Below are 1,042,027 nucleotides of genomic sequence, written 5' to 3'. Positions count from 1 at the left end.
GTCCTGCTGCTAATCTATATAAGATACACTTTGACACCTGGGATAAAGAATCGTCGGCTTAGAGTGGTTCATTGCTGTCCTGAGGATCGTACTTAGAGATATGAAAGTTTTTTAAACATAAAAACACTCTGTGAAGTTTTCCAAGGGAGTACTAAGGGAAAGTATTTCTATTTAGCTAAAAACTCAAAGCTCAACACAAGTTTGTACAGTTTCTTGTTCCCCCTCCTAAAAAATTAGGCTCTAGAAGGTAGTAACTGGGTTCTGTAAAGTGTATGCCTCTGACAGAAAGGATTAGTTATCCACCCCAATTTCATTCTCCCTTTCAAAAGAAGAGGACCCCTGATTTTTAGACATACAGCCAGATGCGCTCTGCATGTTCTGGCCAATGAGCTGTAAAATAAAGAGGCAGATGGAAGCTTCCAAGAAACCTCCCCCAAGATACCTGGCGGTGGTGGTTTCGTACTGTGTTTTCTCTATGGTCCAGGGCCAGGATGAGGCACAAGAGAAATCCACACAAGGTTTGGAAGGCAGAAGTGAAGCGGCAGCCATGTTTACCCTGGGAAGGTCAGTGTAAAGTCAGGTGTCTTTGCAGCCTGTGCAGCTCCTCACAGATCTGCTGGCTCATCTTGTCAGCATGACATAGCAGCTGGGTCTGCCACAGCTCCTGCTGGATCCTACTGCTTCTCCAGCTCCTGGACAAAGCGTGCTAGCTTCATAACAAAGGGTGCCAGCTTTTCCTCCACGTCACCAGCCTCGTCAGAGTTGGAGGTTTGGAGGTGGTTAGAGATGAGGGCAAGTTCCACTTCATCTTTCATCCTCATGGGTTCCAGGGCATCCTTGTTCTCTCTCACCTCAGGTCTGTGTCAGTCAGGGTTCTGCCAGACAAACAGAACCAGCAGATGATATAAATTAAGAGAAATATTGCAAGGAATGGGTTTACACCAAGACTTGGCTATACAAGTTCAAAGTCTGTAAGGTGGATCATCAGGAAGGGCAGGCTGGACCTCTCAAGTAGTCCAAAAGTGAAATTTCTTCTTCTGGGAAGCCTCAGTTCTACCTTTGAACTGATAGAATCAGGCCAACTTAGATTATCAAGGATAATTTTTCTGACTTAAAGTAAACTGATTACAGAGTTTAGTCACATTTATAGAATATCTTCACAGCAGTTGACTGGATGACTGGGGGATGATAGCCTAGCCAAGTTGACATATGAAACTGACTGAAAATGTCCATCTTTCTTTCTAAATGGCCTGTCCTGCTATCTTCAGGTCCAGCACCACACACAGAACCGACACAGAACATAAACAGTTGAACCCATGCCCACAGTTTGGAAGATCTAGTCCCTAAAATAAATCCCTTATTCTTTTTTTCTCCCATCTCATTGTGGTTCCTTCTTTATAGTTATGGAAGATCTTTTCTGGTATGTTCCAGTCTTTTTTATCGAAGGCTTTTCTGCAGTGAGTTGTGATTTTGGTGTGCTCCTGAGAGGAGGTAAGCTCTCGCTCCTTCTACTCCACTATCTTGGCCAGCAGCCTCCCCTACTTCACTCTTCCTGGACTTGCTTTTCTGACCACACATGGCTGATATTGACATAGTAGGACTCACACTTCACTGCTTTCTTCCCTTTTCACTATCCTGTCATCTAGAATACAGAGATGACATCCAAGACAAGCCACCTTGGACATGAGGACATGGGCCACACTCCAGGGATGGTGGAATGATGAGCTGCAAGGACGGAATCATGAAATGGCAGAGCTACCTCACCACCCCTGAGCAGCCTGTCTCTGCATTTCTTTTCCAAGAGAGAGAAATCAATTTCTGTTTTACTGAAGCCACTGCTGTGTTGCTATCTACTGTTGCTTTCACCAAACCCACTCCTGACTGATGTAATCCTCTGTCTCCTACATAGAAATACACTGTAAGTAAGCATCAATTGGAAGACTCAAGAGTTGGAGCATCATGTATTGGGGTATCTGGGGGCAGGGGGGGATCTCTAAACTATTTTATTTTCTTTTCACCTAATTTTCAAGGTAAATCTGTTAAGGTAATCTTACATCTGACAAAGGCAGTCACTCGCTCTGAAGACTTAAGCCAAGTTCCTTTCATTTTCTGGGCCTCAACTGTCACATCTATAAAATGAGAAGTTTGGACCAGATTAGTCTACAGTATCTTTAGAGATCTCAAGTGTATGATATCAACTGAGAACATAGGGAGTACAAGGGAGAAGGGGCACTTACCAGGACAGGAATAAATTTTGTCAGAAAGGCAGGGTGAACTACTGCAAAATTTTATCCATCAGGTAGGAAATTTTGTTTCCAGAAAACACATGCAAAGTGTTTTACATGAATTATCCACACCTCCATGCCCTCCTTATAATGTACAATACAGGTTGTACAAGGATGGGACTCTGCCTGTTTTGATCACTGATACATCCTAGAACAGCACCCCAGCACAACATAGGCTCTCAGTGAATGCGTGCTGAATGAATGAATGAATGCATGAATGAATGAATGAATGCATGAATGAATGGCACAGGTGTTATATCCATGTTTGGTATGAAAGACAACTTCAGATTTACTGAGGAAACCAGAGCACAGTTTAGTGAATCAAGTCCTGCCAACACCTAGCTGCATAAACTCTTGTCTCATTAAACATCATTTTACTTTGACCTCAGAGAAACTGACTCATGAACTGGGGTTTCCCCATCTGCGTGGTACCCCAGAAAGATGTTAAAGAAAACGCCAAGAAAATGTCACTTTTGGGGGGCGTTCCTGACTCACTGACTCCTGATGTTGCCATAGGTGTACACAGTGCCTGACACTGGAGACACTGAACCATTTAGCAGATGACTGTTACAATCCATGAGAGTGGGCATATTTAGTACTATACCCACTAACTTCTTTTTATTTCCCTCTGAGCTCATGGAGGAAAGCCACCATGCTCCATCCTCCATTATTTATCTTCCTGCCATTTTGTTCTTGATCCCTACCTTTATGCCCACACTGAACCTAGAGAGAAGTAATATTTATAGCTTATGCTTATTTAAAGTTATTACACGCCAAGTGCAGGTCTAAGTGCTTTACGTGTATCAGATCATTAAATCCTCATAATATCCCAATTGGATAATTACTATAACTATCCCCATTTTATATGTAAGTAAACTGAGTTACAGAGAAGTTGCCCACGGGGCCATGATTAGTAAATAGCAGAGCCAATGCACTGGACTACGGTGTTACACTCATGTCATTCAGAGAAACCAGCTGTAGCAGCCCAGCATCTTGAACTGGTTCCAGTGCTCGCCACTGGCTGCAGCTCAGGCAACCTGCCTGTCTTGAAGACTAGAATAGAAGAAGAAAGCTGCTTGTCTCCTCGTCTTCCTGGCACTCCACCGCTGAGGAGCCAATGTGGAAAAATATCCAAATGAGTTCTTATACTCTTGTCATGGTCTTAACAACCATCTTTTTGTTGTCAACTCCCAAATTTATCCACAGCCCATACTTGTTTCCTGAAATCCAGGCTTGTATATCTGATCAACAACTAGGCAATATCTCTGCAGTTTCAGGCACAACAGATCTAAAATTTACCTTATATTCTTGACTCTTCATGCTTGCTGTTCTCACTGTGAATGAAAAATAGTGCCTGCCCTATTAGTAAACAAAGGATGCTGTGGCCATCAAGTCATCAGCCACTCCCACCACCCTGACAGTGAGCCGGAGGGAACTCAGGATGAAGACCAGCAGGCAGCCGGGCCTCTGCTGCCACCTGCAAGGTGCCCCCTGAGGGGACTCAGGATGTGGAAGAACAGGACACCGTCCTAGTTAGCGTAAGTGCCTATCAAAGGAACGATTTCAACGAGCCCAAAGTTTTGCACCTCCTCATACAAAGAAGAGAACTAAATTCCTTAACTTGAGATACCTAGTTTTCTTTTTAATTAACAGTAATCTTTTCTTGTTCTGACTATGTGGCCTTCGTTACAAAAACTCCTGTATATCCTGGCTCCACTCCTACCTCTTCAGAGCAGTCCCTCAGAGCGATCTCAGAGGCTGTATCCAGGCTCAAGTCCTCAGAAATGTCTGCCAAATAAAACTAACTCTCAACTGTTAGGCTGTGCATTTTTTTAGCCGACATTGCCCACCACATGCAAACACACAGCACTAAGTGTTACTTATTTTACCTCCTTGATAGCTCTTGAATCCATCTGCTCTTTTCCCCACTGTAATTAGTTGGGTCCAAGCCACCATCCAATTTTTTCTTAGACAACAGCAATAACTTTCTCACTGGTCTCCCTGCTCCCACTCTTGCCTCAGGAATAAACCATTCTCCATTTAGCAGCCAAATTTTTTTCTTGTCACTCTCTTCCATTTTTACTAAGAAAAAAAAAAAAATCCTTCATACAGCCTACAGCCCCTGCCTGGTCTGGCTGTGTTCTAAATCTCTAGTTTCAACTCACACCAACTGCTTCTTCACCTTCAAAAGTATTGAGCCTTCTTTAGCTCCTTCTAAAAAGATTTTTGTTTATTTGTTTGTTTGTTGCCCTTTGGTCTCTAAGCATTTCTCCCCCAATTTTTCCTCTGAAATGCTTTCTTTTCAACATCTGCAACAGCTTGACCTTGAAAAATCCTGCAGATGTTAGCGTCAATCACTTCCTCCAGAAAGCCTTCCCTGATTCCTTCAGATTAGAATAAGGCTTGACAACTACAGATTGTCTGACACCCTTCCACTCTTACACTTAATACAGCCTTTCAGCTACAAGGCATATTTCTGGCAATATAAATCAGCTCATATGTCACTGGTAAACAGGGAATAACCGTGTACTATTGAAATCACATTGGTTCATATATGATTTTTTTCTTTCCAGCATATTAAAGTTTTACACCAATAATAGCAGTTGAAAACCAGATTCACTAATACAGCAAAACACAGCAAGCCACAGAGGAATACGACCCTGAACATGAAACCTATTCAATCACATTCTTCTTGGGTTGAGTTTAGCGAAGTGTTCTATCTTGGAAGGACTTACTGCATGATTCCCCCAAACTATGTACATTTTTCTCTTGGCTCCGTGATTCAAGAGCCTCAACTCTTCCTTATGCCAACTCCATCAAGCCGACTTACCTTTTAACTTTTTAAAGCAAAGATCTAGATGTATTAGAGAGTTTTTATGCCTTTTAACTGTGCAAGAATTTGTATTAAGATTGTGATTGGCTTTTGTTGGTGCCCTAGTTACAGAGTTGCCTAGGTTTTGAGTGATTGAGAGGAAGTGATGACTTTTAATGTCTAATCTTATGTTCTTAATGTAGAAACTACTTGAGGATACCAACACCCAGATCTTCTCTAATTCTGAGTACAAAACAAGATCACACTTCTCTACCTCCTTGACAATGGGAAGCTTGCCAACTCTCACCCTGAAGCCATGTATGGGGTCTCCCTCAGCCTGAGTCCCTGAGCAACAAGGACAAACAGAGCTGCCAGCAGACTCACTGTAGATGAGTAACTGGAAGTGAGGCATAAATATTTGCTGCTCTGTGCCCCTGAGACTGTTCACAGGCTAACATGATTAATTCATAATTTGGTATGAGGTGCAGGATGCTGCCAAAACAAAATCTTAAAATATGTGGGGTTGGCTTAAGTAGTCATTCTGTGGGTAATGGTGAATGATCATGGAAGTTTAAAAATAGTGTCCATGTTACACAAGGTGAAAAAAAAACACTGTTGCCTGCAGAAACATGGGGTTAGATTATGCACCTATGAACAAGCAGCAATGAAAGACTGGTGACGAGGAAATCTGGAGAAGAGTTATGTGAATAAATCTCTGAAGGGGAAAAAAATGTGAAGATATTTGTATCCTGTATGAATGTTCACCAAAGGGTGATTTCAGCAGAGGTAGACTTTAATAATTAAATGGAAAAATGACCTGTTCTGCAGATACTAATGAGCCTTTTTTTCCCAGTCACCCCTGTGATCATGAACAGAGTGGCCATGGTAGCAAGGACAGAGGTTGTGGGCTCAGCAACACAGACTTCCACCCACCAAGGCTGACCAGGCTATGGTCGCCACTGGTGCCCGATCTGCCAGTAGCAAAGAACAATGCTGAGTCTCCAGGATGGCACCACCGCCCACAGTGATCAGCCAATTATCTGGTGGCAGGTTGATTACACTGGATCACCTCCATCATGGATGGGACAACATTTTGTTCTTACCAGAAGAGACACTTACTCCTGGATATGGATTTGTCTCCCCCACATGCAATGCTTCTGCCAAAAGTACCATCCATGGACTTAAAGAATGCCTTATCCACTGTCATGGTATTCCACACACCTCTGCTTCTGGTCAGGGAACTCACTTTACAGCAAATGAAATGAGGCAGTGGACTTGTAGAATTCACAGCTATGACCACGTTCCCAACCATCCTGAAGCAGCAGGCTTGATAGAAAGGGGGAATGGCCTTTTGAAGACTTACTGATGGTGCCAAGCTAAGTGGTAAGGAACTTGGCCAAATGGTGTTCTCTGTTTTGTGGAAAGTGGATGTTAAAAATGATGAACTAAAAACAGTTAGCTAAGAAGATTTCTAAGCCAAGTGTTGAAGGTGCAGGCTGGCTTGTCCTAACTGTTGATAGTAAAATGTGAGAGGAGAGAGAGGAATTGAAGTAATTTCTAAGCAAAAAGCAACCAAAACTTGAAGATTTGGAAAATTCTCAGCCAAAGGGACATATTGCCAAAAATGAGAGAGTGAGTTCCAGGGCGAAAGTGAGTTCAAGGGCATGGTTGGAAAATCATTTGATAAAGAGATCATGGGTGTGACTCATGGGTGTAATCAGGCATCACAGCAGGAGCCAAGAACAGAGATGAGATTATACCAGCAGGGACACTATCAGCAGGAAGTAAAGGGGATGGAGGTAGGATGAAATGAAGGAAGACAGAATTCTGGGATTCTACAGGATGGGACAATAGAGCAATCTGGCTACCGACATGCATTATTGTTCAAGAAAAGAAAAGAACGATCAAGGATGATTCAGAAATCAACAGGGATGCCCCTGCCATCACAGACGGGGGGGGGGGGGGGGGGGGGGGGGGGTGTGGGGACGGACAGGGCCACTTTCACCTTGGCTCCATAGGCAAGGCTGTCTCCTCATTTCCTCCTCATTTCCTTCCAGGCTGCAACCATTGGATGCCTCAGGTGCCAGGCTCTCACTCAGAGCCTTCGAGGACTGTGCTGCCACCCAGAGTCATGCCCCAGTGGACCTAGAGAGCAGTGAGGATGCAGTCAAAGAGGATTATTTTTGAGCTTTAAGATCTAATGGAAGAGGGGAGGGTACAGCTCAGCGGTAGAGCACATGCCTAGCATGCGTGAGGTCCTGGGTTCAATCCCTAGTAATTCCATTAAAAATAAACACATAAACAAACCTAATTACTCCCCAACAAAAAATTAAATTAATTAACAGAACTGGACTGCTTATTTACACTAAAACCAGTGTATTAAAAAAAAAAAAAAAAGATCTAATGGGAAAAAAAAATCTAATGTAATTTCCTTTCCCAGGTTTTGGACGTGCTTGGGGCCCATCACCCCTTTTTGTCTCTTCAGTTTCTCCCTTTTGAAGTGGGGCTATCTGAACTAGGCCTGTCCCACCAGTCTATTTTAGAAGCACATAACTTGTCTGGCTTCACATGTTCACAGCTGGAGAGGAATTTTGCCTCAGAATGAACTGTAACTCGAATCTCGCCTATACCTGATTTGGATGAAATTTAGATGAGACTTTGGACTTAAGAGCTTATATTAGAATAAATTAAGAATTTGGGGGCTGTTGGATGATACGAGTGTTCTTGCATGTGAAAAGGACATGAATTTGGGGGGCCAAAAAGTAGAACAGACTTAAACATGCCCCATACCCCCCACCAATTCCATGCAGAAGCCTTAATACCCAGTGTGACTATATTTTGACATAGGGCTTTTAAAGAGGTAATCAAGTTAAAAAGTGGTTATAAGAGTGAGGTTGTAATCCAATATTACTAGTGTCCTTGTAAGAAGAAGGAGACACCAGGGACCAAAGCAGAGAGGGAAGGCCCTGGGAAGACATAGCCAAAAGTCAGCTGTCTGCAAGCCAAGGAGAGAGGTCTCAGGAGAAGTCAGTCCTGCCAGCACCTTATCTTGGACTTCCAGCCTCCAGAACTGTGAGAAAATTAATTTCTGTTATTTAAGCCATCCATTCTGTGGTATTTTGTTATGGCAGCCCCAGGCTGTATTTGACAAAGTAAAATAAAAAAGAGTTGAGCTCATAAAAGAATTGGCTGGTTTTCAAGTAAAAGTGGAACAGAGAACACAAAATGTTCAGGGTCTTGCAGAGTTAAATGGTAACTTTTTCTTGACTTTGAAGAATAAAAGGTAAGCTTGAGTATGCCTCTAAGAGACAAATAACCATAATTTTGAAAATCAACTTTAATTACAATGAAATTCATATATTTTAAGTTATACAGTTTGATGAGTTTGGCAACTATACACAGCCAATCAAAATATAGAGTATTTTCATCTCCCCAAAGGGTTTCCTTAATGTCCTTCCCAGTCTCGCTCTACTCCTGGCCTCAATCAGCAACTGATCTGGCTTTTATCACTATAGATTAGATGCATCTTCCTTAAAATATCATATAACAAAATTACACATTACATACTACTTTGTGTCTGGCTTCTTACATCCAGCATATTTTAAAAATGTGTCCATGTTGTTATGTGTATCAGACAGTTATATCGTTTTTTGCTAAGTATTATGCTACTGTATGGACTACTGACATTTGTGTATCCATTCATATAAGGATGAAAATTTGGATTGTACGCAGTTTTTGTCTATAATAAATAAAGCTTCTTTGAGCAATCATATACAAGTCTTTGTGTACACATATGTTTATCCCCCTTGAGTAACTATCTAGACATAGAATCTCTGGGTCATATGATATGTACATGTTTATCCTGATAAGAAAACGCCAAACATTTTTTCAATGTGGTTGTATTATTATGCCTTCCCACCAGCAACATATGACAATTTCAATTGTTTCACATCCTCACCAACATTTGGGGTTGTCAGTCTTAATTTTAGCTATTCAAGCAAATGTGTAGTGGTATTTCATTGTGAATTTAATTTGCATTTCTCTGATGACTAATGATGTTGAGCATTGTTTTATGTGCTTACTGACTATGTATATATATTCTTCTGTGAAGGGTCTGTTCAAATCTTTGGTTCTTATTATATTGGGCTGTTTCTCTTCTTATTATGAGTTGTAAGAGTTCTTTACGCATTTAGAATATATAAATAACTTACATGTATTTTATGCATTTGGACATTTTTATTCAATCTGTAGTCTCTATATTCAGTTTCTTAATGATGTCTTTCAAAGAGTGGCTGTTTTCATAATGATAAACTCCAATATATCAATGATTTTTATGGTTGGTGCTTTTGGTATTTATTTTTTTAAAAATTTGCTTATCCCAAGGTCATAAAGATTTTTACCTATTCATTTTTCTAGAAGATTTATAGCTTTAGCATTTATGTTTAGTTGAGCTATCAATTTCAAGTTAATTTTTGTGTATGGTATGAGGTAAACATCAAAATTCATTTTTTTCCTTATAGATATAATAAAGCCAGCACAGTTTGTTTCAAAGACTGCATTTTCTCTACTGATTTTATTGGCTACTGGCTGATTTTTCTCCTAATTATGGTTCTCACTTTCTTGATTTTTTATACCTAATTTTTTTTTTTTTTTTTTTTTTGGTATTCTGGATATCATGAAGTTTATATTGTTGAGAGTCTTGATTTTTGTTGTCTTCTTGTCAGGAATTTGGGCTTGTCCTGATGGACAATTAAGTTACTTGCTGTTTAGTTTGATCCTTTTAAGTTTTCTTTTTAAGCTTTGTTAGGGTCATGAACAGATTGTTATTCAGCTAATGAAGCTAAGGAACTCATAGTTAGATTTCTAGAGCCTTTTTCTGTGACATTTTTTCCTCTCTGGAACTCTTTTCCACAATTTCTAATCACCTCAGACTCCCTGAACATTTACCTCTGCCTTCTCAACTTGTGGAGACAACTGCAGTTCTGTTTGGCATCCTCTTCCTGCTTCGCTGGTCCAAATGTGCCTCTCGGAAGAAAACCTGGCCAGCTCAGAACACTATACACTTGCTTCCTGTTTCTCAGTCCTGTGCTACCTTATATCTAATGTGTGCAAACAGATGTTTCATATATTTTCCCAGCTTTTTAGCTGTAGAAAGTAAGAAATTAAACTGACTCCATGTTTCTCTAACACAGCCAGAAGTGGGAGTCATGACACAGTAACTTTTCAACTAGAAAAAAATGACTCAAAAAGTTGTGGTCTTGCACTAAAGCCAACAGACTCAAGGTGCCTTCCTTAGTCAAAAAGTAGAACGAGAGATAATGGTTGATCAAGTTTGCCCATGTAGCAGTCTTGGAAACCTTGCCAAGAATGAGGGCTGTGGCTACTGGCAGACTGAGACTGCTAGAATCCAACAGTGGTTCTCATTTACTGCCGAATCTCCCAAGTACCTAATGCAGATAAAGCAGGTTCTCAATATAATTTAAAAAATAATTATGAGCTTGAACAAAACAAATCAATGCTATTATACTCCATTTCATAATCTTAGAATAATATCTTGATTCTGTTCCCACAGTCATATAAGCAATAATTAAATATTATTGCTACTTTTGTACCTCAAAATCATCCGTATCTTAAAAAAAAAACAAAACACTTATCACAGCATTATTTTTCATTTTAGATACTGGGCCAATCCTGAAAATAAATACTAAACTTGCCACACACACAAAATTTAATTCTTCTCCTTAAAAATAGACAGTGAAATAAAACAAATTTTTTTCATCCTTACCAAAAGAGGCAAATACTCTGTCCTAACAAATGTGAAAAATATAGTATAGAGTAAATGACATTTTGCAGAATATCAAATACTAACACATATTTAAAAATGTACTTTCTAGAAAGCAGTGATTTATTTTGAAATGTAGTAGGGTTATAGTAAGCCTAATAAAGCCTATATCAACACAGGAAATGTTACTAATTTATAATTCAAGGAACGCTTTATCTAAAATGTAGTCTTTGCTAATTGATTAGAGTAGTGAGATAGTGGTATTTAATCTATACTTAGAGAAATTGCTTTGACAAAGTTAAGTTTTATTAGCTTGTTGGTCAACTTGTATTTTGATAATTGAATTCAAGTGTTGGAGCCTTTCCTAGATGTATTATGCCACAGTATCATATTAAATCAAGCAGGCTTTGAATCCACATTTTACACGATATAAAAATTTACATGAAAATTTAAGAACATTTGCTATATATTTTCTTTGATTTTGATAGAACATTTCTTCTAGCTTTTCTTTTTTATACACTTTGAATAAATAAATAAAGAACATAAGAATTTAAAATAAAGATGAATAAAAAACCTTTCTCTAACATATGTAATGAGTACCTATATTATAGAAAAACAGTAATATAATTTCTTAAAAACATCTGAAGCTAAAATTTGCCAGTTCTATTTCTTTAAATAACAATATCCTTTGAATTTTGTTTGTTAACAGTGAGTTCAAATTTGTGGGCTCCTACAATTATCTCCTTACAATGAGATAAAACTCAGAGACACATGGGGTCTTTTTCAATTTCCTGGGACTTCACCCAAGGTCAACAGTAATTATTTTAATCAGCTACATCTGGGTTACAACTCTTGCTCTAAGGCAGGGCAAGTTACTCTCTGCCCAGAGAAGTCAACACTAAGAGTTGATTTCTCAACAACAGCAATGCAAGAACTAAGACAGAGTAGTAATAGCTTTAAACTGAATAAAGCAGTCATCAAACTAGAATTGAATACTAATTAATATTATCTTTAAACAATGAGCATGAATAAAGACATTTTCATTATTGGCAGCCTCTCCCTAGAGAAACCTATAAAAGAAGCCCCATGACAAAGGAATAATGATCACAGGAGGAAGGTCAGAGATGTAGAAGAGACAGAATGCACAAAACGGTAAACACACAGGCAGTGTGCCCACAAGGGAGTTACTTTGCAGCATTTCCAAGGAGATATGCATGATTTTCTCAATTTCAAATCCCAAGAAAATCAGTTGAGAAATTGAGAAAATTTGGAAAAGTACAATTCTTCTCCGAGGCTTAGAGTTTAATCAACACAGAGATGTTACTGGCTCAAAGGAATCCACCAATGTCATGTACAAAGCAAAAAGCAAGGTCCGGAAACACTAGCAGGTGCCTGTGTTATGGAAGAGAAAAGTCACCACTATCTAATCCATCTTGCTTATAATGCTACCAGGTTCTTTTCTTATTTACTCTGTAGGTGTATTTTTTTTTAACTGAAGTATAGTCAATTTACAATGTTGTGTTAATTTCTGACATACAGAATAGCGATTCAGTTGTACAAACATAGACACACACACACATATATATTCCTTTTCATATTCTTTTTCATTACAGGCTATTACAAGGTACTGAATATAGTTCCCTGGCTATACAGTAGGTAATGCTACCATGTTCTAAGATCGCCTTTGTGGACCTCTCTGCTGCCAACAATGAGTAATTCTTGCAAATAAAATTAAGATTAAGACATTTATATATATAACATACTCTATGCAATTCCTTTAAGTGGCAGTCTAAAAAAATAGTAAGTTTTGGTAGCAGAGTAAGTCCTTAAATTGGCAACATTGACACATGATTCTGTGAAGTACTGTTGGTCTTGCTAGGAGATTGGAATGTTACTTTTTTTTTTTAATACTACCCAATAATGGCTGCTGGTTTTTCCACTGATAGATTATTCACTATAGGCTGCCGCTAAAGGAAATGAGAAGCAAAGACGATGTGAATGCTCAATGTTATGGAATATCCTTTTATAAATTCAGAAACTGATCTAAAATACAAAGTAGTAAAACATTGTATCAGTTTCAACACCAAAACTAAAACCAGGACAAGCAGATAAAATATTTTATCACTATCAAATTATTACAGAAGGACATGAGTTTATATGAAGGACCTATACCCTAATACACAATTTAAGCAGGCTTTTGGATTCACTCTTAGAGATACGACTAATGTCAACCAAAAAATTAAGAAATTTTCTATGACTGATGACATATTTTTACACTTTGTGGCTGAACCGTAAAGAATTTCTGGTACATGTGTGTGCAGATATTCATACGTATGTGTGTGTGTCTGAACGGTCCAGGGGAGAGAGGGAGAAAGTGTAAACACAGCACAATGTTAAAAACAATACTACGGACTGTAGCGGAAGCTTCAGCTAAGGTGATGTTCCGAGAGAAAATCATACTTGTAATTGCTTATATTAGGAGAAAAATAAATGGCAGAAGAAGTTAGAGAAAGAAAAACAGAAAAAAAAATTCCAATGAAGTAGAAGGAATGAAATAATAAAATATGATCAGAAATAAATTAAATAAATTACATACACATATAACAAAAAGGATCACGGTGCTCTGAAACAAAACCAAACAAAATCAAAGTTGGTGCTTGGAAAGGCCTAAGTTAAAAAAATCTTTGTCAAGATTAATCAAGGAAAAAAGGAAGTACAAATAAACAGTATTAGTAACGAAAACGGAGAGAGAACTCTAGATAGAACATAGATTAAAAGGACAAAACTCATTTTATGAGACAAGTATAAGTTTGATATCAAAATGTGACAGACACTATAAAAATTAAAATGTTGGCTATTTTTAATAATAAAATATATACAAATATTCTAAACAAAGTATTAATGAACCAAAGAAGCAATATAAAAAATATACATTATGATGAAGTTATGCTATCCCAGAAATGGAAAGGTATTTAATCATTAGATAATCTATTAGTTTATTTTTAGTCCCTCCTTTCTAGGTAATACAAGTGTTTCAAGGACAAACTCTGTGCATGGCTTGAGTTATGTTTTACTGGTCTTGGTTAAAAGTTTTTTTTTTTCTCATTTTTGAAAAGTTGTAGATAATATTTGATTTCAGTTTTGATTTCCTCTGTGATACAGATATTTTTTATAGTGAATTCTTACTTTTCACACAGTTCTGATAATTGACATTACTATATATAAAATAAACAACAAGGACCTACTGTATAGCACAGGGAACTATGTTCAATTTCTTGTAATAACATATAATGGAAAAGAATCTGAAAAAAATACATATATATACAAGTATGTATATGTATAGCTGAATCACTTTGCTATACACTTGTAACTACTATTGTCATTAATCAATGACACTTCAGTAAAAAATCAACTACACTTCAGTAAAAAACAAGATTTTAAAAAATTTTGATAGTTGGTTTTACTGGATTATGGTTACAGAATATGGCCTATCAATTTCTAAATTTTAGAATTTATTAAGCTTTATTTATCCAAGTACACAATTGGTTTTTTTTTTTTTTAAAGTTGCATAAGCATGAAAAAGCAAAGAAAATTTTATTGTGCCATACAAAATTTTGCATGTATCCTATGTTCTCCTGTCTCCAAATAACTATAAAAATACAGATACATGTTTATATTGGTTGTATTATTTAAATCCTCTATCTCCTTGATTCATTAAGGGACATATAATAAGAAGTATCATTTTGTTTTCATATTCATCTCTCTGGAGTTTGAGGAATTTCTGCTTTATACACTTAGCAGTTCTTACTTGATGACTGAACTTTGCGGTCATTTTTTCTTCTTGATGGATTGTAACTTTTATTACTACATAACATGCCTCTTTGTCTCATGAAATGCTTTTGGCTTTGAAGGTCTTTTTATCACATCAGGTATGTTTCTGTTTTCTTTTAGTTTGAATTTGCCTTATATATCTTTTGCACAATCTTTTATTTTTGACATTTCTCTATCATTCTGTTTTTAATACATTACATATAACACAGTACAGGATTTTTAACCCAGTCCAACTGTCTCTGTCTTTCTATGGGAGAATCCAACATTTCCTGTTTATTGCAACAACCAGTGTACATGGCTTTCTTTTTTCCAAGTTATTTCATTTTCACCATTTAATATACTTATTGGTTCTTTTCTTTTCTCCTTTCCCTACTTTACTGCATCAGTGAATTGTCTCTTCATTCTACCTCCACTCCTCAACGTGTCATGCTTGACTTCTCCCTCTGCTCTCTGGTGCCTGTCCTCACTGACCAGGTAAAACTTTTAGGAAGAGATGCTGGTACTTTACCACCAGTCCCCTTCATGTCCTGGGTTATAGTGAGATAATTTAGAATTTCAAGTACCAGGCTAACTCATTACCATCTACATTAACCTTCATCACCTATAATGAAAGGCTGGTGCTCATTTCCATTGGCTCTCTGCTCTCCTCTATGTTGAGATCTCTGTTTTGGTTCACTGAGAGTACTTTCCTTGCTGTTTCTTTCAATATACAGTATGGAGTAGAATGCTTTCTGAAAACATATGTTTCCAAATATCTTTGTATTAATTTTCTATTGCTGCATAACAAATGAACATGAACCTTACAATTTATAAAACCACAATGGGCTATCACCTCACGCCTGTTAGAATGGCCATCATCCAAAACACAAGAGGTAACAAATGCTAGCAAGCACATGGAGAAAAGGGAATGAAACTGTGCACTGTTGTTGGGAATGCACATTGGTGTAGCCACTATGGAAAACAGTATGGAAGATCTTCAAGAAACTAAAAATAGAACTACCACATGATCCAGCAAATAATTCCACTTCTCGGAATATATCCAAAGGAAATGAAAACACTTAACTTGAAAAGATACCTGCACCCCCATGTTCATAGAAGGATTATTTACAATAGTCAACACGTGGAAACAACCGTAAGTGTCTATGGGTGGATGAATGGATAAAGAAATTTTGATATACATATATAATGGAATATTACTCAGCCACAAAAAATGAGGAAATCCTACATTTGTGACAACATAGATCAACTTAAAGGCATTATGCTAAACAAAATAAGTCAGACACAGAAAGATAAATACTGTATGATCTCACTTAAATGTGGAAACTGGAAAAAAAAAAAAACCTCACAGAGAAAGAGATCAGACTTGTGATTACCAGAGGCAGAGGGCAGGCAAAGAGAGAACTGGAGGAAGATGGTCAAAATGTACAAACTTCTAGTTATAAGATAAAAGTACAAGGGATGTAATGTACAACATGATGACTACAGTTAGCACTGCTGTATGATATGTAGGAAAGTTGTTAAGGGAGTTAATTTTGAGAGTTTTTATCTCAAGGAGAAAAAAATTTTTTTTTTCTTTTTGTTGTATCTATATGAGATGATGGATGTTAGCTGAATCAACTGTGGTAATCATTTCACAATAAATGTAAATCAAACCATCATACTATACACCTTAAATTTAGACAATGATTTATGTCAACTACTTAATAAAACTGGGGAAAACCCTTACAATTTAAAAGACGCTTATTATCTCAAAATTGTATAGGTCAGAAATTCAGGCAAACTTGGCTGAAATCTTTGCTTGAGGTTTCACAAGGCTGAAATCAAGGTTGGCCAAGATGTGTTCTTATCTGGAAATTCTGGGTAAGAATTCACTTCTATACTCATGCAGATGGGTAACCAAATTCAGGTGGCCTTGTGATTATAGAGTTGGAGATCCTCATTTTTTTGCTGACTATCAGCCAGGGACCACTCTCAGCTCTCAAAGGCTGCTCACATCTCTTAGCATGTGGCCCCCTCCATCTTCTAAGCCAGCAATGGTGTCAATCTCTGACTTCATCTCCTATTACCAATCAGAGAAATTTGTCTTTCTAAATGACTCATGTGACTGGGTCAGACCCATCTCCGTATCTTAAGCCAACTAATCTGGGTTTTTAATCATATCTGCAAAATTCATTCACATCAGTATCCATCAGATTAGTGTCTGACTAAAAAGGGAGGAATGTTGGGATCCCATCTTTACAATTCTGCCTCCCATACTGTCTTCAAAGATGAATGATGAATGATGTATCAACTGGAAACTGAGTTTTTGGACTACAGTTCTTCACTCTCCATGACTCACTAATTTATTTCACTGTCTTCTACTTTCTAAGGGTGCCAATGAGACATCCTATGCTATTTGGATATTTTTTCATATATAAATAGCGTCTTCCCCCACTACTGAAATCTGTTAAGAACTTTTCTTGGTTTTTAGAATTCAGGATACCCAGCATCAGTCTCCTGGATCCACTCTCCAGACCTGTTACCATCTCCTACAGGCTATCTACCTTTGCATTTTAACTTTCTGTTGTGAGATATTACTTTCTAAGTACTAATTCTGTGCTCAGGAGAAATCATTCTCTTTTTAAGTTCATTGATTCAATTTTCAAATGCAGAAAGACTGGTATCTTGCCCCTTAAGTACTTTCAATGCTCTAGTTTTATCTCTTTGAGAGTTCCCATAGGTTTTTATTCAAATTCCCTTCCATTAATTCTAGTTCACTGGGAGCCATCTGTTCTGATGAGCTAGGTCCTGCTCTTCCATGTTACAGAGTCCCCTTGAACAGGTCATAGATTTTCTTCATCTGCTCAAGGTCCTGCCTTCATTCCATACTTGTGCTGTTATGCTGTTGGGATCTCACCACCGTGGCAACCCTGTGGTCATAGTCTTTTCCACACTTGTAAGTGGAAACCTCTTACCTTTCTTTTGAGGTAAGAGGTACTGGGGAGGTACTGGGGAGCTGTCTCCTCTCTCCACGTCTAATGTACAGCAGTTCTCTCCAAACCAGAGCAAAGGGGAGCAATTTTGCCCAGTAAGGTATCCTGCCCGAGTCCCACTGGGATCAGAAAAATCAGGAGATCCTTTCCAGGACCTCACTGATGTACCCTCTCTTAGTGAGAAGCACCAGGACTTCTCTGCCTATGATTCCTTGGGACACTGTTAACTGTACCATCTTTGCCTCAAGTTGGGTCAAGACTGAAAGCAGAGTTTCAAGAAGAAGCCATATCAGGATCTACAGAAGGTTTGGTGTCTTGGCTTAAATGAGAGCAATCAGGTGAAAACATCTTAATACATTACTGATTTTTTTTTAACCTCCTTGATAATAAACAGAGAAAACAGTCTATCAAGATCCTGAGCAAGGCTTCTGGGAAGATGGCTGCCTGGATACCTGATCCTGAAGCTTTCCCACTGCTGACCTTCTGCTGTGCATTTAGGAAAGAGAATTTGGGTGGGGTTGTATTCCTCTTGGCTCTGGGAAGAAGCAAAGATCAGCGGTAGATGTAAAAGTTGGCCTCTGATAATTTTGAGGTGTAAATCACAAGTTTTAAGAATCCCTGAGGGAAAAACAGCAGACAGAGGATGACAGACAACTATGGAAAGAGCAGCATCTAAAAATAATCTTTAAGGAGAGGCAAACTTTCTTTCTCCCTAGTCTCTGATTCCTTGTTCTGGTTCAGGGTGACAGAGGGCTGAGCCTTCACACCCAACCTATACTTCAAAATAGCATACATATGTGCACATATGTGTGTATACCCAGACATACACATACCAACACAGAGAAAGACAGAGAGCAAAATTTTTCATATATAGTGATTATCTTTCAGTGTTGGAGTTATAGGTCATGACTTTCATTTAAATTTTTATATTATCTAAAACTCATTTCATGAGCATGCATTCCTTTTAGAATAAAAAGCCATATTTTATAAAATATTATGGCTGCTACTGATCTGATTTTTCCTAAAATATCTAGGATAATCTGAGGCCCCTAAGAGCACTTGCTTTTTTATGGAATCCCTATTCTATGCTATGAGAATTTCACAAAGCTGACTGTTTTGATTGCAAAACCAAAACATTAAGGTTCTTGGAAATACTAAAGATCAAAGTGGAAATATATAGATAGCTTATTTATTATTGTCGTTATTGTTGTTGTTAAAATATTTAGTGTTTGATGAATATAGCCTTTCTTGATTTACATCTATTACTTGGATTCAAAATACTTAACTCATTGGGAAATTGACTAGTTTCCTATTATACATAAAGAGAAAACAAACAAAAGAATATAGCTTGCTATATCAAATTTTTTGTCCTCCTTTACTCACCTATTTACCAAATTAGGTGCACAGCCACTGGCAGATTCACTCACCCATCCATCCATCCACCCGTTTATCCATCATCCATCTTTCCACTCATGTATCTCTTAAAGATATGGAATGCAAGGCACTGTGATATGCACAATAAGGGAAGTGTCCAGATAATGCCTTGACTCTCAAAAATTTTACAATGTCGTTGGGGAAACAAATGGTGTAAAATTCAAACCTCAAGAGAAAACAAGTCTCTAACAGGTTGATTCTCAGTCGTGGTAGATTAATAATAAGAGTGATAAAGCATGAAATATTAATTGGAAGAAGGAAATCATGTGGAATCTCTCATTTAAACAGTCTTTATAGAAAATGAACTTCAGCTGCACTGCTAAACACACACAAATACACAACACCAATGTTTTAGAGGGAGAGAGCAAAATAACTTGAGAAAACAGAAAACAAGCCAAACATTGCAGCCAGGGTGTCTACCCTCCACAGGTGACACCTGATGACAACACCATTTGCACCTGCCCTGCAGATCACCAGGGCATGGAGTCTGCTCAGAGTGAGAGCCTTTATATGTGGTCTCAGATTCAAGACTATGGCACCTTACTGAGTAGAAAATTAACGAGGAGATAGTTTCCAGTTGATTTACTCTTTGAGGTGCTACCAGATCCATCTCTTCTAGTCACTGTTCATTATGTATTCATGAGCCAGGCTGGCTATCTTTCATCCTTTATTGTATTCAAGGAAGAAAAAAAGCCACATAAAACCATTTTCCTGGCTGAATGGGTGAAATAATTTAAAAGCCAATATGTTAGGCTGGCAGCTTGTCTAACAACCATGAGACTCTCTTCAGAACAATAATTAAAGTAGCTCTTTCTTTATAATATAAATTATTCATTCACTTTTTAACACCAGGTGAATGTTTATGTTTATACGGAATGAGTACTGACGACAGTTTTGCCATTGCAAAAGTCACCTCCCATTAGCTTGTCGCACTTTCATCTTGAAATGAAGTTACGGCACAGCTGCTTCCCTGAAATGAATACCTTCAACTTACATCAGTATAAGACTATACAGTAAGAGTAACGCCATGTTTGCAGAGACTCGCTGACATTGTAAAAGCATGCATCTACTCAACAGGAACAGAAGTACCCTCAAGGGCAAGAAAATATTTTGTGGGTATCTCCTTCTGTACATCCTGAAAACACTGGCAAATACACTAACCCCTGCAATGCAATTCATGGAGACAAGATGAGGAGATGGAGATTTCTTAATGCTAAGTACAAGCAATGTTTTAAGACTCCAAAAATCCTTCGGGCACAAGTGATCCGACTCCTGATCTTTACACCGTCTGTCACCTCCTCCTGTACTCACTTCCCTCTTCACTTGCTTAGACTCCATGCTGTTGCTACAGTCACTTCTTGGTCCACATCCTGAATTCCCTTGGATCTACCCCTCTGTAATACTCAGCTGACTGAACTCCACCAGGTTAAGTTCAACTTCCCGCTAACATTTATTATTGTCGGTCTTTTAACTTTTGGCCATCATTATTTGAGTGTAGTGGTATTTCCCTGTGATTTTAATTTGTACTTTGCTGCTGAACAATGATATTGAGCACTTTCCCATTTGTGTTTACCTATTGAGATATTATTTTATGACAAGCACCAGTTCAAGTATTCTGTCCGTTTTTCCATTTGGGTCATTTGTCTTCTTCTTATTTATTTGTAGTTCTTTATATATTTATATATATTTACATATATATATATGTATATATTCTGGATGTGTATCTTTTAATGTTTATATATATTCTAAATGTCTTCTCCCAGTCTAAACTGTATCTTTTCAATCACTTATTGGTGTCTTTGGATGAGAAGATTTATTTAATTTTAATGATGTTCAAGTTACCACTTTTTCCTTTATAGCTAGTGTTTTTATGTCTTGTTTAAGAATCCATTGCTAATGAACTTACATTTATTAATTCACTGATAAAAACATAAGCAACCAATAAACAGCTTCTATACCTTGTCTAACAACAAATCCATCAACCTACCTGCACTTCTACTCGTTTACTCTGCCCTGGATCCTGCTACGATGAATGAATTTTCCCTGCTCCTTACTAAGGCCAAACCTCCCACTGCTTCCCATCTGCTCTCAACTCATTTAAGATCTTCTCTTGCATCTTTTTTCTCTTCTTCATCATCAATGTGTCCTTCTCTACTCGATCATTCCCACCAGTAAACAAACATGCTGTATTATCACCCATTGCAGGAAACCAGCAGGAAATTGATAGTTCCAAATTAGAATAATGTGAAAAGGTTTTATAAAATGGCCATTTACAAAGACAAGGGCAGGATGGAAAGAAAACATGAAAGATAGAAAGTGCCACAGGGTTTGTACAGTGGCAATGCAGCCAAGCCTAGGTCCCTATTGAAGAAAGAGATTACTGGCACTCAAAAAGAGTCATTCATGCAGAATGACTTCCGAGAGAAGTAGTAAAGGGAACCAGCTAGCTCCTTCCTGCAGGGATAGGGCTGGGGAATAAATATCATGAACTTACTTTCCCCTCTTCCTCCAATCTCCAACTGGGATTCTCCACTAGCCAAACTCAATTGGAAGCTAAAGATTAAGCAATTCTTTGTTTATGTAATCCATATGGGTCAGCTTTCTAGGGCATAGAGAAGGGTGGAGAATGATGGAGATAGCTCTGAAATGGCAAATGACAAGTAGACAGCAGGGTCCATCCTTTACTTCTCTTATTATCAGCAACTGGGTGAGAAGTTTATGTCCCCAAAGAAGGGATACACCTTTCCTTCAGCTCCCATACTAATACAAACTGATGCTAATTAGTCATATGTTCATCTGAAATCTAGAATATTAGTATTACCAGTGTTCTCCATATAAGATAAGAGTGGAGGGAAGGGAAAATAAGGAATTAAAGTCCCTACTTCTGCAGCCAAGCCAATACCTAAATTGATTAATACGGCTGCCTTTTTGTAGATCACTCATGCCATGTTTCATTCAGTACCTTGTCTGGAGCAGCTCTTTATGGAAGTAAGTGATCAAAAACTCCATTCCTGTAAAATCAGGATACTTAATGATTGTACCATTACTGCAGTGCTAAAGTTGTCCATGGGCCTATACCACTGGGCTAAGGAATATTGAGAGGCACTCCAGTAATTGTCTCAGGTTCCAAACACAATCTTCTTTGTCCCTACTCTGTTGCATCAGCTTCTGGTTTTAGAAGGTTAGCCATTCAGCACAGTAGTAGCCAGATAAGCGTAGGTCAAAAAAAAAAAAAAAAAGATTGTGATAGCCTTAATTGCAGGTGCCATGACCACATGGCACATGGATCTATTAAGTAGGTTCCAAGATGACTGGTAAAAGAGTCTGATATCTAGAAAATGAGTTCTTTTGTCCACCTGATTGTTGAAGGTCTACTCCAAAGTGGCTGCCCTCTGGTAATCATTTACCGGACATAAATATCTTCATACTCTGTGCCACTCTGAGAGGGACATCTGCATCTCTCTTCCCCAGAACTTTCTCACTAATTTTCCAGTTTGTTCCTAACCCATGAGTAGCAGGTCAATGAAGTAGCTCCTGTCCATGAGTCAACGTACATTTGCACCTAAGACCATCTCCCTTTTAATGCCAAGTGGGCAATAGATGTACCACCCTAAACTCTGCCCACGGGGAGAATTTCCCTCCACCACTTCCCCCTCCCTCGAGCTCACCTGGTGAGAATGTAGTATAGTAGCTGTTCTTCCCCAGCACATGGGGCAGATACACCTGTAAGCAGGCCCATGCTTTTCCCTCTTCCTTTAACCAGCCAGAGGGAACCAGTCATGAAGGCACAAGTGTGGGCGGAGGCGGACGCAATGAAGTGGGAGGAGCAGGTACCGTGGGAGTCTGAGCCCCTTGATCATGCCATCTACGTTTGCCTTTTGGACCTGCTTGGACCTGGTCCCTACATTCAACTTCCATTTCATAATAGAGTTTGCCTTGCATGTCCAATTTTGTGGTTCAATGGGTTAGATAACGCCAGTACATGATTGGCAGTTGAGGTCCCATACTCCCTTGGTGACCCACAGCCATTCATGCAGTCACCATAAGGACTCAGTATAAAACCAGGAGCTAGGTTTTAAGCAGAGAATAGTTACTGGCAAAAGACAACAAGGTATTATTCAAAAATCTATTGTCCTTCTGTGGTTTGTGATATATGTATGTGTGTGTGTGTGTGTACATATATATATACATACACTTACTTGTTTAAGCTTAAATATTTTATAGTAAATTAATATTTTGAGATTATACCCATATCTTAGTATGCATCTCTAAAATGAAAAATATTTTCATACTTACCCAAAATAATCTGTACTTAACAAAATTAAAATTCCTTAATTTTATTTAATACTCAGTCTATATTTAAATTTATTTAATTGTGGGAAATGCCCCTTTCACTTAAATGACTACACTTGCAACTTTTCTCCTGGCTTGACACTTTCAAAAGTAAAATTGTGGGGAAAAAATTGCAAAGTCAGACAAAATTAAATTAAGCTGCCTAAAATTGCATATATAAGAAGCAAATCTTCAAAGAAAAGCAAGTAAATTTAGGACTGTGGTTAAACTCTGAGGAAAGGGCTATGATTGCAATCAGTTAGGTGCAAACATGGAGCCTTGGGATACTGGCAGTGTATTTCTTGATCTGGGTAATGGTTGCATAAGAAATTCCATTATGAGTAGTCATTAAATTATAACTATGTTTATGCATTTGAAAACAAAGGTGTGATATAATGTATGAATAATACATTAAAATACTTTTGGAAAGTAAACTGATAAACAGTTATTCAGTTTTCTTGTATTAAATAAAAAGAAAAGAATAGAGCTTTCACAGCGATCTTTTGATTTATAGTGGCCACATTTAAATAAAGGTGGCTTTTGCAACGCGAATTGTTTAAATTCAACCTATCAAAAGACATTACTGAGGATCTATTTTTGAGGATAACATTGTAATAATGACATATTATTTTTACATAAGGCTGTTAGCTTATATCACAGCTTATGACCATTAATTCTAAACCTTGTTCCATCCGGCATTCTAAATAATTCCCAAGCACTGTAATATTATTTCCACAGTTTGCTTTGACAAATGTTCTAACAAACAGTATCTGAAAAGTTTACAGGAAGACTCAAGAAGGAAGTTTTACAGTTATAAAATTTTATGTTTAAAAACTAAAGATGTCCTTTTATTTGTCGAAGACTAATGCCACGTAGTTAATCTCTTGGAGAAGAGAACGTCCTCCAGTTCTACCAGGGAGAACAGTTAGAGAGCAGCTTGGCTGGCTGCAAATCATAGATCATTCCAACATTCCCATTTCCTGCGTCTTCAGACTCACACCTTTTCAACTTTTTAAAATTTAGGTCATCACTGAGTTCATGCTTAGACTTGTTAACCCTGCAGATGATCAATTTCTCAGGGTCCCACTTCTTGAACCAGCACACCAAATCTTGACTCTTTGGTGGTACACCCATAGCAGTGCATCTGGCCATTTGAGCTTTGTATCTCATCCCTCTGATTCGAACACCTTTAAATTCACTCCCACATGCTCCCCAGGCTCCTGGTGATCTAGACTGCTGAGGTCTCATACGTTTTTGGTCTAGGGCTATCTCTGCCATGAGCAGCCCTCCTATTTAAACCTCCTAGCTCTGCTGATTTCTAAATCTTGTACCTGCCCTGGAGGCAGTAAGAGGTGGTAGGGATAGGTGCTGAAAAGAACTAGCATCAGTTTGGGAGGCTAGTACCTCATCTGTAGTCACTGAAAGACTTCTATGGTAGTCTCTCAATAGGAAAGGTAATTCATGGGACATTCAAGACTTGCCTAAGTCAGCCCGAATGTCTCTACCCTGTTTCTCAGAGTCCCACTTCTTTCCCACTTCTTATCTTAGTCTTCAACTCTACAACCTTATAATCTGTCCTGGGATTGATCCTTAGTCTTGTCGACCCTGAAACATTGGGAGACAAAGCATTCCTTCAAAGCTTTCATAGAGATCTTCTAGTTCCTCATATGTGTGCTTTACTGGCTGCCCAGGGCCTTTAATTTTCCCTGTGTATGCTCTGCAGAAACATACTGAGAAGCCTGATGATTCTAACCATCTTTATAATCACTTTGTTGCTATAGTGACAAAATTTTATTCCCACTTCATTCTATCCTACAGTGATAACCTGAGTAGCTATGATTCCACTGCTTGTTATGGGTTACCTTGATCCTTGCTCCTCCACTCCCCTACCCCAGGAGATTATAATCCTTGGACATATGAGAAATGTCATCCAGAAATACTACTTTGAAGACCTGTTCCTTAAAGCCACTTCATTTAAATCCTCTTTGAATTACTATAAAATTGTGTTGCTGTGAGCCACTAAGTACCAGTAAGTTTGTGGTACTTAATTACAGCAAGAATAGAAAACTAATATATCCTAATATGTCAACTAACAACTGTTATTTCAGGACAGCCACCTTCTTTCATTTCACTGAACGGCTAGAGTTTAGTTATCTCACAGGGCAGTGTAAATTTTTTTTATTTTTGTTTTTATTTGGTGGAAATAGAGTTCACCAAATTCTAAAGGAGATCAAAGGAGTATTTATCATCATTCAGTTGTTCATGCTTTTTACTGAATGTTTATTATGCATTCAATTCCCTCTCTCTCTCTCTCTCTCAAAAGTACACACACACACATTTTAATTATAATCCTGGAAATTATTACCCTGGAAAATTTTAGGGCTATTATTTTTCATTTAAAACTATCCAAAGTCTTAGAGTGGTTAAGATACTTGCTTAAAGTCACGGAGTTAATATGTGCCAGAGCCAGAAGTCAACTCTCAGAACTGTAGGAATTCAAAGTCCATGTCAATTTTATGAAACGATGTGGCTTCCATAAAAGCCAGCAACAGTTCACTCTAAGCATCTTAGCTACATCATGCTCGTCCTTCTTCTAGTATAGCCAGGAAGAAATATGCATGAAATAATTAATTACTACTGAGTAGAATCTGAGAGGAGAGGGTGTCAGTGAGCATAGTTCCCCATTCTTATCCCAGCCTTTAGTTTCAGCTTACCTCAGCTTGCCCCCATAAAGAGAAACTTATAAAAGAACAAGAGAGTTGCTGTAAGCACAGAGTCTAATCTCTCAATCACACCCCTGGACCATATTAAATCAGGTTGTATTCAATAACGGAGCTTCCAGCCATGCTTTATGAACTTCAGAAGATCAGACAATAGATGTAAAGAATTTAAAAAGGATTAATCCCTTGACAGGGAGCTCAAAATATCACTTTCTATCTATTGACCATGGAACTAGGTATGTACATATACTCCAGGAAATCTGGTATACATATTTATCAAAAGAATACTCCTACCTCTGAGCCCTGATGGACATCAACTTGGTATTAACATTGACATCATCTATGAAAATCCGTTTTATTAACATCAAATTTTATGGGCTCCCCCCCCACACACACACATGTATAAGCTAAAATTTAAAAGGATGAACTATAATGCTACACACTATAGGATCCTGTCGTTGAGATTCTGGGAGAATGTGTTTCCTTTTCTCAATACATTCATTTCTCAGTAGTGTGCTCTACATTTTGTTTCTGTAATTGGTCTTACACAAGTAAGAAAACTGAGTTCACAATCATTTTTTACCCCTTTGAAATTGTATAGTTCTTTGCTATAAATAACTAGCTTTTCGATTCTATCAACAGGAGTCTACAAGTGATTGACTCTGAATGGTCACTCGCATAGAAGGCTGTCAGAGTGATTTCTCCAAGATGAGAAATGAGCTGGGCAACCCAGCTTGCCCAGGTGAGTGAGGCACAAAGGCTCACATCCATCACATCAGCCCACTGTTATTATTTTCCCTTCATGCCATTAACCCACATAGCGGGATCCAGACTACCAACCTCAAGTTGCTAAAGTGACATCAAACAAGAAAGCTGGTTAAGACGCAACCACTCACAACTGGAACTAGAATCCATGAATCAGGGCTAGGACAAAGAATAAGTGTTCCTTTGTCAGTAAAAACATTTTTTTTTCAATAGCAAAAAGAGCAAGAGTGACACTTGGTGGCCAGTACAGGGCATCACAAAGGACTGTCCCATAGCAAACATTCTCCTCACCAACCTTGCTCTGGGACTCTTGTTTCTAAGTGTCACCACAATACTGCTTTGGGGAATACATTAGGAGTCAGTGTGTCCAAAGATGGACATTCCAAGAAAAAAGAAATAGTCATTAGAACACTAATTCAGGTAACCATTATGTGTCTGGACAGAACCTTATGTAATAAATAAAAAAACTTTAAATAAAGCAATTATCAACCACTGCACAGAATTTCATCAGTCAGTTCTACACTTTGAACTTCACATTCATCCAGGGTAAATGCTCTAACCTTTGTTAAAATCAAAACCCCTACTATTAAGGTTTCTTAGGATAACCAAATTAATTTCCAGTCACTTGTAACTACCTTCTTATCTTTTATCAGTTAAAGCCCAGACCAAGAAAGAGCACGTTTCAAAGTATTTAGCAAATAAATGCATGTATAAATGAATGAAAAAGATCAAGCAAATGGGAACAGAATGGTTTATGAAAATATCACCCCAAGTTAGGTAGAACAGAGATAAACAACTTTTAAAACATAGCTTTCCAGGAACAACAGGGAACAAGAGTTTCCAAGAGATGCTAAAAAAGGGCTACAGTCCATCCTTATACTCTGGAAACAGAGATGCTGGAAAATGTGTTCTAGTGCGTTTGTGGGTGTTTATGCCTAAAGTAATCACTGGGCGTGCAGTCCCTGGCGGTGGTTCTGAACCTTGGCTATACTTTAGATTCACCAGAACAGGTTTTTAAAATCTTTTCATCCAGGCTACAACCCAGACTAATCAATCAGAATTTCTGAGTGTGGAACTCAAGCATGAGAAGTGTTTAAAGGTCCTCAGCAGATTCTAATGTGCAGCCATGGTTGAGAACCACTCTGCTAAGAGAGAGAATGAGAATGGTGTTCTCAAATATTTTGGTCTCAAGATCTCTTCACATTCATAAAAATTATGGAGAACTCCAAAGAGCTTTTCTTTAGGTGAGTCCTATTTTTTGGTATTTACTATGTTAGACATTAAAACTGAGATTAAAAAAAAAAAGATGAATGGAACGTCATAGCAAGTTCCATGGAAGTAGGGGGACTGAGTCCTCTTGCTTCTAAGTCACACTGGTTAGGTGATGTGTGAATGGGGAATATGACTCTGTAACAGAGAAGAACAAACCCAACTCCCTGTTGAATCTATTCCTGTAGCTCTAACCTCTGTGCTCTGTTGCCTGTGCTTAGTCATGCTGGCTCTGCATTTTTGTTTTGTCAAAAGGTAGAAGAATGTTGCCTAGAGCCTGAAATATACATAATTGCCCTTTCTCAAGGTTCTGCCTCCCAGACTTGACCTTTAAAGGCATAACATTTTTCATTCATGTAGAGATAACATGTTGTAGAATAGAAAATAACATTTGTCTTGTTGAAGGTTTATAGGAAGTGACCAGACTTACGTGGACAGTTGCAAGAACAAAGGATTATCACATCCTCTCTGGGGTCTGCCTGGCAACAGAGATCTGCAACAACCAGCCACACCTCTTCCTATTTTAGTACAAAAGAAGCCTGAATTCTAATGCTGGTAAGATGGTTCTTTGAGACACGAGGCTGTCATCTTCTGGTTCTGCTGGCTTTTTGAATTAAGGAATAAAGCCCCTATTCCTTTCCCCAACATCTTGTCTCTAGATTTATTGGCCTGTTGTGGGGTGAAGAGTATGAGCTTGGACTTGGTAACAAGTCGAGATGTGCATGTGAGTTTATGTCACAAAATAAAGTGATCTCCCACTGGCAATGTGACATTGCTTATCTTAAGGCACAGAAGAAAGAGCATGGGGACATACGTACAAGGGCATTAACTAAGTCCAAGACGTGCCACTCCTTCACCATATGAAACTAGTGTTACGGAAGCGACAGGCCAGCCAAGAAACAAGCACCAATCGGAGGGTTGGAGTACTCAGATGTATTACGCCGGCGGGCTCAGAGGGGCTTCTGCTCCGAAGCTCTGAGCACCTCCAAGACGTGCACATGAGGTTTTACAGGGTAAAGTACAAGCTTGGGGTATTAGGCCAATAGGCATGGAACAGCTTTAGCAGCATTATCATCACAAAAGTGGAGGCGGGGAGGCAGCAAACCAACATTCCAAAGCCAGATATGTATCTTTGAAAACCCAGCTGGCTAGCAAAAACACAAGAACAGCAAACCAACACTAATTAACCTAGATTTACAAATTAGTCTAGCAGAACTCAGATCAGTATTCCAATACTTAGACTTGTGAGTTATCTTGTTAGCCCAGCCCAGCCTCTCCTTCACATTCCTAGACTTAAGAGTTACCTTGTTAGACCAGCCCGGCTTTTCCTTCACACTAGAACAAATGATTTCATTTCTCTGGGCTTCAATTTCCTCATTTGTGAAATGGGCAGTTGTTTGTAGACTGGATCAGTATTCTTCAAACTGGCATATGAGTATCCCCTCAGGGTTTTCAAAAAATTTCCAAGTGAGTGGGCATTGAAAGTTTTAGGAAAATAAATATCAGAATCCTCAACTTGATGTATTTTGGTGTAGCCTGGGAGCAGGAGACACAATACCTGGGTGGAAACAGAAGGGACTGCCAGCTAGCCCAACAGCAGTCACGAACCAGGCCTAGTTTATTTTTGTATCCACGTTATTGAGTACACACACTGGGGCAGAGTCGGGGTTTCATCAGCTATGTTTATTTCTAACATAGCTCTGAATGTCACAGGCAAAGTGTGCCATTCCAGATCCTGAAAACTTGATAGGTCAAACTCTTAAATAATTGTTTGTGGGCCTTTAAAAACTGCCTGGGAAATGTGTACAGGGTAAAATTTAACATTTTAACTCTAATCAGTAACCAGCCTTTGAGATTTCCTCAGAGAGCGATGATAATTTGTCTTAAATCTTTAATTCGGCAGGAGAAAACAAACGTAAACATCAGTTATAAATGGAAATGAGCTACCTAGTAATGAGTGGAATCTCCGACTCAAATGATAGTTAATAACGGAACAACAATGAAACTCCCTGGTTTGGAGTAAATAGGAATCCTGCCCATGGTTGGTAACAATAGCTACCAATTACTGTGCACTTGCTACTAGTCCAGCACTGTGCTATATCTGCATAATAGTTCTATCAGTGTTCTTTTCCCTTTAATTGGGGGAAGAAACAAGGTTAGAGGCTAAATGATCTGCTTGTGGTCAGAGAACTGCTAATGGGCAGAGCCAGGATTTAAACCCAGATGGCAACCTAGATGGGTTCCAGGAGAATCTCCAGCTGTGAGATTCAGTGGTGGTGTGCTGATCTCCCGGGAGCCACAAGAACGGCTTGCCCATAAATGGACTGTGTGGCAATGAAGACAGCTGGAGTAAGCTGTGTGGGTGTCAGCCGTGCACAGCTGAGCCCCGCAGTTCTGTGCGCGGTTTTACCAAGATGTGAAGCTCCAGCATCTTTTCACATGGGGATCGCTATATGATCAAGCATATTAATAGGCTCCCCACTGTTGAGCAATTCACTAAAAGCAAGTATAATATAGATGAACCATGCTTGGTTAAGTCCATCTATAATTTAAGAGCAGTCCAATTTGACCTGAAAGTTTTTCAACTAGTCAGTTGCTAGTTTAAAAAATAACTTTTTGGGCAAGATTGAGAGTAATGCAAAGCATTTTCTGCATGAAGAAATGCATGTGGCAGTTGGAATTCCAATTCGATTTTGTAAACTACTTTTCAAAGAAATTCACAGTTAATATATCAATACACATTTGATTTCTCAAAGTCTAAGAATGTCATTGCATAGTTTTCTATGCCTCTGTCTATTCTTTTAACATAAAAGAAACCAATGGGATTCAGCTCCCCAAAATCATTTGTTATTGCCACCATGGTCATAGTTATACCCCGTGACCCAAAATTCATCATTTAAAGATACACAAATACTTTCTTAAAATCATAGGATAGCAGGGCATACCAAAACTATCAGGTTAGCCAGCGTTATTTAAATGTAGATGGAAACACCAGGCCAGATTCTCAGGTAGGAAAAGACCAATTAGCAAATGACTGAATTGGAAGAATGCACATTTGGTTTTCAAATAACTTGGCCATCACAGTCTTGTTTTTCACCCCACGGCAAGCCAGATCTAGCTGGCAGTCACTGAATAAACTGAAAATATGAATACAGCCAGGGCCCTTGTAGAAACAACTAAGAGAAAGAACACATTTTTCTCAAAAAGCATGCGATGTACAAACCTGCAGTTGTCATCTGTTCCTTATTCCTGATGGCAGAGGTCAGGGTCATATACGAGTTTGTCTAGTTCCGTGCATGAAATTTATCCCAGGAAACTGGCCTTAGCTTTAGCAGCTGTGGCACAAGACTCCAGAGCACTGTTGTAAAAGCATTGCCATTTCCCATCTGTGTGACTACAGAAAAGTCACTTATTTAAAAGTATTTATATTACTGCAGGTAGTTGCCAAGAGAATTAAGTAGAACAATATACATGAAATACTTAACACCATGACTGGTACCCAGTAAATGCTCAGTAATGTATAATATTACTATATGTGATCAGACTTTGTAGAAAACTAATATGAATCTGTAAATTCACAAGAGTGGTCACCGGAGTCAAAGAGATTGGCATTCACACCTCAACTCTACTACTTACTGGTGGTTTGACTTTGAGAATGGTACTTAATCTCTCTGAATCCTGCTTTTTAAATTTCAACTGTTCTTTGTGAGGAATTGAGTCCTTTTTTAAAAACAACATATTCGGAATTATCCTATAGAAGAAAGGTATGCTTAAATGATGCAACTCCTCAAAACTATGCCTTTTCCATGACCAAAGGTATACAAAGGGGAGGAGGGGGGATGTGAGAACATCATTTAGGTACAGGCATTAAGGATTGTATGGCCTTTAGAGAATTTTAAAATGATAATGATAATACAACTAACTCAAAGCTTGTCTGCTTTTTATGGTTAGATGTGGGGTATAAAGGAACCACCAGATTTTGGCCTCTTAAGGATTTGATCACTCCAAGGCTTACGTTTGCCCTTATGGGAAATGTGGGGTCTATTATATAATATATTAATATATTTCCTTCTCTCTCGTATTTAAAATCATTCCATGTAATGTGTAGTATGCGAAGGTAGTTTTTAAGCTGATGGCTGAAATATTATTATTTCTTCATGTAAAGACATTTGTTTGTATGGACTTTACATGATCATTGTATACTAGAATGAAGACATTAGAGACATGATGTGTCACAGCTTAACAAGATTGTCACGAAGAATCAGTCTAAGCCAGTCTGCACTCCCAGACAACCAGTCAAGCAGTTAATGACTGAGAAAATCTCCTAGTTAATTTGTCAGTTGAAAACTCGGTGGTGAGGCACTTCATATAGTACACAGCCTGCATCCTATCAACAAACTGTCATCTAAAAATCCCGGAAACGGCTGATGGGTAGAAATCCTTTCCCTCCCCTTTAGAACTGCTACTTCTGGTGAAAAAGAGTATTCCTGTCAACATCTATCCATGCCCCAGTGACAAGGCTCAGAAAGACCAATCACCTGTAGCCTGCTTATGTCCCCGGATAGCCCAGTATTGTGATTACCACCCCCTGGCCAGGAACCTGTGCCAATGTAAATGAAGTAACATGTAAATGGAAACATGTCCCAGGCAGAACTGACTTTCTTGACTATGCTTACTGAACTCAAAATGCCAGAGTCAGAAACACAGTGTAGGCATAAAATCACTTCTAGGAAGTTAGCATGTATGATCTTAAATATTTCCAAGGGATCAAATTAGTCCGGAGAACATTAAGCAATCTCCCTGAGATCTTCTGAGGGTAACACATGCCTAATGCAAGGGAAGCAGAAGTTGTCTGCGACCACCAGAAGTAGGAATGTCTCCCCACTGCGCAGAAGTCCTCAAGCCCTGTAGTCTGGGCTCCTGCCTACAAATACTGAAACTGCTACACCTTCAACGTATAAAGGGAAGAGGAAAGTATGGGCAAATGATGGAGGCACAGAGAGCAGTCTTGTTTAATATAAAACACTCTTTATATATCCAACTTGAAAAAAGAGGAAAATGGGCATGGGAATGTCAAAATGCTAAAATTCATCTATTTAGTTGTAGAATCTGAATTCTATACACTTTATCTAAAGCTAGTTTCTTAATGTGTCAGTTTTCTGGGAAGCTCTCCGAGCACTCTCATCAGATAGTTACATCTCCCTCCTAGCCTCTCAGCAAAGTAGATCTGAAAGGGACTTGGAGAGCTTCTTGCCCAGTAGCTTTGACTTCAGAAAACAAAACCAGAGGAGGAAGATGCTTTCCCCAAGGTTACAAGTTAAATTAGAGGTAGAGCTAAAACTAGATGCAGGTCCTGACTCCTCGCATGATGACATTTTCTCTCAGCTGTGTATGTGACAAGGGACAGTGAAATACCCTGCTCTCAAGTCTCAAAACCAGTGCTACACTGAAGTTTCCCTACGGAGGGTTCCTTAGGACAAAATTGGGCAATAGCATTTTATTCTTACCTGTTTAGAGGTTTGTTATAAAGACCTTCCCTACAGCCCTGATGATTCAGGGGTTTTCATGCTAACTTCCTATCCTGAGTTTCCCTCTTGGGCAACTCCCCATGATCCCTAAGCCTGCTCACAATCACTCTCTCCTGTGCTAAAACTTACCTTTCCTGTCCCCTATTCACTCAGTTTCAGCAAACATTTGGCTGACAAATTGATTAAACCTATCCTATCTACACCAGGAGCTTTCTTAACATGTCTCCATTTAGCTGACTCTCCAGATTAAGCGGCACTGGTTTAGTGATCTTACAAAACGCATTAACATAAATTAAAACAGACAATTTTCGTATATTCTTCCTTGCCCTTCACACTTTGCAATAGTTACTAAAAGCTAAGATGTTAGAGACTTAAAACTTGATCACTTTATGTTCGAATCTGTAAGGTCAGAAGGTTAAGAAATTATAAGTGAGAGGAAACAAGTAGGAGAAATGGGGTCTTGCTGACCATTCATTTTCTTAACTAAGCATATTCCCCATTTGGAGCTATTTTTCAATCATGCACCATGGTTTTTATATCTGCCTGTTTTTTGGACATTCTTTGTTTTTATATTTGCTTTCATCAGTTTTGTTACAGATGTTTATAATGTGTTGAACTCCAAACATTTTAGTATGTTGAATTGCTCCCAGTACTTAATTTTTCATTAGAGTGATGAAAAAGTTTTATTTCTGCCTTTCTTTTCAATTCCCTGGATTTTATAAAATACCAAAGCTCTCTTACTTCTTGGGGAAATATTTCCTTCCAAGTCAAGAGAACTTAGGCTATTATTTTGAGGAAAGTCAAGTTTTATTTCAGTAATCACCACATCGATCATGTTTCTAATTCTGTCTACCTGAGCACAAAGCAAATTAATCCTGCTCTTGGGATTATTGACAGATTGGAAGAAAATACAGAAACAGTCTCCTGCGAAGATGTAACTTATTAAAGTGCTGTCTTAAGATCATTTGATAAATTCAGAACCAACTACTTGTCTTTGGCAAACCAACAGAATCAAACAGAGATCTGCCTGAACACCATACGGCCTAGATTTTAAGAAATGCTCTCCTTCTCTATACAAATACATTTTTAAGTAAACACTTCTAGAGTAGTTGTAGATTTACAGAAGAATTATAAGTATTTACAGAAGAATTATAAGTATTTACAGAGAGTTCCTGTATACCCCACACTCAGTTTCCCCTGATGCCAACATCTAACGTTAGTATGATGGTACACTTGTCACAACCACCAAACAAGCCACCACTGACATGCCATTTTTAACTAAAGTCTATACTTCAGATTTTCTTGGTTTTTACCTAATGTCACACTTCTGTTCTAGGACCCTATCTAGACTACAGTTGAAATCAGCGATCTAGTCAGTATCAAAACTAGGACAACCATCTACATATGCCATACTGCAGTTTAGTCCTGTTTCAACCACACAATGCAACTTCCTCCTTTTTCAAAGTTTACCCTTAAGACACAAGATACCCACCAGATTTAATCAAATTTGGTAAAACACTGAGTCGATCCAGTGAATCAAAATTAGCTACACTGGTTGTTCGCCTGAATAGACAAAATGACTGACTGAAATTGTTGCTCCGATAACAGCTGACAGAAGCGGCTAGAAAATCAGAAATGGCAAGCGAGGGCTTTCATTGGCTGAACAGAAAGTACAGTACCTCAGGGACAGGAGATGCTCATAGGTTGTCCCTTGGGACCCTTGACTTCCCTCTGAGCATCTCATGTCCTGTTCTCTAACTCCAGGTTGGTCCAAGCCCAATATAGATAAGGTAGGTAAAATTAATCTTTTATTCTTTTACCTCCTTTTATTTTATATTGGATACTGCTGATTGAAGGTAAAGTCTCCTTTGAGCAAATATGCATTCCTTTAGTTTTTCCCATTACATCAGCTGAGACACCCCCACAGTCCGTGTGGGAACAGGGATACAAGTATGTGCCATCTTTTCCTCTGTGTGCTCCCCCAGCAAGAAAGTCACAGGGATCATCCAGGTTCCTGCTACAGCTGGTAAATTATTCTGATCTATCTGTCCATTTGAACTTGGGTGAACCAAAATGTGAACAGCAAAAAGAGGAAACTTTACAAGTGGCTATTCAAAGGGCTTACCATGTTTTACCAAAATTTATTACTGAACTGCCTTGAAATCTTAAAATTGGATACTAAAATCAATGGGATGAGAATCTGTAGAATGTAAACAAAGTCCCATGAGCAGTTTCAAACTTTAAAACTCTTTTCATTTTTATAGTTACCAGCTTATTGCTAATGCAGTTTCTAGTTAAGTTTTGCAGACTATGCAAACCTTTCATTCTAGTCTAAGAAATTATGCAACCTTTATTGATTATGCTCAGAATGTGTGACTGGTCACCGTAAGACCCTGTGCTTGGGAGCAAGACTCCCAAACCAGGTTTCCCCAGGTTTCTGCTTGGCCAGTCTTGAAGTAGTATGCAAATACCCAGGCTTACAACTGGATACATGGATTTCCTGGACCAGCGTTTCTCAACATGTGGTCCACAGACTGACAATGTCAGAATCTCCAGATATTTAAAATGAAGACTCCTGGGCTTTATGCAAATTATGGTATTGGAATCTCTCCTGAAGGTGGAGGAAGGCAGAAACCTGCACCTTTAACAAGGGCTATAAGCCACTGTGATAACTGGCAGTTTTATATGAGATTTTATATATATATATAATCATGAACAGGGTGTTTTGATTGTGGGATTGGACCTTTGGAAGTGTATTTTCATGATGGATTTCAGGCTTGGACCACGCTGACCTGAAGAGGAAGGAGCTCTTGTATTCATTTGTTTTATCTAAGAACCAATTGATCGGGTTTTTTCATTCTACTACTTTAGTTTGACACTAGTACATCTTCTGACAGTAAAGCCATACATTGTTAAGAGGGATTACTAAATATATTTACCATGTTAGAGCCATAACAAAAGAAAATTTACTCTTAACATGAAAATTTACAAAATAACTCTTGACTATTGACAATAGATTAAATTTTGTTTTGAAAGCATGCATGGACTGAAGCATTGTGCTATACATTAGAAACTGACACAACACTGGAAACTGACTATACTTCAGTTAAAAAAAATACACACACACACACACACACACACACACACACACACAAAGCATGCATGCCCTCAAACACCTGGAACGTGACTTACAAATGAGAAGTCCTTGTTCAGAGTAAGCACCCATGCATTATATGCCAAAGTTAAAATAAGCAATTGCAAATTACAAAGACAGAATAAAGATATTCTGTCATTTTGGTACATGTAGTGGGGAACGCATGAAAGAAAAAGAGCTCATATATCAACAGTATCACTGTTGTATAGTTACTGAACCTTCATAAGCACGAGTCCCCGAGTGATTACTCAGTGTTGAAGGTCTGGACTTATTACATAAAGTATCCATCAAAGCCAAGATGATGAAAGATAAGCAGCTTCCATGTGATTAATAGGTACAAGAGTACAAAACAAAGGAGATTAAAAAAGCCAATGGGTTTTATTGATAGAGTCAACCTTAACTCACAACAAGGCAAAATACTGATTCAGTCAGCAACCCATTGAGCAGCTTAGAAAAATACTTCTCTGCCCTAGATGACACACTAACGTGAGTTTGTAGATGGAAGCACATTTAGCAAATTCATTCATGAAGTTCAAGGAGAAATATGTGTTTTATTAAAAATCATGATTTCTTAAAAGAGATCAAATCAACATAGTCTTATAACAAAGGCATAGGATTTTATTTCATCTAGAAAACCCCTTGAGTTCAGTTGAAAAATTTTACTGAAGCTGCTATAGATTCAATTAAGGAGGAGCTGACTAAACAGCGCTAATCCAAGAATCCGCTTGTAATTCCTTCCATTCACTGATTCTTTCTCTCTGTGTGTCTGTGTGTCTGTCTGTCTCTTATAGGGTAATCAGATTTAGCAAGTAAAAATACAGAGAACTCAGTTAAATTTGAATTCCAGATAAACAAGAAATATGTTTAAAATTATTCTGTATTTTGTCTGGCAATCTAGCATGCCTATGTATGCATATCTGTGTATTCAGTTTTCTTGTTATAGCTACTGTTCTTAGCACAAGAACAGTTACTATTTACATGGATAATATCCTTAGAATTAGAGAATTTAGAGCAGGAAGAGACAGGCATAATGTACTTAAATAATTGTATTCCAAAGTTAAGTAAACTGAGACGTAACCAGATTAAAAGACTTGTCAAAATCCCACAGCTAGTTAGCATCCCGAGAAGGAACTAGAGGATACTTATTCCAGTTCCCAGTTGTTTCTTTTTCCAGTACTACACAGTTTCTCTTTTAAATCTGAACTACTAGTTGGTTTTTCAGTGACAAGTTTAGGCCAGACTGATCACTTCACTTAGACAGACATACCTATTTAGAAATCATTTTCATTTCTGCATATGGGATGAAATATACACACACATATACATAAGCCAGAAGGAGAGTTTCAAGGCAACACATTATACAGAGAGAACATTTGTTGTTTGGGGTTGCCCAGAATCCATCCCTCCTTTAAGTATTAGTACCCACAACTTATTTTAAAGAAGAACCTTTTCCTCCACGGAATATAATCTGAGGGCTGTTGATTAGGACACCTTTCCAAGCAACTGAGTGAGCACATGACCCACTCAACAAGCTAAACCAGTTGATCGTTTTCATTTCCCAGCTCCCTGCTAGACTTCAGTTCTAATTTTGATGCAAGCATGAAAAAGAATATTTCTCCACTCCTACCCTACTCCAGATAGCAAGAAGGTTTAGAGTCATTCATTGTAGCAGAAATGACTGAGCAAGAAATGGAACAGTTCATACTTCCAAGACCATTTAGAGCTAATTATTTCCTTCTGTTTAAAGCCTAGTTCTTCAGCTCCTTTCATAGTCTTCTAATAAATTACCTGTTTAGCTTATAGAAACAAAATTGGCTTCTGTTGCTTGCAACCAAGGAACTGTGATTGACACATACTATTTATATATTTCAAAAAGAAACTGAATTGTAATGCTATCATGGAAAGAACTTCTAATGTCAGAGGCAATCCATGAATTGAGTGATGCAAAGCAAAGAATACTGAGTCACTGAGAATTTAAAATATACACTTTTTACTTGTGTCAGTATAAAATTGGTCCAAAAAAATTGTTCAAATGCAGAAAATGAAAATTCAAAATGTTATATAGATTATTGTTAATAAACTTACAAATACCTAAATATAAAAACTGAAAATATAAAGCTTGTGGAAGAAACATAGGAGAAAACTTTTTCTACCTTGGGTTAGGTAAAAGATTTCTTGAAAAGTCAAGAAAAGCCTGAACCATATGAAGAAAATGTTGATAAAATGGACCTCAGCAAAACTGCAAACTTTTGCTTTTTGAAAGATGCTGTTCAGGAAATGGAAAGACAAATTATAAACCTCAGAATGAGAGTAAAACTTTACAAAAATATATCTGATTAAAAATTTACAGCTAGAATATTTAACCAAAAAACTTCAAAACTCAGTAATTTAAAAAAACAGTAAAAATAAGCAAAAGATTTGAACAGATACTTCACCAAAGAAGATACACAGATGTCAAATCAAAAAATGAGAAAACGTTCAAAATACCTAGTTATTAGAGAAATGCAAATTAAAAATATAATGAAAAAATCTCACAACCAAAATGAACCTAAGGATTCATGACAACTTAATGTAATTTGTTATTCCAAATAGCATCCTAGAATCTGGGAAAACCTAAGGAAATCTAAATAAAGTACTGAATTTAATTAGTGATAATGTATTAATATTAACTCATTATTGTAATAAATATGCTTTACTAATATAAGATGTTACATACAAGGGAAACTGAGTATAGGATATACGGAAACTTTCTGTATTTCAGTAAATCAAAATCTTTCAGTAAATCAAAAACTGTTCGAAAAAATAAAATCTATTAAACACACACACAAATCCCTATTAGAATGACTATACCAAGTGTTGATGAGGATGTGGAGATACTAGCACTCTCATATACGGCTGACAGGGATGTAAAATAGTACCACTGTGCAAAACAGTTTGACAAAACAAAATCTAATTAAAAAAATAAACTTGTATCCAGAATATATTTTTTAAAACTCTTATAATGCAATAGCAAGAAGACAACCCCGAAAAAATGGACAGAAGATGTGAACACATACTTTATCAAAGAAGGTATATAGATGCCAATAAGCACGTGAAAAGATATGGAACATCGTTATTCATTAGGAAAACACAAATTAATAACTACCAACAAAATATAACTATAGTGCTAAAAGGGCTAAATTTTAAAAGACTTATGATACCAATTACTGGTGAGGGTGCAGAACAACTTAGAAGTCTCATATACTGTTGGCGAAAGTGCAAAATAGTATACTAGTATAGCCCATTTGTAAAACAGCTTGCTTGTTTCACATGAAGATGAATATACATTTACCATACAGCTCAGCAATTCCTCTTCTGGGTATTTATCCTAGAGAAATGAAAACATACGTCCATACAAAGACTTGTATGTAAATGTTTACAGCAGCTTTGTTCTATTAGCCAAAACCTGGAAAGAACCCAAATGTGTATCAACAAATGAATGGACTGCATAGATAAACAAACTATAGTACATCATATGACAGAATTTTACTCAGAAATAAAGGAATGAACTATTGATACATGCAAAGATATCAGTGACTCTCAAAACCATTACGCTAAGTTAAAGAAGCTGGACAATAAAAGCAATATACTATATATTTCATCTATACGGCATTCTGGAAAAAGCAAGACCATAGGGGTGGGAATCATCCCAATGGTTATCAAAGGCTAAAGGATGGCAGAGGAGATTGACTGACTGTAAAGGGGCATGAGTCACTTTTTATGCTGATGAAAATATTACATATCTTCTTTTTGAAGCAAAATCAATTACAATGTGTCAATTTTTGGTGTACAGCATAATGTCCCAGTCATGCATATACATACATATATTCGTCTTCACATTTTTCTAAAGATTATTACATAATATTGAACATAGTTCCCTGTGCTATACAGAAGAAACTTTTTATATATCATGATTATAGTGGTGGTTACATATTTAACAAAACTCACTGAATTACACACATGAGAAGAATAAATTTTATTTTATGTAAAGAATGCCACCAAATACCTTTTTAAAAATGAGGCAAACATTAGAAAGAAAAAAAAAAACACAGTTGCAGGAGAGAGATGATAGGAATTTGAAATACGTTAGTGAAAACATTAAGGCTTTCCCAAGGCACTAAATCTGAAGGACTCTGAAAGATTAATAGAGGCCGGTGATGAGGACTTCTCCCACTCCTGTCACGTTTCCCAACCATGAGATGACTCCACATCCACTACCATCTGAGGCTGCCTGGCTGCCTGCCTACTTGCGGCAGCAGGGGCCTTGCGCTCCACGCCCCGTGAGCCAGCCTGCTGTCCTCTGCCCACAGGCATGCTGCCCCACAAGACCAAGAAAGGCCAGGCCGCTCTGGTCTGCCTCAAAGTGTTTGATGGGATCCCGCCACCTTGTGACAAGGTCTCTAAACCTCTCTCCTTCCCTAACAGAAAAAGTGGATGGTGGTTCCCGCCGCCCTAAAGGTCGTGTGTCTGAAGACTACCAGGGGAGTTTGCCTACCTAAGGTGCCTGGCTCATGAGGTTGGCTGGAAGTGCCAAGCAGTAACAATCACCCTGGAAGAGAAGAGAGGAAGGAAAAGGCCACGATCCATTACCGGAAGAAGCAGCTCATGAGGCTACAGAAGTAGGCTGAAAAGAATATACAGAACAAAATCGACAAATCCACAGAGGTCCTCAAGACCCATGGACTCCTAGTCTGAGCCCAGGAAAACTGACTGTTTATTCTTTAAATAAATAATAAAAGATTGATAGAAATGTATGTGGTAAAGGAGAGAAGTGATGGGTGTGTGCAGAGAGTGTTCCACGTAGGGAGTGTGGTCTGCACAGAGGATTGATGGTAGCAAGAAATAAGGCGCATCCCGACCTGGGGAAATGACAGTAAACCACAGTGGCTGGGCACTGACAGCAGTGCTAGACATAGATAGGACCTAATTTCACAGTATCAAGTACAAAAGGTGGGGTACAGTTTTCCAGTTTACTGAGCTGAATGAACAATGGTATACCTCCTCATGCAGGTACAGCAGCTTTGCAAGAGAAGATCACGAGTCTGTTCTTGTACATGTCAAGTAAAAGTTTCCTGGAGGTGCTACAAATATGACAAATAAGGCAACTGGACAGTTGAGGTTAAGTCATATAAAATTTCTAATAGTCAGCCACCTTGACCTACAAAAGGCAACTCATATGTTTGGATCTAGTAAGTTCCCAGAGCTCCTATTCAACCAAGAGTGATATTAGTACCTTTATTTTAAAAAGAGAAAATGCTGAGTATTCGTCAAATAAAATTATTATAGCAATCACACTTCATAATATAGAGCCATTTATGAAGAATATATAAGATTCAAAGTTGCATATGATGTGAAATATACTTTATGCATCATGTATTTTTGGCAGTAGCTATTAATCAATTCCTTTCGAAACAAATTAAAGTAATTATGATCCATCATAGATGTTGATATAAATAACTAAGGGAATTTGGAAAAGAAGTAATTCACCACTGGAGATTTGCCAATAAATAAATTCTTCAAGTATGACTCATGGTTGCTCCTCTGAGATCAGTTAACTACTTCTGTAAGTCAAACTCCAGCTTCCATAAACTCAAATAACCTGTCAATTTTTTTTCTGTTGTAATATTATTTCATGCAAAATGATACTAATTATTATTTAACTGTAGGTAGGCACATTCTTCACCAACTTCATAACAGAAATAGGTTTTAAGAGATAACTCATAGGCTCCAGATCAAGAAAATAACGTGGGAAGATCCTGAGCTCACATTCTGCCATGGACACAACAAAACTACAACTACCTATTTCCACAACTGTCTCTGTAAACGACCTGGAGACTACCAGAACTGTTCTACAACTCAGGATACAAAGAAAAGGTCATACTGAAATAAAAAGGAGGGGGCAGAGACACAGTCTAATCTGAACCCACACCCCCAGTGTGGTGACCCCCAGATGGTAGGGGAAATCACAACCTTGAAGGTCCCCACTGAGGAGTAAGGGGTCTGAGCCCTGCATCAGGCTCACAGCCCTGGGTACCTGCACCAGCAAGACAAATCCCCAAAATATCTGACTGAATCCCAGCAGAGCTTACATTCAGGAGAGCCAGAGGGCTATGGTAAACGAAGACTCTGCACTTGAAGGGCTCCCACAGAAACTCACTTCCCCCAGTCCAAGCACAGAGGCAGTCTGGGTCATAGGAGAAGGATATTCACTGCCCAATCTTAGGGCATGTGCCAGAGGGGCAGGGATCTGGTGGAACTTTCTCCAGGGACAGAAATGCTGGCAGGAAACTTTTTTTTTAAACGCTCCGTTCACCTAGCTAGCAGGTACCATTTTTCTTACTCTCATCATCTCCATCATTCTAAGCTAATACCTTATGCCCCACTCTGGTGTTCCCCTGAGTACGCACCCTGCCCAACCTATCCATCTGGGCTAACCCCTCCAAAGCAATTCCCACCCTGCCCCACCCAGCAGGCCATCTCGGCCAGCACCAATGTCCCTCCAAATCCTGCTCTGCCTCACCCAGCAGGTAGCCCCACAAACACCAGCATTCCTCCAAAGTGGCTCCCACTCCTGGGATCTATCCCTGCACACCAGCTTACCAGTGACAGCTGAGGCCAGGCCTTATAGACACTTGCATTGGGGGTCAGCCCCATGTATCAGTGCACCTGTAGTAGCCTTGGACAGGCCTCACAGATGGCCAGTCTGAGGACAAGTCCTGCCCACCATGACGTTCACAGCAGTTGCATCTGAGCCTCGCAGCCAGCTAACCTCAGGGTCAATCCTGCCTACCGGCACATCCACGGCAATCATGGCCCAGCCACAAGAGGAATGTGGAAATATTGCTGGAAACTCAGCTGTGCTCCAGACTAGAACCTCTTTACCTATGCTATGGATTTTTAATTTATTTTCTCTTATTTCATGTACACTGCTTTTTTTGGTTACCGTGTATGATGGATATGTATGGAAAAAATGTATTTGGGATAACAATTACAGTTGGTTAATTTGAAAAAAAAACACAGGGGCCCCCACATAGGGGATACCCCTGAAGACTTGGCTCTAGTGACCAAGGGAGACAGCACCACTGGGCCCTACCAGATACCGTCTACATAAGGCTACTCTTTTAAGACCTGGGAATGTAGCTGATGTACATGATACATAGAAACAAAACCAGGGAATTAGGCAAACTGAAGAAACAACAGAATATCATACAATAGAAGAATAAGATGAAACCTCAGAAAAAGAACTAAATGCAACAGAGATAAGCAATTTACCAGATAAAGAGTTCAAAGTAATAGTCATAATGATGCTCACCAAACTTAGGAAAACAATGGATGAACTCAGTGAGAACTTCAACAAAGAGACAGAAAACATAAAAGAGAACCAACCAGAACTAAGGAATACGACTACTGAAATGAAAAATACACTAGAGGGCACCCACAGCCGATTAGAGGATTCACAGGAAAGGATCAGTGATCTGGAAGACAGGATAGTGGAAACTATCCAACTGGAAGATCAAAAAGAAAAAAGAATTTCAAAAAATAAGGGTAGTTTAAGGGACATCTGGGACAACATAATATTCACATTATAAAGATCCTAGAAGGAGAAGAGAGAGAAAGAGGAACAGAAGAATTATTTGAAAAAGTAATGCTGAAAATTTCCTGGTAAAGGAAACATACATCCAGGTCCAGGTAGCAAAGAGAGTTCCAAACAAAGGGAATCCAAACGGACCTACACCAAAACACATTATAATTAAAATCTCAAAAGTTGAAGATAAAACAGAATCTTAAAAGCAGCAAGAGAAATATGACTAGTTACATACGAGGGGTCCCTGATAAAACTATCAACTGATTTTTCAACAGAAACTTTACAGGCTAGACAGGACTGGCACAATATATTCAAAGAGCTGAAAGAAAAAAACCTGAAACCAAGAATACTTTACCTATCAAGGTTATCATTCAAAATTGAAGGAAAGAGTTTCTCAGACAAGCAAAAACTAAAGGAGTTCATCATCAATAAACCAGCCTTATAAGAAATGTTAAAGGGATTTCTTTAAGTGAAAAGAAAAGGCAACAACTAGAAATAAGGAAATTATGAAAGAAAAAATATCACTGGTAAAGGCAAATATACAGTGATGGTAGTGGATCAACAACATATAAACCTAGCGTGAAGGTTAAGAGAAAAAAATAACAAAATCATCTATATCTAAAATAATTAGTTCAGTAGTACACAAAATTAAAAGATGTAAAATATGACATACAAAACATAAAACATGGCGGGGGCTAGTAAAATGGTAGTCCTTTTACAACAAGCTCAAACTTAAGTGATCATCAACTTATAATAGATTGCTATATACACACATTGTTATATATGAACCTTATGTAATCACAAACCAAAGACCTATAAATGGATACACAAAAAATAAAGGGGAATACAAACATAATGCTAAAGAAATTCATCAAATCACAAGGGAAGAGAATAAGAGAAGAAAGAAATGAACTACATAAAAAACCAGAAAACAGGCAAGAACACACAATGGAATAAAGACAATCTCTTCAGCAAATGTTGGACAGCAGCATGTAAATTAGTGAAGCTAGAATACTCCCTCACATAATACACAAAAATAAACTCAAAATGGCTTAAAGACTTAAACATAAGACAAGACACAATAAAACTCCTAGAAGAAAACACAGGCAAAACATTATCTCACATACATCTTAGCAATGTTCTCCTAGGGCAGTCCACCCAAGAAATAGAAATAAAAGCAAAAATAAACAAATGGGACCCAATTAAACTTACAAGCTTTTGCACAGCAAAGGAAACCACACACAAAACAAAACAACAACCTACGAAATGGGAGAAGATATTTGCAAAAGATAAAACTGACAAAGGCTTGATCTTCAGAAAATATAAACAGCTCATACGACTTAAGAAAAAAACAAACAACCCAATCCAAAAATGGGCAGAAGACCTAAACAAGCAATTCTCCAAGGAAGACATACAAACGACCAATAGGCACATGAAAGAATACTCAGTATCACTAATTATCAGAGAAATGCAAATCAAAACTACAATTAGGTATCACCTCACACCAGTCAGAATGGCCATCATTCAAAAGTCTACCAATGACAAATGCTGGACAGGGTGTGGAGAAAAAGGAACCCTCCTACACTGTTGGTGGGAATGCATTTGGTGTAGCCATTGTGGAAAACAGTATGGAGATTCCTCAAAAGACTAAAAACAGACTTATCATATGACCCAGCAATCCCACTTCTGGGCATATATCCAGAAGGAACCCTAATTCAAAAAGACACCTGCACCCCAGTGTTCATAGCAGCACTATTTACAATAGCCAAGACATGGAAACAACCTAAACGTCCACCAACAGATGACTGGATAAAGAAGATGTGGTATATTTATACAATGGAATACTATTCAGCCATAAAAAGATGACATAATGCCATTTACAGCAACATGGATGTTCCTGGAGAGTATCATTCTAAGTGACGTAAGCCAGAAAGAGAAAGAAAAATATCATATGATATCACTTATATGTGGAATCTAAAAAAAAGAAAAAGAAGACAAATGAACCTAAATATGAAACAGAAACAGCTCACAGACATAGAATACAAACTTAATGTTGCCAGCGGGGAGGGGAATGGGAAGGGACAGACTGGGATTTCGAGATTTGTAGATACTGACAGGTATATATAGAATAGATAAACAAGTTTATATTGTATAGTACACGGAAATATATGCAAGATCCTGTAGTAGCTCACGATGAAAAAGAATATGAAAATGAATATATGCATATTCATGTATGACTGAATTGTGCTGTACACCAGAAATTGACACAACATTGTAAACTGACTATAACTCAATTCAAAAAAATTTTAATAAAAAACAATAAAAACATTCAGGACTTCAGATTTACCCTGAAAAAAAGAAAAAACCCAGAAAACAATTAACAAAATGGCAACAAGTACATACATATCAATAATTATTTTAAATGTGAATGGACTAAATGCTCCAATCAAAAGACAAAGGAAGGATGAATGGATTAAAAAAATAAGCCCCATATATATGCTGCTTACAGAAGACTCAATCCAGATCTAAAGTCACACACAGGCCAAAGTGAAAAAATGGAAAGATATTCCATGCAAATGGAAATGAAAATAAAACTGGTGTAGCAATACTTATATTAGACAAAGCAGACTTCAAAACAAAGACTAAAACAAGAGACAAAGAAAGTCATTGAATAATGCCAAAGGGATTAATCCAAGAAGAGGACGTAAACTTGTAAACATCTATGCATCCAACTAAGAGCACCTAAATACACAAAGGTAATATTAGCAGATATAAAGAGAGAAATTAACAGTAATACAATAATAGGAGGAGTCTTTAATACCTCCACCACATCAATGGACAGATCATCCAGACAGAAACTCAGTAAAGAAACACTGGCCTGAAGTAACACATTAGACCCAATGGACTAAATAGATGTACAGTTGACCCTAGAAAAATATGAATGTGAACTGCACAGGTCTCCTTATCTGTGGATTTATTTCATTAAATACATACTACAGCACTACACAATCCGTAGTTGGATGTGGAACTGCAGATATAAAGGGTGGATTATAAAGTTATACACAGATTTTGGACTGTGAGAGAGCTGGCACCTCTAACCCTTGCATTGTTCAAAGGTCAACTGCACACAGAACATTATACCCTAAAACAGCAGAATAAACATTCTTTTCAAGTACACATGGGACATTCCCCAGGACAGATCACATGCTAGGTCACAAAACAAGATGCAATAAATTTTAGGAGATTAAAATCGTATCAATCACCTTTTCTGACCAGAATAAAACCAGAAATCAATTACAAAAAGAAAACTGGAAAAACACAAATACTTGGAGGCTAAACAACATACATGTAAAGAACAGACGGGTCAATGAAGAAATTAAAGAGGAAGTCAAAAAAATACCTTGAAGCAAAAGAAAATGGAAACACAATGTTTCAAAATATATGGGACACAGCAAAAGCAAATCTAAGAGGAAATTTACAGTGATATAGGCCTAACTAAAGAAAGAAGAAAAATCTCAAATAAACAATCTAAGTTTACACTTAAAGGAACCAGAAAAAGAAAAACAAAGTCCAAAGAGAGTAGAAAGAAGAAAATAATAAAGATGAGCAGAAATAAATAAAATGAGACAAAAATAGAAAAAGTTAATAAAACTAAGAGCTAGTTCTTTGAAAAGATAAACAAAATTGATATACCTTTAGCCAAACTCATCATGAAAAAAAGAGAAAAGGCCCAAGTAAATACAAGCAGAAATGAAAGAGGAGAAATTAGAACCAACTCCACAGAAATACAAAGGATCATAAAAGATACTACAAACAGTTACATGTCAACAAATTGGACAACCTAGAAAAAGTGGGTAAATTCCTAGGAACAGACAATCTTCCAAAACTAAATCAGAAGATAGAGAAAATCTTTAGACCAATCACTAGTAATAAAACTGAATCAGTAATTAAAAAAAAAAAATCTCAACAACAAACGTTCAGGACCAAACATCGTCACAGGTGAATTCTACTAAATGTTTAAACAATTAATACATATCCTTCTCAAACTAGTCCAAAAAATTGAAGGGAAAGGAATGCTTCCAAACTCATTCTATGAAGCCAGCATTATCCTGCTGTTCAAACAAGACAAAGATGCTACAAAAAGTAAGTTTACAGTATAATATCACTGATGAACATAGATGTAAAAGATCCTCAACACAATATTAGCAATCAAATTCAACATTATATTAAAAGAATCATACATCATGAGCAAGTGGGATTTATCCCAGGGATTCAAGGATGGTTAATACCTGCAAATCAATCAACATGATATACTACATAAACAAACTGAGGAGGATAAAAATCATTTGATCATCTTAATAGATGAAGAAAAAGCACTTGACAAAATTCAACACCCACTTATGATAAAAACACTTACCAACGTGGGTATAGAGGAACATACCTCAATATAATAAAGGACATATATCACAAACCCACAGCTAACATCATACTCAAAGGTGCTGAAAGCTTTTCGTCGAAGATCAGAAACAAGACAAGGATGACCACTTTCATCACTTTTACTCATCATAGTATTGGAAGTCCCAGCCACAGCAGTCAGAAAAGGAAAAGATGTAACAAGCATCCGAACTGGAAAGAAAGAAGTGAAACTGTCATTATTAGCAGAAGACATGATACTATATATAGAAAACCTTAAAGACTCCACCAAAAAAAAAAAAACAACAAAAAAAAACCATTAGAAATAATAAATGAATTCAGTAAAATTGCAGAGTACAAAATCAATATAGAAAAATATGTTGCTTTTCTATACACTAATAACAAACTACTAGAAAGAGAAATTAAGAAAATGGTCCCATTTACAACTGCATCAAAAAGAATAAAATACCTAGAAATAAATCTAAGGAAGTAAAAGACCTGTACTCAAAAACCTGTAAGACACTGAAGAAGGAAAGTGAAGATGACACAAACAGATGGAAAGATACACTGAGTTCATGGATTAGAAGAATCAATATTGTTAAAATGACCATACTTCCCAAGGCAATCAACAGATTCAATGTAATCCCTATTAAAAGAGCAATGGCATTTTTCACAGAAAAACAAATAACCCTAAAATTTGTATGGAAACTCAAAAGACCCCAAATGACCAAAGCAACGTGAAGAAAGAAGGAGAAAGCTGGAGGTATCATGCTCCCTGATTTCAAACTACACTACAAAGCAATAGTAATCAAAATTACTGGCACAAAAGCAAACACATAGATCAATGGAACAGAAGAGAGAGCCCAGAAAAAAATGCATGCTTATGTGGTCAATTAATTTGTGACAACAGAGCCAAGAATATACAGTGGAGAAAAGACAGTCTCTTCATAAACAATGTTAGGAAAACTGGACAGCCACATGAAAAAGAATGAAACTGGACTACTTTCTTATACTCTTTACAAAAATAAACTCAAAATGGATTAAAGACTTAAACATGAACATAAAGACATTAAACCATAAAATGCCTAGAAGAAAACAGACAGTATCAGTCTTAGCAATATTTTTTTGGATCTGTCTCCTCAGGCGAGGGAAACAAAAGCAAAAATAAACAAATGTAACTATATTAAACTAAAAAAGCTTTGTACAGTGAAGGAAACCATCAACAAAAATAAAAAGGCAACCTGCTGAATGGGAGAAGACATTTGCAAATGATATATCCAATAAGGGGTTAATATCCAAAATATATGAAGAACTCATGCAACTCAATGTAAAAAAAATCTAATTAAAAAAGGAGCAGATGACCAGAACAGACATTTTTCCAAGGAAGACATACATGAAAATATGCTCAACATCACTAACCATCAGGGAAATGCAAATCAAAACCACAATGAGATATCACTTCACACCTGCCAAAATGGCTATTATCAAAAAGACAACAAATAACAAGTGCTAGCAAGGATGTGGAGAAAAGGGAACACTTGTGCATTATTGGTGGGAATATAAATTGGTGCAGCCACTATGGAAAATATTATGGAGTATCCACAACAAGTTAAAAATTAAACTAACATAGATAGAGCAATTCCACTTCTGAGTACTTATTCAAAGAAAACAATAACACTCATTAGAAAAGATATATGCACCCCCAAGTTCATTGCAGTATTATTTACAATAGTTGAGACACAGAAGCAACCTAAATACCCGTGGGTGGATGGATGGATGAAGAAAATATGGCTAAATATACAATGGAATATTATTCAGTCATAAAAACAATGAAATCTTCCCATTTGTGACAACTTTGGTGGATGTAGAAGGTATTATGCTAAGAGAAATATGTCTGACAGTGAAAGACAAATACCATATGATTAAACCTATATTTGAAAACTAAAAAACAAAACAAACAAACAAAACAGAATAGACTCACAGAAAACTGGAGATTGCCAGAGGGGAGGCAAGGTGGGTAAAAGAGGTGAAGGAGATTAAGAGGTACAAACTTCCAGTTGTAAAATAACAGTTTTGGGGATATAATATGCAGTAAGGGAATACAGTCAGTCATACGGTAATAACTTTGTATGGTAACAGATGGTTACTAGACTTACCGTGGTGCTCATCTGTAATGTATATATATGTTGAATCGTCGTACAACTGAAACTAATGCAGTATCATATGTTAACCATAGTTCAATAAAAAAGCAAAAAATAAAGACTGTTATGAAGGGGAAAACAAATGCATGACCTATTAAATCAGAAGCACACCATTTGATCTATAAATATGCCATTTTCATTACGTTGGCAAAGATGGGAAAAACATTACAAGTCACATTTGAAAAATCAGATCCATTTCAAGTTATAGTATTTTCTCTCTCTGTCTTGCCTATCTTGCTTTAGATCATTACAAATTCATGGTTAAAACTGTCCAAGGGTACCAACCTATAAAACCAAATATATTCTTCCTGGTGTAACCAGCAACTTCCAGTTGAGTCTTATTTGAGATCATTTATCTTATACATCGATAGAAACCATTTTCATACTACATCAGGAAAGACTTGAATTGCTTTGAGAAATAAGTTTTCTATCTGCCATTCTATGGTAACAAGTAGAATTATCAAACCAAAGTGAAAGTCAAAACATAATTTATGTGTAACTCTTTTGCCATTATGTTTAGCAGTTATACATTTAACAGAACAAGACTGGAAATCTGGTTATTTGAGTTCTGTCTGTGCCCAGACTGGCTTTATGTACTGACATCTTTTACACCCTCAATAAACTAGTTAATTAAAAGTTAGCTAACATCTAAATTTCTTTCTTTTTAAAAAATTCTATGGCATTCTGAAAGTCTGCAAAAATAGGAAAATACAAACTTGAGATGATTATATTAGTACTGCTCTTCTGTAACTTTTCCACCAAAGTTACTCCAATGGAAAAGATGAAGGTATATGTTCTTCCTATGAAACCACCCTATGGGCTGGTCAGGGGCAAAGCCTGAGGCAGCTTTTTTTCTTTTAATTTCTAGCTTTATCTTTAAATCCATTTCCCATTGCATTCCATAATGTATCTATATCGCATTTAATATAAAAATAATGTATTTTATAAAACTTAAAGCACAATTAACACTCTAGCAAGGTATATTATGTTTATTGAATGAAATTAGTTATACCCCAAGGACCACCTTAAGATCCATAGCCCATTTTGAGAAATATACACAAGCAGCAGAGAAAGGGCATTTATGCCAGGGTTGACACCTCAAGTGTTATGAGGCTGGGCAGGAAACAGAAACAAGTGGCACAGTCATGCAGAAACAGTCATGCAGTAGGCTGTGGTTGGGACCACGACAATCTTTGGATGACCTAAAGGAGCAGTTGCTACTCAGCTCCAACACGTTTTGTCCAGTGTGGCCAAATATTCTGATTCTTCAAGGGAGGTGAAAAGATGAATTTTACGTGAAATTCCTCCTCTTTGTAAAACATAATGCAGACAAAATAATACAGTTTAGGTGGCCAGACTCAGCGCAAACTCCACCTGGTTTTGAGTCCTTGGTGCCTGCTTCAGGAAATGAGTTCAATTACACAGCAGAGAGAGCATCTCCATGGAGAATGGGGTAGAAAAACATTTTCAAAGGGTCAAACTGAAGGCTATGGACTTCTGAGGGCAACAGAGGAATTTTCTTCCTTTCAGTCAGATCATTAAAAGCAGAAAGACAGCAATTTTTTACAATCATCATAGGTAGCTTAGCCTGCAGGCAGAAGACTGGATCAGACAGACTCTGGAGACTGACTTCCAGGTTGATGGGAAAGTCATGCATTTTATGTTTGCATTTAACCTTGGTATAATGACAACATATTTGAAAGCCAGGTCAAAAGCTATGGCATATAAATGAAATATATTTAAAAGCCACATGAGTATTACATACACCAATCTACGGTCCATATAGCACACTGTGGTATGAGTGTTTCAACTTTGCAGTCATGGCAGAAAGAAAACAAGGGAGTGACCACAGACATTCAGAAGGTGCTCTGGCACCCACAGCTAGTCCATATGATTCTTTTACTGAACATTAACAATCTCACAGTGAACCAACCTCAGACAAGATTACTCAGAGACCATGGACTAAATGAGACAAAACTAGGCCACTACATAATTTTCTTCTAAGCAGGGACGAAAATCAAGGTCACTGTGGCACCCACAAAATGCCAAACACCCACCTCTCCTGGCTAAGATGAGTGATGGCTAGCTCTTTACCAGTTACAGCCCTGTGCTCATTCTATTCCCCACCTCTCTACAGGCAAAATTTAGATAGCCAATCATAGAACTGCCTTTGCTTTCTGACAGCCAGTTTAGAGAAAAGCCCAGCTTCCTCAGATCCTCTCTTTTTAACATCCTCTTATGAAGACACCAGTATTTCTCCATGGTGTGTGTTCTCCATCGTAATGGCTAATGAATTCAACTTGTTTTACTGCACGTGTGTTCATGCTGGTCTTTGTCTGAAGGGCACTGACCCAAGTGCACGATCAACATGATTTACCACACAATCAATCCATTCAGGTCAAAAGGTGATAACTTTGAAGGTGGCTGATAAGATTCTGCCCAGCCATAATGCACCTTCCCTGCCACGTACGGTCATGTCCAACTTCATTCTATTTCTGCTCCTTTCCTGTGCTTGATTAGGCAATTTTTCCGACTCTGATTAATGCAGAGGGTTTTGCAGGCCTTCCTGAGATTCATTATTCAGACAGCAGATAACCAGTGTCTACACGTTTACTCTTTACATGACCTTACTCAAAAACCCAATGAAGTATAAACATTCCTCTTAAAAAGATCAAATTGAAAGTAAAAATAGCACTGTGGGGGAAACAGACTTCAAGGAAGGCAATGCATGATGTGCTGTTTTCCACCTTCTCTTTTAGCTGCATAAAACACAAGTAATAAAATTCCAAAATGCTATTAAGCATGGCATTTAACAGGAAAATGTATTCTGCTTTGTGTGGCTTCAGAAGACAACAAATGGAGTCATGTCTAGAACAGGATGTAATCTGGCAAATTTGTAGACACAAGGGAATAATTATATTCAGTTTGAGTAAATGAGTGTTAAGACTGTGAAATGTAAAACCAGGACAACCAACATTATTAGAAGCCTGCAGCTTTTCTTCGACATAAACTCTGATAGCAATACAGAGACAGGTGTGTAGACAGTTGCTTCCAATTTGAAATAACATGAGAATTGTTAAACATGTATTATGGATTTTAAAACAGAAATGTGAAGATAAAGCCAGAACAGTGACCCATAATCCTGCTGATCTATGAAATGTAACTAATATACACACCTAAGAAATCCAAACAAAATAGAAAGCTACAAATAAAATGTCTACTCTTCTCTCTTGTTTCTAAACTGTTTCCCTTAATATAACCATTATGATTTTTATGTATCCTTTGAAAATGAGATACTTCAGTGAGATACCACAACACTTATTAGAAGAGCTTAAAAAATGTAGTATAATTCCAAATGCTGGTGACTGCAGAGAAACTGAAACTCTCACCCATTGCTGGTTAGAATGTAAAATGGTACAGCCATTCTGGAAAACTGTTCGGCAGTTTCTCATAAAATTAAATATGTACTTACTATATGACCCAGAAATCACACTCTTGGGCATTTAACCAAAAGAAATGAAAACTTGTATTAATACACACACAAAAATACCTGTGTGAAAATATTTATGGAAGCTTTCTTTATAATAGCAAAAATTGGAAACCTAGATGTCTTTGGGTGAATGGTCAAACAAATTCTGTACATCCATATAATGGAACATACTCAGCAATAAAAAAGAACAAACTATTTGTACGTGCAACAACTTGAACGGTTCTCCAGGGCATTATGCTTAGTAAAAAAAAAAAAATCAGCCTCAAAAAGTTGCATACCATATAATTCCATTTATATAACACCTTCAGAATGATAAAACTCTAGGCTAAGAACATATTCGTGGTTGTTAGGGTGGGTGGATACAGAAGGGTGGCAGGAAGGAGGTTCTTTGAACTAATGGAATAATTCTGTATGTTCATTGTGGTGGCAGCTACACAACTCTGTATATGGGATAAAGTTGCATGGAATCACACACACACACACACACACACACACACACACACAGGAATGTATGTAAAAACAGTGAAAACTGAGTAAGATCTGCAGCACTGCACCAATGCTAATTTTGTGGTTTTGATGTTGTACTACAGTTATACAAGATGGTACCTTTGGGGGATGCTAGATGAAAGGTATTCAGGTCCTTCTACTCTATCTTTGCAACCTCCTGTAAGTCTATAATGATTTCAACATAATTTTTTAAAGTTACATATATACCAACTGTAAAATTAGGATACTTTTGACTATTACTAGTATAAAATTCTAATTCAGCTGGCTTAAAAAATAGAAATATCTTATTATCTCATCGAACAAGAAGAATGCAGATAGGTTAGCTCTGGGACCAATTAAGTAAGTGCTCATCAACATCATCAAGGACCCAGGATTTTTTAATATTTCTGCTCTGTCATTGTCGGCACATAAGCTCGGTCTTTGGGCTAGCCTGTATCATGGATCCAAGATGGCTATCCAAGTTAGAGTTACCACATCTGGTGACACAGGGACCATTTCCTACTAGTACCTCTTTTCGTCATAGAGGCCAAAATTTATCAGAAGCCCTCCTGCTAACTCTGTCATGTCTCATTGGCAGGGTCACATATCAACTCCTAAAGCAAATGCTGGGGCTAGGGGAGTTGGAAGGATTGTCAAGGCCAGGTAAAGGTAAGCAGCAATGGAACCACCATGACTGACCAGTCATGATCCACTCCAGGGGTTTCAAAAGAAGATTAATGTCTACAAATAAGAGTTAAATAAGTTAATGCGCATGCACACAACAGAATTTTTCAAAGGGACAGCAAATAATATTTGTGTTAATGGGCTGAATATTTGAGTCCCCTCAAATGCATGTTGAAATTCTAAGCCCCAAGGTGATGGTATTAGATGGTGGGGATTTGGGGAGAAAATTAAGTCATGAGGGTGGAGCCCAACTATCTATAAGCCAGAAAGCAAGGCCTCACTAGACACTGGATCTCCCAGCACCTTCATCTTGGACTTTTCAAAGTCCAGAATTTTGAGAAAGAAGTGTTTGTTATATAAGCCTCCAGTCTATGGTGTCTTTATTAAAGCAGTGCAAACTGACCAAAACAGTTGGTACTTTCTAATTCCTTGCTTTTCATCCTTTCCTTTAGAAACTCTATTTTATTCAGGAAAATACATAATTTATTTGATTAATAGGCAACTTTCCATACTTTTGATGCAAATCAAAACTACAATGAAGTATCACCTCACACCAGTTAGAATGGCCATAAATAAAAAGCTCACAAATGATAAATGCTGGAGAGGGTGTTCAGAAAAGGGAACACTCCTGTATTTTTGGTGAGGAATGTAGTTTGGTGCAGCCATTATGGAAAACAATATGGAGATTCCTTAAAAAACTGAAAATACACTTACCATACAATCCAGCAATTCTACTCCTGGGCATATATCTGGAGGGAACTCTAATTTGAAAAGATGCATGAATTCTAATGTTCATAGCAGCACTATTTACAATAACCAGGATATGGAAACAGCGTAATTGTCCATTGACAGATGACTGGATAAAGAAGTGGGGAGATACACACACACACACACACACACACACACACACACACACACACAAACAATGAAATACTACTCAGCCATAAAAAAGAAGAAAATGATGCCATTTGCAGCAACATGGATGGACCTGGAGATCATCATTCTAAGCAAAGTAAATTAGAAAGAGAAAGAAAAATACCGTATATTATGTGGAATCTTTTATAAAAAAAAAAAGGACACAAATGAACTTATTTATAAAACAGAGACAGACTCAAAGACATGGAAAACAAACTTATGGTTACCAGGGGGAAAAGGGATTGGGAAGGGATAAATTGGGAATCTGAGATTTGCAGATACTAACTACATATAAAATAGATAAACAACAAGTTCATACTGTGTAACACAGAGAACTATATACAATATCTTGTAACCTATAATGAAAATGAAAAAGAATATGAAAAGGCATATATGTATGTATATGTATGAATGAAATATTACACTGTACACCAGAAATTGACACAATATTGGGAGCTATCCTTCAACTAAAAGATAAATAACCCTGAAATTTTTTTAAAATTGAAAAAAAAAAAAGAGCTTATTAAGCTGAGGAACAACAAGAGCAAAGGCTTGGAGACAGGACTACATTTTGCTCCCTGGAGGTCAGAAAAGATATCCAGTAGAGTCAGAGCCTAGTGAACTAGAGAAGAGTTAGATAAAATGAGATTAGAGGACCCAGTGGATACATCATATCTCTTCTGGATCGTCAAACTGAAGCTTAAACAAGCTAAGTAAGTAGACCAAGTTCACAAATGGCTGGAAGTGGCAGAATCAGGACTCCAGTTACTCCAAAGTCCCTATTCTCAATCACTGCACTGCCTGTCCTATGGTGTCCTTCTGATTCCAGTCTGCTTGTCTATTGCTTAAATAACTCTACCTGATATGACCTTTACTTTTCCCTCCAGTCTCATTTCTTTCCTCCAATATTCTATCATCTCAAATTATTGATCTGTCCTCAGAGAAGCCATCCCAGGTATATTCTAAAGGCTCCTTATGCCTGCAATGCCCTCTCTTGCCATTTATGACCAATAAATGTTTACTCACCTCAGCTGCCATATAACAGACTGAACTTCTGACCTTCTTCAGTCTTTGCCTGTCCTATAGCTCCTCAAGGTACATAGATCCCTTCCTTTACAGCCCCCTGTAGCCTGTGCACAGTGCCATGGACTATTTATGACATTTGATGGCACATTTTAGTAGAAGTTTGTCACTTTCAGCTAAATCTCAAGATTCTTATGCCATAGATCATGTATTACTCATCTTAGCACATTGCCTGACACATGCATTTTTTTGAATGAATGACTACACTAATGAGTTAATTTCCACAGAAGGACACACTTGCCATTCTGTTCCCTGTTTTGAACCATGACAAGCACACCACAGTGCTCAGCTGATAATGCTGATAATGGGGCTATTTGTCCTGAACTGTGAGCTGGTTGGTGTTTCAGCCATACTGCTGACTTCCTAATATATTAAAATCATGCTTTCAAGCTCTTCATATTGTCGAATTAAGTCCTATCTAATAAGGAGCCTGTCATTTTTATCTCTCCCTAGAGTTCTCAGTTAATAATTATTCAATTCTTTACTCATCACATTCTGGAAAGCCTAGTCTTTTATTGTCAAAACCCACACAGACTTGATGCTTTGTATTCATGCTGTGTTAAACAAAGATTTTATAATGACCAACATGATTTTCAAGCCATCACTTCAGTATCTATCAAAAATTACTGCCCCACTTAAAGAGGGTCTTAAATAGCTTTGTCTTGAATGAATCAGTGGCTGGTATGACCCAGGTTTCATTTTCTATGTCATGATTTAGGTTATCTTAACATTTGTTGAGCAAGCTGAGTAAATATAAATTGATTTTTTTCAGGAATGATGCTTTGATCATTTAGCTCTATATGTGGCTTGTATCTATAGCTATTGTGGGGAGAAATCAAGAAACAGAATTGAAGCAATGTTATCCTTATTAGAGAATCACTGATTATCTAATATGTGTGTACAAAGTGACCTTGTCAAATAAGCAAAGAATCATCAACTGCTGTGGAATTTTAAAGTGATTCAATCAAGTATCAGAGCCAAGGTCTACCTTAGTTAGACCAGATGACTTTAAAGTTTATTGTCAGTTCCTGGGTCCCTCCTTTCAATGCCCAGTCTACTTGTAAGAGTACAGTAAAATTTCTGATAATGTCATCTGGTTGGAAAGTGTGATAATATGTTCTAATTAAAGCACTTCAACTTGGGAGGGCCAACAACTGGCATGTGGAGGAAGGTCACAGAAGATGCCAAAGGGTGTAACTGTGCCTTGGGTTGGATAATTCATATAACTGGCATATTTTGCCAAGAATATAAGACTCAACTTTTGCTTCCAGAGTAGCCAAGTAGTACATCCTGGAACTTATCTTTGCAAATAACAACTATAAACTTGGGACAAAATACAAAAACAAAGCAAGGTAAGTAAGAAATGTTCTACCTACGGCAGAATGAATAAAAGAAGGCTGAATCTGGAGGAGAGACACTTGAAAGAAGGAAATAGCCATGTGTCTTGCTCATTTTTAAAGTTTTTGGCTGGAGAGCAGTCCATAGTCAGAATCATGTCTTTCTCCACTCACATATTTCTCTTGCTCAAAATATACAGTGGTTCTCTATGTTCTATACAATAAACTCAAAACTTTAAAAAAATATCATCAAAGTCCTTCATAATAAGGCCTGACTTTACATCATTTCACTCACTGCATCTTCTAAGTTTCTGGACTCCTATCAAGCCAACTCCTGCTCTTGCACACTGGGTCCCATTTTCATTTGTTAGCTCAAGAACACAGTTCCTCCAGGTGTCTCCTTTCTTGCCTGCCTCATCCTTTTTCTCCTCCAATCCTTGTATCCCTTCAGCTACCGCTCCAGCTCTTGGATTCTCTTTATAACAAAAGTCCTCGAGAGAGTTGTTTATAGTCTTTCCATTAAGTCTGTCTCGAACCTATTCCAATAATGCTTTATTCTTTCAATCTCCCACTGAAACTGCTCTTGTTAACAACTTTTGTTGTTACATCTAGTAGTTGATTCATGGTCTCCATCCTACCCCATCCTACGTGAACTACCAATAGTCACATCTAATTACAGTCTCCTCCTTAAAACACCTTATTCTCTTGCCCTTTGGGATGCCACACTCTCCTTTTGCTCAAGAGCTCTTTTTTCTCTGTCTCCTTTACTGGATTCCCCAAACCTCTGGATTTCTAAAAAGTGGAGTCCCTGAGAGTAATTCCTCAGAACAATTCTCTTTCTACATCCTCTTCCTAGGTGATCTCATCTAATCCTAAAGTTTCAAATATCAACAATACAATTAGTAATCATGAATTTATATATCCAGCCTTGACCACTGAACCTCAATGTGATAATTGCCAAATGAGCATCTCCAACTTGGTTGTCCAACCCCGTCCCCACCTTGCTGCCCAACTTGTTTTTCCTGTGATTTTCCCCATCTCAGTAAATAACAACCCTGTTCCTCCTGTTGGAGTCAAGTCTTACATCTTAGCATCATCTTTCATTCCATTCTTTCTCTTACACTTTAATAGCCAACTAATAAGCAAAACCTATTGACTCTACCTTCAAAGTACATTCCAAATCTGACCACATCTCACCAGCATCCATCTGAAATTTATTAGCCATAAACACCAGAGCCAAATAAGCCACAGTTCAATAAACACCTTCCCCAAACAGGAAACATCCTCTACACTGTGGATGGTGCACAGGAAATGTCGATGATACCACCACAATGGAGGGAGCACAGCACTAGGAATCCAGAGACTGAGGGCTCCACTCTGACAAATGCATGTGACTCTGGGACAACCCACCTCACTTCATCTGTTTCATATCTCCAGCATTGTACTTATTCACTTACCACATTGCGTTCTGTTTATACATGGGTCTCTGGTAAACAAATGGTCTTTTAAGGGCATGGACCACTCTGATGGGACTGAAGTTGGTGCCTAGTAAGTGTTTGTTGGACTAGAAGTTGTTTTTGAAGGTTTTAGTTGGATTGGGTCAGAAGCCTATTGAATTAGGACTAGATAATAAGAAACTGAAACAAAGATCAGTTAAAGGAATATTTCGGTAATCCAGATCAAGATGACAGGGAACCAATGCATATGGAGGTTGGAGCTCATATAAAAGAACTAATTGTGTACATAAGTTTCTGTTAGAGGTGACAAGAACTGGATGAATAATTCACGTATAAGGCTAGCTTGGGAAAATATGTGGAAGGGATTGCCATTAGCTAAGATAATGAAGATAGAAGGATGAGGCTTAGGGATAGAGACTGGAAAATTAAGATCAATTTTAGGTGTGTTTTATTAAAATGCTTTTAAGCATTGAGTTGAAAATGCTCAATAGTAAGTTGACAAAAAAAAGTGTGAAGCTGGGAGTTTGGGATATGGTGATTGGTGGTATCAATGGTAACTAACACCAAGGTTGATGAAACTGGCTAGAGAGTGTGTAAAGAAAGAATAAACGGTAGTCCTAAACTCTAAATTATACAGAACACAACTCAAGGGGCAAGTGGGGGAGGTGATACAGCAGAGAAAGAAAAGGTATGCGCAGTTGGCAAGAAGGAAGCTAACACAGTATCAGAGACCAATGGGGACAAACCTTTAAGATGGATGGATTAGTTATTACCACCAAAACCCACAGAGATGAAATAAGATGAGGACCAAGGGAAGACAACTGATAAGTTTGCATTAGCCATTTCAGTTCTGTAGCCAAGAGAGAACTCAGATGGCAAAGCACCAAATGGAGGAGTGAGGTTAAAACAGATGCACCCTTCCAGAAGTTTCATGATGTAGGAAGGTCAGAGAAGACATTAAACATAGAGGCAGGCTCAGGAAGCTTTTTTTTTTTGAGATGAGAACAACTTGAGCACATTTTTAGAATCCAAAGAAAAGGGAATCACAATAGTTAAATATTGAACAGGGGCAAAAACAGTATGCAAAATTCCAAAGGAGACAATCTCTGAAGTACAGACTGAAAAGACAGAGAAAAGAGAAGGGACACATCATTCATTCACTCATCCATTCATACCTTCAAAAAACATTTACTGATGACAAATGCTGGAGAGGCTGTGGAGAAAAGGGAACCCTCCTTTACTGTTGGTGGGAATGCAGTTTGGTGCAGCCACTGTGGAAAACAGTATGGAGATTCCTCAAAAGACTAGGAATAGACTTACCATATGACCCAGGAATCCCACTTTTGGGCATCTATCCAGAAGGAACCCTACTTCAAAATGACACCTGCACACCAATGTTCATAGCAGCACTATTTACAATAGCCAAGCCATGGAAACAGCCTAAATGTCCATCAACAGATGACTGGATGAAGAAGATGTGGTGTATTTATACAATGGAATACTATTCAGCCATAAAAACTGACAACATAACACCATTTGTAGCAACATAGATGTTCCTGGAGAATGTCATTCTAAGTGATGTAAGCCAGAAAGAAAAAGAAAAATACCATATGAGGTCATTCATATGAGGAATCTAAAAAAAAAATAAATAAATAACATAAATACAAAACAGAAACAGACTCATAGACATAGAATACAAACTTGTGGTTGCCAAGGGGGTGGGGGATGGGAAGGGACAGACTGGGATTTCAAAATGTAGAATAGATAAACAAGATTATACTGTATAGCACAGGGAAATATATACAGTATCTTGTGGTAGCTCACAGCAAAAAATGTGACAATGAATATATGTATGTTCATGTATAACTGAAAAATTGTACTCTACACTGGAATTTGACACAACATTGTAAAATGACTATAACTCAATAAAAAATGTTTATATATAAAAAAAATTTACTGAACATCTACTACATGCCAGGCACTGTTCAAGATGCTTGAGATATATCCATGAGGAAAACAGACAAAGAAGCTGCTCTTGTGAAGCTTACATCCTAGGAGATTGATAGGAAGGGGAACACAACATAACAAATAACACAGTAAGTATATAAGTTCAGGTTTGTTAGAAGGTAACAAGTGTCAAAGAGTAAAAATAGAGCATTTTTGTGGGGAGGTAAGGGAGTCTCAAAAAGTCAAGATGGGAGACTGGGTTGTAATTTTTCATAGGATTGTCCAATTAGAGATTATTGAAAAAGTAAGACTCGAAGGAAATGAGGGGATTAGCTGTGTGTTATATGGACAAAAGGAAAGGATGGACATATACATAGATATATATGCAGAAAGAGAGAGAAAATTTGTGTTTTTAGTATCAGAAAAACAAGGAAAAATTAGCTGCCAAAGGAAAAAATATTGGTGCAATTTAGCTATATGTTTATTGGTAGGAGGAGCCAGGAAAAGGAATTACAGTCAGATTTTTGTATCCATGGGTTCAACTTGGATTCAACCAAGTGCAGATCAAAAAAAATTTCTTTTTTAATTCCAGAAAGTTCCAAGAAGCAAAACTTGAATTTGTCCCATGCTTGGAACTATTTATACAGCATTTACATTGTATTAGGTATTACAAGTAATCTAGAGAAGATTTAAAGTATATGGAAGGATTATGTAGCTTATAAGCAAATACCGCATAATTTTGTATAAGGAACATGAGCATCTGCAGATTTTGGCATCTGTAGTGGTTCTGGAATCAATCCCTTGTGGATACTGAGAGATGACTGCAGTCCCTTTCTGGTCCTCTGGGCAGCTGTGCTGGTATCTGTGGTCTTATACAGCTGTTAGCACCGGGGTCCATGAAAGGTCACAGGGGCCCCACAATTAATCAATAGGATCTGCTTTCATCAGTCACATGTAGCTCGATCTCATTATTACAAAATAGCCAAGCAAAGAACTTCTGTTATTACTCACAGCTTTCTTTACTGACCCATTTGGTCAGCACAGCAATAATTTACCATTAAACTTAATTTACTCAAACTGTTCTGGCACATAGTAAATAAGACCTCTAGACTCATCTATGAAGCAAATTTAATTAAAATTACACACCACCTCTGGAATTCTTTCAACTAAAGACAGCAACACCGTGAAAGAAAAGTCTGTCTAGATGGGTAGGATATTTCTGAGATTTCCCCACACCAAAAAGGATGACTGCATACTTTATGACCAACTTGCTCACATGTGCTGTATTTTCAAGGGCCAGTGCATCGTTCTAGCCACAGTGATGCACACTCAAAACTTCCCACAATGAAGCCCTTAAAAGATGAAAATTCAGATTGCCACAAAAACCACTGCAGAAGCTGAGAGCAATTTCCACTATGAAAAGTGATGGAGAAAGACTGAGAAAAACTCACTTGATTTACCACCTGTCTGAAAGAAGGTAAAAAGATATTGTGTGCCTCCTCTACCAACTGACTCCTCACCCAGAGACTCTAACTTAGAAAATGATTTTTCAACAGGGTCTGTCAGTTCTTAACTGGTATTGCTCAAGTAAGCAGATCATGGCCCCTTTGTTGTTCCTCTATATCCATTCAGAGGCACTAAATTGCCACACCCAGCACTGGGGAGTGAGGGCAGGCATGCACTGACAGTGGCACAGTATAATCTAGGATGTGCAGACCCTACTGAGAGGTGCTCTAGTTGGGCATGGAAATTCCCTGGCAGAAAAAGCCCTGGCAGTGGTTAGCCCTGTAATTATAGCTTCTCATGGACTGCATCTGTTCAGAGTGTCAGACAGCCAAGAATGGGGAGCAAGGGAAGTTCCCACCTCAGAACAGCCAAGTTGCATTAGACAAATGTCTGCTTAACATTAGGAATTTGGCTGGATGCTGTCCATGTCAATCTCTCCTCTAAAGAGTAGACTTGACAAGGAGATTTGACTGGTACCCAAGTTGAAGATGAATAAAGCCAAGGGAATTCCACACCTCTAGTCTTTTGACAAAGATAGAGTCTAGATATTTTCTGCCTCGTTTGCATAAGAGCAAGAAAAACACTTTGGACTTATGAGAATATGTACAGAATAAGGGGAAATGAACATTATCCTAAAGATTCAGAGGAATAGTGGGTGAATGAAATTATTTGTTGAAGAGAAATTGCTATTTTTGGAAAGCATGTGTCCCTAAAGGACCTGAGAAGCTATTGTCCATATAAAGAAAATCACAAGAAGTAAAAGGCAAGGTGAAAATACAACAGGATGAGTTGTAAAGATATATTAAATTAAGCTAAAAAGGAGCTCAAGCATTGCAGAAGAGTATAAAGAAAGAAAAATTTCACTAGCTGAAGTAAAATCCTCACTAAAAGAAGGAAAAGCAGAAGTACTGTTCCAGAATTTGAAATCATAAATGTGGGGGGGAAAAATCTTGGGGAAATGAGTTGAAGTTCAGGAATGGAATTACCCCTCCAGTGGCAGAGAGAGCACTGAAATAGGAAATTTAATGGAAATTAGAAGAGAGAGCAAAATCCAGGTCATATATCTAAACTCTACACTTCCCCATGTGCTCTTATTTATACCCATAGCTTCCAGCACCAGAAATGTAAAAGGGAAGAGACACCTTACTCTCAGAGTATGATCTGGAGGGAAAGGGCAAACACTCAAATTAGGTATGATGAATGCTAAGAAGAATTAACTCACATCATGCTACAGTATAGGAAGATCTGGACAGAACCACTCAAACCTAAGCAAGAGGGAAAGCAGTGACACGGCATGTCTGACAATCTTCTGTGCTGGGTAGCTTCCATTTGCCTTCTCTACCTTTCCCCTGCCTTCTCTATGCTCTGGAAGACTGACGTTTATCACGTTTGCCTTTGGCTTCCTACTGGAAGGCACTTGCAAATGATTAAAGGAAAGGAAAAGATTAAGCTTGGTATATTTATTCCCTGTCTCTCATCTGACCTCTTACGACCATGGAGACGCTTGACTCTCTAAGAAGTCCACAGTTTCCATCAGGCAGCCTTTTCTGCAGCTCTCTTCTCTGAGCTCTGGGCTTCTCTGTGCTCCCATCTCTTTGCCCCTTCTGGCCTGGGAGTGGTCATGGCTCCCTGCTGTTCCTGGCCAAGGGATGCTACACTAGCTTTTGTTGTTTGGGCATCCTGAAATCCTGTTTATCTTTGTAAACAGTTTCTTTATGAGACATTCTTCAGTTTTCCCAGTCTGCACGCACTATCCATTTCCTGCCAGGGTCCTGAATGAAACACATACTGTATCAAATAAAATAAAGAGAAACAAAATGCAAACGCGAGAGAAATAGCTTAGAACTGAAGAAAATATAACCCACGTAACAGAAGATTCCTTGTATATTTTCACAATGGATTGTGGAAGTCTTTAGTTCAATGAATAAGATCTCAAAAACAAGACTATCGCATATAGAATGAAATTTACAAGGAGATTGCAGAAAGAAGGCAACAAATTGATAACAATACAATGAACGGCTGTCATTCATTAGTGACGTAATAATTAATTTTAAATAGCAAAAAGTAGAATGAATAGAGGTGAGAATCAAATTAATGACATTGAGAGTCGCAATAAATACAAGAGGAAGAATACAGACTAAGGCAGTTAGATAAGAAACAAGGTATGCAGAGACAAATACAATATAAAGATAATTAAGGTCTCTGAAGTAAAAGACCCCAAGTGATGCTGAATATATTCTTAAATATTTAGGAAGAACTGAACCAGTAAATATAAAAAATGGCATGTTTTTTGAATTAAATGGATCAATATCAAGATTTCTGGGAAATGAACTTTAATGATAAAAAAGAATTTTTTAGGCATCCAAACAAAGAGAGCAGAGTCTGGACAAGGGTGAGATATCACGCCAGCCTCAGTTTTCCCCACAGCAATAATCAGTGTCAGAAAATCAGAAGACAGGTCCAATGACTAAGGAGGAGTGACTGGAATGAACAACATCCTCCTCAGACAAGTTATAATTCAATTATGAAGGCAAGAGGAAGACACACTCAAATGGGAAAACATCCAAGGACGGTAACGCCTACAAGAACTTTTTGAAAAATTGTCCTGTAGTGAAATGCAGCCAAACAAGAAAAAAAAAAAGAAAGAAACAAAATACAGAGCAAGCAAGAAGTTGTGACAGAAGATCTGGTGGAAAGCACTGAATCCATTTAAACAAACAACAAAGCCTGAAGGAATTGTGATTGAAAAAAAAAACTGCAAATGTTACAAATGCTAAATAAATAAAATTAAACAACAGAAAACAGAGATGACAGGAGGAGAGGAAAAGCAATTATAAGAATGCTAATCGATTCGTAGTTTATAGCTGGGAGCAGATAAACACTAAAATGGAGATATGTCTATTATGTTTTCAATTTTTTATGTTAAATTCATAAATTCTTTTTAATTAATAATTTTAATTGAAGTGCAGTTCCATGTGATGATTTTACAAAGAGTAGAGGAGCCTGCAATGAAGGAAGCAAGGGGATTTTTTCCTTCATGCACTGAAAAAACAGTGAAAATTTATGCTATGAATTTGGCTCTACCAGCCCTAAAATCGTATGTAGTAGACACAATCTAGCATTAAACTAGCATATTCCAGATTTCCCCAGAAATGGTCAAAACCAATGACTAACAAACTCCCTTTACAAATAAAATTTATTTTCTGTAAGAAGAGATCTTTTTATTACTGTATCAATAACATCTTTCATGATATTGGCACTGCTTATATTTATTCTATTTAATTTTCAAAATGGCCCCATGAATTAGGTTAACCTGCATTTTACACAAGGATAAACTGATGCTTGGGAGGTTAAATTATGTATCTAATAACATACAACTAATAGATGGCCAGGTGGAATCTTCAATCTTACTCTTCTGGCAGTCTCAGGCTTTTTCCACTATTTGCACCGTGCTCCACTGCACACCAGGCTTTATTACTAAGCTATCTGCTTGCAAAATGGGGCCATTATCTCAGGCACTAGGTCCCCAGGGGGAACTCAGTTCATTGTGGGGAGACTTCAATCTTCTACTTCTACTACAAGCAGCTGCAGGGACTTCTCCTGGTCAAGAGAGTAACTGTGAGTCTGCTGGTTCTCCCAGGATTCTGGATGGTGTGCTTTTTTTTCATGCGGATAAGAGATATTGGCAAGTGAGCAGGAACTGTATCACTAAAAGGGGAAGACAGGTAAGAGTCATCCGAAAAGCTGACTATATGTAATTCAGCCTCAACACAGGGAGAGATAATTTCCTTAAAGCTTGTGGGGCTCAATTATGAGGTGTTTCCACAAAGAAAAACTACACTCTACTTTCAACACAAATCGTTTTACTTAGAATCAGACAAAACTCAAGTCATTTCCAGGGATTTGAGAGTCATAGGAGTACACCACCACCACCCAAGGGTACCTGTGGGTTTTCTAACCGACTTCTTTAACACTTTAAGACTCTACCAGCCTCTCTGGAGTCTATATTCAAAAAAGAAGGCAGTAACATAACACAGTAGTTGTTTTGGTGCTCAGCCTTCCCATATGAACCAACAAACAGCATTTTACGGCAAACACCTGTGACTCTCAGACTAAAGGCTTTCTCTAGAAGGGGGAGTATGCTCAGACTATAGATGGGGCCAACTGGAAGCATGAGAGCAGATGCCAGGGACTCTCCTTCATCAAATGACAGATTGGTTTGGTAGATAAATACCAAGCTTCTTTGTCTCTAGAGCAGAGCAGTTCTGATGTATGCTCTATCCTGTCTCTCACAGATCCTCACATTGTAGGAATCCAAGTTACAGAGCTGTGCTACTCCCAGGTTAAGTGTGGCCAACGCTTCCTAAAGCTCAATGGAGGAAAGCAAAGCCTCACTCTAGGTATCACTAAACAACAATTCATAAGCAGAGAAAGTTGGCAATAGACAGAGACATTGCTGGCCCAGGAAGTCACAAGGGAACAAAGACAGCAGGGATATACAGAAAAAGCTAGCAGCTCCTAGAAGAAGAACCAGATCAGAGCAGACTCAGGCCAGAGGTTCTCAGGTCTGGGAACTGAGCTCTGAATCTGAGTTCTCTATTCTCTTCTCTCGGTCTATTTGTCTCTTTTATCAACACCGTAATATTTTATTGCTATAACTTTGTAGTAATAATATCTTGTAGGCCTAGTTCCTCCTAATAGTTTTCTTCTTTTTAATAACTAAAAGTAATTTGCATATGAATTTTAGAGTAAGTTTATCAAATTCCTCAATAGCTCCAGCTGAAATTTAAACTGATAGCTTTGAATTTATAGAGTAATTGAGAGGAACCTGACATTTATATTCATTTGTCTTATCAAAGAATACAGAGTACATCTTCATACTTTAGCTTCTTCGTTAGAGTTTTTAAAACTTTTGCAGAGATGTCTTTTTTAGTTAATTTCAATAAACTTATAATTTTGATGCTATTATGAATGGAGTAACTTTAATATATTTTCTCATGGGTATTTTGGCAATATTTCTTTAATTTTTATAGGAAGATCCTACATTCAGCAACCTTACCAAACTCTCTTCTTATTTTATGTTGATCTTTTAGATGTTTTCAGTACATAATAATATCATTTGTGAATAATAAAAGTTTAAATTTATTCTTCAAATTTTCTTCAAATTTCTTTATATTTCACTTATGAATAACATGAATATCATACATAAAATACTAGCTAATTAATAGAATCCTACTGTTAATTAAAAATAGTAATATACTATGATCAGGTTGGGTTTATTTCAGGAATGTAAAAAAAGAGTTGAACTTCAGCAAGTCTTTTAATGTAATTCACCACTTTGGAAGATAAGAAGAGAAAATCCTATGATTACTTACATTTAGAAACCATAGCAGATAAAATTTATTCAGTCCTTAATAATGATAAAAAAAATCTCAGCAAAGTAAGGTTAGAAGAGAACACTTTTTAAATGGTAAAAAGGTATATCCAAAAAGCATACAATCAAAATTATACTTAATGGAGAAGTTTTAGATGCATTCCCTTAAGATCCAGAACACTACAAGGCAGACCATAATCATAACTCCAGTCTAGCATAATAGCAGAGGTCCTTGCAAATTAGATAAGGAAAGAAAGAAATGAGACGTATATTCGATTTTTATTAGAAACTGCCAAATTGTATTTCAAAGTAGTTGCACAACTTTTTTACTCCAACCAATTGAACGAGAATTCCTGTTGCTTCACAGCCTCATCTAACTTAGCAATATCAACCTTTTCAACTTCAGTCATTCTACTGAGTATGAAGTAGTACCTTGTGATTTTAATTTGCATTTCCAATTTGATTAATTATCTTGGGCACCTTCCCATGAGCTTATTTTCTTTTGTGAAATTTCTGTTGAGAGTCTCTTTCCCATTTTTAAATTAAGTTTTTCATATTTTTAATTATTGATTTAGATTTTAACTTATTGATTTAATTATTGATTTAGATTTCGTATTTTAATTATTGATTTAATTATCAATTTTAATTATTGATTTATATATTCTGGATATAAGTCCTTTGTCATATGTGTACAGTGAATATTTACTCCCAGTCTGACTCACTTTCTGATTTTCTTAACAGTGTTTTTTTTTTTTGATAAGCACAAGTATAATTTTTATTAAGTCCAATTTACAATTTATTGTATTGTCAGTGTTTTTTGTGTCCTATGTAAGAAAAACCTTCCTATACCAAGGGCATGAAGATGTTACCAAATTTTTTTCTTTTAAAAATGTGGTAGACTTGGCTTTTATGTTTAGGTCTATGATCAATCTCAAATTAAGTTTTTGCAAATTGTATATGGTCTTTTCCAATACTCAATGTTTAATTAGTTGTTAGTTGTTCTGTCACCATTTGTTGAAAAGACTATTCCTTCTCCATTGAAATAATTTACTGCCTCTGTCAAAAAATAATTGTCCAAAAAATAATAATAATTGTCCATGCATGTGGTTGTAGCATTCTTTCTCTTTGTCATACAGTATTCTATTTTCCTTTTAAGTATAATGGACATTTGGTTGGTTTCCAGTTTATGGCTACCATAAATAGTGCTGCTGTGCACTTTCTAATATGTATCTTTTGGTGAACATATGTACACATTTCTGTTGATAACCAATAGAACAAATACATCATAGGGAATGCATATGTTCCATGTTAGTGCAAACTGAAAAATTTTCAAAGTATTTGTATCATATCTTTGTGTATTGGTTATCTTGTCATTTCAGCAATATAGCTGGGTGTATGTTTAAACATAAAATTCCAGATTTATTTCTGTTTAGGTATGTTATACATATATCATATTGAGCATTGGTAAAGCTGAAAATACAAATGCACATAACATGGTAGATTTTTACTGCAATGATTAATGAATGGTGGTGAAAGGGATAATGAATGCATGGTGAATGTAATTTGTAAACACACAAAACTTGTATCTTTTGATCTATTAGTCAAGTCTGAAAGTACTGAGCGTCTGTCGATGCCCATACAGAACAATGACAGTAATATGCTAGACAATATCCCCATCTGGTCTCATCCCTTCCCAAACCTCATTCCTTGACACATGTGTACTCAACACAATAAACCAAAAAGAATGCAGTAAATACATTGTTTCTTGGCATACAAAATTTCACATTTTGAATGGAAAGACATTTTTCCAGAAAAGAGGCAGCTTTTACTATAAGAGAAAGCAAAACAAACAAGAGGAACAAAAATATCTTTCCCTTGTGATATGGGATATTAATCTATGAAGATCTGTCTTTATCATCCAGGGCTACTCCAGAGTAGAGTGCACAGTTAATCCTTATTCTGGGATGACAAGAAGCATTGCCGATAAGACTAGCTTCTCAGGCATTCAGTGCATAATCAGAGCAAGTATTTACTTGCTTTTTAAGGTGCCATGAATCCAACACTTAAACTAAGATTCTAATTATAAATCTAGTTCTCACAAACTGCAATCACTATTTCATAATTCAGAAAATGTATTACAGCACAATAAGGCAACTCTATGGATTCATCAAAGGTATAAATAGGCTTGTTTCTGTTTTAGTTTTCATTTAATTCTTGAGTCCTTGGCCTTCTTCTCTTCTCTGTCTACTCTCTTGAAGCAATTTTGTCTCTTACCATGGCTTTAATTAGTATCTATACTATCTATATGAAGATAATACCAGGTTCCTATCCTGCCCAAACTTTACACATCTGCTCTATGCCTACCCATGAAAATGCCTATTCCATATTTCTACTTCCAAACTCACTGCATGAAAAACCAAACTTACCATTTTTCCCTTCAAATATGCTCCCTTTTCAGTGTTTCCTATTTATTAAATGGCACCACCATCCACCTACTTTTTTCTGCTAATATTATGGGTGTCATTCTTGACACTTTCAATCCTGTTAGGACTGTCCTAAGCATCTCTTAATTAATCTCATCTCTCCATATTCTCAGTCATTGCCAAACTTCAAGGCACCATCATTTTTTCATTTAGAATATCACAATATACCCCTGACAGGTCTACCTGCTCTTACCAGATACTTCCTCAACATTTTGGCTAGAACAATCTCTTAAAAACAGAACTGATGGTATCTTTTGTCTCTTCAAATTTCTTAGCTGCATCCCATTGTTCTTGGGAGGAAGTATAGTTTTGGATCAGAAAACTGGCTCTACCACTCCACAGACATGTAACTTTGAACAAGTCAGTTAACTTTTCTGACGCAAGGTTCCTTCTCTGTAAAACGTGAAAAAAATAGTAGCCTCTGTCTCATGAGAGTGTGGTAAGAAATAAATGTTAATGTTCATCAAGTGCTCAGAACAATGGCTAGCTCCAAAAAGTTAAAGAAAGGGAAAGAGAGAGATTTGTAGGGAAAAAAGACTGAACAACAAATTATCCAAATTTTAATACCATTAAATCCTGATGTATAATGTATGGGATAATGGTAGACTTCTCGTTTCACGTCTCTAACTCTACCCTAAGACACGTGGTCCTAAGCTTTGCTGTTCACACAATCACAGGGCCTGTAGGTATGAGTGCAGCAACATCATTGTCTGTTCCATGCATTTTGTCATAACCTGGGTTTCAAGTAAGTCTCCTAAGGACTTAGCTGACTGATTTTACTGGACAGAAACAACCAGGAAGCCATTCTGACTTGTTATGTCTCTGCTCTTTATCACAGAACCCCTGTTCCGAAGTCAAGATAAAAGTTGGCCTGCTCAGCTGCCCGTGGAAACTGTGCACGTGATCATCAGCAAGGTACCACTCTGTTCCTCACAGCAGTGAGTCATCACGGCCAACTTCTCCCAGCCAACTTGCACCTTAGGAGGGTTCATCCTTTTCTGAAAGTTGCTACTTTCTAGATGTTATGTAGAAACAAAGAAGTCTTAGTTTGGTTCATTATGCCCTGTACCATCTACCTGCTGCTTTCCTCTCTGGCTTCAATCCTCACCTTCCCCTTGCACTAGTCTCCTTTGCATCCATAGCTATGCTCTTCTTTATTTAGTTCTTCAAAAATAGCAAGCTTTCTGTAGCTTGAGGGCCTTCCTCAAAGTTTTCCCTCCATCTGAACTGCTCTCAAGACCAACCACCACTGCCCTAACTCATACTTAAAGTATCTATCCTTCAGCGAAATCTTCTAAACCCACTCACCTCCTCCGCACTAGGTTAGGTCCCCCTATTATACGCTCTGGCTAATGGAATTCATTAATCTGCCACGATCTGCTGTATTTTATTATACTCATGTAATAAAATGTTGTCTCCCTGCTGAAAGACCTAAAAATAACCTGAAATCTGTTATCCTTATAAATGAATACATGAAAATAATACAAATCATGTCAAAATAAAAGGAGAGGTCTGGAGGACAGAGAATATATTCCTCCATCTCAGCAATTTGTATGGGGACTGAAATTTCCTTATAGGTTTGAGATTCAAAGGAGCCCAGCCTTCTATATACTAAACTGCAGTTCAGTAGCAATGATCCTAGCTCACACTGGGTGCCCAGGAGACTTTTCCTGGGATAGAGGAAGGTCGTAAGATTAAAAAGTTCTGCAGCTCTGCCTGAGGTGGCTGGCTTATTTGGAACAGAAGGGGACAAACTCCACATCTAAGGCCATTGTCAAAAGCAATAGAGATATTAGTAAAGAGAATTTATCTATGACACAAACAAAATGGCACAGTAGCCAGTTCAATTTTGAGAACCATGGAAGAGACAGCCAAGAAGAGGCCCTCTGGGGGTAATTCTGGGTGATGGAAAGGCTGTGCACATGTGCTAGGCTGCACCCACTCATGAGTGGTCATGGCAGGATGGAGACAGAGTTGAAAGCAACCCAAGCCACACACAGACCCATCAATAGAGGGCAGAATACACTGGCACAAGGGGCGCAAGCACAGCCTCTAACCAAACACCATGTGAACAATGAGCTGCTCCAAGCCAGGGGTGACTCCTAGGCTTACATATTATTTATAAACATGGTCATTCCCTTCCTGGCAGACAGAAGACAATACGCATGCCCATGCCGCACCCTCAGGAGCCTTCAGAGGAGAAACCTCCAAGCTACTGGTTCCAACTCAAATGTGGGGCAAAACAGACAAAAACAACAGCACAAATTCCTTGAATTAGATAGCAGCAAGTCACATACACCAGTAAAGACTAAAAATCGAACTGGCTATGGTGACTCAAACATGACCTTGACTAATAGTGGCTTATGCTGAACCCTGGGCAGCCAAGCTAAAAGATAAAACAAAGGGGCAAATCTAAGCAGAGCCATCAGAGGCTGTGCACTGTGTGGGAAATAGACTTCAGTTGAGTCGTAGACAAATAAATAAATGACCAGGCAAACGACAACACTGGGGGCAGAGCAGATCAGTATCCAGAGCCATTACAAGGTCATCACAATGTCTATTATAGGAAGATTGTTAACAGTAGTTGGGGGAATGGATTGGAAGTAATGCAAGAATGAAGGCAAGGAGATTGACTATTTTTATTTCTGATTAAGAAATGTTGATGACTCAGTAAAGGCAATGGCAGCGAGTAGGGAGAAGAGAAAGTACTATAAAAACTTTAAAAAATAATACTGATCAACTGGATAATGGGAGTGGAGGGACTGGTTGAGAGAAAAGAAAGAAATGAGAATGAATCCCAGACACCTAACAAGTGGACCCACTTGTCTGGGATTTGGGGGGATAGGGAGATATTTATTGCATTTGGGGACATATTCAGTCTAATATACTTCTGGGACATTTCAGTGAAAACGTACAGATGAAATATGTATATACACAAGAGTCTAAAAATCACAGGTTTAAGACTATTTGTGAGTTATCTGGATATAGGTGTTAATGGAAGATGAGTGGGTCATATAAGAAGAACATTTAGATGAAAAGGGAAAAAAAAATCAGATTCTATCTTGAGCAAATGAGATCCGGAAATACTGGGGGAGGGACAAGGGTTTGGGCAAAAATCCTGAGCTCTATCTTGTCCTAGTTGAGTCTGAAAACATTGTGGGACGTGGAAGAGGAGCTATCCAGTAGGCAGTTAGACTGGTCCAAAGGTGCACTGTGATCAAGCAAGAACTGAGGAGGCAGATGGGGTCTAGGGAACAAATTGGTGGCTTTTATTACCTACCTGTCACTTCCCAGCTCTACCCCAGAGATGTCAGTAGGGATCTCCGAACCTCCTTTCTTCACATGACAAAAGAAGGTGCTGAACCTATGATCTTTACATTTCTGTTCAGCTTAAAATTCTAATCCTCACACTTAGCCTACCATTCATGGCCCTTGTGCCTCCAAGTTATGGCCCATCTTATCTTGATTTATTATGATGTTTCTTGAGCCTGAACTATGCTTCCCTGAAATACCCCACCTCCCTCATCTTGTATCATTTACAATACTCTTGGTGCCAAGAACAGAAATGCTAATTTCAACCAGCCTAGATAGCTAAGTGAATTTTTTGGTTTATGTAATGAACCACTGAAGGATTTTCAAGTTTCATTTTTAGGTTAAATGAGTACTGAGGTTCCATTTTTCTGTCTTTCTCTCTGCTCTGTGACCCTGTGTCTGAATCAATCTTAGGCTTGCTTCCTTCATGATGGAGTCTACAATAGTCCCTGTTTCATACCAGTACACTACAGTAGCTAGCCAGTGGAACGAAATACAACATAAATGTCATGGAATTCACAGAAAAATGGCTAAGATGCATGCAAATTCAACTGATGTCTGTGGTCTAGCAAAATGCATTAAGTCTGGATTACCTGAATGAGTTACAATGGAAAGGAAGCATGTTCCCTAACTGGGTTGGACCAATCAAAGTGTATCTAGGGAGCAGAGATAGGATCCATCTCATTGAAACTACATTGCTGTCACCAAATAGATGTGCTGGATGGATGCTGAGGAGAAAATCATAATGACTTCTAAATAGAATGACGTATCTCTAGTTGTCAAAATCTTCCTCATCCTTCAGAGGCTACCTCCTTTCATGGAGTTTTTCCTCATTTAAAAAGCAAGGTATAACGTTTCCCACCTGTGTTCCACACTCTCCAGGCTGCATATATTTTTAGAATCTATTTTATCTTTCGGATCATAAGCTTCAGGACAGGAACTATGTCCTATTTATCTCTGCACTTTCCAACTCGCCAGCACAATCTACCTTTACAGTTGCTTAATAAATGTTTACAAAACTAAATACAAGTAAAATATTCCAGATAGCTGAAAATGTAGCCTCTTTTTTCTCCTATTAATTCTTGGGATGTAGAACTCACGCCTTGGTGAGGAATACCAGAAGTCCAAAAGGAGTAAAGTGGGTCGTTGAGCAGTAATTCTTAAGATATAACATATTTTAACCACCTAACAGTTCTTGGCTTTTATGACTCCTTGAGGTAGTGAGTGACAAGATTTTTAATTTCAATCACTTTACTATGGATAGTTAATTTTCACCCCAACCCCTTTTATTGGGTAGGAGACCTGAACTCATGGAGAAGGAGCTTAAAAGATAAATAAATCACCCACACTCTGCTTTTGCAATGATTGAAGAATATGTCCTTTCTGCCTTCAAGAAAGGAGAAAGAGGAATTCATTTTTGGTTACTAACAATCTCAGCTCCAGTTTTAATGGACTGTGAAGGTCTGCTCTAAGGGACAAAAGCTTTTGAGGGAAAAAATAAAGAGGGTTTCAGGGGAAGGTAGTTGTGTTGGAGGATCCTGGGAAGACTGAGGGGAAGAAGCCCAAGGAAAGGTTTTGTCAGGTCTTGTACTATACCAGCCCTTCCCTGCCTGGTACTGAAGAAAAGGGTGGGGCACCTCCTGGGAAGTCCCGGTGAGCATCAAAAGCCAAGTTGGATCCAGCCCTGGACAGCCAACCACTGAGCTGTCACCCTGAGCACCTTCTAACAACCATACAGGCCCCCGGATGACTGGCCATCCACTCTGCACTTCCGTCCACCTGCACCAGTGCAGCAGCAGTTTACTTCCTGCAGGGAGAAATGTCTCATTATCCCATAAGCCCTACGTCTGTCCTGAACCTAGTAAATGTCATGGGCACATTCCTAAATGCCCCCAAACAGCTCTCAGCCTGGAGAGCATCCTAGAGCAGCCCCATATCTGTTCTTGAGGGGCAAAGCAAGCAAGTTCAAGACCCAGAACGGAAGTTGTGGGTAGTGATACCCACAAATGCTATTTTTAAAACATGAATGTTATCATATTTCTTTAGAGAATCTGAAAGATGAGTTACATCCCCTCAGAAAACTAGAGACTCCCTGAGATATGTAAAACTCACGACTGCGGGTTCCCCAATGTCAACCCAGAAATGAGGGAAGTAGATTCTCCCGTAAATACAAGGCCTTACTTTAGGATCAGTAGACACTAGGTAGGTCAAGGTAACCCTTTCAGACTTCTGGTTTCTGGTTCCACATGTAAGGAGCTTGGAAGTCACCACTCCATCTTAAGAACAAGTAAAAAGCTAAACAAACTGAAAAATCAACAACTCTTCCTAGATCTGTAAAAGAAATGAGGTCACAGGGCAAGCAACTTCTTCCCAAACTGGGGCAACAGACAGGCAAATAAATAGAAAGAATAACAACTTACCAGAGCAGAAACCTCCATGGGAACCAGTGCTGGAGCAGGAAAACCTGAACTGTAATTAACTAGTTGCCGGAGGCTCAGTGTGGACAAGTCTGAGATTAAAAACTACAGGAAGACCCACTCAGAGGGAGGCCTCCACACTTCTGTGGGTTTTACCTCTAGGAGCTCAACGTGGTTCTCACAATGAATCTTGGAGAAAAATCCCCTCATGCTTCTGAAAGGAGGAGTGGAAATGGAACCATTTTAAAATGCACTAGAGCATTCTGTTCTTAATAAAGCCTGTCCTCAGGAGAAACTAGTTAACCAGAGCCTAACCTGCTGGGGTATTATCAGAGCCTAACTAATCCAGGGGCAGTGCAATACTCAATACCAGTGCCCTTTAGCCATTCTGTCCCAACTAAGGGGGGAGGGAAAAAACCTGAGAAACACCTGTGAAATTTACAGTCCAGGAACACGAACTCGCTGAAAGACCAAAACCTACTCATAGGGCTACAGAACACTTCCCCTCCCTCCACACCTCACCACCACATCACTAAGGGCCTATTTACAGCAGTTCCTTTCACCTAGTCTACCTTGTCTGGCCATGAAGAAAAAAATTACAAAGCATACCAAAAAATGAAAAGCACAGTTTGGAGAGACAGAACAAGTGTCAGAGCCAGACAGGGTAGGGATGTTGGAATGATCAGACTGGGAATTTAGAACTACTATGATGAATAGATGAGGGTGCGAATGGATAAAGGAGACAATATGCAAAGGAAAACTTCCAGAATATTCTGGAAGGTTTGAAATTGTTCACCTTGAGATTTGTCTTTTGTTCTGCACTTAAGGACTGAGGGGTACCAGCTACCAGACTCAATGCAATGGGGACAGCGAATTGAATACCAGAGCAGGACTAATCCTCAAAGCGTTGGCGAAGTTCTGACCTCCCAAGGCTGCTCAGAGACTTGGAGGCAATGCAGGAGCAGACCCAGGTTTCCTGACTCTGGCCCACTCATCCTTCCTCCGCACTGACTCTCTTTCAGCAGCGTAAAACCCGTCTTCTGCCCACCTTCTACTACTGCCTATTTTTTTAAGCTCTCATTTTTTTTTAATTTGAGGTATAATTGACATATAGCATCATATTAGTTTCAGGTGTTCAACACAATCATTTGATATTTGTATATATTGCAAAATGATCACCACAGTAAGTCGTTAACATCTGTCACCACACAGCTACAAGATTTTTTCGTTGGGATAACAACTTTTAAGATCTACAATCTCTTAGCAACTTTCAAATATGCAATACAGCACTTTTTGTTTGAGTTGCCATAGACTTTTTTTTTTTTTTTTACCCTTTCCCCTCATTTTTTTTCTTATTTTGGTGCCTATTTTGGTCCCTACCCACTGCTCCAAGCCCTTCTCCACTATAAAGCGCACAGCCACTTCCACTTCAAAGAAAAGCATCTCAGGAACTCATTTCTTTGAAGGGTAATTAGCAGCTTCAAGTGACACAGCTCCCCAAGGTGTCTGCATTATAAAAGAGGAGCTTTGAGGCAATAACCTATCTCTAAAGGTTGATTTTAGAATCTATGATTCCAGGTTAAGGGATTTTTTGGGAGGGGAGGGGGCTGGATCTCTTCCTAAATCTCCCAAATTGGACAGGGCAGCTTAACCATTCATTCTAAAGCTCTAAACACTTTTGTTTTTGGAAAAAGAGGCCTTGCATCTTCATTTTGCCCTGGTGCAAAGTGGAAACAGACCCCACAGATGACATAGGTAGGCCCGGACTCAAGATGGTTCTCCACTAAAGCTCAAAAACATGGACAAAGGCAGACTATACTCTAATGAAACTGATGGTGGCTCCCACACTGATAGAGACAGTGGTAACAGTATGTTGTCATACGTTCCCACACCTCACCCATGTGACACATCTACTGCTAACATCATTAATTACTGATATAGGACAATTCATTTTATGGCTTACTTGAGTGATTAAATATTAAAGGATGTATACATAACAGATATTCTTCAGAGAAGACAGTAAAACGTGACAATCTTTCTGTGGTCGTTTATTCCTGAGTTTCCTTGACTATTTTCTTATGTAATTTTGAAAAGTACCTTCCTGGAAATAAGGAAAAAAGTTTGCCAAGCTGACAAATGTACACATTTATATAAGCTTTCTAACCATAATTACTTTATATTATCCTAAAGCCAGTCCAACACTATTCAAAGTTCCTGGTAATTGGGGTCTAAGTTAAAATAACCATGGGATGCGTGGCATCTGCTGTCATGTCACTGATGGTACAGCTCCTCTGTTTCACTTCAGGCTCTTTTCTGCCTCCTAAGCCTCCTAAACCATTATAGCGAGTTTCCTTCCTGGTCCCAAGATCACTTATACAGAAGCCAAGTTTTTAGTCCCCACCCCCGGTAAAAGAAGAAAACTTTGTAAGAAAAGTTTGTTTTAAATCCAGTTACATTTTGGTTTTTTATTAGTATTGTATCTAGCACCTGGATCCCACTCTATAAATTTGGGTTACATCCTGATTGAATGAATCAATCAATAAATGAACAAAGGAATAAATGAACGAGTGAGATAAGAAGTTAAAGGAAGTCTCTAACAGCAATCCTTTCTAAAAGCTGAGTAAGGGACAATCTTACAGAATATAGGAAGTTGTGGGGAAATCTCAGGAGGTCTCCACTCCTCTGCTCCCAGTAAGGTCTGCAATTCCCCTGATACCAGCAACCTAACACATTTCCCCTCCTTTTTTTTCTTTGTGTTTTTTTTTAGCTTTTAAAGTGAAGTACAGTCAATTTATAATGTTGTGTTAGTTTCTGGTTTACAGCATAGTGATTCAGTTATACATATATATATTCATTTTCATATTCTTTTTCATTATAGGTTATTATAAAGTATTGAATATAGTTCCCTGTGCTACACAGTATAAACTTGTTGTTTATCTATTTTATATATAGTAGATAGTGTCCATAAATCCCAAACTCCCAATTTATCCCTCCTCACTCCCTTTCCTCTCTGGTAACCGTAAGTTTGTTTTCTATGTCTGTGAATCTTTCTGTTTTGTAAATACATTCATTTTTTTGTGTTTTTTTTTTTTTAGATTCCACATATAAGTGGTATCATATGGTATTTTTCTTTCTCTTTCTGAATTACTTTACTTAGTATGACAATCTCCAGGTCCATCCATGTTGCTGCAAATAGCATTATTCTTTTTTTGGCTGAGTAGTATTCCATTGTGTGTATGTGTATATGTGTGTGTGTATACCATATACACACACACACACACACACACACACCCCACAACTTCTTTATTCAGTCATCTGTCAATGGACATTTAAGTTGCTTCCATGTCTTGGCTATTATTAATAGTGCTTCTATGGAGATTGGGGTGCATGTATCTTTCTAAATTAGAGTTTCTTCCAGATATATGCCTGGAGTGGGATTGCTGTTTCATATGCTAAGTCTATTTTCAGTTTTTTAAGGAATCTCTGTACTGTTTTCTATAGTGGCTGCACCAAACTACATTCCCACCAACAGTGTAGGAGGGTTCCCTTTTCTCCACATCCTTTCCAGCTTTTATCATTTGTAGACTTTTTAATGACGGACATTCTGACTGGTGTGAGGTGATACCTCACTGTAGTTCTGCTTTGCATTTCTCTGATAATTGGCAATATCAAGCATTTTTTCATGTGCTTATTGGCCATCTGTATGTCTTCATTGGCATACTCCCTTTTTATTGTGGTAGAAAATGTTATCAGCTTTTATAAATGGTTCTAAAAGAGATATGGCAAAGATAGTAACAATCTTCTGAATAATTCTCTCTGTACATTTTTATTAAGGAAGGAAATGACATATACAAACGCCAAGCCTTTAAGGATCCTGCTGCCTTGTCTTTTAATCTCATTTCTTTATTTAAAGTGAAAGGTATCTCCCTGGTTTGGACTGTGCCCAGCAAGGTCTAGTGCATTAAAACCTAAGGAAGCTTGGGGTAGATTTCATGATTCAGCTACAAATGTTGCCCCCTCGACACTAAGCTTATAAAAAGTAATCAAGACAGCTTGTTGAGAAGAGCCAATAAGATCTTCTCTCATGTCCTTGTTGTCCCTCTGCCAACACAGATGCAGGACACTTGGAATGAGAGATGGTGCCCACTTTCGAATGGCGGCTGAGGGCAGGGCAGGTGATATCTAAAGGCTGTTTGCACACTGCATGTCACAGGAAGCAAAACAGCTTGTAAAACTCTCAGTTTCCATCTCTCGATGTCCAGAAATAACTGTCTCTTTGAAGTTAGAAGAATAAATAAATAAGATCTGTCTCAGAAATAAGAGTTACCACTGATCTGGAGCATAACCCAAAATCCTAGTCACTTCTCCACGTGAAGGGGTTTTAGAGTGAAGCTGATGATATGCAGAAACAGGCAATTCTGAACACCAATCATAATCAGAGAGAGGTGAAAAGTCTAACCCTAATACCAAATAATGAAGTAAATGGTGAATCAAGGAGGGACACCCTGAAACGAAGTTATGATGAACTTGGGAGCGAAATGGGTAGCACAAGCTTGCATAAAAAAGTATGGCTTTACAAGTCTCACCTACACAGCAGGTAAACCTTAACAGACCAAGAACCCACTCCAAAAAATGTTAGTTCAGGTATAAATGACCACGGAGGACACAACCAGGTCCTCTGCTCCATGGAGCATTAATCCAGAAAGTGCACCTTCAGCTCTGGTACGGTGGGTGGCTTCTTTTAAGGGCAAGTATAAGATAACTAGCTAATGTTAGTCACAGAAGTAGATATACAAATAGTGAAGCAATTAACCACATCCGTGGTGTTGATGTTTTAAAACAGTTGTTAAAATTGTGTTTAATCATACCTTCTGTAATTATTGACAGAATTATATGTTTTAAAGGTGAATAAAACATTTAAGAAAAATTTCCTTCTTGGACTTCTGTAATTTTATTGAAATGTTCAACAAATTTTTGATGAATTTTGTGATTGGCATTCAAGGTTTAAGGAAATAAGACATACAAGTTTTCTGCATTTAATGTATTAGAGTTTACTTATTTATTTTTAGAGTTTAAATAATGATCAAATATGAGGAAAAATGTCTTTAATCCGTTCAGCAATAGCAACTATTCTGGCCTGGGTATAAAATTCTGTCAGATGTCTAATATCCCAATGACATATAAAGAAGAATTCAGAACCAAGTAACTTCTATGTTATTATATTAACAAAAAATTGAATTTGCAATTTTTGTAAGATAGATCCAATACAATTCACATTAATTTCATTCAACTCACTTTTAAAATATTTGACTGTTGGGTACCAGGCTACAAAATGCTGGGGGAATACGAGAATGCCCACTGCCCTGAGAGGACTTAAATCTCCTGGGGAAGAGACTTGGAAAACAAACAGGGCCTGTCTGTTCAACTGAGAGGAAAAAAGCCAAAAAGTGTAAAGCCACCGATCATTATTCCTGCCTGGGGATGGCAGCTGAGGAAGCAGAGAATCTGTAAAGTTGACTTTGGTAGATAACCTAGTCCTAAATTCCTCTGTACCAATCAAATCACCACATGAAAAAACACTTCCCCAAAAAATACAACTCTTAGGAAATCAAAGTTTTCATATACTCAGTATGCTTAATTGTGTTTTTACTCTCCTTATGCATTACTTTTCCCAAATGAGTATGTGAAGAATTTGCATAACTACGAAAAGCTACTAATTTTAAATATCAGCCAAATGGCATGAGGCATTCCATCACATTCTAATAGAAAATGCTTTCTCTCTCTGTTTTTATACCCTTTGAATCATTCTAGTTTTACCCTATAAACTTTCTCCTCTCACTTACCTGTATTGAAAAAAGACTCCTATACTTCCTTTGTGGAAAAAAGTGAACTCAGTATCCAAGCATGCTCTCTTTAGAATGGCCCCCTTCCTAGGTTGGCCCTTGGCTGCCATCAGGGAACTTGGCTTTTGGGTCATTCCCAGTGGGTCAATCCTGGTCATCCTTGACTCCTTTTGACGCATTATTTCTCACACGTAATCTGTCCCACCATGTCGTCTGCCTCCATCTCCACAATTAAATTCCTAGTTCAGGATAGGGTAGTCCAGAGTGAAATATACATCACCTGGAGCTGTCTCTTTCAACACCACAGACCTTCAGATTCTCATGTTTCTGGCCACCGCACTACCTTGACTCATCACTTCAAAGGCCATCCTACCAACTTCTGTAACATCAAAATCTAATTGTTTTTTTTTTTCCTTTAAAATGCTCCCTAATTCCTCCCAACCATTCTCCTCACTCATAAGCTTCTCCCACATGACTGAACATTTCTATTAACATGCCAAGCATCTCCCAACTACAACGCTCTTGTGATTTTTTCCTTGAACCACCCACTGCATGCCAATTACACACATATTGCAAATACCTTGCATTTTAGCTGAATTAATTTTTCTACCTATGTTATCATGTCTTTCTTGTATAGTATCAGGTGTATTACTTATTTTTCTGTGTGAATAGACTTATTTTTTTAAAAAAGCAAATGAAAAGTAACTAAAAAAAGCCAACACACTTTTATTTGACCACTTCTATATAGCACTAAATATATTACTATGTACAAATGGATTATTTCCTAAAGTGAATTAAATTTTAAAATTATAAAGTGTAAGACTAGCAAGGTACTTAGAGATAATCAAGCTCAGGTTTTTTTCCTTAAGTAATTTTGATAGACGTCTATTCCCAGGAGTACTTAAAGGTTGCTATTAAAGAAAAAAGCCAAACAGAAGGTTCTTTTGTGGTCAGATAATTTTTGGCAATGCTAGATCAAACAATATTTGGCAGATTTCTTTAATGCAGCAATTCTCAGTGCTAATGCGCTTTGTGAATCTCTAAGAAAGGGCTGTTGCTTGCTGAGTTATCCATGGAATCATTTTTTGAAGAAGCTTTTCCCAAGACTTGTGTTCCACGGAATGTGCACTGGAAGATAATAATCTATTCTGGTCATCCTCCACAAATACACACCCCCCCCTACCGTAAATGATTTTCCTTGTCACATAGCTGAAGGAAAAACCATGGACCAGAGCCCACTTCTCTTGACTTTCAGGCAGGGCTCCTTATTTTACATCACATCAAGTCAGTAAGAGATGAGTCTGTACAAATACAGCTCACTAAAATGACCCTGAACTTCCATTAGTTTGCCCTATATATTTACTTTCCCACAATTTACCACTCTTAGAAGTTCAAACTCCTTTTCCTCTTTCTTATTACTTCTCCATAAATTTGTTTGTTAAAATGGTGTACAAGCCCCAGAAACTAAGCACTTCTTTGGGAGGTCTTCATTTCCTACCAAGAAGGCCTCCATGAACATAAACATTAAAACATCAACACACACACAAAAAAAATCAGTATGCCTTTTCTTTTGTTAACCAGTCTTTTGTCAGTTTAATTAGCAGGCTTCATTTACTGAACATAAGAGAGCAGAGGAAGATTTTTTTTTCCTTCCCTGCATCCTCCAACCACACCTGGTTTTAAAAAACCACCTCTACCACCTCTATGTGTGCTCAGATCATTAAATTAGATCAACGTGTCAGATATGAGGAGAGAAAGAGCAACACCAAAAAAAAAAAAAGTGCCAAATTAAAAGGGAACACTATGTATTATCTATAGATACAAGATTTTAAGTTAAAGCATCATAAGACACGAGCTTCCACTTTTCAACAGATGTATTAATCACGGTACAATTTTATTGACAATATTCATCAGCATACCACAAACTGTCTTACAAATTCATAGTTTAGCTAAATCTATGCAGAGGTCTTAATTACACAGAAAGCATCTTCACCTTCTGTGGCTTTACCAGGATGTCTTTAGGAAGTTCCAGACTCAGAATCCTTTTACCAATGGTAATTGTGCACTTGATTTGCCACACATTTTCTTCCCTCAATAACTCGATCAATCAATAAGCAGAGATGTGTGTGTCTAATGAGGTTCAGGCACTTTTTCATTTTGGAACATAGCCAGTTTGATTTTTCCGAAGTAAAAAATCCTTTTACCTTTAAAACTTCTTACCTAGCTTACCCTTCCATGGATCAAAATCCAAAAGGCCCAGAAAGTCTGATCAACTTATCAGACCTGCTGGGAGAAGGAAAAACCCTTTAGATGCAGCCTATCTACACACCTGCTTCAACCTGGATCAGCGGCTTAGACTTCAGAAATCCACTGGGTTTTCAGGCTTTAGCTAGAGATGACTACACATGAGCAAACCCCAGCTCTGTAAATCACCTTCTTCTTTGTTTTCGGTTCCACTCCTCCTAATAGCTTTACCAGCATGTGTCAACTAATAGTTACTCCGTATATGTTAAAACAATTACTCTGCAAGCATCCTTGCAATTTGACTTCTACGTTGAAGTTAGCCACTGCTATGACAACAGCCACTGTTATATTTTTACCTACAACACCTCCCAGAAAAAGATCATGCCCTAAGTTGTTGAGGGAAGGAACACAGCAAGGCTAATGAGTGAAGATTCCTCACGACTAAAGATCTCTTGACCTAGTTTCTGCAGGACAAGGTGAGAGAATATCAAGGCTGCCAGTTCCTAATGCACTTTTCAGTTCAGTTCAGTTTAACAAGCTTTTTTTCTAACATATTAAATGTACAGAGATTAAAAAAGACCCAAGGACTTGCCCCCAAGGACTTGGAGTTAAGTGAGAACAAGAGAAATAGGAAAAGGCATTTTGAAGGCAGTGTGGGGAGTACTATCCAGAGGCAAATTTACTGTGATGCTAATGAAACCTAAGCTCTTGTATCCACCGGCCCTGCTGAGAAAGAAGGTTCTTGGCAATATATTCCTTTGATCATAAGCTTCTGTCGATTACAAAATTAAGATATTTGTGTACACTTTTCCTTCAAATGGAACTCCCAACTGGACAAACTCCAGGGCTTATACTATTAGAGGTCTGTCCTGATGCCACCACTCTTATTGTATTTATAGGGTTCAATGGGTTTTGACCGGTAAGGACTTGGAAATTCACCTTCAAGCCTCATCCAAACTAACCACATCATAGAGACCTTGTAACACAAATAATGAGACCACACCATTACGATGCTGCTGCTGTCAGCAAAGACCTCAACCACAAAAGGAAATTTTTTTCAGTGTTAATTCAAGACAATTCAATAAGATAAACAATCAAAGCTCAATCACTCATCATTAAACCTGTTGTAAGGATTGGATGTCTTCTGAAAGCTCTGAACGTCACTAGTAAAGCAGCTCTGGTACAGAGAAGTGCATAAAATGCTAGCTTGCTGAAGTGGAAATTTTCATGTAAAGATGAGGCAAAGCAATTCATAGCACTAACTTGGATGTGATGGAATTTGGAATCAGCAAACCTTGGGAACTCCCCAAATCTACCTGAAGTATATTGACAGGATAGCTAGATGTATAGAGAGAGTTTAGATCTATTTACATACACCCTGATGCACAGAGGTGTGAGTTTAATTATGTCAACCTAAATTCAAAGTATATAGATGACTCTATCTCAAACAACTTGCTCTCTTCCCACATCTCACAGAACTTACAGTAGAGAGCGAAAGACTCAAAATGTCATTCCCTCTTTACCACCATACTTAAATTCCTTACTTTGAAATATAGAGGCCCAGGAACAAAATTAGACATACTTCAGGTGTTATGTGATGGTTCAATGAAAAGAAAAGTAGCAATGGCTATTGTAGGTCAGTTGTTAACATCTTCAGTTTCCAGTTTCCAAATATCGTGGCCTTTTCTCCAAGGCTACGGTCACGTCTCTTGTCTTGCTTTAGGGGAGATTAACGCTGCCACCTACTGCTCAAAGGAAATTGGCCATTCTGAGTGTATTCCCTTCAGAAAGCAGAACTGTTTTCTGTCATCTCTGTTGCTTCTAAAACTGAGACCAATAGCTGTTATCTCTGTTACCATCCCCACCATTCTATGTCCTTTTCTGTCACTTTTTCCTATTTTCTTTTCCTTCCCCCTCTGTCTTCTTCAGAATTTCTCATATTTTTTCCAGTTTTAGGAAAACTCACTTGTAAAGCATCTGGCATTTTTTGATTCACCCAGAAAAATGCTAAGTAAGAATTTTAGACTGGTTTTCAAAGCTTTTGCCTTTTTGTTTTAGTCATCCAAAAAGTTTTGTGAATTCATTTTTTTGCTAGATGCCAGTGAGAGAGAGGGAAGACCTTTTTTTCGACTCTCATTGTGTGGCCGCACCCAGCCTCCCGTGGGGTCCTGTCTGTGCAGTGACACGACTGTTGTGTGCTTGTCTAATACTAATGGTGCAGGCTGCAAGCTCTTCTAAAGCAAAGCTGCTGTCTGACAATCCTCCAAAGTCCTTCACGTGCAGAGAGCTCATTACATCAACGTGTGCTCAGAAATTATTTGGGAAAGAGGGGCTAATTTCTGAGTTTCTTCTAGTAAAGAGTATTCAACGGGACTATTCCCTTCCTTTTAGAAGACAATTACAGTCTCTCAGTTGTAATGTTCCAGTTTTGAAAAGAAATCACCTGGCTGGAAAATCAATTCTGGGCTCTGTTACTAACTAGCTATATGAATTTAGGCAACTTCACGGAAGATGCTTCCTCATGTGCAAAATGGAGATAGTGTTTCTACTTCATGGAAATACTGAAAAAAATGTAAGATGATTTATACAAAACATGGTCTCTTTCACCTAGTAAGTATTCAAACAATGCTGCTATCACTATTATGATAAAAACGCAAAACAAGGTGTCTGGTACAAAGTAGGTTTCCTCACTGATGGTATTTAGCATGGTACTAGCTGTATCTACTGCCAGGCATGTACAGGCCTCTGAGGAATGATGCATGATGAAGTCTGCTTTAAAGGTTTAGCTCTTTTCTATCATGGTGCTTTTTACACAGTTTCCAGAAGATGGGCTTTATTAAAAATTTGCAGGTTTAAAGAACATTTCCAGGAGGTGGAACATTCTATAGAAAGGAAATATTGCACGTAATTTAGACCTGATTTTTCTCTCTTTTCCAATGAAGATTCAATAGAGGATTCTACAGTAAAGTTAAGTGAGTATTGACAGAGGAGCAAAACGAATTAAGAGTGTTATTAGGCCATTAAGTGAGAGTATCACTCACTCCAGCCTTTTAGAGTGGTGGCATGAAGCAGGTACTGAGACCAAGGTCCAGGTCCTAATTCTATCATTCTTCAGTTCTGTGACCCAGCACAACTTACATGAACCACTCCAAGTCAATTTTTCACATCTCTTAAATAGGGATAGTGATTGTACACATGTACACATACACACCCTAAAGTGTTTTGTGATGATTAGATAAAACAATGTATGTAAAACACAGGTGCTCAGTAAATATCAAGATTCCCTTTGGTCAGGGCAGCAGAGCACAGAGATTTATGACTGAACAGATGTTTTGGTCAAGAATAGACTGCATACCCATTCATGTTTCCAATATTTAATCAAATCCTACAAAGACAGACATTATGAACAAATGTAGCCAAGAAATTTTGAAATGAGATATAAAGCAGTAAAGATTTTTCCAACCCATTATTACAGAATTATACAAATAGTAAAAGAAAAAATTCCTGTCTTAGTTCTTAATTTTTCCATTCTCACACTATCTAAATTTGGAAATTACATTAATTTTCCTTGCATTGACTGTCTCACTAATGAGTTTACCAACTGATGTACTATGTTGACTGTAAATATTTCATCTTATTCATTAACTAGGTTTATTACCTGAATTTGTCATGTGTTTATTTACTGATTTCATTTATTCACTGCCAATTATGTATCTGGAAAAGAGACTAAGATATAAATAAATCAGACTTCAAGTCTCATGAGGGCAAAAACAAATATGATAAAGTTGACAGAATATGGACACATACGAGGCAAAGAAAAAACTCTTTTCTAATCAGCTGGTTTGAATAAATCATATATTGAATGTGTACCCTTCCCAATATTGCAACATACACAGAGGAACTGAATTATGCCATAAACTGTTATCTATATGCTGTAAATTTCTCTTATTCCTGGGAAACAATTCTTTGCAAAGATAGTCTGATTATTCATAAAAAGATTATAAGTCATTTTTATTTAGTTTGTGTGTGTTTCAATGTTTGATAAGGGAACACAGAAAATATCCTTGACCTCAGATGGCTTTAGCATGTGATTAATTAACTTGCCAGTGAATGAACTAGAGGAAAAACATATATTCACCTTTTCTGCCATGTTTCCACTTTCTGAGGCTAAAGTGAAGCAAATAGCTTGAATATCCTAGGGTTATTTTGGGGTTTCTATCCTAGACTCACAGACTGGCTTCTGAAATTTAAAAAAAAATGTAAAGTTACCTTTTAGTTTCTCAGAAAATAAAAATTATGAGGAAAGAGAAACAAATACAAACGAAGTCAGAGATACGTTTCAGTATGCACAGACCAGAAAACATTGTAAGGTTAAATATAAAAGAAGAGAAACCTGAACTAATAAAGAAGAAATAAAATAAGAAATAAAATATTTGACATGAATTTTCTTATGTTTTGTTAGTTCCAATAATTATAGGTTGGCGGAAAGAGAAAATCTTCTATGTGATGGTGGGAGTCACCATGGGGGGATGAGAAGGACCATGGAGTAAGGGTCAGAGGCCTGGGTGCAAGTCCCAGCTGTGTCCTGGTGGCTGTGTGAGCTTTCACAAGACCTCCATGGGGCTCAGATTCCTATTCTATAAAATTTGGGACAAAGAATGTGAAACTAAGCAGGACCCTGTGGGGCCCTCTCCCAGATACAAAAGCCACCCTGTGTCCCCTGTCTCCTGTTTGTAGGAAAGCTCTAGTCTCTCAGGCCTCCCATGAGTCACAAAAGAGTGGGTTTAAGCAGTTAGTGATGAGGACAACAGAGTCACAAAATCTTCAGTTCCTCCCTGAAGGACATAGGTAACAGTGTCTGATGCACATTCCCCAGTTGTTTTGCAGATACAAAAACTAACACCAGAGGGAGAAAGCTAACTGCATGATGAGGAGACTGTAGCCATGACATAAGCTGCTACATCTTGCATAATTTCAAGAATTGGCCTCAAGGAAATTGAAACAAACTGACCCTGGAATGGAAGATTAACTGTACTTAAAACAATCAATATGACACTGACCAGGCTGCACACGAACAGTTTCAAGAGGACTTGTCGGCACTGACTATGCTGTTCTGCACTAGTCCCCGCCTACACACCTCTGAAACTTCCAAAATTTCCCCTATAAAACACTTTTTTCTCTGCTAACAGGGAGATGATTTGGGGGAATGCTAGTCTACCATCTCCACAGGTCACCGGCCTCCTGAAAAAAAAATCTTTCCTTTCCCACCAACCCTTGTCCCTCAAACATCGACTTTTGAGCAATAAGCAGCCAAACCTGAGTTCAGTTTCAACTCTTGCTGGTAACAAATGCTTAAATAATCTTAGGGATGACTTCTGATTTTTTTTTTCTGTAAGTATATGTATGTGCCTGCATCTATAAATCCATATTTTATGCTCCAGCTGGGAGATGGAACCAAGCTAAAAGGCATTTAGAACAGACGGACCTGGGTGGGGCTGCCCAGGGCTGGTGTGTGTGTGGGCAGGGGGCTGGGGGTGCAGACTGGTGCCCAGGGACGTCTCTGCATATAATAAGGTGGTGGCACAACGTAGAAGAGTATGCAGCCCACAGCTATTGCTGTAATACAAAAGTGAAAAGTCCCAAAAAGACAGTCAAAGGCCACAGAAAATGCAGACATACAGACATGGGAGTTAAGGTGGGGAAAGAGAGAAGAGTTCAAAGGTGAGGATGATGCAGCCAAAGGAAGTCAATACTGAGGGTAGTTAGGTGAGGGACAAATACAGTACGGAGACCCAGGAAGGACTCTGCCTAGTCCAGTGGTTTAACCATAAATATCTACTTTAGAAAGAGAAAATATTATGCAAACAAAAAGCAGCAGAAGCATCAATGTCATCAATCCATTTTCTCAGTCCTTTCCACCCTCTTTGGTGGCTCTCAGAAACAAGAGGGAAGATTAGCGACATCAGCAGGCTGTCGGCATTGCCACAATTGCAATGCACGTGTTCCCCATCTCCCCATCTAAGAACCAGTTCTTACAAAACTAGACAGCAGAGAAGTAGAGAAAGCAAAGCCAGCATCACCCGAAGACCCAGGCAAGAGGGACCCATGTTCTGGCCAAGCTCATCTCCTCACGGCTAAGAGGCCATGGACCAAGAGGGGTGCCCCAGGCCCTGAGACTTGCTTCAAGACTTTGTTCCTAGATCCAGAAATCTTTCTCCCTAAGCCTGCTGCCAGGGACTGTACAGACGTCTTCCTCAGATCTGTCCATCTAAGGAGCAACCATGCCTCCAAAATGCCTATCCCTATGCACAAGCATCAACCCAAGAGTACCCCTGTCAGGGTTTTCAGGATAGAGCTTAGATATACAGGATGTCCATCCATGTGTATGAGAAGACCTCCAAAGTGAGAGCTGGGGATGAGACAACATGGCACATGCGTGACGGGCTGGGCAGTGGAGTAGGGCCTCATGATGCCACATTCTGGCATGGAACTCCTAAGAATGTGAGAATTCCAACACCGAACTTGGCTGCCAGGATCTTTCAGTTGCAGGTGAAGGAAAATCCAAATCAAATTGGCTTGGAAAAAATAAGAGAGAGAGAGAGAGAGAGAGTGTGTGTGTGTGTGTGTGTGTGTGTATGTGTGTCTGCGCATGAGAGCACTGGAAAACAAGGAAGGTACTTTCTTGCCTCCTGTAACTAAAACATGCAGGAGCCAGTGGCTCCAGGCACAGCTTGCTCTATTACCAGGACCTGGTGCCCCCTACTCCTTGGCTCAGCTCTCCTCCATGGAGGACTCACTGCCAGCCTCTAACTTGGGGCAGGATGCTGCTAGCAGCTTCAACCCTATATCCCCCCAGCTTCAAGTCCACGGTCAAAAGGAAATTTCTCTATTAACACTGAAAGCAAGCATCCTGAACCTATCCTTGAGCCAATCAATGAGGCCAGAGAGATATAACATGCTAATCAGCCATGTCTGACCCTGTGTTCACCCCCAGAGCCAGGGAGAATGAAAGTCAACTCCACGCAAACCACCTGGGTTGAGCGTTGGAGAAAGATGGGTCCCCAAAGGGAACTTCAGGTGCTTTTTACCAAAAACTGAAAGAACTATCCCAAATAGACTATGATTGCTAAGGTTACTTCTGGTTCCAAATTTGTTTGACTCCATAAAAGATTCTTTAAAAAACAGTTATAAAGAAAAGTTAAATATTTTATTCAGTTCTCCCAATCTTGTTGAAATTAATTTGGATTCTTAATAATGGGAAAATATTTCAAAATGATGTCTTATGAATGAGGAGTAGAGATAAGGTATGAAGTAATGGGTACCAACAGTCTAACCCCAGGGCAAACTTCATAACAAATGTATTTATGCCTCTAGGATAAATAAATCAGACAAAATTCTTAGACAGACAGCACTAGTATGATACTAGCATGATACATAACAAAGATATAAGGGAACATCCCCACTTACAATTGTGGAAACAACTGCAGCAAAGCAAAAATGACATGAAACTCTCCAGCAGAAAAACTGCCAAAGGCAATCAGGTACTGACTATTTACTGAGAAGACAAATAGGATAATTAAAAGGATTCAGTCTGTTAAGAGAGAGACCGATAATTTAAAAACATTTAGAACCCAAAAGTGGTCCATGGGATTTATTTGTTTGTTGTTTTTTTTGTGTGTGTTTGGATGCTGTACAAATATCAAAAAAGGTTTGCTCCAAGAGAATCTGATGAAATAATAATTTACCATCTGCAGCCTGTATCTCTGCTGGACACTGATCCACAGGGACTCCAAGGCTCAGGGACACCAAAGGGCTACAGACCAGGTCTTGGGGTGTGGTCAATGTCCTTTCCAGAAGGCACAGCTATATATGTAGTCAGAGAAATGCTGGGACTCTGGCTTCTCTGACAGACAATGACTGTCCATTTTGATTATGGTCCACAGTGATCATGCAGCCTCCTTTCACTGATGATGGCCAGATACCATTTTCTCAAATGACTCATTAAGCTGTTGACAGATACCGCGTCAGCCACCACAAGTGCAAGAAAGCGGGGAAGAGTGGAAGGCTGAAACAAACAGGCAGCACTTTTAAATGAACCAGTATCATTCTCTCCATAGGTCTGTCTCCAGGAATATCTGAACAGGTCCCGATATTACACATGTCTTGCAGACAATGCCCTTGGTCACGTATGCACACTGTGCTGTAACAGAGCGCTGGCTTGAGAGGAGAAGGCCAGGAACCAGAGGCCTGGAGTCCTGTGTTAGGCTCTGCCACCAACTCCTAGAAACACCCAGAAGAAGTAACCTCCAGGACCTGGCTCCCCATTTTATCTAGAGACGGTGGACATTAAGCCACAGTGAACTTAAGATTTTATCTTTTAAAAAATGAGTTGAAGCTTGTTTGGGTCCCACAACGCTTTGTTCACTTATTATTCAGAATGGAAAGGCAAAAACCCACACGAGTTATCACTCAGGTTGAAGTGGGCTGACAGCAGAGAACCCACCCCATCCGCCTCCCCACTCACTCACGCCTCAGCAGCTCCTGAGGGGGCTTTGAAGAGGTGAAGATTTAGAACCGTTTGGAAACCACTCTTTTACAGATGAGAGCCCTGAAGCTGAGAAGGAGTAATTAACTGGCTTGCAGCTAGTTAATGGAAAGCTGTGATGAAAACCTGGGGCTCTTGACCTCTGGTCTAATGTTCATTGTTAGACAGACACTAGGTGATGCCTTTAATGAAGACTGGCGGAGTCCAGAAGGCACAATGCGGCTCTTTAAAATGAGCCTGGGAATTTAGTCCCCACAATACGTTTTCTAGCTCTCCTCAAAACCCTCCCGCTATAGTTTGAATTGCCAGGTAGAATCTAATAAATATTGTTTTAAATGCAAAGTTGAGCTCATAAGAAAAAGTGAGTGTATTCTTTTACTAGGGCTCCCACAACAAGGTGCGACAGCCTGAGTGGCTTAAGCAAGTTCTTTTCTTTCATGGAAATTCACCTTCTCAGGATTCTGACAGCAAAAAGCCCAAGATCAAGGAGTCTGTAGGGTTGGTTTCCTCTGAGGCCTCTCTCCTTGGCTTAAATATGGCCGCCTGTTCACCATGTCCTCACATGCTCTTTTCTTTGTGTCTGTGTCCAAATTTCCTCTTCTTAAAAGGACACTAGCTCGATTGGATTAGGGCCAAGACTAATGACCTTATTTTACCTTAATTACTTCATTAAAGGCCCCATCTCCAAAGACAATCACATTCTGAAGATTAGAGGACTAGGATTTCAACACATGACTTTGGGATGTGAGGGTGGGAGGTGGGGTAAAGCAGGAGACAAAATTCAACCCATAACAGTGATTTTCTAGTTTCTCAAACTAAAGAGAGAGATTGAAACTGTAATTGTTAGTGTGTTTGAGCCATCGGGGAGGATGCCCTCAGTGGGCTGGAGGGGTGACTGTCTCAGCAACAAAGCACTTTGGCCCTCGTTGGAGGCAAGAGATGAGGTCTTGAGCCTGAGCAAGGACAAGTGTTAGAACCAAGGTTCTCAAAGTCCTGCACCCTTAGTGAGAACATGGGCTTGAAATAGTCTACTCACTATGACATGATAATGACCAGAAAGTCTACCTCAACCTGGATTTTACTGGGATGAGGTAAGAGAAGGCTCCAGAAGAACCTGTAGCCTCAGACCAGCTCGGAGCTAAATTTGATGATGTCAGTATGACCCAAGAAGCTTTGAGCTTAGAAATTATTATTATTATTAATAATAATAATAATAATAATAATAATAATAATAATTTTTTAAAGACTGTTCAAATAATGATATTCTTAATTTGTCAACTTCTACTCTAGAACACATTACATAAGACTGTTCCTTAAATTTTGGTATTTCTTGCTTATAAAAGTATCTGGTCCTAGCAGATATGTGTGTGTGTGTTGGGTAAATTTTTAACTACAGTTTCAATTTCATTAATAGTTATATATGCAGTAGATGTCCTATTCATTCTTGAGTCAAAATTAATACTTTCAATAATTTTTATTTTCTAAATAAAACATCCATTTAGTCTGAATTTTCAGATTTGATTGGAATACCAGTGTTTATATTCGATTGCAATTTTTATCCCTGAATTGTAGCATTCATTTTTATGTCCCCCTTTCCATTCTTAATGTTCATATTTCCCCTCATTCTTGTGGTTAGTCTTCTAGAAGTTTTTTTAATCAACATTTCTCAAGAATTAGCTCTTGGCTCTTCTGGTGTTCCCTATTTTCTCTTTTTTATTTTGTCAATTTTGGCTTTCAATTTTACTATTTCCTTCCTTCCACTTATTTTTGATTTACTGTGCTTTTTTTTTTTTTTTTTTTTTTTTTTACATACAGGCTATTCAATCTCTGATGCAACTCTGTGCTGTAGCACAAAGGCAGCTGTAGACAATACACAGACAAATAGGCAAAATTGTATTTCAACAAAATTGCACTTACAAAACAGGCAATGAAGCAAATTCAGCAAGCAGGCCATAGGTTGCCAACTCCTATTCTAGATGATAGAAAAAGAGAAAAATCTCTGCCACTCACTTAATAAGGCTATTATTGCCTTAATACCAAAATCAGACAAGGATAAGAAAGAAAAAGAAAGGTCAGTGTTACCTGTGAATACAGAAGTAAAAATGCTACATAAAACATTAGTAAACTGAATACAGCAACATAGAAAAGTAAAAATACAATGTGGTGAACCTAGGCTTGACCGAGGAGGTTAAAGGTCATCTAACATTAGAAAATGTATTAATGTTTTCAGTACGATTTCAATCAAAATTTCAAAAGACTTTCTTAAGAAACTTGATATATTGATACTCGAATTCACTCAGTGGACCAAGAATGACCAAAACTGTTTTTTAAGGAAAAAAAAATAATAAATGAGGGTTCTTTCTATAGATACCAACTTGCTTTGAGACCATCATAATTTAAGCAATGGTCAACAATTGGCTCACCAAGCCCACATACATATGGGAGCTGACACATGACTGAGCAGACAGCATAAATCAGATGGTGAAAAAAATACATTATTCAATAAACGATGCTGAAAATTTTTGTAATCCATATAGAAAAAAACAAAAGCAGATACCCAACTTGTGCATTAAAAAAATTAATGCCTTAAATGGAAGAAGCAAATCTCTAAAATTTTGGAGAATACTTTTATGACTTCAGGATAAAAATTAATTTCCTAAGCAGGACACAAAAGGCCGAAACTATAAGGGAACTTATTAATTTGATCACTTCAAAATTAAAAACTATTACAAAAGGCACAACAAACAAAGTTAAAAGGCAAGTCACAGACTGCAGGAAGAATTTAATAATGTATACACTGAATAAAATTTTATGAAAATAGACAAACAATCCAAGAGAAAGATGTATAATTGATAAGAACTGAGAAATCACAGAAGACAACATCCAAATGGCCAATGAATGTATAAAGCAACGATTAACCTCACTAATAATGAGAGAAAATTTATTCATTGAAAATTCCACACAGCTATTAAAATGAATGAAAGTAGCAAAACGAAATACAACTTATATCCTTCAGAGTAGTAAAATATTAAAATGTCTAACAAACCTAGTGATTGATATGTAAGAAAGTAGGACAGTTTTTAAGAGGCATAACTTCATAAGGTCATGCCTAGAGTGTTTTGGACACTTCAAAAAGTGGAGATGCCAAGAAAATGGGAATTCTCCAAAGAGTAGCCATTGGCAGACACATTTGGCCTATTACACCATTGTATCTGGTTTGGTCCAAACTACTTATCAGATCCATAACAGTGATTCTTTTATGCTGTGGGTGGAGTGTACATTGGTTAAACTGCTGTGAAAAGGAATTGGATAATATCTAGTAAAGCTGAAGATGTCTAGATCGACAGATGATAGACACAGATTCTGATCCACGACGAGTAGAAATCTACTCCTATTGTCTATCACAGAAAAATGTTCACAAATATTCACAAAGAAACAAGCTCTTTATATTCACTGTAATACTGTTCATAAAAGAAAAACTGGAAAAAATCTAAAGAGAACAAACTCAAGTTACCCAATGAAATTCTATATAGCTCTTGAGATTAAAAGGAGAGCTGCATGAGTCATTAAGAATAGACCTCAAAAACATAGTATAAGTTGCAGAAAGCAAGTAGCAAAAGGATAGTATTCATAAATACATAAATGTACAATAAAAGTGTAAAAACATGCTTGGGAAAAATAAAGACACACTCTGGAGTAAGAGGAAGACGGGAAGTAGGGGGGTAAGTTTTTGGCCCATTTATAATGCTTTATTTCCTACAAAGTGAAAAACAAAAGAGAAGGAGAAACTTGAAGTAAACATATCAACAGTTTGATACCAGTTTAATCTTAGTGCTGGATATATGGTACGCACATTATTTCTCTTGACTCTTTCAGCTTGTTTGAAATATTCCATAATGGAAATTAATTTTTAAAGGAGCCTGGGACCAATATATGAAGTTTTAGTTTCAAAGTCTCTTATTGAAGTTCTTAATTATTTTCTTTGGAATAAACAAATTTTCCAAAGAAAATTAGCAAAAGAGCAAAAATAAAATACAGAGGAAAGGTTTTTTTATCAAAGTTGATTTATTCATCCTTCCTACATCTATACTTACCTGGCAAGCAACAGCAATAACAATAGAGGCAAGGCAAGGAAAAGAAGACAGCAAAGCCCAGTTTGAGTGGATCTTAGATGGAAAGATGGAATCTCACAAATGATGAGAGTCCCTCACGCCCAGAGGAACACAGCAGAGGAGCACATGTGCTGATCACAGAACTCCAAGATGAGCACCTCTCCTTAGATGGCTTGTTTTCATCCCCTCCATGGAGTGCATTTTGACTATGAAGTAATGATTAGAAATCTACCAGTTCCAGCTTTCACAGTGCCTCCCGGGATGGAGTTCCTTACATTTTCCTTGTCCCTTTTTCATCTTCTCTGCACTCTAGCCTGCCTCTCTTGCCAGACAGGTTTTACTTAGTTTTTTGGATCATTTATCCCTAGTATTCGATCTAAAGTTTTTGTAAACTATCCTAAATGATTTTCAAGAGTGAATTTACATAGCTGTATGTATATATGTATGTATGGATGGGTGGGTGGATAGAAAGTTGATAGGTTAATAGATTAATATAGAAGAAATAAATGTAATGGAAAGATGTTAGGTACCACAACTGAGATCTAAGTCCCCCTGTTTCTGGCTTCTATGAGGTAGGCCTAATTAATCTGGGAAGGACTATTGCATCTTCTGTCTCTGCAGGTGAACAGTCTGTACCCCTTTCTAAGGCAAGCTCCTCCAGCTGTGTACTATGTCCCTTCTTCTCTCACCTACTTGAGGGAAAAGCACCCAAGATTGCCCCTCTTCCTCTTGCATCATCAACTTTTCCCTGTCTACTGGGTCAATCCCAGCAGATAAACATGCTGTGGTATTTCCCATCTTTAATAATGACAAAAAATGCTTTGATCTGGGTGATGAGACTTTTAAAAGAAATGTTTATTTTTGCTTTCTCTCCCTTGAATTGTTTAAATCAATCCTTAAAAAAAAAAACCTGAAAAAAAAAAAAAAACGTTATCTCTGGAGATGTTCTACTGGATGATTTCCCCTTTGTTTCCTCCATTCATTCACCAGCCTGCCAAGAGCCTGACTCTCAGACCCTCTTGCTGCAGTCTCTCCACCCAGTACCCACAAAGAAATGGAAAAGAGATACAGAGTAGCCACATCCCTTCTGATAGCTAGTATTCCTGATCCACAGTGTAAAGCAGGTGACATTCATCACCAACTGCTCCTGTTTCTCAAACACTCTCTTCACCAGGTTGTCGCCTTCTTCCATCCCTCCTCCATCAAAACCATACATATGACTTTATATGTAAGTGATTTCAAGTAATTTACATCTCATCAATTTCAACACATTCTATTTAATTCCATCCAAATCAATGAATTATCACTCTTCGGGTTTACAACCTAACACTGATATATCTAGTTCTTGAAACAAAACAAAACAACAACAGCAACAATAACAAAAAAAACTTTTCATTTTCCAGGTTTAATTTTAAAACTCTACAGAGAAAGTGTTTTCTAAACAGAAACAAATTGGTTCCTTCACATATCCATTTCAGTAACAGATTTAATTCATGAAAGCACATCTTTAGGGAGAAATTTTAAACTGTCTGCCAGTCCTGAAATCAAGCTTTTCTGCTCCATTTTGACAGGGATTGAAGCTTCTGTCGTTTTCCTAAACGTTTTACTGTAGGCTGAGCATGGCCCAAGGTACAGCAGATTGACTGGTTACTGGAGAAATTCTGAAAAACGTCGGCCTGTCACCCGCCCCAACTTGTTATTCAGCTAGAAGTCTATCTGCTGTCAGTCTTCGCGGGTATAGAATAGCTTTAGTATAAAACAATTCAGACAATACCCTGCTGCCCTGAAGGGCCCTGCTGTCACAAGTGACTCTGGGCCACACCAAATGGCACCTCTAAGAAAACAAATAAGAATCTGGAGAGCAGAGGTGGCAGCTGCCTCTATTTCAGTGACATTCTTTTTCAGAAGATTATTGGCTAAAACTTCAGGTTAAAAAAAAAAAAGCCAGTTTTTTTTTTTAACTACCTGTATTTAATTCGCTTTAATGTAAACTTAGAAAAAGAGTTTAATCAGAACCATGGAATCTAATCCAGTATACTTTTGGGGGCAAGAGACTGTATCTTTCCCACATGCTTCAGTTTGTGTCCAGCACAGATGATGACTCTAAATGCAGGGCAGACACATTCTCATGTAAAACACTAGAGGAAAATGCCCGCAGGTCCCCAGGTCCCTTATTAGAGAGAGTTCATCAATTTCCATTCAGTCAATCACCAGGTATGAACTGAACACCTGCCATGTGCCTAACATGAGGATTTGGAAGAAACAAAGCTTTGACTTGGATTTGAATCAGAAACAGCCAGGGGCATCTTTATTCCAATACCAGCAGCTGCAGAGGAGCAGAGCCAGCAGACTGATTTCTCTCTCCCCAGAGTTTTATGGAATATAGTTATATATTAGGAGAATAAAGAAAGGAAAAGGGGAGAAGCTAAAAGTAGGTCATTGATAGCTTACATGTAATACGGCATCTGTATTATACTATTTCTTACAATAAATGCATATTATTATTCCAAGTAAACACAATATGTCCTACAAACTTTTGGATTTCAAGCAAGCCTTGGGGTGAAGAGCTAGATTCTCCAGTTAAGACAGGCCCTGTTGCTGTAATAAAACAATTTGACCTTAAAAGACCGTACTTCTTTGCCTTGAATGTCAGGAAAATGCCACAGAGTAAGTTTCTAACTTGTAATAAGAGACAAATTTAATCTTATCGAAGTCTTCTCCAGCCTAATTAATCAATTACTAGGATTGCGGGTTTAGCTCACTAAGCCACACTCTCCAACCTTCACCATGCTTATCAATGCATCGAAAGGTAATTTAAAGCACAGTACCTGAATACACAAAGTGATTTAGCCCGAGGCGATTTGCTGCCTTTGCAAATCTCAATGCCCATGACTGGCTTCTAGTCAGGGCTAAATAAGAAGAGACTTAGATGCAATTTCATTTCACAGTTCTCTTCTCAAACAAAAGATAGTCCACTACTTTCTGATTCCACAGATTCTGAATCTGTATCCTGAACAGCATAAAAGTCAGGACTTGTTCCCTCACCTTAAGAAGCTCTGAAAAAAACTAACCTATTTAAGACAATGAGAAGTCAATCAGAATAAAGGGATTCCAGCGTGGCTAGAAGGGGTGGAAAGAGGGGATTTGAGCTGAGTCTTGTCCCGGTTGCTGCATTTGGTTTCCTGGCTTCCTTCCATATATCTAGGAGAGCTTGTTCACTGACCTATTCCCTTCTTAGCAACATCTTCCCTACAGAAGAGAGGCATCATTCTCCTAAATACTGTTTATGAGCCTGCAAGGTGGACCAAAGTGATCCTTTGTTTTCTTTAGGACTTATCTCTTTGATGGAGGCTCCCTTCCTTCTGCTGTTGCCTCTGAATCCCTATTCGTTTGAACAAAACAACTTTAGATTGCATAAGGCATTATATAAAGAGTTGCAAGTACCTGTCTCCCTGCCAGAGTCCCCCATGGCCTCCCAGAACTGTGACCTGCAGCCGCCCTTAAGGGATTGGGATATTCCCCAGCCTGGGCACTGACAGCTAGTGGGCAGGAGACTCCAGCAGGAGCTGGTGACCCTCAGGATGTCTGCTGACAGAATTTCTGCCTTCTCTGAATCAGATATTTCCAAATGGGTGGGGACCACCCAGGGAGCACTGTCCCTGCAGTTCCCAGGTGGCTTCCATCATAGCACATCCTCCATGAAGCTCCTGAGCCCTGGAACACCACCATGTGGACACCAGGGTCACATTGGCCCAGACATCTCGGAGGATAAGTGGGCCGCCCTGTGTGACGTCAGGACCACACTGCTCTCCATGTACAGCCTGCCAGAACCCAACACTGGCAGCCCTCTGAACACAAACGCTAAGTTCTAGAGACACCCACAACATTTAAGAAGTACGTGCAAGGAAGTTTAAGAGCAGGTCTTCCCTCAAGAGTCCTGACCCTGGCTGTCCAAGCTTCTCTCACTGTATTCTTTGCATTCTTAGGCCTGTCCTTTCCTTGATTTCTGTATAGGACTCTTTATCTTAAGCTATGGTGTCATTTTTGTTTTTCTGTTTTTTAAATTAAATCTCTGGTCAAGCCCTGTGAAGAACATATCAAGTAAAGACATTTGATTTTCTTTTTTATTTTTTTAAGAAATTCTGTAAAGAAGTAGACGTATTAAAAAGTTAGCAATGCCTACTTGTAAGCCAACAGAGGGGAAAGGGGGAGGGACTTTATAATACTTGATTAACTCAGCCCAAAAGTAGAAAAAAAATTGGAGCAAACAAAAAGAAAGATTGAACAAAAGAGGCTAAATTATCACTCACACACAATATGACTGCTACACAGAAAATTTAAGACTGAATACAAGAATATTATGCATTCTATTAGAACTAATCTATTAGAACTAAGAACAGGGTTCAGCAAAGGTGCTGAATTCAAGATCAACCAAATTTAGACAATAGCATTCTTATATACCAGCCTATCAAAAAGAAAAGACATGAGGAAAATATATGATTCACAAAAGAATTGAAAGTCTTTGGAACTTAAATATAAACCTAACAACACATGTGCAAACCTTTATGGAGAAATTTACAAAAGTGTCTTGAAGGATATAAAAGAAGATGAATACAAGAAATACACTGTGAGCTAGCAGCCCCTTAGCGCTCTTCTTCATAGGCAACCAATAACCCTCTCTTTCCAAAGCTATTCTCTGCAGATGTAAGTCTAGAAGACTAGATGTTTAACTATTTCTTGAAAATCTGCCTCATTGTTCGCACCAGGCATATAGAATTCTGTAACATACCACCATTTGTTTAATCAGTTCCTCTTAATGGGCATTTAGATTATTCCTAGATTTTTCCCACTACAAGTATTCTGCCATAAATGTCCTTGTGCATTCAGCCATTACTGTAGCTTGTTTCTTTCACAGATCAAATTCCTAGAAGTCAAACTGCTAGGTCCAAAAAGGCAGGTAGGAAGTGAGGTGGGGACAGGGGGGTCACATTAGAGACCACATTGGAAATATTTCCCTGAGATGTTTTCACCTAGTATTCTCACCTAACAAGATAATCAGGGATTGTGTGTAGAAGAGAGATAAATGGGAAACACTGCTGAGGAATTTAGGTAAAAAAGATAATATAAAAAGAAAATAGGTTAAAGGGACAGAGATCTTTCAGAGGCTCTTCTAATAAGGAAACACAAGAAGACAGAAAAACAGATTCAAGCCTTGATCCTCTAAATTTAGCTGGAAACCAGGGGTAATATTTATTTATACTTTGTGACATGTGTGGTAACCGATGACTTCTCCACTGTTTGTCCTTCTAGCTAACCCTGTCTGCTTCTTTGTAGTTACCAACAGCAAAATTTCTTTAAAACGTCATGTGGTGACTTGAGAGACAGCGGGGAAGTAGGTAGGAGAACTGGGGAACACGCATCTTACATCAGCCAGGACAGCCTGGTGAGCTAGGAACCCAGAGGCTGGAGGCGAGGTGGATGTGAGTTGGGGGGTGGAGGTTGAGCCCCAGGCCTGCAGAATGAACACTGGGCAGGTGGGGAGCTGCTCAGAGCTACAGAGGCCAATCATTCAATTCCTTCAACCAACATTTACTGAGAACCTTCTGTGTGCCCAACACCTTTCTAGGTGTAGAGGATGGAGCAGTGAACACAGCAGACAAAAACCTCCCTTTTAGGGAGGGCATGTTGTGTATTGGAGTGCAGAACGGTGAAAAAAGAGACTAATGAGCACATTTTATAATCTGTTAAATAATCACAAGAACTTGGGAGAAAAATAATGGGAGAGAGGAAGGCAACTTTCAATGGGGTGGCCTCAGTGAGAAAGCATCATTTGAGTAAAGATCAGAAAGAAGCAAGTGGGTGGGCCATGTGATTCACTGGGCAAACAGCATCAAGGCAGAGAAAATAAGAAGTGCAAAGGCCCTGAGGTGGAGCATGGCCGGGACACTGAGAATTGACAAAGAAGCAGGTGGCTGGGGCAGGTTACGAAAGGAGAGAACAGCGGGTGGAGTCTGTCTGATTCCAACTCACTTGCCTGGATGCAAAACTGTTTTGCACTCAAATATATGCTGCAGAGAATTCTGCTGCTAGTTCTGTTTCAGGTCTGCTGGCCTAGCAGCATGATTACTCGTAGTGACAGGAGAACAAATGCACTGTGGAGTTCACTACAAGGAGACCTTACCTCTGTCAAGGCCCAACTTTTTAAAATAGGAGAGTTTTGATATCTCTTCACTGTTTGCGGCCAACCTAACAAATCACGGAGTCCTTAAAACCTGGCACTCCCTCCTCTATTTCTCCTCACCCAACCCCAGTGGCTGTTATAGAGGAGGAAAAAATTCTTTTTCCTTCTGCCCTCCTAGGTCCTCAAGCTGGGGCCCTCTAAAATTACATTGACAAAAGACAAATGAAAAAGAGAAATCACACACGCATATGGAAGTACGCAGTAATCCAAAGGGATGGTTAGAATTTGGGAGCATATAGCATCTTAACAAAAGAACATTTGTAGACAAGTGACAGGAGGAAGGTCAAGGTCTGTCAGCTTTCAAGGAGGCAACAGTGGGAAGGTAAATATATAGGGGAAACTAATAGAAAAAAGAGTATTTGTGCAGGTCCATCTCAGTGCCAACTTTCTGTCGTCCTCATTTTTCAGAAGCTTTTGCCTTTAGTCAGATAAAGGAACCTTTAGGAAGATGTCTTTCTGCATCTATTGATTCTCATTTGCTTCCAGCTCAGAATAATTCTCAAGCCAAATGGCATATTTGGAGATGGTATATTCTGGCCCCCTATACTAGCAGAATGAGAACCAAAATCCTCCTGCTCTGTTGCTATTCCTTTATCAATTCAGACTCCTGCCTCTCTCTCACACACACACAGGTGCTAAGTCCCCTTAACTCAGCAAATCTTGCTGATTCTGCTCTAAGCTTAACAAGCTCTCAAGGCCTGGTCTGTGATGATTTATACACTGACAACTTATTACGCGTTCCCTAGCATTTCTGTTCTTTCAACCAGAAGCTCTCTATAGACTCTTTCCACATGCAAATTTAATTGGCTGTTAGACAAAGTAACAAGCATCAAGTTGTAGAAAGGTCGTTCAAAGCAAGGCCAGGTTCCTCCAAGATGCTCCTTTTCTTGGCGAGGGAGGGGAATTTAAATTATCACTGCATTTGTCCTCACTTACCAAATTAGGACAAAGACATTTAGTGTCAGCAAAAATGCTACCAAAATCCTGGGTGAGTTTCAGTGGTAAGACAGACATTTCAGGAGAAATATTCTTTTCTCTCATGTCATGGAGAAATGGAAAATTTCCAATTACCCTAGTGAGGAAGGAAGCTGTTCTGACCAAGTTCTCACAAGCAGTTGGTTACTACAATTTGCAATTCATTGATCGGACACATATTAATCAAAGGTCACTCTACCAAAATAGCCCAAAGCTAAACTCAAGTCCCCAATAGAAACGTAAAGTTCTTAATTCACAGTGACATGTCTACTGTCCTTCCTAAACTGCTGGGGGACAACATTCCAAGTTCTGCTAGAATCAAAGCTTTTAACCTAGAATCTAGTTAAAGGGAGGCTTTGATCAGAACAGAAAACATTGTGGAGGACTTGCCTTCCCCCTCTCCCACCTTTCAGGTCTCCTGGCTTATAAGCTCACTGGAACAGTAATATATAGAATCATAAAAGTTTATAAAGCATATGCATACTAAATAATCACATAAGACAACAATATAATATAGATACCACAAGATAACACATATGGGCCAAATACACCGTATTGTGCATTCATAGGAGGGAGAGATCTGTGTGGGCTGGCACACCGGGAAGGCATCATGGTAGAGGTGTGGCAAGTTCAAGTGGTTGCAAAAAGTCCCGAAAGTGCAGGCAAAGTGTCAGGAAGAATTGTTCTTAAAAGGGCAGGTAACGACCCCTCCCCCTGGGGCCTGAGGAAACACTTGGGGGAATTTGCGGTTATCCCAAAGGATTATGAGAATGAGTGAATCCCCCTGCCTTTTACAGGGTAGAGACCAGGGGTTCTAACCTTCCTCTGATACCCAGGAAGTCCCACACCAGGGAGAATTGTTCCCCTCAAACTCCACCAGCACCTCTCAGTTGAGAAACATTACAGAATGAAAAGGAAATGTTCTAAGACTAAGAGTTGACATTTCAGACAATAACAAGCAAGCTATTAAATGTTATGGAGCAAACGGGTAACTCTTTCCCACTCACCTCCCCTAAAAGTATAAATCATCCCCTAAAAGCCTGTGGAAAATGGCAAGGTTTTCCTCTGTGGTAGCCAAAGCTGAGTCACCATTTAAAGGATCCTGAGGATTCAGGCAAACAAATGTCTCCTTAAAGCAGTGGTCTCCAACACTCTCTTAACTTCTACCTTTAATTAACATTATTTTAATGTATCATGATTATTGTTAATAAAATACAGAAAATTTAAACATTAAGGATAAGGTAAACAACAAATAGACATTTCTAACTTTTTCTTGATACCCTACAGAACCCAGATCTATAAACGGACTTTCTCTTTTAATCAGGGATGGCAAGGTTATGCAGTGTCCTCAGAGAAGAGCTAGGGATACCCCAGCCAGGTGTAATCTGGCCCACCTCCCCATGGAAGTGTGAGGGATTAAACACACAATGAATCAATACCAAGGAGGCTGTAAAAGCAAGAAGCAGTACTCGAGACCCTGGCTGGTGGCTTGAGGAGGTAAGAATTCAATGACACCACATGGACTGCCCTTGGCAAAATGATGTGTTGTTTTTGAAATTCAAGTGCTGAGAGATGAGTAATCATGACTGTGGTCCAAGGCATGTGATCATCATAAGTATGCATGAGGCTCCTCTACTGTTTCTGTTCTTATAATAATCTATATTTTTATATATGAAGTTTTATTTTAGATGAATGGTATTACTTTGTTACTTCTTCATGGGACCTGCTTTTATAACCCATACATGTTACATGCGTATACCTACTCTGTGACTTTTAAGTGATGCAAAACACCCCACAGAGTACACTCACCATGTTTCACCTATCCACTCCTCCAGTAACAGACTTTCCAACTGCAGAATATGCCACCCCAGAAAGATACTGCTTTGACATAAAATTTTCATCTGAAGGCAATTAAGAAACAGCAAACACACAAGAAACTTCCCCCTTTCTGCCTAAAGGTAAGATATAAATTCTTCTTTTACTGGAAACAGACTCTTACTGGCCCAGAGACACCACCAGACAAACGTGCAAACAAACCTTACTCATTAGTTTCCTCTCATACATTTACCTTCCCACAGTTTTCCACCCTTGGAAGCCTGAAACTGCCTTCCTTTCTCTTGTCATTTCTCCACAAATATATTATTCTTTGTTAAAGATGCTATAAAAGCCAAAATATTAAGCCACCACTCTGAGTTACTTTTCATTTAGTTTTCTCCTGCATGGTGTGCACTGCTGTTAACAAATATTTTTTGCTTGCTAATCAGTCCTTTTGCTAAAGAGCCCCAGCTGAAAAACCTAAGATGGGTAAAGTTTTGCCTCCCCTCCGCATCATCTCAGACAGTCCCCTTGGCATTATAATTAAGAGTGGCATTCGTGGGTCATTGGGTGAAACAGCAGGTAACTCAATTACAGGTGGGGATAAGGAGCGGAGAAAGTGTTATTTTTGCAATTATTATAAACAAGTGATGAAGAGTGATCAACGGGTTGAGAAATTCCACAGAAGAAATGCTGGACTTCTGAGAAGTCCAGAAAGATGGAGGAGAACACTCAGCCGTTCACAGTGTACAGAGACGTGGGAACAAGTGGGACCTGGGGAAAGTAAAAAACATTACTAAGATAAAGAGGAAAAAGACAGTAAGAGGCACTGAAAAGGAGACTGTAGTAACAAGGAAGAGGATAGCGCACAAAACTCTAAGACATGGGGGAGACGCTCCCCTGTGCTGGGCCCCATATTTTAGCGGACCCCATCTTACCCTCCTCCATCCACACCCCCATCAAAGAGACAGGGACCAAGGTGATGGGCCCACCCAGGGGCTAAGCATCTGCTTCTTTAAATGCTTGGAGTATAAACATCCTGAAATTCCTGCCTCAACAGCCCTAAAGCCAATTTCAGGTCTCGTTTGGTCCTCTCCCCTGATCCAGCTGAGAGACAACCACCATGTATACGCTTGGGTGGCCCAGGATACAGGCAAGGGCAGCTGTTGCAATGTGTGTGGATAGAACTGGGACCCGTGGGCAGGTGTGTAGACCTACTTTCACATGAGACCCTGTTTTAGGACAGAGTCAGACATGCAAAGATGAGGACCAGCTATGGGCCAGAGGTTGGAGGGGATGTGAGAGCCTGGCCTTACAGCTTCGTATTCCTTTGAGGAACTTAAAAGTTAAGTAGTCCCAGGCCAGAAGTCTCCTTTATCATTCCAGTAAGAGGACAGAATTCCACTTTCTGGATTTTTTCATTACTGATGTTTCCTGCACCATAAAATGTCATCTGTCAGACCCTTCTCATGCAAGGCTCTCCAGATAACAGCATGTTAGACAATGTCCCCTCCCTTTATTATCATCCTTCAAAGGTATCCTCCTCCTCATCCTTTAATCTTCAAGGGATTTTACAAAATGAGCAACTCATCTGCCTTTTGAGGTCATTAGTTAGGATGCTTTTGGTTCCAAATAATATGGTAGCCTAACTCAAACTAGATTAAGCAAAAAGGTAGTTTACTGGCTCACATAACTGAAAAGTCACTCAGGTAAAGCTTGATTCAGTAGCTCACTGATTTTTTCCTATCTTGCCACTCTGCCTTCAGCATGGTTTTCTTCATCCAGCATTGGTCCCCATTACGGTCTCGAGAGAGACACTTCTATCAGCAGCTCCACATACTATATGCTTATCCTTCCTCATCTTGTGGAAAATAATATAGTTGTCCTTACATTCTCCATAAATTCAATCTAATTATAATAGTTAAGGTTACCTGCCCACACCTGAATGAGTCCAGTGAAACAAAATTCACCAACTAGTTACAATCTTAGCTTCTAACTCTGAAGTTAGAACACAGAGATAAAGCCAGCTTTCCAGGAAACACATAAATTCTCACATGAAAATTTAGAAAAGAAATAAAGGAGCAATAGTTGTTGGCACAAATGTCCACTACGCTCTGCACAAGTGATAATTTTCTAAAGACATAAGTATCCTTAGGATTTTTACAAATACACTTATGGATGTTTTGAAATCTCTTTCTCTCTCTCAAAAGAAGAAAATGATACCCTCTCTAAACTCTTATCCCACCCCCACAAAAAGCAGCCACATTATTCTTTCTTTAACAAAGTGGAATTTAAAGATCTCTTCTAGAAAAAGATGGATGATGATAAAGGAGCTGTTTCAGGAGCTGACCAAGAAAGTAATGATTAATTATATTCTTGCAGGCTGAACTGTCCAATGTACTGGAGGGCATCATCTTTCTTCCAGCATCTAAAGAGGTCAAGAGATTCTTTGCCCGTGGCAGTGAGATATGAATGGAAGGTTAGTCACCTGATCCTTCCACAGAAGCAATAATTCACCACCTCCAAGATGAGCTCTCCAAAGGAGTGCATTTGAGGGACTGTATAAAACCAATCCACTCATCCGAAATGGGCAGATCCTTAGAAGCTGTTTTAATGAAAGTCTGCTTACCTGGAGAACTCAGATTGGCTGCCTACCTAGACTTAAGTCCTGATGGATACTTAAGACAGACTATGATGATCTAAGGAATGATGAAAGGTTTATCATCTTAAAAGGATAGTAAAACTTACATTTTATTTGTAATCCAACTTTTAGTTGAGATTTCAACTCCAGTTAAAATTTTAATTATGCTTGAGGTAAACTGTTATACTAATGGCCCCAGTGAATTATATCTTTTAGTATCCATGCCTACTGGGTATTACACCCACACACACACAAACATACATGCACTCTCACTCTGACTCTGAGTTTGGCCATATGACTTGCTTCGGCCAGTGGAACATTATCAAACAACACAACAGAGGCTTGAAAAGTACTTGCCATCACCATGTGGGAAAGCCCAGGTAGCTCCTGGAGGATGAGAGAGCATGTGGAGTAAGGTCTCTGCTGTTGTGGCCACCCCAGCTATTCCAGACATCCTATCCAAAGTCCAAATGCATGTGTGAGTCCAGCCATCACTATGTGGAACAGAAATGAACTGACCCAAGTTGAGCTCAACCCATACTGCCAACCCACGGAATTATAAGCAAATAAATGAACGTTGTTTTGAACCGCTAAGTCTTTTGAAGTTACATCACTGATAAAACAAACTATAATTGACACAACCCTTAGATGTTGAAACACCTACTCACCTTGTTCTACATCGCAGGTGACAATAAATGTCTTCTGAATTATTTAACAAATTAATCTAATGGTGCTGGCCATCCATTTGAATTGTGTATTTGTAAAAAGCTTTTCTAACAGAATGTCAGAAAAGATAAAGTTTTACTATAGAATTCATTTCAGTCCTTTATTTTATTCAAAAAAAGACATATAGGGTGCTATCTTCTATTTAGTAAAGTTATAAAATAGGCTTTAATAGTAAATAAAGTAATGGACCTAAAAAGTTTAGTTTGGTTTCTGACCCTCAAAACGTGTTATTACTGATGACATGAGGGTGACTGTGAATATGATGATGACGACTGTAAACTCCGCAAGTACGGAGACTGTTTATTCACAGTACATTAGTCACAACATCATGCAAATATTAAAAATGTAAGGTTTATGATGAAGAGGATGATGATACTAGGTAAGTATAGCAGAGAGAGGTTTCACACATTCTACTTGGAATACATTGTGATTCTTCTTTAATAAGAGAACTCACATCTTTCCTCAGTTACACAAAGTTCTTATTTCATCAAATATTACCTCTACTCCATTCTCTTTTTTGCATTCCTTATATTGCTTTTCCTATCATCTTTAACTGTAACTGCTTCTGATTTTATTATGTCTCTGTCAGACTCCCTAGATTCTTTCCTTTAATGATATTAGTTCAACTAATTCTCTCTTCTTCTACACCTCATCATCTATTTAAGTCATTTCTCACGTTTACAATTTCAAGGATTGTATTTTTTATTCCTAAACGTCTGTTTGGTTCTTTTTTTCTAAACCACCTATTCTTTTTACACGATTTTATTCCTTCATTATGTTTTTTATTTATTCTTTCATCTTTATAGTCATTTAAAATATTCTTATTTGATAGTTTCTGATTTAAAATGCCTGGATCTTAGGATACTAATTAGTCTGTTGGTTGCATCTGCTTGACTTCACTTATACTGTGTAGTTTTTAAACATTAGGTCATCTTCAAGGAACAATGTTTATTCCTTGGGAGTTCTCTGTTTTCTAGTTTATAAAACTATTGGAATGGACTGATTTCAGTCTTGTTTATGCTTGGAGAGTAAGGAGTTTCAACAGTCCTGTACCATTTTTAATGCCCAAATACCTGATAGGACACCAGGTCCTTTTGGGTAACCTCTGGACACAACCTCCAAGTCCAAGTCCAACCACACACCTCAGTGGTAAGCTAACAAACAGATTTGTTCCTCCCCTCTCCCAGATCACGTGTCTTACACTTGCTGTAATTCCTGACGTGTCCTAAGCACACAGTCTGAATCACCTTCTACACAGTCATCTTTCCTCCTGTTCTCTATTCATTTCTCTTTTCCTTCGTCTTCAGCTTTTTCCTTCACTTCCCACTTTTTGGTAGCATGTGTACCTAGCCTGGCTTCAGGTCCACCTCCTCAAATTCCTCCTCCTCCATCTGCACTGGAATGACTTACCAAAGTTCTGTTTGAAAGTTATCAAGTAAGGATGTGATCAATGACTCTGATCTCAAATAGCAGTCTATACAGAAAATATATAGATTTTGGGAGGATTGTGGACTTTATTACAAGATTTATTTATGAATCTAAGACTAAGTTTTGTTAAGAATAAAATTAATGAGATCAGTCTTTAGAATATTAGTCTTAAATCTACCTCACAGAGAGACTGCCAAAACCAAACAATAACGGACCTCACATATTTAAAATTTTAAGGGTAGATGAATGGTAGTAGCTCTAGGAAAGCTAAAAACAGTTCATTGTTCTGGCAAGATTCTTTTTGGGGGTGGAGAGAGGGCAGGGAGGTAATTAGGTTTTCATTTATCTATTTCTTTCCTCATAGAGGTGCTGAGGATTGAACTCAGGACCTTGTGCATGCTAAGCATACACTCTACCACTGAGCCATAACTTCCCCTCACAGCAAGGCTCTTGAAAATCAACAACAACATTACAGGATCATGAAAAAAAAGAAAAGGCCTAATTCTCTAAAATTGATGGCAGTTATATTTCCTATGAAGCAAACTCATTAGAAATAGTACTGCCTGAACAGTGGGGGAAAAAAATTTAGTGAGTTTCTGAACTTAGAAATGAGAAAATGAATGTGCACATTGCTCCAGAGGACAGCCCTGAGATTTCTCTTCCCCATACAAGTCTTGAAAAAGAAACCAGTGGGTAAGGGGATGGCAGGGACAAAACAGAGATCTCCATGCCCACTACTCACCACGTCTCGGAGGATGAGAAATTGGGAGCAGACACCTACTCATGTATCCATACACACTGGGAAACATCAAGAGAGTGAAAGGTCCAGAGATGGTCAGGGATGTGGCCATTCATTCAGTGATGTCTAATGAGAACCCGATACGTGTAAGGCACTGCTATGCTGAGCAGGGAAGGAGATGAGAGCTATTTAAAATTAAGACTCTAACCTCTATAATTTTCTAATCTGTTGTAAACCAAAAATAGGATAAAATGTCACGTTGAAGTGCCACATGAGTAAAACTATAAAAAGTTAAAACCATACAGCAGATATTTAAAAAATTTTTTTTTCTTTTTTAAAAACACAATTCTGGTTAAAAAAAAAAGCACAAGTTTGTCACTGGCAGTCCTCCACTCCGTGACAGAAATTGCTCCCCCCAAAATCAAGTTTTCTTAAATATTTAGTCAGAGAATGAGTAGCAGCCCCAAGTTCTTATAGGCCCATTTATATCTTCAGAACAAAACTAAAGAAGGGCCCTTTAAGCTTTGACACTGTAAGAAGTGTTTGTCAGGCCACATCTCGTGGACATCTACAGCTTTTGTCAAAGCTGGTCTGCTTCTGCAGCTGGTCACAATTGGCCACCCCCAAAATGCCACTGTCCACTTCTCAGGTCTCACAGAAAATAAATAAAATACCATCCAGAGTTGCCAAATCCTCTTCAACATCATCAAACTGCAAGGAATCGCCCACCCTGATGGGACCTGAAACCCTGGCCAGCGAGGTTCAGCCTTGGCTCCACCATCACACACCCGGTGCCCGCTGGACACCACACTTCACTTCTCAGGGATTCTGCCCCACAGCGAACAGCAGTGTAGCCTAGATTATCTCTAAAGCCCATCTTGCCCTGGATTTTATGAGACTAAGGGATTTCTAGGTTGCCAAGTGCTTTCCCTTCTCATGCTGCTCATTTGATGGGAACAGTCATACAAACGAATTTCAGTACAACCATGGAGCTATTAGCGCTGTCTTAAATAGGAGTTTATTAGAGACTTGTTCTTCTTTGCTTTTTCCTGGATGTTCATAGTCCCTGCCCTGCCCTCTACAACTTGGGTAAATGGGTATTACTTCTCCCCCTTAATCATCACACTGAAAGTCTCCGAATCCAAGCACAAAATGGTGGCTCCTCAGAGGCGACAACATGCAATTAGATGTCTGCAATTTCACATATCCCAAGCAAGCAATTTAAAATGTCAAATAGTGAGCCGTTTCTTTGTGCTTCATAAAAGAACTCCCCCTGAATCCCCCAGACAACCCATTTGCAGAACTGCTAGTAAATCAACATAATTTGTTTTTCCCAAGACTGTACTCTGCTAGGGAAACCTCCTTCAAAACTGCTGAAGCTGCTGCAATTATATAAAATTATTGCATCTCACAATAAGGAACTTCCTTATAATTGGTCATGCAAATGAGGGGCAATAATACATATATAATTTAGACAGTCTGTTGTTCCCAAGTTTGTTTAATTTCGTCAGTGTTCCCTTTGCTTCATAAAATCCCAGAATTCTACAATTCAGCAGATAGGAGGTATTCCAGGGAAACACAATTTGCTTGAGTGAATTCAAATATTTAGTATATAATTTATGTTAAATATTTGCAGCATGTGAATGCAAATATACCATCACTCTGACATCTATCACTGCAGAATGGAGAATAATTAGACTTCATTTTTAAGCAGCTGACAGGCAGATTTTTTTCCAGAAGTCTAACAGAAAGCCTGCAGGCAAGTCAATAGAATCTAAGTCCACACACCTGGCACCACCAAAGAAAATGGATCAGAGCCCAAGGTGGTGTCCTTTGTTAGGTTCTTTCCTTCAAAGAGGGACTGCCTCAAGGCTCACCCTTGAATCATGTTGGTTTACGGGTATGAATATGCCCTTGATCAAAGAACATCCCCGAAATTTAAAAAGGCATTTTTTTCTGGTGGCAAAGAAGGCTCAATAAAACTCAAGAACCGTGGCTATATGTCACCATCCAAAGGGGACCTTGGGCGGCAGGTGGACACTGCCATCATCCTTGGTGGGACCTAGTGACAAAGCTGGGTGAGTCCCTGCTGGGGGGAGGGGGTCTCAGCGCCAGATGGAGAGGAATGTACTCTTAAATCTTTTCTCCCATTAAAACAATACAAAACAAAATAAACAAAAACAAAAAAAACATGGCTCCTAGCAAGGCTTTTTGACTCACTAGATCTGTGATCATTATAAAGTCAACTTGCTTCTCCAATACTCCATTTCCTCAGGGACAAAATGGAGGAGTTAAGTTACATGATCTCTATGCTATCCTTTCACTATAAATGATTACACATCCACCTATGATAAATGTTTGCTATTACACAAAAATTTCCTATAGAGTTATGGCAAGAACGTGGCCTGAAGACTGACAGGTCAAGGGTTGAATCCCAGCTTTAAGGTATCAACTGTGTGAGTTTATACAGGTGCTAGCTCTCAGAACGTTAGCTTCTTCATCTACGAAATGAATTTGGAGGAGGGGGATTAAGTGTTTACCTGGCATATAGTTATCATAAAAAATACTCAGCCTACACCAAGAATAATTATGACAACCCTAGGCAAGATTGTGAAATGAGTTAAGACTGTCTAGAGTCCCTTCTCCCTGTATTTTCTATTTGTCTTTAAACTTATACCCCTGCCTTTACGCTGTTTCCTTCTTCCAAACATGATAAACAAACCCCACTAAGACTAGGGAGATACAATGTATTAGCAGTGTTTCTATGCAACATACTACAGAAGCTAAGAGCACAATATCTAGATTCAGACAGATCTGGGTTCAAATCCCGATTCCATCCTTCACTAGTCACTTGACAGTAGGCAAGTTATTTTCTCCATGTTTCAAGTCCTCCATCCATAAAATGAGGATAATACTAATATCTACCTGTATAGACTTGATATAAAGACTAAATAAAACGTTCACGACCTGCTTAGTGTTATGCTAGGTAACACTAAGGTGAGCATCTAATAAAGAAGGGTTCTGGTTACATTTATTCTCACATCCTGTTAATGCCTCAAGTTTAGCTTGTAAATAAATAAACATCTTCTGTCTTTACATAAGAACTTCAACCACACTTCCCCTCTCCTGACTAATTCATTTATAAAAATTCATTGCAGTCTTTACATTCTTTTTCAACTTCACTTTGTTCTTTTGAGCCCTACATGTAATTCCCTTACTCTCTTCCAGCTTTCTTCAGAGAACAAAGGCAGCCTGTTTGCCGAGGATTCCACCCTTAAATTTCTAGCATTACCCAGTTCCTTCTCATTCATTCCTCCGTGCAGCTAATCATGGAACAGTCTTGGAATGAGTACCTCTTATTTGCCAGTCTTGGTTAGGAGCTGGGAATGCGAGAACAGCAGAGACTGTCTTCAGGCAGGTAACTGCAAAATAGAAGAGACATATTTGAGAGACATTAAGGACGCAACATCAACAGGACTGGAAGCTGATGGATGCTGCAGACTGGGAGCAAAGTTCACTCTTTAATCCCTCTCCACATTCTTTAAAAAGTTTTTGTATGAGTATGCTTTGGTCTGCATACTCCTTGCTACTGAGCACCACCATAAGGTAGATTATGCAGTATCAGCAATATTAATGTAATGGGGAGACATTTTTTGAACTTCTGGAAATTCACACACACATGTATTTTCTTGGAAACAAATTTTCCAGTAGCTGAAACTAGCAGAAACTGACTCAGGGAAAGGAAAGTTTAAGTACTTTAACTATACATATGCTTAATAATTTGATTTGGGACCTTTGGAGCCTTTGAGAATAATTGGTCATCTTGTAGTTGCAAAGGTCTTTTAAGAGCCAGGGCTCTATTGATGAAAAGTACAAAATATAATCACTGCATGTGCTTTACTCTGCAAAAGGAAGCAAAGGCTATTCTGGAACGACATAGTTGAGTTAATGAATAACTAAACTTAAATTGCTCTGCCAAAATAACGTAAAACGTTGAAAATCAGGACATGACTTACTTATTGCTTCCTTATAAGGCAGATAAGGAAAAGCGCTGGGGTCCTAAGACCCAGGAAAGTAGGGATGAGAAATTAAAGATAAAAAAGGAGACACTTATATTGGAAGATCAATGGCTCCTAGCAACATGGCGGCAATCCAGAGTCAAGAAGAAAGAGTCAGTAGGGGGTCCATATGTTGCACATGGATGAACCCCAGAAGCAGTAATATATGTGTCCAGGTTTATTTTCCTTTCCTGTGGTATAATCCACCTCTCACACCCTCTTTGTTGCCTTTAAACTCAGTAAAGTCTATTAAAACCTTTTGTGTCCATTGGGTGGGGAACATTTAAAGGAAGGGCTATATCCATGCACAGAGAGACAGGGACAAGGGAAGCAGCTCAACAATGTGGAAAAGCTTTCTGGAGGTGCAAAAAATGAAATAGTAAGAGAAGTCTGAACAGTGGTTTAAAGGGAAGTGTGGCCAACAAAGAAAACCCAGCATTTCCTGGGATCCTCAGAAATATTTGGGAAGGTAAGTAAACTTCCTAGGCTCACAAGAGCTGCAGACTCAGATTATTAAAAGAAAGATGGGACTTGGAAACAGTAGAGATCTTGCAGAAATTGGCACATGAGGAAAGTACTTACAGAAGATAATGGTCCTAGCTTATAAGAGAAGGCCAGAATGCAATCCACTGCATAGTGAACAAACTTCATTAAATAGGGCGTAAGCAAAAGCTCAAAAGTACCCAAATCCCAGGCCTCCCAAATGCTTTAAAGTGAGTCTCAGACGGCTTCTCGGGGTCTTTAAACTTCATAAAGACACAATCCAAAGATGCTATGAGAAGAAAGTCAGTAAAGCTCAGCCGTCCTAGTCAGGGCCTTCACCTGCTTATTTCTTTTACCAAGGATGCCCTTTGGAGATGCACGATGAACTTCCATTCCCAGGGAACCCCATTAAAGAACGATAGAAAGCTAACTGGCTTGCCAACTCTTTTGCTAAATGTGTTGTAAGACGGGAAATCTCATAGTTTTCTTCATAACCTTCTCAAGTTTTTAAATCACTTAAAGTCCAAAAGTTCTTATTATCAGACCAATTATCTCTTACAGCAATTCTAGCCCAATTCATCTTCCTTTGGCCCTCCATGGAGATGAAGAGCCCCTAGTCAGCATCCTCTCTCTACTTCTCGATAGCAGTGATGGAAGAATTACAGGGTGATCTCTTCTTATTTTCTTACATAGACTAGACAACATCACTCATTTTGCCTCATAGGACCATTCCTCCAATTCATCCCTTTCATAATTTCTACCATTCTAGCCTCTTTGATTTTCTGCACTAATTTTAAATTAAAAAGCAAACTGGAAACAGTAAGTTTAGCACCAGTACAAAGTAGACTAAGAAGATATGTGACTTCACTTTTATAACACAGTTGTATCAATGGCATACTCATTTTGAAATTTTCTTTAAAATGTCATTGTTCACTCATATTTAACTATGGAAATCTGTATCAATTGCATGAATCTGCTGTGTGCTGAAACAGTGACATTTTCAATTCTGTTAAACAACGCTCTGTTCTATAGAAAACTTTCTAAAACATTTAGTTTAAAAAATCCAGTTGTTAGAGATGCTCAGGGAATCCACCAAGTACGGCTAAAAGATAACTTTGACACTGAAAGCAGTTATTGTCTGCCAAAACTACTCTTCTTCTGATAGGGTCATTATGGACTTCCAGCTGCCTGATCTAATGACATTTTCTGACCTCATCTTCCTTGATCTCTCATCAGCCACACCCAATGGAATCCTTCTTTGAAATATGCCTTCTGTTTTCCTTGGATGATCTCACACTCTGGGTTTTCCTCTTCTCTCTCTACTGTTTCTTCTCACTCTCTTTAGCCAAATCCTCCTCTTCCTCTCCCTAACCTTTACCTCCTAAAGTTTCTCAGTCATCTTGTTCCATCTTCTCTTTTTTAAAGCACTCCCAGCCTCTTCACTGGGGAGGCCTTCAACTGACTGAACGAGTTCTACCCACATTATGAAGGGTAATCTGCTTTACTCAAAGCCCACTGATGTAAGTATTACTCATATCTTAAAAATACCCTCACAAAAGCACCTAAAATAATGTTCAATCAAATATCTGTGTACCATGGCCTATCCAAGTTGAGACATAAAAGTAATCATTACATGCATATTTCAGAAATATCTAAAAGACATAAGATTCTTTTTAGGTTTTCAAACTTTACTACATGAACAATTTACCTGGAAAATATGTTAAACCTCCTATTATTATTGGGTATCATTTCTGTTTCTGGTGATTTAATGATAAATTTGTGAGAATTTACTCCAAGATCTTCTAAGTATCTTCAAAGGAGCCTCAGACACTCTCTGGGGTTGGAGGGAAGCCCGGGAGAAATCTCTGTATTTCCTCAATGTTTTCATACAGGTAAAGCTAGGTATATATATGTATGTTTATATATATAAAGCTTTGACTTGAAAAAGTAAAGTCACAAAAGGACAATAATATGCAATCAGAGCAGGAAACATGGAAAAGCAATTCTCCCATTTCATTTTAAGAAAGCAATAGCATATACATTGTATACACTTATCTAATATATAAATATTTTTATATATTTATTTATTTCCAGATTTTTCTTATAGAATCTTCTGGAAAAAATATATTCTTCTCACCCACAGCTCTACCTCAAAACTCAGTCCAAAACTCATGGCTCTGGTGTCCCACCATAACCTGGAAACAACAAACACTGTGGTGTGCTCCACAGATCTTCCTACAGGACTGAAGGATCTGATGCTCTGGGAAACATGGTGGCTGACAGCTCTCAATTGTCACCTCTTTCCAGAAATTGTTTCAGCTGAAGAGAGGTTTTACCCCAGGGCACACCTCCTTCCTGGGGGGAGCCTCCAACCAGTCATTGACTGTCAACACAGGAACATAAAGTACAAGCCCACTTGCTGCAACATAGAATAACATTCAGTTTCAGAACTTCCCCTGAAGTTAGCTCAGAATATTCTTGAGATTGCAGCCCCACTTCCTTGGATCAGTCCTGCTCCTTTCCCTTCCCTTCCACTCCCTAGGTGCTGAGCTCAAGTGTTTCCTAAGAAATCTCCTACATACCAATACTAATTTGAGAATCTGCAGAGACACGGGTAGAAAACCCACTTTATAGAAGAAAAGAAAGGCTCTGAGGTCATTGGTCCTTTCTTCTCCAAATAGGATCCTCTTCCTGGGCCTCCATAGTTAATTAGCTCCTCCCACTGAGTTAGTATTTTTCTTCCTGCAGTTGCAAACGAAGTAGTCTCAGTGGCCATGTCAAAGAGAGGAGTGACAGAATACCATGCAGACATTGAGTTCTGATTTGCATCAAGTACCAGAAGCCTCTTTCATGGGGAATAAATTAGTAGAGATATCCACTCTATTTCCTTCCCAATACGCCTGTCATACTGTGTAACATTCACCCTGAGGTGTAGGGAGGGGTAAGGGTGAGATGATTGCAAATATCTTGCTCAGAAAGATATATTTCTTAGCATACTGGGAAACCAACAACCTTAGAGGGGAGTGTTCTGCTGTAATAACTAAAATGAAAAGCCCTTATGCTGGCTATTGACATTATCTTGTTACTTTGCATTTGGATAGCTACAGGGAGCACAGGCGCTTCAAAAAGTCTGAGAAAATGGAAATAATCCTACTTTACTGCCAATGACACTCAGATAGCCATTAAAAATTCAGTTGTCAGATAAACGAAGTTGCTTTGGAGTTTTCCTATTTTGAAGCAAGCAGGGCGGTAGATGCTTTTAAAATTTCTTTTCTGGAAATCCGGCTTATCAGCTTTCAGTGACATTGGATTTGTGCATTTATCTGGAAATCAGAGGTGATCTCTGTCAATCCCTTGATGTAGTCACATTTCAATTAAGAACTCGAAGGAGCCCTGTTATCAGGTCCCAGCATTCATCTGAGTCATCACTAAATATACTTTCCTCGGAAACAGGATTTGTATTTTCTTTTTCATTGACCACAGAAGTTATTCTAACTTAAATTTGGCTGTGCTCACCAACTTACTTCTCAAAATAAAAGATAAGGTTTTGGGTTAGCACGATATATTGCCTTCCTCGATCAAAGTAAGCTCAACGACTCATGATCATGTTTTTCACAAACTCCAGAAAAATTGAGATTTGTTTAACAGCGATCTGTTGAAATAATTTTTTTTTAATTAGAGTATTTAAATTTTGGCCCTTAGGAAAGCCCATCAACTCAACTAGCAGAAACAACCATTAGTGAGAGTACCTATCTATCCTATTTCTTGGAAAACACCTAATATTTATAGTATCAATTATCAAACAATCAAAATATTTTCTTTATTTTCAAGGAAAGCTACTGTTAATGGTACATTTGAGGGATTTTCTATACCTCACAACTTCTAAAATCTTGGTTAAGCTTCTAAATATTTAACACTAAAGAAGATATCACATATATCTATATTCGTATGCATACCTATGTACAAAACCACATGTGAGTAAAGTCCTTTTTCTTTTAAAGATATCTACCTGACTCATGTATGTTAATCAAGAATATGGATGCCATGAATTGTATTTCCCTATGAGATTTTGATCAATCTTAGAATTCATAACATTTGCAGAATCTCAAGGCAAGAGAAAATCTTGGTAATCATACTGTTCAACTTTAACATACCAGGACATGGAGACCCAAAAAGATCTCATTGGACATATAGTCAAATGAGAGCAGAAGCTTTAAAACCAAAAGCACATGGATTCAAATCCTACATCTACCACTTAGTTTGAACAAGTTACTTAAAAACTCTTGGCTTTGGTTTCCTTCTCTATGAAATGGGACTAATAGAAGTTAACCTAAAAGTCATTTTAAAATAAATGTAAACATTAAGCTTCAAACCAGGCAGAGGTTCCCCATTAATTATGGCGGCGGCAATTATTACATGTACCTAGTAACTTAGTAGGTGCTATAAAGTAGCCATGAAAAATAAGTATAATATTAGACTAAAAACAATTAAGATATTTTTAAAGAATCCAAGGCTGATAAATCCTAGATAAACTGAAATGGGGCAGTGACTCTGGACTAGGATGGTAACTTTGAGAGTGGGAAGGAGAAATGTGTCTACTGATAAAACAGCTTAAGAGATAAGGCTTAAAACCCATGTATTCTCTGATTACAAGAAGTAGTGACTTTCCCAACCAACTCTATATCCATGTACACTCCCCAGCCTGGTGGGTTTCCACATAGCTCATTTTCCCTCCGGGGCTGTGTATCATGTTTATCATTAATCATATTTATCATTAACTTTAATTGTACCAGGATTAAAATATTAGAGAAGAGGCTGAATAACATACCATGTGATATACTCAGGCCCTGAACTGAATCATTTTCAGCCTATAGATCCTCATTTCCATCCAGTACTTTATTACTGACCCTAGTGGAAATTCTACAGAGCCATTAAAATCATGGAAGAAATGAATGTATTTCGAATTTATTTGCAGGAGTGCTAATAAATGAATCAATATATTGTGAAAGGTAAGGAAAAGAGAAAAAAATAGAATTAACAATTTTTTAAACAAGGACTACTTCTCTTTTATCTGTAAAAAATGTTTTTCAAATGAAGAATACAACAGTCAATTAAACATGTATAACATATTATGTGCTCATTATGTTCTAAAGAATATAAAATACCAAAGAAGCATGATTCTCACCTGTAAGATGTTTACAGTGTAATTGGAGAAATGACTAATGCACATAAAACTAATATTGAACTATTAAACTTTGCTGGAAATCGGTGTGAACTACAGGGATAAGACAGTAATAAAAATACTTTACATAGCTCTTCTACATACATAATCTCAGTTAACCTACATAGGATCCTGTGAGAGGAGTATTATTATCCCCAATGACAGGTGATAACCTCAAACTCAAAAGCACGTAGGACACTGACTCTAGCCTAAGTACACCCGGCTCAGAAGAGGCAACATACAGAAGCATAAATGTGTCCTATCCAGCATCCAGTCCCCACTTTTTATCTTTAAAACCAAGATTTTGTGCACAGATGAGCTTTATGGGAAGCTAGTCCCACCCTAGGTCCAAGATAGACCTAGTTTGCAATAACTCATTTCCCTTGCTGGCAATTGGATTCAGAACAGACTCTTCACCTAATCTTATCCAAATGTGTTGTGAAGACTGTCAGGGGACTTCTTAAAAAGCTCCTCAAAGATGTAGTCAAGAACCTAGAGACTGCCATCCCTTCATTCTTCTATCCATCTTTGAGGAGCTAACAACCACATCTGAAGCCCTTCTCACTTCTGGAAGTTCCATCATGGGAGATAAGGAATTAATTTATTCATAAATCAATTAAGAGAGTTTTGATGTGTTCTGTTTTTTATTTTAACTTACCACCAAAAGCATCCTAAAAGTACCCTGAAACATGGAACCAGAATTCAAATGCATGCCTTCAGATTTTGGATTCCACTTGCTTTCCCACTGTGCAGTGTTACTCTTCCTCTTCCTTGGAATAAACAAGGCTCTCACTGGTGGGTCAGGATTAGAAACTTATTTTGGAGCATAGAGGGGATGATGTCTGTGGTGTGAAGGAACCTAAGGTTTCAGAATGAGTTGAAAGCATGAAACCACACACTGTGATGCTCTGTTCCTACAACTGAGTATTTCTTTTGCCCTGAATTTGATATTTTGATTAAGAGGCAGTGCCATGTGCTCCAAAATTCTGTTTGCTGCTATTACCAGAGTATTTCAGTCTTTCTTACTCTCTTCCTCCCCTTGATCCTCCTCCTCCATGCTTAGGCTGGACGGAATGAGTTTCTGCTCTGCCAAACTAAGGTCCTGGGTTAGTTCATCCACCCTCAAGTATTTCTTAAAACCATTTCCTCATGTTCAGCACTATGGTGCATACTGTTGAGAATTTTAGAAAGTGTTGGGAAAACGGTCTACACCCTTGGGGAGGCCATATTGTGGTCACGATACAAAAGGCAATGATAATGATAACACTAGCTATATTTATTGGTGCATATGAAGTGCTAGATATTGTACAAGGTATTTTATCTACACATCTCCTCTATGCACACTTGGGGAAATGGTAAGTATCAAGAGGTATATATAAGTAGTTAATAAAATGGCTCTTCATATTGATGTTATAGATGTTTAGACCAAGAAAAAAAAAATCAACATCAATTCCCAAAAATACTTACTGCATAAGAGTGCTGGGATGGTAAGAGACTTACTCCTTCATCTTTTCAAACATTCTGTAATGTAATATTGTTTTTAAAGCTAAAAATGTGTGAATCAGATTCATTGTATAAGTAAATAACTAAATTTCTGAGTCTATCTCATTTGAAAAATGAAGATGACCCTGAGATACGAGGTATGTAAAAATAATTTAAAATGATAAAATGTACCCAAACAGCCTATCTAAGAATAGTGAATTCTTAATCAACATTAATTCCCTTTTCCATTCCTAAGAAAGACATTTCATCATTTTGCCTAGGAGAATGCCAGTACTAAATTTAGATAATGCAATCTCATTGATTTCTAATGGAAAGCATTAGCATAGATGAAAGGAAAAATCAACTATTTCTCTATTTATTCCAATAGTTTAATGCCATGAAGTATATCAGAGGGAAATACTCCAAGACACAAAGAGTTTTTTTTTTTAAATGCAAATGACAGTTCAGGTTTAGAATTTCCCCATTTCAGAAGGTAATTTCTCTTACCCAAACAAAGGTGCTAGATCATCAACACCAACATAAACATACACACACTGAAAAAATACATAGTCATCTCAACACATGTAGAAAAAGTATTTGACAAACTTCAATATCCATTAGTGATAAAAAAAATCTCTCAGCAAACTAGGAATGCAAGGGAACTACCTCAATCTGATAAAAACTATCAAACAAACAAACAAACAAAAAAACTGAGAGCTAATATACTTAATGATGAAAGATTGAATACTCTTCCCATAAGGGCAGAAAGAGGATGATGCCTGCCCTCACCACTCCTATTTAACACTGTATTAGAATTTCTAGTCAGTGCAATAAGGCAAGAAAAAAAAAAAAAAAAGACATATAGATCAGAAAGAAAGATGTAAAACTGTCTTTGTTCACAGACAATATATTGTCTACATAGAAAATTCTAACAAGTTTGCCAAAAAAGTTTTTAGATCTATTATGCAAGTTAGCAAGGTTACTAGATAGGTGAATACATGAAAATAATTTTTTATATATTAACAAATTGATTAAAAATGAACATTTAAAAATGTTATTAACACTAGAATCAACATCAAAAAACAGGAAATAGTTGGGGTTAAATATAACAAAATATGTGCAACATCTGAACCTGAAAACCAAAGACTTCTTTTTTTTAAGATATTTTTAATGACCTAATTAAATGGCGAGCTATGTTATGTTCCTGAATCGGAAGATTCAGTGTTGTTAAGATATCGGTTATCCACAAATTGATCTACAGATTCAGCATCCCAAAGTGTCAAAAGGCTGTTTTTGTAAATATTGACAAATTGATTCTACTGTAAATGACTCAGAAGAGCCAGAGCAATTTTGAAGAAGAAACAAAGAACAAAATTGGAGGGCTTACACTGTCTGAGTTATGGAAAAGCTGTATTAATCAAGACAGTTCGGCATCAGGGAAAGATCTGACATACACATCAACAGAACAGAGTTCAGATATAGACCTACATATGTATGAGCAACTGAATTTGACCAAGGCAAAAGGTACTTCAATGGAAAAAAGCTGTAAAATAAAAATAAAGAGCTGTGTTCCTTACCTCTCACCGAATGATCCGTTTCCAAAAGAAACCAGTTTTGACTTCAAGAACCAGCTTGAATCCCTTAAACCTGATTCTCATATAATTTAAACAGAAAGACCTTGCTAAGTTTCTAAACTAGGCTTTACTTACTTGACATTCAATGTCTTTTCTACGTATTCTCTTTTGTTGCTTTTTTAAAAAATTCAAATAAAATTAAGTCCAGGCAGTACTCCTGAGTAAACAGGTATTTTCACAAATTACCACAATGCTGAAGAATGTGTCTTTTTTAGATTTAGTTTTCACCAATGCAGGGAAAGCAGATACACAGATGTCTTTTTTTAAACTAACTCACAGACTTGCCCATGTGGTCACTTGGAGAACAGAACTAAAATTGCTGGTGGTCAAAAGTGACCGTCAGAGTGGTGGTTTTGCCTACTATCAGAAACCAGTTGTGATGCTTTTAAAATGCCCTTCTGAGCCCCACCAGACTTATAGAATCAGAATCTCTGAAGGTGGCTTCAGGCATTTGCTTAAAACAAATTTTCTAAGGGATTATTTTGCCCAATAAAGTTTCAAAACCACCAGAAGGATAGATATACTAAAATGTGATTCCATGAAATTATCTGATTTAAAATAATTAACAAACAAAATCTAATTAACATAACACAAATTACAGAGTGGGTACTATATCAGTATGGCTAGCGTAAAGCGTTCATTCAATGGGGGATGGGCAACATTCAGAGAGGGAAGATTCTTTTACACTAGACTCCAACTTAGGACTTTATTTTATAAGTCAGTGGTTCTCAAACTTAAGCATAAATGAGAATTCCGTGGAGGGCTTGTCAAAATACAGACTGTGGAATCCTACTCCCAGCATTTCTGATTTTAGGCTAGATAATGTGTATTTCTAACAAGTTCCCAGGTGATGATGAAGCTGATGGTCTGGGAAACACACTGGGAACCCACTAAGAAGCTTTAAAATGTTAGGGTTGAGTGTGACATACTCAAATTTACATTAAAAAAAAAAAAAGAATCTGATGCAGGGGTTTTGAACTTTGGCTGTACATTACAATCACCTTGGCCAGAAGACCTCAGAGCAAGTGAACAGACGCTCTTGGGGGTAGACTTGGGTATGAGTAAGTATGAGAAGCACTGCTTGATGATCTGTGACAAAAGTGTTGGAGGCAAGTGAGACTGGCAGGTGAGAGGCCAGCAGAGAAAGTGCTTCTCAAACCTGGTTGCCCAGAACTCAAGGACAGACGAGGGGGTAGGAGTCCCACTTTCATAATTACAATAAAGCAGTTACACTTTTATCTTTTCAAATATTCATTTAAAAGGGAAACAAAAGGTTTTCTTGCACTAAAATAAAATAGACAGTTGTGACAATCCCTGAGTCAGGAGCAGCAGAGAATGGCTAGACAGTGGCTCAGCACTGCTGAGATTCTCTGTCTTCTGACACATCAAGCAACAAGTGGTAACTGCCAAGTGAGAAACTGTGTGTGAAAGGAGGGGCTTGGGCGGATGACTGCCGAGGTCTCAGACACTGCACTTTGTTATGACTCCCTAGTGGTGCAGATCATCAGAGCTAACAAAATTGAGGGTGAGGGCTTTTGGGAAGGGAGGGGTTAGAGATGCATGTGTGTAGCTGTGGTCATTCACCCAGAAGACAGGTTTAGATGATGTTATGGGAGCATTTTCAGCTTAATTTGAAAGGTTTGACAGTCAACACCGGCTTTGCAAATTGGTTATAAGGTAGACATTTTCCATAGTTGAGCTAAATCTAAAGCTTCAAGGTTGTGACATATATATAGAGAGAGACACACATATATGCGAGAAGAGAAGAAATAAAAGCACTTATTAAAAAGTAGCTTTCACAAAAGTGCTTTAAAATTAATATAATTTTGTTTTCCAACCCTTTCTGAATATGTCATATTTAACAAGGTCCCTAAGAGTAAAGAATAATGGGTATAATTAATAATCAATTGATAAGTCTTGAGAAAGCTTTCTCGATATACATTCCAGAAATTAGGAACGAGGATTTCTCCAATGACTAGATAATAAACCCACTTGGAAATCAGATGGTTTTCCATTCCTTAATTATAACAAAATCGAAGGAGGACCTAATCAAGTTATCAGCTGATATAGTATTAAAAACAACTTGTGATGAAACTGTGTTATCAAACATATGATACGGATATGAATTGGATGTATGACTTGGAAGAAGGTCAAAAACTCATTGCCTTTGATATAACAGAACTTCCACTTCTATATACTTGTATGGGAACATGGCTTTGGTGCTTACATCTAGAAAACAAAAACATAAATAAAAGTGATGGTCAGTCCTATTTTATTCTAGCAATGAGCAATTTTTATGGATTCATAAATTAACTTGACAAAAATGTCACTAGTTTTATTAGGAGACACATTTCCTTAAAAATGTACCTCATGTTTAAAAGTCACTCATCAAAATTTTTAATGATCTATTTTATTTTCATTAACTGTGCAGAAATAGTCATTGTCATGGTAACTCAATCCAGAAGAAAGGTTTTTTTAAAATTAAAAAAATTTAGAAAGAATATCATGGTAAGGTCAAATTTAGAAAAAAATAGTTTCAATTTATATAAATATTTTTGTTGCAGAGACATATGGTAAAGTGATCAATAAAAGAATTCTAAGCATAAAATATATTGGGGTAAAACTCTCAGAAGAAACTGAAATACAAATATGAGTCCAAAAATAAATGGAATGATGTAAAATTTCTGTTAAAGAAAACTTCTTATTTATCCTGTAAGGAGATGATGGAGGGTATAAAATCTCCAAGGCATTTAGATTTCTGTGGAAACATTTGGGAGAACAATATAACAACTACAACGCACCAGAAATGATCATTTTTCTCAAATATTTTTAATTTACATTGAAAAATAAAGTTACCCACTTAAAAAATATGGGAGAACAGTTACATAATTTTTCAAAATTCTCTTAGTAGGTATGTAGGAATAAAATGTTTGAAACTGTTGCCCTAGTGAACATTTCCCCCTATTTAGAAAAAGCTGAATTCCTTTGCTTGTCAAATAAGACTGCCGTGGATGGTATTTGTCTAATGGGTTTAAGCCCAAGGGAAGAGGAATAGATTTCAACACTAAACTACCAACCCTGCCTTTGGATGCTCAGAAAGATCATGAAGAGATACAAGGACCCATGATCAGAAATGCTCTGCAGGGGCCTGACTAGAGGCTGAGAGCATTACAACCTCCCACTTCAGACAGAGGCTGAAAGCAAGGAGGTCATATTTAAGTACTGATTACATAATGAACTAGTTAAAAAGAAAGGAAGTTTATTCTCAATGAGATTCAAAGAACTGAAGCAGTCTGACACAGGGAAAGGGGTTCACCAAAATTTGGGCAGTATGTATATTTAGAAACACATTTTTATTTGAAGGTAGACACCATTTTGAAGTCGTCTGCTGAACAAGAGAGCCTCTATAAATGATCTGAAGGACGAATTTAACCCTTTTGAATGTCATAGCAATTTTGGAATTCTTGGGAATCTGGAATTTCACATATATATGAAATCTGTGTCTCAGAGAGGTTAAGTGAATTGCCCAAGGTCACACAGCATTTCAGTGACAAGTGTAAGAAGAGACTCCATTTCTTATCTTCTCAGTCCTCTTGCTCTTTCTACTATATGGCCTGAAAGGCTATGCCAAAAATAGTCTCTGGATGGCTAATTTCCCACATCACCTAATATTTTACATATTAAGGAATGTTGTTAAGATCAGCATAAGAGCAGCTAGCATATTTCATAAAGCCCGAGGGGAAAGAGGCCAGCTTCCTGAGTGCGTGATACCTTCCTTAACATTATACAAAGAGGAAAACAACTTCAAAAATACTACTGAAAAATCCTCTTTCTAATGAATACTGTACCAATGTTAATACAAAAGTTTGGCCTGGTAAAATATCCCTCTTCCTTTTTCCTGAGATAGAAGCAGCATGTGGGTTCCTTTCCTAATCTTGCTGCTGCTCCAAGCACAGAAAAATTCTCCTGTAGTTTTATTGCTGCAGACAGCAAACATCACTCTCCCACAAGCAAGGCAGAAGAAAATGATAACAGCATTCACTTGTAATTAAATCTGGAGCTAACAGTTCAGGACAAATAAATCCAAACCTTCATGAGAAGACTGAACTGACAGATGGAAAAAAAAAATTCCACCAAGCCACTGATAAATTATTTTCTTGAAAACAATTATGATACAGCATATTGGCTCATATTGGTTCAAGCTGTAAATAGAGAACAAAGTATATAGATAATTGACTTTTCCAGTATCTGGTTTATGAAAAGGAGGAGAAGGGGGTCCTTAAAATACATGTTCTACCAGATCTGCACTCAAACACAAATTAGATTTCATCCAGACTATAGAAGACAACAGTTAACTGACAGAATAAGTTAGAAAAAAAATGGATCGGCAGACCTGAGTTTTGACTGGGAGATTAAAATTAGAAACAGAAAAGCAAGGAGGCATTATGAGAGGGGAATCACAGAGCAAAGCACTGGCCAACTTGGCAACTGGACTGGAGGGTGTTTGGTCCTAGTGGAAAAAAGCAGAATGGGTACAAAGAAAGTTTTGGAACTATTTTGAATTTTTAAGAGTATTGGGACTTCTCACTCCCAGAAAGAGTGAGAAAGGGAGCGATGCTAAAGTGAAACCCCAGAGGGGCCGTGGGGCCAGCTGCCCTCTCCTCCCCCTCCCCCTCCCCACTTGAGAATCAAGGCAGGGCAAGGAGGAGACCGTGAGGAGAGGGGGGACCCCAGTTACCCGAGAACATGCTGGTCTACATCCATTTTAAATGTCAAGTACTCAGATATAAAGAGGAAACAGGAGACTACACATAGGAGCTGACCCTGAACTTCACTTTGCCTCCAGAAGACAATCTCCTCATTGAATCTTCCGGGGGATGAGCCCAGGAAACACCTATGCACCTTGGAATTTAAAGTATTGTCAATAAAGAGTACTGTGTCATGAGTTTGATTATGTCTTGTGTCCAAATAGTTTTCCAGTTGTATGAGAGGCTGCTTTAAAAACAGTGGGGATGATCTGATCAGTAACAATATTGAGGTTCACGGCGTGGATCCCTGGGGATTATGTGATCCTTGCAGTCACTGTAGCAGCTGGGGAAACGTGAGTTATTTCATGCTACGGAACTTAGGTCTGTGTTCATAATAAGGACTGATTTCCCTGTTAATAAAGTTGAACGCATCCTGCAAACACCATGGTTCCCCATCGATTTTAGGAAATATCAGAGACAGAACTTATACTCACTTCTTACATCCCTGACAATAGCTGCCATTTCTCCTATCATCAATGCCTATAATTTAAGTCTCGTCCAGTACTGAACATTAAAAGCCATGGGCTTAGTTAACAACACGAGTTAACAAGCTAACAAGAGATTAAGTTTCCACCTGATTTCACTGACTTAACAAAGCAGTGTCACCATACTGGAAAACCAAGTTCCTTAATGAGACAGCTAGAAATGCGAAGAGTTGGACTTGATTAGATTATAAGAGGCCTCGTTTCCCATATCTACAAACCCAATTATCCTGTTAAGAAAGGAAATATTACATCTTTGAATGAAGTAAGAGTACCTCAGGAATAGCAACAGGGCTCTATCCAAGTCAGAATGACATAGTGACATTAGTTAAACTCTATGATCTAGGTTGAAACTAGCAAAAATGTAATTCTCTCACCTGGATTGCTTGTCAGTTAAATCATACACCTATTAAGATAATAAAGTTAAAAAAATTACATAGTTGCAAAACTGAACTTTGACCTGATTGAGCTGATTCAATAAGAATTGTGTCCACGATACTGCGAACATTTGACTTTGGCTAAGTTGAGACACAAAATTCTTGAATTTCTTCTAAAATACAGAGAAAGTATATTTCTCTCCACCTTCTTATATACTCTGAGTTATGAAATATCATGTATATGATTTCCACTAAGAGCCAATGATTATTAAGACTGAAGGTATTATGTACATGTATACCTAATGAATGACTTTTTTCCCTCTAAATCAAAGAATGCTAAGTCCAAGATCACTCAGCTACTAAGTGCCCAAATCATATTTTACCAGAATCAGGTTTTGTCCATTTCACCATTCCAGAATATCCTCAAACCATAAATCTAAAGTCATTAGTTGAAGATCATCCATTTCTATATACATTTATAACTTATTTTTTTGCTGTTGCTATTAAATTAGGAAGTTTTATCAATATATTTTAGAACCTGAAAATCCCACATCTTTCAAGCTGTTTCCCCTTTCTTTCATCTGACAGAACTTAAGTCTATAAAAGTAAAATTTCCGTTCTCTTCACCCTGAGGAACTATTTGACCAAATGTTAGCTATATATGATAAGATAAAAAGGTTTCTTCCCTGCCTTCTTTTCTTGATGGTATCTTTGCTCTCACCTTGTGTTTACCACAGATAAGACTCAACATCTTCATAAGGAATCTTTCCTAAGTTCCCCTACCTGATAATCAGAGCAATATCAGGGCTTTGAACATTTAAAATAAACTAAATAGGGATAAACTGGAGTCACTGCAGGTGCAGATGCATTCCATATTTTTCATTTTTCACTGAATATAAAGAAAAATATTGATGAAGAAAGTTGAAAAGATTCTGGATATCCCCCAATATAAAAGTGATGACCTAAGGAGTCAAGGCAAGGAGAAGAAGGGTGGGTCAAAGGCTAACCTGGCCAAGGATCGCAAACCGTGTTTCTCGATGAGCCGTGACGCTGCCTGACAAAGGACATTCAGCAATGTCTGGAGACAGTTTTGATTGTCACAACTGAAATGGATGGTACTGGCATCGAGTGGGTAAAAGCCAGGGACACTGGCAAATATTCCCCAATGCACAGCACAGCCTCATCCCAATAAGGAATTAGGGCCCCGATGTTAATAGTGCCAAGGCTGAGAAACCCTGTTCTAAAAGAATTAGTGTGCTTTTCCTATCTTTTTTACCCCACAAGTGTGTTGGAAATGTTTACCTTTTGGGTTCCTCCTTACCATTGTCCACAAGTAGGACTAAAGATTTTCATAATGGAAAACTACTTCTATAACTGAAGTTTCACTGATGCCAAAGGTAGGTGGTGGACTACTAGTCACACTCTTTTCTCACCTCTCTAGTACCGCCTGATTCCCCAATACAACCTAACCCTAATGTCCATGTTTATGTGCTTGACAACAATAAACAGGAAATAGGCTTCCTTTTTTAATATATAAGATTCCCAGGAAACTGGTGTGTAAATCACATCTTCCTTGCCTGACCTTCTCCACTGCAACATCAGTTCAAGGGATTCAGTCCCAGGCCTGGGGACAGCCTAGTGCAAGAAGAAGGAATAAGGAAAGGGTGTGATGATACAGCGTCCCAAACCAAGGTCCTACCAGCCACATCAAGGGAACATTTGAGCTCTGGGTGGATGCCAATGAGAGGATGAATTTGCCATTTCCCACCCTCCCCCACTCAGCCAACCCACAGGTAAACTAGGTTATTCTAGATCCTTCCAAGGCCTCAAATATGTCCTTGAAGTCCCGATCAGATTCATGATTATTAAGCATTAGCAATGACTACTCTATAATAAATATATTCTCTTTATAAAAAAACAGAATACAGAAGCTTTTAAAAAAGCTATTCATGTATTACCTGCAAGTCCTCAGTCTTCCAAGATCTCATTTAGTCTAATTTTAGGTTTGAACTGAAATAATAACAATCCTAAGCATAACAGGCATAATAATATAAGAATAAGCATAATAAGGGAATAGAAACTTAATTTAAGAGTTATGTTCCTAGATTTTAGAAAGAATGAACAAATACTCCCTTTATACCACTCTGCTTTGATTAGGAACATAATCGCCTCTGTACGTCAGATTGTGTCATTCACCAGCTTAAACTCCTTCACTGGCATCTTACTGCACGATGAATAAAACCTAAATTTCTAAAAGTCCCTTCATGATGGTTATGATTTCCCAGGCTCCTACTTGCTCCCGGTGCTCCGTCTCCCTAACCTCCCTTCTGTCAATCAAATTCTTTTCCTGGCCTCAGTGCTTTAGTCCTCGCTCCCTCTTCAGTCTACACTGGGGCCCTCTTCCTTAAGGGTTTTCAGCATGACTGACTCTTGCTTATCCTCAGGTCTCAGCTCAAGTGCCACCTCTTCAAAGAGAACTCCCAGACCACTTCTTCCCCGCATACCAGTTATTATCACGTGACCCTATTTTTTTTCCTTCTGGGAACTTATTACAATCATCAATCTTTTTAGTACATGTTTTACAACTTTGTTGTCTGACTTTCTCTACAGAATGTTAGCTCCACGAGCACAGGGATCTTCTCCGTAGGGCTGACTGCTGCCGAGAGCCAGCAGCACCCGGCACATGGCGGTGACAGACCACATTTGTTGCATTAATTATGGAGTAAGTCCATATAAGCAAGACATTCTCCCCAAGCAGAGGTTATTCAAACTATATCTTTCAGAAATTTCAAATGTAATCACATGACCTGAGTCCATATACAGAAACAGAGGTATCAGCTCCCCAAGCTCTGAAGTGGAACAGGACATAGAAATCAGCTGATACACGGACATCATTGAGTAAACCATACACACAGCCTGGTTTGCCGGAGGAAGGTCATCCATCTGTACTCTACAAGTTTATCCAGGAAAATAACACACAACAGTCCCCTTTCTGTATCAGGACAGATTGAATTTAGTTTCTGCCAACGTGAACCTTTTATAAATCACTTCTACCAAGTTGAAATTAAAAGAAATAAAATCAAAATTAGTCTAAAGGATCCTGTACATACTACATCCTGTAGGAAAGTTAAATAATCACAATATATCAACAAAGGAAGACAATTAGGAAAGTCATCAAATGGCCATTAAGTAAACATATTTGTATATTTGTATCCATATATGTACAAGACTGAAGAATTTCCAACTTACAACATTAATACAACAGCAATCTAGATACTGAAGAAAAAGATGCACCAATTATGTGAAAATCTTAAATTACTGTCTGACAAATTTTACTGTAAAAAAAAAGCTGTACATTCCATCTATTAGAGAAAATCACAAAGCAAAGTCTAGATTTGTGAAATTGCAGTATTCATATACTTTGAAAGCTGAAAAAAAGAACTGACTTCTAAAGAATAATGCTTAAAATATGTTTTTAAATATAACAATAATAACATTAAACTCTCAAGCCCATAAGGCCCTTGGGCTTACATGCCTCAGTTCTCTCTCACTGGCTTCGCGGATGGAGGCCACGGGATGGCCAGTCCCACCACAAACTGGAGAGCTTTGCTGCCCAGATGCTCCCCAGAGAGGGTGTGTGGTCCCTGATCTAGGACCCTGCTGTCTTAGTCAGGTATTTCATACACGGGAGACGACCTGTGAAATTGCTGCTGCTTTTCATATTTTTAGTTTACACAAGGATTTTGTTGCCAAATCTAGATCCTTCTCTTCCTCTCACTCTACATGTTGCACTCACCTTCAGCTATAACGCTGCATTTGTTTCACAGTACAATCAAGGATGAGCTTAGAAACCCAGCAACACAGTTGTTAGTAGCTATCAGTAAAATTAAACAAAAATACATTAAATGCTTTTGTTCATTGTGTTTGTACCACAACCAGCCAAAAGAACATCCGAAGAGAGGAATTTTAATATTAGAATCCTACAACCCTCTTCCCCTTGGTATTCTCCCTTAAGACTTATTAATGTAATTCCATGTATTTTAGAGTTCCCTGCAGACAACTACTTAAGATAAATCACTGAGCATTGATTTACTTTGCTTAAACAATGATAAATTTTGTCTAAAACATCTATGTCAAGATTACTCAGACCTCTGAGAAGGGGGTGCTGCCTGGTGGTGCTGCTACCTTCAAGGGGGCATGATGAGGCTGGTTCTTAGATGTGCAAATAAAAGCTGCAGACTTGAAGCAAATGCACTGGCAGGAGGAAGGGGAGTTGCGGAAAGGAACAGGGAGCCAGCTGGACAGTGTGTCCCTTCTCCCTCCAGCCTTCTATTCACTCTCTAGTGCCTCCTACAGGCAGATCTAACCGAGAGCCCACAGGCAACAGAGAAAGCTGTTTTGCAGAGTCCCAGCCCCACATCACAAAGCAGGGTAGAGACAGGTGGGTTTGGAGCTGAGCGCTAACAGCACAGCTCTCTCCTACTTGATCCCAGGGCTCAGCTACACGTTCACGCCACCTGAAGCTTGGCACTACTCAAGGCTGCTGAAATGAAGAATTCAGCTTGTCTCCTCTCGAAACAGATGTGGACTTCCGGTTATTAATGTTGAAACAGAGCACACCAGTCACCTACTAAATCTTCACTAGCAGAAGCAATGAAGCCGACACCAGAGATGAATAAACACAGCCTTGATCATATGAACCATCTTAACTGATGAAATAGAAATAGAAATTGGGCCAAAGCTTTCTCTGAATAACAAAATCAATCCCAATAAAGTCATTTTCTCCCATATGAAAGTCTGCCTCTCCTCTCTATTCTTAAGTAAATGCAGGTGTCTCCGTAAGCCAAGGACCCGATAAGCTCGTTGGTAGATTTTCCAAGCTTCTTTCCTTTCTCCGGCTGAGACCTTTCCCTCTAGCACTTCCACTAGAAACACAGCAGTGAAAGCCCATTCAGCTGCTTTATCCACTGCTCTCTCAAAGGTTCAGTGGGAAAGGACACAGAACCACTAACTGCAAACTGTGAGGTCCTCCAGCCAAATTCTGTGACATCTGGATTAAGAAAAGAGGATGCCCAGAGCCCCTGGCCCATGCCTCAAGCAGGATACAGATTTCCTCAAAAGTTTACAGTGATCAGATGAGTCGCAGACCTGAGATTGATGGCTGAGATGTAGGCACATGCACAGTACCCCAGAGAAACTGGGAATGTCCCTTTAGAGACCCATTCTAACACTGAAGAAAAGCAGGGGAAGTGAGACTGTAGGAGGAACCATGTCGCCAGGGCACTTCTGCTGCCTGTGATGCAGCATCAGAGCCAAGGGAGCTCCCACAGGTAACGCCAGGGGAAGGAGGGGCAGGAGTCAGGAGCGGCCAAATCACAATTCAGGATGTCTATTACTTGAAGGACTCAAAAAGAAAAAGAAAATAACAGATTTTAAGGAAAAAGACTTAAGACAGAAAACCAAAGTTGAAGTTTAGGAAGATAATGATCATTCTTGCTTCTCTTTTCCACTAACCCTCTCCCTCCCCGCACTCTGTACAAGGGGCCAGGCAAACTCCGAGGTGAGTACCAATTCAGAACATACGCATTAGAAGCCTGCAAAAAAAGAGGAAGGTAGAATAAAATAGAGGCAACAGGCAAATACAGAGTACATCTAAAAGGGGAATTGCCAAAAAGAAACACTAAGAGTTAAGAGTAATAGTCATTGAGAGCCTCAAAGAAATTGCAGAAAAGTTACAAATTATTTTAAAAGATCTCAAAGAAGATATTCAATGGTTCAAAGAAGAAATTATGAGTTATTCTGACCAAGCAGGCAGAATTTGAGGAAAAAATGGAAGAAATAGTTAGATATTACAAGGATAAGCCACACAAAAATCATATCCAACAGAAGCAAAACTTGTGTTCATTAATCAATCCAACAATTAGAATATATAGGAAAAAATAAAAGAAATAATAGGTATAATTTAAGCATGCAAAATTATACATAGGAAATAGATCAATAAAATAAGCAAAAAAGTATACATAGATAGGAGGAAATTAAAAGGTGTTAAAAGCTAAATTTAATGAAGGAGAAAATGTAAATAATAAAAAGATAAATGAATAAAACAAAAACTGCTTCTAAAAAGAAATTTAAATAGATCAACCCCTGGAGAAGGGAGAAAACAAAAATGAACAATATTAGATGTAAAAACAATGATATAAAGTATAGAAGAGATCAAAAGCCTTAAGCAAGTATCATCTGCAATTCCACACCAACATTTTGAAAAGCTAGAAGAAATGGATGGTTTTCTAGCAAACTAGAAGATGTTAAAATTGGTCCAAGAAAAAGTAGAGAATCTGAAGGTACAAATAAACACAGTAAGTATTAAAAAAGCAAGTTTTAAAATCTGCCATCTTAAAAAGACATGCCCCAGACCCTTTCATGAGTTGGCTTTGTGGGCAAGCTAATACAAAAAAGATAATTCCTAGTCCTATAATAGTTAAACTGTTTCAGACCACAGCAAAAAAGGACACTTACTTATAAAATTAAGATTACCTTAACACCAATATTATTTAAAGTATGCAAATTCCATTCATGAATATAGATACAAAAATTCAAAATAAAATAATGGCAAATTCAACACAGCAGTATATTGAAAAAATAATACACCATAACCAAGAAGTATTTTTTAAGAGGAATGCAGACAGTTCCTTTAGGAAAGCCATCAACAAAATACAATACATCATCAAAGTAAAGTACATTTATAAAATTCAACAGTCATTTTAAATAAAAACTCCAAGTCAAATAGGAGTATTAAACTCCTGAAATATGATGAAGACTGTCTAGCAAAATCAATACTGACATATCAAATATATGTTACGATTTCTCCTGTAATCAAGGAAGATTTGAATCTGCAACTCAAAAGGCAATGCCATATGAAAGGAAAAAGACTGAATGATCAACACTGAAACATATATTGAAAAAGTTACTAAGCTTCAAGTATACCAAAAAAAAAAAAATAACATATAGATATTTACACCAATAAAGCAAATTATACAGGGTGAAAAAAAAATCAAAGGATTCCTAGATTTCTCCATAACAATAAACAGGAAGAAAGTGTAGTGATGTCTCCATATTTCTAAGGTAAAGAAAGTTTGATTCAAGTCTTCCTCTTGCAAGATAGACATTCTCAATTTGGGTAAGAATTTAAGAATTCCAGCCCCAAAGACTCATTTTTAGAAACACACACGTGCATACACCTGCACACATGCACACACACAAATACACTTGCCCACTGGCACACACGTGTGCACACATGCACATGCAAAATAGGCACTCATGCAAACACACCACACACACCACATGCACCCACCTACATCCTGTTTTCTAAATCCTTTTTCTTAACTATAAGGGTATCTTTAAGAACAAGTATCTAATACAGTGAAAAAATATTTAATGGAGTTCAGAGATTTCTTCAGTTTAATTTCAGTATCTTTTTGCAAAAATCAAGTGAAGTCAAGGAAAGTTTTACTCAATATATTTTACTTAAATTAGCATGTATCATATGATCTCAGCTTTCTAAATTATTTCTACCTATCCTGTCTGAATATATGGATTAAAATACCTGTAGAATAGGGTTCATCAAATATTAAGAACTTTATTTCTGAACAGACTTTTGAGTGATCCTATTCTCTTTTCATTTTCTCTATTTCTTGAATTTCGTATAACATTTACATCCTTTTTACCAAACCAATAAAGTTTATTGTCTGCAAAACGAAAAATAAGAATGAGGAGGAAATGAGAAGAAAAAGAGAAAAAAATTAGTATTACTATAATGAGTTTCCATTTTAGTATGTTTCGTGTGTCTGTTGGATGAGTCAAAGAAAATACTATAATGGAGTTTCCATTCCATAAATTTAATTTTACAACAGGAAATAAGGGATGAGACAGCCATTCCAAACACTTAATGGGCATCCCTGTCTTCCTCTTATTCAATTATAGAAATCAGAGCTAGAGAAGCCCTCCCCATGTCCTGTCAATGTTTCCTGTGGTGTATTCTCTTGGATTCTTTTAGTTCAGTATTAAATGACTCAAGTGTTGGGGTTTCATCTATTTCCCATTATAGAAGCCAACTCTTCTCTTACACCTACAATGCCTCCTAAAAATGTGAGACAAGATTGTTCTTATTACAAAGTCCTAACACCTTATTACTGAGTTCTAATAGGGTCTTGCCCGAGGACCCTCTAGCCAGGCAACAGTTCAGTGGATTCTGTTTAAGCTACAGTGACACCGTAAGTTAGACGCATTAATGGATATTTTCAGTAACAAGAAGAAAATCTGAGGACCACTTTTTAGTATTCATGTATCCTTGGACAGGTTGCCTTGCTAATCTTATGTAAAAGCTTGTGAAATTATAAATGGCCAATCAAGAAAAAGAGATTCTACCCTTGCCCTGCTTTATGTGGAAACAGAATTCTAAAGTCAACTCTCCCTAGACCCTACCTGAATTTTCTACTCACTTCGCTTCCCTTTGTAAGTCACACACACGCATGCATACACTCACATATACCCACAGATTCACACACACACACACACACCACAGATGGGGCTGCCTTCCTGTGACCTACAGAGCTCCAGTGGGAATATGTTATTTTTTTTTCTGGTCAAGAGAATAAACATGAAAATCTACAATGTAAATGAAGAAGACTATATGGTGACAGCTAGTGAAAGTGACTAACTCAAAGTCTAGAGCCACAAATATCAACATGACTATTCAAGTTTGGGTTTTGGATGGCTCCTAGTTTTTTTAATTTTGTCAAACTGACTTTCCATGTTTTATGACTAAATGTATTATTTTTATAAGAAAAAGCTAGTTTTAAAAGGATATTTCCCCCCTTCTCAGCCTCACTCCCCTTCCTCAACCTCTTTGAAGAGGGTTCCAGTAATTAACCCCTGTTCCTTTCATTCAAGCGACTCTGGTATGCTACAGTTTGTACACGTGGTACCCTGTTGATGGACGTCTGAGTTGTTCCCAGTTTGGGACTATTGTGAATAAAGCTGCCATGTACACGGGTGCACAAGTCTTTGTATGGACCTGTTCTTTCATTTCTCTTGGGCTAATCACTAAGTGCAAAATTCCTAGGTCATATGGGAAGAGCATGTTTAACTTCAGAAGAATCTGTCACTATTGTCCAAGGTGGTTGCACTATTTTACATTCCCACAGTAATGCATGAGATTTAGTTGCTCCACATCCTTGTCGTTATTAGTCTTTTTAATTTTAGCCATTCTGGTGGGTGTATGGTAGTACATTCCATGGTAGTTTTAATTTTCATTTGGGAAGTAAACTTGGATGGAGAGTAGGATATTTGCAAGGTCTTAAAATGTCTCACCACAGACTGTTTATTAGGAGCAAGAAAAATAACTGTCTATACAGTGGAGAAATCGGCAACCTTGAATAAAATTAGCATCATAAATGGGAGGCGAGAGGAAATCGTGTGCCTCTGGACAACATACACTGAGCAGAATACAACCCGCAGTGATTCAGGGTACATAACCTAGAACTGATCATCACGAAACATACATAAACCCCTAGTGAGGAACATTCTACTTCAAAAAGGGACTGACTGCATTCTTCAAAAGTGTCAATGCCAGAAAAGAAAAAGAAAGGCTGGGGAATTGTTTCAGATTAGGGAGACTAAAAAGACATAATAGCTAAATGCAACACTTGATTCTATGTTGGATCCTGTAGTGCAGGGGGGTAAATACACAAACAAGGCGTTAAAGACTAAATTGGCAACACTGGACAGTAAGAAGGAGATTAGATCAAAGTATTACACCACTGCTAACTGTGCTGAGGTTCATCACTGTACTAAAATTATGTAAGAAAATGGCCTTATTCTTTGGAAATCTACACTGAAGTATTTAGGGGTAACCAGTTATATTTCCAACTTTCAAATGGTTCCCAAAAAATAATATGTAAATAAGAGAGAGAGAACAAATGATAAGCAAATAGGTCAAAACGGGCTAAAATCTGGATAAACGGTGTAATGAAATTCTTTGTACTATTTCTGTAACTCTTGAGGTTTGAAATTATTTCTAAGTTAAAAAAAAAATTCAAGCAGCTAAGCCAGATTGGATTAAGATGGCACCTACTTTGTTTCATATCTGAAATTGCTAGAAATTCGACAAAAAAGAGTTTTTAAAAAATCAGTAAGAGCAATAGGAAAATACAAGTGACGTGTGGACCAGAAATGTTGCAGTCCTAACCTATAATAAGCAGACAAGATAAAATTGAGGATAGAAGTCATAACTTAAAACAAATATTATATAAACCTTTCACTTCCCCTGCTAACACCAAAATCCCAACCTAAATAATGGTCAACTGGTTTCAAGTTAGATACAAGCATGAACGTGAACCTCGAACTCTTATACCTTAGCTGATCTCAGAGGAGGAGACACTTACAGACTCCAGGATTCTCAGTGATGGCAGTGGTGTGGCTCTGTCCTTCTGTCCTGATAAGGGATGAAGTTCTTCTGAGGGCCCGTCTCTGGCCATGGTTAGCAGCTGTGAGCCCAGAGCCAGCATGACCAGTAGGAAGCAGTAAACAGGGCCAGAGAAGGAACAGCCTGCTTTCAGATCAGGGCTCTGTTTTATTGTCACCTGTCCTGTGCTGCTCTCCCCAAACCTCTCTGATATCCAGTCTCTGGTCCTCAACTCACTGTGCCTGTTTCTCCGACAAAATAAATTTCTGTGCATCACTACACAGCTGACAAACCCCATCTGGCCAAACCTGTCTTACTACCCACTAAGCTGTTCCTGAAAGTCCACATATGAATCTGGTTCACGTATTCCCAGGGCTCCCGTTGTGAACCTCAGGTCAGCTAATCCACACTCCAACCTGAATACTTCCAGTTTTTAATTCTTGGCAAGATAAATCATGTCTCTCCCTTACTTCGAGAAGCTATAAATCTTTTGTTAGCAACTTATAAATATATCATCCTTTTCCTTTGTCCTCACAAGCCAACCTTCCTAACTTCCCAAGTAGTCTCATTGCTCTTCTCAGAAGCTTTTCTAGTCTTTTTCAGAAGTTTTGGTAGCAAGGTGCCAAGTAATCACTTTTGAGTCCATTCTCAGGTGAATTCATTAGAATCTTCCTTAATTACAAATAGGGAAAGATAAAAGGATCACCTTTCCTAAACAGCCAGCTATGTCATTTCATATTAAACAGCAAAGAAAATATAACCAGGAATATCAAGTAATTCATTAGCCTAATTTGTAGGAGGTTTTACACCAGCTTCCAAAAATCACACTGAGAGCCAACCAAATCTAAATTACCCATTTCCATGCCACAGGACACTTACAATTGACCGCTTATCTGCCACCTCTCATGACAAGCTCCCCAGCCTATTTGTTTTTTTCATTTCTCTCTCATGAGAGTGCAGATTCTGAGTCTCCGTAGAGGCAGTTGCCCAGAGGGGTTTGTTCACGAAAAATCTCATTACCATTGCCCAGAGCTCTAACCTGGGCTGGAATTACTGCTGAAAGGCCACCCTGGCACCTGTGATGGCACAGCTTCCTCCTGAACCAGCACTTCTCTTGAGAAACAAGCACTAACAAGCATCTCAGAGGTCCTGGGGCTCTACTGGCCACCAACACGGGCCAGACACCCGCCCTACTCAACAACAGGGCACATTTTAAGATGAAATTTTTCAATCAAAGCAACAAAAATTTAAGAAAAGCATCTTCACCAGGTTTACCCCTTCTGGCTTTTTTTTAATGGTGTGTGTAACAAGGCCAGATGCCAAGAGAATCTGAATTGTTCAATGTCAGGAAAATTACATAGGACACTACTTGAAGCCCTTTATCTTTTATTATTATAATATCATGCAAAAATATCAATCAATGTGGCCTTGTATGATTTCACCTTTATTAATTATTATTAGATAACATTTATTAAAGGGCTCCTGCTAAGTCCTTTATTTGTAGTATTTCACTGAATCTTCAAAATAATAATTTTCTGAGGTGGATACTATTTTCATTTTATAGATGAGGAAACTTGAGACTCAGCAAGATTAAATAAATTGGCCAAGATCACACAGCTAGTAAATGGCAGTACAAGGCTTCAAAACCAGGCTGGACTCACCATGATCTGTCTGTAACCACTCACTATTCTGTACTTCCTCCCCTCTTTCTTATCTCAGCACCTGTTCATGTGTCTTCATAGTCAATCGAGTTAGATTTATTAGCACCTACCTGCCAAGAATCACTCTACTTAAAAATATCTCAAACCGCTCTCTCTTCCATAATATTTTCAAAATGAATTGCCAGCAAGTCTGTAAATTAGCTAAGTAGCGTTCTTAGGACTGAAGAGCACACATCTGTGGGCTTGCTGATTCATATTCACTCCAATTCTACAAGTGCTGCCTCTCTTGTGTTTCCCTGATAACTGTTTTACACGATCTTCATTACTTCATAATTGTTCGGGTTTCTACATTAAGGTTTCCTTGTGAAGACAGATGGTCTGCGTGCTTGTAAAGTTGGAATAATAAAAGGAAATGAGGATGCTATACCAGAGCATCCTTCATCCCCAGGACCAATAAATTGCTAAATTAAATGTTCCTTTTCTGGAGCATTGCCAGAGCCCATCACCTCCATGGGCCAGCTCCTTATAAAAATTCTGCAGGGCAGCAAAAGCCAAAAACACATGAGGAGAATGTTAATCCGTTTCATTAATAAGGCAATGTGTCCACCACAGAAATAGTCTGTGCCACCATTTCTAAAAATAACCTATTTACATCAGTCCAGGGCTTCCCTGGGTCAGGCGCCCACAGGGTCTTGAAGCTAGAACCATTCTGAGATGGACGAAGGATGGAGAGGGAGGAGACAGCTCTGGCAGAACAGAGGACAAGATGCCAACTTTGCTTTGTTGGATGCTGCATGGTTTTGTATCTCTACAAATATACTTGAGCCTCACTCTAGGATATAGTCAAGTTCCTTGGTAGCATTTTGAACCTCTCAAATCTTCCATTTAAGCTTTGTCTGGCAAAAGCAGAGCAACATGTGATTTAAAGTTATTTTTGCCCTATTACTGGGGCAAGATTCTTCTGAGTAAGTATTTGCCCCAGAGCCCCGTGATTTATGAGGCTTTCCAGGATGGCTGTTGGGAACAGGCACTATTTCCTGCCTTAATGTGAACTCCTAGCATCATTCCTTCTGCCCTTCAGGGGGGTTCCTTCCCAGATGTGACAATTCCCTTACACACATGTGCTGACCAGCTCTCTACTGAAAACGTAAGGGTAATTTCTACAGAGCCCAGAGTTTTCGGAGTCTGCGCAGCTTTCTCCTTTCTAGAACTCTTTCCTGAGAGCTCTACCCTCTTAGCCTCCCTGAACTCACACCTCCATCTCCTCCACCACGGGAGACTGCCAGGCTCAGCCTGGGTACCCCTCTCTGCAGTACAGCCTGGAAACTCTCTCCAGGTAGTCACCTGAGACAATTAGAGGGATCACCTCATTGGTTTCCCGTCTCTCAAGGATCGTTCACTGCCTTACCTTTGATTTCTTGAGACTCATTGCTTTATATAGTTTGTCCCATTTATTAGTTGTTTCAGGTGGAAAAGCAAAACTTATCCCTTTACTTGACCTTGACTGGAGGTGGACATTTCTCATTCTCTCTTAAAAACTGCTCTTTTCTAAGAAAGCCTGAAATTTATCTGCGTTCTGTGGCTTTCTCGCAATTGAGCTCTGTCTAGAAAGTTATCTCCCACCTTCTCCCACACCTTCAACTCCTACCCTTCAGATTAGACCCAGCTAAAAATATTACTTTCCCCGTGAAGTCTTTCCTCCAACCCCCAGTAGAAGTAATCTCACTTTACTGAATTCCACTGACAATATTCATTTTCTAATATGTCATATACCAAAATCTGTACATATTTTATCTCCCCAGTAATTTCCTTAAGAGCAGAAATCACACCTTATCCATTTCACTTCCTCAGCAATACCTTCTACTCTACTAGCTGGTAGTAAATGGTGAATGAATGAACAAATAAAATGGCAAAAAGTGTCATCCTATCACAGAGCATTTCACTCAGATTCGCTAGACACATCTGACAAAGTGTGAAGATACAGACCACAATTCACATATGGCAGGAGACCCCAGCCACCCTTCACACAGTGAGCACCTTCCAGAAGTAAACGTAACATGAGGCAGGTCACCCTCTTTTTCCTGTCTATCTCCATTCCTTCAAGTCTCATGAGATGTGACCCTAATGCGAAAAGGTATCATTTTAAGATATGGTCCCTAATGTAAGTCAAATATTTCTTTAAGCCCACCAAGAATTCGGAAAATCCTTTGCCCATAGTGAGACATGCTTTGATTAATACAATAGAGTTGTTAGGTTGTTACTACACTTTTTAAATATCAAACAACTAGGTAGTACAGTCTCAACTTCTCTGCTTCAGTTGGTCCCTATCCTTTTTCTCTGCCGCTTCCTTCACACGTTTTACATTCCCCAAGGAGCCACTTTCAACAAACTAAACCTTCTAAAAGTTTGAACTGAACGAAGCCATATACCATCAGGCTAGGTTCCAAATTGGTAAGACAGTGCATTTTTGAATTTTTGCAATTAATATTATTGACACCATTCTGAGTTGTGTATCACATAGATGGAAAAAAATTATAAAAAGTCACTAAACTCAGGCCAACCATCAAAATACCAAAATCTGGCTGCAGTGACAATTATCACAAAGTTAGCAGCTTAAAATAACAGAAATTTATTCTCTCACAGTTCTGGGGGCCAGAAGTCTGAAATCAGGCCAAGATTAAGATGTCAGCAGGACGAGGCTCCTTCTCGAGGTTCTAGGGGAGAACTAGCCCTTGTCTCTTCCAGCTGGTGGTGGCTGCGGGCATTCCTTGGTTTATGACCACATCTCTCCAATCTTCCAGGCCAGAACTCTCTGCCTTGTTTTCATTATGCCTTCTTCTCTGTGTCTGTGTAACATCTCTCTCTGCCTCCCTCTTACCCGGATACATGTGATGGCATTTAGAACCCACCTGGCTAATCCAGGATAGCCTCCCCACCTCAAGATCCTTAACTTAATCACATCTGCAAGGACACTTTTTCCCACATAAGGTAACATTTACAGATTCCGGGCATTAGGACCTGATATCTTTGGGGGATATTATTTATCCTACCACATCTTTTCTGAGAAAGTTTAGATGAATTAAAACTACTTTGAAGGGTTCGACTAATGGATGCTTATTAGAATCCAATAGTCAATGACTATTTGTCCATTCTCTAGGTCAAAGTTGGTTTTCCCCTGATCTCTGACACATGACAGAGGATTAAAAGAACTGATTTCCTTGAATATACAGATGTATCTCATCTTCCATGAGCAACCCTGGCTCATGGCCCCACCATGAGGTCACATGCAACCGTTTGGCATAGTCCTAATCAAAGAAAACCAATTTCATTCATGAGTAGCACCAACTTTACTGAAGACTGAAGAGGGGCGTGGGGAGGGAGAAGTGTGGTAGAAAAGAGAACTTACAACACACAACAAAGCTTCATTTAAAAACATTCTTCCTGAGACCATGCTTTCTTTCTCCTGCAGTTCTGCTCCGGTCACTAAACACTTTATCAGCCTTCTCTTTTTTATTCCTCAAAAATTCTTGATTGGTACAAGCAACTCAATTCTTGCACCAAGTCTGCCAATTTCAGTCAGCAAAACAAAATCCTTGCAATTACCTAAACCTGCCATCCTCTGAAAGTAACGTGAAGAAAAGCTACCAGTCCTTGAGCACTCCCTTTGATGTCTAACCCCTCCAGCTCCAATAGTGTATCAGCTAATTCACTCCACCAACACAGTTCTTCCTAGAAAGGAATCTAATGTTAAGTAAAATACAACTTTTAATAATAAAATACTGACAGTTGATAAATCATTGTTTGTACCTCTCTTCATAGTTCTCAATAACTCACCCACTGGAAAAATTGGAAAAAAGGAAAAATTCCCCCACTTTATCAGAAGACTCCATACCAATGATAAAATTTCACAAAAATGAATTCTTACTTCTGTTCCTTTCAAAAAACTAACTTTATTGCTTTTTTGTTACCACACTCTTCAGTAAACATTTTTGCAGTGAATACATTATTTTCTACTCAGGCTTTATGAGAGTTAAGAAAAAGTTTCTAAATGTTTCAAACATTTTTCCCCCAGACATTTCCTTTCACAAGCTGGTAGGTTTCCAAGAGTTTTTAAAAGTTCTCCAAATATGCCTGGCAGCATTGTGGAAATAACAGAATCTTGGAATTATTTTCTGGATCCAATTTTGTATCTAATTTATAAGTATCTGTAAAGATTAATTTTCCCAATCAATAATTCGTTAGCTAGAAATACATAGTGAAAAAGTTTTGTCCTTCTCAGTTGTCCATGAGTCATTTCCTCCAGCTCTGTGACACATATGCACCTTTTACAAGAATTAAATGAAATTAACTGAAATCCCCATATGTCTTCTATGCACCACAGAGGATTAAAAACGAGTGAGACCATCCGTGCCACCAAGAAGCATGCAGAATAGGGGAGGACAGATAATTCAGCAGCCTATCCAACAGTCACAAAAGCACAAGCACATAAAGCCATTGGTAGCAAGGGATTGTACTGGGAAGCTGTTTTTATCATCTGTTCTGGGATTGAAACTGCTCTCCACATAGATTAGAAGATTTAAGGTAGTCTGAGAATTCAGCCTAGCATTTTTTGGCCAGATTCTCCAAAGCATCACTCTCAGAAAAAACAACAGTCAAGAGTGAGACATTTGTTGATTTTAAAATCCATGGGATGGACTGAAAATAGTACATTGTTCTCAAAAAGAAAAATAAAAAGACAAGAAGAGGAGCAGGGAGTAGAGAAAGAAAAAAAGAAGGAAAGGAGGAAGAAGAGCAGAGAGGTAGAAAAGGATCACAACTCGAAAAGAGACTGGGTTACAGGACATAAAACACTTAGAAGCCCCAAATCTGCACTAAAAAGAACCAGGTTGGGCCGGAATTCCTCACTAGAGGTTGCTCAGGAGCATGAGAAGAGCAAAAGCCACCAGCTCCGGAAGGAAATACACTTGCTGATGCGCGATGGAGGCAGCTGGAGATGTGGGGGAGGGGAACCAACACCCGCCCCAAGGGAACCACGTGGCAGAAGACAACCAGTATGTCTGTGTTTTCTTGTTGTTGTTGTTGTTGTTTAGGGGGGGTTAATTAGGTTTGTGTATTTGTTTGTTTTAATGGAGGTGCTGGGGATTAAACCTAGGACATCGTGTATGCTAAGCACACACTCTACCACTGAGATATACCCTCCCCAACCCTGCATTTTCTTAAATACCCTAACTAATTCCTTTGTTTTGGTCTTTTCGGAAGAAATCAGGAAACTGAATTACATCTATCTCACCTAGTTGTTGTGAGACTTCAGCGAAGAATTCTGATACGGTTTACCCTTTCCAATGAATTGAGTTGGGAGATACAAATAAAACAACTCAAGAAGATGATAAAATAACCAGCCAAAGTGCAGGCTACTTTGTAGAATTTCAGCGGTGGCTGAGTTTTTCTTAACCTCCATTGTAAGTGTGCTAAGAGTCTGTTGCTGACAAAAGAAACCTTTTCAAATTGTGATCCCCTGTCCTCCGGCTTCTGGATGTCACATATGGTACAAGCCTGAAGACAAAAAGAATGAGGTCAGCAACCTCTGGAAAGGTGGGGATGGGGGATGGGGGTTGGGGGGGTCATAAACAGAAAATCTGTGAAGACCTCTGACAATCTTTAAAAATGAAAACACCTTTGCTTCTGAACCAGGACAGGGCATTCTTTTTTTTCTTTTTAATGAAAAACACTGCTTTATTTCATGTTACGTTTTTTGGTACTGTTTAAGTATGTGCATGTATTACTTTGATAAATTTTAAAATTTTTAATTTTTAGAATATATTTACAAACAAAATCTCAGTGCTGCTACTACCTAGCTGTGTGTATCAGCATATTTACCTCTCTGAGCCTCTTTTCTTCATGCATAAAATGGAGATAACAGTACCTATGTTATCTAATATATGTCTTGTTTTATGTCTTTAAAAAAGTTACTTAAGTATAGTTGATTTACAATGTTGTGTTAGTTTCAGGTGTACAGCATAGTGATCAGTTATATGTATATACATATTCTTTTTCAGATTCTTTTCCATTATAGGTTACTACAAGATACTGGGTTCCCTGTGCTATACAGTAAAAGGACAGGGCACTCTTATCTTGCTGACAGCCTTCAGGAGCCGAAGATTATGAAAATACGATTTCTGTTCTTCCAGAGAAAAATCTGATGCCTCATGTCAGAGAGGCCCATCCAGCAGCAGAAGGGTGCCCTCTCGGCTCTGCTATTTGCTGGCCTGCAGGGAAGGGGATTGGCGACCACAAAAGGTATTTTCCCTCCTGCGGCAGGGAGCAGCCCATCTGTTATCCTGCCCGGCACAGCGCCTGCCGGGGGAAATCCTTCACGAACTGGAAGCCTCCTGCCAGGGTTCCCTGGAAACGCTCCCCAGACGAGCCTGCCCACGCTCTGGAGCCCACGCTCTGGAGCACACGCTTATTCCCAATCTGCCTCTCTGTATTTTTCCTTCTTACTGCTCCAGAGGGCAAGCCAGAGAACAGCACCTGGGATTTAACACGAGCAGGAGGGTCTGCCTTCAAAGCTGTCAGGAATTTTTATTATTTTAGCCAGAGAGCAGCACTAACTGCCTCCATTCAGACACACACATAGCCAAGGATGGCATCTTGGAGACAGGCTGATGGGAGATGGAAGCTAGCCAGAGCTGTCTGTCTCCAGGCTTAAGGAGAGACCCTCCAAAGATCACTGAGAAATGTGAACTGAATAGAAACAGGGACCCCGAGGCTGATGACGAGGTGGTTGCCACAGCCACGTGTCCCACTGAGGGCCAGGTTTCACTGAATTGGAGCCAAAATGACACTGGGGGAGGGAAGGCTTCCTCCCCCTTAGGCTCCAGGAGGGACGAGGAGAGGGTGCCAGCTCTGAGAGATCCCACAGATTGAACGTGAGTCCTCAGAGGGTGAGAAATGGGGCACTGTCCTCGGGTTTGGCCACCCAAGACACATTTAGCCTTCACCTGGAGGCAGGCATACATGCCTCTAGCCTGTTTGGGGAATGCTTCCATGCAAGATGCCTATTAAGTTCTCTACTTCTAGGCCTGGGGAATACAGAAACCTCTCCACCCACTTGGAAAGCTCTCCTCTCCTTGTGCTTCCCTTCAAGAGTTAATTCATGTTTTCTCTGACCTGCTTTGTGCTCTGGGGAACATTGGAGAGCTTTCTGAAATGGATTAAATAAGCCTCCACAGATCAGACTTTCAATCTGTTGCAATCGACTCTGTCTCCTCAGCCGAAGCTGTTATCTGATGCTTCTCTGCAACCCAGCCAGTGCACCTGGTAACCTTGCGGGACACCAGGCACGTAAGCCAGGAAGATGCTGGCAGGCCCTCTCCTGACCTTTAGAAGTCATTGGCTTGTGTCCTGAGTCATGATGTTGAACGATGCTTTTTTCTTCTTCACCTCGCAGCAAATGCTGTTAATGATCCAGGGAGGGGAAAGCCCTGAGCTACGTTCTTTTCAACCAGGAAACAAGAATAGGGCAGCAGCACCACCGTTCTCAAAGTGGCAGAACTGCAGGACAGAAAGTGAAAGAAATCCTGGGTGGAAGAAAGATAGTCCTTTATTTATTACCTAAATGAAGCCCCTTCCCACTTCCATCCGACCTAGAGAAAGAAGTCATGTGGCTCACTCTGTAACTATTACACGAAGCAAGAGGAGAGTTTTACTCATTATCTGTTGAAGCTAATCAGTGCAAGTAGCCAATGAGGATATTCCAGTAATAAAACTGCAAGATTGTCAGCCTTCTAGTTTTCAGCATTTGGATTATCTACATAGGTCAGAATAGGTGTATCATGGACAGGTATTCATTTAATTCTGTGTAGTTACTGCCTTTTGTGCTACTGAAGTACTCGAAGAACAGTATTCATTCTTGTACAAGAATTAGAATCCCAGTTCCATCACTGCAGGCAAAATATATTTTTGTATGGGTAGCCACGCCCGTCCCCAGTCCATAGTGCTCTTTGGCATCTGGCATATTACCTTTTCAAAAATGAAAAAAAGTCTTTCGCTTAGAAGTCTAAAGAACAGTGTTTCTGTCACAGGGTAGAGCAGACTGAGAAAGTTCCACCAAACTGACAGACCCATAAACCCTCGAGTCAGAAGTCCGTCTCCCAGTCTGTGGAGAAGCATCACTGATGACTGCAGGAAATAAGAACAACAAAGAGCCCGCGCGATGTCTGGGAGAAACGTTCCTTCTTCAATATATATAACAAGTAGGAGGACAAACCAGTAAGACATCTGCAAGAGATTAAAAAGTTTCCCAGTGTAAAGAAATACACCTAACACGGTACCATGGAGAGGATAATGCTTATTCTCCCTTATTCTGGCATGAAAAGAAATAGTATTTTCCAAATTTTGAAAAGCCTCTTTCAAATTCTCATCATTTGCATTCTCCATGTGTTCCAAGTGAGGAACGTGGACAATCACAGATGTGAACACAAGAAGGGATTTGCAGATCGCCTAACCCAATGTGCTCACTTTACAGGTAAGGAAGAGAGGTCCAGAGAAGTGAGGAGACACACAAACCACCAGAGCAGCCCAAGTCTAGAACCCAGTGTTTCTCTCACTTCCATTTCAGGTTTGCTCTGAAAACTATCTCACCTCCTTCTGCCAGGCCTGCTTTGCCTCCCAGGGATACTTTGTATCCCTAGTACCTCCCTCAGTTTGAAGGAACAGCAGAGGCAGCTGTCTTCCTTTGTCCAGCTCAAGTGTTTATCCTCCAGGGCCCACCTCATGTGTTCCCTGCCTGTTCCAGTTGACTGTGGTCTTTTTCTTCCCTAAGAACAATGACTTCTCCCTTTCACCTCTAGCTCTGATTCTGTACTTTCCCGCAACCTCTCTGGTCTGTGATCAGCTAATATCCACATCATGGTTACCTAATGGAAGATTTGTCCTTTCCATTTTCACTGCTGCTTTATTCCTGTCCTCCTCGCTAGAGTGTGAGCTCCTTGAGAAGAGAAAATATTTTAATCTTTATGTCCATCCTCTTTTTTTTCAAGTTGTTCTCCTGGGCTCTTTAAAAAAAATTTTTTTTTTTTTTAAATTTAAGGGAGGTACTAGGGATTGAACCCAGGACCTCATGCATGCTATGCATGGGCTCTACCACTGAGCTACTTCCCTCACCTCCACATCCTAATAACTAACACTAACAGAGCCCATGCCCAATCAACAATCCTTGTTGAAGAGTATTGTCATTTAAAGCTGGCCTGTTTAGCTATTTCACTTTTCATAGGTACATACATTATTATCTCTCCTAACTCCCCAGCAGGTTACCAGTTCCTTGAACTCAAGACTATTTGTGTTCCTTATATTTCACAATGATTGGGTTTTATGAAGAGGAGATGGCATGAAAAGTCAGAGGGAGTTGTCAGATGCATATTTTGTACCTTGGATTCTTTTGCAGGAGTCTGAGTGTCCCCACAGGTTCGGTCTGAATTCTGCCACATTTGACTCCCTAGGGCTCAATAATAGGAAAGTTACTTCTCAACTACACTGCTATGGTGTGTGGCTGGATTTTTGTCCACCAGGTGGCTCTGGAAAGGAACATGGCAGCTGCAGACCTGATGAGTCAGCTTGGGTTCTGGCTATCCCAGAGCCACCAGGCTTTCTGTTAGGTGGGGCGGAACTCTACTCCTTAGCCCTGTGATGGGGAAAAGGCAATCACTAAAGAAGTGAAGGAGAATGGAAGACTTGGGTATGGGTCATTCCTCATTCCCTTATTTCAACTATTGTGATTTTTTAGCAAAATCAAAGGCAATTTCCTGCAGGAGGAAGGTTGGAGGATGGAGCTATTTAGTAATACTTCCACAGTAATTTATCTTTAGGTTTAGTCATAATGTATTGTCCTAGAGAATCACTGTTTTGGTTCAAAAGACTCATAAAAGGGACAGTACATACATCTGCTTCATTTATTGAGTTTTCTCTGTAATAGGCACTTAGCTGAGTACTTTACATATTTTATCTTATTTTATACATCCACCACTGTATGAGTTGGGCATTATCTTAAAAAAAAAGTAGGAGGTATCATGTTCAATAACTTGTCTATACTACAAAGCTACAGTAATCCAAAAAGTGTGAGTTAGCATTATTTCATCTATTGTACACTGGAGGAAACTGAGGCACAACCTGAGGTTGGTAAATGATAGAGAAATCCTTAATTGCCTCACATGCTAGGCTGACAGCTCCACGAGAGCAAAGACCACATTTCCATTATTTCCAGCTATAAACACTCCCCGCACCAGACACACACAGAGCATAGTTCTTGGTACACAGTAGATGTTAAATTAATAATTGTTGAAGAATGAAATAAAGGAATAAGAGGAAAAAAGAGATGTCTCAAGAGTAGAAAAACTTAGACTTCCTAATTAAATCAATCTTTGGTTAGCCAACTTTTGTGTATGTGTGTACTTTGAGAAAACTTTCTCAGCTTCCATATTTCTAATACATTTCAATAAATACATAAAGAAAGAGTTGACTTGGTTTTTTTCTAACCATAGTAGGACATGAATAAATATCAAAAATTGGCCAAAATTCCAAATCCCTCCCTACTAGGGAGAAAGGAACCTCTGGACCCTGCAGCTTGAGTGCATAGAAATCGGGTTTTCTTATGAAAATACCAGAGTGACAGCACCAGAATAAATCTCCGTGTCATCTAGCTCAACTCCTAGCTTCAAATAAAGACACACCTAAATCCCAGCCAATACAAAATCTTGATTCTAAGGAAGAACAAGAAGGCCAGCAAAGATAAACCTCTTATTCCAATTTTGTGTCAAAGTTGGAAGAGACTCTCAGGGATCAACAGACATTCATTTATTCATCAGACACTGGGAGCTCTGAATACTTTTCCTCGTGGATATAAAAGCTAGGTGGCTTTTTTTCAAAGAGCTGAAAATTTCAGTTGTGAAGTGAGAAAGGTCTGTTATAAAGAGGTCCTATGTTCTTTTAATCTTCAAAAATTCAGTAGCTATTTTAATAGTATTTACAATTTATATTCTTGCTGAAGTCAGGGTCTCTTGTTAATGAACCTTAAGGATTGCTCACTCTAGTTTCATACAGCGGAAACGCTGTGGGCTGTGGAAACAGTCTGCTCTGGGTCTGGTGAGTTCAATTTGCCTCTAAATGTTCCCTTAAGAAACCACATTACTCCTCTGTAACTACCTGGGATTTTACTACTACTTTCACTGAAATCACTCAGAGAATGAGCTACAACTCTGTTGGAAATGATAGATAAACGGGTAAAAATTCCCCATACTAAGAAATGGATGTCATCTAAAGAATTTTATTTTCATGACAATAAACCATCTTAATGAATGCTTCACTCTAAACTTTCCTCTGCCAACACAGGTCTCTCACATTTATTTCTGGGAGACAGGAGGGAGCTTCCTCCCAAGGCTCAAGATTAGGTCCTATTAATAATCCCGTAAATACTACTTTGGCTTTTAGTTAAGACCACAGTGGTCACCTAATTATGCACAACCTGGGGTTTCTTCACGGCACTTCTACCACTTCCCACAGGTCCACCAAGGCACAGAGGTACATGGTTATATGTACCAGGTATTTCTTTCTCTGCTTTTTACCAATCTCTCTCCAATTATCAAAGACACAGATAGATACTCATGGGGCTGGGGAGGAAACAGAGCTAATGGACAGACTGTAAGAAGTATTCAAATTCACCTTGGGATGAACTCCCTCCAGGAGTAACCTCAGTCCTTCGATGCAAATGCCCTCCTGGCAGGCCGCCCTACCTGCTCCCCAGGCAGGCTCACATCCAACTAGCAGTGGCCATTCTTTTTTGTCTAAAGTTGGGGCTCCAGTGCTCCAAGTTTTCATCAGAACTCATGGCAGGATAAATAGAATTTCAAGCCAACGCTTCCCTAACCATGAAGGAAAATCCGATATCCAAGTTTTAGAAACTTCAATCCATGTGCCAATAAAAAAAATGTCAGCCTTTGCCAATTTACAGAGAAAAAATAAAATGATTATGGATGAAGATAAAGCTCATAAGGAAAACATCAAACTGATGCAGTCAAATGAGGTTGTGTTTGACAGATGGACACCAGCTTCAATAATACTCCCTTGAATATGCAATTGGATTTAATATTGAGTGATAAATATAACTACTTATGTTTCAAAGATGTAAGCAAATGTCAAATAATATTAATTGAATGAAAGAAAAAAACACCACTGAGGAAAGAACAGATTCTTTGTTCAATGTGCCCTCTATAGAGAATAATAAATAATATCAGGAAATCAGGAATAAGAACATATTTGAGAGTCCCTGGTAGACTGTAAATGCCATTCAAACAAAACATCTTATTATGCAAATGCAAAATCTACGTTACAATACTTCGAAAATTAATCATTTCTTTCTACACTCAGATTTAATACAGTAAAAAGGAAGTACCTAAAGAATGTGGCTACCTAAGAATAAATGTAAGTGATCCAGGGCTGTTTTCAACTATCTCTGCCTAATCTCTTCTTTCAGCACTTAGGTTACAAAAAGAAGGAAACTTGGGTTTACTTTTCATAAGGCTTAAACATTGCACATCCTCACAGAATATCACTTCTCTTCTTTTTCTTTTTCTAATCTAGCTTCTTCCCTCCATACATTTTTTACAGGGAAAAATAAAGGTAAAACAAACTAGAACCCTCAAAAACCTGCCAAAGTTAGTTTTGCTGTTCATTCTCACTGCTTTTACAAATGTTTCTTTTTTCTTTCTGTCAGTTTTCTTTCTTTCTTTTTTTGATGTTACTTTAATTCCTCAATAACAACGCATCTTTAAGCCCCAGTCTCCTGAGGTTCTGAGAATACCTTCAGAGTCCCCCGGAGTTAGATCCAGTTCACCCTGGGACACCTGGATTTTCTGCCAGTCACTAATTATAATAATCATTATTACCTTCCAAAAATATAGGCCTCCTTTCATATAAATCATATTAAAGGACAGAAGCAGAACAGTTTTTAAAGTAATTGGTTTTCCAATTAAAACTACCGTCTCCTATGCTAAAAAGTCACAGTGTTGAAAATCATTCTGTCAAAATAGGCCTGAGCTCTAGATAAAATCTGTGTTTTTAGCACTGACAAATATTAACTGAAATATCATTAGAAACATCAATGAGTCAATGAACTGGGTATTTGAAAGCTATCCTTATGATGGGTATTTAAACTGAACCATCTTCAATATCACACTAATTTTCAGAATCATTTTCCTAGCTGACAAGATGAAATTATAATAGAATCACAGCATTGAAAGGAAATTTAGTGATTTAATAATTAACACCTGACCTTATTTTATATTTTGTTTATTCAAAATTAAATTTACTTTTATGTCATTTAATTTTAAATAGATACTGGATTCACATGATTTTATTATTATACTATTTTTTTTAACTTTTATTGTGTGGAGGGAGGTAATTAGGGTTTTTTTGTTTGTTTGTTTTTTAAATAGATGTGCTGGGGATTGAACCCAGGGCCTCCTGCCTGCTAGGCATACATTCTACCACTGAGCTACACCCTCCCCACTACATGATTTTACAGTACATAAATATTCAATAATGAGTCTTACCTTCCTTCATCATCTGTCCAGTTTCCTTATACACATATACTTGCCCGGACAGGTAATGTTTTCTTATTCTATCAAACACTGTTTCCCCTAAAATCACCAACACAACTTGTTGATAAGACCAAGCTGAGTATATTGCTTACTGCAGGAAGGAAGGACACCACATGGCAAAACTTTGTAGTGTAAGGTCAAAATTTACTGAGAATTATAAGCTTGGTTTAAGGTTTGTCTTTCAATGCAGGGATTTGACTGAAATTGGTTAAGAATCACCACGCAACAGTCCAGAATTAATGGAACCATAAAGGTGAGGATTTTAAAACCTAAGATTTCAAAGAAACTGAAGGCATAAATTGTTGATGTTTTCCAATGAAGAGTTGATAGGTCTTTGGATAGGTTCCTATAATGAACAATCAAGACATTTGGTTGGGCCTAATTGTCCCAGAAGAGGAAAGAAATGGTATTGGAGATAGAGGGAAAGCAAAGTCACATTAGTGCAGACATAAAATACGGTTTCCATTGCAGTGTCCAGGCTAAATGAAGGAACAGATAGGCTTGGTCCCAATTAGTTTCTTCTGTCTCCTTACAAAGTTTCTCTGTACAAATAAGATCAAGTACTAGTACATATTCTTGTTCCTCTTCTCTTCTTTTAAACAAAAAATTGCATATTACACACATTCTTCTGAACCTTGCTTTTCTGATTTAACAGTGTATCTTGGACAACTTTTCATGTCAATAATGGAGAGTACAGCTGTATAACATTCTATAGTACATAAGATGTGCCAAAATTTTTTTTAACCAATCCTCTGTTGGGTTGTCTCCAAACTTCTAATAATACAAACAAAGCAGTAATGAAAACCTTTTTACATATGTCATTTCACAATCTGAAGGATTAATTTTCGGAAATGGGATTGATCTAAAAGTATGTGACTCTGTAATTTTGATAGATATTTCAAATCGACCTCCAGACGGCTTGTGCCAGTTCACTCTTCTGTCAGCTCCCATTTTACAGACCAAGAAGACTGAAGCCCAGAAAGATCAAATCATCTGCTTCGTTCACCCAATCTGTTAATGAACATGAGGCTGTAACACCTAAGTCTCATAAATCCCACTCCAGGGTTCTTGTTTTCCTGAATCTTTCTGAATATGAAGTTGGTCAGGGCTAACCTTCAGGAATCCAACTGGAAGACCCCTGAAATCACTTGATAAATGACCAATTTAGGAACTCAAGGGCATTTCCTTATCTGCACTTCCTAACCCAGTTGCAGTAGCTGAATGGATCTTACCAGAAGAAAAAGAGGGAAAAAATAAATGTTTAATTGGATAATGAGAAAAAGGAAAAAATAAAACAGAGAGGGAGCAATAACTTAAGAGTCATCTTGTGCTACGAAACAGATTGGCTATATTAGTGTGTGTCTTTAAAAATAACAACCTCATTAACAAATGCAGTAGCAATTTGCATTTTCAGATTTCAGGAACTTACTTGGTTTAATACAGTCTCCATTTCTTGCCCTCAAAGTTGGTTTTGCCATCATCCTTTAAACTCTAGCTCACAAAAATTAAAGCCAGTGGACACATTTTGGAAGCTGTAAAACCCTGTATGCACAGATCATTAACAGGCTTGTTTGCTTGATCTGCCTCTGCCTGTTCCTAAACCCTGACTGCTTTAAACCACCTCATCAAGAATCAGCTCCCTTGATAGGTAGTTTAGTCAAAGGACCAAAAAAAAAAAAAAAAAAAAAAAGCCACAAAACACCCAATCTCCTGCCACCTCCAAACATCTTATTCTGATTCTGCTCAAGCCCAAAGCTAAGGGTACAAAGTATGCTTTTCTTCTGGATCAAAAAAAAAAAAAAAAAAATTGGAAAAAAATGCTGAGTGTTTTACACAGAGAGGGCATTTAGTAAATGCTGGCTGATAATAAAGTCTGTCTTTAAAACAAAAAATGACCATACACATTATTATTAGCAACTGACATTTGTTTAGAAAAAAATAGGGCACTGCCAGTTGACAGCCATCTGTACTGGAATCACAGGAAGGAGGAGAAAGGAAGGCAAGAGAATTGAAGATCACTGACTGGTGACTGGTTTGCCAGGCTCCAAGGACCCAGGAGGAGCTGAGGCCCCAAATCCATTTGAGCCTCTATCCACCACCCAATAAGCCCTTTGAGCCCTGGGGAAGACTGACATGCAGGGAGGCACAGAAGCTAGAGAGATGCTCCGTGACTGAAGTGGGGAAGGCATCCCATGGCAGAGGGTGGCCTAACAGCCTCTAACTGTAGATCAAAAGCTCAAAAAGAGAGATTGCCTTGTGCAAAACCCAACAAGCAATAACATAAAGCACCTGATTTTTGCAAATGAAACCCAAGTATCTGTAAAACTAACAAAATATTTTTTAATACATAACATGGTAACTAGAAAATAATTCAGAAGGCAATACTCCTTATCTCTTCCTTACCCCCTACACCATACACACCACCAAGCTTTAACTTGAGGTTTACAACTTCAATAAGGATTCTGGAGCTAATTTAAATTGCTCAAGGTTTTAGATCTCCAAAATATCTGGCTTCATAAATGGATGTTGTAGTTTGGATAATTAATTCAACTATGAATGAAAATGGATGTAGGAAAATGCAAAATTTAACACATATACAAAAGTTGTTAATTTCTTAAAGGTAGCAACCAGCCAAAGAAAAAACAAGTTGCCTGCACTCCTTATAGGTAAGTATAAAGGTGACTTTGCAGTGGCGAGACTTCTTTATGTGTGCTGTATGAAATTTTCCGTATTACTTTATGATCATGTAAACTTCCACACCTTTCACATGAATAGCTTGAAAATCACCTTGCCAAGAAGTGAACCCACAAACTTTTGCTCAAGTAATCTTTGACAAAGGAGACAAGAACATACAATGGAATAAAGACAGTCTCTTCAGCAAATTGGGAAAACTGGACAGCAGCATGTAAATCAATGAAATTAGAATACTCCCTCACACCACACACAGAAATAAACTCAAAATGGTTTAAAGACTTAAACATAAGACAAGATACAATAAACCTCTTAGAAGAAAACACAGGCAAAACATTATCTCACATACATCTCAGCAATGCTCTAGGGCAGTCAACCAAGGCAATAGAAATAAAAGCAAAAATAAACAAATGGGACTTCATTAAACTTACAAGCTTTTGCACAGCAAAGGAAACCATAAGCAAAACAAAAAGACAACCTACGGAATGGGAGAAAATATGTGCAAAAGATGAGACTGACAAGGGCTTGATTTCCAGAATATATAAGCAGCTCATACAACTTAATAAGAAAAAAACAAACAACTCAATCCAAAAACGGGCAGAAGACCTAAACAAGCAATTCTCCAGTGAAGACATATGAATGGCCAATAGGCACATGAAAAAATGCTCAATATCACTAATTATCAGAGAAATGCAAATCAAAACTACAATGAGATATCACCTCACACCAGTCAGAATGACCATCATTCATAAGTCCACAAATGGTAAATGCTGGAGAGGGTGTGGAGAAAAGGGAACCCTCCTACACTGCTAGTGGGAATTCAATTTGGTGCAGCCATTGTGGAAAACAGTATGGAAATTCCTCAAAAGACTGAAAATAGTCTTACCATATGATCTAGCAATCCCATTCCTGGGCATATATCCAGAGGGAACCCTAATTCAAAAAGACACCTGCACCCCAATGTTCATAGCAGCACTATTTACAATAGCCAAGACATGGAAACAACCTAAATGTCCATCAACAGATGACTGGATAAAGAAGTTGTGGTGTATTTATACAATGGAATACTACTCAGCCATAAAAAATAATAAAGTGATGCCATTTGCAGCAACATGGATGGCCTTGGAGAATGTCATTCTAGGTGAAGTAAGCCAGAAAGAGAAGGAAATATACTGTATGATATCACTCATATGTGGAATCTGAAAAAAAAAGACAAATGAACTTATAGATAAAATAGAAACAGACTTACAGACATAGAATACAGACTTGTGGTTGCCAGGGGAGAGGGGGTGGGAGGGGATAAACTGGGAGTTTGATATTTGCCTATACTGACTGGTATATATAAAATATATAAATAAGTTTCTACTGTATAGCACAGGGAAATATATTCAATATCTTGCAGTAGCTCACAGTGAAAAAGAGTATGAAAATGAATATATGTATAATCATATAAGACTGAAGAATTGCACTATACACCAGAAATTGACACAACACTGTAAACTGACTATACCTCAATAAAAAAAAGGAATTTAAATTCAAAAAAAAAAAAAAGAAAGAAAGAAAATCACCTTGTAGAGTTTTGTTCCTTTAAATATCTAAGTAATGCATGCAATTCCTCATTATATAAACATTGGTTTTTGGTGTGTAGATGCCATAAGGTCTCTGTTCTTAGGTCCTTCATTTCAGTCATTTCACTGCTTTCAAAAACTCCAACAAAAAGCAGATTTCAGAAAAAAACAGATCCAATTTATGAAAAAATTAAGGGAAATAAAAGCTATGTATTACTAAACCATAAAAAAGAATGAAATAATGCCATTTGCAGCAACATGTATGGACCTAGAGATTATGATACTAAGTCAGACTGAGAAGGACAAATATCATATAATATCACTTATATGTGGAATCTAAAAAAAATTATACAAATGAAGTTATTTATGAAAAAAAACAGACTCACAGACATAGAAAACAAATTTATGGTTACCAAAGGGGGAAGGGGGAAAGGATAAATTAGGAGTTTGGGATTAGCAGATACACAGCACTATATATACAACAGATAAAGAACAAGGTCCTATTGTACAGCACAGGAAACCATATTCAATATCTTGTAGTAACTTACAAAGGAAAAGAATCTGAAAAAGAACATATATATGAATAACTGAGTCACTTTTCTGTACACCTAAAACTAACACAACATTGTAAATCAACTACACTTCAATTTAAAAAATTAAATTATACATACATTTACATACATGTATGCAAATAGATGAGAACCATCTGGAACCTTACCAGTGAACCCCTCTGTTAAAACAAGTGGGATGATAAGAAAGGAGAGATGCTTTTCATTTTAACTCTATGCACTTCAGCCACTGCTCAAATTTTTAATGAAGTAAAAAGTGTATCTATGTATTACTTATAAGAAATGATCTAAAATAAAACTTAAATCCCAATTATAAAACAAAGTTTCAGTCTACATTGCAAAATCTAGATGTTTCATTTTACTCCCCTAAGAGTGTAACCTCCCAGAAAACCCCCCCCCCTTTTTTTTTTCATATAGGGATACCATTTGTGTCAAAGGGAAGAATCTGAAAAGAGTCTTTCTGAATAAATGCTTGGAAAAGTTCAGTGGCCATAAATATTGGCTCCTTTTGTCACCTGTACTTCCCTGCACTGAGAAAGGACTATTACCCATCTGAAGTGCTTTCCACTCATCTCCTCTTTTTACACAGTAGAGATGCTCTACAATCAATTCCAATCAAGTTTGTTCCCGTATCCTTTTGGATTCTTTCAAAGAATGTTCTTTTTCAAAGCCAATATCTTCGTGCTATTAACCTTTGAACATCCCTTTGCCAGAGCTGCACATCAGATGGAATCCTGATCACTCACCCCTCAACCTATCACTTCTCTCTTAGTGCTTTGATTGGCTCTTTCCCAAGCTTTTCAAGCAGCTAGCCTGCAGTCAAATGCCGATAGGTCTACACAAACTGTTCCAAGAAAACAAGCCTTTAAAAGCATTTCCCTGTGTTTGATCAGGAAATCCACTTATTCCTCTCCTCCAAGGACAAATCAAATTGAAAACTCCTGTAGGCCAACACCTAATTCTATTCAGCTAGGATTCATTGAGTCTTGCAATGTTTAAGACACCCCAGTAGCTACTGTGGCAGTTACTGTAAGATAACATTTCTGTCCTGAAGCAGTTCAGAGTCTAGCAAAACCAAATCATCAGCCTTCAATCCCATGGTTTAACATCTATTATAACGTAAGAACTCTTGGACTCTTTTTTGTTTGTTTGTTTATTCTGGTAAAACACACCTATCATAAAATTTACCATTTTAACTATTTTTAAATGTGCAATTCAGTGGCATTAAGTACTCAATGCTGTGCAACTATCACCACTACCTATTTCCAGAACTTTTTCATCTTCCCAAACAGAAAACTCTATACTCATTAAACACTAACTTTCCAATCCCCTCTCCCCTCTGCTTTCTGTCTGTATAAATTGTCTGCTTTAGGTATTCATGTACGTGGAATCATCCGTATTTGTGAGAGTAGGCAAGGTCATGCTGTGATAACAAATTAGCTCCAAAGTCCACATGTTTGTTTATTTCTCACTCAGCACTACCTGCCCCTCATGGGTTGGAAGACCTCAGTTTCATGTGGTCACTCAGGAATCCAGGATGCTAGAGTCTCACCATCTTGTACCTGCTCCATGTAGAGTATGTGTCTTGGCAACAATGGTACTAGAAACCTGTGCACAGACTTTTCCCTACCTTAACGAGGAAGAGACCCACTCACTGCCTTGCATGCTGCATTGGCCAAAACTCCTCACTGGATCTCATCCAGTTCCAAGGGGGCTGGGAGGAGTAGGGAAAAAATGTGATATCTGGTGAGCTTTAGAGTCTGTGCCCCATTAGTCTGACATGACTTATGTCAGTGTTAGTTTGGAATGTGTGATAGTGGTCAGCTGACAGAAGTGATTTTGAAAAGGGAAATAATAAATTTAATACAAATTCAGTTCAGTGTTTTTGTGAACAAACGGTTTGAAAATCACTTAAAAAGCAACATGAGTAGTTACATTGTATAGTTCTCAACTATACCTTGAGAACAAATTTTAAAAATAACTTTCTTAATGTTATACAAATGAGTACTTATGACCTGAGATAGTGTCCACTGACAGCATTGTACATGGATTCAGAAAGATGGTATCTTCAATACTTAAGGCAGAAGTGAAAGTGTACTCTGGAGAACTATAAACCTAGAAAAAAGCAACATTTCTGCATTCATCTCATTTATATGTATTTTTAAATTTATAGTATAGTATTAGCAATTAATAATTAAATATCATAACTATAGAGTTGACATTTTATCAACAGTCCTAAAGCTCATATACTCAATTTAGCCTTAAAAACCTTTTAAAATTCTCATAACTTAAATGGTAGATATTGCTTTAAATCTGTGCTCGTAGAGTTTATAAAATGAATGAAAGAGACTACAAAAGAGGTTTCTCATAAATTGAATGATGATAGCAGCAATGTATATTTAAGGATGCTAGACTAGCAGCTGCCTAAACTCACCTGAAGAAGTTAGGAGTTTATATTCTGAACCACAAAACCTAGTATTGAATGTACACTGCCTCGAATTATTGGCCCCCGTCTCAGCTCAGATCGCTAAATCTGGCCTCCTCAAATGGCTGTAAATGGGCAGGGTCAGGTTTGATGTCATTCACTTGTCTTTTTCTCTCAGCAGCTCCAGCACTAGCACTGATCTGGGTGCAGAGGAAGCTACATTCTACTAATACCTCTGAGTATTTGCAGTGGTTCCTACTGACACTTTGACAAAAGCAGCAACCCTGGCCATGTCAGATCATGAATGAATGTCTAACTAGGTGGTCAAACTGAGCCAAGTAATGTGAAGATGCCAGAGTGGGGCAAGTTTTTTTTTTCCTCATTATCCATCTCTTCCATCTTCACATCTTACGTTGATCTTAACATATTTCATTTGTTTCACATACTCACTCTCTTGAGTAATTTTTCTTAAAAAGCTAAAAGGAAGAATGAAATGAGTATTTTCAGTAATGACTCAGCAAGTTTTTGGCTTTTTGATTGTGAGAAAATCTCCCAGTCTTGAAGTATGTTTTAAAATCAAAATAAAACCATTTGATTTCTGTGACTAAGATAAATCACATCCAGTGCAAGTCATTCTGTTAATGTTTTCATTTATCAATACTTTGATATTTTTAAATATCTCAATATAATGAGATACATTTCTTCAGAAAATGTAAGATCTAAGACAGTCTCCAAAAGAGACAGACAGAGAATACTGCTTAATAAATACCACATATACTAAATACTGCTATAAACTCCACTCAGTCGTCTACGGGTGTGCCCCCTTATTTACCTAAGGAAGGTAAAAAAAAAAAAAAACTAACTCCATTAAAATTGTGGTCATTAGGAAAGCACATGGGAAAATGCACTACCACACAATTCTCTCTGCCGGAATATGTTCCCACAACTCCAATACTAGTTTTTAAAAAGAAAGGAAGGAAATTAGTCCTTCCAGAGAAATTTCTTGGTCCCATATATTGCCAAGGATGAGAGCCCAAGAGTAAAAAAAATTTGGTACTGTGATGGGACACACCTAGGCCTTAACTCCAATTATATTACTTACTAAACATGCAACTCTGTACAAATGAACCTCTCTGAGCTTCATTTTCATCTGAAACCTAGTAACAAGGTTCCTAGATAAAATATAGGACACTTAGATAAATTTGAAATTCAGTTAAGCAATGACTAATTTTTAGTATAAATATGTCCCATGCACTGCTAGCAAAGGGCATTTAAAAATGCAACATCATACAATTGTTTACACGACATGTATATTTAACTGGGCGTCTTCTATTTTTATTTGCTATTTCTGGCAACCCTAGAAAGAAATAGTAAGCATTACTCATAGCATTTAGATGAGAATTCAAAAAGTTTATTTTCTCGGGACCATACTAATTAGCTCTTCAACCATGTTAAATTTCATTTGACATTGACACCAGTCCAGTGAAGGATATAAAGTTATTATCTTCATTTTCCAGTTTAGCAAAAAGACTGAAATTCAGGAAGGTGCCCAAACTTACACAGTTGTAATGGCAGAGCCAAGATTCAAGACAGAGCTGTTTGACACCAAAACTGGGAAACTAAACTTCAGTGCCAGCTGGTTCTGAAACTTGACCATGCACTAGAACCATCAGGAGAGCCTGGTAAAACATAGATTATTGGGCCCAGACACTGAGTTTCTGATGCAGTAACTCTGATGGGGTTTACTAATCTAGCCTCCACACATTCCCAGGTGCCACTGGTACTGCTGGTTGAAAGACTATATTTTGAGAACCACAGCTTTGGCTGTAGTGCTGAGTGGCAACAACAGTGCTTGTCCCTATAAATGAAATCAAATATGCGATCCCTCATCATGAGCCACCAAAGAGATCCAGTGCCCAGTTATCACCTACTGGTTCTTTAAAAAGTGTTATAAAGCAGAAGGTAATATGTGACCCCATAAGCAGTATTCCAAAAGCCTGCATCTTTTCAAGGTCATGAATGTCTTTCCATCTTCCTCCTCTGACACTAAAGCCTCTGGGGAATTTCTCCCTCCTGTTGCCCTGAAACATCACCCCACACAGATAAGCAGCGACTGGAACACACACCATTTTAAAGTAATCAGAACACGAATTTATTTAATCTTTCTCCTTGTCCTCAGAAAATAAATTCAGTGGGGAAAGTTTTTCTCCAAGCCTCTGGACAAACCCATGACTTTTCTCATCTTTTACATGACAGTTCTAAGGTCACTGTAAACCACACACAATCACACTTGAGAAATTAGGCCATGCAGCCCACCACATTCATCAATATTATAATTTAATACCCCATTTTCTCCCCTCCTGCAGCTGTACTGGCTGCAGGTTGGCTGGCAGCCACTGTGAGTAGCTGTGGAAGACAGAGCAGGGAAACAAAGTCCCTGACCCAAGGGCTCCCAACAGAGCTGGCGGAAGGTCGCAGGGAAGTCTCACTTGAGCTGGTTCTGTCTAAGTGAGCCTTTGCTCTCTGGATGTGACAGATACTCAGACCAACTCTTTCTCATGCTAATGGAATACCTCAGCGGACTCCATGAAAATCCCATCATGAGAACCTCTCACCTACAAATCACACCATTCCAGCTTTTCCACACCCTTGTGACTTCCTCCGTAGCCCTTAGTAATTTGGTGGCCCCTCACCTGGCTTGCTGCTTTGGTCTCTCTGCCCTTCTAGGCAGCCCTATTGAAAACCCAAGCTAGCCCTCCCCACCACATGGCCCATGTCTGGTCCACGGGACACACTTAGACATCCTTTGCCCTGACAACTTGGGGACAGCAGGCTGATCCCAAGGCAGCAATGAGTGACCCTGCTTTCCCCATCTGGATTTCACAGGCTGGAGTCAAACCTCATCTAGAGTGGTTCCTAAATCCAGTACCCTGCACATCACCATTTCTCTGCACGCACCTGTGGAGGCCACCCTCACAGGACTGTGTGCAAAAAGGAACATTCACAGCAAGAGCTCTCTCCAAAGAAACCTCCATACAAACCCTCCCTCTTCTACCCTCTCAACTGGTGATGTAGGCGAGGCAGCCCAGAGTCATGGAGCTGCTTCATAACATCTCCTTTGAAAATCTGCTCTAAGGTGACTTGGCGCTACACTTTGGGATTTTACATTTACTTTACCCTGGTGCTTAGAGAAAACTTCTGTTTTGACATAGTTACACAAAGACTGGGCGAGGCTGGCTGAGCCTCCAGTCAAAGAGCCAGGACTTGGTCCCCTGAAGATGAGAGGTCCTACACAAAGGATGCTAAAGCAGAACGAATAGAAGAGGTAAACGCTTTGAAAGGGCCCATGTCAGAAAGCATAGACACTGAGCCACGCGCAAAGGCAAGAATGCCATCGTGAATATGTGGACAGAATTAAAACTCAGAATCTGGCCCCAAAATAAATTGGAACAAGAAAAACTCAGGAATAAGATCTGGGACAATTTTAGCCCAAATCATTAGGGATTCTAGTACTTAAAGGAGGTAGAAAACTTGCGCTGGAGACCCTTGACTATTTTTCTCTATTTAATTTCCTAAACCAGGTTAGTTCTCTGCTTCAGGCAGATGCAACCAAATTCTCTAGAAACCGCAAGAAACTCTCAGAGATTTCTACAGGCTAAACAAGAGATAAAGGATAGACTCCCAGCACTTCCCATTCCCCCACAACAGGAGAGCAGCAATCCCAACCCAAGAAGCTGCTAGCCTGAAAGTCTGAGTCTCATGACAGCCAACCTACTTGGAAAGACTAAGTTTATACCCTCATAACCATTTCTTGCCCATTGCTACACCAATACTGGCTATTTCTGCTCACTAACACATACCAAAGGGCAGCACCTGAATGTTCAATCCCACCAGCAACCAGAACCAATGAGAGCCCAGTTCAGCATGAAGCTAATTCCTAATAGTGGTAAGGAAATGGAAATTGTCCGCTACACCCACACCCAGCCAGTAACTGCCACTCGGCATGTCCAGTGGGCCTGACTGAACTTCTGGACCACCAGACAGGTGATTTCCGGGAGCATAAGGTCACATAGGATGTCTTTTTGGTACCTAGGGCCACTATGATTTTCCTGCTTTTCATGAAGTCAAAGCAGGTGACTTGTGACAGAGTTTGCAAACAGCAGCTCCACAGCTCATGGCAAATCACACAGCATTATCATTAATTCCTATCTTATAAAACAGGGCCTCGCCTTCATCTTTCCTGATTTCTTCTTTGCTCTATCTATCTACCTACCTACCTATCTACCTACCTACCTATCTATAATTCATCCATCCATCCACACACTCACCCATCTACCTACCTATATATCTACCTATCTTCCTGTTTACCTATCTTCCTTTCTGTATTAGCTTGCTAGGGATGCTCTAACAAAATACCACAAACTAAGTGGCTTAGAACAATAGAAATATATTTTCTCACCATTCCAGAGGCTAGAAGTATGAAATCTCTGAGGGCTGTGAAAGGGAATCTGGCCATGCCTCTCCCCCAGCTTCAGGTGGTTGGCTGACAATCTTTGGCATCTCTGCCTATGGATGCACCACTTTGATCTCTGATTTTATCTTCACATGACATTCTCCTTGTATGTGTCTGTCTCTGTGTCCAAATTTTTCCTTTTCATAAGGACATTGGTTTAGGGCCCATGGTATTGACCTAAACTTGATAATCTGTGAAGGCCCTATTTCCAAATAAGGTCACATCCACAGGTACTAGGGGTTAAGACTTCAGCATCTTTTTTTGAGGGGACACAGTTCAATTCATGACATTGTGTATACAATGCATGCTTCACCAACTTTTCTTATAGAGTCACATATTAACAGGTTTAAGAGAAACCATAGCCCCTTGGCTCCACTCATTCCCATATTCAAGAGGCAAATGAAGTCAGTAATAACAGTGAATGTTACCATAATATAGAGTTTAGGGAAATTATTTGGAAATTTACATTAGCAATAGGATTGTGGGTGATTTATGTCTGAATTACATGATATTCATATTTAACTCTCTAGTTTTTAACAAGTTATTGCATTAACCAATAAAGCCACAAAAATTTTAAGTGATGTACAAAGATAAACTTACAATCATTTACAACTAAAAAACCAGAACAACAGTGATGAGAAAAAGGGAACCATTCAAGACAACACCGGTGACTGATAGGTGCCTTGGTTTTAAAAAGAGTCCCTCCTGAAAAACAAAAGAAATTCAACTATTTGCATTTGCATATGTGCAATAAGAAATTTGCAATTGTGCTAAACATTATAGGATCCAATTTTCTTAAACAATACTGAAATAGTATTCCAAGTCAACTTCAGGAACACCAGATCCAGTTTTTGCAGACACCAATGTGGCCATCCATATCAGAGTCACATGATAAATAGCACCCTATGGAAATATGCATGGACCATATTATGATGCCATATAGAATAGCCTTGAGAAACATGCCAATTTAAGTTATTAAAAAGATTAATACTCAGTAATAAAACTTAGTTTTTAAATGACTAGCTCCTAATTGGTTTTTAAAATGAAAGCCTATGGAATTGATAGTTTACTTGAAAGAAAGAAATACCTGCTTATTTAAATTAGTTCACAGCCACTGTACTGTGGACCATTGACTGAGCCCACTATTTAATCTGTGAGATTAGACCCTCTTCTTCCCACGAATGGCTACCCTCTTCAACCATGTGACTACTGCAGGAACAGCCAATTCATACAATGTAACACAGATCATAACTCCTGGCCACCTGCGATAGGTCCAGGTCTGTGTATTTGAACCAAGTTGGACCAGTGAGTCATTTCCAGAAGATATAAGGGAAATAAAATGGAAGAAAATATAAAAATTGCAACATTTATTGCATGCTTAGTCCATTTCAGTAACTGTTCTAAGCATTTTCTATGTAGTACCTCATTTAATCCTGTATTGTAAGAACTATTAATACCCTCATTTTATATACAAGAAAGCTAAGGGGAAGAGAGGTTAAATGACTTGCCCAAAGTTAAACAGCTAGTAAATGGCAAGGCCAGAATGTAAACCAGAGACTTTTGTTCAATAAGCAATTCCTTTGTCGACTGTGCTGTACTACTTCTTTGCTTTTGAGAAAGAGAGAAGAGGAGAGAGAGCTCTCCAATGACTGATGCCCTCCAGGTAGCAAGGAAGCAGATAAGAAAGAGAAAATAATAATGCAGAAAGCGGAAGACATACAAATGATCAAAAAGCACATGAAAAAATGCTCAATATCACTAATTATCAGAGAAATGCAAATCAAAACTACAATGAGGTATCACCTCACACCAGTAAGAATGGCCGTCATTCAAAAATCCACAAATGACAAATGCTGGAGAGGCTGTGGAGAAAGGGGAACCCTCCTACATTGCTGGTGGGAATGCAGTTTGGTGCAGCCACTATGGAAAACAGTGTGGAGATTCCTCAAAAGACTAGGAATAGACTTACCATATGACCCAGGAATCCCACTCCTGGGCTTGTATCCAGGAGGAAATCTACTTCAGGATGACACCTGCACCCCAATGTTCATAGCAGCACTATTTACAATAGCCAAAACATGGAAACAGCCTAAATGTCCATCAACAGGTGACTGGATAAAGAAGATGTGGTGTATTTATACAATGGAATACTACTCAGCCATAAAAACCAACAACATAATGCCATTTGCAGCAACATGGATGCTCCTGGAGAATGTCATTCTAAGTGAAGTAAGCCAGAAAGAGAAAGAAAAATACCATATGAGATCGCTCATATGTGGAATCTAAAAAACAAAAACAAAAACAAACAAACAAACACAAACAAAGCGTAAATAAAGGACAGAAATAGACTCACAGACAGAGAATACAGACTTGTGGTTACCAGGGGGGTGGAGGGTGGGAAGGGATAGCCTGGGATTTCAAAATTGTAGAATAGATAAACAAGATTACACTGTATAGCACAGGGAAATATACACAAAATATTATGATAACTCACAGAGAAAAAAATGTGACAATAAGTGTGTATATGTCCATGAATGACTGAAAAATTGTGCTGAACACTGGAATTTGACACATTGTAAAATGATTATTAATCAATAAAAAATGTTAAAAAAAATGCAGAAAGCAAAAAGATAAAGTTGATGACATTCAAGTTCGTTTCCAATATTCTGCAGACAGAAAATTTCTGTCCTAGGATTCCAAGAGATTCTCCAGTTTTTGTATGATATAACTTGCAGCCAAACACATTTAACTAATAGAACTATTCTATATATAGTTTATATATATATAAAACTTAAGGAACTGTTCCATGAAAAGCAGCTAAAGGAGCATGATAACAAAATTCCACTTACATGCATGACCAAAGGCCTCAAAATAAGAGAAAACCCTCAAACTGAAGAGGAAAGCTAAAAAACTGAAATTCAGTAGAAGCTGAAATGACAAATGGGAGCTGAAGCTTTGTTGATACTAGGAAATAGAGAATGAATGGTCTAGTCATAGAAGAACTAGCATATTAACAGCCATAAAGAGATGAGCTTTGGCCTGGGCCAAGTCAGGGTGGTAGAACAGACTCCACCCAAAGCTGGAATCCTCAAAGGGACCCACCCTCGGGAAAAACTGGATTAGGAAGAGATCATTTTAACCATTAAAACAAAAGGACAAACACATTTGTTGAAGTAACATATAGAACTTTAGGAAATGAGCTCCATAATGCACAGGTAGAACAGCTTATTTGAAATCTGAAGAGAATCGTTAGGAGGATGGTAGATGTGAAGAAAGTATAAAGAGATGTGAATGATCAAAGTGGGGTTAAAGGGAATGGAAGAGAGAATGAGAAGAAGGTTCAACAAGCAATTTTAAGAGATTGGGAGGAGGGAATGGAGGAAATGGGTGACAGACAATATTGAAAAAGATAATAGTAACTATAGAAAAAGATAATAATAACAATTGATAAAAAAGGAAACCTTAGTTTCAAGAACCCCAATGAGTCCCAAGTAGAATAAAACAACTAAATCATCAGCCCTCGTGGTGAAACTACAAGAAACCAAGGACAAAAAGTGAAAAGGCCAGAGTAAAATGATTAGTAATTTATAAAGGGATACTAATTATTAGATTGGAACAGACTTCTCAATAGTAACAACAGAAGAAGACAACTGAATAACATCTTCCAAGTGCTAAGAAAAAGAGGCATCATTCCAAACTTCTAAATGCACCCAAACCATTGTTAAAAATAAGAGGGCAACATGAAGACATTTTCAGACAAACAAAACTGAAGAAGGAAAGCTCTCCGTGCTCTTCTTTACTGACAATACAATAAAGCCGTATTTCATAGCTTACTGAAATCAATAGCATGCTATGCCTTAAACCTGTAGCCTAAAAAGAAAAGGTGTCTATGATTCTCTTCATCCATGCACAGTATCATCATCTATTAGAAGTCAAGAAGGCACCAGAAAATGCCTTTTGATGACAAAATGATGATTCCTACACTGAGCAATGTCTCTGGTTGGAAATCATCCCTCTGTGGGGATTTGTCCAAAATGGACAGGCCCTTAGATGCTGAGTCAGGAAATCTGCATTCAAGTCCTAACCCTACCACTAACTGGCTGTGTGACTTTGGACAATTCACTATGGTTCCTTGTGTATAAAAGGAGGCACATGAGCTAGCTCATTTTTACAAGTCTAGTCTCCATTTCTCTGCACTTCCCTCCACATCATCCTGACTGCTGTGAGTGGGCACCCACCCGAGGGCCCCACACAGTTATTTCACAGAATGCAATCAAGACAGTTTCACCCTTTCAGTGCAAAGACCTCAAACTTAAAATCTCAGTCCAACAAATATAGTCAGGCCAGATAAGATTTAGATTACGTTTCCATAAGAAAAAGTCCTAAAAGTTCCAAACTCCAAGTTAATTCTCTCCTCCCCCTCTACTCCCCACACACACCAAAAAAGTCATGACTCTTCTGAGTTTTGCCACAGAGTTAGCTAACGGGCCTCACCAAGACTCCTGTGAATCTAGAATTTCTCTCCTCTTGGCACCAGCCCAGCAGTCTCAGCTCTTTCTTCCAAAGGCCTCAGCACTTTCCTTGTGATTTAAGTCACCACTCTCCTACTTCCAACAGAGAGTGAAAAGATGATTTATCATTTTGCCTTTAATGACCACAAGAAATACTGAATTCTTCTGGCCCAGAAGAACATTTCCCACAGGGGATCATCTTAAATCTTAATTACAAGTTTATGTATTATTCAGGCAATGCTAGAAACTTAGCTTTGGGTTAGTATTACACCATTAGCCTTCATTCACTCTTCTTGGTCTTGCCCCCTCACTTCCAAATGATGGTCCTTCCGGGCCTGCTGCTTCTTTAATTACACTTCAGTTACAATCAGCATCTCCCCTAGAGCGCCCGACTTTCTGGCAGAATACCCATGACTTCTCCAACAAAAGGTCTTGACCCTACACTGATCTCCTTGCTGACAAGCGTTAGGGATGTAAACAGGCTAGTTTATCACCCTCAGAAATCCAGTAGAAGTGATCTCACACAGGAGAGGATCATCAGGTTAATACAAAGATAATTCTCTTCTCACTGTGCAGACGTGAGCGAGTATGCATGCACATACACACACATTCATATATATATATTCTATGTACATACTTGCTCAAAAATTAAAATAAGGCCGACAATTTTTCACTCAGTGCTCAAAGATGTTACTTATTGGCTTTATCAAAAAGCCTAGGATTTGAATAAGAGTAGTTAACACTGGTCAAGTGTGCCCTGTGGGAGGTAATCTGCCTGCACGCCTGTGCCCTCCAGCATGGCTCCCTGCACTCTTTCATCGCCTTCCGTCTGCGCTCTGGGCACTTCATCATCCGTGTGCTCTGAGGTCTTTGTAGGTGAGTCTTTTTCATCTTCCTACATAAGTCAAGGTGTGACGAACAAACTCCCCAACCCCTTGCTCTCTTTCACAAGAGTCCTCAAATTAAAAGAAATCAATTTGAAAGTGATGCCACTCCTCGCAGGACACACAGAGGTCAACCCCAAAGCCATTATGATTTCTGTTTTGTTTTGTTTTGTTTTGTTTTGTCTTGTGTGATGCTAGCCCTTCAGCAGGACAGAAAAGAGCCAAATACTCCTCAGCACAACCATGGGAATCTACTGTTCCCAACATGGGAAGCCAGAAACACACTCACCAAAGAAGTATTCTTTCCTTTTTTTAGGGTTTTTTCTTTTCTTTTTTGAGGTATGTTTTATACACTATAAAGTATACATTCTTACCTGCACAGTTAGATAAATGTTTCCTTATGTATGCAAACTATGCAACCACCACCCAGATCAAGATGCAGGACATTTCCGTCACTCCAGAAAATTCCCTTGTGCCTCTTCCCAGTGCAATAACCACCTCAAGGACAACCACTACTCTGGCTTTTATCATCATCAATTATATTTGCTTGTCTTTAACTTCACATATGTGCAATCACACAGTATATACACGTTTATGCTTGGTTTGACTTGTCCAACAGAATGGGGACTTAGCCATGCTTCTGTGTGTTTCAGTCCTTTCTTTCTATGGCTGTGCAGTAGTCCACTTCATGAATATGCTACACTTTGCTTCTGCATTCTTCTGTTGCTGGACATTGGTACTCTTTCCAGTTTGGGGCTATTGTGACTAAAGCTGAAAACAACAATCTTTCATATGCCTTTTGGTGGACACAGGCACTCATTCCTCTTGGAAATACACCTAGAATTGCTGGATCACAAGATTGGAGTGTGTTTATCTTTCATAGATACCAACACACAGTTTTCCAAAGTGAGTGGACCAATTTCCACTTCTGCCAGCAGGACCAGCTGCTCTACTAACTTGCCAACGTTTTTAATACTTTAATTACAGCCATTCCATGCAGTTCTCTGATGGTGGCTTTAATTTGAGTTATAAGTCTTATCCTTTTTAATCTATATATGTTTAATTCTTTTTTTATGGAGGTACTGGGGATTGAACCCAGGACCTCATGCATGCTAAGCATGCATTCTACCACTGAAATATATCCTCCCCATTTAATTCTTTTATATACTGGATACGCGTCCTTTGTCAGGCATATATAGATACACATATATAAACATATTATGAAAATCTTCCCTCAATATGGCTTTTCCATTCACTTTCTTAATTATGTCTTTTGATGAACAGAAGTTCTTAATTTTAATGAAGTCCAATTTATCTGTTACTCTTTTCTTTTGTGGCTTAATGCCTTTTGGGTCTTATTTAAGCCATCTTGCCTACTTTACGGTCATTGTCCTTTGTTACATTCTAAAGGTTTTATTGTTTTACCGTTCACATTCAGACTTATAATCTACCTTGAATCAATTTTTATGTATGGTATAAGGTCAAGTTCAGGATTCATTTTTTCCCCCAAATAGATACTACCTTCTCCAGCACTACTCACTGAAAATTGATATTTTGTCCCCTGAACTGCAGTGGCCCTTTTATCAAACCAAGTAACCATATATGAACACATCAATTTCTGGGCTCTATCTGTTCCACTGCTCTATTTGTCCCTCCTTGCACCAAAATGTTATTTCTCCAAGGTAAGATCAGCTTGTGTGTCTCTGATGAATATAAACCTACCTTTGCACATCAGACCCCCACTGACTTTCCTGTGCAGGATATTAACTGTTGTTTCACCTCCAAAGCTCCCCTTCTCTACTCAGCTGTGTGATGCTGGGCAGATCTGGACAGCTCTCCTGTCCCAGAGGCTCCCTGTTAGGTCCTGCCAGTAGAGGTCACAAGAGGGAGACTATGAAGCTGGAGGAGGGACAAAGAACTTTCTCCTTCCTGTTGGCCCAACATTCCTGTTAGTATTGCCCAGCCATGATTCTTCACAGCAGCAGTAGCAGCAGCAGTTGGTTTTAGTAACAAGCGGTTCCACTTTTGGCCTTGTTGCCATACTCCCAGAGCCGGCCTCAGTGCACTCCCTCAGAGATACCAACACCTCCCCATGTCAAGTTCTGGGTCCTAGCTCTGCAGGGCCCCAACTGACCCAGCTGCCAACCTTCAGGGTCCTGTCAACCTCACCCTCTTCCATTTCCCCTACCCTAGAGTGACAGCAGCTTTGTGCAGTTCTCTTTTTTGTTTTGTTTTGTTTTCATGTTTTTTCATTATAGCTTACTATAAGATACTGAATATAGTTCCCTATGCTATGCAGCATAAACTTATTGTTTATCTATTTTATATATAGTAGTTAGTATCTGCAAATCTTGAACTTCCAATTTTTTGCACCTCCTTCCCCATCTAGTAACCATAAGTTTGATTTCTATGTCTGGGAGTCTGTTTCTGTTTCGTAAATAAGTTCATTTGTGTCTTTTTTTTTTTTTTTCAGATTCCACATATAAGTGATATCATATGATATTTTTCTCTTTCTAGCTGACTTCACTTAGAATGACGATCTCCAGCTCCATCTATGTTGCTACAAATGGCATTGTTTTATTCTTTTTTGGCTGAGTAGTATTCCATATTTCATTGTCTACATATACCACAACTTCTTTATCCAGTCATCTGTCGATGGACATTTGGGTTGCTTCCACATCTTGGCTACTGTAAATGATGATGCTATGAACATTGGGGTGCACGTATCTTTTCAAATTTGAGCTTTCTCCAGATATATGCCCAGGAGTGGGACTGCTGGATCATACGTTAAGTCTATTTTTAGTCTTTTAAGGACTCTCCATACTGTTTTCCACAACAGCTGCACCACATTACATTCCCACCAGTAGTGTATGAGGATTCCCTTTTCTCCACACCGTCTTCAGCATTTACCATTTGTGGACTTTTCAATGATGGTCATTCTGACTGGTGTGAGGTGATACCTCATTGTAGTTTTCATTTGCATTTCTCTGATAATTAGCGATATTGAGCATTTTCTTATGTGTCTATAGGCCCATGAAACTGGCCATTTGTATGTCTAAAGTGGAGAATTTCTTGTTTAGGTCTTCCACCCATTTTTGGATTGGCTGGGGGTTTTTGTTGTTGTTGTTGTTGTTGTTGTTGTGTAGTTCTCATCTGAATTAGTTCCTATCTCCTATCACCCATCCATTACTGCCTTCCAGTCTCTAATACCAATTCCCCATATTTCTTTTTTCTGTTAAAGTGCTTGGTGTCCTGCTGTTTGCCTAACTGGACCCTGACTAATACACTCACAAACAGAGGGGGTGAAGTCAAACTGAATAGAATGGGAGAACATCCTCACGCTCCCTCCTGGAATTGGAGCCCATGACCTCTGGATTCTGCATCACCACCCAGAGATGAACACCCATGCTCAACCTATCCTCTCCAGTTAAAGGCAGCACCAGAAAACCTCAAGACATAAAGGTTCTTTAGAAAAGGGTGGAAATTCCTCAGGGATACTGAAGTTGCTTAACTGAGAAATGTGTGTTACAGGAGAAGGTCCTATGCAAGACAAGTGAGGTAAGTGATAGAAAAAACATGGAATGGACACCGAGCATATGAAAGCCAGAAGCCTGAAAATATGCTCCCTTGTGTAATACCATATGATATCACTCATATGCGGGATCTAATAAAATAAACAAGAAGATGCTAATGAACTCATCTACAAAACAGAAACAGACTCACGGACATACTAAACAATCTTATGGTTACCAGAGGGAAGTGGGGGGAGGGATGAATTTGGGAATTTGAGATTTATAAATATTAACCACTACATTAGAAATAGATAAAAAACAAATTTCCTCTGTATAGCACAGGGAACTACGTTCGGTATCTTATAATAACCTTTAATGAAAAAGAATATGAAAATGAATATATGTATGTACATGTATGACTGGAACATTGTGCTGTACACCAGAGACTGACAAATTGCAACTGACTATACTTCAACAGAAAAAAAATTTAAATAAAAATAAAAAATTTTTAAAAACACTTAGACCAATTAATAATTCAACTGTTGTCCTTCCTACCATGCAGTGCCCCTTTGGGTGTGTCTAACCCCTCAGTAAAGTACTTCATATATATACACTCTGGTCTGGCAAAGACCCATGTAATGGTAGGACTGGAGAAGAGATGGGCCTACTCTGCCCCATTTTCTCTCTTCTGCACAACCTTATCAGCAACTAATACATATCCTCTTGGCTTCCTTTTAACAAAGCTGAGAAGAATGAATAATTGAAACAATAAATTATTTTTAAGTGAATATGATGGAAAAGGGAAATTAAAAGATAATGTTAAAAAGTATTACTGTGACATTTTCAAATTACCTAGGAATCAATTACCGGCATGTTTAGAATTTTACTGATTATGAAAAATAGTCAAGACTTCACATGAGTTGCTGCTTAGAAAAGATGCTGCGTATATATTTTTTCAATATATGTCTGCTATGTACCCAGAACTCAGAATATGAAAAGGGATCAAAATAATGAAAGAACAGAAGATACAAAATATAGGTATGCATTTATATGTACATTTTTTTTCCAGACAAGGGCAATGGAACAGATGAGGTGGAAGCATTTTCAGAAGAAAATGATCCTGAGAAGAAGAAAGTCTTGAGTCTGCAGATCAAGATGACTAAATTAGTGGAAAGCAACTCCTAGACCACAAATAAATAAACTAATAAAGTCATTAGAAATAAAGAGAACATTCAGAAAGGTGCCTAGTTACATACATAACCTACAAAATTCAGTTACTTTCTTGTATAGGAAAAGTAGCTTATTACAAAACAGATTTTTTTAAAATTCCAGATTTCTGACTTAGATGCTCCCTCCCCAATTATACATAAACACACACACAAATTTCATTTAAATGGCAATAAATCCATACTAATAATGATAGATCATACCAATAGTGAAAGTAAAAAGTGTTTTTATCAGAAATGTTGATGGCTTTCAGGATGATTATAAACAGAATAGATCATAATGACAGATAAACGAAAGCAGAGAAAACCAAAGTGCAAAGTAAGCACATTTATAAGGCTTCAACAGAAGTAGGGGTTATTCCTACCAGGAAATCCCTAGACTCAGAATCAGCAGGAACAGAAGCCAGATGGGCTGCGGGGCAGCATTGAAGCTAATTAAGTAAAGGACTGCCTTTGACAGCTGGGTCAGGCAGCCCATCCTCTGCCCTGTGGAAAGAGAACAGCTGTCTGCAGCACCTGCCCTCAGCCAGAATGCTGACAACTACTTCCTAAATCTAAACAAAGGGAAAGGAGTGCTTGGCTGGTCTATTTCTAGTTAGATCTGATTCAGCTCTTCCCAGGAGTGAAACATATGTCCCACCTGTAAAGTCATCTTCACTTGGCAATCCTAGGGGGCCTTACACACACACCAGCCAGAAGTCCACCTAGGAAACAGCACCTACTCGCTACCACAAAACCTAATCCATTAACTCAAATGAGGGATCCATGTTTGGGTTGAACATACAAACATCCGTTGCCTATCTGAATCGGCATAAAAATAAATGTAAAACTGAAAATAACCAGTCATTTAAAGAAAAACAGTAGCCTGTTTTTGGAGATGTAACCAACTAAACAAAACTACTGAAGAAAAATTTTACTAAAGCTCTTAAAAGAAGACCTGAATAAATGAAGAGAGAAACCATGCTAATGGAAGGGAAGGGAATACTGCAAACCTTTCAAATCTCCCCCAAATAATATATATAAAACCGGTACACTCCAAATAAAAACCCAACACAAAAAATGGATTTCAAAATTCACAGAAGAGAAAATGTACAAGAATATCCTTGTCAATTTTGGAAAAGAACAAAAGAGAAACCCCCCCAAATATCAAAATTTACTATGAAGATTTGGTAACTAAAACAGTATGGATTTGAAATGGATAAATAAACGGAAGAGAATAGGTATTTGGGAATTTAGTTTATGGTAAAGGTAACATTTTAAGCAGAAAGAAAAAGACAAAGTATTAAATAAATGCTATGGAAAACAGAGCAACCATTTAAGGGAAAAATTAAGCTCTTTTTATATAACAACTTGTAACAAATTCCAGAAGGATCAAAGATTTAAATGTAAATAATAAAAACAGAAAAGTACTAGAAGAAAATGACTAAATATTTTAATCATCTCAGGGTATGAACAGTTTTTCCTAGCATTGCAGGAAAGTAATTAAAGACTAATACCAATCTGACCACATAAAAATTAAAATTATTTATGCAAAAATAAATTTGATAAGAATAAAAGGCAACAATCTGAGGAAAAAAATCAACAAATGAGAGTATTAATACTCACATAAGTATTCCTACAAGTCAAAAATAAACAGATTAATAATCCAATATGAAAAGGCACAAAGGACACAACAGATATACTACAAGAAAAGATACAAAAGTTTAATCAACATACATTAAGCAAAGAAATGCAAATTAAAGCAGTAAGATGAACTAAAATTGGGAAAATTAATCATCTATTTCAGAGACAGTATAAGGAAAAAAGACACTAATACTTGGCCAATGAGAGTGTTTACTGAGATAACTTCTTTTGATAGTATCTGGGAGTATTAAACTGAAAATCGTGTATACAATTCCAGCACTAGAATTTATCCCCTAAAAATATTTACAAAAGAGTGAAAGAATATTAATTTAAAAATATTTGTAATAGTGGAAAATTAAAAGCAAACTAAAGATTCACCAGTAGGTTATTCATTAATTATAGTACATTTATAAATAAAGTTCTATGCAGCTATTTTAAAAAGAGTAGAGTGGTCCTACCTCAGTGGTTCTCAACTGGGGGCAATTTTACCCCTCCATCCAAGGACTGTTTATCTAGAGACATTTTTGGTTGTTACAACTGGGGAGGGGATGCACTACAGACACCTAGTGGGTAGAAGCTAGGGATTGTAATAACACCCTATAATCACAGGATAGTCTTCTACAGCAGAGAATTATCAAGCTCCAAATGTCAATAGTGCCAAATTTAAGAAATCATGCTTTACACGGACTATCAAAGAAAGATTCCCGTGATATATTGGTAGGGAGGGATGCAAAACCCAAGTTGCAGAACAGCAAGATATATACTATTATACCACTATTTGTAAGTAGTTTGTAATACCAAAGTTAGTAATAATTAATGTACTGAGTATTAAGTTCAAAAGAAAGTCTCATAGAATATTTAACCCAACTGGCAAAAGTAATAAATTCCATTTCTAAGCCTAGCCTACTATATGACTCTTAAATTCCCTCTTCTCTGGCTCTGGCCAGATGCAGAGGGTAAATAAGAAAATTGTCACTGAATTGAATAATTTCCTAGAAAAACAGAAATTACCAAAATTGCCTCAAAAAGGTATATCAATAATACAGAAATACTAAAAGGATGTTCTAAAATTGTCTCTACAAAGAGACACTAAATTCAATTTTATAGGTAAGCTCTTTATTTCTTCTAATAGATAATGCTGTTGCCAATAAATTATTCCAGAACATAGAAAAGGTGAAAAACTCTCCAGTGAATAATACAGAAGTATCAATTCCTGATACAAAATCTGACAAGAGTACCAAAAAAAAATTACATTTGACTCTCTTATAAATAATGGATTCAATCATTTAAAATAAAGTTGGCATTTATCGCAGCATTACTTAAAATAGCCAACACATGAAAATGACTTAAGCATTCATCAATAAATGAATGGATAAAGAAAATAGAGCATATATATACAATGGAATATTATGCAGTCATGAGAAAGAAGGAAACTCTGCCATTTGCAACAACATGGATGGACCTTGAGGGAATTATGCTAAGTGAAATGTCAAAGACAAATTCCTTATGATCTCATTTATATGGGGAATCTAAAAACAAACAAACAAAAGCCAAAATGGAACTCACAGACACAGAGATTGGTGGTTGCCAGAGATGAGGTTGGGATGTGGGCAAAATGGATGGAAGGAGTCAAAAGGTACAAATTTCCAGTTATAAAATAAGTGAAGTCCTGAGGATGTAATGTACAGCATGGTGACCGGAGCTAATAACACTGCTTTGTATATTCCAAAGTTGATAAAAGAGTAGATCTTTAAGGTTCTCATCACACACACACACACAAAATTATAACTATGTGTGGTGATGGATATTAACTAGACTTACTGTGGTCATCATTTTGCAGTATCTATATCAAATCATTATGTTGCTGTACATCTGAAATTCATATATTATATGTCAATTATACCTCAATAAAAATAAAATGAAGTTGGCATACTTATAATTCAGTAATTCAAAAAAATTCATTAAGTCCAAATAAAAATATACCAAATCAAATCTAGGATATTTTTTAAAATATGGCCAAATCAATTTATTACAAGAATATCAAAGTGTTGAATATGACAAGGTGTATTTTGGGGTTTTTTTTAATGAGTTATAATTAACATACAATATTATATTAGCTACATATATTCAACAGAGGGATTTTTATACATTATGAAGTGGTCACCACAATAAGACCAGTTACCATCCATAAGCATACAAAGTTGTTACAATACTATTAACTATATTTCCTGTGTGAGATTTGTACATTACTTAGGTACATTTGTATCTATGTACAATACTTCTAATTACTTCTAATATGAGGAGATGTATTTAAGTAATTGTTCACATACTGGAACTTAAAAAAAAAAAAACTTTAAGTCTTTTGAAACAAGTACAGAAAAGATATTTAATAAAACTCAGCATTCAGTGCTGGTTTTAAAAATATCTATGTTAAAAGCCTATTAGTGAACTAGACACAGAAAGATAGTTCAAGCACCTAGCAGAGTACCAACAATGTTGGAAGCATTCAATAAATAATTATCAAATGACTGCATAAACAATGATACCTTCATCTGATAAGAAATATTTACCTCAAAGCAAAAGCAATTTTTTATTCATGGTTAAAAACTCAAAGGCGTTTCCTCAACAGAGATTAGGAAAAAATGCTCAGTCCACTGTTATTTACATCTGAAATATGTTAAAAAGTGAAAGGTATAAATATCAATTTTAAAAAGAGAGAACAGAATGATTATTATTGACAAATGATTTAATTGTGTCACTGGAAATCCTTTATCCCCCCCTCATCTCTCCTTCCATCTTTCTCCTCTCATGCCTGCCCCTCCTCCCCAAATACACATGCACAGATAAGTCTTGGCAGGATAGAAAGAAAACCATTCAGGCTCATTAATATTTAAAAGCCAAGTCTTTAATACTGTATTCATTTGCATTCTTTTATCCTAGGCTTCCCATCAATGTCCAGGAAATTGCCACTATCCTTCTGGGACAGCAAACTGTCTTCCCGTCTCAGTTCTATCATTCTTCAGTGCTGAACAAGTCTGACATTAGGATTATTTCCGTTGCTTTAAACTAGTGACTCAAAAAGCACAGTCTGCGACCTGCTAGAAGAGATGAGGGTCTTCCTTCTGAACTGAAAACTAATCCAAGGATGCACGTCCTTTCTTTGTCACTACAGGAGAATCGCCTATAATTTCAAATACTTTCATTTTTTACAACACAAATTCTACCAAAGAACAAACCCTTTAATTAAATATATTATGCATGAATTTTTGTGCCATTTTGTTCATTACTAATTCCCTATTATCAATGAGTCCAATTTCCATTGGAAGGTTTTAAAAGTTAAAAAAAGTTTGAGAATTGATACTTTAAGAAATTCGTATCTTTTATGTCTCCTAGTAAGAAAGAATAGAATCTGAAGCACTCTGACAGCTGAAGGGAACCAATAACAACTTAAAAAGCAGATGCTGGTGCAAGACATGGAAAGAGCCTAAATGTCCATCAACAGATAACTGAATAAAGATGTGGTATATTTATACAATGGAATACTATTCGGCCATAAAAACTGACAAAATAACGCCATTTGCAGCAACATGGATGTCCCTGGAGAATGTCATTCTAAGTGAAATAAGCCAGAAAGAGAAAGAAAAATACCATATGAGATCGCTCATATGTGGAATCTAAAAAAAAAAAAAAAAAAGAACATAAATACAAAACAGAAACAGACTCATAGACATAGAACACAAATTTGTGGTTGCCAAGGGGGCGAGGGGTGGGAAGGGACAGACTGGGAGTTCAAAATTTGTAGATACTGACAGGCGTATGTAGAATAGATAAACAAGATTATACTGTATAGCACAGGGAAATATATACAAGATCTTGTGGTAGCTCACAGCAAAAATAAATGTGACAATGAATATATGTATGTTCATGTATAACTGAAAAGTTGTGCTCTACACTGGAATTTGAAACAACATTGTAAAATGACTCTAACTCAATAAAAAATGTTAAACAAAATAAAAATACAAAAAAAAAGCAGATGCTGGTGAACATATTGAGAAGAGTTAAGGATACAATTTCCAGTGTATCATAAAGCAAATGATTTAAGACTCTACTAACCTATCATCTCAAAGATTTTAATGTATTTTGTTATTAGTCTGAGTTCACAAACATTTTAATAGTTTTCTAAATGTTTTATGTTCACTATACAAAAAAGCAAAACTATTTGGGAATTTAACCATTTTAAAGCTTCAATCTATTTTAAACATAGCTTTGTTTTGAAAAACAATAAAGCTGACCTATGGCATCAAGAATTCAATTAGACTATTTCACAGGTAATGGTTTCTTATTTAGTGATGCAATCATCCATAAAATGGAGTCCTTTCAGAGTTTACTGAGCCATTTTTAATTGCTTTTCCTTAAAGTCTAACCGAAGGTTGTTACAGGAAGGAATGATGTATCTCTTGGGGTATGTTTAAGTGGTTTAGACCAATATACAACACTTTTAGCTAAAGGACTCTTTTTAGGTTTCTCATTCATTTAAAATTTGAACTTAACAGTTCTAAATGTTCTTTAATCAAATATATGTTAACACACCTATACATATATATGTATATTCTGGTACATATTCTGATATTAGAGTGACAATATTTCATATTCTTATTAGCAATTTCCTTTAGAAAGCTAAAAACGTTCCCTACTTATAATGATTACATGTATTAAAGATGTCTTAACATGATGAACTGAATTTAGTCATTCAGACTGTCAACTATATAGACTTCATCAATGCTCAGAAAATGTGATTAGTATAAAATGCAAAACATAGCATAGTACAGACGTACATACCAAAACTCAACCATGTAAAATTGAAACAGAAAGAATTCAGTTGGGATGTGATGGAATGATCTTGGGCCTGGATATCTATAAACTGAGGTCTGAATTCCAGCCTGTGCAACTGTGGGTAAAATGCCTAATCCCCCCTCAGCCTCTCTGGGAGAGTTGGCTTCCTTGGCCATGCCATCCTGCAGGTCCAGGCTCCTACTAGCGACAAGTGGCTGAATCACAGAAAAGGGCTGTTACAGACCCACTCCCAAAGGCCTATGCTCGAGCCTCGCTCCTGGACTGCTTCAGCACCCAAAGAACCACGACGCTGCCGCCAACTGCCTTTCCACCTCTTCGGGTACCTATGTCTAGGCTGCATCCTCATTTTTAGTGTTTTCAAAATACACAAAACCCACAATGTTTTACCACTCAAATCCCCTTTTGAGCATCCTATATCCTATCATCTTCAGAATAAATATTCTAAATTCCTTGAAACACTTCTACCTAGAGTGATCATACAGTCTGGTTTTCCCGGGATAGCCCTCATTTAACATTGCTTTCCCAGAATAATAAATATATCTTGTCAACGTATAAAGTTCAGAAAGTTTAAATATGCATTCAAACAAATATAGAATGAATGTGTTAAATATTTTATTTAAATCATTACTTAATGATGTTATCTGTTAACATCGTAGAAGAATTGGAAGAGAGATGGAGAATAAGTTTGCTAGTTGAGTTGGTTAATACCCTAAGAGACACTGAATGATAAATTTGGGGATTATCTTTTCTATTACAAAGTAGACCCAGTGTCTGGGCTCTAATCAAACAGTAAAGAGCTAAGTCAGAAGGTATACCCTTCTAGAAAATCAAATAATCCTTGGGCAGCCCTGATAAATAATACCCCAGTACAATGCTGAAAGGACACATGATTGTTCTCTTGCTTTATTTCCAAGTTTTGGGTAATTTTTCTCAACAGACCCCTTTTACTCTCAAACATATCCCAGTACGGACAACAAATTATATGGCAACTAAACTTACAACACATCACTGATATATTCACTGATATATTTTTTTCACCTTCCTGGCTACCCTTCCCTTGACATAATTCTATTCATCTTTATCTTTTAGGATATAGCATCCAGAATAAAAAAAAAAAATACTCCACATGTGCCTTGACCAGGGCAGGCTTCAGAAGATTTATGACCTCTCATAATCTCAACACTACACACAGGATAAACAAAGATCACATTAGTGGGCACCTGGTACTATTGGCTTATATTAAGCAACTGAAACCCTCAAAGTTCTCTTTACCTGGTCTACTTCTTCTGAGAATGTGGTATTTTTCAAAAGGCTAAATTTATTCTTGCTGTCATATAACATTGTGTTTTCCTCCGGCTATGTATCTCCTTCTTTTATATCTTAATTAATACTGGAACTCTTCAGAGTTCTAACGTGCATTACTCACACTTAGTGAATGCTGCTCATATGTTTTATAAAACAAATTGATGATCCTATCTCTCTGGAACCTAAATTATGGATCCCAAACTGGGATCTATCTAGAACCATAGCAATTATCACAACCCACCCACCCCTAGCCCCAGGCCAAGTGCACCACGCCCACCTAAAGGACAGCCTCACCAGACCCTCTGCTCAGGACTCAATGTCTTGCACCTGCACTTGACTCTCCAGGCCACGCCTCCGGTTGCCCTGACCACCCCTCTGGTTGCTGCTTCCAGTACACACACTTCTAGGAGTTTTGCCTCCTAATGGCCACCCCAGCTCTGATGCTTGATTTTTTGCTTGATTAATAGTCAGCCCCTCCAGCAGACCCATGAATAACAAGTCTTTCTTCCACCAGAACTCAGGATACTACTTTTTGAGTCCTGCCCTTCCAGGTCCATGGACAGTCTTGGTGTGGTTCTAGCTGTACTCCACTATTGACAACCCAAGAATATTTGAGGCAAGAACATCGCCAAAGTTGCCTCACTTAAAATTCAAGGTCGTGAAAACTCCTACTCCCACCTTCTGTCAGTTTCCCTTTTGAGAACTTCACCATCAGATCACAAAACAAGTCACCCCACCCCATCCCCAACCTACAGAAAATAAAGTAGTTGCTCCCCACTTCCCCCCACCCATTTCACCTTCCATGGTTTCAGTTACCCATGGTCAACTGTAGCCTGAAAATACTCAATGGAAAATTCCAGAAGTAAACAATTCATAAGTTTTCAATTGCTTGCTATTCTGGGCAGCATAATGAAATCTCTCCCTCTCCCATTCCATCCTGCCTAGTTCGTGAATCATCTCTGTGTTCAGTGTATCCACACTGTATATGCTGCCTGCCCATTAGTGTAGGGAAAAGAGTGTACATAGGGCCTAGCAATATCCATGGTTTCAGGCACCCCCCTGGAGGTCTTGGATTATATTCCCCACAGATAAGGGGGGACTGCAGTAGGCTGTACCCTTTAGCTCATCCTCTAAGACAGAAGCTGTCAAACTAAAGCCTACACACCAAATCCAGACACTGCCTGATTTTGTAAATGAAGGTTTACTGGAACACAGCCACACCCATCTGTTTGTATATTGTCTGTGGCTGTTTTTGTGCTGCAGTGTCAGGGATAAGTAGTGACAGAAACATGTGCAAGGCCCGCAAAGCCAAAATATTTACTACCTAACCGTTTACAGAAAAACTTGCTGACCCCTGCTCCTGCTCCTTCAAAGCCCATCTTGCAGGTCATCTCCCTGTACGTTCTTTAGTATAGCACCCCTGCTAGGCGGAACTGATGGCTTTGTCACATATCTGTCCACAGCCCTTATAGGTCCTCTATAAAGCAACAAACACTTCGTGTGATAACTGTTGAGCACAGGTCTATTTCTCTCCCTGATAGGAGCACTTATCTTCAGGACCATATCATCTCTAAATGCTTAAGACCTGCCTAGTACAGCATCTGATCTACAATGGTTAATCATAATTTGTTGTTTATTTTCTATTACTGAACAACAACTATGTCCAAGGCACTTGCATGAGCATTTACAGTCACTCTTTTTCATGACCTTCACAAAAACCTTCAGAAAAAGACTGAGGCCCTGAGAGGTTAAGTAGATGGCCAAGGTGACAGAGTTATTAAGAGGTAGATCAATCGCAAAACTCTGATTTCCCTGCATCTTCTGCCTGGTCTTCTGACCTCTATGCAATATAATTAGGGTTTATTCAATAAACTATCTGGTAAAAACCCTATTAGCTTCTCATTCAGACAGAGTTGGAAACTCAGTCAAAAGTAAGAGCTGGAGGCTTTGCGCTTACATTATTCACCTGTTTACTCAAGTGAGACCTTAGAACTCTCAATATTTGTGAGGGTGTCCTGCTATGGAGGCTGTCTGCCATCAGCTTTGCCCTATTCTGTGGCCAAGGAAGCATCCTTGTCCTTTCTAACTGTGTAGGCAGTAACTTGGCTGGGGATGCCAGGAAAGTCTAAGAAAAGTGTACATGGCGGATCACCTCTTCAGGTCACAGAAAAGACCTGCAGTTATAGAAATTAGCTGAGTCAATAGTCCTTTTGAAATAATATATCAGAAACTGTATCTGGAAGTTGGAAATAAGAGAAAGGGAAATAAGGCAAGGCACACACTTTCAGAATCATATGGGGGAAATGACCACCCAAGAATTATATATAGGAATCTACTATTTACTACAGATTAAAGGTTCTAGACTTCATGAACTTATTAACTTGTAGAGACTTCTATTCAGTAGAACAGATAACCCTCAAGATTTATGGCCTGTTATACATTAAACAGTTTTATAACCAACTCAGCAATCTTATCATAATACTTTATTAAGTTGCCTATAAATGTCCTGGCTTCTTAAATGTTCTCTCAACTGCTAACATCTAACTGGTTCCTTCGTTAATGAATGAGTTCAATAAAATCAATGACACATGTTCATTTCATTTTTGCCTGGGAATTATGATTTTACCTTTTGGAAAATTAAACTTTACAAAGATGTTCAAGATTTCACATTTACATGAAGAGCTTCAACTGATAAAAAAACAAAGACCTAAGGTAATTTTTTTAATCCATCTATTATTTAAATTTCCCTGTGAAAAGTGACTTTTTTTTAATGTGCTAAACTGAAGAACGTTTAACTTTCCTTTAGACATATTTTAAAAGGTACAGTTATTGATCTGAGATAATTCAACAAAAGGAAATTACATTGGGAATGCTCTCAGTCTGATGGAAATTACATGTGAGCTGGATAAAGCTAAATAAAAACAAGATTTCACAGTTGTTCCTATCACATTCTGTTGTATGACAGGTAAATTCAAACGCTGTATTTTCTCACTTTATTGATAACTGGCATGAAGTATTTTCAGCTCAATTTAGTGACTTTTGCCTTTGAGAAAACAGTGTTACCTTTAGCAATGACTCCAGAGCCTAGACAGATAATGGCTATACCAAAGGTCTGGTCCTTCAGAGAACACTTTCTCAGGAAGGATTTACAAGATCTCCTCTCCCATTATATAAGATCACTCAGCAATTGACAGCTCACCACCTTTCCTATCAAGGCTGAGATTTTCATCAGGGTGACATGCAAGATAGAGAGTAACCAAGGCCTGCTGAAACAAGGGCAAGTTGTTCCTGGGCTGTCAATATGCAAATAATATCACATCTCTTTATTATAAACGTGTAGATATGACCAAACTGTGTTTACTTCAGCTCCCACCCCACACGAAGGACTTGAAGATGAATACACCAGTTATTCAAGTCTCTCTGTACACACCTTGTACCTTTCAACACTCCAGGGTTTATGAGATGTTGGGTTGTCCTGTGTGATCACCAGTGACCTGCTGCTGGCCCTAGCTAGGATCCTTTTAAATTTGGGGGCTTGAGGCCACGTTTGGCTCTGGGGACCATAGGCTAACGTGGAGATGATATGAGCCATCAATCCTCCCACCGTGGAGGCACTAAGCCCTCAAAGATTTCCACCTGTCTCCATTCCCACTTGGGGGGAGTCCTCACATCTCCTGAATAGATGCTTCTCCCTTCAACCCTTGAAGTGCTAAGCCTTCAATCCCCTCCCTATCCAATTAATCCAGGTTAATCTTCAAAATGGGCTAAAAGCCTTCAAAAACAAATCCATGCTTAGTCCATTTGGGCCATCTCAGGGTAAGAGCGTTCTACTTTCACCCTGAAACATGGACTGTGAACTACAAGATGTTATAGGGTGTCAAGGGGACAGGGGTTGCGGGGACAGAGATACGGAGTTCAGAGCACAAGGAAAGGCAGGCCTAGCCTGGGATGGGCTGGGGGTCCTGGGGGTGATGTGCGAGACAGAGGCTAAATTTCTCATTGCTCTATAGTGTAAGCCTACACTCAGGAAACTAAATTATTTCTCAATAAATTTTTCAAATCCAGGCTCCTCTACATAACAGCTAAGTTACCTAACCTCAATTGCCTCATCTGAAAATGGGGTTAATAATGGCATCTATTTTGTATAGCTGGATAAGAATTACATAGTAATTATTCAATAAATTTTGCATTTTATTAAAATCTAGGATTATAATTAATATTTACTGCCACAGTAATTTCTCAATAAACTGCCACCTTTACATTGGGTATACCACTGGATTCCATTAGAATGGAATCACCAGGATTACTGAAGCTGAGACACCTTGAGACAACAACTCTAATCCTTGGGAAGAACCACAAAATCCCCAGAAATCCCTGAAGGGAAAATCTATGTAATGGAATTGTGTCTGATAATGCATATTGCCTCAAAGCCTCATTTAGAAGTGTGGCTAGAGCTGGGGATCCATTTCCTCTGCAACGTGAGGGCCACATGGATCTGGAAATTCTCTGATGGTGCTGTTCTTTCCTCCAACCCTATAACATATCATATGTCTAAGGAGAAAGCTTATCTCCTGCTCAGAAACTCTGCACCTAACCTCGGTTTGCACAGTGTACCCTTGGGAAGTGTCCTACTGGGGAGCCATGGTAATATGAGTGTTCAAATGGATTAGCTACAGTGTCATGATATGAGATTATAAGCAACATATGTTTAAAGCACTTGGCTGAAAAGAACAGGAAAGAAAATCTAATACAGCAGGAACACAGGAAGGGAATATGTAATAAGAGAGGCCAGAGAGTTGGGATGGGACCAGGTATGCAGGACCTGCAGATCACAAGGAGTTCAGACTTTATCCTAAAGAAGTGAAATGATCGAGTTTTCATTTTAAGCAGATTACCCTGGCCACAGTGAAGACAACTGATTTTAGTGGGACAAAATTAGATACAGGGAATTCAACACAAAACTACTGCAGAAAAATGGGTGACAAACAATGTTGACTTAGATTAGAATGGTGACAGTGAGAAAGAAAAGAAGTGGATGGATTTCAATGATCTCTAGGAGGTAGTAACAATAATAGATCGAGGAGGCTAAGAAAGAGGGATAAGCAAAGCCCGCTGCCAAGTCTGTGGCCAGTCATTTACTGTGAGAGAGAACACTGGAGGAGAAGTGGTCTTCAGCTGATGAACTCATTTAGGGGAATATTCAATTTGAATTGATTAAACCTGAATATTAAATTTGACACATCCAAGGAGGAATCTCAAGCAGGCAAACCAATACTCAGAAGAAAGCCTGGTCAAACATTATGGAAGTTCTCAACACAAAAATAGCAATCGACGCCATGGAAACAGGTGCCGTCGCCTGGAAAGAGAATACAGGGTAAGAAGCAGAGTGAGAAGACAGAAGTTTGAAAGAATAGAGGGAAAGGATAAAGCAAAGAAGACTGTGAAAGAGAAGAGAGTCAGGGGTTCTCACCATGCCAGCCTGTGTAGAGACCAAAAGGAATCCTATTCTATAACTACGGAGACTAATGATGGGCTTTTAGGCCAGGCAGGGGACAGGAGGAGAAGACGCCATACTGAGCAGGTGGGGGCACATGTCAGAGTAGGACACAGCTCCCTCCTCACACTCACTGCCTACTCCCTCCTGCCCCAGTGCTCTCAGCTAGCTGGGCTGACAGGGGATCGTGCTGGCCGCCCTTCTCTCCACGTGGCTGCACTCAGCCTGGATCTGTCTGGTTGACCACATTCCTCTGGGTACAGGTGACCAGTAAGGGAATAAAATGAGAAGGGAAAGGCCTGCAGCCTCCAAGGAGAGAAGGTGGTGCAGACTCTCTCTCCTTCCCAGGGCTTCTCACTAACTCCTTATCAGGAAACCACTTGTTAAGATTCTTAGAATCTGCAGTTTAATAAGATCCCTGGGTGACTGGGATATACATTAACATTTGAGACATACTGATCTGTAGTAAGGGGTCAGTAAACGTTCTAGAAAATGAGAGTAAATATTTTAGGTTTTGTGGGCCACATGGTCTCTGAGACTACTTTGCTGCTGTAGAGCAATGCAGACCTAGATGGTATGTAACAAATGAGGGGCTGTGTTCCAATGAAAGTTATTTATGATGCTGAAATTTGAATTTCACATAATTTTTACACATCACACACAAAAAACAATAATGCTATTCTAGTAGGATTCTAGAAAATTTGTAGGTAAAAGTATTAGATGATTCTGTAAAACCTAGGGAGTAAAGGAGACATATAATTTTAAAAATAAGGTCCTTCTATTTCTAAATAAAGTCTCTTTCAACTTTCAATAGTCATCATCCAGACGAGTCCTATGCAAATGTAATTTGGCCTCACACATACAAAACTGAAAATCTAGAGTTTTTAGAAGTGATTTTGAATAAAAATTTCTTATTTGCAGGAACAAAACTGCCCTACTGTGCTATGGTGCTTCAGACAACCATTAAGTTTTTGTAGGCATTTCAACCAAATACTTTCTTCTTGGGATTAATTTTTTGAGTTTTTCACTTGTTTCTTGGTTTGCCATTCTTTCTCTAGACATTTAAAGCTTTACAAACAGATAGGAGGTTCATATGAAACACTTGCTTTATCTGCTAAGCAGGACTGTATTTCCAGATGAAATACAGATTTCTTAAGTTAACCCATTCCTTACTAAGAGAAATAAAATCACCAAAATTTCCCTCTCATCAAACTGAATAAGATCTTTTTCTCAATATTTGAACTGCTCTACCTTAAAACAGTTTCCTATTTTTTCCATTCTTCAGTCATTAGTGTTCTTGGCATCTCACTCATTAGTGTTCTTCCATCATCCCACTCAATGCACTCCTCTTGGATTTCTTTTCATCATATCTTGCCAAAGGAACTGAAAAGTGGAAAACTGAAACTTTTCATTTCATTTTAAAAGTCATTTGAAATTAAGATCAAATAAAATTCCATCTACAGGCCAAAGTCTCTTCTGAATGCTGTTTCATCCACTCTTCTCCAAATGCTTGATGTGCATGTAATCAAGTTATGCAAAAAGTTCTAACATTTAAAAACATATTTTCTATACAATACAAGGTGGTAAAATTTAAGCAACTATAAACAATCTAAAATTACTCAAAGCAAAAGCCAGTCAAGATCGACAACCATGTCCCCCATTTTTTCATGACTTCCTTTTTAAAAGCAATTGTTTACATAGTATTAAAACACTAAAATTTTAAACTTGAGAGTATGAACTTTAGAAGATTTAGTTCTTCACTCAACTCTTAAGAAGAGATAAGCTATCTTGAAGGCATGAGTTTCTTTTGGGGTGCACAGAACCCTAATGATGTCTTCCCAGAAAGTGTGAGGAATTGCTACCTTTTGATGGAACAGGAGAGTCAAGAAGAAAGGCAGAAAAGGTAGAGACTAATTAAAAGGGGATCCTGTTTCTTTTTCCTTTAGACTTTAAAAGCAGCAAAAAAAAAAAAAAAAAAAAAAAAAGGGATTCTTACCTTGAAAGCAAGACAAAGTTGGATAATTAATAAAATAATGATTTGCCCTGAGCTCATCTGAGAGCCAAGGCAGCAAGGCAGTAGGGTGAACTAAGTTTCACCGAGCTGACCCCTCTGAGAAGACACCAGATGCACCAACTGCTTCACCTGTGGCAAAGTACAGCATGAAGAGGTGACCACCTTAAAAGAGGATAATCAGGAAACATAAAATTTAAGGAATTTTTCATTCCTTCAAATGTGGGCTAGAGTGATACTGAGATCCCTGGTTGCTCCTGATACAAGGAAGTCCCATTCTCTCAAAGCTCTTTCCACCCAACCCTGTCCCATCCCCTCCCTGCCTCCACCCCAGCTCAGGCCCCACCCACTTTCCCTTCTGGAAGGAGACTCTTCTGAAAGTGGAAACCTCGGACTGTAGGTCCCTGGGGGAGGGGCAGGAAGTGCTCCACCGATCCCAGGCAAAGACTCATTGCTTCTGGGCCTGGGTAGAAGCCAGTATTGCTTGCCTTTCCCCCTACTCCCAGGTCAGGAAGTCCCTCTCAACCCCACCACCAACCATGCACAAGGGTGAGCAATCTACCACTACGGCTGGGGTTCGGAGATACAGGGCAACCATTTGTTTGATCAAGAGCAATCTGGGCCACTGCTGCTGAGGGAGGAGTAAAGCTATAGCTGCTGCCACTGGGGAGGGGGCAGGAACTCCCCCAGGGTCCAGGATTCTGTGTTGGCACAAAGCAGAGGTCCAGAAGTCAGCTCTCACTGGGAGAGGACCAGGGAACTCTCTCCTGCCCCCAACTCTCCACAGATACCAGGCAGAGCTTGAGGTGTCATATAGGGGACAAGAATGATGAAACAGCCCCACTCCTGAGATCCATGCACCCAGGATCTGGCTAAGCACAGCTGGACCAAAAGAGCTAAGAGAATAGCCCACCCCCAGTTTCAGCCTCCCACCAAATAAACAGCAAGGGCAGTACACTGCATGGGAAGGATAAGAGCATAGAAAGAGACCATTTTGTGGCTCAGGCTTTCAGGGCTGCCTAAAGTTAAAGGTAAATCGGGAACACTGAGAGAATCCCTCCCGCGCCCTAGAGTTTATATTAAGTACAAGGCAGCAGCAGTCCACCACCAGAGAGACTTGAAGACAGTGATACCTCAGGCTCTACTGTTCTTTTTATATAAAATATCCAGTAATTCAATCAAAAATGATGAGACACACACAACAAGAATGCATATTCTGCTGTTATTGGGTGTATTCTATATGTGTCAGATAGGTCCAGTTGTTTGACAGTGACTTTCCCCATATTCTTACTGATCTTTCTGTCTAGCAGTCCTACTAAATATTTTTAAAGGACTATTAAAACATCCAACTATAATTACTGAACTGTTAAATTCTCCTTTCAATTCTGTCTTGCTGTTTCATGTATTTTGAGATTCTATTGTTAGATGCATAGTAATTTATAAATGTTATATCTTCCTGATATATTCTTTATTATTAAAAAATATTCCTAATTGTCTCTAATAGTCCATTTTGCCTGAAATTAATATAGCCACTCTCTTATGGTTACTGTTGGCAAAATATATCTTTTCTATCCCTTTTCTTTCAACCAATTTTGTGTCTTTAAATAAAAATGTGTCTCTTACAGTCAGCACATAGTAGAATCTTGCTTTTTCATCCAGTCATACCATGTCTGCCGTTTATTGGAATTATTGACATAGTTAAACGTAGTTCTGCCATTTGTTTTCTATGTGCCATGTCCTATGTATTCTGTCCCTTTTTAATGCCTTCCTTGTGTTAAATATATTTTTCTAGTATACTGTTTTAATTCCTTTATTGATTTTTAACCTTTTCTTTTTTTTAAATTAGGTGTTCATCTAAGAATTACTATGCATCACTAACTCATCACATTCTACTCTGGGTTAACATTGACTTCATTTTGGTAAAATATAGCAAATTTGATCCAATATAGCTTCATTTCTTCCTCCATCTTTTATGCTGTTATCATCAAATATATTAAATCTTTTTGTTACAAATCTAACACAGTCTTACATTTATTGCTTTAAACAGTAGTATGCTCTTTAAAAAATTAGAAGAGAAAAAATATATATATACAGTCTTTTATATTGACTCATATCTTTATCATTTTTGGGGCTCTTCATTCCTTCCGGTGGATCTCGGTTACTGCCTACTGTTATTTCCTCTCATTATGAAGAATTCCTTCAGGATTTCTTATTTTGCAGGTATACTCTCAGTTTCTGTTAATCTGGAATCACTTGCATTTTTCTGAAGAATAGTTTTGTTGGATATGGAATTGTTGAATGATAACTTTTTTCCTTTCTGCATTTTGTCATTCCACTGCCTGCTGGACTTCATAATATTCTAATAAATTGGACACTATTGTCAATGGTGTTCTTCTGTAAATGAGTCATTTTTCTCTGGCTGCTTTCAAAACTTTGTCTTTCAGCAGTTATATCATGATGTTACTTGGTGTGTTTCTCTTTGTGTTTATCCTCTGAGTTTACTGAGCTTCTTGAATGTGTAGATTACAGGTTTTTGTCAAATTTGATGGTTTTGCACAACTGTTTCTTCAAATATTTTCATTCCCTTTCTCTTTCTTCTCTCCCTCCATGGCTCCCATTCCAGGTATGCTGGGACACTGGACATTGTCCCACAGGTCTCTGAGGCTCTGTTCTTCAATCTTATTTCTTCTCTCTATTCTTTAAATTGGATAATTTCTATCTTCAGGATTATTCTTTTTTCTGCCATCTCAAATCCTCTTTTGAGCCCATCTACTGTGTTTTATTCAGGTCTTTCACTTTTCAATGCTACACTGATGCTTTTATTTTTTTTTTAAGTTTTCATTTCTCTATTGAGATTTATTATTTGCTGTCATTTCCAGGGTTTTTTTTTTAATACAATTAAACATATTTTAATGTTTTGAATGTTATAAGCTTCTTTAAAACCTTTGGGCCCAGTGCGAGTCAGTTTCTATTGACTGCTTTTTTCCTGAATACCGATTATACTTTCCTGTTTCCTTGTATGTCTCATAATTTTTGGTTGAAAATTGGATGTTTTATATAATACATTGTAACAACTCTGTTTCATTTTTCTTGGGATTTTTTTTCTTTGAAACTTGCAAGACTTAAACTGTAAAATCTGTCTCCCCTGTGGTGTGCAATCACTGATGTTTCTGGACATATTTTTTAATATTAATTTTTACTTTTACACTTTTTCTTCGTGGTTTCCCCTGTGTTAATACGTCTTAGTGGGTCAGTCAATGTTCTGAGTGCAGGTTAGACTCAAACATCTTAAGCCCATAAAGCTTTCACCCTCTGATGACTGATGTATGTAGCCTGGGAATGTATTCAAATTTGCAGTCACTTAGCTCTTTCATGGGATTTATTTTCCCCTCAGCTCTCTCAAGTCTCTTCCATGCATCTGTGTAGTTTTTCATTCAGCCAGGGATGTTTGAAGAGCTGATCTTAATTTCAGGATCTAATCATTAAGTTTCTGGCTGGTCTAACACTCAACCTAATAAGAATTGCAATTTCAGGTCAATAAAGCAGATGATTTTTCCTGTTCCCAATTAAGTTCATCACTTTTAGCTCACAAAGCCACAGGCTTTAACCCCCACCTTCCACCCCAAATCAAATCTACCCCCTCTGGCAGCAAAGTTACTGGTTTTCCCATCCAACCCCATATTCTTGCTGCTTCAGCCGCTGGGGTTGGGAGATGGGGAGTTGGACAGAGATGGGAGGCTGCATGATTCAGCAAAAAAAATAAAAATAAAAATAAAATAATAATAATACAAGATGTCCAGTTAAATTTGAAATTTAAATAAATAATGAGTAATTTTTTGGTGTAAGTATGTCCCATGCAATATTTTAGATGAATTTAAACTAAGATAATTATCTGTTGTTTATCTAAAATTCAAATTTAACTGGGCATCCTGTATTTTATCTTACAACCCTAGGGTTATGGGAGGAACCTCACATAGGAAGGCCACATAAGCCTGCTGTTCTTATGTGAAATTCTCTCATTTTCAAGGATAAACTGTTCTCAATTTCTTGTCTGCTTTTGGTCAATTTATAGCACCCTTAAATGGCTATTATGGACAACTTTTTTCAGTTTTGTACTTGTTTTTGCAGAAGAAATCACCATGACCTTCATCCTGCCATAACTGGAGCTGACCTTTCTTAATTTGTAAGTACTAATATTTTTAGAAAATTTTAGTTGGTTTCAGCTATGCTAAGAGACTAAAGCAACGAAAATGTCAGTTCTTTTCATATTTGGACCCAGGTTTGAGGGTAGCAGTCTCAGATCATTAAGAACAGTCCACAGAGAAAACTCCAAAGGGAAAAAACTGTGGAGAGTGTCAGGTTTTCTGCAGAGTCATTTCCACTTCCCCACAGTGAGGTGGTGGTTCCAGATGCCTTGCCAGTGGTGACAATCACAGCTTTGTGGTAGTGAATTCCCCACCATCATGAAGAGTCTTGGAAAGGTCTGCACTCAGTAATAGTGCAGTACTAGGCACAAAAGCAGGAAAGTAAGCCAGCCCAAAGGTGGTTCAGGATGCAAGGACTGCTGAGAGCAAACACTGGACATGAGCTTCATTCCTTTCACTTTGTTTTATCACTGAGCAAGAGAAAAAATGATGCAACGATACATGCGAGATCAAGGATTTATGATGTCATGTATGGATGCAACTCCCTCGCAGCTCCACTGCTCCCCAAGAAGGTGCATCTGAGTTTCAGTGTTTTCAGCATCCTTCATGGAGCACAGGAAGTTCTCGTGGGTTCCATAAGGGCCAAGAAATGCATATTTACCATCTTTGTCTCATTTTAGTCCTTAGAACTTGCACAGGATGTAGGCAGGACAGATCAGCACCAGCACTCAAGAGTTTATCTTATTACTATGTGTCAAGTGAGCTAATATCCAGGTTCAGGTTTAAAATGCATCACTGCATGACAGTAACATAACACAGCTATTAGCATTGACAAAGCACTTTATACAGCGTAGCTATTGCCAAGTTTTATTCCTTGCTCTGCCATAGGACTGACAGATATTTCCAAAGAGCAGGCCTGGCAATGACCTACCCCAGTGGAAGACAGATTTTTAAGGTTAAAACTAGGCTTCACCATTCATCATTTGCGCAACTTTGGCACACTTAGCCATAAAAGGAAAAGGAAAGCCTAACACATGCCTTGAAGGGTTACTGAGAAGGTTTTCTTAAAATTAAGCAACAGTTTTATTCCTTAAACATTTCCCCATTTTGCCTCTGTTCACCTTTAAATCTTTCTCCCCATATCACTCCGAGTAGAATATTCTTTTGAAATCCCAGATAAGCTCATTTTGCTCTCTTAATACATGGATCCGGTCTCTTAGATCCTCAACATCATGCTTAGCATACTGTTGGAAATAAGTAATAGCAACTAATATTCAGTGAGCCCTTACTATATGCCAAGCACTGCTCTAAATACTTTAAATGCACTAACACATTTAATTCTTAAGATAAGCTATAAAAAACAGTTTATAGCTTTTATTATTATTATCCCAACTTTATGGATGAAGAAGGTGAGAAACAGGAAAAGTTAGTTGTTCAAAGTGACATAGCTGGTAAACATCAGAGCTGGAATTCAAGCCACGCAATCTAGATGTAAACTCCACACTCAGATGATGATGTTCTACCGCCTCGCTTTGAATCAAAGAAGGAACATGAAGAATGACTTTATAAGACAAACAGGTGAAATTCATTTCACTACCTCAGATCAAAGCAGTACCATGTCTTGTACAAGTACATTTTTAAATGGAACATTTCATTTTAACATTCCCAGTGGAAAGAAGCTTTAATTTATTCTCCTAGATAATTGTAAGAAGATTAGAAGTAGATGTACTAACTTGAAATAAAGCTCCCAGGAATAATAAAATTTAAATAGAAATAAATTAACATTTAGTTTCCTATTAAATGTTATATGGGTTTGCTAGCTAACATGTTCAGAGTTTACTGTTTCAGTTTTATTCCCCCATTTCCTGCATTTCAAATAAATCACAACTGGCACTAATTTATTATCTATATCAAGGCTTCTGTTCTCCAACCATATACTAATAACTTCAGTTTTTACAATGCTTTTCAATATACAACTTACCTTCTTATACATTGTATCACTCAATCTTCAAAGCTACCCTATGAGAAAGGCATGATAATTCTCATTTTAGGATGAGTTGAATGACAGAGAGTTTAAGAATGTTTGTAAATTCACACAGCTTGTAAGTAGCAGAACACAGACTTCACCTCAATCCAAAACTCCAAGCGTAATCCCTTTCTTATTGTCCCAAAGTTAGACAAAAGAGAAATGGCTTTCACCCTGTCAAGTTCTATCCCTGGTGGGTTCCACTGGCTAAAACTGAGGCATAATATTCATGGTTAAGTTAGAATGTGTTTGTTGCGGGGCCCAGTGGTAAGGCCAGGTAAGAATCACCAGACTAGAGATATATGAAACAGAGCCCATATTCATTTCACGAATCACTTGGTTTATTGCACACAATTAGCACACAACACGGGTTACTCAGAGCAGGAAAGATAGAAAGGGGACAACATACAACTGCAAGGAGAAGTATGGGAAGGATGCATCTCAGCACAAGCAGCCGTCCCCAGTCCGGCTATAGGTCCCCTCACAAGTGTGAGCAGGAAGTGGCTTCTGCTCCAACAGAGCCTCCAACAGCACCCATCTGGAACAGCTCTCAGCAGCCTGGAGTCAGTCCTAAGCAAAGAGCCTTCAAGTCACTGGGCTCAGTGGTCTCATTTCAGGGTGTAACAGTTATGCACCAGGGGGTCTTGCCTCTATCTGCTGCTCCTTCTGTTCCAGTGAAGTCTTTCTGCAGATGCTACCAAACAAGTTCCTTATCTAAAGTAACACTCTTAACTCATCAAAGACACTTGTAGTCCTTCCTATACCAGATGTGTCAAGACACATAGCATGGAAGTTCACATTGGCCTCCATCCTGAATTACTTAACATAGCTTAATCCTATGAGTTTCACCCAAGATGAGTAGGAATCATAACACAAATCACATCATAACAAAGAACTTTGTCTCTGAAGAGCTCAAATACTTTATGCTCCATTAATCTTGTGAAATTTCTCTACGACTGACAAAAGGAAAAGACTGAAATGTGGACAGTAATCCTCTCAGTCCTAACGCCAACAACCCAAGCAGCCCCTCAGCTCTCTGACTTCCCTGCAGCTCCACAGCTGGGCAACTTGGCCTGGGCTTGATTTGCCATCAAGTGACAGAACAAAATGCAAAAAGTTGAAAGTAAGGTTTCCAAGGCCCTGCGGGAACTCAGCTATGTTTAGGAGTCTCTTTAATGCTGCAAAAAGAGCAAAGCGGAGGAAAGATCACAGATGAATAAGCAGACAGACAATCGATCTAGCTCTTTCAGTCACTAGTAGGGTAGCTTTGGGAAAATCCCTTGACCTCCTCTAGGCCTCAGTCTTCATCTATTACAAAAGAGAGAAGTGATTAGGTCAGGTGTCTGCCAGTGTGCCTGAGGGTCAGTCTGTCTAACGCCTGTTTTGTGAATCGGAATGATTGGAACAGGGCCACATCCATCCATCACTTATCGTCTGTGGCTGCTTCTGCACCACAAAGGCAAAACTGAGTACTTGTGACAGACATCATCTGGTCTGCAAAGCCTCAGCTTACTACTTGGCCCTTTACTGAAAAAGTTTGGCAACCCCTGAGCTAGTGCCTGCTCCAGCCTTCTCCCTCCGACCACACATCTCTGGTAATGACAAAAACCAAAAAATATATTTGAGTTCTGTAATAGCCCTGAAAAATAAAAAGGGGTATTCTTGGGCACATGAATTTCTGAGGACTCCCTGAAAGACAGAAGGCAAATGGGAGGAGAAGGAAGCCCCAGCCATAGCACATACAAGAAAGAGACAGCCGCGGGAGGTGGGAGTGACTCCTAGGAAGGCCCCGCTCACAGCAGCTGGACACAGAGAGAGAAGGGTCCCTGGGCAGCCGTCAGTGTGGCTAGTGAGGAAAAACAGGGGGGCTGCATTCCCAGCCGAGTAGCTACCAGCATGGTCTACCCACTAAAACAGTCCTCCAGTCATCGGAGAGAAGGTGTCATAAAGAGATGAACGTTCACAGGGGAGCCAAGAGGGAATCTTAATTATAAGATGAACTCAACCAAACATTGCCTGACGTTTGAGGAAAATCAGCACCATGACTAAGAGGCCCCAAGGATAAGCACCACTTAAGGCCTGAGTAAACAGTGTTACTAAAGCAAACAGAACAAGAACTTTAGAGTAAGAACAACTTAAAATATATAAAGAACTCTTTGAGATAAATTTTCAAAAGACAATAAATCTTAAAAAATTAGCCACAGGATATGAACAGTCAAGGAAATTAACAAAACAGGAAATACAAACAGCCATAAATACATTACAAGGTTCTAATTCTTACTAGTAATCAGCAAAATTTAAACTCAATTGCTGACTATGCCTGTCACCCAAACCTCACCCCTCACCCGACCCAGCATCAGACTGGTAAACTTTGAGAGAATGACAATAACTGTAGTTGAGGACGGGGGAATTACTCATACCGCATTAGTCGAAGCATAATTTAGACCAGCCTATTTTACGTTAAATACGAATACTTCCTTTAATCCAGCAATTCTACTTCTTAGTATCTACCAGACACAAATATCATCACATGTACAGAAAGCTGCACAAACATGAATATTCATGCAGCACTGTTTAAATAAGGATAAGTTAAAGTGGCATAAATTCCCACCAGTAACAAGTCATTAACAAACTCTCGTACATGCAAGCTAAGAAACCTTCTGTGCTGCATGGAACACCACCTCCAGTAGAATGGATATGAGCTCCTGAAGGACAGTAGCTTTTTTTTTTTTTTTTTAACCTTATTCCCTTGCCCCTAGAACAATGCCAATGCCTGTCATCTAGAGGCCCTGGAAATTTAAGAATTTCATCTACATGAGTGAGCCTACACTGTGCCTTGGGAGCCTGACATAGAGGGACACATCAAGTCTCCTGCTCTTCAGCTTCCCTCTGGATTAAGCCAATAAGGACCATCCCCCAAGACCAGAAGAGCTGCGTAACAAAATGCCATAAATTGGGTGACTTAAACAACAGACATGTATTTTCATGTAGTTTTGGAAGCTGGAAAGTCTGAGGTCAAAGGCCGGCAGGGTTTGGTTTCTGGTGAGAGCTCTTTTTCTGGCTTGCGGACAGCTGCCTTCTCACTGTGTGCTAGCTAGCATGGCCTTTTCTCAGTGCACATGTGTGGAGTGAGAATGCACAAGCTCTCTCGTCTCTTCTTACGAGGGCACTCATCCCACCGTGAGTGAGGACCCCACCTCCATGACTTCCTCTAACCCTAATTACTTTCCAAAGGCCCCATCTCCAAATACCAACACACTGGGGGTTAGGGATTCACCACATGAATTCTGGGGATATACAAACATTGAATCCCTAGTAGAGAGGGAAGGAGCGTTCCTAGGAAAAAAATTCTTATTTCCCTGGCTCCCTTCCTGTGGAAATGGTGCTGACTGACTGTCTCCCACCACTAAAGATCTTGGTCCTGCCAAACAGCCCATTCCACACACCTTTCCTGCGTGTTCTCTCTCCCTCTCTCTCTCTTAAGCTCTCTCTCTCCCTCCCTCCCCACACCCAATCTCCCTCAACCCTTGTAACAACCTCACCCAAGTCTACAAGTGACAATAGTATCCTCATTACTACTAATCTCAGGGTACTGCACTGTCCCCTCAGTTTCCCTACACCCTGATCGTAAAGTTCAGGTTATCAAACTCTTAAAATTACTCAATTTGAGTGGAACCATTTATTTTCTGTCAAGATCCTAACTGACATGATAGATAGACATGGACAGATGTCTAGAGCATACTATTAAGTGAAGAATACAACTTTCAGACCAGTGCACAGATCATGACAGTTAAAGGAAATAAACATATATATACATAAAGTAAAACTAATTATTTCTGTATGTATATATGTGCATGTAAATACAAAGAAATAGATATGAAAGGATACACAATAAACTGATAACAGTGATTATATCTGAGGAGAAAACAGACAGGGGAGGTGAACAGGGAAGAGGGGCCAAGGGGAAATTTCAATTTATCTATACTGTTAGAATTTTTAACAATGAGTATGCACTTATTTATTACATGCTTAATTAAAATATCTTAAAAGCATACAAGAACATAAAATGTTCGTACTATAATTTCAAATGGCAGGCCTAAGAGTATTTCAACATGTACATCAAAATATTAGTAACAGCTTTCATCGGACAGTAATATTACATGTGACCTTTGGTTTTGTTTTGTCCTGCTATCTTCAAAGCTTCCTGAACTGAAAATTATAGGACTTTTGAAATTATGAGATGCTTCACATCATGTATTGGATAAATTAAACTGAAAGAACTGGATTAGAGGACCTCAAAAGTTGCTCCCAGTTCTAAGTGCTGAACTCTGATATTTTACTTAAAAAAGATACAAAATTAGCAAAATCGCAGAAAGCCACAAGGAAATCAGAGGTTTAACCAAGTGATGGTGTGAGGAGAAGAAATAACCTTGAATATTCACAATGGGAAAATAGAGAATTGGGCCATGGACAGATGTGGGTCTGAGTGGGGTTAGGCGGGGTATTCCATAGTCAGGTGAGGACCTGGATGGATGGAGAAGACCACAGCCCTCCCCATACTGGTAAGGATTCAGGTACTCAGGCCTGGTGGATACCATGTGGAAAGAGCATAGGAATCAGCAGAGTCAGGAGGGAAAGGATTTAGATGGTGTCCAAGGCCAATGCCTGGCTTGTGTGTTGCTCAAAAGCAAACTGGTTTATCCTCCTAAGCCAAAAGTGTGTGCCAAAGCAAATAGGCAATGACAGCAATTTGGCAAAAGGAAGACTCTCCTTCAACTGATGAAGAGTCTGTAAGACTATAATAAAAAAAATGATTCTATGGAGAAAGGAACTGGGAACAACAGCTGCACTGCGCAGACACCACAGCACTGTGAAAAGATGATGCTGGTCCTTCTATGCAAAAGGGAGTGAGCAGAGTGGGTGGCAGCAGTCCACTGAAAGCTGATACAGGCCCTTGGATGTGAGGATGGGAAAAAACGAATCAGCAGCAATTAAACCAAGACTGATGTGCTTGCAAGAAGAGAGCAGAAACAGAATAATCATAATAGGTAAGAGTACAGGTTTCCCTAAAACTACAAAAGAGCTTAATTTCTCTCATTTCTATTCTGTTCTGTTTGGGTTCAAATTCCTGTCTTGCTGTTCACTAATGGTGTGACCCTGGGGCAAGTTCCTTAACCTGTCTTTTTCCAGACCATGTATACAGTGCCTGCACATGGTAGATTCTCAATAAACATCAGCTGCCTTCTCCAACCTCTCATTTTTCTTTTACCCTCTTCTACTTATAGATTTATGCAGATGCCAGATATATTTTTAGTGCTGCTTCCAACACACCGAAATAAATTATGTTATAGAAAGTAATTTGTTTACAAAGCAGATACATGCATCTGAATGCTAAAGAGGAATTCCCTTCCCAAGTATAAAAATAACTCGTCTCTCATGTATTAGCAAGTAACCTACTAATTGGTAAAACTGGATGTTTCCTTAAATACAATATGAATCTTTAACAATGCATACCTATCCTAAAACCCTACAGAAGGACACTGGGCAATTTTTGTAGGAAAAGGAAGCAGGGATGGTGGTAAAAGGAAAGTCAGGAATGGAATGAGTAGAAATAGAATGAAAACATTAAGAATTACAATACAACAATTCACCACTCTACATCATCCCAATTCTAACTGCATAGGGCAAATACCTACGGTTGGGTTCCCCATAGGCAGACCTTGAGATGCAGATTCATGTGAAACTGATTTATTAGGAAGTATCCTGAAAGAAACAATAGGGAAGCAGAGAAAGCAGACAGGACAGGGAAGGGAGCCATGCCTGGGTTAGATTTCAAGCCAAGTCTCAGAGAATGTAGTTTCCACTCAATCCCACAGGGCAACTCCAGAGCTAGCGCAGGCCACTGTCCCATCAAGGGCAAGGGAGATTCAGTATTACCTCACACCTGTTTGTCACTGGTTAAGAGCTGGCTCTGGGGCAACTAAATTCCCAGGCACTCCCTGCTCTCTTTGCACCAAGGTAAAGCTATATTCAGTAGCCTGAGGACAGCCCTTCCAGAGAGAAAGCGCAAAGGAAACAGTACACAGGGAATGGAACTGACTCTGAGGAGATTTGAGCAGAGCACTGACAGTACACATGCAGGTGTTTGTATATTTTTTGATCTCTGCCTTGACCCTCATCCTGGTGTCTCTCCCCAGGACCTTTCCAGCTAATCCGTTTTAAAAAAAATAGAACATGTGCCCTGGCATTTCTCAGTAGCACAGATTTTTGTTTCCATACATAAACACAAATTAATATATTCATATAAACAGAGTCAGTTGTAAAACGGAAGCTAATCTTAACTCTGGGTGTTAGAAGAAATTCTACATTCTCTGTTAATGTCACATTTGTAAATCTTCTAAAGGGATCATATTCAGGTATTATTTTGGAAAAATTCTTACTCTATTCAGGAACATCAATCCCTTGAGAAATAAGATTTATTAGACTATTGTCATGTTACACCTCTTTTGTAAAAGTATATATTGAACAGCTGATGCAGCAGAATCCTCAAACAGAAGGATCTCCACCAAACAGCAGTCACGGTGGGTGTCAAGTTCCACATGCATCCTACCCTCCTTCTTGGCTCCTGTTCACACCAGTCAACTTGAAAACTGTTATCTGCAGTAGCCAAGAAAGGATAATCAAATTCGGCGCTATTCAAAATCATCTTCTGCCAATTATAGTTCAGAATTAATAGTTTCTTGAGACAGCATACATCTCAGGAAGTTCAGGCTACTTCCCTGCATGATTCATCTTTAACTCTCCAAGGAATTTGCAACTTCAGTGTTTTTCGACTGCTACAGCACAGAAGGTAGAGAAACTATCCATCCAAGAACGGCTTCCCCATAATCCATGGCACTATCCCTTTCCACTTTTACCTGTATTCTCTAGCAGTAAAGCAAGCAAGATCAGTTATTTAAATCAAGCAGTTTAAATTATACAATCTACTTTGTTGCAACTCAGGGAACTCTCAGTTATAAATTAGGACTGGGCAGATCTGTCATTCCTGATCTGTCATTCCTTGAGGAGGTTCATGCTTTACTGCAAGAATTGTTTCTCTCTGCCCTTGGATCCAAAGGAAGCTGAGTCTTTCTCATATGGGTTTCCTGCTAGGTTTCTGATGTATTTTTCCCCCAAAGCACCTAGCTTCATCATTCCTCTTCTGTCCTCAGAGTGTCCCAAATGCCACATTTTTTTTTTCACAACTCAGTACCCCCATTTCTCACTCTGGAGTCATCTACCCAGCTACTATTCTTTATCCTTTCTCTGAATAATAACGTCAGAGCACTATAACTATTGACAATTCACTTAACAATTTCATGACTCTGGAACTAATCCAAATGGAAATTCTTAGTTGATCAAAAATCTGAATAAAATACATCCTTTAGACTAGAGAATAAAAAGAAGAAAGTGTAAAAAAGGTAAATAGGCCAAGAAAACAATGCAAAGGGAAAAAGATTAGAGAGAATAAAAAACAAATGGGCAGCTGAAAATCAGGAGAGAATTCTAGAAAGCAGTAATATTACAGATCACTTGCTCAGGAACTAATAGAAGACATGGGTAGAGGCCTTGCAAAGTTCTTCAGTGGGTAGAGCAAGGATGTGGAGAATGAAAGCCAACCTTCAGCTCTAAACTCCACCAGCATCTGACCACAGTACCCCCTACTTAGGTGAATGCCATACTCTGCCTTTATAATTCCCATAAATAAAATGTGCATAAGAAATCCTGGGACATAATACCTCTCACTCTGTTGTGAGAATTATGTGTAGAAAGTGTTTTGAACTTGTTGAGGAAAATGTATAGACATGTATCGGAGGTAATTCAGTTTCAGTTCCAGACCATCGGAATAAAGTGAATATCCCAAAAAATGGAGCCACATAAATTTTTTGGTTTCCCAGTACATATAGAAGTTATGTTTATCCTATAGTGTAGTCTATTAAGTATGCAATAGCATTTTGTCTAAAAACAACAAAATGTACATACCTTTATTTTAAAAATACTTCCTTGCTAAAAAAATTGCCAACCATAATCTGAGCCTTCAGTGAGTCAACATCTTTTTGCTGGTGGAGGGTCCTGCCTCGATGTTGATGGCTGCTAACTGATCAAGGTTGTGGCTGCAGAAAGTTGGGGTGACTGTGACAACTTCTCAGAATAAGACAACAATGAAGTCTGCCACGTTGATGGACTCTTCCTTTCACAAACGACTTGTGTGCAGCACGCAATACTGTTTGATAGCATTTTGCCCACGGGAGAACTGCTTTTAAAATTGGACTCAATCCTCCCAAACTCTGCCTCTGCTTTATAAACTAAGTCCATGTAGTATTCTAAAGTCTTTGTTGTCATTTTAACAATCTTCCCAGCATCTTCACCAGGAGCAGATTCTTTCTCAAGAAAACTGTTTCTTTGCTCATCATGAGAAGCAACTCTTCATCCTTTAAAGTTTTGGCCTGAGATGGCAGCAATCCAGTCACATTTTCAGGCTCCACTTCTAAGTCTAGTTCTCTTGCTGTTTCCACCACATCTGCAGTTATTTCCTCCACTGAAATCTTGAACCCCTCAAAGACATCCATGAGAGTTGGAATCAATTCTTCCAAAGTTCTGTTAATGTTGGTATTTTGACCTCTACCTATGCATCACAAATGACTGTAACAGCATCTAAATTGGCAAATTCTTTCCAAAATGTTTTTGACTTACTTTTGCCCAGATCCATCAGAGGACTCACTATAGCAATTACCGCCTTATGAAATGTACTTCTAAAAAAATGAAACTTGAAATTCTAAATTACTCCTTAATATGTGGGCTGAAGAATGAATGAATGTTGTGTTAGCAGGCATGAAAATAACATTAATCTCACTGGACACCTCCATCGGAGCTCTTGGGAGACCAGGTGCACTGTCAATGAGCAGCATTATTTTGAAAGGAATCTTTTTTTTCTGAGCAGTAGGTCTCAACAGTGGGCTTAAAATTATCAGTAAACAATGTTGTAAATAGATGCACTGTTACCTGGCTTTGTTGTTCAATGTATAAAGCACAGGAAGACAAACTTTAGCAAAATTCTTAAGGGCTCTAGGACTTTCAAAATGGTCGATGAGCACTGGCTTCAACTTCAAGTCACCTTCTGCATTAGCCCCCTAAGAGGAGAGTCAGCCTGTTCTTTGCAGCACTGAAACTAGACATTGACCTCTCCTCTCTAGCTATAAAAGTGATAGATGGCATCTTCTTTCAAGAGAAGGCTGTTTTCTAAGGAAAATCTATTTAGTGTAGCCACCCCATTATCTTATCTAGATCTTCTGGATAACTTTCCACAGCTTCTACATCAGCACCTGCCGCTTCACCTTGTACTTTTGAGTTACGAAGACAGCTTCTTTCCCTAAACCTCATGAAACCACCTCTGCTAGCTTCAAACTTTTCTTCTGCAGCCTCCTCACCTCTGTCAGCCTTCACAGAACTGAAGAGAGTTAGGGCTTTGCTCTATGCTAGGCTTTGGCTTGAGGGAATGTTGTGGCTGGTTTGACCTATCCAGACCACTGAAACTTTCTCCACATCAGCAAAGGCTGTTTTGCTTTTTCATCATTTGTGTGCTCACCGCAGTAGCAATTTTCATTTCCTTCAGAACTTTTTCTTTGCAGTCACAACTTGGCCAACTGTTTGGTACCAGAGGCCCAGCTTTCATACGGTCCTGGCTTTCAGCATGCTTTCCCCACTAAACTTAATCATTTCTAGCTTTTGATTTAAAGTGAGAGACGTGTGAATATTCATTCCACTTGAACACTTAAAGGCCAATGTAGGGTTATTAATTGGCATAATTTCAATATTATTATGTCTCAGGGAATATGGAGCCCCAAGGAGAGGGAGAGAGATGGGGAATGGCTGGTAAGCGGAGCAGTCAAAACATACACAACATTTATGGATTAAGTCCACCATCTTATATGGACATAGTTCAGGGTGTCCCAAACAATTACAATAGTAACATCAAAGATCACTGATCACAGATTATCATAATGAATATAATAATAATGAAAAAGTTTGAAATACCTTGAGAATTACCAAATTGTGACAGAGACACGAAGTGAGCAAATGCTGTTGGAAAAATGGCACCAATAGGTTTGTTTGATGCAGGGTTGCCACAAGACTTCAATTTGTAAAAAAACACAATTATCTGTGAAGTGCAATAAAAAAAATGAGGTGCAATAAAACACGGTATGCCTGTAATTTCAAAGCTGTATTATCATATTGCCTGCAAATAAGTAACCCATAAAGAAATGCTTTAAAAAATAAATATATTAAGCTACATATCTACTGTGCCCTGTTGAAAAGACTGCCTTCATTTTCCATTACTGTTATATGATTAGATTGTATTAGATTAATGAAATATATTTTATTATTACTATATTATTACTATATTTTATATATTACTATATACTATATATTTTATTATTACTGTAACTAAATTAATTTTTAAAGAGGTCAAAGTGATATTGGAAAGACAAAAGAAGCTCCAGGTAGATTTTACTCCTCAGCATTTATTAAATAATTCAACTCCATTCAACAAATATCTATGATGCTTACCACACTCTAAGACATCAGAGGGTGTTAAGAAGTTGAAAACTAGACTCTGTGCCACAGAAAGAATTGTGGATATACATTCTATGAACATATCTCAGCATTTTTATGGTTACTGGAAACACCCTTCTCAGCTCCCAGGCCACTGTCAAATGTTCAGCCTTCTGCTGACCTTTCAAAACCCCCCACCTCAGTACTCACCCCTGCCTTATGCACTCAGACACCCAGAAGATTCGTTCTGTGAAGGATATAGGGGCACAGACCATTCCAATGTCCACTGTCACTAATACATCTAGGATTAAGCCTGAGATGATCACAACACCTACACAGTACCTTCCTCAAATGAGCTGTTCAGAAGGCTGATTTAATTAATTGGTATTTTTATCCAAGTAACACAGAGTTGAAGAATCAAATATGCTAAAGGCTCATAATAAAAGTCACACTCACTTCTCTCACTTCTCCCAAATGTCCATTCAACTTCCCTGGGTGGAACACTTTCAACTCCTTGAAGTGTTTCTTCTGGCTTTTGCTTTCAATTTCTAAATAATATATTCACTCTACCATTTAATCACTTAAAAATTTTAGATACTGTATCTTGACTTCCAAATATGGCAGATGATTTAGCTCTCTCAAATTCCTACCACCTTTCCACAAAACTCCAAACACAGTAACATGATAACTGAGATTTCACTCTAGAGTAGGCATCATATTATTGGAATAATGTAAAAAATCTTACTATAGAGTTAAGTACTGTAGTATTATTTCATTATTTCATTTATTATACAAATTTCATAAATCATTCTGTAATTAAAATTAGTTATATTAAAATTTATGTTACACGCTGTATTATTAGAATACAAATATAAAATCATATATTATAATTTATAACACTGTAGTATATGACTATTAAATCACATTATAATATGGTTTGATTTCATTTATTACATAAATTTTCCCAGACCTAAACATGGTTTGGTTTTTTTGTTCAACTATTAAACTGTTGTTTCTTCAACTTCCTGAAGCATCTTAGGTCCACTCTAAGCATCTGAAAGAGTTGTGAACCAACAAAGTTCTCGGGCTCCTTGGCTCTGACAGCCCAGTAGGAGACAATAAATACAACAAATAAATTTAAAAGTTGGCAAGTGGTATTTTTAAAAACCTATTTTCTTGGTTTTCTATGTACTATGTTTGACTCTTCTCCATATGCCCATCATATCTGTCAAATGCCTACCAGTATTATTTTTTAAATGTTCAGACATATCAGATAATCTGATTTTAAAAGAGATCTCTCCACCAACAGAGAAGTGGACATTTATCAAGGTACTTCTAAATATCAATATACAGACATTGATTATCCAAACAAAACTTTCCATCTCCTCTCTGGCTATAGATGTCCTGAGGATCAGTCCATTCTGAGAAGAGAAACTGGAAGCCATATTCTCAGAATGCAATCTTTTCTTTAAATCTATGGTATTCAACCATGAGATTCACCCCTGCCCTCCACTGTGTAAGTATCCCCTGGACAGGACTGCCAGCTCAGAGGCAATACTCTGCGAGAATTGGCATCATCCTTTAGGATGCAGACACACTGAATCAGAGACCTCTATTTTCCGCTAAAAAGAATACATGGATCCAGGACCAAAGCATAGAAACAGAAATAGCCCTACTTGCCTTCATTCCCAAAGTCTCACTGGGGCATTTTGTGCTTCCTGTTCCCACAGCTCTGAGCTCTGCAGGCTCACAGTCCTTGCCCAAAAATTAGGGGGGAGGGGAGGAACACTCTTGTGAGGGAACAAAACAAAGGGCTCATTGAACTACAAGCTAAGACTGCAACCTGGGTACTTCAAACTCCTGTGACCAGGGATCAGGACAGACAAAAAGAATGGTCACCATCACACCAGAGGTGTGACCTGACTAGCAGGTGGAGGTGGGGACAAGGAGGAACAGGTGTGGAATTCAAGTGATCCACTTGGACATCTCTTGCCACTCCTTTCTCCAATTTTGACTGTAAGCAGACAAGTGTCACAGCCCCAATCTGAGAAGGGTAGAATTACTGGGGCCTCAGACCCCTCAGGAATGAGAGTTTGGGTCACACTTCCAGGTAAGGCACCAAAACCAGCAGAAATGATAACTGAAACCAAGGAAATTTAGAATGGCTAGCGTACGAGGTCAACCATGAGTACCATTTGCAGCCCCAAGATCAACTGCAGCAATGAGGGATGAAGACCATCCCTAACTTCCCTCTTCTAAGTTTCCCTCATGAACAGAGGCCACTGGAACCCTGAAGGAGCTGCTCCCTGCACAACTGGATCCAGAGGGCACAAAGTATAGACTATGGAAGCCATGGAACTGTGTCACTCAAACCACCCTTCAAGAAAAAACTTGCTGTTTAAAATACATTTAGGTGACAGCCTCCAGCTGTTAGCACCTTCAAGCTCTTGCCTCAGCTTTTGAGTCAAGGCCACACTCTTGTCAGCTGCCCCCAGCCAATGACTAAGCATCTCTGCCCAGTGTGGGACTTCAGAGGGTAACCATTGCTCTGGGCCCCATTGATTTTGGCAGATATACATTGTGGTCTGGCTTACTCTCCCCATTCCTCCTTCCTCTCTTTTTTTTTTCCCCATAAATGTCAAATGGCATCATGGTCTGAAAGCTTTCCCTGCCCAATTCTGCTTCTTGCCACTTTAATTATTTTAAAGGCATTATACCCACTTCCAATACCCTCTTGCAGTCCTGCTCTATGTCAGCCTCTGTTTCCTGGAAGATGCAAGTGACACTTCAGTCCAGCAGCTTCTGAATGATGTGCAATGAAGTATGATCAGTGGATTTCATGACCACATGCTTCCTGCACACCTTTGTCTCTATATAGTATATCCCTTGGTTTTACATGATGTTATGCAGGATCCCTTGTTGTTGAGTCAAACATTTGGTAAACCCTTGGTAGTGGTTCTGACTGAAGGCTTGAAGATGGAAAATACAAATAATCAGAATATCTATCCCAGTCAAGATGAGCTGTTGCTCTTCCCAAGGTAGAAGGGGTTCGATTTAGTCAATTTGCCATCAAGTGCCTGAGTGCTCACCTAGAGGAATACTGGCGAATCGGGAGTTCAGCATCAGACTCTTGTGGATAGGTCAACTACTCAGCAGCAGCTAGGTAAGTCCAAATGGAGAGACCTCATGCTAACGGGTCCATCACAGCCTTCGTATCTCCCACCATAATTACTTCATTCATATGAGCATATATTCATTCAGTGTACGAGCACCAGAGTAGCTGAGAATAGAGGTTGGCTTATATCAACTGGTTGAGTCATTCTACCCACTTGGTTGGTACTGATTCTTCCCTGTAGATGCCTTCTGTTGTCAGTTAGTATGTAATACAAAGATATTCACACTTCATGTTTACTCCCATATGTCCATCCACATGCCTCTACAAAAATTCCTTCTCTCCTACCATTCAATCTTGCTTATACCCTGACCAATCAACTAAGCCACTGGCCATAGCTCATGAATCCATGTATGACCTTACCTTATGCCACTTCTCCTTCCACACAGCAGATGACCAAGTGCACTGTCCTACACTCTGCCCATGGGTAGTATTTTCTCATATCAATCTTTCCAAACCACCCCTGAATGAGGATGAAGTGCAACATTAGTACATTTTCACTTTCACCAATATATCAGGCCTAGTCATCCAGAAACCAAGCTCAGGTTTTCCCACCTTTACCAGCTGATTGTAGGGGACCTTCCATGAAGTCACAGGTGTGAGCCAGGGGAGGGGCTTCATTGCAACTTCTCCATGGTTGGTCACAGTAATTCTGGCATTTCTATCCAACTTAGTGGGGGTTATCATTTTTTTTTTTGAAGCTTTCAAGATACACCTGAGCAGAGTAATAGAACTAACCCCAGGATCTTTGCCAGGGTGTTAAATCCTGCCTCAAAAGAGAACATCTCCTAGTTTTAAAAAATCTCCTTTATTTAGCTTTAAATTCCATCTTTCTTAATCCAGCACCTCAGCACACTCTCCTGGTTCTTGACCAGTTCTGCAGCTTCTTTTGCAAATAACACTTCTCCTCCATGACCGTCAATGGGTCATGCTGACACTTGACCTTAGTTACTGTTCTGGTGGATAGGAAGAGAGACAGGGGCAGATTCTGAGAGGGCCAGCATTATCCTATAGGTACTCTTATCATATTCAAAGTTTCCAAGCAAGCAGAAGGACACTGTCTTCCAACAAAGGAAACTAACGCAGCTCCAAGAGTTCAAAGGAAACTGGGAATTCCAGGCACTCAAGTATATCTACCCAGTTATCTCCATCCCAAATCTCAGAGTCCTACTCTCCTACTCCCTCCCTAATAGGGAACTGACTTTGTCATAGAAGATTTGCCTAGGTTGAGAACTCAACCTTCTCTAAAGTTCTATAACTCTTACAATTAAGTCTCATGCCTGGTCTCTAATGCTGCCATGCCTTAAAATGCTGCCAAGGAAGCCCTCTGACTCTCACACTTTCATTTGAGTTGGTGACTGATTGCCATGAGCATGAAGGGCATTCAGCAACAGGCACCCAATTCAGTCCTTACAGTATGATTGCTCCTAAACTTCTCAAATGCCAGAGATATTACATAATCCAGTGCATCTCCTTTTACCTATATCTCATCCCAGTTCACCACAAGTAAAAGGCTTAACAATTAAACTGCTGCTACCTCCCAGGGACTATCAGTACCTCGCCTACCACCAGTGATGGGGACTCTACTAGTCACCTAGGAACTGATTCAACTTCAGAATCCCTTAAAGTCTGCTTCCTAGGGCCCCTATTCTGGTACCAAACAACATAGATCAGGTTTTCTAGAAGCTGATTCTGAACCAGAGATTTAAATTCATAGATAAAGGGGATCTGAGTAGGGCACCAAAGGTGTCCACCATATCCCACATCCACTAAATGTTTCAAATATAAGCACTATTTTCCCAGATTGATACTTACTGGATTTGATATCTTTTTCAAAATGAAGATACTGAAATGGGACTTCTGCCTATCAGAGATCAAAAAACTATGCCCAGCCATAACAAGAAATATATTATTTCCACCCCACGGACTTAGAATGAGAAATGTAGATGGTACTATCATAGATCATCAACATAGAATCAAGTCTAAAAACACATGACTGATAGTCAAGGAGAAAATGTGGGAATCCAGGTTTAAGAAGTCCCATTCCAATGTCTACCAATTTTGTAACAGAATACAAGTGGTTAAAATACTTAAAATTTTTAAAAGTTAGGAATTCAAAATAAAGCATGCCTTTCATTAACTTTACATAAAGCTAAGCCTAAAAGACTGCATAGGTCTCTTGCTGCAGTAAAGCGAGCAGGAGCATCGGGACCTCAGCTTGGAACAGAAAATGGCAGAAAAGCCAGGCATGGGGAAATGGCCAGCTTCAACAAGGCCAAGCTGAAGAAGACCGAGACACAGGAGAAGAACACCCTGCCAACCAGAGACCAGAGACCATCGGGCAGGAGAAGTAAGCGAAGTGAAATTTCCTAAGAACCTGGAGAATTCTCCACCCCCATCATCTGAAGACCCTAGTCGTGATGTGAACCAAGAGCCACCTGCAAGATGGACATGAGTGACAAGCTGCACTGTGAACCCGGGCACTCCATGACGATGCCACTGGCCTGCAGGTCTCTGAGGGATCCTCCACTTGGACTGCCAAATTCTCCAGTTTTCCTTTGGATATTACAGAAAATTATTTGGATGACTAATGAAAATAAAACACACCTCATGGCAAAAAACCCCACAAAACTTATAATTACTTATATAAAACATTAATGTACCCTGCAAATTCTAAAGAGAAAATGTGCAAAGGAGTGCTTTAAAGACATTTTTAGCTCAAATTTCCCTGTTTGAATTCATAAAGCTCCCTTCTGGTTTCCAATCTGTCACAAGAAAAAGTACCTAATTGACTGCAATTTCAGAATTGGTGAGAAACAGAGACAATCTGAAGGCCAATAATAGAGTTGAAATGTCTTCCTTCTTTACCAAAACCTAGGTTTGAATCCAAAGATACAGGCTTTGAAAAATGCATCATTTATTTAGCACTGAGAATAGGGAAGCCAGGCTCTGTTCAGGAGTTTTCTTGCTTTCTGTTATCAAAATGATATTCTGCTCTACAACCACACTTCCCACATAATAGCCTTGCTATTTCCATTTAAAATGTTAAGACGTTTTTCTTAGAGGGCAAAAGAGGAGTCACATAGTAGAGCATTCTGAGCCTTTCAATAAGGAAATTGTCCAAATAAGGTACAAATTTAGCACAGCTATTTGGAAAAAAAAAAAAAGACCTTGAGCAAACATTAACATTCTCACATTTCAATTTTCTTCCAAAGATCAGAAATTTTCAGCATTAAAAGGAGCAAAAGAGTAAAGCTTGCACAACTCTAGCATACTCCCAGGGTACCCACTATTATCAACATTTTGTCTGGTCATATATTAAAAAAGAAATGTAGCAGCTGATCTAAAAAGGGAACAAAGATGGGTATAAGGGAAAGTTCAGAGCCTCAAACACTAAGTCTTTAATGGTGACAAATGCTTTTCCAGAAAAAGAAATACCTAGAAATGGTTGAATTTCTATACTCTAATCTCTAAAACAAAGAATGCAGTATGTACACATAGAATTATCAGTATATGTGGGCAGAGTTCATTCAAAATACATGGGAAAAGATTTTAAAAGCCCAAGCTTAGAATCGTAAGTTCTAGAGCTAAAGGGGCTAGAAAAATATTTTACAGATAAGGAGGTAGTTAGCAGTTATTTAACTTGGACATTTCTCACAATGTTCACAAGATAGTCATAGTTGTTCACAAATAAATTCCTTTGGACAGTACATGCCAGCATAAAATTAAAATTTCTTGGAGACAGGAATTTTCAGCTAAATATAAACCTTGGCCACAAACCATAGGACTTGCTGGCTATTCTGTGAAGTCCAGATCTGGGTTAAGTACACTTACCAATTCTTTCAAAAGAAATGCCAGTAAAAGCAGTCTAGGTGTCCACTATTGGCATTTCAAATCAGTGGAGAAAATACTTGCCTATTAAATAAATAGTGTTGGAATAATTGGCTAAACTGTGGGGAAAAATTAAGTTAAATCTCTACTTTATAACAAGTTATTTTTAAAAATACAGATTAGCAAAAGAGCTATTTTTAATTAAGAATTGTAAATAAATATAGGCAGTTTCGTTGATCTCTATTTCTATACTTTAACTGATAACTTGCATGACAAGAAGGCAGGACCCATGAAAAGATCTGGGGAAAGAGTATCACCATAGAAGGAAAGACTAGCGCAAAGGCACAGATACTGGAATGGGCTCAGCATGCTCAAGGTCAAAGACAGCCAATGGCTACGGTGAAGAGATCAAGGAAGAAAGTAGAAGATGAGGTACCAGATCCAGGAAAGAGCAAGATCATGTGAGGCCTTCTAGGCCATGTCAAGGAGACTGGCTTTGATTCTAAGCTTAATGGAAGTTTTAGGGTGTTTTCAGCAAGGATCGCATGATATGATTTATGCTTTAGAATGATTCATCAGGAAGACTAAAGGAGGAATGAAAACTAGACTCAGGGACTGTAGAAATAACGCAAAGAGAGTATGGGCACTTCCACTAATAGGGAATAAAAGTAAGAAAGCAATCCAGGATGAATCCTAGGCTAAAGCTAGCATGGATGGTGTGCCATTCACCTGGGGTGGGGTCAGAAGGGACAACTTTGGAGAAGAGGAGTTAATAGTTCTATTTTGGGCATGTTGCATCTTAGTTACCTATTAAGGCATCCCTCATAGTAGTAACGCCTAGTAGTAACCAGTTCAATATCTGAGTGAGGAGCCCAGGGAAGAGATTTGGGTTGGAAATATAAATTTGAGGATTCATCAACATACAGGTGTTATCTGAAGCTGTGGGACCAAGTCAGATCAGATAGGAAGAGAATATAGATGAAGAAAAGAACAGGACCTAAGACTGAGCCTGGGAGGACTCATTTTCAGGGATCTGGTAGAGAAGAGGACAGGAGCCAGCAACAAAACTGAGGGAGGGCCCAAAAGGTGGGGGAAAATCAGGTGTACCGAGCCCCTGAAGCCTAAAGAAGAAACCTTTTCAAGGAGGGAGTCATCAACCATGTCAATTGCTGTTGAGAGGTCAATTAGGACAATGAGAGAGAACTGACAATTGACTCTGACATGGTATAAATCACTAGTAACCATGGTAAGCGTGATAGGAGCTGCTTCAGTAGAGTGGTTTCGCTAAAAGCCCCATTCTAATGAGTTAAGAAGAAAAATGAGAGCAAGACAGCAAGCACAGGCAACTCTTTCGAGTAATTTTGTTGGGAAGCAGAGATGAAAATAGGGCAGTAGCCGGATGGAGACAACAGCACAAGGGGTATTTGTTATACATGATAATAAGGCATTTTATATGATGTTGCAAATGGTTTTTAATAAATCTGATTATATTTATTCAGCATTTACACTGTGCCAGGGACTGGTCCACATACTTTCTTGTATTGCTCATTTAATTATCAAAGTATCGCTATTTCAGAGATAAAGTTACTGAGGCATGGAGTAGTCAATTAATTTGCCCAAAGACACATTCTTAATTAGTTGCAAAGCCACGATTTGAAAACTGGCAATATGAGCTCTTCACCACTGCAGCAGAAGATGCAAGAAAGAAAACAAATAATGACAGAAAAGTAGCCCCTGAAAACGTGAGAGACAGGGAGCTTTAGAGAAATGGGTCTGAGAAACAAAAGCAGATGGTAAACAGAGTGTATGACAAGTAGTTAGAATTCGTGGTAGGAATCGGTATTTCTCCTCTGATTACATGTCTTATTTGTATAATTGAAAGCTAATAATTTAAAAATATTATTAAGACATTTCCTGCCCATAAAGGGAGACAGACTAAGCAAGTGTTTGTGTAAAGTGCTCAGAATGGAGCCTGGAAAATAGCAGGGACCATGTAGGGTTAGAGTCTACTAGGCTCAATGGTGTTACCTAATCTTCTTGAGAAGAATATACAGGGCATAGTGGGGACTTATAAGGGAGAGTGGGAAAAGCAAAAGCAGGAAAGTCTTTAAAACAAAAGATTCTTGAGTTCACACTTGAGATGACTTTTGAAAACTGAGTAGGTGTATTTAAGGCAACTGGATGCAGTGGAGGATGGCAAAGAGCCTTACAGAGAGTAGGAAATCATGAGCATCAGGGACTCCAGAAGGATCAAACCAGCTATTAAAGGATCCACAGATAATTCTTTAGAGCTGAAACGTTAAGTTTCAGCGACGGTCAATGCAAGAAAGAGAGTGGGAGAGACAGACTGGAGGGCCCAGGGACAAAGGGGCTTCTATACTAGACAAAGAGCCTCCTAATCAGTTCCGCATTTTGGAAAGATTACTTTTCCTTAAAACAAACAAACAAACAAACAAAACAAACAAAGAAGTTGGGGTGTGCAAAACTCAAGTTAGGAAGACCAATTATTAACATCACTGAAAGAAGAGAATCTCAGGTTATGAGGTAGCCTTAACGGAAGATAAAAATGGAGGCAAATTCAACAGAAAATTACGGAGTATGCAGTATTTAACAGAGGACAATAAGTGAGAGAAGGATGAGCGTTAAAATAAAAAGCAAAACTAAAAGTACCTCAGAAATGAGTAATAACCAAAAACAAAACAAAGTGAGGAGGAGTATGGGAAGGGAAAGGAGAAAAAGAAAAAGAAGGAGGAGGAGAAGAAAGGAGAGGGAAGAGGAACGGTAAGGGAAGAGGGGGAAGAAGAGGAAGAGAAAGAAGAAGACAGGAAAAAAAAAAGATGGGTCAGTTGCAACCAACATTAGAGAAATATAATGAAAAGGGAGCATCTACTTTTTACCAAGTTTTAGTCCCAGAGCAAAGCATTTGAAAGGAAGCCATCTGGACTTTTGGGTGTTTAGAGGTTATACCCAAGGAACAGTTGGGTAGATGCTAAATAAGGATTATTATTAAATATGAAAACACAAGAAGTTGGGAGCAGAACTTCATATACTGGCAGGGAATTCTGTTGGACTGCCCAGAGGAAGGTCCCAGATGCGAAATGTCAATGTGTTAGAGAAGTTCTGGGACATTGTGGCTTTGTCAGTTCTCCAGAGGATTCCAACACAACCCACAGATAGCAAACCATATCCACAAGGCCCAGCTTAGTTTACTAGTTGCTTTCACTGCTTGGAAGAAACCAACGATGAGTCAAGAGGAATGTTCATGCTCCCCTTACAGGTTGGCCAGGAATATTGAACCAAACTAAGTAGCCTGGGTCAGAAGCAGATCAAGGAGTCAACGGTAGAAGTGGCAAAACTGAAGAGGGGGCGATAGGTCTGAAAGAGTAATGGAGCCAGAATCTACAGGATTAGATGACTGACTGAGTTTGTCAGATGAGGGAGAGGGAAAAGCCAAAAGTGGTACCCCTATTTCCACTGAAATGAGAGCAGATTTGAAGATGGGAGAATACGAATTCACTTTGGGAATACTGAGTCTGAGAGGCTGGTGAGGCCTCAGTCATATTTGTGGATCAGAAGCTCAGGAGAAAGGTCTGGGCTGGGAATGTGGTTTCTAGCCATCAGGACGTAAGTGGTGCAAAGTGTGAAGGTCCAGCTATACAGCAAGAGCAGGCAGACAAAGAGGATCCAGCACAGGGCACCCAGAGACATCAGCCCAATAACTAGAATGAGTACTGGACAGGACTGAACCTCAAGGAGACTAAGTAACCAATAATGTCAGGGTCAAAACTGGTTTAGTATTTAGCTTTAATTTAGCCAATGAGCAGAAATTATTTTAATAAATACATCACTGTTCACTTAACAAGGCTGATACAAAGCAGGCATAAAGAACATTCCTAACAAGAACACAAGCACATCTCACTGTAACAATAGCATGACCTTCACGGGAGAGCAGCTTTTAGAGACAAATCCTCTCCTCGAACTCCCTCTTCTCTAGCAATTGTACCCCCTGAACAATTTTGAATCATTAAGAGACACAGCTTCTACTTAACCTAGTAATATCTCCTAATTACTGTGTGTACTCAAGTCAAGACTTTGAAGTCTTGAGACTTCAGATGGCACAGTCATAAGACCGCAAAATTTTTTTGGTTAAACACAATATGATTTTTATTAAAAATTAATACCTACCTTTTCTAAGCTTAAAATATAATAATAATAAAGACCTTCCTCATATGTACTCCTCCAACATCTAACTTCATTGCTTTTGAAGGAAGAGAAGTGGAGGAAGAAATATTAAGGATCCATGGGAAAAGCTGATTAGTAAGTCAACCACTGACCAGCTGTCCTTGCAAATATAATTCTGTGCACTGAGTAACTAGAAAGAGACTTACCATATTTCTTTCTACTTTTAATAACCTGCAAAGCCTCATTTAGGGGCCGAAGACCCTAAAGTATGTGCTCTCATTTCCTATAATTATGCCGGATTTATAAGAAATGGGAACATTTTTTACTCCAATTGACATATTTAGACCATAAATGTTTGTTTCTGCAGTTTCAAATGACCTCTAAACAGGGAAGCTCAAAATACGCTTCTTTTCTACTTTATGAAGGATTTTTTAAAAGATAATTTCTGACACAACAATTCTGTGATTTCTGAGATGTATTAGGCTCCCTAGGAAATATTTCTCAAACTCTTCCTCAGTCTCCTGATCTTCCCTGAGGGGTGCGACCCATTGGCATCTGTGAAAGAGCACACATGTGGAATCAATTCCCCAAAAGCACATTGTACGCACATGAAGAGAGGAGATGGGTGTTTCATTAGCCCTACTGTTTCCTCTCTGCTTCTAGGCACCTGTGGTACATGATTTCCCAGAAAGGATGGAGCGTGGTTAAAAATGCTCCTGAAAGCTTTTGGATTGAGCGATTTTTTTTTTCCAACAGGAAAGAGCTCTCTGACATTCATCCAAGTCACTGGGGAACAAGGACAACTTGCAGCCCATTGGCATTTTTCTTCAGCATCTATCTCTATCCCATGCACAGGGTGAACCAAGAGCTTGCTAAGGAAACCAGACAGGAGCGCAAACCAAATAAAATTGCTGTAAATATCTTTTTTCCTTCTTGTCCACATGATTTTAAGAATCACATGACATCAAAACCAGAGGCTGCTTTAAAACGGGGCAAGAAATTGTAAATCACTACAGAGCAAATACCATTTTTGCAACTTAGCTGCATAAACAGTGTAATACATATAAATAAGACAAAAACATTCCAAAATATAAATCCTATCACTGGCAGAACAGACACAACCTTGGGAGCATCCCTGGGAGTCGCACCCTAACTGGCTTTGACAGCCAGCACACCACATTCACGTACTGTGAAGCTGTACACTCAGCTTCTGAGGAATTAAGAATAAACTCTAAACAAAGCCATTTCTCTGCTGATTTGAGCCCCTAAAGGGGGAAGTGAAGGGGGGCGCTTTGAATTGAACCGCCAATGTACTCACCTTGGAACGAAAGTTATTCACCCTTTCTTTTGCCCTCAGCACAGAACGCGAGCGGCCGGCAGGAGAGAAAGCGGAGTGTGGCCATCAAGGTGACGGTGAGGTGCTGGAGAAAGAGGGGAGGACCTCTTCATTAACCTAAAAAGCCGTTCCTCAGGGGGTCCCTGAAGCCACAGTGGGCAAGTGGAGTCGGTCTGCTCGGAAGTCACTCTTTAGTCTCTGAATCTGCTCGCTCTGACCCCGGCATTTCCACAACTTGCGGGCCAGCCTGTCTGCTTCCTGTGAGACGAACCCGTCCTCGACCTCAGATCTCGCGATGCTCTTCTCCCCACCTCTCCTCCTCTCTCACCAGCCAATAAACCGCACCTCTACTGAGGACGGCCCATGCGCTTAAAAGTATATCCTAATATTTCTCAGCCATAAAAAAGAATTGAATAACCCCATCTGCAGCAACATGGATGGACCTAGAGATTATCCTACTAAGTGAAGTAAATTAGACAGAGAAAAAGGAATACCATATGATATCACTTATATGTGGAATCTCAAAAAAAAAGTGATACAAATGAACTTATTTACAAAACAGAAACAGACTCACAGGCATAGAAAACAAAGTTATGGTTACAAAAGGGGTAAGGGCAGGGAGGATAAACATGGAATGTGGGATTAACAGACACATCATTATATATAAAATAAACAATAAGGACCTACTGTATAGCACAGGGAAATATAATCAGTATTTTGAAATAACCTATAATGGAAAAGAATCTGAAACAGAATATACATATAAATATAGGTATCTATAACTAGATCACTTTGCTGTACACCTCAAACACTGTAAATAAACCATACTTCGCTTAAAAAAAACTGTGTATCCTAACCAACTTGGCTACTCCACAGGCAGACATGCCAGTTACTCCAGTTCCCTGATTTCAATGGAATCCAAAATCTGAAAAGGAATTGAGGAGAATGTAGTGGTGTCCATGCATGCTAAAAATGAGGTGAGGGTGTATATACGTGCTTAGATCTTCATATTTGTGCCCATAAGTATCTATGTTAGGCAGTTAGATAAAAATGAGCACCCAGCAGGGGGAATGGAAGGGGATAGGAGCAACCCAGAAAAATAATAGTATACCTGCGCTCAGGACAAGGAGCTCCAAAATTTTTTTACTTTCTCTAAATGAGGGCCAGCAAAGAAGCTGGCTAGAATAGAACATTCCAGCTGCACAGTAGAGAGAAGGACCAGCTTAACTTGACCCAAGGCTCAGTATAGTGTAATTAACACTGCAGTATGAGCCCCCTTCCATAGGTTTCTCTGTGTGCATCATGGGTAAAAACATTCATAAAAGGGGTGAGCATGCCTCAGCACAAGGAACGTGAGTTGTCAATCAGCCTGAGCACTCAAAGAACCTGAGCCGTGAACCAACCAATCAATCAATCAGCCACGAAAAAGCCCCCTAAACCAGAATGTAAGAACAGGAAAAAACAAAGCGGTGCCATTTTATTCTCTCTTGGGTTGGCCCACCCCCAATTCTCAGGGGTGTACTGTATTTTACAACCTTTTTACCTCATTAATAAAATCTTCTGTTTATATCATGCTTTCTGTCCCTTGTTAAAAATCCTTTTTTTTTTTCGGGTGACGAAGAAACAAGGTAAGTTTTGTTCCCCTCTTCCTGGTAACATATTTATATATATTATGTTTTCTCTCTCTATATATATATATACACACACACACATACATAAATACATACACACACACAGAAGTAGCCATAATTACTGCTTATCATCCCCTTTACCTAGAGGACTATGTGATGTGGCCACCCCCACCTGAATACCGTTTCAAGACGTTTTGCTTTCTTGTGACATCTTTTCCCTGTCTACATTACCCTTCATGTTGTTCTTAGCCAGATTTCATCTCTAGAGAAATGTTGAGGAAGAAATAACATTTTGTAATATACTGTAATTTGTCCCATATTAGAGCCATGAAATTGCAGTTCCCCTTGAGTAATTTATAACTAACCGAAGAAGCATCCCTAACATTAAAGGACCAATGGCTAAAGACATCTCAAAACACCCAGCCATTGGTGACACTCCTTGTCTGTTAGCAGGCTTTGCTAATCCAACCAAAATTACCTTAACAGATGGTTATTAGCACCTTGAAGAATTTCACTAAACGCTAAGCTGTTGTGCTCTGCTCAGTTCAGCTGAATCTTCTAAATATCTGGTTTTCTGTGACAGAAAATGATCTCATTGATCTGTCAAGGGTAATTATCCCAAGGACTAAAGGCAGCTAGTCAGACCGAGGCTCATTTTGTTTTGGCCTTCATCCCATCAGAGCTTGGGAAAAAAATGACTGAAATTTTAAAGGACAAACTTCCCAGACAGGCTGTGTTAAAAGACAGCAGATGGAAGATCTGTCTTTCCAGCCCCACTCATACTCAACAACCAGAGCTGTAGAAACTTCTCTCTGTCATGTTTCCTGGACTGTTGTCAGCCTTATAGGAGAAATATTAGCATCACCTTTAATAGCTTGGCCTCATGCTGATTGCCATAGTAAGGAAGAGCTTCCTGTAAGGTGTCCTCACAGAGGGCACTTGTGTACAATGGAACCCCAACTGTATACACCACACACATGCACATCCAGTCACAACCCAAAGACATAAGTACTATCTGAAGAGCTCATTTCTAACCACAACTTGAGCTGCAGGCTTAGCCTTTGCTCCACAGAATTTCAAAAACCACTCAGTTTGGCTTCTTTTCCATCAAATAGGAAGAAAAACGCTTAACCTAAGATTTTAAGCTTTAAATCTACACATCCCTTTTCTGTTAGAGAGAAGCGAAGACAATATCCTGTTTGTTTTACTATATTTCTAAATTAACCAGTAAAAAAGCTGATTTTTCTTTTAGAAAAGGATGTGTTCAGAATAAATTTCAAAAATTAAATAAAATCAAGCAATCAGGAAGAATCTCCCTAGTAAGACTTGGGTGTTTTCAAGGGACAGGGAAATTCACAGCAAAGGAACAGAAGAGCCTGAATTGAAGCTGCAGTATTAATCCACGCAGGCTAGGACTGAGAAGATCCCCCCCAACACCGCACCCCCCCCCCGCCACTACCCCCACCCCCCACGCCCTGGTAAAGCTTGGGGTTTTCCCCTAGCTGCCTGAATGCCAAGCAGGGATTCTGCCACCCTTCACGTTACCGAACTCTGATTTTCTTCCTTCTGTTTCCCGATGCTTTTGTAACAGCTTAGATTTTAAAAACAAATGTGTCTTTTGAAACGCGGTAGCCACCAACAGGTGAATGCGATTGAGTGTGTGTTTGTGTGTGTGGAGTGGGGGCGGGGGGGGCGGTGTTCTTTAATCTTTTTGCATAAAAAACAGCGGCTTTCCCGAATCAGAAATAAAGTAAAATGGAAATCTGTGGATACCCGGGTTACCTGGCAACCCAAACCCATGGGCTGCCCCTGCTTGCATCCTAATATCCTCCAGCAGGATAGCTGCAGACAGAAGGGATTCCCTTTAGGTGCAGCCTCTTTACTCTTATCCATTCACTCATCCTGAACTATTTGGTTTCCAAATCAGTAACCCAGATTTCTTCGGGCTATAACACTTGTCTCTGCCGGGAATGAATCTTCAGCTGGGGAATTTACCATAACACCTTTTTAAATGAGTAAATGTTTTGCAAACCCTCCGGGAAAATAGTATTAAAAGGAAAAAAACAAGGAGAAGGATTGGGGGGAGTATTGTTCATGGCTGCCCTGCAGCTCCTTCCCGCTGCTCTAGGAAATCTGCAGTGTCATGCCTATTGCATCCCAACCTCACTGCCTGAGGATCCACTCAGGGAATTGCCTGTCACACTGCAGCTTCATCTATAAATAATCAGCCCAAATTGGAAACTGCCTGGAATAACAGTACAAGAGAAATAACTGCAGCATTCCACACCTTTGCTCCAGCTTCTTTGAGGCTCCAGTTCCACCCCCACCCCAGACCAAGCCTCTGTTGATTATATTTAGTTCCCTCTATCACCTGAACTAGAAATAATATTCTAAGGTTGTTTTTGTTGTTGCTGCTTTGACTTTGGGAGTTCAATACTTTTGAGACTATGTAAGAGCCACATGCTGAATTCTAAACTAGAAAAAAATTTTTAATAAACATTTCGCTCTTGTCAGAAGAAAAATGCTATCTCCTTAGGTTTTTAGACTAAATATTCATAGTTCTTTGTGATTCTGTTCATCCCCAACTAATCAAACTAGGTTTATCTGCTCAATGTCTACAAATTTAGTTCTCCCAGAGAGCCTTGTCCATTGTACTACTCATTAATGTTTCCATCAGTGGCTTCAAAATTTCATTGAAAATCAAATCTGAATGCATTTTCTATTTGTCAGCATTTTTGTTGAAAAGTTTCACAAAAGATGGGGGATTTATAGGTTTCACAATATAGGAAGAAAAGTTAATTCCCTGTAAACTTTATTCATTCAACAAAAGAAGACTGAGAAACTAGTATACATGACATTATGCTAAAATATATACATGTATGTGTGTATATGTATGTCTGAGTTACAAAGATAAATGTAACAGTCTGTTCTCAGATAACTTAAATTCTAAAAAGAAAGATGTTCTCTGTGTGTGTGTGTGTGTATGTTTTACTGTTATACAAGAAAATATGCTCTGGACCTAAAGAGACATAAGCAATGTGCGAGGAGAAGCAGCTGAGATACAGTTATTTCCATCTGTGGTGACAGAGAAGCCAAGAAGGCTTCAGGAAGAAAATGGCATTTGATGCAGGCCAGTGGATAAGTAGATTTTTGATAGAGATGGAAAGGGCAATCAAGGTGGAGGAAATGGACTGACCAAAGGCAGGGGAGCAAGAAGGTTTAGGTAACATCCAGAACTTGGTCAACGGTCCAGTTTGGTCTATGCACAGGATATAGGATGGTCAATTTCAAATGTGGAATATAAATTAGTATATAATGATGCCTTCCACAATTAATTCCCTCATTTGTTTCAGCAAATATTTACCAGGTACTCACTCTTCTTGTCAGGGACTTAAAAGAATTAAAAGAAAAAAAAAAAAAACCAATACTAAGTAAGTGATTCTACTATAATTTTGACAAGACCTTTCTCCAGAATTGTTGACCAGAAATCACCATGCCTGCCTTGAGATTACAGTAATATCATAGTTGATGTCAGTAAAAAGTTCTGTGTTTAATGTAAAATTTGTGAAGAAGTTTTGTCATTCCAAGGGGGCAATAGGATAGCTTGTTGGAAGAAACTGGTTCAAAGCGCAAAGCATCAATGCATAAAACATTCATACCATGACAGCCATCTCAACTATACACAGTAGTTGCCTAAGGAGGTGGATGTTTAAAAAGGCAAAGTTTAGCCATTTAATTTGGAACTAGCCACCATATCAATTCACTCAAAAGCTGAATGTGCACATTTCACCCGAAGGGAAAACAATAACATCCTCAAACAGTAGTCTTCAACTCTATGGATAAAAGACAGATAAAAATACTTGCTGGGTCTACTTCATGGGGTTGATGTAAGGATCTATGAGAAGTCATCTGCAGCCTGCAAAGCACTAAACAAATATTAGCTCATTTTTTGCCACAGAAGTCAGTCTTTGTTGCTCGGTCAGTGTCACGATAACCCTTTGAAAATGGCCACAGTCTGCACAATAGGGCATGCATTGTATTAAGCCAAGTTGGAAACCTATCAAAAGTTATTTCTTGGATTTCAGCAGAACATTACCTATAAGTCCAGGGAAACAGTAGCAACCTTAGCAGCAGTGAAACTGAGACAATAGCTTTCAGAAGCTGCAAACATTAGCAAGTTGGTAGGGAGCTCCATCAAGATGTATCCTTGCCACTAATATTGAGATCATGTGATGTGGCTTATTTATGAAAATTAATCCAAGTTAAGGTATAGCTGGAAAAGTCACTTCCATCCTAGTGGTGTGACAACAGTCTTGTCCTTTGAATTATTATCTTTGATTTAGAGTCATCTCACATTTATACTTTGGCTATACTATCTGAGCTACCACATAAAGCAAGGACATTAGGTCAGCATAATTCATTACAACATCATAATGGCTGAAACTGAGTTACCTAATATTTTTTTAAACCATCTTTGCAGGTCAAAGGTTATTAGTTAAAGACAGACATAAAAACAACAACAGTTATTAACTGCTTGCTCTGTGCCAAGCACTCAAGTTGGTATTTACACATTAATTATGTCATGTCACATCCAAAAGACAGATGTATACCAGGAGGTATATAATTAAATGTAATGCTTTTGTTTCTTTTAAGTTGTTATAAATCTCTGGCTCGGACCCCACCCAACATCCCTTGACCTCTTTCCCCTAGCATTTCCCAGGACTTTTAGGGGTCATTCTGTTGAAAGACTAGAGCAGAGCCAAGGCTGAGGCAGAGTTGCAAGAAACCTGAGACAGCTCCTCTGAGAGACTCAATAAGGAGGGTCAGAAAAAGTCATTACCAAGGGCAAATAGAAGGGATTCATAGCAAACTGATCAACATGACATCATGGCTTCTTTCAGGATGAGGAGAATAAAGGACACAACATCAGGGTTTTCATGCTTTCCTCTCTGCAAGAAAGCGAACAGCTAAAACAATTACAATGAATATATTAGAGTGTTCAACCTAAAAGAGCTGCTACTCTATGACACATGCTCCAAATTCACATGGACACAAAGTTTTAATTCACTTTATGAAAGAGCTTAATTTTTCTTGAAAAATCCACACCAATGTATTTCCCCAGGTTGGCATTACTAGAATAAGGAGGGAGACCACCTTATTTGTAGATATTGACAAATAGGTCTGAGCATTTTAAATTATTATTAACTAATTCCTTTTACTGTTACCCACAAAAGATTTTCATCTTCAAGCCAACACTAAACTCTCAACTCCACTATGATGACCTGCCTCAGAAGTCATAAAGCCCCAAAACTATACAATAATATCCTTGAACCCATAGTATGAAATGCTACTATCATTTCAAGGTATTTATCATTTGAATGTTTTAGTATTTAGCCTAATTAGAGAACAGATTTGAGCAAATGAGATCATGCATCTGTAAACATTCTGTAACTGCAGAACATACGAGGCACACCTAAGAGATTAACTCCCTTTATATCCCCCAGTGTTCTTCAGATAAGACTGACTCACAGTAAACAGAGATAAAATCTGAGTCTGCCTCTCTTGTAAATAACACAATGTCTCAGTCACTGTCACAGTCACTACTGCTTAATGCTAAAGCTTTATGATTGCATTCAAATTAGGGATGAAGTCCACTAACATAATTGACTGAATTACACAAAATTGACAATATTCAGTCATTTGTAACCTACAAGAATGGCCATCTTATGGTTCAATCAGATACAAAGCATTAGCTTTATTTTTAAGATTCTGAAATTACAGATATCATGAAAATGTGTTGTTATGATTCTGATAAGGTTTACATTTATAGAAGATGAATAAGAGCTATATTGTCCCAAAGAATAAGAGTCCTCTGTAAGAATCTGGAGGAAGGAGATGGACAAAGGCATCTTTTCTGACTGAGGCTGCCTGGATCCTACATGCCAGGAGGGGACTAGCTACGTTAAAGCAGCCCAGACACAATACATCTTACACTGTGACTTGGAGACATGCTGCTATCAGCCTGTAGTGAGATACTGAAATACTCGTTCTCTCATCTCAAAATTTTAACTAAAGCCCAGAACTGAGGACAATAGGTACTAAGAACCCCACATTTGAAAGAGAAGCACAGCACTTTTGTATAGGAGACATGTGGCCCTTCCCCCCTTCTTCCTCCTGAACCTGGAGGAAGGAGGAGCCCCAACAGAGGGAAGGAAGTATAGAAGGAGACAAGAAGCAAGCCACGCCTCCCACCAGTGCAGTCCCCTAACCTGCACAGGTCTTGTGAGTCCCAAGCCAAGCCTGGCGGAGAAGAGTTCTCTACTGGATATTAGGCTGAAATTTTAACTTGATTCAATTAAACTGGACTGGAATTTCATGCCCCAAAGTATCCACAAAGCAATGAGATCTGTTCAAGATGATGGAAAAGACTTAACAGCACATATTTGATGGCAAAAAGAAAAAAAAATGGAGACAAGAAAGAAAGCTATTTCATATTTGCATCTCACCAAATCTTGGTTAATAAGGAAAATTCTGGGCTGATAATTTTTCTTTATGGAAGTATAGCAGTAATCCCAATATGTAAATGAAAAGATTTTTAAAGTAACTAAAAACTACAAAAAAAAAAAAAACCCTTTATAATAACAGTTGTTTATGCTAGCCACAGTCAGTAACTGCAAGCAACAAATAAATTTTAGCTCTCTTAGGCAAAGAGTGGATCTACTGGAGAGTAATACAGGTCTACAGTGTTCATTTATTCAGTAAATACTTATCAAATACTACGTGTCACCTATTATTCTGAGCACTAGGGTACAATAGTGAACAAGGGCCAAAATCTCTTCTTTCATGAAACTCAACTTCTAATGGGAGAGCCAGACAAAAAACAAATAAGAAAAATATACAGCATGGTAGATGATGCTAAAAGAAAAACTAAAGCTGGGATGAGGAGAAAGAGTTCTGAGTCGGATGGAGGGATTGCTCTTTTAAGTAAGAACAGTTAGGGAAGACAGCACATGAAGTTGACATTTGGGCAAAGTCTCAGATGAGGTGGAGGCATTGAGCCATTCTGGCAGTAGAAACAATGCTACCACTACTGGACACTGCCACTAATGCAAAGGGACACTGATGGGACAACCACCATCAACAAATTCTAACCATTTTTTCGTTTTTGTCTCCCCCATTGATTCTATCTCCTCCTTCCTAGCAGAACATCTATGTGGCTGAAGGAAACCAGACTATGTCACCCCAAAATATGCCTCTTTGATACAAAATGTTTTTTTGATCTGAAGGCAATTAAGCAGCAGCAAATGCAGAGAAAGTTCGCTCTCTCCCTCCTCCTTTTCTGCCTAAAAGGAGGATATAAACTCTGCTTTTACTGGAGACAAACTCTCAACAACCAAGAGCTTATCCTATCAGGGGAACCTGCAAATAAATCTTACTAGGTAGTTTCCTTCCATATATTTACCTTCCCACAGTTTTCAGCCCTTGGAAGCCTAAAATCACTTTCTTTTGTCCTGTCACTTCTCCACAAATTTATTGTTCTTTGGTAAAGATGCTATATAAGCTGGCACTCTAAGCCACCATCTGAGTTGCTCTTCGCAAAGGACATGTACTGCATGCGCTAATCAACTGTTTGTCTCTTGTTAATCCATTTTCTTTAGAGTCCCAACTGAAAACTGAGGATGGATAGAGGTAGAGTCTTGCCTCCCAACATGACCAAGTCAGGTTATGTGTCCCCTCCCCTGGTAGCAGGGGTGGGCAGAGGGACGACAGGCTGCAGTCACACTCACTGGGGTCCCTCTGAATTGGAGAGATGAATATCTATCATACTGTTGCTTTTGAGAACCTCCTCTGTGACTTTAAAGAGGTTAAATAACCTGCCCTGGCATTGTGAGGTGGAGCAGGAATTCAGACTCAAGTCTTGGCTGACTCCAAACCTGTAGCACAATGAGAATTTCCCCATGTGAGCAATTACTTGTTTTCTTGCCAGCATGTAAGGGGAGGGAGTGATTGTCCCCACGGTCACTGTCAGCCACGGGCTCCTTAAAAAAGCATTTCACATCAAGTCCCAGGATCCTCACGCTCATTTTAGGTGTTTCTTCTGATTTTCCTCACCTCCTATTCTCTCTGAAGCAGCCAGTTTCTAACCAAACCAGGGTGGTTTGACCCTCTAGCTCACTATTTCTCAAAATGTGGTCCTCAAAACAGCTGCATTAGCATCATCTGGATGATGCCAAATCATTAGGGATGCCAAATCTCAGACCCCACAGCAAGATCTACTGAATCAGAAACTGGGGGTAGCAATCTTTATTTTAACAAGCTCTCCAAGCCTCTGAGGGAGACTTAAATTTGTTCTGGTTGCTGGACCTTCTCAGTGTGGTTCCCCACACCGGGGGTGGCCATCAGCCTGCCTCTCATTAAACTCTACTCCTCTCTCACAGACAGTCACTGACCTGCTTTGGGAAGCACCCCCAGCCTGGGCACAAAGGCTTTAAGAATTTGTTCTTTCCTATAGTGTCTACATCAAGCCGACAAAACCTTCAGAGTAAACTAAACATTCCTCTAAAGAGAATGTGCACATATGTTCTGAATACTGAATTCTGACAACGAAAGGTAGGATAGATGTCATGATATTTTGTATTATGAGGCCATGGAGAAAAAACATGTGTTTTCTCTATGGCACCCAAGACAGTAGCCGTGTGTCACAAATATTTTTCAAATGTTTATCTACTTATTAGAATAGTTGAATCCTGACCATAGAGTTGGGTGACTACCTACTGAGGCTCTCCATAGGTACAGGGTTCATTCATATTACAAGGAAATCCATGGAAAGGTGAGATGATTAAAACAGGGTTTTAGTGAAACTTTTTACAGCTTTTTATAAATGTAGATTCATGCCTGTAGGCAAAGCTTCACGCAGCTCTCTTTACCAAAGCAAAAATGAGACTCCTCAGTTTCCATGGATTTATGATTCCCGTGAAAAACATTCCAGTATTCTTCTGCAATGAAATATGACTTCAAAGTAATTTTACTTCAACATTTTACCTCAAAAAATGGCTTTTTTCCTACTTCTACATAGCTTGCACATGTCTTTTGATAGATTAATTTCTTTATTATAACATTTAATTTTTCTTATTACTGAAACTATATATATTCACTGTAAATATAATAAATTAATCTGTCAATATTTTGCATTTTTCTTTTCTTTTTATAATTCAGTTTTATAATTAGTAGAATTTATCAAGTGAATGGAACTATTTTGTAGAGATTAATGCGAGAAAGCAATCTTGAATTCTCTTGCCAAAATGGCAAACTCTATTCTTATTTTTTAAAACTAGTTGGTTACCAATATTTAATAAAACGCACACTGTATTTTAGTGACGGTTTATGGTCAAATTAAGTAAAATATAGTTATTTAATATGCATTTAATATCTCCCTGCATAATAAATAAGAGTCATAGTTTTGTCTAAACTTTTTTTAAGTCAGTGAGAACAAAACAACCTCCCCAGCACAAACACACACTTTTCCTGGGACTGATGCCTGTTTCATGGATGAAACTGCTCAGAAAATCTGAGAGCAAGGAAGGAGAGAGGTGTGAAAGATTTAGTGTCTTTTCACGGGTGATCCAGTGTAGCTGCGTGATGACTTCACCTTGCTGTTCACCACTGCTGTGACTGCAATCTATCTTTGATCTAAGAGAGCATCTTCCCACTCCCTACGTTAACAATAAGTAGAGTATCATTTCAAATTAGTTAAGAACAGCGTTAAGCTGTACAGTTTCTTATAGGTTTTTTTTCATATTTGTAATTTTTAAAAGTATGTATTGTGTGAGGTCCCATAATCTAGATATATCTAAACATGCTTTGCTAGACATAACCTATTATTATTAATTCAAAGATCACATTCATTAGATCACAAGTGTGACAACTAAACTTCCAAAAAATAAATGTAAGATAATTAAGCCTAATGCTCACGGAGGGAAATGTATGTTCGAACCTTTATTTTTTAGCAGATCCAGAGCTTCTGCAGCAGAGAGTCTAAAGCAGGACCGCCTCTGTCAGATAAGGGGGCTGGCAACGGTATCGGTATCGATGGTGGCCAGGGCGGGGTGAAGGGTGGGCGTGGCTCTCCAAGGCCACAGACAGCAGCTCAGGCTGAACGGCTCCCTCACTCTGAGGTCACATCAGGAGCACAGTTGATTGGCCTTTCTATAGCTCTTATGGAGAATATAGGCGAGGAAAAGGGAGTTAGTCTAAAATGTAGCTGAGGAGGCAAATAGGGGTCAGGATTCTTATAGAAGAGTTCCATGAGCCCCATGAAGACTGTTCCTTTTCTGCTACCCCAGTGTAGCCGGCAGACCTCAGGAATTCCCATTTCTTGACATTAATGCTTTTGTAAAATCTCTTCCTCTCGAGTGTGAGTGAGACCCACGACTAGTTTCTAACCAATAAAATAAAGCAAAGGTGATGGGCTGTCACTCTCATGACTTTGTTATATTGTATGACTTCATTTTAGCAGATGGAGAGACTCTCTTGCTGGCCTTAGAGAAGCAGCCAGCCACATTAGATGCTGGCTGTAGAGAAAGTCACGTGGCTGATAACTGCAAGTGGCTGAAGAGGGCCTCCAGCCAACAGCCACGAAGAAGCAGGGGTCCTCAGTCATTCAGCCTCAGGAAATGAATTCCGCCAGCAACTTGAATGAGTTTGGAGCAGATTCTTCCTGGGGAAGCCTCCAGCTGAGAGTGCAGCCTGGCCATCACCTTGACTGCAGCTTTGCAGGAGCCTAACCAAAGGGCCCAGCTAACCTGTACGCAGACTTCTCTCCCACTGTAACTATGAGATAATAAATGTGAATTATTTTAAGCCACTAAGTTTGTGGTAACTTGTCCTCGCAGTATAGAAAACGAATACACTGGGTCAACGTGGGATCTCTTTACTTTGAATCAACCAAGTTTAACAAACTCCTTCCCTCTTGTCTTTGGAATGATTCCAACTCTCACTATGGGGAGTCTGGTGCCTAACTCTGTGAGGTTTTCTTGACTTCCGAGAGGTCTCAAGCTTTAAGTGAATGCTCACAAATACTTTTTAATTCCTTCACAAAACTAAAGATCACCTCTACTAGAAGATGATGGAAAGGATTTCATAAGTACAGATTTGGTATATATTAAATTAATCTTAAAGAATGGAGAACTAGGAAAAGCAAAAATAGAATCTTTTGATTCATTTGCTTCCTCATTCTATAAAACAAAAACATAAGGATTTACTTAGGCAACAATAACAGCAACAGTGAGTCAGTAAACTGTTCTTCCAGTACACGAACCATAAAAAAACTCTGAGCAAGGAAGCGTTCCTAAGGTATTGTTATCTGTATAATTTTTGTACACTTTTATGTATAATAAACATACACAGAAATATGGATTTAGGGCATGAGATGCCACTGACAATTTTTCACTCATTCAACAAATATTGACAAAGAAACCTATGTGCCCAGGCACTCCTCTAAACACTTTTTAAAATGTACTCATCAATAAATACAATAACAAAGAACTTTTCCCAGATGACACTTGCAATTTAGCAAGAGGAATGAACAGTAAACAATGAAAATAATAAATAATTAAATAATTCAGTACCTTAGAAAGTGATGTACATGAAGTTCGAAAGCAGGATAAGGGAAGGGCAGGTGAGCGCTGGGGAGGGCAGACGGGGTGTGGGATGAAAGATGGGGAGTGGAGGCCTAGAGAAGCAGGTGAGATTTAAGCGAAGACTTACTGCAAGTGGTGAATTCAGTCCACCAGGTATCTGGGGGGAGCAGGTTCCACATGGAGACAACAGTGAAAGCAAAGGCTCTGAGGCAGGGGCATGCCAGCCACTCCTCAAGGAAGACAGGGGAGTCATTACAATGATAGCCCAGAACTTCCCAAACTTTCCAAAAGGTCATGGCACCCTTAGGTTCTGAATAATTTTTTCACAGCACCCTTATGCCAAAATAATACCCAACAGTACCTTTTACAAAGTAGTTAGATCCAAAAAAACAAATGAGTATTTATGTCCTAACAATTGAGTAGCCATTCAAAAAGATAATGCACATGAAATGAAGGGGAAAAAAAGTTTCATTTACTTGTTAACCACAATGACCTACAAACAAAGTGCATGTGCCTTTTGGACCCTGCACGACTCCTCAGGTGTTGGAATCAGATCAGATACTGCCATCCTCACTATTCCACGTTGATTTTTAAACCATACTTGCTTTTTATCCCATCAACCTCCGAAAACCCATCTTTGCAAAAATATGTCATCCAAAGGAATGTAAGAGCAATCTAGTAGCGAAACTCTCAAGTAATTTGCTTGGTCTCTGACAGATGTTGCTCTGTTTCTCTCAAAAATCACCATGTCCCAGGACATCCCCATGAGTTTGCTGCAGTCCCCTGGAATGTCCCCGCACACAGTTTTAGAACTGTGGCATTAACATATACCCAAACCTCGTCCCTTCTCTTGGATCAAGCTACTTCTAGCCTCTTGAGTAGTTTCTCTGCCTTCTTTTCTAGAATTCCCCCTTCCTCGTTTCTTGAGTACCCCTAGACGGCCTTAATAAGGCATAAATATAACTGTGTATCCCATAGTAATACAATCATTTAAAGGCCTTATTCTGGTGAAGAACTCATTTCCTTTGTTCTCTGGGTTCTTTAAAGGATTTAACCCCTTTTGAATATTTTAAACACCAAACTGATCATATTGTAATTAACAAATTAAAACACATCTCTTCACAACACCTATAAACAGTGGGAAGCTGAAGCAAATAGTATCTGTTCCCACAAAAATAAGTCTGTTTATTGTGGAAGACAGTAATTTTGTCTGCTAGCACTTGCTCTTTGACATTACCTTAAGGCTTACCTGTTCAATTATTTTAAAAATCATATTAACAATCTGCATCATTACAAACTGTTTTTTAAAGGGCAAAGGAACATTTTAGCTCATTATGGGAATTTCCAAGGACTATGAGAACACAATACTTTTATTCTAATGAAAATTAAACAGTCATTAGCTTTCAGACAAGGAAAGACTAGAAAGCACATTCTCATCGTGAGAATCAATCATGCACCTCCATTTCTCCAAATCTCCAGTCACCTTCCGACTGCTCATGTGACACAGAGTTAGCAGCAGGAGGGATGCTGTTATAGCCCATTACCAACGCCACACACTGTGAAACAGGGCTGGCAGCAGCCTGGCGTTCCATGCCTCAAAGTGAGAATTAAATCAAATTGAATTTGCCTTATGCAGAGGTAAAATAATACAGTAGGTCCCCAGGCACCCCACTGTCCTCCAAATTAAAAAGGTCATGATTTCTTATCAAGTAAAATGAGAAGGAAATGACAAATTAAACCTCTGCTTATCTACATTCTTGGCTAATTACAAAATTAGAGATTCATTCCCCTACCACCACCACCACCACCAGGGCCAGTCTTCTGCGGTAACGTAGTGCCATCTAGTGTTAGTATCATCCTGAGGGAATAGAAAAGCACACAAATAAAGGAGTCCTAAAAAGCAATGCGAAAATCAAATCAAATCAACAAATATTTACTGAGCACCTACTATATAAATATCACATGACTGTTTTTTTCCTTCACAATTCTGCAACATCTTTCAGAGGCTTGAATTGCCCTAAGTTTTGTGGAAATTGTTTATGTTGTGGTAGAGAGGAAAAAGAGCTGTTCTGTTGCAAGTTTTGTGCATGATTTTGTCAATATTAACTATGAAGTGTGGAGCTGGCCATGAGCTGCTGAGCTGGAGCAGAGCCCTGATTACATTTGCTGCACCTCTTCCCAGAAAAATATGTGGCTACTTAGCATTTATATTGCACTTTTCGTCTCTAAACCACCTTACAGAACTTCTCTGATTAATTCCCCCAATGCCCTGGCAAAGTAGTTATTACTCCACACTATTAGCTTTTTTATGAAAGCTTTTGATGGTTGTTTCCACTGCGGGCGAGTGAACTGCATTCGCCAAAGAGAATTTCTCCAAAGACTCATGTCCAGAGTCAAAGAATAATTACCATGTAAAACTTTAATGTTTCCCTTTTTTTTTTTTTTTTTCAGAGAAAAAAAGCCTTATAACTAATTCAAGTGGTGAACATATTGTCCCTTTTCCAGTCAAGGATAAGAATGTCCGAATGAAGGAAAGCATTGTATCATCAATATGAGATTTCACCCTAGTCTCATCACTGCTACCACACCAGAGGTCTCTCCCCTAAAATAACAGCATTGTTGTGTCCTCAGAATAAAGAAAACCCAGGAGACAAATGAGATGGGCAGGCTGCTAAAACAGGAGGACCTTATAAATTAGGATTCTCTCATACATTAAGGGGCTGACATTTTTTATTTAAAAACTAAGCATCTGTGTCTCTTCATTTAATCACATTTTATGAACCAGCTATTCCTTATAACATTTCAATTAGTGGTGAAATTTAGGGCAAAAAAAATGGTAGAGAAGTTATGCTTTCATGAGTAATTGTCACATTTTCCTGTATATAATTCAAGTTTGAGCATCTTAACTGCACTCTTTCCTTTTTTAAAAGAAGAAAAATATAGCACATTTTTTAGATCACAAAGATATTTACTACATGACTCCCATACAATATGTAATAAAATATGAGTGTTCCAAGAGAAAGGGCACACATTAAGATGCATCCCAGGGAGAAGGAGAGCAGAGCAGGTAGAAGAGTCAAGAGGTAGAATCCTAAGTGTCATGTCAGTGCCAGGAGAGGCCCAGACACACCAGCATCGTCAGGGAGAGGCCTGGCTCCTTCACAACATTCATTTTTCTGCTTTTATGTTTATTTGTCTTTATCTTAGAGATTACCAGTTGAAGAGATACATATGACAGGCATTTCACAATGCATGTTTTATGACTGAAAAAGTTTCACATTTGAAATAATCATCCAATATTTTCAGCTTAAAAAAAAAAGATTATTCTATGGTATGTGGGAAGCAGTAAGTTAGAATTAATGTATCACATGCCATTTCCAAAATCCTTTCCGCAGATCTAGGAGGATGTTTTCAGTGATGTCTCAATGCCAGCTTTTTAAAAACGATCTCTACTTATAGCCACTTTATGTAAGGGGATTCATCACTGTTCTGTTACCTAATGCATTTTAGTACAGTTTAGAACTTAGGAAGAAAAGATTGATAGTGAGAACTAAAATAAAAAGTCTAATGAGCATATTAGGCCAAATTATCTCCTAACAGGAAAACTTATCATTTTTATTAAAAAGAGTTTAATTCGGGTTGTTGGGAGGAGCAAAGGTAGGGTATTATTCCAGGAGAAGTGTGTGTCCATCTTAGAAGAGGTGGGAGGCTCAGGTGAACAAGAAGGGAAGAGAAGGTGTATTGCTAGTCTGCAGTTCAGAGAGAGCGGCTACTGCCAACAAAAGCTTAAAGTCACCCACTGCCTACCAGATGAAGCTGAAACCTTTTATCTGGGTAGGGGAGATATTCATTTACTCACATTGCATTCAGAAGTGGCCAGAGAGCTGAGTATTTTTTCCTTTCTGTAAGACTGACCTATCTTCCTCATCAAGCTTCCACCTAGGTGAGTAGCATGGATAACTTAGATTTGCAGTTAGTAATATTTTAAGCCCTTTAGTATTAAACAGTCAGTTTAAATGATTACATTTAAATATCCAGTCTATTCAGAGTTAGCCTTATAGCACAGCTAGTTTCCTTGATCTCTTTTGGATGACTCAGATCTTTTAACCAACTTTCAGTCTTTCAGATTTTGTTCCCTCACTTCCAACTTTCCTGAGGTGGTCACTGTATAGATAAAAGGGACTTACTGTGCCCTCCTGGCAAGAGCAAGGAGGGGGCCTGGGACCGTCATGACATCCTCTGAATCCAGTGATCCTTGCTGCTGAGTGGCTGGAATGCGTGATCCCAGAGGTGCAATATCAACATAGTCTAGTTCACACTCACTCTATTTATGATAGAATAACATATCAGAATGCTGAAAATAATAATAACAAAATAATAACAGAATGTCCAAGTTATCCTGCAGGGGCACTGAGCCTAAACTGTGAGTCAGGTAACTAGAGCATGCACAGAAGAGGAAATTTTGACCTGAAATAACACCTGGAACCAAAGTTTCTCCCCACCATGGAACCAAGCACTGGGATACAAGCAGAACTGGAAAGCTGGAACTTCAGAAGGAGGGTCTGTGATTCAGGAAGACCTGGTGTTAAAGTCCTTTTTCATATCTTACCATAAATCGTCTTGTTTAAAGTCCTTCCAGTCAAAATCAGTCCTGCCAGCACATCCTTATTCTAACCCATCCTTCCCTAACTCATAAAAGTCTGACCTAGCCCCAGATTAGGGAATTAGATTTGACCCTGCCTCCCGTCTCCTTGCTGGTCGACCTCAAAGATCTTTCTTTTCTCAAAGCCAGTGCCATAGTGTTGGCTTCTATGTGCATCAGGCAGCAAGCCCTTGCGCAGTAACACAACTGGCCATATCTGGCTGTTTGGAGGTGATATGAGATCTTCCACCTCTAGGCCTGTGGTCCCAGCTGTTTGTCCGCAGTCAAGATGGCCCTACAGATGGTAATCTCTGTACCCCGGCCTCTGTCAGGTCCCATCACAGTTGGTACATTCATATCCCCTTCCTGGGGCAAAAAGGAATTCCTACATCCCTTGCTTACCACTCCAAATCCACAGGAAACCAGAAGGGCTGCTACAGGCTTGTCCATTCCCACCACTGCTGCTGGGGCACCATCTAAACTTTCCATGCTGCAAGGCTGCTTTTAAATCTTGCCGTGTCCCATAGCATAACTGAGAAAGTTACTAGTAGAACCAGTCATTTGGGCTTCCACAAAGCTCTCTGGATAGTTCTGTAAGGTCAGATGCCTGACCTTCCTGGTTTCCCTTCTTTCCTAACCCCTGTGGAGAGGACAGAGGGACGTCAGACTTTTCTTTCTCTTTGTCAATGCTCTGGTTCCTTTCATAACAGACATAAAACTTGATTATTTGTTCTGCACACTGGAGTAAACTGGAGGATATTTGGGGACATCTATATGTGTCTTGCTGAAAAAAATTCATTACATTGTTTTTAGAATATATAATTGTAATGAATAAAATCACCAAGTATTAAGTTATTAAAATTTGAATTTGTATAAAAACACAAATATTTTCCAGTCTTTTAAGAGAAACTTGAACTTGACTTTATGTGCATAAATTTTATGTCAGCTTCTATCCCTAAAATAGCCACAAGCAATTTCTGATCAAGTCTTTAGTGACGACCCCTCCAAATTCTAGAAAGTTGACATTGATGAGAACGTTTATCTCACAAAAGAGTGATAAAATTTAAAATAATTTTCTACATCAAATATTTTACAACCATTCAAAATTTTGGAATTTTATAAAACATAATAGTTGAAATAATGACATTAAAAAAAAAGACTCTATCAGTTCTTTTTTTTCCTTTCATGGACAAAAACATTGAAATCTAGGGTGATAATGCAAAAGCACCTCAAGTCCAATCAAACTTTTTCCCACTCCAAGTATTCAAACTAATGGTAAAGTTAATTTGCAGAAGGCACATGCATTATTAAAGCAGTCACTCCCCCTATAGCTTGGGCACCATAAAATGGTACATCTGCTGCACTTGGGCAAAAATATCCGACATATAGAAATTAGCCATAACCGGGTCTACTGGGAGTCTGTAACAGGACTCCCCACCTCTGAACCCTGACCTCAGGCCCTCAGGTCACATCCATGCTCCTCAGCACCTGGAAGATGAGCTCCCCAACACCTCTGCATTTCCCTTCAGCATCAGAGGCTATAATGTGTTCACAATGGGCAGCAACACACCCTGCCCATCAACTGGCTGATGAAGTTCATGCTCAAATGCAGAGCATCTCCTAAGCCAAGCACAGGGAGAGTGCTTGATTCTATTTTGCTCAGGCCCCAGACAAAATTTTTCATGTTCTGATGCTAACTAGCCAGGAGCCACAGCTACCAGCCAAGGGGTAAGGCCCCCTCAGGTCATGCAAGGTGTTCCCGAAAACCAAGGGTCAGGAGATGCCTCTAACCCACTGGTTAACACAGGTTAGGAAGCCCGATTCTACCACATTCTTGATTCTTATTTGGGCAGCAAGCCTTCAGGCCTAGACAACAAATGGGACAGGGGCATCTTTTAAACCTTGTAGCAAAACCCTGTGATCTGCAGCCTCTGGGCTCTGTTCTCAGCCTGATAAAAGAATTCAGAAAGCTGTCCTCCTTTTAGGAAAAGAACTTGGCTTTCAAGCTTATTGTCTTGTTGCTAAATCCTATTTTGGATTTCATAAGCTAAATATTAAAACTTGCTTTTCATTTGCATTTCAACCTTAAGAATTCTAATGTCTCTTCTCCCAAGGAAGTTGTATGCTCTGGCTGAGTACAGAGAAAATCAAGTACATGGAAATAAAAGAGAAAAGCTTATTACTATTTTTCAATACCTTAACCTGGACATTCAATGCCCCCTAAGAAGTAGCCTCAACCTAACTCTCTAACTTCACCTCTCCTTACTCTTCTCTATGTAAGAATGTCACTAATCTACATAACACGGCATTTCTTGAACAGGTACTACACAAATCACCTTTGCTCATGCTATTCATCCTGCTGCGAAAGCCCTTCCCCCCTTCCTGTCTCCAGCACTCAAATAAAGCTATTCTTTCCCTACAAGATTCGTCTTTTGCTGAGTCTCTGCCCACATTTGCTCCATAAAGTTGATGCACCTCTTTCTCCTCTGAACCCCTCCAGTGTTCTGCACATCTCTCCCACACCTCCTGTACTTTACCTTGTGACACAGTGAGTTTTGCAGGTTTCTGCCCCTCACACCAGCTTGTGAGTTCCTTGGCAAGAGTGATGATGTCCTGCTACCTTCGTGTCTACTCAATACCCATAGACTCAAGTTTGAAATGAATCAGGGTAGCAGTATTAGTGAGAAGCAGGTTTAGCTACATATAAAGAAAAAATAATAGTAGCTTAAACACAAAGGGGATTAAACACAAAGGGTGTATCTCTCACATAACGGAGTCCAGAGTCAGGGCTGTCTGTCTGGGGTTAGGCAGTCCAGGGCAGGGATTTTTGCTCCATGAATTATTTGGGATCTCGATTCCTTGTAGTTTCCTGCTCTGCCTTCCTCAGAATCTGACTTACATGCTCAAGGACACCTTGTGGCTGCTCCTTGTCATATATGAATTATAGGCAGCCAGGAGGAAAGAGCACAAAGAGCACACTGATGTCTCCAAAAACAAAATCTATTTTAAAAATAAGGAAAACACACACACACACACACACACACACACACACACACACACACACACACACTATACCTGACAGAAGAAAGAAGCCACAATTTGTATCCAGTGTTTCAGGGAGTGAAGGGACACAAGAGGGACTGTCACAGACAACCCAGGGGAACCAAGGATTCAAATTATTGGCTTTAGTATTTCTAAGTCCAGATCAGAAATACATAGAAACTACTTATGGCAGAATTTTCCACACAGAAAGGAGGCTCTCTGGGCTGCCTGAGTAGTCAGAAGGGAGGCAAGAGAATCAGAGACTAGTGAGTGCCCCTGATAACTGCCCTCTCTCAACTGAAAGAACCCACCATAATTTGAGGGATATGAGAGCAGAAAAAATCTGAACCTTGCTTCCTAAATGAAGTCCTAGAAATTAATGACATACTGCAGTGGTGGAGCAGAAACAGTGACCAGAGAGAGAGAGAGCTTCAGAAAGCCCTGCTGAGTTCTCGTGACCCAGTGTGGTTTGGAAGAGTATCAAAAATTCTCCCTCTACCAGACTCTAGGGAGGCTCAGTGTAGCAGAAAAAGCCCAAGGACCTGAAGAAGCTTGGATGTGAGTCAGATTGAGGGAACAGAGAGTATCTTCTAGAACATGCAACTGAATCCGTTTGGGGAAGTCTGTATTTCATGGATGGTATCAAGGATAGAATTTAATGACTGAGACAGGTAGGAATGCGCCAGTATGGCTGAGACAGGCAAACACCATTGTAGACCAATGACAGCCAAAAATAAGATGTCCCTTTCCTGTGGGTTATGGGAGATAGTCCAAAACTTAGGGACGACCTCCCTGTAAAAAGAAATTAATTCAAAATGAACTGAATGGTGCTCAAGTTAAATACTAAATTCAGTTTTTTAAAAAGTAGTTACATTTTGAATACACATTGTCTTTAAACAATCATACCCATATTATCAATGATAAAAGTATCTAACTGATCCTTCCAAGAAAGGGCTGGATGAGGTGATGGTGTGCCTGAGCTGAGAAGGCTTCACAAAGTGGTATTAAATCCAAACATGAGGACTGAATAAAAGCTTACTGTGCTGACAAACTGGAGTCACAGGAAGACTTCTTGGCAGAGCGCCCATGCATGTAGAGGTGGTAGCTCCTGGAAGGGGATAGAAGAGCCCTGTGAGGGAAAGGATCAGAGCTCCTTGGGTCTTTCTTATCCTTCTCCTTCTGTGGGTTTTCTCTAGTCACACTCCGGATTTTTATTTTAATTCAGAAGTGCTAGTTCCTCAGTAGTATACTAAGTGACTCTCAAGAAACAAAATCTTGATGGCTTTTTTTTTTTTTTTTAAAAAGCGAAGTGCCTTGGATACTGGCAAAAACAAGTTAGATATTTCTGCTTACGGAGTCTGTTGGGGTGCTTAATCTCTTCCTGAACTAAGGAAAAGAGACAAGATCAAATTGAATGCATTAGCCCCCTCAGCCCAGTCTTACCTGGATGGGCAGCAGATAGTTCCAGACTGATTCCCTCCAGCACTGCTTGGGAGGTGCTCTTACACATCACCCTGCCCAAAGGGCTTGACAGACAACACTGGGCCTGATTTAAGCTGGTTTGATTTGATTTGATCCTCTGTTATCTGTCAGGTGTGGGAACCCACAGAGAAAGCAGAAATGCTTAACACTCGTATTAGTTTGAGAATTTCGTTATGTGCTACCATAATAAAACACCACAGACAAGGTAGCTTCAGCAGAAGAAATTAATTTTCTCATAGTTCTGGAGGCCAGAAGTCCAAGATCAAAATGCCAACAGGTCTGGGTTCCTCTGAGGCCTCTCTCCTTGGCTTGCAGATACATTTTCACATGGTCTCTTCTCTGTGTGTGCCCATCCTCAATGTTTCTATGTCCAAGTTTCTTCTTTTAAGAACACAAGTAAGATTGGATTTAAGCCCCTAATGGCCTCATTTTAACTTAATCACCTCTTTAAAAGCTCTCTTTCCAAATAAAGTCACTTTCTGAGGTATTGGGGTTAGGACGTCTTCATACGAATTTTGAGGAGACACAATTCAGCCCACAAAAATATTACTGAGTGGTTACATTTTGCCAGAGGTTTTGAGTATTTCTGTAACTGTTTGTCCAGCAATTCAATATACCATCCTCGAGTACCAAGAATGTGGGGGAACATACCATGGGCATGGTTGACAGTAAACACACTGTTTTCATGTCATACTCATTCTTCTAACTTTTACTTCAAAAGGTCAAATAAATATATTCCATGAGTTCACAGGTGTACACACTCACAGAGATACCAATTTACAGCCAAGCAATATTTAAAATGAAAACAATCCTGAAATACACCTTAATGGGATAGAAGACTCTTGAAAAAGCTATCTGCTAAAAGACAGTAAATTAAACATGTATTCCTCTCCACAGCTGCCAAAATCCCTAAAATAACAGTAAAGGAATAAAGGAGTTAAACCATCAAAAAAGACAAAAGGGCAAAGAGAACATAAAAAGACAATGGTTAAGTGATGATGAAAAATTCTAGAAGATGGAGAACAGAAGAGTGAGTGGTCGCTGACTACTCTGGTTATCTATGGTAGTGTTACAAACTACCTCAAAACTTAGCAACTTAAAACAACTAGTTTTTTATGCTCATGAATTCTGCAAGTAAGGAATTTGGAAAGAACATACAAGGAGGACTTGTTTCATCATAATGACAGAAACCTCAGCTGGGAAGACTCAAAACCTGGGATGATTCAACAACTGTGGACTTGAACTATCTGGAGGCTTTGTGACTCATGTCTGGGAGTTAATGCTGACTGTTTGCTGGGACCTCAGCTTGGGCTGTCTGCTGGAATACCTGCATATGAATTTTCTACATGCTTCCTCAGAGCATGGCAGGATAGTCCTTTTACGTGGCAACTCAGGATCAAAAGACAAGTGTCCTAGTAGAACCAAGTAGAAGGTTTATCATCTTTTTTGATCTAGCTTTGGAAGTCTCTTAGCTTGTTTGACCACTCTACTAGTCAACCAGTCATTGAGGTCTACCCACTCATACTGAAGAAGGGAAAGCATAGACCTCTCCAGATCTTTCTTTGGGAAGAGTGTTAAAGTACTTTCAGACATGCTTTAAAACCACTACATTGACTTAGTGGAGTTTTAAAGTTTGTAAAGGAGGGTGCAAATGAAAACAAGACAATCAATGCTCCAGTAAATCTCAGGAATTAAATACACCAGCTACCAAGGTGAGGGGATAGAGGACAGAGATGAAAGGTGAACCCTAGAACAGGAAGACTGGATGAACCTCTGTATAAATAGTACTTAGACTCCCAAGACCCTTTCCCCAGATTGTATAGATAGACCATCAACTCATTCTCATCCTAGCAGGAGAAGGGAGGTTTTCTTTCTAGGGCACTGGATCTCAAAGTGTGGAGTCCCCAAGATAATTTCAGGGAGTCTATAAGGTCAAAACTATCTTTACAATAATATCAGAATATTATTAGCCTTTTAAAGGCTCATTAGTGTACAGTTGAGTTTTCCAGAGAATATATGCAGAGCAGATATGAGAACCCAGCTGTTTTCTATTAAGCTAGATATTTAAATAATTTGAAACTCATGGAGATCAAGATGGCAGAGTAGGAGGACTCTCTCCATGAATATAACAAAAATACATCTACATTTGGAGCAATTCTCACTGAAAACTAACTGGAGACTGGTAGAAAGACATACGACCAAGGCTATAAGAAAGATCCACACGGAATCAGGTAGGAAGGGAAGCAAAGCAGTCAGGTCGGGACCTGTGCTCCCTGGGAAGGAACACAGAAGAGGAGAGGGATCCTCCCGGTGGAGTGAGAGGTTCAAACCACATACTGGGCACCCTAGCTCTGGGGTCCAATACCAAGAAGAAGACTTAGCTGGTTAGAAACCCAGTGGTACCACCAGGACTTGCTTATTCCTGAAACAAGGTAGAAAAAGCAGATTGAAACTACACTGGACTCTTAATGGTTTCCTTTGACCATCCCGGCATACACCATAAGCTTAACCAAGCACCCACTCCAGCCTCGCTTGCTTCACAATGCAGCTCCACAGGGGAGCAAGGGCTGCCATGGGTGAGGATAGTGCTCAGTCGTGAGGGACAGGGCCAGCCCAGACTCAGAATGGCATCCGAATGGTGTGAGGGCAGCAATGACTGGCGCTTACTGAGGTAGTATATCAGAAGTAGTCTAGAGCTCTGACTGGGGCCAGGATCACTATAGCCAGCACCCACATCCGCATTGAGTGCTCACTGCAGCACCTCTTGCTCCTTCTGGGGCAAGGGTGCTAGTGCTGGGAAGGGGGAAATCACACACTTAGAGGGAATAGAGCTGGCTTGGACCTGAACTTCAGGGCTCTGCTCAAGCAACTTGGGATCTGGCTGTTCCCCCAAAAGATTGATGCCAGCCACTGAGCAAAGAAGCAGCCCTGATTCCTACCTGGCTCCAGCCCTAGCACCTCCATCTCTAGCCCTGCACCTAACAAGATTATAGCTGCCAGCACACCATAGAGAAAGATGTGACTTGTGCTCACTTCAGATACAGCTCTACACCACTGGGCACATGTAGACTGCATAGGACACTTTCACACAAGGATATCCCTTCAAGGCTGGAATAGGTAACTGTTTCACTTAATTTCATAGGGATAGAGAAAGGTAAGCAAGACAAGAAGACAGGAAAATGTTTCAAGTGAAGAACAAGAAAAAAAAAAGACAAAACAATTAATGCAACAGAGGTAAGTAATTTACCAGATAAAGAGTTCAAAGCACTGGTAATAAGAATGCTAACTCAATTAGGGAAAAGAACAAATAAACACAGTGAGAATTTTAGCAAGGAACTAGGAAATGTAAAAAGAACCAGTCAGAATTGAAAATACAGTAACAGGAATTTAAAACATGTCAGAAGGAATTAACAACAGACTAGGTGATAGAAAAGTACACACCAGCAATGTGGAAGGTAAAATAATGGAAATCACTCAATCAGAACAGCAAAAAGAAAAACAAGTTTTAAAAATGAGAACAGTTTAAGGGACATTTGAACAACATCAAGCATACCAAAATTCATATTATAGGGGTCCCAGAAGGAGGAGAGAGAGAAAAAAGGGTTGAGAATGTATTTGATGAAATTATGGCTAAAAGGTCCCCAAACCTGAAGAAGAAAACAGATATCTGGGTACAGGAAGCACAGAGGGTACCAAACACAATGAACCCAAACAGGCCCACACCAAGATATAATTAAAATGGTAAAAGTTTAAGAGAGAATTCTAAAAACAATAAGAGGTTAAAAAAGGGTCATATGCAAGGGAACCCCAATAAAGCTATCAGCTGATTTCCTACAGAGAGTTTGCAGGCCAGAAGGAAGTGGCATAATATATTTACAATGCTGAAAGGAAAAAATCTGTAACCTAGAACACTGTACCAGGCAAGAATATCACTTAAAACTGAAGGAGAGATAAAGGATTTCTTAGGCAAACAAAATCTAAAAGGGTTAATCAATACTAAAGCTACCCCAAAAAGAAATGTTAAAAGGTCTTCTCTAAGTGGAAAAGAAAAGTCTGTAACAAGAAGTAAGAATCTATGGGAAAGGAAAAAATCCCACTAGTAAAGGTAAATATACAGTAAAGGTTGTGAATCAAACATATAAATAAGCAAATATGAGGATTAAAAGACAAAAAGCTATAATATCAAACTATAACTATAACAAACAGTAGAAGGATAAACATGAAGATGTAAAATATGACATTAAAAAACACAAAATGCCAGGGAGGGGAATAAAAAATGTAGATCTTTTAGAATGCATTTGAACTTACATGACTACCAGTTTAAAACAAGTAATAGTAATAAGAAAACATATGAACACCATAATAACCTCTAATCAAAAACCTACAATGTATAAACAAAAAAACTAGAGAGAAAGAATCACAAGCTTACCACTAAAGAAAATTATCAAACTATAAGGGAAGTAACTAAAAGAAGGAAAGAAAGAGAACTACAAAAACAATCAGAAAACAAGTAATAAAATGGCAATAAGTACATATCTATCAATAATTACTTTAAATGTAAATGGATTAAATGCCCCAATCAAAAAATATAGGGTGACCAATTTGATAAAAAAAAAAAAAAAAGACCTATCTATATGCTGCTTACAAGAGACTCACTTCAAAGCTAAAGACACACATAGACTGAAAGTGAGGGTTTGGAAAAAGATATTTCATGCAATAGAAATGATAAGAAAGCATAAGTAGCAATATGTATATCAGGAAAAATAGATTAAAACAAAGTCTATGCCAAATGACGAAGAAGGGCATTTTATAATGATAAAGGGATCAATACAATAAGAAGATATAATATTCATTAACATATATACACCTAACACAGGAGCAACTAAATATATAAAGCAAGCAGTAACAAATAAAAAGGGAGAAATCAACAATAACACAATAATAGTAGGAGACTTAGTGTAACACCCCACTTATAACAATGAACAAATCACCCAGATAGAAAATCAATAAGGAAACAGTGGCCTTAAATGATACAATAGACCAGTTGGACTTAATTGATATCTAGAGAACATTCCATCCAAAAACAACAGACTACACATTCTTTTCAAGTGCACATGGAACATTCTGCAGGATAGACCACATGCTAGGCCACAAAACAAGTCTCAACAAATTTAAGAGGATAGAAATTATACCAAGCATTTTTTCTGGCCATGTTGGTATGAAACTAGGAATCAATTACAGGAAGAAAAATGGGAAAAACACAAACATGAGGAGACTAAACAACATGCTCTAAAAAACCAATGGGTCAATGAAGAAATCAAAAAGGAAATCAGAAAATACTTTGAGACAGATGAAAATGAAAACACAACTTTCCAAAATCTCTGGCATGCAGCAAAAACAGGTCTAAGAGGGCACATCATAGCAATATAGGCCTACCATAAGAAACAAGAAAAAAAATCTCAAACAACCTATTATCTAAAAGAATTAGTAAAAGAAGAACAAAGCCAAAAGCCAGCAGAAGGGAGGAAAAACAGAGATCAGAGCAGATATAAATAAAATAGAGACAAAAAAAAACAATAGAGAAGATCAATGAAACCAAGAGCTGTTTTTTTTTTAAGATAAGTAAAATAAGCCTTTAGATAGGCTCATGAAAAAAAAAAAAGAGAGGACCCAATAAACAAGAAATGAAAGAGGAGAAATAACAACTGATATCACAGAGACACTAAAAATCGTAAGTGAATACTATGAACAGTTACGTGTGAACAAATCGGACAACCTAGAAGAAATGGATAAATTTCTAGATACATACAACATTCCAAGACTGACAAAAAATAGATAATCTAAACAGACCAATCACTAGCAGTGAAATTGAATATGTAATCAAAAAACTTCCAGCAAACAAAGGTCCAGGAACAAATGACTTCATAGGGGAATTCTACCAAACATATTAAGAAAATGTAATACTTACCCTTCTCAAACTATTCCAAAAATTGAAGTGGAGGGAATACTCTCAAATTCATTCTAAGAAGCCACCATTACCCTGATCCTAAAAACAGGCAAAATCACTACAAAAAAATTAATTACAAGCCAATGTTGCTGAAGAATAGAGATTCAAAAATCCGTAACAAAATATTAGCAAATCAAATCCAACAATATATGGAAAGGATCATATACCATGATCAAGTAAGATTTATTCCAGGGATGCAAAGATGTTTCAGTATCCACAAATCAGTCAATGTGATACACCACATTAACAAAAGGAAGGATAAAAATCATGTGATTATCTAATAGACTCAGAAAAAGCACTTGACAAAACTCAACATCTATTCATGACTTAAAAAACTCTCATCAAACATATTTTAACATAGTAAAGGCCATTTATGATAAACCCACAGTTAACATCATACTCAACAGTGAAAAGCTAAATACTTTTCCTCTAAAACCAAGAAAAAGAAAAGGATACCCAATCTCACTGCTTTTATTTAACACAATATTAGAAGTCCCAGCCATGGCAATCAATCAAGAAAAATAAATAAAGTGCATCCAGATTGGAAGGGAAGAAGTAAAACTATCACTTTTTACAGATGACATGATACTATTTATGCAGAAAACCCTAAAGTTTCCACCAAAAAACTATTAGAACTAATAAATAAATTCAGTGAAGTTGAAAGATACATGATAATATACAGGAATCTGTTGCTTTTCCATACACTAATAGTAAACTATCAGAAAAAGAATGGAAGAAAACAATCCAGCTTAAAATTACATCAAAATAATAAAATACCCAGGAATAAACTTTACTAAAGAGGAGAGGTAAAAGACCCATATTCTGAAAACTATAAAACATTGATAAAGGAAATCGAAGATGATTCAAAGAAATAGAAAGATATCCCTTATTCATGGGTTTGAAGAATTAATATTGTTAAAATGTCCATACTATCCAAAGCAATCTACAGATTGAATGCAGTCCCTATTAAAATACTCAGAAGATTTTTCAAAGAACTAGAACAAATTATCCTAAAATTTATATAGAACCATGGAACCAACAAAGACCTTGAATTGCCAAAGCAATCTTGAGGAAAAAAAAAAAAAAGCTGAAGGTGTCACCCTCCCAGATTTCAGACTATACTACAAAGTTATAGTAATCAAAACAGCATGGCACTGGCACAAAAACAGACACATAGATAAATAGCCCAGGAACAAAGTGTCTCTCAACAGACGAATGGATAAAGTAGTAGTAATATTCCATTGTGTATATATGTAAGTATATACACAATGCTTGGTGATACTGGACTCTCCATTCATCTTTAAACGAGATATATACATACATATATTCACAAGGTATACATACATATATACACAATGAAATATTATTTGGCCATAAAAAATGAAGCTCCAGGCTTTACTCCAGGCAGGAAATGGGAGAATTCTGTTCTAACCAACTAAGGGAAAAGTCTAATCAGTGACTCCACCCTTCTAGGATCATCCTACAGTGAAGCCACCAATAGGCCTCAACCATGCACAGAGCCAAATCAGCTTGTTAAATGTCTTGTTTAAAGATGAATGGACAGCCCAGGATCACCAAGCATTTGTAGATAGCTTCTAAAGTGAAAGATAAGACCAAAACAAGCAAACAAGACAAGAAAAAGGCCATGAAGCTAAAGAAAACATTTAAAAAAAATTATCACTGGCATCCTAAGTAACTGACAATACTTCAAGAAACAAGGAAGGAATACTTAAAGAAACAGAAGACTTGGAAATTAAAAACAACATAGCCAAAATTAGAAAGATTCATGGAAGTTTGGAAAATAAATTGAGGAAATGTCCTAGAAAACAGCAAAAGCATAAAAAGATGGGAACTAGGAGAGAAGAGGCAATTAAGGACTGGTGAAACCGAGTTCAGTCCATTAACTAGTGCTAACTTTTTGAGGGAGGTCTGGGGAGATATTTGGGTTTACTTATTTTTAGAGGAGTTACTGGGGTTTGAACCCAGGATCTCGTGTATGCTAAGCATGTGCTCTACCACTTGAGCTATACCCTCCTCCCGGTATTAACTTTTGATTTTAAAGTTTTTTTTTCTCTTTCTTCCTTTTCTTTTTACCCCTCTGACTTCTATCCCACACTTACATAGTAATAATTAACTGGTATCGGATGCCTTAAGAATGTGACGTGTGATAACATCACTGACACACAAATCTAAGTTGTTTTCCAGGGCAAGATGACCTCTGCAGATTGTGTTAACTCAGATCCTCAGGTCACGGACCACCGGACCAGAGACACATAAATCGCAGACATCCTGACTCCTGGAACTATGATTAAGAAATGTCACAAGATGATTAACCACCAGATCTCCTTTCTTTCCCCTGTGAAAGCCCCTAACTTAAAGACCAAGTTGGTGTGGATCTGACACTTGTCTTCCCTTTCCCATACTTGGTGCCCTGCGATAAAATCCTTACTCTGTCAGTTTGGCTCCCTGCACTGCAGGCACATGAGACTTTTGCTGGGTTTCACTGGTTTAGAATGTGCAGCATCTGACTTAAAGTAGTTTCATTAAAGGAAGAAAACTAAAACACAAGAGAGGAGATTATTAAAGAAATAATTCAAAAGTTTCCCAAAGCTAAATGACATGAATTTCAGATTGGATAGGCTCACCCAAGTGTAAGCCTCCAGAGAGGCAAAATGTCATATTCAAAGGACAAGGAATCAAATTGTCACCATAACTTCACCAGAACACTGGAAGCTCCATGACAACTGAATAACACTTCAAAATATTAACAAGACTATTATTTGGCCATAAAATAGAAGGAAATCCTGCCATTTTTGACAACATAGATGGACCTTGAGGGTATCATGCTAAGAGAAATAAGTCAGAGAAAGACAAATCTCATTTATATGTGGGATCTTTTTTAAAAAGGCCAAATTTATGTCCAAAAACCAGCTTAATGTTTAATGAAGACCAGCAAGACTTAAACACAAATATTCTACTTATACAAATAAGTTACAGTGAATTAGGACCCCTAATCATCAAAATTTAGCTTTCAGATGGAATCAAACATTCAGGAACATCAGCACATATCTAGATACAGGTATTCTTCACACTTGCCTAAGTCACTCAGTACATGGCATTCCTCTGACTGTGGTCATTATTTCAGGGATTAGCACCTGACTGATCACTGCAATGAAGAGCCAGTAGAGGTCTGCTGATACTTCTGGGACAGAGGCATTTGCAGCTGTGAGGACGTAAGATCTGTAGCTACTCTGATCTGCTCCCAAAAGACAGAGCTTGTCTGAGAATGGAGCCCAAGCGGAGGGTACAGAGCTGACAGATGAAAACAAAATCTATCCCATGTTCGTTGTTTAATCCCCTAGGTACATCATGGAGCATTCCACTAGGACTTCTCAGTCAATCATTTACTTACCAGTTTGGGGGAGGTCAGTTGGGCTTTTTGTCATAACTGTTAAATTCCTAAATAATACAAAGGTAAAAGATATTTAATGCAGAGGAGGTTTTGCTTTAGCAAACAGTGGCCTGCCAAGCTATAACTCCAGCCCAACTCCCTGCAATGGGGACAAGTGAGCCTGAACCGCAGAGCTGCTCTGTGGCTACCATTCACGTGTAGCAATAAGCTAGCATTTATCAACTGCATCTCTCATTTTAGCATCTGCCCTCCAACTACAGCAGCATTAGGTAATGTATTCTTTTCCTAGAGCTGTCATCACCAAAACCTGGATGTCTTTATCCAATGGAAATTTATTCTCTCATAAATCTGGAAGCCAGAAGTATAAACTGAAGGTGTGGGCAGGGCCACACTCCCTCCAGAGGCTCTAGGGGAACTTCCACTCCTTGCCTCTTCCGGCTTCTGGTGACTATTGTTATTCCTAGGCTTATGGGTACATCTCTCCAGTCTATGCCTCCTTGGTCACATGACCTTCTCTTCTCTCTGTCTAATCTTTCTCTGTCTGCTTCTTATAAGGTCACCTGTCCTTGGATTTAGGGCCCACTCAGATAATCCAAGATGATCTCCTCACTCAAGATCCTTAATTTAATTTCATCTACAAAGACCCTTTTTCCAAATAAGGTAACATATGTTTTGGGGGACCACCACTGCGCCCACTGTAGGTCACTAATGTCCTCTAAAATCTGTCACAGATCATGAAGCATCTTCTTGAGGAAATACTCTTTGACATGGTGGTTCCCAAACTCTGCTTACACACTAGAATCATGTGGGAAACTCCTAATGCCCTACTGGCACCCCATGCCAACTAAACTGCAATGTCTGAGAATGAGAACCAGGCATCAGTAATTTTTAAAGATGCCCCAGGTCACTCCAGTGTGCATCAAAACTTGAGAACCTCTGCTTTCATAGTAGTTCTTTGTTTCTATATATTTTCATTAATCTTCAAGTTCAAAACTCTCCAGTTTACTTTTTCTGTTTATTTATTAAAATTCTTAAACTTTTCTCTTGTGGTACCTATTATTAAAATTAAGTCATTTTGTAAAAATAAAACAAAGGAATATTTTATTGGCTATATGGTTATATTTTCCCACTGATTTTGCTCTGAGATCTTAAGAACTACTCTCACCCCAGAAATTCACAAATTTGCCAGTCCTTGCCTCAGGATACATACCTCTGCCAAAGGCAAAAGCAAGTTGCTTTGGATTTAATTCCTTTGAGTAGATCTTTGTACCCCCTGGAATTACATATCACTTTCAAAGAATTTTTCTAAACGGAATGATAAAACATTTAGAGCTTTAGGGCCTATAAAATATTAACCTCAGAGAAGGAAGGAAGAGCTGGTGTTCTGAAGAAATCTTGATATGAGTATGGAAAACAGATGTTCATTTTTCTTATATTTTGAGAGAGATGTTTTGAAATATTTTCAAATGATCTCAGGGAGAATCTTAGGGCATAGCACTGGTCCTGAGACATAATGTATTCAGGAAGATGCCTAGTTTATCTTTTTATAAATAGAAGCTCACCTTGAGCCACACAAGTAGTTAAACTAGCTCTTAGACATTGACCCATGAACTATCTTTCCATTTTCTAATTTTTTAAATCATTCCTGGGAAATATTTATGTTTCCTAGTATGTATCTCTCCTTAAACTAAATCTTAAAAGCTCTCAACAAGGATACAGCCAAAAGTTACTGCATGATCCAAAAGCTCAGAGCAGATGAGAACACAGCTTATACTTACCAAAATAAGGGTTTTATACCTATTTTATGTTACTGCAAGTGATTTTTTTCCCATCTAAGTTTGACCCCTGGAATAAGCTATTTATCGACATAATAAATTTTAATATATATTTATCAGATCAATAAGATTCTTTTTACTTCATACATTAATATTTGCTAAAGACTTTAATAAACCCCAGAGTATATATATATATATATACTCTTTGTCCTCCAAGATCTTATAGCCAGAGGACACAGACTGAAATCATAAACAGCAAATATTTATTGAATGCTTACTTTTTTTTCTATTTATTTTTTTATTGAAGTATAGTCAGTTTACAATGTTGTGTCCATTTCTGGTGTACAGCACAATACTTCAGTCTGAATGCCTATTTTTTGCAATGCATTTTTTTCTAAGAATGAGATACCAAGAGGTTTGATGCCATTCTTGGGCTGGAGAGATCTGCTTGGCCTTGATTGACAACTAGGACTTCGACAAGGAGAACTGCGAAGCAAGAAGATCAGGAGGAGGAAAGGACCACAGATGTGAAAGTACCTGTCGAGATAGCAGATACCAGGTCATTGTTTGCCCAACATCTATTTTTTTCCTTTTCAGGTAATTGCACTTCAACTTCCTTTTGGTGATCCACTCCTTTCATTCTCAGTCTGCCACAGCTTATGGATCCTGAAAACAGACATTAAACTCCTGGGTCAGAGTCAAAACACTTGGTTACACACAGCAGAAGCAGCTGCCAGACTATTCACATTTTGTTGTGTCAGTTCCTTGAGCCCTGGCAATGCAAAGAGAGTCAAGGGACACGTGCATACACAGTGGGGTGTGTTGCAGGGACCCAAGCTTTTACAAGGATAGTAAGCATGCTTGCCCTTTGTTCCAGGGGGAGACACTGTCTCTGTTCTCCAAGGCTATTTGCTGCACAAATGTGAACAAAGAAGATGAAAGAGTGTTGCTTAATACCCAGTTCTGCTGGAGTTAAGTGACATCACCACTGCTGACTGACATTGCAGATCCGAGAGGAAATTAAGATGATAATAGGGTGAGGCCCTCCGTGCTTTGGACAAACAGGCCCCTTAGATAGTTAGATGTACATCTCAGGAATAATCTCAATGACCCCAGATGCTTGCATCTTTCCATACACAGAAAAGCACTAAAACAATTCACTTGAGATATCTGTTTTTTGTGATTAGCAGCAATTTTTTGCCAAGATGTGTGTTTGACTGCACATACTCCCCAGCCAATAATCAGATATAAACTTGTTTCTCCCCTACCTCTTCAGAGCAGTTACTTTAGAGCTGAGTGACTGTCTCTCAGGCTAGAGTCCTGAGCAAGACCCTGAACCAAACCTAAAGTCACAATTCTCAAGCTGTGTGTTTTCCTTTAGGTCAATGCAAACATCACTGAAAAGACAGCCCAAAACAAAGTCACCCAGTTCCTCTGCTCACAAGACTTGCAAAAATGCATGAGACACAGGGAGAACTATCTGCCAACATGTACAGTTTTTGTTTTTCAATTCATTCTCCCCAGGAAGTATACTGAGGATGCAACCACTCATTTAAAAGCCACTAGTCATCTGGAGCTTGTTTCCTTAATTCCCCAGTGAAAAGTAGGGACCAGACTATATGCATTAGGTACTGTACTCGACCATGCCTCAGAAAAGCATAGAAGACTTGCTGAGAGATTCTGTCCAAGATAATAGTCCCCAAACTTTAACTCTTGACAGAGGGCTTTGGATTTCACAGTGATAGGCAGGATGCAGCCATTTTAAGAAATCATCTGTTTTTTAATTGAAATATAAAGAACAGTGTCTTCTGCATTTTGGTAAATAATCTATTTCATTTGCCAAGTCACTTTCAAACTATCTCATTTTAAAAATTAGTATGCATCATGAAAGCTAAAACATCATTTTCCTCATTTCTTTTGCCTGAAAAAATAACAAAGAAAAACATTTGTGTTTGAGAGAGGTGGTTTTATGACAAATAAAAGGAATTTCCACACAATGTGGGAAAAGACTGGGGGAATTCATTCCCTTTAAGAGATTATGCCAGTGAATTTTTTCAAAGATTTAGACACATTCATAAGAAATGCAAAAGGTTACAGGAATACTTAAAGATTTGGAGGCAATTATACGTAGCCATGAAATGAGCTCTACTGTGACATTAAAATATATTTACTAAGTTAATTTGTAACTGGTTTATTAGGTCTTATGATCTTACTCTTATCTCTGAACTTTAATGTGAAAAGACACAATGTGATTCTTGTTAATGACCCATTCATATCATGGTCTTCTGTTCTTTTCTAACAGGTGAAAGAATGATTCACCATCAACAAAAGAACCTGAAGATTTAGAATAAAATTGCTGCCAAATATACAGATCCAGGATGCTCAAAATGCATCCACCACAGAGAAGCCCCTCTAACAAGACCCCTGTGATTTATCTACTCCTAGGAAGATCTCAAGTTTGTTTTCACACAAGGCAATAGCTAGTTCACATTTTTAATGAAAGTGAATGTTTATGAGCACTTATTGAATAGTTGACACATATTAACCCATGTGTCTGAAAGCCACCCCGTGAAGCGGTTTGATCCTTCCTGTCTTCAGATGAGGACAATGATGAGTCCAGCAAGCTGGTCAAGCTCCAGCGACGGAATGGCGGAGTCCCGGCTGGAGCCCAGAACCTACGCTCACACCTCTGCAACCACTGGCCTTAGGAGCAGTACCTAGTATTCTCTACTTAGTGGACAGCAGTCAGAATCAACCTCCAGGGTGCAGAGCATTTCTTCAACACATTTCTGGGACTTAAAAATGTCAAAAATTCTCACACAGGTTTTCCTTCATTTGTTGTGGCTATCATTTGTCATACTATATAGCTTGCTTTAAGAGTTCTGTTGATTTATCGGAGCTGTACATTTCTCACCCTTTGCTCAAATAGGCAGAGAAAATGTACATTTTAAAAAATCTTGCCTATAACTCTTCTGATAGGGCTCACAAGCACCCATCAGCTAGTACCAGAGGGAAAACATTTACATTTTAGTCCAATCTAGTAATCTGCCTGTCTGAGCCTGTACTTTGAAGTATCTCTGGAGGTAAATCATTGATCCCTCCTGGGACTCCCAGGCTGGGACCATGCCCGGCTTTCAGAAATTCTCCCATCCACCACCCTCATCCTCAGATGGCTGTGGACAAAGTCATCTATGATCTGAGTGGTATTCTCTTGCTCCTCTGACCTCTACATCAACCACTCTAGTCAGACTGGTCACTTCTCCCTCTGCTGGCATTTACAGCACACGCCTGATATTTGTGGTTTGGTCTCTTTGGCTTGTTCTGAGCCTAGCATTGCTTGTTGGCTTACTTGGCCCTTGGAAAGTCTGTATTATCTCCTGTATGATCCTGGCCCAAGGACTCAGCCTTGAAGCCTTTAGCTATATGCTAACTTCCCCTCACACTCACTTGCTCCAACCTAGAACAAATTCTTCAGTTAGATCCTTAGCAAACATTTGTGTCTTTCCTAAAAAATATTGGAAGCCTCTGGGTCTTGTCTAGGCCATGAACCAAAGGTGAGTGGGAAAACTAAGCTTAGCCTCTTTTAGGCCTAAAATCTCTGAGTCACTGAGTTTGATTTGATGTGGCCTCTCCACAAATTAGGGGGTAACTTGCAAATATAACCTCTACTCCCAACACCAAAATGCCAATCAGGGACACAGCTCCTGCCCTTGGCACCCGCTTCAGATCATTAATATATTTTGGCTCAGAGAGGAGAGCTTGGGCTGTCTCTTACTCCCTACCTCCTCTGCCTCTCTCAATCCTCCTTATCCCACAATCCCTCAAGACAAGAGGATTTCATTTCATCCTTGGGGCAGTATGTCTCATGCAATAGCTATCATAGGTAGATGGGCATTTATTTTTGTTTAACTTTATTGAAGAAACTCTGATACTTTGATCCAAGTTCTCCCTACTTGATTCTTGATAAGCTTAAAATCTGAGAAAATTGTCTCTTCCTCAATAAAGTTTGTCTTGCAAGCCTATTTCCTTAACGCAAAATCCTGTTTTAAATGGCAGAAATTAAATGTTAATTCTTTCTCTTTATATTTTTCTCTTTAACTATCCTATAACCTCATCCTCACCCTCAGCCATATGAATCCCTCAGGCTGTAGAAGAAAAATACATGGAAAGAGACAAAAAAGAAAAGCACAATATATTTTTGAGACTATTACCCCAGTTGCACTCATATTTAACAACTATAAGTATGTACACATTTTCCATGATTCTTGTATGCAAGTATTGCTTCTACCTTTTATTTCTTAAAAATGTTCTCCTATTCAACTTTGGAGACATCCTTTTATCACATATGCCACTTATAAGCTATTAAACTTACCTGTCTCTTGATTGATAACAAGTACATATAAATCTTTACTACTGATATAAAACTACAAGGAATAATTATATTAATGCCATAAAGTACTCTTCATCTCATTTGCATCATTTAGCAACAGTTTGTTTTAGGTATCCTTTCATTTCTGAGGCTTTTTTTTTTTTTTTTTACCATGGTTACTGTCTATTTTACAGTGTATTCAGTTGGCGTAGATTTTCATGGGTGAGAAACTATCTCCACAGTTTTTCCCAGTATTACCAACAACAATAGCAAGTCAGAAGCAAATGCTTAAGATCTTAACTCTTCTGAAGACAGAAAAATGAATACGATGCACCAAGGAGAAGCAGCATGATCAGCATCACTAACCATCAGGGAAATGCAAATCAAAACTACAGTGAGACATCCCCTCACAGCTGTCAGAACGGCTAGTAGCAAAAAGAAAACAAGCATTGGTGAGGGTGTGCAGAAAAGGGAGCCCTAGTATGCTGTTGATGGGGATGTAAAACTGGTGGAGCCATGATGGAGAACAGCACAGAGATTCCTCAAAAAATTAAAATTAGAACTACCATATGATTCAGAAATTCCACTTCTGGGTATTTATCCAAAGAAAATGAAAACACCAATTCAAAAAGATACATGCACCCCTGTATTCACTGCAGGATTATTCACAATAGCCAAAGTATGGAAGCAATCTAAGTGCCCATCAAAAGATGAGTGGATAAAGCATGTATGCTATTATAACTACAGGTAGAAAATGTACAGAAATCCTTACATTTATAGCAGGTCTCTGTCACATGTTAGCCTTGTAGCCCAAAGAAAATCCTCTGTAGGGAGGTACTGATAGAGCAGCCTTCCCCCTTCCACTTTCATGCTGGGCTTGTACTCAGAATTAGCACACACTCCTATATTTCAGCTTCTCTCTTCCTAACCACACAAAGAAGTTGCCAGAATTGTTCCCTTCCATCATCGCTGCCTCATTCTCTCAGCAAAGTGTGGGGGAGCAAAATAAAGAGTTCTCACTTCCTAAGAAAGCCTGAAGGCAGGCCCACATCAGGAACTGTTGGGTCCTTAAATCAGAGCTGCTCCCTGAAACACTGGAAGCTAAAGTCAAGAAGATCAGTTAGGATTTGGAAAGTCAAACCAAGCAACGCTTTCTAAAGTTGACTGGCAATACACTAATATGAGAAAGATTTAGTCATCGGAAAACATTTTTTAACTAGCATTAATTTACAGACGCTGTGCTTCAGACTACCAGGCTGTGCCCAGTTTTTCTAGTCAAACACTTGAGAAGATTCTCCTTTCTCTCATGCTGGGATTCTCTCCAAGGATAAAACCATTAACCCAAATAAAAACACATAATGCTCCAATTCCAAACTGTAGATATCATGTCGTTTTTCAAAGTAAAAACACTAAACTTCCAAACAGATATTTGTACTCTCATGTTCATAGCAGCATTATTCCCAATAGCCAAAAGATGGAAGCAAACCAAGTGTCCATTAACAGATGGATAAACAAATTGTGGTATATACGTATCATGGAATATCATTCAACCGTAAAAAGGAAAGAAATTGTGGCACATGCTACAACATGGATGAACCTTAAAGACATGAAATAGACCAGTCACAAAAGGACAAATATTGCATGATTCGACTTATATGAAATATCTAGAATAGTCAAGTTTATAGAGACAGAAAGTAGAATGGTGGTTCAGAGACTGGGGAAAGGGAAGAATGGGGAGTTATTATTTGATGGGTATTAAGTCTAAATTTGGGATAAGGAAAAGTTCTGGAGATGAATAGTGGTGATGACTGCACAGTATTGTGAATGTACCTAGTGCCACAGAATAGGAAACTTAAAAACTGTTAAAATGGAAAATTTTATGTTAGATAAATTTTACCACACAAACACACACAGAGACCCAGAGTTGTGTCCTTCCTTTGAATATTAAGAATTCCTCAGCCATGCTCCTATATAGGCTTTTGTACTACTGAGGGGCTGGTTCTCATTTTAAAGTACCATTCTATGAAGCACACTTTCAGCAGTTGCAAACCCCCTTCCACTGTCTGGGGGTCATGCTTCATGGCCATATGCATTTTGGGCAGCCACATCCTCACCCTGGATTGGGGAAGGCAGAGGAGGACCCCAGGACCTCAGCCTGTTGGGCTAAAGCATCTCACTTTACTCATGCCACTTCCTTGTTTTCCCCAGATGATGGCTTCCATTCTTGGTGTCACCTGAACTTGGTCAACTCTTTGCACCCTCAGAAGACATCCTGACAATGAGATGGTATCTCTGTGGATGTGCATTAAAGATTCAAAACAACTTGAAACTTCACAGTGTGAAGCAGGGGCTTGAGGAGAGCCAGGACTTCCTGATGGTCACCCCAGCTCCTGACTGAGGAAGGGATTAAAGGGTCCTGACTGTAAAGTTAGAGAATCCTCTAGTTCTCCCTTCATCTCCTGTCCTTGTGCTAGACCACATGAGTGCCTTCAAGACTTGTCTTGGAGGTATCTTATTACCTCTGGGCTCAAATGCCTTTCTACATAAAGAGCTGGAGTAAGGGTTAAAAACTGAGATGGTAAGTCCTCTTACCTGCAGCCTTGAGAAAGGGCTTTCTATCTGGAATTGGAATGTGACTAGAAACATATGTTGAGGTCGAGTCATCAAGAAAGACTCACATGCTTGATCTTCATCCTGGCCCCTCTGTCAACAGCTCATCTGCTTGGAGGACTCACCTTAGGCTCAGGGATGCATTTCTCCACTGTCACAAAATATCATTGCAGGCATGCGCCTATCTGGTTATTCATTCCTAGGGGCTTTAAAAGCAGCTTGTAAATTTCAAAAGAAATTATGGGATGCAAACTTCTTAGCAGAATTAATGTAACACATGGATTTTTTGACAAGGGTAGTTCAGTTCCACTGTCTCTGCAGAGTCTGTACATTTCAAATATGTCTGCACTGTTCTAGCACTCACAGTGACAAGGTCTCAGACCTGAGAACTTTAACGGAAGATTCAAGAAAAGAGACAAAAACAACACATTCTGAACTGGAATAGAAAAACATCTGAGGTTGGTTCATCTCAGTCTTGAATTAAACCATTCATTGAAGCTCTGAATTTTCTTTAAGCACTTGGCAGCAAATTCACCCACACATGGATTGCAGTATCACTTAATTTCCCACTAGTACTTTGGGGAAAATAATGATGCTAACAATAAAGTGAAATAATACATGTGCAAGAAACTAACTCATCCTTGGTTGAATTTGAAAAACAATAATAGCTTCTTTCATTAAACCAATGATAAAGCATTTCTCAATACTTTTTAGCAGTGTTGAGTGGGGATGTTCATTTGTCTGTTGGTTGCTTCATTTGCTTCAAAATGTTCAGTCTGTAAGAATGGATCAGTCTCAAATAGTTATAACTCCTGGGGGTGGGAGGGAAGGCATGCACAGGGCTCCTATACCCTACCAGCAGAAAGTTCAACTCTCTCAACTCCAAAAACGGTAATGCTTCAGAAATGAGACAAGTCTAAGTTTGGGCAATAGGATGAAACAATAATATAAATAATGTGAATCCACTCTCCCTCCTCCCTAGTCCTATCCATAATAGAATTAAAAATGCTAACGAGTGCAGTAGACCCATTGGAAACAAGAACAACTTGCTATGGCCTCCTTTCACACCATTTGCATTCTGAGTGGCATCCCAAATGAAAGAGAATTGACAGAGCAAGTCACTTTTATTGATAAAGGCTTGTTTTTTCATAGAATTAAGCCTTAAATGACTGGGCTTGGTTTTATGAGTCCTAAATGCAAAAAGCTTCCCAAGCAGATGTTGAATTCCTCCCTATTCACAACTTGCTCAGCTTAATGACATGCTTCTTGTGTTCTCTGAACTGCCTGGAAGTTTTTATTTTTAATTTAGCCTTTTTGCTTTGAAACTGGCTTCATTTACTGTGTGCTTTTGGCATGATTTATTTCTCTCGATTTTATTTTCTAAAACACTGTTGTCCTAGATTCTACTCCACCCTGGAGCTTTATGCTTTAAAACTGATTAGGTGGTTTATTTCATTTGTTTGCTTCTGTTTCCTGATTTTATGTTTAGTCAAAATAAAGCCTCGTATTAGGGTATGCCTGATGAGGTAACCTGGTGTTCTTTTATTATTCATATTTTTACTGCAAAAGCCTCTAAAACTACCCTAGAGAATGTGCAAGCAGAGAAGAGAGAAATTGCAATGAAGTTATCACTTGTGTAGGATCTGCAGAGGAGACAGAGATATCTGAATATGTTCTGAACTCCTCTCCTGATCACAGAGAACACCCATTTTCTAAGTGTAAGGCACGTTTCTTTATCACACAATTGTGTTCTCTCCTTCTTACAATCATTTTAAGAAGAGATTGGAAGCTTGGATGAGGGGCTCTAGGTTTGTGCTCGAGAAGTTACAACTCTGCCTTAGCCTTCACTTCCTGCTTTCCCAGGGCCTCAAAGGCAGCCAGAGGTCCTCCCAAGTCTTTCCTGGGTATGCTCACAGCCCTACATCTGCACATGGCCTTTTAGATTCCCAGGAATAATTCAGAGTTTTTCAAAACCTCCTATATATTTTTTGTTTCTCAGATTTTCCTCTCAAGTTTCTGGCTAGGCTTGTTGGCCCCAACTGGCATTGTAGCTTCAGGCAGCTGAGATAATAAACAATTGCTGCTTATTCGTGGTAAATGCTTTGGAGACAGAGCACTTCCTAACAGATTAAGCTCCTGAATAGGTCAAGTAATAATTCTTCACTAATTGTATTTTGTTTGAAATATATATGTAATTATGCTATTTATGTTAAAATGTAATTAGTAATTAGTAATTTTTTGTTTGTTTGGTTTTGGTCCTGATGCTCAATATTTATAATGATGTTTTTTCTTTTTGAAAAAATGAGGGCAGATAATTTTTGGCTGTTTAAGACCATGATGAGAAATAGAAGTACTTTATATATTCCTAAATGAATTATTTTAGGTGTCTGTCTGTATATTGTTGTGCATGTGTGTGTATCAGTCAGATCTGATTACCCCTTGATTACATGTTACCAAAACCATCTAAGAGGTAAAGAATGCTTCTTCTGAAGGTGACTTTAAGATGGTCCTGTTTAGGGATGCTGATAACTGAAAATGAGAAGACTGTCTTTGAGTATTATTGGCATTTATGGTCTCCCAGAAAGAGTACTGACCTACCAAGCACTATGACTATGCCAAAAAAGAACATCCAAAAGACTGAATAAACCCTTTGCTCTGCCAGCTAGAGTATCTGGAATATATTTCATTTTAATGTAGATAAAGTATGTCTGGATTTTATTCATAGTTGGATTAAATTAGAAAGGAAAGATATAAATATATGGTGGTAAGGTAGGAAGATTTCATATGCACACAGTTAGTTAGGCTGCTAAATAATGGTATTTGGTAAATAGCAAGTGTTAAAGATTGTGAGGATGAAGATAAGACAATAACTGAGGTGGCCAGAAAAGACATACAAGAAAGTCAGGCCTCAAAATAAAAACAAGAAGGGCTTTACAAGGAAGAAGTGTCAAGGATGAGATCTGGTTTGTTGGAATACAAATGATAAGCCAGTGGCTAGGATATGGTATTTGAGGTAAATGTGAGATCATAGTTTAGAAAGGTATGGCCAAAACATTTGAAAAAACTATCTCTGAAATGGCTTTCTCCTTTAGCATGTCCTCAAAAATAGCTTGATGGGGAGACTCTCTTTCAAAGTTCACAAAGGAAAGGGAATGATGGATGACAGTTTTGAGTTTAAATTTCAAATCTTTTACTTCTGAGTTTTGAGACATGGGGTATATTACTTAACTTCTATGAACTTCAGAACCACTAATATAAAAGGGAGGTGATATTGCTTACTGAAGAAGCTTTATATCTTGTGCTCTAGAAGAGCACACATTTCCAGAAGGAAACTTTCTAGGCTCAAATTCTGGTCCTACCACTCTTATCCATAGCCTTAGTAAAGGTGTTTTGCTTGTTTTTTGTTTTTTGTTTTTTTTAAAATCTGTGCCTTTTCTTCATCTCTAAATTAGGTTATCCTATAGAGTGTTGTGAGTATTGAATTTATAATTTCTTATAATAGTTCTTGGGAAAAAGTGGTTAAAAACTATTCATTATTAGCATTTGTGTTATTGTCATTACATCAACAGTGGTTTATAAAGTGAAGTGATATGTTTGTAATGTGTCAAGCATAGTATGTGACAAATAGTAAAGATGCAACAATGGTTAAAAAAAAGAAGACAAAGTAAAATGGTCAGTTGTGGTTGTGGAAACAAGCAGAAGGATTAACTCCCCAGCTCCTGGCATATGCATCTGAATGAACTGGGGTACCATTTGCTGAGTAAGGAAATCCAAAATGAGGAATATCTGGAGTGGGGTGGAGGTTAGGGGAAGGGGGAGTCCAAAATGTGAACTTGGTAGTTTTAGACATGATCATCTGTTTCCTTGGAGACATCCAGCGAAAACTGTAAGTAGGAGGTAGTGGCCTCTGATCACACTTAGATGTTTATCACAGAAAAAAAAAAAAGAAAGAAAAGGCACCAAAACAATAGTCTTTTCATGTACCTTTCTTGCTCCTTTTTCCATTTTCCAAGGTAATTAATAAAGCCAGAGGTATTATTCTTATTAGAACAGCCTCATTCTCAAGCTGTGACTCTATCAGAAAGGCATTACAATTTATAATCTCTGACAAACAAAGATTCCCAGTGCCTGGACACTAAATAATACTAATCATAATAAAATATTTAATGCAAAACAACTTGAGGAAGCTCTTTAAAAACCATTGTATATATTCTGAATTCTTATTATTGACTGTCTCAATTGTATTGAACATTGTGTAATTTATTGAGAATGATTGTGAGACTAGACACAGAGATCTTCCTTACAAAAGGAGAGCAATTATGTAGAAGAATATGACTTTGTAAAGCAACAATTTTTCAAAGATAATATGAGCATCACTTTTCTTTCAAAGGCTGCAGATGCATTCTGTGGGAATTCAATACTTAAGCACTAATTATTAATAATTCAGGAGTTCCCATAATACCACTATTCTAATAAAACTTGATAACTTTCATAGCATCAGTGATCAGAGTTTAAAAGGAGGCTCATTTTATCATCACAAATGGGTGGGAGGTAATCAACATAACATGCCAGCATGTTAGCCAAGGTCAAGTCACCCTTCAAACTTTCCTTTTGAGGGGTAATAGCATGTCCATTATAGACACATGTGTTTCTGACTTGCTGCTTCTGCTTCTCTTGCATGATACATTAAATTCTCTTAGCACCAATTATTAATTTATTAATTATCACCAAGTTAAAAACCCGTTAAAAATGCCCAGAGGATGTGTACTGTAGGTTCACAGCTGCAGATCCAATGGAGTTTATGAACTCATTGTAAATGAATTAGGAGACTTCCATATGCTCAGAGGCCATTATTTGAACCAAAAATAAAATTTCTAATTATTTCCATCCATAAATGTCTAGCAGAATGCTATGCAATGCTAATTTTGAGAACTGAGTAATGTAACAGATGTCATAGGTGAGCTACCAACTAGGAGGGACAAAATCCTTCAGTGAAGGAAGCCTTCTTTTTGGAATTATCATATTTCACTGCTTACAAGCTTTTATCACTGAATAAGCAACAACAGTATACCACTGGGATACTGGTTTACACTCTGGTTTACACTCTGAACCAGGCGTTTTCCATGAAACATTGTTTAATTCTTACAATAACCTTATGAGGTACATATTATCTGCATTTCATGAAGGCAAAACCTAAACTCATTGAGAAACTTGCCCCAAGTCACACAGATAAGTAAATATCAGAGCCATAAATTGATATCTTATCTTTGCACTACAAAAACTCTATAGGAAATAATGGTAAGGAACAACAGGTAACCTATATGCATTAGAAATCCTAGAAGTAGAAAAAGAAATCACCCAATGACAAAGATTCTAATATGATTTTCACTTCCAGTCAACTCTTGATTATCTCAGGATACGGAAAACAGAAATTACCTAAACCATGGAAACCTTGGGAAAAGCTTCAAATTTGCTTCACCAGTTCCTTTTCTTATTTAGTATTAAAAAATGTTTAGGTTGCAGAGAACTAATGTCACAAAGATCTAACATAAAGTATAGAGAAGCAATAATCAAACAGAACTGGAGTAAACTATGCAAGTTAGAAAATAACTTCAGAAATTTTTCATTCCTTTTCTTTCTCTATGTCCACACCAGGAATCAGACATGTCCTCAAGATACTATAGCTCTGACGAGTATCACAATTTCACCATTACTTTATTTCCTGATCATTTTATTGGCAAAACTACTTGCTTTAGAGTATCTCTACCACAACCTCCATTTTCCCCTCTTGGAATTTTTGGTTTTTTAATTTTTTTGGCCTTTCCATAGAAACCTAGGCTTACTATATATTCTTTTCCAACAAAACTGATTAACCCTTTGTTATATAAACATGTTGGTTCTGTGAGGTACTCTCTTAGGATCCTGGTCATTCTGAAAGTTATCCTAGTCTGGCAGCAGACCATAAACAATAAAAATTGTGTAGGCATAGGGTCCCTTTCATCTCCCCTGCCGTTTTTTTGGAATAGAAATGTACTCCAGTCAAAGTTCTCCTTATTTCTCCTTGATCCACCTGTAGGATTAACCCTTCCTGCATCAAGTTAAAGGTTACTAGTGGGGTTCTTTTTAATCCATTAATTTACATTTTGAAATCTGTCCCTTTTCCAATATTAGAGGATACAGTCATCAGCTCTGAGTATCTCTCTTCAATTTGGTTCAACTGATGTTGTATCTAGAAAATATCCTTTAATCTTTGATGCAGAATTTAGCTATTTCCTAGTTTCCTTTATATTTTTTCCTCTATATTTGATTCTCTTTGTTCATTTCTGTACGTTTCAGGGAGTGGAATAAAACAAACCTACTCTCATTCCACCATCTTTCCAGAAATGTCTCTAGTTTGAATATTTAAACACCTTGTCAAATATTCATCAAAATATTGATTAAATAATGCATATTTAAATATAGGGAGCTATATAGTATGATTTCATCATCAGGGGAAAAAAGATACCAAAAATGCAAACATCTAAAGCTCTTCTGCTATTCATTGTTGAGAGTACTTACCTAAGCTTTGTTCAAAATGTGAACTTTTGACACAGGCATGATAAATCACATCACTCACCATTGGCTTAATAGGAGTCTTGATCTTCTCTACATTACATTAGGGCCCTATAAGAACACGGAGATAACAGGGAGGGTAACTATTTAACTTGCACATGCTGTAGGTAAGTATCGATTAACCAGCATGGTGAGTAGGTGGGTAAATTGGTTTGAACCATGAGCAGGAACCACAAATGAGGGTTTGTATATCATCTTAAAGAGCAGCAGCAACATCTTCTCAGAGTATGAATTCCATGGCTAGGTGCTGCTTATTAACAGTACCTGGACCACAGTATGAACTAGCCCCAGGACCACTTGGCCTAGGTCACCAGACTATCCCAAACTCTTGTCACAAAGGACTACTCATTCCTTCATGTATTGCACAAACATGTCTTTGCCCATAAAAGTCCCTTTACCTGAATGTTTCCATTTCTGCCTAACAATTTCACCCATCCTTCAATGCCCATTGTAAATTCTTTCTCTTCCATGAAGTCTTTATCATTGTTTTCTCCAATCAAAATTAACCTTTCCCTTACCTTGCATCTCTAATTTTCCATCTGCCCTATATCTTCATCCATTCTGCAATTATCATTCAGCATCTACTATATGCCAAGCACTATTCTAGGGATTATGGATACAACGCTTAAAAAGGCAGTTATTACTCTATGAGTTTATACTCAAGTGCATGATTCAAAGTAATAAATAAAAATAATTTAATGTCAAGTGCAGTTTGATGCTGTGAAGAAAAATTAGGCTAGGTAAAGAGTAAGATGAATAGACTATACCTGTGGAAGGGGTTTGGGAAGAACTCTCTGAGTAAGTGACATTTGAGCAGAGACCCAAATGTATTGAGGGTGTAATCATGGCAAGATGAGGGGAGAGCCTCTCAAGCAAAGACAACAGGTGCAAAGAACCTCAGCAGGAATCAAACACTTGGCATATTTAAGGAGCAGAAAGAAAGCTAGGGTTGCCTGGAATGTTGGGAGGCAGTGGGAGAGGGAGAGAGTAGGAACTGAAATTTAGAAATACAGGGGCCAGGTCAAGCAGAGCCTTGTAGTCCATATTAAGTACTTCAGTAACAAGGACTGCATCTCCGACTGCACCAGACACGTCATCGTTTTCTCTGGTGAACTCTCACCCTCTCCCATATGGTTCTGCTGAATCTCCCTCACAATACCTGCCTGTAACCCTGCTATAAATACAGGACCCAAGTCAGGTCCAGTATTGTACCCTCTCATCCAGTCCCCAGAGAGTAGACGGTCACATGACTCAAGCAGGATCAAAAGTTTTAACAACTGCACTGCTACCTTGTGCCAGGGGCTGTCTGCATTCCATTTACCACCAATGATGAGAGTCCTCATTGTCAACTAAATGGTGCATAATCCAAATCCAAAATCTTATGCCAGCATCTGCATTTCTGGATCACTCCTGACACCAAATGTCACAGGTTGGGCCCACCTATGAGAAGGATAATGGCCTGTGGGAGTGTTCTTGTGATAAAAATCGGGAAAGGAGAAGGGAAGAAGCAGAGTTGGACAAGGGGAAAAGATGAGTCACAATGCTATCTCAATGGAAATCTCAGCCTTCTCTACATAAAGTCTTGAAGCTAGGGTGACTCTTAAGAGTTGTCTCAAGTTGGGATAAGGGGCCTGAGCATTTATACCCCAACCAACCAGTCACTGGAGATGGGCCACCCTGTAAAGGCACATGGCTTGGGCAAGGCAGCTCTCTTCAGCTGAGGCAATATCCCCAAGGGGCTGAATCTGATGGCTTTCTGCCAGCAGCCCACCCAGCATCGGGGGAACTGTTTACTTCCTAAATGGCTATCTGGGTAATATATCATGGTGCCCTCATAGAAACTGACTAGCAGTAAATAATGGATTTTTATGATAGTTTGGTTTTTTTTTTTTAATGTCAGTTTCAACTATAATGTAAATACTTACAAAGTTTAAAACCTTCAATTCAATCTTGAGGGTTGTAATTGAGAATAAAATACAATGAAAGGCTGAAGTACCTCACGTTGTCAAGGAGGAGAAAATTTCTCTCTACCCCTCATGGTTCTTTTGGCTGATCTAATAATTAAATTGACACAAGGCAGATTAACAGGAGGGAAAAAAAAACAAACTTAATTTTGTACGTACAAAAGTCTCATAGATACAGAACCCACAAAAGTGACCTAAGTAGGCAGCTTTCATACCTTTTAGACAGAGAAACAGTAAATTTGTGAAGAAATGACAAGACAAAGGGGGTTGGGCTTGGAGAAGTAAATTGGTAAACTAACAAGATCTGTCTATTACACAGACTTTTTGGCCCTGAATTTCCTGTTTGGTAATAAGGATGTCTGTCTACCTCCTGGTACAAGCAGGGTAACTTTCATGTGGGAGGTTTATTTCCTGTTTTCAGGGGGACATAGGAGGATCAAAGTATCCTTCTTGTACCAGCTGTGTCTAAAATAACTCTAATTCAAAACAATTAATATGCCAAACAGCCTATTTTGAGGCAGCAAGCCCTAAACCCCATCAATGCATTGCTTGGTACTCAGTAAATGTTTTCAAATTAAATCTAATAAAACTTGACCATTAATGCTCCCATATGAAAATTCACATATAAATCCAACATCACAGACAGATGTTTATAAGGAATCTCATACTTTAGAAATTCAGTGAAGTTTCATTGAACAGATCAGGGTTTTCACTGAAAACAGAAAGAATGAAGAGGTTTTTTTGTTTGTTTGTTTTGTTTTGTTTTGTTTTTCACAAAAGATCTGTTTACAAAGAGGGAGGCAGTGTTAAGGAAAAACAACAAGGGAAAATGAAGCACCCAATGACTAGCAAGAGCTGGAAGTTACCACCACCCCTAGACCTGATGGAGCAAAGGAAGGAACAAGAAGTTATTGGAAACCAGAAAGTCTCAGATGTAGGAAAGAGCTATCTGACAAGAGGTATGGCTTTTAGCAGAGGATCAAGGACATGGAAAACCTGCCCAGTGACCCAGCAGACAGACATAGAGAAATAAATTCTCAGCTCTCTATCCTCTCACCTTTCCATTTCTTGCCGGTGCCTCCCATTGGCCAAACCCAAGAAGAAGTCGGAGGACATAAAAGCCAGCATCCTGGGCACAAGGAGAGTGATCTGTAAGGACAGAGACTATCCATCATAGCAACCTTAATAGCTGCTTACTGAAATTTAAGACACAATATTGAGTTTTAGATAGTTATGTTTATCAGTGCAAATGAAAAGGTAGTTTCCTTAAAGGGCACTTTATTGATTCAATATTCTCAGCTTTAGTGGAAAGAGTTGTAAATGGTGAGCACTTTGGGTACTGTCTTGGCTTGAGTGTGGCTGAGAATACTGCCAAAGTCAGAAAGGACTAAAAAACAAAGAGAACAAGGAAGTGGAGGGGAAAAAAAGCACATTTTTTGAAGACTTAGGCACTTCAAGCCCTTTAGGGGAAGAAACATGGAAGGTTTATACGCTTAAGAGGTGAGTCCTGAGCACATGCCGTGGCTCCTCATCATGCCTTTGTTTAGTGGTCTGTACACAAGGGATGCTGCAGAGCATCTGTCCAGCTATTTTCACCAAGTGGTCTCTGTATTTGATTTGGGTTTTCTTTCTTCAGGTCTGAGGAATCCAAACACCAGTATTTATATCATGTCCCCTATACATCATCAATACTCCTTATACACACATTTATAGGGTTATCACTGGCTCTGGAAAGAACATAATGCGCATAATCGTAAAGCATGTCTAAAGTCAACCAGGGAAGTGGGTAGGAGGGTAAGTCACAATGAAGACTCTGTGCCTTCACCACAGCCCTCACCATTACCAAGATCCTTTCTGCCTCAGGGGAGGACAGGCTTTTAAGTCATGATTGTAACTGAAATATACAAACGTCTCAAAGCCAAAGAATCTAAAGTCCGCAACCAGTATCGCTCCGGTCCCTCAGAAGCTAGAGACACATCTTTAAAGTATGCTATGATTGAAGAAGAGCTCCAGCTCCAAGTGTGCCTCCCAGTCAAGGCATCCTTTTGACTTTCCAAAAGACCTGTTTTCAGTCGAAGCTCTCCCATAACCTTCGGGCATCAGGTTCTTCATCTGTAAAACAAATAATGAACTTCATGATTCCTTAAATTCCTTCCAACCCTAAAATGATCTTGAGAACATACCATTTAAATCACTGCACTTTTTCATTCATGTCAATAAAGCTTGTGATTGGCATTTGAAAACACCATGCAACACCACCATCTAGTGGAAAAAAGGAAGTAATACTAGCAATGATATTTAATACAAATGAAATGAGATTTCATGAGAATAGTTACTTAGAACATTCCAAGTAGTATTTCTTAACTTTTTTATAGATTGTAGGCCTCTTGGAAAACCTAAATTCCCCCCAAAATGCAAAAGTCACATATATTAAAATTCTGCATACAATTTCAGGGAACATATGGTCTTCTCCAGCCCTCTCCGATCATGCATGGGCCACAGTTTAAGAACTTCTACTGTATACATTATTTCAGGCATTGGGAAATGAATAATGATCCCATAATTATTAGGAATCAATAGATTTTATAACAGGTTTATGTCTCCCCTTTTAAAAAAAATCCAACCATAAATCCAACTTCCTTGTTTGTAGGGATACTTCATTGTATTAGGGCTGGTGAGAAGCAGGGTCCCACCTTCCATAGCAGAAGAGTCCAGGTCCTTCTGCTTCCTACTGCTTGACAGGAAGGGTACCTGGTTTGCCAGTCATTTGCTCCCACCAATTTTGATTCTTGAGAGGCTGTGGCAAAGACACAGGGGAAACTGGAAAAATCACTGAAGAAGTGGGAATCCAGCACTGTCAGTGTGCAATGACTGCAAAGCCAGGGTAAGATCCTGGACTGATCTTTCCTTGGCTATAATTCCATCTACTCACTTTCCTGCCCATTTCTATATCTGGTTCTTCAATCCCATCAGTTCTGTGAACTGTTTGACATCCTTCGAATGAATTCCTTTACTGCTTAAGTCAGAATGTGTTACTTACAATTAAGTTACACTGAAGTTTTTGATTGATACACACACCAAATTCTTGGGGATGACCAGAAAGGTAACTTTTATTCAGTGCAACGTATTTTATCATTTTCACTTACAGCAAAAGATCCAAAACTAATTAAAATTTCCAGAAGCCACCTCTCTAAAAATGATCAAATACTCGCAGTGCATTGCAGTATAGTCCAGTCTGATAGGCACTTTTTCTCTCAACTGATGAGCCTATGTTTCGCTATTTATACAGTTCTCTAAGAAATCATTTCTTATTTTGTTACTTTCCCTTCATTTCACACCAGAATTTGTTTAAAACAATCTCAAATACCTTCGGAACAAGACAGAATTCTCTATATGTTTACATACTCACGTAAGTGTTTCTGATAAGTAGCCAGGATTAATTAAGAGTAGGTGAAACATTCTTAGAAAAATTAACTGTAACTACAAAATCTTCTTTAAAAAAAAAATGCCACATGAAAAGGAAAGAAACACCAACAGGTCTCTGTGTGTGTTTTTTAAACTCAAACAGAATAGGCCCAGTTTTTAAAAAAGATTATTTCCCGATTTAAAAATAATATTTTGTGTTCACTAAACTTATTGTGATAATCACTGCATGATGTAGATAAGTTAAATCATTATGCTGTACATCTTAAACTTATATAGTGCTGTATGCCAATTATATATCAATAAAATTGAAGCAAAAAAATAAAAATAAATTTAAAAAATTTACCCAGGTATAGCTAAGACTGTTTCTATACCCAAATCATGTTGTTTAACGAACTATATGCTCCACTTATAGCTAAATATACCTTAAAATATGTGGTAAAATTGATGACCCACTCTTGTTTAGTAATACCACTCCTGGGGATCTGTTTTAAAGAAATTATTTAAAATAAGAAAATGTTTGCAATCATACTATACACAATAGGGAAACAAATGAAATTATACATTTTATTCCAAAAAGTGAAATTCATTGAATATTATATAGCCATTACTACGAAAGAATCAGAAGTCTGCAATAACATGGGGAAAATAAACCTAAATAGCTATGGACACATGAATGGATAAAGAAAATGTGGTACATACATACAATGAAATATTACTCAGCCTTGAAAACGAAGGAAATCCTGACACACACAATACCATGAATGAACCTGGACAACATTATGCTAAGTAAAATAAGCCAGTAATAAAAGGACAAATACTGCATCATTCCACTTACATGACATATCTAAAATCATCAAAATCATAGATAAAGAATACAATAATGGTGGCCAGGGAGTGGGGGAGTGGGAAATAGAGGGTTGCTGTTTGAAGGGTATAGTTTCAGTTAAGTAAGTTGAGTAAGTTTTAGAAATCTGCTGTACAACAATATGCCTATAGTTAACATTATTGTATTGAGCACTTAAAAATTGGTTAAGAGGGCAGATCTCATGTTAAGTGCTCTTACAACAATATAAATAAATAAATAAATGTATTGAGATTTGTGTCATGGCCCACAAAGTGGTCTATCAAGATAAATGTTCTGTGTGCACTTGAAAAGAATGTATATTCTGCAGCTGTTGGTGGTAAGTTCCATAAATATTAGGTCAAGTTGGTTGACAGTGTTCTATAAGCCTACAATATATTTGCTCATTTTTTGCCTTCTTTTTCTATCAGTTATTGACAGAAAGGTTATTGAAATCTGACAATAATTGTGAACTTATTTTCCCTTTCAGTTCTATTAATTTTCACATAAGTATTTTGACGCTCTATTACTAGGTGCCTAAACATTTAGATTATACCCATTGACCAACTGATTTAGATTATATCAATTGATCCTTATTACTGACTGTCTTTATGCCTGGTTTTTATAGTCTTCGCAGTGAATTCTACTTTGCCTAATATTAATATGGTCATTCTAGTTTTTAAAAAAATTAATAGTAGTATGGTATAACTTCTTCCATTTTTTTAACCTATTTGTGTCATCATATTTAAAGTACATTTATTGTAGGCATCATGTTATTGACTCTTGATTTTTTCATCCAGACAAGCTCCCCCCTTTAACTGGGATTTTTAGACATTAATATGATTATTGATTTTGTTAGATTTGAGTCTATCATCTCGCTATTTGTTTTCTATTTATTTAGTTTCTATTTGGTATTTCCATTTGTTCTTTCTTCCTCCTTTCTGCTTTCTTTAGAATTTTCACAAGTCTGGCTAGTGGGAATAGGCACTGTTACTACCCCTTTATAAGCACTAGGCATCCTGATTCCCTGTAATCCTTTCAGATGTTCCTTTTCCTGACCTCAGGTAGTTTCTGCACATGCATGCACACTGATTAGCGCTCTGAGTACTCCAGGGGCCTGTCCACAGATCTCCGGGGTTCTCCCTCAGGTAGTTTCTGCACATGTAAGCACATTGATCAGCACTCTGATGAGTACTCCAGGTGACTGTCGACAGATCTCTGGGGTTCTCTTGCTATGCAGTTCTACTCTTTCTGCTATTCTGTTCTATGACGCTTTGGCTTCCTCACTCTAAATTCTGTCCCCTCAACTCATAAACTCTAAAGTTCTGCTTCAGTTCCCCAACTCTATGGCACAGTATAGAAACTCCCTGAGGCAGTAAACTTGGGCAATTGTAGGATTCACCTTGTCTTCTATGTCTCAGGAATTACAGTCCTTCGCCTGATGTCCATTGTCTTAAAAACTGCAGTTTCATGTATTTTGTCTTTTTTTTTTAATGTTGTTTCAGGAAAGAAAGTAAATTTAGTCCATGTTACTCCATTTCATTTAGAAGTGCAAGTCCTCACTACCCAATTTTTAAAAACTACTCTAAAAAACCAATAATCGAGACTTCAATATTGGTGAAGAGAAAGATACATAAATCAAGAGGACATAACAGAGTTTAGAAAGAGAGCCAAAGAAATATGGCAAACTGATTTTTAACAAAGGTGCAAAGACAATTCAATAAAAGTGTTTTCAAAAATGGTATTGGAATCAATGGACATTCATATACATAAAAATGAACCTTAACCTAAATATCACAACTTGTACAAAAATTAACTCAAAATGGATCATAAATCTAAATGTAACAAATGCAAATTAGATAACGTTTAGAAGAAAACAGGAGAAAACCTTCATGACTAAGGATTAGGCAAAAGAGACATGACACCCGAATCATGATCCATAAAAGAAAAAAAACTGATAAATTATGGCTCATCAAAATTTAAAACTATAAAGAATACTGTTAAGAGAATTGAAAGACAAGCTACAGATAGACAAAAATATATTTGCAAATCACGTATCTGACAAAGAACTTGTATTCCAAATATAATGAAATCTCAAAACTCAACAGTAAGAAAACAAAGGATTTAATTTTAAAGTGGTCAAAACATTTGGACAGACACTTCACCAAAGAGGACATATGGGAGACTGCTATAGGCTGAGTATCTGTGTGTCCCCAAAATTCCTATCTTGAAATCTTAATGCCCAGTATGGTGATGTTAAGAGACTTTCTGGGGCCTTTGGGAGTTGATTATGTGAGGGCTGAGCCCTCATGAATGGATTAGTGCCTTAATAAAAGAGGCTCTAAGAGAGCTTGCTCATTCCCTTCAACTCTGTGAGGACACAGCAGTAAGTCAGCAGCCTGCAGCCAGGAAGAGGGCTTGCACCGGAACCCAACCATGCTGGCACCTTTATCTTGGACTTCCAGTCTCCAGAATTGTGAGAAATAAATTTTGGTTGTTTATAAGCCACACACCACACAGTTTGTGGTATTTTGTTACAGCAGCCTGAATAGATTAAGACAGCAAAGTATTACGCACATGAAAAGATGGTTAACTTCAGCAGCCATTACAGAGATACAACCTAAAACAATGATCAGATACTATTACACATCTAATAGAAAGGTGAAAATAAAATACACTAGCAATAGTAAGTGCTGTCAAGTATGTGGAGCAACTAGGAGCTCTCAGACATTGCTGGTAGGAAAGCAAAGTGGTACAGACTCTCTGGAAAACAGTAGTCTCTTACAAAATAAAATACACACTTACCATATGATCCAGCATTCCCAGTCCTAGGTGTTTACTCAAGAAATGGAAACGTATTTCCACACAAAATACTGTACCTAAAGTTGAGCTGTTCTACTTATAATCACACACAAAGAGAAAACAAGCTAAATATTATTCGACAGATAAATGGTTAAAAACAAAATTGGCACATTCTATACAACGGAATCCCACTCAGCAATAAAAAAAATTAACTTTGATATACATAACTTAGATCACTGTTAAAGGCATTATTATGAGTGAAAGAAACTAGACCCAAAAGGTTACATACTATATGATTTATTTATATGATATTTCCAAAAGGAGAAAACTAGAATGCCAGAGAACAGACCAATGGCTGGCAGGCTTTAGGGGTAGTAAGAAGATACAGTTACAAAGGGATAGTGTCAGGGAATTTTGGAGGTGATGAAACTGTATTCTGATTGTGGTGGAAGTTACATAAATCTGTGTATGTGTAAAAAATTCACAGAGCTGTACACCTAAGAAAAAAAGGTGATTTTACTGTTTGTTAATTCTAAAAGTTAAATCAATTTTAAGGAAAACTTCACAGTAAACCTAACACTAAATGATTGCACAACTAGTTGGCTAAACAGATGTTAGGAGAAGAAATTCCAGGCAGAACAGAGAGCTAAATCTAGCCTCTGATACTGGAAGGCACCTGGTACATTCAAGGAATAGTGAGGAGGTCAATGTGGCTAAAATGGAATGAGCAGAGGGGGAGAGTAGAGAAGGTCAGAGATATAACGGAGGGCCAGACAACAGGTGATTATGTCATTAAAAGGACTTCAGCTTTTGAGTGAAATGGGGAGCATGACAGGGTTTTGAGCAACCGAATAATATGAACTGATCTAATGTTTTTAAAGGATCACTGATTTCTGTGTTGAAAATAGATTGGTGACACAGAGAAGAGGTAGAAAAGGGAAGACATCGTGGGAAGTCATTCCAATAACCCAGGTGAGAATGATGATGGTTCAGTCCAGAGTAGTTGTGACAGATGTGATGAGAAACAGTCGGAGTCTAGATATACTCTGAAGGCAAACATAAGAAATTTTTCTGATGGATTGAACTGAGAGTAATAAAGAAGTCAAGTTTCCTGGTCTAAACAACCAAAAGAACGTAACTGGCATCAATTGAAAACAGGACAGCTTTAAGTGGAACAGACTGAGGGGAAATAATAGCAGTTTAATTTTGAATATGCAGAATGTGAGATTTTATTTGACAGCCAAGTAGAAATTCACATTTGGCTAGAAAGACCATGATGCATCCAGTGGCCCTGACCACACTGACTGCACAGTGTGGTCCTCTAGGTAGAGAGGAATCATGGAGAATTTTGGAGCACACTGAGGATATGTGCTATGGGAAGCTCAATTAGACTTAGTGGTGTAGTCTCTTGTGAATTATGTGTTTAGTTGCACTACTTCTGACCTGGTGTTGATTCAGGGATGAAGCTCATTTGACTTAGTCCTCAGACTTTCTCTGTTTCAGGATATAAGATTTTAAATGAAGAATGAGTCTCTGAGGACAAATTCTTAAATGAGTATGTCTTTTCTTGAAGTACTCATGGAAGATTATTCTTTCCTCATTGTCTATCTTTGCTGTAACCGGCAGAGTGAGGCTGAGTTGTTCAGTGGATACAATGGCACATTACTACAATGCAGTGTGCCCTGACTGAGAACAGAAGGTGGACAGCTACATATTCTATTAATGTTCAAAAGATTTTCTATTAAAAACATGTCTTGGGATTTTTTCCCCTCCCCCTATTGTAATAAGGCAAAATTTTCTGAGGAGGTGGTACTGATATGAAGCCATCACCTTCTACAGCAATTCAGTATTCTTCAAAGTATTTGAAATTCATTAATATCTCAGAGGATTCTGTTGATCACTGTTAACTTAGTCCTGCTATACAGTATCAGAAATAACAAAATCTAAGTAATTTAACAGAATTTCATTTAATAAGTATATTTAAAGTTCATTTTTTCCAAAAAGCAGCATTTTAATTACATTCAAGTTATGTTTATCTTAAACATCAACAAAGGCATCATTTACATACAAGGATAGACATTAGAAAACAGATGGAAATTAAAACAAGTTTTATTTTTTAGAAGTCCTTACTTCCAAATTAGAATACTGTGAACTGTTAAATATACAACTAAACAAAATGTACACATTATTAGAAAACCACAAGTTGCTCTAAGAGGAAAAAAACTGTAATGCACATTGAGTGGAACATAATTCACATAGGGCCAATTTACAGGTATGTCTTAAAGTATAAAACAAACAAAAACCCAGTAAACTACAAATACAGGCAAAAGTCACAGCCGACATTTTAAACCAATGCACCAACATAAAATGCTTTCCCAGAGAAAGTAGAAGTGTTCTGAAGATTTTATGTTGACCCACGGTTTTTCACTTCTTTGTTCTCAAATAAAGAAGCAGACGACTTAAGAGTTTTCTTTTTGCCTTTAAATTAGATTCACGTTGGTTTTTTGTTATATGGCAATGACCCAAATGTATTATGAGAAGTGCTATCAAACCCATTCTACTGAAAACTTAGTAACCAAGACATTTCTTTCATTTCTCCCTGTACCTCCATTTCCCTTCAGAAAGCCTCTAAGAAAACTTTATAGACAATTGTGGTAAAGAGATCAAACCAAATTATTCTAAGATGGCAAAGAAATATGAGAGTTGGCACTAACATGGGTTTACATAAAATTACTCCCATTAAACCACAAATGCAAAAACAGAGAAATTCTATCTGAAAACATAAGTAGGATAAAAAGTACTGGAAAACAAATAGAAGGGATTTAGAATTGTGGTGCTTACGGGCTTATTTTGGAACATGTACAGCAACCAAGATACCACTAACTGTTAAGAATATTTTTTTTCCAACTTGTATAACTTGCTTAAATTTTTAACTTGTCTAAATCAAGTTTATTTAGCCAAAACAAAGAGGTCATAATTACTGTGGTTTTACAGAGCTGTGTGAAGACTGTAATGTTGGAGAAAGGAAAGTTTGGTACACATCAGATTAAAAGAGGCAGTACCAGGTATAAAACTAAGCATTTAATCTTATCTGATCAGTCAGGGAAGAACTCTGCTTTTCTTCAGTTTTTACTGCATTTCATAATTGCAGAAAAAGAACATCCTTTCTTCTTTTTTTCTTAATGTATCTCAGGCTAAAAATGGCAGAGTGAATAGTCCTTAATCAGCACACACTTTTTTAAAGGGACATTTTTAGAATTTGGTCATTTGCTTTGCTTTGCATGTTTTTTAACGGTAAATCTTAAGAGCTCACTCTTCTAAAAATAGTACTCAGAAGTACAGATATAGTTAGGCCTTTCTTAAAAGTAAACAATTTACTTTGAATTAAAAAAAGTCAGTAAGAGTTATAGGTCAGTGTTTTAAACATGAAATGTTTAACTTTAAATTAAGTATGTTTAACTTCTATTCTGTCAAATAATGAAACTACTACTATTTTATTCAATTATAAACCTACAATTAACAAATATATAATCATTCCCTATGATCACTATAAAAATTAAATTATCCTTTTCTCTTTTATATGAAAACGGTGGTTCTAAACAATCACCTTTCAACCAGAAAAGCCCATTCATAACACACAATCCCATCTCAGTTTTTGGAAGTCAGGGCATTCAGTGGTTATAAACAGGCATGATATTCTTCTGAAGCTAAGAGTTCTGGAAGAGTTAAAAAAAAAAGAAGAAGAAGGAAAAAAAGAAGAAAAAAAGAAAAGAGACATTATCTGAAAAATATCCTTAATGACCACAAATACTGCCAATACTCAAAGTCAAGTATGGTATAACCTGAGTCTCAATCAGTTGTGGTTTTTTCTCCCAGTGGAAGGCGTTCCCATAACTGGAGCAACTGTTCACCAACCTGAGGTTCTAGTTCCTAGGTAAACCAAAAGTCAGAATAAACATAAAAAGAACTAGATTGAATTTTTTTATCAACAAAACTCATAATGATAAAAATGTAAGAAAATCACTTTCAACTTTGTTTCTACTAGAACATGCTAAAATCATATGGTATGCATTGCTCTAATTCTTTTCATCAAGATACAGAGTTGACTTCCAGACTTCAGGAGTATTATTAACCTGTAAATATTGTAACTATTTGTGATAAAATGGTGAAAAATTTCTAAGGAGTTCTTTCGGAATTTTTTTCTATAGAAATAATGAATTTTGTTTTTCATGAAGATTTAGCAAAAGCATTCAGCTTGAACTTCCAAAGGTATTTATTGTGAAACCCAGCATATTAGATGTTTGGGGCTTTTTCTTAAGAAACTATCTTAAATGACTGCATATTCTCAGGAATTAGGTTTATTTCAAAATCACTATTATAGAATAAAAATGAAAATACTATGACATAATTGAAAAGAATGTCATTTATGTTCCTCTTGTGACATGATGTGCACTTAAAAAGAACTTTAACACTTTTCATATGGTGATCTGAACTGAGTCACACTGGTTCAAATAAATTATTAGGTATGACCTTAAGCAAGACTAATTTCTCTGAATCAATTTTCTCCTACAAAAAAACTGGGCTAATAACTCATACTAGGCCCAAGAATTGAATTACCTCATATAAAGCAGCTAGCGCAGTAGTCAATATATATGTTAATTTCCATCATCTTCACTAGTTTAAAATGCTTATCAGTACCATCATCAAGGCAAAGTAAAGCATAATATAAATAAAACAAGCCACAAAAATATAAAAAGGTTGTTATATATGTTATATCATTAGTTAAAGCCATCAAGAACTTAGATATTGTTGTTATCCTTAGACTTTAGTGAAATTATTTGAGAATAACACTAGGTTTTAATCCTATCTTTAGTTAGTAAGACAACAGAAACCTCCATAAAGTAACTTATGAAAGATTTTTTTTATATGCAATGACAGAATTCAAATTTACAAAGTGTTGAAAAAATACAATGAGCTCTGTCACACACATCTGCAAGTAGGTTTGTAACTTGCTCTTTTACAAATCTGACCATTTATCTCCCCATGGGCGCACAGAATATACATTTGTGTTCTTGCATCTGCTCCTCAAACAAATCACTGAGTAACAGCCAAACAAAACAAAAAGTGGAAGAAAAATATTAAATGTCATTGTATACCTGCCCATCTCTGCTTATCTGGACTTTTTTGTTGTCATTCCAAGGATTGAGTAAATGGTGTGCAAACTGAAAGGGAAGATTTTCTTTTCGTATCCACTCCACCTTAAACACTCCTCCTAGTCCAGCTGAGCCCCAGTCCTGACTCTTCTCCCTTCCTATCTCAGACGACATTCTAGAAAATCCCTGTGGGTAAAATGAGGAGGAAAGGGTAAAGGATGATATTAAAATGTCTGAATTCAATTTACCTGAGAAAAGTTCTGAGCTGTTCATTTTTTTAGGGTAAAAATGTAATATAAAGATAACAGCTAACAAAAATTTAAAAACTACTCTTTTAAGTGTTTTTCATAAAAAGATGAACTAGCAAATTTTAGAGGAAAGACCAATTCCAGCCTTTTAATGTAATTTCAAATACAAATATATTTTCTAAATAACGAATCACAGTTCTAAACCCACATTTATTCCACTATAAATGGATACAATCTAACTTCTAGGTTTTTAGTTTCAAAAATTATAATAATATTGAATAATAAGTTATTTGGTAAATTCAGATATACATCAAGTCAAGAAGAATTAAGAAACATACTCAGTTTCTTGACTGTCAATTCTAATCTCTTTGGCTTATTTAAATACATATTTTATCAAAAAGCCACACTTCTCATTACTTTAAAGCAACCTGGGAAATAGTCAATCTAAAGTTGTCTTCAGAAGGTAAAACTGTTTATCTGGAGAGGCTCTAGTAAAACAAGGCAAAAATAAAGGGATCCCTATATTTCATTCCTTTGAAGAGGTACAATATATTCCTCATCCTCAGTCAAGCAAAATGCATTCTTGCATTCCTATGCAATAAAAAGCCAGCTTCTTTTTAATCTCCATCATCTAACTGATCTAATCTGCAGCCAGAACAATGCCGTTTTACTGTTTCAGGATGGCTTACCTGGAAATGTCCAGATCCTTGAACAGAAAATACCAAGTAAACCATGCTGCTTTCCCAAAAAGCTCGATTTAGCTTCCGCTCATTACTAGGGGTTGTAGACCAGATACCCTTCTGCTGAGAAATTTCAAGGTTTCTCAAATTGCTACTCTTCATTATAAAGTATCGAATAGGCATGTTTGGTCTTGGTGAAGGAGATTTTGAGCCCTAAAAAAGAATGCATAAATTCTTGAAAGGTAATTTGACCTTTCAAGATCAATAGGCTCTATTAAATAACATCTTCATAAATATATAAACCAAAATATTTTATCTAATATTCAACAAATAGCTCTATCATGCCTGAAAACCTGAACAAGGCCCACCCAATCAAAATGAGGTTAAGGAGCCAAAACCAAGGACTCTTTTTCAGAGCATTCAAAAATCCCTTAACAAAAAAGGATCCTGGATTACAAACTTTGATTTATATGTACTTTCAGAAAATATTTTAATACATTTTCAAAGTCTGAAAACAAAACAAAAATTGCTCCAGCTTACTGCCTGGATATAGTTTCCAGGCGACAATGCAGGAAAGGGAAACAAACAGAATCTAACGTTCTCAGTGAATTACAGAGATACAGCTTAGAGTTTAGAGGCCAAAGTGACTAGAACTTGCCTGGCAGTGTACTAGACAGAAGGGAGTTGCAAGGAGAGTTTCCCAGGAATTGCAGAAGGGGTCCCCAAAAGTTCCTGGCTAAGTGCTGACCTGCATATAAGTGAGAAAAAAGGACCTGAGGCCAGCAAAGATCGAAAGGAAAAGAGCTCCTGGAGCTCACGTATGATTGGGAATATTTCATCTTATCTCCTGTCAGAATGGAAAGAACTTATAATACATAGGGCATTAGCCCAGAGAAGGATCACACCTTAGTACTGGAACTAAATTAATATCAGAATAAAAATTGTCCAGGACCCGCACTAACACTGCTTAAAAGTAAATCTCAAAAGGATTACTACACTGATTGCAACTAACTTAACTGTATATCAGAAAAACGTCTAACACTATTTAAAAGAATACAACAAAAGTCTCACAACCAAACAAAATTAAAAGGAATGCAAATAAACAGGAGAATATGGTCCACAACCAGGAAAAAAATTAATCAATAGGAATAGAGTGAGATCTGAGAGATTATGAAATTAAGGAGACAAGAATGTTAACACAGCTATTCTAAATATGTTCACCATGTTCAAAAAGGTAGAGGAAACATGAATGTGATGAGAAATGCAAGGTGTTTTTGTAAAGACCCAAAGGAAACTCTGAAGATGAAAATATTGTATTTGAAGTGAAAACACGCTAGAAAGAATGCACATCAGATTAGACACTACAAATAAAAACAGAGAACTTAAAGACATAGCAATAGAAACTATCTCAAATGAAACAAAGAGACAAAAATAACTGAAAAAAATGAAGAGCATATCAGTGACCTGTGGAACAATTTCAAGAAGCTGCACATTTGTGTATCTAGAGTTCCAGAAAGGAGGAAGGAGAGGTGACAAATAAAAAATATGTGAGAAAGGATGGTGTTAAATTTCTCAAAATTGATGAAAACCATAAATACACAGATTGAAGAAGAAATATAAAGAGACCAGACCAAGTCATATCAAAATCAAATAGCTGAAAACCAATGATAAAAAGAAAATCTTAAAAGCAGCTAGACAAATTATATGCAAAGAAACAAAGATAAGAATGATAGAGCACTTTCCATTAGAAACTATGTAAACTATGTAAACCACAATACAACAGCATTATCGTAATGAAAGAAAAGCACTGTCAACTTAGAATTATATACACAATAAAAACATCTTTCAAAAACAAAAGTGAAAAAGAATTTTCACACAAAAGCTAAAAGAATTCATTTCCTGAAGATCTGTACTTGAAAAAATGTTAAAAGAAGGTTTTCAGGCAAAAGTATATGATTCAAGACAGAAATTCATGTCAACACAAAAGAATAAAAAGCACAGGAAATGGTAAATACTGAGTAAATATAAAAGACATTTTCTTGACATTTGGTAAAAAGATAGTTGACTATGTAAGTAAAAAATAATACATTGTGGTATTTATAGCATATGGAGAAATAAAATATATGAAAGCAATAACACAAAGAACTAAAAGGTAAAATAAAAGCATAACTGTTACAAGGTTCTCAATCTATAACTGAAATGGCATAATACTGATTGAAGATACGTAAGTGTAAGATAAAAGTGACTTAACTAGTGGATTCTGTCAAACATTTAAGGAATAAATAATAGCAAATCTACACATCTCTTTCAAAAAATTAAAGTGGAAGGAGTACTTCCCGACTAATCTTAAGAGGTCAGAGTTATTCCAGTACCAAAACTATTCAAAGATAACACAAGAAGAGATAACTAGAGAAAAATATCCCTCATAAACAAGGATCCTTCATTTAACAAAATTTGTGACAGAACAAAATCAAATCCAGCAATATTTTAAAAGGATAATTCATCATGACCAAATGAGGTATAAACATTAGAAAATAAATGAAAGCCACTATATTAACAGACCACACATACACAAAAAAAGAACTGTATTATCATTTCAATAGGTGTAAAGTAAAAAAAGCACTGAATATAATTCATTGCTTATTTCATAATAAACCTTCTTAGCAAACTAGATCCAAAAGAAAATATCCCACTAAATGGTGAAAGACTTAAAACTTTCCCTTTAAGGTCAAGACAAGATGTGGGTTCTCAACACCTTTATTAAATATTTTATTGAAGATTTTAGCCAGAGAGATACAGCAAGAAAAGAACTGAACAGCATCCACAGTGGAAAGAAAAAAGTAAAATTATTAAAAGTATGACTACTCATGTAGAAAATCCTGAGAAATCTACATAAAAAGTTTATAGAATTGATAAGTGAACTAAGGTCATGGAATATAGGATAAATCTACAAAAATCAAATATATTTCTAATAATGAACAACTGAAAAACAACAAGTGTTAAAAATACAAATGAATGCCAGTAATGAACAAATGAAAAAAAATAGTGTTAAAAATATAAAATACTTCGGAATAAATGTAACAAAAAATGCATAATACTTGAACTCTGAAATTTATAAAACACTGTTGAGAGAAATTAAAGAATATGTAAATAAATGCAGTTTACTTATGGTTGGAAGACTAAAAATTGTTAATTGTAGATTTTCTTCAAGTTGATCTGTAGATTTAATGCAATTCCACTCAAAATACCAGAAAAATTTTCTGTAGAAATTGACAAGCTTTTTCATAAGTTTATATGAAAGCACAAAGGACTTAGAATAGCCAAAACAATTTTGCAAAAGAACAAAGTTGGAGAAAAATCATTAGCTGAATTCAAGACTTGCTATAAAGCTACTATAATCAAATCATTGTAGTACTGGCAAAATGAGAAGTATACAGATCAATGAAACAGAATAGAGTCCAAGAAACAGACCACATATTTATGGTCACTGATTTTTGACAAAGGTGCCAAAGTAATTCAATGAAAAAAGGTCTTTTCAACAAACGGTGCTAGAACAACTGTACAGACAAATGCCAAAAAATGATCCATGACCGATCCATACTATAAATAAAAGTAACTTGAAATTAACTAACTCAAGGTATATGAAATATATCATACACCTGCATGTAAGAGCTCCAACTATAAAATATCTAGAAGAAAGCAGAGGAGAAAATCTTTGTAATCTTGGGTTAGGCAAAGATTTCTTAGGACATAAAAAATATGAACTGTAATAGAAAAAACAGATAAAACCAAAATAGAAAAAAATAGATGAAATGGGCCTCCATCAAAACTAAAACCATTTGTCCTTTAAAAGGTACCATTAATAAAATGTAAACGCAAGCACAGACTATTAGAAAAAATTTGCAAAACACATACAATTAAGACTTGTATCCAGAATATACTAAAAAACTCTTACAACTAAATTAAAAAAAAAGACAAATAACCAATAAACAACCAAACATTAGTCATTGGGAAATACAAATTAAAAGTATAATGGAATATCACTATATATGCATGAGAATGGCTAAAATTAAGAGACTATTAATGTCAAATATTGTTAAGAATATGGAACACATAGAATTCTCATGATTATTGAAGGGAATGGAAAGCGATACAGCCATTTTGGAAAACAGCTGGGTAGTTTCTTGTAAAGTTATACTTATCATACAACCCAACAAACCCACTCCTGGGTATATACCCAAGGACAGAAAACATATCTACGTACAAAAACTTGTACCTGAATATTACAGTAGCTTTATTCATAATGGTCAAAAAGTGGAAACAACCCAAATGTCCATCAATGGTAAATAGATAAACATACTGTGGTATACCCACAAAATGGAATACTATTCAGTAATAAAAAGTAACAAACTAATAATACACTCAATAATACAAATGAATTCCAAAAGTGAAATAAACCAGTCACAGAAATCTATATACAAATGATTCTATTTACAGGAAGTTCTAAAAAAGGCAAAACTCCAGGGGCAAAGGGCAGTTCAGTGGGCTGCCAGAAACCAGGGATGATGGGAATGTTGTGTACATGACTATAGTACAGTTAAATGATTGATACATTTCTCAAAATTCACTGAACTGTACAGTTTAAATTGGTAAATTTTATTGTGTAAATTATACCTTAATAAAGGTATTTTATTTTATTTTTTTAATAAAAGTATTTTAAAATTAAAAACAAGGAACAACGACAAAAAAAAGCCCTAAAACCTAAGAATTCAAATCTGCAAAAACATTTCTTTTCCTCTTTTTTAAAAAGAGTATTTCAGCAGATATTTTCACCAGAACCACATCATGTAACTAATCAAATATTTACTCAGGTACTAAGAATGCAGGAAAATAAAAGTACACAAATTCTAAACATCTGAAATCATTCACATTATAAATTTCTTAAAAGATACATAGTTCTCAATTCCTTATCAACATTTCCTATCTTCCTAAACCCATCTGGTCTTGTATTTTTTAATATAATCACTGAACTGGATAAATCAACTAAAAACTGAAAGAAACTATTGTTTCAAATTCTGAAAGTATAAACCAAAATTAATTTAAGATAATCTTCCTGTCATTTGTTTTTTAAAAAAAGTTCTAAAGATACAGAAAGGAAATCATGAACTGCTTAGCTACATGTCATCTGTGAATGATCTATTAGTTTTAAAACACCCCAAGATGATAATAACTGGAAATACTTGGCAAGCAGGAAAAACTAAAAAATTTACTCAAAGTGCCTCAAGTTTGCCAGCTTCAAATTATATCTAGATCAGAGGCCATGATTAGTAACTGAAAAACAGTATTATTTTATACTTTTCTTTAAATATGTAACATTAGATGTGCTACAAATCCTTGATACTCTACCTTTCCTGAGGATGGGGGAGAAGGACTAGCACAAGGACTTGGGTAACTATTGCTGTCTGTCGATTTCACAGAAGATTGATCTGACCGGTCATCAGTGCTTCGTTTAGGATGTAAAATTCCTCTATCTTTGTACTTCTGAGGTGGGTGTAGTGCTGGAGATGGAGATTTCATCAATACTCTTGAGTGAGAAGGAAGAAGCAAAGATCAGTTATATATAAGTTCATAATACAAAGCAGATTCCATTTCAAACAAAAGTTCCAAAGACATTATGACTTATGGGAAAGTATTTTAAAAGGCAATTTCATTCTTCTATAACATTTAGAAGAAACAGTTGTACTTAGGATACTTACAGAAATAGTAGGTAAAAATACATTTAAAACAATCTACAACATTCTTTAACAATATTAACAAATATCCAAGAATTATTTTCCTTACAAAATTTCTGACTTCTTTTATGATGGTACAGAAGAAGTCTTTAATAATTACAAAGTTTTATATTGATATTTAACATCTTAATATCATAAAATTATTTAAATACATCTATGCTAATGGCCCTTATGTGAATATCACCTACTCCACTTCCCTTCCACTTTCATACAAATCTTAAAGCCAAATAAATTAGATTTTAAAAGCACACTAAAAATAACAATATTTATGGTAAAGTGGAAATAATACTGGACTAGTCAAGAGACAAGATTTAAAGTTCACAGCAACACCTATAAAATATTCTTGCCAAAACACTGGATCTAATCAAGTCCTGAGAGCTAACTACTAGTTTATATGAACTACACAGGGTATAGCAATAAAAAGAGACAAATCCAGAATGTGGTACATCTCACAGTATCACTGATCGAGTTTTTTCAAAGAAGTCAACAGAAGAACCAACTGCTCTAGATCACAAGAGACTCAAGAAACAGGTCACCCTAATGCAATGCATGTGTCCTCTCTGGATGCTGTTTCAAATAAGTCTATAGTTTGAGAATTGGGAAAATTATTTTATTGGGATTGATGATTGGATTTTGATTATGTAGAAAAAATGCTTCTGTTTTTAAGAGATGTATATTTAAATACGGAAGGATAAAATGACATGATGTATGAGATTTATTCTGAAATATGTAAACAAAAAAAGGAAGCGAGAGAAAAATGATTGGGGTAGATACAGCAAGTAGGTGAAAATCTTGGTAAACTACTGAATCTGGAATATGGAGTTCATTACGGCATATCATTACTTTGCTGTGTTTAACAATATTTATAATAAATAAACAAAACAAAAAAGGGTAAGTTATCAATAGTTCATAAACTTCTGTAGAGTCTTGAAATTATAATTACTCTACCTTTAAAACAAATTAAAATAGCTTAACCCCACAATTTGCTTCTCTTTCAATAAATATCTTAGATCCAATATTTCTTAAAAAATGAAATAATATAGCTAAAGCTTAAAAATATTAACAAAAAATAAATAATGCATATGTGAATCATTAATAACAACTTGATAAATGTAAAAAAACAATTTTTCAAGGTTTTTTCTCTCTCATGAATTGAAGTTCAATGAATTATCACATTACATCTCTAAAATCCCATCATTCATACCCTGATACCTAATTCACCTGAAAATTAGGTAAGAGAACTTAATTAAGGGTAACACTTTATTAAAATAAAAATGTTTTCAATAGAACTAAATATCTATCTAGGAAAATGGTGGATCCTGGTATCACTGGTCAAAAAATGAATTTATACATTAATTAGTTTTTAGAGCATAACTAATATTATACTGTATAATTCTGATTTTATTAAATGAGTATATATTACTTTTATAAAGAAAAGGAAAGTTTTTTCCTAAAAATGTAGGTGTGTAGTGTGTGTGTGTATAAACATGTAGTGTGTATAAATGCATACAGTCTTTATGAATCCAACAGGTTTTTCATGATGAGTCTAGGAATAACACTATCACATAACAATTTCTATGCAAATATATTCACACACTATAAACAATCACTGCTAAACTTTCAAAACAATCTTTTAGAAAAGTGAGGAGTATCTAGGAAGAAAATATGTTTTCTAAGATTTTCCTTTCACTGTAGGCAGTGTCTACATCAGAGGAAAAGGTTCAGGCATACACATTATGAAAAGGTTTTCTTAGCAACTGGCTGAATTATTCCTAAAATGTAATATCTGAAGAACTGGGAAACCACCATGTATTACTGATAGCATGCCTTTATGCTTCATTCAAATATGCAAAACTTGATCAAAAGAAGGTAGATACTAATTACTCCATCTGATCCTTGAAAAACAATAAGCACCACATATCTTTTATGCTTCCGTTGTTTCTATTTTCAGTTTGTTAACAATTCTTATCGCAGACTATTTACCATATTGCCAAAACTAGCATCCCAAGCAAGAATGCTGTCTGTTATCAATTCTAATGGGGTAAAAAAATTTTTAACTGATATAAAGAAATCTAAATTTGATTCTAACAAATGTTTTACAACCAGTAATATTTCTGAATCATGACCAATGATTCACATAACCACTATTATATTACCAAGTACATTTTTGGATCAATAAGAGCGCTCTTATTATTAATAATAATCATATAATAAACAAAAATCATACCTAATTGCCAAATGCTAGAAAGGTTAAAAGAATTTAGCTAAACTGTAACAAATTTTGCCAAGACAGTAATTTGTTTACTTTTTAAATCTATGTCTCTCCTCGATAAAGTGTAAACTCTCTGAAGGAAGACATTTTGTCTGCTTTATACATTGCTATATCTCTCACACCAAGAACAATAGGCATTCAATGTGTCCCTGAATGAAAAGAATGAATAAAGTATTTTCTTCTAGAAATACTAGTTAGCGGTTTATTAAGTTAAGTAAGACCTGTGGGGAAGCTGTTCTTCCAAACGGCCATAGCCAACACTTCATGCTGTAAGGTATCTAGGAAAGGTATCAACTAAAATATGTTAATAAAAAATGTTGCTATCTTTTTAACAGACCCTAAACTTGTGAATTCTAGAAATTAAACATTTTGAATTTTTCCTGACAAGAAAATCTTGTTCTTCAATAACTCAAGACCCTAGTAGCTTGAAATCCTTCATATTATTTTAATACCTATAAGAATTATGTCTTAAAAGTAAGAAACTCTTTCCATTTTATTGCAACCTTTTTGTTTATCTTAGACAAGAAAGTAATCTTTAAATGTTACAAAAGCACATGACTCTATGGCAAATAACTAATTTTCCTTGAGAAACTATCTCGTTTTGATAAAATGTTACAAATTTACCTTTCTGCTGTAGTAGACTCATCAGAAAATTCAGTATCTGCTGAACTTTTCCTACTATTATTTGACCTCCAAGATGATGCCAAAGGAAGTTCTTCTGAAGACATAGGCCTTGGCCTTTGGCCAATTCCAGATGGTTGTTGTAAACCTGCAGACTGTTCTTCAGTGCTTAAAACAGCTATAATTGCTCTTATGGTAGCTTCATCAACTTGAGACCAAGGTTTGGATGGAGCTCTCATTCGACGTAAAAATAAGCTGTGCCACTTCTGTCTGAGCTGCAGCAACAAACTGGCTGCCTATAATAAAAGTTTCTTCAGTTCAAATAGATACAAGTAAACTATCTATCACATTTGCAAGACAACAATATGTTTATTAGTTAAGGTCTGGATTGTTTCCAAAGAACACATTTCACATAATTTACTACCAATTTCATTCTTTTTGATGTATAAAAGAAATAACATTTCTTATTTACTCTTTTAAAGCATTAGAAGCACAAAATCTAATGAAAGAAAGAAAACAACGTTTGGTAGAAGGTGATTAATACTGGAAAAGTAACAGCAGGGTAAATGAAGAAAAATACATTTAATTGCATTCATACTTTATTTTAGTGCCTGGAGAACATCCAAATGATGATATCCAGAAGGCAACTGGATTCATAGGTCCAGAGAAAAGCCTAAGCTAGAGATATAGATAAGATACACCTGGAAGTTATCAATGCATAAATGGTTACTAAATCTACACACAGGTCCCTAGAGACTGTGCAGAGACAGAAGAACAGACTAAAGCACAGACTACTGGATAACATCTAACATTTAGGGTACAAGCACATACAGAAGAGTCAGTAAGAGAACCTAGGAAGAAATGACCTCTCTAGAAACAAGAAAAATAAAGAAAGATTAATGTCACAGAAATTAGTGACAAACAAGTTGGGATGGAATGAGGAGGAAAAACGAGAAAGAACAGAATTACAAAAAGAAGGGTGTGGACAATAAGACAATAGTACCAACTACTAGAGAAAGGTTAAATTTGTCAAGGACAGCAGGCTGGCATTGACAACATGGAGGAGACAATGCTGACCTTAGCAAGCACAGTTCCAGTGAAGTGAAAGATTGATGGGAATGGAAATGAGACTGCAGTAGGTTAAAGTGATAAATGAATGGATGGTAAAAAATAAACCTAGCTAGTACCAACTTTCAACAGTTGATATTGTCCAAAAAAAGGATATAGAATGATTTTTAAAAGTAAAGATGGAATTAAGGGAAGGCTTTGCCAAGAAAATTTTTAACTTGAAAAGAAAATTTCATCTTTCCTACCTCAGAAATGTGGGAAAAGAGAAAACAGAATGAATTCATATTTTTCTCCTATAAACAGAATTATATAGAATAAAAGGAATTCTCATGTACCCAATACTCAGTATTTTCTCATATATACAAAAATATTCAAATATTGCCATGCTTAATACTGAACCACACCTAGGTTCTTAGGTTGTTCAAATCGTCTATTGGAATAAACCCCAATGTGGTAGAGAATGTATGAGGGCCCTGTGAAAACTGAAAAACAAGCTGTATTCTCTCATACTAAGGGCTCAACATTAAAGATATAATCTTCATCCCATTGTATACCAATTCATATAACTGAATGAAACAAATCTATCACACTACTAAAAAGCAACTTACCTCTGGCTCTAGTTTGAAAGTGAGCCACTCATCAAGTTTTAAAGCTGCCAAATTAGCAGTAGTTCTATCTTCCATTTCACTATCACTACCATCATTAGGAATACCATCTGCTGTTCAAACACATATTGAAAGAAAAAAAAGTCACTTTTACCATTTTATATCATAGCAAAAAAGGTAAGTAAATATACTCTATATTTACATAAATCCTCTTGATATACTAACAATTTGTGTGGACAGTTCTCCAAATACAACAGATCACATATTAAATCTCAATATATGGGCATTCTTTTTTTTAAATTGATGCATAGTTGATTTACAATGTTGCATTCATTTCTGGTATACAGCAAAGTGACTCAAGTATATATTTTATTACAGATTATTACAAGATATTGAATATAACAGTTTCCTTCGCTATACACTAGGACTCTGTTGTTTATCTATTTGCCATGTTTTATTTCTTTCTCAAATTCTAAAAATTAAAATTTCCCAAATTTTGTCAAGAACTCTCTTCTCTATCTATACATTCTCTTCAGAAAATTCATTCTCATGTCTTTAATATTATTTACAAGCTGATGACTTCCAAATTTGTACCGTTAGTCCAAACTTCCCTGAGCTTCAGATATGTAAATCCACTGACTTAAAAAAAAAAATCTTACTTAGGATGCCTTAGCCATCTCAGATTTAACATGTCTAGAACAGGACTCTTGACTTCTTCCCTACACAACCTACTCTTCCTAGTTTTCTGAATCTCAAATAAATGGCATCAGTTACTCAGCAACCTACCATAGCCAAAAACCTGAGAGTTAATGATACACTTTAGTATCATTTAACTCATCTTATTACATGAAAAGGGAGCTACTACCACATAAATGTTTATAATTTCAAAATTTGTTTTGTTTAGCTTAAAAAAAACCTCTTTTTTTCATTTCCTTCATAATATATTTACCTCGAAAAGATGAAGGTTCCTGAAGAGCATTACTTGCCAACCTAGCTGGTCCACAAAATACCAATACAGTGACAGGTGTCACTGCAGAACAACATCTAATATTAGCTATTCTATGAGCTCTGGTCATTTCATCATAAATAAGCCAATCTGTGGGCAGTGCCTGAACTGCTGCAGCTTGACCATTGGCTGGAGGAATCTATTAGGAAAATAAGTCAAAAAAATTTTAACTGTATTTATCACTTTAATTTACTGGTAACACTTTTAAAATGTAAAACGTCCCTCAGTGAAATAGATAATGTTTATTGGCACCCAAACAAAAATTAAAGCAAATTATTGCTTGTGTAGTTTGTACAAAAGTCCTCATTACTTAACACATTACTTCTTCCAACTCCTAGATTCAATCAAAATTTTGTTCCAATGCTGAATTTTATATGTGTATATATACACTAATTTCTTAAAGCAGGTTGGTATTTGGAAAATTTTTCATTGATCTTCAGCTATCTAAATTAGATTAGTTTTACCTCAAGGATTAAGAGCATTCAAAATGTTTTACCTTTTTATATTGAGGCTGACTGAGAACTGAGGTGGGATGAAACCGTACTTTTTTCTCTTTTGGTCCTGTCAATACAACATTCTCTCTGTCCACATGGACTAAATTAGGATACATGCCTGCAACCAATGCAGCTTTAACAACAGCCCAGTTCTCAGAATTTGTGTTAACATCTCGAATGTCACCACCACCTCGTGCTCTAACAAAACCTAGAAAGAGAAAAAAAACCACGCCAACTTTCTCTATTGCACAAAATATACTTTTAAATTAATGTGTTTTCTATAAAAAAATTGTACAACCCATATAATGATATTCAAATTCTGTAATAATTCATAAAATCTTCTCTGAAAAATTTAAAATAGAGAATCAATGTTCTAAGAAAATTTAAGTTTGCTTAGGCCGAAGTAAGTAGAAGGTTCACTGGGGACTTAGAGACTTTAAAAAATATATATATTCTTGCAATAAAATTCTTCATAAGCTGCTATCAGAAACATACTAAAAATCACAGCTAAAAACCTAAACTATTCTGCTGAATGGTATAAATAACATTTTGGTTTCAAGGGACACTAATTCTGGAAGTGAAGTCAAGTAAATAAAGAGTATTCTTGCTTGAATTTCAAAAGTCCTTAGTATTTCCTCACATCTGAGACAACCCAAAATTCCCTGGTTCATTCCTTGTATTACTTTGGCACTTCAGCCATCCCATGAATCCAGGCTCTGTTATTTTTCTTCTATTTCCTTAATGTACTATGTCATTCAAAAAGAAATTTAAAGAAGCAACCCTAAACTGAAATAGAAGCACTGGCATTCTCTTTTAAAAAAAAAAAAATCAAGTGTCTTCAAGCTATTACTAGTTGTGTTATGTTCCAAAAATATAAAGGCTAGCATTCATATCAATCTACTTAAATTTTTATAGTTTCTATTTCATAGAGCTAAACAATTATTTACTAATAGTGATAAAAATATAAAAAATAACAAGTACGATATCCAAATTAATTTTTGCCAACAAATACAAATTGCTCATAGTCAACAATATCAAAAAGTATTCATATATTTCTCATCTACAGCTTCTGCTATTTTTTTAATCAACAAACAAAAGTTGAGGTCATGTAAAAGTCTACAAAGCAGTTCATGAACATAAGATATACAATGTGATAACGTCATAAAAAATAATATAAGATGGCATTAGTTAACACTAGAAATACTATGAGGTATGGGCAGGGTATTCTCAGTAGTTTAAATAGGTTCTCTGGAGGAAAACTTTACCTGACGCTCTAAGTTGACCAAGCAACTGAGTTCTCATGCCTATGATTATTTCCATGGTAGCTTGTGAAAGAAAATTCTTTTCACAAAAGGCTCGCTCCCACCCATCACTTCGAGCTTTCTGCCATGCCTATGAAAATATAATTACATGACAAGACACATTTACCAATCATCTGTTAGTTAGGCAGCAAAGTAACTGAAAATCACTACGTTAAGCACTCCCGATCAATTCTCCTTTTTCTAATTATTTTATCAAATCTGAGACTATAAAAAATAAACAAAAAAACAAATGCATAGACACAGGGAACACACTGATGGCTGCAAGGGAAAGGGGATGAGGAGGGTGGGTGAAATGAGCGGAGTCAAAAGGTATAAACTTCCAGTTTTAAGATAAGTAATACTTAGGGAATGTAATGTACAGCACAGTGACTATAGTTAATAACACTGTATTGTATATTGGAAAGTTGCTAAGAGAGTAAGTTTTTTAAATAACTTTATTGAGATACAATTGACATTTAGTATTAGTTTCAGGTGCATAACATGATTTAGTATTTGTATATATTGTGAAATGATCACAAGAAGTCTAGTTAAGACTAGAGAGTAGATCTTAAAAGTTCTCAACACAAGAAAAAAAATTTTAACTATGTACAGTGATGGATATTAACTAAACTTAATGTGATTATTTTGCAATATATGTAAATATTGTCATTATGTTATATGCCTGAAACTAATATGTTATATTAAAATCTAATTTTTTTAAATAAATAATTTTAAAGTAAAATCTATGACTTTATGATCAAATAAAATTTATCATTAGTTAATTTATACCAAATGATATGAAAGTCATTGAGTTTATAAAATCCCAATGAGAACTAAGTATCAGGAAATCTAAATAACTATGAAAAAATATCTACCTTTACAGGTATGCCTATTAATTTTCCTCCACTAAAGTACGGGAGATTTTTCAATAAGCCATCTTAATACCATTTATATCTAAGAATCCTGCCACTCCAGGCCTCTAAAAATAACCTTTATATCAACCACCTAATCTGTCTGAGAATGGAAAGTGGGATTCCTAGAAATCATCTACACGTAGTATAAGAAAGCTCCTCTTTCAAAATGAGTTCTCTTGCTTTGGAATACAAATGAAAGACAAAGGCAGTAATTTACCCTCTCTGCTTTTAAAGGAGCTAGGGAAAAAATAAAGGATAAGAATTCAACTTCAAATCTCTCCCTAATTATTATCACTCAACTGACTTACTCTATAGTATCTAATAGACCCAATTAATAGCAATGCATGAACCACTGTTTAATAATGCCCACAAGAGAGATTACAATTATTTTTAAAAATTATATTTGTTGGAAAAATCCTGTATGCTTGGAAAAGAGTACTTCCTGCATTAACAATTTTTTAAAATGCAGAGGCACAGCCTGCACAAGAGAATTTAAGGATAAATAACATGTCTACCTTTTCAAGAAATAACATATTCTTCCCCACATAAGTGAATTCCCAAATTACGTATCATTTCCCTTACTCAGGCTCACTTTCTTTATCTTTTCTTCCCCATTTACCACTTTCATCAGATTCTATTATTAGCTTAAAATTTTTAAGTGGTTTTTGGATTTTGCTTTATAAAACTAAATCCTTAACATAAAGTCTTGAGCACACACAAAAAAGATGTACTCTAAAAATCAATAAATAGATATTAAATTCAAGATAATTTTCTTCCAGGTTTTGTTCTATATACTTTGAATAGTACACAATGTTTCTTAACTAAAATTTTAGAGCACTCCTTGATCAAGACATAATTAAAGATAAGAAATTTGGGCTTATACAGTATAAACTGTATTTATAAGTATAAATAAAAATATATACATATATACACATACATATTTCTACAAGAAGAAAATTGAGAAAATAAAAAAAGGTAGTGAAAAATATGATAATTCTAACATATTAACAGTAGGAAGATATTTTTCTGGGCTATTGATAAAAATGTGACTTTATAATGAAACAAAAATTAATGGAATCATACCTATTTTTAAATTTGTTACACTTACCCCAGAAATGTGTTTAACCAAAAACAGTTCAAAAATAAAAAGACATATAATAGTACCTGGAATGCTCTGAGAAGTGCCATATGGTCACTGAAAGTTCCTGCAGTGAAACGTTTCCTACAAAGCATAGCTGCACGTTTTTGAGAGGCCTGCGTTGGCAGGACAAAAGGATCTCGATAGGCTAGTGTGCAGGCAATTGTAAGGATGGGGTCCAGACACTTTAAAACAACAGCACACAGGACCATTTTACCAAGATGTGGTTCTACGGGCAAGTCAGCCAAATGATATCCAAGTTCAGTGAGATCTTCCCATGCATCCATTGCATCTATAGTCTAAATAAAAGTATATAAAATAGAATTTGACATGACCAAAACTGTGTAATCAAACCACATACTTGAAAACCCATAAGTAAGATAGAAGAACGTAAATTTTCTTTTGCTACCACATCTCATAAAAATATATTTTGCTTCAAATATATTATGTAAAAATGAATCAAACTTACAGTTTTACTCTAATTACCATGAGAATACTATTCAAAATACATGATTATTAAGATTATTTTTTAAGCACAAAATTAGTTAAGACAAATTCTCAATTGTTTCAAATTTCAAGTAAAACAGTCAGATAAAATGAAACTATTAAGACACCAACCTTAAGCATTTGTACAGCATTTCTTACAATTAAAGCTGGTGGAGGTTCAGGAGCTTTCATAAGGAAATCAGCAATAGGACAATTAACTGGGGCTAACAGCTTCGTATGTAAACAAAGTTCCTGTAAATAAAAACAGGAAATAAATTTGAAATATTGACATTTATAATTAATTTTTATTAAAAAAAATCATAGGACCTATAGTTACGCAACACAGACTAGTGGAGTCTTTAATTAAAATGAACAGTAGAGGGAACAATGTCATTCTATGAAAGATCTTTCTGTGAAAGATGGGCTTATACATTAGTGCGAGAACCTTAAGAAACATCCTCCATCAACTCTGTTCAAGATTACCACAGCTACTGCTGGCAATGTCTCCTCAAACAGTTGTTACATATAACAATCACAATCAATGTCAAAAAATCTTTGTTTTCCTTTATATTACATTCTAGGATCTTTTATCCATTCAACAAATATTTACGTGCTTCTAGATGCTAGGCATTTTGCAGCAAGTTAGAGAAAAAGAAGATAGGTAGACACTGTCCTCATAGATTTTCATTGTGTATGAAAAACAGAATAATTATATAATTAACCAATTACAATTGTGATAAGCACTACAAAGGATACAGGTAACTAAAGACATGAAACCAAAGATTTAATCAAGTTCAAGAAAGAGTAGGAGGTGGTGGCTACGGGAAGTCAAAGACAATTTCCCTGAGGCAATGACACTTAAGATGTAAAGATTAAGTAGGAGTTAATCATGAAAGGATTAAGAGGAAGGATTCTACAGAGGGGATAGCAAATATAAAGTTCCTAAGATAGAAAGAAACAAGATATGCTTGAGAAATTGAGACTATTGGTATAAGTAGACAGAGGAGGAAAGGCAAGGATTAAAAAATTAAAACGAGACACAAGTATGAGAGATAATTTAAGCCCTTAAATTCTGTTAAGAATTTTGCATTTTATCCTAGGAAGAATAGAAAGTGGTTCATAAGCATGGGGAAGCGGGAAGTCACCCAGGTAAATGGGTGCCAAAAGTATGATCCAGTGTCTCTTTAAAGGTTTGGAAGGCAGCATCTAGCTCAACACACCAAAGAATCGAATTAATGCATTTCTGATAGTTGTCCCAAGAAACTACATAGTGTATGGCTGTTCCATGAAGTCAGAAAACCTAAGGGAAAACAATTCACAAAGTTCAGGTAATCTCACTGAACTCAGTTCCAAAACTACCCAGGTAAGCTCAGCATCTTAAACTGAGATTTTGGTATTATCTTTTGGACCTTAGATGATTTCTCTTCTACTTCTCATTCAGAATTTAAAAGGTGAGCACTCATGTGGTTGACAGATTCCTAGAATATTGCATCAAAAATATATTTATAAACTATACCATAATTTAAATGACCCAAGTGATTCTTTAACATTGTGGAGATTAATTAAATTTTCTTATACAGGAAAAATATTAGTTATATATAACCACTCTCCATAATATACACTTTATAATTTTGTTTTATAAATTGATTTTTCGAAAATCCAATCGATACAAGTTGAAATACCCCCTCTTTGCCTTCATCCACAAAAATAGCCTTTTGAGGTTAAGTAAATTTCCACCTGTAATGGCATTCTCAAAAGCTCGGGAGTCTGAAATTCCAACATATTCTGGAATCGAAGTCTACTGAACAGCCGAAAACAAATTCCAGGTCTGCATCGTCCTGCCCTTAAAAAAGTAAAATACAAAATTAAGGCTCAAAAAGGCTCAAACAAGGAATAAAGAATATAATCAGGAAACTGTAAAAGCAATGTGATTTAGGAGACAGAACAATGAACCAGTATCAAAACATCTGAGTTTGAATCCCTACTCTGATACTGACCCCCTAACCTTTGAAAAGGTACTTCACATGGCTGGGACTCAATTATCTCATTTATAAAATGAGACTGAAAGACATATACCTGACATACTTCTAAGACAATGGTAAAATTTTTTAAAATATATATACAAATAAAAGCTAGTAAAAAACAAAATGAATAAATATATGGTAATTTAAATTTAATCAGTTTTACTGAGCTGATACTAAGCACTATGTTCAGACCCAGTGATTAGAGCTGTGCCATTTATGCATTACACAACTCTAAGGGAGTGTCAACTACCCTATCATCACAGAGACTTGTTTAATCTTCTGAGAAACAGCAGAAATACATCATGAGGAAGAGCAGTTACTTTTAATTTCACTCAAAGTCCGTACAGCAGCTAATGCAAGGATAATATGCTAAGTGATAGAGACGCAGAAATATCCCTATCCTCACAAAGCTCACAATCCAGAGAGACAAATGTAACACAAGTTTGATACAAGTCAGAAAATCTGACATTATTATACCATTCCTTCCTTCATCAAATATCTCCCTCACTATACACCTATCAGCCTTCTCACTATCCAGGCTCCTCTAAGAGATTTCTATCCTTCCCCAATCCTTAAATGTTGATGTCCCTCTGCCCTACTTATTCTACCCTCTCTTCCAAGTGATATTAATAACCCTCCTAACTTCAAATTCTATCCACGTAGGTCTCCTTATCCTAATTCTAGATCTATACTTTACAAGCCTCTTAGGTCCACTTGGCTTTTTCACAGTCAATTCAAACTCAACACAACCTCAAATTAATTCTCCCCAACATAACGACTCCTCATATTTTCCCTGACAATGGCACCACCATCCACAAAATCTTCTTAGACAGAAGCCTGTATGACATCCGTCACTCCACTCTATTCCTTAGCCCCCAGCCCCTGGACAAACAATCACCAATATTACTCTCCTTAATAGCTCTTGAATTAATTATTTACAGGCATACCTCAGACATACTTCAGGTTCAGTTCCAGATCATTATAATAAAGTGAACAATGCAATAAAGCAAGTCACAAGAATGTTTTGGTTTCCTAGTACATATAAAAGTTATGCTTATGTTATACTGTAGTCCATTTAGTGTGCAATAGTATCATGTCTAAATAAACAATGTACATACCTTGATTTAAAAATATTTTGTGCCTTTTTTTGGACTTCACATATAAGTGACATCATTTATGTCTGCACTTAGTACGATAATCTCTAGGTCCATCCATGTTGCTGAAAATGGTATTACTTCATTCTTTTTTATGACTCAGTAGTATTCCATTGTGTATATATACCACAACTTCTTTATCCAATCATCAAGTATACTTCAATAAAGAAAAATACTTATTGCTAAAAAATGCCAGCCATCCTCTGAGCCTTCAGCACATCACATTCTCTTTGCTGGCAGAAGGTCTTGTCTCAATGTTGACAGCTACTGACTAATCAAGGTGGTTGCTGTTGAAGGCTGTGGCAATTTCTTAAAATAATACAACCATTAAGTTTACCACATCAGTGGATTCTTGCTTTCACAAATGATTTCTCTGAAGCATGCAATGCTGTATGACAGCATGTGACCCATAGAATTTCTTTCAAAATTGGAGTCAATCCTCCTAAACCCTGCTGCTGCTTTATCAACTAAGTTTAGGTAATGTACTACTTTGTTATCATTTCAACAATCTTCACAGTACCTTCACCAGAATTAGATTTTATCTCAAGAAACTAGTTTCTTTGCCAACTGATAAGAAGCAGCTCCTCATCCATTAAAGTTTTATCATGAGATTACAGCAAATGAGTCACATCTTCAGACTCTACTTCTAGTTCTCCTGCTATTTCCACCACATCTGCAGTTACTTCCTCCCCTCAAAGTTCTCCATGAAGGTTGGAATCAACTTCTTCCAAACTCCTGTTAATGTTGGTATTTTGACCTCTTCCCATGAATCACAAATGTTCCTAATGGCATCTAGAGTGGTGAATCCTTTCTAGAAAATTTCCAATTTACTTTGCCCAGATCCATCACAGGAATCACTATCTAGAGCACATACAGCCTTACAGAATGTACATCTTAAGGATTAAGACTTGAAAGCTGAAGTTACTCCTTGATCTGTGGGCTGAAGAATGGGTGTTGTTAGCAGGCATGAAAACAACATTAATCTCGTGCATTCCCATCAGAGCTTTTGGTGACTTAGGAGCATTGTCAATGAGCAGTAATATTTTGAAAGGAAACAATTTTTCTGAGCAGCAGGTCTCAACAACAAGCTTAAAATAGTCAGTAAACTACATTGTAAAGAGATGCGCTGTCATCCTGGCTTTGTTGTTTCATTTATAAAGCACAGGCAGAGTAGATTTAACGTAATTCATAAGGGTGCCAGGACTTTCAAAATGGTCACTGAGCACTGACTTCAACTGCAAGTCACCTCCTGCATTAGCCTCTAACAAGAGAGTCAGCTTGTTCTTTAAAGTGCTGAATTCAGGCATTGATTTTTCCTCTGTAGCCCTGAAAGTCTTAAATGACATCTTCTTCCAAGAGAAGGCTGTTCTCCAAGGCAAATCTGTTTAGTGTAGCCACCTTCATTAATGATCTTAGCTAGATCTTCTGGATAACATGCCTCATCTTCTACATCAGCACTTGCTTCTCCACCTCTACTTTTATGTTACGAAGACAGCTTCTTTCCTTAAACCTCTGCTAGCTTCAAAGTTTTCTTCTGCAGCTTCCTCACCTCTGTCAGCCTTCTAGAATTGTAAAGAGTTAGGACCTTGCTTTGGACTAGGCTTTGGCATAAGGGAATCTTGTGGCTGGTTTGATCTATCCAGATCACTAAAACTTTCTCCATATCAGCAGTAAGACTGCTTCAATTTTTTATCATTCATGTGTTCAATGGAGTAGAATTTTCATTTCCTTCAAGAACTTTTCCTTTGCATTTACAACTTGGCTAACTGGCACTAAGAGGCCTAGCTTTCAGCTTATCTCTTCTTTCAACATGCCCTCCTCACTAAGCTTAATCATTTCTAGCTTTTGATTTAAAGTAAGAGAAGTGCAACTCTTCCTTCCACTTGAACACTAAGAGGCAATCATAGGGTTGTTAACTGGTCTTTCAATATTGCTGCGTCTCATGGAACATGGAGGCCCAAGGAGGACAGAGATGGGGAATGGCTGATCAGTGGAGCAGTCAAAACACACACAACATTTATGGATCTTTTGTCTCCTTACATGGGCACAGTTTGTGGTACCCCAAAACAATTACAATAACAACATCAAAGGCCACTGATCAGAGATTACCATAACAAATAAAATAATAATAGTGATAATAGTAATAATAATAATAGTAGTTTGAAATATTGTACGAATTACCAAAATGTGACATAGAGACAAAAAATGGGCAAATGCTTTGGAAAAAATTGCACTGATAGCTTTGTTCAACATGGGGTCCACAGGACTGCCACAAATCTTCAACTTGTAAAAAACTCAGTATCTACAAAGTGCAATAAGGGGAACCACTTCTCTTTATTTCTACCACTACTATTATAAAACTGGTTACTCTCATCTCTCCCTTATTGTAAATGATAGTATCAATGAAAGAGACTCCTACTGGGGTCCTCCTACCATCATTTTTGTCTCGACCAATTCAGTGCTCAAAGATCTAAAAGAATACTATAATCATGCTACCCCCTGGTTTTTTAAGAAGAAAAAAAGAAAGATAAAACACAAAATGGTCCTTAAGGACCAGTCTTCAACTTACATCTTTATATTCATTTTTTTTTATTATTCTCATCTAAACTCCAACTAAACAACTTTCTTTGTCACTCTTGCCTTTCTTTAGGCCATTGTGAATGTTTCCCCTCTACCATTAGAAATGCTTTCCCACAATACCTATTTATTCCTATTTGTCTCAGATTCTATCTTAACTCCTCTAGAAGTATTATCCAGTTATAGTGCACATCACACAGTATTAAAATTGTTTAACTTATTGGACTCCAAGAAGGACTGCAACATTCTCCCCATGTCAAACGTCACCCATCAGACTATAGTCTATTCATCATTGCAGCCCTAACACTTGCACAGTGAAGGCTGCCAAAAAATATCTGTTAAAGAAGATGATAATGAAAATTCCTACAATTTCTGACTTTTATCTCTGATAATATACTATTAACATGGTGTAAGTCCAGCTACACTTGTCATAGGAGGACAACTGACATAATAATAAGAACAAAACCCTTAAGGACATTCTATGATATTACAAAGTACAGAAATAAATGTATTCACTGTCTTCAGTATGAGGCATTCTTTTAAAGTCAGTATTTGATGCTTTTTTGTTAGTTTAAATGCAAGAAAAATAAGTCAAATAATTATTGAAAAATATACTTTTAAATCTTGCCTTTTTAAAACTGAAGAAGTAATGCAATCATGTACTAAATAACCAAACTACAAAAAAAAATTAAGTCTCCTTCCTCCAGAGCCCCACAAATCCTCCTCCCTCAGAGTCAACAGCCATTGTTTTTTAATGTTCCTCTCAGACTTGACAATGTATTTGCCTAAATATATATACAAACATATACATATATTTTTAGCACAAAGAAAATACTAGACACATGTTTTACATGTTACTTTTTTCAATTAATATATATCCTGAAAACTCATTCCACCTAAAACACATACATATACTTCCTTTAAACAGTTACTTAGTATGACACTGTGTGGCAATAACATAATTTGCTTAACCACTTCACTGTTGATGGACACCACTGTGTTCCCAGACTTTTCACTATTACAAACAATGCTGCAAAAAACATTCTTAAATATACATCTTTGTACACATATGCAAGTAAATTCAGTATTAATTAAGAGAAGTGGAATCCTTCGCCAAAGGGGAGATCTCAATAAACAGTTTCAAACCATCCTCTGAAGAAGTCACACCAATTTACACTCTCACCATCAGCAAACTATGAAAGCCTACTGGCCCATGCCTTTGCCAGCTCTGTGTACTATTAAACATTTTCAGTGATGCCAATGTGATAAGCAAAAAATAGTACCTCATTAACTCACATTTCTTAAGATATATATGAGATAACACAGCTACATGAGATTAATGTAGTGGTCATTAATTGATTTTACAGTTTTTTTGTATAGTACAGAAACTAGTCCTACGTCTTATACTGATTTTATTTATATTTTTTAAGTTTCTTATATCTTCTGAATATAGATTATACTAGGCAAAAATTTTTACTTTTAACATAACCTGAATTCGACTTTTAAAGTAAGTATTAAAATGGTTTGTTTGGCAAAAATAATATAAAAATTAAGACTAACATGAAAATTTTAATATTTTATAGAAAGTAGAATATATACATTAAGTATGTAATACCTATGAAAATTTTACAGGCAACTGAATGAATGTCCATTAAATATACATTACCTGCCTTTCCGTTGGATGGCACTAGCTTTGGAAATCCACACCATTTTTAACATTGTAACAAAATTCAGTGCATCAAAGGATTTCTGTAATATATAAAAGGTATTTAAGAAGAAATAGCAGAAAATATTATGAATATATTTTAACATGCCAAGTTTAATTCAAAGCCCCTTTTGATTAATTAGAACAGGGTACTGATTTAAAAAAAAATCAAGATGGATACAAATATTCTAAGGAAAAAGGATAAAAACTAAACTCAGAAGAGCTATAAAACTTCCTCATTCTGTGCCTTGCTGGGATATGTGCTTCTTTCTGCTACACTTGGATAATGGCAGTCAGTTCTCATAAAGCATCAAGACTGAAGAGAACTGATTTATTCTCTTGAGGTCATTTTCTAACAGATTTACAACACAGTGAGAAATAGTAGTGACCAGGGACAGACACTTTATGAAACACTTTCCCGGGAGCTGATCTGGAAGAGTAACAAAAATCACTAAACTAATCATATTCCCAAGTGAAGAACTTTTAACCTCTTCTGTTTTACCACCTGCTGAACTACTAATGCAGTTAGCAGATCCAGAATATTACAAGAGAGAAAGTAAAAAAGAATAATTACTACCCCATACTTCCTCAAAGAAATATTTTAAAAGAATTCATTGCTAACAAGAATATATACATCAATCATTCAGTGACTTTCTATTTTCCCTTTCATGAAATAACTATACAGAGCAAATAAAAATGTGTTCTAATAATAGTTTATTCATGGGCTTTTTAGGAAAGATGCTGCTTATTTTGTTTTTAATAAAATGTTATATTTATCAATTCTGTATGTAAAATAACTTTTGACACTACCAAAGTTTACTTGATAAATAAAACCAAAAGGTAATTAATTTTTTCACACTAAAAATGATCATTTATACCCTCTAGAAGAGACATAATTTGCTTTCCCAACATAGATAGTATTTCTCTCCTTGAAAAATCAATTACCTCTATCATTTTCAATTCTTTCAGTGAAAGGGTCGACCAAAATTAAGGGTACTACTGAGAACTGCTGAGCATTCTAATACTAAAAGGAACTAAATACTGCCTTTTATTTATATCAGCGGTTGGCAGTAAATATTTTGGCTTCTGCAGAGGGGCTCTATTGCAACTACTCAAATCTGCTATTGCAAGATGAAGGCAGACACAGACAACAGTTCAGAGTGGACATGACAGTGTTCCAGTAAGATTTATTTTTACAAACGTAGGTGATGAGCCCCATTTGGCTGCTAGCCATTATTTGTTGAATCCTGGTTTTATGTTTGTTTTCTATTAGCATGGTTCTCTTGAACTAAGTATCTTTTGAATACCTACTATATGGGGAGCACTGGAGATAAAACAATGAGCAAAAGGGACACGGTCCACAACCACAAGTGGAAGGGAAATATACAAAATACGCAATCAAATTCCCACACCGTGTGACAAAAATTTCACTGTGATTAGCCAAACCCTTTATTTTCTTCCTCCTCTTTAGTGAGCAGAAGCTAAACTTTTTGTTTCACTTGTTAAAATAACAAGACAGATGCTATATACTGAATTGTTTAAAGCAGAACATTCACTTTAGTGAAACCAACATTTACTATGTTAAATTCATCTAGAATCAGAAATTTTCCAATTAAAATGAATTCTGCTTATAAAAGCATTTACTGTTATGGAACTTGAGCTTCCTCATTTAAGTAAAAATACAACTTATCCATACATACCTCTTTTACCTTACCAGAATCAATAACAAAGACAACGTCATTGACTGTGATGCTGGTTTCAGCAATATTGGTGGAAAGGATCTGCAACAGGATATTATGGCTTAGTTAAAATGAAAGCAAAACCAATAACTAATAAAATGTAAAAAAGAAGATTTTATAAAACTTACTATTTTTCGAACACCTGCAGGTGGGTTTTTTAATACCTTCTTTTGATCAGATGTTTGCATATTTGAGTGAAGCATAAAGACTTGATATCTGTTGATAATTAAAAGAGAGAATATACTGTGGTACCTATCTGTTATTTAAAGCAGCAAATATAAAGCTTTAGCTTTTACCTATGTGTATTGTCAGCAAACCGCTTGTCATCAAACAGGATGCGATCCCTCAGACCAACAATTTCATCATATCCAGGTAGAAAAATTAATATTGCACCTTGAAGAAGAATGATTTCTTGTAAAATTAAATCTCACTGTAAAACCAGAATCAATCAAAAAAACTACCTATAATGACCTATATCATGTGTTTTCAAGTACTGATAAATTCTAATACTTATGACACTTAAGAGATTATTTGTGCATTATAATCATTAGAATTATATAAAAATCTGTACACACACAAAATATTAATTTTTAAATCAAAGACTATATTCCTGTTCCAGTTCTTTTAGACAATACTTACTTACCAGCATCACAACTATGGCAGATATTGTATAGAAGATGCATGATCAAATCCAAGTCTACTTTTTCATCATCAAAACTATGATGATAAGCTTTCAGGAGCTCTCTGTCTTCTGCACTGAGGTCACTTCCATTTGTCTGAACCAGAGAGCTTTCATCTAGATTACCAAATTCCAATGAAGCACTAGGAAAAAAAAAAATAGACCAAGTCAAATTTCAATAAAAAGAGTAACCTGTAAAGGGCAATGATTCTCATTACATCCACCTTCAAATTTTCAACATACTCTAAGGAGGGCAACTGATACTTAATGCTCTAGCTGTAATGAAATTCATATTTTGGTTTCAAATATATTATTCAAAGTAAAATTTAGCCATAAGTGCTTTTAAAAAAACTCAGTCTGAAGACATTTCTCCAAAGAAAATATCAAATAGACAATAAGCACATGAAAATATGTTAAACATCATTAGTTATCAGAGAAATGAAATTCAAAACCACAATACCACTTCACATCCTCTAGTATGACTATAATCAAAAAGATAGATAATAATAAGCGTGAGAGAGGATGTGGAGAAACTGGAACTCTAATACATCGCTGGTGGGAATGTAAAACGGTGCGACTACTTTGGAAAACAATGTGGCAGTTCCTTCAAATGTTAAACACATATGCCTTAGCAATTAGACACCTAGATATATAGAAAAGGGAAATAAAAATATACGTCCACGTAAAAATCTGTACACAAATGTTTATATTAGTATTAATTCATCACAGCCTAAAAGTCGAAACAATCCAAATGTCCATCAATCGATGAATGGATATACAAACTGTGGTCTATCCACAGAATGGAATATTAATGAGTCATAAAAGGATGCTACAACACGGATAAAACTTGAAAACATTATGCTAAATGAAAGAGAACAATTACAGAAGACCACATATTGTATGATTCCATTTATATGAAATATTCGGAACAGACAAATCTATAGAAACAGTAAGTGTACATTAGGGGTTGCCTAGGGCTGGGAGAGTCGGGGGAAATGAGAAAATGACTTCTAATGAGCAAAGATTTCTTTTTGGGGTGATGAAAATGTTCTCAAAATTGACTTTGGTGATGACTGCATAATTCTATGAACATACTAACAACCACTGGATTGTACACTTAAGTGGATGAATAATATGGTATGTGAATTTTATCTCAGCAAAACTTAACACAAATTTCTGGTCATCATTTATATTTTCTTAATATGATGTTTCTTTTTTTTAACTTTTTTTTATTGAGTTATAGTCATTTTACAATGTTGTGAGGATGTTTCTAATTGTTCACTAGTATAAAACAAAATTCTGAAGGATAGTTTACATTAAAAAAAAAACAAAACTCTACAGGTACTAGCTTAACTTGACTTTTCATTTGGTTACTCTATACTGAAAGCAGGTAGGTAATGCTATTTCCCAAAAGCCAGAATCAGTAAAAATGACTGAAATAAACCTCATGTTTCTTCATCCTGTATGTAAAAATATAAACTACTGCCATCACTAGCAATTACCAATATGACTTCTAGAAAGTTCAGTGCAGCCCAATCTCTCTTAAAGAGCTCAGCAGAAAAATAACGTAAGACTGTTTTCAACTGGGAAAATATTAAACTTATGCAACTTCATAATTGCAGTATTTAAACTTTTAAGATCCAATTTAAAACATTCCAAGTATTTTGCTTTCTCACTTTCACCAGGTAAATGAAGGGGTATTAAGTTCATTGTTTAAAGCTATAAATTTTAGATATCAACTATCAATAATCCAGTAAGTATAATAAATACAATTTAAATATCTGAAATGTATAATTGATAACATCATGATTTCTGGAATAAAAAGAAAGCCAAGTTAGCTGGGATAATTAAAATATTATCCAGATAACTGCTTTACATGGTAACCTATAGTCTTCTAGTAAGTGATACCTAACACCATAAAAATGTCTGGAACATTCAAAGTGTTAGCACTAAAAGGATTTTAAGCTCTGGGTGCTATTATTGTGATGACAACAAAACTCACTATACCAGACTAGCATTTGGATCTGTCAAGACCTTTAAGACTCTACATTATCATTTAATGAAATTAAAATGACAAAACTAACTTCATACTTCAAACATTTACTTCATTTAATATCTGAGACTACATTATAGATTTAAATACAAAAAAAGTCAAATAAAACATTTCATATGTTCTTGAATAATAATATATTTTAACATTATTTTTAATACTCCTATAGGTTGAAAATAGAAGCTAACAATGTATTATAAAATACATTTTATTTAAATATATTTTTAAAAATATCTTCTTTTAGCTACCTAATCTAAAATCTATATAATCTATCTAAATATCTAATCTAAATTTATCTAAAATCTCTAAAAGAAGAATTACCTTTATAGGTTTTTCAAAGTATTGCCCTTCTGATTCTTTTTTTTTAAATCAAAGTAATACATACACCTAGTATTAACAAACAAATGGTTTTATAAAAGTTGTAACAACAAAAACCTATCTCTGTTCCTAGTCATGCTGCCTAGGACCTTTTTCAATTCTTTCAGCCATTTCTTTTGGTATTTACTGCCTTATTTCTAAATAACATTCATTTTCTGCTATTTTTTGATTTAACAATTTAGTAATTACCTATGAATCTCCAATTAATGAAAAATAAGTTCACCACCTCCACCCCCATATGCTTTCTACCCACACAAATCTATACAATTTTCATTAAACCTGCATTCAGCCTTTACTTTGCTATAATACATAAACATTATTTACCTCTGACCTAAGTAATGAACTATGATTACAATTCCTTTCTTCTGTAACTTTTTGGTTTTCCTTGAGTAATTACTAATTTTTATTTGCTTAGTTTTCTGTGTACTTAGCACTAATTCTTCTCAATTTGTGAAAGATTCATAAAATCTTTTTAATATGATCAAAACTATCAGGTAATCTTTCTTTCGGATGGGCCTTGTTTGTGGAGCCCTCCATCTTTCTTCTGTTTCTATGAGACTAGGCCTACTGGGCAGCTGTCACAGCAAAGCCCTCTGTACAAACATACTAAGCATTTCTTTCACCTATCTCCTGTGCTGGAACTACTATGTTTTTCTTTTTTACTTTGCTTCCTCATTTTTATGGAGCACATTCTCTAATAGCTTCCCCATAAGAATACATAGGAATAAATTTTCCTATCATTTTTCTATAATTTTCTATCTCTTGTCTTTTTTCCTGCCTTGTGAGTAGTTTTTTTCAACTTTATCTTGCAACCCTTCTGAATTCCTTTTCTGCTGTGGCATTTTAAATTTTCAATAGCTCTTTCTTATTTATTCCTTCTTTCAAAATATTCACCGAACATCTACAATATCCAGGCACTGTCCCTGAACAAAGAAGACAAGGAGCTTACTAAATTCTAGTGGAGAGAAAAGACAGACAATAAACCAATAAATATAGTAAATAAGTAAAATACACAGTTCATCAGAGAATGGTAGGTCCTATGGACAAAAGAAAAAGTAGAACAGCTTAAAGAGGATCAACAGTGCAGGAAGGTGGATTGTAAAAATAGGTAAATTTGGGTAGTCCTCATGAAGATAAAATTTGAACAAAGATTTGTGTTCCTTTTTTTAGCACACTGTTTTTGTTTCATGAATAGTTTCCATTACTGTTTTTGAAGTTTTGCTCTGGTTACTGGTGCTCAGTTTCATCCAACTTCAAAAGGGTGGGGGGGTTGTCGTGCTACTGTTTGTGTGACGTTTGGGTGCTTTTTCTCCTCAAATGCCTGATGATCAATCCTTGGTAATTCATTTATTCTCGAAGAGTGAAGCATAAAAACCTCCATGTGCACAAGTGTGAATTGCTGAGTTATCCGGTTTCAAGATGGTTATTCCATTGAAGGAATACCAAACCTCTTATAATTCTAAATCTTTTCTCTAGGCTTGGTCTATTTTTCCAGGAAGGAATTCTCAAGTTTTCTGCCAAAGAATATATGCTTCAAACAGGAAAAGGTGACAGGGACAGTAGGGGAAGGAAGAAGACGGATGGTATCTCAACTTTCAGTCTTTACTAGTAGACTTTCACTTAAACCCCTTTTCTGTTTGATATCTCACTCCTACTCTCCCACTGTACTTGGTAACCCAAAGTCCAAAGCCTAGATGGTTTAATTTTTTAATATACTTCCCACTTCCTGCCAAGGTGGGAACAACTGAGGGCAGGGGAGAAGGGAATCTGAAATTCTAAACATTCCTCATACAGAATTTCAACAAATTCAGTTATTTTTTTAGCTCTTTCTTTCATTGCTTCATTCAAAAGTTGTTGAATTAGCCTCTAAGAAGTTCCAAAGCTAAAATGAGTTTGTTTCTCATTGGCATTTCCCTCTTTAGTCACTCAGGTTTCAGCTTTCTTAGCTCTGCTAAGTCAAACATCAGTGATCCCTTAGCCATCTATCATCTAAAAATGTACTAACATCTTCCATCAGTTGCTGTATCTTCTCCCACTCTCTTGACTTTGTTAGTTTACACACATTATACTCCTTCCTTATCATTTCAGTAAGGTTTCAGGAAAATGCATGTTTAATTGGAAATCTCCCTTCTGCTTTTTCAAGATAAAATAAAAAATAAGAAATATTATAATATAGTGGATCTTATTAGCAATCTACAAAATAACTGAACAAAAAACTCCTTAGAATTACCAAAAAAAAAAAAAAAAAAAAGAGAGAGAGAGAGATCTGGATAAGAGACTATAAACAGCCTTCGTTTGTCACACACTATGACATATATGGCTAAGCTTTTTAAAAAAGAGTTAGGATTAACTAAAGATAGTATTAAGTTTTACCTGTAAGATTCTAGAAGATCCACAATTTCAGTCTGTCCAAAGTGTTTAGCCCAATCTAAAGCCATCCTGCCAAAATTCAAAGATATTAAATTAAGAAAGAGAAATAATATTCTCAAAGTTATAAAAATTAGTCACTCAAAATTACTCATTCATCCATTAAAGTAGAGATGTACAAGCAATTATTACAATAGCTTTTAACAGAAAGACAAAAGAAATCAAAAAAGGTATGTGGAGCTATACAAAGATATACAAAGAATGGATGTAGTTTAAAATTACCAGCCATTTGATGCTTTACTATGGACATTGGCTCCCATACTAATTAATTGTTCTACTTGACTTGAAAAACCTCGTCCTGCAGCAACCATCAGAGCTGTTGCACTGGTTTCACTATGTCTGTAATCAACTAAAAGAAGGAAAAGATATACAAATATTAAATTTCCAAATTATTTACAGTCATTTTAATCTTCTTTAATGTTAGGAGAATTAACTTGGAACCTTCTCCTTTACTTAAGTACATGATAACAGCATTATATAACACTTAACTCAGATCATCCAAGGAGATCTGATACTGATGTGCCCTTAGTATAAAAAAGGATGAAATAGGTACTATCAGTTGGAAAGTAGAAGGAAAGTAGGAGTAGGAAAGAAAACCTCACCAAGATATTAAAACAGAAAAAGAAATCTACCAACTTGTAGAATCCTTAAATAATCTTCTTAAATCTAGATATCACCTTGACCAAATGACAAGATTTAATTAAAGAATTAAAAAGTTAATTTTCATCAGTATCTGGTCATGAATATTTAAAAGCACAAACTCAAAGTTTAAAATGATTTTTTGATGTTCTTTTGTTTTGCTTTTACTCTCCATTCCAGGTTCTTATTGTGTAAGATGTTTAATGGGACTAACAGTGGCCGAAAGCTTACTTTCCATAAAACTCCTCCATGAGAAAAAAAATTAAACTTCTACTGAATTTAAATTCCTTCTTAGAATATATTTCAAGCATTGCAATATACTATAAGTACTTAGCACTAATTTTCATGAATCACAAAATTGGTTAATTTGAGAAAGAAATCACAACTGCAAAAAAAACCTCTGTAGTAAAATTTAAGATAATTAAAAAGGAAAATTATAACTTTCCACATATTATTCCACCCAATTACCCTCACTATTTAATAACTCTCCTAAACATGGTATCCATTATTAATATAAACCAATGTTTCTTAATGTGGGGAGGGGGACTCACAAGAGAATTACCTAGGGCTTTTTATTTCTGGAAGTAAAAACAGCTATGCCTTACTCTTAGATTCAGATTCAGTAGGTCTGGGATAACCAGGCATATACATTATTAAAGGGATCTGTAAACATTATGAATTGTACTCACTATATGAGAACTACTGCTTCAACAGAATATTAAACTCACAGCCTTGGAGAACAGAAACAAAATGTGCTTATTTTGAGCATAGGAGTATGAATAAGTGTGTGAGTTTGAAAACATCCAAAAATTCTTTAATTTTCTTCCCTTCAAGAGATGGAGCCTAAGTCCCTTCTCCTTGAGTATAAACTGTACTAAGTGACTCACTCTAACAAATAGAATAAAGTGGAAAAGATGATGTGCAGCTTTGGAGACTAGGTCATAAAAGGTACCTATAGCTTCCTGCTTGCTTTTTCTTCTTCTCTTTTGAATCATTCACTCTGGGATAAGCCAGTTGCCACATTCTGGGAAGAATAAGGTAATCTTATGGGAAAGGTCCAGATGGCAAGGAACTGAGCCTTCTGCCAAAAGCCAGAGATAAATTGAGGCCTCCTGCCAATAGCCAAGTGACTGAGTCTTCTTGGAAGTAGATCCTTCATCCCCAGTATACCTTCAGATGACTGGAGCCCCTGCCAAAAGCTTAACTACTACTCTGTGAGCAAGAATTACTTAGTTAAGCCACTCTCAGATTCTTGATTCTCAGAAACTGTTTGAAATAATAAATGTTTTAGGTTGCTAAGTTTGGGAATCATTTCTTATGCAGTAATAGATGACTAGTATAGTGAGCATTCCAGAGAATGCCTAATCTTACTAAACCAGCTAATTACTATCTAGTTATACAAGATCACATATGGAAACTGATAGGATTAAAAGAAATCTATGAAGCCCAAGGTTTCCTGGATCACATGAAGTATCTTCAACTGTGGTGCCAATTAAGAGTTAAGATTTTAGAAGAGAAATAAAAAGATAGGAAGCAAATTACTGTTCCTACATAACATTCTAGTTTACTTTACATGACTTAGATATTTAAATACTGGGCTCTGGAAAATGTCCAATAAAACTATAAAAGAGAAGGACCTGGGTCCATGAAATGGCCATTATCAAAGTAATAGTCTAGTATTTACTAAAGAAATATCTAGGGAGAGGGTCAAAGATAATATATAAATACTTTAAAATGTTTCATAAAAATTTTAAAGCAACACACCTCAGAGTTCAAATTTCCTAACTTTTGGGTAGAGCCCTAAATGAAGTAGGTATTGGGCCATATTAGTATCTGCTGGAACAGCATTCCAAGCAAAGGAAACAACAAAAGCAAAGGTCCAGAGATGGGAACGTGCCATCATATATAAACAGCAAGAAGATAAGAGTGGCTAAAGCACAGTACACAAGGAAGAAGAGAAGAAAATGAGATAAAAAAAGCCAGAGGCTAAATCAGGGAAAGGACTTCGATTTTTATACAAAATGTAATTGAAAGCCATGAAGAACTGAGAGCAGGGAAGTGGCATGATCCAATTTCCTTTTCAAAAGGATCAATCTGATTGTTCTCTGGAGAATAGGCTGTAGTAACTTAAGAACAGAAGCAGTCAAAGTAGTCCAGGAAGGGAATGTTGGCTTGGAATGTTGGATGGCAGCACTAGGGGAAGTGAAACGTGGTGAGATTCAGTATTTATTTAAAACTAACAAGATTTGCTAATGGATTAAATGTGGGGTATGAGAGCAAAATCAAGGATGATTTTACATTTTGTTGCCCTTAGCAACTAGGTGAATAGTAGTACCCTAGCTTCAGATTCAAAAAAAATATGTCTGGGATGGCCAAGCACATGCATTTTTAAAGAGGTTTAAAACTGATTATGGTCACTAAAGGAACACAAAGGAAAGAGCAGGTTGAGAGGGCAGTAGGCAGAAAGACAATCAATCAAGTTGTTTTGGGCATATCTACTTTTATTCCTCTAACAGACAACCAACTAGAGATGTCAAGTGATTAGGTGTAGTGAAGTCAGGGGGAAGGTCAGAACTGGAGACATAAAATTAGGAGTCATTTTAAACAAATATTTAAAGCTATGACTAGATGAGATCCATCTAAGGAATAAATGTAAATGGAAGGAAGGTCTGAGGATTGAGGCCTGGGACACTCCATGTTTAGAGGTCAAGAAAAAGAAAAAAAAAAACAAAACTGCCAAGGAAACCAAGACATTCCAGCTAGGGAGATGAGAAAAAAATAAATCAAGTACAGAATATCAGAAGTTAGCTGAAGAAAATATTTCAAGAAGGGAGTGATCAAGCATAATAATAATAAAAATATCTAGGAATAAATCTAACCAAGGAGGTGAAAGAATTATACACAGAAAACTATAAACCACTGATGAAGGAAATTAAAGAAGACTTCAAAAAATGGAAAGATATCCTGTGCTCTTCGATTGGAAGAATCAATATTGTTAAAATGGTCACACTGCCCAAGGCAATCTACAGATTTAATGCAATCCCTATCAAATTACCCAGGACATATTTCACAGAACTAGAAAAAAATCGTAATAAAATTTATATGGAACCATCAAAGACCTAGAATTCCCAAAGCATTACTGAAGAGAAAGAAAGAGGCTGGAGGAATAACTCTCCCAGACTTCAGACAATACTATAGAGCTACAGTCATCAAGACAGCATGGTATTGGTACAAAAACAGACAAATAGACCAGTGCAACAGAACAGAGAGCCCAGAAATGAACCCACAAACTTTTGGTCAAGAATATACAATGGAAAAAAGACAGTCTCTTCAGCAAATGGTGTTGGGAAAACTGGACAGCAGCATGTAAAGCAATGAAGCTAGAACACTCTCTTACACCATAGACAAAAATAAACTCAAAATGGATCAAAGACTTAAATGTAATACAAGATACAATAAACCTCCTAGAAGAAAATATAGGCAAAACATTATCTGACAATACATCTCAAAAATGTTCTCCTAGAACAGTCTACTCAAGCAATAGAAATAAACGCAAGAATAAACAAATGGGACCTAATGAAACTTATAAGCTTCTGCACAGCAAAGGAAACCATAAGTAAAACAAAAAGACAACCTACGGAATGGGAAAAAAATTTTGCAAATGAAACCGAAAAAGGCTTGATCTCCAGAATATATAAGTAGCTCATACGCCTTAACAAGAAAAAAACAAACAACCCAATCCAAAAATGGGCAGAAGATCTAAACAAGCAATTCTCCAAGGAAGACATACAAATGATCAATAGGCACATGAAAAAATGCTCAATATCACTAATTATCAGAGAAATGCAAATCAAAACTACAATGAGGTATCACCTCACACCAGTCAGAATGGCCGTCATTCAAAAATACACAAATGACAAATGCTGGAGAGGCTGTGGAGAAAGGGGAACCCTCCTACACTGCTGGTGGGAATGTAGTTTGGTACAGCCACTGTGGAAAACAGTATGGAGATTCCTCAAAAGACTAGGAATAGACTTATCGTATGACCCAGGAATCCCGCTCCTGGGCATCTATCCAGAAAGAACCTTACTTCAAAATGACACCTGCACCCCAATGTTCATAGCAGCACTATTTACAATAGCCAAGCCATGGAAACAGCCTAAATGTCCCTCAACAGTTGACTGCATAAAGAAGATGTGGTATATTTATACAATGGAATACTACTCAGCCATAAAAACCAACAACATAATGCCATTTGCAGCAACATGGATGCTCCTGGAGAATGTCATTCTAAGTGAAGTAAGCCAGAAAGAGAAAGAAAAATACCATACGAGATCGCTCATATGTGGAATCTAAAAAAAACACAAACAAAGCATAAATACAAAACAGAAATAGACTCATAGACATAGAATACAAACTTGTGGTTGCCAAGGGGGCAGAGGGTGGGAAGGGATAGACTGGGATATCAAAATTGTAGAATAGATAAACAAGATTATACTGTATAGCACAGGGAAATATATACAAGATCTTATGGTAGCTCACAGAGAAAAAAATGTGACAATGAATATATATATTTTCATGTATAACTGAAAAATTGTGCTCTACACTGGAATTTGACACAACATTGTAAAATGATTATAAATCAATAAAAAATGTTTAAAAAGTCATAATAATAGTAATGCTGAGAAGTTTAAGTGAGGTGATAAACTACTTGACATCTATATCCCTTCTAGTACTGACCTTTTATTATCGTCATTCTACATTTTGCCTATAAATCTTTAGGGTTCTAAAACTCACCTCTGGTTGCCAATATCCACTACAATCAACTAATGAAAACAGGATAACTCATTAGTGAAAACATGTCCCATGACATAACAGGCACAGGAGAATCAGAACGTGAGCCTCTGTAACTAAAGGTATACTAAAATTTTCCACTTACTAAATGAGTAATTTAGAGTAAAAGTTATTAACATTTTTTTCCTTTTTTGAAATCACAAATCTCTGAAAATGCAAGATATTCCAGGGGTAAAGAGGAGTGGGTGGGGGATGGGGTACATTTATGTCTCAATATATACACATAGAAATACTTTTCCACATAACTGTCATATACTCACAGACTCCATAAAACGATTCTGGAAACATTAGATTAAGAATCCCTGATTTAACACAATATTTATTTATCTACTATGCTAATAAGAAGATCCTGATCTGTGTACACTTGAAACAAGTATTCCAAAAGAACAAACTATTGTTTGTGAACAAAAAAAACTCTGAAGTTTTAAATTAAACTGTACTTCCATCATAATAAATAAGAGCAAGAATAATTTAAAAATTTAAGTAAATTATACTCACCACTAACATTTTCCGTTAAAATAAGGTGAAAGACCTGAGCAAAGGCATCAACATCTTTATGCAGCCATATGTCAGAAAGACAAGCATCCATTTCCTTTATTAACCACGGTTCAAGGCAATTCACATCTTTTTCTGTCTTTAAAAAGAATCAAAGAAATGTTAAAAAAAATTAAAAGATTAAAAAAATAAAAAGAAGATTTTAAATTACTTAATGCTTAACTTTTGCTTTCAAGGAACATGAGACGGCCATAACGGCCACAAAGACTACTAACCATATGGTATTCTGGCAAAGGATTTGACATAAAAGTTTCTTATATCATTACACACATTATCACTCATAACACTATACCTTGTTTCTACATTCATTTTTTTTTTATCTGAGAATGAGCTTGTCAACTAAGGTGTATGGTCCAGTCACAATATTAACTGTGCTTCTGACAGAATGTTGCTAAATGTACCTGTACATCAGTGGTCTTCTCTCCCAACTGCCCAACAGAGGAAACATCACCTGGAGCTTTTCAACACTGATGCTAGGTCCCACTCAGACCAAGTACACCAGAATCTCTGTGACAGAGGCCAGATTCCATAAGACTTTAAAAGTTCCTTAGGGAATGCTAATGTGTAGCCAGGCTTAAGAATCACTAACTGACATGGTCAAAATGCTGTTCACTGAGCGAAATGGATGTTCTCTACACTAAACAACATTTTTTAAACAGTCTTCAAAAGTATACAATCTTTAAATGTATAGTTCATTTGGATGTATCAGAACTTTAAACACTGGAAGAAAAACCACAAGCATGTCATGTTTCTTCTCATGGTCAAAATAGTTTAATTCTTTTCCTAAAAAGTGCATAGTCCCAGCCATCACATTAACCACCAATGACTTTTCAAGAGAATCAAAGAACAAAAGGGACCTAGGAAATCTGCTAGTTTCAGTTCTCAAACAGACTCCTTGGAACCCAAGGTAGTAGAAGCCCCACCTAGGAATGAGGGTGGAGAGTGATGGATGAGCAGGCAGGGCTTCTACAAAATATATCATTTGTAAAAGATTCTGTGGCAAAATAGAAGGAAGAAAATGAGAAGAGAAGAAACTGAGGTCTATAGTTTGTAATTAATTTTACAAAGTCACATGGTTGGTGGTGGAAACATCAGTCTTGATTACTTGCTCTAAAACTAACAGCCTTTCCTCAATTTTTTCCTAACTTAGCTTATCTTGCATTGCTTAGCTCATAGTTCTTAAACTTTTGAGATGACAAAATACCAAGCAAAAATAATGTATACACATAATACCTATAACTATTTTCTTCAAAAATTTATAGAAAAGATTGAAATAATTTAAACTCAGAGTGAAACATTAAAAGATGTTACATTTGTAAAAAAAAAAAGTATAGAAAGTTGTTCTGAAAAATGTGCTGTAGTCTAACATAAACTAAGAGAATTATACTTTGTAATTCAATAAAAATTATAATCTCATAAGATGTTCTTTTAAATTACACAATTTTCACTCAAAATAGCAGTGTGAAACCACTGAGGTCTTACCAACTGACTGAAGACAGCATCACCACCATCATCCAATAAATCATATTCTTCAGTCACATGTGGAACAACCCTCTGTCTCTGAGATTCAGGCTTGAGAGTATTCTCTTGAACTGAGTACCATTCTGTAAGTGTGGTTTGTTGTTTTTCTTCTAAATTAATTACCGAAGAAAAGTAGATAAATTCTCTGCTTCTTGAAATACATTTATTTGATTAAAAAAATTAAGTGACTCTGAAAACAGTTACTAAATTGGCTTTACTTTGAAGTTACTTTTTAAAAAATGTATTAATTAGGAACATCCAATAAAATGTGTTATGCTGAACCAACAGGAGACATCAAACTGCTTTAAAAAAAAAAAACACCTCACCTATTCATATACTAGTAAGGAGTTTACCTCTAATTAAGTACGTTATTTACTGAAAAGTATTTTGGCCATATAACAAGTATTATTTAAATCAATGACTAACATTCGTACAGCATTTTGTAGAAAATCATTTATTGAACTTACACCACTGTGCTAGTTGTTTGAGATACAAAGTATATATAATTTTCATCTTCAGAAGTCTCAACAACTAGGAGTTTTACAATTTACATATTAGTAATTGGGCACTGCACTGTGAAACAGGCATTCTAATTGCTTTTATCAAGTGAAGAATTCAAAGAAGTTATTTGAATCAAGTTTTACTGACTAAACAAAGGAATCAAAGTTTAAATAAGCCAAATCTTCAATTCAAAAGCTGAGATATATAGTATAAGTCATGATAAAAGATGTTTTAATAGGCAAATAATGCTAAATTCCAAGTACAGATGCAATTCATAATAACATCAAGATTTGAAAACCTCGACAATTATATCAAAGATGAGCCTGTTATTACTCACATGCTACTCCTTTCACACCCTCCCAACCACTCCGCACTGCCACCCTACAAAATGTGCTGAGGACAACCAGCATATAATCTTCTGCCTCCTTAAAATAGCGGTTAATCTTTGGATACAAACACACTCAGTCTCCTCAACTCTGGCATCCACTTTCAATTCCTCTCTATAGATTATACTTCTGGACATAAACCACAATGCAAAAGGTACACTTGGGACAGTATTCTAATATAACATTATACAATTATACACAGAAAGAAATACTTTTAAGTGTCCCTGTACCTGCATAGTATAAAGCTGGAGTCTCCAAGAAGTCATATCAACAGTAATTTTCTTTTATATTTGATAAAAAGCTTACCTCTTTGTTTTTCTTTTTTGTATTTTAACATTTCTTTGTTTGTATATCCAGTAGTTCTTAAAATATCTTCAAGAAACATTTCTTTTACTTCAAATGGTCTTCCCTGAACTAAATAATAAAAATGGTTTTAATTAGTCAATTTGCATCTTACAGACAATTCACATAAAAACATGAGATTCCCAAGTTAATAAATTCCCAAGTAAATAAATGGCATCACACTAGGCACTAGGAATATAAATGGTAAGCAGAAACAGAGCTACCTCCTGCCCTCTTGAAGCTTGCAATCTAGCAGGAGAGTCAGACATTAATCCAATAATCCAGAACATAAATGTAAAAACAAAGTTGTTAAAAGTCCTATGAGAGAGAAGTATAAGATACCATGAGAGTATATAAGATGGGAATTTGAATGAGTCAAGAAAAGCATTCTCACTGAGAGAAATGAGAACCAAGAGAAGTGGGTAAACAAAATAACTAAGCTACATGGAAAGAAAAAGAGTGTGCTATGAAGTAAAAAACAGTACACACAGAGCCCCTAAGGTAGGAAAGAGCATGATGTTTCCAAGGAACTGAAAGGCCAAGCTAATTGGAACATGATGTGAGAGGGGGTGTGGAGAAGGGACTGTAGTTCAAGATGAGGCAGAATTAAAAAGTCTTATCAAGGGTTTAGGTCTTTATTCTGAGGTAAAGGTCAAAGTTTTAAGCTCTCAAGAGTGAATAACATCATCAAAATTCCACTTCATTAAAGAACACTTTGGCTGCTACGTGGAGAATGAGTTTAAAAGACAGCAGAGTGGAAGGAACAGACCAGTTAAGAGCTATTACAATAGTTTAGGTTAAAGAAAACATTAACTTGAATGAGACTGGTGATAGTAAAAATAGTAGGAGACAGGAGATAGTCAGGAAGTAAAATCCACAGGACTGCGCATTAGATTGGATATGGAGGAATGATAAGGAAGTGTCTGCAACAGTCCTTGAAAATCTGGCTTACAAAACTGGATGGATGATGATGACATTCTATGAGGTAACAAGGAATGTGAAAAGATAAACAAGTTGGCTGGGGTGGAGCTGGGGTTTGGTTTTAGACAAGACAAATGTTAAGTGAGCTTCAGTTAGAAGATTCATAAATTTTATGTGCTTTACCACCCAGAAATATTATGAGAAAAAAGACAGGTCTGTGAATTAGGTGACTAGGTCAATAGTATGATTAACCGAAACAGGCGACACAAGAGAAGCAGATTTTGTAGAAAGCATTAAGTATTCACATGGGGCACATGTGAAGTCAACTGCTTATAGCTAGCTACCTAAGTCCAAAGCTCTGGAGAACAGTTTTAATTGGCAATAAAAATTCAGAAGTCATAAGTGTAAAAGGAAAGTAGAAGCCAAGAGCAAGAATGAGAGCTTCCAGGGAAACTAACTGTGCATCCCGAATACCTAGTAAAGAACAGCATAGAGCAGGGGAGAGAGGAAAAACAGAAACCAAGAAGGAAGGGAAGGGAAGGTGAAGGGAGGAGGGGAGGGGAGGGGAGGGAAGAGGACAGGAAGGGAGAAGAGAAAAAAATGAATCATGGAATAATCCTCAAAAATGCCAATATTTAAGCACCATGCAAAACAAGAGAAACCCACAGAGGAGACCAAGAAAGTACAGGCTATAATACAGAATGAGACTTAGGAGGCAGGGCTGGCAAATAAATTATGGGGTATGAGCATTTCACAAAAAAAGGGGAACAATTATGAGAAATACTACAGAAAACTTAAGATTTTTATGTAAAACCTGAATAGTAGGCTGGGCAATTAAATCAGTGTCAAAGCAATACTGGTAAGAATGCACAAATAAACAGCCTCATAAACTGTAGAAATATGAATCATTTCAGCCTTCTGAAAAAGTAAAACGGCAAAACCATTTTACTCTTAAAATTAAAAATACATTCTTTTACTCAACAATTTCACTTTCAGGAATCTATCCTTAGAAATAAGAGCACCAATATATAAGAATATATGTATAAGGATGCTTACAACAAGGTTTACAATAAAAGAAAGGGAGTATCTAGAACCAATTTGAATGTCCAAAAATAAAACGGTTAAATAAATCATGGTACATTCATATTAGGAAATATAAAAGCAGCTGGTTAATATAATGAACTACACCTAGAACTACTAAACTGGAGAACTGTTCATGACATAATGTCATATGAATAAACCAAACTGCAAAACAACGTATACGGCATGTGCCCATTTCTGTAAAACCATTTTCTATAAACATGATATATATGTATATATTTACATATATTATATGAACATGAACAGGTAAGACAATATATACTAGGCTTTAACATCAAATAATCTCAGGGAAGTAGACATGAAAAGAAGACAGAAGTGATTGTGAACTTTTCCTCTACATGTTTGTACTGTGTCACTAAAATAAATACATATAACTTTTTCAATTTTTCAAGAGAAAGTTAATAATTTTTTTAAAGACTGGTGGCAAAACCAGATTTGATAAAAGGGTAATGCCAAAAATTAAGTGGTAACATATTCAGAAGTACATGGAAAATAAACATGAGAGTACAAACTACTCTTTAAAAGAGTCTAAAGGCAAAGCTACAGGACAGAATTTAAAGGGGAATACAAGGTCAGAATAAAGCAAATTTCTTTTTACACTAGCAAATTGGCTTGTTACACAATACTAAAAGTTGTTAGATGGAAAAGGAGACATAGAGATGACTGATTAAGCACTTCTCAAAGGAAACAGAAATGGATGCCCTACACATCAGAATATTCCCCAACTTCTATAACAATAAATATAATCATGCCAAAAAGTATTTTTTCATAAGAAGCCTAGAAATCTGATAATTTAACTTACTATGTATCACTGGACAGCTCCCAAAATACCTTATAAAAAGATTGACATCCAAGGCAGCACTAGAAAGAATTAGTTTCAAAGTTGGGTGCTTTTGCAACAAATCTCTTAACTTTGTAAGTAAAAAATCACTAAATCTATCCCTTTCATGTACTTCATCCTGCAGTAAACAAAAACAAAACCATGAAACAGTTAAAACATAAGGACAACTAAGTCTTCAAAATTATGGAGCTGCTGGGTTTTACGCTAATTCAAATTACATGTGGACAAGGCCAATTAGTGAAAATGTTGTATTATGGACAACTTAGAAATAATGAGATGTAACAACCTACTGGGAATTATACAATACTGTCCTTTTCCCACAGAGTATAAAACCACAAAAACTACAACAAAATTCTCAATTAATGGAGTCTAATTTAATGTACTTTTAATATATACAAAATCTATTTAAATATGCTTCTGTTAGCATCAGGACCCAGTGCATCCTTTGGCTGAATGAACAGAACGAGTAAGTTTCCAAAACTTGCTTATCGCAAGCTTGTAAAACTTAATCTAATTCTTCTGACAAAAACTGGATAAAAGCTTAGAATTCTTTAATAAGGTGGTAATTCATTTAATTATTTCATCAGCAGCAACTCAGCATCTTAACCATGAAGTTAAATGACTATAAAGAATACCCCTAAGACTTGGGAGGGGAATCAATTGACTAAGCACAGAAAGAAAAGAAAACTTTCACCATTCTGGAGAACTCTTAAAGTATATGTACCATTTTCATATATAAAAAGCACTTTTTAAAAAACTACCTACTTATTTTATTTTCACTCATAAAACCTGGTGGTAGGAAAATATTTAATATAAAGTATTTATTTCTAATAATTATGGATAATAAAAAGTAACTTGATTATAATAACTTGTTTAAAAAAATTAGTTTTCATTTATATCCTATCCTAGAAATGTAATTAGATGTTTAAATTTAAATATTCTTACCACAATAACATGTGTCACAGTTGATAATGTACTATCGCCTGCCATCAGAGTACGAAGCAGTACCCCATTAGTACAAAATGTCAGAAGCGTCTTTGGAGAAACTCTTTAAAAAATCAAAATAAAGTGCACAATTACAAATCTTTTATGTAATTAAAACATGATCATATTAAATGCTAGTCTCCTTTGTACTTTAATAAGTGTAATAATACAACAGTGTACTGGTATATATGCTTTATTAGCAAAGTTATGTGAAATATGTATTTTATGCCTGATAATCTCACAAATTTATTATTACTAACAGTCTTGTATCAAGTGATTATTTTGTTAAAGAACCAAGATAGGTTTTTTTATAAAGGCCTTAAAAACTTTTTGCCTGAGGAAAAAAGTACATCACAAAAAAGATCAGCTTTTTGAATCACTATATCCAAATTACTGTGAGCAAAGAAATGATACTAGTTGTCAAGAAGTTACTACCAGTACTATTACTAACATTTATTAAGGGCTTACTGTAAACTTCACATCAAACCTGTGCTCTAGATGCTTTCATTAGCCCCATTTTATAGACGAAGAAACTGAGACTCAAAGAGGTGAAATAACCTAAACTTTATCATGAAACTATGAAATAGGATTTCTATCTATGGCCCAAACTTTTTTTCAAACTATTATTTATTCAAAACCTCACTACGTTTAGTCATGACCTCAAAGGCCTGCCATAAACTTATTTGGAGCAAAATGACCATCTAACTTTTCAAGTAACTCATTCTCTATACTTAGTGAAATAGAAATATTTAGTCTTTTCTAAAAATGGTAAAAGGTAACAGAATTGTCTTTACCTGCTTTCTAAACGGATCTGATATCCAATTGTTTGACCAATCCTTTCTCTTCTCTCTGCAGCAACTCTTTCGGCCACAGCAATAGCTGCTAATCGTCTTGGCTGAGTACAAAATATACGGCAGGGGATACCATTTTTAAAGCAATCATCTAAGAGGAACTGAGGAATCTGGAACAAATTTTAAATTACTATCAGATGACATGATTGTACATTCAGAAAATTCAAGTCAATCAACTGAAAAACCATTAGAACTAAAAAGTTCTGTAACATGCCCAAACATAAAATAATCATAAGACCAACAACTTCCATGTAACTACTAATAATCAGCTAAAAAGTGTAATATGAAAAGACTCTGCTCCCAATAGAAACTAAAACTAAAACAGTGAAAATAAAATTATGAAGAAATACTTGAAGTTTACATGAAGAAGGTTATAAAGTGCTACTGAAAAACATAAAAGACATGAATACACTAAAAAAATGACACACTCCTGGTTAGGAATAATCAATATTGCAAGAATGTCAATCTTCCTTAAATTATCCTATAAAGTCAATGGAACAATTACCAAAATTCCATTGGAATTTTTTAAATAGTGAAAATTATAAACAAAACAAAAATAGCTTAATACCAGGATTGCAGACACTTAACCATAATTAAATTCAAACATGTCAGAAAGATTTAAAATAATAAGTAAAAGTCTTCCCCACCCCTACCACTACCAATAGTCCCCTCCATAAAAGTAACCTCTGTTAAGTTTCTTAGAAACTCTGTTGGGGAAAAAAAAGTTTATACGATTTAAAATATTTGTATATAAAAACAGGTTTTTATTCAAACAAAGTGATTATTGTCCTTAATGTTTGTCATCTGCAGATCTCATTTAAAAACATATCAGATCTATCTAATCCATTTTAATACCTGCATAGTACATCTTATGGATGTGCTATAATTTAACAAATATGACTATACATTAAGTAATTTCCAATTATTTTTAGGTATGTTATTATTGATGTTGTTGCTTGCTACTGTAAAGAATACTGCAGTGAACATCTATCTTCACATACTTTTGTAAAGATAAATATATGATGAGTCAAAGAGTATATAAATTTAATTTTTACGGAAAAATGATCAATCTGCCCTTCAAAACAATTTATACCCCTACCAAAAGAACAGGAGATACTGTTTTCCCAAATGCAAATACTAGATAACATGAATTTTCAAATTTCTGCCAATCTAACAGCTGAAAAATATAATTATTGTTTTGATTTCATTTTTTAAACTATGAGTGAAAATAACATCTTTTCATTGCATGTCTTAGTCCCGAGGATTTTTTTTTAAACTTGACCACTTCATTTGGAAGGATAAATGCAAACAAACTGCTAAGAAATATTTAAAATATTTAAAAAGAGAAGCTAATAAAGAGGTGTATCATGCCATATACTGTAAAACTACAAAATGCAAAAAGTGAGATCTTCATGCAGGAACAGATAATTAAAGACATATAACAAAAATTCTGGGAATAGACCTAGGTACTACAGAAATTTAGTATTTGATCAAAAGTAGTATTTCAACCTATGCACCCCAACGTTCCAAGCAGCACTATTTACAATAGCCAAGATATGGAAGCAATCTAAGTGTCCACCAACAGATCAATGGAGAAAGATGATACGGGGTATGTGTGTGTGTGTGTGTGTGTGTAATATAATATATACAATGGAATACTACTCAACCATAAAAAGAATAAAATATTGCCATAATCAGCAACATGAATGAACCTAGGGAATAGCATACTCTAACTAAACAAAGTAAGTCAAACAGAGAAAGACAGATATTATATGATATCACTTACATATGGAAGCTAAAACATAACACAAATATATCTATTTACAAAACAGAAACAAGCTCAGTCATAGAAAACAAACTTATGGTTACCAAAGGGGAAAGGGAGGCAAGAGAGGAATAAATTAGGAGTATGGGATTATAGATACACCCTATTATCTATAAAATAGATAAGGACACCCTATTATCTATAAAATAGATAAGGAACAAGGATTTACTATACAACACAGGGAACAATATTCAATGTCTTATAATAACCTAAAATGAAAACTAATCTGAAAAAATATATATAGAAATGAATCACTTTGCTGTACAACTGAAACTAACACACTATTGTAAATCAACTACACTTCAATTTTTTTTGAAAAGTAGTATCTTAAATCAGGAGAAAAGGATTATTAAATAAAAATTATATTGGAATACTAGGTTTTAACATAAGGAAAAAAGTTAGATTTATACCTGATATGATACAATAAAATAAACTCCAGATGGATTTTAAAAACTACAGATATAAAAGTATTAGAATAAAATATTTATAGGAAAGTGATTTTTAATCTTGGGGTAGAATATGTTTTTCTTAGCATGGCATGAAGTCCTAAAAAAAGACGGACACTCAAATAATTTAGATAAAAACATATTTGTTATATTTCGTCAAAATTTTCATGTCTACTCTATGTAATTAAAATGGCCACAAATAACACCTACTGACAAAAATTTCTAATACTAAAACAATTATAACAATCTAAGACATATGAACAGATTCTTTGGCATGACTCCATGGAATTCCACTTAACCATAAAAGGACTCATGCTGAAGAAAAATCTTATACATTGTTTTCAGATAAAAATTTCACCTTATTTGTGACAATTCAGTTTTATAGGCTCAAAGAGGTATAAAGGTATAAAGAGTTATACTTTTGTAAATAACTAGTAAACTTTACAGTCAACCTCTCCTATCACCTTGCCTTACTTACTAAGTTTATTAAACTAGCCAATACAACCACAGGAGATCTTAAGCAACTGTCAAAAGCAAATTTATTTGTCCTTATAAGAAGGAAATGTAAAGTTAAAATGAGTATTCTATCTAAAACTCAATCAAAAGCAAAGTAAATTTACTATTTCAACATGCTAACACATTAAAGAGGATAAACAAGAACAGGTCATTATCATTGTGCCACACTTACTTCCAACCTGTCACTACTTGAGTGACACTTCAAATACTGAAGTACTTTAATCCTAAACATCCAAGTCAAACATGTCATATTAATTCCACCCTATGTTAACTTTGTATTAACATTTCTTGTTGTTAGTAATATTACTTGTAATTTAGTTGCTACATACAAAACACTATGCTAGGCACTTTATAGTCATTACGTCAAAACCTCACCTTGAATGGCAGCAATTTTTAGTTCCATTTTGTAAATGAGGACTCTGGCTCACAGAGTTACAAGACTAGGCTAAAACATCACATCCAATAAATGAAGGAGCTGAAATCTGAACTGAAGGCCCAAATCCATTTTCCTTCATTAAACCAAATCACAGTCTCACCTCTGTTTAAATAAAGCCCTTATGTACTAATTTAAAAGAAAATATTTTAAAATATCATCTTTCTATAAATTCTCAAAATGTACTTCTAGTAATAACTTATTTCAGAAAAAAATATTAAAATGACCAAAAGCTCCTTTTTTGTTTTCTGTTAAAATATATGTACTATAAATTTGATATAAAACTATCACATGAGAAAATATTTTTTCTTCTATAAACAACAAATAAACAAACCTGTGTAGTCTTTCCAGACCCAGTTTCTCCTACAATCAAAACTACTTTATTTTCCTTAATTATTTTAACAATTTCTTCTTGTTTCTCAAACACTGGCAGAGACTGCCTAAAGGAATCAAATTCAGATTCTCCTCTTTTCACTGGAATCTGAGGTATGCCATTGTTGAGTCGCCCACTTGTCTTGCTCATTTCCCGGTTTTCTTTGAAAATGAATAAAAGATCAAAAAAATTTATGATCAACAATAAAGAGTTTAAAACAAAAATAATTTCTAATGTAATTCCTCTCAAGTGTTCTTCTCTACTCAGTCTACATAAAGTTAGGAAGCAATGCCTCAACCGCTGTACTAACATTCTTAGAGAACATGTTATAAATTTCACTACCAATTAAAAGACAAATTTCTCAGAAGTATTTCTGGTACATAATGTTTAAAAATGAACGAAAATCAATCATTCAAAAATCATTTAAAATAAAATACAATTTTGATATCCTAAAATGATTTTCAGGCTTGTTTCTACCAATTATGACAAAGAAAATTATAAGTTTATACTAAGAAACAATGTATATTATACTGTAAAGTCTGTTATAAACAATATGAAAACCCACATGAAAAAGAAAAAACCCTCTATGTTTAAAGTTAGTTATGTAAGATTATGTGATCAAACAGAAAAATACGTGTAAATGTAAGGTCCTAATGCTTAACAAATCTCCTAACTCTCCATTTTAGCCAACATCTATATTTAACTAAGCAGATAGGAATAAAAAGAGTTACAATGTGTCTTATTTTCTCCACATAACTCAAAATAGTTTTGTGTGCATTTATTTTTAAAACTCCTTGATATCTAGGACCATGCATTTTCTGCATTCTGCAAAGCTACTCCAAGAACAGATATAATGCAAATTATGTCACTGTAGGTAATAAAATAATTTCCTCACTATAAAAGTTGGTTTTCCAAACAGTACAACTTCATTTTATAACCTAAATTTATTATTAATCTACCTTTGTGCAAGTTAATGTACTGAAGACTGTCCTGTCTCTTACCAGAAACTAAAGCCCCAATTCAAAATCTCACTCATTATTGTGTCACGGCAGCATAATATAGGAAAGTTCAGACCTTGCAGTCAAATCCCAACTCTGCAGTTTACTGGCTGGTTGAGTGGCCGTTAACAAATTACTTGACTTCTCTAAGCCCCAGTTTCTTCACCTGTGAAATAGGGGAAATTCTTTGCTTGCAAGGGTTGCTATGAAGCCCTATTTGTCTAGCACACAGTAAGTGCTCAATAAACGGTTAGCTATTACTGTAACATTTAAACAAAAAATCTACCTTCATGACATGCCTAAACAATGCATTTCATTTCAAAATTTTCACAGCTCTTAAATCATTTCTAACAAACTATTCAAAATGAGAACTCTTATTTCACATTAGTTTTTAAAAATAAACTTTAAGTAGAAAAAGAACAGTCATCAAATAATAGAATAAACAAGGAAGCTCCCCAGAAAATACATACCAGCTTCAACTGCAAACACATTTCCTCTTTCTGTTTTGGGCAGAAGTTCAGTACGCTCTTTATTGGTGACAGGAAATCTCTGAATTAGGCTCCTAACAGCATGTTTTGTATTATGAGTCAAATTACAGGTCATCATTGCATGAGCTGTTTCTGATCCATCTTTCTTCTTCACAGTTAGGTATCTATTTGCTCCCTTTCTGAATATTAATAAAAATCATTTATTTACTATACGTAGTCAATTTGTTCACATATAATGTATACCTACTTAGAAAACATGTCTCAAGCAAAACACTGAAAAAGACCAAATGCTTTGGGATAAGGTACTGAAAATCCCAAGATATAGTAAAAAGGGGGTTGGTGCCAAAGTGGCCACAAGACTAGTTTCAATTAAAACTTCAAAATGCTGCAAATCCAATTTTAAATGAGCAAAAAAGGCTTACTTACCCTTCAGTCTTAAAGTTTGTATTAGCAGGCTTCATGGTGGATGAAACATGACCAGTTAATACATGCTGGGAACCATATAGAGGGAGAAAATCAATATGAACAAAAGAATCTAAAAATTATAAAGGAAAAGTTATGGTTCACTGTCCAGACTATATTCCATTGAATGTTTCCCAGTATGCTGGTAATGCCACATTCCCATGAAAACCTGTTAAGAAAGCCAAGTTTAGAAACCTGGAAGAAAATAACATCAGTAACTGACAAGTAATTTCAAATGTATACTAGGAAAAAAAAGAAGAAATTATCCAAAGCTCTGACTCTAGCCTTCAATTATAAGGTAATGATGATTTGTAACTGTTCTCAAGTTACTTGATGTAGGTGTATTTGTTTCTCCAATTGGTCCAGGACTGACCATGTCTTTTACGCCCTTCATAGCTTCAAGAGTACTAAGTATAATGCTATACACATAGGAAGTCCTCAAATATAATTTGAATGATTCAATAATACATGTATATAATCTAGTACAATGTAGTACTGGTAAAGACAGGCTCTGAAAACACACAGATCTGGATTTAAATCCCATCTCTACCACTTACTAGCTGTGGGACCATAAGCAAATTATTTAATAGCTCTGACCCTAAGGTAATAATAATATCTGCCTCAAAAGACTATTCATAATGTAAGTAAAGGGCAGTATCTGTTACAGAGTATGTACAAAATAAATGAAAGCTTTTATTATAATCATAGGCAGGAAAAAATATCAATTCTTACATTAAAACAAAAGTTACCCAAAACATTTCATAAAATGCTTTACCATTTGTTAACTCCACTATCATATTCTAGAAATGAGCAACTGAGCCACAAATACAAAGAAAATTATGTGTATAATTTTCCTAATTCTCATTAGATTTAAATTTTTTCAACAATATCTTCATTATAAGAATGACATAAAACTGAAGATTAACCTATAGTTTTAGCTATCTTTTTTTTTTTTGGAAGAGTTTTTTGGTTTCGGTTTTGTTTTTACTTAAAGTATAGTTGACTTAAAATGTTGTGTTAGTTTCTAGTGTACAGCATACCGATTCAGTTATGCATTTATATATATTCTTTTTCATGTCATTTTCATTAGAGGTATTTACAAAAAAGAAACAGACTCAGACATAAAAAATAAACTTATGGTAACCAAAGGGGAAAGGGGCAGGGGAGCCAAGGGATAAATTAGAAGTTTGGGATTTGCAGATACTATCTACTATATATAAAATAGATAAACAACAAAGTCCTACTGTATAGCACAGGGAACTATATTCAATATCTTGCAATAACCTATCTAAGTTTTCTAAATGAAGCTTTCAATTTACTAAGATTTTTAATTTCTGAAAACTCTGTAATGAATTATAAGCTTTCTATGCTATCATCTACTCCTTAACGAGTGTTTAGTGATGCTTATATAACGGCATAAAGATGAAATAATTAAAATTTAACCTGATTGAGAAATTTTGGTCATTTCCCATGGTAAATCAGAATTACTGAATTCTTGAGATGTTCTCTGTAAGAGGTTCTTTTCCCATGGGCCTTTTTGAAACTTCAGTACACTCACGACAGACTTAATCATTCATTTCCCTTCCGTGCCATTTACTTCATAAAATTTTACCTATAGAAGGCCAGAATGTGCTGAAATGAGCACTAGAGCAAGAGTCAGCAGGCTTTTGTTCAGCTAGTAATAATCTTCCAACTAACTATATGATCAAAAATAATTTACTTCTCTGACACAGTATACTAGTTAATTTTTAAATCTCTAATATTTCTATTAGCTCCAAGATGCTTTAATTTTCTTAAAAATCATCTAAGTAAAGTTTTTCTATATTTCACCTTTAACTAATTTTATTTATTCAATCAATCATCATATATGGAGCACCTACTGTATGCCAGGCACTATGCTAGAAGCAGGGATTACAAAGTTGAGGAAAATATAGACTTTCCTCATTAAGCTCAAAACTAAAATCACAGGTCAGATGGAAACTTTCCTAACATAGATTGCCTAATAATAATACAGCATTAATGTGTAATAATAACTCATACTAAGCAAGAGTGAGTATTTAGCCATTACCATTTTAAATTTACTAAATTCAGTTTAAACACAGATGGCAGAGCAGAAAGACAACATCAATTTGGTAGCTTTTATGTTTTAGTAAAAAATTTTATTTGTGGCAATTAGTGCTCATTCCTATCCCATTCAGCACCACAGTGACACTGATAAAAACTGGTATAATTAAAAATTAGTGAAATTTTAGTAAGATACTCACCTCATTGTTGTGAGAATGAATACACTAGAGTTGTCCTACTGTGTAAACTACCACACTGAGATCCCTTCATTATCCTTTCATTCCAAGGTAACGGACACTATACTTTGATGAAAACTTAACAATCCCCTTTACAAAGCATAATTAACTAGAAACTACCTACATGGAAAAGATGCTAGATAAATTAACTTCATAAGAATTTTTTAAAATAATGAGATGCAAGTCCCATATGGCATATTTAAGTATAAAAGTGAATGGACTAAACGTATAGATAAGATCATAACTTCAAACGTTCAAAGGGTAAAAGTAATCAATACATGTTATAATGAAGTTTTGATATTTCGATAGCTTCTTTCTTTTAAAGAAAGATGATGATATAACTAATCAAATTTAATGCAATTTTAATATGAATGTTTCAATTTACATGGCATGTTATTGAAAAGTTTACCTCAAATACAACCTTGCTATTCCCCACTTTCCAAATCTGAGAACAGTTTAAAAATCTGCTAAGAGCCAAAATCTGAAATGACTCCCTAAAAAGCTCATAACCACCAAGGGCAAATGTCTCTAAAAAGATAGCACACATTTGTTTGATGTCTAGTAAATACATAATTTCATTTTTCCTTAATTTATACTTCCATTAGGCAGGTAGATGAAAAGACTTAACTCCAAACCACTTTCTCCCCAATACTGCAATACAGAATTGTAAATGTATTAAAGTTTGCATAATACAAATTTGTGCTTTTTTATGATTACCAGAAATTAATAAACCAACCAGTTAACTTTGTCACTAAACACAATTACTTTCATGTCATATCACTGTTTGTGGTAAATTCTTTTCTTTTTGTGACTTAATGGATTATAAGCAATTTAGAGATGAGACTTACCTAATATTTCTATTTTAACTCCTCATAGTTCTTAGAACATTACTATGACTTACTATGAGCATCAAATATTAATTAGCTAAACATTAACTGTTCAGTTGTTGGCTCTGCCACTTCTAGCTGTGTGATCTTGGGAAAATTATTTAATCTAAGCTCAAATCACCTCATCTGTTAGAGACCAGATATTAAAAATAGAACCTACTAGACAAGACTGTTGTGAGAATTAAATAATAATATACTTAAAGCACCCTGCACAATTTCTGTTGCACAAAAGCACTTAGTAAGTGTTAGCTGCTGTTATTACTATTACTGTACACTGTAGGGCTTTATTTTAATGGATATCCAAAAACTCATTAACAGGGTTCATCACTTTTAACCCATTTTTCCTATTTTAGCTGGGCGAAGAGAGGGGTAGTACAGTCTGGAACATTCTAGGGCAGGAGAGAAGGGAGTCAGTAACTCAAACCTGAAAGCGGGGACTTGTAGGACAGAGCCTCCTGGTCAGGGTGAGTAGAACACTTGGATACCTATTAAGCAGCAACTTAGCAATCACAGGATAAAAAATTTCTACTTGGAAAACCTGCTTTCTTTTATATTTTCTCTTCCCAAAATTTTTAACAAAGTTCACTTTATAAAATTCATTTTGTCTAACTTGGACAAAAAGAATAGGAAAGAATTTTGTTTTATTTGTGAATAAAGCAAATACAGAAAAATGTGCTTAGAACCAAACACAAGGACATCAGTTGAGAAAAAATGAAACAAATTATAAGGAGATGAAATTTTTAACTAGAATTTCAAAGAAATTTGACTAGAATTTCAAAGAAAACTTTAAGATACACTAAAGAAAACAAAATGGGGGTGCTACTTCAACAAGAGTATTTTCACCAAAAGATGAATAATTATAAAAAGTAATCAATTCCAAAGTAAATTCACCTCTCTTAAGAGGAGATAAAAAACAAAACCCAACACACATGGCCTCATTTTGAAAGAAAGGAGATTAAAAAAAAAAGTGATCAGAAAAAAACTGTAAATTACCACACAGTAAATCTGGAATCTAATTTTTTTTTTAATGGAGGTACTGAGATTGAACCCAGGACGTCATGCATGCTAAACACAAACTGAGCTATATCCTCCATACTATAATCTACTTTTAAAAACCTTGTAAGAAACTAAAAATAAACTACAGGATCACAGAATCTTAACTAACACAAAGAGATTAACTCCTTTACATCTTACATTTAATAAAACAGGCCTTTAAAATTACAGGACATGACCAAAGCTAAATAACGAGGCAGCCAGAGATTAAGAGTAGAATCTAGGTCTCCTGCCCTTTCCTCCACACCAGGTAGTCACTTAAACTGGTATTAAGGAACCATAATACCAGGCACAAAAGGAAAAACAAAAAAGACAAGAAAAAAGAAAGACTGACTTGTTAAATTAACAAAGTTAATCCTAGGAGGTTTAAAAAAAAAAATACTTAAGGGTAAACAGAAAAACCCATGAAATAAAAGTCAGGTACAAATTCTCATATAAATGAAAATAAAGGATTTAATAAATATATTCAAAGTGATTTAGTTCTTTATATAGGTAAAAAGAAGGAAAGGCATTTGAAAGTGATAAGGACACTAGATAAACACTGCTTCAGATTTGCTTAGAGATAAAAAGGGGAGGGAAAGAGCTTGGATATTTACCAAGAAGAGGGTTTATGGACAATTAGACATAGACAATAGGGTTGAGAGAAGCAGGCGGTTGCCTTGCTTCCCTTAGCATCTCTTTCCTTTTTTGTCTCTCTCTCTCCCCGTCTCTTCAGTATTTCCTCATTCCTCTTTTTTGTCCTGATAACTTCTTTCTTGCTCTCTCCTTTCCCAGAACTTTTTTTCTTTCTGGACCATCCCTTAAAGGATCATGCCACTTAACAAAAGTAGAGGTAGTCAAGTCTAATGGACTGCTTTTCTAAGAGTAATTTCTAATGGTCCTTTCTAAATTAGCTGTTCAGAATTCAAAATCTATTTAACCATAGAAATGATGTAGCTACAGAACTGTGCATTTATAACAGGTGTTTTCTAATGCAGGCCCACAATTTCTTATCTATTCTTAAACCCAAATGGCTCTGAGAAGTGAAAGATTTTTGTAAGTCTGCAGCAACTTCTTTTGGCAGCAAAACCTGGTTAAATTGACATGAACTATTTATAGTCTTTATTTATCTTAGTGTGAATAGTCATACATTTTCCAGCAGAAATATTAATGTGATTAAAAATGCCTACCTCTTATTAGGGGTATTACATAACACATTACAAATATACCTTGATGACTTTCTAAAACCTGAAAAACCTGCATCTCAAAACATATTTGGCCCAAGTGTCTTTGGATAAAGGACTGTGGCTGTGCACCCTATTTTTATTTTCAAGGGCAATGTTTTACCTACTCAGAGGTCTACAATATAGGTGGAACCTAACCAGGATTCCAACACTGGCCTTAGTGATGTTCAAAATGCACATGCTCCTAAATTAAACTCCTCTCTCAGTCAGTAATTATCATTACTGTGGTGGACATCATATGCAAGAAATTCCTACCTCAGCTACTTTCTTCTTAGGACCTTCTTACTATTTATTTATTAATATATTTAAATATTAATATATTCACTTCATTATGGCTTTGTTTTCCCTTTTCTTAACCTAAAAGCTGGAACTGAAACTTAATCTTTTCCCCCCACCTATCTCAGTGGTTCTCAATCGGGAGCAATTTTGCTCCAGGGGAACGTTTTGGAAGCGTTTAAAGGCATTTTTGGTTGTCACAACTGGGGGAGGAAGTATTACTGGCATATAGTGAGTAAAGGCTAGGTATGGTTTACTAAACATCCTACAATGCACAAAACAGCCCTGCACAATAAAGAATTATCCAGTCCAAAATGTTAATAACACCAATATTGAGAACCCCTACTCTATTATCAATCCCACCATTCTTATTCCCAAAATGAAACAGTGCCACAGAATTTTAGAGTTCAATTTGGACGGCTCATAGGGTTCTTCCCCACTATGGATCAGTGACCTTCAAAAATCATGTATGTTTCCTCCTGTTTCATTTTATTTAATCATTTCTAATCATCAGATTCTTGACTTAGCATGAAAGAAAACAAGCACATGTTCTAAAGCTTACCATTACAGTACAGCAGCATTAAAAGAGGTAAGTTCTGTAAAGAATTGTACTTATTATCTTTAGTCCATCCATTCCTCAAAAAATAAAAGTTTATCTCTATAAAAAGAAGAAAATACCTTTCTCAATGCAATCAGCTTCAATTCTTAAACCATTTTTTTCACACCTTAACATTTCCCTTCAAATAAAAAGAAAAAACAAAAAACATTTCCCTTCTTTTTCTATCCTCTACCAACCAGAGAAAACAAATAAACGGGATAGGAGGAAAAGCAAAGAGCTGGGTTAGACACACGCATGAATCAGATCATCTACATACAATACAAGGATGTGAATCTAAAACAGTAATAACTATTTAGTCAAAAATATTTCTTTTTGTTAGCAAATAATTTTTTTAATTAAGAAAAGTTATCAGCTTACCCTTTACTTTTAGAAACCAAACCAAGAGACTGACTCAATCGATGAATAAAGGCTCTTTCTGTACTGGTCAAAGAAGAAGGAAATTCCATCTCTGCATGGAAAAAAACCACAAAGTATCATTTGTGGACAGGCAATTTTCTTTCAAACTGCTTCAATACACAGATAGAGATATGAAATACAAAAAAGTCATACTCATGTAACCAGATTTACATATTTTATGTGAAAAGCAGATACAGATATACCTCAGAGACATTGCAGATTTGGTCCCAGACCACTGCAATAAAGTGAATGAATACCATAATTAAGCAAGTCACACAAATTTTCTTGGTTTCCCAGTGTATATAAAATTATGCTTACACTATATTTCAGTCTATTTTAATTGTGTAACTGCATTATGTCTTAAAAATATACATACATAAATTGAAAAAATACTTTGATTAAAAAATGCTAACCATCATCTGAAGTTATGACAAAACTTTAGTGTGTAAAAAACACAATACCCGCAAAGCGCAATAAAATAAGGTACTGAATATCTACCAAAGTTTTGATATTAATAACACTGAAACCTAAACGTGCAAAAGGACTCTGATATTCACCAAAGATTACTACTATTATTTTTGCTGGAATCATGAGCTGGTATAACGACTGATTAACCTATTTTACTATCTTACTTCTTAGTTGCTTAACAAAATGTTTATTTCCTTCAATGATGAGGTATGCTCAAGTACTATGAATGCTCAGCATCAGATTACTTTGTCTTCAAAACTGCATAGAATTCATATATTACTATCAGACTGGATATGGTATTTTCTATTTCTGGGGCTTCAACTTTGTTTAATGCAAGTTCAGAATACTCTGCCCAGGTCACTTTGTTTTGGACTCGTAAGTTTCAGAGTACGGGGTCTTCTACTTAGACCAGCAAATCGGAATCAGCACTCAATACTGATCACAGGTCAGCTACTGGTTCTGCACTGTGTGACTCAAGACAAGGAGCTTTCTACACTTAAGAGATGTGGAAGATGTTTCATCTATCAGAACAAGTTTAATTCTTTTCTTAAGTGTTTAGCAAGTGTTTAGCGTAATGCTTTTGGGATTTAAACAAAATACTAGATATTGCCACCGCATTTATTTGTCTGATTTCCTTCGGCTCCTCTACTTCCGTAACTTAAATGTGTCTCGATTAAGGGCACCACGACCTCCTACTTAAAAAAAAAAAAGGGGGGGGGGATGCTTAACAATATCTAAAAACTGCGGCAAAGCTGCCGAAAGGCCTCTCCCTGGGGAAAGAAACACTTCCAGCGACGGTGCATCCTGACTCTTTCACCTTTGGACACCAGGCAAGTGCCTCGCAACCCAGCTGGTCCGCCAGACGCCGGGCAGCTCTTCACATTCCCCGGGAGGGCTAACAAGTCTGGTCCGGCCCCCGCTCACATTGCGCGGCCCGGGTCTTCCCTCCCTCCCTCCTCTGAGGAAGCCCGTTCCCACGCAGGGTCGGGCTTCAGGGAGGCGGGGCAACCGGCGGGGTCCCTGTCAGGAACCTCACCTCTCTGGTCCCCATAGCGGAAGCGCTCCAGGGCGATATTGACCGCGATCTTCACCTCCTCATCTATACGAATGTCCTTCAGCCCCTTGGCCCGGCCGCCGCCCCCAGGACCACACGGCGCGGGGCCGCCCCCGCCCCCGCCGGGAGCCGGCGGCCGCGGGGAGACGCTGCTCGGCCTGGACATGGCCCTGAGGAGATGTTCTCCTCGCTGTAAAGCGGCCAGGCCTGCTGACGGTCGGCCAATGACAGGAAGAATGGGCCTCGGGGGGGTCCCTGCCGGGCCGGACGGCTCCACAGGCGGCCCGCGCTGGGCCGGGCTCTCCAGAAAGCCCCCAGTCACCACAGCAGCCGAGGAGGCGCCGGCGCCACTACAGCCGCAGCCCGGCGGAGAGCGCGGGCGTGATGACGTCACCGGCGCGGCGGCGCCCGTGACCTCAGCGTGCAGGACGCTTCTGGGGCACTGTACCCGTATCGCAAGCTCCCCACCGAGCTGTTCTCCCCGTTGTCTCCCATCGACCCCCGCGACAAGAGGCGCTCGTTCATCCACTTACTCAGTCGCTCACTCTTTGGTTAAACCCTTCCTTAACTGTGTAGGTTCCTACTATGTGCCATGTGAGCGCTATGCTATGCCCTGGGGAACCAACAGAAATTGTCCCTGCCCTCATGGAGTTACTATTCTAGTGGCAGTAGAGTTGCCAGATTTAGCGAACAAAAATACAGGATGCCCAGTTTATATGAATTTAGGTAAGGAACACAATTCTAGTATACGTATTTTCCACGCACTATTTGGGAGCACATACAGTAAAGAATTATTCGTTACCTGAAAAGCAAATTTAATTGAGCGGGTGTATTTTACCTGGTAAAATAGATAGCACTCCTAGATGGGAGTAACAGGCAAAAAACAAGAAAATGATTACATGGTAGTTGTATGCCACATGAGATGATGAAAGAGGAAGATGGAACCCTTTAGTTTGGGAAGTTAAGAAAGATTATGAGAACATCCACTTGCTTGAATACACTTCCACGGAAGTTAAGAAAGATTATGAGAACATCCACTTGCTTGAATACACTTCCACTAACATAAACCTAAACCCAGCCACTGTAATTGCTTCCACTCTGGTCTTCCTTTCCAAAGAGCAACCAAAGTGATCTTTTAAAAAATAGACTTAGCCTTTAGTTCCCTCGGGTTCCTCAACTGGGGATTCAACTAACTACCACATGGATTTTTTTTTTTTAATCCCAGGAAGTTCCAAAAAAGCAAAATCTGAATTTGCTGTGGGCTGCAACTACTTACATAGCATTTACGTTGTGTTGGATTTTATAAGCAATCAAGAGCTGATTTAAAGTATAACAGGGGGATGTGCGTAGGTTATATGCAAATACTACACCATTTTATATGAGGGACTTAATCATCTTCGTATTTGTGTATCCTCAGGAGTCCTATAACCAATTCCCTGCAGATATGGAGAGACAACTGTATAATTCAAGTAGGATAACATCCCTATAAAAGCACTCTCCCATTGCAACTATAAAACACCCTCAATTCCTTACCAAGACCTTCAAGACCCTGCCTGATCTGGCCTGTCTACCTCCATAAGTCTCACCCCCTGCCATTCTCACCCTCACAGTGTTCAAACGCACTAATTTCTTTGTCCCTTGAACATTACAAGCTCATTACCATCAGGGGAACTTTCCACTTTTCTCAGTTTTCTACTGCACATGACAGTTTTCCTCCCAGTACTTCATATAAATGCCTCTTTCTCACCATTTAAGCCAGAATTCCATCTCTTACCTAGATAGGCTTTCCTACCTCAACCCATTATCATTTACCACTGTTTGAAATTATTTTACTTATTTATTTATTTGCTCTTCCCTCTATAACATAAGCTCTCTAAGAGCAGTAATCTTGTTTTTCTTGTCACTGTTTCACCAGCAGCTAGAACTGCATGGACATACAATAAACATTTGTTGGTCGGCCACATTGTAGAATCTGGAATTAAGATTTGTCATCTCTACCCTCTGAAAACTTTCTTCATAATCCTTGGAATCCTAATCAATTTGATTGGCTACTAGAAAGAGTTCTGGATAAGCAGCTTGGTCTTGGCATGGTTACCAGGTGTGAACTGTGTGAACATTTTCTACTCTGTTGATCTCTGTGTATCCTAATTTCCTCTGAATAACAATGCCTGCCATTTATTAAGTTCCCAGGGGCACTCTATATATTTATTTCACACAAAACCCTGTGAAGTAGTTTTAGTCCCTCATGATACAAATGAGGAAATAGGCTGGAAGAGGTCAAAAACCAGTCCAAGGCCATGCTATTGATAATTAATGAGGTGACAGAGGCAAAGCCCAGCTAATTATAAGACCTAGCTTCATTCCAGGACAAAACATAAATAGAAGATAATATCTGAATGCACCAAAATATGTCGTGATAAAACTTAAAACATTTTACGTGGGGTCAGACACATACTACTTTCCATCTCAGTGCATAACTTCCTTTGTTTTGTTTTTATTTGTTTGTTTGTTTCTTAAATGGAGGTACTGAGGATTGAACCCAAGACCTCATGCATGCTAAGCACACACTCTACCACTGAGCTATACCTCACCCCCATTCCATAACTTCTTTGTCCCGCCATTTATTGGCTCCATCATTTATTAGCTTTGTGACTTAACTATTTACTTTGCCTTCTGAGCTTCAGGTTTCCCTTCTGCTAAATGGGTATATTTAATACTCATTTTATAGGATTGTAGTGAATATGACATATAAGCATCAAGCATTGATTTAATATGTGCTTCTTTCCTTTCCTTGCGAATAAATGCCTAAATGTTTGCATTCCTAGTATCTAGCAAGGATATGGAACATGTTTACTAATATAAAAGAGAATACTTGCCTAAAGCTATATAGCAGGAAATTATAAGATTAGTCAGATTCTTATCTGATTATTATTATATAATATATTATTGCACACCCCTAGAAATTTCTGATGCTTAGGGTGAAACCTAGCAATTTTACTTTTTACATGTGCTTCAGAGAAAAATTAAAAGTGGGACAATATGGAATATTTACAAATGATTTCAAGTTGTCCTTAGCATCAGACAGACCTAAAGTTTTAATCTTTGTTTTTACCACTTTATAGTTATGGCCTTGTGCAAGGATTTAACCTCCCCATGCTTTAATTTCCCTGTCAGTAAAATGTATGTGATAAAAACACCAATATCACAGCATTATTATAGAAATTGAGTTAGATTATATTACCTTTATGCAGATGAAGTGCTTAGTACAATTCCTGGCTCATCTTTATCATTCAGTACTAACTAGATGCTATAAACTATAAAACTTCTCGAAGAAAACATAAGAAAAAACTCTTTGTGACCCTGAGTTAGACAAAGATTTTTTTAGATATAACACAAAAAACATAAACCATTAAAGAAAAGAACTGATAATTTGGATTTCATCAGAGTTAAGAACTTTTGCTCTTTGAAAGACATTCTTGTTAAAAGAATGAAAAGAGAAAACATAGACGGGGGGGGAATATTGTGAATCATATATCTGATAAAAGACATGTCCATAACATAGAAATAACTCTCAAACACCATAATAAGAAAACAAACAACCCAGTTTCTTAAACTGGGCAAAGTTTGAACAGCCACGTCACCAAAAAAGATATACGGATGGCAAATAAGCACATAAACATGCTAAATATCTTTCATCATCAGAAAAATGCAAATTAAGTCCACAAGGGGATGCCACTACATACTTATTAGAATGTCTAAAATTAACTAAATTTACAAAGTATTGGAGAGAAAGTAGAGGAACTGGAATTCTCATACACTATTGGTGGGAAAGAAACTACCTCAGAAACCAATTTGGGAGCTTCTTAGGAAGTAAAACACACAGTTACAATAAAATCCAACCATTCCATTCCTAGGTATTTAGCCAAGAAAAATGGAAGCATATACCTATACAAAGACTAGAACACAAATATTCATAGTAGCTTTGTTTGTAATAGCCAAACACTGGAAAGAATCCAAATACTCATCAGCAGGTGAATGGATAAACAAATAGTGATGCATGGGTACAATGCAATACTACTCAACTATAAAGAGAATGAACTATTGTTACACACAGCAACATGGATGAATTCAGAATAAGTACGTGAAATGAAAAAAGTCAGACAAAAAGAGTTCACCTATATAATTTCATTTATGCGACACTCCAGAAAGTGCAAACTAATCTATAGTGACAGAAAGCAGATCAGTGGTTGCCTAGGGATAGTGTGGGGAGGAAGGAATTTCAAAGGGGCATGAGAAAACTCTTTGGGGTGGTGGATATGTTCATTACCTTGATTTAAGTGATGATTTCACATGTGTATACATGTATCAAAACGTTTAAAATTATACATGGTGAATACATGCTATTGTATGTCAGTTATGGCTTAATAAATTTGTTCTTTAAAAATAACCTACAAGACTTTGAATCTAGTACTATTTTTTTCCTATATAATATCAAAAGGTATAGATACCCTTTTCTCTCTTTTATAAAAATCATTCTGGGACCTCCAGATAAACAGAATTGTTATGTGATCTTTTATGTTTTAAACTGAAACATAATTACAGTTCAAACTGAATGATCAGATATTCTGTATTAATTAAATATTCTCTCATACAAGGTACTAACTCTCAAGTCTGCTTAGCTTAGATAATTAAAGTAAATATGTCTAATTTTCCACAAGAAAATATCATAAATGCGGTTATGCTAAAAGCGGAAAAACAGCTATCTTTGAGGGTAGAATATCCTAATTCCCAGGAGATGCATTAAGACTTCATAAGAAATTAGAAAGTCAGCCACAGAGAACAGCTGTCTCCTTCATGAAAGCAGAAAAGGGCACACAACTCTTAATACATCCATAAAGAATTTGAATTGGCAACTCAGTATTGATTAAACAGTTAATTAAACAGTTAAACTGACATGTGATCCCACCACACCACTTTCTTACAGTAATGAACAGGACATCATAGAGTTACAAACAATGATGATTTGGAAACTAAAAACCAAAAACCCTACCCAACAAACAGACATATATACATAAATACTCAGATTCTTATTTGTCTTAGAGTTTGAGGTGGAAAAATATGTTCTGAATTGAAACCTCAAATCTACTTATTGCACTTAAGTTTTGGTGTTTTCCCACTGACTTCATTACATATCAAAAATATTTCCAAATAATAATAATAAAATTGTACTTAGCCCTAGTTAGACACTATGATTTAACTGGAAGAAATCTAACTAGCTGTTACTTAATTTTTACAAGTCATGAATCTCCCTGGATTAGTACTTCCCAAACTTTTATACTTTGTGGCACACAGAGAATATTACAGTATTTGCATGGAACCTCGGGTATACCAAAGAATGCTAGAGCTCATAAATTTTCATGTTTCTCCTCTTCTTTCTAAGCACAACAGTAGACCACATTTCTCTCATATCCTCCCATGTTTCTGCCTTTATTTTTGTCTTGAAATTGTAAAGCCAAATGGCTACGTTCCTAGACGATGCAATGTGAACAGAAGTGATTTACCCCACTCCTCCTGTGATTTTCCCTCTTCTCTGATCTACAGCCAAATGTTGGAGGAAGGAATTACAAATAAGGAAAGGAGAGCCAGAATGAGCTCTGTGGTGTTAGATTGGAATTAGCAGTATCTGTATGAAATTATGGCTTTTAATATATATATATATCATATATATATATATATATATATACACAGAAGGATAGGTAGAAAAAGAAAAATAAGTGTGTAAATATGCATGTGTGAGTGTAAGCACTGGGATGGCCTAGAATCAACAACATCCCAATATCCCTGAGTACACCTAGCACCCAGATCCTCGTTTCTAAATACCATTCTTCAATAAAAGAAATCAGGGGTCCCTAGAGAAAAGGTTGACTCCAGGGCTGGAATAAGACAAAAACAAGATGAGCCTGAAACATATTTATGTGTCAGAAAGTAAAGAATTGCTCAAAACAAGATACAGTCCTATCCAAAGAACACAAGAGCCAATCTCAAGGAGCTCCTGCCTAAGGACTGATGCTGGCACAATTCGAGTAATAAAATAGTGATAGTATTGGAATATAAGCCATAAATAAGATAGGCATCCATGAGCCCACAGTGATATTAATACATAGTTGAATGTAAAAATAAATGAGGGAAAGGGCAGCTCTTCCTTACAGAAGAATTCTAATTATAAATGGTGCTGGGAAAACTGGACATCCACAAGCAAAAGAATGAAACTGAACCCCCATCCTACACCATACACAAAAATCAACTCAAAATGGATTAAAGATTTGAACATAAGATCTGAAACCATAAAACTCCTAGAATAAAACAGAGACAGTAAGCTCTTTGACATTGGACTTGGAAATGATTTTTTTGGATTAGGTAACAAAAGCAAAAATAAACAAGCTGGATGACATCAAACTAAAAACCTATTCGGCAAAGGAAACAATCAACAAAATGAAAAGGCAATGTACGGAATGGGAGAAAATATTTTCAAATCACATATCCCATAAGGGGTTCATATTCAAAATATATAAGGAACTCAATAGCAAAACAACAAATAACCCAATTAAAAGTGGGCAAAAGACCTGAGTAAATATTTCTTCATTTGTATAAAGACATACAAATAGCCAACAGGTACATGAATGGTGGGAATGTTAACTAGTATAGTCACTGTGGAAAACTGTATGGTGGTTTCTCAGGAAATTAAAAATAAAACTAGCATATGATCCAGAAATCCCACTTCTCGGTGTATATCCAAAGGCAACAAAACCATTTTCTGGAAGAAATATCTGTACCCCCCTGCTCACTGCAGCATCATTCATGATAGGAAACATCCTAAGTGTCTTTCAATGGATTAATGGATTAAGAAAATGTGATGTGATACACACACACACACACACACACACACACACATATACATACATATGTACATACATCTACATATGCTATATATATACATATATATATCTCCACACAACTAAATATTATTCACCCTTTAAAGACAAAGAAGGACCTATCATTTGCAACCTCGTGGATGAAATTGGAAGACATTATGCTAAGTGAAATAAGCCAGACAGAAAAAGACAAAAACTGCATGTGGAATTATAAGCATTTATACTTAGAATTTTTTTTTAAATGTCAAACTCACTGAAACAGAGAGTAGAAAAGTGGCTTCCAGAGGCTGTTAAGGGGGAGAAATGGGGAGACTTTGGGGAGGAAGAATTCATGTACCAACATACCAGTGAGTCACTAAAAAGGATCCTGAGCCCTGCTCTCCTAGAGCAGAAAAACTCAAAAGCTCTAGATGGTCTGGGAGACCCTAGAAGGGACTGACATATGCTGCTTTCCCAGGTGGAGTCCAGGGAAACAGCTCAGGAAAGAGTGGTGTGGCATGTCTAGGCAGGTAGGGCTCAGTGTGCTGTACAGTAGCAGAGGATTCCTGGTGGCCAAGAAAGGGACTGAGCAATGAAAGACTCAGAAGTGACCTATGTTGTTTGACGACCAAGAATCAGAAACCCTTCCTACAGTTCCTGATGCCTTGATGCCCGTAAAGTTCTCCAGAGTTTAGAAGCAAGACTAGGGGTGAATTAAGACTAAGACTGAATTAACTGAGGTTAAGTTAATTACAGAGGCATTAAGTCTTGTATATCTGAATCTGTAGAATGAAATTTGTCTGCATTGCGTGAGTTTTCAGTAATTATAAAATTTCTTCTAGTTCTATCATTTATTATATATATAATTAAAAATACATAAAAATGCATATTTTGGTAATATTTTGTATACATATCTACCTACCTATCTGCATAGTTATCAGCTTAAAGAGTATATCAATTAGTTGGCCACTAGGTGGTACTAAAAGCTATCTTTTCTCTAGGCCCTCCTCGAACATCACTGATTTTAATATACAACTGTGAATTACTATAATAACAGCAGTAACCAGAGTAAAGGTTGAGATGGCAGCAGTTGGGTTCATATGAGGCAGTACTTATACTTAACACTCACAAAAACAGACTCTCACTGAAAGACGCTATCAGCTAGTTTGCATCTTCCTCTTTTTCTCACCCACCACCATGTCATCATAGAATATCCCAATCGTTACCTGAAACATCGAACACTATATATTCAACGCTCAGAGAAAACTTTAAACATACATGGTCTCTTAGGTCTCAGAGTTTAATTTTTAAATGAGCATTTTTACAGGTTGTGCCTCAAAAACATCTGAGAAACCCTTAAACCAACTCCCAAACACTAAAGCTCAGCCCCCAAATGTGAGCACAGTGGACCAGCAAATACGCTGTGTAATTTACCCAGCACCTGCTATCCCATGCTAAGGATGACTGAGGAGAGGAAGAAGGTCACCTCTTTCTGGTCGTCCTGCTATTTTATTTTTAAATAGATGTAATTTTAAAGAGATGCCCAGTAAAAGGGAAAGAAGAAGCATGAAAAAGCTCACAGGGAAGAACTTTCTAAACAAAGGGTTGGTGTCAAAGACAAAGTACCATGTCACAGTCCTCAAGACCACTCATTGGGAACTTGAAGAAGCAGGCTGAAGGAAACAAGGAACAAAGTAGGATCCACAGTGATCCATGTGAGTCCAGTCTATGGTCAGGTAGCAGAGGAAATTTACATTACTGAGCAGAAGAACCACTGTATGGTCTGGAGGACAGGAGTGAGAAAAATGTCCGCTGGCATACGAGCTTGTAGAATTGTAAGGAAATGATGCTGTTAGGAGGCCAGTCGAGAGTAGGCTGCAAAGATCAAGTTAAGGATTTAACTGTGATTATAAAAAGAATCAGATGAGAATCTATGAAAGGAAGCAGTAGAGTTGGGAGCAAGACGCCCTTAGGTTTCTCCCTCAGGATACGGTTCAGAAGAACTATATGAAGAGGGAGAGCCTGTCTGTCTGTGGAGCCCTCTCCTGGGAACCCCCTCCTGGGACCTTCTAAAGAGAAGAAAACATCAAAAACCTGCTGAAACAAAAAAGATTTGTCACTATTTAATGTTTCCAATTTATTAAAGAATCTAGCTTTTAAAGCTTAGGCTAAATTTAGTCTTGGATGTAGTTGAAGAATTAGATACCCTTTTCTCGAGATTGATAGTATACTTACACCTCACAAAATAATGAGTTTATTTTCCCCATGGCATGCTTAGTACTTTGTAAATATAATACTTTGTCTCTCACTGATATTTTTCTTTAAAATTTTCACAAGCAAAATCCTGGTAATCACTGAATCTGGGTAATGAGTATATGGGTTCTCTTTGTACCATTCTCATCACTTTGAAATGTTTGAAAATGTTGATAATTTAAAGAAAATAATTAAAAGTCTTTCCCACTCCAACAAGTATCAAGTAAATAAACTTACTTCACATGTGGGACAAGTTAAAACAGGAATATTTCTTCAGGAAATGCAACCACCTTGTTTGAATAGATCCTTTGAAAGTAGTCAACTTCAGTAATAGCATCAAAAGAAAGACCAGCCTGGTAACCTCTGGTTGAAAAATACTGTTTAAGAATAATCCTTGCCAGATGATTTGAGGACATTTTTTTTCATGCCAACTTCGACAAATTGGCTTATGGCTAACATTGGAAGGAAAGGGGGCTACATAATTAAAAGGAGATTGTATTAGTCATCTCAGGCTGCTGAGACAAAATACCACAGACTGTCATAGTGCTGGAGGCTGGGAAGCCCAAAATCAGCGTCCAGCAAGATCCAGTTCTGATGAGAGCTCTCTTTCCAGCTTGCAAATAGCCACCTTCTCCCTGTGTGCTCACATGGCCTTTCCTTGGTGTCTGTGTGTGTGCAAACTCTTTCATGTCTCCCCTCATGAGGGCACTAATCCCATCATGAAGGCCCCATCCCACATAGCCTCATCAAGCTCAAATTACCTCCTAAAGGCTCCATCCCCAAGTATTATCGCATTAGGGATTAGGGCTTCAACATCTGAATTTGGGATGGGGGAACATAAACTTCAGTCCATAACAGAGGTGGGAAGAATTGCAGAGTATGTGTTAAAATTCATATTGACTCCAACTGATTCAAGTTTCACCAAACTGTTGTCTAACATTAATCCCTCTGTATTCCTCTTCCTATAACAACTAGTCCATCACCTAGGGTAGCAGAGCCCACGAAGTGCACTGGATTCACATGGGTGTTTGGACTTTTCTTCAGCCCCTTCCTCTGCTCTTGCCCACAAGATCTACCTAGTGGACCATTTTCATACAATTTTAAATCAGTGCTAAATACTGACTAGTCTTCAAGGGTCATTTCCATTTTAATCAGGAATTCTTAAAAAGGAATCTCCAAAGTACAAAGAAACAAATCTCTTCTAGTATAATTTCAGGAAATGCTATAGCTAGTGAGGAGTTTGCAAACTTGGGATTCCATCTCATTATGCCCTAAATCACTACACAGAAGTAATTATTACTCTCTGCTTTGAGACAGACTCTTGCCTAAAACTAACACAATATTATAAGTCACCAGTATTTCAATTAAAAAAAGAATTAGGTAACACATGAACAGAGGACAATTCTGCCTTATTAATAATTTGCTAATGTAATGAACGAGTGACACTTTAACTATGGCAAATGAATCATGGAATTTTAGAAATAAAAGGGACCATTAAAATTCAAGCAAATCATTTTACAGATGAGGAAACAAAAGTTTAGCTTAGTTGGATGGATTTCCAGTACTGTATAATTACCTGAAGACTCAAGACTAGAATGCCTATCTACCACATCATTTCACGTCAGTGCTCCAGTTCTGTCTCAAATCATCAGACATCAAGATCAGCCTCTGGCAACACAGCCTCACTCTGGACCTGTTAATGGGGAGGTAGATGAAGGGGGCCATTTCCTCACCAGCAAGCCTTTATATTCTTAGCCTTGAGCAAGCAATTCTGCAGGTTTCATGCTGTGTTGGGCCTCAAAGATTAGTTCATGGCTTCCTGTTAGACAAACCACACATGTTGAATTGCCAGCTGCTGCCACCCCACATTCATCAGGCACTTTCCAGGTAGGTACAAGTCTTATTGCCTCCTTAATTACCAACGCACCAATGAAATAACAAGCGCAAGTCTCTTTGTACCTTCACAGGCTCCTGGAAAGGTCCGACCTTAAAGACATCTGTGGAGTCACTGGAGAAATGCTGGATTTAATAAATATTTCAGACACAAATCTACCAACTCTCTTAGGTCTCTTCTATCACCCGGTGTGACTATGGCAGATATGCCTCTCCTGGAGAGCTGGGTCTGTCTGGATTTCAGGACTTGGCTACTGGGAGCAGTTAAGAATGTGGAAATAGTGTTGCCCATTCATTGCTTCCATGTTGGTTTGAGGTTATGGAGAAAAAGGTAACATCGGCTCTCGGATGGATTAATAAGGAAGAGTGTTAAAAGTGTTTGGGATATTGTGGAAATTTTCAATACAAAATAAACAGAATAGTATAATGAATCCCCATGTACTCATCACCCAGCTTCAGGAATCAGCCATTCTCAACCCATCTGTACCTCCATACACTCCCCACTCTTATTCAATTATCTGGGGGAAAAAACCCAGAAACATATTTCTTACAGTTCTGGAGGCTGGAAGTTCAAGGTCAAGGCACCAGCATAGTCTCCTTCTCTGGTGAGCTCCTCCTTCCTGGTTTTTAGCTGGTGCCTTCTCACTGCATCCTCACATGGTGGGAGGAGCCTATCATTTTTTAAAGGAGGATGTATATATACTGAAATGCCCAATTAGCTATATAATTTGGAAATGGATACACCCATGTAACACATGCCCTACCATCTCCTTTTGGTCACATTTAAAATATGTAAATTGCACAACATTGTAAAATGACTATTACTCAATAAAAAATAAATAAAATATGTAAATTGGTAGATAAGGAAATAACATAGGTTTTTAGCTTTTCTCATTTTCAGATCATGAAGCATTACTGTGGATGTCCCTCATTTGGAAATTTCTTCCCTTTAGCCTCCTCTCTTCCCTTTTCAGCACTGCAAGGTTAACCCTTCTCCCTCACCTTTGATTTGAACACTGTTTGCCTCTGCACATTGGCTCCAGGTTTCTGCCTAGCAACTTAGATTTGAGGAACCAAATGAGATTTTCTGTAATTTCTTCATCGGCTTTGTCCATCTCAGATAAGAAGCCTGCTCCAAACCCCTCCCAGAACCCAGCAGCCAAGCTCACTTTTGACTGCTTTGCCTCAGAGGAGAAACGGAGCAGTCCAGGCTTCCAGGCCCACCCAGGCACCACCTGGAACTGAAAAGGGGCACAGGAAGAACAGAAATAAAATGCATTCTTCCCTGATCACGTCAAGTATGATGAATAGAAGGTGAATGAAATGGGGAAGATTATGAGAAATGCCTCAAGTCTTTCCTGATCAAAAGTAAGGAAAGAAAAGTAAGGCTTCTGGGCTGAGAGTGTCAGGGTAACTGTTTTTGCTATAACTATTCTCCTGCTAAGGTATGTATTTCAGCCAGATATACAGCCCAATACACACTCTTTTTATAATGTATTCCAGAAAAAAACACACATGCACAAATGAAAGTTTGCTGAGGGAATGGTATAGCTCAAGCGGTTGAGTGTGTGCTTAGCATGCACAAGGTCCTGGGTTCAATCACCAGTACCTCCTCTAAAAATAAATAAACCTAATTACCTCCTCCCACACACACCAAAAACAAACAAAAAAGCCCAAAAATAAAATAAAATGCTGGCTTAAAAAAGTTAAAAAGGTTTGCTGAAATAATATGTAAGACTACTGAGTTAAATACATTTAGATATTTTTTCTTTTTCTTTTTTTTTTTTTTGGTCATGAAAAAAAATCTGGTCACCATCAACTAAAGGGATTTTGCATTTTGTGGGCTGCAATCTAAAGTTTGAAAACTACTGTCCTGGGGCTTTGCCTAAGATGCTGGGTTGGAATGCTTCTCTCTGAGGCTCCGAGACTCACCATCTCTTTCACTGGGAGCCAGTTTGATCCTTTGGAAAGTATGGTTCCTCAGCTTAAATCCAGGCTACATGGACTCCTGACAAGAGATACTGTTCAGCTGGGGATTATTTAACACCAACCAATACTGAGTACCTGCCAGATGGACAGCTCCTCTTCACAGCCCGCCAGACCCACCAGAGCTGGGGTGGAGGTGGCTGGGGAGTCCATCGTGGTCAGAGGTAACGAGAGAGTGATGATGACGCACAGCCGAACACACACTCCATACTCGGCTGCCCCAAGATTCCCTGCTGTGTTTGCCACACCCTTTAGCTGCAAGAAGAAATGCAAGCCCCTTACATATAAGAGGTGCTGTGCGTGCAAAGAAAACACCAGACCCCTTCTCCAGAGAGATCTGAATCTAAATGCTGTTTAGCTAATGTCTATATCTGAAACCAAAAAGAAAAATGTAAAACATTTTAAAAGAGAAGGTCTGATGATAGCTATCCTAAAATAAAGGCCCTGGAAATATTACGATGCATAGCCTGATCCAGGTTTCTAATAAAAATAATAATAGTTATGTTTCACTGGGCTCTTCCTAGTGATCCATATAATGTGCTTTATATGAATTTCATCCTGGGGTTTCACAATAGCCTTAGGAAATTAAGTAATACTATGACCCCCATTTTATAGACAAGGAGACTGAAACTCTGAGCAGTTCAGTAATTTGTCCAGGATCACCCAGGAAGTAATCAGCAAAGACAGGATTTGAACTCAGGCCACATGATTCTGTGTGGGAACAGAGATGTGCCACTCAATCCCCTTTCAAGAGAGGACTTGTTGTCTAGTTGCTGAGAGTGTCATCAGGGGCAGCCTTTAGCTGTCAAACTCTTCAGGGGTTGACTCAGCCTCAAAGAAACTCCTTGACCAGAGTCACGATTTTCTCAGAGCAGCCTACACCCCTGACTGATTGAGGTAGAGATATGAAGGCCCAGCCATGACAGACCAACATAGGACAACTCTAAATGATCATTTTAACTCTAGCTTCCTGCGGAGTCAACTAAGATTGCCCATCAGGTCCATACCAAGCTGCACATCTCCCACTACCGAATCTTCCTTCCTTTCTCTTCTTTCCACAGTCCTTTCCAGGATGCTCCTTAAGAGGGATCCTGCCCACCAATTCTATCTCCAGGTATCTTCCCTGAGAACCAAAACTGTAGCAAGGAAAAATGTTCTCAATGGGCAGAGCTTCAAGAGGTCATCTACTATGTATAGAGAGAAATGGCCCAAGTTAGAATATATACAGACTCACGGCCAGTGGCAAATGGCCTAGCCACCTGGTGAAGAGCATGAAAGAAGAAAGACATATGAGTGGACAAAAATGGGAAGAACTTTCTATCATATATTTAAGTCCACCAAAGAGCATCCACCACAGAAGAGGCACTAAGCAACCAAGTAGATAAAATGACTCAGCCAGGAGACATCAGCCAGGCCCTGTCATCATCCACCCCAGTACCAGCATAACAGGCATATGAATGAAGTAGCCGTGGTGACAGAAACGGAGGCTGTGCCTGGGCCAAGTGACATGGGCACCCACTGAACAAAGGCTGATGTTGCTGCTACTGCTGCCAAATGTCCAGCAGGCCATTAACAGAGATTAACGCTTGGGCTCTAACATGGCACCATTCCTTGAGGAGATGAACTGATCATCTGGTGGCAAGTTGACTATATTGAGCCACTTCCAGTCTGAAAAGGCCAGTGATTCGTGCTCTCATCAGACACATATTTCTGGTATGGGTTTTCCCTGCCTATCTGTAGGGCTTCAGCCAGTATTACTATCCATGCTTACAGAGTGTGTGCTTATGGACACAGGATCCCACATAACACTGTGTCACATCAGTTAACTCACATTATCTGAAACACAGAAGGGGGCTCATGACCATGGGATCCACTGGTCATATCACATGCTGCACCACCAAGAAGCTTCTGGTAAGAGAAGTAGAAGAGCCTCTTAGAAGCACAGCTAAAGTGCCACTTTGAAGGTGATACTTTATGAAGATGGGGGACCACCCTCCAGGACATAGGATACACCTGAACCAAACACTTCATGTAGTGCTGCATCCTCATTAAAAAGACTACAGGGGTCTAGAAGCCAAGGAGTGGAAGCAGAAGTGACCACACTTACCCTGACTCCCTGTGGCCCATTTGGGAAATGTGTGCCTCCTGTCCCCAGAGCTCTTGCCTTTGCAGGGTTAGAAATCTTGGTCTTCAGTAGAAAAACACTTCCATCAAGGGATGCAGAAACCAGCAGGCAAGAAGAAAAGTCACCACCTTGGCTGAGGTCATTGAACAAGTCATCAAGAAAAGAGAGAGCTACAATTACACAATAGGGGCAAAGAGAAGTATGTTGACTGATTTCTTTGGGCACCACGTCATACTCTCTTGTTTAGTTACAACAGAAAAATGAACAAGTGGTGCAATCAGAGATGAGGATCTGGATTGTGCCATGAAGTAAGAAGCTGAGGTCAGCTCTCCCAGGGTGCAGGGAGTCTAGATTTGCTAGGGTGGGTGGGAGACAATGAGTATCAGTTGGGACCCCAAGACCTGAAGCAGTGGTTGGAACTGAACTTTTTCCCACCACTTCTTCTAAGATTCTCCCAGACAGAGAAGTCCACCAGAATTCAAGAGGAGCTGCTTCATATCCAAACAGATATGAAGAAGTGGATCCAAATGGCTCACAGAGGTGTGGAAATAGCTAAGCATACACAAGGTCCTGGGTTCAATCCCCAGAACCTCCATTAAAACAAAACAAAACAAAACAAATGGCTCAAGGAGTGAACTGGGATGAACATGGAGATGCACCGTGCAGTTCTTCCTTCAAAGAAGGGCTTGTTGCCCCAGCTTCTATGAGCACTGTCAGTAGACAATCTTCAGGCGTCAGCCCATCCAAAACCAACTCTGCTGCAGAGTCACCTTGCCAAGGTCACAACCTTTCTGGGTTTTAGATCCAATGAGATGTGGCTCTACATCCAATAACTGGTTGAGGCAGAGGTAGGAAGGCACAGCCATTTCATTTTAGTACAGGACAATCTGATGGGCCATATGGTAGGCAGAATAATGCCCCCCGCCATCATCATGATATCCACACCCTAATCCCTAGAACCTATGAATGACAAGGGAGCTCACAGAAGGTGGGAAATGAGGGGCAGAGGAAGGCGAGGACTCTAGGGTTTCTGGCTTGAAGACTGAGTGAATGATGGGCATAGTTTGGAGAGCCAGCTGTGGAGAAGGAGAACAAGTTCAGATTGAGGTTTTTGTGCAATACTCCAGTGAAGATGTGAAGCTATCTAGGGGGAGGCAAGATATGTAGATCCAGAATTCAACTGAAAGTTACGAGCTGCTAATATAGATTTAGGAACTATTAATAGAAGATACCCAGGGATAATGGGGAAAGGGATCAGAGGGAAGTGGAAAAGAGGATCCTGGAAGCACGAACATTAAAGAGAAAGGCAAAGCAAGAGGAAGAGCTGGGAACCAAGAGAGAAATGTTCTCAAGTCATGGGATGAAATGATTTTTAGAAGGAAGGAGTGGTCGTTTATGTGGGAAAGAATCGTTCTCATTTTGGTGAGAAACTTAAAACTGTAGAAAATTAGTGATGATCATAGAATATTGCGGAAGCCCATCTGTTTGATGTTTTATTCAACTCGCTACACATTTACTAGACCACACCTTTGTTCTGAACCGTGTCTTGGAGAAAAATATAATCTAGGTATAGTTTGTGCTTAAGATCTAAGAGCAGACCCTGAAGTCAGATATAAAAATGACTGTATGTTAGAAAAACCAGATATATTTGATGGAATGCCTTAATTTTTATTTGGGTATTTATACTTTTTTAGATAGAGGCTTTACTTCTGCTATGTCAAAAATAGGACCAAAGAATGGAAAGATTAAGTTAAAAATTAGACTCTACAATATCATTTTTTAAAAAAAGCAGTTATTTTGGAATCCTAGAGAATCATTATATATTCCTATTTGGGATTATACCACAGCTTGATTTGTCATTTCATTATACAGTAGCAGATCTTGCCAACATTTAAATGCTTCCTAATTATTTTTATTAAAAAGCTATATGTCATTGTTATAATTTTGTAAAGGGATTCTGAAAGAATTTACAAATCAAACAGTCTGTTTCTGCAGGGCCTATTTCTATAGTACTTAGGTTTATCACATTCCTACATTTTACACTGAAGAACATTCAAATGGAAATCAAAGAATTCCATTATGAACTCAATTATCTCTTTGGAGACACTGCTGAGAACATTTATCAATATTAGTGTAGTGGGGAAGGAGTATGGAATCATGAACTGGAAAACTGGGTTCTCAGTCTCTATCACTTACTATTTGGGTAACTTTGGACAAGTCACTCAAGTGCTCTGAACCAAAGTGTTCTTATCTATAAAAGGGTAACCACAGTAGGATTGCAATGAAGCTAAAACAAGGTGTAAAATACACTACATCAAATAAATATGTGGAACTGCTTTACATACTATAAATTCCTATACAAATATTTATCATATTATCATTATTATTTCCTTGAGAGAAAGGTTAATTTGAAACAAAATGTTCAAATATGAACCCCAGCTTGAGGCTTTATTTATAAAATAGATGCATATTTACATCAGTTTCAATGGTATGTAGAATCATTGCCAAGTTGTAAACAGAATCACCAAATAACCAATCCCTTTCGATAGTAAATGGAAAATAAACAGTCATTTAGGGCATTTCGCTGATCTTAATGGCTAGATACCTCTCTTTGGCACCTGACATTCATGACAGATAAAAGAAATTAACACATAACTGAGATCTTGGAATTTAAAAAATCATTTCATAAATAGAAATACATGAATAAATGTGATATATATATGAATATTTGTCTTTGCTGGGAGATAGATGTTAGATAGCTAGATATAAGATATACTTATAAAGCATAAATATATCCATTTTTATCAGCATTTTTACCAAATCTCTTGATTTAAGAAAGACAGAGATTAAAGAAAGAAAGATCAAAGAATAAGAGAATCACATTTTGAATAATTTTGAATATGAAGCAATATGTTTACCACAGAATCTTTAAATCTTAGAATTAAAAGGAATCTTAGATTTTATATATTCATACTGTCCACCAGATTCCTTATCAGTGGTTTTTTGGCCTCTGCTTGCACACAGAATAGAAGAGTAAACATTCTACAAGCTACCCCATTCTTTTTTTAAAACAATTTTTCTCTTCCATTTTTAAACAAAATTAATTTAAGAAAATTCTTAAATTCTCTTTTATATTATCGTGACACATCATCTTGATACTTCTTTAAGTTTTTGTAGACATAGACATTTTGTGGGGCAAGAATATCATTTATTCGTTCACTGAACATTAATTGCCAGTTACCAGCTGGCATCCGTACAAGTAGACCCCACTCACAGGCCAAGGCGCAGTCAAGTTGGAGAAAGCTGTGAGTCAGCTGTTATTGATCTCCAAAACCAAACCTCCAACTTCTTTGGAAAATCTCTTTCCCTGTAACAAATCTAATTGCCTCTTCTGAAATAGCCCCCCTCAGTTGATTTTGCAATTGAGTCATTATCACATTTTCCTGTGACTTCCCCAAACCAAATACTGAGGTAAAATGAGAATAGCCAGAGTGTAACGGGCAAATAAAACAATTCCTACCCTCTCCCTGCTAGACTTTCTCTAGCTCTATCTCTATGTACAATAAAGAGTAAAATGGATAAACCTGTGATAATTTTACTTGCATTTATGGAGACAGCACTGAAGCAGGTGGTTGTAACTCTCCCTTCTCATCCCAGGCTCACCAGTGACCTTAGGTGAGTCTCATCTCATGTTTCCACGTTTGAGCTGAGTAGTGAATAAAGCTCCTCATGCCTCTTTCATGCTATGACTGACTGTCCCATTTATTCCACTTCTAGAGACTTTCCCTAAAAAATAACTCTGTTTTAAAATTTAACTTAATTTCCCCTAATGATCACGTGGTAAATTTGACTTTTTTTTCTTTTGAAGTAGAATTCCGTGAGATTTAACACACGTATAGATTCTCGTACCCCCACAATCTGACAACCATCACCCGGAAAACTTCCCTTATAGTCACACCCTCTTCCCCTGGCCCCTCACAACCGCTAATCTGGTTTTTATCTTTGCCTTTTTGAGAATGTGAAATAAGTAAAATCATACGATATGGAAACCTCTGAGACCGGCTTCCCTCACTATCCATCCACCATCCTACACAGGCAAGCCCCTTGTCACCCCTGCAGCTAAATGAACTGTTCTCTGCTGGACATGGGCTGTCAGTTTCCAAAATTACCTTTCACTTAATATCTCCCCAAGTAGCCACCACGATGCGTCTTTCTTGGTCTCCCACCCTGAACTGTAAAGTTGTGTTGTGCTTTGTTTCTTAAAATTAGTTGCCCCATTTCACACCAGGGCACTGATGGCTCCAGAGGAAACAGGCTCAGCATACTCATCCTGGATCAGGAGCAGAACCGACAGGCTTTATGGGCTCATTTATCCCTGTTCCCCCCTTTCCGCATCTAAACAAACTGAAAAGCTTTCAAGCACTATGCCTGACAAAGGTAGTTCTTTCTGAGTTCACCTTAAAATCCTTAGGGCTCACTTGAATATTTCACATAGCAAATGCAGGAGCCACCTGCAGTGTCTGAGAGAGGAAACAAAACCCAGAGGCACAGAATCCCTTTTCTAAGCCAATAAGCAAACAAGGCTGTCATGATCCATTACAAAGTGACAGACCTCCCACCAGAAGAGGGTGCTCTCAGATGTGATCTGTTACCACCTACACCTTGGTCCCTTTGACCTCAGGGTAGGATTGTGCTAATAAAAAAGGGAGAGGCTCATTAGCTTTCTTTTCCATTCATGCTTGTTTTGAAAACATTACATGCCTTGCAGATTACATGATAATTATACTTAAGGGCTGCCAAGGCGCTTCAGGAATAATTACCATATGATTTGCAGGTTTTAGAGCTCATGGTAACACTTTAGTGCTGGGAGGCCTTTTTTAGTCATTCCCAGAAATTACCCTACTCTCACAGTCTTAGACTGTTCCTCAAGCCTGATGAGAAGCCAAGGAGGCTAAATGAGACCTGTTCCAAGGAGGCAGGGAGATTCGGGCGATGGCTCCATGGTGGTGCTGAGTGGAAGGCTGGCCAAATCAGAGCCTTGTACTGGAGCCACATGAAGGCTAAGAATTAATGAAGATGAAAGCCTGCATAGGGACCTTGTGATAGACACAAAAGTGCCTCCTCTTTCCTTATTCTACTTAGAATCCTTGAAATGTAATTAAAAGAGGCAAGCCAGTCATTTTCACCACTGAACTGAAATTGCTTGTGAGGATGTGTCTAACAATGACTACCTATGTGGTAAAGCCATCGAGAATTCTGCCTTCTCGGCAGGTGAAGTTTCAGCTGATCGTTCCTCTCTGGTGTGACATGCATTCCTCCTTGGGCGCTATGGACACCATTCCTCCCCCGGCAATGTCCCACTTCTCTTTGATTTCTCTGTCGACTCCTTTTACACTGTCGAGTTCTGTGTTTGACACATAGTGGTGGCTGGGTAGTTGTCTGCTGAATTGGTGGTAATCAAATACCACCTAGGAATTGTGGTGAATGTGTGTGCATCAGTGGTTAAGAAGAGTGTGTGCAGTGGCAGAAGATGGTGTCTCGTGTGCCGCTCACTCACTTGCTCATCACCCAACACCTATTTAACACCTATTAAGGGACAGATGGCATCACAACAAGGAACAAAACAGGATTTCTGCCTTTGGGAAACTAGTCTAGTGGGATTTGCTGATAAATAATAAGGCAATGAAAACAGAGCCCAATGAGAGCTATGTTCTGGAAGCAAAAAGCACTGGGGGAGTTGGGAGGACACGCCCCCAACTCCAGGCCTGGAGGATAACAGGTCTCCCCAGATTTTCAGGCTGAGACCTGAAGGGTGACTACGATTTGGAGAGGGTTAAGAGGAAGCACGTTTCAGATGAAGAAAATAGCCTGTGGGAGAGCCTAGAGGTAAAAGACAGCTGAGAGACTTTGAGGAAATGAAGGGTGTAGGCAAGGGAACAGGGGAGGAAGGGACAGATTAATTCACGTGTTTGCGCATTTAGGAGGATTCCAAGCGAGCAGAGTGTCAACAGTTTGTGCTCAGGACGCTAACTTAGCCTCACAGAGAACTGGGTTACCAGTTTAGGAGGATCTAACAGAATTGAGAAATACACCAACTTAACTACAGTGAAAAGAAAGAGAAGAGATAATTTCTGGATGAGACTTGGTAACTGAGGCTTTATAGGAAACACTGGGGATCTTCACAATTGTGCGTTGTGTAAGGCAACAGGGTGGGTGTAGGGCCCCTTTCCTTGCAAGAGAATAAGATTCCCACAAGAGGGCGCCCTTGCAAGAGAGTTAATGCGATTCCCACAAGAGGGCGCCCTTGCAGAAGGAAGTCCGCACTCATCATTCACATCCTAAGTGCCTGACATGAGAAACCTCAGTAAACGAAGGCCCTCGGAGCGACCCAGCAGGACGACAACCCCTGATGAAGACAGAAGTTCACTGGCCCACTTAAATTCCTGTGGAGCTGAATCATAGGTCTTCCTGTGATTCCAAAACAAAAGAGTCCTATTAGCACCTCAGCGCTCTATTTTCCGATGTCACATCACTCGTTAGGAGTGTCACACTATTTGTAATAGCTTCGATTAAATTTGTACTTACCCTATAAACAACGAGCTGCCGGTCTTTGGCATCTAGGAGGATTCAAGGTGAACCTTTCGGCTTCTTTCAGTTTTTATACCACACCTATCCCCATCAGGTCTGCTGCAAGGAGAGATGGTGCTTTATTTTAGGTGATACAATACAGCCATGCAGACATTGCTACACACATGCCCGTCACCTTAAAGTCACTTGATTTCTTAGTGATATGATCTTGGAATTTCAGCCCACTTCCTCAGGAAGTGCTACTAGCAGCACAGGATGCAGAATTTAGTCTAATGAGCAGATAACAATGTGGGTGTTTTAAGCCCAAGCTATGTCTTGGCTGACTGCTTAGATAAAAAAGAATAAATGGACCCTTGTTTTCCTTGCCTAAGGACCCCTTATTGGAAAGGCACTCCCCTGCCCCCACAGGTGTTGACATAGTATAAATTCATGGCAGGTAATGAATATAATCTGCTGTGTTCCCTCACTTTCCCAGCCCCTTTCCAAGGCTTCAGGAGAGCCCTAACAATTTTGTATTACAATTTTTTTTTCTTAAACGGGGCTTCCCTAATTACAGAAGCTTCAGGCTGTCCCCACAAAACCTTGGTTCCTCAGATGTTATTTACATGAATCCATATCTCGGGCTATCCTTTCAGCAGCAGAACACCTGTCAGTCCCTGCTAGAATGAACACCTCGAGGACAATAGCAATTGTTTCCAGTTGTACACATTTCCAGCAGCTTTTCTCCCCTGGTCTTTCTTTAAGGGACTATTGTATCAAAGAGAAGGAAGGAAGCTGACTAAGAAGAGGAAGTTATGCCTAAGTCATTTGAAAAGTGTATTTTTCAAGTGACACAACTTTTTCCCAAAGTACAAGTTTCAGGTTAGGCTAAGGACCATGTGGATTGAAACATGAATCTGTGGAGTTGAATTCCTTCTTTGCTCTGTTCCTCCTCTTCTTGGATTGTTCTTTGAGCTTTTACTAATTTCCCCAGTGTCCTCTCTGCATCCTCAAGTTCACTTAACTCGTGGTCCATCTGCCTCTTGTTTCCTTTTTCCTCAGCCCCCCAGAGATACGCATGCCTCATTTTCTGCATAGCTGGCGTCATTTCCATCTTTGGCATGTGAGAGTGTCTGTGATGGCTGTAGATTTATTACTTCTGTTTTCCTGGAGTCATTCTCATCCCTGCCTGTCTCAGACAGCTCCCTTCTACATTATTTCATTCTGTGTCATTCCCCTCAGCCACACCAGCCAGCAAGGCTAATGGAGACACTGAACTGAGCATGCTTTTTGTCCATCTTCATGGGAAATCATTTCCAATGGCATGTACTCTTTGCAGTGGAAAAGCAGGAAACAATCTCGTTCTTTGTGGTCTCAAGCCCACAGTGGCAGAGGCTGACTTACTACAAAACTTCCAGCTTCCAGGCAAAAGGGAGAAAGAGTGCTGGGCACATGTAAAACACAGAAATACACGCATGTGCCCACACAGTTAAACACACCTTAGGTTTTCGCAGTCAGTGACATGCACCTGGGTATAAGTTCCAGCTTCAAGCACTTTCTACATGTTGGATATGTGTTTGTAAGTAGGCCCATTTTTTTTTCTTTGACATTCAGTTAAGTTAAAAGCAAAAACAGCCATCTGTACTGCCTTTGATACAGTAGATTGCTAAAAGCTGTTCCCTGTCAGATCTCTTCTTTCAGCCTTGGCGGGGAGACACAGACACATATGACACTTCTGTCACCCACACATGAAACACACAGATTTCAACAGAGTCATAGGTCCTCTATGAAACCATCAGGCTACATACAAAATCCCTCCCAAGGGATTTGGCTTTCCTTCTACTGCCATAGCAGAAAGGAAGGCATTAATTTTGCTTTCAGGTTTTCTGTTTTGTGTGTGTGTGTGTGTTGTTTTTGCCACCCAGGGCACCAAACGCTCTCTCTGATCCTCAATTGTGTTCCACATTTTTCATTAACACCGGCATTTAAGCAGCTCATTCTAATTCTTTCCGTTGCTCCTGTTCTGCGTGAACTATCTGCTGGCAGTTGCCATGCCAACCCCAAATCCTGGGGTCCTGCTGCTAGATCACAAGCTGCCATTAGCATATTTTTAATAGCACCTGATTGCCCTCCAAAGACCTTCCAGTAGCTGAACTCCATTAGCTCAGAGTGTCACGAGATTTGACTGCAGATTTACAAACTGGATCAGGGAGAGAAGAGGCTGAGTGGCACAGCCAGCCTCCAGGCTGAGTTTCCATGAGTGCCAGGTTGGTTCCTGGGGTCCCATTCACAGGGAAGATATTCACAGGTGTGTGGTCCGTGTAGGTATCAGTTCTTAGCTTCCTGGAGCTGACTTACCATAATGTGGTGTGGAATGCCAGCATGACCCTCAAGCTGGTGGAAGACTTCTCCTGCTTGTATTGAAAAAATCAGCTGCTCTCCACTGTCTAGGGACCCGGGCAGAAATGGTGATGCTACCATCTTGCACTTTCTAACTTACACCAAACTGAATTGATCAGGCAATTCTGATCCAAAGTCAGTAAAGAGTTAGAGAGGGAAGAGTGAATGAGAAGTATGTCAATAATTAAGAGAGTTAAGATAGACTATTTCAAAGTATGTAGTTAAGAGCTTTTGAAATTAAGTTGCTTTGAAGTTCTGAAGACTCTCAGCAGCCAGTGCGCTAAGTAAAAGAATGCTGACATCTAAAGTAAAGACAAAAGGAAGTTGAAAATTGCTACTCAAATTTGAAGAAAGCCAAAAGAGTTAGGTTAAATGGTAGGTAGAAACAATTTAGTGAAAAGGGACCTTGCAGACTCAGATGCTTCTGGAGACAAGAGAGATAAGGCACAAGAAAGAAGTGAGATGATTGGAAGATGATGGGAGGCCCAGGGCCATAGGCACATGAGTGATGTAAGGACTAGAGCAATATGAGTGCTGACTCTGACTAGATAGAGTGCATTCTCCCACGGCTCATCAGGATGGCCCAGTGCTGCCAGACCTTCAGAGAGCTGAAGAAAAGTTAGAAATATATATATATCTTTGATGAAAGTTCCTGATTTTAAAATATTGAGCACGTTGTAATTTGTTTTGAAAACACTGGACCACCCAACATTGTGAGGGCAGAAAAACCCCACTTCTTGTGTTGAATATGGTCCACGAGCTGCCAGTATGCAACTCGTTTTAAAAGGAATCCATGTTCCATCCTAGAACCAAGATATCATTAAAATAATGAATCCAAATAACTAACTAAGGAACTGTATTTTGAAAGAAAGCATACTAGATGAGGTCATATGTTAATCTGTATTCCCAGGTAAATCTTCACGAGCCTTATTTGGTTTATATAATCAAGCAATGCTAGAAGAATGGGAAGGATTAGGAGCAGTACAAGAGCTCAAAAGACAAGACAAAACAAAAGATGGTTGGCTGGAACCATCAGAGAAGGCTTCAAAGAAGAGGTATGCTTCAAGGATGGTTGGATTTGGAAAGACAGAGATGAGAGGGGAATTGTCTTGGGTAGAAGGCACCATGGAACCACAAGTCCTAAGGAAGAAATTACAAGATGCTTCATTCTCCTTTGATGAGACTGGAACATCACAGAAGCAATGCTGGACAAAATAAATAAACGTTTACTCAAAACAAAACGAAGGAAAACATGACTGCTTATGTACAGCCCTTAACTCTCCATATTAGGTCTGAGAGGCATGAAAAACTGAATTTATCTTGGGAGTGCAGATTTGGGTATTTGAGTAAGTTGTCTGAAAAGCTGACAATCTGAAAGGCATTGCATTAGTGCTCAGAGAATTTACTTAAACTATGTGATGTGGATACACTTTCAATTTCCTTCAGAAGACTTACCTTTATTTTTTTTTTATTACCACCATATACTACCACTGCACTCGCAGATCACAAGCCTAATTGTGAATTTCATTTGTAAGCCTGGGATCTCAAACCTGGATTTTCTTCAAGAACTTAAAAGTTTCCTTGTCCACTGAGATCAATTCCTTGACACTTGCCATCTGTAGTTCTCAAAGGGCTTGGTGGTTTCAACATTAATTTGATTAGTCAGTAGACTAAATATTATGATTGTCTATCTGTTGATAGAGAATTTGGGTCTTCTAAGTATAAAGACTCTGGCTTTCTAATATAACTTGATTACACATCTGTGTCTGCAGAGTTGTTTCCTACAGCCTTCCCAGGCAAAGGCAGATGCGAGTGGGATGGTGGAGTTAGTTCATCTCCAGTCAGGGCTTCCCTGGAGAAGAGTATGCAAGTGTGGGAGGGGGTCCTGGAAGGATGCCAGCGGGGGCTTGCATAGGACTATCTGGAGGAAGAAAGTTGATTAAAAGTCCAGTAAAATCAGAAAGCTCATCAGGCTGGAGTTGCTGAGTGGGCCATGAGCCAAAGGATCGAAGTAAGGGTCAGAAACAGGATGATTGGAAACAAAGCAGACTACGATTCACCCTGGGAATATGGAGACAATGCCTGGCAGTATCTTAAGCACAGATTGGTGACCACAGCTGGACAGGGTCCTGGTGGTGACAGTACCAGAGCCTGGATGGATCCTCAGAACCTGATGGGAAGAAAATACTGTTAAGAGAAAATTTTGCAAGCACTAGATTGGGAGCATTGTTTTCCTAGTCTGCCAAATGAGATTTATGCTGATGATCTCTTGTGTCTGTGTGTCTGTGTGAAGGATAATATTCTCCTGATGCCATGTGCGTAAGGCAGCTTTAGGCTCATGCCTCTCCTGGGAACAGCCAGTTCTCCCTCCACCTTTGCCAATCTATCCTCTGCGAACGGGCTGGTCGTCAGCACTGATCTGCCTGCAGGTGACATCTGAGGAGCACAAACAGCGGGAACAGAGCCCCATCCTTCCTCAGAGGGGAAGGTACCTCACTTAGCACCCTCTGCAGGAAGGAAACGCCCGTGGAGAGTTCCTTTCCACATGCCCCAAGATCAGGCCAGAGGATCTGGGGAAATGCTTGCGATGGGAATGTGCCGTCCTATAAATTCAAATTCACCGATCAGGCTGAAAGAAAGCGGGAACAGTACGTGCCAAGTTTGCCTGTGCTCACAGAAGCAAGCCTTAGCTGTTTCCTGAAGATACGAGCTGAAACTCTCAGGAGTAAAGCTGACTGAGCTCACATATTTCACCCCTGGCCTACTTTGTTTATCTCGAGACCACTGAAGCATTCAGTCTAGACCGTACAGTATTTCCAGTATCTCCTGTTACTTCTTTCCCAAGCATCTGGTTTTTCTCAGGCCTCATGTGACTCACCCTCCATGGCCCTGTGCTAGGATCCAAGAACTCCTGCATAACCTCCCACCCGAGCTTGGGTCACCAAAGACAACCACTGAAGTATGGGGCCTGTCCTGCAAGGTGACCTGTCAAACAGTACAAACTTGGATTTTCTTTATGGACCACGAGTTTAGGGCCTTTGAAGAGGACTTTATAGTGGACTTCATAACTCAGGGAAGGGAGCATGAGATCCTGTCCTGGAAACTGCCTCAGGCCTGGCATCTGGGAACTTCCTGACGTAAAAGCCCTGAAACCCCTGGGGAGAACCTCAGTTCCCATACAAACTGGTTTTCAAGTCATTCCTGTCCATTGTATCATGGTGTTCATTGTTTTGGTTTTTCCTCACTTCTGTAATGTGTAAAAACCCACTCATCCGCAAGGATTTATTGAGTACCTTTAACAACAGTGCTAAGCTAACTGCTTTGGTGAAGGCATCCGATCTCCAGAAGCACATCACTGAGATGAGATAATAAAAAATAATCCGTATAAAGGAACACTGAGTAACACAACACGGTGTGTCATGAAAGTCTTCACATAAGTGGTAGACAAGTTCTGTGAAAATGGAACCCAAAGGGAGAGTGATAGGTGCTTCTGAGTAGAATAAATTTATAGTAGATTTCATAGGATGGGTAGAAATTGAACAGTGGATGGATAATAAAGACTTTTATGCACAAAAAATTATCTGAATTTTTTCAGATAGGTAGAAATAGTGAGCTAAGTAAAGCATAGGACCACAGACCAGATGGGGTTTATTTACTGTGTTGTCTCATCATCTTGAATTACCTTTTTATATGATGCAAGATAAGGAATTTGATTTCTATTTGATACAGATTCAGATAATCCCTAGGTGCTTACTTACATCTGCCTAAGGTCTAAGGGTGACACTCCCAGTTCTGATGAACTTTGGCCAAAACACCATATGCTCCTTTGATGTCACACCATTTTTTCAGCCAACATTGTGCTGGATGTTGTCTGTGACCAGATCCATTTCCACCCCAGGCTTTGCCTAGTCCTTGACATTCCACTTGCATGCAAAATTTGCTTCCCTTGCCTTATGAATGGTCAAGTCAGATAAGTTCCAATTCATAAATATATATGGATATTTATGAAATATTTATGACTATGTAATTCATATTCATCTTGGGTTTCAGAAAGTTTTGGTGTCCCTCTATTAATTGTTCTATTTCAAATTAAGAAATAATAAACGGCCCAATAACTGACATCCAGAGGAGATATACCAGCTGCATCAGAAAAACTGAGGCCAGAAATAGACTAGTCCCGCTGACTCCCGCAGAGACCTGCCAAGGGATTGATGCCACCTCGCTGTTGAAGACAGGTACCAGGAAAGATAGCCATGATGGGAACTATGCAAACATTGAGGACCAGAGAATGCTTTATATGGGTTGTGATGTGCTTATTCAGAGCTGCAGGGGTTGGCCCAGTTGGTCATAGGGAAGTTGACAGTCTTCAAAGAGCACACCCAAAGCTCTGCACTTGGACAGCCTCCCCTTAAAACATGTTCTGAGCTGTACCTGATGGCTCCCAGTTATAATCAAACCTTTATCTTGCACAAGTTTGGATGTTAGAGAACTCATATCCAGGCATGGCCACAGGGAAGAGAAAGAGGAATTATGTAAATAAGGATGTGATAGCTTCAACAAGCCCCACGAGGCTGCATCCAAAAACAGGGCAGGATTTATAGGAAGGTGTTTGGAACTCTACTGTAGAAAATGGGCATAGTAGGTCAGGATTTGGAGTCTGGACGAGAGCCAGATATTCTGGTCCAAAAGTGAGCAGTTTTATCTGTCACAAGTAAGACAAAACCCATTGGGTATCATTTGTCCCTTGGCTATATTAGAAAACCCCCATAAAAGGGACAGCATTTGAACCATTGTGACATTTCTGGTACCCTTAGTTTCACAAAAGAGGAAGCACTGTCCTGTGGTCAATGAGTAAAATTTCAAAATGCCAGACCTGATTCTAGGAGTGAGATATAAACATTCTTTTAGTGTATGTATCTTGTTCTATTGCATTAAGTGTTACGTAAAGTCTAGAACACGGGCACTCCCTAAAGTGAGAGTCACTGTGAGATGCAGCTTAGAGACTGGAAGGCTCTGGGAGAACGCCAGAGGGTAGAGTTCTCCTGGATAAGCAGTACTGCCATCAGTCATCTGACTGCCAGGGACACTGCCAGGGAATGAGTAGTAACGAGTATAAGAAGCGAAGAGCATGTGATTTACCACATCAACAAATCTGTTTGCTACATGGTGAACACTGAGATAGGCACTAAAGATACAGAGATGAATGGTCCTTGCTCTCAAGAACTTACAGACTAATGCAGGTGATAGACGGTAATTCAAACAAGTACTTGTTTTGATACATGTGTGGGATGAAATGGAAACACTTAGGAGGGGACTATCCCAGGATTTTCTATGGATAGCATGTGTGGGTGGGTGGGTTACATCATAGGAATTAAACCCATGGAGAACTGTCTCTCAATACCATCTCTTTCTGTCCTCTAGGGCAGGGATTGGCAAACTATGACCTGGAGGCAAAATCTGGCCCATCTCCAGTTTTTGTAAATCAAAGTTTATTGGAACACAGCTCTACACATCCATGTATCTATTGTCTTTGGCTGTGTTAGTGCTACAATGGCAGACATAACTAGCTTCAACAGAGATTGTAGGGCCAGGTTATGGAAAAAGTTTGCCAACCTCTGCTCTAGGGTAGGGTCTTTGTCCACCTGACTGAAGCTGGCTGGCGAGCACCACATCTACAATTCAGTGTAAAGGAAAAAGGAAAAGAGAAATAAGAGCCAAACAAATTGCTTAAAGAATATGACCTTGAAGTTGACTTCTGTTCACTTCTCACTAGCTAGAATTTAGTTACATGTTTTATAAAGAATTTCCAGAATTCTCCTAGTTTCAATGATACACAAATACTCACAGGACTTAGCATATAGTTAGATTCATAGCCCAGATTTACTGCAAGAAAAGGATACAAAGAAAAATCAGCAAAAGGAAAAGGCCCATTGGGTGAAGTCCAGAGAAAATCAGCTGCAAGCTTCCAAAGGTAATTTCCCAGTCGAGTCACACAGGATGCACTTAATTCCTCCATGAACAAACTGTGGTAATGTGTACGAAATGCTCTCTGCCAGGAAAGCGATTTGAGACTCAGTACCCAGGGTTTTTACTGGGGCTGGTCATGTCACTTCCTATCTGAGGATGTACCAAAATTCCAGACTCCCAGAAGAAAAGCAAGAGTTTAGCAGAGACTTTATATTTTTATACAGTTTAGGTATAGTGATCCTAACAGGGACTGGTGGTAACTCCTGAAATTCAAGTTCCCAGATGCCAGCCAAGGGTCAGCCTTCAAAGTGGGGCTTTCTAAGGATAGAAATCACAGGCCCACCATGATAATCCTTTACTGCACACATGCCTATCCTGGGCTGCAATGGAAGCTGGGGAATGTAGCCCAGCTAAACTTGGCAGGCTTTTTGATTATTAAGAGAAAAATGAAGACTGGATACTGTGAATAATTAGTAGTCCTTGCCACACCGGGGAAGGAAAGGGACCAGGGTAGGGTTTCTCCATCCTGGAACCACTGACGTTTAGGGCTTCGGAATTCTTTGTTGTGGGAGGCTGTCCTGTACTTGTCGGTAGCACCCCTCTCAGTCCTGACAATCAAAAATGCCTCCAGACACTGCTTAATGTGCTCTGAGGTCCAAGCCAGTGTGTGAAGGCTAGAGAAACCAGGCCTTGTTTAGGAAACCATAAGTAATTGGTTACAGTTTGAGTATCAAGCGAAAGGGGAAGGATGGCAAGAAGTAAGGTGAAGAAGGCACAAGGCTGGGGCCACGTTATAAACCAGGTCGTCTGTGATAATAAGGGGTTTGGATTTTTTGAAGAACAGTCTAAAAGATATGAGGAGTTACCAAAATATATTTAAGCCCAAGGATCAGATATGTATTTTCCAAAAGCCAGTTTGACCTACAACTGGAGAATTAATTGGAAGGCAAGAGTCTGGAGTCAAAGAGACTACTCAGGAGGATATGTCACTTATTCAGGTAAGAAATTTTAAGGAACAAAATGAAGACGTGGGGGTTGCAAATAAAAAGGGAAGGATTTGAGAAAAATCATACAAGGAGAAAGCAGAGGACTTGGTGATTGGTTGAAGGTGAGAATGTCTCCCAGAGTTTTGCTTTGGGCACCTGGGTAAGTAGGTTACCATTCACTGAGATAACAAAGTCAAAAGAAGGAGAGTAATGTAAGGGGAAAGGTGATGACATCAGTTTTTGACTGGCTGAGTTTGAAGTGACTGCTGGACTTCCAACAGGAGATTGTTGATGTATCATGAATAATTTGATAGGCTGGATTTGCGTAAGTGGGAAGGGGGAGATGAAATTTGCACATATAATCAACTAATGGTAATATTTCTTTCCTTACTGAATTAAAAAAAAACCCAATAGCTTACCATCAAATGTGTATCAAACAACAATTCTATTAGGCTTTTTAGGTGCTTCTAATTCATCATTTATTCATATGGGTCTTAAAATATTGCAAATTACTAGTTACCCCAACATTTTCACTTCTTCCTGGACTAGGTGCCATTTCTCAGGCACAGCAACTATTTTAGCTTTAGTAATTGTTTCCTGCTATGAGAACTTAGGATCTACTGGCATTCAGTGGCCTCATGTAGAAACAATCTTTGCAGAAACTGAAGTACAAAAACTTAGGTACAGATACAGCAACTACTATTCTGGAGTTAAAATGACTTAACCAGACGACATTTCGTGCTGGTGACTGACTATAGCTTCCCAATCTGCAGTAGAAGGTATACTGTGTCTGGCAGAGAAGTTAAATTTGCATCCTGTCAGGCAAGACATGCATCATGTGATTGAATTAGTTGGAGATTAGTTACTTTAATTAGTAATCAAGGCACAAGATGCTAAACATAAGAGCACTGATTCTGAGCCCTGCATACCTCAGTCCATAATAATAAGGGAACGTTGTTGTATACATTCCTTGCAGAGTTTGATATGACAGTCAACAGTGGGATAAAATTCAGGTCCCTGTCTTTAATGACTCGAACACAGATGTTGCTGTTGACAGGAAGAGATATGTTGAGTGTTGTTTCTTCATTTGCTTAGCAAGATTTGACATGTGGTGAGCCAGAATAGAAATTTGAAGAGTTGAATCAAGACGTGTTGAGGGAACTTTGGGTGAAAGAAGTGATAAAAGAAGCAGGTCTGGATATACAACATTATGCCCCAGATGGAAACTTAAAAAAAAAACAACAAACTTCTGAGGATTGCCTGTTTTGATAAGCTGATTGGTAAATTCAGTTACTCTTAGGAAAGACTTTTAAAAATACACAGGATACACAGAAAGGATATCATAACTCTAAACAATGACCATTGTCCTTTTTTGTTTGTTTCCATAGTGCTAAGTGCTGACAGCCTTGGAAACTTGGGCTGGGAAAATCAAAGAAGGTGATGGAGAGTAGAGTGGGGTTAGCACCAAGTCCCAAAATGCCAAGTCTTCCAAGTCCTTTTTTTTTTCCCCAGGAGGTCACTATATTTTTATTTTATTTATTTTCTTAAAATTGAAGAATAGTCAGTTTATGCATCAATTTCTGGTATACAGCATAATGTTTCAATCCTACATATACATACATATATTCCTTTTCATATTCTTTTTCATTATAGGCGATTACAAGGTATCGAATATTGTTCCCTGTGCTATACAGTAGGACCTTGTTGTTTATCTGTCTTACTTATAGTAGATGGTATCTGCAAACCTCAAACTTCCAATTTATCCTTTCCCACACTCTCCCACTCTGGTAACCAAGTCCTTTTGATTCTTGTTGACTGTACTTTTCAGTGCTGGCAAAGGCTAGGGAATGTACTACAGATCGGTTAATAAGAAGGATGAACAGATTTTATTAAGCTAGGAGACGGTGATATTTGTAGATCTCTTCTTTGATTTAAAAAAATAGTCATTCTTCAAAATGTCTGCTGAGTAATAATACAGACATGGCACCATCCCAAGCACTAGAGCTTTGTCCCTAATATTGCCATATCTTAAGCGTGAGCCAGTTGAATATTCTTGGATCACCCATAAGAGCCAAGATTTCATTTATTGCTATAAGATCCTCCTCTTCCACCAGCCATACTTGCTAATTCCTAAAGGTTTATTCATTATTTTTGAATGTATACCAGGTCTTTCCCTTCCTTGTGACTGTGTTCACCTATTTTACTTTTGGAATTTTTGAGGACAGTAAATTTTGATGGCCCTTGGGATCTATCACCTCCCATTTAATGCATTAGGGTTGCATTTGGGCCAGTACTTCCCAAAGCCAGAGGTCTGGACCTCATGTCTGTCAAAATCCAGATCCCATATTTCTATATCCCATTTTCAGATTAGCCTACTGTCATTTTTAAAAAATGTATAAAGTCACTAAGCTACCAATGACTGTTGCTCTTGGAAAGGGTTCCACCTTTCCATATTTACAAATCTTCCTTGATTTATGATGAGGTTATATTCCATTAAACCCATTATAAGTTGAAAATACTGTAAGTTGACAATGCATTTAATACATTTAACCTACCGACCATCACAGCTTATCCTGGCTTAACTTCAAGGTGCTCTGAACACTTACATAAGCCTGCAGGTGGGCAAAAGCATCTAACACAAAGATTATTTTATAATAAGGTGTTGAATATCTCACAGAATTCATTGTATACTGTACTGAAAGTGAAAACCAGAAAGCTAGAATGGGTACAGAATGGTCCTAAGTGTACCAGTTCTTTCTCTTCATGATCTCATGGCTGACTGGGAGCTGCCACCACTCAGCATCATGAGAAGATATCGTTCCACATGTTGCTGGCCTGTGGAAAGGTCAAAACTCAAAACTCAAAGTATAGTTTCTACCGAACACGCATTGCTTTTGCACCGTTAAGTCGAAAAATTGTAAGTTGATCCACTGTAAGTCAAGAACTATCTGTATTTTCCTTCATTTGTTCCTACTATAAATATTTATTAAACACTATGCGAGGCATTAGGAATCTGTGAGCTTTGTCAATCGGAGTCCCAAAAGGAAAAAGAAGGCACACATACATTGGATAATTTAAAGAAAGTATCGTAAAATGACTCTGCAAATTATGTCAGATAGAATCAAACAGAGGGAAAGAATCAGGGACAGCGCTGCTCCCTGGGGCCATCAGCAGTGGTGGGAAATTCATCATCACCACTACAAAGGAGAGGTGAGAGGAGGGAAACTGAGGCAGAGAGAGCTGTGTCAAGAGAGCCGACTGACGAGAAGAAGCTGTGACCTTCAGTTAAAGGAAGCCGTCAGCCCTTAATGACCTTGCAGGAAGGGCATTAGGAAGAAATAAACATCTCAGATCACACTCTCCTCACATCCATCTCCTTCTGGTGCCTTCTATCAATTAATCTTCACAGGATACTGCTGATATTATCACAATACAGACCCACTTCTTAGGACCCAGCAGTGAGAGAATGCAGGGGAATGGATCTGAAGGGGGAAAGGAAGATACCTAACCCACTTTGGATGAGTAAGATGGATTTTCCTCCTAGGAGCCTGCAACAGTGCTTCCCATACTTCAGCAGATGTGAGAATCACACAGCAGTGGTGGGGTGGTGCTTGTTAAAATACAGATTCTTGGGCCCTATCCTCCAGCAATTCTGATTCAGTAGGTCCAGAATGAGGTGAGAAAATTAGCATTTCTAACACATTCCCAGTGTTGCGCCACTGCTGTTCTACAGATGACACTTTGTGTGGCACTGGTCTGACATTTTGAGATAAGGTGAATCCCAGTCCTAAGGAATGGAGGTGTAATAGCAGAGAATCAACTCTATGGCAGTACCTAAAAAGGTATTTTTGCCACTTTCTTAGCACACTATTGCCAAGCCTGCTTTCAAGGCAAGCTGATCTTGACTAGAAGTCATCAAAGAAGACAGTTAAGAATTTGCAAGTAAGAATGGTCATGGGTTTAACTTTTCCCCTCCTGAGTAAAGATTCCTCTTTAAAGAAGCTATCGCCTCACTCAAAGTAAGCTGGAGACGTTTCATTTCCAGGCTAACCTGTGTAGAGACACCATTTTTACTATTGAAATATATATGTTATTAAATTTTTTTAACTAAAAAAGAGAATGAAACTCAGATGATTTGATTTTTAACATTTTTCTGTAATAATTTTTATAATAGGGGAACTTCTAACCTACAAAAGGAAAACAAACAACAAAACAGATACAGTAAGCACACAGGGAAGCATGGGAACTTCTCTCCCAAATATTCTTGGGTAAGAGTCAAATTTCTTCTTATTTGCTACTCTTTCCTTAGCATTATTCTACGAGGGTAATGTACAGTTGACCAACAATAATGAGGTAACTGGCTCATGGATCAAGTCATCGAGGAAGAGGAGCTGGACTTTGGCTTAGAGTGAAAGAGAGAATCAAAGTGTATGAACTGAAGTACCTGCTCAGATCAATTCCTTTGTTACAAACATAAACTGATGTCTCACTCCAAATGGTCTTCTTATCTCCCCTAAGCTGTTCCCATTTCTGTCCTTTATCAGTCAAGCTTTTCCTTGGAGTAGATGGAACCCACTGTCTCATTTCTTTACATGTCATTTACTCGTTGCCCATGGACCTCTGACTCCCAGCTCTTCCAACTGCACTGACACAAGTTGACTTGGTTATCTGATCTCTCAGCAGCATTCAAGGCAGTGCACCTCTCTGTCACCTCATTGGTTTCTGTGGCATTACTTTCTTCTGGGTGCCTCCTCTGTCCCTGATGATTCTTTCTTATAATCCCAGTAAATCTGTTGTAGCATGTGGCTCAGTCTTTACTCAGAGACTTTCCCAAAGATGTCCAGAGCAACAACTAAAAACAATTTAGCCTTCAATCCCTACAAGAATATTAAAGGGAATCTAATTCAGCCACACGTATCAAAGATTCCTATAACACAGATTTTCTTAAACCTCACTGCTGGCATGGAGCCTCTCGTCCCCTAGTCTCCAAAATCCTCTTCCTGAGCTCCAGATATGAGACTCTTTTTCTTTATTCTGCCATACTCTTCTTCCACTCATCTCTTTATTGTATAGATTGATTTGCCCTTTCTGCTTTCTGCTTTCCTTACTAATTTGGAAGGGGGAAGAAGCAAGAAATGAGGGGCCAAATAACAGGTTTCTTCCTAAAGCATGGGTGAGAAATGGAGGAAAAGTGATGTATGGGGTGATGACTCACACACAAGTACTTTTGTTCCACGACATGCTGACTCTTTAATTGGCCCCTCTTGCTCTGCCTTCCCCTGAAATTCTGGCATCATCCCAAGTTTCCATGATTGCATTGTCTTGCTGGTTTTTATCAGCGACTCCTGTGGTTCTCTCTCTGAATGGAAATTGTGAACCAATTTTTTTTTTCTTTTGCTCACCATGTACTAGACATCTCCACTTGGATAACATACAGACTCCTCCATATTCAATGTTCTCCAAATGGCACTGATCATCTCCACACACGCTTCTCCCCTAATGTTCCTACTGTAATTGCTCTGTATTGCCCAGTCCTGGAAGCTTAGTATCATGCTTGATCCTACCCTCTTCTTTCATATGCCATCTCAAATCAATCACCAAGTCTTGAGTTATTCAGTTCCAAAAATCTTTCAAATTCATTGCTCTTTCCCCATCTCTATACTTCTGCTCTAAATTAATACATCTTAAATTATATATGTAATAAGCATTAATATAAGGATCCCCCCTAAACTATTTTAACATCACCCTGAATGTTCACCTGCCTACAGACCAGTTGTTCTCAAATCAAATTCCTTCATCACTGACAAAATGACCTATCTAAATGCTAATCTTACCTTGTTATTGTGTACTCTGCTATTTAAAATCCATCAGTGTTTCACCTATTACTTAAAAGATCTGGATCCTTTAAGATCTGAGCTCTACCTGCCTCTCTCTCTATGCTGCAACTCTGAAAGGTCTGCAGACCCTCACAAATCTACCTCTATGCCTTGTCTTGTACTTGTCTCTCTCTCTCTGAACTGCCCTCCTTTCTCCACTGGTTAGTGCCAAACTCATCACTTGACCTTACTAGACTGAGCTAAAAGACCCAACTTGGTGTTGCTGACCTAATAGCAGGGGATTTATCACATTGTATTTTCCTGTCTGCTTACTGCCTGTCCCCAAGGATGAATTTCTCGTAAGTGTTTTGAGGACTGTCAGAGGTAAAATCCAAGTTCAGAGTGGGAGAAAAAGTCACTGGACTGGAAATCACAAGAACTCGGGGTGAAGTCTAAATCAGCTATTGTTCTGCTGTGAAATCTTGGACAAGTCACTCTCTTTCTCTGGTCCATCTTGCAGAGGAGAGGCATAGCCCGTATAATTCTAATCTACCATGCCCTGATTCTTCTCTACACCTTCCCACATATTTAGACAGCAGATCCTCTTATGTTCACATACTGCCCTTTCCAACCCCTCTCCCCATTCCTCTGCTTCCTTTCCCAGGGATTTATATAAAACATTTGTTCTCAAAACCCTGGCTTCTCTGTGGCACTTTACAAAATACAGATGGCTGGCGCTACTCCAAGGGATTCTGACTTTACTGGTCTAACTTAGTACTCCAGCATTGGTATTTTTAAAAAGCATTCCAGATGATTCCAACGTGCAGTCAAGATTAGCAACCACTAACATCAAACAGTGATTTTTTAAGTTTGATCCTGGGACCAGGAGGATCAGCATCACTTGGGAAATTGTTAGAAATGCAAATTCTCAGGCTCCAACCCAGACCTACAAAATTAGACACTCCAATCTCTATAGGTGACTCTGAAGCACTCTAAATTACTGCCTCTCTCTGAACTCTTCCCTTTCAAACTCATAAAACAGAAATTAGAGGTCACTACTAGAGCTTCAGAGCATCATACTCCTGGTGTTTATCTTTCAGGTGACCCACCAAACAACCAAAATCAGCTTCAAAGTTGTCTACGCTACCCTTATATCTTCCAAGGAGGGAGACTCGTTGGCTGGATCAGGCTGACATGTTAAAAAAAAAAATTCCGTTAGGGCATGGAATGGAATGGTGGAATTTATCTTGGAGAGCAGTGGGGCACATCTCTCGCTGGGATACAGAATGGGAGTGAAAATCAGGCACAGATGTTGCCAACATGGGCAGGACTCTTGGAAGCAGGCTCACTGGAATTGTCTATAGGGTTGTCTTTCTCTTTCTTTCATATAGATCTCTGATTTCCAACCCTTTCTCACAGGTTCTGGAATGAAATATATGGTCCTGCTTGAGGTTACCGGTCAGCCAACATCTAGGAAATATTCTAGATTCATGTCCTGGGAAATAGAACACTAGCTTCCGACCCATACAACTTGACTCTTGGAACTTGCATCAGCATTGGTAATATTTCAGCTTCATAATAAGTTTGTTTAACCTTCTTCTTATCCTTTTAAGAGAGAGGCAGACACTAGCAGCATGAACCAGTTTCACCACTTTCAACCCATTCTGCCTACATGAGAGGCAGTCAGTCTCTATGGGGTTTAGAGATAAATTCCAACCCTAATTTTTCCTTTTTATTTGTCCAAGCAATCTCTCTTTCTTAAATTATGGAGCTCTAGAAATGTACTTATTCAATCATTAATTAATTCTTGAACAAAATGTTTCCAGTCAAAAGCAATATGTTTGTTTTATACTTATCATATTTTAAATTATATCATTTCTATGTGGAATCTAAAAAACACAACAAACTAGTGCATATAACAAAAAAGAAGCAGATTGACAGATACAGAGAATAAACTAGTGGTTACCAGGCAGGAGAAGGGAGGGGGAAGCACAAACTATTGGGTGTGAGACAGGCTCAAAGTTGTATTATACAACACAGGGAATAGAGCCAGTGTTTTGTAATAACAGTAAATGGAGTGTAACCTTTAAAAATGGTATAAATTTTTTAAGAAAAAAAAAACATATTTAAGTGAGCTAGTAAAATTTTGCTTGAAATGGAAAAATAAACAAATAAATAAATTATATAGTTGTTTAATTATTTGTCTAGCTCCCTCACTAACTATAAATTTCATTCAGATAAGACCAGAGTACAGCCAGTATTTAGCACCTGGTAGGCACTCATTCAATAGTGAATGAATAGGTGGTGGTATATTTTCTGACTGAAATACACCCACTTAACTTTTAAGGATACAAACAAGCATTTGAATGTGTACTAACGAGACCAGGAAGTCTGAAAGAAATTAGAAAATAGTTGAATGCATCTTTCAGCCATGGAAAAGGACATCCTGCCACTTGTGACAACATGGATGGTCCTTGCGGGCATTATGCTAAATAAAATAAATCAGACAGATTAAGACAAAAAATAGTGAATGAATAAAACACTGAATGATGCTTCAAGTGTAATAAAGGGGAAGGAAAGTGTGCTGTGGGCAGACATAGTGGCTGATAACCTGTTTTGGTGCAAGTATAAGGCAAGTACAAATTAAGAGGCTTAATTTTCCCTGTTGAAAAGAAGGGATTTCCCTCTCTCTCTCTGCCTCTCTGTTTTGTTTTTGTTTTTGTTGGTTTGTTTTTTACTCAGAGCATTTGCTATAGAAAACTTGTTAAGTACTTTCTCCTCTCTTTGAAATGGGTATGAATCCTTTTGAAAACTAGGTAGGCCTTTTGTCAGCTTTAGAGGATGTCTTTCTCAAAGGCTTGGGGGCTATCTTTCTGAAACATAAGCATCAAGAGAGGCAGCATCCCTATCTCCCAGTTTCTGTGGGAGAATACGAGCTGACCTTTGGTGGCCACCTTGCTACAAGTTGCAAAACTGCCTCCTGTCATAAAGGTACCAGAAGTTTGTTTTTCTTCTGGATAAAGCCAATTAGCTAATACAGATGGTCACCTCAAATACCAAGTAAACTAGGAATGAACTATGTGCAACAAGTGATCTTGTCAAGTCCTTTTACTTGTGGACTAGTTATCATTTATCTTGAAAATATGTACGTAATACGCTGTATCTACTTGGTGAGATTTCTTCCTGTCTTTGCAGACTCTTAGTGGATGGCCTGTGATATATATCGCATTCTGGTTTAATGCTTATTCAATAATAAAACTGTTTTCTTTCTCTACTGCCTTTGTGGGAAGGTCTTCTGGGATGGATGACTTTGTTTCTGATTTTATTTCCCCAACATAAGCAAGGGGCAACCAATGGAGAATTTATGGGAGAGCAGAAGTTATCTGTGTGAAGAAGGAGACCAGTGTTTGTCATGTGAAAAGGACCAGAGATGTCGGAAAGGACTTGATACAAGGAGATGCAGGGGCAAGTTGGGTACTGAAGAGCATCTTAAATTATGTTAAGGGATGTGGACTTTGTTCTAGAGGGAAGGGAAACTGAATAAGCAAGGTGTTATCATAATAGTATTTGCCTTTGAAACCATAACTCTTGTTGTTATGTGCACAAAGGATTAGAGAGAAGTATCAGTGGATTAAGGAGATGAAATTAGGTGAGATATTCAGCTATCAGGATGGGCAAAAATAATTACAGTAATAATTGTGGTAACCACAACCAACACGATCTTGAGCTCACTATGTGCTGGGCACTCTTCTAAGCCCTTCACATATATTGTTAGTAATTTTCACAACTCAATGAGGTTTGTTATGTTATCATCTCTGTTTATAGATGAGAAAACTGAAGCATAAGCCAATTAAATAACTTGCTTAAGGGTAGTATGAGATAGAGCTGGAATTTAAACCTGGGCTGGGGGACAGTTCTCTTAACCTCTACTCTACACGGCCTCCCCATGTCAGTTTGGACAAAGGTGGTGGCAGGATAAATACGGGAAGGTGCATTGAATCAAGAAATATTTAGAAGGTAGAATAGACAGAACCTGAGGATTGAATGGATGTGGGGATTGGCTAAGAAGAAGGTGTGAAGGATGTTGCCCAGTCTTCAATTAGATTAGGTGAGCTATTTCCTGGGACAGGAGTGCCAAGAACACAGCAATGTTGGAAGGAAAGTGAAAGGATTGAAGGACACACTTCAGTGGGGAACCAGAGAGGAGATGCCCAATGAAGCAGCTGTTACCTAGCTCTGGAGCTCAGAAGAGAACATGGCCCTGAACACAAGGATGGTAACTCGGGTTATAGGAGGAGACCACATAGAGGGAGTGAGCACAGTCAAGGGGAGAAGTCTGGATCAAGCCCCAGGGAACATCCAGGAAGGCTAGCTTCATGGGAGAATACGAAGATCTATCCCGAGAAGTATAGGGGGACAGAGTGTGGCATTTGCAATGCCCAGAGAAAGGAATGTCCCTGAAAGGAGGTAGTCAATAATCTTAAGAACTGCCATAAAATCTTCCTTGGCTCAGAAAGAAGGAAGCGAGGCTGTGGCCCTCCTGGCCCAACAATCAACCAATGTGAACATAAATCTAACTCAGTTTCTTTCTTTCTTTCTTTTTTTGCCATTGTCCTTATTGTCTTTTTCCTTTATTTTTTTATGGTAGCGTAGTTGATTTACAATGTTAATTTCAGGTATATATCAAGGCAATTCAGTTATACATATACAGTCCTCCCAAACATATATATTTTTTCAGTTTCTTTTTCATTACAGCTCATTACAAGAAACTGAATAGTTCCCTGTGCTATCCAGTAGGTCCTTTGTTGTTTATCTGTTTTATATATAGTAGTGTATTTCTGTTACTCCCAGACTCCTAATCTATCCCTCCCCGCCTTCCCCTCCACTCCACAACCACAGTTTGTTTTCTGTCTATGCTAACTCAGTTTCTAATGGAAGTCTAACATGGCAGTACTTCAATTCATTTTTGCTTTAAATGTTCAGACTGCTGTCATTCCTCCCCTCAATAGTACACCATATTGCTTTCCTTCTGTGAAGCTAAGTATGCAAAAGAAGATTGCAAATCCTCCTACTGCCTCAGGAGGAGAACGCAGAAAATGAAGACTGGTGCAGTAAGCAAACTGAGTATTTGTCTCTGTGAAACCCCAACCAGCCATTCTCATGGTCTTCTCTCAGACCCCAGGGATGCCACTGACCCTACAGCCCTGTTATCTGTGACCCTCATTTTCCTATTAATCTCATTTCATGACTCGACATTTTCCTTTGGAAGCAGATTTGGGGTGAGCTAATGATATTTGCAGAGATTTTGTTGTTTTCTTTATAAAGAGACCTGTTAATGGGATTTGTGCCTGGTTTGGGAAGGCTAATACGGAGTCTATTATTTATGCTTAAAGATTTGGGGGAATGACTAAATAAGGTTTTCATTCTGTGCATCTGGGCAACTTAATTTCATTTTGTTCCCTGACATTTGAAGATAGCTTTAGGGTTTTCTTTTCTCTTTCCCTCTATTCATTCTCTCCCAAACTCCCCCTTCTCTTCCCCTACCCTACGCACCACTGGATTGTTCATCTTTATTGGCTTGGAAACAGGATTGCAATGTGATTTTCCACTTGGTTTCTAGTGGAATGGAATTTTTAGAAGTTTTTCTATCTTCTGGCTGCATGTGGGTGATGAGGAAAACTCTCTCCATCAAAGCTCAGAAGGTATAGCAATACTTACCTCCCAGGAATGGTTGAGGTCTGGAGTTGAGGATATGTGAACCAGTATAAGAAATAAGGCCAGACCTAAAAGAACTGAGGAAGTAAGGAACGAATGACAGGTCTTAAGGATCTGGAGGTACTCTCTTTACCCCTTCCTAGTCTTTCTGTATTGAGTCCTCACAGAAATGAACCAGCAGTGATTGGAATTCTGTGCAGGACTCTGCCAATCCTGTTTTAGCACTTGACGTGGGTAGCAATAGCTTGAGGTAAGATGTGAGATTGTGAACGGGATAGCTCTGGGGACAGTGCCAGACAGATTTTTTTCCCTAAGTTGATAATTTTGAAAACCACCCAAGTTGGCTCCATTTAATTCTAAAGGTCTACTCCTAGCTCTGTTATTGATTTGCTGAACCTTGAGCAAATTCTGTTTTTGTTTGCTCCACCTTGAAGGACAAGCAGTATTCCCCTCTCTCCAGGGCAGTGGGATGCTTCAGGTTGTGAGGGAAGTGAAAACAGCTCTGTGTGCATGTTGTTAGCACTTGCATTTTCCTTCCACTGCAGATGACAGTCCTGGCAGTGATCTCTTGCAAGGGATCCCTCTTGCAGAAGTGCAGGGGGGCATTGCTTCCTAACTAACTGAAGAACATCCCCTTTCAGCTAGCAAAGCATGAAGGATTCTGAGATGGCCAAGAACTTCCCTGCGGAGCTGGCAGATTAAAGTTGGCAACAGGTAGAGAAGAGCAAGGCTTTCTGGAGACTAAAGGGATGTGAGCCACGGCAGAGGTGTCATGGCTGCAGGACTCTCCTCCACTAAGTGGGAAGAGGGGAAGGAACCTCCATCTCCTGAGTACCTTGTCCATGCCAGGCACAGTGCCAGACAGGTTTATGCTGATAAGCTGGTTTAAGAACTGCTCAATAAGACAGACACTATTACATAACTTTGCTTGTGATGAAACTGAGGCTCAGAAAGGCTGTAAGATATGCTGATAGATACACAGTTAGTAACGCACAAGGATGGCATTAGAAACTCAATCTACCTGACTTCAAAGTCCATTCACTTCCCTGATAGCCTGCTTCTGGCTCCTACTCCCTGCTCTGGCACTGCAGGTAAAGGGCGATCACTGTGGACTCTCCCCTACTCTCTGCACACGTTGGGGATAAAAGGGCCTGACCCTGCTCCTCGTCTCCAGGGGTGGGTACATGACTCAGATCAGCTGGTGTGACAACAGTCCTTCCTTGACCACTATGATTAGATCAGGGTGAGGCAGATGACACTAGTTAAATCTGGAAAGTTTTAACTCCTAGAGCTAGGACAACGTTCCTTCTTTCTTTCAGTGTTGCTAAGCCTGCAGAAGGTAAGCCTGGACTGCCACCACATAAGAACAGCCTACCTGAGAATGAAGTGAGCAGAGAGGAAAGCATGGAGGAGAGAGGTTTCTAACATCAAAACTATTTGACCATTGCTTTTCTGCTGTGCCTCAAGCTAGACCTACTCCAGGACTTTTCATTGATGGAGCCAGATTTCTACCTTGAGAAAATTTTTGCTAAGTTTTCTGTTGCTTGCAGTCAAACCCAGGGAGCTATATTCAATTTCTGGTAATGAGCTGTAATGGAAAAGAAACTGAAAAAATATGTATGTATATATGTATGTATATGTATAACTAAGTCACTTTGCTGTACACCTGAAACAAACATTGTAAATCGACTATATGTCAATAAAAAATAAGAATAAAAAGAACCCTGATTAATATGAGCATTAAAAGAGGGAATTTTAAAAGATATTTATAATGTTTCTGATCTTGGGAAATTGACAGTGTATACTGGGGGAGATAACACACACCTGTAGAAGTGTTAAATCATCTTTGTGTGCTCTGTTAGTTTTCTTTTGCTGTCATAATAGATTACCACAAACACACAGTCTTAAAACAAGACAAATTTGTTATTGTCTTACAGTTCTGTAGTTCAGAAGTTCAACACTGGCCTCATGAGGCTAAAATCAGGGCGCCAGCAGGGCTGTATCCCTTTCTGGAGGCTCTGGGGAAGGAACCATTCCCTCGCCTTTCCCGGCTTCTAGAAGCAGCCAGCATTCTGCGGTTTGAGACTCTCTTCCTCCATCTTCAAAGCCAACAATGTAACTTCCATCCTCACGTCTCTTTCTCTGACTCTTCCCTTCTGCTACCTCTTCCAGTTCCAAGTACCCTTGTGATTACAGTGGGCCACCTGGCTAGCCCAGGATAATGGCCCTCTTTTAAGGTCAGCTGATTAGCAAGTCTAATTTCATCTGCAACCTTAATTCCTCTTTTGCCAGGCAAACTAACAAATGTGCAGGTTCTGGGCATTAGGATGTGGACATCTTGCAGGGCAGGGGTTGGGGGAGGTATTAATCTGCCTATCACAATGCATTCTCCTCCGATAGCCAGGAACATGCTTTTTTTTTTTTTTTTTTTTTTTTTTTTTTTTAAATTTCATGTTAACTTGCCTGCTTTCCCAATAGACTGTGACCATTTCTTGTTTCCAGTTTTGTCCCAGTGACTGCCAGGGAGCCTGTGCCATAGTTAGTGCCAATTAAAATTTCTGGGTTTGTTTGCTATGGAAAATAAAGGAAAGGGCAATCAGGCAAGAGGTCAGGAAAGACTTTCTGGAAAGTGATTGTTTTGTTATTGCTGTATCTTTGGCACCAAACACTGTAGATTTTTCAAAGAATATTTGGGGAGTAAATGAATAAATGAAGGAGGGATTTGAATTGAACCTCTTTTTCTTTTTTTTTTTTTTTTTTATTGAAGTACCATCAGTTACAATGTGTCTGTCCATTTCTGGTGTACAGCACAATGTCCCAATCACATATATACATACATATATTCATTTTCATACTTTGAAACTCTTAAGATGGGTAGCATTTAAGGCTTAGAATAAAAAATGTGTAAAGTATGCTGGGGGCTGAGGGAGAAAGTCACTACTTTAGAAAGTAGTAACTGATGTGGAGGGTTCACAAAAGGAAAGACGGGGTTTTTAACAGCCAGGTCAGGCGGGGTTACAGCCAGCCTGCGGAGCAGTCTAAGGTGCAAAGGGCTTTTGTTCTCTACAGACAATGAGGAATCCCAGAGCCCCTGCACATCCTACATGATGCTACCAATACTCACTCCCTTGGTGATCTCATCCGGTTTCATCAATGCCATCAATATGCTGGTATCTCTCAAATGTATGCATTCACATCTAACCTCTTCTCTGATCTCCACACTCACATATCCAAGTGCCTATTAGACACTGTCACGTAGGTATCTAAGAAGCATCTCAAACTTCACATGTCCAAAACCAAGCTCCTGATTTTCACCCTCGCTCCCCAAGACCACCTTTCCCTTTCCCCAGTCAATTACATCTTAATAAATGTCCTGTCTTTCAATGGCTTAGGTAGAGGATGGTGGAGTCTGCTTTCTCTCACACCCCCACATTCAACCCACCAGCAAATCCTAACCACTTTACCTGTGAGATATTTCCAGTATTCAGCTACTTCTTAACACCCCTGCCACTCAGCCTTAGTTCAAGCCACTATCATCTCTCAACCACTATTACTGTATGGGCTTCCCTCATTTCACCATTTTCCCTTGATTCTCAATAAAGTAGCCAGAGTATTCCTTTTAAAATTCTAATGAGACCACTGCTCAACTCCCCACCCCCACCCGATGCCCAGTGGCTCTGCACTTCACCTAGAATAAAAGCTGAAGTCCGTACAGCAGCCTCCAGGTCCTTATGCCCTCTGGCCTGGCCCCGGCCCTACTCTGTTCTCTTTGCCTACTACTCTCTCACACCGCATTCTGCTCCAGCCACTGGCCTCCTTAACTGTCCCTTGAACACATCAAGCCTGCCTCTGACTCAGGACTTAGGTACTTACAGCTCTCACTCCACCGACCGTTCTTTTCCCGGATGTTCAAATGACTCACGCACTCCCTCATTCTTTTTTTTTTTCAGGACTCTGCTAAAATACCACCTTCTCAGAAGCACCCTCCTTTACCACCCAGTATACAACAGAACTCCCCGCTCCCCAGCATTCTCTATTCCTCTTACTAAAGGCTTTTTCCACCACAGCATTCACCACTGCCTGATTTACCATGTATTTGTTTACTCTGTGCCCCCTCTGTTAGAAATGTAAGCTCCAAAATAAAAGGGACTATGCATATGTTTTGCAATTTATATTCAGTGCCTAGAAGAGTACACACCACATGGTAGGAACTTAATGAATATTTGTTGCATGAATGAATTAACAATGGAAAATAGATGAGGCAGGGTCACTTGGTAGTGGGCTTTGGAGGAGTGAGGCGGATACAGACCACAGACTACAGAACCATCCAGGAGACTGAGCTAGAAGCCCTGGTTCTTGGATCAGGGGTGTGGGAAAGGAGAGATAGCATGAAAGATGTCTTCTTAGATATGGTAGAATGAATACTGGAAATATAGGTAAAAGAAGAGTTGGGGATGTGATAATTTTTATGGAAATGGCAATGTGGGTGCCATTAAGAGAAAAATGGGTGCTGGTATAGGAGACCCTTTGGAGGAGAATAAGGGCTCAGTTTTGGGCTGGATTCCATTTGGTGTGCCAGAAAACATCCATCTGGAGGCTTCTCTCAGGGGAAAGGGCAGAGACTAAGCCTGTAAGATGGGCAGGAGTCTCACATGTCCTGTAAGATGGACAGGAGTCTTGGGCCACAGTCTCACATTCAGGTGGGCTGGGTATCCAGCTTGGTTTAGAAAATAATCAGATGTGGTGTCCTGCCTGAAAGGCAGCATGTCTGGAGCTTGGCATGAGGGGAGAGGTCAGATGTGGGCTGTTCTCTTGAAGTGCTGAGAGGAGTGGGAGGCAGAGACCATCAGTCGAGCCAAGGAAGAGCAAGAGTGTATGTCTTTTCATGTTGATGAGGAAGTTTGGAATTTATCAGGATTTCCGAAGATAGGAAAATGCCATTTTATAGAAATTTCAGTCTCCTGAGTGATTGAGGCAATCTGTAGCTTTCAGTCCACTGGTAACTGGACTGTGGTAGCAACCTTGACGGCCCAGGAATGTGCTACGTCATAAATCCTGCTTAAATATTTAATGCTCTCATGTTAGCCTAGCTGGGATTTCACTTAAGCAGTTTCCCAGTTAATTATTGGCCGAGTCTTGTTTGCCCACCGCTGGGTGACGGAGATTGGGTGCCTTCTCCTGAGTGCTGGTGATGTGAGCAGAAAACATTCTGGGTGAGGACAGCATGGCCCCTGACATGGAGGCTATGGTGACTGAGGGGAAAGAGCCGGCTCCCTAGACCAGGTCCTCAGATGCCATGCGAGGACAAACTATGGAATCAGAGCCTCATCAATCGCCCAGTGAACCTCACTAAAAAGATAGCACCCCAAGGCTGAGCCCTCAACAGGTCATTTACTGAGTCAGCCAATCCCCTTCAGGTGTAGTTTTGAAAGTGGCAATGATTTATTTCTAGCTGGGCACCTCTGAGCCAACAGCCAAAACCAAATTATCCGCTTATTTAAAAATCCACACCCGTCTGTCCTCCGTCAGTGCACTCTGGAAAAAGCACTGGCTCTGATTTTCCCTGCAGGGTGCCTCACTCCTTCAAGCTGTCTTTCTCTGCTTCAGGCCTGGAGCAGGTTTCTGCTTTGCCCTGGGTCGGTTGAATAGATTCCTAATGGACATGTTAGTGTGGTCAAATATTTACACAGATGTGTGATCTTTTCTTTAGGGTAATGGATGATTTTCACTTTTGCTTGAGTTTTGCAACCTCCGGGGGGATGACATAGCATCATGCTATGGAATAAGGCTCTCTTGTCTCCCTCCGCCATTGTCACCCTGACATCACGGTCTAAACCTAGTAAGCTCTTAATATCCAACTTTCTGCCCCTGTAACCTGCCCAGGAAGGTGAAACTGTGCTGGAGCAGGAAAGCCCTGTCCTGAGTCACACGTGGGACTGTGTCCCTTTGAAGTCTTGATTTCTCCGGCTGCTGCAAAGAACTGGACATGCTTCTCCATGGCTCCAGCTCTCACCCTCAGTCTGCTGGAATTTTCCTCTGCAGACTGGTTCCCCTCAGAGGCATCCCCCTCCTACCTCACCCCGCCAGCCCACCAGCATCAGCTCTCCAACTGGAAGACATACAGGAAGAATATACAAATACAGGAAGAGCCACTGCCCTCAAACAACCCAGCAGCAATCGCTGAGACAAGGAAATGCAAAGCCTGACGACCTGCTTGGCAGAGTGGGAGACAGGCAAGACAGAGAGAATCAAGAAATTACTCTCCCAGTAAACTACGCTCATACAGAACAAAGTCCAGTTCTACTTACTATGCAGCCTCTTAGAGGCCACGTCTCTACTTTTTCATTTATAAAGTGGGGACCCTATAAGATGGTTCCAGGAGATAAATATCATAGCTTGTCTAAATGAAGACATCGGGAATTCATTCTTTCAGTGTATACTATGGAGTGTCTCATATACAATAAGCCCCAAGGATAAAGCAGGATCCTCTTATGGGATTGACATGCTAACGAGAAGCTGACACTTGAGGAAAAAGAAGGAAGCCTCCAGCCCCAGAGGTGGGAGGAAGAGCATTTCTGGGAGAGGGCAGAGCTAAAACCAAGGCTGTAAGCTGGAAACAAGTTTTGCTCCCCCAGAAAAGCAGAAAAATGGCCAATGTGGCTTGGAGCTTGTGGGTAAGAGTGAGAGTGGGGAGAGAAGCAGGGGAGATTCGCAGGGCAGGGAGTTTGGATTTCACCTTAAGTAAAATAGGAAGAGTAGCACATTCTGATTTACATTGTAGAAGATCACATTGTTTTCTCTGAGTAGAGGTAAGAGCTAGCAGAGGAGCATTAGACCGGAGTAAGGCAATCGTTTAGGAAAGAGAGTATGTGGTTTGGACTCTACATATAGGACTTTTTGCTTCTGGACAGTAAAAGTTGAGTCTTAACTGGTTTCCAATAGTATCTAAGTACATACATTCAGAGTAAAGCATCTTCCCTTATGATCTATATGAAGAGGTCTTTGTGACCCTTTTTAAACAGCCAGTCTACCTTTGTCTTTGGATCACATCTAAGCATGGTATCTTTATAGGTCAAAGTCATAGAATAATAGTATTCTAGAGTCGGTAAGAGGTCATATGGTACATTCTTTGCCTCAGCCTGGCTATACATAGACCTCTCCAATCCAGATGAATGTCTGCTCTTTAAAAAATTTTAACATCTTTATTGAGATGAAATTTACATGCCACAAAATTTACCTACTTAAAGTGTAGAAGTCAGGTTTTTAGTACATCCACAGAGTTGTGCAACCATCACCATGACCTAATTTTAGAGTACTTTTCATCACTCCAGAAAGAAATCTGTCAATTAGCAGCTACTCTCCACTTCCCTCTGCACCACCCACCGTCCAACCCCCAGACCTAGGCAAGCACTAACCTACTTTCTGTTTTCATGAATTTACTTATTCTGTACATTTTATGTAGGTGAAGTCATAAAATGTGTGCCATTACGTGACTGGTTTCCTTCACTTTGCATAATGGTTTCAAGGTTGATTCATGTTGTAGCATAAATCAGTACTTTGTTTTCACTGATGAATAACATTCTATCGTATAGATAAATCACATTTTGTTTATCCATTTATCAGTTATAGATATTTGGGTTATTTCTATTATTTCAAATTTTTGGCCATCACGAATAATGCTGCTATAAACATATATGAATACGTTTTTGTGGGTGTATATATTTATTTCTCTTGGATACATAGCTAGGAATGGAATTGCTGGATCATATCGTGAGTCTATATTTAATTGTTTGAGGAACTGCCAGACTGTTTTCCACATGAATGTATACTTTTGAAACTACTATATGCACAGTGCAAGATATTCACACTGTTCCTTGGTTGTTATCTCCCTGACCAGGAAGTTTTTCTTTACAACGGTTGAAAAAGCTTATTTTCTATATTTCTATATTTGAAGGTTTCTGCAAAATAAAGCAATAATGAATTCGTTGGCTTATTTTCTTTCCTTTGGATAATTTCTTACTTTTCCTATTCCTTTATAGACTCTTTCTTCACTTAAAATATAGAAACCCAGAACGATCACCCTAAAAAGATCTGACCAATGCCAGCGATTACAAAGATTACTTTCATAGTGACAACACATATTGCTTCCTTAGTTCTATCCACAGTCACTCTGACCCTCAGGTTGTTTTCTGTCATACTTGGGTAATTGGCTTAATCTCTCTCCTCTGTTGTTTTCCATATTTTTATACTTATCACTCTATATGCCAGTGCTTGAATCTGGTGCTCCTCTGGCCCCTGAAATGGAGGCTTTCTTTCTTGCCCACTATGCACCTCTTATTCATTTCTCCATTTTGGTTCCAGGACGTATTTTTTCAGAGGCTGGGAGAAGGGCCTCTTTCTCTGAACTAAACCTTGACTTAAATTCTCAGATCCTATTGGGCTCTTCCGTTTGAGATGAAGGAAGCTGAAGCCTCTCTGCTCCCATGTTCAACATAATAATTCTTCTTGGATCATAGCTCTTTATGAACCAATGCCTCCAATTTATCCATTCACCAATCTCTCATTCAACAAATAGCTAATTATGGAAACATTTATGAGCAAGTAGACCTTGCTATCAATCTTCAAATGAAAGAATACAAGGAACATGGAAGAGAAGGAAAAGCAAGAAATAGCATCTGAACCTTTAAAAAAAAAAAACAAAAAACCAGACCCTCTTACTTGAATGAACATCTACGAAGTCAGACCTCTAAGTTACAGAAACGTCGTGAGCAAGCATGCATGACTTATGTATTTTTCACAGATTCCTTTTGTTTTCTTCAAGGGACTATGAAAGTTGCTTTCAGAGGGCAAGTCAGGCAGCGAATTTTCCTGTTTTAATTTCAAAGTTCAGCATGTTATGTTGTGTTCCCAATGGCTTCCTGTTTCTCCTTTTCCTCAGAGGTCACGATTAACAGCAATTTTCCTTCTTGAAAACAATGCAAACATTTCACCCCTATGGATTTCAGGGAGGCTGGGCTCTTTGATATGTGTACACATCTGGGGTTTTATGAGATAGCTTGTTTCTTCTCAAGGCCTCCCTTTAAACTGGACAAAGAGGTGGAATTTTTTCACTGGTGTTGGAAATAATTCCAAAATTGTGTTTATGAGAAGCCCGTGCTTGGAGTCATGCCCTTGAGACTTTCAGTTCTGCAGCCTGGGAGAATCGCTCTCCTTGTGGTCCACACTTGGCTTTGACGGCTGAGTAGCTCGAGGTTTCCTCCATCCCCGAGACCAGAGATGTCAATGTTCACTCCATGCTACTGGAACTCTGCCTCCATCACCACATCTTTTCCCTTCTAAAACCTCAGGGAAAGCCATGAGAATTGAATGCAGACAGTAAAGACAAGGAAGAGGAATAAATATGTACCCAGAAAATGCAAGGTTTATCCTCTAAGATAGAAATTAAAGGGGAAGCATCACGGTGGCTTAAAAGTGAAATGTTTACAAATTAGGGGCAAATTTGGAGATTTAAAAGACTGTCCAGAAAGAGAGAAGACAGAAATCTGTAGGAAATCTCTACCCTTTCACCCTCTCCTAGTATATTCCTTTCCCCAATCACCTTACCTCCTCCTTCTCCCTCTCAACACACACCTCAACTTGCCAATAAATGAAGTCCAGTAATAAGTGGCAGAAAAGAATTTAATTTCCCAAGTGAAGCAAGGAAAGATCTGGTCCTCTGTGTCTAGTATTTATGATTCACAAGGTGTCAAACAACCTTACATGCTGTAATGGGAGCAATCATGTTTCCTGACAGAAATCCCTCTGTCTGCATCTGTTTATTTAGAGATGACACTTGTTACATCCATCAATCCCAGGAATGAAAACCTTTTGGGTTGCAGCTGTCACCCACCATCTTTGGCTTTTAGCTAGTTCTTTAAGCCATCCTCATCTATCTGAGGTCAATGAAATAAAACAAGCCTCTTTTCAATTCTATCAGTAATCATTAAAGATTTATTGTGTGTTATTTTTGCTCTGGTTAAGTGGCAAGTTGAAAGAGAATGAGCATTATATTTTCTGGTGTCAAGTCACTCATAGGCTTGGTCTTTTGAAAATGAGCAGAAACAGGGTAACCCACTGAGTACTGTGACCTTATGCTCATGCTCTCTACCAAAGCCCACTAACTGGTTAGAACATGGAGTTGTGAGACGGGAGCTGTGTCTTTCACCTGGGACTGAAGGCCACCTCTGATAACTGCCAGATGCCTGAAGACCCAAGAAGGGTTGTTTCTAATAGGCACAGCCAGTAAGACTTCAGATGCCTTAGGAACTTCTCAGGAGGACACTATTTTCCTTGCTTGGACTTGGAGGAACTACGTGGATCAGAGCAACTCTGACTACTATCATATCATAGTAACTACAAGGCCATCATATGGTGATGTAATTAATCTGAAAGAACCAAGTTATATCCATTCTGATCCATCCCCTTAACTAGGCCCCTAGAAAAAAGTGAAAAGATTTATAACAGCGGAAACAAAACTAACACACACATCAGGTAGTATACTATGGAGAAGAAAGCCGAGGCTCTGGAGCCAGATTCTCTGGATTTGAATGCTGATTGTGCTTACTGACTAGCTGTAAGACCATGGACAATTCTCTTAGTCCATGCTATGCCTTGGTTATCTCATCTGTAAAACTGGGGTGGTAATAGTGGTGTCAGTCTCAGGGAGCTGTGAGGGTTAAGTGAATTAATACTTTGAAGTGTTTTGAACAGTGTCGAGGCCACAGTAGGGGCTTGATAAATGTTAGATCTTATTATGTTAACTACCTTAAGTAATAGGTTAATTCAGAACCAACTAATGTAATATTATGCATGTTGAGAACTCAGAGCACAAATATATTGATGAAGGCTGGAGAAGTCACAGTGGGCTTCATGGAGGTGGTGACACTTGAGCCCAGTTTTGCATATAGGTGGGACTTTCAAGGTGAGAGAAGAACACCTGCAATGTCTTAGACATATGAATGAGTTAAGCATTACACATTAGGAGGAAGCTGAGGAATACACTCTCCAAGAGTCAAAATTGCAAGATCCTCAGGCAAAACCTAAAGAGAATAAACACTCACTGTTTAAAATTCCACCCAAACTAACTGAGCGATAGTGAAGCAATGAGACAGAATGAGTACATTGCATAAGATAACAGGAAACAATTTTAAAGATAGAGTTAATTTATACTAGTACAAGAAAATAAGCACCTTATTGAACAGAAATTTAGTGGAGTTACTGTAACATGAGGAGGACGGTACATACATCAGACTTTAGCTTTCAAACAACAGAATTCGCTCCATCTATTTTAAGCAGAAAAGAAATTTCTGAGGGAATATTAACCACTTCCTAGGATAGGGAAGGAAAAGTAGAGTAAAGTTTAGAGTTACACAGCCCCCCAAAATGCCCAACCATGTTGGGGCTTCTCTAGTTAAAATTCCCTGCCCCCACTGCTCAGCACCTGTCACTTTTGGGACTGGATCACAGAAGGCCTATCACCGCCATCTTTAAAGTAACAGGTAAGTCAGGGGCTGGAAAACTTGTAGGCTACCCACCTATTTTTGTAAATAGTTTTATGGGAATGTAGTCATGCCACTAGTCTACACAGTGTCTGTAGTTGTTTTTGTGCTATAACTGCAGAATTGAATCATGGAGGCAGAGTTCATGTGGGCCACTAAGCTGAAATATTTACTGCTTGCCCTTTTACAGCATAAGTTTGCCAACCTCTGGCCTAGAAACTTACTTAGCCCTGAGAAGGAAAAGGATCCCAGCCCTAGAACCAAAAATTAAACGATGGCATCCCCTACCAATCAGCACATTCTCCTCTCTCAGCAGACACAGGTGCCAAAGACAGAAATAGCTTCCAGAGAAAAGAAAACAAGGGTCTCAGAAGGAAGGATGAGGACGCTTATAATAATCACAAAGCACTGGAAGAAAACTAAGTACAAAAAATAAAGATACACAGAAGATCAAATAACCCATAAAGAAAAAAAACCAAAACAAACGGAAGAATACCTTAAAGTTAGTATAATTAACATCCCTAGAAGCTTGAGAAGGTATTGCATTCAGAAAATAAGAAGGGTTTACTACTCAATAAAAGCATGAAAAAATTTAAAAATGTGATCATAAAAAACAAGAGATGAATGTACACAGATAAAAGAGAGTGAGTAAAAATATTCCCAGAAAACACTTCAAAATGGCAAAGAATTGGGAAGTATGAGAGAAAATTTAAGTGGTATGAAGGACAGATTACAAGTTCCCATTTCCAGATACATGCACCACAATATTCACAGCAGCACTATTTACAACAGCTAAGACACAGAACAACCTAAGTGTCCAACAACAGATGAATGGATAAAGAAGATGTGGTATATATGTGCAGTGGAATATTACTCAGCCATAAAAAAGAATGAAATAATGCCATTTGAGCAACATGGATGGACCTAGAGATCATTATAGTAAGTGAAGTAAGACAAAGACAAATATCATATGATATCATTTACATGTGGAATCTTAAAAAATGACACAAATGAACTTATTTATAAAACAGAAACAGATTCACATAGAAAACAAACTTATGGTTACCAAAGGGGAAAGGTGGGAAGGGATAAATTAGGAGTTTGGGATTTGCAGATACTAACTTCTAAATGTAAAATAAACAACGAGAACCTACTGTATAGCACAGGGAACTAAATTCAATAGCTTGTAATAACCTATAATGAAAAAGAATCTTAAAAAAGAATATATATATATACTGAATATATATATATAACTGAATATATATACATATATATATAAAACTGAATCATTATGCTAACTAACCCAACATTGTAAATCCATTATACTTCAATAAAAAAAGTTTCCATTTCCATCCCAAAATAGAAAATAAAGAACAAGATGAAGATGGGGGCCAGGGATAACCTAAGGGGAAAAAAAGGATCTTTACATTAAATAGTGAGCAGTTTGAGTGCTGAGCAGGATAAATAGGAAAAGTCTCTTGTTTCTATACATTTTGATGAAATGTAAGACACCAACCATGGAAAATCTTAAAACTCACAGAGGAGAATTGTACCATTTACTTAGGATTAGAGCTAGAGTTACCTCAAAGAAATAAGAATCAAGTTGGCATCAGATGTTTCACTGACACATTGGATCCCAGAATAATGAAGCAGAAATGAGAAAAAAGACATAATTATAATTATGGATAAAATTTTTAAGTTGTAAGAGAACACTATATGAAAAATCATTATGAAATGAAAATTTTATGGGAAAGTGGTACCCAAACTGGCTAAAGAATAGAAAAAAATGTACAAACCTGTGGAAAAACTGAAAAGATACCCAAATATCTAAGCCATAAAAAGCAGCAGTGTTCCACTCTTCAACAGATTAGAGCTGCTACATTTTTCAAGAGGACATAATTTTATAAACTTTCATGAAGATAGAAAAAAAGGGAGGCTTCCTAACTCAGGCTGAGGTTAGCATCACCCTTATACCCAAAACACAAAAGACTGACATGGAGAAGGGAAAGTGTCAGCAAACTTCACCTTTAAACAAAGATGCAAAAATCCTAAGTAACAGATTAGTAAATCAATTCCAAGGATACGTAAAATGCATACAATAACTCATACTATTTTATTGCTCCATTTCCCCTCCTCCATTAACTGGGAAGTTATAGTTTTCTCCATTCGTTAGTTACGTGGTGCTTTTGAGACTATAACATTTTTCTCTAGCTTTTTAGTTATTCTCAGTAGAAAGGCTGGTCTAAATTACAAAGTCTACCGTTCCTAGAAACAGAGCCTCTAGAACCCTCAGTCTTTGAAAAAAGATTATTCATTGTCCTGAAATATCATACATAAACAAAAATTCTAAATGGAATCTATACTAGGGGAAATATGAAGAATTTTCTGTATCATTTTCCTGGCCAAAGGTAGTGGTTAGGATAAAAGGAGGAGGATTTTTTCCTAAGCAAGACATAAAGCCCAGATGCTATAAAGAAAAAAGATTAATAAACTTGATCACATACACATTTAAACCTATTAAAATTTACATTAAACTCACTACAAATTTACAATTACAAATTTAAATTCACTTGACAAAGGACCTTATAAATAATGCTAAGAAACAGGAGACAACTTGAGAGAAGATATTTAAAGCCCATACAACAAAGAATAATGTCCATAACATGAAAGGAGGATTTACAAATCAATAAGAAAATGACAAGGAAATGGCTCCCCTCTCAAATGAGCCAAATTTATCAACAAGCAATTCACAGAACGAAAAATGAAAATGATGAATAAATCCATGAGGTGAAGCCCACCTACAAATAAACTAGTACTAGCAAATGCTGTTAACCATAGCAAAAAAGGCATATACCTTTAGCCAGCATTTTATCTCTGATTATCTACCCTCAGATTCACATATGTTTATTAAGATGCTTATTTGTGAAATCCTCAATGCCCCTCAGTGACTAAAAATAGGTTAAACATCTGAACTATGAATGACTATGTAACTGTTTTAAGTATTAGGGTAGAGTTACACATGCTTTAGGAAAATACCACTATGAAAGGATATTAGGTAAAAAAAAAGTGAGTTTGAGAACATTTCTTTTTCATTTACGTAAAAAAAAGCCCATGAGTATTTGTGCATACATATTTATAAATGCTAAAACAAAACTAGAAGGATGAACATCAAATTGTTAGCAATGTTTGCGTGTGGGAGGCATTTGAGAGTTCCATGTGGGTGAGTGGGGATTTTCACATGTTTTCCTACATAACAATATATTTCTTGACTATTTTATAATGAGCTGTATTCATTCATTACTTATGTATTAAAAGAAAGACGTATGGTGCATAGGCTGTGAGATACAATTAGAGGAGCCTGAGTTTTGGAATCAAGCAAACTTGGCTTCTGTAATTCTGGCTTTTTCTCGCTGGCTCTGTGAATTTAGGCAAGTCACTCAGGCTCTCTGAACCTTCACTTGAATTTATACACCTTTAAAATGAGGGTAACTGAGTAAAAACATGTAGGTCAATGTCAACCAGTGCTTTGTGTGTGGTAGGTTCACAAACTTGCTGTGTTCCTTCTGTCCGGGAAGAGTGAAAAATAAGCAGAGACCTTGTCTTCACAACTTTGAAAGTGAGGAAGGATGACTTAGCCTTCATTTGGTAAGCAAAAGAGCCACTGTAAAATCTGGGGAGTGACTTGATCCAAAAGATGTCTTAGGAAGATTAGTTTGACGATTCTAGAGAGAAAAACAAGAGCATTGGCAGAACTTTCTCTCCTTTTCTGTATAAATGGTGACACTGTAGAACTGGAAACCTTTAGGATGCATCCTTTGTCTCTCATTTTCAGACATGACCTAGCTGAGGATCTGGGCAAAAGGAAGGTCCCCAGGGAAGCCCTTAGCTCCATAGCGTTATTTGATCCTCTCAGACTCAGCATCGTGGCTGAGCTCCAGTGGAGTCAGTTTCTCTTATTGCTTTTCACTAGGACTGTCTGTTTTTCTTTCAGCTTTCTAAGTGGCTGCTGCAGACACCAAAGCACAACCAATTGTTCCCTAGCAAGCCAAAGGAGACTTTGAAGGTAGACCCGGTTTAGACATAGCAGAAAATTTTGTCGTAACAAATACTCCAAAAAAGATTTCTCAAAGTTAGGAGAGACTGTCTGTGCTTCCAGGGAGGTGATATTCTGGCAAGATATTCTCGCATGGCAAGTCCAGATCAGCCTAGCTGAGGCCCAGGGCTCCTACCTGGTCATTCAGGGTAACCCTCATGTCCCAACATATGCCGTCTAGAGGATAACACTTGTCTGTGGTCCACTTAATGAAAATAGCAACCATAATGAATAAATCTGCTTGCTAACTTGGAGTCTGCAAATCCTACAAATATCTACCAATAAGAAAAAGGCCATGCTTCTTAACAAGTTTCTGTCTAGGGCTCTCTCACTCTATATTTTTGTCTTCATCTCCTCTCCAGAAAGAAACCATCCTGGATGAATCCCTAGATTTTGGTGGTATGAGCTGAGCTCAGCCTTGTGAAGGCAGGGGATAGATATTAAACTTTTTGATGTTCAGCATGCTATCAAGTCATGACGCTGACCATATTAGTTCCCAAAGATGTAGAAATAAAAATATCTCCAGGTGATGCTGACAATGGATTGGCTGAAGTGGATAAAATGTTACGACAGCAACTGCTGTATGCCTCTGTGTACACTCTGTAAGTCATTCAACAATCTGCTCTGAGAACCACACCTATGCAGGTGCCTTGGTATATGTTCTATGCTGCAGCATGAACACTGAATTTACACAAAGATCACACTGAGATGGCCTTAGGTGCTGTGCTGCCTAGAAGGTAAAGAAGTCGAAGTAAGCATCCAGAGGCTTTGGAAGTAGAAAGGACAGAGTAGACAATACAAATTGCATAACCCAAGGCTGAGGTCCATGATATTGCTTTAATATTGTTCTTTTCTCTTCCCTAGGATTCAGCCTAACCGTCACATCCTCATTTCCCAGCTCTCACTAGATTCTCCTGAAAGACGTGTAAATTGTGTAAAGCTGTTTCCAAGGCCACATGGTCTAGGAGAAAGTATATGAGACTACTTTTCTGGTTAAGAGTCCTGTTTTACAGTTTTCCTCTTCAGTTGGCCTGTATGGCATTATATCCATTTTCTGACTTCTCTGCACCTCAGCAGCTCCTCCCATAAAGCTGATTTTAAAAAAAAGTTTGTAAAGAAGTGTATGTTTCTGACCAAGATGGTAAAACAAGGCATGGATTTATCCTCCTGCTTTAAACAATTTAAAAAATGAACAAAATGTGTGAAAAAAAATGGTTCTTAAGACACTGAACACAAAGTATCAAAGGACAAATCCCTGAGAAACACAAACAAATGAAATGAGCTCTACAATTGCCCAAATTACTGCCTGGAGAGAGTCTCTGGGCTAAAGTTCAGGGAGGGCAAACCCAGGCAGAGATTCGAGGTCTGAGTTGAGATGGTCGAGCTGAATGTTTAAGGAAGCCAATGAAGCTGGAGTTCACAAGGTAGGGTACCAAAGAAGAGAGATCTAATCAGAGAGAGAAACTGGAAGAGCTTGAGAGGGACCTCCTTGAGTATTCAGTTAAGTACTGATCAAAACACATATGTAGGAAAACTGTCTGCGCCCAGGGGAAGAACCACTAAAAGGATTAGAGGGAACAATGTCTTGAGCTCACACAAGGCTGGAAATAGTGTTGATCCCCATTAATCAGAATGGAAAACTTCATAATTCATGGGGCACTGAATATATAATGAAAAAGGGTCTTATCTGAGTTGTAAGGCATAATTAGCCCTTGACTAAATGCTACTGTCCAACAGTAAAAGCTTAAAAGCAAGACCTAAACAATCAAATTGCTTCTAGTAATGCAATTGTGTCCCAGAACAAAGCTCATGAATATTTTTAGGAAACTAAGGCAAAATTAACAATGTCTGGCATCCAATCTAATGTTATCAGGCATCTAGAGAGGCAGGAAAATACAACCCTTATGAAGGAAAAAATAAGTCCATTGAAACTAACTCAGAAATGACAGAGGTGATAGAATTAGCAGTCAAGGACATTAATAGAGTTACTATAACACCATTCCACATGATCACCAAGCTAGAGGAAAGACTGATCATGCTAAGAAAGACATAGTGTACATAAAAATAAAAATTCTAAAGTCAAAAACTATTATGTCTGAGGTGAAGAATATACTGGATGGAACTGATTACACTTAACATTGCAGAAGAAAAGACTAACGAACTTAAAGATAGAAAAATAAGCTATCTGAAATGAAATGGAGATAAAAAGGACTTACCATAAAAGTGGGCAGAACATCAGAGAACTGAGGGACAGCCTGAACTAGCCAAAGATAAGTATAATGGGAATCTGAAGGAGAAATGGGGAAGGAGACAGGAAAAAAAACTTGAGTTAATAATGGCTGAGAGTTTCTAAATTTGAGGAAAATTATAACCCACAGATCTGAGAAGCTCAATAAACTCAAGCACAAGAAAGACTACACCATGGCAAATCACTATCAAGTTTCTTAAAACCAGGGATAAAAGAAATGCAGTCAGACAAAAAAGGTACATTGCATATATATATGAACAATGGCAAAGATGATAGCGGATTTCTTGTTTGAAATCTTATTATCTTATTTGATTTCTTGTTTTTAAGTTAGAAGACAATGAAGCCACAGCTTTAAATCACCGAGAGAAAAACAATCAATCCAGAATTCTTTATTCCACTAAAATATCTTGCCAAGGCAAAGGCAAAATAAAGGCTTTTTATATATGCAAAAGCTGAAATAATTCAACACCAACAGATCTTCCCTGTAAGAAATGTACAAATAAGTCTTTCACACAGAAATAAAATTATAAAATACTTAGATAAAAGCATAGATATACACAAAATAATAAAATGCATCAGAAATGTTTACAGGAGATGAAGGGGAACAAGGTCAACTACACCATGAAGAAGCAATTAGCAATATCCAGAACATTGGGACATTTTTCAAATACCCTCACTTTAATTTCTTTAAGAAACAAAACAAACAAATCAAACAATAATGGCTAGAATGTGAACTGATTATTAAAAGACTTGACGATAATCTCTATACACCTACTGGAATGACTAAAAATTTAAAACACTGAAAATGCAAAATGTTGGCTGGGATGTGATTCAGTCAAAACTCTCATGCACCACTGACAAGAGCGTAAAAGGTACGACCACTTAGAAAAACTCTTTAGTAGTTTTACACAATGTATGTTTACATGCATTTTACCATATTACGAACAAGCAATTTCAATCCCAGGTATTTACACTAGAAAAATGAAACTTGCATTCATAAAAGGACTTAAAAGAGAATGTTTATAGCACCTTTACTCATAGTAGCCTCAAACTAGAAACCTAATCAACAGATAAATGGATAAGCAAATCTTGGTATACTCATTCAATGGAATAATATTTAGTAATAAGAAGCAATATATAACTAATACATAACTAATGAAAGGAAAAAAAAAAAGAGTGAATCCCCAAAACATTAAGCTGAGCAAAAAAACTAGACACAAAAGGGGTATATACTTTTTAGTAACACCCATATGAAGTTCTAGAACCATCAAAACCAATCTATGAACAGTGATTATACATAAATGATACCTCAACTCAAAAGAATGTAGACAAAGAGTATAATACACCAAATATGTGGACCCTATTTAGACCCTAATACAAAAGAAAACCTGACTGTAAAACAACAATTTTTTTAGACAGAGAAATATGAAAACGGACAGACAGACAGATGATATCAAAAAATTATTGCTAATTTTGTCTAGGTGACAAAATTGACCTGGTTATGTAAGAAAACATCTATTTTTATTCCTATCTGGAAAATATTTGGGCAAGATAACATGATACCAGGGATTTGCTTCAAAATGTAAGCAATTTAATAAAGCAAAGAAGGGAAAAAGAAAGGCTAGATGAAGCAAGTATAACAAAATGCTATCTGTTGAACTAGGTAATGGATAAGTATGGATCCATTAGAGTAAACTCATATCTATATATGTATCATATGTGTGTGTAAAAATTATTCTAATAAAAAATGTAAAGTGTATACCCCACAAAGACTTCTCAAGAGATGTGAAAAATGTGTTTTAAAAAACGATTTGTATCTAATAGAAACTAAACTTTCCTTCTTTGGAGATTTTTCAGGAATTGACACAAGTTCCAGCTAGTGCCTCCTTGGACAAAGATCTTCTTTGGCCCTGGTGTTGCCGGTGGTGTGGGTTCCATGTCAGCCTCTAGGCTCCCCTTCAGGCACTCAGGAGAAGAATCCCTCCTGGCTGTGTTTTATTTAATGACACCTAAATTCCATATACCCTACATTTCAGGTAGTGATTATAACTCAGGCTGATGTGAACTGACCTCAAGGGTTATTTCACGTTAGTTGTCTCCATACCTTTTTATCACACACCCTTATGAGCTAAAAAAAAAACGGGTGAGAAATAGGTATACTTTTTTATTTACACATTTCATGCACACACACACACACACACCAATATTCTGATATATTTTTTACATGATAAAATTGAAATAAAAATATAGGATAAAGGTGAAATGAATACTATTCTAAAATTTCTTACTAATCTCAGTAGCTTCATGATATCATTCGTCTCAAAACGATATCACAAATCCATCAAAAGACAATCAGGTAGGGCAAGATTTTCATTAACGACAGTAAGGATGATTTACCTTAGAGTAAGGCAGTTACCCCAGAACTTGCATTTGAGGAAAGCAGTGGCTCTGCAGAGCCCCCACTGGTCAAAAGGGGAGGGGGCTTCCCTCTGGCACTAAATGTGATCTGAATCTTTCATCTGTACAGAGTCCTTCCATGTGCTTTACACGGCAGGACCTGCTCCTCCTGTCTCACCCCCCTGCTTCAGGCTACCCATTTACACCTTACTTTCTTTCCCAATTTCCCAGTCTACAATGGTACAGATAGGCAGTGGTTGATCCAGTTCTCCCAAGGCTTCCTCTGTTCCTCTGAACCTTTTTTCTTTGCCTAGCATCCTAACTGATCTGTCTCCTCTCTTGAATCTTGCTGCCCTGAACTGTCAGATAAAACTTGCCAAGATCCCATGTTACCCACATAAAAAGTCCCATGCGTCTCTATCTGGCAGACCATCCTCAAATCCAACTTTATTTCCCATTGCTTATTTCTACTGTCATTAATTCTCCTGATCCCTTTCCTGTCCGCAGGTATTCAAGTCACATCTCTGCATCTTAGTTTTGCTTATGCTTTTCCTCTGTCTGAAATGCCCTCTCCTCTCTCTCTACCTTCCTTAATGATCCTTAGCTTTAAGTCCCAGTTTAGGTATCATCTCTCCACAAGGCATTTTTGGACCATTCTGGCCCCTTTACAATTCTGTGTTCTCCTAAAAATAAAGACAAAAACAAAACCCAAAAGTACAGTATGGTAGTTATTGATATTCTTTCTCATGTTGTTATTAGACAACAATTTACATGCCTTTTATTTATTTATTTTTTTTGGTCTAGTCTAGACACAATGTAGATGCTGAATAAAGTAAGAGAATGAATGAATTACTCCATCATCTATTGTCCTCTCTGCAATGCTATCTTATCCTGATACCTTTTTCTAAAAGGACATATGGCAGCGAAATCGTGGGGATTAGAAAAATCTGCAAGGGTCATTGTATTGCCTGAACTATGAAAACTATAGTCCTGTTTTCCACGACAATTGATTTCTCACCTTTCCCTGACCTCACTTCTTCTGCCAAGCTGTCTTGCATTGTGTGAACTCCCTAGTAACACAGTTGATTTTGTCTCTCTTCTTGTCCCCCTGGTCTACTTTCTGGCCCAAGCTTGGGCAAGCAGGGCACCTCGGAGGCAGCACTTACCCACCCCTTCAGGATGAATCCACAACCTGCAACCCCTGAAGAAGGACACAGGTCTGGAGTAGGTTGAAAAATCAACTCCAGAGGAGCCAGATCAGGTTACTGAGGCTAGGAACAGAATTACAGAAAAGATAAGACACTGATGTGAAAGGAATAATATCAGGAAAGGTGGGCTCTGGACATTATTTGGAGAGGAAATTACAAGAGCCAGCATGTCATCTGCTGTCTCTTAACTTCCTGCTGGGCACTAAGAGATGGACAATTTCCTTATAGATATTTTTCCTATAGACTGGATAGTGGTCAGCATGGCTAGGGTGGAACCAAGTAACTGAGTAGGTTTCACCCAGGCAAGGGAGGAGTAACAAAGAGAATGGAATGTCTATCCAATAACTTAAGCATTTCTGTTAAAAATAAACCCTTTAAAATAAAAGCAACAGACAAAACACTAATTCCCAATAAGTGTATTAGGCAGATCAATTTAGTGCTCCTAGATTCCAGTTGGTATTGTCTCTATATGAACATGAACATACTTTAAATGCTTCATCTAATGCTGAATTTCCTAAATTTTTAAGGGCTTATTAAGCACATGCCTTGTGTTTAACATTGGAAATATAAAAACTACTCTTTTACCAATTTCTCTGGGAATTCTATTTTAATCTTTTTTCATGGAGACCTCAAAGGTGCTCTAGTAAACAGGTAAATACAGATTTTAAATCTGCTGCTTTAAAATGGATAGGCGTGCGAGGATCAGATAAGGCCACAAGATTTAGGGGAAAGAGTCAGTGCAAGCAGGAAAGGCCTGAGGACTGTAGCATGATAAACAGCTTGAGCAGAATGTGAGCACAAGTAGCTGATGAAATTTTAAAAAAAGGAGGAGAAGGAGAGAGTGCTAACATCTTGGTTGCATGCCCGACTGATAGGGAACCATGAGCCGTATCAAACAATGTTACCACGTATTTATAGCTTGCCTATCTGTGCTACCATATAAATAAAATAGTTGTGTTTTGCTGTATTTCAATATTTATTATATCCAATTCCCTTTTTTTTTCCCATTAAAAATAGTGTTTGTCCGCTAAATGGCCTGACCATGGTATGTGCTAAAAAGGCATTTAGGATACATAGAGAACACAGGGAATGTGAAAGGAAAGGGAGCTCCTATACAGACAAGTGTGCCTGAAGCACAGACGTGCAGCTTAGAGAATAATTACAAAGTCCATAACCACAGTGCCATCATCTTCCCAGGTCAAGGACTTGAACTTCGCCAGGACCAGAAGTTCCCTCCATGTCCTTCTTCATTACCACCACATTCACTCCCCTGAGCTCAGGAAGATACTATCTTAGATTCTTTTAAAAGCTTTATAGTTTTGCCTTTTCCATTTAGGATTATAATCACTGCTGAACAGATTTTTGTGTATGAGATGAGGTACAGATCCAACCTTTTTTTTTCCCTTCCTTCCTTGCTTGGATACTCAATTGTCCCATGTTCACCATTTATTAAAAAGACTATCTCCAGTGTGCTGCAGATATCAACTACCTGTCTCTAGGCCCTGAATTTATATCCTGTTTTAAAGAGACACTTTAAAAGTTCATTAACTTAAGCCCCTGACTGCTCTAGTTCTCCGTTATTGAGCCTGTCCTATGTCTGAGTCTCTCTCTCTCTCAACCAGCCAATCTTCAGTTAGTCTCCATAATAACCCTATTGGGATGCTCTGTTATCCTGAGGTGGTTCAGAGGTTAAGTGACTTGCCCAAGGTTGCCCATCCAGTTAGTTACAAAGCCAGCATTCCAAAGTCTGCAATGCATTCTAGTCTGAAGCCCAAAACACCTTCCACAGTCATGGCCAGCGATCTTGTCTCTGACCATTTCAACCAGTCTTTAAGGCATCCTGCCTAAAACCTTCCTTCCCTGGCCCATCCTGCCATCCTAAACACAAAGCTTGCTGTGTCTGTCTGTCTGGAGACGTGTCTGCAGATTGGGTTGGAATTCTTTGCCTATTTAAAGAATCAAATATCAGTCAGCCACTCAGGCAGCCCAAGCCTCAGGCTCTCTGCCCTGTGCTCTTGCCAAGTGATCTTGGCTAGGTCTGGGGTTTTCCCAAAAGGGCTTGATACTTGACACTCACTCTTCAGCATAATTTTCAACCTGAGATGCTTTCCTGAGCTCATACAGGTAGTTGACTGTGAAGCTTTCCCTTTGTGTGCAAAGAATGTTTCGTCATCAGCCCAGATTTACTCTTCTCAAAGGTATCAGTGAGGGATGCAGCCTGTGGGAACAGGAGAGCTGATTGGAGGACTGGAAATGGGTCCTTGCATTGACGTACATGTCTTGGGTTGCCAAGCAAGGCTGTATTTTCAAAAGGGATAATTATCCAAGGTCGGTTTCAGAGCTGAAATCTGGTTTATCAGACAGAAAGGGTTAGGGGTAATGCTATTCACAATGAATTTGCTAAATCCTTGATCATGAAATATTCTCAGAATGTTGGCAATCACTTCTGGGTAACCCCACTTACACAATAGTTCCCAAAGCTGCCAGACACACTGGTATGAAATGCTTAAGTAAGGTCAACAAACAATGTGGGAGTTCACTGCCTTTCTCTGAAATAACTTACTCTGAATATGAAAAATTTGGATACTCTCTCCTGCTACGAGAACACACGTCAGAGCATGGATGCTGATCCCTTGTCCCGTCCCTGTGGCATTGCCATAGCTTAACACAGCCCCTGTGAGGTTGCGTGAGGGATGGCTACAACATACAGCTTTGTTGTTTAAATGCTTTACACTTCTTTTTCCTAAGGCTCCTCATTTGAGATATGGTGGCTGAAGCATTTTGGAAAGAATAGTTCAGGTTTCATCAGAGCCTATTCCAGGCCTGGTGGCCCCTCGCCACACATCTTTAGGTTTCCTGACAACCTGTCAACAACAAGATGACTTAGCTCTTAGCACAGGTGGTGACTTCTGCTGGGAAATGAGGTAGACAATGCAAGGCTACTGCTTGGATGTGCAGTGACTTTTCCTTTTTTTTTTCTTCCCTTTTATGAGGGGGAGAGGGCGGTAATTAGGTTTATTTATTATTTTTTTTAAATGGAGGTACTGGGGATTGAACCCAGGACCTCCTGCATACTGAGCATGCACTCTACCACTGAGCTATACCCCCCATCCCCCCAACTCCTTTTTTAAAGTTAAGACTCAGAAAGATCCTAGTTTTCTCGAGGCATGGAATGTACCTACACTTACTGACCTTTTGTGCTACCAGATTCTTCATTAGCAGTCTGTAACATGAGGATGCTTGTGATACATCTCTTTTCACCCTCCACATTTAAGAATATTTGTTTCATCAGCAGCTGTCACTACTATCTGCTTGGGCTCAAAGAATGATCTCAGATGATTATGTAAGTACTGGATGTATCTCTAAGAAGGAATGATATAGACCACCTCATGGCAAAACCCTAAACTGCAGTGAGGCCTCCTCTTCAAAATAGCTTCAAGCTAAGTGTTTATTTCAGAATCTCCTGGCACTAGAGAAAGCTAGAGAATAAGGAAAGAATTTTCAGTCAATTTAACGTGTTCTTAACTAGTCCAACTAGTTTCAGGCAAAGATCTTTCTCAAAGTCTGAATTTTTGCTGTGAGTCCCCAAAATTGTAGACACAGATTGGTTCACAGTAAATAGGGCTCAGGAAAATCAGTGAAAACCAGTAATATTATCTTTTGGAAGTGATCTTCAATATATAGTGTCTACATTTATAGAGGCAGCAAGAAACTGGCATTGGTTAGAAAATCTCAGAGAATGCAAGTTATAGACAGACAGCTGCTAAGGTGCTCCTCTCTCTTGTTGGCTGTTTCGGGGTGTGGGAGAGGAGAGTCCTACTCTTATGCTCGTACTTCCAAATAAAAATCTTTCTGGGACCATCAGGAAATGAGAGAAAGAGAAACTCTCTAATGTATTCTAAGATAAATCAAAAGGCAATGTCTGGAAACCAGATTTAGGTGGTTAGGATAGCTGATGCTGCTTCCCTCCGCCCCCGGGCCTGTGCTAGCTGAAACATGAAGCAAGGTGGAAGCCAAAGAACAGTGCACAAAGCCAAGCTAGGCTGGTCGAGATGTAAAGCCAGATGGCGGCTTCCATCTCCACCTCAGCCCACCCACCCTTTACCATTTGCAAGCCCTTTTGAGATGTCTCTCTCTGGCTTCTCAGAGTAGACTTAGGGTTGGTACCCTCTGGATAAGTGCTGTCCTTCTGTGTGCCTGCATTCTTCTGGCCAATCATGTCACGAGGCTGTGAGGTGTATCATGAACGTTTCAGTTAAGCCAGCCTTGGAACCTGGGATTTTTGTTTGTTTGGTGGGTGGGTGGGTTGGTTGGTTTCGGTTTTGGTTTTTTAATGGAGGTACTGGTGATTGAACCCAGGACCTCATTCACGCTAAGCATGTGCTCTACCACTGAACTATTTCCCTCCCTGTGGAACTTGGGGTTTTAATCAGTAAGACTGAAGGGACAAGGAAATCCCAGGAAGTGGTATTTGTATATAATAATAATCTAGTGCTTTCCAGTTTACAACTGTTTCCACATCTCAGATGGCAGTGACTCTGGTCACAATTGGTTATACTCAACTACAGCCACATCCTGACACTGAATAGGTCCCTATATTTACCGATTTATGAACAAAGAAATTGATCATCTCACTCAACATCATAATCAGCCACTGAAGTAGCCAGGGCTGTTGTCATCCACTCTCATTCACAGATGAGGAAACTGAGTCTCAAAGAGAGTAAGTGCTTTCCCCTAGAACTTAGGCTGCTGGATTATTGCACTGGAACCATAATTCGGTTACTTTATTCTGAACCTAGTGTTCCTCCTACTAGACCAAAGAAAAAGAAATGGAGAAGAAGGAGGCCAAGGTAATCTGAGCCAGACCTCTAGGGGAATGAATACGTTTCTAATTTTCTGTTGTAACGAGGTTGGGATTTCATCTAGAGCATGAATCCAGTAAGGGTCTAGAGAGGTCAGCTGGAGGGGCTTCACAGAGAGAGGCTTCTTAGGGCTTGATCAGAAAGCCAGCAATTGGTTTGGAAGGGATGATATTAAGAAACAGAATAGCTGTAAAAATTGAAAGCAGAATTTGGGATGAAAGGTCTCACAAGGCAAGGGATAGAGGTGGTGCCTAGGGGTTACAATATGCAAGGCTAAGAGGGAGGATAGGCCTAGGGACTTGGGGGAATTCTAAGGGTCAGAAGCTAAGATGCTTTGAAAAGAACTACAGTTGAGCTAGAACAAATGCTGCAAACCAAGAAGTAGAACAACTGAGACTTGCAGAGAACATGTACCATCTTTAATCAGTGCGTCCTGTACAGCCATGATGCCTAGTAACGTGCTCTGTGTTCCCTCCCCACCCTCACTCCTTCTCCTGGGAATTCTGGAAAAGGTAAAGGGTTACAGCCTACAGCTGCTCTTGAGAGAATGACAGTAAAGGCCTATCTTAGCTCCTGAAAGGTGGGCTTGAGATTCTTCACACTTTTTTATCCTCCATCTCACCCCTAAACACCTCTTGCAGATTTCAGAAAAGGAGATTTTCTATGTCCCTAATCCAGAAGCATGAAATGGCAAGATGACTGCAAGAAACCTAGGAGACATAGGTGGAGTTCCTGGCTTTGCCAATAACTGTCTGACTTTAGACAAGTCACTCATACTTCCTGGGTTTCACTATCCGCATTTGGAAATGAAAAGATTAAATAGATTCTGTGTTGTAGAAGGTCCCTGAATCTAACAATCTATGAAACAAACTATAGAATCAGATGCAACATCTATAAAGCATTTTGCTTCTTTAGAGATGGGGTTTTCAGAGACTGTATTCCATGCAAGATACTCAAGTCAGGCTGGCATCCAAGTCCAGATTCATTATACTGGTGATTTATTAGGCTTACCTAATTACTACTCTTATGTGAAAACAAACAAGCCAATTTCTGTTAATTTAGCCTTCCTAGAAAAAAAAAGTTGAATTGTAATCCTTTACAAAGTATCAAACTAAGAATGAATGAGAGATTGAAAACATCAGAATCAAAAACTTTTATTTTTGCTTCAATAAAGATGATAGAATATTTCCTTAAGTTATTAGTGTACAGTCTATAGGGATGCATTTAAAGAGCAGATGAATGCATGTGGCATGTCCATGCAGCGACACTTGGAAAGGATGGGAGCATTTCCAAAGAATGAAAATACTTCAAAAGGCTGGACTCAGAGCGGAAGGGAGACTAGGAGAGAGATACTTATCTGAAGATGACATAATTTTAAATGCATGACTCACACTTGCTTTCACTAAGCAAAGTTTCTGAGTGGAAAATATGGCCAAAGAGGTTGTTAATATTCCCTTGAAGAATTATCACCTGAGGGCAACTGTTAATCAGATACCAACACCTCTGCAGGTTGAGAAGAGACAGGCTCCATGCAGGATGAGACTGGGCTTATTTTAAGAATGTTCTCCAACATGCTTTCCTTGTTATATTTGCTTTACTAGAAGGACAGTGTTGCAGTGGTTAGGACCATGGGTTCTGAAGTCAGACTACTTGTGATGTATCATTCAGTAGCTGAGTGACCTTGAGCAAGTTACTTAATATCTTGCCTCAATGAAGTTATCTCTAAAATAGAATTTTAATAGACTCTCAGAGAGTTGTTGTAAAGTGTAAAAGAGAGAATATATGGTTTGAAAGAAAGTCTGTTGAGTGCATCTGGAGTAGCACACTGTTACTCAGGATGGCTGTGACTGTTGTGACACTGTATTGATTTGGAATAACTGGTGCGCCCAGGTTGAGGTGAGCAGTAGGTATCTGACTAGGAGTCATGATTGTGCAGTGGCTGAGTAACGATGACTGTTGACACTGGCTGTTCTGAAAAGACCAAAGTTTGGGCATAAGGGTCCTACTTCTTCTTAACCACACTTAAGTCATTGTACATAATCAACAGTTGACTATATCTTGGTTTTCATTCTAATTGGGAATTATCTTTGACCTCCTCTCCGTAATGAGAAAGGAGAGTTGACCAAGTATAATTTTATAATGGTCAGTTAAATGACCTGAGATATGAAGGTGACATGTGTTCTGCCAATTCTCTCAGAGGTACTGGGAATTGGATTAGAAGTGAATGATCATGAAACTAGCAGCTATTGTAATTCAGATGCAGTTCACTCTAGAAAAAGGATATTCCAAGCTCCTTCCATACTTAGTTCTTTATAGATTTTTGACTCAAACAAGATAAACTTTGCCAGTAATATAGTACCACCATATGTTTGCAGTGAGGGAAACACTACTTGGGGACAAATGGACTCAAGAGAACATGTTTCAGTGCCTATCAATATTACCAAGAGGGAGTCAGACATTTCTTACATAGTATCTTCTCTTTATATTTTTTAAATTAAATAGATCCACCGATCTATAGAATGTTTCTAATTTGAACTCTATGTAAATAGAAGGACAGAACTGAGTTGGGTATATTAAAGTAGCAGAGCATACTTAATTGAACATATGCCTATTTCTTTATTCATCTTTCTGAAAAGGTGGAACAGCCTCTGTTCTTTGTCTTTTCCTTTCTTACATCCTGGTGACTTTGATAATCATAATTCAAACCACCACCACTAGAACAGTTTAAGATTTGTTGTGTCTGGTTGGAAAACAATGAAGGGTTCTGATGTCATTCTACTAATAAATAACATTTGTGGTGTTTTGTTTCATGAATTAATTTCTTACTTGAACAAATATTGCTTCTTAGAATCCAGTAATTATGCACACAAACTCTAATTCATTTCCTTAGTTCAAACCCAGGAACTAAAATTTGTTTGCAAAACTTCTTTAATCTGGACTGAGTAGCACAATTTAATTTTGTATGTACTAAGAAGAGATGTGGGAGAGGGCAAGGATGGAAATGAGGGATGCGAAGCTACAAACTCTGTGTAGCAGTGGACATTTCTCTTGGGTTATGACTTTAATAATCCTACACTTGACTGAAAGGGCGAGAAAGAAAACAAAGTTGATGGTTCTGAGGTCTGTTTTTTCCTGAATTTTAGCAATTACTTTAGCTTTTGAAATTGGAGTCATCACATTCAATTTGCCATTTTATCCTTAAAGTCACAGACTGAAAATGCTTATTGTATTCATCCACAGATCTTTGAATCAGTGGTATTAAGTGGATGGTAGATGGTTCTATGAGTTAGGATTAGGATCAGCAATATAAAACAGAAAATCTCAAAATGACAGTGGCCTAAACAAGATAGATGTATCTTATTTCTCTCACACACAAGGAGCACAAAGGTAGATACTCAAGAGCTGATGAGGTGGCTCTGCAGAGTCATTAGGACCCTAGGCTCCTTCCAGGTCTCTGTAACACCATCCCTCTGATGTGACCCTTGTTTGTGAGAGCCCCAAAAGTCTTTTAATTACATCGATGGACCAGACAGCAAAATGGAGAAGACTCTTCTAAGGGATTTCTTTTCCCAAACTCCACTTAACAATTACACTTACATCTCACTGGCTGAAAGTTAATGACATAGCAAAAGTTGGCTCCAGGAAAGGCTGAGAAATGTGCCTTTAGCTGGGCATCAATGTACCCAGCTAAAAATTTGGTTTCCTATGGCCAAGAAGGAGAAAACAGGTAATGGGAAGTGACCAGCCATTTCTGTGCAGAATACTGCAGTAAATTCATTCTCAAGGGCAATGGTAGAGAGAAGTTGAAAAGATTCTGTGAAATAATGCTACACTTTGAGGAACCTATGTTTGTGTTCCCTAAGTTTTCTACTTCTATGCCTAATGCATATCATATATGCAGGTTACCAGGTTATATTATCAAATTCGTGTATTGATAACATGGGACTTGCAAAAATGATCACAGAAAGTGAAGGACATACGAGAATTAAGTCAAGATGTTAGACTTACTACTGGTCCAAGACCACCTATCTGATGACAGAAGTTACATGCCATAATACTGTGGGCATTCTGTACATACAACCACTTTCAGAGTCTACTACAAAGAAAAGATAAGTGTAGATGCAAGGGAAAGGTAATTCTAGGTGCAGGAGAGACCCCTGCACTTTACAAATCAAATAGATAGCTCTAGAACTTCTACTCAGTTCATGGAAAAAGCCTATTTTCTACATGGAAGCTTATACTTAGAATAACACATCTGTGAAAAGCAATTTTGCAGAATCCTATGATAAAAGCCAGTCTACACTGAAGAGACACAGGGCCAAAGTGTAGATGAAGGTAGAATTCAGGAGGAAAGGCCGGTGGAGTGAGAGTGGTGAGGGTCTGGCTGAGAGAAGTTTCCAGGCAAGAATCCAAGTGGAGGACTCACACTGGCTGGAGGGCTCTGCCAGCAACTTCTCTCTGCACAAAGTTAGTTTCCAACATCTCTCAAGGTTTAGCAGAAAAGGTGTGCAATCTATTCACCTGTTGCTCCGGAAATAGTTAAAGCAAGGATCAGAGCCACACCTATCAGTACATAAAAGCCAAATAATGAAAATTTAAATAGAAACAAAGGGCAGAATCATAGACATTCACTTGCACATCACAGATAGGACACCTCTCTTGGGGTCTTTGGTTCTCTGCTCCAGCTGTAAGGGAATCCCAGGTCAGGTCCACACCACATGGTGCTGACAGTGGTCCAGGGGCCCTAAATGACCTGAGTTTTCTCAGGGGTCCCTGTGAAAAATGCAACCTTATTGACTTTACCATTTTATTTAGTCTCACTCCAGGGGATGGATTTGTCTTTCTCACTGACCTGAGACAACCCCTTTGCAGCTGTGGTCTTGAGAAAATCCGCCTTAAGCCCTTTGGCGAAGACAGAAATGGAATCATGAAAGAATCAGAAGAGTTCCCTCGCCTGAGAACCCAGAGTCCCCTCAGATGGTTGAGTGGAAGCCAAGTGAGGAGAATGAGGGATCAGTGCTTGTCCTCAGATCTGAGCCACCCTGAAGCCCAACCCAGCAGCATTAATCCTCATGTACAAAGAGAACATTATTGAAATTTAGACCAAGTGTATTATTAACACTGTCATAGGAGGCTGACCCCCTCCCCTGTACCCAACTCTACCTCTGGATCTCAGTCTCTTCCAATAGTTTCTGGTTTCCTTGGCTTTGTCCTATTCTAATAACACATCCAGGCATGATTAAAGAGGCTTGATATAACACACCTCATAAACCATCTGCATATGGCTGGCCAAAGACAGTCCCTGCCCATTCTCTTGTTTCCCCTTGCAGATTTCACCAAGTTGTATCTGGAACACTTACAAGTAGATGGAAGCCACCAGCAAGCTACAGCAGAGACTAGTGAGTGGAGATGTTCTCAGCTGTGAAGGTCTGTGAGGCTGTATTCTTCTAGCCCTCTACTCGTAAAAAGCCACAGAGATCCACAAAGGCAGACAGGCCAGGCTTTTCAAGCTTTTTATGGATAATCATAATATTCATTTGTTCAGTTACCATCTATTGATGTCCCTATTAATCAGGCAGTGAACTAGCAACTAGGGGTACAACGGTGAACAAGACAAATTGACTCTCCCATCCTGGAACTTACATTCGCATGGAGGAAACAAATTTTGAACCAAATTCACAAGTAATTAACTACAGGTATGTTAAATTGCTACAAAGACATACCCAGTTTTACAGAGTATATCATAAGGGCACTGACCCAACCTATGGTTCAGGAAAGGCTTCCCTGGGGTTGTGTGGTTATATAATGAAGTTTAAGGGGATATCCGAAGGATGAACAGGAGGTAATTAGCAAAGATGGTGCTCCTGGCAGAGGGAAAAGCAGGAGAAAGGCCCTAAGGAAGAGGAGGAAACATGGCAAAGAAAAAGAAAAATGTGGTGTGTGTGTATGTATATAAGGTGTGCGTATGTATATACAGGAATATATGGAATTGGAATAAATGAAATATTATTCAGCTATAAAGAAGAAGGAAATCCTGCCATTTGTGACAACATCAAAGGACCCTGAGAGCATTATGTTAAGTGAAATAAGTCAGACAGAAAAAGACAAATACAGTATGATCTCCCTTATATGTGGAATCTAAAAAAAAAACCCAAGACAACAAACTCATAAATACAGTGAACAGATTGGTCGTTGTCAGAGGTAAGGGGGTAGGGGTGAATGAAATGGGTGAAGGTAGTCAAAGGGTACAAACTTCTAGTTGTAAGGTAAATAACTCTGGGGATATAACTCCTAGGGATACAGCATGGTGACTATAGTTAGCAATACCGTATTATATATTGAAAGTTGCTAAGAGGGTACATCTTAAAAGTTCTCACCACAAGAAAAAAAAAATGTGTAACTATGTGTGGTAACAGATGTTAACCAAACGTACTGTGATGATCATTTTGCACTATATACATACAACAAATCATTATGCTGTACAATTGAAATTAATACAATCTTATATGTCAATTATATCTCGATTGAAAAAAAAGAAGAAAGAAAGAAAGAAAGAAAGAAAAGAAAGAAAGAAAAAAGAAAAGAAAGAAAGAAAGGAAGGAAGGAAGAGAACGAGGGAGGGAGGGCGGGCGAGAGAGACAGTGAGTGATTCTGGAGCAGTGAGCAGTGAGCCTCCCTACATGAGCCAGATGGGGCTGGCATGCTGTCTTAAGGATTTCCACATAACATGGATAAAGAGAAGCTTGTAAAAGCTTCAAGGTAGGGAAAAGAAAACTAAATGTACATTATCTTCTTGTCTCTTGTTTCTTACCTCCTGATCTGACATCTGTAGCCAATGAGCTTCAAATTTTAAGGCAAGCTAAGAAAAATCAAGTTGACCTTCAAGCTTTGTGCAAAACTAAACTCTTATTTGAGATGACTACAAAGAAAATGCTCAGAAATATAAAAACTAATGTTTTCACCTGATTGAATACATTTATAACTCAGTAGATTTGGCCCTGGCACTTGAACTTAGTTACCTCTAAAAACATGTGCAGATATTTCAACCTCCCGATTTACATGTATTCATAGCTTTCTACAGAAAGCAACAAATACATGCCAATTTTGAGTAGTAAAAGGAAAACATGTTTCCCTGAATCAAGAAGTAACTTTATTAGGCATATAAGAACTCATTAATGGAAAAATAAAGCATCCTACTTTGCTGTTAAATTGGATATCATGCTTTCACCTGTTGAAAGAGAAGTTTAAAACATGGAATCCAGCCACAGCCATGAGCATAAGGTGAAAAGAGAATGTACCACAGACAAAGGCTCTTGACTATCAATTAATTCATTTAAAAGTTCCTCAATCTGTTCTTCCTGAAAATGTAAGCAATTGAGACTTAACGAGTTTGTACCTTTTTTTTTCCCAACTTGCATTTATCCAGAATGTTTAGAAGGTAAGGTTGTTTAGCTTATATGACAGCAACTTATAATCCGCAAACACACTTCCTCCTCCTCCTGGTACACAGCTAGAATACATTCTCAGCCACTGTCAGGTGTGTTCCACAAAAGGTTAGTGGGATTAGTGTCAGCTATTTCTAGGGCTGGCCCATAAAACTTTCTAAAAGCCCATCCTCTGTGCTCTTTTATCCTTCATCAACTTGATGAAAATAAGCACAGTGCCCTTGGAAATTACATAATGAAGATGGTGAAGCCATAAGACAGAGAGAGCCCAGGTCCCTGCATCAAGACTTGGAGAAAAGCAGCCTACCAATCATAGCTCAGAGGTCTGACTTTGGGTTTACTTTTTATGTCTGGTACATGGCAATTTTCTGAGCTCCGCTGTGAGTTAGAATTTTCATACTCTGCTTTGTTCAGCATTTCTATACAACTGCAGTAGCAGAACATTAGACATTAGTTAGCTCAATCCACCATGTCCCTGGAACCAGAACTATATTAATAATGTGCATATTATTAGTACCCTGGTAAGTAGCAGGACTGATACTTTAAGGGGTAGTTTTGGATCTTGCAATGCTTCTTGTCATAATTATAACCTATCATGTTTCATTGTATTGATCATAGTTGAACTCTCTGCTTGACTGTTGGACGACTTGGGTTTCTTACCCTCACAAACACTGTGGATTGGCCTGATCATAGGAATGTGTCTACCCTGTATGTGCCCCGACCTTGGGGGAAAGGAGCACCTCTATCTGGAGCATAATATAATCAAGTGATCTGTCCAACCTTTCTGAGTGGGACACACTCTTTTAAAAAACTGTAAAATTACTTGTTAATTTGCAAAAGAGGGGGAAATTGCTCATGAAATAGTGTTGGCATATAGGAAAAATGGCAGAATGGAGGGTGGTCGAGCAAGAGAGGAATTGGCTCTACAGGAGGGTATAATCATGGTACAACTAGAAGTTAGACATTGTAGATTCACTACCTACCAGCTGTGTAACCTTGGGCAAGTTTCCTAAACTTTTCTGAACATCAGTTTTCATATCTGTGAATACAGAATGATAATATTAGCTATCTCGTAAGTTGTTATTTGGGTGAGATTAAATTACTGAATACGGAATCTGGAACAAAACAAGGACTGGATATATGCTAATTATTATTATTTAAAATTATTCTAGAAGTAAAGGGGAGGCAAAATGGCAAATGTGGTTGGCTGCCAGAAGCACTAAAAAGGCACCTTGCCAGGCCTCCTTGGAGCATAAGCCTGTCATTATCCAATCGTCCACTGACTCTGACTTAGCTGACTCTGGACGGTTGAGTCCAGCTCCTACTGTGGAATTAAGAGCCATGAAAACCCACAAGGTCATGGTGGCAAAACTGGGCCAACTCTACCCTCCGGGCCCTCCACACCACTATTGGGTAATGGTCACCATGGCTCACTATCAACCAGTCACCACCACTTTTTGAAAGACACAGAACCCCTATGATTCCATCTCTAGTGCCAGGGTCAAGACTCACACACACAGAAATCTGCTCCTGAGTTTTTTAGATAACTTCCAGAAGCCGCTTTGAGAAGACCCAGCCTTTGGCTTTGAAGAACATCTTTTTGTCTCTTAACAGATGCTGTTCTAATGAAATTTGGTCATTGGTGCCTTTAGGTGCACAGTAGGGACTCAAAAAGTGACAGCTATTATTGTGACTCATTTCTTTAGTCACTATGCTATCTATTTAAAGTCTTTATCTTCATTTTCATAGGATTTCAAACATCCTGGCAACAGTAATTTTGTGTTTTGCCCAAATTCCACGAAGTTTAAAATTTTTAATACTAATGAGATTTATGGGTCACTCCCTGGCAGAATCTGCAGCTTTTAGCATCTCTAGTCTTAGAAAAATGACCCAGAACAAGATGCAAAGTTGAAAAGGAACAAGTGATCAGTTTCAGAAGAAGCTGCTGAAGTAGAACAAATAAAGGGAGAGAGTTCTGGTTACATAAGTGATGGAGTATTTGGAGAAATGAGATGTTGGGAGTAGCATTTCTACATCTAAATAGATATCCTTCTCAATACTTATCCTGTGGCCCTGCCTGACCTCTGTTTTCCGTTAGTCCACTGAGTGGTCTTGACTTGACAGACCCATACAAGTTTCCTTGTTCTCTTCTCTCTTGGGCAGGCCCATTACATTAGAGACTGTAGCAAAGCAGAATTGGAAACTGATCTCTGGACTGACAAGAAGAGCCTGAACTGCCTCTTCTTTTTTGATTCCTGTTGTATCAATCACAAACACAAACATTTAAACACATTCTCTGGAGCTCAAAGACAAGGAGCCAGACCAGAAGGAAATGAGGCTATAGCCTTAGGAAGATATTTTCCCATCTTTTCTCACTTCTCTTCTCTGGTCTCTGAGTTCTGAGTGTGAGCTATGAAAAGAGAGATGGACTATACTTACTCTAACACCTGAAGGTAGGGCAGGGGATGGGTAGGGACAGAGGCATCCCTGGAAGTCCTGGTTAGTTCTGGAATGGCCTTTTTCAGCAAAGTAAGCTAGATAAACTCTTGTTCAGTAATCCACACAAAACTAGGATTTGTGACCAGCTTTGCCCCATTGCCTTGACTGGATGGTAAGGTAGCTGAGCCCTAGTCAGCAGGACTTTCCCAGAGGGCCATTAAAAGTGGAAGATTTGCAACAACATGGGTGGACCTGGAGATTGTCATACTAAATAAAGTAAACCAGACAGAGAAAGAAAAATACCATGTGATATCACTTATATGCAGAATCTAAAAAAAAAGACAAAAATGAACTTATTTACAAAACAGAAATAGACTCACAGATATAGAAAACAAACTTATGGTTACCAGGGGAGAAAATGGGGGGCAGGTGGAGGGATAAATTGGGAGTTTGGGATTTGCAGATACTAACTACTATATATAAAATAGATAAACAACAAGGTCCTACTGTAGAGCACAGGGAACCATATTCAATATCTTGTGATAGCCTATAATGAAAAAGAATACTAAAAGGAATATATATAGGTATAACCGAATCGGTATGGTGTACACCAGAAATTAATACGTTATAAACCATCTATACTTCAATAAAAAAGCTTCATTAGTATAAAAAAAAGTGGAAGATTTGATTCTACTACTTAGTAACTGACAATAGTGAGAAATTATTATCCGAAATATTTCACACTGACATCTTGACATAGCATTCAAGATGAATGACACCATACTATATCTTGACATAAATCAATAGTATAGTATTATCCTTACATCCATATTGTGACTTGGGAACCAATGCAAATTATAAGTATTAGAGATAAAGAAATTCCCCTGCTTAATAAATGCTGGGCTAGGACTGACCTTTACAGGTCGACTTTCATTCTAGTCATCACTACTGTGATACAGACAGAAAGGATAACTGGAATGAAACCTACCCAGACTGAATGCAAAAGGTTTCTGATTACATTTTTAGCTCTAGTACTTTGGACAAAGATACGAAGAAGACAATGGGCCCCCACTAGGTCCCATGAGCAGTCCCCTAGACAACACCACTGCCTTCAGCATTGTTTCACACAGCTCTCGAAGGGCTTTCCTCCCTTATTGAAAAGGCAATTAAGCAGAGCTTCACCAAAGACCATGAAGAACTACTGGGCTTCCTCCCATGGCATCCACCCTTGGACAACAAATGACTAATTAAGATTAATTTCTAGCTTACATAATGCCCTTTGCACAAGAATATGTTTGCACTCTAGAATATTGACACTGGCAAATGGGGCCAGATTTTTGGCAGGTCATTTGGATAAACAATACCAAGCTGGCTAACTTCCTATATTTCTCTAGTCTTTTTTGGAAAATATCTAGAACACTTTCCAAGAAATCAGTTTAGTTTAGGTCGGTCAGAGTTTATTCTGGATAATATTGTGTTTATGTTGCATAAGAATCTAAGTCAGGATCAACTTCTCTCCCAGACCCAAGTCAGTTAATACTGACTTAACACTTGGGCATTTTTGCTCAGGGCATGAAAGCTACTGAAGGTTCTAGGAAGAAATACAAATTGTCTTTCTGGGTGATTCAAATTGGCTATGATCTCACTAGTAACTCTGAGGCTTTGAGGGGACTCTGATAATAAGAGAAACAGTACTATCCAAATGATCTGGAAAGCTAAGGGTTTATTAGTGTCCATCTCTCTTTTGGCTGGTGGGATCAAGTATTCTAGGAGGGGAAAGAACAATACTGGAAACCAGTGACTGGATTTCAACCTGGTTCTTACAGATACTAGCTAGCTAGATAGTTCAGTGGACAAGTGTTCATGGCAAATTTCAACAAAGTTAAGGCTACTTTAAATTTCTCTTCATCATAGAATGGATGCTTCTAGTCTAATAATTTAATTATTGTAATTTTGTTATTAAATTTTTTTTAATTTTATTTTTAATGGCACTGGGGATTGAACCTAGGACCTCATGCATGCTCAACATGCACTCTACCACTGAGTTATTACCCTCCCACTATTAAAGTTTTTAGTTGACAAAATTGTTTTAATTTGATATTATGTTAGAGGAACAACAATTTCTTGGTACTATCAGCTACCAATTGCTTCTATGGTTATTACACTGTAAATCTGCAATACAAGTATTTATTTTCCACTTAGGTTAACTGAGGAACTATATATATATAGTTAGGACAGTTCTGCTAGTCTCAGAGACTGCTAATAGTGATGTTGCCACCCAGGTATTACATGCTTTTTTTCTCTCTAGTAGTAATTTACTAAGATAAAGACTTATCTTCTCTTATCACCTACCAGAAGAAATAACTGTATTGAACCAATGCCACAAACTGAAGCTTTGGGCACAGCTTTAAGAAAATGCTTTCTGAGTATTTTTAGAAACCAACTTCAAATTATCCTACATAGAATTAACAATTTTCACAGTCATAATGAATTATTGCAGAATAACTAATAAAATACTGCATACTTACAAATTGCTAGAATTTGAACATGTAAAACACATAAGTAGATTTCCACTTTGTATCTGGATGCTTCCTTATATTTCAAAGGGAATATTCCATTATTAATAATAAACTCAACTAGTGTGTCCTGTCTGTTTAACTGCCTTACACTGGTTAGATTTTATTGTACTATGGTGGTTCATATTATTGTTGATCAGAAATATTGTCAGAAATACTAAAAACCATAAAGGCCTTCCAAAGGCTAAGATTAAAGCCCAACTCAAAGAGAACATTTTGGTCAAATCTTTAGGTTAATATTAAACTGTATAAGACTGGGCAGTTTTCCTACCTTTTGAAGCTTTCTTTTCTTCATCTGAGAAAGGGAGACATCACTACTTCTTTCCACCTCTTGCTAGGTTGTTGTAAAGAGCTAGACAATAAATCTAAGTCCTTGATGAATGGTAAAGGTCTATGTATACACAATGTGCTATTCTTAATTATTTCAGAAGTGCTAGCATATCTCCTGTTACACAATCATAAGGACAGGAGCAGTGTGTTGGTGTAATTGGTACTTGTAGATGCTTTATTCCTCAAAATCTCCGTGCCAGGAACCCCATCATTAAGCCATCCTTTGCGGTACTCAGTATGTCCCTTTCTTCCCCCGACACAACCCTCTTCCGGCCCCGACCGCCTCCTGCCCCATCTATGTAATTAACCTCGGTAACACTCTCCCTTTCTCTGGGCCCCTGTTCGGTCCAGAACATGTCAGGACCAGATTCATTTTCCAAAAGATTTTTATCATGTCATCTTAAATTCAAATCCTGCTCCCCACCACAAACTAGATAAAGTCTTAACTGCCTTTAAAGTCCTTTGCAGTTTGGATCCAACCTACATTTAGAATCTTACTACTTTCTTACCCATTCCCTATGAGCCAATCAAATCTTTCACTTTCCTGTCATGTGACTTTCTGCTTTTCTGAGTCACCATCTCTCTTTACACTGTGACTTTGACATATAACACGCCTGCCCTCCTCTCTTGCCCACAGAATTCCTGTCCACCATTTCAAACTCATGCCACAGTCATAGCTTATACAACACATACATGTGTGTTTGTAAGTAACTATCTATAAATAAATTTCGTTTCATTCCTATTATATAAACAATACAGGCTCTTCTTAAAATTAACTCATATAAAACTAAGAGAAAGAAAATAAAAATTACTTGGACTCTCAATCTTGAGACAACTGCTATGAACATTCTGGTGACTCCTATGTTTCTATATGTATGAATACACACATGTATTTATCTCAGTATATAAATGAGATAAAATTATACCTGCTATTTTTTATCATATTCACTTTTAGATGTAAATAAAAGTTTGATTTTGTTTTGTTTATTGCATAATTTCCTCCTTATCCTCTTCTTCCACCATTTCATCTAACAAACTCAACCAGGTATTCAGTCTTAAAAGCTTGCTGAGTATTTTCCCATGTCTTTCTTTATGCTCATGTCATCATATGTGTACTCTGTTATTAACATTCAAAGTAGACTCATAAACATATGATGGAAATTCTTCCACTTAATATAGCATTAACCCATTAAAACTTATTTTATCTTTTCACACAGCCACAAATAAATGTAATTTTATATCAGTGCAGGTTTATTCTCATAGTTATACTTTTTCATGCCATCTTTATTTACATTTTGTTCCTTTCTTTCTTTTCTCTCTCTCTCTCTTTTTTTTTTTTTTTTTGGCTTGCATTCTCTTCCTTAAAGTCATCCCTTTTGATGGCTGCATAATATTACACACACACACCACACTTTATTTCCCTGCTGATAGCTATTCATTTTGTTTCCAGATTTTTTTCACTGAAACAATACTACAGTAACAATGTATGTGTATGCTTGATTTTAATTTGATGGATTAGATTTCTAAGTCAAAGGAAACACATATTCTTAATTTTAATCATATTAACAAATTGCTTTCTAAAAAGGCTGTAGAATTCGTATTTCTGGTAGCAAAGCATGTATAAGAGTGTTGTCTCCTCATCTTTATAAATTAATCTGAGTCTTATCTGAAAGTTAATGTGATTCTCATTGCTGTTTTAATTTGCATTTCTATGAATACAGCAGAGGATGAGAATCTCTTCATATGTATAATGATCATTTGGATTTCCTCTTACGTGAATTGCTTATTCTTACCCTTGCTCACGTTTATACTGGGTTATCTTTTTCTAACTAATATGTAAAAGCAATTTGCATGTTACTGTAGTAGGCAGCCTTCCAAAAAGGCTCCCAGTGACTCTGCATCCTGGTATTCATGCTCTTGTGTAATCCCCTCCTCTGAGTGTGGGCTGGACCTAGTGATTTGCCTCTAAAGATTAGTATACAGCAAAAGTGATGTGATACCACTTCTGTGATTAGGTTAATTACAGAGACCATGACTTCCACTTTGCTAGTACTCTCTCTATGGCTCTTCTCATATGCTTGCTTTGATGAAGAGGACCACCTGGCATGCAACTGAGGTGGCCTCCATCCAACAGCCCATAAGAAACTGAGGCCCTTATTCCAACATTTCTCAAGGAAATGAATCCTAAAAACATCCACATAAGCTTGGTAGCAGATTCTTCCCCATTCAAGCCTTCAGATGAAACTGCAGCCTGCCTGACATCTCAACTGCAGCTTTGTGAGGAACCCAGTTAGTTTGTGCCCAGATTTCTAACCCACAGAATCTGAGTCACAAATGTGTATTATTTTAAGCTAAGCTAAGTTTGGGGGTCATTTATTTTGTAGACTTAAATAACCAATACAATTAGTTATGCTAAATTTTTATTGGATTATATATATTGCAAATACACTTCCTGATTTTTTATTTATTTACTGACTCTGTTTATGATATCTTTTTCCATGAGGATTAAACATTTTATATAATTTAATGTGTCCATTCTTCTCATGGCTTTTAGATTTGATGGAGTGTTAGGGGTAGCGTTAGGGTTAGAGTTGGGTTATTAGTTTACTCTAACTTGCTAAGGATGTAAGTAGTGTAAACATGTTAGCTACAAGTTTTGTTCAAAATAAGTTCTTTTCCTAGATTTCAGGTTAGCAAAAAGTTTCCCAATTATTCTCTAGTTCTTGCTTTCTACTGTAATTTTAAAAAATTAGATAAACATCTTTAGGTGCATTTATTAGGTAATAAAGTAAGTCACTTTCTCCTGGAAAACAGTATTACTCTCTATGTTGTAGCTGGTCACAGCATACATAGGGGGGTAAAGTTATAAAGTCAAAGAGCAAAGTGATAATTATGTTTTCTCAAAGTAACCCTTGAGAATTCCTTAAGTTGAACATAGAGTAGAACATAGGTGGTTTGGTATGTATGTGCCCCTCAATGGTAGCATGTATATATCCATGTGTAAAATATATAGTAATCAGGAGGACACAAAGTGTACACATGCAAAATATAACTCTACAGAATTTTTAATTATGGGATAGCAAGATAAGGAAAAAGAAGCATTTAACAAGGTGGGGTGAGGAATAATGATGCTGAATACTCACCATGCATCCTGGATATTCTTGCCTGGCTCTGATGGTAATAATGTTGACTCACCGCAATGACTGATGCCGACAATAGTGATGAGTTCAGCGTCTGTGTGATGAGGAATGAGATAATGAAGATGGGTGTTGTACACACTCCAGGGATTCGTGTTCCTCCTCCCCAACAACACTGTTACAGGTCATATGAGCAGTGAAGAGACTGCCAGGCAGAATTGTTCATAATACTTAAATCGTTATTTTCTCAGTACTCACTTTTGTTCCTGTTCTCTCTTTAGAGGCTTATATACCATTGATTTCATGGAAGTCAAATACACATTTATGCTTTTCCAGTGTATTGGGTTTGAGGAGTTCAGCTGACTCCATATAATAGTTGGCTGACTGATTTCAGTGTTGGTGGTATCACTGGGGTTGCATCCTACGACGTGAAAAATCACAAAACTCACTTACGGTAGACAGTAATTGGTGGGGAATTTGCTGTTTGTTGTTTGTTTTATTTTGTTTGGTTTTAATTTCTACTCAGTAGGAGGGGAACTGATTTATACTTTATGGTTATACATGGAAACCTGAATTAATTGATACTATATTGCTACAATAACTTATCCCAGGATTTTTTTTTTTTTTACCTCTTATGAATTAGCATGCTAGGCTGCTGCTCATGTGACCTGAAGATGAGGCAACAGTCAATGCAAGGTCCCTGAGATGTGGATATGTGATGCAATGGATAAAACCTATGGAACATCTGATCTTTCATAGGAGCAGGGCCTCCTTCAAATGTTAGGGGCAAAGCTGGAAAGGGATATGAGAGCTGGTTGGTGTAGAGATTTGGAGAGTTCCAATTTGATGATGTAGGTGAGAGAGGGAGAAGTTTGGGGAGAATTTTGACGAGAAATGGGAATGTGAATTGACCAGGTAAGCACAGAAGATGGCCAGACTGTTCCACTTCTACACAGCTGAAGATGGGGACCCTACTTTTCAGGAGACAACAATCTGTCCAGAGTGGGGACTTTCTATAGTCATGCAGGAAGGAGCCAGGGGAGGCCTTTATTTCAGGAGAAAATATTTAGGAAGGACAATATCAGAAACCTGAGGGGAGAATAAACTTACAAAGACTAAGGAGTTAAAATATGAAGATAAGATTGACAAGAAGTGAAAAGAATACATTCCTAAGGCACTGGGGCCAGGCCATGGGTGTTGAGGCCCTGAGGGTCCTGACCAAGTGGAGCCCAGTGATCGTAAAGCTGCACGTATCAGTGTAACCAACAGCAGCTTAATTTTATGCTGAGAACTTATATCAGAAATTCTTACAGCCTGTTGCCCTAGGTTCTTCCTATTGGAAATGTTAGTTAGGAATTTTATGACCCCAAATTGTGGTTTCTTTTGTACTTTTGAACACAGAGAAGGCTAAGCCACAACAGGGCAACTTGAGGGGGAAGAGTCCTATTTCCTCATGAGAACAGAGGGGCCTGTAACGAGTGGTCCACTTCCACTTTACACAGCATTTTAACAGGTTAAGTCATGCCCCAAGCAAGTTCCCAGGGAAGAGAGCCATGGCTGTGTGACTCACCCTGGAAAAGCTGATGCCAGGCATGCTGGAACAGACGTCTCACCCACAGACAATGGTCAGTATATTTCAGTCAAGACTCAGGAAAGACATGTGAAGAAGACCTCTACTTCCCTTGGCCCAGAACACAGAAGTCAATAAATATCTTTACTTTTAATAGATGGAAACCAGGAAACCAGGCACCAGCTTTAATTCTGACACTTACTTTCTATGGGACTGAGAGAAAGTTCTTTCACTGAGAGGCTAAGTGATACAATGGTTTCATTCTTAGACTCTATAAAGTCTCACTCCCTGAGTCCGATCTCACCATCTCCATATATTATAATAGCTATGTGACGATGGGAGAGTTATTTATGCACTTGTGTCCTGATTTACTCATCGACAGAAACCAGAAATAATAATATGGGTTGTAGGCACGAAGTGAGATCGTACTTGCTAAAGCACAGGGCTTGGTGTATAATAAGCTTTCACTAGAAGTTGACTCTTGCACAGACCTGTTTTGTCTTCTGTAAAATGAAGTTTTGGGACTCATATCTTTTCCAGCTCTGAAGCTCTATGATTCTGTGATGGAAATGATTTTTGGTTATTGTTTCATAGCTAGGGTCAGCAAACGTTTTCTGTAAAGATCTAAGTAGCAATATTTTTGGCTTTTCCTGTCATCCAGTCTTGATCATGACTGCCCAACTCTGACACTGTAATGTGAAAAGAGCCATATACAATATTTAAAAGAACGGGCATGGCTGTCTTCCAACAAAACATTATTGACAAAACTAAGCCGTGGCCTAGATTTGGTCCAAGGGAAGCAGTGTGCTGAACTCTGTTCTAGAGAGTAAAAAACTATGGAGAAAAGAAGTGAAAAGCAATCTGGGACAGAAAAAGGACACAGGAAATCACATACTGCAAAACTGTGTTAAGTTTATGGCACATTTGTTTAGTTCAAAAACCTTTTTTGTGTTGAGCATATGAAAGAAAGCAGATGTTCCACAACAAAGGTGGATAATAGAAATACAATCAACAGCTTTCACGAGCTTAAACACTTATAAATATTTAACCAGCATAAATATGTAAAGTAAGTGAAACGCAAAACAGTGCCTCAGAAATTACTGTTTGCTATGATTTGAAAGAAGACAAAAAGGTAGCAATCATGCAGAAAGCATGAGAAGCCTAGGTTGCAGCAAAAAGCTAATGTTGCTTTTGAGTCCATAATTGAGGAGACAGTTATGCATTAAACTGGCTCAAACACTTGCAGGGTGATTACTCAACCTTCAAATCACATTTGATCTGATCTGGTCATCTGAATATTACAACGACTGGATTGTGGGCTGTTTTCCTGAATAAATTGGCTCAGTGACTAACCACTCAGCAATTAGGCCATCATGGCACCTGGATACCTTAACAAAGAATATCAAACTCTATGGTAGTCATATTGTACCTGTGAGCACAACCTGAAATTAAGGCGAGGAGAGAAAAAGAAGAAAAACACAATGAATAAAAAAAGAGACACGACAAGAAAGGAACAAATGAAGAGATTGTGGTGGAACAGCACAGATGAGTCCAAAAGCCTCAGGGAAACATTCACTTGGGGGAACTGTGGGAAATCACACGCTGTAGCAACTACCACCCCCATCCATACATCCAGTGTAGACATCCCTGTTCCCCAGGCCCTTCCACAGATGTCTTTATGTCACAACTGCCTTTCTCCTCTTTTCCAGGTCTCTCCTAGGTGGTTCTCTTAACTAGATTCTATGCATTTAAAAAAGAGCAAACAGGATAATATTTGAGCAAATAATTGACTTGCAGTATTTTTCCACCTTCTTATTTCAAGCATTCTAATAGTCTGCTTGCATTCGGGACTTTGTTCAACAGAAAACTTGAAATCAAAGGCCTTTCCTGTCTTTTGTGAAAGCTTCTGAAGAAATTGTGCCAAGTGTCCCATAGAGGAAAGAGAGAACAGATGGTGACTTTTAAGGTGGGGAGAGATTTTCTAAGATGGTGAAAGATGAAGGTCAGAGAGTCTCTCCAATGGTAGGGATCACACATTCCTCCTTGACAGACATCTGAGGAAGGGAAGAAACCCCAACAACAGCTGTAGAGGGCATCTGGAAAAGATGGCCCTGGATAGATGGGGCTCTATTCCTAGCTAAGATTCCAGAATGAATCTGAGGATGGCTGCTGGGGCTGATGGCACCAAATGGACTGAAACAACATGCCTCTCAGCAGTGACCAGCAAGGAGCATGGCTGACCAGAGGAACCAACCTGTTGCTTGAGTAATACATAAGTTCCTTCGCACAGGCCTTGAAGGTGGGGAGTCCCAGTAATGACTGAATTGAAATTTCCCTCCAGCCTTGAGGGAGGAGGGCCCAGGGCAGATTTGAACTGATCTAAAGATATGAAGAAACATAATGATTCTTGTAAAATGGCATCTGTGGGCCGATATTCATGTACTAACAAATGTCTGGGAAGGGGGTGGTGGGAAAGAGGAGGGCCTCTCGTATTCTCCTTGGAACAGTCTCCGACTCAGCCCCAGCAAGCTCCCTGGGGGACATATTAGGTGTGTGGAGGCAGCGTGACCACAGTGGCTGAGAATGAGCAGAGGGCCGCCTTATAAATCCTTCAGCGGGTAAATGAGTGACCAGAAAAACAGAGGGTGGGTGGAGTAACATAATTAAAAACAGCTGAACCGAGAAGTGGGCCTCATTTTTTTCTGAACTAAGAATGAGTAAAATGTCTTTTCAAGAACCGGATATAAAAATGGAACCAGGAGATAAAGAAAACACACTATATTTAGTTGTTCGCACAACACGCACACCCAGCTAATATAGTACCATGTGCTGCATGCAGAAAACCTCCTCCTCCTGTCCTGTTCAAAACTTTTCTGGTTGTGTGATGATCCAGCGCTGGGAGGCTGGGGAACAAAGGCTTCCTGACCTAGGGAGGGACCTTAACAGCCTGTGAGCCCATCTCACAGGGAAGTGTAACCTCTCAGGGGGCTCAGTGTGGACTTCTGGCTGCAAAGGCTGTGTCTTTTTGAGAAAAGCACATGGAGTGGAGGGAAAGAGGGGGCTGCAGCCCCAGCAGGCCAGGTGAACTGGGGCTGCACTAGCCATGTGCACGGCCCCTGCCCTAGGCTCGTCTCACACCCACTGTCTCACCCAGCTCTTCTTTCAGGGAGAATGAAGGGATCCAGGGAGTGAGTCACTAGCCTAATGGTGTCAGCTTCATCATTATTCTAAAATGCTCTAGTTGTATTCTGAGTTGAAAGTGATTCCCTCCAAGCAAGCTGTAGAGCAGTCATTCGAACAAGGTTCTCTGGACCCAGAACTCACCTACTTACGTCCTCTTTTTAACAGTGTGTTCCACGAGCACAGCAACGGTGGCTTTCCCCTGCCTTCCCCAGATGTGGCACCAGCTGTAAGCACCATGGCTCTAAGCCACCGCCATCTGTTAATGACCAAATACGGTCGATGAGAATTTATTTTTAACTGTCACATAAAGGAAGAAGGGAATCACATAAGGGAGAAAAAGAGTCCTTTGAGAAATAAACAATTAAAATGGGCAAATACTTGGCACCTAAGAAATCTAATTTTACCTTTTGTTATATCAATATAACCACTGTGAAGTCTCAGTTCTGAGGTAGGGAGTCCAATAACCCGGACAGGCTTTGAAAAGAGGGATCCAGACAAAACCACTGATTAATTTTTATACAATTACATGAATTAAATGATAATAGGAGAAAACATCCATAAAGGTGAAAAGACAACACACTGCATCTTTTCTATTTGAAAAATTATGCATCCTCCATACACCAGAATTAGCTGTACTAATTAGCAAATACTAGGTTATTAAATCCTCTTTCCTTATGCACACATTCTTTTTTTTTTCTACAAAAATTGATTGCCACAGATGTGTTCTTGAAATCCCTGTGGTTTCCAAAATCCTGTTCAAAAGAAGCAATACATTTTCCTGTTCCTGCAGTGTGAGCCAGGCAAAAACAGAGGAACTGAGTCAAATCATTCCATTTCCTTTTTAATAAAATTGGTATACTGGTGGATTAGCAAAAGGCCACTGACATGGTCTATCTTTTGTTTATTGGTTTAATCAGTCAATAAGCACTTAATGAGCATCTAATATGTCCCAGGCCCTGGGAAAGCAGAGGTCAGTCAAACATTGGTCCCTACCCATACGGAGCTGAATTTAGTAGGGTAGGTGGACACATCAACAAAGAATTGGGATAATATTTTGAAATACTATGAGAAGTCTTTTTCTTTCTTGGAAGATCTTTTCTACCTTGTGATTCTTCCACCATTTAACTAGACCAAGAGACCAAGGCTGATTGCCCCAAAGAAAAGCCACAAAAGGATCCATTCAGAACAAGAGTCCAATTTCTGGCTGAGAATATAAAAAGAAAGCCTTGAAAGCTTTCACTTCTAAGAGTCTGGAGTTTGGGGGAGGAGGGAGCTGGGTGTTAGCTTTTGTTGCATTTACTTATTTATTTTTGAATGCTAAAACCTTGGCTCTGACTCAATAGAGTCAAGCCTGAAAGACTAGCCAGTTTCTACCCTAAACCAGGGTATGGGACCAAATGCATGATGACGCAAGAACAGCTTTCCAGCTCAGAGGAGACAATGCCTTTTCTGAGGAGGAGAAGGAGCTTTGAAAGGATGAAGAAAGGAGAATTAGAGTGTTGAGATGCAAATGTAGAATCTGCTGAAACCCCTGCATGGGGGTGGAGGGTGTGGGTCAGAGTCACCAAGAAACACTAGGGATCTGAATAGAGGACTAGCCCTGCTGACCTTCTCTTTGGTTGTTGCCCATGCTCAGCCCCTTAACTATTTTTAATAGTGTCCTTACACTGGAGAACGTGGGTGGTTTTGTTCTGGGGTGTCATATATGACCTGCAGTTCTGAGAGAACTCCAGTGAGGATGAAGAGGAGGGATGGGGGGCAGGGGGGAGACCAGAGAACTGGAGCGAGCTTAGAGGCCATTGCCCAGGTTCAGGAGGGGAGCAGCCCAGTCCAGGAGTAGCAGGGCTTTCCTGCTTTACAGCGGTTTCCTTCTGAGGGAGATGGAGGAGAAGAAGGGTTGGGGATTGCCCCCAGGATTCTAGCCCATGGGCCGGATGGTGGAGCCATCAACCAGGAGAATATTGAGGATTAGGAGTGGGTCGAGGAAGGAAGAGAGTGAGTTGGATTTTCAGCTGAGACCAAGCAGGACCCTGCAGGCCCCCAGCTGCACCCCAGCCTCTCGTTTATAGAAAAGCTGAGGTCTCCCAGGCCTCCCTGAGTCATAAAAGAGCAGGCTCCAGCAGTTGGATGACTAGGATAATAGAGTCACAGACTCAGTGTCTGATGCACATTCCTGAGCTGTTTTACAGAACTATAACTGCCACCAGAGGGAAAAAACTAACTGCATGATGATCAGATCTCTTCTCTGGCCTTCCCTTCAGTAATCTCACGAAATGTTACTGAGGCTGAAATCCACCAGCACCGTGAAAGTTGACAATTGCCATGACAACAGCCGGAAAAGCCTGTACGAGGACTGGACACTCAGAACGAGGACATGATGGCAGAAGTCTCCAATAAAAGCCCACATGGCCCGATCCGGAGCTGGAGCTATCCTGACTGGCCTTCTTGGCTGATGGCTACCTGCTTGAGTACTTTCTTTCCTTTTCCTCTTTTGAGCAATAAAGCAGCCTGCCTTTCCCTTGGCACCTCTGCCTCTACTGAGAATTCTTTCTCAATGGGTGGGCAAGGACCCACACTTTGGTGGGCTTCCCAATTTAGGGATCTATCTGCTAACAATCCAGGCATGTTAAAAAAAATCCCTGAGAGCTTGGAGAAGGTTGAACTGGTTGGTAGAGTGGGAAGGAGGGATCTGAAGCTAGTGGAACAAATGGACCCACTGTGCTTATTAAAGAAACGTGATGCCTCTCAGGGGGGTCTCTGGGGTTCTACTGGAGGCTCTGCCCTTGGCCTACTTTTTTTTCAAGAACTTGGCTGTAGATACAGAAGACATACTCATCAAACTGGTGTAGGATACAAATTCTGAAGATACAGCTACTGCAATACATGAAAGAATGAAAAATTCAGAAGGCTGAAGTCAAGTGTCTGAAAATAACAGGACGACACTGAATAGAATAAATAGAAAGCCCTGCACTTAGGTTTCAAGCAAAGTGAACAGCACAGTTAGAAAATGTGAAGGCCTGGCTTGGCGGCTGTTCTTCTGAAAATCATGGGGATTTTAGTTTTCTTAAAGTTACTGTGAACAGTGGGATGCAGCCACTTAAAGGCAGCCCAGTCTCTAGGTGTGATGCAGCAGATTTGCGAAGACCTACTTCCTAGCAAGATGCCTCAGTTTTCCCAAGCTAAAACCTTTTTGGGGGAAGAAAAATAGTTCAAAGAAGTCACAGATGGAAAAACTAAGGCTTTTGGTCACCCATTCCAAACACACTAGGCAAGGAACAGCTCCTCACTGGTGACTTCATGTCCCCAGTTGAGCCATCACTGCATCCAGAGACAGCTAGTGCTCACTGACTATCCATGTGCTCTCCTGCATTTTCCAGGGGCAGCTTTCACTTGGGCTGAGAACCTGTGACTGAGTTCTGGCAGTTAAGAATGAGAGCAGACGTGATACGGTCCCTCTGGAGCCAGGTTTTGAACTCTCAGCATGCCTTCTCCGTCCATCTCCTCCCCTGAAGGATGAGTTCGGAGTCACACTTTGAACTGCTGGCAGCACAAGATGGAGAGAGCCTGGACTCTTGAGTCACTGGATGACTTCATGTGAGAAGAAATAAACTTTTGTGGCTGTTAAGCCCCTGAGATTTATGGGTATGTTCTGCTGCTGCCTGTATCACAACCTAACTGTAATAGTGTTCACCCTTGAGCATCCCTGGTCTCTGCTAAGGTGTGTCAATGGTCTGTAGCCACTGTATTCCTCCTTAGGGAACTTTTGGGAAACTCAGCCTGAGGCTGCAGCTCAGAGGCCTTTGATGGATAAATGCTACAGTCACACACAATGGGAAAGCACTGTTCTAATCAAGATAATTTATATTTCAAGGAAAGTACCAATTGATTCTAAGGCATAAAGACATTCATTTATGAAACTCACTACATCTCCCGGGTTTCCCCATAGAATATTCTTACATAGGGTGAGGGTTTTGACTAGATGCCAGCCAAAGTCCCTTTCAGTTCTATGAAGTAAAGCTGACATAACATAAGGACCAGAGGAAATCTTAGAGTCCATCTAACTGGACCAAATGCCAGACTTTATAGATGAGGAAACTGAGCCCAAGAGAGGTTAAGATATTTGTCCCAGATCCCTTTGATCTGAATTCCATGTTCAGTGCTCTTTCCAGTAGTATATTGCCTTTAAAGTATGGTATTTAAAAACAAACCAGTAACAATAACAAAGCCCCTCCTGATTCTCTTTACCTTAAAGGTAAGCTGACTCCTTTGTCCTGGATCCCTTCAATTAATATGACTCCATGAAAGGGGGAGGGAAATGTCTCCTCAGGAGCAAAAAGAGGGACTCGAGAGTGTGGCAGGTGGGAAGAAGAAAAACGCATGTGAGCATATTGCCTGCCTTGTTCCAGCAACTACATGTACCTTTCTCGGCCCAAACGATGGACCCTTTTTTTCTGCAAGCCCTCCTCCTACCATGAAGAGACACACCGCCAAGTCAGCCTGGAACAGAGTCGTTATCTTTTTCTCATTCCGGTTCAAACTTAGTCTTGTATAGCCAGACTCTCCAGTCCGATTCAGTTATAAAAATTCTACTTTATAATTTCAACCCCAGAATACCTCTCATTTCAAGGTTCTCTCCCTATTCCCTGCCACCTAGTTTTAACCTGTTGGGGCAAAGCTGGGGAAGAAGGGGAATCTGGAATAATAACTCCTGAAGTAGGGCGTCCAGCAGCTCCTGTCAACTCTTACCAGGCTCTGCGTCCGTGAGAGGCCCTGGCCGGCTCCATCATGGACAATAAGGGGTCCAGCTGGTCCTCCCAATGCTGGGGACCCCACTTAACAGGGCCAATTTCCCCACCTCATCTGGTACCTTCCTACGCAACTATGTGTTACTTCAATTCGAAATCCTACAAAATATCCCTTCTCCTGCAGTTGGTCCAGGTTTAAGAAACCTAGAAATCTCTTGATTCACCCTTGATTTGATCTCATGAGAAACCAAGGGAATGATCCTTGCCTTTTTGCCATCCTCTACCCTTCTCTGCCTCTCCCTAAAGCCCTGTCCCACACTCCAGGAACACCACCTACAACCATCCAGGAGGAAGGAGATGTGGCTTCCTTTTCTGTCATCTGCCCACGTTTCACTAGGGAAGTCTTTGAAGCCCTCAGCCCTTGGGAAAGCAGATGTGAGTTGAAGGACACCTCTTTCCATGCTGGGAGGTGAGATGGAAAGAGATACTTACTGCTTCAGCAATAATAAAATCTACTTATCGCCTACTGGGTGCCAGCCATTTTTCAAACACTCTCTGCATTACCTCGTTGAATCCTCACAAGGACTCTCATGAGGTGGGAATTCTAAAGAAGGTGACTTTTTGTTGTTTTACAGACACTGAGGCGGGAGTGTGGTGAATGCTGCTTCATAGCTTCTGCTGAAGTGCCTCCTCTTAACATCCCCAGGGGCTGGGTGTCCGATTTCTTTTGTTCTCAGTTTAGAGCTGTCTCCAAAATGACCCATTACTGCCAGTCAGTAATCTTGAAGGAGCAGGAAAGGGTTCTGTTCTGTATACCACATGTTTATGCTACAGTCATGGAAGCAATTGGAAGCAATGCATGCATGTCTCTGTTTACATCTCTTCACTGTGATTTTTAACTAATGAGAGTAATAGAGACACTAGCAACGGATTCAAGTGACACAGAAATACGACAAATCAAAACCAATTTTCTGTTAGTTAATTGCTTCATCCCCTTACATTTAACCACTTTTATTAGTTTGGAAATGTGTGTGTATGTGTATGTTTTCTATGTATATCCTTTTTTTTTACCGTACATACATAGATAAAACATTTTCTTTCATTTTCATAAAAATGGAGTATACTATATGTCTCTACAAATGCACATATACACTACACATGTTTTATATGTGTATGCAAATATGTATACATTTCTGAGTCTTTTTCTTCTTTAACATATTACTATGTCAGTACATTCAGATTCACCTCATCTTTTTGGTGGTCTGGTAATACTCCTTGGCATGAATTTTCTATGATTTATTTGTCCATTTCCCTATTGATGGTGTTTGTCTCTGTTTCTTGCTGTTACAGTGTGTATGCAGACACACACACACACACACACCCCTTGCCCTCTAGACTCATAGCTTTTCTGAAAACAGAATCTTGTTATGTGGGACTGCTTGGTCGAAATATGTGTTTATTTTAAAATTGATCAATTTTACCAAATTGTCTTTCAAAAAGTTCACATCCATTAACAAAATATAAAGGGCTTTATCTTCTTATCCTATATGTCAAGAAAATCTTAATCAATTTTGGCCAACTTAACCAAAAACAAACAAAAAAAAAACTGTGGTTTTAATTTGAATTACTGTAACTGTTCGTGAGTTTGAGCATTTTTCAAATGTTACTGACCATATGTAATTTCTTCTCTAAAATGCTTCTTCTGATCATTTGCCCATTTTTCCCTTTTCATCTTTTTATACTATTTTGTAGGAGCATTTTAGCTATGATGGATGCTAACTCTTTGTCTTTTCTATGTAGTGCAAATATTTTCCCACAGTCTTTATTTGACTTTTACGTTTATTCATGTGAGCTGATTTTGCCAAGCAGAAGTTTTGACTTCTTAATTATTCCAATCTGTCAACCTTTTCCTTTATGTTTTCTGGGCCTCCTGTGAGCCTCAGAAGGCTCTCCCCACTACAAGTTTGTGAAAACACAGAGAATGTGCTCACTCAGAGCATGAGATGGTCAAATTCAAAGAGGCAACGGCAACAGAACCGATAGGATGCCAAGGGAAATCGCCCTGGGCCCTGTGAGGAATCTGCCTAGCCCACACTTCTCCTCCACTGTACTTTTCCAGCCTGTGGTTATTTGTTCTGCCTCTAGACAGCCCTGACTTTCACCAAGTTCCCTCCTTCCTCTCTCATTCCTGTGCAGAGAGCTGTTTGTTCTGTCTTGGCTCTTGTTTGTGCAGAGATTGCTCTCCGCAGTGAGTGGGGCTCCACTGACCTGTAGGTCTCCCACCCCAGGCCTGAATGCAACATTATGGACAACATTTTCATATTTCTGAACCCCCCTTCCTGCTCCCCCCTACTTCCTGGCGTGAGTGAGCAAGGCAGCCAAAAGCAGACGGTTGACACATCTGCCCCGGCCTGGCTCAGTTCCAGTGGGAAAGTTGGATGTTGCAAGCTTTTAATAGCCACTCGCATTTCCCTGACTTACAATCATACAGGCTTCCTTGACTTCCTTCTAATTCAATAAGGACAAAGAAAGCAAGCTGAGTTTACACTGCTTGGGTCCTGGGGGAACCAGCCCCCGGCAGGCAGATGACATAAGAGCCTTTGTCTCAGGCCCCTTTCTCCACCCTGGCTGCCCCTTCCTGCCCCCTACCCCGGCTGTCCCTTCTCTCTTGGCTCACGGGGCACAGGCTGCTATCAAGATGCTCTCCTTGGTGGGGTCAAGGGTTATCATAGGAGGATTTCTGTCCCCCCACTCCCCAGTCTCTGTCAGTTTCCAACATCAGTTATGTCCATTTCTTAAATATTGTCTCTGAGTAAACTTAGTCTGCCCTTGTGCAAATGCAGCTTCCAGACAAGCCCCCAACAGCACATCACAGACACATAGCAGCCGCTATACCTGAACCCCTCCTGTACAGATATCTGGCATTCCGCCTCCCTCCCTAACTTTTCCAGGTATTTGTGGGGCAGGATGAGTGCAGGGATGAAGGATTAAGCCCAAGGGCTAGGATTTCCGGTTTCAGTGAGCAAGCGTGGGAAGCAGAGAGCTAACTGGTACCCCTGGACACCCACAGCATGGGAGGGCGGGGCGCCTCCTCATGACCTTGGCCCTGGAGGAGCACTGCTTCCCCTGGGACCTTTGCTGATGAAGCCAGGGGAGCAAGAGATGGAGGGTGTTTTCAACACTTTCTTCTGTCTTGGTTGTTTGTCTTTCCTGATTTTTTCCATCCCATAATTCTAAGCATTATTTCTAATAATAAAATCCGGTTTCATCTTAAATTTGAAAAAATTGTTATCCTCAGGAAAGCTCTCAAAACTCCCAGAAAGAGTTTATAGGAAGCTCTGTGGATATTTAAATGAGTTAACAAGTCCCCCAGCACTTAAGAAGCCCTGGCTCAGTGTCAGTTGTTGTCCTTATCAGTATTATTATTGCTACAATTATTCTGAAGAAGGAACACATTTAGGGTAAAAGTAGAGTTAGCGCTGAGTGAGGAGAGGACAGCTGATTCTAGGGTTAGAGGGTGCCTCTCAGGGACTATAGAATCTGCTCAAATTAGCCACATTTATGTTTGGGAACCATGTGAGATTTTCAACTAGTAAGTTTCCCAGCAGCATGGAGGACGCTGGTATCTTGCTGTTTCTCCCTGTGGATGGACAAATAATTCAGGAGTGGAAAAAGAATCTTTCTCAGCAGAAAACACTGAAGAGGGACTAGAAAAATCAAGAGAGAACTGGGAAAAGACTGGAGAGGACTAACTTCTTCGCTGATCCTAAAGCAAAGAAAGACCACTGGTCTAGTGACTCCTGACAGGTGTGCTTTCATCTGTAATTCTGATTTTTAGATCTTCTGCCCCATTTACTTCAGCAAATACAGCCAAGGGTTCTAATACTCCCGTTAGAAAACAGGACCACCGCGTGTCTCCTTAAGCACAGGAAAGCTTCTCAAGGATCCATGATTCCCTCTGTGTAACATGCGTGGTAAATCTCATATGCCCCAAATATTTTGAAGTCTCCTTTCAGCAAAAGGATTAGAGAAGCAGCAGCTCAGTGGCACACGAGTGGTTGAAAATGCATTTCACCCAGAGGGTGCCGTTGTCTCCGTGGCTTCGTGCCTCGAGCTCACACACAGGGCTTCCGCTGTTTGGGGTGCCAGGAACCCCGCTAGGGATCCAAGTTTTCAAGGCTAATGAAGATGATTTAGATGTGACGTCTGAAAGAGCCATGTGGCATAAAGCCTTTCCTGTATGAAATCCTGGCCCAGCTGCTCAGAGAAATGTGAGTGGGCGGGGATGAGGGGGGTGAGAGGAGGCTCAGTGCCAGCAGGCAGAGCTGGCCGGAAAGAAGGAGTCACAGAGCCCAACTCCCTTTTTTGTCTTAACTTTATCAATTTCATCTTTTTTCTTTTTTTTTTTTTTAAGAGCTCCACTAAAAAAATTTGGCAATTCATCCGATAAAGCATGCCTCTGTGCTGTAGTAGTAATATTTACTTTTTAAAATGTGGGATTTTAGATAGGAGGGTTAACAAGACACAATATAATTACTGGAACAAATGACTGCTGATCACCTCGTTAATGAAATAAACTCGAACCTTGGGAGAAAAATAGGAGGACTGGGATCCAATCATCCCTCCTCTTTCATGAAGCACCAGAAAACCTGAATAATTCCAGGGGGAACATTTGAGAGCATATATTCATTGGTCATGAGTTTAGTGTAAATACTCATCACCCATGAGGGACCTAAAACCTTCCAACATAATAGAAGCAAGGCTGCTCTGATTTACCAAAAAAAAGATGAGTGACCTTTCACCTTGTAATCTTTGATCTTAAACCTGAACTTTCAACCCCCTTGGGAGACAGACAAGCCCATTACGGTCCCCAGGGCCTCACTAAGCTCAGCCTGTTGGTCTGAGATCTGACCTAACAGGTGAACCTCTCATGCTTAATGATTTCTTGAAGCTTCTTTCTGCTGAAGGAGCACACCAAGGCTCCATAGGAAGGAGCATGGCTGCATCTCCACCGTTATTGCCCCACCAGGCTGATTTCTAAGGTGAAAGCAGTAATTTTAAAAGTTGCTGTATTTTTCCCGATGTTGGTAATGGTCTTTACGAAGTTAAAACAAGAATGACCTGAACTGATTTAAACCTTGGGGGGCTTGCTGCACTTGCATGAAAGCCGGTAACGACATGCTCAGAGTAGGAAGAGAGTCACTATCCTTAGTATTCAGGAAGAGGACAGCAGAAAGAGCCTCACCTGCGGTATTCAGCTGAGTTCATCAACAACACTGCATGAGCACTTGATGGTGCAGGAGCAAAACATGCCCTATTTTAAGGAACCCTCACACAGGAGTTTATACTTGAAGTTAAATCCATAATGTCCTACTATCATATGTAAGTGACTTTCTAGGAAGGGACCCTTTCTAGGTTTTTAATACAATCTAACATTTATATGAAGTGCTTTATTATGCACTAAGCACTACATATGCATTTTCTCTTCTGCATCTCATAAAAATCCTATGGGTTCAGTTTTATTATTATCCTCATTATGGAGGAGAAAATGAGGCACAGAGAGGTTGAGTAGCTTTTCCCAGGTCACAACAGCAATAAATGGCAGCAATGGGACTCATTCAAAGACAGCAAAGTTCATGCTTCCCTGAGACTCTTCTCTGGGGTCTATTTACAAAGAACTTTCTCACAAACAATCTCAGGTAAACTTTGGAACAGTCTTGTATATTAAATATTATTATCCTCATCTTACTAATGAAACTAATAAGGCCAAAACATATACTTAAGTCCATTAGCTTTTTAAGTAATCATTTGTAAATGCCAAACAGTTGTATGAACCATTATAATATTTTTCACATGGTGTATTTTAAATATTCATCACTTAAAGTGTTAATGTTCAATTTGAACATAAAATTTTGCCAACTCTCTTTCTGGCTAGGTTGCCAAATTTAACAAATAAAAATACAGAATGCCTAGTTAAATTTGAATTTCAGACAAACAACTAATGATTTGCATGGAGCATACTTATACTAAAAAATATTCATTATTTATCTGCAATTCAGATTTAACTGGGCATCCTGAATTTTATCTGGCAACCCTATTTCTGGAAGATATACTTAGTGTGCAAGGGTATTTTAAGCCAATTGGAAAAGATTAAAAACTATTCTTTTGTCATCAGCTAAATTTGTACTAAGCACACGTCTGTGGACGACGCCTGCCTAGCTACTTTACAACTGTGGTCTGGTTTCTGCCCGCCTAGGGAGTTTACAGTTCCAAATAGTCATTATTAATGTAAAAATAGTGATAAGTCGATGATTTTTTCATAGGCTTTTAGTTTTAGCTACTAAAAATTAATAGTAGAAATTGCCATTGGTATAGTTTTTGATGATTTGGGCTAATTTAAGATTCACAAAATCTTAAGAGGGCTGTGGGTATTCTCATTTCACAGGTACCTTTCTGATGATGCCAGATACTGGAGCCCCAGCTGACAGTACAGGGTGATGATTCTCCAGGGAAGTGTCTTCAGGTTGGCCTCAAGCCCCTCAGACTCTGTTAACTGAGCAGTCAGGATGGGCTCAGGTGAACAACCTGGAAGGCAAGTTGTTGGGAGCAAAAAGTAAGTAACCCAGGAAAAGCTCAGTTCTATAGATGTGGTCTGACCTCCATCTAGGTCAGATTTTTTTTTTAACATTTTTTATTGATTTATAATCATTTTACAATGTTGTGTCAAATTCCAGTGTTCAGCACAATTTTTCAGTCATTCATGGGCATATACACACTCATTGTCACATTTTTTTCTCTGTGAGTTATCATAACATTTTGTGTATATTTCCCTGTGCTATACAGTGTAATCTTGTTTATCTATTCTACAATTTTGAAATCCCAGGCTATCCCTTCCCACCCTCCACCCCCCTGGTAACCACAAGTCTGTATTCTCTGTCTGTGAGTCTATTTCTGTCCTGTATTTACGCTTTGTTTTTGTTTGTTTGTTTGTTTTTGTTTTTGTTTTTTAGATTCCACATATGAGCGATCTCATATGGTATTTTTCTTTCTCTTTCTGGCTTACTTCACTTAGAATGACATTCTCCAGGAGCATCCATGTTGCTGCAACTGGCATTATGTTGTCGGTTTTTATGGCTGAATAGTATTCCATTGTATAAATATACCACATCTTCTTTATCCAGTCACCTGTTAATGGACATTTAGGCTGTTTCCATGTTTTGGCTATTGTAAATAGTGCTGCTATGAACATTGGGGTGCAGGTGTCATCCTGAAGTAGATTTCCTTCTGGATACAAGCCCAGGAGTGGGATTCCTGGGTCATATGGTAAGTCTATTCCTAGTCTTTTGAGGAATCTCCACACTGTTTTCCATAGTGGCTGCACCAAACTGCATTCCCATCAGCAGTGTAGGAGGGTTCCCCTTTCTCCACAGCCTCTCCAGCATTTGTCATTTGTGGATTTTTGAATGACGGCCATTCTGACTGGTGTGAGGTGATACCTCATTGTAGTTTTGATTTGCATTTCTCTGATAATTAGTGATATGGAGCATTTTTTCATGTGCTTTTTGATCATTTGTATGTCTTCCTTGGAGAATTGCTTGTTTAGGTCTTCTGCCCATTTTTGGATTGGGTTGTTTATTTTTTTCTTATTGAGTCGTATGAGCTGCTTATATATTCTGGAGATCAAGCCTTTGTCGGTTTCACTTGCAAAAATTTTCTCCCATTCTGTAGGTTGCCTTTTTGTTTTACTCCTGGTTTCCTTTGCTGTGCAGAAGCTTGTAAGTTTCATTAGGTCCCATTTGTTTATTCTTGCTTTTATTTCTTCTAGGAGAAAATTTTTGAAGTGTATGTCAGATAATGTTTTGCCTATGTTTTCCTCTAGGAGGTTTATTGTATCTTGTCTTATGTTTAATAAGTCTTTGATCAATTTTGAGTTGATTTTTGTATATGGTGTAAGGGAGTGTTCTAGCTTCATTGTTTTACATGCTGCTGTCCAGTTTTCCCAACACCATTTGCTGAAGAGACTGTCTTTATTCCATTGTATATTCTTGCCTCCTTTGTCAAAGATGAGTTGACCAAAAGTTTGTGGGTTTATTTCTGGGCTCTCTATTCTGTTGCATTGGTCTATGTCTGTTTTGGTACCAATACCATGCTGTCTTGATGACTGTAGCTCTATAGTATTGTCTGAAGTCTGGGAGAGTTATTCCTCCAGCCTCTTTCTTTCTCTTCAGTAATGCTTTGGCAATTCTAGGTCTTTTATGGTTCCATATAAATTTTATTATGATTTGTTCTAGTTCTGTGAAATATGTCCTGGGTAATTTGATAGGGATTGCATTAAATCTGTAGATTGCCTTGAGCCGTGTGACCATTTTAATAATATTGATTCTTCCAATTCAAGAGCATGGAATATCTTTCCATTTTTTAAAGTCTTCTTTAATTTCCTTCATCAATGGTTTATAGTTTTCTGTGTATAATTCTTTCACTACAAAAAAAGAGAATTATAGGCCAATATCACTGATGAACACAGACGCCAAAATCCTCACCAAAATTTTAGCAAACAGAATCCAACAACACATAAAAAAGATTATACATCATGACCAAGTGGGGTTCATCCCAGGGACACAAGGCTGGTTCAACATATGCAAATCAATCAATGTAATACATCACATCAACAAGAGAAAGGACAAAAACCACATAATCATCTCAATCGATGCAGAAAAAGCATTTGATAAAATTCAACACCCACTTATGATAAAAACTCTCGCCAAAGTGGGTATAGAGGGAACATATCTCAACATAATAAAAGCTATACATGACAAACCTACAGCCAGCATAGTACTCAATGGTGAAAAACTCAAAAGCTTCCCACTAAAATCTGGGACAAGACAAGGATGCTCACTATCACCACTCCTATTCAACATAGTCCTGGAAGTCCTAGCCACAGCAGTCAGGCAAGAGAAAGAAATAAAAGGGATCCAAATTGGAAAAGAAGAGGTAAAAGTGTCATTATATGCTAACGACATGTTACTATATATAGAAAACCCTAAAAGGTCCACACAAAAGCTACTAGAGCTGATTGAAGAATTCAGCAAGGTAGCAGGTTACAAAATTAACGTTCAAAAATCAGTTGCATTTCTTTACACTAACGATGAATCAACAGAAAAAGAAAGTAAAGAAACAATCCCCTTTAAAATAGCACCCAAAGTAATAAAATATCTGGGAATAAATCTAACCTAGGTCAGATTTTTCTAAGTGGATAGGATGGTTCATTTCATGTGTCAGTTTGACTGGGCCACAGGGTTCCGAGATATCTGGTCAAACATTATTCTCAGTGTTTCTGTGAGAGTGATTTTGGATACAGTTAATATTTAAATCAATAGACTAAGTGAAGCAGGTGGCCCTCTTCTGTGGGTGGGCCTCGTCTAATCAAGTGAAGGCCTGAACGGAACAAAAGTCTGACATGCCCCTAAATAAAAGAGGACTCCTCTTGACTGACGGCCTTCAAGCTGGAAAATTTATTTATTTTTCCTGTCTTTGGACTCAAAGTGAAACAGCGACTCTTCTGGGTCTCAAGCCCAGAAGGCTTTTGTACTAGAACTATACCATCAGCTCTTCTAGGGCTCCAGTGTGTTGTCTGCAGATCTGGGGACTTGTTACCCTCCATGATCACATGAGCCAATTCCTTATAATAAATACATACATGCACATAAATATACATATACACAGGTGTGTGTGTGTGTATACATATATATGTATCTCCTGTTAGCTCTATTTCTCTGGAGAACCATAACTAATGCAGTGAAAGTCACACAACTTCCCTAAGTGAACATCCACATCACTACCTCACCTGACCAGGAAAGCAAATGGGTCTTCCCTTTCTCAAAAACCCAGCACGGCTTTATTCCACAGTAGCTTACCCTGTCCTGCCTGTTTTGCAGTTAAGAAAACTGCCATTTTAGGATCATTCAGGGAGCCATGTACCTATTCTTCAGGTCAGAAGTTTTTAAACATTGTTTATAATCAAGTCTATTTTTTTTTAAGCTTACAAAGAATCTCAGTATAAAAAGTAGGTAAAAAAGGGGATCAATTGTAATGGAATTGGCAGCCCTGGGGCCACGCAGGGTGGCAGGGAGGCCCTCTCCAGGGCTGGTGGCTCCTTGCTCAGGGCCTCTGTAGGGTTTGTTTACTTTATATGGAGCAGAATTTTATTCCATTTACTTTTTAACATATTTTTCTTCTTGAGAAAAAAAATTCACTGCACAAGTTATACATGCTTACTGTAGAAAATATAGGTGTGCCCCGATAAAAGGAAAAATTATCCATTACCAGAGAAAACAATTCAGAAACATGAAAATATTAGTTAACACACACACAGACACAAACACATGAATGTTCACATTATATTCACATTATATTCAGACCAAAGCCCTCCTGAAATAATTCCTTTCGGAATTAACCATATAGAAAGTGCATCCTTTCATCAAGAAGTGGTAGAGTACAATTTATCTTGACTAAGAAACAATGTCATCTATTTAATCTGACTTCACTCATTCCAGAGCCTTTACAAACACAGGAATGCTATCCTCTTCCTAACAGCTACCTAGCAAGACTATAAATTCCAATAATGTCGAAAATATTTTTTTCAGATTGTCAAGAGTTCTCAGCACATTTCTCTGAATATTTCTAATTGCAGTAAATCTTTATTCTTTAGGCATGAATCAAATGTCTGAAAATAGATATCCAGAGAATGGAAAGAGTGACTAAGTTGAATAGTGTAGATGGACAACACATTTGGGGTTCCAAACCCCAAAGAAAAAAGGGTGAGTCTGTTTTTTTTAATTTCTTTGAAGTCAAGCGTATAGAGAAGGATCAGAAATCTTTCATCTGTATGATACAGCAATCCTACTCCTGGGCATGTATCTGGAGGGAATTCTAATTCAAAAAGATCCATGCACCCCTATGTTCATATCAGCACTATTTACAATAGCCAAGACATGCAAACAACCTAAATGTCCATTGACAGATGAGTGGATAAAGTTACAGTGTATTTATACCACGGAATACTATTCAGCATAAAAAAGAAAAAAATAATGCCATTTATAGCAACATGGATGGACCTGGAGATCATCATTCTAAGTGAGGTAAGCCAGAAAAAGAAAGAAAAATGCCATATGATATCATTCATGCATGGAATCTAAAATAAAAAACAAAAAAAAACCAGACACAAATGAATTTATCTACAAAACAGAAACAGACTCAAAGATATAGAAAACAAACTTACAGTTATAGGGTAGAAAGGGGATGGGAAGGGATAAATTGGGAGCCTGAAATTTGCAGATACTAACTACTATATATAAAATAGATAAAAATCATGTTTCTACTGTATAGCACAAAGAACTATATTCAGTATCTTGTAGTAACCTATAATAAAAAAGAACAGGAAAAAGAATATATGTATGTATACGTATGACTGAAACATTATGCTGTACACCAGAAATTGACACAACATTGTAAACTGATTATATCTCAATTTAAAAAAAAAAGGAAAGAAAAAAATTTTATCTGGCAGCATTGTTATAATAGACATATTACTTTTGAGGGACATTTTGAAAGAGTATTGAGGGCCTTCAATTCTCTGCCTGGGTGGGGTATTTCTCCAATCTTCCCTCCCACTTCTTGTCATTCCTGGTTCCCTTACAGTCTGTCTGAATTTCCTGAGTCCATGCCCTTGACATCCACTCCTCCTCATCTGTAGAAAGCAGATTTTGAGCCAGTGTTTCTCAAACATCAGTGTGCTTCAGAATCACCTGGTGAGTCTGTTAAACCACCCCCAGAGTTTCTGATTCTGTACATCTTGGAGTGGAGATGAGAATTTGCATTTCTAACACATTTCCCAGCGATGCTGATCTGGGGATGGCATTTTGAGAATGACTGCTTTGCAGTGCTTCTTGAACTCTGCTGTATCTACCGTCACCTGAGGGGCTCGTTAAATGCAGAACCTGATTCATTAAGTCTGGGGTGGACGCCGAGGTTCTGCTTTTCTAACAAGCTCTCAGGGACTCCACTTTGAGCAGCATGATTGTGGGGCTCAGTTCAGAATGCCCTTAATGTTTTTTTGAGGAAAAGGGCCAACCCTCTCCTCTGTATCAGTGGTTCCCAAACTTGTTTGCACATTGGAATCCTGTAGAGAGCTTCAAAATATACCAGTATTTGCGACCCACCCCGGACACTGTGGCTACCTGAGGTACGGCATGGCCTTTGGGAGTTTAAAAAGATCCTCAGGTGAGTCTAATAATGCAAACAAGCTTAGAAACCACTGTTCCAAAACCTCAGGCTACCTCCCCTCCTCCATGACATTTTCATCACAGCTGTCGCCAGTTGGTTGGCCTATTTTGTCTTTGTTTTCATCTAATCTGCCCTACCAGCTCATTAGAAGGCAGGAATGGAGTCTGTTTCCCTCAGTTTGACACACACCAGTGGTGAATAAATGTTTGTTTGATAAACAAACAAGTGACAAAAACAGAAATAAAAATTGTTAAAGAGATTACCTAGGTTGCCAGCCCCCAGGTACAGTAGGTTCTCCCCAAAAGCCCTTTACCTAAAATAATTCGTCTGACTTTCTCAGAGTAAGCTTACAGAGACTACTGCTCTTTACATGTTCAACATCCTGGCTCTTTTGCCCTAGGAATTCAATCAAGAAACATTTCTAATACAGCTTTTATTTCACAGTTGATTTTTCATTTGCTACTACAGGCTTGCTGAAGAATCCAGCCCAGCCCCAGATCCAGGGACCCATGCCTGCCTGCTCCAGGGGGTTCCAAAAGGGCAGGAGCGGGCCCATCCCAAGTCTGTGCACTGACCTCCTCCTGCAGGGGGACTCTGTCCTTCAACCATGCAGGACCTGGAGCCTTCTACCCCACCACTGAGGGGTCAATCCAGCAGCCAAATAGCTCTGAAAAGATGGGTCGGTTATCTTTCCTACTGCACCTTCCCTTTCAGACCTCTCAGCAGCTGCAAACGTAGAGGAATCAGCTGCGGGTCGGCAGTGGAAGTCTGCTCTCAAGGGCCTGTTATCGCGATGCAGGGAAGACTCCCGCAGGTTCATGACAATGAGCGTAGCTCCTTAGGGGCCAGTGGCTTAGTAGTCACACCTGGAAAGGGCGACACTGCTTCACTCTGTATGTATTCTCAGAGAACTAGTGAGCTCTCCGTGCCAGTAGCTACTACATATATCCCCACATCTTCAGGCCGCTTCCTGATGCTGAGAACAGATTTGTGTGAAGTCCTAGTTGTAAGGAACCCAAAGAACAGTGCTGAGGCCCTGAGGCATCAGCTGAGTTAGGAGAGAAGTTAGCTGCTCATATCAAAAAACCCAAATCCCCATTAGCTTCAACAAGTAGGGTTTATCTTTTCTCCTCCCTCATCTAACAAGACTTTTGGCTAATGCTGCAACTGAAAATACCATTCAGAGGCAAGGTTCCTTCTATTTTCTGCTCCACGGTCCTCAGTAGGAAGACAGTACCACCTCACGGTTACAAGATGGCTGCTGTGTTGATGAGTTTCCTGTCCTTAATTCCAGGTGGAAAGAAAAAGGAAGAAGGAAGCATCACCCCTTCCAGAATTTCCAAGAGACTCTGAGCTGATATCACAAGGCTGCCCTTGGCTGCAGGAGAGTCCGGTAAAGAGGATTTTCAGATGGGCACTGGGCCCACTTCTCCTAGAGCCCACTGTGCTTTTAGGAGCCTACAAAAACATTTTCATTTTACTCCCTTTCAAAATCAGAATGAAAAAAGGACTTTACTAAATATGAGTATATATCCATGAATCCAACCTGGAGTTGTATTTGTCTTTATACCAAGGCAGTTGTAAAATTTAATTTTAACTTTTAAATGGAGAAGGGGCTCACAAAGATGAAACCATCTAAGGACTATGAGTTAGGCCACAGCCACATTCACTGACTGGGATGATCCCACTGGATTCTGAGCTAAAATGATGCCACCCGAGCGCACTGTCTGTGTTCCTCATCGGAAAGCAGATCTCATAACAATATGAGCATTAAAAAACGAATCCATGTAAATAATAGCATTGTTTCCATCAGATAGATATTGCTCACTAGAACTATCCACTAGTGATCATTAGTTTTTCTGAATGGTAGATGAGTATTCTTTTTCTCTTTTGAAATAAGATGCTGTTGTGCAATGTGAAATTTCTTGACATCATTTTCCAACCCAAGAAATCTTAGTAGCTCCAACCTCTGGCTGCCCATGGTTTGTCATTGCCCAATCTGCTCATTCCTTTTCTCAATGTTTTGCTGGTAAGTCGGGGATTACTTAGACCAGTGACTGCCACAGGGTGTGTGCTTCCTAGTTACCTGACAGCCTGTCCCCTTGGCCCCTCCCAAAAGACCATTTAAAGAAGAGTCAAGCTTTAACAATCAATATATTTTCATTTGTGGCTAGAAAAGAGTGAGGCTTTCTCTTCTCCGCAAATATTTGACCACCAACTGCCAAGAGGATCACTTGTGAGCCATTTGGAAGTGCTGCTGGTCCTTAATTGTTTCCAGATGATATTTCAAATGGATCATGTGGTTGAATTTGATTCCTATTCTCAGAGTATCAGGGATGAGCTTAAAATCATCCTACCTGAAACATTCTACAGACAGCATGTACCAAGCCCAGAGCATGTACAGAGAACTTGCCCCTAAAGAGGAGGCTTTAGTTTATAACACTCATGCAAAATCCTTGAAGTGGGGATGGTCTCTTGTTCAACTTGGTATCCGCATGCACAGTGTACATGGTGGCCTTTCTAGTAGCCCCTCATTGAATCTTGGTCAACATGAATTTAATTACCAACCTAAAAGAAGCTTATCTTAAAATCATTTTAGTTTTCCAAAATCAACTTAGGATATTAGGCTTTCCTGGGAAGAACAAACTATCATTATGAATGACCCTGACCAAGAGGAATATCAGTATCCAAGTAAGTGAAATATTGTCAATGTCACGTTCTCTTGGACAAAATATCCCTGAAATCAGCTTAGGAAGAAAAAAGTAAAGAGCAAAGGTTAAGAAAGAAAAAAGAATGCTTTCTGAGAGGTGAGATTAATGGGTAAATTGCTTCACTTTCTAAATCCAGTTTCATCTAGAAAATGGGGGTTAATACTGCCTACTTCAGAATAGGTTGAGATGAAGACTAATCAAGATTATGTTTGAAAAGCAATAAGGCCATGCCTCTCACATAAGACCCAAATAGATGGTGCCTATATTATTATTACTATTATGGTTGCTGCTGTTGTTATTTTTACAGTGCGGTGCAGTTTCCAGTCTGCATCGGGACATCTCTTTGATGGTTGCCATCTTTCTAGAAGGTGTGTTAGAAAATCACAGTTGGGAAAGAAGAGTATGGGAAAAGCATACACTTTCGAGCCATGTCCCTCCTTATCCCTAAACTTTCTTCTTTCACGGGGAAAGATTTCTTTTTGTTTACAACTTTCAGCCACCATGAAGAAACCCTTTGGAAAAGCAGTAACCTGAGGCTGGATTCTTTTGCTCGTTACTCTCACACACCACAGTCATTTTGTGATTGTTTTAAAATTAATTTTTAATTAATGATCAAATGAGCCATCTCCTGCATACTACTCCCTTTAGTTCTACAACCGTGTGCCAGGCTTGGAGGAATGAAGCACAGAATCACGGAATTGCCTTGCTGGGGGTGAGTCAGACCCTGTGAATGGGTGTGGGATGTTCTCAAAGGGTGTGGTTTTCCTGGGTCACCCAAACACCCAGGGCAGAAAATAAGCCCCACCTTGATCCCACCTCCATTAGTAGTACTCTTCCCTTTTCTTGGGACTGAGACGAGGATGCAGGCCTCGATTCTGGCTAAAGGAAAACAGGCTCAGTCCTGTGAACAGAGGTGAGGTGGTCCCTTCAGAACAGGGTATAGGGAGCTCAGGACCCAGGCAGCCTGTGGAAGCTTCTAGAAGGAGATGCTAGGACAGACACATCCTATCCAGAAGCCAGCTTTTAATTTTCTCTTTTTGCATTATTATTGCCTCCTCTTCCACCTAATACTTCAATAAGCCTTTGTTAAACACTGCTGCAGAGTCTCTGCAACTTGGAGGAATTACCCACGTCCATACGGGAGGGTTCGCTGTTAGCACTTAAGGAGGAAGCAAGTTACGAGATGGCAAAAGATGAATGACAAGTAAGCAAGGACTATCAGAGCAAGAAAGCCGGCTGAGGGGTGCAGGGGGGACCAAGTCACTGAATGGAACATGACAACATTCCTAAGCAAACTCTCAAAAGCTCACTAGGGGTGGTAGGAAGATGGAGAGGAATGTGAGACCAGATCCCCACGTGGCAAAGGACAGGATTCCAGACGATTGACTGTGTTTTTTGTTTATGGTCATTACTGTTTGAATTAAAAGGAAAAATTACCCCCAAAGCTGTTTGCCAATGTTGCCAACACTGGGGTTGTCTTCCTTTGCTAGGGCCACCAGAAGAAAATACTGCAGACTGCATGACAAACAAAATGCATTTTCTCATGGTCTGGAGGCTGGAAGCCTGAAATCAAGGTGTCAGCAGGACTGGTTTCTCCCAAGGCCTCCCTCCTTGGCTTGTGGCTGGCTGTCTTCCAGCTGTGTCCTCACGTGGCCCCTCCTCTGTGCACACACACCCCTGGTGTCTCTCCCTCCTCTTATAAGGACACCAGTCCTATAAGGACTCACTTACAAATTCATCATCACCTCTTTAAAGGCCTTATCTCCAAATATCACATTCTGAGATTCTAGAGGCTAGGGCTACAACATATGAATTTAGAAGGGACACAATTCAGGGGTTAATACAGATGTCAGAAAGTATTAACATCAAGGCCCTAAAGTCTAGAAAAGGAAAAGAAGGAGATGCAGGTGACATGAATGTCAGGGTAACAGCCTTTCTCCTCTTTATTCTGATCCTCTCTCTTGTCTGCAAAGCGTGGCATCATTTTTAACTGCCTGTCTTTCTGAAAATCCTAGGCTGTCTCCTCAATGCTAACTTCCTTGAAGATTTTAAAAGAGAGATCTCAATTAGGGGTCAGGGGATGGAGTGGTGGGAAGGCCTGCAGGGTTGAAATCAGGACATGAAGGAAGCCTCGGGTCTCTCAGCCCAGCAGGAAGAGTGTGGCTGAGAGATGACCAGTTGTGCTGCACACAAATCTGCTTTCTGCACTCCACTTCCCAACCCCCTCCGGGGCATCCATCACTTCATTCAAATGCACTCAAAGCAAAGCACTCCAACCTCGCTGAACATTTATTTCTCTGGCAGGTTTCCAGAGCTTGATTCTTCTCCTTAATGGTGACTGAACACAAAATATCCAGGATGTTGACACGCTACTTGCTTCACCAGCTACTTCAAAGTCCCGCGAGAGTTCTCTGAATTCTACTTTCTAGAACAAGTTTCTTGGCATAAGCATCAGGTATGCCCCTGCAGTTATTCTTAATGGCAATGGAAAGCAAGTTCTGGATTTTCATGCCAAAGGCAATCTGTCTTTTAGCAATTAACAATTAATGGCCACAAGGAAATAAGTTTAGTTGGCACAGGCTTCTTTCTTCAATTCACAGATATAACAACAACAATGTATTAAAAAAAAAACTTATTTCTATAAAATATGAAGCCACCTCCCTTCGCTCTGGTTCTTCTTCTTACGCTGTAACTTACCTGGCATGGCCCCAAGTTCTCCTTTAGTTTCCTTGATTGATGACATCGAAGGAGACCTACATGATTCACCAAATCATCAAATTAGACAGGACAATAAGAAATTGTTCAATTAAATCTGCCAGTACAACTTCAATGCAACAAAACCATTAACTTTTCCAGGGCAGAAAGGCAGTGTTTCCTGTACATTTTGCTGCCAGGAAGGTGTTCCTGTGTCAAGTCGCCCCCACTGCCAGTGTCTGAACTTGAATTAACTTTAAGTCTTACTGAATCACCTGCCCCATATCCAGTCTCAGGAAGAGGCCTAGTAGTCTAACATTTTCCAAGAAAATACACAGACTGAACTCTGAGTGGTGACCCTAGGTTACCCTTGAAATCTTGATTTCCAGCATTAGTCCTGCCTACAGCTAGAACACTTAGCCTATGGCTGATTCAAAAATTCTTTCTCAATGTATGACTCATATGGTCAATTCCTTGAAATCTGGAGATGAATGGCGGTCCTCAATGCAAATTTCCAGGGGAATTTTTTTTGAAGCCCAATTATTTTTCTTATGATACATTAGAAATTTTGCTGCCTGCTTATTTTAGAATATTTGCTTATTACTTTGTTGCACTTTTACATGGATGATCAAAGCATACTTTGCTGTGCTCCCCACTTTCTGTGGCTTCCCATTCTGCTGTCTTCCTCTCAGTCTTCGGGAAGGATCCATGCCTTTAAGAACACCATCCACCCAACAGTGCCCTCTGCCTCCCATCTGGCAATTTAGCAGTGGGATCAGTCAGTGCTGGCCCTGGACTCCCAGCTTGTGCTACTGGCCAAATAGGAGGGGAGATCTGCTTAGTGACCTGCTGCTTGCAACCAAAGAACACAAGGCGTGGTCACTGGGTGACAAGTGGCTGAGGATGGGCTTGGGCTATACATGTTGCATGTTGGAAGCATCTTCATCAACCCGGAAACCCAGGGCTTCTGGACATAGAGTCAAAGTGTAAATGCTTCAGGAGTCATCCCCATAGCCGCTCTGCAGTCCCCACAATAGCCAAGCATAGCCCAGCTTACGTCCTATTTCGTAGGTGAGGAAATTGAGTACAAGGGACATAAGGTCATTTGCCCGAGTTTGCGTAGCTCATTTCTAGAAAGCTGAGTCAATAACTCAAGACCCCTGATTTCCAGTTCCGGGGTTCATGCTACGATATCACGTGGCTTGCCAGGGCTTCTCCGCTGTCCCGCCCATCCTACAATGCCACCCAGCTTCCAAACCACACAAGTCAGCTCTCTGCCTGTCAAACAAAATAACAGGTCTGAGGACATGAGCTGCCAAAAAGCCTGAGGCTACTTTTCTCTCCCTCAAGAATTGTCCATTTCCCTCACTGGCCAGCCCCTGGGGCAGCTAAAAAGGCTTTGCACTCTCATTCAACAGAGAACAAAGGAATACAAATAACAAATGTATTACTGGTGTCAAGTTCCTTCAGAATTTGTTTCCCTGCAGAAGCTCACAATCCTTGCCTCCATGTTAGGGGTGCTGCCTCACAATTTCCTGTGGCGCCTCTGGAGGCATCCTTAGCCGCAGGACCCGGCTTCCTTTCCCCTCAGCGGCTCCTTACCTGGCCAGTTCTTGTCAGCGCTGGATTCTTGCTGCTGGCTATCCCATTCCTCTCGGCCAAAGTTCCCCTCCCACGCCCTTCTTCACCTAATGCAAACCGAGCCGAACAAGACCCGCATTCTTCTTCTTCAGCCTGGTTCGAGAAGGCTCGCCTCCGCCTCCTCTCCGAGGTCATCGGAGCACTTCCCGCGCATGCGCACGCGCACGCGCACGGAGGATGTAAGGTCAGGTGTTGTCTCCTACGTATGTCTCCCCGGCTATCCTTCCCTAGTGGCTTCCGTGCTTTTAAGTAACTATTGGACATACCTCGTACATCCTCACCTCTGTGCCTTTGCCCACACTGCTCTCCTGCTCGGAATCCCATTCCTCATTTCTGCCCATTAGAAACCTCTCTACAGATCCAAGTTGAGCAGAAATACTAGATCCCATTAAAGTGTCTCTAATCCTCGGTATCCCAATGCCGTTGTAAGAAATTACCACACACTTAATGGCTTGAACAACACAAAATTAAAATTTTATAATTCTGGAAGTCAGAAGTGGCTTTCACTGAGCTACCATCAGACTATTGGCAGGTCTACGTGCCTTTTGTAGGTTCTAGAGAATTTATTTCCTTGGCTTTTCCAGCTTCTAGAGGGCACCCACACTCCTTGGCTTGTGGTCCCTTCTTCATCTTCAAAGACAGCAGGATAACATCTTTAAATCTCTCCCCATTTCTGCCATCACTGCCTCCTCTCTGTCCCTCCTGCCCCCCTCTTACAAGAACCCTGTAATTACATCAGGTCCACTCAAATACCCCAAGAAACCTCCTCCTCTCAAGATCCTTAACTGGAAGGCAGCTATGCTCACCACTATACCAGCAATGCACACTCAAGATCCTTAACTGAATCACATTGGCAAATTCCCTTTTACCATGTAAAGTAATATATTTGCAGGTTCTACAGATGCCCCTAACAGAGAATCCATCTTTTTCATTTCTGTTATCTTGTAACATTGTGTTTGAGTACCGGGAATTCAGGGTTCATCAGAGACCATCTGTATCCTCATAGCAGGATAAATGCCTTTAAAAAAATTCCAATAAAACTTTATTTTTGGACATTGGTATTTGAATTTCATGTTACTTTCATGTTTTAAAATATAATTTTTTCCTCTTTATTTTTGCATTGAACTATGGCTGATATATAATACTACATTAGTTTCAGGTGTACAACATAGTGATTCAACATTTATGTACATTATGAGTTGATCAGCACAATAAGCCTAGTAACCAAAGTTGGTTGTAATAACCAACCAAAGTTATTACATTATTGACTATATTCCCCATGCTATGCATTACACCCCTGTGACTTATACACTTTATAACTGGAAGTTTGTATCTCTTAATCCCCTTCACCTGTTATACTCAATGCCCTCCCCTCCTCCCCTCTGGTAATCACTAGTTTGTTCTCTGTACTATGAGTCTGTTTCTATTTTGTTATGTTTGTTGGTTTGTTATAATTTTTAGATTCTACATATAAGTGAGATCCTACAACATTTTTTTCTTAGTGTAATTATTATTTCACTTAGTGTAATTCCCTCTAGATCCATCCATGTTGTCACAAATGGCAAGATTTATTCTTTTTTCTGGTTGAGTAGTATTCCATTATATATATTTCTCCTGACAATTCCATTTCTAGGAACAGTCTGACCCCCTTTCCCCACTGCAATGCCCACATATGGGCACAAAGATAATTTATACAAGTATGATCATTGTAGAAATACCTATAGTAATGAATCACTGGAAACAACTTAACAGTCTTATCAATATGGTACTAGTTGATTAAATTATGATATAGTTAAAAACCCAGAATACTAAGAAGAGATTCAAAACAACAGGGAGATTCATAAACTGGCATAGAAAACATTCACAATATGTTGTTAAGTGAGGAAAAAAAGCAAGTTCCATGCAGTGCATCTGAAACAATTTGGCTTTTGAAAATAAATCATGATGTATGTGTAATAGGTTATATACACAAATGGAAAGATCTGGAAGATAAAGAAGTTATCACTTGCCCACAGAATTTTGGAACATTTTCACCTTCTTTAAACATTTGAACTTGATTTTACAGTTACAGTTTGCTTGTATAATTGGAAGAAGGGAAGGAAACCTATTTTGAAAAATACAGCAACAGATGTTATGTGAATTCTGGAAACAAGGGAGGTCAATACTAGGAATTTGGTAAGAGACCAAAACACAAGACATTCTTCTTTCAGAGGAAACTGAAAGCCAAGAAAGAGGTCCTACCCACTCGTTAACCTCCTTGAAATCAACTGCTTTATATTTACTTTCTTTTCCACAAAGTGACAGCAATTACATAAAAATGTTTCTTTGATATTAGGATGTCAAGATTCCACGGCTCTCTACTCTTTTCAGGTGTTTCTGCAGCTTGACAATAAGCTTAAGGAAATCTCCCAGAATTCCCAGGGTGCGAAGTGAGAAAAAAACACTCTTTTATTATTGAATTGGGCACAGAATTACAGGTAATATTTTTAAAGTGGATTTAATTAGACTGTTTATGGTGTAAATTTCTTTTTAAATGGCTCCATTTGTGAATTTAGGAAGGCTTTTAAGTATCTTTTCTTCTTTTCTTCAGTCCCAGTATCACTGTATGTGTTTTTTTTTCTCCTATACTCCAGAATCTAATCAATTTAGAATTCTTTACACATGACAATTCTTTGAATTGCATTTGGCCTCCAAAACAGCAGGATGCTACCAAACTTATTTTTGTATGTATGATTCCATATGTTTAAAAGTCAACATGCAAATATATGCAAAAATTCTAGACTTAAAAAAAATTTCCCTGAACTTAAAACCAGGACTTACGGGTGGTTCCAGGTGTTCCAAAGTTGTGTGGCTCGCGTGTGTGGGTAGGCAGTGGATGTTAAGCACCAACCTCCCTTTCTTCCTTAAAGTTGCTAAAAATCAAATCCTGCAGGAGACCAAGGAGATGCATTCAGTGAGTCCTAAATAGTGATGTTCTAATTGAGTTTTTTGTAGATACCTTTTTTTTTTTTTTGAGGATGTGAACTCTTTATTGGGAAGGGGGCCCTGAATGGTTCAGAGCAGGGGCAGGATCTGGGGAAGGGTATCTAGAGATGGGCATGGACCGTCCTCCCTAGCCACAGGGGCCGTGGGGCACACAGTGTCCCAGGGCCCAGCATGAGGGTCCCCAATGCACCCCTAGAGCACATACACAAGCAGCCCACTTCATGCATTTTCAAAAGACCAGGCCTCACCCAGAGAGAGGGCATCGCCTGGGTGGGCGGTCCGGGGAGAATTCAGCTCCATCTCTTCACCCCAGTCGGACACGGGCTTGTGACCCCCGGGGGACGAGAGAGGGCTAGCAGGAGTGGCAGAGCCCTGGGGAAGCTGCTGGGGCTCCTCGGGCCTGGTGGGCTCTTCGACACCACACTCCGGGGTGGGGCTCCTGCTGGGCTCAGCCTCTTGGGGTAGGTGGTCTGGGGCTGGTTCATCTTCCTCCTTGTCAGCCTCCTCATCTTCGACCTCCTCCTCGTCCCCACTCACATCTTCTCACTCCTCGTCCTCATCCTCCCCTTCGCCCTCCTCCTGCTCGTCCTGAGGAGGCCGATGGTCCTGGGCCGGGGTCTAGGGCAGCTGTGTGGGGGTCTCCTCTGGGGTAGCAGGCTGTGGGGGCTCAGGTGGAAGGGCCGCTGCCTCCTTCGTCTCCCAGAGGTCATCATGGTCACTGTAGGTGTGGGGGCTGCCTTGACCTGGGGTCGGCTGCTCTTCCTCCTTCTGCAGCTGACCTCAGCTTTGTGCTGGGACAGGAACTCCCTGAAAGTGGGGCGCTTGTGGGGCCGGGCCCAGGCCTGATCGTTGTAGTGGTGCGATGGTTCGAGGGCAGTGGCCGGGCCGTCCTTGAACATGCCATCAGTCTTCTCAGCATCCCACTCCTGCCGCCACTGGCCAGTGGGCTTTCGGTGCCTCTGCAGCCGCTCCTGGTCATTCTTCTCCCTCTCCTGTTTCCAGCGCAGGTACTCTGACCGCTCCCAGCCCGTCATGGACGGCGTCGTGTCCCCGGTGTCATCCAGGCTGGCTCTGCGGCCCTGCTGCTCCTGCTCGAGGCCACAGCGCACCTGCTAGAAGTCGGCCCCCCACCCCCGCAGTTGCGCCCGTGCCGCCGGCCGCCTTCCCGGTGGTCCTGCTCAGGCTCCTCTCAGGGCCCGCTGCGACGCCGGGGGTCGTCCAGGAAGTTCCGCACCGGGTTGGGCTCCAGCACACCTTCCCGCTGATTGCGCTCACACGTCGCAATCTTCTCTATCTCCTCGTTCATCTTCTCAATGTTCTGCCTGCGCCGCTCCTCCCACTCCTTGGATTTGCGGTCGGCAGTTGAGGTGCCTCCAGCTCCAGACAGATGAGGGGACCCCCCTGCTCCGACCCCTCCGGCCACGGCACCCAGCTCCTCATCCAGGCTGCCTCCCTGCCGTGGGGTGGGGGTGGGGGTGGGGTGGGCGTGTCCGGCCTCCCTTGCTGGCCCCTGGGGGCCGGGGGGTCCCAGGGACCTCCGGGAGGGACCCAGGTTCTTCTCCACTTCAACTGCCACATTCTCCTTCACCGAGTGGCCCTTCCGGGGAGCGGTCACCGCTACTCCCTCGAGTTCAGCTTTTTTACGGTCCTCCTCAATCTCCTGGTAGCGCCAGATGGTCTCATTCTTCCGCCGATGAGCCTCGATCTTCTTGTCCAGCTCAGCATCCTTCTCCTCCTTCGATTTCAGGTCCAGTGTGACTGACTGTCCCGGAGACCCCGTGGCGTCTGCGATTCCGGCTTTGTCGGCCTCCGCGTCCACACCTCCCGGGCCGCGTGCGTCACTTCCCGCCCGCACCACGTGAAGAAGGGAACTAAAGAGAGCTGTAGGTACTTTTTTAAATGAGCATAATTCCATTTACTTGAGTCAACAACACTGCCACTGATATCCCTGGAGTGAAAACCACAGATTATACCTTTATCCTCTGTCTAGTACCATGATTCGTCTCTTACAGAATAATAAATCCAATTATCTGTTTATTCAAAATTTTAATTTAATTCAATAGTGTTCAAAAACACTGCTATTATTTTTTTCTGAGTCTCATTTCCATTACTGGCAATCTGCTTTGCATACAATGTCTTATGCTATGACGAGGCTAGAATTCCAAAACCTTGCAAAAAGCTCTGCTTAATGTCATAATAACAATTAAGAATTCACAAAAACTTGGTATTATTTATTTTTACTTAGAATTACCTTCTTCTCTACAGAATCACAGAACTCTTATCAGGAATCAATGTATCAAGCGAAGATTGCAAGCACAAGGAAGAGAAGAAAGAAGAAAGGAATTCAAGTGGTTGGGTTTATAAGTTATAATGGATAAGAGAATTCTAAGAGGTTTGGAGTGCTGCAAATATCTTCCCAGCTCTAGGCAGACCCAGCCTTGCAGAGTACCACCCAGACTCCCACCTCTTACTCCCCAGCCTCCCACTTCCTTCTCCTGACCCAGGACCATCTCACCTCCTGCCCACTCACCCCCTTACCACCTATCTGGACCCTCACCTTTATAGGTGAGCTGATGATGTATAATTCAGGATACAAATGAACACGTTTTAGGGATAAAATCTCAACTCCTTCTTAATTTCTTGGCAAATTCTAAGATAGGAAGTGACCTTCTCCAGGATGGAACGCAAAGATGCTGTTCATCCCAGGCTGTGAATCAAGTAACAATGTTGCTGAGGATTAAAACCGCCTTACACTAGGGAAGTGAAGCCAGGTGTTTTTGATGTGAAAGTTTTGGGCTCACGTTTAAAGTAGAGTCAAGTCTCTTACTGATTGGGCCGTTAAGGTCTTTTGTGAGAGGAAATAAAGAGAATTGGAAATAAAGAGAGGAAATAAAGGGGATTAGAAAAGGATATTCACACATGAGGTCAAGTTCTAGTGACTATGTTCCATGAGATAAAATGTATTTCTATTCTGAATGTGTAGAATAATTAGAAAAAGAGGGTAATGAGAGTTGATGGTGGCAGGGTGGGGCAGGGAGGGAGGTGGCAGTGGATGGAAAGGGCCAGGCTTTAAGGAATACCAGAAAATAAAAACACAAAGAGAACCGTAAAAGCAACAAAGTTAGTACCAATCATAAGTGCAGAAAAGTCATTTTGCCAAAGTGCATTTAAGATAAAAACCAGACAAGTTATTGTTTTTAAGTATCCAAGACAACTAGAGTCATTAATGGAGGGCCTGTTTTTTTTTTAATCTTTATGCTGGAATTCTCTTTGATATGGGTTTATTTTTTAAATACACAGCTATTTTGTTTGTGTGTGTTTCTTCAGACCTGGAAAATCTACATTCATGGGTAAAAGGGAGCTGACAATAAGGCTAGTGATTCATCACAGATAATTGTTGAGAAACTAACCAACTGGAGGACTTGGTTGGGGAGGGTGATACTGAGGGAGGTGAGGACCTAACTTTATAAAGGGGAGAATAAGGTAGATGCTGAAGACTAGTAAATTTAACATCAATCTCAGGGGATTTTTCCTGAGCACATGATGAGGTACGAGGTCATCTTTTAGAGCCAATCTGTGTCACAAGGAAAAGTCATGCCAGCCTATGGCTACCTTTATGTCTATGATTACTCTGCAGGTAGATAGATGTGGGAGCTGTAGACCTGGTGAGTCTAGACTTAAGCAGGGCACTTGACAAAGTCTAAATTCTGTCCTCATAATCAAGTCAGGGAAATAGAGGCAGTAGTGGTGAAAGCTAATCCTTCAACTAGTGCCAAAACAGTTGCTTAAGAGTAGCCTGGGGAGCTCTTTAAATGGTCCACGATGCCTGTGCCACAGCTCCTTAGGCTATGGAGTGAATTCCAAAACTCAGTTTTCGGTAAGCTCCCCAGATGACTCCCATGAGCAGACAGGTGTGACATCTTTGAAGGAAGCTGACTTACAGATCAAAGAAACTGAAGAGAGACGTCCCAAAGTGCCATGCAGTGTTCCGTTCCAGTCAACCCCCTCATCAGTGTCTCAGCTAAGGATGAGACATTTATCAAATTCAAGAATGACGTGAAACTGGATGAGATGGCACAGTCAGTAACCGAAATGATCTCAGCCTAAGTCTAACCAGATAAAGACCAAAGATTAGGTTAAAAAAAAAACCAACCCTGTCTGTGGAATTTTTGTATCACCTATGACTTCAAGTCATAGAGGAGACATCCAAAACTCATTTTATTGTTCATAATATTAGAAAGTCGATGAAAAGGAATGCAGGGATTTGGCCATGGTCAAAGGTCTTTTGGTCTGGGCAGGAAGACGATTATGTACAGATCTTGCGAGACAAAGCATCAATCATGTGTTCACTTTGGCACATGAACAGGGAGTTACAGATTTCTGTGAGTAGACTCAGGAAGAAATAGATAATGTGTATGACTTTGAATCCAAAGATGTAGGTCACATAGCATACCCTCTTGAAGTTATGGAATCAGGTATAAATAAGGTGTATTGCATTCCATCATGGTCCAGGCCCAAAACTCTGGTCATTAGTTAGCTAGAATGCTACTTGCCCTCCTTAGAAGGTAAGCATCTCTCAATCTCAGAATTTAAAACTGAGTAGAGAAATATCTTAGAAAATTAAAACCCAATGATATTATTTTTGCATCAAGGAAACTTAAAATTCATTATTTTATGCACTTGTAATGTTTGGGAATTGCATTTGAATAATAGCTTTGTAATGTCAACTTAAAATATCGAATTAATTCAGAATTGTGGTTTGCAGTGGAATTCTTACTAAATAGATAATACAACATTGCAACGTAACTCAGAGTTCATGATGTTTATAAATTTAATTTATTAGATTTATGAGTTACTTAGGACTTGGGAAAGTTTGCTAATCAGGCAATCAAATTACTCTAAAAGGAAATAAAATATATTACATTTATAAATGCAATGTAAAATATGTGAAAGTGTGTAATTAACTAGTTTTAAATGTGATCAAGTATTGTTCAGAGGCCATTAGAGTGATAGCTAAAATTGCTAGGCATAACTGGAATATCAGGATCTGGAAACTGAACTTAAAGCCTAAGGAAGACTGATGTTATTAAAAGGTGGCAACTTTAATAAAGTGAGTATCAATTTTTGAAAACAAAACAGGCACCTGAATAGTCTTTTCTATGTAGACAAGCTATCCTTGAGTGAACTCACATCAGCTTGCCCAAGGTCGGGATGGACCAGCAGCAAGTGTGAAAATGACTGAGGCTGGAGGTTGAGGTCTCAGATTCTGGACCCGCCAAGAGCCTCTGCAGTCTGAGCAGAGAGGATCGGATTTGGATTGCCTCCCTCCTCTCCGCACTGATCAGAACGCTGGCATATTCTGTTCACTCCTGGAAACCTGTCTTTAGAACCAATTGTTGCTAACTGTCCTGAGTCAGTTTGATCATTCACTGAGGTTCATTTTCAGTTTGTTTTTGTGGATGACAGATGTTTTGGTGGATAAGAGTTAGGAAATGGGTGAGATGAGTTACCTTCCCACAAAGTCACTACCAAGTTACAATGAAAGCAGGTTCTGCCACATGTCCATCAGACATGTATTAAGCAAACATCTATAAATAAGTAGGCACAAAACAGTTCATACAATCTGATATGCCAGGTTTCTGTCCTTTTATGTAATCTGACCATACTTTTCCTGAAGAAATTTCTAGAGGCATATTTTAGTGGCAGATATCTGTAACCCTTATGGAGGAGCAGGCTTCCAGAACTTACAGGACTCCACCAAGGGCACAGGCTTAGCCCTGTGAGGCAGCTTAGCAGAACCTAACTTCAGAAAAAAAGTCTGGGTTCAAATATTGACTGCCCCCATACACTAACTTGGGAATGAATGTTACATAACCTCTTTTGCCTTCCATTTTTTCACCTGCAAGGCGGGGATAATAAAAACTATCTAATTTTTAAGATTGTTGTGGGAACTAAAGGAAGCAATGCATGTAATGTACATAGTGTCAAATAGCCAGCATCATTAAATATAAACTGTTGCTGTCATTATTTTGTGTGATTCCAGGGAGAAAACTAGCATTTACGGCTAAGAATCAGAAATAGGAAAACAGTGAGTTGAGTAAAAAAAAAAAAAGAATTTTTTTGGGCAATTATAGCATTACAAAAAATAGATGAAGCTAGCTTTTGCTGAAATAAATTCCTATCAAGGTCAGTATTCAAGATGAAACTGTCTATGGTCTTATCAGAGGTTTATCTAAGGTTTCAGAGGAGATTCCTGCTGAGGATAGAAGATTAGTTGCGGAGAGGTTTCTTTACTTCTCTCCAGCACATGGACTCTGCAGTATTCGCGCCCTTTTCTTTCCTTGTAGGTGTAATTTAGATGTGATTATCCACGTGTAGTCACAGGAGGGTTCTCTAGTCTTGTAGTTTATACAGATTGAAAAGGTTGGTCTATAGACATCACTCTTTCTTCTTGTCCAACTGTGTGTCCTTTTCCTGAAAAACAATCAAAAGCCTCTTCTGCTGCATCTTTGTTCCTGTGATAAGCAGGGAGAATAACTGTTTGCTTTCATTTTTCATTCAGGTGCATCCACATTCGCTAGTCTGACATTTCCCACTCCCCGATTTACATCTGAGGTCACACACATCTTCAAACAACCCTCACCCCATATTTGTTTCAAAGCGTAGGTGTTTATTGAAACAATAGGACCTTGTTTCTGGGATTAAAACTGTGCCCTGGGCTACCTCTCTAGCATTTGTATGTTTATGCCATTTGATTCTTGTTCAATTTTGTATATTTACCTGCCTTCATGCTCTACTGGGAAAGGCTACATCAAACTCTTTTTTTTATGAAGCCTCTGCTGTAATCCTGCTGTCTGTACAGAAAGACCTCCTGATTTCCCCCAGGCTTAAATCATGTGCTCTGGTTATGTCTGCTCATGCTCCCCATTTCTTGGTTATATTTCACCTCCGGACTCCTCTAACACCCAAGCTTGTCTATTACTTTTGCTGTAACTTTTAACAAATTATAATCAATTTTTAACCAGCTCATAATGTTTCCTGTGCCCATGGCTTCATGCATGAAGAGGCAGAGGAATCCATTGGTCCTTGATGAATAGTTTAATCATAAAATGATATAAATGATTTAAACATTAAAAAATTTTCATCCTCACTAATACAAAAAAAAAAAAAGAAAAGAAAGAAAGAAAAAGAAAAAAACAATATAAGCAAGGAGGTACTATTTTTCACTTACAAAATTAGCAGATTAGAAACCAGGAGCACTGCAAGTCTGGGGAGGATGTCCTAGGATGAGCATTGGTGACTACCCTGTTCTTAAGAGTGTAACTTGGTACAAGCTTTTGGGAAAGCAGTTTGGCAAAATATAAAAGGAAACATGATGGATACATATAGAGCTTTAGGGGCATAGAGATTCATCATGGCACTGCTTAGAGGGTGAAAAATAAGTTAATAGATAAGAAGTTTGCTATAACTGAATATTTTGCAGCCATTCAAAGTTTTTTTCTTCCTCTATTTTTAAATCAAACTTTCTATTTTGAGATAATTGTAGACTCACATGTAGTTGTAAGAACTAATACAGAGAGATTCCTTTTACTTGTAAAACTGTAGCACAGTATCACAATCAGAATGTTGGTTTTGAGACAGTCAAGATGCAGGACATTTCCTTCACTGTAAAGATCCTTCATGTTGTGCTTTTACTCACTTGGTCCTGCCCACACCCCCTCTTTAGCCCCTAATCTATTCTATATTTTTAGACTTGTCATTTCAAAACGTTATATAAATAGAATCATACATATGTAAGCTTTTGGGATTGGCTTTTTTTCACTCAGCGTAATTCTCTGGAGATGCATCCAGGTTGTTGCAAGTATCAATAATTTATTTCTTTTTATTGCTAAGTAGTATTCCATGATATGGCTGTACACGGTTTGTTTAACCAACCCATTGAAAGACACCTGGGTTGTTTCCAGTTTGAGGCTATTATGAATCAAGCTGCCACAAACGTTCATGCCTAGGCTTTTACATGAACATAGCTTTTCATTTCTCTTAGATCAATGTCCAGATGTGCAATTACTGGGTCGTACATTAGTAACAGGCTTAGTTTTTAGGAACCTGCCAAACCATTTTCCAGGGGGGCTGTACCTTTTTATCTTCCAACAATGTGTGAGTGATGCAGTTTTTCCTCATCCACATCAGCACTTGGTGTTGGCACTATTTTCTATTTTAGTTATTCTGATAGGTGTGCCGTGGTGTCTCATTGTGGTTTGCATTTGCATTTCCCTAATGGCTAATGATGTTGAATAATCTTCATGTGCTTATTTGCCATCTGTATATTCTCTATGTTGAAATGTTTCTCCATGCTGTTTGCCATTTCCTCATTGGATTGTTTGGTTTTTCACGGTTGAATTTTTAAAAACTGAGATGTAATTAATATATCATAAAACTCATTCTTTTAAGATGTACAATTCAGTCATTTTAAGTATATTCAAAAGATTCTGTAACCATCACATTGCATGTAATTCCAGAACGTGGTAACCACCCATATTCATTAGCTATCATTCTCCATTTGTTCCTTCCTCAGCCCCTGGCAACTATGAATTGACTTTTTATTTCTATGGATTTGCCTATTCTGGACATCTATTATAAACAAAAATCATACAATATGTAACTTCTTGCACATGGCTTCTTTTACTGGGCATAACATTTTCAAGGTTTATCCATGTTGTAGATTATCAGTGCTTCTTTGTTTCTCTTTTATTGCTGCATAGTATTACATTGTATGGATATATCACATTTTGTTTGGCTATACATCACTTGATAGGCATTTAGGTCATTTCTATCTTTTGACTAATATAAATTATGCAGACATGTACATTTGTTTTTCTGTGCACATGTTTTCAAGCTGTATACCTAGGTGTAGAATTGCTGAGTAATAGGTTAACTCTATGTTGAACAGCATGTTACATCTTCAACAGCCTTGTATGAGAGTGTAGGACACGTAAAGATTAAGGAAAAGGCTCTGCCATCTTAGACAAGATATTTCACTCTGGGCAACTAATTATCCCTCAGCTGAGCTAATGATTCTGACCTCACATGGCTGCAGAGGGGTCACATGTGAAGTGATATAAGTGACGGCCCCTCAAGTGTTCTACACACACAGTAAGCAAGCAGCTATTTTTCACACTCTTCCCAGGAGCTGCTGCCATGCTTTTTAAATGTCCCTCTGAGCTAGTTTATCCTCCACAAGCACTCACATCAAATGCTCCCGCATTATCACATCTGACAAAGCAGATCCTAGCTGTTAATGACAAATTACAGCATCCCAGTCACCCTGCTCTCCTAGAAAGCTGAGCCCCTCAGCTCTGCAGGGAACATTTGCTTTTCAGAAACCAGCTTTGGGATGTTAAGGAGTGAGACAGGGAAAGGGCCTCTAAAGAGACCTGAGGAGGCACCCTGGCTTGCTCCCCTCTCCCAGGTATCTGGCACCTTTGGCATAAACAGCCCAGGGAGAGGAGGGAGCAAGAGGAGGCCAATGATCTCCGAGGAAAGATGTGACTGTCTCCCTCCTTCTCAGGGATCTTGGGAGTGGCCTGTAGTGAAGGGTGTGTGGAGCCCTGGCTGGGGACTGGGGCTGTCCCAGGTGTCCAGGAGCAGAGCGCATGGGGCCCTGCAGCTGCTGTGGGGACAGTAATGGGACTGCCACCCTGAGCCATGCCACAGGACACTGCGACGGCCAGCACGCCATGCAGTGTGTCCCTCATGGCAGCCTCTGCCCTCGATCCTTCCCAGACCTTGGCTACCCTGTTTAATAAGGAGCTGGGTCAGCCACAAGCAAAAATTCTTATAAGAGGGTAAAAGAGATGGTGAAAGCTCTAGAAAACAGATCACAGGGAAACTGGCTAAAGAAACTGAGGCAGTTCAGCCTGGAAAGGAAAAAGGCAAAGGGAGCAGGACAGGAAAGGCTGCCGTGTGGGAGAAATAACCCACTTAGTCTCTGTAACCCTGAGAACCCAGCTAGGACCAAAGGGTGGGTGGAAAGTAATAGAAGTATTAGGCTCAGAATGGTTCCAACTAATGATTAAAGCTGCCCAACTTGAAGGAATCAGCAAATTAATGCATTCTTAAAATTCTCTATTCCACAAGGCTTTCACGTAGCCACATGAGTCTCTCAGTGAAATAGCTAAGCTGTGCATTAATGGCACTGGGCATTGTGTGAGGGAATGGATCAGTTTTGTACTGCTTCTGTGTAGTTATGCTCGGAGGCAAGCCTAATGGACACATGCAAGAGACGACGACCCCCCCTTTTGTGCCTTGATGCACGAGCTGCCTGCTGCTTTAGGGGCTTTTCTCCAGGAGTGCTGGGGTCTCAGTTCTCGAGGGTTGGGGGCCTGCTGTGTAATCCCACTGCTCTCATGGGCCTGGGCGCCCTTCTCCCACCACCACTGACCCTGCCCTTCTGGATTTACTGGATTGAGATAGAATGAAGTGTTTAAAAGAATCTGGAATACAAGGAATAGAACTAAAGAGATGTGACCTTGTAGGGGAATGAAGTAAAGGCTCTAAGAAGCATTACTGAATTACCAGGACTTATCAAATTCGCAGCCCAAGAAGACTGATCTCTGGGATCTCCCTCCTGCCATTTCCCTGCATAGTCAGGGCCTCAGAGGACCATTCACCGACCCGGAGACTGGCTCTTTCTTTCCCTTCCCCATCAAAATTCACTACTGCTTTGTTCACTACTATGGTGCACTAAGTTCATGGCCATAAAACTTCCAGGCTTCTTCCATCAGAAGAACAATGGGAGAATTCAGGCATTGTGGCTGGATGAGAAGTATTTCAGGCCGAAAGTGAGTTCCTCAAAGCACAGCACATTGGTGGTTGTCTAACTCACAGATCTTAAAACATTTTTGTTCTAAGAAAAAGAGACTCTTGATACAGTATTTCTATCATGTAATTTTTAAGCTAATAGCAAAGTGTTTCATCATAAGTTTAAATACGTTCCAGGGTTATAATTTGGAGCATATTGTAAATGTTTCCATTTTAAAATAAAAGTTGTATTCCTTTTGTAAATGTACACAATCCAATCTAAACACCATGGTCACTAATAATCCATTATTTCATTTTTAAGAACAAACAATTCTTTAACTTACAGAAATTTGACTTTTTTTTCCATGAACTTAAATTTTTATTTTAGTTCCCTCTAAAATTTTTATGTTAATGTGATTTTTGTTTGAAAAGACTTTATTGATCACTATCACATTGATCTTCAATAAAAATGTATCTAAATTTTAAAACTTTTATTTTCTGTGACCATAAAACTGTAAGCATTAAAAAAAAATCTGGGTGGTTGAATTAGCATTATTAGAACACATTACTGATTAAAACTACATGAATATATTACTCTAATTATTAAGCACAAAAATTGAAATCATAATGAAAATGAACCTCAATGAGATGATGGATTTTTTCAATTACCTAATGTATCTGTAGATGAATATTACTTGTCACAAGAATGAGACAGGGGTTGTCATCAATTCTATTTCTTTTACTTGTTTTATGCTATAAACTACAGGAATTGAAAATGTTTTATTACAGCAATGTAATTCAATTCTTTGAAATCCTTCTGTGTTATATACCAAAATTCATATAATGGTCTGATATCAAAAAACATTTTAAATCTTCTTTCACCTGACAACTTGATTAGGTCCTTCCATGTTTTTCTTATAAGGAACGAATTGAAAAGCACCTGACTTGCAGAGAGATTTGTTCTCATCATTAGAATAATTCATTTTCTCAATTTCTGAGAAGAAAGACCTTTGCTAAGGTTTATCAAATGTTTATTAATTATGCTATAACACTTTCACCTACACCCACCTTTTAAAATCCTGTGTCTTCAGAAATGAAAGGAAAAACAGATATATTATTAATTTCATTACACTTTTGCCAAAATAACACTTTTTGATAAAACGCTTTGATCTTATTTCTTGCCTTAACTTTATTACCATTACTGTGGAGTTGCAGATTAAGCTCACTTACGGAACATGTCCATCACAAACCTTAATGGCACAGCCAACCTTCAGTGTCAAACCAATTAGCCAAATCAGATACACTTTCCATCAGAAAAAAATCTTTGATTGCATTTTTCAGTTCAACTAGCTATCTGAGGATTATTACAAAAACTCAATGAGAATTAAAAGCATATCTTGCAAGACTGATCACTAAAACCAATCAGAATTAAAATGATATAGATCTAATATAATTAAGCATTCCATGTTTAAATGTTATAAAATTAAAATGATCAATACACTTTCTCAATAAGAAATGATGAAAGGCATGGTGCATCTCTAGTAAAACTGAGTGATACTACTGAACGCTGCTTATTGGCTTTGGAGAATGAGAACTACTAGAAAAACCAGAAACACCACTAATAATAGAAAGGTTCCAGGCTGCTAATCAGTCTAGCAGCACATAGTATTTTTTGTTGTTACTATGCAAAAGACATTATTTTATAAGATAGAAAATGATGAGAACTGACTACAATTGAAACAAGTATTTCGTGCTATGGTTTGATGCAACAGGTATTGAAAACTTTATAAACTAATGCACATCAAGTCTGAAAGAACTCATATATGAAAGTTTTTTATCCTTCAGGTTTATCCATTTTATCTTGTAAAAACTGGATATTTTCAGAAGGCATTCTTATTACATTTAAAATAATCAGCATTGCAAACCTATGGCTGTAGCTTTTAGGTTACTTTCAACCCAGTTAAGAACTTTTCTAGGTATAAGTGTGGAGAATAGTGGAAAATAATTGTTCATGTAATTGTGAGCAATTATTTTCCAAGACATTTTTGGTATTTGATGTCTCCTACTGATTTTCTCTTGGCTTCCCTCTCTCAGGACTCTTAAGAACAAGGCATTCTTTGACAAGAGTCAGAAAGAGGATGAGGACAGAGCATTAAATAAAAAGCGTCATTAATTGCATCACTCCACCTTACTAATATTAACTGAACTCTGAAAACCCGTATGAGTTCAAACACCTCATTTCTATGTTTTCTAGTATATCACTTTGAATGTGTATTTAAGAAGAGAAAGCCCAAAATACTATGGATTTACGATTAATCATTAAAGGAACCTTTCTCTTTGCCACATCTGGGGTTTTTGTGTCATTTTAAGGGGAATGTGTAATATTGAGTTGGAATGTATGAGACCTATTTTTTTATATATATATAATATGGGGAGAGGACTATTATGAACACAGGCTCATCCTCGGCAGAACAACATTAGGAAAGGATACAGTAGACATAGAGGATCTAGAAATGAGTTCCCTTACAACCATCTACGAACATCTACTCCTTGGAAAGACTTCACATACCCTGAGGTACTCATACTCTGATTTGAAAACCATGCATTTGTCAGACCCATATGTAGCGTAATCTGACCCAGTCCAAGATGTTTTAGCTTTGGGATCTCAGTCACAGGGGGAAGGTAACAGAGAAGTTGAAAAGAGGACCCAGAGGTGCAGGTGGAACAACAGCAGCCCCTGTTTGGGAACCAGAAATAAGGAGCCCCTGTTTCCTGGCATTCACAGAATTGCATGTGCTCCAGCTATGAAACAGAAAAATCTTACATGGTTCCCTGGCCCTTTGTTGGTGCAAATAAGCATATCCCCATCCTCTGAAACTAGGAGACTCAAGTTGCAAACTCACAAGGCAACAGAGGGAGGCAGGTGATGTGAATGAACGGAACAGACAGAGTAGGAGGTCAGCAGTGTGAGGACTGGATCGTGGAGGGAGGGGCTGTGCCTCACCAGAGATGGGCGCTGCTACTCAGCTCCCATTTTTCAAGAGACGCCAAAAACCTGAATGTTCAGGTGAACTCTTTCAATTGGTCAATGCTGGCCATTAAATCAACATTTTTATAAAACACATCACAAGCAAAACAGAACAAATCTACAGGTCATACCTGGTCCAGGTTGTTGGTTAGCAATCTCTGCCCAAAGGCAACACGGTGATATTTTCACCTCTAGAGAGAAAACAAAGCAGAGTCTTTAGCCAAAGTTTAGGTCTCCTGCTCTGGCTCTAGCTGGTGCTCCAATTTCTCAGCTCCACTTCAGTAGTTTATTAACCCTTAACAAGTCCATGGCTGACCTTCACACGCAGGTCCTCCAAGTTTAGAGTGAAGTTCATGGTTAATTACCTAGTATTTCAAGCTTGGTGGGGACCAAGGGAGTTGTCACCATGAAACCCAAGCCACTGAGTTGGATGGAACTTTAGGCATCATTTATTCCAGATTCCCTATTTTTTATAGTTTCCAGTAACATTTTCTAAATATTCCTTTCAGGGCTAATAGCACTTGGATTAGTAAATGGAGGCTACACAACCCCAGTATTTGAGTTCCTGGATGCTCTCCTCACTTGCCATCAGTCTCTGGAGCTCCAAGGACTGTAAAAACGTCTTCAATAAAAGCAGCAGCTCTGAGTCTGGTATCAGCTGTTCTTACTTCCAGCCCCCGACCTGCAATTACCCTGAGGCTTTCTTTAACTTCAGACAGTGTGCTGGTTTTAAAACATGTCCACAAATTCTGTGATAATCCTCCCTTCAGGAGGTACAGCTTGATTCCCTCCCTGTGAATGTGAGCTATACTTAGTGACTTGCTTCTAATGAATAGAATATGATGGATGATGGTGACTTCTGAGAATAGGTCACACGTATTATGGCTTGCTCCCAGCTCTCTTGAATTACTCACCCTGGGGGAAGCCAGAGGTCATGAGGACACTTAAGTAGCCCTGTAAAGAGGCCCATGCCTGGGGGAACTGAGTTTTCCTGCCAACAATCATGTGAGCGAGGCACACTGGGAGCAGATTCTACAGCCCTGGTCAAGCCTTTGGACGACTGCAGTCTGCTGGCCTCTTAACTGCAAACGTGTGAGAGAGCCTGTGCAACTGCTCCTGAATTCCTGCCCAATGGCATCTATGAGATAGGAAAGATCTGTTCATTCTGGATGCCAAGTGTGGTTGTAATTTGTTATGTGGCAAGAGATTAATCCAGAGGGGCATAAAGCAACCCAAGCCACCACCCCCATCACCTGGCCTCATCCCCTTTCTCTGTTTCTAGTTTACCAAGGGCAAGAAGGCAACATGGAACCCCTCACAGCGGTGACAACATAGAGGTGATGAGAGTCTCTTGGGTGAGGAAAATGGTGACTGTTTATAAAACGAAAAGTAATTAAATCTGGGGAGGACTTCTCTTACCTTCAGAAGTATGAACCTCTGGGTGGGATGCCCAAAAGAGGTAGTGGTAGCTCTGTTTTAAAATTTTCTTTCAGGTTGAACAAATTCTGCTTATCCGGTAGGCAGCTGAGATGTTTTCTTTCTGGTAGGCAGTTCTGCCCTAAGGCTCCTTTCTCTTAATAAGATTAAAAATTGAGGGAAAATAAGAAACTTAACCAAAATCTGAGCTGTGCACTAATTTCTAAAGTTTCTCCCCAATTTGCAAGTCCCTCCTGGCACACAAGTGTCAAGAACCAAAAGATTTCTCAGAGAGCATCTGATCCCCCCTGCTCTAAAGTCTGAACTCCCAAGATGGGGCAAGCTACCTTCTGCTCCCCTCCTATCTCTCTCTAGCTCTGACTCAGAGATCTGTTCCTTAGTCTCTGTTCAGGTGAAACCCAAGTATCTGAACCCAGCCTGTCAATTTAACAATTGGTGTGTAAACCCAGCTGAAGTTTCGCTCTCCTTACGTATGAGGAGGGAGCCGCAGGCATTTCTCATACACAGGAAAAGCATAAATGCCCGGAATTGTTGGGTTTCAGCATCACAAGAGCCCTCTAGAAGGTTCTGGTGATGCTTATCTTCTCATCTGCTAGATTCCAGGTAGCTGGGTACATATGAATTCATGACTTAAAACACTATCTCAAATTTTTATTCATTTACAAGTGTAGGCCTTTTGTCTTATACACTTATACACTTTTGTGTGTAAGTGCAAATATTCCATGAAGCATCAAGGGCAGGTATCTTCTGGCATGGGTAAATAAGACCAAAGAGGAGGTCTTTAAGGCAAAGGGTAAGAAAGAATGTTTTGAGGTGTGTGGGACTGCGCTGAAAGGGAAAAATAAAGTTTAGAAATAAAAGGGTCTTGGTTAAATTCTCCTTTGTATCCAAGGCAGCTCTGCAAATACCATCCTAATGAGCCACACTGCCTAGCCTCTAATCTCATAAAACCCTCAGAAGGGAAAATGCACGAAAGGCTGAGTTGTTTCAATCTCTTTTGATACTTGCCCTTGGGTCTACTTATGGGGCTCTGAGAGCATATGAATTAACATGAATCAGTGAAAGCATTCCAAAGTAGGCCTTTGCAATGACGAGCCAAGCCAGTTACCATACAGCTTGCATATTTATTGAACAAATACTACTAAAATAGCTAAAATACATTGGGTACTTGTCTTGAGTGCATCAGTAAAGATCACATTGTTACAAAAGCCTGCATATTCAGCAGTACACAACTGCAACTCTACGTAAATGCCACAGATGCAGAATACTGTTTTCTTGCTCTATTTACACTGCGGATACACCTAATCTAACGGAGGGAGGGGAAATGCACAGGAAACTCAGGCCAATGGGCGAGCGAGAGGAGACGGAAGAAGTGTAGCAGCGCATGCGTCGTGTAACAGAAGCGGGACAGTCAGAACAAAGCCTGCCCTGTCAAAGGAAGAGCTGAAAGACAGTTATATAAAAATTAAGGTGGGCTTTCAGACTGGCTAACACAACAACATTCCATGAGTAGATGGTATTGTCTGATTATATTTTTGTTTCTCCATTTCATTGGGAGCAAGGACAAAAATGTAAGATCTACACCTTGCTTATCAGAACTGCCGAAAAAGAGTGCTCTGCCTTTTCTTTTCTTTTTTTTTTTTTTTTAAATTTTGTAAAGACTTTTTTTTCCAACCTAATTTTTGGGAAAGATGTAATTTTCATGTTCCTACTGAGATGCCTGTTTGGCGGTAGTTTTTTCAGAGGGCATTTATTTAAAAAAAGAAAAGAAAAAAAAGTTTGCCCTATTTTTCCCCAAATACTCTTTCAAACAAAAAGAACTAAAAGAGACACCTAAAAACGCCTGTCAAATTATTGCTTTTCGTTCTCCAAGTTAGGCAGGCGACGCTACTGAAAGGAAGAGATTTGGTAAGGAAATTACAGTTTTGTGATTGCTCCCGCTACAGTGACTGCGTGTCCACGAGCGCCAGCCCGTGAGGCGCGAGGCTCCCCCGCGCTCTGCGGCGGCGCTCACTCAACCTACAACGCTGAAGAAGAAAGCCACACTGAAGACACAAGGAAAACAAGTCAATCCAGTCTAGAGAACAACATCCAGGGAAACAGAGTACCAACACCTTCTTAGAACATGAAAATAAAAAATAACTCCATCAGAGCTACCTCGCCAAGGAGCATGTTGAAAGTCCAAAATAGCACCATTCATCAGTGTCTCAGGTCCTGTGGCAGCATCTCGGTCACTTACCACAAGGAAACAATGAGTTTCAAACTACTTCTATACATCAAAAGAGTACATGGATAAAATATAGAGATATACAGACAATTGATGAACGTAAACTACTAGGCTTGTTACATCTAAATGAAAAAAAAAAAAAAATGGGGACTCTCAGCCTCTGCAAGAAGCAGTCGGGAGCTGTGTGAGTGAAAAGGCAGAAGTGGACCGGTCGTGTGAGAGCGGTGGGAGTTTGAGTTGTGGAAGACGTTGTAGCGAACCAGGCCTGAAGGCCCACCTGTAAGGGTTGTAAACGTGGATTCACAGTGTGAAATTCTGAGCGGTTTTCACTGGAGTCAGAATGATTAAAAACTGGTTTGATGATACCTATTTGTCCACTGTAAATTCTCTAAAGCAAGGCTCAGAGTCCCATAGTTTCTTCTTATACTTGATGATTTACACAGAAAAAAATCCCATATATGATACCATGACCTCATCAATACCCATACACCATATGTAATACAAATGGAGGTGATTAAAAAGAGTGGAGGTAACTGATTCCTGGGGACTGGAGTTCATTGCCACCAAGTGGAGTCAGGGAGGCAGCCTCGGTCTCTCCATTCTTCTTGCGGTTCACTTCCTTTGGGACAGGAAGTCTTCCCTGAGAAGCACAGGGACAGACGGACACACACACACAAAAGAGACACATTGAGTCATGCCTCTAAAACCACTGGAAAATTTTTGCTTCTCCCTCCCGCCTTTTATCCTTGAACTCCCCATGTTTTGCAGAGTTTACATATTAAACACAGTTCACCTGAATGTAAACATTAGGTCTGTGGGGGCATGAAGTAATTAAACACTAGCCGTCTTGGCTTTAGTAGAATCAAGTGCTTCTCCAAAGGCTGGGCCCCACGATGGAGGAGGCCGCATTCCCCAGAGTCAGGTTTCTGAAGACAGTTTCTAGTATCAGACAGGGCCCAACAGGAGGCTGGGTGGGAGGTGCTCGTAGGAGTACTAACATATTTTTTTTAAAGAGTTCAATGGCTGTGGTGGAAGGGGGATAACTGTCTTCTAATACATAGTAAAAATGTTTAAAGCATGTCACAACTGCACCAGTGTAACATATGTATGGTTTATTTTAGAATCGACTGACAAACAGTCCAGAGAGCCTTACAGGAAGGATCAGAAGTGGGCACCAAAGGCCGGGGAGTGTTTGGGAGGGAAATCATGTGGGCTGGAAGTGGGGAGGCAGGCAGTGATTGCAGAAAAGAGGAGATAGTGAGGAAGCCCAGGAGAACGGGAGATTCAGCTAGCTTGGGCTGACGGGGTATTCTAGTCCCTCCTCACAATTTTGATGAGTGTGGTTTTTGTGTTTCTGACTAGGAGAATCCAAACGTGACGTGACTGATAAGCCACTGAGCACCCACGGGGAGAAGCTCTCTGTCACAACCAAACAGCAAGCGGACAGGACAATGACAGAAAACAAAGGTCTTATCACAGCTAGATTTTATACCCCACTCAGATATGAAAACAGTGAATATTTGACAAGAGTCTCTTTTAGCCAAACCATTAATTACTGGAGTATTCTTGAAAAAAAAAATGATCCCTCATGGTTTTAAAAGATCTGCTGAGTTGTTTTTTTTTTTTTTTTCCTTTTGCTCAGCCACATGTTCTAACAGGATAGTGGTAATAAGCCAATTTGACTGGATATAAGTACTTGGGTTAAAGTGATAATCTGTGATCTGCAAATTATTGCATTTGAATATTTTTAAGAATTCAGAAGTCAGGAACTTCCAAACAACTTGAAACCAAAAAACTGTTTTCAGTAGCCCCAGAGTGAACCAAATATAACAGATAATTCAACTTTAAGAAGTCTTATTTACTGTATAGATTTTCCCATATTGAACATCTGGTGCACCTAAATTTTGTTTTTAAAAATCTTGGACTTTGAGATCATACATTTCTAGAATGTATATAAAATCCACTCAGTATTTAGTTTAATGCTCCAGTTTTACTTTGTGATTTAGAGGTTGCTTTGGTGCCATTAAATACCAACAGGACCAAACCAGAAAATTAAATTAAAATATAATTCATCACTTACACACATTTAAAGATCTAGATAAATTTCCGAAAGCATCATATTGGGCAGTTCCTGTTATTTGTGAAAACAATTTCAATCTTGAAATTTTAGCCTGCAATCCCAATATTTAAAAAAAGAAATTCACTGTAATCTGGGTGTCTTTAAAATAATGTTTGTTCCTCCTCCCCCGTCAACCAGTTAGCATCATGGTTAAGGAACAGGACAAACTTAAGTTTTGGACAAAGGAGAATTCAATGACTGCTAACTGTCATAGGCCTGGAAAGGGAAATCGTAAGTTCTTAACGTTTCACTCAACAACTATACTCTTTGCATATAAGGGTGGCCTTAAAACTGCCTACTTCAGACTTATTCTTAAGTGAGTATACAGAACACTAGTCAGTCCCTATCTCGGTCTTACTAATCTCTTATCTCTATAAAAAAAAAATACACAACAAAATGAAATAAAGAGCTGGGTGGGATCTGGGTAATTTGAAAAGAAGTCCTTCCAGGAAAAAAAAAAATGTGGAGGTATTTCAGATTTGTATTTACCATTTTTATTATTATTTTTCTCTCTTTTGAGGCCTCCAAATATTTGCACATGTCTTCCCTTCATTATTCATGTTCTGAGTGCCTTGGATCAAGCACTCTGCTAGATTTTAAGTCAACACAGACAAGAGCCGGCCCTGCCCGGCCTGACCTTAATTAACTTGCTGTATGGGAGACATCCAAGTAACAGGACAATGGCAAGGCAGTGGCGGGAAACCCTGCAGGGAGGTCTGCTAGGAGGCGCCCTGGGGAGCTCCTGGGGAGATAAAATTCTGTACATCCTCCCCTTGGAGGCTGGAATTTACTAGATTTCAGTCCTTACCTCCTGTCCCTCATTTTAAAACAAAAGTCTTTCCTTACCCTTTAAAGGAATTTTAAGTTTCTGCAGCAAGGCTAGGAGGTATCTTAAAGAGGAGACACAAAGATGTGTTATTCTCCACATGTCAGGCCTTGCAAGAATTCATACAAAAATTGTCCTGTCTTCCTCCATCATCCAGCATATAATGGTCCCTGTAGGACTGAGGAACTTGAGTAATCAAGAAGGCTGGTGGAGGGGGCAGAGATGTGGCCAGTGGCTCTGCAGACTGTTTTCCTGGATGTCCCCTAAGCTGATCTACCTCTGGTTGGACGGCCCTCTCTGCTGATGACTGTTAGTATATGAAACCTCTGGTTACTCAGTAATGTGCTTTGGACCAAGTAAGTCAAAATTATTTTCCGTATGATTATGCAAAGATGTGCTTTTCCAGAAGGTAACAGCTAGAAAAAGCACAAATACGTTATGCTTAAAATATTCTTCATATATTTAGAGAGGAAAGAACTTAAAATAGCAGAAGACCTGAATCCCAGGATCCTCTGTGCCAGTCTCCTGGAGCCTACCTCAGTGCAGGCAAGGCCCGGGGACCCAGCCTGGCCTTCCAAGAAGAAAGGGAGGCCCTGACGACCTCACTAAAGAACTTACCCAGTCTTGCCCTTCTGGTTGAGGCCACCAGTATCAAAGAGAGGACCTCTGGATGCCTGAATGGTGCAAGAACTAATGAAAAGACTATACTCTCCCTTCCATAATCACATCATACCCTCAGCTACCCAGGGGAGTTATGCCCTGAGGTGGCCGAGCAAATAATGTGTAGACTACACTGTGCTTGCTGGTGGTATGGTGGGTGGTGAGGTGGTGGGGTGTGGGTGTCTTTTAAGTAGACTTCCAGTATTTTAATTCACTTCCACTCCAATTCTATGAGGCCAGAACAAGTCTAGCTTAGGCAGGGCCCAAATCATTTTGTTCACCTACTTTCCTGCCAATGATTTCGACCTTGACCTTCAGGAATTCTCTGAAAGATTAAAGGTGATTCAGAATTGTTTTCTTTCAGTGCAAACTGCCAGTTGGCATAATCTCTTTTAATGTTGCCTGTCAGTAAAAGACAGGGAATTGCTAAAACCATTAAGGGTAAATAAGAGAGTTTCTCAAAATTGAAATGACAGTAATAGTTGGGGAGTCCTCTCCGTTGGTCAATTACACTTGTGCAATTTTTAAATGGAAATTTTATTTTCAAAGGACTCTTTTTTTATTAATTCCAAAATCAGTAAGTCAGTGGTAAAAAGTACAGTCCTCCTGCTTAAGGTCAAATTGATATTTACCCTTACAGAGAAAGTCCAAAGGTATCTACAGGAAAGACTGGTAAATGTTTTTGTTGGTTTTTTTTTTTTTAATGTTGCTAAAACCTAAAATGTAAATTTTACAAATTTTCTTCAGGCAGAGATTTGTCACACTTAAGATATCAGAACAATGAAAGCCTGTAGAAAATATTTTTAGGCCTAAAAGTTAGAAGAAAAAAAATACAGTACTTTTTTTTTTAAGTTCTTTCTGTTTTGGTTCATGGGCAATCTTATCAGACATTCAGGTATTATTACCAGACAAAACTGTCCTTATCTTATACTTTTAAGATATCTTTTAGTTTGATCATCATATTTGAGTTTATCTGCCTAGGAATGGAGCAAATTAAAAACCTGTAAAATGTACATTTGGTAAATTGGTTCCATAATTCTTAAATGAAAATTTGCTTTGAACTTTGGACTTGTTAAGAAAGGAAGATAATACAAGCTGTAAGAGTCACAGGACTTTAGAATATTCTTTTTCTTTTTTGTAGCATATGTTATTGCCAAGGTCATAACAGTATCAGGTTAAGGGATTATTATAGTAGACGATAATGAGTATTAAAATGAAAAACTCTTTAAAAAAAAATTGTTTCTAAATTGAAAAAAATCTTAACAAAATGTCAGCTAGAGAACTTACCTTAGGAAGTCTTCCCTCCATTTCCTTGTTTGGAAATGGTTCTTGACTGACCCAGACAGAAAGCTCTGGGTAATAAACCTGGAGAGAGAGAAAAGCACACACATTCAGATTAAAAACAGGAGCCACCCTGAAACCACATGGGATCAGCTTAATGAGCTCAATTCCCCACAACGGTCACTTATTTCCCAGTTGCAACTTTTGAGTGCTGGGGAAGCCCCTCAGCTCTTTCAGACTGTCAGGGTGCTTCTGAATGTACACTGCACTCCAGAGAGTTTTCGCTCAATGTCTTCCAAGACTAAGTCCAATCAAGCAGATATCACTCAATGTTACCTTCAGTATGCAAAGTGACAGCTTCACAGCTCGACTGGCTGAGCAAACTAAGGCACTGGAGAGGCCTAATTTTCAAAGTGTCCTTTGATAAGTATCCTCACAAAACTCCATATTTATGAGATAAATGTGCCAAGTAACCACCGAACGCTATTAAGGGTTATCCTGATCCTTTATGAGAAGGCTCGAGATTATGCACAAAGCATAAGAAGGAAAGGAAGAAGGATGTGCTTTCTCCCCAGATCCACGTGTCCATGGACAACACTCTGCCCAATTGCCGGGAAGGAGCCAGGGGACAGAGAGGGGTGGGGCAGGGTGATCCCTGGCTCATGAATGTGGGGGTGGGGCAGGGGAGGGACGAGGTGGACAGAGTGAGTCCAATTCTTTCGATCTAAAAAGGGTTATTATCATAGGAAGGTTGCTGACCAGCTGTTCTCCATCTCTGTAAAGACAGGAGTGGGGGTAAGGACTTAAATTACAAGTACAGATTTAGGTCAGCTATAAGGAAGAGCTTGGCCCAAGAACTGTTAAATTACTAAAAGAATTTAGAGAGGAAAACTGTGAAATCTTCTTTAAGAAATTTAGAAACCGAATCCAACGACCATCTGTCAGGGCTAATTTACATTTGATACAGCCCTGCTTGAAAGGAGGGGAGGAAATTAGGTAAGATTCCCTCCAGATCTGATTCTCTGAATGCTGTAAATAAGCTTCACATTGAATAAGTAGTAATAAGAATCACATCTCATTAATAGGTTAACAAACAGACTTATCTGTCTTTTTCTGTTGCGGGAAGCAAGATGTGGCCACCTAATCACCAGGCTACCTGCATGTTCCCAATGTCTGAGTCAATCGCTTGGTGGGGCCTGAGGGGGAAACAGGGATGGCTGTGCTGGCTCTGTGGGGACAGCCTGACAGAAAGCATCTGTGCTCAGTCCTGGTAACGCTCAGGGCACACCCCAGTTTTCAGAGCCGTTTTGCCTATATTACCAACTTTATCCTGATGATAAGCCTGTGAATAGGTCTTATCATTACAGAGAAGAGGAAACTGAAACTCAGAAAGGTCACCCGACTCGCCCAAAGTCACACTGTGTAGGACAGGCCTCAAACTCAAGCCAGGTTTCCCGGTTCTAAATTTCAGTTCTTCCCACAATCCCAAGTGCCCTCGAATTACCCCAGAATGCAAATTGCCTACCATCCCACTTTCAAAATTACACCGGTCCCCAGCCACCACACAAGTAAGTCTTTAATGTTTGAGGGCTCATCCTGCAAGAACAGTACCTATTTTCTGGCTTTGGGCCAGAAAATGCGTTCTGGGCCACACGGGTCCCCCAACCCCAACCTCCTTACTCTTGCTTGGTCTTCCTCTCCTCTGCTCAGCTCTTTCCAGGAGAATTCCACCATCTGCCTGTTTGGGACAGTCACCCTTGACATTCCCTTTAACCAGGAATGGATGAAGAAAACAAAACTACAATCTAAGAAATGTTTTTCTAAGGATGAAAAGAAAGTCACAGCACACAAAATCCCACTTTGGGCAATTTTAGGAGACCCCAAATTGGGATCCACTGTAAATTCACTTAATATAAATATATGTAAAATGACATCTCTACATTATTGCTTTTAAGGGTATGTTTTAAGTATAATTTAAAACATTACCCATATTAGCAAGAAATAAAGTTCCACTGTAAATCAAAATTGATAAAAATACATGTAGAAATTTAGTAGGCACATGGACAGAATGAAAAGCAAAATCAAGTAAATGTTATGTCTGTGTTCTTGTGCTTTTCTGTGGTATTCTTTTTGTGTGTGTATGATATTCCATTTTAACAAAATGACACTATGTCAGCATTTAACTTCTAGGTCCAAAGCATCAATACTGAAGCCACCCAAGTCTGATTTTAGGGAAAAATAGCTTGTCTCTCAGAAATTGTTTTACTTATTATTACAATTTTTTTCTAAGAACTTTACTTTTTTGAAGAAAAACAGCCAAGGACTTTTTGCCAATGAACTCAGGAACATGAGTATTAAAAAGTATAAAATATCTTCAAAATCCTGAGGACACTGCTCTTTAAAAAGTTACAAATCTGGGAAGCAAGTTATACTCACAGCAATTAAGAAAGCATGAGTGTTTGCGAAAATACAGAGGAAGGAAATATTTTATTGTTTTAAATTGGAGAACATGCAAAGGTTTTCCATAAATTCTGGGGAAGGTCAAAGTTTACGCTCATTGAACGTCAGTTGCTGTGCCTTTTTCTATAATGCTAGTTATCTCACTGATGACTAGGTTTAGAAACAACAGAACTGACATGAAGAATCACACTGGTTTAAAAACACTAATCATGATAGCTATGCATTTAGATATCCATGAGCAACTCTGAGGTAAAGCCAGATTTTTGCTTTCAAGTATATTTTAACCCACTATATATTTAAATATAGTTTTATGGAAAAAATGTACTATTTGATGTACTATTTGTATTTGATGGTAGGGCACTTGAGTTTCAATTATCTATCACTGCATACAAGTTGAGAATAAAATGCTCATGGTTTTTGCTTTTTAATCTTTCTTTTTTCAAGGCTTGTTTTATTCACAGGACAATGCATCGTGAAAAATAACTTCACTTTTTAAGTCTTTAAAGCAATTAGCTTGCCAATGATTATCACTTGGTATCCAAAGTAGAAAAACAAAATGTGCAGGAAATCAGAGACCACTCCTGCAAGGTCTCTCCCACAAAATGCCAACTAGATTACCACTCAGATTCTTTTTTTTTTTTTTTAATTTCTCAAGCTTTTCATGTCAAAACTTGCTATTTATGTTCCAACAGTACAGCCCATATCCAGAATCAATCTAACTGACGTGCTTCCTATCACTTTCAGCAAACTGCATGCAAAGTTTGAATTATATCTATTACCTGTTTCTAAATTTGTGTTTTCCTCTGTTCATTTACTGTCTTTATCAATATTTCTTTGGGGAGACTGTTCTATGAGCATGATCCTCAAAGGCAGGGTCATGCTTTATTCGGAGCCTAAGTATATCACAGACATGTGCTGCTTAGTGCATTTGTTAACGTACCTTCTCAGAAAGCTGCTTTGAAGATGTTGCATGGCTTGGTTGTTAACGACCATAATTATATTATTGTCTATCTTTGGTGGGGTTCTAAGTGCTTAAGGAATGGCCCTTTCATGACTTACCAAGGATAGGTGCCCACCCCTTGCAGTTAGGAGAGCAGACTAGAGCAGCAGGTGTTCACCCTGCATAATTAATTCTTTGAGCACAAAGAAGTATATTCCATAATCTCTCTGCCAATTAAACAGTGTGTATGTGTCTGCATGTATACGTGTTCTATTCTGCCTAGTTGGCTAGGAGGTTGTGAAACCTAGTGCTGTAATACAAGGAGAATTTCTGTGCACATACGTGCTCTTCATTTCTGCAGATACCTTTTGAAGTGGTGCTATAAGAATCTCCCTCAAAAGCCAGTCTGCTCCCAGGTGTTGCTGGTCACGTGAGAGGGCAGACTGTAAACTGAAACCATAAATGAGTTACAGGATCATTTTCTCTGAACAGCATTACATCAAAGAGTAGATGGTGCCAAAAGATGATGCACTGAGCTGTCTCTCTAGAGACCCAGTCTTAGAGATCTGCCTAAGCCCGTGAATGCTGCCTGGAGATGAAGTACACAGTGGGAGAAATGCATTGCAACGAGAAGACAAAAAGCTAAACATGCAGAACACTGGGTCATTCAGATATTGTTCATTCTGCACATTCTGGAAAGGAGAATGAGTGTTAGTTGGTCCCTAAGTTGGCAAACATTCTGGTTTAAAAACTAAGTGAAACATGCAGTGACCTAATTTAAATACACACACACACACACACACACACGCACGCACGAGCTGGATAATCACAGAGAAAACAGTAAAAAAACACCTGCCTATTGCCCTCAACCATAAATGCCCTCCTGCTGGAAAGGGAAGGGTAGACTTTTAGGCCATTGCTATATTACACCTGCTGACACTCTCAGTTTGTCCATGGCCTGGTAAGTTCTTAACCTGTGGAAATGGAAGAGACAATTGGGGTTCACAGCTCACAAACTGGTTAAGCCCATTGGCATTAACTCTGCTTCCGGTGCATATGTTTACTAATGGTACAGAAAATGTCCACATTTTATTAATATTATGCAGCAGGTTACGTTAATGCCCAACATGACATGTCAGGCAGGCAAAGGATTTGTAATTCTTTGTGAGTTGGGATGCTTGAAACAAGCTGTGTAGAGTTTTACAGTGGAATCCTCCAAATCCACTCTGCTCCCTGTGAAGCCATCTTGAGAGGCCGCTGATGACTATGTGGGAACCTGACAGCTGTGGAATTTTATTTCTAGATTTCAACCAGGCAGAGAAAGGAAAAGGAAATCTCCTCGCTGGCAACAAAATGCAAGTGTTTACATGTGAAATTAATCGTCAGCACAAAGAGCTTTTTACAGTCACCCTGTTCCACAATATAATATTCTGCTTGTTTGGCTGCTGAGTCTTTTACAACTTGATTTCTAAGAATAAGAGCAAAGGCGGAGAGGAGCGAGGAATCAAGGCAGGAGCAAGCCACAGAAGGTTAACAATGTTGTCCAACTCAGCTTTGTCACCACTCTTTAAAACCGTTTATTACGTGAGTTTTGGGAGTTTGGACGATGTGTGGTTCAAGGCGGGGTGCAGCAGGAGCAGCTGGCGAGCTCACCCTGGTGAACCCCAAGGTCAGCTGCGAACGTTTGTGCGCGCAAATTCCTCCTCTCATCCCAGCCTCATTCCTTTCCAAAAGGAACATGCTTAGCACAAAACAATCCACCTAAAGACTCCATAAATCCAAAAAAGGGAGTTACTGATCGAGGAATTCTCAGATTTCTGCCAAGGCACCCTCCCCTGGCCTGGACGTCAGCCTGGTACAGTAATCAGAGCCAAATTGTGGACTGGACTCAAGGAACTAAGTTCAACACTTCAAGTCTTGACTTTAAACGGGCGATTTTTCTTTTCAGAGATGAAGACAAAACAAAGGACAAACAGCTGATAACAGCCCTAAGTAAACCGGGAGAAAAAGCACAAGAATAAAGCTTGGAAACAAAACTCATAAGGGATATCTAAGAAGAGATTTTCCAAACAAAAGGAAAAAAACAAAGCAGATTTTTAAGACTCTGGTTTGAGATTAAGCCGTTTGTGGGTGAACAATAAGAAAGTAAAGGCCACAGAACAAGATATTTGCTCTTTTCAGCAGAAAAAAAAAATACTGTCCTTTGTTAACTAGCAGGAAAAAAAAAAAGCCCCTCAGGCATTTAAGCACAGCATAAGCTTTTCCTTGCCTCATGACCTCAACAAATATGTTAATAAAATCTTTTACCTCCCTGGAGTAGAACCAGAGTAAATATTTACTTAACACATCTGAGTTCTAAGTCTGGACCACCTCATTCCCTTATATAAGTTGGTTTTCATTTGTACCCAAGAAATTACAAACACATCTTGCAATGTTTCTCCTACTTGTAAGGTGAAAGGGAAGAAGTAAGGATGGAAGGGAAGGGAAAGAGGGAAGAGAAAGGAAGAAAGGGAGGAAGGAAGGGAAGAAAGAGGGAGGGAGAGAGACAGCGGGGAAAGAAGGGAGGAAAGCAAAAACCGTGTCGTCTCCAGTGCAGCAAGCTGCACTTGTGAATTTCTGAACTGTATTCTCTTCCACAAATGAGAGTAATACTGTTGACGTGCTTTCCAATACCAGACATCTGGAGTTAGCAGGACTTTTTCCAAGCACATTCCAAGGTTAATAGGAAACATTGAGACTTGCTTTTATTAGCTGGTTTGAATAATTTTAGGTATGCTGAGTTTCACCTTCAAATAACTATAAAAATTCTGATTTCTACTCCCCAAGAATGCTAAGTTTTCTTTCCTCTTGTCCTTAAGTTACCATGCTAGCCATTAAAATTTTATGAAAATTGTCACCTCAACGTGACAGAAGTCCTCATTCCTTTTGTTAAAGCCCTCAATCAAAGGTTGGTGAAACAAGTACTTATCTAGACATAAGGATTTGGGGCTTTCTTGGTCTGGGTGAATGATGAGATAGCTAGTTGCTTTTGAGGAGTTTGTGGACATTTTGAAGCATTCCTCCTGCTGCCACGTGCAAGACTGAACTTTCCAGAAAGTGTGCATTTTCTCCCCAAGGGCTCATTCCAAAAGAAGTTATTCACTCTTTCCATCAATGCACCCTCTTCTGCTGGCAGCTGCAAACCGCTTAGCATTTAGCAAAAGTCATTTCACAGTTCAATGCTTGTCTTGCTGTGTCTTGGTCATTTAAAGACTGTTGTCTCTTCACCAGCAAACGGCATCATAACAGATCACCAAATATAGAGGTAAAGTGGATTTCTATTGTAGGGAGGATGTAATTAAAATTGGTTTAAACCAGAGCCTAGTTGATTATCTTCTAAGAAGTTTGGCTTTAAAAAAAAAAAGGGAAAATATAGCCAGATCTGTATCCACATGCTCTAAGTGCTCAGGTCACAAAGAGGACACCAAGAGGCTTCGCATAACCTGCCCTCTATGAAAACCGGCAAAAAGCTAAAAGTACAAGAGGAATACAATTAAATTAGGATGGATGTGCCCTGTGCACCCCCTGGATTTTCAGCCCCACTGGGTGGAGCATGGTTTAATTCAGCAGTCTTCTCCCTGATGAGGGCTTGGTCAGGCAGTACCACGGGAAGCAGAGGAGACCTGAGCGGGCAGCCACCTGCCCAAATGGATAAAGACGGAGAGTCACCCAATGAATACCTCAAAAGGAATGCCAAACCAGGAGGCTAAATTCCCTGGGAAAGGGATCACATATTCTCCTTAACATGAAAAAGACAGCACTGGAAACTCAGAACTTCAATCCAAGTCCTGACTGCACTCTGTGACAAGAGAATACATTGACCTCATCTTGTGGGTTTTCCCCCTCTGTCCTTCTTCCATTGTAAACCAATCAGCAAAACTATACTTCTCCAAAAGAAGAGAACTACGAGCATTATATGTGAGCTATTGGAACCCACACCCACCAGCAGAGTATGTACATTTGGAGACCCACAGTTTTCTGTGAAAATGAATCCTGAAGTTCGTTATAATGTTGTTACTGCTGATTTTAAGCATGTTTTCCATGTGTACTCATTTAATCCTCAGGGCGCTGTTACAAGGATCAAATGCATCAACAGATGTAAAGTAACGGCCACAGGGTCTGGCGCAGTACTCACTGGATCTGGGTTAGCTGTCATGGTCATCCCTCCTCACCGTTTCACAGATGAGGATGCTGAGGGGGGCAGTCAGGGAGCCTGCTCAAGGTCACATAACCAAGAAATGGAGAAGACAGAATGCAAACCCAGCCTCTCCTCTCAGAGAGCACAGTCTGTCAATATTCATCTTCTCTGCCCTTTCCCTGCAGTGCCACCACTTAGACCCTGAGAGCTGGGGGCTGTCTCAATCCCCCAAGTAGGTGTTGAGCATCTCCACTTGGCGCCTTTGTGATGAAATTTAGATGGATTTCTGACATCTGCTATCAAGAGCAGTTTTCTCAAATGTATTTGTTGCTCTACTACCTGTGTTTCTGATAAATAGCTGCCCTTCAAAATAACTTACCCCCCAAAAAAATCAGCACTGTTTGAGGGCACAGAGGGTGTGCCTCCCAGTGTCCATGTGTTTCTACAGCCCTTAGAGAAAGACTGCTCTTTTTTTTTTAACTTTTTTATTGATTTATAATCATTTTACAATGTTGTGTCAAATTCCAGAGTTCAGCACAATTTTTCAGTTATTCATGGACAAATACACACTCATTGTCACATTTTTTTCTCTGAGAAAGACTGCTCTTATAGCAGCAACTCTGGCTTGGCTATATTAGGACTTTGGATCTAATTAAACCCAAGCAACACTGGTCACTACAGTTTTGTCTTTTTTCAATTTTCCCTAGAAGGAAATGTTCAGCACAATACAAATACCTAGCAAACACAGCACCTAATTACAAGGGGCATTTGCTGAGAAACCAAATTGTTTGAATATGACCCCTAAATGAACTTTCAAACAACTTCTCTGGTGGCCTAGCAATGGACAACTTAATTCAGAATATCTTTCAACAAATGCATTTGAAATCATGTTCACTGTAACTCTGCTTTTTAAAATTTCCATTGGAAAACAAACTGTTTAGTCAAGGGAGAATTAAACTCTTATCTTAATCAATGATATGCAGATAAACAAACCATACTCTACATATAAATATAAAGTGATCCTAGTTGAAGAGGAAGAAAATAAATACTTGTTAGACCAGAGGCAGTGTAGAAACTATTAAGAATGGTAACTCAGAAAGAAAAACAAATTTAACCTGACCACTCTTGGAAACTTTTAATTAATGTAGTAGAAATGCAGTCAGTTCTAAAGACAGAAAAATGGAAAAATGGAGATGGGGTAAGTAACCACTTGTTAGTTATTACTATCATGAAAGTAACAAATAGCAAGTAACAAGAAAAGTAGCGTTGGATCCTTAGACTACATGTAGAGTACTGCATTCAATCACAAAGATGTGGTAGCCCTCTGGTTTTGTCTAAACAATGTAAGAATAGCTGATCAATTTGGTAAAAATTCACATTAATTATCAGATGACTTGTTTCTATGATGCCAAAAAACCAAATTTAATTGAATTTCTGATTGAATTGCTTGTGACAGTGTAGACAGTTAATCCTGTATAATAAAATTAAAGTTTAAAAAGCAGTCCTCACAAAAAAAAAAAAAAAAAAAGGAAAAGAATAGACTTAATGAAGATGAAATGAAAAGATGTGGAGACTTGGCTCCCAGACCTTGATAACAAGATCAGAACAATTTAAGATTCTGTTATCAAGAAGTGAGCAAAATATCCAAGGGCCAGAGGCATTTCATGATAGACAATTAGAACCAAGTCTCCACAGGGCACCGTGAAATGGACCCTCAGTTATGGTCCAGAGCATCCAGGTTTCTGAAACAGTCAAACCAAGGTAATTAAGGATTAAAATTACAAAGATGTGAAGGGCTCAGAGAAGATGTGGGCAGAATTTCTGATGCTGTATTAACTGAATTGGTTGAGTATATATATTAAGTGATTATCCAATCAATAAATCAAGTATTTACTAAGTATTTACTTTCTGTGAAGTATTGAGTATTTGGTAGGTAGCTTTCAATACTAGAGAATGAACATCTTATCAAAGAAGATGCCCCATTAGTTTGGGCTGGAAGTGCCAAAGTAGCAAAGAAAACACATTTATTTTTCAAAAAAGTTTTTTAGAGCTAAGCCACCAAATCCTGGGACATCTATTCAGGAGAGGAGAAGGCTAGTTAATGAATTCATCTTTTCAAATTCAAATTCTTTTAACCATACAAGCACAGAAAGTCCATGATGTTGCATGTTTCAAAGAGCTGTTCCATTTCTTGCCCAGTATTCATTCTTCCAGCCAGTATTAACCAAGTCCCTACAATGCAGCAGGCACTAGGCTAAGTGTTCATCCATGTGCTGCCAAACCCACATGGCCCAATGAAACACGGAGGTGCAGCAACTGCCAGGCAATGTGCACAAGAGCACTTTTTTCCAATCATGGTCTCAGGAAGCCTTTTGGTAACTTTCACCATGATGACTTAATGAAGGGCACGAAACAGTACTTCTTGGAAAAGTACTTAATAGCATTCCCTTCCTTGAGTCATGTTTGTAAGTATTTTAGTCAATAAGTTTTATCCACCTAACTACAGACTCTAGTTTTTCCTTGACAGTTGTGAATGCTGGCTGCCAACCATGCAGTATCTTCTCCTAATTTCTACTCTTTCCTGTCCAAGAGCAGGTTCTATATCCGACACTGACTTCATCCAATAAAAGTGACCTCAAAAGGCCTGGACCCATTTTAAACACAACAACTTTTGTAGATTTCTCCCTGTTCAGCCACTGGACTGCAGTACTTTTCCCTGCTGGAACTGTATCAAACACAATTCAGACAGGAAGGCTGTTACCTGCCCCAGTAATCAAAGGACAGGGGTGTGTGATGGTGATCTGAGTAAGGGCTGGAGTGGAGAAGGGAGCAGAGCTAGAATGGGGCAGCCACACCAGATCTTCAGTGCACATTATGAACCTCCCTCTTGTTGGTATGTTTTCGGCTTGTATTTTTACTGGCAATGGCTATGCAACTATTCTCCCCTTCTTTCCAATCAATGGCTCTGGTTCCCAATTTCAGCTTAAAGGACAAACAGACCTTCCTTTCATCAGCCACATTCTCTTATATATCTTCCCCTTCTCCTTTCTGAACACGAGCTATGTTTGTACTTTAGTCTATGAAAGTGAGGATGAACACCGAACAAGCACACTGTAAAATCAAGAATTTAAAACTATCTCCAGCTAGATAATCGTTAACACTTTTCAGGCACAAAGCTTAGATTGGAAAGCAATCTGAGGTAATCACAGGCAATAATTTTATTTATGAAGATTTCATTACCTTGGGAAACCACAGCAGATTTATGCTGTACTGTCAAGACCGCCTCAGTCAGACTGCCGAGAGACAAACAGTGGGACGCATGCAAAACAACATTGATAACCTGGAACCCAACAGCACCCACCACCAACATTCCGGATGGGAATCATGACTCCACCCTAAAGTGACATTCCTCTTCCAGCCAATCATACCAAACGAGCCTTCTGGACTCTCTCAGGGCCTCTTCTGTCTACAGAAGTGTCAAAGAAGGGAGCGCAAAACTGAGGAGCTGTTTTTGTATTGTGCTTAGATTTCACTTAACTCTCCCCTCTTACCTCCCTGACCCTGAGCCTTCTTTATCCAGTAAGAGGGGTTTTTAGTGGCAAATTCATCATCTGTGTGTGGTGATCTCATTTTTTGGGCTATGCATTTTAGAATCTGAACTGTCACAACCCTGCAAAGTCTCAAGGTGAGCCACCTCGTTCTACCCAGAACTAATACACCTCCATGCGTCCATGAACTCTGACTCATTCATTCATTCCACAGACATTTACTGATCACCAAGGATGTGCCAGCTCCTGGATAGGTATCGGAGCAGTGGTCAGACTGGTTTACGGATGTGCAATCTATTCTAAGGTCAAAGAAGTTTAGAGTTTCCTTCCACTTTGCAGGAAAAGAATGCCAGTCAACTCCACCAGCTGTTCTAGAGTTCCCTCTCAATGATGAAACTTCTCCACATCTGAACTCACTATTCTGCCGACAGAGGAAAAGGAAAAAAAAAGGCATCACAACTTCAACTGGTACCATAAAGAGAGGGCTGATGCTCACATACTCACAATCAATGTTTGTGTTTCAAAGTTTACAATCTTGGAGGATAGAAAAGTATGCAGAAGTAAGCCAGCTACAAGTGGGATGCCGTGTGATGACAGTACAGAGCAGCATGAGATTTTCCTGCTGGATGTTCTGGGGTGAGTTTCATGGAGGAGTTGGCATTTAAATTCCGTCTGGAAGAAGAGCTTTATTTTGTCAGGAGGAGCATTCTTTCTAGGACTGAGTAAGCAAAGGCACAGAGGGAGGGACTCCTGGGGTGTGTTTGGAATAACAAGTGGCCTGGTCCCTCTAAGAAAATATATTCTACAGTAGAGAAAGAAAAGATGAGTTCACATAGTTCCTGGCATGGCTGCCCAGCCACAGAAATTAAATTTACAAAAGTCTGAACACAGAGGTTGAAAAAAAAAATTATTTGAAAATATGAGGTGGGAGTAGGCATAAAGAATCCAAGGAACAGTGCTTACCTATGTCACTCACTGAGGGACCTGGGGATCTGCAGGGGCTAAAAGAGCTAGTGAAATCGTTTCCTGCTAAAAACCTTGCAGCTGATGCCTTCTAAGGTAGGAGTCTGTGCTGTCTCCAGAGGAGATCCAGAAAAATCCTTCATCGACTTGGCTTACGCCAACTGATGTGTATCATGTGATGAGATTCCCTGAAGATGGTCACTAGATTACTGGCTAAATGAGTAACAGCCTGTAGGCCTCAAATTGTAAACAATTTTATCATGATGTAAGTGCTGGCTTGAACGCTGAATACCTAGGTCTGGCTAATCAGGAAGGACAGAGAGACCCAGCTGGGTGCCCGTGCTTACAACTGATGAGCAACGTGGCTCCACCCAGTGAGCCTCGCAGACGGGAAGCCTGGGGCGTCCTTCACGCAGCTGGCGCCGCAGCACACCTGCGCTGGCCAAGGGGACACTGAGGAATCCGCTGGCATTTGCCAGGGGAAGTGCTGCCACTTTCTCCTGAGAAGGAGGTTAAGTGTGCTCCCTTCCTCCTTCCCAGTTCCTTCCAGCTGGGCACCTTCCTTCTCTCCGCCACTCCACCCCAGCCCAAGGAGAGGGAGAGGCAGCAACAAATTAAGCTTATGATCCATGAGAAAGTATATGTGAGTGAGTGTGTGTACTCTTTTCTGCTGGGCACAATCAAAGGAGAGACAGGCTGGAACCTGAGTGAGAGCCTCAGGCCATCTCTAAGGTGCCTGCTCAGGGCTTCCTCGGGCTCAGCACCTCAAGTCCCTGACTGCTAGGTCTGTCTGACAGCAGAGGCCCTGACCAGGGAGGAGGACATTCCCTACTGCAGCAAAAATGCATGGTGCTCACTCCTGTAAGCATTCCTTTCTACTGTATTCCTTTTGTCTGAAATATGCTTTTCTCTCATCTAAATCTATGCAAATATTCTTTTCTAATTTTTTAAATTAAAAAAATTTATTTTTATACAATTTGTAAAGGTTACTTCCCATTTACAGTTACTACAAAATATTGAAGATATTCCTCATGTTGTACAGCACATGCTTGAGCCTATTCTTCACCTTCATCCACGCAGTATTTATTTAGGACTGGTGCTCAGCCCTTAAAAATCTTAAGAAGGCATAGTGCCTGCTCTCAAGGAGCAGTCTGGTTGCAAATTTTTGTGCCGCTGACAACCAACTGTTAATGGAACAATATAGGGAGGATTCTGAAATCATATTCAGGCTGAATAACAATAATGAGTGCCGAGGCCTCGATTAGCGACATCTGCCACAGGCGGAGCAGGAGTCAGTGGTGGCAAGCACGCTATGTATTTGTCACCTCTGGGTCTAGCTTAATTTCTACCTCCTTAAAAATTTTTTTTGCCTATGGTTCCCCAGTCCTTAGTAGTACCACCCTTCTGCATCTTACAATTTAGCACTAAATTATATTGCAAGACATTGTTTGAATTCACCATGCATGTTAGTCTTCCTGCCACAACTAAAATATAAATCCACTGAAGGTACTGGCTAACTGTGCACCTTCTATAATGCAGAGAACTCAGCACAAAGAAAATGCTCAAAAAAAAAAAAAAAACAAACCAAAAAAAAACTTGTTCAGTTGACATAGGGATTGACGCTTAATCCCTCTGCTAACTCTTCTCATTTCTTCAGTTTCCTCAGACATGGCACCTTGGTTTTCTTGGGATTTTCATATGACAGAATCAGATTACACTGGAAATAAGTAAAGGCTTTAAAGTTCCAATACCGGGAGCAAAGCTCCTCCTGGAATCCGGAGGTGATTTTTAGGGCTGCAGGGAAAGTTGCTGTGAGTTTTGAGTACCACAGCTGGATCAAACCTAGAGAGCTAGCATCTCACCAGGTTGTTCAGAGCTGGCTCTAAAAGCTGAAAAAGGTGAGCAGTTGCAAGCCACTCTTTTTTGGCAAGTGGCTTTATGGTTTAATCTCAATTTTTTTCTCTTGTTAATAAATAATGGAAAATAATTTGCCATGGAAACTAAAATTACATTCACTTCAACTCCCTAGCTTTTTAGAAGAATGTGAGGATATAAATTACTTTTACTTCACCAAAACTAAACAAGATTAAGTCATTAAGGATGAACTGAGTTTGAAATCTGCAGATACTAACTACTATATATAAAATAGATAAATGAGTTTACACTGTATAGCACAGGGAACTATATTCAATATCTTGTAGTAACCTATAATGAAAAAGAATATGAAAAGGGATATGTGTATGTATATGTATGACTTAAGTATTATGCTGTACACCAGAAATTGACCCATTGTAAACTGACTATACTTCAATAAAAAAATGCAGAAAGTCCTGCTTAATAGATATAAGCATGCATAGACCAAACATTTACTGTGCTTCTAACATATATTTAATACTTTATTAAGCACTGTATATGAAGTTTATAAGCCCTCTGGGAGCCTATAACTTAGTTGGTCAACGGAAGAAATGCATGTGATCCAACGAACAAATAATGCAGGAGAGTACAATCTAATGTTACACCAGGTTAATACCATGTCATTGTTACTAATAACTGAATTGATATTAGAATTTAGTTGAGAGCCATACTAATGCTTAAATCCCAAACCATTAGAGCTGCTAATACTCGTCATGCACTAACAGATCAATTTCAGGACCACCGCTGTTTTTTAAACCACTGAAATGAAAGATTCTTGAAGTGTCCCTAGGTGCAAAATATGTCCAGAAGTACCCATTTTAGATAAATTTAGACCCAATAAAGGATATTTTAATAACCATAATTTTTACAGACGTGGGCTGAGATTTATGGCTCACCTGTTTTCCAGTTCAAAGCAATACAGCGGTTTAAAATTAGAATATTTAAATATATCTTGATCAACCAAGATGACACAGTCCAAGTACATTCAAAACATTTCCCTCTGATGTATTCAAACTGGATTTGCTGGTAAGATTTCCTTATCCTGAGTCTTTTCCTATATAACAAAGGAATTATTCAGGTAATTCAGGCAAGTCTTCCCACTCCTACCTCACTCCAGTAACATTGTGAATCAGACAAAAATCAGGAGGTTTTTTGTTTGTTTTAAGCATCACTATTCAAGTAATTATTTCAACCCTCCATTTCACTTTGGTTGTGAAGATAAAGCCTTAAAAGACTTTCCAGCCAGAAACAGCACTAAAAAAATATGTACAAGAGCAAGGAAGCCACAGTACTTCACTCCAAGGCTCCTGCTCAGTACAGTGTAGATGAACACTTAAAGTGTAAACTCATAACCTGGAGGTTACTCATTTGGTCTAGTAAAGTACTCCTACTTCAGAAGTGTACTTTCTTATTTTAAAGTATTCATCTTAGGGTTTAAAATAAAGTGAGTTCCTTCAGTGTATTTATGAAGATCTGATTTACATGCCAGATTTTTTTTAAGAATCTCATCAGGTTAAAATAAAATGATACTTTAAATAACTGTTGATTCCAAGATTTCTGCTCAAATACCTTCTCCTGCCTGAACTATCTATTTAGCTCAAGAGGAAGTGGAACTGGGGCTAAACCCAGATAGATCATCCCTACTGTCCTAATTCCCCAAACAATTCCCAATTCTCCCCTCACAATGTGCCAGAAGGCCTGGTGAAAGAAGACAGTACCATATAAAATTACCCTCCTAGGTACTCTTCAGCATCTCCACAATCAAGAATTACTGAGCAACTTGTACATTTACATCCAAAACCCAATGGCACAGCTACCATTAGGACCTCTCCCTCCTCAATCTCTCTTTCTTTAAACAAGAAAATCTTATGTTACTGAAGAGATTAATTGAAAGAGTCTCCTTGTAAGCCCATGAATGCCACTTCACAGACGGTACAGAAAGCAGAGCTCTATGAACAGTACAATGGAGTCAACTCATCTTTTTGAAAAGCTCAGCATTGGTCTTAGAGAGAATCTAATAATTGTTCCAATTCCTAGCTCTCTGTTAAAACATAACGAGCCTATGCTTGTTGCCACTGTTGAGTCCATGGCACATCCACACTTGGAGGCAAATTTACAGCACAGAGGGTAGTCATGTTGACAATCAGGACTTAACCTTGACAGTGAATTAAACAATTTTTTTCAAACTATTCAATAAGACTGCTCATTCTGAAGTATTTTCTTCTCATTGATATATCTGAAAGCAAGTACCTTTAAAATAAAACAGCTAAGTAAATATCGAGGACCCGCATAAAATATAACCTTAGAAATTAAAATTTAACAAAAAGCCAACTACAAATTAAAGAAATACTGAAGAGCTCTGCAAATTCACAATATCTTGTTAATTGCAAAAGGGAAGAAGGACTGGAAAAAGGTATGCTTACTAGAAAACTTAAAAAGCTGGGGAATGAGTTATTGAAAAGAACATTCTGGAAAACTACGATAAGACAAAACACACTCAAAATTAAAACTTTTTACAGTACTCCTGAGATGCACAACCCCAGATGCACTGTAATCTATGGAAATGGCGTCCCCTGGAGTTGTGCTCAAAGGGTCTCATAGTGCCTTGCAGAGTTAACAAAGTGGTTGTTTTTTTTGATAGTGTAAAAGGCACACTAGGATGCTTTCCTGTCTTCAAACTATTGTTGCAAAACATTATCATTTTAGGGTATGTCAAATGTCTAAATAATGAATAACTGTTTTGAATTCTGGAGTCTCCTAGTTAATTTCTTACACTGGAATGAGCTGATTATACATTTGTATTTGGAATAAGCCCTTTACTCAACAGGTCAAATACACTGAAATTAGATCCTCTTTAGTGCTTTAAATTATGTAAGTGAAAGTATATGCTTAACAGAAAAGGCATGTTTATGTATTTTCTAGAGGTGGGTAGGTGTTAAGTCCACTGCCTCCCTAGCACTAGTTTGTATTGTATATGGGCTGAGTCTTTAAGTCACTTACAGAGATCAGCAAAATATTTCCAGTTTTAATCAAGGAAAGAAAATAACCTCATTTTGCCAAAAAGGAGAAAGGGAGGTGTAAGATACCTCTAACACCAGTTAAAAAATACATAATCAAAACTTCTTTTTACCTTAATATGTGAAAAGACTTTGAAGAGCTCAGACCTCCCGGAATAAGAGAATTGCTAGAAAGTTAGTTGGAATCACCCACAGACAATAACTGTCGGTGGTTTCATTTCAGGCAATGGGCTTGTGCCAAAAGGGACTGACATCTTGATGAAAGGATCACCAAAAAGTTGTGAGAATTTTTCCATGAGGAAAAATACTTCCAAGAACAACAAATTGTGATTTTTCATTCTGCCACCATACATAAATGACAACTGTAAGAAATTAACAACATGTAATAACAATTCAAATTTGCTCTTCTGCATTCAAATCGTTCCAACTTTCATTCTCGGCTTTGGCACACACACTTGCCTTCCACAAAGCTCACTCCACTCACTACTGTGGAAATATGATATTTACTCTTTGAGCTTCATCTATAGGGCTAGTTTTGGCAGAGTCAGTGGTCAAACTGCTGTTGAACCAAATTGGTCACCTAACATATTACAACAGACATGAATCTCCATGGTCTATCTATGATGTCACAGAGGGTAAGGCTCCCCGATAAAGAGCTAGAAGACAAGGTGATGTGAGCAGTCACAGTAAAAGGTAATTAAATAAACAAAAATCCTTTGCAGCAGTTTATTTTATTACCATCCTAGAACTCTGTGACAATGGCTAACTGGGAATTTAATATGAAGTTAGGTACCATCTGCACAAAACCCACTGATTAATTTTCTGTTTATCTCTGCCCTTCTACCTCAAGTTCCTTAATTTGGTTGTTCTCAATCTAAGGCCAAGCAACTTCTATGTTATTTAGTGCTTTGACACTCATCTGTTGAAAGGATAGGTGGGGCATACACACAAAATAAAGAGCTTATTTATTAACAGAATTCAAACTGAACTCACTTAATTGCTTCTGATTCATTTTTCTCTTTGGGAGCTTATATTTGGATTGTTCTCAAAGCAAACATCAAGTATATCAGATTCAATTTTGATTCATTAAATTCCACCCTCATTTAAAAGAAAAACTGAAAACTAAATTTGTAAATCACATTCTAAGTGGCAAAGAGGTGTTTCAAAGAGCATAAACATCTGCAATAGGGCATGCTGTACTTAACTGAAAAGTTTCATGACATTTCTATTATTTTTTCAGTTCAATTTTAGTTCCATTGGGGAAATTTTTTATAGAGGATTAATATACTTATTGAGCTGTTTTTAATGTATATTTCACCTATTTCTTTATTTAATTAGTCATCAAACACAAAACTACCTCTTCTGTGGGTAATAATGCTTGTCAGAAATAATTACACTTTCATTTAGAGGATAACATGCTTGTCTTCTAAAACTGAGATGTCTCTCATAACCAAAGTTATAAATCAACAACAAAAAACACTAATTATATCTGAGATACAACAGACAGAGTATATTAATATTAAAGTCCATGCTCTATGTATATATTGCTTTTAAGGATAGCAGATACTATAGCTGCTGGATAAGCTGGACACAGACGCCCACATTTTGGCTAAGTTCTGGCTATCTCTAATAGAAGACCCATTGCTTTGTTTGAGCCCTACTGCTGCCACCTCTTCCACACATGTCACAACATATCACTCTTCTTAAAGAACAGAACAGGTTCTGTTGTTCAAGTTAAATAAATCTTCACTTCTGAAAAAGGAATTTGTTTTCTATTCAAAATGATTGAAAATCAACAGACCCAATTCCTAATTCACTGCATCCAATTCATATTAAACAGTTGGGCTGCAAAGCTCCCCATGCTGGAGATAGAACCTTTGAAAGGTCAGATGGGGTAGGAACAATGAAGGGTTGAGGCGGGATGAAGGTGGGTGGTTGATATTTACATGAAATAAAGACTGAGGAGAAGCAATTGAGAATTTCCTCTGAGGACCAGTTCTTACCATTTTGAGAATCATTAACAGTCTTGGCCTTGCACCCTCCCTCTCTTCAGTCCAGGGAGACCAACCAACCTGCAAAATATGTTTAAATACAGTAGACAAATTGCTTCACCACAGGTCAGCAAACGAAAAATGCCTGTTTAGAGGTTACAGACAAATAATCATTTTCTGTGGTTAAGCTACGTTACATGCAAATTATTGTAACCAGTGGGGCTTCTGAAAGAGCTTTCCAATTAGTCTATAGGCTTAAACAGGGGACAAAGGAATCCCTGGTACCTCGCTTTGCAGAGTCCTGGGCTATTCTTAGTGTTGCGTTCATCTTTAAATTGCAGGAGTTCAAAAGGTTTAGCAACTTAAAAGTAGAATCAAGTGATAAAAATAGATTGTTTTCTGGCTGCTCTTTGTTCCCAGACATACTACTGGCAGTATATTTGCAATCAAGACAGCAGAATAGGAATCAGCCTTCCACCGTGTAGTGTAATGCCTCAGAGTGGATATTTTTGGAAATGGCACTGCATTACATAACCTTTCGTGTTTAAAAAAAAAAACAAAAACCCACACTGGGGGGGGGGGGGGAGAAAGTCAGGAATATACACCATTATGCCCTTCTCTCTAAACCAAATAAACATTAATGTACATGCTGCAGTGATTTTCCTCTCATCCTTTGTGTCATCAGAACACAGTTCTTTTGTTAACACAAGTTATGACAAAAATTAAGATGAATGGAGAAACTAAAAGTTCTCTAACAGGGTATCATAAGCTCTTAGAGTTTTCCTATGATGGTATTACAGATACATATAAATGCAAATCAGATTATCGTCATCATCAAGCAAAAGGCAGTCGTTTATTTTTAAACCCTCCCTCCCCCAAAGTTCAACTGCTTTATAAGAAAATGCAGAAAAAAGTGTTGCAAGATCGAATGCCTAAAAAGACCCTTGGAGGCGACAGCAGCTTTGAAAGAGTAATAAAGTCTAAGGATGGAGGGACACAAATTAATTTTATAAAGGGGGGGGGCTTGCATGCACCAAAGTGCATCTAATGCAAAGAAACGAAACAGTTCCTAACAATGCTTTATGAGCAGTAAGAACAAAAATTAACCACACCAACAAGGAAAAAACCCCACCCCTTTCCAAAAGAATTCTCCCTCTTAACTTGTGCATTTTTTTTAAGCCCAAGTTAAATTCCAGCCTGAAAGCAGCAGGACCAAAATGCCAAAATTTCTCCAAGGTACACGCTTCAGCTCCTTAAAATTTAGAAGGAAGAAGCATGAACTCTGCAGGGTTGAAGGGTCCAGCTAAAGAGCAACGGCAAGAAATCGACACAAAAGAGAAAGCAGCGCTCCCGGCCGGGGATGGGAATGGCATATACTTACAGACAAAAGCCCCGCTCCCTGTTCACTCTCTCCTCTCTACACCTGAAACACAAATGTGGATGAAAAAGGGTATCATGCTAGAAAGACAGCTGGGGGGTGGGGGAGGGGGAGGGGGAGGGAAAAAGGGGTGGAGGAAGAGGAGGGAGGAGGGGGAAGGGAAACAAAACCCAACCGGCTTCACTTCCAAGAAGTGCAGCCTAGTGAAAAGAAGGAGGGGAAGGTCTCCCTGCCTCGCTCTCTCTCTCCAAGAGTGTGTGCCTCTTTCTCTAAGAGTCAGTTTCTCTCCCTCTCTCTCCCTCTCTCTGCTGCTAGTGTGCTAGTGAACAATGAGCTAATTCTGATGGGCTGGCGCGGCGCCAGCGCCCCAGCCTTGCTGCCACTGTGCTGCCGCGGCGGAGCCAGACTGCTTACTCGGCAGGAATCGGCGACTCGGGGCCCGGTCGGCGAGCGGCCAACGCGCGCGCGCTAAGGTCCCCAGCACCCCGGCCGCCCCGCGCGCTGCGCCGCCCCCACTGCGCCCGCCCGGGCCTGGGGGACAAAGGGGCCTGAAGATCGGCGCGCCGCCCCCGGCCCCGCCCCCCGAGCGCGGCGCGCACACACCCCGGCCCGGCCTCTCCCGCCCCAGCGGGCTTCTCCGCTTGGACGTGCGGTTGCTTTTCAGACAAATAAGGAGGCGGAGGAGGCGGTTTGGGGGTGCGCCAGGCGTGAAGGCGGCCAAAGCGCTGCACAGCCCGGCGGCTGGCCAGGGCCGCGGGGAGAGGCGGCGCGGCCCGTACTGTAATAATAAACCTGCAGCAGAGGGCATCTGAGGGAAAGAGGACGACGACCGGCGGCAGCCGCCTTCCCTTTTATGTGCCTGTCCTGAACTGAGCAGAAAATGGTGCCCGCGGCGGCGCGGAGCCGCACACACACACACAAAGAGCAGGCATTGCACGCGTTTGCGCATGGCCCGGGTCGGCCCCGCCGGGGACGCGCGCCCCGCTCCTGGCCTCGTGGAAGCCCTCGGCCCGGGCACCCCAGCGGCCCTGCGCGCGCGCACGTATACACAAACACACACACACGCCTGCAAAACACACACACACACACACACACACAACTGCAAGAGCTGAGATCTGGTGTGATCAGCCGAAGACACACTCCCCAGGAGCTCCCTTCTTCCCTGAAAGATTTAGCAGGTTCCCCACTTTCAGCCTCACTGAAATTGTACTTTATAAAATTGGACATTGCATTTTGAAAAAGGTTCTTTGCATTTCTGAGGGTTTTTTAAAATGTCATTTATCTTATTTAAAATCTGACCATCGTTTCATAGTAATGTAAACTCAAATTTTTTGTTACAAATTCGAACAAACTGGTTTTGTTGCCAGACAGGATATAATTTTATGGTAACTGTCAGATGTTAGAGGGGAAGATTATTTCCTAATTAAATTACTTGGCCAAGAGAAAAAGATATAAAGGGTCATAATATCTTTTAAATTTGCCATCAACATTTTACTTCTAGTCACTGAAAGCAATGTTTTCCATGATCACAGTCAAAAGAAAAAGGTGGGGTGGATTTACATAACTAAATTCTTAAACATGTGTTTATAGAATGTCTTTTTTTTTAGATTTAAGTGTTTTTGAGTACAGAAAAGTACACCTTAAAAAGCAATATTCTACACTTTTAATTATAAATAATAAACTATAAGCTCATTGCCTGGACTGTAGATCTCCTTTTGCACTACAAAAGCAGCAGCAAATACTGATTAGACTGCCAGTGGATGCCATATTTAAGGGGCCCACTAGGAGCTTCCCTGAATTTATCTAAAATATCACAGTCACTTTCCTGCAAAACAAACAAACAGACAAAAAAACAAAAAATACTTACTAGGAACAAAGGGAAAAAACAAGTCTCAGTGAACTTCCCTAATGCCTTCAGAGCCAGTGTTCACTTGCCAGGAAAATGATGGTAGGCAGGCCTGGGGAGTCAGTGGGGCAGTGGGAGATGGCAGAAGCCTGGAGGCTGCCTCTGCAGGCCTGAGGCTCCAGCAAGCTGGTAAAGGGCACGTCAACACTGAGTTCTGTGGCATTCACCTCAGAGTCAGACTCGAAAAGAAATCCAAGAGGGCATTGCCACGTTGACCAAAAATCTATCTCAGGAAGATATGTTCGAAAACCTTTCAAAACACAGGGAAATTTGGAATTCATTATATGTTAATTTTTCTTCATTTGTAACCAGACATCCAGGTGACATAGATTTTTTTAAAGAAATAAGAACACTAGGTCAGAATCGTAGTCTATTTATGGTGTTCCAGAAAACGGTTACAATCCAACTATCCAAGAAAATTCTTGAGTCCCTCTGCATGTAGGAGACTGCTAACCACTAGGGACATAAAGGAACACACATGATGTCACCTTACTCGGAAAATGTAGTAAGAGCTGTCTCACGTGCTCCTGGATGTCATGCTCTGTCCTGCTTCCATCTATCTTGGGGGTGACATGGTAGACCCACTCTGCTGACACACTTTTTAGTCGTAGTACCACCTGCTCCATTACAGTACAAGGACCATACTTAGCCTTCCACTTAAAACTCACCACATTGTGACCGCAATCTAACTTTCTAGCTTTATCGTCCATCTCGTTCCCAGTCATGGAATGTCAGTCCTTTGCTTCAGTGTGGTTCATTACTTAGGACATATATTCATCCCTAGACCATTAACAGGAAACAAAAGTCACACAAACCCTGACTTAAACCAGAGTGCCTCAACTCAGTGCTGTTTTGATGTTTGGGGCCAGATAATTCTTTGATGGGCCAAGAGGCCCAGTGGGGAGGGAGGGGGCTGTCCTCTTCCTTGTAGGATGTTTAGCAGCATCTGTGGCCTCTACCACATGGATGCCTATAGCAAACCCTGGTTGAGACAACTAAATTTGTGTCCAGACATTGTCGAATGTTTCTTGGAGGGACAAACTTGCCCCTCCTGGAGAACCACTGGCTTAAATAATCAGATCCACTCCTGAGAGGAAAGAGGTGGCCTCCCTAGAGCTGTGTGGACTGAATGGAGGAGGGACAGAGACCTGCACAAAAGCAAGGTTTTCTCAGGAAAGAGGAAAAAGAAGAAGGCAATGCCCTTATCTTGGGCTTTATAGTCTGGGGCGAGGGGGTAAGGAAATAAAGCCCAAGTTACAGTGCACTGTGACCAGGACAGCTGTAGAGTTCTACACAGGGTATGCTGTGAACACAAAGGCTCCTTTCTAAATCAGACCAGGGGTTCAAAGAAAGTTTCCTAAAGGATGTGATGCTTCAACTGAATTTGTGAAGAATGAACAAAAGGAAGCAAATTAAAGAAGAGGCAGGGGCAGATTATGAGCTAAGAAATTTGATCAGTGACTGCTGACAGCAAGGTGATACAAGAAAAAAGAACTTGTCGTCAGAACCTGACCCTTATGTTCTATCCCTGACACATGTGCCAAAGAATAGTCCATCAGAGGACTTGGTTAAAAGGAGAAGATGTACTTTAGATACAGGGATTTCCTTCAGTCTCTCTTAGGTATCTGTTGTCAAATATATCTTCATATATCCAAATGTATCTCAAATGTATATTCCTGTGATTTGTTTGTTTATTTGTTTTCAGCTTAGGTTGAGGTAACAATTTCCATGAATTTCAGCTCTGGATAAAAGGCTATGTATAAAAGTGGTTAGAGCCAGCTCTCTGTGACCCTGGAAAAGTTCTTAACTTTTTAGTTTGAGTTTCCTCATCTTTTATTGGGGTTTGTTTATATTATAGTACCAGAGTGCTGTAGTGAATAGAACTGCCTACCATGTTTGGCATTTAGTTAGTGTTTCATACAAAGTAGCTTTATAGCATATAGTAGAAGTATTAGAGGTAGCTTTATAGAATAAAACGTCTATGACATACTGTGGCTTGCCCTGCCTCTCCTCCTAGCTCCATCTCCAGTTTCTCTCTGGTCAGCCCAAGTGGTGTGCAGCTCCCCTGTGAGTCACGCTCTTGCATGACTCTTGGGCCTTTTCACTTGCTCTTCCTGCTGCCACAATGCCACTTTCCTCTTCTTCAAGGTGTTCACTCTTGCTCACTTTTCACAAATTTGCGTTATGCATCACATCCTTTAGGAAATGTTCTTTGAACCCCTGGTCTGATTTAGAAATGAGCCTTTGTGCGCCCTGTGCAAAACTCTACAATTGTCCTCATCAGTCTGCACTGTGTGCAACTTTGACTTTGCTTTTCTGTCTTCACCACCAGACTGCAAATTCCATGAAGGAACAGACTAACAGACATTATTGACTACATGCCTAACATCCATTGTCTCTTTCCTCTTCCACATCCTTAATGAAACCCTGATTTTGTTCTGGTCCCCATCCTTCCGCCATACAGCCCACAAATTCCAGGGAAAGTGACCCTGAGGAATAGATCTTAATTATTTTAGCCAATCAGTATATTGAATTGCCTGGATCTAATAATGGGCTAGAGATGAGCATGTGACCATCGGACGGAAGGGAAAGAGTTATACTACAAGTTTGAGCTAAGAAATCTGAATTCTACGCTTAAAGCAATACAGAACCATTGAAGAAACTTAATCTGAAAATGACATGACCAGATTTTTTTTCCTAGAAAGATTATTCTTAGAGAAATTTGGAGGGTGGATCTGAGTCTGGAGAAAGGAAAGAATTGAGGAAATAAGATCAATTAGGTGATTATTACAGTAATCCAGGTGAGTAATTATAAATGGTTCAAATTAAGGTAGAGACCATGGGAAAGGAGAGGAGGGAAGGAGTGAAGTTATGTTCCAAGGTAGAATTGCAGGACTCATTAGGGACTTAATAAAATACTGGGGATTAGCTGGAGAAAAGAGTTCAAGATGATTCCAGGCTTCTGGCTCTGTGACTGATTAGATGATGATGGTCCTTTCTGAAACAGAAAATACAAGAAGAGCGGATTTGGGAGGAGAAGAGGGGTGATAATGAGCTCAGTTCTATACTTGTTGAGTGTAGAACTCATATATTCCATATTTCAACAGCAAGCTTTGGGTAATTTTCTTATCACTACCTCCCTTTTCCTCATGCTTCCTTCCTGTGATGGGCTGAATTGTGGCCCCTGCATAATTCATATGTTGAAGTCCTATCCCCCAGTATTAAGAATGTGACTGTATTTGGAGAAAGGATCCTTAAAGAGACAATTAAGCTAAAATGAGTCATGAGGGTAGGCCATAATTCAACAGGACTGATATCCTCATCAGAAAGAGGTGAAGACATAGGCATAGAGGAAGGAAGGACTATGTGAAGACACTGGGAGAAGGTGGACATCTCCCAGCCAAGGAGATAAGCCTCAACCAAACCAACCCTGCTGATACCTTGATCTCCAGATATGTAAGAAGATTAATTTCTGTTGCTTAGGCCATCCAGTCTGTGGGACTTTATTATGGCAGCCCTGGTAGATGAATACACCTGCCTTACATCCAACATCCAGAAGAGGAAAGGATTTGCCATTCTTCTTTTTGTTATGAGTTTTAGGATATTGTAAACTAGAAAGTCCAAGAAGGAGCCTGAAGCTAAAGAAGTGATTGTCCACTAAGGGCATGGCTCTGTCCAAACCTGGAAAGTCTCATTAAATATATACATGAAAGTTGTGGCGATGGAGGCTCATCTAAAATTCAAGGTTCGTGGTTCTCAGAACAGTGCTCCAGAACACATAAGGAAACCTATTGGCAATTAACCCTGTCCACTTGTAAGTTTCCAGCTATATTTACACAGCTGCTGAAGGCAGCACAGACGAGGATTCTCCACTTCACCACTGAGAAACCCACACTGAGAATAAGTTCAGAAGAGTGCCCTCATATTTGAGAAGTCAGTAAGCCTCAGGAAGTAACACAAAACATCAAGAACTGAGCCCTTGATGCTGGGGACACTTGCAGTGAAAGGAGGAAAAACAGGTTTACATTTAGCAAAATGTGAAATCCAAATGTAAAAGTGAGTAAAGGATGACTTCTAACCTATGTCACTGTATCAAACATAATGATGAACATGGCATTTAAAAGGTAAAGGACAAATGTCAGAGACGAGGAACTTCTGAGAATCACAAGCGTTCGAGCTCGTACTTTGTCCAACATCTGGAAATCATTGAAAATCCTTGGAAAAGTCAAGTTAGCCCTTCTGGAGGTGAAGAACAAGCTGGCTGTTGCAGAAACAGAGAGATAAATGGAAGGAACGTCTTAAAGGAAGATTTATTCAGATTATCCTACTATGCAAAAAAGACCTGTATGAAACATTTAAAAATTGGCCCAAGGAAACCATTTGTAGATGACCTACTTCTGGGTTGGGGTTTTGTATGTAGCAGAGTAGCTCCCTTGCTGCAATCTATTGAAAGTCAGCCCTTGACACAAAAATTAGCCTTCTGCTTGCCTTAAAACTTATCTGAATGGTGGTGCAAAACTTTAAAAATAATACTAGTGGTTAATGCTGTTCCAAAACAAGCATAAGGAATTTATTTTAAAATCCCAGTATGTCTGCGCCCATGTGTGTTTGAGTGTTAGCTATTTAGCCTTAACAAAGAAGAATGGTTTTCCCGTGGGAAATTGTAAATTTTAAAATTGCATTAATCCATGGATATTTTCCATAAGACTGGAAAAATGCAGAAACAGGCTCTAAGAAGCTGACAGAACATAAACTATTCTGTTCTATGAAGGTAGTGCTCATCTTATTTAAGAAGTGGAGTAACAAAAAAGGTCTCCAGATTTAAATATCCCTGGATACTGTGCCTTGGTTTAAACAAAATTCTGTACATACTGAATCTATTTTTGAAAATTAACCCAAGCACCTTAACAGCTGAGCCAAGTTCTGTCCCCCTTCAGTGGGATCTGTCATTCTCAGACTCTAGGATTCAGTAGAGCCTGAGATACCCAGGGCTACAGTTTGGGGACAACTCATTAGGCACTTCCCTCACCCCACCATCCTTCTCACCTGACCACTCAGTGGAGAGTGGAGATGGAAGGAGGAGGCTGACCAAAGAGAGAAACAGCTGATTAGAAGCCGGAAGTCTCTTTGCCTTTAGTCTGAGGCTCTTCTTTTTAAAAACTGGAGCTATTTACTTCCTCTCCTTGCAGAGATACTGAAGAAGGTACACCCTTACCAGAAACTTCAGACATCAGATGTTGTGGTCTGGAATCATGGGAATACACATCCGATGAATAATGAAAGTGTTTGGGTTTAATAACAATAATCCCACACACACACATTTTTGTTGTAATTTTCTTTTTTATTTTGTAAAAATCTTCCCATATATATCTCATAAGCCTCAAGAAGCAGATTTTATTATTCCTATTTAACAAATGAGGAAACAGGCAAAAAAAAAAAAAAAAAAAAAAAGCCAAAAAACCAAAAAAACAGGAAGAAGTCCCCTAGGATTACAACTCCAATTAGTAACACTGGTTGGACTATCTAAATCTAAATCATGACTATAGACTACATTACTTTTCACCAAAAGCCCTCAGTTTCCCAGAAAATAGCAACTGAGACAAGCATTCCTCACAGGCAGGGAGTTAGCTCGCATAGTCCTTGTATCAATTCTGTGACGTCAGTATCCTCATTTAACAGATGAAAAACTGAGGTGCAGAGTAAGCCACTTAGTTATCTAACACAGTGTAAATAGTGGAGCCGGGACTTGAACCCAGAAGCCTGACTCTGTAATCCAGTCTCTTAATCATCATGCTCTTGTACCTCTCCTGATGTGCCCTGAAGTCTAGAAATTTCCAGACCCAGTGGACACTGGTTAGTCCTTCACTCCTTGACTTCCCTCAGTTTCTTGGTCTTAACCTAGCTTCTTCAACTTATTCACCGATTCATTTTCCTTCTTCTACCCCGTAAATTCTGGCAATTTACAGAAATGAGACGGTTCCGCAGGCAGAAGAGTTTGTCAAAATGGCACCTAAACTGTTCCTAAAACAGCTTGTGATTCTTTGAAGTGATTAATTTATTTTACAAATGGTTTTGAATGACACCAGGTGCCAGTTACCCTACCAAATGCTAGTAGTGACACACTGTCAGAAAACAGAACCTCCACACGCATAGACTCATTTACATACCTATCCTTCTGGCTCCTTTGAAAATTGCACAAATTTCATAACTTCAGGTTCATCTTGGTTTTGGCATTGTGTGTTTTTGTGTTGACCCTTTTATTCTAAATCAAACACCTTGCTAGAGTTGAAAAATGTGTCCTAATCTTTTTTTTAAAACAATGTAAAGTTTTATTTTTGTTGATCCTCAAAGGCATCATAATAAAACAGTAAGAATTTGACTCTGTGATTGGGAAGGCCCATGAGACTTCCCTGAGAATTCTGAGAATGTGCATATTAAGAAGCTGAAATCAGAAGACTTCCGAGAAAAACTGCAAGGTTTTCATTTGCATTTTGCACCAAAAGATCAGAGCCTGAAAGCATCTAGCTGAATCTCTAAACTATGCCCTGAAGAGCTGAAAGGGTTAAACACCCTAGCTACTCATTAAGGAGAAAATTCTTAGGTTTAGACAATCAAGAACACAAGAGCAGAGGGTGGTGCAAGGTGGTTTTCTATTATACATCTTAAATTGCCTCCCACATACTCAGTCCACCCGGGATAGACATATAAAAGCCTCTCTTCCTGGGTCTTCCTCCCCCCACCGTCTACTAGGCAAGGGGAGAAAATTGCTTTCCATCATAAATCATATGAATGGCAATTCTTCATTGGTTGCTAGGTTCAGAAACTTCTTTGTTCCTTCTGTCAGCAAATTTACTTTTTATAGTTTTGCAGTTTAAAATGTACTGAATTCTTTTTGTCCAATTTCATAAGTTGCAATTTACTTTAACTTCTCCCCTACCCCAGGGATTTAAGGACACGCATGGAAAAAAAGCCTAAATTGGTGATATATAAATGGAATCCATGCAGTCAAGAATTTTGATACTTCAACTTGATTTCGGCTACACTGAGGTTAGATAGAGCTGTATTTTGGGGACATACATGAAGGAAAATTTTAAGAGACAAATTAATGAGGTAAACACAATTTAAGCTTTTAAAAGCCTAGCTTTATGTTTTAAAGTCTGGCTTCAGCACATTTTCAGTAATTTTCACAAAATGTGCTGCAAAGTACAAAAAGAAAAAGAAAAAACATTTATTAAAACAGTCCCTGAAGGATTATGCTTAGGATTGCTCCTCCTATCCTCCCGCGAGGCTTTACAAGGTGAAAAATAGCAGAAATCTCTATCTCCAAGACAGACTTTTCCCCTTTGTTGAGTGTCTATGGCACATCCCTACCTGAATGATCAGAGGCATCATCTCCAAAAGTTATCAACTCTCTTGGAAGTCTGGGACTGTCTTCTGTTCTCTGTTTATGCAAATGATCACATACTCACTTTCAAAAGAGATATTTAACCTCTTCCAAACAGTCCCCAATTGGTGTTAATCCTATATCTCAAACACAGTACTTCAAGCCTCAAGTTAAACATTGCCCTCAGTGTGAAGCTTCCCTGATGGCCCCAGTTACTCCTCACGGCACCATTCATTCAATTCAAATAAATGTTAAGTATCTGCTTACCACATGCAAGGCAAAATGCTAGGCTCTGGAGATAGAGCCATAAACAAGATAGATGCAGGCACTGTCCTAATGGAACTTAATTCTACAAGTACAATCACAAATTCAAGATATAAGTAAAAAATTAGTAAGCAAGATGTTTTCAGGTAAATATTTTTTTTTAATGATGTGGCAAAGATTAGGAGCAAGATGAGGGAAGGGGTATTCAGGGATGGCTTCTTTGAGTTGACACTTGAGCTAAGACTTGAATAATGAGATGGAGCCAACAATAGAAAGATACGGGGTTGAGCATTCCTATCAGAGAGGGGAAAACAAGTGCAAAGGTATTGAGGCATGAATTAATGGGGGTGTTCAAGGGATAGGAAGAGTGTGATTGAGATAATGTGGCCAGAGTGTAGTGAGGAAGAGAAAAGAGTAATAAGGATGAGATCAGAAAGGTAGGCACTCTTCTAGTTTAGTATATGTCATGCTGTATTGTAAGATTTTATTGTGTCTGCTTGTCTTATCATCAGACTTTGGGGATTATTACTTTTGATTTTTGGATCCCTGATGTCTGACACAAAACCTGGCACTAAGTAGGTAAAATATCTGCATAATATTTAAATATAAAAGAACATGTTTTTCTCTAAAAATAGAGTTTAAAGTGGTTAATTGGTTCAAGATAATGAAGTTTTACTAAATGTTTAATAAATGATCAATATTCAACTTTAAAGATGCACAGAACTTGTGGAGAATTCTAAAAGAAAACTATAGTTTCTCATTTCAGGTTGTAAAGGCAGCTCTTAGCTTCAGAATTCATTTGAGGTGTTAAAATTATTTTTCTTAATACTTATCCACACCAAGCTCAAGTTTGATTTAGTGCCAAAGTTGAAATGAAGTTGATGCTAATTTGACTAGACTTCAGGAAGGAAAAATAATGAATTATTCCCAATTATTCCCTCTCCCTGGGCAAGCAAGAGAAAAAAGCACTATAGCGTGATTTGAATGAGTATTTTCAAAGTATTTTCCAAAGCTCACGGATGGTACTTTTTTTCCTCCCAGGAAGGAAATGTTCAAGGTAGAAAAATTTGTTTTCACCTAAAGAACAAAAGTGTTATTTTTCGCATTTATGCTAATGTTAAAATTTTTTCTTTCCACAGCAATTAGGAAAATATACTAATACTTCATTTAGAAATAATGAAATGATGCAGAATGTGTTTGAGTAGGACGTGATGGCACATGAGTGGCAGAAGGAGGGGGGGAAAGGAGCTGTTACTGAGCTGACGTGTTTTGAGTCGTAATGTGGTAAGCACGTGTGCCTGCACAATCCCCCTTAAACGTCACAAAATTCTTTGAGTTAGGCATTTTTAACTCATTTTAACAGATCTCAGATTATTGAGTAAATGATTTGCCTGAGATCACACACAGTTACTAAGTGACAGAGACAGGACTTGAAAGCAGGACTGTCTGACCAGAGGCTTCATACTCTGGTTATATATGTGTATATTTTATAAGTTTGTAAGTTATATATATATATATATGACAACTGAACACATATATGCTTTATTTATATTATATGTAATATATCTCATAATATATACATATAACCAATAGAAAATTTAGAGGCAGGATTTTACTGTGCTATCAAAATTTAGTATTTCCTACCCCTCTAACGTAAACCAAAAATTATATCAAAATCCCTAAGAACGTTCTTCCTGACTGCAGTTTTAGCTAAAACACTGAAGCAAAAGAACCGTGATTACAAAATGATCTAAAAATACATATCACCTGTTGAAATAGCTTAGCTTATAGGTTGTTATAAATGCCACTATAAAATACTGCCACTAGAAAAAGTTTTAGAGGAAATGGAATTATTAGGAATTCCATGATGTATACAGGGAATTGGACTGGAAAGTTCTCCAAATCCTTTACAGTTCTAACACTAAAACCCTTTGATGCTAAAGCTTGGGATGGAATTACTGCATGAAAATCTGTAAGTGAGGTCTTCTGTTTAAATGCAATTCTTTAGTTGCCCTCAAACTGTGATAATTTGTAAAATTGTTATCTCAGTCACACTCTGTTTGGTAAGGGCCTTACTTTTGCATTCCTGAAATAATCAGAGGTGACAGGATGGACGGCTGTTTTTTTTATTTTCTAATTTTTCAGTAGTTTTGCAATATTATTCCTATGGCATTTTTGCCAGTGCTTGTTTCACTAAATTTTAGAAATGATTCTGAGAATTCCGTTATTAATATGCAAAGTTTTATTTTAAAGGGCAATCACATTTCTACCTAAGAAATAACCCAGTTTCTGAAAGTCTGAAATTTCAGCTGCAATAAGAAAATCATTGTTTGGTTTGGTGAACATACTTAGTCTGGTTTCACACAGAAGAATAAGAGTATGGCCTCAGAGCTGCAAAATCAAGTCATCTCATCCAGCTTCCCACCAAACACTGACATGGATGGCTCTGGCTCTTTATGGGAAGGAACTATAATCATACCCTTTGTGCAGTGAAGTGCCAAGTTCACCATGAAGAACATAACTGGAACCACTGTTGACTCAGAACCTGAGAGATGTTATTTTCCTGAAATATTCCTTTTCATGAATCTTTCTTATTACATATTATTAATCACAGAGATATAATATAAATGATGCTGAATTTCATTGCATTGCAGTTTTGGATTAAGTAATGTTATCTTGTTACTAATGGTTACTGCTGCTTAGTTTCTCTTAAACAGGAGAATGATGATATTCGAATGATCTATTTTAGGTTCCATGTTTATCTGTATTCAGCTGAAGTCAACACAGTATTGATAATCCCAGAATTTTATTACACATAAAAATATTTTCTTTCAACTATTAATTATGTTTATATATCATCTGTCTGTCTCTGGTTGCAGGACACAACAGACAGCAGAGTAGGCAAGTTACAGTTTATATAACTTTCATCTGATTCTCTGAGCCTTTATTTAAAAAAAAATTAAGGAACTATTATATACGCAACACTGTACTATGTTCTTGGATTAAAGCACTGTACTATGTTCTTGGATTAAAGATGAATCCTCAAGGATGGTGCAGCCTAGGGTGGAGACTGAGTTGTAAACATACATAAAAACCCTAGTAAATATCTAATTCTCTAAAACAGTAAGATAAGTAGTATTTGAAGGTTACTAATTAGTCCTTGATTACTACAAAAAAAAAAAAAAGTAATGATATAGTCCTTTTATTACACTCAAACCAAGAAGTGGAAACTAAAGTATTCACTGAAATCTCTTTGCTCAAGAAATTAGGAGATGTTTATTTGTTCCACTGAGAGTATTTAACCATAAGGATTTATCTTTAGGGAAATTTGCTGAGGGATGGTGAGAATTTCTCTTTTTTAATTGCCTCTAGGTAGACTGTGATCAAAATTTTCATGCAAAGATATTTCTGCTCTCTGCTAAGAAGACCTCAGAACCAAACATAAGGTTTTGGTGAGATCTAAAATTCTTCCTCTACTGCAATATTTCTTTCTTGTAAAATATATTGCCTTCTATTGAGTGCCTAGTATTCATTTCTATTTTTCTAAAAAACCTGGCGATTTGGAATTTGGCTAGTGTTATCACAGGGTTCTATCTGCTCTGCCCCTGGAGCCCTGCACGGCAGCCCTCAGGTGCTCAGGACAACCCCAAGGGTTTGCTTAGACCAAGAAAAACAAAACCACACTCCTGGACCAGGCAGGCCCTTCATCCCAGGTTGCAGGGGAAAGTTAATGAGAAGCCCCTTGTATTTTTTCTTCTCTGATCTGGGAATTTATAAATCACCTGAGAAATTGTGGATTCAATATTTCCGGAATTGAGACTGAAGCCTCAAGATGAAGAACTCGAAAAAGATCATTCAACTATTCAGTATTCACTTAGTTCTCCTTACAGTATAAGCCCAGTACTATGCTAGACAGTGTGAATTAAAAATAGGGAGAGAGGGAAGGGGGGAAAGAGGAAGAAAAAGAATGATACGGTAGGCAGATTAACGGCCCTCCTCAAAGATGTCCATGTCCTATCCCTACAACCTCTGACCATGCGACCTTACATGGCAAAAGGGACTTCGCAGATATGATTAAGGCTACAGGCCTTAAAAGGGAAGATTATTTTAGATTATCCTGTTGTGCCCACCTAATCACAGGGGACTTTAAAAGTAGAGAACCTCTTTCAGATGCAGCAAGATACCACACAAGGGGGAATTCAGAGAGATTCAAAATGCAAGAATGAGCCAATGCTCTGTTGTGGGTTTGAAGGTGGAGGGGGCAATAAAACAGGATTTCAGGTGGCCTTTCGGAGCTGAGAGAGAGGAGCTCCTGGCTGACAGTCAGCAAGGAAACCGGAACCTCAGCTCTACAATCTCAAGGAACTGAATTCTGCCAGCCACCTGAGTGAGCCTGGACATGGATTCACCTCCAAAGCCACCAGAAAAAAAAAAAAAAGCCTTGCCAAATCCTGATTTCTGTCTTAACAACACTCCAAGTGGAGGATTCGGCCAAGCTATGGTGACCTGGACTTTAAACTTGCAGAATTACCAGATCTTTAAAAGTGGATGCTGTTTTAATGGCTAAATGTGTACCAATTAGTTATGGCAGCAATAGGAGCCTGATACAAGTAATAAATGATCCCAGAACGCAAAGAATTGAATGGAGAAGAAAGTGAGTGAACATTAGGTTATAACACTGTGATGTGAATAGGAGAGGTCAGTGGGTGAGAATGAGGCTAACTGTAAGCATCTCAGTGATATCCCTATTTAGAATAATGCCTCACTTTGAGGGCATTTTAGAGATCCTCCAAGTTGACCAAGTATTTGGGAGCAGTATGCCCTGCCTACCAATCTCTCTCTGATTTGTGGCCTGCCCTAAGGAAGCATGAGGCATCTGATTACCACATATAAACACTTTTCAAAAGTGAACAAACAACCCTCACACAGAATCTTAGTAAGAATGCAACTTGCCTTTTGCTTTCTTGAGAAAATTATTAAGACAGCAACCATGCTCAAGTTTTGTGTGTCTGCCAATTGCTTTTTTTTATATGCAAGCTTCCTTTCAATTCTCTGGAGTGTGCATTAGGGCAAGATTATTTTTAATAATCCAGAGAATGCATTTAGAGCATAAATGAGAATAAATTTTTTACTCACTAAATAATGATCAAGACACATCTTGCGGTGGCAGAAGAAAGGGCAGACTAGGGCTTTGTAAAATACGCTTTAGAAACTCATTGTAAAGGATATTTCAGATTACTCTTTCAATTATTAACAGAGATAGCAGACAAGGTACAATCTGGGGAAAAATATTCACAGCTCATATCACAGAGAAAGGACTAATTTCTTTCATGTAAAAAGAGCTCCCTTAAATCAATAAAATACCAATAACCCAAAAGAATAATTGGTGAAATATATTTAAAAGAAGTTGCAGAAAAGGAAATGCAAATGCTTTTAAACTTGTGAAAAGATACTCAGTATCACTTATTATAAGATACATTCAAATTAAAACTACAAATACATATAATTTATACCTATTGGATAGACAACTTCAAAACATTTTATGATGTACTCTGAGTATGAGGTGAGCCAGAGTCCAATATTACCAGTAGGTGAAACACTTTGAAGAAAATTTGCTTATATTTACTAAAATTAAAAATGCACATATCCTTGAACCCAGCAAATCACAGTTTTTCCTATAGATAAACTTGTATATGTGAAAATTATTTATGTAAAAGGACAATATTTGGAACATATTTTGCAATAGCAAATGTTTGGAAACAACTTATATTTCTATTAATAGTGGGCTAGCTTAAAGAAATCATGGAAAAATCATATAATATTTCCATTTGTGAAAAAGAATAAGCAAAGTTGGAACAACCATTTTGGAAATGTTTGGCAATGTCTACTAAAGTTAAACATAGGCCTACCTTATGACCCAGTTTGCCTCCAGATATATCCCCAAGAGAAATGAATGATTGTATTCACCAAAAGACATGTGCCAGTCTGTCCATAGCAGCTTTATTCAAAATAGCCCCAAACTGGAAACAGTTCAGATATCTATCAACAAGAGAATGAGTAAATAAATAGCAACCTATTCATATAATGGAATAATACTCAGCAATAAAAATAGTAGCTGATACACACAACAACATGGAAAATCTCTCTGAAGTATGGAGGGGAAGAAGGAAAATACAAATGTGGTTTCATTTATATCAAGTTTCAAAACAGGCAAAACTAATCAACAGCAGTTAGACTAGAGGTTGACTCTAGGGGCAGGAGGGAACATTCTAAAGTGATGGAAATGTTTTTGATCATAATCTGAAGGGTGGTTACATGGGTGTACACATACACAAAATTCCTCAGGCTGTGTACTGAAGATTGATGCACTTTACACACTTTCTTTACAACCTCAGTAAAAAAAGTAAAAGAGGAAGAACACAGAAATGGACAAGGAGGAAGAGGAAGAGGAGGAGAGCAGCTCTCTGTGTACCCATCTATATATTTTGCAAGCTAGATTGTTAAATGAAAGCATTTCTCAACTAGAGTTCCTCATCTGAAACACAGCACATGGAAAATTATTTCTATTTCCTCAATTCTCCCAAGCATGGTACATAATACCCTCCCTGATGCCTAGGAGAAAAATTATTTTATTATGAATACCTGATGCCTTAGGGTATCAGACATTAATTCTCGCCAGGAAATTTGGCTGAAAATATTAATACATGCTACATTTTTTGTGTTTAAGTATATATTTATCACAAGAAACTAATGTGATGGTCTCTGAGAGGGGACTGGGTAGCTCATTTTTAATTGAATGACCTATCATACAATCTGAATTGTGCACTATGTGATGTAAACACACACAAAGTTCTCTTTATTTATTTATTTTTATTATTTATTTATTTATTATTTAAACATTTTTTTATTGAGTTATAGTCATTTTACAATGTTGTGTCAAATTCCAGTGTAGAGCACAATTTTTCAGTTATACATGAATGTACATATATTCTTTGTCACTTTTTTTTTCGCTGTGAGCACAAACCTCTTTAAATGGGACAGTGGGAGTGTAAGAGAGGTGAGACACTTAGGAGTCAAAGGAACGATTCTTCACTATAGTTGAACATTAACCAAGATATGTATGTTAGTGTATTTAGCAACAAAAATGTTTTCAGCTCAGTTTTTAAGTCCAAGATGCTAACTATAATACTTTGAGTAATCTAAAAAAGAAAAAGTAAAAATATTGAGGGCAACATGCATGATAAGACTGTCAAAGTCCTAGAAATTGTAGGAATGGAGAAAAAGAAAGGGAAATTTGTCAGGGGCATAGTTAAAGTGCAGCAAGCCTCCAAAGATATTCAACTAGCTGGTTAGGGCACGTTTTCCCAGTTAGTCCAATTGTCATCTGATTGCCTGTGTGATGGTTCACATGAAATAGATTGATGATTGAGACAAATAGGGCAGGGGAGGTCCAGGAATATGATTGTTTTGTGGGTAACTTTAAAGATTGGGCAGCAAAATATCAAAACAGCTTCTCTATTTTGCTCATGGATAAAGCAAGCTAAAGAAAACCAAGGAAACTGAAGCCCGATGGCAGAAACTACAGGAATTAATACAGACCAATACACACCCACACCCCCCGCCCCCCTACACACACCAGAAACCAGAGTGGTCTCAGTGAGCAGAGGCAAGTTGCTTGCCAGTGTCCAGCCAGCACATTAGGCTCTTCATTTATCAGGAAAATTGCATCAGGAATTCCAGATACAGTTGTAATAATGAAGATAACAACTACTATACAAGTATTAGGAGATTTATTGAGCACAGCAATGCGTGTGCCAAGTGCTTTATATGCACTTTATTGTTAAACTCTCACAACATCCCATTGAAGTAAATAATGCTGTTATCCTCATGTTACATACATGGAAATAGGCTCAACGAGCTTAAGCAGCTTGCTTAATAGTTAGTGAGCATAGAGCCTACTTCCTTTCCTCTGAACCATGTCCTATTTTTGCACTACATGGCCCATTGTCAGTGGTAGGAATTCCTTACATAAAGAATCACACATGCAGCTTTAGACAGAGTCCAGCTCCTTATTTGTGTTTTAGACTTTTCCCAAATCCATTACATTTCTTGATTTGGTAATGCATTTGACCCCATTTCTTGAAATGGGCACACATTTCTCAGAAATGTTTTGCAAGTTTGGTTTTGTTTGCCTGTTTGTTTGTTTTTGCTGTGACACTCACCCTAAGGAGCTAAGATTTCTTAAGAAAACTGACGAGTAGCATATCCTTTAGCATCTTGCAAAGCCTTGCTATGGAGCCCCCTCAAATAAAGTTCATTATCCAAGGCTTAATTCATGCAAAATATCTTCAGAGAAACTTCAGTAGCACACCATTTCTTGAGAAATTTCTTTGATTACCTAGGGTAGGTTCACAGTGACATTTCATTCAGTATTAAAGTATATTTTATCCTTTTTAACGGTCCTAGAGTACCAGAGAGGAACAACAATCATACCTTATTGAAACTCCCTGATCTAAAATTCTTCACTATTTACAACATATATGCCCAAAAGGTAGAAGGTGAGTAAATTAATGACAATAAAGTATCTTCCCATTTTCTTTCTCATATTCTGTATAGGATAATCTGTTCCCTTGGTTACAAAGTGACTGAAGCAATCTGGTCAGCTTATTGTTTCATTTTGGAAATGTCTCAGCCAACCTGGGGCAAGAGGAGGAGTCAGACCTCTCAAGGCCTCAAAGCAGGAACTAGATGGATTTGGGGAACTAGATTTCCTTCTCCAGTTTTGGAAGCCAAATGGTTTGTATCCATGTAAAATCTCTCAGCATCTACTTTGTGCTTCTGCTGTTGCTGAGAGGTTTGCTCCACTGTGCTCAGACTATTTTAGCTACTATTTTCAGTCCTATCCCACTGTCCTAGGAAGACCATCTGACTGGATTAGCATGAGCCAGTCTTCCACCAGAATCCACTCAGCTGGAGGCAAGTGTGTGGAATCGCAAGGTGACTTCCTCTCAGCAGGGCTACGGGAATGGAGAAGAGAGAGTCTGGGCAGGCTTGCTAAGAGGGTTAGGGGAGGAGTGAGGACATGACTATGGAGAAAATAGTTGGAATCTGTATTATGGCTGCCATATGGGAAGCAATATTCTTCCAGAATCTGGCTATTTAGGAACTATCCAGAGAGCATCCCTATCATATTCAGATGTTTCCTCTCCTGAGTCAGTCTATTTCTAAAAATTCATAAGATTTAAGGATAGGCTTTGGAAAGGGAACCCAAACAGACCCAGAATTGTGCTATAGGAGAGAGGACAAAAGTGGAGTTTACCTATTTGGTTTAGTAATAAATGAGGGTTGGAGACTCACTCTTGATTGGTGATTCTTGCCCCAGCAGCTCTGGTCTGAGGCATATTCATAATGTCTGAGGCTGAAGCTTTCCCTGAATGGTTTGGAAATAAGAGATGGAAAACTTAAGTGGATAGGGCTGGCTGCAGTTCAATGCACGCTAGTGTAATGCAGGGTGGGAAAATGTTACTTAAAACCACAAATAAATGTAGCAACTTCTACCTTTTCCATGGAGAAGCTAGGGGTGGAAATAGGGAATAATGCATACAACAGAAGATGTAAATCTCTTTGCTGCTTCTTTTGCAGAAAGAGGTGGAGGAGGGAGCAACGGTGAGGCTTCGATTTAGATGACATATGTGATTCAGCAGAATACATGAGTGGGTCTTTGTACATATAGAGAGAGTCTATGTGTTGAGTGTGGGGTATGGAGATTCAGCAGAGCTAACATGAATTAATTTTTATAAGAAAATGGAAGGTATTTATAGTTTTTACTCCTGAGAGTAGGGGTAGATAAGAAAATAGAGGAAACCAGGGAGGAGAGCCCTGGAACACAGGAAAGGATCCATAGGGCTTTTCGTATTACAGGTTTCCAGTATTATATTTTAAACTGGCTGCAATGCAAATCCCATCCATTGCTGCAAACCCCAGTCAAGACTGCTGCACAGAAAAGACTGTAATGAGTGTTTCTGCTTGTGAGTGTTTATTTGGTAGGGGGTGTATTTCTTTGCGTGCGTAAATTTTGGAAGTAGGCTTGATTTCAAGTCTTATTACATGTGGTAGAGAGAGAACATAAAAAAACAGTTTGACAATTCATTAATGGAACTAACTCAGTAAAATCAGGAGCTAAGGGTCATCAGTGACTTGGAAAAAATTTTAATTTCTCATTCTTGCTACCTGTTGCGAACTTTACTTTGCAAGGAAGTCCACAGCAATGTATACTCTGTCCCTCATGCTCTTTTAAAATGTGATGTTGAAACATTCATCAAGAAATGGAGTCTATGTTTCTTCTCCTTGAACCTGGTGGATGGTTATAAGTGCCTCAACCAGTAGAACAAGGCGGAAGTAACACTGTGTGACTTCTGAGGCTAGGTCAAAACAGGCAGTATGGCTTCCATCAGGCTCTTGCTTTCTTGCAGGATGCCTCCCTTGGCATCACACCACCATTTTGTGAGGAAGCCTGCAGACTATGGAAAGGCCATGTGCATATATTCTGACCAACAGCCTCAGCTAAGCAACCATCCAGCATCAACTCCTAAAAATGTGGGCACACAAGCCTAATGATACCTGTTTTTAATCTTCACATTTTTCCAGCATAGAGTCCACACATTGGAGAAGCAGGCCATCTCCACTGTATTCTAACTGACTCAAAGAAACTATGAGAATCCTAAAAGACCCAGAATTGCCAAAGCAATACTGAAGAAAAAGAATGAAGCTGGAGGAATAACCCTCATAGACTTCAGACAATACTACAGAGCTACAGTAATCAAAATAGCATGGTACTGGTATAAAAACAGACACATGGATCAATGGAACAGAATAGAGAGCCCAGAAATGAACCCACAAAGTTTTGGTCAATTAATCTCTGACATAAGAGGCAAGAACATACAATGGAGTAAACATAGTCTCTTCAGCAAATTGTGTTGGGAAAACTGGACAGCTGCATGTAAATCAATAAAGTTAGAATATTCCCTCATATCATATACAAAAATAAACTCAAAATGGCTTAAAGACTTAAACATAAGACAAGGCACATTAAACCTCTTAGAAGACAACATAAGCAAAACATTCTTTGACATAAATCTTAGCAATGTTCTCCTAGGGCAGTCTACCGAGGCAATAGAAATAAAAACGAAAATTAACAAATTAGACCAATTAAACTTATACGCTTTTGCACAGCAAAGGAAACCATAAGTAAAACAAAAAGACAACCTATAGAATGGGACAGAATATTTACAAAAGATGAGACTGACCCTTAAGGGCTTAATTTCCAGAATATATAAACAGCTCATACAATTTAATAAGAAAAACAAACAAACAACCCAATCCAAAAATGGGTCAAAGACCTAAACAAGCAATTCTCCAAAGAAGACATACAAATGGCCAACAGGCACATGAAAAAATGCTCAATATTGCTAATTATCAGAGAAATGCGAATCAAAACTATAATGAGGTATCACCTCATACCAGTCAGAATGGCCATCATTAAAAAGTCCACAAATGATAAATGCTGGAGAGGGTGTGGAGAAAAGGAACCCTCCTACACTGTTGGTAAGAATGTAGTTTGGTGAAGCCATTATGGAAAACACTATGGAGATCCCTCAAAAGACTAAAAACAGACTTACCATATGATCCAGCAATCCCACTTCTGGGCATATATTCAGAGAGAACCTTAATTCAAAAAGATACATGCACCCCAATGTTCATAGCAGCACTATTTATAATAGCCAAGACATGGAAACAACCTAAATGTCCATCGATAGATGTCTGGATAAAGAAGTTGTGGTATATTTATACAATGAAATACTACTCAGCCATAAAAAAGAATAAAATAATGCCATTTGCAGTAACATGGATAAACCTGGAGCCATCATACTAAGTGAAGAAAGCCAGAAAGAGAAAGAATACCATATGATATAACTTATATGTGGAATCTAAAAAAATGACACAAATGAACTTATTTACAAAACAGAAACAGACTCACAGACATAGAAAACAAACTTATGGTTACTGGGGCAAGGGGAGGGAAGGGATAAATTGGGAGTTGGAGATCTGCAGACACTAATTACTAAATATAGAATAGATAAACAAGTTCATACTGTATAGGACAGGGAACTATATTCAATGTCTTGTAGTAACTTATGGTGAAAAAGAATGTGAAAGCGAATATTTGTATGTTCATGTATGACTGAAGCATTATGCTGTACACCAGAAACTGTCACAACATTGTAAACTGATGATACTTCTCTCTCTCTCTCTCTCTCTCTCTCTCTATATATATATATATATGAAATCATCAATAATAATTATTTTAAGCCACTAATTTTGGGAAAATTTGTTATGCTGCAATAGATAAACAGCCTCACTTCGAGGATCCCCAGAAAAAAATTTAAAACTTTGTGATGAAATTTGGACTAATTCCACTTAAAGCTTAAATATTTGGGTCATGTCTGTCTTCATGGCACTTGTTAGATCTCAAGTACTATTCTTTGAATTTCAAGGGTTTTGTAGCCTGAAAGACAAGGGCCACCACGGCGAGGAAGGATGAAATGTGCTACAATCTGAATGTTTGAGTGTCCACAAAATTGATATGCTGAAATCCTAGCCCCGAAAAGTGATGATATTAGAAGGTGAGGCCTTTGGGAGGTGCTTAAGTCATGAAGGTGCAGCCATCATGAATGGGAGTGGTGCCTGAGCAATGAAGCTCCAGAGAAATCCCTGGCCCATTCTACCATGTGACCATGAGAAGCCTGACTCCCAGAAGAGGGCCCTCTCCAGATCATGCTGGCACCCTGATCTCAGACTTCCAGCCTCCAGGACCGTGAGAAATAAATTCCTATTGTTTATAAGCTACCCAGTCTGTGGTATTTTGTTGTAACAGCCAGAACAGACTAAGACAGGGGAGTTGGTTCATCTCTCAGGAATAAAAAGGCAGATCCCAAGGAGAGCCAAGGAGAGAACAAGTGGCTTGGCACACTGAGGAATTCATTCCTCCTGACTCAGCTACTGACTAACCAGGTGACTGGAAAACTACTCTGTTTTTTCCCTCAATTTCTTCATCTGTAAATGGGGCTAATCCATGTTTACAATTGTAAGGATTAATAGGGAAAATGCAGGTAAAGTGTTTAGAATAGTGTCTGGTACACAATAAGCATGCTAAAAACATTAGCTATTGTTACGAATCATATGTTTAGTACCACACCTAACACTAGACAATGGCTTAATAAGTGGTAGTTGTAACTACAGTAGTGCTCCAAGTATTTAGTCTAACATGCCAATCTATATTACTGAATTCTGCATTCCTATTTCCATGGCTATGTCCCTGGATTTCCGTAAGGAGAGGACAGAAAGTTCTGTAGTATTTGGAACTGTCAGCTTATCAGTGTGACTAGCAAGCTCACCATAAAAGTGAACTCATTCAAAATGTCCTAACCTAAAGGAATTTCTTAGCTACCAGCTTAAAAAGGCATGAATTTACCTCTGCCTTTGTTGGATTATAAACGGCAATTCTTAGAGATATGATCATATATTCTGCCAACTTTGGAGCATATTCATAACTTGGAGACTCTGTGTTTCCAATTAGACTCTCTTACATTTTGAGTGCTTAATTTCATTTACACTTAACTATGTGAAACTTTTGACTCTTCTGCGAAAAAGAGCTGAAAATAGAGTCTCTGGGCATCTGAGAGTCCTAAATTATCTCTAAAAATAACATTTTGATGAGTAAAGCAGAGAAAAACCAGAAATTTCCCATAATATACACAATAAGTGGAAAATTCAAGTAAGTGGGTGTAGGAAAACAAAGAACCACATGGTATTTTTTTTTTAATAGACACTTTTTTCAGGCTTTGCATGAACTTGTGGTAGAAAGGCCTAATTATTCTACAGTATCAGCAGGAGACAGCCCCCAAACTCTAGGTGACACTTTCAATAGATTTACCAGCTACATAAGTGGTCATAACATCTCTACTTTAAATCTCTATGCTGCTGCTCCTCAAGAGATGGAGCAGGGAAGATGCACAAACTCCCTGAGGCAAATCAGGTGCCCTGTGTAAGTTCTTGTCTTACTGTTTTGTAATCTGACATTTTAATTTTCTTCAAAGGTGAAAAATCTTCCCAAGACTACCTCATATACTCTGTATGTTGGGAAAAATATATTGCAGGAGATTTGGGGGCTCAAACATTCAACTCAGTTTGTCATTGCTATCCTTAACTTTATCAGCCAGGTGGATGCAGAATAAAAGACTTAGTTAAGATGCCTGTGGGGGGCCTTTTAAGGTCAGGTACTAGGCTACGCATGTGCTATATGCCTTTTGGTTTGTTATAATGCAGCATTTCTCATCCATGTCCAGCAGAGGAATGATGTTCTGCACCATTGATATTCTTTGGAGGGAAAAAAAGGTTTTGTACAGTCAAGTAAGTCCAGGCAATGTTAATTTAAACATATTAAAACAGCTGTCTTTCCTATAGGACTTTTCAGGGCCTTTAATATATTAATGTGCATTTTGACTCTCCAAGAATGCATAAAGTGTGAAGCATTTCCAAACTTTATTTGGTTGCAAATTATCTATGAAGACTATAGTGCTTAGTTTAAGGGTTTTAGAGCGATGGATACTCAATGACTCAATTAAACAAAAAGTTACATTTTTGAAGGTTCCTAATCATCACTCATTCCACTTATTAAAAAAAAAAAACAAAAAAACCCACAATGGTATTATTTGAGAACAACATTACTTTCCACAAAGTCAGGCTGGGTGTGCCTGGAAAAGGGAGAAACTGTTCCAGCCAAGGAAAGGCTTTCATTCTCAGAGCTCCCTTGGCTCCATCATTAGGCTTGGAGTCACAGAGTCACTGAGTATGTTGCAAAGACAGAACATCAGACATGTGTATGAACTGCAGGCCAGAATCTCTATCCTATCTTCCCGTAGAGAAATAAGAGGAAGTGTTCCCAGCAATAATCTATCACTGAGATTCCTGTTTCATTTCTTCCTTTAATACAGATTCTTTGGACCACAAAATATCCATCATGATTTTCTTCATTAACAAGAAGCATGACTTTGTTAAACATCGAGATGCAGTACTCAGACATGACTCATTTCTATCTTAAAGTGACTAATCATTACTCCAAGTTTTGGAAGCAGCTGTTGGTAAAAATAGGTGCATGCCGTGATGACTCCAGAATTTATACATAAGAAGTGGCTTGAGGTGGTGAGTTAGTGGAAGGGAGCAGAAAGAGGACTTGAAGCTGTGCTTGCTCTGCACATTTGATTAGACTGAGGAAAGCAATCAGTGGGAATGGATGGGGGAGAGAGATGATGCTGGGGCTGGAGTGAGGTCTAAAGCACTCGCACACCTTCCTGAGTCTCCTTTGTTCACATATGTGTACTATAAGCAGGAGACAGATTAGGAGGTGGAAGGACATGCACAGGAGGATGAGGGCAAGAGCTAGAAAGAAAAATAAAGAGAGATCACTGCTTTTTCATCAAGGTGTTGAAGACCAGAAAGGGCCTTAAAGGCTACCTTGTCCAGTTCCCTCTAAAAGAGGCTCTATCTTTCAGTAATGTTCCTTCAGTTTCTGATCATTTGCTTTCAATGACAGCGTGCTTATGCAGTTCTCAAAGCAGCTTACTCAATTTTCAAGCAACTCTAATTGCTACAGGGTCCTTTCTTACATTCATTAAAGTTATTTGTCCTCTGTGCTCACTTCCATTTCTTGGTTCTAGTTCTGCTTCCTTCCTGACCTCCTAAATTATATAGGAAAGTCTTCAAAGTGACTATCTTAAATAGTTAGAAATACTTGGTGTGAACTTACTAAGTGTTTTCTTTTTCTTCTCCAAATATCACCAAGCCTGTCCACATGTTGCTCAGATATGATAACAGAAACCTCCTCCTTTCTTGTCACTCGCCTCAGATTCATGTTGGGTATTCAGTGCCCTTCTTAAGATTTGAAATGAAGTAAATGCAATAAATGTACAACACATGACTAATGCTGTTGTAACTGAAGGTAACACTTTTGGGAACTAGGATCTTTGTAGACTTGGCAATGTTAATCTCCCTGCAGGGAATAAATGATGAAAATTTTGTATGTTGGAGTGGACCACATGGAGCCAGCAGCAGCCATGAGACCTGCTGGCTTAGAACATGTCTCTGTCCTCTATTCTCAGCCCTGCTGGATACTCCCTCACTGTGCCTCTGCCCAAGTCTCAACCATCCCAACCAGTAGAATTCTCTGCTCAAGGTTCTACAACTGCTCCTCATCTGACACTGGTACTCCTCAGTGATCTTAGTAGAAAAACATTCTGAAGCCACATACACATCAGCTCCAATGCCCAAGAGTCTGTGTGTGTCGGGGTGTGTGTGTGTGTGTGTGTGTGTATGACTGAGAGAGAGAGAGAGAGAGAGAGAGAGAGAGAGAGAGAGAGAAAGAGAGAGAGAGAGAGAGAGAGAGAGAGAGAGAGAGGGAGAGAGGGAGAGAAGGAAACAGAGAGAAAAAAAATTTTTTATTAACACATAAATAATTTACTTTAGACCCAAGTATGAAAAACGACGTGTTTCTCTGAGCAAACAAGTATGTTATTCTTAATGGACTGACAATAAGAAATTCACATTTAATTGACAGCTTAGAGCCTATTTCATGATCCAAGTTTTATAACCATATAAGCTCTATGGCCTGCATGAATGCATACTTACCTGCCACCCTGCCAGTATCATTCTCCTAGTCAAATATGTGACTTTCTCATTTGAATTACTTTATTTAGAGTCTAATACACTGCCCTAGGTATCCTACATAGAACGAGAAACCATAATTAAGTAACCAACTAATCCAACTTCATGATATTTTTGGAAAAGGTTTAAGATAAATTTTGTTACCAACATCTTAAAATTAAAAGGAAAATATTGTAAAGATTGTGTAGATTAAACTTTGTTTATTAAAATTTTTAAGAAAGTAGCCTAATTTCCTACAAATGGTACGGCTTTAGCAAACTACATAACAACTCAGATTCCACTCTTACAAGGCCCATATGAGGAAAGGGCAAAGCACAGTTTTCTCCTCTCCAAGGTACTTTGCCTCTGTGAATAATAACTACATACTCTGAAAGGAAACTGGTTAGATGTCACAGAACTAGCAGAAAAAATATTTTGGTAATTTTTCAGCATTTTAAAATAAGAGAAAGAAGAGAGAAAAGACAAAAGAAGGGAGAAGAGAAAACAGGAAGAAATTGAAATGAACAAATAAAGTTCATTTCTGCTGGTGATACAACCGTAACCTAGCTTTATGTGTGTCATTTGTAATATGGTTGGCAGTTGGCTTAATTGGCACATATAAAAGCCACATTAGGATTCAAAAATTCTTTTGTGATGACAATTCTTGTTATTTGGTGGTTCTTTATTATTTCTAGTTTTTCTAGCTCTTTGCAGTTGAACATCACTACACAAAGGATAGAAATGGGCTTTTGGAAGGGAAAGGGGTTGTGTGATACTGCTTAAAAATTATAACCAGACATGTCAAACAACAGAGCTCTCCAAAAGCCACTCAGTCAAGTGGATGCTATGAATTCATACAAAATATGGGTATTTCCCAATTGAATTACCTTCTTTCATTTTGGGAAGTGTTAGGTTTTAGCAACCCTCTCACTCTCTTGCATGGTGGTTAACACCCAATAATATTAAAGAAAGTTGATGGGTGAATGTCTGTTGTAAAAGCTTTCTGAAGTCAAAGTGGTACCTACAGCATTCATCTTTAATTAACAGAAAACAAATTAATAAGTGTTCCATTCAGAATTCAATATAAAAATGTGCTGTAAAGAATTGCCTTGTCTTAAAACAGTTAACTGAAGTATCTTTGATTCAAGTAGCATTATACTGACATAGGAGGAGATGTTGCTATTCTATCATATTGCATCTCTATTTTGCTGTCTTTTAATCTTTCCACTTTGTGTGAATAGATGGGGAAGCACAGGTGGATCACTATTAAATGAATACACAAGAATAAATAAATGAGAAGGTCAGCAGCCAGAGAGTGGACTGGCCAACTCATGGCTATACTCTACTCAAGACTGCTGATTCCTGTAGGAGCTTAAAGGTGATTTTGCTGATGCTGCCTCATAAGGAAGTCCTGCACAGAGGAATAGAGTGGAAACTTGGCCTTCATTTGGCAAATTCAAGCTGTGTAGACAATCAATCTGAATTATTCTGAACCATTTCCCCTGACATCAAAGTTTCTCCACAGTTGCTTGAATCATCATTTTGATTTGGCTTCACTTTCCCTTTATAGTTTATGATTTTTTTAAAAAAAACTTAACTTTTCTAAACTGATTAGGAGGTAAGGTTTCTGTTAGTATTATTATTAATATTCAAATTAAAGATTTTATAAATTTTAACCCTGAAATCCAGTTTTTATTTATTTATTTATTTATTTATTTATTTATTTATTTATTTATTTATTTATTTATTTATGAAACACTTCATGCATTAAACTATACTAAGTACTCTGACAGTAGGTTGCTTTGGTAAATTTTAGCTAATTCTTCAAGGAATGGCTAATTAAATGGCTCAGAAATACATAAATGACAGCTTCAACCAATACTTTAAAATCTGTTGAAAACAACACTTGGTGCAAATAAGTATTCATTAAAACTCAAGCATAACTAAGCAACAATCTGAAGAAGAATGTGCTTTCATTATTCTCATTTGGAGATGGAAGAACTGAGGCAAAGCTGGGGTTTTGAACAGTAAAACTTGAAGTAACAACCATAGTAGTTTCCTGTTGTTGCGGTAACAAAGGATCACAAATCTAAAACCATCCAAATGTATTACCTTACAGTTCTGGAGGTCAGAAGCCCAAAATGGCTTTCGCTGAACTAAAATCAAGATATCAGCAGGCCTGCATTCCTTCCGGAGGCTCTAAGGGAGAATCTGTTTCCTTGCTTTTTCCAGCTTCCAGAAGCCAACCGCATTCCTTGGCTCAAGGCCCCTTCCTCCACCTTCAAAGGAGCAGCATAGCTTCTTCAAATCCCTCTCTCCTGTTCTTCCCCTTTCTCTCTCCTCCTCCTTCCCTTGCTCTTTTTCTCTCACTTCTAGATTCTGTTCTCACAACTTCCTTCTCTGATTCTCCCACCTCCTTCTTCCATGGTTTAAGGACTCTTGTGATTACATCAGGCCCTGGAAAACCCAGACTAATCTCCCTACCTTAAAATCCTTAATGTAATCAGATGTGCAAAGTCCTCTTGCCATGTAATATATTCACAAGTTCTGGGGATTAGATGTGGACATCTTTGAGGGACAATTACTCTGTCTACCACAAACACTATATTATTAGGCATCCCAAAGTCACTGAGTTAAAAAGGCAGAGTCAAAATAAGACTCAGAGCTTCTATTTCTCCACATGATCCTTATTTTTCATCATATTGTGAAACAGAGATTACAAGAACAGTCATGAAAAAGGGAAAATATTTTGAAAGAATGTCTACTCAGACCTATCATGGTGTCACAGTCTGGCTCAGTAAATATTTGGGGAATGAATGAATAACTGCTGAGATTTGACTCACTTGACTTAGTCAATCAAACATTCAGAATACAATGACCACTTACTCATTGCCTAATACTTCGCTGTGACCTATAAGTACAACAAAGGGGTTTGTGGCATTTTCCCCTGTTCTCAAGAAGTTTAAAATCACATTGCAGACACAACTTTTCTTGTATGAAACCTTTAAACAACTACCAAACTGATAAGAACTAAATTGTATTCAGAGGGGTTGCTCTTTCTGCCATAAAACTGGATAATAATTCTTTAAAAATTGAAGAATTAGTGGGATCCATACTGGAGGAATAGTGGAGTCTTGGGAATGAAAGTGTTCACCAAAGAGACAAGAAAACACAAGTGCAGTGTCTGCAAAAATAAATAAATAAATAAAAAGCAAAAGACTCACTAGAGGTAAACACACATAGACTGGGGACCAGATGAGAGGAGAAAATTGAGATTCAACAATTCACTCATTCAACAAATATTTATTTTTGAGCACCTATTATGTGATAGGTACTACACAGGTGCCAGAGAAAAAATACTGAAAAGCTCATAGCTTGTATTTATACTGTGCCATTTTATTTTCTTGCAATTGCATTTTTTAACTTACAGCTTAAAATTAAGTGGAAGAATACTGGCCGAGTTGTTATCCTGTGAAAAGTGCTGATAATTTCATGATCAGGCCTGCACAGGCATACTAGAATTTAGAGAAGAAAAGACTAGAGCAGGAGTCCAGACTACAAGGATCGTGTCCTGGATGGGCTGTCTTGCCTTGAATTTATGAAGTCTGTCACTTAAATATGCACTTTCTGATACTAAATATAAAGCTGATAATCTTGCTGGAACTCTCAGAGCCTCTGCAGCTAAACTGGGAAGGCCAGTGGCAGGGCTGCTGGGTTGCAGTGTCTCAGATGTCACATGAGTCCAAAATTGTGCCATCTTTATGTTCAAATGAAATGAGTCTAATAAATAAGATAATTGAAATGCCAGAGCTGGTAGCAGCCTCAACAAGTCGGAATAGCCTTCCAGCTGCAAAGGCCCTGATGAGGATGGGATTTTATTCTCTTTAGAAAAATTGTTTTTTTTTTTTTAGGAAAAAAGCATGCACTAGCAAGAGGCAGATTTTAAGCAGCTCAATAGAATACACGTATGGAAGAAGGGAAGTAGAGTCTAGGTAGAAGGAGAACTAAGAAACATGTATAAAATGCAGAAAGTGCAAACTGACAGGAAAAGACATCAAGTCTGCCTGAAACAGAGAAATTATTCATTTTGTCACTTTCACACACAGTTATTATTTGGGACTTTACATTAAGTACAGATTACTGGGAACTAATCAAATAATAACACAGATTCCCCCTGAAACTGAATGACTTAACTTGGATATTTTGACCCAAAGAGTATAACTCTAATGGTTATTTGAAAAGCTTATCTTATTTCTTTTGATACAACTGGACTTTGAAAGACAAGCAAAATTTAATTATAACAAATATGATTAAACTCAATCATGACTCATAAACAAATATGAGTAAATTCCTCCTTATATAAGAAAATAAAGAAATGGGAAATTAAATTAAGCCCCAAATTTTCTAAAAATGAAATATAAAAATCATTGGAAATAGATTATAAAATTCCATGCTTTGGTCAACAGAGAATATTATAGCTATTTTAACATTTCCAGGGAGGTTTGGTATTTATTATCAAATGTTAAATCCCATATGGGATTGACAGATGTAGAAGAAGACCTTTTGCCCCAAGATAATTGATTCTATAACACAATTACTTTAAAATCTTTCTCTTTTGTTTTCTCCCTCTGTTATAATCTTGCTCTCTATTGCCTAGGTTTCCTACGTGCTTCAAATCTGCTGTTGTGCTGTAGATACAGATGTTTGCCTGAAAGTCTGAGGTTGGCTCCAGTCTCCACTCAGGAATAAAATACTTGGGTCTAATACCACTTATTTCTGACTTAAGTTTGTCCAGAGGTTACAGTTGCTTACTTCTGGTTCAATAAACTCTGAACCAGGAAAGGATGATGTTATTTACTTCAGAAATTATTTGTAACTAAAATGCCAAGACCTAGCCAGTAGTCTACTTCCCTGGAGTAAACGTAGATACAATGAAATTCAGTGAAAGAATGTTGTCATTTTCATAGAACTTGGTGGGATTTGATATTTAATGAATATAATTTAAAAAGTAATAAGTATGCAGAAAAATCACTGGCATTTTCATTGTTTAAAGAATTTTTATTAGAGCTGAAGGCCAACGGTTTAGACAATATTTGCTGTAAGCCAGTGACTGTTAACCAGGGGTTCGTATTAGAATCATCAACAGAGCAGGCTTCCTGGACATACAATCTCTTCAGACACACAGGGCTCCGTGCTTAGAAGAGTCCCACATTTAGCTTAATGCTCTGCTGCTGCCATCTTGAAATTCTTAATAATTATATCTTCAGACTTGTGTTTTGTAAGTGAGGTCCTATGGAACACTGGAGCACATGTGACTTGTGTGTCTCATGCTATCCTTTGCCTCCCTATTTGCCTCCAGTGTTCCTGATGCTGCATGAGCAGAGAATTCTGGTGGAGTTCACAGTTCACTGAGACTGTGTGAATATGACTGGGGAGGTGTCCTTAAACAAAGTCTCCTCCTAAACCATGAAACTTCTCCATGCAGGGAGAGAGGGAAAAAAAAACAACTTTTTATTGAATAAGAATTCAACCAGAATGTGATGAGCATCACAGACAACCCACAAAAGAAACCGCGGACAAAAAGAAATCACACCCTTTTTTTATAGCCAAATAGAGACAATTACATACATATATGTTCTCAAGATAAACAGTAGCTAGTCCTCAAGTAAGAGGCCTTGACAGCATCATTTGTCATATATAGCTTATCTTAAATTCACCTGGGGTGACCTCAGAGTTAGCTAATTGGTTTCCTCCAAAGGAAAAACAAACTCTTCATATCTTTACCACAGGAGGTAGTTTTCAAGAGGGAGCCAGTCAGGTACCCTACCCTCCTATGGAAACTGGGAGCAAGGGGGCTCTGTCTTTCTTGATGATTACATTTCAAATGAATGATGATTAGGTCTTTGAGAAAGACATTCTTGAGTTGTAAAGCTGGCAAAAGGATTATTTAGCTTTGAAAATATTTACATACATTTCAAAGGGACAGAGAAAATAACTTGTAATGACAAATTTTCCAAAGTAAATGCTCTAAGAAAGAGGGGAGAAGTCTCTTCCTTTATTTTCAAAAGGGAGAATTAAGCCTCCACTTTTTTATTTGTATTTGCCCTTACAATATGATTGAGAGAGAGAGAGAGAGAGAGAGAGAGAGAGAGAGTGTGTGTGTGTGTGTGTGTGTGTGTGTGTGTGTGTGTGTGTGTGTAGGGGGAGGGGGGTGCTGGCAGCTCCAAAAGACCACACATTCTATTCAAGCCCAAACTTGCAGAAAGTAGGTAACGATGATCACGGAATCATATAATTTCCTTTCTTACTTGTGTAACTTCCCTGTGTTCATCAAACACTTCTGTGTAAAATGATGGCAGAAAAAGAAAGTTAAAGCTTCTCCTAAGTCCTTTTTCTTTCAGTCTTTTTTTACTCCTCAGTCAGTGGAAGGGAGAGAGTGTTGATAGGTTGTATGCATGCCAAGAAATGAAAAAAAGCAGTTGAGTTATTTGTGTAGTTTTTCCACTGTTTTGATAAGAAAAAATACATATGCATGTATAAGCTATGGAGTATGAATTAAGTTAGATACCCTTATATTTGCATTTAAAACTGGCATTGTACAGTATAAAGATGAACAACAAAATTCATTCCAACAACTTAAAATTTTATACTTTTTAAAATAACAACCTTAAATAGTAGGCAAAAACTAACATGACAACTTAAGAGACAGAGATCATGGGGAAAAAAGAAAAGGCTTTATATTTGAATCCTTTTAATGGCATTTCCCCCTGCTTTTTGAACAAGGGACCCTACTTTTTTGTTTTGCATGGGATCCTGCAAATTATGGAGCCAGCTCTGATCACTGGTAGAACTTTAAAGACAAGTTTCCCAGATTATAAACCTCAGACCTATGGAATCACAGTCTAGAGACAGGGGGCCCAAGCATTTACACTTTTAAAATTTTAAATGTGAAACAGGATTCTGATGAGTAACTCTGATTAAGAATCACCACCACAGGCTGTTAGGGGAGGACAGTGCTGCCTAGAGTGGTCAGGAAAGGCTTAATGATGAAGAACTGAATAGAGCCTTAAAGGAAAAATAAGATTTGGTTGAGTGTGATGGTATTAAGGCAAAGAACCCAAAGAACAAAAACACTTATGGTGTGTCAAATACAGTGTCAGGAAGGAAAGCAGGAAGATGATTTGTCTTGGGCAAAAGAAATAGGTGAATGACTTAGCGGATGACCCTCAAATTGTTAAAGACTTTTAGGGTGAGGTCTAATATTGAAAACATTGGGGGAGAACAGAATGTTTCTAAGAAATTTACCTGGTGCCTTATGTAGAAAAGTGCTGAGATGAGAGATGGGAAGCAGGAAAGACGGTGAGTATGATACTACAGAGTTCCAGGTAAGAGATGACCAACTATTGTAACAAGCTAATGGTATGAAAAATGTCAGCTAGAGTGCACCCAGCTACCTGAACTAAGCAAACTTGCATGTCTTCAGCACATGTAAGACAACAAAAATTATTTTAAAACATATTTTTAAATTAGAATTAATTTTATATTTAAAATACACTAAGTATATACAAAAAGTAGTTTCATAGATTTTTTTTTCTCTGCAAATGCAAAACATCCTGCAGAATATTTACTAGACTGCAAGGGACCATGGGCTCCTTAGATGGATCTTTGAGCAATGCAGGACCAGACTGGCAATGACCCTAAGAATGAAGTTGAAATAACAGAAACAAGAAACAATATCATGGAAGAATCACAGAACTTGTTGAATGATTGACTATAAATGACAACAAAACAGTAGAATCAAAAACTGGGAGAATGATGTGTCAAAGACAAAAATTAAGATTTCAGAAGCAAATCTGGTTTTAGATAAAGTCAGTTTAATATAACTGTGGAGCAAGTCAGTGGAAATTATTAAGTGCCATTGTTACCAGCCATACAGTCAGAGTTCAGAGGAAGAAATTATGACTTGGGTAAAGTCTAAGAATAGAGATTTTATTTAATCTGGATAGGAAATGAAGTTATAAAATTAGGTAAACCCTCCAAAGGAAAAGCATTGGAGACGATCTTGGCAAAAACTGACAGGTGATTACCAAAGGTGGAGAAGACTAATTCAGAGAGATTTCAATAAATCTAAATTGATATAAAGTCACAGGAACCAACTGAATATTTTTCCTAAAACACACATTCACTAGACAGCAAATCGCTGTGTCTAAAGGCTGTACACATCTTTACAGTGACTGTCTTTCCTGATGCTTTTATCTGTTTCCTTTTAATTACATGCTCATTTTGATAATATTCTAATGTTTGGGGTTCTCCCTTTGTAGGCATGTAAAGTTTATCTTTCATTGCTCAGAGCATTTATGTTGATGCAAGTAGGAAAGACAAGGTTGCATTTTAAATGCCTATTAATATTTATTATTATCACAAAGCAAGGATATTCAGCATTATTAATAGCCCTATCCTCCAAAAACTTCCTGGATATATTATCAGCTATATTTCCTGATAGAATTTTTTTCAATGTCATTTTATGTTATGTCCCTCACAGATATTAGTATTTAAATTTGGAAGGGGGAAGACAAAAAAAATTCATGCATAGACACAAAAGATAAAATATACAAGAGTAACCTTAACATGATATGTGAAAGTCCTCCTCAGTGACACAAAAGTATGCTTGATCAAATAAAAGATATTCTTTGTTCTTGAATAAGATGTTTAAAGATCATAAAAATATGAGTTCTCCATAGATTAATCTATAAATGTAAAGTAACCCCAAAGAAACTAGTGATCTTTTCCCCCCCTAGAACTAACAACCTGACTCCAAATTTGCTACAAAATCCTTTCTGGAGTGGTCAGGAAAGGATTAATGAAGAAAAATTTGAGATAAGATAAGATACAAAAAATAAGAGAAAGGAAGGCAGGACTACTCCATTAGCCATTTAAACAGAAATCTCTAGAATTAAAACAATGTGGTACTGGCACATGAGTGCTTAGTTAGAACCATAGAACAGAATAGAAAATTCAGAAAGAGATGGCATATGTAAATCTAGTATATGTTGAAGGTGGCATCTTAAAACATTGGAGGAATAGGTAGACTTTTTAATAAATGATCTGGAAGACGTGGATAGCCAGTTAGAAAATAAGCTACCTTACCTCACATACCCAAGAGTAGACTGCAAATAGATGCGTGATCTAATCATTAACATAAAATGAAACTATAAAAAGATTAGAAGAAAACACAGGTAAATTCCTTCAAGACCAGAGCAGAAAGAAAATTTTCTGTGACTCAAAATCCAGATGTAATAAAAGAAACAATTGGCAATTTGAACTTCATTAAACAATAATAAAATAATGAAATCTGTTATGTATAGGAAGAAATCTCTTGTGTGTGTGAAATCTGTTGTGCATAGGAAACAGAGTAGAAGCTAGAGAAAATGGGATAAGAGTTCACCAATTATACCACTTCATATAGTTTTGACTTTTGAGCCGTGTTAATGCTTTATATATCAAATAACAAAGTTAAATAATAAAGGATGGAGGATCCAAAATTTAATGCAAACAAAGATAAATGAACCTAACTGTGTATCAAATAAATAACATAGCCACACAGAAGAGAATAAAAAAGAACCAAGTAACTTTTTAAATGTGAGCTCCCTGATGGACACATTGAGGAGGACACAATATCCCCTAACAAGAAATGTGTGCCCTGAAAATAATCATGAGGCAACAATCAGACAAATTGAAATTAAAGAATAATCACAAAATAACTATTTTGAATTCTTCAAAAAAATGTCAATGTCATATAAAGACAAATTTTTTTACAGACTGGAGAATTGTTCCAGATTTTTTAAAAAAAGCCTGAAGAGACTTAACAATAAAATGTCATAATGCTCTTACTTAGATTCCAGATTTTAAAAAGAAAAAAACAACTGTAAAATTCCTTACTGAGACAGTTGATGAAATTAGAATATGAACTGTGCATTAGATAACAGTACTACATAAATATTAAATTTTGTTAACTATGATAATTGCTCTGTGTTTATATAGGATTGTTCTTTTTTTTTTTTTTTAACAGATACACATTTAAGTATTTGGAGGTAAAGTGTTACAAGGCCTGTAATTAGCTCTTAAAATGTTTTGGCAAATGAATGAATGAATGAATGAATGAATGAATAAATGTGCATGTATTTACTACCGAGAAATAGCAAAAAGACAGAAAGAGATTAAGCAAATATGACAAAATGTTAATAATTGGTGAATCTAGGAGAAAAATATGGGAGAGTTATTATAAAATTATTGCTTCCCTTCTGTACGTTTGAAACTTCAAAATAAAAAGCTGGGGTGTGGGGAGAATAATATACACAAGCCTATATATTAGGGACAGGACTAGCTATGTATTTCTACCCTTGCTCAACCCCTTCTCTTCTGGGTTTAAGAACACATATACCCAACTATCCCTGTGGATGAGTACTATTACCTCTGATGACATAGCCTTGACAACAACACAATTATAGTCCATGCTGCCCAAGAGTATCTCCACACGGGTAGAGAGAGGGAGATTCACATGGTTTTAAAGATGTGTGCTACCCTTCATCAAGAAGGATGACAGGCCTACTGCAGAGAAGACGGAGGCCTCCAGCACTCTTCCATGAAGGATAATGATTTACAACTGTGCGTCCATATTCTGTCACAGTAAATTAGCACCTTGACAAGGGTATGGAGAGGAATAGAGAAGAGAAAAGTCATTTCTCACCAAGTGTTATTGGTGGGGGGTGAATTACTCAGCTTATTTGTTACCACCTCCAGCCATGGAGATCAACTTAGCCTTGAACTTGTTCCAACAAGGGAAGGACATTAAACATCTAATTCAGGCCTTCTAGCCCTGACTATCTGGATTCTGGTGCCAATCCAAAAGTCTGTTCTTTTATTTATTTATTTATTTTGAGGGAGGAACTAGTTTTTTCTCTTTCATGGGTTTTAATGGCTCCCTCTGATCCTAACCCCCAGAAATGGACCAAACTGTGGATTGGGTCACAAGCCTGATCTAAACTTGTGTGTATGAATGGGGTCAGAAGATGTGTTTCAGTAACAGGTTTCTGGTGTTGGAGTAAGACCCCCAGAGCTCATGCTTCCTGGAGTAGAGTTGTGAGACCTGCCTTGGTCCGCCTGAATCTCCAGGGAGAACCAGCCTTGATGTGGCTTTTGGCTGGAGAAGAAGGAACAGACTGTGCTGGGGAATTTGCTACTTGGAAAGTCTATTTAAAAAAAAAAATGTGGGCTGGCAAATTTTGATGTCTTTACGAGGCTGCATGTACGATAATTAAACCTCATTTATCTTAAAAAAAATAACTTCATGTATCTGACTATAGACTTCAGCTTAAAAATAACCCATAAATAAAATCTTACACCTCATTGTTGTTGATTCAATCCTAAACAACTGGAAAGTCAGAGGTTCTTTGTACCAGGCCCAATTTTAGTGCAAACTCTCTTATAAGATGGAAAAAAATCTCTAACTTTATTACATCCCATCAGGTTATTCAATCTTTGGAGAATAACAATCCTAACCTTTCTTTCAGATGACTTTTAAGAATAACTAATAAACAAAGGAATCTTGGCCAGAAGTTACCAAATATTATGTAAATGAATGTTGATTAAAACAATTCAACCAATTTTATCATATTATAGGAGTTCAAACTTTATTAAAATTATTTTATTTTAAAAATCCTTATGCTTATTTTTAAAAAAGAAATTGTCACTTTAAAGGAAATAGGTTTTAAAGACAATTTTTAGAATAAGAATAATAAAAGGTAAAAATTAATTTTATTAGATAGAATTGAGATAATCAAGTTATTTATATGTTGAAAGCCCTAAAGAAACTTAGAGAACTTTAAAAAAGATTCCAAGGACAATTTAGAAACTTTTGTAACATGCCTTACTATGCACATTTTATAAGTTTATAAAAATTTCCATGGAAAATGACTCAGCAGTTGTTTGAGTGAAGTTAACCCACCAAGATAGTACTCAAAAGAAGAAAGGGCTCATCTTGATAACAAAACAAAGGTCTTCACTCTCAATTATTCAACTAAATAAAGCATAAATGCAGTTTTCTCTTTGGGGAAGGCTAGAGATGATTTTTCTCCTGCTTTACAATTTCTCCATAGTTTTGTACTCTCTCTTGCCTCTGGACACACACACTTCACATCGTCTTCTTTCTATCTGGAGCAGGAATCTTCGCTCATTTCTTATCTTGACTAACCTTAGTTATATACAGGAATGCCACCAAAGCTTTATTTCTACAACATCCAAGACTGTGTTAGCTTGTCCTTCAATGGGCCTCCATCTCAGGTCCTTCTTCCATTCCAAATACTTCCCACACTTAACTATAATTGCTCCTCTGCCCTCCCCACTGTGTTGTAATTCTCTGCCAGGGAGGGAAAGCATGTGTATCATGTTCAGGGTTATAGCTCTAGCTTTCAATGCAGTGCTGAACATTCGGTGTTTAAAACAAAAGGAAAAGAATGTGTGTGTGTGTATATATATACACACACACAAATATATATACATACATATATAACTGAATCACTATGCGGTACACTAGAAACTAACACAACATTGTAAATCAACTACACTTCAGTAAAAAACAAACAAAAAACCCTTTCTTCTCACTTATACCAGTTAATCAGGCAGAACTGCTTAGTACTGTTCTTTTTTGTTTAGCAATTATTCTTTGGCCTAGAACTGAATACCACCCTCCCCCACTGCCAATCTCATCCTCTGCTTGGATAATTTCCACTCAGCTCACAGGTCCCAGTTTCTATAATATTCCCTTGCAGGAATGCTTGCTTGAACTTCTGGCCAGGGTTTGGTACCCGTCCTGTGTGCTACCCTCACACTCTCCACTTCTCCTCCGACAGCCTTTACTGTTCAGAACGTAATTGCTGTTTTGCTTTCCTGTGAGTTCCACCAGCAAGTAAGCCTCAGATACATAGGGGGAAGCAGGCAATAAGCCATGTATAACAGATTCCATGAAGCAACAGACACTATGGGTAAGAAGAAGCAGAAAAATATACAGAGTCACTCTGAGTACAATGTGAGGTAGCTGGTAGCAGTCGCAAATCAGGAATTAATGCCCGTCTGCTGGTGTGGAGCAATAACATAGCCAGGTAACAAGTGCTGTGCTAGACTGTGAGTCACCCTTCAGTTTCTGACCTATAAGCCAGTCTCCACAAAATCAAACTGAACAACTTGTTTCATTTCTATAATGTCTGATGTGTGGCCAGCATCTGAATCTTCCTTATTTCCACATGTACTGTTATAATAGTCATACATTTGATGTAAGATATCCCGAGTGAACGTCTGTTACTGTCACTCTACAAGACTTCACATAGATTCATTTTGACTTTATAAAACACTGAAATTCAATTTCATTTGAGGGAATTCATAAAATAGAAATAATGTTCAACATGTTGACCACAGTATAGCCTCTGTGTCGTGTAGCTTCTGGTTCTGAAATTTTATAAGCTGTTCCATCACTGCAAAGAATGAATGAGCATCTTGCTTTGCTAAAAATGGCTTCCCTCTTAACAAGTCTCATACATATTGAGTCTTTTATTTTTTTGTACAAAGTTGTTACTGAATTGTGTGAGCACAATTATTATGTTTCAACATTGACAGGTAAGATTGAATGCTGGATGAAGTAATTCTTTCAAGTGTATTGCAAGTACTGCATACTTATTGAAAATTACTTGGCTTATCTGGTCAATACTCCATAAATTAATTGAGGGAATTGATTCCTGGTGTTCACTGGGGAAAGAAAAACCAAGAAGCCATACATGAAATAACTGTAGGGTACAAAGCTACACATTGTTGAGAAAAATGGTACAATACTATAGAATGAACACTGGGCCTGTGTCCCTTAATCTTTGCTTCCCTTTTCTCCTGAACTTTAGATCCCTTTAAAACTTATTTCCCTTTCTATCCAGTCTGCATCCAAAATGCCTCACTTCAATCACCCTCTTGCCATCAACCTTAATCTCTGTGTTCCCCTGCCCTTTTGCCTCCTATTCTGCAAGACCTGGTCTCAGATTAATTCTGAAATAGCCACTTCTATTACTGGAATTTTAAGCACCATTGAGAGGATAAAACAATTGTGAATATTTCACTACATATGAATTGTTTTCAACCTCAGTTTGGAAAATATTTTTATGTGCTTGGTCAGTTGTCACTACTGCTCTATAGCAGAGAAGTTCCAAATAGGTTCTCTTTGAGTCCCCTAACTCAGGCCCCACCTCTTTCAACAAGGGCTTCGCGATCTCTTTTATATACACACACTCAAAATAGAAACTCTTAAGTGTGCAATTCCTCAAATTCTGTTCAATATACCTCCTACAAGTTAGCTATATCAGAACCTGTCCTTGGCCTTCTGTGTACTCTCAGAGCCCAGGGAATATCAAAGTGCAATCTCATCAACTCCAGAAGGAAGGGCTTCAAACAAAAGAGTTTTAAGAGTTTTCTGGAGGAGGATAAATATTCTCCTGGGATATTTATTCTTCTCTTGACATTAGTGATGGCTTTATTCAGAGATATCAGTGCTAAACTGAAGCTCAGACCTGGTCATAATTTTCATTAGTTCTGCATTATTGGGATTAGCATGAAGGACTTGGTTTTCTATACAATGAACAAGCAGAATAAGAGTCAGTGATCTGATCCATTTTCAGTCTCACTGATGCCTGGTCCTGGAGAAGCAATGATCAGTTCACAGAAGGTAAATATAACTTCAAAAAAATTAGAGGCTAATGTTTTTCAATGACATGAAATTGGGTTTAATTTGTTTTATCTCAGCTTGGTCCCCAAACTTTTGTTGCAAAATCCCACCCTAATTCTTAAGAAAGCAATATACTGTGGCTTAGATATTTTTAATATTTACTTTGACCTAAGCAAAGGTTATGAAATACTATCTTTAAAAATCAAAATATTTAAAAATGATAGGTATGCATTAATTTCTTCATTTAATATGACTAAGAAGGGAGAATGAAAAAACTTGTTTTGTTATTACTGTTAACACAAAACAAAATCCAGCTCTACATTATAATCAACATATTACTGAGCAATTTAAACCAATGATTTAAAAGCAACAGGTTTTTAAAATTTCGTAGGACCTATTCTTTATCTTTATCTCCTTCCTCTAATAGGTCATACCTATGCCAAGCACGTGGGATCCTTAACATTCTCCATGGCCTTGTTCCCAGGTTGTATACCTCAAAGTTGCCATTTCTAGGCATGGAATGGATTTCCTCCTAGAGTCTTCAGAGAGGGCTGGTCCCGCTGGCATCTTGATTTTGACCGTCTACCCTACTCTGAGATAATAAATGTCTGTTGATTAAAGCCAAAAACAAAATTTTTTTTGGCCATTTCTATATAGTATAAGTGGAGTTCTAGTATAGTAATAATGGTCACTTCATTGTCATCATTAGTTACTATATATACCATATATTGCATAAGTATCACATTTGTATATTAGTAATAATATTTCTTAGCTAGAACTTTGCATGTGCCACATTTTCTTAAGAGCTGGTTATGATTTATTTTCATTTTGTGTGTAAAACTAAAGATCTGAGCAACTATAATTTGGCAGTAGTCAATGGTTAGTAGATTGTTGAGTTAAATTTAAACATAGGCCAGCCTAACTCAAAATGCTGCCTTTTAACTACTACACTGTATTTCATCCTATAGGTACTTTACTGTTTGTGTTCACATCATTTGACTTTGAGGGTCAACATATGAAGTAGGCATTATCACTTCATTTTACAAGTTAAGATTCTGAGGCCCATAGAGGTTACCTGGCTGGTAAGTGGCAGGGCTGGCCTCCTGATGGCAAGTCCACTTACAGACTTCTCCCAAACGACCTTCAAGCATACGGCCTCTATGATTAGAGGCACAAAGAAGTCTTTCTTTTGTTGTTTCACTTTCAATAAGCAAAGTAGTAACACTTCAAACATTTTCTTCTACAGAAATCCGCATAAGGATAAATTGTGATGGTTAGTGATACTGGTTAAAAAAACAGAACTGACCATTTATGTTCTAATGTGTCATCTCCATTTCATTTTCTAAATACACCTAAAGATTTTCATTCCTTTATTTTAACCTCTAATTTTAGAATATTTCCACAGCCTTAAAAACAATTTCTGTAAAAAATGAACATTGCCCAAAGTATGCTTTATAGATGATCATATTACATGATATATGGGTCATACTCTTTTTAGTAACTGATCTGTCTGAAAGGAACTGGTTGTTATGGTACCACAGAGCAAAAGTGAGAGGGACAGAGAAAGCGAGAGCAAGAGAGAGGTGGCAGGGAGAGCACTTTGTAACAAAGTGCTAGAGTTTTGTTTTGAGTGATCACATTAATAATTTCCTACCTGGCTTATCTTACCATCCTATCAGGAAACAAAGAATTACATAAGTACGAGAAATGCTATTTCTTAGCTCTTTTGGTATCTGATATTTTCAGATTCCATAAATGTGGAATCCACCTTTGCTATTCTTTGATGTGCAAACTCTTAAGTAATTTTAATTAACAGTTACAGTACTAAACTGTTCAAATATTGGAGAAAGAGGGTCTTAAAACCTCCATTTAGTTTTTCTTTGTTGTGGAGGTATTTGCCTGGTTAGGATTCTGCAAAGGCTGGTAGTCATGTGCAAATCAAAAAGCATGAGTTTCAGTTATGCAAATATAATGTCCTTAGACTATTTGATATGTTAACTTGAGACAGTGAACACCTGCAGATGTGATCAGTAAAAGAAAAGAAAAATTATTCAAAGGGAGTTAAGTCTCTGACTTATCTATTTATTTATACAAATTTTCAAATATTTAATCAAGACACAAGGAACAGCAAGCATTTAAACAAGATTTCTTATTCATCCTTGTGCCAGGATATATTATGGGATATATGATAAATGTATCCCATAATAATTATATACCATGCTAAGAGCTTAATATTTTAAAAAGGCAAAGACAAAAAAATAACTATTTTACCTTTCCACTGCCTCCAATGATTGGCTTTTTAATTGATTTCTGCCAATCTTTTGAGAAACAGTAGGATTAAACTACTCTCCAGGTGTAGAAATGTATACAGTCTGTCATTTATTGAATTATTCAATAAACAGATATTTATTGAACAACTACTATGTCCTAGGCATAGTGCTGGCTACTATGGAAGAATTTTGGATGACAAATAACTCCCTCATTATCTGCTGGGAGAGACTGGGATTTAAAGAAATGACCAAACAAACTTGGAAAGACTGAAGGACTGGGGCTATGTGTAAAGGATTGGAAGGCAGATTAGTCTAGGGGTTAATGGGAGAAAATGGATTGGTGTAGGGGCATTGGGATGCTGGTAAGTAGTGGTAGGAACTGAGAAATACTGAGTTTGAAAGGAATATTAGGGAGGTTTTAAGGTCAGTACAAGGAGTATGGAAAATAGTGGAAGGAATGAAAAGAACAGGGTGAACCAGTGGAAAAAAAAAATTAAAGGAGTGTGGAACACTAAAGGAACTGAGGATACAAGAAGAATTTGGACCCATCAGGGAAACTTAGAGAAGAAAATCAGCTCAGTTTTGTCCTTGAGGAATTTGCCAAATCCTAAATGATATGGGGACAAAATTAGAAAGACACCTAGTAGAAACCTGCTACACCACAGATTTTCACAGTCTTATAGGCCAAAGAGGTAAGAATTTCAGTCCAAGATCTGCTAAGGAGGACATGGCTGATTAAGAACCCTAAGCTTTCAGTTGACAGAGTAGAACCCAGTAAGGCTATGCCATATTACTAAGAGAAAACTGGAAATTGGTAAGTGTGAAACTCAGCCTTGGGTCAACTTCATATTTGATTGGATTGAGATGATGATCTTTTCATTTCTCTCGAGGAGAAAAGTAAGTCATCTCTAAAGAGAAATAAAACTATCTACAGCCTATATAGTTTTAACAAAAACTTTGTCACTCAAGGAAAATTACTAGGCATACGATGATTACTGTACTAAGATTTGTTTAAACTATTATAAATACACTGAAGAAAACAGATAAAAAGATAAGTTTTTTCATAGAGAAAGTATGAAATCAAGTAGAAATTATAAAATTGAAAAATGCAATCACTGAAATAAAGAATTCAAATGCTAGGGGTGGGAAAAGCTAAGACAGAACAGAAGAAATGATTAGTAACAGAGAAGATGGATCAGTCAAAAAGATTCAAACTGAAACACATAGAGTAAAAGAAAAAGAAAATAAACATCAAGCCACAGATCTAAGAAGATTCATAAAGCCTAAGAAAGATAAAATCCAAGTAAGCCACATCTAGTCACATCAGAGTGAAACTGCTTAAAACCAGAGACAAAGAAGATAATCTTAAGAGCAGTTAAAGGGAAAAAAAGATCTATGGCCTTCAGACAGACAACAGTAAGACAAACAACATCATTTACAATAGCCAGACAGGAAAACAACCCAATTGTCCATTGATACATGATTAGATTAAAATAAAACTGTGGTGTGCATATGTACAATGGAATCTATGTAGCCACAATAAAGAAGGAAATCCTGCCATTTGGGACAACATGGATGGACCTTAATGGCATTACATTAAGTGAAATAAGTCAGACAGAGAAAGACAAATATTGTATGATCTTACTTATATGTGGAATCTAAAATAACCAAAAACCAAAAAGACAAAAACAACCAAACTCAGAAAAAGAGATCAAATTTGTAGTTACCAGAGGCAGGGGATCGGGGGTGGGGGAATTGTATAAATATGGTCAAAAGGTACAAAATTCCAGCTGAAAGAGAAATAATTGCTGGGGATATAGTGTACAACATAATGACTATAGGTAACACTGATACATGGTATATTTGAAAGTTGCTAAAAGAATAAATCCTAATAGTTCTCTTTTTTCTCTTTTTTTGTATCTACGTTTTTTTCTTTTTTTCTTTTTTTTTTGTATCTATATGAGGTGATGGGCATTAACTAAACTCATTATGGTAATCATTTCACAATATATGTAACTCAAATCATGCTGTTTACCTTAAACTTATACAGTGCTATGTGTCAATTATATCACAATAAAACTGAAAGAAAAAAAATCCTAAAATCAGTAAGAAATATTCACCCCAATATTATTTTTGTCTTTTTTAAAAAAATTCTTTCCAAAAGAATAAATTGAGAGAATTTACTGTCAACGGGCCCATATAGAAAGAAATTTCTCCAAAAAGATATCTATAAGCAACAGGAAAATAATCCTGGATGGGGGCACAGTAATGCATAAAAGAATAAAATACTCCAGAAAGAGAAGAAGGTAAAAATATAGATATTTAAAGCAATGATAGTAAGATCTTGTGAGGTTTAAAATATCTATCAATTGAAAACACACAGCAATAATTGCAAAAAAGTAAAAAGTTGGTAAATAGATTTAACGTATTGTTAGGTCTTTTGATTGTCTGAGAGGTGTTAAAATTACTAACTTATGTTGGACTCTAATAAATCAAGGTGCCTTTCATAATATTTAGGGTACACTAAAGGAATAACAAAAATATACAATCAGTAAGCTAAGAGAAGGAAAATAGAGTGATAAAAATAATTGATTAATCCAAAAGAAAGGAAGAAAGAAGAAAAAAACTGATAATATTAAAAGAAATAGATTTAAATTGAGTACATCACAATTTCACTACATGTAAATGGTCTAAATATTTCCAATTAAAGTTCTAAGATTCTCAGACTGTATAAAACTAAAATATTAACTATAACAACCAGAAAACTTAAAGTATACAAGGATAGAAAAGGATATACCATGAAAACACTAAAAGAAAGCTGAAGTAACTATACTAATAATCAGAAATACAGACTTTAGAGTGGGAAGTATTACCAAAAATAAAAGAAACAAACTTATTCTTTAAAAAGGTAAATTCACTATGAAGATATTACATTTCTAGATTTTTATAACTAAAAATCTAGCTACAAACTATTAAAAATATGATCAGAAATAAAAGTGATACATAGATGCACAATAATATGTGGAAGTTTCATACAAAACTGATAACAGAAGTGGACAAATATATCAGTGAAAATAAAGAAGACTCATCTTGATTAATAAACTTAATTGGCTGCCATAAGTACATAAATAATACACAACTTTCTCAAGTGCACATAGAATGTTTACCAACTTGACCCTTAGACTGGGTCATAAATCAAATCACAACACATCTTAGGGGAAAAAAGATTAAAATCATAAGGAGTATGATTTTTCTGATCACAGTGGAATTATGCTAGAAATCAATTTAAAGAAAACTAGAAAATCCCCACATATTTAAAAAGTACACAGTGTATTTTTAAATAGCATATGAGTTGAAGAAAAAAAATCACAACTGGAGTTTGAAAATGTCATGAACGAACTTACTTATCCCTAGATATTTGATGTCTTTTTATAATAGTGTAATAATATCATTTAAAATTTTTATTTCTAATTGTTCATCTCTAACATACAGAAACACAATTTTTTTGTATACTGATCTAGAATCCAGCAATCTGGATAACTTCACTTAATTTTAATATTTCATCTGTAGGTTATTTTGATTTTTTTGACAAAAAATTATATTGTCAACAAATTATGATAATTTTACTTCTTCCTTCCCAGCTCTTACATGTTTTATTAATTTTAGTGCTTTATTGTTCTGGCAAGAACTTCAGCACATCACTGAATAGAAATGGTTATGGTAGATTTTTTTTCCTCATTCTTGATCCCAGAGGGAAAGCTTAAATTTTTACCATTAAATATGATGTGTGCTACAGGATTTTTGTAGATTTTGTCAATTAGATTAAAGAATGTCTTTATATTATGAGTTTGAATTTAATTTGCTGTTTTCTTCGTACTTTCTTTCTAGAGTACTTGTTTTTAGCCTTTCTTCTTTTAAAAAATTTTAAAATACAAAAAAAAATCTACACTTAGAAGATTACTTTGAGCTTACAAGTTCAATATCCGCAAAGAAAATATTTTCTCAATAAAAATATTGGGTCAAATCATATGAAAAGAGCCATGTTATATAGGTCAAGGACAGTTGGATATCAGAAATTCCACAAGTTCCAATTAATTATTATGGCATACCCAGAATAGTTAATTGACATTATCAGCTATTTCAAATTTATTAATTGCAAGGTGCAACTCTGAAGAATATTGCAGGCAATTTTGTAGGAAAAAAATTTTAATGAGTAAGACCATACATTTAAAATAAATATTCTTCAGAAAAATTGGAGTGACATGATATTACTAATTAATTCCATGTGATTCAATCTAATATTGTAACTTGCAAAGAGTCAATGAAGGTGTCATCAATTTCAACTTTAGTAATTATAGGATGCAATTTTTAAGAAATTTCTTCAACAAAATTTTGAAGAGACTTCTTTTTTAAAAATCAAGTTTAAAAAATACATTCCTCAGAAGAATAGCACTGACATGGCATTAAGAGATTTGAGTAAAGTCTTTGATTATGTACCAAGAATAATCACTCTCTTAATATTATTTTTAATGTTCACATAATCAATATAAGGGAAGTTTTTTGGCTTTCTGTTTTGTTGTGTGGTCAATGACATTAATTTGTAAATTGGGTGGCTGAGTTCAAGGCTATAGTTTACCGGAAAGCATCCGTTTTCCAAAACCAATGTACGGAATTAGCATATCTCACTTGAAATGAAGAAGACATACTAGGATTGAGTTAACAATTTCTCTCAAATATTTAAAATAACACTGACTAAAGAACTGCAGGCATCTAGGAACATACCAAAGAGACACTCTCATGCAGATGCACAAAGAGACATGTGTCAAATTATTTATTGTAGCATTGTTGGCAAAAGAATTAAAATAACTTAATTGCAGTGGTAAGAATATATAAACTTTAGTCTTCTTGTACAGTGGACTTTAGAGGTTAAAACGAAAGAATTAAATATTCATGTATAAATCTCAACAGCAAAATGTTGAATGAAAAAAATGTACAAAAGGATAGATTAAGTATGGTATCTTTTAAACCTAAAATACGTAAAACAATACCATTTATTATTAATCAATACAGTTGATTCTCATTATTTCTAGTAGTTCTGTCCTATAAAGCCATCATGAAAACTTCATTACTGAAGACTGAACCACTGCTCTGGGGGAAACACCAAGTTAGGTTCCTGTGACCCTGGCCACAACATTTTTGTCAACCAATCACTTTATAACTTTGTTTTATGTTTATTTCTGCTTATAGACACCTTATTTAATAAAGACATTGTTGATTCATTAACATTGAACTCATGGGCAACATCACTATAACTTGTACCTGAACAAAGTGTATCTAATACATGTATTTTCTCCAAGAGTCACACTGCAGCTTTCTTGACCTTAGGAACACGAGACAGCGCTTCAGCACTACACTCGTGGGACATTTTAAACAACAAAAGCACCAACAAAAAGCACAAAAATGCAAAACACTGGCACCCAATAGACCAGAAGAACATCCGTGTATAGAATGAGAGATGAAAGAAGAAGGCAGAGCCTTGGTTTGGCCAGTCTCAGCTGGGGACGTGCACACCCATTGACTCAAATTTTTCACTACTCCCTACATGCCTGCAAATGACTGCAAAAGCTTCACCAGTACTGACTTGGGGGTTACAAATGAATTTTAGCAACTAGGCAAATTTGCAAATACAAAATCTACAAGAAATGAAGATTGATTGTACATATAGAACAATTACCAAACTATGTAAAGACCAAGTTAGAATAATGATAACCTCTAGAAAGACAGGGGATGGAAAGGGGTGAGGGAAGGCTATCACTGGATTTCCTTTTTTAGAAATATACATAAAGAGAAAACTGGTACATATATGGCTGATCATAGATATATATTATTTTTAGTGAATTTCCACACACTTAAAATATTTTGTATTTAAAAAGAAATTATATAAGTGTGATCTGTCTTCCTTCATTGTTTTAAGACTAAAAAAACTTAAATTACTGATGAATTATTACATAAGATATGAAGAATTTTTGTGATAAAAGTTGTCAAAGATCAAAGTGGATTATTAAGAAAAGATAAGGAAAACCATTGAAGATATGTCTGAGAACAAGTCTAAATCTGTAACAGCACTTTAGAAACTGAGGTGAAATGATTTTGACCAGAAGTTTCCAAACTTGGCTGTGCTGCAAAAACAACTGGATTACTTTCAAAAAACACAGACAGATCTTTGGGTTCCAGCCTTTCAGATTGTGATTCTGTAGGTATGGAGTCAAAGTTTTTGAAAAGCTTACTGGATAATTCAGATATGTAGTCAGGAATGAGAACCAATAGATTAGATGGTAGCCTTAAACACAGGGCTTCTGCTCTGCAGGACTTCAGAAGACATCATGCACACAGCCCACAATCAGTGCCTCCTGGAGTTGTACAAAGATGCAGTCCTGTTAGACTCTACTTTCTTTGTTATATTATTTTTATATTCCTGATTAGGATATTGGGGAATTATGAGATCTAATGACTCATTCAAGAGTATGAAATATGAAATGTAGCTCTTGATACATACATTTTTATTTCCATTTTGTCATACCTCTTCTTTAAAAAAAAATCAACTCCTTTCTTTGATGTTAAATGAGCTGCTTAAATCATGTGCGTAAGCAAACAAACAAACAAACTCCTTACAAATGTGGTCTAAAACAGATTTAATATACTCCTAGTTAAACTTATCAATGTAATTATATTTAGAGACACATTTATACCTATAAATCTGAATCCAAATATGTGAAACAAATTAAAGTACAAGGATTTAGGAACAAAAAAACATCAAAGAAATTTCATGACAAATCCAAACACCAACAGTTACTCTATTAGAATGTTTGTTACTGATATTTCTTAGCTGGACTTTGTTGTTTTCTTTTTCTTTCCTTTTAACATATTGAAACAGGAAGCAAGTAGGGCTAGAGATGTAACTAGTTTCGTGGTTGTTCCTTTTTCTCCCTTCCTGCCCTCATCTAACTCATTCAGCATCATAGTCCTAACTCTGGTATTGGAAGTTCCTTCTTCAACTCCCTCTTGCCTTCCCTATTTGCCTGCTATGGCTTAGGACTCAAAAAAGGCTGTTTACAGGAGAAAAAAATGTTCATATTGGTTTTTTTGAGGGTTCAGAATGATACCATGTTGCTGTAACATTACGCAGCTTGTGTTACTTTCTAAATGGCACCAACAACCTCTTCTACTATGAAAACACTTGAAATATTTTCTCTTTATATATATGTATAATGCACTTTTTATTATTTTTAAACCACAATTAATTTGTAAATAGGTTAATCAAATTCAGTATTAGCAAAAATTTCCTATATATCTACAACTATAGAAAAATAGGCAAATTCCAGTTAGGGTGGACTAGTTTGTTTCAGACCAACTCTCCCATTGAAAACAACTAGAAAATCTGAAGAAAAAAAAGTAATTAGCTCTTTGAAGGCATCACAGAGTGACCAAAGCAGTAAAGGCTTAGGAATCCAAGACCCTGGAGAGACGGGAAGTATGGAATAATGAGCCCAACATTTGTTGTTACTTTTCCCTGAAGTACTACTCATAAATTTACAGTAGATTTGAGAGACTGGGAAGGTGGAGAGAAGTAGAGACTGAGGGAAAATTTGAAAATGAGAAGCTGAGTAGAGCTTTTGGGACAAAAACTAGAGGTCAGGGCCTGCAAAAGAGGAAAGACCTTGGCAAATACCCCAGACCATCAGTCGGGACCCCTGAAAGGCTACATGCTAGAAGTAAGGCTGAAAGAAAACAGACCAGTTCTTACAAAGACCGAATCTCACCTTCATATCTGTTTCCTATCGGACTGGATTAAGGTGATCTGGCTTTCCTCTGACTGCCTGCCAAAATCTAAAGCAAATACTCTCTGTAGGAACATAAAATCATTCAGAGCCTCAAATTTACTCTACCTAGACATTGTCCGCCATGAAATAATAATGATAATATTTAAAAATGCCAAGCACACCAGGCAACAATATCAAACAGTCAAAATCAACAGAAAAAACAGATACTGTAGTTAGGAGTATTTTAAGATACTTGCCATTAGTGTGCTCAAAAAATAGATGACAAGATGAACATCAACAGAGAACTGGAATCTATAAAAAATAATGAAGTAAAAATTATAAAACTGAAAACCACATATGTTCATATATATATCTGTCTATCCACTACTCAATCCAGCTCTGTTCCCTGATAATTGTAATTAACCTAAATTCTGACTTCAATTAAAACCTTCTTGTATATTTACCTTTTATTTTTCTCTCATATACATTTTCCTTAAGGAAGGAAAATGTCTAATTGTTAAAATAGTATGCTACAAATAGCTCAATAAAAGCATTATACATACCATATACTTTCCAAATGTATTACATTACTTGATTAATAATCAGACACATACAAAATTATTCATTAACTAGGATTGTTTATAATTCCATTATTATTGAAAAGTACATATTTACCAGAGCTGAGCTCTCTTTATAAGAGTATAGTCTAATCTGTCAATCACAGGCAAAGTTTTTGGGTTTCAAAATATCACTTAATTCTTATTATTTTACATTTTCTAGGAGGAGTCTGGAGTAATTCAATATATTCTCTGAGTAAAAAAATCTCAGGTTCTTACTTAATTTAATAAAATCATTATTTTATGAAGACAGATGACAAATAAGAGTCTAATCAATTAGTTTCTTATTAGATGTTTCCTAGTTACAAATGCATTTTAAAGTATTTTATGAGTTTATTTTTAGGGTGGCATATATTTATACACATTAAAAATATGTATAAACATTTAATTTTTAAAATTAGTTAACAGATTCATAAACACTCATTTTCCAGAAATTCTGAGGGGCCAGAGGTAGGAGTGGCAATTAGGGAAAAAGGGAAAAGAAATAATATTTATTAAGATCTAAGCCCTCTAAAGCAGGTATTATTTTTCCCATTACACAAAGAGGTTCAGAGAAGTTGAGTAATATGATCATGGAAACAAACCTAGTAAATGGCAGCCCTGGAATGCAAACAGAGTTCTATTTGATTTCAAAACCTATATTCTTTCAAATACACTGTGCTTTCTATCTATAGAAATAGATAAATGAGTGGGCAGATTTATGTTAAAATTGATGAGGATATAATCCTGCTAGGAGTTTAATAGGATTTTTATTTTACATTCCAAATTTGAGTGTGGCCAGAAAGTTTATCAAAGTTGGAGCTCATATTTCAAAAGTGTATAGAATTCTATCTATAATTTTTATATCTACTATTTCAACTCTTCTCTAGGTAAGTTTAGCACACAGTGTTCCAGTTAGGTAGCCTTGAGTACGTAGGTGCATAGGATATACGTTTTTTAAAATTAATTCTATGAAATCGAAAAGGATTAAGATATAGGTCTTTATATAAAGTACTACGAACAGTTCAATAAATGCATTACATTTATTATTTTGTTACATTTTTGTTGTGCTTGAGTAATTTATAATCAGAAAAGAAATATAAGATTTCTCATTAACTGTGTTTCCTATCTAGTCAGAGTTGAAGACAATGATGTATTACAGCTAAGAGATTTGTATATTTATTATAAAATTATCATGCAGACTCTAATTTCCCTTTGCATTAAACTACTTCAATATTCTATTACTATACATACTTATGAATAGTCATGTTAGATCATTTGGCATTTAATGGAAAAAAATTAAGCCCAGAGCTTCTCTATATTCTTGCAAGAGACCCAGCCAGCAATGCTCATACTGAAGAAAGATGCTTATTTGTTTTTCCCTCTAGTCCTTAGTTGCAAATGGACTGGTGAGTATTTGGGTTGTAAGATCAGAGCAGGGCCACAGCTGCAAGATTCAATCTCATTATTTCCATATCTCCCTATGCTTTTTCCACTTCAACTTCATAATTGCAGTGATTTTTTTATTCTATTTGTGTTTAATATCTATCTCCCCTTCTAGAATATACCAAAGAGCAGGTAATATGTGATTGGTACACTAAAGACAAGCAGAATTCTTGGTTACAAACAACAGAGGACACTTTAGTTTGTTGAAACAGAAGGGATTTTTTTGGTAGCTTAAAAATCTCCAGGACGTCTCCTGAATCAGATTTGGATACTACCTAGTCAGGAACAATGAAGGCAGGAAAAATGTCTAACTCATACCATAAACTCTTATAATAAACCACTGAGACTGCAGCCTGAAATTTAGCACTGAGCATGCTAATGTGAACACCACAACTTCTACCACATCTATTCCAAAAGAACCAGCTTCCAACTTCACTGTGCATATCAGAAGATCTATTCTCCCTCTAAGGCCACAGACTCAAGTTTCTCATTTTCCTTTTCAAGTCTTCTTCAGGGCCATCTGATTGGTGGTAACTAGGTCACATGTGTAATTGCAAGAGAGTATGCAAATATAATTGTTAGCTTTTCAATTTTTTTAGTGGAAGACGGTAAGTTGGAAGAAGGTTGAAATGCGTATTGAATGACTGCGTGTACAAAATACGTTATAATACTCAGTTAGTATTTGTTGGATTTCCTTCATTGTAACTAGGATTTATTTTCCTGTTTGAAGATGTACTCTCATGTACCACAGTAAAAACAGAAAATGGATATATTCTTGAAAGTCAGTTATAATTGCTTATTAGTAGAAATTTTTCCCATGCTCAGTGGGAAAATGTTATGATTGACTGGTGATGTCTTTCTTATAAACTGAAGGACCATTATTGCTCTAAATATATGTTTGATAAAACTTCACTAGTGGAAAAATAGGCACTATTGAACAGTATTTATCAATGTAGGAGATGTGCATTTTTGGTTTGCTTCCTACATATACTCGTACTTCAGTGTCAGGGAACCTTGAAGTTCAATGTGTTACATAAGAAGGATTGTTATGGAATGCCAAAATTTTTCTTAATGCCACTTCAATCATTTTTTAGCATGAAAATAAGGGTCACTGGCATAGTCAAAGAATTTTTTTACAAAATGGCCACTCAATGCCTAAGACAGTGAGAAACCAGGCTACTCCTCCAAGGTAACAAGATCTTCCATTTACTATGTTTTTGCAGAAAATGGTCAAGTCAAATTGTTCTTCAGGTTGAATAAATACTGTGCATCCTCGGGAGAGTGCCCAAGAAGTATGCTTTCTACCAAGTGCACAAGAAGTATGTTTTCCAAACATCTTCAGAAAATATTTCAAATTGTGCTTCCATAGATCTCTTTTGTATTAATAGGTAATTTGACACAAACATCTCTATTTTCTTTGGGTATTTTTTTAGGCAATAGGTGAAGAGAAAGGTTGCATGAAGGGTTGGGGGTGCTGCATTTGGTAACATGTAAGAGTAACATAGAAAAAAATGTAGTATATGTATGACCTGTGTCTCTTTAAGAAAGACCATACACAAACATTCATTGTCTAAAACAATGTTCACCTGCTGTCCCTTGAATGACTTCAGCTTAATTTCACACTTAATAACCTTAAATATTAGAATGCTTAATTACAGCAGTTACTGCTGTTGCTTTGGAAATGAAAAATAGATATCTAATATAATGTCATTAATACTATACTTGATGGATTGGTGTTATTATTTATAATAATTCAGACTCTTGGACCCTCATCTGATTTTTTAACGTGATAAAACGAAATACTTACTGCTTCAGGGAAATAATTTGGTGCATCATAAAGATATAAATGTTTCAACAAATATTGAGTAAGTGTCTACTATATGCCAAGGGCTACAGTAGGTAGTGGGGCTACCATAATCAATAAGACAAGTTCCCTCAAGCAGGTCACAGTGTGGTGGACAACACAGACATAGCACACTAACATGGCATCATATTCAATGTGCATCTATTCAACGTGTGCTATGGAAGCACAGCCTGCCAGTTACAGAGCCATTTAGAGGGAGGGGCAGGAGCTGAGCCTAGTAGTTTTCCAAGCAGAGAGAGGCAAGGTCATTCCAGGCAAGGAAATAAAGGCAAACCAGCATGAAAGAGCATGGTGTATTTGGGGGAAACATATAATTCCGTGTGGCTAGAACATTGGGTACATGTTGGGGAGACACAAGAGATGAAGTTGCAAAGCAGATTGTTCAGCTTGTGAAGAATGTTAAATGTCATACAAAAGATTTTAAACTTTATTATTTTACAGTGGGAGCCCAAAGAAGGGCTTTCAAGCAGTGCTCTAACATAATTAGATTTGTGTTTCATAAACAGAACTCTGGCAGCCACAAGGAGGAGGAATTGGCAGGGGAAGAGTCTGGAGTCAGGGAAACTACCTAAGACTTTATTTCAGAAGACCAGTGAGAGAAGATTATCTTGAACCTGTTCTTCCAGGATAGTCTGACACCCACTGGCTCCTAAAGACAATGTTTCTTGATACTTCTGGCATCTTCTCAATATATCATGTTCCCTTCCATTTTTCAACATTTGATTCCAGATTCTGCCTGCTTATATCCATTCTTTCTCTTCTAAGCTCAGTTCCCCCATTAAATTGCTTACTTTACAATAGATGAGCTCAGAAAGCAAATACCTAATACGTATCAGGTGTCTGACCCTGTGAGTCCATACTTTGCCTGAATTTGGCTCCTAGGCTAAGGGCTAGCATCCCATTCATCCTGACATTCTTCTGTGTTAGAGGACAGAGGACCTGGATGTTGAAAAGCTACTGAATTTGTTCAACCCATTTCTGACCCTTTAAACTCAGTAACTCACTCACATACTATGCCCTAAACAAACTCTCGTGGGAAACCATAGATGAGTTTTTTTTTTTTTAATGTCAACTTCTTTTATTTTTTTGAATTTTTTTAAGCTTGTGTTTTTTTGGGGGGGGGGTGCTAGGTAATCCACTTACTTGTAATGGAGGTACTAGAGATTGAACCCATGACCTCATGCATGCTGAGCATGCACTCTAGCACTGAGATATACCTCCTCTCCTCCAACCACAGAGGAGTTATTGACTACAATATGAGTATTTACTGTCCTGGATTGGGTTTACAATGCTGATGAAGCTGACTCATTAGAGGATGAAAAACTTACCGAAAGTAATTAAGATACATTCTCATGATCAGCCCTGCCTCCCTGGAAAATTCTCCTAGATCACGTGTTAAAACCAACTGAAAATTTTAAGAGATGTTATCATGACATAGGATCAGGAAATGGCCCAGATTAAGGTGAATTCCTTTAAAAAAAAAAAAAAGTGCTACTTAAGGAATCAAGTCCAGTCAGGCAAAAGATACAAATCTCACAGCCAGAGCTGGAGAACAATGTGACTGTCACTGCTGAGTCAAGAGGTAGCCAAAGCAGAAAGGGATGGTATCAGCCCTGAGGATCTCATCTTCTGACACAGAGCATTAAGTGAGCTCAAAATTTAGGAAATTCATTTGATGGAATCATGATTTCTCACCACAACACGCTAACCTGAAAGTGAATGCAAAGACATGCTTACTGGCACAGAGCCACTCTCTCCCTCCATGTCCCTGGATTCCTCCAGCCCAAACTACTTTACGAGAAAGTATAATAAGGGGTGTGGCTGAGGTCTTTTTGTCTCCGATGACTAGATATACCCGTTTGAGTATGGGAATTTTAGGGAGGAGAAAGACTCAAATTTTTATGGCTCTGTTGGATAAAGGTGCCCAATTCACCATTCTACCAGTTCCATGAGGGGTGGGGACATCAGAATTCCACTAATAAGTACTGGTAGGGCCCACAGTGGGAAAGACAAGCTAATGTGACTTTTATGGGTGGGCCCCTTTAGAGAAACTCAATGTACTGTTGCTTCTACAACTGAAACTATAAAAAGAACTAATATATTATATGCTTGTACTTTCTTGTTCCACAAATGCCAGAAAGAATTCTGATTAGGAAAAGCTGCATGTCAAGAAGTGTTAGTGAAACATATAAATCGCTTTCCAGCCATTTCTCTAGCCTATCCCTAGTAGGGCTCAGCAACCTTAATGGCCCCTTAGACCTACAAGTTTCTGTCTCTGATGAGTTGGCTCATTGATGCCTCTGGCAAACGGTGCCTTCATCTGGAAGCCTCCACTGAGAGCCACCCCTATGGTTCTGGACTCATCACTTCCCTGACAAGACTACTGGGTACATCCCTTTTGAAAAGCAGCTATTAGCTTGCTACTGGGCTCTTGTTGACACTGAACATCTGACCCATGAAGACCTTGTAATTCTCTAGACTGATAATTACAATTTGGGGTGGATCAACTCAGACTCAGCAGCTAACAAGATGTGAAGCGCACATCAAGCCTCATTTGTCAAATGGAAATGGTACATTCGAGAACAGAGCCAGCCCAGCCCAAGTAGGATCTTGGCTCAACATGAAGAAATGGCAGCTATCCTCCTGGGGGAAACTTTATTCCCCACTACACTGCCTAAAGAAAAGCCATGAGTTCAATGAGATGAGATCAACACACACAGGTTCCCCTAAATGACTGGTTCACCAGTGGCTCAGCTAAGCTAAAACCAAATGGCGTCCAAGTACTACTGAGGTATTTCAACCTCAATGCCATCAATGCAGCCAAAAGTGGACTCAGTTGCTATTCTCAGTGGAAAGAACTCAAGGCTGTTCTTTGTCCAATATTCCCTTTGATGAACCTTGTTTCGTTTCTGTTGACTCTTAGGGTGTTACCAACGGCCTAGCAATTTGGTCAGCCCCTCTTTGGGGCCCCGAACACTGGAAATAAATTACAGCTGCTGATTCAACCATCTGGGTCACTCATGTAGAAACCCCCAGAGACAGCTTGTTCTTCTATGAGACCAACTGTTATCAAGCTGCTGATAAGCCTGCACTACCCAGATTGCTACGATTCCTGTCTAGATCCATGTTTCACCAGATATGGAAACATACCCATCATTTTAGACTGGGCAAAAAGCAAAGACACTTTTCTAATACCATATTTGTGTCTCCTGTTAAAAGCTGACCTGTCTAAAGGAGGCAAGAATATACAATGGAATAAAGACAGTCTCTTCAGCAAATGGTGTTGGGAAAACTGGACAGCAGCATGTAAAGCAATGAAGCTAGAACACTCCCTTACACCATACACAAAGACAAACTCAAAATGGATCAAAGACTTAAACATAAGACAAGATACAATAAACCTCCTACAAGAAAATATAGGCAAAACATTATCTGACATACATGTCAAAAATGATCTCCTAGGACAGTCAACCCAAGCCATAGAAATAAAAGCAAGAATAAACAAATGAGACCTAATTAAACTTACAAGCTTCTGCACAGCAAAGGAAACCATAAGTAAAACAGAAAGACAATCTACGGAATGGGAGAAAATTTTTGCAAATGAAACCAACAAAGGCTTGATCTCCAGAATATATAAGCAGCTCATATGACTTAATAAGAAAAAAACAAGCAACCCAATCCAAAATGGGCCAAAGACCTAAACAAGCAATTCTCCAAGGAAGAAATACAAATGATCAATAGGCACATGAAAAAATGCTCAATATCAGAAATTATCAGAGAAATGCAAATCAAAACTACAATGAGGTATCACCTCACACCAGTCAGAATGGCCGTCATTCAAAAATCCACAAATGACAAATGCTGGAGAGGCTGTGGAGAAAGGGGAACTCTCCTACACTGCTGGTGGGAATGCAGTTTGGTACAGCCACTGTGGAAAACAGTGTGGAGATTCCTCAAAAGACTAGGAATAGACTTACCATATGACCCAGGAATCCTGCTCCTGGGCATCTATCCAGAAGGAACCCTACTTCAAAATGACACCTGCACCCCAATGTTCATAGCAGCACTAGTTACAATAGCCAAGCCATGGAAACAGCCTAAATGTCCCTCAACAGATGACTGGATAAAGAAGATGTGGTATATTTATACAATGGAATACTATTCAGCCATAAAAACCGACAACATAACGCCATTTGCAGCAACACAGATGTTTCCGGAGAATGTCATTCTAAGTAAAGTAAGCCAGAAAGAGAAAGAAAAATACCATATGAGATCACTCACATGTGGAATCTAAAAAACAAAAAAAAACCCCAAAAACATAAATACAAAACAGAAACAGACTCATAGACATAGTATACAAACTTGTAGTTGCCAAGGGGGTGGGGGGTGGGAAGGGACAGACTGGGGTTTCAAAATGTAGAATAGATAAACAAGATTATACTGTATAGCACAGGGAAAAATATACAAGATCTTATGGTAGCTCACATTATATATATATATATGAAATATATATGTTCATGTATAGCTGAAAAATTGTGCTCTACCCTGAAATTTGACATGACATTGTAAAATGACTATAACTCAATAAAAAATGTTAAAAAAAAATGCTGACCTGTCTGGTGAGAGGAGGGTATAGCTCAGTGGTAGAGCGCATGATTAGCATGCATGAGGTCATTGGTTCGATCCCCTGTGCTTCCATTAAATAAATAATAAAAATAAATAAACCTAATTACCTCCAACAACAACAACAACAAAGCTGACCTATCTGTCGCAAGGTGAAGGAGACCACACTGTGTGCATGTGGAATCCACCTACTCCTGGTAGACTGACTAAACTGGATCTTTTATTCCTTCTTGGGGCTACTGGTAGTTCCTCTCCGCTACTGCAACTTTCACAGAATTCTGTGTTCCTCTTCCAGTCCCATCAGCTGACTCTGGTCATGCCATTGTAGGCCTTAAAATTAATTTGTGTCATGTTTTTGTTTTTTAGAGTCTGAAAATGCATGACTTTTATTGCAAAAACCACTCAACAGTGGGCTAGTTGTCAAAGTATTCGATGGACTTTTCACTCTCCCTACCAGCCACAGACACCCTATATTGTGCACTGTTGGAATGACCTTCTCAAAGAATCACTCCAAAGTATTTCTGATTCTAGCTGTCTCACCTCCTGGTCTCTAATGTGGGAGTTTGCTCATTAAATGTGGCTCTCCCCAAAAAAGAACCATCTTTCCTCAGACACTTCCTGGGTAATAATCAGGAAATATGCACCTGTGTTTTGATTTTTTTGTTGCACATCTGTTTTGAAAACTTGAGATTCCATCCTGATCATTCCTGGATGTGGTACTTCTTTCCTCTAATGGCAACCTCAAGCCAACCTTGTTAGTACATCTACCTGGTGGCAGCCAGATCAACAGGAACATAGAGGGTTCAAACTTAATTCTGGCCCTACCATCTGGTTCTTTTGTGGGTTTGACACGGTCCTAGGATGTTGGCCACTCGGTTAGGTACAGTGTTTGCCGAGTGACCCATGCAAGCCAAAGTGGACATAAACAATCTCTGTAAGTTTTAACTCTTTACCCTCTTGTATTGAAATCTTCTAGACAAAAGGTACAAGGGTGAGGAGGAGATAACTTTAAACAAGGTAAAGTTCCAGACACTGGAGTGGGACATGCCAATTTTGTGGCAGTGTAACTCTGGCTCTAGGGGAAGGAACACATCAGACCTCGGTAGGTATAGGAGAAGGAGGGACATTACTGATCTTTGTCTTTCAGAACCACCTGGAGCCTTCCTCAGGAAGGAAAATGCCCCAGTGAGTTTCCCTGACTGTTGCAATACTTCAAATTTACCTGACTGCTGGATCTGCCATTCCCTACCAGATGGTTCTGGACTCAATTTCGTTACCATTTCCCTTAACCTTACTGAGGAATCTCAGAAATAGCAGGAAAAGGCCCCACCTTCTGTGTTTTCTATGCAAAACACCTGCCAGCATCTCTGGATCTCTCTACCACACTTATTCCCATAGCTGATACTCAGTCATTCCATGGGTTGGACAAATGCCACCTAGATGGTTCCATGAACAAATAGGTAAAGTTGAACTCCCCCAGCCAGGTCCTCCAAAAACAAGGATTAGACCCAATTACTGTAAGTAAACTTGGAACCTTGGGCTGGCTATGAGAACACACTGGCTTTGAAGCACTGTCAGCCTGTGCCCTTGACTGAAGTAGGTCCCACTCACTGGGCCCCAAGGATTATAAACAACAGTTATTTACTCAGGACTGTACTTCTTTGTGGAAGCCAGGAGTCAACTTGCCTTCCTCCTTAAAACACAGTGTTTTGCACTTAGAGATGGTCTTAAGAGACTTGAAAGTATTTTTTTAAATACCACCTGTAGATCACATAGCCCTCAGGCTACTGCAAAGACCTCCCCAAAACAAGGCTACTTTCAGTTCCTCAGGGAAAATTCTCAGAGGGAGAAATGACATGCTATTTATGGGCACCCTCAAGACAGTTTTCCCTACAACAGGAATCTTTTAATTACAGAACACAATACACATTTTCCCCCGACTTTAGCTGCACTGACCAATGACACACTTTAGTTCTGGAAAGCATTTAGGTCAGTCTCAATTCATAGGCCAGAGTTAGTCTCGATGACAGAATTGTCCTAGACTTCCTTCCTCCTTGCAGGTCAAGATGGAATCTGTCCAGTCACTAATATATCTCACTGTACCTGGATTAATGCCTCAGGCCAAGCAATTTAAGGAGAAAACACTTGACTTTCTACAGTAGACACTGATGGTTTATGGGATTTGTTTAGTTGGGTAGGTCTGAGACTCTGGGTGCAGAATTAGAATAAGAACTGCAGATGGACTCATCCTATTGCCTGAAGTCGTGATGAGAGTGTCCTTAACTAAATGCTGTGTAAGACTATGCCACAGATTCAGTTCCAGCCTCTGTTGGTCAGATTAGTCAGAGTGGCTGATGGAGTGGCATACTCATGGGAAAATTCACCATAAGCCGAAGCAGTCTAGAAATGAATAGGTGGGTATTAGTGGGAGACAATATTCTGTAGGTCTGTTTTGTTTTTGCATGTTTTGTGAGAAGAGGTACTGACAATCTTTGCTTCAGATTATCTTTTCAAGGATATTTTTATGTTTGTACAGCAGACAGCCTTGGAGATAGAGATGGAGCCTCCCTCTAGAGCAAAGGGCAGTCAGCCGTACTGCTTATTATAAAATATTCAAATTCCCTAGGCTCCAGGTTCCTCTCCTATCAACACCACGAGTGTCAATGTCACCCAGCCTTCTCTGTGTTGCTCTGTAGGAATTGAGGTTAAGGAAATTGGGGAAAATGCTGATATACTGGCTACTGCTCTTGCCAGGAATAATAAAGTCCTTTGATCCTAACTTCAGAGTTTCATGTCTTCCTTCAGCATCCATGAAGCTAACTTGTAAGATTATAAGTATGATAAAACTTCAGACCCTTCACAGCTCTTAACAGCTATCCAATGGCAACTTGGCATTTCATCATCAAATATTATGGCTCTTATTAATTCTGTCATTAATTTCCAAGGTCTTTCCAAAATAGAATCATGCATTTTGCATTTGAAGAACCAAGATGTGAACTAGTTATTTTCAAACTAAAATATTTTCAGTATCAGGAAGTGTCAACACCAGGTCAGGTCATAGACCCATGTAAGGAAATGACAAATTCAGAAATGTCTGGAAGCCTACCCAAGCTGTCAAACTATCGTATAGTACCATAATATATTCCAGCTGTTGCGGTCAATCTCTTTTTCTCTCCATGCACTTTTTCTACTTATGCATATAATTAGCATAATGAAGTTGGAAAGGTATTGGGTGGAATATCAGGAAACCTGAGATCAAATACCAGTTTTGCCAATCACTGGCCATAATACCTTAAACAGGTTTCCTCCTACTACTCTGGACCTCAGATTCTTCATCTTTAAAATGTGAATTAGGGTGAGCAAAATGAATGGGTTTCGTTAGATGATTTTTAAGTTTTTTTTTCCCAATTCCTATTTTCAATGAATGGCAGAAAGAACTTATGGCCAAGAAGGGTAATTATGAGGTTTTTTAAAATTCCCTTTCCTGTTTGCTTTAGCAGAAGGTTCAGACATTGGAATAAAGATTTCCACAACCATCGACTTGTCCTAGCCCTTGTGAGCAAGATCTGTTTTAACCCTCCTTGAATTAGGGTTTACATTCCAAGGAGGCAACTTCTGTGAAATGAAATGTAAGAGAGGAATATTCCTTGCACAGAAGGTCTTTTCATTTGCTGCCCTCACCACACACAGCCATCTTTCCTTTGGCCAGCATATTACACAAACAGGAAAGTTAGTTGATTTCCTATTCAATACATGACACAACCTTGCCAAGGTCATGGTGCCCTTGCCAGTGCTGGCTACAGAAGGAACACTCATTGGCTTGAACTATCATAGGATTTTTCCCAGACACAGTGCAGCAGCTATAGATGAGATGGTCAGTCTCAATGGTTCATTCATTAATTTGTCTTATCAATTAAAGCCTTAGGACCTACTACAGCCAGCCACTAGCAATACCCATGTTATTAATAAGACCATGTAACTGCCCACAAGGATCCCACGATCACTTGGGGGAGGCAGATGACAAATAGATAATTATAGCACATCCGAAGCTGGTGAAATTATAGAAGGGAGCAATGACCAGCTCATCTGTGGGAGTCTTAGAAGACTTTTTACAGGAGGGAATGCTTGAGTTCATTGGAGGCAAAGAATGAGAAGATATTCAAGCAAAAGGGCATATAAAAAGCAAAAAGACAGGTGAACCAAGATAGAGGGTCATTTATTTCAGTATGGTTGGAACATAGCTTTAGGGCTACAAGTAACAGCAGGTGAAAACCAAAAGACAGGTAAGAGCATTTGGGGGCAAGACGGTGAGAGGGTTTTAAAATATTTAAAACACTTGGGCCTGTTTATATGCTGAAAAGAAGGAGCTAATGAAAAGGGAAGGACAGAGAAGGAGAGATCACTGCTGAATCAAGATCTTAGGGAAATTAGGAGATCAGATCGTTTCTAGATGGAAGGTGAGCAAAAAGGCTAGTCTGAGATTGAACATGGATCCCTTCTTCCTTTTAAAAAGACAAAGAGAAAACAGATGCAAAGGAAAGGAAAGTTTGAAGCGAAGTGTGGAAAGCCAAGAGTTTCAGCATCCTGGCCCTAGGAGCTGGAGAAAAGATAAGGCTCCTGCAGTCTGGGTGGTCAGCAATTCATATACTTATTCATTCAGCCATTCCTTCCTTCAGAAGTATTTGCCGAGTATAGAGATACAACGTTGAACTAGATGGTGATTCTCCTTCCAAAGAATTTACAATCTAGTTCAGATTTAAAAAGCACAAACCTTGGTAGGTAGAACGTTCTTAGTATATGTTTATAGAATGAATAATGAATAAAATAATAAGTCGCACAAAAAAGGCAGAGATGAAGTATAATTAGAATAGAAGGAGAAAGGACTATTTTCTCAGTTTGTGTGGGCCCTGAAGAAGGGGTGGATCCGAATATACAGAGACTGGGAGGGGGTGGGAAAGGTCAATCTATGCAAAAAGAACACATGAGCAAAATTCTGGAGGTAAGAAAGGGTAGGCGCTAAGGCAAGGAATAGCAAATCTCTCCCAAGAAATGTGCAGTAAAATAAAATCTAGAAAAAATAATACAAGTCTTTTTTTCCTTAAGTTTCCTTTGGCCCCCTACACCAGAATTAATGGTATTTATTGCCTTGGGTAGGAGACAAAACACTTCAAAGAGAAGCCAGCATTAAAGTAGAAATATGTGGTGACGAATAGAAAAGCAGTCCCTTGAAACTTTCAGAGCCCCAGAGGAGGGAAAGAGAGCATTCTGAATTTTCTAATACCCCAGATATGGTTGGCAGTGGTTGTGAATGGATCACTAGATCTAGAAATTCCTAGCAGCTGGGACAAGCACACAGAGTGGTCTGCAAAGACCTCGTGACCAAAGAGCAGAGAGAACATGTACGTTTTAGTTGAGGATGCTACTGAAAAAGGGCATCCTGTGTTTTTATTTGGAAAATCTGGCATCCCACATGTGAATAAGACACCTTCTTTTAGGTGCTAAGACAGCACAAAACACTATCACCACCCTAACCCTCAAGTCTATACCACCTTTGGGGAAAAGGGAAGGATTGAGAGGAAGATGAGAGACTTAAATTTGATTAAAGTTTAATCCAACTAGGCCTAAGAAAAGTCCAGAAGGGACTAAATTTAATTAGATTAGTAAGATTCAGTTAACTGACATCAGTGGAAATTTGGGTTGCTTACAGGGGAATGAAAGTCCATTTTTTTAATCCCTAAGTTTATGACTGTAAAATTCAGATACCATTACAAGTAAATAAAGAAAAGTTATAACTCTAAGCACAAGATCTTAGTTTCTAAACATACTTCCTAATAAAAGCCCTCTTGTAGAAATGACTGATTCAAGATCTGAGCAGGAAGGTACAAGGTGAAAGCAAGAAAGCTTCCCAGGATTGATGAGGCTGTGTCAAAAGGCAGTGGAACCACATTGAAGGGCCTCCCATGGTTCAAATGGAAAAATTCAAGCATCAGAAAGAATAATGATGGAATCTGATTGAAAGATACTCTGTGTTTGAAGAAAATCCATGAGCTTATAATGATATTCAAAAGAAAGAAGCCGCCAAAAAGTAATTTATCATCATTTATGGCATTCATTAAACCAATTTCTGACTTTGAAAACTGGCAATTAAAGGAAAGACGCAAGAATTTATCCCATCTTTCCAATAAGTATTCATAGCAACCAAATGGTCTGAGTTAAACAGGAAACCTCTATGCTACAGATTAATAATAATTAATTATGTATAAGGGATGACAAAACTGGACATTAGCTATTATGCAACCTCTGGTGTATTTAAGCAAGAATTATCAATGGCTATTGAAATCATTAGGTAAATTATTGATGAGAAACTGGATGTTCTTAAATAGGCAAAGTAACAGCATGAGGATTACTTTCTGATCACAAAGAGAAAACCATGATTTTGCCATGGAAGAATCAAAGAGTCATCCCCTCAATCCTGTGACCAAACTCTAAATCACTAGGAGTATACAAGATAATACTTTCTACTGCCATATGAAATATCATTACAATGCAATTGTGCTGGGAAAGTTTAAATTTAATATAATTAAATCTTTAGGTTCTAATTTCTAGGTTACAGAAAATACAGAGGCTAGAGTAGCACTCTCAAAACAAATAAAATGTTGCCACATATATAATTTAAAATTTTCTAATAACCCACTTTAAAAACTAAAATGAAATAATAAAATTAATTGTAGTAGTTAATACATTTTATTTAACCCAACATACCTAAAATACTACCATCTCACATAAACAATAAAAACAATTAATAATAATAAATTGTTAATGAGATAATATACATTCTTTTTATATGTATTATGTCTTCTAAATTCGGTGTAGACTTCACACTACAGCACATCTCAGTTCAGAATGACTACATTTCAAGTGTTCAGAAGCTGGTGGCTGCCATACAGATCATCACAGGACTAGAGGAACAAACTAAATAACATTATGATGTTGAGCTCTATGTGTCAACTTGGCTATGCACTGGTACCTAATTTTCAACCAAACACTAACCTAGGTGCTACTGTGGATGTATTTTATAGATGGGATTAACATCTACAATCACTTGACTTTAAGGAAAAGAGATAATGGGTAATGTGGGTGGGCCTCATCTAATCAGTTGAAAGGCTTTCAAAACTGAGGTTTCCTTGAAAGAGAAGCTACTGCCTGAGAGTTTCTAGCCTGCCAGCCCACCCTTCAGATTTCAGATTTGTCAGCTCCCACAATCACATAAAACAATTCCTTGATTTTCATACATATATATTTGAATTCCTATCTGTCCATAAAATATTCAAATATCTATATACATTCCCACAATCCCATTAACCAATTCCTTGGTATGTGTATACACACACACACACACACACATACACACACACACAACACACAATGTATATATATATATATACACACATATACACATATGACATATATATCTATCATTATAATCTATATTTATATCTATATCTATGTACTATAAACCAGCTGTAAAGGATATATTGGAGGTAACTGGAAATTTTTGAACACAGAATTATTGAATAACTAAAGAGCTATTATCAGTTTTGATAGATGGGATAATATAAATTTGTCAATGGAGGAAAACATCAATATTTTTTAAAGATGCCTTTTGAAGTATTAAGGGATGAGAAGATGTCATGATGATTTTGCATTATACTCTATTGACTGAATCTACAGGATCTACATGAAGTCACAACCTTTAGTAAAATGAAGGAAATATACAGCCTTCATCCCCATTGACATATACATTATCTCTAGCATAACAAGTAATAGTAACAAAGTTTTACCCTAATATTTAACAGAGCTTTACTGCATGATCAGTTGGTCTTAAAAATTAAATGAGAGGGAATCTGAGGCTGTGATGAAGTTAGCTCTCACTAGCTGGGGAACCAGAAGGCATTCTACTTCCAGAGCATGAAGGGCAATGACCTAAGTCTTAGGAGATGATGTGGATGATTCAAAATGTGAATTTTTCCCACTTGGCTCATGTTTCCATATGACACCCAAGGACACAATGCCTCAAAATGATGACTTTTTCAAATCTGCTATAAAACCAATATTTTGGCTTTCTGTATTGTTTTCTTAAGAGTACAGATGTCCTGGCCAAGTTACAGTATGTTCTTACCAAAATTTTCCCGTACAACTAAAATGACAAGATATTTTTCCTTCTTTCCTGCCATTAAATTGTAATGAAATGTTGATGGTCTTGCTGTTATGGTTACCGTTATTGCTATGGTGATAGTCTATACATTCCAAAAGAAGAAAAACAACACCAGCCCACTGTATAACATTATTTTGTAAAGGTCCTCTGTCAGAATTAGAAGGTAAATTTATTTCTTAATATAAAATCTAAATAAATACTTGTGTACCTACTATGTACTTAGTTCAGTGTGGGATAGAATATATTTTCCTATCTGTCCATAAAATAAGCTGCTTAACAGTTTGCATGGCGTTCTGCAAAGCTCTTTCACATACGTGATCCTCCTTGAATCTCATAGGACTCTGCAGGGTTGGTAGGTTAGGTGTTATTAACTTCATTTTGCAGAGTGGGAATGTGGCAGACACTATTAGGCGCCTACCTGACATCCATTCATCCCACCATCCCAGGTTCATTGCTACCAAAATCCTGATTGTGTTTGAGAGAAAAATTGCCCTGTTTCAGTCTAGGTACTTGTTGTTCCCAGTCTTGCTGCTAGGAGCATGTACTATGGTTCAGGCTCAGCACTTAGAAAGAAGAAAACTGCCAGTGTTTCTGGGACATCTTTGGTTGGTTTTATGTGTGTTGCTTTTTGCTTAAAATAACTAATACAGCTGTCTCTGTCCTCCACTGTCCTGCCTGCTTTGTATATGAATGTGAGGGCTGAAACTGCCATAGCCATTATGTGACCAGGAAGGAAAAGAAAAAAATACTGGCTCAGTAGCTTATTTCTGGACTTTATTATGTAAGAGTATAAACCTTTATTTGATGAAGAGACTAATGCAGCTAAGTTTTCTGTTACCTACAGCCAAATGCATCCCCAGCTGAGGTTGAGGCTGAATGTTTAAATGACATTCCCAAGATCACATAGTCTATTGGGGGCAAGTACTATTATATCCTCCTCCTCCAGGTGAGGAAGCCGATGTGCAGAGAGATGAGGTAAATGCGGTCACACACCTAGTAAGTGGAGAGCAGATGCTATGCCAGGCAGACTGGCTACAGAATCTGTGCTCTTAACCAGACTCTGTGTGTGTGTGTGTGTGTGTGTGTGTGTGTGTGTGTGTGTGTGTGTGTGTGTGTGTGTGTGTGTGTGTGTGTGTGTGTGTGTGTGTTGAGGTGGAGGGGCAGTGAGAAAGGGAAGACTTGAATTTTTTACCACAAAAATATTGAAAGAGTTGGGAACAATTACTTTAATACAACCTCCTCATTGCACAGATGAGGAAATTAAAACCCAAACAAAATGAGGTGTCCAATAACAACCATTTATGGGATGAAAAGCTACGGTAAACTGCATAGTGCCTCCAAAAGACACTGACACCCTAATCCCTGGAAACTGCTAATGTTGCCTTATATGAGAAAAGGGACTTGCAGATGTGATTAAGTTAAAGATCTTGAAAAAGGAGATTATCCATAGACCCTAGATGTAATCACAAGGGAGTTTAAAACAGGAAGGCAAGAGGAAGAAGCTGGAGATGTGATGATAGAGGGAGAATATCAGAGCGATGTGAGTCAAGGAAGGCAGGCGGCCTCCAGAAACTAGAAAAGGCAAGGAAACGATCCTTCCCCAGAGCCTTCAGAAGACACCAGCCCTTGACTTTAGTCCTGTGGAGATGATTTTGGACTTCCAACCTCTGGAACTACAAGAGGATAAATCTGTATTGTTTTAAGCCACAAAGTCTGTGGTCATTTGTTACACCAGCCATAGGAAACAGCACAAAGGGCTTCTTGCTGTTATTATGTTTTGGTTAAGCAGTTAGCTTGACCTCTAGGAGTTTTGGAGTTATATTAACTTGAGAAGAGTAAAATTTTACTTCTTTTATAAAATATTTTGCAGTTCATGTCCCACTAATTCAAGTTTAGCTTTCCCCGTTTTTTCCCCAATCAGTGATATTTTAGTGTTAATCTCTGTGACTCCCTGGTTGTACAGTTCAATGAGATGATACCAAAATTGCCTGGGCTTTTCCCTTGGAGATGACATTTCTTTTATTAGCTAGCCCCACCTAAGGCACATTTAATAGCTATTTGTATATAATTTAAGAGACCTTGATTAGAAACCAAAATGTGTTTATTCATATTCATGGTTCATTCAATCATATATTAATTAAACTAGTGTTTTGTTAAGCATCCATGAAATGTCATAACACCAAGCAAAAAGACTTAGGAAACCAAACATTAAACAAGGTGATGCCTAAATTTAACACCCACTTATGATAAAAACTCTCACCAAAGTGGGTATAGAGGGAACATATCTAAACATAATAAAAGCTATATATGAAAAACCTACAGCCAGCATAGTACTCAACAGTGAAAAACTCAAAAGCTTCCCACTAAAATCTGCAACAAGACAAGGCTGCCCACTATCACCACTCCTATTCAACATAGTCTTGGAAGTCTTAGCCACAGCAATTAGGCAACAGAGAGAAATAAAAGGGATTCAAATTGGAAAAGAAGAGGTGAAAGTGTCACTATACGCTGATGACATGATACTATATATAGAAAACTCCAAAAAGTCCACACAAAAACTACTAGAGCTGATTGAAGAATTCAGCAAGGTAGCAGGTTACAAGACTAACATTCAAAACTCAGTTGCATTTCTTTACCCTAACAATGAATCAACAGAAAAAGAAAGTAAAGAGACAATCCCCTTTAAATAGCACCCAAAGTAATAAAATATCTGGGAATAAATCTAACTAATGAGATGAAAGAATTATACACAGAAAACTATAAACCACTGATGAAGGAAATTAAAGAAGACTTTAAAAAATGGAAAGATATCCCATGCTCCTGGATTGGAAGAATCAATATTGTTAAAATGGCCACACTGCCCAAAGCAATCTACAGATTTAATGCAATCCCTATCAAATTACCCAGGACATATTTCACAGAACTAAAAAAAAAAATCATAGTAAAATTTATATGGAACCATCAAAGACCTAGAATTGCCAAAGCATTGCACTGAAGAAAAAGAAAGAAGCTGGAGGAATAACTCTCCCAGACTTCAGACAACACTATAGAGCTACAGTCATCAAGACAGCATGGTATTGGTACAAAAACAGACAAAAAGACCAATGTAACAGAATAGAGAGCCCAGGAATGAACCCACAAACTTTTGGTCAACTAATCTTCGACAAACGAGGCAAGAATATACAATGGAATAAAGACAGTCTCTTCAGCAAATGGTGTTGGGAAAACTGGACAGCAGCATGTAAAGCAATGAAGCTGGAGGAATAACTCTCCCAGACTTCAGACAACACTATAGAGCTACAGTCATCAAGACAGCATGGTATTGGTACAAAAACAGACAAAAAGACCAATGGAACAGAATAGAGAGCCCAGGAATGAACCCACAAACTTTTGGTCAACTAATCTTCGACAAACGAGGCAAGAATATACAATGGAATAAAGACAGTCTCTTCAGCAAATGGTGTTGGGAAAACTGGACAGCAGCATGTAAAGCAATGAAGCTAGAACACTCCCTTACACCATACACAAAGACAAACTCAAAATGGATCAAAGACTTAAACATAAGACAAGATACAATAAACCTCCTACAAGAAAATATAGGCAAAACATTATCTGACATACATGTCAAAAATGATCTCCTAGGACAGTCAACCCAAGCCATAGAAATAAAAGCAAGAATAAACAAATGAGACCTAATTAAACTTACAAGCTTCTGCACAGCAAAGGAAACCATAAGTAAAACAGAAAGACAATCTACGGAATGGGAGAAAATTTTTGCAAATGAAACCAACAAAGGCTTGATCTCCAGAATATATAAGCAGCTCATATGACTTAATAAGAAAAAAACAAACAACCCAATCCAAAATGGGCCAAAGACCTAAACAAGCAATTCTCCAAGGAAGAAATACAAATGATCAATAGGCACATGAAAAAATGCTCAATATCAGAAATTATCAGAGAAATGCAAATCAAAACTACAATGAGGTATCACCTCACACCAGTCAGAATGGCCGTCATTCAAAAATCCACAAATGACAAATGCTGCAGAGGCTGTGGAGAAAGGGAAACTCTCCTACACTGCTGGTGGGAATGCAGTTTGGTACAGCCACTGTGGAAAACAGTGTGGAGATTCCTCAAAAGACTAGGAATAGACTTATCGTATGACGCAGGAATCCCGCTCCTGGGCATCTATCCAGAAGGAACCCTACTTCAAAATGACACCTGCACCCCAATGTTCATAGCAGCACTATTTACAATAGCCAAGCCATGGAAACAGCCTAAATGTCCCTCAACAGATGACTGGATAAAGAAGATGTGGTATATTTATACAACGGAATACTATTCAGCCATAAAAACCGACAACATAACGCCATTTGCAGCAACATAGATGTTTCCGGAGAATGTCATTCTAAGTGAAGTAAGCCAGAAAGAGAAAGAAAAATACCATATGAGATCACTCATATGTGGAATCTAAAGAGAAACAAAACATAAATACAAAACAGAAACAGACTCATAAACACAGAATGGCAAACTTGTGGTTGCCAAGGGGGCGGGGGGTGGGAAGGGACAGACTGGGATTTCAAAATGTAGAATAGATAAACAAGATTATACTGTATAGCACAGGGAAAAATGTACAAGATCTTGTGGTAGCTCACAGAGAAAAAAAGTGACAATGAATACATGTATGTTCATGTATAACTGGAAAATTGTTCACTACACTGGAATTTGACACAACATTGTAAAATGACTATAACTCAAAAAAAATGTTAAAAAAAAATCAATGTGATGCCTGACGCCAGAAGGTTCTCAGCCTTGAGAGAGACGTGGCCTTTTAAGTTTCATGAGGCTATGGATGTATTTTCAAAAAATTAGGACATGACAAACATGTTTAATTTTCCATATTAAATATTTACATTTAACAAACCAGTGCTTTCTACACACACAAATTACTATGGTATAATTATCTTCTCCATGCAATAATGATAGGATTTATAAACTGTACTATCTCATAGTGCTCTGCAAAGCAGCGTGATCCAGCAAAGGACCCAAGTTTAGTTATATGATGAATGCTCTCTGGTTCTAATTCAGCACATCTCTGACTTTTTGTATATGCTTATTTAGAAACAAGGTCAGATTTCTAAATTTGTTGCCCTTTGTGAATGTGAGGCCTGGACCAAATGTCCTGGGCCAACTAACCCCAGTTACTTACTATCAAATTAGAATAAATTGCATACAGAGTTACCACTCATATAGTTAACTACATACAAACAGAATTCAAAGTTTCTCTTCATATCCATAAGCTAGGTCAAAACCACTGGTTGCATCGACTCTGAGGGTAGATATATATGTGTTCTTTTCTAGCTCCTCCATTTCAAAATATTCCCAGAGGACACTTGCTGGGGGATTTTTCAGCACTGCTAGAGATTTAAGACCAAGCAAGTCTTAGGAAGGGCTCTGCCTGAGGAATGCCAGACCCTAAGATTCAGCAAGGCTCCAGGGACTGGGTCCAGAGGGTTGGGTCCTCCTCATATTCCTCCCTCAAAGGGAAAACTACAAATACCCTAAGTCAATAAACATCTGGTTTATGGCTTTGGGTGTCTTGTGTCCAAATACTGATGACAAGAAGAAAAATGTAATTAAAAGACATTTTTGATTCTCAGTTTGCCATAAATTTAAAAGTTAGTAAGCTCTTTCTTTCACATAAACTATTTTTAGACACAGTTGGCAGGCCATATGGATATATTTCTAGTTTTTTATTTCTAGTAAGGTTTTATTAAAAAAGAAAAACACAGACTAACTAGAGCTTTCAAATTAGTACAGATTTCAATGCTAGCCATTTAGATGCTCACAGAATGCCCTCAACACTCTCCTTTGCCCACACGGAAAGAAAAATCTTTTTTTTTTCTCCCAGTAGCACCTTGAATTTACACCTGCCTGTTTAAAATCAGGCACACAAAAGAGGAAGTGCTGATGAATTTGGTGCTGTCTAGACAAGTACACTAATGTGCAGTGTTGGGCTGGAGGTTGCCATGGTAATAAGCAAATATGCTCTTACAGCTCTGCTAAACAGTGGGTTGTCGATGTTTCCTTTACAATAGGCAATTCTCCCTCCCTTGAAATGGGGATTGCCAAAAACAATCCAACTAACTCTAAGACATGGAATCATGACATCCAACAAGTTTCAGGCTGCAAGATAAATGCTACATTCTAATGTTTCCTGTCAAAGTGATTCATTTCCTTTGTCATTTGTCAGCATATTAACAAATTCCTCATTATGTAGCAGAGGGGTATGAGCCTAAGAAACAACCATAAGTGGGGCAGGAAATCCAAAGTGTCTTCACCTGCTTCAATAAATAATAATTCTTAAGTTTTTCTCTCATAAGAGTTGTGCCTTTCTTTCATGCAATACTTTTGGGCCTCCTACTCTGTACTGGGCCTTCTGTTAACCTCTGGGTGCACAGATTTGTGCAAGGGGCAAACATTACAAGGCAGATTGGGATAAGTGGTACATGTGACACTCCAGGTACTTCTGGAGCACAGACATAAGGCTTTCTGTCCTGGCAGCTCAATGAAAGCGGCCCGATGGACATGGTATCTCGCCTGAAGGAAAATAGGAAGAATCCAAGCAAACTGGGGAAAAGCATCCTTAGAAGAGGGCACCAAGAGAGTCAAGGCCTCAGATGGAGGGGAGATTAATGCTGCATTTCAGTCAATGGGAGAAACTGAAGGAGGGAGGAATGTAGGGTGTAACAGGCTGTGCAAAGGAGAGGAGTACAGAGAGGTGAGTCTTCAAAGGCAGTTAGAGTTCTAATCACAAGAGCCTAGCTATGCTTAGAGTTTTAGACTTTATCCTAAAAGTACTAAGGTGGCAATGAAGTGTTTAAGCAGAGGAGTGACACTTGGGAAAATTACTTCTAATGGCCTCACGGACAATGGATTGGACAACGTCAAGAATGGAGGCAGGAAGAAAAGTTAAGCAGGCGTTTGTAGGAGCCAACTGTTTGTCAAGTTCAATTTTTTTTTTCTGAATTATCATTATCCTTTCCATTCATGACAAAGATGGCTAGTGGTCCCCCAATATCCATGCTTCCCTTATTACACAATAAGAAGTTAAGATTTAGCTGGGCACGTGACTGCCCAGATATAGAGTTACATTTCCTAGATTCTCTTGTAACCAAGTATGGCCATGGAATCTAAATTGATGTGTACAACTTCCAAGGTAGGCCTTTCCTGTTGCCCTTTTCCTCCTTTCTGCAGGCTTGAATACACACGTGATGGCAACAAGTGGAGGAACTAATCTAAACCATGAGAAGAAAGCCCAGTGTCTCAGTCAGTTCAGGCTGATATAACAAAGTATCATAGACTAGGTAGCTTATAAACAATAGAAATTTATTTCTCACAGTTCTGGAGGCTGAAACCTGAAATCAGGATGCCATCATGGTCAGGATCTGGTAAGAGCCCTCTTCAGGCTGCAGACTGCCACCCTCCTGTTGTGCCCTCACATGGTGGAAGAAGGAAGAGAGAGCTATCTGGAGTCCCTCTTACAAGAGCATCAATCCATAATTTCCTATTGCCTCATCACTTCCCAAAGTCCCCACCTCCTAGTACCATCACATTGGGGGTTAAGAGTTCAACACATAAATTTGGGGGATACAAACATTCAGCCCACTGCACCCAGTGTTAAGGGGGCAGAGCAATAAAGTAGAAGGATCTTGAGAAGATTGTGGAATCAACAGACCACCCCTGAACCATTTCATGCTGCCATTTTGATTTCTCAGTTACAGAATCTCAGCCAGTATTCTAACTAATACACTGCTTTACATCATTTGACAGAGTAGGAAGCTAGTTATTTTTCCCATACACTGTCCACTGTCTCTTCTGCATGACAAATTCTTTACCTGTCTGTCCATCTGTCTATCATCTCTGTTCTCCTTCCACTTCTCCAACTACTCCCTATGTAGCAGCTTTCCTGGATTGTCTTTGTCTTTTGTCTATTTGCTATTGTGGGAATTAGTGGTTTTTTTTCTCTACATTTCCTCCATTGATGGAGTCATGACATTATTCAATGCAGAAGGCTTCCAATTTTATATGTGAGGCTGATCTTTGTCTAACTCTCATTTTCAGATGCTGTTTTCATTTATATGTCCAGTTATCATTTCCAGATCAACATGTCCCAAACTGAGCTTGTCATCTTTGTCTCACCCACATGATTCTATTTCCCAGAACTATCTTTTTGTTCCAAGGCAGTATCATTTTTTTCTAGTCTGTCAGCCCCCAGATCTTATGATTCACTTGAACTGCTCCCCCTAGCCTTCATCCTTTGTGTCTAACCTGTCCCTAAGCCGTGTTGCTTCTGTTTATCTCAACTTCTATATTTATCTTTCCCATCACTGCTGCCACTATTCGACTCAGCCTTTTTAGCTGGGCCCCCAATGTCCATTCTCATTTTTTTAATACTCTGTCTTGAGGATGTACTCAGGTGAACAATTTCCTAAATCACTACTTTTCCCTTTCTCTCCTTAAGGATTGAGAATAGAGGTAATTAGGCTTTATCACATTAGTTCCAAATCCATCCCCTAAAAAAGAATGCGACAAAGTAGAAAGAACCAGAGCTTTAGAGTCTGACAGAACAGGGGATGAAATACTAATCATCTGATCACCGAGTGTGTGACCTTGAGCAAATTCCTTTACTGCTCAAAGATTAAATAGTCACATGTATGAAACAGAGATAGTAAGAATTCTTATCCAGAGACTATTACAAGAGTCCAGTGGTATGTGGCGCACAGAAGGTGTCAGTAAAAGTCATCTCCCTTCTGAGCAACTAGTTTAGAGCTGCTCTACCCCACCCATCTAAGTTTCACTTTTTTTAACTTGGTCAGGCTGACTGCCCTCAGTTCCATCTCTGTGCTTCTGCCCATAGTGTTCCACTCATTAGATACATATTTTTTTCCTTTTTAAAAATTGAACAAATATTTATTGAGAGAGTCCTAAGCACCAGGTACTGTTTCAGCCACTTACTTAAATCCTGCTCATCCCTTATGATGTGCCAGCCTCCATGAAGCCCCTACAGAAACTCTGATGTCCTCAGCAGAATGTGCTTCTCTAAACTGCTATTGTCCTGATACTAGAGCACCTGGTTGCTGTCTAGTTGTTTGTTGGCCATTTTCTCACATCATCCATTGTTAATGACAATCCCTCTCATTTCCAGTTTGGTATTCCCTCCCTATTAGTATTAGCTGACAAATACTGTTGCTTAATAAATTCACTCACTTCATGAAAGACTTGTATGCAGAGAACCATAAAACATTGACTAAGGAAATTAAAGATGACTTAAAGAATGGAAAGATACCCCATGTTCTTGAATTAGAAGAATTAATACTGTCAAAGTGGCCATACTACCTGAAGCAATCTATAGATTTAATGGGATCCCTATCAAATTACCCAGGACATTTTTCACAAAACTAGAACAAATAATCCTAAAGTTTATATGGAGTCACAAAAGACTCAGAATTGCCAAAGCATCACTGAAGAAAAAGAATGAAGCTGGAGGAATAACCCTCTCAGACTTCAGACAATACTACAGAGTAATCAAAACAGCATGGTATTGGCACAAAAACAGACATATGGATCAGTAGAACAGAATAGAGAGCACAGAAATAAAACTACAAACTTTTGGCCAATTAATTTGACAAAGGAAGCAAGAATATACAATGGAGAAAAGACAGTCTCTTCAGCAAATAATGTTGGGAAAACTGGACAGCTGCATGTAAATCAATGAAGTTAGAATATTCCCTCACACCATACACAAAAATAAATTCAAAAAGGCTTAAAGACTTAAACATAAGACAAGACAATATAAATCTCTTAGAAGAAAACGTAGGTAAAACATTCTCTGACATAAATCTCCACAATGTTCTCCTAGGGCAGTCTACTAAAGCAATAGAAATAAAAGCAAAAATAAACAAATGGGACCTAATTAAACTTATAAGTTTTGCACAGCAAAGGAAACCATAAGTAAAACAAAAAGACAACCTACAGAATGGGAGAAAATATTTGCAAAAGATGAAACTGAAAAGGGCTTAATTTCCAGAATATATAAACAGCTCATACAACTTAATAAGAAAAAAAAAAAAAAAACCAACCCAGTTCAAAAATGGGAAGACCTAAACAAGCAGTTCTCCAATGAAGACATACAAATGGCCAACAGGCACATGAAAAAATGCTCAATATCACTAATTATCAGAGAAATGCAAATCAAAACTACAATGAGGTATTACTTCACACCAGTCAGAATGGCCATCATTCAAAAGTCTATGAATGATAAATGCTGGAGAGGGTGTGGAAAAAAGGGAACCCTCCTTTACTGCTGATGGGAATGTAGTTTCGTGCAGCCATTGTGGAAAACAGTATGGACATTCCTGAAAAAACTAAAAACAGACTTACCATATGATCCAGCAATTCCCTCCTGGGCATATATCCAGAGGGAACTCTAATTTGAAAAGATACATGCAACCCTATGTTCATAGCAGCAGTATTTACAATAGCCAAGACATGGAAACAACCTAAACGTCTATTGACAGCTGACTGGATAAAGAAGTTGTGGTATATTTATAGAATGGAATATTACTCAGCCATAAAAGAGAATAAACTAATGCCATTTGCAGCAACATGAATGGACCTGGAGATTATCATACTAGGTAAAGTAAGCTAGAAAGAAAAAGAAAAATACCATATGATATCACTTATATGTAGAATCTAACAAAAAGACAAATGAACTTATTTTCAAAACAGAAACAGACTAACAGAACAAACTTATGGTTACCAGGGGAGAGAAGAGGGTAGGAAGGGATAAATTGGGAGTTCGAGAATTGCAGATACTAAGTACTAAATATAAAAGGGATAAATGACAAGTTTATACTGTGTAGCACAGGGAACTATATTCAATATCTTGTAGTAATCTATAGTGAAAAAGAATATGAAAAGGAATATATGTATGTATGACTGAACTATTAAGCTGTACACCAGAAATTGACACAACATTGTAAACCAACTATACTTCAATTAAAATAAATAAATAAATAAATTTACTTCAACTTTGACATTTATCACTTAATAAGGAAAGCTCTTTTATTACTTCAGCTCTGGTTTAGGAAAAGCTTAAATCAAAGGAAACAAAAGTTAAAGCCATACTAATGGGTAGTACAACAAGCCATCATTATATGCTTACATAAATATTTTCGGAGACTAGAACCATCTTTGGTCTTCCTCCCCTCACTGAACATTCATAATAAAGACTTAATGTCTTGCAAGACATGAAGCCTTTCCTAAGGATCGCTTCACTGGAGGGGCCAGGTAATCTACCAGCAAGCTTTCTGTCAGGAGACAGGAGCTCTAGATCACCCTGGAGGATGGGCTATCTACAGTCAAACTTTTCACCAAATGGTTGGTGGAAGGTGAGGGAGGAGGAAAGGTGAAACCATGTAGTATCATTTTTCTACTTTCACATGTGTAATCTTTTTTCTGTATCTCTTGCTGCCAAGCTGAAGACCCAAAGGGCAATGTATCATAATGTTCTGCTGCTGCCCAGCAGCTTCTACTGTGTCAGGCCTTTTTCACAACATTAGGACAGGGGAGCAGATGAGAACCCTGGCATGGCCTCAGAGCCTGGAGATGTGCAGTATCCTAGTGCTTCCTCGATGTACAGTCACCCTGACTCGTCATTCCGTCCCTCTAGAGTTCGAAGAAACTTCAATTAAAATGAAGAGATATTTATAAGGTGCCTATTATGAGCCAAGCATGCTCTCAAGGTTTTATTTCAAGTCAGGAGTCCTGGCTTCCGGTTCCATCCTACCACTCACTCATTAGGACCATGAAGAAGCCATTTCCATTGAGGGCAGGGTTGGGGGGGGACATATTTACTTGACTAGTAAATTAGGAGATTCTTCTTTAGAGTACTGTATTCTATGACTCAATACAGTTTCATTGTTTTTGGAGTATACAGGCAGGACATTAAGACATTACAACCAGGCATTAAAAACATGGGCTCTGGAATCAGATCACCAAGGTTCAAATACTGGCCCCACCTCTTTAATAACCAGATGCCCCTAAGCAAATCACAAAACCTCTCCGTGCCTGACCATAGGAAGAGCACTGTCTCAGAGGTCTGCAGTGAGGGTTGAAAGAGCATATACATATAAAGAACGTAACAGAAAGGGGCATGAGAGAACTGCTTAAGGTGATGGAAACCATCTATATCTTGATTGTGGTGGTGGTGGTTATACTACTGCACACACTTGTTGAAACTCATAGAACTATACACCTAAAAAGGGTGAATTTACTTTAAAAAAAAAACCCTCCTAATGTTAAAAATAAAAGTCTTCTGTATAATTCTAATGATTCTGGGAAAGGTAAAACTATAGAAATAGTAAATAGATCAGTAGTTGCTGGGATCTGCGGGTGGGAAGGCGGGGATGAATAGGTGGAGCACAGGGGACTTTCAGAGCATGAAACTGTGCTTTTGATTCTGTAGTAGCGGCTGCCTGTCATTATACAGTTGTCAAAACCCCTACAACACAAAGACTGAGCCTTAATATAAACTATGGACCTTAATTAACAATGTATCAATTTGAGTCATCAATTTTAACAAATTTACCACAGGAATGAAAAAATGTTAATAATAGAGGAATCTGTACTTTCCACTGAAACTTTTGGTAAATCTAAAATGGCTCTAAAAAGTAGTTTATTAACAAAACAAAACAAAACAAAACAAGATCTTGAACAGAAATAAGCACTCAGTAAATTAGTTATTATTATCACTTTCCTTTGAAAACAACAGCCAATGTTTTTTTTCTTAAAAATACAAGATACCTAGGCTTGGGTTGCATGTTATGGGGAGAAGAGTGTACAAACAAGCAACGAAGAGTGTGGTCCCTCCCAAAGCAGACTTCTTAAATGCTGATTTTTTTTTTTTTAAAGGGGAATATAACCTCATAGACGTCTTCTCTCTGATCATCTCTCCAAGGCCTGAACTGCCTGCGAAAGCTGCTCTTTTCTCCCGATCTGCTCTCATTCTCCATGATTCAGCCACAGATGCTCTTTCTCATTTCATGATCATATCTGCTGTTTCACCAAGGCACTGAAGACATGGAACAGCCAATTAAATATCATCACATTTTCAGTGCCCTTGGGAAACCCATACAGGAAACAGACTGTGTTTATATCTCACACCTCTGGGGAGGCTGCATAAGCTGAAAGCAATGTAGGATTTTTCCTTCTCTTTATTCTCAGAGAAGAATTAAAAACAAAAATCCAAGCCACACGGCCACCCAAAACAAACAACGAAAAAAGTAGTTTCAAATATAGAAACACTCTCCTTCAAAATGAATATTCATGTGGGAGAATTGTCATAGCGTCTGTGAACAATCTGGCCAAAGGGCTGTTTCATTCGGGGGGCCCAGCAGCTCTCAGTGCTCAGGGCTATTAGAGCACAAACACCAAGTTCACTGAGCATGGGACCAACCCCCCCTTGGCTCTACCAAGCAGCACCTTGCAGGGTCACCTGCCAATGGAGCACTGGTAGTTGAGCTCACAGTGCGGGGTATGGGTCTTGCCTATGAGTTGGAAGGCTCGGAACCCAGGCTCACTGTGATGAGGACTGTCGGGGGACTTTAGTCAGGCTACATCATCTCCCAGAGCCTGACTTTCTTCAGTGGTGAAACGAGCAGGTGAGACTAAAAAATCTCTAGGGTCCCTTCCAGCTCCAACAGCCTGAGATTCTAAATTCCTACTGGGGGGTTTTCCAGAGCTGAAATACTATATTAAAAATGCTTTTAACTAATCTATTTATTTATATGTTTATCTATCTGTCAGTTTCTATTTATTTTTAATTGTGTAAGTAAAATATGAAAATGGGAATATGAATAAGAAAACGTGGGGGAAAAACCCACTTTACATGGAAGGCCAGACCCCTCTGATTATCATTTCCATTACCGTCCCTTCCCAGAAATAACCACTGTTACTATTCTGCATGTAACCTTTCAGGTATTTTCACACCCATATAGATGCAGAGAAAATAGGCAATATTGTGTTTGGTTTTTTACATACGTGGTGTCATACCGTTTGCTTCATTCTGCAGCTTGCTTTATCACTCAGTAACAGGTCTTAAAGATCCCTCCATTTTATGCTTCATTCTTTTATAATAGCTATGTGTTATTACACAGTATAAGAACTGTGGTTTATTCATCCATGCATTTACTGATGGATATTTAGGTCGCTTATATAAACAGTGGTACAACCAGTGCTTCATGGTGAGTGAGTGAGTGCATTTCTCCGAGGCAGGCATTAATAATTGAAACTGCTGAATTAGTTACTAGCTGAGTTATTTTAATAAGTATTACTAAATTATTCCAGAAACTATCTATGCCAAAGACCCACCTATAGGGAGGAGCTTTTCACAGGGTCATATGGAATAATGGTTAAAAGCACAGGATCTGGAAACAGACTGCATGCATTTACCCCTGTGCCACCACTCATGGTTCTGGGACATTGGTTAAGGTATTTTCTCTGTGACTCAGTTTCCATGTATTAAGAGAGGAATAAAACATATGATAAGTTGCTCTGAGGATTACTAGACGGTTACTGGCACAGAGTAACTGCTCCACATCAGCTTTATTCATCAGTATTTTTATTACTAGGTTTTGTTTTGAGAAGCTTCAAGCTTCTTAACCAAATGGGTCAGCCATCCCATCTCCTGAAGCACTCCGTGAGTCAGGCTTTTTCCAGACCCAGAGGTTAAATGCCTGCTGGGCTCATTTAACTCACACTTCTCAGTCCTTCTCTGAAGTGAAGCCAGCAGAGCCCTGACTGACAGGCCACCAGTGCCTGTTTGTACAGCAGTCTTTGCTAATGTAAATAACTAAATGCAAACTGCACCATCTAAGAACCTTCAGGGGATCTGAGGACACATTTGGAGGAGGCTGATTTCATTAATATTTAAGAAGCAAACCACTTCAGACACAAACCACCCTGACCCCACATGCAAGTCCATCCCTAGGGGTTGTAGAATGAGGACAAATCGCCAGGGTCCTTGCCTCCTCTTTCATACAGGTGGCATCAGGTTAAAATGAACACCAGAGACAGCTCAGAGAAGAGGGGAAAAGGTGAAAGAAAATGGTTTGCAGCTGTAAGAACATTTGTAAAAAGACAAAGTCCTGTTTTGTCCACTCCCCTCTGTTATTGGTGAGTACCTGGGCAAGAAAAGACTGTGGATGAACCAGTTTCGGTTAATTTGCTGAGCACCAGCTGGAGAGGCCCTGCTCTGTGCTGTCCCTCCTTCTCTTGCTCACTGTATGCTAGTCCACTTGACACGGAGGGAGGGGGAAGCAACGTGGAAGATCTGGGGTGTTTTCACTTAGGATGCTGTGCGCCCACATAAATGATTCCCCCAAAGGGCTGCTGAATATAAAATCTAGCTGTGTCATCCTATTTTTAAGGAAATACAAAATATGAACATAGGTTTTTTTTTTTCTTTTTCCCAAATCTCTACAGAAAAGGATACTGATGCCCAGAGAGTTAAGTTCACACAGGGGTATCAGAGCTACAGTCAGCCCCATGAGTCCTATTTTGCAGCCCAATGCCCTTTCCACTATGTAGTAAGCCGACTAAACAAGCAAACTCACATTTTTATGTTGAGGCTCCTAAGGCATGAATTCTTTCTCAGACAGTTGCCTTGGACTTTGGTCTTCTGTATAAAGGACTGTGTTTGAAGCAATACGGGAGGTGATGATTAAGAACAAAAGCTGGGACTTTCAACAATCGTAGTCTGAATTCCAGAGCCAAGCTCTTTTTTTTATTCTTAATTATTTTTTTAAACTTTTTTTTATTGAGTTATAGTCATTTTACAATGTCGTGTCAAATTTCAGGGTAGAGCACAATTTTTCAGCTATACATGAACATATATATTTCATATATATATATATAATGTGAGCTACCACAAGATCTTGTATATTTTTCCCTGTGCTATACAGTATAATCTTGTTTATCTATTCAACAATTTTGAAATCCCAGTCTATTCCTTCCCACCCTTCGCCCCCTTGGCAACCACAAGTTTGTATTCTATGTCTATGAGTCTGTTTCTGTTTTGTATTTATATTCCTTTTTTTTTTTTTAGATTCCACATATGAGCGATCTCATATGGTGTTTTTCTTTCTCTTTCTGGCTTACTTCACTTAGAATGACATTCTCCAGGAGCATCCATGTTGCTGCAAATGGCATTATGCTGTCGGTTTTTATGGCTGAATAGTATTCCATTGTATAAATATACCACCTCTTCTTTATCCAGTCATCTGTTGAGAGACATTTAGGCTGTTTCCATGGCTTGGCTATTGTAAATAGTGCTGCTGTGAACACTGGGGTGCAGGTATCATTTTGAAGTAGGGTTCCTTCTGGATAGATGCCCAGGAGCAGGATTCCTGGGTCATATGGTAAGTCTATTCCTAGTCTTTTGAGGAATCTCCATACTGTTTTCCACAGTGGCTGTACCAAACTGCATTCCCACCAGCAGTGTAGGAGAGTTTCCCTTTCTCCACAGCCTCTGCAGCATTTGTCATTTGTGGATTTTTGAATGATGGCCATTCTGACTGGTGTGAGGTGATACCTCATTGTAGTTTTGATTTGCATTTCAGAGCCAAGTTCTTAACTGCTCTCCACACTGCCTTTACCAAAAGGAATACAACTGACCCTTACCTCAACTACCTAACCACCTGCCAGTGCCCATCGGTACCTAATAATCACCAAGTTGATTACAAGGCATTCAAATTTATCCATTTTAAGGCATCAAAATGACAAAAATGAAATGGATTTGATGATTTGTACCAGTTATTGAAAGAACATTTAGACTTAAGTCTTTGTCTACTTTTCAGCTTCCCTCTGACAAAAAGAGACAATATGGTGGAGTGATTGGTTCATCAACTAATTATTCATGCTTTCAACATACAGTTTTTGTCTACTGTGTATTAGACTGTTTTTGCTAGTTTGATACCAACTTTGGTATTTCTTAATTTTAAGTTGCTTTTGTATCCATATGTTTTAATTTAGTCTCTTTGTAAATTTTACCTCCCTTTTTCTGTTTATAGAAGCATGCTAGTTAAATATAGCTACATGATGACAAAACACAGCTGCAATAGGAAATTTCCGCTGAATTCAAAGCGCATGTGCTGGATTTCCAAGTGGAAGTTACCCTGCATATTTCCCTGGAAAGCAGGGTTGGGAGAGCCAAGAGTAATTGTGGGAGTCTTTAGATAAACATGACTGAGTGCCTGTCACCCCTACATCGTGGGACATGGAGGTCACCACATCCAGGAGTTTATCTGGGCAGGAACTAGGCCTGACACTGGGGCCATGCAGTGCAAAGCTGTGTGGTGCTGTGCTGTGGTACTGGCTTCACCTTAAGCACATGGTATTCATTATAGATAATGAGAGCAGAATCTAAAAGTCAAATTGATGGTTCTTCACCCTACATGGTGGTTCTCCCCTCTGAACTACTGACCTTAAAATTAGTATCATATAACTTAGCATTTAATGAAAAATGGAGCATTCTGAATAAATACTCCCTGACCCAAACTCTAGTAGCTGCATGTGCTTTGGTCTTAACAGCCCACTAAACCTTACGCCTCTTAAATGTGTGGACCGTATATTATTGTCACTTAGCTTCACCTGTGTATCGGGGTGCTAGGTGAGGGCAGGTGAGCTTTGAAATATCTGATGACTAAACTGTCTTCCTTGGGACAAAGGGAATTCCTTGCATTGAGTTCTCTTCACTACACCCTGGAACTGGAATATAAACTTCATGAATAGACAGATTTTTGTTTTTCTTCTTCATCACTAGATCCACAGCTTCTAACAAAGTGAATGGAACATAGTAAGAACTCAATAAAATGTTTGTTGAATGGAAAAATAAATGAACCCATGTGCTATTTTTCACTGTCCTCTGTGTGGCAGCAGAGAGGAAATGTGTAGCTGCCCACCTTCCTGCAGCACATAAAGCAACAGGAAGTGATGGTTGCCACTGTCCCAGATGGCAGTCCCTTCCAATACCAAGCCTGGAATCAACTATAAAAGATGTGAAAAAAACAGCCCATTCAATCCTCTGCTATCTGAATCTACTTTAGAGCTAAAACACTCTCCTGTGGGCTACAGCACCTAAAAGAAAATTATAGCAGTGGCTCTCAAAGGAGGTCTCTGGAAACAGCGGCTTCAGCATCACTGGGAATTTGTTAGAATTCAAATTTTGGGGTGTTACAGCAGACCTACTGAATCAGAAACACTGGAGGTTGGGCCAGCAATCCGTGTTTCAACAACCCTCCAGGTGATTCTGATGCAGGCTGATTTAAAAACCACTGACTGGAGGTCCACAGTTCTTGCTTCTGTACCACCCCATCTCCCACCCCTTCAGAATAAGGTTCCTTTCTATTTTATTTTGCTTTATATTTCTCTACCTACATGATCTGGATTTTCCACATCCCAGGTTTTTCCCACCAGGTCGAGATCACCTGGCCCAATCTCTTATGTCCCAGGTGCAGCTATGACCAGTTTTTTTCAGGGGGGAGGTGTAGGGTAACTCTCATGAAGGATTCTAGATAAAAAGTTTTAGCAAAGGTTCATAAGAATGCAGGAGCTAGTAGAGGCTTTGGAAATCATAAGATCAGGATCATTCATTTTATATACGAGGAAAATGAAGCTCAAAGAGACTAAATAAATAACTTAGCCAAGACCAAACATAGTTAAAAGACTAGAACTCAATCTTGTCACTCGTGAACAAGTTACCCCCATCGTTACTGCAAAATGCCCATGTAATTTTACATTTACACTTAAGATGTGTACTTCTAGAGCTTCCAACACCAACAAAAGTACATGGAACATTTTTAAGTTACAGTGATTCTCATGAAAACTTCCATATTCATTCCCATTTCCCAAGAAACCTGAAGCAAAGGTCACCTACAGATGACCAGCCAAAGGACTGGTCTTGAAAGACAAATGACGAAGTCAGGAAAAGACTAAGTTCTTCTACCTCCTACTTTGCAGCCCCGGAGGAAGGTCCTGCTGCCCACGTCCTCTGATAACATCCATCACGAGCTGGCTTAGAGAATGTGATTTCTTGGGGCTGAAAAAGCTGTTAAAGAGGTCATTCCCAATACTTTGAATTACAGCTTAGACTGCATGTTCCTTTATCTCTCACAAGATGGAAAGCCTTTATCGAAGAAAGAGTCACTCTTAGCAAAGATTTTTGTCTTGGCTGCCAGACACTCAAACAGGGACTCCATAGTACTAGGTAGACAGACACTAGTTCTAGCTGGCCAAAGAAAATCCGAGGCACAACTGAAATTCTGCAGCAAAAGATCCACCCACAGAGAGGGAAATGATAACAAGTTTGGAAAAAAGAAATTGCTTTCAGAATGAACAATTTTTGCCAAGGAAAAAAGGTAGTATTTGAGTAAAAGAAGGGAGCGTGCCAAACACCTGTGTCCCAGAGCAACTTCTCTTGCTGTTTAGTGTAAATCAGGAAACCCAAGCACCTTAGAGGCCCTGGGGATGAAGCGTGGAGGACAGGTCTTAGAAGGGCAATGCTAATGTGTTCACAGATCTGCTGGGGCTTTGGAGCCTGGCACAGCCTTGCCCCCTGCTGGCTCACTGCTCTCCTATCCTACCATTCCTGGTGGTTATTTATTTTTCCAGGGACCACAAGAGGAGGTCAAGCCCGGCCATACTGAGAACAGAATGGTTCCAGGAATCTTGCTGAGAAGTCCAAAAATATCTACCATCTCACAGGCAACTTTATCTGCCCAGTCTTTTTTTAATCAGGTCATCCTACTACTAACAGTGACTGGTGATGTTCCTTGGGCAGTGAACATAAACTTAAACTAGTTCAGGATCAATGCACAGGTCATGTTGTACATCATTATCAGCATTCTTGCTTTTCATCAATTTGGCTTTATAGGCCCACCAGAATTTCTTTCAGATTTCAGGTCTTTGGGCTAATTTACAGAGCAGGCAAATACTCTGGAGCCTTACTTATGACTCTCCTATTACATGCAAGTTGCATAATCATGTTGTAAGTGAAAAGTGATGTTGTAATGAAATCCTTCGAGGACTTCCAGGAATAACTTTCTTGGATACAGTCCAAGATGAAATCACCTTACACTGAATTCAAGGCTTATAGGAACTATTTTAAGGCACTAGTGTGAGTGTGTGTGCATCTGGGGCACAGGACATGCTCCCTTTGAAGTTTTCTGTCTCGGCAAATGACACCACTGTCTCTTTAGACTACCCTGAAAACCTTAGCATCATCTCCTTTGATTGGCTTTTCCCATCACTCATATCCAACATTTCCCCAAGACCTATCACAAGTTTCCTTGAAATATTTCTTTCATTTATACCTTCTTGTGCATTCTCTTTGCACCTTAATCCTCGGTCTCATCAGTCTAGAGCTTAAATTACTGCAGAAATCGTCTAGCTATCCTTCCAGATTCCAGTCTCTCTCTCCTTCAATCTGTCCTAAACTCAGCTTCCAATCTGCATACACAAGAAAAACATTTTTGCCTATTTTCTAGAACAAAATCCAACAAGGTTTGTATTCCTTATTTTAACTACATTTCTTATTCATCACCCAACATACAATAGACATCATTTAAAAGAGCAAAGTGAAAAGTAGTTGTGTTGGGAAGGAATAGGACAATTTATATGAAAATGCTTAATGTATTCAGAAACATTTTATCCATGTAAAGAATTAAAGGAAAAAGTCTTTCAGAAACACTTGGGAAACATTTGTAACATGCCTCACACATCATTTTGTGGTTCATTGCTCATAAAAGAACAATGAATGCTCTGGAGTTCAGATCAAGATGGACTGTGTCCACTTTTGCCCGAAATCCCTAAAAGTGACGGGAAAGAATCTTAAAATTCTGAAAACACAGACAGACAAAAAATGATGAGGAATCCCTGAAAAAAAACAGATGAAAAAGAAATAATGACTAAAACCACAGCCTAGGATGCATTTCAAAGGGAACAGCTCTGAGAGTGGAAAGTATCGAAGGTACCTTGGGCTCAGAGGCTTCAGAGACAGAGAAGAGGAAAAGTTCCTGTAGCAAGTGATGGTGGTGGGTTAGGGCTCTGCTTTTGGAACAGCCAGATATGTGGTGTTCCCTCTCTGCCTTCTGCTTGGGCTAAGCAGTGGCTGCAGAGTTCTTTGTCCCTAGGGTGAAAGCATGGGATGTTGGGTCAGAAACGGGTGGTAGTCACTCTGGTTGCTACTGATACACAAGCAGGGTGAGGTGAGGAGTGCTAAGCACAAGGAGAAACTGATGCCACATACCTAGAAGACTCAATGCAAGCATCATCTTCTCAATGAAGTCTTTGATTTCCCCAGGGTAGTTAGGCTCCATTCTTTTGTATCTTCTATAGATCTCCCTCATATCAACTGTCATATTGCATTATATTAACAGGAGCCCTAACATAATTGTGTCATTTTATGATTAAATTTCAGATCTATGGGAACATATCAGCTGCTATATCGCTATAGAGAACAAATTGAAATGCTTAGACTAGTGTAAGAAAATCTTGTTTTAAATGTAGGAACATGGCCAATAACAGTAGGTTGCATACAGTAGGTATGACATAAGTATTGATTAAAGATAGTGCTAATAATGTTTTTCAGTAAAATTCTAAATATCCCACAAAGAACTTTTCTTAGCAATTGGAAGCACAGCCCAGAAAATTATTATAGTCTTGAAATACATAATATATAATAAATATATATAAAATAAATATAAATTATGCCATGCAAATACTAAGTGAAAAATGAAATGAATGAAATGGTGCAAATAGTACATCTACATGTAATGATTTTCTTATTTACCTTTTTAGCATAATTATCATATTTTTTATATTCCCCTAAACAGTTATGGAAACTTACTATTTTTAATAAATTATGAGTATAATTTTGAAAGAATGTACATTTTTATCAAGAGAAATACATTAAATTTTACTATACCAGAAAATAATCAACTAAGTACAATTCTTCGTATAAAGCCTCCATTTACAATGAATTCATGTGGAAATTATAAGTTTGGTGAGATGTTTATATTTTGGACAAGAATTAAAATTCCCTGAGGATAGTCAAATTATCCATGCAAAAAGCATGTAAATGTCTCCAGTAGTTGGTAGGTTGGCAGATGACAGTACATGCTGGTGCAGAGAACAGATTGTCACTGAAATATTTGCAAGGACATAAGTCAGAGAGCAGGGAAACCAGCTAAGTGTCAGCACCTTATTATTAGTACCTACTTCATTATTCAAGTAAGGAAGCTATAGCTCTCTCCAAGGTATGAAGGAGAACACAGTGAGGCCCCCAGGGCAGGTTCAGTCCTATGGAGGCAAGACTCCAGGATGTGGAGTTCTTTCACTCAAGGCAACAATATTGGGAAAATGGAGGGTGGAAGATAGTTGCAATTTTATGATTGGACTTTGAAACAGTTGTTAACATCATAGAAAAAATAGGCTACCTGGACCATGCTATATCTTTTCACACATTTATAAATCTGCTACCAATCATAGGCCAGGAGAAGGTAAACTTTATTCATTGATTCATTAACTTTTATAGTGTAATTCCTTTTATCAGGCCCTGTGCTACATTTGGGGACCATAGCAGTGAATCTGACAAACATGGTTTACAATCTGTTAAAGAAGACAGATAGAAAACTACTCATTGCACAATTACTTGTTTATAATTGTGGCATATATAACAAGGAAGAGAGTCAAATAGGAGCACGTCGTACTTAAAAATCAAGAGAAAACCAGTGTAGCTCATCTCAGCCAACAAAGAGAAAGGTCACACCAGAGTAGCTTTGCTAAGGTAATCAGGAGGCTGGATTATTTAGGGCACTAGAAGACATAATAAATATGTTGCTATTGATCTAAGAGCATAGTCATTGAAAGCTTTTAATCAGGGGATAATATGATCTTATTTGCAATTGTAAAAGACCACGTTGACTTCTAGGTGAAAACAGATTCAAGGGAGGAAAGAATGGACTCTAGGGGACCAGTTAGAAGGCTGTGGTAGCGTCCAGGTGAAAGTGGTGATGGTGGTGCAGTGTGCAGGTGCAGAATGATAGTAGTAGAGATAGATAAAATGTAAGAAAGAGTAGTTTAAAAATCCAAGTGATGTGGTGATAGATTAAATGTGGAGAGTGAATGAGAGAGAGGATGATTTTCTGCTCTCTTCTTGAGGACAATGCCATTCACTGAGATAGATTACATTGGAAGGAAAGGAGATTTGAGTTCAGTTTTGTATGTACTGTCTGTGTGATACCCATAAAGCACCCAAGTAGAGAGACTGAGGTGGGCATTTGGATGTTGGATACTTAGGCTTGGAAGTCAGAAAAGAGATCTGTGCTGAAAAGTGTACATTTGGAAATAGTCTCTTTCCAAATAGTTGAAGATTTGGGCACAGATGAGTTAGTTTGCGGATAATTTTAGTGAAGAAGGAGAAGGAGGAGGAGAAGAAGAAAGAGAAGAAAGAGGAGGAGAAGAAGAAGGGGAGGAGGAGGAGGAGAAGGAGGAGGGGAATGTGGTCTAGGACAAAGCCTTAAGGAATTCTAACATCTAAAGCTTGATGGGAAGAGGATAAGACAATGAGTCTGAGAAATACTAGCCAGAGAGATGAGAAACTACGAGACTACAGTGACACTGAATCAATGGGAAGTGAATATTTCAAGAAGCAATTATAATTAATGTTAATTGGTGATGAGCAGTTGAAGAACATAAAGACCTTATTCCATCATCTGTTATTCCTATCCAAGATGGTTCATACACATGGCCAGCAAGCTGGTGCTAGCTTTCAGCTGGAAACTTGGTGGGAACTGCTATCTGGAATCCTCAGTTCTTTTCCACAGGGACTGTTTGGGCTTCCTTACACCATGGCAACCAGCTGCATCAGTAAGCGTTCTAAGATACAGGAAGATTTTAAGGTGTGAGCCCAGAAAATGATACCATGTCACCCCTATAATAATTGTTCAAGCAGTCATGTTGTTCACCAAGATTCAAGGGATTGAGATACAGACCACACTTCATGAAGGAGGACTCTAAGAGAAATCATAGCATTCTTTAATCTACCACGGACCTCAATATTTCACATGTACAATCCTAATCATTGAAACATGTTTTGTAAGCAGAAAAGATTGGAAATAACCTAAACATTCATGATTGGGATTAAATAAATTAATGTAAATTATCTTAAGTAATTTAAGTAAAGTTAAATAAATTAATTTAAATTTATAAAGTTAAATACTATGTACCATTTAAAACCAATGGAAATACTTCTGATATAGCATTATAAAAATATTACCATGAGATATTATTGAGTTAAAAAAGTAAAATTTAGTATGTTTAGCTAACGTTTTTATGTATAAAACATAGTTATAGTATAAAAACAGATGTATAATATACCTGTGTCTTAAAATTAAAGGGGGGGTCAATAATCAGGAAAAAATGCCTTCAAAGGCTCTTTAAGAGAGTGATGATGAAAAAAATGTTGAGAAAACACTTTTCTGGAAGGATATAAAGAAATGAGTCCATGCAGTTGCCTCAGAGAGCAGAAATGAGTTACTGGGAGAAGGAAGTAAGGAGAATAAGAATGTTAAGTGTGTGCTCTTTCATATTTTTGATATTAGAATCATAGTAAGATAATATGTATCAAAAATTTAATTAAAAATAAAATTTAAAAAGGTTATCCATTTTATTTAATCATATAATATTACTGAATAGGGACTCTTTCAGCATATTACACTATATATAAATCCTATACTTTTAAAAGTCTAGTCTGGGCAAAGAATTAACAATTTCACTCAGTTATCCTCAAAATAGAAACTGGTAAAGTGACATTTTAGGCAAAACATCAAAAATCAATTATTACTATATATGTATGGGAAACAGTTTTGAAAGAGATTGTGTGGCTACCTGCTTCATTCTGAAGGGAAAGAGCAAGTTTCTCTCCCAGGGGTGTGAAGGACCACTGGAGTTCTCTCAGTGCTCAAGTGTTCCCTCCTTTACACCCCAGGAAAGGAGAAGCAGCTATAAGATTCAGAGAGATAGATGCAATGTGAACAATCAAATTCCTTAGCAACATCTAGATTCGCAAAAAGATTTTTTTTCACATATACCAATGCCACAACTTACACTACAGAAGAATGCAGCCATAGTAAATGCTTGGCAATCTTCCAGTTGGGCACATCCGTATGGAAAACTAGCCAAATAAACACGTCCTTGCTATAATCTCTGCTCCTTAACATTGAAAATCCACTGTAGGGTTGTAGCTCTTTGACTGCTGAAGGCACCAGGAGATGAGCCATATTGGACTTGACCCTAGTCTGTGAATGACAGCATGCAGCACTGGGAGCTGGACCATGTCCTAGTGAGGGACTTGGTCTCTCTCAGTGTTGCAAGCACCAGCAGACCACATGGTGCCATGGTGCCACTATGACAAATACAAGGCAGCTTGAAAGGATAAGGAAGAGACTTGGAAGCAGTAAACAGTTACGGCTTAGGGTAATACTGGCCTTGCAAAACAGTGGCCATTTCATCATCAGAGTTCCTATCTCCCTCCAGTGATCCCAACTGATACTGATGAAGCTGACTTAATTGCTGGATACAGAGCACTGAAAATAATTTTAAAAGTCCACTTAGATCATGCATCATTTACCAAATTTACTCCCAGGTTACATCAAGTGCAAATCTGATCACAATTGCTCGCTAGAAAAGAATGTGAATACATGTGGCTGCAACCTAAAGCATAAGTTCTGTTCAACAATGCATAAAGGCTAACGTTAAAAATCACCAGGGGATACGGAGCCACTCCCTGCCAACTTTGGATGCACTCCACTGCCTTGAAATGCAGCCCTATTGTGGGTTCCCCTGTGGACACTCCGATAGGAGTTGTTAGAAAGAGAATGGTGGTTAATTCTCTCTAAACTATTGTCTTAGTTCTTGTTGCCATAACAAAATACCATGTACTGGGTGGCTTAAACAATAGAAATGCATTTCCTCCCAAACTGGAGACTGGAAGTCTGAGATCAGGATACCAACATGGTCGAGTTCTGGTGAGAGCTCTCTTCCTGGCTTGCAAATGACCACCAACTTACTATATATTCACATGGCCTTTCTCAGTGCATGCACAAAAAGAGAGAGACAGAGAGCTTTTTCTTCTTACAAGGCCACCAGCCCTATTGGATTAGAACACCATCCTTATGACCTCATTTAACCTTAATTACCTGCTAAAAGTCCTATCTCCAAATACAGTCACACTAGGGGTTAAGGCTTCAACATCTGAATCTGGGGAGAAGAGGGGATCATAATTCAGTCCATAGCATCTATAAACATAGGTAAAAATATTTAAATATCAGCCAGAAAAATTAAGATTGAATATCAGAGAGGTTAAAAATCACATAAGAAGAGCTTGAGAAATGGAGCCATCTATTCAATAAACAAAACCAAACCAAACATGGCACCCTTATCTGATACTGCATGCCCCTCTAATGGTAAAGATGCATCTTTGCCCTATGGAAATGGCTTTTTTCGTTAAATTGAGGCAAAATTAATGTAACAAAATTCTCTAGTTAAACCATCTCAAAATGTATAATTCAGTGACTTCCAGTGCATTTACAAGGTTGTGCAACCATCCCCTCTACCTAGTTCTAGAACATTTTAATCACTTGGGAAAAGAATCCCCATGCCTATTAAGTAGTCACTCTCCATTGCCTTTAACCCAAGTCTGTTACTGGTTCTTTTAAATTTCAAGAAAGAAAGTTATGAAGGTGCACTTATTCCTTCCACTGAGAAAAAAAAAAGTGCTATTTTAAAAGCTACTGGTACCATTAACTCAGAAAGAGTTTAACATAGAGCACTGAGTCTTTGTCTTATTTCTTCATGGAAAGAACCATAGAAACATGAAGGCAGAGATCATGTAAAGGCTCTCTGCTTCCAGGGAATCTCTAAATGCAGAATACCAACTAGCTAAAAACAAAGCTATGGATATCATGTCCTCATACACTCTCCTCAACAAAGAAACATATTTTTGTTGAAATACATTTAAGAAATTCTAAATTAAACTGTTAACAGATTTCTTTGCCAACCAAAGAGGATGGCTACAGCATCGATTGCGGACTTTTTTTTTTTTTTTTTTTTTTTTTTTTTAATGATCAGTGTAGAATACCAGTTGCAACCTGGTGATTTTTCACAACAAATGGACCAAAATCACACACAGATGGTTTTTATTTTTCAAGGAAGTTGAACCAATAATGTAATACCTGTAAATTTTATCCAAAATGTACAGATTTCTAGCTTTGCTTTAAAAATACTAGGTTAAGCGGCAACTTTGGGTGCTTAAAGCCATTGGCAACAATTGGGTAGAGATGAGAGACGATTGCTGGTTTTGAGAGGATCATACATCTCTGAGTTTACCAGGGCCCTCATCTAGTCCATTTCCATCATGCTGCGCTGCTTGGCCCCTGATGGCACTTGAATTTGCTTCTCCTACTGTACAATGGTCTCTGCAGAGACATTCCAGAGACACATTCTTTTTTAACCATACTTCAGGCACAAAGCCATCTAACGGGCAGACAAACTTGAAGTGTCATCTCACTTTTTACCACAGTCTTGAATTTTCCATTCTCAAAATTAATGATGGTTGGGATCCCTATGGATCTAGCAACTTGAGTGAAAAGTACACAGTTTTTGAGTGGTAGACCAACGACTACCACTGATGATTTTGAAAGGTATACAAAAATTTCTGCTTGAGTGGCGAATAGTCATTGCATATTGGGTCTCATCATAAGTACATACAACCTCACTTAGAATCTAATAAGAAATATGTGGGAGCCATGAAGTGGGAATAATCTGAGCAACAGCACATAGTTTATAAAAACAAGTCTATCTGCAAACATTTGTCTCTCTCTCACATAGACACAGATACAGATAGAGATAGAGGTGTAGTTATAGGACCTCTATACTCATACTAGTTATGGAGAAGAGACCATTTACCAACATCAGAGGAAGGAAGCAAGTGAAATAAAGAGGTTTATGCAAAATTTCACATCTGCTCAAAGAAAAATAATTAGAATTTCCTTAAATTCTATTTGTTGACATCCTGCTTGAAACTGTACTGAAGTTATTTCAAATATACATATTTCTACCACTCCATTTAAATACAAAATCAAGGATTTTTCCAAAATTATTTTATTTGTATTTCACTTCTCTAAAACCCAGTAGTATAACTGCTCTTAAATTAATCATTGTAATCAAGTTTTAACTAAATATCCCAAGTCTTATGAGCAGTCGCATGCTGTCCTGTACTTCTTTTACAGCTGTCCTGTTCTTGTGTTAAATAGTATAATATATCTAATCCAGTGTGATATCATGTCTGAAAGCTCAGGCTATCAAGGCAGAGTGACCTGTGTTAATAAAATGCTCATGTGGAAAGGAAGAACAAATGGAGTTATGAGGATTCTTCTTACAAGAAAAGGGATTTGTTTGCAAGGGACATGCTTTGAGAAGTGCTAGGGAAGAAAGAGTCAGATCCTAAGAGCACACTCAAAAACACCAGAAGCAGGGGGAAAGGAGAAGAATTTGTTTCTTTCCTAGTAGAAAGAGTAAGTAAAAATAGGAAGAACCAGCCTAAAGCTGACCAAATGCAAGACATGTTATCTGGGAGTGAAATTCTTAATAGAGAAATATGTGTGCGCAGCCGAGTTGATATAGGGCAACGAAGGCAGAACACGTTAGAATGTCTGTGATTTATTTTAAACTTCTCTAGCATAGACTCTCTGATATTGTATACATGTCAGTTACTTTCAGTGTCAACTCTAGAGGCAGACTATTGACCTAATATTGCACAATGAAGGGGTGGTCAGCTAGCTTGCTCCTACAGCTCTCCATATCTCCATCAACACCGAAGACTTTTTAGCATGACATTGATAATTAACACATCAAAAATGGATTTTCTTTGGTGAAATTAAAGGCTTAATTAGCGTGATGTATTTTTGAAAATGGATTTTATTGCTGAAATTAAAAGGTCTCATTGTATGTGGGTTGGTTGAAATATTGCATAAACAAGTATCATGGGTTGAATTGTGTCCCCTAGAAAGATACACTGAATTCTTAACCACCTAGTACCTGAGTATGTGGCCTTATTTGGAAATAGGGTTGCTGCAGATGTAATTACCTAAGATAAAGTCATGCTGGACTAGGGTGAATCATTTCCAAAATGACTGGTGTCCTTATAAAAGGAGGAGAGAGAGATACACAGGAAGACTGCCATGTGGAGACAGAGGCAGAGATTGGAATTACATAGCTCCAAGCAAGGAATGCCAAGGGTGGAAGACCACCACTGGATGCCAGGAAGAGGCAAGGAAGGATTCTACCCAGGGTCTCACAGACAGCATGGCCTTGGTGACATTTTGATTTTTGGACTTCTAGTCTCCAGAACTATGGGAAAATAAATTTTTTGTTAATTTAAGACACCCAATTTGTGGTATTTTATTACTTTGAAACTAATACAACAAGATATAAGCCTTTGGCGAGGGTCATACCCTGCACCCTTATGGATGGCATTCATATCCATCAGGGTTCTCCAAAGAAACAAAACTAATAGGCTGTCTGTGTGTGTGTCTGTCTGTAAAGAAATTTATTATAAGGAATAGGCTCATTCAATTGTGGAGGCTGGCAAGTCCCCAGATCTGCTAGGTGAGTCAGCAAGTTAGAGGCCCTGGAGACCAGTGGTAATAGTTCCAGTCCAAAGGCCAGCAGGCTCAAGACACAGGAAAAGTCAATGTTTCCATTCTAGTCCACGGGGGGAAAAATGATTTCAGTTTTAAAGGTGATCAGGCTGGAAGAATTCTTTCTTACTCAGGGGAGGGTCAACCTATTTAGGCCTTCAAATGTTTGGATGATGACCTCATATTGGGAGGGGAATCTTCCTTACTAAGTCTACCTAAATAAATGTTAATTTAAATGTTAATCTTATCTAAAAACACACTCACTGAAACACCCAGAATAATGTTTGACCAAGCAGGTGGGCCCCTCTTGGCCCAGTCAGGTTGACACATAAAATAAACCAACACAGCATCCAGAAGTCCTGTGTTCCACATTAGTTTAGGAGGGTTGATAGTTGCCTGTGCCACCTCTAAGGGTAACAGTCTTTCTCTGGAATGTACTTACATCTACTTGAGTGAAACTTTTGTACGAGGTGAGGTTGGAGCACCTAAAGGACAAAATCTTGAAAATTATAGGTTTATAAACTGTGTTGGCCCTACATGCTAATGAATGTTTGTTTAATAAATGTTTGTATTTGTGCCAGAATTTGGAGTGAGACTTTAGAGTGCTTTCATCTATATTCTATGGTAAGTTTCAGGAGGAAGTAGTTAAACCTCACAATTCTCAAATTTCTTATGTGTTACATTAGTTATCAAAAAGCATGTCAGAGTCCTACTTGACCAAATTTCTGGGAGGGGCTTTAGATTTTCATAGGCTGAGAAACAGTCAGCATTCCAGCCATTTTTACTTGGATCATAAGGGTAAGGCATTCTCAGTTGATACATAGGTCATATCACTTAATTAAATGCAGCATGACATTGGGCTAGTAAACTTTCCAAGCCTTGGTTCTGTAAACTGGGGAAAATAAAAGTACTTATTTCAAATACTATTGTGAAAATTAGACAGAATAATGCAGGTGACATATTTATCATAATGCCTGGCACATTTTAAGCACTGATTAAAATCTGTCATTATTATTTTTAATCTTAAATAATGTTTGACAGGTCAGAAAAATAATCCAGGAGAGGCAAATGGGAATGATCATAAAAAGGACAGAGAGAATAAATGATGAATCAATTTTCTATCACTACTTGAACAAATTATCACAAGTTTAGAGGCTAAAATAGACACAAATTTATTATCCTACAGTTATGTAAGTCTGAAGTCTAGTAGGGTCTCACTAGACTAAAATCAAGGTTACCTACAGACTGTATTTCTCTCCAGAGGAAAATCCACTTCCTGCTCACTCAACTTATTGAAAGAATTCAGTTCATTTCAATTATAGAACCAAGGTCCCCAGTTTCTTGCTGGTTGTGTACTGAAAGCTGGTCACAGCTTCTAGAAGCCACCTGCAATTTCTTGGTTCACAGCCCACCTCCTCCATCTTCAAAGCCAGCAATGGCTGATCAAGTCCTTCTCACATCTCATCTCCTGACCCACCCTTCTGAATTCCTTATCCATTTTTAAAGATCTGTGTGATTAGATTGGACCCATCCAGACAATCCAGGATAACCTCCCCATCTCAAGGATTTTAACCTTAATCACATCTGCAAAGTCCTGTTTGTCATATAAGGTGGAAAATCCACAGATTCCATGGATTAGGATGTAAACATCGTGGAGGGGCCTCTATATATTGCCCACCACAAGGAAGAAGGGGAAGAGGGCAGGTGGAGCCCTGGGAACCCCATGAAACCTTGTATCTTCTCCTGATCTAGACATCTTCGCCCCACTCCCTCTCCATCCATGTACAACTTTCTTTCCACAAACCAAGATAGTCAGAGAAGCTCAGAGGGAGATAAAGACACATCATTTTCAAGATGGGGCCACAATGTTTGGGTAGGTGACTTTTATTCTGAATGATGGTACAATCTCATCTCTTCAGAAACTGGGGGCTTAGATATTGATGAGGAGAGTTGGATATACAAAGAAAATAATCCACTTGCATCAGAGCCCAGTCCCTGCAGGCTATCTGAGGTGTCACAAAGTCCCAAGAGAGCATATGTTCATCTGCAGATACAGGTTAAAATATAAGCCATATTTTTTAAAGCTCTCCTCCATATTATTGTTCTCCATACTAGTCAAGGTGCTAAAACAAGTCACCTGTATTAACACTACACGTGTGTGCCATGGTAAGACTGAGAACCAAATCTGGAAGAAACAGGAAAAGAATCATTTCACAAGTCTAAGATGAGAAAGTGTAAGATCCTTCACTGATTGAGATCTATGGGTTTTGATTCTGAAATGAATGTTCCTTTATCCAGTGCTTTGATCCTGAGAAGCAGGATTTTTCCATTAGAGTTCTTTCTTGATTTGCAGAGTTCAAAACAGGCCCAAGCAAGGTTGGTCCTGTCTAGGGATAAATTTGGGGGACTTAAAAGGCTTTTTCTAGATTGGCTTGGTTGGGAATGCTAATGTAGTGGGTCTAATATTTCTTTCACTACAAATCAGATGCAGGTAGCATAAACTTTTGGAAGAAGTCTTCTGAGGATTGCATGGAGCCAGGGGATCAGGAAGAGAGACACTTCTCCCTCCATTCTGAGTTTCTGGGAAGCATGCTACCTGGTACCTTGTGACCCATTTGAGGCCCATCTCAGTGTGGCCTTGCTTCTGGCCACTTGTTACAGAGCAGAGTACCTGAAAGACTCTACTGTGTTCTACACTCTCCGCTAATAAAATGATTTAAACTGGATTATTCAGATGGATTTAGAACATGAGATCTAAAACCATAATGTCCTTCTGCCATTGTTTGACTATCTGAAATCACATTATTCAAGAGTTGAACTTTGGACTCCAAACTCAGTTAAAATGCAAATACAAGTAAAGAGAAACAACCTTTACTAGCCATTCACCTCTTAAACAAGAGAATGTTTTATCAGAAACTTTCCAAAGAGGAGATCTTTGTAAGGAGAATTATGGAGAATGGGCAAAAGTGTGGTTAAGTTTTCCAGAAAAGTAAAATCAGAAGAACCAAAGACAAGGTACACCTACTTAAACATTTTGCCAAGAAATAATGTTTTCCTCATTTGGTGACTTTCTTTGCTAAAGAAAATTTCTTAGAATTTTCTCTTCCTAAACTTCTTCTTAACTTCTATTTTAAAATAATACTTTTCCTAAAAACAGTGGTCCTTATGGGATGAATAGAAAAAGAGACAGATAGAAAATGTTTCCCACTAGATATGAAACTGTCATTAAAACAAAACAAAACAAAAAATCGCTTTCATTGCATTTTTGCTGAGCAGATCACTTTTCAGAAATGTATGAGAAAAAAAATAAAATTTAGATAACATGGAGGCTAATTGTGGTCTCCATCACTCAGAATATACCAACAATTTACATAACAGCTCTTGGACACCAAGTTTTGCCAGCTAAAATTTCTTAGAAGTTTACTCCGTGTTTTTTTTCTCAGTATATCCCCTTACATTATATATACATAAAACATTATAATTCAGAAATAGCATTCGGAAACACTCAAGTAAACCCATCACTTCTGGGACATTCAGCCTAACTCTTATGGTACTTCTGACTGGTAGAGATGATTTCTAACTGGGAAGAAATTTGTCTTCCTCCCGTAGATGTGGAAACCGCACCTAGATTCATTGGCCATCAGTGATAATGGGGCTCAGAACTCAGGGTGAAGCCCGGGTACCAGTTTATTGACTCTCCTCCTATTGACCGTGAGTCCCAAAGCACTTCAGAAGGGCAGGCCATTGGTCTCCAATGACGTACAATTCTCACACACAGTTCCAGGAAGGGGATTGGTGTTCTTGGGCTATGAGTACAAAATCCCTTCACTTTCTAAAGCAAAAACTAAAGAAACCAACATGAGGAGAAACTATCCAACACCATTCTTTTATTTAAAATCTACCTCAGTAGAATCAGCATGCAAACGCTGGCAGTCTTTGCTCTAAACCAATCTACTTAGTTGGCTCTTATTCTCTAATAATAAAACAGTGGCATGTTTTGTATAATTTAATATGCCTTTACTGAAATCACTATCTTTTCTCAAAATCTGCTTTTACTCCTATGTTGCTGATTCTGGTTACTGATATAACCTATCTAACCCATTTAAACTAAGCCAAATACCCGCTTCTTAATTCCCTAAGGCTAATCTGTCACTATAATCTGTTGATTCTACTTCCCACATCTCTCAGTCTTTCCTCTCTTCTCTATTGCTTCTGCAGTGGGCTTGTCAGCTCTCCCTGGGCCCCTGAAACATGAACAAGCCCACTCCATGGCTGCCTGTCACTTCTTTTACATCCTTTATCCATTCTTTCTCCAGTGATTCTAAAACTCAACCTCATTCTACTCCCATTGATAAAAACCCTCATGATTCCCATCCTCTATAAACCATATATAGTGTCTCTCAAAGTATTTCTCCATGAACCACCAACACATTAGTAATTCTAAGGGTCTTTTAAAAAGTAAACAATTGTGGCTGCCACTTTGGCCCTACTGAGTCAGAATTTCTGGGGATGGGGCCCAGGAGCCTGAATTTCAATAAAGTCTTCAGGAGATTTTTACATGCACTAAAGCTGGAGCATTACAGGCCTGCTGAGGAAACTCCAGCTCCCATTGCAGGGTACAAAGGTCCCCAGGATGTGGTCTTACCTACTCTCCTCTCTCTTCTCTGGTTGCTTCTCTCTCACTTGCTCTCCTCCAGTCCTCAGACGTGCCACGGCCGTACTGAGCCATTCGCATTGTCTTGCACGTGCAGCTGCCTGTCTGCTCTGCCTTGTGAACTCTGGCCATCTTCTGAGGTGCATCTGCTATACTGCTTACTCCATGAGGCCTTCCTGGAATACACCATACCAAACAAATTAATTATTTCCTCCTTTCTCCCTTTGCCCCATGATGATACCTTCCAGACGGCATGGTAGCTTTTTACTCACCTGTCTGCCTCTCCTGCTGCTCAGAGAACTCCTTGCGGGTAAAACCTGTCTTTTTCAGGTTTTACCGCCACTTCTACCATAGAGCCTGGAGCATAGAGAACACTAACCAGTTTTTGCTGCATGAATGATCTCGAGTTTACAAAGCTCCGTGAAACAGATAACTGCACATCAGGATAGAGCAGCAGGAGTAGGTATCTTTAGAGGTGACATTCACGTCAAGGAATGGAGCCTTATCACAGACCACATTCAGGCCACCTTTTCCTGCCTAAAGCCAAAAAGTCCTGTAAAACTTTCCCCACTACCGCACTCAGGGTCAGTCAATGTGAAACTTCTTGGCAAAGCTGTGTTTATCACAGTTTCTTTTTCCACGCAGTAAACATTTTAGACAGAAATTGAAATAATGTAGTTAGCACAGAAAGCCTGAACCTCAACAAATAAACTTGGAGCCATTGAAGGCCGGGACATTGGAAGTTGTATTAATTAGGCTGCTTTTGTAAACACATGACAGAGCCTAACTTGAACTAGTTAAGTGAAAAAGAAAATCTTACAATTATACCAGAGTATTTTACAAAACTCAGGCTTAAGAATGAAGCTGGAGATGAGGGACAATTTAAAGTAGGGACATGAACACTGCTGGGACCATCTGCACTCCTGCTACACATGATGGAAAGCATGGTTGCTGTTACTCCTGAGTTTAGATCTCATAGTTATAGACTCTAAAGAGATCCTGACTGCATTCTCAGAAAAGCAGCTCAACAACCAAGTTGAGTCTAATGGTCAGGTTTCCCCTGGCTAATTCAGTGTGACCCAGGACACCAGCATAGCCACACTGGAATATGGGGCCCCAGCTAGTTATGTGAAAGGGAGAGCAAAGTGGAGTGGGAAATCCCTGAGGTGTTCACCTGCGAGAACAACTTCAGTGATACTGGAAGCAAAGAGGACATTTTAAATTGTGGGTAGTTCAGGTTGGAGTCATGGAGGGACAGCTGAACAAGAAGACCCAGGCCAAGCCAGAGGCCAGGCCAAAATCTCTCCTGGTGAAGGCCTTCACCAACACTACAGTGAGGAACTGATTGATAGGCCCAAGGTTACTTGCATATTATTTATCATTTGTTGCTATGCTTGCTGAAGTTAAATATTAATATGCTAAATAAGAAGTTTGTTTCATAGAGTAGTTTTAGTTTTTAAGTAATCCTTGTGTCATCGTTTTAAAGCCCGAAGTAAAGAAACCTTTCAAGAGTGAGCAAACAGATGTAGGAAACAGTAACAGGTGTAGAATCTGATAGGCCTAGCTTCCCACTTGAGCACCTCTGTCATGCATGGCCTCTGTGACCAAGGAGAAGGTTCTGACTGTCTCTGAGCCTTAGATACTCCATATGGCCCCCTGTTCACATAGTTTATGTTATTTAGCCCGGGCGGTAACTGCTGATTCAGTAACTGTTCTTTGATCCTCTACTCTGTGCAGATGTTGTGCTAGTAACCATGGATACAGCATTGAAGAAAATAAAGATCTTTGCCCTCAAGAAGCTTGCATTCTAGAGGAGAAAACAGTTAATAACAAACTACATAAACAAAAGAAAAGTATGTTCTTAAAAAAAATCAATAATAAGGATAAATTCAAAGCACCGAATGGCATTATTAAAAAATATGTCTGTATGTTTACTGTCTTTTAGACAGTAAAGTACCTTGCCCTTTTAGACTGAAAGTATCTTGAAGGCAGGTACAATGTCTGTCTGTTCCCACTATACATTCAGTGCCTAGTCCAGTGTGGCAGATGCTAGATGAGTATTTGTTGGAGGTGTGAAGGACAAAGAGAAAAAACAAGAAAGTGATTAATTCTAATGATCTAGACATGACTTGTATCACTTTGCCCAGGATGCTATTTCTGGTGTCTCTCCTTGTGTGTCCAAATTTCCTCTCCTTATAAAGATGTCAGTTATATTGGATAAGAGCCCACCTGAAGATCTCATTTTAACTTAATCAACTCTTTAGAAACCTTATTTCCAATTACAGTCACATTCTAAAGTCCTGGGATTTTGAACTTCAACGTATGAAATGGGGGAGGGGAGCATCACAGTCACAACTGAGCCCAAAACAGCAGAAATGCAAACCCTTTAAGCCCTCAGGTACATTATTCTATTGGTCTTCATGGCAACTTTTAACATGGCAGGGAGACTTGTATTACCGTTATGTATAGTACACAGATAAGAAAACTGTGGGCAGCATCGTGATTTCCAATCCAGCACTCAATCCCCAAGATCACAAGGTGTCTACAAGCTATCACTTCCACTAACCTCAGTGAGATACATTTATGAGCTGCTCAGGTCCAATTTGGGCAAGGCAGGGTAGGACTGTGGTGGGACAACTGCCCTGAACAATGCAGAATAGTAATCTATACTCTGGACAATTTAATCGGTAGGAAGAAATGAAAAAAGGAGGTTAAGTGCCTTGAAATACAGCTGAATGCCTTGTCATCTGGGATTTGCTTGGCTATTTTCCACTGAGGCTGTTCAAGCCCAACCAAAGGCATCCCTGACAGGTTTTAGCCAGAACACTCTAATTTTAAAAGTGCTGACATGGCTATGGGCATTGCTCTTGAGAGGTAGGCAGACCCGATACACATTCACCCTTCTATCAAGTCCTGCTCAGCTTTTTCAAAGAACAAATTGGATTTGGCCCTTTCACGGCAACCTAGTTGATGGGCCCAGAAAACACAATTCTGATTACTTCATAGCAGTATTCCCAAGGGTATCTTGTTAGAGCAATCACAAAACCATTTGAAACTGAAGGGAAAGTCCTGTCAAATGAACTACTAAAATGGCTGCACATTACAAGACTCACATGGAACAGTTTGTTGTCGCACTGAAGGAAAACAGTGACCCTGGGATGGGGTCCCAAGGACTACAGGCTTGAGGAGGGGGTCAGCTAAGGCAACAGGCCTTTGGTTTCAGAAATGCTGTCATGCTTTTCGATTGAAAGTCAATCTATTGCCTCTAAATTATAAAACAGTGATGACTGCCAGCACCTACCTTTAGTTAGGTGTCTTTCATTTTAGTCTATGTCCCACCACTTAGGTAATGGGTTTCAGTGAAAAGTTTATGGCCAATTGAACATAGCTCACCATCAACAGGAATATCTTTTCCACTCTCTCTCTCTCTCCTACTCCTCATCTTTGAACCACATCCTGAAATAATTATAATGCACTGAAAAGGAGATGGACTAAGCTCCAGTTCAATTTGCCTTTAGTCTTTCTCAAGACTCCACTGAAATAAAAAGTTAGGAGCACACAATGAATAAACATATAGCAGCAAAGAGAACAAGAGTTGGCTGGGAATTACGAGTTAACTGATGGATTTCAGCAAATATGCAAAAGCCAGAAAATGGAATGATGTATACGGCCTATGACATAGTAATCATACTCCTGGGATACATGTCAGAGAAATTCTCCCTTAGGTCTGCAGGAAATGTGTACATGGATGGTCTCTGCACATGAACACAATGGCCATTAAGGTAGTGGGGAGCAGGAAGACAGGGAAAGGGTAATTAAAGAGGAGTGAATGCCTTCTATGAAACACTGGGCAGTGATAAGTAGAAAACTGAGAAACAAAATAAGTGAGAATTTATATGAAAAGTAGAAACAAAATGAGAAAGCACAGTATCATTTGTGTAAATTAAATACTCTAAAATACAACAGTGCAACTGATTTTTGAATGTTAATTTTGTAACCTGCTACCTTGCTGAATTCTTCAATCAGCTCTAGTAGTTTTTGTGTGGCCCTTTTAGGGTTTTCTATATATAGTAATATGTCGTTGGCATATAGTGACACTTTTACCTCTTCTTTTCCAATTTGGATCCTTTTTATTTCTCTCTCTTGCCTGACTGCTGTGGCTAGGACTTCCAGGACTATGTTGAATAGGCGTGGTGATAGTGGGCATCCTTGTCTTGTCCCAGATTTTAGTGGGAAGCTTTTGAGTTTTTCACCGTTGAGTACTATGCTGGCTGTAGGTTTGTCATATATAGCTTTTATTACATTGAGATATGTTCCCTCTATATCCACTTTGGAGAGAGTTTTTTTTTTTTATCATAAATGGGTGTAGAAAGTAAAGAAACGATCCCCTTTAAAATAGCACCCAAAGTAATAAAATATCTGGGAATAAATCTAACCAAGGAGGTGAAAGAATTATACACAGAAAACTATAAACCACTGATGAAGGAAATTAAAGAAGACTTTAAAAAATGGAAAGATATCCCATGCTCTTGGATTGGAAGAATCAATATTGTTAAAATGGTCACACTACCCAAGGCAATCTACAGATTTAATGCAATCCCTATCCAATTACCCAGGACATATTTCACAGAACTAGAAAAAAATCATAATAAAATTTATATGGAACCATCAAAGACCTAGAATTGCCAAAGCATTACTGAAGAGAAAGAAAGAGGCTGGAGGAATAACTCTCCCAGACTTCAGACAATACTGTAGAGCTACAGTCATCAAGACAGCATGGTATTGGTACAAAAACAGACAAATAGACCAATGCAACAGAATAGAGAGCCCAGGAACGAACCCACAAACTTTTGGTCAACTAATCTCTGACAAACGAGGCAAGAATATACAATGGAATAGACAGTCTCTTCAGCAAATGGTGTTGGGAAAACTGGACAGCAGCATGTAAAGCAATGAAGCTAGAACACTCCCTTACACCATACACAAAGACAAACTCAAAATGGATCAAAGACTTAAACATAAGACAAGATACAATAAACCTCCTACAAGAAAATATAGGCAAAACATTATCTGACATACATGTCAAAAATGATCTCCTAGGACAGTCAACCCAAGTCATAGAAATAAAAGCAAGAATAAACAAATGAGACCTAATTAAACTTACAAGCTTCTGCACAGCAAAGGAAACCATAAGTAAAACAAAAAGACAATCTATGGAATGGGAGAAAATTTTTGCAAATGAAACCAACAAAGGCTTGATCTCCAGAATATATAAGCAGCTCATACAACTCAGTAAGAAAAAAAATAAACAACCCAATCCAAAAATGGGCAGAAGACCTAAACAAGCAATTCTCCAAGGAAGACATACAAATGATCAAAAGAAGACATACAAATGATCAAAAGGCACATGAAAAAATGCTCAATATCAGAAATTATCAGAGAAATGCAAATCAAAACTACAATGAGGTATCACCTCACACCAGTCAGAATGGCCATCATTCAAAAGTCCACAAATGACAAATGCTGGATAGGCTGGAAAAAAGGGAACCCTCCTACACTGCTGGTGGGAATGCAGTTTGGTACAGCCACTGTGGAAAACAGTGTGGAGATTCCTCAAAAGACTAGGAATAGACTTACCATATGACCCAGGAATCCCGCTCCTGGGCATATATCCAGAAGGAACCCTACTTCAAAATGACACCTGCACCCCTATGTTCATAGCAGCACTATTTACAATAGCCAAAACATGGAAACAGCCTAAATGTCCATCAACAGGTGACTGGATAAAGAAGAGGTGGTATATTTATACAATGGAATACTATTCAGCCATAAAAACCGACAACATAATGCCATTTGCAGCAACATGGATGCTCCTGGAGAATGTCATTCTAAGTGAAGTAAGCCAGAAAGAGAAAGAAAAACACCATATGAGATTGCTCATATGTGGAATCTAAAAAACAAAAACAAACACAAACAAACAAACAAAAAAACAAAGTGTAAATACAGGACAGAAATAGACTCATAGACATAGAATACAGACTTGTGGTTGCCAGGGGGGCGGAGGGTGGGAAGGGATAGACTGGGATTTCAAAATTGTAGAATAGATAAAAAAGGTTATACTGTATAGTACAGGGAATCACAGAGGAAAAAATGTGATAAAGTGTGTATATGTCCAAGTATGACTCAAAAATTGTGCTGAACACTAGAATTTGACACATTGTAAAATGATTATAAATCAATAAAAAATGTTTTATAAAAACAAAATAAAATACAACAGTACATGTTATTAAAGATTACATACATATTTTAAGGACATATCAAAACATTACTGCAGCACCTATCAGGCAGAGGTAGATGGAAAAGAATGAGAGTGGAGATTAGAGAAGAAGGGAAAAAAATAAAACAATAGAGGATACCCATTTAAATTACTAATAACATTGTGTTCTGCATATGGTACCTGGAGTCCCATAGGAAAAATACAGTGGAATGGATTGGATGAAACAGGGAAGAAGCCACATCTCAAAATGGAAGGGAACCCATTCTGTGCACTGTAACATCAAGATGATCTCACACATTTGTTTATATATGTAAGAAATTACCTGAAGATGCACTCTAACTTTTCATTATAAGCAAGTCTAAATAGTTTAATTTTTCCAATGGTGCATATATCACATAGGCTGAAAAATAAAAATAAACAAAAAGAGGAAATTACGATATATTGAAAAAAGTTCAATTTGTTCCCCTTTTTGCAAAAAAAAAAAAAAACCAACAACACGCAATAGGGAGAGAATGCCTGGAGGAAATGTAGGTTAAGGTTTTAACATGCAGAATGCCTACAATTTTACTTATTTAGAAACTTGACCTTGTCTGTATGTTTTAAGGAAACCACTAAGAAAACACAAAAAAAGTCTACGGAGAGCAGCTACCACAGGGCAGCCATTCAAGACACTGGTCTGGGCTTCCATAAAGCCTATAAAACTTGGGTTTCTTAAGATCTGAAGGTTAGTGGATCTTTTATTAATAAAAGTCAAGCCCACCAGCAATATGAACCTTCTACTAAGTGAAAGGAAAATACTGGTTAACTGAACCAATCATTAAATTGGAAAAAAATCTAGAACTCCAGTGGAAAAACAGCTTTATTGATTCCCCATGTTTGCCACTGACGTACCAGCAGCAGGTCTCATGATATTGCACAGGAAGGCAGCTCAGTCAGAGGGTTTGCTTTGCTGTGTTACAGCTGCAGCCAGATCTTCCTGTCTAGATGAAGATACCATCCAAATCCTAGTAAAACAAAATAAAGGGTGAAACCCCAGCAGCTGCAAATAATTTTGTGCAGTCATCAGGATGGCTTTTTGCTTTAATTGCAATTATCATTGAAAAGTTCAGAACTAAATAGGGAAATGACACAAAAACATTAACTTGGGCAATACTCAGACACTTGGTAGATTCTATATACACTGTACATGGAGTAAAGAAAATAATTTAGGGCTTTGAAGAGAAGAAACAGTCATTTCATTGAGCAAAGACAAAACAGGTAAATCCTTAAAATTTCTTTTCTTTCTTCTCTATGTTATCACTGGGCACTATCCCAGGGTGGCATTTAAGTATCATTTTGAAAGGTTTCTAGTGAAACCTTTCTAGTGAAACCATCCAACTTAAAAGTTAAATCTAAGCTGCTGTGATTTCCCATTTAATTCTGGGGGGGACCTGAGCATTCACAATTCATTTTACAAGCTCATAACTGTTATGAGACATAAAGGGATGGGAGCAGAATTTTTAAAGATGTCTAAAGAATGCAATGACTTTAACCTATGAATTACTCCAGTTTTTTAAAAATAATAGCAATAAATTTTCCAAATAAAAACTCTTTGTTAATCTCAATTCAAATATAAGGTATCGAAGAGAATCCATTTGAATAGTTATGTTTATGATAAGCACTTTTATTGTTTCAAGGGAAAACATGCTTTTTAATGGACATTTCTGTGATTAAGACAGAATGAATTTATTCTAATTAGGTTTTCTGTCAGCATGACCTTGAGGGATTTTCTTTCTCTTTCTCTCTCTCTTTTTTTTTTTTTTTCAGTTTGAGGTCCTGCTAGAACAAAATTAAATTTGGTGAGATCTGGGGATTCAGTTGTGATTTTCCTTGATATTTGATCTTTTAGAGTCAAATGGAAAACCAATAATTTTCCAAATGGAAATCAACAGCTTTCCAAAAGCACAGGCATTTCTCTGTCGAAACATGATTTTCTAATTCCAAAGAGAAATTAACCTACTGATTCAAAGCAACTCAGACCTTGGCCCAGCTCGTTCTTGTACTGATGATCCCTGCCACCTGAACGGTTTTTATTGTCATGCAATGAGAACATGACTGCTGATGCACAACAGCAGGCAGTCCTATGGGTGTGGACCCTCAGATTATGACCAGAGTGGGGTCATCTCATGGCCAGGATGGGGAGGCCATTCACATGAAGTGAAGAGTCATCACAATATTTATACAGCTATCATTGAAAACTGAAATCAGATCTTCTGCAACAACATTGTAAGACGTTTAATCACCAGGGAAGTCATAACTCAAGATAAGCAGAGGATGCTAAGGCAAAACAATCTGTGTGAACAGCTCCTAGGATACTATCCAAGTAGCAGGTTCCGGGGAATGGCTTTGACCATCGTACCTTTTAAGGCTTCTTTATGCTGCTGACCCTGGGGATGTCAAAGACACTGTCATTTTAATTCAGAGACAATCTGATGGGGACTAAAGACAAATCAGTACATTTCAGCTGTTTTTATTATCCGATGATGTGTGAAACAGATACGCTTATATTATCCTTAAACCCTCTGCCGTCTGGGGACAGAGTGGAGCTCAGGAAGTGGTGGTAGTGAAAAACAAGTGAGGCTGGGGTGGGGTTTGTGGAGCAGAGAGGAGACAGACAAACATTCAGCAAATGGTTAGCCACTAGTCTCTATGCTGGGAGAAAGAAACAGTTTTTTCCTTATGTAGTTTACATTCTAGGTGAAAGTACCAGAGATGAAACAAACAATAACTGAAGAAGATGGTTTTAGTGCTGTGGAAAAAAATATTAAACGGACGATGTGATAGAAAACCCCTAGTAGTAATTCGCCAGGCAGAGCAAGAAGGCAGTGGAGCAATGAGTGAGAAAGAGAGTGAGGATGAGGAAGGCAGGAAGAAGAAGGTTGTGTCAGGGTGTCTGAACTTGGGCATTACTGACATCTGGGGTCAGATAATTCTGTGTCACAGGGAGCTGTCCTGTGTCCTGTAGAGTGTTACCAGTGTTCCTGGCCTCTCCCCAATGGATGCCAGTAACACTCCCCTGGTTGTGACAACCAAAAATGCCTCCAGATATCACTAACTGACCCTTGGAACATTTGAGACTCTCCATTTGAGAACCACTAGCTCACACAGGGCCTCAGAAGCAGAAGCATTAGGCAAAATATTTAACAACTTATGTGACAAGAGCACAGGCCACTCAGACCAGGCACTGATAGTAAAGAACCTATAAAGTTGTACCAGTGCATCCTGGATGAATGTCAGCCCTGCTCACACTGTGGAGTTGAATTTCCTTCTAATTGTGATAGAAAGCTAGAGAAGTGATTCCTATTTGTCTATTAAGACAGAAAGCGACATGATTTCTTTTAGGTTTTCAAAATGACCATTTTAGCTGCTAAGCAGAGAACAGATTTCAGGGCAGGGCAGCATGAGAGGAGGCAAGGAGACTGGTGGGAGGCTACTGAAGAAATCCACATGCAAGATGCTGGAGACTTGGACTAGAGTCACAGTAGTGGAGATAAATCAAAGTGACCACAATATATTCTAGAGGTGGAGAGCAACTGAGCAATCAAGGATTATACCTCAGTTTTGGCTTAACAATTGAGTAACTGATGCTCATTTATTAAGATGGGGAAGACTAGACGAAGAAGAGATTTCAGAGGGAAAATGAAGAATTCTGTTTTATGTTATGTTTAAACTTCAAGACACCTATTAAACATCTAAATAAAGTTGTCCAAGAGGTACCAGTACCAGCTGGCAACTTGAATCTAGAGGTCTGAATAAATTTGATAGTCACTAGCATATACAATACAGAAACAATTAACATCCAGAAGTCTACGTTTATGTATGTAATCAACACAGGAGAGGCCACTAACCATTCAAATCAGTGTGTCTGCTCATTTTCTGAAGATTAACTTATATATTTCATGCCCTGTCTCCCATAACCTCCAATTTCCTCACTGTATTTGACAAAGATTAGCCTCATTTAATTTCAATTAACAAATAATCTGACCTTTGTACTTTGTTTTTTATTGAAAAATTTGAGCAAATACCCCTGTGCACTTTTCAAGGGTTTCCTGACAATGCAAAATTGAATGCAAATCTATTAGGCTCTAGGGTGAGGACAGGGAAAGAAACTCATAGATGTTTGGGGTAATAATATAATTCCTTATTCTTCGTCCCACACAGCCCAGGGCCCCACAATTAACTGTCATCTAGTTTTAAAATATTCAGTGCATTTTGTCATCATTTCACTTAATATTATTAAATTCTAATTGCTCTTGGAGGACAGGTGTCACTCCATTAGATTCAAACCCAGTTCTAACAGGTGTCAGCATATACAACTATTAATAATGGGTGAAACCTAATATTTAAATAACACATTGTGGTTTTCACAGCACTTCCTTTGCTGATAAGATTTTATTTTCGCCACAATTTTGTGACACGGGAAAGGCAGATAATTGTACAACAATTTTAAAACAAAGAAACTATTGTTCAACTAGATTAAATAATTTGCCCTTTCTCCTGCATTTGGTAAATGTTAGCAAAAGTATTGGAATATAAGTGTCTTGACAACTAATTCCGTATTGAAGAGTAGATAGTGTTCTGCCAGTGCATTATGGCAGTGTAACTCACAATATCTGACCCCAAAAGTAAACCCTTATTTGACTTTTTCCTGAAGATGATTTGAGCTGGTCCTCAACCCAGGCATATTTTCCTATGTTCCTTCTCTGTAATCTAATTTTCCATGCTTGATAAAATTTGTGTGGCTGCCTTCTGTGTTCAACATGCTACCTTTCCTTCTGCTTTCTTGGCTTGCCTCTATGCCAGTTGACAACATCTTCCTGAGACTTCCTTTCTGGCATCCTAACTTTTCCCTGATTACTTCAGCCCTATCATGACCAAAAACGTGGCACAGACTATAAAAATTGAGTTATATTCTTCTCCTTTTCCTTGCTGAGTGGGTTTACTCAAACTTTGCTCTCCGTGATTAATGAAGACTCCTGTTTTCCTAACCTAAAGGTCTCATTCTGCACTGACAAAATCTTTTCCTTTATTGATTTCACAACTAATACCTGATATTGTGGAAAACGACGTAAGAGTATAAAGAGAAAAAATAAATTACCCCCATAACCTCTAGCCAAAGATCAGTAAGATGTGATTGCTTGATTACTTTTGTTGTCTCTTGAATTGAATGCTTAATTAACATTTTAAAATTCTTTCTTATTAATAGTGAAGGGATTCAAGTCCATAAGTTTTACTCAAAGTACAACTTTAGCCACATTCCATAACCTTAGGGGAAGGCAGTAAAAATGAATTCAGAGAGGGAACATGGCAGATTGTGTACAGTCTTGTAGGCCATTGTGAAAACGTTACCTTTTACTGAAATGAAATAGAGAGTCCCTGGAGAGTTTTAGGCAAAGCAGTAGCATAATTTAACTAAAAGGATCAATTAAATTAAAAAGTGAAAAGTGCCTACTTAGGAATGTGAACAATGCCACAGAAACACAAAGTTGGAGAAAATTAATATGCAATTTAGCCTTCCCTATCTGTAGGTTATGAGCCCTGATTTAAGAGAAACATGTTTTATTCTTTGTAACTAAAATAACCAAAATCTAATAAACATGTAAGTAAATATTAGTTATTACATTTTCATCTGATATTAGTGTTTTATATTCATACAGTCCAGACTACTGAATCTTACATAATGGATACTCAATAAATAAATACCTGCTGGTTTAAAAAGAAAAAAAAAAAAGGAAGGGAAGGAGAGGGATGGACAGAGAAGGAGAAAGAAAAGAGAGGAGATAGGAAAATCATTCAGTATACTTACTTCTACAAATAAGGAAATACACTGTCAGGGATAGATAATTAGGCTAATACATCACTAACTAATCTCAAATTTTACAGAATATATAATATGATGAGCCTTTACTTTAAAAACAAAGAACTGAGAAATGTTTCATTTCTTAAAATTTCTCTTAAAAATTAAGCTTGTATCTGTTCTTATCTATAAAATGTTTGTTTGCCCTGACTTTCTCACTAATGTGGATTCATAGTTCTCACCCCCTCACATACATACACAAAGACATAAATTCCCGTGAGAAACTAACATGGGGCAAGAAGATGCACACAGAGCTGACTGTTTTCCCTAAATTAAAGCAGAGCAACAAATAAAGTGCTAATTTGCACTTTTGGGCTTAGTTTTGCTATCAGTGTTTGAAACAACTTCAGTTTTTATATTGATGATTGTTTAATTAAAGGATTTAGTGTGTATTCAAGAGAGCTATTTGATGCATTTACAAAATGAAATAAGATCTGCTTCTCTATTACTGTGTTTCGCAGCTCAAGATATCGTGCGAAATGGACTGAAGTGTAAGTGTGCTGTCCCCGTGTGAAGCAAACCTACTTCTGGTGCAAGTGGCTTCTATGTCTTCATGATCTACCACCCCCGAAAAGAGAACAGAGATACTCGAACTGAGGTTCCAGCAGGAAAGTACTCTTGTGTGAATCCCCATTTATCCTTTTGTAATAAATAGCTTGCACATCAAATGGGTCCCACCTACGTGCCAAAGTTTTCATTTTCTAATACAAATTCCATCCAGAGCCTCAATATCAAGCTGCGTTCTCTCAGCCTTTCCTGTCAATGCCAGACAACAGATCTAGCAGTAACAATTCTTCTGACAGTTTTGTGATGAAAATGTGAGGCACAACTTGATACAGACAGCTCTGCTATCATCGCATTATAATTCCTGCAATTCTAACCATAAAATCCACCTTTTGTGGGTTAAGTAGACAGTTACGATTAAACATCAGGGCCACAGTTTTATTTGTGACTTCTTTCTTTCTTTCCAGTATAAGACTGACTTGATTAGGAAGTCTCAGGCAAGCACAATATAATTATACTGTTATCATATAATGCATATTTACAAGAGAATATAAATTACTGAATTTGTTGTAGACTAGAGTGATGTTGTATTTTTCATTTACTTAAATTCAGTTATCCTCAGCTAGCCAAATTATCCTGATTATACACTGGTTAAACCATCTGCGCTTCTGATTGCCCATATACCTTCCTGAATCTTCACTCTGGATACCAAAGAAGGATAACATTCATTTTAGTCTCTGACATGGAAGCATTTTAATTTTTTATAAATATAGATTGAATTTAAAAACTTGCCACTTACTTCCCTATAAGGGTAAGTTAAATCATCTTTTTTTTTTTTTTCTATAATGAGCATTCTCACAGGGGGTCAATGTGTGGGAATTAATTGGCTGCTGTTTTTATCATGGGGGACTGGTAACACACTGTCCTTATAACAGAAAAGACCTTATGAACTACACAACTCAGAAGGACCCACAAACTCATCATAATTGGCTTTCTCCATGAAAAGAAACTTACAGTAAATCATAAACTGTAACAAAGATAAAATTTTAAAAATGTGAAAGGTGCTAAGGATAAAAATGCTTGTCAAGTATGAGTCTAGGCATGACGTTGTTTGGCACAGTCAAGGTCCCAGGCTAAGGAGCTGAGGAACCTGGCTCTGTGACTATAAGAAATGCAAAGCTCTCCCAGGAGATAAGCCCTCTGACACCACTGGAGGAGCTCCCAAAAAAGAAACCCCCATGAGGAAAGGACCTTGCCTATCTTGTTCACTGCCAGAATACATGAGTGTGCTCAGCTATTTAAAACACAGGTTCCCAAATATTAAATTATTATTTCTAACTAGTCCGTATATAGCTATCGTTGTGCATTCCCCCAATGGTCTCCTCCCACCCCAGTCCCTTCTTGCTCCAGGATGCTTCAGAGAGGCATCACCTGGCAGAGAAGAACACCTCCAGGATGCTCCTTTACCACCATCAGTGTCAGCTGTGGTCAGCACTTAAGTGACACTGGTTGTTAAGTATTCTAGAAATCAATCACCCCTGCACCCTCTCTTTCCAAGTATCTCCAGTGCGCAGAGCTGGGTCTGCCACAGACTAGCTGCTCGGTAAGTTTTTCTGAGTAAATTGATGAGTAAGGGAACTGTTTACTTCCCTTACTTTGAATTTTTTACTTATGCATTTTCCCAGAGACATTACCTATTTGATTTGCTAGTTTAACCCAACAAATACCAAATATCTGCATTGGTATTATCCACACTTCCAATGCCATCCACCAATACAAACCCTGACAGAGTACCTACTACATGGCAAAAATTTTTCTGGGCACTAGGGTGACCCTCCAGGAGCCTGAGGGATATAGAGATGTGTTTGAACTTCTTCCCCAAAGCACAGATCCCATAAATAATTCACAAATAAGAGCGAAAAGGAGATGCCAAAGAGATTAAATGGCTCATAAGTGTGCTACTATTCTTCAGACTCAATTTGACTGCTTTTTGGCTTTAGTCACAGGGTCTAAAAGTTATTTTTATGACCAGCTAAAGACATAAAAATAGGCACAATCATATGACAGGTCAGGTTGCATAAGCTTGAGGAGAACTCTAGGCATACATGTAGAATCCAAACCCCAAATAACTTACACTCATTGCCTACCTACTATAAGTCAAGAACTGTACTGAGCACATACATACAGCCTTTCATTCAGTGTCCAAAATCATCCCATGAACAAATTCTAGTCTTCACCCCTTTTACACATGGCATAACTAAGTTGTGTAAGGCTAAATAATTTGTCCTAAGGCACACAGCTGATAAGTGGTGAGGACAAAATGTAACCTGTCTTTCTGCCTCTAGAGTTCAGGTAGTAAGCATGGCACTACCTACCTTGTAAAGTCGTATATCTAGTACACTCAGCTTCTCTGAGATTATAAATTTTATGCTAGAATATCCTATATTTAAACTAGAACAGTCCTTACATGTTTTTGGCCACTTTAATTTTCTTCCCAGCTTATGAATTGGTCCAGGTTGCTATGGCAACGTTCTCCAGCCTTTCCTTACACTCTCTGTTCATCATGCTCTTCTCTCTGACTCCTTCATCCAGTCTGGTGTGGCTCCCATAAATGGCTGAACCCACCCTGGCAAAATGGCTAGGGTCTTCCCAGCTACATTTCAACTGGACATGGATTTACTTGTTGAACCTCGTCACTTCACCCACGCAGCTCACTCCCCTGTTCTGATGCCCTTGACTACTGGTCTGTTGCATATTATTGTGTCCATTGTGTCCTTATACCGACCCTATTTACCATTAGAGCTTGGCTCATAATCTGTCCCTTCTATAGCTCTGAAAATGATCTCTTCCTCAACCTTCCTGAAGGATATAAATTTGTCTCTCTTCTTTGACTCTGAATATTCATGGACAAACTTCAGAGGATCGAGATACTCTCTTTCCCGCCTTTTCAATATCCAAAAATATCAAAAGACTTTTTTTTTTACCACACTGAATTATAAGCCAAGATGGGATAATGTACCATATATCTTATATACTTCAGAGTACCCATCTTAGCATTTTGTGCCTAGTAAGTACATAAATAAGTTAATAAATAAATAAATGAATAGTTGGCTGGTGGATGAAGAGACTAGAGAAGAGCTGGTGAAGTACACAGGAGAAGGAGAATCTAACTTAAGAGCTATCACTTGTAATTCTTTTTATTGATGCAGAGTACCTAAGAAATATTTGTTCATTAAGATTACCAGCTGAACCACCAAAAAAAAAAAAAAAAGATTACTAGCATTACTTGGAGTTACTTATTTGGTTTACAATACTGTTAATATATTAGCTACAATTTATAAGACAACTACTGTATACCAGGCACTAACCTGGGTGCTCTTGATCATTTTTAATTAATAGCCCCCAAAATGTAGAAGGTAAGTGTTAGTATGCCCTTTTCATGGCTGTGAAAAGGCAGGTAGGCAGGTGTGGAGAGGTTAAGTTACGATGGAGGATCTCTTAGGGAATAAAAAGGAGAGATGGATTTGATCCAATGTCCCTTTAATTCCAAATCCGAGACTTCACCCTTTCTACTATACCACGCTGCCTCATTAATGAACAAGTCTTATAAAAAAAATTCCTCTTTAAATTTTCAGGTGTTTTCAGGGGGTAGAGATCAAGCACATTGTCTTTAATCCATTACCACAGACTAGTTTGGCAAGAGCATCAAGCTATCTCATAGCAGAAAGAATGAGTTTCTATAAATAGAATTCGGGATAGGTTAATTTTGTTGGGAGAAAAGGAAGTTTAAGATTAAGAGAAGGATGAGTCTGTAGTTCAGTGCCCTACGTGATCAAGGAGTAAGATAAGGACACTAAATGACCAGAAGAGACATAGAACCAGAAGCCAAAAGAAGGAACTAATAGAGAACAGGATGAGAGAGAAGGGATGGGTACTGACATCAGGATTTCCTACTTCATAAGGGAGAAGGGGCAGTTTCCCAGTTCTATTTTTCCCCCATCTCTGGCTCTGATTGTAGGCACAATGCTCTTACTACAAAAAACTACCAGGGTAGGGCAGGATAAGGCAAATAGAAGAGGTTCCACATTGAAATAGCGTCAACACTTAGAGTTACCTAATGATGGATGAGGGCACCCTAAATTCAAGCCAAGCTACAGGTTTACTTTAAAAACTAAAATCATGCCCAGCTAGAATTAGGACATAAAAGGAATGTAAACATCCTTAGGCACCAAACAGTAAGATTATTTGGTGGTCACTAGTATTTTTAAACTTGAGTCCATTGTTAGACAAAAATTTAAATGGAAATGATAGTCAGGTGCAAAAGTAGGTTCTAAGCTATGAGCCATATTCCCACTTGAGAGCCAAGGACCACCACAGTTATCTAAGAATCTGGGCTGGTATGTCTTTAGCAGAAGCATTTATTGCAAAAGGGAGTTCTTGGCCTCTCTTTCTCTCTGCTTACAGAACACATCTTTGAGGCAGAGCACTTCTATCTTAGGTGATTGAGAAGCTTAAGAAGTTTAAATACTCAACTTTCTCTGACATGAACTTAGGAATGTGCCCCAAAGTTGCTCTCAGGGAATGGTCTTTCCATTTTTGTAAAAATCTTGCCTTTCCCTCTGATTATTCTCTTGAATTATGTCCACACATGAATAAAAGTCCTTTTAGTTGTAGACACAACCAGTGCTAGCAAATGCTTTCAATCCAGCATGACACCCTCTTGGGCCATTTCTGTGTGCCTTTGTGCTGGCTTTGTTGTCTGTTGCTTTCTGTGGCCTTGTCAATATTGTTCTTTCATGGACACCCTCCGGCTACTGAGTCACACATGCAGGGAGCTGGACATGCCTGGGAGTTTGTGTCCATCCCGGCTCTAAGCCAATGACAATGAAAGTCCAGCTTTCTGATCTCAGGTTCGAGAGAGCTCTGAGGCTGAAGCTATCTTCGGTAGACTGCCTGAGATGACAGCTTACTCCCCTCTTCTCTTACAGTGCTTTCTCCACTTCCTTCCAGCTTCTCTTGGGAGTACTTCCTTAGTCAATTACTCATACATGAATCCTCACTTAAGGGTCAGACTCCAAGGAATCTGACCTAAGACACTAACCCAAATAAAAAATGGCTGGGGTGGTATGAGTAACACTGCAAGAGGCAATCACAGGCACAGATATAAAGTGTCGTCTTGGGAACCAGAGCCCAAGAGCATTTGAGTCCTAGGACTTCTTTCCCCGCTGCCCCTCCACGCTACTCACATGTGATGGTTTGGTATCGTGTGTGTGTGTGTGTGTGTGTGTGTGTGTGTGTGTGTGTGTGTGTGTGTGTGTGTGTGTGTGTGTGTTTCTTTCAGCATCTTCCCCAGTTTCTCACTGCAGACAGCCTTCCCAAACTTCAGGGAACTACACAAAGGACACTCAGGTCAGAAATATAAGACTGGTCACCTAAGTGTGCCCTTTCATCAGAGGTACACACACACACAAAACCTGTTTAAGATGTAAAGTGCACAAGTGAATTAAGCTGAAAAGGAGTAAAATAAAGTTAGGTTTATAAGATACACTGGCATATTACTGTAAATATTTTATATGTGAAAATATACTAGTGATTATATAGCATGGAAACATGCATGAAAATAGAACAATTTACTAGTTTTACTAATCTTTCATATAGGTATAGCTACCTTGTATTCTAGAATAGATGAATGAGAAATAATATGTCTTGTTAAAAAAATACTATGTCTTGTGTGAAAGGGAAGTGAGTGAAAGGGTTCAGGTGAATTGTGGCCTTCTCCTTCTACCTTAAAGAGTAGGAGTGAATATTCACATTTCTTGGGCCTGCCTTATGTTTCATGGTGTAGGCAATTATTGAGACAATTTGAAACACTGTCTCCCAATCCTTCCCTCTTCTCTTCTGCTAGGAGTTGTGACACACTGACCAACAGTCACATTTACTTTATGGCTATGGCCTTCAAATGTTTTTGGCCCATAGTACCATCACAACTCAATATATGCCCCCCTACACACATACACACAAACAAAACATGTAAACACAATCAAAACATTTTGTGAAATAATATTTATTTCTTTCTACCTCTGATGCAATCTGTTTTCCATTGTTTTGTTATAATTGAGTCTACTTCATTTTTTAAAACGCTAGCAGCAAGCAACTAAATTGATTTCAGAGCCCATTAATGGGTCACAACCAGTGCCTTGGGACATTAAGGCCCTGCATCTAAATGCTAATGTTACTAGAAGCACTGACCCTGTAAGTCATTATCATCCACGGACACCTTGTTGTTCATCAGCTCATTACTCACCTAACAAATGTGTTTTGAGCACCTACTTCATGCAGGTCTTTTTGCTAAGAGCCAAGAAAGACACAAATATTAATAAGCACCCATCTTCACCTTTAAAGCTCAGCAGCAGAGTCCTTCATGCAAGCAGCAGGAGTCTATTCTGGCTGGTATGATATACAGGAGCTATATAGTATATAGGTATAATATATAGAATTTTATAATTAGATAGATTAGATTAGGTAGATAGACAGCAGCTTTCCTAGGGCTACCAGGAAAGAGAGAGGACCAGGTAGAAAGTTGCTTGGCCAGGGCTACAATCATAGTCATACCGCAGCAGTGGTCCACAGCAATCCCTGATGGTACTACAGGCTGCATTGCTTATGGACAGCACCCCAAGCCAGCCCTGGACTCCAGTCACTATCACTAGCCATCACTGCCATGTTGCTCTGCTCTGGGACAGTCCATATGGTGGCCGTAGTGGCCCTCATCTCCTATCACTGCTTCTATGAGGCTCTTGAATAACAGTCTGCCGTGACTGTGTCTGACAGTTTGAACTTGGGCCATGTGCCTTTTCATGGTGACTGACATCTTACTCTCTGGTGTCAGACTCCTGGGGTTCAAAGCTTGGGTCTTCTTATTACTTGCTTGTGTGACCATGAGCAAGTTACTTTCTCTTTGTGTGCTTGAATTTCCTCAACTGTACCAATTTGATAATAGTAGTGCCTATTTCACAGGTATTAATGTAGATTAGCAGATTTAAGATTGCTACAGTTGGGTTATATATTAGGATAGCTGTTAATAAGGACGAGATGAGTGACTACTTGCCAAGTACTAGGAAGTGATTATCTATTACCAGAAGGACTTGGGAAAGGGACCATCTGAAACTTTCAGATTTTATATGGGGGAGGGGCTCAGCCTCCAACCAAGACTCAATAGATGGGAAACTTCCAAACCACATGATGGGCAGTCAAAGAAGAATGGCCAATAAGCTAGTAGAAAAGTTTAAAAGATGAGCTGAATGATTAGATCCCTGCTCTTGGAGGTCAGGGCTCTGAAGGAATAAAACTGAGAATGGGATGGAGAACAGGGACTGTGAAAAGGTCTGGAGCTCTGGGGGCCCTGGACCAGGGACACCTGGCTGAGAAGCCTCTGTGATGAAAACTTGAGGGGAAAGCCAGAGCGGAGAGAGAAGGCATGAATGCCAGAGGCTCCTTCACTTTACAATTTTGCGATGAATTACTCCTGCTTTTCCCCACCCTAAAAACAATCTGACATTCTAGGACAGTAATCTTCAAATATTTTTCCTCATATGGCCCCTAAAACAATTTTGCAAACTATCTACTTTCCTCAGATTTTTAAGTTAACATCTAGAATTTTTATCATAAATTAAAATCGTTGAAAATGTTGTGATTTCTGGCATATAATATATCTGCTTTAAATATATTCCTCAAAATCTTGAAGCACTTTTTTTAATTTATAGAAATTGTCTGCCCTTAAAAGGAAAATGGCAAATAAAGTTCTCAGTTCCAAATCAATTGGGCAAAACAGACAACTTTTGTCAGGAAAAAATGTCTGACTTTGTGTTTGAATTGAAATGTGTGTGTTAATCTGTGTTCCTGGGTCAAGCATCTGATTCTGAATTCCAATTCTAAGAGATAAAGAAGGCACAGAGCTTTGCCTTGTGTTTGGAGCCTGAAGCAAATAATGCGTTTCTCCTTTAAGATTTGTCCACCAGAAGCTGCTTCGTATTTTCCTCACACAATGCTCCCTGATGGGCTGTGAAGTCACAAATTGCCCCTCTGGTACCTTGACAGTTAAGTCTTGAGCACACATCACAGTCAAATTTAGGATGGGTGAAGTGAGGGGAGGCAACTGTGAAAGGGGAGATGGGGAGAGAGAGACCACAGATCACAGGCTTGTTCTCAGGTGGGCAGTTTAGGAAAGAATACATTTAGAAGGTGAAGAATGGAAATTTATTCCTTAAAACAATCCCAGCTTACAGTCACTTAAAAAAATCTCACTGAAGGGTGCGTTACAGTTAAAAACAAACAAAGCCTATTCTAGAGCAACATCTAACACAGAACTTTGTAAGTCATAAATGTATATTTCCATTACATCATTCTATTCATTATAAATATATTCCATTATATATACAATATATATGCATATATATATAAATTGTATGTTCTGTATCTAGAGTTTGAGCCAATCAGGGCCAATATGGTGGAGTGGGTAACACTCTTGTCCCCACCTTCTCCAAATAAAAGGAAATGAACATCCAGCAAATAGTGCTAATATTTTAGATCACACATTTATTTCTGTCTTTGCTAACAGCTTAACTTCTTAGGGGGGCCCTACAAATGCCTTTTGCTCCAAACTAATCTTAATAAAATATTGCATTTAATTGTAAAATGATATGAATATTTTATGAATTGCTATGCTACTAAGAGCAAATACATAATCCAAACAGACGCAAGCAGTAAGATACTAAGTAATTTTTCCAAAGCATTTTAAAGGGGAGAACCAATGGACTGGGGAGTCACTGAGTCCTCAGGCCACCACACCCCCCAAGGTCAGCCTCAGAGCCTCTGGCGCCAACACCAGCAACCACCTCTGCAGAGGTCTGGTCTCCAGCAAGGGACCTTCCTCACCACATCTAAGGAGATTGAGTTGGCCCCAAGTATGCAGACCTTTGAAGCTAGATTTCCTAATCACTGTCAAATTGATTTTAAATAGACATCTTCCTTTCTTTCTTTTAACATGCGTATGACTGACAAAGCTTTCCACAGGAAATGAGAAATCTGCACAGCAATCTTTGCACATTTTCAGGTCAGATAAAATCTTTAAGGAATTAATTATGTATCTTGGAACTCCTGTTACTCAATTTGTCAAGGCAATTTCTATATGCCAAACAGAGTTTTCCACTCCTGGTCTCGGACTTGCCCCCTGAATGATGGGGAAACAGAAGCCTTCAGACAGACTCTAAGTTAAATAAGAGAAAGGAAAGGGAAGGGGAGGGGAGGGAGGAAGGAAGGAAGGAAGGAAGAAAGAGAGGAAGAAAGAAGAGAGAAAGAAAGAAACGCTATTAAATGCAAAGCTTCTAACCAAATTTCTTTGAATTAAGCTAGCTTAGCCTTCCTCCCAAGAGGAGCAGATTATTTCTGCTTTTCCTCTTTCTTCTGTTCCCCTGAATTTATCTTCAAGCAATCATCCAGCAATTGTAAAAACTCCATGAAATGACTAAAACAGCACAGATGACACATGACAAACCGCTGTGGAGATGCACTTTGGGTGAGCAATGCTGAAATGGCCCTAAATAGCTCTGCAGGTCTCAGGAGCATAGAGAGGCAAGAGCATCGAGGCCTGTGGCCCTCAGTGTCCTGCCTTATGCTCTGATTGAGCAAGAGCGCTGGAGGGGAGGGAGAGTGTGAAACAAAATATGGGACAACCAATTCAATACTAGACCATTTAGCTCAAGACCTCCCCTTAGATGTTAGACTCCCATAAGGACAAATGGCAAATTTTACTCTGTTACTACCACAGAATGAAAAGAAACACAGTGCCCTTTACCCTACCCTCAAAGGAATGATTCCCTTGTAAGTGGTGACTTCAGTTTACTAATTTCTAACCCATCTCTTCCACCAACAACCAGTATTGTTAAAGATGTATTTTGAGAATACATTTTCTAAATTTTTTAGACATTTTAACTAGAATGAGTTTTATATTAACAGCTATGGAGGGGCCACCTAGACTTGATCTTCTGTCTAAAGTGTAAGCCTTTATATATTCTACAAAAGAGGTGATGTTGCTCTGCACACACGGCATGGTGACTGGAAAATCATTATGGAAGGAAATCAAGGATCCACAGCTGGCCACCTGTTGTTTGCCAACCTAGTAACCATTTCCCTCTCTTCCTTGTAAATGAAACTCTAATTTGTTTCAGTCTCCACGTCAGGACAAGTGCTCTAATCCCTAGCTCAGGAATACATCCTGAGCTACGTAAGTCACTCATGGCAACCCCACTTGTCTTGTCTGTGACTAGTTTGGAGTATATGATACAGTTCTGGTCAGGGAGTCAACACAGGAAACCACTGAGGGTCTCCAGGAAAGGTTTCCTTACTCAAGAATCATGTCACAAGGAAGACACAATCCATTTGTCCTGCTGGTTACTATTGCGATTGGACATGGTGGCCAGTACTTGTGTAGTCATCTGGCAACTATGAGGAGCTACACGGAGCACAAAGCCAAGGCACGGAGCGTGGCAGAACAGAGGATGGAAAGAATTCAGATCTTTGACAATGTCACTGAGATGCTCAAGTAAATAATTCAGACACTGCCCAATTTTGCACCTTCTTTTCATGACCTTATTATTTCAACCTTCTGTGGTGGCTTTAAAATATGTCACAATTCTTTGATCCTCTTCCTTAAAAGAGGTGAAGCCTGAATCTCCCACCTTGAGTGTGAGTTAGCCTTTGTGACTCACTTCTAACAAAGAGAATAAGGCACAACTGACGGTTACAGAACTTCAGAGACTAGGTCTCAAAAGATGCGATGGCTTCCTCTTCACTCCCCCTCTCAGATCACTCATGGTGGGTGAAGCTAGTTGTCATGTCATGAGGACACTCAAGCAGCTTAAGGAGGGGCCCACATGTGAGGAACTGAGGTCATCTGCCAACAGACAGGGAGGTGAGCCATATCAGAAGCAGAGCTTTCAGGCCCGGTCAGCCCCTAAGATGACTGCAGTCTCTGCCTACATCCTAACTGCAACCTCACGAGAGACTCTTAGCCAGAACCGCCCAGCACTCCTAAAGTGCTGATTCACAGAAACCGTGCACTAATATGGACTGTTGTTTTCACTCACCACATGTTAGGGAAATTGTTACACAAGAGTAGATAACAGAGACACTTTTTAAGATTTGGTCCAATCTTTTCAGACAAAGGTACATTAATTGATAAAATGTACTAAAAGACTGCATCCTGAAACCAGAAAATTACAAGGTCCTCTGGGGTCCTCTGGTTCATTTTCCTCTTTCTTTAAAAGAGCATATAATGCTCTCTGAGACAAATAGATGTCTCTCTCATAAGGCCTTCCAAAAAAGGAGATAACAGTTGTCCTATATGGTGAGAGGCTAAAATTCTCTGGTTATGATTAAACCAATTGCATCCTGAATCCTTAGAACTGAGTAGTGTTTCTTAAAATTTCTTATAGGAAAAGTATCCTGAATAATATTAACAGATATTCTACCAAAAAAAGGAGGGGAGAGGTAGAGACTTAAAACATACATATAGCATATTAAAGACTTTGGAGAAGTCTTTCTGGAAAGAAATTGGTTTACCTCAGAATTTCCCAAATTTAGGTATTTACCTACGGGAATTTCTTGGGATGTAAATGTTCTTCAGGATACAGAGAAACATAAGTGTGGATGAGAAAGAGCTCATCACGATACACTGAATGAATGCATTAGCATGAATGATTAAAATAATCCAACACTATACTCAAAATACCATAGCCATCCTACAGAGGTACAGTCACATTCATTATCTGAGTAATTCAAAGTGTCTAAGTTTAGACTTAGATTTCAAGTCAGAAATGGTACAAGTCAAGAATCACCAACATGCAATGTGCAAAATAGGACTCATGCACATTTACTCAAAAAAATTAGCACTTTTCTCCAAAAATCCAAACTTTCAGAATAGTTTTTTCTTTCCTGTTAAACAATAAAAATTTTGCTCCCTCCTTTTAAAATTTTTATTTTAATATTTCAGGGGAAGTTTTTCCTCTCAAATATTTGGTACAGGGAAAAAGCTTCTTACAAGGATGGCTAAATACTGGTATCTGGTATATAAGACCCCAAATTAGCATGCCAATGCCAGCTAAAAGGTCAAACAATGATACAACCAATACTGCCAAGGAAGCCAAGTTCTGTTGGCTGGCAGTGTCAGTTTCTGGAATCTATCCTGCTGTTAAGCCTCAAAGCCCCACACTCCTGAGTGAGTAGGAAGATCCCTCACAGCAGTTGATGAGGACATGCTCTAACCAGACAAGGTCTCATGAGGTAAACTGCTCTCCCCTGGGGCTGGGCCAAATCTGACCTGCCCAGTATACGTATGACTTCTCCTTAGTATTATAACTTTGAAGGAATTTCTTCGCTTTTTGAAATCAAACCACCAACCTTTAAGACTCAGCAGAAATGAGACCTATAGAAATGAATACATGCAAGCAGGTATGTGAGAAGCCTCACTTTCCCCCTGCTGCCCCATGGCTCTCCACCTGTGATTCCTGTTGTTGCTACCATGCTCACCACCCAGGGAGACCACCTTTTTAACTCTGGTTCAAGGGACAACATGAATGCTTTTCCTTAGTTCTCTTAATACAAATATGTTGTCATTTAGGAAAGTACTGGGTATCTAAAAAGGGGCCCCCAAAGAAAAGAAATGGAGTAATTACAGAGCAATCTTTGGGTGATCCAGTTTCAAAAGGGTGGGATTCTGGTGCTACAACAACTACACTGTGGTCCTAATGGCTGGTAAATCGGTTTGGACATTTTCCTGGTGTCTTATTTTAGTTAACCCATTAACTGGTTAACTCATTTCCTATAAACCTTTATTGAGAGAGAGAGAGAGAGTATTAACCATCTGGGTCAAGGATGAAATGCCTACGTTCTTTCTCACCCACACTCATCATTGAACCCCAATAGTCCAAGTTCCCTTTTTTCTTTGATATGAGAGATTCCTCATTCACAGATTTCCTAGCTTCGCATGTCCAATTGGTCAGTGAGTCCATGAAGGGCAATACTCAGTCCCAGTACTTCTAAGAGCTCAAGGGCACCTGCACCATCTTTTCTTGCCTTGCTTGAGGGAAAGATGGACATCACACAGTAGACTGCATTCCTAAAGAGAACTCCTAGCTACTAATCTAGAAGCTAGGGAGAACTTAGACAGTCTCAGAAACCAGAGAGGGTCCAGTGAAGGGAGCCACAGAGAACCTGAAAAGGTCTAGTCTTCCTGAGCCTGTTTTCCCGCTGGAGCCAGACAAGACCAGCTTGGGGACTTCTACACGACTCTCAGGAGAAGGAGGCTGTGGCTGCAGTTCCAGGATGGGACCCAGACCATGCTGCCCACTGCCTTAAGCAATGTGTGGCTCAGTAACTGTTACCTGAGGCCCAACAGAGGTTTAGGCCAGAAGTTGCCAACATAGGTGGCTGAGCAACGTGGAGACAAGGACAGAGAACCTCCCGGGGGAACAAGCAGCAACCCCCAGATAAGGGAGGCAGTAAGTTCAACCAGACTTATCTACACAACTTTGGAGAGGCTGGAGAGTATACCACCCACGTGGCCAGATGTTGCTTGGCCTGTGGGAGTTCCTGTCCTTGAGCAACACACATTCACGATGGAGACCCAAGTCATGGTCAGGTGGGTGAGCAGGAGGAGCAGGAGAAGGCTGCCTGGAAAAGAAAGAGCACTTCTGTAGAATTTTTTTTGTAGTTTTAGTAGTTATTTTTCTAGAAGAGAAATGTGGCTGTACAGTATTTCTGAAAACTGACTGGCTATTTCCCCCGACATTTCCCCCACCTTCTCCTTCCCTCCTTTGCATTCAGAGCAGCCAGACTGTGCTCAGAACTACATGGGAGGGAAGTGACAGCAGCAAGCAGAGATAAAAAGAGCTATTCCAGCCAGTCCCAAACACAGAAAGAGAGTTGCTATTTACTGAGTATAGGAAATAGGGCCGTAGACAATATCCCAGAGACCTCCATACCCCAGCACAGCTGGGACATAGCACACAACACCAATGGGCTTGGAGGGCCAGGAGCAGAGGAACAAGGGCATCTCAACCTTGACACACAGAGACCAAGGACTGCAGCTCAGAGGGGAAGAAGGACATTCCCAGCAGGGAATGATGCTGCCAGAAGAAGGGCATGCTTACCCCCTTCCATGTCGTATTACTTAGTACACACATATTTTGAAATGTAGGTGTAAACCCTGGGAGATATGCAAATGAGGGCAACTTAATCAAGAATAAGTTTCTGGCACCTCAGTGGAAGAAAATGAAAGTTAATTTAAATATGGAGGGAAAATAAGGTTATACCTGGTTTGAGGTGAGATTATTCCTGCAACAATTACATTAAAAATGTAGACTATAATTACAATGTCCACCCCTTTTTCAAAAATGTAAAACGTGAACCTTAGAATAAAGGAACACAATCCCTTTGCTAATATTTTAATAGTGTGTTCTAGGCACATGGGCAGAGGAGGCTGCATTAGCTTCCCAGGGCTGCCATAACAAAGGACCACAAACTGGGTGCCTTAAAACAACAGAAATTTATTGTCTGACAGTTTGGAGGCCAGATAGCAGAAATCAAGGGATGAGCAGGGCCACGCTCTCTCGGAGGCCCTAGGAGTGAATCCTTCCTTCCTCTTTCCAGCTTCTGGTGGTTGCCGGCAGTCCTTGGCATCTCGTGGCTGATAAATATATTTCCAGCCTCTGCCTTCATCATTGCCTTCCATGGCGCTCTCCTCCATGTCTGTCTCTGTCTCTGGGCCTCTTCTCCTCTTCTCATAAGGATACCAGTCATACAGGATTGAGAGGTATGACCATCTTAACATACTACATCTGCAATGACCCTATTTCCAAATAAGGTCACATTCTCAGGTTTTGGGAATGTCATGAATTTGGGGTGAAGGAGGCACTACTCAACCCAGTACAGAATCCACTGCCACTCTGCCCTCACCAAATGACCCCAAAGCATGGCTAAATTCCCCTGATTCCCTACAGAGAGAGCAGAGACCAAGTGGCAACCTTTAATAATTTTTTACTAAAGGTTCATAGAAAAGTAACTGAAATACAGCAAAGAAAATTAATTACAGGCTTACTAGCTATGGCTACTTTCAAAGTCAGCAGCTCCAGGCCCATGTGGATATCTTCCTGACTAATCAAAGAGCTGCTTCTGTGGACAGGAACCGACTTATTTCTGCTGATGGGAGTATTCTTCCCTCGTTGTCCTTGGCAACGGGACTTACCTGAGTCCCCAGAGGACTGTTTCTCCTTCCCTATGGCCCAGGGTCTACCTCCCTGTCTTCATTTCCTGCTCTGGGATCATTTTCTTTACAAGATAACTAGCCAGAGGAATGCCTAGTCCCTTCAGAAGAATAGTACCTCATGTTCAGAGGAGAGCAGTCTTACCTAATAAATAAAGAAGGGTCTTACTACCACATAACTAGAGCAGAGCTTAGAAATTAAACTTCAGTACCATTTCGAGGTTTTCAGTTTTAAATGACACCAAAAGTCAAGAAAGGACTTTACTAACTTAGCAGATAAATGTAACCTCCAGGAGTCCAGGAGCCACACTGTCTTTCTCACTGGAGTAACTCCCACAGTTAGCAGAGTCCTACATGTAGTAAGTGTTTGACCACGATTCACTGAATGGATGAATCAGAATTGAATTGTTCAAGTCTTTCAAAAGTTTTTTATGATCTCTTCCCCAGCATAAGGTAAAGATCATTCCTACTTCCCCTTTCAAACACTAATTTCCTATACAAAGCTCTTAACACTTACGTCCTCTCACCCTTGAGATCATACATGACCCAGAGAACAAGCATCAGCTTAAGGTACAATTATCTAACTGCATACAAAGGAAAGGAGTGCCCCCTCTCAAAAAAAGCAACAAACATTTAAGAGACACAGCTCCGGTTAAAGACAAAGCAACCATTTAAACTATAAAACAGAGCCCTTGGGTAACTGAAGGACCTATCTCTATTTGCCAAAGAAATAATCTGCTCCCAGGTCTCCAGCTCTACCTAGAAGTATTTACAAGGTACATTTCTTGCTTCTCTCCTTCCCATTCTTGTGCCCCATCTCCCCCTCCTCTTGTCTCACCTCTGGGTGGTGCCAGCCTCTCACCACTCTCAGAATCAGGGGCCCAAGAGTCCAGGGTGCTGATTTCACCTCGTCATCAATTTCAGACTTAACTTGGTCAAGGCTGACCTCTGACTTTCGACCTGCTTTCAACTTCTTCATCTTCCCTTTGGAAATGCTCCTTGTGCTGACTTCTGCACTCGTTTCTGGCCGCTGTCTTGTGCTTGTGATCCAGTCTCCACGTCTATCTTCTCCTCTACCCTTTGACTCCTTTCTGGCTCAGCTTTCCCATGAGGTTTCCCTGGCCCCATGTCCATCCAGCTCTTCCGGGATTATCAGTGACCCTGGATTTAGCCTCTGAGTTCTCATAGTAACACTCCTCCCTGGCCACCCTCCTCCAGGGCACTGGACTTCTGCCCCCTATTACACACCTCATGGGCTCTCTGCTCCCTTGCCCACGCTCCTTGTCTGTAACAGAAAGACCTTCACAAATTGACTCTTATACTCCTCTCCCAGTTCCCCTATTGCTCTGCAAGAGGGTTACTGGATGATTCACCAGATTACTGAATACTATTGGATAGACATTTTAGAAACCAGATATACACAAATCTATACTGTATGAAGTTGCTGTCAATAACTGCATCCTACTTTTATTTTATTTCATAATTGAACTTTTTAGTTTAATTTTTAAAATTAATCTTAGCATCTAGAGAAATGAACTTTGAACTTAAAAAATTATAAAGTTCACTTCCTCCTTGAGAAAGAACAGTATAATGTAATAGCTAAGAATGTGGGCTCTGTAAGCACATGACCTTCATTGGGTTTTAAATATGATACTATTTGTATGACTTCTAGAGCAAGTTACGTTAACCTATGCCTCGTTTTTCTTATCTACAAATTAGGGATGATATGATTTCTGACCTCAAATGTCTACGGTTAAGTTTTAATATGACTTCATATGTGTAAAGCACTTGAAGCAGAATTCAGGGCATAAAAAGTCTTCTGTGAATACCAGCTACCATTGTCACTGTTCCTGACTGGAGGCTCAGTCTACCACAGTCATCAGTTCAGAGGTCATCCATGAACCCTAACAATACTCTCAGAACCTTCTGGCAAAGCAATAAAGACAGATGATAAAAGTCTCTATTAAAAAAAATTGTTTCTTTACTGGGAAAAAAAGAGTGTAACCCTGTTGTCATGCCTTACAGCAGCTGAAAAAGCAGCCTCGATCAGTTCATCTCTGGAGAAACTCCAATCTTACTACCTTACTCCTTTTTTTTGGTCAGTAGTAGCTAGAAACTACCCTCTATTGTTCTTGGTCTTCCTTCCTTTTCTCCCCCTCTCCTCATAACTACTTTTATTCCTGGCAAATTGTCCAAGGATCCTCACATCCTCCAGCATGCAATACTACCTAGCAAACAAGCCACATTCCTTACCAAGACTGAAGACTTCTCCTGGTAAACATCGAAGCATTAGGTAGGCTAAAAGGGAAGAGATTCTGGGCCTGTCCCCTTTGGACTGATGGGTAGGAAAAATATTCCAGAGACACGAACATCATACTAGAGTACCAATTTCCTTTCAAAGATATTTTAGAGCAATCAGCATTTTCCCCAGATGATACAGTGGATCCTCATTATTTGTGAATTCCACATTTCTGAATTTGCCTACTTGCTAAAATTTATTTGTAACCCTAAAACCATGCTTTCAGCATTTTTTCTGTCATTAGTGGGCATGCACAGAACACAAAACTTGAGTTGACCCACGTGCAAGTTCCCAACTAAGGTCAAACAAGGAAATGTTCTTCTGTCTTTTTGTTTCAACTTTCATACTATAAACAAGTATCCTTTTCACAGAATATTTAGCACTTTTTTTTTTGCATTTTTGTGCATTTTTTGGTGATGTTACTATTTAAAAATGGCCCCCAACAGCAGTGCTGAAGTGCTGTCTAGTGTTCCTGAGTGTAAGAGGGCCTTAGGGAGAAAATACATGTTACATAGGCTTCCTTCAGGCATGAGTTATAGTGTTCCTGGCCATGAGTTCAAAGTTACTGAATCAACAATACATATAAAACAAGGTTATGTATTGATCAGTTGACAAAAATGCTGTGACCAGATGTTTGCAGACACTTAACCCTGTATTTCCCCCAGGGGCAATGGTTCAGTAGTCACTAATTCAGTGTTTGTGGCAACTTTATAGAATATAACTGCAACAAATAATGAGAATCAATTGTATATCCAAATCTGAATTAATTCTTTCCAAGAAGAATTCTCATTGCTAGCCACTCTCCAAGCACAGTGCAATAGGTTGTCAGAACAAAACTACTCCTCCAAGGTAAATTTACTTGTTACATAAATTGAAAAACTGAATTGAGGTTTCTGGGCTTTTGTGATAAAGATGTCTAATCTACCTCATGTGAAAAAGGACTCTGAGATAGCAAAAACAAAATGTAGTGGTCAGGGCAAGAATAAAAGATAAAACAAAAATCATCACTGAAGTACAATTTCCTCCCTTTTCCATCTACTGAGTTAAATGTCACTCCTCTACCCTCTTACCTTCCAGAGAGTTGCCCTCCTCTCTCTGCCACCACAAGCTGTAGCCGGCAAGAGGCTGTACTGATGAGGGGATCAGAGTGTCTATTTTTCTCTCTCCCTAAGTTCCAGGCCCATAGGAAAATAACTCAGTATTCACATATCTCCCAACTTACAGAAGCCTGAGAGGAGAGGGAAAAAAAAAGGCATGGTTTTCTCCAGCACCCACCACCACCTACTCCATCCCAGCAGGGGAGGAGTGGGGTCAGAGTTACAGGGTGGGCCCTGGTTCTGAGATGGAGGGGAGAGACAGGTGACCTAGTGCAAAGAGTGCCCAAGATACCCTGCTCTTCTGACACCTAATGCAAGGCTGGAGCCTCTCAAGCCCATGTCTGGCACCAAATGCAAGTTTGAGTTTCCCCAAGACCACCCTCAAGTTGAATAATTAACTAAATTAAAAAAACATCAAAGATAAGAGGCACATAGGGTTGAGTCAAGAATGTTTCAGATATGAATTTCCAGTGGTCCTTTCCCAGTGGAATCATGCAAGAAGTGCCTATCTCTCCTAGCAATGATGTGTGACAATGCACAGAGTGCAGAGTATTGCCAACCAGAGAAGCTCACCCTAGCCTTGGCCACCAGAGTTTTTACTGGGGCTCAGTCATGTAGCTGTGGTAGACAACCATATGTGTGAACCAGGGCCTCCAATATAAATAGCTGTTACTACAGATTATCTGCCATGATCCAAGGCCCCCAGGTGAACAAAGATACTTTTATCAGGAAAGACATTCCCAGGGCTTGAAAATTACTTCCCAGGGATCAGGGGCAAAAGCCAAACCCCTTTTTGGGCAAGGTGATTCCTTTGTTGCACATCTAGTTCAAGATTTCTGCCCATTCTCCTGTGGATGTGGCAATAACAGCTACTTAATCTTTTTTTACAAACCCAAGAGCCACTATGGTTTGACTGATGTGGAAGAATTCCTGCCTGGTGAGGCAGGGCAGGTGAGATGTAGAAGGAGGTATGGCATGAATCTCGTAGAACAGGGGGAGAAGGTGAAATAGTATAATTAGTTTACTGTTGGTGCTGTGACAAATTAACACAGGAGGTCAGAAGTCCAAAAACAGTTTCACTGGGCTAAAGTCAAGGTGCTTGCCAGGCTGGTTCTTTTTGAATGCCCTGAAGGGAGAATCTATTCCCATGCTTTCTTCAGCTCCTAGTGGTCACCTAGAATCTTGGGTTTGTGTCCCTTTCTTCCAACTTCAGAGCATGTCACTCCCTTCTCTGTTTCCATCATCATATCACCTTCTCCTTTGACCCTGACTCCTCCTGGATCACTGTTATAAGGACGGTTATCCAGGATAAACCTCCATCTCAAACTTAACTTAATCTCATCTGCCAAGCCCCTTTTGCCAGATAAGGCGACACTCACAGTACCCAAGGTTTTGACATGGACATATGGGGGGGGAGGGGCATTATTCAGTCTATCTCAGATGGGCCGTATGCCTAAAGAGTCATAGGTACCACAAACAAATAATGTTATTTTACCTTCATTGTATCTCACCCGCACTAAGAGATTTGCTATAAAGAGCAAATACTTGTTTCTCAGAAACATATAGTATAAGTGAAATTTTAAAAATTTCTTTATTAGACAAAAAATTATTCTCTAAAGAGACATAGATAAAGGATAAATATTTTGATAACCTGGAATGTTGGCTGGCTTCAAAGAGTAAAAGGACTAGGATAAAATAAAATTAAGTAGTTCTGCATGAAAAAAGAGCTCATGAAGAAGAATTTAGACACTACTTGGGGTGGAGGGGGGCAGGGAGGGATGGCCAGTGGAGAAAACAAAATGACTAATGAGAATTTGCCAAGTGTTGTGTGCTGTGCAACTTCTCCCCTGTCTTCCTTGAAATCTTCAGTAAAATTCATAATGTACATTTATATCTTATGAAAGAGATCTCTTTTCTGGGTATGGCACAAACTGATTCCTTCAAGGTTGCTGCTGGGAAAAAACACAGAATAAGTATAGGATCCCAGCAACCTCTGGGTTACAATGAATAAATGGACCTCAAGCTCTCCTTTCCCAAAACAACTGCAAATTGTGAAGGAGGAAACCAACGAAAATCATCAGGGAATTACAGTCATATTTTCTGATTGTTTAGTTATCTTGTTATAATCTGAAGTTTAATACCTGGAGTGAGAGCTCAACAATGTACCCTTTTGTATTTGTCTGCTAGTGCTGCCGTAACAAAATACCACATATTGGGTGGCTTAAACTACAAATTCATTATCCACAGTTCTGGAAGCTAGAAGTCCAAGATCAAGGAGTTGGCAGGATTGGTTTCTTCTGAGGCCTCTCTCCTTATGACTGTCCTCTCCCTGTGTCTTCACATGGTCTTCCTGCTGTGTGTGTGTCTGTGTCCTAATCTCTTCTTACAAGACACAAGTCATATTAGGACCCACCCTAATGACCTTTGCCTTAACTAGCTTTTTAAAGGCCCTATCTCCAAGTATAGTCACATTCTGAGACACTAGGAGTTAGGACTTCCACATACGAATGGGGGAAGAGGGGCAGACATAATTCAGCCCACTTTTATAATTAATAAATGCAAGACTGGTATTAGCATTTTGAGACAGGATATTAGAATGGACTTCACTGATAGCTAAAAGCCTTAGTGCTTCTGGTCCAGAGCATGGAATACATATTTTAAAACCAATTTAAGAGGTTGACCCAACAGAATAAAAAAACAGAATGTAAATCTTTAAATTCTGTTATCCTCTACATGGATTCTATCCTACTTACAATTTTGTCTTCTTTCTTGACCATATTTAACTTTTATATCAATATAATAATACACTTATTATTGTTTAATCTGCATTTTAACACTATGTGGGGACTCAGGATTTGATTCTCGGTACATTCAATCCAACATTTTGTAGAATAGCAAAAAAAAATTTTTTTTTTTGCTGTTAAGAAAGAGTATTCTTCTCAGAGATCAATTCCATAAGGCATGATCTTATCCTCGTAAAAATAACTATATTAATTTAGCCTCACAAAAGACATTTTTCTCTATTTTCTTATGGTGATCATTTTAGAAAAAACTGTTTGCCAGTATTGAATAGCTATTTGTTAATGAAATTCTATCCTGATGCTTTAGCATAAAATGTTTATTAATATCATTCCATATTTTTATTGAGAATGACACCAAATAACACTAAAATCAAAATGATTCACATTTGCTTCAATTATGGGTATTCTGAATTTTCTCATGAGATTTGCATTCCCATCTGATAAATGAGAGTCCTGGTCACATGTGATGGAGTCATTGCTCAGATTCGTGGTGTGGGTTAAAAACAGTCTCTAAATTAGGCTCTGTTGCTTTTCTTGGTGTCTTGGCCGCATTATACTACATCTGCAGCACTGCAGGTGTCTTTTATTCATTGCAAAGCAGTTCGTGCTATCAAATAACAACAGCAAGTGTGTACTAAGATCAGAAATCAGAGACAGGGTACAAAATAATTGCAAAGAAATATGAAATAATATATAGATTGATATTCTTGTTTAAAGACTTCTAAAACACTAATTTAAAAAAACAGCTTTAGATTATGGTACCAAAGCAGCCTTGGAAATAGACTTTTGCACTCCAGATTTGGTTAAAAGAGAAAGTGAAAAAGAGAAATATTTTGCTATCATTACTCATATAATTAAAAGGCTATAGAGAGAAGATATTAAGCTCATGGACTCAGGAGTCAGAATGCCTGGGGTCAAGTCTTGTGTTCACCCCTCAGTAACAGGAACTGTTAGGCAAGTTACTGGAACTCTGTTTCTCACTTTCCTCAACTGTAAAGTGTGAATAAGCATAGTGCTTTGTAGGGCTGTGGTGAGACTGAGTCAGTTAAAGCACTAAGAACAACCCCTGGCACTAGGCAGCACTGAGTAATGAGGGCTAAAAGCAGTATCTTCACTCCTCCTCCTCTCCTTTGATCTCACTCCCATCTCATCACTGCTCTCTCATGTCCTTCTTTTTCCTAACCTTCAGCTTTCTACATGGCTTGACAACTGGTTCTTCTTTTGCATCTCTGCTGTGTTCCCTGGTGAATTCAGTAACATACTAATAAGCACCCAGCTACTACTCACTCACATAATAATAATAATAATAATAATAATAATAATAATAATAATAATAATAATAATAATAATAATAATAATAATAATAATAATAATAATAGCAGCAGCAGCAGCAGCAACAACAACTAACATTTTTGAGCATTTACTATGTTTCAGTTATGCATCCTTTTGTGAAACACACCTTAGTCCCCTAAAGCATTCTCCTCCCTTAACTGCCGTGGGAACATACTGTCCTGATGCTCCTTGCTTCCTCTGCCTTTCTCTTAAATGCTAGATGTCCTTGGCATTCTTCCCCAGTCCCTTCTCCCTCCATACTCTTTCCTTTGGGCAGTGCAGCTCGCATATCTTCAGATATACTTAGTGCTCTCAAAGCCTTATCTCCAGCCTGAACTTCTCCCCAGAGATCTAGAACCTTATAGATGTGTGCTGAACATCTCCATTTGGATGTTCCGCAGTACCATAAAGCCAGCACAGGCAATCTGAATTCTACTTCATGCCAAACCCTCTCCTTTCTTGCATTCCTTTCTGAAGAAAGAGCATCATCATCCCCAGCCCACCCTAAGATGACACATGTTAAATGCTGAGTTGAAAAAGTAAACAGCATGGAAATGGGCTCTGCCCTCATGGGAACTCAGAATCTAACTGGAGGGTACATCAGGAGAGACAAGTTAATGGGCCAGCCTTAATTCTCTGTCTTTTTTACTATCATTGCTTATGTAACTAAGTGCATTCTTTTCTTGGGATTTTTTCATTAGATCTTTGTAAAACTGACTAACTCTGTCATATTTTGCTACACATATTTTTGTATTCAGTAACTTGTTTTTTGCATTCAGAAATTCATTATTTTTAAATGACCAAATTCAACGAGATTTTCTTCTATGAATTTTTCTACCAGTTCTAAGTTCATAAATGTTTTCTCTATTAAGAGATCTGATGAATATTCAGTTTTGTCTCTCAGTTTTTGTATTGTTCATGTTTCATTCTATTCTACTTAGAATTTATTTTGATGAGATATCAGTGAAATCTAGTTTATGAGTATTTCCAAGTCTTCTTAATAAGTTGGATGAGATATTCTTAGATAGCAGTCTCTTTCATTCCTGAAATATTTGAAACTACCAATTTTTTTTGTCTTGAAATGAATCTTTCCTGGTTTATCAATAGAACTTCTAGATTTGTTCCTACCTCTTGAACTTTGACTCCTCTCTCCTATTTCTCATTCCTCCTTCTCTTTTCTCCTTCTAATTATAATTGTTTCCACAGCAAAAGTGTTGGACATGTGTCTTTATCTTGATTGCTTTCCTTGATTCAGTTCTGGCCCACGACATCAGAGACACTTTGATGAGGATGACTTCCTACTCAGAGTCAGCAAGAATAAAACTCAACATACAGTCTCCTGCAGCTTTCAACTGGCTCACTCCCCCATTTCTCAAATCAAAATAAACCTCTGTTCCATCAAAATCCCAGTGATATATACTCAAAACCTCAGAATCATCTTCAACTCTCCTTTATCCCTTTTATTTGATTAGTTAACAATTTTTACTCAAGCAGCTGTTAAATTTTTTCTTTTTATTATTTGTATCTCTCCCCACATCTCTATACTAATAGATTAACACTCAAAGGCAAGAACTCTTCCTTGTAAGTTTGGACACCATCCTAAGTTCTCTTCATTCTTCAAGGTCTACTATACACTTCTACCAGAGTAATCATTCTAATGTAAAACTATCATTCTGTTTCCAAAATTTAAAAATCTTTAGGGTATAAGTGATAAAGTCCAACATTGTTATACAAGTTTTCAAGTCCCTGTATGATCTGATTGTATTTGCCTTAGTTCCTTATTAAAGACTTTTAAACTACAGAGAAAAGGAAGAGAAGATAGGACAAAGAAGAAAAGGAAGGAAAATGAAAAAGGAAAGAAGAAATGGAAGAGAGGAAGGTGAAAAAAAATTTTAAGAGGAGTATTTTTGTTGGAAATGACAGACACCAATCTCAAAATGAATTAACCACAGAAATAAAATTGTTGACACATATAACTAGGAATGTAAGAGTTGAATCTGGCTCCGGGATAGTTGGATTCAGGATTTTACATGATATCATTAGGACACTGTGTTTCTCTCTATTGCACAGCCCTGTTTTCCTCAGCATCTGCTTTATTCTATGTCATGGTCTCTATAAAAAGATGGAAATGATTTAAACCAGGTTAGCCAGCTTATTTAGATAGCACCAGCTACTTTCTATCATTAACTCTGATTGGCTCACCTTGGGTCTTGTGCCCAATTCTGAAGCAATTGTTGTGACCAAAGACAAGTGGTATACTCTTTAGGCAGATCTGGGGTACATCCTCATCCTAGAGCTAGGTAGTGTGAGCCCCAACAAACCAAACACATGAGACTGGGAGAGAGTAGACTCTCCAAAGAGACTCTGATATGGCATAAGACACACTTACGTAAGACAAACTAGAATAAGCTACTAATCTGAAATTGCCAATTCTGCTAATCATCCATTGGTGAGATTTTGTCGAGCTAGTTCAGTTTCCTTTGTGCTTTACTTTCTTTCACAACAAAATGGGCATAGAATTTATGCCACCAGCTGCTCCCAGAAAACAAGATCCTCAAATGAACCTTGATAGAGCACTGCCAACATCACAAATGGCAAAAGTTTATAGAGTCAGTAAGGACCTTACACTGAAGATCTTTGCAATGTAAATGTATACATACATGGAGCTTTTGATTTTAAAGAACTTTCATGTTGTCTTATTTGATCTGAATAAGACCACCGTGACATACAGTTTTTTATTTTACACACAGTGCTTTGTTTCTCAGGCCATAGTAAAAGACAGACCCCTGAAAACTTCTCAGCTGTTGCGTAGAATTGGTCATTTCCTCCCTTCCTACTCTCATTCTTTCCAGTAAAGTCACTTGTAAAGAAGGCAGTGGAGGCGCCTCAGTACTCCCTCTATCAGGACCCATTTTTTTTAAAAGACTGACATCTGTTCAGAGGACACTGTATTTCCTCTTTACTCTTCTCCCCAACTAAAATATAAATTCCCACTGACCCCACCCCAAGAGCAGCCACAACTTCCTCCAAAATTATCTCTCCTTCTCTTCCAGTCACATGTCTTCCAGCGTTCTGCAGTTAACTAATTGAGAAATCAAAACCAAAACTAACCAACTAAGAAACATATAAAATTTCTTGTAAGAAAAATAAGAAAACACCAGATCTCCTGACTATTAATCCAAATTTTTTTTAAACCACATAATGAACTTCAACTCTCTTGGGGCAGTGACTATTCGGAAGTACAGATGACAGTTGAAATTTTCTCAACAAGAATAACTCTGACATTTAAAAAGGTATAAATTCAAAGAAATAATGAATGACTATGGAAGTCCCTATTTTTGCATTCCCTCTACCACAATATTTTATAGTTGTCTGTACACGGTAGCTACTTTAAAATTTTTTCTTAAAATTAATTAAAATATTGTCTTTGGAGATCCTAAATACCAAACCTGCTAGAGAAAAACCTCTTTAATGCAGATCTCATTAATTCAGAGTCTCTGCTCTTTCAATCAAGAATTGAAGTAAATTGTTTACCTTTATACTATTAATAAGAAATGTGACATGATAAATGATGAGCAATGTTGAGCTAAATTATGGATGGATACTTACAAACTTTGAGAAAGAGTTTTTAGTTTTATCATTTACTTATCAATTATATAATGTAACCATGATAGCACTTATTGAGTGCTGACAGGGGATTATGCTAACTGCTTTATATTCTCTTATTAAATCCTTACAACAAATCTATGAGGTTATTACTTTAATCTGGTTTTTAGAGACACGAAAACAGAATCTCAGAGAGACACCACTAGTGGGTATCTATGGAGGTTGGATCCTAGCCCCAAATATTAGTCTCTTAACCAACTGTACTCTTTCTCCTCCTAAGAGATGAGCACTCTTTGCAAGAGTGCATTGATGTGGTAACTTTAAATTATTTTTATACATACCTTAAAGTACAGCATTTTGGCAAGGAATATTTTGATAACAAATTTTGATTACTGTGTAAATTTTAGTATTTGTATAATGCTTGAAGTAAACATATTCCTTCTGATGTCTTACGTCTTCTGATGAGCTGCTGAGACTTTCTTAGACTTCACTACTTCATTTATTATCAGATTGTGTTCACGTGCCTTATTTTATACCTGCAGCCCTCACTCACATTTCTTATACATTCTAATTCAACATTTGCTACCAGCTCAATTTTCAGGAGCCATATTAAATGTTTTGTATATGAAAGTTACATTTGTTGGAAAAAAATTTATTGGTCCCAATTTTTAAATAATGAAGATAAATTGCTGTTGAGAGGTAAGGGACTAATTATCCCGATAAACCCAGAAATATTTAGTTTCCCACAAAAGCCTTATTCTAATATTTCATCTTTTCTGTAATGCTGTTTCCCTGGTGGAAAGATCAGGTCAGTGTGTTCCACATTTTTTTTTTTTTGGACAACTTTGTGTTTTGGATCAGAAATGTATGGCAGTGAACAGCTGTGAAGAAAATAGAAGGCAGTATGCTGGATAAATGCTGGCCAATTTACACTGAAATGAATCCTCACTATTTTAGAACAACAACTGCACAAACTATATACTTCAGTCTTTGTTATAACTCAGTCCCACCCTTACAGGATACACATGAGAGACAGATGCCCTGATGGTACTTGTCTATGTCAACAATCTGGAGGCTAGAATCTACCCTGGCTGTTTCAGCTCCATCAAGTTCAAAGACTATTTGTCATTTATGCCCAGAGACAAAAACAAGAGTCCTTCTCAGACAGCTGTGCCTAAGGGCCATACAAAAGTGAATGGGAGTCCAAGGCATGTCTTCATGGAAAAAATTCCTAAACACGAAAACTAATCCAGCACTGCTCTCTCCTGCCCTGTCAGTCTGTCACCTTTCCCAAGCATGGAACAGCTCACTATAAGTGGACAACATGTTCCCAGCTGCGGCTGACTCATATCATGACTGTGAATACAAATCAGCATCTTTCCAGTGTGGGAAAAATCTGAATTTAATCAATTCCCTATGTAGAAGGCACTTCCAATTTTTCTCATCCTCTCTGGAGAACAAGAAAGTCACCTAACTTGAGATGGGGTGACCAAAACTCATCCAGCTAAAATGTGAAATAAAGGACAAAGATTGTTGGTGAATTTCTTACTAGAATGTTCAAAGAGGAAATACAGATGACAGTAAAACCATAGCATCTGGGCAAGAAAACTGAAGTAATGGTAAAGTACATAAGGACAAATAAATGAAAAAACAAACAAAAAAAATCTTGAAAACCCTCAACCAGCAATTTTCCATAGCAACCAATTCTAGTCACAAATAATGCTGCTGGAAGACCAAGGCTATTGAAAGCATTTTCATTGTCCAACACAAATGTTCTCATGTTAAATGTGCTATCAAGCAGGCTCCATGAATGGAGCATGTGGGCCACACTGCTGAACGAGACACTAAGATTCAAAGTAATCGCAGCTGTGTATCAACAGTGGGTCAAAACCTGCAGTCCAACACAAAGGCAGTCAAAATTAAAAACCCTAGAAATTCTTTTTAATCATAAAATATTTGAGACAAACAAAAAGGTCTAGGATACAGTGTAATGTGTACTCACGTACCCACCATTTGTGTACCCTCCATGAGCTTAAGAACTAAAACATTAAACTGCAGTTTAAGTTCCCTGTGTGCCCCTCCCTGCAGCACTATTCTTACTCTCTGCCATAGGTCCTCACCATCCTAAATCTGGTATTTGTCTTTCCCATAAATGTCTTCATATTTTTACTATGTATATACATAGCTCAAAAATATGTGTTAATTATTTGGCAAAACTTTAAATAAATTGTATCATACTGTCTGCATCCTTCTTGCTTAAATATTGCGAGATTTATCCATGATGATATAAAGTGCTCCTGCTTATTCATTTATTCTGATACAGTATTTCACTGCATATGTATACAATTCAATTCATGTATCCATTCTTCTAGTGATAGACACTTAGGTTGTTTCTAATTTGCTCTATTGTCAACAATGCTGTTATGAACATTCTTGTATATTTAACTTTGTGTATATGATTAAATGTTTCTTCAGGGCAGGAGTCAGCAAACTATGCCTTTGGGTCAAATCTGGCCTGCCATTTGCTTTTGTAAATAAAATTTTGGAACACAGCAATACTCATTTGTTTATATATTATCTATGGTTGCTTTCACACTATGTGGCAGAGTTGAGTAGCTGTGGCAGACAATGTATGGCTTGTAAAGCTGAAAATATTTATTATCTGGCCTTTTACAGAAAAAGTTTGCCAATCCCTACTTCAGGGTATAAACTCAGCAGTGACAGGTTGGATCGAAGACTACATAAGTACTCAATTTTACCAAATGTTGCCAAAGGCTTTCCAAAGTAATGTACCAATTTATACTCTCTTCAATCATGTAAAACATCCCCATTCTCATTGTTCCTCAACCTTCCCAGCACCTGAAATCTCAAGAATTTTCAAACTGTGTCCATTTATTTTGTAATATCATTTCAAATATGCTGCATTAGTTATAATGGCTTATGTCTATATTAATGAGGTATACCATACATTTAAGGTAATAACTGAAGTGGTAGAGCAATGGTATAACTCCATCCCAAGGTCAGGCTGATGCACAAAGTGCCAAAGGACATCTCCCTACTTGTTTCCACCTACAGCTCCTCCTTGCAAACACTACATCCCATTCTCTTTCCTGACACCTTGACACCAGGCATGCTACCTCTAAGGATCTATCAGTCTGGATCATATGTATCAAGTTCTTAATTTGCTACCTGCTGAATACAACTTCCTACTCGTTCCATTTCCAGATAAACTGTACTATGAACCATAGTCCCAGAGGCTTTTCTTGAATTGAGAGGAGAGAAGTCCTACCATTTCAGCACTGGACACTTGGACTCCACACTGCATCACTTAAGGGCAGTTTCTACCACCTACATGTAAGGCCAACAAGCTAGGCAGGAGTGAGAAACTGGTGAGAGAAGGAAGGATTCATTGGCTGTCTGTCCCGGTACCTCTGGATTATCTAGTTTTGATCACACTCTTGGAAAAAGAAAAAATTAAAAGCTAAATTTCTTTTATCTTCCCAGGGCATGTGATACTGTTCTGGAACACAGGTGTTAATTTATAAAGAGTCTACATCATTATTATTTCATTCATTTAGTTGGCTGAGGTAAGGGAAATTCCCTTCCTGTATGAATATTTCTCTAACCAGGGTAGGTAATTGAGGCAAAGAGGTCGCAGAGGAAGGGTAAGAAGTAAAGGAGGAAGTGTCTATGTGGCAGTTATCGGCACATACCCAGAGCACTGAAATGCCAAGTTATGCCTTCATTTTGCAGTAAAGGCTGTTGATCTAGGTAAATTTAAAGAGGGGAAAAGGGAATAAAAGAGAAGAGGGAAAATTGATTGAGGGAAGGAAGAGAGGAAATCATGATGAAAGAAGAGAAAATCACCACGAAGAGAAGTTGAAGAAAAGAGCTATTAATAATAGATATGATGAGTAATGACTAGCATAATTCCAGCCACAGTGAAGTACAAGTTGGGCTATGATAATATAGGCACATGTGCTGATACTTAAGGACAGGAGGCAGGAACTTCCCATCATGGGGTGAGGGATTCAGGGCAGCATAGCTCAAAGCCCTGTCATGCATGAACTTCCCAGACGGGCAACGCATAAGCAGATGCTGGTATGCGAGGAGGCCACTCTGCAGCAGACATGACCATGGCCATGACACACTTTGGAAATGAGTCAACAAATTTCCTTTGGATACTCTGTGCATGGGTACAGAATCATCTGAGTTCATTAGTTTTGTTCCCAAAGGGTTTTTTTTTGCATTACTGGCAACCTTCTCCATTACTGCCTTTTTTTCTATCAGACTAGCTGTCTTCCAAAAATGTCTGGCTTTTAAGCTTTATCTGAGCTTGCTTTCATTCTCCAGGCATCATGTGTCCAACCAGTATTACTGAGGGCCAACTCAATAAATGAGTTTAGGTACTAGGAAAACCAAAATTTAAAAAGACATGGTCCCTGCCCTCAAAAATTCCACAGACACTTAAGTCACATTACAGAGGGGAAAGGAGGATGCCATGAACCACATGCCCAGAGTAGGGAGCAGGGAGAAATAAACTCTGTTTGGGGGAGTTGGGGGGAATATTTTTCAGAAGATTTGAGCTGGATTGTGAAGAATAATGGTGAAAGGGGAGAAGGACAGTCTGGGGAGAAGGACAGTCTATGTAGAAGGACCAACATATGCAAAGGCACAATGATGTGGAAACATATGGCAAGTTTGAGGGAAATATTTTTGAAATAACCACTCCTGGAGGTGGGAAGTCCCAGCCTCATGTCCTTGAAGTAAGAGCACAAGTATCCACAGAAGTATCAGCAAGTTTAAGATGGGTTAGGACCAGAGAGTGTGGTATATGCCAGCTAAGGAATCGAGACATTACTCTTTTAGGGCCCCGCACATCTCATTAACGTGCATGTAATTAAAGTGAATTGACATCTAACTTTTAGCCAGGCACATGATTAACTCTCTCATGACATTTTGGCCTAGATGGAGAAATATGGGCTCTGTGATGTCACAATTGATATATCATGTGATTATCTTCAGATATCAGAAGAACTATCAGGTAGAAGATGGATTTTACACTTTATGCCCAGATCCAGAGAAAGAGCTGGAACTAATAAATGAAAGTTACAGGGAAACAGATTACTGCTCTGAGTCAGAAAAAAAAGAAATTTCTAAGCAGTGCCTAATTCATTATTAACAACCTATTAGTGTGAAATACTTAATGGGGAAAGGACCCATTTCACTGTGCACATGAGCTTGGTTTGGCAGAAGTTGTCAATATTATCATAGCTTTAAGTGGTGATACATTTTGGTTTGACTTTTTCTCTGACCTCCCCAAACTGTCAAAGAATGGCATTTTTTTAAGAGTCGCAAATAGATGTATTTTAGTATCATGTAAATGACTTGTTCTAACAAATAACAACTCCTCTATACTTCAAAGTATCCACTGTTAGGTTGGAGAAAATCATTTTCTCTTGAGCTCACAAATATATATTTAGACAGTCAAAAGGGGGGAAAAAAAGAAGGATAAAGGAAGGTAGAGACCAAGAACGCAAAGTAAGAAATAATAAATATGTAAAATAGAAAGTGACAGGTTCCCTTCATGTTACAATGAGGACAGGGATGCCCAAGCAGTCAGATGTCTCCAGCGCTTGCACAGAGCTGGAAACTGGGTCCCCAGATCGACTGGGGCCCCGCCCTCAGACCATGCTCCACCCACCTTGGGCTAGCAGCAAAGAGAGGGCCAGAAGAGGATGGTAGATAACTTTCCGAAAAATGTATCTTGGTAAATATTGGCAACCAATATGAAAGACTGACTAAGTGTAAAATGCTGCAGATGATATAAAGACTAACCTATGTCAGAAGCAGATTAATTTTTTTAAGAAGAAAAAGAGGGAGTATGTATATTAGTCTGCAAGGCTGCCATAACGAAACATCATAGACTAACATAGACTGAATGACAAACAATAGAAATGTCTTTCCTCACAATTCTGGAGTCTAGAAGTCTAAGATCAAGCTGCCAAAAGGACAGCTTTCAGGTGACCGGCCACCTGTGTCTTCACATGGCCTATCCTCTGTGTGCACACATCCCTGTCTTTCTTCCCCTTCTAATAAAGATACCAGTCCTACTGAATTAGAGTCCCACCTTTATGGCCTCAGTTAACCTTAATTACCTCCTTAAGGGCCCCACCTCAAATACAGTCACATTGAGGGGTTATAGCTTCAATCTATAAATTTTGCAGGGACACAATTCAGTCCATAACAGTATGTAACACACGTGGAGAGAGGTCCAGACAAAAGGCAGTAGTACCTGCATTACTGTTCCAAAGAATTTACTCTAGTCTCTACCCTGCATGCCCTGTGTCATCTTGATGACCTCTAACACCCTATTTTTGCCTTTTAGAGCTTGTCAAAATAACTCTATCTATTGACTTTAAATCTATACTCAGCTTTTCAGCTTTTGCCTTTGGAATTCTGAACTCTATTCATAGACCTGGTACCAGTCATTTTCTAACACAAAGACTTGATCCCTTGAACTCTGTGTCTTGTTTGCCCCATTTGGCCCTTTCCTATACAGTGACTTGAGGGTGACTCTCTTCCCCCACCAGCCCCATTCACCTATGCCTGCTTTCAGACTCAGCCAGCACAGCTTCCCAAGGGAGCGTAAAGTATCTCCAACAAGTGCTCTTGCACCACTAAACCGGAAGGTCCTTGAGACAAGGACTATGTCTTGTTCATATTTGTGTACTCCAGGCCCACAACAGTGCTTGAGCATGTAATAATTTTCTGAAAAATTTTTTTTTAATAAACGACCAAGAACAAATCAGTTTTCAATGAAGATACATGAGGAAGAAGGCTAAATGAAACGGACAGTGAGTCTGGATTTTTTGTTTGCTCTAGAAAGGAAAATGTACCTCCACGTGCATTGATATTCTCCTCTACAATCACATTTATGCTCTGCCTGCCTGACATACAGACGGAAAAGGGAAGAATAAGTAAAGGGTTTTGGTGAGAGTCATACTCTCAGCGCTTCCTTCCTTCACTCAACCAGCACTTGTAAGCACCACCTACAATTAAAGAACTATCACAGTCTATGGCTGCAAAGAGCAACACCATTCTTATACTCCTTAAAGTCATAATCTGTTATGATTAATAGACATAAGTTAATAAAATAATAACATTTGAATATTTTATTTATATGCCACCTTACTCTACCAAAAAAATTGAGAAATTTTACAAAAATTTATATACTGCAGAAATAGAAAATTAATAGTTGGTAGAGTCATAAAAAAGGAAAAATTTCACATAAATGCAGGCCATCCAGGACTCTGTAGCTATAGGTGCTAGAAGTAAGCAACAAACTGGGTCATAAAATTCCTATGACTAATAGAGAGACAAAAAAAAAAAAAACCCACATTCAATTACAAGAACTTTGTAAGAATCACAACTTGTCCTTATGTAGAGACCTGTAAGTAATGTCTTTCCGTGTCTGTATGAGGGGAACACTGTGGAGGTTTTCAAGTCAAGATGACATATTAAGCACATTCAAGGACTTAAGTTCTCACTTTCGCACCAAAAACTAAAATACTAAGTAAAATATATAAACTGTACTTATTTTTATGTACATATCCTGCATGGAAGGAGTAATGAAAAATATTCAGGTGCCAGAAACATAGTGATTTTAAGCTGAGTTCTGGCAATTCACAGGAGGCCGATTCTGGGAGGAAACAGAGCCATAGAGACTGTGTTTCAACACTAATGTGAGGATGACAGTTGGAGTTACAAATCTCATCCCTGTGGTGAAAAACTAAAGTTGGGCCTCCTGGGAGGGAACAGGACCTGGTAAGGAAATCATCCACCCAAGGCATGGTTGGAAATAGTTTCCCATGTAATTCCAGGACCTTGGATCTGTATCACATGATTGTGGATACCTGATCACATAACTAAAGTCCAAAAAACCCAGAGCCAAAAAGACAGATGTAAGAATTTGCCCAGGGACAGTGACAGCCCCCGGGGAAAGCTGCAAAAGGAAACATCCACAATCCAGGGTATGCATGAGGGAGCTCAGACAGAAGATAATGCCCCAGGAAAATGAACGCACAGAGAAGAATGACAAACACATGAGAACATCTGCATCAAGAAAACAGACAACAGACATAACTCAGAGCAAAGAAATAATAAGACAACGATAAATGGATTTTTAAATGAGTACATAGAAAGTCTTCAAAAATACAAAGAAATTCTTTTTGTGAAACAAAAAGTTGTAAAACAGTACATTGATATTAAAAAGCTTAATAGGATAATTAAACATTAGACTAAAGCAACTAAAAAGAGAATTAATAAATTTGAAGAGAAATCTTAGGACATTTTCCAGAATGAGAGAAAAATTGAGTCAAAAAACATTTTTTTAAATTAAGAGACATGAGAATATGAAAAGATCCAAAGCACATCTAAGAAGCATTACAGAAAAAGAAAGTAAAATTGAAGAGAGGTGATATTCAGAAAGATAATAGTTGAGAATTTTCAGAAGTGAAGAAAGATGTGTCATCATTTTTTAAATGTCAATTAAGTATACTGATATACAGTGTGGTGATATTGCAAAATATCAAAGAGAAACCTTCAATTTCCCAGATAGGACAAAAAGAGACTGCTCCCAATGAATAATACTGGGAGTAGGGGCAGCACACAAATTGAATATATGGGAAATGAAAAGGGGTAACAGCACACATAATCACGATTTGACAAAATAATACATGGTACCTTTAGCAATTTAATGCCAACAAATTTTAAAATTTGATAAAATGGGAAATTTTCTAGGAAATGTTGAACTATCAATATTGACCCAAAGAGATTTTTAAAATCTCAATAGATCAATACATATTAAAGAAACTGAACAAGTCTTCTACTCCTTCTCACAAAGCCAGAACAATATGCCTTTGTCAAATTTATATAATAAATAATAATCCCTATATTATCCAAATTCTTCCAGATGATGAAAAAAGAAAAAATGCTATCTAATCCATTTTATGACATTAATCTATGCCAAACCAAAACAGAGTACAAGAAAAAAAAAATAAGCGTATCTCTACTTATAAACATGAACACAAAAAATTTAAATAAAACATTAGCTAAGCAAGTCTAACTTTGTATCTAAATATATATAGCTTTATGTAACAAAATACAATATAACCAAGTAGGCTTGGAAGTGTAGTCATCATTAGAAAACTTACCAAGTTAAATATATTAGGGGAAAAATCGAGATTAAAAACTAATAAGATAATTCAGAAAAGTTGCTGGATTCAAAATTGATATTCAACATTGATATTTATTTTTATATTTAATAATGAATTGCAAGTTATGGTAGGAAAAAGAAACCATTCGAAACAGTAACAAAACCTCAAAATAGAACTAAGTCTAATCTAAAATACACAAGAGAATTTAAAGCTTGTTAAAATATAAACAAACTTATTATACTGAAGCTGTCAAGGAGAATTAAGTTATTAGAAAAACAAACCATGTTCATGGATAAGATCCAGAGTTTTAAAAAATGTTCTTTCTCTCCCTGAATAATTTATAAATGAATGCAATCCCAAGCAAAAACCCCTATAAGAATTTGCAAAGAACTTGATAAACTGATTATAAGATTCACTTTGGAAAGCTGTATGAATATCAAGAATTTTTTTTAAAGAACATTGTCAGGAGAGAAATTTGTGCTACACCTATCAAGACTTAAAAATAATCAAAGCCATGTTATTTTGAGAAGAGTACAGAAATAAAGTAATGGGACAGAATAGGTAGTTCCTATGGGATATCATGAATTGGAGCACTGTTCAAGGCACTTTGGGTATATTCTGCTTTTTAGAAAGAAAAAAAAATTATATTCCTACTTTATACAAGGAACAGATCAGATGGGTTAGGAAGCTAAATGTGGAAATTAAGATTACAAACCTGTTTAAAAGACGAGTTTAAGGTGGGTAAGTTTTCTTAAGCAAGTTACAAAAAAAGAAAAGGTATAAAGGAAAGATAAATGTATTTTACTAAGCAAAATACATACTGGCTGAACATCAAAATATATTCTTACTCCGTAAGTTCATTTACGTAAATTCTAAAAGTAGGCAAAACTAGTCCATGGTGACTGAAATCAGAACAGTGGTTACCTTTGAGGAAGGGGTGCATGGGTAATAATTGGAGAGGTTTATAAGGGGGGCCTCTGAGTGCTGGTGAAGTTCCTTCTTCCATTCTGGGTGATGGTTACACTTTTTGAAAAGACATCAGACTGTACATACATTTGCATTTTATGTATGTATATTAGCCAAATTTTAAATTTTAAGTAAACACATATCTAAACATGAATAAAATGCAAACACAGCGTTGGAGAGTATTTGGATTAGATATAAAAGAAACTGAGTATTTAGAATATATATTTTTATAAAAACTAACAAAATCAAATTCAAATAACCACTTTTTACTTATAGTATTGACAAAATTTTTAAGACCTCAAATGTCAAGAATTAACAAAGAATTGGCAAAAACTGTGTTCTCATATGAAATTAGTGAAAAATAAACTAGCTTGAACATATTGAAGAGTAATTTATCACCATTCCTATTAAAATTGTAAGTGCATATGCTTTACAACTCAGTAATTCCACTTGTGCATATACACCATAGAGCAGTAATTTTCAAACTGTATGCTGTGACTCATGAGGGAGTTCTTGAATTAACCTCATGTATTATAACCAGTTTTTTTTCATGAAGCATAAAAACACTAAAATATTTGGAACAGAAGAAAACCAAAATGCTATACATGGACAGCTGCCAGCCCAAGACATGCTCTTCACTGAACCAAATGAAAAAACAAAAGTCAAGTTTCCCGTAAAACTTATTAAGTTAATATTTTAAATTCCAAAATTGTCCTTACTACTCTTTTAGTACAAACAAGCTCATTCTATTATAAATTATGGTGACTTGATGTTAATGGTGGCTGTGGTTTTTTAATGTTTGCATCTAGCAAAATCAAAAGTTGGTGAACCTGTGTGTATCCCCAATTTTTTTCTTCCTCAAATTGCACTGATCTCTGACATTCCAAAGTCTGGGAATCACTATTCTACTCCATATCTCAGCAGTTTCAAGCATATCAAAGTCACCAACTGAACTTTTCATAGTATAACTACTGAACTAATCACTCACTCATTCTTTAATATGTTCAGTGAGTGGATGTTGAAGGGTTTGAGGCATATAGGTCAGTTTGCTTGATTTAATTCCACAGTAAGTTCTTTTAAAAATGAGTGCCATTCCAATGTTCACAGCAGCACTATATACAATAACCAAGACATGGAACCAACCTAAATGTCCATTAACAGATGACTGGATAAAGAAGTTGTGGTATATTTATATAATAAAATACTACTCTGCCATAAAAAAGAATAAAATAATGCCATTTGCAGCGACATGGAGGGAACTAGAGATCATCATTCTAAGTGAAGTAAGCCAGAAAGAGAAAGAAAAATACCATATGATATCACTTATATGTAGAATCTGAAAAAAAAAAGTACACTATGAACTCATCTACAAAATGGAAACAGACTTGCAGACATAGTAGACAAAATCTTATGGTTACCGGGGAAAGGGGGTGGGAGGGGATAAATTTAGGAGTTTGAGATTTACAAATGTTAGCCACTATACATAAAAATAGATTTTTTAAAAGTTTCTTTTGTATAGCACAGGGAACTATGTTCAATATCTTGTAATAATCTTTAACAGAAAAAATATGAAAACGAATACATGTATGTATATGCATGACTGGGACATTGTGCTGTATATCGGAGATTGACAGACTGTTAACTTACTGTACTTCAATTTAAAAAATAATTTTAAAAATGGGTGCCATTGTTCACAAAGGCATGGCAATGGAGATAGATGGCTTACTGCAAATCCATCATTGCTGTGAGAAACAGCCCAGGGGATGGGTCAAAAACTTCTTCGTGATTTAAATACAACAGCACCTGAGTACAGGGCTAAGTGATCTGACTAGGCAAGAATGTTGAAGATCAAAGAACAGTAAGGGTCTAGAGCCCACGTGAAGTAGCTTACGATAGTGGCTGCAGCAAACAAGAAAGGAATGAGGTTGGATTCTGAGATGGAATTACTTACTCTTATTGTATCTAGATTTAAATTTACAGTTTAGAAATCGGCATCTATATATTGTTCAAAAATTTAAATGTTTTGTAAGTTTTATATAACAATATCAAGCAGTTAGGGATCTATAAAGCTTTAGAAGATGAAAAACTGATCATTTATGTAAAGACTATAAAATGATTTTAAAAATCAACTTATAGGCCAAAATAACCTCAAACATTAACAATTTTTAAAAAATGTATTGTCATGAAATGTTAAGAGTAAGTACTCACATGGTATAAGTCCTGGTATGGTCACAGTTCAGACTTGTACTCATTGAGAAGTTGCTTTCCACTTTCAACAATGGTTTATGAGATCATCATGGTCTAGAGATCACTTATCTCAATCTTTCCCACCTTGCAGGTAAAGAAGCTGAGGCCCAAAGAGGTGACATAACTTTTTTTACAGTCACACAGGTAATTAGTCCAAAACCAAGGCCCCAGAGCTCTCAGTCCAGTGCTCCCCCAGCTGCACCACTATACTTCTCAGAGATTAACTGTAACCAGGACAGAAACTGTACCCTCTCAGGAGTGCACTTATCCCATTCAGAAGGTGAATTTCAATTCAATTCAATTTTATTCAATTGATGAATTTAAATCACTGGATTTAAATGTGAAAAGGAAAACGAATGTTAATAATCAGCAACTAAATGCTATACGTTTGTCCATAGAAAACAAGTGCTATGCTCCACTGATCAGTGATCCAGTTGGAAAAGCTTTGTTTATCTGACAGTAGAATTAAATAACATTTGATGGGAGACGATTTTCCCTCAGGTTTGCTTTAAATTGTAAAAAACATGCTCAAAATTTCCTAATTTCAACTATAACATTTTCTGTTCATTTAACTTTAAAGAGTTTCATGTGGTATTTTAGACTTATGAGTACATCATATTTCTAGAGTGAAAAATACTTACTTTTATTTACTTCACATTTATGATTTTCAAATAGCCTTATAGTTCTCGTGTATAATTTCTTCTGTTTGCAAATCCTACACTTCAGGAAGCATCAAAAACTTCTAATTCCCTAATACCTCCTGATTCTATAAACTAAGCTAAAGATTCCAAATTTGAATGCTTTTAGGAACTAAGCAATCACACACCTATGTGAGGTGACAATTTGGAGTGATGAGGACTTGGGGAACAGGTTCGTGTCTTGATTTTTGTTCTAAGTGGATTTTGAAAACATGTACAACATGTCTAACACTTAACAGGAGTGTTAGACAATCAGTGAGAATCAGCTAAAATCCTAAGGAAGAAAGGAAGAGAAACTGAGATGATCCTTTAGAAATGAAGGTCCAGCTTTCTGTAACTTAGGGCTCCAGTCAAGTGTGGAGTCAAATCCCAAGGGAGGACAGCAGCTTCCCAGAGGAAAAGCTCAGGTTGCATAATAGCCCCGAGCTCTTTTCATGCTAATCCCATGACCAATGAACACCAAACTCTGTCCTAGCTTTGACCAACGATGACAAAACTTTCCTTTTAACCACCTGTAGTTCTTTTCTTACACCTTCTTTTGCCTGAGAAAACACCTTCCTTTTTTATCATTAGCTAAGAGGAGATGATCCTAGACTTGCATCATTAAGAAAGAAATCACTGATATGGGTGGATGAGCCAAAGAAAAGTAATCTGTGTAATAAAACTGATGCACTCAGAACATTCCTCATGCTTTCCAATCCTCAACCTCCATGATCTAATCTGCTGAAAAATCAGTGTCACAGAAGACATTGTCAAGGGTTTTTTCTTTTCTCCTTTAATAGATGCTTCCTTAAATACTTGGTGAATCGCTCAGAGAGTGACAGCATCTCAGAGAAACTCTCTGAAGCAGAATCCACAAGCCTTGTGCCAAAGTATCATGCCACCAAGAAAACACAGAGCAAGAGATTCTAAAATGGATCATCAAAACCTAGTTCAGAGTAAGAGGAAACAGAGCAATTTGAGACTTGAAGGCAGTAAATTAAACAGGGCTGAACTTCATCCCTGTGACCCTGTCCAGAGATATATTTCAGGGCTTTCTAACAGGTCATGCTGTTTTCACAGCTGAATTTACTACAGAAATTTCCATGGTACCCTGTGCAAATTCACAAGTTTCACATAGTTTGTACTCAAAGTCAGTCTCTAGTTAGCTTGAAAAAGAGAAGAAAAGGTAGAATGAAATAATCTGATGGAAAAATAGAAAATTACAGTAAGAAGTGACTCTATTGGTTCAACTCCTCCATTTTACAGAAACAGAAACAGCCCTAGGTAGTGACCTGCTCAAAGCTAGAATAAATCAAGTAGCAATCTTGTTCTTTTTTCACTATGCAGCACTGCCTGCTTTAGTAAAGACTTTTAAAAAAATTCTCTTGAAGTATTATCAATGCATATAGGAAAGCAAATTAAACAAATACGTATTTTTAAAAACAATAATAATAAAGCAAGAAGTTGAGAAACCACTGCCCAGGTAAAGGACTAGAACACTGCCAGTCCCTTGGAAACCTGTGCATGCCCCTCCTTAGTGCACCCTCTTCCTTTCCTCAAAGGAAACCAGTCTCTCACTTAAGTGATAACTGTTCACTTGCTTTACTTTTTGTGTTACTACTTAGGTTTATTTAGTGGAATCATATTATTATATGTTAATTTTTACGTCTGACACCTTTCATTCGATATTGGTGAGATTCAACTAAGTTGATGTGTAGTGCTATAGTTTGTTCATTTCCTGGCTGTTTAATATTCCACAATGCGAATATGTCATATTTTATTAATCCATTTATTGACAGACAACTGGAAGTCTCTAATTTGGTACTATTTTAAAAAATACTTTTATGAATATTCTTCAATTGGTCTCCTGACTTACATGTACAAGAATTTCTTTAGGGAATATATCAGTACAAAGTATAATTTCTATATTGTAGGGTATGCACGTAGTCTACTTAGAATGCTTTCAACAGGAAAAAACATGTAATTCTAACTTAAAATAGTGTAAACAATAAGAACATTTACTATGTTCCTAATAAAAAACCTAGGCATAAGCAAAACCCAGTGTTGTCCATTTCAGTGGTTCAACAACATATTCAAGGATCCAGACAATTCTATCTCCTGCTCTCATCCTTAAAACCTCTTTCACTTTGTTCTCAGGCTGGGTCCTTCATAATCACAAGATAGCTGCAAAAGCTCCAGACACCATATCCAATCACCACCACATCCAGAGGTAAAGCGAGCCCATCTTCTCCAATGATTCTCGCTTAAGGAAACCGTTCCCTGAAGCCCCCAGCAAACTTTCTCTCACTTCATAGGGAACAATCATATCACTTGCTCTGCCTAAATGAGTCACTGGAAAGGGATATAAAACTCATCTAAAACCAATCAAGATGTTCACTACATACTCTCAGAGGCTGGTGGGAGGCCCTGCTCCTGAGCACCTACCATCGGAATGAGGTTATATCTTTTATCTTTTTTCCCTTAAATTTTGGTATCATTAAACAGAATGATATATATTTGTTTTTTGTGAAAAATGAAATTTTAAGCCTATAGAAGAGCATAATGAATAGCATAATAAACCCCACCACATGCACCCAGCTCCCAGTGTCACAATTAACTCATGCCCCATCCCCTTTTGTCTAGATCCATCTCCCCATTCCCTCCCTGAATTATTTTCAAGTAAATCCAGCTGTCTTGTCATTTCATCTATAAATACATCAGTATATGTCTTTAAAAAAATAAAGACTCTTAAAAACAAAGCCACAAAATGATTATCACATCTTAAAAAAAAAAGTTCCTAATTCAACAAATATCCTGTTAGTATTCAAATATTTCCAGTTATCTCATAAACGTGTGTGTGTGTGTGTGTGTGTGTGTGTGTGTGTGTGTGTGTGTGTGTGTGTGTGTGTGTTTAGAGAGTTAGTTTAAGCTGAGGTCCAAATAAAGCCCAAATATACCAATTGATTGAAATATCTCGTAAGCGGAATCAGATATTCTTGGGAAAAAAAAGTCAGGGTTTTGTAAATGAGGAGAATGGGCAACTAAGGAAATGTGAGCAGAGGCTGCAGCCCCCAAGTTAATAGGATCCACCCAGGCTCTGAATGGTCTTAGAAGATCCAGCACCATGGTCAGTGGCCACCCCTGGAAATGTCCAGGTTACAATCTAGAAGACCTGCATCACTCAAAGGGCAGGAAATAGTAAGGATCCAGATCTCTTAGGAAAAGCATTATCACAAAGAAATGAGCATCACTAAAAACTGAGTGGTGAAGAGCATGGAATTAATGGTAATTTCACTGCAGTAAGAATTTGTTTCTAAGAAATCAACCATTAGCAAAAGACTAATAAAGATGGCAAAAGACTAGAATTTATAGTTCCCTGGTTAATGATACTTACTGATTAAAATAAAAATTAAAAGTATAAAAGATAATGACTTCAACCTACCACTTCTTTGTAATCAATTTTGCTTTTAATCTATGCTTAGTTTTTAAAACTAGGTTGTAAATACTTGAAATGATTGGTATTGAATTTGAAATTGTGATTTTTTTTTAATGTTCAGTTGAGATAAACTGCTAAGAGAAGGAGAACTGATAGAGTGCTAATAAGATTTTTTGGTGTTGTTTATTAATACATCTCCTGCTTCTAAAAACGATTTTCAGTAACAAAATAAAATATATAGATTTGATAAAATTGGAAAAACATCAAAGCATAACATGGGTAAAATTCAAGTAGTGAGAGGAGAGGGAAATAAGGAGAATAATTAAGCAGAAAACATGGGTTAAAGGAAAAGATTATTCAAACAGAAAATGAGGGCAATAAAATCCTTATAACTACAATAAAGTCATATATTAGCTACATAAAATATTTACTATTTTTTTAAATAATAAAACTTTTAAAAGTTTGCTGTCCTCTGTCTTCATTTTTCAAACCTACTTTTTAATGTTTGACAGTCACACGTCAGAGGTAGTAGTTCAAAGAGCAGAAAAAATGTTTACTGTGAGCATAGCTTCTCCAAGAGCTGATTGTGGTAGAATGGCTGTGCTGAATGAAGGGACTAGGCCAGAGGTTCTCTATGAGGGCAGTTTTGGCCCCCCAGGGGACGTTTGGCAATGTCTGGAGACATTTTGTTTGTCACAATAAAGGGAGAGGTACTATTGCCAACTAGTGGGCAGAGGCCAAGGCTGCTGCTAATCCTACAATGCACAGGATGCTCCCCTTCCACCCAGAAAAGAATTATTCAGCCCAAAAGGTCAATAGGACTGGGTTGAGAATCCTTGATCTAGAGGATGGAGATGTAGAATAACTCCAAAGCACCAGTGCGTCATGCACGAGGAGGATACACAGAATGACTTCTTTCTGCTTTGTCCAGTTCTTTCTCTACCATTTCCTTTCCTTGTCATTATCTTCGCCATAATCAAAATGCATGCTTTAACCTCTCACTTCTAGTTTACTGCAAGCTCCTAAATGTTCTCCTGGCTCACTTTTTCATGAGCACACAGTTGCCTGACTAATTTTTTTCTCTGACATTGTAATTCACCCTCTCACCTAAAGAATGGCAGTGGCTTCTGTTTTGTCTACAATGTCAAAGCTAAAGACCTCATCCTGACATCAGACTCATCATCCATCAATGGCTAATTCTTCACTTTTGTAATCTCACCTTAAATCCCTGTAGCTCCTTTGCTCCAGCCAAGACATCAAGATATCTTTCTCCCTCTTATCTCCTTCACCTGGTTCAACCTGCCTCCTGGTTGTCTCTTGCTGCTTTGGTAAAGAATAATTACGAAAAACCAGGCTGTTTTTTAGTTGCTACCATCATGATAAGTGGGACAACAGCAGATCTACCACAAAATTCATGGATTGAAAAGAATATAACTATGTTCCTTATAATATACTATGTGAGGAAATTGTTTTCAATATTAAAGGCTAAAACAAAAAACATTTTCAGGCAAAAAAATTTTAATCAATTGAAACTAAGTCCCTGTAAAACCAAGTTCCCCTGTCAAGTTTATGATTAACTTCTTTACTCAAAATTTTATTCTCCTTCTTGTCCTGACCCTATGCCCTTTAGGATTGAGGAGTATCAAAGAAAAGGGGAGACTGAAATTGAGCAGGGCTATTCCAAGTACAAAAGCCCCTTTAATTCCCTTGTTTCTTGGTTATAGAAAAATGTGTTAGCACCCTAGGCCTTCCCTAGGAGTTCCAAAGAGTGGACTCAAGTGATCACTAATTAGGGAAGTGAGGGAGTGCAGAAACAAAGGAAAAGCAGTTAAGCAAGAAAAGTAATGACAGTACTTGAGTGACAGCTGAGTTCCTTCTCAAGGGATATACGTAACAATCTGACACATATCTTTGCCTTGTTCTGCGAGAACTAAGACCCCCCACCCAGGAGGTGGATGGTGACTACACGCTAAGCACAAGCAAGCAGACCCTAGACTGATGGGAATTAGCAGGTTGATGGTTAAGATTCCTGAAACATCACCCTGTTATCTCACCACCAACCATGCAGAAGAAAGTCACACCTCTTGCAGTCCTCACCCCTAATGTTGCCTTTAAAAACTTCCCTGAAAACCATTGAGGAGTTCAGGTCTTTTGAGCTTGAGCTTCCCCTACTCCTTGCTTGGCACCTGCAATAAATGCCATACTTTCTTTCACTATAATCCGGTGTCAGTAGACTGGCTTTGCTGCAAGGTGGGTGAGTAGGCACAAGTTTGGTTCGGTAACATAATCATAATTTTTCCATTTTTTATGGGTCCAATTTATGGAGATTTTCTTTCATGAAAATCTTGGTTTGGAAGCAAGGAAAATTAGGGAGCTATTATTCACATCTTTAAAAAATTTTTTTTAATCTTAAAGATACTTCAGGGGAAATTTTTTAACATATTGAATACTAGTGACACAAAAAATAAGATTAAAGTAAAATATGAAAATTGAATTTACATTTTTCCAGTAAACTCTATTATAGAAGAGAGTTACTCCTTTATTTCTGATGATGTTAAGTCAACATTTCTTGTACAGAGACTGGAAATGTTCAGCCTGAATAAAAGAAACATGGGCATGATTTAAAAATATTTAAGAAGATGTTATACAGAAAGAGGAATAGGTAAACTTTCAAAGTTTCTCACAAGAAGAGAAGCAGAACAAGTAGGAGGCAGTTGCAAGGAGTGAGATGTTGGCTCAATATAAGGAGGAAGACCTGCCACCACTCTGATTTTGGAGAAGCAATGTCCTAAGACCATCGCTTTAGTTAGGAAAATATGCCCTCCCTAAAAACTGACGGCCTTGGCTTCAGAATTCCCTCCTTGATGTTTTATGCACACTACATGCCAGCCCCATTACTTCATATCCTTGGTTACTCAGACCCCTGTATGCCAGCTTCTCTCAGAATCTGGGCAGCCACCAGCCCCACACATCATGCTTAGACGGAATTATGTTGCTATTTTGCTCAACTGCAAGAGTAGCCCTCTGTGTCCAAAACAAAGTTATAACCACTTAGCATGCTTTTTAAGGCCCTTCACAATCTGCATGTCACCATCAACTCACTCCCTGACTCCAGGTGGAGAAGTAAAGATTTTGATGTAAAATAGGTCAATTTTTTAAAAAATTTATTGTTATTTAGGGAAAAAAAAACAACCATTTTGATGGAGTTAAAGGGTAGTCTTGGGAAAATGTTGTAGATAGAAAATGCATCCAGACAGTGTAAAGGAATTTAACAAAGTCTCCCCTAAGCTCTTTATGATCAAGTTAGAGAAATTTGAACCAGCTACTACGACATTTAGGACAATCTTTAACTAGAAAACTGATCATCAAGGACTGATTAATGGATGATTACCAGCCTAAACAGAGATTTCCAATGGTGGAGTACAGTATGTTGCTTGACTAATGATACAGTTAAAAATATGGAACTGGTGCTTGTCACATGATGCTGAGATGGAAAGCAAATACAAAGAAAGGTACAAACAGGAGACAAAACGCTAGGAGGCCAGAATGCTGGATGGAATAAAAGAAGATGAAATTCAAAAACTGAACTGCGAAAGTACAAGACAGGGAGACAGAGATATTGCAGAACCATTTGTGGAAAAGGCATAAATATTTTATTCAATTGCAAACTTAATATAAGTCAACATGTGACTCTCCCTCCAAAAAAGAAACTAATATGACCTTGGGTTGTATTAATAGACATACAGTAAAGGAGATGAATGTTCCTCTGTCCTCTACAACCTAAATGCAAAGGAACTGGTGATATTTAGCCTGAAGAAAGAGGGTGGATTGATTGTTCTCTTTAAATATTTAAAGAGGTGTCATGCAGAAGCAGCCCTCAGAAGTTCAACGTACAGTGAGTAAAATATATGAGGAGATAAATTTGGATTTTCTTCCTAACAGTGAAAACTATCCATGGGAGTGAATAACATCTCTATCACCAGACTGAATGAGTTTTATACATGCTGTAGGTTGGATTCGAGTCCTGGAGAAGTGACTGGGGTGAATGACTGTTAAGTATTTTGAACTCTGGATTCTACAATTTGGAAGAACTCAGAAAGCTGGGGGTTGTGTTGAGTAAAGCTATGACAGTGGTGGATTGGGCAGGATGGGAATTAGTGAAGGAAAGTTGCTCCGTCCTCAAAAAGCTAGAAGCAAAACTCTTGCTGTCTCTGAACAAAGTTTCACTAGAGATGAACTGCACTTCCACACTCATTGGGTACAAAACTTTACAGAATTATAGAGAAAATTCTCTTTCCATTTTATGCTTTATAAAAGCTTAAAAATGCTTCCTCTTCCTAAATCTGATCTGCAAGATCTCTTTGCTAAATTGTGTACAATGTAGATTTGTTAGGCATTTTCCAGGAGTAATTTTTCAACTGTAATAAGTAAAAGCTTAACAGTAAATTGTGGAATAAATCTGGCCCTTGGAACTAAAATCTGTGGTTCTGAATTTACTTTTTAAAAAATTTATTTTGTGTTTCCAAGACATCAAGTAGAATAAACCTGTCTGCCTGCACATGAGTCTCCTCTTCCTACATCAATGTCAAAATGATGGTTTCGGTGTGAGTGTTTTACTTCTCAATATCAGAGACAGGCATTTGGCCAACATTCCTTCAGGATTTACCTATGCTGGTTTTCTGTCAACAACCAGGGACATGTTCATTTCATCTGGCCCCAAGGGACTTCATGGCCATTAGTCTGCATTTATTTTCCATTCACACCACTTCATCATGCATTTCTTCAAGGCAATAGATGTGTCCAGAAGTCTTCCTAGCCAGATCTCCTACAGCTTCATTTGCCTGCCTTTCCTTTCTTTTGGGTTAGTAGCTCTCAAATTTAGAGTGCTGTAGCATTACCTGGACAGTTGTTTAAAAATATGGATTCCAAGATCCCATCCTCAGGTGTTCTCATTTAAGAGCTGCCCTGAGAGGGGGACACTATTTTTAACAAAACCCACATGTCGTAAAAAGGTTCTCTTTTTAATTTTTTTTTTTACACAGGAGGTCAACAGATTACACATTGAGAAATAATCTCTAACGGATTCTAAATTGGTATGAAGAGATGTACCATGTGGTATTTTTCTCATCAGACATGAGAAAACTTGTTGATGATCTACTCCTTTACAACAATGATTGGTTAAAAGATGTCTCCCTGACCCAAGAAGAGATAACAATAAATACAGTTTCATGAATATCTGTTACTCAAATGGTGATCTATGTGGAGCTTGTTAGAAGTGCTCCACGCCACACCTATTGAATCAGAACCTGCACTGTAACAGGATATCCAGGTGATTTAAATAACTACTGAGATTTAAGAAGCAAATGTGCTAGAGCACATGGAAAACTGACAAGCAACAATGGTCCAGAATTCAGTCCAGCTTCAAATAACAGAGACCCAAAGTAACAGTAGCTTAAACAAGAAAGTTTACTTTTGCACAGCTAAGGATACCATTAACAAAACGAAAACACAACCTACAGAATGGGAGGAAATATTTGCAAATGATGCAACCAACAAGGGACTAATTTTCAAAATACACAAACAGCTCATACAGTTTAACATACATTAAAAAAAAAAAACACAAGCAACCCAATCAAAAAATGGGCAGAAGACCTATAGACATCTTTCCAAAGAAGACATCCAGATGGTCAACAAGCACATGAAAAGATGCTCAACATCACTAATTGTTAGAGAAGTCCAAATCAAAACCACAATGAGATATCAACTCACACCAGTCAGAATGGCTATCATTAAAAAGTCCACAAAAAATTAATGCTGGAGAGGGTGTGGAGAAAAAGGAACCCTTCTACACTGTTGGTGGGAACGTAAATTGGTGCAGCCACTATGAAAGACAGTATGGAGATTCCTAAAAAACTAAAAATAGACTTACCATTTTATCCAGCAATCCCACTCCTGGGCATATATCTAGAGGAAAATATAATTCAAAAAGACACATGTACACCAATGTTCATAGCAGCACTATTTATAATAGCCAAGACATGGAAACAATCCAAATGTCCATTGACAGATGACTGGATAAAGAAGTTATGGTATATATACAATGGACTACTACTCAGCCATAAAATAGAATAAAATAATGCCATTTGCAGCAACACGGATGGACCTGGAGATGATTATTCTAAGAGAATTAAGTCAGAAAGAGAAAGAAAAATACCATATGATATCGCTTATATGTAGAATCTTAAAAAAAAAAAAGGACACAAATGAACTTATTTATAAAACAGAAACAGACTCACAGACATAGAGAACAAACTTATGGTTACCAAGGGAAAAGTGGGGTGGGAAGGGATAAACTGGGAATTCGAAATTTGCACCTCTTGAGGAGTGATGAAAATTTTAGCTATCTTGATTGCAGTAGCAGTTTCATTGGTGTATACATCTATCAAAATTAATCAAATTGTACACCTGAAATATGTGTAGTACAGGAATCATACCATAATAAAAGTGTTTTTAAAAAACAAAAAACAAAAAAAAAAAACAAAAATAACATAAAAAGAAAGTTTATTTCTCTCACACATAAAAGTCCATTTGTAGGTGAATTAGGGCAGATACTATAACTTTGTTCCATGTGGTCCTCAGAGATCCAGGAATCTTCTAGACTAGGCTGTTGTGTTTGTTATACAGAATGTGCACTGCACAATTGTAGGATTCCATTCACGTAAGAATCAAAACAGACTTGGGAATTTATTATGATAGTTTTCCTGCATCTGGCATTAAAAGACTTACAGAATGGATGTTTTTTTCCCCTAAATCACAAAAACCTGCTTTCTGGGCTGATGACAGAACAGAGTCTAGCTCTCTGCTTACTGTCCCTTCATCCTCCTACTAAGTTAGATTTGCAGGTATCACTTCACTTTTCAAGCAGAATCCTGAAGGAAGGGGCAAAAAGTATGCACCAGCTATCTAGTGCTACTATAGTCTTAGCATACATCCCATTGATCAGGCTGGGTACCAGAAACATACTTAGCTGCAAAGGAGGCTGGAAAATTCAGTCTTTATTCAGGGAAGTCATATGCCCAGCTCAAAAGTGTATTATGGTGAAGAATGGGAAAATTGGCATGAGAAACAACTAAGAATCATGTATTCGGGGACAAAAGCCATGTATTTCTGAGATTTCTATAGCAAAAATAGTCTGCCTTTTCAAAACCTGCTCCATTCAACTAGATGGTTCTAGTCCGAAGTTGAGTCTCTCCAAACTGCCACATCTGGTCTGCCAACTTCAGCAAATATTTGACTATGTCTCAATTTTCTTTCTTTTGTCCTAGAGGGACAGGGATAAGCAAGTAAGTGGTTAGCAGTGAGACCAGAGAGAGGAGCAGAAATCCAGGTACCAGAACCGAAGTATAGAGGAGATAATATTAATAGGAAAGTAGAGCTGTCATCAAAGCCTAGCAAACAAGGTGACCTAATATTGACTCTTAGGGAGTTAAGCTACAGCTTCTTCAATCCTTTGTGCTCAAGGCGAGGACTGTCCTAAAGGAGGAGAGACAGAATGCGCTCATGCAGGGGTCACCACTCTGGGAAGCAAGGCCAGCTCCAAAATTTGTGGGACCCAGTGCAAAATAAAAATTTAGGGTACCTTGTTCAAAAAGAAGAGAAAGTGTAGTTAAAGGTACTAAAATATAGTTATTTCCTTTAAAATATTTTATTATTTATAAAATGTAATAGGGGTGTAATAATATATGAGTAACAACATTAACCTACAAGTTGTATAAAAATGATATTTTGATGCACAATTTTGTAATATTATAAATAATATCTTATTAATGTAATATCTTGATTGATCACAAGATTTGTTGGATCATTTTTCTGCAAATTCATTTATCAGGTCACTAGAATAGTTCATTTTCAATTGATATGATTTAAAGTCACTTAAGTTGTTCCTGGCAAATAAAATATCACAAATAATTTATATAAATATAATTGTGAGAAAGCTCTTTCAGTTGCATAACCATTACTAGAGCTATCAAGAGTACTTGATAGACAGTGACAACATTGGGATAAAGTTCTGATACATTATTTTGAAATTAAAGTTTAGTACATCTAGAGCTAATGGTTCTTGCAGAAAAATTTTTTTAAAGATTTAATTCCTCGTAAATTAGTTTCATGCAACTGAATTTGATTCTAGATGTAAATTAGTACAATGGCATTTAAGTATTTCTTCTAACATTTCCTGAAATGGAGGTTGTACATGAAATCACAAGTGGTGTTATGAATTTGCAAATAATTCAGAACACCTGCTTACACATTCTATCATACTTTCAATTAAAAGGAAAAATGAATTTTAGAATTGTCATCCTCATTAGTAACTGGTTCACCTGAAGTTTCAAATAAAAATTTTCCATCCAATGGGCAATCTGTACATTCAATTTCTATTTCTAAACCTGTGGATATCTGCTTTGCAATGTTGAAGCAGTTTTCAAACCCAGGGATTATTCTAAACTCTTTGAAAAATGATAGTAACTCCCTAATATGCTTTATTGCAATGTCCATGCGTACGCTTTCATTTTGTAGTTATTTACTAGCAAAATTTACTTAACTGCTTGCAGTTCCTTTATCAGTGCTCAGTCCAGAGAATTAATACTTGTGCAGAAGCCCTAGGGAGGAGCTTCTGAGATGGACAGCCAAGCTGGCATCATCACCTGGCCTCAGTACTGCCTCTTACCATACTGTCCTCTTCCCCAAGGCTGCAACTGCTGACTGTCCCTGCTGCCAAACTAGACCAGGTCCTGGCCCCAGCGGCCCCCTCTGGGTCCCACAGCATCTTGGACTGTCCCAGGTGTGAGAGTACACACAAGAGAGGTGTGTACATTGCTGCCCACCATCCCGGTGTACACATTTCTGCCCACCATCCTGGTGTACAGTGATTCGGAACTTTTATACATTGTACTCCACTTAAAGTTATTATAAAATATTGGCTGTATTCACCATGTTGTACAATATATTCTTGTAACTTATTTATTTCATACTTAGAAGTTTGTACCTCTTAACCTACTATTCCTATCTTGGCTCTCCCCACCATCCCTCTCCCCAATGATAACCCCTAGTTTGCTCTCCTTATCTGAGTCTGTTTCTGTTTTGTTATATTCATTCACTTGTTTTATTTTTTAGATTCCACATATAAATGATAACAGTATTTGTTTTTGTCTTCTTTGTCTGACTTATTTCACTAAGCATAATACCCTCCAGGTTCATCCATATTTTTGCAAATGGAAATTTTTTTGGCTGAGTAGTATTCCATTGTGTGTATGTGTGTGGTGTGTGTGTGTATACATACATACATACATACATATATACATACATACATAAAAACATCTTCTTTATCACTTCATCTGTTGATGGACACTCAGGTAACTTCCATATCTTGGCTCTTGTAAATAATGCTGCTATGAACATTGGGGTGCATGTATCTTTTCAAATTTGGGTTCATTTTCTTTAGCTCATTCAGCTCATTCCACTCAGGAGCAGAATTGCTGGATCATATGGTAGTTCTTTTGTTTTTAGTTTGAGGAACCTCCATAATGTTTTCCATAAAGGCTGCACCAATTTACATTCCCACCAACAGTGTATCAGGGTTCCCTTTTCTCCACATCCTCACCAACACTTGTTATCAGTGGTCTTTTTGATGATGGCCATTCTGACAGGTGTGAGGTGATATCTCATTATGGTTTTGATTTGCATTTTTCTGATGATTAGCGATGTCAAACATCTTTCATTTCTTTTCACAAGCCTAAATTAAAGTCCTGAGTTTTTAATCCTTCATTTATGTTTTACAAATAAGATAGTCTTATTTGTAAGTTGTTGAGTGCATATTTACATTTCACTTCTCCTTTTTCTATCCAAGTTACCAGGTTTAATGCTATTTATCTGCCCCCAATTTGTTATATAGCAATTTGTTTATAAAATGTTTTCCCAAATCACATACAAATATATCAGTATACAGACTCTATTTCAGTGTCCTATCACTGAACATTTTCCCTGTGGTCTGAGTACTACCTATGCTTGTAGGCTCTTTCTTGGTCAATAAGAACCGAGACATACACCAGAAAAACCCTTACCTGAGTCTGTTGCCTTGCCTTGCTAGAATGTTCTGCATGGTTTCTCTCTGCCAATTATTTGGGGTCTGGTCAAGATTTTTACTCTTATTGGCTAACAAAATGTTTGAAAGTGATTGACTTGGACTTCCCCAAAGAAAGCAAAAAAAAAAAAAAATGGATGCTGTATTTAGACAAGTTGTAAGGTAGTTAATGTTACTTTCAAAGAAATAAATGTGGAAACATAGGATGAAGCTATGCAGACAATTCAGGGACTGGTGTAAACACAGTGACACTAGAATGGCATCACAAACATCTCTGTAGTTTGGGACAGTTGACCTGGGATAATTGTTTAAAAAAATACCTCAGAGAAAACCAGCCCAGCAGCAATTATGACTTCAAGTCATCTGAAGAGAATGGAAGAGGTGTTGTCAGTATAAAATGCCAGGAATTCACAGTGTTGACAGCTATGCTGCAAGAACCTTCTACGGCACTGCTAGCAGTCCTCTTTCCCAAAACACATCCTCCTTGCCAAACAGGGTGTGCGTACATCATACAACAACATCGTCATGTAAAACTCATCCCTGTAAGAACTATTTCCATTTAATTTAAACTAATTGTAAGATAATTACTCAGCTAACAGTTCACTACATTTAAGTTCATTTTCCACTTAAACTGTATTTTCAAGATTATCATATATCTATAAAATAATAGTTAGTAAATCACCTTGAGAGCTTGTTTGGAGGTTCTAGCAGAGGAGCACAGCTACTTGAATACCCTTGACCAAGAAGAACGGTTGTCCTCTTTGGCCTAGAGCGCAGCTTTGGGGGGGACGCACATGCAGCGGTGAGGGAGGAAGGGGACACCTGCCTCGCTAGCCAGATCAGCCGAATCAACCCTGGTGATCAATGGGGTGACAGATGTCACAGCCAGATTGCCCTCATAAGCAACATCATCTTTATGAGAACCAAGTACCTATAATATTTAAGGCACTGGAGAGACACAAAGGTAGGCTATGTTGTCTCAGCTCTCAGGGAGTTTACAATACAGTTTGAGGAAAAGAAAGGTATCAGTGAGCATTTATTGAGAACAAACGCTACGTGAGTGCCAAGGATAGAAAGAATGCCCAGGTAACTAGGGAAGCATTACTGCCTTCATTCAGGAAAGACTGTATAACAGCTTCTGACTTGAATATGCAGGGCAAATGGAACTTGGACCGGATGCTAATAAGGACTAGACTTCCAGAAAGGGAGAGACTGGTGGAGGCCCTAATATAGAGGTATAGAAGAAGGAACACAAATCAGATTTAGGAAGTAGAGTGAAGAGCCTGAATTCAGTGCAGGGCTCATACAGAGTAGTAGTAAGGATGATTGTATTAGTCAGGAATTGCTTGGTTGCATATGCTAGAAACTCAACTTGAACTAGCTGAATTGAAAAGGGGAAATCAGGATAGCAGTGTCTTACACAATTCAAGAACAGAAATTTGGCACTTAACCTGGGAACAACTGGAACCAAGGACTCCTGTCTAATTTTCCTGCTCCTCTGGCTTGTGTTTCATCTTCTCTTCCACTCTGCAGACCAAACCACATGGTAAGAAACACGGATGCCAACACTGTCACAGTACACATCTTACAGCTTCAGGAATTGAGAGTGAGAGCAGGAGACTGGGCTTTGTTCCCATTTCTAAAATCCCTGAGAAAGACACTGACTGGCTAGGGTATAGGATCAGTATATCTGGAAGCAGGGATGCAGGGTAGTTTAGGAAGGAATGTAGTTCTAAGAAGTGTTTGAGAAAGAAAATGGTTATACTAAAAATATATACATGTTACATATAGAAACAGTATTCATAAACATAGAAACTCACACTGAAAACTAAAATCCCCACATTTTGAGTTTCTTAACTCGGAATTAAATATGCTTAAAAAACCTCACATCAAAATGCTAACTGAAATAGACTTGATTCATTCCTGTTATTCTTCCCCTAAAATAGTTAATTTCACTTGCAATTATTAGAATGAAATGCATTTATCTTAAGGACTCACTGCTGCTTTGTATTCTATACCAGGGTTTCACCAAATCCACATTTCATCTTCTTGCTTTTCTGTCTTTGTTTAAGTTAGGAGGCATATAGAACGCTTTTACAAATTAAGCTGCTCTTTCTTCTAGTTAGAGTGAAAGCTTTTTACAATGATAACTGAGGGGAAGTGAACTAACCCCAAAGTATAGATTAACTATGTTGTATCAGGATTTTATGGTGCATATGATGTTTTGACGCCTAAGGTTTTTACCAATTTCATATAATAAACCATATTATAAGGAATCATTACTGCCTTCATTCAGAAGGTTGTACAGCAGCTTCCGACTTACATAGGCGCTCTAAATATTTCAATGCTACAGTGAAAAGTGTAGTTAGAAGCATGATAGAAAAACTGGTATTTGTTTTATGGCATCCTTGACACTTAAAGAAATGTAGATTCTACATCCAGTGTTCTCTTTGGAATAACTTTGACATTTGTTTCCTGCCACATTACTCTTTGCTGCACCCCAATGCCTTCAGCCCAAGTCTGTCCTACCATGTACCTGGAGAGGAGCAAAGTGCGTCTCTTTGGCATGAGGATTAATTTATGTTGGTTATTTTTAAGAAACTGCAGACTCAGGAAGTGCTTCTTTTTACCTTCCCTCTAACTCCTAAGAGAATGTAGATAGAGGACCTGTTCCAGGAAGGGAGCTATCACTATAGATAACTACAGTGTGAACTAGGGGTGGTAGACAGGGAGGAACTTAGCAAAGTCTGTGTTCAAAGTCCTCTCTGAATTTCATGTCTCTGCATTGCCCAGTAAACATTTGTTTCCCAAATATTGGCTTTTCATCTCCATGTGAATTACCTTTCTCCCCTTTGAAGTCTCAGATCACTGGCCCCAATATTCTCTTTAATCTTTAGCTGAAGATTATATTTAAGTTGAGGGTCTCAGCTATTTTGGTGAGTTACTTCATTTTCCTGGGTCTGTCCCATGCAAACATGTTATAAACTTCTGTTTAATTTTCTCCTGTTAATCTGTTTCATGTCAATTTAACTTTGGAGAAAAAAATTTCTTCCTCCTCAACATACCCCAAGGCCAGGGCTCAGCCTCCCCTGGTGCAGGAATCTCATCCTATCCTAGTACCTAAAACAGTGCTGGGAACACTGGCATTCAGTAAATATTTAATCAATTAATGAATTACATAAAGTGTTTGCATTCATAGACACAGATTAATAAACACAAAGTAAACACACCCCCAAATTAAAAAGAGCAGGGTTAAAATGAAGAGGTGAGTGAGACAGGGACAACACAGCCTATAATTGCTTCCTTTCTTTAAAAATGTCTCTTCATATGCATAAACAGTAACTTATTCTTCACATACCAAGTTGAGTAACTCCAACTCCTTTCATTCCAATTCTGTCACTGCTTGGGAATAAAGTTCAGTCTCTAAAGGACAAAGAAGTTTCATGCTGAGTGTTGGCCAGATGGCCTAGGACACAGCTCTGAAGTCTATTCCGATTGTCCAATGTTTCTTTTGATAAATAGCGTGATTGCACTGACTGGAAAAGTAATTCCTTCTATCTAGATACTGGCAACAGAGTCATTCTGGACCATAAAACTGGAAAAGGAAATGATAAAGAGTGTCAGAAATTTAATCAGTAGGATGAGATCAGTTTTTATTGGGTTCCTTGGATAACCAGACAGCATACTCTGTGAATGAAGTCTATCCAAGCCCAAATATACAGTTTCACACAGCATTCCACATGTCTTTCTGCTACACCCAAGGCATTTTCCTAATTAGCAGAAATGAAGAGCATATGGTGGGAAGAAGAGAGACAGCAAGCACCAGTCTGAGGTACCTATGGGGCAATCCAGGGGGAGCTATGCAGTAGCATATATAAAAGGCTCAAGATCAGTAAGGCTTTAAATCATAGCTAAAATGTATTAAACACTTGCTGGGCACTGACGCTAAGAGCCTCACCTATGGGACCGTACTTAAGCCTCACAACAGTATTCTGAGTAAACTCTACATTAATCCCCATTTTACAGATTCAGAAATAGAGGCATAGAGGAATGAAATAATTTGTTCACCACTAATAAATGGTCCAATTAGTATCTGAGCCAATGTCTTTCTCTTTTTTTAACTTCTAAATTGCACTGTACTGAAGTATAGTCAGTTCACAATGTTGTGTCAATTTCTAGTGTACAGCATAATGTTTCAGTCATACAGGTACATACATATATTCATCTTCATATTCTTTTTCATTATAGGTTACTATAAGATACTGAATATAATTTCCTGTGCTATACAGTATAAATGTGTTTACTTATTTTATATACAGTAGTTACTACCTGCAAATCTCAAACTCCCAATTTATCCCTTTCCACACCCTTTTCCCCCTGGTAACCATAAGTTTGTTCTCTATGTCTGTGAGTCTGTTTTTGTTTTGTAAATAAGTTCATTTGTGTCTTTTTTTTTTTTTAAGATTCCACATGTAAGTGATATCATGGTATGTTTCTTTCTCTTTCTGGTTTACTACACTTGGAATGATGATCTCCAGGTCCATCCATGTTGATGCAGGTGGCATTATTTTATTCTTTTTTATGGTTGAGTAATATCCCACTGTGTATAAAAATACCACAACTCCTTTATCCAGTTATCTGTCAACGGACATTTAGGTTATTTCCATGTCTTGGCTATTGTAAATAATGCTGCTATGAACACTGGGCTGTTGAGTAAGCAAGGAGAAGGCTCTGCCACCGACCTGCTAACCCAGAGGACCCTCTTCAGCCTTTGCCAGACTGGCTTTTTCTTATACGTGACACTATGGCCTAATTTCCTACTTCCTTTAACTCTTTCTTTCTAGGCCCAGGATCATCCCTGTCTTGCCTCTTACCTTTTTAGTCTCTCCTTCTCAGTCTTCTCCCCAAATAGCTCTCCATCATGGGCAAAATAAGTATAGTGGACTCATTCCAGATCACCCAAATGCATCTAGGAAGTAGGCCAAAAACCCCCAAAAATGTGTGGAGGGGGCCATGAGCAATAGGGAGTACTGGGGACTGTGGTAAACCAGAGAATGTGTGCCTGTTCAAAAACATTCCAATTCACATTTTAAAAGCAGTAGACTAAGAAAAGCTCATTTGTAAGCCAACTTTATCCTGTGGACCTTCACTTTACAACATCTGAATGATCTCCATCACTTCAGGTCTAACATTTCTGTGTGAATTTCTTAAAGTAAGTTAAAAGCTCATGGAAGCCCACTGACACTCTGTGGCTATAGGTGATATGTGCCTGTGTTAGTCTGCTCAGGCTTAAATAACAAAATACCACAGACTGGTGGCTTTAACAATGGAAATTTACTTTCTTGCAGTTCTGGAGTCTTGAAGTCCAAAATCAAGGTGTCAGTAGGATCGGTTTCTAGTGAAACTTCTCTCCCCACTGTCTGGTTGCTGTTTTCTCAATGTGTCTTCACATGGTCTTCCATCTGTGCATGCGGTCCTATCTCCAAATGTACTCACACTAGGGGTTAGGGCTTTAATACATAAATTTTAGGGAGACATAATGCAGTCTATAAGAGTGTTAGTCACTGCTCATGGAACTGAAACTTGCCAAGTAATACTGGCAGGGACACTGGATAGAGGAGAGTGGTGAGGACATTCTGACTCATTTAGAGCTGTGAATACAAAGGCAATCAGATCATCAGATGATGGTGATATAACACCTTAATGCCTATGAACTAAAGGTTTTCTTCAACCAACACAACCTTATAAGCAGGTAAAATAGCTGCTGCCCCAAGAAGTGACTGGATGGTCACAGGGCTGAAAAACATCCCTAAAAGTTCTTTCTGAAATTTTAGAGTTAGAAATTCGATCCCTAGGTTGTTTATATCTTGTGCATTATGCGAATACCTAGAACAGACTCTTATATTTGCATCAGCTAATACCTTACCATAGTCAATGGCAGTAAGTGAGGAATAGAGGAAAAATAAGGAGGTGATAGGGGAAAAGTATATAAAAACCCACAGGGAGTACTGAAGAACAGGATTTGGATTCAGGTACCAAGACACACACATGTCCAAGGAAAGGGCAAACCAATTCCAAAAGACTCATTTTGATAATGCAGCAGAGCCGTTAGTGGCCATACACACTACCATATGTAAAACAGGTAAACAGCAAGGAATACTATGCTACTGTATATGTACAGCACAGGGAACTATATTCAGTATCTTGTAATAACCTCATGGAAAGAAATCAAAAAAGGACATAGATATACACATATATATGTATGTATAACTGAATCACATGGCTGTACACCTGAAACTAACACAACATTGTAAATCAACTATACTTTGATAAAAATTTTTTTAATCAAGGGAATATATAAACAAAGTGATAGCTAAATATCAAAATAAAATTCCAATAAATGTGTTCCTCAAAGTAAGAAAAAAAAAAACAGAAAACAAAAAACCTGTAGGGAAGTTCATTTTAAACACACACACATACATGAGAGATTCTGATATGCCACCTCCCTTCAGAATCACTTCATAAATTACAAAGAAACAAAATGGGAAATTTTTATTTTATAATGAAGACTATATATTGAAAATGGTATATTTCGAATACAAACTCAGACTCTTGTCCTTCATTTAAAAACTCAGAATATCTGGAAATACTGAGTCTACATTTCCTCTTGGTAATAATCAGTCAGAGCTGAGTAATGGCTACTCCTGTTAGATGGAGCATGTGTTCTATTTGTCACAGTCCTTACCACTACCTTTTGCTGTCCTACCACTAAAAGGAATGTCATTTGCCATTTATCACTCTGTTTTTGCAGGAGCTTTTCTATAATAGTGAAATATTTCTTATAATTTTATCTCTAAGAGTTGAAAATAAAATATTGACTCGGTAGGGCATTTCCAAAAATATGAAAGTATATGGTAGAGATTTCTGGTGTTCACCAAATCTGTGTTCCCCTCTTTCTCCTGGGCCGTACATTTCCCAGCCCTTTTGGATATAAACCAATGAAATGTGAGCAAGTGACACAAACACATAGGCTTAATATGGATGCAGCTTTTACACTTTCTCCTCTAGCCAAATTTAGAAGATTCCATGGAGGACTAGGCCACAGTGGAGCCACAAAGTGGAAGTGGACTAGATCCCTGAATGACAGCGTGGAACAGAGCCTCCTAGCCTGCTCTGTTGTGTAACATGACTGAGAAATGTTTTCTGTTAAGCCACTAAGATTTGAAGATTATTTGTTATAGCAGTTAGCTGCCTTTATTTTTTTTGGGGGGGGGGTAGTGGGGGACTGAAAGTTTTGACTAAAACAGGTCATACTTTTTTTGTGGAAGTGAAAAATATCTTATGAGTCTAATAAACAACAAAGTCATTCCTCTACTGCTTCATTAACTTACATTACCTTTCAGGTGTCTAAAGGCATCTCAACCCTGGAATAAGATGGGGTGTGTAGCTAAAGGTGTGTCAATTTCATTTATTTTCAAAGAATCAACTCTTAGTTTTGTTAAGCTTTTCAATTGTTTTCTGTTCTCTATTTCATTTATTTCTGTTCTAAAATTATTATTTCCTTCCATCTGCTAACTTTGGACCTAGTCTTTCTTCTTTCTCTAGTTCCTTGAAAACTAGAAAGTTAGATTCTAGTGAGGTTGTTTATCCAAGATCTTTCAATTTTCTTGATGTATGAAGACAGTGTGGATAACAAACGTGGGTTATAACAATGATAATTCAAATAAGACTGGTTGTAGGAGCCAAGATTTGTAGAAATGGGATGCAAGATCTGTGTCTGGAGAGGGTAGGTAGAGACATAGGCAGAGAAAGTCTATTTTACAATTTTTCTCTGGCTGATTCCTTATACTCTCCTCCTTCACTCAGTGACATCTCTCTCCTACATAAATTCTCTTTTATATTGAATCTATTCATATCGTTTGCACGTTTTACTTGTTGATCTTAAAAGATTCTTTGGATACTGGAGTTATTTATATATTTTCTGTCAGCATGAAATGATGATTTTAAGATTCATGGCATAGCCACTACGGATGACAATGCCATCCTAGCCTCCCTAGCTAAAGAGATTCTCTCTGGGAGTAAATGGTTGAGGTCTAGAGCAGGAATTTCAATTTATTTGAATTAGTTTTTTTGGAAAAAAAAAAAAAAAGGAACACAGACTCATTTAGGCTAAGTCAGGGAAAGTGGGTTAATTATAAAAAGAAACAAAAACAGAGAACTCATGGGGATTCAAGAACAGAAAAGCAAGTACCACAAAGACAGGAGTTGCATTGGGGGAAGCCCTAGGGACTTACGCAGCAAAGTGCACACACCTTCCCTTTAATGGCGATACAATTAAAGTGACTCAGTTACTCTCTATGTCTTTGCTTCTTTTGGCACAGATTCGTTTTTTTCAGCTTTGTGAAAATATAATTCACATATTACACTGTGGAAATTTAAGGTGTACAATGTGTTGATTTGATACACATATATTGCAAAATGAAGACCACCACAGCATTATCTAACTCTTCCATCACATCACATAATTACCATTCCTATGTTGGTACAGATTCTTAATTCTCCTGCATTACCAGCTGACTTCCTCAACATCTACTTTATAACTTTTTCTACCTCGAAACTTTTACTTACTTACTAATTGTTTCTTCTTTAACATCTATTTGTTCACAACTCCTTTTCTGTCTTGTGACATTTATCTATGTGATACCACTCAACTGTACCATCAGGTCCTACTGTTACTTGCCTATGTCTAGTCCAGTTAGCCATGGCCAGGAATTATGATAGTGACAATGGCTACCTGGGGCCAACAGGCTGTGGTCCTAGCAAGCACTGGAATAATATTACCAAGCTATTAATTTCCAATGGATAAGCTTCACAGATCTGTGACATGTAGTTTTATCAGTGTTTATGTTGAAGCTCGTGTGAATGAGCAAGGCAGGATGTATGCATTCTTCCATAAATAATCATAAACATTGGCCACAGCTAAATGTGTGAGAATACATCACTGTCCCCAGCAGGGCTCAGGATTTGAAATGAATTTCACAATATATCATTCTCTTTCTACCTTCACCTACCAACCCTACCTGCCACAGAAACATCCAGAAGTTTTTAAAATACAGGTAATTGTTAATATTTTTTGATTATGCAATGTATGCAAATAGAAAATTTCAAATATTATGCAAAGATACCCAAAACATTGTCTCCCTGACCTCCTACCCCAGCATCCTATTCCTTCTCTATAAAGGTAACCATTGTGCTTTCATGATTTTTATACAAAGGGATTCAAATTTAAATGAGCAATGAGAGCCTTGAAAGGAAAATAGAAGAGCAATTCTACCCAATGTACTTAAACAACTGTGCAGAATTTATGGACCTGAAGAATGGGGTCCTTTTCTACTTCCATGGGCTCTAGTATGTTTCACTGCTAGAAACCTCAAAAAGGAAATTTCACAGCACAGAGCTGAATACCTCTACCACATTCCAGCAAAGTCTCTTTGAACATCAGGTAGCACCTATTAGGTGCCCCCCAAATATGAGCGAATTGGTGAGTTAAAGCTAGTTGGTGAGTTAAAGCTAGCTGGTGTCTCTTCCAAAGAAAGAAAAGATCTCATGGCAGAAACTGTCACATTATTTTAATCTGCTGCAGGAAGGAAAATCTGTTCACTCAGTAGGAGACCCTAAGAAGCCTGGACTGATAAATTAGAATCCCATTTAGACCTTTGGTCCTCCCATCATCATTTATATACCCCAGCAGATTTCTCTCACCAAAAAAATGAATACTGAAACTGAGTCAAAATAGATTTTGATGCTTTGGGAAACCCCATACGCCTTTTGTTGATTGAGATAGTGTCTCCTTCTCTTTTCTGTCACGACACAAAAATCTCTGGAATTACTAATGACCATCTAAAATTCCCATGGGAACCCTGCCTAAGGTTCTTGCCTCCAAACAGTGCTCTCTCTTACCTTTTGAGTCCAGGTAGTGCAATTCTGTTTGCCTCCCTTGTATTCAGTTCCAAATCCTGCAGTTATTTCCTATACTACCCCACGAAAGGAAGCTAATTTTATCTTGGTAGTTAGCCCCCTAGAAGCCAAAACCCTGCTACTTCTTAATGATGATCTAGAACACGGAACACCAAACTATACCTCACAGGTCCAATCTGGTTGTCCACTTATTTGTGTATGTAACACTTCACTGGAACACAGCCACATCCATTTGCTCCTGTATTGACTATGGCTGCTTTTGTGCTACAACAGCAGCAAGAGACCCTACAGTCCAAAAAGCCTAACATATTTACCATCTGGCCCTTTACAGAGAAAGCTTTTTGACCCTTGGTCTAGGAGGTTAGACAGAGCACTCTATCACAAAACACGTAAGACCTGACAGACAGTGGTTTTAACATAAAGAATATCTGTTGCTTTCCTAACCTAAAGTTTAGAGTCAGCCAGGTTCCAGTTGGTTCACAGATTCAACAGTGACCTCAGAGACCCAGGTTTATCCTTTTCTACTCTGCCATCCTCAGCAAGTTGACTTCCCAGTTCAGAGTTTCCAGATGGCTTCAATATCTGCAAGTGTCGTTCAGGACAGCATGAAGGAAGAAAGAAAGAAAGCAAAGGGCAAAACAGACTTTTTCTTATGAAATCTTTTTTTTTTTTTTTTAAATCATGGAAACAAAGCTTCCCCAGAAAACTTTAGTAGAAATTCCCATATTAGGTTCTGTGCACTGCCAAAGGGAATTGGGATTGTCATGATGGGTTTGGATCCCTGGCTATCATGCCTGGTTGCATATTAGAATGACCTACAGAAGAAACAGCAAATTAGAAAACACCAACATCTGTGTCCCATCTCAGATCAATTATGTCAGAATCTCAGAGGTGGTTCCTAGTAGTGGCATTTTTCTTTAACTCCCAAGATTCCAATAGGTAACAAAGAAAGAGAACCACTAGGTAGACTAATCAGGAAAGAAAGGAGTGCTGAGGATATAACTGGTTCAGTATTAGGTACATTGAAGGTAAAATGTCTGTGTCACTTTAAGATTGAAGTGTCTTAAAAAGATCCATCAGTCTAGAATTTAAAAAAGCATTCTTTATAGGACATTTTTGAGAATGATAGGCAGGAGGCTACTAATAATTTCCCCATAGAATAGACAGAAAGTGAGTATGCCTGGAGAAAACTCCATCTATGAAGATGGTGGAATTCATGGAGCCTGGGTGAGGTTGTTCTATGAGATGTGTAGAATACAGAGAAAGGCATAAAATAAACATAAGTCAAGTCTGTTGCCAATTGTTAACAGATGTTTAGAATTATCTGGAACTCCTTCTGCTAAAGACAATAGAAATCTGAATTTTTACTTGACATATTTTAAGCCTTGATGCTGTAATAAAATCACACTGTTTTCGGCTAATAAGAATAATACAATTACCAGGACAAATTCAGGTCTTTTAATTGCAGATTCCTTGGATTGAGTCCTCACTTAAGCCACAGACTGATTTGCACATGACTGGTAACCACAGAATCCGAATAACCTTTTGGTCTCCAATGAAACAACATGGGAAAACTCTTTTCCCTGCACTCATTTAAAAACAGTAACTGCTCTACATCATTTAAGATTCTTTGTCAGGGGGATTCAATTAGCATCAGCCTGAGGTCACCTCAGAACTTCTTAAACTTTTTCATCCTGTGTACTCCCGTGGGTTTTCCATGACTCATAGCAATTGTCCACAGAAAAATAAGCTCACTTTTCATTGTACAGATTCTGAAATAGCTCTGGTCTTATCCTTAGTATCATATCAAATCTGAAAGGAAGAAGTGCCCAAGGGGAGGCAGTAAGTGGAGAATGTCAGGTCATCCACAGTTCACTGCCTCTTCCCCAAGCAGCTACTCAGAGCACTGGGGCTACAGACACTGTGACTTCCTGGGAACAGCTCATGAGCTCCCTATGGGTCAACTTCCAGTTTAGAAAACACTGGGAAAACACTGAAATTCTATTTGGTGTAATGACAGACTGCAAGTTAAATAGAACCCAGGAATGCTAAAATAATAATTTGCCAAATTTGCTTTATCAATGGCATAAAATATTAGCTTAAATCAATGGGCAAATATTTATTGTTTGCTATTATTAGTGAAATTAAATATGCCACCTTCATTAAATTGTTATAAGCTAAAAATGTCATTCATCAGTCTTTAGTTCAATAAATACTTGAGTAACTACTATGTGTGAGTCACGTGCAAGGCCCAGGGTAAATAAAATGCAATTCTTCCCTTTTAGGAAATTTAAAAATAAAAAAATCTAAATAATACTTTTGTTTAAAAAAAGGTAATGATATTAAAATATGGCACAAAGGCGTCAAGAGTGAAGACCGGCATTTACTGTTAGAATTCAGATGTGCCTGATTAGATCCACAGGCTTGATGTAATAGGTTTACCAGGAACCCAACCACAGGAGCCTCTTCCTAAGGTGTCATAAAGACAGGATCAGGTGGGTGAGCCGGCCTGGTAGAAATGCACTTGCTGTGCAATTCTGACAGCCTTGTCTATCAGTTGGATGTTTCCTTTGCCCTTGGATTAAGGCAGAAAGAGCTGTTTTCACTGACATCTATAGGATATTGGACCAGAGGAAAACACAGCTTGGTACTGTTTTCTCAAAGAGAAAGGTCTATTAACATAACCACATCTTAAGCAAACTATCATTCAACAAATATTTGTCAAGAACCTATAATGTGGCAGAAACAGTCACAGTTAGGTGCCCTGACAAAAACCGGGTAACAAATGAATAATGTACATAAGCCATGAAGTAATTAAGCTGATATATTTTAAATTAATGAGGTCCTTATTGGAATGGAGTGTCCAGCTGGTGACAAATTTTTAAAGGATATGTGAAGGCTAAAGCGGATCCAAAGGAAAATGGTACAGATGATTAATTAGGAAAGGAAATTAGGTTCTATGAGAAAAGTTAAATTAATTCCAGCTTTAACTTGGACAAGAGAAGACTAAGGACTGACTTGATTATTATCCTTAATATCAGGAGAGGTTTTATACTTTTCTTTTTCTTAAAGGCCTAGACATGAGGTAATGGGATAAAATTAAAGCATTTACTTAGCCACTGATTAGATCAATAAACACACATACTATGGGCCTCTGCCTTGCTGCCTAACACAATAGGAGACTGCAGAAGCACAAAGATGAATTCAAAACGGTCTCTGCCAATAGAAGGCATTTCATTTGGACATAAGAAAGAACTCCTTTGAACAACCAGGTGATAAAACTCAAAAACTGGCTGGAGGAGGCAAGAATATACAATGGAGGAAAGACACTCTTTGGCAAGTGGTGTTAGGAAAGCTGGACAGCCTTATGTAACTCAGTGAAGTTAGAGCACTCCCTTACACCATATACAAAAATGAACTCAAAATTGCTTAAAGACTTAAACATTAGACAAGACATTATAAATCTCCTAGAAGAAAACATAGGCAAAACATTCTCTGACATAATCATAGCAATGATTTATTTAATTAATATTTAGTTTCACTAATAATAGGAAACAGTAAATATCTACCCGTTGATTTAAGCTGATGTTTTTTTATGCCACTGATACAGGAAATTTGGCAAATTATTATTTTAGCATTCCTGGGTTCAACTGATTCCTAGATCAATCTCCCAAGGCAATAGAAATAAAAGCAAAAATAAACAAATGGGACCTAATGAAACTTATAAACTTTTGCACAGCAAAGCAGACATAAACAAAACAAAAGACAACCTACAGAATGGGAGAAAATATTTGCAAACAATGTAACTGACAAAGGCTTAATTTCCAGAATATACAAAGAGCTCATACAACTCAATAACAAAAAAAATCAAACAACCCAGTCAAAAAAATAGGCTGAAGACCTCAACAGACATTTCTCTAAAGATGACATACAGATAGCCAATAGGCATATGAAAAAAATGCTCAATATCACTAATTATCAGAGAAATATCAATCAAAACTACAATCAGGTATCACCTCACACTGGTCAGAATGGCCATCATTCAAAAACCCACAAATGACAAATTCTGGAGAGGCTGTGGAGAAAGGGGAACCCTCCTACACTGCTGGTGGGAATGCAGTTTGGTGCAGCCACTGTGGAAAGCAGTATGGAGATTCCTCAAAAGACTAGGAATAGACTTACCATATGACCCAGGAATCCTGCTCCTGGGCATCTATCCAGAAGGAACCCTACTTCAGGATGACACCTGCACCCCAATGTTCATAGCAGCACTATTTACAATAGCCCAAACATGGAGACAACCTAAATGTCCATCAACAGATGACTGGATAAAGAAGAGGTGGTATATTTATACAATGGAATACTATTCAGCCATAAAAACTGACAGCATAATGCCATTTGCAGCAACATGGATGCTCCTGGAGAATGTCATTCTAAGTGAAGTAAGCCAGAAAGAGAAAGAAAAACACCATATGAGATCGCTCATATGTGGAATCTAAAAAAAAAAAAAGGAATATAAATACAAAACAGAAACAGACTCATAGACATAGAATACAAACTTGTGGTTGCCAAGGGGGCGAAGGGTGGGAAGGAATAGACTGGGATTTCAAAATTGTTGAATAGATAAACAAGATTATACTGTATAGCACAGGGAAATATATACAACATCTTAAGGTAAAAAAAAAATCTGTAGTTAAAAATTTAAAAACAAAGATGTGGTATATGTGCATACAATGGAATACTACTCAGCCATAAAAAATGAAATACATTTGCAGCACAAGGATGGACCTAGAGATTATCATACTAATCTGAAGTAAATCAGACAAAGACAAATATTATATATCACTTAAATATGGACTCTAAAAAATAAATAAGGAATAAAATATTTGAAGCTAACTTCTAGATATTTTTACTTGGATATCCCACTAAAATTTCAAATTCAATGCATCAAGAAAAGAGAGTAAGCCTATGTGGAATCTTACAAAAGAAAAAAGAAGACACTATTGAATTTATCTACGAAACAGAAACAGACTCACAGACATAGTAAACAAACTTATGGTTTCCAGGAGGGGAGAGGGGATGGGAAGGGATAATTTGGGAGTTCAAGATTTGCAGATACTAACTCCTATATATAAAATAGATAAACAATAAGTTTCTTCTGCATAGCACAGGGAACTATATTCAATTATCTTGTAGTAACCTATAATGAAAAAGAAAATGAGAAGGAGTATATATATATATATATATATATATATATATATATATATATATATATATATATATATGACTGAAACATTACACAATACACCAGAAATTGACACAACATTGTAAACCAACTATACTTCAATTTAAAAAGTCAAACAAAAAAAGAGAGTGAGAAAGCAAGTGAGAGACCTCAACTCAAATCTGTACCTTGTACTCATGTCTTTTTATTTTAATTATAGGCATCACCATCTTCCCAGTAATTGAGAATACAAATGTCAACTATCTTTGACTCCTCACTCTCCTCTGTCTCCTAAATTAATTTATTTAGCAATAATTTATTGGGCATCTATCATATGTCTGTCACCATACTAGAGTATAGGGGTGCAAAGATATATGTCACTTTATTTGCCCTCAAGTATATGGCCATGTAAACCAATTTTTCAGTCCCACATAAATAGGGGCTTTTTTGTCATTGAGATCATTGTAGATTCACATAAGACATAATACAGAGAGCTCTCATGTACACTTTGCTTCATTTCCTCCAGTGTTAATACTTTATAAAACTGAAGTGTATCAAACCAGGATATTTGATCTAATCCTTTCCCCGTATTCAGATTTCCCCAGTTTCACTTGTACCTGTATGTGTGTGTGTGTTTAGTTCTACACAATCTTATCGCTTATGTAGTTTCCTGTATCCACCACCAGTCAAGATACTGAACAATTCCATTACCACAAGCGTTGTGTTGCCCTTTTATAACCACAGTCACCTCTCTTCCATCTCCCACCCCTTTTTATAACTCCTGGCAGCCACTAAGCTGTCCTCAACTTCTAAAATTTTATCATTTCAAAAAAGTTTCACAAATGAAATCATACAGTATGTAATATTTGGGCACTTGTTTCTTTTTCTTAGCATAATACCCTAGAGGTTCAGCCAAGGTATTGCACTTATTAATAGTCTGCTCCTTCTTATTGCTGAGTAGTGTTCTATTGTATGTATTTACCATAGTTTGTCTAACCACTCACCTACTGGAGGATATCTGGGTTGATTCCAGCTTTTGGCTATCCAAATAAAGCTGCAATGAACATTCACGAACAAGTTTTTATGTGACACAGCATAGAATTTCATTTCTCTGGGATAAATGCCAAGGAGTACAACCGCTGGGTCATATGGTAGTTCAAAGTTAAGATATTTTTTAAGAAATCACCAAACTGTTCCTGGATGGACTATACCATTTTATTTCCACCAGAAACACATGAGTGATCAAGTTCCTCAGCCTTCTTGCCAGCATTTGGTGCTGTCACTATTTTTTATTTTAGCCATCTCAGGAGGTGTGTGGTGTCCTGTGATTAGTTTTATAAAAGGGATGAACCTGGTACTCTAGGAGGCAGGGGAGAGAGCAACTACATCCAGCAAGCAGTTGGGGTAGGGGTCGGGGGCAGGAGAGATGGGTAGGAAAACGTTCAGAATGGAGATAACGTTTGCATTAGATTTTTAAAAACTGCATCGATCTTCAGAAACCAGAGCAAAGGGAGAGATATACATCTGGCATAGAGAATAAAATATTCACAATCAGAGGGATATGTGAGAACATGAAGACTGGAGAGACGATCTAGAGAGAAGGTGGAGCCCAGTGTGAAGGGAAAAGAGAAAGGAGTCAGTGCCAGTGGAAGAAGACTTCTGTGTGTTCTGTCAGGGATTTCAGCTGAGTCCTGCAGGCAAGAGCAAGACCTCAGCTATGATGGTGGCAATGACAGGAGTGTTTCCCATCAGTCTCCATGTGCTCCCACAGTGGTTCCCATATCTGCCCCCTCCTTTCTTTTCTCACTGCCACTATCCTACCTCGGAGGCTCACCCTATCTCACCTGGAGAACCCAGCTACAATCCAACCTACCTGCTGACACCACAGCCACTTTCCTAAACCCTACAGTTGACAGTTTGTCATTCCTCTCCTCAGAAATCTTCACTGGCCCTCCTTCTCATGCGGAACGAAGTCTGAACTCCTCAGAGCCATCCTAAAACAGAGGTGATGGGACCCTCCACTCCCCTCTAGGAAGATAAGCCCAGGTTTATGGGACTTATTTCTAGTCCCTACCTGGGTAGTGCTTTTTCCAGCTCCTAGGAAACTCACATTTCCTCCACCTACTTAGCCTCAGGCTCAGTATGGCTTCCTTTTGTGAAGGTTTCCTAATTCTCTTCCTTCCTCCACCCCCAGATTTCTCTAATGACTCTTACTTTAGTTTCACTATCGTGTTGCTTATATCATCACTGAAGTCTTTATATCATCCTGCCTTGCACTATAGTTTACAAGTTTTCCTATTCCCATATATTGTAAACTGGCTGTAGGCTTCGGGACGGGGATGAAAAGTGCAAACTTGAGTTGTCCTCCATGTATCTAACATCAGTGCACCTATGAGCCAAGGACTTGGCTGTACCCTGGGGAAGGTATATACACTCTCAGAGTGCAGAATCTAGAAAAGGGACATGATATGCTAAAAAGAATAATAACACAAAGCAGAATGTGGTTTGTTTCTTAAGAGGACAAATAAAGAGCTATATTTACTCTGTATAATCTAAAATTGTTTCATTTGAGGTTCCCTAGAAACATTTTCCAACAATAAAAATAGAAGCAAAAGACAAAAGTACCAGGCTTTTTAAAAATGTGGCAAAGTCTATTTCAAATTTTTTGTCTTCACTTCTTTTTATTTAACTGTATTGCAAACTTACTGTTTTCTCATAAATAATTAAATGTGATTGTGTATTCAAAACTGTTTCTACACAATGAAGACTCAGAATAAAAGGAACAAAAAAGAACATGGTACTGTAGTTTAGAAATTATTTTTAACATATTTCTGTGGACATCAAACCCACTTCTGATAAGTTTATGGAGGTACAGAAAGTGAGTTGCACATCAATATGGTCGTCAGTTCCAGACATTTTTCAAATATAAGGGTTCAAATGACAAAACTGCCAAGAATGAGGTCAAGGTGACCCCTCATTACCTGGAAGATGGGACCAGCCTATTCTTTTTAATAGTTTTCACTTAACAATAATAAAAGTATAATCAGAAATCTTACACAGGATGAGATGTAAAATTTATCCCTTGGTGATGAGCCAGTGAATATGTTGATCTAACATGAAATTTATCAGGAAAACTTGCCATCTCCTGTCTTTAAAAAAATAATAATTTACATAAATTATTCTCTAAATCAAGACCAAGTAAATATTACCTTTTCTCTAATAAAATTAGTATTATATACCTATAGTGTACTGATGGCACTCAGTGTGTCTTCAATTTAAAGAAAAGGAAAAGAGAATAATGTTATACTAACCTCTTAATAGATATAAAATAAATATAATTACATAAAGTTTAAAGTAGAATTGCTGGGTCTCCTCTCCTCTGGACACAAAATCATTTAGAGCTGATCACTGGGACTGTCTTTGAAGTTCTCATATAAACTAGACTTTTATTTATTTTTACTTCCTGAGGTAAAGCAAATATTCTTTAGTTTTCAAGAGAAATTCAGAAACACTGAGGTCATGATTTTTATGAAGTCCTAAAATTATTGCCAGTATCTCAGTTGCATCTTTTGATAGACCTTTAATCAGTTTTTCATCATAGTCACCACAAGCACCAGGCACTGTACTCAGAATTTCCCTCTAACTTACTGGACCTAAAAGGAATAATCTTTTGGAAATTTCAACACATGCTTAGCTGAACACAGAGATTTCTTTGGAGCCAAAGTTTATTTTATCCCTCTTTTCTAATTAGGAATGAAAATGAAAATGAAAAATATTTAACCATTAAGTATATCAAAGAAATTGAATGGCTCTTGTACCTTCAAGGGGAAGTAGTACCAGCTAGGCAGGTCCCACATAATCTAACAACAGGCTTAGTTCAGCTACTAGATTGATTTATATAAATGTTTCAGCTTTTGTACTTTTAATCCATCTCTTTTAATAGTGAAGAAAGTCAGAAGAAGGAGTTTTAAAAGGAGGCTGGAGGAAGGGAACAAAAAACACATTGAAGGGAAGTCAGAGGGTGGAATATGAGCCACGGTGGGGAAATGTGATGACAGTTTTTGATGGATCTCCATCATGTACTAGAGTGTAATAAGAAAACAAATTAAAACAGGAAAGAAACTTCAGAAGTCCGCCAATGCTTCAATAACAACGAAAATAATGCTAATATAAATAGCTCCCATCTGATTTGTGTTTGGAACCTACAGTGCACTTTCACTCACACATTTTCTTTCCTAATCCTCACAATAACTCTGTGAGGTTAAAAAAAAAAAAAAAAAAACTGAGCTTCACACCACCTAATACAGCAGCATTCAGCTGTAGGAATGGCATACCTTCTCTTCGTGGCTCTCTGCATAGAATATGCATTCTCTATCTTTAAATATGGAAGCAGAATAGTGGATTCAATCATCCACAGCATAAATAAGGCCTGCTAAAACTGTACTGCTCTGACAAGATTATGGACGATTATTGCTGATTTCCTGTGTGCACCTGACCTCTCTTCTCAGTGCTCAAGGCATGTACAGACATTCCAGAAGCTGCTTCTTTACTTAATGTGACTTCTGATGATGTGGCCAATGTAAGCCATTCTGTCTTAATGATATATTTGATAGAATTAAAAGGCAACTCTAGGGTCTTCTCTATGAATAAGACAATTCTGTAGTGTTATCTGACAAATCTTTATTTTTTTAATTTAATTAGACCTAATTAAATCCATGTGAATTGGATAGCTGCAATTTAACTGGAAAATTCTTGCCAAGTTCTTCATCCTATTTGTGAAACATAAGCCTTCAAACAATGATTGGTAGGTCACAAGTGAATGATAACAGTTTCTAATACAGTTGCATTTACAAAAATATTTCACATCTTTTGTTAGTTTGTCATCTAGGACATGTTTAGTCTAAAATAAAGCAGAAGGCACGAATATTATTATTGTGGCCTAGGTTCTGGCTGCATGAGGCACATATGGCCTCAGAGCACACTGAGTCAGCACTGTCGTCTATTCTAGAGGAATAGAGTCCTGGATTGGAGCGCATGTCCCTGGGATTAGAGTCCCACGTGGGCCAAACAGCTAATGGAGTTGAGTCATCAGTGCCTAAGGGCTCAGCCAATTATTTCCCGACTGAGGAGCTTTTTTAGTACAGACTCACAGGTCATTCCTTGGATCTATTTCACCTACATTTCTTGGAATGCTTATGGACTGAATTTTTCAAAAGTTTCCCAGGTGACTGGATGATCAGTAAGTTTTGGGAAACAGGGCTAAACTAAAATTATTCTAAGTGGGCATAAAAGGGGGAGAGGAGTTCTCCATCTGCTCACAGACAGAAAAAGCCTCCTTAAACTAATTCTCCAATGTCCAGTGTTGCTAACTAGAAGTCTGGTTATAATTTGACTCTTACTCCTTTCTCGGCCATCTGTTTGATTGATTGATTGATTGATTTTCTCTCTGGAAGCTTTAAACTTTGGAGACCAGAAATTTCATTAGGATGTAGCTATTTAAGAGCACTCTATTAACCTGAAGGCTCAAAATCATCAGTTCAAGGGAAATTTCTCTAGATCCGTTTCATCTCTTCCATTTCCTATGTTCTCTTTTTCTGGAACTCATATTATAGTAGGAGTTTATAATGGGTGTTTAACATCAAGGATTAAGATTGTTGTGTTTTAATTTTTAATTTATTTTTTCTATCCCTTTCTCTTTTTTTTGCCAGACTTTAGAATATTTCATTGCCCAGAACACTAATTCAGCTTTCAGCAATGTTCATTCTGTTTTTTATCCCTTACATTTGATTTTGTTCTGCTTTGCCAATGAGATTTTTAATTTCTAGAACCAATTTGTGTTTTCTAATTATTCATCTTCCCAGGAAATTTCCCTCTCCCTCCCCTTCTCCTCTTCCTTCTCCTCCTCCTTCTTTGCTTTTCTTTTAATGGATAATAGCCACTTGACTTTCTCTAAACATATTTTAAGTGTTTATTAAGTTTTCATCCACAGTTGAATTATTTCTTTTATAACCTTAGATCAGTGGTTCTGTTGGTTCATCTTGTCCCTTCTATTGTTTTTCATCAACTGTCTATTGATATGTGATTGTCCATTAATAGCTGGCATGGGTTACTTCTGCAGTGATATATTTCCAGTGGTCCACCAGGCCTCTACTTGGATTGAAAAGACTGCTTTTAGTCTTTACATAAATGGTTAGGATGGGTCAACTAGACAACATCGCTTAAGGCTCTCTGGGCATGGGCAGGCAGGCAGGCTGGGTACCCATCTGCTGCACCCCTTGCCAACTTGAGAAGATGTGTACTTTGGCAGAGTAGCACTTCAGAGCTTGAAACTCCTGGCAGAGCAGTCTGTTCCCCTTCTTTTCTCTGTGCCTGTATGCATCTCAAGTCACCACTAGATCTGCCCTCCTTCTCACTTAGACCCTAAAGGCTTTATTTTGATAATCCTTTTCAGGGTTAACCTGACATTGAATTCCACTTGTGCCTGTCATTTAGTATAGTGGGAGAAGAGAAAGGATGGAACTGCTCTGTTGTTCAGATTTAGCTCCTGTTTAATGATTCTGAGGGCTATTCTTTTACCTTCCTCTCCTCTGTATCAGGTGACTTTGAACTTGGAGATTCTCAGGATGGCATTCTTTCTAATTTGCAAAAATTCTCATAATTTTCTGTCTGCTGATGACATTCTTCCTCCTTTTTCAACACTGCTCTGTAATATATATATATATATGCTCAGTCACATAAGAGATTCAAGACAAGAGGAAATTTAGATATGTTTTCAGTCTAATCTCCTCCTACAATAGCTTCTTTTAAATTTCTCCCATATTAAACTACTAATACATTCAACCCCAGGCACAAACACAAACATTAAACCACATCTTTCTTAAAATACATAAGAAGCCAGTAAATAAAAAATCCACAAAACTCATAAGCTAATGACATCTGTTTCTCCATGAAAACATAAATAGATGGATTATTTTTTATATTTGACCATTCTTTTTTATTTTTTCAATGAAAGAAGTTCTGACAAGATATCTTCTTTGGTAAAGATGTGCATCACTAGAGTTGATTAAGCACACATACCATTCGACCATATATAGTAGTTTCTATCATTTTCAAAATATTTAGTCCCAGAGAAACTTAAAGTAAACCCATCATCATGGCCTATAGGGTCATACAAGTTTATAATAAGAATGATGCCTACAAAGTACTGTGAAAATCTACATTAATAATTCTCAGTCTCTTGGATGGTCACAGATCATCTGCAGTTATGAGTAAGACAAGGAAACTATTTCTTGCCAAAGCACAGAACCACAGGCAGAGGGTTATAACCTCCTATTAATCTGCATACAGGCTTCTCTTGGAGATTGAATTTTGAAATCACATATATAATTTGATATTTGTAAATGTCACTCAGGCATTTGCTATCTCCCATCTACCCATAGTGAAGAATCGGGAATCACTCATAAGTCACACACACACCAATTCTATGTGTTCACCACAACATTAATCATAAGTGTGTATATATATATATATATAATTTTGTATATATAATATATATTAAAAATCTAGGTGTGATGTAAACTCAAAACTGAGGGCTCTAGAATCTCCTCTATTTCCAATTCACATCTAGAGGTTAAACAGGGCACAAAAAGCGACCTGTTATAAGAACTTGTCTGTCGCACATTCATGCATTCAGTGTGGTCTTCAGTTGATGGAAGATGACATTCTACATGGACAAAAGCATAAAGGGAGAAAAGCTAAGAGCACTGATAATAAATGGTAGGTTGTCCAGATTGCCCAGAATAGCAAACTATAAAATTAGCCAGTGTGTCAAAAGTCCATGAAAGTAAGTTAAAAGTATTTCTAAATACCAAAAGATGAAAGTAGAGCTGTAGTGATAGTGCCAAAAGTTGTGATTATCTTTTCCCTGTGAATTTAGAGACATTCTCAAATCAGCCATGTTATAGTAGCCCCCCCCAATTATAAATTAATAGCAAGCCACCACTAAAGTAGAAAAGAATGAATCTGAAGAAAGTCAATGCTCATGCTAGCAGAGGGTCCTACAATATATAGGCATTGGATGTAAAATCTGCCTTGGGTTTCAGAGAGTCAGGGATCTGACAGTGTTAAAATGATACATAAATCATATGCAAAGACAATCAATTTTATTTTGATGGACTAAGTTTAAAATATTCTCCATTTAAGGTTGTATATATCATGTTGAGTTTGGAAAGAGAAATAATTATATTATGATCTTTTATTTGTGTACAGAAATGAATTGGACAAATAAATCTAAAAATGTGTGAGGAGTGTTAGGCAGGAAAGTCTAGAGAATAAAGCATCTGTGCTGTATGAGCTTTCTAGAGCTGCCTCCCCTCAGTACGACTGGTGTCCAAATGTCCTCTTATAAAGGCACCAGTCATATTAGGTCAGGGCCCACCCTAACGGCCTGAGTTTAACTTAATTACCTTTATAAAGACTCTGTCTTTAACTATGATCCCATTCTAAGGTACTGGCAGTTAGGACTTCAAAATATGAATTTTTGAGGGGACACAATTCAGCTCATAGTACATGATATTTTTGCTGTGTTTTTTTTTTTTTCCAAAGAGAGCAGCAATGAATGGGTGGGGACAGGGGGATGGGGAAGCCTTACCACTGAATTCTAAATAAATAAGCTCACCAGAGCCCACACAACTAAATTAAATGTCAAGCAAGAGCCCATGCTAGATGAAGGAAAAAATTCTAGATATTCTTGACTAGAAAAGAAGCAGTGGCAACTTGAAGGAAACATATTGGTTCTTGTATGAGGCCCTTACTAATTCATACTAACAATAATAATATCTAAAGGTATAGATTTATCAAACTGCATTATTAATTACAAAGTAAACTAATAATCTAGGATTATTTAGGATGAGATCAGAGTTAATTACGTATGAAGCTCCTTTACTGGAAAATATGATAAAGTATTTGTGGTTTTATGATGTAGGATCTCAAACCAATAATATCGTCTATCCTAATTCTTTTTCAGTTCTCTGGTATCTATATAGTGGTTGATTTTCATTATTAGGATCAGATTGTTGTGAGGTGTCTGGCTTGTTTTTCAGGGATTTTTTTTTTAGGGTATCATTAATAGGACATTAGTAGGAATATGAGTAACATGAAATTTCCTACATCTTGACTCTTAACTGAAAAGTCAAGTAGACCTGCCAAGATATGAGTGAGAAGCAGCGTATCAGTTCATGCTAACATCTTCCATTTCAAATTTTTTACCATGAAACATCCACGCATTTAAAATAAAAAGCTATAGCAAATCTACTTCAATAGCGTTTTTGACTTTAGCTTTATACTCTCCCCTCCAGACCTCATGAGCTGTCTGGAAATGCCACCAAGTGGTCTAGGTTGAAAGAAGTCAAATGCATTGATGTTTCTTGGCAAACACATATTCCTCTCTTCTGACTCTCAATCACAGCTTCAAAAGCCTAACGGGTGATGCCAGGACCTGCCTGATTTACCTTGGATGTGACCTGTTTTAGCTCGTGTGCTAGTGACTCATTGAACAGATCTCTTTTATTAATCCTTGTATCATCTATTGCTATCAATCAACACGGGAGCTGAAACAGCTTTCCCAAATGTCAGAAATGAACACAGTGTTTTCCTGTAAGCTCAGAGAGGGAAAAAGATATGAGGGCTTCGGAACATATAAAACCATAAGCTACATATATTTGGCTTAGAAAGCTAAATGTTTTTAAAATCTGTCTTTTAAAAAGTTGTAATTGCCCCTACTCAGATTCTAGGGTACACAATTTGTCTATCCTAGTCTTTCTCAGTTTTCTGGTATCTATATGAAGTTCATTCTCATTATCAGGACAAGATTGTTGGATAAAGTGTTAGTTTTCTGTTGCTGTTGTTTTGCTTGTGTGTTTATTCGTTTGTTTGGAGGAGTTTCATTTTCTATTCAGTGGTTTTTCCTGCATAGCCCTCTGTCTCTGCTTCCCACAGTTCATAACTATGCTTACTTCAAATCTTCTTTTTAAATCGGAAGAGATGTGGTGACTGGGCCTCTCCAACACAGAGGCAAAAACTTGATAATAAACCTTTCTTTTAATATAAACCCTAGAAAAATCTTCACACGTGCTCAGAGACATATAAAAACACCTATGATGTATTGTTTGAAGTAGCAATAAATAGGGCAACTATGTCTGTTGATGGAGGAGTAGTGAATAAATCATGGGACATCAAATGAATAAAATATTACGCAGCAGTTAGAGGAATGAGGTGGACCTGTATGTATGCAGCAGACATTTACCAGGTCTCTATGTTTTGTTTTGCTTTTGGTTATCCAGCCTGCAGGCCTACTTCTTATTTGAAGGGAATTCTCCTGTCACAAGACAGGACTACTTGGTGGATGTAACGTGTGACTTGCCCATCCCCTCTTTGTGCCCCTGGGTGGGCTCAGAAAAATATTCTTTATGCCAAAGACTGGCTATTTGGTGAAGGAGACATCAGCATCCAGAACATTTAGAAACAAGTATTAGAACAATGCCTGAGGCATAATAAGTGCTCAATAAGTGTTATTTTTTCTTATTATCCATCTTCACAGAAATCTACAGCATTAACTGGGAACGTGAAATTCAGACTTTTTGTACTACTGTACTCTGGCTATGAGCTAACACTAATTCCTGGGGACCCAGACTATCACTCTAGTCTACTGATAAGAGTGAAGGTACAGAGGATTCAGGTTACAAATGGAATGTTGAGGGTGGGAAGGGACAGACAGGGAGTTCGAAATTTGTAGATTCTGACAGGTATATATAGAATAGATAAACAAGATTATAATGTATAGCACAGGGAAATATATATAAGACTTTGTGGTAGCTCATGGTGAAAAAGAATGCAACAATGAATATATGTATGTTCATGTATAACTGAAAAAGTGTGTTCTACACTGGCAATTGACACAACATTGTGAACTGACTATAACTCAATAAAATAAAATTTAAAAGTAAATAAATATATAAATAAAACAGGAAAAAAAATGGAATGTTGACATCCTCAAAGTGGGTTTAGGATGGCCCTGAATCTGTTATATGGTTATTTGCAGTTACAAAGTCAGGAGCTGCAGAACTGATATCCTTACTCATAGAGTCCCTCCCCACAATCCCATGATAGCTTCGTGACTCATAGAGTAAAGAATATAGGAGTAAGTAACAAATAAAATATTCTGGAACACTTCTCCCTACTATAATATTCAACCAAAAGTCATACTACAACTCTGAGCACTGGCCAATGTAGTAACATCAGTCAAGATTTGAAATATATGGGTGGTGACTTCTACTCTGTCACCAATTAATTCTACAGTTTGGCTGGCTGAAGAATGAGATGGATGGATGCTGGACAGTAACAGAGGGTGAACATAATCCGTGAAGTAAAGCTGTTCCCAGAAGTGCTCCATTATCAAACAGAAGTAGATTTAAGGATGAGGTCTGAGCAGTTCTGAAAATCCAAGTAAATTGAAAAGGAGATTGCTTATACTTATTTCAGTCCAGTTGCAAAGTCACTCTATTGTTGAGTGGATCTTGGAAGCATTTGCCATCAGACCATGACTACCCTGGTCCATCTGGCAAAATCATTCCTCTCAAGAGATGGAGACATCACATATCCCTGGACTGGTGCCACTGCATACTGAGTTTATTTAAAGTCCAGGGTCACCAAGAAACTCTGATTCCCCAGTTGTTTAGCTTTAAGGAAAGAACAGACTAATGGTACAATGTTTATTCCTGAAATCACTGTATTTTTCCCATGGTTTCTAACCATGATGACACTTCTCATGAAGGCTTGTCTATAGGGAAGGATCGTGTTGATCATACTCTCACATGTAGTCCCAGGCCACATCATAGTTGTATTTTCCTTTGTTAATAAATAAATCATTATTCTCACGTCTACCTCAGTTGTGCAAGTATTTTGGTAACCGTGAGTCAGATTCCCAGGGCCTGGTCACTCCTGGGAAATACCAGTCATTGGAACTTCAAAAGATGACCAAATTTAGCTGGCCGCCTTTTTAGATGACACTGCATGCAGGCGCACATGTCCACTCAAAACATTTTAAATGTTGTCCTTCTCTTCCTCCCCCTTTAGCTGCTGCTAAGTACCTGCTCTTCAATTTTTACTCCTCCATCCCTGTTGCACAGCAATTCGATTCCCAGTTATTCTTCCACTCCAAGGTCCTCACTAAAGGCTCTAAAAGGGTTTTCTGGGAAACTGTGATTTTATTCATACTGTTGTTGCTGTTAGAGATTATGGTCATATGATAAAACTAGGTGAGGGCCAAATTTTTCCTTCTCTGTCCAACTGTGTCTATAAACAATTAATACTTGATGTCCATATAACTGAAAAAGTAGCTTCTTTATAGGTCCATGGGATTTCCTCCCCAGAGATGCCTATGCTCATTGGTGGCTCTTCCAAGAGCTCCCTGAATTTGCCTGTTGACCAGACCTGCTGCCAAAGCCAGTATTTTTTTTTCCTGAGTCTTACTTAAACACATTAATCTGGATTAAATAAAGCAGTTTTCTGCTGACCTGTCAAAATATCAACTCCACAAATTATTAAACTTTTCTCAAGTCCTCTTCCAAACAAGTACTGGACTACCCAGAGATTTACTTTGGCAAAAGGAACACTGCAAACCTAGGGCATGCTGGGCAGAAATCCCATCAGTAATCCTCAAAGAGGTGACTGAGTTTGCTTGGTATTCACCTTTGGCCTTTGGCCAGACATGTAGAAATTTTTCTTAGTGACAAAATAGAACTAAAGGCATTTAGGAGAGAAAGAAAGAAATGGAGGGAGGAGAGGAGAGGTAAAAGAGAATAGAAAGACATAAATAAGAAACATGTTCCTTTGGATTTATGCATCAGCGTAACACTCAAATCCCAAATATGGGTTGAAATTTGTCTTATATTCTATTATTTTTGTAATTGGCTTATTAAGAGTGAATTTCCAAAGCAGGCCTGTTACAACCCAAGATTTAACAATGAAAGAGCATAGAACTTTTAAAGATTGTTTTAAAAATCATTGAGTCTCTAACTTATGAGTTGGTATTTGAATCATAATAGAATAAATGGCTTATCTAAAAAAAGAAAATGTGTTAGAGTTTCATATAAAGTTAGTATTTTTAAACCATTTTAAAAATTAAGTAGTTGTGTCACCTAAGATTAAGTTTAGCATTTCAGAAAGTCACTTTTTTTTTTAAAGCTCTAAGAATCTTATGCTAGAGAAGTTAATAAACAATTACATTTCTCTTTTAAAAAGGTTTGGTCTGCTTGGCTGATGTCCCATTCAAAAAATATGCTTCAATTAACTAATTGCTTTTACATAGGACATCCTGTAACATCATAGTGGATACAAAGGGATTTGTACTTTTACACCTGAAATAAAATTAATTAATATACAGGATGTTTTAGTTTTTCAGGCCTCCTCAACAGGAAAAACTTATCCTAACTCAATGAACTAGAAATTTAAACAAATACACACACACATACTTATATAATTATGAAAACAATGATGATGATGGAATTTACATCTTTAGAAGCTATCTAGCTCATTTTACAGATGAGGAAACTGAAGTCAAGAGAGTTATAAATTAGATGACATCTGACTTTAAAATAGTAAAAATATTTTTGTCCTCTTTTTTAAAAATCACAATCAAAAAGTATAGATAAGAAAAAAACAGAAACAAACTATAACTTCAGTACAATTGAGGATCTCTGCAACTCTGAACCAAATAGTATATGAAAGTAGAAAGTGGATAGAGACATGGTAAATGACTTAACAGGCCGCAGGAAGATTAAGTCTACAACAGCATAATACAAATGAGAAGCAAGTGATTTCAACCCTACAATCCTGGAAAGTCTCAGGATATGCAAGAAGCAGTCATTAGGGAAGTCAGTTGGAAAGTCTGTACAAGGAGCAGTAAGAAGCTTGGGTCCCCTCCTCCATAACCAGGCAACATACCCCTCCCACCTTCAACAAAACACTGAACCAGAGGACCCTAGATCAGGAATCCAAGTACAGAGGAGGGTGGGATGTGAGACCTTGCTGAAAACTAGAGAATTACATTTCATCTTCAGAATAAACAGTGAAACTCCCAAACCCCTCTGCTGGCCCAGGTTTCATGCTGCAAGCCATCATTATACTCTCCAGACAGGAAGCTGGAAGACCGTCTTTCCGAGGAGAATTGTTCCAGAATAAAAATTGACAGAAACTCACATCCGGAGGGAAAATCCTGCTTACCATCTTGATGATATCCACCAGTCTATAAGCCCCAGCCAAATACACCAATTCCAATCAGTATTTAATTGCTTCTCTCTTAAATATAAACATAGTCAAGAGTGATCAGATGTTTGAAAAATGTAAAAAAGGGAGGTCAGATCTGCCTTGTTGGGTTTTGTGATAATTGTATGAGTCTGTAAATTCACAGTGTACAGCAGAGTGAAGGTGTCTATAATGCACCCTAAAATTTTTACATAATGTTGAATTCAAGTGTACATTCCTTCCCCTCCAAAAATAACCAAATATGCATCTTTCTAGTATACCTCTAAAGGTAGATGGAGTGTTTTGTTGTGTTGCTATTGCTTTTGTTGCAATTGTTTTTAAATAAAGTGTAAGGACAGCATCCTTAGAAGTTTCAAGAGGGATATTTGGAGCAGGGATACTACAAAAATTGGAAAATTCCTTGTCTGAAATGCACATTCATGGATAGTCACACATCCAGCAATGGAAAGAGAACAAGACTCTTTAGATGCACCCTCTTCATTTAGGTGTTTGCATCAAAACCTCCATGTCTACCCAGAGTTTCTGGAAAGGGACCTTGGGTTAATATAAATAATTTACAAATAGGCAAATAGGATAATCCCTTATGATAGGAATTAAGAACATATTTGCCCTAAAACACTGAAAAAAGGAAATGTTTCATAATACAATTAAAGAAAGTGAAAGCACAGTGATAGTATTTTTAGATAGGGTGTCTGATCACCAATGAAAATGGCAAAAGACATAAGATTAATGTTAATCTGAAGCCCTTTTTACTCTCTGTTACCAGCCCCGTCAGTTTGAACAGTCCCACACCTGTCACAGGATCTTTGCTGTGGATCCTTGTGTGACTGCTCATCATGCATTCCCTTTTCCTTGAGTAATGGGCCATGTGATACTTCTTAACTCTCAGACTAAGTGGTTCAGATGGAGCCAATTCCATCTCCAAGTCTAGAGGTGGACATTTGATCCTTAAGGGCCAATTAGAAATCACCCACCTACCCTCAAGCCCAGTAATCAGTTAAGCAAAAAGAATACATCCACATCAGAGAGTTCCAAGCCTTCGGCCATGGGTACCGGCTAAGAATTCTTTCCCTTCTTCAATATGAAAGATGTAAGTCTGAACTGCTAAAGGCAGCTCAAAGAGAAAACTTATCTTACCTAAGAGGGAAGCCAACCTCTAGAAGGATGCAAAATCAAGATTAAAAGGGTGATTTGGTTCTGATTACATAAATACGTTGGATCTAGCAGTACGCAAACAAGAAATATCCTGGACTTTTCAGATATATGAGCCAGTAAGTTCCCTATCTTGCTTAAGGCAGTTTGGATTGGGTTTTCTACAACTTGAACTAAAAAGAAAAAAATAATATAAGCATGCATTTATATTAAGTATATTCATGATAAAACTTTACAGTATAATCTAGTTTCCTTCCTCAGATCACATGAACTAAACCCCGCACAAATGTCTCGTATCTAAATAGTCTTCCAGCACAAATATATATCATATTACTAACAGAGCTTAAAAGTTTTTTTTAATCTAATTCCTCAACATCTAGTATACTTAATAAGGAGTAAGCAATGCTTAATAGATGTTTATGGAATGATTTGAAAATGACAGGCTGAATAAATGAATGAATAATGTAGATCCCTGACCTTGTCTAACATTAAGCCATGCAGTATAGAGTCTCTGTATAGATAATCATTAATCCTAAATTAATGATTTCCAAGAATCGTTGAAAAGTCCCAATCTCCTTCAGTGGAAAGAAACATATTCAGTTAGTTTTATCTAATACAAACAAAACATGCCTACAAAATTCTTAGTGCTTGGTTAGAGATTGGAAAAAAACCAAGTTAGACTGACATAGTTCTTGTCACCTAGAAATTCATCAGTTAAAATGGATATTGTATGAAGAGAACTCTAAAGGAAATACTAATATATAACCGTATGTAAACAATTAAGATAATTACTTTTCTAAAAAAATCGTCATGTTACACTGAATTCTTTTGCAATCCTGGGAATTTTCCTCTAAATACACACTAATCTGTTTGCACAATAATAATAATTGGAGTCATTTATTAAGCAATTACCTTGTGCCATGCATTATGCTGTTCTTTATACAATTACTATTTCCTAAACTCCTCATAACAACTGTATATGGTATAACAGAAGATAATTTACTTGCAAGTTCAATACTGTAAGCATTCAAATTACTAGTTTATTCTTTAAAAAAAGTTTTTCATGATCATCCAGTTTTAGTCACACCATGTAATAAGAGAAGATCACTTTGCCTCAGTATGCTGTGCTAAGAGATGGTGTGATCTCCAAGGCTGCAAAGGACGGGAAAGTGGTGACAAAATGGACAAAGTGGTGTGGATTATAAAGGATGGTTAGAAAATGATTCTAACGAGGCTCTTTGATGCTGTGAAAACTTCATAAATCCCATGGAACAAAATGTATTCACTGGTGAGAAGTTACTCCAGATGAGCAGGTTGGGAGAGAACCATGAAAAGGAAGGAAGGCACTGGCAAGCGGTGGCCCCTGCCTGATCTTTCTGAAGACTTGTTGTATCGTCCTCTCCTGTGGCTGCTCCAGAAAAAGCAAATCCTAATGACTAGTGATTTTACCAAACCTCTTCCTGCAGATTAGGAAAAAATTTCATGTTTTTAAAATAAATTTTGTGCTTGAAAAAAATTACCAGATGCTTTTGTAGACTTTTTTCTTTTAAGGAAATGACTATGGTTTATAAATCCTGATTTTTGAGTAAAAATTTAGCAGGCAAAATATATTAATTACATACACAATGTTTACATCATTAAGTATTCCTATTTCATGTGATATTTTCCTTTTACAGGTAAACAAATTCATTCAAAACATCCACAGATAAGCAATAAATTCTTTAAGTGATTTGCGTGGCATTTAAGTCATAAAAAAGATTTTGTAAGACATCTATGCATATTAAATTTGTTTATTTCTTATCATACGTGACAGCTTATGTTATATACCAAAACTGTCAGACTAAAACTGTCTTTTGTAAATCATTGTGGTTTTTTTGGAGTTAAGATATCTAAAGTAAGAAATATTAATCTGGACTGGGTCAGACTCTGACAGTCTAAGCAAATGATCTTTTACTAGAGATGTTAGCACCCACACTTTATGGATGTGGAAACTGGGGCTCAAAGAAGTTAAGTAACTTTTCCAAGGTCAAACTGAGACAAGATTCAAATCCTTGTCTCTTGATTCCAAAGCCCACATTCCTAACCTGTGTGATGTATTATTCAAAGAGTAATGACCAAAGGAAATGTGACATGATTGGCCAGGCACGGCCCATATGGAATACAGTGTATTACATTAGATACAGCAGTGTTTATTTAATAAAACATACTAGAAGATAGCTTCATGAAGTCAAGGACTTTTAGCTGTTTTGTTCACTGTTGTAATTGCAGAACCTATGACAGTTACTAATACATAAGAGGTATTTAATAAATACTTGTAAACCAAGTAGAAATACTATTACTTCCCTTTACTATTAACACAACCTAATGTTGAACTTGTTTAGCAATGAGAGGATAGCAATGTCTTGTATTTACAACTGACTAAAACTCTTGTTTTTTCTCACAAGCAAATGGTATGTCACAACTCTTCCATCATATAATTGGGAAGTTTTTAAATTCTAGAGGGAGAGAAAGACAACAGTAAATCTGGTAAATAAGTAAATAACATAGTATACTGGAAAATAAACAAGTGTTATGTATAAAGAACAAAAAAAAAAGTAGAGCAGAACCAGAAGTGCCAGGGATTGGACTGTAGGGTGTGTGATCATTAATATTTAACAGTATGCCAGGGCAGACTTACTGAGAAGGTGATATCTGAGCAGACAGCAACAGAACGAGGCATGCAGGTATCTTGGGGAAGAGTGTTCCAGGCAGAGGGAAGAGCCAACTCAGATTCTAAGGTGGGAATGTGACTGTTGAGTTTGAGCAGCAGTAAGTAGGCCACTGTGACTGGAGCAGAGTGAGCAAGGAGGAGATGAAGCAGAAGTTGTGGGAGGAAGGGCAAAGCAAGTAAGATCTTGCAGCGGCCACATGTAAGGTTCTGACTTTTACTCTAAACAAAATGTAGCAGGGTTTTGAGTAGAGGCTGCTATGTGGAGGACAGACTGAAGGAGCCAAAAGTAGAAGCAGAGAGGCCATGAGGAGTTTATTGCAATAATCCAGGCTAGAGACGGGGACTAGGGTGGTAACAGTGAAGGTGATGAGATGTGATGAGATTCTGGATATATTTTGAAAGTAGTGTCAACATGCTTTCTTGATGTACTGAATATGCAGTGTAAGAGAAAGAGAGATAAAATCAAGGTTTTTAGCCTCAAAAAACTACAAGGATAAATTGCCTTTAAATGAGATGGGGAATGCTATGTATGGAGCAGATCTGGCAGGGGGAGATCATTCTGAGACAATTGTAAGACTCAGACATTTGGGAAGGAGATCTAAACTGGACATGCACATTTGGGAGTCATCAGTACCCAGATGAATTTTAAGATCATGATTATCAGGCAATAAATGCAGAAAGAGAAAAGAAGAAAACCAAGGAGTGAGCCCTACTTCTAAGGCTCATGAAAAAAAAAGAGGCTGCAGAGAAGTACAAGCAAACAGACTGAAAATGAGTAGCCAGTAAAGTCATAGTAAAAACAAACTAGAGTGGTATCCTGGAAGCCAAAGAAAGAAGTGTATCAGCTAGAAGAAAAGAGGCATCAACAGTGCCAAATGGTGCTGATGAATCAGGTAAGATAAGGATGAAGAGCAGTTTTAACAGAATTATGGGGGCAAAACCCTGGTTAGAGTGGGTTTAATAGAGAATATTAGAGACATTGTCAAAAAGACTCCTTTGAGGAATTTTGCTGCAAAGAACTAGGGCAGAAGTAAGATCAAAAGATTTTTTTAAGGTCGAAGAAATAATAGCATATTTATATTCTTGTGAATGTGACATAGCAGAAAGTGGAAAAAAAAAAAAGACACTGTGAGAAATCCCAGAATTCCTGGAATGAGTTTCCTGAGTAAATGAAAGGAGTGGAATCCAGTGTACATGATGGTTTTGGGTCTAGTTGTAAACAGTTTACCTCTCTAGCAACTAAAGGAAGGCAAAATATGTGGGTGCAGAGGAGGCAATGGGTAAAGTGGAAATTCTCTTCAGATTGCTTACATTTTTTCAGTGAAAAGGAAGGAAGGTCATCAGCTGACTGTAAGAATGAGAAGGAGATGATAGTGTTTGAGGAGAAAGTGAAAAAGTCTGAAACAGCCATGTGACAGACTTGGAGAGGGAAGAGATGAATGACATACAAAATGATCAGTGGCAGCATTAAGGGCCCACTTCAGGTTGATGTGCATGAATCAATAAGAGTGAGGTAAAAACAGGTAAAACATTCCCTGACATAAATCATAGCAATGCCTTCCTAGGTCAGTCTCCCAAGGCAATAGGAAGAAAAAAAAAAAAGCAAAAATAAACAAATGGGACCTCACTAAACTTACAAGCTTTTGCACTGAAAAGGAAACATAAACAAAACAAAAAGACAACTTACAGACTGGGAGAAAATATTTAAAAGGATATGACTGACAGGGGCTTAATTCCCAGAATATACAAACAGCTCATACAACACAATAACAAAAAAACAAACAACTCAATTTAAAAATGGGCAGAAGACGTAAACAGACATTTCTCCAATGAAAACATACAGATGGCCAACAGGCACATGAAAAAATGCTCAATATTGCTAATTATCAGAGAAATGCAAATGAGGTATCAAAACTGCAATGAGGTGTCACCTCACACCAGTCAGAATGGCCATCATTAAAAAATCCACAAACAGTAAGTGCTGGAGAGGGTGTGGAGAAAAGGGAACCCTCCTATACTGCTGGTGGGAATAATTTGATGCAGTCATTATGGAAAACAGTATGGAGATTCCTCAAAAATCTAAAAATAGACTCACCCTATGATCCAACAATCCCACTCCTGGGCACATATCCAGAGGGAACTCTAATATAGAAAGATACACACGTCCCAATGTTCATAGCAGCACTATTTACAATAGCCAAGACATGGAAGCAACTTAAATGTCCATCAACAGATGACTGAGTAAAGAAGTTGTGGTGTACGTATGTGTGTGTGTGTGTGTGTGTGTGTGTGTGTGTGTGTTTATGGAATTTTATATACACATAATGGAATATTACTCAGCCATAAAAAAGAAAAAATTAATGCCATTTGCAGCAACATGGATGGACCTAGAGATTATCATACTAAGCGAAGTAAGTTAGACAGAGAAAGACAAATATCATATGATATCACTTATATGTAGAATCTTTAAAAATGATACAAATAAACTTATTTACAAAACAGAAATAGACTCCCAGACATAGAAAACAAACTTATGGTTACCAAAGGGGAAAGGGGCAGGGTATGGATGGATTAGGAGTTTGGAATTAACACATACACACTACTATATACAAAATAGATAAACAAGGTCCTACTGTACAGCACAGGGAACTACATTCAATATCTTGTAATAACCTATAATGAAAAAGATATGAAAAATATATATGTATAACTGAATCACTATGCTGTACACCAGAAACTAACACAACATTATAAACTGACTATACTTCAATTTTAGAAAAAAAATAGCAAAAGAAAAAAGAAAAAGAAAGAAAGAAAGAAAGAAAGAAAGAAAGAAAGAAAAGAAAAGAAAAGAAAAGAAAAGAAAAGAAAAGAAAAGAAGAAACAAAGAAAAGAAGGAAAGAGTGAAGTGAGTCAGCAGGGTAGGGGGCTTTTCTTCAGTCGTGTTTATCCATGGATGCATGTAGAGAGTTGGACCTACCCAGAGTTGTGGTTTTGTAAAGGACGAGGCAAGAGATGGGCAAGGGAGTGATTATAATGATCAACCATGAAATTAAGCTTGATGAGGAGGCATCAGAGAACAGCAAAGGGATAAGAGACAATCAAAGGTAGTTGGTAAGATCAATGGAGTCGAGGTATTGAACTTCATCGATGATTTTCACTGGAGTCATTGTTTCAACCACTCAACTCTCTGAATCAATTCTGTTATTAATTATATTACTTCTTTTTTGTGGTACTTGAGAGAAATGCTATATTAGGCATTAAATCACTCATTCATTCACCTATTCAAAGACTTTCTACTGATAAATACTAAGTACCAGATGCTGTAGGATATAAGGTTAAATAAGATTGGTCTTTGACCTCAAGAATTTCACAGCCTACCAAAGGAAACAGATGGGTAAATGAGGAATTACAGAATAATGTGGTAAATACCATGAAAAACTACTATCGCAGTACAGAGGGGAGATCTCTAAATAAAACTGAAGGGTGACAGAAGACTTCTAAGGTGGGGCTTTGAAGATCAAATAGAAAATTAAAGAGGAAATAGAAAAAGGCCTTACATGGCTCATCCCAACTATAAATTAAAATGCTGATTGAGGTTGGGCCAAACTAGAGGCTTGTGGATTCCCCTAAAAATCACCTTCTAAATTATATAATTTCACTAAGTAGCCATAGCTGTTCTGCCAGACATGGCCATTTCACCCAGCTCTGATTTCGCCATCTTGTCCAGGAAGCCATCTCAAGCAACAACTTCAAATATCTTGCTGGAATCAAAATGCTGTATCCAGTTTCTCTGACCTCTCAATGCAGGGAACCTATCTAAAGGAGAGATTGATTTGCCAATTGTTCTTAGAAAACTCATGCAGACTCTCCTAATTTATCACTGACTTTTTCCCTAAGTGCTAACAAATCACATGTTTAATATTCTGTTTTAGGATTCTGCCAATAACTTACATCAAATTCATTAACCTGTAACTTGCCTGCTTATATTGGATGAAACCAGGCAGGAAATCAATAACTCTTTGAAAATGTATTAACGAGATGACAGTGTTTGAGAGAATCACTTTTATGCTAAGGGAACTGAGAAGAGGTAGTTCCGCCTAAGAAAAAGGATGAGGATAGACAGGGCAAGATAAATGGAAGGGAAAGACAGAACATTAGCCTGGAGAAATGGAGCGTTACTTAAGAAGTATGCATTCAATTCATGAAGGGGAGTAACCAAGTCAGCCTGGATAAAATCCTTAGAAGTCAAAGATAATGTCTTGGTTCTGACATCTGGTAAAGGGCTCTCTTAGAGCTTGAGATAAAAACCAGACCTACTGGGGAAAAACTTGGAAACCACTTTTAAATAAAACAAAGGAAATTCTTTTCTATGACATCACATCAACTCTGCCAAATCCCAGTTTGCCAATGCCTGTCACAATGTTTACAATTAAGAATCTGAATACATAAAAGTCCTTGGTTCCACTGCAGTTCAGCAAGGCTGCCAAGAATATGGAATAACTCCCTCAAGAGAAAGGAAAAAAATTAAATTGATAACAGACAACAAATCACAGTTCAATCCATATAATAGAGACTAGTGGGTTAAAGAAATTGCATTAAATGGGTCAGGGAAGGCCTATCTGATAGCCAAGCCACTAAAATTGCTTTTTTCTTTCCTTAATTGTAAAAGTGAATTCCCAAGTTTTGTTTTATTTGATTCCTTTAGTGCCTATATTAATTTTTCAATCTTAAAATCAAAATACATACTTAACACTACTTTCATCAAGTTTAAAAATAGTCCCTGACCAAGCATGAGGGATGGCCAAGGGAGAGACTACTTTTGATTATCTTTTGGTTAAAACTTATTACAAAAAAAAAAGAAAGAAAGAAAGAAAGAAAGTAATGCTCAAGTGAAGTATCTGATGAGCAGAAAATCCAATATTCTCTGTTTACTTTTTGCTGGGGAGGTAGGAAGTGAAACCTAGAAATCCTGAAATTGCCAAAATGAAAGCAGCCTGATTAAATCTCTCCTCAATGTAACATTAAGAACAATTTATTATTGTACCAAGATTTGCCCGCCCTGAAACCAAGTGTGTTCCCTTTAGGGAAGGCAGCTAAGGCAATTAGAACAATATGTTATTTGTTGCATTTTGGAATATCACTGAAATATTCTCTTTCAATTTCAATGGGAAAAAATTTAATCAGCATTATTTATGAAACAGCAACCAAACGGTGTGAATAATGATATAGGTGGGCACTCCACAGGTGAACACTGTCTTCTCTACTGTTTTACATGCTCTGAGCAGACAATCAAGCTACAAAAGCAAGAAATTTTGAAAACAGAGCCACATGAATAGTTGAGATTGAAATGAAATGAAATGTATGCAAAATTAATCTGGCATATTTAATGAGGAATCATTGTTATTGTGCTTTTTTTACATTATTGGTGATCATGCATAATTGACAATTTGTTTATATATTTATTGTAACTAGCATTTTTAACAGTTTTTCTCTCTTCTTTATTTCTCAGTGCCTGCTGTCAATGTTGCTTGACAGTTTTCCTCATTCCATGGCAGATTTTAATTCCCATCATCACTTTACTCCAGTCATACAAGTTAAAATAAGATTTTAGACTTGGCACTTCAAATTCAGGCCCAAGGCTCTAGTCCAAGACCTCTGTGCTATCCAGAGTCTTGCCCACTCTACACCACCACAGCATGCCTTCAAATGCCATTTTAATAACTCCATTCAGGACCCCAGAAGTCCTGACATCTGAAGAGTCAAGAAATTGAAAATGTAGGCTATAAGTCTACCCAAGAATTGGAGATGTGGCAAGCACAAGCGGGAACAGTGTGCAGGGAGGGGTGGAAAGCAGGTCAGTCCACCAGGATGGGTAAGAAAGGGAAGAAGCAGGTGCCAGGGAAGGAACAAAGCTGGAGTGTATAAACCTTCAGAGAAAACACAAAAAAGCTGCTTTCATTGGTTCTTCCTACCTGCTTTCTCCCTGACGTTTAGCCTTAAGACTGCCAGATGCCTTTAAAAATACGAGACAGCTTATCTCCACATTATTTCACTGACACATTTTTCCCTTTTACGCACTGCCTAGGACTTGGCGTAATGCTGCATGTGCTATGAGAACTCAATGAGTAATTACTGAATAAGTTATTTTTTATTGCTTTTGAAAGAAACTGCTAAGTATTGTATGTGTATGTCTCACTAGAACCAGGTCACTTGCACACTTAACCAATTAGTCATAGATTACTGAGTCGTTCATCTAGAAGCCATCCAGGCATCCAGGGCATAGCAGGGAGAGAGTGTGCCCGAGTCCAGTTCTGGACTGATCGTTCAGTGTTCTTGGTATAAAGCAGGTAGAAATTAATTTTCTATCTCAAATCTATATTTAAATAACTGTGTGAATTTGACCCTAATAGCAGCCAGCTGCTTGATCTTAGGGCATATAGTTGTTACACTAACTTGGGTTTTCTTGTGTTTAAGAAGAGGGAGTTATTCATTTCACTATCTTTTATTAAGCAGGTCCCACCTGCAAAGCATTGTGCTTGACACTCTACAGAGTTGAAACATGACAGTATGGTGGGTGCCCTCTATTTTCTGAAACCATCCAAAATAGATGGCTATCTATCCTCATCTAAACACTCACAAGAAAGGGTATTTAGGAACATCTCTAACAATAAAACTAATTCTTCACTTCCACTTTCTTTTCCTTAAATCCCTTTTGGGGTTTAATAAGGACACTGATAAAATGCTTTACATTCCCTAGAGTTAGAAAGCTTTTTATTTCTAATCTAAATCCTGCGTACTATAGCTTAAATCCATTTCTTCTTATTCTGTTCTCATGGAAGACAGAGAAAAATCATTCATCCTCCTCTATATAATAGTCCTTCATGTATTAAAGATTTCAGCCTTCATTTCTCCAGGTTACATAATGCCAATTCCTTTTATTTTATTCATATATCTTACTTTTCCCAAGCTTTTAAGTTAATTCCATTGCACTCCTCTTGGACTCTATGGATGATGAAATAGTTATGCAGCCCCTTTCAGATTCTAATTGGGTAATAAACCTTCAGGGAGGGAAGTATTTTTAAATCTTAAACCAGAATCTCACATGATCTGGGGTTTGAAACATTTTTTGGACAGCAGGAGGAAGCTGGAAAGCATATAACATTGGCACAGAAAGCATGGGAAGAAGTGGGAAAGTACTATTTGGATATTATTATTATTATTTTATAAAAGAGTAAACTTAGGCATGTGTCACAGCAAATTAGGAAAAGATGCAAGATTAAAGTCACAATTAAAATAACCAGCTGCTGATTCCTGGTTTCCTACCAAATTGCTGTCAAGTAACTATGATATCTGATCATAGTAATCTAGACTAAAGTTATAAAAAAAATCACAATCACAGTATCACAGTTTAATTGGGCAGTGAGAATTCACTCTGCACTGTGTTCCTATTATTTTTCTGGAAAGTCTTCCTGTTTCTCCTCTTCCCTTTCCAACTAAGTTGTACAAAAGAGTTCTTTTCTGCTGATATATTGAACAGGGGGAAATAAGAAAAACCTCTGAGACTGTTAACCTTTTAGATGTCATCTGATATCTAGAAACGATTAGTATGTATATTAAGTATTATTTGCCTAAATTCCATAACTGATGAGTGGATAAGTAAAATGTGGTATATCCATACAATGGAATATTATTCAGCCATAAAAAGGAATAAAGTACTCACACACACCACACACCATAGATAAACCTTGAAAACACTGTAAGTGAAAGAAGCTAGACACAAAAAGCCCTATATTGTATGAGTCCATTTGTATGAAATGTCCACAGTAGGCAAATCCATAGAGGCAGAAGACAGATTAGTTGTTGCCAGGACCTTTGAGGAAGAGGGATAAGGAATGACTGACTGTTAAATGTGGACACAATTTCCATTGGAGGTGATGAAAAAGTACTGGAACTATAGTGGTGATGGTATGGCCGGGCTCATAAAGCAATTGGTGAAATTCTCCTTATGAAATGTACTTAATACCCCCAAATTGTACACTTTAAAATGATTAAAATGGTAAATTTTATGGTATGTGTATCTTACCATGATAAAGAAAATGTCACGTGTTTTCTCAAGGACCATATATATATTAACACAAAGTGAAGCAGATATAGAGGTGGAATACAAGAGGACTCACTTGCAAGATGGTAATCAGTTGTTTGAATATTTATTGAGAGCCCAGCAGCTCAGTGGAGCATCCACACTTCCTTTTCCTCTCCCCTCTGAGACATATGTTTATTCTTAGAGAAAAAAGTAATGCACAGACTCTATTCAGCCACCAAATATACCCATATCTGTAAATAAACAACCAAAAATGAAGCAAATAGCTGCTAAAAACACATAAAAGTTTATCTTGGGTCCTAAAATAAGGATTGGCAAATTTATACTTAAATTTACTCAATCTATGCCATGAAATAGAAGGGATGCTGTATAGTATATCTGCATATGATTTCACAAATAGGGACCTTTTCTATCTTACACACCATTTATCATAAAGAATAAAACATACAAGATAGTTTGGATTACTCTTCAATAACTACTCACTCCTACCCTCACTCACTCCTACCCTTACCCACTCCACGGGTTCAGTATATTCCCCTGCCCCATGGATTCAGGGCTTGGCCTGTGATTGATTTTGACCAAAGGAATCTTAGAGGGTGATGTGTGTACTGCTCCCTGCCACAAGAAAATGCTCTGAGCAGAAACTGGTCCAAGAACAGTGAAAGGCACGTAAAGCTGATACAACTCCAATTGGCAGCCTTAAGAAGAGTGGCCCAACTGTTCTAGGTTAGATCAATCTGCAGTCAAATGTAGACCTTTGAGCCTATAATAATTTAATGTTATTCTAAGTCATGAAGTTTTGGAGTGTTTATGCAGCATTACTGTGGTAATAGCTGATTAATACAAACACATATATTGGGATAAACTGATCCCAAATTCTCCCACAATATGATATTTAAAAAATACTTAGAAACCATCAATAATAAATTAGATTTTTCTCAATATACTTCCTTTTTCAGTCATAGATTTAGTATTAAAAATTGTCAACTGTATAAAATGGAAATTTAAACGAAGTAACCTATCTGTTATCTATTAGTACAATGGGTGAGATTTTCAAGGATGTACTACTAGGACGTTAAGAAATATAGAAACTATGATAGCTGTTGCATATATGCTGAAATAATGACGTTCCAATAAACATCTTGATGAAAGCAAATTAATCACTAATTTGACATCTCCTTTTGGCAAATTAGCAAGATTAGGTTTCACATTAAATGAAAATGTGTTTGTGCTTAAGTACTCCATCAAATCAGGATCGCTGGTGGCATGGCTAAAGGGATAGAATTCAAGTAAATCTCCTCACTGTATTTCCATTTCAGACATTTCTATCCTAATTTTCATGTTTTCAGGCTACAGGCAGGGCTTATAAAGAAATGTCACACTTTTCCTGAAATTTTCCTTATGAAATATTCAAGTAGTTTATAGGGAAAGCATTTGGCACATTCAGAAACCCTTATGATCTTCTTCTTTTAATCTGTGTCCCACCATTGGTCCAGGTGGAAAACTGAAAATACTATACCATGACTATTAAGAACATATTTATAAAAACATTGAGTCTCTTAAAGAACTGTAATTCATTAAGCCTGTAGATTGCTTTCTGCAGCATGGTCATTTTAACAATACTAGTTCTTCCAATCCAAGAGCATGGGGTATCTTTCCATTCCTTCAAATCACCTTTAGTTTCTTTAATCAATGTTTTATAGTTCTCTGCATATAAGTCTTTCACCTTCTTGGTCAAGTTTATTACAAGTATTCCTTTTGTGCGATTTTAACAGGGATTATATTTTCCCAATGTTCAAAGCAGAGCTGTTTACAATAGTCACGACATGGAAGCAACCTAAATGTCCACTGACAGATGACTGGGGAAAGAAGTTGTGGTGGGGTAGAGCATGTGCTTGGCCAGCAGGAGGTCCTGGGTTCAATCCCCAGTACCTCCATTAAAAAAATTCAGTAAAAAAAATTTAAGAATAAATAAATAAACCCAATAACCTCCTCCCACCAAAAAAAAAAAAAAAAAAGAAGAAGAAGAAGAAGAAGAAGAAGAAGAAGAAGTTGTGGTATATATATAATATATATACATAATGGAATACTACTCAGCCATAAAAAAGAATAAAACAATGCTATTTGCAGTAACATGGATAAACCTGGAGCCATCATACTAAGTGACGTAAGCCAGAAGGAGAAAGAAAAATACCATATGATACCACTTATATGTGAAACCTAAAAAAATGACACAAATGAATTTATTTATAAAACAGAGACAGAGACAGATTCACAGACAGAAAACAAACTTATGGTTACCAGGGGGGATAGAGGGTGGGGAGGGATAAATTGGGAATTTGGGATTTGTAGATATTAACTACTATATATAAAATAGATAAACAAGGTCCTACTGTATAGCACAGAGAACTGTATTCAATACTTTGTAATGGCCTATAATGAAAAAGAATATGAAAAAGAATGAATATATATATATATTCATATATAGTGTGTGTATAAATGAATCACTATGCTGTACACCAGAAATTAACACAGTATAAATTGACTATACTTCAATAATAAATAAATAAATAAATAAATAAACAAACAAATAAAATACAATGTGGGTCAAAAAAAGAAAGAAATACAATTCAGTTTTAACTTTTCACAGGGCACAAAGTTTTATTCTTCCTAATAAAATGCTAGTTTATGACTATGACGGAACATCTAATGGAGGTAATATTCCTCTTATTGGACACTCCCTGCCATTCACAAAAGTTCACTGGAACAGAAAAAAAAATGTAAAATAATATATGAAGAAGAAGAAAAAGAAAAAAAATGCTTACTAAGAAATATAACCCCAAAAGGAATTTAATCTTTATGATAATTAGAAAAAAATAAGATAGATAAGTCATAGAGGTAGGCAAAGAGACATAGCATTCTACTTGCCTGAGATAGCTGAGAGTTAAAAATGGCTGTGGAAAGACCAAAGCACACCCCTAAATCGCCACAACAGGAAGTGGAACAAAAAATGCTATTTATTCATTCATTCAATAAACATCAACCAGACACCATGTACTTGATTAGAATTTTAAATAAATCAAGGAAGTAGAGATTACAGGTTGCAGTAACTATGAAAAACTTAAGTAATGACCAGAGTAGAGAAACACATTTAAGGAATCATGAGTTCTGCCCTGGGGAAAGGGTAGTCATGAAAAATTCCAGAGGCAGGTCTCCAAAGTAAATTCACTGCATGTGTCCTCTGACTAAATTAGAACCATGGAAATCTTTTGGGTTTTTTTTTTTTTTTTTTTTTTTTGGTCTTTATATTATTACACTGTAAAGCAATAGGCCTTGTGATCAGAAAGGAAACTTAAAGAAACCAAGAAAGTATCTGAGAAGGATTCAAATACTTTAAATATTTTGAATATTTTAAAGTTTTTAATCTCTGTGGTAGACAGAATTCGAAGATAGCCCCCCAAGATTCCTGGCATCTGGTGTGCTGACATCTTCTCCCAGTTATTCAAACACTAATCTAAATTCTGCTGTGAAGGGATTTTGTAGATAATTAGGTATCAAATCAGCTGACCTTAAATTAAAGAGATTATATGGGTGGGCTGAATTTAATCACATAAACCCTTTTTTAAAAAATAGTTCCCATGAGAATTTTATTTTTTTTTATTGAAGTATAGTCAGTTTGCAATGTTTTGTCAATTTCTGGCGTACAGCATAATACTTCAGTCATACATACATATATTCATTTTCATATTTTTTTAATTATAGGTTACTATAAGATATTGAATATAGTTCCCTGTGCTATACAGTATGAACTTGTTATTCATCTATTTATATTCAGTAGTTAATATCTGCAAATCTCTAACTCCCAATTTATCCCTTCCCACCCCTTTCCCCACTTGGTAACCATAAGTTTGTTTTCTATGTCTGTGAGTCTGTTTCTGTTTTGTAAATAAGTTTGTTTTTTTTTTTAGATTCCACATATAAGTGATATCATATGGTATTTTTCTTTCTCTTTCTGACTTATTTCACTTAGAATGACAATATCTAGGTCCATCACGTTACTACAAATGGCATTATCTTCTTTTTATGGCTGAGTAGTGCATATATATATATATGTATATACACCACAACTTCTTCACCCAGTCATCTGTGATGGACATTTAGGTTGTTTCCATGTCTTGGCTATTGTAAATAGTTCTGCTATGAACACTGGGGTGCATGTATCTTTTTGAATTAGAGTTCCCTCCAGATATATGCCCAAGAGTGGGATTGCTGGATTATATGGTAAGTCAATTTTTAGTTTTTTGAGGAACCGCCATACTGTTTTCCATAACAGTTACACCAAATTACATTCCCACCAACAGTGTAGGAGTGTTCCCTTTTCTCCACATCCTCTCCAGAACTTACTGTTTGTGGACATTTTCATGATGGCCATTCTGACATTTTTTTCTTTTCTTTTTTTTTTTTTTTTTTGTCTTTCAAGCTTTTATTTAAGGGCAATGATTTTAGATCTTGTTGAACGCAGCCATGTCCATAGACTGCACATAGTCCTCAAAAGCAGTGATCCGTTCCTCCAGTATATCTGTTCCAACCTTATCGTCTTTAACTATACACTGGAACTAGTTTAGAAGAGCCCCAGACCCGGCCATCTGCTTGAATGCTCCTGACGCACTCCTCTAGATGACTGGTGTGAAGTGATATCGCATTGAAGTTTTGATTCGCATTGAAGTTTTGATTCGCATTTCTCTGATAATTAGCAATAATGAGCATTTTTTCATACACCTATTGGCCATTTGTATGTCTTCACTGGAGAATTGCTTGTTTAGGTCTTCTGTCCATTTTTGGATTTTTTTTTTCTTATTAAGTTGTATGAGCTGTTTATATATTCTGGAAATTAAACTCGTCAGTCTCATTTTTTGCAAATTTTTTCTCCCAGTCCTTAGGTTGTTGTTTTGTTTTGCTTATGGTTTCCTTTGCTGTGCAAAAGCTTGTAAGTTTAATGAAGTCCCATTTGTTTATTTTTGCTTTTACTTCTATTGCCTGTGTAGATTGCCCTAGGACAGCATTGCTGAGATTTATGTCAGATAATGTTTTGCCCATGTTTTCTTCTAAGAGGTATATAGTGTCTTATCTTACGTTTAAGTCTTTAAGCCATTTTGAGTTTATGTTTGTATGTGGTATGAGTATTCTAACTTCACTGATTTACATGCAGCTGTCCAGCTTTCCCAACACCATTTGCTGAAGAGACTGTCTTTACTCCATTGTATATTCTTGCCTCTTTTGTCAAAGATTAATTGATCAAAACCTTTTAAAAAACAGTTTTCTCCCATTGGTCTCAGAAGAGGAAGTTAGAGAGCTCCAAATTGTGAGTGAGAGTCAATGAGGGAGAAATCTCCCATTTTGGGCTGTGTTCATTTCTTATTTCTGCTGTAATAAAGCACGACAAATTTAGTGGCTTAAAACAATGCACATTTATTCCCTTACAATTCTGGAGGTCAGAAATCCAGAATGAATCTGAAGAGGCTAAAATGAAGGTGTCAGCAGGCCAGTTTCTTCTGGAGGCTCCAAAGGAGAACTTGTATCTTGCTCTTCCAGCTTCTAGAGGCTACAGCATCCCTTGGTTCCTGGCTGTATTACTCCAATCTCTGTTTCTGCCTTTTCATTGCCTTCTCACATATTAGGACCCTTGTAATTACATCAAATTTATCCAGATAATTAAGGATAATCCCCCATCTCAAGACCCTTAATTTAATTACATCTGCGAAGTTTCTTATACTATATGAGGTAACATATTCACAGGTTTTAGGTATTAGGACATGGAGAGCTTTGACGGTGGGGCTGGGGTGTGGAGATGTGGGCACATTATTCCACCTACCTCTCTGGCTTTGAAGATGAAAGAGGTGGCCTGAGGGCACCAAGAACAGCCCCCAGCTGACAGCCAGCAAGGAAAGGGGACCTCAATTCTACAACTGCAAGGAACAGAATTCTGCCAACAAAAGTGAGTTTAGAAAGATTTTTCCAGAGTCTCCAGAAAAGAACTCACTCAAGCCAATACCTTGATTTCAACCTTGTGATAATCTAAGCAGAGAACCCAGGCATGCCATATCAGGCTTCTAACCTAAAAGAACTGTAAGCTATTATATGGCACACGATAAAATATTACATTGTTTTAAACCATTGTGGTCATTTGTTATAGAGCAACAAGCAACAAATGCAATCTCCAAATGTTTTAACTTCAAAATATTTTGAAAATATTTTAAATATTTCATATTAGTAACAGTGTTCATGATGCCATGCACTAAAAGGTTTTGAATGTCATCTTCAATTCAATAAAAAATGTGAGTAGCATGGATAGGTGCAGGCATCATGTTATTCCTGTTCTTTGTTGACACTGGTATAATTATTTTTGTCAACACATACTCTAGTGACATATAAATGAAAGCCTTTAAAACCATAACACTCAACTATGCAGTTAGCAACAATACACACAAGCAAGGACTTGCAAGAAGATGGCACCACAAGAGCATGTGTGTATAACCAGCCTCCTAGAAGTCTATTAAAATAAATAAAATAAACCTGGTTTAGATATAAAAATCTCATCTATAATAATACTAGGGTATTAACATAATCTATAATCAAAACTTCCAATAATATTTGCTCTTCCATTTATAATGAAATTTGGACACAACCATAGGAAAATGCTGAGAACTGAAATACATCTCCATAATCTTGATCAATTTTGGTTTTTTCAAAATAGAAAAGATAACATCCTTTAACTAAAAAGGAAAATACCAATGGCAGGTTGTACGTTGGAAAAACAAGCATCCACTAGAGTCATATTTGCACATCCAAGGACTAACAATTAGGCAAGGTTGAAGACAGTACCAGGTACCTGTGTCATCTTTATTTTGTGCAAATCTAACTGGGATAACCCATCATTACAATCTTTAAAACAAACAGAATTAGAAGGCAATAGTTCTTTCTCATGTATTACCCTAACCTCACACCCACACACACCCAGAGTGAGATAAAGATGATTTATCATATCTGGAAAATGTTTAGAAACCACATACCTGAACTGAGGCTACAGGCTGCCTGCTATCCTAGCTCACACATCACTGCTCCCCACAAACAGACATAAAATATTACCTTCCACCTAAGTTTTAAGGGGACAATTTAGACAATGTCCATGTAAGCATGAGGGAGATCCTACCCACTCTCTGACAAATAACAGAGCAAGTCTCCATTTATGACTGTATCCCTAATTATCAGGCATCAAGAAGGCCTGTTCACAGAGACTGAGACTTGTCCTCCCCTCAGCCTTCTACATAGATTATCAGTGACAAAGTCTGCACACTAAGTAACAACAAGCTCCTCCAGAATCCCAATTCCTCTAAGGTTCAAGTCAGAGCTTCTCCCATCAAAAGCAAACACCAGACTGAGTCTAGATCAGAGAAATGCATCCCTTAGGCTTTTTAACTCTATAATATAGGGTCAAGTTGGAGTCCATACACTGGGTCAAAGACCCACTTCTTCATTTTCTGTTGCCTCCATCAATAGGGATCAAGAGGAAGCTTTAAGCACCCAAAATACTCAGCCTTGCTACCACTTTCTACCTTGAGTCAATCAGGATGAATCTCACTACAGCCTTTAGTCTTGTATATATTAATCTATACAGCCCCAGATGTCTAGGTCCACCCTCATCTCCTACCTTGTAATCCCCTTAAGGTTCTGCCAGCTCCTTATCTATTCTCTTCCCTGAACCCTCCTGAAATCCTTTTACTAGACCTTTGGAGCTCCATTGTTGTCACAGTCTCAAACATTCCCAGCCACTTCTCTGATTCCCTTTATCCTCTTACTCTAAGGGAAACCAGGCATTGCCCTGAGGACGCTGCTTCCTGCACAGCCCTCTTAAGTGAAGGCTGATTTTCTCCCACAGCCCTTATATCCCTGAGTGCAGGACTGAGATGGATATCCTCTCTGTTGCTCATTCCTTTCTCATGTCCATCTATATTTCATGGCATCATATTTTCTCCTACCCCTCAATATTGCTCTATCCACAGACCTTCCACCAGGCCATTCACTCTCGTGTTTCAAAGACTTTCACACTTTCACTTCTGGCTCATTGTCCTCCTCTCCAGACTAACTCTTTCTTAATTTTTGGAGATTTCAATATACATATAGTTAATTTTTTAAAGTCCCTAGCTTCTCAGTTCCCTGAACCTCTCTCCTTTAGTGATATTGTTTTCCATATTATTTTAGCTACCTACTCTCATGGTTGTACCATAGACTTTGTCATTATAACTTTAACCTCTCCATAATGATAATTTCACATATTCTACTATCAGAAAATCACCTTCTTTTGTTCTTTTCACTCCATCTAATACCACAACTCCGGCAATCCTCTGACTCCACTAGGACTCCAGATAATTAATCTTACCAACATTTCACTGTACCTCACCTTCCTGATACTTCTCTTCCTTCTTCAAGCTTTATTCTCAATCAGTAACTCTCTTGTCCTTCTCCTCCATCCTTATAAATACTTGGAAAATTTCTAATCTTGGTTAAATTTAACCTTTCAATCTCTACATGCCTGCACCTTTGCAGTTGGATGTGGCTTTAAAAAACATATACACACAAACACACACACAACCGTGATTGGTATTACTTTGAATTCATGATCACAAACCTCAATCTCCTAATGCTCTCTGGCTATCGTACTACACTTTTGTAGTCTGTTCATTCTCTACTCTTCTAGAAATTCATTTTATTTTTTCTCATTTCTCCTCAAACTTCCATCATCTCCTCCCGCATCCTCACTCTTATGATTTTGCTTCCAACTTCACTATGAAAATTGAAGCAATGGGAGGACAGCATTCACAAACTCCTACTACATCTATCCAATTGCCAGTCTTGCATATGTTACCTGTTACATGACAGCTTCCTGACTCTCGCAGAGGAAGCAGATCCCACAGTACTTAAGGTCTGAAGTGCTGGTCTGGGATCATTCTTGAAGACCCAGTCTAGAATCTGCTCCTGTCCTTCCAGATGCTATAATACAAACTTTCCAGCTGTAAATTTCTTGTGCTTAAAACAGCTGGCTTTCTTTATCTGCAACTTAACTCTGACTGATACATCAATCAAATGTCAGTGAAATGCAGGGGGGAAATCTAATATGGTTGATAGGTTTTCTAAGGAAATAAAGGCATATGCCCAACAAATGACAGATAAGGAAAAGATTTTGAAGTGGGAGATACTCTAGGAAACAGAAGAAAATTTTAGACAAAATATCTTAAATAGGTAATTGGATCAAAGAGAAGAGATGCAAGAGAACAAAAGTGAGATGCTATTTCAACTGAAGAAGATATAAAAGGGATCTAGTAAAGCTAAGAAGAAAACAACATTACAGAAATAAAAAAAAGAAAATTGGAAGCAGCAAGACAATAAGCCAACACTGGTGAAAACACAGTGCAACATGGAGGAGATGCTCAGGAAAATAACAGAGAAATGAAGATAATAAATTTCTAAGGTAGTCAATACATAAAGCAGGGAACAGAATGTAAAAATTATTCATCAGTGGAACATTTCTTTTCTAAAAGGACACTTATATATTAACCTTAAAAGGCCTAACTGTGATCCATGAAAAAACAAAGAATCATACTTACTAATGTATTATTAAATTTCAGAAACAAAGACTTTTATAAGTACCTGAGGAAGAGAATCAGATCCCCAAATGTAAATTAAAATAATCTCAGACTTCACATCAGCAACACTGAAGGCCAAAAAAAAAAAAAAAAAAACCAGAGGAACTACATCTATGGAGGGCTGAAGGGAAAGGAACAGTGGATCTAAACACTATATATCCATCCAGACTGTCATTCAAAGAGCAGGAGGAAGTGTAATTTCTCAGGAATAAAAGCACTAAAAGCTCTTCTTGAAAAAGAAATATACATTAATTCTTAATAGAGCCAACTAAAAGATGGTCAAAAACAAAAATCTCACAAGTGAAGAAAAACCTATGAAAGAACTGGTGGCATATACTGATTCAGAATAATATAAGTAACAGGATATATAAATGGGAGAGTAATAACATTATTATTCCTGAAAGAAAAGCTATATAAGTATTTTTATATTAATACAGCAAGTGATCACCACAAAAATTCTAAGACAGTCCAACACAAACCAAGGAAAAAACTGAAGAATATTCACACTCTAAAATCCCACTGTTAGCAAATTATAAAAAAATTAACTAATTAATCAAATGAAGTTAAACCACAAAATCAATCTAAAGCAAGCAGAATGAAATAGTAATAATTTTTTAAAAGAGGATTAACTAATCAGAAATAGAAATGCAATAGAATTGATAACCTTAAAAGTAATTCCTAAAATAATAAATTACATGATAAATATTTTGAAATAACACAGTTCAATAAACACAAAATTAAGAATGGGCATGAGGGTAAAACACAAATATGCCATAAATTAAGGGAATTACAAGGAAAGATTTGCACAATTTAAATCTAATAAAGCTTTAAATCAAGATAAAATGGACGATTCAAATCCAATAAAAATTTTAACAAAAACTATGAGGATGAGCACAAGAAGAGATGGACAGATTATTTAATACAGTCCATGATTTTTGGTTATTTTAATTCTATAGAGCTACTTCCCTAAACATCACAGAGTCACAACAATTTCACGAATAAACTGTTTCAAATCTCCAAGAAATCAAATTCTTATCCTATTTAAACTATATTGGAGCACAGTTTAAAAAAAAAAAAGAGAGAAACGCTTCCCAGGCTATTTATAAAATTAGCCATTACTGCTCCCATAATCATAGAAATGTAGCTTTAAAAAAGAAAATATAGGTTAATTTTACTTATTTAGTGATAGGCATTCCAGGAAGACAGGGATGGATCAAAATTAAGAATTCTATTAATAATATTCACCATATATTCATCTAAATAGATAGCAAAAATGCATGTGATAAAATTTAATTTAAAATTGGTTTTAAATCAATTATTGATTCTTGATTTTTTTAATTTCAATAAATAAACATTTACAGTTATTTAATTAACATGATAGCATAGATAGATCAAAAGCTAGCATTATACTTAATTTAAGATGCTAGAAGCATAAACATCAAAGTCAGCAGCAGGGTGAGATGATACCTAACATTACCACAAATAGCTTCACTTTGCACTGGAAGAACTCTGAAAACAGAGCACTGGAGTAAGATTTAGAAACACAAAAAAGAAAGACAATGTCATTAATATCTACAGACTGCATGACTGTCTGGAAAACAAAAGGGAATCAACTATAAAAGTACTAGAGAAAACAGAGTATTCAGCATTTAGCTGGATTCAAAATTAACACACAAAAATCAATAGTTTTCTCTATTTTATAAAATACAGTGAAAAAATATTTATAATAGAAATAAAAACTACAAAACATCCTGGGAAAACTGACCGGAAATGCATAGTCTTCATAAGAAAAAGAATATAAAATTCCAATGAGGAGACTTAAAAAATGAGTTTTACTTTGGGGTAGAAAGACACAAAAACTTAAAGGTATTGTTTCCTCAAATTAGTCTATAAATTAATGTTATAAAAATTAATATCGCCACTGTACTTTTAAAGTTGGGTCCACAATTCGAGCAAAGGAGAGTAGAAAGCATTTTAAATATTCAAATATATTAAAGGATCAGAACAGAAATAGACAACCAGAATTAATAAAACAAGACAGAACCAATTGTATGGAAATGTAGTATTGGATAAAGATGGCATTTCAAATTGGTGGAGAGAAAAATGGAAAGAAGCAGGTTGCACAATGAGCCAGCCATTTTGAAAAGGATAGAAATTTGGAAAATAATTAAACTGAATCTATGCCTTATATCTTATTAGAAAATAAATTTCAGAAGAATAAAAACTTACATACAAAGCAAAAAAGTAAATTCACAAAGAAACTAAAGGAAACAATGGCAAATATCTCTTATGAACTTAGATTGCAGGAGGTATTTCCAAGCATGATGTGAAATCTAGAAGCAATAAAGTAAATGACAGACACATATGCTCACATGAAAATGTGAAACTTCTGTAATGCAAAATATACTATAAACAAAATGAAGAGAACAGAGTCGATCAGAGAAAAGTATAGACAATATAGAGAAAAGACAAAAGTCTCATACCCCTAATCTATATTAATATATGTAATATATTACTATATAATATATGGGAAAGCAACAGAAAGTATTTTGCATCAAAATCATTTATGATGTTTCCAGTAAAACAAAAAATCAAAGAACTTACTTAGACAGACCTGTGCTCCTTAATTAACACTTTGGAAATGTCTTATAGCAAATGATCTCCTAGGAATTGTTAACTCATTAATATATGATATATTAACATTATATTAAAGTCTGTATTTTAAAAGGCAAATAACTCAATAGGGAAAAATATATATGAACAGGCAACTCATAGAAGAAATTCTGTGGGCCAAGAAACTTGTAAAAACAATTAAATACATTTATATTAAAACATAATTAACAAAGATTCTGGCAAAAAGAATCAACAGAATTAGCAAAGACCAACAACAGATCCTAGCCAGTATTGGTGAGTGTCTATACAGGTGTAACTTAATACAACTTTATTTGGCAGAGCAATTAATCACATACCGATTGGCAAACTATGTATTGACAATCTACTAAAATTTTAGAAGTTCAGAATCTTAGATCCAATACTGCATGTACTAATTTAGAGTCAGAAAAAGAGGGAAGAGGAGTGGGGGGTGAGAACAGGGGATATGGGGAAGAGGAATAAGAAGAGAATGAAGGGGAGGAGGAAGAAGAAGGTGGGGGGAAGGAGGAGGAGAAGGAAAAGAGAGGGAGGAGGTGGGGGAGGAAGGGAAGAATCCCATAAAAAGCAAAAACTAAACTCTGGAAGAAAGTACACAAACTGTTAGTGACAGTTACTTTTGGAGGATGAGGCTGTAGGGGAATTTCAATGTATTGTTAAATATTTGTGAAGCATTTAATTCTTTTTAATAACAAGAATATACTAATTTTGAAATCAAATACTTCAAAAGTAAAATGAAATTGCAAGCAAGCTTAGAAAGACAGCATTTCTTCTAAGTTGATTTTGTTGCTAATTTTTTCCTGCCAAGAGCACATCTAGAGCCCCTACAGATACAATTTCTGATTTCCATTGCAGTTCTGACCATCCCATTGCCTCTGTTCATGCACTGTAAAAACAGATGAGAATGGAATGGTCTCCATCAAAGCTTTACCATTTAACACCCAACATGACACAATCTATTTCCCCAAAGTGCTCAGATTGTTGATTTTAAGAACCATTAAGCAAGAAATGCTGGAAAGCTAGCACTGAGTTATATAAATAATGATCTGAGAGGAATGGAAACGACTGTACTTTGCCAAGTCAGCAATCTAAGAATTCTGTTGGGGAAGCAACAGAAAGTTGTTTACATCAAGATAGTTTGTGATGTTTCCAATAAAACTAAAAATCAAAGAACTTACTTGGCCAGGTTTCTTCTTAATTAATACTTTGGAAGTGTCTTATCAGCAAAAGGTCTCCTAGGAATTGTTAACCCTGCTCAGTGGAGTGAAGAGGAGGATTTTCACCTTTTGACCTAAAATTTTGGAATCTTCCCTAGCATTGATTCAGTACCGAAAAAAATCAATTCAGTATTGACTTCTACATAATAAACAATATATTAAACAGATTTTTATATATTAATTTGTATGCCTCTATATATTTATATTCTCACAAACTAAGCAATGACAAAAATGATGAAAGGAACTTGGAAAATTATAGCTTGGTAACCAATTCTCCCAATACACAATACACAAATTATTTCAAAGACAATGAGTCAAATCTCCCCAAGGATTTTTTTTTTTATTCCCACTGATGTGCATAGAGATGACTCAAAGAAATTGAAGTCAACACCAACCCATCTTCTGCAACTTGGAAATAGTTTAGGGGTGTGTGTATTTAATGGACAAGTGCATACCTTGGATGCTCCGTGTGTCCTCCATGAAGTAAAGCAACAGCTTGCTTCTCTATACCCTTCTCATCTTCTGGGTGACATCTCTCATAGCGTCTAGATAATTGTACTGCACAGTCATTTTAATTCAAAACTCATTTGCGTATTTAGAGTACAGCAGTCCTTGCCTATCGTAGCTTGTTTCTTGTCTAGTCTTCAAGTGAAGTTTGTGATCATCTTAAGACAGATCCAAAATTAGGACACCTCTGTGAGTAAAACTCCACCATGGTTGACCTGGAAAAGAAAGAAATTCTGGTACCAGGTGTTCAAGGGTTTGAATTAGAGGCAGATTACAGCTGAATAGCAACAAAGAATGTACAAAAGAGAAAAGATGGTAATTCATAAGGTGTCTTGGTTTCATTCAATTTAGAACAAAAAGGAACCTCGTACTTTGATAGACTTTATTAATGGTCACTAATATTTAGGTCTTCCTCCTGGACACAGAACACTGTACCTCCAGTCACACTTGTAATTGGTCAATGCTGAAAGCAGAAGTGCTGCATGTCTCTTTCAGGTGGAACTACTCAGTTACTGGCAAGAGACCCTCTGGAGTTTCCCACCTGATGTGCTGACCAGATAAACACATGAAATAAGTGTTATGAGATGGTGCACTCTTCATCATGGGACCCTGACTGACTCTGAAGAGAGGAGACCTATTGCTGGTGTGTTTTTGAGATTTGAGGGATTCGTTACAGCTGCATAACCGAACTTGTCTTGAAAAATATATATGCTTCATCAATTACAATGGTAATAGGTGAATAACCTTTTTGATGTCATCATTATGGCCAACAAAGATGAGTTGGGGGCTTAGTATTATCATTTCAAATCTAGAATAAATTTCATGATATATCTAGCTATACACATAAATAAGCATATAAATAAATAGGTGGATAAAGAGAACTTTATAGATAATTTACAAAAATAATTGGGTTTTTTTTCCAATTTGCCTTTTATTTCCAAATACTTTGGGATATTTTTAATGAATAATATTTTAATGACAGAAGATGGGGCTAAAAACATAAATTCATCCTTATCTAGTTAACAGCATGGGTACATGTAACAGTGGGAGTGGGAAGGAGTGGGAAGGAGATATTGTTAAATAAATGATAAGTTTATAAGCCACTGATGTATCATATAACATGGGAATACATGCTTAGCCTGAGACAGTTCTATTCTGATGAGACAATTAGCTAGTATACTGGATATTTTCTACTTGCTTAGTACAATTACATTCTCTCTCCTTTCATCCTGCTCCTACCTAATAGGCTCTCAGGCATTTTGGGTTCAGCCAACAGGGATGCTTAAGTAGAAAATAAAGAAAGAAGAGAATATGGTCAGAGTACCATGCCCCTAACTCTCTGCTTGGAAAATCACCTCAACCTGGCTATGTCTCTCAAAAGAAAGTCACCTGTTCTCTCAAGGAAGTGTACCCTACTCTCATTCTTCTGACTTCCATTAACATCTTCCTCCCCTTGTAGCTTCCAGCCTAGGGGTGGTAACAGCTCCACTATTCCTAGCTCCAGGTTCCTCCATTACCCTTGACATCTTACAGAACTCTACAACAGATCAGACTCAATAAAAGAAACGTTTAAGCATTGGCTCTTACAGCTATTGAGCTGAGAAAGAAGGAATTTAACATTATTTCCATTGAATCACAACACTTGATTTGACTTGATTTTCTGGTTTATTCTTTTTTTATTGAAGTTTAGTCAGTTTAAAATGTGCCAATTTCTGGTGTACAGTATAATGTTTTAGTCATACATACATACATATATTCCTTTTCATATTCTTTTTCACTATAGGTTACTACAAGATATTGAACATAGTTCCCTGTGGTATATAGTAGAAACTTGTTGTTTATTTATTTTATATATAGTAGTTAGCACCTGAAAGTTTCAAACTCCCAATTTATCCCTTTCCAGCCACTTTGGTAACCATAAATTTGTTCTCTACATCTGTGAGTCTGTTTCTCTTTTGTAAATAAATTCATTTGTGTCTCTTTTTTTTTAGATTCCAAATATAAGTGATATCATCTCTTTCTGGCTTACTTCACTTAGAATAATGATCTCCAGGTCCATTCATGTTGTTGCAAATGGCATTAGTTTATTCTTTTTATGGCTGAGTAGTATTCCATTGTATAAATATACCACAACTTCTCTATCCAGTCATTTGTCAATGGACATTTAGGTTGTTTCCATGTCTTGGCTATTGTAAACATTGCTGCTGTGAACATTGGGGTGCATGTATTTTTTCGAATTATATTTTTCTCTAGATATATGCCCAGGAGTGGGATTGCTGGATCAAATGGTAAGTTTATTTTTAGTTTTTTAAGGAACTTCCATACTGTCCTCCATAGTGGCTGCACCAAATTACACTCCCACCAACAGTGCAGGAAGGTTTCTTTTTCTCCACAGCCTTTCCAGCATTTATTATTTGCAAACTTCTTAATGATAGCCATTCTGACTATTGTGAGATGATACTTCACTGTAGTTCTGATTTGCATTTCTCTAACAATATGTGTTATTGAAAATCTTTTCATATGCCTGCTGGCCAGCTGAATGTCTTCTTTGGAGAGATGTCTATTCAGGTCTTCTGCCCACTTTTTAATTGGGTTGCTTGTTGTTGTTGTTGTTGTTGTTGTTGTTGTTGTTGTTTTTGATATTAAGCTGTATGAGCTGTTTGTATGTTTTGGAAATTAGTCCTTTGTTGGTTGCATCGTTTGCAAATATTTTCTCCCATCCTGTAGATTGTCTTTTCATTTTATTGATGGTATCCTTTGCTGTGCAAAAGCTTTTAAGTTTAATTAGGTCCCATTTTTTAATTTTTCCTTTTATTTCCATTACTCTAGGAGCTGGTTTGAAAAAAATATTGCTGCAATTTATGTCCAAGAGTGTTCTGCTTATGTTTTCCTCTAGCAGTTTTATAGTATCTGATCTAACATTTAGGTCTTTAATCCATTTTGAATTTGTTTTCGTATATGGTGCTAGAGAATGTTCTAATTTCAGTCTTTTACAGGTAGCTGTCCAGTTTTCCCAGCACCACTTATTGAAGAGACTGTTTTTTCTCCATTGCATCTTGCCTCCTTTGTCATAAATTGATTGACCATAAGTGTATGGGGCTATTTCTGGATTTTCTATCCTGTTCCATTGATCAATGTGTCTGTTTTTGTGCCAGTGCTATACTGTTTTGATTACTGTAGCTTTGTAGTACAGTCTAAAGCCAGGGAGCATAATTCCCCCGTTCTTCCTTCTCAAGATTAGTTTGGCTATTTGGGGTATTTTGTGTTTCCATACAAATTTTAACATTTTTTTGTTCCAGTTCTATGAAAAATGTCATTGGTAATTTGATAGGGACTGCACTGCATCTGTATATTGTTTTGGGTAGTATGGCCATTTTAACAATATTGATTCTTTCAATCCCAGAACATAGTATATCTTTCTGTCTGTCTGTGTCATCTTCAATTTCTTTCATCAGTGTCTTATAGTTTTTGGAGTACAGGTTCTTTGCCTCTGTAGGAAGGTTTATTCCTAGGTATTTTATTCTTTTTTAATGTGATATTAAATGGGATTATTTACTTAATTTCTTTTTCTGCTATTTCATTGTTAGGACAACACTTGATTTTAAAACCAGAAGAGTAACATAATATATTGTTTATAAAAAAAATCCAGTTGTTATTTTATTAGAGCTCTCCCTTCAAGTTTATACAGTAAAATAATTTTGTAAAGAATCTGAACATAAAGAGAGCAATCAACTAGATGGGAGAACAAAACAACTTTTGCAACAGAACCAGGTGACAAAAAAACACCGCATGTCCCTAAACACAGCAGGTAACAATAAACTAACAGTATCCACAACATCTACATGTGTCAGTACCTGTGTGGGAGGAGACAGAGAGAAGAAATGGGGAGTCTGATGGGTCTGGAAAATGAAAAAGCAAAACAGTGCACAGGTACACCCTGGGAAGCAAGAACAGCCAATTTGAAAACAGCAGTAAAAACTGAAAAGCATTTTGCCCAACTTAATAGTGGACGATTGCAAGGCACCCACAGTAAAGTCTGAAAAAGACTGAAGTACTGTGGGTCACATGAATTGTCAAAATCAAACAGCCAGAAATTCCTTTCAAGAGAGAGCCCCACAATGGAGAGAAACTTCTTGGAATGAAATAAAAATTTAGGAAAAATTTGGACAATATAGAAAAATGAAAGAGAAAGCCCAGGTAAGTAGGGAAACGGAAATAGAGCCAGGAAATCTCAAAAAGTAAGTGAATATATGGTCTGATGCTTCAAAAATATAAAAAAACTGAAGTGGGAGGACTAAAAATTAAGAAAACTACCTTGAGCAACAGAACCGTATCTTCTAAAATTTAGGAAAACTAGTTTCACATAAATATGAGCAACAGAAAAGTATGTAGGTCAAATTCAACACAAAGTTATAGAAGAAAAAAAGGAAAAAAAAATAATACTACCTCTCTGGACCTTGAAAACATACGAGAAAGGCATAAGCACAAAACAGGTCCAATCATGACTTCCTAGATCAAATGAAGCTAAAAGTTAAGAAAACTATATAATTAAAAGAACAACATAAATCAGAATTATAATTCAGAGTATTAAGAGTTTATATATCTAAATGGAGCTGTCAGGCCATTTATGCTGAGCTCACCATCACCCTGGCTCTACATCCACCTGTCAACCCCACCAGAAGAAGCCTGCAGTGCACCATCAGGAGCTGAACCTGAGGGGGAACCTGAAAGCATCAGGTAGAAAAACATCACCTGTGCCAAAAAGTGCAGACAGAAGATACCCTGCGGTGAAGTCTCCTAAGAAGTCACCAGAGTGAATTGTGAGGAGAGAAGCATCAGGCCACTGCTGTGCAGGGACACCGATTCCAGCCTAGTCAGTTTAGACTTGCAAGGTCCACTCCCTCTCCACCCTCTCCTCCCCATCCTCACTCTGGAAGAAGCAGAAACAACCTTGAGGATAGGGATGAGGATGTGGAAAACCCAGGAGGTGTAAGAGTTGGTCAAACTGTGTACCCCTTGCATACTATATATTTCCCAGGTTCAAGCTGTGAAAGGGGAAGTTCTTAACTGGGTGAGAGACAGACGTTTGGATTTAGATGAGACTGCGCTTCTAGTGTCTAAAAATGAGACTGTCTCTAATGACTGAATATGATTAGAAAACTATGAGATCTGTCCTAGATAGTTTACTGGAGTGGAGAAGGGAGGTCAGACAGAAAGGGCTCAAGGGAAAGTAAAAATAAACAATGAAACAAAGTTGCTCCTGCTGGTGCCCTACCAATGAAATGGCTGTGTGGTAACATTTCTGGATCTGGCACAGAAGAGCTACACTCTTCAGGACTCCTGAGGAAAGAGAATTAACAGATGGTGTGGACTGACTATGTCCACACTCAGTGTGGGCCCTTTGAACTTACAACCTAATAATTCAGTAAGGATTCATATATTCTAAGTCTTATAGATGAGGAAATTGAGACTCAAAAAGTTTATGGAAATAGCCCAAGGACACAGCTGGTAATAATAATGATTATGACATTTACTGAGTAGGCCGCACCAGCTCTGTGCTGAGTTTTACATGCATTTCTCATTTAATCCCAAGAATATTTTACAGGGTAGGTTCTATTTTTATGCCCAGATCAGGAAGTCAAACTCAGGTCTTTGCTGCCTCTTCCTGCTTCACCACCTTGGGCAGTCTGGCGCTCTAAGAAGCCAAAGAAAAGCTTAGGGCAGTATCCTTTAGTGGGGAAAAGGTCCCAAAGGCACCCTTAGAGCTAAAGAAAATGTGTTCTAGATTTAGTGCTTCTTTTTCTTTTCATGTCAAAAGCAGGTAGTTGTAACAAAATTACAGAATAGCGTAGATTCTACTTACTATCCATTTGTATCCCAAAATTACTTGATTCATACCAATAGTTGTTGGGCTGTTTTTAAAATACTCATTTTCTCTATTTAAAGCTGTCAGACACAAACTCTTGGGTTGCAGCCTGATGTAAAATTAACTACCAAGCATATTTCTACTGCCAAGAATAAAAACTCAGAACCATAAAATGTAGATGGTTTACTGTGCTACAGTTAACTTTATAGTTAGCATTATTAGTTTTCTTCCTAAGGAAGAGCACAGTATTAGGATTGGGACATATTGCTCTGTGCCAGGCAGTCACAGAGAAACTTATTACCAGGAGTCATTGAAACTGTACTAGCTGGAGAGGAAGGACAGATAATTACAGTACACAAGTACACAAATTACACCAGGCAGAAGGACAATGGAGCAGAGGGACAATAATAATCCTGGTTTATTTGGGTATTACAGAATGTGGCATTTGTAAATCTTAGTTATGATGGTACTAAAATCTACAAAGACACCCTAAGTCATTACCTTAGCTTTTTTAAAATTTTTAGCTACAAGGAAGGGCTTGTATTGTACTTCTGCTCTGTTTCAGTAAGGAGTAGATTTTGTTTCATATTTTCTAGGCTTGTTTTAATTAAGAAATTCTACCACATGGAGACAAGTTAATTTCTAGAAATTAAGCTTATAACCAAATTTGTGAGACCTCTGCCCTTTGGGTAAACTTGTTTTGAGTAAACTGTAATCTTTAGCCAACATCTTTTGTTCTTGTGTTGTCTCAGGATTTATTTTCAGAGTCCTTAGCACATAAGATACAGATAAACACTCTTGCTGTCACGGAATTGGTTTTCAAGGCAGACAATGAGAAAAATTGGAGAATTACAAAAGGGCCTATAATAGGAGCCAAGAAAATTTTGTCAGATTTCTTAAATATGTCTAACTTCTTGGAGTTTGTTCATGCTATTATCTCATTTCTTTCCTTCTTGTGATGATTGGTTGTTAAACCATTAAAATAAAAAGATTCTGTGTTCTGTCTTTCTTTGGGTACAGAAAGCAAAGGAGTTCTCAAAGGACTGCATCTAAATCCTTAGCCAGAATCATGGAAAGGGGAAACACACACATACACACATGCATGCACACACACGCACAAACACACACACACGAAATGTGCAGTAGCATCATTAAACAAGGAAGGATTCTGGATTCAGTAAAAAGGAAGACCTTCAAGAAAGAACACCAGCGCCTAGGAGCAGCCTGGACCAGTCTGGAGTGAGGGAGGAGAACATCGCACCACAGCACATAGCGGTGCACAATCAGAGGGACTGCCAACCCTTGTTCTGCCTTCCCTTCTGGAGACTGTGCAGACGGATGTGCATTTAGGTAAAGCGCCAGGCCACAGTAAGCGTACCCAACCCAGCAAGGTCATGTCACATAAAAACTTTCTAACTGACTTTCTCCGTCTTGAAGGAGATATGGCCAAACCACTTCTCCCTAATAGGAGTGTTGGTAGAGAGTGTTGCAACATTCATTCTTTTCTGGTATTGTGGGCCTATCAAGCCAAACTGAAAAGCATCTTTAAACTAAAGAGCTAAAGTAATTATTCACAACATGGGGTGCTGAACAGTCACACAATCAAAAGTCATGGGATACCAGAACTGAAAAGTGGATAGGAGAAATGACAAATGACTGCATCCTCTTATGGAGACGTTCCCTCTAAAGGGGACTTTTAAAATAGACCTCCCAAGAGCAAGACTTCAAGGAGAAGGGGGAAAAAAGATTTGTGTACTTTGCACATATTTGGATATTCATATTTGGAACGTCTTTTGGAAACCTCAACAAAATGGCCGCAGAAACCTGAATAAACACTGGCAATTTTTAAAGTAATGACTGCTCCCTTCCAAACCAATCTCGGAAGCAACAAAGAATACAGTACTGCAAGGAATAATTCAGCAGTCCATAAAAACAATTCTACTTTATTAAAGTGGGGGATACTCAAGTATTACAAGAAACAAGGAAACATTCTCTGTTTCTGAAGCATTTATGGTTCATGTGTTAGTATTTATACTAACCTGGATTATTCCCTCTTTAAGTAACAGTGTTATCTAAATTTAGGTCTCTTTTTTCCTTTGTCACATTTTTCTTATGTCACATGGTCAACATTAATGGTGCAGCACAGAAACACACATGCTGGTAATTATATTTTCCTTACTATGCATTTCTTTTCTGTTGTGGATTAATTCTTATGATCTTTTTCATGAAAGCCAAGGAAATCAGATTTATGTTCATGGAACTGTAACAAGAATCTGGGAAATGTTTGTAATTGATCCCACATGTTCTGCTTGCTTAGATTCATAAAGCTGGAAGAGAATTTCAAGAGATCATGTGGGGATTTTAGAAATTGAATTTTACATGATCTGATATCATTTACTAATTTTCCAGAAGGACAAATTTCTGAGCAAATGGGTAATCTCTCGTAGGCCCCTAGAGTTCTCACTTGTAAGACTGAATCCACATTTGTATAAGAGAATACACCCTTTACAGATAAAGGGAATTCTGATGTCACCCTTGTGAAGATACTAGAAGGCAAGTGGAAGACACCACAGAACATCTTAAACAGTTCTGGTATCAAGAGAGACAGATGACACCAGAATTCCAACCAATTAAAAGCATAAAAGCATCTATGAAGCATGTATAAGTAGTCATTATTGTTTCCTAAATGTACTAGTGATGCAACATGCAATATAAAATAAAGTATGTTGAATGTCTACTTTCCCCATGTTGAGTCTACAAGGGATAATCCTGCTCAGTTATTCTTTGATCAGGAAATTGTTTTATTATCTGGTCTCCCAAGTATTACTTGCCTTGAGGAAACTGAAAAAGTTCAGTCATTTCAGCCAGCCCCGTGCTGCTCAGGTGTTTGTATTTAAATAATCCAACTAGGTGGTTGCTCATCTAATTTTTAAACCCCTTCAGAAATAGGAATCTCATAACCTTCTCATTACACCAAAATGCTTCCTGCATATAAATTTGCTCTTTGGGTTACTACCAAATTCTTTATAATGAGTAGACCTTATCGTAGCAGCAGACAGATTTTTTAAGTTGGTAAAGAACTGATACCATATGGTAGGGAGCAAAGAGATAGCTGGAGAAAATAAAGAGGAATATTAAGACTAGCTCATGAGCACATGGTGCCTGGCAGTGGTTCTCAAACTGGGGCCTGCAACAGAATCACCTGGAGGGCTCACTGAACAGAGTGCAGGACCCAGAGCTTCTAATTCAGTAAGTCTGGTATAATGTAATACCTGAGTTACTGCATTTCTAATAATTTCCCAGTGAGGCTGAAGCTTCTGGTCCAGGGACCACATTTTAAGTACCACTGACCTACAGCATTTGCTCCTGAACAAAGCCCTAACTTCCTGAGATACAGGAATGTATACAGGGTAAAGACAGAAAAATCTCAAGGAAAAAAAAGTTTGCTTTCATTTCTCCCAGAAACATTTTTCACATACCATAAGGATTAGATCTGCAACCATTTGTCTCCCTAATGGTGGAGCTAACTGCTCTGATCCGAAAAGATCCCAAATGGTTACTGCCTAGCCTGGAGTGTTACCTCCCAAGATATTTACATTTCAGGGAGGAATGAGCTCCAGAACTTTGAGACATCTCTTGGTGGTAAAAGCCAAGACACACAGGACATTCTGGCTCTTGGAGAGATTTTATTTATAAACCAAAGGGTTGAAGTAAGGATTCAGGCTCATTACGTTTCCAAGGAAACACTTTGAGGAAGAGACGGGATTAGCTGTCTCACTCCCCATTATAAGTAAAGAAAAATCATTTTCCTTGTCCCTTGCCTATGGAATGTCCAGCCACAAGTAGGACATCTGTCCTGACTTTTATCACATCACTTCAGAGGTGAGTTCTGGGGCAAAAGGGACCGAAGTGCTTAAGAAATCTCTTTCATCTATGATTGTTTGTATATGCATTCAAGATTAAATTAATAAAAATTAGTAATAAAAACTTAGCATCCCAACCCTAAATCAGCTCTACTCTGATTGGGATACCCAGCATCTTCTGATAAAGGTTGAGACTATACCCAATTGATTCTGTAAAAGGAATATTAAAAAATTTTATCCAAATGATTTCTACCTGGTGGAAAAAATAACCCCATATGTTAGTTTATTGCCTTTTAGGCCATTAACCAGTTTCTAATCTAACTTAGCGATCTCATTCTAAGACACTCTTACTGGATTTCCTATAAATGCCCAGCTTCTCAAAGTGCTCTTGTAATCAACCTTCCAAGGTTCCTTTATTAGCTGATGAGTTGAGTGAAACTGCTGATGGGTATTTACGTTTGTATGAGTCATACTTTTAACTTTGAACATTACATTTACAGACGGGTCCAACAGCCATCATTGCAACAAAGCCTGTAGCAATCAGACTTGCCCTGGTCTGTGCTGCTATTGCATCTCTACTACCTACTCATGGAAGTACTCCCTCTTCTCTTGACAAACAAGGACTCAGTTTATTTGGGCAGGCGCCATCATCCCTCATCTAATATCAATGTGCACTCTACCCTGCTTGAAATGGGGAAAAGTTAACCCTTACATCTGCTCTTTGGCCAAAGGTCTTCATAGAAATTCTAGGTAGCACAATTCCAGGCACCCTCGGAAGGTCATGTAAAGCCCCATTTAAATGATGCCCTCTGCAACTGTGCAATGTGGTGGCTCAGGATCAACCCCACTGGTTCTTGTCTTGGGAGGAAAACATTATGACATTATTTATATTTTATCCATACTCTATGAGCCTGTAGTTGTAGAACTACCCACTCACACAGAGGAAAAAGAACCTACTCTAGGTCCACATCTGGAATTATATATTTAATGAAGAAGGAGGAAGCCATATGCTGCTTAAATGTGTTTAATGAGCCTCTGACTCTTACATTTTTCTTGCTCTTATGTAGGAAGTCATTCCTTCTCTGTATAAGTAAATACATTTAATCACTTCTTAACTCTTAAGCGGTAAGGAAGAACAGCCAGCCACAAAGGCAAAGCAAGCTCAGTTGTTTCCACTTGCTCCTTTCCAGAGCATTTTTGCCTCAGAAGCCAATTCTGGTTGTTCCACCCAACTGTTTACCTGGTTTGTAGTATAACAGCCCTTGGTAGGAGAGAGTTTTCTTAATTGTTGTTGTATGTGACACCACTGATAAACAACAACTCTCAGAAATGTATCATTGTACCACAAAACTCTGTTGAGAATATCATTCATTACGTCACAAGACGCCATCTCTGTTAAGACTTCAGGAAAGAGCTGCCTGACCTCAGCCTCAGTGATGTCTCTGTACCTTAGAGCCACAAACATGTTTGTATCTTGAGTACAACTGATCCCATGTGCCTCTTTGCTGAACGGCTTCTAGACTATCAGACACAAACATAAGGACCTTCTTAAATCTCTGTGGTTGGTTTTTTATTATTATTGGCATTTCTTCCTCCATTTTAATATCCATGCCTTTGTGTTGCTCTTTTCTCTTTCCTTTAAATTGTATCATTTTGCTTTCTTTTGTTTTCATTCCTCTCTCTTCCCCAACTGTCATACAATCATACATACACAGAGATACCTGGAAATTTAAGATCTTTGTGGAACAGGCAGGCAGTAGAAGAAACTGTGGATTCTCTAAGTCCAGATTGAGTACTCTAGCTGTCTGCTTGCGTACGCCCTCGTGACTTCACAAGTTATTCATCTGTAATCCCCCACCATGTATTTTTCAATCTTTCTTCCCTACTTTTATTAAGAGCACTAATAAGCTCATCCAGTATTCAGTACATTTTCCCCCCAAAAATGCAGTTCTTGATATTAGGTAGCTTCTTCAATGTTGTCAAGAAACTGGGACATATTGGTTAAGGGGAATCATTTGTGTGGAGGAAGTGGTTTTTGAATAAGTAGGCAGTAATTTGTATATTCATGTCTCTGTGCAGCATAAATAAAATTTATTACTGCAGAATATGTTTCTGATTGTGTTTTAAACTTTCACTGACCACCAGCAGCATATGAAGTACAGAAACAACAGCATTAGACCTAATTAAGCCCAGTGGGCACGCTGCCTAAAATGGTCATTTTCTTGCCTCTGTCTAATATAATTCTGTTTATTTGGTTTACCCTGTCATTAGGTTTTATTTGTCATCTCTTATTCATCATTATTTTTTAAAGACCTACATCTATCACTAAAAATTCCAAGCAACACTAGTCATGTGAAGAAAAGAAAAATCTAATTTGTAGAAAATATCTGAGCCCCAACTTTGTTATAAATTCTGAGATTTATTTCTTTAATAATGTGTCAAGACAATCTGAATAATTGTTAGTCTTTTTATAGGTTTTAATGTTGTAAATTCTAGACATTAAACGTTTTGCTTTAATTCTCGTTATTTCCAGGAATTCAAGGAATATGGAAATTATTCCCTCAAGTACACCGTACTAATGCATTATAATTTTTTATGTAACGTGATTACTTATATAAGATAAGAACAAGGAGAGGGTGAAAATTACCCTCTCCTCCAAAAGAGGCTGTGGTACTGAGTTTTTTTATACTTCATGAGTGCTACCTAAATATTTGTTGACTGTGAAAAGAAGACACACCTTCCTGGGTCCACTTCCATCACTCAGTCTCTCCACTGGCCTCAGGATGCTTACACTGTGCTGTTACAGCTCCCACTGTCCCTGACCCATTTTCCCTTTCAGCTTTCCGTGCTCTTTGGCTCATATGTAGACAACATAAGTGCTCTTTGGCTCACTGACATCAAACCTGGGGAAAGGTGGGGAAGCTGCAATCCCTCTTCCTTTATTTAAACTGCATTAAAACCTCACAAGGCAGGCATATAGAAAGAAATCATATGGCTCAAATGGATAGTTGTAAATGCTCCCACACCAGGGCAATACAAAATGTGAAATATAACTCATCTCCCCACCCCAACCTGATGATATTTCAAACTCTTCCAAGTTCTAGCACTAGATTGAGAATTCACACTTTTTGCTGGCTATTTCTAAAAATTCCAGATAAGTTACAGCCAGTGAACATGCTTTCTCTCTTGAGAATCAAAAAAAAAAAAAAAAAAGTGACAGAAATCTAAGACCCCTCACCCCTGGAGATAGCTGAGTCACTCCAAAGCATCAGGAAATTTTCTATTCTGGCAAAATTTCCACTCTCCCCTGCTTGCCTCATTTTTATGGCAGTTAGAGACTCACTGAAGAGCTTCTTACTACTCTTGAAGACCACATACATTTCCCTAGCCTACCCTGCAAATCCCCACTGAAATGGCACCAAAGGAGGAAAACACAGCAACTACGCCTTGTATTAGTTCCCTGAAGCTGCTATGACAAACTACTGCAAACTGGGTGACGTAAAAGAAATTGATGCACTTACAATTTTAGAGGCTAGTGATCTGAAGTCAGTATCACTGGGAGATTCAGGTGTCTACAGGGCCACTGGAGGCTCTAGAGAAAGGCTGTACCTGCCTCCACAACTTCTGGCGGCCGCCTGCATTCCCTGGCCTATGGCTGCATCATCCTCACCTCTGCCTCCATGGCCACATTTCCTTCTCTTCTGTCTGTAACAAACCCCCCTCTGCCTCCCTCTAATGAGGATACTTGTGACTGCATGGAGGGCCCACCTGGGTATCCAGGATACTCTCCTATTTCAAAATCTTTCACTTAACTACATCTGCAAAGTCTGCCACCTAAGAGAACATTCACAGTTTCCAGAGACTAGGACATGGATATCTTTCGAGGGGGCCATTATTCATTCTACCACATGCCTAAAAAGATACCAGGAGAGGGATCAACAGCACTTAAGCAAGCACGACTTTTTGGAAGATTAAAGTAGATGAAGCAGTTCAGTATCGCTAGTCATCAGAGAAATGCAAATCAAAACCACAATGAGATATCACCTCACACCTGTCAGACTGGCCATCATCAGAAAGACCACAAATAACAAGTGTTGGTGAGGATGCAGGGAAAAGGGAAGCCTTGCACACTGTTGGGGAGAATGTAGATTGATGTAAACACTATGGAAGACAGTATGGAAGAGAGAATACTGACAAAAAGTGAGACACTGCATCTATCCAGTGTCTGTCTCCAAGCCTGACAGGAGAGCAGAGCTTATTCTCTGGAGAAATAAAGTCCAAAGGCCTCACAGTTACAGCCAACAAATAGAGTGGAGGAAAGGAGTGTGGCCCAGGATGAAAACTAGAGGATGAACTCAAAGAGCACATAGTGAACTAAGGGATTTGCAAGCCTCTTTCTCTGACCCACTCCCAAAATGCCACTATACAGCCCAAAGTCAAAGAAATAAGGAATTCCTCTCTGGAAAAAAAATGAACAATTTCAGAAACATGCATCTACAAGTAATAACACTTGGGGGCATCCCAGTGAAAAGACCAGTTCCTTCTTTTAAGACCTATAACAACAAGTCTCAATTTTTTTGTACCAGCACCTCCTTATACTCATAAAAATTACTGATGACTCCAAAGAGCTCTTCTTTATACAAATTATAGTTATCAAACTTCACCATTTTAGAAATTAAATTGGGAATTTAAAAAATACTTATTAATTTACTTCAAAATAACAATAATACACCCTCTAGATAACATAAATAATATATTTTTATGGAAAATAACTAATTATTCAAAACAAAAAAAGATTTGGTGGAAGAATGGTGTTTAGGCAACCCCTCTAATGTCTGTCATAATAAAATACATCTGGGTTCACATGTCTCCTTCTGCACATAACCTGTTGCAAAACGTTGTTTTGGTTGAAGTATATGAAGAAAATCTAGCTTCACACTAATATGCAGTTGGAAAATGGGAGAGTATTTAAATAGCCTTTCAGATAATTTCAGATTGGAACTCCACCACAACTTGAAAATCAGTAGTTTCTTGAAAGGTTAGCTTCAGGCAGAATCCGAAAACTTATCAGTGAACTTTTTGTACTCTGTTACATTAAAACTATTGGTCTATCTTGCACTTTGAATGTGTCTTTTGATTTTGTAACATCATGCATTTATTATTGGGAAAAATTTTTGCTCACTGAATTATACAGATCTTCCAAATGTTGACATATTTTATCATATAATATCCCAAAAAATCACATTTGTTAATATTACCACTGATCTCATCAGAAAATTCTGTAAGTATTGGTAAGCTGTCAAGTTCCCAGTGGCCAATACAAGCGTTCCACACTTCTAATACTTCTTGAAAGCCCAAATTATATCACTGGTAATAAATAGTGTCAGTTGTTTTCCTTAAAATGACAGGCTCACTCTACTCATTTTTAAGATGTCTGCCAGATATCCAACTCTGAATAATCAAAGTTTGTCTATCATTCATTCTTGCAAATAAAAATGGTTTCCATAAAAAAAAAACAAAAACAATAACTTCAATTCTCAACTCAAACAGTTGCACTCGTGCTATTCATTGAAACAGGCACTGTATTACAGTATGCAGCAGAGGTGCCCTGGGAAGACTTGCCATTTTCTCACACAAAATGTGTACTCATTTCATAAACTTTACTATTTCACTGAGGTCAACCTTAAGTGAAACCAGCATGTTTTATAACATCATGTAGTGGTGAAGAATACCAGTATGGCTTGGTACCATTTCCTTTGTTTGTGGCAAAAGACTTCAGCAGTTTCATCCACCAGTGTTCTACACCATCAGTGCAAATGTTACCACAGTGAAAAAATGAATAAAATCTGGTATTAACATGAAAATTATTTTGACCTTGTGAACTCCCTTCAAGTTTCTCTGAGATCTCAGGACTCCTCAAACAACACTCTGAGAACCATTGCCCTATAATCAAATGAACAAATTCTTGTCTATGTTCCGAGAATTCTTTGTGTATTTTAGTCACTTACTTAAAAATATGAAGAGTTAATTCAGAATCACTTTTGTTTGGGGCTTTTCCAAGACCACCCCAGGCTCAATGATTCACTAGAAAGACTCACAGGCCTAGAAAAGCTGTTATACTCCTGGTTATATTTTATTACAATAAGAGGATACAGATTAAAATCAGTAAAGGGAAAAGGTACATGGAATGAAGTCCAAGAAAAGCCAGGCACAAGTTTCCAGGGCTCCACTCTCAGTGGAATCACATGGGGATACACTTAATTCTCCCAGAAATGATTTGTGACACGTGTAAAGTTTTGCCAACCAGCAAAGTTCACCTGAGCCTTGGTGCCAAGGTTTCTACTGGGAGTCAGTCGTGTAGGCAGGCAGTACCTATATGACTGACCTCAGATACTCAGACTTCAGTCTCCCCCACCCTCCAAATGCAAAACCAGGCATTCACCATAAATCACAGTGTTAGCAAAAACTACTGGATCACAGTGGTATAGAGTGGCCCAAGGCCTCAAGCATACAAAATCAATTTTATCAAGTAGAATATTCCAAGGTCTCAGAAGTTATCTTCCAGGAGCCAACCAAGGGCCAGTTCTGAAGACAGGCCTTTCTTTGAAATGTGCTGAGTTTAACTCTAGCCTGCTAAGATAACCCTTTTCTGCTCAACCTGCCCCCAACCTGAAAGAAAAAGATAAAGACTAAGAGCAGAAAGGAAAATAGAAGGGACAGAAACAAAGCAAAAGCAGATAAAATTTCAAATAAGTTATAAATAATATCTTCAGTGAGATAAGAAAAAATACTGAATTTATAAAACATATGAGTAAGCTACACAATGATCAGAGAATAAGAAAGAGCTCCTGGGAATTAACCACCATAAAACACCCAAAATAAAGAAATCAATCAAATGGTTGAAAATTAAAACACGGCATCAACAAGGAAATAGAGCAAAAACTAAAGAGTCAGAAAATGTGAAAATAATGGTTTTTAAAAACCCACAAAAATCCTTCTAGAATTGACCTAGGATGGCCAATGAATGAAAAAGAGTATGAAAATGAAAGAACAAGGATGATGGTGAAGAGAAATAGTTCAAAGAAGTAACACAAGACATTTTTCTAGAACTGTAAGACAAGACTACCAAGTGACTAGAGCAATGAAAGACCACGCATCATTTCAAAATTTCAGAATGCAGGGACAATGAGAAGATGTTAAAAGCTTCCAGAAAGAGGAACCTGTGAATATAACAGAATGAAAATGAGAATGGCGTCAGATTTCACAACAGCAACACTGAATGCTAGAAGACGGTGCAACAGTGCTTCAAAATCTAAGGGAAAAATCTATTTCTTCTACTTAAAATTCTACTCCAAACCAAAATATCAATCAAGTGTGAAGATAAAACAGTCAGTTTAGACACAAAAGGTTTTTTAAATGAATGTCCCATGCACCCTTTTGAAGGATATGCTTCAGTAAAAAAGGGAGTCAATCAAGAAAGGGAAATTTGTGCATTCTAGGCTCCAGCAAAGTGACTGCAACAAAGGAGAGTAAGAATGTCAAAGAAAGGTCCAGAATTATCCTGTGCATCACTCTGTTTTCCATACAAGTAGGATGACTATACAGCCTCTATTTGATGGGACAAGTTTATACAACATATTCATAAAACCTCCTTTAATTCTCCAAAATGTCCAAGTTCGACAATAAATCATATAGTGACTTCAATTAAAAGCCATTGTATCAAACAGTTTAGCTAAGTTATTCTGTGATAACAAATAACCCTAAAATCTCAGTGGTTGACAACATGAATGGAATTACCTCTCTTTCACGTTTACTATGGGTATCTCTTCTCCACATCTTCATTACGGGATAAAGGCTGAAGAGCAAACCTGGCTGGGACATGAGAATTTCCTAACAGAAGGAACAAAATAATGGCAGAACCACATTATGACTTTTAAAATCTCTGCTCAGAAGTGGCACTTATCACTTCCACTCACATGTTATTGGCCACAGCAAGCTACATGGCCAAGTCTGACACCACTGAGTTGAGAATTAAAAACCTTCTGTAGTGTGGTTCCTAGTAAGGAGAGAATCAGTTGGGGTATGGCAGTAAATTATTTTTGAAAAGTAATTTACTTTACCATAGGTATTTAGAATTATTTAGTTTTAAAACTGCACATTTCACTTAAATAAAAAAAATGATTTTAAAGTAGCAGTTCATGGAAAGCCCTGATTCTTGTCTAGAGAGCAGCCACTTAGGCATCTGTGCATCAAATAATGGCATCATTCCTCAACATAGATCTAATGTTGTTTCAGAGAAGTTAAAAACAGCACCAGAGCCCTCCAAGTGAGCCGTGTAAACCACTAGGTAAGACACTACTCACTGGTGACTTACTACATTACAGGCATACACTTTTTTGCCACATGGTGACAAACTGATCTAAGTCGACTCATTCATGCATTCCTTCATTCAACACACATGTACTGAGGATTAGAAATCCAAACTCAAATAAGATTATATAACTTCCTACAAGGAGCCCTAAATCTGGTTAAGGAAAAAGATGTGAAAAAACTGGTAATACAATGGGATGTATACTATTACGCTTTTAACAAAGTACTTTGTGGGCACTGTTGGGTTGACCCTGTACACCGGTCTGTATCTCACTACCTCCCTCCAGCTGTGGCCTAGTTAAGGTACTTAGAAATATTGTAAAATTTTAAACTATGTGGCATGTTTATAAAGTGGTTAAACATCCAAATATTCTACAGTGACACAATTTTTCTTGAGTTCCATGTTAAGTAATAATCATCTCATGCTATCTTCTCAGAGCATCTTTCTCTGGATTGATAGTCATTGCCTATACATAGCATAAAGGAAATGACAATAACACAGAAGCACTATTGTAGAAGATGCTGTTTCCCAAAGAAAATCCGATTCCAATTAGGCCCATTCAGTAAGAATTCTGATTAAGAGAACCTACAGTTTCACACCTGTAACACCCCAAATTATCAGCTAACATGTGAACTTTCAGTAGTAAGCAAAAAAACAAAAATAAAAACAAACAACAGCAAAGTACAGTTGACCTTGAACTAAATGAGTCTGAACTGCACAAGTTCACTTATACACAGATTTTTTTCAATAGTAAATACTACAACACTACATGATCCAACAGTTGCATCTGCAGGTGTGGAACTGCAGATACAGAAGGCTGACTGTAAAGTTATACATGGATTTTCAACTGGGGGTCAGGGATCCATGCCCCTAACCCCCATGTTCTTCAAGGATCAACTGTAGAATGAAAGTGTACAGCATCTTAAATCAAGGGAGATGATGAAACAGATAAGACCTAGCATAAGGGAAATGTCAGGCTCACTTTGATGGTGCTTCCCAAAAGGCCGCTGGTCCATGTGCTGAATCAGAGTGACAATTGAGGTCCTTCTCTGGGCTGATTATTCCTAGCTCTGCAATACATCTCTTGCATTTTTCCCTTAACCTCTCCTCACTTCATGAGGTTGGCCAAGCCTGTTGTTTCTAAGAGTCAAGCAGATCTCAGGCCCCATCTCAATAATCTAGGAGAGAATGTATTTTCTTCCATTTTCCCGAAGTTAACATCACGTAGGAGAAGAGAAAGATGAGAAGTGTAGACAAAAACCTTCTGAGAGCTGTGCTTTATTACGCACTGAGAATAGCTCTAAGTGCTTTTTATGCAACATCTCATTTTATCTTCTCATGAGACCCATGAGAACTTTTCTTGTCTTCATCCTACCAATGAAAAAAATGTGACCCAGAAATATTAATACTTTGCCCAAGGTCACATTACTAGTAACTGGTGGAGCTAGGCTTTGAACCCATGTAGACCTAAGAGCCAATGCCTTAATTATGTACTATACTATACTGTCTCCATGGCAGCAAATACAGAATAGACTGTAGTGATACAAATCAAAAAGTAGCAAATATCTTGAATATGTGCCAACCTAACAGTCAATCTGCAGACAGATTCCAAGGAATTAGTTAGAAACTTCCGTATTATTTTATGTGGAACATCCACCTTTCCTTTCAAACAACCCCAGCTAAAACAACAACTTGCCAAATAGCTTTAACACAGTAAGACTAACTGAACAATCTCAACAAGAACTTATAGAAAACCATTTCACAATCTATGTAAATCAAACTGTCATGCTACATGCCTTGAACATATACAGTGATGCATGTCAACTATTTCTCAATAAAACTAGAGAAAAAAGGGGAAAAAAACTTAAAACCTAAAATGTTTTCATAGCTACTTCATAGAGCTAGTATAGTATTATAGTCAACAATTTGTTCCCTAAGGAAAAATATGTATCATACAGTAGATCTCATATGCATAGTCACTCCAAGTTAATATGAATTTTAGGCATAAGCATTGTGGGCGAAAATAGCATTAACTTTTTAACTGGTTAGTGTCCAGTTTTCAAATATACCATTTCTATTCAAGTTGTAATTTGAGCAACATATGTTGCCAAATATTAAAACAAAAATTGTCTTAATTGATTAGTAACCATATTTTGTAGAAACAAATTTTATTTATGGTTTTAATTTATTATCAATAAGAAAGGAGACATACAACAATACACTTATACATTTAAATTTTATTTTTCAGCAGAGATAATCAAGTTATGTATACTTGATTTCAAATGTTATATATACTCCAAATAGCTAAACCCACTTGTATTTATTCTTTAAAAGGAAAAAAGAAAGCAAAAAGGGTCAATTTCTAATTTCACAGAACATTAGTGTGTACTTTGAAAGTATTGATTTTGCCTCTGACAGAGTTATTTCACTCCATTAGAAAATTATGGCTTAGAGGTTATTAGAAACATAGCAGAATATTACATGCACATGATGGCAATTTATTACTAAGCTTTCTCAATTTTATTCCCTCTAAATTTCCACTTTTCTTTATGCAGACTGGCAGACATGCTACACTACAAAGAAGTAATGATAAAAATGTTTATTTTTTAAATTAGACCAGAAGATTTTGCAGAATCATCATTCAAACTACTAGTATATTTCAAGTTATATTATTTACATACTCTAGGAATGAAAAGAAATATAACTGAGCATTTTTCTTAACACGTATTTCTTCACTGAACATGTCAACAACTTCCTCATTGATTTGAGGATTTTTATAAAAGTGCAACAAGAAAACATTTAAGGATTTTTAACAGGGAAATGGTATGACCCAATTTACATTTTTAAAAGGTATGTATGGAGAATAGGTTAGAAGTATGCAAGGGCAGATGCCAGAATACATGTAGTGTTGAGATTATATAGCTAGGTTTAGGGTAGAGATCTACAAATGGAGAGAAGCAGACAGGTTTAACATATATTTGAAGGTACAGTCCAGAGGACTCAGTGATAAATCTGATATGTGATGAAAAAGAAAGAATGACTCTTGATTTTAGCATTCTATCAGTTGAGAATAATTTTATTTTGAGTCATTTTTTTCTCTATGTATGTGGAATTTGGATCTTTATTGTATTAGTTCAGAGTATACTTTACAAGCATGCTTTCCCCACACCACAAACCTGTCAGTACAATTCATTTCACATCATCAGGGCTTCTGTGCCCTGGTTACCACACCTCCCAGTGGAGGGTCACCCATCCCCCAAAGGAATCATTTCAAAAGTACTTTTCTCAAAGGCCTTGGTAGGCAAAGGTCTCACATAAGCATTAAAACTTCATAGCCTTGCATTAGGAATCAATCACATATAAGTAAAAGGTTGTATCTTCACTATTCCTGGAAAAGAGTTCTCTTTGGGGAAATATAATAATATGCTGATATCTGTCAATATTTAGAATCCAGTTGATTCTATTTGAATCTGCTTATGTTTCATAATTTTTCTATTTTTTGATGTTGTTTGAGTAACCACCGGTTTTAACAATCTTCATAGAGCACTTTTACGCGGCAAACCTCTAATAGCTTTATGATTGTAAAAGCAACTGTAATGGTATAGAAAAGCTTATTTAAAAGTGAAAATAACCATATAATGCAAAGTAACCTTACTTCAGCTCAGTAAAAACTCTACATTATATAAGTAAACTGTCTTCCCTTACAAACAATTGAAGATCATAAAAATAACTTGCAAATAGAAAATTCACTTTTTTATTTATTGTCATTTACGTATTTCAATTATACCTAAGTTATTAAAACATGAAAGTTTAAATAATACACAAGAACTTCAGGAAGAGTGTCTCAGAAGGAAAATACAGTCACTACTTATCACACTGAACGTGGACCAACTGAAAATTAAATTTATAATGCTACCTAAAAAAAGACCAGAAGAATGTCCTAAAATACTAATTCTGATAGGTGGTATTATGAATATTATTTACTTTTTCTTTATTTTTTATAATGTTATACTACTAAAATATAAAACTTTAAAGATCAAATAAATGTTATCATATTTAATGTACAAAATAAAGGGCATATATCCTTCCTTCAAAATTACTACAAAGCTACAGTAATTAAGATGTGTGGTACTGGCATAAGAATAAGACATTAAGTCAGTGGAATACAATTGAGAGTCCAAAAATAAACCCTTAGATTTATGTTCAGTTGGTTTCAACAAAGGCAATTCAATAGAGTTTTTGAACAGAAGATCCTGGAACAATTGAATATCTACATGCAGAAGATGAAGCTGGACCCTACCTCACACCTTATCTAAAAATTAATTCAAAAATGGATCAACGACTAAATGTGAAATCTACAACTATAGTTTCTAGGAGAAAATCTAAGCATAAGTCTTTGGGACTTTGAGTTAGTTTGGGGGACTCTGTATTAAGAAATCTTAGATTTCTTACATGTGACACTAAAAGCACAAGAAATGAAAGAAAAATAGATAAACTGGACTTTATTAAAATGTAAAATGTTTATGCTTCAAAGGACACCATCAAGAAAGTGAAATGACAACCCACGAATGGGAGAAAACATCTTCAAATTATATACTTGATAAGGGAATTTTTTCCAGTACATGTATATTATATATTTAAATAATTCCTGCAACTCAGCAGTCAAATTTTAGATTAGGAAAAGGGTTTGAATATCTTACTCCAAAGAAGATATATGAATGACCAATAAGCACATAGAAAGATGCTCAACATCATTAGTCATTAGGGAAACGCAAATCAATACCACAATGAGATAACAGTTCACATCATTAAAATGACTGTTATCAAAAAGACATAAATACAAGCATTGGCAAGGAAGTGGAGAAATTAGAATTTTCATACATTGCCAGTGGGACTATAAAATGATACCAACCCTCGGGAAGCAGTTTGGCAGTACCTCAAAATAGGATACAAAAAATTACTATATAACCCAGCAACTTCATTCCAAGGTATCTACACACGAAACCTATAAAAAATCATGTCCACATAAAAATGTGTACACAAACAGGAAACAACCCAAATGTCCATTAACTGATGAAAGAATAAACAAAATGTGGTCTATCCTTACAAGGGACTATTATTCAGCAATAAAAAAAGATGAAGTACTGACACACACAATAAGGATGAACCTTGAAAACATGAAAAATGATGGAACAAATGATGGAAACCATAAACAAAAGGCCACATATTATATGATTCTAATTATATGAAATGCTCAGAATAGGCAAATCTATAGAAATAGAAAGTAGACTAGTGGCTTCCAGGGACTGAGGGAAGAGGTAGGGGTAAGGAGTGACTATTAATAGAGACAGGGTTTCTTTCTGGCATGATGAAATGTTCTAGAATTAGATTTTGGTGATAGTTTCACAATTTTATAAATATAATAATACCCAATGAACCGTATGTATACTTTAAATGAGTGAATTTTACAGTATTTAAATTATATATCAATGAAGATTTTTAAAAGAATATTTGCTGCAATAGTGTTTGTAACAACAGAAAACTGACAATAATCCAAATATCCATCAATAGTAGAACAAATAAATAAACTTGACTATTTACACTCTGAAATTTCCATGGCAATGGAAATGAGTGAGCTATAAACCTACCATTGAACAGTAAAAGGAAGTTACAGAAGTAAATAGAATGATTACATGTATGGAATTCAAGTTGGCAAAATTAAACAAAGCAACTCTTTTCTGAGTTACTTAGAGGGAAAAAATCAAATGTCATGGTTAAGTTTGTTCATATTATAAAATCTTTAATTTTTAAAGTTTATTTTGCAGTGAAAGAAGGCCCTCTTCTTTAAAAATAGAAACCATAAATATCTTTATCTTCATTCTGCATTTTATTTTACCAAATTCTTATTCAAAGAAATTTAAAAAGAAAAAAAATCTCTTGACAACAGAAATGTAAATAGAGATGAATAAATAAATACTAAACAGTACAAAAACATCCACTAAACATGGTAAACAAAAAGATAGGTCCATATTCTATCCCATAGTGAGTGATGGCAGATTAAGAGAGTGCAACTGAGTAGCTAAGGATACCATCGACAAAACGAAAAGAATGGGAGAAAATATCTGCAGATGATGCGATCGACAAAGGACTAATTTCCAAAATATACAAACAGCTCATACAGATTAATATAAAAAAAACAAGCAACCCAATCAAAAAATGGGCAGAAGACCTAAACAGACATCTCTCCAAAGAAGACATCCAGATGGCCAAGAGGCACGTGAAAAGATGCTCAACACTGCTAATTATCATAGAAATGCAAATCAAAACCACAATGAGATATCACCTCACACCAGTCAGAATGGCCATCATTAAGAAGTCTACAAATAATAAATGCTGGAAATGATGTGGAGAAAAAAGAATCCTCCTACACTGTCAGTAGGAATGTAAATTGGTGCAGCCACTATGGAGGACAGTATGGAGGTTCCTTACCAAACTAAAAATAGACTTACCATATGATCCAACAATCTCACTCCTGGGCATATATCCAGAGAAATATATGTAATTCTAAAAGACACACGCATCCCAACGTTCACAGCAGCATTGTTTACAATAGCCAAGACCTGGAAACAACCTAAATGTCCACTGACAGATGATTGGATAAAGATGTGAAATACACACACACACACACACACACACACACACACACACACACACACAATGGAATAGTACTCAGCCATAAAAAATAATAATGCCATTTACATCAACATAGATGGACCTGGAGATTTCATTCCAAGTGAAGTAAGCCAGAAAGAGAAAGAAAACTACAATATGATATCACTTATATGTGGAATCTAAAAAAAAGTCACAAATGAACTTATTTACAAAACAGAAACAGACTCACAGACATAGAAAACAAACATGGTTACCAGAGGGGGAAGGGATAAATTGGGAGATCAAGATTTACAGATACTAACTACTATAAACATACAGTAGATAAACAACTTTATGCTATATAGCACAGGGAACTACATTCAATACCCCAGTATCTTATAGTAACCTATAACAAAAAAGAATATGAAAATGAATACATGTATGTATATGTATGACTGAAACCTTATGCTGCACACCAGAAATTGACATGACATTGTAAATTGACTATACTTCAATAAAAAAGAATACAAAAAAAGAGAGACTGTGCAATTGAGGACAACAGCACTTTTACTCCAATTGGCCATGAAAGATTTCATAGAGCCTCATAATACTTCAAGATCTTCTGCTTTGAATAGAAAGAGGTTATGATGTAGAAAACCTTTAAAACTCAGCTATCTTTATTTTGAGGCCATTTTCTCATTTTACATTTCTCTGCTCAAATATTTAAAGTATGATTAAATGAGAAATAAAGGTACAGTATCCCCACACTTAATCAATTTACTATGGGGTTTATAAGATGATTTAGGTGGTATCACTTCTTAAAGAGTAGTAAGGGCCAAGATTAGTGGGTTTCTGGAGATTCTGATTCAACATTTAAGTACCTGAATTTAAACATTTGAATATTTTTAAAGACACTATAGGGAATTTTAAGGAAACCACTCAATTAGAGACTTCTTAAAATCTAAATTCCAGTTTTTACACTGTAAAATATGATAACCATGTAAAGCAACTAGTTAGCAACAAAATGGTACTAGGCTAGTCGAGTTATCAAGTCATGAACCTTGGAATATAAACACACTGCTTTGTGATAAGTGAAGCAGCTCTTTCATCTGTAAGAAAAACTGAAATCACATTCCACTAGGAAGGCCTGACAGGCATTGAACACAAAATCAGCAACCAGAATTCATTCTTTTAATAATGTACATTCTTCAAGGCACTTACAGGGAAAATTAGAAATTATGTGATAAGGAGTTATCATTATCTAGGTGTGTGGTAATATTTTGCTTATAATATGTGTAAACAATCTCTACCTTCTGACTGGATCTCAGTTTTTACCCAAAGGTTTTCATGCCTGTCTGCAAAAATGGACATTAAGAATCAAGAGAAAATTACTAAGATTCAGATTTCTCTATTTCTCTAGCTTGGCAATGAAGTAGTAGCACAGTATGTCAAAAATACCTAGAACTAAAGAACAAATTTACCTCTGCATATCTTATCCATTTGTGGTTATTTAGATAACGGTCATCTCCTACAGACTTTTCACATAAATTTTAGAAGTCATCTGATCATCTTTTAACAGTTGTTTGGTAAGGAAGGTCTTTAAATTCCTACTAAAGACAAATTCTCTCTTGGGTTTTCCATATATGTCCCTTTCTGCAGACACATGTTGATGGAAAGCCAGAGGAATTACCTAAATAGGATGGAGGGGGACCCCAGTAATCCAGGCCTGTGCCAGAGTGGAATCTTTTTTGGTTCTACCAATTCCCACCCTTAGTCCCATCAGGACTGCCTCTCAGCATGATATGTCTGCTTCTAACCAGTCCTGCTTCCACAAGCCTACACATCATAAAGAGGTTTCCTCTCATCCCCTTATTTATACCTTGAATTGATTTATTGGTTTAACTGTTCTAACTTTCTTTGAAAAATAAGTTATATAAAAAAGATTTATGGTTAGGACATGTTGACTAGAACAAAGTTATCTTTGATTCTTAACACAGTTTGAAAGAAAAAATACCAACAATTAAATACTAAACATCAATATGCCTTTTGTTTTTTATTTTCAAGAGGAAGAAAAATAATATGAGAATTAAAAAAATAATTTTAAAATGGACATTAAATGACATTTCACCAAAGAAGACATACAGATGGCAAATAAGCATACAAAAAGATGTTCCACATCGTATCATAGGTCATTAGGTAAATGCAAATTAAGACAAAAATGAGACTCGACTACATGCCTATTAGACTGGCCAAACTCTGGAACACTAACAACATCAAATGCTCATGAGAATGTGGAACAACTAGAACTCTCATTCATTGTTGATAGGAAGGCAAAATAGTTCAGTCACCTGGAAGACAGTTTGGCTATTTCTTACAAGACTAAACATACTCTTACTACTTAATCCAGGAATCACGCTTCCTAATATCTAACCAAAGGAGAAGAAAATGTCTGTCCACTCTAAAACCTGCACATGGATGGCAGCTTTACTCATAATTATCTCAAAACTTAGAAGAACCAACATGTCCTTTAGTAGGTAAATGGATAAACTTTGGTACATGTAGACAATGGAATATTATTCAGCACTAAAAGGAAAAGTGCTATCCAGCCATGAAAAGACACAGATGGAACTTAAATACGTATTAAGTGAAAAAAGCCAACATGAGAAGGCTACATACAGTATGATTCCAACTATATGACATTCTAGAAAAAAGAAAACTATGGATATAGTAAAAAAAAAAGATCACTAGTTGTTGGTGCTGAGGGGTGAATGGGTAGAGCATAGAGGATTTTTTAGAGCAGTGAAAACACTCTATATGATATTATAAATACAGATATATATCATTATATATTTGTTCAAACTTATACAATGTACAACACTAAAAATGAACCCTAAGGTAAACTATGGACTTAGGGTGATTATGATGGATCAATGTAGGCTCATACTTGGTAAAAAAATGTATCACTTTGGTGAATGATATTCATAATAGGGGAGACTATGCATGTGTATGTAGAGTAAGGGAGTATATCAGAAATCTGTGTACCTTTATTTCAATTTTGTTACAAACCTAAAACTTCTATAAAATATAAAGTCTTACATTTCTCCAAAGAAGACATACAGATGGTCAACAGGCACATGAAAAGATGCTCAACATCGCTAATTATTAGAGAAATGCAAGTCAAAACCACATAAGGTATTACCTTAACACCAATCAGAATGGCCATCATCAACAAGTCTACAAATAATAAATGCTGGAGAGGGTGTGGAGAAAAAGGAATCCTCCTACACTGTTGGTGGGAATGTAAATTGGTACAGCCACTATGGACAATAGTATGAAGGTTACTTAAAAAACTAAAAGTAGGGTTACCATATGATCTAGCAATCCCACTCCTGAGCATATATTCAAAAAAGATGAAAATTCTAATTCAAAAAGATACATGCTCCACAATGTTCATAGCAGCACTATTTACAATAGCCAAGACATGGAAGTAACCTAAATGTCCATCAACAGGTGAATGGATAGAGAATGTGGTATATATATGTACAATGGAATATTACTTGGCCACAAAAAAGAGTGAAATAATGCCATTTGTGGCAAAATGGATGGCCTAGACAATGTCATCATATTAAGTGAAGTAAGTCAGATAGAGAAAAACAAGTATCATATGATATCACCTATACGTGGAATATAAAAAATGATACAAATGAACTTACTTACAAACCAAAATAGACTCATAGACACATAAAATAAACTTACAGTTACCAATGGGGAAGGGTGGGGGAGGGATAAATTAGGAATCTCGGATTAAAAGATACACACTACTATATTTAAAACATAAACAACAAGGACCTATTGTATAGCACAAAGAACTATACTCAATATCTTATAATAACCTATAATGGAAAAGAATATGAAAAAGAATATATGTATTTATATATAATTGAATCACTTTGCTGTACACCTGTAACACTGTAAATCAAATATACTTCAATAAAAAATTTAAAATAAGATCTTCAATAAAAACAAATAGTAATAACAATATTAATAGGAGGCTGAATAATTTATCAAAACATCAACACATGTTTTTTTATTCTCCCATCCATAGGTATTTTCCCCTCTCCATCCCAAGGAGGTTTTCTAAGCTTACGTTTTTTTATCCAAATATAAACCAGAAGCTTTTGGACACCCAAAAGATAACACCTCCTCCTGGTTTTTATATCCAAAAACTTAAACTGAGAGAAGGAATTCCTGGGACATTCCACAGAAAGAGAAGAGAAAGTTGAGGACTTTGAGCAGGGGGAGGAGGAAAGAGAGCTTCTCTTAAAGAGTTGGGGGAACACTAGCTCATCTCCACACAGATGTAGCCACACACTGTCTTTCCAAAAGGCAACTAGCCTTCTGAAGGCTTTTAAAGGTGACCTGTGGAAGTGTGATGGGCATAGAATACCAAAAATTATGACCATGGGAACCTTGGAAAAGATCTTATACCCAGTCTTGGCACAGGAGTGACAATGCTGTTACGTGGCTTGGGAAATGATGAGTCAGGACTGAAAGCTGAGGAGTATAATGTTTTGAACTGTGAAGTACCCTTAAAGCCTTTGGGTGATCAAGGTGGCAGGGAAAGAGCCTTAGTAATGATTGAGATTTTATTTCTTGGCAGTCCACCAGGATGGGAGCTTGGAGAAAATCTGACCCAGAAAAATAAAGGGGGTATAATAATTTCTTACTGCTTCATGTTATAAAACAAATACTAAATTTTCTACAATGACAATATTGGTAGAAAAATTCCCTGTATCTATACCTTACCTTTTCAGCTGAAGTTTAAATAACCAGACAGAACTCTTCCAGAAAACCACTGATCAATGTTTTCAATTTCAAGAAAGGTCATCTATAGAACCATCAAGATAGCTGATGCAGTGGCAACAGCAGAAACATGCCTTGTGTATACAATGAAGAAAATAAGGTATAAAAGATTTCTCTAAGGAACACGTAAAGGCCAATCACTTCTTCTCACTCAATGGGACAAAATCAAAAAGAAATGAACTATAAAAATGCCAGACTTCTGCTTCTAAAAGTATATAACATTGTTCTTCTCATGTGAGTGGATACGGTCTAAACTTTTGAAGAGACAACTCAACTTTTTCATACTAACTGTAGGCTACAATTTATAGAAAAAAAAATCTCAGAGAGAATTTGCCTATATCTAATTTTAGAGTAGACATTTTCAAATTCACTTGACCATCTTTATAAGACAACTACAGTACAGAAGGTAATCATAACTATCGTTATGGGAATTTATAACTTACCAAGCCTGATATTGGAGACCAATCTCAGGAATAGATATATTGCTTGTATGCTTAGTCATTTCTTATACAGTACACCTCTTGAAGGTAGCAGATCATTCACATTGTAACTCCCTGTGCTCTAGTGCATTGCTTTGCACACAGTAGGCACTCAACAGATTTGTTTTAAATTGATTTAACTGTTTCCTCAAACTTCAGGTTCCTAGCCAAAAGTAAACTAACTATAGTAGATGTTTTTAGTGCCTCTCCGAAATCTCTGTCTTAGGTTAATGTGCCCATCTCCAAACTTCTGAAATTGCTATAGCTAATAGCTTATCCACGTGACTGTCTCTAGAGCACTGCCTCAGCATTGCCCAGAGAACTCTATCACCATAATCACCCAACTCTGACCACCCCCAGGGGATAGCCAGTGATTGGTTGATACAGGGTACAGAGTCTGGTCCTCTGTCTCAAGGCAGGACAGCTCCAGGTTGGACCATTTATGCTCTAGAGCCCTCTGTGAATCAGGCTAAATCTAGACGTTACCCAAGACTTTATCATTGCTCAACTTCTCTGCCTTCTCTATCCTGTTTCCTTTACTCCCTTACAGATTTGTCCTGAAAAGCACCTCCTCACTAACTCACATATACTTAAATTTCTCTCTTGGGCTCTTCTTTTAGCAAAATGTGATCTAAGATACAATGAATCTATATCTGTCTGTCTCTCTCTCATATACACGTGTACCATTCCACTAATATGACTCACATCTTCCATAAGTTGACTTTGAGTTTACTTCTGCTTAACTTTGTTTAATAAGCATTGAATGCTTCCTGGACTTCACCAAACAAAGACAAAGCTGTAGTTCCTAAAAAGGCACAGGGTCCAAAGCAGGCCTGAGAAGCTGATGAAGAGAGAATACTGAAGTTCGCTCCTGCAGTATCTAGACTATTTGAAAAGGGAGTTGGCAATTCTGAATATAACCAAATGTAAAATTCAACTAAAGGTCTACATTTCAAGAGAAAATCAGGCTCCCAGCTATGTGGAAAAATTCACATTAAAAAGATTTGTCACTACTAGTGATAACTTAAAATTGTTCAGTAATGGGAAAAACCACTAAGGTAAAAATCTAGTGACCTGGTCACCCATAAATATTTAGTTGGATTATTGTGCAGAAGTTTGTAGTAAACATACATGTCATTTATTATATTTACATAGATCACAAATTTTGGTATTTGAATTAATACAATCTAGAACTTTTTCATGAACATCTAATAAACAGAAGAGTGGAGGTAAGGTATAGTTTTTACCAACAACAAGGATGGTAAAGTAAATGACCACCCTCAAGAGCCAACTCAATCAGCAGCTTACACTTGCTGCTCTCTCCCAAAGGTGGTAATCAGATGACTTTAAGCTGCATCTCTGTAATTCTCTTGTTCTTCCTGGTCTCAAAGTGAATCAGGAGCTCTAAATATCATGTTTCCACCTCACTTTCAAAGACAGAAATCATGGAGAGGGGTAGTTTTCTCTCAGGGGGCAATAAATCTTTCCTAGGAGCCCGCAGCACAAGTCCCCTGGCCAAAACCAGGTTCTCATGACCACTCCTAGGCCAGAGGGTGGACCTGTTTTGCCTCAGATCATTTTCTCTACCTGAAACTTAAACAAAATGGGAGGAGATAATAGAAGAAAGTTTGTGACCTGGAAACAAACAGTTCTGCTATAGTCAACATAAAAAGTCAGGGAATTCCCTTTAGCAAACCTATTTCTGAGTCTCCTTCTCAAAGTTATAGAGTAATTTAACCAAACTCTAGGCTCTTTCACCTAAGATAGGATTTATTTGCATATTTCTACACTGCTAGTTGTAAGGGAGAAATAGATTCATTACAATTCAAAGGTGTAGACAGCAGCATCCTCTAACTTTTCTCAAATAAGGAAAAAGGCCTAAAAACAGGACTGCTTTCCTCTGTACATTTTACAATACTACATAATTGACCACATATGAAAGCCATTCAATTCACGTCATCCACTAAGTGGGGGTAATGTTAAGTGTAATGTTAAAAGCAGGGAGAACCTGACAGATGTGAGTTTAATCTACCTTCTTTCACTTACCAGCAATGTGACCTTGGGTCAGTCATTTTCCCTCTGTGTGCCTCAGTCTCATTATCTGCAAAAGTGCCCTATCGATCCCCAACTTGCTCTTTTGAGGATGAAGATTATGTTAAAAAAAAAAAAAAGCAGTTTCTGGGCCACAGTCAATAAGTGATAACTACTGTTGTTAGTTCAAGAGTCTAACAGCTGAAACTATTGATGGTCATCTATCCAGTTCCCATTTTCCCTGTCAACTAGAGCAAGAAAGTGAAAATGACCAGGATCAGCTTCATCTCTTTCCAACCTAAAGGTTTCTGTGAAGTTATGATTTACTGGGAAGAATTTACAGGGCTGAATGATCCCTTCAGGGAGATTTCCTACAGCACGCCTCCTAGAAGACTTGTGAGTTGCTGGACATAGTTTCTGTTATTTCCACGAATTGTAATATGGAAATCCAGAAGTGGCTAATCTCATTTTAGTCCATTTTTCATTACTACTAATGGCTTTCACATATCTTGGTCTTAGTGGTGGGTTTTATGTATCTCTTGTTTCAAATGTATAATAATTGTGTGATTATAACAAACGTAAGTTCCATCCTGTAAGCGTCCTAGACAGCAGCAGTAATCCATGCAGAGAAGGAAACTCAATACTTGAAATGCCTTCCGACATTTCAGAAACACTGTCATTTGTGGCACAAGACATATTTTCATTAGTGAAATTCCTCTAGATGCTTTTTTCTCTGCAAAGGTACACCAAGTACACATTAGAGTAAATGGCTTTTCCAACCATACTACTAGTTGTACAATACAGTTTTAAATTTCTCTTTGTTATTTCCTGTTCTTGTACTACATAAACTATGTCATGAATTAACAACACTTGAGATCTTTAAGTAATAGGAATTATATAAGCTAATCCTCAGTTCCTAACCCCTAACTGTCTTGTATTTCATTTGTATGGGTTCATTGGTGGAAGGAATCACAAAGCACCTAGCATTAAACACCTTTTTGGAAAAAATATTTTTGTTTTTCAGAAATAAAATACCATAAAATAAAGACAATAGTTTCCAGAGACATTATTAAAAAATATATCAAATAATAAATTAAAGTTTCTCATAAAAATGGATGAATTACTTAACTGTATGGAACAATACAGATAAATACACTGCATGCTGTTATAGCTAAGAAAATACATAATGAAACTATATATGTCAGTCAGTTTTTGCTGCACAGAAAGAACCACAAAATCTCAACGATAAACAACAATGCACTTTTTGCTTGCTCACTTGTCTGCAGGTCAGTTGGGCTGCAGCTAAAGGCCCAGCATGGCCAGGCTTGACACAAAGCTCTGGGTTGACTCCAAGTCCACTGTAGATTCCAAGTCTGTGCCTTTCCTTGTCCTGGTCCCAGCAGGTTACCCCGGGCATGCTCTTACAGAGATGGCAGAAGAGCATAAAAGCAAGCCCAACATATACACTATGACACCATTTATGTAAAATGTTTGAATAAACACAAAGCAAAACCATGCATTCTTTATGGATACACACATGTATAATAAAGAATAAAAACATGAATGGAAAAAAGCACAATGATTGCAACATAGTGAAATGTAAGGAGAAGAGATAAACCTGGAGTTTTAGCTATAATAGTTAAAACTTAATTAAAAAGGAAAAGAGAGTCCACCAAAAAAAAAAAAAGTGGCAAAATATGAACATCTCTTAAATTTTAATGTGTGCTGAGTAAATGGATGTCTATTAAAATTCTGTATGCTCAAAATAATTCATAATTAGAAATTTTGAATTATTTGAATTTTTTGAAAAACAGCATAAAGATGAATCAATTGCTTATAATATGTCTGGAAAACATTGTCTCATGGGAATCAAAGATTCACTGAGCTGGAACGGTATCTGAGACAACCTGAAGACTCCACAAATGTCCTTAGTAACTTGTCCATACATTAACAACACTAACATATTCTCACCATCTGAGACTGCTTCCCTTTTCATAGCAATCAAGACCTTTGTTCAAAACACTTCCATAATTTATGAGAAATCCTGAAGTCTAATGACAACTTTAACTGCAGAGTTGACCACACATGTTGAACAATCTGATATTTTTGGATTTTGTCATACTTAAAACTCTCCAGGGAAAATGTGGAGGCTGGAAGTAGCTAACAGAATGACAGCCAAATCTGATCATCTTCTTTGTTTTAAGGACAGCTCTTACTGGGTTGCAAATATAGACTGAATTAAAATCTGGATGTGTCCACAAAGAGAGAATGCTGTAACCTGAAAGTGGGGTGTTCTGTCAAACTTCAGCTGAGGAAAGGGAGCTACAAATATTGAACACTGAGTATATATGTCAGGCATTTGTTTCAGGTGTATTTTCCCACATAGTCTTTATGGGGAAAAGAATGTCTTCCTCCATTCTTACTCTCAGTTGAAATTATCACTGTTGCCGTAGTCACAGCTAAGTGTTATAAAAAGTTTTAAAAACTGATTCATACTAATGTGTGACCAATGTACACAGCTCTGGAAACAAGAGTAAAAACAAATTATTGTACTATGACTGAAAGTGAAGACTAGCTATAATTTACTTCAAATGATCTAAATAAAATAGTATCCTATAGAGATACATGGAGATATTCTAAGGAAATTCTATTTAGAAAATAAATTAATAAAGCATATTATACTTACTTAGAAAATGATTACAATTGTTCATAGATAATATTAATGAATTTGGAAATACTGCATCTTAGAACAGATATAGCCATCCAGACAACTCAACATGTTCCATATATATAGATATAGTTATAGTTCCAATATAACTAGAGAAGTCAAATGAAGATACTAGGAGAGAGCAGTGGTCCCACAAGAGCACAATCTCTCTAGATGCTAAAATTTTATGTAAGAAGAAAAATGGGCAAACATATAATAATTGAGCAGGAAATTCTATTTCCCCTGAAGGAACAGACCACAACCCCGGACTAATGTATTCACCCAATTTCTCACTTTAAGCCCCAGAAGACACCAGCAACAAGTCTTCTTATTCCATAGAAGAAATTAATATTTTCCCTTCTATGCAAGCCTATATCAACTACCTAAATAATACAACATACTAGAGGGGCCATGAAATAATAGCATGGGTTTTAAAAGTTTTCTAAGGCAAATAATCCCCCTTCTGCTCAGAAAACAAGGCTAAACACTCTGGCAACAGGTATATTACTGAGTACTCTATGGGGACTAGGTTCATTCAACAAGTATTAACTGAACACCTACTATGTGCCAGACATAATGCTAGACCCTTGAGCATACAGTTGATGATAGGCAGCCTCTCAACCCCCAGTAATCCCTACTCCCTGTTATTCATCCTGTGTAATCTGCCTGCCACCCCTACCCTACCCTTGAGTGTGGGCTAGAGCTAGTGACTCCCTTCCAATGACTAGAAATGGCAAAAGTGATTGGATGTCACTTCCAAAATTAGATTACGAAAATACTGTAGCTTCTGTCTTGGATTCATTCCCCCTCTCTCTCTTTCTCCCTCTCTCTCTCACTAGTCACCCTAAGGAAAGCCAGTTTACCATGTAGGGAGGCAACCTGGCCCACATGAATTAGCCTAGAAGTAGATTGTCTCCGCTGCCAGCAACCACAGGAGTGAGCTTGAGTGTAAATCCTTCAGCCCAACCTCAAGAGAAATCTTGAGCCAGAGGCACCCAGCTACACCACACCCAGATTCCTGACCCACAGAAACTGTAACATAATAAATGTTTGCTGTTTTAAGCTGCTAAATGTGGGGGTAATTTGTTAAGCAACAATAGAAAACTATTACACGATGTTTGATACCACAGACAAGGTCCTTTTCTAGGTGTAGCTTACAACTGATGGCTAGAGATGGATATTAAACACAGACATAGATAATATAATTTTGTATAATTTTAAATCCTATGAGGAAAGTAAAACAAAGTAATGGGATAGAGGTTGCCTGCATAGGTGGATAGAAAAGGAATCCCTTTCTGCAGAGACCAGAGTGAAGGGGGCCTGAGCAAAGGATATGTGCTATTCTAACAAATTAAATGAAAAAGCAGGTATGAGAATCCAGCTGTCTTCTGTTAAGCCAAACATTAAAGAAATTTGCAAAACTTAAGAGCAATGCCATTCTTTTCAATGATTTTTTGTTTTAAAAAATATATTCATTTTCATTTAAAAATGTGATAGGTATTACATATTATTGCTGTTTTAAAGTGAATTAATAAATATTTTCTAATTTTTAAGTTTTCTGTTTTAATTCCTAATATAATAAATATAAATAGCTATAACTCACATAAACAAAGTCTTCTGAGGCTCCTCAATAATATTCAAGAGTATAAAGGGGTCCCAAGACTAAAATAAATGAGAATGCTAGTATGGAGTAGGTCATGGTAGGGAGTATAGATCTTATTCTAAATTGAATGGTATAAAATCCATTGAAGGATTTTTAAGTGGAATGATATGACCTGATTTAAATTTTTAAAAGATTATTTGGGGGTCCATAAGGAGAATGCACTATATGGGAGACAGATGTGGAAATCTGTCAGAACTTGGCAAATAATTACCCACAGATGTTTTCATGTGGACCTGAAGAGGACAGTTCCTAAACTGAGGGTTGAATTTTTTATATTAGAAAAAAAATCCCATGTGAAAATAACTGATATCTCTATTGTGCAACTAAAGATTTGCTAGTGTTATGTTAATACAAATACAGCAATAAACAAATTCTGGTAAGTTAGAAGACAACATGGAATTTCCTTTTCATATGTTCCTCAGACCCTAGTGATTTGTTCCAGGCCTTAATGCTGTGCTCTGTGGACTTCATCTAAGCACACCATATAATTTCTAAGCAAAATAGCAAAATTATACTCTGGTGACATTCTCTACAAGATGAAACAATCAGAAAAGAGAGCTACCTGCTGGTTGCATTCGGCTTTGCTTTTGCCATTATGAAATTCAAGCTTCTATAAACTGGCAGTAATAGAATTTCACCTGCCTTATAAATAGCACTTTTCAAGATGGATAAAATGTTCTCTCTAACAGCGGTGTGCCATAGAAATAGAAAACAAACAAATCAAAGAAAAATACCTTCTAATTTTTGCATTGTTGGATGAAACACAGTGGGTGTTTTTTTTTTTCTGCCAAGTATCAACCCACAGAAACAACAGGATCTAATCTGAAGTTCTAAAAAGTAAATATTTCAATTAAACCGAATTACTATGGGTGTTTTAGATATCTTTTCTGAGCTTTTCTGCCAACATTAAGGAATATTCAATGCTACTGATGACCAATAAGTTCTAACTTGATTTTTTTCCCACAATGTTTCAGGAAATATAGTTAAAATGCTAGAAAAAACAGAAATTATATGTCTTTCTGAATTATGTCAATTTCTGACATTGCTCATATTCTCCTATGTGAATTAATCAAGCACCAAAGTAAATGCCCACCACTTAGTGTAGGCTAAATACAGTACTACATCTTTCTCATTATCCTAAATAATTACCCTTACTTACCTTCGGAAGTTTTTTTTTAAGATGAGAAAAGGAAAGGAAAGAAAAGAAAAAACCTCTAATAATTTTATTTTTTGCTGAGTAGCAAAGAAGGATGGCATTAAAGAATAAAATGCAACAGCACAAAGAGAAGTGAAAATCTGCTGAGAAGAAGCTGCAGTGAGCTACAGAATACTCTTTTAGCCTGAATTGCTCATTGTGGCTTGCAACACTGGGAAAAGCAAGCAGAGGAAAGATCAGATTTTTCACTTCTCTTTGAGCCAGCTTCAGGCAAGCAGTTTTAATATAGCTATTGACCAGTGGCAGAACAGAAATTCTTTTCCTGGACATGTGATTATGAAGTCAAATGTGGAATAAGCACAAATAAACTTGATATTAAAAAGTATATCTTTATGAAATGAAAGTGTAATTATTTTTTATGTACTCTTTGTAACCCAGTAGAACTTACCAGAGCAAATTTTAAACAGTATGTTTGAAATAGCACTTTATTTGCAGAATTCATGTCATACAAATTTTCAAAACTGTATTTAAAGTAAAGCACATCAGGATTATTAAATTACTTGCCTGATAGCTAGAACAAGGAAACCCTTAAAGTTGGTTTTATTTCCTTCTGCTTCTCTCCATCTCATATCCTTTTCCTTCACTCTTACTGACAAGCTCTCAAGCAAGATCTCAAGACCCGACTGTTCCTGCTCTGTAGGATGGTAACTGCCATAGAAAGCAGGGAGACTTAAACAGAAGAGGCATTAAGTGTGCCAGGGCCAACCTTATGTGTGGCAGCTGCCAGCATCATGTGGTTTTAAAAGTTCCAAAAGCCCTCCTTGCTGCCCACCCCAGCCCAATCTTTGCCCAATGGCTTCTATCTCAGAGACAGAAATTTCTATAGCTTCCACTCTTTGACCCAAGTTAGTAGAATCTCTTGTCTAAATACCAGTAATATGTAGGAGAGAGAGCATACCGAGATTTAAGTGGAAGGGAAAAGAATTGTGAGCTTGACACACTGGTGAGAGACTGTGAAACCCAAGCTTATTAAAAGTGAAATTTCATCTACAATGTATTTGTGTGGGTGAAATGAGGCAGGTATAGGGTCACTAAACTAGAACCTTGGTGGATAAGTAATATATTGACGAATGGATGCTCACTTACTGGGGGAAAATGAATTTTCCCACTGGAGCAGAAATCCAAAGTCTTGAAGCAAAGCTAATTCAGGAACTACAGAGAAAGCCAGGCACCAAAGAAGCAAATCAGGGATAGGTCAGAGGAATTGTGCTCTGTGGGTCAGTTAAAGGCATCATGCAAATTCCTCGTTGATGGAAAAGAATATGATCGGCTTTGTACGCAAATACCACATGGAAGTGAAGTGAACGCAGACCTAGGCTCCACATGTTTATCAAACATAGTGACTGCAAATCCTGTGGGCATCTGGTATTTAACTTGCCCCAAACTATGAACTATAAACTCATCTATTCTGTACCCTAACCCTTTCCACCCTGGGTTCTCCCTCTAAACCAGGTCCTCCTTTGTATTTGTCATCTCAGTGGAGACTTCACTCTCCACGTGCATCACCTGAGTCAGAACCCTGAAACCACTGTGGACCCCTGCTTCCCTTAGCTCCCTAAGTCTGGCTCTCAGGAAGCCTGGCTGTGTCCTCCTCCTTCATATCTCTGGAGTCCTTCCCTCCACTCCATTTCCCCTGTCTCTGGTCTTTGTTTTCTCCCTGCTGGGATGATTCTTGATACAAGTACACCCTTCACTTGCATTCAGGGGGATCTTTCTAGAAGGCATATCTGAACCTGTCATTTCCTTGCTCAAAACCTTCAGTGGATTCCTAAACTTTGAAGGAAGCCTGGTAGACCAGGTTCCCTCAAGTGGACCCCACCTCTCTTTCAGGCCTGCCTGTTGCTCTCCCCAGCAGCACTGTGGGCTGCAGCTTCTCCACTGAACTGGCTCCCTGCCCCCAGCTCTGGTCACAAGTCTGGTTATAAGTCTTCACATGTGTAAAATGCCTTTCTCTGTTCTGCCCCACTAAGTATGTGGACTGTCCAGCAGGTTGGCATCTGTAACCTAAGGGAGAATTTTGGACTAGTGATGTAGGATAAAATACTTATTATCCACAGTGAACAGATGGAGGAGTGTGAAGGGGCAGTATCACCAGAAAAATACAGTAAAGAAAGTAGGAGAGAGGACATAAATATGAAGACCAGGAGTAGGCACTGAACTAGAAACGGGGCAAGAGAAGGATTTAGGAATAAAACAGAGAAACCACAAAGTGGTTAACTAAAGAAAGGAAAGTTAAGTTTCTTTAGTTATCTACCACAAAGTGTAGATAACTAAAGAAAGGAAAAAGTTTCAGGAGAAAAAAAAATGTGTGGACAACAGTGTCAGCCAACAGAGAAAGTCAAGCAGAACAAGGTTGATTAAATGATGTGGGAAGAGCACAGGGGAGGGCTCTGATGAACTTTCACTGCATAGACTCAGTCAAGTAGAAGGACAGGCTGTGTGTGAGAAGAAAATGGAGGCACTAGGCATTAACCACTCAATGATCATTAAAGGAAATAGTGAACCAAATGACAGCTTAAGGAAGGAGCAATGTTAAGTGAAGATTTTTCTCAAGGTAGAGACCTAAAAGAGATGGTAGATCTTATCTCCCCCTTCTGGTTCTGAAGGCAGTAAAAAGTGAGCATAAGTAGGGAAGAAGTAGGCAAGAACACAGAAAATTAACTCCCTCTCTATAGTAACAGATACTGGCTTCTCCTCCAGACACATTTGTTAAGGAATGAAGGAGGTTTCTCCAAATACTCCCCACTTCATTCTATCCCACCTCCCACCCACCCTGGGAACACTATTTGCTTTCTAGCAGTTTCCCACCCACAGGGTCTCAGTTCACTCCTTCTTTGCACCAGTCCTGGTGCTAAGATCCATTCCTCTCCCTTGTTTCCAGCTAAACTGTCTACTTGCCTCTAGATCAGGTTTCTTAACTTCTGTGCTATTGTCACGTTGAACCCAGTAATTTTGGATAGGGGTGTGGGTGGGGGTTCCTGCGCATGGTAGGATGTTTAGTCACATCCCTGGCCTCTCCCCACTAGATGTCAGTAGCATGCTTTCCTACAGTCCCAACAATCAAAAATGTCTCCAGATAATGCCAAATGTTCTCCTGGAGGCAAAATAACCCCCAACACATACTGAGAACGACTGTCATAGACACTTCTGTCCCCTGATTCTACCCCCCGCCCCTTCTCCCACACTGCCTATCTCTGAAACAAGCAAATGACATTTTTTCCTATGGTACAATTTTTCTCTATAGGTAAAAACTGACAAGGCCTAACAAATACAATATTGACAAAATTCCAGTTTCCAGAATGCTAACAAAGTGGCCATGCCCACATATTCCACAGAAGAGTGAAGGGAATGAGGGCTGCAGTTTCCGTTCCCCCTTCCTGGGCTTCCTCCTTACCTAAGCACAAGATACAGCTGCACCCCAGTTATGGTTGAGACTGGATGTCAGACATACCTCCTAATTCACAGTCCTACTGGACACAGATATAGACTGCATGGCCATAGATCCAACAGGCTGGTTTCTTTATTTCACTGTCAGGTTTTGGCTGAATGGGCACCCATTTTTGCTGAAAATCAGTATAGTTTCTCTGCAGTTCGGTCTTACTCTGTGGGGCTCCCCACACCTATCCTTTAAATATTCAGACTGCCCAGGTTTCAGTCCATCATTTCCTGCCCTTGCAGCATATTTAGAGATATGCTTCCAAGGCTAGGATCTTAATCCTTCTCTGGACCCCTGGGTCAGGAATAGCACCTCCCATTCAACTCAAAAACTCCTTTCTTGGTTCTCAGGCTGCCCTGCACTAACCCGAACTCCCTCCTTTAGTTTTCCTGGTGGTCTCAAGGGCTCTGGCTGTGTGATCCATCCCTCTCCCCAGTCCCCCTTTTCTCTATACTTTTCATTTGCTTAAAACATCTTTTATTTTTTCAGACTAGTTTGACATGTTAGATTTACAATAAATTCTTCTCACAGTCCAACCAACATTGTGGGTCTTTAGCTCATTTGAAGAGAAGAAATGGCAGATACACCTTAAGTGCAATAAATTATTAATAAATTTCTAATGAATTACATTAGCTTCTTCTACTTTTCAAAAGCCTCTCTGAGTCATTATTTATATCCCTTTTCTCTGAGGAAATGGTTCCTAACCAGGTTAAGCCATTTTATACAGAGAGCAACACTAATAATTCAGTTGACTTAGGGATATATCTCTGGCCTGCTGACCAGCAAAGACATTAAAAGCTCTTGCTTCTAAACTGATTGTCCCCTTCTTTTGGGAAATGTATTTGCATATTTCTTTACAATCTTCTCTTAATGGGTTGAAATATAAAGTGATACTGATTGGTCCTATAAAAGGGAAAGAAGTATTGTCTCCTACCTTCCTCCTGTTTTTATCATCTTGAGGATGGTTACCATTTATCAAAAAACATTCTATCCTTAGCAACGCTCTCCAGTTGGTTACCAGATCAATTAGAATGCCTGTGAATATGTTCCTTTCAGCCCTCTGCCCTCACATAAGCATCCAGAGGAATAAATGCCTATTTTTCCGATCATTTTCTGGCTATTTCATTTAGTCTCTGTTCCAAAAAATAAGCAGATACATCCCCTAAGGCTTTCATTAAAAATCCTTTCCAAATCCTACCTATTCTTCTCTCACACTATATAGCCTAATGGAGACACTGACATTAGCATAAGCCTAACTTACTTTAAAAAAAAAAAGAAAAGAAAAGAAAAGAAAAGGGAAAAGGGTCCAAATTGTCAATACAAGAGTCCAGGATATCCACCACCTTACCAAGGACTGACAGTGCACTCACACAATGAGCCCAGGCCCTCCCTTGAGTGAAGGCTCTTGAGAATCTGAAGAACACATATATTGAATTGATCTCTTCACATCATGGATAAAACTGACAGGAGGGAGCCTTTAGATCATTCTACTCCCTAGCCTGCAAAATGAAGAATTATCATTTACAACTGTCATCTTTTCCCCATTATTGAAAACTCAATAAATACCAGTAACTGTAACTCTTGGTTTGTACCAAAACTTTTTATTTAACTGACCTAGGAAGGCTGAAAATTCCATTTGGTGTTATAATTCAAAAACACAAGTGAGATGACACCTCTAAGAATATATATACATCCACTTTTTTGAGTCATTTGGGCGCATTATAGAAATAAATGAAGTGCACAACAAAAACAGTAGCAGTGAGAATCAGTCCCTGTGGGTGTGTAGGGATTGAGTATAAGAGAGGAAGTGATAAACTGGGAAAGGAGAACAGGACACATCTCTCTTTACGCAGGAAACTAAAGCAGGAAACTGGGGAAGAGTGTAGGAAGGGTTTTCTCCTACTTCCTTCCTCCCACAGGAAATCACTAATACTTTTGAGAAAAGAGATAAGCCATCCAGTTTTTAGCCATTAGTGATACAGCAATTTCTAAACTTAAGTATATTAGTGAGCACTGTCCTTTATAATAGCTCAAGAAAATTCTGCATAGAAAACACTTGACAATAATCCCCATTGTTTCTAAGGTAAACTCTCCCTGTTTTAAATATAACTCCAAAAAAGTTGACTTCTAAAGAACACTGAGCAGATTAATATAGGAAATTCTAAGACCGTGCTAAAAACACTCCAATCCTTATTCAGAAGAAACTGAAGCAAAATGGGTAGCATATAGAAATCTATGCTTTTTAGGGAGTATTTTCAACGTGACTATATGACATGCCAGCCTTTTTGGAACCCTTGGTAGGAGCAGCTAGGTGGAGCTATTTGGTGTCCCCATTTCTTTCCTTGTTTCCTCCCCTGGATATGACCACTATTGAAGCAGGTTCAGCTCATTCTACTGGCCTGGCATCCTTAATCCAGAGTGATCCTTTAGGAGGCCAGGTCAGTATTCACAGAGGAAGCAGTCGGGACATCCCCCTTATACCCTCTGCTCCCTCTATTCAGGGCCTCACTCCCTGGGCTGTCCCCAGAATTAACCTGGAAGCACAGCATTCAGAGCAGACATAGATTTGATCTGGTAAAAATACCCAGCATCAACTCCCACACTAACTTCTATCTCTAGAATTTAACTACCACCACCAGCCTTCCCCTAAGGCATTTCACTAGGTCATGACGAAAATTCAGATCTCTAGCACAATCACAATTTCTGATTCAGATAAAGAACCACGGCATTAAAAGTCAAAGCTATTGACAGAGCTTCTGATCTCCTCTGCCTTCTAGTAATATGTGATTCTTTACATAGTTCTATTTTTTATAGTTACTCCAAAGAAATAGGTTCTGATCTGTTTGATGATTTTGTAATTATTTAGGGATCTCATTCTACATTTAAAGACTTGGAAATAGAGAAGTTACATTGTTGACTCCCACGAAATAGCACATATTCAATATAATACTGTGCTGAAACAGTGGGATGGGTGAGTGTTGATGCTGAAACCTAAATAAAAATACCACTACATTATTAAAAAGAATATCTAACTTTCATTACCATTTGGCATGCAAGGTTCTGGAGGAAGTCTTTCCCCATTTCTATTTTCAGAGCTCCATTCTCCACAAATTTGCTACTCAGCTTGCCTTGTTTTCCTGACATGATGGGGGAAACCCTACCAGGTTATCATTTTGACTGCTAGAAGACTAATATCACTAAGTAGCATATCCAAATGTTTCTTGCCTGATAATTAAGATCTGTAGTTTTGAGATCTATAGACTCTCAATGCCCCAGAAATGTCATGTGACATTACCTATTTCTGTGCTCTTCTTTACCACTGTTCTGGGCTAAACTGTATCCCCCAACAATTCATATGTTGAAGTCCTAACTTCAGAATAGGACCCTTGGAGATAGGGTCTTTACAGAGGTAATTAAGTTAAAATGAGGTCATTAGGATGGGCCCTAATTCAATACGAGTGGTGTCCTTGTAAGAGAAGGAAACGTGGATACTGACACATAAGGAGGGCAGACGATGTGAAGACACAGGGAGAAGATAACCATCCACAAGCCAAAGAAAAAGGCCTAGAGCAGACCCTTTCCTCACAGCTGTCGGAGGAACCAGCTTTGCTGGCACCCTGATCTTGGACTTCCAGTCTCCAGGACTGCAAGACAATTAATTTCTGTTGCTTAAACCACTTAGTCTGTCATATTTTGTTATGGCAGCCCTAGCAAACTGATACACTTCCCGAAGGAAGAAGGGTGCAGGAAGTTTTAAGATGCCAAAAGGACAGACTGTAAAACAGTAGGAAACGGGGAAGTTCATTAAGATGACAAGTGGGAGCCAACAGGTTACATAAGAGTACAACTGTTATGCATTCCCGGTAAAGGAAAGGATTAATTTTAGGTCCTGCTGAACCACTCAAAAGGTGTAAATTAGAGAAAATTATCTATCTTTTCCTAGGTTTAAAGAAAAAAAAAAACTTAGAACACTGAAATGCATGAAAGCAGCAAAAAGAAATCCATATTGAAAGTGTGTTAGGGTATCGAATTAAAATAAGTAGTCCTAACATTTGAATACGTAAGACACAATACAAAGACACAAGCCTTTGAAGCTGCTCAGTGGCAAATTCTAGGATTCCCTTCTAATGCTTAAGAAAGTCTCACTAACTGACTTATTCACTGGAAAATAGCAGTAAAAACAGTCTTAAGATAATTGTAGCATAGTGCAACTTAGGCTGCTAAGAAATAGATTTCAGTTAAATTTATAGAATAATTGATAACGGATTTCTCCCAATAAAATTTTTAATACATCTAAATTTATTTCTGATAAACACTGATAAATAAATGGCAACTTGAAATAAGTTATTAATCAATTTTGCCCCTCTGTTTCCCCATTTTTAAAAATGGAAAATTTGTGGTTATAGCCACATAAATATTTGAGATACTCAAATTGAACTTTTTATCTTCCTGGATAGGAGCCAACAGAGGTGGCACAAGAAAGGGGCATACAACATATTATAAGTAACTTTATTTTTGTTCTGATCACCCTCATCATATCATTGCACTCACTAAGATGGAGAAATATACCATCTAATGTTTCACAAAAGTTAAAGCATTTTTCTGTCTTTCATGCTGTGAAGAAAGTTGAATTCTCTTAACCATACATTATACTTTTTGTCTTAAGCATCAACCCTCTCCTTGGTTTTCTTTCCATGAGCCAGAATATTGAGTTCATTATCATCCTTCAAGCATACTCTTTGCCAAGGTTTACCATTATTTTTTCTTATTAGTTTCAATTCTTCAGGGGAAGGGGTAGAGCCTTTAGAGGTGATGGATGGGGTGGAGGGCCCAAGGACTAACATGATTGTATAAGAAGCCGCTGCTGGGTGATAAATGGACATATTGGAGTAACACACACTAAAAGTGAGGAGGCAGCATGGAACAGTTGGCAGGACAACAGGCAGCCTAAATTACATCATTCATTTAATAGGTCTAACATATGGCAGCTATTAGATCTCCAAAACAAATGCAAGACTAACCAGCACGCTCATAGAAAAGAAGCTTCCATTCTTATTTTTGCTTATAAAAGTCTTCAGTCCAGGTTGCTGACAATTCCAACACAATAATATATATTTCTAAATGCAATAATAATATAGATCTTGCCAAGAAACTAACAGTTTCACCTGATAATATATAAAGTGTTAACTGTTCTTACAAATTCTTTATGGAGCTCTGTAGGAACTCAAGTGGATAATTAAATGGTTTTAAGCAGCAATTCTGTAATATATAAATCAGCTCATAATTGTTTTCAGAATGAAGGATACAAATGCTCTATATTAAAGGTCGCCTTTGCTTAAAGTAAGTGAAACATAGCTTCAATTCTGTCATTTCCCAGTTAATCTCATTTTTGTGTTACCAAAAAAAGGAGAAAGCTTCAGTGGTCTTTTGGGGACCTAATTTTGCCCCTATTCTACATGGTTTTCAAATAGTTGAAGAAAAAAAAAAAGAGGGTAAAAGAGCAAGGTAAAACCACTATCACCTACTAATAATCACTGGAATTTTTTTTACCATACTTAAGTAAAACCCTCCATCTAGATTCTAGTTCTTCTGGTGAGACACCCTTAAAGTCTCACACTCTCTGCAAATACTCCAGAAGGGAAATGGCCTAGGACTGACAGATATATGCAAAACAACTTTGCACCAAAATTCAAACAGGGACCCAGAAATTACTTTATTCCTCATTGCCTAGCTCTGAATTCTATGCTTTATCCATGTCATTCCCAGGCATGACCCAAAGTGCAATCCCTTCTTATCCCTCGAACTTCATCCCATTCAGTTTAGCCCTTTGCTTATTTGATCTGACTTCTCTCTCCCATCTACCTTCCTTTTACCAACTGTCTAAGGCTCTACAATGGAATATCATTCTTCTGCCCAGACATTTCCAACATTTTTAACTGTTTTAACCCAGTATCCATTCACCTTTTTCCATATTGCATTATCCCAATTTTCCTCTGGAAAACCAACTTCTTCCTCATTCTGTCTTCTTAACAACAGAGTTAACTCCACCCCATCTCCAGAATTAAAGCATACAATTAAAGCATAATCAATCAAAGAATTATATTCTACTCCACTCCTCTTACCATCCATGCCACTTTGTGTTGATGATGAATTTAGGATGAGCATCTGAACCAATAAGGTCCAATGAGATGCAAGGAGATGTTATGGAACTGCTGACAAAGACAAACTCTGTTCTACTGGGCACTGCCTGGGAGCATATGACCTGGAGTATTGGTAGACATATTTCCAATACATGAAACCCAAGAATGAAGCCATAGTGAAAAATCCAGAACCAAGAGGTGGTGCAAGACCATTGTGAGACCTTTATCTGGTCATTTACTTCTTATATTACTACTTAATTACCTTAGGAGTGGAACTGTATATCCCTTGATATCAGCTCCTGGATGTTCCTTTGTACCTCAACCATGTCTAACACAGTTATGTACTTTCTCTACCAAAAGAGAGAGAATTACAATAAATGTAATAAATAATGTGTACATCTTTGCCCCCACAACCTGAGATTAATCTGAGATGTAAAGTGCTCTTCCTCAATTTACCTTTCACAGTGTGAGCATCTCATCACACTGCACATGATTTCACAATTTAAAGAAACTTCTAAAACACAACGCTGTCCCTAAATACAAGGCACTTACCTCATATGAAGCTCAACAGAAGATTTAAGAAAAATTTAGGGTAACTGTCACTGTGAATTTTTGCTTTAAGTGCTGATCACGACCAACTCCCAAATAATATGTGACTCTCCTTTGTATGACAGGCTATGCAGACCATGGTCATACTTTAAATTCATAAGGAGAGACTGATGTGGTTTGAGACTCTGTAGCAGGAGCTTGATATGGCATTTCTTCATATCATACTGCAGGAGAAAACTGTTTACTTCTCAGGGCCTGAATTGTCTCCAGAAACTTACTTGGGCTGCCAAAAAAGCTGATACAATGAAAACAACTCAAAGAGAGTGACCTGTACACCTTCTGACCATAATTTACTGTCATGAGTCCACAGGGGTGAGGGGTTGGGGGACTCACAGAGAAATTCCAGTGTAAGAATGAGAACATGTAAACCTTTGTGTTCTTATTTTTTTTCTAATATTTTTTCCTTTTTAGCAAGCTCTTATGCTTCTCTGAGCCTCACTGTGGTTTCTGCAGAGGACAGCTGATGAGTAAGAACCCAAGAACCTAAAGGTCCCAGCACCTGATTATCAGAGTGAAACTTTAGAGAGGTATCAAGGACTCCAATAGAGACTGACCTTGAGGTACATCAAGGAAGGTGGGCCACCGACTGCCTCACACAGATGTCTGTGCCCTCCTCCAGCCTGGCACAGAGGAAAAATCAGAGTGAGCCACCTTACCACAAGGGGCTGTGAAAACTGCTCATTGTAAAGAATGGAGAGAATGGGAGACTTACAAGCACGATGACCACAGGACAGGTGGGATGAGGTAGGGTCTGGAGAGCCCAGTGTCTGCTGCTCCAAGGCCTCTGGCATATGGGAATACATGACAGGCTGCTCCGGCCCCACCAGCCAGGCATTCCATGCAGCCACTCCTCCAGAACTACACTCAGGCACCAGGGCTTGGAGCCCCTCTCTGAGGCTCATCTGGCTCCCATTCTCACCCTCCAGCCCAGGGGATCTCTCTCTAATCAGGGGAAGCCTGTTCTCTTCCTCCTACTGCTTCTAAATATTTTGCCCATATCCAAAAATACTCTTAGTTCCCTAAGGATTTAAGGGTTTGGAACACAACTCTGGAGAGAGTCTTTCTACACTGTCACTTCCCTTCCTAAGGTGATGAGCTCAGAGCAGACCATCTGCTCCAATGGAGAGAGGAAAGATATGCCAAAAGAAAATAATAAATCTCCAAGATATTATTCTACCATATTTTCCCCCTGAATTAAATATTTACATCCCTGCAAAAAAAATTTACTCCACTTTCAGGTGTCACTCCTCACCCTCACCAAATGCCCCCTTCAAATACACACACCACAAGCTCAGACCTGGGTCCAAATCCCTGAAGGATGAAAACTGCTGTGTATGAGGCAGACCCTGACCTCAGGAGTGGTATTTTCTCCAGGTTCCCAAAGGCGAGATAGATAAGAACAGACCCTGGGTGAGTTTAACCCCCAGTTAGTTTCCTTATCTGAGGTCACCCATGAATCTCTCCCATCTCCCATCAATAATTCCTTTGCAACCTGCCCCCCAGACTCATCCATCATTTCCACTGAATTAAGGAGCCCATTTCACCCAAAAAATAAGAAGCTGTTGTTGCCTTAAATGAGGCAGCAGGTGTTGTGAGCAGGCTCCCCAACCACAATCTCTACCATTACTTCATTCCCAAAATCTCTCTAACAAGATCTTTAGGCTTCAGAGGTATGGAGAAAGAAGAGATATAGGAGTTTACTGAACCCAGACTCTGGTTTCTTGAAAGTACAAAGAGGCTCTATTCTTTGGTCCTCTCAGTTTTCTGAGACCCTTTCATCCTACCCTCATCAAGCATGCCTTAGCCCCAGTGTTAGTGGCTGAGGGTTTCCCTTCAGGCAAAGTTGCCATTAAAATGGTCTTTTCTTCCTGTAAACAAAACAAAGTAGTGGCACGCCTATGCTTCATCAGTCTTAGAAAGGTTTTCTAATGCAGAGCAGTGCCCTCTAGAGGCTTGTTAGGGAGTCCCATCTTCTTCTCCCAAGAAAGCATCTGACTGTGGTCCTGGCCATTGCATCAATTCATAACACAGTAAGGGGACACCCATTGGTAGAGCACCAGGATCTTTTTGCCTTGGAAGCTACCTTACAAACAACCTAGGTAAGGGTATCCCAAAAAAGGTGCTGTGGTACGTACCCATCTATGCCATCTGACACTGACAGGGTCTGAGCTAGTATTGCTGGAATCATTCCGTTCTCCCCAGAATCTACTCTTCACACCCAGAGTCTGAGAAAGATGCCTTGAAAAGAACATCCCATGCACCTACCTTTGTAACTACCTTCCTGACACTTAAAGAACTCAAATCCATCCATTAACTTTATTAACTTTTCATTTGTCCTCTCTTGCTTCTGCCTACCACCTGCAGATTGCTCTAAAACTTTAAAGCATTTTTGTAAAACTCTTGCCAACTTGATCTCTCTAGAGCCCACTGGCTTTCTGATCACTGATGTCTTCTAAGCACTTGCCTTATGTCTGCACAGCATCATGAGCATTGCCCCCAAAATGACCCTAATTCTAGAGTGTATCTACAATCTGCAGTCCAGAAATATGCTCCCTGAGGTAGCATCTGGAGAGCCAAGTGTCTGCTGCTCCAAGGCCCCTGGCACATGGGCATACATGACAGGCTGCTCCGGCCCCTGTCAGGAGTTCCAGACAGGTCTCCATGGGTATCTGATACAAGTCCCAACCCTCAAAGCAGGTGTGCCACTAACATGGCATTACTTTTCTATGATTCAGTCTAGCTTTTATTTCAAGCTCCATTTTACTGGAGGGGTTAAAATTTAATCTGTTGGTTCAGCATTCTTCCTTTCACGCTTCCCCTTTCCTGGGTTGTTTCTAAGTTCCCAGGGATTCCACAGTGCCATGCTGTTGGTCACCTACTGAGGCATCTCATGTCCTCTCTGGTCCTCTCTCATCATCACCACTAAGACCTCCCTCACTCCTGTCCACAGAGCCTTGGCAAATCCAGCGACTTTTCCCTCTGCTTCTGAGCGCTGCTTGAGGGATCCAAGAACCTCCACGAGGACATCTGTGGCTGGCTGCTGAAATACACCATGTAGCAGTTCCCATTCTGAATTGACTCCTTCCCCGATGGTTTCTCCTGGAAAATAGGACATAAAGCCATACTCTCTCGGACCCCATAAATCTATCAGAAATTGCACATCCTCCAGTTTATTTGGAATTAAGTCTCAGAAACACTAGTCATTCTCCATTGAGTGTCTGACCTGAAAGATTACGTAGCATGGCCATTTTCCACCTGTGCATGGAAAAGCAAAGAAAGCTTGTGTTCTAAGAATGAAGCAAGTCCCCATAAAAAAGCAGAGAAATAAAGAAAAAGATCCAGAGAACTTCTACTTGGATCCTAATTTTTTTTGGTCATAGTTCAGTCCTTTGTGGGGCCAGAATGAACATCTGCTTTGGATTCTGTGATATAAACTTGTATCTTTCCAATAAACTTTAATTTGCATAGGTATCTATTAAAGTGGATTCACATTTTACCTATAGATTTGATTTTAAAGTCAGTAAGTGAAAAAAATCACATACAATATTGTGTATTCTTAAAATATCTTACATTGCTTAAAAACTGTAGTATGCATTTTTTACAACTTGCAAGATGATTTTATTGGCTCCCATAATTATTCCCTTATAAATGTTTCACCACTGACTTCAATTAATTCCTCAATGCTTTCTTCAAGAATGTAGGTGAATCTATCAACACTAACTTACCTACTCACTTACACAATACATTTCTTTCCATTGTCAATGATAAGAATATTTTTAGATGAAATCATTTGTACATTATTTCCACAGGTTTGACCAATCTGCACTGACTATTGACTATTTCAATCCCCTGTATTATTTAAACTCTCACTCTATGAATCTCTTTCCTTCATTTTCTCTCTTGCTCTCATTCTTCATTTGGGGAAAATTTGAAGTTGAGTAAGTTAATTATACATATGATGAAATCCTATTATACTTGCAAACAAGCAGAGGACATACTACTTTTCAGACAACTCCTACATTTTGCCAGTAAGGAAACTAAGGCCCAGAGTGCTCATTGTCACTTCAGAAGTATAAAGTAGTGATTAAGACCATAAGACCTGGAATCAGCTACCAGGGTTAAATCCTGGCTCCACTACCAACTAGTCATGTGCCTTTAGGCAAGTTCCTTAACCTCTCTGACCTCAATCTTTTCCTCTACAAAATAAGTATGATTATAATAGCATATACATTACTGAAGTGTTATGATTGAACATAAGAGTATAGGTAAAGGGCTTTATGCAGTAGCTAGCATGTAGTGAATGTTCAATATATATTAGCTATTGGTTTTTATTTGTTTATTTATTTATGCAATAGTTGAGAAGGAGCTGAGGGCTATCAACATGTGTGTCAGCCTGGGGAAGCAGATCCTCTCCAGTGGAGGCTTCAGAAGATTACAGCTTTGATGGACACCTTGACTGCAGACTTGAGAGGGACCAGAGGCAGCGGCACCCAGTTAATCCACATCCAGATTGCTGACTCATAAAAACTGTGAGATAATAATGTCTGTTGTTTTAAGCCACTAAGTTTGAGAGTAATTTGTTATGCAGTAGTAGATAACTAATAAACCAGAGAGCAAAAAGAAAGCTTAAATCAATACCATATGATATAATAAAAATAATAATAAGAGCCATAAAAGTTAGAAAAATTTAGGCAAAAAAATAATTCTATTATTAGATCATAATGTAGAAATAGATGACAAAATAAATATACATACATTGATACTGATATAAATAAATGATTGAAGAAAGGGAGGAAGGAAGACATTTCATACAGAAAAATTCCAAATAATACTCTCCTGCCCCTACTCCAAGGAGGTATAGCTTAATCTCCCGCCTACTTGAGTGTGGGTTGAACTTAAAGACTTGCTTCCAAAGAATAGAGCATAGTAAAGGAAAATAATGACTTCACAACGGAAAAACCTGGAACTCTCTATCATATCTAAGTGATCAAGACTAACATCAGCAGGGATAAGTCATGTGGATATATATACCCTTCATGGTATAATGAAAGGGGCACTACATGTCTGTGGTATTCTTCCCCAGGATTCATAACCCAGTCTAACCATGGAAAAAAAATCAGACAAGTCCATAGTGGGGGATATCCTACAAAATAGCCGACCAGCACTGCTAAAGACCATTAAGGTCATGAAAAACAAAAGACCAGGAAGCTATCACAGACCAGAGAAGACCATGGAGCATGGAGACACGACAACCAATGCAATGTGGTACCCTAGATTGGATCCTAGATTGGAAAATGAACATCAGTGAAAAAACAAGCCCTGTCCTCTTTCCTATGTGTCTCTCCTGAGTGTCTTTCATAAGGACCTTTGTCATTGGATTTAAAGCCCACTCAGATAATCTAGAACACTCTCATCTTGAGATCCTTAATTAAACTACATCTGCAAAGACTCTTTCTCCAAATAAGGTCACATCCACAGATTCCAGGGGTTAGAGTGTGGACATGTATTTTGCAGGCCACCATTCAACCCATTTACAGATGTTTAACATTAGGGGAAGATGGGTGCCGTGTATATGGGAACTTGCAGTACTCTCTTTGTAAATTTTCTGTACACATAAAATTATTCCAAAATAAAAACTGCATTTAAAAAATAGTTAACATTTAAGCAAGGTTCACTTATGACATAAAAATTCAGAGACTAAAAGAGTCAAAAGAAGCATCCACAGACATCCCTTTGTAGGCAGCAAAACTGGTGGCAGCTATTATCTATAAATTTGCAATGAATAACATTTAGATTAATAACAATACTTTAGCAGACACTTGGATTATATTTTGTCTTTGAAAGGATGTCTAAATCACCAAAGACAGAAAACCACCCTGATCTTTCAAATATCTTCAAGCAGAACTTGGAAGTGAGGAATATGAAATTGCTTTCATATTTGGTTACTTTTCTTCCCCTTTTTAATTACAGATTTAGAAGAAGGGTCAATCACTGCAAAAACATATATATTACTTGCAAATTCAAAAATTATATGATGTTGAGTACTCATCACATCACACTAAAATTCCAAAATCTAAAAAATCTGCTTTAATTTATTCAGTGCTTCGAACAAATTCAAGATAAATGGTTCTAATGGTTGATCCTTCCTATCAACAAAGACATTCCTACAATTCAAACTGGTAATTTAAAAGCTTAAAATAATTATGTGGAGTTGCCTGGCCTGAACTTTCTTTTTTCTTTTTTGGTCTTCTTTCTAAGATACAGTCATATATAATGGCCATGGATCTGTTTTCTTTTAATTTCCTTGGGTTATTTTCCTTAATATTATAAAATGTGATCCACTGTCTCAAATGGTTCATGTTGAAAAGTGATTTCAGGCTTATACACAATTCTCACTCCTATGGTTAGAACTCGGCACCTACTGGTGTACAGGAGAGAGTCTGCAATCAGATGACAATCAGATACAGACAAAATCTCAGACATGGAATACAAGAACATCAGGTCCCACAGCCCCTGCCTGGATCCACCCTTAACTGCAGGCCAACTTATCTGACTTAGGCAGAATGACCACTCTCTCGTTCCAGAGACGTCCAGTGCCAGAATGCAGATTAACAGAAAAGAGGGGAAATTGATTCCAAGGTTCTCTGAGCTTCTGAACAAAGAATGTACCAACTTTCTTAAAACAAGTCACTCAGGAAGCTTGTTAGAGAGAATATAATCCCTGTCTTCTTCCCTCTGAGAACACACTACAGATCTTCTCAGACCCCACCTTTTCCTGACCACCAGATCCCCAAATCAGAACTTATTCTGGTATTTATTTATTTATTTATTTTTGGGAACCTATTCTGGTATTTAATTGGCATATTTACTGATGTAATGGAAAGAAGGTGAAGATATAGCATATCATGATGTTTAAAAACTATACATATGAGCTTTTCTCCTCATAGCCAGTTCATAAGTCATAAAACCATCTGCTTTCCTTACCAATCCAGAGATGTCCTCTTATTTGTCCTCCTTCACCTCCTCCTGTCTCATGTGAACCAGACGAACACTCCCTTTCTCATGCCCATAACCCAGATGTAAATTGTAGTCATCCCACCTAAAGCCAAATGATCCCCGAAATGTGCCAAGTGTTCAGTTCTACTCAGCAGTGTTACCTTCAGAAAGAAGCCCTTGCTTTGGCTGCAAGAGGAAAGTTTCTGGCAGTTGTCTCCTTTCATTTTCCACCATCTGTTTGTTTCTATACCTTCCTAATCTTTCTTTCTTCACAGAAATCGTTCATTTTAATCATTGGGTTTCATGAGAAAAGGTGCCTAAGTGACCATCCCCTCCCACCAACACCCTAAGGACTGTTCCAGAGGAAGAATTATAACACCTAGACTTCTAAGCTAGGTATGCAAAGAGGATTTGAGCTAAATTATTTTGGTAGAGGCAGAACATGGGGCATCTGAGTCTTACGGTGCAATCCCAGGCTCTGTGGGCATCGTCTCTGCTCCCTGTATCCTATCCTTCTAAGGGTCCGTGGAGAGAGCTGCCTCTGGAACATGCATGGAGCCTTTCACTCTGGGCTGTAAGATTCCTCAGCTTCAATGATCGCCCCTACCATGACTACTCTGCTTAGAATCCTACAGGTTTGAGGTCGACTGTCTCTTCTGCTTGCTGACGGCCTTCCTCCCATTTCACAGCTCTCACTGTCTCCCTGCTTCCCACATGCCTGAATTCATTGCTTCCCCACTACCTCTTAAGTATCATTTAAGAATTTACTAGATACTGGAAGTTACTTTATCTGTTCTCCTAAAATAACATCTGGTATTTCAAAGCATAGATGTCATCATGCAAAATGAAAATATGAACTTCATTTGGCTGTGGATATGAATATGAATAAAAATGCTTATAAGTATGGCTCAAGAAGAACCTATTCATAGAAAGGTAATACCTTTACTATAATGAAGAACTCATCATGATAACTGAGAAGTCACTCAAAAGTGATCTAAGAATAGGACTTTAGAAACTAAGTTGTGCCATCTGGACTGCATAGATCAATCAGCAAGACTAGAGAGCAATGTTGAAAGAGTGAGATTTTCAGTCAGAGGATTAAGGCTTAAATCCTATATCCACTGCTTACTAGCCATGTGACCTTGAGATTATTTCCTTTGAAGTGCACGTGCATGATAAATGTTTTAGTAAATTAGTTGTGCTCCCATTTTTCCATGCCTGACTATACTCATTCCCTTTGGCTTCCAACTCCTCCCATTAGAAGTGGAGATGGTGTCCTCGCTCTCTGAATCAGGGCTGGCCTTGCACTCTGGCCAGCAGGATGCAGCAGAAGTTATGAAGTACTGGAGCCTAGCCTGGGCCTTGAGAGGACTTCATGCACCACTCACTCTCTGGAAACCTATACCATCAATGTCAGCAAGCCTGGGCTAGCCTGCTGGAGACACAGATATCCTTCCAGTTCCAGGAACACAGAAACAAAGGCAGTTTTTCCTATTGATTCCACTATAAGAAAAGCCCTAGAGAAGGGCTCTCATTAGCCTTGTTTGGGTCATGTCATACCTGAACCTACCATGATAGCCAGGCGAATGTAGCTCTGGGACACTATTAGGTCTTGTGTCGATCCCTGCGTGAAGATAGGAAGCTGAGTCTGCATTAGCGGAGTAGGAAAGGAGAGGAGATGTGCTGAGTTGCAAAAATAATAGTACCAGAGGCCTGGAATAATTCATTACATGTACAACTGTCCCTCACTATCACTGGACAACATCTTTGGACTTGGAGTCTACAGTCCAGTGAGGCAGAAGAAAAATAAACTTGTCCTCAGAAACAGAATTTGGGGCTCTTTGCTTACTTCTCTGTCTATAATCAATCTTTATAATCCTCTTAACCACCATGATATGGAACAGCTCTGGGAATATAAGGGAAATTAAACTAACATACATGTAGTTTTAAGGAAACGCACTTTATTATACTTGACTTTCCATTCTGTCACCAACACAGAAATATTCCCGTTGCATTCTAACAAGGTTTTGGTGTTCTGGATACTGAGATTTTAGAGGCTTAAGTTGTCATGGCTGAATTTATACCTAGGCTTTAAAGATGATGTCTCTTGTGAGGTAAATCACAGAAATGTGGAGAAAGAAGAAAACTTAGAGATAACTTAGATCCAAATTGGGTGAAGATAGCAAAGATATCTCAAGTGATGGGATTTGGGGCCACAGATGCTGCAGGTGTTGCTACTGCTGTTCTTGTCCAGTGCATGGTATAGATGCTGCAAGCATAAATGTGGAATCCAGGTATACTGCTGAACTTGGGGAATACTTTATTCAGTATCATTATGAAGACTGAATGTCTTATAAAATTTAAAACTAATAAATACACAATCTAGTGTAATTTACAACAAACTGTTGCTATTGCTCAGAGATCAATCCAGAAATTAGGAATTCCAGCAAACAACTGAGCAGATTAAGATGTATGCCCTCTACTCATTCTGTCTACTTAATGATATTCTAATCACTGTCTCATTTTCATTTGAACTGAAATGCACAGCTAACTGTATAATTTTAAACAGCTAAACTAGTTAAGGAAATGATTTGCTTGTGTCAACTCTTCCCGGGGTATGTCAGAGACTGACAGAAATTTTCAGGTAATTACATTACCTTAGACAGCAGTTGTGTTATGAAGAAACTTAAAATTCAAGGACAAAGTAAATATTTTTTGCTGCACATACGAGTAAAAATTTGCAGAACTATCTCATTAATTCCAAGAGATGTGAGGAATTCTTTAATATTTAATTGTATTTAATTGACCATTCCTTTCATCTCCTTGAATTTAGTCTGCCTGTGACTTTTCATCTATAAAACGTAAAAACCACATGTAGACTGAATCAGCAGAGTTAATATGTGCTCACATGTGCTCACAATACCATATCTTACCAAAGCTTATCTGTAGTAAGTTTAGCAGAGAGGAAAACTACTGGAGAAACAAGAAACACAGAAAATAGTCTTAACACTATATTTAGGCCACAAAGGACAATCAGCATGCCAACAGAAAGACAACATTAAAGTTCAGTTAATTAAAGCCCTTCTAGAAAAAATTCTGGGTACAAATAAATATTTATAAATAGTATTTAAGATAGATAAATGGACACAGATACAGACCTTCATTGTGAGGTAAAACGGAAACACAACTACAAAGCTAGAAGGAATCAGGAGATCTACAGGTGGAGAAATTTAGGGCCCAAAGAGTGACTTACTATTAGCTCTGCTATTTGGTGACAAAACCACATCTAGAATCTATCCATGGCTCTGGCATTTTCGCTCATAGCTGTAGCCAGTTCATCTATTTAAGCTGGTCTACACAGGATGCATGCAGAAAGCAGCTTTATTCTTTTTTCCAGTATCTCTTCAAACCTGCTTTTTGGACTCCTTTTCTATGTTTGAATGGAAATGTGGGAAGGTCCCACACTTCTCTTTGTTCCTTTAAGTTGAAAGAACAGTTTTATTTGGGTATTTTAAAAGCCCCTTTTGTTTACTGCCCAAATCCCCAAATCTTCTTTAATTTAAACTGGCTCCATCTTCCTAAGATTCTGGCAGGAGCATGGAGTTAGGTTCCTTCGGCTTTTTTGCTCCACCTCTGCCCATGATCACATAGCAAATAAGCAGCAGGGCCAGGATTTGAAGCTAGACGGCCTGTGTCTAGTTAGTTAACCTCCTCTCATTGGCCTCCTGTAATAGTCTGTTAGTCTCCTGCAACAGGCCCTGATTACTGGCTGTCTACCCCTCCAGGCAACCTTTTAAAATAACCCCACTTGTGGTCTAGGGGAAACCCCCACCTTTGCCACACCCACTTCACAGTGGTGGAGATAGTCTCCCTCAAAGCGCTCTCTCTCTTTTGAGCCTCTGTAAGCCCTGGTGGCTCCAGCCATTCTCTTTAGTGAGCATCGCTGTCCTTGTGTCTCCCAAACTGCCACATACATCAAGTTCTCCCCGCAGTTCCCTGTAGGTGGACACGAATCTTACAGTATGCCAGTGACTGTCTCAAACAGTCTTCATCACCAATTCTTTGGCTCCAACCCCAGAGGTGAGCAATGGGCTAAGAGGCAGAACTGGTTGCCCGGTCATATAACACAAACTGCTTAGGTGATCTCTTTAGGATTTGTAAGTATTTGGTACCTACTGTGTTTATCTTGGCATTGGGGCTTTGACCATATCTCTGAGACAATAGGAAGAAAAGTCACATTTAAAATCCTGATACTGTCTCTGCTGACTAATGACATAGAAAAAAACAAAAATAAAACCTACTAGGATTATTGGGATAAATTAATATTGAGAAATTTTTAAAGATGACTTTTCTTAAGGATTCCTGTTAGCTTAATAATGCATTAAAAAATAACTATAAACTCTCAGAATTAGATGGGACTTTTAAATCCATTCAACTACTTATCAGTTGCTAAGATATTTCCAAGTTCTTACCCATCCATGCTTGAACACCCTAATGATGGAGAAATCACCATCTCTTCAAATAGTTTGTTCGCATCTGGGATTATTTCCAACCATCAGAAAATCATTGTATGAAACTCAGAACTGCCTCTTTAAGGTTTCCACCCCTAGATCTTAATTTGATCCTTTGGGATCACACAGAACAAGTATAATCCCCCTCACATGACAGAGTTCCAAACACGTGATGCCAGTGTCACTCCACCTTCCAATACTGCATTTTCTAATACCCAGTTCTTCAGCCACTTCCTTTGTAACACAGCTTGCATTGTTCTTGTTATCTTGCTTGTCCTTTTACTGAATAGTCCCTAGCCTGCCTATGGTCCATTTGAGGTACAGCACCTAGAACTGAAGAGAGAGTGGTCCAGCCAGTAAAAGAGGGAACATCTCCCTCCTTCACCGTAGCACACTTTTTGATTAATAAAAACTAAGTTAACATTTACTCTGCCGACAGCCATGGCACAAGCTGATTTATACTATGTTCACTGCCAATGACTTCCCTTAAGTCTTTTCCAGATGTGCTACAGCTAAGATATGCCTTACCCTGTATACATGCTGGTTGACTGTAGGATGCAAGTAGTGGCCTTTACACATGTTTTCTTTAAAATCATTCTTTTAACACTCACCAAGTTCAAGTAGCCTGAGATTTTAGGACTTGACCATTCAATTTCTTCTAACTTCCTATCATCTCAAATTTTATAAGAGCGCTTCAACATCTTCATCCAAATCACCAATAAAAAGGATTAAAGGGAAAAGGCCAAGGGCATCCCTAGAATTATCCCTCCATTTGACATCAGTTTATTAAACAATATCCCCTTGGGAGACTTTCAGCTAATTATCAACATAGATAATGACACACCTCACTTCAGCCAGAGGTGCACAACGAGAGACTCAGTCACGGGCCTTATTCAGATTCGGATTTCTAGGTTTTCCACCCTTCCCAGCTCTGGAGGTCTGAACACCTTGTTAAAAAAGAACTTTTGCTGTGATGGATGTTAAACCCATTCTGGTTGCTCATGAATAAGTAATGCTGCTCCTAAGGCCTCACCAATCATTTACTTGCTAGTACAGTACAGACTCGAGAGCACGCTTGTTGTTTCAGACCAGAGTTCACTGTAATTGCTCCTCTTTCCTTCTGAAAGTCTGAAGGACAGAATCCTCAAACTTCCCCCATCTTTCAGCCCTTCTTGGTTCTTCATGATTTCTCACAGATTCCTGACAGAAGTTCTGTGTGCTCAATTTCAAATTGCCTCGATACTCAGGAACTGAATTTATTCAGCAGAAAGACTTCAAATCTCTAATGGATCAGCTCAGAATTCTCTTTCAGCGGCTAAAACAAATATTACCATTAACACAACTAAAGCCACTCATCAGAAACACAGGTTTTGGGTTTTGTGCTGTTGGAGCTACACTGTGCCTCACAGGAGCACCGGTCTCACAGGAGATCTTCCAATGCTGTCTGTTCCCCCAAAGAAAGACTCTAGCACCACGAAAGAGAAAAGTTACTGATATGGAAACACATGTTCCTAAAAATACCCTTGGAAATGTATGAATATGAAACACATGCCACATGTATTTAGTTATAAAAATAAAAAATCTTATTTTTATCTAGCAACTATTTATTTCCAGAAAGTAAGTGACTAAGCACTGCAGTCAAGTCATACCTGACTTAAAAAAAAATTAAGACAGATTGAGCTGTATAACCCACAAAAGAAGCATCTATTAATAATTCAACTCCAATTGTTATGTATATTTCCTGGCAGGCTGGATCCTGACTAGAAGCACCAGCTTTATTTTCCTGATTGGCTTAGGACATATAGTTCTGTGGCACAGGGACTCTTACTACTGAAAGATGTTTCATTTTTGCCTGGACTGGAATACTGGGTTACTCAAAATAGCATATTAAAACAGGTCTTTCCTATGCAACTTGACCAGATTTTTTAAAAAGTCAAAGCAATATCTCTGAAAAACTAGTATAAAACCGGGTTTAAAAAACACCTAGGGTGATTCTACTCAAACATGGATATTCAATTGCCAATTTCATTCCAGTTAAAGTAACTGAATGTGCGTCTATAAATTATAGTGTGGATTTGGTGCTTGGCTTGTACTGCCACCTAGTGGTTTCCTGCTTGTACTAACATCAGGCCCGTTAAATTTCTTGAATTAGTATTCATTCAGCAGTCTTTTTGCAGTATCACCTTCAATACCACAAGTCAGTGCCTCCTCTAAGATTTCTAAAATGGTGATGCAGAAGAGATTTTACATGAAGTCTTTGGTAACCAAGTTAAGACAAACCATATCTTATTCAAACACTTCACTTATATGTGAACACAGTAAGCATAATGATTAGTGAATAATAAAAAATCAGTAAGAAAAAAAACTTAAGCTCAATCATATCCCAAAATAAGAACAAAATGAAAGAAAGAGACAAAGCCTCTCTAAACATAGACCTGCCTAGCTTTTAGTTTAAAAAAATCAACATATAAATATCAGAAAAACAAATTGGAAATTTAGGGGTATAAATTTGCATTTATACAAATGAGTAGTGTTACAAAAATATTTTTCACAGAATTTCTTAAGGTATTAATACTTTTTGAGATGTCAGAATTCATGTTTCTCTTTTGCGAAGTATTTCTTTCTGTCTTTAGTCCTACTGGATTCTCAGTATTCATATGAATTAACATGAATATTTTATTATTGAGTATTATGTTTGTTAGAATTATAAGAATTTGGCTAATAGATACATGGAATTTCTCTTTCATTATTAAAGATAAAGCTTTAAATTTTGCCAAATCAAGATTATTATTTTCTTACTCCTTTCATTTATTTATTTTTAAATACTATTTATTATTTTGAAAGGTAATACTTCCTCAAGCCAAAAAAGTAAGAAAAGTCTCTCTTCTATGTCATCATTCACTGTAAGCAGTTTCCTTCAGAAACAGCCATTGATTGTTAAGTTTAGCAAGTCCTTTCTACCATCAAACAAATATTTTCACTTAGCCTATTACTTGATTATTTTCCATTTAATTCTTTAAACTACACAGGCCTTATTTTGATTTATATTGAGTAACATTCTTTTTTGCTTTCTAAAATGACAAATCACTCTTGCCGGCAACATATGTGAGTTAAGCCCTCCTTTCTCTGATGATTTGTGATGTTTGCTTTAAGACATACTAAGATTTAACATATAGTGAGAACGGTTTATTAGTTATATCTTCTACTACACTGACAGGTGAGTGCCTGTGCCAATATTATGCTGATTTAATTATCTTATAAAGTTGAGACTATGTTTTAGTATTTAATGTTAGAATATGTTTAATATTGAGTGATAAGGAAGGAGTTAGTCCTCCACCATTACTCTTCTTTTTCTAAATTGTTCTGGCTATTCTCATCAGTTTCTTATTCCAAATGGACTTCAGAATAATTTTGTTAGGTTGCCAAAGAATTTAACCAAGTTACTTTAATAAAGGGACTTTGTGAGAATTGTTCTAAATTATAAATTATTTTGGGAAGAATTATTACCTTTACAGATAGGCTGTTAGTAGAAAAAGCAGGATTAGTGATAAGCTTTCCAACGTTCTTATGCTGCATGGTTTTTCAAGGAACAAATTGATGAAGAAACTCAAAAGGTGTTTTGTGCCTGCAATGTGGCAAGAGATATGCAGAGAAATCCCCTAATTCAGAATAATTTAAAATGCTGGATAAAATACTTTAAAATGTCTTTCTAAATGCATGGCTGAGTTGGCTGAAAAATAAGGGAAGTCCTCAGAGGCCACACATAAAAGATGGCATGAACCAAAGCAAGTTCTGGAGCTGTCATTTGCCTGGGACGTCTACCTACCTATCCATGGTGGCTTAGAGCTCAGGCTTCACAGGACCATATGGGAGTTAGGAGGTACGACATGAGGCCTGGGCAAGGTAAGAAGTGGAACTAACGACCCACACATAAAGCTGCGACGCCGGAAAGGTAACATCCTCAGTAAGTGAACCACCCAGAAAGTAGGGGGTGAGGGTAAATCACTCTACAGAGAGAGACAGTGGAGATAATTAGCCCACGTATAATGAAGAAGGATGAAACAGGAGGGACATGTTTCCCCTGAAAATGAGCAGCTCCCTGTCATGCAGGAGAGAGCACGTTCTGTCTGATGTAGAGTGGATGGGATGGTCTGACAGTGCTCCCAGGAGCAGTGCCCCAAATGCCCAGCAATACCAGACATAAATCTTTTCCAAAAGAGCAGACCCAAATGATTACCACAGCTTAATTTCCAAAAAACATATGCTTATGAGGCAGGGATCTAGGGAACAGAAACTCGGGCTCACTGTCTAGAGAATCCTTTAAAAGTTTAAATTTAACCTATGCCTGAGGAGATGCTTTGCTTGAGTAATGGAAAAAGTTACCCTAAGGGAACAGAAAGTCCTGCCAGCTTAATCTTGTTGGATCACATTGTTTGAGGGTCCTGCTGGCTTAATCTTGTTCCTGTAAAGGGCTTGCTCCACTACAGAGAAGAATGAGCAGACGAATGAGCACAAAAAGGACAGCCAGTGAAACAACAAGAAGCCTCTGAGAACAGATAAAAGGACCCAGCCAAGACCCCAAAGGCAAAGTTCTTACATCAAGACACCTGGGATTACCTCTCCCCTGCTAAGTGCCCTTTTGTCCTTCCCCTTGAGTAATAAGGCAGCCTTCCACTCTGTCCCTCTGCTGAGGCTGCAAATTTTTTCCAGTGGACAAGAACCCACCCTTTGTGGGATCGCCATTCTAAGCGGAAGTCTTCCATCCACTAACACTTACAGCTAAAAAAAATTCACAAACCTATAAGAAAAGAGACATGTGACCATGAGTTGAAACAGAGTTATAGACTATGGCATTTTTGACCTTAAGAATATCAAATGAGTGTGTTTAATATATTTTGAGAAATCAAACGGGGTACATAACAAAGGAACAGAAGATATCACAAATAACCTACATCTTTGAAAAGGAACCAAAGAGAAACCCTGGGGAAATAATTTCAAATAACTGACGCTGGAAAGTCAGTATTGGGGTCTGGCTCAAGATGGCAATATAAGTTAAGAGGCTCTTGACCTCATCCTCCCACAGACACATCGAATCAACAGCTACATTATGAGACAATGTCTGAAAGAAATTCAAAAACTACCTGACTGACTCCCACACAACGGGCAAACGACAAAAAACCTGCATCAAACTGAGTAGGAGAATCTGAGAAACAATCTCACCATAAACCCCATCCCTGGTGCAGCAAAACCCAGCTGGGAGGGAACTCACAACTCCCAGCTTCTCTCTGAGGAATGAAGGGTTTAGACTCCTCATCTGGTGCCCCAACTCTTAAGACCTTCACCTGAAAGATGGGTGCCCAAAACATCTAGTTTTGAAAGCCAGTGGGACTTGTATCCATGAGACCCACATGGCCATAGGGATCTAAAATACAGTTCATAAAGGACAGGCACAGATTCACCATGGCTAACCCCCCAGGCCCAGAACAGAACCAGCAGACTGAAACCTGCCCAATCTTTCCAATAAAGAAACTATTTGTATATCTTAACAGCTATGACCTCAGAGGTAGGCTTCTAATTTAACACATATCAAGGGGCTGACTGCATTTTTACTCCCTTCCCCCAACAATTACTAGTTTTGACATCATATTTTACATCTTTTTGTTTTGTGTATCCCTTGACTACTTACGGGAGATACAGATGATTTTATTACTTTCGTATTTTAACCCTCCTACTAGCTTCGTCCATAGTTGATTTATTACCTTTAGAGTATATTTGCCTTTACCAATGAGATTTTTCCTACCATAATTTTCAAGTTTCTAGTTGTGGCTTTTTGTTTTTCCCTTAGAGAAGTCCATTTAACATTTCTTGTAAAGCTGGTTTGGTGGTGCTAAACTCTTTTAACATTTCTTATAAAGTTGGTTTGGTGGTGGTAAACCCTTCAAGCTTTTGCTTGTCTGTAAAACTCCACATCTCCATCAAATCTGAATGTTAAGCTTTGTCATGTAGAGTATTCTTGGTTGTAGGTTCTTCCCTTTCATCACTTTAAATGTATCATGCCATTCCCTGCTGGCCTGCAGAGTTTCTGCTGAAAAGTCAGCTGATAGCCTTAGGGGAGTTCCCTTGAAGTAACCTGTTGCTTTTCCCTTTCTGCTCTTAATATTCTCTCTTTAATTTTTGCCATTTTAATTAAAATGTGTCATGGTGTAATCCCCTTTAGGCTGATCTTGTTTGGAGTCTATGTACTTCCTGGACCAGCAAATTTCAAAACATGGTGGAACAGATACATTCTTCAGAAGGATGATGACATACCAAAACTGACTAAAGAAGAAAAAACCTGAATGGTTCTACAACCATTACAGAAATTAACTTAGTAGTTTGAAATCTTCCTACAAAGAAAATACTAGACCTAGATAGTTTCTAGAAGTGAGGTTAATTTTTTTAATTGAAAAAATAATTCCAACATTATATTTAAATTTTTCGGAGAAGAGAAAAAGAGGAAAATTTCTCCAACTAATTTTATAAAACTAGTATGGGCATACTCCACAGAACAATTCCAACGTCATGTAACATGCATCTCTCTTAAAACAACATTTCAGCTATTATATAGGAAATATTATATTTAGGACCCCCAAACCGATTACATTTTTACCAATAACAACAACAACAACAAGGGTGTGGAAAATGCCTTGAGTTACATTACAAACACAACTGGTAAAAGATTCGCTGTACTATGCGTCAGCAAATCAGAAAGCATACTGAGTATCAGTGAAGGGGACGTTCCAGACAAACGTCACTGGTGATAAAAGCACTAAAGTATCCTACTCAGTGTGAATCATTCTCTATCACATTTCTATAGTGCCTTTTATATCTCATATTGTCCTTTTTACCCTGGTTTTATACTATGAGAACCAAAAAAGTTGAGAAAATATTAAAGATTAATAGAGAGAGAAGCAAGCAAAAAAAGCAGTAACAATGAAAGAGAATATGCAAAATGCTGACAGAGCAACTATTTGTTAACAACTATACTGTTTGGTGATCAGGAAGCAAAGTTATGGACATTTACAGCCTCATGGTATAGTTTGTTATTTAATAGAGGTTTGTTTAGTATATTTTAGTTACATATTAGGAAACTGATTTGGGTTAAGAAGTAACTCATTTTAATTTTACCATTTAAAATGAAGTATGGAAATAGGCTCCCAGTTAATGTTTCTGCATAGGACATCTGATTTTCAGAAACAAGTTAATATTAAATAACTATCTGTATAATTTTAACATCAAAACTATCAAAGACAATATGAGAAAGAAAACCACAATTCCACCTTGTCCATAAACATAAATGCAGTCATTCTAAACAGAATACTTCTTGAAACAAGTTTGGTTTCTTCTAGAAATGTAAGATTGGTTCAACATTAGAAGATGTATTAATGCAATTTACCTCATTAACAAATTACAAGAAAAAAACCCATACATTCATCTCAACAGAGGCAGAAAAAAAATTAAATAAAATTCAACATTCATTCATGATTAAAAAAAAACTATTAGCAAACTAAAAATAGGAAACGTCCTTAACCCAATAAACAGTAAGAAATGTATTAAAATGCCATACACACCACATACACAAGCTGAAACTTCAAGAGCATTCCTTTAAAATTGTGAACAAGACTAGGTCAATTATCACCCTATTCAACATTGTCCTAGATGTACTAGTGTGGGCATTCACACACACACAAACGTGCACACACACACACGTGCACACACACACACACACACATGCACACTTACACACAGTATAATTAGAAAGAAAGAAAGCTTCTGCAGGTGATATGTTTAAAGAGAAAATCCAAAGAAAATCTACAAATGATTTTAAATTATCAAAAGTATTCAAATTATTTAATATCTGTTGGATACTAAATCAGATTCCCTAACATCCAACATAAACAAAATGCCAACCCATATGGATTAAACACCTTAAAATGAAATACACATAGTTTATCTAAAATCTTATTTATGCTCCTGATGAGAAAACTGGAGTGGGATAAGAAGCTGGGTAAGGAAAACAGCCCACTTCTCACTCTCCACCCTTTAGAGGGCGTTATCAGTTTTCTCTTGCTGCCATAACAAATTAACACAAATTCAGCAGCTTAAAACAGCACAAGTTTATGATAATAGCTCTGTAGGTCAGAAGTCTGGCATGAGTCTCATTGGGCTAAAATCAAGGCATCAGCTGGGCTGTGTTCTTTTCTGGAGACTCCAGGGGGGAGTCTGCTTCCATGCTCATTCAGGTGGTTGGCTGACTTCAGTTCCAGCAGTTGTAGAAATGAAGTCCCTGTCTCTTTGCTGGCTGTCTGCTGAGGGCCTTTCCCAGCTTCTAGAAGCTGTTTGTACTCAGGCTTCAAAGATCTTCGACCTCCATCTTCAAAGCTAGCAATGGGAGGTTGAGCCCCTCTCCTGACTTCTCTTCTGCTGCAGCTCTGACTCTTCTGTTTTCCTCTTCATTTTCTATCTCATCTCATGGTCCCTCACATTAATCACATCTGCAAAGCCCATTTTTTACTGTGTGATGAAACATACTCACAAGTTCTAGGGACTGGGCTGTAGACATTTTTGAGGGACCATTATTCGGCCTATGACGCCAAACAAGGAGAGTTTGTTCTGTGCCTGCACTAACACTGTATGAACATAGCTTGTACATCCTTACATAACGCTTCCACCCCGGCAGGAAAGGGTGGAGAGAAAACTAGGTAGAAACTATCCCTGATCTTTTTCTCATGTCCTTTCTGCTTGCATTGGCTAAATTATTGGGTTTTCCTCCCCAGACTCTGTGAGGTTGAAGCAGACAGGAAGATGAAGAATTTAGAATAAATTTCCTGACGCCAACATTAATCCAGTAATTGAAACAAATGCCTCCCGTCTATCTATTCTTGAACCATCCAGAGCTGAGGGGAGAGTTATAAAGGGGTGAATAGGAAAGAATAAGGTGGGAACAAAAATATCAAGCCATTAAAAGAAATACAGCAGTATAGTTCCCTGTACCTTAAAAACTCAACCCAAGAAAATTCCATACCTGGGGTGGCAGTAAACAAGAAAAGTCTAGTTCATGAGAGTCATTCACTGGGTGTCACTATGTACTTCACAGTCCTAGATGATTCAACAAACCTTTCTTTAATTCTTTAACCTACATAGTACATAGGAATAGGTATTATCCTGTGAAAGAGGAACCCTGGGCTTAAAGAAGCGGTCATTTACCCAAAAGAACAAGAGTAGAGACAGAGCAGGATCTAAACCTGCTCCAGCCCGAGGACATTTCCTCTCCCTGCCTTTCCCTAGCAAGAAGGCAAGACTGAAATTTGTTATAATGCTCACATTGTACCCTTCAGTGTCTTTAAATCACATCCTCTGAGGTGTCACTCTCCTTCCCCAACCTTTCTCTTCCCAGACATTATAGAGACTTCCTAAGGAAGGCCTGAGAGTTATTTACCTCCCTGTGATCATTACACGTTTACTTCTGTATGACTGTTGTCCCCACTGTCCCAACATGATGTTACCATTCAGGCTAGTCCTTGTGTGATGATCATGGGGCTATGGGCTTGAATTTCCTTTTTCTTTTCCTCCTCCTTTCTTTCCTTCCTCCCTCTTTCATTCTTCTCCTTTCCTTCCTCCTGCTTTCTTTCTTTTTCTTTCTTTCCTCCCTCTTTACTTCTCTCCCTTCCTCTGCCTGCTCCCTTTTCCTTTTGGCAGTAAGAAGAAACAAAGGTGCTGGGATGTGGTCTCTACTAGGACTTACAGGGGACCCAAATGCTACCACACAGCCCAAACCACTGCAGTCTCTGTCCCTTTGATCAGTTATAATTATTAGGAAAGAGCCAATTAACTACCTCCACTTTATTTCTGTGGTAATAATCAATTCTAAAATTTCAGCCCAAAACCCAACTCCTTACCACGGGTACCAAGCCCTGTATGATTCACGCCTGTTTCTTCTGCTACATCTCAGCCACCTGGACTCCTCCCATGGCTCCAGCCACCTGGACAAGGCCTGCCCCTGAGTACCTGAAATGTGACTAATCTGAACTGAAAGGTATGAGAAGTATAAAATATACACCGGACTTCGAAGATTTAGTAGGAATAAAAGCATGCAAGATATATCATTAATAATTTGACATTGATTACATGTTTAAGTGATAATACAGCACATGTTGAAAGAGTAGAAAACTAACAAGATCGCTATTGAGTTGTTCAGACCTGTCCTTTTAGCTAAACTGATCTTATGACTAACAAGCTCCCCACCCTGTGCACTCTTTTCTTAGAATCACTTAGTCCTTTTTTACTTTAGAGGTCTTGAAAGAAGGTCATGGACCAAACCTGAAGAAAAAGGGCAGACTCTCCTAAATTCCTCCATAACAACAGCAAGTTCTTATCAAGATGGAAGAGAACACCCTGTAAAATGCTCTGATTTTGTCACCTTTTCTGTCTGTTCCATCCAGCTTTTCTATAAAACCCCAAGACCCCAACTCTTAAGATGGATTCAGTTTCCAGGGCAGTAGCCTGCCGTGACTCCCCTTGGCGGGGCAAGGCAATAAAGCTGCTCTTTGCGCCCAAAACTCTGCCTCCGAGTTTGGATTCACTTTCCTGGGGGTGCAGACGCTGTTTTTTCGGCAACTACGTTTAATCACTCTTTAATTTAATTTGTTCCTTTTTACTTTTTTATATGGCATTTCTAAAATTTAGAATGACATTCGTGGTTGGCACTATATTCCAACGGGACACCGCGGCTCTGTCACATTTTACCCTCCTTTGTTTCCTTCCGCACTTAACACTATACGGATTTACAGTGTCCACGTTACCTGTTCAGTGTCTTTCTCACCCAACCGGAACGTAAGAGAGCGTGTCTGTCCCATTCACATCTGATTCCCTGGCATTTAGAAACGAGCGTGAAGCACAGTAAGTACTCAACACATATTTCTGGAATTAATGACCTTACTCTTCCTCAGCTGGAGACGGTGAGCTGTCTGTCCTCCCACAGAACAACGAGGTCTCAAGTCCTTTGGGCTACACCCGCAGCTCACGCTGACCGTGTGCTCTGGACACGGAGAAGACAGGTGCTTGTTTAGCACACTGGATAAAACCTCCTCCTGCGCGGAAAGGACGGGTCGCGAGACGCCACGAGGCCTCAGTGCGAGAACCTTCCCTCCTCAGAGCTCTTTCCCCGTGGAGCCCCGCCCTCAGCCAATCACTGCGCAGTTCGCCCTCCCGCCACACGGCGGCGTCTCGCGAGGGCTCGGCAGCCGGTGGTACAGTCCGCTCTCCCCCGCCCCTCGGACAGTGGATCCTTCCAGTCGTAGAAAAGCATTGTGGGACGGCACGGCAGCCTTTCCAGCGTCCGCGCTTGTTCGGACTGTGTTACGCTGTGCTGCGGGTTCCGGGACGATGGGTGGCCCGGGACAACGGGTGGCCTGGGCCTCACGGCCGCCTGGCCTCCGATGGTCGGGGTGCCGGGCAGGGGCGCGTGGCTGAATGGTGCCCGGCGCGGCCGGGCCCGGTCCGAGGGTCCCGGTCCCTGAATGCATGGAGGGCAGTGGACTGGTCTGGCCCCGCGCCACGTTGTTCGTGGGACCTCAGGCGGCCCCGACCTGCGTTCCCACGCCGGCAGATCGGGCAATGGGGTTGAGGACATTTATTGGTCATCGGCTGTATGTCAGGGGCTTTTTAATAGAAGTGAGAATTTCTTGCATGTGAAAGGGAGGGCCTCACCGTATAACTGCACCTATGCCTACCGTGTCAGTGTGACATCGGGTCAACGCAGAAGTAAAGTGCCATTTAAGGTTTAGATTTGACAACCGTCTCAGGGTGCAGAACTTGGCGGCAATCTAGTATCACCAACTTTGCAGGTGAGTTTTCATGTTCGTGCGAAAAAGACCAGTTGCCTCGAAATTTTAAAACTAGCCATTTAAGATTTTGTATTCGGTTTTCGTTACCTACTCGGATTCGGAATCTTAAGAGGAAATGCAGAGCTGGGATTAATTCCCCTTTCAGCGCTAATTAACAGAACAGTTTCTCTCAGCCAGTTGTTTGGTGTCAGCAACTTTGTGCCATACGGTATTCCGTACGCGGTTTTCTTGCAGCCTTTGTGTTGCCCATTCACTTTTGGAAACTAGTGAATGTGGTGTCAAAAAAGGCGTAAATCAAACACTTAAGCAGCCATTACCTGCCCTTGTATTTGATATCTTTGGTGTAGGAGCTGCGTAAGTAACAGTTACGTCATTTACACATGTGAATTTGATTCTGCCAACGTGTGTATGTTTCTGTTAACCAGTTTTAATTTTTGTTCAGGTGAAAATGGATGCTTGAAGCAGACTGCTGCTAGCTGAATACTTAACTATCTGGAAGCACAAAGATGGCCTAAGGTACGGTGATACTGTTGAAGTAGAAGTTGTCATACTGCAGTTATTTGTAATGTGAATTTTAACCTTTCTAGATTGGGATGACTTTTCTAGTGGGTATTAATTTAGATTAGGTATTAATGGCTCATTAGTACTACTATACCTATAAACAGGTTAACTGCAAATGGGATAGCCTCTTGTCAGCTTATTTATCACAATTATCTAAAGATAACATGATCTTACGAGTAGTAGCCAAATTTTAAAAAACCACTTGCCAAATCTTGGTTGGCATTTGAAGTCCAGAAGTGCATACCTTAAATCAGTAGTGTGGCAGTATGTACTGAGAGTATTATGAAGCTTTTAAGATATGGTGCGTGTAAATGTTTGTCAAATTGAATGCTTTATTTTTTCTTTTAGGATGTCCTTGGTGAGGAATTTGAAAACTTGATCTTCAGGAGCTGCTTAGATTATTTAAAATTTCCAGGAATGATAAAATTACTGTTTTGGACAGTCCATAAGTGTATATATAAAACAGTGGGGCCATAAATAAAGAAATTTAGTGTGCTTCTTGAAGGTTTGTATGATAAGGTGATTAACTGCCAGAAAATAGTGTGCTTTCCCTGAAAGATCAAAGGGTATCCTCCCTTCCCTCTTCTCCCAGCAACTTGAAAATTACATTAAATCCCATCATTTAAGATTAATATTCAGTGCTATCAGTGACTGATACAGTTTTATGAAATACAGGATTATGCTAGGCAGGAGAAATAAGTGCTTCCTTCTAGTGCCTCATATATGATGAGCTGAACTACACTGGTTGGTTTCTAGGTCACAGGTATGCTTTATATTGTTACCGCATTATTTGGAGGTGGGGGTGTAATTAGGTTATTTAATTCTTTTTTTTTTTAATGGAAGTACTGGGGGTTGAACCCAGGACTTCATGCATACTAGGCACGCACTCTGCACATGAGCTATACTCTCCCTTGCGTTACTTTTTTTTTTTTTTCTTACTAAGCATGTCATCTGCTTTCACTTCACTGGAAAGAACAAATATTGTATTTGGGCATTCAAAATATTTATTGAAAGCTGTAGTAGGAGTTGGGGACACGATGGTGTGCAGAAATAGTTCCTTTGGAAGCTTACAGTTGAATGGAGGAAATGTCATCACAGTTAAATGTGAGATAAGTTCCATGCATGATAGGATTTGACCAAATCTGGGAAACCTGACAAAGCAGTTGAGACTGTCAAAAGTCTCATTTTTGCAAGGCAGAGTTGATCCCATGCCATGTACAGAGACCTTAGCTAAAAAATGGGTATGACCGTAAGTCTAGATTTCTGACTGTTGTGACTTCTTTCCCTCTTAAGTACCCTCATTTAGACAAGCATTGAGTGCTTAATGAAGCTTGAAGGTGGCCTTTATGGCAGCTGTGGGTGTTATAAAATAAAATGAGGCTGAAAACCAGTAAGGCTCTGTTTAAAGCAAGGGGAAATCCATGATTAAAAATGCAAATTTGCAAGAAGAGGGGTGCTGGTGAGCCAGTTGGAGGCCAACTGCAAGAGATAACCACCTTGGAGTAAGGTGGTGGTAAAATTAAGGAAGCGAGAACTAGAGCAGGCGGGACTCCATAGTAGAGGATGTGTCCATAATGACTGCTAGGTGTGTAGTCTTGTACATTCCCAAGCATCATAGCCCAAATCCAGCTGGGGACCAGCGTTCTGAACTAGTTAATTTGAATTGCTTTAGAAATCTAAGTGACCTCTTAGTAGAACATTGGTCTGTAATCTAAGTAATAGAAATAAACCTTAAGGCCGTAGGAATAAATGCCATCCACTGCAGTAGAGAAAGAGGGCCTAGGTTTGAGAAACTCAACTGAATTGTGAGGTAGAATAAAGTAAGCCGCAAAGGATAGAATGGTTGAAACAATGGGAACTACATGAAAGAAAATAGCAAGGCAGCCTAAAAGTTAACCTTGGGATTTGTTGACATGAAGGTAATTATAGTGGGGCCTGCCTTGGTGGAGATGTTTTATCCATATTAGAGGTGGTCTGAGATAAGACTTAAGGTTAGGGCACTGGCTACAGATAATCTTCAAGACACTTGCAATGGGAGAGGAAACTGCGGGAGGTGTGGTGAAAGCTGGCTGGCTTTTTTACATGGTAGCCTTAAACAGGATCAAGCTGAGAGGAAGCCTGGCTATATTGATAAAGGAGAAAGCAAGGATGGGGAGGCTGAAGGAGATGGGTTCCAAAGCAAAGGTAGAGGGGGCAGGAGAAAAGGAAGGATGTGGGTTTATGGCCACCATGGAGAGGCTTGTCTGTAGGGTAATGAGAAGACGGAAGATGTCCTGCAGGAGTATATTTTCCCTGTAGACTGCAGCCATCTGCAGAGGAAAGCTCTGGGATAGTTAGAGGGGAAGAGATAGCCAGGCAGGCTGGAGGAACCATTTGAGGTTGAGGGTCAAGAATTTATAAGCTGAGGTCAACTGAAATCCATATGAACCTTTTTTTCTGAAAACACAAGGACATTAGAAATTAAAAGCAATACTTAACAAAAAGACTTTGAACATTTGTAAATAACCGGTGGAACTTAATGCCACGAAATACAGTATTACAAAGAACAGATTTGTATGAATAAAAATGTATCTGCAGTCTGAAAGTGACATCTCAGTTATGCATTTGTGCACAGGCAGCGGTCCACCCAGAGCTGGGAAGAACCTTCTCATCCCACTTGGTGTGCTACTGCACAGCCAGCCAGCTGCAGTCCAGGAACTTGATGGAAGCGTCTGGTCTTGGTTGTGACAGACACAAGATACTTGGAGTTTCCAGGAAGGAAAACATGGCATCAAGTGACTAACTTTTTACAAGACTACTATCCTTCCAGTCACCAAATAAAAAGGCCCTTAGGCGCAAATATGCTGTAGTTAAACCTTTGAAAGATGCAACAGACTCCATTATTTTCTTCTGAAGAAACACTGCTGCAAATCTGAGATTTGAATAATTATAATTCACAGTTTCAAAGTAAAGGTGGCACACAAACCCTTCCCACCCCACATCCCAAGCCCTTCTTCACTGGGATCAAGTCTCTATCTTGAGGCGTGAAGCTTGGATAGTTTTTATTGTTTTGGCTGTGTGTTTTCCAGCCAGATTGCTTGTAGATGTCTGAGATTTTTCTTCAATTAGGCTATCTTTAGACCCATTTCTTCTCTAGAAGAGAGTATGTTTGAAAAACAAAGTAAGATTCAGAGAAGAAAACACAGCCAAGTCAATTTTATTAACACATCAGAAATAACTAAGATTTCTTACATTTAAGACATTGAGTTACCAATTATTTAGGCAAGGTTCCTAAAAGCTGTTTAAATATTCTCTTTATTTAAACAGCTAACTGTGATAAGCAACATGAAGATTATATGTTTAAATCTTAAAGTTACTCTGACAGTTGCATGCATAATAAATTTTATTCATGAAAATTTGGCATAAATCTGGATCCATTCCTCAAGCAAGTGTAATTTCTTTTCTAGTTATTCCTAAACCAGGCTCTCAGGCCTCCCGTTTTTTAAGGGAGGGGCAGAGAGATGAATAGAATGGGCAATTGAGAGTAATCTGTAATCTTCCCTGATTATATTTCCAGTAGTCACTGAATGAAACCCCCACAACACAATGCCCTGGGGGCTTCCATCACTTGGGGCTGGAGCTCCTTGTAGGCTGGGGGACCCTCAAGGAGACTTGGACTCTAAGGACCCCATCATGAAGAAATGGGAGTGGAGCTATCAAACCTGAGCACTACACCCACAGCTTCTGGAAGTGGGTGATATACATGTCCCACTGCCCCAGGTGGAGGCCCTGAGAATGACACTAAAGGTGCCTCACACAGCACCCCCTGCTGCACCTTCCTGCTCTTACCTCCCTTTAAAGATGGCCTAACTTGTCAGTAGATCTGGCTGACAAGCATATTTATTTCCCTAAAGTATCTCCCCACACATCCTGGGCTACACTCCAGAATTCTATTATTTTGAGATTCATTTGGGCTAAAAATAAGCCACCCTCTGAGAAGTTGTCTTTTATTTGTTTCTGTGACTGCCTTGATTTGTTTCACTCATACTCAAAGAAGCGCTGATGAAACAATTCTGCTAAGCATGGGAAATATGAATCAAGATAATTTTGGAGCATGAGACATGATCTATTTGGGATGGAAGATTTCTAAATAACCAGAGAGGTAGGAGGACCCCAGAGCATGAGAGTGTCAGGGCAGGGGGATAGAGAACTAATGTATCTGAGGAATCACTCCCTTCTTGTACATTTGTTAAGGACTGAACTTGTCTCTTCTGCCTGCAGACCTTAAGGAAAATGAATTAAAGGCTCTAATCCACTTTACCAGCTTCTGCATGAAAAAGCGAGGTGAGGTGTAGGCAGGCCAAGCCACTGCCAGAACTCTGGCATCATCATGGAACTTATTTAGGAAATGCAGCTTTCCTGCTTCCCCATGTCATTTGCATTCTTTCTCCACATGGCAACCAGTTCAGTGGTTTCCTTTTGGCACTTAGAATATAATAAAATAAGATCGAAACAAACTCTTCCCATGGCATCTAAGGCCCCGCATTACCTGCCCCCCTTCTCCCTCACTCACTATGCTCAGACCTCAAACGCCCAGGCCCTTCCCAGCTTCAGCCTTTTTCCCCATGCTTTTCCAACCACAGTCATATGTGGCTGGCTCTTCTCCCCTGTGAATTTCAGCTTTACACCTCACTTTCTGAGATGGCCTTTACCCTCTCTATCTAAAGTAAGGTCATATGTTCATTTTCTAACTCAGACCCTTGTCTCTTCATAATAATTAACTAATTTTTTCTTATTGTTTTACCTGTTTATTTTTATGTGTTATGTGCCCTCCCCAACAATAACCCTTTAAAAATAGAAACAATTAGTTCCTGGGCTGTACAAAAACAGAGAGCACATTAGATTCAGCCCATGGGCTATATTTCGTTGACTGCCCTGATCAGTGCTTTGTCACTCCTTAGATGTGCTCATGAGATAGTTGCTGAATTCAAAAATCTAAGGTGTCTCAGAGACAAGCTTAGAATCAGTGCCATTGATCACAAGATGCATGTGAGTTGTTCTTGTATGTACCGAACCAATAGCTATTCTTTCAATATTTCAGGTGTATAATTTAAGTTTTTTGAGATTCCTAAATGATGGTGATTAGGGAGTCCTGAGTAGCTGGAAAAGCAAAATTACAACGCAATTCCCATTTGTACTGAAGCCAACTTAAATTTAAGACAAAAAGGCACTCTGAAAAATAACATTGCTTATTAATCCTCACAGTAACCTTAAGAGGTAGGTTATTCCTACACTGCATAGAAGTTTAGGCTTAGAAGCTGAACAACTGCTCAACATCACACAAGTGGTGTGTGGAGACAAGGAGACACCAACGCAGGTCCTTTCTGAGTGAGAAGCCTCGACTATGAATCATCAGTGCCAGTTTTTTCAGTGCTACTGACTTGAAACAGATTGTCTGGACAACTTATTAGCTCTCCCAGATTTATCTAGTCAAAAATTACACAGGTTTGAGTGAAAGGTGTAGTTAACCACCCAGATCTCCTTTCCAGACTGAGGCATTCCACTCCCCTGCAGCTGGGATTGCGGCTGCCATATGGCTCAAAATGGAGCCCCTCCCAGGAACTGCCCTGGGCTCTAAAGAGCCACCTTGACCAAGGCCAGGCCCCTCCCAGGGGCAGCCTCTATCCCATCACTTGCTACAGGGTGAGTGCTAGTATGTAAAACCCAGCCCCCTTGTCTCCAAGTCGGGTGACTCAGTTCCAGAGCTCCCCATGGGATCAGCTGATGCCTCTACTGGGACAATACCACTCAGTTCAACTCTTGCCTTTTATTCCCCAACAAATGTGGATCCTAATAATTCCAATAATTTCCTCCATGTAAACCTCCATCCCAAGATCTCTTCCTAGGGAACCTAACCTAAATTAGCACAGGCTTTTTCTGCCCTTGCTCAAGTCACTGACAAAAATTAAGCAGGACATGCACAGGGCTTTACATGATGGATACACTGGAGTCAAGGTTCTTAGGTTGTCCATGAACATCCTGAATTTTATGCTTATGCACATTAAATATATGCTTACATGCAATTTTATGGGAGAGAGAGTAGTTACCATTGCCTTTTGAAGAGATCCATGATCCAAACAATCCCCTTCAAACAAGCTGATACTGATTCATTACAAACATCAAGTTTGTTTCTAAAGTAATTGTTTAACCAGATGTCAATCCATACATCAATCTTAAACAGCCCACATTTTTTTCCATCTCATTAAAAAACGGACCATGAGAGATGATGTCAAACACTTTGCTGAAATGTTTGCTACACTGCTCCCCTAATAAATCTAATTCAGCTGAGTGTTAAATTGATTTTGTTAAGGCACCTGGGTATTTTGCTGTGTCCTTGAATTCCCTTTTGACCACATCTTTTAAAACATTTCCAAAACAAAAGTAATTCTCTTTGATGGAGAAGACAGAAATAAAATAAGACTTGTGTAGTTCTCCTGTCTGCCATCAGTTGACAATAGAATGTCTGCCCCTCTGAGTCTACCACTTTATCTTTGTTTTTCTGGCTCCAAAAAATATCTCAAAGTACTTTTTTAAATGAGTGGAGTCATTGTTCCTTTATTTTGGCTCCAAACAGTCTTACAATCTTTGTTATCCTTGGCTCTGTCTCAAGCCTCAGATCACTTTAGACCTCACACTTCTCCTAGCTCTCACTCCCAATGTAACTCTTCCCAGTTGTGCCTTGTTTTGATCATGCACCCCTGCTTCCCTCTCCTTCCATGTTCGGTACATGTTTTTTAAAACACAGAATCTTATCTTCAGTACAACACCTTCTTAAAAATTTAATGTTACCTACCTGATGAACTGTGGAGCCACCAGAACCCTGAGCATCTGAAGAACGGGTCACAGGAAGTGGAGGAACAAGATCCGTTTTTGAACTGCAGAAAGTGAGTGTTAGAATTAACGACTTAGACAGTACCTGGAGTCACAAGCTGAGCTGGAAAGGTCTTGTGTTTTACATACCCTTGTAGTGCTTACAGTGCCTACTACAGTGCTTTACACAGAGAGGCATCTAGTAAGTGTTTCTGAATTATGTTCGACGGGTTAAGAATCTTGCCCCAAATCACAGCAAATATATAGAAGAACAAAGGATAAAAACATAGGTATGGTTTCCATGTGCTTTTCTTACTGTGATATGTTGTATAAATGGATTTTTGTTTCTACAGAAACACTTATTGGCCATTTATTCTTTTCTATAAACCCATGGAGCTACAGACAGCAATGCTCTACATTCTACAAGCAAAATAAAAATAAACTTAAAAACCTGGCCTATCTCTCTCTCTGCTAGGTTAGCTTATTTCCCAATGTTTATCGCAGTTTTAAGCCTTAATTCAGAGTAACATTCCTACCCAGCAATAACAAGTACATGAATTTCCATGACTGTAGTACTTTTACAAATGTATGCATAATGATTTCGTAAACACATTCATTTATTGTGTCAAGCTGCGATATGGTCATTTTCCTCAAAAGAAAAACTAAATAACACAAAGACACAAACTACTGTAATATATGATATTTGCTGAAGTAAAAGACAAAATATCATCAGAAAGAAATTCTTATGCCAACATCTCTCAAATATGGCTGCATTTATTACTCAGAATAAATAATTCATGCATTTTTTTCTTTCTTCTAAAAGCTTCAGCGCATGGCTTGTAAGGGCCATGATTCAGCCTAAGTATTGCCTAGGTCTGCGCTATCCAACATGGTAGCCACCAGCCACACAAGGCTAAATTTAAATTAATTTAAAGTAACAATATTAGATCTCTAGTTTCTAGGTCACACTAGCCACATGTCAAGTACTCCACAGCCACAGAACAGCTCCATCACTGCACAAAGTTCCAGCGCACTGCGCTGTCCTGCGGGCCCGGGGGTGATGACGGCCGCCCACTTACTTCACTTCCGAGAGAACCGACCGCTCTCCATCCGAGCACTGGGACCTGCGGTACTGGCGGTAACTTCGCGGGGAATGAGAGTGCCTGATGCGGATCGGGTCACCTTGAGTCCTGAACAAGCAAGCAGAAGCCATGGAGACAAACAACCGAAAGTCAGAATGGGGCAATTTGGAGTTTTTCCTTAATATTGAAACTGCGAAGGAATAATAAACTTCTAAAAAGCAACTTGGTCCCTCTGAGCTTGTAAAGCCTAAGTGGCTTAAATTTCACAAGTTAACAAAAGAAAACTGCCTCCACATCCATGAAAATAAAACTTTATAGTACAGTTGACCCTTGAACAATGCTGGGTTAGGGGTACTGACCCTGAGCAAAGTCGAAAAATCTCCTGTAATGTTCCAGTCCACCCTCCAGGGGCTCAACCAACTGGGATCCTATAATACTGTTGTACTTATGTAGTGAAAAAAATCCCAGTTTAAGTGGACCCATGAAGCTCAAACCCATGTTGTTCAAGGGTCAAAAACATATGTATATACTTGCATATGAATTTTTTAAAAAATCAAGTTGTAATGAAATAGTCCCTGCAGTTGAATCCTATCCAATAGTGTGGGAGAAAAAAATCTACAATGCAGACAAAATGGCATTCCTACCACAAGAAGTTGGTCACTGTCCTAGTAACTAACATTAGGAATTCAATCTTTGATGTAAAGATGGGGGGGGGGTGTACCCACCTGCAACTGGACTGCAGTGGGAAGAAAGCATGGGTTAAGGAAGGGAAATAAAGCAACGAAGTCGGCCCCACTTTTTCTTAACCCATTATGTCATCTTCCATTGCATCCTACACTAAGTAGTGATTAGAGAATCCGTGATGCTCTCATGAAGCACATGCAATGAGTTAATTCTGCAATGGGTTTATATGACAGGGTTTTGTGGCCAACATAATTTCTCTTTGTGTTAAAGTAATGAATAAAAAGACACTTTGTTACTAATCAATAAACATCTCAAAAAAAGAACTTATGTTTTAAAACTGACATTAATCATCAAAAGCCCCCTTGTTCCTACCACCTACAAACAGGCAGTTAATAAGAGAGATGGTGATTTCAATACAGAATGCGCATAATTAGCTTTTATACCCTCTTTTCTACTTCCTCCTCTCTAGTTATTTTTAATTTTGCTTAAAATGTAAAGACAAAGCACTGCATGGACCACCACTAAAGAGTAAGAGTGGATTACTCATGTAAGTATTAACAAAACTTTTATAAAAAGATTTTCAAAGACATACTCTATTTTAGTGTATGGAATCTCTTTTAACTGTTCTTCTGACAATCCAGAAGGATCCACAAGTTCCTTTCTACAGGGAAATAAGCAAGAGAATTAGTTTCAGTACTGGTATAAACACTAACACCCTTCACAACTGGCAGGTGAGTTTTCACTTTCTAATCTTGTCTCAAAACACTGTTAGTGAAACTAAGAGACACAAGCCAGAAACAAAGATTTAAAAACTAGGATGATAGGGCTGGGTTGGAAAAACAAACACACACACAAAAACTAGGATGTATTCAAAGAAAAAATGGGAGGAAAACCTTCTCTGTAGCTCCTCTACCATCTTGCAATTTTTCTATATCCAGAAAGTAGGTGACTGTCCAGCCATCCCTCATTTCCCTACGAAAGATCTGCTTCTCTCTCCTGTAGCAGGGGTCTTCTTTTTTTTTTTTTTTTTTTTTTTTTTCTTCTCTCTTTCTCTTGGTATTTATTTATACAATATTGGCCTGTCTGAGGCTCATTTACAGGCGAGGCTGACTGGCCTTAGGAGGGAGCTGTCAGGGCTGCCTACAGAGGTCTGCTGGTGTGGTAAGGCACCACCACTGGGTCCTTAATGATGGCAGTGAAGACCATGTGACAGGCTTCAGCCCGAGGCTACCTCTCAGTGTCAGTGGTCTTCCTTTTAATGCCTTAAAACCACATGGGTCTTAAAACAATGAAGGGGAAAAAAAAAAGTACTCACTGAATATGCTTCCATAACTCTTCTTTTGCTTGGATATCGGGACTTCTCCTATAAACAGAAAAAACAACACTCATCTCTGCAAACATGCTTCATCTAACGACCTAATAGCTAACTTTAGCAGAGCTACAACATTAACAGTTTTCAGACTGTGAAGTTCTTCTTCACCAGCTGACACCAGACAAGGAAAGACTGGACAGGGAGCACTAATGTGAGATGGTTAGTACACAGATACCAGCTAATTTATCTGCTAGCCCACTGAAGGAAAACCACGTAAAAAGCAGCCATAACCAGGGCTTCCGTTAATGAGAGCTTAGAACCACAGGGACAAATTCATACACCCTCCAGTAGTGGTTTGACAAAGAAGAACAATTCAGGGCTTCTGTTTCTGGTCCTTCTAGCTACTCCTAAGTTAAGGTAAAGAATTTATCCAGATTTTATTAATGTGAAAGATCCCAGCATGATCTGTAATTACCTAGTAGAAACAGCACCACAAGGGAGAAGAAGATGGTGGGACAGCCAGCTTAGCAGACCGTGCACCACTGACCCGCCATCCTTGCTTGTTCATTACATCTGATGTTGCATTTCCCAGTCAAGGCATGTGCCCACAAATGCCGGAACACACCCGTGGCCTGTGCTGCCACCCCCCACAAGCTCATCTCTATCCCATTTCTCTCTTCTCCCTCCACGGACCCCTCAAAATCTCTTCTGCTCCAAGAACTACTTGAACAGAAATTGAATCACTAACTTTAATTTCCTAGAATAAAAAATTCAAAGCCAGCATTCACACTCCCCATAACTGCAATGAAAACTGGAAATCTATTATCACAGCAATTGCTGCCACAGAGTGAGTTTTTTTCCCTAGTGAGAAAATGATACGCTTTCATCAGTCCTTTCAAGAGAACCAAGGTCTAATAAAGGCCCAAAGAAAAGACCCAAACCCTAACAATTAAGAGGCCCTGAGCTAAACAAAGCCACCAATATACTCTGTCCTGTGGAATTTAACATTCATAATCTGTTTCAGCATTTCTGGGCTCAGTGTTACTTTCAGCATATGATACTACCATTCCTTTCATTTTTCTCAGTTAATAAGGGCACCATTGAGGCATTCTGGTAGGGCTTTCTGAGCCCACAGAATACAATAAGCTACTTTTTTAGCAATTGAATTGACTAAGTGGTATTTTCCTTTGGCAGTGGGGTGGGGAACCTGTCTGTAGACCTTTTAATCAACTCAAAAGGAGTCAAAACACAGAAGATAAGAGGGAGGGGATGAAGCCTTGGTCTCAGACATGTAAAATATGATATTGTTAAATGTAGCATTTGTTATAAGAATAAAACTACACAGCTAAAAAAACCTTAAGAAATGTTTCTTTGGAAGGATTTCCTCTATGGAATCTGCCTTTCCTACATTTGGCTGGTCTGATTCACTAGACAATATGTAAACCCATTCAATGATTTTGCCAGAGAAGGTGCTAATATTAAAAAGCACTACGCTATTGTTCGGTTCCCAGAGAAAGATGGTTCCGTTGCAATCATACACTGGCATCCAATTCTCACAGAAAGTCACCCAATAATCCAAAGAAGCACATAACATTTAGATTAGGAAGCTATTCTACAGGTAATCATTCTTATTTCAGGAAGGTGCGATAATGAAGCTATCTTCAAGTAAGAGCAGGGTGTCTCACCCTCGGCACTACTGGCGTTTTGGGTCAGATAATTCTCAACTGTTGAGGGCTGGCCTGTACACTACAGGACGATCAGTAGCCTCTACCCACTAGATGCCAACAATACCTTCCTGGGGTGACAACAAGAAATGTCTCCAGACATTGCCAAATGTCCCCTGGTGGTGGAAACTGCCACAGATTAAACACCACTGGTCAAAAGTATGATTTAGAGGTCAAGCAGCTAAGGTTTGGTGAAGGAACTAAAAGGCCAGGTTACTATAAAAATCCATTATGTGAATACTGAAATAGTGCTGGAGAGAATGACAAAGGGGCAAGAACTAAATCTTTAAAGAATGATGGAAGTGGTATAATTTGATGGCATCAGACTCAAAGCTAAGTGCTTTGAGGGAGGAGGGGAGGAGAATAAGAAAAGCAGTGAGGGGCAAGGAGGACATGACCCCCAGGACCACCACACCAGGCCAGGTGGTCAAAGGTGATGAATATGAACAACATACAAAAACCTAATAAAACTAGATATTTCTGAGTGTTGGAATTGTTACTTTCTTACTTATACTTCCCTATCTTGTCTGATTTTTTTTTTTAGTCAAAAGAATTTCTTACCTTAATTATCAGGGAAAAAAATGAGTATTTTCATGTTTTAAAAAACTACTATTGCTGCAATTCCACAAGAAATGCTTTTCATTTCCATCTCAGAAGAATTAGCAGAAATGTCATCTTAACTCACAAAAGAATCAGTCTTTCCAGTCATAAATATGGCCCTAAAATTAGGAATTTAGTCTATATGTTTAAATTCAATAGTAACGTAACAGTCATATATTTAACTAAACTGAGTTCTGAAATGCCAGCAGTTTCAGACAGCATTAAGGCAGGGAAAAGTTCCAAAGTTAAAAAAAAAATGCTAATTTCCCCCAATTGCTAGACCACCTGTGATTTAATAAATGTAAACACAGGCTGCATGCTAATGAGAGATGTATTATTTTTATGCTTACATCTGCACACATTTAATCAATAATTTAGGCTGATTTCATGCTGTGCAGTTCAACATCATTTTGTGAATTCAGAAAGCTGTGGAATTTTAACAGCCATTTTTCTTAATTAAAAGGACCCTAATTATGCAGATGTTTTACTTGAACTCTCCACATGAGTTCCTAAGGAAATAGAACCACGAGTTGTCCATAAGTACAACGTATATAAAAATAGACATGCAGTTGTATATTAGTCCAGTAATACTCGCTTTTCAGAGAAATTGTTTAGATGAGACATCATTTAAAGATAATTTTCCTTTTTTCCAAAACCTTAAAATAAAAATAGTTCATAAATCTATAGAGTTTAAACCCCATCATTGCATAGTCTTCTACATCCCCCAAATAGTCCAATTATATTATCTAGAAAATATTAAACTATAATATATGCTATATATTACAGCATAGTATATACTGTGTTTTGTGTACTATATTATACTGAAAATAAAATAATAATAAATATGGCAGCATTAGACTTATTATTTTTGTGACCTAATACTGACCACTAGAAGGAAAGTTAGAGTTGAAAACGTGTTACTAAGAAAACTAAGCTTACAAAACATCTTCACTTAAAGAATTCAAAGCATTTAACATACATCTCAGTAATTCCTCATCATATTCCTGAGTGGTCAGAACAGATATGATCAGGAGAGGTCTTAATCTTCCCCTCCTTCCCTCTTCCCATCTAGGAATCAAAAAGATTGGAAAGCCATGGAGCCCAGCAACCCAGCCACGGAAGATGGCTCAGGAGTCACTTCCAGGGGCTTCATAATAAATCTTTATCTAAGGCATCGGACGTCTGTTCTGCATTTAACTGGAAACATCTTTTCACCCTGACAGCCTCATCTTCCACATTATCACTTTTTCAATAGAAGTAGTAAGACATTATTGCCACCAGAGGGAGCCTGAGCCTTCTCTCACACACACAAGTTGAACATACGAGAACTGTTATTTTAGCTTCAGTGCTACTTCCAAATATCCCAAAGAGTAAATTTCACCCTTGTAGAAGAGAAGTTTCATCTAAGTTTTTTAATGAGAAGTAAACATGAATGTCATGGCAATGCAGCTGGAAAATATACTACATATAACTACTTTTTCATTTTACTGGATGATATTCAATTATATTTTAGTTTAATGTGTTTAAAAGAGAAGGGCTTTGTGTTTTATACTACTGTATGTCTGGTATTTCATAACGAATATCATTTTCTAGCTTTTCATTCATTCATCAACGAAAGAATCACGTATGACTAACGTATCATAACATTTTAAATCCTCAGCAGATACTTCTATATGGGCAGTTTACAGACACTGCAGTAGCAAGCCAGGAACACGGTAGTAATTGAGAGGTAAATGGTTTACTATATATCTGAAATGCTGTGTAAACTTACAAATATATCTGAAGAATCATTTTAATTACTTTCTTCGGATAGTGCTCTAACCACGTTTTCACTTAAGGAAAAAAAGCTGTAGTGGTTCCTAGAGATTCTTATATTCTCAATTCTAGTTTTTATGTGGGTTGGCCCCACCCTACTTTATTCACTTCATTTCAAGTGGAAAAAAAATCAAGTACCTTGTTTATAGGGATTAACTGAGACCTGGAGAATTTACTAATTACAGTAGCTGCAATTTCAAGTATTTATAAGGGCACAGGTACTTGACACACGTGATCCAACTTAATGCCGAGCAAAATCTCATGAGGGTGGTATTATCTGTGTTATAGAAATCACACTGGAAGTTTGTAGAGATTAGGTAATAAGCTAACATTCAGAGGCGGAGAATGCAGACAGTGGTCTGGTCTGACAACAGCACCCGGCAGATTGCGTCTTGTCAACAAACCTCAGGTTTTTAATGTCACAGCTCAAGTAAAAAAGCCTGGTTTGTCCTACATAATCTATTGTCTCGCAGAATTGTAACACTCTTTATTCCTACTTGACATTTTCATTTGATTGCCCACTTGTTTTTTCAAACCTAATGAAACAAAAATCTTGACACTTCCCACACATCTCCAGGCCTTCTCACTTCATCTCAAGGATGGAGTGGTTAAAAAGGCATGACTACCCACTCCATCCATCAGCTCAAAAGACAAAATTCATCCATGATATCTTTTCACACTACAAATCTATCGGTTCTCCCTCCAAAATGTGTATTCATTTCCACCACCACCATCTTTTTCTAAGCTAAAAGCACCTTATACCTGGACCACTGCAAAAAAAAATTTTAATTGCTCTTCCTGTTTCCTTTCGTTTCTCAATCTGCTTTTCACTCAGCAGCCAGAGCAACTCTGAAGGAACTACTCTTCAAATAAACTGTTTTTTCTCTGCACTTAGATTTTTTTGTTAACTATACTTTGGCCATATAGTTAATCAATCAAGTTCAGTTACAAAGTCAGCTCCCAAACACTTGCTAAGTCTTTTTATGGTTTGCTTTAAAACTAAATTTCAAAAAGGTACACATCAAACTCTTAACGAGGTTCTCTCTCACAATTTCATTGTTTTGAGATAACCCTCTCTCTGATCTGATATTTTTATCATATAGATAAGATTAAAAAGGAAGTTTAAGTAAGATTTTAAATTCAAAGTCCCACTTGGTTCTTTTCTGATTTCAGTTGATCTAATAGAAGCAATACCCAACACAAAGATATTTCTCTACCTCAAAAAAATATTCCTGAATTTCTGCTTCTGGTCCAATGGAGTAAGTGGTATTAGACAAACCCTCCCTCCCATCCTCATAAACTATAAAATAAAACAAAATATATAAAGCAACTGTTTTTCAGACATTGGGCAACAGATACCATAAGCCCATGATCTTGGAGAACACAAGAGAAATACAAGGTAAGGCCCAATTTGCTCCAGTTTTCTGCCTGGGGACACTTTCCCAATGTGCTATAAGGAGGTGAAACTCAAGAAGCAACAGATTCACAGGGTGGAGGAGCTAGAGATCAGAATCTGAGACTGTCAATGAGGCTGAAATTTACAGGGCAAGATAAAAGAAAAAAGGGGAGTCCAGAAGTCTGCATGGGATTTTCCTTAAGAGGCTGAAAATATTCACTACATTTAATTTGCACGTAAGCTAGGTGAGACTCTGTAAGGTTTAACAGAAAGCAGCCACTGCGAGGCTGAGAGCTGAACAGAGATACTAGAGACTGTGAAGTGGTAGGAGACAGGTTTTGCTGCAGTCACAGTGGAGAAGCCATGCTGAGTACTCTGTGAATTAAATGAAGACTCCAGACAGGCCAGGCTTTGGGAATAAGGACCAAGTCCAAAGTTAAAGAATATCCTAGGCTAATGACAAAGGCATTAAAGCATAAAACCAAGCATAAAAAATAAAATCAAGAGGATCCAACAGTAATTTAGCTTCCTGCCAGAAAAAAATTGGACACTCTTTAGAGGAAGACAACATAGTCCGAATCTCCTACAATTTATCATCTAAATTTCCACCATACAGCAAAAAATTACTGTATGTGCAGAGAGGCAGGAAAATATAGTCATAGTCTAAGAAAGGGGGAAAAAAGTAAGTAGTTAATAGAAATAAATTTTGAAAGACCCAGAAGTGGGAATTTACCAAGGGATCTAAAATATCTTGTATAAATATGGGCAACAACAACTTATAGGAAAATATGGTAATAATGGAATAAGTGGGAAATCTCAGCAGGGAAATGGAAAGTATAAAAAGAACAAAACTGAAATTCTAGAACAGGGAAGTACAAAGTTTAATAGCAGCTTGGACTTTGGGGAGGAGGGAGAAGGGTTGATGAAGTTGAACACAGGTTAATGGAAATGATCAAAATTGAAAAAAGAGAAAAAATATTTAAAACATGAACAGAATCCCAGTTGCTTGTGGGACAATATTAAGCGGTCTAACATATACACAACTGGATGCCCAAAAGGAAAGAGAGAAGGAGTCAGAAAAAAGAATTTGAAAACTAATGGCCAAAAATTTAGTAAATTTGGTGAAAACAACAAATTACAGAAACAACGATAAGTACAGTTGATCCTTGAACAACATGGGTTTGAACAGCTCAGGTCCCACTTATACACGAATTTTTTTCAGTAATAAATACCACAGTACCTACATAGCCTGATGGTGGTTGAATCCATGGATGTGGAATTGTGGATAAAGGGGAACCAAGTATACTGAGAACCAACCATAAGTTACAGGTGAATTTTCGATTGCACTGGGAGGGTTGGTGCCCCTAACCCCTGTGTTGTTCAAGGGTCAACTGTATAAAGAAAACCATATTTAGCCACACCATAATCAAATAGCTAAAAAAAACTAAAGATAAAGGAAAAAGTCATAAAAGCAGCTAGTGAAAAAAGATAAATTCCATACAGCACCTACAGAATGAAGGCTGTCTTTTTATCAGAAATGGCAGAGATCAGAAGACACAGATATCATAGACAATCTCTTTAAAGTGTGAAAGGACAAACTATCAACCCAAAGTTCTATATAGAGTGAAAATACCTGTTACAAATAAAAGCACAATAAAGACATTTTCATATAAAAGAAAACTGAGAGAATTTATCAACTATAGAAATGGAAAAGGAAGGAAAGTGGAATATCAGATCTAGAGGAAAGAATAGAGCACACAGGTAACAGCAAATACATTGGTAACTGAATTCACTTTCTATTGCTGCTGAAACAAATAACCATAGATTTAGTGACAACACAAGTGTATTATCTTACAATTCTGTAGGTTGGAAATCTGACATAGGTGTCACTGAACTAAGATCAAGGTGCTGACAGAGTTGCACTCCTTCTGGAAGGCTCTCTGAGAACACCTATTTCCCTGGCTCTTCCAGCTTGCAGAGGCTGCCTACATCCCTTGGCTCAGGGGCCCTTTCTCCATCTTCCAATCCCGCAACAGCAGGTTGAGTTGTTCTCAAATTTGAATCACTCTGACTTCCTTGTCTGTCCCCTTTTCCACTTTTAAGGACTCTTGTGGTTATTTTGGGTCTACTTGGATAATTCAGGGTAATCTCTTTGACCGAAGGTCAAGGATTAACAATCCTAATTCCATCTGCAAACTTAATTCCTCTTTCCCTTCTAACATAAAATACTCACAAGTTATGGAGATTAAGACATGGACATATCTAGAGGGCTATTTTCTGCCTACCACATTAACTATAAAATTTTGTTCCTCTTTATTTTCCTCTTGATTTCTTTTAAAAACAATGTACTGTTTAAGCAAAGGTGCTAACATTGTAATATGAGGCTACTAACATACAAAAATAAAATACACAATGGTAGCAAAAAAGACAAAGAGGTCATAATTGGAACTACATTTTTCTAAGATTTCTAAATTTTAGTAAAAATGTTATGATACTACTCCTAAACAGACTCCTAATTGTGATCAACTAGGGAATCATACTGTAAGCCACAAGGAAACCATAAATTTTTTAAAAATACAAAGAAGTATAGGTAAGATGTCAATTAAAAGGTAAAATGGAATAAAAAAATTCAACTAACACAAAATACAATAGTAAAGGAGGAAGAAACCAACAAAAAATAGACACGATAAATAGGAAGAAAGAGCAAGATGGTAGACTTAAAACCCTAAAATATTAATAATTACATGAACTGTAAGTATCATATAATAAACGTTTGATTTAAAAGTTAGAGATAGTCAGATTGAATTTAAAAAAATCAAACATTGCTGTCTACAAGACATCAAGAGATGGATTTTAAACATAAAGATATACTTAGGACTAAAGTAAAAGTATTACAAGAATATATATCATGCAAACGGTCAGCATGAAAAAGGTCTAATGGTTATATAAATCCACACACATAAGAGTGTATGGGTGTAATGGACATAGAGAAAGTATTACCAGAATAAAGAGGACATTTCATAATGACAAAAAATTAATTTATCAGGAAGACCAAAAAAAAAATTTCACAAATATGTGTGTACCTAATACCAGAGCTTCAAAATAACTTGAAGCAAAAACTGACAGAACTAAAGGGTGAAACAAATCCACAACCATTATTGGAAATTTTAACATCCCTCTGTCAATGAGTGACTGAAAAGAGGACAAAGAAGTTTGCAAAGACGTAGACCATCTGCACAACACTATCAGCTAACTAGGTCTACTTGACATTTATAGACTACATCCAATGATTGAGAATGATTCTTTTCAAGTCCATCAAATCATTCATTGTTAAAGAATATATACTAGGTCTTAAGACAGATCTCAATAAATTTCAAATGACTGAAATCGTACAGATTTTTTCAACCAAAACATAATTAAATTAGAAATTAGTAACAGTGAGATATATAGAAAATCCCCAAATATTTGGAAATTAAATAACACACTACTGAAAAAAATTGAAGGTCAAAGAAACCACAGGTGAAATTTGAAATTCTGAACTGCATGATAATAAAAACAACACATCAAAATATATGAAATACAGTGAAAGCAGGGCTTAGGAGGAAACTTAGAACTTTATACTTATATTAAAAAATAATAAAGATTTAAAATCAGTGTCACCTTAAGAAAATGATAAAAAGAGCTAATAAAAGACTAAATAAATAGAAGGAAGCAATAAACAGTAGAAATCAATAAAACAGATAACAGATAAAGAAAATTAACAAAACCCAGTTAGTTCTCTGAGAAACTAGATTAAGGAGAAAATTAAGAGAAAATACAATTTATCAACATCAGGCATGAAAGAGGTAATACCACAACAAATGTTCAAAGGATACAAAAGAATTATTATAAATAATTTTTTTGTTAAAAGATTTGACAAATTAGATAAAGTAAACAAATTCTTTTCAAAATACATACAACCTAAACCTACACATAATAAGTAGACAATATGAACAGCCCAATATCTATTGAAGAATTTTAGTTTGTAATTTAAAACTTCCCACAAAGAAAACCGTGGCAGGGTTGGTTTTCTAGGTAAATTATATCAAATATTTAAGGAAGGAATACTGCTAATTTTACATTGACTCTTAGAAAATAGAGGGGTAAAAAAAAAAAAAAGGAACACTTTCTAAATTATTTTAAATGACCAGCATAATTGTTATAAAGAACCTGACAAAGACACTACAAGAAAATTACAGACCTCCATTTCTCATGAACATAGGGGAAAAAAATTTAACCAAATAATATCAAACAGTATCTAGCCATATATGGAAAGGATAATACATCAGGATCACCAGGGGCTTATTCCAGGAATACAAGAGGTATTATTCAAAACTCAATCAGTGTTATTTCTCCATTGACAGAGTAAAGAAGAAAAATGCAGAAAAAAGCTTATAAAGACTGCATATATAGAAAATCCTAATATAATTTTTTTAAAAGCTTCTAAAGCTAGTAAGTCGATCTACCAAGGTTGCAGGGTGGCAAAATAAAATATTAATATTAAAAAATGTTTGGGTTTCTCTGTACTAACAAACAATTTGAAAATAATATTTTACAACGTGCAGTTCAATGCCACTAAAAACATTAAATATTTAGGATCAAATTTAACAAAATAAATGCAATAACTGTACTGGAAACCTAGAACACTGCTGAAAGAAATTAAAGACAAATATATGGATGAGTAAGACATTAATTTTCTCAAAATTGATCTATAGATTCAACACAATGCTAATCTAAAGAATACAGTCTTTTTGTTTGCTTGTTTTTGGCAAAAACTAACATGCTGATTCAAAAATTTGAATAGAACTGCAAAGGACCTAAAATAGCTAAAACAACCTTGACAAAAAAAGGCCAAAGTTTGAAAATTTACACTGTGTAATTCAAGTCTTACTGTAAAGCTACAGTAACTGAGACAACATGGTAGTTTAGGAATAAACAAATGATCAATGAAACAAAACTGGCCCACATACAAGTAGTCCATTGATTTTCAACAAAAGCCCCAAGACATTTCGATGAAGACAGTCTCTTCAACAAATGGAACTGGAAAAACATCTGAAAAAAAAACTTCTCAATATCTATCTCCACCTCATACAATGAACAATGAATTCTAATTGAATCACAGACCTAAATATAAAAGCAAAATCGGTATCATTGCTAGAAGATACGAGAATATCTTTGTGACTCTTGAATAGGCAAATATTCTTTAAGATGCAAAAAAGTCTTAACTATAAATGAAAAAAATGATATGTGTCTTCATCAAAACTTAAAATGTCTGTTCACCAAAAAACAATGTTAAGAACATGAAAAAGCAAACCACAGCCAAGAAAGTATTCACAATACATATATCTGAAAAAGCACGTATGTCTAGAATATATAAAGAACCTTACAAATAATAGAAAAGACAAACAATCCAATTAAAAACGGGCAAAACTTGAACAGACACTTTTTAAATGAACATATATGAGTAACCAATAATATGCACAGGAAAATGCGGTTAACATCATTTGTCATCAGGGAAATGCTCATTAAACCACAATGGAGTACCACTTCAAGCTGACTAGACTAGCTAATATTAACAAGACAGATGAAATCAAATACTGGCAAGAATAGGGAAGAACCAAATTTCATACATTTCTAGTGAGGGTATAAAATGATACAACCTCTTTGGAAATCATTTTGGTAGTTTCTTACAAAATTAAATACAACCGGTTAGACATATCCTCTAACCCAGCAGTCCCACTCAGGTATCTACCCCCAGGCAAAAAATAATACACTCCACGGATACACTTGTATGGAATGTCTATAGCTTTTTCACATAATAGCAAACACTGGAAACAATCTAAACATCGAGCAAGAGGAGACGGGTAAACAAATTGTGGCATAATTGTACAATGGACGATTACTCAGAAGTTAGATAACCACTGGTACACACAACAACACGGATTAATCTCAAAAACATTATGCTAAATGAAAGAAGCCAGGTTTTAAAAGAGCATATATTGTATAATTACATTTAGCTGAATCTCAGTAAGAGACAAGAACTAATCTGTGGTGATAGAAATCAGAACAGTGGCTGCCTTTGTAGAGTTAGGACTGAACAGGAGTACAAGGGAACTTCTTAAATCCTGTATCTTAATTGGCATGATAGATACACTATGTATACACTGGTCAAAATTTATAGACTTCTACCTGTAAGGTGAGAGCAATTTCACTACATGTAAATTTCACCTCCAATTACCTCAGATTAAAAAAAGTTTATTTCTTAGGCTGTTAAATGAATCTCAGATCACTCTATTAAAAATGATTAAATCCCTAGTCCCACCTACAATATCTGCCCCATAATATAACTGATTATAGTAACTGTAACATTAGATTATTCTTTTTATCAATTTTATCTATAAATGAATTATTGCATTTATTTACTATTGCCTCCAGTAATACATTTTGCCTTTTTCAAAATTTACATATAGGATTTTTCCTAATTTTATTTTACTTTTCCCTTTATTTAATAAATGAAATTTACTATTGGCATTTAATTGAATTTACAGTACTTTAGAAATAATTAGAAAAACTGAATGCTGCTTTTAAGATTTAATATTACGTCACCAAAATTTATGTATAACTAGTCCCTTATAGAAGAAGATTCCACATGGAATGGTAAAAACATGGTTGCAGAAGATTCACCCATGACTATGCTGGGACCCAATCTTGGGGTTCTGTGCCTTTTAGTTAAACTATCTACAATAAAGTCTTGATTCTTCCAGATCTAAACCTCTCTCTCTCTCTCTTTTTTAAATGGAGTTAGGGAGAGGTGGTATCCAAAACAAAGAAAACTTTTTACTGACTTCTGCTTTAAGCTGAACATTTTAATCAGGTTTCAGAACAAAAACATTAGGGAGTAATGAATCAGTCTATAAGGGTGCATATTGCTTAGTGACTACATGTAAATATTCTATTAGAAAAGAAACAGACATTCATTATGATGTACTGCTGACAAAAACACAAACATATTCTGGGTTAACTTCTAATTAGAAAGCAAGCCCCTAAGACTGGGAAGAGTCCCGTCGCGTCACACAGGGGTGTAGGGTGTACCCTCTGGAGTCCTCTCCTGGCCTCTGTTAAAGTGCGCTGACACGCTTCTGCTCAGCTCTTTCAGAGCTCGCCACCCACCCCACAGTCTGCCTGCCAATGCCCTACCTGAGAACCATCCCTCCATCCACGAGTAGGCAACTCCAGATACCTAACTACCCACCACAAAGGGACAGGTGGCCAGTCCTTGCTCATTTTAAAAAGGTATGCTTTGGGACGAGAGTTGGGTACAGGGAGTCTAAATTTGGACAATGCAAACATTTTATTTTTAAAAAGTATAAACTTTATCAGTTTAAAAGAAAATTAATTCGGGGGACTGGCAACCTCATCGTTAAGGGATAATTGTGCTCACACATAGCACTGTCTGCTAATAGAAGGAACAGGCAAATCCCAACACTGGAGTGTAATGAATCACTCACTGAGTACTGCTCACAAATGGTAATCTGATGGGAAGATATTCACTTCTGGTTCAATCTGGAACAAGACTTCAGAGGACTCTGCAGACTCATTTCACCAACAGCCAGGCTCCAGAACAAAAGAGACTTTCTACTTACTCAGTTGAATGTATACTTTTGTTTAAAAACAAAACATGATTTTGATAACCTTGTTTTTTTTTTTTATGACATTTTTGCATTGGCTGTGCTCCAACTTCTGCTTCAGAAACAGTTGATGAGTGTCACAAACATAAGAAGGTGAATATGACAAATAAACAATGGGATAATCATGGTTGAACTAAATCACTTTAGAAAACCTCAAAGAGACAGCCCAATTTGCCCTAGAAACCACATGCTACGAAAAGCCCAGCGTTTTTGAATTAAGGCATAAAGAGATAGCACATACGAGCGAGATCTGTGTCTGGATCGTCTATTGTTTGGGTCTGCCTGGCTTTTTTCCTTTTGTCTCCTTAATACAGCTTCCCACTGAGGCGCTGAATCCACCATATCATTCTCCTGCCGTATTCTGAAAAGAAAGCCCATTCATGCAAAGTTAACATCCACACATGTGGCACTTTGTTTATTGGTTCACCCTAAACTTCCTTTCAAAAGTTATTTAAAAGTTATCAAATAAGCTATTTAGAAGTTATTAAGAAATGAAAGGTTATTTAGGAATATGTAATTTTATTATAATCATAACCATTCAAAGCTGAGACTGTATTAACTGTATTAACAAACCCATAAGTAGGTAAGTATATAATATTTATGTATAAATGTAGAAATACATATTGGTTATTTTCAGACTTCATCCCTGGCTTAAAATTTTCTGGTAAAAAGATATGTGTCAAACCAAAACTCATTTAAAACATTTAAGTTTTGACTAAAGGAAGAGTAGTGTCTGCTAAACAATCTTAAATCATGAAACAAAATCATTTTTAAAAAACATGTTAAGTAAAACAACACTGGATAATTTTATTTTGAAATGCTCTTAAAAATTCACACAAATTGTCAAAGCTTTCATGCACTATTAATAAGTACCAGATACAATTCCCATTTTTTAAGAATTTTAAGAAACACAAGTTAAATATGGTGGCATAATAGAGCAGCAGTTGAGTAGGCACAGAGCATCCTGATTACACTGCTCACATGTCTAAAAGGGAATGAAGGCTGTGCACTCAGTGCGGCCAGAGGGCTGGCAGGGAACGTAAACGAGGGAAAGGGAAATGAGGGGTGGGGGGCCGTGTTACTTGGGGGGCACAGGCACTTGCCATGTGAGATCATGGGGCAGTGTTACCAAATCCTCTCAGTTTCTTTTAAAGATAATCCACAGATCTGGATTTCCTAAAATGAACTATTTTTTAAGTAATGGCAACCAGTTATGTATGGACCTAGCAAAACCCATCCACAGACCAACTTCAGCCTGCAGAAGTTGTGGACCGTCGCTGTATCAAGACTTTCTTAAAAAAGAGGGTGAAGTGTTGCAGGGGAGAGAAGGGGAATCAAGCACTTAATTAAAGTATAAATAATGTCTGGAATGCACTGCAATGATGCTGTGAAGCCATGAGTACTTCTTGTGAAAATCAAACACCTGTTATTTGAATCTTTAAGTTTAAATTTATGTAAGTTCTTCAGAAAGCTGCTCCAGGGTGTTTCTTTCGCACTGATGCTCCCAGGGCGTGGGAGAGCAGCACAGAACTGCACGGTAATCAGCCCAGTACTGTGATTGCATGAGCATATTGGCTTCAAAACAAAAATCAGAAGAACAGGCAAGTTTGGAGTCATTTCTCCCGCTGAACAGATGTCTTTCGGTTGCCCTGTTACAGCACTTAGCACAGTCTGTGGGGTGGGTATCTGGATTTGCTTATAATGCAAATCAGCAGATGAGTGACAAATATTCATTTCACATATACTTAAACAGAGACAATGGAAAGCATATTCAAGTTTTATTTTAAAAAGTAGCTTATGAGGAAGAAGCTATTTAAATCTCTCTAGATTAAAGAGGAATTGTGTTAAGTAAAAAATTATCCGTCACACACTTCAAGGCTTTGAACTGTATGTATTTCCTCACTAAAGCTTTCATTTCTAATAGCCTATTGTTTGAATATTAATAGGATACAGCCATGGTATTTTTCACAAATTCAAGAACATTGCTCTCTCTCTCATGGCTTGTGCAAAGGAAATTAAAATTGAACATACATAGCTATGAATCTGAATATTAGAAATATCTGAAGAAAAATATGAGGTCATAATTATTAGTCATTCTTTGAAACACTCTCATTTGAAAATGCCATGTGTGTAGACACACACACACACACACACACACGTATTTTCATAGCCAGAACCTATACCTCCAAGCCATTCTATGTGTCATGTGACAGCCAGTGAGTCACCAGGCCCGCTGGTGAGGGGACGGTCCTGGACACTCCCAGGACTGAGGGACCCAAAGTTAGGAAGAGATGGTCAGTGGGAAGGTGTAAGGCTAACAGGAAGGTATCTCCCCTCCCACAGGAACCCACACTCACACTGTCCAGGCAGAGAACAGGTCCTCCCAAGTTCTAATCCTGGAATCTTTTAGACTGTGGCTTCCATTCTGACCTAAATCACTGCACAGTTCATGGACAGGACTTAATCTCACCATATTAATTTTTTTTCAATCAGTAAGTCAGCTTCTTGAAATATTTTTGAGGGTCAAGCTTATCAGCAAGGGTGAGACCTGACTGGGGCCAACACAGTTTTCCCAGAGGAACATCCCCATGACATTTCAAAGGCAGCACAACTGCTGTACGCTCACTCTCTGCTGTGGTAGAATTTAGCTGGTGACCTTCATACTCCCGTTTCACTCTGATGACAAAAATTAATTAAAAACTCAGGAAGGAGATACCTTCCTGAGACATGAGCACATGTGTTTTCTGTACCTTACTCGTAATAAGAACTAAATCTGAAAATTTCAGACTACGGCATGTACCTTTAATTTTTATTTTCCTAATCAAAAGTCTAAAGTGAGGGCAGCAAAACCCTGTCGGTTAATATTCTTGTGACCCACATGTTTCAAAGACAGATGCCCTCTACCGGTGACACTGTTTCATAAATATTCTAACAGGGGGCATTAAAAATGTAAGACTCATTGGAGAGTCACAACAGAAGCACATCTTCCTGAGTAACGGGTGGTGAGGCTGCCTTAGTCTGTAATGAAGTTTGAAATTACACCCTTACAAAAGGCCTCTGGTTAATGGTACCTCATTACAAGAATGAAAGTGTCATTTCTCCCATCAGTGAACTGCTCCAGAAAATACAGATGCTGCATGGAAAGGAAAAATTCTAGCTCTAAAGGCAAGGATATCATAACACTCAGTCCTTAAGAGGCAGGAGTTAACTATTTTGCTTCTGCATGAGTAACTAAAGAAGTAATTAAATGTAAAAGATGTCTCCTATAATGATTCTGCTTTGTAAGTCTCATTTATCCTTGGTGTAGGACACACATAGTGTTGGGTTTTGCTCCTTTCCTGTTCTATGTTAACTTTAATGTCGGTGTTTACACTATGAAGAATAAAAAGGCTTAAGGGGGGAAGAGTCTGTTCTAATTCTCATTGAGGATGTATTCGTTTTCAAATGTTACATTTAAAGTTGAGCCTCAAAAATGATAAATATTTCTTTCCTGTATCCTTCAATGCAGTAATTACATTTATCACATTTTATCTATTTTCTCATGTACAACTAAAGAGAGTTAACAGCTGGGCTAAGAAGCCGTACCATAAAAAGGCTTTTATTTTTCAATTAATGTATAAGGGAGACCATTACCCTAGAAGAGAGCATTTTCCAATAATGTTTCAGAATAAGAGAATTCTGATCTATTTCCTCCATGTCTCACCAAACTTCAACACTGTACTTCTCCAGACTACCCATGCAATTTAGATTTTTAACTATATTTGACACTTAATTAAAGTTTGAAAAAGGTTTTGAAGATGAAATGCCACATAATCGTTTGATAACAATAATGAAGATAATGACTATTCCTAGTCTCTTCTTTCCTGTCTTCTCAATTACAGTTCTGCCTCTTCTGCAAAATCCTTCACATTATCCAATGAATTCTTCTATAAGCCCCTGTGGGCTTTCCTTTGTCCTCCACCTGTTCCCGGGCAGTTCTGTTCCTAATAAGACCTTCCTTTATACCAGTTCTTAGTTCTTAATTCATTTCCCATTCACAGAGATAAAGACCATGTTTAATACTAAACCTGAAAAATCTTACAGAGCAAGTATCTAATGGTAAGGGGAAAACACATTGTTCCTGAGTTCTGCCTAGTTCAGGCTCTGCCATTATCTGACTCAGACCCTGGGCAAAACGCTTAACCTTCTCCGGCAGGTCTGTTTCTTCATCTACTGAATTATTGTAAAGATCCTTTATAGCTTTAAGACTCTATGTCTCTCTATTTGTGCTTTATTTCCAGACCATTCAGACACATTAACACAAACATCTACTCTTCAGCTATAGCATGACCTTCTAGACAACTGTTCCATATGGACACTCCACTGCTAATATTAAACCTGCAGGTCCCAACTCATTGTGGACTTGTGTTTCTCATCAATTGCACTCATTTTTGGATCACCTGCTATAAACCAATATAAAGCAATCTTTGTTTGTTTTTTTTTCCAGTAGTTTTTCTTCCCAAGGGAAATTTACGTTGGTTTCAGGCATCTGTCAATATGCTCCCTGAAGACCAGGAAGCCAGAAATTCATTTGCTTTTTCCACCTTCCCCATCATCAATAAATTATTCTTATTTGCTCTTAAAGGTGCTTCCACCTCTTCTGCTTATTCCTTGTGCTCTCCCTACTAAAACGGGCTGCCTTGGGCACAGCTTCCCTCTCAAGCTCTCCTTGTCTTCACAACTGGTCACCCTGCTTTGCTCTCCCTCAGTCATCTGACAGCACTCCTCAGCTGCCGCAGCTCCGCACTTCCACAGTCATCTCTGCCAACATGGGTTTATGCTCTGCAAACCCTAAATCATCCACATCAAATGTCTAAATCTTAATATGGCTTATTAAAGTGGAAACCACAAACCTTGCTGTCTGTAGCATGATGAACATCACTTCCACTGGCTTTGGACCAACTGCCTTCCCCATACACACAACGTTTACCTTTTGTGCAGCCCCTCCCCTTCAGCCAGGGACAGGGACTGTGCAGTAGGGATTGCTGGCAAGGAAACAGTCACCCATTTTCAGGCCATGCGGAAGAAAAGGCCCCTGGTTTAAGTCTACCATCATCCAAAACACATTTTTCCCCTAGGGCACCAGGACAATCCTGTTTTGTTTTGTTTTATCATTCTAACAACAATAAGACCCTCCCCAAACTGTGATCTCGATTTGCCATTTCAGATGTATTGTCTCTGTTAGCTGCAGTGCCAAAGAGGACAGTCTCTTCACTTTTTTAGGAAAATAATATAAAAGATCTTGTGGAACACTTAAAAATACTTAAAATACTTAAAACCATCTTAATCCATTACTCAGATACCGATTCCAAAAGACATCTAAAAGGCAGGAAGAAACTCTAACATTTGTGGCAGAACAAATTCATGCTAGAAACACTGACTTCTTTTTTGTTACAGGGAGTTGGGCCCCATTTTCCAGATACAACAGGGACTTCAGATAACACTGAGCAGCGCTGAACATTCTCATTAATCGGATAGAACTGGCCCATGCAGGGCACTTTCTGCTTTTCAAAGCACATCCATTATCTCAGATCCTCACAAAGCTCATGAGGTAGGCAGGGCAGGTATTATTCCACTTTGCATGTGAGAAAACTAAAACTCAGAGGGTAAAGGAACTAGCTCCTAGGCACAGTGATCTTCAAAGCAGGGCCAAATTCCTAATGCATGGCCCCGAATTCTTTGTTCAGTGCTGTTTCACCCACACAGGCGCACATGTGCACACACATCGCCTCATGTACATAACTGATGTGATCATGATGCAAACATCCCAGAATCAAATTTGGGAAAGGTCCAAATGTCCCCTGTTGCCAATTTACTCTAGTCCTGCTCTTACCCCAAGCTTCTCTCATTTCTGTCTTCTAATCCTCACCAGGCTGAAGAGTTACTTCCACTTTCATGCTTATGCAAAAAACACCAGACCAGCTCCCTGCATCACGGCCCCCCACCTCCTTCAAATCTCCCACTTCAAATCCTAAAAGCCTAGCAACACATCAAAGCTAATGACTGAGAAATCCACCCACCCTCCCCAGTGAAGGCTCAGAAGAGTGCTGATGTTCATCAGCAGCACAAAGGAGATTTTGCAGACCAGTTTCTTTGAATGTGAAGGATATTTTATTAAGCTCACGGTATTTTCAGGGAAAGCTGGTTTATGAAAGGCTTCACTCTGATAAGTCTACTTCCTAGGTTCTCCTTCAGCATACCTTGCGGGCAAGTCCGGAGCATGGCCCCGGGGCTCAGACCCACAGGACTGACCCTTCTGATTTTAGGGGGCAAGTTTCAAAATTCTAACTGTTGAAAATGAATGCAATCTAATATTCACATAGATCATTAACTTCATACTGGCTTTGTACTTGGTAAGTTTCCAATCTGATGAATTTGAACCAATTTTTTCACAAATCAGTATAGCAAAGTAAGTAATCTCGAAAGATATTTGAAGCCATGTAGTTTTCAATCCTACCAGTGAACTGAAGTAACAATTTCATTTCCCCAAATCAATCTTTCACTATTTAGATCATAATGACTACTTCATAACTTTTTGGAGGCCAGATACTCCCTTAAGAATCTGATAAAAATCTACAGATCTTATCACCGGAAAATCACGTACTTGGAAACATACAAAATTTTGCATACAATTTCTCAGGGTTATAAGACCTCTAAAACCCACTCATGAATTAGAAGATAAGAATGCCTGGTCTGAAAATACAAATGTGTAAAGAAAGTTAGGGAAGGTGAGAAAATGGAAGACGAAGTTAAAAGAAAAGCGGAAAAGGCTGAAAAAGGGGTGGAGGGGAGGTGGGACAGTCAAAGAAGAGGCGGCAACTCCAAAGTCAGGTATCAAACTCTTTGGCTCTTGCCACCAAAGCGCTATCACCTCTTAGATTTCATTTGGTCTTTGCAGTAACTCATCCAAGGGAACGGACCTGGTAGTATACAGTCCACTTTAAGGATGAGAAAACTAAGGTTTAAACTGGTTAAAAAGTTGCCCAAGCTCAAATAGCAGGAACATGGCAGAACCAAAACCTTCACCCACATCCTTGGGGTTTTTCTGACACATCACTGGCTCCTAAACAGAGACAGAAGTCAGAGAAGGTAGAAAAGAAAGAGTGGGAAAGAAGCTAAAAAAAAGAAAAGAAAAGAAAGGGGGGAACAGGGCAAGGTAAAATAATGTGATAGAGGAAAAAGGGAGGCGAGAGAAGAGAGGAGTTGAGATGTAAGTAGAGACACTGAGGGGAAAATAAGGACATTCTGTCATCTTAGATGTTATACCACAAAACTGTGCTCCAACTTCTATCTAGTTATAAAAAGGGAAGAAAAAACTATTTTCTCAAACCTCAAAACCTGGAGAACCGTAGGTATCCACACAGACTATGAACATGGTAAAAAAAAAAAAAAAAAAAAAAAAACAACTGAAGTGAAAGGAAATAAAAAAAGACATTAACAATTCCCCCAACAAAGGAGGCTGAAGCCCCTCGTGTTGTCGGAAACTCTTGTGCAACGAAACCCCGCAGTCAGCACACAACCCTCACTCACCTGGCCTCGTCAGCTCTGGACCCAAAGCTGACAGAGTGGGGGTTTATCTGCAGTTATATTTTTCTAAAATTGAATCTAAACAGTAATCCTTGTTTCTATATGAGCCTTTCAGAGTTGGTGCAGGTTATGAATTTTTCTTCATGGTTGTTAAAAGCTACAGCTGCTGCTTTGGATAAAGGTGATTGATGAACATTGTCTTATTAATTTCTGTTTCTCCTCACACAAAATGAGAGATGTTTAAATTGTTATCCATGGGAACGACAAAGCAGCTTAAGCTCCAATGGGGAGACATTGTGGGAAAAAAACAGTATTTACAAAGAGTGGTCTCAAACCTAACAGGAGAGACTTCCTTATGTTAAACAAACAAACAAAAACAACAATAGCAAAACCAGCAAGAAGGAGTGGCACAGGGAACAGCATCCCAGAGACCACACTGGGTCTCCAGAAAGTGAACCAGACTCTGTCCAGAGTTCTACTGGACACATCATGGGCTTCAAAACAGTGTCTGAAATGCAAATCTGCACAGACTTTGCCCCTCCACCCCAGGCTGCAGCTCCCACAGGGACACAGGAAAGCAGGGTTGTTGGGTGCAGGCTCTGGTTTCCAAAGTGATGAAGCATCCGGGGCTGAATTTAGAGACCTTGCTGGCAGGAGGTAGAGGATCAGCATGTACAGGATTCACTTTGCCCCATTCTAGGGTTACCAGAGTCCTTTGATAAAAGCACAAAGGACACTGCTGTGCGCCCGGTTGAGTCACACTGACCACCAAGATGAGGAAGGACAACTGAGGTTGAAGAGATTCATCCTCCCCCTCACCAAGAAGTCTTCTGCACAAACAGAAAGTCAGACATCGTTAGACAACCTTTCATCACAGACACGAGATATATTGGGACCATGAGCAGAGCAGCCGTATAAATATTCGGGCCCATGTATCCCAAGGTAGAATGAGTGGGTTCTGCCAAAATTTTAAAGGCTAACAATGGGATGGAGAGGTTAGTGGTAGCACTGTGAAATGGGTACTTGGTACCCAGGGACAGTGTAATGGGTTGCACCATCCTTCTCTGCACACTGTACCTACACCAGGGTTTTCAGGAATGGGGATTAGAACTGGGCAACATATTTCTTCCTCTGCCCACTTTTAGCTATGCCCCTGAGAGCTAGACCTCATCTTCTGCAGACACAGGCAACTTGTATAACCCTGGGCAATATTTCTGCAGGTAAAAGAAATGACTTTGAAAGCCTTTGCGTAGTATGTTTTGAAAGTGATTTCTCATTAATAGCCTTACAAAGACATTAGCATGTAAACATTCAGAACCACCATCATTCTAAAGTACGCTACTTACACAGCACAAAGAAAGGCAGTCTAAGACATTATTCACGGACTTAGGGTTGGGGGGACTCTGGAGGGAGAAAACACCTACAAGGAATACTGAAGCCAGTGCCACTAGATCAGCCATGAGCTATTTGAGAATTTGTGGGCAACCTTTAAATAATGTCTCATTTAGATAGCAAATGTCACTGTGAGCACTTCGGGCCCTACAAGACACTGTGTTTAAACAGGCTACCTTCTGAGGATAGAGCATCTGTGAGCACAACTTAGAATACACCAAGCAAAGCAAAGGTATTTGCTAAGATACTGGCTTGATCAATAAGGACAGATTGGAAGGGGTTGTTTGATTTGTGTTGTTTGTGAAGGAGCACAGAATTTTCAGAATGGGAAGAGGGTACCTGAGGGAGAGCTAACCCCTACACTTGGGTTTTTATAGATGAAGAAACTGAAATCATTTCCTTGAGAAAGCTGTCATAATGCGCTGAGATCTCACTTCTATCTAGTGCGATTCCAGCCCCTAAGAAGGCTGCAGGCAGAAAGATTTCCTAAGAAAATGGTCCACTCTTACAATGCTGTCTGGGCTGTTATTACACACTTTATAGTTGGGGAGGGAGGCCGATTCAATGTGTGCCAAGCACAAGGGCTGTGAGCATTAAAGAAGGAGATTATCTCATCCAACTTCCTCATTTTACAGAGGAGAAAAAGACCCAGAAAAAGAAAGCAGCCACGCCAGATTCCACATCAGATGAAAAAGGGTTTCCCAACAGTCCAGTACTGACGTTTTCTAGGCCAGATATTTCTTTGTTGGGGGGTGCTGTCCTGTGCACTGCAATATGTTTAACAGCATCCCTTGCCAGCAGCAATCCCCCAACCAATCGTGACAGCCAAAAGTACCCCCAAACATTGCCAAATGTCCTCAGAGAACAGAGAGAAGAAAAAATTGTCCCCCAATGAGAACCACTGGGTTAGAAGTTGGCCTACCCAGTAACAAAATCCCTCTCCTCCCCAAGCCGGTGCTCCTTCACCACGTGATTACTTGTTTTCAAATAAATATTCCAGAACTAGGAAGAACTGATTAATGTATTAATCCATCCCTAATACTGATTACTTGTCAAACGATGTTATTAACAAGCTCTTAAGAACAAGCCTTAAAAATATGAACTAACTGCATTTACCCATCTAACTGTGTGCCTGATGAGTATAAATGCGTATTTGCATGTATCTATACATAAGGCTGAAACTTGCTACTGTGAGTGTCTCGTTTTGGGCTTGGGCAAAGTGTAGGGATGTCATGTTAAAAGATACTTCACTAAGAAATTCCTCTACAAATGGTAAAATTTCTTACCACCCTCACAAATTCACTACACATTGTACCTAAGCACAGATCATCATTGTTTTTAATTAAGAAGAAGGGACCTCACAATCAAATTGTTTAATCATCTTACTATGAAGATAACAAATTCAGTTCAAAGAGCTGAGGTCTCCTAAAATAGTGCTTTAAAATCGTGCCAGATTCCTTCTTAAACACAGATGAGAAAAATCAAGCATAAAAGTTAACAGGACATACATCTTCTACAACCAGTGGCAGCTCCGATTTCAGAGCTCCACTTTAACTGCGATATTCCAACATTACCTGTTCCTCTTTTTCCGGTGTTCTCTATTGGAATTTTCCGATTCACTACCGCTGCTTGTGTTACAGCGCGAGCGCGACCTGGAAACAAAACAAGGGCAAAAGGAAAAACCCACGTTTATGACAAATGAAAAATTTCTGAAAGGTTCATGTTGGTTCTTTGGAACTCATTTTGCAGTAAAATTACTAATCCAAAGCTAAGTAGCTGCCTTAGCTCTCTCCCAGTCAGCGCTCCTCAGCTCAGCCAGGCAGCTGAATGTCCATAGAAACATGAAAGCAGATTAAAGCCAATGTCACCACGCACCCAGAAAGGACCAGGGCATCAGGCATTTCCAACAGAACTCTGATATGGAAAATCTACAAGCCCCCTGGGCTGGACTAAACATGGACACAAAGCCGTCAAACCCCTACACCTCCACGGGGAGATGCAGAGTTTATTTCCCCTCCCCTTGAATTTGTGCTGGTCCGGTGACTGATTTTACCAACAGAAAGAGGTGGAAGGGATACTCCGCCAGTTCCAGGACTATCTCTTAACTGGACTGGTAGCTTCTCTTTCCTCACAGCTACCTAGGTTAGCCGGTGCAGAGACCACGGAGATAGAGAGAGAGGTCCCAGGCCACCAGCCATTCTGCCAGAGACTAGCCAGACCAGCTAAAGAAGTACCTGATCAATCAACAGAATTATACGAGATACAAGTTCTGGGAAGTTTTAATGTAGCAGCAGATAACAGAGACTGCTCCTCTGAGACACAAAGGAAAAAAAAGAAATCCTAAGGATTTTAAAGAAAGGAAGACAGTGAACCAGTTGAAGCCAAAATTGTTATTTAGAAATTATATAAAATGTTAGAAAAATTGTAATACTCTAAAAGCAGCCACTAATTAAAAAAACATTTCCCAAGTGCTAATCTGCTAAAACTTCCTCTGTCTCCCTGGACCCTCCCTCCATTTTGTGGTTACCTCCTCCTTTGCTTTAGATCTGAGTCTTCACCACTGTTATGGGCTTTCCTATAAAAAAACAAATAAATGAAAACATTAAGGAGAATAGAAAATTATCAACTGGCTGAAGGAAGCACACCAAAATGAGTTTCACTTCAGTTAATTCATATCTATTATGTAGTCATCCATTCACCAAACATTTCAGTCACACACAGGTGCCCAGCCCTACAACAGGTCCCAGAAACATAACACAAACTGGCCTCAAGAAGCCAGCAATCTCGCAGGGGCTACGAACAGTCCATAAATATCAATGCGCAGCACATCTGTTACGTTCCATTCATCCAGTGATGGAGTTCAGCTGTCGTTCCTAGATCTGCAATTGAAACCGAGAACTAACCTGATTAGGCCTGACAAATCCAACCCGCCTTGCTTGCTTCTAGTTGATTTTAAACTAAATGCCTACTAGCTTCCTTATACCTAACACCTCTGACACATGGGTCACTGCAGTAATGGTGGTGTAAGTTGTTTTTCAGGAACTTGTTAGTTCTTGCGCAGTGCAGACCAGGTGAGACCAATGACCATTCAAACAGGCCTGTGTGAGTGTCCTATGGACAACATTTTGACATCGGAGGGCCCCAAACTCCACCCTCGGAACATGCTAACTCTGCCATTTCCTGAACACACATCCTATAAAAAGCCATGAAGCACAACTATGCTTGCACAGAACATCAATTACCTCACTTTTCTTACCTCCAATCACCTTTCCCCATGCCTGGGACCACCCTGCCTCTTTATCCCATAAATATCCCTCAGCCCTGTCTTTGGGGAGGCAGATTTAAGATGTGTTCTCCCATCACCTTGCTTGGCTTTCTTGGGAACAAACTGTTTCTCTGCTACAAACGCTGGCATCTCAGCATTTGACTTGCTACAAATTGGGCAAACAAACCCAGTTTTGAGGGCAGGCCCTCAAAAGGTGGCTGAGCAGTGTTCGATGGAGTCACACAGAAGAGCGTATTAGCTACACTGCAAATCCACGTTCATGACCTCAAGTGGACTGACAACACAAGCCAGCAGCCCCACCACCTTTCTCTGATCTAAGGACTCTCAGTTTCTGTAAAGCAGTTTCAAACTCTTTTTACCTTGCAACCCTCTGACCCTCTGTAGTACTACTTCAGCAGATGACTTTGTGTTCTCCTTCCAAAGGGAAAAGCAGCCACCAGATGGGAACTTATTCATTTTCCTGTTACCAAAAATAAAACTTACCAACATGTCCCTCTCTTATTTATGGAATTGTCCTTCAACTAAGGTCAGCCCCTTCACCTGTGTTGTGTGGGTCCCATCACCTCTTATCTATTCAATGACTGTCATTAATGACCCTCTTATCTCTTACATATATTCAACTTGTCCTTAGGGCAAATTCTTTTACCAGCTTTTCACATTCTCGGGTCTCTCCTATTCAAACACACCTACTTTGACTCCAGATTCCCCACGATTTTTCCCAGTCTCTCCTGTCTTCCTCAGAGCCACACTTTTTGAGAGAGGTGTCTATACCCTTTGTCTCCATTTCCTTACCCTCTGTTATATGTGCCTTTGCACTCTGGTCAGGACATACAGGCTCTTTAATGTCACCATCACTACTTGCGTTCTTCCATTTTCCAACATAATCACATCAAATAACATTGGTACGTCCCTGTCTTTACACCACATCTTTGAATAACTACTCAATATAGACACAATTATATAATTATCATTCATAGATGATCTAAATAGTGTTTCAGGGACACAATTCCATTCTTATATAGATTTAATTTTTCTTAGAGATGGTAACTGCCTAGTTTTCTATTATCTATCAGATGCTTAGTTAGCCTGGTGCTTGTCACTACTTCATCCAAACTCCGAGAGAGCTGCAAAACCCCTCCTGAGATGGATGAATACTCAAGTGATCTGCAAGTTCCATCTACATCCCTCCTGGAGCCCTCTGCCCTTCTGCTCACATCTGGACAGTCTGCTGTCTAATACTTCTGTATGAATATCACTTTGATGAACTCCCTTCACCGTGAGCCAAGGAATTCCTTTTGCTTCTCTGTATGATGGATCCCGTATTTCCAGGTCTCATGGCCTCTTGTCTTGGTTTTTGGTGGAACTTATCTTCCAGTTGTTGACAGAGAAAATGTGCACGGCAAGTATAATTTTTTTTTTTGAGAGCTGAATTTCTGAAAATGTCTTTATTCTACACATATAATTACAGTTTATCTGGATATAGACTCCTAAACTGAAAATAATCTTCCTTCAGCATTTGAAGGCAATGCCTCATTATTTTCTTCCCCTACTTTTGCTGTTAAGCAGCCAAATGCCATGATTCTAATTTGTGACCATTTGTGCATGGACTTTTTTTTCTCTTTCAGTTTCCTCCCTGACTCCAAGTTTTAAAAATTCTCTTTAAATCTGTAACGTTTTGACATTAAATGAAGAATTAGATTTTTCAATCTATTATGCCAAATGCTCAGTGGGTTCTCTCCATAAAGTTAAATAATTCCATTCTGGGGTATTTTCTTGTACTATTTCCTTAATAATTTCCTCTCCTGCAATTTTTGAATTTTTTTTCCCTTGGAAATTTCATCAGTCAGATATTTGATAACCACGTTTGATCATTTTCAAATCTTATTTCCATATATTTGTTTTGTTTTGCTTCTACTTTGGGGAAGAGTTCCTTAGCTTTATCTTCCAAATTGTCTATTGATTATTTAAAATTCTACCCTATCCATTTAAAATCTAAGAATTCTTATTCACTCTTCCCTTTCACTATCAAAGTTTTCATTTTTCTAAAGATAATAATTATAAATTTTAGAAATTTTTCAGTTTCTTGTATTGTCTCTATCTCCTGTGAGTTCCCCCCACATACTCTCTAATTGTTGGCTTCAGTCCCTGTCTTTCCAAAGACAAGCTATCCTCAAACGCCAAGTGATTACAGCTCTCTTCATTTAAGCATGAGGCACTAAAAAGTCTGGGAACCCCCGGATGGTGTGGTGCATGTTAACTGATGGCTTCACTGCAATCTGGAACAAAGTAATGTGGGTAATTTCAAGCATTTCATTGGAGGATCCTTTGAAAGTTGGTATCTGTAGGTCTTTTCTCTTGTATCTGTCCATATCTTACAGTGAGATTCCCTAATCTCATGCCTGGGAGACATAAGCCTGGTTTCCAGCATTCTGAGAATGAAGAGAAAAGGGAGCTACTTGGTAAGCAGATTATTCACTCTCTTGATTTTTCACATGGACACAATTTCTCTGTTTTACAAAGTAATCCTCTTCAATGAAGGCAAATAAATGCTAGTTTCTCACAGCTCTGTCACTGGCTTCTTAGCATTCTACCTATACTATCTTCTCCAGACAGCCTCATATCTATTTCATATTTCAACTAACATCTTTAAGAAATTTACATTTCAGTCCAGATGGCTAATCCAGCACCTGACTTATATCAAACAATCCATGTAAATCCCACACATGGACATCTCAAGGGTATCACAAATTCAACATATCAACAACCAAACTCAGAGTTACCGTTCTTGAGCCTGTTACGTCCAGGTGAGTTTTACTTTGATACATCACACCTCAATCCCTAAAACTGCACAAGCCTGGATTTCATTCTTGACATCTGTCACTCCTTTACCCCTCATTTTGATCCTTCCAGTCCCATTGCTTCTACCTCCTAAAGGGTCTCAAAACCATCCACTTCCTTCTATCTCCACATCACAACCTTGGCCCAAGCTCCCACTCTCTTTCACCAGGACTCATATGATAGCCTGATGCCTGCTCTTATTTCCTCTACTACCCTCTTCTGCCTTTTCTCCACAGGACAATAAGGATCATCTTCACACAACATAAATGCAGTTGTGTTATCACCCCATTACAACAACCAAAATCCTCAACAAGGCCCAGGTGTCCTTTGAGGTCTGGCCCCATCTTTCTCTCAAGCTCATTTCTAACACATTTCCGTTCACTCAGTGCTTGAGCAACACTGACCTTTCACCCTTGCCACAAACGCTCCTGGCTCCCTTCCATTGGAAGGCCCCTGCACACGCTAGCCCTTCAACCTGGAATGATTTTTCCTCTCTCTGCCTGCTCTGTATCTCAGAGCCCAGTTCAGGCATCCAACCTCAAGGAACATTTCCTAACCTCCTTGACTCAAGGACTCAGCAACACTTCCCTTAGTAGTGCTGGTTACACAGGTGTTTGATTTGTAAAAATTTATCACACTTATATTTACGATGTGTGGCCTTTTCTGAAGGCATGTTAGGTTTCAATAACAAGTTCTTATAAATCCCTATAAGCGCCATATTAACTCCGCTCCCCCTACCCCCCAAGGATATAGGAAAGTTACAACTGCACATGCATTTGTGTGATTCGTGTATTTCTTCCCCAGAATGTAAGCTCCCAAAGGTCAGGGACGTTCTCTAGTGCTGTTTAACACAGTGCCTGCCATAAAGTAGGCACCCAATAAACATTTTCAAGTGTGAAAATGGACAGAGGTGAAAATAAATTGTACCATCAGTAAGTAGGCTAGCTTTCTTCTTCCAGAAATGTTTAAACAAGCAGGCTTTAGGGGCTCCATGAACCTTGAAAAATTATATGAAAATTCATATGTGTATTTAATTATGTGCTTTTCCCCTCTAGGGAATGAATCCAACATTTCATCAGATTCTCAGAGAGTTTCATCACCCAAAAAGGTTAAGGACCAATGTTCTAGACTTGGCCAGAATTTAATAGATTTATCCATCTAATGACAAACAACTGGCAAAGTATGAAATTTTGATGTTTTGCATTATCTTGGCCATTCACTGCAAAATAGAATTTCTTTATGAATAAATGTAAGCCCTTGAGAGTCTTCCACGCTGATGACAAATCTCGGTTTTAAATGTCAGAGTTGATCCAGCTACCCAGGGATTTGTGCCCAGGGGCAAGGTAAATATGTGTGAAGACAGAACAAGACTGAGAAGGACAGGGACAATTGCAGGACATTCAGAGTGGAAAGAAACAAAGAATGAGCTGTGGTTCTTTATGCCAACACGCTGCAATGTCTAGTCTCCTCAAAACACACACGCCCAATCAGAGACCTTGCAAGTACCACACAGAGCCAGATGGAAGGCCCTGGTGCTCAGACAAAAAGCTTTCCTTCCCTGTAGAATCAAAATAGTCTTTCCCCTGGATGATGCTAATGAAAGGATCCTGTATCACTCATCACAGTTACTTCTCTAGATTACACAGGAAACCAGCAGAAAATGTACTGTAATATACAAGTCATTAAATCTGGATTTGGGAATATGTGTGCTCCAAACTATTTCAACAATTAGTTTGGAGGAAAAAATGTAAATTTTGATCATGTAAAAAGTTGATAAATTCATTTTCAAACATACTAAAATCAAAATGACCATCTGCTCAATGTGTGCAATTATTTTATTTAGGGAAAGCTGACAAAGTACACTAATAATTCAGGATGAAAAACTTTAAAAACCTATCTATTTAACAATAATCATACAGTGCCAAAAATCTCAATATATTTAGCGATTCCCACTACCCACATGCCCTTGACACACACATACACACAAATGCACTTTAAAGTGTTTCCCAGTGATGTTGCCTTGGTTTTAAGTCTTGTCCAAGTGGACCCGATGGTTGGTAGGGAAGGAGGGCAGAAAATCTTTCCCTGCCTTATTCAAACGATGGCTCATTATCCCTGCCTTTTTCAGATGGACAGACCTGACTCTAAGTTCCAGATGTGTCATAAGGAACAGTTACCATTTTCTCCCCAAGCCTCAGTTTTCTCATCTGAAAAAGTGAGGTAATAATGCTGGGCTAGGTATTTTCCATCGGCCCCAGCCCCATCCAGACCTATCTATAATCTCCCCTCTACTACCAAGACTAGAAGCCTGAAAATGACATTTTCCTGGACTCCTTGCCTCTTAGGAGCTTAGGTAGGATTTGAAGGCAGGAGAAAAGGGGAAGCAATTTTGCTTCTGGCATTACCTGTGACACCTACCATTGCACTCCTTAAAAGTGGGGGTTCCACAGCGTTAGCTGTGCTGGTGGCATCTCTGGCAGTGGCAGCAAGAGTCCTTTATACAGTGGTGGTGCCCTTGGCAGTGACAGCAGCAAGCACAGGCTCACGGGGGCCAGCTCAAAGGTGGAAGCAGCCTCAGGTTTCTGGGTAACACCCTCTTCTCTCCTCTTACCCCATGGGCAGCACAGCGTCCAGATGGCAGACCTGCGCCCCTCTCTGCCTGTTGCTCCTTCAGTCCTGCTCACACTTGTGCACCAATCCCTGCATGAATCCCTCTCTGCTGGAAAGGCCTAGTGATGGAATGACACATATGCCAACTTCCATGTTGTCATCATAAGGACTAAGTGAGAGAATACCTAGCAAGTAATTTGCTCAATACTTGGAACATGGTTAAGTGCCAACTATTTTTCCATTATTCTATCTAATGACTGTTGGTCTTGATCTCCCTCCCCCTTCTCAGTCCTACTAGGTGAAGGTGATGACCTTTCCCTCCTTAACCATCAAAGGGTATCAGTGAAGCTGGACCTGGTTTGAGAAAGTCGGGGATTGAGACTCTGGGAAACTGGCAGAAGTAGAAGGAATCAGACAGGGATGGACCAGTAAGTGAACAAGGCAGAGGAAAAAGAAGGGCTTCTGCTTTCTAAATCCACAGTGCACACAAAAAGAATCTTAATGGTTATCTGAGAACACAGCCTGGGAATTATAAGTCATTGATAAAATACCATTTACGCAGGCACCCAAAGTACAACACAGTCTCCCACCATGTAGAAATGAGATGAATTTCACTGGTAAGTCATTTCTAGGTCTTACTCTCTGAATTTCTCATATTGCCCAACTCGCTCTGCAGAGAGTCCCAAACTTCTAGATAATGGACTTTTTTCTTATATTAAGTACATACACACAAATATAATCACACAAACAATGTGACCTGCTGGGTAAAATGTAACAGGATTCAATTTTCTCTGTTCTTTGAAAGGGTTTTTACTTAAGTTTAAGCAACAATATCAGTCTTGAGAGCAAAGCACTCAGCCTCAGCTAAGAGGTCTCTAAATATAATTTTGTGTTTTCAAGTTAAAGCATTTAAAATTTTAATATACTAATGCATATCATTAATATATATTATTATACACTCTATATACACTACATATTACACCATATTATATACACTACATATTACACACAGTATATAAAATATATTCTTGAAATATATCATATACATTTTAAAATTTAGTCTTAATCACAATAAAGAGAGCAAGTTCCCATCAATTTAAAAAAATTTTTTTCTTTTAATTAAATTCCTTTTTGGGAGGGAGGTAATTAAGGTTTATTTATTTATTTTTTAAAGTAAGTACTAGGGATTGAACCCAGGACCTTGTGCATGCTAAGCACGCAGTCTACCACTGAGGTATACCCTCACCTCCATCAATATTTTACAAAATTATTCTCTGAAACTCTGGCTATTTAAGAGAAATGGTTCAGGATCCCTGGCTTATTTTACCTCAGAAAAACAAAACCTAAGCTCTCTGTTATTGTGGGGTGACCAAGGGTCATGATGTTATGAGAATAATGTGTGATAAAAAAGTGACTGGGGTCCAGAGCTTCTGGTGAAAATTAAAAGCTGAGGGCTGTCCAGCTTACCTCCTCCTTGTGGGCTGTAGAGAGTCATTGTCACTCCCACAGGAGGGATTTCGGCGGCGTGTGTAGGGGAACTTCGGGGACTTCGTGCGATCGTTGGGAGAGTTGTAGAGTCCGCTGGAAAGGAAGAGGAATGGTCAAGGACGCCTGTAGAGGGCCTGGAGGAGCTATCACCCTCACCCGATCTAGGGAAGTGTTGTAACTGCACGTTAGGTACTTTCAGGGGATACTGGATCGGGGCTTACGGTTCTCTTGGCTAACAAGACTTACTGAAAGAAAAGAGAGGTAAGATCTGATAAAACAAATCATAAAAGTCACTATTTTGCAGGAATGGGTTTGTCTCACTGGCTTTCAAAAGTAAGAAATGAACACACACAAATGATGACAATAATAACAACAATTTGAATGTAGGACAAACCTACCATATGCAGGTGCTGACTGAGTTGAGGGTTTTATATTCATTACCTCAGCTTAGCTTCCTATCAGTCCTAATCACTGAAGTACGATTATTAGGCCCATTTAACAGAAAAGAAAATAGAAAGATAGAATGTTTAATTCAGTGACCAAGTGGTAGAGCTAGAATCTGACCGCTGGGTGGTCATACCTGGAACCACTATAACTGCACAGCCAATAAGTCACCATGTGGGTCTGTTACTGTCATAGTAGCTGTGAACAAAAGAAACTAAACATACCTATGTTTCCAGGAATAAAGGTATTCTAGAATCATTATTCATCAGCTATAGTTTTCAACTATATTTTGACATTTTTACAAGAACAATTATCACTAATATGTCATTAAGCATTTTCAGAAACATATTCTTTTATCCTAAGCCATCCTAATGACCTTTCAAGCAGTTTCTTCATATACACAAGTTTTCCCTTCTGTCTGCCCGGGAGAAAGTTTCACATTAGGACACATCCTGTTGATTTCTACAGAAGTTCTCTGTCACGCCGATTTAGGAATCTGACTGCCTTGTCCACAGTTAGTCCTCACCAGCCACAAAGCAGTTGGAGTCCATTATTTAACGAGCTCCCATTGCTGACCCCTTTAATACTGTTCCTTTTCATAAAAACAATGATTCTCTTTACCTCTGGGGGCCATTTTCTTCCCACGGTGCATGAGATTTGCTTCTTTGGGTATCAGGGCTGTTTTCATTCTTTGCTTTCTTAAAGCTTTAGTTAAAAAAAAAAAGTTTGGAAAATTAACTAGAAAATAAAAGGAAGTTAACTCACCTACTTATTTCCTTAGTCAAATTATTTAACAAATGTTTAATGCGTGTGCTTTTGTTTATACCTGGGACTCATTCCAGAAAGAATATAAAGCGGCTGCCCTTGAAAAAAAAAAAAAGTTTCCCACAGTACTTTGGGGTCTCTTTTCCCTTTCGTTCTTTCTAGTTTTACTGCTATAAGTCAACCAGAAGCCAGGTCATCAACTGTTAAGAAACTTTCTAAAAAGTCCACCTGCAGAATACGAAGAAAGGGCAACCATCAAGCCAAGAAAAGAAAGCTGAGGCGAGGACAGCTGGAGTACCCGGGCTCGTGAGGCTGGCTCCTCTTTTCAGCAGTGGGCAGAGACCGCTGGCTCTGGACCTGGGTCTGCATCTGTGCAGGCTGGTCAGCTCTGGGCAGGGTCGGGCTACCCAAAATGACCTTCCCTGCCCCCAGCTTCCGCCATACCTTGGCTTCATCCTACCAAACCAGAATGACTTTCAAATGCTATTTCCTGACTGGGTATCATCTTTCTGCCCTAAGAATGTAAATATAACTGAGTTGTTATTCAACTCCAATAAATTGTTTTAGAAACACACGGGAGACACGAGGAAGGGATTCATCAGAAGCCTTCCATCACCAGAGGAGGAGGGGAAGTGTGTCACCTCCTATTTCCCCAGGAGTCTCTGCTTCAAAAAAGTGCTACTTAACTCCTAATCCATTTTTAACCCCAGCTTTTTGAGGAATCCTCTATGTAACTATCTGGAAATATGGTCATAGCAGAGTTCTTTCTAACAGCCAAGAAAGAAAAGAGAGAAAATGACAGGGTTATTTCAAAAAAAGAAAATAAACTTAATACTCTAGCATACCAAATCATACAGGAATTAATAAAATATAAGCCTAAAAAATAGCAATTTGACAAAGGCACATAACACAGCATTAGCAGATAATAGGTAGGTTTTATATATGAGTGATACATTATTCTTTTAAAGGTTAAAAAACAGTGGGAAGATCGAATTTCCAATGTAAAAGCTTACTTTTGAGATGAGAAAATGTAAATATGATAGATATTTATTACAACAGCAGAGAGTTTGTGTGTGTTTAATAAATCAGAAAGAAAAAGAGAAAAGGGAGACTGAGAAATGCAATAGGGAGATGAAAGGGGAATTGCGAGAGGAGGCAAAAGTCAAAGAATAATGAAATCCTGGGGGGCAAATTAATTGCATTCACCTACTAAGCTCTTTCTCATCCAGAGCTTGAGTGGGAAAATTTGGCAGCCCTTCAGGTATCCATCCTATCAGTAAGAACGCAGTCTCGAAGGAGACTGAATTCCTTCTGTACATTCTAAAAAGGCTCAGGATCTGAATTTCATGGAAGATTACTGTTCTTATGTCAGACTTACCATAAGCACATCCTGTACATATAGATTAAGCTGACTCTCCTGCCATAGCTGTGAGGCTGACTAAAGGAAGCACGGTAAGCGAAAGTGTGTGCAAAGGCAAAGAATTTGTCATTTCAAAAAGAGAATCTGTACGGGAAGCATCCTGCAACTAAACAAAAGGGGATGTACGCAAAAACTTGGGGGAAAACACTGACCTCTGAAAAGCCTCCCACCTTGGAATTATTTTGCTAAGAAACCACAAACTATATTCTTCCAAGTAGCAACAATCCAAATGAACGAAAACACCATTATTTACTAACGAAAGATGGAGGCGATGATCTAAGAAGTCTTTTGAGGTCACACATTTCTGACAGCTCGGACTTTGCCACGATGTGTGCAGAACAGTCACTATAGAGAAACTAAGCCCATGAAAGCTGCTCATTGTATGTCTAACATGCTGCTCTGGGAACATAATTGGAGATAGGGAAAAATGACGCTGCAACAGTGTCTTAACGGAGAACAAGGCTGATCTTTCAGGGAAACAACTCATGTAACATATGAAGAGAAAGTCTTTCCCCTGGGGAATGCTACTGGGAAAACGGATGCAGGGGACCATGACGCCTCACTATACATATGCAATCATTGCCTTCTGAAACCTTACGCCTCTAAATGCTATAAACCCTCTTTCTAGGGCCACACTTCAGTGCACTGCTGTAATGAACACAGTACATTAAACATGAATATTACCTCCTTTACTTCTCAAGTCCCTTTGAGTTAGTCCATCATAGCACACCATTTTACAAGTCACATGGAATTTCCACTTTGCTGCCGACCTGCAGACTACCTGGGACTTCCTCATGCTGACATTAGGAGCACCTCCTTCAAATGAGAGAGGCATGTCCCCATGTTTCAGATTTCACTGGCATTTTAAAGTATTCTTTGGCCCACAGACTATTTAGGTCAAAAATATTAGTTGATTATCAAAGTGAAAAGATTATTAACCCTGCCAACAGGAAAAATCACTTCTGTGACAGCATATAGTGGTGTGTCCTTTCACTTAACTGACTGACCTTTTTATCGGTGAAGGTGCGATAATTTTAGTTGTTCCTTCATTTTCTCCATTTTCCATGTTCTCTGTTACCCGATTTATGCTGTTTGAGCCTAGCAGCAGAGTGGGGAAGAGACCAGCGGAGAAGAAAGGGAAGGAAAGAGTGGTCAGAAAAACACAAAGAAGAAAAAAAAATGTTAGTGCAATTTCAGGGACATCATGGCACACTGTATTGATAAATTATAATTCTAAATATATAATGAACTGCCCAATAAATATGAGGCACTATTTTCTGAAATGTACTAAGCTCCCAACATAACAATGTCCAAGGGGGTCTAGGCTATGGTACCATTTTAAAATGGGAACTTTTGGGACTTAAAGAGTTAACTAAGTCCCCATATCACAGATGTTCTTTACTTTAGACTGTTAAAATAAGAATCTAAGATATTTAGCACTATTACATTGGAATGTAAGCCATTCCAATCAGTCTTTGATAACTATGTTGTGAAAAAGTTACTGTGTCTTGGCATGCCATGATAGTCTTTATTCTAAATTAAATCTCCTCCAAATATTTCAAAACTGAAAATGTCCTAATTCATAATGCAAACGGCAGAAAGAGAGTAATATAGATGTGATTTGTATCACTCATATACAAAAAAAGTTTTCAAGTGTGTTTTTTTAATGCAAACATCCCTAAAAGTGTAAAAATGACTTTTAAAAAGCTGTTATTCCACAGATTTGCATACATGCTAGATGGACCAGCAGAGGGAGCCCCCAGCAGACACAATGTTGCAAATCATGCTCCAAATAAAGTGAAGCGGCTAGGTTCATCCAGGAAGTCTGGATCCCATTCTTGGGGCAGAGGCTGATAAGCCTGCAGGGGGAGATGCATGGGCACTGATGACAACTCTACTCTTCCCAAGTGGCATGCTCCCTCACTCTGGGAGGTACACAGGAAATCAGGAGGGGATGCCCAAAGTCCTTGCTCAATTAACCATGTGGCACGCAGGTGCGTCTCCCTCAGCACAGTTCAAGCCCCTTCAATCCAAAGTGTAATTACCATGAATGGTTCTCGAGTCAAGAGATGAGTTTGTAGTACTAATAAGAGCTAATATTTATTGAGCACTTACTATGTGTTGGGTGCTGTCCCAAGTAATTCCTGTCTATTTACTCAGATAACCCTCAAAATAATCCTATAATATAGATACTAATATTATATCCACTTTTAAAGGTAAGAAAAACAGGACTTTCCCAAGGTCCCCCAGCTCATGAGTGGGGGGCCAGCTTTGAAACCAAGTAGTCTGGCTCCTAAGACTTAGCTCTAAACCACCATGATACACGGCCTTCCATGACCATCTGTGTCCCATCCTCAAAAGTAGGTCTAAATTAAGGGTCCACTCGGAGAAACAGACTCTTCAGAAGATAAGTGGATAGAATATCCAATGAGGAGAACATTTAATAGTGAACTAAAAGAAGAATTTTCTTTCAAAGGCAGCCAACACTGAAAGACAACAAGACAAACATATGAGCACCCCAAATTTGGCAATTCCCTCCAGGACATTTGGAGGCAGGCTTGGCTACTCATCAGGAATGATAAACATTAATGAATGCACCTTGGATACAGAAAGCAAGCAGCAGTTTCAAACGAGAGTTCCAAAAACTATTACTATGTAGAATTTGACATGGATTCAATATCTGAACTTTGGTCCTATTTTGGAACCCTGAAATGAAAATGTGAACTTGAAGGTATGTGTTGTCAAAGGTAAGCTCATACGGGGCAACACGCAGAATCCAGGCATTAGAAAAGAGTAACATTGGGGTCTATGGGAAATTTCACCAGGTAAGACAAATGGGACACGACCAATGACCTTGAACTACCCCATGTGCTATCAGACGTCAGAGTGGCCAGTCACTGTCTACTTCGCCATAACCCTTAATAAAAATCACAAAGACAGATTCCCCAAATTGCAGGCACAGATTTGAGACGGAGCTGCTTCTCAAAAGTGGAACTCCATGTGGAACGGGCCTGGGACAGTGGCAGGAGTGATTAATTTATTTGTGCCCCAGACAGCAGATGTGCCCCAACATCAGGATTTTTAATTGGTCTGAATAAACATGTTTTAAATGTGGTATTGTTCTCATCAGGTATTACTTATTTATAATATCAGAGATCTCTGTTTCGCAGGCTGGGGGAAGGAAGGAGCACAGATATCCAGTGGCAGTGACAGCAGCGGAAGAAGCACGGAGTGAGAGTGAGCATCACTGTTCACCGAAGCCCTGTGCAAACAGCTTGAGAAGAAGCCTGAGTTTGCTCCGAGTCTCATCTCTTTAGACTGACCAGTCCTGTCTTAGTCTCACAACCTCGGGGAGACTGAGGCCACTTAATCACTGTCACCTAGTTTCATTCCAAAGCTTCCAAAAAGTTAATAACCAGGTAGACCAAAAACTGAGGAATATTTTAAAATAGAAAAATTTCAAACTGTATATGCCATATGTATTTGCTTAAAGAAACCAACATCTGGTTATTCACCATATTCAAATCATAATTTTTGAAACCAAACACTGAATCTATGGTTTTCCCAAAGAATTTCAGGGAAAATAAAAATCACATACATGCTCTCTCTCAGACACTCACAAACACTATAACCAGGCTTCTTCAAAATAACTGTTAGATACACAAGACTATTTTACTAACATATTAGTCATGTAACACTCATATACACATTATAAGTAGATAAGGTATTGTCAGTAATATATCTAATTCATGGTTCCTTTATATTCTGAACGGTGGACTACTAACCAAAAGACCTCTTTATGTGTATTTTCCTCCTCTATAAGTATGTGAATTGGACAAGCCTGAGTGTAAAAGCCTTACTAGGAAAACACACTATAAGTAGAAAAACTACTTACAAACCTTAACTTCCTGGGAGCACTTTGAAGTATCCATTCATATAACATTCATATCCTAACTATAAATTACTCTTTTTTATTTCATGAATGTAGGGTTCTTTAAAAGCTCTAATTAGGCAATCTGTATTAGCTTTCCTTATGTTACAAAATTCGCCCTTAAAAGTAGTAACTACACTTTTAAAACACTGTATTTTAAACATTGTCCTAATGGGGTCAAATTAGTGAGATTTTTTTCATCCTACTACCATGTAAGAAGAAAGCTAAGCAATTAAATAAACCTAGGTTGCATACTGCTTACTGAAATCTGCAAAGGTGAGAGAGATGGTTATGCGTTACCTAGGTTTAGCGACTTTGCATTCTGCTGACATGCACTAACTGCTTTCCTTTTCCATACTTTTCCTCCCCTCACCGTACCACCTTCCAGAACCATCCCTCCTACATTAGCCCAGATTCTTGGACTATAGAAGAGGTGACCTGACAAAACCCATCACACCAAAGGGCTCGTGTCTTCATGTATTAATTGGCCACAGAAGAGGTCCATTTCAAAGAGAAAAAGGAGAAGCCAAACATTAACTAAAATAATTAGCTGATAACAATGGAATTTCAGGCATGGCTCCAGGAGATATTCTGAAGCCGGAGAAATCGTTTTTCCCCATTTTTTTTTCATTGTAAATTATAACAGACCACCAGAAAAGAATGTAACATACATATATGAACAGTTTAAAGAATTATTATAAAGTGAACAGCTATTTAACCACTATTCACGGCAAGAAATAAAACACTGAGGGCAATTTTCCTATGCTCCACAAATCACTCCATCTAGGACAACTCTCTTTTAGATAAGGCCAAACAGCTGTTTTCTCTCTAAAATACCGAGAAACATGAATTATTATGTATATATTTCATAAAACAGTTGTAGTATATATAACAAAATTATTAAAAATTTAAAAATTAATAAAACTGAATAAGGCCCCAAAATCTTTAAAAAAAAATGAAGGACATATCACTGGGCCCCACCCCCATGACTGTCAGCACAGTGTCATACACATGGTAGGTACTCAGTGCAGGTCTATTATTATCTCCTATTTTTTCCACTCTAAGGGAAAATTCAGGATAATGATGTTATGTTTAAAAAGTGTCAAAACTAAGGCAAAAATATCTGGATATGGTAGTATGGGAAATGTGGAACCAGAGGACACGCAGCCATATCCTACAAGACTGGGCTACTTCTTAGAGCTTTAAAAGCAGTCTTCTGCCATAGTGTGCTACTCTTTTAAATGAGAGCCGCAGATAATAACAAAGGTCAGTTACTGACTTACGGTTACTAAGGCTCCTCTGTACTTTATTTTAGGTAAAATAATATATTAATCTAGCAAGACCATTTAGAATTAGGAGCATATAATTCACTTTACCTATTGTTCACATTAAAAAGACAAACGGCTTTATTTCAAGACGCTAGTCATATTTGCAAGAATAAGTTTATTGGGGACTGCCAAAGTTTATTAAGAGCCAAATCCAGCTCATGACCCGTGATCATTTTTGTCTTTGGACGTTTAGACACTAATACGGGCTCACACAATATCCTATCAGTTAGGCAGCACTGTAGTGCCAGCATCCAATGCTCCATTGCCTCATTTGTTCATTTTTTAACACCCTCTATGCAAATGACTCCAGCCTGTGTGCACCAGACCATTACGAGGCTATGGTGTGGTTTGGCTCTGTTCACGTTTGAGTGCCCTCATCTTAAGTGACCCTCGCCCTCCGTTCAGGAAGAGTGGCTGTCAGAAACAGAATCAATTTTCCCAGGACCTATTTAGCTACTTGATCTTCAAAGTCATCCCTGTGATGTCAAGATTTCAAAATGTGGTGATGAATCCACATGGATGTTCAATTACAAGAACACTTTGCATTTAAATAGTATTATGAGTCTCACAAAATTCATAGCTCAGTTTGACACTTGTCATCCTTAAGTTAAATCTTTGATGCCACTTAAATGTGGCCATTGCTTTGAATTTACAGCATAGGCATAGAGGATGAATGTGTGACATTAAATTAAAAAAAAATGTATTTGGCAAGTGAGAATGCCTCATTCTGTTCTATGGGGAAAAGGACAAATAGCCAGTAAGTAAGTCCAGATTGTAATACATACATGATTTCACTTAAAAACTCTCAAATATGATACATTTGTAAACTTTTAGGCTAAATTTTATCCACTTACTCACATTTTCTTTTCTGATCTAAATTTTAAAAAACTATACTTGACACTTAGAAAAATAATCAGGACAGAGTTTAACTATTCCCTATACAACAGATTATTAGGTTTCAGTAAAGACAACCTGATGTTCTCTTATCTGACCCAGAATGACTGATCAGAAGAAATGTGATATTCATGAATTAAGAATGAGCTAATAACTGGAAATAAATTTTAGCTCTTGTTCGCACACTGATAGTATGAAGCCATTTTGCATTGGTTTTACTAACTTTAGACTGAGTACTGTGGGGAAAATGGCAAATGAAAGAGCAAATTAGCAAAATAAAACATATATTCTAACACCACCAATTACAGTCAGACAGTAAAATGGCCAAGGAAACCTCATGTATCTTTTATCCTATCATCATGGAAGGCTTTATATTTGGCAAAACAGACACGCATTAAATCAAGTAAAATGAAATTAAATTTCGAAACACATGATTTGAAAAATAAAGGTATTTCAGTGTCTAGTGGCTAATTCTTTAAAGTTCAAATGCCTGATATTGGCCCATTTATCCCAAAGAGGCAGCCAGCCCTCTGTTTTCTTAAGTGTTTCTGTATTCAAAAGTTCCAAGGGTGGTATTTAAAAACAGTTACCTCTTTACCACAAACATACAGAAGACACTGATTTTGCAACATGTCAACTGCATGATCAAACAAGGTATTTTGCTAAAAAGCTGGAGGGAAGATCAAGAGTGGGTGTGGATGAGAAAGATGCTAGGAAAATACATCTATGCATGAAAGATCCCTTCCTTGGTTGGTCTGCTTCCAATTTCTTCTGCCCTGACCCAGCACTCTCCTGGATCCCCCTGCTTTCCTCATCACCAAAATGGTCAATCCGGGAGCATGAGAGGTGAAGACACTTGAAGAGGACACTTGGTCCTCTGCCCGGCCTACAGAGGCACATGCACTGAGAGGTGGTCATGAATATCCTTCCTTGAGGGTCAGAATGGTGGGTTTACTAACAAAAAAAGGTTCTTCTGAGCATCTGTTAACACCCTTAGAGTGGAACAAGAGGCTCTACTCTCTGAAGAGCTTGTGATCTACTCCTGTGTATGCTGGAGGGGCTGCCAGACGCAGTGACAGCAGAGGGACCCTGATCTCTCCTTTCCGCCCTCCAAGGGCCAGTGTGAATGGTTCAAAGGTAGGTGCTGGCATTGGGCCTAGGAGGGCGAAAGGAGAGATGGGTGCCCCTACCTGTGAACAGATGGCTGGAATCAAGAGGTGTGGCAACTCTCTTAGACACTAAGTTTTTCTTCCTGTGATATCAGGTCACAGTCTGAGGGAAGACAGTTAAGTAAATGCCCACATCCTGTCTTGGTCCTGCTCTTGCACTCCCCGCAACAATCCCCCAAACAGGGCCACGCCATTCAGAGCAACATTCAGCAAACCATCTCCAATCTCCTTCTCTCAAGCCCCACATTTATGGTTAGCTGGTCTAGGGCAGGTGGACAGTTCCGTACCTGACCTAAGGTTGGTCCTGTTTCAGAGGAGTGTGCTAGACCACTGATTAACAGACTTGATGTAACGGTAGTAGTATAAAGTACATACAAATACAATACAAATAATCGTACGTTAAAGATTGCTTTAAAAAGGCAAAAGTGGGAAAATTTTTACCTTCCTCTGCTTCCATATTTGAGCTCATATCTAGGAGGCCTTTACTCAGTGTTCTTTAAACTTTTTACACAAGTGCTCACTAAAAGAATTTGAAAGATAATGTACCTCAGTGCATGCTTCTAAGAAAATACCTAACATTTTGCATCAAAATTTCAAATAGTACCAAAGGATATCATTTGCAGCATATAGTAAATATTGACATTTTTAACTGTTTCATGACTCTCTTAATATATCCAATGTAATAAAATACCATAAAAATTTGATACCTACAGCCCCTGACTTTAAAAATACATGAAATGAGTTTAGCAGTTAGAAATTTCATAGCATTCTTTTTTCTCCTTGTAGTTGCAATTCAGTTACAACTCCTCTGCAAAAATCTCTCCCAAAGTAATACGATTTATGCTTGAGAGTTTTTATTCTCCACTCTATCTTACTTCTGTGACAAAAAAAAAAAAAAAAAAAAAAAAAAAAAAAAACCCAGAAGTAAAGTAAAAGTTTTATTTCCCAAAACCACAAAGCTCTACTAGGTAAAAATTTTTTCTGAACCAAGTTATCATTACAATTATTAACAGCATATTGTTAGGATACCATATTAATGTTGGTAAATAATTACTAAATGTAAGAAGTAAATTTTTATTGAAAAGTAATTCTTAATGAGATGAACAGATGTTTTCCCAATTATTACATGATTTCCCAATTATCATACCCATTCAGAAATATTATTTTGTGCTAAAATGAAACAATCTAGCAACAATTCTATTCTTATTTTCATTTGGATAGATTTTCACTGCTAAGAAACCCTGTTCACATTAGTGGAAGTTTATATAAAGTATTCTGCTATAAAGACATCACCAGTGCCCGAAAGAACTTCAAAGAGTTACACATAGACATATAACTCTAAAAGTAGGATAGTGATATGTTATCTAAAAGTATTTCACATTTTCTATCAGGGGGCAAATCAATCAGGTCCTCTATCAATTTTGTGGAAAGTCAAAATAAGAAAATGACAGACAAGGATGTGTCACTTGATAATTGAGGTCATTTGACTTTCCCAAGACCAGCTGAGAAGGTTTAACATTTAAGGACAGAGCAGAATACCAGAATCCCAGATGGGGAACAAGTCTACCTTTCTTTTGGAAAGTGGGGAAACATCCTTTGGGAAGGGGCAGGCTGGAGAAAATCTCCAGCAAGTCCAAGTCTATCACAGGCAGACTCCTCCCAGGTAAGGGAATCTGGAAACTGATTCTATCAAAGCTGCCTGGACCCACATAGGAACCCTTAGGGAAGCCCCCCTGCATCCCCTCCCCACCAGGGGTTGCAGTCTCAGTTTGAGGCCATCTGCCCTAATCCACCAGTTCTTCAAAATCCACTTCCTGCACAACAGCATCATGGATTACACCTTTAGCCATAAGCAAACTATCCATCTGGATGCTCACAACTCCTTCAGTGCTCTACTCCATGGCGACACCTGACACACGCTGCCCGCATTTCAGTATGTCTTTTATCTCTCCAGCCTGACAAAGTTGTTAAGCATACAAGTCACACAAACCTGGATGTGCTTCTCAGCTCTGCCAATTTACCCACTGTGTGGTCTTGGACACATTATTAAACCTCTTTGGATCTTAGTTTGTCCTCTGTAAAATGGAGATATCACCAACTACTTTTACAGCAGATATGAAGATTACACTAGATAATTCATAGAAAGCGCTTCCTACAGTGCTTGGCATTTAGTAAGTGCTAAACAACTGCTGTTTTCTTTTTATATGATGAAGTTCCTCTAGATCAAGGGTCAAGTTTTACTCATTCTCCACACTCCATTGAATAGGGTCTGCAATGGGTGTTTTTTCCAACACCATCAAGCAATTCTTCAATTCTCAGCAGACACTGACTGGGTATCCTGCAGTTTAACTCTATTCTGACACTACATACCTGGAGAGAGTGTCAGATGCCACAGGTGAAAGGCTCAGCCCCACAAGACTGCCCCCACTTTAGATACCTGTTGCAAGTGCAGGCTGTCACCTATGCTTCTGATCAACCAGCTATAGAGCAGAGGGTCCCACGACCCGCTCCTCAGGTTCAATTCATTTGCTAAAGCAGCTCACAGGACCCAGAGAAACAGTTATTTACTAGATTGCTGGTTTATTATATGTAAAAGGATGTAACTCAGGAACAGCCAGATAGAAGAGATGCAGAGCATGGAAACGGGCACAGACCTTCCTTGATCCGAGCACACCACTCTTTTCACATCTAGATCCATGTGTTCACCAACCCCTCGGGACCCTGTCCTTTTTGGGTTCTTACGGAGGTTTTATTTCATTACGCAGGCATGATTGATGAAATTACTGGCCGTTGGTGATTGATTCAACCTCCAGTCCCTCTCCCCTTCCCAGAAATCAGGGGATGGGACTTAAGTTTCCAACCCTCCTGTCAAGGTCTGTTCTCCTGGCAACCAGCACTACCCCTCCCACTCCTCCCCTCTCTTGTTAGGGGCTTTCCAGAAGTCACTTCATTAACATAAACTCAGGTGTGATGAAAAGGGGCTTGTTATGAGTAACAAAAGATGCTCCTTCCACCTTTGTGGCTCTTACCACTTAGGAAATTCCAAGAGTTTTAGGAGCTCTGTCCCAGAAATGGGGATAAGGGCCAAATGTTTATTTACTATAAATTACAGTATCACAGGTCTTATGCCAAAGAGGTGCTCAGTAAATTCTTGTTGAATGAGAAAGGAAAGGAGAAAAAAAAAGTGTCATTTACAGTAACTCACTAAAACTATGATATTTAATTTGAAAATACAATACGCCTTTAACTTTGCTTGCTTTTTTAATTTTGGTAGCTATGCATGGAATGCTGAACACTCCCAGGAAGAGTGGAAACATTAACTTTCTATAAAAAAATCTAAGCAGCTTGCCATATATTAAGATGTTTTTTACAGAACGAAAATAAACATCAGCTTCTAGGCGGAATAAGAAAGGGAGTGAACAAAGGAAGACAGCCTTGAACAAATACATACCGGACTCTGCGATCTATCTATCAACAGGTGTGAGAGCTATTATGTCACTGTCTTTTCCAGACATTCCTCACAGTGCCTAGTTATTCTCACCAGATGCCCTCCAGGTTCCAGAACTTGCTACACTTGCAGATCTTTTCACCTCTATGGACCCCAGTTTCCTTGCCTACAACACAAAGTGATTGACCTCAACTTCATCTAATCCAAGGACGGTGAGTCTCCTTTGAAACAAAGCACGCTTTGACCTGATCTACAATGCAACCTCCTACACCTCAACCCCGCGTTGAAATGTACAGATACGAGTGTGTCTTATCTCCCTCGCCTCAATGACTTGGGTTGTATCTGTTACAACACAGGAGAAATCCCTAACATTTGAATTTATATGATCAGTCTCATAATGTTCTATTACTTTTTCCATAAATTACGATGCACACTTCCTAGCGTACTATCAGTGTCCTCACCTGAGCTTTTCAAGAATCTACTGGAAACTTGAATGGACATTTGAAGCCATTTTGTGAACTTAATGTATTCATGACAATTACCTAGAGGGCTTTTTCAAAGTACAACATGGTGAAACTGCAAATGCTGGTAAAGAATACAAAATATTCTCTCTCTCCCTCCTGATTTCCGATTTTTGTTTGTATTTTTACAAAAATAATGGGAGCTTATAATATGCTGCTGGCCCCAACTCCTGTCTTTTTTTTTTTTTTCTTGTTTGTACTATATCTTGGAGATCATTCCATATCAACACAAATTTCTCACATTCTTTTTTGTTCCTCCTCTGCACATTGCAGACTTTAAGTGACCTGGGTTCATCTTCCAGCTCTGGGGCCCTGGCATAAGTCCCTGCCTCTGTCTTCTTACCTGTACACTGAGATTCACAGCATCTTCTAAAGGAAATAAGTGAGACACTATCTGCAGGGTATCCAGGACAGTGCCAGGCATGCAGTGATGCTCAATGACTAGTAATTATTAACATTCCTCCACCTTGTGGAACCCCTCTGGGAACCTGGCCTTTCACGGCAGATGTTGTGGGACTGCAGAATCAGACCAACACAAATTCAAATCTTGCCCCAAGATTTACTGTAAGAGAGACAAGGTATTTCCTAGGGGTGCACATATGTTATTTTACTAGGCTAGTTCCCAACTAATGGACATCTAGGTAGTTTCCAGTCTCTGTGATGACAAACACAGCAACAGGCCTACTCCTACTGTAGAAGTGAGGCTGCTGATCTAACCACATCCTGAGGTTGAGACGTGAGATCCCAGATCCACAGCCCCAGCTTCAGTTTACTTCCCATTCAACAACTCTGCTTCCCTCTCCCAGCCCTTTCAAGCTTTGCCCTTTGTCTTCTGTTTCCATTGTCTGCTTGACATGAAAAATGCACTTGGATAGGCCCAGCACCTAATTACTTCAAGTAGGGAAAACCACCTTACAAAGAAGATGAAATGATCAACTATGTGAACTTTAAAGCCAGCATACAATCTCATCATTATTATGAATTCACTGTAAGGAGTTTGTTCTTCCTAATTCATACCATAGAATATCCCAGTGGGGCTGCAGAGCCTAAAGAGCGATGACAGAGGGTGGAGAGTAAAAATCAGAGGAGAAAAATGGTTATTCTGAGAAATAGAACACAGTAAGATGACCCCCAACTCTGGGCTCCTAATACTGCCTGCCAACAGCTGCTCTTGGGCACCCAGAGATCTTCAGGCAGGCGAGGAAGATGAAATGTATACACACACAGCCCTTTGACTTACCCACTTTCCTTATACCCTGTTTATACCTAATCTTCTAGGATAAGTCAGGAGTAACCCATTTCTTTCTGAAGCCCATTCACTGCACTTGAATGACTCTCTCCACCCATCACTCTCAAAGGCCACACCTCCTTCATATAATTACATTACCCTTTGTATGTGAAGTTGATGCTACATGGTAAATATAATTCAAAGACTGACTGGTGAACTCACAGACTGGTCCACACTATGTATAGAAAGATCTCCTTTGGGTTTAGGAGAAAGTAACTCAAGTATATCAAGCCCATCCGTGCGTAAGACATGATGCTCTGCCCAGTTTAGACACCATCCCCATGACAACAGCCCTTGAGGTAGGAGGTAATACTCTCATTGGACAGATGAAGAAACTGAGGCTCAGGCTGGTGAAGTGACTGCATAACACTGCACAGTCAGTACACAGATGACTGAGGCTGAACTCAGATTTAACAGATGTAGCTCATCGGTATGCCAGTCTCTGCTCACACGGCTTGCCTGTCATCTGTCTCAAAAACATTTTTTTAAATATATTTTTGATTGCCACAAGCCAAGCTGGACTTCTGCTGACCTCACATCTGACACAATGTGCCAAGGAGAGCAAGTGCTCAATAAGTGATTATTACTTTCTTGACATTACTATCTCTCAGCAGCCCAGAGCTTTATACTACATCAAACAAAAATGTACTTCACTATATCAAAGCATTTCTCTGACTCTCCTGCCTTGGGCTGCACCCAGCTCAGTCCACCTAAATGTCGGTCAGCTACACACATGTGAATCATTTGCAAGGGGGTCCAGAGCTGTGTGGCACCATCATCCCCTAGAGGTGGCCAACAGACCTGCCAACTACAGAGTGCTCCTGCTGGGAGTCACAGAGTGTAGAACCTGATTCAGTGACCCCACCCCCACCCCAGGGGATGCTGCAGAAACCCAGTGACCCCAGGCAGGTGGATCAGCCATTCACTCCAGCTCTGTCAATCAGAGGTCCCAAAGAGGCAGCCCTCAAGCCACACTGGGCCCCTGGAATGTTCCATTAAGCACACAGAGGCTTTCTTCAAAATGAAATTAATTGCCAATAGTTAAAATTCTGGAGTTTCTAAAAATATCCAAATGTAGTGCATCCTTTTAAACATTGAAGATTTGGCAACACTGGGTCTTCTCTTCTGCACAGAAAACACGGGCTTGGCCTGAGCAGTAGCTGTCTGCGTCCAGACCAGGCCGAACCATCCTCACTCAGAAGTCACTTTCACGACCCCTTGGGCATTGTTTCTGCAGCATCTTCCACAGATTGAGAGTGGGAATGCCAAAACGTCACCCCGACTTGCTTTCCAGATGTCTGAAGACCACAATGCAACTATTTCTCTCTCTCTTCATCAGTATGATATCCTTAAGAATTAAAAGCGCTGCATCAGACAATCACAGCATTGTTTGTCCACTGTAAATGGCTTCACCAGTTACTTTTCTTACAGCTAATTATGGATTATACCCAAACATTCTGAATTTACTGCCCTTCTTACAGCAGAAACTCTTCTGACAGGAGGAACCCACCGATGTGAGTTGCCAAGGACTTGTCAGAGAAAGGGCTGCACAAATATGCACTTTTCCTTCCTGCCATCTCCCCTCCTGCTTTATCCCCAAGCTCCTCTGCTGTTTAGATTTGCAGGAATGCTCTGGCCGCCTGCCCTGGCGCTGAACTCCTCTGGGCGGGACAGCGGGCAGGCTGGGTGCAGGGCTCCTGCCTCTGGAATGCACTTCCTCATAGAAGTGCCAAGGCCTCATCTTGGGGGATTCTAAACACAATGGCTTTTGAACTATTAGGGCATTTATTATTCCTGATTGAGAAATGAAAAAAACAGGTTTTCTAAATTTGCACGGAACTGGGATGCAGATTAAGGGGAGTAGTCATTGAGTTTGACTGAATTACTTTAACTCCAGAAGAAATAAAAGAACGTCTTCTAAAGTAACAAGTCAAGCAGTACAAATTAAAGATATAAACTAACAAAAAGCAAAAGTCTCCTTTCTATCACAGCTTGTTTTTTTATTATCTATAAATGTCAAATGAGGTGAGAATTCAGGCCAATAACTCCTGGAACTGTAGTTCCAAAATTTTATTTTGGAGAGAATACTAGAATTCAACTTATGAAAATTAACAGCTTGCCTTATTAAAATTAAAAAAATAGTCTACCTTCCTTTTAAACCACAATCCCATTTTTGCCAAACACAGTACAATCTAATAAAATAAACTTTTTCTATGCTTTAAAATAAGCCTTCTACCATTTTAACTGTCAAAATTTTCAAATAAAAATTTAAGTAACTGTGGCAGAAATATTTAGTAAGGTAATACTTTGTTTTTTCTTTGATCAGTAAAATAACAATAATATAATAATAAACCTACTCTTTTGAGCTATTGTTCCCTCCTGCCCAGCCACCCACGAATGACTCTCAGGAATAGGGAGCTTTTGAGGGAGGGGCTGCTGTGGAGCTGGGAGGGTGGCAAGAAGTGACAGGACTGGAGAGCTGCCTGTCCTGGTGGAGAAGGGATGGTGGGGAAGGAGATGGAGGCTTGAGAGTGACCTAGTGACCTGCAGGCCACCCTCACAGCATCCTCCCCTCCAACCGCCTCTGCAGCAGAACCTTAAAGGGGACTGGCAGCCCGGTCTCTCTAGGCAGGCTTGACCCTGAGCACTGGAGGCTCCTAGGCTCACCAATGACCACCCTGCTCTCAGACACACAGTGGCCTAGCTTCATACAGAACCATCCACTTCAAGGACCTGGTGGGTGGGATAAGGAGCACAGAGTGACTGATGTAACTGAGGACAAGAGCGCCCTCTTCAAATGTTCAGCTCCAAGCTGGAACCCCACCATGACCTGAGGAGTAGGCGACAGCTGAGACTGGGTCTCCACCGGCAGGTTCAATTGAAGCTCAAAGCAGAGTACTTGCGATTAGAAGAACAAGAATATGTAGCATCTAAAAAAATTTAGAACAATATTATCCTTGCCCCCACAACATTCTTCATATGTGCATGACAGCAGCTGTAAATAACACGGCGTCACTGACGTATGCGAAATGGTCCTTCCCCACCGAGGTCAATCACACTGTCAAGGGCAGGGTCATCCCTGGGTCCTCAGAATACATCACAGTTTTGTGGCACACAGTCTTGAAAGGCAGGCTAACAGTAATGCAAAATCAAAGTGAAATGTACACATAGCCAGAGTCTTAGTTTTAAAATACAGCATTCTATGATCCTCTTCTTAGAATAAAAATGATGAAAATACACCACTGTTTAAAATACATATAATAAATGAACATGAATAGAGATACCACTACAAGGATATTCACCTTAGGTATATTTATAGTCTTCAAATTTTGAAACAGCATAAATATCCAAAAACTAAAGACTGGCTGAAAAAACTGTTATGCCCATGCATCTATGTAGCAGAAAATTATATAGACATTAAAAAGGTGCTGTATAAGAACACTTAAAACTTACCAGCACATATCCAGGACATATTATTAAATAAGAAAAGTATGTTGTAAAACATTGTCATATTACTTTTGCACCAAAGATACACAGAAGACTAGAAGGCTATATAATACAGTGTTAGCACTAGGAGAACAGAATTGAATATAAAAGATTTTTTTCTTTTGGAAGGGTAGATTCTAAGGTTCCTAAATATTCTAAAGTGGGCATGCTTTTTTCTAATAATGAAAGTATAACATGTGCTGCATTTTTAAAAGTTCCTCAACCTGCTGCTGAGAGGCTGTCCTCCTGCAGCCTGGGCTGGGAATTAGCCACACGCTCAGCCCCTACCCTAGAGGGACTGCATCGTAACACAACGCTGGGGGCGGGAGGGGGAGATGGATAAGAGGGCTCCAGGCTGCTCTGTGAAAACTGCATTTGCCTACATCTGCATAAGCCAGGAGAGAAACAAAAACAAAACCCCTTGTCCCTAAATTAATCAGCTTCCGGAATTTGGGCTTCCAAGGAGACAGAGAGACAGACAGTGTTACAGAGGCAGATATTGTTATAATAGCATATGAGAAGAGGAAAGGAGGTTTGTGTAAAAACAACCTGAGCAGGTTTGTATAAAAAGCATATATGATTCCAGCATTGCAAGCAGAATAAAATGTTGATCTGAAGTAATGAATGCTTCTGATATTTTCAGTTGGTCTCAGAATAATTATATAATCTTGGCCAGAACACCTTTATAATCTCAGTTTCTCCCTCAGCTAAATGAGGATAATATTACCTACGTAACAAAGTAATCTATTGCCAAATTAAATCATGTCATATTTTTGCCACTGTAGAATCATCAGAAATAATTTAATTTCCTCCCAGTCCAGTGAGAGGAGGGAACCCACAATCAGATTTAATTTCATTTTAGAAACTACAAGTCAGGTGACATCCTCACAGCCCACAGTGGTAGAGCAAACTCACTTTCCTCACAGGCATGGCATGAGGAGTAAATGAAACAAGGGCTGTCAAATGTTTTGCCAAGTGTCATGCAGTGTTCAGGTGTTAGTTACTGTTATTAAAAATTCCATTCACTTCATACAATATGGCAAAAAGGCCCAGGAGATCTGGGCTCTCGTCCCATCCCCCCCCCCCCCCGTCTAGCTATTGGGACTATGTCCTCCCCATCTGTAAAATGGGAACATACTCTTTGCCCTGCCCTATCTCACAAGGTTACTGTGAGACTCAAATGAAATAATATATGTGAAAAGCCTGTGGGGAATGATAGGTAAGAGTGATCTATAAGCAAGCCACAAACCAAAGTCGGTAATATCACTTTGCGAACTCTGAGCATTGAATATGGATTATCACTGATTGATTAGGTGGTTTTATTAAAGAAGCAGCCCGCATTAAAAACAAAAAAATCTGAATAACCCAAATCTCCATCAACAGCAGAATGGATAAAGAAGTTACTCTACAACAGAAAACTCACCATAAGAAAAATGAACACATTTTGTATATACTACATATAACATGGATAGAAGTAAGACACAAAAAAACACATGCCTTGATTCACTCACATAACATTTTAAAAAGAGGCAAAATAAACTACTTTGTTCAGAGAAGGCTACCTGAGTGCCAAAATTATAGTGGAAAGTAAGGAAATAATCACGAAGTCAGACTGGTTGGGGAGGGAGAAGACGGTGAAGATGTGATCAAGCAAATAGGAGGGAATCGTGGGGCTGCAGGCTATGTAAAATTGTGTGTGTGCGTGCACACATGTGTGTGTGCAAGCATGGGTATATATTTGTATATGTGTATATACAAACGCACACTTACATGTATGTGCACAGGTATATGTGTATGTATATTTTATGTACTTTATCATAGTTCCCAATGAATGATAATAAAAAACCAACTAAATTCTGTGCAGATGGCTATGTTAACAGTGTTTGTTTGTTTTAAAGACTTCTGCTAAAACTTTGTTTCAATTCCAATCTTAGATACACCAAACTAAGAAATCACCCAGTTGAGATTTTATTTAATCCCTTCAAAAAAGTCATTAGGTATAGTCATTAAGCAGGTTATTGTGATTCAAGTTGATTACCTGCCTATTTAATAATAATTTCTGATTGCTTGGACATTTTCTGGGTCAAATTAAAAATACTAGCATTAACAATTAAAAACCTACAGGGCTGGGTAGGGGGTATACCTTGGCAGTGTACTTAGCATGCATGAGGTCCTGGGTTCAATCCCCAGTACCTCCATTAACAACAACAACAACAACAACAACAACAACAACAAAAACCTACAGGGCTACAGTCAGCAGTTAAGCATATCTCACACCAACAGCCTAAGAGGAAACACAAGGTTACAACGATGAGTTGGGGGGCCTGTGACTTACCAGCTGGCTGTGTTTGCGCTATTCTCTTAGGGTAAGTCTTGCTTCGACTTCTTGCCACATTCTGATCTGGCCGGGGAAGTTGAATGGAAAGATCTCGACTCATTTGCAATGCTGTCCTGCCACTTGAAAATACAACATTTTGAGTAACACAGGTAAAACCACACAGCCATAAAATTAAGCCACAGCTCATGAAGAATACCTGCAAAGTATGGAGAGAAGAACAGACAGACTCACACAGACTCTAAGTTATATAGGGGCTTTCAATTGATTTTCATTGCAATGTTAACCAAGAAGTAATAAACTCTTAACAGGAAGGATTTAGGTGAGATAGAAGGGCCAACTAAAGAATGTCACTCGTGACAACGAATGTATGCATTTCATGTATAACTGAAAAATTGTGCTCTACACTGGAATTTGACACAACATTGTAAAATGACTATAACTCAATAAAAAAAATGTTTAAAAAAATTAAGAAAAAGAATGTCGCTTGCCATCTGGTTCTGCAAGAATGAAGTCACCAGCCACTGTAGTTTGTTGACCTTTAACACACCCTGACAGGACTTCAGGGCAGAGGTCAGGAATGAGGCCCCCTGTGCTCTGGGACAAAGTGCCAGAAGAGGCCTTCAGATAGGTGTTTACAGGAGAAAATTTTATAAGCCCAACTTCTTGCATCTTCTCATACCTAGAACGCACTAAAATCATTAATGGAGACATCTTCTCCTTGTGACTAGCAACAAACTTCAAGATGTGTGCCTGATTGCACACTAAATTCCTCAGAGCTATCTGAGAGGCTGGTCCCAGCCCACAGTCCTCAGCAGCCCCAAGAAAAACTTAACTCACAGCTCTCATGTTGTGTGTGTGTTTTCAGTCGACAGAAGGAAGATCTTTCAGAGGGAGAAACAGGAAAGAAGTTATTAAAGGAGGATTTACGTTTGGATTTGAGTAGAATGATAGGCTAGAAATAGAGGATGCTGATGGTCTTCCAGCTCTACAACTAAATAATAAAGAAACTGAGCTGGGCTAAATTACAAAAGGCAATGATTCTACATGCATCCATGTGTCCTGGTGCTGTGCTTACAAGGCAAGTAGTAGAGCCTGTCCCACTGGACCACCTGGTGTGATTTTACTTTGAACCCTGTGACACAGTCAACCACTGATTATGCCAACCTCACCTGCACCAGGTCAAGTGACCCGGGAGATTTAAAGCAGGACTAAAACCCTGTGCACAGACCACTTCTCTAAAGAGTCTGTGAAGATGGAACAGGGCAATCTTTCCCTGGGGACAAACTAACTTTCTCAAGGAACTGTGTAATTTAATTCACTGAATTTCAATCAACATTCACCCTACTAAAAATTTATTCCACAGCTGCTGAATTTGAGCCAATGAACGACTATGGCTTTCAAACACGAAAATAAATTTATGTACATGGAAAATGCAATTTTAAACTTAATTTTTTAAGTTTCACCACAAGAAGAGCCACATAATGGGAAGAAAAAAGTCTTTTAATGGCCCTAAATCCTATTCATCCTACGTTTACAGGATAAATATTGGTGGATCTCTCCCCAAGAAAGATTAAATGAGACTTATATAAAGCCAAATTCACCTCCTACGTGCTTCTGTGTTTCCCCTCCTTGTTACCCCATCCACTTTTATTAGAAATAAAAAGAGGCTTGAAACATTTATAAACAGCAGGTTCTCATCAAGCTAATTGGGAACACTACTTGATATGAGCTACCATGGGAATTAAAATGACAGGTACCGTCCATGAGTGTGCGTATTTCACATTCAAGGGTTCATGGAAATCAGGGGGAGGGGAGGGGAGCAAACTATGACAGATTTTCTTTCCCTTGAAATTGATTTCTTTCAAAAGTAGTGCATAAAGTGACACACATAGTAACATTTCCCCCTTGAAAAGTTAAAAAATTCCATATAGAGAGCAAAATTCCATTATTATAAATGGTTTGGAGTATGAAGATAAGATCTACTTACAACAGATTTACTCTAACACTTGGAGAGGATGTACTTCATTGTTTGGAGGAAAAAATATTTGCCCTAAAAATGTAACCCAATATGTGGACCACTGAGGCATTTTATAATGAGATTTTTACTTTCTTATTCAATTTTTCCTCATAGTCTCTCAGGAATAAAGGAGAAATGAGAAAATCGTACCACAAGATTAATAAAACGAAAGTCCAGAAACATTAAACTCATCTGGCACCAGCTGAATGGGACCCAGGACGGGAGCAAGCTGTCTGCCCTCACGGTGGTTGGTACGGCATAGCCTGGCAGCCTGGGAGAAGGGACAGAGCATCGGGTCTGGCGTGACACCACAAGCCCAGTTTGAAGCACAGCTCTGCTGTGACTGAGAGGCTTTCCACAGGTTCTTTTTTAAATCTCCTAGAGCCTCATTTTCCTCATTTATTATTTCTATGTGTTCAGACTATTTCTGAGCAGGAATATTCTTGGACAGTATTCTTAGTGCTTCTTTGTAGCAGAAAGCACTTGAGAACTGAAGAGGTTTTCAGTGTCAGTGTAAGAACTCCAACACATGGTGGGTCTCCACAGTGACAGGATGGAACTTTGTCCCCAAGATCGCCCACTCCCTCACCCCTCACGCTATGGCACACACACTCACTCCCATTCTGTGCTGAGGGGCACTGTCAGCAGCCCTTCAGCTTCCAAGTGAGGGCACAATCGGCCATCAGCAGGGAAGAGGGAAAAGAAGACCAAAGACACCTGGTTCAAATCCTAGCTCTGCCACTGACTGGTTCAAGGTCTTCAGTTCAGTGACCTTACTTTTGAGGGGCTCAAATTCTTCATCTGTACAAATGAGGATATGATACCTCCTTTGGTAGGTCATTGAATGGATTTAATAAAGTAACACATGTGAAAGCACTCGACACAGAGGAGATTCTCAGGAGAACTTGGTCTCCCTTCCACGCTTCAAGATATGTGGAAAGCTTATGTGACTGAAGTCCTAGAAAAAGGTCATCAGGTTCCCAGGGAGGGTTCTCAGGCTTGATTCTCATTTCTGGAGTATAAATTCTACACATCTCACTCATTCATCAAAACTAGGAGTTCCCTACAAACTTAGCAGGTAAAGGCAAGGTTAATTTTTAAGGGGCTCAGAGGAAGAGATAACAGTGTGTAATGAAATATTCAACCAAAGATTTAATCAATTTCTATTTCAGGTTATTGGTATCTGATAATAAGACAACAAAAGAATCAGATTGTCAGATTTCAGCTTGGTCTTTTCCCAAAAATGTAATTTTGAAAATTTGAAAGGATTACCTGCCACATATCACTAAAAATGTCTATTTTTTTCCTTCTTAAGTAATGACTAGATTTTCTAAAAGATGTTGGACTTTCCTCAGCATTCTGCAAGCCCCAACATCTTAGGGCAGGAGAGATAGTAGAGCCTAGATCTCTGTCTTTCTCTATCACATACACCTACACACACACACACCCCCTACAATAAACACATATACTGGTTATGCTGTTCGTTATCCCCCGTGCTCCAAAAGCCTACAGGGTAAAGGAAGGAGTTGTCTCCAGAGCTCTGCTTCATTGCAGGGTATCTCCAGAATGTATCAAAAGAAAGGAACAGGCATATGATGTTTACTAAAGGCTGGTTGTTTTTTATTCTTTTGACAATTAACAGTCTATGTACTGGCAACCACCCAGCAGCCAGAGACCCATCCCTGCCTAAGCCTAGCTCTGGGCAGCAGGATGAAACATCTTTCTTCCAGGGATGGTATATTGTTAGTGCTTTTGACATACAGACACAGAGACTTGGATTTCATTAAGACTTACTAGGCAATTAACACCAGCCACAAAATTAGAACTGATTCAGCAGAGCTTCTAATTCTGCAAAGGTTAGCTTTAATTACTTTTATGGAAGAAATGATATTTAATATGCAAAATTCAATAACTTTCTAATAATAATTCCCAGTAGCCACAGCATTTGCATTTCAATAAATTTGAGAAATCAGGTATGGGTAAACTGGTGGAAACCAACTACAGCATACGTTAAACAGCATAATTATAATTTTAACAGTATGAACACTAAGACAAATGCTTCTTCACTAGCTTCACTTCAGTGACAAGGAGATAGATTTACAGACATTCACTCTGTAACCCTTGAATTGTGTTATGCCCCAGCTGGAAGAACAACCCAAATACTATTTGCTGTTCCTCAGTATCAAAGTAAATACTCTTTCCTTAAATTCCTATAATGATATCACTTTCTAGGGAAGAATGTTTTTAAACTGAAGTTTAAATTTTAGATTTCAATGAATACCTTTATACAAATATCAAGAACATCGATTATACAATGACACATAAATTTTACTTTAAGTCAGTAAATGAGTAATATATCCAAGTGAATAATTTGTAAAGATAAATGCACTGAACATTTAATATTAATCACTCTTTTATTGATTTATTAATCACTCTTTTACTAATTATCTCTGGGTTTCAAAGCAAGACAAAAAAAAAAGTGGGTCACAAAGGAGAGGGATTAAAATCTGGCATGTTATTATCTTGCCAACACTGGACTCAGCTTTATTTTTAAGACTCCTAGGTGATTTCATTTGGTGATGTCTCCAGTGGAACTGACAGCAGCGTGGCCCACTGCCTGAGTGGTGTGTTTATATCCTGCTTGGGTTTTACAGGGCCTGGGACCTGCCTCACTGCCTGACTAACACCGTAGCTCTCTGAAGGCAGAGGTGGTTAGACCTGGCTCTTTGTAAGTCTGACACCCAGTACCATTCCTTCCACATCACAGGCTCTCCACTTAATAGAACAAATGAAACAAATCAAAAAATTCTTTTCAAAACATAGAAGGCTCCCATTTTCAATACTGGTATTAAAAAGAAGACACAAGTACCCACCAGGCTGCATGACAATCAGGCTTCTCCTGCAATATGTTAACAGTCTGTCTAATGGTTAACAGCGTGGGGCTCTGGAGTTAGAGTGCTAGGGAGCAGACCCCACATCACTGCTTCCTAGCTGGGTTTCCCTGAGAAGTGACTTGTGTTCTCTGTGCCTTAATTTCCTCACATATTAATGAGGATAATATTAACAAGGTTGCAGTGATTAAATGAAGCAAGAAATGGAATAGATTCAGCATAACGATGGTACTTAGTAACTGCTCAATAAAGTTTAGATATACTTGTCACCATATGTAGGCTTTAGGCTACAGGAAATATGGCTTTATCTACAACATAAAGTATACATTGTGTTACAACAGGGGATTAACTGAATGTCCTATGAATACCAATAAACTACTATTCGGAATATCTACTTTGTTTCATAATCACAACATAGAGATAAATGACAACTGGATCAAAATGAACTTCTGAAGATAATAAGCTCTACTATACTTTAAAAACCCTGAACTTAACCCAGCTAATGTAGACTTTAAATATAAACCTAGAAAATCATTTTTGTCAAGAAAGTTTTAATAAACTGTTATACTTGTGAAATTCATTGGCATTGTGGAAAAATAAGAAAAAATTAAATCACAAACTTTAATATGCATGACAGTTGCATTAAATATTTATTCATACACATACACACCCACGCCCACACACACACACACACATCCCCCAAAGGGAAAAAATGCTATTTACCTATACCGGTGCTTATAACTCATAGATCCAAACTTGCTGAGTTTTCTTGACAATGAATTTGATTCATTTTCTGGCATTCTAAATGAATTTTTAAAGGAAAATTAAAGACTCATGCAACACTTAAGCAAAAGCTATGTAGAAATATATAATAGTGCAACACTGTTTAACACATCACTAAAATATTTATTCTACATACTGGCAGGAAATAATAATCAGTTATTTTGAAGCTAATACTTGAAACACAATGACATTCTAGTATTTTATACAGGTATAATATCAAAATACTCAGGCCTCCTGAAGACTATTAGATACACTATTGCCCTCGAAAGGAGTCTTTCATTGTGAATCAATTTAATTTCTCCACTTAAAGTATCTTGGGGACTTTGTCACTACATTGATTTACCCGTGCCAAGGTTCTCACGGCAGTTAGCCACATGTGACATGATGGTTCACTCTTCTTTGTACCATATGCTCTGGTACTTTCCATTCCTGGGTAACTTCAACAGACACCTCGATGACGAGTTCCCTGGCCCAGCCCCACTGAACGAAGGGCAATGTCTCACATTTTCTGGACCACAACCCTCTCTAAATACAAACTTCACAAAGGACACTGATCATTTTACAAGACTACTTCTCTACCATCATGCTATTTGGGGAATTTTTCCTATACAAATCAAATAGGAATAAGGGGAAGAACTGACCTAGTTTTAAACTTACAAACAAAAAACAAAGCTTAATGTATTACATAACAAAATTCAGTTTTATCTTTACACCATAAGAATGTGAAACAGTATCCCCACAATCCAGTGGTCAATTCTCTACCCTCATCTTACTTGACTGCCCAAGAGCATGTAATGCAGTTGCCAGCTCCTTATTTATCACCACGACATCTTCCTCCCTCCTTTCCCATTTTCCCATGCTCTACTGGTTACTCCTCCTCATACTCCCCGGCCGGTTCTTCCTGTCCTCTAAATGCTGGGAGGGTCCCACAGCTCAATCTTTGGCCTTCTGCTTCTCTCTCTTCACTTTTTTCATAATTGACCTCATTCAGTCCCCTTTGCCTTAAATACCTACTAAATTTACATGACCAACCTTGGTCTTTCCAGTAAGCCTTGCATACTCCGTATCTCCACTCAGATGGCTAACAGGCATTTCAAATGTAGTATTTCCACAGTAGGACACTTAAGTTCCACCAATACCAAAGCTGCACTTGTACATAAACCTAAAAAACAATCGTCCTTGACCCTTTCTTACAGTACGAGCAAAGAAGATATGTATGTATGTGTGTGCATACACATATAATTCTCTGGATCCTACTAACACAAATATATATTATATTTGTATACATATTTGTATATATATTTATGTATTGTTTATATATTTATATATTTGTATTAGTATGAACCAGAGAATTAGGTGGCTGAAAAAAGAGAGAAACACTTCTAAATTTCTTCTTGTAGACAGAATTCTTGTTATAAAAGCAAATGTAATTTTCATTTATTAGGACAATGAACAAATGTTTCACATTAACATACCTAAAAAATGTATGATGTTCCACACTACACTTCCAAAGATGCTTGCAAGCAGTTTTACTTCGAGCTTCAAAAAAGAATGAGGTTTCATTGCACTGAGAGAGAAGAAGAGAATATGAATTAGTGCGATAACATTCTTCAGATGACAGCCACCCTCTAGGTACCATAAATTCAAAGAAGCAGATAAATTATTTTTAACACATAGAACAAAGAATAGTTATCTCTTGGTAACTAGTTTTGGAGACCTGCCTTAAAACCACTCTCAATCAATTAACGTATAAAATGTTAAGTCCCATGTAAATCTGACTGCCATCACCTTTATTCCCTTCTTCTACATCACGCCATGACCACGGTAATCAGACTGATGGCACTGAGGCACTGCAAACTCTTCCGGCATAAATGGGCACCAAAACAGGAAAAATATTGACCGTGTGGAAATTAACTCCCAATAAAAAGAGAATACTCATAAATCCAATTCTTAACTGTCTTCCTTTCAGAGATGTAGAGGCCACACTTAAACTGATGTCTAAAGAATCTCACGAGGGGCCACTGGGAGGAGGAACCACCACAGCAGTGTAATCTTGGCAAGTTACATGGTGTCCCTCATTCTGAATTTCTCCATTCTGCATCGTTATTGGGTGAAATAAAATAAATGATGTGATAGATGTAAAGCATCATATAATAGGCATACAATAAATTTTAACTATTATTTTAAACCAGTAGTTATTTAATTACTTATTCTAAAACATAAGAAACAAAGGCAATATAAGAGGTAATTTTAATTGTGCAGGAAAAGATACTTTTTTTTTAAGTGACTGACTAGGAAACCAGGCAAAATAAAGTATCAGTACTAAAATAATAAACCACAAACTCTGTGAAGTTACGTAATTGCTAATTTTGTTTCAGATAAAAACAAAAACCAGTTCACAAATATAGAAACATCCCTGGAATGGGGTTTCTCTGGATTCATAAACACCAAATTGTCAATGCAGAGGAGTAACTGAAATGATTCCTCCCCCTGCACGCTCACTTTTAACAAGGACAGACATTTATGTACATGAAATTTCTCCCGTCCTCGGGCTGCCCCATTTAGGAGCTTATTTGCAAAATGAAAGGATGTGAGAAAGCAGAGCCAATACATGCATGTTACAGCAAGGCAACCTCGAATTCCAAAACCTTGTGAGGTGGAGGAAGGAACTCAGAACAATTCCCAGGGATCTGAGTTGGGTGCTGCCAAGTACTAAAATAGAGCAAGTGGGAAAACTGGGGATTTGGCAAGGGAATGGACAATAAGTTCAGGCTGTTTTGATTTTGAAGTACTCATGGAATTGGGAATTTCACGCATCCAGTGAGCCAGTAAACAGGCAGGGGTAGAGCGGAGGAAGGATCGTATCTGCTGGCACAGATGATTTCACCTCAGGGTCTAACAGAGATTATTCCAGGAGAGAGCGCAGAGCAGACAAAGGTGGAATCACAGTGAAGATGCTCGTGAAGGTGGAGTGGGAGAGGTCACAGTGGACCAGGAGGCGATGGTGTCAGAGAGGCTGGAGGAGAGGGCAAGTCTCAAGTGACCCAGAAAGGTCAGTGTTTGACAGGAGGTCACCGCATTTCACGGTGAGAAATCTTCAGTGGCTTTCGTGAAAGGGGTAGGAATTACAAAATCAGAGATGAAGAAGAAAAGGTAATGAATTCAGAAAGTGCTTTCCTCAAAAACAAAAGAAGTGGGGGATGGGGGTGGAGGGGCAGTGCAGAGGAAACCACAGAAAGTCCCTCCGGGCAGGGTGGGAAACCAAGCCTCCCATCAGGAGGTGGAAATGCTTAGAGGGGAATTCCTCTTCTTTTCTTTTTAAAATATATACACATGGTATAAGCACCAAAGGTTAACAAAGTGGATACACAATGATAACTAAATCTCCCTCCCACTCTCCCCAACTCCCCTCCCCAGAAGCAACTATTAAGAGTTCCTTATGTAACAGGTCAGTGTTCTTAAGGTCACTGGACTATCCAAACATAAAACACATTTGTTCATTTGTTTTAAGATAACTTTGCATCTCTTTGCCCTGTATCAGAATAAGTAAGATAAGGCAAGTACAGGAGAGGATGCTCCTCCCCTCCCTCAACCTCCACCTTCCTCGGTGTATGCACCCCATCTCACTGAGACTTTCCACAACCCAAGCACTAAGTGGGACAGGACGCAATGGGCACTGTCACCGACAAGAAATGGGGACTGTTGACTACTCTGTGACACAGACACCTTCACATTTTAGCAAAAGCATCCACAAATAAGGGGGAACTGACATACCTAGATCAAATTTTCAGCAAGTTATTCAATTACATATAATGCAGATTTCCAAAAGGGGAGGAGAAACAAAAAAGGAATCAATCTTGAAAATAAAGCAAATCTCCTTAAACTTTTCTTGGACTGGTTTTCACTTTATTCTTCACATACGTATCTGTATTATTTTGCTTTTCAAATAGAGACCTGGTCACAGGAAATCTAACTTTAAATATATTTTTTAAAACTACCATCACCTAATGAAAGGATAAAAGGTATTTAAGATCCAACCAGAACAGGGTTTTCTCAAGTTTCTTTGTGTACAAATATATTAAAGGAACAAAAGAGCCTCCCACAGGCCTCCTAAATATTTCTGCCCTGTGCAAATGACAAGTATAAACTCATTCCCCATTCACAGAAGGCTTTAACACCAGCTGCCTGTTTTTTCCCCATTGTTAGCAGAATGACCCAAATACAAAAAAGAGCATTGCGTTAATACAACTTAAAAAAAGAGCCAGGTATTCTGAATAAATTCTGTGTATTTTTGCCACTTATAATAACTACTGGCATAACTGTAACTGATGTGACATTCAACTGTCTTTTCTTTCATGGCTCTCCTACCTACTCAACGTTTTCCAAACAGACATGGACAATTAGCACCTTTCCATTCGTTCATACAAAGATGAGTAGCTGCTTAAGAAGTTCTTTCCAATCTACCGCTAAAATACTTTATCCAAGCATTCAATGCTTGCTTTGGGCAAAATTACTCAAACACCTGCATAGTTTTGGCCATCTCATGCCATAAGCAAAGCTACAGTCTGAATCTTTTTTTTTTTTTTTGGAGGGGATGGTAATTAGTTTTATTTATTTACTTAGTGGAGGTACTGGGGATTGAACCCAGGACCTCATGCATGCTAGGCGTGCACTCTACCACTGAGCTATACCCTGCTCCTCTTGAATCTATTTCTTATTTTATAAAGGGATCAAGCTTAAATCACCTCTAATTCAGATACCACATGGGGCTTCATCACCCTGAGGATGTCTAAGTAAACTCAAAGTCCTGATTCTATCACTTGGAAGAATTCAGGACCTGGATCATACTGATGAATTTCCAACCTAACTCTCCTTGTTCTTCTCAGCCTCTTTTCCCATCTTTGCTGGCTGTGTTTCTCTGTGCATGCTTGAAGAAATAAGTCTACTTGAGCCTGGCCTTTCCGCAGTGTACTGACGTCACTGACAGGGCCATGGAGGGGCTCACACTGCACGAGGCACAGCAGCTCACTCTCTCTGGGCCAGCTCCAGCCTCATGGCCTCTCCCAAGCCCAACCTGCCTTGCCACACACAGCCCATACTTCAGCCAGGTCCTCCGCTTTGGTCTTGAGAAGCAGTCACAACGGACAGTCTGCCCTCCCCAGCTAGAATTACGGGGATAAACATCTTCTTAATTCTGTTATTATACATTTGTCCCACCTCCAAGGTCACTAGAAGTAACCTCAGGTACACTGCACAGGTCAAATATTTAAGAGCCAAAGAGATTAGTACGCCTAACAATAGTAAGATGCAATCATTATACAAATGTTGGAAAGGCCTGCAGCAGAGAGGTTTCCTATCAGGAGAGGCTAAAAGAAGTCTATAGTGTTATGGCCTTTTTAAACATTCAGTCTCTGTAAGATTTTTATGTACTTGGCAATAGTTAACTTACTTTAGGCATTAGGTGGAAAACAAAGTCAGGGGGCTAATAGCAAATGACTGAAAGAACTTAATTACTGATAAAGGAAGGCAAGTGGTGGAACCAAAAAAAAACAAAAAACCTTCAACTGAAAACAGACACCAAAGAAATATCACAAAATTTTAAGTGTTTTGAGAAATTATATCTTTATAAATGGTGAGCCTGAATGACTGCAGTTGTGCAGTTGTAAAGACTAAACTTCATGTCGCTGTGTGTGAGACAGTGCACACAGTGTTTGTTTTAATCACTTTCCCCATATTTTCCATGGCTTTCCTATCTAGGCAACCCCAATTCAAAGTCAGATAAAAAATTCAGAGTAAGTCCTGCAACAAAAAAAAAATTATCAATCTTGTTATTATTTGGAAAGGGAAGTTAGAGGGAATTTTAAAACAATGAGTAAACTGTTACCTTGTTCTTTCAAGCTTTCTCTTCACATTGTGCTCCCTTAAGAGTGTCTCTTACAACATTAGCGTCTTGTGATATTGGCATAAAAAAAACTTTCATGGGCAAGTAAGTTTGGGAAACACTGGGTTAAACACTCAGACTTTTTAATGTGCTAATGTGTTCTGTGAATCTCCAAGAGCTAATAAGGTAGCTGGTGTTTCCCTGATTTATATGAGCAAAAACTTTCTTTCAAGTACTCTGATTTAGAAAATATTACACTACACATAAACACCCCTACACCCACAAACCAGTTTTTTTTTAACTCTTTTTGAAGTGCATATAATATGCTTTGAATTAAAAATCAATGTTCATTTCAACAGAGCACTGGAAGAATAAAATCCATTTCCATTCCTGCATTTTACAATAAAAGAACAAAAACAGCAAAAATATTTCAGGACTGTCATCTGTGTGGATTATATTCCAAATTATATACTAAACATGAAAAATCTTTTTACCTCTTTTACAGATGAATAAATTAATTGCTTGATGAATAATTGTACATAACTCTTTCTAGTTCATAGAAACAAAATTATAGAGTTGGAAAAGATGTGTTAGATTGTGTTGTATTTCCTCCTTTTTCTTTTCCTCCCAAAAATTCAAAAGGAGAAAGTATGAGGCAAACACTGAAAAATATTTATATAATGTTTCAGTAAACTTTGAAAACTACTATAGTGAGCTTATTCTGCATCCTATTTGGAAAAATTCACAGATGCAATCCCAGGATTCCAGATGTTTTGCTTTTGTTATTGTTTTTACACTATCTTTTCCTCATCTGCTCTTTAGAGAAACTGTAGGATTTCCTAAGTGTTATCATTTATCTCTTATACTTGCAGATTCAAGTTTTTAATGATAATTAATCCTTACTGCAAGTCTTACAAAGATTTTTTTTTTAGTTTTTAAAAGGCATATCTGGTAAGATCTACTGATACTTTAATGTAAAAACATTTTACAGCAGGATTTAGAAATTCCTTCCAATGGCTCGTGTGTTTTAATTATGGAGAAACATATATCCTAGCAAATGAAGCAAAGAAAATTCCATGGTCCTAGAAGACCTGAACTCCCCTTCCTGCCTTGACAGAAGCTACTTGCCAGCCAAGACTGGTCAAGAACAAGGCGTTCCCACGCAAAACCCTAGAAACTCTACGTGCATGAGGGCAAGATAGTTTCAATTCAGAGACAGGTCCCAGGTGCCCATTACAAGTCCAAATTTGGACCAGGTTCGTTCAACCTCACAACCCTATAAGACAGATTTTATCATCTTCACTTCATAGATAAGGAAATGCAGGTTAAATGTTGTTCAGAAAATAGTCCAAAGTTAGAGAAGTGGGAGATCTGGACTTAAACCACGCTATTTGACCACAAGTCTAGTAGTTCATCACTGAATCTGAAAGACTTCAAACCAAAATGTCATATGGCATCAGGATCCAAATGTTACTAACAGAGCCACACTGGTGAATACTTCAAGGAGTATCTAACACCTATAGTTTCAGGGACATGCATATATTTTAGATGAAATGCAAAATGACACAAAACCTGTAGGCGGAGGTGGGGTGGTGGAATAGGATGCTACCTAACACACCTACACATGCACTTACCCTGTGACTGAGCATTCCTACTACTGGGAATTCGCCCCAAAGATACCTCTCCAACAATATAAAAATACCTAAGCACAAAGTTATTGATTGAAGGAAAACTTGTAATTTGAAACAACCAAGAACTACCTAAATGTCCCAGCATAGAGATTGGTTAAGTAAACTGCAGTACGTACACTCAAGGGAGTGCTATGCAGCTGTACAAGGGAATAAGAAAGCTCTCAATGAACTGATATAGAGAGACCTCTAGGATATATTACTAAGTGAAAGAAAAAGTACAAAATCACATACAGCATGCTGTATTTCACGTAAGAAGGAAGGAAGAAATTTTAAATATGCTTCTCTTTACAAACAGAAACACGGGGAGGTGGATAAACCATAAAACACTGAAGTTGGTTACCTACAAAAGGGTGAGGGAATAGAACTGAAGAAATATGGGAATTAGTGATACTTCTGAGTGTGCCTTCTAGCATGCTAATCTTCTACATCTTCAAAAAATGAAATCAAATAAAAGAAGATGTGAAGGGGGGACCTGTAGGTGAAAGCAAACTGAAACAGGTAAACCTAACTGGATCTCAAATGAATACCATAACCACAGGGATAAGGAAGGAGAGAAAGAGGGGCCAACTTGAGTAAATTTTGAACACGGTATTGGACTCTATGCTCAATCCTGGCAAGGTGGTGTATGTGAGTGAAAGAACTGCAAAAAAAAATACCATCAATTTTAGTGGTTTGACCAAAGCAATTCTGAAACTATTTGAGATGTAGTTCGGATTGATTAAACAAGTCAATATGTTACTCTTGCTGGGAGCCAAGGTTCTCATGGCCAAAGAAAAGCTATACAAACAGGCAGCGAGGGAAGAAAGAGCAAGCCCGGTAGGGATGGATGCAACCTGGCGTCATGGCATGAACTTATGATTTCCACAATGTGCAGAAGCATGTTCATATGTGCACCTGTGTATGAACATATGTACTTGTACTTATATTTGCATGTATGTGTATATTCATGCATGTATTCCCCAGCTTTGTCCATTAGAAAAGCCAAGAAGCAAAATCACCCCAGTAGCAATGACCACACCTCACACCCAGATCCTGACCCTTCCCCCACTAACAGGAACCAGAGCTCTTTGGAGAAATGGCTGATAACAGGGAGGATGCAGGGGAGGTGCAAGATGCACGTGAAATACCATATTGTACCAAAAAGGAAGAAAGTGAACAAAAGAATGGTAAGGGCAGGTCAAAAGGGCGCAGGAGCCAGATTAAAGGGGCTCCCACTGGCCAAATCTAAGACAACTTCAATACCAGAACAGTATGTATAGAGTGTATTATAAACCACCGAAAAATAGGAATAAATAAGCCCATGCCAATAACAGAAATATATTAAAAAGAGAGACGGTGAGGCTCCTGCTGGCAGTGGAATGCCAAGGTCTGACTCATAAACGTGGAGGCAGTGGGAAAGCTAGAAAATCAGCATCTTGCAAGCACCCTTGTAAAATACCACATCAGGCAAGAATCTTCAATGAATGCTAGACCTATGGGGAAATTTGAAGAGCAGGGTATTTGCACTGAATTAAATTATCCCTCCACAGATTACTTGTTAGTTGCAAAGGAGAAAAAATAATAATAATTTTCCACTGTAATTATACAGTGGAAAATCAGAACAACCGTGACTGGATAATCAAACTTAACTAACGTGAGGCAGATGGTGGTCACCATACGCCTCCAGTTGTGAGGCCCTGAGAGGGATACAACTTCACCTGTGCTGTTTTCCAGCTGAGAACGCAGAACCTCATCTCATCACAATGGAAAAGCAGACAACTATGAAATGAGCAGCTTTTTACAGCTGACCCTTGAGCAACCAAGGGGTTAGAAGTGCCAACCTCCACACGGTCAAGAATTCTGTGTAACTGGACAGTTGGTCCTCTGGATGCAAGGTTCTGCATCTGTGTGTTCATCCAACCAAGGACTGCAGAACACCTGGAGGACCTATTTAGTGAACAAAAATCCACCTAAAGGTGGACCTGTGCAGTTCAAACACCTGTTGTTCAAAGGTCAACTGCATTTTCAAAAAGTAGGGTAACATTGTATTCTAAATAATGTCACCATCATGAAGAACAAAAATGCTATGAAAATGTTCCAGATTAAAGGAGGCTAATTTGATTCTACACTGAAGTGGGAAAATGCTGCAAGGAACTTTACTAGGTCAACCAACTAAATGTCCCAGCTGGAATATAGAAAGCAGACGACAGAAGTATTTTATCAACATAAATGTATTAAGTTGATAATGGTACTGTGGTCACAGCAGAGAACATGCCTATTCTTAGGAAATACACACTGAAGTTTTTAGAGACATATGACACAGAAACTTATTGTTCAGAAGGGATTTTGGGTGTGTGTGTGTGTGTGTGTAGAAAGAGAGAAATAAAAAATTTTTTTTAAATGGAGTAAAATGTTAACAAGTGAATGTGAATAACAATAGATGACCATGTTTTTTGTAATATTTTAATGTTCACAATTTTCTGTAATTTTAAAATTACTTTCAATTAAAAACAATTTTTAAAAATCTATAGTTCTACTTAAAAGGTGAAAAGAACCCTCGCTTAACGTAAGCAAGACCTCACGGGCTTGTTGACCAACAGTAAGAACTCCTGGCGACCATCACTTCCCGTGTACTCTTCTCAAAACGGGCTGCGAGTTCGGCCAAGTGGGTCCAATTACGCGTAGCCAGAGCTGCCAGAACCTTTTGGTTCTACATCCTGTCACGCTGGGTAGGTTTAGCTGAGGTTAGCTCCATGACACATTATACGTAAAAGTAATCCCAGCATCTTTTTTTCTTTTTCATTTGTTCAACAAATGTGCTTAGTACACGTCAACTTCCGGGCCTACTGTGGGGACTGCATTCTTTCCATGCTCAGGAAACCAAGAAATTTGGTTATGATCCTAAACTCCTCCCTATTTTTAACAAAAACATTCAATCTGCTACCAGTCAGAAGCAATTTTATCTCCTAAATGTCTTTCAGACCTGCCCACTTGCCTCCCTCCTTGTGGTGACCACCCTGTCACTGGTCCCCTCGATCAGTCTGCATTCTCCTGACTTGTCTGTCTCTGTTCTCACCTCCAGGTGCCACCCCGCAGCCAGAGCGCTCTCTCTGAAACGTAAATCTGATCACAGTGGATTAGGCCAGGGGCTTGATGTATCACCAGTCCCCACATGAGTCCTCCAGTCTGCAAGCAGCACCAAGACGAGGCATGTGGACACAGGTAGGAGAGGCCCCGCCCAAGAAAGATGGGACTGAGCTGGTGCCCTGGGACCACCTCTCTTTCCTCAGGCTTTCTACCCTCATCACCAGGGTGGATGGCAGACAAGGAAAACCAACCCTCACTCCCTTCTCAATTTCACAACCTCTACATCTCCGTGTGCCTTGACTCCTCGGCACCCAGTCTCACTGTGCCTCCTTCTCTGTTTGTCAGTCACTCCCATATCATGCTCAGCATATTCCTGGTCTGTCCCCCTCTCCCACTGCTACCCAACTCCTGAAACCCTCCCTTGGTGCCCCCTGGAATCCACAGCCTACTGTCAGCAGAATCCCCGTACTCCAATCTGTTCTCTTAAACTGGATTCACTCTCTTGACCCAGTAAACGTCAGCTCTGCCCCGAAGGCAGCACCCACTGCAGTCTTGCCAAGTGGTGCTGTGTCTCTGGCCCCCTCTGTTCTCGTATCACTGGATGCGGGACATGAGACACCCTCCCTGCTCCCCACTGCCACTTTCAGACCACTCTCTCTCCTTCCCCCTAAATCTCCCAGCTTTGAACCTTATCAGAGCACATCATTTGCAGTCCCTGTGGTGGCTGCCATCCTTGAAGTCTCTCCCTCACATGGTGATGCTGCTACAGTCTCTGTCACTCTCTCCAAACTACTCTTGGGTTAAGTACTGGAAATTGCAATACATAAAGAAATGGTTCCTCCCACACCCAGACATCTCAGTTCCCGGAACTTCTCTCCTCCAACAAGGCTGTACTTCTCCTCCCAGCTCCTCGCTCCCGAACTCCTAACTCCAGGGCAGGGTTTCTCAGCTTCAGCACCGCTGACACTTGGGTGGAGGGCCTTCCTGTACCAGTATACAACATTTTGTAAGACGTTTAGCAGCACACCCCTCCTCTACCCTCTAGAAGCCAGAAGCATCCCTGTTCCACCTGGCACTATGACAACCAAAGTATCTCTAGATGTTGCCGAGTATCCCCAGGGGCGAGAGGTAACTGCCTCCAGTTAGAACAACTGCCCTAGGACTTTCCATTTACAATAACTCAAGACCCTCCCTAATCTCAATGCCTAGCCCCCACTTTCTGACCACCACCCTCTCTCCAGCTCCTTCCTTCCAATACTCTACCCCCATCAATCTCTCAACTAAACCAGGTCCTCCACCCACAGATCTGACCACTCTTTCACTGTCCTCACTCATCTCCTTATTCAGTTCTAACTCCATGTGAATCATTATAATCGGCACCCCCTCCCCCCACTGGGCTCTCTTGCCCTTCTCTCTCTTTGTACTGTTTTCTTGACAAACCAACTCCCTACTTTCTGCAGGCATGTACCAGTGCCACTGAACGTGGCTGGGGAAAAGCACACCGGGAGGAGGCTTGCTTTAAATTCAGGACCCTCGACACTACCAGGCTATCACAGGACGTCATCGAACCGCACCTCCCATGTCCATTTTCTTTCTAAAATTATTATTTCATATCTTCCTCTTCCTTCACATCCCAACATGTCCTCCCCAATCTCAGTCTCAGCTGCTCACCATGTGACGCAGTTCCCTTGAAATAAAAAGCAAATGATCGTAAGACAACTGCCCACCTACCTTAATCTACATTCCCATGTTCCATCTTCCTGTCTGCAAACCGTAGGTGAACTGCCCTGGCTGCCCTCTAAAGCCATTTCTATCCCTTCATGTACACAGTGGCTGTCACACCCCATCATCTAGTCAAGCAGTATCATTCCAGCAATTCTCTTTCTCCAACATCAAGTTTTTACCACGTATTGGATCATTCTCATCAGGGTATCAATGTGCTATTATTTCCTCCAAATCCCAAGGCAAAACAAAACACACCTCCTCCTGGCCCACTGCCCACCAGCTATCTTCCTATGTGTTCCCCTTTGTGCCAAGACTCCTCAGAAGGGTTCTCCACACTTACCAGTTCCAATTCCACTCCTCCTATTACCTCCTTTTCTTCTAGTTAATATGCATCAATTTAGGTGTTCATTCTCCTATTAATGAACTTCTGTGTTATATATTTTTTACTTTCCCATAAGCATTGCAATGAATATACATGCCCCCTGTGATTCTCTAGGGTACACAGACCTATGAGGGGAGTTACTGGGTTAAATCAATGACCTCCTACATTCCTAAATCTAACGGTCAGTTCTCAGTCCTTATCTGATTTGACATATCAGCATCACGGGACACTTACTTAACACATGAATTTTACTTGGCAAAAGTGAGGGCAATTTAGTATTTCTCTACCTTCTTAGTGGTTCTTTCTTAGCCTCCCTTTCTGGTTCTTCCTCTTCTGTTCTTACTGACACTCATACTCCTAGTGGTCTCATACCGCCTCATGGCTTCGAATACCAGGGCATGTCAACAATTCGCAAATTTAAGTACTCTGCCCAGACTTTGGTCCTGAATGCCAGGCTCATGCAGCCCACTTATTCAATGTCCCCACTTAGATGTCTAACAGACATCTCAGACTCAGCAGGTTAAAAACGGAGCTGCGGACCTCCCCCCAAGCCTGCTCTACTCACAGCCCTCCCCACCTCCCTTGATGACATCTCCACGCTTCCTGCCTTTCATGCCAAACACCTTGAAATCACCAGGACGCCTCTCTCTCATACCTCCCCACATCCACAAAACCATGTAGCTGAATCCAGACTCCAACAGCTTCTCAGTATTTGGAATATTGTTACCCTGGTCCAAGCCACTATCATCTCTCACCTGGATTTTTTTTTTTAAATAAGCATTAGCCGTTGAATGGGTGAACAAGCAACAATCTTGGCACTCAGGGAAGATCAACCATTTGATCTAAACTTTTAAAAAATTTAAACCCCTAGTAATAAACACATTCTTAAAACCAAGAGTTGACATATAAATGGTAAAACAATAGTGGTATTTCCATTAAAATCAAAAACCAATCAAAGATGTCTGATATTGCAAGATCACTTAACAGTCTTCTGGATGTTCTGACCAAAACTATAAAGTATGAAACTTCATTAAATAACAGAAACAAGGGAATAAACTACTTTTATTTGTGAGTGATACAACTATATACCTACAAAAATTTATAAGACTCAAATTAAGAACTCTTGGCTAGAATACAAGAATTCAACAAAATGGCCAGATTTGAGATAAATGTAAAATTCCATAGCTTTCACTTCTACCACCAAAATAAAAAAAAAGTTATTAGATATAATAAGAGGAAAAAATTATCTGTAATAAATAGAAAAAGAGTAAAATATATTACCAAACACCATACAGGCACACATAAATAAATATAATAAAAGGAGAAATGTCTAAGATATGTTATAAAGTATAAAAACTGTACAAAACCACATAGGGGAAGACATACATATGTTTGTATATATGTATGTATGTATGAGTATATATGTATGCATGTGTGTACATATGTATATATGTATGTGTGTATATATATCTACACATATATTTACACATACATATATATATATATATAAAATGTTCACTCTAACAAGGCAAAATCTGAAAGGGACTGTACCAAAATAACAATCATAATCATTACCTCTGAATTTTAAATTAATAGATAATTTAAACTTTCTTCTTTATAGTGTAATTTGCAGATTTCTACAATCATAATGTAATATCTTTATTTAAACCACAGTACCTATTTTGAAGCTTAAGTAATGCATAAAAATATTTATAATAATTAGCTTCTGAATCTGTCAGAAGGGTAAGGAAGATGAGCTTGTTATTTGTGGATGCAAAGAAATACATGACCAGATAATCAGTACATGCTAGTACATCATTAGTACTTATTAAGATATGTCAATGTGTTATATTAGACACAGTTAATATTAAAAAGCAGAAGTGGACAGCATTAGTGGCACAGTGTGACACCAGGAAAATCTTTTATCTGTAGGACACTGCTGCTCTTTTGAGAACTAATCTCTGAATTCAGCCCTAACAGCACTGAACATACAGAGATAAGTCTCTCTCACTGGACCAGCTGACCAGAAAACCCACAGAATAAGTATTTCAATCATTTTGCAAGCTGACTGTGATTACTGTTCCAGGTGATGGAATTCAGGGGGCTTTTTTTTTTTTAATTTAATCTATGATTACAGTTAGGCCTCCATCATAATCAACTTAATTCTACCATTATGTAAATCACCACCTCACAAAGAGGTACCCTGGTGGAGAAAGAAGAAAGACTTGCAAAGCCAAAATACTCACGAAATGGAGTGCTTTGGTTAAATTAATGTGCTGTTTAATAAACTAAAATTAAAAACTCTTTTGATTCGAGCCTGAGTTATACGTGACCTGCTTTGCCACCTCACTCAAGATTACTGCCACTAAGTTTAACTAAGACCTAGAAGCAAGGAGTATTACAGGCTGCACCCAAACAAACATCCACTCCTTTTCAGAGATGCAGTGGCAAAGGGACTGAGCTGTGTGTGGAGGAAACCAGGTCACACCATGCAGGCTGCCATTTAAAGAAAATCACACACATGTAAATCAATGAAGTTAGAACACTCCCTCACACGATACACAAAAATAAATGGCTTAAAGACTTAAACATAATACAAGACACCACAAATCTTCTAGGAAAGAACATAGGCAAAATACTGTCTGACATAAACTGTAGCAGTATTTTCTTAGGTCAGTCTCCCCAGGCAACAGAAATAAAAGCAAAAGTAAATAAATGGGACCTAACCAAACTGAAGAGCTTTTGCACAGCAAAGGAAAACATCAACAAGGTGGAAAGACAACCTATGGAATCGGAGAACATATTTGCAAATGATATGAGAAACAAGAGATTAATTTCCAAAATATACAAACAGCTCATACAACTCAATAACTAAAAAACCAAACAACCCAATCAAAACATGGGCAGAAGACATAAAGAGACATTTCTCCAAGGAAAACATACAGATGACCAACAGGCACATGAAGAGATGCTCAACACTGCTAATTATTAGAGGAATACAAATCAAAACCACAATGAAGTATCACCCTACACCAGTCAGAATTGCCATCATTAAAAAGTCTACAAATAACAAATGATGAGGAGGGTGTGGAGAAAAGGGAACCCTCCTACACTGTTGGTGGGAATGTAAATTGGTGCAGCCACTATGGAAAACAGTATGAAGGTTCCTTAAAAAACTAAAAATAGAGTTACCATATGATCCAGCAATTCCACTCTTGGACATATATCCAGACAAAACCGTAATTTAAAAAGATACATGCACCCCAGTATTCACAGCAGCACTAATTACAATAGCCAAGACATGGAAGCAACCTAAGTGTCCACTGATAGATGACTGGATAAAGAAGATGTGGTATATACATATACAATGGAATACTACTCAGCCATAAAAAGAATGAAATGATGCCATTTGCAGCAACATGGATGGACCTAGAGATATCATACTAGATGAAGTCAGAAAGACAAATGCCATATAATATTACTTATATGTGAAATCTAATAAATAAATAAATATGTGTGTGTGTGTGTGTGTGTGTGTGTGTGTATACACACACACACACACATATATAAAATATGATACAAATGAACTTATTTACAAAACAGAAATAGACTCACGGTCATATAAACAAACTTATGGTTACTAAAGGGGAAAGAGTGTGGGGGAGGGATAAATTAGGAGTCTGGGATTTACAGATGCAAACTGCTATATATGAAACAGATAAACAACAAGGTCCTTCTGTATAGCACAGGGAACCGTATTCAAAAGCCTGTAATAAACCACAATGGAAAAGAATATGAAAGAGGATCAATCGATCGATCTATCTATCGATCTATCTATCTATCTAACTAACTAAATCACTATGCTGTACACCAGAAATTAACACATTACAAATCAACTATATTTCAGTTAAAAAAAGGAAAAAATCACAATTCCATCCATTTTTTCATTGTTTTTGCCTAATAATGAAGAAATGCAGGAAATTCAAATTAATTGAAACTTCACCAGATATTCAACTTAAGGCAAAGGAAGGCATTTTAAGGCACTGTAACAATAATGTAAAAGGAGTTCACCAAAGGACTTCATTCACAAAAATAGCCTAGATCTAAGAGGAAAAATGAGTTTGAATAATAGTAATGCTTCCATGAAAGGTCTTATTATTTTATTACCATATTCTTATTAAAAACTTGAAATGTTATTTTCAGTGTATTAAACAGCTCTTACTCCTTACATTAAGTCATGTGAAACCAGCGTCAGGATGGGAAGAAAACTGTGTAACACTGCTATTTAATGAGCTATTTTACTTCTGGATGATTTTAAGTCAAACTTTTATTAGCACATCTTTTAAGACTGATGTATCTAATCAGGAGTTGAATAAAACTGGATTTTCTTCAAACTAGACTGTTAAGAACTACTATGAGGTTTTTAGACTATCATTCTTTTAAAAATCTTTTAGACTATCATTCTTCTAAAACTCCTTACAAGTTAAAACTCATTTCAAAATCCAATTTTACTGCAGCAGTACTTGGCAGCATGTCACACAGTTCCGGGAGTTCGTATTTTTCTAGAAGGACAAGCAGTAGTATCAGGTTTTCTGACCTGGCAGTCCACCACCACAGTAGATCAGTTCTCTGATCACGCGACAGATATTTGCTGAGCCCCCGTGACATGCGAGGCACTATGCCAGAGACCATGTTCCAACAGCAGTTGCAGCCATTCTTTTTCCCTGACTCTCAGCTTGTGGATGCATCAGGAGATTTCCTTTACCTTGTCTTTCACAAGTATCTTATTACAAAGCCAGTTCAATTCACTGAAGTTTTTGTTCTGCATAAAGTTAGTATCAAAGAGACAGAAGGGTGAATTCTCCTACGTCATATTTTCACCGAGGTACCCCATAAATGTGGATTATAGTAATAGCACTTCAAGGGAGCATTATTTTCACAGGGAGATTAAAAGAAACTTTCACATCCTTGCCTTCTTTTGCCCAGTTTCCTAAAAGCTACCTGTCAAGGCATGAGAGCAGCCTGAGGCTCTGGCAGATCTTGTGCCCGCTACCCAAACGGACCTGGAGGTCACTGCCAAGCTGCAGAGCAATGGTCAGCATTTTTTCACCCTTGGCTTACAGTCCCCCTTGAGAGCATCCAAAAGTGTGACTTCCTACAGGTAGATCAATTTACTTCAGGACAAAATTAGGACACGTTGTATCTTGAATGCAGGCTGTGCCCTTCTGATTAGGTGACTCCTACCTTCACAGACTACACTGAAGGGCGAATTGCCCTAATAGTGATAACCACCTCCTAGTCTCTCCTGTGCCCTACAGACACTTTTCTTTGTACTCCGCTAAAACTGAAATGACATTTCTCCATTACCAGCTCACTCATTTCTACTCACTTCCCCTTCCCTACCTGGAGAAGAGGGAGTGCACACAAGTTAGTTAACCTGGTTCCTTGTGCCTACAGCTGAGGACAACATGGCAGCTTTACTTCACTGTGTCTTATAAGTGACTGATAAGCAGACAAGACTTCCTGTCTTGGGTAAACTAAGCACTAAACACAAACTTACATCTTTTCCCAGTACTCTGAGTTCAAACTGTGTCTCCTTGAAGTGAACTTTCGTAATCCGAGGCCTGAAAAACAAAGCAGATGGTGGTGGTACTGCTGTTAAGAATTAATCAGAAATTCAGAGAAGTATCCAGTGGAAGGACTGGTTCATACTGGTTCTTTCATGGACTGCTACTGAGACTGCAGAGTTCCCTGTACATCCTTTGCTCTGGACACCTTCCTGAACAAAACTGCATTCTCACTCTCCTGGCTTCTCCTATAAATGTAGACAGGTTTGGAATTCCCAGGCCCTGCCAGTGCTGCCTTCCCAGACACAGTGTAGTGCTATCGGCTCCCCATTCTCTCTCAGATCCTCCCTATTTAGAAGTAGAACTCAAAGTAGTCCTGGGCCCACAGCCCACCAGCGCACACTGGAATGACTAAGAAATCCTACTACACACAGCTTCCATGGACAAGAGTCCAGAATCATAGTGCCTGAAATGTACAGAGAAAATATACATGGAGAGATGCACTGGAAGAAAACTTATTCCCAATTTCACTCATTTACTTTACAACCACTGGAAATGTACTGATTTTCTTTTCCCCAACACTTTCAAAGACACCCAAGTCCCATAGGCCCAATATATCCAGTGTATAGCTTTAATACCAACTCTGCCCTCAAGTTAAACTTACCAGAAATACTTCCCCACTTGCTTTTTATTCTTGTAGACAACAACACCAACTGGAGTTAATCCTAAGAAATACTCAGATTTGTTTTCTCCCTGCAAAAACAAACATATGCCTATAACCATGAATTTATTCATGAAAAAACTCTTTCCCAAACTGGAACTGGCCATACAAATGTAATCTGTTGCATTAATATTGGATCTAGTTTTTAAATGACATCAACTTAGAGCTAGCTAAGCTACCCTTGTAGCTAACTTGCTGCTCATTTTTTTTAGGTTTTTAAGAAAATTTTTCTTAGTGCATTCTAATTTGTCACCTCAGTTCATTAAAAGAAACTGGACTGCCTATCCATCGGGTCACTGATTGATTCACCCCATGGTGCTTCTACAAAGGCGTTCAACTCTGGCTGCACATTTACTAGAATCACTTACTCAGCTTAAAATGCTGATGCCTGGGTGCTATCAAACTGGTTAAACAAGAATCTGTAATGGAGAGGCCCAGGTATCAAAAACGCATAAATGATCCTGGTGATTCTTCTGTGCAGCCAAGAACTGACAACCACTGGCTGCTCTCAAGGGTCCCTTCCAAGGGCTCATCTTGATCTCACTCTCTGATCTGGACAATCATGAGGCCTGGGTCACCACCACCCGCCCCAGAAAGCTCAAACAGCCACCAGCAGACATACACTTGGATTTTCTGAGGTCCCCAGCATGCTCCTTCCTACTTTCATTTGTGACTTTAAGACTGCTCAAAAATTTAAAAACACAATCTCTTCTGGTAAAGACTAGAGACCCTTAATTTCCAGGCAATGATAAATCCCAAATAAGAAAATGGGATTCTGAAATGAAAAGGTCACAAAAGAATGGGTACTGAGGACATGCAGAGAACATGCAGAGAAGTGTTTGTATTAATCTTATTTCTACTCTAAGGTCAAACAACAATCTGCAAAGTCATATTCCCAAGGAATGTAAGATAACAAATGTGCTTTGAGAAAAAAATCAGCTGTTGCTCACTTTCAGTTCTAAAAATTTGATTTTAAATGAATGTATGGTAGAGGTTCTAATGGAGTGGGTCCATTTGCCATAAATTTCCATTGCCCACACAAAAAAGTATTTTCAAATTAGGATAAACATTACACAAATGCCAGAACATTCTGCAGAAGATCCTCTCTTTATACATTTCCTATAAAATATATTTTTTAAAAAACTGAAAATCTAACAAGATTAATGTGGATAGAAGAGAAAAAAGATAACTATCCCATAAAGTTTTAGAAGTATTTTTAAAGGATAGTAGTATGGAATATTTAATGGTTTAATGAAATTAGAATCTAATTTATCAGGAAACTACCACCTCTCCCAAATATGTAACTTTTATTTCCATATTAACAGTACACCCAGGGATGCTTCTAATTCTTTACAATATGAGATGATTTCTTATTTTAGGAAACTCTGATGAGCAAAAGACATATTACAAAGTGAATGTATAAATGAGTTGCTTGCATTACAGGAGGTTTTGTCAGGTTCCTTAAAAAATTAGATCCATAATCCAATTGACAAACTCAGTGTACATATAATCTTTAGTGATTAATTTCATGTAAAGAATAAGGCACCTGGTTCATTTTCTCAAATCATCACATTTGCCTACTGATAACTAAACTTTTATAAAATGAGAGGCAATGACAGTCCAATCTCCCTGGATAGAATAAACCAATTGGTAACCTTAGAGAAGTGGCTCAAAGTTTAAGACCTGGATCTAGAACACTCAGTGCAGATTCAGTGTAATTGCTCACTGACTGCATTCAAGTAAGCTTTCATCAGCCACTGAAGAAAAGTTTCAAAACTGTTCCTAGGTAAGCCGTACAATAACTATATTAGGCAATAACCCTAAAATTGACAGAACCTGAACATCCAACATAGAACCACCAATAGTTACACATATTCTGTTGCCTAAAGCCTACTTTACCAGGCAGGTGATTTTATAAGTGATTTTCAGCCATAAAATCTATTTTTGGAAAATCCTCTTGTTTTCTGTCTAATATAATCAATTACAGACCAATTTAAAACTGTTTTGACATCTAGCTAAGCCCTCTGGAGCTGTTATCCAGATTGTGTTTTCAAGCCCAGTTAATTGTTTTCTACATCGGGAAATATAATCACAGACTTCTATGCAAAACTCATTAGGGTTTAATCCACGCAAGAGATTCCTTGTGTTCAAAAAACACACATGAAAAAGTATCATCTGCTTGCTAAACAACGAGACTGCTGCTTTCCTTTGGGAGTTTCAGTGACTTTTTAAGAAAAATGTCATCAGCTTAAAATATTTTGTGTTAATTAAATGTTACTCACATAGACGGGATGGAGGTCAACACCATACATCTCTAGGGATTTGGCAGTCCTCAAGTAATTCAGCTCTGCTTCGGAAGGAGCCTGACCCCTGCACCCAGCACAAAAACAAAGAGCCTTACTTACTGATAGCTACTGCACTCACAGGGAATGTAAACCATTTTCACTGGAAAAATAAATAATCCTTTGTGCCAATGCAAACATAAGCCTTTGCATTTCTAGAAGGCCCATGCCTTCATGGTAATAAAATCTTACACTCTGAAGTGATACTTGTGTTAGTTAATTCCATATACCAAATCTATTTTTGCTCATTATGGCCAATCCCAATGGCCTAACATGTATTATGAAGTCTCAGTTTCAGAAACTCCCAAAGAGATTACTGAGTATATAAGCCCTCAAATTAAAAAGCAAGCTCTTTACAAAGAGTGAAGTGTCTCCATGCACCAGCAGCTCCCCACTGGGAGGGAAAGAAGGGCAGCAGGGGTGGGAAGGAGAGAGAGGGCTCCCTACCACCCAACAGGGGCACCTCAGCATCTCCTGAGTACACATGTAGTTATTTAGAAACTGCAAAACTATTTGTCATTTTCTTAAAGATCTCCCCCAAATCTTCACTGGTGATAATAAACAGAAAATAGCACTCATTCCTAACGAAGGTAAGCATGTGCCAGGAATCCCCACGGATAAGTGGTCCTCTGCATGCATGGGTTGGGGGGGGGTGTGTGTGTGACAGAGAGAGAGGGAGACAGAGATTTTCAGTGGTTAACAAAAGGAATTATGAATTTTTAAAAATTAAGAAATCCTGCTGCAATACAATCCCACGTTTCAACCACAGTACTCTGGAAAACTCAGCACTATAATACTTTCGAAATCTATGAAGAATGTTCACCACAAATTAGACACAAGAAAGGTACCAAACCTTAATCGAGCTTTATTCTCTTAGAAATAAGAGTCACGCTGTCAGCACCATTACATAAAACATATAAGGCCCTTTACCCAAAGCTCTTTGATAATTTCAAAACATCATTGTACTCTGAAACTCCTAGGAGAATTAGTATTCTCAGAAAGTGTCAAACACGCTGCCCTTCATAATACTGTAACAGGCACCCTCTTTGCACCCACTTCAGTGAAACCTTAAAATGAAAGACTCTATAAACAGGCTAGAGAGCGTTCTGGGACATGCTAATACAAGGTGGAAGGCCTGGTTTCTCTGATTACAATTCAGCAACTGACTTCTCCTGCTACTCACTGAAACAGATCCGTTAGGCAAACATTTTTTGTTGACCAGATTAATTCTACATTTTTTCCCCTTAACTATAATAGATCTGAAATCAAGCAAATTCAAGGGGGAATGTTACATAAGAGGCAATAAAGCAAAGTTAATCAGTATAGAGGATTTAACCAAAATAACTATAATTAAATTATAACTTCAATGCTGCGGGCCATTAATTGAAAATCCTACTAGGGGAGCATGTATATTTCTCAGAAGGGCACGTGGTATTAACATAATACCCTTTGAGGCTCCACACTGGTGTCATGATTTCCAGATTCTTTGCTGGAGACTGAATAGGGCTTTGCTCGTAACTGTGAAGAATTTACATACCTAACATGGAGCAAATGCAGAATACATTGAGGCTTGTGTGATTATACAATATATTTATAGTTAACAAAATAAATATCACAAGGTACTGGTGACTGAAAAAAACAGAAGACTGCAGAAAACAGTAGATACAGAATGATTTCATTTATATAAAATCATATATACATAAATCTATACAAAACAATACAAAATAAATTTTCTCTATGGGAAATTATGCACAGGGAGAGGTCTGAAAGGCCGTCAACTAAAAATATGTTGACTTCAGGTATTGGGATTCACTCATTCCTTTATGCTTCTTAAATTGTTTGGGTTTTCTATGAGCATTTTAGTGTTATAAGCAAAGAAAAAAAAAAAACTTAAAAAAGAGAAAGTTTTCAAGGCACCAGTGAAGACTTTATTAAGAAATGTTTCTTAAGTCTGCCAATAACATAAGATGATGTTTAATGGGTGAAGCAACATAAAATGGGATTCTTTTTTTCCAGCTTTATTAAAGTATAATATAACACTATATAATGGTACTCTAGAAAACTCAGCACTATAATACTTTCGAAATCTATGAAGATTGTTCACCACAACATTCAAGTAAGTGGATGGAATTTGAGGGCATAATGCTAAGTGAAATAAGACAGATAAAGGCAAGTACTGTATAATATCACCTGTATGTAGAATCTAAAAAAAGCCGACCTCATAAAAACAGAGACTAGAATGGTGGTTACCAGGGACCAGGGGGCTGGGAAATGGAGAAACACTGGTCAGAGAGCATAACCTTCGAGTTGTAAGATGAAGTTCTGGGGCTCTAATATGCAACAGGTTGATTATTGTTAATAAAATGTGATCCTTACATTAAAGTTTTATGAATCCTTTCTATAGCTTCTTCAAGTTCTTCCTTCTGATCAGGAACAAACCGGTACTCTGAGACGTATCCTGCAGTATGCTTATATGGGTCATAATCTCCAAGTTCAGCTGAAAGAGAAAGAAATTGTATTTTTTTCCCCTTTGAGGAAAACATTCCTAAAAATATAGGAATAAAAATATTCCTATCATGCTTAAACATTTTCTTCAGATGTTTTATTAATAAATGTATATAAGATAATAACTAAATAATTTTAGTTTAAAACCACTCTGAGGAGCATATACGGATAGTATAAACAAAATCTCATCTTAAAAACATAAGACTTTTGCTTTCTGAAAGACTATATCATAATTTTCATTTAAATTATTCTTACCAGTTAATATAAAGTAAAATATTGTATATAATTTAACCTGTATATATTGGAAATACTCAGGGTGAAAAACAACCATGACCCTAATACATCCTCTCTAGGGCAATGACCCCAAGAGATAGAGCATATGATTCAAAATGTATTTCCCCCAAATAATGGTCACGGAATTATAATACAATGCTGCACACAACCCCACTACAGCTTACACAAAGAAACAAAATGAAACCAGAAAGCTCACTATATTATCCTTATAAAAATTCTGCTCCCTACGTTAATCTACCTTCCAAGCCCAATCCAGTTACCCAGTTCATTTTTTCTAGACTATTTCTGGTCTGCAAAGACTGTACAGACAAGGAAAATGCTGTCTCATCACCCCCATACTTGGCTTGATTCTTAGAAGGGACTCAGTAATTGTAAGTGGAAACAGCCTCAGCTTCAGCCTCCTAAAGGACGACACAACCTGGAGCTCCCCATATGGCCACCATATTGATGCCAAGAGCCAAGGCACAATGGGTGCTGAACATGGCCCACACCCTAACCCGGCGATGGCACCTGCCCACGTGGAACCTTCACAGCAGCTGCTCGGAAGCAATGGGATCTCTGAGACAGAGCAGCTTCGAGTGATCAACTGACTCAGGCGGAATGGAGAAGAGAACAGATCTCCAGACCCTCCACTGAATCAAGATCAATCCTATTTCTGTGGCTAAAACTCCACATGACCTACTACAAGGGACATTTAACAGGCTTCATTTTTACCTCTTCTGAAGGAATACTGATTACAACTTAAATTCTGACTGAATTCAATTTCTTTGCAGCAAAATGTCATTTGATAAGAACTTTAGTATAGAAACTTGCTTAAAAAGAAAAACTCATACATTCTTCTCAAGACCTCTGAAGCGTATTTGCTTAAGTAGAACCTACACTGTATGGCATATGCTCCCAGCTGAGCAGCAGTGTTGACGGGGCAGGGCAGCCGGCCCTGAAGGACATCTTGCTTCACCTGCAAAAAAAACTGATATCTAAAAGAGAAATGGGAAAAAAAAAAAAAAGAGATTAATGGCATCTTCCACTATCCAGACCTGTAGTTTCAGACCCTGAAACCCATCAACTTTAATGAAAATAAAGCCACTCTCTGCTCTTTTGTCGGGAGGCTGTTGAGTGATCTGGGACTATTAAACACACTGCAGAGACAATCAAGGCAGTGGCTGAAGAGTGCAGGCTCTCAAGTTAAACTGGCTGAATTGCATCCCAGCTCCAGGACTCACTAGCTCTGTGGCCTTGGGCAGCTGGTTCACCTAACAGCCAGGTTTCTCAGCGGTAAAACAGACAAGGAAATATTTCCACCTCATAAGGTTGACGCGGAGGTTACATATAAGCTATTCTTACCATCTCCACTACTGCCTCTGCCACTACTACTAAGACATGCTCTCACTGGGACGTGAGGAACAAATCACAAGGACACAGCCTATATGCCATGTGTTATCTACAGGGTCTAAAATCATGGGTACAGGACAGAAAGGTCATAATAATGTAATTTCATCAATCCTGCTTATTTAAGATGCTGCCCATTATCTCTGACTTGGCTCATTCCATTTGCTGAAAGAAAACCTGTTGTAATAATAATGCCTCCCACTGTTCTAAACATCAATATAGTAACTCATTCCAAGTATTTTACATACAATAACTTAAGACTTTAAAATGGGGTTTGATATTATAATTATCTCCATTTTGCAGATGAAGAAACTAAGAGACAAAAAGAGGTGAAATTTTCACAAGATCTCACAACCAGTTAAGCAGCAGAACCCAGGCCATCTCACCCTAGAACTCTCTTAATCAGGATGCCATGCAACCTAGGCTAGCTAGTGAGAGAGGCCAGAGGTTTGTGAACCAACACAATGAGCCTCAGCCACCATCACCTACAGACACACTCTCACACTCTCTCTCTCTCTCTCTCACACACACACACACACACTCACACACTTCAGGCTGTCTTTAGTGATTTGTCTGCCTTTGCAAGATGACTCGATGTCAATGGGAAGGGCAGAAAAAAAGCACAGGAAATTAATTAAATCAGCTGTGGTAAGTTTCTCTTCTCCAAATGCTTGCAACCAAAGTTCTTAGTGAGAGAATGTTAGATGCTACTCTGATTATTTCTGGAAGACTGGTATCAACCTTGATTGTACCATAGGCTTAAGTGAAAATCTTCTTAATCACCCTGAGTTTCCCCACTGCCCATCTAGGAAATGTCACCACAGTTCTCCAGACACCCCAATAAGAGAAACCCAGGAACAATGTGTAATCCCTAGCACCCACATTCAATCACCAAATCTGTTTTTTGGAGTCTGCACACTTTTTTCCATCTCCCAGTCCAGGTCACAAATCACTGGATTTCCAAAACCTTCACTACCCTGCCATTATTCATTCTTAACTCCCTGCCAAACAACCTTTCCAAGAGGTAAATAGGATTCTTAAGAGGTAAATAGAATAATGTCACTCTCTTAATTTAAAAAAAAACAACAAACAAAACTTAAGAGGCTTCCCTTTGCCTTCAGGATAAAGTCCAAGATCCCTAAGATAGCTTATAGGACTTCTACTTCTTGAGCCAAATCTCTTGCCATTAACCAATGACTACCCTCACTCCCTAATTTGCATTTACTTTTCCAGCCCTACTTAGCTATTCTCCATTCCCTAAATATTTATCTTAGATATCAAATCCACTGTGTTATATTCATCCGTGTTCCTCTTGAAGAAGAGAAGAGCAGAGTAAAGTGACATCAGTAGAACTTAAATGCAAATATATAGAGAGACATTCCACTAGAATTACTACTACTTGCTGGAAACTTGTGTTTGGCTTCACTCTCTTTTTCTATTGTTAACCTAGAATCTCTTTTCCCGAAGTATGTGTATGCATATATATATATATGGAAATGGATCACAGATGCATATTTGTCTAGCTCTATTAAGACTTTTATAACATTTGACTGAATAGTAAAAACTCTTCCCAAATGAAGAAACCGAGGAAACTAATCCCACAAGAGTTTGCTTCAAAGGGAAAGGGAAAAAGAAACAAGGAGATGAAAAAACAAAGACAGAGCTGACAGAGAGAAAGACAAGCAGGTAAAAGACACAAGAACTATAAACCACTGGTGATTGTATTCCCAGTGCATAGGGCTCAGCACACTAACTGCTCAATAAATAGTTGTTGACTTGATGGATGGATATACGAATGAACAGGCAGATGAAAATGTGAAAAAAAAAAAAAAAGAACATTCTTTGTTGTCTCTGCAAAATTCATAAAGGAAAAAGGACATCTGTTCAATCAAGCCTCCAAGCCTCCCTGGACAGCTCGCCTTTTAATGATACTGGAGATCTTGAAGTCATTCCATTAAAAACTTCCACTAAAATCAGACGACGAGTAAACTACCTTGAAGTAATCATTTGATTAATCTTTATCACAACAAGTATCATATTAGACAAATCTATGCTACAGCAAAATCAAGTTTTTATGTGCTAAACATTTTATCTTATCTCAGGGCCTATTTTTAACTATATATGACTTATTTTGCCTGTTTATGGGACAAAGTACAATTTAATATTTTATTTAAATAACAGGTTTAGAGTGGCTGGGTCTTTCCTTCTAAATCATTCTGATTAAGGCTATGATTGAATGCTTGAGTCCTTGCTTAGCTCCAGTTTTAATTAGATAAATCCCAGTTTGCCTAGGACAGCTCTAGCTTATGCTTATTATATATGCCTAATTATTAATAACTGTCCTCATCACTTGTCCAAGTGTTGGGGTTTGAACAACGAAGTACACTGTGACCCTAGTTTTGTGGTATGTCTATTGGAGAAAAAAAATGCTGATTTAAAATGATCTATTTAATAAGGAGCTTTCCAGAACATACTCTGGTACAAAGCAGAGACTTCATAGAGCAGTGACTGGTTACCCTTCTGTGTAAATGAATATACTGGTGTATATGCACTGTCACTCAAGCAAGACGATGAGCCCTGGAGGAAAGGCCCCCATCTTCCCCCCAACCCCACTTATCACAACAGTACAACCTGTGTAACATAAGAGAAGGACCTGAAATTCTGGCCTCACAGTTTTCTGTTCATCTAATGTTCACAAAAAGAGCTGATCTGACACCAAGGGTATACCAGCTGCTGAGGACCACTAACAGTTTACAAATGTCAGAGACAAGAATAGGCAAAGGAGATCTGCTTAAAGAAGGGGCAGAGAGACCCTGTTCTTTCAGGAACCCAAACAGGAGGTTCTCCTGAGATTTCTGGGGCTAAAGACAGTGAGGAATGTGCCCACCAGTGAAGCCTGAAGTCCACCTTTCAGCGACATAAGACCCTGGTAAGGGAACTGAGAGATGTGGGGACAAGCAGAAGTTTGACTTCTGGCACCAGCTGAATGTGACACTGAGAAATCTGAGATCACCAACCTACACGGAAGACCGGACTGTTTTTCACATCCCACGGAGAGGGGGCACAGCGTGTGACAGGAGTCTAATCGTTCTGGATAAAACTCAAATATGAGGGACAGAGGGAAATGTTTAAATAATAACATAATATTGAACATTGTGGGGGAAATGGCATGTATGGCTTAAGAAGAAGGAAAACAGGAAAGGAAATCGCCAGTGATTCTCAAGAGAAAACGACAGAGAGGGGGACTAACATTTCGCAGTTTAAAACCGATGATGAAAACACAGAACACAGAGAAATAACACTTGGCATTTGTATATTCCTCTAAAACGTCACAAGTGTCTTTGGCATCTATACTGGAATGTAGCCACACCCCAACTCTGATGTGTTGAGAACCAGCATCTTCACTCAGAGCAGGAGATAGGGACCCCAGAAGTGAATGTGTGACTGAAGGTCACTCAGCTCATAAAGAAGGTAAAACACACTCATCTTCGCCAAAAGAAAAATACGGATTACCAAATATTATAATAATAATATAATAATTGACAAGCTTAATGTCAATCTCCAACAAAGTACTACAAAATATTACAAAAATAAATACCTGTTTTTAGAAGCTAAAATGTATTTATTATGAATAAGTCCTTCGGCACTCATAATATTCTCTTACCTAGAAAAAGTTAACATTTCAATGGCATCACAGATAAGGTTTCAACAAAGTGATAGGCAGACTTACTCCCTCACTCTGTCCTCTCTCTCCAGGGGACTGAAAACATAGCTCTCTTTGGTCACTACAGAATCTCCTTGGTACTCCGTGCACTGGACAACGATGCTCCCTATAGTTACTGAACGGAGGGTGAGTGAGTGAGTGAATTCTGCGTTTACAGACAAATTCAAGAAGTGCAGGCTAGAGGGCAGCAGTAGGATGATTCACAGTTAAGTGAACAACTACGCTCAGAATGCTCTTGTTAATGGATTGACTTTAACCTGGAAGAACTATCCTCAGGGCTCCCAGTTGGTCTTTTCCTCCCTGATTTTTTAATCAGTAATTTGATAAGATAATGATCATTACTTCCATTTTAGCCACCCTACCATCTACTGAACACTTACCTGTTTGCATTATGGTAAGTACTTTGCATGTATTAACTTACATATTCCTCCCACCATCTTTTTGAAAAAATACTGTAATTCCATTTTACAGATGAGAAAACCAAGACTGAATGAAAGGTTATGCAATCTTCTTAAGGTAGCAAGTGCCACTAGCAAGTGGCAGGGCAAGGCTGCAAAACCTAGCCTGTCTGACTCCAAAGCCTGTCTTCTTAAGGAATATGTGTGTTATGCTTATCAGATCTGCAGAGGACACAGTCCTATGAATGACAGCTTATACATGGAAGGCTGTCATAATATTATGAATCAGAGCTGAAAGTAAGTTTAGCAGATGTCATGAGACACGAATTATTTAAAGGATGGTAAACAGAAAAGAAATGAGACTTGTTCTGCATAGACCTATAGAGAAAAACTAGAGCTGATGCCAGAAGTTCCAGAGATTTTTAAATTTCTTCTTGAATTTCCTACTGCATTGTGAAGCAGTAATGTTTCTCCTCTTAAAAATGTTTAAGAAGGAGTTGGTTGACATTTCAGGAATGTTTTATAAAAATGGAGGATAGGATATATGACCTTAGAGTCTCCCAACTTCAATTATTCAGAAAACACCGTAGAGCACATAGCAGCTACTTAAAGTTGATGTGATTCTATTAACTTTTGTTTTCCATAGTCTGAAACTTTATTTTCCTGTGTATCCCAGTTACTTCATTTTTTCCCTCTAAATACAATGTGCTTCTGGAATACTTCATCTAGTATGATCACTTATGTACATGAGAAGATTCAATGCAGTGCTATATATAATTTTAATAAGGAAACAAGCTAGACAGCCATCCACAAGGGCAGGAGTAAAACAAATGGGTTAAATGGTGAAAGAGGTCTGTAATAATCATATTAAATTGTATGATTTTCAAAAAAATACTATACATATGGAAGAATAGGTAAAAGCATGTTTACTATAGCTTTACTTTTCATATTAAAAAATTAAAAACAACCTAAGAGCCAATATAGAGTAGGCTGGAACAATTTTCCAAAGAACTGAAGCAAGATAAATGTTCACCTTGAAAATGCTGGCCAGTGCTTTGCCTTTAGTAGCGTATTTTGGGGGATTTTGTCTTTTAGTCTCAGTTTTTACTTTTGCCAAAATTATTTTATGTAACTGACTCTGCTTTTAAGGTCCATTATGCCCAATCATTTAAATTAATATTTTCATTCAAATCAATGACTTTATCTTTAGGATATAGTAAGTACATAATCTCAAATTAAATGCACATTTAACTTACCTAAATTCAATTATATGCTTTGGACAAAAAACTCCCACAAATTATTGTAGATCATGGCTACTAATTGTAAGCCAACTATGTCATATGGTTCTTAAGCACATGATCTGATAGAAAACTTGAGAAAAAACAGGCTGTACTGAATATATTGTGGGGTTGTACATTACACACAAATCCATGGATTCTGTTAGTGACATAGGGGTAGATTCTGAAGGGAAATTTCTGTTCATCATCAATATTTGGTGAACAGATGTGAAGTAATGCACTATATAAAACTGGTCTTTTTCCCTTAACACTAAATCAGGTATCTTTTGGAATCTCTCATTTAAGATGTAACTCACTGAACTCCCAGAGCAAAGAGAGAATGGAATAATAAATGCTAACATTTATCAAGCACTTACCTATGAGCCTAACACAACCAACTTGTAAGAGATTTACATACATTATTCCATTTAATGCTTACAAAAACCTTATGAGACAGGTACAGCTCCAATTTTACAGTTGAGGAAGCTGAGGCACAGAGAGTTTACTGACAACCTCAAAATGAACTTTCCTTGTATTTTCATAAAATGTTGTTCCTTTGTAATTCCCTAGTGAGTTACAGATATAAATGTGCTTTTATACCACTCGGGCTCAGTTTCCCCCTGAGCACGCAACTCAGAAATCCCCCCTGATAGCAAAGACTTCATGAAACTCCCATGTAAACATAACGCCTCCCCTCAACATCCACGACACAAGGGCCCTTCTCCTGTGGAGGTGTGCTCGGAGAATGCCTCTACCTGCACCTGCTTTTCCAAGTGCTCACTAACGATGTGGTGATGGAGGACATGAAAGCAGACATCAGTACAGTTCTACAAATGAGGCCTAATTACAGCCCTTCAGAGCCAGAGACGAAAGGTCCAATTAGTCACTCTTCTGTGTGCAGTCCAGAATCGAGACAAAAGAAAGTGTAAGGAAAAAAGATGAAAGCATGGAACAGACGCAAAACCATAGACTGCCTTTTGAACAATGCATTAGGCTTTCTTTATTTGAGCCAATGATGGGTTCACTAGGAAAACTGCCCTTTCAGAATTAAGGAAAATGCTTCTGGTTTTGCTACCACATGCAGTCAGGTCACTAGTGGAATAAATGAAAACATAATGCTGTTGTCTGCTCTTTATAAGTCACTTTCAAATGATGGCATGGACTGTTTTAACAATATAATCGATACCAATCAGAAATTCTGCCTTATCTGAAATAAAATCAGTATCTGATGACAAAGGTGAAATAATACATTATAAAGCATTGAGTTTTTTTTCTCTTCCTTAATACTAAAAGCAATTATCTCTTCATTTTCCATAAAGATGACTGAAACCCCTAGACAGCTGATATTTAACCTACAACAATTAGAGAGAAATAAGTGGCTCTTCAAGTTTATATTTACATTTGGAAACTGAGCATCAAAATATCCTCCATTGACGCAGTCCATATGGCTACTGCCCTACAATTAAAAGGCCGAATGCATCCTTCACAATAATGATACTGAAATATCCCACCACCGCAGATGCAGAATCTATCATCATGCCACCCGGCTTCACGTCATTGTTCAAACACATCTATCATGAGTCTGAACTGAACTGCCTCACGCAACTCTAGTTTAAATTTAAGTCCCACGGGAGATATGTTACAAAGTGCAGGCAGACACCCATCCAAATGTTTGACTCCGATCTGTTTTAAATAAAGCCTTATATATATGTCATACATGTACGGATCAAAAACCAAGTCAGTACTATACCTGGTTATTTCTTCTTTAAGCTTACATGGGTCTTCGGCATAGAATTTAATACCAAAATACAAAGTATATGGAGGTCCAGCTAAAACAAGAAATAGAAATTAAATTTCACTTTACAGATTAGTCAAAGTTGTAGTGTAATATTATACAACTCTTAAAAATTACGCTCACCAAAAATATTTGCAAACCATATATTGAATAAGGGGCTAATATTCAAAATATGAGAAACTCACACAACTCAACAGCAAAAAACAGATAACCCAATTAAAATATGGAACCCAAATAAACATTTTCTCCAAAAAGACATACAAATGATAAAAAGATACACAAAAAGATGTTCAATATTACTAACTATCAGGAAAATGCAAATCAAAACCACAACGAGATATCATTCCACACCTAAAAGAATGGCTACTGTCAAAAAGACAGAAGTGTTGGTGAGAATGTGGAGAAAAGGGAACCCCTTATGCACTACTGGTGGGGATATAAAGTGATGTAACCATTAGGTAAAACAGCATGAAAGGATCTCAAAAAGTTCAAAACAGAGCTACCATATGAGCCAACAATCCCAATACTGGTTATTTATTAAAAAAGAAATTAAACCAGGATCTCCAAGAGCTGTATATACCCCTATTTTCAACACAGCATAATTTATAAAAGTGAAGACATGGAAACAATGTAAGTGTTCAGCAACAGATGAATGGACAAAGAAAATGTGCTATACATATACAGAAAATATTATTCAGCCATAAAAAGAAGGAAATCCTCCCATTTGTGACAACACGGATGAGCCTGGAGAACACTATGCTAGGTAAAACAAACCAGACACAAAACAACAAATACTGCCTGATCTCATATATACATATTATATATATAATATATATATGAGAATATATAAATGTGGAATCTAAAATAGTCACACACGTAGGTGCAGAGAGTAGAATGGTGGCAGGGGGAGGGGGAAATAGGGAGATGTTGGTCAAAGGGTACAAAGTTTCAGTTTTGCAAGATGAATGTGTTCTGGGGATCTAATGTACAGCATGGTGACAATAAATAAGGATGCTGTACTACATACCTGAAATTTGCTAAGAGGATAGATCTTAATTTAAATCTTCTCATCCCACCCAACCCCACCCACACACTGGTAACTATGTAGAGGTGACAGATAAATTATTTAGCTTGATGGTGATGCTCTTTTCATAATGTATGCACATGTCAAAACATCAAGCTGTACCCCTTAAACATATACAAATTTTGTGTCAAAGATACCTCAATAAAGTTGTTTAAAAAATTATACTCAACAAGAATTTCTAGAGACACAGAAAATACAAAATGAAAAAACAAGAGTTGGTGACATTAAAACCTCAACTATGTAGTTATTTATGTACGTATAGGTTTATGTGCTCATAAACACAAGAAAAAAGCCAGGGCCAAATACACCAGAATGTTGCCAGTTCTTCTCATCTCTGGTTAGTGAGATAAGCACAACTTTCATTCATTTATAATTTTTCCATTTTCACATTTTCTACAACATGTGTATTTTTTCAGAATGAAGAAAGATTACTCATAAACAAAATAGTTTTTAAAACCATTCACCTGCCACTGACTGTTGCAAAAAGTCCTACTCCCCCAAATCTGCAAAAAGCTGGAAACAATTTAGATGCTCAGCAGCAAGTGGATCATTAAAGTCAACTGCAGGGTATATGTATGGTACCATGCAACTGTTTAAATGGGCAGAGGGAGTACTTTATGTACTGATTGGAAAAGATCTCCAAGCTATATTTCTGACTGCAGGAATATGACCCATTTTGTATAAGAGAAAGTTATCTGTTAAAATATTGGTCCTCCTCCCCCACAAAATAATACATAAGAAATTACTAAGAGTGGCAAACTTTGGGAAGAGGGACTGGAAACATTTTCCTCCACCTTTACTGAGGTATAATTGACAAATTAAATTAAAAGATATTTAAAGTATACATTGTGAAAGCATCCCCCCCATCAAGTTAATTAACACACCCAACCCCTCACGTATTTACTTTTTTACCTTTTGGTGAGAACATTGAAATTCTACTCATAGCAACACTGGTAAGTCAGAAATTTCTTACTATGTATATCTCTTACCTTAAAAAAACCCAAAAACTATCAGCTATGTGGTAGGATTAGGAACAATATTTGCCTCATTCTTAAACTTTTCCGACTCTAAGAGTATGTTCTTACATATTTAAGAAGACATTTCTTATCTCAGTCATTTACCACACTCAGAAGAGCTATATGCACAAATGCCAAATATATATGAAACAAAGTCTGGAATTGTACCTGAGAAAATACAAAATATAATTAAACACTCATATCATGCAAAAGGACACAAGCCCCTTGGGTGCCAACAATGTTATATTTTTACTAGAAATATTTCTATTTCAGAGGCTATAAATCTAACTTGCACTGTTTCCAAAACTGCATACTTCTGAGCAGTGTGGTAACTAGATTTAATATAAAATCTGTTTTAAAACGGATTTGTTACTTGGCACACCAATTAGTGGTCATCGTTACTAATCTTTTCTTTAACAAAAGCTCTCCCACACAAATAAAAAAGATGTGAAACAGGCACGTGTGTAAAAATACTTCCACCTACACAAGGAGATGCCAAGTCTCTGATACTGTGTAACAGACATAAAGTCTGCTTTCATTTTTAACTAAGTAAATAAAGTCACAAATTTACAGCTTGGGGAGAGGAAATTACATAGAACAACAGGTAATAAAGCCATAATGCAGTTTATAATATATCAACTATATTATTATTTACTACTATTATGCCACACACATGTTCTGTTCGCAGAACCCCTGTTCCTAGCACACAGAGGACAACCTATACTAGGACCCAGCTCCCCTCCCTTAATCTACTACGCCTTCCTGCGTAAGGCACTCAGTATGCTGGAGCTTTTTCAGAAACTAAATGTTTTTAATTGAAGTACAGTCAGTTACAATGTGTCAATTTCTGATATACAGCATTATGTTTCAGTCATGCATATACATACATATGTTCATTTTCATATTCTTTTTCATTATAGGTTACCATAAGATATTGAATATACAGAAGAAATTTGTTTTTTATCTATTTTATATACAGTAGTTAATACTTGCAAATCTCCAACTCCCAATTTATCCCTTCCCACCCTGGTTTCTAGAAACATACAGAAACTAAATTTTAAAATAAACTTAAAAAAATTTTTATCATTAGAGTTGATTCTATACGTTTGATTTCTGTTTATTAATCACTGTTTTTATCTCTGAAAAGTAGACCTTTATCCCTGAACAGGGATGTCAGGGAGGCACCGACTATGAAATATTTAGAAGAGCCAGGAAGTCCACACTCTGCCGATCTGTCTGTGTCAATCACGCTCTGTGTTACTGAGCAGATGGGTCTGCTGTGCCTGCGGGCCACGAGGATTGGCATCAGGGGACGAGAGGAGCGCAGATGCTGCTGAGACAGTGCACAAAGGGAGGAAGGCCTTGTCCAGACTCCAGAGTTGCTTTTAATTCTCTGGAACATGACAAATTACACCCTACTCATCAAGCCCAGCCACTTTAAATGTGTTTAGTGATGAGCAGTTAAGCAGAAGTTTGAAAAACATACAATTAGAAATATTCAGTTTGGGCCAATTTTCTTCAAGGACTTTTGGTCCAAACAAGCCCTCTCTTTCCTACTTACATATAAAATGTCTTGTGTCCAAAAATAAAAATTACCATTTGGTCATATTTGATAATGTACAAAAATGTTTCCTACACACTTGCTTCTCAACAAGCACCTGGTAACATACGTAAGGCAGGTGAAGCTCCAAGGAGGTAAAGCAACTTGCCTAAGATCACAATGATAAGAATCTTGTTTGCTAATACCCAGAGTTCAGTGCTTGCTGGCCACACTACTCTGCACAGCCTCACAGGGAAAAAAATTACACCACCTTTAGAATAAAGAAATACTCCCATACACACCTCACTGTTTAACAGATCAATCAAAGGCTAAAGAATTGGATGTTTGGGAGCAAGGATACATCTAGCCAAGTATTTTCTGGCTTCCTATTCTAAGATTGACTAGAAAAATCAGATGCTGACAAAGCAAATTCCTAAATTATCATCTTGATCTGTGTCTTTCCACAGAGTCTACCTTTAAGAAATTATGTCAAGTAAGTTAATATTGCTTTACTTTAGTAAAATATACAGAACCCAGAAACTGAGAATCCTCTAATCCACCTTTTGTGGAGACTAATTTCAAAGCCTTTAATGATAATAGCGTCTCCCATTAGCTCAGGATAAATAAATCAGGACTTGCCTATGAGAATATTGGTAACTAGCAAATGTTTCATCATTTTTACAGATACCCTTTTGACCCAATCTACTGGAGACGTGAGAGCCAGTCTCCTTCAGTAATTATCAAACTATCTCATGAGATGAAAGATTATGTATTCTTTGGTTATATAATCTTTCTTCAACTGTAGTATCAGTGTTCTATTCTTGTTGTACATCAAAATTTTTGACAGGATGACATTTATTTAGGATATGAAAGTAACTACATTATAGATTGTAGATATTTACATAGAATATTTCATACCATGTTCATCACTTGGATAGAAATCCCAACTTTTGTCTTATAAGAAACCTGTGTGTTTGTTTTAAAATAATCATTCCTGAAATTTTTCTAATTTTTGAACTGGTATATTTTAAGTATGTGGCTCAAATGGACAAGACAGGTATTTACTGTATTTGTTACTATACATATTATTATATGCATTTATTATTATATATTATAAAGTATAGATTTCTAGATCCTGAGGGATGAAGGTCTTTAAATTGGACCACCTACTGTTCATACGAGGAAACCTCATGGAAGTTATCTGCATTTATATCTAATCATATGAACCCTGTGCTTCCCCTCGGCCTTTAGTGGGCAGTCTGCTCATTCAAAAAGCACATAGTTTGAGAATTCAGAAGGCCAGGGCTTTGGTCATCCCTCTGCTACCAAGCAGCTTCTCAACCATGGCAGGTCACAAACTCTTTCTGAATTAGGATTTACTCCCATTTAGGCTGAGTAGGCAGAACTTGAAGAAGTCTAAGGTACATATTTGAGGGTTCTTTCTCATCTCACAGGTCACCAGCCCCATCATCTCTAAAACCTGATGCCCAGTCCTATCCAGAACACTGACCCCCAGCAGCTGTGTGTGCACTGACCACGGAAAAGCCCAGATGTGGCTGAGTGGACTGAAGTGAGCTACCAGCTCAAACTGGGCTGGTCAGACTCCTCCCACTAGCATTTGGAATTGCCATTCAGAGACAGCCAGCCCAGCCCCTGTGCCTAGGGCTTAACTTGGAACCGTGGAGGTTTCCATCATAGACATGGAGAAGCAGAGAGAGCCAGTCGACTGAGAGAAACAAAAATGATGCTGATGTTCAGAGAAACAGTAGTCGCTGAGTTTCCGAGGGTTCTGCAGTTCTTAGCTTCTATTTCCTTTCTGAGGCACAGCTATGTTCCTGCCCTTGGGGTCTGTAAAGCACCATGTGGCCAATTTTACCAGAGGGAATGAGCCAACACACATGGAAAGTACAGACTCAGAATGGAGGTAAGAAAGGCCAGAAGAATCTGCTAGGTCTTATCAGTAATAACTTGAACATTAGCACTATACGGTTTAATGACACAGTTTCCATTTAGGAAGATGAAAAAGTTTTGGAAATGGATAGTGATGATGGTTGCACAACAACATGAATGTACATAGCACTGCTGAAGTGTACACTCAAAAATGGTTAAAATGGTACATCTTATGTATTTTAGCATAATTTTAATAAAGATGATTTTAAAATAACTACTCTTTTGCATACTTAAGGACTGCAAATGTGTGGGCGTGGGCACATGCAACATTTATAAATAAAAGCCTGGGCTATGGAAATCAATGTTAAAGAACATAACTAATTAGGCTCTGAGTCACCTATAAAGATTCATACTGATAAAACCAAAACCAAAATAGTGGAGTCTTTTCTGAAGCCATAGCAATCTTTCAGGTTAGGAGGGCACGCCTGAATTACTGACTCAGGCAGCTGAATCTTGTGAAGGCAAAACCACTCCTTCACCCAAGAAACTCAAGCACTTTAAAAGGTCGAATGTCTACCCCTTTTTCAAACCAGTGCCTCTCTGCCCTTCTGTTTTAAGGTGAAATTTTAAAGATAATAGAAAAGCCACAGACAAAAGTCCAAGGCAGGTGCACACAAAAGCCAAATTCAATACTAAGAGCCACTCGGTCTTTATCAGCACAAATCTAATCAGGGCTTGCAGAGACCAGGCAATGCACACACACCCATTTCCATATTTCTGGCACTCAAGTGCTAATGTTCATTTCTGTAGTACTAAAGCCTGTTTCTGCACCCATTTCATAATGGACTTTATATCATTCTCAAATTTTAACAAAGTTAAAATCAAATACCTACTGTTGATCAGTTCTTTGTGTTCAGCCAGGGTTTTCGCAGGATCCAGCCAATACTGTGTGAGGAAGCAAAGAGATTAGTTGCTCTTCATTGGCCTTCACTTCAAGAATATTTGTGAAGTGCTATTTTTTAAATGACATTTAAATAATAAATCATTTAATTCATTATATATACACACAAACATACATAAGCACTTTCTGCAGTTAGAACAGTAAAAGAAAAGAAAAAAGATGTCAATGTTCAGAGAGAAGCAAAGAAGAGAAACAGTATTTGGGGGTTCTTAGTTGAATTCTCATAGTGGTTGTAAGAGAGTGAGATTCTTACTGCCTTTGGTGGGTGGGAAGACAGTGGCCCAAATCTCTTTTCAGAGTCCCCATAACAACTCCCCTACAGACATGTCTCCCCCTAAAATGTCTTCACTCTCTTCACTTCCAGTCCCATCCCCTACAGATATCACTGCAAGATGTGAGGAAGAAAGCCATCAAATTAAATCAAACCCTCATTAAGTATCCAGGAGAGGCGGCTCAGCACAGTGGCTGAGGGTCCAAGTCCCAGAGCAGACCCAGCTGGATTCTGTCCTGGCTTGCCCCTCATCATCACCGTGTAACCTGGACAAGTCACTGGACATCTCTGAACCCTCCTCATAGGCTTGCTATGAGGATTAAATCAATTAAATCATGCAAAGTCTTCAAAATAGCCCCGGCTCACTCTAAGTATGCAACACATGCTAGTGATGGTGATTATTAAGGTGTGATGGTGATTCTTAATAAGTGCCATTAGCCAGTCTAAGATACTTGCTTATTAAGTCAAAGGAATCTTCAATGAACACAATTCCAGTGATGGGAGAATCTGGAGCCCTGTGGAGAGTCTCTCCTTTAAATCTCACCTTTGTGAAGTATCATCACTGAAAGAAAAAGAAGCCTTCTGCCTCATGTCCCTCTGGGGAAGAGCAGGAGAGGAGCACACCAAGCACCAAGGGGCATCGAGGGCTCCACACATTGGAAGGGATCCAGTCAGGGGAGGGCAAGGTGGAACATTTTCCCCCATTGTCCTTGTCAAATGTTGGCGATCCCAAAGGCCTAGCTAACCAGTTTCCATTTTCTCATGTTCCTGGATGAAGAAGGGGCAATTTCACATCAGGGAAGTAAGAGTTCATCCACCTTGAGCCACTTCGTTCCCAGAATTCTTGTGTTTGCCTCGGTGAAAACATTCACACTCCTGACAACACTGGACCAAGAATCACAAAAGGAGTCTAAGAGAACCTTCCTGCCCAGGCCCCCCTTCCCTGGCCCTCTGCTCGGGCCAGAAATGCTTGCTCTGCTATATAAGAGTAGCAATAATTATAAACAGTAATTATAACATTTCATATAACCTCCTTACCTTTTATTGCTAATTATATATAACAAAAAGTATTCACCCTAAATTAATGTCATCATCATTTTACTATAATATTTTATTACAATATTTAACTCTATTCATGTATACATAATCTCCACTGTTTGCCACTCAGAGCAGTTTCAGTTTTTCCAACTTTTTCAAAAGGTAAGCAAAATAAACGTATAGCAACTCATAACACAACGTCTATTATTCTGCTCCTCATCAGGTCTCAATACTTGAAGGTCTGGAAACACTGACTTTTACAATAAAAAAGTATTTGAAGAAGAGGCCATAATCAGTGAACTGCTTTTGGAGCCCACAATGACTAAAGATGTGGCTTTGGTGTTAAAATAAATGGTCCAAAGGGAAACACTGATTCATCCAATAGAGTAAAATCGATCCAAATAGTAAGCTGTGTGTTGGACACAGAGCAGAGCCTTCCCTCTAGGTATTTAAAGCCATGGATGCCTCACATGAAATGGAAACATTAGGTGGGTGGACTGTTTCTTGCCATTCATGTTAAACAAAAAGGTTTGACTATCCCTGGATTTTTCAAGGAAGATGAAACCAAGGAAAACACACTCAACCATAAACATTTGCATCAGGTTTCTATCGCGGCCGCTGCCGTAAGAAGTCATCACAAACGCAGAGGTTTATGACACCACCTACTTAAGATCTCCAACTTCTGGAGGTCAGTCGGTTTCTTTGCTCCAGGCTTCACGAGGCCAGAATCAAGACGTCAGCCGGCTGAGGTCCTGGAAGGGTATTTGGCAAGGAGACCCTACCGACAAGAGCACTTTTGGGAGGAGACTTGGAGTTGGGCCATGACAGACATCTCCAGATGTCAAGGCACACATAATACCAGACCTTAATTTTAGGCCTTACCCCACAGTAAGTGCTTGGGGCAAGAAAGGAGGGTAGGAAGGAGGCCTCTGGTTTTAGTACTCTGTCCAATCTCATCTCAAAACTAGTAAAAAACAGAAAATGGAAGAGTTTTTTAATCTCTCCTTCTAACATCATCATCCCCCAGAACAAACTTCACAAACGTCTTCTTCAAACCAAATCATTGTTTGTTGGTTGGTTGGTTTTCCCCTCCAGAACGCTCCTCAGTCATTAAAAAGCCAGATAAAGAAAACAGGCAGGAAACTTTAAATGAAATAGGAAAGACTGTTAAAAATTGTCACATTAATGATAGTCCGTACACTTTAAAAAATAAATCTTTTCTTGAGAGCAGATTTGTGAGGTGAAAAAGTATAATGAAGGTTCTGAGATGAGTTAGAAATTACAATTTTGCAGCAAGCAAGGGTCAAGACTCAGCCAAAGGTTGCTCACTGCACATTAGATACACTAAGTATCCACCCAGCACTCGCCGCACATGAATCTCTGATCCAAATGGAAACCAGGGGTTATAGAGGTCAGACAATGATAAATGCCCCCAGAACATAAATAATAAACATGAGCTACCAGGTTCCATAAGCTAGCATCTCAAAATGTAAAACCCACTTACACTCAACCAAGGGAAAGAAATAACCTTGGAACCGAAGCAGCCATATTATGACAGCACTTGTCACCACACATTATCAACAAGCGATCAAATGTAGCACATGACTGATCACCATGAAACACATCAGGCAGCTGCTCCATAACCAACGAGAGAAAGGGGCACAGAATTTGCCAATGAACACAGCATCCTCATTTTAGTTTTAGGGTCTACATTCAGAATGTAGGCTCTAAAACTGGGATATCATTCACTCATTCATTCATTCATTCATTCATTCATTATTTATGGACTACCCACTACGTATGTTCTTTATATGTCATCTCAGACTTGTCCTGGAGACTGCAGTAAAACAAACGTGAATGAGACCTTCCCCCCAACCTTGGGGCACTTACAGCCGAGCAGATACACAGACACAGAATTACAGTACAATGAGGTGAGATAATAATGTGTACAAGACGAATACTTAGGAGCTAATGAAATGATGTAAAAAGAAAATGAGCTCTGCAGGGTAAGTACAGGAAGGCATTACCAAAAAGAAAGCCTGTGAACACAGCGTGCTCACAAATAAAAACTTTCCCAAAACACAAAAATGGAGAACAGGGCCCTAAGATTCTATAAACATGGTATCTATCTATCAGCTCAACTAGTCTTAAAGCAAATCGGTCCATTTTTAAGGGACAACATAGAATGTAATCCTCCAAGTCCTTTAGAGCTGAGGACTTACTGAAATCAGTGCTGCCTGATAGCTAATAACTATGCAGATAAGAAATCAATGTTCATGAAAGACTTCCAGGAAAATAAGTGGCCCATTCAGTCTTTCTGTCTGTGCCGGGTGGAAGGGAAAGAGAATAAGACAGGGCTGAGCAAGGGTTCATGGCAGTGCTGGGCTATAGGACAGCTTCCCTGACCTGCACTTGCCCACCTAGACAGTCACAAGGAGAGACAGCCTCATCTCTCTCATTCTGTAGGAAAATCTTTCCATCAATCACTCTCCCCCCTCCCTTCTTCCACTTGCTCTCTCCTATTTCAAACCTATGTCCTATAGTTTTGTATATCCTCACAAGCTGAATTAGATCCTATTTTGCAGGAAGGTAAGATGACAGCTAACCAAAAGAGACCCTGCTCTCTCCTCCTGATTTCTACAGTGGGCTTCCTAACACAGGATGATGTTAGCAGACTGCAACCCCAATACCCAATCACTAAGGAATGAAGATGACAGCCCTCTTTGGCAATGACCCTTTGCCAGGGTACAAGAATCCAGCAGTTAGGTGGCCTTACCTTTTCAGTCCTGTCAGTCTTAATAATGGCATTTATGCAATACAAAGAGAAATGACAGAAAGGCCCAAGTTCCTTCTTACTCTGACAGTCTTGGCTAAATGCCCCGAATGCCTTTCCTCCACTGATCATGTCTCAATTTCATCAGTGTCTTAGGTAACAGCCTCAGAATTAGGTTTAAAAACTCTAACACTGTCCAGTAAACCAATATCCTAACCTTCAAAAGATATATACTAAATTCAGGGTCCAACCTTTCATTTCACAACTGTTCTTCTGGAGTCTCTGAGAGCTCTAATAGAAGAATAAGCCTAAACATTTTTAGGTAAAGCATGAACAGTACGAAATTTAAAAGCTTTGCTGCATCTTACTTCATGCTGGGCATAATGCTGATTCTCCTTTGGAGAATCTAAGAATGCCACAATGATTACTTAATAACATCTGGAGATCAAGAAAGGCTTTAAAAGCACACAGTCTTCATCAACGTAACAAAATAACTTCTTCATCTAAGGGAGTATAAAGAGTTGACTATCTATAAGTGACAATGGAGCCACAAAGATCTCAAAAAAGGATACTATAAATCATTCCCAGGGAGTTCTAGGACTGGATGTAATTTGCACATATGTTCCTAGAAATTCAGGACTCTGATGATAGCTATTTATGCTTTTTCCATGCTCATTTCTCAAGACCCCTGTACAGACAGATCTCAGGCCTTCTAAGCAACATTCACATGACGTGGTTTTAATTTGCTCCTTAGTACAAATGACAGAAGCCTTAGGATCTCAGGTAAAACCACCATAACAAAGCTAACTCATGGCAGGGACAGAAACCAGGGCTTGTCATTAGGCCATCAGTGTGGGAATTATATGGGGAGTGGCTCATAACTGGGCACATTTATCAACAAAAGTGGATTTCAATGAATCACTGTTGGACCACCTGGCCCCTCAAGAAGAGTCACTGGCCCCAGGGACTGTTTCTCAGTTCTCTCCAATGGACCCTAGCACCATCTAAGACTTAGAGAAGTAACAACAGTAACAGCTAACATTTATTAAATGTACCAGGCACTGCTAAAGACTTGACATGTGTTCATTCATTTATTCCTCTTAATAACTCAGTGGATTAGGAACTACTTTAATTACCATTTTGCAAATGAGGAAGCTGAAGCACTGATTAAACAACTTGCCCAAAAGTACAGAACAGCAGATCCAAGGAACTGAACCCCCTTCCATCTTTGTTGGAATCAAGCCACTCTCGAGAATATTGTCTGAACAGGAATGGATAACCTCAATTTCAAGATTCTTATACTCAACTACCAAGTCTTCATTTCCCAGCTCACTCCTAATATTCTGATTCCACAAGGATACACAATTCAGAGATTCTACTACCTTCTTCACTGTCTCTCCTCCCTGCCCTGACCCATGCAGTCTTCACTTTGCTTACCATCCATTGTCTCCTTTCACTCACAGCTATCCTCAGTTCCCTTGGACAATCTTCCCACCATAACATCCACTGGAAGAAAAAATGAAACCCCACCAACTCTCTGCCTTCTCCATGCCAGTACCTAAGAGGCTAACCATTACTGGAGACTCAAACTGCACAGCCACAGATGGGCTCGCTTTCAAGTCCTGATTAATAACCTGAGGGAATCCTTGGTACCACCCAGAATCCCATCACATTTTTATTCTTTCACTTTCCTGGATAACTTCATCACACTTTCTCCTCGCCGCCATCTTGCTATTTCACTGAGGAAACTGAAGCAATCAGGAGAAAACAGGTACGCATTCTCACATCTCCCAACCTGCCCACATCTGTGCTGCTGTCCTATTACCGTCTTCTCTCCTATTACTAATGATGAACACCCATGCTCCACTTAAGCCCATCCCTCCCCATCTAGTCAGGAGCATGGTTCCAGCAATGTTCTGCTCTTTCCTGCACCATCAATTTTCCCTTTCCACAAAATTATTCCTGGCAGAAGACAAGCTTTAATTTCCTCCATATTAAAACATACACACACACAAACTTTTTGACCCCTATTTCTGCCCATTTTACTTCTGTACTTTAAAACAAATACCTGGAAAAAATTCCTATAGTCTGTTTCTTCTCACTCCAATCAAGTTCACTTTAGAACTCACTCTAGTACCTACTGCAAAGACTTCCAGTAGTTGTTAAATCTAATGACAGATACAGAGTCTTCACCTGTTTTCATGAAATACATTTGTCATGTGGTTTCTAGGACACAACTCCCTCTGGCTTCTCCTTCTACCTCACTGGCCACACCTTCACAATCTCCTTTGTGGGCTGCTCCTGTGTCCCTAACCAAGAAAGGCTAGACTGTCCTCGGCTCACACTTTCTATCAAGGCTCCTGGCTTTAAATGCCATCTACATATGACAACTTCCAAATGCATAGGCAGACCAGAACTGTTCCCTGAAGCCAACTGCCCCCTTGACATATCCACTTACATGCCTTCTAGAATCTTAAACTTTACATGTTCAAAAGGGAAATGATGATTCTACTCCCTCCCTGAAAAGCCTGTTCTCCTGAAGTCTTCCCCATTTCTGTACATCGTACAAAACTATTCCATTGGCTCCAGTCAAAAACCTCTTTCCCGCCTATCTGTTCTAACCATCTGCAAACCTGTTTGCTTATGTTAAAAATGTAAACAGAATCTGAAAAATTCTCACCACTCCCAGGTCCAAAGAATTATCACCACTCACCTGGATTTCTTAAACCACTCCTTTAATGGTATCTCTGCTTCTATATTTGCATTTAGAGGAATGCTTTCAAAACATAGATCAGATCAGTTCACTCTACTTTTCAACATCCTCCAGGGGTTTCCCTTCTTACTCAAACTGAAATTCAAAGTCTTTATGATGGTCTATAAGGCCCTACATGATCCGGCCTGTTTCCTTCACTCTCCATTGTGTGCTTTGAGGATGAGGCAAGCAGGAAGGACCTTAAGGACAGCGTTAGTGGAAGCCTCAGGGCCCTCAAGGGGTCCTAAAGGAAAGCAAAGGGAAAGCTGTTGGAAGCAGGAAAAAAGATCTGACTCAGCAAAGGCAGAAAGTTGAGCAATGCCACTGCCTGTGGCAGCATGGAAAATATAAGATGCACCTAGTGAACTGGATGATCCGGATAAGGAAATTTCCAGGTGGATTGTTCAAAGTGTCTGACTTCTTTTGCCCCCTATAAAGAAATCTAAGAGGAAAGAGATAAGCTGAAAAAGAACTGTGAAAGATAAAGGATCCAGGACTTACTAGGTTTGAAAATAAAACTCTCTCATCCCTAGACTCATCAGAAGGCAAATGATGCCACAATTAATAAATGGCTCCTGGGCAAAGCCTGAATCCAGAGTGCTGTCAGGAAACTATGAATGCAAGTGTAAAACTTTATTTAAAGTCTGCAAAAAGATCTAATATGATGACCCAGGCCTTTTCAAACTAAGGGCATTGTTTCCCAAAAGTTTTACAAGGCACCTAAGGTACAGAAGAGCTTTTTTCGAAGTGATTTGTGGGTGTTGCCTTTGTCTAACAGAGTTGATTACAAATTGATTCATAAGAAATCCACAAAGTTCTTTAAAGAATTTATATCAGCTTAAGCTGAAAGGGACAGAGATCCTACACACTGAAAAGAGGCCCTTGGACTCCAATCTTCATCAGGCAAAAAGCAGGCTGAAAATACCACTCAGAGGCAAACATACATTACATTTTTTTTAACTTTTTTTTTATTGAGTAATAGTCATTTTACAATGTTGTGTTATTTTTTATAAAAAGGGAAGGAACACTCAGAGAACAGACCCAAAAGCTAGAGGGCAGAGCCAATTATCACAAGTAGTAAGACCAAGCCCTAATCAAAGAAATGGCTCCATATACCTGGCTAGGTTTTGGAACTGTTATGGCCTCGTGACTGCTATGTGCTTCCCATTTTCCCTCATTCTAAATGCAACCATCTGTACCAGTTGTCCTGTCCTATGTGTATGTGTAGGTGGGGGACGTGGATATATCTTTCTTACCCTCTTAATTCACAGGTCTTCAGATCAAGAGGAACTATATTCAAGGGACTGAACTTGAAGAACAAGATTCTGACTAGATGAGCTCTTGGATCTTAAGTCTGAGTCCAATGCCGTAACAAATGACATTTGGGGAGGTGCATTTTATACGTAGGAAGAAGAGAAATAATTTTTGGTGAGCAGATAGATTCTCATGTTTTAAATCATATCTGCAAATTAGTTGACACTCCTCCCATCAAATGGGATAACCTAATCTCTCCTTCCTTTTAATGGAGGCTGGACTTCACACCAACAGAATACAGCAAAAGTAATACTGTCTGACTTCTGAGGCTTAGTCATGAAAGGTGATTCTGTGTTTGCCCCTCCCACCCTCCTTATCTTCTTCTGGATACTTGCCCTGGGAATCCAACCTCTACCATGTGAGGAAATCAAGCAACAGCATGTCAAGTCCACACGCAGGTGTTCCACCACCAGCCGAGCCTGAGCCAGTGCCAACATCCACCACCAGACACATGGTCGAGATTTCAGATAACTCTAGCCTCCAGCCTTTGAGCCTCTCCAGCTGAGACTAAGTGACACTAAGCCCTGTCCCCAGTGCAGGTTAATGGGTAAAATCTAAGTTGCCATAATTTAAAGTCACTAATTTTGAGGTGGCTTGTTATACAGCCATGAATAACAGGAACTCTTGCCAGTTCATCAAGATCTCTTTGATCTTCACTCTTGTATTCAACATGCTTGCTGTTCCTCCTGTGCTTAAGTCATCTATGAACCTGGAAAGCATGCCCTAAGCCCTCTATAGCCTCATCCCAGGTACTGACACCAACATTGTAAGCCCTGGGATATACCTAGAGACTTCCCCCTAAGGTGATATCATTCAAAAATCAGTTCTCTCTGCTGAAGGCTTAATCAACTAAACTATCTTTCAATTTTACCATCATTTTTTTTCATTTAATCCACAAATATACAAACTTTTGTGTATATCTTTCTGATTTCCAAATATACGAGTTTTATTACAAATAAAGAGATCAGACATGAGTTGTTTTTTTTTGGTTGGTCATGGAACCATATTAGATTATAGGGACCAACTATTATATCTCCTGGGAGCCCACAGATCAACCCTTCAACATGCCTTCTTGCCACATCATGACTTATCTCCAGTAGGGCTGCTCCACAATTGCATCTAACAGGCTGAGCTTCATCTCTTAGGGACCAGGTTATCTAATAACCAGTGAGTGGGGATTACTTTCTGAAATAAAAATAAGCAGGGTATTAGAGATGACAGATTCTACAAGAAAAGTCCTGAATCCTATAAGTGGACTTTAAGATATCAATTTTGTGCTGCTCAAGAGATTTCAGTTTTTCTTTAGTAAGTTTTTTCTACATTTTGGATAACTGAAGTTGCTAACTACATGCTTCCAATATCTGGATAGGTGAGGCATCACTAGATTATAGGATCATTTCATCTTGAGATAAAATCCTGAATGTGACATACTCTGAAACTGAATTGAAATCCATAGGTGGTTGGACTAGGGTTTGTTTAAACTCTGTTCTAGTAACTGAACATAAACATGGCTTTAAGTAACCATGTAATCTGACACAAAGCAGCCAAGCCAACCCAAGTTATGAAGTAAGTAGGACCTGGACCCCTTGCTCAGCACCACTACACACAGATGTGCCAAAGTCTAGAGGGTCCAAATTACAAGGTTAGCACAGATGTACATGGCAGCCCTGCCCCTCTTCTTCTGCACTGATAGTCTATTTCTCCATAAATGACCTTAAAAACCTTAAAAGTCTCATGACTCTAAAAATCTAGGTACTGTTAAGTGTGACTCTAGCCTCTTAGGAGCCCAACTACTGGCCTAACATCTCCACTTGGATGTCCACTGGGCATCTGAATCTTCACCTGTCCAAGACAGAACTACTGACTCCCAAAATTCAGCCCCTCAGATCTACCACTTCTCAGTTTAAACTTCCAACAGATTCCCATACAGCTAGCCTACCACAGGCTGCAGGACCCTGCCTACCAGCCACTTTGTCGCCCTCTTTCTCAGTACTATCAGCATCACTAGTCTTTTTTTCAGTTCTAGAGCACTTCCTATTTGTCCCTGCCTTGGGCCGCTGGCCAGTGGTTCCTTCTGCCTGCCATGCCCCTCCCTTCCTGCCATTCAAGTCTCAGTTTAAATGTTGTCTCAAAGAGGCTTTCCCCGACCACTCACCAGAAGCAGTCTCCCAGTCACTCTGGCACATCTTATATTACTTCCAAAGCACTCATCACTACCTAATATTTGAACACACATTTATAATCTGTCTGTCCTCTAGAATGTAAAGTCCTTGAGAACAGAGACCTGGCCTCTTGCTGCCCACCGGGCTCTAGTTGCTGAGACTCAGTGGACACTCAGTATTTGTTGCCTGATTGAATGGAGATAAGAAATAGCAAATGCTCTTAATTCCTCCTAGTCCCAAATCAGGGGTGCTGATGAGAGTACGGATATAACACTACAAACAAGAAATTTCCTCAACAAATATCCTCTATAAGATATCTTGCAACCCAAAAAACTGGTGGATATCCTGCAAGAAAATATTAAGCTCCTAATTATCATCAGCTTTTAAAGGGCCTACTTTTGTTAACTCTAAAAGAAACTGAAAATTCACAGTCTTAAAGACAAAGTGGGTTAGTCTTGCTTTCTGCCCCCTAAAAAGTACCTACGCAACTTTGAACAATTTGTGGAGCACCTCTCTTACCAGAACGGGTCATACAAAAATGGACAAATAGTCATCTTAGCTTTTACTGAATGCGATATATTTGAAATTTTATGAAATTCAAGACAAAATAATATAGAAAATGATGCATTTTATCAGTAAGCTACTGGCACATTCCAATCAAATCTCTTTTTATATTCACGGAGAAAAACCTCTTAAGATTCAGAATAAGGTTAAATCAAGGTCAACGTATCAGAGGTTTTATCAAAACATTAGATTAAAAAAAAATTGTTTCCTATGATAACCAAGAAAATGTCTTGAATCATTAACTTTAAAACCACTGCTTTCCGGTCAGCCAATCAATCAACTGTCTGAAATTGTACCCTGTATAGCTCATTCCAATTTAATAAGGAAGGACAGTCTAATAAAATGTTCATGGTAAGGAAATCAACAATAGTCCTGTCATGCACGTATACATCTAAGAAGGTGTGGGTCACAGAAAACTGTTTTATAAACAAGAGCACTTAGCATGCCTGTGTACCGTTATATATGCAAATATACGTGGGTATGTATACATAGTAAAGTTTCTACTATTCCTGATAATTCTGTTTAAAGTATTTTGAACCTTTATCTTTTTCAACTGTTTCTTCTTTTAACCTATTTTGGTGAAAAAGGACACTGGGTTCCATTAATGAAGAAAGAATTTTCTATGCAAGGTTGAATTCAGTCCCTCATCTCCCTAAACCTGGAAGACAAATTTATGAAAGCTACAGGATAAAATATTTTATAATACATGACCCGTGGAAGACACACTTGTGCATACTATGATCAATTACCTGGGAAGGAAAAGGAAGGAAAAAAAGAACTACCAGAGGGTTAGGTTCAAGCTGCACCATCGAGCTGACTCTGGACAAATCAAGGTCCTTCAGAAGCATTTCTGAAACCATGTCAAAATCAACACACACAACAAAGAGAAGGATCAGAACAGCCCTGTGTCTCCCCAGGTGCTGCAGGGAGGAGGCAGGAGCAGCTGGCGGCTGGGCAGGCTCGCCTCTCAGCACTTCCCCAGTTGTTTCAAGAGTATTTGTTCCTGGGTTTTCACGCTGCAGCACATGACCAGACTCAGCAGAGATCAGACACATTCTACATGGAAAACAGCTCCAGAGAAGCAACATAACTTCCTTTCTTAATAGAAACTGTTCAATTGTAGAGAAACAGAAAAACCCATTCTATTAAAAGTACTGTTTATTATGAACAAATTTTTAAAAATCATGGGATCCACAAGCATACAGTTCCTGGTGACATCACCTGAACTCAAATCCTCCTACATCTCCTTCTACCACAAACCACATGACCTCTAACTAGAGACGTCTACTCTGACCAGCACCCAGTAGCTGCCAGCACACTAAGAATATCATCTATCCATGATTTCTTATGCCATACACTTCCAACCTAACTTCCTAACATCTCAGTAAAGCCTCTTTTAAAAAATACTATAGGTGAAGTCTGGTTAAAATGAACAACAGGAGAGGTCTTTCATAAGAAACCAAGGCAGTGAATTCAAAGAACAGCAGGGAAAGGAGGCAGCAAACAGACACAGAAAGGAGAGGCAGAGGCACTCTTGTCAAGGCCTGACCTCTCTCTGCCCTGCCGCTTGGGCAGGTGAGAGTTCCTTCACTAACATTACAGGTCAAGGTCACCTAGCTGGCAGTGGCAGAGGTAGTAACAGAGTGACACACAGGGCATAATCCCTCCCCTCAAGGAGTTTCCAGTCAAGTGGGGGATATTAGTTAAGAGACAACGTGCGATGGGAGTAAGCCTAGGGCATTTCTGGGGGAGCGAGGGAAAGCTCCGAGAAGAAGGAGACATCAGAGACATCTCAACTGAGTGGTACGGAGGAGCAGGATCTAACCAAGTGAAAATGAGGTATGGAAGACAAGAAGGGCATTCAGGAAGGGAAGCAGCACAAACCTCAGAGACACGCAACAGCGCAGGTAAGGAGCTGCAGGTGGCTGAGTGTAGCTGTAATGTACCTGCAGTGTGGGTCTGGGTGGAAGATGGCTGGGAGATTGAAGAGAAAAGTAATGCTTTCTTGCAGCTTTTCTAGGTCTAGAGCAACCAAGGGCCACACTTCTTGAAGGGCCTGGTCATCTGTGTTAAGAAATTCCTCGGTTTTCCCTTAGGGATCCATTAAAGAATTTGAAGCCACGGAGGAGACATCATTAGAGTCGCCATTCTGAAAGAAAACCGCAGTTATGAGGGGGAAAACAAGGGAGGGGGCAAGAGCAAAGACAGGAAGTCCAGGCGGAAGGAAAGCTTTTACAGAAATCCAAGCTCACCTGCTGGCACCTCACCTGGATTCAGAGCTGGGGACTGATTCTGGAGAGGTTAACAGGTGACCATAAGTCCTGTTTACAACCGCTGTCCCCACTTAGTTTATGTTAACAGTGGCCCTTTTCACTCCCGAAAGTATCCACAGTTAGATGGTGTACTATACAGTCATGCTAGTTTTTAAGGAGCAGACAGACAGGACTTGGTAACCAGTTAGCTCTGAGGGGAAGATGGAAGCTTGATGGAATTCAGGATGACACCCCAGCTCAAGTGGCAGCATTCACTAAGGTATTCAGACAGAGGTGCAGGCACCACAGAAACGCATCATGAGGACTTCCTGACAGGTACACAGACAATGCGGGTTTTTAAGGGACTTAATTTCCGGATCCTCAACTACCATATACACTCTTCTTCCCACTTTTATTGAGAAATAATTGACACTGTATAAGCTGAAGGTGTACAGCATGAGGTTTTGATTTACATACATCATGAAATGAACACCACAATAAACCTGACCTGAGTGAGCACAGATCTGAGATGAGAGGTCCTGCCAGCACTCCCCACTGCCCGTCCCTTTCACAGCCCTCCTTTCCCATTTACAGTAGGACAGTACATCTCACCCTCAGGGGTGCATTGCCCCAGGATGTGGAAAAATATATGAGCAGAAAGATAGGAAGATTTTGAAATACCAGTGCTAGCAAAGTCACCTTTAATAAAACACCCTGAACCAGAAGAGAAGGGCTTTCTGTTTTTCCATACCTTATGTGTATTTCTGGTGAGGACTAGGCAAGGTGACAGAAGCATGGTATTTGGGTTGTTTTGAATTCAGGTATATTTTAGAGCAGGGCAGCAAAGGGAATGATGATTTTTGTTTAATAATCTTGTACTTTTCGTCCTCTAGCTATTATCATAATATATTAAAACATGCCTGGCTCACTAAGTAGAGTCCCATAGAATAAAACAAATCAAAGCCCTGGTAAGCCTATGTCATCTAAGTGACAAAACTGTGCCTTATCTGTCTACCCATCTCAGAAATCAAATTCCAAAGTGAAATACTTGTCACAGAACACATGTTAACATTTTTATTTAAACTGACAAATGTCAGGATGCACGATGGTTTAGCCAAGTGGTTTAAGGATGACTGGATTTGCCAAAGTAACGTGTTGGACATCTTCCATAAACTGGATGAACTAAATCTGCTGCTCTATGACTCTGATGAAAATATAAAGTTCATAAGTAGATGAAAGCATTTTATCAAAAATCTTGTATTGGTAAATGTACGTTAAAATTAACAATTTTTAATCTTCATAATACATTCGAAACAAAATTGGATTAGGTCAGGTGCCCCCAAGTAAAAGAGAAAAAGCATAATAAATACAGTTTTGATAAATCTTGGTACATTTCCCAGAAACTGTGAAATTGAATTACTACAACAATTAACAAATCATTTGCAAGTCAGGTGGTTTTGAATTCACTGCTTTCCAACTAAACTGAAGGAGAACGGAATGAGTGGTATGAGATACCCCTGCTGTCAGAGCAGACTGAGCGGGGACGATGATGACCACCATGCCCTGGAGATACCTGACAGATCACTGAAAACAACTTTAGATGACAGATCATGGTGGGATTTTTGGCATATAACTCAAGAGGGTCAAGGAATTTAGTGATCTTCCTTTATAAATACTCCTTCCTGTTCAATCTACCTCCTTTAGTAGACAAGGTCACTCAGTGCTCACAGCTATGAAAACAAAAAGTAGGAGTAAAATTGATTCTGAGCCCTATCTCACTCCAGGAATATATTATAGTCATCCAGGGATACAGGCACTATGTGAGAAAAGCAGCTACTATTACCCAGGGAAGTAACTGTTTCAGGTTTCTGCCTAACACGGTGAACCCCAACAAGAAAGCCCTCATGTTTCCACCAAGCAAGCAAGATAAAATGCCTCCTAAAGTAGCCATGCATATTGATTTCTTTTTGCTGCTGCAGCAAATGACCATAGACTTGGTGGCTTAAAACAACAGAAATTTAGGGGAGGGGAGAGGGTATACCTCAGTGGTGGAGTGCATGCTTATCATGCACAAGGTCCTGGGTTCAATCCCCGGTATCTCCATTAAAAACAAACAAACAACCCTAATTACCTCTCTCACCAAAAAAAAAAATCTTTTTCTTGAAATAGAAATTTATTATCTTACAATTCCAAAGGCCAAAAGTGCAAAATGGTCTTACTGGGTGCAGCAGACTCAATGTTTGTGTCTGCCCAAAGTTCACGTGTTAAAGCCCTAATGTGATGGTATTTGGAGGTAGGGCCTTTGGGAGGTAATTAGGTCAGGAAGGTAGAGCCCTTGTGAATGGGATTCTTGCCCTTGTAAGAAAACTCTCTTCTATCATGTGAAGTTAAAAGGAGAAGCCAGTTGTCTGTAACCTGGAAGAAGAGACTCTCACCAGAACCCAACCATGCCAGCACCCTGATCTCAGACTTTCAGCCTCTAAAACTGTAAAAAAACAATGTTTCTTGTTTAAGCCACCCAGTTTACAGTAATTTCTTAAAGCAGATCAAAATGACTAAGATACTAGGTGTAAAATCCCAAGTGTAGGCAGGGCTGTGCTCCTCCTGGAGGATCCAGGGGAGACCCTTGCCTTGCCTTCTCTGGTTTCTAGAGGCTGCCTGCCTTCCTGGCATCGAGGCCTCCTTCCTGTAAACACATGAGTCTGGCCTCTGCTTCCACTGTCACACCTTCTCCAGCTCTCCTACCTCCCTCTTCAGGTATAAGGACGCTTGCAATTATATTTGTCCCACCTTGTGATGGTTTCCCCATCACAAGATCCTTAATTTAGTCACATCTGCGAAGTCCCTTTTGCCATGTAAGACAACAGATAAGATTCACAGGTGCTGGGCATTAGGACACTGAGCACAGAGAAAGCTGGTACCCATTCAGAGTAAAGATTCACCAAGCAGAGCTGCTGGCCACAGGCCATGGGGAAGGTGTTCTGGCCACTCAACTGGCAACAGGTAGGCCTAGAACACACGGGAGGAAGCCAACTTTTCCAGCAGTTCTGCTTTTCTAGATTAAGGGTCAGCACTTTAAAAGAATGTTAAATATTTATAGCTAGTAAGTGGCAGGGTCACTAGACAAATCTGGGTCTGTGACTCCCATGTACAGTCTTGCAATACCTATGTCCGACTGCCTCACATCCACCCTAAATCAAGGCTGGAAATGTTCTGTAAGTCGAATCAAGGCCCTGATATAAAAGAGACATCCCCACACAGACCAGTCAGGATTAAGAATGAACCAGATGACACAGGCCAGAACAGAACATAAAGTAGGTTCTATGCCCAGACTAAACGCTCTCACCATTGTCTTTCAAAAAAGAAACTGCAAGTACATGAACCCCATGGTACATCTTCAAAAGAGTGCTTTCTAAAAGAAAGCCTGAGGTGACATACGCAGCATTGTGTTAATTTAGTTGCAATAAACGTGTCTTCATGAAGAACTGCTTTTATTTCCTAGAGATTCTTTTATAGACCCTACCTGAGAAGTGAGGTTAAGAAATTATGATGCCCAGTGTTCCAATCAAGTCGGCTATACCCTCGGAGAGACGTTAGTTTTAACAAGGTTTATTTTTGTCCAGCTGTTAATCTTTACACATTAACACCTAAGTCAATTCAGCTACGTGAATTTCCCACAACTTGGTTCCATGAATGTACAGTTTGATAAAATGTGCATTTCATTTAATATTCAAGGCAGTAAATTTCCTTTCAGAATTCCCGAGACTATGTAAAAAAGCTCTAGAACAGTCTGCACGTATTGGCTTTTCATTTAATAACTATTGAAAGATCACATGAATATGTAAATACACAAAGGCCTAAAAAAGCTCTCTTGCCAGATGGTTAATGTAAGAAGTTTGCTTATTAGAAAATGCCATTTAACTCCTCTCAACAAACTTAAATATACAAATTGCATAGAAAGAGAATTCTTTAGTGCCCTAAGAATGCAAAACCTTTTCATTTTATATGCCTTCAAGTCAGGGTATTATAGTGGTTGAAGGGTCTTAGAGACATGAAGACTTGGGTTTGAATTCTGGTCCTAATACTTGCTGGTTATGTGACCTTGGGGAAGTTGTGTCACCTTTTTAGCCTTTGTTTCTTCATCTCTGATGGCAGGGTAAACATATTTAACTTGTACAGTTCTGAGCATGTAATGAACACAAGGAAATGTTCACCAGTTCCTGACGCTGGTGATGACGATGGTGGTGGGTGATAGACACATCGAGATGGAAGCCTCTCGGTTACCTGGTTCTCCAGGACAGACAACCAGTTCCCTGCCCTGTGGGATCCACCTGTCCTAGGGACATGTTCATCAGGCACGATGCTCCCTAATTCTCTAGGGTAGCTGCTCATTGTCTCAGGCCACACGCACCAACTCTCCGAGGTGGGCATAAAGCCCTCCTTGACCCTTCCCCACCAGCTCTTCAGCCACTGCCAGTCTCACTCACGTGCTTATACTCAGACCACACCTGGCTGAGCAGTGGTGCTGCAGGCTGCTCCGTCTACCCCTGCCACCCCCAGCTAGAGTCCCAGCATGGCCCCAAGGCCTGATCCACTGCGAATGGAGGGAGGAGGATGGAGAGCTTTTCACGGGTGTAATCACGGCTTTTTCCCCCTACTTTAATCAAATTAATTTATTTCTGATAAATCAAGGTGTGATAGAATAAATACACAGCTATCTCTTGAATCTATGTCTTCTGACAGCCATTGCTTTTTTCTTTCCATCTTTCTTCCCTTTTATTCCCAGCTCCCTTTCCCACTTTCAATTTGCTTCATGAGTTGATCTAAGTGGTCCCCATTTAGGGCCTCAACGTCTTCTCTATGTAGATCTTCATTACACTAAAGATTGTTACACGGGCATTTCCCCCATTAAAATAAACTTTTGGGAGCAGAAAAAGAGCAAAGCAATAAACAAAACCCAATCTAATGGACAGTAACTCAGGCACATTCACAGAAATCATTCCTCTATCTTTAAAACAAAAAATTTTCACCATGTCCTGTGCTACTCTAACACAGGGCTGTTCTTAAATTCTCATTTACCTGAAATAACTATGAGATATGAAGGGCTGTTCCTACTAGTATAAAGAGTGGACAGGGAACTAGAAGTTAGCTTTATCAACGATTTCCTCAGAAACTTCAAGTTGGGAGGTTGCCCTTCTAGAGTGAAAAGGCTGTCTGCGCTTCTTCCTGAAGGAGATCCCAGGTTCTGCCTCAGTTCCCAAGAGAAGTGAATCAGGAATGGAATCATGTGTTCCTATCCCAAAACACTCTACCAGCTCTGCAGAAATGGTATGCTTTGATGAAATGGGGACCTAGAGGAAGGGTAAATTTTCATAACCTTATTCTTACCACTTCTAACAATTAAAAGGAAAATAAGACAAGCAGACAGTATATTTGAACAGGCAATGACTCACCCATGTTTACAAATCACCTCTATTTCATCTGTTTACCAGACAGAAAAAGTCAGGAGGCAAAAAAAAGTTTTTCATGTGATTTACACATCTGACATTTCTACCATACACACACACACACACACACACAATGACTTAACAGTTTTCTCCTTCTAATTGTGTAATTGATTTTCTCCTAAAACCTCTACTACACTGTCACAAATACCAACCCTCAGGAGTAAAGTTAACAGAAACAGAAGTTCTGTTCTTCTGAATAAGCCCTAGAAAACTCTGAATAAACTATTAATACCAACTGCTAATTTCTTTTGCAATGATACAAGCCATTGTTTGAAATTCTCTAGCTTTTCACATTTTCTTCTTTGGAATGTGAGGGAAAAAAAGACAGATAAGGTCTACATAATTTTAGCAAAACAGTCAATCTTTCCAGGCAAGGTCTGACATACTAGATAAGATCAGGAAACTGAATTTCCCTCTGCTAGGAAAAATGCTATTTCAAAAATATGAATGTAATGCAAGCTATCTTCTATAGCCTTCAATTTAATCTTTTGGTTTAGATTTACAGCTTTGCTATATTGACTAACGGCCTGTATGGGATAGAAATCAGTGAACTTCTGAATATGTCCATTCTCCTTCTTTGAAGTATGCATTAAGGACCACTGGCGTTTAGAAAGCCAGTCCTTCTTATGGAGAGCTAACCAACACATCCAATTTTTTATCCCCACTTTGTGAAATCCTTCTGGGATTACAGAACTAACTCAAGAAAAATCACAGGTTATCACCAACAACAGCATTCCATGTGCCCACCTCTTCTCATCCTAGCACATTCCTGGGAACAGGACAGAGGAACCCCACTCAGACAATCATGCCTCTCAATGAACAGACACCACATGACCCAGTGCAGGCTGAGAGAACTGAGGAAGGAGAGGAGGAAATCTATTTCAACAGGAGTATGAAAAATGAAAGGTAAGTAAAATAAGGTATTTTTTAAGGTAAGCACATAAACATTATAAGCATAATAAGACTGTCGATCTGAGGTGAAGATCCATTTTAGACTTTTAAAACAAAAGTCACATTAATGAATATACTTTCATCCCTCAAAATCATCACCTCCAAAGTCTTTCCTCTGTTCATCATCCAAGAGACAGCTTTTCAGCCTTAAAACCATATAGAATCTATACTAACCAATGTGGTGAGTTTCTTAGTAACTCTCTACCATCCAACCAGTCACGAAGATCTTAAGTTAAATCCTCATGAATAACTGACATCAGACACCAAAAGCTTGGTTACTTTTATTACTCTTATTCCATTAAGCTCATGAATGAAAACCTCTACTTATTTTATTTCGCAATTGCTCATCCAACTTCTAAAACTTAGATAAACACCTTTTTACACTGTATTTCTTCCCTTTAACCTTTTACTTTCTTAAAAAGCAGTAATACTATCCCTTCAAGAGAGTAGCCACTTGGCTCCTAACACACATTAAAAGGCTAATTCAGTCTTCCTAACAGCCCAAAGGGAAAGTACTCTCTGATTTGGTTGTAAAAACAAGCCATGTAAGCCATCTATAAAGAAATCTACACATATGTAAGAATCCTACAACTTTCAGACTTTTGACAGAAGTGGAAAAAAATGCAAAGAAGTCACCACTGGAAAACAAGTTTAAGTTCTTCAGTCATTTTCAGTTACAAAAACCTAACCACCAAAAACTCCATCAGGAAAAGCCAGAGATAGAACAGAATTTATAACCAAAACAATTTAATACAAAGTCATCGTACTCACCGTCTGATGGCTTCTGTCACAGTATCGCAGCCCAAAATAATCTATCTCCACAAGGTTGATGTGACGGAATACATGCTCAAGGACAACAGAACCTTTCGTTGACTTCTGCAAAAATAATGCACAATTTTTTTTTAAATAAGGTGTCTTGTCTTTCTCAGTGGGACACAGTCACAGTTCTCATCGTTTATTAGCTTCTTTCACCTCAGAACAATTTTATCAGCCCATGGTTCTCTCTTTACGTTTTGCCTCAATTACAAAGAAAGAGATTTAAATCTTAAGTAAATTGCTTTGGAAAACAATTTTTAAATTGCCATACATTGTAAAATAATATAAAGTTCTTTTCGTACAGGATTGTATATTATCTTAAGGACAAAACTATTATTTTAATAAAGAGTAACAGTCTAGGTGAAGTGCACCTAATAAATTCATCAAATTAACTTATTCTGGTTAACACCCCACAGTCCTTTCACTTTAAAAAGCAATTTTCACCTACATCATTACTCTCACAACTAATGTAGAAAATATATAAAATTAAAATTATAATAGCCAAAGCTTTAAATTTTTTAAATTTTCCTTAGTAAGGCTTTATGTTTTTTTAATTGAAATATAGTTGGCATACAATATTATATTAGTTTCAAGTGTACTACATAATGATTTGATGTTTGCATACATTATGAAATGAACACGATACACAGCTATTACATTACTGATCATATTCCTTGTGCTGTGGATTACATCCCTTTGATTATTTATTAAATAACTAGATATCTGTACCTCTTAATCCCTTCACGCATTTCTCCCCTTCCCTTCTGGCAACCATGCATTTATTCTCTATGTCTACAAGTCTTTTCATTTTCTCTTGTTAGTTTGCTCTGTTTTTCAGATTTCACAAGTATTTTTCTTTCCCTGTCTAACTCATTGCATTACTCATAATACACTCTAGATCCAACTATGTTGTCACAAATAGCAAGGCTTTTCTTTTTAATGGCTGACTAGTATTCTATTGTGTATATATACACACCACATACTTATCCATTCATCTACCAATGAACACTTACAGTACTCCTACATCTTGGCTATTGTAAATAATGCTGCAATGAACACTGGAGTGCATATATCTTTTCAAATTAGTGTTTTTGCTTTCTTCAGGTAAATATTCAGAAGTGAAATAGCTGGATTATATGACAGTACTACTTTTAACTTTTTGAGAAACCTCCATGCTGTTTTCCACAGTGTCTGCATCAATTTACATTCCTATCAACAATGTACTAGGGCTCTCTTTTCTCCACATTCTCGCCAACTCTTGTTATTTGTTGCCTTTTTGATGATAGCCATTCTGACAAGTGTGAGTTGGTATCTCACTGTGGCTTGAGTTAATGTTCCCTGATGATTAGTGATATAGAGCATCTGTTCATGTGTCTGTTGGATATCTGTATTTCTTCTTTAGAAAAATGTTCAAGTCCTATGCCCATTTTTAAATTGAGGTGTTTGTTTTTTTGGTGTGGAGTTGTATTAGCTTTTTTGTGTACTTTGGGTATTAATCCCTTATCAGATAATATTATCTGCAAATATCTTCCCATGCAGGAGCTGCCTTTTCATTTTTGTTAACAGTTTCCTTTCTGTGCAAAAGCTTTTTAGTTTGGTGTAGTCCCATTCATTTATTTTTGCCCTTGCCTGAAGAGACAGATCCAAAAATATTGCTAAGACCAAATGTCAAAGAGCCCATTGCCTATGCTTTCTCCTAAGACTTTCATGGTTTTAAATCTTACATGTAGGTCTTAAATTCATTCTGAGTTTATTTTTGTATATGGTGTGAGAAAGTAGTCCAGTCTGATTCTCTGCATGTGGCTGTCCAGTTTTCCCAACACTTTATTGAAGAGGCTGTCTTTTCTCCATTGTATATTTTCTTTCCTCCTCTGTCATAGATTAATTGTCCACGTAAGTGCGGATTCATTTCTGGGCCTTCTATTCTGTTCCATGGACCTATATGTCTGTTTTTGTGCCAGTTTTGATTACTGAAGCTTTGAATTATAGCTTGAAAGCAGAAGTGTGATACTTCTAGCTTTGTTTTCCTTTCTCAAGATTGCTTTGGATATTTAGGGTCTTTTATGTTCCCACACACATTTTAGAATTATTTGTTCTAGTTCTGTGAAAAATGCCATTGATAATTTGACAGAGATTGCCATCAATCTGCAGATTGCCTTGGGGAGTATGGTCATTTTAACCTTATTAATTCTTTCAATACAAGAGCATAGTGTATCTTTTCATTTGTGTCATTTTCAATGTCTCTCATCAGTGTTTTACAGTTTTCCAAGTACAAGTTACACCTCTTTGTTTAGGTTTATTTCTATTTTACTCTCTTTTATGTAATTGTAAATGGGATTTTTTCCTTAATTTTTCTTTCTGATAGTTCATTGTTAGTGTATAGAAATGTAACATATTTCTGTACGTTAATTTTGTATCTTTCAACCTAACTGAATTCATTTATTAGTTTCAGTAGATTTCTGATGGCATCTTTAGGATTTTCTATAAACAGTATCGTGTCATCTGCAAATAGTGATAGTTTTACTTGTTCCTTTCCAATTTGATTTCGTTTTCTTTCTTTTTCTTGTCTAATTGCTCTGGCAAGGAATTCCAACATAATATTCGGTAAAGTAGCAAAAGCAGGCATCCTTATCTTGTTTCTGATCTCAGAGGGAACATTTTCGGGTTTTTCCCTGTTGAGTATGATGTTGGCTGTAGGTCTGTCATAAATGGCCTTTACTACATTGAGATATGTTCTCTATACAGCCACTTTGGGGAGAGCTTTTTTTTTTTCTATCATAAATGGATATTGAATTTTGTCAAAAGCTTTTTCTGCATCTACTGAGATAATCATATGACTTTTAATCCTCAGTTTGTTAATATGGTATATTACACTAATTGATTTGCTGATACTGAACCATTCTTACATTCCTGGAATAAACCCCACTTGATCATGGTATATGATCCTTTTAATGTATTGTTGAATTTAGTTTGCTAGTATTTTATTGATGATTTTTATATCTATGTTCATCAGTATGTTGGCTTGTAATTCTTGGTTTTGGTGGGATCTTGGTCTGATTTTGTATCAGGATAATTCCACACTCATAGAATGAGCTTGGAAACATTCCCTTCTCTGCAATTTTTTGGAATAGTTTGAGAAAGACAGGTATAACTCTTGTTTAAATGTTTGGCAGAATTCACCTGTGAAGCCATCTGGTACTGGACTTTTTCAATTTCATCACTGGTAGTTGGTCTGTTCATATTTTCAATTTCTTCCCTATTCAGTGTAGAGAGATCGCATGTTTCCAGGAACTTAACCGTTTCTTCTAAGTTGCCCATTTTATTGGTGTATAGTTGCTTGTAGTAGTCTCTCATGATTCTTTGTATGTCTGCGGTATTGTTGTAACTTCTCTTTCATTTCTGGTTTTATTTCTCTGGCCTCTCTCTCTTTTTTTTTTTTTTTTTTTTCTTTAATTGATGAGTTGCCTAAAGGTTTTCAAAGAAACAGCACTTAGTTTCATTTATTTTTTTCTATTGTTCTTTCAGTCTCTATTTCACTTATTTCTGCTCTGGTCTTTATGATTTCTTTCCTTCTATTAACTTTGAGTTTTGTTTGTTCTTTTTCTAGTTCCTTTAGGTGTAAGATTAGATTGCTTGAGATTTTTCTTGTTTTCTGAGGTAGGCTTGTATTGCTATAAACTTCCTTCTTGGAATCGCTTATGCTACATCCCACAGATTTTGTTTCCATTTTCATTTCTCTCCAGATTTTTTGATTTCCTCTTTGATTTTTTTTCAGTGACCCATTGGTTGTTTAGTAACATATTGTTCAGCTTCCATGTCTTTATGTTTTTTGCAGTTTTCTTCATATAGTTGATTTCTAGTCTCATAAAAATGTAGTTGGAAAAGATGCTTAATATGATTTCAATCTTATTAAATTTAGAGACTTGTTTTGTATCCTAGCATGTGATCAGTCCTGGAGAATGTTCCATGTACATTTGAAAAGAATGTGTATTCTGCTGCTTTTGGATGTCATGTTCTCTATGTATCTATTAACTCCATCTGATGTAATGTGTTGTTTAAAGCCAGTATTTCCTTATTAATTTTCTGTCTGGATGATCTTTCCACTAATGTAAGTGGGGTATTAAAAGTTCCCTACTATTATTGTGTTACTGTCAATTTCCCCTTTATGTTTGTTAGACTCATGTGAGACTCTTGTAGGCAACATATACATGGGTTTCATTCTTTATCCATTCAGCCATTCTTTTGATTGGAGCATTTATATTTTGTATGCACTTACTGTCATCTTGTTAACAGTTCTCTGGTTTTTTGTAGTTCTCTTTAGTTCATTTCTTCTATGATAGTTTTTTGGTTTGTGCTTACCATAAAGTTCACATATAGTAACATATACATATATATATATATATGATTATTTTAAGGTGATGATCTCAAGTTTGAACACATTCTAACATATTTCCTCTACCCCCACCCCCACTGTTTACTTTTTTGACACTGTATTTTACATCTTTTTGTTTTGTGTATTCCTTAACTACCTTTCACAGACATAGATTATTTTACTACTTTTGTCTTTGTGATCAGTACCTTGAACTCTAACAGGTAGATTGCTTATCTCCACTTCATTTAGTTATTTTTCTCAGGCTTTGTCTTGTTCCTTATTTGGAACATATTCATCTCTCTCCTCATTTTGCCTAATTCTCTGTTTATTCCTATATATTAGGTAGGTCAATTACATTTCCCAATCTTGGAGAAGTGGCCTTATGTAGAGGACATCCTGTAGGGCCCAGTAGTACACTCCTCTCTAATCACCAGAACATTAAGCTATAGGGTTGCCTCATATGCATGCTCTGTGGGCCCTTCTGTTGTGGTGGGGCCAACTACCATGGGTGCATTGGTAGGCAAGACTGGCCTCCAGCCCAACTGTCAGCTAGGGGCTGCCTCGAGCTGTGGCTGCTAGCCCAATGCTGAGTGGGGTTGGGTCCTGGCATGGGTAGTTGTGCAGCCCTGGGGGTTATGAGACTAGTGCTGGTCTGCTGGTGGTCAAGTAAGCCTCTAGCACTAACAGACTAGAGGGAAAATTCCAAAATGTCCCTTGCCAGCTCCCATGTCTTCATGGTAAAACAAGCTGCTGTGGCATCTGTCTCACCAAAGGGAGTCCTTATTGCTTCCTGCCTCTCCAGGAGACTCCAAGATCAGCAAGGGGGTCTGATCCAGGATTTTTAAAAATTACTCTCTGGGCTGGAACTCAAGGCATATGAGGTTTTGTATGTGCCTTTAAGAGTAGAGTTTCTATTTCCTATAGCCCTCCAGCTCTCCTGTGCGTAAGCCCTGCTGGTCTTCAAAACCTGGCATTCTGGGGGCTTGTCTTCCCAACCCAGGGCCCTTGGGTAGGGTAGCCCAACATGGGGCTTGGACCCCTTGCTCTTTAGGGAGAACTTCTGCAATTGGATAATCTGCTTACTTGTAGGTCACCTTCCCAGGGTTGTGGGTCCTGACTGTGTTGACTCTCCACCCCTCCTACCCATCTCATTGTCGTACCTTCTTTATATCTTTAGTTGTAGAAAATCTTTTTTCAAGTCTTCAAGTTGTTCTCATAGACAGTTACTCTGTAAATAGTTGTAATTTTGATGTGCTCTGGGAGGAGTGAGCCCAGGGTCATCCTATTTCACCATCTTGGCCACCTCTCATCAAAGCTTTTATTTTCAATCCTTAACTAACAAGCCCATAGATTAAAGTCACCAAAGTTAATGTTCTGAAAAGCCCTTTTGAAGATATTTGACTTTATCTATTTCACATAAGCACAGGCATAAAGAATACATTTTGTTGTCTGCTTTGTAAATGCTGACACCCATCTAAAAGACCTAATCTCTCTTCTCCCCTTTGCACTACATACAGATTCTTTAACTTAAGACCATCATCTAATATATTAAATGCTGTTCACACATAAGATAAACATTTAATCAGCAAACATTACTCCACATACACATTAATCTTGAAAAGAATCCATTTTGATGGCATATGCACAGATTCAGACTTTTCCTTTTTTTTTGTCCCATCATTGACTGGTATGACAGGGTGGAAAAAGAAATTCCCAAAATGTAACACATTTTGTTCATGAGGTAAGGCTTTGTTCAGCTGCATTTTCCTCAGAGAATTACCATTACACACTTACTCATATATGGGGAGACTACTATGCTGTTTTTAGAAAATGGATTGCAACACAAGGGAAACGGTTTTGATTAAATAAAATGGGTGGTAAGAGGTGATAAAAGCACACACTGGGAGAAGACAGTTCTTGTTACAAATCCCACAAGTATTTTGTTTTCCTCTAAATTACCTTGGTTAAAATTAATTGGCCCTCTTTTCAAAATCCATTAGATAATTTATACACAAAAAGCCCTTCTATGATGGGATCTTTAGATTGTTAGACATTTTCTGTTACATTAACAATGCCACATCCAGAAAATGCCTCCATGTGCTCATGTACCTAGGTCTTTACCCAAGGTAAAAATCTGTTAGTGAAATTACTCATTTGAAGGACAAGCCTACTTAAAATTACAATGGGCACTGCCAAAAAGACCATTACACTTCATTCAATGAGAGGACATGTCCCCATACCCTTGCCAACATCTGGATTGAGCAAAATTTTTCCAATCTGACTGAGCAAAAAAGGGGGGGGGGTGTTACTTTGACTTGCATTTTCCCAACACTAATAAAAATGCTCTATCATGTGCTTACTAACCAATTACATTTCCTAGCACTTTGGTTATTGATTCTCTAACCCAAAGTTTATAAACAAATTGTCTTAAATACTTCTAATACTTGTACAATTTCAGTAGTATATTTAGCTCTTCACTCCATCTGGAAACAATTTTGTGCGTCAGGTAAGGGCCTAAATTTATTGCCAAATGGATAGACAATTGCACCATCATTTACCAAAAAGGCCATCATTTCTCTTTTGATTGAAGCAACTTTACCATCTATTAAATGAATCCTCATTCTATGCTGTGGATTATTCCTTGACTAATCCTCCAAGATTTCAATAAATTTGGTTTAATTTGTTGATATCCATCATTCTCCTTCAAATCTGTCTCTGCCAATTTTACATTTTTCTCTGCTAGAGAATGAGCTTACCAATTTAATAAACAATTCTGTTCAGAATTTGATTGGAATTAAACTAAACTATAAGACTGGATGACTTGGGAGGTAATGAAATGAAATTTACAAAGTGAAACCTATATGGTGTTTTTTTATATCCTTTAAGGAAATTTTATATTTTTTTCACGTAGGTTTTACTAAATTCTACTAAGGTTTTGTGGCTGGCAGAATTTACAAAATGACCCGCCCTGCCCCACCTCACCTTCCCACAAAAGGGCCTGTTTTAATCCTTGTAATCAGTAAGTACGATGAAGTATCAATCCTCTAATTGTGCTATATGCCCTTAAAACAGGAAGATTCTTGGAGTGGCTCTGACTGAGTCACTTGGGACCTTACAAGCAAAGTACTTCCTACAGCAAAAAAAGAAGCCAAAATGGAGGTCAAAGTTATTTAAAGCATGAGAACAACTCCAAAGGTACTTGCCACTTGAAAGGTGGAGGGGTCTGAGAAAGCATGCTAACAGCATTAAGGAGCTGAGAGTAAGCCCCAGTTGACAGCCAATAAGGAAATGGGAACCTCAAGCCTACAAGAACTGGATTTTGCTAACAACCTGACAGAGTCTAAAGTGGATTCTTCCCACAGCCTTCAGTTAAGAGACCAGCTAACCAGCACCTTCTTTTCAGCCTTGTGAGCTTAAGCAGAGAACCCAGTCATACTATCTAGGACTTCAGACCTTCAGATTGGTGAGATAACAAGTAGGAATATGTTTAAACCACTGACTTGTGGTAATTTGTTCTGCAGCAATAGAAAATTAATACAGGCTTATTCTCAGCTATTTTATAGGTTTACTATACTTTCTGACTGTCTATTGCTAATATATTAGAAAGCAACTGATTTTTCTACATTGCTCTATTTCCCAAGCATCTTGCTAAAACCCTTTTTAGTGAAAATAATTTGTCCATGGAATCTTTTCAGATAACCACATTTTCTACAAATAAATGTTCTAGTTCTTCATTTTCAAAAGACCTCCTCCATATTTACTTCTCTTTTCTTACTACACTGGCTAGGACCTCATCCAAAGATGACTAGTAGTTGTGAGAACATTCATTCTTATCTTCTTCCTGATTTTAATGGAATTGCTTCTGAAATCTCACCACCAAGTATAACGGTTGCTATATGCCCTTGTATATACCCCTTAACAAATAGAAGGTTCCCTTTATACCTGTTTTGGAGGTTTCATTTGCTTGGTTTCATTCTCTTTTGATTTTTTTTCTTGCACATTATCAAAACACATTCTGGAATTTTCTTTTTTAATTTTTATTTTATTTCATTTTTATGGAAGTATAGTTGATACACAATGTTGTGTTAATTTCTGGTGTACAACAAAGTGATGTGGTTATATATGTGTGTGTGTATATTCTTTTTCATACTCTTTTTCATTATAGGCCATTACAAGGTATTGAGTATAGATTCCTGTGCTATATGGTAGGACCTTGTTATTTATCTATTTTATATATAGTAGTTAGCATCTACAAATCCCGAACTCCCATTTTATCCCACTCCACCCCTTTCCCCCCGTAACCAAAAGTTTGTTTTCTATGTCTGTGAGTCTGCCTCTGGTTTCTAATGTAAATAAGCTCATTTGTGTCTTTTTTTTTTTTTAATTCCACATACATGTGATATCATATGGTATTTTTCTTTCTCTTTCTGGCTTACTTCACTTAGTATGACAATCTCCAAGTCCATCCATGCTGCTGCAAGTGGCATTATTTTAATTAGGTTTCATTTGTTTATTTTTGCCTTTATTTCTATTGCCTTGGTAAACTGTCCTAGGAGAACACTGCTATGATTTATATCAGAGAATGTTTCGCCTATGTTCTCTTCTAGGATGTTTATGCCTTATGTTTAAGCATTTAAGCCATTTTCAGTTTACTTATGTGTATGGTGTGAGGGAGTGTTCTAACTTCACTGATTTACATGCAGCTGTCCAGCTTTCTCAACACTACTTGTGGAAGAGAATTTCTTTTCTTCATTGTATATTATTGCCTCCTTTGTCAAAGATTAGTTGACTATAGGTGTGTGGATTTATTTCTGGGCTCTATTCTGTCCCAGTGATCCATTTCATGTCTGTTTTTGTGCCAATACCATGCTGTTTTGATTACTGTAGCTCTGTAGTATTGTCTGAAGGCTGGGAGGTGAAAGAGTTATACACAGCGAACCATAAAACATTGGTTAAGGAAATTAAAGATGCTTTAAAGAAATGCAAAGAGATCCCATGCTCTGGATTTGAACAATTAACATTGTTAAAAATGGCCATACTACCCAAAGCAATCTACAGATTTAATGCCATCCCTGTCAAATTACCCAGGCCATTTTTCACAGAAGGAGAGCAAATAATCTTCAAATCTATATGGAATCACAAAAGACCCAGAATTGCCAAAGGATTTCTCTTTCTATTTTTAATCAACAGGTGATAATTCTATCAACTTATAGAAATCTGAAAAAAACTGTATGATTTTTGTCCTTTCATCTATGAGTTACCTTCAAAGAATTTCTGATGTTAAATATTCTTAGTAGAGTAGTTTCCATTTTAGATCTTTTGTTCTGGGTATACAATATCAAGCCCCTTTCCCCTTTGGAGAGAATCCCCCACTATGGGAATTTTGGTGGAGGCTGGAACCAGACTACCCTAACACCTGGCACCTGGGCCATCGCACATGACCTGGTTTCAGTTACAGACTTTCATTTCTGAGCAAGTGATGCAAAGATGAAGGAAGAGTTGAGAATTCACTTATAGCAGTGGCTCCCAGTGGTAGAGTACCCTACAGCAGAGGCATCCAGAGATGGAATCAGTTCTGACAAGGAATAATGGTGACTGATTCCTGAGCCAGGTTTCCCAGCATTCTTGAAGTACCACTAAATAGGAGCAGCCAGGCAATCTACCAGCCAGCCTCCTTTCCCTCTGCCCCATGAAACCAGTGAATATATATGTTTGGGCCCAAGAGCCATGCCAGGGCTCCAGGGAAAAATCCTGGGTAAAAGTATAGAACATCAGGTCCAACGATGTACTAAAAACATTATCATGAATACGAACAGTTGATCATAGGAATGTGAGTGCATCAGGCAGAATTCTTGGTTGCAAACATTAACAGCTGACTCTAGCTAAGTAAGGAATTTACTGGAAATTATGAAAGAAATTTACTGGAAAGACACTAAGAGAATTGCAGGCTCTACTGATATCACCCTGGTGGTTGCTCAGAACTTTTTCTTAATCCTCATACCCTTGGCCACTGAACTTGGTGCGACCCTAAACCCATCACAATCTCTTTCTGTTGTTCTCCTGCCCATGTTTTAGGCTACAGTTTTCAACTTCAATTGTTTTATATTTGCCTTTTGCCTCAGGAATTCTTTAAAGAATTTCTGGTAGACTAAGATCAGCTTATTTTCCAGGTGGCTATGGAAAACACGTATATATCTTTCTTATTCAAAATATTTCTGGAAGGCTGGTATACAAGTTAGTGTTCCACCTGGATCTAATCTCTCCTCCAGGTCCAGTCTCCTGTGCAGGCACAGATGAGAACAAGCAGAGCCACACCACTCCACCCACTTTTTCTTTCCCAAGCAGACAGGGAAGTGCTTCATGAACAAAAGAAGAATGAATTATGCTTGAAATTACAGCACTGAAATGGGACCTTTTTTTTAAAAATATACATATAAATCAAGGCTGTCTTTATACAAAAATATTTTATGCCTCTATTTCCACAAGAAATGTTACCTTTTTCATACATATCATCTATTCATAAAGCATAAAAAAGATATAATGCCCTACTAATGAGGAAAATACAAAAAAGCAAGCTTGGAAAACTAGCTTAGCACTTTGGAAAGTATATGCAGACTGCAAAAATTTCATGCAGAAATTACCATTTCCAAAACTATCATTCCAAAAATACCAGAACACAGTCTGTTGATCCTCTGTGACAGTTTTCCATTTATATAGAATCTGGTGCCCAGAATACTTCACAAATATTATCATTTAGCATATGCTATCCTCTGCAAAGAAACCACAAGGAAAACACGCAGTGTTTTGCAATGAATCGAGAGCTGACCTAAAAAAAAAACATGATATTTCATGATTCCCTCTACAGCTTTCTGTACATTACAGGTGTGTCTGCACACGCATCTGGAGTAGAGCCAGGTGAACCTTAGAAATACTGTATTTCTGTCACTACTTCAAGCAAACATGTACATGAGAACCTCTTAACTTCTCATCTGTCATACTGTAATATGACAAGACTCAGGAAGCTTGGATGCCAGCAGTACATTAGCTATGGGGGTGGGGGTGACACCAAGCTCACATTTCTGCCTGTCCTGCACTAACTGCCCCCTTCCAGTCTCCCTTCCGCCATTTGTATTCCAATGTGATGCCTTGTGCTTTTACACTATGGATAACTCCGTTCTTCTCATGGGTTCTCCACGGAGATTGCCTGTGGGCTATATTTTGCAGTTCAGGTTGAAAGTCTTCAGGTTCCCAAGAAATTATCCTTGAATAAAAAAATTAAAAACAGATAGAGACCTGACATGGGAGCCAAAGAACAAACTAGAAATACACTGGGCAAGGAATCCAGGCCAGTCCAGGATTTATTACTAGAAAAGGACAAGTAAGTATCATCAAAGATGTTATGAAAGAAACATGATTTCATTCATTCAAATGTTCAGTGAGTACATATTACATGTCAGCAGATGATTAATCCCTAGAAACTGGAAAAAGTACACTAATAAAAATGCTAAAGAGTCAGACACACCTAGAATATAATACAGAGAACCTTGACAGACGAAGCAGTTGACTGGCCTGCCAGAACCACGGGAAGCCATGAGGCTATGGAGCGATAAGAAACTTCTAAAATGTGAGACAGGGAAAGACTCAGTTTTCATCATTGGCTTTTATGTACATCTGTTGAGTTACCATGCACATGTCTTACTTACATAAAAAAATTTCTTTAAAGAAAAAAATATGCCAAGTAGAAACTGGTCACTATTTTTTTTTTGTTCACAGAGATAGTTGTTACATGGATTTGGCTCATGTGCTATGAGGTATTAAGTAAAGAAAACACAGAGAAAAAAAGCACTATGGTGGTGAGCTATCAATGTGCTAACCACATTTACACCAACAATTCATGCTCCCATTCCCCTAAAACAGTGACTTTAAGACTTTTTAATCTGAATTCTTCCCAAGTCCTTCAAGCAGGCGGACCTAGCAATTCCAGGCTTTATAGACAAATGTGGAGGCTACGTGCCCCCAGGCCTTACACCGCTGAGACATGGGCTTCAATTACAGGTGAGACAGTTCCTTTCACTTAAAGTTTAAGTAAACTTGTTTCTTAACTTTACTTCTTTCAGTATTTGGCAAAGGAAACTCATGAAGGTGATGGTATTTAGCACCATTCCAATTCTTTCTGACCATTTCTAGAAGAAATCTCTGTGAAAATGAGAAAACCATCAAGATGCTATAAAGTAAGATACAACTATGACCTGGCTACCTGCCCAAGGATTTTCTAAAAAATGAGCAAATTAAATATTGTCATAGACACATAATGAATGTCCATTAATGAGACTTTTGAGAGAATGAGTTGAGCGCCAACACAAATAACAGAAAAAGAATTCATAAGGTCTCCTCACATCTTGGCTTGTCTGTACTGTTCTCTTTGGGTGGAGTATCTTCCCTCCTCTCTGTCTCGTCAAAACCCCGTTTATCCTTCAGGACCCAGTGCAAATTCCACCTTCTCCAGAAAGCCTGTCTTACCCGCTCAATCTCATTGTGACCGTGGCCTCCACTGAACCTACATAGTGTCTTATTTTTTGCCCATCTCAGACATATTCTACTCTGCCTTTATTAAAGCCAATTTATTGGTCTCCTAACTTTGCCACCAATATTTAGACATTTTGAAAGCAGGTGCTGAGCATTACACACCACCTGCTGTCCATGCAGTCTGATAATCCCCACACAGTACAATCTCCCTAAAAGATCACTGAATAAATACTATGGGCCAACAAGCAAGGAAGAGAAAGACACAGTATTGGAAATATGGTGGCCTATGAATTAAACCTCTCTTTTTGTCTCTCAATGAAGATTTCCACTTTTCATGATCAATCAAACCTTGAGAACAAGAAAGACAGATGGATTCAATTATCCTGCCTGACCCCAGTATATCAACTGATTCAAAGATACTTCTAATTTAAAAAACAGGGGGAGGGTATAGCTCAGTGGTAGAGTTCATGCTTAGCATGCACGAGGTCCTGGGCTCAATCCCCAGTACCTCCATTAAATAATTAATTAATTAAAAAAATAAAAACCATACATTGTTTCAGTGTTAATATAATTTCAAAAGACTGCATGGGGGCAGAGTATAGTTCAGGTAGTAGAGCGCATGCTCAGCAAACACAAGGTCCTGGGTTCAATCCCCAGTGCCTCTCCCAAAAAAAAAACCCTAACTACCTCCCTCTCCCACCAAAAAACAAAAAACAAAACAAACAAACAAACAAACAAAAAGACTGCATAGACTCTGAAGGTGGTATAAGAATAAGTACCTTACATTTGAAATTTGTAAGATACAAAAAATATTAAGGGGCCTGATATTCAATTTTTAGATATAAAATGTAAAGATACACAGCTTTCTTTATGCAATAAAATAAATCTGACAGGAATTTGGTTTTCCGTCATCAGGAAAACAGAGAAGATTGGATATGAGTCAGTTAAGAAGAAAATAAAGAAATGAAGTATCTGGCTTTCTATAATTCCATTCAGAAAGACTTCATTTAAATGTTACAATTTATTAATTTACTTTTCAAATGAGAGTTAACAAATGCCTGTGACATAATTCTGGATGGTAAATTATATGCCACTTAAATCTCAGCAAATAGAGATAGATTACTTTCATTACTGACACACTAGCAACATTCTGGAAAGAACAGAGCTACAAGAGGTTTATAATCCCAGAGAAAGACTCCCAGGCAGGACAAGTTTATTTGAAAATACCATCAGTGAAGCTTTCAACCAGAACAAAGAATTCTTCAAATGAGTAATAACACCTCTGCAGATTAACATGACATTACAAACCAGAAAGGCAGGTTTTTTACCAGCTGCACAGAATGATAACTATTACATTCTAGACAAACAGCTTACACCTTCACAAAAGGGAAATGAGTCCTTCAAAAATTTCTTTAATGTTACGCACATACAAATTCACTGTATTTTTGACGTTATAGATTTCAAGTTGTCTGGGAGAACAAAAATCATGTTAAATTTTTGTAGCTCACGCCTATTAGGAATCAGGTAAAGTAGGGACATGGAAGAGACATTCCTCAGGCACCAATGGTAACCACTTCCCAGACCAAGTATTGTTAACCACCATCTGATGGCTTTTGACTAAGAGTTACCTTCACCCTAGGTGAAGGAATTTGTAAAGAAAGCCTTCACTTAGTCATTTAAAAAACATATAAAATGTTTTTTTTCCAAGGTGCTACCTATAGTTTTTATACCTAAAAGCTTGTTCCCACCAATAAACTTCTTTCACACTTTCATCTAATGTTTCTGCTATCTACTGCTGTGTAACAAATCACCTCCAAGCTTAGTGGCTTAAAGCCACCACCACAATTTGCTCATTATCCTGCAATTTGGGCAGAGCTCAGAAGGGACGACTAGTGTCTGCCCTGTCTGATGTTGGCTGGAGAGGTTCCTGGAGGCTCGAGCACCCAAGATGACTTCATTCAATAGTGACATCTCCCCCCAGGTGATTGGAATAGCTGGGGACTGGCGGGGCTTCCTTCCTCCTCCAAGCCTGTCTCCCAGCAGGGTAGTCTGACTTCATTACACGGTGACTGAGGGCTCTGAGAGAGCAAGAGAAGACGATGCCCAGTTTCTCAAGGCCCACCCAGCACAGCCTCACTCTTGCTACACTCTGTTGGTCAAAGTCAGACACAGGGCCAGCCAGATGGGAAGGGAAGGGAAACAGACCTCATCTCTGGAAAGGAGGGATGACATGAAGGTATAGGGAGTGACTGCAACAATTGTTGGTGGTCATCCTCATAGACAATCTACCATATCTCACTTCCTGATTTCTCTCTATACCTGTTATATTCTTTATTTTCCCCTACTCAACTCATCTTCACTGTAATTTTTCAAATTACAGGCATACGTCTTTACTGTACTTTGCTTTACTGTGCTTTGCAGATACTGAAGTTTTGGGGGGGTCGGTTTTTTTTTTTTTTAACAATTTAGAGGTTTGTGGGAACCCTGCAATGAGCAAGTTTATTGGTGCCATTTTTCCAACAGCATTTGCTCACTTCATGCCTCTGGTCACATTTTGTTAATTCTCATAATATTTCAAACTTTTGCATTATTATTATATTTGTTATGGTGATCTGTGTGATATTACTATTGCAAAAAGATCAGGACTTCCTGAAGGCTGGGATGATCATTAGCATTTTTCAGCAATAAAGAATTTTTTAATTAAGGGATATACTTTTTTAAGACATTATGCTAGACTACAGAATAATGTACATATAACTTTAAATAATTTTTAATAGAGGTACTAGAGATTAAACCCAGGACCTCGTGCAGGCTAAGCATGTGCTCTACCACTGAGCTATAGCTTCCTAAATTTTTTATGATTTCTATATGCACTGGGAAATGAAAAAATTTATGTGACTCAGTTTATTGTAATATTCGCTTTGTTGCAGTGGTCTGGAACCAAACCCACAATACCTCCGAGGTGTGCCTGTATATGTCTGGAAAGAGCAGATCGCTCTTCTTCCACCAGTTTCAAATACATCATGTAACAACTGGTGTGACTTGTACAGGACACCAAACTCTTCTTTTAATTTACTATGCTGTCCCTTTCTTTGTAACTGAGCTCTGACGTCCTTCTTTCTCTCCCTCTCCTCCTGAATAATTGAAACATTCCACTGAAAAGCCACTAGGGTCCCTTCCTCTTCCTCAACACTTGTTAGAGACAGACAGCAGGTTCAGGGCTGAGCAAGGTAGTTACCTGGTGGGGGTGGGGTTGAGCCAAACAGTGGTCTGGGAAGGATGGCCACCAAGGAAGGCAACAGCCAGAGTTGGGAGACTGGTTACACACACAGGAATTAAGCAGTAAGTAAACAGACTGCGAATAATAGGAGCCAGGTTTCTTCTGTTAGAGAATGGTGTTACAAAAACGTAAAACAATAAAGGACCCTACGGACATGGAGGCAACATGACTTAACAGGTTCACATAAATATAGGGGTGTGTGTGTGTAAACACACCCCAGTCCTCTAGATCTGCCACTGAGACGGATGGGAGCAGTGACACCTGTATAGCAATGATCAACCTGGTGCCTAGATCTTTGGTTTCTCAGTTATCATTCTCTACTCCTTAGAAAACAGACTGATTCAAGGCTGAGACTGGGAAGTAAAAGGCCTGAAATGATTTCTTTATACCGAAAAGGAAAAGAATGCTCAAAGAATGAAGGAGACCTTTCAAAAGAATAGAGGAGTTAGCTTGAAGGGACTCCTACTGGTCCAATCTGGGACACTTTGAGCATCAATATAAGTGAAAATAACAGGTTATAATTCCTTGAGAGGAATCCTTGAGTGCACATAAATATAAATATACAAATGAATAAACAGAAGAGAAAGCACTTCTTTATAATAAAATGCCAACTAATAAATGCAGAAGGAATAACAGAAATTAGAAAATGACCATCATAGTTGTAACTTATTCAGTCAAGAATCATCAGTGATGCTAAAATGAGTGGGTGAAAAGTCAGAGGAAAAATGGGATATTTCACAAGGTCTCAAAGTGTCTCCCTACAAAATGCTTACTACAAAGGATAAAAGAGAAACTTTACAGTGAATAGAACCTGACAGTCTTTACCTTAATCAAACCAGCAAAGTTAATTTCAACAGTAGTGGGACAAACCGATACCATGTACCACCTGACAGGAGGCAACAAATACAATACCACTTCTGTGTTTTTCCTGCCAAAGACACTCAGCCTGAATTTAATACTGAGGAAACATCAGACAAGCCCAAATTGAAGGACACTGTACAAAATACTTCACCTAGTCATGAAATTACTGAATAACCATTCCAGAATGAAGAAGACAAACATCTTAACAAAATGCCATGAATAATATGGATCGGATTATTTTGCTCTAAAGGACAATGTTGGGACAAGGGACAAAATTTGAATGAGGTTTTAGATTAAATATCCAGACTGTATCTCATTTCCTGATGTTGACAGTGGTGCCATGATTATACAGCAGAGGGTCCTTATTTGTAGGTAATTTACAGTAACGCATTCAGGGGTAAAAAGCCATGTTTTCAGCTTACTCACAAATAGGTCAGTAAGAGAGAGAAAAATAATGATAAAGCCTATGTGGTAAAATGTTACCTGTATCCACGGGTGAAAGGGGTAAGAGGGTTTACACAGTTCACAATCTACTCAGCCTCCCATCCCAACCTTTAGATTATATGATTTGTGAAGAAAGTTATTTAATTTGGGGCAAATTCCAAATTTAAAAGATAAAGAGAGGCTTTGTTACTATTTTATTATGTCATAATAATTCTAAATCATATAAGCCCAAATCCCATAAAACAGCAAAACTGTTAACACTAATATTTATCGGCACATACTAGCACTTTCACGTACACTAACTCACTAAACGCTCACAGCAGCGCTATGGGTTGGAATGATACTAAGAGCTGACGCTTACTACTTGCCAGGCACTGGGCATTATTCTAAGAACACTGCATCTTCCCATAAAGGGGAAGTTCACTTAATCTTCCTATTTTTTAACATTTTTTATTGATTTATAATCATTTTACAATGTTGTGTCAAATTCCAGTGTAGAGCACAATTTTTCAGTTATACATGAACATATATATATATTCATTGTCACATTTTTCCTCTGTGAGCTACCATAAGATCTTGTATATATTTCCCTATGCTATACAGTGTAATCTTGTTTATCTATTCTGCAGTCTATCTCTTCCAATCCCCCGCCCCCTTGGCAACCACAAGTTTGTATTCTATGTCTATGAGTCTATTTCTGTTTTGTATTTATACTTTGTTTGTTTTAGATTCCACATATGAGTGATCTCATATGGTATTTTTCTTTCTCTTTCTGGCTTACTTCACTTAGAATGACATTCTCCAGGAGTATCCATGTTGCTGCAAATGGTGTTATGTTGTCAGTTTTTATGGCTGAATAGGATTCCATTGTATAAATATACCACATCTTCTTTATCCAGTCATCTGTTGATGGGTGTTTAGGCTGTTTCCATGTCTTGGCTTTTGTAAATAATGCTGCTATGAACATTGGGGTGCAGGTGTCATCCTGAAGTAGGGTTCCTTCTGGATATATGCCCAGGAGCGGGATTCCTGGGTCATATGGTAAGTCTATTCCTAGTCTTTTGAGGAATCTTCATATTGCTTCAAGGAAACAGGTGTTATTATTTTTCTCATTTAAGAGATAAGTGGGGAGGGTATTCACTACCTCCTGTACAAATAAATAAACCTAATTACCACTCCCCAAAAAACACTGAAAAAAAAACTTTAAAAAATTTTTTTAAGAAAAAATATTTTTTTTTTTCAAATGAAAAAAAAAAAAGAGATAAGATAATTAGAATCCATGGGTTAAGTAACTTTCCTAAGAGCACATGGACAGTAAGTGGCAGAGCCAAGATTAAAACCCAGGCTGTCTGGCTCTAGAACCTGTGTTCCAAAATGCTCTCATGCTATACCAGGAAAGCCAGAGAATGGGTCTGAGGCCAGAATTCTCTCAAAATTCCTAGGGATAATTTCTTATAATCTGTGTCAGAGCCAAAGGACCCACCTGGGTTAACCACAAATTTTAAAGCTCCCTAAAATGACTTAGCCAGAATCTAAGTTGATTCTACTTGGAAAGACAGTGTGACTGGTCCTCAGAGCAACTATCTGATCCAACAGACTCCAGCAGACCTCAAGGGTCCACTGCACTGGTGAGTTAAACCACTCTTGAGAACCCAGTCCTCTCCTCCCCATACCTCAGTTGAGATGGGTCCCAGTCTGAAGGCTTATAACTCATCCATTATAACATACACACACTTTTATCTTCCAGGACTTGATTTACCACTGCCTAAAAGCCCTCTCAGCCTGCCTGAGGATGAGACACTCATTATAAGACAGAGAAAAATTACAGCCCATGTAAGGGATCTCAGCCACTTGACTGAGGGAGACCAAGACGAATAACTAGAATAGTGTTTATAGAATGACCAAAGAAAATCAGAGGGAAAATGCAATGGGGACTTTCAAGGAGATACCATTAGAACACACGAAAAAACGTCTTTTAAAATCAAAACAGCATGGCTTCTGAAATTAAAATTTCAATTGACAAAATGGAAAAGTGCTGATCACTGCTAAGAACATTCAGTGTTCTGAAAGATCAGACAGGCGTAAATAAAAACATCAGAGACATGGAAGCCATAACCAGAAAACAGAATATGCAGAAAACTGGTTTTCCTGGAGGAGAAACAGTAATAAATGGAGAAGAAATAAATTGGAAGGGAGGGTGGGAGGGGATAAAACAAAAGAAAACTTCCCTGAGCTGAAAGAAAGGATAATTCTCTAGACTGAAACGGTTCACAGTAAGCTCAGGCAGCATTAATGAGGAAAAAAAAAAGACACACGCCTAGGCTTGTGAAATAGTTAAACTGAGAAGGGAAATCATCTGCGGCCACACAACTTACTATGTGCATTAACATGACTTTACTATCTCAGGAAGCTCTTACCCACGAAGATGAAGTTACAAATATTTTTGTTGTTTCAATAACTTTCCAAAAACCCATTTATCTCAACAACAGACAAATCAACTAATTCTTATTAGAATAAATATCCCTTAGCCCGCCAAATTGTTTTATCAAAAAAATTGGTCTAATTCTATGACCTTGCACTGAACAGCCTGCCTCAAACCAGAGTCTAACAAACCTCATGAATCCCCCCAGCTCTGTCCCTCCTCCTCTGCAACACTCAGTCAATGTCACGGTCTCCCTCACTGCAGTCAGCAGTAAATTTGGCTTTGCTTTATCTACATGTTATTCTGCAGTCTTTTCAGAGTCAACAGTCAGAGACTCTACATTGAGAGGAAATCATATAGTCACTCAAACAAGTTGAACAGAGGACTTACAGAGGAAGAGGGATCAGATTAGCATCAGATTTCTGGACTGCAGCACTGGAAACTGGAGCACAGTTAAACAATGACTACTGAGAGAAAAAGCCCAACCAAGCTGTTCTTCACCTGTCGGGGAAGACAAAAATCCTTTTCTAAACGTGGAAGAAAAACTACCTAACCAATGAACCCGATCTGAGGAAATCTTGGAGGATGTGCTCTAACTAGACAGAGGCCTCAAGATGTGGAAGACAAAGAAGAGAGGGGAACATGGCACAATGTAACAGAAAGATGCTAACATGACTCGGAACTTATAATTTATAATTTAAATGGTTATTAAGAGACATACAATAAAAAGAAAGTTAATAGGTGAGAACAAAATATTCTAACCTGTCTCGGTAAAACCCAAGATGGGGAAATATGATTTCATTTTTATATGTCAACATAGGATTTTAAATTATAGCTGCTCTGAAAGTTCCCAGTAGGAAGAAGCAAAGACTGTCCATGTTTATGGTGGGCAGAGAACTGAGGAGAAAATGTGACCATAGAACAGAAGGAAGGAAAAGAAGAGCCAACAACAAAGTAAAATAAATGATAAGTAAAAAAATAGATAGTAAAAATAGAAACAAATGTAGCATTTACAATGATAAATGTGAGTGGTGGAGGTGCCACCATCTTCTTGAAAAGTAATCTGACAGTAGTTATCACACCTCCCCTTAGAACTAGCTGTCTCACTCTGGGGAATCTGTTTTATGGAAATGAAAAGCACGAGCTATACAGCCAAGGATGTTTACTGCAGCACTGAGAGTGGCAAAATAAAATCCCCTAACTTGCATGGCCACCAACAGAAGATCTATTGAATAAACCACAGTCAACCCAAATGAGGAATTAGGCAGCAATTAAAAAGAGTTGAATAAGTACGTGTTGAGTTGAAGTGATGTTCCTCAGATATTTTACTTACAGAAGCAGAGTTGTGTATTAAATGGGTAATGAGAAATTAACTTTTTCTCTATGCATCTCTGCATTTTTAAATTTATGACAACAGTATGTTTTACTTTTGTCATTTCAAATTTTATAATTTCAGATTGTGTAACTTAAAAGCTATCTAAAAAAAGAAAGAAAAGAAAAGGTGGTGGGGAGGTCATTCCATGACAAGAGAATAGCAACGATCAGTGTTCAGAGGCAGCTAAAGGTGAGTCAGGGACTGGGGTTTTATCCAGCTCTGTTCCTGACTCACTACACAACCTCAGGCGGGCTGCTTAACCACTCAGGGTCCCAATTTCTTCATGTGTGAAACAGGATAACTGAACTGAATGAAGATCCTTTGCAGCTCTGGCAGTCAATTAATGGATAACAAAACTGCAGACAGAATTGTCTTGAAACCTCCACTGTCTGCCTCTTTCTCTGACAACTTCCACTTATCCAAACTCTGGTGGAGGGTCAGTGCTGCCAATCCACCTGAAGTCATGCCCAACCCTCACCCAGGAGGAAACCACACCAGAGGGTTATCAAGAGAACTGCCATATCTATGCAGCCACAGCCCCAAAATTGTTCATGGGAGCCCCTTCACCAACCAGGGCCTTCCCAGTTTCATATAAGAGGCAATAAACCACCTCCCTTGGGTATTACTGGCTAAGAAGTTTCAAAATAATTACGTTGAAGATGTTTCTTTTCATCTCAAACTTCTCAAAAAGATAGAAAAAATGAAGAGTACTATTAGAACAAAAGTTTTACAAACTGGGTTTAGTCATTGAAAGCTTTCTACTCCCCACGCCACTAAAGACAGGGCTTGTTCCGATGCCCTGTTGTTTCATTTATTTTTCTTACCTCCGCACTCCTGAAAAGAATGTCATGTGCAGCAGTTTCTGGTACAAAGGCTGGTGCTCTCAACTCACCCTCTCCTCTTCTCTGCTTTTATCCCTAATTCCTTTATTCTTATCCCCGCTCTCTACTTTTTAAAGACTCAAGCAAATGACTAAAGCCACATACACACCTATACCATGTATGCTCTACAGTCAACCAGTATCTTCAAAAGCAACAGAGCACTAACAATATTACAGAATCATTTATTTATCTAGTCACTCAACAAATATTCACTGAGCATCTACCATACACTGCTAGAGACTTTCAATATCTCGTTTAACCCTGATAACAACTGTGTAAGACAAGACAATAATGGCCTCAATTTTACACATGGGGAAACTAAGGCCCAGAGAGGTCAGTTGAGTGACTTGCCAAAGCCATGGAACCAACAAGTGCTGAAGCCCAGATGTGTGCCCTGGGCTCCCATGATCATTGCCCTTCCTGAACGTGATGTTAAGATTCAGAAGAGCAGATGGTATTTCTGGCTAGAAAAATCAGAAAAGGCTCTTCTTAAAAGAAACTAAACGTATTATGGAGTAAACATAGTTGTTTTTTTTTTAAAGAAAAAACCCTCTGTTGAAATTTAGTGATTCTAAGAAATAACTATCTTCTAAAGCTCTTTTTAAGGAGATAAAATGTCAAAACTATCTGTACCTACTCAGTAAGACATTTTTCTGTTTAATAGAAATTGCCAGCTATAAACCTCAGCCCTAAACAGAAGCACCTTGAATATAGTAAACAATCAATAACTACTCTTCAGTAAGAAGGAGGGAAGGAGGGAGGGAGGCAGGCAAGCGCTGGATTTGCAGTGGGCTCTTGTACCGTCAACCCACTCCTCACATTCCCTGAAGCTCTACAACTTCTGATTACATGCTGTCTCCATTATCAATTCATTTTATTTCTAATATTTGGGCAAGTTTTAGTCCTTTAAAATGATGCTGTAAAATGTTAGGAGAGAAAGAGTCTATAAATCAAAATCATCTTAGTTGAATCCAACTTTTCCAAAGAAATAATATTGGGGATAAAGAGTTGTAGTCCTGAGCAGAAAAGGGGTATGTATCAGATCACCATTCTTTAATGATTTTATCTAAACTCACGTTTAAAAAAAATGAAGCAATTTTGGATATTGTTATATAAGTAATGAAATAGATCTAACCTAAGTTATTTGCCCCACAATTGATCAATAGAGACAAGACTAAAATCCAATCTCCTAACTGCTCAGTGTTTATCATACTCATTTAAAATGGTCATTCACTTTGTAAGCAACCAATATTCCACTAAAAAGGTGCAAGAAAATCAAATTTTCATCATTCAAACTATATTGTACCATTGACTTTTTTCTGAAATTTTAATCTCTCTCATTAATCCCCATGCAGCAAAGCACCTAATAAAATTTCTCGATTCCTTGAATTTTTTTTTTTTTGGTGAAATAGTTAATACATTAGAAGGAAACACAAATGTACTAAAAGAATTTATCATTTAAAGTCTATACAATGTATATGAATCACCAACTCCTAAATCACGGGTTTTACAAACTTGAATTTTTCTGAGGCACTTACTAAAGCACAGTTCATTCAACTTCTCCATTCTAAGGGAGTTTAACCAAAATACACAGTGAAATGTTGACAAGGGCCAAAAGGCATGGTCTTTGTCTCAGAGCAACTTGAACAATGTGTATTTAAGCAGCCCCTGTCCTCCGAGAGCTATGTATCCAATATGGTAGCCACCGGCCACATGTGGCTATTGAATCCCTGACATGTGTCTGTTCCAAATTGAGATGCACAATACGTATAAAATACACACTGCGTTTTGAAGGCAATATAAAGACAGAATAATTTTATATTAATTATACATTGAAAGAATATTTTAGACATACTGGGCAAATAAAATGTTATTAAAATTAATTTTTTAAATATAGCTACTAGAAAATTTTAAATTACCTATGTTTCACATTATACTTTTACTGGACAGCACCATAATGAAGCTTTTCTTGCTGAAGGAACACAATTGCTGATAGCTGATTGTCTGATAGTCCTGGCTGCACTCTTAACTAGCTACGTGACCCAAGACTGCCACTTAATCTCTATGGCCCTAAATCCTCATCTGTAAATCTGGAGAATATTAATACCAAGGCATTATTTTAAACAATAAAGACACTGAGGCCATATTTCCTGCCTTCTGGTTCATTGCTCCTTTCACTGCACAACTGCACCACACACTCTTCCTGATTTTAACTGTTCAGTGACCCCACACTGCACCTCAAAGCAGCCTAGGGACTGTCCTGAAAACGAGTGTCACTCTTTACAGGAAAAACAGAGTGTAGATGGATTTGAGCAAACCTATCCTACCACAGGGGAAACTTTCAACAACCCACCCCACCCCCCTCAGCTGAAGGTAAGAGGACTTGGCCACAGTAGGAGGCCTATGGGGCTATTTGCAATATCCAGGGAAGGCAGGGCACCGGGCATCCTCACAGCTCTAGGCAAGGCTGTGTGACCTAAGTCTGCTGAATCATAGTTTTCTTACTTGCAAAATGCATTAATCATACCTGTCCAACCCACATCCCAGGCTGGTTTGGAAGATCTTATAAAACCTATCTGGAAGCTCTTTAAAAGCACAAAGCGTCACATACACAGTCACAGTCTTGTTCCTATCATAAAATGTTAGCTGGTGCACAATCATAGCATGTTCTGCACTCACCAGGCTCTGCAGAACTGAAAGGTAAGGGCACATTGTGATACTTGCTTAAATTCATTTATTTTTGAGACAAAAAAAAAAAAAAGAAAGGATAGATGCAGACCTCAGATTTTTTTAAGATTAAAAAAAAAAAAAACACCAGGATGATGCAGAGTAATAAACAGCTTACACTCATCCCACATTTACTATGCACCAAACATTGTTTCACATTCTTAATATTATCAGATTCGATCAGAACAACTCACATTAGAGATAAGAAAACTAAAGCACACAGGGTAGCTAGCTAATGCCTTATATGTAGTAGAAAGAAACCAGACTTGAACCCAGGCCACCTGTCTGTGCAGCCCACACTTGCAACCATGCTGTCCTGCATCCAATGTGCAGAGTATACTCTCTTGGTAAAAACATAAAGACCTAACACTTTTGGGTCTGTCTATCAATATGTGCCAACATATGCGTATTATATAGAGATGGGAAAGAGATTCTTAATCTTGATTATCTTCAGAGAGAGTAGTTAGCAGGATGGGGTGTGCACAGGGTGAGGGGCTTTTACATTTCATTTTATGGACCCTTGTACTGGATCAATTTTCTGACCTTGTGCACTTTGTTCATGTCCACAGACTATTTTAAGGGAAGTCATTTTTCAACACACTAAGGAGCTTTCTATTCTTATAAATTCTTAAATCAGCATGGTAGGAAAGCCACTGACTCTGCGTCCACAAACCCAAGCCCCAATGTTAATTCCTACTATTTAATACTCATGTACGTTTGGAGGCGTTCCTTAGCCCTCTGTGCCCAGCTGCTTCTTCTAAAAGGAAAGAACTCCATCTTCCTCACAGGCTAGTTGTGAAGATCAGTGCATGCCAAGAACCGTGTCCCAGACTAATGCCCTGCCATTGCTCAGATCTGCTGGTTTTACACATAAACTGATGAGACATGTTGACATGCTGCACCAGACAAATGGCCCCAAACTGGTGATAAACTCTGCTTCCTGGTTTCTTTATTCATAACAGGCAGTGGGTACATGCCCTCAGAATCCCTGAGGTTTCAGAGGGCTGGTGTGTCCTGCTTCCCACTGGGATGTTGTTTAACCAAAGAAATACTGGGCACCCAGGGCCAGAGCAGCTGAGGGCACCAGATGAGAGCAACCTGAGTCCTACAGCTGCATCCTGATGAGCCTGATCAGAGCAAAGCTGTCAGTCTCCACTCTGGCACTGGGTCAGCAGGTCTTTGCGAATACAGCCACTGCAGTTGGCAGGCAAGGGGTTTCAGCCCCCAGGAGCAAGCACTGAGCAGTCCTCCAACCAACGTGGGCAGCAACAGCTGGGGACCTGCTGACTCAAGAGGCGGATTTGCTGTCCATGGTACCCATCAGGTGCCCACTTCCAGGCGCATGTGAAAACCACCTGGGTTGCTTTCACAAAATATTGATCCTTCACCTCCCACCCTGAGCTGTCCAAGCAATGGCCAAAGGCAGCAAGTATTTCTTAATAAGGAACAGGATGCTACCAAGCAGCTCCCCCTCAAAACCAGGGAACCGGGAATGGAAATTGAAGGAATCGAAGGGACCTGGTCCGTGGGGCTAGAAAAGAAAGCAACAGCATTTGTGCCTCCACCTCTGTCCTCAAGGAGGTGGGGGTGTCATTATGGAGTCCAGCCTCTGAAGCTCTAATTCCAAAATCTTAAGAAGGATAGAAAGGAAAACAGTCTTCTTTGGCCTTAGCTCTCCACTCCAAATGATCTCATCAACTTTCCTTATTCTATTCTGTAACCATTCTTGCTGAAACACAGCCTTAGGTGGGGTTGTACTACTTCTGTTATTTGGGGTGATCATCTGGCTTAGGGACCACCCAGGACCATTTCAGTGTGACAGGGTCTGCCATGAAATAACTGTGTATTGGTTTTTATTTTTTTAAGTCTCTAATAAAACTCTGGGCTACAAGAGATGTGAGCACTGCAGCTCCTGAATGACACCTGGGCCCTCTCTGGAATCACCCTTCCACTCCCTAGAAAAGGCATTCTTTTCTTTTTCCATCCCTGCTTGTCTTTCATTTCCCTGTCCTTTGTGCAATCTTTCTTTCCTAAGTCTTATATTTGACTGACACCCCAAGTTATATTTTAGGCCCCACTGACAGCTCTTAGAATAACAGCAGTTACCAACAGTACAGTTAACATGAGGAACTGAAAATATACATAGATATGGTAAAAATATGGCTTTTTTTAAATCGACCTTTTTTTTTTTTAAGCACATTATTATTTTTGTAGTTTTGCTTATGTACTTTGTGGCTCTTTACAAATAGGGAAAGGCTTTCTTCCTTCAATGTCTTAAAAGCAACACAACATACCAGTCAAGAGATGAGTGTCCAAGGTTTGGGGAAAGGTTCTTTGTAGACTCAGATCATTCACAGCAGGTGGCAGAGAGAAGACAGGAGACGATGGTTACTGATATTTAAGCATAACTCATGTTTTTTCTTAATACTGTAGAGTTTCTAATGCTGGCAAATGCTAAAATTACTGAAATCATCAGTAACAATTTTGCTGGGCAAGGGCCCTAACTGTAGGACTGTTTTTCCTTCCATCATTTTAAAAGGGAGGCACCCTCAAAGGCTTAAAGCATCTAAGTTTGGGAACAAGCCTCTTGCTAAGGACCTACATCCCTGAGCAGGTTTTATTTCCCAGGCCAGACCCCTAATTCCTCCCGGTTCTGCTGGGCCTTACCCTCTAGGAAATACATCAGGGAGCGGGAGACGTCAAGCAGTGGGGGAAGGGAAAGTGGTAGGAACGTGCATGTCAGCGCTGCTGACCCCACCAGCCAATTAAGGAGCCGCACTGCTGGTCTCTGCAGGGAGCTGCAGCCAGCCTCAGACGGGAGGATAATGGTTGTGACATCGAGCCCCAGGAGATGGAGTGTTGATGAATATTAAACAAACACACACACAGAAAGACAAAGCAGAGACAATCCAGGATGCTATGTCTGCAATCCCTGTTCTCAGAAATTGAGAGCTTGGCCACGCAGGGAAGACATCTTCCCAAAATGACTTGACTTCCTCTGGCCCTCTTTGCCTTCCCTACCCCTCCACCACCTACATGTTGTGTGAGTCTCTCTCTGACTACTACACACTGACAGAAAATCTGATCTCGTTCTTTCCAGGACACATGTCACCAGCTCGGCTTTTGCATAAATGCTTCTCTGGCAACCTGGCTGCCTGCCAGGGCCTCTGATTAGACAGAGGGCTATCATGTCGAATTATTCTACGTGCGCACTCGATGTTGTGACCATCAGTTTCCCCTGTAAATGCACAGAAACAGCTTGCTCAGCACCCTCTTCAGGTCATCTCAAGGACCACAAAGCATGATTAACAGTGAGTTTAAGAAAATGAAAAGTAAGAGGTGAGGGGTATGGGTGTTTCAGAGATACCCCACTGGGCAACGCCAAACATTCAACTTTGACAGAGAAAAGAACTGCAAAAAACATTCACGTCAAACCACTTTAGGAAACATATTACTAAATCCTGGTCTGGAACGGGATTTTTTACTTTCATTAAGTTAACGTAGAGCAGGAAGAACCACCCTGTCAGTCAGAGAAAAAAGCCAGGGAGGCTTTGCACTGACTGCACACAAGGGGCCTGGACACAGGGCATCTCGTTGAGACCCGGCACAGTGGACATGAAAGCAGGGGAGAGCTCTCCGTCACTGAAAGACAGAAAACCAAAGGCACCTCCACTACCATCTGAATCCACCCAAGCACCAAATTCACAAAAGGATCCTCCTTCCTCAGCAGTCAGAAATATCTTCAGTCTGATACAGAATTATTGTCTCTTAACAGGAAAAGATTTATACACATGTATAGACAGAGAAGTATCACCACTACCTTTTTTTTTGTTTGAAATATCATGTTATTATTTTTTAAGCTAGATCTATGTAACTAAAGGAAATGAGGAATATGAGAAAATCACTCAAATGGGTTTGGATGCTTCTGATATTCAAGTCTATCAACCCAGGCCCACAAATTGGCAATTTCCAGATGACTCATGCCACCCCATTATACTAGCCAGACACAATTATGACTGGGACAAGATTTCTGGACACAAATCTGTTCCTGGCTCTGTCTCCACCACCATCACCCAGTCCCAGTACAAGTCATCCAGGCTACTGCAGCTGCTACTACTGGTCTCTCCACCCAAGCACAGCTCTCTCAGTCTGGGAGCAACTGCATTGCTGACATTATCATCCCTCAGTGTTTGTCTTTTAACCCTGTCTTGTGCAGATTTTCTAAGGTGCAAGAACATTTGATCATTAATACTGATGATTTATGTGTACTGAGGTTTTTCACTCACGTATAAATCAAATTTTATCAGCTCTTGCTCTGCAGTAACTGTCTAGGATATCTATATATATATGTTTATTTAAAATCCTTTACTCTGATCTTTAGAGAGATCTAACTGATCCATGTTAATCACCTTTGCCACAATTTGGTTGCTCTGTATCCATCTGCCATAAACTCTATCTGTACCGCATCCCCTCCATCAACCAATGTTTTCTGAGCAATGTTTTTACTATATTCCAGGAATGGTGTTAAGGGCTAATGTAATGTAGCAGTAATGCTACTAATAACTGACAACATTTATTGAACATTTAAAAAGAGCAGACTCTGTTCTAAGTGCTTCCATGCAACATCTCAATCATCACAAGAGCCTTGTGAGGCTGACAATACTCCTGTTTCCTTTCCCAGATGAGGAGGTGCAGGCTTACAGAAGTAAAGCAGTTGCTCACCTCACCCACAGTTACACAGCAAATGGTGGGACAGCGAGACTCTTGAGTTCATATTCCCCGCTACAATAAATACTAAGATCCCAGTATCAATACAGCATCAAGAATGTGAAAATACTAAGAAGTGGTAAAAAGCTGGTAAACAGACGTATCTGACCTGTATCGCACCAGGAAGAAGGCACGATTAGAACTGGGAGGAGGAAGTGCACTGTTATCATTAGAGTGATCAGGGCAGGCTTCTCAGAGAAGGAAGCCTTTGGGACATTCCTTGCAAGTGAAGGTCAGGAGCAAGCATTCCTGAAGGAGGGAACAGCAAGAACCAAGACACAACTGTAGGAAGGCATGGGTCACATACAGAGACAGAAGAGGACTCCACCTGGCTGAGTGGAAGGTCTCTCCTGAATCCAGCACTCCTCCTCCATCCCCTTGGTCTCAGACAGACTCATCCTTCCTCTGCCCACATCCCCACCTCTCGCCCTCCATACTGTCACCTGTCCCCTTTTCTAACACCCACGATGACAGTGTTCCTCTCCCTAAAAACCTGTCCATGAATAGTCAAAACTTCTTGGCAGGATATTCAAAACCTAAGTTACCAACCTCAGCTCCTCTCACTCCCAAATATCCCATCTAACCTGTTCTCCAGCTAAACCAAGTCTCCTACTTTTCCTAAGCAGCTCGTCCTCTCTCACACCTCCAGATCCTCCCACAGGCTACCTCCTTTCTCTGGAAAGCCCTCCCTGCCTTGTCTGCTGGTGAACTCCTACGAACCCTTCCCCTGGCAGCTGTCCCAGAGTCCCTGACCACTCTCACCCCAGCTCACCTCAACTGGTCTGGTCTTCCTGCTGTTCCCTGATTAAGCCCAACACATGGCCACGCCAGGGACACTGCCCTGTGTTAACTCCACCAGAAAGCTCCTCCATCCCATGCCTGTGGTCACTTCCCCACCTTCTTCAGATGAGGGGGGTTCCTCTTCCAGCTGATGTAAAAAAGAACCCCCCCTATACACATACACCTAGTCTGCTTCATTCCCTTCACGCTGCTTCATTTTCTTCATAGCATTTATCACAACTCAATATACACACAGAAAGACATTCACACTTTTTATTGTGTATTGGTTAATGGCCTGCCTCACTCTCTACAGCAGAGTTGGGAGGGGAATCCTACCGACATCCAGCACTTTCAGTCAAGTGCTGGGAACAGAAGCAAGACTGCACAGGACTGAGGGAGCAAAGAAGGGAAACAAAGAGCTGCACAATGAGAAACTCCAATGGGGCTTCTGGCCCATATTTCACTTGACCTTTCTGTAGCATGGCGGTTCTCAAACTTCAGGGTGCATCACAACCAACTGGTGGTCTTGTTGAAAGGGATGGCTGGCCCATCCCCACAGTTTCCTGTTCAGGTGGTCTGGGGTGGGCCCAAGAAGTTGCATTTTTAACAAATTCCCAGGTGATGTTGATGCTGCCGGTCCAGGATCACACTTTGGGAACTACTGCTGCAGCATCTGACCACACCCCATCTGTGGCTTTCCTGACACCTCTCTTCCTGGCCACCAGTTTGAGAAGTTTGTCTATGAAAAGAAGAGGTGAAATAGGGTGGCAGCTGATTCAAGTTCAAAGAAGATGACAGAACCTGAGCTTGTTCACAACACATCACAGGAAAGAGCTACTATCAGTGAGGGAGCACCGCAGACTGGGGCAAGAGAGGACGGCAGATGTCTGAGCAGACAGAAGGGCACGGAATCCACCCACAGTGACAAACCCAGGGCTCTGGAGGTCGAGCAATAGAGAACTCTGCAAGTGTGTCAGGATGAATGTCTCAGAACGAACACTATCTACCTCAAAAAAACTCCTGGGATTATTACGCTGTTTTACCAATAGGGTACATGTGTCAAAAACAGCTTGATGCTTGCTCTAGAACTGCCTTCTGAGAATGTAGCATATTCTTTAAATATCCTCGCCTTTTGCACAGGGGCATTTGAAAGTGGCTGTAAGTCGGAAAAAATCCAAAAATTATCTGAAGACCAGTCTTCATAAAGGTGTGGAGTACACTGCATAACACAGTGTTTTCTAGTTAAAAAAACCAAGACCTAAATTTAAAGTGAGACTGATTTTTTAAAATTTGTATTATATGACTCCGAATGGTTCATAAAATAATTCTGGAAGAAAAGTTTCCAAAGTTCTTTAAGCAATAATGGGAGTACCATTATTATATGGACAAAGTCTGCTGGAAAAGTATGCATAGATGTGTAAATTCTGATATTCTTTAAAACTGGTCTCATAATTCCATAACTGCAAGATTGAGGCTTAAGTCATCAAATAAAAAACTACATGCATATATATGTCAAAGAACAGATGATAGAGACTGGCTTGCCATCCCCTTCCTCTTATTATAACCATCCCAGGAAACCAACAGTGTTGGAGCACTAAATCTAGGTCATCACACCCCTGCCATTGGAAGAAAAGATCTTCAATGGTCAACCGGATGCTGAGGAGGGGGAAAAATTGGTATGATTTCCCCAAAGTTGGATTCTCTGGCTCTGTACTCAGACAGACCTGTTTCAAATCCAAGCTCTGCCACTTCCTCAGTGTGTAACTTTAGAAAAGCAACCTTCCAAAGCACAAAATGTCCCACTTTAAAAACACAGCTGGTAGTAAGATCTGCCTCACAGGACTGCTTTGAAATTTAAATGATAAGAGCCTGTACTGTGCATGGCTGGCAAATGCTGCTTTATTGTAAGGGTATCTTTCACCCTAGCAGTCAATTTTCAGAGGAGGAAGAACTGAGACACAGAGAAGTCAAATAACCTGCTCAAGGTCACACAGCCAATAAGCCATGAAGCCAAGATTCAAACACAAACCATGTCATTCAGAGCCCATGCTCCTAACTGTATGCCTCCTCATACAAATGCAAAACCAGATTTCAATAAGCTCGACCCACAAGCGTTCTAAAGCTGCCCAATCACATCCAAGCAAATGCCAACCCAGCAATGACCTCAGCCTCCACCCTCAGGCCTTTATTTCCCAGTATGAAAAAATGATCATGCATCTTCAAGTTCTGTTTTTAAGAAAAATTTTACTACTCCCTTCCCTCCTCCTGAAAGGCACAATTTGGCCTTTTCAGACCATCTGCTTGTTTTAGTTTCTCAGTGAGAAAGAAGCTCAGTCGGTGCATTTTTCTCACGTGTTAGAGCAGCAGTCTTGCAAAGCACAAACAGGCAGAAAATGGAAAATACATAATAGAGAGAAGGAATCCCAGGAAAAGCACTACACTTCCATTGGGAATTCTTCAACTTTTACATGTTTTATGAGGCTGACACACTGCCCAAAACCACATTATCCATTGTAGATAAAGAAATCAATAACCATATATGAAGAATCCACCAAATGTAGGGAGACCCTGAGTGGGCAAAGGCTGCGATCCAATTGGGGTTTGCCCTACTGTAGGCCTGTCAAATTATCAAGAGAGAGAAAGTGTTTTAAGGTTTATCTTCTCATTTCTGACAGCTTGAGAAGAAAATGAACTATCCCTTAATGCCTGTATTGGTTTCCTAGAGCTGCTGTAATAGAGGACCACAAACTGGGTGACTTAGAGAACAGAGACTGATTGGCTCACAGTTCTGGAGGCCCGAAGTCCTCCATAAGCACTGCTTCCTCCTGAGGGCTGTGAGGGAGAACCTGTTCCATGCCTCTCTCCTAGCTTCTCACAGCCCCAGGCTTTCCTCGCCTTCTAGACGGCATCCTCCCCGCATCTCCACGTCATCTTTCCTCTTTTTGTAAGAACACAGCCATACTGGATAGGACCCACTCTAATTACCTCATCTTAACTAGATCATCTGCAAAGACTATTTCCAACTAAGGTCAAAATCACAGGTCCTGGGGGTTAGGACTTCAGCATCTTTTGGGGAGACACAGTTCAACCCATTCCAGTGCCTAACAGGGAAGTCTGTCTCAGATTGCTTCCTTCAGTTAAAATTTTCTAGTTCTTACATAAAGATTAAATAATAAATTAAATAAATAAAGATTAAATAAAAAATTAAATAACAAAAACAGTTTCTTGCTCTCAATATAACAAATTTTCTAAATGCTATAGAACTGCATGTTATTTTTTTAAGGTTTTATTTTTATCTGTCACCTTTACTAGTTCTGATATGACTATATAGGCATGTCTGCCAATCTTATTTCGTGATGTGAATTTTGTTTACAAATGATGCCTATGCAACAATGTCAAAATTTCTTCAAATATCTCTATTTAAAGCCAAATATCAATTTCCTGTAGAATGGATCAAAATCATTCATAAACCACCATGCAAAATTATCTGCAATTGGAAACTATAAATTGTCAGAGAAATACATTCCTGGGAGACACTTAGATATGAACTGTTAAAAATTTCACATTTTAAAAAGAAAAGTTAATAAGTAAAGTAACTCTTTCCATTAAAGGCCATTTCCTTAAAGATCCTGGGCAACAAAGAGAAATCCACACACAGGGTGCAAGAAGATGGACATGCATCCTAGACACAATAAATCCTGCCCCAGCTGGCTCACCAACTTCCTTTCCTTCCCCGTCTTCATTCCTTTACACTATTCCTTCTCCTTCCAGCTCTCTAGTCATTGAATGGTAGACATATAAAATATACCTTATTTTATCACTAGTCTTTCCCAATAACCTTTCTGAAGCATTGACTGCTGTATATTTTTAAGAACTGTGCTCAGCTCAGTCCAGTGGGTTGAGTTGGAGATGCCTGGCAGTCCTGAGTGGGTGGGCTGGCAGGGGGCTTTATAGAGCTGCCAGAGCACCGGGCACATTTTCCAGGCTCTTTTATCAGCCAAGCCAATTTCCCCATGTGTTGCACTAGGTACCAGTTTAATCCAATACATGTGAAAGGAATTAGAGCTGCAGGCATCTACTCTTCCTTGGCATGCTGAGCTGCAGCAGGCTCCACGGCCACCTGGGCTGAGGAAGTGAGGGGTGGTCTTGAGGGAGAGCAGCCGCTAAGACTCAGGGGTATTAGGCTGTAGGTTTCCCGTTAGCAGATCAGCATACAAAATAGGAAAAAATTCCAGCGCACACAGACACTCAGGTTTTGTAACAAGATGCCACACTTTATTGGCATTCAGTCTCAAGAGCGCATTTCAGCATTCCATCTTGTTGACACAAACAAATCACTCCTAACCCAGAAGAGGAAAATAATCTAAAAATTGCACAAGGTATTTTGGACAGAATAGTTTCTAAACAGGTTTATTAGAGGACTTCAATAAGGTTGAAGTGATTTTAAATAAAAGTGTCATATTTAGAATGTGTCCTGTAGGAATAGATTCCATTTTAAAGCAACAGACATATAAAACATAAATGGAATCTGGGAATAGTAGGCAGTCGACTTAGACAAGTAAATACTTTTCATAACAATCTTTTATATTGATTCTTATGTGCTTTCCAGCATTAACTGATTCCATTCACCCAACAGCCTTGGAAAATCACTTGGTAAAATTCGTAATCTCAGACATGTTAAGGTTTCTCATCTCCTGTGTTTAAGGGGAAATACAGTATGGAGACAATATAGCATAGTGATTAAAAATTCAAACTCTGACAATAAACCTCCTAGAAAAAAATATAGGCAAAACATTATCTGACATAAATCTCAAAAAAGTTCTCCTAGAACAGTCTACTCAAACAATAGAAATAAAAGCAAGAATAAACAAATGAGACCTAATGAAACTTACAAGCTTCTGCACAGCAAAGGAAACCATAAGTAAAACAAAAAGACAACCTATGGAATGGGAGAAAATTTTTGCAAATGAAACCGACAAAGGCTAGATCTCCAGAATATATAAGCAGCTCATACAACTTAATAAGAAAAAAACAAACAACCCAATCCAAAAATGGGCAGAAGACCTAAACAAGCAATTCTCCAAGGAAGACATACAAATGATCAATAGACACATGAAAAAATGCTCAATATCACTAATTATCAGAGAAATGCAAATCAAAACTATAATGAGGTATCACTCACACCAGTCAGAATGGCCATCATTCTAAAGTCCACAAATGACAAATGCTGGATAGGCTGGAAAAAAGGAACCCTCCTACACTGCTGGTGGGAATGCAGTTTGGTACAGCCACTGTGGAAAACAGTATGGAGATTCCTCAAAAGACTAGGAATAGACTTACCATATGACCCAGGAATCCCACTCCTGGGCATATATCCAGAAGGAACCCTACTTCAAAATGATACCTGCACCCCTATGTTCATAGCAGCACTATTTACAATAGCCGAGAGATGGAAACAGCCTAAATGTCCATCAACAGATGACTGGATAAAGAAGATGTGGTATATTTATACAATGGAATACTATTCAGCCATAAAAACTGACAACATAACGCCATTTGCAGCAACATGGATATTCCTGGAGAATGTCATTCTAAGTGAAGCCAGAAAGAGAAAGAAAAATACCATATGAGATCACTCATATGTGGAATCTAAAACAAACAAACAAACAAAGCATAAATACAAAACAGAAATAGACTCACAGACATAGAATACAAACTTGTGGTTGCCAAGGGGGCAGAGGGTGGGCAGGGATATACGGGATTTCAAAATTGTAGAATAGATAAACAAGATTACACTGTATAGCATAGGGAAATATATACAAGATCTTATGGTAGTTCACAGAAAAAAATGTGACAATGAATATATATATGTTCATGTATAACTGAAAAATTGTGCTCTACACTGGAATTTGACACAACATTGTAAAATGATTATAAATCAATAAAAAATGTTAAAAAAAAAAAAAAAGAATTCAAACTCTGGATACAGACAGGCTTAGTCTGAATCTCAATTCAGACACTCCCCAGCTGTCTGACGGTAGGAAGGCAAGTGACCCATCTAGAAGATGGAAACAGCATTGACATTGTGAGGATGAAATGAGTTGGTCTATGTGATGTACTTAAGTGACGGGCATAAACAGCAAGTACTTATGTGTAACTATGTTGTGCTGCCATCATTGCCATCACTGCTGCCACCACCACCATCATCATTTAGGGAAAGGTTAAGAGCTCAAGTTCTGCATTCAGATCTGGCTTTGAGCCCAGCTTCCACAACTGAACCTTAACCATGTCATCTATAAAACGAGTAAGACATGGGATCCAGAAAGGATAAACCACCCAATACAGTCAATAAACAGCAAATCAGAGAAAGAGAATGTACAGTTTTAAAAATGCACACATCTACCAAACGTACTGTTTCTTTTTGTATTCTGACCCAAGCTATTAAAAAATATACAACAATTTATCACACTTATGAAGCAACAGGAAATAATACTACCTGGACATTTGATAATATTAAGGAATTACTATTAAACTTTTGGCAAGATAATAGGATTATGGTTATGTTATATAAAAAGAGCTCTTATCTTCTTCAGCCATGCTCTCCAATACCATAACCACGAATCATGTGGGGCTATTTAACTGTAAATTAATCAAATTAAACACAAGTAAAATTTTATTTTCTTAGTCTCACCAGCCACATTCCAAGTACTCAATAGTTACACGTGGCTAGTGGTTACAGACACAATACATCTGCCATGGCAAAAAAATTTGTTGGACAGCACTGGGCCAGAAATACATACCTACTGAAACATTTGTGGATGAAATGATAAGATGACTGGGATTCGCTTCAAAATAAAATAGGAAGGGGAGACATGGATAAAGGCATGGATGGGGTAAAACTGGCTTATGGTTGTTGCAGGGGGGAATGGGTCCATGAGGGGGAGTTTATTGACATATTCTGTGATGGTTACCTTTATGAGTCAACAAGGCTAGGCTACAGTCCCATTATTCAAACATTAATCTAGGTGATGCTATGAAGGCATTTGTTGATATACAGTTTCTTGATTTCATTGATAAGGACAAGGGAGATCAATTCATTTGCCCAGAAATCTTAGATTACTAGAAACAGGAGGAACAAGACTATTAGTTACAACAATCCACAATTACTTTTGCTTTCTCTTTCCAAGATTTCCAGTGTTTTGGGATGCTGTATCATTCATTCACAAAGATTTAACTGCATGCTGTATGTTCATCAGACATCTGATTTTAAAGAAGTTGGGTAAGTTGTATTAACTAACAAAAGAAACTAAAAGATGGTTCAGCCATTATGGAAAACAGTATGGAGATTCCTCAAAATACTAGGAATAGACTTACCATATGATCCAACAATTCCACTCCTGGGCATACATCCAGAGGGATCTCTAATTCAAAAAATCACCTGCACCCCAATGTTCATAACAGTACTATTTACAATAGATAAGACAGGGAAGCAACATGATGGATAAAGAAGTTGTGGTATATTTATACAATGGAATACTAGTCAGCCATAAAAAAGAATAAAATAATGCAATTTGCAGCAACATGGATGGTCCTAGAGATTATTATGCTAAATGAAGCAAGCCAGACAGAGAAAGAAAAATACCATATGATATCATTTATACATGGAATCTGAAAAAAAAAGACACAAATGAAATTATTTACAAAACAGAAACAGACTCACAGACATAGAAAACAAACTTATGGTTACCGGGGTGGGGAAAGGGGTGGAGAGGGATAAATTGGGAATTTGGGATTTGCAGATTTACAGATACTAACTACTATGTATAAAATAGATAAACAGCAAGTTTCTTCTGTATAGCACAGGGAACTATATTCAATATCTTGTAGTAACATAAGAAAAAGGAATATATGTATGTATATGTATGAGTGAAACATTATTCTGTACACCAGAAATTGATACAACACTGTAAATGAACTATACTTCAAACAAAAAGAAAAAAAGAAGAAAATAATAGAGAAAGAAATTGTATGCTGCCTAAAGCTTAATAAATAGACATTAGAAGAAGTCAAACTGTGAGAATAGACACTGGTCCTCATAAAAAAATGTTAGACCCAGGGGTTCATAAACAGAAGCATGGCAGCCATATACCACACTGTAGAAATATACAAGCCCATCAACAGTTCATAATGTTATTTTATAGTCATAACCTAAAATAACCAAAAATAAATGTTAGCAAAACAAAACTTGCAAATCATCATGTCCCTGTTTCATCAGACAACACACAAAAACCATCTCTCAGACTTCTCAGAACACAATTTTGAAGGAGAACTACATCTACATGAATTCTTAAATCCCCAGTGCTCTTCACAGCTTTTTAACATCAAAGCAGAGAACCTGAGAGCGAGTGCCCAATGTTGGCATTTTGACAGTTACAATCTGAATAGCCAGCTGTATATCTGACCCTAACCCCAAACCAAAGTTGGGCACAAAACCAGTACACTAACAGTGCCAAGAGCCACAACATGGATAGAACCACTGAGATCTACACATAGTTCTGTAAGGAAACACTATGCAAACAGCAAAGCAACTGAAAGCTGCAAGTAATCTGTATCATCTAGCCACAAAAGTGAGCTGGAATAACCAAAAGATGGTTAGATACACATATATATCCACATACCACCATTTTCAAAGTGTGATCCAGTAAGAGGGTCCAAGAAGTCAAAACTGTGTTTGTAATAAGACATTACTTGCCTCTTTTACTGTGTTGACATTTGCACTGATGGTGGAAAAGCAATCTTTGGTAAAAAGATGAGAAAAATGCAGAAGGAATCAGCTACATTTTTTAAAAACTGAAGAACACTGGCAATTCCCCAAGTGGTGTAGATAATTCATATCTGCTTATTAAAATGCAGAATTTAGGCAAGTACTAATATGTTAATTACAGATTCTCCACTCCCCCAATTCTATCTCCTACAGAAATGACTTTCCAAGCATCTTGGAGCCATTAACTTGGTTCAACTAAGAACATGTGGTTGCTCTGCTCATATCAAACATGCTTTTGGACCTTCATGCAGCTTTTAATGATCCATTTTGTAAGTGGCTTCTCTTCTTCCTCCTTTTCACTGCTTGACCTTTAAGCATCCACTTAAAACATAATTGAATACTTGTGGAATAGAGTGGTGACATCAAGACTAACTAGCAGACATTCAGAGCAAAGCTTAAGTCTAGGAAACTGAGCAGCCAAAGTTTCAAGTCTCCAAACAGAGTGGGGCACAGTCAGGGGGAAGCAGCCTCTGCTTTCCACCACCCCAGGAGAGAAAGAAAGAGAAATCTTGCCCCAGTGTCACCACCTTTCCAGGCTAGTCACCCAGCCACAGATGCCCAGCCTCATATGCCCCCTCCAATAAACCCTCCAACTTACTTCTTGCTGCCAGAGCATCTTCCTAGTGCCCCATCTTCACACTTTTCCTCTGACAAAAGCCCTAAAAGGCTCCCCACTATGTTCCGCACCTGCACTAGTAGGCTAGCACTCTATTTGTGGCTTAAATCAACCTTTTACGTGTATCTCCCAGTACAGCCTCACATCAGTCAAGCTGAGATACCCCACAGAAGCCAGCATGTGCCACACTTTCTACCACCATGACTCATGTCACTCCATCTACCTAAATGGCTTCATCCTTACTCTCTGCCCATTGAAATGCTTACTTCAAGGTTCTCCTTACCTTCTTCATGAAACCTTCTGTAAAATACCCTACCTTTGTCCATTTATCACATTTTGCCTGTATTAAAATTTAATGGTACACATGTATTCTTTTTCCAAACAGCTTATAATCACCCCAAAAGCCATGGCCTTCACATTTCATTTATTTCTCTTTATATCTCTAAGAACACAGTTAGTGCTCATAAATTGCTGAATAATCATTTTCAATTATCAATAATAACATGCCCAAAGCCTATTTTGTGGAAGGCCATTTTGTTAGAATATGGCATTTAAAAACACAGTAGTTCTAAACATTCCTTGGCTATAGACACAACCTAAAACATCTGGGAAGCCCCATGAGTCACTCTGCAGGGGCAGTGGGAAGAGGCAGGTGTGGGGTGGGGGGCTGAGTTCAAGGCAGACTGCAAAATGAGATGGTATGTAACAGTGATGTGACAGTCATATTAATGAAGCAGTCGGCTGTTTTGTGCAGAGACACAGTGAACCTCTACAGTGAGCTCCCAAACATCTATTAGAGATTCCTTCTGTCCATTCCGAAGCACACATGTGCAAATCATGAATGTGTTTCAAGGTATCTCCAGACAAGCTATTTATTCCCTGGACAGAATCGTGCTACAGACTCACCCTCATTCAGTACTGTTACTAAGCACACATGTAGTTCACACCAAACGCCAGGCTTGATGCTGAGGATTTTTAAATGAAAATATGACTAAGACCACATCCAAATCCTCATAAACAGCCACAGTTTGGTTAACGAGGGTTGTGGGGAGACAGGAGGAGCAGGCACAGGGTTCTGGAGAGCAAAGAGGGAAGCTGGGGAGAGCAGTGTCATAGACCCCCAAAAAGAAAAGTTTCAGGAAAGGAGGAGTGACAACAACTTTAAATGGCACTGCAGAGCACACATCTGACACTTGGAGATCATGAATGACAGAGAGAACATTTCAGGAGATTGGCAGATGTAGAAGCCAGACTGCAGAGGGTTAAAGGATGCTGAAGTGTGTCAAAACAGGAAAAGAATGGAATAAGGACTTCATTTTATGGGGATGCACAGTCAAGAAAACACCTTTTTTTTTTTTTTCTTGGATTAGAGAGACTTGGCAAAGTCCTGGTACTGATAGAAAGATGGGGCTTGGGCGACAAGCTGGAGAGGTGAGCCTTAGGAAGGAGTGGTGCCTCTCCTCTGAGATGCGGGAAGGAATGAAGAGTGGGCACCACTACTGAGGAGTGTGAAGGTGGAGGGAGCGGAGCACAGAGAGTTGATGCAGCACTGCCTCCTCTGCCAAGGCTGGCAGGGGTGGGAAGATATGTAAATAGCTCCCTATCCTACATTAAAGCTGGCTGCTGCGGGCGTGGCAGGAAAGGAAGACATGGAGGAAATGTCCTCGACATTACTGATCATGGGATCCAAAATTGAATGGGAAAAAAGCAAGCAAGCTTGGAAGAAGCTGACAGGGAGAGGATGGGGAGGCTGAGAGGTTGACTAAATAAATAAGCCAGAGAGAAGACAGAATAGGAGGTTCCGGTCAGAGAAGGATTTATGAGTTAAAGATTTTGCAAAGCAGACAAGTTCCAGGTGATGACCAGGCCAGGGTTTAGCCATGTCAGTGGGCGCTATAATGAACAGTGAAGGTCATGGGGTCAAGGAAGCAGACAGCGTAAGAGGAGGGAGGTGTTACAGTGCAGAGCAGCGCTGTCCAACAGAACTGCTGCCATGACAGAAATATTTTATATCTCACTGGTCCAATACAGCAGTCAGTGGCCGCACGTGGCAATGGAGCACTTGAAATGTGCCATGTAGACCAAGGGACTGAGTTTTTATTTTATTTAACCTTAATTTATTTAAATGTAAATAAACACAAGTGGCTAGATGCTACCACACTAAGCAGCACAGACATAGAGCAACAGTCTCATCCTTAACTGCACAAGGGAATCACCTGGGGAGACTTACATAGTACAGCCACCCAAGTCCCACTCCCCAGAGGCCCTTATTTAATCAGCTGCGCATGTGTCTTTGGCATCAGCCCTTTTTAAAGGTCTCAAGGACAGCCACATTTGAGAACGACTGGTGTAGTGGGTAGGAACATGGACTCTGGATCCAGATGATCTGAGTTCAAAACTCACATCTGCTGGTCGAGTTCTGTGACTTTGAGCCAGTAACCCCAGCAGAGAAATGGGAATAATGATAGCACCTACCTCAGAGGGCTATTCTGAGGATAGACTTTTATATGAAAGTTCTTTAAATATAGTGCCTGGCATATGAAAAGAACTCATTAAATGTTAGTCATTATCATTCCAAATGGGTGCTGGACTTACCCAGGCTGACAGCTACTGGGTGTGAGCAGCCAAAGGCCTAACTCTGAGTTGAGGAGGGACCCAGATGTCAGGAATAAATTAAGTTGAAGGTAAGGAGAAAGTAAGAGAAGACAAGAAATGAAGGGAAGAGAAATAGCCTGGGAGGGGCAGTGACAAGGCGGAAAACAGAGCCCACTCCATGGCAAACTTACTACAAATGGGTGAGAAAAAACAGGGAAGAGGTGTATTGGGAGAAAGCCAAATTTTAGCCAGGGTAAGGAAGGACATGGAAGAAATATTTAATCAGTCTGACAAAATCCCACCCATTCCTCTAAAAAACTGAACGTAAGCTAACTGTCAAGTAGTGTTTTTTGTATCTTGTTTGTTTTTCCCTGCCATGTAGTTCACTATTTACAAAAAACATCCAGGAAAGGCTTCTGATCGATGAAAATTGAATTTTCTAATTAGGACTCCAAAGAAGTAGCCACCTCTGCACCTCTGAATAATAAATACTTCATGATTCATAGGTGATCTAGCTCAAACCTGGCTTCATTGATGTTGAAGTCTTTGCAAATCATATGCCAAGACTCTGCTAGAAAACCTGTCTTATTTGCATTTTTAACTATGGCTTTTATAAGTCTCAGGGAACACTAAGGCCATTAATAATCATAATGTATAACCATCACGTAAGAAAAACTATTATGTGTGACTAAAGAAAGAAGTATTTTTTTTAATTTGATTTAAGAACAGGTACCAAACAAACAAAAGAATTGGGGGAAAAGACCTAAAATGGAGCCAGAGAGACATGGGAGGAAGGGAAATTTGACTACCAACTAATGCCTTAGGTTACAGGGGTTTTATTTCTATTTCTCTAGAATTTCACATAAAGACACTAATTTAATGAACACAGATTTATACTCAAATTTCATTGTCACTACTAGATAATATATTTCATTAACTTGCAAAAGAAAGTAAGCTAAAAAGTATGACATTTATTTGCAACTAGTAAGATAAGTTACTACAAGCTGAAAGCTATTTCAAAGGCAGTTTCTATGCAGCTAAATTGGCTGAATTCAAATAATGCAGTGCAGGGAGCTCCAGCGTTTCAGATGAATCCACTATGTTTAGATTTTTACCTAAATTAAAAAAAAGTCTGAAATTTCTTTACAAATTAGTTATTTCTCATGAGAAGAAGGAACACGTGACAACCTCTTTTCTACAAGCATGTTTCACACTTCAGAATGATATTTCACTTGCTTGTGGAGTGCTAAATGTGTTTATGTATGGCGCAAGGTGAAACTCACAGCTGAAACTCAGTTTCCAACACGATGAAGGTCACTTCTGGTTCCTCACTAGGAACCGGTTTGAGAGTATTAAGAATGTGTGAAAACAAACACACTCTTCCTAACCTTCTCCTAACACAACTACAAGCTCTGCAGGAACTACCTTTTGCAAAAGACCACCACCTACGGAGAATTCCACTTCTTCACCTGCTTGCTCTTACCTACCTCCTAGTAGGGATGTTCTTCTTAGAGGCATACTAAGAAATCTTAGAGCTGGAAACAAAAGCATAACCAATACACATTCTGTTTGCTTTGATTTCCTCAGACAGCAATCCATACGTTACCTAACTTTACAAAAGGTAGAGCTCCACTAAATTCTAGGTACCTAAAATACCTAACAGTCAAAGTCAAGTTTATTGCAGTCAAGTCAACTGTATTTTGGCCTCCTCCATCTCACAGTGGGTCTAATAAATCCATGGACCCCACCCGACGGTTATTTTGCAGTTTCTGAATGTATTATTGAGTAAACATACTTGACCACTGATAGAATTCCCGTAAGAGCTCCCTGACCATGGGGTATGGGCTATTACGATAAGAATGACCAAGTAAAGCCCCTGAACTTCCCTTCCCTACTAGGATAGTAAGCCAAAGGAAATATTACATCCATGGAAAACTGTGGAGATTAGTAACACCACCAAAAAACTGAAATACTCAAGGATCACATTCGTGTTTAACTTACATCTTTGATGTGTGCAGAGAGAGCAGACAGATCTCAGAGACCAGCGAGAGGTGATCATAAACTCATTAGGCAGTGGCTCCAATGTGGTTAGATTTACCAAAAGAAGTATCTTTCCTGGAGCAAATCTAGCTCCTGACACCTGATAGGAAGCATCTGGAAAATGCATTACCAATAAGCAGGCAACACAAGAGCCATTTGCTTTTATTTCAGGTCAGAGTCAAGAAGACACTTTCCACACTCTGGCCTCAGGGTTCTAACAACTCTCCTCTCTGCCATACTTAGTCTTCAGAGATCCCACTTGTCCTCATATCCTATAGACCATTACACTGGGCCACTGCACTGATTACACCATGTAGACTAAACCTGACGAAGACATAATAAATTCCTTGTTATAGTAAAATGCATGCAAGTTTGATGGTGAAAAAAAATACCATGAAAATTCAAGGATTGTAATCTCAGTAAAGTTTCTGGGGATACAAAGATCTGGAATTTGTTGGAATATTCCCTCCAAAGTGAAGTGCAAGTTGCTGAACCCTGAACTGCTTCTATTGAAAGAGAGGCACAACACTTAATGGGCCTCTTTGCTTCCTTTTTTTTTTTAATTGACGTATAGTCAGTTGTAATCTGTCAATTTCTGGTGTACAGCACTATGTCCCAGTCATGTGTGTGTGCGTGTGTGTGTGTGTGTATATATATATATATATACACACACACACATATATTCTTTTCCATATTCTTTTTCATTAGAAGCTGTTGCAAGCTTATTACAAGATACTGAATACAGTTCCCTGTTACAGAAGAAATTTTTTATCTATTTTTATATATAGTGGTTAATCTTTGCAAATCTCAAACTCCCAAATTTATCCCTTCCCACCTCCTTTCCCTCAGTAACCATAAAATGGTTTACTATGTCTGTAAATCTGTTTCTGTTTTGTAGATGAGTTTATTAGTGTCCTCTTTCTCTCTCTTTCTCCCTCTCTCTCTCTCCATCTTACGATTCCACATATAAGTGATATCATATGGTATTTGTCTTTCTCTTTCTGGCTTACCTCACTTACAATGACAACTTTCAAGTCCATCCATGTTGCTGCAAATGGCATTATTTTATTATTTTTTAGGGCTGAGTAATATTCCATTGTATAAATATACCACATCTTCTTTACCCAGTCATCCGTTGGTGGACATTTAGGTTGCTTCCATGTCTTGGCTACTGTATATAGTACTGCTATGAACACTGGGGTGCATGTATCTATTTGAATTAGAGTTCCTTCCGGATATATGCCCAGGACTGGGATTGTTGGATCATACGGTAAGTCTATTTTTAGTTTTTTGAGGAATCTTCATACTGTTTTCCACGACGGCTGCACCAAACTACATTCCCATCAGCAGTGCAGAGGGCTCACTTTTCTCCACACCCCTTCTAGCATTTATCATTTGTGAACTTTTGAATTATGGCCATGCTGACTGATGTGAGGTGATACTTCATTGTAGTTTTGATTTGCATTTCTCTGATAATTAGTAACACTGAGCAATCCTTCACGTGCCTTTTGGCCATATGGGAGGAAAAAAATTATTCATTAGAACAGAATTTTTTTATTTTTTGGCCAATTACTTCTTTAATAGATCAGTTTTTTGACATAATCACTCACACCAATTTTAAATACTATCACATAAAGCATGGTGGAGAAAAGAAATTTTGCTTCATAATAAGAAGGCTCACGATAAAACTTGCCAAGAAAAACAAAAACAAATAAGCCATTTTGAAAATATAGTCCATGCCAGAGTAGTATAAAATGAAGCCAGAAGTCTTCAAAATGAAAACATTTTTCTTCCCAATATTTTCTCACTTGTTTATGGTTTCTGAAATTGGCGAGACTCTCAAATTCAAGGGTTGCTGAGCTGTTCAACTTGGCTCCTTTGGTATCTTCTTCCTTGACATCTGCTTTATCTGTCCTCGGTTTCCGTCTTGTCTTCTTTGATTCTCGCTTTCTTTGCTCTTTTCTTATGATCAGCCACATTTCTACCACCTCCTTCTCCTTCGTCCTCAGAATCTGATCATTCTTCATCACAAGCTGTCCATTTGTCTGATGCTTGAATAGGAACTCGCTTGTCTGGATCTTCTCCATCTTCAACCTCACAGTTTAAAAGACTAATAATACCAAGTTCTGGCAAGCACATGGAACAACTGGAATTCTCATATATTGCTATTAAGAATATACACTGGTATATCCATTTTGGAAAACTGTCTGCTAGTATCTTCCACAGCTACACATATACCTACTCCATGATGCAGTAACTCTACTTCTTAGTTATATACAGAAGAGTGTGCATATCTGTCAAAAGATATGTATAAGAATGTTCAGAATAGCTTTCTGTACAACAGCTAAATACTATCCATTAACAGAATGGGTAAAGTGTATTATACTCATATAATGGAATACCATACAGCAATTGACAAGAAAAGAAATAAAAGAACTGCTACAGGCAAAATCAAGAAAGAATCACAAAGCATAATGAATGCTAAGTGAAAGAAGCCACACACAAAAGAGTACATATTTTATTATTCCACTTATACAATGTCAAAAACAGGCCAAACTAATGTACTCTGCTAAAAGTCAAAAGAGTGGTTTACCTCTGGGTGGGTGAGTGCAAGAGGGAGAGAGGCACTGTTTGAAAAGGGCACAAGGGAGCCTCCTTGGGTACTGAAAATATTCTGCATCTTGAGCTGCACAGTGTTTATGCAATTGTATTTATATGTAAAAATTCCTCCAGCTGTATACTTAAGATTTGTATACTTTACTGTATGTTATACATCTATAAAACTGTTTTTAAAAGATTTGTATATATGTATGTATTTTTAGAATAGAATACAGAGGGTTTTTTTTTTTCTGGGTTCTCTAATGGGTCCAACAAAGGTAACGAAAACCAGAGATAAGTAATTCAAATTTTCAGCTGAGTGCTTGCTTAGAGAAACTTCCATCTTTCTACATAGCCAGAGGCAGCCAATTATCTGCTAGAGCTGATTTCAAAAGCTTTGACTTCCCTATGTTCTCTAATCTTAATATGGTTAGAATAACAATTACTGAGTTTCAAATTTAAAACAACTTACTTCCTGCTTCAGTTACAAGAATAAGTAGAAAAAATGTCCTTGAAAGCCTTGATGAGTTTAATATAAATAATAAATTATATACAACTTTTTAAAAATTAGCCTTATTATGATACAGCATCTTCCCTTTCCATCTCAACATACCATGTTTGAAGTTTCAAAGCATATACTTGAACTCTTTAATTACTTGAAATTATGTTTTAGTTAAAACAAAACAAAACAAAACAAAACTCTTATCCAGACTAGAGGTCCAATAGAAATCTAATACATTTGTAAAAGTGTAATAAGCAGATGGGGGTAGGGGGGTAGTCCCTGGAGAAAAAGTACCAGGCATGGCTTTCTTGACATTAGAGAAGCCATTTTGGCATCTAAGCCTGGCCACAATGCTTCTCTTTGAACAGGTCTCAGTAATAAAGATCTCAAGAGAACAAAAGGACAAACTTATTAGGCAAGAGAAGTAACAATAGCAAAGATAACAAATAAACTGTAAAGACTCCCAGTTCTAACTCAATGATAAACACTAGCCTAAAGCACTGTTGTGAGGTATTTGGAAGAATTTAAATCCCACCTCGGGCACTCAACCACCAGAACAACTGGAATCTAAGGGAAGATGACCTTTACTGACCCTCAAGGCTTCAATCAACTCAAGCCCGCCCAAGCCCCTTCATGAATATGCATGTACCCTTAGCTTAAAACTTCCCCAATTTTGTTACTGGGGAGGCACTGCTTTGGGAAAGACCCCTGGTGTTCCCCTTAATTGCTGCAAGTAATAAATCCTTCTCCAGATCTTTGGCTTGGTTGCGTCTTTTCACCCACCAAGTGGTGAACTCAGTTTGGGGGTAACAAAAATAATTAGAGAAAATAAAGAAATCCCGAATCTAAAAATGTTTTCCTATGTTGACTTTTTTTTTCTTCTGTCTTCATAAGCCAAGCCATCAAGGTAAACTTTTAAATTCTTGGGCTTGTTTGCTAAACTAAACCAAATAGGCTACTCCGCCATCAGATTAAGGATCCCATTTTAAATTTACAAAACAAGCAGACCTTTAATTTTAAAAGTCAAGCAAAACATTGACCTCAGTTTACCATTAATATCAATTCCATTGAGGTTAACGCTTACATTGCTCAAAATTAAACCCTGGGGAACAACAGATAAGTCATCAGCACTCAACTTAAGTTCTCTAAGGTAATTATTAACAATGGTCTTTACCCTTCTCTTCAACACATTACTTTTCTTAAGATAACTCATCATTTTTGTAACAATAATACAGCATTCACGATACCAAGTCTGAGGGCTCATTCCAAATCTAATCAAATACATAAGAATTTTCTGAAGTAGCAAATGGCTTTACCTATATCTTTATTAGATTATTCTTATACTCTAAAATTTTAAATATTAATTTTACAGGTTAAAATTCAACTATTACACAACACAGTTGTGTATGCACATTCAGCAGTTTCTACTAAAAGTCCATGTTAGTGTTTCCTACTTCAATCAAATATTCACTTTCACCACTGAAACCATTTATGCTGTATTTGCATATAACTTTTTAGAGTAAAACTTTCAAAAAATATTCAATAATGAAGCTTACTTTTCAAAAAGCAATAAAAGCAGCATGGACTCTATGAAAGGTAATATTGAACCTGTGCCAACATTTTTATGCATGAACTTATTATATGTAGAACATTTATCAGTGTTCACATCACAGTTACAACACTTAAATTTCAGTTTAATCCTACTGATCTGGAATCATTGCTAATACAATTTAATTTTTCACCAGTAATACTGGCATTTACAGACACCCTAATATGAGTACATTTCACTGGAAATAAGACAAATAGAATGAGAAATTCAAAGATTTTTCTCTTCTCATAAATATGGTACTCAAAAGAGAATCATACTACAGCATGTAGTTTTTCCCCTTAGCAACTTTGTGTGTCTGACAAAATTTGTGATTTTTTATGAAGGCCTTCTCTCTAAATCCCAACTCTGAGGAAATACCTAAAAACTCTTTCAGACTTTAAGTACTTTTTTGTACTAATTACTATACTAAATAAACCTATAACACAAATATTTCCCAATTCATAATTTTAACCTGTAAGGTTAAGCATAGTCCTAAATCTAGCCTCATTTCTTAAACTGAAGATAAACTGTAAGCTCATACTTTTATTAGGCTTAAATGTAATTTTTAAAATATACTCTTTTATTCAAAGAACTTTTAGCACTCAATGCTAGCATATGTGCTGGGAGAAAATAAATCTGAGATACAGAATTAAGATAAATATACAGAAAAACAAATGATACTTATTTCTCAACTGCAACCTTGTCTGTCTTTATTACTGTATTTCCAAAGCTTAGTTCAGTTCCTGGCAAAAAAAAAAAAAGGTACTAAATAAATGTTGAATTATGAATGACTATTCCAGACAAAAATAAGGGATCTTAATAGGCCTCAGCTGTGCAGAAGATTCATAAATTCTACACTTCACTTTAGGTCCAGATACTATCTTCCTCAAACACTGTGCACAGAAAAAAAATTATTTAAATATCTTGAAGTATTTCTGACTTAGTATCAACTTATTTAGATATTAAAGACTGATTTTTAAGTGAACCTTATTTTAGAAAGTTTTAGACTAACAGAAAAGTTGTAAAAATAATACAGAGTTCCCATAAACCTGGCACCCAGTTTCCTCTACTGTTAACATCTGACATTATTATGGTACATTCATTACAACTAAAGAACCAACATTGGTACATTACCAGGAACAAACTTCCACATCATATCTGGATCTCACTAGTTCTTCCCTAATGTCCAAGACCTTATGCAGAACACAGTATTACATTTGGTGATCACATTACTTTAGATTCCTCTGGTCTGTGACAGTTTCTCAGACTTTCCTTAAATTGGATAATCTTGACGGTTTTGAGAACTACTGAGCTAAGGAATGTCCCTCAATTTAGATTTGTCTTATGCTTTTCCTAGAAGCCTTTGGTTTTGGAAACATCAGATTTCAAAATGTTCATCTCTAAGATTTCTGATCGGACAAAGTACAAGGCAAAATTTTGACGCTTTATCTTCCCATTTATTCAACAAAAAATGCACTATTCTGGGAAGAAGCAAACTAACATTTACTATCCAAACTTCAGGCAGAGAACCTAAGCAACAGGAAATTAGTAAGCTGAAGCATGTTGCTGGGGGACAAATCACAAGGACCCTGGGCAAAGGGAGCCTGAGAAAGACTAAGAGCAAGAAAACATCGGGGGAGAGCTAGAAGGACACTCATCTGGCATCTGTTTTGCCACAGACATCACTCTGAAGTTAAAGTTCAACTACAGCAACTGTACTGACTGTTGCTCCCTGCCTCTCCTTACCTTTGCCCCACTCTTTTTTTTAATTCCAGATTTATTCACTGCAGGGTCTCTGTCCTTCTTTGTAAGTTATCTCTAATCATTTTTAGAAAAAGAAAGGAAAGTGATCAGTCAGGTCCCAGCAAGAAAAAGCATTACCACAGAGTAACTCACATTAATCAAGGACCATCTACAAAGATGTGGTCTGAAAAACCAACCTGAGACAGCACAGCAAGCACCCTGGGGTTGCAACCATGGGAAGCTGTTCCACACCAGGTTTGGAAGAACTAGGAGAAGAAGGCATTGCTGAAACCCCGGGAGAACAATGAACAGGAAAGGACCACCTTATAAGGGGTTAGGGGAACAGATACTCCCACCTCACTCTCCTGCCTTCCCATCCCACTAGAGCCTTCCATTGGCCAGAACCAAAGAGATCAGAAGCAAAGGAGTTGATGTTGTCCACATAAGTCAGTGTCCCAGGGCCCAGAGCAGAGAGGATTAGATGGGGAAATGGATCTGGAGGGGCAAATAAAAGAGAGGCAGTCAGGAAGGAAGGCAAGCCAAGCCAACCATGCAGATAGCTATTTGCATTCTGATACTTGTTTGTGTGTCTTATCACCCTTACTCTACTCTTAACTCCTGGAAGACAGGATTTACAGAAACAATCTTAGGTCCCACATAAACCTGGAGGTATATCTGAAAGAAGAGATGGGCCCGTCTCATCTACTCATCAGGCTGGAACTTGGGTCCATCACAGAATGACTTTGTTGAGGGAAGACTGACAGGCACCCAGACTGACCACTCAGCTCTGCCCCATACCTGCCTGTCAATATAGAACAAAGTGTGCACCTGTGGTCACAGGCAAGCACCTATGTTCTAACAAGGAAGGACCTACCCACTGGGTCATCCTGCCCAATACTTCATAAGCTCCAGGACTAGACCTTGGATCTATTCTTGATAGAGAACAACATAAAACTTACATTTCACTTCACTTCCTCAAATTATCTGTCTTGCTTAAGAGTCTATAAAACCTGTTGCCTCCTTTAATGAGGCACTGGACCATCTGTGTTTATATAAACACCAGACTAATCTTCCCTTATCCACCACTTGCATAAATCTCCCCGAGTAAATGCCCTAAGCACCCTGAGTATAGCCCAGCTCTGCAGTGCCCTCCCTTCCCTGCCCCATCCCATCCTTCCTGTCCTTCCCTTGCCCTCTTGCATTAGGACCCTTGCCCTCTTTCTCTATGGAAATTTCCACTCCATGTTCCCCACCTGGCAGCTCCTTCCAGGACAGGTAAATGCCTCCCTATTGCTTCTGGCTTCCTCCCAGACCAGCACTGTACTGAGCAACACAGGAAGTGCTGAAGAAATTCATGAACTGAATATATTGTGTACAAATGCCTTTACATTTAATAAAAACACCCATTCCTCTTTTCAGAAATACAGTGAAAATATGAAAGGTTGAAGGACCACAGGAATGACATTTACATTTCAATATGATCGTGCTGTCAATAATGTCCTAAGTTCCTGTTTGAACAAACCAGGAACTGTCGGCGCCAACAAATAAAGAACACCAAATACCATCCACCACCCACAATCAAATCTACACAGTGGTATGGCAATGAGCTATTATGTTCACCTTACCAGGAATACACAGCAGATGATTTAATATGGTCATTTATAAAAGGCAATGTTCAATAATTGCATTTAATTTATCAAAATGAGTTTGTGCAGAGACTACTTTGGGGGGAAAAGTAGCTCATAAAACTCATGATATAAAATAATTTAAAAGCAGTTAAAAGCTACAAAAATTATTTCTTGTTAAGTCTTATTAATCTTATTACTCAATTATTATCTTTAAAGATAGAAGATGTAAACTTTCGGAACAGACTGGCCTTCTAATGGAAAGTCTTCATATGTATCTAATCTCGCTGTCTCTGCTTGTACAATAATTCTATTCTCTCCTCACCTTTGATAGAACAGCACAGACTGCCTCTGTTTGGCACCATTCCTTCCACAGTATGGGTGATACCACTCTCCCTCACCTCCTCTGCCCCATCTGTTGTCCCCTCTCTTCTATTACCATCTTGTCCTCATCGACTCACTCTTTCTTTACAGTTCATATATATACCTCAGTTACTCAAATCCTTAAAAAAAAAAAACAAAAAACAAAACAGTAAATCCCTCCCCAAAAATCTCCCTGACCCCTACACATAAGTCCCTCCAGCTGCACTCCTTTGCTTTCCTCCTGTTCACTTGAAAGACTCTTGGTGTTCTGGACTCCTGCATCTTTATTTCTTGACCCCTCCTTTTTTTGAGCCAAGACCCACCAAGAACTACCATTCTACTGCACCTGCTTTTCTGAAGGACTCCTATTTCTTGTACATGCCAAACCCATTGCATACATTTCAGCCTGTGTCTTGCTGGCCTTCTCTGCCACGTTTGATACCACTGACCTCTTAAGAGTCCTCTCTTCCCTGACTACTATAATGCTACTTTTTCTTTCTGGTTGTTCAGGAGCTCTCTGACCATTCCTGCTTACTATGCTTTCTTGGTGTTTCTCTGCCCCTCCTTAAACATTGCTGTCCCTAATGGTTCTCTTTTGTTACTGCCTCTCTCTTTCTCTCTGCCTTCTCACTTCTCTGTCTCCAATTCTCTTCCATCTCTCCCACTCCCTTGCCCCCATACTCACTCTTTCCAAGCTCTCCCTGAACTAGACAGTTGTATCCACTTCCACGGTTCGAACTCTCACCTTTCACTAGAGGCTCCCTAAATCTTTCCTCCAGTTACTGAAATATGCTTATAGATGGCAGCTTTGAGGTCTATAGAATTTTACACTCAACCCAAAAACCCAAGGGTACCCTAGCCCCCATAAGTCTGTCAAGCCAGCAATCTGGAATCATCCTAACCTCTTGCTCCTTTCTCACTTTCCAAATCTTGCAAGTCTTATCTCCTAAATATTTTTAAAACCCACCCCACTTTCCTTTCCACACAGACTTCCCAGGACTAGTTCAAGTTCTTACTATCTCTCACCGGAACCATTGCAAAGTCTAACAGAGCTTCCTGGTTCTAGTCTGAACCTCAATTTCACTTCCCTGCCAGAGCTACTGAAAACACAAATGTCTATCACTAGCCTGGTCAAAACCCTTAAGATGAACTTCCATTAACTATGCATATGGAGCATGAAGGTTCTCCCCTCCTAGGCCCATCTACTTCTCCAGCTTTATGTTCCATGTAGTCTATAGTTGGTTTCATTTTCTGGTAATATAAAGCTGACTGCTGTCACCCGCATGTTATCCTCAGCACTATGCCATGGCTCTAAGTCTTTGTTCATGCTGTTTGATATTCTGTGGAATTCTCCTCCTACCTTTCCTTCCCTGAAAAAGTCATATTCACTCTTTTCAGAGGTGACATCTCCCCTGGGGAGCTTCCTTGACCTCATTAATTAAAATCATCTGTGTGCCGTCTCCAAAAGACTGTAAGCTGCCAGAGGGCAGGGACCCGCCCTATTCAGTACTGTACTCTCAGTGCAAAGCGTAGCACAGAGGTGCAAGAAATGTTTACTGAGTCAAGAGCCTTAGTGAAAGTAACTGGACTGCAAGCAAAATTTAGTATGATTAAAAACATTTGAGGGGTATTTTGAGTATCATTCAGGTTTGGATCAAATTACTGGTGGTAAAGAAAAATTCTTGGAGGTAAAAGTTTTGATGAGTCCTGAGAACACTCTTCCTTCACTCTAACCGCAAACAAAACAATACCAAAAATCAGCTCAGTATATTTCATTGTTTCCACTGCAATACATTTTCAAAGAAGGGTTATTTCTCTTATAGACATTCTTCTGTTTAGGGACTTGAAGGAATAGCTGCATAACCAGATTTACACATGATATTTTTTTAATGAATGAATTAGAAAAGCATATTAATGTATTTGGGAGTTTATTTGAAAGAGCCATAAATCTTGTGACTCGATTTTCTAAAGCTATGTTTATATTAAGTGATGATTCATGACAGCATGATCCTAATTTAATGTTAAGAAGTATGGCTCATGAAATGATTTCCAAAGAAGTTAAATTAATTCATTCACCTGTATTCCAGTACTTGAGAAAAGCCAATTTCTTCATACTACTTGACTTGTTTCTACACGGCACTGAATACAGATAATGTACAAACTTGGGCTTAACCACTTACTTATATAATGAATACCATGTGCTATGCTGCATTTTTTTCCTTTCATTTACTTAATATTTTCTAAATTGTTAAGATAGTTGTTTTACCTTCATCATGTAACTGAAGAAATGTTGAGAAATAACCAGCGTGCCGCTGGAAATTGCTGGGCGGCAGCAGGAATGCCATCAGGGAGGTGGGCCAGCTTATCATCCGGGAGTCCTAAGCCTTCCGATGGAACAAGAGGATACCTGGGCACAGACCCCTTGGTCCACCTAGCCTGGAGCAAAACCTACAAAAATGTGGGGAAGACTCCCTGGCCTCTTGGCTCTGCATGCATCTCTGGTGAGCACCCCAGGTGCTGACCTGCTCCTGCTGCTTCCCTGCTCGGGCCTGAGGCTCTCCAGAACTGTTTCTACCTCTGCAACAATCCTCGGCTCCTTTTACCCACTTCTGTTCCTCTACAGAACTGGTTACTTTTCCATCTTTCAGGAATTGCTCTACAGTTTTAATCTATCCATGGTATTCCATATCTTTCTTGGATTTTACAGACTTTATTCTCTTTAAAGAAATTTTTGTCACTTTCACAGCATTTTTAAGCATATGGATGGTAACGGATGAGTTCAGTTTCCTATATTCATAAATTATCCTCCTAATCAAATTGGATAGTTGATTGATAACCAAATCATTGACTTGATCTAGATTAAATAAAAATATTCACAGATTTCTTTTACAAGGTTAATTTACGTTACAAATCCTCAAAAGTCAGTTATGTCCCAAAAGTTTGTAAGCTAATTGTTTAGAAGATAGATTTCTTTTTTCCTATCAGAAATAATTTTATTCACTAATGCAACACCTATTGTGCACTAACTACTATTTTAAGTGATGGAGGTACTGCAGGAAATAAAAGGCACAAGGTCCCCATCTATTATACTTTCTGTGATTTAGGAAAACTTTGGTATAAACAATGCATATCATGTGTATATTTACACGTTGACTTATCCACACCCTAGCATCCATTAGCATTTCAAGTACTATTATCAGGGGTTCACACTCCTGTTTAGCACTTTAAATATCATTATTTTCAAATCCAATAAAAGGTTTGTTGATTAGCAAAGGGGCTGTTGGAAGTAATTAGAAGTAATCTTCATTTGTGAAATGAGTGGTGTCCAAGACATGTGGTTGGTTAAGGCTGTACATACTCCACCATCTCTGTGAGAACAAGACCTCGAAAGTCTGGAAAGGCCAAAAATCTGACAGCTGTTGTGTGGAGTTCAAGACCTGGAACCCTCATCCTGCTCCTCTCCACTCCTCAGGAGATCCTCTTGCTCAGCTTGAGTCACAGCTCACTGGCCTCATCATCAGAACATCATCACTGCACTTGTACTAGAGGGACCTTCCGTGAAAGTGCTGCTCTGAGCACCCAAGGATGGAGGGTGGACATGACCAGAGTGACAAGACTGTGGCTTTCCTGTGCCTGCTTTCCAATAAATGACTGGTAGAATTAAGATCAGAAATTGCTTTTGTTGTAATTTTCCAGCTGGTAGCAAAAGCCTGGAGGGAGGGCATTAGAGCACCCACTTATTTCTAGATCTGGAGTCCTCTGATATTGACCAAAAGAACCCAACAATGCTGGAAGGCCAGACTGACTTAAGCCAGCCTGCAACACAGCCCTCATGAGTTTATATTTGAGCAGAGGGGATGGACAATAGCAAGTAAATAACTATCAACAGTGGTGTTATGAGGAAGGAAATGAGCACAATGAGAAGGAAGGCCCTTTCAGGAGGGGATATGAGTTGAGTGTGTCCTAGTCATGAGAGGAGGGGAATGTTCCAGGCATAGGAAGCTACAAGTACAAATTTGCCTACTGTTCAGTCTGGAATTGGATTCCTTTTCACATATATGTCAAGTATGCAGAAATTGGTAGCCACCTACATTTTATGTTCATTTAAACAATACAAAGAGATCTAATTTACTGAGCACTCATTATATGCTATGAACTATTTTAGAGCTTTCAATGTATTATGTCATCCTTATAAAAATCCTATCCCCATTTTATAGAAGGGGAAACTGAGATACAAAAAAGTTAAGTAACTAGCAAATAACAGAGGCAGGATTAGAACCAGCTGGTGTGCCCACAGTCCCCATGCTCTTAACCACTTGAGCTATACTGCGTCTTCCAAGTCATATTCTTCAGGAATAAAATGGAACTGCAGTCAACCATGGAAAGGTCTATGATTCAGTGTAAAGAGAGTATCCAACTTCTTAATTTTAATAGGATGAATTCTGAAGTGAATGTTTATATGGTTTCTATAGCACCAAAAGTACATGCGTTTGTTTCCATCACGTTATGGATCACTTCCAGAAGAATCAGATGAATATGTGAAGCAGGGAAAACATTCATTTTTCACTGAGTATGTGGTAAAGAGAGCAACTCATGTACACACTTGTCAGTTCTGCAGAGTGCAAGCCTGCAGGCACACCCATCCTCTGTGAGAACGTCCCACAAAGAGAATCATTAGTGTGGAATGAGTGCTTAGTTCAGAAATAAATGGCATTCTTCAAATGTCAGGAGCATCCCCATGGAACAGCATAGGCCCCCAACAACACTGTTAGGCTGGTGTTACTAACCGTGGCCACAGAGAAAGGAGCATGTCCACGCTGACAGTGATGAGGGAATGGAAACACGAAGGCTGAGAACGTTCTCATTATCCAGCAGTTCCCTATTTTAACCTTCTAAGAATGAGCAGAAGTGTTTCCTAAATTTAGAATTCAGAACCATGGGACTCTCATCACCCAGAGCTCCAGAACAAAAGAAAAAAAATTATATATACATACACACACAGACACACACACACGCACGCACATACACACACACACACATATAAGAAATAATCAGTATTCAGGGGAATGAATATCTTTGACAGTTAAAGATGATGAAAAGGGTGAAGTCTTGTAAATAAACATGATTCATACTATAAAACATCGCGTTAGCCCCGTCACCTAGGTTACATAACAATAGGAGTTATAAACATCACTCAGAGACAGCAGTATTTTGCCTTCCAGGCCTTCATGGTACATCTCAAAACAATTCCACCAAAGTAACCCCAGGAGGAGAGCACTGCCAACACACATCCCTGGCGCTGGGGCTCACCACTAATGTGAGCTTTCTCTAGGATCCTACCTAGTTTGTTTTTTTCTTTAAAAATGCACACAAATTTTACATTCTACTCTAAAAAGGATCTGTTTCGATTTCTGCCCTTTTTTGCAAGGTAATTTAAAACATAATTTTTCTATTACGCAAAACTGGCACTCTAGAAAGATGGGCCAAGTACATGCTATGACTTTTCGCATTTCCCCACCACCAATGAGAATGGGTATATACCAAACTTTGAGTTTAAGACCTAGGCTTTTAAAAACTATAAGCATCCATAATGTGACGGCCAACATTCAGGTTTTCTTCATCGGCAGAGTGGTAGCTCTCAACTCCAGCTGCACATTACAATTACCTGGGAAGCCTTTAAAAATACCACTGCCTAAGCTCCACTCCAGAACAACTGAATCAAAATTTCAGGGTGCAGGAAGAGACCATTGTGTATAGTGGTTGCTTTTAACTCCACTGAGTCACTTTAATGGGCAGAAAGGGTTGAAAGCCACTGCACAAAGGATGCCAAAGAAATATTAAGGCCCCAGAGTGATGGCGCAACACCAAAGACAAGCCCGGGGCCAATCCTCTTGCCCCTTCTTCCTAAGAACCTCTTGGAGACACAGGGAGTAATTAGGTGAGATCTCCCCACCCTCTTCCCCTTTGGAGTGGGGTCAAAAACAGAAGGTTGAAATGAGATCCAGAATCTCGTAACATAATACAAAAAAGTCCAGGTTTTGTTCAAAAATCACTCATCATACTAAGAATGAAGATCTTAAACAGAATCAAAAAAGACAACAGGATTTCACATTATGAAGACAGGGATAAGGAGATAAGCACCATAAGGAAGCTCTGTGGTGATAGAAACGTTCTGGATCTTGCCTGCATCCCTGTCAACACATTGCCTATGATACTGTACTACAGTTTTACAAGAAGTTACCACTGAGGGAAAATGGATAAAGAAACACAGGATCCCTCCGTGTAGCATTTCTTACAACTGCATGTGAATTCTCTCAAAATAAAAAGTTCATTAAAAAAAAAAAAGCTACTGGCCCACTGAACACTGACTGTAACATACAGTGAACAGTTGGAAATGACCTTTACGTGTGTTCCAGATTGTTATTTACTGGCCTTTTTTTAGCTCTAACATTACATCCATGATTCATGAGTCCCAGCAACCTACGTAATTTTACTGAATAAAGAAGGTCACCCTGTAGCCTAGCCAAGACTAATACTTCCCTGGTGACACTCAACTGAATATTAGCTGTTGAGCCTACAACATACCACAGCCTCGAGTGACCACTTTCTATGCTGCTACTTGTTTCATTCCCATCTACATGTTTAGAGAAAGATGCTAAAATGCTTAAATGCCCATCCGTCCAGTACTACAATCTTTCCAGTCCCATCTTGCAGACTAACATCTTCATTTGAACTGGAAAAAAAATCACTACTTCTAATGCCTCATCTTTCATATCACAAACCCAGTTCTCAGGGGAAACTGAAAAGGATATTACTCTACAGTATATTTAGGACCATAAGAATTTGTGCTCAATTCACATTTGGGGGGGGAGTTTCTGAATCCACAATTTTTGGGTCCAAAAATAACAACAAGAAAAAAAACAACAGTCACCTTCACTTTTTACCGACAAAGACAGCCCTTAAAATTTCCTCAGACCTGAGAGTCCACGTACCTCCTCGACAGAGAGAAACTTATTTCAACATGGTAAAGTGAAAACCTATCCTGAATGAAAAACTCTCCAGAGAAGGAAAAGCTACAACCCATCCCAATATTTATCCTGCTATCTCACAACAACCTTCACTTGTCAAGCCATGCTATCTTCTGCATCACATCTTGGTACAAAAAAATGTCTGTTTCCTCTCATGACTGGAGGAATTAGTTCCCACACAATGTGAGTCACTCCTAAGAAGGCCAGGTTGTCTGGGTCAGAAAGTACTCAGCATATGATTTATGCACAACGAAGTAGATCCATTTGAGAGAGAGAGACAAGGAAATTCCACGGGCCATTCCTGCTCCTAAAGCTTGCAATTCCTGACACCTCTCTCAGGGATGCTTTGAAACTGTCTGATCTTGGTGGTTCAGGTGCGTTTTTTTGTACAACACAAAGCCTTTAAACACAAGCCTCCTAGTAGCAGGAGCTGAGTCTGTGACCGCACACTGTCACCATCCTGGAGGTGTGCCCATAACCCAGAGTAAGGGAGGGACAATGCAATGCTCACCGGCCTCATCATGCCTACCTTCTCATCTGTAAAAGGAGGGAGAGATCACACCAATAGCCAACTGCACAAAAAGACCATCTACTCTTAGATGAAACCCAACCATTCTGAAAAGCGATGGGCAGCATTTCCCACACTTAGAGAGCCTTTGATCTCAGCTCCCCCAAAGGCACAATACATTGTCCAGCATTTAACAGCAGAGTTGTCAAGTTTACTTCTTAATGGAATCTGTCCAAATCTAGAACCAATCACTTCCGCCAAAATATGATTAGTTACTGTAATTCTGCAACACCCAGAAGAAGCCATTTGAGCTGCCTTTTGCTGAGAGCCCTGACCCACTAGAATTTGAGATGATTATTTTAAGGAAATTAAAAGCCATAGGACTTCTCTATTTTATGATCTTAGGGAGTGACACAAATTTAGAGCCAAAATTGAATCTACTCTCCCAGACTGATCATCATCACTTGAAGAAGGGCTATGGAATCAAAAGTGTCCTCTCCCAGGGAGAGCTCAGCCCTGGTCCCAGGAAGCTGGGCCAGCCTGGAATAGTTAAAAGGGTCTCACACCAACATAGAAAATAGCACAACTCTATGCTACCGAATTCTGAGGAAGAATCAGAGTCAGATTAAGAAATGACTGAAAACAACTACGGATCAGTAAAAAAATAATCCCAGAGAATGCAAATTTCTATATTTAAATACAGTGCTTACTCTCTCCCTACTGTTTTTCACTTGCAAAATATTAGTTAGTTGTCATAACTTTATTCATGATATTTTGTAAAATAATGCTAAAAACTGTAGATAGAAATTGACCACAGGTGCTTACTTTTTCTCATCCGTAATGTTACCACTTAAAAATTCCTTGACCAATAGATGAATTTATGGGAACTTACGAAAAAAAAAAAAAAACTTCCCTAATAATTGGCATACACAAATAAGTTCCCAGAGAATAACCTCAAAAACAGAAAGAATAAAAAAAGACTCTAGTTTCAGACAGTTTAACACACACAAAGAAGAGTAAGTTAAATAATCTATTACAAAGCACAGGAAAAAGACTGAAATGTCCACGATTAATTTTCTGATGCTAGCATAATCTAAGAACCAAAATATTCAGAGAAACCATCTCCCTACACACACAGACACATGCACACACAACTCAACCAAAGGGAAAGGAAAATACCTATCTCACTAACCCACAGGACATCGATGTTTTGAAAAACTCCCCCAGACGATCCTGACACTCTGATATGAGAGTCAGTATAAGTCAACAATCCTTCACAAACCCCTTATCCAAAACTCATGGGGCCAGATGTGTTTCAGCTTAAAAAAAAAGAAAGAAAGAAAGCTTTCCAGAAAGACACTCTGGGGCATTTCTGCAGCAAAAGTAAATATTATTTATCATTATTATTTATCATTATTGTGATAAATAAAAACTTTAAATTGCCTCCCATCAGACTCAGGTCTTTTTTCCAAGTATTTTCAAGTCAGGTCAGGTCAATCAAATGAGTTATTTAAAAAAAACAAAACAAAACTGAGTTTTCAGAACTCTTTGGATTTCAGAGTTGTGGAGAAGAGATTATTGACCTGTTACAGAACATTCTGTAAATAATAATGTTAATTACTGATAATTCATCAAGTGACTACTCTTGATAATGCACTTGGCATACATTATCTCTAGCTCTTTCTACCACTCTGCAAGGTTTTACAAATGAGATTCAGGGAGATTAAGCGATTTGCCCAAAGCCAGTTACTGAAAGAACCCAGACCTGAATCAAGATCTGTTCATCCACTGTGAACAGGACTTGCACCAAGTCCATCCACTATGCTGTTATATAGTCAGGTTCTTGATTGCAAGCTATAGAAAGCAACTCTAGCAAACCTAAGAATAGCACCAATTTTCTGAAAGCATATTGACAGCTCACAGAATGGATGGGAAACCTGGAGAACCAAGCTCACAAAATGAGCACAAGCTAAGAAAGGCCAAGTTGCAGAAGCCATGACCAGCATCAAGTCCAGAAATTAGAATGCCGCTATTGACATCTCTGTCTCTAAGGCTGCCGTTATCCTGCATTGGCAGAATACACATCACTACTGCTGCTGGGCTCTGGACAACCAGGCACAGCTGTGAAAACTTTCTAACCCATTCATCTCTCTTTGCAAGATTCAAAGCCCCAGCACTTTGGTTAAGCTTCAGTCACAAGTCTCCATGTATTCATAGTGTAAATAAGGCAATGTGTCCCATTAATTTCACACCAAGAAGGGAAGTGTCAGGAGTGCCCAAAGTGAAGGAGTGACAGGAGACTGGGTAACCTCTCCCTAAAAGGGGGTAGTGGAAACAGCACAGTCATTCTAAATACAATATTTGTGAATCATATTCTATGGCATACAATAAAGTAGGACTTTTTTCAGAAATAAGATTGTTTTAACACATTTATAATGGGGTAATTCACATTAACCATATCTAAATAAAGAAATCAATTGGTGCTTTAAAAAGTATTTCATATTAACACCCATTCTTGATTTTTAAATTCTTATTAAGTTAGGAAGAGAAAGCTCTTTCATTAAACTGATATTCTTCACCTCAATTTAATCATAGTTAAAAGAGCAAGATGGGGTAGAGTGCACACTTAGCGTGCACAAGGTCCTAGGTTCAATCCCCAGTAACTCCAGTTAAATAAATAAAATAAAAGAGCAAGACAAAGGGCATTTCAATCATTCATCACCATTTCTCCACGTCATTCAAAAGTTCTAACCAATGGTGGTCAGAAGAAAAGGGATACAACTGCCAGAAAGTAGGAAGCAAACCATCACTACTTGGCAGATGATAGGATTGTGCACCTGTAACAAGGATAATGATTGCAACCCAGAGTAGAGGCTAAAACCTGCCCTTGGATGAATGTTGTGTGTGAGTCAAGTGTTTGGCTGTTCTTGGGGAAATTCTAACCCGGTGGAATCATTCAAATGCAGCTATTCAGACTTGGTGTTACATATTCCATTTTATAATGCAGGAGTGTCTCTTCAAGAATAATTATGACATCTTTTGAGTGTGTGGATTTCTTTTGAGTGCATAAAATGTGGTTGATGCCCAGGGATTCAAATAAAGAGGAAAAGAAAGTGGGCTCTCACCTGCAGCTAAAACAGTGTATAGGAAGCAAGTGTGCCTGATACACAGTTGTCAAATTTCCTTACCTGCTTTCTAATTCTTATAGGTTATCCTCAATAAAAAATATATATATTTTATATATATACTCTCTATATATACATACATGTTGTCCTGAATAAAAAAATATTTTAAAAAGAGCTACAATCAACCCAGACTTGAATAGAAGTAGCCAAGTGTCCATGCTTTGGACAAAGACATGCAAAAGCATGACAAAGCAGTTTGAAGAAACTAGAAGTGACCATTGGAGAAGCTGGAAAGAAAAGCCTAGAGCAAGAGCTTGTAAATGCCAATCAAGACACGTCCATCTCCAGGACCTGACAGTTTTCTTGGTGAATTCTACCAAACATTTAAATAAGATTTAATGGCAATTCTTTTCAAATTCATCCAAAATATTGAAGAGGAGGGAACACCTGAAAACTCATTTTATAAGGCCAGAATTACTCTCATACAAAAGCCAGATAATAACACTACAAAAAAAGAAAACTGTAGATCAAATCCCCGGTGAATATCAGTGCAAAAATTCTCAAGTAAATACTATCAAACAGAATCTAACAGCACAAAGAGGATTATTCACCATGATCAAATGGGATTTATCCCTGGGATGCAAAGATAGTTCAACACGCTCAAATGATGTGATACACCCTAACAGATAAAAATCATATGATCATCTCTATAGATGCAGAAAAAGCATTTGACAAAATACAACATCCTTTTATGATAAAGATGCTCTATAAATTGGGTAAAGAAGAAAAATACTATAATATAATAAAAGCAATACAGAGTAAGTCCATACCTAACATGATACACAATGGGGAAAGGTTGAAAGCTTTTCCTCTAAAATCAAAAACAAGACAACAGTGCCCACATACAGGCACATGAAATGCAGCCAAAGGAGCCAAGAATATGTAATAGGGAAAGGACAGTCTTTTCAATAAATGGTGCTGGGAAAACTGGACAGCCATATGCAAAAGAATCAAATTGATCTACTCTCTCACATCATAAAAAAAAATTAATTCAAAGTGAAATGAACATTTGAATGTAAGGCCTGAAACTACAGAACTCCTAGAAGAAAACATAGGTGACATGCTCCTTGATAATCAGTCTAGGCTATGTCTTTTTTTTCCTTGAATTTGACGCCAAAAGCGAAGGCAACAAAAGCAAAAACAAACAAGCGGGATCACATCAAACTAAAGGCTTTTGCACAGCAAAAAAGCCATCAACAAAATGGAAAGGCAACCTATCAACCAGGAGAAAATATCTGTAAGTCATATCTGGGGTTAATATCCAAAATACATAAAGAACTCATACAACTCAATGGCAAAATAATCATCCAATTAAAATACAGACACTGTTGTGAAATGGAATGTAGTAAAATGCCCATGTAGAACCTGAGAACCTCCAACCATAGCCAAATTTCTGCCACAAATAAACATGGATTTTTCCTTCTTATGGAAGCAGATGGAAGTGAAAGGGATGTACTTACTGGATATCAAACTAAAGAAGAATTACAGTAACCTGTCATAAACCCTGACTGAAGCATCTTTATTTACATTTTTTTTAAAGGCAGAAGAAAAGTGCTGATGAGACTTTGCCTGAGTTTGGAGACATTTTGGTATGAGCAATAAATAAACTTTTCCCTAGGCCTCAGTATATGCTGGGGAAAATAATACAAAGAACAAACTCAACCATTTCCTAGGGTAGTATCTCTGAAATTGCCTCTGTGATCAGTCTTGATCATTCCATGACTTCATGACCCCTCAGTATACTGAAGCTTCCCACCTTCAGCACATATGATCCCAGAATAAGGTTTCATCTTTACCTTTTATAAAGAGCTGGTGAAGCCCTTGTCAGCAGAGGCCACCTTCCTCTAAACCCTGCCAGGTACTCCCTCCACAGCCTACAGCTTGAGAATGTGAGCTGCCCCAGCCAACGGGACCTGCAGAAGAGGCATTCTGATGGGGCTGTGATGCTTCTAGGGAAAATGCTCCTCTGTCATGAAAAAAGACACACCTCTATCAGTCAGGACTGCCGGAATAAACATAGTGGACTCAACTTGAGTAATTTGGGAATGTCTAATAAGGGTATTGTAGAATATGAGTATGGTATAGAAAAAACATTATACAGAGTATAGAATCCCAGAGTTGGTAATAAGCTGGTATCCACCCCAGATAACCATAAGAAAAAGGCCAAGAAACTCAGAGAAAAGCCAATCCAGAGCCCCGTACTGTTGACCTTGAACCAATCCTAAACTGCCAACCTCCAGACTTGTTATTTTGGGAGAAAAATAAAACCCATTACCTAAAACCAAAACACCATCAATTAAAAAAAAAAAAAAATCCGTTGACCAGTCTCTGACTTTTTAGTCACTGAAATTATCTCCTTACTAAGATTAAAAGAATTAAAATTATAGTCTAAGTGACAGAGGGGAGGCAGTCACAAATCCAAAAGATGTTCAGAGAGACTCCACTGGATCAGAGGAAACAAAACTCAATAGAGGGAAACAAATGTGTAATATCCGACCTCACCAATAAATTTTTAAGACATAAATTTGTATTTCTTGAATCTTCAAATTCTATACATCACTCAGAGATGAGGTTACAGTCTCACAAGCTCCTGGTGGGTGTTCATATTGGTAGAATTTCTGACAATAATGTGGGCAACATGTACTGATTTCTTTGTAAGTAGAACATTACTCCTTTCTCCTTCTAAGCTTTACTGTCTCTGAAATAGTTAAAGTTGTGAACTCACTGTTAGCCAAATAATTAACTTTTTAATATGGCTTAATTAGTCTTTTCAATTACACTTATTTCTAGCTACTTTAATACAGAATTCAACCCTAGTGCTTTATATTTTTAAAAGGCAGAATGGAATGAAGCAATGCCTTGCATCCTCTCAGCTGTTAGACATGACATTATCAAGCATAGCTGTTTGCACTAAGACCTAACCAAAGACACTATCACTCACGAATGGGCATCATCTGTTAAATCCTGCAAACATACAGTGAATAAATCAACAGCCCCTCAAGTATCAGCCTCATAAAACTAGCCCATAAAATTGCTCAAGCCTTACATAAAATATGGTTACAGCAAATTACTCCTGTCTGATCCTAAATTATTTCCGATGGGACATCAAACCTTCAGTAATAGATTTTATCAGTTTAAAAACTAATAATGTTGATTTTGTTAGATTCTAAAAGGTCTACATGCCCTCAATTGTTATTGTAAGGAAGGCAGAGACTTCCTAGATTGTCTATACAGCCGAATATTGATTTAAAAGGATGCTCAGGGAATGGGGTTTTCTGGGTAATTGAATTCTCCAGGTCATTTTAATCCAATAAATGATGGCTGAATTTAATTGTCAGGCTCTGATCTGTGGAAAATGTAAGAGACTGGACTGAGCACTAACTTCAAAACACAATGCAGAAGTAAAGTTTTAAAATAAATCTCTGATATCAACTTTCTTTTTAATCCCATATTTAGGATTATAAATATAGGACACATCTCAAAAGTAAGGCTACTGATTCCAGTTACTTTGATTGGACAGTAAAGGAAGATACTACAGACACGACACTGGAAGACTGACTGGATGGAGAGGCTCAGTGGGAACAGAAAGTGATTCTCCTGCAAGAAAGCAGAAGTAACTCAGTTTAAGAGACAACAAACACTGCCAGTAGATCCTTTTCCCTTCCCCAACCCACTCTACATCAGCCTCACCATTGACAGAACCTACCAGTGGATCCCTGCTTTAGCGAAAAAGATTATGAAGAGAAAAAACAAAACAAAAACAAAAACACTAAAAAGAGTGAATTGTCGTCTGGATACCTTCAGTGTGTGTCCACCTGGAAGGCCGAGATCTGCCCCAAAAGACTTCACCCTTATATCTGATATGACAACAAAACCCTGGAGAAGGGAACTCCCTTCCCACTGGGACTAACTACAGCATAAAAGCGCTGACTTGCAAAGACTGAGCCATCCAGACACAGAGAAGGGCAGGAACCCTGGCAGGAAGGCCTGAAGGCTGATTGCCCTTCAGCTCTGTCAGCAAGTGCCCCAAAGGGCTGATCTAGGGTCCTGCACTGCTCAGGATGAAGCCCTCAGAATCTGCCTGATAACTCTGCTCAGAAAGGTCCCTAGGCTGATTCTCATGGCTGCAGACTTGGCCAGATCCAGATTCAATTAGGGATTAAGGTAGCTGCATGAACTCCTGGTACCTGATGCTGACCATACCCGACACAGGGGCCTCGTTGGGCCACCCAGACCACCATCCCAACAGGACACCCCAGCTTTTATCAGGGCTCCAAAGCTGTCCCACTGCTTTAAGTATCTCAAAGATAAAGAACCATCACTAAAACATGTGTCAGATTTTGCCTGGAATAGATTAAATTAACAGAGTTTCTTACCAAGTGGCTATATTTTAAAGAAATTGTGTTAAATAATTTGCAAATTTTTCTTTGAGTTGCCAAATAATATTTACATTTATCACAAAGTCCTCCAAACTGTAGACTGGGAACGTTTCTACATTTGCAAATACATATGATCTATAAATGGGATTTTATATGAAATAGTTCTGTAGACTGTAGGTTTTCTTAGAATGCTAAGGCATATTACACAATCACATTATAGAGAAAAATGAGAAATTCAGATTAACCTAAGTTATTCAGAATTCATGAAGTACATTCTTAATGTTCTACCTCCTCTACATTAGAAAGAAATGTAAAAGCTGCCCACTCAATTTTTAACAACAACAACAACAATAAAGGAAAAAGAAAGTAAACCATTTCAACCTTCTATCAGCACATGAGGACTGGCAGAGATGTTTTAAATACCAAACCCAAGAGTTCCTCTCCAGGGGCTCTGCCACAGAGGAGACTTAGAAATTCAAGTTGTTTCAGCAGAAATTCACAGATCATTAAATTAATTCAAAATCCAACAGGGCAGCAAACTAACAACTTACCCTTACTGTACCTGGTTACAGCCTGTGAATTTTCACCAAAATAAATCTTCCTTCCCACCATTAAAAGGGTAAGCAGTTGATGGTCACAGTTTAAAAGTGCAGGGCAGAGCTCATGCTGGAGTCAAACCTTAAATACACAGATTTAAGGGAGGTGAAGGGTAGAGGAGGAGCCTGGAAGAGCTAACTTTGGAAACGGATCACTGGACCTGCCTGGCTTGGTTCCTGTCTCTCAGATCTTGGGATGCAACTGAATCACCAGGGGGAGGTTTTTTAACTTTATCCAAGCTCAGATCCCACCCAGACCACTTGAATCCGAACCTCTGGTTGTTTTCAAAGCCCCCACAAGTGACTGTATTGTGCAATCAGGGGTCAGCCCCACTGGCCTAACAAGGAGAGGGAAAGAGAATGGGAAGACAGGGTTGGGAAAAGATGACATGTGTTCGAAAAACCTCAAGGCCACAGGCTGCCCTGACACAAGATGCAGCTCCATGCCAACTGGGCAGCAGAAGGCTTTCTCAAAGGCCTGGCCCAGGCTTTGCATCCACCTGGTCCATTCCTGTAAGATATGTCTACTCTGAGCTCTTCTCTTCCTTTGCTCCGCTGCTCTACTGTTATGTGCAGAACCACAGTTTCGAATATGGGACCCCAGAAAACAGAGCAAGACTGCAGAAACACTGTGGGAGAGGGGTCTGCTGAGCAGCTGAGCAGCGGTTTCCAGGCTCATTACTCTCCCCTTTTGGCCCCTTGCTACGAATTCTCAAACGTAAACACACACTTAAGAGTAAATTATTAGTTTGGGGGCCACTGAAGCACTTGCTTCCTAAATTAATTTAATGAGCTGTGAACTTATGCTAAAGTAACTTCTCATCCCAGAAGAGAACTGCTAGACATGAAAAAAAAAAAAAAACAAATGTCTGGGGCTTAGCAGGAGGTTCAGAGCACAGGAGGCGGGTGGGGGGTGGTAGAAATAAAGTACGATCATTTAAAAAGCAAAATGCTAACATTTTCTAATATGAGAAACTGACTTCATTCAAAATTATTTCCCTGCATGGGGATAGATTTATATGGTATTTTTAATAAGCTGGGTGGCTCTGGTTCATGGTCTCTGATGGGGTTGTAGTCAGAATACCAGTCAAGGCTACAATCAACTGAAGGCCGGACTGGGGCTAACAGACCAGATTCCAAAATGGCTCACTCACCAGGTCATTGGTAAGAGATTTTCTTTTAAAACTATATTTAATATTTATTTATTTATTTAATAAACTACTGATAGACGATCTAAAACCAGAAACCATCTTTATCAAGACAAAATAATCCTCACATATTATACACACATCTTTTGTTTAAAAAACATATATAGTGTCTCTCAAACGCCACCTGTGTGTTCTTAGTGCTGCATTTGGTGTTCTTAAGGACACCAACTGCATGTAAAGTGAATGGTAGATGCAATACCAATTTAAATTTAGAGGAAAGAAATTGTTACCAAAATGAAGTAGTCTGAAACATTAAAAAAAAACAAAAACAAAAAATTTAAATATCCAATGAACATGAAAAAAATACCCAAAAGTAACCAAAAAAAACTAAAAACTTCACATTTTCCTTATCAAATTGACAAGGATATGTTATACACTAATATTCCATGCTCATGAAACTCTAGGAGTATAAAATAAAATAACAATGATAATAATAATAGCAGCCAGGATGCATTGTCAGTTAATCTTCAGAACTATCCTATAAGGAAAGTATGGAAGAAATGAAGGGACGTGGACTAAGTAAACTCTCTAAGTAAACATGGCTGGCAAGCAGCAGATCCAGGACTAACCACAGCTTTCCTAACTCAATAACCAAAGCACTAATTATTATCCTACAGTGCAGCCTACCTAGAAAATGTCTGGCCCTATGAAACAAGAGCCTCAAAAGTCTCCAAGCATCTGGATCCAGAAATCTCCCTTCTAGAGTACTCCCGCCAGAGATAATCATAAACTAAGCCACTAAGCTAAGGAATGCACACGGCATGTTCATATTAATGGTGTATAAAACAAACTGTCCAGAGCAGAATATTTAGACAGAACAGGATCATACAGCTTTCAAGATAGAGGGTGGTTTTAGAGATTACTTAGTCCAACCTATTCACTGTACAGGGATAATTATTCATTATGAAAAAAAAAATCTAACTTTTTTCCCCAATGTTGGAAGACACAGGAAGAATCTTTTTACTAAAAATGGCCCTTCCTCACTTTTTCCTAGGACTGCCCGATTTCTACACTCAGGAGTTTAACGGGAGGGAAAGTCTGTCAGCCTCTATAATAAACAGCCCCATAATAAATGCACTTTAGAACTTGGGTTTTCTTTCTTTCATGTCTGGTCCTCCCAGGAGGCTTGTCTTTGCTACAGATTCAGAAATTACAACTAACCTGTATGACTGTTCACAAAATCAGATTGATGATTTGAATTCATAGGCTCTGAATAAAATGTACATGGGTGTTAAAACACAGGTTCAAAGTGGCTCACCCAGTGCCTCAGAGACCTTTTCCCCTTGCTGTTAGGATGTTTTCTGGAAGGAAGAAGCTACTGAGAGCCTATTCTTTAAAAAGGCCGGCAGAGTCGGGGGGCAGGGGTTGACAACATATCTTGATTAGAGCCAGAAGAGAAATTAGTTTAGCCCATGTTCAAAAGAGGTGTTTGTTCAATAAGTATTTTCTGTGAGCCCACAGTGTGCCAGATATGGAGGAGACCTTAGTGGACACATCCTAGAAAAATTCCTGCCTTCATGAAGCATATATTCTAGTGGAGAAGACAAGCAACAAAATAAATTATACATTATGGTCGGCATGACGAAGAAAAATTAAGAAGGGGCTTAGGAAAAGTGTGTGCAGAGGGTTCAAGGAAGGTTTCAGAAAGGAGATAATTGAGCAGAGACCTGAAGGGGTGAGGGTCAGCCAGGCAGGATTCTGGGTAAAAGCATTTTTGGCAGAAGAAACAGCAGGAGCTAAGGCCCCAAGGCAGAAATAGGCTGCATACATGAGAAACAAATAGACTTTACTCCTGACAACTTCAAGACTCTTGGGCTCTAGAACTCAGAGTAGTGAAGATTAATTATTTCACTGTCTTTTAAGAATTTTCTTAAAAAAATAAACTCTAAAGCCTTTTATGTTAAAGAAGCCATCCGAAAACCCAAAACACTGTGTTTGAGGGCGTATTTCTCTAGAAAATACACATCCATTAATGAGGACAACTAAGTAAAAACTGCTGTGACTTTGATCTCAGGGAGATCACATTTGACAAGACACCAGCTGAATTATAATTAGACAAACCAGTCATCCCAGGGAGTGAGCTTTAGTATGAAGGTGGGATTCCAGAGGCAGACCAATATACAGGTGAGAGGAGGGAAGCAAGAAATCAAAAGAAATGGAATCATGAATGCATCTTCCTCCCACTTCCCCCACCAGATATTCCCATCCTCACTCAAATCAAACATTCCAAGCCACTCATTTTCCATCAATATTCCTCTCCATACACCCTCCCTCACTCAGGATGGTAACATATCACCAGCTCTCTCATTAATCCCCCTGACTGCACTCCAGCCCCACTGGGTTCTTTCTGTTTCTACTTCGAGGCTGTTCCCTCTGCCTATAACTTCTATCTCCCCATCAATCACACTCATCCCAACTATGACTCCCTCAGGGAAGTGTCCGTCCCATTCCATCAGAGTCCCTGTTGGACACTCCCATGTTACCACCAACACTGCCTCCCCACCCCTGTGCACTCACACACCCGCTCTCCTGCTAAGCTATAAGCTACATGCTGGTACAGACTGTGTGAGTTGGCTTCACCACTGCATCTGCGGCCCGGCCCGGTACCTGACACCTGGAAGGTTCTCCAAACATATCTGTTCTGTGAATGACTGTCCACACATCCTTACTATCTTTTTTTTTTTTTTTTTTTTTGCAACTCTGTATTTCACAGTGGAATCTCAGCTCTCATCACCTCACCACTAACTGCTTTCCCAGATTCCAGGCGCCTCTTGCCCCAATCCAGTCTGTGGTTGTTACCTGCCAGCCCATCTTCCTAAAACACTGCCAGAACTCTCCTTTGCTTTGACTTTTATCACACACTAGGTCCTAACTCCTTGTTACGGTTTTCAAGTCCTTCCTTTATTGAGTAACTCCAGCTGGATGCAATCTGATTTCCCCCTATGCTTCCAGGTTCAACCAGCATCCTCACTGTCTCAGAAGCTCCACTGGACAACCCCTCACTTTCTGTAAATCTAAAGCCCATTTATCCTTAAAAGTCGAATTCAAGACACACTTCTCCAGAAGGCCCCTCCATGTCTCACACTTCAATATCATATTTCTGGTCCTAGGATAGATTTAACTTTTCTCTTATAACTTCATGTGTGTGCATTTTGTATTCCCCACAAGAGACTGACCAGCATCAAAAAGAAGGAAAAGGTATTAACATTTACTGAACACCACTTGGTATCAGACATTTCATGAGGTATAAAATATCCAGGTGCGAGGGGACAGTATAGCTCAGTGGCAGAGTGTGTACTTAACACACACAAGGTCCTGGGTTCAATCCCCAGTACCTTGTTAAATAAATAAATAAACAAACCTGATTACCTCCCCCACCAAAATAAAAATAATTTAAAAAATATCCAGGTGTACAGTAAGTATTGTTAAAACTTCCATTGAATGGAATGGCTCATATTTTCTTACAGGCAACCTTTAACTGCATATGGTCTTACTCTATGAAGTAGGCTTAAAGAAGAAAATAATGGAATATCCTCCCCCTGCCAAAAACAAACAAAAAAAAGGAGTATCCAACAAGCCAAAACACTCCTGAGTCTAAGAAAGAACAAACCACTTAAAAAAAGAAAAGAAAAAAGAACACACCACTTCATTCTCCCTTCCCTACCAAATCAATCATTCAGGTTGTGGAAAATAGGGAATCTAATTGATTTTCCTGGGCCCTGTCCACTCTGTAGGGGAATGAACAAGCCACCATAATCTGTGAAGCCTGAGTAATTAAAAGCTGATTGTGGCTCCAGGCTAGATAAACCAGACTCAATTGCCAGAGGTGAAAATTTGCACCTGTCATCACAGCCACCTTAGACATAACTCGTCAGACTTTCAGAGCTAGAAGGAAACTTGGCTATTTAATCTAATGGTCAAATGCTTGTATCAAACATACAATTAACATATTCACTACCCAGGGTCTGCAGAATCATTTCCTCATCCTTCACTCAGTAAAGAACTAAAAGTTCCTGTGTAAGAGGAAACTATTTCTCAGTCAGGGGTCTCTCATTAATTTTGAAGTTTTTTTAAACGTTGCCCCTGCATGCACTGACACAACCAGAAATACCAGAATCACATAATAGCAAATATATATGTTGATTATAGATGCTTTATTCTCAGACCAAAAGTTTTAATTTATGGGGAAGTATAAAATGTGTTAGTAATCAATATAAAAATTGCAGATGTTTCTAAATATTTGAGTTCTTACTCTTACTCCTTTTTCTGCCTGCAGTAGGAATCTAACACAATCTAACATGAAAATGCAGCCCAATTGACCCCAGTAATGTCAATGACTCTTTGGTGGAAAAGAGATTAGCCAAAAACATGAGCCGAACTCTGTCAAATGCATTCAGCAAGACTCAAAATACTACAGATTAAGCCATCTTGGTTCACCATTCTTAGTTGAATATGCTTAAAAAACTAGCAACCTGGCATGTCTAATAAGCCATGGATTCCACTCAGAGCAGCAGAATTTATTAAATGTAGGGGGAAATGGTTCATTCTGTTGTCACTTTGCTACCCCAATCTCAGGCAGAAAGCACAAAATTACCTAAGCATTTGATGACAAAGGGGGAAACATGCATTGGTAAAGACAAAACAGAGGTAAACCTGTTTACTGCTTTGTGCTAAAAACCACAGCAGTCTTTGTCGGGAACGTGGCTTTTCTCAACTCGGCAGTGACTGAAGCAAGTGGGGAAAGCACAAGGAGGACCCAGTGATCTATGAACAAGTTGAACGTGAAATCACCACTTTTCCCCTGGGGGAAAAAAATCCCTGTGTCATTCTCAACTTTTCAATGACTTCAGATGGGAAGCATTTTAAAACAAGAATCAATTCACAATGAAACTTTTCAAAATAATAATTTTTTAAGTAAAGCAATTGACTATGCTCATCTGTATTCAGTAGCCCTGATTCTCATACTTGAAGAAAATGTTGTTTCAGGACATAAATACTGCTCATCTTTTTAAAATAACCTTTTAAAGGAAGAAAACTGGTTTCCTAGAGAGCAGTTAGTAATACATTCATTCAAACACAACTACCAAAATATTACAATGGTAGTTAAATCTTGGATCACCTATCTTTCTCCCTAGCATGTGTGGGCGCATGCGGGGGCGCACACACACACGTGGTTCATCATTCTCAAATGAGAGGAAACCTCAAGAATTTTTAACCTGAAAACATGCAAGAAGCCCAAGTTTTTTCACCACATTCACAAAGGAAATTTGTTACCTAAGAAGATTGATCTGCTGTCAACCTGGGGTCTGGTTTCCTTTATAGCTGTTCTTTGGGAGTCACCATAATCCCTGTGTCAATACTGATGTTTCCATGACATTGTCACAGCCCACTCTCCCCAGGGGCATGTCAGGGCTTAAAGGCACTCTAAGGGAAAGTTCTTCTGGGTTTGCTGGACAATGATTCTATGAAATAATGATTTATTGAAGTTCTTATCATCCTCAGAAAGAGGCTATTCAGATTCTTACAAAGGCTACATCCTAATGAACTCAATGTCTTCATCACTGAAATTAACCAAAGAATTGCCAGTCTTCATTTTTGACTCATAATTTATTCCAACAAGGAATTTTAATGAGTAAATTCTGCCAGGTTTCCAGAGCTAAGCTTCATTTTTCAAACACATCTTCATCAAGTGATGAGGATTATCTAAACTGAACTTACCTCTTTGTGCTTGGATAGGCATCCTGACTACTGTGCTACCGGAAATGCAAAGGGATTTATTTTCAGCTATGACCTTCAAAAATTTGAAAAGCTGCACATGAAGGTCAATATCAAAAAAAGAAAAAAAGAGAGAGAGAGAAGAAAAGAGGAGAGAGGAAGCTGATAGCTGTTTTCAAAGCAGTCTCTGTCCAACCCAACAAATCAGTTTTCTAGTCAGCAAATGCAAATGCAAATAACAAAAAGCCTTTTAAGGAAAACTGTAATTTGTCTCACTGTTCAGAACTGTCTAAGGGCATTCTAAATCATCATTTCACTTTTCCTTTAATTCTCCATAAGGCTTATTTAGCACTATATGGCTCTGTAATAATAACAGCTAATCTTTATTTGGTATTTCTCATGTTAGCATGTGCCAGTCACTATTCTAAGCCCTTACATGTATTATTTCATTCAAACCTCAGAGCAACCTATGAATTGGATAGTATTATTATCTTCATTTCACTGAAGATGAAACTGAGGCCAAATGTTACTAGTCAGTAAATGAGAGAGCCACAAGATGATAATTATTAACACTCCATAGCACTTTAAAATATTGCAAGAGTTTTTTGAGCCATTATCGCCTTTAAGCCTCATAATACTTTGATACTAATGGAATAACAGAAGTATTAGTTTAATTTTACAAACGGAAAAACTAAGACTCCAAAACATTGACTTTTTGCAAGGTAGGAAACGAAGGAGCTGTAAGAGGAATCCAGATTTTCTGAGTCTGTATTTTCTGCTTCTCTCACTGTACAGGCTGCCTTTCTCACTGTAGACATTCAACATAAGTATTTTCAAAGAGAAACTCTAGATTTCTCAAAGCACAGTGCTAGCTCAAGAGGGTTAAAAGTCTATCTAATTCACCTTTTTATCCCCCTAATCAAGTGCAGTGCCTGACAAAGGGCAGACTAATCCTGTGTATCCCCCAGACACACCTCATCTCCCCCCACCAAACTCATTTCTCCATGTTCATGCTACCCTGCAGTCTAGACCACCTTTAGAGCCACAGTTCATCCTCACAGGTCATCACTTGGAGGAGGCCAGAGTCTACGTAAGTCCACAATCCAGAACCCCAAAAGATGTAAAAACTGAAAGATTTATCTTTAGTTGAACACCAAAATTCATTTGATGACCATGACAGTCCATCTTCAAGATGGCTCCCAGTGATGCCTGACTCTCAGTATTCACACCCTCATGCAGTCTCTTCTCACAACAAGGTTGGCTGCTGTGACCAACAAAATACAGCAGAAGTAACAGGATGTCATAGACAACTGTGGCTTCCACCTTGGGCTTTCCCTCTAAGATCACTTGCTCTGGAGGGAAGCCAGCTGCCATGTTGTGAGGACACTCAGGAACCTATGAAGAGGCCCATGGGGTGAGGGACCCTCGCCTGTCAATATGCACGTGAGTGGACTCGGAAGCAGATCCACCATCCCCAGATGACAGATGCCTCAGGCACAGTTTGAGCGCAGTCTCAGAGAGACCCTGAACCAGAATCATCCATCGAAGCTGCTCCTGGATTCCAGACCCAAAGAATCTGTGGGGGATAAATGCTTGTTCTTTTAAGCTGCTAAGTTTTGGATGTAACTTGGCACACAGCAAGTTAATAGATAACTAATGCAGAGACAAAATCTGTTATAAACTGGCAGAAGCAACTTACAGTCTCTACTTATCCCCACTGACTGTGAATATCCAAGTGATGAGCTGCACCAATATTCATGTGCTTGTTTTATGAGGTATTGCCCCAGACCAGGCCATGGATGTTGCATAATGGATGGTTTATATACCATATCACCTTGGTGGAATCTGAAAAATGTCGAATCTTCAAACACACCTGGCCCCAAGGGTTTCAGATAAGGCACTGAGAGCCTATATCCATTTCTTCTAAAACACCTTTCCTGATTAGCCCCACCTCAGCATATAAGAAACATAATTTCTTATAAGAATGTCTGTACCTCTTAGAATCTCCACCATATAACCAGGTACTTGATTACAAATTGTATTGTAATCTCTTGTTTTATAAGTAAATATTTGTCTTTCCATCTAAAAGTTAAACTTCTTTTAACTTTTTAAACTTCTTTTAACTGTGAGGCAAACTCTATTCCTCATATTAAACCTAAATTGTCGTTTCTCATGACATCACCATCTTTAACTGACAGGATTAGTAAAATAGTAAGACAGCAAACTTTTGTCTGTCTCCTGTTTCTTCCTCTCCCCCAAATTACTTTACCACCTAGGACTGCACTTGTCAGCATGAGGACTCTTCTGAATCATATTGGGGAACAATGTTTTTAAAGCCTCAAGTTTTTAAACATGATTTATATGTTCTCTATAATGTTCAGCTTGTGATTTTTTTAAAGTTTGGATGTATAGAAGGTTAAACAGGAAATAGAAGAACTGGTTATTTGGGAGGCTTTTTTACTTACAGTATTTAAAAATGCAAGGGTATGGATGTGAAATTATGTAAGTTTTATTGAAATGATTAAGAATCTAATCATTGTTGAACAAAAGATTTGTTGCTGTGTAATTATTGTCTTGTATGCATTTGAGAAAATTAAATATATCCATTCTTAGGTTTTAAGAAATAATAATAATCATAATCATAATCATAATCATAATAGCAACAGTCCTCTATTTCATCATCCCTACCAGCAATCTTGGATGCTACTGGGTACATAAGCTCTGAATAAATTCTTGTAAAAGTGAGTTCACAAATCCATACCTACAATTATAGACACATAACTTTGGTCCAGACCCCCATACACCCTCACTCTCAAAACCTATTTATCTTCAAATTAACTTCCCTAGAACATGATGTAAAAACAGCATCTGAAAGAAAAAGAAGCTGGCTCTCTGAGGAACTCTGGAAAATTTGCACATCCTCCAAGTGCCCTTGTAAACAGCAGCAGATGCATGGAATAATCATTATCAGGGGAAAAGATCTATTAGCCTCTTGATGACTGGCCCATCTGAAACCTTGCCACGAAAGAGCAATTTTTCCTTTCTATTTTCCTCTTTCGCCCCCTCTCTCAGGCAATAAGAAGGGTCACTAATCAGTTTTTAATTTTCTTTCCTGGAGAGATACCAGAATGGAGCTCCAAGAATTCAGCATAAAGACTTTATAAAATAAAGACAAAGGAAAAACTCTGAGTGATAGGAACTCTAAAACCATGGCACTAAATAAATTATTCTAGGCCTGTTAAATAAATAAGCATTTTCCACAAAGCCAAAAAATTAAAATGCAATGCAGTTAGTATCATTCTGAAAAGAAATTCCACATAAGCAAAGTCCTTTTCAGAATGGGGGGTGTTGGGGGGAGGCGGATTCTCTGGGACAAAAGAGTCTCTCCCTTATATAATCTACCCAGAAAGAATTCCACAAAATCAAATGCCAAGACTGCAGAAGGTCATCAAGCCAGATGTAGGCCTATAAAGACTTAATTTAAGGGGCAGAGGGAGGGAACAGAGAGGGATTGGGAGCATGGGAGGAGATGGATTGGCAGTAAATCTCAACAATTTTCAATAAATTCTGACCTCTTCCTCTATAATCAGCTCTCAGCCCTTCCTCCCTTGTAGTCTGCAAAGAAACTGAGGGAGGGTGAGCACTGAGAAATGACCAGATGAGAAATCAAGAGATGGGGTTCTAGGACCATGTGCCTGGGCTCTGGCAAATCACTGCCCCTCACTAGGTCCCTGTTCCCTCAGCCTTGGAATGGAAGGCTGGAGTACATGGTTCTCAATGTCCATGTCTAGTCTAACTTTCTATCATAAGTGAAACCCAGTCTGCTGTAACTCATGTCATCTCTTTCACATTTTCCCCGTGGTGTCTGCTGCACTTTCAGTCGGCATCATGGGGCTCAATTAGCTGAGGACATGTGACTACACACAGGCTTGGTGCAGAGAACCAGACAGCTGAACTACTGGGCAAAAGAATGGCTGGCAGGAAAAAGCAATGACAAGTAGAAACGAGTTTGGGTGAAAGATTTTGTCACACACAGTTGTGGCATTATCTGAATTCTAGACGCTTGAGATTTTCTTCACAGAGGAAACTGCCTGTAGCCTATATATCTCCTGGGATTTGTCAAGTGTTTGAAAGCTACCTATTTTAAAAATGTACAATCCAGACAAAAGCTGTAAAGCTTATATTATGACAGTTTCAACAACACTAAGATTTGCTACCATTTCCCTCAGTCACAGGGGATGTCAGTCCAATTCCAGGAGGCCACACTTGCTCCCTAGGCTTTAGCTCGCAATCCTGGAAGTTCAAGGCTGAAAGGAAGTCACAGGTGTTGAGAGAGGGTGAGTGTGTTCAGAAGTTGTCTTGTAGCCACCTACGTTGTTTTCCCAGGAGGAAAACCCTGCACATTATACTGCTCAGGACATGTCTCAAGCAATTTCTCAGTGTGTTGCAAAGTCATAGATGAAAACCACATACATATTTAAATGATATTAGCTTTTCTAACTTGCTACACCTTCACCTACTAAAACTAACAAAGTTATTCATAAAACATATGCAAGTACCTTTTCTCCAGCCCTCCATCAAGTGATTTAGACAAAGAGCCTGGAAGGACCAAAGGCAAATCCTTTACACAACATAAACAGCAATACTCAAAGCTTACAGAAAAGATTTTGGAAATCTAAATATTCCACAACCAAGGTTTCAAGTTACAAAAGCAACAGCAGCATGACTAAAACAATCCTTCTATCAGTCCTTCCTCAAATATGACAAATATTTACTGAGCACCACAACATACCTGCTACTCTTCTAGGTTCTCCAGCACCTAACAGTGAATAAAATATACAATGCTTTACTGCCCTCCCACAAGGTTTACTGAAAATTATGCTCAAAATATTAAATGTCAAATGTATTTTAACTGGGAGTGTTTCCTCTGCTCAATTACATATGCCTACCTTACCAAAGAACTAGTAAAAATAAACAAAATGCAGAGATAAGCATGTCAAACAATAGAATAGAATTAGGAGTCCAGAAATTAATCTTCACATTTATTGTCAACTGATATTCAATAATAGTGCCAAGACAACTCAACGGGGGAAAAACAGTTTTTTTAACAAATGAGCTGAGACAACTGGATACCCACATGTAAAAGAGCAAAGAATAAATCATAGACCTAAATGTAAGAGCTAAAGTCATAAAATCCTTAGGAAAAAAAAATATGAGTAAATCTTCATAATCTTGGGGTAGGCAACGGTCACTCAGGTATGACCTCCAAAAGTACAGGAAACAGAAGGATAAAGTGGACTCCATCAAAATTTAAAACTTTTGTGCATGAAAGGACACTGTCAAGAAAGTTAAAAAGCAACCCCAAGTCAAATATCTGGTAAGAAATTTTTATACAGAACATAAACAGTTTTTTAAAACTTACACGCAATGATAAAAAGAAAAATAATCCAATTTTTCAAAAGACTAGAATAGCTATTTCTCCAAAGAAGGGATACAAATGGCCAATAAGTCCATGAAAAGATGCTCAACATCATTATATGGCAGGAAAATGCAAATCAAATTAACAATTAGATACCACTTCACACCCAATAGGATAGTTATAATAAAAAAGACCTTATAACATGTGTTGGTGAGAATCTGGGGAAACTGGGGCCCTTAGACACTGCTGGTGGGAATGTAAAATGGTGCAGCCACTGTGGAAAACAGTTTGCAGGTTCCTCAGACTGTTAAACCTATAACCCAGCAATTCCACTCCTAGGATATATGAAAGACAAATTAAAACATATGTCCACATAAAGACTTGTCCATGAATCTTCATAGCAAAATTATTTATAATAGCCAAAGTCCACCAACTGATGGATTAATATGGTATATCCATAGAATGGAATATTATTCAGCAATAAAGTGGCATAAATACTGATACATACCATTATGAATGAACCTTGAAAACATGCAAATAAAGCCAGTCCCACAAAAGGCCATATATTGTATGAATCCATTTATATGAAATGTCCAGAATATGTAAATCAGTAGAAGCAGAAAGATGAGTGGTAGAAGGGCTGGAAGAAAATGGGAAGTGACTGGTAATAACTATGAGGTTTCTTGTTAGAGTGATGAAATGTTCTAAAATTGATTGTGATGATGGTTGCACAACACTGCAAATATATGAAAAACCATGGAATTGCACATCTTAAATGGGTGAATTGTATGATACGTGATTTGTATCTCGATAAAACTGTGTTTAAAAATTAAATAACTAAGAAATTAAGGAGTATAATTCCCTTGTATTCACGGAATCTAGAAAGTAAAAAGGAGAAAGATGTCTTTTCTTTCTCAGATTCATTAGTTTATGTCAATCTGGAGGTACCTTTTCTTATTCAGATTAATTCATCCAGTCAACAACTCCTTAGGAACTGGGCTTGACTTGGAGATCCCATTAAAAAAGACCCCTCCCTCAAGGCTTTGCACCTCGTTTAACAATATAGCTACCACTCCTTAGTCGTGGTGCTAAGGGTTTCACGTGCAGTATTTCAGGATAAGGTGGGAGGGCTTTCCCTTAATTGTACAGATGAGGAAGCCACTCTAAGAGAGTAAGTGACTTGGCCACTAAACCATGGAAGAGAAACTTAGAGCCACATTATCTATGATCAAGTCTGTGCCCTCTTTATCTTACTGTACTTCTCCCAGGACAAGGTGGGCAGGAAATTACAGAAACTTGTGCAATGACATGCAGGCTTGATTCGGGTCAGAAGAGGGACTCTCCAGCGCTCCACCAAGAAGTCTTCAGAGAAGGTGGCACCTGAGCAGAACCCTGCTTGATGAGAGGTGAGACTTCACTTAAACAAGAGGAGGTGGGTTGGGGCTTTCCTGGCAGAAGAAGCTTCGGATGAGAGGGGATGTGGAGAATTCAGACTAGAAAGTAGCTCAGTTTGCCCAGAATCTGTGACACCTATAAGGCAGTGGTGGGAGAAAGGTCAGAGAAGGGTGGGGTCTGATCACGCAGGGTCCGGTGCAGCCACCATGCTCAGGAACATAAAGGAAGCTGCAGAGGTTGGGAAGCTGAGGGAGCATCCAAGACCAGATGTGAAAGACCACTCTAGAGGTAGTCAAAGGGCACTGCGCTGGTGGCCTGCAGCTGTGCAGCTGAGAACGGGCTGGAGGATGCGGGGTCGGGGGGTGGACTCTAGATGAGGGCAGGAGCACAGAGAGGAGGGGAGAAGAGACAAAGCTGGAAGGTATTCAAGTGGTGGAATTCCAACTCCAGGAAGGATGTGGACATTTAAGGAGAGCCCAGGTGCCCAAATCCTGAGCAGAGGGGTCGAGGGGACACCTACAACTCCCTCCTTCCTTCCTGACTAAACCCCTCCCCGGTACAGCCATTTGACTTAGGGAAACTGATTCCATCTCCACCCAGTCTCAGGGAGAATCTGTTGCCCTAAAGATGGTGCCATTGCCATGATGGCCCAAGAACAGCCACAATACTCATTCTCCAAAAAGACACCAGGGAAAGTCTGCTGCGGAACTTCTGGAAGAGGATTCTTCTCTCCTAAAATAAAAAGAGCCTGTCTCTACTCCCACCTTACATATTGTCATGTACAAATATCATCTCTAGAACCATTTACCCATCTGCGACTACCTGCACAGGACCCTGACTTCCAGAAGACAGAGCACAGAAGAGATGGAGAGAAGCTGGGAACTTGAGGTGAGCAAATAAAATTCCTCATGTTAAAACAGTTTGCAGTGGAATCTCTGTAACTGAGAATCAAAGCATCTCAACTCATCAAGATGGAGTGTGGCCTCATTCACAAACTAGGCAGCCCAGGGAAAGTCTAGAGGGAACAGAAGGGTCATGAAGGTGGGCTTAGACACCTCCTTAGACAGTGGGATCTCCATGAGACAATCAGAAATACAAATCAGATAAGAAGAAGGAAGTCTGGACTAGGGGTACAGATGCATAGTTTCAGCATTCCAGTGGTAGCTGAGGCAATGGGAGTAAACACAGAGGTCTTAAAAGGCACTGTTATCTATGAATATCAAACCACCACTGCCCCCTCACCCTGACTTCTAACAACCACACTTGCCTCTCAGAGAGCCAGCACCACTTTGGGCAGGGGAGTTACTAGCAAATAATAGATCATACATAGTAATAGTTTTCATTTATTGAGCACCTTTTATCCCATGTGCCTAAAATTCTTTTCTCAAATTCTCACAATCATCCCGTGAGGCAGGTATCACACCCCTCAGTTTACAAATGAGGAACGGGGGGATAATCAAAGAGTCCTCTGGTCGATTCCAAGAACAGTCACTGCAGGGCAGACCAGGACTTAAACACAGGGCAGGCATGGGAGAAGAGGAGAGACTGATGATCACACAGCACCCAGTTAGGGGGCTGATTCTGGTGCAAAGTGGGAGCAGTGAGGATGGTGGAGAAAACCCCATTTTGACAAGTGACAATTAAGCCCACAGAGGCTTCTCAAATACAGCTCTGAATGAAGGGCAAGGTGGGACCTGAGTGGTTTAAAAACTCAAACGGTCCCAGTGGGCTAGCTCAGGAACTTCATTCATGTCACTGTTCCTATGGGAAGCTGTATTCTAAACAAGGTACTTTCTAACCAACTTCCGGGACACCATGCCCACCCAGCTGGGACTCTCTCCCAGCATTACTAACTGTGCGTTCTCATGTGCTCAGAAGGCAGCACTTCTGAACAATCTGCCACTGCGTTTGGTTTCCTCCTTGGTCTTGGTTGGCTGATTCCTCCCCTGCCATCTGACCTTTCGGTCACTGTCAGTGGGGCTAACTAGCACTCAGCACCTTTCAGGTTTCCTTGCCGGCCACCACCTCCCTTGTTCTAACTTCCTCTTGGCCTGTCAATATCCTTGAAACAAACTTCTCACTGTCTTGGAAACTAAGAGAGCCTCTGGAAGAGCCGTCTCAGCCTCTGGGGACGCCGCAAGAGTGTTCAGTTACAGAGAAGTGGATTAACCGTAGGCGGCACTAAGGCAAAGTGGCTGTTTCACTTAGGAAAAAAAGAAAACAGGAAATATATACATGGTTCAGAGGGCACAGGAATGCAATCCACATTTCTGAGACTGGTAGACTCTCCAAAGTGTGGTTTCAGGCTTTTGAGTCACAAACTAAACTGGCTGGTTCCTGACCTTAACACACCTAGTCTAGATCTAAACAAATGATAACAGATGCCTGGTTAACCTTAATATATGAGACTCAGAAACAAATCTTGTTTGGATTTGATGCAGAAGCAAATGGCAGTTCCTCTTTACAACCCAAAGCAGGATGACCAAGAGCATTATGCACCAGCTTTACTCGCGGCAAAAACATCAGAGACAAAGCTTGGCCAAAGCAGTCAATCTCAAAGAAGCCAGAAGGTTACGGCAAATCGGATGTCTGACTTCTCCTGTTTATAACAACAGGCCTGCAGAAAAATCCATTGTGCGTCAGAATATAAAACTTATCATTTGTCATAAAAACACAGTATTTAACTTACTGACCCTGTCTTTTCTATTATGCCTTAGAGCCGCATCAGATGACGTTTATGTCACTTAAAGAGTGTAATGGGTGGTAAAGCAAGATTAAAAATTACACCAATGGTCCCCAATTGTGTAAACCTACACTATGAAACCAATTGACACTGTTCTCCCGTGGTTTACAGAATAGAGACAAGGAAGAAAAGCAACTCAAGTGTGAGGATCTATAAACCACTCTCGAAATATGCCTGTCTCCCAAAAGACTCTCTAGTTGTAAGGAGAAAGTTATATGTTATAAAAAAGAGAAAGAGAGGGAGAGACTTAGCATTTACCTCTACAATACAAAAACGGTGTAACTCATGTTTTCTGAAATAGCTGCTAGTCAGCTCTTCAATGCGCTGCATGCATTCAGTCCACTGCACCATCTCATTTTCTAGCCATTAGCAATGTAAAAATTAGAGTATCTTGGCAACAGATTTTTCACAGTGAGATTCACTTTATTCTAGGATCCTTTCAAGTAAAAATAAAATGGCAGAAGAACCTCATTATCCAGGAGATTTTCAATATGGCCTATTCCAACGATAACATTCCATTCTTTCCTCTATTCAAATTACAGCAAATAAGCATCTATTACATGTGGTGTACAGCTCTAGCTGCTGGGGATCACAGGTAAGGGCTCTCAGGCTTCTGGAGGAGACAGACGTGTCCAGAAAGAACACTTGCAATGTGACAAATGCTATAACAACAGGATGTGTACGAGGCATGGACACTTTGCCAGGTCTGGCTGGGTTGAAGGCTTTTGAACAGATGCGACACTTGATTCAAGTCTCAAAGAGTGAGTTCTGATGAGTGTGTGCTCAGGGGAAGGCAAAAGGGTACCACTCAGCAGGAATCCCACGTACAAGGCACGAGAGAGTCTGGTATGTTCGGGAGACTCAGCAGTTCTGCGTGCCCAAAGAGCAAGACCTTAGCATGGGCACACAGACTTGCTGAAGGTCTAGATCAGGTAGGGGTCTAACTCAAACAATGAAGGTTGGACTTTGTATGTAGACAGAAATGAAGCACTAAAAGGAGGAGGAGAGGATGGGGAAAGGAGAAAGACACAAGTTAACATTTTCTGGGTGCTTACTATATGCAAGGCACCTTGAACTTAGGAAGTGGGTACTATTTTGCCCCCATTTTATAGATGAAGATAAGTTACAGATCAGAGAAGGTAGTATCTTTCTGAAGAACCCACAGCTAGTTAGTAATCAGTGGAGCCAAAATGTAAACCCAAGTGTTCTGACTCTAGAGGCCATGCTTTTAATCACTTCAGTACATTACTCCCAGAATAAGAATGTTAAGCAAGTTAAGGATATAGATAACATCTTGTTTTCACTGACCTAAAAAGTACATGACTCACCTTTCTAAAAGAGAAAAAAGAGGGCATCCGAAAGTTAGTCTGCATCCAGTATGAAAGACTGTGCACACAAAACAGAAGAATGAAGGAAGCTGCTACCCTCTATAGCAGTGGTTCTCAACTGAGGGTGATTTTGCACATCAGGCGACATTTGGCAACATTTGGGGATTTTTTGGTTGTCACAACTGGGCAAGAGGTGCTACTGACATCTCAGGGGTAGAAGCTACAAATGCTGCTAATTACCCTACAGTGGACAGGACAGCATCCCCCAACAAAGGATTGTCTGGTCCTACTCAGATACAACCTGACACAAACTACTGAAGAAAAGATGAGCTTCCCATCTTGTATTGCAATAAAAATAACAAACCATTGTCCATATGGCTAATGGAAAGTCTAGTCTGGACATCTTACCCTGAAACTTAGATTTAACTTTATCACTACCTGCTATGGTTTAAATGTTTGTGTCCCCCTAAAATTCTTATGCCAGAAACTTAAACCCCAAAGCGAAGGTCTTTAGGACGTGGGGGTCTTTGGGATTAGTACCCTTAAAAAAAAGGGTGAATCAAGCTCCCTAGCCCCTTCTACCATGTGAGGATACAACAATAAGTCTTCAACCTAGAAGAGGGCCCTCACATGACCATGCTGGCACCCTGATCTCAGACTTCTGGCCTCTAGAACTATGAGAAATAAATTCTCTTGTTTATAAGCCACCAGTCTGTGGTATTTTCTCATAGCAGCTTGAACAGACTAAGACACCACCCATGCTGAAAAGCAATAAAAGCTCTGCATTACTTTAAGTTTAGTTCAAAGTTAGTTCAACTTCACATAATAGAATTCAAGAACAATTATGCTAATGGGGCTGCAAAAAGTATGATCCACCATCAACCAAGAAAATGATAAGCCCTAGAGAAGGACAGCCACTACCTGTGGGAGATAACAAACAATGCTTTCCCCCCCAAATTGCTTTCAAGTCAAACAATGGATGATAAATGGCATTTTTAATCCTTTTTTTCAAGGAAAAAAGACTTTTGAAAAATTGAGGGGACATGTAAGTCTGAGGATCTAATGTATAACATGGTGTGTATAGGGGATAAAGCTATATTGTATAAATGAAATTTGCTAAAATAGTAGAACTTAAGTGTTCAACAATAGAAAAAGGCAAATATGTGAGGTGATGGAGGTGATGGTTTATTAACTCAATGGTGGGATGGTGGGAATCCTTTCACAATGTGTGTGTGTATTAAATCATCACAATGCATACTTTAAATATATTACGATTCATTTGTAATCACACCTTAATAAAGCTGGAAAAATACTTTCAATTTTTTTTTAATCCAAGGGAGTATTTATACAGTACTTCATTTTATACAGCCGCAACATGGATATCATATTTGAATTTTAGAAACCTAGATGCAGTGTGGAAAAGGGGTACTTCTATCCCAGTCACATCTAATTTACTAACCTATCAAAACCCACAGCCAATCTTATATTAACAGAAATGTTGGTGTATGATTACTTGCGTCAACCTATGTTTATAAGATCACTGACTATGTACCTTACATGGTTGTTATCAAAAGATGTAAGTATTCACATATATACTTAACATGATTTGTGAAAAACTACTGCTTTTCACTTTTTCCCATTTTCTTAGATGTTTCCTTTACCAATCCAAATGTAATGAAAATGATCATTCTTGGTAAGTGAGATGCATATAATGTAAATCCCCAACTTCTAATTGTTTTTCTAATTTATAGGGAAGTTTCTGATCAAAGCATCAAAACTGACTCACAATATTCCCTTAGGAACAACAGGATGATTAGAAAGTAACTTCATTTAAAAGTTAATGGATGAACTGTACACTTAGCTGTGTGAATTGTATAGTATATCTCAATAAAGCTGTTTTAAAAAATTAACAGTATTTCCATCTTGCTGTCATATTGGTTTCATTAACTTCATCAAATACACTAAGGGAAAAATAAGCACCTCAGTGTTTATTACATTACTACTCAGAGGACTAAAATGTTGAAATGAAAACACTAATCTACTTATTTGCAGCAGCAATTTTGTGGACTAAATCATCAAACCTTGTGAGTTTTTCCATAAAAACCTTTTGCTAATCAAATGACAACTTATAAAAATAGTCTGAGTCACATTCAAGTTCTGCCTTCTAAGAGAACAAAAAGAAAGATTTCTATCTCCTCCAGCACAGAAAACTACAAAGGACATAACAAAAGTTTTTCTGAACAAACATTGCTCAAAAAACCAAGAGACCAACCACAGCAGAAATTCTTCCTAAAATAAACAACAGAGATAGCAAACAGCTAAAAGCTATTGTGCTGCTCAACAAACAACCAACAGCATTCAGTTTATATAAACTTGGGTTTTTAAATCTTTACAGGGCTCACACCACGAAATGCATGCAAAAGACTTTCTGCTTGTCAAGGTGAGGTTACCTCTAAAGCAAGTTAAGAAGGCAAATTTCTACATCACATGAGCATGAATACGCAAAGTGTTTTATTTTTCTAATTATTTTTGAAACAGAAAATTAGTTTTTATTTAAACACTACTTATCTTCATGTAAGATGTGTTAACTATTGTCTTCAGCTTGAAACGCTCTCCACGGGAACAGACACATCAATTTTTCTCTCTAAAGTCAATGATAAACTTTGATCTGAGTTGCAGAAAATCACTTCATAACTAACTTTTCAACGAGTAATTTGGTTCTTAAACAAATTCAACGAGTGTTTTTCAAAACAGCACACAGAAAAAAATGTCTCACTAAGCCTCTCTCCTATTTCTTCTACTTAAATTTACTACAGTTAATCTTTTTCAACACACAATGCATTATTATAACAGTAATGTAAGCAAATTCTTAAGTAACTATTTATGAATCAGTAAAATTCTTTCCATTAAGGGATGAAATATGTGAATAATTTTAACACAAAATTAGATGTCTTTGAGATAGAATGTGAAAAAGGTCATCCAAAAATAAATATTAGGAAATATTTTTTAAAAACCATCTTTCTATTTTAATTTCAGGGGAAAATGTCACATGCTTAACTTTGACTTTAATTAATAAAAATCAAAATTATCAAGAGTACTATCTGGGGGGCAGGGCAAACACTATAACGGTAGTTAGTTACTGGCTATTAACTTTAAAGTAATTGTTTACTATTTTATTTACAAACTAAAGTAGGAGTTAAAGAAAATGCCAAGTATGTACAGAACAACAAAATACATGTATGCATTCAACGTCTGAATACCATCTACATGCAAGATGCTGTTCATATATCACACTATTTATAAACATGTGTTTAATTTAGAACATACCACAAGTAGATAGGTGCTTAACACGTGCATTTTATGGTAGCATGGTAGTTACAGATAATGTGTTTAACTCTGCCAAACAACACCTGTGTTACATATATGGCCATCAAAATAATTGTGGTATGCTTTTGTGACACTCAAAGAGGCCAAGCCTGCTGCAAAATGATTACTTCCAACACAAGTGTCCTTAAATTATTGTTTAGTTAAATGGCATATATCCAAAATAATAGCATTATAAAGTTGCTACTGCCTTAGAATCACTCACCAATTTTCAACCTATTTGTAAAATAAGATAAGCATCATCAGGTTATAAAAAGTAATTATGGATCAGGATTTTTGATTCATGTTTCTTTGACAAAATTATTCCATTTGATCCCAAGTTTTGGCTGCTCTCTTGACAGAATAATGTACATGCTCCACAGCTGACAAGAGTAAGGCTTTCATGATTAAATAGGAAGCTCACACACCAGATGACTCCAGACTGCAGACTTCAGAAAGATTTCTTTGTTGTTTTAGTATCAGATCATCAGTTATCTTTCTCTAATTGCTTCTAAGCCAAAAAGAATCTATGTATTATCAAAAATCTATGATCTTTTTGTGATTTTTGCCTATTTTATTAGCACAGTACACCAAAGAATGTTAAATTATCTTGTAAAGTTCTTTTCCTGATTTTATGGGTAAGGGGGTGCGGAGGGAAGGGTTGGGGGTTGAGACATAAAGAAAAGTTAAAAATATACAATGAACACTCTTCCCCAAGAGTTTTTTATTGGCCTTGAAAGGAAACACAGAATCTGACCAGCTTTTACTTATTATAATTAAAGAGGAAATAATATTCAAAACAATTCCCTTAAGGGTTCACTTTACCTTGTGGCTTTTTAACTTATCATTTTGCCCCCTTTCTCCTGCAAAAAAATGACAGCTGTGAAATTAGAATTCTGTACACCAAGGATGGCAGCAACAAAGCTGAAGCTTTTGGCCAGGAACAGTTACTCCGGTGTGCAGAAAGCTATGTAAAAGCTGATTCACACAAGGAAATGCCCAGAGCCTACGCCATTAGGATTAACTTCTGTGATGACAAGACCAGGAGAGGACAATTGGCAGCCTGAACTTGATTTCTCAGACGGCCTGTTCTATGGGAGGGAAGTGGGAGAAAGACGGTTTCCCTTCATCAGACCCAGCAGCTGAGGTATCTAAAATACCTAAGTTATTTAAAACTGAAGGAGAAGGGGAAACAAAACAACAAAAACGCTCCAGATTCGATCATCTCTAGGTAGCTACGTTGTTGCTAGAGAAAAACAAGCGCGCAGGCGCGTCTGTCAGGTTGTCAACCATAAACACAAGAAGTCATCAAAATTAAGGAAGTGGATGTCTGCAAAGCTCCCACAGCCTTTTTGTTTGGGTTCTCTAATGCTAATAGCAGTAATTGCATTTTAATGACCTACAAAGAGGTGCAAAGTTATTAGCTCGCTTGCAGAGACGTTTACTTAAACGTGGGGATAAAGCGAGGTTACTTTTGGAAAAGGAAATTATTTCTTGGTCAAAAGTAGCATTACCCTACCACAAACACAGGCGACACAATCACAATCACCCAATATATGTGTTTCAACGAGTGAACTATTTTACTTCCCCAATAACCCTACCAAGAAAATAAAGCCTTCAACAAAGGCGAGGAAAATCGTGCCTTCAACACTTCCTGTATATTCAACTCTGCGCCTCTTTGGGAGCTGCGAGGGCTTTAAACGCTTTTGGAGGAACCGATATAGGCAAGAGTTTGCGTCTCAGTTGCAGAACCGTGGACTGTACCTCAGAGTTGGTGCGTGGACTACCCTACGCGACGTCAAACTTACTTTCCTTCAATGAGGGAGTCAAAGTTAACCCACCCTGACATGTCCACCATCCACCTGAGCGCAGGGAGCAGCTGCCGCTCGTTCCCACCGCGCGCAGACCCCGCCGCCTGCCCGCCCGGTGACAGCCCTCGGACAAAGCCGCGGGCCCCTGAGCCAGTCCGGCTGCCGCCCCCCACCCCTCACCCCCACATCCACCACAGGCTCCCAGCCCGCACCTACCTTGATGCCCTGCTGCTGGGTGGTGAGGGTTAACTTGGATTCATTCAGAAGCAAAACTTCGCAGTAAAATTCTTCCGGAACAGCGCAGAAACAGCCCATGTCGGCTGTGGCCGGCCCCAGCGAGGCGAGAAAGCGTCGACCCAGGCGTTCAGCCGCCCCTCCGCTCAAACGTGAGGCATTAATTTACTGTCCGCGCCTCGGCGAGGACGAGAGGACCAGCTCCCGGAGAGGTCCAGGGCCGCACGGACAGGCTGCCGGGCGCGGGCGGGAGGTAAGGAGAGCGGAGAAGCCCGGGAGAGTCAGCGCCCGGGAGCCGCCGGGGAAGAGCCGGCGGAACTGGGTGCGGAGGGCGGCGGCGCGTCCCCGCGCATCCTGCGGCTCTCGCTCCTCCGAAGAGGGGGCGCCGCGGCCCCTCCCGCAGGCCTTGAGGACGACAAAAGTCGTCTGTCAGAGGGGGTAAGAGGCAAGAAAAAGGAGGCACGAGAGCTCCAGGCCCTTCCCGGACTTGGAAGCCCCTAGAAGCTCTACAGCCCCTTCCACCCACTCCCCCTAGAGCGCTGCCGCCCCACCCGCCTCCCCTCCACCTCCGCGGTCCCCAGCGGGCGCGCACTTCCACCTCAGACCCCACCCCACAGTCCCCGGTCCGGTCCGCCGAATGGGAAGCACTCGGCTGTTCCTTTGTGTCAGGGGTACCCACGACGTCCCGGCCCTACTGCAGAGGCAGTGGCGAGGGTCGTCACTCAGTCTGCTACCGTCACCTCGCCAACCCGCGGGCACCGAGAAACCAGAAAAAGGTCAGAAAAGGCAGCGGGCTCCTTACCGCGACCGGCGAGTGGAGGTCAGCTCGTCGTGGGGCACTGCTCCCGTCTGGGGATCCCCGAGTTCATCACGGGTCTATGTGTGCCCAAGTTCAAGCTCTCCCTCCCTCCGAGAACCCTTGCTCTGTCGGCGGAGTGCTGCTTCTCCGCGAGACGGAGAGAAGCGGTCAGTCGGGGGACTTGCGGGTGGGCGGAGGAGCGGGCGCCCTGGCTGGGAACGCGGCCGGCGGGCGGATGGGGTGTGCCCTGGGCGCGCCAGGCCGCGGCGGCTCCCGGGAAAGTTCTCTGGTGGTGCGGTGGGTGGCGCCCGGGGCGGGAGCGGCCCAGGTGCAGCTGGGCCTGGCCCAGGCGCCTGCAAAAGGCTCTGGAGCGAGGAGGGGGACCCAGTGGCCAGGAAGGGGGCGTCCCTTCTGGGCGGGGTCTCAGCTGGGGATGGAGGACGGAGCCGAGGTGGTCAAATGGCGAGGTGCGGGAAGGTCAGCACAAGAACCCACGCGGGGCTGTAGCGGATCCGCCTCTCCGTCCGCAGCCCTGGCGCTGATCGCTGTGTGGGTTTCCCCGGGAAACCCGGAGGCTTGCTCTAGGAAGGCAGGGCACAGCTCTGCTGGGACCCCGGCGTTCGGCGCTCACAGTCCCACGCCCTGTGCGCGACCGGCTGTGTCCAGGACTGGCGGGCACAATAGCTCTGAGGCTGCAGTGACCCCTGGTGGGTCCTCGTGTCCGTGCACAAGCAGCCAAAGCTGAGCTGCAAGTGAGGCAGGGCCCCCGCTGGCCTTCGGAGCAGGTGCAGTCTGTGCTTTCCAGCTGGGAACCCTCCCAGCGAGTTAATTCAAGTGGAAGTTAGAGGAGACGCAGGGGAGGACGCGGAATTGACGGTAGGCAGCCCAGAAATCTTCTCTACTTTATACTGAGTGTTAGAAAGAGCAGGAGCTTTGGCATCAGGCATAGTTTTGAGTCCTCTCCTCGACAACTTTTAAGCACAAAAGAACAAAAAATTTGCTTAAAACCTTCGACGTTAGTACTTTTAAAAACAAAAACAAAAACAAAAACAAAAACAAAAACAAAAACAACCCTTGGCACCCGCAGCACAGTAGAATGGAAATGCACGATGCAACTTGGGAAGGAATTTCCTCCTATAGTTATTTGCCACAAAGGACCTTTTGTAGGAAGCCTCCTTCCCTGTTGTCTCAGCCCCATCTAAACATGGATTAGCACAACCCTCAACGTGCCATAAACCCACCATGTTTCATATGAACTTTACCTAGAGCTAAGAATCAAACCTTGGTCTATCTTTCAAGCTTTCTGTGAGATTGAAGCAGGTTTTGAATTTCTAACCAAATTCTGTGTCCTACTTTGGGTTGCACTGACAAAGTTTTTTGCCTGACATAAGCAGACCTCTTATTATTCTGGATTTTAGCATCTTGACTTGTGGAAGCTTTTCTTTTCTGTAATATTCCTGACACAAATTACCAAATGTAATGAAAGACTGCATAAGGGATTTTCATTCTTTACCCCAGTATCCAGTTAGAGCACCTAGGGTTGCAAAAACAAAAGCTAAGGCCCAAGTGTAATAATGTGTTTGCCAGTTTTGAGTTTTGCTGCCATCTGTTTTATGTTCTTTGATTTTGTGATTTTGTTTTGCTCAAATGGTAGTGGAAAGGCTGGGCACTGGGAGTAGGACAGGGATTCTGTTCTAGGCTCCTCACAAAAAAGTGTACAAAGCCATGGAGATCTGTACTGGGTGAAGTCACCCAGACCTTTTCTGGGTGAGGCACTTTCTTTTCCACCTCTTTATCAGACTGGAGAAAAGAAAAATCCATCTAACACCAAATTAGAGTTTCCTGGAGAAAACAGGAATTCCACAGGTTTGTTGTTAGTGGGTTTTTTGTTTTTGGTTTTTAACAGTCTACTGAGCTATTGAAACCAAGCAGGACACTGGGAACTTCCCAGGAACAGACCCAACCCCTGTGTCCCCCCTCCCCCCACCCCTTGTTTACTGAAAAGCTTTAGCCTCCTAGGCTGTCCCCAAGTTCCAAAGATAAAATTTAATTAGAGAAGTGAAGAACGTGAAGAAACAGAGGAAAACAGTCAAGCAAGACAAAATAAAAATAGTTTAGCCATAAAACAAAGTCAAGGACCTTTAGGTCTTCCTCCAGGGCTACAGACAATATTCTGAGCCATATCCATGAGTTGTTTTGAAGATATTAAGACCCCCACCAGATGGGAGACGTTGACTGCTGACCACCAGCACATAGACCCCAGAGTGTTTGGAACTAGAAGGTTCATGATACCTGTTACCTCATCACCAACCAATCAGAAGGATGTCTACCAACTGATCAGGCACCCTGCAACCCTCTCCCTCATCTTGTCTTTAAAAACCCTTCTCTGAAAGCCATTGGGAGGCTCAGGTCTTTTGAGCATGAGCTGCTCATTCTCCTTGCAGTAATTGAGCATCTTTGCCCTATGTTGGGTGCTTTGCAATAAACACAGAACTTTCCTTCACCACAGTTCAGTGTCAGTAGATTGGCTTTACTTCTGGCAGGCAAGCAGACCCAAGTTTGGTTCGGTAACACTATAACTGGCACGCAATAAACTGCGTATATTTAAAGTATACAATTTGTTAAGTTTTGACATATGTATACATGAACCATCACTACAATCAAGCTAGTAAACCCATCCATCACCCCCTGAAGTTTCCTCCTGTGCTTTTGTAATCTCTCTGCCTCACTCCTTAACACACCTCACCTCCCAGACAACTACTGTTTTGCTTTCTGTCACTATAGATTATCTACATTTTCTAGTTTTATATAAATGGAATTGTAGTGCCAGATTTTTGTTTGTTTGTTTGTTTTTTGGTTTTTGAGGTTTTTTGGTCTGATTTGTTTCACTTAGAATAATTATTCTGAGATTTATCCATGTTGTATATATCAATAGTTTGTTCATTTGTATTGCTCAGTATTTCTTTATATATGTATACTATGATTTGTTTATCCACTCATTTGTGTGGTTTCCAGTTTTTGACTATTGCAAATAATACAAACGTTAACAAACTTTGCTGTGGGGACTGTAATAGTCAGCTCCAGATGCCAAAACAAAATGCCATAGGCTGGGTGGCTTAGACACCAGGCACTTATTTTCTCACAGTTCTGGATGCTGAAAGTCCAAGATCACAATGCCAGCATGGCTGCCTTCAGGTGAAACCTCCTCCTGGCTTATAGGTGGCTGCCATCCCACTGTGTGCTCCTCTTTGTTGAGAAGTGTTGGGGAGAGCTTAAGCTCTATTTGTCTTTTCTCATATGAACAGCAAACCTATCCTATCAGGGCCCACGCTTACGACTCTTTTAACCTTAATTACCTCCTAATAGACCTTATCTCCAGCTACAGTCACTTTCGGCATTAGAGCTTCATCATATAAATTTGAAAGAGACACAGTTCATTCCATAGCAAGGATCCATGTCTTTGTGTGGACATGTGCCTTCACTTCTTTTGAAATCAAAAAGAGTGGAGTCATTGGATCAGAAGATAAACAAATGGCAAATAAGCACATGAAAAGATGCTCAACATTATTTGTCATTAAGGAAATCCAAGTTAAACTCACCATAAGATACCACTACAGTCCTAATATAATGGCAGCTACACCACCATAGTGAGTATTGGTGAAGGTGAGGAACAGTGAAGGTGAGAAAGGTGAGGAACAGTGTTCTCATACACTGCTGGTGTGAATGTAAGGCGGTACAATCACTTTGGATAACACTTTGACCATTTCTTAAAAAGCTGAACATATACCTTCCACAGGATTTTGAAAGAAAACTTTCTCTGCCTATCCAAGGAAACACATTAACAAATTATTATTCAAACGTATTTTTCCCCTGGAAAATTATATAGTTTTTCAACATGTGCATAACATAATACAGTCTATTTGAAGACTTGTGTCAAAACCTTTGATCTCTCTTCAGAGACTTTTTGGAAAATATTTTCTTTGGTCAAGATGATATTTTGTCATAAGTCTATGTGAATGAGTCAAATGACAAATTCAAAGTAGATAAAATTTTATGGAAACATGTAGACAATCTGTGAAGGCCTACAGGAATCCCATCCTGGAAGAAGTAACTTCACTTTACATAAAACAGAGCCCCACCCCTTGCTGAAACACCCCTTCCTGTTTAAATCACCATATTCTCTTTAGGAAGGTGTATTTAAACAATCCATGCCTTCCGTCATCTGTTTATAATTTTACATTTTCCAAACTTCAGAAAGATAACTGACTTGAAAAAAGAAAGGACACCTTTGAAACATTGACAGTAAATAATTTAATTACTTAAATACCTGAAGGCAGTGTGGCAGAATCACCAGGGAAGACTTGTTAAAACACAGATTCTGACCACACCCCCAAAGCTTTGGAGTCCATAGGTCTGGAATCGAGCCTGAGAATTTGCATTTCTAACAAGTTCCCAGGTGATCCTGATGCTGCTAGTTAGGAACTACACTTTGAGAATCACTGCCTTAGAACTTATCTCTCTCTCTCAAAAAAAAAAAAAAATATTTTTCTTAATAATCTATGGAATAATTTTCTGAAGAGAGACAGTTCATTCTTTACCAGTAGCCTCCCTCTTATTCTACCCTTTCCATCAAAATAATGCTTGTCAAAGAGAAAAGTATTGAAGACCCTGCCAAGTAAGTTACATCACAAAAAGTAGTTTTTGAAGAAGGGAAATAGCCCTCTTTTGAGTTGCATCCTACTACCGCCTAGTCTATTTGGATACCTTACTCATTTTTCTTTCTCATGTAGTGTGTGCCCAGGTGCATCCAGTTTTTAAGAGTCTCCTGCCTTCTGACTCACTTCATACATATGTCATTAACCAGCTCTCCTCGCATCTAAGTACTGAAACCTTAGATCCCATTTGTTGAAGTACCTCAAGGAGGTTACCCACATCTCAAGGGAAGTCATCTCCCAAGAGGGCTATCTAAGCTTTGTCTTCATTCTTGCCATCTCCATGTAAGTATTCTCTGGGGTGTAAGGAAAATTCTTATTTTGCACAGTTTTTAATCCTTGTTGATGAATGCATTGATCTGGTTCATATTTAGTATAAACGGTTTGGAATTTTGACTTTGAAATACTCTAGTCTCCCCTTCTCTAACTGTCTACTAGCAAAAATATGGGAGCAGAGGAGCTAGTTAATAAGTCTAGTTTCTTTAGGGACATTTTTTGAGTTTTTTAAACAACAGATGAACATCTTTGCCTATTGGATTGAGAGAGATTCCAAAGATTGGCTAGAATGGGTGAAATGGGTTATTTTGATACATTATTGGTAGAATTATAGATTGATTCAGGCTTTCTGAAGTACAATATATCATACATACAATAATTTAAATTTGTATACACTCTGACACAGAAATTCAGTATCTGGAAATTTATCCTTATCAAATAATAGACACAGATATATGTAAAAAGATATTAATTACTACAGCATGTTTATAATATTAGAACTTTAAACAATCAAAATGCCTAACAGCAGGGAGTTGTTAAATTAATTTTCATGTATGCATATAATAGAATACCAGTTGTTGGAAAAGATGAGATTGATGTATGTGCACTGATGTGGAAAGTTATCTAAGGTAAGCAGTGAAGTTAAAAAAAAAAAGAACAGCTTGCTTAATGGTGCAGATGGAAAGGTCCATTTCTGTTTTTACAAGAAAGTTTAGATTTTTTACAATGAGCATGAATTAATTTACAATAGAAGTCAATTTTTATATTAAATAAAAGAGTGCTATCAAATTACCAGTTAATGACGTTGACCTTCATTTAAAAATGAACTCCTTTTCTAGATCCTAACCTAATGTGGACTCTAATGTGTTGCGTGTTTTACCTGGCTCACATATTCTGGTTTGCACCCTGAATAAAGCATATCAACTTAATTAACATCAATTTAATGATGCAGGTATTAATTTACCTGTAGAAATTTGAGGGAAAGGATGAGGAAGTTAGCTCTTAGTTATCTGCAGTTATTTTGATTTAAAGTCAGACTGGCCATGTGACCCTAGAGAATTCCCATCGTCTTTCTGTCCCCCAGCAACTCATCTACAAAATAAGGAACCCGGGACTTGTCTTCTGGTGCCTCTTGATCCTCTCGCCCAGCATGCTGCTTTCCCATCCCTTTCTTTTGGAAACAACACATTGCTCTTCCTGTAAGACTGGTATCCCAGGGAAGGAATTACCTAGTATAACATCTGGCAAAGAAACATCTAGGGTAGATGACCTCTGTAGTCATGTCTAACTTTCTGCTTCTGACAATAAGAAAATGGCAAAAAAAAAAAAAAAAAAAAAAAAAGAAGAAGAAGAAGAAGAAAACAGTCATTTCCTCCAAGGAGGCTGGTTGGTAGACAGGAATAGAATGGAGACTTAATGTTTTACTATATTCTTTTTTTTGCATTTAGAGTTTTGTGTACTTTACTCTGTTTGTGTGTTTCTTAGTCACTACAGAAATAAATATTTTTAAATAATTTTTGAGAAGACAAAGTATAATTTATGGTATCTTTTTAAATAGGTTGGATAGAATAAAGATTTATTCTGTGTGAATTTATATACGTGAAAATAACAGTGATTATCTCTTTGTGGTGGAACTGTGAGCGAAATTTGCTTTTTCTATGATTGTATATATTTTTGCAAATTTTCTTCCATGAACATCATGTGGCCAGATCAATCTTCTTAATTTTAACCATTAATCTTACAAAATAAAAAGTGTAAAATAAAGAACAAAAGGAGGCCAAATGAGCGCATCAAAACAAGGGGAGAAGTTATCACACAATCTCTATTACCAACCATGTCACTTGACACAGACAGGTGCTCAGGGCATGGCCTGGGAATCACTGAATTTCAGCCCCTCAAACCCTCATGCCTTCTCTGAATGTGAGCTGTTTTCTCAGCTTTAAACCTTCCTCTTCCTAAAATCCCCTCTTTCAAAACCTCCACCCGCTGCCTCATTTTCATCTCAATAGGTTCACCCTCTGCTCAGGTATCTACTTTGCTCTTCCTTCTCCAGGAAGCTCCCTGAACTCCCAGGTCTGGGTTGGGTCCCCATCCAGCGTGTATCATTACTAACCCCTTACTAGACTGTAGTTCGTGAAATCAGGGCCATGTTTAGCTTGTTCACCATTGTACCCCAAGCACCTGTCACAGCATTTGACAGACAGTAAACACTCTATAAATATGTGCTGAATGAATGAATGAAGTCAGTTGTACAAGCTCCACTTGTGGCATATTATGTGCACATTTATTTCAGCACCTTCATGTGGACTCTAGCTTGTTTCCCTTCCAAAACACTCTTACTTTGCCAGCTACCATCTTCTTAACCAAAAGCAACTTTTGCAGATGTGGTAATAAAGAGTTGGAGTAAGCATACAACCTTTGCCATATATTTATATGTGCACTTCACCCTAGAGGCTTCTCATTGCCCTATGTATTCCTGGATTTTGTGATTGGCACTTTGATCTCAGAAGTGTTATGAGATATTCCTTATTTTCTGTAGAAATTAGCTTGAATGAGCAATTAGGGCAATAGTAAAAACTTCAGACTTTCTTTGTGCAAACTTACAGACCAGAGTTTACACTGAAGGTTCACTGAATAAAATACCGAATACTATTAGAGGTAGTTCTTGAGCTGATGGCTATGATGATACTGATGAAAGAGTTTCAGTAATCTGTTCATTTCGAAAGCTTGGGTTGAGTTGTCCCAAGTGAAGACTGATCTCTAATAAATTATTCAATCCGAGTTAGAAGCATGCTTTATTGATATCATGATTGTAGTTGTTGTCGGTAATATTATAAAACAGTGGCAAGTAATATAATTACATAGGTCCTGTAGTATGTGAAATCTGAAAGGAATTTTAATGATCACCTAATCCTACACCTTAAGTATCTTATAGACGAAGGTACTGAGACATAAAGAGATGAAGTATTTAACTCTTGGCAGAGTTGGGTTTAACCACAGAACTCCTGCCTTTAAGTCTTTTTTTAAATTGAGATATAGTTGGATTTATATTATAGTGTTAGTTTTAGGTGTACAGCAAAGTGATTCAGGTATACATTTTGTTCAGATTCTTTTCCATTATAGGTTATTACAAGATATTGAATATAATTCCGTGTGATATACAGTAAATCCTTGTTACTTATCTATTTGCAGATAGTCGTTTGTATGTGTTAATCTCATACTCCTGATTTGTCCCTTCCTTCTCCCTCTCCCCTTTGGTAACCGTACTTCCTTTTTTTCTATGTCTGTGAGTCTTTCTGTTTTTTATGTAGATTCATTTGTATTATTTTTCAGATTCCACATATAAGTGATACCATATAGTATTTGTCTTTCTCTGTGTGACTTACTTCACTATCATATTCTCTAGGTCTATCCATGTTGCTGCAAATGGCAATATTTCTTTTTTTATGGCTGAGTAATGTGTTTATATCTGTATCTATATCTATGTCTATGTATTCCACATCTTCTTAAGACAACTGTCTTTTGATAGACATTTAGGTTACTTCCGTATCTTGGCTATTGTAAACAGTGTTGCTGTGAACATTGGGGTGCATGTGTCTTTCAGAATTAGAGTTTTCATCTTTTTCAGATATATGCCCAGGAATGGGATTGCTGGATCATACAGCAACTCTATTTTAGGAACTCTATTTAAGGAATCTCCATACTGTTTTCCCCAGTGGCTGTACCAATGTGCATTTCCACCAACAGTGTAGGAGGGTTCCCTTTTCTCCACGCCCTCTCCAGCATTTATAATTTGTAGACTTTATGACAAGAGACATTCTGACTGGTGTGAGGTGATGCCTCATTGTGCTTTTGATTTGCATTTCTCTAATGATTAGCAATGTTGAGTATCCTTTCATGTTGGCCATCTGCATGTTGTCTCTGGGAAAATGTCTGTTTAGGTCTTCTGCCCATTTTTTGATTGTGTTGTTAATTTTTTTGATATTAAGTTGTGTAAGTAGTTTGTATATTTTGATAATAGCCCCTTGTTGGCCGCATTATTTGTAAATACTTTCTCCCATTCCGTAGGTTGCCTTTTCATTTTGTTGATGGTTTTGTTCGCTGATTAGGTCCCATTTGTTTATTTTTGCTTTTATTTACTTTGCCTTGGGAGGCTGATCTAAGAAAATATTGTCTGAGAATGTTTTGCCTATGTTCTCTTCTAGGAGTTTTATGGTATCATGTCTTATACCTAGCTCTTTAAGCTATTTTGAATTTATTTTTGTGTATGGTATGAGGGAGTATTCTAGTTTCGTTGATTTACATCTAGCTGTCCAGCTTTCCCAACACCAGCACCACCTCGTTGTCTTTTTTCCATTGCATATTCCTGCCTACTTTGTCATAGATTAATTGACTGTAGGTGCATGAGTTTATTTCTGGGCTCTCTATTCTGTTCCATTGATCTATATGTCTGCTTTTCTGACAATATCATGCTGTTTTGATTACTGTAGCTTTGCAGTGTAACCTGAAGGCTAGAAAGGTTATGTCTCCAGCTTTGTCCTTTTTCCTCAGGATTGCTTTGGCAATTCTGGGCCTTTTTTGGTTCCTTATTTTGTAAATTTTACAATTGTTTGTTCTAGTTCTGTGAAAAAATGTTTTGGTTAATTTAATAGGAATTTCATTAAATCTGTAGATTGCTTTGGGTATCATGGCCATTTTAACAGTATTAATTCTTCCAATCCCAGAGCATGGGATATCTTTCCACATATTTGAATCATCTTCAGTTTTCTTTATCAGTGTTTTATAGTTCTCAGCATATCCTTGGTTAAGTTTATTTCTAGATTTTTTTTGGTGTAGTTTTATACAGGATTTTATTTTACTTTCTCTTTCAAATATTTTGTATTAGTGTAAAGAAATGCAGTAGATTTCTGTATGTTAATCTTGTATTCTGCTACATTACTGAATTCATTTATTCTAACAGTTTTTGTGTGGAGACTTTAGGTTTCTCTATATACAGTATCATGTCATCTACAAATAGTTACGGTTTTCCTTTTCCCTTCCATTTTATGTACTTTTTATTTCTTTTTCTTATCTGCTTTGGCTAGGGCTTCCAATACTATGTTGAATAGAAGTGGTGAGAGTGGGCATCCTTGTCTCGTTCCTGAATTTAGTGGGAAGGCTTTCAGTTTTTCATCACTGAGTGTTATGGGTTTGTCATAAGTGGCTTTTATTATGTTGAGTTATGTTCCCTCTATACTCACTTTGGTGACAGTTTTTATCATTAAGGATGTTGAATTTTGTCAAATTTCTTTTCTGCATCCATTGAAATGATCATGTGTTTTTTGTCTTTCTTTTCGTTGATGTAGTGTATCACATTGATGTGCATATGTTAAACATCCTTATGACCCTGGGATGAATCCATCTTGACCATGGTGTATGATCCTTTTCATGTATTTTTGGATTTGGTTTGCTAATATTTTGTTGAGGATTTTTGCATCTGTGTTTATCCCGGGTATTAGCCTGTATTTTTCTTTCTTTCTTTGTTTCTTTTTTTTTTTTTTTTTTCTGTAATGTCTGTCTGATTTTAATATCAGGGTGATGACAGCTTCATTGAATGAATTTGGGAGCATCTCCTCCTCTTTGGTTTTTTGAAATAGTTTGAGAAAGATAGGTATGAGTTCTTCTTTGTATGTTTGGTAGAATTCCTGATTGAGCCTGTCTAGTCCCGGACTTTTGTTTGCAGGGACTTTTTAAAAAATTATTCTTACAGATTGTATTTCACTAGTGATCAGTTTGTTCAAATTATTTGTTTCTTCTTGACTCTGTTTTGGCAGGTTGTATGTTTCTAGAAGCTTGTCCATTTCTTCTAGATTGTCCAATTTATTGGCATATAACTGTTCATTATATTCTCATATTATTTTTTGTATTTCTGTGGTATCAGTTGTTATTTCTCCTCTTTCACATCTAATTTTGTTATTTGAGTCTTCTCTCTTTTCTTCTTGGTGAGCCTGGCTAGAGATTTGTCAATTTTGTTTATCTTTTCAAAAAAGCAGCTCTTGTTTTATTGATCTTCTCTATTTTTTTTAATCTCTGTTTTATTTATTTATTTTCTGATTTTTATTATTTTCTTCCTTCTGCTGACTTGGGGTTTTGTTTGTTCTTCTTTTTCTAGTTCTTTTAGGTGGTAGATTAGGCTGATTGAGATTTTTCTTGTTTCTTGAGGAAGGTGTGAATTGCTATGAACTTTTTCTTAGAACTCCTTTTGATGCATCTCATAGATTTTGTGAGATTGTGTTTTCATTTTCATTTGTCTCTAGGTATTTTCTAATTTCTTCTTTGATTTTATCATTGACCCATTGGTTTTTTAATAGGATGTTGTTTTATCTCCATATGTTCATTCTTTTCCTATTTTTCTATCCATGGTTGATTTCTAGTTTCATACTGTTATGGTCAGAAAATATGCTTAAAATAATTTCTATCCTCTTTAATTTGTTGGGGTTTGTTTTGTGACCCAGTATGTGTGCTATCCTAAAGAATGTTCCATACATGCTTGAAAGGAATGTGTATTCTGGTTTTTTGGGATGTAGTATCGTGTAGATATCAATTAAGTTTGACTGGTCTGTTGTGTCATTTAGGATCTCTGTTTCCTTGTTGATTTTTTTGTCTGAGTGATCTGTCCATTGATGTCAGTGGGGTATTAAAATCTTCTACTAATATTGTATTATTGTCATTTTCTCCCTTTATGTCTATTAGTATTTGTTTTATATATTTACTTTCTCCTATATTGGGTGCAAAAAAGTTAATGAGTGTAGTGTCCTCTTCTTATACGATCCCTTTATCATTCTGTAATGCCTTTCTTTGTCTTCCTTTATGGCCTTTATTTTAAAGTCTGATACGAGTATTTCCACTCCTGCTTTTTTGTCATTTCCATTTACATGAAATATCTTCTTCCACCCCCTCACTTTTAGTCTTGTGTGTCTTTCACCCTGAAGTGCATTTCTTATAGGCAGCATATTATAGATTCTTGTTTTTTTAATCCGATCTGCCACTCTATGTCTTTTGATCAGAGCATTTTGTCCATTGACATTAAAAGTAATTATTGATACAATAAATATATATATGTTCATGTATAACTGAAAAATTGTGCTCTACACTGGAATTTGACACAACATTGTAAAATGATTATAAATCAATAAAAAATGTTTTAAAAAAAGTAATTATTGATATATATGTACTTACTGCCATTGAAATTCTTGTTTTCCAGTTGTTCTTATGGTTCTTTGTTGTTTCTTCTTTTTGTTTTTCCTCTTGTGGATTGATTAATTTCTTTAGTATTATGCTTGAGTTCCTTTCTTTTTGGTTTTTGTGAATCTACTGTATATTTTTTATTTGTGGTTACAACAGGGTTCAAGTATATTGACTCATAACCATGTCTACTTGCTTTAAAATGATAGTCATTTAAGTTTGAACACATTCTAAAAGATCTACATTTTTATCCTCCCCTTTCCCCTTTGGTAACCATAGTTTGTAATCTGTGTCTGTGAATCTATTTCTGATTTATCCTCTTTTTAAGATTCCACATATAAGAGATATAGTATTTATCTTTGTTTGACCTATTTCACTTAATATGATAATCTCTAGGTTCATCCATGTTACTGCAAATGGCATTATTTCATTCTTTTTTATGACTAATATTCCATTATATAAATATACCACAGATTCTTTATCCAGTCATCTATCAATGGACATTTAGGTTGCTTCCATATCTCGGCTGTTGCAAACAGTGCTGATATGAACATTGGGGTGGGTGCATGTATCTTTTTGAATTCAAGTCTTCTCTGGATATATGCCAGGAGTGGGATTGCTGGATCACATGATAACTCTATTTTTAGTTTTTAAAGGAACCTCAACACTGTTTTCCATAGTGGCTACACCAGTTTACATTCCCACCAACAGTGTAGGAGGGTTCCTTTTTCTCCACACCCTTTTCAGTTCCCTTAAGTTTTAATTTAGTAATTTTTATAATTCACTATTACTTGTAATATAATCTTACATATAACTGTAGAAAAGCATGAAATTAAGCTTTGTTGTATAGACATAATGGATATACCAGTAGTATATCTCTGAATGTGCTTAGTCCAGGTTGTGGATAGGATAAAGCAATATTTAAGAGGGAATATATATCCCCCCATAATCAAATTACTATTTTTCATTGAGTCTAAGATGCCACTGATTACATTAATAACATTTTATTTACCACTAAGAAAGAAATAATTAATTGAAGGCTCTATCAGTTATGAAAGATCCCAATTTTAGAAATATGTGGAAAAAATGTCATCTTAAAAACTGATGAAGTATAGTGATAGGATCATGTGTATACTACTCTTTTCTGCTAAAATAATTGATTTAATGTTACTAATGTCTCTGTATTTATTCTGTGTTCATTGGTAAATATAAGTGAAGGACACAGGTGTAAATATTTTCATGTAACAGATATATATAAGAAAGAATTCATGTAAATAGTTTTTTTGTAGATGAAATCAAGATGCTTTTGAAAACCTAGCTTGAAACCAATCTTTAAAATAGAGTTTATTGCCTTTGCTGACTATAAATTTAAAGCATCATCCAAGAACTGGCTCTGATTCTCTGTGTCCTTTTACCTCTACTACCACCAAATATTGGTCTCTTTTTTTTTTTTTTTTTTTTTACTTTTTTTGTTGAGTTATAGTCATTTTACAATGTTGTATCAAATTCCAGTGTAGAGCACAATTTTTCAGTTATACATGAACATACATATATTCATTGTCACATTTTTTTCCCCTCTGTGAGCTACCACAAGGTCTTGTATATATTTCCCTGTGCTATACAGTATAATCTTGTCAATCATTGGTCTTTAACTCAGCCTTGCTTCTCTTGAAGCAATCAGATGCTGGAGTAATTCCAGGACTCAACATCTGTTGTCCACACCACACAGAGCAAAAGGAGCCTCAACCATCCCAACTTTCTTAGCTGGAGGCCCAGGGTTCACTCTGATAGACCAGCTTGAGTCACAAGCAGTTCAGTGGAGTCATTAGGAGCATAAATTCCACAGCCAAACTGCCTGAGTTCAGAATCCAACCCAGCTCACTATTTATAAGCTCTGAGCCTCAGAGCAGCTAAAGAGGGAGTTATAATAGTACCTACCTCATGTTGTGAGGGTTAAACAGACTAATGCAGTGCTTCAAGTAATGCCTGGCACTTAGTACATGCTATGAAAGTGTGATTGATGGTGGTGATGAGGTGATGTTGTCCATCCCTGAAGCAATCACTGTGGCTAGAGGAGACTGTACTGAATGGCTTCACCTAAGTCTCAAGTCACCTCCCATGTAATAAGAAGCATTTGCTTCTCTGGAACCACATGAGTCTCCAAATAGGGGCACTGAGAATGAATAACTAGGCAATTGAGGTGTAGAAAGCAGGTAGCAGTAGCCAACAAGTAGCTACTGCCCAAATCACAATTCAAATACATGGGGTTGTTTGACAAATTATATTCTGAAATGAAGACCATATGTTCAAGGTAAATAATCATCCTTTGCTTTATGTCTTTGACAAGTATATATGTTCATGTACCAAGTTTCCATGTTGTATAAATCATATGCTTAAAAAATATTACTCAGACTCTCCTTCTCCTCATATATTTTCATTCATTTTACTACTCAGTCTGTACTCGTTGACAATCCACTGTGGACCAGACTTAGCAGTGAGCAAACTGAACATGGTTCCTGCCCTCACAGAGTTTGCAGTCTTATATAATGTTAGTCCTTAGCAAGTATTAATATTTCTTTAGCTAGATTCCTAGTCTATAAAATGGAATTGCAAATAAGACCCTAGAAGATCAACATGGGAATATTTTTTGGTTGAGTAGATTATTTTTGACTATAGTTTTATAATTATAAATGTTTTTTATATGTCTGTCTTCACTGTTAGACTGTGAGCTGCCTGAAGGCAGAGGCAGCATCCTATTCAGTTTTTTACCTATAACAGCTAAGGTAGTGCCTGGCACATCGTACAGCTTTTGATTCACTTCTTTAGTCCCTACTCCAGAAAAGCAATACACATGACTGGAGTGGGTAAAAGCTAGGTAGGAAAAGGTAATTCCTGAGTATTTATCCAAAAGATACTTCTGATTTTGCAATTTTTGATCACTTGGAATTAAAGTTTACCTTACCATTATCTATATATCAAAGCAAAACATGGCTTATCATCTACCTCAGAAACTCAACCCCAATTTGTAGCTGGGCATTTTTCCCAAATTCCTCTGCAAGTAGGTATGACCGTGTGATGCAGACCTGACCAGTGAGATCTAAGTGTTAAGTATTTAGTGGTACTTCCTGAGAGCCTTTTAAACATCTCTGTAAAAGTCTGTAACAAGAAGAAAGGAGACATGCGACATCTGTCTCCCTGCTGGTGACTTGCATTTGAATGGGATGGCTGGAGTGCAAACAGCCAGGTAAAGATGATGGCGGGGAACAAGAAAAGAGCCTGTACCCAGCACCCACGCAAGCACCACACTAGCCGGGGGCAGCCTGTCTTGGCTTCTTTATGAAGAAGGAAGAATGAAGCGTCCACCTGTTCAAGCCCCTGTTGTTTGTTTTGGGTAGTTGTTTGCCTTTTGTTACAGGTTGCTAAATGTAATCCCATGTGAAACCCACACTCGTGTTTCTAACTGTGTAGGATACCAAGGAACCAAATAAACAACCTACATATCTTTTTTTAAGGACAACTTTCTTATATGCTATATGCCACTCCTTGGAAATAAGTTTTGTCTATTATTGAATCAAAATATTTAACTTCTGTGATTCTGTGTGTCCTTAAAGTTTGTAAATTCAATTTCTTTGAAAATCTGTAACTCAGACCTTTTAATTCACAAAGATTTAGGAGGAAAGAAGGGATTTCTTCCCCTGCAGAGGTCACCATGGCCACCTCCAGCAGCAGCCTGACCTGTCTTTGCCCGTCCTTTGGCCACTATGGGTTTGGGAAAAGGGAAGGGGGACAGAAAGCAAAGGGGTGAGAGGATCCTCCAGAGTGACTTGTTGTTTGTAGCTAATTTTTTAAAACCCACAGCCCTTTTCTCCACCCTCTTATGTAATTAACCTCACTTGAATCTAAACCCTGTGATAAAGGCAGGACCAGTATTATTATATTCATTGTGAGGTTGAGTGAACTGGGGCTCAGAGAGGTGATAGGACTCCCGCAGCCACTGGTATTGTTGGGGGACGAGGTCTCTTCCCCTCAGACATACTCTGGTTTCCTACACACTCACAGGCCTGACCCAATAGAATAATTTCTGCTTTCTTAAAGTAAAGATATGCTTCTCCTCAGTATGAGTTAACAAAGACTGTCATGGGACCATCTGAAGTTAGACAATCTATATCCATCCTATTTTTCTTTTTCTGAATTTCATATTTGCAAGCAGATATTGGTGACAGAATTAGGGGCCGAGGGTGGATTAAAACACAAACGGGGGAACTTTATTGATATATCAGTCCCTTCCCTGGGTGTGCTTCTGAATGACCAAGGCCCCTGCTTGCTGGGCTGGCGGATCCCTGACTGATCAAACCTGCCAGCACACTTCAGCGAGACTCCAGCAAACATTTGGTATCAGGGTCAATATTTACCTTCATTTAACGTGTGCAGCACTTCATCTATTTATTTATTTATGCAGCAGGCAATTAGGCTTCACGGAGCAAAATCCTTTTGTTCTCTGCTTAGGTTACTGGATATCAGAGCCGTGGAAAACAGCTTTCAGACAATACCATCCAACCTTTAGTGTGCGATGTTTGCACACGGTTGCTTCCCCTATGGGAGGGAAAAAGAATACACAGACATGCACACAAATGGATGTTGGGAATGTATTATAATACACACTGAAGGATACATTATTAATAATATACATTATTTGAGAAACCTTATCTAATATTCTTTTTAATTTAGACATGCATCATGTCAATATGTTGTGGGTATTTTTGGTACTTTTGAGAGGCTTTTGTGAATAGAAAAGATGATCTAAGAACTTCATTTTTTTTTAATAAGTTATGTATTGAAATTAAAAATGGAAAGTCTAGGTCTTTTTCATGCTTTTAGTTTACTTACAGATCTTATTATTCTGTTCATAAAACTAATTTTAATAATCACTTTTAAGGAAGATTCAATTAAGGTATTAAATTAATACAAATTTAATTAACTATTAAAAAATATCTTCAAACTTTTAAACTACATTTATACATTTTATTTCCATATTAACTCTCTAAAGTATTTCAACTCTCTAAAGAACAGGCAAACCCTTTTTAAGAACCTAAATTACTCTCATAAGTGGATATTAAGCATTTCTTAATGTTTTAAGATTTCTAATCCTATTTCAAACTTAGTTAGATATTCTTACATTTTCCAACTTAAAGGCACAAGTTTAAATCAATTATTTAAGTATAAATTTATGTTGGAAGTACGGCCATTTGTTTACTCAAACAGGCTCAATTCCCTTAAATATTATAAATACTTCAAGTACCAAATATGCACAGGTCCCTTAAGACAAAAGTTGATATCCCACATTTGTGTCTCTATTTAATTCTGAATCTTTTGGAGAGTAAAAGTTGCTTTAAAACTAAGGGGTGGAGGAAAACTAAGGAAACAGTATTATCCCAGATAATTTTAGAGTTACTATCTCAACATGCTAACATTGCTTCAAGATCACAGGTATTAACTGGGACCTGAGGTTAATGGTTAGAAATATGTGGCACCATCTTCCTCCCAGCCCCTATAGTCAGAATGTGTCAACTCCAGTGACTGGGTTTGAGATTCTCCTGACCCCACAGGGTGGTAGTCTCTAAATAATGGATGTGCTAAAATCTTTTTTCCCTCTTCTGCTGTCCCCACCCCTGACACTTGAGCCAGTAACTTGGGGTAAGTCTCCTCCCTCTCCCTCCATTCATATTCTAGCCAAACAATCACCAGATTATTCCTGTTTCACCTACAACATCCAAAATCTCTATCAAATCTGCCCCTCCTCTCCTTCCCCACAACTGTTGCCTAAGTTCTGGCTTCACAGTTCCTGCCTCCAGTCTCGCCTGTCACCTTTCTGGGAACTCTCCTACAAGCCTCCTCCTTCAATCATGTTGATAACAACCATCTACCACCCCTGCCATTTACAAATGCCTTCAGCACACCAGGCAACAGGCTAGGTGCTCTACCTGTGTTTTCCCATTGGCTTTCACCAGAGCCCTGCATGAGACAAATTATTAGCCTCGCTCTAAGTCAGTTGCTTCCATTAGCCTCGCTTCTAGGTCAGTCTCATCATTCCACTCACCTGGTGAAAATTCTGCCAGGGGTTTCCCCTGCAGGTGCATGCTCTCCAGCACAGACCCAGTTCTCACCCTGTGTACTTTGCCCCATGAACACCCACTCACCCTAAGTTCTAGTCCATATGAATCATAGCCAAAGGAGGATATGTGCACTTTTATTTTTCTTGTATCCCACCAGATTTCTTTTTCCAAAGTTGTAGCAACTATTTCTCCCCATCCTCACTACCCTTTTTAAATTTGGCCAACCTGATGTGTGAAACTAATATCTTGTTGTTTAAATGTTTCCCCTGACCTCTATAGTGAGGCTAGACTATACATTTTTTATTTATTAATAAAAATTTTTATTTTTATTACATTTTATACATTTATTAAAGATTAAAATTTCCTCTTCTATAAATTGCCTTATCATAATCCTTGCTCAATTTTCTGAGTGTTTTTCCTTTTCTTATTAATCTGTAGAAGCTCTTTGTGATACTAACTTTTTAATTTTCTAGTAAACATAGCTAACCATTATTGAGAGCTTTCATGTTCCAGGAACTGTTTCCCCAGTCAAGTCTAGGTCTTTTGATTTTGTTCATGTTATATTTTTCTAGGTATAAATTAATAAATGTTTAATGAATAATGGATAAATGAATGAGTAAATGAATTGAATGAATGAAATGTGTAAATTTTATGTGCGCCCCCCAGTCAAAGACTGGCTTTTTGTACAGGGGCTATTTCATCATAGGATTCCTCTGTGTTATCTTGTGCCTCTCTGTCACTTTTCCAATGACCACTCTCTGCCTCTCTGCCTCTTTTTTGGCCAGGTAGTAAGTACACCAGAGACTCAATAAATGCTTTTAGAATGAGGAGAATGCCTTTCTCTCCCTTTAAGTGTTGGACTTTGGAAAAGGGGTCAGGATACACACACTCAAGGTAAGAGAAAAAGTGCCTCTTGTTTCATGAATTGTACGGAGGGAGCCATTATTAGTTACCAGAAAATGATATGCCTGGCACTTAGGGACATAGAAGATCATGGAAATGAGGCAACTAAAATTTTAATGTTATTTCTTTAATATACTGTATCCTTTTGGGAGGAGTTTAAATTTCTTCCTGGCTTGTTCATGAAGCACCAACCAGCCTGCAGAATTCTAGAGACATTTCTTCCTTGTTTCCACAAAAAGGAGCAGAATGAATGACAATTGGGCAAAATAGAATGGTGGAAAAATATTAAGCCAGCATCAGAGAGGTTTCACCTCCAAAGTATGGATTAGATGATTTTCTTTTAATTTTAGAAGAGATTTGCTTTTGAATTTATAGGAGTGTATGTACCCCAGTGTAAATTCAAGATTAAATTATTCCTTCAAAATCCCCACCCCATTTTTTTCTGCTGAGTCTAGAAAACAACCTCAAACTCTCCTTTCTGGTGTACTCTTTCCCCCTCCCCCCTGTCCCCAGTTTTCCTTTAACAGTCCTTTCTCTGAAATGACTCATAAATTAAAGTCCGTGCATTTGGGACACATTGTGTGTTACTTGCAGATAAAACACTTAAGTGTTTCATTTGGAATCAAACACAGTTTCCTGAGGAAATAACTGAAATCACAGAATCGTTGAATAAGCTGATAAGGAAAATCAGGTCACCAGGCAAAAGTTATCTTTTTTGAAACAAAGAATCTAAAGCAGCTTTACAGAAACACACAAACAGAAAGGCCTCAGTCCAGAAATCACTTAGGTCAGACTCTCTATACAGGGCTGTAGTCAATCAGAAAACAAAGGTTTCAGTAAAAATGAAGAGCAGCACCAGGTTGCACAGACTCATCAGGAATAACTACAAAAGCTGCCTCCCTGGAGATGGATTTATGCATGACATCCAGCTTTGACGGTGCACCTGTCTCCTGGCTGGAAGCTGAGGTCCAGGCAGGATGATCAAAACACTGGTCCATAACTTATTCTAGCCTGAGGATGATCACTGACATCAGACTGTGGTGAATCTTGAGCAGGATCAATTCATTCACTCATTCATTATTCAATGAGACTTTATTCGAGCACATGCTCTACCAGCCATACAGTAGGTCCTCATGGGGGGAAAACAGTCCAGGTTTGAAATCTAGCCGGGATAGGCAAGTAAAATGCCTACAGAAGCCATGCGGGTAATGTAAATAAGGCAGGCCAGGGAAACTGGGAATTGTGGTAGACTGAAGAGTGTGGGTTCCATTGAAAAGAGGCTGCCTTTATTCAGCTCCACTGATGATTTCCACAGGGGACCACAAGCGCCGTATTGTCACATTTCCAGTTTTCAAAAAAGAAGCCTCAAATCCCAATTTTATTATGAAATTTATTCTGTTTAAAAATTGACAACTAATAACGATTTTTTTTTCAAATTCTATATCACCAAAATATGACTGAAAGGCCAAATTTGACCTGAGCATCCAGAAAACAACCTCTGATGCAAATGTTATATAGTATGTAAAACATGGGCAATCCGTTTCACAAAGCATTGACATTTCCCTCTCCCCTTCTCCTCAACTTTTGGAAATATGTGAAATATGGAATAGCTACCCTTAAAACATGTTGACATAAAACCAGCCTTTTTTAATGGTTGGAATATGATACTGGAAATCTCTCCTCACCCCAATCCCCCACCACCGTTTGGAGTACCTGGGGTTTCCTATGCAATGACTGAAAACACGGGAACCTTTCTAATGGAGTGTCCTTACCGCCTGTTCTTCTTGTGTTTTATTTCCCCTATGGCTGTCTCAAGATCTAGATGCTACCCCTCTGCATAGTCTGAAACCTAGGCCCTCCTGGCACTGTGAATCTTCACTGATTTTTACAAAGGGGAAAGTAACTTTTTCCTTTTGGAGGCAGTTGCCCCCTTCTCCCTCTCTACTCCCGGAAGCCTCCCATTCTTTGTCTTTTGCCCCAGTCATCATGTCCCACTCACCTCAGAGCTAATGCAACCCTTGCTGCAACAGTGTGCAAGTTAGGAAAAAGGAGCCTTGACTCCAAGGTAGTTCACTAACACTGGTTGGGAAATCATCAGAACATGCAAATCTCTGACTCCTTCATGGATAGGCTCCCTTTCAGTTCTCAGTACACAATCTACACACTGATAAGGGGTGACTCTGTGCCCATCCCCTCCAGGCACATTTTCTTTCCAATCCACCCTCAAACTCTTTTTCTTTTGGCATCTCCTAAGCCCATGGCCCTTGGTTTTCAACTTCTGTCTTCACAATTAGTCAGCCAGTCAATAGTGAAGGACCTGAACTCTGTGCCCTACCTCCACTCCAGGTCTAAATCATGTAAAGGATTGACAGGCAGAGTCACCTTTGTCAGGCTATGTGAGAGGGATGCTTTAAACAACCTGGTACAGGGTGGGACTTGGAAGCTATTCAAGAATTCTTGAGTCCAGACTTCAGAAAAGAGACTGAAAATAGACAGCCACAACTGCAAACTAGTTCAATCAACCAAAAGGACAGATATTTTGGATTTGGTTTTTC

The 1,042,027-nt window shown here is 38.4% G+C and overlaps 3 protein-coding genes, 2 long non-coding RNA genes, 3 other non-coding genes and 2 pseudogenes across 21 annotated transcripts; 4 read left to right on the top strand and 6 right to left on the bottom strand.

The window, feature by feature from the left end:
• Positions 1-41,070: 41,070 nt before the first annotated feature.
• On the top strand, positions 41,071-41,154 carry LOC123613308 (small nucleolar RNA Z195/SNORD33/SNORD32 family). Its single transcript, XR_006720688.2, has one exon. It is a non-coding gene; the product is annotated as a small nucleolar RNA Z195/SNORD33/SNORD32 family (small nucleolar RNA).
• A 240,761-nt stretch (positions 41,155-281,915) lies between these two features.
• On the bottom strand, positions 281,916-365,699 carry YTHDC2 (YTH N6-methyladenosine RNA binding protein C2). Of its 6 annotated transcripts, none has more exons than XM_045507772.2 (29): positions 365,545-365,699; positions 342,231-342,321; positions 335,036-335,232; positions 333,529-333,728; positions 329,918-330,084; positions 329,085-329,187; positions 328,101-328,257; positions 325,241-325,348; positions 324,009-324,157; positions 322,470-322,605; positions 316,701-316,827; positions 316,425-316,490; positions 311,588-311,766; positions 311,241-311,337; positions 311,073-311,160; positions 310,906-310,986; positions 309,167-309,249; positions 303,483-303,588; positions 301,878-301,997; positions 301,286-301,558; positions 299,172-299,298; positions 297,909-298,114; positions 297,356-297,551; positions 296,410-296,519; positions 294,737-295,029; positions 291,455-291,632; positions 286,058-286,261; positions 285,124-285,306; positions 281,916-283,897 (listed from the first exon to the last, which is right to left on the bottom strand). In XM_045507772.2, the coding sequence occupies exons 2-29, from the start codon at positions 342,317-342,319 to the stop codon at positions 283,817-283,819; spliced, it is 4,104 nt and encodes a 1,367-aa protein (XP_045363728.2). In that variant the 5' UTR covers positions 342,320-342,321; positions 365,545-365,699; the 3' UTR covers positions 281,916-283,816. The 6 variants fall into 6 exon arrangements, with proteins under 6 accessions (XP_045363728.2, XP_045363729.2, XP_010970072.3 ...); XM_045507773.2 differs by lacking the exon at positions 365,545-365,699 and adding an exon at positions 343,774-344,183 and having other exon boundaries at positions 296,410-296,516; XM_010971770.3 differs by lacking the exon at positions 365,545-365,699 and adding an exon at positions 343,774-344,182.
• A 45,230-nt stretch (positions 365,700-410,929) lies between these two features.
• Positions 410,930-411,001, bottom strand: TRNAT-AGU (transfer RNA threonine (anticodon AGU)). Its single transcript has one exon. It is a non-coding gene; the product is annotated as a tRNA-Thr (tRNA).
• A 33,784-nt stretch (positions 411,002-444,785) lies between these two features.
• Positions 444,786-478,037, bottom strand: LOC123613232 (coiled-coil domain-containing protein 9-like; annotated as a pseudogene).
• Positions 478,038-478,419: 382 nt separating this feature from the next.
• NREP (neuronal regeneration related protein) lies at positions 478,420-504,798 on the bottom strand. 8 transcript variants are annotated; one of them, XM_074360468.1, is made up of 6 exons: positions 503,674-503,789; positions 503,263-503,304; positions 501,894-501,962; positions 484,552-484,638; positions 482,878-482,955; positions 478,420-478,625 (listed from the first exon to the last, which is right to left on the bottom strand). In XM_074360468.1, exons 3-6 carry the CDS (start codon positions 501,906-501,908, stop codon positions 478,500-478,502), a joined length of 306 nt encoding a protein of 101 aa, XP_074216569.1. In that variant the 5' UTR covers positions 501,909-501,962; positions 503,263-503,304; positions 503,674-503,789; the 3' UTR covers positions 478,420-478,499. The 8 variants fall into 8 exon arrangements, 6 of the variants coding, with proteins under 6 accessions (XP_074216569.1, XP_074216570.1, XP_074216571.1 ...); XM_074360469.1 differs by lacking the exon at positions 503,674-503,789 and adding an exon at positions 503,493-503,605; XR_012505588.1 differs by lacking the exon at positions 478,420-478,625 and adding an exon at positions 486,637-486,721 and having other exon boundaries at positions 482,907-482,955; positions 503,674-504,339.
• A 48,436-nt stretch (positions 504,799-553,234) lies between these two features.
• Positions 553,235-797,628, bottom strand: LOC141575272 (uncharacterized). Its single transcript, XR_012502739.1, has 4 exons — positions 797,260-797,628; positions 726,965-727,231; positions 605,628-605,812; positions 553,235-554,731 (listed from the first exon to the last, which is right to left on the bottom strand). It is a non-coding gene; the product is annotated as an uncharacterized LOC141575272 (long non-coding RNA).
• A 138-nt stretch (positions 797,629-797,766) lies between these two features.
• On the top strand, positions 797,767-801,734 carry LOC141577067 (uncharacterized). The gene is made up of 4 exons (XR_012505585.1): positions 797,767-798,303; positions 798,746-798,819; positions 799,213-799,369; positions 801,479-801,734. It is a non-coding gene; the product is annotated as an uncharacterized LOC141577067 (long non-coding RNA).
• LOC123613311 (small nucleolar RNA SNORA13) lies at positions 798,536-798,670 on the top strand. The gene has a single exon (XR_006720691.1). It is a non-coding gene; the product is annotated as a small nucleolar RNA SNORA13 (small nucleolar RNA).
• Positions 801,735-801,774: 40 nt separating the features above from the next.
• On the bottom strand, positions 801,775-1,020,386 carry EPB41L4A (erythrocyte membrane protein band 4.1 like 4A). Of its 2 annotated transcripts, XM_010971499.3 has the most exons (24): positions 1,020,248-1,020,386; positions 1,019,428-1,019,850; positions 927,560-927,664; positions 907,137-907,188; positions 900,669-900,747; positions 893,010-893,107; positions 891,708-891,828; positions 889,272-889,359; positions 886,933-887,021; positions 886,262-886,325; positions 869,432-869,523; positions 867,897-867,974; positions 862,263-862,384; positions 844,870-844,960; positions 842,299-842,382; positions 841,213-841,326; positions 833,539-833,586; positions 832,586-832,663; positions 822,295-822,414; positions 808,795-808,842; positions 808,072-808,140; positions 806,793-806,903; positions 805,697-805,778; positions 801,775-801,996 (listed from the first exon to the last, which is right to left on the bottom strand). In XM_010971499.3, exons 2-24 carry the CDS (start codon positions 1,019,524-1,019,526, stop codon positions 801,868-801,870), a joined length of 2,061 nt encoding a protein of 686 aa, XP_010969801.1. In that variant the 5' UTR covers positions 1,019,527-1,019,850; positions 1,020,248-1,020,386; the 3' UTR covers positions 801,775-801,867. The 2 variants fall into 2 exon arrangements, with proteins under 2 accessions (XP_010969801.1, XP_010969802.1); XM_010971500.3 differs by lacking the exon at positions 822,295-822,414.
• Positions 1,019,525-1,020,928, top strand: LOC105082221 (uncharacterized; annotated as a pseudogene).
• The last annotated feature ends 21,099 nt before the right edge of the window (positions 1,020,929-1,042,027 follow it).

This window comes from Camelus bactrianus, chromosome 3 (assembly GCF_048773025.1).
Source record: "Camelus bactrianus isolate YW-2024 breed Bactrian camel chromosome 3, ASM4877302v1, whole genome shotgun sequence".
Classification (NCBI taxonomy): Eukaryota; Metazoa; Chordata; class Mammalia; order Artiodactyla; family Camelidae; genus Camelus; species Camelus bactrianus.
This window is presented reverse-complemented; position numbering and strand designations above follow the sequence as displayed.

Bases quoted from the DNA above. Each gene is read 5' to 3' on its own strand.
- YTHDC2 (XM_010971770.3), bottom strand. From the start codon at position 343,957: ATGTCCAGGCCGAGCAGCGTCTCCCCGCGGCCGCCGGCTCCCGGCGGG. The intron at 311,338-311,587 runs GTAAGTAAGTAT...TTCTTCTTCAAG, and splicing joins CTGCCATAGTTGTGATGCTG to GTGCAATATTAATTTTTCTA. The intron at 301,559-301,877 runs GTTGGTGTCTTA...ACTTTTATTTAG, and splicing joins ATGCTGTACAAATGCTTAAG to ACTATAGATGCAATGGATGC.
- NREP (XM_074360468.1), bottom strand. The intron at 482,956-484,551 runs GTAAGGAGGTTG...CTCTCTCTCCAG, and splicing joins GAGAGGAAGACCAAGCAAGA to GTTTATTACCCAGAGCTTTC. The intron at 478,626-482,877 runs GTAAGTTCTCTA...TGTGCTTCTCAG, and splicing joins TGGAGGGAAGACTTCCTAAG to GGAAGACTTCCTGTCCCAAA.
- EPB41L4A (XM_010971499.3), bottom strand. From the start codon at position 1,019,526: ATGGGCTGTTTCTGCGCTGTTCCGGAAGAATTTTACTGCGAAGTTTTG. The intron at 844,961-862,262 runs GTAAGTCACAGG...CTCTGCTGCTAG, and splicing joins AGCGCAAACACAGCCAGCTG to GCTCAAACAGCATAAATCGG. The intron at 842,383-844,869 runs GTCAGTCAGTTA...TTTTAACTAAAG, and splicing joins GCACCTTCACCGATAAAAAG to CTTTAAGAAAGCAAAGAATG.